General features: G+C 35.0%; 2 protein-coding genes and 1 long non-coding RNA gene across 5 annotated transcripts; 1 reads left to right on the plus strand and 2 right to left on the minus strand.

Moving 5' to 3' along the window:
* The first annotated feature begins 395,527 nt into the window (after positions 1-395,527).
* On the plus strand, positions 395,528-890,545 carry SEMA3A (semaphorin 3A). 2 transcript variants are annotated; one of them, XM_057550500.1, is made up of 20 exons: positions 395,528-395,579; positions 554,677-554,756; positions 573,389-573,510; positions 651,301-651,493; positions 717,777-717,934; positions 722,370-722,432; positions 736,982-737,101; positions 779,465-779,558; positions 787,161-787,280; positions 838,246-838,388; positions 840,524-840,638; positions 840,728-840,797; positions 843,214-843,358; positions 847,125-847,344; positions 850,829-850,920; positions 865,691-865,732; positions 870,020-870,177; positions 872,775-872,842; positions 885,081-885,223; positions 886,606-890,545. In XM_057550500.1, the coding sequence occupies exons 4-20, from the start codon at positions 651,382-651,384 to the stop codon at positions 887,059-887,061; spliced, it is 2,319 nt and encodes a 772-aa protein (XP_057406483.1). In that variant the 5' UTR covers positions 395,528-395,579; positions 554,677-554,756; positions 573,389-573,510; positions 651,301-651,381; the 3' UTR covers positions 887,062-890,545. The 2 variants fall into 2 exon arrangements, with proteins under 2 accessions (XP_057406483.1, XP_007170335.1); XM_007170273.2 differs by lacking the exon at positions 573,389-573,510 and having other exon boundaries at positions 395,531-395,579.
* On the minus strand, positions 758,684-822,484 carry LOC130708632 (uncharacterized). Of its 2 annotated transcripts, none has more exons than XR_009008907.1 (3): positions 822,353-822,484; positions 797,226-797,277; positions 758,684-758,756 (listed from the first exon to the last, which is right to left on the minus strand). It is a non-coding gene; the product is annotated as an uncharacterized LOC130708632 (long non-coding RNA). The 2 variants fall into 2 exon arrangements; XR_009008908.1 differs by lacking the exon at positions 758,684-758,756 and adding an exon at positions 787,584-787,658.
* Positions 890,546-1,120,469: 229,924 nt separating the features above from the next.
* Positions 1,120,470-1,120,914, minus strand: LOC103019246 (cytochrome c oxidase subunit 7B, mitochondrial). The gene has a single exon (XM_057550223.1). It carries the CDS (start codon positions 1,120,831-1,120,833, stop codon positions 1,120,591-1,120,593), a length of 243 nt encoding a protein of 80 aa, XP_057406206.1. The 5' UTR covers positions 1,120,834-1,120,914; the 3' UTR covers positions 1,120,470-1,120,590.
* Positions 1,120,915-1,153,433: the final 32,519 nt, after the last annotated feature.

Below are 1,153,433 nucleotides of genomic sequence, written 5' to 3' on the forward strand. Positions count from 1 at the left end.
ATTTATAGCTAAGAAACAGAGTTGAGGTCAGTGGATGGAAAATACTAAGACAAAAACATCAGTGGTAAGGAGAGTCTCTGCCTAAACTGACTTGACAGGATTCTTGCTAAAACTGGGTGATGCAGGCCCAACAAAGATGGACACTGCGGTCCAAGATCAAATTAGTTGAGAAGAGGCCTTAAAGAAGCCTAAGGTTTGGTCAAGGAAAGAGTCTTTGTCAGTGTGGCATCCCCAAGCCCAGGACGGGGGCGGTAGTGGAGGAAGCTGGAATACACATGTGTAGCCTGGGGTATTCACATGCATCTGCTTGAGGCCCCTTGAAGTTCAGGAAGCAGAGAGAGTCATGGGCCTGAGGCCTCCGTTTATACTCTTGCCCCAGCCCTGCAAATATAATGGGCTAGCCTAGATATGGGGATAAAATAAACAAGCAAATAAGCAAAGAAAAAGGATTTGCATGATCCGATGATAACAATGTGTGATGAACTGTGGACTATAATCTACTCAAACCTCTGTCGCTGAGGTTACCAGGGGAGAGAAAGAGTGTTGCATTTGGGCAGACCAACAGGAGAGGACAGTTACTTAACTACTGGTCCATGGAACATCTACCACTTCATGGACAAAAACATCCCACCATGAATGTGACTGCAAGAAGAGGGCTCCTTCCTGTGAAGGTAGCCATAGTCCAGATTTCCTCAGTGGGTACTTAAGATTGCTATGGTCTCATTGGAATATTGCTTTCATTTTAGTTAATCTTTGAGTGAAATATTTTTACCTAGACTTTTCCAAGATACTGGCCACAATCTGAAATATAGGTTCTCGGGGAAAATGTGATTTGAGTTTCAAACCGTGGAACCCAACAAACACAAAAGTTGCTAACACCCACCAAATATTGAACGCATATTAGGTGCCAGCTACTTTACAGACATGGTCCCAATTAACGCTCACAACAACACTTAGACGTAGGGATTATTATCCACGTTTTTCAAAAGAAGAAGCTGAGACTGGCGGAGAATGAAATTGTGACCTGATGTCATTACAGGTATTACAAAGCTGCTAAGTGGAAGAACAAAAATTTATATCCAGTCTGTCTGATCCTAAATTCCAAGGTGTTAACAGTAACGGTGTTGTCTCTCGGCCCATTTCTAAATTGAAAGTGTCTATAATAAGTACTCTCATTACTGCTATATGGAGATTTAATTTTGTTTCTATTTATTAATAGCTAATAATTATAAAAACTAATATTTATGTAATGAAATCTGCATTAAATTCTCTTAACAATCTAATAAAGTAAATACTATTTTAATTTATATTTATTGACAAAAAAACTCAGTATTCCAGAGATTAAATACATGTTCCAATGACATTTATTTTATACATACTAATATAGACATAGTTGGTGCCAGTTCTAAGGTCTTTAGAAATACTGATTTGTTTCCCACAACCTCGAGTGAACTAGGACTATTTTCATCTAGATTTTACAGATAAGGAAATTTAAGGCACAGAGAGGTGAAATAACTTGCCCAAGGCCACATGAGGGGCAGAGATAGGGTTTAAAGCTAAAGGGGTTGGGTCTGAATCATTCTGTGTTGCCTTACATCTGCAAATTGATAAAAGCAAGCAAGCAATGACACTCAAGCCCAACCCTTAAACTCTGCTCTATGAACATCTATATTACATTATTTGAGCGAAGAAATTATATGTAGGATAATTTAGGTGACAAAAATTGTATAGTCATACTAATTTTCCATGTTGCAACATAAGAATTCTTATTAACTGAATTTGTTCTTTTTCTTCTGAGATGATGTCCATCCTTCTCATTCTCTGAATTAATATATTCCCATAGATTTGGAAAATGCCATCAAAGAGTTAGGAAATGGCACTGAATTAACTGGGTAGTAGTTGAGGCACAGGTTAAAATATATGCTCATAAATTCAGTTAGTAGCATTATAGTTATTTATTCATACTTGCAAAATTCAAGACTTTTTATAAACATTTAGTTACTTTGTATTTTAACATTACCCTTTCAGCTAAGATCAACTGTGGTTTCTAGGGTGAGTATCAAATAAGGCTCTTTGTTACCTCTGCGAGGGTCTGTTGGTCAAAAAGTTACTGCTCTTCTGCTTAGAAGTAGGGTGATAGTGTCTGTAGAACTTAAGTGAATTATGGCTCTATTTTAGGAGGCATATTAGACAGAAAACCTCCTCTGGAAGCTCAGAGGACTTAATTCCATTTTTCCTTTTGGCACAGATTGCTTTTTCTCCAGGGAGCCAAGTTTGTAATCGGGACATATGTCAGGTAATACTATCAGTAGGAGCAAGCTGTGCTTTTCTGCAGAACAGCATTTGTATATATTCTGTGCTAACCAAGGTGCAGGACTGGTTACACCCAAATGATTGCACACAGAAGAGTGGAGTGGATTCCAAAAGAAAGTTGCAGGCAATTACTATAATGGGTATTTATAAAAACAATGAGCTAGAGAGAACACCTTGTCCTAAGACTTTGAGTGACTAGGAACAAAATACAGAAAAAAATAAAAGATAAGGGAGAGGTGATTAATAATGTTCTAAATTGTAAGATTCTGGTGGGTGGAGGCCTGGCGATTTTCCACCAATATTTTATTTTTTATTTCAAATTGTCCCCTGTCAATTTTTTTTTAATTTAAGGAGGGTTTATTATGTGAACACACTGTGAATTAATATGTACTACATAATCATCCAATATTACAGAGAGAGTGAAGCAACACAGGTTTATTAAACTGTATCTTTACTTCCCCCTTGGACCTCATTTTGAACTGGAGATATCCCTAAAGCAATGGGATTAGGCATATTTCATCAGCACAATAATCTCAGAAGCAGAATCTAAGCTCTTCAGATTTGGGTGGGTGGGGGGGGGGTGGGGGTGTGTGTGTGTGTGTGTGTGTGTGTGTGTCGGAAATCTTTGCTCATCATTCTGACTTCTTTTGCTCTGAAGATATGTGAGGTAAGAAATGAATCTGGCCAGGGAATAGAAAGCAAAAAGTGCGTGAAAAAGTCAATGTTTTTCTAAGAGGATCTTAGTATGCTAGGAGGTTAACAGAGGCTTATCTCTTCCCCTTCCTGAAATCATCTCCCATACGATTTCCATAGTGTTTTCTAGCCAAGTAAAACTCTACAATATCCTTCCTGGCTATTTGTCCACAGTTTAGCCAGTCACACATGTTCAACCACATACTTCTTTGACTTAATACACGCCCTTCGTAAGTAGACATAAAGACATGTACTGAGTAGTAGGTATCAAGTATATGTTTAGTTGCACATTACACCCATTTATATACACATACAACACGCCCACATCTAACAGATGTTATGAGATTCTGATACAACAAGAATTAGAAGAAGTGAAGTGAAGGCTAGTGACCAGAAGAAGGGCATTGGGATAAGACAAAAAAGGAAGATGGAAATGGTGAGACAAATAGTAGTAGAAAATTAACAGGGAATAAAACCTGGATGAGAAGCCAAGTGTAAGGCCTAAAAGAGGCTCATAAGGTGGCCCTCAAGTTCTGAGATTGATTTGGAAGTGATATAAACATCAGAATCTGGGGTTTTAGATGCAAAATAGGGAGAATTACATGAACTATAGTGGAGTTATAGTGAGCAAAGCCTTCTACTCCAGGGGAAAAAAAAATAATCCTCAGCTGGAAGGATCCCAGGGATGAAAGACAATATGTAAATTAAATTATGGTATTTCTTACATCCAGGGAACAGGGCTGGGGTGACTGTGTTGAAGGCAAGAAGGAAGGAAGGATGGGGCTACAGCCACATAGATGACGGAGACCCTCATTTCTCCCCTTCATCACTGTTAGATTAAGACTCAGCTTTTCTAGGAAAACCAATTGAAACAACCCTAGAAACTTCCCTACCACAGATTTTTTTTTTTTTTTTTTCTGCAAAAGAACTTAAGCTGTAGTCAAGTTTCTACTCATTTCCAGGTGCAGTTGACAGTCTCCTTGACAGTGTGATATGGAGTTGTTAAATAAATATATTTTATTTTTTACTTCTCAAAGCAAAGAGACTCCATCAGTTGCAAATTTCTTCAACTTCCCCTTATCTATATTACACCTGTACATATTCTTATCCACTTAAAACTGTATCTTAGAATTTGAAGCTCACCTGTCCACTTATGCTCTTGACCTCATCTACTTCTGTCTTCACCAAGAATTTATTGCATCAATTATTTTTTTCTATTTTCAACATTACTTCTTCCTTGGCTCTACTCTCTGGTTACATCTCTTCAACTCTCCTTTCTTTTACAGTCATGGTTCAAGATGATGTTGCTACCATTACTGCATATATTTCCTCTCTTTCCTCATATCCTCAAATCACTGAGTTTTGCTAAGATAACCAGTGATCTAGGAGGTGACAATTCCAACATGCACTTATTATTTTTTTTTCTTATTTGATCTCTCCACCAACTCTGACGCTGATGATTAACAGTGAATTCCTCTTGAATTAATTTCATCTTTGAATTCTATTGCATAAGTCTCTTATTTTTTTAGAGAAGATTTAGGTTTATAGTAAGATTGAAAGGAAGGTATAGAGATTTCGCATATACCTCCTGCCCCCCCACATGCACAGCCTCCCCCGTTATTAACATCACTCACCGGAATGGCACATTTTCCACCAAGGATGAAGCTATTTAATACATCAACACATTATAATCACCCAAAGTCCATAGTGTACCTTAGGGTTTACTCTTGGTGCTGCACATTCTATGAGTTTGGGCAAATATATAATGACATAGATATTACTGTATTATACAGAATATTTTCACTGCCCAAACGTTCTGTGTTCTGCCTATTCTTTTCTCCTCCCCACAACTGGCAACTGTTGACCATTTTATTGGCGTCAGAGTTTTGCTGTTTCCAGAATGTCGTATAGTTGGAATCATACGGTATTTAGCCTTCTCAGACTGGTTTTCTTTCACTTAGTAATATGCATTTAAGGTTCCTCCATGTTTTCTCATGGCTTCACAACTCATTTCTTTTAGTGTTGAATAATATTCCACTGCCTGGATGTATTATTCTCTAGTTTATTTATCCATTCACCTACTGAAGGACATCCTGGTTGCTTCTACATTTTAGCAATCATGAATAAAGCTGCTATAAATATCTGTGTGCAGGTTTTTGTGTGGACCTAAGTTTTAAACTCCTTTGCATGAATACCAAGGAGTGTAACTGCTGGATCATACAGTAAAAGTATGTTTAGTTTTGTAAGAAATTGCCAAACTGTCTTCCAAAGTGTCTGCACCATTTTGTATTCCCACCAGCAATGAATGAGATTTCCTGCTGCTTCACATCTTTAGCAGCATTTGGTGTCTGTGTTCCACATTTTGGCCATTCTAATCAGTGTGTAGTGACCTCATTGTTGGGTTCTTCACAGGGCTGAATAACCAAAGACTGATTCCAGAGGAGCGGAATATGTAAAGGCTAGAGCTAGTTTTATGTTGTACTTAGGTGGGACTTAGGTGGGAACTTGAAGAAAGAAAGATCTTGACAATATAAAAAGGAGAAACATGCTAAAGAGTAACATACATAGGGAAAGATGGAAGAAAGCTTCTGTTCCTTTATACTGAATGTTATCAGGTTTTTTGAGGACCCAGAAATCCATGCTTGTGAATCACAAGCAAGAAAAGTAAATAGGTTTCTTTTATGTACAGCTAACTATTCACTAGAGTTTGATAATTTTTTTCTAGAATAAGTGTTTGTGATACTAAAATCAAAAATTCTTTTTTTTTTTGTAATAAATAGTCATGAATGCATTCCTTGTGAAAGCACTATAACAATGCAATTGCACTAGATGGTTAAATTAATCCAAATTTTATCTTGGTTTAAAAATAATAATTCTTACTAATGGCAATAATCAGATTTTTCTGGTATATTTTACTTTCTGAGTTATCTCCAGTTTGGTAAAATTATACTTATGATTCAATGTACCACATAGTTTAAAAGACCTCAGAGGAAAGTTCCAAAAGACCTTTGCATAAAAACTCTATTATTTTTTCCCCTGACTCAATCTTTAACAGTTACAATTCCACCTAGTTTTGTTTACTGAGCTAAGTGCTCCCATAATAGTTTTACCACCAATACTTTTCTCCAAGATAATAATGTATTTTGTATATTATTGAAATGTTTAACTTGATTAATAGCATAACTGCTTATTTATAAAAGGGGCTTCAATCAATGCTTTATTCTGACTATGCAGTAGATATATAAACATTGGATTCAGATTAAATTTGCAATTGCAGCAATGAAGAGAAACATATTATAGGCTAACTTGAGCTATTTGACTATATTTTGCTGACTGTAGTCAAAGATTTAAACAAAATCATCCAACTTATATTGATTCCTATCACTCTGTATCATTTGGTTTATACTAAAAGTATATGTATTTGGCAAGAGAGTCAAATACAAACAAAGAATAAAACACAGCAGCTTTGGCAGTTTTGGATTATTTACTTGATTAGAAGTTCATTAGACAATGAAACAACTCTTTAATGTATTCTAAAATAGCAAAGATACAATATAATTTTATACAGATAAGTGTGTTCAACAATGATTATCCAGTGTTGATATGCATACATCTTTGAAGTGTATGATGTAGTGGGAAATGAGTCTGGAAATCATGATCCTGGGTGCTATTCTGGGAATTGACACTAATAGATGAACTCTGCCAGGTTTCTTTCATAAAAATGAGAAAGCTTGGATAAATGTGAGCTTTCCAAACAGTGCTTTTTGAAATATTCTTCCAGAAAATATTAACTGGTATGAAATTGAAAGAGGGTGATTGATCACATAAGTTTGGGAAATACTGTATTTTATATCCTGTCTTGAAAATTCACAGTGTATATTTATAAATGAGACTCTAAATAAAGGCTGCAATTTAACTTTCACGGGGACATGTGTTTAACGAGGTTAGTTGAAAATGGAACACATTTTTTATGCTATTTTTAGACCCATTTATAAGCCAGATGACTTCCAAAGTTTTTCTCAGTTTTCAAAGTCCATGATTATATTTCTGAAAGCATTTAAATAACATGCCAGTTAAAAAGAAATCAATCTTTATCAATGGTATCCAAATCCGTGAGCAATGACAGAAATAAAAATGATTTTAAGGTATATTGCTTTTATCAGGCACTGATGGATGCAGAAATTGCAGACTCCCTATTTTACTTGTAAACCATGTTTTTCTGAGCACATTACCAAAATGCCTACATTCCTGTACTACGCAGCCACTGGGATCAAGGATCAGTGATTAAAATTTTCTGGGTGAGAGGAGGGAGGCAGTTTGAAGTATAACATTAGATTAATTTCTATTGATAAAATTCTTCCTTAAGAACAGGTCATCAGGTTTGTCAGTCGACTAAATGGTCATCTCTTAGCTATGTGTATGTCTGAAATGCTGGGCTACATGGCAGAAGGACACCTGAGGCTTCCCTAAGGGAACTGAGAGCAGCCTTAAGTCTATTTACTACAATCGGTTTCTCTCTCATGTGGAAAGGGACATTTTGCCTGAGAAGTCTGGGTGATGAAATTTTGCAGCAACTACAACCATTTGCAGGTAAAAAAAAATTATTCATGGAAAACATACCTTTTCTCTTTCAGTCTTTAGAAATCACATACATTTCTCCAGATAGGAGAGTGAAATGACTACCTCACAAAGCAATTACTCTTCTCTCTTCCCACTAGCTCCCATGGAAATTACCAACAGAATATAAAAATAAGGAAAAGCTACATCAGTACAGAAAACTAAAGAAATCTATTACTGAAGACCTCCCAGAAATTTCAGAAGGTTTGTTATATCTAGACAGATGGCATAAGTTTAAGGGGGAGCATGGAAAAAACACTTGGGATTTTCCCTACATTACCGCATCTTGTACGTAATTCTGACGAAACCCCACTAATATCCCACACACAAAATGGAAACGACAAAGACAAGTTAAAGTGTGTAGGATCATCAATCCAAAAATAAGATACTTGGGGAATATCCTTGACTTGTGTGGCCAAGCCAGGCGGAGTGCAGACACCTACAAGGCTCATTTATGCCACAGGATGCCTTAACAGGAGTGAAACTTCATGCTGTGACTTCTCTGACTCTTGACTCTGTCTTTATTCTCCAGCTGAGAGCTTTGATACTACAAAGTAAATTCACAGTAGCTCTGTTTTCCTTCTCTCTTTTTATAGACCTGAAGATTTCAGGAAGAGACCCATATCAGTATCTGACAGGATTTTCCCATCTTCCAGCTTGATTGTGAATCCTTAGTCTAAGTAGAAAAGATTTAAAGGGAGGGTGCAAGCAAATAAAGAACAATAACTACGTGAATAAAAAGATTCTGCATTGAAAAAGTTGGAGGTCTGGCAGTCCAGAGCTGGTAGCTAGGCCTAATGTTTCCAACCGAACAAAAAAATGCTTGCAGAATACTGGCATACCTCATTTTATCATGCTTCACTTTATTGCATTTAGCAGATATTGCGTTTTTTACAAATTGAAGTTTTGTGACAATGAAGCAAGTCTACTGGCGCCACGTTTCTAACAACATTTGCTCACTTTGTGTCTCTGTGTCACATTTTGGTAATCTTCACCATATTTCAGACTTTTTCAATGTTATTATATTTGTTATGGTGATCTGTGATCAGTGATCTTTGACATTACTAGTGTGACTTGCTAAAGGCTCGGATGATGGTTAGCAATAAAGTATTTTTTAATTAAGGTACATACATTGTTTTTTAAGACATAATGTTATTGTACACTTCATAGACTACAGTATTGTGCAAACAGCTTTTATATTCACTGGGAAATTTTAAAAGGCATGTGACCCATTTTATTGCGGTATTCACTTTGTTGCAGTGGTCTGGAAAGGAACCTGAAATATCTCTCCCAGGTATGTCTGTATAAGCAATACCCAAACCTGGCCATCTGGTGATGATGGTGGACAAAACAGATGAGTCCACACTGTGATTATGCCCGAAACAAGACAGAGACAAAGATACTCTACAACTACAAAAATAACAGCCCTTCTGCTGATTACCACAAGGGACAACTGCTTCTTTATCAATGACAACTTTAGCTTGACTTTAATCCTTTCTCTTCCCAGATAAAAATAACTGAGACAACCAGTCACTGAACTGCCCCTGCTTCCTGACAGCACTCAATCCAAAATGGACCTTCATTTTCTCCATCCCTTTGTGGAATCACATAGTCCAAACCCAAATACTTCAATAAACACCCCCCAAAAACTTCTCCAGAAAACCCACATGTTGACAGCAAGGCACATAAACCAACAAGTGTGTTTTTGGAAGTCATGGCTGGTGGGCCTCGACCTCAGCTTGAATCATCAGAGGCTGTGATTCAGTATAAATTAGTTTGGCAAAAAAACAAATCAAAACAAAAACGACAACACAAAAGATAATGGGGAGAGAAAATTTTAGATTTCTGTTTTCTTCTCCTTTTCAAGTAGATTCAAGAGAATATAGAACTGTGAAACTTGAGCAGATAGGTTAAGAGAAATTTGAGCGAAAGGAAGATTTCACGAAGGCAAGAAGCAGAACTGATAAATTTAAAAGTATAAGGTGGTCAGTGACCACTAGATTAGAGATTGCATAAAATTAGCTGAGTGAAAGAGGACAGTAGAATGCTGAGTGGACATAATGATATAAAACACACAGTGGATGAGTGAGCAGGGGTTGAATCCAGCCCATGTAACTTGTGCCAAGCAGTAGGTTTTATGAAGCTGAATCCACCTAAAGGAAAGGAAGCATTTTTACCCCCCAAAAGCACCATCTGTCTAGAATACACACAAAGATTAGAGTATGCTAATAACAGACCTGAAGAAAAGTATATTTCAAGTATATTTCATAGTCTAGGTTAGTGCTTCTCATGCATTGGACCACAACACATGCAGGTGCTCAGAAACTCCATTGCTCATCCTCGGGGCATCCCATAAGACCTGGAGTAGGCAGGAACCCTGGAAGTCAATCCTCACCAGCTGCAAGAAAACACTCCTGTTTACCCCTATTTACCATACATTTTCTAAGCCTGCTGCGACATGAAAAAGATGTGGAAGCATTGGCCTTGAACAATTCACTTACCCAGTCAACCAGTATTTACCAAGGTGTGCTTAGTTCTGGAGGACATCCGAACAAAGTGCTAAGGACTCTGCAAGCTTCCTACATTTCCCTACATTACTGTATCTTTTGCAATGTCCTTCTAATTTTATTGTCTCTCCTACTACCACACAACTCTTGTCTTTTATCTTTTTCTCCCTCCTCTTAAGGACTCTTGTTAGGTACTGAACCTGGACTCTTTACTTAGCAGCCTTCACTTTGAATACTTAAAAGGACTGTATTAAGACACATGGATCAACAACCCACAAAATTTCTAAAATTGTTACTGGCAAACCAGCATCAGCTCATGGCAGCAAAGAAGAGAAACACTGTGGATAACTTCAGCAAAAAGGGAGTGAGTGAATTGTAAGCACATTTGGATTGATAAAGCTTAGTAAATTGCCTTGAAGTAGGAAAAGGGCTGTTTGTCTCCACTTAAATTTTTATAGTTGGATGTAGAGCTCTACTGTGCCCTATTTAGGGATTTTCTGAAATAAGAGTTATGTTCGGATGTTTTTAGCAAATCCTAGATATAAACTCATTATTTCAATGCTGCTCTCTCCTTTCTGTTCTAGCTCCTTTTCATGGGGTGCTACTGCTATTGTTCAGTTTTCCTGTTCATTTATGATATGCCCAGCACAGTGTTTGACACATAATAGATGATAAATTAAGGTGAGTTTCACTTTTCTTAAATTTTCTGCTTGAGTACATCTCTTTTCCCCAAGGTTTCTCTCTCCTACCTAGTCTACCAAAACTTTTCCCATACTTTTTCTCACACTTCATTCTGTATATAATCTGGGCTGACACTGTTCACAATTCTGGACTTCATCATATTTGTAATCTAACAGCAATGCCGAACTCCAACTATGCTTTTAAAATACTAAAGGCCAGTGATTACATTTCAAAACAAATATGTTAGGCCCACTGTTTGGAAAAGCTATCAAATCCATAGTTCTTTTTCTGGGTATGATGTTGCTCTAATATTCACCCCTCGTGGGAGGTGTGCCAACTAATTAGACCCAGAGTGTTTTCCTCTTACGCGTCTCTTCCCTTATCCACTTGTCCAAATTCCATATTAGGAAAGAGGACAAAGGGAAGAGGTAAAAGCCCATTTCTAATCTTTTAAACTTTTCCCCCGAGTTCCCTTGAGAACTAGGGCTTAAAACCATATAGATGCTGTTCCCTTTAAGATAAAAGAAGATACTGTTACCCCACATGGTGAATAAATCATAATAAATCTAAGACTCAGAACAAGATGAGCATTAGCAAGAGACCAGAGAGCATGTTTGGAGAATCTGAGGATTAGCCAATTGCTCCCTAATGTCAAACCAAGAGCCAGTAGAAATAATCATTCTGACATCTGACAGAAGAAGTCAAAGGTCAGGACTTAATGTCGCCATAGTCTGATTTCCCAACTTCATTGAGCAGGTGCTTAATAAGGCATGATTATTTGTTATGTTTAAAGAGCTCAGAGCAAAGTAAGATGTAGAATCACAAAAGAGAATGATTCCTGGCTCTATTATTCTGGTGAGAACACTGTAACCTTTTTGTTAACGACAATTATGTTGAGGTCATTACTTTGTCAGAGTTGATTTCTTTGCCTAAGAAAAATATGGAATGCTAACATATTATATTACATGGAACTACTAATGTCACTGATGAGTCTTCAGTGATTACAAAGGATAAGAAACAGTTAAGGTCAGCAGAAAGAGCCCTGGGTGATTAGATAAAAATGCATTTTACTGAAACTTTTAAGTGAAAAGGTTGTATAAAGCTGGCAGAAATTTCCACACGACCATCACATTTATCCATAAAAAGAGAGAATGAGAGGAAGTATGAGATAGAGGAGAGAGAAAGAGAAAGTGTCAGATCTTTTCACAGCAAATGTAATTAATGCTCACTGTAAGTTTCAATAAATGAGAACTTCTTTAAGCATAACAAGCATAACATCAGGGATTTAAAATATTGCTTAGTAGGACTGTTTCCTTCTTTTAATTTTTGTCCTTAGAAGTTGTTTACATCAACAAATTTAACATGGAAAAAATTAACAAAAAGGACAGGGGCTCAGGAATCAGAACTGCCTGGGTTTGAATCCCAGGTTCCCCACTTACTGAGGCATCCTTGCTTCAGCATGTTTCTTAACTTTTGTATCTCTGTTACTTTGAAGTAACAGTACACAATTATGAGAATTAACAGTGACAATCCTCGTGAAATAAATACTTGTTGAAAACTGAACCAACACTCAAGAACACTAATCTCCATGTCTCTTTGTATTTATGCCCTTGTGTATTTCCCTTCCATCTTGGATCCGCTGGCTCCATGACTCACTTTAAACAATACCAATCTTTAAACAACAATATTTAAACAGCACAGAAGTGACACTGTGCCGAGTCTTAGATCTAATCCTTAAGAAGTCCTAGAAGTTTCTACTTTTGAGCTTTGGGGAGCCCTGAACCACAGATGGATTAAGTCTGACCACCCAGCTGGAGAGACCACAAGGAGAGGGCATGTGTCAAGGGAGAGGCCCTGAGGCTACAGGGCAGGAGAGAGAGGCCCAGCTCAGCCCAGCCTTCCAGCTCTCCTAGCCGAGGAGCCAAACTTGTGATAAGGTCATTCTGGAAGTTCAAGCCCCAGTGATTCTCTAACACCATCAGCATGAGAGACATAAAGCAAGACCAGAAAACGATTACAAGGTCAACTCAAAGCATTATGAGATATAATAAATTATTGTTATTTTAAGGCACTAATTTGGGGGGAGAGGGTAGTTGGTTATAGGGTAGATAATGGAAACCAGCAACAAGGAAAACATTTGGGGCTATGCAGTTCAGTGAGGCTGAGCACTTGAAATGTGGCTACCATGCCTGAGAAACTGAATTTTGAATTTTATGTAATCTAATTAATTTGAACTTAAAAGCTGAAGCAATGTAAACTTTTTTTTTTTTTCGTTAAACACAACTTTGTTTTGTTAGGATGACGTTTCACTCTTTGATTACTTGCAGTGTTGTTACTGGATTGTAGTTCTGTCAGGACCTGTGCCATTTCTAGAATTACACATAACACACTACCAAGAATAGAGTGTGATATATGTTGCTAATAATTTTTATATCAATTACTTATTGAAATGATATTATTTTGGATATATCAGGCTACATAAAGTGAAATGTATTAATATTAATTTCACCTATTTCTTTTTACTTTTTGAAATGTGACTTCTAGAAAACTTAAAATCACATATGTGGTTTGCATTATATTTCTATCTGACGGAACTGTTATAAAGGATTAAACAGAGTTGTTTTAAAGTAGACTTTGAGCTTTAGAACAGTTTAGATCCCATACGCCCCACAGCCAATTTCCACTATTATTAACATCTTGCATTAGTATGGTTCATCTGTTACAATGGATAAACCAATACTGATATATTATTATTAACTAAAGTCGCTCTTTATTCAGGTTTCCTTAGTTATTGCCTAGTGTCCTTTGTCTATTCCAGGATCCCATGCAGGATACCATATTACATTTAGTCATCATGTCTGCTTAGGCTCTTCTTGGCTGTCACAGTTTTTCAGACATTCTTTGTCATTAAAATGACTGTCGTGGGTTGAATGGTGGCCCTCAAAAAGATATTTCCATGTTTTCATCCCTGAAAACTGTGAATGTGACTTTATCTGGAAAAGTAACCTTTTGTATGTAATTAAGTTAAAGGTCTCCAGATGAGATCTTCCTGAATTATCTGAGTGGGCCTTCAATCCAATTATGAGTGTCCTTACATGAGGCAAACAAACGAGAGACATAGAGAGAGAAGAGGAAGAAGCAATGTGATCACAGAAGCAGAGATTAGAGTGATTCAACCACCAGCACAGGAATGCAGAAGCTGAAAGAGTCAAGGGACTGAATCTCTCCTAGAACCTCTGGTTGGGTGCGGGGGGGGGGGGGGCACAGTGTTGCCAACTCATTGAGAAATTAAAACAATGACTTTGACAGTGTTGACAGTACTAGTCAGGTATTTTTCTCACATGCCCCCTATTGGAATTTGGCTGATGTTTTTCCCGTGGTTAGAATGGGGATATGCATTCTTGGGAGGAAAACCACAGAGATAAAGTACACACTGAATCAAATGCACATACTATCAACATGATTTATCACCGTTGATGTTGACCTTGATCATCTGGTTCAGGTAGTATTTCTCCACTATTAAGTTACTCTTTTTTTCCATATTGTACTCTTTGGAAGGGATCTTGACAAATCAAATAAAACTTATAGTCAAACGGGAAGGAAGAGATAGCCATGAGAGCTTCTGATAGGGAGGAGTAGATACTGAGTGACTACTGCTCATGGGGAAAAACAGATCAATAATAACTACAGTGTAAAACTGGTGGGACCACATTTGAAAAGGAGGGGAGACCTCTACACCTCTGAAACAATAAGAAACAAATAAAAGAGAGGTAAAGAGATAGAGATATTGAATAGGTAATACAAAGAAAGTTTAAAGACCTTATAGATAAAGCCCTCTTCTCAAGAAAGTAAAATTCAACTCAACAGGCACTGAGACTTACTATATATCAGACACTGAATATGGACCCTGAAGAATCCAAATTTAGCTAGCACATTTAGTTTCTGTCTTAAAATATTTATCACTTGAAAGTGAAGGATATCATGTGAATACGGTATAAAAATAAATATAGCAATATAGGGATATTTTAAAAGGGCAGTAGAAAAGTAGTATTCACATCCCTCTGAAACTCAGGAAAGTTTCCAAAGATTAGCTGGTATTTGAGAGAAAAACCACTAACCACAAAAAGTGACATGGTAGTATGACCTAAAAATAATTGTCAAAATAGTTTTCAACTTTGCAGTTTCTGAAATGCTATTTGTCACTGACCCAGAATTGATTAGACTTGGGGATAGAATTCAAGCCAAGAAAAATCATAAAAATATAAACCAGAATGAAAAGTATTAATTATATTGAGAACTAAAACTGTCAGACAAGCTCTGTATGGAAAAGTTATATGAAAAATTGAAATATTAAAACATTGCTTGATAAGCTCTGAATGGGAGAATGGGGTATTTGTTTTTTACAAAGGTTCAATGTGTAAAGGCATTAACCTGGCAAGCTTCAGTTGCACGGTCTGTGAAAAATGAGAATAGAAATAGTTCTTACATGAAAGGATCAAATGAAGTAAGGCACGCTCAGCAAAGGCTCTGGAATGTAATAAACTCCCAGGAATTATTATCATTACTATGACCATTATTATTTGCTTAGTCATCAATTTCCTTCCCCATTCCAGTTTCCTTCAAGATGGCAGCCATATCGTACTCATTTATGCCCCTCAAGGGGCCAAGAAAGTGCTTGTCACCAGGAAGAAATGAAACAATCAGCTTATTCCACTTAAAGAGGAGTTGATTATGTCAAAGAACAAGGAATAGAAATAATTTAGAGGTTGATAGAAACAATGAGCTTCAAACTGATTTGCTCCTTTAAAAAAAAGGAAAACATAAAAGATATTCATCCATTTGAAAAAATGTCTTATTAAAAGCAATTTTAATGCTCTTAAATGTATACATAAGAAATGTATACATGAAAAAGTTGTAATTCCCTTTGCAGCAGGACTATATCCTGTTCTTGATTAAATGGAAAGAATTAAAGACAGGCATGAGGGATTGGGGGCTGGGGTAGCTGTGGTTTGAAGACTTGGTTCCTATTTATAAGTAAAGAATGGAAGAGAAGGTGTCATGAAGTTAAACCAGGGAGGTCCAGTACTAACTAAATCACAGGCTTGTCTCTATGGGCTGAGTTAAGCCCCTTAACAACTTCTCTGTTTTATTCTCTCCATCTGCTTTACCAGACTATTGGGAGGATTATTTAGTTAATGTTGAAGACTATATTTATCAATTCCACAAAATTTCTGTTATTTAATGATGAGAGAGCTCTAAACGATGCCATGGGAGTATCACAGGGGCCAGCAACAGTGTTATTGTCAGTTGAGTCCTTCAGAGACCCACAGGACAAAATACGGTATGCAGTTCTCAGAGCGTTTGGAATTGTGTTTCAATAATTATTTCTCCCTCTTACTCCTCCAACGCAATTGAGTCTTCTACTTTGTGGGCTTGACGAGCAATTTGTTTTTTATGATGGTGGAAATTTTGAGACGTCCCAACATTATCCTGAAAATGATTCTTCTAAACAGAAATTATAGTGACACAATGCACTACAAGGTGATAACCTTTCTTTCTACAGATCCAGGAACATTAATGCTTCATTTGAAATCCTTATCCAAGATCTTTCTCTTTTCCTTTAGTAAAAGAAACAGTCTAATTTTTAGTAACTTGATCCTAAACTACAAACTGGGAAGCCCTTAATATATCACATTTAATTGCATTTATTTTCTATAGGATATACAATACAGAGAAACTCAGAATTTGAAATAATAACATATGTTGAATATGTCAAGGAGAAAAGAATTTCCTTTGTGATTCAGGGTTTTAAACAGTCTGCGTTTTAATAATTCAGTAATAGGTATCATTCTGATTCAGTGCAGATGAAAATACAGCCCAATATGCTTCAGCATACCTCTGATTTCCAGTTCTAGAATATTAACTCAGCACCTTGTAATCTGCAACTAAATATGAAACTTCCTACTTCAAAAAAGGACCATAGGGAAGAAAAATATTCCAACACACTCTTAATCAGCATACAATATGTCGGTCTTACAATGAGGCCTGGTAAACAAAATCTCCTCTAAAATGAAACTTCCATATGAGGTAAATCAGTTTTTTCAGGTCAGTAGGGTACCATTTGGTAAATTACCTCTGTTCCTTTCTACCACGGGAGATTGATATTCCCTCACTTATGTGGGCTAGTAATGCTCACCATGCATTAGACTCTTCTGAATTGCTCCAAGGATCATGCCCGGTTTGAATAAGACTGAAAATATTATTAATGGATAACTTAGACTTTAGGCCTGAGGCTAGATTCATGCTGTTACTCGGTCAGGATATTGGCACTTTCTCTTTTTTAATTTATGTTTGCACAACAGTGACATGAGCTAAGGTTGAATATCCTTCCAGAAATCTGGCCCAAATCCCTCTTTGTGTGGGTTTAATTTGCACCCTTCGTAGTATTTCTGTTTATTATAGTTGCTTTCATACCAGGTTGAATGGAATTTCAGACATGACTGAAAGGAGTTCTATTTTCATAATTCAAAATTAATCATGCCCCAGCTACGTGAATGGAGCTCTCTGGGTGGTAATCCTGCAGTTAATCCTCTCACTTGAAAATGAAAACACTTATTTGTGATTTTTATTGAAGGTTATCATGTCTACAGAGCATGGTGTTTGGCATGACTTCAGAGCATGGTTCCAGTAATTTCTACTGTGCTGCATGTTAATCATGTCAGTGCAGGGGCTCAGTTTCATGTCAGAACCATAAACAGAGTCTTGATGCTTTCCAATGTGGAGAAGGGTGATTGTAACTGAGCTGTCCAGGAAGGGTCAGCAGGGGCCCAGAGGCAGCTTCATAGAACGTGGAGGTTAAGAGACAGATTCCCTTCCCCAACTGCTAAATATTTATTTTCTTCTTTTCTCCTATGTACAACTGGAGGGTCTTGCAGTAGACAAACACTTATCTGAATGGGCAGTCACTTCTGGAAAAATTAGGATGCTTGACCTATGTGTTCCAACATAAATTTCACTATTCACCATCCTCCATTCCTGTTATCTTGTCCGGTCAACTCAGTTCTTCTTCCTACTCCTCTTACTCTCACCATGCAGATCTTGCCCCTTGTGCAACCACCCCCAAAAAACTGCTATAAATTCTAGCACATTACTCGGTTCTGGATCATCATTCATATGTCAGTGATTATGTGAATTTGAATTAATCATTTGATACATACTGTGTGTGTGGGGGGGGGGTGGGGTGAGGAGAGGGAGAGTTTTTCCCTTATCTGCTGCATATCATTCTTTTTTTCTAGTGTTCTATTGCACTTTCTTGGTCTTCCTCCCTCCTCCTCTTTCTCTAACTCTCTTGGTCTCTGAATCTCTCTGTCTTTCTCTTTTTTTTCCCTCTGTCTCTTTAGCTTTCTGTCCTTTTCATTTGCACTCTTTTCCTTTTTCTCTCTCATTTTCTCTCTCTCTTTCTCCCTCTAATTCTCCCTTTGTCTCTGCTTCCTCCTCTCCATCTCTCCTTAAATTTGCATTTCTCTAGATTTATTTTCCTTGCAATTAAATAGGACGATGATGTTTTTAAGCATCTTGTAAGACCAGTGAGCAATCCAAGTTTATTTTTAAGTGATTATGTTGTTTGGGGGGATTTCCTTTGTGCCCCACAAATCACACCATTTTACCTAAGTGTATGTAGGAACAGCATTTGTGGTAATGCCTTTTAAACACTGGATATTAAAGGCTCTCCTGGCCTATTTAGAAAAATGGCATGAACCGTTAGCAGAGCTATGATCTATTTTTAGACGTGAGAATGGAGACTGTGAACTCTGAGAAGGCTGATGGTATTACTGCTAAATCATTTGTATACCGTTAAATGATATAGTGATGGGGGCGCTAGTTCCTTCAACAGTATTCCCTTTATATTTGCAACTCTCCAAGACTTTTCACAATTGCCTCCTCTGAAACTGTTGAGTAGAAGGGGACATAAAATACAGAAATTTGGAATTAAATCTTTTATTTGGGAATTCACTAAATAGAAGGGAGTGTGGGCTCTTCCAGCTATTTTAAGGTCTGAGGACAATATAGGAGGAGTGAAACCTCACATTCTGTACAGTGTTGTAGCTTCACATGTGGTCATTTTAATGAGACTTAATTATCACCTGCCTAAAAAAGTAATTGGTTTAAATAACCTAAGGTTATTTCCTTATCTTTACCCAAATTAAATACTGTTATGTTGTTTTTCCTGGATTAAACTTTATCTCAAAAGTATGCACTGATTTGAACAAGAGTTTATACAGTTACATCTACATGTTAAATTGTAATAAGAAAAGCAACCTCATGTACTTACCAACCAATTTAAGAAATAGAACACTCGACTATAACATAAGCCCCTCTGTAACCCTGGTATAAATTTTAGTCTTTTTCAACCCATTTTGTTCTTTCGGCTCCCCGTGACACCCTCCCCCCATATTTCCCTACTTACGATACCCGACAAAAGAGACTATAAGTAAAAGACAGTATTCATCCTTGCCTTGTTCTTATCTTATTGCTTTCAGTGTTTCACCACTAAGTGTGATCTTTAAGTTTTTTGTTGATACCTTTTTATCAGAGTGAGAAAGTTCCCTTAAATTCCTGGTTTACTGAAAGCTTTTGTCAGGAATGGAGAATTGAGTATTGTCAAGTAAATTTTTTCTACATCTACTAAATGAGCAAACAATTTTTTCTTTTATTCTACATCAGACACTGACTATAAATTCTAATTTCTGACCCAAAATTCTCATGAGAGAGCATCTGATTGGTCCAGTGCCAGGAGTGAATGTGGGTCCAGCCAATTATAACCCAAGGGAGGAGACAGGTTAGGTCCATGTAGATCATTGCCCGTTCAATAGAGGCTATGGCTAAAGATCTATGATCAAGATGGGGCATGTGTTATAGCATACGTGGGGTGGGGGTAATGAGAAGACGATTGCTACCTCTCATATGCCTTCTTTCTTGATATCTTAATTTTACTATATTTATTTGGTAGTCTTTCCTCCAACTAAAGGCTATTGTTGAGTTAATAAAAGATACATGCAAAATGTCATCACCATTCACTAAATGTTTTTTATAAGTCACAAAAGCACACAACTAGTTTGTTATGTCACAAAAAACCCTCCAAAAATAGAATCAGTAGGGCTTCCCTGGTGGCGCAGTGGTTGAGAATCTGCCTGCCAATGCAGGGAACACGGGTTCGAGCCCTGGTCGGGGAAGATCCCACATGCCACAGAGCAACTAGCCCCGTGAGCCACAATTACTGAGCCTGCGCGTCTGGAGCCTGTGCTCTGCAACGCGAGAGGCTGCGATGGTGAGAGGCCCGCGCACCGCGATGAAGAGTGGCCCCCGCTTGCCGCAACTAGAGAAAGCCCTCGCACAGAAACGAAGACCCAACACAACCAAAAATAAATAAATAAATTAATTAATTAATAGAATCAATAAACCATTAGAAAGCTGTCATTTAAAAAATTTCTTTCTGCACATTATACTATTGAAAGTGTGTATGAATCTTCTTGCTAGATTAAGGACAAACTGTTAAACTAATTTATATTTAATTTAATATACTGAGCATACTTAGGAGATTATCATAAACTGACAGTATTTTATTTCTCATTATATATCTTGGCACAATGCCAAGTATGACATTCATTGACAGTTATTCTGACTTCAAAAAATCAACAATTAAAAAATAAAACGTCCTCAGTGACAAAGTAATAAGCCTATGCATCTCTGCATTGATGATAAACACATTATTGATGTAGTCTGCAGAAAATGAAGAGGCATGATGCAGGTTTTTGCCAGGTGGAATGACAAGGAATAATGGAAAAAAGCACAACAAAATTTGAAAGCCAGTGATTTGAACTCCTGCACAGGCCTGAAGGGTTGGAATAATCTTCTATCAATCAAACATTTCCAAAATAAAACCGTCTATCAATTATCAACTTAAAACCCTAAGGATGTTTCACTTAATGCAGTAACTTACTGGGAACTTTGCTTTAACAATCAATAATATTTGAATTGTGTATGGCTGAGTCGCTTTGCTGTGCACCTGAAACTATCACAAATTTGTTAATCTGCTATACTCCAATATAAAACAAAAGATTAAAAAAATTTTTGAATTGTTATTAGCCTCACATTTATTTTAGTTTACGAAGCCACTTTCTAATAAGACTGCATTATGGAAAGGTGGGAGGTGGTAATCCCTCTGCAATGTGCAATGTTTTGTGTGCATAATTCACCTGCTTAGTGGTACACGATATGGAGGAAAGTAATATTTTAGCCAAACTGTTACTGAACAAACCTGTAACTATTTTTATATCGAGAAAGTGGATATACAAATGGATAGTGGCCAGATCGTATATAACAACAGAACCCTTTCTCATAATCTGAGTGATCAGCAGGAAAGGCAAACAGACAGGACTCGGTCAATGACTGCCAGCTTCCCAGTTTATGCCCCTGCTTCCAAGTCATGATCACCCAGGGAAAGTCAAATGTGCTCCTCAACCAACCAACCTTGGTATACTGTAGAGGAAGGCATGTAAAAGCTCACAGAGACTGCAATCCTGGAGTAGATTTATCATTTAAGGTCTGTTCAACCATCCTCTTAATATAACCCCTGGGAGAGTCTAGAGGACACTCTCTCTACAAAGCTTTTTAGGAATGCATTGTTGAGGAGAGTCCTGGCATCCTAGAAGAGTTCTGTGGAGGTCGTTCTCCACTGGCTGGGAATACATTCAGAATGCCATTGAACTGGACCCCTTGAATTCAATGTGGACGATGTGTACCTGGGATAGCAGAAGCCAACTAGTGGTGCTTAATCACCAAGAAAAGGTGACTGTGGTTCCTGTAATGGGCATCACAGTCAAGGCAGTCATTAAAGTGCTTTTACCAGCTAAGGCTTTTGCCTTTCGCTAATTGGCCCTGGTTTCCCTCAAACTGAAATAGATGGCATTCTACAAAAATCTTATTTGATTTACCTATTTAAAAGAGTTCTAAATCTGGTTAATGTTAATAGAGGTCTGACTCGAATTACCAAAATAGAGAGTTTTAATCCCTCCACCAGTTCCTATACTTGACCCAGTTCACAGACTCAGAACTCCTAGAGTGTGTGGGAGGGCAAGACCCCCCCGAGGAAGGACCCTGCTACACTGCCAAAAATATACCATAAATCTTCCTCCTTCTTCAAAGAACTTGTGGCCACTTTTCAGAGTGACTCTGAATTTGGGAAGGGAGACTATACAAACTATTCACGGATTACTGAGCACTGACTCTGAACTGACCCTAATTCCTGGAGACACCAAACACCAACTCTGGCCCAGTAGTGTGAGTAGGGCTTTTATGGAATTTAGATGATCAATGGAGGTTTGCCTCAGGTCCATCTCAGAGTGGGTCCAATGGGTCCATAAACCCACCCCACGTGGTTTTTTTTTTTTTTAATTCAGTCCTGGAACTCTTTGTTGGAATAAATACACTTAGCAACTGGCAGAATCCTCACATGTGTTCCTTGACCCATGGACTAGGTGAAAGTTGGCAAACTTCAGCAGCCAACATTCACGGCCGGTGGGGGATGGGTGTTCTGGCCAGTGAAGGGGATTTGCAAGGGACACCAAGAACATCTACCACTGCACATATTTCTGGGAGGGGGGGTATGGGAATAGACCCTGACATTTTAAATTTTCACTTACATTTTATTTTCATTGCATTCCCTTTAAATTCTCTTATCATTCCTTTTCGTGTTTGAATTTTATTTCCATAGGATATTTTATACCAATTGTAAACAATTCAAAGAAATTAAATTCTACTTTTGAAGTTTCCCTTGAAAAGTTAATAAAGCAATGGTTTTAAAGCACCTATTTCACATGTTCCTACAGTAAAAACTGGGGATGCCAACCATTCAACCCAACACATAAAGGCCTCATTCTTCAGAAAATTGGGAGTAACTGATACCAGTTGGCTTCAAAATGTCCTAGATTTATTAAAATTCTCATTATTTCTCCATGTTTCTGTTGACATTTGCATTGTGTGATGATAGCAAAAAGGTCTTTGCAGATATAAACTAGACCCATCATGTTAACGCTGAGGAACTCAGAAACCACTTTGCTCAACCCCCTTACTTTAGAGATAATATTGTGGACACACAAAGGAGGAAAATGAGTTGACTGAATTGGCAGACACTTAGAAAAACTAGGACTCACAACCACTGTGTTCCAGTCCCCCATTAACGTACTTTTCACATATTTACGAAGTCCTAATTCTTAGACTGAAGAAGTTTGTTTATTGGGCTTTTCTTTTCTGATCATCTGTTAAGTCCTTACATATCAGGGAAGAGAGAAAACCAAAGTAGACTCATTTTGTTGAAATGAATATTCACTATTAGTTGAGTATAAAAACATGATGGAATGATTTATTTACCAAAGTTTTCCTTAGAATAGATTTTTTATTCCAGGGAAGGGGAAAGAAGATCGTGGGAAATATTAGGATAGGAATGAAAAACTCCTAATGTGCATATCAGAAGAGGAGGCAAGGTAGGAGCTTGCCTGACCCAGAGATAGCCCGTAAGGCTAACTATCCTATGAACAAGTGGTCAGTTCCAAGGAGGTTGAATAAAGAGAGAGAAAACATACTGAATAATAATTCTAATAATAAGTGGGTGCAGAAATGTGTTAGGCATACTATGCAGCACCATGTATAAAAGTAAATAATACTTTTATATTTACCTGCATATATGCAAAACACCTCTGGAAGGATACAGAAGGAAATGATCATATGAGTTTCTCCTGACAGGGAACCAATTGATTGGAAAGAGGGAGGAAAGAAGAGTCTCCAATGTATATTCTTTGTTAATTTCATTTTAAAACCATTTAAATGTGTTGCCTACTATAATTTTGAATTATGAAGTGAAGGTAGAGCTCCAAATTTAAAAAAATGATGATGACAAAAATATTTAAAACCTTACATTTGTTAACCACACACATGTGCCAGGTATTTTACATGCATCACCTGATTTAATCTTTACCTCAATCCCATTTCTCAGATTTGGGGAAACTGAAGTTTGGTGAGGTTGTCTTTGTAAGTTTTCTATAGGTTTGACCCTGTGTGAAAGATAGCTAGCACACTAAACACTTGCCTTCAATATGAGACTGAGAATTAAATATCCAGATAAACCTTGCTGTATCAATTAACATTACAATTTCCCCAACTGTTTGTTGGTGAACATTGCATGTTAGCAAAACTATGTTTTAAAACTTGATTGAAATTGACTAAAATAGAAACAATATTCAGTACCTAAGGCATCAGAAAGACTGAATTGTGGATCCAGAATCTTGTTGACTACAAGCGCAGAGTATGAATATCCTTTCTTGCAGCCACAGTGCTGCCGGCAGATGTGGACCTAAAATCACTCTGCCCTTGGTGTCTTCCCTCTCTGCCACTGAGAATGATCTTCAAAGCAGAGAACTAGATTGTGGCATGTTGAAAGCCATGTGGAAAGCATTTTCCTCACTGACTGTTGAGACTGAGTGTGAGCTTAAGTTCACCTTTTGAAAAATCCTTATATCATTTAGCAGATTGTCCAATATTACACTTGGCACACAGAGATGCTCATACAAATTCTACACATAATTCAAACATCTTATGTTTATAAGAGAATCAAACCAACAAACTATGTGGGCTCAAACTAGACTCAAACTAGTGTTACACTTCTAGAATCCTGCTTTATATTTTGTTGAATATTTGAAAGAAGATATTCTTCAAAGAAACTTCAAAGATTGTAAATAATTCCTAAAATATCAAAATGTGTAATATCTTCACACATGTAACATGTTCATGAATCTCTGAGTGCTTCATATTTTTGTGCTGGATATTAGTAAGTTTATCTCAATTATTCCACACAGGTTTGAAAAGAAGTACTCTTATGTACATGAACATTACATTTATCATTTTAACTTCCTGTCCTCAACCTATAATTTTAGAATTGATCCCATTATCCTATGCTAATTACCAATTAGTTTAGTAAAAAATATTTCTTGCATTGGCTCTTTTTTGTGTATTTAGATCATATTTGCTTCAACAACATCTGTTTATTCCCCTTTAAAGAATTTCAAATAATTCCTGTGTTCTAATATATATACCTTCCTTTACAGTATGTACTCAATAAACTGCATTCCATAAATTATTTTTAGTAACTTAGTATGACTCTGAAGCAATTCAAATTCATAAATATGCATTTCACATGCCAATAATGTTAGTACAAAAACTATAGCCTTCTAAAATTGGATTTCATCTCATAGAAGTAATTTTATTTTTAAAAGAAACTATAATTTTCAAGAGCAAACTTAAATGTCCCTCATACTGAATTTCATTTGAAACACTATATTCTGTGGAATGATGTGGAATGAATCCTCTGTGTTATCAGATTTTAATTTTTATTTATTTTTATTTTTCTAACAAGAGAACAGTTGACTTCTAAATTCCACTTACACACCACTCATTTCACGAAAACTCCGTAACACCTGAAAATAATCTAGCACAGGGCTACATACATCTCACCAAGCCCAAAGGAGATGGAAACATTTAAGTATCTCTTTAGAGGGAAGGAAATGCTATCTTTAGTGTGCCTCTCTATATGTGTCAACTTCACAGCTAAATTATCCTATGAACTCACACCAAGCCCTACTCTTGGTCACACCTCTTATCCCTTTATCAACCTTTAGGTTTTTATGATCTGTTAGGCATAGATAGATATACATCTGTTCCACAGACCAAAATTTCACGTAGGCACCTGCCTAAGTAGTTCAAAGGCTACTAGTAAAAATACCTTGAGCGTACAAATAGTGCCCAGCTTCACTTTAAGATGAACATATTTTCTATGCGCCACAATCCTCATGGCCTTGCTTTCAGCAACTCACATGGTTGACACCTGTGGCTAGTTGGTTCTACAGCTCAGGAATAAGAATAACATCTCAGGTTCAAAGCATGTTGCATCATTTAACAGGAGGAGGGTACAAATCAACCATGGGACCATATAATAAAAATTCATTAAAAAATAGTTGTACCCAATGGGAAATTGAATTTGAATGAAATTTTCTGGGTCCAGATGATATTATAGGAATCTCAAGATTTTCAAAGCAATATTAAAGCATTTAAAAATACCTTGATTTTTTTCCCATTTATTTCAGTCTTATCTAAAAGAAGTTGATTAATTAGTACAAGCTGTATATTCTATCATTTAAGTATTTTTTCATTAAAATTTTCTAGTTTTTTCCTCAAATACTCCAACAAATTGTAATGTATGTTAAAAAATAAGGAATGCACTCAATAATTAATAAATCTGGGTTGAATTAAAGACAGCAGAGGTAACAGAAGTTCACTCTTAACTGGAAAAATTCAGTATGTCTATCAAATGGTACATGGAAATAAGAAATAAAGCTATAGTTAAGATTAATTATTTTTTTTTTACTATGGCAAGCTACTGGATTTAGAAACAGTAGTAAACAAGAATATAATATTAATCATATAATTGATGAGACCATATTATTATATAATGGAGAGAAACAGTATTAAAAATTACACCATGAAGCTGAACTGGTTTTACTTAAAGAAAATATGGCCAAACAGCTATATGCTAAGCTTATGATTGTGTGGCATTTGGGAAAAATGTAGTCCAGATAGCCTTTGTTAACATTTTGGCAACCTTATAAGAGGTACAGAAAAAGACACTGGGGATTCAATTTGAATAAGGGAAAGAAAAATATAAATAGGAGTAGCACTGTCCATTGCTACTATAATATGATCTTTTGCTGAAATCTTAATAGGTTATTCTTAGGGGAGTTTTATTTGTAGGCCTGAAGTTTAGAAATTAGAAAAATGAAAGTTTTCATAAAATACCACTGATTTTAGTTACAGGAGTTTCATGCTATCCTGAATAATAAATGATAGAAATTTGGTTTGAAAGTGCATTGTTAGTTATTCCTATGCAAATAGAGAGCCCTTTCCAATTCCTCTTTTTTTTTTTTTTTTTTTTTCCATCCTGGAGGAAGGATTCCATTAGAAAAATCTGCTAAAGTAGATTCGTTATTAGGAGCTGACTCCATCATTAAGTGCCTGCAGAATCTGAGCAGATTTTGAGTATAGCTGCAGTTACCAGCAAAATATTTGTTCAATGAACACATTATAGGCAATTTTTAATATTTTTAATTTACAGTGGCTTTTGTGGTCTAACTATTTTTCCATGAATTCAAGAGAAGAAGCTGGATACATGTGAAATCTATTGGTCATGAGCAATTTAACATTCATCATATTGTGTGTATTTACAGTAAAAATAACATAAGATTTGTGGCTAAGTTACCTAAAGAATAGATGATTTCTATTGCATTGTATGTCCTAAGTCTTTGGCAGCTTAAATTTTATTTCACTGTTTTTATAATGATACTAGTGAAAATAGTAACACAGTAAATGGCTTTAAAAGAAGATGGAGGCAAAAGATATATTAGCTACTGTACATTTTCATTGGCTACTACACCTTTCTCTAAAAAGATTATTATATATACCATTACAGGTGAAAAACATGGACACATACAGACACAGATGTCTTCATGATTCTTTCTTTTTGGTTTCACTGGGTGTTCTCCAGTACTGTGATTAAAATATCAGCAAGTAAGATACAATTATGTTGTCAAGGACTCAACACCAAACATAAGATTTGCTACTGCTTCATTACTTCTCATAATTCTTATCAGCTAGCCTTTTAAGACAGGTGTTGCAGTTATCACTGAGAGAATCTCTCAGCTTTATTCATCTTTCAATCAACTTTCACTGACTTGTTGATGCAAGGAGTGCATTTGCCTCCAGCAGTCGGCCTAAAAGCACTTGTAATTCAGAGAGGAACATTTTATGTTCTCTCTGTTAAAACATTACAATTATAACTTTCTGCCAGATTTACAGATGGAGAGAAGAATCAATTTACGGATCCCAGGTGGAAATTACTGGTGTCATGAGAGAATGGAACCGGTAATTCTGCACTTACCAACAGTTTCAGTAAGGTTCATTTCCATTCTCGTTTACCCCTCCATTTGAAATTTGAAGGTATTGTACGACTGATGACAACTCTCATACAAGTTAGAATGTGAACAGCTTGTGTAACTGGTATTTCTTTAGACCACACGAGGCTAAGTACTCAGCAGTGTCACAATCATAATGAAAAAAGTTCAAGCCCAACTGCAGAACTGTGAGAATTACAGATTCCTTCAGCTCCTACCCAACCTCCTGTTAGGAAGGGGGTCTCATAACGCTCCCAAGAATAACTGTCTTGGATTCTATAAAATGTATAGTTACACTTCCTCTTCTGCCAAGACTCAGATACAAGTCAATGGGAGCTGAATTTAGGAATCATTTTAGTGACACACTATTCAGGAGCTAATATTTCTCTCTCACTTCCACACCTTACAGATGTTTTCTCTCTCCCTCCTCAGGAAGGTGTTCTTCTTTCAAAGTCCCTCAGTTCCACATATGCTGGTTCACATTACTGGCCCTTTAGATTTGCTGTTGCAGGCCTCCTGATATTTAAAAATATTTTTTATTGTGGTAAAATGTACATAAAACCTACCATTTAAACCATTTTTAAGTGTACAGTTCAATGGTATTAACTACATTCACATTGTTGTGCAGTCATCACTATAATCCATTTTTAGAATTTTTTCAACATCCCAAAGTGCAACTCTGTACCCATTAAACCGTCACTCCCCATTCTCTCTGCCTCCCAGCCCCTGAAAAACACCCTTCTACTTTCTGTCTCTAGGAATCTGACTACTCTAGGTATCTTATAAAAGTAGAATCGTACAATATTTGTCCTAGTGTGTCTAGCTATTTCACTTAGCATAATGTCTTCAAGGTTCATCCATGTTGTTACATATATCTTTTTAACAGTGAATAATATTCCATTGTATGTGTATGCCACCTTTGGTTTATTCATCTGTCAATGGACATTTGGGTTGTTTCCACCTTTCAGCTATTGTGAATAACTCTGTTATGAACACTGGTACACAAATATCTGTTCAAGACCCTGCTTTCTATTCTTCTGGGTATATACCCAGTAGCGGAATTGCTGGATCATGCAAAAAGTTTAACTTTTTGAGGAATTGCCATACTCTTTTCCATAGTGGCTGTATCATGTTACATTCCCACTCTCAAAGAACAAGTGTTCTAGTTTATCCACATCCTCACCAACTCCTGTTATTTTCTGGGTTTTGATAATAGGTATGAAGTGGCATCTCATTGTGGTTTTGATTTGCATTTCTCTAGTGATTAGTGATAAGCATTTTTTTCATGGGCTTATTTGGCTTTCTGATATTTTAAGGTCATTCTACCACATTTAAATTTAGAATTGTTCTATGTTAGAGCGTGTAAAGAAAGCAGTAGATTTAGCCACTGGACTGAAGGCCAAGATAAGTTCCTGGTTCTTAAATTGAAATTCATTTCTAACAAATTAAGGGAATCTTTTCAGGTACCTCATGCCTAACTTATACTGAAATTGGTATCTTGAAGAAAGTCTCAAACTAAACAAAAACTAATGGGCTCAGTGGTCAAGTTGCAAATGTCAAAAAAAAACAAAACAAAAAACGTATCCTAGGTTGGAAAACTGAAGATCCACCATTTGCAAGGAAAAAGTTTTCCGTAGAGCTCGAAGAAACAAGCAGATTTTGAGCCCACTGAGAATAACCCTCCATAAACTGTTTTCTTTGAAAAAAGAAACCAATGCTGTTAAAACACAGCTTCAAAACAAAGACCAAATCAAGGGTGTAACCACTAAGACAAAGGCCCAGGGCATGATCTACTCAAGGATGTGGCTGGCACAACCTCTCTTAGCCCTATGAAAGGATTAAGGTAGTACCTTGTAGATGCTATGAGTTAGAACAAAGCAATCAATCCTAAAAAGATTGAGCACATGGTGTGCAGAAGCCAGATATGTCCAAAGCCTTAGTAAATAAGTCTAGAGGAAAACGTACTGATCAAAAAGACTTACTGGTTATGAATCATAAATACAGAATACCTATAGAATTTGTGAGCTCCATTGGCAACAAAATACTTTAAAATTCAAGATATAAGAATACCTTTAGAACTGTAACTTTATGTGAGCACGAAGTGAACTCAGGGAGCTACTCAGCCACCAAGATTTTGTTCTTCAATGCCCTTTTCAGATATGACCAAGGGGAATGACATCAAAGAAGGACATGCCATGTGGTAAAGCAACAATCCTGGAGAAAACTGGACTGAGGAACTACCACAGGAGGTAGATAAGGGCCTGATGAAGGGATATACCCTACCCACAAGTTACGTGAACCTTGCAACATTTGGCCTCCAGAATTTCAGAACTGCTGTGGAATGATAGCTACTATATGGCTCTCATTCCACACCCGCCCCTTCCCCCCCCAACCTTTTACATGGGAGCGTTTATTACAGTACTCTCTTGTGCCAGTGGTGTATAGAGGACAGTTTAGTTGTCTTTTTAGTTCATAGGTCTCCTGATCAAGAGGATCCTCATCTGGATCTGAGGTAAATCATTAGATCCTGGACTTCAAGCCTGATGTTTTGACTGGATGAGAATCTGGGAGTTGGGACAGGGAGAGTGAATTTTGCAGTGGTAGATTGGATTCTCCCCCCAGTTCTCCACTCCCCTTCTGCCATAGGATCTTTCATGTCTTTAGAATAAAGGGATATATGTTCTCATACCACTAATATTGAACATGGCCACATAACCAGCTTTGGCTAAAGAAATTTTACTAGAATGTGATGCAAGCAAGGACCTTTAAAGTATTTGCGTGGCATGGCTTTGCCTCTTGTATTCCATTGATATATCATAATATGAACATGCCCTGGAGAACTGCATGGAAGGAGCATCTAGAGACCTGTGGGCTGAAAGAAAACTAGCGTGAAGCCTGGACTCAACCTGAGCTGATACATTACTTGATGCAGGGCCACCCTATTCAAATTGCAAACCTGTGAGTGGGAAAAATAAATGCTCTTCCTGCAAGCTACTGAGATTTTGCAGAGGTTTGTTTCACATCCTTATTGTGGCGACACTTGACTAATAAAGGGGTAATTAAAATAAATTTCTAATCTGCAAGGGATTTCTCCTTTTCAATTTCCTCTCAAAATTACTAATAATGAAGAGCAAATCACTGAGGACAATCTAACTGTACTGCTTTTGGTATCTTGGTTATATTCTTCTTAAAAAACAATTTTCCACTTCTCCACCCATTTCAGACACCTATTTTAATGTATTAAATGAACATTCTTGCTATCTGCTCTCTACATGTTTATTTAGAGTTTTTGTAATGTATAAACTGTATTGTATCGTATGTTTACTTTGCATAAATTATACATGTGTTTCTTACTTTTTTCATGGAAAATATTATATTTTGACATCTGCAATGTTGATGTACACAAGTCACATTCCTTGACTCTGAATTTCGCAGTGGTATTCAGGCATATGTATATAACAATCTTGATTCTCCTATTCCCCTGGTCATAGCAACCCAGATGGTCCTTTTCTTCTACAAACACCAGTAGGATAAGCATCCTTGTCTATGTTTCTGTACAGACCTGCGTGAAAGTTTCTCTATGTTACATCTAAAGGTGAACATGCTTGGATACTCTGATTTCTGGCAAATTTTTCTTTTTTTTTTTTTCTACTACATTTTTTTTTATTAGTTATCTATTTTATACATATTGGTACATATATGTCAATCACAATCTCCCAATTCATCCCACCCCCGCCACCACCACCGCCCCGCCCGCCCGTTTTCCCGCCTTGGTGTCCATGTTTGTTCTCTACATCTGTGTCTCTATTTCTGACTTGCAAACCAGTTCATGTGTACCATTTTTCTAGATCCCGCAGATATTCGTTAATATATGATATCTGTTTTTCTCTTTCTGACTTACTTCACTCTGTATGACAGTCTCTAGGTCCATCCATGTCTCTACAAATGACTCGTTCCTTTTTATGGCTGAGTAATATTCCATTGTATATATGTACCACCTCTTCTTTATCCATTCGTCTGTCGATGGGCATTTAGGTTGCTTCCATGACCTGGCTATTGTAAATAGTGCTGCAATGAACACTGGGGTGCATGTATCTTTTTGAATTATGGTTTTCTCTGGGTATATGCCCAGTAGTGGGATTGCTGAGTCATATGGTAATTCTATTTTTAGTTTTTTAAGGAACCTCCATGCTGTTCTTCATAGTGGCTGTATCAATTTACATTCCCACCAATAGTGCAGGAGGATTCCCTTTTCTCCACACTCTCTCCAGCATTTGTTGTTTGTAGATTTTCTGATGATGCCCATTCTAACTAGTGTGAGGTGATACTTCACTGTAGTTTTGATTTGCATTTCCCTAATAATTAGTGATGTTGAGCAGCTTTTCATGTGTCTCTTGGCAATCTGTATGTCTTCTTTGGAGAAATGTCTCTTTAGGTCTTCTGCCCATTTTTGGATTGGGTTGTTTGTTTTTTTGCTATTGAGCTGCATGAGCTGTTTATATACTTTGGAGATTAATCCTTTGTCTGTTTATTCATTTGCAAATATTTTCTCCCATCCTGAGGGTTGTCTTTTCATCTTGTTTATAGTTTCCTTTGCTGTGAAAAAGCTTTTAAGTTTCATTAGGTCCATTTGTTTATTTTTCTTTTTATTTCCATTACTCTAGGAGGTGGGTCAAAAAAGATCTTGCTGTGCTTTATGTCAAACAGTGTTCTTCTTATGTTTTCCTCTAAGAGTTTTATAGTGTCTGGTTTTACACTTAGGTCTTTAATCCATTTTGAGTTTTTTTTTTTGTGTATGGTGTTGGGGAGTGTTCACATTTCATTCTTTTACATGTAGCTGTCCAGTTTTCCCAGCACCACTTATTGAAGAGACTGTCTTTTCTCCATTGTATATCCTTGCCTCCTTTGTCATAGATTAGTTGACTATAAGTGCATGGGTATATCTCTGGGCTTTCTATCCTGTTCCATTGATCTATATTTCTGTTTTTGTGCCAGTACCATATTGTCTTCATTACTGTAGCTTTTTAGTATTGTCTGAAGTCAGGGAGTCTGATTCCTCTAGCTCTGTTTTCTTCCCTCAAGATTGCTTTGGCTATTCGGGGTCTTTTGTGTCTCCATACAAATTTTAAGATTTTTTGTTCTAGTTCTGTAAAAAAATGCCATTGATAATTAGATAGGGACTGCATTAAATCTGTAGATTGCTTTGGGTAGTATCGTCATTTTTACAATATTGATTCTTCCAATCCAAGAACATGGTCTATCTCTCCATCTGTTTGTGTCATCTTTGACTTCTTTCATCAGCACCTTATAGTTTTCTGAGTACAGCTCTTTTACCTCCTTAGGTAGGTTTATTCCTAGGTATTTTATTCTTTTTGTTGCAATGGTGAATGGGATTGTTTCCTTAATTTCTCTTTCTGATCTTTCATTGTTAGTGTATAAGAATGCAAGAGATTTCCATGCATGAGTTTTGTATCCTGCAACTTTACCAAATTCATTGATTAGCTCTAGTAGTTTTCTGGTGGCATCTTTAGGATTCTCTATGTATAGTATCATGTCATCTGCAAACAGTGACTGTTTTACTTCTTCTTTTCCAATTTGTATTCCTTTTATTTCTTTTTCTTCTCTGATTGCCATGTCTAGGACTTCCAAAACTATGTTGAATAATAGTGGTGAGAGTGGACATCTTTGTCTTTTTCCTGATTTTAGATAAATGCTTTCAGTTTTTTCAGTCATCATTGAGAATGATGTTTGTTGTGGGTTTGTTGTATATGGCCTTTATTATGTTGAGGTAGATTCCCTCTATGCCCACTTTCTGGAGAGATTTTGTCATAAATGAGTATTGAATTTTGTCAAAAGCTTTTTCTGCATCTATTGAGATGATCATATGGTTTTTATTCTTCAATTTGTTAAAATGGTGTATCACATTGATTGATTTGCGTATATTGAAGAATCCTTGCATCCCTGGGATAAATCCCACTTGATCATGGTGTATGATCCCCTTAACGTGTTGTTGGATTCTGTTTGCTAGTATTTTATTGAGGATTTTTGCATCTATATTCATCAGTGATATTGGTCTGTAATTTTCTTTTTCTGTAGTATCTTTGTCAGGTTTTGGTATCAGGGTGATGGTGGCCTCGTAGAATGAGTTTGGGAGTGTTCCTCCCTCTGCAATTTTTTGGAAGAGTTTGAGAAGGATGTGTGTTAGCTCTTCTCTAAATGTTTGATAGAATTCACCTGTGTAGGCATCTGTTCCTGGACTTTTGGTTGTTGAAAGATTTTTAATCACAGTTTCAATTTCATTACTTGGGATTGGTCTGTTCATATTTTCTATTTCTTCCTGGTTCAGTCTTGGAAGGTTATCCCTTTCTAAGAATTTGTCCATTTCTTCCAGGTTGTCCAATTTATTGGCATAGAGTTGCTTGCAGTAGTCTCTTAGGACACTTTGTATTTCTGTGGTGTCTGTTGTAACTTCTCCTTTTTCATTTCTAATTTTATTGATTTGAGTCCTCACCCTCTTTTTCTTGATGGGTCTGGCTAAAGGTTTATCAATTTTGTTTATCTTCTCAAAGAACCAGCTTATAGTTTCATTGATTTTTGCTATTGTTTCCTTCATTTCTTTTTCATTTATTTCTGACCTGATCTTTATAATTTCTTTCCTTCTGCTGGCTTTGGGGTTTTTTTGTTCTTCTTTCTCTAATTGCTTTAGGTGCAAGGTTAGGTTGTTTATTCGAGATGTTTCCTGTTTCTTGAGGTAGCATTGTATTGCTATAAACGTCCCTCTTAGAACTGCTTTTGCTGCATCCCATAGGTTTTGGATCGTTGTATTTTTGTTGTCATTTGTCTCTAGGTATTTTTTGATTCCCTCTTTGATTTTTTCAGGGATCTCTTGGTTATTTAGTAATGTATTGTTTAGCCCCCATGTGTTTGTGTTTTTTACGTTTTTTTCCCTGTAATTTATTTCTAAACTCATAGCGCTGTGGTCAGAAAAGATGCTTGATATGATTTCAATTTTCTTAAATTTACTGAGGCTTGGTTTGTGACCCAAGATGTGATCTATCCTGGAGAATGTTCCATGTGCACTTGAGAAGAAAGTATAATCTGCTGTTTTGGGATGGAATGTCCTATAAATATCAATTAAATCTATCTGGTCTACTGTGTCATTTAAAGCTTGTGTTTCCTTATTAATTTTCTGTCTGGATGATCTGTCCATTTGTGTAAGTGTGGTGTTAACGTCCCCTACTATTATTGTGCTACTGTTGATTTCCTCTTTTATAGTTGTTAGCATTTGCCTTATGTATTGAGGTGTTCCTATGTTGGGTGCATATATATTTATAACTGTTATATCTTCTTCTTGGATTGATCCCTTGATCATTATGTAGTGTCCTTCCTTGTCTCTTACAACAGTCTTTATTTTAAAGTCTATTTTATCTGATATGAGTATTGCTACTCAAGCTTTCTTTTGATTTCCATTTGCATGGAATATCTTTTTCCATCCCCTCACTTTCAGTCTGTATGTGTCCCTAGGTCTGAAGTGGGTCTCTTGTAGATAGCATATATATGGGTCCTGTTTTTGTATCCATTCAGCAAGCCTGTTTCTTTTGGTTGGAGCATTTAATCCATTCACATTTAAGGTAATTATCAGTATGTATGTCCCTATTACCATTTTCTTAATTGTTTTGAGTTTGTTTTTTAGGTCCTTTTCTTCTCTTGTGTTTCCCACTTAAAGAAGTTCCTTTAGCATTTGTTGTAGAGCTGGTTTGGTGGTGCTGAATTCTCTTAGGTTTTGTTTGTCTCTAAAGCTTTTGATTTCTCTGTCAAATCTGAATGTGATCCTTGCTGGGTAGAGTAATCTTGGTTGTAGGTTCTCTCCTTTCATCACTTTAAATATATCATGCCACTCCCTTCTGGCTTGTAGAGCTTCTGCTGAGAAATCAGCTGTTAACCTTATGGGAGTTCCCTTGTATGTTATTTGTTGTTTTTCCTTGTTGCTTTTAATAATTTATCTTTAATTGTTGTCAATATGACTACTATGTGTCTCGACGTGTTTCTCCTTGGGTTTATCCTGTATGGGACTCTCTGCACTTCCTGGACTTGGGTGGCTATTTCCTTTCCCATGTTAGGGAAGTTTTCGACTATAATCTCTTCAAATATTTTCTCTGGTCCTCTCTCTCTCTCTTCTCCTTCTGGAACCCCTATAATGCAAATGTTGGTGCGTTAATGTTGTCCCAGAGGTCTCTTAGGCTGTCTTCATTTCTTTCCATTCTTTTTTCTTTATTCTGTTCTGCAGCAGTGATTTCCACCATTCTGTCTTCCTGGTCACTTATCCATTCTTCTGCCTCAGTTATTCTATTGATTCCTTCTAGTGTAGTTTTCATTTCAGTTATTGTATTGTTCATCTCTGTTTGTTTGTTCTTTAATTATTCTAGGTCTTTGTTAAACATTTCTTGCATCTTGTTGATCTTTGCCTCCATTCTCTTTCTGAGGTCCTGGATCATCTTCACTATCATTATTCTGAATTTATTTTCTGGAAGGTTGCCTATCTCCACTTCATTTAGTTGTTGTTCTGGTGTTTTACCTTGTTCCTTCGTCTGGTACATAGTCCTCTGCCTTTTCATTTTGTCTATATTTCTGTGAATGTGGTTTTCGTTCCACAGGCTGCAGGAATGTAGTTCTTTTTGCTTCTGCCCTGGCAAATTTTTCTACTCTGAGTTTACAGTAATATCTTTGTTATTTTAACTTACACATATATGATTACTTTTGAATTTATATCACTTTTCCTTTTTTCTTTCATATTGGATTTAGAGTATGTTTCTACTCTTCCCAGGGCAAATTAGGAATAGATAAAAGGAAATAAAAAAGCACTTCTGTCTGAAACCCTGTTACCCTTTACTGTTGGCTGAAGGTCCTCCCATACCACATCCAAAGCACCTTTGGTCACCTTAATGGTTTTCCCCAGTGCTGAAGGGTGTTGTTAAGCATGACACTGAGATCCACTAACCTTCCTAATCTCTCTATGGCATCTTCAAGCTTGGGATTCATGCCATTTTGTCCCAAACCCAAAATCTCCAAAATGTTTTAACTTTTATCAGCTTGTTATGTTGGTACTTTTCAATATTTCAATAACAAATAATTTAGAAAAAGAGAACATTTAAAATCAAGTAATATCTTTTGACTCTGTTATGCACTGAATATTTGTGTCCTCCAAAATTCTTATGTTAAAGCCCTAACTCCCAATGTGATGGTATTTGTAGGTACAACATTTTGGAGGTAATTAAGTTTAGATTTGCTTATGAGGGTATGGCCCCCATGACGGGATTAGTGTCCTTATAAGAAGAGGAAGAGATGGGAATGTAAACTGGTATAGCCACTAAGGAAAACAGTATAGAGGTTCCTCAAAAAATTAAAACTAGAAATATTATATGCTCCAGCAGTCCCAATTCTGGTTATATATCCAAAGGAAATGGAAACAGGATATATTCCCATGTTCAATGCAGCATTATTCATAATATCCAAAATATGGAAGCAACCAAAGCATCTGTCAATGAATGAACAGATTAAAAAGTGTGAGATTAATACATATAATTATACTACTACATAAAGTCAATAATATTATATATCATGGAATATTAATCAGCCTTACAAAAGAAGGAAATCCTGCCATTTGTGACAACATGGATAGACCTAGAGGGCATTATGCTAAGTAAAATAAGTTTAGACAGAGAAAGACAAGTACTCTATGATATTATTTACATGTGGAATCTAAAAAAGCCAAACTCGTAGAAAGAGAGACTAGTATGGTAGTTACCAGGGACTGGGGATAGGGAGGAGGAGGGTAGAGGATATGTTGGTCAAAGAACACAAACCCCCAGTATAAAATGAATAAGTTTTAGGGGTTTAATATACAGCATAGTAATTGTAGTTGATAACGCTATATTATATATTTGAAAGTTGCTAAGAGAGTAAGTCTTAAATTTTTTTTTTACCAGAAAAGAAATGGTAATTATGTGATGTGATGTAGGTATTAGCTAAAGCTATGGTGGTAATCATTTTGCAATATGTTGTACACATGTGTTAAACCTAAACAATGTTTTATATCAATTACATCTCAATAAATCTGGAAAAAAGAAAAAAAGAAGAGGAAGAGAGACAAGAGCTGTTGCTCTCTTTCATGTGAGGACTTAGTGAGAAGACAGCTGCCTGCAAGCCAGGAACAAAGCTGTCACCAGGAACCAAATTAGCAGGCACCTTGATCTTGGACTTCCCAGCCTCCAGAATGGTGAGAAATAAATTTCTGTTAAGTCACCCAATCTGTGGTATTTTGTTATGGTGGCTTCAGTTGACTAACACAAACCTCCTTCTATGAGAAAGTTTTCATGCATAAAAAATTATCTAATGGGGCTTCCCTGGTGGTGCAGTGGTTGAGAGTCTGCCTGCTGATGCAGGGGACACGGGTTCGAGCCCTGGTCTGGGAAGATCCCGCATGCTGTGGAGCAACTGGGCCCGTGAGCCACAATTACTGAGCCTGCGCATCTGGAGCCTGTGCTCCGCAACAAGAGAGGCCGCGATAGTGAGCGGCCTGCGCACCGCGATGAAGAGTGGCCCCCACTTGCCACAACTAGAGAAAGCCCTCGCACAGAAGCGAAGACCCAACACAGCCAAAAATAAATAAATAAATTAATTTAAAAAAATTATCTAATCGAATATTTTGCTATTTTTCTTCAAATTATATCAGTGTTACTCTATAGGAAGATGATTTGTAACTCTTTCTAGTATAGTTGTTGAATTATTTCTGGTATTCCTCCACAATCCCAAGCACATTAGTGCAGGAGTATTCTTACTTCATTCTGGTGTATTACAGACGAACAGCTATATTTTTGCCTTATAGCACTGTCTTTGCCATTTTATACCATAATGAAAAAACTGTAAACTAAAAGATCTTACTTAAGTACAAATTCTAAAATTTAAGAATATTACTTGTCAGTGTTGTGTATTATTGCCATATAGAAATACAGTTTTTCAGACCATTCAGTCTCCTTTGATATTCTAAACAATTAGAAAAGTAAATTTTATAACTCAACGTGCTTAATTCTAAATTTATAGACAATTAAATGCAGTAAATGAGCAAGTGATTACATTAAGTCTTACCAAGAAATTATTTCTTTCTATATATACTCACATAAACAGAGAATATGAATTACATTCGAATCAGAAAGAAAACAAAAGTAACTTCTTTAAAAGGGGAGGGGGTGTTTTCCCATCTATTTTCTATTTGAAAATTCAAACCAGTGGAAGAGTCATAATTAGAGACTATAAACATTGTTAGCAAGTCCAAATGACAAATGCAAGACCACACAACCAGAGAAGATAGTTCTTTTCAAGGGTTATCATAGTTGTCAATTATTCTTTCACTGGCATGTACGCAGTGTCAATTGGTCCAGGCTCTATTGATAACCATTGGAGATAAATCACATCAATAGTTGGGTAAACATTAAACATTCCCAAATTGAGACTAAAACATCTCTCTAATCATTTTTAAGGAAAATATTGCAGATGGTGTGTTTTCAACCCCAGGACCAATAAAATAGTTTAACAGGGGATGCACATTTCTCTACATATTCCAATGAAAAATACTGTATGAATTTGAATGAAATAATACAAATGGCAGATTTTTTTTTATCTTGCAACACATTTCAAAGCATTATTAAAAAATTTTTTAAAGCATATGACTTATCAGAAAAGATTACATTGAAAATAAGAAATTATAAGACCATATGTATTTTTCCCTTCTGTTGATACCATTTCCTCTCTAATCATTTAAAAGATTTCCATTTCTTTTTACTATAACTTAGCTTTTAAGCACAAAATTTCAACAACCTTTATTGAAGCTTACTTGCCTGAGGTTCAAATATATTTATTCCAAGGAGAGAATGATAAAATAATATGTCACTAGCTACTCAGTATAAACAATATTTATAGAAGTATTCTCATTTTGTTAATTACTGATATGTATTCTCTACTTAGTGAAGTAAGACCCAAATGTAGTGTTCTTCTATGGAGCAAAAGGTACTTTACACTTAGCACTTTATTATCAGCGTAGCAATTCACATCCCCTTTGCCTGATATGAAAACATTCGAGGAAGGAATCTCAAAGTTATCCAAAGAAATGACTTTCCTTTTTCTTTAAATGTCAGTCACCCAGTCGTGTGTATGGGCACAGAATAGGACACTTAGACCCCCACTCCTCCCCCCACACAAAACAAATAAAAGTTAAAATGAGATTTCATGGACTTTTAATTCCCACAGTATTTAGCGAGCACTGAATTTAATCAGCATTATAAAACAGTCTATGTAAATGTCTAGGACACTGAGAAAGAAAGGGTAAGATTTTATTTAAGGTAGAGGGAATCAATGTAGTTGAATACAGTTTGAAAAAAACTGGACTTCATTCAAATCAATTTTCTCCAGGCTAACATGAAAACACCCTTTTCTCTTATGGACTATTATGCAAAATTCTTTGACTTTTATATCTGTCGTGAGACTATTTTTGACATAAGTAGATAAAAAAACAATATCATTTGAATCTATTTAGTGTAACAAAAAAAGCCATAGAAATTCTAAAAGAAAAAAGCTATTGAGATACAAATTAGTATGTAAGAAAACATCAAAAAAAGACAATTAACATTCTGTTGAATACCTTGTCTTTAAGTCTCTGTATAATAATCAATAAATTAAACTACTTTTTTAAAGAATTATAAATGAAATCTATTAACTTTTTATTTCAAAGCCATCTATGAATATTTGAGTCAGTCTGTCTTACTAGCAAACCCAAGTTAATTCTGAAACTAGGAAATATAAATATTTTATATATTTATTCCAATAACAAAATCTGTTCAAATGATAATACCTGTAGATTCTAGAAGGCTATTAGATAAAGAAATCTTGTATCTTCCTCAGGAATAAAGGTTTACTTAGACTTTCTACTTAGTAAATAACATTGTTTTCCTTTACATGCTTACTTTAAATTAGACTGAAAATTATAGATATGTGAGAAATGTAATTAAACATAGAGAGCTTGACATGAATAAAATTTTTTTTGTAGCATTTGAAAGTCCCTATCTCCTTATCTTACCCACAGTTTACAGTATTAGTTTTGAAGATAGGGCATATATAAGTGACTATTACTCAGATGTTGAAGAATATAGAAAATAATCAGTTACACTGTGATTTTGCTCTTGTTGGTAGTGGGGAAAAGGACTTGGATAAAATACAGATTTTGCTCTCAGGGATTAATTCCATTGTCCATCGTTTTCCATGACTGCTATTCATTTTCTAGGAGATTCTTCCTTTCTTACTGTTCTTCATGGGAACACCTGAAGTGGGTTTGGAAAGTATTCCTTCTTGGGTACTGTAAAATTTCACAGCGGGAATCCTGATTCCTTAAATTTGGGCACCCAATGTTTGTTTTAAATTTCAAATAATCAAACGACTTTGAAATCCAAGCTTGTGGTTTCTTTGGAATACCCTTTATTCAAAAATTCCTTAGGCTTCTGTTCTGTTTCTCATGAGTAACCACGCCAGAAGTTCTTCCTTAGAACTAGTTCTCACGAATAAGCTCTTTCTTTGCTTCCTCTCTTCCATGACTCTCTCAGCTTAATGCTGTCTACTCTATAGCTATCTGGAAAAGTAGGCTCCTTGGAAAGGGGGATTCACATAGTACCTTTAAATTCTCCTTGCAACCTGGCCAGTTTTTTTCTGAGCTCATCTCTTTTGTGGTAACATATCATATACATGCAGCTAGCAAAACCCACTCATGATATCAACATTCTGCCTCACAACTTGCCCAGTACCAGAAGTTCTTTGGGTACATTTTCTGACTTCCAGGTTACCACAGATGACAGTTTTACCAAGTATTTTGCTACGATAAAAAGTGTGTTATCATGTTCTCAGTCCCCTGTAACAGTTTCTTCAACACTCACTGCCCAATTGTGAAGTTTGCTGTTGGCACATATTTTGGGGTTTTGTTGACGGCACCATTCTACTTCTGATACCATTTTTTATTGGTCCGCTAACACAGAATTAATGTTTCACAGCAAAACCTCCAAAATGTGATGGCTTATAATAACAAGCTTTTAATGTTTGCTCATGGTTCTGCAGACCAGCTACAGGCTAGGTTCCAGCCTGAGGCTGCAGGTTGGGTTCAGGCATGCTTCATGTGTTTCTACATATTTTTGGACAAGCAGCTACTCAGGCTAAGCCGCTTGAGCCAAACCATTCAAGCTTGTTTAAGACCTCTGTTTAAGTCATGCCCCTTAATATTCTGTTTATCAAATTAAGTCCCATGGGCAAAGCCCAACATCAATGAAATGGAAAGTTATACTCCACTCATTTTAGTGCACTGCAAAGTCATCTGGCTGAATGAGGCAGGTGAAGACTGAAGAAAAAGAATTCAATCTACATCTGTATATCTATCATCTATTACCACCTATCATGTTTTTATCTTTTTTCCTATGTAAAAAGCAGAAATAGAACTATAACTTAACCTAAAGTGAGATAATGTAATCTATAACTTAAACACCAATCTATCGGTCTTTTTTTTTTTTTTAATAAATTTATTTATTTATTTATTTATTTTTGGCTGTGTTGGGTCTTCGTTTCTGTGCGAGGGCTTTCTCTAGTTGTGGCGAGTGGGGGTCACTCTTCATCGCGGTGCGCGGGCCTCTCACTGTTGCGGCCTCTCTTGTTGCGGAGCACAGGCTCCAGACGCGCAGGCTCAGTAGTTGTGGCTCATGGGCCCAGTTGCTCCGCCGCATGTGGGATCTTCCCAGACCAGGGCTTGAACCCGTGTCCCCTGCATTGGCAGGCAGATTCTCAACCACTGCGACACCAGGGAAGCCCCTATCGGTCTTTTTTAGTAAACTTCTATCCTCTTTACATGACAATATAAAGGGAAAAGATGTATATCTATATATACATACATATATGTATATATATATAAATGAACACATATATTTTATATATAATATCTATTTTAATCTATAATTTAATTTATATTTTATATATAACAAATATATACCTGTTCTATATATAAATAAAATACATATTTTATTTGTAGACTTCTTAATGATGGCCATTCTGACTGGTGTGAGGTGATACCTTATTGTGGATTTAATTTTCATTTCTCTAATAATTAGCAGTCTTGAGCATCTTTTCACGTGGCTGTTGGTCATATGTATGTCTTCTCTGGAGAAATGTCTATTTAGGTCTCCTGCCCATTTTTTGATTGTGTTGTTTGTTTTCTTGATATTAAGCTATATGAACTGTCTGTATATTTTAGAAACTAATCCCTTGTCAGTAGCATTGTTTGCAAATATTTTCTTCCAGTCCGTAGGTTGTCTTTTCATTTTGTTTATGGTTCCCTTTGCTCTGCAAAAGGTTTTAAGTTTAATTAGGTCCCATTTGTTTATTTTTATTTCCATTACTCTAGGAGATGAATCCAAAAAAATATTGCTGCAATTTATGTCAAAGAGTGTTCTGCCTATGTTTTCCTCTAAAAGATTTATACTATCTGGCCTTACATTTAGGTCTTTAATCCATTTTGAGTTTATTTTTGTACATGGTGTCAGAGAATGTTCTAATTTCATTCTTTTACATGTAGCTGTCCAGTTTTCCTGGCACCACTTATTGAAGTGACTGTCTTTTCTCCATTGTATATTCTTGTCTCCTTTGTTGTAGATTAATTGACCATAAGTGTGTGGGTTTAATTCTGGGCTCTCTATTCTGTTCCATTGATCTATGTGTCTGTTTTTGTGCCAGTATCATACTGTTTTGATTACTGTAGTTATAATATAGTCTGAAGTCAGGGAGCTTGACTTCTCCAGCTCCATTCTTCTTTATCAAGATTGTTTTGGCTATTCTGGGTCTTTTGTGTTTCCATACAAATTTTACATTGTTTTGTTCTAGTTCTGTGAAAAATGCTATTGGCATTTTGATAGGGATTGCACTGAATCTGTAGATTGCCTTGGGTAGTATGGTCATCTTAACAGGATTGATTCTTCTGATCCAAGAACACAGTATACCTTTCCATCTGTTTGTGTTGTCTTCAATTTCTTGCATCAGTATCTTATAGTTTTCAGGGTATAGGTCTTTTGTCTCCTTACATAGGTTTTTTCCCAGATATTTTATTCTTTTTGATGTGATGGTAATTGGTATTGTTTTCTTAATTTCTCTGCTATTTCATTGTTAGTGTATAGAAATGCAACAGACTTTTGTGTACTTATTTTGTATCCAGCTACTTTACTGAATTCATTGATGAGCTCTAGTCTACAAATAATAAATGCTGGAGAGTGTGTGAAGAAAAAGGAACCCTCCTACACTGTTGGTGGGAATGTAAATCAGTACAGCCACTATGGAGAACAGTATGGAGGTTACTTAAAAACTAAAAATAGAGTAATCATATGCCACTCCTGGGCACATATCCAGAGAAAGCACCAATTCAAAAAGATACATGCACCCCAATATTCATAGCAGCACTATTTACAATAGCAAAGACATGGAAGCAACTTAAATGTCCATCAACAGATGAATGTATAAAGAAGATGTGGTATACGTGTTTACTATGGAATATTACTCAGCCATAAAAAAGAATGAAATAATGTCATTTGCAGCAACATGGATGGACCTAGAAATTATCATACTAAGTGAAGTAAGTCAGGCAAAGAAAGACAAATATATGATATCACTTATATATGGAATCTAAAAATTATACAAATGAACTTATTTACCAAATAGAAATAGACTCACAGACATAGAAAACAAACTTACGGTTACCAAAGGGACAGTGCGGGAGGGGGAGAGAAGACATAAATTAGGAGTTTGGAATTAACATATACATACTACTATATGTAAAATAGGTAAACAACAAAGACCTACTGTATAGCACAAGGAACTATACTCAATAACTTTAAAAATACAGATTTTACATATTATATATAAGCATATGTAAATATATAATATTTATGCAATCTCTTTACTGGTAATTTACAGAAAAAGTGAAGCTTTTAATTGAAATCTTTGGACAACTGCCTGAATAGTCATTTATTCACCTATCTCTTCATAAAACATTTAATGATCTTGCTATATGCTGGGCACTGTTATAGTAACTAGAGGTTCATAATCATCTTCCATTTTTCTTTTGGCCTTATTTATTTATTTTTAGGGATTCTGTATATAGAGTAGAAATTACCTCTTTGTTTATGATGTGCTGCAAGTACCTTTTTCACTTAGTTTATCATATATGTTTGCTTAGGTGTGTGTTTGATTTACGTATAGTTGAATTTATTAATTGTTTGATATATATTTAATTGGATTCATCAATCATGATTTATCAATTATGGATTCTGAAATTTAGTCATAGGAGAGAACCTGAATAAATATACATCTAAAAAACTTAATGGGAAATCTTGGATATATTATTTAATGAGTCTGTAAGGAAGATGACCATTCATGCCATAAAAGCAAAATAAAACAAAACAAACAAAAGCAGAAACGAATATACCCTTTAGAATTTGTGACTTATAGAAGCAAAGAAGAAAAAAATAAGGTAAACATGAAACTATAATATAATTAGTTGCTTTTATACCTGAAGCATTACTATTCTATAGAAATGTAAGGCCAGAAGTATGTTTCTCATTTACTTTTTAATCATAGACAATTTTACAAAGTGAGCAGATTATTCTTTAACTGTCAATTGTGAAAAAGACTAGGTTTTTATAAATACAGTGGGATACACAGTCATCTACTTTCACAGAACATATAGAAAACCTTTTCTTGAATATGATTTGCCATAGTAAACCAATTTTGAAGCCTGAATCTATTACAGTAATCAGAGCTTTGCCTGATACGGCATCAAGCTTTATCAGGCACCATTCCTCACAATATAAAGCAGTTGACAAGCTGAAGATAACGAGAAGATTAGTAGAAGTCAAAAATGTGGTTTCTAGCCAAAATATAAGAGTAGAGTCCATGTAAATGGCAACCTAAGACACCAGGGTGGGTAGTCAAAATGAACAGTCACCATTGCAGTGTTCTATAGTGACAGATAATGTTTGCTTTTGATTAGTGTTTGAGTGTGAGTGTGTGTGTGTGTGTGTGTGTGTGTATGTGTGCACGTGCATGCACGAACTTATGCGTGGGGAGTGGGGATCCTAACGTATTTAAATAAGAAGAAATACATCATTTTTATCTAAAGTTTTTTGCTGAAAATACAACACTTGTACAAGCAGCACATTTCTGTTCTTGACAGTAGCTTGCTTTGCTACATTCAATGCACATTCCTTCATTTCACTGGGATGCCATAAATAGATCAGTTTATATAAAGAATAACACAAAGTTATTTTACTTCAAACATTTTTGAAAAATATTTACTTTAATTTTCTCCCTGGGCTTGCTGTTGTGATGAAGGTGTTTGAAGATCCAGTGTTAATGTAGAAAAGAATCTGTGCCAGTTATGCCATTAAGATATTCAAGACACTGCACTGTAAAATAATTGGATAGTAGAGAGCCTGGGGAATTTGGAAAAATCGTTTGGGTAACCAAACATTTATGATTTTACAGTGGAGAAGCTAAAGATTGTTTAATGTCAAGAAATGCAAGACAGGACATCTGAGCAAGATCAGGCATATTATTATTGAATTCCACTCCTGAATCATATTATTAAACTCTTCAGATCACTTTAATCTTATAAATCATTAAATCACTTCCAGTCCATCCCTCTCTGCCCTTTCCAAACATTTCTAAACACACTTATGGTTTCCTATCTATCATTTGCATGCCTGTTGAGAAACACAATGTCAGTTTTTCTTGTATCCAGTATGTTCATGTTGTTGCTATTTAGGCGACAAGATGATAAAAAAAGTAAAAGGAAAAATCTCTTTGTAACAAATCCTTTGACATTCTGGTAATTTCTCATGGATTGAAAAAAAAAAATCACACTTTCACGCTACCACACATTTAAGAGCTGAAGTACAGTGTTATGGTAGGTTTCAAATTCAGAAACAGTAGAACTTTTATTTTTTTTAACTTCTTAACATGACTGAACATCTCATTGATTCAGATATAACCCTCATAAAATTGGGCTGCTCTTTCCCCAATTAAAATGGAATAAATACATTTTATACACAAAGCAGTATATTACTGGCCTCCAAGATTTAGATATGAGTCCTGCTGCACAGTCCCTGAATTTATTATGAAACCATACCATTAGACTATTATTGAAAAATTGTGAACGTTTCACACAATTTTTGAATTGTTTGAATTGTACCAAATGAGTAGGGGTTACAGTTAAGAAAATTTATTATTTGTATTTGCTTTACTAGTATTGATAATCATTTTTAAATGAAAAAATTATAGTAAAATAATTTGGGGATTAGAATTTTATCTGACCACAGTTTAAAAAAGCCAAAAATTTATTTATGTTACTCTCTCTTTTCCTGACAATTCTGTGATAATCTATTAGGAAGATAATGTAAGTCAAGTATGGTTTACATATTTATACATCTTATAGATATTTTTAAGGTCATATTTTCTAAAAATTCATAATAAATAGTTCAAATAAACACACTTTCCATAGAAACTAAGGAGGCTATGTATGTTCAGTTTCCAGAAAAGCAAAGAGATAACTGGGGTAGAGAGTAGCATCCCTTTAAATATGATATGACTGTACAGTGAGCTTGATCACATAGACTTAACTGTAATTATTTGAAATAATATCTCTAAATCTGGTGTTAACACTCTCGGGAGTCTCTTTCTTTATCTAATAATACCTGTAATTACTAAATAATATACTATTCCTGGGGTAGTGTTCAAATAAAATATAAGAAATTACTGTAACTATATTCAGTTCAATGGTCACTTTGTGAAAGACATGGCAGCTCAAAAAAGATATTTTTTGGCTATTCTGTCTAATGTATGCAAAGATTAATTGGTGAAATATAAAGCCTTCATTTATCTGAAGCAGATTATCATTTTGATTCTTTTTTTTAAAAAAAGAAACCCACTGTATGCTAAATGTAAACACTACAATTTTGTTACATACGAATATTATTTTTGCCGAAAAGGACAACTACACATATTTTTTGGTATACCAATTGTACCTGTGGGCAATGTTTTTGAAACAGAAAGTCAATAATTTGTCTTTTTTCCACTTTGGCCACAAAATGGCATTTTCCCAACACCAACCACTTATTCAGGTCCAAATGTTACTTTAGGGGAAAAGGTGATACCAAATCTCATGGCTTAAATGGAAATAGTTATTGGGGACAAACAAAAAAAATCCATTAATTATTGCATATTAATATTTCAAATTCTTATTCTAACATAGCTATTGGTTTAGGAGAGATTTGGGGTCACTTAGTCCCCAAAGCTACTGGCCCTCTAAATGGACTCTTACCTTTTTGATTCTTAGGCTGGTTACTTAAATCCATATTACTCTGCCCAAAGCTGTTGTTCCAGCAATATATGAGCAATGTATGGAGAAACCAGATGACTAAACATTTGTGCTCACTGTTATGGGCCAACAGAACAAGTAAGATACAGTCTCTATATTGACAGAATTCATATTCTAATAGAGGAGAATAATATGTTTCTAAGTAATTATATCAAAGTGCCATCAAGTCATAAGTGTAATTCATTCTGATGACAATTGGAGAAAACTTCACGGAGAAAGTGACATTTGAACTAACCTTGGAGAATCAATAGAGTTTGACAGATGATGGTAGGTGGCGAATGGTGGAAAACATTCTGAGAAAAGGAAAGAATGCAAGAAAAGTCCACGAGGTTTATCAGTGTGAACCTGCCATGTGTATGAATTTGAAATTATAGCAGAGCTTTGCTGTAATATTTTTCTTGTGGTATATGTCACAATTTATCTTTATGGAGCAAAAAGTACAATTTTACTAGTTTACCTTTTCAATAAAGTAATGATCTAGTGGGAAAATTAAGATAGTTTTAGTTTAAAATAAATGTCATGCATTATCTTTTATTATTTGAGTAGCAATGTTTTACTCTTTGTTTTAAAAAATGATATTGGAAAAGTTTGAATGCTCAACATTTAGTGAATATTATATTAACAAGCAAGAGTTAGCATTTTTTGTACTATATTTGATCTTTATTATGAGCCTTTCAGAATTTCATTTAACATTAACATTTCTAGTTTCTAAAAACCAACTTTTTTTCTTTTACATTATCAGGAGAATCAAACTGACAAATATGGAGTAACAGAAAAAAAATAATATAATGAGCTTCTAAAACACATATAGTTTGAATACTATATGCTGAAAAAATGTGATGATGATCAAAGTCTGATTGTGAAAAGACAATGATAGCTAGTAGATTATATATGAAGAGAAAAATCAGTTCCGCATATATGATGACATGTTTATTCAGTCTATGAATTCATGGGAGGTGGGTGACAATCTACTTATGAAAGCAGGGTAAGGCCATGTGTAAACTACTGAGTTCTATTCTTATTGGTGTTGACAAATTGTGAAGGACATGTACAGGAGCCATGGAAATGATTAAGAGGCCGATGATTCAATTCATGATAAAATATCACAATGTAATTTGGAGAGATTAAGTAAACAATGTAACTGCCTATGCAAATATCAATGACATAATACTGGTAAAGAAGTGAATTTACTTGGCTAGCCTAAGAGCAAATTGTTAGAAATAATAAACTAACTATGGTCAGATGATGCATTTTTGTCTTAATTTTTATGTAAACCGTTAGATTGAAATTAATATTGTGCATTTGCTATGTCTACGGACGTGTGATAGAGTTTGAAGTGATAAATATGAGCTCATTCTAAACCCCTAGTTCCTTGTTGAAGGTATTTTGAAAATGATCACACTAACACTTGATGTTTCTGGAGCTACAGAAAGATGCCATAATCAATTAGAAAGAAGCAATGTGGGTGATTTAAAATTAAATACATGTGCTTGGGTTATTTTTCTTAACCCTTCAAATATATAAGTATTTTTCTTAATATATCTTTTCTTGCGGACACATTATTAGAATACTAATCCTGACTGATACTATTTAATTTCTGTTGATTAATTTTACCTTCAAGTGGAAGTTTTCTTAAGGGGAGGGTAATGTGTAAACAATATTCAGAATCATTGTCACTTTGTGATTGTGACTTGATTTTGTGAAATAATTAATATTTTGGACACACTTGCTTTTCTCTGTTAGAATAAATGTAATTACCATAGAACATTCACTGATAATTGTCCCAAAAGCATTAGAATATTACAGTCATTAAAAACAGTTCCTTAGGAGAACAAAGTGATATTTGAACATTCTTCTGTCCTTTGTCTTTTTAAGTTGTGTTCTGAAATAAATGAGAGGGTAGAAAATGCAATTACTACCTAGCTACTTTCAATCCTTTATTGATCAGGAACTTCTCTGAGAGTTCATTAACTTGGACTTGAGTTGTTTCATCATGTGTCTGATACAGTCGGGTGTCTGATATGTATAGGAGATATAGAATGAGAATAGATTAAGTTAGGTAGCAGAAGGAAGAGGTGAATTAAAAAATGAGAAATGAATAAAAACATAATTATGGGAAAAATAGAGTGAATAAAAGAGAAGGGAAGACATATGATGAGTCAGTTATCTTTTTCCTCCATTCATTATTCATACAGCAGCTTGAATTTCTAAATTACAATTTTAATATTATAACATTTTTATACCTTTAAAGCAACTTTTAATCCACCTTCCTAATTTTAGGCACTACAAGAAGACAATGTGAATTTTATCAAATCTCTCAAACATCCTGGTTTTAAAATGGGAAGGGTAAATAATCTTAAATCAGGGAAACTTGATCCTTTTGAAGATCATTTGTATGAAGTAAATTATTTCTCATCATGTATGAAACTATTTAGCTTGAAGTCTTTGAGTAGAACAGGGAGGAGATGCTGATGCCGACAGCCAGGGCTTGCAAGATACCCCTGAATGATGGGATGCAGGTGCATTGCAATTACAAGCCTGCACTGAGTGTAAGCTTATATAACAGTATTGCCTCTTCCAACTCTCAGATTTTGTGACAATTTAGTAATTTCCAATTAAAGTCTTTGTACTGGAATGGACAGAAAACTAAAAAATGAATATAAAACATTTACTTGGACTCAAAGCATACATAAATTAAATAGAGCATTTTATAACAAACATACCTATAATCAGTACACTGTTACTCTTCCTAATTCGATCTTGGATCAGAGGAAAGTGGTATTGGAAGTCACTAGTTCTGATTTAGGTCAGTATTAAAGAGAAACTTGATTTGTTTTGCATTTTATATAATGCAAATCTTTTTCCACTTCAAGAAAGAGCTCAAAGGTTTTCATCATGAAGTCTATAACCCCAAATGCTCAATAAATATTTAAGGAGAACTAGCTAATGCCATATAATAAAGTTTTTCTATTCATAAAACCAACAGTCTTGGCTTGCAAACTGAACTATCAAATGTATTTCAGGTATTTATAAACTATCAGAGTTGTTTATGAGTATCTTCAAAATAAACATGATTTGAAGAAAAGAAAGAGCCTGGACTTTAAAGACTAGGAAAATAAAATCTTATAATGTATACTAGGGATATCTTTAATCTGTGTTAGAATACACTGTGCTCTAAGATTGGTTCCATTTGAAAAATAAATTTACTGTATAAAAATTTACCAAAACATTCAATTGTCTTTGCACTTAAAATTTCATGTATAATCAAGCTAACATGACTTTAATTCTGTTAGCACATAACGTCCTATATTGACTCTACTTGTATACAGACTGGCAGTTTTGCCTTTACCTATTCTTTTCTCAAGTTTTTAAGGTAAATTTAACTACTAGATCAAGAAAATATACAGGCTAAAATTCTCAACTCAAATTCCAAAAACTTCAATTCATGGTGAAATTAAAATAGATTATATGAAAAGAAAATTTTGAAATATATGTGCCAAAATGAGAGATTTTGATGCTCTCCAACTTTAGAGATCATATGGCTGATATTATTTTGGATTAGCTCATTTGATATGAGTAGCTATGATCTTTTGGAATGATGTAAATTACTTACAGCTATGTTATAAAGTAACTTTTTTTTTTTAAACAGAGAATCAAAAACAGGGAAGACAAAGATAATCTTAAATGCTACTGCACAATATCCGCCAAGTTAGAAAAGCACATGCAGTGCCATCAAGAGGTATGAGTCAGGCAGATAATTTCTGGTGATGACAGGCTGGGTGATTCCTACTTCGAATCGCTCATACAATTAGGTTGCAGCTAGATGGAGACTGCGGCTGGTGACTTCTGAAAACTTTTTCCACTCACCTGTGTGGTACCTGGGCTGGGATGACTGAAATTCCTGGGGTCTTTGTTGGTCATCTCTCTCTCCAGGAAGTACCTTTTTATTCTGTATTGGCTTTGTGGCTTTTAGTCAAACAGGCAATGCCTGTTTGAATATCATTCTATTAAAAACTCTGAGCTTCCTATTAATAATATTATAATTTACTACAAAAACAAAAGCCACAGCCTCAAATGTCCTTCAGAAAGGTTATTCTCTATCTTGGGCCCTATGTCAGGCTGTTGAGGAACAACTCCCTTAAAATTCTTAGGAGCCCTGTTATTTAAGAAAAGATTCAATAAGGTATGTCTTTAAGACCCTTAAGTCTTTTGAAGAGCAGAAATTTTCTATGGGGCATCATTTTTGATCTTAATAAAGAACTTAACCTCCTCAGTTTGGATTTTATCTTTGCCCATTTCTTACTTTGAGAATATTTTGCTGGGGAGAAGAAAGATTTTTATTTTTGAATCCAGCAATTCCTGGTTCCTATATATGTCCTCTAAATTATGTTAAAAAACAGAACTACTTTTTCTTTAAGGCATCTTTCTCTTCCATATTATATACAACTAAAAGAAGCAATGTAGAACTTTCAATATTTGGTGTTGAAATCTCCTTAATTATCCACAAGATCATTATAATCCCTTTCTATTTTTCACATTACCACAGATAACAAGTTCTGCAACTCTTCTGTCAGCATATAATTGGTGCCTTTTCTTCACTGTCCTTCAAGCTCACATCAGCAGACTCCTTGAGTCCTTTCCAGCTTATAATAACCATTTCCTTAATGTCCTTTAGCTTCTGCCCACTGCCTGGTGTGAAAGCTAATGTCATATATTTTATATTTTTTTTCATGCATTTATCCTGAATCTAGGAACCAAACTCTATCCCAGTTATTTACTGCTGCATAATGAATTACCCCAATAATTCATGGTATACAATGACAACCATTAAATTTGATTGAAATTCTGTGGGTTAGGAATTCAGGTAGGCCATAGCAGGGGTGGCTCATCAGTGGGGCCCTACCTAGGGTAGGTCAAATGGCTGGAGATGGCTGGGACAGCTTAAGTAGGGCCATACATTTGCAGCTTTAGTTGCTGTTTTTCCCTTTGAGACCTGCTAGAGCTGGAATATGCAAGATGATTCCTTTGCGCACATGTCTGACAGCTGGGCTGACGTGGCTATGGCCATCTCCATATGGCCTCTTTATCTGGCTAACCTGAGTATTCTCATAGCACGGTGGTCTTAGTTTGTTAGACTTTATACATGGCTATTGTGATAAGTGAGTATTCCTAGAGTCCGGTATTTAAGAGTTTCAGGGCTTGAAAGCTAGTCTTGAACTCATGCATCATTATTTATGCCACAATTTTTTGGTTACATAGGGTCCGAGCAGATTCAGCGTAGGAGGGGCCTACCCAACGGTATGAATATCAGGAGGCACGATTCATTAGGGGGATATTTTGTAGACTTAATTAACACATTGCCTACTGTCTAAGTACAAGAAATGGCTGGAGGCCAAGCAGAGCACAGAAAATTAATAGAGCAGTCCTAGAGACTATCATACTAAGTGAAGTCGAACAAAGACAAATATCATATGATATCACTTATAAGTGGAATCTAAAAAAATGATATAAATGAACTTATTTACCAAACAGAAACAGACTCACAGACTACAAAAACAAACACAGAGGGGAGGGATAAATTAGGAATTTGGGACTAACATATACATGCTACTATATATATAAAATAGATAATCAACAAGGACTTACTGTATAGCACAGGGAACTCTACTCAATATTCTGTAATAACCTAAATGGGAAAGGGATCTGAAAAAGAATAGATATATGTACATGTATAACTGAATCACTTTGCTATACACTGAAACTAACACAACATTGTAAATCAACTGTAAGCTAATATAAAATAAAAATTTTAAGAAAAGAGCATTTCTGGTAAGTTAGAATTTAAAATTGTGGTAGAATTTATGAATCTTAATTTACTTCCACTATTGGTAATTTTCATATTCCTTCCTTCAGATTTCAACATACCAACATTCATTCTATTGGGATTTTTGTAAAGCCTTCATAAAAATCTATGGCAATCTTATATACACTTCAGTAGATATCAAGCTCAGATAATGTTAGATTTTTTTCCCTCTGAGGCTGTCTTACAATCTTTTCTGATTGTTGTTACAAAAATTAATGACTTGTACCACTAAAAGAATTTTCATTCAATCCCAAGACTTAATTATGATAATTTCTTTCTTTCTTCAAATTTTTATATTATGTCAGTCCATGGATGACATTCATGATTAAAACTGAATCAGCTTGAAATAATATATTAAAAAATTCTAGCTTATTTAAAGATGTTTCATTGTTAACGTCAAGCTTTAAAAAACTGGCTTTTTCTATTTGTTAACCCTGCAAAACTGTCAGTTGACCAAAATACATTTTGGGAATTCTAAAGAGGTAAATGTTGTCTGTATGTTAAGACTTAAGCTTCAGAGTGAGGAGAATCACAAGGGACAAACTGTGTGGGATACTGATACTTAGTAAAACAGAGATTCAAAATTCTCTTTGAGTATGTCATTATCAGCTGAGACATTCTGGGCACAGCATGGAACACATACTGTGACTAATGATCCTAAGGATGAGAAGTGTGGAACAGAGCATAAAATGGTATTTGAATACAGAAACCTTATGTTGCCCATCAAATTTGAGCAGGAATATTGTGTCTAGGAACATGAAACAGACCACCCGTTCATAGGGTCAGGGAACCGGAAAAAGGAAGATAAGATAATGAATTAAGAGGGGGAAAAGGAGGCAAAACACATAGCACAGATGGCAAATGAAGTATGAGATAAGGGGGAAAAGGGTGGCAGTGATGCTTTAGTTACATGGTTTTGTTTTTCACATTTTTAAGTGAGTAAACTTGGATAGATTATTTTAATAGCCTGGTCTTAGTTTATTTTCTTCTCCTTCTTTCCCTCTGTGTACATCGGTTCAAATTATTTCCATATTGGAATAAATGGCACTGACATAGTTACAGGTGGGGGAAATGGTCCTCTGCTAGTTTTTCTATTAATTCAAAACAGAAACAATCCTTCTCTATCCACCTTCTTTTTTTCTTCTTTGGGTTCTTTAATATCTCCTTCCAGCTTTCCCCAGATTGTTGCAGCTACAGCTGCAAAACACACACTGAATAGAGCACAACCATAGGAAAATGGAGAGAGAAGTTAGAGGGGGCTTTGGTTTAGTGAGTGGTCTGCAGTGTTTGTTCTTTGTAATATCTGTGGACAATTATCATGTGATCTGATTGTGAATCCTTTTATTTCAGTAGAGAGAAAGTGCATTTTTTCTTTCTTTTCTTTTTTTTTTCTGGTGAGTTTATTTTTTATTCTTGGCTACTACTGGAGTACATTTTGAGGAAGCATGAGGAAACACCCACTATGCCCCGTCAATGTTTTCACAGGGAGATTTCTGTTTCAATAAGATTACATTTAACAAATGACAATAATCCTGGTAATTCTGTTCTATCAATTTTATTTCCATTAGGATCGAAGCTTAAAATTGAGTCTTGTAATCTGTTTATTCTTAGTTTGGAGCAGAAGTCATGATTAAAGAGAATTTCCTTTTGATCCTGAATGTTTGACAGATAGTGAGTGGTCAAGACCACACAAGATTAGCTGAAGTTGTCGGAAGTAAACTTTTAGAAGGGAAATGATTAAACTACTTTCTTACAAATATGAATTTTTGGAGCTGTTTCTTGAAAAGAGTTCTATACACCTCTACAGTATTCTTTTAATAACACTACACCTGGAAAAGTGTGTGTTTTGCTCAAGGCATTTTGCTAGAGAAGTATTTGAAAGGTATCAGAGAGATAAATGAAACCACCTGGAGACTGTCACTCCAGTTGCAATCACTGGTCTTCCCTGGGATGGAGTTATGTTCGCTTTACTGCAGCTGTCAGCCTCCTACTCTGCTCTTCACAGCTCCTCTCCAAACCATATCCATCAAAAGGTGTCAATTAGCTTTTATAGGTGGCAGCAGCTCCACTTTCCTGAAGGGCCGTTATTAAATATATGTGAATAATACTGATAATGCCTATTTAAATATTTATGAGGGCAAACTATATGACCCAAGTCCTGGAAGAAAATAAAACTGCTCACAAAGTCACGAAGGCCAGGAAAGCAGGACAAAGTACTTCAAAGGAGTCTAAAATAATCATTTCTTCACCCTAAAATATTAAAGTCTGAGAGACAACCCAGAAGAAGAATAATCAATAGGAGAATAGAATCAAAAAAGCTTGAGCAGCTCTGCTGAAATTGTCATTATACAGATGGAAAGTCAACTCTCCCATAAAATGTGCTTAGTGTTTTGAATCTACTTTTATATTTGCTCTTCTTCTGATTTCAAGAACTTATAAAAAACATAAACCTAGGCATATATACAGAGAAAACCATAATTCAAAAAATACACACACCCCAATGTTCATTGCAGCACTATTCACAATAGCCAAGACATGAAAGCAACCTAAATGTCCATCGACAGAGCAATGGATAAAGAAGGTGTGTGTGTGTGTGTGTGTGTGTGTGTGTGTGTGTGTGATGAAATATTATTCAGCCATAAAAAAGAATGAAATAATGCCATTTGCAGCAACATGGATGGACCTAGAGATTATCATACTAAGTAAAGTAAGTCAGACAAAGACAAATGTCATATGATATTACTTATATGTGGAATCTTAAAAAAAATGATACAAATTAACTTATTTATAAAACAGACTCACAGACTACAAAAACAAACTTACGGTTACCAAAGGAGAAACATGGGGGGAGGGATAAACTAAGAGTTTGGAATTAACATATACACACTACTATATATAAAATAGATAATCAATAAGAACCTACTGTATAGCACAGGGAACTCTACTCAATATTCTGCAATAACCTATATGTGAAAAGAATCTGAATAAAAATGGATATATGTATAACTGAATTACTTAGCTGTACACCTGAAACTAACACAACATTGTAAATCAAATATACTCCAATATAAAATAAAAATTAAATTTAAAAAATACATAAGTATATCTTGTGAAATAAGGAGAATTTGGAGAATCACATGTTGAAGATACCCATATATTTCTTTAGGTGGATGACCAAGAAAGATAACACTGTGTTTAAAAGGAGTGTTATTAATGCTACAGAACCAATCATTTTTTAGAGATTAAAAACAGCCTTTTATTATTATAAAAGCTGTGTATATTTATTGTAGAAAAATAGAAAAAAACAAGCAAAAGTAAAAAAGTAAACTCTGTTATTATGACCACACTGATATTTCCACTTTTAAAACCTTACTGATAACCTCAAAGAATTTTAAACATATTTAGATCTTCTCCCTATGTGCATACATACTATATGTGCATGAAATGAGATCAAACTGCCATGTGTTAATTTTCATTAACAATTGCTTTTTTCATGTTAATATACATTCATCTTATCAGTAGATTTGGATTTCTCCAAATTTACCTAAACTATCCTTAGTAGCTGGTTTGGCTAAACCAGGATTCAATCCAGACTCATTTACTGAATTTACCTGTTATGTCCCTTACGTCTCTTTTAATCCAGAACAGATTTTTTTGTTGTTGTTATTTGTTTGGTTTAGTTTTCATTTCAAAGACTCCTTAAAGAGACTAGGCTGGCTTTCCTGATGAATGATGTCTTGATTTGTCTGATTGTTTCTTTGAGGTATCTTATAACTTATTTCTCTATCCCCTATACATTCTGTAAATGTGCATGTGGATCTGAAAGCTTGGATTTGTTATTTTTTTCTTTCCAGAATGCATGCAAGATGACGTTGTGGACTTCATATTTTATCAGCCCAGGAGGCTCATAATGTATGTGTGAACCACCATTATGAATGCTGAGTTTGACCACTAAGTTGTAGTAATGACTAATGATCCACAGCACTGTTTTGTGCTTCCCTGTACAACATGAAAGTAACGTGTGCAATGATACTTTGGTACTACATAAATGTCCAGTTGCTCATCTACTGTCCACCTAATGGTTTTTAAACTGTCATTTGTCTTTTGACCTTGATGATATTGTTTTCTGTCTTGGATGTTTTTGGTTTTACAGAGGCCTCTCCTACTTCAGAATTAATAGAGACTTTACAGATTATTTTTTAAGCCTTTAGATCTCTAGTCCTTTTGTAGTTTATGCTGGTGTATGGTGTGAGGCATGAGTCTAACCTGATTTTTTTTTTTTTTTTTTTTTTTTTTTACGAATTGTACTCATTTGACCCAACACCATTTATTAAAATGTCCATCGTTAGCTCAGTAAATTGAAGGGCTGCCTTTAACATATACTCAGTTACCAAATGTGCATGGTAGTATTTCTGCCTTTTTTTGTTTCATCTCCTGTCTGTCTTTTCACATCCCAATACTACTAATTTTTTAGGCTTTATGATATACTATAATATCTGGTAAGACTAGTCCTATCTTATTTCTTTTCAGATTTCTCCCGGCTGTTCTGGCTTGTATGTTTTTCGTATAAGAGCATCAGAATCTATTTGTCTACTTCCATAAAAATACCTGTTTGTATTTCGTAGGAGTCTATTTTGAATTCATAATTATCAAAGAAAATTGACATCTGTATGATTTTGGTTTTTCCAGTTGAATGGCATGACAAATCTTCATATCCAAGTCTACTTTTGGGCCCTTCAGGAGTGTGTTAAAGTTTGCTTCATACAAGAACCATTCCTTTCAAAAGGACTAATGTATGTTTATGTTTTATTACTCCCAAACCTATAATGTGGAAAGCATGTACATATATATAACCTGACAATACTTCCTCCTCTTTCTGATGGGCTAGCATAACTTTATGAAATGTCTTAAATTCTTCATTTCCTGCTGTTTCCTTTCTTTTTCATGTATGTTTTGTCCTAACATATTATTGCCATTTGCTTTAAATTCATTGTATGTTTGAAGGGAGACCTTTCAGCATTACCTATGCTGCCTCCCCTCTGTTTCTTCTCTTTTTCTTTTGAAAGATGTCTTTATTTTAAAATGAGGCTGAGCCATGTTTTAAGTCATATAAACTCCATTTTGGTGTTCTTAAGACACAGGTTAACTTGAGAATTTAGTATCTTAAAAAAGGTATGAATGGATTTTATTCTGAAACAAATATGTCCACATATTATTAAGCCTACATATAGTACTTTTAAAAAGTTAATACATATGTTGTGGAAAGTAAATTATGCTCACCTATTTTGTCTGTTGTTACTGGAGAATCTGGTACTACTGCTAAAAATTAACAAATGTATTATAAAGTAAAAATATGGTCATATTAGTAAAATTTATTATTTTTAAATTTTGTTTACTTATAAAAATATTTATTGAGCATATCTATGTGCCAGGAATTAGACTACAGATGGTCCCTTACTTATGATGGCTCGAATAATGATTTTTTTGACTTTACAATGGTGAGAAAACAATACATATTCAATAGGAACAATGCTTTGAATTTTGAAGTTTGACCTTTTCCTGGGCATATTAGTAAAATTTAAATTCTATTATATGGCTTTTAGGAAAACAAGTACAAATATTAAAATTAACTTTAATTTGTTGATCCCTCTTAGGTGATGTAAGAAAAATATTGTTCAGAAACAAACTGTAGACAGAGGCAGTGCTCCTATCTTTACAGTTAATATAATTCATGAATTATCTACATTTCCTAGTTCTCTGTAACAATGTATATGATATAATATTTCTGAGTCCTGTAAAAATAAGCTATTCTAAAAGGATTGGTAAAAAAAATAATAAACCAATGCCAAATGAAAAATAATAAAATATATTCATTAATAAAAAGGATTATAAGTGAAATAGTGAAATAACCTAGTTGCCAAAAAACAGAAAAAATAAAAATATATGGCTTACCTGAGAACAACTACAAAAGTTGGGCCACCAATTATGGCAGAGTACATTAAAACTAATATGAAAAATTTAAAGTAATTAGTGGATGAAGAAAAACTATACTCTTATAACAAAAATTTTATAAATATGTGAGACTTCTCACTTTCCAGGTATAGAACTAATTCTTGGAAAGGTGAAGGCCACTTACTCAGAAAATCCATCTCCTTATTTCAAGGTAAGAATTGTAATTCAAGTTTTCTGAAAATTAGTCCAAAATATTTGTTACTAAAACACACTTTCTGATTTAAATATGTTGCATATTAATAGTGCTAAATATCATGAGAGAATTTGTGCACAAGTAACTACTTATATAATAGTTTTTAATGGGAAAAACCATATTTAGTACCTTTAAAAGAAGCTTAATTTCTTTATTTAAGCCCACCATGATTAATATAGTATTGTTATAAATTTTCTTTTTCTTGAAATTGGGACTTGAGGAAGGGCTGCTTTACAAATTCATCACATTGTATTAAATGAGGTAGACAAATTGACAACACTGAATGGCTGGGACTCATTAATGAATATGATGTTCTAAGCAGAAGATGCAATATATGTATAGGAGCATTAATTTATATTATCCTTAGGGAGAGAAAGGAACACACACGTTAAGGTGCTAGGATTATGAAGGCATGATATTTAATATTCCTTGGTAAAATTTTACTGGCACAGACAGCATTTTATAGCTACAAAATAACTTTTTATAAAAGTGCCTTGTATTGACTTTTTAAAAACTTTACTAAGATAATATATAACCACCATAGAAATATAACTAGGAAATATAAAAAAAAAAATTAAAGGGTTCATAATTTACTTAGAGATCATCAGTTTTAAACAGTTTTGGGTTTATATTTTTAGACAAAGACATATAGGCTTCCCCACAACAAAGTTTCATTTTACAAATACTGTTTTGTAGCTTGCTTTTTAACTTCTTTCCATGTCATACTTCATTTGTGCCATGATTTCTAATTGTGGACCATTTAGATTTCCATTCCATTGTTTCACATTATAAGTACTGACATGAACGCTCTCAACTGTGCTGTAGTTTTAGTTGCCAAGGTTGCTAATATATCTACAGGGTTTATAGTATTGCTATGGGTGGTAGATTCCAAGAGGTAAAGCTTTGTATTCCAAAGAGGTAGTATCTGGCATACTTAACTGGGAGGTTTGGATAGTCTATTAATCCATTAATGTATTCATCTACTAAATGTAACCTATCAATGGAAGCCATCACATATTGAATTATATCATGTAATGCATGATGGCATATGTGTGGGGGAAGTATCACATAGATGATTTGACATGAAAAATAATTCTGAAGGTTTACATGAAGTGCACTTTACTCAACAAAACTAAGAAGACTTGCCATAATTTTCATATGCATATGAAGAAAATTTGAGGGAAATTACTGATCTCTAAATATTCTCTCTTATATTGTAGAAAACAAAATGGAAAGGATATAAGAACAAGTCAGTTTTCCACCACATTACCAAGGTTGCTAGATTTTTAAAAGTAGTACGTTAACAATAAACATCTTTCCAAAATGGACTACAGGGATTAAAACCTAGTAAATGAGTGGGTAAATAGTTGTGTTAATCCATGATCCACTGAAAGTAGATCTTTTAAACTTTTTTGACCTTCATGAATTACTAAAGTATTCCTGTTGGCCTAAGTGTTATAATTATAGCTATTTTATATATCAAAAACTAAAATCATATGCTGATTATGGATTGTATTAAAAAGATTCAGATCTAAAAACAAATTTAAAGTACCTCAATACTTGAATAAAGAAAGAATTCTGGTACCTTCAGATTTTGAAAATATGACCATTTATATTGGAGCAAACTGAATTATATCATACTGCATGGGATTCTTAATGATATTTGATGAGTGTGACCTGTGTATTTTTAGTTTAGGTTATCTAATTTGACATGATTTTAGAGACCCCTGAACTGACTTAAAACCAGGAACTGGTTTAAATAATTGGAAATATAATCTTCACTACAAGCTATGGCAACTTCCTACAGCTATAAATAATGATGAAAACTCTTCTTATTGATTAACATGAGGTTTTATTAATATTTGGGAAAGAAAAAGGTATAACTGGATTCACTTTAAATAGAAAATTGCTGAGAGAGGGTAGGCACGTAGATTATAATGCTCTAATTCTAAAGAAATCTAAATTCTTCTAAATGCTTAGTGAAATGAAAGGTGGCTTCAATTTAATGTGGAAAAATCCTATTGTAACTGTCTGTTAAAGCATAATAGACATATGGAAATAGCTTGTGACGAAAATGAACTTCTATATATAATGCATTTATTGTGTTCCTGTAAAATGCCAAGATCAAAAGCAGACTTGATATTGGCTAATCCATGGACTAATATAGTTACAGGAGGAGAAATCTATCATTTACTGTGTTACTTGGGACTCCTTTGTTATATTCAATGCAAATGGGCATTATCTTTTCAGATTACAACTTAATCGGAGTGGCTAATATTAGAATTAAGTTTGATATTTGAATAAGCTGTCCTCCACATACTTCTTTGCTGGCCCCAAAGATTGTCCTGTGCTATTTCCGCTGATGCTTGTTAACTTTTAAAGAACAAAAGATTTTCTCTGCTTAACTTATTTCATAGGGCTTAAGTGCTTTAGCCTGTTCCTTTTAAGGGATGCTGAGGAATCCTAGTGATTTCATGGACAATTATGCAGGGAAACTAAGTCTCTCTAAATTAGAGCGTTAGATTTCCAGAATCTAGTTGAAGGGGTATTGAAACAATATGACATTTTTAAACTAAAATGTTAAGTCATTAAAGACATGGGCTATCACTGCTCTAGGAATATGATTCTAAGAAATTATTTTTAAAATAATTATGGAAAATTAAAAAGTGAAACAAATTTTTAAGTGACTGTTTGACTTACTGGGGTAGAGACAACTATATTAGACTAACTATTTTCTAAGGAGCCATGACACTAAATAAGTTTCTGTGAATATTTTATAACAAAATTTAAGGAAAGGCACTTAAATCAGGACACCACTATATGATTTATCTGTGGAAACATGTCACCGCATGAAAAATTCTATTCTAAAATTTCCCCCTAAAACTCAAGGGCTATGCACTGAGGCAAGAGCACAGGCTGTGCTATGGAGGCCTGTGGGGATTAGCAGCCTGGGTCCATTTTCCTCTCTTTGGAATTGAAATCGTATCCAAACCTCTAAACTCTCAGTTCCCAGGGACCTGGAAGCATGCTGAGGCTCCCATCAGTGGAGCATGATAAAAATTTTTCTTAAAAAGAAAAAAAATACAGTGTTCTTTCAGTAGAAGAATTGTACAAGTTTGCACTTATTATCTGGATAACATTTTAACTGATGTTATTTTGAGAAATAAAACTAAAATTTAAAGCATGTATAATGTTAGCATAGGATAGGCTAACTTAGTTCAGTTAACCCTTTTTTTGCTCCGAGACTTGGAATATGGCTGAAATTCCCTGTCTTAAATTACATTAAACCAATATTCTAGGGTTCATGATTCTAGGGTCCTCTCTCTGCCTCTCTTCCTGTGGCAACTGGAGAGATATTAAAGGAAATCAGATCATTTATCTCTCCATTTATCATTCTGGATTACTATCTTTTAATGGTTTTCCATCACCCTTAGATTAGAGTTGCCAGATAAAATGCAGGGTAAGTGTTACAATGTTAAGTATAAGTATTGCATTACTGTAGTACAAGTATTGATGAGACGTTTTATAATAAAAGCTATTCATTGTTTATCTGAAATTCCAATGTACTTATTTATTTGCTAAATCTGTCACTCTAGCTCATAAAGCAAATCCTTTTTAGTGGCCTACACACCTCACCCTTTCTGGGACCTGCTTATCTGGGCTGCCATTATCATCCTAACCAGTCTCTACCATACTCTCTTCTACCCTGTTTTACAAACTGCAAGGTGACCAATTAGTAGAGAATGAAGTCAACTTATGGCCTTCATCTGTATTTGAGAGAGCAAGAAGAAGAAGAAAATAATTGAAGCAAAGATCAAAGTGTATTATAACATGTAGTAAGAAAAAATGTTTCATAAAACTCTTTCAAGTTATATTTATGGATGTGTGTGTCTGCGTGTGTATTAAGTGGCAATATAAAGTTAACTTTGCTGTAGGTCAGAGTCAAGAATTTTGAAGGTCACTGCTTAGCCACATTGCCATTCATTCATTTCCTCAAACTTGAAAGTGCAATCATTTTCCTGCTTCTGGGCCTTTTGCTAGTTCTCTCTCCTCTGCCTAGAACAATTCTCTCCACAACACCTTATTCCTCTCATGTATCTACCTATGTGTTATCTTTTGGTTCTAAAGTTAAATGGCACTTTCTAAAGAGGCTTACAATAGTGGCATCTGTTGGGTATGAAGAGCCTGCCCAGCCCTCCTCAATGCTCTGGAGCCGACAAATATATTGAATGGTAATACACATACACACACACCCCTACCTTAATTTTATTTGAATTTACTATCAAAGAAAAGTTAGCCAACTCTATTACATAGAACCAACTTTTCTGAGTTGGTTTTATGTAATATTTAGAGCAAGTAATGTCACTTTTTTTTTGGAATTACATTTCATTATCTCCCTTTGTTAAACACAAACACAAATAATGAAATTTAGGAGCAGGAATTTTCTTTATTTTGGTTGATCTAATTTACATATTTTTTATAATGTGTAACTACCTGATTTTTGGAAACTGAACTTCTGTGTTCTGTTTTTAATCTTTAAGAGAGACTCACATCCCTTAGTGTGAAATAATTTGTAGAAATCTGTTTTGTAGATCAGAGAAAAACTCTTCTTGAATATGCTTACATGGACTAAATAGCACTGATTTTATTGAGTGATACTTATAAAAGCCTTTGCATAATGCCACTCTTTTCCATTTATATAACTTCTAAAAACATGAGCATGCTTGTCTTCTAGCTACTAACAAAAGATGTGCTTAGCATAAAACATCAGAAGTAGATTTTGCAGACTGTAGCTAAGAGCTAGTAAAACTGGAATGAAAATTTGCCTTCAAGGGAGCAGTGTACTATTTTCTTCTGCAAACCTGTTTCACATTTTCCTTAGAAGGGAGGGGGAAAGGATAAGCACTCATTCATACTTCTGTACTAGCACTGCTTCTGCTTACCAACTTTTTAAAGACTTTAAAAAAAAAGGGTTCAAGTTAGTTCTTGTCTAAGAGACCTTAAACAAAAGGTTTTTAATTTAAAAGAGTAGAGATAATTCCTTCTGCCACTTTTATCTGAAATAGTCTAAAATTCAATTGTGTTTGTCATAGATAGTTTTCAACCATTAAGCATTCCTTTTAAATTTTTTTCTAAAAATTGCTCTGAATTTAAGGAGCAATAAGGTAAACTCAAAAGCATCTGAGACTGCCTCTTCCAATTTATGACAAAGAAATTGACTGCACAGGCTTCTTTTAATATTTATAAGCAATTTTCTAAAGTATTATGTTCTATAGCACGTCAATTTTCCTTTTAATAACAATTATGAGAGGTTTTCAAGTTCCTAAGAGCAATCTTTGAATATACCCCAATGTTCTGGTATACTATATTTGTGTTAATAATTTGGGGAATACAGTAGTTTTTAATAGTAACTTACATTTCTACAGCACCTTGCAATTTCTGAAGCATAAATTTACTGTTTTAAATTCTAAACTATATTTTTGTTTTTGCAAAGATTTGTAAAATGTTTTGCTTGTGAAATTTTAACAAACTAAATTCAATTTTTAAACTAGGCTTTTAAAAAAATTTAATTAAGACTGGGGATCCTTTCCATTAACTTTTTTAGTTGGCTTTATTCAACTATGCTATGAAACTAGAAGCTCTTTATTAAATCTATTAATCATCAGGAAGCACTATGTAAATATTTTACAAGAGTTAAAATGCTTGGGGCTTCCCTGGTGGCGCAGTGGTTGGGAATCTGCCTGCCAGTGCAGGGGACACGGGTTCGAGCCCTGGTCTGGGAAGATCCCACATGCCGCGGAGCAACTACGCCCGTGAGCCACAACTACTGAGCCTGCGCGTCTGGAGCCTGTGCTCCACAACAGGAGAGGCCGCGATAGTGAGAGGCCCGCGCACCGCGATGAAGAGTGGCCCCCACTTGCCGCAACTAGAGAAAGCCCTCGCACAGAAACGAAGACCCAATACAGCCAATAAATAAATAAATAAATAAATAAATAAATAAATAAATAAACCCTATTAAAAAAAAAAAACAAAAAAAAACAAAACAGTGCCTGAATTAGCCTGGCACTCAATGAACACAGACTGAAAAAAAAGTCAACACACACATGCCCACAAACTGTTCAAATACTCACTAAATTGTTCATAGTAATTAAAAAAAAAAAAGAGTTAAAATGCTTGTAATTCTTTTCTTATAGAATTACAATCATTTATTTCAAGAAAAAATATTGAAATTTTATTTATTTATCTAGGTTCATCGTACTTTACATTTCTAGAAATACTATGCAGCTGTGAAAGAAATTGACCGAATCAGTGTGTACCCCATTTTTTGTGGAACTGATTAGTTTTGTAATCCAACTTGCATGATGACAAACCAAAAGTTTGTTCTGCGTTAATGCACAAATAAGATTTATTCTTTGATTTGCTACTGCAGAATACATTTTCAAAACTAATCATTATTTGAAAAATTGTTTCTGACTTGTGGTTGGCCAGAAGTCTTGATTGCAGAACACCCCCATTCCTGAATGTAGGGCACCAGGCACTATTATCTTTTCCTCAGCACTTGACAGTTGCAGTACTTTAAAGCCAAGTCTTGATGCTTTGCTAAATTATTCTCTTCTTCCATGTACAGATTGATGTTTCATAACTTTTAAGCATTTTGCTCTCGCTTTTGTTGGATGAGCACACCACTGAAATCACAATAGGAACTGAAATTCAAGAGACTACAAAATTTTTGGTGATCCTGTATTGGCTTTTTAAGATAAAAATTCCTATAAAAGGAAAGTAGTAAGTATTGCTAAAGAAACTGACAATGAAATCATAGACTATATCTGTGGTATGTTTAAATTTCAAGATTTCATCTATAAAAGAAGATTGAATATTATAATTTTCATATTGTCCCCAGTACTTGGTCTGTGCATCATGCAACACCTTGAGAGTCTTCTAGATGTGATGTTCAACATTTAGTTTTTTCCTATGTTTTTCTTAATGTGTTGCATTAAGTAACAGAATTCAGTGGTAAGTAGCTGTAGTGACAAGTTTGCATGTTACGGCTTTCCTGGAATGTGCTGAAATGTGTCCTTTCGTATGTCCAGTCTTACTATCCACAGGACTGTAAGAATTCTGCAAGGCCTCCAGAAGGCTCACACATGCTGGGATCTTAATTCTAATTGTTTAGCTTATGCAATAAGACAAATTGGAACTGCTTTTAAGATGACAGGAAGCATATGCTGACAGCACCTGGAGATCAATTGTCATCTTGTGCTTATCGTTGAATGGAACAAATTTAAAGGTACAAAATTTGGCTTGGCTGGACTAGATCTGCAAATGACACTGTATAGTTGACATAACTAGGATGGCCGTTAGCATTCTCCCACTTGCCTCTCAGATCTCCAGCTGCAGGGAGTTTAAGAGTCTGATGGCCCAGAATGAGCTTTGAAATTCATACAGCTGCTTGTGCCAATGGGCTGCCCTCAGGCTCTTCCTTGCCAATGACTGAGGATGGCAGGGATACCAAGGCAGGCATGTTCCTCAGAGATGCAGAACTCCTCTGATGAGAGATTTTGCCTTATGGACTCACTAGGTGCCTTGCCTAACTTTTCTTAGAATTGATTGCATGGCAGTCTGAGATGTCTCTGCACTCACTCACTACCTATGACTTGCCTCCTTTCCTTGTTTTTCTGCTTTCTTTTCCTAGGAGTCAGATTTGTATCATGGTCTAATGACTGTACATCTCCCTTAGCTTTCTCCCATTTTCTTTCACAGGCTTATGAGACTTCTTTCTCATTTAATCCTGTTTTGGCATCTGCTTCTCAGAGGACTGGGACTAACACAAAACTTATTCTTACATTGTGAAGTCTTAAAGAAGTGAATATGTAGACCTACTATTTTGTTATTATAATGAGGTCCATGCTTGCCACAAAATATCCAAGGAATTCAGAAATAATTTCATAAGTAAATTCAAATAGATTGGCGAATAGACAGGATATAAATTATAAATGAAAAAGAAGTGCTTTCTCTACTTCCATACCTAAAGATATAGAGATAAAATATATTGCTCACCTCCATATCACATATATTAACGATAGGAATAAATGAGTTAACGCCTTAAAAGATCTTTGCAAAACGATTGGAATTAGCATGTAATCCATAAGGTTAAAATATTAACTTACTTTACATTGAGGTTTTTATGTATAATTATATTTCTAATTTCAGGATTGTTTTGGTATCTTTATATGTTTTTGTTTTTTTAATGCTAGAAATCTAGACTATCATTAGACTATAAATCCTTCATTAGTCTTGATCCCGTTGAGGACAGAGACTGTGATTAATTATACTTTGTATTTCAGATACCAGTGAAGGCCAAATTCAAAGTAAGTGCATAATGACCACTCTCACACCTTCCTACTCAAATTGTTGTCCCTGGGCCAGCATTATTGGCACCACCTAGGAGACTGTTAGAACTGTCTATGTTCAAAGATCTCCTACAGACCTTACTGATTCCAAATTTTCACTTTATCAAGATCTCCAGGTGGCTTTTTTGCATAATAAATTTGTGAGATTCAGTGATCCAGAAGACTTGCCTATTGAATGTGCATCCTTTCTACATATTTTTTGCTAAATAACCCCAGTTGTAATCATGCAGTCTTCTCTGCCTCACAGCCATTTGATTCAGGGAAAACTAGTAGCATCTTCGACATCAGGCGAGAAGCCACATTTATCTAAGCTTGGGGTGCCTGATTCTCTTTGCAAATCATTTTGCCACAAGTCAGGAGGAAAATCTGCTGGAGGGAACATTTCTGGGCAAGGAGTTATTTATTTCAAAAAGAGAAAACACCCTTTCTTATCTCTGGATGTTGCTGTGTCTTTATGGAACTCTTAGCACTGACTTGGCTTCTTTGCTACTTGCCTGATAATGAAGCCAAGAGAAGGAAGGTGGGACCATTAGACAAAGAGAGAGGTGGAACCAGAGCACTGACCTGTTTTTTGAAATGGTTTTTCATCTTTGGAAACCAAAGCCTTATTGACCTCTTTTCAGTTCAGTTATCTGCCAAATACTCTTCGAGTATTTAATAAGGGTCGTCAAACCTTCCTTCTTGAAACTCTTGTCTGTCTTTGGTGGCCTATGAGACTCCAGCCTCTCCTTTTTCACTCTGATTCATTTGAATACTTCTTCAAATCAACCTTCTTTACTTCCTTTTCTTTGCACTTAGGGTATTACCTGTGGACAGCTTGCATTCCCATGCTGGACATTCATCTTTAGCCATCCCTTCCATACTGCCATGGCTTTAACCACAATACATATGCAGGTGACTTCAAAAATCTGTATTTTTGAGCCTCAGCTTTACTTTTGAGTTTCACGGTAAGCTAACGATTACATAGTGCTTCCATTATGGACCAAACACTGAACTAAGTGCTCTAAGAATATTAAATCACTAAATTCCCACAGCGATCTTTTGAGGTAGGTAGGATTATTATCACCGTTTTATAGATGATGAATTTGAGGTACAGAAGGTGTGATGGTTAATTTTTTATGTTAACTTGACTGAACCACAAGGTGCCCAGATCACACATTTTTTCTGGATGTGTCTGAGTGTGTTTTTGGACAAGGTTAGCATTTGAATTGGTGGACTCAGTAAGGTAAACTGTCCTCCCCAGTGTGGTGGGCATCATGCAGACTGTCCTTTCCAATGTCAGTGGGCATTATCCAATCCACTGGGGCCTGAATAGAACAAAAAGAGGAGAAAGAGTAGATTCATCTCCTTCCTGCCTGCTTGAGCTGGGACATGGGTCTTTCCTGCCCCTGGACAGGAATTTATACCATTGGCTCTCCTGGTTCTCAGGCGTTTGAACTCAGACTGAATTATACCACTGGCTTTCCTGGGTCTCCGGCTCACAGACAGCAGATCACAGGACTTCTCAGCTTCCATAACTTTGTGAGCCATTTCCTCATAATAAATCTCCTATGAGGTTAGGCTGCTTGGCTTTAAATCCTAGTTCTACTTCTTACTGGTTCTGTGACTTAGACATTCTTCTTAGTGGCTCTCCTTTTCTGGAGACCTTGACTAACACATAAAGGTTGCTTAAGTCACAAAGCTAGTAAGAAGCCAAACCAGAGTCTCTGTTTTTCAACACTGTGCTATTTTCCAGTTGCCTTATTGGTCAGATTTCTAAAAAATGAACTCAACATTTTTCTGTTGCTTTTTTCCATATTATGATGTTGGCATCTGCCTAGTCACCAAATTGGAAGCCCAGTATTCATCCTTAACTCCTTATTTCCCCTTTACCATTGTACTAAAGGCCATTTTACCAATTATCTCTCCTATGTGTTTCCTTATCAGTTTTTTCACATTAGTCTTGACCGCCACCCTCTCGTATCAGGCCCTTAGTAATGGTGATCCAGACTATTACCAAAGCCATCTGATAAATTTCCCATTCCAGGTTCTCATTCCCATATATACAATCCATCCTTCATAATCAACAATGCTTTTCTTTACTTTTCTTTTTTTTTTTTTAATAGTCATTTATTTATTTGGCTGTGCCAGGTCTTAGTTGCAGCATGCGGGATCTTCGTTGCTGTGTGCAGGATCTTTAGTTGCGGCATATAGGCTCTTAGTTGCAGCATGCGGGATCTAGTTCCCTGACCAGGGATTGAACCCGGGCCCCCTGCATTGGGAGTGTGGAGTCTTAACTGCTGGACCACAAGGGAAGTCCCCCAACAAAGCTTTTCTTTTTAAGACACAAATATGATCACCATGATACTCTGCTTTAAAAACCTGTCAAGGCACCCCAATGCCCACAGCACAAAATCCAAGTATCTTAGCAGGACATACAAACATTTGACTTTCTTATGTACCGTGTACTTATTTCATTTTTATGTGTGAGATACAACACTGTGGTTCTTTTGTATGTCTATTTACCCTGCCTGACCATAAAACTCTAGAAGTCAAGGACCATGACTTATCAAACATATATTCTTTAAGCATCCTCTATATGTCAGACCTAGTGACAGTTACTAATGCTCTATCTCTGACTTTAATAAATGGACAATGTATTTCCAGTGCCTGAGTGACCGTCATGTGATAGTGAATTGATAATTTCTGAATTGAATAGAATAATAGTTTTCTTGATCCTACTTAAACCATGTCTACTTTCATATCTTCAAAGTCAACCTTTGATTGAAACATCACAAAGACATTAAGCAGGATGGTTTTCCCAGGATACAAAGCTTGCACATTGTATACTTCAAATGCCTTCGTATATGTTGTTGCCTTGGCTTGGAATGGCACTGTTTGTTGACAATCTAATGATTGAAGATCCAACTCATCTCTGGGAAGTTTTTCCCAAATTCTATCTCCTTTCACTACCACCTTTTCCATCCTTGCTGGGGAGATAGACTTATTATTTCCAATTTGTTCCATCACCAAAGTTGGGCTATATTTTATGATATTGTGATTTATAATATACATTTGATATATAACCAGTATATACTTCTTATCCATATTTGGTCTTCCTCCATGGTTCCCCAAACTTTTGGAATTTCCTGAGCAAAAAGAGCAATGGGAGTACCTTTTGTTATAATATTTAGTCTCTTGTCCTCAGTTCTAGAAATAGCTTCAGAGACATAAAGGTAAACTGGGTGTCTTGTTATTCATAACAAGTCCCTTCCCACCACGAATGGGTTTATGTTAATGAGGTGACTTTTGGAAAGCACCTAAGGATGGGAGCTGGTTGTCAGGAGAAACAATCATGAATAGAGGGTTAGAACTGTCAGTCCCACATCTGATTTCCGGGGAAGCTAGAGGCTGAAGCAATCATGCCCATGTAATGTAATTATTGATTAATTAATTTATCATCATGACTCAAAACGAATTCTTTCCCTATCAGTTCAAACTAGTTTCCATATATTTAACATGGTGAATGATTAAAAATAAATACATACATAAAAAAATCATGCCTATGTAATGAACGATGTGAACCTGTGGGGATTTGGAGAGACTGGGGCACCTGGAAGGATATGGAAGCTCCTCATCCTTTCCCCATACTTTGTCCTATGCACCTCTTCCATTTGGCTGTTCCCGAGATATCTTTTCATGAGAAACTGGTCAACCTAGTAAGTAAAACATTTTCTGAGTTCTGTGAGCCACTCTAGCAAACTAATTGAACCTAGGGAGGGGGTCTTGGGAACCTCTGATTTACAGCTAATAGTTGGTCAAAAGTACAAGTGACAACCTGGGCTTTCTAATGGTGTCTGAATTGGGGGCGGGGTGGGGACAGTCTTGTATGACTGAACCCTTATCTGTGGGATCAGATGCTATCTCAGGGTAGATAGTGTCAGAAGTGAGTTGAATTCATGGACACTCAGCTGATATTAGAGCATTGCTTGGTGGTGTGGGGGAAACCTCCCTCCCCCACAAATTGGAATTGTGATCAGAATGCCGTTATGTTTTCGTAGTAGCATGGGTCAGTTCTCTACTGAATTGTATAACCCTCAATTTTTTATCCTAGTACTCTGCAGTTTTTAATCTAGCATATTTTTAGTGTGAAAGAAATATTCAATTAAATATTGTTTCAAGTGAATTTAAATCAAACTATTCCCTGTAGGCGAATACCTATTTCTATGTGTCTTGTTGTTCTGTGTGCATATATTCTACCTGTTACCAGTTTGCAATCTGATTTATCAGTGTCCAGCAGTTAGACATAGTGCTTGTAGAATAAATATATATAAACACATGACTTATATTGCTCCAAATGTGTAAGGTGTTGATTTTATTACTAAATTGTTTTTTTCTCGTTCCATATTTAATTACTGGATTAGTTGGAGGTAGAGTAGGAGTAGGAAACATGAATGCATAGATACAAGCCTAAATGCATTAAAGGCTTATTTAAACATTTGTCTTGCTATGTGTTGATTGAAGGATTTTAAATTACTAGTGAAGAGCAGAACTAGGCATTACCATGAGCACTATGACTAGAATCAAGATACTACAAAATTCAGTCTTTATTTAACAGGGTTGACCCTTTACATGGAAAGATTCCTGCTTTTGATTAAGAACTAATTTAAGGGTTATTCAGAGACAATTATGTTAAGGCCCTGAGATTTCTCATGTGTATGTCCTCCTGGGATGCAGGTGCTTGAAGCGAAATCTTGAAAGAAATAATAGAAATAGAATTCCCAAAAGATACCTTACAATCATAATAGAGTTCTATAAAGAAGGAATTAGAAAAATGTGTAAATTTCTTTACATCTATACAGACTTGAAAAATTCTCCTTTATGTATAATATTCAATTTTTAAATAAGGGAAAGCAAAAGCTTACTCTCTAGTAAGGGAAAAAAGATATACTACAGAAATATTTTGAGTCCATAATATAGTCTATAATGCAATGACCTAGAAATTTATCAAGATTTTTCAAAGTTAGAAAACATACTTCCTTGGAAGTTTACAATTATTTGTAGTATGGTACTGTAGGATTTGTACACTTGATCTTAATGATGCGAAAAAGAGATCCCTAGTTTGTTAAAGAGAGACATTGCTTGCTAAGGGACATTTACAATACTTATTTAATAATAGTGTAGGACATGGTGACATGGTGACCTGGTCTTCTGCATTATAAGGACAAATTCTTGGTACACTTCATTGTATCAAGTTGATCAAACCTGAAAAGGCTGACTCATGTTGATTAAAATCAAAAGGGACATATATAAGCTACAATGCCAATTTATTTTTTTACGATAGAAATATAACTGTCATAGCACATTTCCTTCACGCAAGCTACATGAGGAGACCATTATCAGAAGATTTCTGGTTGACAATAGGATCAGAACTGGTGTCTGAGTGGTGGGAACAGGGTGGAGGGATAGTTATATGATTTGAATATTTAATGCCCACAGGCTAAAATAGACAGATGTATCCATTTTCTCAGTAGATTTCACTTTCTCATTCTATAAGAGGGTTTAAGTTTTTGGTTCAGGGCAATCTCCTTCTTGCATAATGATAGATGGCTGCTGCCAAAACTCTCCTTTTTTTTTTCTGTATACATTTCTGACAAAATTCAGTTGGCACATTTTTTTTTTTCCAGCAAAGTTAGTTTTTTAATCCATTTGATGTCAGGTTTTTCTTGCAAGTGATTCTGTCTTCATACAATGTCATCCCTGGCCTTACATATAATGTGTTGAATTTAGAGTTTAACTTTCCAAATGAAATCCTTTGTCTCTTATTTCCTACTTCTTGGTGGGCTTTCTTGCCCTACTATGCACTGACTAAAATGAGCAAAAAACTAGATTTACAGAACCACACAATACTCTCTTCTCATTAAAATCATTTTGCACATTTATATTATTGTAAACTGTATTTTTACTACCATAATTCTGTAGAACAATGATGATTAGTGAGATTAAAAAAATATTCCCAGTATCTGTTTCAAATAATGTCATTTATTTGGAGATGTGGAAAAATCTTTAGATTATTTGAGGTTTACATAACATTTAAACTGTTACTACATATCTAACAAAAATACTCAGATACATAAGGTGACTCTGTGTAGCAGTTAAGGGGTTGATTAAAAATAACTTTTTTTTACATTTAAACAAAGATTAAACAAATTATCTTATACATAGTAGTTTGTATCTGTTAACTCCTTACCTCTATCTTGCCCCTCCTCCCTTGCCTCTCCCCATTGGTAACCATTAGTTTATTCTCTCTATCTGTGAGTCTATTTCAAAAGGTCAATACCTTTGACAAAAGCATGCTTGGTTGACATATAACTAACTTTTTGGTTTGGGAGATCTGATATTGTCAAAGCAAAATGGAACCTAAAAGTCTGAACTACGTATCAATAATTTCCTTCAGAGTATCTCAGCTGAGATAAAATCAATAAAGGGCAGGTGGGGAGTTGCAGTCTAGTTAGTTATTATCATTCTAGAATTTTGTATCAAATGGTATGAAAAAAAATTAATATACAGACAATAATTGCTGAGTTCAGAAAGAGATTTCTACTTATCAGTATTTTTCATTTATGCCATCTACTGCACGGGGAGAGCATTCAGGCAATTTACTGAAGGGCTTTAAAGTTCTTGCCATAATTTCTGCATTTAAGAAGATCAAATGACCAGAAATAGTTTTACTAAGCTAGTTAGTAATTAAAGGAGAAACCACGTTATAATAATTTGCTTATAAACTTTTTTTCTAAGTAAATACAGGGAATGTTCTAAAACTGGTAGTTTATTAATTTATTTTCTTCAAGTTTTGTACATTTATTAGCAGTGTTTTGTGTATATTTAAAAACAGTGTATTTTACAAATAACCAATATATTACTTTGATTAATATATTCAACACACATTTACTGAGCACCTACTGTATAACACCACTGTTCTAAGCACTGGGGATATTTTTGAGAGGGGAGTTAGATAATAAACAAGTAATTATAAAATATGTCAAGTAACAATAGGCATTCTGAAGAAAAAATAGAGCAGGACAAGATGGTAAAGAGTGAAAGATGGCTGGGGAGAGAGGGAAGGTGCAATTTTAGATAGAATTGTGAGGGAAGCCCTGGCATTCAAGGAAGGCTGTAAAAGAAGTCAGAGAGGGTACAGCCACTATGGAAAACAATATGGAGGTTCCTCAGAAAACTAAAAATGGAATTACCATATGATCCAGCAATCCCACTCTTGGGAATATACCTGGACAAAACTATAATTCAAAAAGAGACATGCACCCCTATGTTCATAGCAGCACTATTCGCAATAGCCAAAACATGGAAACAACCTACATGTCCATAGACATATGAATGGATAAAGAAGATGTGGTACATATATACAGTGGAATACTACTCAGCCATAAAAAGAAGGAAATAATGCCATTTGGAGCAATATGGATGCAACTAGAGATTATCATACTAAGTGAAGTCAGAAAGAGAAAGACAAATACCACATGATATCACTTAGATGTGGAATCTGAAATACGGCACAAACCTATGGCACAAATATGAACCTATCTACAAAATAGAAACAGACTCATAGACATAGAGAACAGACTTGTGGTTGCCATGGGGGAGAGAGAAAGGGAGAGGGATGGACTGGGAGTTTGGGGTTGGTCGATGCAAACTATTACATTTAGAATGGATAAACAAGGTCCTAATGTATACAGGGAACTATATTCAACTATATTCAATATCCTGTCATACATCATAATGGAAAAGAATATAAAAAAGAATGTCTATATGTGTATAACTGAGTCCCTTGGCTGTACAGCAGAGATTGGCATAACACTGTAAATCAACTATACTTCAATAAATTAAAAAATTGGAAAAAAAAAAGAAGTCGGAGAGATATACTTTATTCTTCTGGATAATTGGCAGCAGTGGGTCTGAGATTGAGGCAGACCAACTACACTGAAGCTTTTTACAAAAAGATTTACCTTTAAGTCTGAACCTGACTACATTACTAAACTTTATTGGGGATTTCAGACCACAATGCAATCTAACATTAAATGAAGTTTTGAAGAAAAAATGGACTTTGAGTGCTAAAATTTAAGGGAATATGGGGCCCAGCCTCACTGTCCTCTAACTTAGAAACATGCATGTATACGTATCTAGTCTGAGTTATGCCAATTTTAAGTGACATATTTGAAAATTATGTCAACTTAGATGTGGTGATGGGGGGCAGTGGTCGCTTTACGAGGACAAGAGATAAGGATTATTAAACAGCGTAGGGCTTGGCTCAGAGTAAACACTTCATAGGTGTACATGCTAGTGCTATTATTATTATTGTTGTTATTATTATGTTGGTGTTTTACCTGAATAATGGAGATAAGTGGGAAAATACCATAACTATCCATAGGATGAACAAATGATGGCTGACCAACTGCTAAGCTTCAATCAAACTGGCTTCTAAGTCTTAAAAATCTATCAGAAAAGGCATTTCCGTTATTTTCACCATCTTTATGGAATTTTCTGATGCTCTAGCCACTGCCCTGTGTGAACTCAATAGGTGCATGTAGCCCATTAGGAAATGCCAAAGTAAACCTTGCTGTTCTGTCTAAAGTTACAGAGATTAGCCAGTCAGGCCTCTGTGGAAGAACTGTGGAAGGTGGAGGACAGAAACAAAGGTACAGGTTGTTGTTGAGTTTCAAATGTATCCCACTGGAATTGGACATTTTGTAATAAAAATTCCCAAATACCAAATTGTTCTTGCCAGCTTTCTGTCTAAATTCATATTGTTCCCTTTGACAGGAGTGCTGTTTCCCCACTCACTCCTTTCTTTCCTGTCCAAACAATTTCTCATGTTTCAAGACTCAAGAATAGAATTAACTTCTCCAAAAAGGCTTCACTTATCTCTACCCATAACTTGTTTTGATGGGTGCTGCACCTTTACTTTCCAATAGTATGTTATATTTTGGCATAATTTAACCTTGTGTATTAGACTTATCTGTTCCTAAGTGTTTGCCTACTTTCATAGTGCAATACAGTTTGTTTGTTTGTTTTAATGCTGTCTTGATCCAGTTTTAAGGCCCTGACTAGAGGCCCATTTCCCTTCTTGAGCAATTAAGTCCACACCAGACCCTTCCCCTTCTGGCTCTCACACTTTGGGCCACTATGCATCTGCCCTAATCATCTCAGGAACAGGTAGCAGAAACTAGAGACAACGCCCTTGAATGTGCAAAATTATTCAAGTTAGCTAATCCACAGAGAACCCACAAAACCTAGTTAACCCCACCTTACTTGCCATACATAAACTGCCCCTACAGCTCCAGCTTGCTGCTCTCCTGTCCTGGGTGCAACCCCCTTTGTGAATCCACAACTGTAGCTTTCTCTCTTTCAGAGCTGCAAGTAACAAAGAGTTCTGCCTTTCATCTATCCCAGTGTCACTGTGTTGTGTCCTTCCAACAAAACGATCTTAAAATTTTATAAAACACATAGCCAGTAGATCACTCTCTGGTCCCTATCAAGATTACAGGACCAATTCCTGGTTTCCAGGCAAACTAGGTGGTTACATCTCCCAACCAGCTGGAGTCTCTCCGGAGAGCTTCCTACTCATTCTCACATTGCATTAATCATTCCTATAAATAGAATCCACTTGTGATCACTTGAGATTGAATCCCGTGAAAATGTCAGTATTCAATATTATTTGATCTCAAACATACCAGTTTCATTATCCACCTGATTATATACACCTTCTCATGTAACACACAGCATGTGAAACATCTAGAGGTAGTAGACCTCATTCCTCATCTCTCCATGCTTCTATACTTTTCCCTATCATTCTTCAGTCAAATAGGAGTTGGTGAATTTGTTGATTACAGTGATGACTCTTCTCTAATGAGCAATCTTACTGTGTCTCAAAGCTAACACCTGTATACTGCCCGCTGTCTGTAGTAAGCAAGCAAAGCAGGACTTAGAACCAAGGCCTCTGCCCATATTTACAGTCTCTTCCAAGCCGCTGCTGGGAAGGATAATTTAGGACAGGATCTTCCCTCTTCACACATGCCTGTTCCTGGTTTTCACCCAGAGACTTCGGTATAATTTCTGATAAAACAACCACAATGGAGGGTGTTTTATCAGAAATTATAATCAGCAACATTTAGGAAGGAAGCTACATGGCAGACATGGTGTGTTCTTACTGAATCTTTTGAAGACACAGACTTGGGAAAGGTCAACATTAGCAGTACCACAGGGCTAAGAACATCTTGAGTTTTGTTACAAAAGCAAAATTAATCTTTTCAGTTAATCTCTTGATATGAGATTTGGGTAGGTGATGGTTGGAGGGGGAAGGGGATAGTGTTGGAGTTTCCACCTAAGCCTTAAACCAAAAGAAATGCACCAGCAATTCGTCTGTTATCAGAGAACACTGCATTGCAGAGTGGGAGATGCTGACTCTCATATTAATGAAGAAGTGCCTTGATTACAAATGTTCTCTGCATTCATATGGTTTATTCCCTTGGGAAGTTTGGATGATTTGCAGGGCAAGATTCAGGAAGTTTGGGGAGCTGGATAAAATCTTATCATCATGGCTACAAAATCTTTACCCTAGTCTCTAAGAAAACCTTATTTAATCAATAAGAAACCATAATGATATAAGGGAATTGATTGACTTCAAAGACAAAGATCCTCCAGAGAATTCAGAGGCTGTATCGTAAGAGTGATGAGGAGCAGACAAGAGGGAGAAAAGAAGATGTTTAATGTGAACAGAAACTACACACACACACACACACACACACACACACACACACACACACACACTCTCTTATGGTCCAGGGAGAAGCGCCATACAATCACATTCAATTATTTCTTAAGAAAACAATTTCAACGATCATCTATCCAGCAAGTAATTCTATCACTGAATGTTCTGACCAAAATGCCCAGAAGTAGCCCTCACTGATCTCTTCCTTAGGTAATCACTTAGAAAATTCCTTTCTTCTGGAACCAACTATTCTCAACCAACTATTCCTCTTTGACATCCTAGCAAATTAGAGGGGTGACCTTGACGAGTTCCTGACAAAAGCTATGAGATTCTATCATACTAGCTCTGAAGGTATATTCCATATGTGATTGATTAAATGAGAGGTCAATGAAAACGTGATAGATGATTTCAAGCATGCAAATACGAGCAGCACATGTGACAGAAAGGTAAAGGAGGAATACACTTACAAAATCATTTTTCTCTATGTCTTCTGTAATGAATAATGGCAGTGAAAGTCAGACTGTGAGAGATTAAGAAGTATAAAGCATAACTATGAGAAATTCAGCACTAAGTGAAAAGTAACAGTGTTTTGGGATTTTATTTATTTGCATACTTGTGTGTGTGTGTGTGTGTGTGTGTGTGTGTGTATGCATGTACGTGAGCACATGCATTTTGTTATTTGTAACTTAGGGGGAAATGTTTGTTGATGGGATGGCATAAGAAAAGGGTATGAAAATACTACACTGTGAACAGGTTAAATTAGGAATGAAGATGAAATCAACCGTGAACATAGGTGGGAAGCTCATGCTGGAAAATGAGGTAGAGAACGTCTAGTTCAGACAGACTTTTAGTAAAAAGAGATAGGGTCTTTTCAAAGACCCTTACTGATTTGTGAGTTAAATGATTGTTCTTGTAATTTATTCCTTTCGCAGGTATTGTATTCATAACGTTTCTAGCATATAGGATTATTTGCCCCCAAGTTTCCCATATCTCATTCTATTTTGTAGAGTTAAAGTGCTAAAAACATCACAGGATTTTAAGCTGAGCGTGGATGGGTTAATAGGACTCGAAACCCTTGAACTTTCTGTTATACTGCAGCCCAATTCTTACTCTTAAAATTATAGTGCATTCTTTTTTTAAAGAAAAACCTTACAGAGTTGGATCGGGTTTTAACAAATAAACAATGCAAGCTAAATGACTTCATTCCTTTAAAAACCACTCAGTAATTCTTCGTTGTCTTGAAGAGACCTAAAGTCAAGACCATGTTGTAGAAGCTTTCTTCCCCTCCATGTAGGCAAGCTACACTTTCCCTCTTGAACTTCACATTTCAAACCCTTAGGTACAATCTGTGCTTCCCTGAACCCAGAGCCCCTCTTTATGTCCTTATCACTCAGCCTTTTCTTTCCCTTCATCTCCACCTCTCTGTTCCAACTAAACCAACTTCCCCAGGCCTCCCCTTAGCCCACACACATTTGATGGGTTAATTACTTCTAATTATCTAAGCCTCAAGCTGGTTATTTATTCTTCCATGAAGCCCCACCTGAACTATACTCCTATGGCTTTGATTCCTGCTTTCTTGGCATTAATTATAGCCTATTTTAATGATATATTTACTTGTCTGTTACTTGCTAACCAGAGTATGCTCCTTGAGAACACTCTGTTTCATCGTCTTTTTATAACAAAACCTTAACTATATCTGGCACATAAGTAGTCAATAAATACTTCTTTCTTATGTGTGAACTCTAAGCCTTTATTTTTGAAGCGGCAACCCAAGGGGAGAGGGACATATTTCTTAGTTCTTGTTATTAATAGTTTACATATAGAAGACCATATGCAAACAAGTGATAGATACTATTTTTAGGGAAATGTTCAGTAGCCTTTGGAATGCAAATAAGAACTACCAGTGATTTAAGTAAAATACAATAAGTAAGGCAGTGAAAATTCACTCTTTTGGTAACCGCAAACAAATTCCTCAAGATAATTTTTTTTAAGCTCATAGATAACAGCGAATTCATTTGTACAATACCCAGCTAAATATTAATGTTTAGAAAATTAGTATCTAATATGAAATACTTGCTTATTTTAAAAAAATTTAGTTAATTAAGACAAGACCTTTATATGCAATGATTAGAAAATCTGTCAATAGATGTAGAAAGATATAGAATACATGTGTATAAATGGGAAGCTTATACTGAGCCATATTAGTAGAGACCAATGTTTACAGGAACATACTTGTTTCAAAGTGGTACTAAATAATGTGTCCACTTTTTATTTCTTTATTTACTTAAATGCCTTCTACATCCTTTTAAAGAAAAGTTGGGGGATTCTATGTCTCAATGTAAGAGAAATTACTGGTTTCCCCTACTTGGAAATCCCATCTTGAATGACACATTTCCTAGGAGTATGGCATCATTTTTCAAAGACAGCAACTCTGGGTTCTCTTAAGGCACTGTTTGGTTACTTTCAGCCCTTCAACTGCAATGTAAGGTCATTTTTCAGAAAAGCAAGTATCAGTCATATTCGTGTTTTTTTACCAGCTTTCTACCTACTAACTGAAAGCAGTGAACTGCTCCACTCTTTACCAAAAAAAGAAAACCATAACTTTAAAAGTAATAATTAAAACAAAACCTCTTATGTTTAGCTATAGAAACAGACTCATATAGAACATTATTTGTAATGACGACAATATTATGCTTTCAAGTTAGCCTGAAGCAACATCTGTCTTCTGTAACTATTTTGAAAACTTATATGATAAAATACATAAATATGTTTTTAATTACATATATTGTATTTGGCAAAAATTAATGTTTTTACCATTCTAGAGACTGAGATATAAAACCTCCACATAATATAAATATCATTTATAATTAAGTTATAATCTTCAAAATACACACATACACAAAACACACCATAAATTTTGGAACATAGAAGATGTATTGTTTTTCTCAACATGTAAATTTTCCCATTTAATATATATTTTTTAAAAATTTAAACTAACTGAAAGTAATCACATGGATTATAACACTCCCTTATTAATTGAAAAAATGACACATTCTACCGCATTGCTGGATTGAGATTACTAAAACCATATCTAAATAAGAACTGTTTTTGCTAAGTTGAGGGAAAGTTTAGAAACATTCAATCAAAACCCTGTTGTTTGGGCTTCCCTGGTGGCGCAGTGGTTAAGAATCCACCTGCCAACACAGGGTACACGGGTTCAAGCCCTGGTCCGGGAAGATCCCACATGCCGCGGAGCAACTAAGCCCGTGCACCACAACTACTGAGCCCACGTGCTGCAACTACTGAAGCCCGTGCGCCTAGAGCCCGTGCTCCACAACAAAAGAAGCCACCACAACAAGAAGCCCGTGCACCACAAGGAATAGTAGCCCCTGCTCGCCACAACCAGAGAAAGCCCATGCGCAGCAACGAAGACCCAACGCAGCCAAAATAAATTAATTAATTTTTAAAAAAACACCTGTTGTTTGAATTAAATCACTTACATTTATTTGGGAATAAAAAATTTGAGTTAGAGATAAATTAGTTCAGGCTAAGTATAAAAAAGTAAGATTTCCTTTGTATTTTTTTCTCCTAACTGATGTCAGAGAGTTGAATGTTTCTTCCAACTTATTTCTGTAATGTTTATTTATGTATCAATTGATTCTAATTTGGGTAAGTTACAGTCCATTGAAGTTCATTCAATGTTGAAATTCCATTCAACAATTCAAAAACTATTTTAAATTTAAACTTTTCATTATAGAAAATTTCAAAAGCAGGTTAAACTAGAGAAGACAGTATCATGAACTCTCATTTACCCATCACACATTTTATCACTCAATTATCGACTCATGACCAAGATCATTTCAAATGTATCCCTACCTATTCCTCCCTGTTCATTATATTAAGACAAATTCCAGACATAATATCATTTATTTGAATTTCAATTAATATCTGAAAAGACAGACTCTTTCCCAAGATAAAATCACAGTACTGTTACCAGACCCAAAATAAGAATATCAATATTTCTTCAATATCACCAAATATCCAAAAGGTTTTCCTGAATGTCTCATTACTTTTCAGTTTGTTTGAGTCAGAATCCAATTAATATCTCCTGTTACAAACAAGACAGCAGGCCCCAAATGAAGTCACTTATGTTAAGTGCCACATCACAAAACTGAAACTTAATTAGTTTCATCTTTCCCCGAAATGAATCTTAAACCAGTCAACCAGGAATCACCTGATCAGCACTAATTAAGCAATCTGCCTGACAGATCCACGCAGTTCCCTAACGGAAAGTCAACTTGCAATAACCAACTGCTTTTTTTTTTTTTTTTTGCCTAATAGAACTTTCTTGCTCCCGCTCCCTTCTGCCTGTAAAAGTCTTTCATTTTGTACAGGTCCTCAGAACTCCCTTCTTTCTGCTAGATTAGATATTGCCCAGTTGGAATCCAGTTTTACACACAGAAACTCTTAAAACGCCTCAGTTTATCTTTGAACAGCCCTGGTGTCAGAAGAGGGAACAGCAGGAGACGCCCCCCCCCACCCCCCGCCCCGCCGCCCGGCCCACTGCCGCCCCAGCCCCGAGGAGCACTGAGTAACCAGACAGAGGTACCTGCTGAGTCCGGCGAGCTCGCTGCTTTCTCGCTGCCTCCGGAGGTGGTGGGCGAGTCCCTGGATCTTAGCTCTGCAGCGTTTGTGTTATGAGCTTTCAGACTTTCTTCGAGCGCTTCTTTTTCCGGGATGGGTTGAGAAACTGGCCAGAGTTGAACTGGGACAGACTCAGAACCCAGCCTGGGTCCAGGGATGGATCGGTTTTGACCCGGAAGCCAGCCCGGACCTGGGGATGGACTGCTTCCGACTCAGAAGCCGGACCAGGTCTGGGGAAGGACAGGTTCCGACTCAGGAGCCGGACCAGGTCTGGGGAAGGACCATTTCCGACTCAGAAGTCGAAGCTGGTCTGGGATCTGACTGGGTTCAGCTTAAACTGGACTGGGTCCAGGGTGAGGCCTCAAGTGTAACATTTTGTTTTAAGGCTGAACATGTAGGTTAACCTTGCTAAAGATAATCTTGACTACAGTGGCCACGGTGGAGAGCTTCTAACCTAGATAAACTTATCCATTTATGAGGTGCCCTATAGCAAAAAGGGTCTCAGTCAAGCACTCACTAGAAAGGGTGAAGGTAAAACTATTTATCCTCTTCTCTGGTTTCTAGTGACCAGGATGAGAACTGCTAGCACACCCCACTCGCTCCATCGCCTGTAAACTGGATCCTGAGAAAAGTAGCAGAAGTTGGCAAAAGGTGAGACTTCTCACCAAAGTCATTTCTTCCCGATTTCTAACTTTGGTGCCTGGTCGAGAGAGGAAGGTAAAATTTCACATTGGCCTTTCCTTTCCAATGTTTTTAAGAATTGCCTTTTCTAAATTAAATTTTATTTTATTTTATTTTATTTTTTTATTTTTTTTAATAAATTTATTTATTTATTTTTGGCTGTGTTGGGTCCTCGTTTCTGTGCGAGGGCTTTCTCTAGTTGCGGCGAGCGGGGGCCACTCTTCATCGCGGTGCGCGGGCCTCTCACTATCGCGGCCTCTCTTGTTGCGGGGCACAGGCTCCAGACGCGCAGGCTCAGTAGTTGTGGCTCACGGGCCTAGCCGCTCCGCGGCATGTGGGATCTTCCCGGACCGGGGCACGAACCCGTGTCCCCTGCATTGGCAGGCGGATTCCCAACCACTGCGCCACCAGGGAAGCCCAAATTTTATTTTTTAGCTATGCAAAATATTTACATGGTTCTAAAATCATAGTTATAAAACAAGGTCTAGTCAGAGAAACCTAATAATCTAATTGGAATCTAACAATTCCAACACACTACACCTGGTTTCCTCTCTCTCCTGTAGCTAAATATTTTTAAATGTATATTTTTCTTCCACTTTTACGTATAAGAAAATATGTTCATAGATATATTCATTGTGTATGTGTGTATATGTGCATGTGCGTGTATGTGTGTGCATGTATGTACATATATATTCAAATCAACCACCCCCCCCCCGGCCCTTTCTTTGATAAGCAGTGGAAAAGTATATATACTTTTCTCTACTTTGCTATTTTCACCGAACAGTATGTTTTGGAGATCACTCCATGGCAGCATAGAGAGATCTTCTTCATTGTTTATAGCATAATAGACTCTATAGTGTGAATGTTCCATAGTTTATATTAGCAGCTACCTTTGGGTTTCTTTTTTCTTTCTTGTTTTTAAAGAAATGTTTACAAATACTGCTAAAATGAAGAGCCTGGTCATGGATACATCCATATTTTTTCCAATGCAAAAATATGGAAATAGTGGAACTGCTGGGTCAAATTTCATATACATATGCATTTTTTTCTGTTTGTTACCAAATTTTCTCCATACTGATTTTATTTTGTCATACTCTTAATGATTTTTATAGGACATAGTAAATATGAAAGTACAATCAAGTTTCTTAGGCTACTTTGTGCCTTCATATGATTCTTTCCTTTGGTGATTAAGAGGACTCCTATTTGAAATCATAGACTCACAGTACAAATTGAATTCCTATTTGAAAGTTGGCCTAAAGAATAAATTGCTCAAACTGCTACATTGTATGCATACATGAGGTGGAGAGTGCATGTCTGGAAGTGATGCATCTGGATGAGTTATTAAACCATAACTATTTTCTTATGTTTATAGTCCCATGGAATTCCAGATACCATTGTCTTTTTTTTTTTTTTAAACATCTTTATTGGAGTATAATTGCTTTACAATGGTGTGTTAGTTTCTGCTGTATTACAAAGTGAATCAGCTATACATATACATATATCCCCATATCTCCTCCCTCTTGCATCTCCCTCCCACCCTCCCTGTCCCACCCCTCTAGGTGGACACAAAGCACCAAGCTGCAGATACCATTGTCTTAAAGGCATTAATGCTTGCTGAATATTTTATTTCCATTTTGCATTCAATTTTGTATTCTTTTGTATTTGTGTATTCTCTAGTGATTTTTTTTCCTGAGATAATTCTCAAAAAAGCTTTAACGTGAAAATAATGGAAATAGAAGGGAAGATTTTGCAAAGTAAAGCATTTTTAATCACTTCTTAAACATTTTAAAGTCCTTTATGTAACAAAACCCCAGTATTATAAAAAGTAGTTCTGTGTTTTTGTTTGTTTACTGGTTAAGAATTCCCTTAAATTACAAACTGGGTAACTTACTTTTTCCCAGAGTACTTCAAGACCTAGGAATGATTTTAAGAATGTTTCACTTTCAACTCTGAAATTGCTTATGATCAACAGAGCAGAGTATTAGAAAACCTTTTGTCAAAGGGTAGAAAGAGGGAGGACAGGCAGAGAAAACATGTCAGAGGAGTTTCATTTTAAGTTTTGAGCTACTTCTCATTGCCACGCTACCTTTTCAGCCAAGCGTTGTTTTAGTCCATACTCACTGTCTTTCCCTTATCATCTTGCATTCACACCTCAGCTCACCGTTATCTGGCTTCTGCTCTTCCCTGAAATGCCTCCCAAAGTCCAAAACAATATTCTATTGACACTGTTCAATTCTTATCTTACTGGATATCACAGCTGCTTTGTATACTATTGATGACTTCCTCCTTTTTAGAACTTACTACTCTAGAATCAGTGGAACAATCCTGTCCTGGTCTGTTCAGTCAAACAGTGGAGCTACTCAGGTCTCTTTCCTCCACCAATTTTCTTTTATATATGTATGGTTTCTCTCATTCTTCCAGCCCTCTATCTCATTTATACGTTTGATTCCACATAAACGTGACTACAGAGCTTCTGAATCATGTCATTGTTTCTGTGTACCTCTTTTTGGATATGCTATAAGCCACTGAAACTTAAAATATTCATCTTTCTTTACACCCTTTCCCATCAGTATTTCTCATCTCAGTTTATGTCACGTTCACTAAGAGAATCTGAAAACTTCAGCTCTTATTTCAAAGTTTCACTCTCACATTCACCTCTAATCGATCATAGAGTCTTGGTATTTCTCCAATAAGCCTCATTGCCTGTGTCTCTTTACCCATGGACTAAATTTAAGCTCTCATCATTTCATGCCTTGTCCCTTTCAATAACCACCCAACTTGTCTCCTTGCCTGAAGTCTTACTTAAATCAAGCCAATCATCTACATTGGGGCAGAAGGATTCATTTAACACAAATTTGATCCTGTCACTGGCCTGCTGAAAATATCCATTGTGTTCCCATCACGTACAGGATATAACCCAAGTCAATAAGAAATGCCTATCCCTCTAGCTCATCCTCTGTGACTCCTTGCCTTAAATATCATGCATTTGCTTTATCAGATGATGTTTCATAGCTCTGTGCCTTCCCAAATGTTTCCTCTAGTCAAAACGGTCATCTTCCAGTTCTTTCTTATCCTGCTAATCTTTACATTTGCTTTCATATTCAACTCATTGATTCCACCAGAACAATCCCATCATTCTCTGTATAACTGTATCATAGTAAAGACCACAAAAAATTGAACTTCTATGATTGTCTCTCTTCACAATAATGGGGTTGACTTCTTATGCTCCCAAACTCTAGCAAATTATGTGGCATAAATAATGTTCGGTAAATGTGGGTTGAATTGGACTGAGAAAGGTGTATTAGCATTTCTGTATTGACTATGAAATTGAACCAGATAGGTTGGTGGAAAGAAAACCATACAAAAAGAATCAAGTCAATGGAATTGAAAGAATAAGAAAGAGTTAATAAGTAATATTTGGATGAATTAATTTATATGCTTAAATTATACTTTTCCTCTTACAGCATCATTTAGTGCCTGATTGACTGTCACCACATTTGTGCCAAGTGATTTCCAAACCATGGCTTGACATGGTTATGAATTGCTCAGTTTTGTTAATTTTTTAAAATAATTTTGTTCTATATTTCCTTTGCCCTATCTATGTGTTATACTACCTACTAATATCTGCTGGCTGTGTAAAAGACACCTAAATAATATTTATGGGCTTTACGTTCCCTAGTTTATGTTCATGAAAATGGTATTTGAAATTCCATTTGTTTATACGTATTTATTATTCAGTGCAAATCCAAATTTTACTTAGGATATGAAAACTCAGGGTATAAGTTCTAAGTATTTAAGTGAATTTAATACTTAACATTCAAGTTCAATTTATTGCTCTAAAAATATGATTTCCCATTTCAAGGAGGTAGCTTTCATAATGTTTCTGAAACATCAGATATTTTCCAGTAAATTCTGAGTAAACTGATAAAAATCACACAGATTAACTTTTGGGGGGTTTTATACATCATTTTCCATTTATTTCACTTATATAAACTTCAAATAACTCACTCTCTTGAAAGGTCTGTAAGAAGAAAATATGACTTTTTTTTGTACACAAAGGCTACGTATTGTAGACGTTTCTTCTCTCTTAGCAACCCTCTTTTACCTTTACCTTTTATGGTCTAATGTTTTGAAATACTCTATTTATATTCTACTTTTAAGATAGACATTAGCTTGGAGCACAAGCAACTAAAATAGTGTTTTTAAGGAGGGATAGGTAAAATATAGGCATTAGAAAATGCTGCCTGAGCTACATGTTTATTTTCAGTTTGTGAATTCCTTGATAGTGTTCAATAACCACAGAGAGGTTGAGGGATCAGATATCCAAAAATTAACCTGCATAATGATCTAGGCAGTGAATTCATGGACACTTATGGAATTCCAGGCCTTGTTATTTGCACCAGATTTCCAATCCAGCTTTTTTGGTTCATATTTCATGTTCATATTTGCTAGACCTCTTTTCCTCTACATATTGCAGTGGGCACAGTTCCGAGAAAAACTGTTTACAAGTTGTATTGAAAATATTTCTATATGCAAAGCGTTCAAAAATAACTTGGGGCATTTTGAGGCGATCAGCACACTGCCAAGTTCTTCCATCTTTCAACTCTCCATTTGATAGAGCCTAATTATTGCCAATGCAAACAGTTCTTATAAAGGATTAGGAATTTATATGACAAATAAACAATAGGAACAGATGACTTCTTCAAAGCAAAACTTTTTTAAAATTTAAAGTTCTCAAAAAATAGAAATTTAAATAAAAAATCATATATATGTAAACCCTACTTGAAAAGTTTATTTGGTTCTTGGCTTGGGAGATTGCAAAAAAGAAGACCTAACAAGCCTCAGCTTAAATTTGGAAATTAACTTCAGAAATAATGCGGGTGGCATAGAAGTTTTTTGGAGAGTCTGGTAGGTAACAAATGAACAAGTATATACCCTAACTAAAAATGTATTGACTATATAAATAATTGCTTTGTATAAATTATATACATCATTTTATATATATCATTTTCTGAAAGTTTCTCTATACTTCTCTTCCTACATACTTTTATGGGTTTCAAGAAAGACATTTAAGACTCATTTTATTAAATTTAGATATTTGTCATTGGTGTTACAGCATTTTTCATAATGCATTATAGCTTGTTAAATATTAGTTTTTCCCACAAGATAACTTCTCTGTGACTAAAAATCCTAAGTCATCACTATATCCTTTCAACCTAAATATTTCATATTGCATAAACATATACTTTTTGAAAAAATAAATGGACATATAAAAAATTCAATATAACTATTTATAATGTCTCTTTTAAAGCTTATAAATATGGATCAAACAGTTTATAAGCAAACAATAAACAAATGAATAGAAATATTAAACGAAACATTCATCAGATTTAAGTGTTATCTTTCAGTGTTATCTCAAAATAGTCAATATTTGATGGATACTATCCAAAAAATATTGTGCAGGTTACAGGCTTACAACTAAATCCACCAATTGTACTATTTCTTTTGGGTAAAAGTTGTATACTTTTTCCCTGCATATAAAACAAGGGAGCAGTAGGAATGGCATAGATAACAAATTTAAGCAAAAAATCTCTCTAGATATTCCAAACATTTTAAAAAAGTAGGAGCTCTCAAAGCTAAAACATGCTTGCTTTTAAATCTAAAACCACTGACTATGTACTATCAAAGGACTATTTGAATCACAGTATATTGGATTATTCTGTAATTGAAACTAGCATAAATAGTGCTTTATTAATTAAAGAAAAAAAAAATCAAGGACTTAGCCCTTAGTTTTAGATTCTATAACTTGTAACATTAGAGAAAAGCTAAGCTGTGTTTTTGCTACTTCTGACATTATTCTCGACTTGCACAAAACTTCATAAAGATTCAAATAGGAGAAGCAGAGGACCTTGCAGGAGGTTTACCACTTTAATTATTATAGATGGATACATTGATAGCTACAGATAAATTAAGGGAGTTAGATAAGTAGATAAATGATATGTAGACATATAATGAACTTTTCCATAATGGTTAATAAACACACTTCATGTGTTGTCCTTGTCTGGATTTGGCAGCCCTATCTTCTCATGATAATCAGGATCCAATACCCCTGCCACTGTAAAAACTCCTTTCTTTGCTTATTACTACTCTTTTGCCATGAGGAGCCTAAAATGACAAGGGACAGCCATAGCTTTAGGTGTTCTTGGGAAAACTATCTCCTCCCTGTTCACAACAAAACAAAGCAAAACAAAAAATCAAAAAACCCACATTTCAGAAAACAATAATCACTTTTCAAATTAATGTTAGTATCTAATCTCTTTTGCCTTAAAGTTAACTTAAAATGTTTCTTTTTGTTCTAAATGCAAAGCTATATTTTTAGCTATAATCAAAAATACATGCACACATTACAAAAAATGTACATTTTTAAATGTACAAACATGACAAAAATTAGTTTTATTTCAAACTTTAGTCCAGTGGGGAAGAAGTGAAAGAAATGAAATATAGATATTGCCCCTTATTGCTAAGGTATCTTATCTAATATTTTTGCTTTGAAAATAGATTCTTAACTGCTTGTCTTGATTTGGAAATTGATATTGTGATTCATAATAAAAAACATGTATTTGATCTAGTCCCCATTTCTGGCACAGAGTTCCTAAAACCCTTAGAATTTGCTAAGTGATAAGAGCCACAAAGGTGTCTTTTGTGATGTTTAGAAGATTACTTTGGATTGCACCAAAAGTTGGGGGCTCGTTGCCAGGAGAACAACCAAGTGATTAGAGGATTGGAATTTACAAGGGAGAGATGCTAGAGACTGGATCAATCATCGATGGCCAATGAGTTAATCAATCATGCCTACGTAATGAAGCCTCCGTAAAACCCCAGAAGGGCGGGGTGAACATGTGGGGATTAGGGAAGAGTAGTGTGCTTGGAAAGGGCATGGAAGCTCTGTGCTCTTTCCTCATACATTGCCCTATGCATTTCTTCCATCTGGCTGTTCCTTTTATAATGAACCAGTAATCCAGTATGTAAAATATTTCTCTGAGTTCTGTGAGCCACTCTAGCAAATTAATCTAACCCAAGGAGAGGGTTGTGGGAACCTCTGATTTATAGCCAGTGGGTCAAAAGTACAGGTAATAACCTGGGCTTGCTTGTGGCATCTGGAGGGGAGGGGAGAGGGGCATGCAGTCTTGTGGGACTGAGCTCTCAACCAGTGCAATCTGATGTTATCTCCTGGAAGATACTGTCAGAAGTAAGTTGAATTGTAGGACACCAAACGGGTGTCAGAGCTTGTTTGGATGTGTGGGGAAACACCCACCCCCACACGCACGCCTTCCATAGGCCGGAAATTGGGAAATTGGGTCCAAGAACCCAAAATAGGACCTAATCCTTCTTATTGGCAGTGAGATGAACTAGGTAGTTTCATAATTTCAAAATCAGATCTAATTTTGATATTATGTAATCTGGTATTTCATATAAGTCTTTGACTACATTATGCATTCATGTAGAAGATAACTCTTTTAAATATTCATTTTATATCATGGCAAGTTTTGGATATAGATTACTATGTTAGAAAAAAAATTGTTATAACAGTGTTGGGAAGAAATCCAAGATATCAATGTTGATCAATTCAAGACTAAAATATATTCAGTAGGTTAAATAAATTAAACTATTTAATTATTAAGTAAATCCAATCTCTATCATATTTACCATTTAAGCCTAAGCAAATGGTGGCAATAAAAAGACTAATGGAAAATATTTTGTCTAGATATTAAATCCATTAAATATAAATATACAAATGAAGGTAACTTACATTCATAAGGATAATTCATATAACTTTATATAAATTATTACAATAAAAATTATAAAAAGGAAAAGTTATAAAAGTTTAAAGATATTGCCTTATCTAGATGTAGAATTCCATGTTTTAAATAGAAATGTGTCTAGCCACCAATTATCAGGTGTTGATCATCTGAGACATTATAATTTAGGTGTTATTTACTGAAAATATGCCATCTGTTGGAAGATTCAGAGTATACGGAATAAATTAGCTATTTCTTTAGCACTCCTAAATCACTTTATATCTTTGTGATACATATAAGTTCTTAAAATATTTGGTAGTTGAAGAAAAAAATATATAGATTTAAAGATGTGGAAATATATACTTTAACACATTTTTCCATCTGGGAGAGTTATAATTTTCACAGAGAAGCAAAGCCAAAGTTTATATATCACTTGACAAATCTCCCTGACAGTGAACATTCATTTTGGCATCATATAAACCACCAAATATACATGTGAACATCATGACTTAATACCTCAAACCATGACAAATTTTTTGCTGTCTTAGCTTGCCTTAATTTCAAAACATCATTATATGTGCTCTGAACAATATCAGAATCTGTGCCTTGTCAATAAATCTGGTTCTCATCTTAACATTTTAAAAATGTATTTGTTTTTAATGGCTTTTCAAATGTAACAAAGACTGTCATTTGAAGGGAGGGATAGAAGGAAAAAAGACAGCAGTAACATTTTGTATTGATAGTATAAAATGTATCCTTAAGATTATAATTCATGTACCTGCTTATATATATACACCTACAGATTTTATATGTATTACGATAAATGTTAACATTTTAATAGTACTAAATACATAGATACTGTGTCATTGATAGCTATTTATTACTTATTGGCCATGTGCTTTATCCTTGATGCTGTTCAAGAAGTTAAAGGTTTGTCCAAGAATAGAAAAGAATCTCCATTTCTGCCATGCCATTACTTTAAAATATAAGCTATTTCAATAAATTTACCAAATGAGAAGCATATGTGACCTATCAAGACCTACTTGGTGTCTTATTATAAATTTTTGAAATCTAGGATCTTATAAGTACATTCAAGTTGTGTTTCTTCTCCTGAGTGATTTGCTTATCAGACGAATGTATAAAGTGTGACTGGTCATTTCAGGAAACACCTGTCATCCCCAAATCTTATAGGACTTGTGCACACATGAACTTGGAGTGTTGCAAATGTATGGCAGAAATGCTTGTTTGGGTTCCTTTGAGTGAATACCAGAGTGGGTCTAGCTGTGAAAATTAAAGAAAATGTGTATATGAGTGTCACTTAAGGAAAAAGCCATGGTTTTAAAAACTACACATATATTCTCACAAAGAAAGAAAAGCTTAAATAGGAATACTATACTAGTTCAGTGCAAATTCTGGTGTCAGAACTTAAGCTAGATATTTAATTGCTACGTGCTTTGGTTTTTCTCGTCTTTAAACTAAGAATGATAAAAGAAATAGCTGTGTCAAGAGTTTTTAGAGAGGGCTAAATGTATGAATAAATGTCACGTATTTAGAATCACGTTTGATACATAGGAAGAGTTTAATCAATATTACTTATGATGATAATGATGATCATGATCATGATCACAATGATGTTGGTGGCACTGGCAGTGGGAGGAGTGGTGGTGTTGCTGATGAAAACCAACTAAGAATGATGTCTTAGTTTGAGTACTTCCAAAAGCAGACACTAAGACAGGGGCTTAGTTACACGTACAAATTATTGGGAGGAGGGTGCTCCTGGGAATGATTACAGTGGAATAGGGAAAAGTAAGACCTATAAGAGAGATAAGATAATAAGGAGCATGTCATAAATGGATAATTAGTGAGGGTAGCTGGAGCCCAGTCCTGCTGGGGACTCTGTAAGAAGCCATGTAGAACTTGCCTTAGAATCATCCCACTGGGGTGTGGAAAGGGGAGTGGAGGGAAGGGAAGAAGGAAGAAAGCTGGGCATTTATTCACTGTCATCATGACCCTATTGGTTTAAGGAGTTGTTCTCACGGTTCCCAGGTGCAGAGAAAAGAGAGACATAGGTACTTAAGGGAGAAGCTTTCAGCTTACTGGAAACCATCTCTATCTGCTCTAGGTGAACTAGATGGGTCAAGGAGTTAAGAGTTAAAACATCAATGTAGTCTGCTTCTTCCAAGTTCACCTGTAACTATGAAATTAATACTATGAAGACTTAGGCAAATTCATGCAAAATTCTGACCAGATTATAAAGAAAAAGTTTGTCCGATAGTTATTGGTTTAGTAAAAAATAGGGGGACATTTGCATAGTTCTAAATTTTACATGTATAGATATATTCTAGACAATAAGTTTATTATATATTAGTTGTTAATTTATAGAGTTCTTCTTTATAAAGATTGTCTACCCACTTTCTTTCGTTCTAGTCAGCACAGGATTACTATGAAATTAATTGTTCAAGCACTTTACTTTTTTCATGATCTGTGACTGCCTCTTATAAGAGAAAATTCCATTACAGAAAGTTGCCAAAAGTAGAGTGGCTTAGTGTTGTTTTTCCAAAGGCAGATTAAAAACTCTGAGAGCACTAAGTAGACCTTTGAGTTTATTCTATTTTCTTGGTTAGTTGTGGGATATTCTGATTTATGCACACATACAGTGTTTGGAAGATGCATCTCCCATATGAAGCAGAATCTGACATCCCACTTTGGATTTTACTATAAAGAGACTGTCTTCTCAAATGGTTGATACCTTTTATAGACAGAGCAAAATAACTATTATACTATAATGCCAGAGCAACTCAAAACTAAGTGATTAGACTAGACTAGAGTCATGTTTCCAAACTGATGGTTAGGAACTCTGGAGGGCTTTGGATTTATAATTTTACATATAAATCGTATAACATATATGCTGTATACCCTCTTTGACATGAAACATTTCACATTGAAAAAAAGATGTGGTACATATATACAATGGCATATTACTCAGCCATAAAGGAACGAAATTGGGTCATTTGTAGAGACGTGGATGGGCCTAGACAGTGTCACATAGAGTGAAGTAAGTCAGAAAGAGAAAAACAAATATTGTGTATTAACGCATATATGTGGAATCTAGAAAAATGGTATAGATGACCTTATTTGCAAAGAAGAAATAGAGACTCAGACGTGGAGAACAAATGTATGGATACCAAGGGAGATGGGGGGAGTGGGAGGAATTGGGAGATTGGGATTGACACATATACACTATTGATACTGTGTATAAAACAGACAGCAGATGGGAACATACTGTATAGCACAGGGAACTCTACTTAATGCATTGTGGTGACCTAAATGGGAGGGAAATCCAAAAGGGAGGGGATATATGTATATGTATGGCTGATTCATTTTGCTGTGCAGTAGAAGCTAACACAATATTGTAAAGCAACTATACTGCAATAAAAATTAATTAATAAAAAAATTGCTAAGGCTATTGTGAATAAAGAAAAGAAAAAGACCGATGAAGAAGGCAAAGTCAGTGTAGAGACTAGGAGACAGTGGAAGATGCATTTAGGAAGCAATACCTGGGGCTTTAAATCATTGCTATTTTTTCCTGAAACTCTTTGGAGGGATGAGTATTTAATGATTGTTATTTAAACATTATATGTGCACCTTTTTTATGGGGATACATCTCAAAAAAGTTAAAAAGGAAAAAAGTACTTGTAAACTGCCACTATAGAGTAAGCATTGCACAAGAATCAACAGGGAAGCTTCTGACACTGCTGCAAGTTTCTCTGGGAAATGTTTTCCAAATTTGGAGAGTTGTGTGTTTCTTTTGTTATTTTATCTTGAATTATTCAGTTTAAAATTTGCTGATCAGATGGTAAACGTGAAAGTCCACTCGTTCAGTGAATGTTAAGCTACTAGTAAGTAGTGTGATTAAACCCTTCATATGATTTCTGATTAATACAGAATAAGTAATATTTTGCACATGTATCTTTGGAAAAGATTTAAAGTATATTTCCTCTTCATGCTCTAATGGGACCATTTTCCAGACTATCCTGGCAATCTAAAAAATAAAATTAAGTACAGTAAAGTCAATTTTTAGTTTATATTTAATTCATATCAAATGACCTATAGTGAAATTTTTTATCTACCTCTTATATACTACAGAAAAATTCTTACAATAATGTTACCAAAATAAAATATTCTTATTACTGTACAGTTAATTTATTACCAACTTTATGTTTTTAATAACCAACATCATCAAAATGTCTAATATATATAGACTGTATCTAATCCAAGTCTGGAAGGAAAATAAATTTCTGACTAAAACTATTAGATCTTAACATGTGGCTCATTAACAATATCAAAATTTATCATTACCACATACTTTTAAAACAAGGGTCACTGATTTTATTATTTATTTCTAGTCTTTGAAATAAATGCTCTGCTTTTGAAGAAGTTACTTTGGAAGCTTATTTTTTTCCCAGTATGTAATAAAAGATAAAAAATTAAATTAGCTGATCCATCATCATGTAAGCTTTTCAAAATTGGGAAATATAAAAGCATTATAAAAGTAAACTTGAATGTTTATGATTACGGCTAAGAAAAGTGCAGTCACAGAAGTTTCACTGTACCAAGAATAAATCTTTCTCTGGATGGTGACTTGAAGGAATCCAGTTTTTCTTAACCTCAGAAGAGACCCATAATATGTTAGTAAACTTATATTCTATGGTGACACACTGAATTGCCATAGATTAACCCAGCATACTTTAGTCTTGAAGGATTTATTACATTCTGGTCTACTGATCTAAAAGCCAGCAAGAGGACAGATGTACTGGTGGTCAGGCCCTTTAGAAATATTTCACATGATCAAGAAGTAGGGTGGAACAATTTTTTTTCATAACACAAGTCTAGCCCTGATAAGATACATTTTTATAATAAAATCATATTATCATAGACTCTGATCTGCATATGAAAATACCATCATATCTATTCTCTCAGCTTTCGATGGCCCCACTTAGGTTCTCTTACAAGCAGATGCTGTGCCAGCTACCGGACAGTGAGCGGGTCTGACAATGCTCCCTCAAACCTGCTTACCTCTTCCTTTACTTTCCTTTCTTCCCATATTCCTCTCTTTTCAGCCATTTATATCTGTATGCTTGAGTCATCTTGTGGGCCAAGAAAAATATTTAAGCCTGCAAAGAGCAGAAATAAAATAAACAAAAGCTGGCGTCCTGTTTAGCATGTTTCATTTTGTAAGCCCATCAATTATTAGTACTTGCCAGGTTTTGATAATTTATATTTGCTTTTACGGTGAAGTTAGCATATAGATCTTATAGCTAAATCACAGAGTCCTACTACTAAATTCCCAGTAAAACTCAATATAGGCAGAAAGAAATTCTGGGCAGAAGAAGAAACAAGAATCAATGCTTTGAGGCAAGAAAGAAATTATTATAGTTGCAGAAAAGATCAAAGGCGGTTGGAACTTCCCAGGTGGCGCAGTGATTAAGAATCTACCTGTCAGTGAAGGGGACATGGGTTTGAGCCCTGGCCCGGGAAGATCCCACATGCCGCGGAGCAACTAAGCCCGTGCACCACAACTACTGAGCCCGCGTGCCACAACTACTGAAGCCCGCGCACCTAGAGCCCATGCTCCACAGCAAGAGAAGCCACCGCAATGAGAAGTGGGAGAGTGAGTTGTGAGGGCAAGAGTAGAAGCTAAGGAATGCTTAGGAAGCTATTGCACTAATCCATGTGAGAATTGTGGTGACTATATCATGGTGGTGGTAGCAGGACAGGTGGAGAGAAGTCAATTGATATGAAATACGTTTTGAGATATATCCTGCATAATTCAATGGTGGGATAACTAGAAGGAACTGGAAAGAGGATAATCAAAGATGATGAATACTTTCCACTTGAGCAGCTGAGTGGTACCATTTACTGAGGAGCTTAAGTAAGAACAGATTTGAGATTGGAGTGAGGACTAAAGAGTTCCTTTGTGACGTGACTTTATCACATTAAATGCTCTTTTCAATATTAAAGGAAAAAAAATTAAAAATCTGTCTCAATCATGCTATTTCCCTTATTTTTTCCTTCTCATTGTTTCTTGAAAAAAATATTATCTTCATGTAGTTAAAGCTATAGTTAAAAATAGATAGCTATAAAAATAGATATATTTAAACTGCTCATTCATTCATCTACCTCTTACTCTTTGGCCTCTGATTCCACCATTTCACTAATATGCTACAATTATTACTGTAGTACATTGTTTCTCAATGTTCGGTTCTCAAAACAGCAATATATCAGCATCACCCGGGACACTGTGAAAATAAAAATTTGCAGGTCCTACCCAAGATCTGTTTCTGAATCAGATTGGGCCCAGGAATTTTTGTTTTAAAAAGTCTTCCAAGCGATTCTGATGTGAGGCAAATTTTACGAAAACACTTTGGTGGTAGGACGCTCTAGTGCATCACCCAGATCTCCCCTTCATGTCTGAGGCATTCATTCTCCCAGCTTCTGGAGGCTGAGATACTCTTACTGGCAACAGAGAACACTTTAGTCAGCCCCCCTCGCTAAGAGGAATTGCCCTCCATCAAAGAGAGCTAGGAGTCATCCGGTCCCAACATTATATCTTCTCCTCAGAAGCATCCTATCTCTGTGACAAATAGATGGAGGGGCTGGTATTAAACACCAGGCTCCCTTGCTTCAAGGTGGGCAACTATGAAAGGTCATCCCATTTTCAGGATTCCCTCAAATTCCAGCTGTAATCACATCATAGTTCATTGTCTCCCTTTGTTCAATCCTGATTCCCTCACCCCTCATGCGTATTTTTTCCATAGTACTCTCCAACAATCTTTTTGCAAGCAAATCTCAGACTTTTGATTTCTGATTCCTGAGGAATCTACACTACAGTAATTACCAATGGCATCCTCAGTGGCAGAGGCAGTAAAATATTCAACATCTATTTCATTCAGCTGCTAAAATAGTCTTGTTATATAACCACCATTCTCTCCTTCTTGAAACCTCCTCTATTAGTTCCAGAACACCATTCTTGTCTGGTCTTTCTCTCATCTCTTGATTTGACTTTCTCACTGTCCTTTTGAAGATTCGTTCCCACCATTCATTCTCTCAGTCTTGATATCACTCCATTCTTGCTTGTCTTTCAACCTAACTCTCCCTTAAAATGTCTTTAACCATGCTGTACATTAAATCTCAAGAACTTATTCATGATGACTATAGTTAATAACACTGTATATATACTTAAAATTTGCTAAGAGAGTAGATCTCAAGTGTTCTTGCCACAAGATAGAAAACTATGTAAGAGGTGAAGGATGTGTTAATGAACTTGGTTGTGATATTTTTTCACATTGTATATGTATATTAAATCATCATGGTGTACATCTAAAATTTAAAAAAAAATCATATTGTACATCCTAAGTATATACATTTTTTATTAATCATACCTCGATAGAGTTGGAAAAATATCTTTTACATCCATAGAATCAAAAAGATGCCAAGTCTATATTCTACTTCAGAACTCCGGTATTATGTACTCATTTTTTTACTAGACATTTACAACCTGATGTCCAAACAGCACATCATGGAATAATTTATTTAACACATATTGATTAGGTATATCTTACTTATCAGATATTCAAATGTATCAGCAAATTCAAAATTGAACACTGTCTACTCCCTCAAACTCTGACTTGGTATGAGCAAGGTGTGTGAGTGAGAAATAAAATCATCTGAACTTAGGGGATTTAAAGCAAGTATCTTGTTGCTGGAAGCCTGTGCTGATTGGGTCAATAGATTTTAAGAGAAGTTGAGAAATGGGTAGCTCATCCCCTGAGGAGAGGAAGCCAGCAGTCCCAGGGAAAATTGCTATGTCATCCAATAGACGATCCACTGGTCTTTCAATTCCCTCCTAGGTTGGAGTCCAGACTCCTTAGGGTCCTTCAGATAACAATACAGTCTAATTTTCTAGTCTCACATCCTGACATTCTGGTCATGTAAAACTTATGATTTGCTTAATATAACATTCTTTTTTATCTCTATGTGTTTCCATCTGCACAAATTATTTATTTTACCTAGAATGCCTTTCTTTTTTTTCCCACTTTTTTCTCCTTTTTTTTGGTTGAAGTATAGTTGATTTACAATATTATATTAGTTTCAGTTGTACAGCATAGTGACTCAGTATTTGTACAGATTGTACTCCATTAATAGTTATTACAAGCTAATGGCTATAATTCCCTGTGCTATACAATATATCCTTGTTGCTTATCTATTTTATACATGATAGTTTGTATCTATTAATCTCATGCCCCTATTTTGCCCTTCCCTTGTGTCCTTCTTTGGTAACTACTAGTTTATTCTCTATATCTGTAATGAAACCTACTCAACCTTATGATTTGCTAAATTGATGATTCCACAAATATTTATTATCTTCTCTGTGCCTGGAAATACTCTAGAGACTACTAAACAAATGTAATATGAATCTCTGCCATATAGAACTCACATTCAAATGAGAGAAGACAGACCATAAACATTAAACACTATAAATAAGTATGGAAGCCATCAGTTAATAACTGGTATGGCTTAACAAAACAGAGTAGGTTAAAGGAGACTGGGCAATGCCAGAGGATGCAGGGAGCCTCGTTGTAATTAAAAATATGGTGGTCCAGTTAAGCATATAGAGAAAGTCATCTTTGAGCAAAAACTTAAAGGAGATATGGGAATTTGCCATGTGTCTCTCTGGTGGAAGAGTCTTCCAACCTGAGGAACCAGTCAATGTAACAACCCTAAGATAAGAGTGCACCTGACATCTGTGAGGAATAGCAAGGAGCTTTGTGGCCAGGTAAAGTGAGCAAGAGTTCACTTTAGAAGAGTTGGAGATGGTGGGGCCATAGTACTATCATGGGCATACATCACAGAGCATACTGTGTGCCACTGTAAGAACTTTGGCTTTTGGATGAAATTGGTAGCTATTGAAAGTTTTGAGTATAGGAGTAGCATAATCCAACTTACTTTTTAAAAGGACTCCTATAGATGCTGTTTTGAAAATAGGCTATGGAGGGGACAGAGGCAGAGCAGAGATACAACTTGTGGAGTCATGGCTATACATAGAGTTTTGTCTTTTTTTTTTTTTTTTAATATGAAACTGGGTGTGATAATATTGGAGTATCCCAGTATTGTGCCTGGGATACTCCAATATTAAAAGTCATGAAAGGAAAGGAAGATTCAACCACGTAGACTGAGAAGAAATAGCCAAGGAGGTAAGAAGAAAAACAAGAGAGTTTGGTGACACAGAAGCCAAGTTAAAAAAAAAAGTTTATTATGGATTGAAGGAATAATCAACTGTATCAAATTGGGCAGCTCTGTGAAATAAGATTACATTTCCTATTACTTTTCTATGCTGTCTAACAAAGTACCACAAACTTAGGTGTGAGGTAACTTACTATTTCAGAGCTTCCCAGGGTTAGGAGTCCAGTATATTTTAACTGGGTTCTCTGCTCAGGATCTCACAAGGCTTAAATCAAGGTGTAAGCTGGCTGCACCCTCATCTTAACACTCAACTAGGGAATGATATTCCAAGTTAATTCAGGTTGCTGGCAGAATCAAAACTATGAACGTATATTTGTTCCTTTTTTTAGGTAAATATCTACCAAGTATCTAACAATGTGCAGTAGTTACTCTACTAGGTGCTACAAAGAATAAAATGGTTAATTACACTGAGATATTTTCTTCAGAGAAAACATAATATTGTCCGTTAGATAAAATCTGTAAACGAACAACTATAGAGGTTATTCTAAGAAAGACATGTTCATTTTAACTTGGGGCATGAAGAGTGTGGGGAATGCTTTTTAAAAGAATGGGATTTCACAAATAGAAAATGCCTTTGGCTACTCAACTGCCATCTGACTTGATCAAACGTAGGTTGGAGGGAAAGTCAGAACAGAAAAATATAGCTGTCTTAACCAATTGTCATTAAAATATTTTAGTTTTGCAACTTTTCAAATAACATGTGACCATGTGGGTACAAAACTAGTGTTCTTCTCTAGGGTCAGAGAAGGAACCCAAGCTGCCCTGAAACCAAGCTTCATTTACCTCCTGGTAACCCCACTTCTGCTGGAAGTGTAGGGTAACAGATCACTTAGGGGTTGAAAGCATGGCTAAGCAGTTTGTCTTTAGTAGTTAAAGGGGAGTTACTGAATCAAATATAAAGTGTGAGGAATTATCTGAGTGATTTGCGTCATGAGCCAATTTTATCTAGAACATCCAAATCACTGATGGGGGAGAAAGGAATTTGTTGGGTTTTTATTTTGTCATGACTTGTTTATAAAATTTATTTCATTCTCCATGATGTTATACAAGTGCAATTAAGAGAAAAAAAATGAAGCCATTTATTCATGTGAATTTTATTAAATTATCAATTCTATGTGTTTATGAAGAACAGATCCTTTTACAGCTTATTTAAAAATGTAAAACATTTAAATTAGCTCTGGGATTTGTCTTGGAAGTAACATGTTAAAGTATGTAGATGTACTAGTTTTTCCAACAAAAGAAGGGAAAATTTAGTTATTTGTTGTTTCTATTTTCTATCTTGCATTGTTTGCTTCCTTGATTCCAATTGCAAGCTGAAATTGAATGAATTATTTCTCTGACTGATGCAGAACTTTAACTGAATTAACATGCCTTTTCTAACCTGTTACCTATAACCTTGCTACTCAAAGTGTGGTCTGTGGATCTCATTAAAGTTTGAGAAGAACTGGCCTATAAGACCTAGAAAAAAAGACCTTTCAGGCAGTTCTTGTAAACACTTTAAAAATCCTTGTCAAAAACAAGCCATTACATTATGTATATAAATACAGTTAAAATGTCTTTATTTGTTCTTTATTGGTGACATGAATACTGTGACATATTACCTACAGTAATAAAACTGGCAGCTAAAAATGTTATTCCCATGCCTTCTAAACCCTCCTAATTCCCAGAAATTCCTCCCATGAAGAACAAGGGAAAAGAAAGTCCATTCATTTATTTGAAAAATGGAACACAATTCATAATAACTCTTTTGAGGCTTTCAAAAGATTGTGAATAGCTGTAAAAAATAATTTTTTGAAAGCTAAGAGATTCTACACATATTTTATTTGCTTATTATCTTATGATTTATACACATACTACTGCCAAAAATGAGTGGAGGCCCATTTTTTAACTTATTCTAAAGACTTGTCTTATTCCTATACATAAATTACCACTGGCATTTTTGCTAAAAATAATAACCTGTTATTTGTGATAATCCTCTATATTGGTTATTTCCATGTAAATATATTAGAATAATAGATTTGTAGAAGTGAAATAATAAAGGTCAATTAATCCAACCTCTTACCGAACAGATGAATCTACTCTGCATTGGAAACTATTGCTTGGTTATATGGTGGTGACAAGCAATTCCAAAATTTTTGAGGCTTACGACACTTAAGTCATATCTGACTGCAGCTTGGGGGTGTTGTGTGAGGCTCTATTCCTTGTTCCTTCATTTCAGAATCCAAGCTGAAAATCCAGCTTCTATTTGGGACATATTATTCTCATAACAGAGAATGAAAAACAAAAGAACAAACAAACAAAAACCAACATGAGATGTAGCAGAAAGACCTATCAACGGTTCTTAAAACTTCTCTTCAAACCGGGCATATGTTAATTAGGCTCATATTTTATTGACCAAAGTGAGTGTCTTGCACAGCCTTTCCATGGTGCTGGAAAGAATTCTCCTTCCAAGGGAAGGCAGTGCAAGTACACCCAATTTGAGGAAATGGATAAACCTCTTACAGGGAAGGGGAGCAAATAATTTGGAATGATAATTTTTTAGTACAATTCAAGATTTATGTAAGCTTAAATTAGTTAAGTTACTTACTTTAAATTGCACAATGCTGAGGCAACTCCAGCCTGGGGGACCATAGTCTATACTAAGTAACGATTATTTCCATCTAGTAATACCCAGTCATCCGTCAGCTCTACTCAGTCATGAATTCACTCACATCATACAGTCAAATGCAAACTCCAGCCATTGTGAAGAAGAAAAAGTTTATCTCAATGTGAATTTTCTCCTTTAATAATCCTACCACTTTTACCTTCAATGCCCAGTTTTCTTGTTCTGTCTTTGATGGGCCAGAGCTGCCTGTGAGCTCATTTTCCCCTTTATTTCTCTTTTTCCCATCCTAGCTTACTTCTACAGCTTTTAAAGCTTTACTTTCTAATATGTAAATACTGTAACCAAATTTCTATCGAGGTTTTATTTCACTTGGGAAACATAATTCTTTTTCAGTGAAATTGAACATGTCTCATTAAGAATATGGGTCAGCAGTGAGGACGATGGTGGAAGTTGTGGGTTCTGTGTAGCCGATTGAGTGGGAAGGGTCTTCTGTCATCCCCTGTGTAGAGGAGTGTCTTCTGCCACACTGCATTTGATAGGTAGACTTTTCTCTGGAGGCAACAATTTCAGACTGTTTAATGGATAGCTATAAATCAGTGAGAAGTTAAAACAAGGGAAAATCATAACTCTTAGTTTGTAATACTAAGCATTTTATTATAATATCAAAATCAGGTAATGCCATTTTGCCTGTATTTCATAATGAGAAATAGCTATAAATTTAGCTATATCTAATTTCTCACAAAATTTATCTCGAACTGATGAACACAATTTTTTCTTTTCTCTCATTTTTTTTCTTCCTTGCCCATCTATATGCAAAATAAAATACAAAATTTGTTAGGCAATAACAAATGTTTCTCTCAGTGGATGATATATGAACTAACTGGATAATTTCCTGAATTTCAATTTCCATTTGTATATGTAGACATGGCCTGATTTCTTTTAAGCCTACCCAAAAGTTTTTCTGTGGTAAACTTTATGTTTCTCGTTAGAAGATCATTTGGGTTCTGTTGGTAAAACTGTTCAAAGTATGAGGATTTGTGCTGCCAACCACTTATATTAAAAACAATAAATTTACAAATATTTAAAATCAAATATTGAGGCGTGTTTGAATGAACTACAAGTCCTTTGTTGAAAACTTCTGGGAAGAAACTATTTTTAAAAAAGCTTTAGAAAAAAGAAATAAAGTAACCACATACACCTTAACCTCAGTGGATTACAGAATTCCTTTTCACGGTACTGTTTGCTACTACTTGAAGTCTAGTGGGGTTTCCATTTGTTTGACTAAACCGGGGAGCTGCACTAGAGAACCTTGTATGACTGATTTATCACTACTGACTCTAATCAGGGAGCCGTTTCTTCAGATAGTCTCTCTTGCCTGAAATATTTCCCCTGCTGTGCCACTTAGTTTGATTGGAAAAGCAGTGATCCTTCCTCTATTTTCGTAGTAAGACCAGAAAATTTCCCTTTTGCCCTTCAACCATCTTTGAAAATACATTTCAATAATTCAAAAGTTTGTACACTTACAGCAATATGACTTTTTGTCCTTGGAGAAACATGATCTAGTACATAAAGTGAAGAATAAAGTGTATTCTTCCAGACTGGTATTTTTGTAGAATTAGATATTATAGGAATCTTATCTGACTTGTAGTTCACTACTTCATCTTAAAGATGGTAATAAAATTCTAGTAGCATCCAGAGTTATGCTGTTGCATTTCTTAAAAGAGCATTTTATACGTGAAACCGAAATATGCTACTGAAATTGATGCTCTGAATACAGGTTTTTCATATTTGGGGCTTTAAAATTTTTGTAGGGTATAATCATTTAATCATATAATTAGACTTTATATTGTGAACAAAATAATAGCTCTCATACTTCTATTTCTAAATGAGAAAATGGTTAAATGCAAATTGAAACCACTTAGAAATGTCTAGATAGCTGGAAGGGATTCACCCTGAAAATGAGAGTTTAGACCAGAGGTGATAAATCTCGCTTATTTAAAAATGCTAAATAGGATCCCAAAGCACAGTTTAGACAGAGCAACTAAGATTAACCTTTGCCTGCAATTCTTTTTTTCTTTTTTATAGTATTTTTTGTTTGTTTGTTTTAAACTTTGGGTTTATTTATTTATTTATTTATGGCTGTGTTGGGTCTTCGTTTCTGTGCGAGGGCTTTCTCTAGCTGCGGCAAGCGGGGGCCACTCCTCATCGCGATGCGCGGGCCTCTCGTTATCGCGGCCTCTTTTGTTGAGGAGCGCAGGCTCCAGACGCGCAGGCTCAGTAATTGTGGCTCACGCGCAGGCTCAGTAATTGCGGCTCACGCGCAGGCTCAGTAATTGTGACTCACGGGCCTAGTCGCTCCGCGGCATGTGGGATCTTCCCAGACCAGGGCTCGAACCCGTGCCCCGTGCATTGGCAGGCAGATTCTCAACCACTGCGCCACCAGGGAAGCCCCTGCCTGCAATTCTTGAGGTACCTCTTTCGCTATAAATTCTGTAACAGCTATTGTTAAAATTGTTTAAAATTTAAACTAAGCTAAATACAGGTACATGATTTATCTAGCTAACCCTATTATTCCACAAGATTCTAGAAAATTTCTTTAGCTCTATTATTTTGAATAATTTATTCCTCTTGAATTATAATTTGTTTTAAATAATTGTATGAATTTCTTGTGGGGCTGGAGCTGTGGGGAATGGAAATTGGGTAAAACTTGGAATTATTTATAGGACTTGTAAAATTTTATTTTGTAATACAATCTGACACGATACTTTCTTCTTAGATGAAAGTACTGAGGCTTGGGCTATATTCAAAGGGAAATAAAAATTTGAAACAGTCTTTCAAGAAATTAAGATTTTTATATTTTATATTTGGTAATTTCCAGTTCTTCAGATTATGTTGCATGTGTCACAGGTACATATATATGTGTGTGCATACATATATCAAAAATCAAATAATTGGTTATTTAAGAATTTTAAAATAAATTCAGTGTGAAAAAATTGGTCAGAATAGTAAAATTGTGGCTATATATTTGTTCCAAAACATAGTGAGTAAGATTTATTTAGCCTCGTATTTCGTTGTAGAACATGATTAAGTCACCAAAATTGTTATTAAAATATGAATTTATAAACATATAAATGAATGTATTTTCCAAGATTAGTTTTAGTCCTTTGTGTGCCAAAGGAAAATGCAAAAATGTGAAATGACTTTTCACTAATTTATTAAAACCTATTATATTTTTAAATTTATAAAGTTCTAGATTCCTAATCATGAAGTTGTCTCATAGCCCTCTAGAAAAGAACATATTTTTTAGGCCATATAACACCTAACTGCCCCCCCACACACACTTTTTTTAATACATTGCTAGAAAAAGACCTTTATGGAAAATGCTGTGGTAGAAAAAGTTCTGTTTTTATTATCCTAGCAAAATCAGGTCACCTAAATTTTTTATATTTCTAGTTATGGTGCAAAGTAGCACCATAACTAGAGTTTTTTGTGGTTTTTTTTGAGGTAAAAAAAATCTGTAAAACAATGTCCTTTTGATGCTCATCTATATCAATTCTTAGAACATGTCAACTAAAAAGTATGCCAAAAATGTGACCTAGAGTTTAAAATCATTAAAATTTAATCATTGAGATGTTTATTCAAAGTTAATTCAACCAAAAAGCAAATGGATATAGTTTTATTCACATCCTCTAAATTTATTTACATATATATGTATACAGCAAATCATAAAGAAAATGGAATATGATGTTAAAAGTAGGCAAATCTGAGTAATGGATATATGATGTTCTTTATAATTATTTTCAACTAAAAATTAAAAATTTAAAAAATATGCAAGCTTGTTTCCATTAGTTTGTAACAACTGAATTTCGAAACAAATTCAACCAAACTGGTTAACTTTGGAGCCCTGTAGCTGTATGCTATTAAAATTTATATACATTTACTGTTCACTTTTACTTCCATTTACTCTCATTTAGCCATATTTCTTAACACCTAAAACTCCAACTTCAAATGAATAAATTTGAGAATGTTGATCACACTCTCTTCCTTGAAACAGTGTTCACTTGGCTTTCAAGACACCGTAATTCTCCTGGTTTTCCTCCCACGTCTCTGGTTGCTCCTTCTCACTCTCCTTTTCTGGTTCTTCCTTCTCTCCCTAACCCTCTAAACATTGGAGGGCTCAGTCCCAGTCTTTGGTCTCCCCTGCCACCCCATCTTTATTACTAGCTTGGTGACTTTATTTAGTCTCTTGCCTTAAACTGCAACGTGTGTGCTGAAAATTCCAAAGTGGACATCCCTAGCTAGTACTTCTATTATTTCCAGACCTCTATGTCCAACTGACTACATGATGTCTCCACTTTGATCTTAAGCTACCATCTCCAACTTGACGTCTCCAAAAGTGAGCCACTACTTTCCTTCAAGCCTGCTTTGGCCACAATCCTCTCTATGTTGGCTGACAGCAACTGTAACCTTTTAATATATTTTATTTTTAGTTATTTCAGTATGTCATTAACCATATGTTCAATTATTTTCAAGATATGTCTCTTTCTATACATTCAATTGAGCATACCTTTAATGTATCACATTTATATGGGAGAACAAAACACCTGGAGTCATCCCTGCTCTCACATTATCTCACACTCCACATCAAATTCCTCAACCAATTCTGGTCTACCTTCAACATGTATCTCTAGATTCTGATCCAACTCTTAACTGCCTCCATCGTTACATTCCTCTCCCAAGCGACCAACATCTAACCTATATTATTGCAAAGTCTTCTTATTGGTCTTATTTCTGACCTACACATTCTATATCCTTTCAGACTATTCTTCTTTAATATAAGCATTTAAAGCAATAGATTTCCCTCTAAACACTATTTAGTTATATCCCACAAATTTTGACATGTTAATTTTTAGTATCACTCAGCTCATAGTATTTTCTAATTGCCTTAGTGGTATTTTTGACACATGAATTAATTAGAAGTGTATTATTTGGTTTTATAAATTTAATATCTTCTAAAATATGTTAGTGTGACTGATTTCTAACTTAATTTGATTGTAACTACATAATATAATTATTTTGATTGCAGTTCTCTTAAGTTTATTGAAAATTGTTTTATGACCCAAGGTATGATCAATTTTGGTGAATTAATCATGTTCACTAGAAAGTAATGTGTATTCTGTAGTTGTTGAGTGTGCTTTACCTCCACATAACAATTAGAAGAAGGTAATTGGTACAGTTGTTCAGATAATCTATGTCTTCACTGATTTTGTATATTTTACTTTTTAGTTCTAGAATTTCCATTAGTTCTTTTTTATAGTTTCCATTTCTCTGTTGAGATTTCATATTTTTTTATTCACATAGAAACATGCTTTTCTTTGCTTCACTGAGCATAATTAAAATAACTGCGTTAAAATTAACTAATGTTTACTAATTCCAACATCTGAGTCTTTTCTCTTTATACTGGGACACATCTTGTTTCTTCATATATTGAGTAATTTTAGATTATATCTCAGACATTATGATTATTTTATTATAGAGACCCTGGATTCTATAACATTCTTCCAAGTGGAATTGATAATATATAATATAATATAATATGTTATATATATAATATAAAATAATATAATACTGTTATATATAAATATATATACATTTACATATATTTTTATATATGTATAAAACAGTATAAGCATTTCTAACCCATACCCCTGTGGTAAACAACTTTATCAACTAGAATACAGTCCTTTTTTTTCTTTCAGCCTTAAAGACTCCCTTCATTTCCAAGGTTACTTAGGTCAGCAGCTGTCTTTCGTATTCCGTCCGTGAGGTTGTTTGTAAGACAGTTAGGTGGTTTTGTCACACTCTGCATTTCATCCTGAGATACACCCAGCCTCCTGTTTTTTAAAATTTGTATACATTAAGGTTCCTTGTTCCTTAAAGTTCATTTGATTTTTTTTTTAATTTATTTATTTATTTTATTTTTATATTTTTTTATTCTTGGCTGTGTTGGGTCTTCGTTTCTGTGCAAGGGCCTCCTCCAGTTGCGGCAAGCAGGGGCCACTCTTCATCGCGGTACGCGGGCCTCTTCACTATCGCGGCCTCTCTTGTTGCAGAGCACAGGCTCCAGACGCGCAGGCTCAGTAATTGTGGCTCACGGGCCTAGTTGCTCCGCCGCATGTGGGATCTTCCCAGACCAGGGTCCGAACCCATGTCCCCTGCATTAGCAGGCAGACTCTCAACCACTGCGCCACCAGGGAAGCCCAGTTCATTTGATTTTGACAAATGCACAGTGTTGTTATCCACAATTACAGTGTTATAGAGAATAGTTTCACCATCCTGAAACATTCCCTGTGTTTCACCCAGCTAGTGCCCCCTCTTCTCCAGAATCCTTGACATTTACTGATCTTTTTAGTGTCTCTTTTTAGTGTTTCCCTTTTCAGAAATTCATATAATTGAAACCATAGAGTATGTAGTTTTTTCAGTCTGACCTCTTTCAATTAGCAATAGAAATTTAAGGGTCATCTATGTTGTGTTCATTACTTGATAGCTCATTTACTTTTATTGGTAAATAATATTCCATTTTATACATATAGCATGGTTTGTTTATCCATTCATCTATTGAGAAAGATCTTTGTTTCTTTCAATTTGGGGAAATTGTAAATAAAGCTGTTACACACATTCATGTGTGGGTTTTTGTGTAGATATAAATTTTCAAATCATTTGGTCAAATACCCAGAAGCACAGTTATTGAATCATATGATAAGATTATGTTTAGCTCTGTAGGAAACTTCCAAACTACTTTCCAGAGTGGATTGTGCCATTTTTCATTCTCACCAGACCCGAATGAGAATTCTTGCTGCTCCATGTCCTTGCCAGCATTTGAAATTGCCAGTTTCTTACACTTCAGCAATTTTAATTGGTGTGTAGAGGTATCACATTATTGTTTTAATTTGCAATTCCTTAATGAGAAACCATATTGATCATCTTTTCATATGCTTATTTGCCATTGTGTCTCATCATTGGTACTCAGATTTTTTGCCCATGTTTTAAGTGGTATGCTAGTTTTCTTACTGTTAAATTTTAAGAGTTCTTTTTGCATAGTTTGGATACAAGTTCTCTATCAGAAGTGTGTTTTCCAAATATTTCCTCTCAGTGTATGGCTTGTTGTTATGTGTGGATTGCATACTGAAGAAATTAATTTTTCTATCATTGCTCAAAATTTTCCAAATCAAATGAGGTAAATGTGTTTAAAAAGCATGAATCTGAGGTCTTATTCTATTCTAATGTGTAGTGTTTCCAAATATAAGTAGTTAAACACATAGCTTGCACTCTCTCTCTCTCTCTGTGTCTCAGTATAACAGTTTCATGAATGTAAGTGAATGTTTGTGTATACATGTGTATTTTACCTGTAGTGAGTTCAGTTGCCTGATAAAAATCAACCAATTCATTGGTCTTTATATTGTGGATATTCATGAAAAACAAAAAGATTATATCACCATTCAAGTTTGAAACAAGTAACGGATGTTCCGTTGCATAAAACTGGAATGTAAGCACTAACATGGTAGCAGTGATTTTAACTGTCTTACCATCCAGTATGGAAATCATTGTATGTCAATGTTAGTATTTCTCTCAGCCCTGATGCTTCTCTCTGGAAATTGTTATTGTCTGTAAATTAATTTTAATTATGGTAGTAGAAGAATTATAATCACATTAAATGCTGTATTTTGAAAGTTTTCTAAAAAGGAAAAAAGAATCTGAGATGTTTTTTGCACTTCGTGGATTTCATTATTGTTCGTTAATGTTCACTGAAAGAGCTCATTTGAGGTAGTTTTGATTGTAAATTCCATATGTCAACTAGTAAGGCTTAGTTGCCAAAATATGAAGAGTAAATACAGAAAGGAATTCTTAACCAAGCACAATACATACCAGCTAGTCATTGTTGAAAAAACCATTGCTGAGTGAAAAATATGTGGAATTATTTTGGTGGTCTGAGAACTTTAGAAAGTGATCCGTAATAGAATAATGTAAATTGGTTATAGATAAGTATATATAAGGATATATGTGTACTTACCATTGTATAACATTTCCAGTAGCTTCTGCATGCTTTAATGATTACTGCCATCTAGAATTGGAGAGAAAATGAGCTGTTCTACATATAAAGCCACCTTCTCAAAACAGTGATTGTTTCCTCACAAAACTCTAGATATTTAAGAATTTATATTAGTTTTTCTTTGGGAAATAGAGTAATAATAAAGAATTAAAGGGTGGATATTTTCAGTTTCTTATTTCTGTCATCTAAGGCACACATAGAATCTCTGAGAGTAATGTAGAAACCCATATATTATACAGTGGAATATAAACAGCATGTTTGCATCTGAACAATTGTATGATTCTTTTTAGATAAAGGAATGATTATCATACATTTGGACTTCAAGAATAATCATTTTAGTATTTATGATTCTGTATTTGATGGGCCTGAAAGTTCTTCGTAATTTTCAATGCAAAGGATAATAGATTTTATTATTGTAAGTTTAAAAATTCATATATAGATTGACTATTTTAGATCTTTAATCAGAATAATTTACCCTCTGAATATTTGTCATTTAACTAATAATTGCAACCTCACATGATTGGAAACCGCAATATGAAAAGATAGTTCTCATTGTGAGAAGCCAAAATCTTTAGAGCAAAACTGAACAGACAGCTAGCTAGGACACTTGGAAAGGGGGCTTCACCATCCCTCTACTGATGGAAACTTCCCCCATTAATACTGGGAATTAATTGATTGTATTAATTGAATTATTTTTATTCTTCACATGCTCTAAGACAATCACATATTTTAGCCTTTTTTCAATTTAGTTTATATTTTAGTGGCTTTAATGCTTTTCCCCATATTTTTCTCTTAATAAACACTACAATTGGGGGTTTATGAGCCCTGTAATTACATTTCCCACAGGAGCAATTAACATGGTGATCAGCAGGTACAAAAACTAAGTGGTAGCTATCACTAGTAGTATTATGAATTGGAAATGGTATGTGACATATGTCGTCAGATTTCAGAATGTGAGTTCAGATTTCAGAACTCAAATCAATGAATGTTTTTACTGCTTTCACCTCAAATCCAAACTTAGCAGGTTTCCAGCAAACAAGTACCATGTCCCATTCTCAAAGGATGTAAACATCAATTTGAAGAGCATTGAACTTTGATTTTGCCAGTAAATACAAAATAACTCTCTCCTAAATAACTTAATGAAGAAACTTAATGTACTTAGAACTATCACTAAGAACTATCTAAGTACTAACAATGTACTTAGAACCATCACTCTCTTCTTTTAAAAAAATGTTTTCAGAAACATTTGCTTTACATGTAGAAAAATTTGCTTTACATGTAGAAAACATTTGCTTTACATGTAGAAAAAATGTTATACTATAATGCATAAAAACTACCATGTTATTTTTAATTCAGAGGAAGTTGCTGAGTATCTATAATAAATATTTTGTGATCCATGTTTTAAAATGCTCAAATAAATGTATACAGCAATGAAACTTTCTTGAACCTATCATAAAACCATATAAATTAATAAATTGCAAGAAATTCCTATCAAAATATTTTGTAGGCTAGTAGCAGAGATTTTATGACTGTTGAATTAGAAAGACACTGGAGTGTCTGCAGGAGCTTACAATATATATTTATCAATAATTTATGCCCTTCCATATTTCCTCTTTCTGGCAAATATTTCTTGCCATAGTTTTCTGTGAACTAATTAATATCAAATATCCATACACTAAAACCTATACTTGTGTATAATGTAAGTCATTTTAATTTTTTAAAGCATGAGAAAACAAATTCTGGTTTGTGGTAGTTCTTACTAGTTTTTGTGTGTATGCTATGATTTAAAAGGTAAAGGGCAAGGTCAAAACAGTTGCTGACAAAGTTTAAAGCATTGAGGATGTTACAGAAAAGCAGAGCATAGCACGGCAGAAGGAAATGGTGGCTTGGTGTTAAAGTCTTTGCTAAACTGTAGGGCTACTGTCAGGGACCGCTGCACTAATGTCCTATTTATACACACATATATGCATGTGCATATACACATACACGTATGTGTATGTATATGTGTGTATGTGTCAAATTTCAATAAGAACTTGATTCCGTTTCTTATAGTTTAAAGTGGGAATCAAGTTCTTACTGAAGTTTTACAACTAATTTTTAAATTAATTCTTATAATTTAAACAATTTTCTGCTATGACATTTCTTTCTTCCTAAGATACCAACAGCCCTGCTAAGTATTCCAGTAAACCTAGGTAGTTTTGCAGGAGAGGTCATGGAAGCACATAAGTGTGTTTATACAGGGTAAGTCATACTATTGGAAAAATTATTTAGAATAGAATCGCCAACATACTTGTCAGTACAGTAGATGATAAAATAAATCACTTCTTTTAGTTTATTTAGAATATTTAGATGATACCAAAACTGCCAGTGGTAACTATAACAAACTTTATTTTTTATAGTTGACTTCTCTTTTGTGCCAATGTTTGGAATCTTTATATAATAAAAATACTTTTAATGCACCTCTGGGAATTAATTTAAAACTGTTACTGTATGTGTGTGGTTCTTTCCATTGTAGGTTATGAAGACATCTTTAAAGTATCCCATTACTTTCCTGCATGTTTAACAAGAACTGTTATTATTTTGTGGGCATAATTTAGAAACTCTATGAGAAACATGTTAGTATTAGTCTGTCAGTTGAAAAATATCAATTGAAGTTATTAAATATTGGGTTTATTACTTTGTAAAATATGAAGCTATTGATATCATAGATTATATTTTGTCTTATTAGACATGCATAGGGTGGAACTATTACCTTGCATTCTACTTTTCATAAAATGGTATTCATTTATTTTCTTTTTATAATAAACATTTAATATTAATACCAACTTAAGCCATGGCACCAAATTAAAAACCTGGAAAAATACTGGTTTTATTTGAAAGATAATGAAGTGTAGTGGAAAGAACACAGACTGAATGTCAGTAGACATGTCTCTATGTCAGAATCTGCTCAAATTAGCTATGTAACTGTCCATAAGATATTTGGCTTTTGGGGGTCTCAGTTTCCTTAGCTATAAAATAAAATATTAGAAAAAGGAGTAAATCTCTTTATGTTCTCTACTATGTACTCCACCTTTAGTTGGATTACAAAGATGTAGGTACACATTAAAAAAGAAAATGAGAGACATGTATATTATGTTATGAAAATGGGTATTAGGTAATGGTTTACCTTACTATTATTTTAAAAAATCTTGTATATAATTGAGGAGGAATAAAATCAGTAGAAAGCAGAATGGTTGTAAAAGCAGAATGAAGCATGTTAGAGTATACATAGCAGTAAAAGACAAAATAGATATAAAGAAAGGAAAACCATGAAAGAGTATAATCAGGCAAAATGAGAAGACTAAACAAAAACTGAAAATAAACATCTTTCAGCCTGTATATTTCTGCTTCAGTGAAGAAATACTTCTATTGTCCTTCTATCATTGCCACCACCATTGATCTGCAATTTCCACTTGCTGTTCTTCCTCTTGATTGTTATCTTAAAATTTGTGTCAAATATAAATATTCATGAAGTTCTTCCTGACAAAATTCCGGAGTAAAGTTTAAATTTCTATTGTAAATTTTATGGTTTCAAATGGCATTAAAATGAGTTTGGTTAGAAGTATTTTAAGCAATGACCATCGTCAAAAGAAGAAAATGTAGATTTATCCAAATACCATGGACTTCATAATCTGTAAAGAAAGGCAAAATAGGATGGATGTAGTGTGAAATTCACCCATTCATTCATTCTAAAAAATATTTATTTGGCATCTACAGTGTACAAAATATCACTTGATAGGGGTAACATGGTACATCATGGTCCCTGTGTTGGATGAGTTAGTAAGTTATGCTTCACTAAATAAAAACCTCAAACAGAAATACTCTTGAAAAAAAAAATTGAAAATAGACATTGAATGAAAAACAGAATAGAGGCATTGCTTCCACCTCTTGGTGGGCCTGTGTGAGTTTTGCATGTGCCTGAGAGGAGAGAGAGGGAGGTGGAAGGAGATAGAAGGAGAGCGAGGGACAGAGAGAGGAATAGGGGCGGGCGGTGGAGGAGAGAGAGAGAGAGAGACAACCTAATCAGACTTGTCTGGGTGTTGTAAGTTGTTATTGTGTAAAATGGCATCCTTTGAAGTACAGAAATTATAATCCTATTTGATTTCCTAGTTGACTGAAGGACTGCACAGTGGGGCAAAATATGTCACATTCAGTGTTTAGTGAAGGAAGAAGAAAGTCCTCAAACATGGCCCTCGAGGATTTCTACTCCTGACAATGTTTCAGACTTCGGTAAAAAATGGAAAAGGAAGAGAAAAGTTAAATCTAAAAAAGAAGGATGCATAATAATGTTGGATCTCAATATGATAAAAAAAAGAACAGTATATCCCAAGGGCACATGCACACTTGCACACACACACACACAAATATATATGTGTGTGTGTGTATGTGTATATATCTATATATGTGGAAGGATAGATACCAAATTGATAATCCTGGTTACTTTAGAAGGTAGAATGAAATGTGTACAGAGGGGCATGTTTCTGTACATATTTCTATATTATTTTTACTGATACAATAAAAATGTAACATTTGCATAAAAGGAATAAGACCTTGAAAAAAAGGGCCAGTGGTAACATACTTTTAGACTATTCATCCATGGCTTATAGTAGTCTCTACAAAAAAAAATTCTCTTTTTCTTTCAACATGGGTTTCAGGTTTTGTGTAACAGTTTACTTTTTTTGGGGGGTAGGACATTGTTACAAGCACTTGTGGACAGTGGAACATTGAGATGCCCTGGAACAGTTCACCTTAGCTTATATCTTTTCAAGCTTGGTTAGGGGCTAAGTCAGTCAAAAGGCATGACTATCTTTTGCTTCAGTCCTGATCACAGGGCAGTGTTAGGGCAGGCTTAGGCTCAGAGACAGCATCTTATGGTTAGTGCCAAGACATAAAAAATGGACTCACTGGCATATTAATTTTTTCATAAATAAAAGAAATATTTACTTCATGTCTATTATATACCAAACAATCAATCCTAAGGAATATAGATATTAATATGACAAACCCCGGTTTTCAAAGAACTCGCAATCCACTGAAGACAGATGCTCTCATAAACAATATGTTATAATACAGTGTGATAAGGCCATTATAAAAGTATGTAAAAACATAAGGGATGGCACAGGACCTCTCCATGAAATTGCTCAGGAAAGGCTTACTTAAAGTGAAATTTGAGCTGGATCTTAAAAAAATGAGCAGAGGTTTGCTGGGTAGATTTATTACTGGCAAAGGACATTGCATCTGACAAGACAGAGAAGTTAAAAAATAATTTTGGAAAAGTGAAAAGTTACTTTTCCATTCAGATTATAGGGGGCAAAGCAGGTAGCAGCTGGAGATTTGACTGAAGGTGAGATGTGGGAATGAGTATGTTTATGCCCTGAAAAGGCTTGAACTTTCTCCCATGGGTCATGGACAACCATGGAAACACTATATATAACAAATCAAAGATCAGCACTGTTCTCTTTTTAGCATTCATAATTTTCCATTTCTCTATTGAGTCATTTGCTTTTTTTCCAAAATGCGACATATTTTCTTCTTTACAAAAGTACATTATTATTCAAAGTAGAACCACGTTTTATTTTTCTAAATAGGAATGAGAGAGAAAAAGTGACTATTCAAAGTAAAGGCTGAGCATATAATGAAGAATGAGATGGGCACACATGTGGACTGCCATCAATCAAAGCAGTCGTTCCTATAATTTTTACTTCTAAACATATATTTGGGGAAAACGATGCAAAATATTTTTAATCAGTTTAGATAATGAAATGGGCATCTATTTAAACAACTTAGAGACCAGTGAACATTTCTGAAGTCATCTTTCTAAAAAGACTCTGGAGTCGTACTTCTCCATAATTATTTCACAAATGGTGTATTATATTAAGGAATTAGTTCAGATTTTTACAAATATCAAGACACGCAAATGCTGTACTCTGTGTTTCTGTTTGAATTTTGTGTGGTCCTACACACAACTGGGATCATTGGCAGCTAATCCTCATGTCTCGCAGAGAACAGAATTCCCATTGTTGCAGTTCTTCGTTGGAAACAGCTGGGCTACCTTTCCTGGGTTTGTTGGCAGGATGGGCAGCTGCAGTCCTCAAATCACGCAAATCATCACCGAACCTTGTTTTGATTGCTAACTTCTGCTACATCAAGATACCTCTTTTTTTTTTTTTTACTGTTTTTTTGTATGTTGAAGTAGATTCTTTCCATGCACTGCTTCACTCAGTAAAATGTTTGGTCTGCAGGTCCTCCTTTTCCACTGTAAAGATTCAAGCCTTCCCCAACTCTGGAAAAAATTACTCTCTGAGATTTGTTGCTGCAGTTTTGAATGGGAAAAAACCCTTTATTTCTTCCCTTTATAGTTGTATTCATAGTTTCCCCTAGGGCAGTTTTGGAATTTGCAACATATATTTCAACATACACTGAAAGTATGTAGTGTGAGTTTGGAGCAGTTTGGGGCATGGGGAAATGTATATTTCTTTTGCTATGGAGAAAGATTCTCCATTTTTGAACTTTCTTCTGAAATGAGGGAATTGCCTTTTTTAGTGTCAGCGTGAGCTAGGAAGGGATGGAGAGAGAGCATCGTCATGACAGGGAGTGATCTAAAATTGCTCAGATAGTTTATACACAGCATGATGTTCTAAATTAACGTACTGATTGCTTTAATGGGGAAATAAAGATGGTATTTATTTACATATAAAAGACCCATATGTTATTAATATATCCATTATAAAAAGGTTTGAACTTGAGAGAGTATAATTGGGAAATACTTTTTTTTTCTTTTCCTTTCAGTGTTTCCCCATAGAAAAAAATCTAGAATCTCTCTTTTTATCTGTTAGATCTCACAGGTTTTCAGATAGTTTCAGTTGTTAATAGCCTGATTTTTTTCTCTGAAACAGTTGATTTACAATGTTGTCTTAGTTTCAGGTGTATGACAAAGTGAGTCATACATTTATATATAATATATATATATTTTTCAGATTCTTTTCCATTATAGGTCATTACAAGATACTGAATATAGCTCTGTGCTATACAGTAGGTCCTCATTGTTTATCTATTTTATATATAGTAGCATGTAATTTTTAATCCCAAACTCCTAATTTATCCCTCCCCCCCCCCTGCTTTCCCCTTTGGTAATCATAAGTTTGTTTTCTATGTCTCTGAGTCTATTTCTGTTTTGTAAATAAGTTCATTTGTATCATTTTTTTAGATTCCACATATGTGATATATGATATTTGTCTTTGTCTCACTCCACTTAGTATGATAATCTCTAGGTCCACCTATGTTGCTGCAAATGGCATTATTTCATTCTTTTTTATGGCTGAGTTATATATATATAGACACACACACATACGTACCATATCTTTTGTTTTCTTTTTTTGTTTTTTTTGAATTTTTGAATTTTGTTTTATTTATTTTTTATACAGCACGTTCTTATTAGTTATCTATTTTATACATATTAGTGTATATATGTCAATCCCAATCTCCCAGTTCATCCTACCACCACCCCAGCCCCCCGCCACTTTCCCCCTGTGGTGTCCATATGTTTGTTCTCTACATCTGTGTCTCCATTTCTGCCTTCCAAACCAGTTCATCTGTACCACTTTTCTAGATTCCACATATATGCATTAATATACGATATTTGTTTTTCTCTTTCTGACTTACTTCACTCTGTATGACAGTCTTTAGATCCATCCACATCTCTGCAAATGACCCAATTTTGTTCCTTTTTATGGCTGAGTAATATTCCATTGTATATATATACCACATCTTCTTTAACCATTCATATGTCCATGGACATTTAGGTTGCTTCTATGTCTTGGCTATTGTGAATAGTGCTGCTATGAATATTGGGGTGCAAGTATCTTTTTGAATTAGAGTTTTTGTATTTTCTGGATATATGCCCAAGATCAGGATTGCAGGATCATATGGTAAATCTGTTTTTAGTTTTTTAAGGAACCTCCATACTATTCTCCATAGTGGCTACACCAATTTACATTCCCACCAACAGTGTAGGAGGGTTCCCATTTCTCCACATCCTCTCCAGCATTTATTATTTGTAGACTTTTTGATGATGGCCCTTCTGAGTGGTGTGAGGTGATACCTCATTGCAGTTTTGATTTTTATTTCTCTAATAATTAATGACGTTGAGCATCTCTTTATGTACGTTTTGGACATCTGTATGTCTTCTTTGGAGAAATGTCTATTTAGATCTTCTGCCTATTTTTTTATTGGATCATTTTTTTTTTGATATTGAGTTATATGAGCTGTTTGTATATTTTGGAAATTAATCCCTTGTAGTCAGTCACTTCATTCGCAAATGTTTTCTCCCATTTTGTCAGTTCTCTTTTCATTTTGTTTATGGTTTCCTTTGCTGTGCAGAAGCTCTTAAGTTTAATTAGGTCCCATTTGTTTATTTTTGCTTTTATTTCCATTACACTAGGAGATGGATCCAAAAAATATTGCTGTGATTTATGTCAAAGAGTGTTATGCCTATGTTTTCCACTAGGACTTTTATACTATCCTGTCTTACATTTAGGTCTTTAATCCATTTTGAGTTAATTTTTATATATAGTGTTAGAAATGTTCTAAGTTCATTTTTTTACATGTAGCTTTCCAGTTTTCCCAGCACCACTTACTGAAGAGACTGTCTTTTTTTCTCCATTGTATATTCTTGTCTCCTTTGCTCTAGATTAACTGACCATAGTATGTGGATTTATTTCTGGGCTTTCTATCCAGTTCCATTGGTCTATGTTTCTGTTTATGTGCCAGTGCCATACTGCTTTGATTATTCTATCTTTGTGGTATAGTCTTAAGTCAGGGATCGTGATTCCTCCAGCTCCAGTCTTCTTTCTCAAGATTGTTTTGGCTTTTTTTTTTCATACAAATTTTACAATTATTTGTTCTAGCTCTGTGAAAAATGCCATTGGTAATTTGATAGGGATTGCATTGAATCTGTAGATTGCTTTGGGTAGTATGGTCATTTTAACAATGTTGATTTTTCCAATCCAAAACATGGTATATCTTTCTATCTGTTTGTGTTATCTTCAATTTCTCTTTTTTTTCTGATTTTTCATTATTAAAAATTCCATTATTATGTAAATGAAAACTTCCATCATACATCAAATTTAGAGCAGCTCAGTCCTGACTCCTTTGCATTTCAGCTATGAGGAAGGTATACCTCAAATGTTCTTTTGCTCTTCTTTTTCCACATCCTCCTTTCCCAGAACCCATTCTGCTGCTTTTGGTTTCCCAAGGATGGAAAGGTGGGCAGGAAGAGAAGGACCAGAGGAAGATACAGTTTTACCTTCTAGTGTTCTTGGATTCTGACTGTTGGTTCTCTCCGCCTGGTGCAGATGTTACATTCCCTGTCTGACCTCTTATAGCTTCCCCCTTTCTCCTTTCCCGATGATTCACATTCTGCTGGGATCCACACAGCCCAAGTGGCAGCCATTCCTTTCAGATTATGTTCATTCAAGATGGCTCCTACCAGGTTATGTTCTGTCATGTCCATTTGGCCCACGAAAGATTTTTGTACATTTTTGCCTATCTTCTTACTTCTAACCTTGTCAACGCTGACCAGCTTCAGCTCTTCTACAGTAAAGGATATGCAAGCTCAAGGGGACAGATATAATTCTTAGCTGCTCTCTGCTGCAGCCTCTCATCAGCACTGAGCCTTTTGACTTCTGCAGAAGTTTTCAGCTGAGGTAACTTTTCATTTCTGGCAGCTACCTTTACAACTTTTTTGACTGTTTTCTTTTGACTTCTTCATTTGGCCATGTGAGGGGAAATACCAGAAAGAGATTCTCCTCCAAATAATCTCCAAAGAATCTTTGAAATGCCTCCAAGAACCTTTCATATACGTCAGCAGTGAGCTATGCTGTAAGCCTAAGAAGCCTGTTTTTCTTTTCTTGTTTCAAGCTTGGCAATGAGTACTTATCACAATTGTTCTCAACATTGCTTTTTAGTCAGAATTTTCAGAAAACAGGAATTGCCTCATTTAACGTCCTAATAAATTAATAAAAAGTTAACATATTTTATATGTGTTTTGTCTATTGTGATAGGTTGATAACAGTTCTCAAAGATATGACCAATTTCCTAATCCCTGGAACCAGTGGATATTACCTTACATGGTAAAGTTTATGTAGAAATGACTAATTTTAAGGATACTGAGATGAGGAGAATATTTTGGATTATCTTTTTGGGACCCAAAGGCCATCACAAGTGTGTTTGTAAGAGAGAGGAAGAGGGAAATTAGACTACACACTGAGGAAAAAGCCGTGTTAAAAATGGAGGCAGATACTGGAGTTATCAGGCCACAAGTCAAAGGTGGCTAATGTACATCCCTGCCAGCTCCTCACTGAAAGAGGCAAGAAATGGATTCTCCCCTATAAGCCTCTAGAAGGAATGCAGCACTGCTGACACCTTCATTTCAGACTTCTGCCTTTCAGAACTGTGAGAGAATATATTTGTATTATTTTAAGCTGCCCAGTTTGTGTTGATTTTTTACAGAACTCATAGGAAACTAATATATCTATTAGTGTGTTATATAACAAATCTAATCATAAATCTCAGAATTCATGTCACTTGATTTACCAGAAACATTTAATACTGATGACTTTACCCTTCTTGACATACTTTCTTCACTTGGTTTCAAGATGCCACACTCTGTTTTTCCTCTGCTTTTCTGGCCAATTCTTTTCATTCTTCTTTGCAGATTCCTCTTCTTCTCTCAGACCTTTTAACATGTAAGGGCCCTAGGGCTCTCTTTTGTCCTTGTCTCTAGCTCTGTCCTTCCCTTAATAATCTTTTCTATTCTCATGGTTTTAAATACCATGATGATTCCCAAATTTATATGTCCAGCTCAGGCCTCTCTACTGAACTCTGAATCACATCTCCAAGTGACTAGGCAATATATTTCCATTTGGATTTTAATATATATTACTATATTGCATATGAAAGCCATACTTCTGATCTCTCATTCCCTTCAGATTAGGCTCATATACAGTCTTTCTCATTTCAGCTGAGGGTAACTCCATTACTTAGACTAAACATTTTAGAATCATACTTCATTGCTCTCTTTCTCCCTCACACTGTCTCTAAATCATCAGCAAATATTTATTTCATTTATTTTAACAGTACCTCATCTCATCATCTTCAAAGTTACTATGCTGATTTAAGCCCCCTGAATTATGGCAATAGCCTTCTAACTACTCTCCCTAATTCTACACTTGCCTCCTATTTGCAACAGAGCTGTCTGAGTAATGGTTAACCTAAGTCAAGATTTCTGCTTCTGGAAAAATGGAGTGGACATTCTTTTTCCTACTCCTCCCTCTAAATAGAACTACAATTCCTGGACATTATATGTAAAACAAACTTAGAAGACTCTCACAGGTGGAGAGAGGAAGGCAAACTAGCTAGGGATCTCAGGACCCAAGAAACAATATAGTGGTAAGTTCTTTGGTTTTCTTTTTGCTTCATATATCCCAGACTGGATACTGGAGAAGTAAGCATCTCAGAAACACCATAAGGACAGAAAAACAGACAGCCCAAGTAAATCCTGCTTTCTCTAGCCAATCAACTAGAAAGGGGCAAAGAACATTGAATCTACTCCATCCAAACATCACAGAAAAATCTGTTGCTCCACCCACTGTCAAGCCAGCAAAGGACAAGTGGGGATACCAAGGTGGTGTGAGAGAAGGCAAATGGAGATACCCAGGTATTGTCAGAGAATGCTCAGTGGGCAGCCAGGACTTTCATCCCTGCCATGAAATAATGAGCGCCTCACAATTTATGATATCAGAGGAGACTATGTGGGGAGCATGGACTTTCACTACCACCCGGTAGTAATGAGGCATCCTCCCCCTGCCCCGTGGCCCCCTGTCTCCACCATCTTGGGTCACTGGAGTGCTGTTAGAGGAGGCCTAATGAAGAATCAAGACATTCAGCAGTAACTAGATCATTTCCCCTCTCCAACACATACAACACAGTGTCAGTGGAGAATATTTGGGAAACTCCAACCCAGCAGTTATGGGGATCCCCTCACCCACCTCAAATGTCAGTGGGGGCTGAATTTGAAATCTGGACTTCCACTCCATCTGGCAGTAATGAAGCAGCAGCCCTCTTCACTCACTGGATTGTTTTCAGAAAGTTCTAAAACACAAGATTTAATTAATATCCAGTGTTTTATAAGATAATAGCTAAAATGTCTATACTCTTTATACCAAGAACCAGGAAGACCTTAAGCTAAATGAGAAAAGACAACTAACAGATGTTAGAATTATGTGACAAGGATTTTAAAACACCCATCAAAAAAAATACTTAAATGAGCAATTGCTAACATGTTTGAAGCAAATGAAATTAAAATTAGAAAGTTTCAGCAAAAAAAATAGAAGATACATGGAATCTAAAAAAGAAAGAAAAAGAAAAAAAAAGTAGTCAGAAGAACCTAGGGGCAAGACGAGAATAAAGATGCAGACCTACTAGAGAATGGACTTGAGGATACAGGGAGAGGGAAAGGTAAGCTGGGAAAAAGTGAGAGAGTGGCATGGACATATATACACTACCAAACGTAAAATAGATAGCTAATGGGAAGCAGCCGTATAGCACAGGGAGATCAGCTCAGTGCTTTGTGACCACCTAGAGGGGTGGGATAGGGAAGGTGGGAGGGAGGGAGATGCAAGAGGGAAGAGATATGGGGGCATATGTATATGTATAACTGATTCACTTTGTTATAAAGCAGAAACTGACACACCATTGTAAAGCAATTATACTCCAATAAAGATGTTAAAAAAAAAATGGAGTACCTGTATGTTTTGATAAATCCATTCATAATATCTGTGCCTTTATGAGCAAGGAGAGGTGTCTTCAGAATTATAGCTGAATTTAAATATAGGTTGAGGTAATGTCCTCCAATAATGTGTTGGTAGATTATACTATTGACAAAATTCTTCATGTGTGTATCCATGGTGTTTGTCATATAACTTTCCAATCCTTTTACTAAGGGCACAGTATATTTTTCTGCTTCTTGACTCTAGGCTTAGCCATGTGTCTTTCTTTAACTAATTGGATGTGAGTAGTCAGCATGCAAGCAGGGGTTTAAAAGCACTTAAGCAGTAGGCCATGCTCTCTCATGCACTTTTTCTATTACCTTGAGGAGAACATGCTCTGGCTAGTTAACTGCTATGAAGAAGAGAATGAGAGCCATGTGGGGCAGAACCAATTCAATGATACGCAGTGAGAAGAAGAGCTGTCTCATTACTGCAGCCTGAAGCAGAGATTCTATGCTGAAGATCGGGCAGACCTCATACTATAGATTCTCAGACTGGGAGAATAAATGCTCGATAAGCCGTTGAGTTTTGCAAGTGGTTTATTATACAGTATTATTATGGCAATAGCTATAAATTTAGGCTGAAGAGCACACCTTTTCTAAACTAATCTCGTATTCTGGTAATAAGAGGCAACAATCTTTAATTACACAATTAAGGTAAAACTTAAAATGACAATACTTCAGAGAGCATTTGATTTAAATAGTCTCTACAGGATTGCTTTTGGAGCAAATATTTACTTTATTTGGAGTAGGGACTCCGAAATCAGTGATTTTCTATTGATGGCTTTATATTGAAAGATATGGAAAAGGTAGGACTGGACAACTAAAATCAAAGCCTGATGATTGTATAATTTTACACAGAAAACGTATTTACAACAGTTTTGGGAGACTTTTGTTCTGGGATTTTTCACTGATAATTATTTACCAAATACTTCTGGTGCTATCAGTTTATTCTTGATCTAATTGATTTTTAAAAAATATGTTTCCAAATATAAAGCCATTACTTTTCACAAATCAGTAAGATACTTAATAATTTATATTACCTCATTGTACACTTTTTAGTTTGAATAGTAATTATTGACTTCGAGGATTTTAGAGAAAGCATTATATTTATAATAACTACTATAACTAAGTTTCAGGAAGTTGTAACTTATGGTTTGGAAGAGAAGGCCAGAATTCCAAATGTGTTTTATAAAGTGTTGACTTTATGATGCACCACTAAGAATGTGTCATTTTTTACTTAGCTTAATTATTTTTTATCTCTGAGAGAAAAAAAGTTACGGCACACTTTCTACAAAATCACAAAATGATGATATTTCAGTGGGAAAATGTAAGAGGATATGAATTCTGGGAATTAACATAAAAAACAGTTAATCACATCAGTGTCCACATTCCAAAACTACATGTAAGCTTTCAGGAGACAATGAAGTGGATCAGCTCGTTTCAAACATACTGTTTGCATTTTCATATAGCGGTTCTTCAATCTGAAAAAAGTGGACACTTTGATGGGGACTGACTCAGAAAGAAACTCATAGTATTTCAATACCAGGTATATGTTGTTATTTTTTAATCAATTTTATAAAAACATGAAAGAGGGTCTATTGAAATACAAAGAGGGACGTATCTTCTTATCATAGTTTGTATTTCTAATAGTATACTTAAAGGCATACTTGTAATAAAGCCTTACAAATTTGAAAAATAAACCTTAGCTTAGTACATGAAGAAGTACAAATACTTCATGAAATTCACAGTAATGTTTCTTAATGTGTTTCTCTCCTGCTAAACTTAAAAACACTTTTGTTTTTAATTGATGGATTTATTGCATTCTTGGAAAGATTGTAGACAACAATTTTTGAGAGAGGAGAAAAATATTTTGATGACATGCACATAATCAGTTCCTGGCTGTTCAGCATATTACAAAGAGGAAATTTAAAGATAAAGCCAATATTAACCTTTGCATCTGACACAATTCTTGAAACATGTCCCATTCTCAGTGGCCACCCTAATTTATCACAGTCAGCCCTGTATTTCTGTGCAGACGAATAGTAAACACAGAACATATTTGTTCTATTTCAAATAAAGCAGAATTTGTTTAGTATTTGAGAGTGTTAATTCAAGAAAGGTCACACAGCATTCCTTTCATTGATGGTTATGTGCTATGTGAAATAATACATAAACATTAAGGCTAAGTTTTCCATTTATTTCTGCAAGTAAAAATATGAGTCAGAAGTTCATTTTCATAATATAAATTCTTTATTTTTTCCAATATGATAGGTACATATAAGACATGTGTCAGACTTACTTCCCTCTTACTGCCAGCTGAATAGATTTCAGCCACCCACTTTACCTGAATGGAGAATGAACAGTGAAAAAAAGCTTATATCAGAAAATGTAACTTTTTTGTTAGATAACTGATTTGTTACCAATTTGTCCCATTGTCACTTTTTGTAGGTTAAGAGGGCTTTTGCTTTGGGAGCAGGATAACTTTTTTCATACAATTATTTTATATGTCCCTTACTATAAACTGGAGAAATTATTTTTCTATTCTTCCATGAAACAATTTTATCTAATATTGATAAATATTTTAGAGTACAAATATATTATGCAAGCAGCCTCTGAGTTTTGCTACATTTTAACGTTGGAAGAATAAATCCCTTAGACTACCTTCATGTAAATGTCCTATATTAAAATAAATTTTGTTCCAGCACATTGGAATTAGAAATATGTAATTCAGTGTATTTATTGTGGTTCTCTGGTAAGTAAACTTTAATGATAGTTTTTTTAATATTTAAAAGCCTGTGCTCTTTTCCTAATACTAATTATATTTGCTGGAAAGGACTTTTGTCCTTTCATTACTAGAAAAGCAAGATATCAGAACAGGTGAAAAAATCTTCATATAATCTAATGTTTCTTATTAGTCAAATATATTAATCATCTGATACTTTTAAACTTTAATCTTGCTTCCATTCTGTCTTTTAATGTATTTTTACTGAATGATTTTTATTAAAGTATAGTTGATTTACAATGTTGTGTTCTTTAAAATAATTTTTAAAGATTATTCTGAAGCATCATCTTCTCTCTGAAATCTGTACTACTCTACGTGGGTAAAATTTACTTATACATTATGCCTTCAATGCCTGTCTTGCACCCTTCTATTATAGCAACCCTTATCTTTGTGCTTTACATGTCTTTCTCCCCAGACCTTGAGAGTAGGAAAATATTTAAATATTTCTTCACAGATGGTAGCAAACAAAATAGCAGACATGTAAGTGTTTGTTCAAATAATTAACAAGTGACAGCACAATGGAAATAATTATTCAAAGTAGCAGTTTCACTAAACAGGGGCCATTGTAGAAGTCCTGTGAGCCCACTGCTGTGGAAGCCTGAAAACTGACTTAATATTTCTTCAGTGAAGGTGTTGGGTAATGTGTATTTGACAATAAAAAGGAGAGAAAATGATTCACGTTAACATTTAAAATACGTTATTTTGCCATTTAGGTATATGATTTATGAAAGTAGACCTATGAGCTGACAATTCCTGCGTAGCAGGAGTTAGGAATAGGTATTCAGTGCTTACATGCACAACTGCATTTTTTTCCTCTTCATCACCTATGCGGCTCTAGTGCCTCAACACCACTCTAGTTAATCCCTTTGTAAAAGAACTGCTCTTAACTGCAGAATATTTGGTGGGCACAGAATATTTTTCCCCCTTCTTCAGTGGTGCTCTAACTGATCCACAATGGCTACCCCCTGGAGTTTCAGTAAGACACTAATCCAGTGAGTTCCAAACACTAAACCATGGTTACTGGTCATTTTTAACCAGCAATAAGATGAATTTCTCCAACTAAACAACCTGAAGAACAGAGCTAAAGTGATTAGGAAATGTTTCAAAGGCAAAAAATAGCAATTTTTATACACGTAAGTATTTTAGTGTACATTTAAAATTTATATATGTATATATCAAAAGACTTCATAATAATAAGGTTATATATCATATATTATTTATTTGTGCATAATATAAATTGTCTCTTATAAATTGCAAATGTGTACTTCTGGCTTGTTTTTTTCGAGTAAGACATAGTCACTCTTTCCTATGTCTTCATAGCCTTCTGTAATATACCGAGATGATGTGATTTAGTTCATATTAATTTTTTTTCCTAGATGGATTCCTACTGTGCTTTCTCAACAGCTTGCTTCTGCCTCATTTCCCGAACAATTCTGCAGAATTGGTATGTAGGCAATAAAGTCAATTGGTCTTGAAATGGTTCTTTTCGTACAATTTTTTTTTTTTCTCCCTGAGATAGAAGACTAATAATGAGTACTGAAGCTTCCAGGCAAAAGTTAAAAACAGTCTCTTAAGAGAAATATTCTATTTCAAGCTCAGTGATTCTTATATGAATGGATGCTATATATATATACACACACACACACACACACACACACACAGAAATGTATATATGTCGTATGACTGCTTTCTCAAAAGTCTTCCAAAGAATAACAACAACAAAAGTTTTTAAAGGTAGCTAAGCAATTTTTAACTGGCCTAGCCGGAACATTATTCATGAAATACTATCAAATACATAAACTATGTTTATAGTGTATCAGGATAGTATAATTTAATCTATCTCAAATAATAAAAACTTACATTTTAAGGATGTATATTTTGAGGGTATGAGGAATGTTTCCAGCATAAAAATAGGAATCATTATACATGCTTTTTAAAAATAAAACTATGCATATGCTTTTGGATATAGATTCATGGACAAATAAATTATATCCTATGTTACCGAATATTGTCCTTATTCAAGTATATGTAATACTTGTGTTTATTTTCCTCTTCTGTGGGTGACACTTCATTACTAGAAGTCTGTGCTTTTTTATTCTTTGCCTCATAATTTGGATTCTTGGCAAATGATATTGAATTTTATGGCTAAAACTAAAGTAAATCATGCCCAGCTGTCTCTATTTTAGGTGTCTTCTGTGCTTATTCTAGTAGTGTTACTATTGTATAACTCAGTGTTTCTGAATCATTGGTTTCCACAATTCTGGATTAATTATGCAGATTTGTAACCATTTTCAATTCTTGGTCACTTTCATGAATGTTCTCTAAATGTGGTTGCACATTTACAGATGGTATTACTCAAACCTTGGTTCAAAAACCACAGTGGTAATAATTGTAATATACTCTAAAAGCATTTTAGGTCACAGGTCAACAACTTACAGATCATGAGCCAAATCCAGCTCATGGTCTGTTTTGGTATAGCTTCTAAGCCAATAAATGTGTTTATGTTTGCAAATGGTTGTTGAAGAAAAAGAAGGAGAAGAAGAATATGACAGAGACTGTAAGTGGCCTTACAAGGCCTAAAATATTTAGTATCTTGCCTTACAGTTTGCCAACCCCTGTTTTTAGGTTATCTCACCATAATTATTCACCGCCTTTACAGCACTTTGTTCATAGTAGTAATTCAACAAAATACGTTGAATACTGATGTTATTCAATTTAGCGTTCGTTAATTTTCATTTATTTTATGTTTCTAAGGCAAAAATATAACATTACTGTAAAACGGCAATTAATAAATATCTTTAGAGCAATAATGTCTTTAATACTGTATGAACTACTTGATTAAAAATAAAAGATATTATCATTAATATAATCCCAGGAGAGAAAAATTGTTTTTAACAGATGATACTTGAACATTTTAAAAGTATTTTCTCAACTCTGAGTGAACAATTGTATAACACATACTGAAAAGGTCTTGTGAATAAACTGCTTGATAATATAGTTTTTCAGTGAGACCTATCACATTATTAAGGTTTTATTGGCCATAACTAATACTATTTTTAATATGTAAGAAATGTTCACTTAATTAGAAAGCTGCAGATATCAATATGAATATACATTTGAAAAAAATTTAGTGAGAAGAGTCTATCAAAATCTGCATGTTTAAATTTATTGATTTCTAGCCCAAAGAATAGAAGCATGAGAACAACTAATTAATATATTAAAAGATGCTTATTAATAAGGATCAGGAGTAGATTAAGAATAATTTTATATATTTTCTTACATCCTCTTCAGGAAACTTCTCACTTTATCTCTGTATGACTGAATTTCCTTTACAGACTGACTCAAGTCTCTTTTAATCAGAATCATCCCCATTTTAAGTGTCATATTCACTTAATTTCTATTAAAGGCTGCAACATGAGTTTTTGACTATAATTATTAAACCATAATTGTATTATAAATATAGTTTGTATTTATGAAAGATCACTTCAGTATTGATTATATAGTTGTAAATAACTGTAAACATTTATATATTTGACAGAAAAACAATACATAGTGACTGACCTAAGATTGACAGTCTTCATGTCCTTGTGATCTGTAATATGTAGGCTGCTGCTTGCCATCACTGGGTATGGGCATTGCTTGATTTTTCTTACCACTGTATCGGTTATTCTCAATCTTGGGTGCACATTGGAATCACATGGGATGATTTAGCATTACTAGTGCCTGAATTCCATACCCAGAGATTCTGCTTTAATTAGTTTTGGATGGGGCCTGAATTATTAGAAGCTCCTCAGGTGATTCGAATATATTGGGAGTCTCAGGAACAACTTAAACTACTTGCTGATGGACATGTTCCTCACTTGTCCACATCCTCACAAAGCAGTTGGTACCCGAGATTTGATCTGCATGATGAGGATAAGTGGAGAGGTTAAAATTTGATTTTATACTTAGAGGTTCTTAAGAATATTTCTCAAAATGTGGTCCCTGAACCAGCACCGTTAGCATCACCTGGGAATGGGCTAAACGTGCAAATTCTCAGACCCGTTCTAGACCTATTGAATCAGAAACACAAGAAGTTGGGTCCGGTGGTCTGTAGTTTAACAAGCTCTCCAAGTGCTTCTGTTCGTGAGCTATTAAAGCCAAAAGAACTCAAATAAGGGCAGGGATTTATACCCTTTGTCTGCTTTTCCACTGGGAATTTTTAAAAATCTATACTGCATATTTATTTTATAATTCATATTTTAAAGGAATATATAATTTATATCTTCACAGTACATGCCAGTTTCTACAGAATCAACTTCATGGTAAGGTCTGATCTACTTAATTCATTAGTCATGTTACTATAGAAGACATACGTGTGCGTATATGTATTATGATATAATTTCTTTCAAGTATGTTTTGAGTTTGCTAGTGTAAATATGTGAAGTATTAAGCTTTTAATTTATAGCAGTGAGGTTACTTGGATTTATATGGAATAAGTAGTCATCTGGTATAATGTGAGTATCTAAAAATCTGTACAGAGATGCATAATTTCAAATCCATCTACATCTATAAGCATGCCTATAAATAAGGTAAGTTATTTATAATTTATAATTTAGTTATTTATAGTAAGTATCTATAATTTATATAGTTATATAGTAATATAATGTGTTATATAAACATTTTATTTATTTATTTATATTGGCATTTAACAGCATGTGAGAAACTTTATATAAATATGTACACTCATTCGGTTGGATTATTGAAGGCAGAATACTTTAAGAGTCTGGGCCTGGAGTCCTCCAGATCCTAGTTCGTATCCAGCATTGTTCATACTTATTAGCTGTGATTTTTGAGCAATTACTTAAATACTTCAGTTTTGGCTAAATTTTGTTTCTGTTATATTAATTTCTTTATGCATGAAACAGAGATAATAGTAACTATTTCAAAGGGCCGTAATGAAGTTAACGTATGGGGTAATATACATAAGACCCTAGACCCAGTGTTTCTTAGCACTGAATAAATATTAGCTATTTTTATTTCTATTACGTACAAATATTTATTTACACAACAATAACCTTTTTCTTTTTAAGAATATATACTTTTAACATATTTTGGAAGTTGCATGAAAATAATCTTATTTTGTTTTTCTAATATGTTGATATTTTCAACATTGACATTAAAAGTTTCGTGGTGGAAAGTTTCCAGACCTAAACAACTACTATGAGAGTTAATAAAGGGATCTACATAGTGAGCTATTGTTCATTGTAAATGCAGTGGAACCTTGATAAAATATGACCTGCTATAGCATGAAATTTAGCATAATCCTATTGATTGGTGATTGTTACTGAAAGAACCAGAAGGTTCTTGTTATACTACTTTATCTTTATCTTAGTTGCTTGGCAAAGACCCAAAGAATCATGGTTTAATGAAGTCCATCTTTGAGAGAATAATGGAACAAAACATGATTCTTCTTCACTTTTATAGAACTGATAAGTATTAATGTTAAATAAATGGAGTGTTAGCAGTGATAAGGAGGCATCATATGTCTGGGAGGGAAACAAAAAAACCCCAGATTTTTATAAATACAGAAAGTTGGAAGTTTTGGTCTTGAAAGAATTGAGAACGTAAGACATCTGATAAGAACTGAACTATTGAAGTTGGTTGAATTTAAGGTAGCTTATTGTTTTTCAAGATTATATTTTGTCTATAAAATTTGATGTAGATATTATCTCGATGATTTCATAATTTAAGTCAGATTCAAAGATTCTAACAGTGTGGTGTAGATCTCTAATTTGTATTGCATACCTCAAATTATTTCTGAGATTTTATTTTGAATATATTGCATAGTTATAAAATATAAACTATTTGAGATTAGAAGCTATATTTTATACGCTTTATATTTCAGATGCTAGCATGGTACTAACAGAAAGCAGATATTCCTTAGATGTTTTCTGAATGAGTAGAAAGATTAGCACTTTTCATTCATTGATGATAAATCACTATGTCCATGATTGACTACTACTCAGTGTTGCTTTCTTTTGAGAAGATAGTAATTCCTAGTCCTGATTATTCCTTGTATTCAAAGGTATATCCAGTAGGGCAACTCTCTTGATCTCTCTCTGCTCCCATTTCTGCCTTCCCAGGAGTGAAGGAGTAACTTAACTGACAGGTGGCTTTGAAAGTAGGAACTGGGCTTGCTTTGCTACTCCCTTTCTTACCCACTGCATTCTGGGATACATCTTTCAGTGTGGATAGAGCCATGTGGTAAGCTTGGAGGTAAAGGCTGCAAGGCAAGACCTATGGTTTTGCTGCTCTGCCTGTGACTGTACTGATGAGTCTGTCCAATTTTTTGGATGCAGATGAAACCAGCACCTAAGGCTTAGGATGCTGCACACATAAGCCATGGTCTATATCTGCTCCATCAGTAATAAAGCTGCTATTTTTATTTTTCTTCTTCCAATTCATCTGCCTTACTTGTTTCAGAATTCAGGCAGGAAAAAGTAGGTGTTAAAAATTGACCCTCTAGAGTGTGTGCATGCAGGCTTGCTAACAGTCAGGGCAGAGAGAGCCTTGCACTGGTGGCTGCCACCTCGCCACATTTCCCAATCCGAAGGGGCCCTGCTCACTACACACCACAGCCTGGTGTGAGATTAGGCAAAGATTTGATCTGTCTATTACAGAGACAGACCAAGGGTGCCTGGGGTGAGATCTGGGTGGAGCCGTGGAGACCACTGTCAGAGCACACCACGTGGTGCCACAAGAACACACAGAGACTAAGCATTGAATCTTGAGCAGACAAGCCCTGGGCAGGAGTACACAGCAGTTCACTTCCCAGGGAGAGTGTCTTGGCTCCACCTGTTCCACACCACAGCTTAGCACTTGATCTGAGGCAGACAAGTCCTGAAAGAAGTCTGCCACAGAGACAGCCCAGCTCTTAGGCAGCAGCACAGCCACCTCAATTCCTGCAGCCACAATGCCCCGACACCCAGCCTCAGCCTATTCCACACCACAGCCTTGCACTAGATCTGGGACAAACACAACAGAGAAAGGGATGCAACTTTAGGCTGCTTCTGAATGGAACCCTGGATGCCCACACAGGTGGGACATAGGCCCGCTGTGACTGCGTGGGCCTCAGTTCCTTCAGCAAACACCTCCTTTGGGGCAGGGAATGCACTCAAGGGCAAAGGAGCCTGATCAAACTTGAACCTCACGGCTTCTACTCCAACAACTGGGGAGCAGACCCCGCCCCAACAGGGCAGTAATAGCCACAGAGCAGAGAGGAAGCTCCGCCTCACATTCAGCATATGCTCTAGACAATACAACACCAACTACACCCCCTATTAAGGGGATAATGACCAGCACACTCTGAGGAAAGACGTGGATGGCATCCATACAAAAACCAGCCCTTGCACCAAAACTGTTGGACATGCACAGTCTACACAGGAATGCTCCGACATAAACACACCCCTTCAAGACCATGGTAGATAACTGTTTCTCCTAAATTCATAGAGACAAATTTAAGTAAAGTGAAAAGGCAGAGGAACCACTCCCAATTCAAAGAACAAGAGAAATCCCCTGAAAGAACAAATAATTAAACAGACCTTACCATTCTACTAGACCCCAAGTTCAAAAAGGAGGTACTAAAAATGCTAAATGAACTAAGAAAGATTATTGATAGAAATGCAGATCACTATAATAAGGAACTAGAAACTATAAAGTTGAACCAATCAAAAAGAGACAAATAAATTGCGGCGATAAAAACCAATCTAGAAGCAATGAATAGCAAACTGAATGACACAGAAGGAATAAGTGATTTGGAAAATCGAATAATGGAAATCACCCAATCAGAACAGCAGACAGAAAGGCAAATGAAAAAAATGAAAGCAATATATGAGATCTATGGGATAATATGAAACCTGCCAACTATGCATAATAGGGGTTCCAGAAGAAGAGAGAGAGAGGGAGATCAAAAGGTATTTGAAGAAATTATGGCTGAAAACTAAAATACCCAAAGCTTAAGAAGGAGACAGGTATCCAGGTGCAGGAAGCACAGAGGGCCCCAAAGGATATGAAACCTGACCCACACCAAAACACATCATGATTAAAATGGCATAAGTTAAAGATGATGAGAGGATTCTTAAGGCAACAAGAGAAAAATAGTTAGTTACAAGGGAACCCCCTTAAGGCTAGTAGCTGATTTCTCTACAGAAATGTAGCTCAGAAGGGAGTGGCAAGATATATTCAAAGTCCTGACAGTGAAAAACCTGCAACTTAGTATACTCTGCCCAGCAAGATTATCATTTGGAATACCAGGAGAGATAAAGAATTTCTCTGACAAGCAAAAACTAAACTAATATAGCAATAGTAAACCTACCCTAAAAGCAATATTGAAAGGTCTTCTCTAAATAGAAAAGAAACAAGAATCTATAGGAAAGGGAAAATCACAATAGGAAAAGCAAATATACGAAAGGATTATAGATCACTTAAATAAGCCAGTACATAGATTTAAAAAAAAATTTGTGAAAGAGATTTTAACTGCAATGAACAGCAAAAGGATAAACATGAAAATGTAAAATAGGACATCAAAATCAAAATGTGGGTGAGGAAGTAAGAAAATATAGATTTTTTAGAATGTGTTTGAGCTTATATTATTACCAGTCAAAAGCAAGTAGGTATATTAATGGATTAACATATCTGAAAACCAGGATAACCACAAATCTAAAGCATACAATAGATTCAAAGAACCAAAAAGAAGAGAATTCAAGCACAGTACAAAAGAAAACCATCAAACCACAAAAGGAAAAAGAAAAAGAAAGGAACAAAGAAGAAATACAAAATCAACTGGGAAACAAAGTTTAAGATGGCAATAAATACAAACCTATCAATACTTACCTTATATATCAGTGGACTAAATGCTCTGATCAAGAGACACAGAGTGGCAAACTGGATAACAAAAGAAGAATCTACAATATGCTGCCTACAAAAGACCCACTTTAAGGCAAAGGACACACTTAGATTAAAGGTGAGGGGATGGAAAAAGATATTTCATACAAATGGAAATGACAAGAAAGCAGAGGTGGCAATACTAATATTAGACAAAATAGACATTAAAACAAAGGTCATAAAGAAAGATAAAGAAGGACTCTATACAATGATAAAAGGATCAATACAAGAAGAGGATATTACACTTGGTAACATATAAACACCCAATATAGGAGCACCTAAATATATAAAACAAATACTAACAGAAATAAAGGTAGAAGTTGATGGGAATACAATAATAGTAGGAGAGTTTAACACCCCACTGACATCAATGGACAGTTCTTCCAGATAGAAAACCAATAAGGCAACAGAGATCCTAAATGACACAATAGACCAGTTAGGCTTAATTGATATCTTCAGGACATGACATCCGAAAAAACCAGAATACACATTCTTTTCAAGCACACATGGAACATTGTCTAGGAAGACCACATACTACGACACAAAACCAGCCTCAGAAAATTTAAGAGGATAGAAATTATTTCAAGCATATTTTCCGACCACAACAGCATGAACTAGAAATCAACCACAGAAGGAGAAAGGAAAAAAAAAAAAAAAAGATTAATGGGTACTAAACAACATGCTACTAAAAAACCAGTGGCTCAATAATGAAATCACAGAGGAGATTTAAAAATGCCTTGAGACAAATGACAATGAAAACACAACTATACAAAATCTATGGGATATAGCAAAAGCAGTCCTAAGAGAGAAGTTCATAGTGATGCAGGCCTTCCTCAAAAAAACAAGAAAAATCTCAAATAAACAACCTAACCTACCACCTAAAAGAATTAGAAAAAGAAGAACAAAACCTAAAGTCAGCAGAAGGAAGGAAATAATAAAGATCAGAGAGGAAGTAAATAAAATAGAGATTTTAAAAAAACAATAGAAAGAAAATCAATAAAACCAAGAGCTGGTTTTTTGAAGGGATGAACGAAATCTATAAACTTCTGGTCAGGCTCACCAAGAAGAAAAGAGAGAGGACCCAAATAAGCAAAACAAGAAATGAAAGAGGAAAAATAACAACCAATAGTGCAGAAATACAAAAAATTGTAAGAGAATACTATGACCAGTTATATGCCAACAAATTGGGCAACCTAGAAGAAATGGAAAAGTTTCTAGAAGCTTACAGCCCACCAAAACTGAATCGAGAAGAAATAGAAATAATTTGAACAGACCAATCACTAGAAGTGAAAAAGAATCTGTAATAAAAACTCCCCTGCAAACAAAAGTCCAGAACCAGATGACTTCAATGAAGAATTCTACCAAACATACAAAGAAGAACTTATAATGATCCTTCTCAAACTCCTCCAAAAGATTAAAGAGGAGGGAACACCCCCAAAGACATTCTATGAAGCCATCATAACCCTGATACCAAAACCAGACAAAGACACTACAAAAAAGAAAATTACAGGCCAGTATCTTTGATGAATTTAGATGCAAAAATCCTCAATAAAATATTAGCAAGCAGAATCCAACATCACGTAAAAAGAATCAGATACCATGATGAAGTGGGATTCATCTCATTGTCACAAGGATGGTTCAACATATGCAAATCAATTGATGTGATATACCACGTCATATAAACCAAAGGAGTAAACCACATCATTATCTCAATAGATGCAGAAAAAGCATTTGATAAAATTCAATATCCATTCATGATAAAAACTCTCACCAAAATGGATATAGAGGGAACATATCTCAACATAATAAAATCTATTTATGGCAAACCCACAGCCAACATAATACTCAACAGTGAAAAGCTGAAAGCCTTCCTGCTAAAATATGGAACAAGACAAAGATGCCTACTCTCATTCCTTTTATTCAACATATTATTGGAAGTCCTAGTCACAGCGATCACACAAGAAAAATAAATAAAATGTATCCAAGTAAGAAGGGAAGATGTAAAACTGTCAGTGTATGAAAATGACATGATACTCTGTATAGAAAACCATAAAAGCTCCAAACAAAAACTATTAGAATAAACAAATTCAGCCATGTAACAGGATACAAGATTACTATACAGAAATATGTTGTGTTTCTTTACACTAAGAATTAAGTATCAAAAAGAGAAAGTAAGAAAACAGTTCCTTTTAAAATTGTATCCAAAGAAATAAAATCCCTAGGACTAAACCTTACCAAAGAAGTGAAAGACTTACAAGCTGAGAACTGTAAAACATTGATAGGGACTTCCCTGGTGGCATAGTGGTTAAGACTCCGTGCTCCCAATACAGGGGGCCTGGGTTTGATCCCTGGTCAGGGAACTAGATCCCAACAAGCATGCCACAACTAAGAGTTCACATGCCACAACTAAGGAGCCCATGAGCCACAACCAAAACAAAAATAAAAGGAGCCCGCCTACTGCAACTAAGCAGCCCACCTGCCGCAACTAAGACCCAGCACAACCGAATTAAAAAAACAAAAAAATTGATAAAAGAAACTGACAGTGAATCAAAGAAATGGAAAGCTCTCATGCTCTTGGTTTGGAAGAATTAATGTTATTCAAATGGCCATGCTACCCAAAGCAATCTACAGTTTTAATGTGAACCTTAACAAATTGCCCACGACATTTTTCACAGAACTTGAACAAAGAATCCTAAAGTTTATATGGAACCACAAAAGATCCAGAATTGACAAAGCATTCCTCAGCAAAAAGAACAAAGCTGGAGGTATAACCCTTCCAGACTTCAGATTCTACTACAAAGCTACAGTAATCAATACAGCATGGTATTGGCACAAAAACAGACATATAGATCAATGGAACAGAATAGAGAGCCCAGAAGTAAACCCATGCACCTACTGTCAATGTATGGCACAGGAGGCTAGGATATACAATGGAAAAGACAGTATCTTCAGCAAGTGATATTGGGAAAGCTGGACAGCTACATGTAAATCAATGAAATCAGAACATTCCCTCACACCATACACAAAAATAAGCTGAAAATGGTTTAAATACCTAAATATAAGACTTGACACCATAAAACTCCTAGAAGAGAACATAGGCAAAACGTTCTCTCACATAACTTGTAGCAATATTTTCTTAGGTCAGTCTCCCAAGGCAAAAGAAATAAAAGGAAAAATAAACAAATGGGGCCTAATCAAACTTAAAATCTTTTGCATAGCAAAGGAAACCATCCACAAAATGCAAAGACAACCTACGGAACAGGAGAAAATATTTGCAGATGATGCAACTGGCAAGGGGTTACTATCCAAAATATACAACCAGCTCATACAACTCAATATCAAAAAAACATACAACCCAATCAAGAAATGAGCAGAAGACCTAAATAGACATTTTTTCCAAAGAAGACATAAGATGGCCAACATGGAAATGAGAAGATGCTCAACATTGCTACCATATTATCTAACAATCCCACTCCTGGGTATAAATCCAGAAAAAATGAAAACTCTAATTCGAAAAGATACATGCACCCGGTGTTCATAACAGCACTATTTACAGTAGTAAATAGACATGGAAACAACCCAAGTGCCCATCCACAGATGATTGGCTTAAGAAGATGTAATATATATATATGCAATGGAATATTACTCAGCTGTAAAAGAATGACATATTGCTATTTATAGCAACATGAATGGACTTAGAGAATATTATGCCTAGTGAAGTCAAACAAAGACAAATATTATATGATATATGATATCCCTTATATGTGGAATCTAAAACATAATTAAAATGAATCTATACCCATAACAGAAACAGACTCACAGACATAGAAAACAAAATTATGGTTACCGTAGGGGAGAGGGAAGGGAGGAGGGACAGATTAGGAATATGAGATTAACAGGTACAAACTACTATATATAAAATAGATAAGCAACAAGGATTTACTGTATAGCACATGGAATTATTTTCAATATCTTCTAATAACCTATAATGGAATATAATCAGAAGAAATAACTGAATCCCTATGCTTTATATGTGAAACTGACACAATATTGTAAATCAACTATACTTCAATTAAAAAAATGACCCTGTAGAACTATAAGTCTTATATGTGTATAACTTGCATATTGGAAATATCACTGACACAAAGGGTTGGGATAGGCATGGAGGGCATGCAAGTAATTACCATTCACTTGGCTGGAGCTCATATCATACTTAGGGAAACATGACCACTCTTTGCCCCTGAGAACTCTTAAAACAAAGGTTGTAGAAATTATCATGATGCTAGCAAATATTAGCAATGTGGTATTCATATTGTGACTGAGAATTCCCTATATCCCTAATTTTCTATGAATATTCACCAGATTCTTCTTAATAACTGGCAAGTGGACGGAAAATATTTCCATTCCTGGTTCTGTGGCCACTGTTACAGTTTTGTTTCCTGTGTAATAGTAGCCTAGCCTATTTTTCATACCATGTAATAGTAGCCTATTTTTCTGTCTTTTCTAAATTAGTGCATATTTCTCACCTACAGATCATCCTAAACTTTACTCGTATATTGGCAGAAATACTTTTCTTCCTCATGAAACTGCCATTTGTATACCACCATCACATTAAAATCTGAAAAAAATTCCATATTTATCATTTTCCTTTATATCTCATTTTTAGTCAGAAGTTCAGCTTCTTATCTCATATAAAGTTATTATTTTTATACCACTCTATATTTACATGACTAGCAGCCTACTCTTCACATTTTTGGAAAGATGAAATAGTGTAAACATATACACTCTCATTTTTTTCCTGGTTGATGCTCTGTCAGAGAAGTGAGCTTATTATTAAAAGCAAGTGGAGCTCAACTGTAAAAATCTAGAATAACTGGTATGGGATATATCATCAGGAAATGAAAGTGCCTATATAAACATATATGTAATATATAAACTGTATGTAATATATAATTATATCAGTATCCATTATAAAAACTTACAATTGTCTCTCTTGTTTGATTTCTCTAAATTACAACTTTATCCTGTTATTCCTCTTCCTCCATCCTATATGCTCTCATTTCTTTCTGTTCCTATTTCTCCCCTTGATTTACTCCCCTCTATTTCTGGCCACACTAGATCCCCTAAAGCACATTTGCCTCTTAAAGATAAATCGCTCTCAGAACCTGCATGCCATATAATAGGCCCTCAACAAACAATTGTTGAATGAATGAATGAAGTAGTTAAGGTCAGAGGAGTTAAATTGCAATCCAACTCTACCAGTTTAGAGATGAAAGACTAAGTTTATAGTTTTAATCTCTGTGAATATCTGTTGATGAAAGACTAAGGTTACAGTTTTTTTTTTTTTAATTTTTTTTTTTTTTTTTTAAATTTTGCTTGTGGCCTTTTTTCAAGTTTATTTGTTTATTTTTGCTGTATTGGGTCTTCGTTTCTGTGCGAGGGCTTTCTCTAGTTGCGGCGAGCGGGGGCCACTCTTCATCGCGGTGCGCAGGCCTCTCACTATCGCGGCCTCTCTTGTTGCGGAGCACAGGCTCCAGACGCGCAGGCTCAGTAATTGTGGCTCACGGGCCCAGTTGCTCCGCGGCATGTGGGATCTTCCCAGACCAGGGCTCGAACCCGTGTCCCCTGCATTGGCAGGCAGATTCTCAACCACTGCACCACCAGGGAAGCCCTAAGGTTACAGTTTTAATCTCTGTGAATATCTTTTTCCTCCGCTGCACTTTGGGGTTAACGAATTCTCCTTTTAAGAGTTGTTAGGAGGATGAGAAGTAAACGAGTTAAGTACTTGGTATGTGTAGGTGCTCAATAAAAGGTTTCTAGTGTTGTTAATAAAAGTTTGTACATTATTAATAATTGTTATAATTAATGATTTAGAATATTAATCGTTGCTGTTAATTTGTATATTATGATAATTTGTAATTACTGTTGATAATTAAAAATTATCAAAGATAAGGCCACTTAGAAGAAAAAAGAACACCAATGAGTCATACAATATTACAAAAATTTGGGAGGAGGGCGGAATGTAGATACTAATGACATGAGGATGGTTTCTTCCCGGGCACATGCCTTGACTCTCCTTTGCCTGGATTTTCCTGCATTTTCGGTGAGAACCATAACCCAGAAAACAGGCCTGTGTGGAAACTGGACCTGGGATATTTACCTTCTCAGTTCACAGCAGATATTCCTGACATAAAGGTCCATCTGACCCTGGGGCCAGTTTATAGGGCATGGTATTCTTTTTTCAGGCATGGTTTTCCCCTGTTCCCTGCAATAACTGTATAAGAAGCCTTAGAGGGACTGAGTGTGCTCTAGTGGCAGAGGAAAAGGTAGTCGGTTTTACCACATTTTAGGTTCACTTGGGACATAGCAGGTTTTTGTGGTCTTGCTCTGAAACCTAACCTGTAAGACATCATGAATAATATAGCTTCAGTGGGGAAATTCCTTCTGAGTTCTAAACAATGATTTACAAAGGAATTTTAGAAACATACCCCTTTACAATTGCAGATGACCTATATTTCAAAGGTTTCAAATGGCTCCGCATACAATTTACATCCACTTTGGAGTTTTCTGTTCATCATTTCATGAAACATAATGATCATTTCTAAGTGGACAACTTTGATTTGGAGATTACTGGGCACACTGTTACCTATTGATTTTTTCCCTTGTATTTTTCCCACGTACCTTTTCCCTTAATGTGTGCCTTAACATTGTTATCACAGTTCTCATATCAATGTTTAAAAGCCCACTTTTGAAAAACATAATGCCCTTGTTAAAGGCAGATTTGTGTTTGGCTTTACAGAAAAATAAACTTAAGAGAAACTTCACTGAAACGTGAATACTAGCCCAACGGGCATTATATTCAGCAAGGGTAACTTTGCACCACTTCTGAGAAGCTGAGATTGCTGAGTTCTCTAGCATTTGTGTCAGGCCTTGGGGGAGACACTGAAATAGAGTAAGCCCATCTCTAACTCCTTTCTCTTTTCTTTGTAATGGAAAATACTACTGTGTCTTTCTTAAAACATTCTGAGTTTCTGAGATGAAAGACAATAACAGAAAAGAAGGGTATTGCTTTGTGATTAAAATGAAAACATAAATTTTTACTGAGTAATAAATGGCTTTATCTCTGGCAAGACTGCAAGAGAATGTTGTTCTAGAATGTCATGGGATTTAGTCTGATATACTAATCTCAGAATCTGAATGGGGATGAAGACTGTCTTAATTTCAAACCTATTGAAGTTTTCTTCTCAGCACATTCATGGTTATGAGGAGATAAGAAGTTACAGCCACTTAGGCCTGTTTGAAGTTTATAGAGTGTGACCTATTTATGAGGTTGTATATAAACAAGCTATTTATCCCCATAGCAAAGAACAAGGGTAATTTATTTGAGCAACAATTTGAGTATTAGGTACTGATTAAAACAATCAGACTCTTCATGAATGCAGCATTTAAATGTTAAAGCTAATAAAATTAGCTATGTTATTAAATATTTCTTTCTATTAATCATTTTATTTTTAATGTTAATATTTTTCGTATTTGACTCAGATTTTCTCAAAAATTTTAGTTTGAAACTTTTAAAGATACAGAAAAGTAAAAAAACTATATGGTGCCTATCCCTTATACCTTCATCTGGAGTCACTCATTTTAACATTTTGCCACATTTGCTTTATCTCATTATACACACACACACACACACACACACACGCCTATGGTTAGCTCTATATATGTACTTCAATTTTTGTGGTGGCATCAGAAAAGGGATACATTGATTCTTCTATATGAGTATCCACTTGTTTTATTACCATTTCTTGAAAAAAAATATTGTTCACCTAATTGAATTACCTTGGCATCTTTGCCAAAAACAAAGTGGCCACATATGGGTAGGTTTATTTTTAGACTTTCTATATTATTTCATTTATCTGTATGTTTATCTTTATGCCGATACCATGCTGTCTTGATTACTGTCATTTTACAGTAAATCTTGAAATTAGATAGTGATAGTCCTCTAGAAAAAGAATAGAAAGCTATTCTTTTTCTAAGTTGTTTTGAATATTCTACATCCTTTATTTTTCCATATAAATTTTAGACTTATTTTGTCAATTTCTGTAAAACCACTTGCAGAGATTATGTTTGGGATCATGTAGAATCTATAAATCAATTTGGGGAAAATCGATATCCTAATAGTATTTAGTCTTCCAATCTTTGAACAATTATATATCTCTTCAATTATTTAGGCCATCTTTAATTTTTCCTGAAATGTTTTGTACTTTTCATAGCATAGGTCTTATACATATTTTGTTGTATTTATTTTTCTATTTTTCACAATTCTAATGCTATTGTAAACCTGCATTACTTTTCCTTAGTCACTGTTGGTTGTTTGAATTAAAAATGTAATGTAAATGCTTTAGTTATGAAGGCACTGTAGTAGAATTGGAAATGTCTCATATCAGTAAAGACAAACTGCATTAATTGAGCTAAGAGAATGAGACAATTTGATGTATCACTTTTTGTATAAACAGTGACATCCAGAGCTGCCATTAGAATTCCTTAATATGTGAATAAGTTAAAGGTTATCATCTGCTGCAGATTTAATGGATTGCAATAGAATTACAGCACATGAACCTTGCAGGTCCTTTAAACTTGATCGATCACAATGTAATTGTCAAGGCAGAATAGCAATTAATTTTCATTAAGCTAGGAGGTAATTAATACTTGTTGTTAGTGAAAATGGCTATTAAGTTGTGATTTAAGAGATTTAATTTTTTTTTTTTACAGTTAAAAACCTTGCTTAATTCACTGATTTCATACAGGCAAGGGAGATATTGTAAAGCTATCAGTCTCACTCCATGTAAAATTGATATAATGTGATACAACTAAGAGAGTAAAAATAACTGTGTGTGTGTGTTGTGTGTGTTTGTGTGTGTGTGATGGGTAGTTGAAATATAGCTTGTACAAAAGATATTTTATGGTTAAAAAGAAGGCTGAGTTTATACAATATTGTTAGATTGGCTTCACTTGTAGGTTATGGTACTTCTATATGTTTTACCACTTTTTAAAAAAACTCATTTTTCACTTAAAAATATATCAGTACATCTCCGGACTTCTTACAAATAGAAGAATTAAAAAGAAAACCTTACCTAAAATTTAAAAATTGGCTTAAACATTCAGGTACTCAATATTGTCACTATCACATATCTATTTAATTAGAAACAAAAAAATTTATGAACTTTCTTGAAATCTATTTCTTCATTTCCTAAATTAGTATATTCGAAGTATTGTGAGTGTAAAATATAGAAAAACTTAAGATGAAATTTCCTGGGCTTCAGCCTTAACGTCATTATTTAGCAAGTGTGAGTCAGGGCTCAGGACTACATTTTAAATTAGAATGGCAGGTGATTCTACGGATTGGTTTCTGAATGCCTCACTACCTTGGGTTTATTCATATATACTTTTTATGTAAATAAACAAAAATCCCATATTGTGTACATGTTTTGTAATCTGCTTTTATCATTTTATTATGCATGTGGTACTTTAAATGCCAATTCATATATTTATATAACATAATGTCAATTAGTATGCTTATATAACATAGTCCTTAATGGCTATATAGATTTCCAGTGTATATATAATACTTTATTTAATTAATTTTCTGTTGTTGATAAATTAATCTGTAGGCCTTAAGATCACCACATAACCATGCTTTCTCTCCTGAAGCTAGGGGAATCCTAGAGAATCCATTATCACAAATGAGTAAATACATTGTATAATAGAATGAATAAATGCAATAATAAATTCTCCATTTTCTTTAGAGTTCGCACAATTTTCTGTGTTAAGCAGAGCTTGATAGTATTTTAATTTTTTCAGTAAAAACTAAGCAAAATATTCTTCTTGTGGTTTTTAAATATGGTAAGATGCAAAGGAAATGCATTGTTAAATAAATCCCAAACCTTTAAATATATCTTGGTTCTTCATGACACTCTCTTTAAGGGAATTGTAAATTGATTCTTCTTTGTTTCTCTATTAGGAGGGGCTAGTGAGGCAATATTATTTTTCACTAGCAAAAGTAAAAGGTTTGAAGATTGGGAGGAAAAGTAATTTTTTGCTCATCATTTTTCTTTTCCAATATTATGCTTACCTTACTTATTATAACTTTATATTTGTGAAATATGTTTATGATATCTACATAATGCCCACTTTAAAAATGAATGAACAGAACATAGATATTTGATAACTGACATAGTTAAAATTTTCATGAGTCAAGGTTTTATTCATGCTGTTTTACTCACAGCAAAGGAAACGATCAACAAAATGAAAAGACAACTTATGCAATTAGAGAAAATATTTGCAATCCACAGATGTGAAAGGGGTTAATATCCAAAATATATAAGAAATTCATACAACTCACTAACAAAAAAACAAGCAACTCAAAAAATAGGCAAAGAACCTGAATAGATTTTTTTTCCAAGACATACAAATGGCCAACAGGTACATGGGAATGTGCTCAGCATCACTAATCATTAGGCAAATGCAAATCAAAAGCACAATGAAGGGGCTTCCCTGGTGGCGCAGTGGTTGAGAATCTGCCTGCCAATGCAGGGGACATGGGTTCGAGCCCTGGTCTGGGAAGATCCAACATGGCGCGGAGCAGCTGGGCCCGTGAGCCACAATTACTGAGCCTGCGCGTCTGGAGCCTGTGCTCCGCAACAAGAGAGGCCACGATAGTGAGAGGCCCGCACACCGCGATGAAGAGCGGCCCCCGCTTGCCACAACTAGAGAAAGCCCTTGCACAGAAACGAAGACCCAACACAGCCATAAATAAATACATAAATTAATTAAAAAATGGTCCACATCAAAAAAATCTTAAAAAAAAAAAAAAAGCACAATGAGGTATCACCTCACACCTGCTAGGTTGTCTATTCTCAAAAAGATGAGAGATAACCAAATATTGGTGAGGATGTAGAGAAAAGGGACCCCAGCACACTGATGGTGGAGATGTAAATTGGTGCAGCATCTAGGGAAAAAAGTATGGAGTTTCCTCAAAAAATTTAAAATCAAACTACTGTGTGACCCAGCAATTCCACTTCTGGATATACATCTAAAGGAAATGAAATCAGGTTTTCAAAGAGATGTCTTCATTACTGTGTTCAGTGCAGCATTATTCACAATAACCAAGGTATGCAAACAACCTTAGTGTCCATTGACAGTTGAATGGACAGAGAAGTTGTGAAATATATATGTAATATTATGAAGCCTTAAAAAAGAAGGAAATTCTGATATTTGTGACAATATGGATGAACCTGAAGGGCATTATGGCAAATGAAATAAGCAAGGCAGAAAGACAAATACTGTATGGTATCACTTTTATGTGGGATCTAAAAAGAAAAGTTCAAACACATAGAAACAGTAGAATGGTGGTTGCCAGGGACTGGGGGTGGGGGAAATAGGGAGAAGATGGTGAAACAATATTCACTTTCAGTTATAAGATGCACGAAGTCTAAGGATCTAATGTATAATATGGTGACTACCATTGATTATACTGTATTATATAATTAAAATTTTCTAAGGGAGCAGAACTTAAGTGCTGTCTCTAAAAAAAAAAAAAAAAAAGGTGAGGTAGTTCTTAAAGTTTGTTCCAATGTGTGTGTGTGTGTCTGTGTTTTTCCTGGATGCCTGTTGACTACATGAGTTTGGAAACAAGTATAATGATTACAATGATATGTAAATCTGAATCTGTAATAACAAGATATCTGTGATATCTGGAACATCTAAGTTAGTTCATGAAGTACTTTTAATTGGAAAATTTCTTAAATGAATAAAAATTATAAAACATGGTTGAAAAGTACCATTGTGAATTAATATCAAAGATGAGTTTGATTAATTTTAAAGTATAGTAAGATGATTTATCAAAAATTTACTATATTTTATCTGATATGCAAATTGTGTCTTATTATATCTGTAACATATATATAACCCATAATTTCAACTTATGTATATTTTAAAATGGGCAATTTATTATATTTAAAATAAAACTTATGAACACATATTTTTGAAATCTATTTTTACTCTTTGTGATTTAAAAATATGTGTTTTACCCTATATATAATAAGACTATGCATAATACCTGGGAAATGTATATGGAGAGGAACTCAAGCCCTTTTATCACTGTGGCCAGTAAATATCCTAGCTTGAGTTTACAATTAAATTTTATTTTCTGATAACTAATCAATGGCAGAGAGCATAAATTTTTCATTATTACATGAAAGGCAGCATTTTTGTCATGAATTTAATACATTTATTTAATGTATTATTAGTTTAATAAAATTCATTTCGCATGTAGAATGTCATTAAAGGGAGATTATGTAACATGCCTATTTTTTTACATACCTTGTCTCCTCTCCTTCCTCCCCTTCCGAAATTCTTTGGCTATAGATGCCTTGAAGATAAAGAATTAGCTTTATTTATCTATTTTGTGTCACTGGTGCCTAAGCAGTATCTGTTTCTTGCCAGACTTCCAATAATTGTTAGTTTAAATAAATCTTAGAATGCTTTTAAAGAAGATACAAACTATTGTTTTTTGTGACTATTTTCTATACTGACTTTCAATAAAACCTGAGACCATAACACTAAAATATAGATTGTTGATGTATTATATTTCAAGAGGAGTTAATCACTTCCAGGTACATAGCTTCTGGTCACATAACTTGCCTGAGAAATAGAATTTAGAATACCTGTACAAATGATATAATAGAATGTTCTTAGATAATATTCTTTTAGATATCCATTCTTTAAATTGGAGTTTTAACAGCATCCTGATATCAAGCTGTATAAGGTTATACTTGGTGATGAAAACATGAAGTGTGTATTATTGGCTGTAATACTTGAAGATAATCCATATGTTTTAGATATGAGAAGAAGCAAACAAAGCTAAGTGTTGATAAAGAAAGTTAAAGAAGACAATCAAAATGATTACAAGCGTTTTTGAGTAGAATCAAAATTTGTAAAAGGACTTCAAATTTACCTCTAGCAATAAAAGAATTTTGCCTAAGATGATGGAGTGCAACAAAATGGGCATTGTAGAAGCAATTACTGTCACAGCCCAAAGCATGATGGAGTTTCAGGAACTTAGACTCCTCGACTGGGAGGTGAGTGAAAGTAAATACACAGAAAGCTGGCAAGATGCCACTTGCCAGGGACTTCCCTGGTGGTCCAGTGGTAAAGAATCCGCCTTCCAATGCAGGCAGGGGACACAGGTTTGATCCCTGGTCAAGGAACTAAGATCCCACATGCTGCGGGGCAACTAAGCCCGCCTACTACACTACTGAGCCTGTGCCCCTCAACTAGAGAGCCTGTGTACCACAAACTACAGAGCCCACGTACTCTGGAGCCCATGCGCCACAACTAGAGAGAGAAAACCCGCATGCCACAACTAGAGAGAAGCACGCGTGCCACAACTAGAGAGAAGCCCACCCGCCACAATGAAGAGCCTGTGCGCTGCAACAAAAAAAAGCTCCTGCATGCCACAATGAAGACCTGATGCAGCCAAAAACAACCAAAAAAATGATGCCACTTGCCTAAGAGCTATTTCTATTTCCAGAAAAAGGAACTGGCCAAAGTCAAGCAGGGCACCAAAGATTCAGATTGGTGGGATGTCAGGGAAGAATTCCAAGTCTGCAGGAAAAGGAGTACCAATGTGGTACTATAGAAAGAAAATGTAAGCAGCAACTCAACCCTGGGGACTGGAAAAAAATGTAGAGTGTATTGAAGATCTATTTAAGGACTATGTAATTGTCCATGGCTCACTGAATCTCAAGGAGAAAAGGAGAATTAGCGTAGAGATGGGGCAGGGACAGATGTATGCCAACAAGTCAGAGGAAATTGTCATACATCTGCTTCTGTCAGACACTATAGGAGAAATTTGGAGGGCATGAGTCTATAGTTTGGGGGCACCAAAGGGTATACATCTAATAAGCCAGAGCAAAAGATATAAGATAAACAAAAAATACATTGTCAATTTTATATTGAAAAATGCAAGAAAAATTCGTCTCTTGTATCATTTATCTATGAGAGAACATCTTACAGTTTCTGTGAATTGTTTTGGTTGAGCTACATTCCTCTTGACAGGCCTGTCAAGATGAGGTCCCTGAAAAGCACCCCTTGTTACTAGGAGAATTGACTTATTGCATTGGTATAACTTAGTATTGTCAATTTGAACTGTGATTTTTATTATGTAACTTGTGATATTGTCACTGGAATATTATTTGGTGATTCATAATAGTAAAATTGTATCTTTGCTATTTAAGGAAGATAATTGACTTCTTTAAAGAACGTAATGAGTTAAAAATTAAAGCAATGATTTTGGGGGGGAAAAACTTTGTAAATATGCAGTGGAGACAAAGATATATAGTGTATCAATATTGTCTCTCTGCTCCTTGCTACCCCAAGAACTGGAAGAAATAGAATTGGAAGACTAAAATTACTTTTATTGTAAAAAATTACTGAATAGGACTAAGGTGTAAAAGAGACATAAAGCAAAGGAAGAAATGAAGAGGGGGGAAAAAGACAGAACTTGATGGAAGACTTTGAAAAGAGTAGTTTTTGTTTTTTTTTTTTAAGTTAAAAAAATGTGTGGGGTAGATTTAAGAAATGCGGAAGAATAAGAAATAGAGGGACAGAAACAGAATTATATGGACTTATGCTGTAAACAATTATTTGTATCCCCTTTGATATTCATCGAGACACTCTAGTAGAAACTTAAAATACTATTAATTTGCTCTTGGCTGCTAGAGTGAAAGAAATGCAGACACTTTTTCACTTTGAGCACACTTTACCATTTGTTAACATTTGTAATTCTTTCTACTTGCAAAAGCTATCAGTTACCAGATTATGAAACATTTTTTTAAGATATTTTTATATATTTGAAAGGCCAAGGCATGACACACTCCTGCTTTATAACTTTTGAAGTTGAATTAGCAGCACATAGGAGATGATCTTTGCTCTCTCTGATTTTCATATTTTTATATTTCATATTCTGTGATTTTCAAATGCTAGATTTGGAAGAAGAACAAAACATTTCATGAATCTAACCAAGAAGACTCAGTAAATTGGGTCACTTATGGAAAACCTGATCAATTTACCTGCCATTAAAAATAAATCAGTTCCGGTTTCAGCTTCAAAATGTAAAAGTCTTGGAATGGTCACTCCCATCCCTAGAACAAGAAAATGCTCAACTATATGAACATCAGTGACTTTCCCTGCACCTGTCAGAGAACTACGTTGGCCAGGCAAATTGCCACCCCCAAATGTGAAGAGACATTTGAACACAGAGAGCCGCAAGTGGGATCCGTTTACTTGGAGCAGAAGCTTCTGGAGCCACCAACTGATAGGAACATTTAAATTTTAATTTTGATGATTTCTTAAAATCTGAGACACTGAGAAATGCCAGGGCCTTAGTCTGAGGTGGTGGTGGGGGTCAGCATCCTTTTGTGGGTTTGTCTCCAGGAACCCCACTAGTTTTTCATAGTAAAGCTTCAAGAAAGATTCCGCTTTTGACTCTGTCAAGAGAAGGGGAAGAACAATCATTGTGAAATATACCCAGAATATTCTCTCTCTCTAAAAAAAAAAAAAAACTACTCTGTAGAAGACTTTGCCAGTGCTTTATCCTTTACTGCTGGAGGAAGAGCATTTCCCTAATTCCACACCCCTCTAGCCTTTCTGTCTCACCTAAGTGGAAGGGGAAAGTTTGGAAACACTGTGACTGTCACAGTACAGGGTCACAGGTCCACTAAAAGACTGAGATTTAATCGTAAGATTATAGAACGCTTACCTCCTTGATGCCTAACCACCACAGCACCACAGTGGTGGCGCCTAACCACCACTCAACATTAGTGATGCTGAGCATCTTTTCATGTGCCTGTTGGCCATCTGTATGTCTTCTTTGTAAATATGTCTATTTCAGTTCTTTGCTCATTTTTTAATCAGGTTGCTTATTTTTTGGATGCTGAGTTGTATGAGTTCTTTGTATAATTTGGATATTAACCCCTTATCAGATATATAGTTTGCAAATATCTTCTACCATTCAGAAGGTGACCTTTTTGTTTTGTTGGTAGTTTCCTTTGTTGTGTGAAAGATTTTTAGTTTGATGTAGTCCCATTTATTTATTTTTGCATTTGTTTCCCTTGTCTGAGAAGACTTAAGAAAAAAAAATTATTCTGTCAGCGAGCATGCTACCTATGTTTTCATCTAGAATTTTATCGTTTCAGTCTTACATTTAAGTCATTAACCCATTTTGAGTTTATTTTTGTACATGGTGTGAGAAAGTAGTCCAGTGTGATTCTTTTGCATGTAGCTGTCCGGTTTTCACAACATCATTTACGGAAGAGGCTATCTTTTCCCCATATTATATTCTTGCCTCTTTTGTCATAGATTGATTACCAATATAAGTGTGGGTTCATAGCTGGGCATTCTGTTCCATTGATCTATGTATATGTTTTTGTGCCAGTACCATAATGGGTTTTTTTAGTTTTATTTATTTATTTATTTACGTATTTATTTATTTTTGGCTGTGTTGGGTCTTCGTTTCTGTGCGAGGGCTTTCTCTAGCTGCGGCGAGCGGGGGCCACTCTTCATCGCGGTTCGCGGGCCTCTCACTGTCGCGGCCTCTCCCGTTGCGGAGCACAGGCTCCAGACGCGCAGGCTCAGTAGTTGTGACTCACGGGCTTAGTTGCTCCGCAGCATGTGGGATCTTCCCGGACCGGGGCACAAACCCGTGTCCCCTGCATTGGCAGGCGGATTCTTAACCACTGTGCCACCAGGGAAGCCCCCATAATGTTTTGGTTACTATAACTTTGTAGTATAGTTTGAAATCAAGGAGCATGATACCTCCAGCTTTGTTCTTCTTTCTCAAGATTGTTTTGGTTATTCTGGATCTTTTGCGTTTCCATGCAAATTTTAGAACATTTGTTCTAGTTTTGTGAAAAATGTCATTGGTATTTTGTTAGAGATTGCATTATCTGTAAATTGCCTTGGGTAGTATGGTCATTTTAACAATATTAATTCTTCCAATACATAAGCATGGTATATCTTTCCATTTGCTTGTAGGTTTTTGTGTTTTGTTTTTTTAAACTGAACTTCTTTTTTAAGTGACAGGGGCCCAGGTGGGTGCTGCTTTAAATGTGAATGGTCTTAATACATCAATTAATTGAAATATGCATATTTCCTCTCTCTCTAGATTCCTGTGGTAGACACAGGTAGCCCTAGGAAATAAAGTTAAGATATTCCATTGTACTTTGATACTATTAGCTTTGTAAGTTTGCCTTATCCCAGGCTTTTAGATAAATCACAACAGCAGATTTTTATATCAGGTCTTACATTTTGACTCTAAATGTTTGTGGTCTCTAAATAAAAGTTAAAGGATAAAAGATGACAGTTTCATACTAAGTATTATATTGTATCCATTATTTGTATGGTAGTGTATCATTGTAATCAAAAGGAGCTGTGGAAGCTGGTGTGCATATGGTTTTGACCAAAAAATACTTTCTATTAAAATAAATTATTTTCATTTTTGCAAGATGACCTACTGCCATAACTCATATTTTACACAATAAAAGAGCAATATAAGGCTACAGTGTTTATTTTCTAACTGGAATATTTGCTATGCAGTTCTTTTATATTTTTCCCATGAACTTTACATATTTGATTTCTAGTTGATTTCCCACATATAACTTTATCTGTACAACCTAAGTCATGTCAGACATTGCAAATCTTTTTAAGGACAACTTTCTTTTCCTACAACTCTCTTATGTGGGGGCAAGGCATTTTTACTATAGAAAATCTAAGGTACTTTCATTTTTTGGGTCTCCAAATTAGTAGTTTTCTTCGTGAAACTACCCACTCTACCAATGATGTCACATAATAACATCTGGCAATCGAAAGTTATAATATTGTAAAGCAGTATGAGATACAACTAATTTAAATAACATATAACATGTTGCCTTAGAGACCAATATAGTTATGTTTTGGCTTAATTACCATTTTCTTCCAATTACCTTTGGCCCTCAGCATCTACAGGTCCCACATCTGTGGATTCAACCAACCATAGACTGCATACTAAAACCATTCCCTGCAAATACCTAGGGACAACTGTAATCCATTCTCTGCAACTTTATTTTTACCATATATAATAAGAAAATACCTTAATTCACATTATTTAAATTGTGATTCGTAGCTATTATTTTATTATTGTATATCATGGGTCAGCAAACCTTTCTGTAAAGGGCCAGATAGTAAATATTTTAGATTTTGCATGTCACACAGTCTTTGTTGCTGACATGGACAGTGAACAAATAAATGTAGCTGTGTTCTAATCAAACATTATTTATGGACACAAATTTAAATTTTATATAAGTTTCATGTGTCATGAAATATTATTTTTTATTTTTCAGTCATTTTAAATATAGTTCACAGCCTGTGCAAAAACAAGGCAGAAGACTGGATTTGATCCATGAGCTATACTTTGTTAGTTCTTATTATACATTAATAATAAGTAAATCTAGAACTAGACCTTTAAAGAAAAAAATCAGATTTTTGATTCAATATTTACGAAGACTTTTATGTTAGTAACTTTTAGTCATGAATAAGTCTTTAAAATATGCAGTAGTTTCTGCAAGACAAAACATTATCACAAACTCTTCTTAAGAGATTTGAGAGAAAGAATTTCAGTGGAAAAAAGCTCATTTATTAGAACAAGTCAGACTTAGTTTAAATGTAACCTGGTTTCTCACTAGTTTTAAAAGTCACGCTGCCTCTCTAATCCTCTGTTTCCTTATCTAAACTGTGAAGACAACATTTTAAAAATGTAAGATAATTGTGAGGATTGAAAATAATATATGTAAAGTCATTCAACAGTTCATAGCTTTCTTAACAATTATTTTAGAATTATTTTATGGTAAAAATCTGTTGAAAGGCAAATATTTTGTAGGCATATTTTATGGAATATCACTGATTCTTTGTTAGCTGAGGATATAATTTTTATTCATCAACTTCTATTTCATTTTTTGAGTGTTCTTACTTTATAGATAAAAACAATCTGGAGGAATATAATGCTTAACAACGTGAATATAAAAAAATTTTAATAACCCACTAGTAATATGCCTGTACCATGGTAATCATCTCAATATTACAAATTATTTCAACATATATAATTGATATATAAATGATTCAATTTATAACTAAACGTTTATGGTTATATACTCATAGGCTTATTTAATTATGATTAAATATTAAAACTTATGTTAGAACAACTAACTTGTAATTTGAGTCTTCCATGAAATATTACAGTGATGACAAGGTGATAACTCACAAAGTTAATGAGGCCTCTTTGTTTAGAACACATCAAATTCAGAAATGTATTAAAATCATTATTAATTCTGGATATATACTTTAATATCCAGTTTTGATTATCTTTCAAAGTTTGCTTGTAAAATACATTTCTAATTCAGTTACATTTTCATTCCCAAGTTATGAGTTATTCAAGGAAGTTAAATAAAGTCCTTGTGGAATACTCGACCCACTAGAAAACCTGAGCTCAGTCTCAAGTACAAAATAAGTGCAATTTTGGACTAAATTACCATGATTTCATTCTAAATCTCTATATAATCTAGTACAACCAATGTTTTATTCCAATATTCATTGACATATGTTTTAGCAATGTGTTTATCTGACCCAAGGCCTTCATAATGCTGCATTTTAATGAGCTAAGTTTTCAGTATATATCAGAGTTATATAGGACAACATCTTCACGTTTTTTAGAGAGCCATGTGCATTTGTAAATATTTTAGTAGTTGTTTGGCTTAGAAATGGTAATGTGAATGTTTGAGTATGGAACACTGAAGCTTAGAACAACAGAATAGAATTTAGACATCAACTGTCCACTTTGAATTTTGTTTACTTTGGATAAGTATCCTGTTTTTAAAATAAAAAGATCAAAACAATTTACTGGGCAATCAAGTATTTTTTTCCCCAAACAACTTTTTGATGAGTGAAGTGTAAATGAATCAGAACCATATGGGGAGAGTTTGCGTTACAACACACACTGCTTTAATGGGAGAAGTGTTTATGAGAATGCATTTTGGTTTTTAAAATTTTGAAAAATATTTTGAGAAATAGTTTAACAATTCCAAATGTGGTTTGTTCATCTGTTCCTGGTGCAATACACATCAAAAGAAAGTCTTGGAAACAATAACAACTCTAGGGCACGGTTAATCAGGGTGATATCCCTAAATCTGCTGTTTATCAAGGCCTCCTCAACTTGAACAGGGCATGTCTCAGGGAAGTGGGCAAGGTAGAGAAAGAATTGGTTCTGGAAGTTTGAAAAAAATAAAAAGAATTTGTGATCATCACACAAATTTTCATTATCATCAAGGCAAAATTTTGGAGCCCCTGTGAGGGCCAGTAAATAGCACCTCTCTTGTCCACCTAATTTCTGAAACAATTGAAAAATATAACAAAAGAATCAAGAGGTGAAGAACTAAAATGGCACTGATTTTGCTGGGAAAATACATCTGGAGATTAGAGAAAAATGGGTTTTTCTATACCCTGCTTCCAGAGGAGGACACAAAACAACTCACTTGAGGGAAACTTTGTTTGCTGAGAGGAAAAACTGAACTCTGCCTCTGACTGGTCAAGCACAAAGGAAGGTCAAAAGAGACCAAATATACTTTGCACAGAATTTTTGATATATTTGTTCCACTAAAAGGAAACTAGGTCAATGGCCGTATATTAGTTTGCTAAGGCTACCATAAAAAGTTACCATGGACTGGGTGGCTCAAACAACAGAAATTTATTTTTTTGCAGTTCTGGAGGCTAGAAGTTTGAGACCAAGGTGTTAGTAGAATTGGTTCCTTCTAAGGGCCATGAGGGAAGGATCTATTCCAAGCCTCTCCACTTGGCTTGTTGTTGGTGCTTTTCTCCTGTGTCTTCAAATCATCTTCCCTCTATACATGTCTGTTTCCAAATTTCCTCTTTTAAGTACACCTGTCATATTGGATTAATCCCACCTTAATGACCTAATTTTAACTTAATTACCCCTGTAAAGACCCTGTATGGTCATTTTCTGAGGTACTGGGGTTTGAACTTCAGTGCATGAATGGGGTGGGGGAGAGGCACAATTCAGTCAATAACCAGCTGTAGTTCACTAATCAGGGTCTCAGTTCACCTGCACTGGAATTCTTTTAGCAGCAACATGGGCTGTCTAACTCACACAAGTATAGTTCCTTCAGGAACTCAGAAGTTATATTTGTTCAACTCTAACTCTCTTTTGAGCTTTATTTTTAAAGAGTCACAGACTTGATAGGACATACGTGATTATCACAGCACTGGCCCAACCCCTACCAAAGTTAGAAAACAAGCCAATTCTGCTCTGAATAGTGGTTGTACCTGGCAAAATCATGTTCTGTTCCCAGAACTGTTAACAAAGACCATAGTAAGAGTTACATGCTTGCTGAATGAAGAAATGCAGATACAGAATATATTCTTGTGTTTGGTCTCACCAGGATGCTTGATTGTTTATGATAGTTGTCCAAAATCCACTAACAGAGAACCAAGGTTGATTTGAGAAAAACTTGGCACTGTTCATTTACCATATCAGGGGAAAATAACCGTTTATGCATACATAAATCTTCAGCTCTCAGAGAATAGCATTTGTTGTTTTCTTAGGCAGTTTAGCAACTTACTATAGTGACAGCCACAGTCAGAGGGTCTTATTTGTGGTTTCTTTCTCTACCTCCAAAATTTTCAAAATATGTTAATTACCATTTCCCCTTTGTCATGAAGAATTTAAATATAGACCCTTCTAATTCTCTGAATGGATACTGAATTCAATTACTTGCAAATTTAAAGGCAGCAAATAATGCTTTGCTTGCTAACACCTAAAAGGCCTTTACAGATCGATCCTCTTTTCCCTATAATTGAATCCTTGCTTCAGCTGCACCTGCTTGCGGTCTCTCAGGGTGTGCCGTAGCCTATTGCTGGCACACACATGCTAAGCTTTGTTCAAGGTCAAGGTCTGGTATTCTGTGCTCAGAGCTTGCCTGCACCTGCTAAAATCATGTGTAAGGGTTAAACAAAATGTTTTCTTTGATTTCTTCATGTCCTATATCCCTTTAGGAGTGGTTTTACTTGGAAATAAATAATAGGACCTTCCTTTTGTACTCAAAAAATCCAACTCCCTTCAATTGTTAGTATTTTTCATTTAGAAATTTTAAATTGCTTTATAATAACTGCTTTAAGCTCACCTTTTGGATAGCCTGATGTCTAACTAAAAAATTAGTAAATCTATTTCAAGAGCTCTTTGATGAATATAACTTGTGGCCTGAAATTTATTTGTAATAAGTCTGTAAGTATGATGGACCACAAAACTAGATTTATCCTACATCAGTTATCTTAGAAAAACTGTTCTAAAATTAATGAAGGGAGGTTTCTGGGAAGATGTCTTTTGGGATGTCTGTTGCTCTTCCTCTACCCCTAACTCCAATCTATCTGCCTCTTTAGAGACAAGCTGCTGCTGGAGCTGGCAGGCAATTGAGTGGGAATGAAGCCTTTGGATTTCTTGGGGTGCTGATAGGCTGGTCAGGAGTTTAGTCACCACATTGCACAGCCCTGAAATGAAATCAGAATGTGGTAGGTTCATAGATGCTCATGGGAAAGGTCCACGTAAGTCTCTTGTGATTAAGAGGGGTCCCTCGCATCCAAGAAAGATAAAGAGGATCTTAATGGTGGGTGGAATCTTCTCTATTCCTGAGAACTAGAAAGGAGTAATGATACAAGGAGCCCAAAGGCTTCTTAATACCTCTGAAGTAGACTGGTAGCCTCCCTGCGGCCACACCTTCGGAACAAAGACTACTTTATATTTCAACATTTGAGGTAATGGGACTCCAAAACAAGAATAAGACTCAACAAGGAAAGAAAGAGATTTCTGAGGGAGCTCAGTAGCCATAAGAAATGACAATCAACCAGATAACGCAGATCATGTTGCTAGATCATTGAGTTCTATCAAAGAGTTAGAGCTGTGGACCCCTCAGATAGATTCCTTGGTCTTCTCCTGTTCTTCTCTCTGTTTCTCTGACTAATCTTTACAGGTTTTAGTGCTCTACACTCTAGTACTCACATTGCCATTTCCAGGTAAAACAATTATTAAAATATTTATAAATGTGTAGTACTCTCTAGAAAAATGTGAAGATGTAGTTTTTGTCCCATATGACTTTAATATAATAGCCTTATGCTGAAAATATAGCTCAATTAAATGCAGCATATGAAGATTACTAAAACCAGACCTTGGATCAGATAAATACATTGCTAAAACATGTGTTTCAATGAATATTGGAATAAAAACATCAGTACAATTACATTTCATAGAGATTTGGAGACAGACACAGTGATTTAATTCAAAACTGTACTTATTAATTACTTAATTGAGACTGAGTTCAGGTTTACTAGTGAAGGGAGTATGTCCATAAGGACTCTATGTAGCTCCCTTGAGTAACTCATAACTTGGGAATGTAAGTGTTATTGAATAAAAAATGTAGGCCTTTAAGGTGCCATGGTATGTTTGTTATATTGTGTACTGGCTCACGTTTTCAGAACTTATGACTCCCCAAAGTTATTTTTGACATCAATACTGAATAATTAACAGACTCAATTAAATAAAGTTATATAAAAAGATAAATTTTTATCCTTCAAATATAAACTGTATGTCTGTAGATGTTTATAACAAATAATAATGTATCTGATTGTAAATAAAAGTTTAATTTTGTAAAATGTTGATTAAATTTTAAAAGTTAGAGGCCACATTCTCTAATGAAATTCAAATATTAGAAATAACTGACCACAACTTAATTATGTGGAAATTATAAATGAATTTCTAGATGACTCTTGAATTTAAGAGAAAAATTTATGAAAAACAGGTTAAGGGCAGTTAATGGTGTTCAGTACTTTCAATTTCTTCATTTTCTTATAACTTAGGCTGAGTACATTTATTTTATATTCTTAATGGTTTTGTGCTGATTTGTAGATTTCTTTTTTTTTTTTTAAGATCAACTTTAATGTGCCCCAATGAAAGTTAGTAATTTCCTCTAGATGGGAGAATAGAAAAGGAGGATAAAAGGGAGCTAGATGAGATAGGACAGAGTAAGGACATCCATGCCTTTTATGAAAATGTTAGTTTGAATTTTTGGCCACTTCTTTAGTCAATCCATCAAACAGAGAGTAGATTTTTCAAATGAAACATTGATTACTCAGCCAGAGAGGACAAGTTACTTTTTTCAAACCAAGTTCTTTCAAACTTCTTTCAAAGTAGTCTCAGAGGTCTACTTTGTATTTATTCTGCATTTGTCTGAGCTGGCATGTACATTTTGTGAGTTGGCTTACTTGAGATGAGATGGATTTCACCCTGACCAGCTCCCTTTTGTTGAGTGATCAACAGATAAGATGGTGTGAAATCATTTCTACATAGTAAGAATTGCTAAACATAAAAGGCTTGATCTTTCTTTTAAAATATTATAATTTTATCTTGGCCTACAGAATTCTATTGAAAATAAGTTTTTGACAGTTTAAATTTCTTAACTAACTAAGGACAATTCATATTAAAGGAAAATATATAGTTCATTTCTCTTTAAAGGTAAAAGCAGTAACAATTTGATTCACTCTGTTCTAATTGATTTGACTTGCTTAAAAAATTGTCTGCTGAGCAGGTATTCCAGATCATTTTTCAGCAGTGACATTTCACAGCTATTAGACTATTACAACTTTATAGAAAATGCTAAATCTGGAAAAATTACTCATTATTTGAGCAGACAACTGAGCCTTTATTGTCATCATTACTTTGCCAAACTGATAAGATAATTTTTACTTGCAATAGTCAAAGAAGACAAAAAAGGAAAGCCAGGTGTATGTCTTGTTATTTGTGTTCATATTTGTTCTCTAGAAAATTCTCACCAGTGTTTATATTGATTTACCATTTTATTTTTCACAGTTTCATTGCTTTAAAATACACAGATTTCATATTTTTGAATTCTCATCACATATTATTTAATCTTTAGCCATTTCATATCAACTTTATTTTTTGATGGAATTGTAAAAAAAATTGAAAATAAACACCCTTAATATTTCTAAAGGGCCTCCAAAGCATAAAGACTTAGCTAAGGTATAAAATGATTATGCTGAGCTCAAGGACAGCTTTCAAATTTGGTTGCATGTTTCTTTGCGGTTAATTTACATTTAAAAATCTCAAATCCAAATTTCTAAGTATATGCATGTCTACAATATATATTGCTCTCTTAATCACAGGGGTTGGATAAAATTGACTTATTTTGGTTGTTTGTTTTTCCTGCTAGGAGTTTCTATTTAATTTGGTAAAGTGCAAGTTAGGCATCAGTATATATTTATTTACAGTTAACGTAAGCTCTTAAGGCTATAATTGGAGAGAGAAAGTGTATTTATTTTGTTTGGGCATAATTTTGTTAAGATCTGTTAACAAGTCTGGAAATCCATTAAAAGCAGAACTAAAATTGATGGAGACATGTACTGTGGTATGGTTTAGATGAATTCTGTAGCCTCACTAAATATATATGGATAAAACCTAAAGATGCTGAAAAACATTCTTGTAATAATCAGATTGAATCATTGAGACATTACTGGAAGGCATTTTTATTATTAAACACCTGACCTTTTCATAATGCAATACACTGGTGTATTTACTAAGTGAAGACGAAAAATGAATATATAGAACAAAAGTACATTTGCATAATTTTGTACCATCTTTTAGGCTAAAAAAGTGCAGTCTGAAACATGGAATTTTTAACGTGTATCCTATGACTATTTAGCATGCTTTTAATGGCAATTACTAGGAGGTAAATACATATCATACTTTCAGAGTACAAGGCATCTGAATGCCTAAGTTACACTGGAATTTAATGTTAATATTTTCACATTAATTTCAACCTGTTTTCATGTGGTGTTACCTCTACTTAGCAGTGTTGTCACCAATAAGCAGTGCCTTGTCTCCGACCTTCTACTCTGGCTTTGTGTGACTGTCACTTTTAAAGCAAATAGGTTTTTAGTGCAGCTCCATCCTAGCTCCTCCCCAGAGACTTAGCAGTCAAAAACTATTTAGAATTCATAAAGAACTCAACTACAGCTAAGTTGTTCCAGCAATGAAACATGAAAAGATGTCATAGGTGGGGCATTTCTGAGGAATAATGTACAAATCATGCAAAAAACACCTTCAGGGTTTGTACCTCTCTGAGCACCCATCATTATTTCCTCCCATTTTCACTCCCTATATTGTGTATAAGGCTTAACCACGAAGTATGGTAAGTAGTAAAAGTAAACTAGAAGTAAAACTCATCTTTATTCTTTTAATTTTGCTAACTTTTCAACAAAATCTAATATACAAAAAGTACACATAAATGTACAGCTGACTCTTCACTTAACTGCACACATCCATGTAACCAGCATCCAGATGAAGAAACAGAACAGTAGTTCATAAGTCCTTTTGTAAACTCTTTCAGTGGTTATCCCCCCAAAAGTAAACAGTATCCTGACATTTTACAGCAGATATTTGTTTCACCTGTCTTTGTACTTCTTATAAATGCAATCATGCTGTTAGCATTGTTTAGTCTACCTCCTTTTATTCAAAATGCGTTTGTGAGACTCATCCAATAGTCACATGTAGATGTAAATAATCACTCCTATTGCTGTAGTGTACTATTCTTTATGCATTTATCAAAGTTGCTAGATTCAATATCAATATACAAAATAGAAAATGAAATAAATAAACAATAAAAGTCACAATAACAAAAACAGTTCATTTTAGGTATACCTAACAAAGTATGTGAAAAGCTTTTACACTGAAAACTAGGAATCACTGAGACAATTTTAAGAAGACTTAAATAAAAGGGTAAAAATCCATGTTAATAGATTGGAAAACTCAATATTACATCATGTCAATTATTTTCCAAATTAATCTATAGATGTAATGCAATTCTATTAAAAATTTAAAAGCTCAGCAGGATATTTTTTGCATAAATTAACAAGCTGATTCTAAAATAAGTATAGACATTTAAAAGGCACTGAATTACGAAGGAATTTTTGAAGAAGTGATGACAAGAAAATATTTGCAGTAATGTAGGAGAGGGATAATGAAGGTCTAAATTTAAGACAGTGGCCTAAAGGGGAGAAGAGGGACAGACGGAAAAGACAAGGAGGAATTGACCAGACTTGGCAAATTACTGGATATAAGAAATAATGGAGAGGAAGTCATTATGGAAGACTTCAATATTTCTGACTAAGACAGCTGAGTAGATTGCTGATAACTTTAGTCAAAATAGGAAGTAGCCTCAAAATGTGTGGGGATGAAGCAATGAATAATTTAGGTGTAGGCACTATTAGTGGTTGTAAGGAAGAAAAGCAAATTTAGAGGGCATAATGAAAAAAAAATTTTGAGTCTGAGATGCCTTTAGGATTATGAGTTGGAAATTTTATTTGATAACTAAATACAGATGCTAGGGGTCTGGAGTGAGGCCTTAGCTAATGATTTCGATTTCAGCATCATCAGGATCTCTTAATTACTCTGTCACTGTTTTATTCATACTGTTCCTACTCTAGTTCAAACTCACCCAGATTCCACTTCCACCCTCTAACTGCTCTAAACTCCAATCCATCCTTTGTGCTGCCATCAGGTGTGTCTTCCGTTCATTCACGACAAATCCTGTCACTACTTAATGAATCATTTCACTGTTAACTATTATATTTAAAATGCCATTCACATTACCACATCTTTCACCTTCTAGCATTAAGATCTTACCCTGTTTTTCAACCTGATTTCCCACCAGTCCTATATCCATGATCCACATTCTGTAGACAAATACAATCCCTCCATGTTGGTCAAGCACAACCTGAATTCAACAGTCTCTATGCCTCTCCCCTGCTGTTTCTTTCTTTCTTTTTTTTGTTCCTGTTATCTGGAGCTGCAATTCACCCAACCTCCAACACCACTTCCTTAGCACATTGGTAAACATCTGTGAAGAGAGAATATATCCCTCATCATAACAAGTGAATAAAGTCATTCCATCCATCTTTTGAAACCCTATGAACTTGCATTTTTGCAGCATTTTGCAATTTATGTTGCACTTTATAAAAAGTATTCCCTTGGGCTTCCCTGGTGGCACAGTGGTTGAGAATCTGCCTGCCGGTGCAGGGGACACGGGTTCGAGCCCGTTTTGCTTGTATGGTTCTTGTTGCATCATCGGATAATATGGACCAAAACATGAGCCATCACTCATGGCTGGTGATCTGGTGCTTCAGTAGCCCTGGTCATGGAACAAAAATATTTTGATGACCTAGTGTACCACTGTAGTCTGTGATTAGGCTCTGGTTTTCCACGTGGAGGATAAGCATGTGTTACGCTAATACTTCATTCATCACTGCACTAGATTTCCAATTTCAAAGCTACTTTAGTAAAGGAAAACTTTTTAGTTTACATGCACACACCATTTTCTCCAAAGTATTCTGTCTCTTGCATGTACCACCACTTATTCTAGTACTTCTCTTCCCCAACTAGTCTGGGCAAATCTTGATTATTTTCCAGTCTCAGATTTAAGCTGTCCCAGATTTAGCCACCTCTTCCTTCTTCTTGGGTCAACTCTGAGAGCAGAGGAAGTTTCTCCTTCTTTCTCATACCCAAGAACTGCCATATTTCCTGTTCTACATATGCCATTGTCCCCCTCCCCATCCCACCCTAGAGGAGAACTCACCTTTAAAATTATCACTAATACTACTTAAAGTTCTAAGAAAATTACTTTGTAACTCTGATCTTTGGTTTCTTCATATGGAAAAAGGGCCTCTGTAAAAATTTTAAATAACCTCGTAGACACTAAGATCAAATAATAAGAATAATAGAAAAGATCTAAACAAAATACATATGTTTGAGTTATTCTTAAATCCTTCCCAACTCAAAATTAACAAAATTATGGCTGGGGAAAAAAGATATGTTACTCAGAAGATTTTCTACTTCAATGCAAATCACACATTATATCAGCCCTAGGCAGGATTATGTTGGTATACCACTTGCAGTTCTATGTGAAAGGGGGATTTTATTATAATAAATTAAAAAGAGGTTAGGAAAGATAAATTGGGATGAGGACAGGAAACAGGATTCCAGTGGAGAAGACTTTTTTGAAAAGGATAATTTCATCTTTGTATATTATTCTTTCCCTGTCTTCCTGCTGTGCTCAATGGTAAACAGGATGTTTTCAAACCAGTTCAGTTTCTCTGTAGAATTGATAATGATGATGATGGTGGTGGCAATTTATCTCTTTAAAAAATATAGACATGAAAATGGTAACTTTAAATTATTTATAACATACCCTGAAATGATTTGCAGTTCCTTAATGGTTGCCTGATTATTGAAAATTTCAAAGTATTTTCAATTTAAAATCATCACTCATGCAGCATTCTAAAAAATTAATTTTTGCTTCTCCTCACATAAATCAAGAAGTTCCATCAAGAAGTTTCATTTCCATGATAACAAGAAACTAAGAAAAAAATCATGATGAAAGATTAAAATGGTCATAAGAGCATGCTAATTTGCATACATATGGTTTCAGAAAATGTTCTCTACCTTTACCTTGTGAGTATTAAATATGTTTAATGCAACAGAGAATATCATTTATGCTTTGTGATATTTGGAAATGGCTGTATCACTTTTAAACTGGAGGTGAAGTAGAATATCTTATTTCAATATAAGTAACAGAAAAACAGATAATGTGTGATTTACTCAAGATTTCATTATTTATGTATCTAAATTTCCTGACTCCAAGCAAATCCTCACCAAGTGGCTAATCTTGGTTTCTAATGCCACATTCCAATAAAAGAAACCAGGCTTCCTTGATGAATGTCTGATTCTAGGGGAAGGAAATCTACAAGTTGAACCTCCTGAAGTATTGTCTAGTGCCAGGAGTTAAGTGTGTATACACACACACACACACACACACACACACACACACACACAACACATATATTTTCTTTTAGATAGCTTTTGTGTCCCTTTGACATATATATACGTATACATATATTACATTATATATAATATATATAATGTATGTGAAAGGGACACAGAAGCTATCTAAAAGAATTTTCAATGGCTAAAGCTGAAAGAATTTTAGCAACAAAATAAATAAAGTGGTACCAGATTATAATCCAAAATATAAAATTAACATACATATGTCCATACTGATGTAAATGAATGATTGAATAAATAAATGAGAATAAAAATATTTCATGCAGAAAAATTTCAAAAAATTTATGTAGATACTCTGTCCTCAGGGAGCTGGAGCATAGCTTCCTACTCCTTAGGTGTGGGCTGTACATAGTGACTTCCTCCAAAGAGTACAATGTAGAAAGAGGGGAAAAGAGTAACTTTACGCAACAGAAACTTGACAAGCACTCCCTCGCCAGGTGATCAAAGTCAAGGTCAGTGATAAGTCATGTTGATAGTATGTACCCTTAATATGATTTGGTGAGAATGGTGATTTACCCCTGTGGTCTTCCTCCTCAAACCCATAACCTCAGTCTAATCATGAGAACATTAGACAAATCCCAACTGAGGTATATTCTACAAAATACCTAACCAGTACCCCTCAAAAATATCAAAGTCTGAGAAAATGTTACAGCCAAGAGAAGCCTAAGGAGACATAATAAATAAACACAATATGATATTATAGAGGAAATCCTGGAATAGAAAACAAGCATTAGGTTAAAAACTAAGAAATCTGGATAGAGTATGAGCTTTAGCTAATAACAGTTTATCAATATTGGGTCATTAATTGTAACAGATGTTCTATGCCAATTTAAGATGCAACAGGAGAAACTGCTTGTAGAATGCACAGGAATTCTCTGTATTATCTTTGTAATTTTTTCTGTCAATCTAAATCTATTCTAAAATAAAGTATTTATTAAAAATAAAAGAAAGAAACATAGAAAAAATCCAGTACATAAATCAGTTTCTACGTACATACATTTGATTATGTTTGTGTGATTGTTTCTCTGTCTGAGACTAAGTTTTGGAACTTGTTTAGCCATTGCAGGGAGAGGGTAGGAAAGAGCTTCCTTTTTAGTAGTTTATTTTATTTGGAGTCAATTACCATATAGTTGGGAATTTATTTGGAAAGGAATCAGTGCCCTGTACTTCCATATAGACAGTGAAGGACAAGGGACGGGTTAGTATATTTAAACCTCAGTTCAATGTGCTTTAGTGCGTAGGGAGTGGAAGGAAAGTCTTATCAGGATGGGGCAGGAATGCTTCCCAGATGCTCGGTTTCATTCCCACCTTGCATTAAAAAAAAAAATCACTGTGGTACAAGTGAGTGGAAAGGCTAACTACATAGGTCAGAGTGTTATTATTACTTTACCTAGAGGTAATCTTTAGTGATTAGTGCCTCATGGATTTTACTATGTAACAAAAGCAGCTGTTAAACAAACACTAAAGTCACTAAGCAGTGTATGCAGTTTCAAGATACTTGCACAGTTTATGTACTTTCTATTTATAAAGCATATATACACGTATGTGTACGTAGGAATATATACATATACATGCATGTATATATATATGCGTACCTATGCTGTAAACAGTGAATTTGCATATGTGTCCATTAATTTAAATTTACTTTCTTTAACATTTTAGAGACAGAATTATGAAGAACTGTACTACCATTTTTATGATTGGAAAAATTGGCATTGTTTTATGTCTCTTATAAAAGACTTCATTTTAGCCAGCCATTTGTCAATTATTTTGCCATTTAAAGAAATCATGATGTTAAAACAGAAGTCTCTCTTAAATCAATTCCTCTAGTAGCCCCAAGCCTAGTGAAAACATCAAAGTACCTAAATGAGGAGAGGGGTCTGGATTTTCAGTGATGTGAAGGGAGAAAATAGCCTTTCCACCTTTAAGCATAACATATGCTGTAAATTGAAGGAAAAAAGGTCTCAAGTGGTATCCCAATACAGTGTCCTGTAATTAAACTCAGATGTAGGTTTGACCCTTGCACTCTTACTTCCCTCCAGATACTTGAAAGGAGAGTGGATTAAAGACATTTAAAAGTTTAACCTGTGTTGGTTGCTTTGGAGGATGAGCCTTTTTTACCCAGAGGTGCCTGTATTAGTCATTTCAGAGAAAGTTGTTTTCTTAGACACTCTAGTTCAGCGGTAATGTTCCAAGTGTTGGTAAGTTCTTTTATCACTGTGTGAAAATGACCGAAGTTATACTAACAGGAAAATGATGCATGGAATTGCAAAGAAATTGGCTTAAATGGTATGAGCAATTTAGTTCAAATATATATATTCTAATTGCTAATTTATTATAAACCCTTAGTGTTTTTGTTACATCTACATAATAAGTTGAAAGTAAGAATTAACAGAAGGTTTAAAATGTGTAGGTTCAACAGCCAATCCACATCCTTCTTCTTGCAGGTGACCACTTGGTATCGAAATTCTATAATTGGTTCTACCTTCTTCCAAAAGTTCTGAATTTCCACTTGTAGTGTATGTGTGCTTGAGTATATTGGCATATTGCAAACACTTTTAAGGTTTTGCATCAAAGGAAGCTGATGCTTTTTATGCAAAGTCCTGATTTTTACATGTGGATCCCTAGGATTGACACTAACAGGAGTCATGTGTCTAACTCTTTGCATCAGAGTGGGCAATAAATGTATTCAACAATAGTAAATTACCTTAACCTCTCTCAGGAAATAAATGGCTTCACAGTGAGAAAGTGGTTGCCTGAGTCAAAAGCGTAAAAATGCCAGCCGTAAATAAAGGTGAAAAACCCTCATCCCCGCTGGGATAAAATAACATTACATTCCTGAGATACTGACTGGAGACAGACAATTTCTTTGGAGATTTGTTTGGTCCAGGATTAGAGAGAAAATAACTTCAAATAATTTATTATCATGTCGCCCCAAATCACAGCCTTGAGCGTAAGAGGAGAAAATCTACTTTCAAATCAATTTTGCATTGACAAGTAGGGAACTAAAACTTTGGTGGGAAAAGTTATCTGTGGTAAGATTTATATGTCTGAAGACAACTACATATTATATTTTAGAGATGACATTTTTATCATATATGTACATGTATTTCCTCATAATTTTAGAGTTAACAAATAGAAATCAGAAATCTTTTGGAAAGATAGTTTTTCAAGCCAGTATAAATGACAAATGCCATAAAATGGAGTTGCAGATCTCATTTTATTTATCCAGCTACTATTACTTTTTCAGTGGTATTTAAGGAATTATAATGCTTGATTATTAATCAGTATTTCCACATATTTAAACTAAAAGCAGAGAATAGTTCTCTTCCCTCAATAATTGTAACAGCGAAATTTTAAAACTTCACTTTACAATTAGTCATATATTTGAACTAAACATCATTAACATAAGATTTGCTCCTAACTGTTTGGCCGTGGAAATGAAGAATAACTGACAGTGAAGTAAATAAGGGTGGGTCCATTGTTTGGTTGTTTTTACAGTGGAAAAAGTATAGTTTTAGCACTCAAAGAAACTCCAGACTGCTGCTGGCTATGAAAAGACTGCTTTCGCATTACTGCTGTTTTCTTATCTGTCAAATGCATTTAATCACACTCACCTTGTTCTACTGTATGTTGTTTGGCTTAACAAATTAATAGCTCTTAAGTGCTTTGGAAATATAAATCTCTATATAAATAATAAAACATTATTACAGCCTTGGGATAAGTCAGAGGAGGGAGGGGTTAAAGAGTGATGGCTTGTCCTCTAGGATTGTAAAGGTTTCAAAGAGTGGAGTTTTTTAACTGACTATTTCTTACAATGGTATAAGATCTTCTCAAGACTGACTAAAAACAGTTATATTGGATAATTTAAGACTGTATAAGCAATTATAATTGAACCATGATGTTAAAAGACTACCCATGTTAGCAATTATAATGAAAGCAATAGGACACCCTCCCTTCCCTTCTTACTAATTGCATACTCATTCAGGTGTTATTTTGCATGTGTGCACATTCTCAAACTACAACATGCTTGATGATATGGGGATTACAAACAGCTAAAAAATATGGTTTCTGGCCTGAAATATGGAATCTTTCAACCTTATAAGAGAACTAAATATATACAAATTTCCTTAGTACAATATATATTTGGATGTGCTAATTACTCTTAGGGATATGAGAACGAGACAGTTTTAGAACTGCAGAAGAACGGGAGCTAATCGGACCCTGATGTGGCGAGGGAAGATAGGGATATAGGAGAGACCGGGGTCTGGATGTTTTTGATAATGACCCAGCCCTGGATCTGAGCCTTGCAGTAAGTGAGACTTTGGAAATGCAAAGACAACTTGGAAGACGTTCAAAGCAGAAAGAATAGCTTAAGCAAGACAGGTAAGCAGGAAAACACAAAACATATTTAGGAAAAATAAATAGTTTAGCAGCTTGGGATGTGTCAAAGTGGGTCAGAGGAGATAAAGCTCTAAAGATAGGTTGGCGCCAGGTTGTGTAGGCTCTTGAACGACAGGTTAAAATGTATGAGCTTTATTGAGTGGGAGATTGTAAACTACTTCTTAAAGTCAAATAAACATTTTCCTAAGAGTTGTTTTAAATAGTCAGAAAGAAGACATTTTATTTAAGATGAGGCTGTATACAGTTCCTTTAGAAATATCCTTCCTGCCTGTGGTTAGAAAAATAAATAATATGACAGTCAATTTGACACTAGATTTCTGACAACACATGATGGTATTTAGACTAAGGCTACATTAATATGAAAAAGCAAGTGATTAAACTATTCTCAGTGTTTAATGGGAAATTAATTTTAATGGAATAGCAACTTTTTACTTATTACTGTATTTATAAGATAACAATTTGATTTGTGCAAATTTGAGTCTAAATTTATAACATCCCAGATGTCTCTATGGATCTTACATTTTAGAGCATTTTCTTTAGATCATTTCAGAACTTGAGAAATGTTAATATTTTTTCTCATTCAAAAGGTGATAGAATTCAAAAAGCAAGAATCTCACTTTCATGATTCATTATTTACTCTTTTTTTTCTTTTCACCAAAGTAAATTGGACTTTACTTTAAAATGTACTTTAAATAGACAAAATTATACCAAAAAAAAAAGCTAAAGAACCTAAAGGTTTATAAGGGCCTGTACTCTATAAATGACACATTTTATGTGTATAATAACCTGTGAATATAAAAACTTTAAGAGAATTTCAACATAGGAGATACATTAAGGAGGAACTAGTTTTAAATGTTTGTTCCAAATTGTTTCGGTGATTGGTAATCCCTATGCAAAATTTCAAAACTTTAAACTTTCTTCTAGTCTTTGAAATTATTATATTCTATTTTTTAAGCAAGGTTACATTTTAACAAATGTTGAAACAAAAAAATGCCTAGAGAACACAAACATGCACAAATGACTCACATTTTGTTAGTTGCAACAAACACAAGAAGGTGGAAAATATTTTACCTTCCTAATAAACATATTGAGGCTATTTTAAATGATCTAAAGAGAAACCCATTCATGTGTATTGTGCAAACTGTCAATGCCTCAGACATCTAGAACCTCTAAAATGCTCTGACTTTTCTTTGTTCTTCGAAGCCTTGCAGTAATCATGATTCATTTCTATTGCTTTGATGGTTAGATAGCAAACTCCCAAGAAATCCGGGGAGACATTAGCACATACAGCCACAATTTCTAATAAGACGGCTACTTGCATACAAGATCAGCCACAATTTAAAATGTGTTGTGATAGATACGGAAAGGCAATAACAGATTTATATTTGCATGTACAATACCAAGATTGTTTTTACAATTTAATTCCTTGAAGAGTACATTTCATCACCTTCTTTTATAAAGAAGACTACATTCCCTGAGGAACTAACTTGCTCTGAGACCCGGCTAAACTAAAATATGGATTAATAAGATAATATTTATTATTTATGAATTTTGCTGTAGGAATGATTTCGGATTAAATCATCAGAGAAGTTTTTAACATTCTTGAAACTTGATGACGCATGTTTAAAGGACATTATTTACTCTTAAACCAGTCATAGTAGCAACAACTTCCTCTTTGGAAAATTCCTTTAGAAGCAATATTGAAATGAGTTGGGATCCACCCACCTTGGAAGTGATTTGGTCCAGACTTCTTGTTTGTGGATGAAAACAAATTAATAGCCAGAGATATAAAGTGACTTGCCCAAAGCCACACAGGGTTTGCTGTCAAACCCAGATCGTTTTTCCCCCTAAATTCAATGATTTTCCAGTTACAACATGATGTTTCAAAGGCAATACTTTGAAGTATCAGCTTTGTATTAGGCTAAGCCAAATACAATATTTTCCTTTTGTTATTATTTGATTTAAAAACTGGCTTTATTAATAATGTCAGTGAAGTTAATTACAAATACTAACAACTTGTACTTTTGTGGTTTCTATTGCACACCTTCTCTTCTAAAATAAAGCAGCGATTACACAACTTCTGAGAAGTTTTTCTAAGGAATGTTTTTCTTTATTGACTTAAATTTACACTTAAATATACAACAAATATAATAAATAACACTTAATGGATATATACATGATTTTTGAATATATACATATACATTGTTATACCATATGTAGAACCTTTTCTTGACTAATTGACTTTAATATTCCATTTGAATTATGGATTCCATCAAAAGGGTAATGAGTATTCGTCTTTCTTTATAGAAAGGATCAGTATGGTTTAGGATTTCCGAAATCAAGAATGTTTTATGAAGAAACAGGGTGGAGTTGGCTATGAAAGTGTTTGATGATGATGATGTGGTTTTATAATGTATAGTTATACAAATATCAAGTTTAATTTTTTCTACTGATTTTATTTAGTTGTGATCGATTGATTTTTTATAGATTTTTCATTAATTCAAGTTTTCTAATTATTTTTTTTAGGATGGCATTTTGTGGCCATAAGTGTATCCATCTACTTGCTACCCAGTAGTTCTACAGGTTTTTTTTTTTTTTTTTTTGGAGCTTTTTAACTATCTTATATAATTCTACAGTCCAATAAACATATATTGAATTAAAGGTGTAGAAGTACTTTTCATTGTCTTAACTCCACTAGTTAGAAAGTGACCATGATTGGGCTATCATGCTTACATGTTACATAAACTCTGATAAAAGATTTGGAAGAGGAGGGACGATTACATGTACAGAAAAATTGGGGGAGATATAGCATAGCTTGGCTTTTTTTCTTCTCCCTGATGTCTGTCACCTCTCCTTCCTCCTCCTCCTCCTCCTTTTATCTGTTTGCTGTAACTCTTGTCTTTCTGAGTTAAGAGAGTATTAAAATAACTCTAAACAGTAAGCTACAGCCGGGGTTGACTATGTAATTTGTAGGGCTCAGTGCAAAATGAAAATGCAGGACACTTTATTAAAAAATTGTTCAGGATTTTGAGATGTGACAGCATAGCGGTAAAGTAAGCAAGGGGCCTTTCTAATCATGGGGCCCTGTATGACACCGCAGGTCACATGCTTATAAAGCCATCCCCTGCTACAGCTTTCTGAAAGAGATGCACAGATTTCCCGCTTTATCTTTTTCTTCTAAATTCCTGACAGTTTTCTACACGGGCAAATATCATCACGGAAACAGAACCATAAATTGCTTCATTTCTATACTTTCCTTATGCACAGGAGCTAATGATTGAAACAAAATCATTAATTAGTGTTTGTACTAGTTCCCTATTGCTTCTGTAATAAGTGACCACAAACTTAGTGACTTAAGACAACACGAATTTTTTATCTTACTATTCTAGATGTCAGAAATCTGAAATGGGTTTTACTGGGAATCAAGGTGTCAATAGAGCTCTAGGGAAGAACCTGTTTCTTCTTTGCCTTTTCTAGCTCGCAGAGGTGCCTATGTTCATTGCTTCATGAGTCCTTTCTCCATCTTCAAAGCCAGCAGCCTAGCATCTTCAAATCTATATCACATCACTCTGACCTGCTTTCATCATCACATATCCTTCTCTAACTCTTTAGAGAACCCTGTGATTACATTGGGACACCTAGATAATACAGGCTACTTTACCCATCTTAAGGTCCTTAACGTAGTCAAATCTGCAAAGTCGCTTTTGTAATATAAACTAACATATATACAGGTCCAAAAGATTAGGGCGTAGACATCTTTGGGGTGCTATTAGTCTGCCTAACACAGTAGTTCTTCTTGTACACATACTTTTTTTTACTAGTTATAGTAATTCTATGGACAATGTCATATATTCAACTCAAAGTTTTCTGACTTAAAATTTATCTAAATAATTAATTTTCCCTGAACTTCTAGTTAATTGGATATCAAAAATTAACCCCAAATTTAGTTTAAGATAAGAAAGACATCTAATTGTTTTCTCTAGGCAGGAGTATCATTTTACCGTCAAATGCCATCTATAACATGTATGAAATAGTTTTTGCTTTTTTACCTAAGAAAGACCTAAAAGCTAACGTTTATGAGGCATATATGTTTTTTTCTATATAATATGAGGATCACTCTTTTTTTCAGATACACAGATACATACATACATTTGTAAGTTCATATTTCATTACATTCCCAGTTAACAAATTTTCCTACCAACTTCATTTATTCATAATTGCTTTTTAAAATAGATTCAAAATTTCTAATCCTTTAGTGAATTGTAAGACTAGTTGCTTCTCACAAATAAAAGGTTAGTAAATATTTAAAAGACTTGGGCTCATGTATATGTTCAGTGTTTATTGCATGCATACCCCAATAATAAGAATTATAGGGAATATAGAGCATAAATTAAAAGTTTCTGGGGAAACTATGCAGATATCAAACAGTAGATATAAATTCAATAAAACAAAATATACATCACCTCATGAGCATGGTGAGCTGTGGGTTTGTTATTCATCTAGAAAGTCTCCTTGGAAAACCTTTGTTTTGGGGAAAGAAAGCATTAACGGAATGAGAGGACCTGGCTGAGTGAATAAAAGAAGGTAGTCCTCATAGTAACTGAATGGTGTAGCAAAAACTTCAGGACTGCAAACAGAGGACTAATGGAGGGAAAGCAAACATGCATACTCACTGTGAATGGAAAAAAGAACAAAACAGCTAGTGTAGCTGCAAAAGAGATTCCTTGTTAAGGGTAAACACAAGAAGGATCCATTACTGTGTGTTTAAGCAGTTGGGTTTAATCTTCAAGGTAACATAATTATCTAATATCAATTTAGTGGTTTTTTTCATACTCAAAGTATGAATCAGCTGTGAAGATTTTAAAAAGAAATTACATTATGGAGCTTGATATGTAATTTGGCTGAAAGATTCAAAACAAGCTTGGGGGAAAAAGTAAGAGTCTAAAAAGTTAGACTGTTACAGTATTGCCAGTATAGCCTAGCCAGAACTTGGATTTAATGGTGGAGGTAAGAGAAAGATAGGCAGATCCAGTTAATATTACACACACACACACACACACACACACACACACACACACACACACACACACACACACACACACCGGCTGCATGAGATACATTTCATGTGTAGTGGTGCATTGAAAGTCATATCAAATATCTAAACATATGTGATGATAGTAGTAATGCTAGTTAGCTTTGTTGAATATATTTGTAAATGCCAGACACTGTGTTTAGGGTTTTCCATTAATTTAATTCCCACAATAACATTGCATAATCCTCTTTAGAGATGAGGAAGCTATAATGGCATTTAAGTGATTTGCCAAAGTAACCAGTAAATAGATACTAAAATTTAACTCCTGGTTTTTGAACTTCAAAATCTACTCTCTTTCTAGTTTACCAAACTAAAGACAGTGGCATTTGGCTTAAGATGCATTCCCTTTGTGTGCCCAAACCTCATTTGATCTTAGAATCATTAAATCTTAGCATCAAAAAGATCATAAATCTCATTTAATCCAAAATTCCATTCTATGTGGGAATTGCCACTGCAACCACTGTAGAAAATGTTTGCTGCTCCTTGAACATTTCCAGTAAAGGAGACTTTATCAACTCTAGTTTAAATTTTTGTAAGTTCCAGTGGCTAGGAAGTCTGTCCTTATTTTGAATTGAAACCTGCTGCCCTGTAACCTTCACTTTCTAGCCGTGATACTGCCCTCTGGAATTATACACACACACAAAAAATGCCTCTCTGTTCCACAGACAGCTCTTCAAAGTGCTTGAAAATGACCATCAAAAGTCCATTCTGAATGAAGCATCTTGAGTAGTTGTCTAAATCATTGAACAAAGGTGTTCATTTCCTTCACCATTCTTTACACTGCTCGGCATGCTACAGCATGACATAGGTAAATTAGTGTTATTAATCTGTTTAAGACAATATGCCATTTACTTTACATTTCACCTGGGTCCAGAAGATGGTCTATAAAACATTTTGATCAACTTACTAGCTTTCTCTACATGAGTACCAATCAACAAAACCAGTGTACTTCAGTCAATACCTTCCGCTTTCCACAATTAAAATAGACACCTAACTTTTGATAAAAATAAGACCTTAGTTCCAGCTACAATATGAACACCTGTGAAACTGGAGCTTTGGAAATCTGAGAATTGTGCAGGCACTTCATCATCGTTTACACTTCACATCTTTAGTGCTCAGCTGTGAAGTCCCAACCAGTGACCTACTGACGGCTTTTCCAGTAAAACAGAGGGGACATAAACCAGGGCAAATCAGACATGCTTAACAAGAGCCTTCTCGCCAGCTGTCAATGAGCCACGCAGCACTGAGGATGCCCAGTAGGAGACTCTCCTGTATCTGACTTTTGACTAGTTAGGAGTGTTTGGTTAAGCATTTCAAAAAGTGATAGGTGAGTGGGGTCTTGAGTTGAAGTTATGGGTCAGATTCCAGGCTTGCAGTAGCACATAGCAGACAGAGAAAAATAAATTACTGGGCTTTCAAGTATACATAGACATAAAATACTTCATGGTATGACTGAAAGCTAAGCTCTGTTTTATAAGTTAACATAAGTAAGAAATATTGTTAAAGGGAAGTTAAAACTCCTAAAATTTCTTGTCAATAAAATAATGGCAAAAGAAAATAAATAATGGAGAGGTGGGTATCAAAGGCATATGAAAGATAAAGTAGCATGTGAACCTGAGAGTAGAGGGAAACACATTCCCCTCTTACTTTATCTTAATACCCTGGAGGATGATGATTTAATTTTGTCACCCTGTCTTCTCATTCATGAGATGTTAAAGTTATTCAAAAGACAATTTAAGAGAAATTTATAAAGAACAAATATATTTATTTGAAACTCACTTTTAGGATGGAATTTTATAGGGAAGAACTTTTTATCATATACATAAATTTCTTATAAAAATGGATTTTTTATCATATAGATGTGACCTCTTGATCCTACTTGGGTCTCTTAATTAAAAATGAAACATGTATAGATGGAGATGTGTTTATTCACAGATATATATATGTGTGTGTATCTACATATACATATACATGAATGGAGTAATACTTATTATGTATTAATGATGTGTATTAATGTCATTATGTATGTAATGTACATATTTCAATGTATCGATCACACAATTTAGATATTATATTAAGTTATTGTGCAATATTAGAATTAATATTTATGATAATACAAGTATTAATATGTTATATGTTATTAATGGATTCATGATATACTTTAGGTATTATCGAATTACAAGAAAGATACTACTGTTAGCTAGAAATTTACATTTTCTCAGAAAGCTAAAAATGGTATTGAACTTTGCTGCATAAATAATTTATAACTAAATATGTCCATTAAGAAAAATATCTCATATTAATACAATTTAGATATTTAAATGTTGTTCACAAGCATCATCTCATTTGATTCTCTAACATTTAATCTTCACTTGGCTTATGGTCATCATATGCCCTGATTCAGAGTTGATGATAATGAATTCTGTGGTTGTTCAAATTATTAATAAAACGTAGAGAAAGTATCCAAATTAAGTTTTTCTGAATCGCTAACCTGATCTTTTTCCCCCTTATAATGAGAACTTATTTGTCCAAGATAGCAGCTTTTTACATGTTCAATCACATAGAGAATGCATTCTTAGATTTGCAGTCAGTAAGAATTGATCAACAAAACTGTACTATCTTAAGAATAAACTCAAAGCTTTCCAGATATCTAAGAATCAGTACCTTAGCATGTTTTCTCTGACATTTTTTTCCAAATATATTTAATTTTATGAGGAACAACGAGAGGAAGAGAGCAAGAGCTGTTCCTGAAAAGTTCTTTATTTTGAAACAAAAGCACTTATTTTTGTATTTTAACAAAATTTTTTTTTCTTTCTAACCCACAGACTAGTAGGAAAAATAGCCCTGGTTGATTTTTTTTTTGGCTAGTCTTATGACTCAAGTAAAACCATTCAGAAACACAGTCCATATGGTTGTCTTTTTGAAGTGTGCTTAGTTCTCCATTTGGGATTCTCGATTTATACTACTCAGTCTGATTTGGATAACATGCAGGTTCCCTTCAGTGAACTGACCTGGTGCAAACATGAATGGATTAATTCCATAATAAATTATGGAGGCAATAAAGCTTTCTAGATGAGTTTGCCTCTTAAGTAACAATCTTTTATGTCACCTTATAAAACTGAACTTTTGTTTTATTTGTAAGTCATTCTGGCATAGTAAACTGTTTGAATTTGGGGCATTTAGTTTTGGGTCTGAGCATATTCTTTCTTGGTGCATTATTTTATGATGGTTCCGGAGCTACTTATCAGCCAAAGCACCTGAAAGTTCCTGGAGGATACTAACATCTAGTCGAAATAACATCACACCTAAAGGTGCATGGAAATATAGACTCCATATAACTCTGAACTCTAGCTGTTTTTCATCTATTTCTTTTTCTATTTATTTTATGTCTAGAGAAAGCCTACCATTTGCCATGCACTGTTGTAATAAGATCACTTTGCTTCAGTTTTGTGTGAAATTATATTGCATAGAATATGCACTTAGGCCCTTTATAAGATTGCTATTAGGGTAGGAAATTTCTCTCAGGCAAATAAAGAAATTATGGATTATTTGATCATATCCTGATGAACACTGGGTGGTAGAGATGCCCAGAATAATAATTCTTGCCCTTATTGGATAAATTATTTGTTGTACTTAAAAACAAAACAAAACAAAACAAAAAAACGCAATCCTTTTTGTTACTTAATCACCACTGCATGGGATTATCTTATTTAAGGGAACTTTATTTTGCTCAGTTTTGAATTTACTTAGGTCCCAAACACCAGAGATTTTTTTTTTTTATAGATTTATTTTATTTATTTACTTATTTTCTGGCTGTGTTGGGTCTTCCATTGCTGTGCGCTGGCTTTCTCTAGTTGCGGCGAGTGGGGGCTACTCTTCGTTGCGGTTCGAGAGCTTCTCATTGCAGTGGCTTCTCTTGTTGCGGAGCACAGGCTCTAGATGCGCGGGCTTCAGTAGTTGTGATGCATGGGCTTCAGTAGTTGTGGCACATGGGCTTCAGTAGTTGTGGCTCGCGGGCTCCAGAGCGCAGGCTCAGTAGTTGTGGTGCACGGGCTTAGTTGCTCTGTGGCATGTGAGATCTTCCCGGACCAGGGCTCAAACCCGTGTCCCCTGCATTGACAGGTGGATTCTTAACTACTGCGCCACCAGGGAAGCCCCCCCCTTTTTTTTTTTTTATGTTTTTCACTTTTCATATAGGTTATGATATAGCAGATATCTGCAGAGATGTTTGTTGTTAAATTAGTGAAGTTTTATCAACCCAGATCTGCATTAAGAGTCCAGGAGGTTATTATGAGTTGGGTATTAGGGTGGACTTGGAGGAAATCACCTAGACCCCAGGCCACAGGGATGATATAATAGCATATAGATGTCGAACATTGGCTCTGCCCTCAGTTCCAAAGTAGGCCTTGGCTTCACTAAAGGCAAGAAATGTTTTGCTATTTAGTAATTTTACCATTTTCTAGATCTGCCATTTGGCTATATGAGTTCAGGAAAATTACTTAATTTTTCTGAGCCTGCTTATTTGGTGGAACTAATTTGCAGCTCAAATAAGGTTATGAGTGTGAGACATTTACAAAACAAAAACAAAAAAAAAATTATAAATTCTAGAAATTTATAAAAGCAAATCAAAGTGAAAATCTAGTCTTCACTGCCTCTCCCGCCCTCACTGTGTATAGGTGGATCTTTTAAAGGAGAGTTGGAGATATTGTGCTCAAAACACTTTCTTAATTTATCCAAATTGGTAGATCTTTTCACCTTACATCGCATCAGTAAATTTTGGAAATGAATGAGGGAGAAGCTAAGGTGTTTTTAATACCCATGAATTCATGGCAGAAATGGCCTATTCCTAATGAGAGATTACCACTTTAACTCCCAAATGCAGTATGGCAAGATAAAAATAAACAGAAAAATAAAATAGAGTCAGGTAGGCAGAGTCCAAAATTCATGTGTGCCCTTACAGACTTAGCTTCTCAAAGTCTACTACTCTGTTTGGGAAATGGAGATTCATTCAAGACAAAAGAAAACATTTTCTTAGTACTTAATAATGTCTTTCACTGAAAATAGAAGTATAAAACACTGCTTCTGTCCTTAAGGAATACATTTATAATTTTTTTATGAGTTCAGTCTAGCCAGCTTCACATGGTTCTGGCGAGGATGAAATGAACATGTATATTAAAATGCTTCCAAATCTGTGAAGCACACAGAAGTGGAAATAATAAAGATATTAAGGTAGTATCAAATTCAAGTCAATTAAGTTAATTTCTTTAAGATTTTTACTATTCACTGAATTTATTACATTGCAGTAGTATACCAGTGATGACCATGAGCAGAAACAAGGTTATGCTCTATCCAACTTACATCATCCTTAAGGACAGAAGAGCTGTTAGGGCTGGTCAAGAAAATAATACTAGTTAAGCATGTTCCATAGATAGTGAGCCTTTATGGGGCAAACCTTGTTGCTTTTAGGCTTTCACAATTGATTCTCAGTGGATTAGTATTTATAAACTATTAGAGTTATCTATTAGTTTCCTAGGGTTGCACTTACAAATTACCACAAATTCATAGCTTACAGGAACAGACATTTATTCTCTCATAGTTCTGGAAGCTAGAAGTCTAAAACCAAGAGAGCTCTAAGGAAGAACCCTTACTTGTTACTTCTAACTACTGGTGATTGCCAGCAATCCTTGAAATTCCTTGGCTTGTGGCAGCAGAACCCACATTTCAGCCTTTGTCTTCACACAGCCATCTTCACTCTGTGTCTCTGATCTGCTTGTGTCCAAAATACCCCCATTTTGTAAGGATATCAGGCATAGGGTTTAAGGCCCACTCTAATCTAATATGACCTCATCTTAACTTGATTATGTCTGCAAAGAACCTATTTCCACATAATATCACCTTCACAAGTACTGGAGTTTAGAACTTCAACATGTCTTCTAGGGAGACTGATTCAACCAACAAGTGAGTCATGGGATTCAAAATTTGAATGTGTTTTTAGGTGGAGGCAGCAACGTAGGCAATTTGAAAACTCTGATCCTAGAAATGCACTTGAAATGCATCTAATATGAAAGAGAAACTGAATTTTCAATTTAATTTAATTTAATTTAAAATAGTCACATACGGCTAGTGTTTGCCATGCTGGACATCGCAGGTCTCTCAGCTTTGCATAAAGTTACAGGGACATTACTGTGCTGTGAAACATTGTACTCTTCAGATCTTCAGATGGGTTCAGTGCAGTAATGTTCACAAATTGAAAAAAATTCTTTCTTGAACTGACAAAGTCTTAGATTGAGTGGGATAAGAGGAGAAATGATGAATAATTTTGCTATATCAATAGTCATTAAAGAATAAAATTTGTTCTGGCACAATTGCTATGTACTTTACAGCTCATTTAACTAACTGCTCATTATCCCATGAAATAGAAAAGCATCTTGGTGCTCAGTTCCATCTGGATGACTAAAGGTCACTGAAGACTACTTAGAAAGTCAAGTGAAACTGATTATTTCCTACCAGGTAAATGCTTACATCTAAAATTCTATTCATATATAAAGTATCAATTGACATCATTTTTGGCAAATTCAGCAGGGAAATATTGAAATTAAAATTAACCCTTTCAGTGAAAATAATTCCTTTCAGCCACAAAGGAGTTATTTTACTATTACTATTTTTTTATTACTATTTTTTGTTATACAATTAAGAGTATAAAAATATTGGAATTTTTTGTTTTTATTCCTGCCAGATTATGTTTTCCTTACAGAGAGGGACTGAATCATATTCATTTTTTTAAGCGAATATATGTTTGTAACTTAATGGGGACTTTAAAGTATACATTTAAAGAAAACATGAATAAATGAATTAAGGTTTATGGTTGTCTTTTTTTTTAAGCTTCACATATCACACCACAGTAATAATTAGAGTATTTTGTCCACATCCTTGTGAGACTTTTAAATGTTTATCTCTACACAGTTCTCCATTTTATAATTCACACTTTATAATACTGAATTCAAGAGTTTGCATGGTGAGTATTACCTGTAGGTCTTTAGCTGTGTTTGTCTCTTGTAGCTCCTTCTTTAACCTCTTTTTGCAGAATAGTCTTCATACTTCCTCATCCTTTGGCATCACAAGATGTAGGATGAAATGGCCAGATAAGTTATGATTTAAGACTGTGAATCCAAATAATTATTCACATTGGGAAAACATATTTTCTATGTAAATAAAAATTATGTTATTTAAAATTAGAAAAAAGGTAGTATGCTCTCATTTTTCTCATGTAACTTAATACCTTCATTTCTTAATTTATACCTACTTTAGGATAGGCCTAAATCCTTCCAGATTTTTGATTTTTTTATGAAGCAGCAGTCCAAACTCAATCTTCAGAGAGAACTAAGTAGGTTGGCTTTCAGGAACAGAAGTAAAAGCAAACTACCTAATTACTGGGAGTTTCAAGGACAGAAAATGTCTTATGCCAAGTCTAAAATATTTAAATTTTTCTTGAATTAATTTATAGCTGAGAAAATATGGATTTTTAGTTCTCAAAAATGAAAACTTAAAAAACCTACTTGAATTTGTATGTTTCTTTAAAACAACATAAGTTAGTGTAAATGAATCAGAAACATATGGATTAAATTTCCTTAAACTATTTATAGCCATAAATAGAGGAGGAAACCAGATAGTTGGCAAAATGTACTGTGGGCTTGCCACACAACAATCATTTGACAATTACTTGAATAATTTACCATCAATGAACAGGGCTGGTTTATCTCTCCAGAATTACTTTGAATGTGGTGAAAATATCTGTGGAATTTAGTAGACCCCATTAATGGAAATTCTTATTTCTCTTTGCCTGGAAAGCTAAAATTTCAAATGGTCACCAATATTTAATCATAAATGTTCATAACACCCATTGGGAAAGAAGTTATATTACTTTCTCTTGATTATTTGAAACATTTACTTTACTAATCATTGAATTTTGTCTACAAAAATGCTGCTACATTTGGAATATAAAAAAATATCAATAAGACTGAGGGTAAATATTGATATATCATTAGTAGAGAATAAATGAATAATGATAATTTGGAAATAATGAAAACACATGACTTTCTGCTGTTAAGCATTTTATACAATTGTATAAAGAATCAAGAATTTGCATTTTACTAATATACAGTATATTTACATTGTAGCAAATAAGTATTAACTTTTATTTTATTAAATCTACTTACCCTTGGATATCTGAAGAATCCAGCACAGCACAGAGTCACAGATTGGTAGATGCTTAAATATGAAAACTATTATTAGTCTTTCTAAATTACTTCAGCATATTCCATCTGACACTGGGCAAAAGGCAATTTTGGGATCAGTCTGCTTTATAAGCCATGTAAATTAGTATATTATGAGTAATGCTTTCACCAAGGATTTGAGTGTGAAAAGAGGCATCCAAATTCAAGAACTGCTGCTAGCAAAATTCCCCATTTTTTTCCTTGGTTTTTATAGGAACCAAAGCATTTTTAGGTCATTAATTGGATGGGGTAATAATAATAATGCCACTACCAGTCATTTAGCACATGCTTTTGGCCAGGCACTGTACTGTCTACTTTATGTTTTGTTTTGGGGTTTTTTTTTGTTTGTTTGTTTGCTGGTAATTACCAAAATTCTTGACTTCATTAAACAAATCTCATATTCCTTTACTCTGTGATGATAGACTGATATAAAATCATAAATACTGCTGGATTTAAAATTTTAATCAAATTTTGAAGTGTTTCTAGTTCACTTTTTCTGTCTAATCTTTTGATGATTAAACTATACAGTTCAGTGTTTCCTATGTAACCTGGCACTTGTGCCTATGTGTCTATCTTCATGCAGGTGCATTCAGGCAACCTGAATCACGGAGTTTCTGTGGAATTTATTTTTATGAAATATAAAATTTAGATAACAACAATGAGCAAATTATTGAATAAAAAAGTGTGGATTCATAAACATCAAAGTCACCATTGTGTTTAATATCAGACTTTGTTCAGACTCATGTTTCAAGAAAGGTAGTTTCCAAATTCTCCAATTTTAGTTATGAAACATGTTGTCCTTTACATAATCAAACGTGTATGAAGCTCTATGCCTCTACACTATGATCTCAACATGTTCAAAAGTCAATAATCCCATAGATGTTTTCAAAGAAAAATAGTCTCTTTTGATAGGATGGCTTACCTATGCAATTGATGAGTTCCTGGAATTGTGCTAAATTAACATCTCAGAGTGAGATGGTTGATCAGCTTCCTTTGCTCATCTTCCAGGGGTGGGGATCAAGTCAGTGATTCAATAATATAAAGGTCTTTTTAAACTCCAAATTTTTGAGCTCCTATTGATTCAATGGCAATTGCATTTTTACAGACTCTGTCTTCCAAATAAATGTTTGAATTGATTCTTTTCAAAGCATATCTATTTTTTATTTTTATTTTAATCTTTTTCTTGGTAAATAAAAGAAATAAAATAAAAAGGAATAAAAATTGATATATTTTAGTAATCTTAAAATAAGTGCACATCTGTTAAAGGTTTGTTATCTAGAATATACAAAGATCTTTTATAACTTAACAATAAGAAAATAACCTAATTAAAAAATGGGCCAAGGACCTTAACAGGCACCTCATCAAGGAAATATACCCATGGAAAATAAGCATATGAAAGGATGTTCAACATCATATGTCATCAGGGAAATGCAAATTAAAACAACAATGAGATACCATCATATACCTATAAATATGGCCAAAATCTAGAAAAATGACAACACCAAATGCTGGTAAGGATGTGAAGCAACAGGAATTCTCATTCATTGCTGGTGAGAATGCAAAGTGGTGCAGCCACCTTGGAAGACAGTTTGGCAGTTTCTTATAAAATTAAATATTCTATTAACCATATGATCCAGTAATCATTACCTTTGGTATTTACCCAAAGGAGGTGAAAACTTATATCCACCCCAAAACTTGCACATGGTTATTTATAGGATCTTCATTCATAATTGCCAAAACTTGGAAGCAACTGAGATGTCCTTCAGTGAGTGAATGGTACATATACTGTGGTACATCTGGACAATGAAATAGTATTCAGCACTAAAAAGAATGAGCTATTAAGCCATGAAAAGACATGGTGGAAACTTAAATTCATATTACTAAGTGAAAGAAGCCCATCTGAATAGACAACCTACTGTATGTTTCCAACTATATAACATTCTGGAAAAGGCAAAACTGTGGAGACAATAAAAAGATCAATGTTTGCCAGGGCTGGGGTTAAGGGGGAATGAAAGATGAATAAAAAGAGAACAGAGAATTTTTAGGACAGTGAAAATACTCTGTATGATATTATAATGATGGATATATGTCATTATACATTTGTCCAAATCCATAGAATGTGTAACACCAAGAGTGAACTATAACGTAATCTATGGACTTTGTGTGATTTTGCTGTGTTAGTGTAGGTTCCTCTTCAGTGAAAAGTGTACCATTCTGGTGAGTGAGGTTGATAATGGGGGAGGTGACGCAAGTGTAGGGGAAGGGAATATAAGGGCAGTCTCTGTACCTTCCCCTCAATTTTGCTGTGAACCTAAAACTGCTCTTAAAAAAATGAAGTCTTAAAATGTAATTAATTTAATTAATAATTTAAAAAATCAAATAAATGTTATGTTGGACTAATTTGAAGATAACTGACTAATGAAAATGAAGTTTAAAATCTTCCATATCTTTTCTGTTCCATTGATTTTAAGAATATAAGACTTAGTGACTGTGATCTAAATTATTGTGTTGGGCTGGTTTAGGGAAGATGAGAACCTTATAGGTGACAGTACATCCTTTTTTTCTTTACTGAATTGACTTTTTAAAACCAGTAGAATTTTAGCATACCTCTTACAACACTATCATATATGTGGCATGGTGTTAATTAAAATAATAGCTAAGACCTTATAGATGTGGCAACCTCAGGAAGAGAACCAAATGATACAATACCAGAAATCATGACTTAGATTGCTTCTATTCTTTTACCTAAACATAAACTATTATTCAATAAATAAATATATACATGGATAAATAGAAACTATTGATAGCTACACAAAATAGTCATTTTATTGAATCAGTTCATATTAATAATTATAACAATGATTTTGCATTCATCCAACAATTTTCAGAGCTGACCATTTTAATTCTTACATACAATCTCTGATCTGTTATTGTTATTCTAACAATAAAAATTTCTTGTTGCATTATTCTTATTATAATTCCTCATCAGACCTTTCATTCTGAAAAATTACCAGTAGTAAATCACCCATAGCCATTAAATCTTTGTCATCTGCAGATAGTTTCAATTTTATTCTGATACTTTCCTGAAAGCTCTGCCACATGCTACACTTGCTATATGACAGAATTTCTGTCTTCCACAAAAAAACAATGGTCCCAGAGCCTGATGGAAAAAGACTGAGAAAGGTGCTCTAAACTATGAACACCTCAGAGAACAGACTCTTGGATACAGGTTTCCATGAGACTCCATGGGTACAGGTTTCTGAGCATGCATCTCTTAGACAACTTTCAGACTCTTACCAGTGGACTGAGGCCGGATTTGCAGGACCCTTTTTTTCTTTTATAATTTTTTTTAACATCTTTATTGGAGTAGAATTGCTTTACAATGTTGTGTTAGTTTCTGCTGTATAACAAAGTGAATCAGCTATACATATACATATATCCCCCTATCACCTCCCTCTTGCATCTCCCTCCCACACTCCCCATCCCCCCCATCTAGGTGGTCACAAAGCACCGAGCTTATCTCCCTGTGCTATGTGGCTGCTTCCCACTAGCTAGCTATTTTACATTTGGTAGTGTATATATGTCAATGCTGCTCTCTCACTTCGTCCCAGCTTACCCTTCCCACTCCCCGTGTCCTCAAGTCCATTCTCTATGTCTTTATTCCTGTCCTGCCCCTAGGTTCATCAGAACCTTTTTTTTTTTTTTTTTAGATTCCATATATATGTGTTAGCATATGGTATTTGTTTTTCCCTTTCTGACTTACTTCGCTACGTATGACAGACTCTAGGTCCGTCCACCTCACTACAAATAACTCAGTTTTGTTTCTTTTCATGGCAGAGGACCCTTTTTATCTAGAAACAGACAGCTTCATGAAAGCAAACTGCTGAACCAAATGCATCAGAACAAAGATTAATTATATAATACTGAATTAATTCATGAGTGAAATTTTATTATGGTTTTTTTGTTTGGGACAGTGTTAATATTGTCTTAATGTTATATCTTCTGGTACTATGAAAAAGACCTTTTTCTTTCTTCTTCCACTTTTCTTATTAATTCATAAACTCTGCTTTTGTGAAATAAAATAAAACATTTTAAACTATCAGATACTCACTGATTCCCCTAGAGTTCAGAAACTCTTACTAAGTCACTTTTCATGGAAAAATAGTTATTTGCATAGGTTAATAAGAATCTGTCTTCCTTTTTACCAGGATGTTTTTAAGCAAATTGATGGGAGTGTCACATTTGAGAACAATGCCATTTTAAAAGGTTTGACAAGCCACTTTTTATGGAACAAAGGTGGTTTTACTTATGAAGTCAATGTCTACAGTCATCCCAGGAAATCTGGTCTGTTATCAGACTTTACTGGGTCTCAACTTTACAGGTGGTAACAAAGGTCACTGCCTAATATTCCAAGAACCTACTAAATTTGGGGAACCTTGTGAAGAGAGGAATTTACCCAAATATATGGGTACAGCAGGTGAAATCAAGTTGCAGAAAATTTGTAGGTCTTGTTTTCCTAGACTCTGCATAGTAATTTAGATCAGCTTTCTAAAGTTCAATCTGAAAATTTTTAAATGAGTTATCAAGACAGTATTAATCCTGTGACCTTAGTAAGTGTTGAGTATTGTATATCTCTAGATTTGCAAAGTAAACTGTAGGAGAACTCTATAGTAAATTAATGTCCTTGCAGCACGTACATAAGTAATCAGGCCAAATGTAGTGATCAGACCAAACATATTATGTAATCAAGAATAATCGATATATAAATCTTATTCACTACCACACTAAAAGTGTCAGCATTACAAAAATTAATATTTAAGATGAAAATCTACCAGGATTTGATGTTGACTCTGGTGGATTTCCCTTACTTTCCTTTGCCTGGGGGTTTGGATACTGGAAAAGCAAAGCATTGAGTTACAGAGAACAAGAGCAATTGTCTTTTTGCTTTCAGTGGCTCTTAAATTTATGTACAAGAATGTTCATCACAGCATTATTTAGAATTTTAAACACTGGGAGAAACCACAAAGGGTAAATGGTTAAATACATCCATATGGTAGATACTTCAGCCACTAAATTATGTTCAAAGAATTTTTAGTGACAAGGTACAAACCCTATATTAAGCATGATCCCAATTATGTAAATGTATGTGTACATATAAGCCCACTCTCTGACCACAAACTTCAGCTTCCTTGATCATCTTTCACTGTTAATAATATTCCATCTCACTTGTACTTATGATCCCTTGTCCTGTTCAGTTTCTCCCTCTCCACTGGGCTCTTGCTACATCCTCTTCACCTTCAAGCTGGGGTTCACAAATACCTAATCTGGCATAACAAAATCCTAATTCCTAAAATTTTAAATCAAAACATTTTCTTCTTACATGCTATCAGAAAACAGCTGGGGAAGACTGATTAGCCATCAGAATACATCAATGTAAACACATTATTATCAACCTTAACACGTTCCTCATACCTTACAAGACATCTTAATTAATATTTTTCTAGCAACTTCTGTCTTCCATTTTCTGAGGTGACCCATCTTCCTCTCTCATTCTCAGCTGATAATGTTAAATCGTGGAGGAAATATTGCTCCTTCTGGCATAGGCCGTTTATCCAGGTTCCCTTGGGACCACATCCCCTCCCAGTTTCTTATTCTGTCATCCTTTATTACGTATCTTCTACTAAAACCTTTCCTGTAGTAGTAGGTTTACTCTCCTCCTTTCACTTCCTATTCAGTTCTCAACTCATTTTCCTTCCACTAAAACCTTTTCTGTAGTAGTAGATTTACTCTCCTCCTTTCACTTCCTATTCACTTCTCAACTCATTTTCCAACCATCTTCTGCCCCAAACCCCAAACTTTCCCATAAAACTGATTTTGATGTGTTTACCAATAATTTCCAATAGAAACTCACTCATTACCTTACTTGCCTCTCAGCTGCCTCCAATGCACTTGACTATTCCTTGCATCTTGGAACATTCTCCTCCTTGCCTTCTCAGATACTAAACTCTTCTAGTTTTGGTTCCACCTCTCTTGAAGTTCCTTCTCATTCTTCTTTGTTTTCAGGAGTCTGGCGCCTCAGCTCTCAAACTTACTCACGTTAGTTCTTTCCTTTGTGTTCTAACTAATTTCAATGACTTTAATTGTCATCTGCACGCTGACTGCTCCCACATTGTAATCATCAACCTGGTCCTGTCTTCTGAGTTTCAGACTGTATATATAACTGTTTAGGGAACATCCCCTCTTGGATGGTATTCACAATTAATGTCTTCAAAACTGACTCATGATGTAACCATCCTAACTGTCTCCTCCTCTAAAGTTATATTAGAAACCATTACATCTTTTATTATACCTCCCCCCTACCATACCCCCACATTCAATCAACAACCAAGTGCTTCCTAAAAGGTGGAATATCATTATTCATAACTAACTTGCTAAGTGTTTATTAATTTCAATGCAAATATATAACAAAACAGTATAATTTGGTAAGCCTCAAAATTTTAACAGATTACCACCCCATTTAGGGAGAAACAATAATGTCACTTTGTCATGTCAACATTTAACAAATGGATTGAAATTTATCATATTTTATAACTAGCTGTCTATTGAAATGGTGGAATTTTTCTACTTGGAGCTCTTTTAAAACAGGGAAGATAGCCATGTATTGTTTAGAGGAAGTTCTGCTTTAAGGTAGGAAGGTGAAATAAATTACCTTCCGACCTTTTTTTGAAGACTATAATTCTTTTAGATTTCAAAAATCTCTTAGTGGACATTTCTTTTTATAAGCTTCAACTTTCAAAAACTATCTCTCCTGTCATATTTTTAAGTGCTTTCTACTTTCTAACATAAGATTTTGATGCGTATTCTCCCCAGTTGTTTTTTGTCTGTCCTTTGTATATTTGTTTTAATCTATGTGACTTGGTTTAAAAGAAGTCAGTGAACATTCAGGTTTCCAAAGTGTACATTGGAATGAAATTCAGGAGTTAGGACACTGAAGAAAAAAGAAAGAGCTGGAGTTACATGATAAAACAATAGAATTAGTTTCTGTTTAAAGAACACAATTTTCTCATTATCCCTAAAACGTATTAGATTGTTGATTATATTTTATAAATAAGTATTATTTTTTCTGAGAAATCGCACTTTGGATCGTACTTACTTCTAATTTTAACAGTCTCAGGGCTCTAAGTTCTGCTAAGTGTAAGCATGGCTCAAAAACCTACATGAAACAATTTCTGATAGACATTTAATAGCTGTCATTTATTGTGTTCCTAATAGGTGATAGGTGTACCAAATATCTTACAAACCTGTCTCTTTTTCCCTTTAATCTTATTTTTAATCATGAGAACCTTGCAAGACTGATGTTGAGAATCCAAAGTTCATAAATTTATCAAGATTTTTGTCAACTAAATAGTGACAGAGCAGTACTTGAAACAAGTGTCTCTGATTTCTAAATGTGAAAAAAATCGTAAGTCCCTAGATATTAATTTTTATTTTCTTGCTTTTACCTATACTTGCTCCCTGTATTTTTGCCTGTGTAATAACTACTTTCTTCAAAAAATAAAGTTCACATGTGTGAGGGAGGGTGTAATATAGGCTTATTTCATCATAATAATGTTGAATAATTCTCAAGCAATCAATTGCATTAAGGTTTTGAAGCTCAACGTAAACTTAAATTTCCATTTTTTTATATTCTCTAATCTTATTATAGTGAACCATCAAGTTGTAAATAAGCCACCCATCATTTTATAAAAGACTTTTCTGCTTTAGTTTGGCCTTGGGCAAATTGTTGTGTCATCACTACACAAGAAATTAAGCTGTGTCTGTGATGACAATTACTTGTGCAATTTCCTGAAATCCCAAACTAGAGCTGCGACCATGCCCATGATTAAAAGCAGCACAATGGAAATATAGAGCTTCATGAAATATGGACTAAATCTATTGCAAAAATGATAGGGCTTTTTCTTTGGAACAGCAGAATAAAGAATCCTTAGAGAAGAACTATTAAATTTAAGAATGCCTGCCTATTGCCTAGATATTAAATATCTTACTTTTCATAGTTTTTCATGTTCTTAGGCTGTATGTAGGACCTTATTTTTAGTCCAAGATCTACTCGAAATAAAATATTATACCTTTAACCATGTTTCAGTTCTGTGTATCTTGATTAGATTTTCTTTTTGATCAAAGTCCTGATTTTCACATTTGAAATATTAAAGCACTTTCACACTTGCTTCTCATTCTCAATTCAAACAGGTGAAGAGAAAAAAAAAAACAAAAAAAAAACTTTACAAGGTTTTCCCAGACTCTGGAGGGGCTAATTTGCAAGATTTTGAATCTCTGGAAAACAGTTCGGTTTAACTAAAAAGAAAATTAATCTGAGATGTTCTGATAACATTCAGATCATCACCCCTGATCAGCACATCTTTTTTGTAAAAAGACCAGACACATCTGAATTACACAGACTGGGAGATAATTAACCTGATTTTCATTTAGCTTTTCAAACAGTAAGTATAGGATCTTAGGCATCAAAGCATTCACATCCCTTGTGCAAATTACAATGGCAGTAATGTAGACACTTCAATAATCAGTTCCTTTTCTTTTTTTCTTTTTTTTCTGTTTCAAATCCAAATGCTACCATCCAGGCTGTAAAATGATCCTAATCTATTTCGTTTGAGTTATCTTTTTGAAGGAAGTCAGAATACGAAGCCCCATACGGAAACAATCTTTATTTTCCATTGGCTGCATATGTTGCATGTCTAATGAAATGCATTTCACATATTTATTTTAGGTATGTGATAGAATTACAACATTGACAACTTTCATGATCTTCAAAAACTGGGATGTATTTTAAACATATGGCGATGCCTATCTCTGTCAGAAATGCTTAAATCTAATGTATTTAATTCGGTAAATATGAATACATAATTAAATATATTTTATTTATATATCTATACATTTATATAAATATCAAATGTATTTGATATTTAACAAACAAACATAGTTTTGAGATACTTGGATTTTAAAAAAATTTTCTTCATAGCAATTTTGTAAATACAACAATGAAATGTCACTGAAAATCTGCAGGTGAGATCACAGTTGATTATCAATTTGGCTTTGTCTGTGACAGGTATATTGGTTGAGAAAACTTTCTCCAAATTAAATCAGTAACACAATAATTGACACCTATGTTTTGCTACAATGTTTTCTCCAATTTTCCCAAAAAACTGAAAATTCTCCCCTCATTTTCCCCGAAGTCTCCAAATTATTTCTTTTAATTTATAAATGCCCATCTTTTAAGTACTTTAATGCAATATGTGGTGTCTTGAAATTATAGAAATAATAGTGCTACTACACCAAGAAGTCAGGAATTGCTCTACTGATGACTAATAGATTTGAGTGCCAATTTTGAAATCAAGCTGCACAGGAAAATTAGAACTGGAATTTTCTCCTCTGTGATATTTCTTTTCTCAGATACAGTGGCACTAAAACACATTTATACTTAAAATCCTCAATTTGGAAGATAATGTTTACAGAGATTTCTACAAACACTCAATATTTTTCAGGTAGTTTCTAAGTACATTCAACTTTTTGCTGTTAAGACCATGATATAATCCTAGGCAGTGTGAATAATTTCTCTTTCAGGTGAAATGTACATGCACGTCATGTAAAATAAAGCCAAGTACTTCAAATGTTTCCCAAGGAGAAAGAGAAAGATGTTACTAATAATTCTTTTTAAAATTCTCCTTTGAAATGAAAAGTGCTCCTAAAACTATTGTGCTTTAGGTCAATTGTTGTTTTATGGTTTCATTCACATTCTACATCACCTACTTTGTGAAGGCGAGTTCAAAATTGAATAAATGTGAAACATATCTTAGTCTTTTACTACTTTGAGGAGAAAATTGTATATTTGGACAGGTGTTCTTAATTTGGGCTCCATTGACACCTAGGGGTTCCAGGGAAGGGATTCAGGGGGTTCATGAACTCCCTGAAATTTCATGCAAGGTATCATGTGTTTGTGCATAAATAAATTTTTATAGGAAGAAGATCCATGGCCATCTTACATCCACAAAAAGTTAAGAACCACTGCACTGAAGCGAGATCTTCAGCATTTTTATCTGGGGGTCCTTGAGTTTTGTCTACATGGTATTCAACACTTAGTACACATCTGCTGAGTTACTTCGGTTGCAATCAATAGAAACAGTCTCTGGCTGGCTTTAGCAAAATGAGAGCTTATTGTAAACACATGAAACAGCTCTGAAAACTTAAAGTAATAATGAGGAACCAAATTTGGAATGAGCTGGAACCGGGGCAGACTTAAGACTGCTAGTGGAGGAAGTTAATTGGTAGTTTTATCAGGCAGTTACTACTGAGTAAAATCAGTAGCCAAACTTTCTCCTCCTTTTGTTGAGTATTCTAAAAAGTCAAAATCCAAGAAGATAGTCCAGTTCTCCTATCCCTTGGTTAGCAAAGGCACAGCATGTTGCTTAAAATCCAATGACTTCACAAAATTAGAGTGAGGCAATTTCCCCGAAGGATTTTGAGGGGGTAGTCTTAAAAGGAAAAGGAGGATGGCATCCAAACTAATATGTACCCCATGATATTCAGTAGGACCTAGATAGATCCCACTAGTAAAAGTAGACCTTTAAAGCCCAAATTTAGTCAGAAGGCTTCACTGTTTTAAGTCAAGGTGAAATACCTTTCCTTTGTGCCTACATACAATTTACTTGCTAACTCATAGAACTTATATTCTGTTATAACTGACATTACCCATTCCAGGTTACCTATTTTGCCTGAGACATTACAATTACTTCCCAATGTGTCTCCCTGCATCCGTGTTTTGTTTCCTCTAATTTGTTTTCCCCTCAGCAGACAGAGTAATCTTAAAATGCAAATCGAATCATGTCAGTCCTCTCTGAACATCTTTCAAGAACTATGCGTTATTTTTAGAGCAAAATTCAAAGTGCTTAACGTGGTGTACATTTTTCTTCATGATCTGGCTCTTGCTCCATTTCTGTATCAAGCCATTCTCCCTCTACTCCCCAGTGACACTGTACTCCAGTGACTCCAGTGATGCCAGTGCTTTCTTTGAAGCACCATACTTCTTCTCTCAGTAGGGCTTTAACTTGTCTTGTCTGCGCTCTTCTAGAACTGTGTTGCCATCTCCTTCACTTACCTAATGCCTATTTATCTTATTCACATTTCCCAGTGTAAATATCATTTCCCAAGGAATCCTTTCCTAAACTCTAATACCAAATCCCTACTTTAAATACTGGGCTTATATTTGAATTTCCTATTATAGTCCTATAATTTTATGTTTAATATCTCTCCACTAGAAAAAGAGCCCTGTTTCTCTTATCCAGCACCATATTCCCAGCAAAGAGCACGAGATAAAATGATAAATTAACAATCAAAGGAATTGATTCTTCTTCTAGAAATCCCATTAGACACAGATCCTAGCTTGCTTATTTCCCATTTTTTCCCTAGCATAAAACACAGAGCCTGACACATAATAGTTGCAGAAGAGATATTTGTTGAATGAATTAAATAATACCACCCTACATTAACAAAGCACCAGCTATGTGCCAGAGAACATTAGGCACAGGACATATGTTTTCATAATTCCTACAATTTTGGTTGTCTTTTTTATCAACTTCATTTTACAGATTCAAAAAAGAGTGGCATGATTTCAATTTTTACTGTGCTCTGTTAGATTCCAAAGCTGCAACATGTTATATGATGCTGACTCAAACAATTACTAGTAGGATTTAAATGCTGACTTTCTTCCAGCTACTCAGTACCCACTACAAAAATGTCTAGAATTTTTAAAACAGATTTTTACTTTTTTGGGGCTTTAGAAAGTATGTACATGATGGGGTTAGGTATATTTCAAGTTTAGTTTCTGGAAGGCAGAAACCATACTTACTTAAGTTGCTTTGTATCTGTATATTTCATATTCTTTCCTCTTTCCAGAGTAACTGAATGTTGAGTAAATAATATTGATAATGATACAGTATTTACATTTTTCTGAAAGGTGGCAATCCAGAGAAAAATCACTTTGTTAACAGAGAACAACTTATGATAACCTGAATCTAGTGTTGTGTTTTTTAGAATTGGTCTATTTGTTATGTGAATCCTACTGCAGAAGCTAGTGGTCTTGAGATTGGGGGGCGGGGGCAAGTATCTGATAGGTTTTAGGAGCCTGGCTTCCAGGCTCATTTCCCCTACTTATTAACTGTAATGTTTTGATGAAACTATCAAATCCTCCTTCAGTTGACAGGGGGAGAGGTGAGCAATCAAAGGCTCTCTGATTTTGCTTCAAAACTCTGATGGCTCAGGAATTGCAAACAGAGGATTTTGAAGATGGATTGCTGTGCGTCACAGAAGGGAGGATGGGTGAAATTTTATGTAATGAGGATTTAGGTACCCAAATCTCATCTGCTACCCAGATCAGCCACACAACTGTCCTTCTCCAGTAGTCTGAAGTTTTTCATTCTGGGACATCGTTAAGTCAGAGGCGTCAAGCAATGGTGAGGGCAGGGCTGATATGCTGGACTGAAAATAGAGGGATTGTCTGTATACTAAAGATAAAACTCTATTTAACCAACCTACTCTTAGAATGTGTGGGCCAGGCAAATACCTACAAAATAACTATGGAGGATTTTCTGGGGAAGCGCGTTATTTAAAAAAATCAGAGATATAGATATTTGAGAGGCTGCAACAAAATACCAGGTACTCCCCTATAGGGGAGCCTTCTGGTCAACAAGACCTATTTAGGCAAATAAATCATCAACTTAATTTGTACTGCCTCACTAAAGACAATGATGGGTCACAGGAAATTTTATAGATGCCTCTAAGGTGAAAATCAGAGATAAAATATAATAAAGCAAAAGGGAAAAAAAGTAAACCATAGAAAACAAAAAAGATTGCATAAAAGAAAAAAACTTCAAAAATATCTTCAGAAAGACATGAACCAAGAACAGTATAGTATGGTAGTGGATTATCCAGAGAACAAAAATGAGTCTTTAGAAATTTAAAAATTGCAGTGAAGAGAGAGAGAGAAGGGGGAAAAATCAGTAAGAAAGTTTAACAAATATCTCAGAAAGTTTAAAAAATATTGTTAAGGAGAGGTGTTTTGCTATTCTAGCAATATGACACCTATAAAGAGAAGAGAGAGACTGGAGAGAGAGTTATGGGAAAAGTTCCCACTACTGAATGCCATGAGTTAAATTGAAGAACCTCACTGAATATTTAACACAATAAATGAAAAGAAGAATCATTCTAAGTTATCATAGTGTAATTCCAAATCCAGGAACAATAAGAAAAAGGAAAAAAATGTGGAGGGGAGGTGCTTGGGAATATAAAAAAGGATCATGATTCTAAGCGGCAAATCTGGAAGCCAGAGAACAATGGGAAAATACTTTCAAAATTCTTAGGGAAAGTAATTTCAATCTATAAGGTCATTCATTAATTGAGTGTGAAGGTTGAATTCAGACAAGCAAATTATCCAAAGCAAAATTCTGCAGCTGAATTAACAAGTTTAATCCAAGCATTCATTATGACCATGATCAAATTACTTAAACTCTGGGTCTGTTCCTCCACCTGTAAAATAAAGGAAACAAAAGTATGGATCTCTACCTTAGGGAAATAAAGATATCATAAAATAATGAAGTAATACTTACATAAATTGGAGTGTATAGACACAGGTTCTTATAATTCTTACTGTATTCAAAATGAAACTTTTCACACAGTAACAACTATCTGTCCCTCTCTCTCAAATCAATAACCCATACTTCTGAGTCTGGATAAATAGGTCTCCCTATTCTATCACCAATTCCAATTACATTGACAGTTTGAAATGAGGACAGTTAAAAATAATGATTCTCTTCCAATTCACATGAACTGTTAAGTAAAAACTTTATTAGATAGACCAAGTGAGTCCCCTAAAAGTTTTAGAACCTCAAACACCAGATCAAATTAATTCTTAAGCCTATACAACCACTTTGAACTGGGTTTACTTCATACACTGTTTTAAATCTAGCTTTAATGATGACAAAATAGGGGAAAATTGACAGGAGCTAGTATAAAATGAATAATTCTGCTCTGACTTTCTAATTGCACCACATATAAAACAGAGATGACTAATTTTTTTAAAAAATACTTTAATAGTTTTACTTCAAGTAAATCATACAATAAGATCTTGTAAAGATATTTCCTTTTAGAAAAAAAATAAGTTAAAAATGTCAGTTTGTAGGAATTTTGCTCAAACCTGTTCACATTTTAAATATATCACTTAAACAAAAAAATGGAGACTGTATACATCAATTTGTCTTCTTTTTTTTAATGTTTATTTATTTATTTTTTCTTATCAGTCATCCATTTTATACACATCAGTGTATACATGTCAATCCCAATCTCCCAATTCATCCCACCACAACTCCCAACCCCCGCCGCTTTCCCCCCTTGGTGTCCATACATTTTTTCTCTACTTCTGTGTCTCAATTTCTCATCTGCAAGCCGGTTCATCTGTACCATTTTCTAGGTTCCACATATATGCGTTAATATACGATATTTGTTTTTCTCTTTCTGAGTTACTTCACTCTGTATGACAGTCTCTAAATGCATCCACATCTCTACAAATGACCCAATTTTGTTCCTTTTTATGGCTCAGTAATATTCCATTGTATATATATATACCACATCTTCTTTATCCATTCATCTGTCGATGGGCATTTAGGTTGCTTCCATGACCTGGCTATTGTAAATAATGCTGCAATGAACATTGGGGTGCATGTGTCTTTTGGAATTATGGTTTTCTCTGGGTATATGCCCAGTAGTGGGATTGCTGGGTCATATGGTAATTCTACTTTTAGTTCTTTAAGGAACCTCCAGACTGTTCCCCATAGTGGCTGTATCAATTTACATTCCCACCACCAATGCAAGAGGGTTCCCTTTTCACCACACCCTCTCCAGCATTTGTTGTTTGTAGATTTTCTGATGATTCCCATTCTAATTGGTGTGAGTAGAATGTAGTTCTACTCATTGTACTACTCATTGTAGTTTTGATTTGCATTTCTCTAATAATTAGTGATGTTGAGCAGCTTTTCATGTGCTTCTTGGCCATTCGTATATCTTCTTTGGAGAAATGTCTATTTAGGTCTTCTGCCCATTTTTGGATTGGGGTGTTTGTTTTTTTTTTTTATTGAGCTGCATGAGCTGTTTATATATTTTGGAGATTAATCCTTTGATGATTCATATGCAAATATTTTCTCCCATTCTGAGGGTTGTCTTTTCGTCTTGTTTATGGTTTCCTTTGCTGTGCAAAAGCTTTGAAGTTTCATTAGGTCCCATTTGTTTATTTTTGTTTTATTTCCATTACCCTAGGAGGTGGGTCAAAAAATATCATGGTGTGATTTATGTCAAGGAGTGTTCTTCCTATGTTTTCCTCTAAGAGTTTTATAGTGCCCAATCTTACATTTAGGTCTCTAATCCATTTGGAGTTTATTTTTGTGTATTGTGTTAGGGAGTGTTCTAATTTCATTCTTTTACATGTAGCTGTCCAGTTTTCCCAGCACCACTTATTGAAGAGACTGTCTTTTCTCCACTGTATATCCTTGCCTCCTTTGTCATAGATTAGTTGACCATAGGTGCGTGGGTTTATCTCTGGGCTTTCTATCTTGTTCCATTGATCTATATTTCTGTTTTTGTGCCAGTACCATATTGTCTTGGTTACTGTAGCTTTGTAGTATAGTCTGAAGTCAGGGAGTCTGATTCCTCCAGCTCCATTTTTTTCCCTCAAGACTGCTTTGGCTATTTGGGATCTTTTGTGTCTCCATACAGATTTTAAGATTTTTTGTTCTAGTTACTTAAAAAATGCCATTGGTAATTTGATAGGGATTGCATTGAATCTGTAATTGCTTTGTGTAGTATAGTCATTTTCACAATATTAATTCTCCCAATCCAAGAACATGGTATATCTCTCCATCTGGTGGCATCATCTTTAATTTCTTTCATCAGTGTCATATAGTTTTCTGCATACAGGTCTTTTGTCTCCCTAGGTAGGTTTATTCCTAGGTATTTTATTCTTTTTGTTGCATTGGTAAATGGGAGTGTTTCCTTAATTTCTCTTTCAGATATTTCATCATTAGTGTATAGGAATGCAAGAGATTTCTGTGCATCCATTTTGTATCCTGCAACTTTATCAAATTCATTGATAAGCTCTAGTAGTTTTCTGGTGGCATCTTTAGGATTCTCTATGTATAGTATCATGTCATCTGCAAACAGTGACAGTTTTACTTCTTCTTTTCCAATTTTTATTCCTTTTATTTCTTTTTCTTCTCGGATTGCCATGGCTAGAACTTCCAAAACTATGTTGAATAAGAGTGCTGAGAGTGGACGTCATTGTCTTGTTCCTGATCTTAGAGGAAATGCTTTCAGTTTTTCACCATTGAGAATGATGTTTGTGTGGGTTTGTCGTATATGGCCTGTATTATGTTGAAGTAGGTTCCCTCTATGCCCACCTCCTGGAGAGTTTTTATCATAAATGGGTGTTGAATTTTGTCAAAAGCTTTTTGTGCATCTATTGAGATGATCATATGGTTTTTATTCTTCAGTTTGTTAATATGGTGTATCACATTGATTGATTTGCGTATATTGAAGAATCCTTGCATCTCTGGGATAAATCCCACTTGATCATGGTGTATGATCCTTTTAATGTATTATTGGATTCTGTTTGCTAGTATTTTGTTGAGGATTTTTGCATCTATATTCATCAGTGATATTGGTCTGTAATTTTCTTTTTTTGTAGTATCTTTGTCTGGTTTTGGTATAAGGGTGATGGTAGCCTCGTAGAATGAGTTTGGGAGTCTTCCTTCCTCTGCAATTTTTTGGAAGAATTTGAGAAGGATGGGTGTTAGCTCTTCTCTAAATGTTTGATAGAATTCACCTGTGAAGCCATCTGGTCCTGGACTTTTGTTTGTTGGAAGATTTTTAATCACAGTTTCAATTTCATTATTTGTGATTGGTCTGTTCATATTTTCTATTTCTTCCTGGTTCAGTCTTGGAAGGTTACACCTTTCTAAGAATTTGTCCATATCTTCCAGGTTGTCCATTTTATTGGCATAGAGTTGCTTGTAGTCTCTTAGGATGCTTTCTATTTCTGTGGTGTCTGTTTTAACTTCTCCTTTTTCATTTCTATTTTTATTGATTTGAGTCCTCTCCCTCTTTTTTTTGATGAGTCTGGCTAATGGTTTATCAATTTTGTTTATCTTCTCAAAGAACCAGCTTTTAGTTTTATTGATCTTTGCTATTGTTTTCTTTGTTTCTATTTCATTTATTTCTGCTCTGATCTTCATGATTTCTTTCCTTCTGCTAACTTTGGGTTTTGTTTGTTCTTCTTTCTCTAGTTCCTTTAGGTGTAAGGTTAGGTTGTTTATTTGAGATTTTTCTTGTTTCTTGAGGTAGGCTAGTACAGCCGTAAACTTCCCTGTTAGAACTGCTTTTGCTGCATCCCATAGGTTTTGGATCATCGTGTTTTCATTGTCATTTGTCTCTCGGTATTTTTAAATTTCCTCTTTGATGTCTTCAGTGATCTCTTGATTATTTAGTAACATATTTTTTAGCCTCCATGTGTTTGTGTTTTTTACTTTTTTTTCCCTGTAATTGATTTCTAATCTCATAGTGTTGTGGTCAGAAAAGATGCTTGATATGATTTCCATTTTCTTAAATTTACTGAGGCTTGATCTGTGACCCAAGATGTGATCTATCCTAGAGAATGTTCCATGCACAGTTGAGAAGTAAGTGTAATCTGCTGTTTTTGGATGGAATGTCCTATAAATATCAATTAAATATATCTGGTCTATTGTGTCATTTAAAGCTTGTGTTTCCTTATTAATTTTCATTTTGGATGATCTGTCCATTGGTGTAAGTGAGGTGTTAAAGTCCCCCAATATTATTGTGTTACTGTCGATTTCCTCTTTTAGAGCTGTTAGCAGTTGCCTTATGTATTGAGGTGCTCCTATGTTGGGTGCATAAATATTTACAATTGTTATATCTTCTTCTTGGATTGATCCCTTGATCATTACATAGTGTCCTTCCTTGTCTCTCGAAACATTCTTTATTTTAAAATCTATTTTATCTGATATCAGTGTGGCTACTCCAGCTTTCTTTTGATTTCCATTTGAATGGAATACCTTTTTCCATCCCCTTACTTTCAGTCTGTATGTATCCCTAGGTCTGAAGTGGGTCTCTTGTAGACAGCATATATATGGGTCTTGTTTATCTATCCATTCAGCAAGCCTGTGTCTTTTGGTTGGAGCATTTAATCTATTCACGTTTAAGGTAATTATTGATATTTATGTTTCTATGACCATTTTCTTAATTGTCTTGGGTTTGTTTTTTTAGGTCCTTTTCTTCTCTTGTATTTCCCACTTAGAGAAGTTCCTTTAGCATTTGTTGTAGAGCTGGTTTGGTGGTGCTGAATTCTCTTAGCTTTTGCTTGTCTGTAAAGCTTTTGATTTCTCCATCGAATCTGAATGAGATCCTTGGTGGGTAGAGTAATCTTGGTTGTAGGTTCTTCCCTTTTATCACTTTAAGTATATCATGCCACTCCCTTCTGGCTTGTAGAGTTTCTGCTGAGAAATCAGCTGTTAACCTTATGGGAGTTCCCTTGTATGTTACTTGCCGTTTTTCCTTTGCTGCTTTCATTAATTTTTCTTTGTCTGTAATCTTTGTCAATTTGATTACTATCTGTCTGGGCATGTTTCTCCTTGGGTTTATCCTGTATGGGACTCTCTGAGCTTCCTGGACTTGGGTGGCTATTTCCTTTCCCATGTTAAGGAAGTTTTCAACTATAATCTCTTCAAATATTTTCTTGGGTCCTTTCTCTCTCTCTTCTCCTTCTGGGACCCCTATAAAGTGAATGTTGTTGCATTTAATGTTGTCCCAGAGGTCTCTTACGCTGTCTTCATTTCTTTTCATTCTTTTTTCTTTATTCTGTTCTGCAGCAGTGAATTCCACCATTCTGTCTTCTAGGTCACTTATCCGTTCTTCTGCCTCAGTTATTCTGCTATTGATTCCTTCTAGTGTAGTTTTCATTTCAGTTATCATATTGTTCATCTGTGTTTGTTTGTTCTTTAATTCTTCTAGATCTTTGTTAAACATTTTTTGCATCATCTTGATCTTGCCTCCATTCTTTTTCCGAGGTCCTGGATCGTCTTCACTATCATTATTCTGAATTCTTTTCTGGAAGATTGCCTATCTCCATTTCATTTAGTTGTTTTTCTGGGGTTTTATCTTGTTCCTTCATCTGGTACATAGCCCTCTGCCTTTTCATCTTGTCTTTCTGTGAATGTGGTTTTTTTGCCACAGGCTACAGGATTGTAGTTCTTCTTGCTTCTCAATTTGTCTTCTTACCTGCTAGATATCTCTCCTTTGAGAGGGCCTTTGAGTTTCTTGAAGACCAGGGCTCTTTCTTATTTGTCTTAGTATCTTCTACTCTACATATTTTGATCTGTAGGTGCTAAGTGAGCACCTGTGGAATGAGTGAATAAAATGTTAAGAATATACTCTTATTTTTACTCCTGAACTAATACTTCCCCTTAAAATTTTAAACACATTTTGAAATTTTGTAGCAAAATTTCTTAAAAATGGATGTGCTATCAATCCTTGCAAACATTATTCAGTGCTTACTTTGTAATGTCTTTGTGTTCTAACATTTTAGCATTTTTTCCAATTTTTTAAAGATTAAGATTGCCACAGTATAAAGTTGACCATAAAAAATCTAAATTGATCTAAACTTCAGAGAAACCATATGGGCTTAACTTGCCACAGATTCTGTATCCTCTGTATATTATATCATAATGCTTTAGAATGCAACTCTAACCATTTTAGGTCCTGTGAATGATATAGTTGGCATTCCAAAATTTAATATTTCAGATTGTAATAGTATCATTTTCTGAATCAAATTTTCAATAATCACTGCTATTAACTAAGAACATATTAATGTATGAATTCTGATATTCTGTTTTAGTAAAGTAATTTCATTACATTATTTGTTCTTCCTTTGTCTCTTCAGTATTTCATTCTCTGTAAGCTCATATTCATTGCTGCATTCAGAAACTTTGATTCTACTGGTAAGTGTGGAATGGATGTTCATTTTCCCTTATACTACTCAATACAATATAAATAACATATAATAGATGATGTAATACCTCATAGCAAAATCACTTCCTGACATTGGGTCTTATTTTTAGTAATAGAAATCTTAAATCTTTAAAATTTGTATGCTTAATGTTTATTTTGGATTAAGTTAGTTGAGAATTCATTAAATGATATGCAAAACAAATTGTAAATTCAACATTCGACAATATATCATGTGTTGCAGGAGCCAAAATCCCTCTTTTCAGAATCAAACTGATGAAGTTATCAAATACAGATGCATGGTCAAATAAGTTAGAACAGAGAATCCAAACATTTTCCTAAAAACTTGCCATATTTAAACTATAAAATTACTTGGAGAATCAGCAAAGAAAGATGTTTACAAGCACTGTAGAATTATTTACAAATTATACTTTTACTTCCTGGTTGGTAACTGAATTTATGCTTAGATTCTGGAATGACCTCACTTCTTAGACCATATCTGTGATAAGTAAAGAGGATGTCCCCATATTTTTCTTTTTACTTATTGTAATCCATTCCTTCTTCCATAATGATGCATCTTTAATTCATAGACATAAAATAATGTTTAAATGGAATAAGTGATTCAGCCTTTTATCAGGATTATGGTAGATGGGAATGGATTTTATAATTAGTGAAGCATGGTTATATGCTCTGTTATTTTCATGGATGCATAAAACAGACATTTATCTGTTGGCTTCTGTGCCCTGGTCTTTTTGCTGCACACTGGAGATACAACAGTGAAAGAGACAGAAAGTGTCTACCCTCTTGGAGCTTATGGTCTAGTGAGGAATAAAGACAAGTAATTAGGAAATTATTATATATTCTTTGTTGAGATACAATCGTGGGAAGCAGAGAGCAGAGGGTGCTATGGGGACACATGAGAGGATTTTTAAATTTGGAATTGTAGATTTGGGAGTTGAGCAGAGAAGCCTTCCAGAAAAAGGAATATGTAAGCTGACCAGAAAGAGAATGATTAAAATGAGTAGGAGTTATGCATATGAGGGATGACTAGGAGCAAAGAGGGGATGGCAATGGAGAAACCACTCTAGAATAAGAGACAATGAGCAAAGGTGAGCAGAAATCTAGTGTCTGGATTAGTGATAGTTATTTAAAATGTATAAAACTTAAAGTAGGAGGTTGGGTTACAGGATGGTGAAGAAGATGAAGCTGGAGAGAATAGGGGGAGCCAGATAAGCAGTGTCAGGTATCTCCTATTAAAGAATTTGGATTTTATGTGTTGAATAATGGGAAGCCAGTGGAGTATCTCATGAAGAGAAATGGTATAATTTAATTTGAATCTGTAAAAAATAACTCTTATTGTCATGTGCAAAATATTGTGAAGATGAAACAAGAAAAATGTGAGGAATTTAGAAATAATCTTAGTGCAAGAATACATGAAATAGATTAGTGGCAATGAGGGTGGAATTCAGGAGTGTAGAGATTAGTAGGAGATATACAATGCATGTATTTAGTGATTCATAAAGAATGAAGAGGTCGGCTTAACAATTGGATGGATGGAGAGAATCATAGAATGAACAAATAAAAGGAGAGGTAGTTTTCTGATTGAGGACAATATGTTCAGATTTGGAGATGTTGACTTATAGAATATCTAAGAGTATATTAGATTTTTGGACATACTGGGCTTTCAACATCTGTTTGAATATAGGTGAAAGTTAAGATCATAAAATAGGTGAGACTGTTCAATCAGTGAATAGAGTATAGGAAAGCACACTGATGTGTACCCACCTTTAAAAGAAAGACAGATAAAAAAAGAAACATGAGTAGCTGGAGGAAATTAGTAGTGTGCTATAATAGAAATCAAGTAAGAGACTTGGAAGATGATCAAACGTGTCAAATGATGTTGTGGGCTTAAGTACAGTAAGAATATTGTTAGACGTTCAATCGGTATAGCAATATCAATCGATAAAACCCATTGACTAGAGTGTTGGGGGTAGGGGACCTTTTGTTCTGAAGATGACAAGTCAATGGGAGGCAAGGCACCAGAGACAAGGATGGTTGTGAAAAAGAGGAAATAAACAAAACAATGAGGGAGAATGTGGAATTGGAAAGGTGTTTGTTTGGTTTTTAGTTTTTAATCTTTTGTTCATTTTTTAACCTGGGTTTTGTTTGGTTTTTTGGTTTGTTGACTGGTTGACTGTGTTTTTTTTAGGATGGAAGTATTTGAGATTATTAGAAAAGTAAATTGAAACTGAAATGTGAGAAACGTGCTGATTAATGTATCAGAAATATGGCAGAGCAGCATTGAGGACCCCGTTGAGGCTCCCTACTTCATTGCCACTTCTGGAACTTGTTGTAGGAAATATTATTCAAGCTTATCCGCTGCATAGTAAAACACCAGAAGATGCTCTGCTATTCAGAGTTGGTTTTTTACAGTTTTTATATTTACAAGTAACTATAAAAATTTGAATTCTTTTTTTGACTGTCACCTTGGCCAAATCACTTAAACTTTCTGAATCTCAGTAGCTTCATATGTATAAAGTTCCTTCTCAGTAATGGATATATTATGGTAATATATATGTGGTAATTATCAATATATATAATAAGTAATTATATCTACATTCAAGACCAATATAATCCTCTAAGCTCAGATGAAAAATATAATTGAATAAATAATGCAACTACTTAATAATATACAAAATATTCCTAGAAAATATTTTAATATAATAGATGATATCCAAGATTAACATTTCATTTCTTGAGAAAGTCCACTTCTTCTGAGACTAATTATGGTGCTATTTAGAATTATTAGGAAAACAATAGCTACAATAAATCCCCTATTTTATAGAAGGACATATCTTGGTGTGCTTAGGAGGAAAACATTTTTTTGACACAGTCTCAACCTTTGTATATTTATAAAAATATAAAACAATAGAACTTTTTTCTGATCAGATGATTTCCAAATACGAGGCTTATTTTTTTCTTCCACGTGGAACGTTATCACCAGAATACATCTAGTTGTTTGGCACTGAGATCTGGTAAAGAGACAGGATTTGCAGATGTATTTTCCATTCCTTTTAATGGGAGTTATAACTGCTCATCAAGAGAGCAAATATCTCTGTAATATTTATTCATGATTTGGTACAGATGCAGTTATAAAAAAGTACTCCAAACTGCAGTGGGTCATGGCAAAAGAGTCTACTTTTATTTAATCAGAGCTAAGTATTTATTGGCAACTTAATCACCTAATTTTTTTTCTATTATGGCTCCATTTTCATAAAAAATATAGTAGATATAAAATATTTAAAATTTGATCACCTTATAATAATTGTAGAGAGACGGTATATGACTCTGGAGATGTAAAAATTGGAGTACTTAGAGAAACTATAGAGACATCTTTGTTTTTCATTGTAATTAAGTATACTTAATTCTTATATATAATATACGTGGGACATTCTGAAATGTTGAAAATAATGCTAGTTTTGTGTCATAAGTTTATTTACAATAAAATTAGTGTGCTTAGATCTATAGACTGTAAGATATGTTTCTTTTTATAATGAGATATGGGGAATCTATTACTTGTTCTGGTTTTGAAGCCTATGTATGTGGTTTATAGAAATATGGCCACAAAATGTATGGCAAAATCATCAGTGTCAAATATGTTGTTGTACAATAAAGTTATTGTAATGGGTATTAACCACTGACACTAACCATTGTCATGGTTATTAATGTTTATTCAGTGCTTATTCTGTATTTATTTATTAATCCTCATAACATCTGTAAGAATTCAATACTACTTTTACCCCATTCATATTTAAGAAAGCTAACATTATGAGAACTCAGAATCACATAACTAACATGTGGTGAAGCCATGAATTAAGTCCAGAGATTATGGATATAACCATCATGCAATCCTATCTCTCAGTATCTGTAAGATAAGACAATGGAGAGCTTCAGAATTGTGCCTTTTTAAGGCTCTCACTCATTCTCTTTTACCATCTCTCACCACTTTTGCAGTGACCTACCTTCCTTATAGGTTTCAGTGTTACCAACTTGTCTTTTGAATATAGTTTTTCTTCTATTCCTCATACATTGTTTAACCCAGATCTTCAATAAATAGATTAGATATAAATTACTTCTAATTCTTATTCTAATATAAAATTCTTGTGGGCAATCCCAGGAATGGTAAGCAAATGTGCAGGTTATTTTTATTAAAAGTGACTAATAATATCTCTGAAAAACTATACTGAAAAATAGGCTTTATTTAAGTAGAATTTAGTCATCCAAGTTAAGGTGTTTCTGCTGTAATGTGAAATACAGTTTCAAGGTAAGATGCTACCTAACATAAGTATGGATACTAAATCCAAATCTCTGGATTCTTTCTCTTATTATCTAATACATATCGTTAAGTACACCACTTATCATTTTAAAGGACTTTCAAAAATTGCCTGTCTCTACGTTTCTGCCATATTGGTGTTTGGCCTGTAGAAATTAGACCAGTTTTGCAGAATGGTAATCAGGGAGCCAAATACACAAAGCCAAGTTCAGGCACATTTTGAGGTGGGCTGTGTACTAACCATTGACTGGGCTCAGGGATTGAGGTTGACAAGACCAGAAGTCTTGTAGCTGATGCTTCCTGAGTGCCTAAAATCAAGCCAGAGACCAGTGAACATAGCATGATTCAAAAAAACAACAGTACTAGTCAGAGATGAAATCAGGGACCCAGAGCCATAGGTTGCTGAGATGGAGATTTGGAAATATGCAGAAACTCTTATTTGAGTTGGAACAAACAAGGAAATGACATAAGCACCAAGAGGTATGGGTGATTTATAAAGAAGCTAGGTAATTTACAAAGAAATAATTAAAAATAATCCATTTGACTGTTTGCTTTAGTAAATAAGATGTATGGGTGTGTCAGACTGGCTCAAAGTTTGGGATAGATGAAAATGCTTTTAGCTATAGTCAGTGTGCCTTTCACTTACTTCCATCATATTGGAATAAATCAAGTCTTTGCTTTTTAATAGTAAGGAATTCCATCACTTCTATCCTCTTTCCTGACAACTGTATACACAATGACTGAATTGCTTTCTAATCTTGACTGAATATAGCATCTCTCCATAGTTTCAGTGATGAAATTTCTTTCCGTGCGTTTTTTTATCCAATCAGTAGCAGCTGGTCAGTGACATTATTTTCCAACTTGTCCTAATATTTAGTACAATATCACAATTTTGTATATAAAACCAATGCATGATTAATTATTTATCTCTTCCTAGACATCTTTATTGTTCTTTAATAGAAATCTCAATGTTAAAATTGACTTACTGTAGATTTTCCTTAAAAGAAGGAACTAATGATTCAATAAATAAGGCTACCAAAGTGCATGAGAACAGTTATATTTTTTTCTTATGAATTCAATAAATGTTTGGAAATCATTGGTGATACTATTAGAATCTGAAGTTCACAAAAAATCTAGTATATGCTTGTTATGTGTCTGCTAAATTTTAAAAAAAGGACAAGAAAGTAAAAAACAATATTCTGGTAGTGCTTAATTTTGAAGAACTTAAGAGTGTTTTTTATTTATTCATTGACTACAAAACATTTGTTATGAACTAAAAACAAGTAAATTGTTAAGATCACAGGAGAGAGCATAAAATAAAAGAGAAACAGCAAGAGTAAGATTGGCAAAACTAGATGTCAGAAAACCTGGTCCAAGTCCCAATTCTGCAACTCATGTAAATAATCTCTTTCTTAATTATAAAATTAAAGCTTGGGTCAAATGATCCCTAAGAATCCTTTGGGATCCTTAGTAGTACTCACAGCTAAAATTCTTTAAATATGGAGAGAATAAGCAAAAACACAAGATATAATTTTATATAAAAATTTGCCTAGGAGACAAAATATATTGGCATTTAAAAAAATGTTTCATTCAACTATAAGAAACTGTGCACCATAGAGAACTAAGTTTTGTGACAAGTCGTCAATCGACACTGCTGCTCCCTTGCCCCATGCTGGGTAATTGGTCCCGAACTGACTCAGAGGAAAGATCACCACCTACTGTATCACCCATATCACTTCCTGTAGCACCTGGGTTTTTCTTGGAATGTTTCCATCCAAATGTAGATCATATCTGTCCTTGATCTGTTTGCAAGGGCTGATAAGATCATAGCCTGGGGTGTAGGGCACTGAGCCATGTATGTATAAAAGCATTTTTTTTTTTTCCTGAGGGTTATGTAAAGGGTGATTTAATCACTAGACTGGTCACTAACATATGACCAAATGGGATTTCTTGAAACACAGAATTTCCTTAATGGTTTCCTGGTTGTAAATGAACTCACCAATTTCCCATTAGGATTGATTTTCGTCACAAGACTTAACACTCAAGATCCTCATAAAATTTTTTTTTCATGTGCTGTGAAAGAGTGGAAAATTACAAACTGTCCAAATTCTGGTACAGGAAGTACAAGTAAAGGAAAAAAAAGTGATGTCCAGGTCATAGGAAATACAATAAACAAAATTCAGTAAGTTGTGCTATTCCTGTAATGTTGCTGATGTTTTGAGAGGAAAAAGCACAAATCTTGCAGAGAAATCTGTAACTCTGTGGGAGGTACTTTTAGCATCGCTATTTATCTGTTTAACAATATTTTCATTAGACTTGACAAAACGAAAAGAACTAATGCATATTTTATTAACTGAAAGTAGCCAACATTTGACACAACCTTCTTTAAAATGATATATTTAAATAGATTTGATACTTGAAATGTGTTCGAAAGTCTTCACTGATTGTGTAAAACATTACAGCTTGGGTGTAGTTTTCAAATATTCAGTATTCTCTTTTTGTGAAAGAGAAAATAAGAAAACTAAGAGAAAAAATGCCCTGATTTTCCAGTTTATTTTCTTAAATAGAAATGCAGGATATCTTTCCCTTTTTTCTTTTGGCTACATGCTAGAACTCATGCAGGACAGGACAGGGTCAACAGCCTTCAGAGAAAGACTACCAGGAACACACCTATATAATTAAACACATTGAGTTTATTACAGCAGAGAGAACATCATGGGACAAGGCCCACCCTCTTTATAGAGGGTAATCTGCTTTACTCAAAGTCTACAGATTTAAATGTTAGTAATATCTTTTTTAAAAAATTATTTATTTATTTATTTATTTATTTTTCGCTGCGTTGGGTCTTCGTTGCCGCATGGCGGCTTTCTCCAGCTGTGGCGAGCGGCAGGCAACTCTTCATTGTGGTGCATGGGCTTCTCATTGCAGTGGCTTCTCTTGTTGCAGAGCACGGGCTCTAGGCACGTGGGCTTCAGTAGTTGTGGCTCATGGGGTCCAGTAGTTGTGGCTCGCGGGCTCTAGAGCACAGGCTCAGTAGTTGTGGCACACGGGCTTAGTTGCTCTGTGGCATGTGGGATCTTCCCAGACCAGGGATCGAACCCGTGTCCCCTGCATTGGCAGGCAGATTCTTAACCACTGCGCCACCAGGGAAATCCCGAAATGTTAGTAATATCTTAAATAGCTTCAGGGTAACATCTATAGAGTGGTGTTTGGCCAAATAACTGGGCACCTAGCCAGGTTGACACATTAACTGTCACAGTGGGTAATCATGTAGTGTCAAAGTAAGAGGGTGTTAGAAAGAATCTATTATAGAAATTTGGGGGCTTTTTGTGGGTGATTTAGGGGAGGGCTTAAGGAAACAGCAGTGAGGGGGCTGGTGCTGTAAATTGGATGCTGGGAGAAAGTGGGACAATTTTATGATTGGTATTTCAATGCATTTTATTTGTAGGGAGAAGAGGCTAGGATGAGGATAAAACTATGACTGGTAAAGAGTGAAAAGTTACTCATTTTAGCCAAAAGAGGGGGGTGTCTGGTATTTTGTGATTGGCACAGTGACCGTGTTTTTGCCTGGGCTTTGGCAAGATAGTGGACTGGCCTTGTTTTGTCTCACTTTGTCATGGACTCAAAGTAATCTTGTCTGAAGTTGGTATTCTATGAGCTTATTTTTGCTCAATGGGAGAATTGCATGGCTTAGTGGTGAGTATTAGGCCATATTCTGGAGGTAAGATGGCTGCTCGTTTTTATTTTTTCCTTTCTTAACAGTCTTTTCTTTTTTTTTTTTGGCACTTCAGAGTGCTGGTAGTAGTTGGCTTTTGTTTGTTTTGCTGTAGTCCTCCAAACTGACATTAAAATGTAGTTATACTTAATATGTTACATGGAACCTGGTACATGAGGGAAATATTTTGGCTTATATCCTCACCTTCACTCAGCTTTCTTCAGTCTATCTCTGCCCTCTAGGTATGTCCTGTCATTGTAAATTCCCACCAATACCATTGCAAATAAGTCCATAACACAGGACTTGATTGAATAGATACAATATTTTTATGTTGTAGGTGGATCATCTGTTGCTGATTCAACTTTACTAACACCCCTTCCAAGTTTCCCTTTGCACTCAGACAAGAATCCCCTTCTCTCTGTGGTTCACATTTGTAGTTAGCCAGTAAAAGGAACACAAGTACAATGTGAAAGGCAGAAGAGGAGAAATATGCTGGAGAGTTGTATTATGGAGGTGGCCGCACATTCACAGAGGGTTCTCGGGCTGTACTTGAGAATCACCCACTTCACTATGGCACAATGAGAGAATTAATAGGTGCTTTTCAGATATTCCTGAGAAGTGAAGTAGTTTGTCTATAAGCTTTTAAGAACTACTCAGTTTTTGTGCCTCAAGCTGAGATCTTCAGTAGTTCCTTCCCTGATGTTCCAGCTGCTGTTCCTTAACCTTTGCTCCTCCAATTCTTCTAACATTCCTTTGAGACCTGATTCCTATATTCCTATATTCCTATATTCCCTCTGTTCTCCAAATCCTGAAAGTGGCAGTGTTTTCTTGACTGAACCCAAATAAATATAATGCCCACTGGCATTCCTACTCTGATTTCAAATCAATTCATCCTTCTACCCTACTATAGGCCACTCCCTCCACACAGTTCATTGTGTCATGTATGTGTTGATAGTACAATATATGTCATAAGGTGGACACATCTGCTAATAACCTCCAATCAAAGATGAACTAAAAATTTCATTCAGATGCTAGTGTCACCGTTAGTATGATTTTGACACCCGATTTAAAAAATGACAAAATATATAATTTGACTCTGAAATGTTCATCACAAAATGGATAGCTGTAAAATCTCAGGTATTGGTAGATTGCATATATATATTAATTTCACTCCCTCATAAAACCCCACTAACATGACAACAGAGGTCTAGATTCACAAGAATAGAATGAATACAAGAGAAAAAAAAAAAGGGAGCTTCCCCGGTGGTCCAGTAGTTACGACTCTGCGTTTCCACTGCAGGGGGCACGGGAAACTGACATAACAGATTCAAGAAAGCTGAATCTTAAAGCAGCAGTGAGAAAGAACAGGTCAAATCCAGTTTGTACTGCAAAATTCCCCAAAGCTCAGGAATTGGTGTCACTAGGTATCTCTAGATGTCAGTTGAATAGAGAGAGGGTGTTAACAGAGGAAAGATTGGTTAAAAGCCTGTTTATAAAGCATGTAATTGCCCCAATTTTTTACCCTACTGTAAGTAGCCAAGTTATATTCCCATCCTGACAGGAGAATGGAGGCTTGTTTTCTAGAGAGTATAAAGCAGAAAATCTCTGAACTGGTACATGCTAGGTACAGTTGAGCGTGAAGCACTAACTAAATGTATGTATATTTATAGAAGAGGCTGAGACATACACTCTGCTCAGCCATCTTCTTTCTCTTAGTTCTCAGGCAGAAGACTGAAGAGTGTGCAGAATCGGACCACACCAAACGGCAAAACATAAAGATCCTGACATAGGGATTTTCCAATGAAAATGGCCCTGTCAGATCATTTTTCAGTGAAACCCACAGTTGACCACCCATACCCACATGCTCAGAACTTCCAAACAACATCTTAGTCCCCTACTCTTGAATATAAGTAGACCACTAATGATGAACAGATATCTGAGAAATTTCTTCAAGATGGAATTTAGTGAACAGAACAAATAAACTAACAGAGGAAACAAAGTACATAGGGAAACGTAAATTTCAAAAAGTAAACATCGTTGGTATCCTTAGAAAGATTTTGTAACCTCATTCACTGAGTGGCCAAAGGGTGCCATCCAGTTTGGAGAGACTAGAGCATGATTTGAGGTCACTGAGAACAGATGACGTGCACAACAGGCTCTGGCGGTACAGACAAAGCATCTGCAGCCCGCATGGGTGGTAGAGCTGTACACAACCCACTTTGTGCTCCCGTAGAAGCACTTCAGCGTCTCCTCTGTGTAGTCTAAAATATAGAAAGCTGAGGGTCTTCCTGAGGGCCACTGATGCATGTACTTAAGCAGAACAAAGGAGTACACCTTAAGTATGAACCAGGGAAAGATATTCCCACAGGCAATAAGCCCAGCCTAGGCTGGGAAGACCTTTTATCTCTTGGAAAGGAAGTGTCCAGGCCCAAAGCCCATTTTTATGTTAGCAAATTGAGGTCAAAAGATTGCATGCTCAAGATTGTCTTTCCCCAGAAATACAAAGGACTATGAATTAACAACAGGGTACTATTTAAAAGGGATATTCAGATAAGAAAAGAGTATAAGAGGAGCATCCAAAAGAGTGCAAAATCCAGATAGTAATAGTTCTATAAGAACAGAACAGATAAAAACAGAGGAAAAGAAATCATCAAATAAGTCTTTTAAGAAAATTTCCAGTAACTGAAGGATGTGTTTTCAGATTTAAAGACCTCATCAGATGCCAGCACAGTGAATGAAAATAGACCTCCACCTGTGCACATCATGGTAAAATTTTGGAATAATAGGGAACAAAGAGACAATTCTATATACCTCCAAAGAGAGAAAAATTGACACATATATAAAGAATCAAGAATCAGCATGTCCTCTGACTTTTTGGCAGCAATGCTGGAAGCTAATAGACTATGGATTAATATATTTAATATTCTAAAAGAAATTTTATATATATACATATATAAACACATATAATATTATATAGACATATTAAGCATATAATATATATTTATTTATATAGTATACAAGTATATAGGTATGCGTTTAATGAAATACCCAACATAGAACACTTAAAGAAATGTCCAGTGTACCAAGTTCTAGAACTCCTGTATGTGTTATACAATGTATAATGTATACGTGTATTATACATTGATGTCATTTTAAAATAAAATGACAAGTATGCATCATGTGAGCAGAATATAGGAAATATAGTGGAAGCTCATATTTTCTAGGAGAAATCATCGTACATTCTATATCTATTCTATGGAAAGCAGTTATAGTCTTTTTTAATTTAAACCATATAGTCTTAAAACCTTATGGTTGCCCTCAAATTTTAATCAAGAGAAGATATCTGAAAAAGTGGTTAAGTTTAGCATTGCTAAAAACAGAAATAATTTGCTCAAATTCCTTAAAACAGTTTTTAAAAACAACTCTTTCCCAAACTGTTTTACACTCTTCTGTAGTTGAGCAAACTATTTCTCACAGTTGGTACACATATGCATTTGAGGCTGCTTGAAGATATATCATGGTAATTCATATGTAGTAAAACCTTTTACATAATGCCAGATAGAATAATTATCACTCAACAGTGGTAACCATTACTATTGATAATGTGTAAACTGCTTCAAACCAACTTAAAAATGGATGACTTTTGGGAAAGGAGAGGGTAAGGAATAAACATTAACCTGAGTACCCTTTAATGAACAAATTTCTTTTTCCCAAAGACTTCCTAGAGTTAAAATTTTCCTGGCTTACTCAAAAGGAGGGTTGTGCAGATTTAAGTTATGATCAAATTCAGGATATTACAGTTATATTTTCACAAACAACCTCTGTTGGGTTTGCTATTTTTTTGGCACTTCAAAGCCTTATATAATTTTCTTTTCATTACATTTTTGCCCATGATTCATTTTTTCTAAGAATTATCTCTGCTTTTAAGAGTTATAGTTAATAAACCAAGTACCCAGAGAAATCCTTTAAAAAATCACTGCAAATATCAAGAGAAAAATATATTTCCTGCTCTAGGTTGTTATTTATTATTCTAACACAGACTGTGTGAATCATAATATTGGAAATTCCATATATTTTTGTAAGCAGGTCTCTTTCCAGGTGAGTCTAAACTTTGAGCAGGGAGGCTTTTTGACGGACAACATTACATAGCTTTTCTCCTCCCTTTCCTTTGTGCTGAGCAAGTGCTCTCCAGAGACACATGAAATCCAAATACCAACTTGCACTGCTGAGTGTATGGCAGGTAACACATATAAACCCAAATAATAAAATAATAAATAATAAATAATAATAAAATAAAAACATAAGGAGGGAAGGAAAATGCTGGCCTGAACAGCAGAGCTTTGCTAAGGCATTGATGGCGGCATCGGGGCTGCATGTGAGCAAGGAGTGTGAGGGATGGAGGTCTGTGTTCCCGTATCAGCTCTGTGTGAATGTAACAGATGTGATAGCAGGGCTGGCCTTAGGCAGACCCTGAAGTAGGCAGGATTTTTTTTTTCCCCCTTGATTCTGCCCACTTTGTCTTCCACGTACTGTTTCTCTCCCATTCTCCTTGCAAACCGTAACTCCACAGTTGCTTTCAGACTTGGGGACCCTCTGATTCTGATGCTTGACCTTAATAATCCTTCCCAGCCTACCATGGAAAGAGACATTTTTGACCCTACCATGGGGATCCTCTGTAGTCCCCACCCAAACTTATCTGTTATCCCCTCAGGTCCTTTTTAGTTCCCCCCCCCCTTTTTTTTTTTTTTTTGTGCAAACATGTAGAGATTTGATCAAGTTTTACAATGACTTCCTGTGTCATTTTCTTGGAAATATTTGACTCCAAAGAGCAGCAACCAAAACCCAAAGGAATGTATCATATTCTGCCTTGTACCAGAGTAATGCCGTCTCCTAGACTTTCAGCTTTCTGATGTCAGAGGTTATACCATATTCATCCTCGTATATGCTTCACTGTTTCTTACAGTGTTTTGGGAATAATAGGCACTCACATACGGATATGTGGAATTAATATGAATTTAAATTAATGAAACCATATTCCCATAAAGCTTTGCAGGGAAATGGATGATCTTTTGGCCTCTGTCATTTAGATACATTTTGATAATTTTCAGACTATTCTTTGGCTGTTTTACTGGTCAATAAATACTGTCAGAACAGATAAATGTTGTATCTGATCTGCTTTGGTGATTGATTCATAAATGCTTCCAAAGGTCCATCAATCCTCCCGCATCATTTTGCCCCACTGTGCCCTTCAGCCCTTTTTTTTCTCCTTGGCCTCATCCTGCTTCCTTCTTCCTTTCGAAGAAGTACATGAACTGTCTTCTGTACTCATTCTTTGTGGTGTTCATTTATTTGCTTCTGGGAAATTGTGTGTTCATTTGGCATCAGCAAAAAAAAAAAAAAAAAAAAAATAGGACACAGTAGGCAGACCACATGATAGATAGTTCTGCAGTTAATGACATGTCTTATGTGAAGCATTGGACATTATATTTTGTTGTTTGTGAGAGCACAGTCTCAAGGGAAATTGCTACTCTGTTTGAAGGGCAGTTAATAAATATGGGTATAGTGTCGTCTTTCGCCACAAAACTACCATCTCTTCAGGGTATCTGTTAACAAATTCACTTTTGGAGGACACTGAGCGAAGCACTGTGAAGGGAACGTTTGCTTAAGTGAGGTTTGTCCTTGTTTTCCTTGGGAAAGAAGGATTTCCAGGAAGTTTGATAAAATGGCCGTTTCCTATTGCACTGTCATGACGAACTTAGAAAGATACCATCCAGGATGCAGGTGTCCGGGTCAAAGGAAATAAAAGGGAAGTTCAAAAGCACTCCTCCCATAGTTGTTGATCTTATATCTCTATTAGTATGTCATGGGAAGTTTCTATGTGAGCATATGCTGGAAATTAGGCAAAACCTAAGTTGCATATCACCCAAATGAAACAAGTTAAAAACATATCTCTCAAAAAATGCATTTATACTTAACAATACTGTAATGTTTACTTAAAAATTTGTTAAGTGGATAGATTTCATGTTAAGTATTCTTAACACACACGCCTACACAAAACTGGGACAGGAGGAAACTTTTGGAGGTGATGATATATTTACTAACTTGATGGTGATAATAGTCTCATGGATGTATATTATATGTCCAAATTCATCAAATGGTATACAATAAGTATGTGCAGGTTTTTTTGTATATCAGTTCTACTTCAATAAAATTAATTTTTTAAAAGCATTTAGAAAGAAATATGAAAAAAATATTTTTTCATATTCAAAACATTTTATTTTGAAATAATTTCAAACTTCGTGAAAAGTAGCAAGAAGAATGCAAACAACACCTGTGTACCATTCACACACAGAACCTTTCTAAGTTTCATTTCAGTCATGTCCTTTATATTAAAAGCATCCAATCAAGGATCATACATGTACCCAATTGTCATATCTTTCTAATCTGCTTCATCCAGGAACCTTCCTCAATCTTCCTTTGATTTCATAACCTTCATATTTTTCAAGATTTCAGCCTGTCATTTTGTTGGATATTTCTCAATTTGGATCTGTCTGATGTTTTCTCATGAAGAGAGCCAGATTATACATTTTTTTTTAGAAGAAATATCAGACAAATGATACTGTGCTTTTGTTTTTGTGCATCCTATCATGTAGTACATGATATTTTTTTGTCCTAATGTTTGTGTTGTGTTAACTTTGTTCACATAATTAAGATGGTGTCAGCCAGTTTTCTTCACTCTTTTTACTTTGTAATTAATAAGAATTTTATGTGGAGGTAATTTGAAATAAATATCTGGTTCCTCATCCCACTGTCTTCTTCTGGTTTTAGCAGTCATTGATGTTTCTTGCTTGAATGAATCATGGCTAGAAGAGCATCAGATTGTGGTTCTTCGTTACTTCTACTTGTACTACTTCCCATTTATTTATGGATTTGCTTATTTATATCAGGGTGTATTCATTGATTCCTCTTATATTCAGTCTGTTAATATCATTATCTAAATAAATGGTTAGATTGATCTCTATTTGGCCAATGGGAGCCCCTTAAAACTGGCTTATACATCCTTTTATTATACTCCCATTTTTCTTTGATTCGTTCCTTACTATCTCAACAAGATATTTTTGGCTCATATTATACTTGTTTCTGTCCCAGTACTAAAATCAGCTATTTCTCTAACAGTGTCTGGTGCTTTTTAGTGGAGAGTGGTACTTAAAAGTTGATAAATTCATTGTTAATGTGATGTTCCAGTGTCAAAATCTTCTAATATTTGTACCTGCATTTTCTGTCATCAAGAAACTTAGTTTCCAATATCCTTAATATATTTACATATTTGCTAAATCCCCTATGTGTGGCTACTCTTCCAGGACTTGAAGGCTGCCTTCACCACTTCACTCTGACACACAGTCTCGGCATGGGCTGTCATTACTGGCCACCTCTGCCCACACTCACTGCCTCACTCACTCCACATAAACCCTATGCCTGCCTTCATTACTACCGCAGCCTCATGTCTTTTGGAGGCAAAAGAGGAGAAACGAGGAGCGTTCAGGTGAAGAGAGGATTAAAGGCAGGAGAGGAGTGAAGGGGAGAAACAATGTTCATATTTTAAACTCCATTTGTATTGTATTGTAGAATGCATTGAAATATTCTAAACTGTGTGAGGTTTAGGTAACAAAAACAGATATACATATTTTATACTTATTATGCTCTACATATTGATAATTGAAATGCTGCCATAACAAAACTTCCTAAAACATAAACATCTGTGAGAAAAAAAAAAAAAGTATGTATCTTATACTCCAGACTGAATTTCTCAGGTATGACATTTTCTACTTAGAAGAACCATTTATACTACATGTTAAAAAATGTAAAAATGTCTTTGACTTTTTCTTGTCCAAGAAACACATATTATCAAAACCCCAACATTTCTCTGTAAACACAGCTTTCCATGATTCCATTATCTAACCCTGACAAGGTCCTAGAAATAATGACACATCCACTAGTCTTTAATAGACGCATGATGAGCATAAGCTCTAGTCTGATCAGTCAGTGAACTAAATATAAAAGGAATGCTTTATAAAGTGCCATTTAGATTCCAGTGTAATAGAGATGTAATGCATATGTCAAGTTATTGAGTTGTCAACTTAAATAGAAGCCAGTATGTCATCCAGTAATTATTGCTATTTAGGCCTAAGGCATTGGTGCTAATATTAGCATGTGAGTGTTAAGTATGCAGAGTACAAAAGGGAAAAGATGAGATTATATGGAGTAAATCCTAAAGAACTCATTATGTTAACTAAAGGCCACAATCTATCCTTTAGATATGTGCAGGCATTTTCAAATCAGGAAACATTTTGTAAGAATATATGATCCTTGGGAGGAGAAAAGACAACCAGGTGCAAACATTTACCTGTCATTTTTGGAAAATGTTAGCATATTATCATTACTCTACGTAGTTAAATTGCATGTGAAAATCATCACAACTCTATCTGAAATTAAATTTGGTGTTCAGTTTTCTAGTTGCAACAATTTATTGACCGATATTTGCAACTGCACAGTTCTTTTGAAAAATCCCTGAAATAGAGCTTCATATTTAACTAATGTTTAAAACCTAACCTTTAGCCCTATAGAACTCTCATGCAGCATTCCACCTGCAGAGGCTTGGAGATTACACACACACATATACACACACACACACACATACACACACACACACACACACACATACACACACACACACATACACACATACATATAAATATTAGGTCCCTCTTACAAGCAGAGCATCTAATTTAAAAGCACAGTCACTTTTAAGGTCACTCTTTCAAAGAGATAGATTGAAACCTGCTGTTTGTAAGTGTATTGTATATATGAGCACTCCAATAAAAGAAAAGAGAGGAAAAAACACACTCTGGCATCCCTTTCTGGCCCATTCCTAAAGAACATTAAGTAATAAAAGGACCCATGTGAAGATTACGATAAAATCTAGCAGGACCAACACTGTCTTTCCTAATTCTCTATGCAGACAACAGAGTCAGCAAAAAAGATTGGACTATTTCCAAATCCTTTTAAAAGCACATACTCGCTAAAGCAGAAGGCATCTTTACGCGAACAGACACCAGCACGCACACGCTTATCCCCACCCTGGCCTGAATTTTATACTAACGGATTAAAACCACACGGTGCAGGACCACATTCTTTTAAAGGAAGGATCCTATGTATTTAACAGTAGGCAACACTGGCAAAGAACAAGAAGGCAGAGTCCGCCTGTAAATAGTCAGATGCCGTTTGACTTCCTCTTTGGACTTTGTCCATGTTGCAATACATGCTCTCCAGCGGCTCAAATCCTCCCCTTCCTTCAAGGTTCAACTCAACCATCTTTTCCTCTGGGAAACCTTTCCTTTCTGCACCACAGTGACACTAAGCATCCTTTTTTTGTCTAACATTTTGAGTATACACTTCTACGGAAACACCTACCACTTCTGTTTAAATGAATGCCTCCTTCACTAAACTAAATTCTATCAGTGCAGAGCCAGTATCTTATGTTTACCTTCCTCATGTCTATCACATGGACAGTAGTTACACTGAAGATCAGATTTAAGGCTGTAGTTTTTCTCTTGGTCTTTACTGAGAAAAGGCCTCTACATTCTAAAACAGGTTTTAGCTAGTTTTTTCTTTAGAGAAGTAGGAGGGAATTAAAATCAATCTTCATTTTTATTGCCTTCCCTCTTATTCTTCTATGCACCAAACACTAAACCACATAAAAAGGGCTAAAGAAGTTGTAACTACAAGTTTGATCTTAATTGTGGAGTGTAATTTGGAGATTTTTTTTTTTTTAAGAAAAAAATGAGAAGCTTCCTTTAGATAATCTCTCCCTATTGGTTTCCTGGTATTTGAACATATTCCTATAGCAATAGATATAGTTGTTCATTCCACACTATTAAAAAGATGTTCAAGATACAAAAGATGAAAATGCTTATAGCTTTGAATAAATAGCCAGGCATTCAGTTACTATACTTATAGTCAGTGAATAACTGATTGGTAGTATATGTGTTTGAAGGTTGATAGGGAAAATGAGGCTAAAGGAGATTCTAGGTGTTTAAAGGAAGAAAATATTTCCACATAGAAGCAGTCAGGGTGGTTCAGGGATTCTTTGCCTAATCATGTTTGATCCTAGCTTAGTAAGGACAAATCAACACTATGGTCAGAGATATTTCTTATGTTTTAGTAGTTTTCAGTACTGCAGTTCCTGAGGTCTAGAGAAAGATATTTAATATGGATTACATTGTTAGAATGCCACTGATTTGTTTTCTTAAATTTTTTCCAATCTTATTTTATCCCATTGTTAGGGTGCATTTCCTTTAATTGGAAACCCCAATGTACAAATTAATGGTCATTTATACACACCCTTTCTCTTGAAGGGCTTATCGCAGCAGAATGGATTAGATTATGTCCTTTTTGTCTTTACTTAACACTTCTTTTGATACGGAGTTTTGTTGCTTCACAACTTTAAACTTGGTTAACAAATTTCTCAGAATTTTGCATACATATTCATTAGGGGGATTGTTCTGTAAGAGTCTTTTTGGTGTTTCATGTTGTGTTTTGTTATAAAAGTCATGCTGATGTTATAAAATAAAATGAGAAACTTTTTCTAGGCCTGGGAAAATTTCAATAACATGGCGATTATCTGTTTTTTAAAGGTTAAATGCCTTTTTTTTCAGTGATAGTGCTTTGAATTATTCCCCATTTCTTTTTTTAGCACTTCCTAGATTGAAGTTTTTTACTTCCTCTTGGGCCGATTTTGGTCATTTCTTCTTTGCTACAGAGTCATATGTTTTCCCTGTGTTTCAGGTTAATTACCTAGTAACGTGGCAATCTCAATTTTCTTTTTTAAGTCTCTTCTTTATGTTTTGGTGTTTTTAAAAATTTTGTATATATTTTCTCTCTCTTTTGCCTTTATTAGAACTTGAAGAGGATTATCTGCATTTGTTTTACTGGTATTTTTGAAGAACAAGATTTTAGATTTTATTATTCTTTCTATTATATTTCTATTTTGATTTCCTTAATTTTAAAGTTCATCTTTTAAAATTCCCTTTCATAGTTCTTAATAATGAAACTTAAAGGAATTTTATTACAGTATTTAGAGGCAAAACAATTATTATTTTCTATCTTTTTCATATGGAATATGATATCTAATATTTAAAGGTTTAAGCTTCATGTCTAAGATATTTCAAATCATCTTTTATATAATTTATAATAATGTGTATCTCAAATATTCTGTAACTCATTACAGAATAACAGAAATGTCAAACAAGCATAAACCTTTATATGTCAGTAACTTTTAAAAAATATTGGTCAGTATGACATAACAACAGTTTTGTTTTGTTTTGTTTTTTTAATGCTGATACGCATCTGCTCACATAACATTCTCATCTTGATTGACTTATTTGTCAGGAATGAGTTCAAATGCCGATGCAAAGGTTAACCTGTTGGGCCCCTCTATTTAAAAATATAAAGTGACATCCCTTGACCTGTGCTTCGCTTCTTGTATAACAAGAATGTGTGAAAGATAGCAACAGAAAAAGGAGGTCAACTAGAAGAGGGGAAGGATGAGAAAGCATTTTGTAATTCACCACAATCTCAGGGCTATCATCTAATATCATTCCCTTCTGCTGTCCCCCCATAGAAACACCATGTCCCTGCCCCTCCTCCCAAAATCATACTGGTATAAATTATCTACTTTGGAATAAATGTAATTCTTATTTGCATAACGTTCTTTTTTTTAGGTCATTGTAATTAAAAATTATGTTGCTTTTTGCAACTTTTTTGAAGTATAATTTATATATCATAAAATCCATCCATTGTAAATGTACAATTCAATAATTTTCAGTTGATTTATAGAACTGTGAATCACCACAACCAATTTTGGAACATTTCATCCCTCCAAAGATTCCTTTAATCCTTTTTGCTATCAACCCTTTTTCCCATCTCCAGCCGCAGGGTACGTCACCTTTTCTTGGGAATTGGTGGGTCGTATATAAGTTTATATTTAACTTTTGAAGAAACTACCTAACTGTTCCTCCACATCAGCTCAACCATTTCTCCACGTCCTCACCAACCACTTGCCATTGTTGGCCTTTTAATTATAGCCACTCAAGTTGTGTAGGCATTTTAACTTTCATTTTACTTATAACTAATGATGTTGTACATTTTTTCATGTGCTTATTAGCCATTCACATATCTTTTTTGGTGAAATGTCTGTTTAAGTCTTTTACCAATTTTTAAAAATTCAGTTGTCTTCTGATAAATTAGTTGTAAGTTTTTCTTTTTGTTTTGTTTTAAATACATCCTGTATACAAATATTTTATCAAATATATAATTTGAAAATATTTTCTCTTTGTGATTAGTCTTTTTCTTAATGGGGTCTTTTATACACAAAGTTTTTATTTTAAATTAAATCTTATTATTTTCTTCTATAGATTGTGCCTTTATTGTTGTATCTAAGAACAGTTTGCCTAACCGAAATAGTCACAAAGATTTTTTCATGTATTTTTCTTCTGGAAGTTTTATAGTTTTAGCTCTTAAATTTAGGTCTATGATACATTTTAACTTCATTTTGGGGAATGTTGTGATGTAAAGATCTAAGTTCATTTTTTGCATGCAGATATCCACCTGCTCAAGCACCATTTGGTATAAGAGACATCCCTTTTCCCCACTGAATACTCTTGGCACCTTTGTCAAAAATCAATTGACCATAAATGTAAGGATTTATTTTTAAACTTCCAATTCTGTTTTATTGATTTCTATACCAATCCTGAGGCCAATACCCTCATTGTCATTTTTTTTTTTTAAGTGCAAACCATTTTAAAGAAAAAGAGTTGTGTTCTGGACTATAGAGAAAATGTTGTTTATTCTCTTATTGCACTTTGACTCTAAACTTCAAGTTAAGAGAAATATTAGTCAATTACATAGATTTCCTGTAGAGGATTTCATTCATAATCTAGTAATCAAGAACAAATTGATCATGTTTGGATTTGGTTAGTCATTTAGCATTTAATCAATGGCATTCATTTGTTTTTATTTATATACCTATTTGACAAATATCTAGGGAGTACCTATTATGTACCAAGCCCTGAAATAAGGTCTCAATACCACATTGCCTTGATTTTTGTAGTTTTATAATAAGTTTTGAAATCAGATAGTGTAAGTCCTCCAACTTTGTTTTTCCTTTTTAAATACCATTTTGGCTATTCTAGGGCCTCTGAATTTCCATATAAATTTTAGGATCGGTATCTACCCAAAAAAAAAGCCTCCTGGGATTTTGATTTATAAATATAGGTATTATACAGACCTATAGTATACTGATCTTTAGAAAGGCGAAATGAACCCTTGTTTATACATTTTTATTTTGAATAGGCATTTACCTTTAATTGCTCCTTATACTAGTTTGAAAAAAAATTTTAATTGAAATCTAAAACTTAATTTATTGCCATAGCATTAGCGAACTAACAATAAGAACATGACAATAATTCGTATCTCATAATATCTACGTACCTAAAACACCATGATGTGATATGATACAAAGAGCAAGAGACCAAGTGCTGGAGACTTTGGCTCAACTCATATTTGCCACTTACTAGATTTATGACCTTTGATAAGTAAGTTAGCTTCTTGGAAACTTGGCTTCCTCATATGTAAAGTTTGATATTGCCGTTCCAGCTCTATATATGCAATAGGATTGCTCTAAGGATAAAATCAGATACCATGGAAAACAATTTCAAAACTTGTAGGAATACTCTGTCACTTATTCAAATGATTCTGGACAAGTTACTGAGTAAGTTTTTGCCTCTGTTAACTAACCTGAACATGAGAGTAATAATTGGCATTATTTCAAAGTCTGATTCACATAAAGATCTAAGCAAAGGTCTAGCACATTGCTAACACTCAGAAAGCATTAGCTACTTCTACTAAAAGTAATGATAATCGAAATTAAGAGTGTAATAAAATAGTTGATTGGGAATGATACTGGCCTACATCAGAGAATGTCTGAATATTACTTAAGCTCTCTTAAAATTAGTTGATGAATTTGAAGCAAATGATTTAAACTTTACAGGACTGAGTATAATTGTGTGTAAGATAAGGGTAATAAACAACATGATCTCAAATATTTTTCTTACTCTGAAATTCAGGCAGTGTTTTATTATTATAGGGACTTGGTAAATGAATATTAATTGCATCTTAGTAAGTATTATGTATTAGCCTTCTCTCAGCCTTTACATCATTGCCAACGTCATTTATATATAATATACAGTGTTATTCTCTGCTTCAAAAAAAAAGATTAATCTAGGGAATTATACTTAAAACCATTTCTTTGCTTTTGATTAATTTGGTTTCCTGCAGAACTCGTCTTAGAAAAGTAAATACATAATGTCCTTATAATTATATGTCACCTTGGTGTTCTTGTAACATGAATAATTCAATTGGAAAAATTCCTAAACTCTCCATTCTTAAAGGTGTTACTTCACTTATAACATTAAGACATTTCTCAGATAAAACTTCAAAGTGGAGCAAAATCCTCATTCTTACAAATGAATAAATTTATATACAAAGACATTTATCGCCTTTACTAATTCTTTTCCTTATATTGTAAGATGAAGAAAGTGGAATAAAAATTATTGATTACTTAAATGCCCTAGTCTGTGAATTGGAAAGGCTGCAGTGGAGTTCTAGGTAACAATGGAATGTGCCCAGTATGACATATTCAATGAGTCAAATATTTAAAATACCACTGTGTGCTGTGTGCGGAAGCAAACTACATGAACTGTCACGTACAGTCCTACAGTAAAGGTAAGGCTTGTAATATTTATTTCTTAAAAAAAATAAAGACAGGTGTCATTGGCAGCTTGAAACAACATTCATGCCTGTGCAACTACCTTCTAATCACATTTAACAAATGACAAAAGCATTCATTACCTGGAGTTTTTCACTTGATGGCTCTGTACCTTCTGGGGACAGGAGATAAATGAAAGAAAGCTGACACCTACAGATGTTGTCTTGATTAGTGTTGACAGTTTAAGTTAAATTAGTTTAATTTAAACATGAAACAGAGGATCAAAAAATATCTTTTAAACAAAATTTCACTGAAAGGGATATTGAGGCACCTCTATCACAAGTAGTAATTTACTTAATAGTAAATAAGTCTAATTTGCTAGATCCCAAATTGCCACTGTTGTCCCACTCATGTAACTGTACTCTTTAATTTTTAAGTAAAACTGCTCAAATGCAGAGATTATAGAAAATACATTAAATTAAATCAAAATGTTTCCTTTACAGTTATGTCATTCAAATGGGCTTTCTATTCAGCGTTTCTGAATGAAAATCAAAAGGTGTAGAGTATGGCATGAGATAATTTTTATGCAAGTTGTCTTATTCCTAAATCATCTTTAAAGATGATGCTTTAATAAAATGTTTTTTTTAAAAAAAAGAGAATATAGTTTATAGGCAGACTACTTAGATTCTTTTCCTCTTTCACCTCAAATTATCTTGTGTTCTAAAGAACATGTGATCCTACTTTGTTTTCTGACACAGAAATACCTGAATTTCTAGTTTTCTAGTTTTCTTTACAGAATGAAAATAAAACCAAAATACATGAAAGTGCTATCATAATTAAGGGAGAATGTTGTTAATAAAACTAACAACTATGTGTGTACCACACTATAGTTTGAAAAACACATTTCTCATCTAGATAAGATCTAAATGGACAAGTTGAAACATTCTCAGAAAAATGCAGGGCAGGGTCATCTGCTGTGAGGATGAGAGTAAGAGCATACACAACTGGAGTTGTAAGAAGGAAGTTCTACAGTGGCTTGAGGTGGAGGAGTGAATGAATAAAGCTTACATGAAAAGACTGATGAGCAGAAGTGCTGCTCTATTTAGAGTAAAGAAGTTCAAACTTGGAGTGAGCCAGCAAGTGTTGGAGGTTAAGAGGACATGGCAGGAAGCAGGCGGGAGAGGAGGGAGTTTCAGATTACCCATAATCTGCGTTTAACCCTTGCTCTCTGCAGAGCACAGAGACAAATGGAATTTAGGATATGAGTAACTGCTGGAGGTGGAGAAATGCCCTATTTTTCTCACACTGTAGTACTACTCATGTGAATCATTGTTACTTTTGTTTGGCCAGAATGAATTTATGGGCTAAAACGAGATTTCGGAGATCATTTTGCAGCCATTTCAAACTCTGCTACCACACCACAAGCCTTTTTTAAAAAAAATTTTATTGGAGTATAGTTGATTTACAATGTTGTGTTAGTTTCTGCTGTACAGCAAAGTGAATCAGTTATATATATGCATATATCCACTCTTTTTTAGATTCTTTTCTCATATAGATAATTACCGAGTATTGAGTAGAGTTCCCTATGCAATAGGTCCTTATTAGTTATCTATTTTATATATAGTAGTGTTTATGTCAATCCCAATCTCCCAATTTATCCCTCCCTCCCCTTTCCCCCCTGGTAACCATAAGTTTGTTTTCTACATCTGTGACACAATTTCTCTTTTGTAAATAGGTTCATTTGTATCATCTTTTTAGATTCCACATATAAGCAATATCATATACTTGTCTTTTTCTGTCTGACTTACCTCACTTAGTATGATAATTTCTAGGTCCATCCATGTTGCTGCAAATGGCATTATTTCATTCTTTTTATGTCTGGGTAATATTCCATTGTGTACAAGTACCACATCTTCTTTATCCATTTATCTGTCAGTGGACATTTATGTTGCTTCCATGTCTTGGCTATTATAAACAGTGCTGCAATGAACACTGCGGTGTATGTATCTTTTCAAATTAGAGCTTTCTCTAGATATATGCCCAGGAATAGGATTGTTGGATCATATGGTAGTTTTCTTTTTAGATTTTTAAGGAACCTCCATACTGTTCTCCATAATGGTTGTACCAATTTACATTCCCACCAATAGTGTAGGAGGGTTCTCTTTTCTCCACACCCTCTCCAGCATTTATTGTTTGTAGACTTTCTGATGATGGCCATTCTGACCAGTGTGAGATGATACCTCATTCTAGTTTTGATTTGCATTTCTCTGATAATTAGTGATGTTGAGCATATTTTCATGTGCTTTTTGGCCATCTCTATGTCTTCTTTGGAGAAATGTCTGTTTAGATCTTCCACCCAATTTTTGATTGAGTTATTCGGGTTTTTTTTGATATGGAGCTGCATGAGCTGTTTGTATATTTTGGAGATTAATCCCTTGTTGGTCGCTTCATTTGCAAATATTTTCTTCCATTCTGTGGGTTGTCTTTTCATTTTGTTTATGGTTTGCTTCACAGTGCAGAAGCTTTTAAGTTTAATTAGGTCCCATTTGTTTATTTTTGTTTTTATTTCCATTACTCTAGGAGGTGGATCAAAAAAGATAGTGCTGTAAATTATGTCAGAGTGTTCTGCCTGTGTTTTCCTCTAAGAGTTTTATAGTGTCTGGCCTTACATTTAGGTCTTTAATCCATTTTGAGTTTATCTTTCTGTATGGTGTTAGAGAGTGTTCTAATTTAATTTTTTAACATGTAGTCATTCAGCTTTACCAGCACCACTTATTGAAAAGAATCTTTTTTATCCATTATATGGTCTTACTTTCTTTGTTGTAGATTAGTTGACCATAGGTGTGTGAGTTTATCTCTGGGCTTTCTATCCTGTTGCATTGATCTATATTTCCGTTTTTGTGCCAGTACCATACTGTTTTGATGAATGTAGCTTTGTAGTATACTCTGAAGTCAGGGAGCCTGATTCCTCCAGCTCCCTTTTTCTTTCTCAGGATTGCTTTGGCTATTTGGGGTCTTTTGTGTTTCCACAAATTTTAGATTTTTTTTGTTCTAGTTCTGTGAAAAATGTCATTGGTAATTTGATAGGGATTCCATTGAATCTGTACATTGCCTTGGGTAGTATGGTCATTTTGACAATATTAATTCTTCCAATCCAAGAACATGGTATATCCTTCCATTTGTGTCATCTTCGATTTCTTTCATCAGTGTCTTATAGTTTTCAGAGTAGAGGTCTTTTGTCTCCTTAGGTAGGTTTATTCCTAGGTATTTTATTCTTTTTGATGCTATGGTAAATGGGATTGTTTCCTTGATTTCTCTTTCTCATATTTCATCTGCAAGCCTTTTTTTTGTGTTAACTTGTTTTCTGGAACATGGGGGTAGACTGGTAAGAATGGAAGCAAAGAAGACAAGTTTGAAAAGACCTAGGATTGTTTGTGAACTAGTCAGCCTAGACAATAGGCAGAATGGGACAGATACATTCTGGGAAGACATAGTGCTACAGGAAAAAAGAAAATGTCCACATAGATCAATTCTAGGGTGACCAACTGCTGAATTTGCAAGTGAGGACGAGGGAACTTTCATTATTCAAAAAGAGAAAAGGGCTGTTGAGGAAAGCCAAGCCATTTAGAGTCAAGCAGTGTTAGTTTACTGTAGGGGGGTTTTCAAGAGAATCTCTGCACATGAGATCTTGTTTTCTCTAGCTTTCAGGAACCTTGAGCACTTCCCGCTTTGCTTCTTTTTGGAAAATAAAGGTAATGCTCAACAAGGTGGAATTGCAGATAAGAAAATATGTGGTCTAAAGAGATAATACCATATTCCACAATTTGGTTTTTCTTGTTGGTCATGTTGGTATCGTTACATTTTTATAATGTGCCACGTACTATGCTAAACACTTTATGTGGCTTAGTTCATTTAACCCTCATCACAACTCTATGAGGTGGGTACTATTATAATCTTTAACCACAGGGATGTTTAAGCAGGTCTTCCTAGATCATATAGCTAATAAATAATGGAATTTAAGACCTGTAACTGGTCCTAGCTGATGAAATATGACTACAAATTATATGTATCACTTTCAGGTGAAGCTGTAAGAACTTCTTTTGCCACACTCTCTTTTGCCACACTCTCTTTCTGCCATTATTCCAGAGAGTGATTTTATTGCTTAGGGAGGTGATTGGGGGGGGGGCATGATGACACAGACCTGAACGTCCAGCCAATCAGGGGAAGAGAGGCATGATGTGAGCCAGAAATCTACGTTTGTTGTTTTGAGCCTTTGAAATATAAGAGGTATTTGTTACTGTAGCACAACTTGGAACATTCTGACTGGTGTGGTCCACATATTACATAGGTATATCCTAGGTCACTTCACATTTTTGAAGTACTAATTGCAGGGCTTCTCATTTTCTTTCTGCAGTGTTCATAGTTTCAATGTTTAAGTACTTCATTAATGACATCTTTCTTCCTAATCACTAGTTCACAGGTCCTTATGGTTAAAAGAAACTAAGGAGACTCACCCTTGCATTTCAAACTGTCCAAAATTGACTAGCAAACTATTTGGGAAAACCTGTCCTACCTCTTTTATAGTGGGAGAAAGGAAGCTGTAATATATCTTAAATGCTGCCCCTATTATTTAAAAAGATTTTAATTATTTTTTTCTATGGCAGCAAAGTGGTCAGTATAGCATATATCTTATAAGATATTAATATTCTACCTCACACTGAAGAGTTTCATGAACATATCAATTTGGATAAGCAAAGTTAAAACATGTTTTTAATGTGTAAAGCTAAGCATTTGATTATGTGAAGTCTATATCTCCAAAAGGGTCAAGTGGAAAACTGTATCTCTTTCCTGCTCCTCCCCACCTTACCTTCTCCTTCTCTCTTCTCTCCTCTCCACTCTCCCCAAAACTACAGACTTTAATAAACATTTCTTTCATATCTTCATGTAACACTCTATCAGGTATTCTTTCTGGCCATAACTGCTTGAGACTTTTGTTTGTTTGTTTATTGCTATTGTTGTTTTAATCATTTCATGCACACCTGTAAGTAGGCTACATTATGATTGCAGTTGAACTTCCATTTTCCTAGATGTCGTTGTATACTCTTGTAACACCCAGTTCCATTATTTTGCATGCCATAGGCATTAATATGTATTTGTTGAAATTTCTCCAATTCCATCATTTGTTAATTAGCACTTTGAGAGAAGTTGAATGGTTCCTGCTTTTCAGACTCTTAAAATTGAATCTTGCATTTTCAGATCAAGTAATATGACATTTAGGTGCTTTAAGGCTTTAGAGTATAAATATATGGAATAATTGTAATAATTAGTATGATAGCTGTTTAACAGATGCACCTTCAAATCCAGTGACTTAACCCAATAAGAGCTGTGTTCTCTCTCAAGCATCAGTTGGTACTGGTCTTCCTGTTTGGCTGAGGGAGAGGATGTAATGTTTCATGCTGACATTCTTAGTCCCAATTTAACAGTCTTCTACACATGACTTCCAAGCTTGCCTGAGTATCCACATCCTATAGGCAGGAGAGGGGAGAACATGAATGATTTCACAGCAAGGCTTTTGGAGCTAGGCCCTGAAATATAATATGTCACTGCTGCTTGCTATTAGGAACTCAGTCATATGACTATAATTAACAACAATGAAGACAAGAAAATGTAACCTAGGAAGAAGTTAACCATTCTTTGCTATAGTGTTTTATTATTACTGTATTTCATCAAATCCATAATTTATATTTCTTTTCCTTTTTTGCCAACTTTGGAATCAAGATGCATCCTAACATTTAAAATGTTATAGACTTTTGTTGCGGCTTAATTGGCAATATCTTTTTCTTTCTTAATAGTACATCAAAAATAATGAACTTGACAATTAATAATGTCATATTTTTCAATTAAGTATGGTAATATCTCAACAACTTCCCAAGAAAAATTAAGTTTTTAGGTAGTAATTGCAAATATTTGGTAAGTACTAAGGTGCTATAAAATCTGACAATTTAAAAATGTTAATAATGCTAAGTAATACCAAATGGATTGTTTATACCTTTTTACTCTTTTTCAGAGGACCATTGACAATAAGTGCCAAACATCAGTAAGTTTACCCATTGAAATGTGAATTAGGAAAATAAAATACTGAGCAATTCTAAGGAGTAAGGCAGTCATATATACCCATAAAAATGCCACACTTTAAAATATATATTTGATTGATATACATTTCTTGAAAAGTAATTTTGCAATCTATGAAAAATCAAACACATAATATGGTTGGAAGAGGGATATTTAACTAATATATCTTGCTAGGTGTCTTGTAATAAAATGAGTCATATCGAGAAACTTACAATCTAACCATATTAGTTATATAGCTTGGAAGACTCCAAAACAGTGAGGAATCAAGGTACTACATGTTCAAAATAATAATGCCTTTTAGCCCATTTCCATTTTGGGCTTATGGTTTTTGTGTTCACAATTATTTAAGTATTTTTGAAAATAATTCTAAAAACTCTAAATACAAGAGTAGAAATGTATGTTTACATTAAATATTCCTAATTATTATGATGAGGAAAGGGATACATTTAGTGGAGTAAATGGCTAATATTCTAGCTCATTTATTGAAAATCTTTATTCTAACTTCAAACATTATGGGTCATATTTTCTAAAAAGTATCCTCTGAAGTGTTCATTCCTAACTCATTGACAAAAGAAAAAATTTCCTTTCTTTTAAACTAATGTTGAGGATTTTTTCTCTCCAGTGTTCTTGATAAAATAATTTTTTGTCTTAAGTTGAATTTGATGTAACCTATTCTACTTTATGTAGAAATGCTTAAAAGAATCCAAGCAATGTTATGTAACTATCATCTTTCCATATTAAAAAAGAGTGTTAAGTTTGGGTATCAGTGACGATATAAAGTATTTACATTAGCTTATGCTTTCGTACCCATTAAAGCACCATCAGAATTTTTAATTGAAATAAATATGACTGATGAAAACTCTATGAAAAAAAGTTCCTATTTCTGTACTGTCTTTTCTTCTTTCATATGTAAATATTACTTATTTTTTATTTTCAATGGAACCTTTTTATAAGCAGTATTGCAAAATATATTCATCTTTAATATATTTATCTACAAAAATGAAAAGTCATAAAATTAGGTGAGAACTCTCATGTGTTTAAAAAATTGTCACCTCTATGTGAAGAAAATTCAGATTTTTTTGACATTATCTTGGAAATGGGTAAACGAATATAAATTAGCTTACTTTTCTTCCATTGGTAGTCCAGATTCCAGAGTGTACTGATTTAGAAAGGCATTTACCCTCTAAATAAACCAGAGGCTGATGGTCCACCCTCTAAGTGTTAACCTAGAGCTAGCTACCTACGCAAACTTCTAATTTAGCACTTCTCATTATCGAAAATTTCTATTTTGTTGTCAGCCTGCCTCACTAGACTGTAAGTCCATTGAAAGTGTTTCTGATGCCTGGCATAAAATAGTCACTCAAATGTTTATTGAACTGAATATAAGCTAAGTGAGTAGAATTGTAATTAGAATGTTGAATGAGCTGTTTGGGGGACACATCACATGCTTTTGTTTATGGATGACAACTTTTGTTTTAGAAACTGAGTGAAAATCTGGTGTGTTAGGTATGCTGTACATGGACTGATTTCACTTAACACGTAATCCTTCATATTGCAGGAAGCAGAAACTATTTTACACTTTGAAATATTTCACACTGAGCAGTTTCTGATTTTCTTCATTTGTATATTAACATTGGAGGGCTTCAAGGCTCAAACCAGATTTGAAAAATTGAAGTTCCACTATCAAAAGATATTTAAAGGATTGAGCTTGTTTTCAGCATACCAAGCAAAAATGAATCAGTGATCTAATTTTCACACACAGTTTGACATCACAGAAATAGGAGACATTCTTACCATGACTTGGGGTAATTTGGGGGTAAATCATTTAAACTTTTACTCTCCTTATTTTCTTAAATGTAAAATGAGAGAAATATTATCTTCTCTCTCTCTCTTTCTCTCTATTTCTCTCTCTCTGCCTAGCTGCTGTGGGAATGGAATAAAATAGTAAATTTAAGACATTAATTGTTAAAAGCACCAAATTTTTTTTCAAAATATTATAAGCATCAATAAATAACAATAACTTTATCTCATATTTACCAACTATAAACTTGATTCCTCAAAAAGCTATTTCTAATACCCTCCATAACACACAGCTTTCACATTTCTGAGCTAATTACTGTACTATGTGAATAGTTGATAAAGATTAAAAATACTTCTGGACCATCCAAGTTTAGAGTTTTTAAGAGAAGTGGGATATAAAATTGCTGTACTTCAGCCTTCTTTAAATTTTCCTCTATTTTAAAGAAGTTTCCTTAACGTCTTACTTATTTTCATAATAGGAATGTGCATGTATTTTCATGTGTTTCTAGATAATATCAGCCAAGAAAATAATTACTGCCTCATAGAGTACATAGGAAGAAAATAATCTCACGGGTACTGAAGTTTGAGCAATTTCATCGAAGCAATACTGCTAATACTTGATGGCAACAATCAAATATTTAACATATGTATCTTCAGTGTATTCATTGGAAGTTATCCGATGAAGGCAGAAGTAGTGTTAATAAACGGAATAATCCTCCAAGACTTAAGTGTTATTAACAGGATTTGGAGAGCTTGAAGAGCAAGTATAATTCCATATATAGGATCTGTTCTTTTTAGCTACTCAGGTTGGATTCCCCATGTGTGTTTTGGCACTCTATGCCGGAAGACATGTCACAGGCTTCAGTTCCAGCTCATCTCCACTTATTATCACTAGACTTGTCAACCGTATGAAATGACCCCCTCATGCGTACCATGTAACATAAGAGAGGAATGTATTGGAGAGGTTCAAAAGCTACCACCTCAAAGAGCTGGTTTCAATTTCTACTCTGCTCTTTTCTGCCACATCCCTACGTTAAACCTTCTCTGAGGCTGTTGCCTTAATATACTTAGTATGTATATGGTCCATTTCTATTTCTTATGGGTCATTTGGAGGGATGTGTTCTATTGTGGAGTATGCCCTGTGTTCTTCGGTTGACTAGCTGTCAGCACTTCAGTCCTTTTTCTGCTGTCTTACATGCAATAGAAAGCAAGTGGAGCTTTAAAATTGAATTAAATGTATAGAATAGTTAATGCAGTTTTATATCATTCTCATATTTCTCTTCTTTTGCTCGATATTTACATTTTACTATTAGCTTAAGAAAGTACAGATTCAATACAATATTCCCTATATCATTACTATTCTTATTTTCCCTTGTTTTAAAGAGAAGAAGTCTTTCCTTGTTAAAACAAAACACAGAACCTCCAAGATTTGAAAGAGAGAGGAACCTCGAGATTCGGTGTGGCAACTGATCCAACAGCTAAACACATGTAAGCTCCTCGATCTGTTGCCCCACCAAATCTGGAGGTACCTTTTCTCTCCTGAATTGTCAAGTTTCTGTATTTTGTTTTAATGAAAATGACTCCTGTTAGAGATTCACTAGCAAATTCTATAGGCCCCACCTTCAAAATACATCCACTAGATATAAGCTACATGCAGTGCCTGGCACATAGTAGGTGATCAAAATATTTGTCGACAGGAAGAATGACTAAATTACTAAATCCAACTCTAGTCATCTTTTCCAATGTTATGCTTTTGGTCAGAGCTCTGTATTGGTCTCCTACCTGTCTCACTGCTTTCAGATATTCCTGCTAAATGCTATCCTCAAAACAGTAGCCATGGTGATCCTTTGGAAGTGTTTTTGCATACTGTCATTCTGCTGTCTAAAAGCCTCCAGTAACTTTTCATCTCAGAGTAAATGCCAAACTCCATACAATCAACAAAATGTGGCATACAGTCTAGTCTCTTATTACCTACCTGACCCCTTCTCCTACATTTCTGCTTCACAATCACCCTGTTTTTGTTTTTGGCTCCTTAGATGTGCTCCAATTCCTTATGTTTGCTCTTTGGTGTTCCTACTGCCAGAAAATGTTCTTCCTTCAATGTAAGCATAGCTTGTTTCCTTAGCTCCATCAGGTCTTTGTTTAAATTACAGATTTTCAGGGAGGCTTTCTGTGGTAGATTACAGATTAGACATATTTGCTTCCTCTCCCCATCTCATCTGCACAAGAGACGTGTACTTTCCTGCCTCCTTGACTTTTGGCCTTTGCCATATAAATTACCCGTGGAATATTACAAGACTGTTCCTGCTTGAAAGACACTTGCAATGTCAGACCTGCCCTTTGTCACTCCTGCTGCAAAGATGAGAGGATATGTCCAGGCTGGTCCACTGGTCCCAGGAGGAGAATGACAAACACATGGAGCAGAGCCAAGTTATCCCACCTGGCCCAGCCTAGAGCACCATCCCATAGCTGGCCGCCAGATTTGTGAGCTAAAAAATCTTGATGGTTGTACGTCAGTGAGGTTTCTGTGATTGTTTTTACTTAGCACCCTTGTGGCAATAGTTAACTGATTCACCTACTATCATCAGCCGGTTTAAAATTGAATGTGCACAAGATATAAAAACCAGAATGAACAGATGTTTTTGCATCATGCCATCTATAAAATTCTCTTCAATTCATTGACCGTTTAAAAATTTAGTGCACTACTTTTTTGAGCAAAAATGCACCCTACTTGCATGATTTTCCATGAGAACTGAGAGTGCTTGCCTGACTTGCTCATGCCTTTGTGACCAATCAGAGCAACACTGAGAGCATATGCTTTGGATATAATTTCCCATTCATCTTAGCTTCCTCTTCACAATGCTTGATTCTTGCAGTTGCCTGAACAATTTCCAGAGTGAGATTCATTGTATAAGCTTTAAGTCAGGAATTTTAGCATTTAGAATAAACAAATGCATACAGATTGCTCCTGCAGAACAGGCTTTGGGCCCAGAAATTAGAGGACTCTAACCGTTCTCTTGAAATCTTTAGTTATCTCAGTGCTTAATAAAATAAGCTCTTTCCAGGCATTCCATACATTTCTTTGTCCGTAGTTCACCAGCCCTTATCCACAGTTCTCTTGGGTATTCTTTTTAGAACTTAATATTTAAACATAGATATAAAAAGAATTTGCAACATGAGATTTAGCTGTGTGTGCAGCATTTTATTTATTTTTTACATATGGTTGAGAGAGTTCATAGCTTTTTATTGATAGCCTGTTATTGCCCTAAGTGAATCATTCAGGAAGTTCAGATCTTATGTTTCACTCATGTGGTTCTCCAGTTTTTACTCCTTGTATCCTGAATAATTTAAATTAAGAGGCTTCATATTGTTGCTCCAATGGCCTGCTATATTTTTATTGATTAAAAAGTCTTCATTATAGGAAATATGCCATTAATACATTCACATATTTCTTTGATTAAGAAGGAAATGTCTTAAAAGTATTTAAGCCTTTTAAAATCCATGTCTCCCAAGCCTAACAAGGTTCTATTTTTCTTTTTATTGTACTGTCTTATTCTAAGAAAATTAAAATGAAATTGCTTTAATTTATATATACAGGTATATAGATAATTTCCCATATGGATACATATCATAGAGAATACTGTACAATCTGTTACGCACTATCATTTAGCCAATAGTTGATTAAGTATATTTTAGGTGAAAATACAAAAGCAGAGAGAAATAATAAAATGGTTCAAACAAAAAACTCATTTCAAACTTGTTTCAAATTGCCAGTAAGATCAAGTTTTATATTAAAACATGTATTCTTATTCAAAGGACAACCTAAAATAAAGTTTTATTTTACTGTCTATGAAAACTTTTCTTCAGCTATTTTCTTCGGTCAGTATTGAAACTTTATTGTGTGGTTATTATTTATGACTGTATTAATTATTTATTACATGTCATTCATGAAGAAAATAGTTAACATTTTGTTCTGCTTGTTTTCTGTTAGTTCTTTTCAACTCTTGATAAGTTTATTTTCCTGTTAAGGAGCATGCTGATAGAAAAATGGGCTTTGTGCTGATTTCCAACTGGAAAATGGATAAAGCTCCTCCTTTAATGGTCCCCATTTGAACCTATGGTATTGTCTTTAGTGAATGGCAACATGCTGTTTAATAAATCATCATATCAGCAGCTTCACTGCAATGCACCACACTGGGGGACGGCTCAATAGCTGACGTTTCTCTTCTACAGGCTTCTGAGTTTACTGACTAGGTTGTGCTGTCAAACTCAGTTTTGGAGCCTTATTAAGATACACATACACAGAAGCACTAAGCACATTGCTCTATCTCTCCTATACTTTTTTCTATCCCTGTGGTACACGTGTGTGTATAAACATAATGGATTTATTCAAATACAATTAATCAAATTTAAAACATTAAAAAAATTTAGATTTTGTCGTTTTGAGATTTTGGTATTTTTTAATTGAAATATAGTTGACGTTCAACATTCTGTTAGTTTCAGGAGTACAAAATAGTGATTCAACATTTAAATATATTATGAAATGATCACCACAGTAAGTCAGTAACCATTTGTCCGCATACAAGGCTATTACAGTACCAGTGATGATATTCCCTATGCTGCCCAATTAGGTGTTTGATATTTTTAATTGCTAATTTATAAGATAACATTTAGACCAAATCACATGTTAAAATACAGTAGATTTGTGATCAGTTAATGATTATGTTGAGATATGAATTAGAATGACCTGAACAAATGTTTTTGATAGATAATGCAGGATAGCTAAGAGGCAGCTCCTCAATCATCTTTTATTTGCATACCCAGGGGTACATTTTGAACTTTGTATTTCTCAATTTCTTCCCTGCACAACCTTATAGGGTTTTAGTAATGATTAACTGGGTTAATGCACAAAAGCACTAAGTGTAAAGCAAAGAATGTGTTGAATGAATGTGAACTAAACTGGATAATTGGCTTTACTGTTAGATGAACAAGAACTAGGGATAAGCCTAGGAGTATCTATTTGTTGAGACTCTTTCTAAAGAGTAAGATTTCATCTTTCTCTATATCAGGAACAACACGTCCCTCAAAATACTTGAGTATTAGGTATAGAAATATGTATGTCCACTGTTTGAGATTTCACAATATTAGCATTTATGGTTTGGGATGTTCAGTGAGACAAAACAGTACTTATATTATCTATGGATTCCTGGTAGTTCAGAAGTATAATAGCAAGGGAGCTAAGAATTGATACAATGATAAGTCATTGAATATTTATAGTTGGAAAAATATGATGTCTTGACTTATAAAATACTGTTTCTCAACAGTGTGCAGTTAGTTGTCATGTAACTCAAAATAGGCTAGGTTATGTTACAGTAACAAGTAACCCCAAATATCAGTGTTTTAATTCAAATTGCTTGCTCATGTTATATGACCAAGGAGTGACAGCAGGGAGAGAGGGGCGTCTAGAGGCTCATTGTAAGCATTAACGAGCCCACAATGATGGATGCTCCATCTTCACACATGCTTCCATAATCATCAAATCATGTAAAGGGAAGATAGCAATTCGTGTACATGTTCTGAAAGCTTCTGCCCAGAAGTAAAACATGTTGCTTACGCTCGTGTCTTATTGGATAAAGTAAGGCACATTGTCAGGCTTAATTTCAAAAGGAATCGAGAAACGTCCTACCAGATGTTAAGAAGGAAGAGAAAATATTTCTTAATAGCCCTGATAACTACCAAAGTTACTAATTAGTATTTAAATTCCTAATTACTTTTTATCATACTTATTTTTTAAATCAATGAAAACTAAACATACAATTATTATTATTATGTGAGCATTTTCCAAAAAAAAAATCAAAGGACTCTTTTTTCATAAAGACTAGGTATTAGTAAGACTTTTGTGTGTTTTACAGGCATAAACAATCACTGCTCCGGTGTGTCCAACAGAAAGGCATGACCTTGGTTAAAAATTAATAATGGTCCAAGCTTTGTGGTTCCAGATTCTTGGATTTTTTCACTGATTCAGAATGATCAGACTCAAAATATCTGGCTCATATTAACCAAATTTATAGCATCTGATTCCTAAACTAGGATAGTTCATTAATTAATAACAAGTATTGATCAAGACAGATATAAGTTTGCTGAAAAGGCAAAATACATAGAATACCGAATTATAGTTAGAGGATTGCTTAGTGAACATGGAATCAAAACATGGCAGGTTAGCTTACATCAGTGACTGAAAAAGTTATATATATAATATGCATATGTTACATGTTATGATAGCCAGATGTGTTTGTCAACACTACAGAAGTATTTCTATGATACAGACTGTACTTTAGGTTCATGGGTCAAGGTGTCCTCTCCATTAGACAAAGCCTTTATTTTCAGAATTGCAGTACAGATAATGGGATAATAAACTTTAGTTAACATTTTTTTCTTTAATCACAATTCAGCTTTAATTCCAGTCATAATTTTCTGAGTTTATATCTAGTCACCTGGAATTAATGTTTACGTAATTTTTCTGTCACGTATGCCTTGTGTCATCTCAAACCAACAGATATTAATATTACTGCCACTGTAATACCTACTGTTTACTAAGTGCCTGTTATGTGTTATGACTTTACATATTTTATATCATTAAGTTCTCCCCATAACTCAGTGATATAGGCATTATTTTTATTTTAGAGATAAAGAAATTAGGAATTAGAAATATTAATTGATTTTGCCCCTTATTCACCTAATGAGAATTTGGCAAAGCAGCAGCAATTTAAATAAAAATCTATGTGGTGCCAAACCACACTCATCCCAATATATTTCACTGGCTCAGTTCAGTTTTAACTATTCTAAATTTCATTAAGGGATGATCTAAACTTCCATCATTGTCACAATCCACCTACTTCTTTTACTGTCCACAATGAACAACCAAAAAGACAAACAGTTGGCTGAGATGACAATATGATAGTCAATTTTAAGGAAGAGCTAAACATTAGTTAAAATGTCTATAGTTGATCCCTCATTCCTTTTTGTCGTATAGAAGAATTTTCTTCGTTTGAGTATTGTTCTGTTATTTGAGGGTTTCCATATTCTCCTCCAGCATAAATTTTTATCTTCATTGAGCATCTGAGGTACACAGAGATCAAAGTTTCTTCACTGATTGAAGTTTAACTGGTCATCACCTCTAACTTCTAAAAGAGAAATTAAAATCCTATTTAATCTTAACTAAAACTACTCACTGTGAGGTAGTTATTCTATCTACTAAAAAAATGAAGAAGTAAGAAATAAAGTCATTGCCCTCATCTTTCACTTCCATCCTATTTCAGAAAAGCCACAACTCAGTCAGGGAATAAAGAAGATATATGCAGTCAAATCACTAGCATGCCGTAGGGTATGGATTATGGCCAAATAGGAAAGAAAAAAATCCATTTCCTCAAACACTCTATAGAGTTCTCATTTTCTAAACAAAATTAGTTTTCTAATCGATTAATCAATTAGCATTTGCTAACAATTTCTGTGTAGTTAAGCAACATATGATCCACTCTTTAAAACTGCATCCTCATAATCGTCCTAATTCCATGCATAATTAGTCATTTAAATGCATGGTAGATGGACTCAGTCTCATGCAAACTGGTCACTAGATTTTTTAATGTGACAACACATGCCTCCCCAGGGCAAGTACAGGAAATCATTCTATCTGAATTAATGTACACCATCAAACATGCTCAGCATCAAAGTTTGTATGGGGGAAAAAAAAGAGTAAATGTGGTAAAGAATTGTTCTGGAGAAGATGCAACTTGATAGGCAATTTCAAATATATGTGGTCTGTATACCCTCAGTAACCAAAATTCTGGGAAATGGTTAGTACACATTCCAAGAAATTGCAAACTTTTAAGAGACACTGAAATGACCAAGATTGAGTTAGAATTTAACCCTGAATCTCTGAAAGAAAAGGGTGGGTACTGGGGGGATCATTTCTTTTTCCATCTGGAGTTCTCTTTCTGAACTATAACCACAGCAAACTGGCAAAGCCCACATATTCTGTCCAGTTACCACTGTTTTTTTTTTTTTTTTTTTTTTTTTTTTTCCACACACACACACTGTATTTTATTTTTACAAGAGATAGATAGACTGACACCAAGCATTGTACATGGATGACCACAACAAAAGCAACAATGATTGCAATTACCAAACATGAAACACACTTATACTATGTCATAATATTGACATTCAGTCCAGTAATCCTCCACTGTAACAGCTCCTTTACTTTGCAGTGAAAATTGATTTGTATATTCTTTTCCTCTGAGTCCTTGTGGGATTTTTTTTTTTTTAATTCAGACAGAAAGTCACAAAAATTATACTCATCCTCATCAGTTCACTCAGTCCCATGTAATTAATTTCTTTTTTTTCATCTTGATCTTTTGTTAGCACTTTTATGAGTTCATCAGTTTTTCATTAGAGTTCTGAAAATGCTTATTCATTCAGTTCAGCAGTACAGTCAGTTACCAGAAACCTGTACTTGTCAGAGTCTTTTCCATGAATTTCTTGAAGATGAAACTCTTTTATAGGAACATATTTGCAGAATCATCAGAGTACACCCAGAACTGTCTGTAAATGACAAAAGACTTAAAAATGACCATGGTTAAAGATTGGATGAAAGTTCATAATAATGCAGTTGACAAGAAAATTAGTTATTTCTGAGATATACATTTTAAAGTAATAACTAGGATTATTACTTATAACATTATACCAGAACATATAAGATTTTTAGACGTTTCCTGTAATGTCTGAAACATTTATATTAACATATTTCCATACATATTTCCATACAAATACAAATATAAGATTTTTAGAAATTTCATGTAATGTCTGAAACATTTATATTAACATATTTCCATACATATTTCCATACAAATACAAATATAAGATTTTTAGAAATTTCATGTAATGTCTGAAACATTTATATTAACATATTTCCATACATATTTCCATACAAATACAAATATAAGATTTTTAGAAATTTCATGTAATGTCTGAAACATTTATATTAACATATTTCCATACATATTTCCATACAAATACAAATATAAGATTTTTAGAAATTTCATGTAATGTCTGAAACATTTATATTAACATATTTCCATACATATTTCCATACAAATACAAATATAAGATTTTTAGAAATTTCATGTAATGTCTGAAACATTTATATTAACATATTTCCATACAAATAACCCAATAAAAGTTTAGCATTAGTTGTTTTGTTTGTTTTTTTATACTGCAGGTTCTTATTAGGCATCAGTTTTATACACATCAGTGTATACATGTCAATCCCAATCGCCCAATTCAGCACATCACCATCCCCACCTCATCGCAGTTTTCCCCCCTTGGTGTCCATATGTCCATTCTCTACATCTGTGTCTCAACTTCTGCCCTGCAAACTGGCTCATCTGTACCATTTTTCTACGTTCCACATACATGCATTAACATACGATATTTGTTTTTCTCTTTCTGACTTACTTCACTCTGTATGACAGTCTCTAGATCCATCCACTTCTCAACAAATGACTCAATTTCGTTCCTTTTTATGGCTGAATAATATTCCATCGTATATATGTACCACAACTTCTTTATCCATTCGTCTGTTGATGGGCATTTAGGTTGCTTCCATGACCTGGCTATTGTAAATAGTGCTGCAATGAACATTCGGGTGCACGTGTCTTTTTGAATTACGGTTTTCTCTGGGTATATGCCCAGTAGTGGGATTGCTGGGTCATATGGTAATTCTATTTTTAGTTTTTTAAGGAACCTCCATATTGTTCTCCATAGTGGCTGTATCAATTTACATTCCCACCAACAGTGCAAGAGGGTTCCCTTTTCTCCACACCCTCTCCAGCATTTGTTGTTTGTAGATTTTCTGATGATGCCCATTCTAACAGGAGTGAGGTGATACCTCATTGTAGTTTTGATTTGCATTTCTCTAATAATTAGTGATGTTGAGCATCTTTTCATGTGCTTCGTGGCCGTCTGTATGTCTTCTTTGGAGAAATGTCTATTTAGGTCTTCTGCCCATTTTTGGATTGGGGTGTTTGTTTCTTTGATATTGAGCTGAATGAGCTGTTTATATATTTTGGAGATTAATCCTTTGTCCGTTGATTCATTTGCAAATATTTTCTCCCATTCTGAGGGTTGTCTTTTCGTCTTGTTTATGGTTTCCTTTGCTGTGCAAAAGCTTTGAAGTTTCATTAGGTCCCACTTGTTTATTTTTGTTTTTATTTCCATTACTCTAGGAGGTGGATCGAAAAAGATCTTGCTGTGATTTATGTCAAAGAGTGTTCTTCCTATGTTTTCCTCTAAGAGTTTTATAGTGTCCAGTCTTATATTTAGGTCTCTAATCCATTTTGAGTTTATTTTTGTGTATGGTGTTAGGGAGTATTCTAATTTCATTCTTTTACATGTGGCTGTCCAGTTTTCCCAGCACCACTTATTGAAGAGACTGTCTTTTCTCCATTGTATATCTTTGCCTCCTTTGTCATAGATTAGTTGACCATAGGTGCGTGGGTTAATCTCTGGGCTTTCTATCTTGTTCCATTGATCTATGTTTCTGTTTTTGTGCCAGTACCATATTGTCTTGATTACTGTAGCTTTGTAGTATAGTCTGAAGTCAGGGAGTCTGATTCCTCCAGCTCCATTTTTTTGCCTCAAGACTGCTTTGGCTATTCGGGGTCTTTTGTGTCTCCATACAAATTTTAAGATGATTTGTTCTAGCTCCGTAAAAAATGCCATTGGTAATTTGATAGGGATTGCATTGAATCTGTAGATTGCTTTGGGTAGTATACTCATTTTCACAATGTTGATTCTTCCAATCCAAGAACATGGTATATCTCTCCATCTGTTGGTATCATCTTTAATTTCTTTCATCAGTGTCTTATAGTTTTCTGCATACAGGTCTTTTGTCTCCCTAGGTAGGTTTATTCCTAGGTATTTTATTCTTTTTGTTGCAATGGTAAATGGGAGTGTTTCCATAATTTCTCTTTCAGATTTTTCATCATTAGTGTATAGGAATGCAAGAGATTTCTGTGCATTAATTTTGTAACCTGCAACTTTACCATATTCATTAATTAGCTCTAGCAGTTTTCTGGTGGCAGTTTTAGGATTCTCTATGTATAGTATCATGTCATCCGCAAACAGTGACAGTTTTACTTCTTCTTTTCCAATTTGTATTCCTTTTATTTCTTTTTCTTCTCTGATTGCCGTGGCTAGGACTTCCAGAACTATGTTGAATAATAGTGGTGAGAGTGGACATCCTTGTCTCGTTCCTGATCTTAGAGGAAATGCTTTCAGTTTTTCACCATTGAGAATGATGTTTGCTGTGGGTTTGTCATATATGGCCTTTATTATATTGAGGTAGGTTCCCTCTATGCCCACTTTCTGGAGAGTTTTTATCATAAATGGGTGTTGAATTTTGTCAAAAGCTTTTTCTGCATCTATTGAGATGATCATATGGTTTTTATTCTTCAATTTGTTAATATGGTGTATCACATTGATTGATTTTCGTATATTGAAGAATCCTTGCATCCCTGGGATAAATCCCACTTGATCGTGGTGTATGATCCTTTTAATGTGTTGTTGGATTCTGTTTGCTAGTATTTTGTTGAGGATTTTTGCATCTATATTCATCAGTGATATTGGTCTGTAATTTTCTTTTTTTGTAGTGTCTTTGTCTGGTTTTGGTATCAGGGTGATGGTGGCCTCATAGAATGAGTTTGGGAGAGTTCCTTCCTCTGCAATTTTTTGGAAGAGTTTGAGAAGGATGGGTGTTAGCTCTTCTCTAAATGTTTGATAGAATTCACCTGTGAAGCCATCTGGTCCTGGACTTTTGTTTGTTGGAAGATTTTTAATCACAGTTTCAATTTCATTACTTGTGATTGGTCTGTTCATATTTTCTGTTTCTTCCTGATTCAGTCTTGGAAGGTTATACCTTTCTAAGAATTTGTCCATTTCTTCCAGGTTGTCCATTTTATTGGCATAAAGTTGCTTGTAGTAGTCTCTTAGGATGTTTTGTATTTCTGCGGTGTCTGTTGTAACTTCTCCTTTTTCATTTCTGATTTTATTGATTTGAGTCCTCTCTCTCTTTTTCTTGATGAGTCTGGCTAATGGCTTATCAATTTTGTTTATCTTCTCAAAGAACCAACTTTTAGTTTTATTGATCTTTGCTATTGTTTTCTTTGTTTCTATTTCATTTATTTCTGCTCTGATCTTTATGATTTCTTTCCTTCTGCTAACTTTGGGTTTTGTTTGTTCTTCTTTCTCTAGTTTCTTTAGGTGTAAAGTTAGATTGTTTACTTGAGATTTTTCTTGTTTCTTTAGGTAGGCTTGTATAGCTATAAACTTCCCTCTTAGAACCGCTTTTGCTGCATCCCATAGGTTTTGGGTCGTCGTGTTTTCATTGTCATTTGTCTCTAGGTATTTTTTTATTTCCTGTTTGATTCCTTCAGTGATCTCTTGGTTATTTAGTAACGTATTGTTTAGCCTCCATGTGTTTGTCTTTTTTACGTTTTTTTCCCTGTGATTCATTTCTAATCTCATAGCGTTGTGGTCAGAAAAGATGCTTGATATGATTTCAATTTTCTTAAATTTACTGAGGCTTGATTTGTGACCCAAGATGTGATCTATCCTGGAGAATGTTCCGTGTGCACTTGAGAAGAACGTGTAATCTGCCGTTTTTGGATGGAATGTCCTATATATATCAATTAAATCTATCTGGTCTATTGTGTCATTTAAAGCTTCTGTTTCCTTATTTATTTTCATTTTGGATGATCTGTCCATTGGTGTAAGTGAGGTGTTAAAGTCCCCCACTATTATTGTGTTACTGTCGATTTCCTCTTTTAGAGCTGTTAGCAGTTGCCTTATGTATTGAGGTGCTCCTATGTTGGGTGCATATATATTTATAATTGTTATATCTTCTTCTTGGATTGATCCCTGGATCATTATGTAGTGTCCTTCCTTGTCTCTTGTAACATTCTTTATTTTAAAGTCTATTTTATCTGATATGAGTATAGCTACTCCAGCTTTCTTTTGATTTCCATTTGCATGGAATATCTTTTTCCATCCCCTCACTTTCAGTCTGTATGTGTCCCTAGGTCTGAAGTGGGTCTCTTGTAGACAGCATATATATGGGTCTTGTTTTTGTATCCATTCAGCCAGTCTATGTCTTTTGGTTGGGGCATTTAATCCATTCACGTTTAAGGTAATTATCGATATGTATGTTCCTATGACCATTTTCTTAATTGTTTTGGGTTTGTTTTTGTAGGTCCTTTTCTTCTCTTGTGTTTCCCACTTAGAGAAGTTCCTTTAGCATTTGTTGTAGAGCTGGTTTGGTGGTGCTGAATTCTCTTAGCTTTTGCTTGTCTGTAAAGCTTTTGATTTCTCCATCAAATCTAAATGAGATCCTTGCTGGGTAGAGTAATCTTGGTTGTAGGTTCTTCCCTTTCATCACTTTAAGTATTTCATGCCACTCCCTTCTGGCTTGCAGAGTTTCTGCTGAGAAATCAGCTGTTAACCTTATGGGGGTTCCCTTGTATGTTATTTGTCGTTTTTCCCTTGCTGCTTTCAATAATTTTTCTTTGTCTTTAATTTTTGCCACTTTGATTACTATGTGTCTCGGCGTGTTTCTCCTTGGGTTTATTCTGTATGGAACTCTCTGCGCTTCCTGGACTTGGGTGGCTATTTCCTTTCCCATGTTAGGGAAGTTTTCGATTATAATCTCTTCAAATATTTTCTCTGGTCCTTTCTCTCTCTCTTCTCCTTCTGGGACCCCTATAATGCGAATGTTGTTGCGTTTAATGTTGTCCCAGAGGTCTCTTAGGCTGTCTTCATTTCTTTTTATTCTTTTTTCTTTAGTCTGTTCCGCAGCAGTGAATTCCACCATTCTGTCTTCCAGGTCACTTATCCGTTCTTCTGCCTCAGTTATTCTGCTATTGATTCCTTCTAGTGTAGTTTTCATTTCAGTTATTGTATTGGTCATCTCTGTTTGTTTGTTCTTTAATTCTTCTAGGTCTTTGTTAATCATTTCTTGCATCTTCTCAATCTTTGCCTCCATTCTTATTCTGAGGTCCTGGATCATCTTCACTATCATTATTCTGAATTCTTTTTCTGGAAGGTTGCCTATCTCCACTTCATTTAGTTGTTTTTCTGGGGTTTTTTCTTGTTCCTTCATCTGGTACATAGCCCTCTGCCTTTTCATCTTCTCTGTCTTTCTGTAACTGTGGTTTTTGGTCCACAGGCTGCAGGATTGTAGTTTTTCTTGCTTCTGTTGTCTGCCCTCTGGTGGTTGAGGCTATCTAAGAGGCTTGATGGGAGGCTCTGGTGGTGGGTAGAGCTGACTGTTGCTGTGGCGGTCAGAGCTCAGTAAAACCTTAATCCACTTGACTGTTGATGGGTGGGGCTGGGTTCCCTCCCTGTTGCTGTGGCGATCAGAGCCCAGTAAAACCTTAATCCACTTGACTGTTGATGGGTGGGGCTGGGTTCCCTCCCTGTTGGTTGTTTTGCCTGAGGCAACCCAACACTGGAGCCTACCCGTGCTCTTTGGTGGGGTTAATGGCAGACTCTGGGAGGGCTCACGCCAAGGAGAACTTCCCAGGACCTCTGCTGCCAGTGTCCTTATCCCCACGGTGAAACAGAGCCACCACTCGCCTCTGCAGGAGACCCCCCAACACCAGCAGGTACGTCTGGTTCAGTCTCCCCCAGGGTCACTGCTCCTTCCCCTGGGTCCCGATGCACACATTACTTTGTGTGTGCCCTCCAAGAGTGGGGTCTCTGTTTCCCCCAGTCCTGTCACAGTCCTGCAATCAATTCCCACTAGACTTCAAAGTCTGATTCTCTAGGAATTCCTCCTCCCTTTGCCGGACCCCCAGGTTGGGAAGCCTGAGGTGGGGCTCAGAACCTTCACTCCAGTGGGTGGACTTCTGTGGTATAAGTGTTCGCCAGTCTGTGAGTCACCCACCCAGCAGTTATGGGATTTGATTTTACTCTGATTGCGCCCCTCCTACCATCTCACTGTGGCTTCTCCTCTGTCCTTGGACGTGGGGTGTCCTCCTTGGTGAAGTCCAGGGTCTTCCTGTCAATGATTGTCCAGCAGCCAGTTGTGATTCTGGTGCTCTCGCAAGAGGGAGTGAGAGCACGTCCTTCTACTCCGCCATCTTGGTTAATCTCCCAGTTACCACTGTTTAAAGAGCATATAGTACACACAGAATTGGGGAAAAAATCTGATAGAATAATTATAAAAATGTACATTTCTTAAACATGTAAGCTCTTCATAATTCTAAAATTAATATGAAATATATCATTAGGTATAAAAGTTATCCCTTATAGTTGTGAAAAAAGAACTAAAATGCATTGACTATTATCAGCTGTTTTATTCAGAACTCTATCTATAAAATTGCAAATATTCTCATGCTTATGATATCTGTGTTCAGTAATTGTCCATCTATTAATATAAAGTGCTGATAAATAAAAAAGGAAAATCAAAATAGCAATTCAGTTTGCATTTCCTTGGACCACTTTTTATTGTGTGGCCTTATTCCTGTTTAATGTTAATAACAGATGTGGCTTCCACCTCACCCATCATAGCGGGAATTTCCTTTCATGTGTCGTGTTGTTGTCAAGTTTTCATCACCGTTATCTTCTTCAGTATTCCCCACAGATGGATAGTACCCTAATCCTTGAAAAGCATCGAATCTGGTTGTTTAGATATAGACAACGTTTTAACATTTTCGTTTCAAACTGAATCATGTTGCCAGATTTGCAGTATGCCTGCTGGGTGAGTTAGGGTGTGTCGCAAAACTTGGTGTTTCAGGATCCAGTTCTGTAAAGTAGTTATTGGTATTGATTTGTTCTCCAGGAAATGTGATACATCTGTGTAAAATATTATTCAATTGATTTGTTATGTGAAAAGGTACATCTCTCCATAAAAAGCACTTCCTCAGGGAAATGAAGGCTTCCATGGTTGTGAGACATTTTCTTAGCGCTGCCTTAAACACAACTTTCAAATATGTATTCTCTTGTTCCCTTCATGTTCAGCGTGTATTTCCTAAATATTTTGGCCATTAAAATATCTACTATTCTGTTCACAAAGAAGAAGACATGAAAATAAACAAACAAAATAAGACATGATTCTAAGTTTCAAGACAATCACAACAGAGGAGATAACAAAATGCAATGTAGATAAGAAATTATAAGAAATTAGTGCAAAATATTGTGTTTGTTGGATTGATAATAGTGTAATATTTAGTCTGGCTCACTAAAATAGATTTAAGTGGTTACTGCAAATATATAGTGATACCTGGTGATATAGCCAAAGGAGTTTAGTTGTGGAAAAATAAGGGCATAATAATATATTAAATCCAGGATAAAACGGTAAGTATGGTGAGTCTAAATTTGGTTGGAGTTTCCCAGGAGATAAAACCAAGAAGGGAGAGACCTTCAAGATGGCAGAGGAGTAAGACATGGAGATCACCTTCCTCCCCACAAATACATCAGAAACACATCTGCATGTGGAAAAACTCCTATAGAACACCTACTGAAGACCACATGCTGGCAGAAGACCACAGACTTCCCAAAAGGCAAGAAACTCCCCACATACCTGGGTAGGGCAAAAGAAAACAGAAAGAGACAAAAGAATAGGGACAGGACCTGCACCTCTGGGAGGGAGCTGTGAAGGAGGAAAAGTCTCCACACACTAGGAAGCCCCTTCACTGGCGGAGACAGGGGGTGGTTGGGGGGGGAGGAAGCTTCGGAGCCACGGAGGAGAGCACAGCAACAGGGGTGCAGAGGGCGAAGTGGAGAGATTCCCACACAGAGGATCAGTGCTGACCAGCACTCACCATCTTGAGAGGCATCTCTGCTCATCCACCAGGGCTGGTGAGGGCTGGGAGCTGAGGCTTGGGCTTCGGAGTTCAGACCCCAGGGAGAGGACTGGGGTTGGCTGAGTGAACACAGCCTAGAGGGGGCTAGTGCGCCACAGCTAGCCGGGAGGGAGTCCGGGAAAATGTCTGGACCTGCCTAAGAGGCAGGAGACCATTGTTTTGGGGTGTGCAAGGAGAGGGGATTCAGAGCACCATCTAAACGAGCTCCAGAGACGGGCGGGAGCCACAGCTATCAGCACGGACACCAGAAACAGGTGTGAAATGCTAAGGCTGCTGCTGCAGCCACCAAGAAGCCTGTGTGCAAGCACAGGTCACTATCCACCCCTCCCCTCCCGGGAACCTGTGCACTCCGCCACTGCCAGGAGCCCCGTGATCCAGGGACAGCTTCCCCAGGAGAACGCACGGCGCGGCTCAGGCTGCTGCAACGTCACGCCAGCCTCTGCCGCCGCAGGCTCGCCCTGCATCCCTCCTCCCTCCCCCCGGCCTGAGTGAGCCACAACCCCCGAATCAGCTGCTCCTTTAACCCCATCCTGTATGGGCGGGAACAGACGCCCTCAGGCAACCTACACGCAGAGGTGGGTCCAAATCCAAAGCTGAACCCCGGGAGCTGTGCAAACAAAGAAGAGAAAGGGAAATTCCTCCCAGCAGCCTCAGGAGCAGCGGATTAAAGCTCCACAATCAACTTGAGGTACCCTGCATCTGTGGAATACCTGAATAGGCAACGAATCATCCAAAAATTGAGGTGGTGGACTTTCGGAGCAACTGTAGACTTGGGGTTTGCTTTCTGCACCTAATTTGTTTTTGGTCTTATGTTTATCTTAGTTTAGTATTTAGAGCTTATTATCATTGGTAGATTTGTTTATTGAGTTGGTTTTTCTCTTCCTTTTTTTTTTATATATAGGTATATATATATTTTTCCTTTTTCTCTTTTTGTGAGTGTGTATGTGTATGCTTCTTTTTGTGATTTTGTCTGTATAGCTTTGCTTTTACCATTTGTCCTAGGGTTCTGTCTGTCCTGTTTTTTTGTTTGTTTGTTTGTTTTATAGTACAGTGGATTTGTTTTTTGTTTTTGCTGCATAATGATCAAGGGATCAGTCCAAGAAGAAGATATAACAATTGCAAATATTTATGCACCCAACATAGGAGCACCACAATACAGAAAGCAAATGCTAACAGCCATAAAAGGAGAAATCGACAGTAACACAATCATAGTAGGGGACTTTAACACCCCACTTTCACCAATGGACAGATCATCCAAAAGGAAAATAAGTAAGGAAACACAAGCTTTAAATGATACATTAAACAAGATGGACTTAATTGATATTTATAGGACATTCCATCCAAAAACAACAGAATACACTTTCTTCTCAAGTGCTCATGGAACATTCTCCAGGATAGATCATATCTTGGGTCACAAATGAAGCCTTGGTAAATTTAAGAAAATTGAAATCATATCAAGTATCTTTTCTGACCACAATGCTATGAGACTAGATAACAATTACAGGAAAAAATCTGTAAAAAAATACAAATACATGGTGGCTAAACAATACACTACTAAATAACCAAGAGATCACTGAAGAAATCAAAGAGGAAATCAAAAAATACCTAGAAACAAATGACAATGAAAACATGATGACCCAAAACCTATGGGATGCAGCAAAAGCAGTTCTAAGAGGGAAGTTTATAGCAATACAATCCAACCTCAAGAAACAAGAAAAATCTCAAACAATCTAACCTTACGCTTAAAGCAGTTAGAGAAAGAAGGACAAAAAAACCCAAAGTTAGCAGAAGGAAAGAAATCATAAAGATCAGATCAGAAATAAATGAAAAAGAAATGAAGGAAACGATAACAAAGATCAATAAAACTAAAAGTTGGTTCTTTGAGAAGATAAACAAAATTGATAAACCATTAGCCAGAGTCATCAAGAAAAAAAGGGAGAATACTCAAATCAGCAGAATTAGAAATGAAAAAGGAGAAGTAACAACTGACACTGTGGAAATACAGTGGATCATGTGAGACTACTACAAGCAACTATATGCCAATAAAATGGACAACCTGGAAGAAAGGGACAAATTCTTAGAAAAGCACAACCTACCAAGACTGAACCAGGAAGAAATAGAAAATATAAAGAGACCAATCTCAAGCACTGAAATTGAGACTGTGATTAAAAATCTTCCAACAAACAAAAGCCCAGGACCAGATGACTTCACAGGCGAATTCTATCAAACATTTAGAGAAGAGCTAACACCTATCTTTCTCAAACTCTGCCAAAATATAGCAGAGGGAGGAACACTCCCAAACTCATTCTATGAGACTACCATCACCCTGATACCAAAACCAGACAAAGATGTCACAATGAAAGAAAAATACAGGCCAATATCACTGATGAATATAGATGCAAAAATCATCAACAAAATACTAGCAAAAAGAATCCAACAGCACATTAAAAGGATCATACACCATGATCAAGTGGGGTTTATCCCAGGAATGCAAGGGTTCTTCAGTATACGCAAATCAATCGATGTGATCCACCATATTAACAAACTGAATAATAAAAACCACATGATCATCTCAATAGATGCAGAAAAAGCTTTTGACAACATTCAACACCAATTTATGATAAAAACCCTCCAGAAAGTAGGCATAGAGGGAACTTTCCTCGACATAATAAAAGCCATATTTGACAAACCCACAGCCAACATCGTTCTCAATGGTGAAAAGCTGAAACCATTTCCTCCAAGATCAGGAACAAGACAAGGTTATCCACTCTCACCACTATTATCCAACATAGTTTTGGAAGTTTTAGCCACAGCAATCAGAAAAAATAAAGAAATAAAAAATCCAAATCGGAAAAGAAGTAGTAAAGCTGTTACAGTTTGCAGATGACATGATACTATATATAGAGAATCCTAAAGATGCTACCAGAAAACTACTAGAGCTAATCAATGAATTTGGTAAAGTAGCAGGATAGAAAATTAATGCACAGAAATCTCTTGCATTCCCATACACTAATGATGAAAAATCTGAAAGGGAAATTATGGAAACTCTCCCATTTACCATTGCAACAAAAAGAATAAAATACCTAGGAATAAACCTACCTAAGGAGACAGAAGACCTGTATGCAGAAAACTATAACACACTGATGAAAGAAATTAAAGGTGATATAAACAGATGGAGAGATATACCATGTTCTTAGATTGGAAGAAGCAACGTTGTGAAAATGACTCTACTACCCAAAGCAATCTACAGGTTCAATGCAATCCCTATCAAACTACCAATGGCATTTTTCACAGAACCAGAACAAAAAATTTCACAATTTGTATGGAAACACAAAAGACCCCAAATGGCCAAAGCAATCTTGAGAAAGAAAAATGGAGCTGGAATAAGCAGGCTCCTGGCCTTCAGACTATACTACAAAGCTACAGTAATCAAGACACTATGGTACTGGCACGAAAACAGAAATATAGATTAACGGAACAGGATAGAAAGCCCAGAGATAAATCCATGCACATATGGTCACCTTATCTTTGACAAAGGAGGCAGGAATACACAATGGAGAAAAGACAGCCTCTTCAATAAGTGGTGCTGGGATAACTGGACAGCTACATGTAAAAGAATGAAATTAGTACACTCCCTAACACCATACACAAAAATAAACTCAAAATGGATTACAAGCCTAAATGTTAGGCCAGACACTATAAAACTCTTAGAGGAAAATATAGGCAGAACACTCTATGACATAAAACACAGGAAGATCCTTTTTGACCCACCTCCTAGAGATATGGAAATAAAAACAAAAATAAACAAATGGGACCTACGGAAACTTAAAGGCTTTTGCACAGCAAAGGAAAACATAAACAAGATGAAAAGACGAGCCTCAGAATGGGAGAAAATATTTGCAAATGCAGCAACGGACAAAGGATTAATCCCTAAAATTTACAAGCAGCTCATGCAGAGCTCAGTATCAAAAAAACAAACAACCCAATCCCAAAACTGGTCAGAAGACCTAAATAGACACTTCTCCAAAGAAGATATACAGATTGCCAACAAATACATGAAAGGATGCTCAACATCACTAATCATTAGAGAAATGCAAATCAAAACTACAATGTGGTATCACCTCACACCAGTCAGAATGGCCATCATCAAAAAATCTACAAATAATAAATGCTGGAGAGGGTGTGGAGAAAAGGGAACCCTCTTGCACTGTTGGTGGGAATGTAAATTGGTACAGCCACTATGGAGAACAGTATGGAGGTTCCTTAAAAAACTAAAAAGAGAACTACCGTACGACCTAGCAATCCCACTATTGGTCATATACACTGAGAAAACCGTAATTCAAAAAAGAGTCATGTATCACAATGTTCATTGCAACTCTCTTTACAATAGCCAGGACATGGAAGCAACCTAAGTATCCATCGAGAGATCAATAGATAAAGAAGATGTGGCACATATATACAATGGAATATTACTCAGCCACAAAATTGAGTTATTTGTAGTGAGGTGGATGGACCTAGAGTCTGTCATACAGAGTGAAGTAAGTCAGAAAGAGAAAAACAAATACCATATGCTAACACATATATATATATATGGAATCTAAAAAAAGAAAAAAAAATGGTTCTGAAGAACCTGGGGCAGGACAGGAAAAAAGACGCAGACATAGAGAATGGACTTGAGGACACAGGGATGGGGAAGGGTAATCTGGAACGAATTGAGAGAGTGGCATGGACATATATATACTACCAAATGTAAAATAGATAGCTAGTGGGAAGCAGCTGCATAGCACAGGAAGATCAGCTCGGTGCTTTGTGACCACCTAAATGGGGGGGATATTGCGGGTGGGAGGGAGACACAAGAGGGAGGGGATAGGGGGATATATGTATACATATAGCTGATTCACTTTGTTGTAAAGCAGAAACTAATACACCATTGTAAAGCAATTATACCCCAATAAAGATTTTTTAAAAAGAAAAAAGAAAAAAAACAAGAATGGAGTATCATTGTCATTAAAGTATATTTTAAGAAGTAAAACGGTGATATAATGCAAGTGTAAAATGAACATGTGTTTAAGATTTTATTCAACTCAGTACAAGAGTGAACCAGTAAGATAATACAATCAACTCAAAGAGCCAAAGGACATTTGAAAAGTGTGTGTGTGTGATATAATTATGTGTGCTTTATAATATAAATTATAAAATTCATATAATTATATAAATAAATGTTAGACTTCTGGATTGGAAGCAAAACTGGTTAATGTCTTATAGTGCAATAAACTATAACCTTTGAATGTATCTGGGCCATTTGGCAAAAACAATTTATATCTGTACTGGACAAAAATCAGAAAATTTTACTAAATATGCAATCTTTAATCAATTTTTAACAAAGATTTTTAACTAAGTACATTTCCCTAGAAAATTATTGGGTGGCTTTACACTATTTAGTATTGAAAGAACATATGGGTCATGTTTTGTTCTTATTTCAAATTTGTTAATTTTTTTGTAATGTTAGTTATAAGAATAATAGCTAGCATTTATTGAGCCCTGTGTGTCCAGCACTGTGTTCATTCATTTACATGTGTTAATTTACTTCTTAAATTTGTATTATAATGTAAATCCTATTATTATTGTCCACATCCTTATTTTTCCAGTTTTATTGAGGTATAATTGATGAGTAAATATTGTATATATTTAGGGTGTATAATGTGATGGTTTGATATATGTATACATTGTGAAGTGATTACCACAGTCAAGCTTATTAACACATCCATCACCTCACATAGGTGTTTGTTTGTTTGTTTGTTTGTTTTTGGTTTGGTAAGAACCTTTAAGATCTACTCTATTAGCAATTTCAAGTATACAACACAGTGTTATTAACTATATTCACCATGCTATTCATCAGAATAGCAGATCTTCTGGAGCAGATCTCCAGAAGTCACTTATCTTATAACTAAAAGTTTGTAACCATTGTCCAACCTCTCTCCATTTCCCCCATATCCACAGCCCCTGGCAACTCCTGTTTTACTCTCTGGTTCTATGAGTTAGACTAAATGAGATCACAGAGTATTTGTTTTCTCTGTCTAGTTTATTCCACTTAGCATAATGTACTCCACATTCATCCATGTTGTCCCAAATGGCAGGATTTCCTTTTTTATAACTGAATTATTATTATTTCTTGTGTATGTGTGTGTATGATATATCTGTATATGCGTGTGTATATATATATATATGGGGGTGTTTTTTTGGTTTTGATTTTTTTGCTATTTTATGAGTTCTTTATATTTTTTGCATATTAACACCTTATCAGATATATGATTTGCAAATATTTTCTCCCATTCCATAGGTTTCCTAGTCCTTTTGTTGATTGCTTTGCAGAAGTTTTTAAGTTTTATGTAGTCCCACCTGTTTATTTTTGCTTTTGTTTCCTGTGCTTTTGGTATCATATCAAAAAAATATCATTGGTAAGACCAATGTGAAGAAACTTTCTCCCTGTTTTCTTCTAGGAGTTTTATCCCTTCTCTTCTAATTTTTGGAAGAGTTTGAGGAAGATTGACATTAATCTTTCTTTGTCTTTGATAAAATTAACCAGTAAAGGCATCTGGTCCTGGATATTTCTTTGTTGGGAGGTTTTTGATTACTGATTAATTTTCACTAGTTATTGGTTTCTTCAGGTTTTTATTTCTTCATGACTCAGTCTTGGTAGATTATATGTTTCTACCATTTCTACCAGGAATCTGTCCATTATTTATAGGTTATCTAATTTGATTTTGTATAATTGTTCATAGTAATCTTTTATGATCCTTTGTATTTCTGTGGTATCAGTTTTAATGTCTCCTTTTTTGTTTATAATTTTGTTTATTTGAGTCCTCTTTTTTTTCTTGGTTGGCCTACCTAAAAATTTGTCAATTTTGTTTATCTTTAAAAAACTCGCAGTTTTGTTGAGTTTTTTTAAACTGTCTTTCTAGACACTATTTCATTTATTTCGGCTCTAAACTTATTATTTCCTTATTCTGCTAAACTTGAGCTGTTTTTGTTATTTTCTTAGTTCCTTGAGGTGTTTGCTTGAAATTTTTCTTTTATCTTAATGTAAGCATTTATTGCTGTGAACTTTCCTGTTAGAGCTGCTTTTGCTTCATTCCACAAGTTTAGGTATGTTATGTTTCCATTTTTGTTTGTTTCAAGATAATTTTTTATTTCCCTTTTGATTTCCTTATTAGCCCTTTGGTTGGTCAGGAGTTTTTTGTTTAATTTCCATTTATTTATAAATTTTTCAGTTTTCTTCCTCCTATTGATTTCTAGTTTCATACTGTTGTGGCTGGAAAAGATACCTTATATGATTTCAATATTCTTAAATTTGTTACAACTTGATTTGTGGCACAGCATGTGATCTGTCTTGGAGACTGTTCCATGTGTGCTTGAGAAGAATATGTATTCTAGTGCTAGTGGATGAAATGATCTGTATATGACTGTTAGAATCATTTAATAGACACTCCTATTCTCTTTTGGTTACCATTTGCAGGGAATATCATTTTTCCATCCTTTCTCTTTCACCCTATGTGTGTCCTTAAAGCTAAAGTGAGTCTCCTATAGTCAGAAAATTAAAGTGTTGGATCTTAGGGTGGGGGTTTGTTTGTTTTTTAAAAACTTTATATTTTTAGAACAGTTTTAGCTTTACAACAATGTTGAGAGAGAGGTACAAAGATTTCCCATGTATACCCTGCCCCCACAAATGCATAGCCTCTCCCATTTTCAACATCACTCATCAGAATGGTACATTTTTTATCAATAATGAATCTACAGTGACACATCATAATAATTCAAAGTTCATATTTCTTCTTAGGGTTCACCCTTGGTGTTGAACAGTCAGTGGGTTTAGAGAAGTGTATAATGACATATACCCATCATTATAATATCATACAGAGTATTCTTACTCCTCTAAAAATCCTCTATGCTCTGTTTATCTTTCCCCACCCCATCCCCCCAAACAACTCTGGATTACTGTAGCTTTATAGTAAGTCTTGAAGTTGGGTATCTTCAGTCCTCCACACTTGTTCTTCTCCTTCAATATTGTGTTGCCTATTTTGGGTCTTTTGCCTCTCTATGTAAACTTTGCTCAATCTGGGTGTTGCCATGTGTAGATGTGGGTACCAGATAGCCAGATTTTAATTTTGCAGAGAAGCTTTAAAGTTTAATTTGAAATATCCCAATTTTAGATATAACTTATCTAAATATAATTTATATAATTTGTAAATTTTAATTTATATATATTTGGGCATAATTAGATATAAATTATATATAATATATATACATATGTTTGTATATGCACATACAGAGAGATAAATAGAACTCATATTGCTAAGTTATTTTTATAAGAAAATTTTTCCTACATTTATGAATAGATTCCATAGTCTATGGCAAACCTACATAAATGCCAGTTGCTACAAATATGCTTTGGTAAGAGTTTGGTATCAGAAAGTTCAAGGTTGTATTCTCTAGTGAAAACCTAGAGAATAAATATAATATGTTGTTTATCTAGGACATATTCTTGATCTGCTGGTAAAGTTGAGAGCCCCTTAAGTAAATTAAGTTGTCAAAGCAACACTGAGCCTGGAAAAGAAAAGGCAGTTGAAGGTTATAAGTTATTGCCAAGGTCTTCCTCCACAAGGGGTTCAAGGATAACACCAAAGATGAACAAATGAATAATAGTAGTCTTGAAATTTTCTCATAATGTTTGGCTGAATTAACACTGTCCTGGAACATTTCCAGAGCATTTATTACCAATATCTCAACATACATAAAAATGCATTGCATACATGAAATGCCTAATGTTTAGCAATTCAACTTCTAAGATAGTTCAACAGGTACCACCGGACAACAACAACAGAAACAAAACAGCAACATTTACCTGCTATGTTGGTTGTTTGATGTAAACAGCATTGAAGACTTATACCAAGAATTGTTAGTTGTACTTCAGTCTTTTCTTTTGGACAATATACATATATATTGTACAAATATACCAATAGTCTGTAAGGACATTTATTTATAAAACAAAGATGACAAAATTTACTTCATTGGATTTGTGAGAACTGAATGAGATTCATTATATAAAATAAGTGACATTTGGTACATATTGAAGTAAGTTATTTTCCTGACCCTCTGCTAACTATTCCCTAGATCCCATTAAGTATGCCTCATCAGATGCAGGGTAAGAAACCAAATATCTTTTACAGTGCTGTGTCTTGTTTGTTGTTCTGCGTTCTTGTCTAGTCTCTGCCCCACTGTCTTAACCTTCACTCTGGCTCCTTTGCACTTGATGATATATATGTTTTGTTTCTAGAATATGGATTTCATTAATCCTCACTGTTCTGATTTCATCTTGAATCTAATTTCTAAATACAGCCCTCTTACATATGAGATGAGTACAACTTTAATAAGTTAACCATGAATAATATTTTAAAATATATCAATGTAGTAAGCACATTGCTTAATGACACATGAGAGAAGTTTGAGACAGGTACGTAGCACTCATTGTTTCAAGAATTAATGTGTTGTGATATGAAACTGTTTGTGGACATGTTTTAGGTAAAGCTTTAGGCTGGGCACTTTAATGAACAAAGGTGTGTGGATAAATAAACAGAAATCAAACAATTAGATAGTAGTAGAGGCCACCTATAATGACATAATAAATAACATTGCATATACTATGATGCAATGGGAGTTCAGAGGAGGAAAGACTAACCAAGAGTAGAGCAAAATAAAGGGATTTGCAGATGCATGTTTGACTTGGAGCATGCAAGTAAGATGCTGATTATGAAGAAAAGATAAAATTTTATATTCCACAGGGGAAGGAACCTGAACAGCAAATCGAGGTAAGAATAAATTTCGTAAATATGTGAAAAGTGGATAATAATTTTGTTTTAATCATTCTTTCTTCATTCTTTGATTCATTCAGTCAGTCAACAAATATCTGCTGAGTGACTACCATACCAGCCACTGTTCTAAGGGCTAGTTACTCAGCAGGAAAAAAACAAGCTCCCTTTGTAGTGTAGATGAGGAATGGAGAGGAAATGGCAGCTAGTGAGAAATATTGCTGGATATACAGGGCTGTAAAACCAAGCAAATAAACCTTTTTTTTTCCTTCTGTTTCTTTGCTTAAATTGTTTCCTTTGCTTAGACTGCTAGCCTCTTTATCATCACTGGCTACCTTGCTTGTTTATTGCTACTAGTTATTAAAATCTTGCTTAGGGAGGCCCTGTCTAAATACCCAAATACACCTGGTGCTCCTGATCTTGCAACACTATATGACTGTTTTCCTTAAGACATCACATTTGTTATTTTACATATTTTATCTGAATATTTTTTATATGTTTTCCTTATTGAACTGTGAGTTTCATGAGGGTAAGGACAATCTAATTTTGCTTCTTAATTCCTAATGTAAGAGATCATTCAGTTAACCTTTATAAATTAAAAAAAAAAAAACTCAGACCTTATAGAACAGGCAAAAAGAGAGCTATTACAGTCCCTTTAATTAAAAATATTCAAGTCTTCTAGGTCCAGGAAAATTATATTGTAGGCCAAAATTCATTATGGTCACATTAGCAAAATCACTCCTGGTATTTTCTGAGAATTTAAGATAAATGGAAATTAAGCAGAGGTAGTAAATACCTCAGTTTTCAAACTGAAAACACGAGTAAAATTCAAAAATGCCTAAGCCATCCTAGATTCTTTACTAGGTTCCTAAGCATATGGTTTATGTGGTCTTAGGAATGTTGAGAATGCTAGAAGCCAGCGTGAATTCACTAGGAACCAGCCATGTCAAACAAGCCTCGTTTCCTTTTTTGACTGTGTTATTAGAGTCCTAGGTCAAATGATTGTTCAATACATAGGCAATAGTATAGAAAATACATTTTCAAAAATCTCTCATGACATCCTTATGGATAAGGGAGATAAATGTGTCTGAAATTTGGAAGAGATAATGATTGAATAACCTGAAGAATGTGTATGGTGGATTCCAAACTGGGTGATGTTTTTTAATGAAGCTGATGTGTTTAGTTTTGTGTGATTCAACATTTTTACCTATAAGAAAAAGAAAAAAATACCAATTCTAATTGCATTTGCAAATGAAAAACAGTGATAGTGACAGTTTATATAATGGTTAGTAAAATCAAGATGGATAAAGTGTATACTCAGCAGCAGGAAATGCAAAGATCCATATTTGAATTTTATATACAAATTATATAAATATATACATATATACAAATATAGGTTAAAAATTTGATTTGTAATCACTTCACATGAAAAAGACTTGAGATTTTAATTTGACACAGGCTCATGGTGCACCTACAGGGAAATCAAGTGGCAATAAAAGCAGCAAAGAGAAGATAAGAGTGTAGGATCCAGAATAAACTGAGTAAAGTCTCAGTTAGACTTTCACTTCTAGGCATGATAGAGTAATAAGAAATAGACTTAACCTCCTGCTATAAACAACTAGAACATGTGAGAAAATATATGAGACAACTCTTTTAAGACTTTGGACAAGAGACAGCAAAAATCTGATCTTTATGAGAAAGAAAACAAATTAAGTGAGTCCTACAACCTCCCTGGCTTTCCTCCTAGACCCAACTCCTAAATTATAGGTGCAGAATAGAGGAATTTAAACAGTGCAGAACGTGAAGATTAGAATTGGTGAGTCTTATGTGGCTGTAAATTGCAAGGTATATTTTCAGAAAGAAGGGATACATGCAGAAAAAAAGGACTTTCGAAATCTACATTTGGATGCCTTGAGTCTTTGCTATTAACATCCTCATTTGGAGACTGAAATGTCATAAGGCAAGGCAAAATATGACAGGAGGTTTGCACCAGAAAAATCTTCAGTGCTCACAAAAGGTGTGAAGATATTTGAGTTGTCACGAGATATTGGAGAACCCTCAGAGACTACTCAGTACTCAGTGAAGACCCTAAGTCATGCCTTAATAGTTGAGATGTGTTATCTTTCAAATGAAAGTTACATTAAACCTTCTCTAAGAAAGCTTAAAAACAGGTCCTCAAAGGATCAACTAGAAAATAACTTAAATATCTGCCAAAACAAAGCTCATTTCTCTAAAATGAAAGACAATAAAATCCAGACAATTGACATAAAACAATGCCTAACACACTACCCAAAATTACTAGAATTTCCAAAAGGCAGGAGAATGTGATTCATATGAAAACAGAAATAAAGGCAACCAGAAAAATCAGAAAAAATGGTAAATAGTCATTTTAAATATAAACAAGTATTTAAAGAACAACATGAACAAAATGAGAGAATAAAAGATGTAAAAAAGAACTAAATAGAAATTTTATGTAGGAAAAATAGTAATTCTAAAACTAAAATTGTGTAGGATTAATATCATATTTTTAAATAAAAGTACTTAAAAAGAAGAAAACAAAAAAATTAAAAATTAAAATAAAAGTACATAAAACCTTTCTTAGACAAACAGATGCTGAATGAATTTATTTCTAGAAGACTTACAGTACATGAAATATTAAAGAAATTTTAGACATAAAACACAGAAGGCAAGTGATTAGTGATATCAGATGGAAACTTGGGTGTATACAGAGGAATGAAGAACACCAGAAATGGCAAATATATGAGTAAATAAATGATTTATTTTTATATTTTTATTTTATTAAATAGTTAATGTTTTATTTAAAGCAGAAATTATAAACTATTTTAAGTTTTATAACGAGCATGGAAGTAAAATATATAATGTTAATAACACAAGGAATGTGAGCAGGGAAGTGGGAACATAATGTTTAAAAGTCTTTCATTGTAAGTGAAGTGATATATTATTCCTGGAAGGTAGATGTGATAAACTAAAGATGTGTATTGAAAGCCCAAGCAACCACAAAATAAAACAATTAGGAGAAATAGTGTAATACTTTAAAAATATATAATCCAAGCAACTAAGGAATATTTGCAAATCGTATATCTGATAAGGGGCTAATATTCAAAATATATAAAGAACTCATACAACTCAAAAGCAAAAACAAACTAACAATCCAGTTTTAAAAATGGGCAGAAGATCTGAAGAGACATTTTCCAAAGAAGACATACACATGGTCAACAGGTACATGAAAAGATGTGCAACATCATTAATTGTCAGAGAAATGCATATCAAAACCACTATGAGATATATCAGCTCACACCTGTAAGAATTGTTGTCATCAAAAAGACCACAAATAACAAATGTTGGTGAGGGTGTTTACAAAAGGGAACCATTGTACAGTGTTGGTGGAAATGTAAATTGGTGCAGCCACTATGGAAAACAATATGGAGATCCCTCAAAAAAGTACGAATAGAACTGCCATATCATCCAGCTATCCTATTTCTGGGTATTAACCCAAAGAATACAAATACATTAATTTGAAAAGATACATGCACCCGATGTTCATAGCTTTATTTACAATAGCCAGGATATGGAGGCAACCTAAATGTCCGTCAACAGATGAATAAATAGAGAAGATGTACATATGCATATATATATATGATATGGGACTATATCCAAAAATATACAAAACCTCTGCAGTTTAATAGTAAGAAGATAAACTACCCAATGAAAATTTTGGCAAAAAGTTTGAACTTACACTTCACTAAGGAAGAAGTACAATGCAAAGGCTAATTAGCACATGAAAAGATGTTCAACATCATTGGTCATTAGGGAAATGAGAATTAAAACCATTTGCAGTGTCATAAAGTTAAAAATACAATTATCATATGACCAAAAAATTCTACTTCTGAGTATTTACTAAGAAAAATTATATATATATATCCACTCAAAGACTTGATATTAATGTTCATAGCAACTTTATTCATAGTAGCCAAAACCTGGAAACAACCCAAAGGTTCATCAATAGATAAACGACTAAGCAAATTTTGATATATATATATATATATATATATATATATAGTTACAACAGAGAAGTATTTAGCAATAAAAGTAAATCATACTAATATAGTCAACAGCTGATATAAACATACACTCTGACATACACAACAGCATGGGTGAATATTAAAAATATTATGCCGAGGGATAAACAAGACACAGAAAAGTTCACAATGTAGGATTCTATTTATATTAAACCATAAAATATAAAACTATAGTAATGGAAAGGTCAGTGGTTGTTTGGGGCTGGGCATAGGGGGACAATTGATTGAAAAGGTATACAAGACAATTTCATGAAATGATGGAAATGTTTTGTATCTTGATTTATGATAGCAGTTATATAGGCATATACATTTGTAAAAACACATCAAAATGTACTTTTTTGATGTTGTCTTTATTTAGATAAAGTTTTTTTAATGCAAAAAGAAAGACATTTTTATAAAGACCTCAACTAGAACTCTGGAGTCATACAGATCCGGGTTTGAATCTCAGCTCTGCCATTAATGGCAGAGGTAATTATTCTCCCTGAACTTCAGTTTTTTCATATGCAAGGCAGAGATGATCATGGACCCTAACTTTTAGGATAATGGGAGGAATAAATGAAGCACTACATGTAACGTACATAGCATAATGACTGACAAGCGTATGGTATACATGTTCAATGTATGATAACTCATACTTTGAAGGACTTAGACTTATCCCTAAGCTACCTTCCAACATATTTACAAGTAAGAAGGAACTAAGTTCAGCACCTCAGATTTTATTTGTTGGATAAACTTGACTGTACTCTGGAGTTTTATTTGTGTGCATTTGAAACATTTAATATTATTCAAGGGAAATATCTGAGACATCCTAAGGAGCCCCTCTCATCAGACCCATAGAGCTGCAAATTACTTTTGTGCATAAACAGGAACGTGGCTGTGATAAGATAGGAAAAGCTTTCCCAGTTGTATCATAGTGAACTCCAAAGGAGCTCTTCCAGGAAGCTATAGTTAGTTGTAGGATACACGAAAATTATAGTATGTGTAATCAAAGCGCCCACCCAGAAAAATCAAGTACCCATATGTATTTGGTTGGGCTACTATGAATTCAAAATTTTAAAATGGGCTGATAAATTCTTACTGATTCAGAATAAATGGAAAGTGATGTAGCCTCTGATGTTCATGCAGAGAGATTTGTGCAATGGAATGTTGAAGTGACTATGACTCATTTTGCTGTTTTCTACATGTTTAATTTTGTCCTCAGATATTTAGAAGTATTAATTTTATCTTTTCAGAGAGAAAAAACTAGATAGTTCTCTGATGATACTGCTTAAGAGGTGAAGTTTAAGTTTGGATGGCTTTTTATTTATGTACATTTGCTACCAACATTTATTGAATTTTGAATTTTGTGATTAAGAAGCAGCTGGCTTCTCCATACTTTAGTGCTATTTTGGTGTTTTTGATTATTGAGTCTAATTTTATTCTTACTTAAAGTATTGATCATATAAATATTAAAGAATATATTTCTAAGTAGAAATATAAATAAATTAGATCATATTTTGATATGATCAAATTTTATAGCTATTTATATTTTCAAAGGAAAATCAGAAGGATTTTTTTTGATGGAAGAAAAATAGTTGTTATAATTCTAGGTATTTTTGACTTCTTATATTAAGTCAACCAGCTTATACATGGTGGAACAGATATTTTTGGAGCCACCTTATGTGGAATTGTTGTATTCTGTTTGTTCAATGGGATTAAAAGATTTACGGTTCTCTATATGTTACAGCTAATGTATGTACTAACATTTCCTTAAAAATACAGGTTTGTGGAGAGATGAGTATATATTGTAAGATTTGTTTTTGTTTTTTTTTAAACTTTTTTGGGTTTATTTATTTATTTATTTATTTATTTATTTATTTATTTATGGCTGTGTTGGGTCTTCGTTTCTGTGCGAGGGCTTTCTCTAATTGCAGCAAGCGGGGGCCACTCTTCATCGCGGTGCGCGGGCCTCTCACTATCGCGGCCTCTCTTGTTGCGGAGCACAGGCTCCAGACGCGCAGGCTCAGTAGTTGTGGCTCACGCGCAGGCTCAGTAATTGTGGCTCACGGGCCCAGCTGCTCCGTGGCATGTGGGATCTTCCCAGACCAGGGCTTGAACCCATTTCCCCTGCATTGGCAGGCAGATTCTCAACCACTGCGCCACCAGGGAAGCCCAAGATTTGTTATTTTTTAACTCAATAAAACATGAAAATTGAATCAATGAATAATAATTGGCTGTTGAGGAAAAACTAGTAAAGTTGTGTCATGACGTAATGAAAGGTATATAGGGAATTAACTTTTTAAGTATTGCATTTGTTTGCTTGCTTTATAATTACTTTTTCATGTATTATTTGTTTCTCGATAAACAGTTTCAAATTGTCCTGCTAGTAACACAATCCTACCTAAACATAAAATAAGAATAAAATATTTTTATTTCTTTTGAAATTGTAAAACAAAATTGATTAACAATATTTAAGGTATTATTTACAAAATAGATTGTCTCTTTAAAAATCATAGTTATGTGCAAAAAAATTAGTAAGATATAAAAAGTTGTTGGAAAATAAAAGAACTGTCATAATAAAAAAGAGAGTAGAAGATCAAGGAAACTGGGGAAAGTAAAGACATGCTAGAATGAATCTGTCTAATACCTAAGAATAATTAGACTCTATTTTATGACCTTCCTTAGATTTAATATAGAATGTTTGGCTCATTTGTTTTGTTTCTTGGGACTCTGACATCACTTATACAATTCGCTATTCAACTGATATGTCTGATCCTTTCTGCAAACTATAAATATCTATGTCTCTTGCATTTAATGCATAATTTTGTGCTCCCCCCAACCCCCCCAAAATAAACCCCTGTTCTCTAGTGTTTTTTCCCTCTGACCTAGAATTTCTATGGTGCTGTTTTTCTTTAGATTCAAGTATAACAAAGTGTTTGTAGTGAAACTAAATATTCCATTATGGAAGAGTTTGAACCTTTAAAAGATTGACGTAGCTGGGTTTGAAGATAGTAATCATTTATTTATTCATCACATACTTAAGGGGCCACAAATTATGTGACAGGTACTGTGCTAGGCACTAAGAATATAATGTTGAGAAACCAAAGAATCATTTATGTGATAGATTTTATTTGGAAGGCTATCTGAAATTTTTTTTTAAATGTGTTAGCAGGAAATTATTCTCTGAAAACTTTCTACATAATAGGTATTTATGAATCATAAATACACAAAGCTTTTATTTGATCTGGATCAAGTAGTTGATCAAAATATTAAAATGTTATGACCATAAATAAAGAAATATAATTTTACATAAATCTAAATAACATTATTCTAATTCCAGAATAATAAATGATATTAAAAATAGTGTAAAAATGTGCAGTTATAAACAAAGTATAAAAAACTTCAGTTTTTATTCCATAATAGTTACAGTTATTATACTGCTTTTCTAATTTCTAATAACAAGGAAAACATAATAACTTAAAATATATGAAGCATTGTGCTTTAGATTATTTATTTTCAGGAAAGTTGGCATTTTACACAGAACTCTGTATATTATTTTCCTCTCTCTTAACTGATATTTTTCCTGAGAAATCTTGGATGCTTTCATCACAACTCTCTGTCTTGCAACCCTTTTCAGACATATAAAATAAGAGAACACACTTGGGGAAAAAAGGAATTTCTCAAAACTCCCTAATGTTTCACATATTGGGTTACAGAGTATGTATACGTGCTCTTTCACTTCCTCATCTGGGAAACAAGGTATGAAGTATGCAGGATGACTTTACTGTGAATTTATGTTACAAGAATCTAATCATCATGGTAGATTGTTAATGACTAATAGCTTTTTAACCTGCCTTATGTCTGTACAGCCACAGGATCAGGTTAAGTTCACTGAAAATTTCATGGCTTTAGCATTTAATATTAAGGTTGGCAGTGAAATATGAATATTTTTAATGCCACTTTTGGATTGAAGAAAACACACATCATAAGAAACGTCCTGTGTTTAATTTCTAATTCATTCCACATCACCAGATCATACTCATTTTTAATGTTTCTCAAGTATTTACTGTTCAGAGGAGAAACATTGGGGTTAAAAATTAATGTAAAGATCTTTTCTAGTGAAGCAGTGTGCTTGAAGGAAATCACTAGAGATTAGCTGGATGATTCTGACTCATGACAAGGGGTGATCTTGACAGGAATACGATGACCTACCCTCCCAAAACATCTTTAATAAGAAAAATGTGTGCTTGATATCTAGGGAGAGAATAGAGCATTAGAACAGGAGATATAAATTCAGCAAATCTGCTTACTCTTTTCCTCCTTAGGAACAACTAAGACATCTTAACCACCATAATTTCTGGAGCACCCCAAGCCATAGATATACATGTATTGAAACTGGCAGGAGGTCTAAATATAGAATTGCACTCCACAGTGATTCTAACAATGGATTTCAGTGTAAATTTTCATTCCTTGAAATCTACAAAATTCTTTTCCTGGCATTTGTATGTTTGTTACTTGGACTTAGTGAGTCTGACCTATGCAGAGAAGGATTTCAGGGGATTGAATATATGTTCAGGGAGAGCAGCCTGGCTTAGTAAACTAAGAATCAGAAGTAGTGACTACCAATTGCATAGTGATTTGATTCATACTAGAGTTAGCTGCAAGAAAGAATATATACTTTCCTTATGAATTCTTAGAAGATGTGTTAATCTAGTCCAGAGTTTCCCGTAAAGTGAATTGCCCCGTGAAATATAAGAAATTCTGTAATTTTATAATATTCATAATGCTGGGCAGTTTCAAATAATTATTTGAGCATACAATTCATACAAACCTTCCTATCTCTGTGAGTCAGCATTTTCTTTTTATTTAAAAAGAAAGATTCCTGAAGACATGTCATTTGTTTAATATAGTATTATCCTTTGCTGGTTAAACGCTGTCACTATTTATTTGTTTATTTATTTAAATGTGAATGTTCAGACAGATTCCTTTCTGTGTACTCTTTAATTTTGCTTGAATACTGAATCCCATTACAGGGTATCTGTCAAAAATAAATAGTGGTACAGTGAGTTGAACGTGGTCCAGTTTGCATATTGACTACAAAGATGTGGTTGCTTTGAATCAGATGACTTTTACAAGTTGCAAATGTTCTCTGACTTCTTTCTGACTCACTGAAGCTTTTGTGAATCCAGCCAAATGTTTCTAATCCAAAAGGGCAGTCAGTGCTTATAGAAAGATGACAAAAGTTGAATGGGTAAAGTAGTTGCCTTGGGAGAACTCTGAAGTAATTTCTTAATGTTTCAGCAAAAGTCCCTTTGGGTTATCACCCACTTTTCTACCAACATTCATTCTTCAACACAGACACACACACACACACACACACACTCACACACTCACACTTTTACACAGGAATCAGATAACGATGTATCAATTTTTTTCACATCAAATCATATTTGTAAGAGTACTATTTTTTTTTTTTTAATTAATTAATTTATTTATTTATTTTTGGCTGTGTTGGGTCTTCGTTTCTGTGCGAGGGCTTTCTCCAGTTGCGGCAAGCGGGGGCCACTCTTCATCGCGGTGCGCGGGCCTCTTACTATCACGGCCTCTCTTGTTGCGGAGCACAGGCTCCAGACGCGCAGGCTCAGCAATTGTGGCTCACGGGCTTAGTCGCTCCGCGGCATGTGGGATCCTCCCAGACCAGGGCTCGAACCCGTGTCCCCTGCATTGGCAGGCAGACTCCCAACCACTGCGCCACCAGGGAAGCCCAAGAGTACTATTTTTAAAAGATATTGAAGTCAACAAGATTTCAGTCTCTATCCACTAAAGTAAATTATAAACTTTGGCAAATCTACTTCTTAAACAGTTGCATAGAGAATTTCCCAAAACAAAATTACTTAACAGGATTTTTTTTTTAGCAATTATACAAAGAATAAAAAGCTTTTGGTTTCTCATTATATTTTTTGAGAATATATGGTAAATCTTGAGAGACTGCATGTAATTTAATGCAGTAATTGTTCTAATTACTGTTTGTCTCTACCGGAGCAATAAAACAGCAGTCACAAGTATAGTTAATGGAGTTGTTAATTATGCAACTAATCTCATGAGTACATTCATAATATAGAAAAATATGTGATATTGAGTGATTAAGTTAAAAATGAAAAGTCTTGAAGGACTTTATTTGTTTTGTACGTTAATCCACTCCCCCAGAAAGATGTAAATATATATAGTTATGTTATATTATTCAAATAGCCCTCCATGCTACACAATGGAAACTTAGTAGTATAGAGAGCTTAGTTTGAAAAAATAAATATATATATATATATCTTAGTCTAGAAACTTAAAAATATCTAAACAAGAATAAAGTTTGTCATTTTTCCTGTGTGACACTGAGGCTTTTGACCCATGACCATGAGGACATGACCTGAATTGTTTTTCTAATACAAGTGATGAATCCCTTTGCAAAAGAAACATGTTTTCCTGGCCAGAATAAAGCATCCTTGGATCAGAAATAACTGCCATGTTTTTAACAACTGAGTTAACTGAATAACAGAAACAAGATGTAAAGTTTTGGTAGTTAACAAATTTCTTACTTAAAAATTAAAACTTCCCTGGCATTGGTGAACGGGGATTGGAGACTTGTTGCAATCAAGATTTAAATTTAGGTGTCTTAGCCAACAAGAATGTCATTAGTACGTATTCCTGAAATTTCCAGCCTTTTTCTGTAACAAGCTATGGTGTTTTCAGTAATGCCATGTATCAGGAAGTTTTCAAAACCAACACTATTTAACTATGAGGATTTAAAGTTTCACATGTTTTGTGAGTATTAGGTAGAGAAATTAAAACAATCAAATACATGGAAGCAGGGAGTCATTGTCAAAATCACTTGTCTCCAGGAAATATACCATAGTATTAGTTATGTTTCTACAACCCAGGAGGTTAACATCTATTTGGGGAAGAAAAAGAAGCACACGTGAAAACACATAGTAAAAGATGGCTCATCTCTTGGTATATGTTTCTGGATATGTTAGAAGTAGAAATGGAAGAGAACGAACAAATTGAAGAGATTTTTTTTAAAATAAAGGACTCAGGCATTCCTTTACATCATTCATCACTGACTCCATTAATATGTCATTTATAAAAAATTCATTAAACATTTATTGGGTTCTGGATTGGTGCCAGGCAGAGTGTGATTACTTAGGATACTTAGGTCAAGAAGACACAATCTCTGACCACAAGAAGCACATAGTCAAAAAGAGAGATAGACAAGCAAACTCCTGAAGTTGCAGTGGAGATCGAACCATCCAAACAGAGAAGCATATACAAAGGAGAGAAATAGCAGGGAAGAAGGGGCTATTAACTCTACTGGATAAATCAGGAAAGAATATGTTTGGCTCTAAATTGCTAGAATAAATGCGTGCATAGAGGAAGTTGTAGGTTAAAAACTTAACAGGACTTACTGATTAATAGGAAAAAAATCTTAAAATTGCGTTGATTGAGTCAAAGAGGAGTTTCACAGAAAGAGAAGTATCTGATGGCTTTAAAAAAATTATAAAGATACCAATGAAAATTACTATGATGAATCAAAGAAGGGTGATGGATAAATAACCTTGATTGTAAGTGTATCAGTTATCTATTATTGTATAACAAACTACCCCAAACCTCAGTGACTTGAAACAGCTATAGACTTATCATTGCTCATAACGTTTTGCATTGTCAGTCTGGGCCTTTCTTCTGCTAATGTCACTTAGGATGACTCATGCAGTTGTAGTTATCTGAAAGCGTGATTGGGTTGGAGGGTTTAACCTGGCATCAATGCTAGCCTTTGGTGTTGCATGTCAACTGGGTTGCCCCAGTTCTCATCCATATGCTTTGTATCCTCCAGCAGTCTGCGCTTTTTACCAGCACGGTAGTCTCAGGCTTCCAAAAGAGCAAGAATGGAATCTGTAACAACTCTTAAATCCTAGGATCTGAAATTTGGACAGTGTTAATTCTACCACATCCTATGAGACAAAGCAAATCACAAAGCCGGCTTCAATTCAAGAGGGAAGAAAAGTAGACAAATAAAAAATGTGACTTTGCAAGGATTGCAGTCAACTTTATGTAGAGAGTGTCTCCAATAAGTCAGAATTTTAAAAGTTAGAAAGGATGAACCAGTGGGTCTAGGATAAGTAAAAGCAAGAGGAAGAATAAGCTAATCTTAGGAATAGATTTAGAGATACTGACACTAGCAAGCCAAGGAGCCACGATAGAGCCAGAAGGTATCTGATGGAATGAATGAGACGGGAGATGACAAAAAGTGAAATATTTAGTATGATCAAAGATGAGATTTAGTATCCCTGCAAGAGTTGGAGAGAGTTCACAAGCAAGGGGTTGGGGTTTGAGACTGAGTTTAGTGAGAAAAAAATCCATGTTCTTTGTTTTACTTGCTCTCGGATGGCAGTAGTCTTGAACTAATAATGACTATAGTGTGAGATTCCCCAGAGGCATTTAAATTGATGTCGGAAGTTTGTCCCCCCTTACAGTCACCATCCCACACTATACTTGTAGCATAAGGTATATCTCTTCATTATTAACAATTAGTTTAAGCAACAAATCTAATCTAGGATTTAGATTAACATACACATCACCATTCAAAAAACATTTGAATCATTTTTTTAAAGAAACTATTTCATACAAGAAAATATTAGCAAATCAAATCCAACAACATACAGAAACGTTTACACTATGACCACGTGGGATTATTCCAGGAATGTAAGGTTTAACATCCAAAATCAATTAATGTAATACATCATATTAATAGAATAAAGGGCAAAAATCATGTAAACATATCAATAGATGCAGAAAAAGCATTTGACAAACATTCATTTATGATAAAAAAAAAAGCTCTCAATGAACACAACCTGGTAAAAATCACTTATAAAAACCTACAGTTAACATCATAATTATAAAAGAGTGGATGCTTTCCCTTTTAGATCAGGAAGAAGGCAAGGATGCCACTTACATCACTTTTATTCAGCATTGTTCTGGAGTTTCTAAAGAGTGAAGCCAGGTAAGAAAAAGAAATACAGCCCTCTAGATTGAAAAGAAAGAAGTAAGATTTCTTTATTCATGATGACACAATTCTGTCTATATTGATAAAAATTCTAAGGAATCTCCCCACATCTATTAGAACTGGTAAACAAGTTCCAAAAGTTCACAGGATAAAAGATCAGTATATACAAAACTGAATTGCATTTTTTAAATGTTGAAATGCAATATATTTTAATCTTTCGTGTGTTTAAAATCTCCATTTGTTAACACTACAACAAAATGAATATTTATAACTAGGGGTAACATCAACCACTGCTATTACTAGAAATCGTCGCCTCCTCGAGTAGCATTCTGCTGACTCTACAACCCCAAATGGCAGAATGCCTGAGAAATGTGCATATTCTGTACAGAAAGCATTCTGTGAGGGGCACCTTTTTAAAATGAATCTTTTTAATCAGACACACCTGCACACTGTTTTAAAAGTAGAACAGTTTTACAAGAAAAACAGATGTCACTTGCCCTGTCCCCATTTTTCACATCCCTAAGGCAACTACTTTCAAGTATTTTTAGGTATTTCTTCTGGCATTTTTTCACTATTTCTACTATATAGTAGGTCTATTAGAGTTATTTAAAATTTTTTTCCCTTTAGGAAAAAAATTGACTTCCTATTAAAAGATAATGATTTAGATATGTTACATCTTCCCATCATCATTTTTGGTTGAATCAATTGTTGGTGTTTATATTATTGCTATGGCTGTAAATAATATTCACAGATGAGCCAGAAGTACATCATGATTACTGTTTCTTTTTTTGTATGACCTTGTTTTCCTTCTAGTTAATAACTGCATTTTTGCATTTGCTTAGTTTTCTGTGTAACTACGGTTAATTCATCTGCAAATTGCTAAAGTGTTAACTTTCCTCTCAACATATACAACTATAACAGGTAAATCTCTGTTTTAATTTCTTTTTTTTTTCTTTTTAATTTTATTTTTGGCTGTGTTGGGTCTTTGTTGCTGTGCACGGGCCCCTTCCAGCAACGGTGAGTGGGGGCCACTCCTCACCATGGTGCGTGGGCCTCTCACTGTGGTGGCTTCTCTTGTTGCAGAGCACGGGTTGTAGGCGCGGGGGCTTTAGTAGTTGTGGCACGCAGGCTCAGTAGTTGTGACACGCAGGCTCTAGAGCACAGGCTCAGTAGTTGTGGCGCACGGGCTTAGCTGCTCTGTAGCATGTGGGATATTCCCAGACCAAGGATTGAACCCGTGTGCCCTGCATTGGCAGGCGGATTCCTAACTACTGCGCCACCAGCGAAGTCCTTTAATTTCTTTCTTAAAAATATACTTCATACAATCCTCCATCAAGTTCAGATTAAGACTTTTTGCTCTCTAGGTCTGGTACGAAACTATGGTCATGGAATTTCCCTTTAACTTATCCTGGGACTTCCCTTGTCACTCTTCGTGTTGGATCCCCTGATTCCTTGATCTCACTTCTTCCTTTCTTGATTTTCTCTTTTTAGTGGGGGTATTTCCTCCAGTAGCTTCCTGAGAAGGGGGCATGGGAAGTACACTTTTTTAAAAAATTCCTTGCATTGTCTAAAAATATCTTCATTTACTCATACTTAATAACTGAGTCTGGCTCAGTATAGAATTCCAGACAGGAAAGTATGTTCCATCAGAATTTTGAAGGCCTTTCCTCATCATCTTCTCTTAAGAAGCCTGGCAGCATTCTGATCCGCAGTCTTTCACAGTCACCTATATATCCCCCTAAGGAAGCTTCTAGAAGCTTCTCTTTCTGTGTTCTGAAATTTTACAATAATGTGTCTTGGAGTAGGTTTTTTTTTTTTTTTTAACTGTATGAACTGATAATTGCTAAGTCTTTTACATTTAGAGATGTATGTCATTCAGTTCTGGGAATTTTTCTTTTTTTAAAAAAAATAAATTTATTTATTTTATTTCTTTATTCTTGGCTGCATTGGGTCTTCATTGCTGAGTGCGGGCCCCTTCCAGCTGCAGCGAGCGGGGACTACTCCCCGTTGCGGTGCACGGGCCTCTTACTGCGGTAGCCTCTCTTGTTGCGGAGCACGGGCTCCAGGTGTGCAGGCCTCAGCAGTTGCAGCACGCAGGCTCAGCAGTTGTGGCTTGTGGGCTCTAGAGCTCAGGCTCAGCAGTTGTGGTGCACGGACCCAGTTGCTCTGCGGCATCTGGGATCCTCCTGGAACCAGGGATTGAACCCGTGTCCTCTGAATTGGAAGGTGGATTCTTAACCACTGTGCCACCAGGGAAGCTCCTGGGAAGTTTTCTTACAGTAATCTTCCTTTGGTTTTTTTCTGTTCTCTTTCTTATATGCCTATTATTTAGATACTGGCCTTGCTAAACTGATTGTCTAATTCTCTTTTGCTCTGTTTTCTTTTTCCTCTTGCATTTACATCTCTTGTCTTTAGCTCTATTTTCTGGGAGATTTCCTCAACTTCATCTTCTAACTCTTCTATTAAAATTTTAATTCCTATGAACTCTTTTCTGTTTGCCACATATTTCTTCTTTTTCTTTTCCCTCTACATCTTGTTCTTATTTTACATGAATATAGTACCTTCTTTTCTCTCTCTTTATTTTTTTTTTGAATTTTATTTTTTTTTACTACAGCATCTTCTTTTTTCTTGAGGATATAAATAAGTTCGGTGTTTGAGGTTGTTGTTTTCTTCACCTGCCTGCACTGTCTGTGTAATTTGAGTTCTTTCTTGCTATTTTCTCTGGTGTCTGCCTTTCATGCTTGACGCTTTCTTCGAGTAAGAGGGAACCTTTGACTGTACATTTATATCTTTAGTTACGTACTGTCCACCATCTTGCCCAATTGCATTTTATACACTTGATATATACACAAATTGCAATTGCATACAAGCGATGAACAATCCAAAAATAAAATCAAGAATGCAATTCCATTCACAATGTCATCAAAAAGAATAAAATACTTAGGAATAAATTTTAAAAAACAATCCTGAAACTAGTGCAATGCAATTCAAAAACATTATTGAAAGAAATTAAAGAAGATCTAAATAAGTGGAAACATATTCCCTGTTCATGACATGGAAGATTTAATATTGTTAAGATGGTAATTCTTCCTATTAACCAATAGATTTAATTTAATCCTTACCAAAGTTACAACATGTTTTTTTCTTTGCAAAAATTAACGAGCTGATTCTAAAATTTAGAAAATCCAAAAGACCCAAAATCACCAAGAAAATTAAAAAAAAAAAACAAGTTTGGAGGACCTTTATTTCGATATCAAAGCTTACATAAAGTTATATATACAGGATATATACATATAGTATTTTAATATATATATTTAACATTTTATATACTATTATATATATACTATTTGCTATAATATAAATTATACTATATATACGGACATATGTACACACATATAATCTCCTTTTGCATAAGGATGCACAGCACATAGAGATCAATAGAATAGAGTTGAGAGTCCAGATATAAACTCTAACATTTATGGTCAATTGCTTTTCAACAAAGGTGTGAAAGTAATTCAATGAAAAAAAGACAATCTTTTCAACAATTGAAGATTCACAGGCAATAGATTAACTTTGACCCTTGCCTCATACCAAAAACAGAAGTTAACTAAAAATGTATCATAGGTTAACATGTAAGAGCTAAAACTATAAATTTTTTGGAAGAAAACATTGGAGAAAATCTTTCACACCTTGAACTAGGCAAAAATTTCTTAAGATACGATACCAAAAGCATGGTAAAATAAATAAGTAAATAATTGATATTCAAAATGTGTGTACATCAAAAGACAGCATTATGAAAATATAATAACTACCAATAAACTAGAAGAAAATATTTAAAAAACAAAGGTCTGATACCTACTTGTATCTAGAATAAAAAAGAATAAACCACTTAATAATAAAAATATTTAAAAAATGAAAAAATAGACAACTGATTTAAATAGTCACCAAGGAAGATAAATATCCAATAAGTATATGAAAACATATTCAACATTATTAATCATTAGAGAAATTAAATTTAAAATCACAATGAGATACCATTTTATACCCACTGTTATGGCTAAAATAAAAAGACAGATAATAACAAAAGTTGTTGAGGATCAGAGAAACAGGAACCATCATATTTTGCTATGGGAAGGTAAAATTGCAGAGCTGCCTTGGAAAGCAGTTTGGCAGTTTCTTTAATCATAGGGGCTTCCCTGGTGGTGCAGTGGTTAAGAATCTGCCTGCAATGCAGGGGACACGGGTTCAAGCCCTGGGCCAGGAAGATCCCACATGCTGTGGAGCAACTAAGCCCGTGTGCCACAACTACTGAGCCTGCGCTCTAAAACCCACGAGCCACAACTGCTGAAGTCCGCACGCCTAGAGCCCATGCTCTGCAACAAAGAGAAGCCACCACAATGAGAAGCTCTCGCACCGCGACAAAGAGTAGCCCCCAGTCACTGCAACTAGAGAAAGCCCATGCACAGCAACCGAGACCCAACGTGGCCAAAAAAAAAAAAAAAGTTACTCATAAATTTATCATACAACCCATGCATTCCACCCCTAGGTGTCTGCCCAAGAGAAATGGACACATAGGTCCACACAAAAGACTTGCATATGGAAGCATTCATAGAAGCATTATTCATGATAGACAAAATCAAAGCAACCTAAATCTTCATCACCTGATGAAGAAATAGACAAAATGTTGTATATAATTATTAATTAATTATAATGTTGTTATATAATATTCCATATAATGAGATATTAGTCAGCAATAAGAAGGAACCAATTTCTGGTAAATGCTACAACATGGACAAAACTCAGAAACACACTAGGTGAAATGTCAGTCATAAGAGATCAAATATGATATGATTCTATTTATATGAATGAAAACCCAAATAGTGTGATGTTTGCATAACTCAACATATTTACTAAATCTAATTTATTGTACTCTTGAAAATATAGATAAAATATACCTCAAAATTAAAAAAAAGAAAAAGAAAGCATTTCATTAAATACCCAACTCTGAGTTGGACCACACAGGAAAATAAGACTGACAACTAGTGGAAAGTTCAGTAGACTGGGTGTCAGACATGAGATTCCTGGTGCCAGGTTCTCCTTGCCAGTAAAAATGTTGTGTTTGCAAGTGCCTTAACGTTTCTGAACCTCAATGCCTTCATCTATTGTAAGAGTAGGTTGGAGTAGGTGATTCCTAAAATCTCTAATTAGCTGTAAATTTCCATAAACCTACTCATTTCTTAAAAATTATAAGACGCATCCATAAAATCATAGGATAGGATGTTAAATTATGAAGTAATGTTTACCACATCATCATTTTTCTCTCTTTAGCAATTCTGGGATTTTAAAATGTACCTGGATATATAATTTCTAATGTATTGGGTCAATCACATTTTATTGAGTAACCACCGTATATATGTTATGGATGCTATGAAAACAAAAAAAATTAAATATTTAATTCCAACTCAGAATATTTTTTCATTCTCAAAATAGACAGAAATCATAAATGGATGATATAACTTGCAGAAGGATGTAAAAAGCAATGACTCATGTAAGAGGTACAAATAAAACACTAGGTTTCAAGGCCAGAAGAGATTGCTTATGACTGAAAGGTAAGAAAAGCCTTTATGGAGGAAGTATAATTTGAGTTGAGCCTTGAAGAATTAGGTAGGACTTAAGTATGTGACAATGTGAAAAAATGATATCCAATGGGAAAAAGTACATGAGTAAAGAGAACAATTCAGAGAAAATATTACAGTTCGTCTGTATAGGAATGAAAAATTGAAGCAAAAAGATACAAAGTTGGATAGTAAGTTTGAGCCATATTGTGGAAGATTTAGAATGTCAAGTGGCCTTTCATTAATTGTTAATGGGTAATTCTTAGCAACTTTTAAAAAAATTGACTATTTTTTTAGAACAGTTTAAGATTCACAGCAAAATTGAGGGGAAGGTACTGAGTTTCCCATATAACCCTTTCCCCTACACATTCATAGCCTCTGCCATTATCAACATCACTCACCAGAATGGTACATTTTTTTTTTTTTTTTTACTAAGGATGAACTTACACTGGTATATCATAATCATCCAAAGTCCATAGTTTTCATTAAAGTTCACTCTTGGTATTGTGCATTCTATAGATTTGGACAAATGTATCCATCGTTACGGTATCATACAGAATACAGAATCATTATGGTATCATACAGAAGAGTTTCACTGTCCCCCCAATCCTCTGTTCTCTACCCATTAATTTCTGCTCCCACTCAACCCCTGGCAACCACTAATCTTTTTACCACCTTCATAGTTTTGCCTTTTTCAAAATGTCATATAGTTGAAATGATACACTATGTAAACTTTTCAGATTGGTTTCTTTCACTTCTTCACTGCATGTAAGGTTTCTCCATGTCTTTTTATGGCTTGGTAGCTCATTTCGTTTTAGTTCTGAATAATATTGCATCGTCTGGATGTACCATAGTTTATATACCCATTCACCCACTGAAGAACATCTTAGTTGCTCCCAAGTTTTGACAATTATGAGTAAAACTGCTGTAAACATCCGTGTACAAATTTATGGGTGGATGTAAGTTTTCAGCTCCTTTGGGTAAATACTAATGAGTGTGACTGCTAGATCATATGTTAAGAATATGTTTAATTTTGTAAGAGACCACCAAACTTCCTTCCAAAGCAGCTGTATCATTTTGCATTCCCACCAGCAAATGACAGTTCCTATTGCTCCACATTCTTACCAGCATTTGGTGTTGTCACTGTTCCAGATTTTGGCCCTTCTAATAGGTGTATAATGGTATCTCATTGTTATTTAATTTGCATTTCCTGATGACTTACGTGGCACACCTTTTAATTTGCTTATTTTTCATCTTTATCTTCTTTGGTGAGATGTCTTTTAAGGTCTTTGGACCATGTTTTAACTGGGTTGTTTAGTTACTATTGAACTTTAAGAGTTCCTTATGTTTTTGGATAACGGTTCTTTATCAGATATGTCTCTTACAAATACTTCCTCCCAGCTTGTTGCCTGTCTTCTAATTCTCTTGACACTGACTTTTGGAGAGCAGAAGTTTCAAATTTTAACAAAGTCTTACTTAGCCCTTATTTCTTTCATGGACTGTGCCTTTGGTGTTTATGTAAAAAGGCATCACCATGCCCAAGGTCATCCAGATTTTCTCCTATAGTATCTTCTGATCTTATATTTTTGTGTTTTATGTGTAGGTCTGTGATCCATTTTAATTTAATTTTTGTGAAGGTCTATAGCTAGATTCATTTTTTTGCATGGGGATATCCAGTTGTTCCAGCACCATTTGTTGAAGAGACTATCTTTGTTCCATTGTATTGTCTTTGCTCCTTTGTCAAAGATCAGCTGACTCTTTACACGGGGGTCTATTTTTGTCTCTGTTCTGTTCCATTTATCTATTTGTCTATTCTTTCACCAATACCACAGGGTCTTAATTACTATAGCTTGCAGTGGGTAGTGTCAGCCCTCAACTTTTTTCTTCAGCTTCAATATTGTGTTGACTATTCTGAATCTTTTGTCTCTCCATATAAGCTTTAGAATCAGTTTGTTGATATCCATAAAATTAGACTGCGATTGCATTAAATCTGTAGATCAAGTTGGGAAGAAATGACCTGTTGACAAGATTGAAACTTTCTGTTTATGAACGTGAAACATGTCTTTATTGTTATTTTTTTATTTTGTTCATCAGAGTTTTGTAGTCTTCCTCATTTAGGTCTTGTACATATGTTGTTTGATTTACTGATTTTGGGCAACAGAGTAAATGTATCAGAGGTTGCTTTAAGAACATTAATCTAATTGCTCTGAAAAAGGGAAAATTGGAAGTTGTGAGGCTGGTTGAAATGCAAGATAATAAATATGTGGACTTTATTAGTTGTAGTGAGAACAAAGATTATGACATAGATATAACTGATGTTGCATAATAAGATCTGTTATTGCCTATATGTGACTAAAAGAGACTAGCAGTAATGAGCAATGTTCTAAATTCTTTACCTATTATCTCATTCAACCCTCCAAAGCATCAATGAGGTAAAGGCTATTATCTTCATTTTATAGATTAGAAAACGGCACATAAGATAACCCAAGGTTCATGTGTACAACATAGTCATGGTGGGGTTTGTTGGAATATAGCTGCTGGAGTACACACCACTCTGATACAGTTCTCTCCACAGGCTGTGACATTAACTTCAGTTAATGGAAATACTGTGGTTCTGTTAACATAAATAGGGTACACAGAGAAAAGTTCATTTGGGATGGAATAAGAAAAATTGAGTTTGGATAACTTGTTTTGTTTTCCCTTACTATGTGTATGTGTATGTCTGTGTCTGTTTTGTAAGTCCAGTGTTCATAAATAATGTTGGAAAAAATAAAATTCATTCAGAAAGTATGAATTTTTTAAATCTATTTTTTATTGAAGTATAGTTGAATTAGTGTCTTGTTAATTACTGCTGTACAGCAAAGTGACTCATTTATACATATATACATTCTTTTTCATATTCTTTTCCATTATGGTTTATCACAGGATATTGAATATAGTTCTCTGTGCTATACAGTAGGACCTTGTTTTTTATCCATTCTATATATACCTGTTTGCATCTGCTAATCCCAAACTCCCACTCCTACCCTCTCCCACCTCTCTCCCCCTTGGCTACCAGTCTATTCTCTATGCCCCTGATTTTGCAGAAACTATGAATTTTTAAATGAAAATCGCCATTGAAATTCTTGGACTATAATGTTAGTAAGTACTTGGTTCTTTATGATCTCCTTCTTTACAATAGTGCTTTTTAATGAGAAATTATATCCTATAAATTTGCAATGTCTTCTATCACTTTCAAGTTGCGTATGCTGTAACATTAAAATCATATAGAAAAAAGTAGTAATGTGGACACTTTTTTACATTTTTATGAAAAGGAGATAAAATAAGTGGCTATATTTATAAACTATGTGTATATACATGCACATGCATGTAAACTTGAAAAATAACTAAAAGGGCATATACAAAAATCTTAACTTTGGTTATCTTCTTGTAGTGAGTTTATAAATATATTTTTCTTTTCATTTTAGTCTTTCCTGGGTTTTTCAGTGATCTGACATGTATTACTTTAGCCATTTTTAAAGGACTTTAAAATAAGAACTTTATTATATCCAGCAAAACTGATGAGTATTGATAAACTATATGATTCAATTACTGATGAAGTTCTGTGCTGTTTCCCAAGTTACTTTGTTCATAACTAGAATTGAAATTTGTCATCTTCCAGAGTTATACCTCTTGGCTCTTCCCTTCTTGTGTTAACCTATTTTATAGAGCAGATTTTTGCATTAATCATATTTTGCTAATTATTATTTTCCCCACTGTAGCAAGGACTTCTGTTGCCTACCCAATATTCATTCTTTCTTTCTTCCCTAAAAATGAAACTGTGATTTTGTTGGGAGTAGCACAGCACCCAGTTAAAAAACAAACAAAAAAATGAAACGAAATAACAATAAAAACCAGTGCATCCAGGCTTCTTTAGAAGATGAAGTGTGTGTGTGTGATACAGTCTGGTTCGTATGCTATGTCTGGGTAGTAGTTTGTAGGAACTGCTATGAGCTTCTTAAGGAGCATTCAGACTCAGTAGGCACATGCCCTAAATTATGTCTTTCTATTTCCTCCTTATTTCTATACAAAACTCAGGTATATTGGCTGGAGATTCAGTAAACACCTTATTTCATTTACTTTGAAAATTATTGTTAGAACTTAATGCATATATTTTCATTGTGTATTCTAATTCAATTTACTTATACCTCCAGAGTTCACACTTCTATTAGGCCCCAATCATCTGCTTCCTGTTGGATACACCAGTATTAATTAATCACAAAGTATATTCCATGTGATAGAATAAATTGTACTCTTAGGTGGATTTATTTTATACTTTACATTAAAAGGCTACAGAGTGACAATAATAGGGATTTCACTGTTGATGATGAGATATTCTTTTGAGTAAGAAGTATGCCTCTGCTTTAGTTCTTTCATAAGGATATTTTGGTTCATAATGAAAACTCTACATAATTATCAGAGAAGAGGATAAACAATGATAATAATAGTAATAATACTAATAATAACAACAACAAATCACCACCACCAATAATAGAAATAACTGTAGTTTACTGAGTGCTTGGTATGTGTGAACTCTAGGCTGAACACATTTAAGTTCATCATATCATTTAATTCTTGCACCAACTACTATAAAATAGTCATCTTTATTTCCACATTTTACTGAAAAGCAGAGGCACAAATTTGCTAAGCAACTTGCCAAAGGTCACACAACTAAGAAATGGTGAATTCAGAATTTGGTCAAAGTTCTTTTTGACTTCAAAGATTTGCTAAAGGTATGAATCCCTATTCTATTCTCCTACTTTGTTTCCATTTCCGTTGATAAGAGAATATTCTTCCATTCATCTAAAATAGTGTCAAATTATCTGTATATAACTTAAAACAAAGAGAGTTTAGCGAAAGAATCTTGATGTTCACTCATTCCCATAGCAGTTTGACCGGAAAGGTCTAGGTCTAGGTCTAAATCTAACTGAGGGCCATAGCCCAGAGGGAATACTTTTGGTTCTTCCTCTCAATATGCATGTGTTCAATAAAAGTATTTATGGCCTAAAGAAGTATAGGGGACTGTGGACAATGTGAATGCTACATATGTAGAATAAAAGTGTCATGCAATATTTCATTTGAGACATAGTATTTTGATGTCTGAAACTTACCAGGTCACTGGTTGTTCATCCTGTTATCCCCTCATCTTCTTGTAGCCTTTCTTATAAATAGTTAAAGAGAGTTGACCCTGGAGTGGCAGTAAATACTCTAAATTCCCTCAACAGACATGCATTCCATAAAAATTAAATAATAATGTAATAATAAGGAAGAGTATATACTGTTTATTCAGAGGTAGCTATATGATTATCTTTCTAATCAGAGTCTGATTTGCATTAGTTCCATCTTGATTTGCTATGAGACACTGGGCATACTATGACTTACTTCCCTGAACTTCAGAGAAAGCTGAGAGATCTGGTGTAATCATTAATAGTGAAATTAAGTTTCTTAAACATACAGTGCAATTACAGAAAACATGTATAATCGCAGCTGCTGTAATAAAGAATCAAATAAAATCATGAAACTCTCTGAATTGCTTTCTCTATGGTTTTATCACTTTGTTTCCTACCTAAATTCGAATAAGAAATTGCTTTTCATAAATGCTGGTTTTGCAGAATTTCACGGTCAGCAATCTAGTGTTCCACATCAGTGTAGAAAAGTCTAACCAGGGAGTTGTGTTAGCACTAGACACATGATTAGGCACTGATAAATACACGGCATTTAGTAATACCATTAAAATATTCTACACTACACAATGGCAACAGATGTCTTAAGTTCTAACAACTAATCAAAAAGTAAATCAACCGACATAAAAAACACATCTGGAATCCTAGCAAGGGAAGAATTTAGTCATATATCATTCAATATTCTATCAAATTTGTGTTAATTTGTGAAAAGCTGTGCTGGATGTTTTTATGTAAATGAAGCCAAATATACATTTCGCTCTATGATCTCCAAAACGATTTAGTATAGAAAGCACTTTGTCAGGTCCTGAAGTGCTTCTTCCCAGGCCTGAGATAACTCAAGCTTTCTGAAATAATTCTCTTATTAAAGCAATATGTTCAAAGTGAGCAATGCAGGTCCACAGGGAACGCTGCTGAGAAAGTAATGGTCTGCTGGTGAGTTGATGGACTGCATTAATGGTCCCAGCCAATCTGGAAAGGGGACTGACAGCAACTCAATTTTTAATGTATTTCATATGTAGAACATGTTCAGAAAAGAGTCCTAAATATTCGAACTGTGCATTGGCTAATTAAACTCTTTGCAAATTATGGCACTGCAACCATGAATTACACTCAGGGCATGAATCTTTAATCTTTAGGAACATTCCTATCCACATATTAACAGTAATCATAAAGGCAGATAGATTTACATGGAATATATTTCAGTTTACTTTTACTTACAGTATTAATTTAATTTGGGGCTCCAGAAATTCATTTCCTGGGAAGCGGGCACCTTCAGTATTTTTTAATAATACCAAAAAAGAATTAAGTATTTGAAAGTTTTTCAAGTGATTCTAAATGTTCTGAAAAATTTTTCAACAGTGCCATCAGGAAGAGTAAAATGTTATATTTCAGTAAAAATCATAGCTAAATCATTCCAAATCAGGAGTTTCAGTACCACAAAATGGACTTAGATAAGATTGCAGTCCTAATGAATTCTAGTATTTAAAATGACTTATTATTTCCTCATTTTTTTAGGCAACTCTACCTGAAAATGTTGCTCAGGTTTATATTGTTTATCCTCTGTAAATAAAGAAGAGTAAATAAAGATGATTGTTATCGCTCTTTGAAATTTTCTTTTGTAAATAACAAAGAATATTTAGCTATCATAAATTGCTTCTCTGGTGACCTAACTCATTAATGTAGCAAATACAACAAGAAAGCTGTCGTTATTAGCATACGGTTTGCAAGTTGTCTTTCATCCTGGGTGATCTTAAGGCACATTTTAAACTGTGAACTCAAATTTAGCACTGAATTGCAGCAGTGATTTTATCTTTTGAATTCAAATGTGACCAAAAAAGAAAAAAAAAGAATTTTCAAGCTCCCCTTAACAAAACATACCGATGAATTGTTATGCTTTTGTATTGTCCATAATTTCCCTTCACAATGTTATTTAACTTTTACTTACACCAGAAGGGTAGATGAGGAACACTTCCTCCTTAGCATGTCATTTTCAGCTTTACTATTTTACTCCACTCCTCTTTCTGGAGCATCTAACCATGAAAGTCTTCCAGAAGTACCAAGAAATGCTTAGTAGTACAAATTTTAAAAAGTACAGAAGTACAAGTCTTAAACTGACATTGTCTGGAACATGAAATGTAGCTCAGAAAACCAGTGTCCATGAAATGTTTCCATTGGATGAAAGATTTTATTTTTCCTAAAGAATAATCCATGATTCAACTTTGTCTCCAAATAATGACAGTTCACATCAGAGAAAGAAAGAATGCTTCTTCAGTGGGAATATATACAACTAATACTCTAAATGGTCATCTTTTTGGCATATTTTTAGGAGACAAAAAAGAGAGGAAGAAACAGAAAATCCCAAACTATTAGGCATGGGAACTTTATAGTCTTTGCACAATCACAGAAGCCTTGATGATCCCTTAATACTATTAATTCCTCTTATAATTTTAATAAACTCAAGTCCTGCACTTTACCTCTCTTACAGCAATGACACTGAACCCAAATGACGCTCAGATTTTTATCTCATAGCATTTATAAAAAGCTATGTCACAAGGGTACTTAATAAAACTGAATGTGAGATTTTACTAGAGATAGGGGACTTGCCAGATCAAAGCATATCCATTTATGAATGTTATAAACGTTTGATAAAATGAGTTGTCATGTGATGGCATGTTTATTTCAGAAGTAGGGAGGAAAAAATGATACTTTTAATTAAAAACAATAAAAACTTTCTGCCAGCAGGTGGGCAATAGTGGTGGGGGCATATGGTTAACAGCTGGACATTATTAAATATCTATGAAATTGAGCACCTCATTGGTGATTCTTTAATAAAGCTATCTTTTTTTCCTTTTATTGCTAGTGTGGAAGGGTCATACATTTGCACTCACATGGACAAAAAAGATGTATTTTTAAAAATTTTGTTCTATATTGTAATGTTTCTCACAAACCACCTACTTTTTAGGTAATGGATATCTCTAAACTTGTCGATAAGAGTAACTTCGTCATTCTCAGTTAAGCTGTCAGGCAGTGTAAAGTCCCAGTTCCTGAGGGATTGTTTCTCCCCTTCCCTCCTCCTTCTAAGATGCATGGCTGTGTGGAGGTTTCCAGACCTTATAGCTCTGAGGAAAGTAAGGCTCATCTCTGGCTGTTTCTCTGCTCATCTCTGCTGGCTAGTCTGATTCTGAATGTCAAAGCCGACTATGGACTTCTTTATTCTCTTTCCATTCCTGTTGTAATAACAACAGCACTGTCCAAGGCAAATTATGCAACTAAATTGATATTATCCCCATCATACTCGATAATTCTAAGCTTTGTGTAATTGATGCCAACTAAGTTTTCATTTTTATTTCTGAACTCCTCAAAAAATGTGGTCATCGTTTGAATCAGTACAGTAGAGTTTCCAGATACCAAAATTCAAAAAGATTAAAACAAACAAAAAGATGAATTTATCAGGTCAAATAGGCAAACTCTGAGTCAGGCAGAGGTCTCACTGATGATTGGCTGCAAAGACTTGAAAATCTTAAGGAACCCCCCCGCCACTGCCCACCACTTCATCTCTTTTCCGGCTCTGCTGGTTATGTGTAAAGATGTGGTATTCTTATAGACTTGTGTACCGACCCAGTTTGAAAAATAATCAGGAAAACACTTCAGTTGATTCACCTTAGGCCATGAACCTGACTTTTGGCCAGTAGGCAGTTTCCAATGCAGGCCATACAAGAATCACCTTCTTTGAAGAAGCATTTCACAGGGGAAGAAGTAGGAGAGGGTGTTGAAATAGACAGCAGAATAATACATACCCCAAGTGCAAGTAATTAATCATTTATTGTCAATATTTTTAATAGGATGTATCCATTTCCCCCAATTTCTTTCAGGATCTTTAAATTTTAACACTTTTACCTTAGTAGAAGTGCCCTTTTCTTCGTTTTTAATGAAATGTTGCAAGATTGACTCTCTTCAGTCTTAAACTAAACATGGCTTGGCCTTGCTATCTCCTCCAGCATTATCGCTACAGCTGCGTGGATTCTTTTTCATGTTTCTGAAAACATGCCAACCTCTTTCTTCTCTGAAGTCTTTCCACCATCCTGGCATGTGTCTCCCCCTGGTTAGCTCCTTCTCTTTCATTTCTAAGCTAAAATAGTACCCCAAAGAGACCAATTCCTACCACCTTAATTATAATCTTCGTCTGCTGATTTATTGATTATTCATCTCTTCCACTGGACAGTCAAATCCACAAATGCAAGGAACATGCCTCTACCACTCTATCCCCAGAGGTTCGCATCAAGCCAGGTACACGGCAAGCTCTAAACAGCCTTGTGTCAACCTAATAGTTAATTGTTAAATAATAGGAATAGTTAATAATAATTAATAATATTATAATAATAGTTAATTGTTAAATTTGACATTTTACAACTTTTAATTTGTTACAGCCCTTCCTCTTCATCAACCCTCTCCTTCTTTGGCTTCTGTAGCAATTCTCTCTCTGGCTTTCTATTGTTATTCTGGCTCTAACTCCTTTTGTTTTTCCTCTCCTTCACAAGACAGTAGTTTTCTGGCAATCCCTATTTTCTTCTCAAACTACGTACTCTGACCAATTTGATTCTTGATGGTTTCAACTACTGCTCTTATGCTTATGGCTCACAAATATCTGTTTTACCTCTTCTGATCATCAGGATCATTTTCTGTTGCTATTGGCTATCGCTTTAGAATATTTTTAAATGGAATTCAGCATTCCACCACCCTCAACAAACTCATCTTACTTTCATTGAAAGAGAACACCAAGAGGCCAGTCACCCAAGACAGAAACCTAGGAGTTTCATCCAGTAGTCTCACTCCTTTCCATCATTTGCCATTTATACCTGCAGTTACATATTCTATACCAATATTCATTAAGTTGTATTAATTTTAATTAATCACTACATATAATAATTTTTAATTATTAATTTTAAAATGTATCCTCTCTTCTATAACAGTCCCTAATCTGTCTCCTTTCCTCATAGTATTGCCCATGATGATCAATACTGTGGCTTTTCTAAGCATGAACTTGCCTTTCATAGGATTTAAATACTTCAGTTGTTTCCCCTTGTCTGTAAAATATTCCTCATTTAAGCAAATAAAGTCATTTCTAATCTAATTTCCAGATAATCACAAAGAAACCTGGTGTTAAATCTACACCTAATCATCTCTCAAATATTTTAAGTTCTTTTACATCTGTGTGGCTTTAACACATTTTTTTGCCAGTCAATTGGCTCATCTAAAAATTACCCATTCAGAGTCAATTATGGGTCACCTTTCCATAAAAGCACTTGCTGATCATCACACTTCAAAATGACTTAGTTGTGTCTCCTCTTTACCATCATAGTATTGTATGTGTAAGCCTATTATGACATTTATGATACTATGTCATAATCCTTAATCCGAATTAATAGATCCTCTGCACTAATGATTATCTGGTTAAAATCAGAACTAACATTTGTAACAATTCTAGGTGACTGCTCACATTGTCCAATGAAGTGCGCTTGTCTGGTGTAAAAGAAGAGAACTCATTCAAAGACATTCAAGCAAAAAAGGCATTATATCAATGAAACCCAGATAAAAACTTAGGAATCCTACCTCTTCAAATCCAAGAAAATTTAACCAAACTTCTCACTTCCAAGACCAGAGGAAGTTCAAGCTGTCCTTGGTTTTAAAAGATTCCCTAGAGTGGAGAGATGGAGAAGATACCAGATAACACTAGGAAGTTACCATATTGATGCAAACTTGAAATCCTACCTCTTCTCCGTTGCCCTCTCCCCTGACACACACAAATAGATACATGGTCTGTCTTACACAAAACTTCAGAAGTCTAATGGATAACACTGAAGTGCCAATGGGGTAGTTTATATTGCACTACAAAACAAACTTACAATCTCTGTTTGAAATTTCTATTATTGAAAATTTCTTTAAATCTCTCCTCCACCAGGAAGATTTTTCTTGGCTCTTTTTGCTTTGCTGTAGTCTTTCACTTCTCACTTGGTTCTTTCTTGACCACTTCTTTCTCATTAGGTTTTCCCAGTAGCTCAAAATTCATCTTCTGTTATTAACCAGAACAAATCAGTTCAATCCAGTTTGCATTTTTAAACTTGCACTCCAAACCCATGAGGCTGTTTTATGTTTTTTGCCAGAGATCAGTTTACAACTCTTTCATGTTGTAGACAGTAACCTTGGGCAAGTTACTTAAGCTCTCTGTACCTTAGTTTACTCATTTGTATAATAGGGGTAATAGTAATTACCCTGTATGTTTATATTGATGATTAAATTACTTAATACATGTAAGTTTGAACAAACCCTGGCAGAGTTAGGGGCTTAATAATTGTTAATTGTTATGATTGTTATTTTTGTGGTTGTTTACCCTTCTTGGAGTTCTCTGTGGTTGTATAGACATTTTTCTTGTTGTTTTCTCCTCCTCCTCTCCTTTCTTCTCCCTCCCCCTTTCTCGCTGTTAAAGAAAGCTAGAATGGAATCTCACAGAACTCAATTACAGCTACAATTACCTGGGTCACGTAAGAACAAGAAAACAGAAAGCAATGCATTTTTTTCTTTCTTTCTGCTCCCTTATTGCCTTTGACCTCCACTGCTCTTTTAATATATACTTTATTAATCTTTTTGCATATGACATGTGACATATACATAATGGTCACCCAAAATGATGGTCTAGGTTTCCAAACCAATATATTCTACCCACTCATTTCAAGTTTCTAGGAGAGAAAGTCTCCTTGGCCCATCTTAGGTCAAGGGTCCACTCCTAGTCCAATTATTTGTGTTTGAGATGAGTAATCTCTCTGAACAAAAACAAAACGATTGGCCTCTTTTAAAAACACTCCCTCTCATTTCGTCCCAGCTTACCCTTCCCCCTTCCCGTGTCCTCAAGTCCATTCTCTATGTCTGCATCTTTATTCCTATCCTGCCCCTACCAAATGTAAAATAGATAGCTAGTGGGAAGAAGCCACATAGCACAGGGAGATCAGCTCGGTGCTTTGTGACCACCTAGAGGGGTGGGATAGGGAGGGTGGGAGGGAGGGAGATGCAAGAGGGAGGAGATATGGGGATATATGTATATGTATAACTGATTCACTTTGTTATAAAGCAGAAACTAACACACCATTGCAAAGCAATTATACTCCAATAAAGATGTTAAAAAAAAAACCACTCCCTCTATATACCTGTGTTCCTGGCCTTTAAGAAATGTCTCTTGTTTATCTTTTATCCCTAGCACTAAGCACAGCCTTGGCCTATAGAAGATTTCAGTAAATGTTTACTGAGAGAATCAGATATTGATTTATTTTGTGCTGAATTTCACTCACTAGCAAATTTTGTTAAAGTAACATTCTAAGGTTTTAGGTTATTAATAAACTAAACTATTCTTGCATATTTAAATGGCTTTCTGGTGATTTAATACAAAATAGACGTGATTGTTGAGAAGATTGAAAAAGCAGTCAAAGATGAAGTTGTTAGTTTACAGGGCTAGAGAATAAGAGGGAAATAAAAGATAGAATATGCCAATAGCAATATATAGGAAACCAATAACACGCCCATTAGTTTTTCTCAATTATCTAAAGAATAATGAGAATGAGAATTATAAGCATTTCTTTTTTTACACTTAAGTAATCTTGGAAGTAATTTTTAGATAGTCCACTTTTTAGACAGTCTACATATCCATCTACATCTTCCTCTTACCCATATATCAAATTTCTATAGGAGAGTGTTTGACTTTACCTATTTTTCTAAATATTTTAGGTATCTTACTTTCCTAAAATTTTATAAATTTTATTTAATTTGAAACAATCTATGCAATGTGACCAGTATTAATTTGGGAAAATTTGTTTATTAGGCTCTCATAACAAAGCACATTTTGTTGCAATTCAAGGTACTTAATTTTACATTTGCCTGAACAGTAAGTAGAATAATAACCAGAAAAGACAGGCAGGAGAGAATCTTTAAATATACATATAAATAGTTTTTTTAGTCCTGATTCTCAGTCACGCTTGTTACTGACCAGAAGTCAAGCCAAATCTTATTAGAGTGTGTTGGTGAGGAAAACACTAAGCCAGCAGCAGTGGAATGGAAATAAAGTGATTGGCAGCCTGTAGGAGAACAAAAACCTTCACTACAGGAAATGAATACCATTCCATTTTGATTTTACAAACAAATAGCTTAATTGAAAAGATTCTTAGTGTGTTGGAAAAGCTAATCTCCCACTACATATTTCTTGTTCCATAAACCATTCCTAAAGGACGATTTAATGATCAAAACCTAGTTAGAAATCCTGAAATTCATCTGCCTATAAAAATATTTACAGATTTTCAGAGAAGTGGCTCAAATATTAGTTTTTAATGAATGAATGTGTGGGTGTATACACACATATACATAATACATATACATTTGTTATATACATTACATAGCTTTTTTTGGTTAAACTAAAACCTGTTATTATTCTTTGCTCATTAAATATATATGTGCAGTGGTTTGTCTATATATGTATACATGTGTGTAAACATATGTGCATTATATATATAAAAATAAATGTCTTTCTAAATGTTTCTAGGTTGTTGGAAACCCTTCTCTATTGTTTTTCACAACTTAGAAACCTATGCCTAAATGATAAGAGTACAAAATAAACAAGTAATTTTACTCTTCCACATTTTTCTTTTCTAAAAGGACTCATAGTTGCCCAGGGGAGTTATCAAACATTATGTTGAAAACTGTATAAAAACCAAAGAACTAGTTACGTTTTGTTTAATAAACTTAAGTTGAAGTGTATATTATACATAAATTACTTGGCATAACACTAAAACTGTCCATAGACAAGCATTGTGATAAGATAAGCAAGTTTGCAAAACGAGCTACATTTGACTTGTAATAGTCTCAACACTCACTGTTTGTTCTTCCTTCCCTCTGTTGTGAGAATCCAAAATTTCCTAGAGTCCACATGGAGGACTTTCTAGAAAAGCCCCACCTCATCCCTAACATACTCTTCTCATCAAAATACATCTATCTTATCAATGCTCCAGTTTCTTGATGCCAAGCTCTCTGCACTTTAAGATTATCTTCTTGTGGAACATTTTGTTTTTACATTTTAAACAGAAAAGAGATAAAAATGGCTTAATCATAGGGTGGTAGACGTTCCAGAATTACATTTGTTGGCCAAAAAGAAATAGTCAACACAAAGCAACTTCATCCTTTGTTTAGGACACTTGAAAGACTTGGTGGCAAAGCCACCATCATTTACAGCAATGCTTGTTAATATCTTATTTTTTTCTCATCCTTTTTCTTCTTATACCCCCAGTAGGTGAGGCTTTCTTCTTTGCCACCCCTCCCACATACATACTGTTATCACTTCCCTTACTTACTTAGCATTTAATTGGTGATCCTTCTTTCCTGTTCTGTTTTATCTCTTTCTCCCTCAAGGATGCTTTTTCTTAAAAGATTAGTCTTTATCTCTTTCTTGCTACAATTGAAATCTCTCCTCAGTCTCTAGTTCTATTCAGATGACCACATCATCACCCTCTTTAGTCTGGAGTTTGATACTAAATTCTACTGTCTGCATTTTAAGTGCTTACTTGGCACTTTCACCCTTTATGGGTCTCTAGCATCCATAATGTCACCACCAGCCTTAGTTTAAATTATCATTTTCCAGACCAAATACTTTGAATTCTCCTCTAGCTTTACCTCTTAATACTGTAATCAGTTGCTAAATTCTATAGATACGGTCTACTAAATAAAGTTTAAAGTTGCTCTCTCTTCCATTGATATGTATGACAATTTATTAAAGTTATAATAGCTGCCATCTATACTTTTAAACTTTCTTCCTAACCCCTGTATCAGTTCTCAGACTCTTATCTCTTCAAGTAAGATTCACCACGCCTCGAGTTGATATTATTAAGCCCACAATACTAACCCAGTGAAAACAGACTTAAAAAAGGGGAGAGGTAGAGTGTATTTGTACATGATAGACTACTAAATTTGCATAATACCCCAATCTTCAATATATCATTCACTACTCCCATACTAATAACCTCTAATCTATCAAACTGTCTTATTTATCAACCCAGGACATATATTCTGAAATTTGTATTTGCTTGCAATATTGACATCATCTAGAATGCTCTCTGTATCTCTGTCCTTTAAAGTTCTATCTACTAGTTTAAAAGCTATTTGAAATGGGACTTACATTATGGAGTGTTTTTTTAACTTCACGTATTTAGATATAAGCTCACTCTCTCTCCTTGAACTTCAAGAAAACTCTGCTCCACAATCATTTTTTAAGAATTTTTGTTTTTACTTTGTGCAGTGCATGTTAAACTTTATTCTATGACTGCCCATATAATTATTAAAATAAATAATTCCATTACCAATGTATAATTTCTCTTGGCTTAGTAAATTTTTCCTAGATAATAAATCTCTAAAGATGCAAGTGGAAGAGAGGGATGTGACTATTAAACTGATGAGAAGTGTCTGATAACCATATTCCAGTTTCCCCAAATTGCAAAATTCTATTTTACACACTGTTCATACAGCTTATGTAAAATACAGTGTCTAAAAACCTTAATTATTTTATTTTAATGTAATGAAACTAAATATTTAGTTTATGACCTTGGGCAATTTTTCCGTTTTTTTATCGTACATTACAAATTTAATTAGAAACAGTACATGAAGCCTACAAAATATTTTCCCAGGTAATATTTTAGCTGAAAACATTATTTCTTGGTATTGTGCTTGTGGTTTCTGAGAAACTATAGCTGTAGAATGAAAAAGGAACAATGTTTATTATGTTGCTTTATAGGACTAATGTACTATACAGTGAGTTTACATACATTAATTCATTGATTTTGCAAAATGTTGGAATGTAGTTATGTTCTTTGTTTTTATACAGAAGCACCTAAGTGTGAGAGAGATTAAATAACTTATCCAATATCACAGAGCTTCTAAGAGCCTTGAGTGACATCTCCAAGTCTGTAATTTTCACTATACCATAGTCTTACGTAGACAAGTATACTACTCATTTTGAAGATGAAAACTTAGTAACAGGATGCAAAGACTTTTGTTGTTTTTGGTTGTTATTTCAACTTTTTTACATTGTATTTATATAAAATTAATTATGGATTCAGATAGTTAAAATATCAAACAAGATTTCCATATTTATGTAACGGTTAGCTACTTTGTGGATATTTGCATATCAGTGGAAATGAACTGTTATTGATGTTTCCTTTAATTCCATTGCGGTCAGAAAACACACTGTGATTTTTTCATCCTTTTAAACTGTTGATATGTGCTTTATGGTCCAGGATATGGTCTATATTGACCTACATTCTGTGGGTGATCGAAAAGAATGGGTATTCTGCTGTTTTCAGGTGAATTTTTCTGTGAAAGTTTATTTGATCCTGTTGATTAATGGTATTGTTGACTTTTTTAATATCCTTGCCTATCTTGTGGATAGCTGTTCCATCAACTATTGAGAGAAGGGTGCTGAAGTCTCCAACTGTATTTGTCAATTTGTCTATTTCTCATCTCAGTTCTATCAGTTTGCTTCACCTATTTTGCACCTCTGTTGTTTGATACATATATCTTTAGGATCACTATGACTTTTTATGGATTGGCCCTTTTAGCATTATGCGATCTCTCTCATTATCTCTGGTAATTTTTTTTTTACTCTTAAGCCTACTTCATCAGATATTAATCTGCCGCTTTTGCTTTTCTTAAAACTGTACAATATGATAGTTTTTCTTATAGTCACAGAGTCTGTAACCATCACTATAATTGTAATCAATTAATAATATCATTATATAACAATTAATTATTGTGCTATACTACTTATAATAGTAAAATAATTATTAAAATGACACTCCTGTCTTGATGTCAGTATTGCCCAGGTGGGGGTAGCTGACTCATTAGTCTTCTTTGCTGCTACATACCTTGTTGCTGTCACCTGAAAACTTCACACTCCCTAGACCCACAAGAGTAACATGGATTGCACTCATGAAGACAGTGGTCCAGTGTTTAATTCAAAGGGAATAAGGGAATGAACACCTTATCCCTGAGCCTCCCAAACACCAGCCAAAAGACCCAGTTATTCAAACAAAGGGGCTAACAGGCCCAAGGACAGGCTGCTGTATCTCTTAAATGAAAACCTGGATCCCTCCTAGAGGGACTGGGAAGACCTGGGAGGAGAGATGCCTGACAGGCCGCTGAGACTCCCTGCCCTGTTTCCTGTAACCACCTAAAGGGCGGTTCTATGAGTTATAGGAAAGAGAAGAAAGGTGAGAATGGCAGCTAGAATCCCCCAAAACAGAAAGAAAAATAAGAGTGAGCCTGTGTGTGTGTGTGTGTGTGTGTGTGTGTGTGTGTGTGTTGGGTTTGGGGGGGATGTATTAGGAAGAGACTGGCAGGTTTGAAGGGAAAAGGCAGTGTCATAGCAGAGGGAAATTCAGAGCTATATCAGATGGTGGTTTCAATCCAACCATCTCTGGGTTGTGGATCCAGTGCTCTACTGCTGCACCCCTCTGCTGCTCATGGCTCTGTTGCAACAAAAAGCATGCCCTTCAGGGTTTTAGGGGAATTACCCACGGTACCCCTATGGCCCAGCCAAAAGGCTAATTCAAACCCAACTTAAGCCAGATCTGGAGTCCTTAAAACATACAACTATTGTCATGGAGGAGGTTCTTAACCCTGATAATGCTGAATTGAAGATCTCTAGAGGAAGAAATTTATAAATATAATCAGTGTAAAAAGAACACCCCTGCCCCAAGTATACCCAGTGCCTCCCCCCAAAAATGAATTATATAAATATACATATACGCCTATATATATATACATTATATAATATATATATATATGCTTTTGTGGCCCAGCCACAAAAGCATGACCCATCTTGCCCAAGTGTGTATCCACTTGGGAAGGATACCCTAGTTCTGCAACCTAGCTGACATCTCTCTGGCCAGGAGCTCACTGCAGGTGAGTTCACCATGGACACTGAGACCACTGCCTCAGTGGTGCCCGCAAACTGCCTTTCCTAAGATGCTAAAATATTGAATATGGGACATTTATTGCTTTTCTTTCTGTGTTATTAGGGATTCTATTATATTTCCTGAACTCACTGTTTCCATAGCCCATGTTGTCTGCTCTCTGCCCAAACATACTGCTCCATACTCCCATGCCTAAAAGGAAGTCTTGTAGAGGTCACTACTATCTATGCCATTTTAAAAATTAATGGAGATTACTGATTTCCCCAGAAGGCAACTGCCTCATATGGGTCCACCCCTTGACCCTATGAGGAGACCTCCTCACATGAGTGACCCTCCTCGCTTCCCAGAGCCTTCTCTTATTCTCCCCCTCCAGCCTTGCACCACGGCTTCTCAAACTGTGTCTCTGACCATGACTGCTACAACTGTCTCTTTCTCCTATGTTGCCCTAATGTTTACATGTACCTTATGAACTATCTGTTCATACTCTTCAACAACATAACTGCCAGACCTGCTGCCCTTACTCAAGGAATATACCAAGATATTATTGTCATGAAAATATAACTTATACCTTTAACAAATTTTTAACTTCACCAAGACATTATTAGAAACCTCAGATATTTCAGATCTATTTTCTTGCCTAATGCCATATAAATGGGAAACTTAGTTAAGGCTGGCCTACAAGGATTCCTTAAACTTCCACTTGTTTTCTTCCTTTTTACTGTCATAATAAAATAGTTGCTAGAGAGTATAGGGCTACTTATGCCCTACTGTCTGGAATTCTCCTCTACTATTTGAGCTGAATAACCCAAATAATTGAGTTCAAAACGGATGTCAGGACATCAGCTGGAATATATTTTTGTTTTGTCTTGTTTTTGAGTCCTTAGCTAGAGACCTGGTCAGTTTCTCTTCTTGAGCAGCTGATTAAATCCACATCCCAAACACTTCTCTTATTGGGCTGTCATTCCTCCCATCCACTATGCACCCACCCTCATTGCCCGGACCCAGGTACCAGGTAGCTAAATACAGATCCTATTCCCCAGAGCTTGTGAAATTATTCAAGTTAGCCAATCCGCCCAAAACATGGCTAACCTCATCCCACTTGCCACTTGGAAGCTGCCCTCTAGAGCTCCAGCTTGCTGCTACAATGACCCCAGGTACAGTCCACTGTGTGGCCCTGTGTGGCAGCCTTCTCTTGTTTGGAGCTATAAATAACAAAGAGCTCTCCCTTTCATCTCTCTGAGCGTCACTGTGTTGTGCACTGCCATCAAAAGAATCCTTAAATCTTATAAAACAATTATATGTATTTTAAGTCTTCTAATATATTATGCTATCAAATTAGACAATCTTTTATTAAAATAATAAAAGTAAGTTAATAAAAGGTAACCTGTGTGAACACTGGAAAATTCATGCTTTTATTTTTGTCATATTCTTGTTATAAAATTTATACTTTTAGATTTCTTCAGTTAGACTAGATTACATATTTTTTCATGTTTATTGCATACAGATTATCAATGGTATCTGGGTTAATATAAATATTAGAACATGGACAGGTAAATTATGTTTCAGAAATCTTTCTCTAATGCCCATTTACAGATTATATTTTTCTTTTTCTATATCTTTCCGCTTTAGCCATTAAACTATTTCATATAGCCTAGAAAAAATTATCTAAGTAAAACTGTCACTTATAAATATGACTTAAATTATGGAAGATTATAGGATTTCATCTATCAGAAGTTAACTCACAAAGGTTAATAAAGGAAATCAAATTTGGCTTTGAAATTTTTTCTTTATTATTTGTTTGAAAATTAAACATAATAGTTAAAAATACTGTATATGTATAGTATATAGTTCTACATGAGAACAAAGCAGAATGAGCTAGAGAGAAAGAATATATAAAACTTAAAATTATGAAACCATAGAATTATACCATCATCCATTTCACTGTCTTAAAAATTCAGAAAAATTAAAGTTAAAGAATTTTTAAGTTAGCGCTTCAAATAGGGCTTGCCTGTATTTTCAGAGAGGCAGAGAGATGAGAGAAAACATAGCTTAACCCAGGGAAAAAGTCTCACCCTGTAAATACATACCACAAAACCACTGCAAAGCCCTGAAAATTATAGGGCTTTGGAGGGGCCCAGTGTTCTGTGTAGTGGAGTTTTAATAGACCCCAGTGAGGCATTCTGGCAGAATGACAATTCCATTAAAATAGTGGCTAAGGAGCCCTCTACTTCTAGTAACATTTTATTTGTAAACTCCTATCTTTCAGAGTTAGGCAGATGCCTCTTTGTTTAAATTTGACAATAATAAGCCAACATTAAAATACAAAGATGTCAGTTTTAACATGTTCTGTGTTACTTTCTTACAGGCAACTAAAAAATATATATCTGATCACCACAGAATGTGTTTAAAATAAAGTTGGACACTTTAGAAGGAAGATTTAATAGAAGTAAACACAAAGAAAGCAAGGATTATTGCAGCCGCATATTGATTTCAGTGCTCTAGGTTATGAGCAAAACAGTTTCCTTCATGTCAATACAATTCATTCTATTACATCAGTAATTATTAACCTTTCTCTTGGAAAACCTCTTCTCTTTTGCTGCGTATGACAGACATTTCTCGATATTGCTTGCCTTTGGGTAGATGGATCTTATTTATATAAAAATGATCCAGATGAGAAATAAGCACATATAACCCTCCCGCCAAATCTTGCCCTTCTGACTGTTTTTGTAAATGAAGTTTTATTGGAACACAGTCACATACATTCATTTACAAATTGTCTATAGCTGCTTCCACACTGCAACAGCAGAGTTGAATAGTTGCTACAGAGACCATATGGCCTGCAGACGCTAAAATTAGTCTAAAAAACTTTAGGAGCTTTTTTTTTTTTTAATAAATTTTGGATAGCCACATTTTATTTTGGCTAATCACCCCTAGCAGTTTTGAAAAAATTCTTATCTATCAGCATAAACTTGTACATATAAATAACTTTCAGTTATATCACTTAAATGATTATTGGTGCTGAAATGATGAAGGCATGTAATGATTACAACTCTGATTGTCAGTACTAGATTTCTCTAGTGAACTTTATTTCCTTTTCTGAAGACTACTTTACACCTTTCCTCTTTTTCAAACCTCCAAATTCCTCTTCCTTCCTCCACCCTATTTTAGCTTCTGATCTCACCTTTGAATTCATTAAGAAAATAAATTAAAAGGATCATCATTTTCCCATTATCAAGTCTACAAACCAAATCTTCCTTCTGCACTCAAATTATCTTCCCTATTGTTATACTCATATTGTCCATATAGTATGTTCATTTATTTTAATCTCTTCAGAGCACTCTAACTTAGAACAATATCATGATATATCCATTTTCCTACTAATATACATTTGAATTTTTTTTTTTTTTTTTTGTACTTAGCTGTGAACAGGTAGTGAAGCTGATACGAGTTTTTCTAAGGTACATTCCTAGAAGTGAGATTTCTGTATTAGAGGATTTGGACACTTCCAGTTTTACTTGATATTGTCAAAGTGGTCTCCAAAGTGATTGTGCTTATTATATTTCTACTAGCAGAGAATGAGAGTTTTCCCAAATCCTTGCAAAAGTTAATATTGTGGCATTTTTATTTTTAACAAATGTCGAGGTATGAAATGGGATCTTCTTCTTGTTGTAATTTGCTTTTCCTTATTTATCAGCAAGATCAAATGTCTTTCCATCTATGTAGTTCTGGTTCTCTCATTTCAGCATATTACTTTGCTACATTAAAAAATCTGTACACTTACTGATAATATTTATTCTCTTCTAATGTTGCATTATTACAAACATTGCTCTGGTGAAAATGCAGAGATGAGTTGTTAACTGTACTCTCACTATCTAGATATTTGCTATAACTTGCAGAACTTTCTACCCCAAACTCACTACTGAATCAAGAATGTGCACCCCAGTCTAAGTCATAGAATGCACTGCAGCCATATCTCAGTTGTTTATTCAATAGAATCAGGATCATTCCTTATGGCTGTTGTTTTTTTTTGTTTTTTTTTTAATTAATTTATTTATTTATTATTTATGGCTGTGTTGGGTCTTCGTTTCTGTGCGAGGGCTTTCTCTAGTTGCGGCAAGTGGGGGCCACTCTTCATCGCGGTGCGCGGGCCTCTCATTATCGCGGCCTCTCTTGTTGCGGAGCACAGGCTCCAGACGCGCAGGTTCAGCAGTTGTGGCTCACGGGCCTACTTGCTCCGCGGCATGTGGGATCTTCCCAGACCAGGGCTCGAACCCGTGTCCCCTGCATTGGCAGGCAGATTCTCAACCACTGCGCCACCAGGGAATCCCATGGTTGTTGTTTAAACGTATTATGATTAACACACTCATCTTCTTAGCACTTCCTGTGAGGTTGTTTCTTTCCTCTGGGGCCCCAGCATTACCCTATCAGTCTCTTGAACTACTTCACACTTTCTCTCTCTTCAAATTGTCAACAACTTTCTCCATCCTTCAGTCTCATTAAAGCCCTTCCTTATAATATCCCTGATGAAGAAGAAGAAAATCTACAAAATCACTTGTGTCTATAGTTACATATCAGGTTTTCCTTCCTCTTCTTTTCCTTCCTGAAACATAAGAAGACTAATCCCTCCACAGCTTTGCTAGGTCTCGTCATTTAACTGCCAAGGCTTTGTCTTCTAAAGTCTCCATTTTGTTTCTGAGACATAATCAAATCTTCACTCTTTCCTGGATTATCCCCATCAGCATACAACCATAATTTAAAAAGCTTCCCCTGGAACCCACATTCTCTAGTTACTACCCTTTTATCCTACTTCTCTTTATAGTAACACTCTGAAGCAATGATCAGTTGTCTCTTTGTCTATTTCCTCAGCTTTCATTCTTTCTTTTTCTTAATAACTGTAATGAAACTTGCCTTGCTGAGGTTACTAGTAGTTACCAAATCGCCAGATTCTCAGTCCTCATCTTACTTGACTTCTCAGCAACTATTAATTTACTTGCATCCACCTTGAAATTTTTTCACCATTTGGCCCCCTAAATTGTGTTTCTGCCTCATAGCTATGTTTTCATAATCTTTGTAGCTATTTCTTCTTCTCTTCCATATCTCAAATCTCAAGTGCCTCAAGGCTCATTCGTAGCTATTTCTTCTTCTCTATCTTCACACATTCCCCACAGAACCTCATCCAATCTCATGACTTTAGATACCATCTATCTATCTTTGACTTCCAAATGTGTATCTCTAGCCTTAACTTCTTTCTTACGCCTAGGTCTCTGTATGCAAGTGACTATGTGATGCTTCCATGTGGCTATGTTAACAGGTATGTCAAATTGTCCAAAGTAGGACTTTCCCCCCCAACATATCACCTCAAACTGCTTTTCTTCCCCATCTCAGTGAATGGCACCGTCATTCACTCAATGTGTTAAGTCAGAGGCCTAGCAGTCATTCTCACTTCCTCTTTCCTTTATATCCTATATCCAAACCATAATTTGTTTAACTCTTTATTTACCACATACAGTCAATGAGGTAGGTACTTCGTCTCTCTGTAACAGGGTGAGGCTGGTAACAAAGCCAAGTTCGACTGCTTGCCGCTTGAAAGGCCGATAATCTAGACTCAAGTGTTGGTGGAAAAGGAAAAGTTGTTTTATTCAGGAGCCCAGCAACCTGGGAAGATGGTAGACTAATGTCCTAAGACCATCTCCAAGTTGCCGGTTAGGAGACAAAGGTTTTAAAGGCAGTGTGAGGGAGGGGACTGCACGGTGCGTGAGTGTACAGTTCTCAGATTGGTTGGCATCGAGGTGAAGTTTCGAGCGTCACCAATCTTGTGGTTTCAACTGGTCTGGGGTCTACGTGCTTGTGGTCAGCAGTTTTCATCTGCTGGGGGTCTACTTCTTGCTTCCTGTGAAAACAACTTAGGAATTTGTGTCATACCTTTATCTATACCTTTCAGGGAACTGGGAGTTCAGTGACTCTGAATTGTAGTCTAACTTGTTGCAAGTTTCCTGGCCCAACAGCTATTCTTTGTATCTAGATCTTCACATTTCCTAGTCACTTACTCTTGAGCCAGCCTTTTGAGGCACAGGGGAGGCCTGGGAGACTAAAGCAAAAGCCTTTTACTTCAAAGGACAGGGACACAGGGGCTTGTATGTGGTTTCAGTCCCCCTTTTCTTTGATACTCCTCAATCCTGAGAAGAACAGATGTTGGACAAGAAAGGGAATAACATTTTGGATAGAGAAGTTGATCATAAACTCAGCAGAGGAACTCAGTTTTAGGGGGACTCTGTTTCATATCTGCATATAGTTGGCACACTATAGGTGGTCATCAGATATCTATTGAATGATGAATGAATGCAGCAGTAAAATTGCTTTTATGTGAAATATGTAAATCTTTTCTTTTTTTTTTAAATTTATTTTTATTTATTTATTTTTGGTGTGTTGGGTCTTAATTTCTGTGCGAGGGCTTTCTCTAGTTGCGGCAAGCAGGGGCCACTCTTCATCGCGGTGCGCGGGCCTCTCACTATCATGGCCTCTCGTTGCGGAGCACAGGCTCCAGACGTGCAGGCTCAGTAGTTGTGGCTCACGGGCCCAGTTGCTCCGCGGCATGTGGGATCTTCCCGGACCAGGGCTCGAACCCGTGTCCCCTGCATTGGCAGGCAGATTCTCAACCACGGCGCCACCAGGGAAGCCCTGTAAATCTTTTCTTAAACCAGAGATAGCTTTCAGAAAAAAGAATGAGATTTAGCATTGCTTTCATATGCTTAAGTAAAAAATGCTTTAAAAATAGTCAATTGAGATTATAATTACTTATGTTTTAAATTGATATTCCACTGGCATATGGTTATATTCTTTACTTTTACAGGTGTGTTATTTTTGGCTTTCCTTCCTGGGTGGATTTCCTGATATTTTATGCCATTTCCTCATCTTTCAATCTAAATGTATAATTTAAGAAAAATTAGCCATTTGTGAAGGAAAGATAGTCCCTTGTGACATTCAAGGGTATCTAGCAAAAGAAAGAGGCACACACAATTATCCAAGATAGATTTATAGTACTTCTGACAGCACAGGTTAAACAAATAGTTAACAAATTCAAAACAGAGCAATTCCAATCCTTCATTAGAACTCTTGAGTTCTGTGTATGTCAGGTGATGAAGCATATAGTAGTGGTTAATTATTTTGATTTGAACTATGAACTCTTCCAAGTAAGGAGTAAAAGGACACTATTCTTTCTTATATGAAAAAAACATAGTTTGATGGGTCACAAAATCTTTCAAATGTTGATGTTTGAGCCTTTTACCTAAAATATGGTACTGCAGTGTAGTGGGTATCTGTTATTTTTATCTTCCTGGCATTCTTTTCTTTGCATCTTTTTCTCTAAGAAGAGCAGCCCCTTCTTCCACCTGATGGAGCCTATAATCACCTGGCTACCCTTTCTCAGGTTCATTGTGCATATGAAATAAAAGATCCAATTTCCTTTTAAAATATTGATATAAATCTTGGAAAGGGATGCTATGAACTTTCCTCTGGCATTGCTAGGTATAAGTATAATCCAAACTCTATCCGATGATGGCAAAGAGACAAACTTCTTGAGCATGAAACCGTCATAGAGTAAAACTGAGCAGAGAGAGGGGGCGTGTTTTGTAATATTTGATTATAATGCATTCCTAGATTCAGCTATGCCTAAATTATCCCTTGATTTTTATGTGTCTGAGCCAATATATTCCAGTATTTATCGATTTTTTGTCTCTTGTAACCAGAAGTGTCCTTACACACACAAGTATTGGTAGGGTTCCTATGTAAATATTTACATAATTGTTTTCTTTTTAAAAATTTGTGTTTAAAATATATTAAAGTCATTTCCATGGTACTCGAGTATTACCAGAAACAGAAAATATTAGCATTTAGAGAATTTGGGTTTTACTTGAAATGACTAAATGACAAATGTGTCAAAAAATTTAACTAACAGTGCATGACCTAAATATAATTCTGATATCGCTGACTTGCTGTCTAGGAACTGCAGAATTATATAATTGATTGGATTATTGAATGCATGTGATTTTATTTATCCTCTGTCCCTGTTGCTTTTTAGTCTCCTTTTTGGGTACCTTTCTCTAAGTTAATTGCTTTTGTTGCTCTTTATACTCTCTTTGTGTTATGTCATCCACATATATGATTTCACGGCTGACCTGTAGGCTGATGACTCCCAAATTTGTATCTTCTCCCTGATTTTCAGGTTTCTGTATTCAACTGCCTCTAGCTAGATATCTTTTCTTACCAAAAAAGGTATAATTTTATTCCATTATTTCTTAGTCTCATGTGAAATCATAATTAATATCACTGAGTAAATATCAAGAGAGCGGAAATATGAGGAAGTAGCAGCATTAAAACCTATTAGTATGCGAAACGATGTAGCTAGATAGCAACTCAGAAGACGTTGGGCATGTACATTAACTTCTTCTCCCCTGGGTCCCTTGCTGATCTACTTACACTGGATAATTAAATCTAAAATTAATGGAACAGGCCTTGGGTGGCATGCCCAACTCATTTCCCACCTTCTTGCTTCAATGTTTTCCTAGTCTTGTAGAGGCCATCTAAATTAATGGCCACCATACTCAAATTCTGGTAGTCGTCATTGATTTGTCCCTTTCTCCAAGTTCTGACAGATAATCAACATTTTTCCCACCTTGATGTTTCGCTAATCATTTCTCTGTGCTTCAACCCTAATTCTCCTGTCCTCATATTTTACCTGAAAATTGCAGCAACTCTTCATTGATCCAATAGCACTTTCCCACACTGTTGCCTTTATAAAACCCTCTTTGGGGTAGTTTAGGAACCCCTACAATGTGCTTTATATTTGGTATCATTGTGTATACATGTGTGTATATTTGGTATCATTGCATTTAGCACATATCAAAGCACTTTAATTTGTTTGTCTTTTCTTCTAGGTTAGGCTCAATTTCCCTTATTATTATTATTCATTATGGAAGAGGCAGGGGACCTTGAATCCCTTTAAAATATGTGGAATAGCATTTACCAGGTTTTATTTCAATTTTTATTTAAAGGTACCACTGCCTGGCATCTGACCAAAGAAAAACCTAGAGGACTTATCTAAATTGTCAATTTCTCTGTGAATTCCAGCATTATATCTAGGGTTAAGAGTTTGCTTCATTATTGTCAGCCTTTTATACATATATTCTTCAACCGACGGCTCTGTGACATTATTCCTCTGATTCTGTGCCTTTGTAATGTTTAACTAATGTTTAATCCTCTGGATTATGAGATCTGTAATAAACCTATTATTGAATTTCAGAACCTGAGTACAAATTGAGACATCCCTTTGATGGAAATTTCCTCCCCAAGATCATCTCTTGGTCATTTTACTCTGTTCAAATGTTCCATCTTCTGAATACCTACCTAGACTGTAATTGCAAAATAGCTGCCAACACTCCCTGCCCTTAAAATCCTCTGCACAACACTTTGTGTCTTCTTACCCTATTTCATTTCCCTCAAAGTACTAGTCATTAACTGCTATCATTTTATTTTCTGTTTGTGTATTTGCTTATTGCCTGTCTCACTACTAAAATATAAGCTCCTGTTATCACAGACTTTGTTTTATCCACCATGCCATTTTATTCCTAGAGTCTAGAACACAATGAGTCTAGCATATTAAGACTATCACAGCTATTTTTCCAAATAAAAACTAGAGCATAAAATTATGTTAGTTTTGTTTCTTTCTCTACAGTATTCATTAATATGTTGTATTTTTTGTTTGTATTATTAGTCATTAAACTTATCTGTCTCCTCCCCAGTTTCAACTATATTATTGAGGTCATTCTTTTCCCATTTAATATAAATATAATATGAACATAATATTTTGCCTTTGCCTTATTATCATTTTCTTTTCCTTGCGTCTGTCTGAAACTTTCAGTATCTTTGGTAGTTTCCCTCTCCCCAAGTTCATTAACTAACTATTCTTCCTTTATTATTCATCTTATCTTTGATTCATCTAATTTTTATATTTCCTTATTAAATTATCTAGCTTCTTATTTTACTATTTTTTTAAAATTTATTTAATTTATTTATTTTTGGCTCCACTGGGTCTTCATTGCTGCGCGCGGGCTTTCTCTAGTTGCGTCGAGTGGGGGCTACTCTTTGTTGCGGTGTGCGGGCTTCTCATTGCGGTGGCTTCTCTTATTGTGGAGCATGGGCTCTAGGCACGTGGGCTTCGGTAGTTGTGGCACGCGGGTTCGGTAGTTGTGGCGCACGGGCTTAGTTGCTCCGTGCCATGTGGGATCTTCCCGGACCACGGCTTGAACCTGTGTCGCTCGCATTGGTGGGCGGATTCTTAACCACTGCGCCACCAGGGAAGCCCTTATTTTACTTTTTATCTAGATTGCAGAGAATGTGAAAAGCTACTTCCTCATTAGTTGTAAGAGTACGTTTGTATTGAGAAACCTGTGCTCTCTTAGGTTCAACTCCTAAGTTTAGTCTTATGGAGGGAAAGAAAAAAGAAGAAACATCAACTTCACTTCTTAAATTACACTCTCTAAGAATGACAAGTAAAAATACAGCAAAGGATTTGTATAATGGCTGTGGCATGACACCCACAGTCCATTCATTCCCAAGTGAAAGGAAACTATATAGAGACTAGAGAATTGAGCAGGGTACTTTCAAATTACTGGTTAACCACATTAAAGGTGAAGAACTGGGAAAAGGTAGTCACAAGGACACTGTAGTTTACACTGCATGGACATTCCATTCATCAGTCACTCTTTATGACTGTCGTCATGCTTCCATGTCTCAAACCTCAGGGGAGCTTGAGGTATAGGTGTTGGAAAATCAATAAGTAAACTCAGGAAACATTTCAAATTCTTGGTACTTGTCATACTTGTGTACTTTGATTCACGTCAAGATTCACAGGTCAGTCTCAAAATCTGCCAAGTATTAAATCTTTCTTGAACTATGATTTTTTTGTTTGCCTTTGGGTTCATTTATTTCCTAACTAGTAAAAAAATAGATGTGTCCATTTTAGTATTTGGGGAGGAAAAAATGAAGGTGCCGGTGGTATGTGGAATGGATTTTTTCCAAATTGGAATTTGACTCTAACACCAATATATTTAAAGTGTTCTTGATATTTACTAAGAGTTAAGGATTAAAATGATATTTTAAATATATATATATAATGTGTTATTATATATATATAAATATATATAATTTGGAATGAAACTTTCTTGAAAAATAAGTATTTTTGAGTATGTGAAGTTGGTTAAGGGCGTGAATTCCAGAAATATATTGTCTGTGTAAAAATTCTTTGCTCTGCTGCTTACCAGTTACATGACTCTCAGCAAGCCTCATTCTCTTCAACTGTAAAGTGATTGTAATATGGGTACTTAAATAATAGTGCTCTTGAAGGAATAAAACATATTACAGGCTGAGAATAAGGAATGACATATTAGATGCAATGCAAATATGTAGCATTATAATTATCTTTCAGATTGAATTGGAGAAAAGTAATATAGTTTTTATTTAAGAAAAAATAAAAGCAAATCAAAACAGGCATAAGAGAAAATTAAATCACCAACTTAATATGATCAACAGATGGATGGTTTAGTAAGTTTTTTAAAAATTATTCCAGTTGGAAGCCAAAATGAGTATAAGATGCTAAAACTACTTATGGAGTATGCATCTTTTATGCAATTCATGGAAGTCAAAAATATTTCATACAGTTTAAAATAGTTATTCTGCAGAGAACAACTTAATATCTACACATTCCCATATTTCTATTTCTCTGCAATTTGGAACTTTGTCTAAAGTAATGGTGAATGCACCAAGTTTTAAAAATTGATCAAGTAGAACAAAGTATGCCAGTTGATTTGAAGTCTTTTAGTGCCTAATGATTTAATACGATACATCTATAAAGATATGTAGTAAAGGTTAGAGTATAAGCCTGGGTCTTGAGGGAAATCTGGCCTAGAGACAAAGTGGAAGACATTTATGACTATAGAAATACCTAGCAAATATGAGTGGATTTTAAATATTTTCTTCAATAGCATTAGTTTGAACATAGGAGGAGATCCAAGTTTTGTGAAGCCAAAAAATCTTGGGATTCTACTTTAAGTAAAATAAAATAAAATAAATAAAATTATAAATACAATGTTGAGTTTTAAAGAATATTTCAAACCAAAAAAATAGAACAAAATCTAAACATTTAAAAGCTTCAAGTTTATAAAGATCACCTTCACATCAATAGAAGAGAATGATTACAATTGATCATGGTTGACTATAGTTTTTTTATTATTAAAATAGAAATGTTTTTTTTCAATTCACAGTATTTTTATTCCCATGATGAGATAGTCATGGATGTCCTTGTTGAGAAATGTTTTATAAGTTTAGTAGTATCTCCACCAATGTATTTTGTATCTAATTGTCAATAAAAATATTTTTTAGATATGTTCATGTATTTCACTCCTCTTCATTAATTGAATTATTAAAATTCACATAGCCTATTTATTATTTCCTTTTGCAGTGCATATCTTCTTAATGAATTACTGTATCTGGCATTATCTGGAAAAGAAAAATATATTAAAAGTACTCTGTGTTATTCATATTTATCACTGTTATTTCATATTCCCTTAATATTTCATCTAAAATTTTCTTAAATATTCAACAAATAAATTTTTAAATGGCAAAAGAAGGCAACCTATAAAAAAAGTGACACAAAAAGTGACTAAAGTCATAAAGTTAAGACGTTAAGCCATTAAACCTTCACAAAAATGCTAATAATACGTGAAGTATGAAACCAGTAATAGTCATAAACTGATCTTCACTTTTTAGAATCTAAGTTCAAAACGTTGCTCATTTATGAAAGTTTAGAATAAAGAACTGTTCATTTTAGATCAACTGTATATTTGTATGGATTAGAAGATATAATAGTCAATATATTAAACTATTTAATGCTAAAAATTCCCTTCATTTTATAAATGTTACTGAAATAAAAATTAATAAAGCTTAGATCAAAAAGTAATACTACAATGAAACATTTAACCAGTGAGCAAGTTTCATATAGAAACTCCAAGAAAACACAACAAAATGTTTTCATACCCTGAAAAAAAGTATTAAAAGTATTACCCTCATTAAATCCTAAATGTACCTTCATTCCCAAATCAAATAATAGAGTACATTAGGCAGAACACTTTGTCCTCTTTAGATTTCTTTATAAACAAGGTAAACACTAAAAGATTGATTCTAATATGAACAGGGAAAGTGTTATTTTGAAATGAAGGTGAACATGTTGATAATTTCATTAAACTCAAATGATATAATTAACTTAAATTCAGAAAATTATAAAGGTTGGATGGCTCAGGGGAGTTGTTTTTTTTAAATCAGACCTTTCACCTCTAGGTTACCATTTTGAATCCAAACCATATAAAAAGAGACTGAAAATTGCTAACACATGATGTTACTTGATGGCTTATAGGAAATTGGTTGGTGGTCTGAACTTAATCCCATGGACAGGTATTCACATCATTAAAAAGGCCATCAGTGTTTGCAGTAATTTATCTCTTTTCATCCGGGCTTAAAAGAAACAAGGGAATTACTTGTAAAAAAATCTCTCAAGGGCAAGAAAGGAATTGATTTAAATAGATTCAGAAAAAAATTATCAAAATTAAACTTTTCTATAAATAATATCTGAAGCATAGAAACTCTGAGATTAATAATTCAGTTCTTTTGGTATATAATTTATCCATTTCAAAGCAGAAAATGATCTTTGAATTTGTCAGTATTGGGGGACAACAAGGGAAAACAGAACAATAGATATTTGGGCAGAATTTTCACAAAATCTGTTGTATGTGTACATGAGTGTCTGTGAATGAATAGATTCCCAAAACATGTATTTAAATTTTCTCAAAACACTCAGCATAGAGTTAAACATACTCATATATCTCTAAGTATGATAATTTTAAGTCCAAGAGAACTATTTTATAAGGTATACCTATGTGATAAAAAGTTTAACATTTAGTAAACTAAACTTTGGTTCTATAAGTGAAAATAGTCCTGAAATTTAAGCATAAGGTATACTTGAACTAGAATTTAATTTAAGTCAATTCAATAAAGCTTAAACCATAGAAACTGAAAATCTCAGGCTGGAAACATCCTTCGCTATTTCCTTATGCAACTTCACTTCTTTCCTACCTGATATTTAAATTTCCTTCTTTAATGTGTGGTCCTTTTTTCCTCTACTTCAATACATTTAGAAATGGAGAAATAATTTTTCATAAAACATTAAATTCCATTCTGAGGTTGCTTGAGTGAGGATTCTTCAGTGTATTGTGTTGAAATATGCATACCCCAATCATATCCATCAGTAGGTCCTAATTTTGCCTTCTGTGGTGACATCTAAAATGTAGATAGTCTTTTCCCCAGTGATGTTTTAAATAGACCCTACCTTTCATGCATATTCATGCATGTTCAGCTTCTGCCTGAGACTAAATAGCTAACAATTGTTAGAGCAGTAATAGAAGCCCTGGCTTGCCACCTTCGCCAAGTCCTGTGCTTTTAACCATGATGATACATATACTGTGTTTACATTGCTGAAAAGAAGAACAATGGTTTTATGAAGGAAAAATAAGTAACGAAACACATGTTGCAGAAATACCACTCTGAAGACAATGTAACACAGTTTTAAGGGGACAAGACCTGGACCGGTGGCTGGTTAGGAGAATGCAGGTTGGGCAGGTCTGGGTGTGAGGAATTTACAAATCACAGGACTGGTTGGGTGTCTCAGTATCAGGGAGGGAGAGGAAGCTAAACTAAGTCTGTGACTCTAGTTTAAGATACTGGGAAGATGTGGTGCAATCAGCTAAGTTAGGGTCCTAGGAGGTGAGTGGAGATTGCCCATCATGGTGGAGGTAAGTTTTTCTTTCAGACTTTCATTACCTACACTGGGGGCGAGGGGGCTTTTTTTCAGCTTTATTGAGGTATAATTGACTGATAAAATTATAAGATATTTAGAGTACAATGTGATCTCTTGATATAAATATACATTGTGAAAGAATTCCTCCCATTGATTTTATTAGCACATCTATCAACTCACATGCTTACCTCCTTTTCCTTTTTTTTTTTTTTTTTTTGGGTGAGAACATTTATGTTCTACTCGCTTTGCAAGTTTCCATTATACAATACATTGTTATCAACTATAGTCATCATGTTATACATTAGATCTTCAGACCTTACTCATCTTATAACTGAAAGTTTATACTGTTTTACTGCCCTCTCCCTATTTCCCGCATCCCTTGCCCCTAGCAACCACTTTTCTACTCTCTGTTTCTATGATTTCACATTTTTTTCTTTGAGGTTCACATATAAGTGAGGTCTCAGACAGCTGTATTGCATTTTAATAAATTTAAAAGTTTAGATACTTGGAATAAGGATTCTAAGGTGAAATTCCAAGTGAAATTGAACATATTTTGATGAATATGTAGTTATTTTAAAAAATAATTCAGTATTCCACATATAAAACAATAATGGATTCAATATTTTTCAAGTATTTTACAAAATTGTTCTACTGTAAATATTTGTAGAATTTCTAATGTGCTAATTATGACAACTGAAGCTTTCTGAAGACCGCAGTGGGTCTTTAGAGATCATAAATGAAACTTTAGAGTTAATGCGACAAATTAAGAAATTGAGATGCACAGAGATAGAGATTTGTCCACACATACACAGCTAGTAAATAAAAAAGCTAAAAATCAAATCCAGAAAGGTGAAGTGGATCAGATCTGAAACATTTTATACCAATAGTTTCATGCCAAGTAAACCTCCAAGGTACTTGAAGTTTTTACACAAAGCCTCATGTCTGTCAAAGGACTCTCACCCTGCTTTCTTTTGTAATAAGTACCCTTAAAAGGATGAAAGCATTTTTAGTACCAAACAAGATAATGTAATTGATGGCTTTCTTTATTGAACAAAAAGCCTGAATCCATAGGATCAAAGTTCTTTATTTTAGGAAAGCCTACAAGCTGGGACATGTGTAACTGTAGTGAATAGGTCAGGTCACATGGAAGTTGTACTTGACAATAAGCATATTTCTACCACTGAATTTTTTTTTTTCAGTAGGATGTAGGATTTAGGACATAAAATAATTTGCATGAAACATCAAAATTCATGCGGGAGCAAATAGCTATCTCTGATCAGTGAAATGAGCTTGGTAGGACTATCGGTAGAGAGTGGTGAGGACTGTGGCAAGCTAAAGAAACCACACCAGAGCTCAGTTCATATGGGAATTTAAACCTAATGTGGCCATTATGTTGTTGGGTTTCTTTTCCAAGATGAGTGGGAAATTCACGGTATTTGGTTTTGTTTTTATTTTAGGTGGAGGGAGGTGGGATAGAAGATACACTGGTTTTACATCTTAAGGACAAATACACTTTAAAAACATTTTTTCAGTCCAACAAAATAGAGCTCTAAATTTCACTTACTCTAAAATCCTTCAGTTTTCCATTTCCATTGTAACTGTATCAGATATTTTGGGGATGATGGAAAGTAATGACAGTGGAAACAAAATATGCAGATTTTTCTAAATAACGTACATCCTATGGAAAATTGCTGAAAATCACTAAGAATCTACAAGAATAATTTCTATACAAAGAAAAAAAGTTTGTACCTATTCAGCTCTACTTTAAGAATATACCCAATATATGTTATAAACTAATGAGATTGAGAAATATTGTGTTTATAAATGCTTAATTTCTTTTCACTTGATATACAGGAAACTGCCAATAGTAGTTCATGTTGATAGCACAGTTACCTGGGGGAACACATCTTTCGGGATGAAAAGCAGGGGATAGAAATCAGGAATCTGTCTTTCCACACTGACAGTAAACTGCTGTGTCTTAGATAACTGGAGGTAGGTTAAGATCCAGAGTCAGAAAAATAAAACTGAATTATCTATCAGGAACAGGAGTCAAGTTACCAGGCTGCACTTGGAAACACAGAAATCTGGGTTATATGGTGAAACAGATGCAGCAAAATGAAAGTGAGACTGAACCATAGTAGCTTGTGTCAGATTGCCCAATGCAGATGGGACAGAGTGGAGGTCAGAGGGAGGAGGAGGAGAAGGAGAAACTTGGCCTCAGTTTCAGAGGCTGAAAAAATTTATAAGCAGATCATCAAAAGACAGTGGAGTATCTGGAAGGCTTGGGTACCTGGCAGGATACAGTGGTGAATCCCCCACCACGTCTGGTTCACATTAAGATGTGTGTTTCAGCTTGCACACTTCCATCCTTAGCCAGGCAGGACAATCTGGGCCTAGAACAGAGGTTAACACATGGCTATATTTTTATATTTCTCTTAATACTAGGTTCTGAGAAACAGACAACAAATCTAAAAATAGAAATCTAGTTCTGAGGCCAGGGACTGTTTTCTGTCTCTTCCCTCTTTTTAGTCCACTTTATCATCTGTATGTTTGGTCTCCAAGGACACTTTAAAAAAGACAGTGCATCTCCTCTTTAGTTATGATGTTGAGAAAAGATATGGTCAGAGTCCAGTCTATTGAACTGTTTCATGTGTCTTGGTTAAGGACCAATAACTATTTTGAGTGAAAACTTTACTTAACAGAACAATCTGGAGGAATTCTAAAATATTGTGGCAAATATAGTTTCACCATTCTTTTTTTTTTTTTTAACATCTTTATTGGAGTATAATTGCTTTACAATGGTGTTAGTTTCTGCTTTATAACAAAGTGAATCAGTGATACATATGCATACGTTCCCATATCTCTTCCCTCTTGCGTCTCCCTCCCTCCCACCCTCCCTCTAGTTTCACCATTCTTTGAAGACATTTTCTAAACATGTACTACATGTCATGTACCATTATTGGATTCTGAGATAAACAATATATACATGGTCCTAGGCTTCTCAGATATCAGTTTCAAGATAGAGACAGATCTGCAGACAAATGATCAAGGTGTGATGAAGCACTATTAACATAGATGTGTAACAAATGCGATGGAAATACTGAAGAGCAAGGCTGATATTTACCTTAAAATAAGGGAAAATTTCACATTCCAGTTTTAAAATAAAAATCCTTCAAATTCTTCTATAAATGTCTCTTTTCTTTGCTCACCAAATACATTTACCTAATTCATTATTTGATAATAATGAACTAAACTGAATTTTGTCGCATTAATTTGCTGTGAAGTCCATAATACAGTATCATAAGCTTAGTGGCTTAGACAACAGAAATTTATTTTTATTGTCTCAGTTCTGGAGGCTAGAAATCTAGCCTCCAGATCAAGATGTCGACAAGGCCATGTTCTGTCCGAAAGCACTAGAGAAGGATCTGTTCCAGGCTTCTATCCTAGCTTTTAGTAGTTCCTTGGCTTGTGATAGCGTAACTCCAGTTTTCACATGGCATTCTCCCTGTATGCATGACTCTGTGTCTAAATTTCCCCTTTTATAAGGATACCAGTCTTATTGCATTAGGGGCCCATCCTACTCTAGCATGACCTCATCTTAATTAATTATATCTGCAACAATTCTGTTTCCAAATAAAGCTATATTTTGAGGTAGTAGGCATTAGGGCTTCAACTTATGAATTTGGCAGCGGGAGCGGGGGCAGTGAAATTTAACTCATTTTTCTAAAGCTTGTTTTATGATAAGAGGCCTAATTTCCCTCCAAGGGTGGAATACTCTGAATCTGAATTTAGGTGCTAATATTACCAGATGAATACAGATGGCAGCGTACGTTCTGTCTACTGCGGGTGCTTAGGAAATATTGATAATAAGGTCTGCAAAGTATCTGGACATTTGAATGTTGTTGTAAGAAAAATAGATGACTATAAGCTGTTCTGAGATCCAAGTTCAGAGAAAATTTCCCTAGTAACAGCCAAGTGTGTATTGGATTTACGATTTTTTTTAAAAGGTGCTTTTAAGTTTTGCTGAAAGATTTGTATGTTTTTCAGTTATACTAGGAATTCAACGTTTCTTCCATGGCTTCTTGCAAAAGAGAATCTGTGGTAATACAAACGATGCATTCAATCTGGAAGGAGTAAGAATGGGTTCATCACCATGCAGTTTGGTTTGTCTGCCACTAGGTGTTATACTGAAATGGTTAGAAAAGTGAGAGACACACATTGTTTTATTTATATAAAGAAGGATAAACTATGGTTACTATACATAAGTGTTGGTAGATTACCAAAGAGTGATTGGCATATGTTAATAAGAAACCTATGTTTCATTTTGATTGATTTATCATACTGAAATACAGGACATAAGCTTTGCATTACAGCAGAGGCCTGTTGCACAGAACATGGGGTGGGGGGCAGGGTTGATAGGCTTGATAGACTGAGAAACTTGTTATTCTTGCTACTCTGACACAAGTGGCACATTTTAAGAGGTGGCATAACCGATACTGAGATTTGTACATTGTTAAAAATTTAAGTCATGACATTTGTGTCACTGTTGGATAATAAAATTCTTTTTTTTTTACAAGAGCAGTATTTGGGTACTCAGAGAGCTTCTGTCACTTCTGAGTCATTGGCCTGAGAATAAAAGATAAGAAATTAAAAATTAGCAGTAGCAATGACATAATCAAGTTTGACATTTTCATAGAGAACATTATACCAAAGGAAAACATGTGGGTACTCAAATTTTCAAAAGAAAAGTTAATGGGAAAAAAAGAAGAGACTAGTCAGAAGTTTCCAAAGAGAAAAGGTAGAAAATTAAAATCTGTAGAAACAGCATAGAATCTGCTTAAGGGTACACTATTAGAGATTAATGAACACTGAGAAAAGCAAAATAAAATGATAAGATGTGGGCAGTTGGTAAGGATGCAAGATAGGTGATAAAAGCCTCCAATACTGACTTTTAGGGATAATGTCAAACAAACAAACAAACAAAGATCAACGTCATCTCCAAATGCAACATAAAACAATCTCCTTGAGATAAGTATGCCAGAAATGCAAAATCTCCTGGAGACTGACTTGGTCTATTACACTGCTATGTTGGGAATGAAACGATCCGAAGAGATTGCAAATAATGCAAAGGAATTGAATGGTTGCTTTGTGCCTGGCCTTCCCTCCAGAATGATAAAGAAGTGTCTACCCTAGAGTTCCTTTGTGCAGAGAAGGAAGGTGAAAAACTGTCAGAGAAATCAAAACAAAGACTTGATTGAAAAAATATGAGAAATTAAGTGGCCATAAATCACTAAGTTCAAATGGTGTTCATCTAAAATTTCTGAAGAAGTTAAAGAAGGATGTAGCTAAGCTACCACCAAAAATGTATCCACACCTTCCATCAAAGAGGAGGGTGATGAATGCCCGTCCATCCCTAAGAATAGTCCAGTACTACTTCTAAGGTTAGGTTTTAATAAAAAACATGGCGTTGTATAGAATTATTCATGCCTTAAAAAAAAGTGTAAATATTTTTCCCCTTGTGGAAAATGTGTATTTCATGATTTGTTTATTTTTTTCTGTGTATTTCTCCACACACTGGCTTTCTCCCCTGTGTTTGTTTTGTTTTTGTGGTGGTGGCGGTTGTTGATTTCTGAGTGTGTTTCTCCATAACTTTGCTATCCTGAACATTATTGAACACTATTTACTAGACACACACTAATTGGTTACCAGGGAGAGGATTGTAATCCAGCCTGAAATAACTCATGGCAGCGTTTGTTGGTTGTCAACTTGATCTGGTCAATAAGCAATAACTTTATTGTTACAACATGTGGTAGGGCTTTAGATACTAAGCACCATGCTGAGAAGAGCACAATAAAACCTGCTTGGTAAACTTGATTACCCAAAGCAATGCGTGCATCTATTTGCCTGAGAATTTTCTCACATTTTGTGACAGTTGTTATATTTAAGTTAGAGTAATTCCAAGATGTGGAAGTTAACACAAATTAATAAATGGCTTATGAGCATGTCAGTTTCTGGTGATGAATTCAGGGCCTCCCATTAACGACCAGGCATTGATTGCACAAGAGACTACAGCTGACTGTTTAATTCTTAGCAGGTGGGCACAGGCCAGGCCTTCCCATCTTGCACTGGCAGTGAACCTTGAACGTGACCTCTCCAAGGGAAGGAGGGGAATTCATTGACCATGTTTACTTTATACTGAAACTCTTTTTAGATGAAGGCCCCTAACTGTGCTGAATTGTTCTTAGTTAAGAGTGTGAGATCTGTGGCATGACTGGTGTTTTTGACAGTCTCAGGAACACCTAATTTCATTCGTGAATTTCAGCCAGCTCCAAAGCCATCCCTATACCCAGAGAATAAGGTCATGGTGGAACGAGATGAGCTTCCTAATGGATTTTCATAAAGATGTGATGTCCTGTTCACTTCGTTTTGCTAAAAGTTAAGGAGGGAAGGGATTCAGGGCATCCTCCTCTGACTGCCCCCATTCTTGGGATTAATGAGCCAGGACTGCACGGTATCTTCTTAGCTATTACCTCTTCATCTCAACTGCTTTATCCAAGCCATCCAAAAATCATCATTTTTTTTTACTGTTTTACTGAACTGGACAATTATTCCAGAGTAATTATGGGTATTCTTGTTTTCCATCTCCTGAATCATATCCTTCTTTCCAAATTGTGACATGATTCCTTAAAATACACTTCTGTCTTCCAGAGGAAAAAACTCTCTAAGGGCAGAAGACTGTGTCAGGTAGTGAGAAGGAACATTGCTTCAGAGAATAGTCAGGGCGTTTGACAATTGGGTCTCAGTCTTTTTAGATCACTGACCACTTTGAAAATCCAACAGAAACTATTGGACTCTGTTCATCAGAAAAATGTACATGTAAACATTTTAGCAGTGCAATTCCAGGTGGTTCATAAAGCTACAATAACCATCTCCAGATTAAGGATGCTGGGCCAGCTGATACATTGAGTGCAATAAACTATGAGTTGGAACCCTCATTCTGCATAGTGACTTTGTTCTCTACTGAGTGTCAGGGGTGTTACCTAGCCACACTTAAACATGTTTTCTACTTTTCTATCAAATGGAAGTATAAGATGCTCTTCATGCATGAGATGTAGTGGAACTATTACTGTATTGATCACTAGGATAACTAAATCTAACTCCAATTCTAACTGTGATTAACTTGCTACGTGTGTAGTTTTATTAATGCTCTGAGCAATAGTTTCTTTATCAGTTAACTAAATAGATTGGATGAGGTTTAATCTCAGGTCCATTCCAGCTTGGAAATTATATGACTACCTATATTTTTTAGGAAAAAGTTCCTACTCTTTATTAGGTGCTAACTTAATAATAAGAGAAGTCTTAAGTCAGTTGAGAGTAGAATTATATAAAATTGAACATCTGGCTATTTAAAAAGAAATCTTAAAAATCATCATTTAATTTATATTTTCACAAATTTATGTCTGTTTATGTCTGCTGTTAGATTTTTTCTCTTTATGTTTTTATTTCATGTACATAATTAGTATATATATTATTTCATATGCCTTAGTTTTTTAAATACATTACCTTTTGCATGTTTAGTGACAAATATAGAAAATATATCTTGGAAACTGAGTAAATTTATTCAATTTTGTAATTTGAGCTTTATGATTTGTAGGGAAAACTGAATGTCTTTCTTCTAAATTTGTATCTAGTTAGGAGGCAGAACCAAGGGTAAAGTGGTCTTCTGTGGGGTCAGGACCTGGGCTCCTATGTTTTCCTTTGCTAATCTCAGCTTGCAGTTTTCATTGCATTGTCCAAGAAGGTTGCTCCAGCTCTGGCCACCATATCTGTATTCCTGCCACCTGGAAGGAGGAAGGGATGGAGAAGGACATCTTACTGTTTTATAAGGTCATTTCTCCTTTTATCATATGGTCCATGACTTAATCACAGGCTAGTCTTAGCTGCAAGCTTTATGCTAGGTGCCTTGTGCCTATCTAAAAATAGGTTCCATTACTACAGAAAAAGACAAGGTACATTTAAAGACAATTAGCATTCTTGCCACAAAAAACTAAATAGGTTTTTTAAGTCATCAAGATGAACTAATTTTATATAAAATAAAATATAGTTACTTCATGATTTAGTAATAAGAACAGTTCTCAGTTTCCCCAACAGTCATTAATCTCTTTAATTACCTAATAACTTTGTGAACTTTTGTACTATATATTTCCTATTAGTCTCTTCATTTATTATATAGTCCCTTCATTTATTATTATAACTGAAATATTTTATCTCATCAGGAAAATTTCCTTTAATCTCTCATCTTATTTAGATACTTCTCTGTAATTGGATATCTTCCATATCATACACTAATCTTGGCACTTATGACACTATAATCATTAGTTACATGCCTATATCCTTTATTAGAATATTCCTTGAGGGCAAACACTACATCTGACATGTTTTTGTAACCTCGGTCCCTAACATATTCCTGGAACGTAGTACATTCAATCACTGCTTGTTGAAAAAGAAATGAATGGATTTTTTGAGGTGATTTATGTGCAGTAGCATATAGAACACTAACTAGCACTTGCTTGATGCATGTAAGTTAGAAATCAACTCTCAGGTATACCACATGTATTTGTTTAAGCTACCCTATTAATATGACAGGCCTTTGAATTATTGCTCTAATCTAATGTAACCCAAGGAATAAGTAGCTTAAAAATACCCCTTTTGCTCCTTCCTCCCCTGCCCCCAGGTCAGGAAGTGAGGAAAATGATAATCCTGAGCCATGATTCCAGTTTATCCTGTGTGGAGAGTCATGTCAAAATGCTGGCCCCATCTTTTGGTAGCTGAGAGAGTGGATAAACAACCTCTCAGTTTTCAACTCCTTTTTTATTCTGGACAGGCCTGAAAGGTTCACTCTGAACTCATTGATAAAGAAAAGGAACTGACACTCTTCTGACCTGACTGCCAACATGAAGCATTGCCCCAGAGAGAGGAGCCTTGCACATTGTGAGGCCATTTAGAAAATATTTCTCTTATTCTTTATGGATTCAAATCGCTACTGTTGCTGAGAATAGTTGTTTATCTTTGAGTGGGGTGTGAGTGTGAGTGTGTGTGTGTGTGAGTGTGTGTGTCTCTGTGTGTGTGTATGTCTTGGTTCTACCATTACTCCCTAGGCAAGTCTCTTTCTCCCTGAGTGCATGACACGTATTACCTAAGGTGTGTCAGGGACTGCAGGTCTAGGCACACTCATGCAACACTGAACCCAAGATATTGACCATATTGTCTCAAGAAACAACGTGTACAGAATGGTCTAGTAGAAACTCATGCCACACACACACTTTTCTCTGCCCATTTATCCCTTTTTCTCTGCTCATTTGGAGACCTTGAGGTCACATTATTAGACTATTCCTCAAACCTATCCCCAGTTCCTAGCTCTGGGTTAGCCCTTCGCAATCCTCACTTAATCCTTCCTGCACTCCCCTTTAGATATCAATGACCACCCTACACTGCCTTTGTACCCCTTCCCTAAACTACTGCACCCTTAAGAAAGCCCCAGTCCTGTGACTAGCCTGGCTGCCATACAGTCTCAGCCTATATCCCTCTTCTTCTTTTTGGAGCTTTTTCTTCCTTTCAGCCTCATGAATCCTTCCGGTGTTGCAGCCCTACCTCACCCAAAATCCCTCATCCTCATATTCCTAGCTCAGTTTTTAACACCCTAACTCTAATTTTTCGTCCTTTTGTACCAAGTGTGGTCCAATCTTTCCCCTCAGTGATGGAGTCCCTTCTTACAGGCACAATGACAGACGTCCCAGGTCCCACCACCATTCTTGTCAGACTCCTGCAACCTGGGGTACCAGACCCAGACCTGCTATGGAACATCGAGTCTTTACCATCTAATAATGGTTCTCATACTTTTATCTTGGAATATTCTAGCTGTTTTCCTTAGTTTGTCTCCCTCAGCCACCAGATTTATTTTAAAAGCAAGCCCCTTTGTGCCGGATACTCAGTTCTGCTGCTGCCCTTCTAAGCTCTTCCCTGTGCGACAGAGGAGGAAATCTGGGGTACCACATTTCCCTGACTCCCTTGCCTGCAGGTTTCTAGTTCAGATCCAGTCATGGGAAGCACTCATGCAAAATTTAGAAGGCAAAGAAGAAAAAGCCATTGTCCTCTGACAACATCTGTAGGCTGGGCCATAGGCATAAGTTTACAGCAGCCTGAGAATTGGTCAAAGGTTTTCTGAGAATCCCCAACTGTAGGTAGATCAGCCATTGTTTCTAACTTCCTCAGACTCTTTACTCCCAGATTCCTTGAAAGGTGTCTTCCTGACTTTCATTCCTCCAGTCTTTTTCACTGTATAAAGTCTCAATTTTGACTCCTTAAGGCTACTTCCTCTCAAAATGCTTGAAATGACCTCAATTATCCTGAAAATACCCTGACTACTCATTGCTTAAGTAAAAAAAAAAAAAAAATGTACAAATGCTACATGGATATATCAAAAATGGCAAACGTGGTACAACATTCAGGAAACTTTGGAAATAAGGAAAATAAACAGGCAAATTTACTACCTTGGCTGGTGGGTAGATTCCAATGTGGGTTGGACTTGCATCCATCACAGTCATGGGCTGGCTGTGGTCTTGATTAACCAGCTAATGGCACCCGGAGCATTTCTCTAGCCAAAGGACAAAAATTCACATGGTTTTAGTAGGGCAGCAGGTAGCAAAAATAAATAAAGCAGGCAGAATATAACCAATGGAGAATAGCAGTTCCATGGCAAACCAAAAATTACACTCTTCTTCTGAGGGGTGCAGCCACTGCACGATATCTGCTAATTATTTCTATGCTGCAATAAGGAATTTGGGTTTCCAAATTTTTCAATTTATCAGAAGAAGCCAAGAATCTTACCTTTTATATAAAGTCTCCAAAATTTAATTATTTGGAAATGAGATAAAAAACATTTCTGACCATTGTATTTACCCCCCAAACACAGTTACAAGTTGTTTCTAGCCCATAGACTGACGTTTTCTGACCTCTGGTCTAGACTTAATAATTCAAATAAGGGGATATGTACAGCTGGAGGCAAAGGAAAGGTCATGAGTCAAAATCAATTTCTATTAAAAAGGATTGAAATGCTTAAATTGTGGGTAGAGATCTGAAACACGGAAATATGAAGAAAGAGGCATCTTTCACAGTGGGGTACACAAACGTGAGATCAGGGAAGGGGAAGCTAGATTAGAACATGGGGTGTAATCATGAGACCAGGTTTCTCTTTGTGGCTTTAATTACTAGGTGCATTCCCACCTGAACTACAGGAACAGATAGTTCAATCATCTGTACATTTTACCTTCCTAAGTTATTATTCCCTTGAGTTACCTAAAGTCTGATCCACTCCTGTGGGCCTGAGAGGTGGTGTGGTGTGGAGAATAAATGGGCAGGGTGGTAAGGAGAAATGCGTCCTGACACATCATTGTAGCAACCTCTCACTGTGTGAGTCAAGAAGACCAGTGAAGAGGGTGTGGAAGAAACCAGCAACAAGGCGAGCTGTGAGGGGTCCCTGCCAGAACTGCCAGCACCAGAGGCAAGCACAAATAGAGGCTTTCTGTGGACCAAACATGAAAGAAATGAAATAACTGGAAGAAATGAATCCCTGAAATGAAGGAGAGGGTCATAAATGCTTGATAATAAATCAGTAAATTTTCATTTATATATGCTTATGAAAATGGTTGATTTTTCTTATTTTGATCATGCTATGCTTATTTAACCATAGTTTTGATGAATGTCCCAGAAAAATAAAGCATTTCCTTTTATGTGGTTTTCAACATACTGAGAGAGGTGGTATTAGCCTCTCACAGTTTGTAAAAATTAATGAATATCAGCTAGTTCAAATGAAGCCCTTTTTTGGTAAAACAATAAATTTCAGGGCCTGTTTAGATAAATTCCAAAAGTTGTGTTATAACGTGTCATATGTTAAAAAGTAACCTATATGAAGCAACAGGTTACTCTTAATTCTTAATAGCTTATTCTTATAGTTTTTGAATCGTTTTTCTCCACATCTGTGTGAGGTAAAATACTATATCTCTATGGCTCACTCTTCTATCACCAGCATCCGTCACAACATATGGCACAGAACAGGGAAGAAATCAACAACTATCCATTGAATGAATTAACAAATAAGTGAATTATGAGAACATTGTCTTGATTTTTCCTAGATGGGAAAAATTTAACATACAAAGAATCTGCCTTTCAGAGTTTTTACTCTTAGTGATCAGAAGCATGACTTTTGAAGACAAATGTAGATTCAAATACTGCTCTGCACTAGAGTTGTATGATCATGAACAGATCACTCAAACCCTCAGTTTTATTTTAGTCATCTTTACACTTAGAATGACACAAATTTCAAAAAGTTGCTTTGGGATTTAAATGATAACTTATAACTTAAAAGATGACTGGGTAAATAGCAGGACAGAGAATGCTAGCATTATTTAATGTCTATCAATGAATCATGACTACAGAGGTTTCTTAGATTCTGCTTAACTAAAAAGCCTAGTTCCCTGATGTTCAATGGTGATATCCTTTAATTGTTATCTACTATTTCTCCTTCTCCTTGTTTTTCTCATTATCTAATTTTCACATTCATTTTACTGCATGTTACTGAAATGAAGACACTTTTCTTTGTATGTTCAGAAAAAGATGGCCACTTTTTTGAGATATTGCTCTTGGTTTTGCGCAATTGCAATAAAATTCTGTGATCAACCTCCCTAAATGGAATAACTTCCAGATAATGCTAAGTTGCGATACTATCTTATGTTTTGTTTGCTGAAGCGTCAATAGGCATTACATTATTATTATCAAATTGTTCCTAGGTCACCTGGTAGTGAATTAAATAATGCATGGTACAGGTTCCCCCACTCTCTGAAAACAGAACATTACTATGAAACCTTTCCTAAGCTGAAATGGTGGAAAGTGAAGAAGAAATTACTTAAGACACATCTTCCTAATGGATGCACAAAATAAATCAAGATAAAGCACAGATGCTTATATACACAGTTCAAAGCTATGGTGGTTTGATGCTGAGATGTTGAGTGTAGTATTGGGGAAGGAGCTTGGTGTGCCACTCTTGCCCCTCAGGGTACATGGTGCCTCTATAATGGCTCATGGCAAAACCAGTGCTGAAAGCTATTTTCACTTTTTGTTTTTATTCATAAAAGCAAAAATCCTCTTTGGATTTTCTTTCAGTTAGCAAAAAACAGGTACTAATGTAATCTTTGTAAAAGTGAAGTGGCATAAAGTGCACTTTGGTATAGTGGGGGATACATGTATTGTACATAGTGATTAAAGACCAACTCTAAGTATGAATATCATGACTAAAACAGATAAGGCCACTGACTTCACCGAGTTTATAGTTTAATCAAAGTGAAATACATTTGAAATAAAAATAAGACGAAGCTTCGGGAAAAATGACATTGCAAATACATGCTTTGAAGCTCACACTGCCCCACATCAAATACATAACCGTGATAAATAAAATATAAAAAAGCAAGTATTAAAGAAAGTCACTCCCAAAGAATGATGCAAAAAAGATAAATATCTCCATGTTCAAGAATTGGAAAAGAAGTAGAGAGAAATAATCAAATTTGAAGGTGATGGCCTGTTGGACTCTAGATCTGGAAGCAGTCAGAAGTTGCTAGCAGTTCAGCTTCTGTAGAGTAGAAGAGGCTAACTGTGTTCTGGGTAAATACTGGGAAAAGAGCCAAACTCACTGCTGGAAACCAGTGGCTGGAATGGAGCTTTCTACCCTGCACGTAAAAGAGGGAAAAAAATTGCTTGTGCAGGGGCCCTGCCTAGTATGAAGCAGTTTGCTTGGGGAGGCAGAAGGAAGCAGGGCCAACCTCCCGAGCAGAAACTGAGGCAAATCTTCCATGGTTGGATTCCTGGATCTTTGAACTAGTCCCCTGGTGTAAATTCCTTAAACATCCAAAATAAGACTTGATTATGGACTGGGGTCCCAGGGACCAGGTAGACGCAACCACAATAAAGAATAAGAGGTAGAGCATGGAGTGTGTGCCTGGAACTCAACATACCAAACACATGAATAAATGCTATACTCCTAGAAAAATCTAAGAATATCAACAATTTAAAATAACAGGATAGTCTAAACATTTAATACTACTGCTCTGAGAATCCTTAAAAAATACCACTGAGGGAAAAGGGTCAGTTTAAAAAAATATATTTGAAACAAAATAAAGAAAAATGAAGCAAATATAAGTAAATAAAAATAACTTAGAAATCTTGGAAATAAAATTATTAGTTTTTGGAAGAAAAAAATAATATATAAAAAAATCTAGATTGACTCCAAAGGGGCATAGTAAACTGTAAGTAAACCATGCCGAGGAATTAACACAAAATGAAACATAAAAACACAAAGGTGAGAACATATTAAAGAGTCATAGAAACAGAGGTAGATTAAGATGACTCAATATAAATTTAAGAGCAATTTAAGAAGTCTGAATGTGAAAAATGAGAGAGAACAAATATTTAATGAGCTAATGACTGAGAAGTTTCCAAAACTGAAGATAACACAAGTCCATCTGGTTAAAAATGACCACCAAGTATTGCTCAGGATAAATAAAAACAAATCACTGAGGAAAACTGAATAACATCCATGATAAAGGATACGAAATTCAGTTATGCCATAAATAAAAGACAAATTTTCTTCAATGGTCTTATAACAGATTTCTTATCAACAGTAGATGCCTGACACAGTGGGAGTAATATAGTTAAAGTCCTAAGAGAAAGATAACTGTCAATGAAAAATTTTATATCCAGCTGAACAATTATCCAATTGCATAACAAAGGCAATTTTAGACAAGTAAGGAGTAAAAGACTGTACTATCTTCAGATCATAGGATATAATTCAAGGGGAAAAACAAAATGAGAAGTTATCAATGGAATGCAGAAACAATGGTAAGCCCCAAATATTTTAACATGTATTTATCTACTTCATTAACTATTTCTATAAATAAAATAAATACTAATTTTTGTTTCTAAGAGTGTAACACTAAATTCTAGAGACTGATATAAGAGAAGATGAAAGAAAGGTAGTTTGCTGGATTATTAAGATGTACTTAAGCCTTATTTTGTATGGTGAGGTTGATAAAGATATTGAATAGCTTAAGACTTTATAAGAAGGATTTATAGTGAGAGAGCGAATATATAAACACACAATGACATTCTGTCTGAATGATAAAAGAATTCAGACCTGCAACCTCAGCAGCAACCAGCCTGAGAAGCCAATGCACAACTCTTGCAGCAATTGGTCCAGAATAGTCGTGACTTCAATGACTATCAGTTTCTTATATTTTGCCCACTAACTCACTATCCACCTACAAAAGCCAAAGATGTTTCCCAAACCACTCACATAAGATGTCTTACTTCTAGTTAAACTTGTCTCTAGCTTCTGCCGGCTAACAATCACAGCATACCTGAATCCTTCCCTGCTTTCATTAAAAAGCTTTTCCTCTCCCCTGCTTGGCTTTAAATCTCTACCAAAATCAAGTGATGGTGGCCAACTCCCTTTCTATAACAAGCTCTGAATAAATAGTCATTCTTTGTTCTCATTTGGGTTGGCTTTATTTTCCCCAAAACTAGATATGCATGGCTAAAACCATCAGAGATAACCATTAAAATAATAGACATACAATTTATAGCTAGTAAATAAACCATAGACATCTTTATCAATTTAACAAATGTCAAGATAGGGTAAATTAGGTAGAAATAAAAAATTTTAAGAACATCAAATAAAATCTAACAAATAAATCCAAATGTATCAATAATAGGATTAAATTCATCAATTAAATGACAGAACTTCAGATTGTATAATACTATATGCAATGTAAAACCTATACCAAATATAAAGAGACATGCACAACCATCTAGAAAGATTGAAATTAATTTTCATGTGAAGACTATAGGAAACAAATACTAAACACATGAAAACAGCGATTATAATATATCTTAGTCATAGACAAATTTAAAAATCAAAAGCATTCATTGGAATTCAGCTTTGAATTGCATAATAATAAAAGCAAAACATAATATAAATATATAATTCATGACTGTCCATGTTTTAAATAAAATAATCTTGGAATACACAATGAAAAGTGGATAGTAATCTAAAGAGAAATTTAAAAAGTCACCATCATAGTTGGAGATTTAAATTATGGAAAGGTAGCAGATTGTATAAAACAGGAACTGATCTATAAAACAAAACAAGTATCAGCAAGGAATTAGAAGATTTGAAAAAAAATAGCTAAAAGATGATGCAATATCAGCAGGGAATTAGAAGATTTGAACAAAATAACTAAAAGACTTGATCCAAACATATAGAACCTATTAAAATATAATATAAACATTATGTATAATATGTAATAATATAAAATATAATGAACAAATCCAATACATTTAAAAACTTGAACTAAGTAGACAATCTTCTGAAATATATATTTACCACCAAAATTGTCTCATGGTGAAAAATATAACTTGCATAAGCCAATAAGCATTTTAAAAGTGTAATAAGTAAGTAAATGTCTACCCCTCAAAAATATCTTAGACACAGTTGATTTTAAAGTGTATTTTTAAAATCAAACCTTCAAGAAGTAAATAGTGACTTTTACAAACTGTTTCAGACAGTAGGAAAAAATAAAATCTATCCTGAAAATTTTATTTATATGGAATCATACAATATGTGGTTGTTGTGTCTGACATCTTTCACATAACATAATGTTTTGAGGGATCACTCATGTTGTAGCATGTATCAGAACTTCATTTCTTTTCATGGCTGAAAAATATTTAATTGTACGGATATACTACATTTTGTTTATACTTTCATCAGTTTATGGACATTTAGATTTTTTTTCAAGTATTGTCTGCCCAAGACATTTTATAAGGCATTTATAAAGGCTATATAAGGGAGGAAGGGTAAAGATGGTGAAGTAAGAAGATGAGGAGCTTACCTCCCCCACCAAACACATCAAAATAAAACTACTTGTGAAACAATTCTCACTGAAAACTAACTGGAAACTGGCAGAAGTACTGCTGTACAACCAAGGCTGCAAGAAAGATACACACCTAATTGAGTAGGAAGGAAAGAAAAGTGATCATGTTGGGACCTGTGCCCCTGGGAGGGTTCTCAGAGGAAGGGGGAGAATACACAGGCTCCCTGGGGAGCGAGCAGTCCAAGCCAGAGATTGGGTGTCCCAGTCCTGGGATCCTATGTGGAGGAGACAAGCCCCCTCTGGGACATATAGAAGGGCTGGGGGAAGCCTGGATTTGGTTCATGAGGAGAGTGCACACTAGCCCCAGAATCAGGGCAGAAAGAAGTCTGCTCTAAAGGCTGTGTTTCCCATGACCACCTCACCGCATGCCCCAGCCCGAGCTGACTGAATGCTCCAGCCCCACTCACTCCATGCCACAGTGTGGCACTGGATCTGGGGCATCCACAACTAGGAAAAAGGCTCGGCCCAGGGACACAGAGGCAACCCAATCCTGGGGCAGAACCTGGGTGCAGTGACCACTACTGGAGCTACTCAAGCGGCTCTTCAGAAGCTGCCCAGATAGATGATGATGGCTGCTCTACCACAGCTCACCTCCAAGTAGACATCAAGAACCCATGCAAGACCCTGCCAGCCCTTAGACATGGTTCCACAAATAGGGCAGGGCTGGCAGAGGCTGGGGCCAATGAACAGCTGTGAGAGACAAAGGGGACTTGCACCCAAGACTGCGGCTGAATGGAGCCATGGGCACCTACACAGACAGCGCATGGGACCTCTGACTGCTCACAGGTCCCACTTGCAACAGCACTACCCTCCTCCAGGGCAAAGGTCCTGGTGTGGGGAGAAGGGAAAACACACATTTAAAGGGAATAGAACCACCTCAGGCCTGACACTCAGGGCTTTTGCTCCAGCAACTTCAGATCAGACCCCACCCCTGACAGGGTGGTGAGAGCAGTCACTGATCAGGGAGGAAGTTCCACCTCACACCTGGCACTGGTGCTAGCCCCTCCATTTCCAGCCCCACTTACTATCAAGGTGATAGCTGCCAGCATATCCTGAGGAAAGAAGTGACTTGTGTCCATGCCAAATCTACCTCTCTCACCAAAGGCACTGGGCACACACACTGTGCATAGGGATGCTCCCATGTAAGATCACCCCTTCAGGATTGCAACAGATAACTGTTTTACCTAAATTCATAGAGACAAAGAAAGTTAAGCAAAGTGAAAAGGCAGAGGAAGTACACTCAATTGAAAGAGCAAGAGAAAACACCTGAAAAAATAAATAGTGAACAAGAAATAAACAATTTATCAGATAAATAACTCAAAACATAGAAATGTTAACTGAACTAGGGATAAGAATTGATGTAAACAGTGAGCATTGTAACAAGGAACTAGAAAATATAAAAAGACCCAATCAGAAATGAAATTCAAGAGCTGAAATAAAAAGCACACTATCCCACACTGTTGGTGGGAATGTATATTAGTGTAGCCACTATGGAATACAGTACGATGTTTCCTTAAAAAACTAAAAATAGAATTGCCATGTGATCCAGCAGTCCTACTGCTGAGCATATATCTGGACAAAACTCTAATTCAAAAAGATAACATGCACCCCAATATTCATAGCAGCATTATTTACAATAGCCAAGACATGAAAGCAGCTTAAATGTCCATCAACAGATGAATGGATAAAGAAGATGTGAGATATATATATATACACACACACACACACACACACACACACACACACATATATAATGGAATAGTACTCTGCCATAAAAATGAATAAAATAGTGCCATTTACAGCAACATGGATGGACCTAGAGATTATCATACTAACTTAAGGAAGTCAATCAGAGAAAGACAAATACTCTATGATATCACTTATATGTGGAATCTAAAATATGAAATTCCACAAAACAGAAACAGACTCACAGATGTAGAGAACAGATTTGTGGTTGCCAAGGGAGAGAGGGGTGGGGGAGGGATGTATTAGGAGTTTGGGGTTAGCAGATGCAAACTACTATATATAAAATAGATAAACAACAAGGTCCTACTGCATAGCACAGGGAACTATATTCAATATCCTGCAATAAACCAAAATGGAAAAGAATATGCAAAAATATATGTATTTATTATACATAGAATATATAAAAATTTGTATATATATATATATATATATATATATATATAACTGAATCACTTTGCTGTACACCAGAAATTGATACAATGTTGTAAATCAACTATACTTCAATAAAAATAAAAATAAAAAACACAATAGAAGGAATAAATAGTAGACTAAGTGATACAGAAGAATGCATAAGTGATCTGTTAGATAGAATAATGGAAATCACCCAATCATAACAGCAGACAGAAACAAATTTTTCAAAAATGAAAGCATTTAAGAGATCTTTGGGAAAACAGTAAGTGTACCAAAGTTTGCATTATAGGGATACCAGAAGGAGAAGAGAGAAGGGGAAGGAAAATGTATTTTAGAAAATTATGCCAGAAATTTTCCCAAACCTGAAGAAGTAAACAGATATCCAGGTACAGGAAGCACAGAGGGTCCCAAGCAAGATGAACCCAAACAGACCCACACCAAAACTTATCATAGTTAGAATGGCAAAAGTTACCAAATAAAGAGAGAATCTAAAGGCAGCAGGAGAAAAACAAAGAGTCATATACAAGAGAATCCCCAAAAAGCTATCAGCTGTCATCTCTGCAGAAACTTTGCAGGCCAGAGAGGAGTGGCATGATACATTCAAAGTGTTGAAAAGGAAAAATCTGCAACCTAGGATACTCTACTGAGCAAGATTATCATTTAGAATAGAAGGAGAGATAAAGAACTTCTCAGAAAAGCAAAAACTAAAAGAATTCATCAATGCTAAATCTACCATAAAATAAATGTTGACGGGTGTTCTCTAAGTGGAAAAGAAGTAAAAATATATAGGAAAAGGAAAATCCCACTAGGAAGCGCAAATGTATAGTAAAGATTAAAGATTAATTAAACCAGTATGTAGATTAAAAGATAAAGAAATTGTAAAAGCAAACTATAATTATAATAAACAGTTAAGAGATAAGCATGAAGATGTAAAACATGACATCAAAACACAAGATGTGGGAAAGGGGAGCAAAATTGTAGATCTTTTAGAATGTTTGAACTTAAATGACTACAAGTTTAAAACAAGTAGATATAATTATAGGTCAATGTACATGAACCCCATGGTAACCACAAATCAGAAACTTACAACAGATACACAAAAACTAAAAAGAAAGGAACACAATCATAATACTAAAGAAAATCATCTAACAACAAGGGAAGAAACAAAAAGAAGAAATGAACAGAGAAGAACTTCAAAAACAACCAGAAAACAAGTAATACAATGGCAGTAAGTACATACCTATCAATAATTACTTTAAATGTTGATAGACTAAATGCTCTGATCAAAAGACATAGGGTGGCTGATGGGGTAAAAAAAACCAAAACAAAACAAGACCCTTTAATATGTTCCATACAAGAGGTTCACTTCAGGGCTAAAAATACACCAAGACTGAAAGTGAGGAGATGGAAAAAGATATTTCATGCAAACAGGAATGACAAAAAAGCAGGAGTAGCAATGTTCATATCAGACAAAATAGACTTTAAAACAAAGACTATAACAAAAGACAAAGAAGGGTATTATATAATGATAAAGGGATCAATACAAGAAGAGGATATAAAACTTGTTAAATATATGCACCCAATATAGGAGCAGCTAAATGTATAAAGCAAGTACTGACAAATATAAAGGGAGAAAATGACAATAATACAATAGTAGTAGGGAATTTAACACCCCACTTACATCAATGGACAGATCACCCAAACAGATTATCAATAAGGCAACAGTGGTTGTAAATGACACAATATAATACCATTGGACTTAATAGATATCTATAGGACAATATATCCAAAAACGAAGAATACACATTCTTTTCAAGAGCACATGGGGTGAGATTGGTTCAAGATAGCGGAGTAGAAGGACATGCTCTCACTCCCTCTTTCGAGAACATCGGAATCACAATTAACTGCTGAACAATCATTGACAGGAAGACACTGGAACTCACCAAAAAGGTACCCCACATGCAAAGACAAAGGAGAAGCTGCAATGAGATGGTAAGAGGGGTGCTATCACAATAAAATCAAATCCCATAACTGCTGGGTGGATGACTCACAAACTGGAGAACACTTATACCACAGAAGCCCACCCACTGGAGTGAAGGTTCTGAGCCCCATGTCAGGCTTCCGAACCTGGAGGTCCAGCAATGGGAGGAGGATTTCCTAGAGAATCAGATTTTGAAGGCTAGTGGGATTTGATTGCAGGACTCTGACAGGACTGGGGGAAATAGAGACTCCACTCTTGGAGGGCACACACAAAGTAGTGTGCAGATCAGGACCCAGGGGAAGGAGCAGTGATGCCATAGGAGACTGAACCAGACCTACCTGTTAGTGTTAGAGGGTCTCCTGCAGAGGCAGGGGGCAGCTGTGGCTCACCAAGGGACAAGGACACTGGCAACAGAAGTTCTGGGAAGTACTCCTTGGCGTGAGCCCTCCCAGAGTCCACCATTAGCCCCACCAAAGAGCCCAGGTAGGCTCCAGTGTTGGGTCACCTCAGGCCAAACAACCAACAGGGAGGGAACTCAGACCCACCCATCAAAAGACAAGCGGATTAAAGTTTTACTGAGCTCTGTCCACCAGAACAACAGCCAGCTCTACCCACCACCAGTCCCTCCCATCAGGAAACTTGCACAAGCCTCTTAGATAGCCTCATCCACCGGAGGGCAGAGAGCAGAAGCAAGAAGAACTACAATCCTGCAGCCTGTGGAACAAAAACCACATTCACAGAAAGATAGACAAGATGAAAAGGCAGAGAGCTATGTACCAGATGAAGGAACAAGATAACACCCCAGAAAGACAACTAAATGAAATGGAGATAGGGAATCTTCCAGAAAAAGAATTCAGAATAATGATAGTGAAGCTGATCCAGGACCTCGGAAAGAGAATGGAGGCAAAGATCGAGAAGATGCAAGAAATGTTTAACAAAGACCTAGAAGAATTAAAGAACAAACAAACAGAGATGAACAATACAATAACTGAAATGAAAACTACACTAGAAGGAATCAATAGCAGAATAACTGAGGCAGAAGAACGGGTAAGTGACCTGGAAGACAGAATGGTGGAATTCACTGCTGCGGAACAGAATAAAGAAAAAGAATGAAAAAAAATGAAGACAGCCTAAGAGACCTCTGGGACAACATTAAACGCAACAACATTCACATTATAGGGGTCCCAGAAGGAGAAGAGAGAGAGAAAGGACCCGAGAAAATATTTGAAGAGACTATAGTCAAAAACTTCCTTCACATGGGAAATGAAATAGCCACCCAAGTCCAGGAAGCTCAGAGAGTCCCATACAGGATAAACCCAAGGAGAAACACGCCAAGACACATAGTAATCAAATTGGCAGAAATTAAAGACAAAGAAAAATTTTTGAAAACAGCAAGGGAAAAACGACAAATAACATACAATGGAACTCCCATAGGGTTAACAGCTGATTTCTCAGCAGAAACTCTACAAGCCAGAAGGGAGTGGCATGATATACTTAAAGTGATGAAAGGGAAGAACCTACAATAAAGATTACTCTACCCAGCAAGGATCTCATTCAGATTCGATGGAGAAATCGAAAGCTTTACAGACAAGCAAAAGCTAAGAGAATTCAGCACCACCAAAACAGCTCTACAACAACTGCTAAAGGAACTTCTCTAAGTGGGAAACACAAGAGAAGAAAAGGACCTACAAAAACAAACCCAAAACAATTAAGAAAATGGCAATAGGAACATACATATCGATAATTACCTTATATGTGAATGGATTAAATGCTCCATCCAAAAGACACAGGCTTGCTGAATGGATAGAAAAACAAGACCCATATATATGCTGTCTACAAGAGACCCACTTCAGATCTAGGGACACGGACAGACTGAAAGTGAGGAGATGGAAAAAGATATTCCATGCAAATGGAAATCAAAAGATAGCTGGAGTAGCAATACTCATATCAGATAAAATAGACTTTAAAATAAAGAATGTTACAAGAGACAAGGAAGGACACTACATAACGATCAAGGGATCAATCCAAGAAGAAGATATAACAATCATAAATATATATGCACCCAACATAGGAGCACCTCAATATATAAGGCAACTGCTAACAGCTCTAAAAGAGGAAATCAACAGTAACACAGTAATAGTGGGGGACTTTAACACCTCACTTACACCAATGGACAGATCATCCAAAATGAAAATTAATAAGGAAACAGAAGCTTTAAATGACACAATAGACCAGATAGATTTAATTGATATTTATAGGACATTCCATCCAAAAACAGCAGGTTACACTTTCTTCTCAACTGTGCACGGAATATTCTCCAGGATAGATCACATCTTGGGTCACAAATCAAGCTTCAGTAAATTTAAGAAAATTAAAATCATATCAAGCATCTTTTCTGACCACAAGACTATGAGATTAGAAGTCAATTACAGGGAAAAATAAACGTAAAAATGCAAACACATGGAGGCTAAACAATACGTTACTAAATAACCAAGAGATCACTGAAGAAATCAAAGAGGAAATCAAAAAATACCTAGAGACAAATGACAATGAAAACACCACAATCCAAAACCTGTGGGATGCAGCAAAAGCAGTTCTAAGAGGGAAGTTTATAGCTATACAAGCGTACCTCAAGAAACAAGGAAAATCTCAAATAAACCATCTACCTTACACCTAAAGGAACTAGAGAAAGAAGAACAAACAAAATCCAAAATTAGCAGAAGGAAAGAAATCATAAAGGTCAGAGCAGAAATAAATGAAATAGAAACAAAGAAAATAGTAGCAAAAAGCAATAAAACTAAAATCTGGTTCTTTGAGAAGATAAACAAAATTGATAAACCATTAGCCAGACTCATCAAGAAAAAGATGGAGAGGACTCAAATCAATAAAATTAGAAATGAAAAAGGAGAAGTTACAACAGACACGGCAGAAATACAAAGCATCCTAAGAGACTACTACAAGCAACTCTATGCCAATAAAATGGACAACCTGGAAGAAATGGACAAAATCTTAGAAAGGCATAACCTTCCAAGACTGAACCAGGAAGAAATGAAAAATATGAACAGACCAATCACAAGTAATGAAATTGAAACTGTGATTAAAATCTTCCAACAAACAAAAGTCCAGGATCAGATGGCTTCACAGGTGAATTCTATCAAACATTTAGAGAAGAGCTAACACCCATCCTTCTCAAACTCTTCCAAAATATTGCAGGGGAAGGAAAACTCCCAAACTCATTCTATGAGGCCAACATCACCCTGATACCAAAACCAGACAAAGATACTACAAAAGAAGAAAATTATAGGTAAGTATCTTTGATGAATATAGATGTAAAAATCCTCAACAAAATATTAGCAAACTGAATCCAGCAATACACAAAAAGGAAAGTATACCATGATCAAGTTGGATTTATTCCAGAGAGACAAGGATGGTTCTAAATTTGTAATGAAACAATAAAACAAGACAAAGCAAAACACAGAAAGAAACTAAATGTTATGAAGGCAAGTCACAAAAAAAGAACAAGGACATTTTGGGGGGCAGTAAATATGGGAAAAAGTTTCCCTAAGAAAGTGGCAAACCGTGAGAAGCAGATTACAAGTAGGAGACTACATTTTTCACTCATCAGACTGCCCAGTGTTAGCAAGGATTAGGAGGATGGAATAGCCCCATACACTGCTACAGGGGATGAAAACAAGTACACTACTAGGAATGCTGATTTTATAATTCTTTTTTTCCTACAACATATTCGAGACAATTGGGTAGAATATTCAAGACAGATGATATCAGTTGTTGGTACACTATTGTGTACTTTACTATGTACTTTATTATTCTGTTTGACCAATTTCACTGTAAAATGAATAATACAAGAAAAAGTAAATATGTTCTAAGAAGAAAAATAATAAATTGAGTCTACAAGACTGAATAACAGAAAGGATATAATTTATATTGTTTGGTTAGGACAGTCCTCTCTAAGGCCCTAACTTTTAAGCTGAGACTTTAATTATTTAAATAGAAATTTCCAGAGGCATGGTTGGCAAAGGAGCTTTCCAGACAAAGAAAAGGGCAGATATTAAAGCTCTGGGAAAGGAAATAGTTTGGACATTTCTAGGGAAAGAAAGGAGGCCAGCTTAGCTTGAGTGGAGTGAAAGATTAAAGGGATCTGAGTGAAGGTGACTGTGGAAAGGGCTATTTATTTTATTAAGAGAGATAGGAAACCAATTGAATGATTTTTAGACAGGGACATATTGAAATCATGTTTGTGTTTTATAATTTTGTTCTATTTTGAGAAGACTAGATTAAAAGGGTCAAGAAGAGACCAGGAGACAGTAAATTGAAGACTGTTGCTCTTGTCCAGGCAAGAGATGATGGTAATGTAGACAGAGAGAAATGGACCAATTTAAGAAATAGTTTGAAGTAGAATCATCAGAATAGACAGCATGTGGAGAGTGAAGGAGAAGTTCTTGAAGTATGGCTTTCAGACTGGCTAGAGATCAAGACTTTAGACACCAATGTGGAGAGAGATTTTTAAATGCCCAAATAGATATAAAACTAAGTAATGGCCAACGTATATTGTCTAATATAATGTATTGCTTACTTCTTCTTTTAGTATTCTTTAAAATGGGAATGTTTACGTCTCACTTTTCAAAAGTATCTCTTTTCAAAATCACTCTTATAATATGTGAGTTCTCCTATGTATTGAGTTTCAAATAGTTTTGATTGGTCTTTAGTTGTAATTTTTAAAATCCACTTGTCACATTTCTAACAATATTCATGATACTGTAAGAGACTGTGAATTTGTTTCTTTTGGAGAATATTAATAATTTACTATTTATGATAATATACATCTTCATAAGACTTTGACATTCTAAAGATATTTTTATAGAGAAAAGAGACGGAGTTGCAACTAGATACCTGGCAGCCAAGAAGAAAAACATCATGATGTTTAAAAACATTTAAGCACATATTTTTCATAAAATTCCACTGAAGATTAATTGATTTTAAATTCAATAATTTGCTTTTTAATATTAAGACAAGAACTCTGAGTGCTAAAAATAGGTAAAAGCAATAGTCATCATAAAATTAGCTAATGTTTCTCAGGCACTTACCATGTGCCTAACACTGTACAAAGCAATTTATAACCCTCTCAATAATCCATAAGTTAAGTTTTATTATTCTCTTTTAGCAGATGGGAAAATAGAAGCAAAGTAGAAAAACTTTGAAAAACTAAAAACTAAATATTTCTATTAGAATGAAATCATGTGCTTGTAGTTCTACTTGCTGGACAGCCAGAACTTTCACAGACCTCAAATTTGGAAGAAGAGTGTCAGCTGAGGCAAGCTTCCAGACCTGAATTAGGAAGTGGTTACTCTCTGGCTTCACATTATTATAAAGGAAATTACATTTTCTCACCTATGCAGATTACTGAATAGTGCCTTTAGATTCAGGGATGAAGATCTATTTTAGGTATCATCATGACAATTGTAACACAATCATATTTTTATTTTCAAAACAGGCTATTGGTTTTACCTGAAGAGGGTACTAAACACATTAACAGCCTAATGTTTCAGAAATCTTGCATGAGAAATGTCGGGGAGGAGGATATTTAACATGCGTTTGTTCTAAAAGAAAGTAGGTGTGCATTTATAGAAGATGCCCGCTTGTGAAAGCAGTATATAATTGTAAAATTATATATTTTTAGCTAATATACTAAAATTAAACTAAATATATTCGGTTTAATAAATTGGTTTCTACTCTCTCCATATTAGATGGATATTGACCAAAATATCCAGAGGAAAAAATGGTGATTCTAATATTCATACAGTTAAAAACAAAATTAAAATAAATGGTGTATTAGTACTTTGGCAAATTACCGACTCTACTTCCAAGGACTTTTTATAGATGAATATTGCACTACTTTACCCAGTAAAGGAAAGTAACATTTTATTTGTTTTTAGGATATCGAAACCTTTGTAATTCAAAGTTTAACCCATAGATTACTGACTATTTACTGTCAGTTCATGAAATTTTCAGTACACAGAGCACTGCACCCCAGTCAGTATTTTTACCTTTTCTGTATAAAATTCACTTGAGAATCTAAGTACAGTTATTTTCTGTCAAAGGAAGGTGTGTTTATCTACATAAGCTTTTAAGTTTGCTTTTTAAAAATAATTATAGGATCCATGGAATCCTAAATTTGCCAGTCTGTGTCTTTTTTTCAAGTCCAAGCAATGTTTTCAAACTAACAGACTACTGATGTAGCTTATGTTCAGCAAAGCCTAAATAGTGCAAACATTTCTTGTTATCTTGTTCTCTGACAGCGTTCATTTACCTATAAGCTTGGTCAGTGTAAATGTGTCCTTGCATCACTACATATAAGATCCAACTGCTGTCCTAAGATGACATCGTTAGGAACAAAATCAATGTATTTCCAAATACAGAAACTATTTTGAACCTCTGTTCAACAGCATCAGTTGAAAAATATTTGCTATCTTCAAATTATTCCACTGAATTCTTTTTTAGTGGTATGAACTTTCCACTGTGTTTCTTCCAGGTCTCTTTCAGTCTTCATTTTACCCATCTAATCTTGAAAAGTTTGTGATTTTTTTTTCCTCTTTGTTTTTCTTTTGTTAGTTTTTACATCTAAATAATTTTTCATTTGCACAAGAAGGGTCTAGAGACCACACAAAGCTAGCATATTTTTTTGCATTGGTATTCCTTTTCATCTTTACCTTGTAGCTCATATCAAAGCTGCAACTGTTTGCTAGCCAGCAAAATCTAATGGCTCCCTCTGGTCAAAAGCTGTCAACAGCAATCTATCCAGCAGTGGGGGCATTGCCTGAAATAGAAAAGCATCGCATATGGTCGTATTCCTTGGTGAGCTACAAACAAGTCCGGGCTTAACATTTTCAAATAGAAAACCATTACTAACCCCACATAATAAGACTGGGGCACTAACATATCATTAATAGAGTGTAGTGTATCATTACTAGAGAATATCACTTCTTGGTTCATTACTGTCCTATAAGTGAAAGACAAAACCAACCATTTATACTGTTTTTTTCTTTCCTTGATTTAGCAATGTGGCAATAAGTCTGTTTCTTAGATGTTAGATCATGATTTATTAGGTGTCCAAAAGTAAGCCCGTACTGCACAATGGATAAAGAAAACAGGCCTCAAATGATCAGTCCAGATTTCCTGCTAAGTATAAAGACTGCTAAATTCATTAGGGAATCCAAGAAAGGAAAACACTATGATATTAAAAAAAAAAAAAAATTCTCTCCAAAAGCTGTAAAGCACTGTTTAGGAAATTCTGAGGTAGGTGATTTGTTTAACATTTGTGTTATCACAATAGTGTTGTGTAATCCTACTGACACAGTCCAGTATAATGACTCTAAACATCAAACCAACTATTAGCCTCATGCTGAGTTTCCCATCCAGGCTAATTAAAATGCTTGTCCTCTTAAAACATTTGCACTCATGGAATTCCAATGGTTTTTCCACTTGTGGCCCAGCCTTTTTGACATTTCTAAATCCAAATGCACTGCATTCTGTTACCCTTACTCACCTCTTTATTACTCTGTCCTCTTACCTGGATGCCAAAATTCTTTTACTAATTCCCCAGAATGAATCCCAAGAAAGAATTCCTATTATCTGAGTTTAGAGGCTCAAATTTAAGCAGACTAAAAACAAAATATTCATCAAGTAGTTTTTGTACATTCTGCAGCCCTCTCCCAACCAGGTTTATATAATGTATAACGTATGATGGCGTGTGGTTGTTCTCAAGTTAGAAGTAAAATTCCTCATATACACATAAGCTATACTGGGCTTGAGGTATGGGATAAAATACGTGTCTAACCTTAATTCATCCACAAGACACATTATCCAAGGTGTAGGCTTTAAGGAATAAAGCGAAGGAGGAAAAAAGGTAGTCTTAGGTCATGTAGAAAAGGAACTATTACTCATTTGTTCACATGTAACATCTTGAACAGTGGGGTATTATGTGAAAGTAGGGGAGTTGCTCTGCCCTGTGGTCTATTATAAAGGACATAATAATAAGGCTTTGAAAGTTTCTGCAAAAAAAAACATGTGATGTGTTTTTACTAATTTCTTTCTAATTAAAAAACTTCCAGGAATCACTGGTAGGAAATTCAACCCCCAATATAAAGTTTAGACAACTCATTAAGTGCTGTTGTGTCCTTTAACAGAAATCTTCAAAAAATGAATGCACGATGCCACTTAAGAGATGATTATAAGCAACTGATGACAAATCCTATTGGAACTTTCATTTGTTTAATCACACTAATACATCTCATAGCTGAGCTTAACATGGGAGAAGCCTTCAGTCTAATTCAAACACACGAGATTGGCTTTGGTTTAGTGAAAGCATGGCAACATACTTGGTATTTTGTCTACTTTCCTGACATATAACTCTAAGTTTCAGTGAATTGGTAGTATTATAACATCTCAAGCATATCTAAGATATCTGGGGTTTGGCAAGCTCCAAAATTACCTTGCCAAGAACATTTTCCATTAGCATTTACACCCATGTGTAATTTCAAGGAAACAGTCTGAATGTTTCTGATTAAATAGAGCTATTAAATGTACAGATGGTCCCTTGAATACACTATGATGAGTCACAACTTATTTTTAGGGGAAAAATGAAAAATCAAAAAGAATTCATATTTGTCAATGAATCCCAAATTGAAAATATTTGAATTTTTTCTAACCTTAAATCAAAATATTATTAAATCCTGGAACTGAATAAAATACAGTCTTGTCATACATAGCGTCCATGCAATTTCTATTCATTTTTCCCTCTCTGTCTTATTTATCAAATTTCATCTAACACCGTGACATTTTAAGTACTTTTACAAGCATATGTCATTTTACTACCAATGCTTTCCTGATTGCCTTTTAAGTAGTCTGAGTTGGAAGTAATAGAAACTGTTCAAAGAGAAGGCCACAGTTCAGCTTGCCAAAAAACTCCTCAAAACACAAAAAATTAGGTAGAATTGCACATGATGTCCCTTAGTCACTAAGGTATAATATGTCAAGTAATTTATTAAATACCTTGTATAATAATGTATAAGTATGCATAAGCATACTGTGGTATTTATGCACTGTATTAAGGCATTAATACTTAGTATACAATGGCACTAATACCTACTATATTAATACTGAAGACGATATTTACTAAAGTTTATTTCATCTCTCTGGTGCTTCATGAGGTCTACTTGCCACAACTGTAATAAGCTAAGGGTCAAGTCTCAATGAGGAGTGTGACCCTTAAACTTGAGAATCTTTTCATGTGCAAGGCATGCTATGTGGATCAAACTATGTTAATCTAAGGAACAATAGGTTCCAGCTGACTACTTATAGAGTCTTTTCAGGAAAGAGAGCTTACAAGCTTCCAGAAGATCAAGGAGAGCAGTGATATAGACCAGTTGAAGCGTTAGCTGCTAAATCGGTTTCTTGAAAGCTTTCAGCATCTCTTCTATCAACATTTTTTTTTTTTTAACTTTGAGAGGCACAGTTCATGACTTTGTTATGACCTATGGGAGTGCTCTTCAAACTGAGAGACATTTTCCCCTGGAAAACACACATTCTGAGGGAGAGGCAGGCATGGATAGTGTTAAGGAAGTCACTTTCCAGCTCCAATTCTCAACTTTCATAACTACTCTTTGCTAAAATGTATTTACCTGAGAACACACTTGCAGTCAAGATGCTGTGCCAGTTCCCTTTTCTGACTACCTCCCCCATCACCATCTCCTACTTAACTCTCACTCTTCTTGAATCTTGCTATGCTATATTTGAACCTATGTGTAAAAATCCCTGGTGAACCAAACAAAGAAACAATGAAACAAACCATTGCCTGAGAAACCTCCTTTATTATCAAACAGTTGTACAAAAACTAAGAAACTCCATAGGTCTTAGTAAAGCCTATTTTTAGACTTTTTAAAAGTTGAAGAGGTGCATGACTTTTATAACTGGGTAACAAATGCTTTTATAATTCAAGTGGTTTCCAGTGTTTGCTTTCAACGAAATTGAAAGAGAACTTAATTGAGTTGTCAGCTAATAAATCATTAAAAGTAATTTTGGTAAAAGATCACAATATAATTTTGGCATACAACACAGGAGTTTAAATAATTGAGTGATCTATCTATGAAAGAATAACATTCATTCCCATTTATTTATTTATTTTTGAAATATGAAATATGTTGCTTGCTGCTAACATTTATAAAAATAAAAAAGAGGAGTAAGATTGGGGCTGAATCCTAGATGATTCTAAAAACAAGTTATATTAATCAATGTCTGCATAGAATAATTAGATGAAAAACCCATGAATCTCATTAAAAATGAATAAAATTTTGTTTAAGAATTATTTATCAAAACTTGGTTATTGTACAACATGGGGAATATAGCCAATATTTTATAATAATAACTATAAATGGAGTATAACCTTTAAAAATTGTGAATCACTATATTGTACACCTGTAACATATAATATTGTACAACAACTATACTTCAATAAAAGAAAAAAATTTAAATTAAAAAATAAAAACCTTATCATTATACTCTAAAACCATTAAATTAGATTAATATACCTTAAAAAACTTGTTTATATTGATTAATTATGTACTAATAATAATTCTAATAAAACAGAATACAGAAAATCTTTTTAAAATCAGTTTACAATCATTAATTTTTTTCAAATTATATACACGTTTTTGTTGAATATGGTTCTAAGTCTTCAATTTCCTTTGCTTGTCTGGAATAAGGGAGCAAGTATAAAGGGAAGTTGTTTGAGTGATACATGTGTCATTAAAATGTCTACTGATTATATGATTTTGCATAATTTAGGTTGGATATGTTAGACCCTTGCTTTTACAGTGATATAAGTAAGTTTTTAAAAATAAAATTAGATGAAAACACATAATTAAGGATGATTTTGAAAAGAAAATACCTATAATTCTAGCTACCTTGACAAATACTTTTTCAATTATTTTAATTCTGTAAGTCAATGTATTATTTTTGTAAAATATATCAAACTATTGTAAAGAAACTTAGCCCCTTATTTTTATTATTAAAAAAATCTCAAGGGAAAAATGCACAACACAGAGAGAGAGATTGCCTATGTTAACAAATGTAGTGGATAATTTTAGCATCGTTAAGGGTAGGTAAACCAGACACTATGTAACATCTGCTGTAATATAATATGAAATACGTGATTTCAGCGGTGATAATTCTAGTAAAAAATGTCTCATTTGAATTCATCAAGCTTTCACATTTAACTTATAGTTTACTAGAAAGATAGCAAAAAAGGGAATAAACTAAAAGACATCAAGAGGAAGCATGCAGACAAAATCAGAAGGCAGGGTATCCTTTTGGACTACTGTCCCATTCCACATCAACAAGTCAGTGTCAATTAAGAACGTACCTCATAATAGGAAATCTGGAAATAGTCCAAATTAAGAACACAATATTGGTATAAGGTAAAAATGGCATCTCAAATCAGGGAGGAAAAGATACAACTTTTTAATAAATGAGATTGTGTAATGAGAGCAATGTAGAAAAAACTAAATTTGGATTAGTCCTCACATCATATGCCAGGATAACTTCTAAATGGATTAGAGATTTAAAATTTTTTAAAAGGTGAATATACCAGTGCTAGAAGAAAACAGAGGTGAATTTTGCAACAAATCTAGAGTGGAGAAAACTGTCCAAACTATGACTTGATTTATGGACAAAATAATGGAAAATATGGATAAATCAATAGATTTGTCTCATAAAAGTGTAAAGAAAAGCAAAAACATAATCCAAAACACAAAAAACCAACACCTCCAGCATCACAAATGCAATTTATACTATAGATAAAGGGTAGTGTAATAAATATATTAAGATCTAAATATAAAGAAAAACCCCAACACTCTAGAAGATATACAGACAGCTCAAAGAGAATAGAAATATACATGCCCCTAAAAATATAAAAAGATGTTCTGCTTTGCTCATAATAAGAAGCTGCAAATTAAAACTTCCCTGAGATCCCAGTTCTCACATATTGAATTGGCTAAAATCCAAAAGTTTGGTAATATCCTCTGTGGGTAAAGATGAATAAAACATTCTCCTATGTTGGTAATGGAAATGCAAAATGTTAGATCCACTTTGGAAAGAAATTTAATAATGTCCAAAAATATCCGTGCATTTGTCCTGTGACCCAGTAATCCTACTTCTAAGAACATATCCCAGAGATACACTGACAAAAATACACAAAATAAAATGTTTTGTACAAGGCTATGTATGACAGCAATATCTGAATAATAAAGCCTGGGAAGAAAACAAATATACATCAATATGGGACATGAAGTTTTTGAATACACGCAATAAAGCAATGCAGTAGAGTTATGGGTAATACTAACATGACAAAAAGAATATGTTTATAAACAATTCAGGATTTTTCTCCAGTCTTTATTGTTAAATAAAGCTAGGTGAAAAAAGTGGGTATAATGTGCTATTGTTTACCTAAGAAGGGAACAGTATAAAGCAAAATGTTAAGTATATAAGTAGCAATATGTTAAAATATAAGCGACACATGTTGACTCAATATATACATATGTATATAACTTAGGTTAAAAGTTAGAAAAATAAAAATAATTTTAAAGTTAAAAAGCATATGGATAGTTAAAGGAATAGGAGAGAGGATAATGAAGAGGACATAACTGAAAACTCTGAATATGCTTTGTTTTGTAGGTTTTATTCTAGAACCCTGTAAATATTCTGAATAATTGTAAATCGAAACCATGTAAATATTCTGAATAATTGTAAATCAAAGTTAAAACCAGAAAAATAACAATTCCTAAAACCTGAAAGCAAATTGAGACAAATGAAACTATGCACTAAATTGATGGTATAGACGTAAAGAGTGGAATTATTCCAAGTGCCCTATAAATTTAAAAAAATTTTGTTCTAGTTCTGTGAAAAATGCCATTGGTAATTTGATAGGGATTGCATTGAATCTGTAGATTGCCTCGGGTAATATCATCATTTTAACAATATTGATTCTTCCAATCAAAGAACACAGTACATCTTTCCATCTGTTTGTGTCATCTTCAAGTTCTTTCATCAGCGTCTTACTGTCTTTGGAGTATAGGTCCATTGCCTCCTTAGGCAGGTTTATTCCTAGGTGTTTCATTCTTTTTGATGTGATCGTAAATGGGATTGTTTCCTTAATTTCTCTTTCTGCTATTGCATTGTTAGTGTATAGAAATGCAACAGATTTGTGCATATTAATTTTGTATCCTGCAACTTTACTGAATTCATTGATGAGCTCTAGCTGTTTTCTGGTAGTGTCTCTAGGATTTCCTGGTATAGCATCATGTCATCTGCAAACAGTGATAGTTTTACTTCTTCTTTTCCAAATTGAATTCCTTTTATTTCTTTTTCTTCTCTGATTGCTGTGCCAGATCCTGGGGGGCAGACTGACAACCATAAGTGGTTGTCCCTGTGCATCCTTTGATTACTCTCATGCTGCAGTTACTGTTTACATTTGTTGTATTGTACATAGGTTTGTAAACATTATTGCCTAAAATATTTGTTTATAACTTGGGCTTTGTAGCTTTTATTTATTCAGAACTCATATGGCATATTAAAGACTTATGATGGTGTCCTACTCTGGGCAGCTGTGTAGGATCATCATGTGGTTAAAAAAAAAATATTCCCCCTCCAATAAATCTTGTAATGTGGAAACAATAAATTTCACAGGAAAAAAAAAAAAAGCACTAAACTTCCAAAACTAACAAACATTTTTTTTTCAGTGCTTTTTTTAAAAATTAATTAATTTATTTATTTACTTATTTATTTTTGGCTGTGTTGGGTCTTCGTTTCTGTGCGAGGGCTTTCTCTAGTTGCGGCGAGCGGGGGCCACTCTTCATCGCGGTGCGCGGGCCTCTCACGATCGTGGCCTCTCTTGTTGCGGAGCACAGGCTCCAGACGCGCAGGCTCAGTAGTTGTGGCTCACGGGCCCAGTTGCTCCGCGGCATGTGGGATCCTCCCAGACCAGGGCTCGAACCCATGTCCCCTGCATTGGCAGGCAGATTCTCAACCACTGCGCCACCAGGGAAACCCCCTAACAAACATTTTTGTGGATGAAATTATATAATAATATTCAGACAAAAATCATTCAGTTTTGTTTGGGCAGAGCAAATATGTCTTTGGGGATATGGATAAAACAGAATTAGCCTGAGTTAATTGTTGAAGTTAGCTGATGAATACATGGAGAGTTACCCTATTTTCCTATTTTATAAATGCTAGAAATTTTCAGTTATAAAAAGTTTTCAAAAGAGTGGAGAGGTTGGCAAACATGATAAAAGAGGTTTAAGACACATCAAATAAAAATGAAAGGAGATTTTAAAGACAACAAAACCAGAAGCAATACTTTATCTGGAATTAGGTACTGATTTAAATAATTTGGGGTTCAATTAAGATAATTTAAATATAATCTGTGTACTAAAGAGATAGAAAGTACAACAGAAATGGAAAAAATGGAGATAAATGTGTAGTAGAGAAACGGGGAAATGGAGATAAATGGTGATAAAATGGAATCACAAAAGACTATGTACAGTAAGATCTCAAGATCTGGAAGTCAATATACTACTTATGTTTTGGGTTGGGAGAATGTTAATTTTGTTGCTGTTGCATTTACTTTCTAACTTTCTACAATGGATATTTACTGGCTCAATATGAATAGATGGTTATTTTATTTTAGAAATACAACACAAATTTAATTTTTCACCTTAAAGCCAGTGTTATTTCTCTTATATCTGAATGTAAAATATAATTATAATCTTTAAAATTATTCACTATTTCTTTTGTTATATTTGAGAATGTTAATACTCTATTTTTTAAAAGGATCATTTGAAAGCAATAATACAAATCTAATTGCATTAAAGTGAAAGTCTTTATCACTTATTCTTTTATAATTATAAATATCTAAAATTTCTCAAATCACTTTTTAAAGACTAGTTTTCCTGAAGTTAGTTTATTTCTACCACTTGCCACTTAAAAGCTTTTAGTTTTGTAATTGTTCCTATGGGACATAACTAGTGATACCAATGGGATTTTATTTCTGCCTGTACTTTTATTTACAAAAGATAAAAGTACATATTTTATCTTTTATGTTAGTAGTGAAAAGACCACCATCACTGCTAATTGATTTTTTTTAAGTATTTTAACCCAATTGTTATTATGAAGACATATTCAGAGGTGCAGACTATGCATTACCTTTTTAGACCAGGACAGTATGTTACCGTAGTATATTCTGTATAGTGTATGCTAAATGACAAAGTATGAGAATAGTTGATGAGAATTTTGCATCGCCCAGTGACATAAGTACCAAAAAAAGCATGTCTTTTCTGGGGGAGAGAGAAGGTGTGCATTCCTTTTCTACAATTCCTTCTTTCAATATTTTTTCTTTATTAATATTATTATTTACTACAGATGTTTCCAGATTTAACAATGGTTTGACTTACTATTTTTCCACTTTACGATTATGTGAAAGTGATATGCATTCAGTAGACACCATACTCTGAGTTTGGATCTTTTCCCGAGGTTGTGGTTTGTAGTACGACGCTGGGCAGCAGAAGTGAGCCACTGCTCCCAGTCAGCCATGCGATGGTGAGAGGAAACAACCGATACACTTATGGCCATTCTGTATCGGTACAACCATTCTGTTTTTCACTTTCAGTACAGTATTCAATTACATGAGATATTCAACACTTTATTGCAAAATAGGCTTTGTGTTAGATCATTTTACCCAACTGTAGGCTAATGTAAGTATTCTGAGCACATTTAAGGTAGGCTAGGGTAAGCTATGATGTTTGGTAAGTTAGGTGTATTAAATACATTTTCAACTTAAGGATATTTTCTACTTACGATGGGTTTATTGGGGTGTAATTCCATCATAAGTCAAGGAAAACTTTAATTTGTTTCGTACCTATTCTTTTTTACCCCTCTCTTTCATAGCCTTTTTCTTGAGTCTTTCCTTCAAATTATAATCAAAACTAAAAAAAAGATATATTTATTATAGGTGATAGTTACTAATTTTCCCAGAAGCATAATTTTATAAAGAATTTTAAGTACCAGTGCTTTGGCAGACTGACAATATATCTGCAGTTAAAAAGAGTAATATATCATTCTTATCCCATTTCCTACCCTGGTAAGCAATAGCTCTTGGTTCGTTTAGGACTGGCAACATTCATTGTCAGTAGTTGTAACTTCAGCATATGTTATTGGAATTTAATTCTGCTTAGGGCTTCTGCATGTTTGGAAAACTATTAGGTTTGGGTATTGTGGTTAAGATGAAGGTCATTTTGGCCATATATTTTTTATAGAGACTTTGAGAGCCCTGGTTTACTACTTACCAAACTGTTCTAAAATGAAGAGTGCATCCTTTATAAGAATCACATCTTAGAAAAAAGTGTGATCCTTATAAAAATGATGCAAGTGATTTTAATAAAGGGGCTGCAAAAAAGGGAAACTATAATCTGCTCCCCCCTTTTCACTGTGACCCCATCTGTTGTAAATGAATAAAAGCACAAATTGGGTTTTATGCTGAACACTTTTAAGTCAGTAGTAGTTTAAGGTTATAAGTAAATGAAAACCAGAAGGAGACTTAAAAATTATGCAGACCTATGTGCTTGAAGAAATAAGTTTCTACCGGGTAACTATAGTGAGAAAAATGGTGAGAATAAAGCTGGCAAGTTAGAGAAAGGCTACTTCAGTATTTATTACCAACACTCTGTATTTTGGAGCCAGTCTGTGAAGAAATCTTGCTGGGTCTGGACCAAACGAAAGCTAAAAGATGATATAAGAAAATTTATAAAGCTAAAATTATTTTAATGACTTTTTAATTCTTTCCTTAAGACTTTCTACTTTTTTTTTGTTATTAAAATGCCCTTTCCTTTGTGAAATGATTATGCTTAGAGGTCATATCGCTGTTGTTTTTATTCTTATTTTTAACTTCTTATTTATCCAGTATACAAAACTTAATAACTGTATACAGATTAATAATTATTTTTGAAATTATACTGACAAGTGAAATGGAAAGGTCAGAGAACCACAGAATTGGGCTACTTTACTCAGATAGAAGTGTTTTAGCCAACGTGACACCCATTCTGGCATATCTAACATACCTGTTTGAGATTGGTAGACTAAAATGTGAAATATTTTATAGTTGTATTTACAATACAAAGCATGAAAGATTGATAGCTCAACACTGAGAAACTCAAGAAGAGTAAAGGAAATGCATTTAAGCGTACTGTTGCCTCAGCCTGGAAAGCTACTTTATAAATCCTCAAACTTTGAAGGGCCCTTTCATTTGATGTTTGGGTTCTTTGTTAAGTCTTCTGAGCTACCCCCCTTTAGGGTAAGATCTACCCCCTTAATACCACCAGAATATTTTCATAGGGAGTGCAAGCTCTTTAAAAACAGCCTGGCTCAAAATGGACATTTATCAACTCAAGTGTTGGCTGGGCTAGACTTTTACCTAACTCATTCTGCCTAATTTGGCTCTTGATTACAATTACCATAGGTTTTTCCTATGTCTCATCTCATTTGGGAAAGAAGAAACTGGTCCCTTGTAGTAACTCTGGGCTCTCTTTGTTTGACTTGCTTTCTGCCAAGATAGAAGCAGGGCCTCTAGGTTCAGAAGGTGAACTAGGATCTGGTTACTAAATTCTGACCTAATACTTTTTTCCTACTGACTTAGGAGAATTAAAAAAAAAAAAAGCACTCACTTTATATTATGAAGATTCATGCATCATCACAGCTTTTAAAAGAGCTTCTATCAAATATATTAAATAATTTCAAAAATTAAAAAGAGAGAGTAGTAGGACAGAAAAAGTATTATTTTAAGAGCTGATTGGAGGATTCCTCTGAGAAGGTATACTCACTTGTTTAGCAAATTACCCAGAGGGGCCATTTAATATGTGAAAATGCAGCATTCACGATTTGCCTAGACTAGAGAAACTGGCCAAAAGTGAAAAAGAAAAAAAAAAAGAGAGAGTAAATTCTCCCCTAAGAAATATGTGTGGGATATCGTGAATTCAAAGAAGAGATGGCTCTGAAGCTGCAGGAGAAGTTGGAAGAGTGAATGTTTTTCAGTTGTAGAACTGACCTCATTTGTTTTTAAAGAGGGATGTCTAGTATTCTATTTTAAATTAACTGCTGTTCAGAGCTGCAGCACTCACTCTTCATGGACCATGGAGTGGCTGTCATTCCGCTACCTTCCGATCTTCAGTAAACGTCTCCTTCTCAAGAGCTCTGTAGAAGGCAGACGATGCTCTATTTTGGGTGACATGAGAGAAGAGACAGGAAGAATCACAGGTGGAAAAACTTGAGGGAGGAGGAATTTGGTGGGAAGCGGTAAATGGCAACCAGAGATGACCAGGCAAACCTTAAGCCCCCTCACAAAATCCAGGGAATGTTCACAGAAGCTGGGAACCCTCTGTGTGTAGAGCGGTGTTTCAACATAATTGTCACTTGTATCAGAAAAAATCAAAGTGAATTTAACAACCTGGACAACTTAAAATAATCTAGGTCACTGATGTTGATGTCCCTGACATGAGACACAAAAGAAATAAATGCCACTTATAATTTGTTTCAAATTATCTTCTTTTGTTCTTTGTTTGTATTTTTATTTTGCTTCTTTTAACATCTCCTATATGTATTTCCTTATCAAATGGAGTTTACTGACTCTTCTATTTTGTATCATATACCCCAAACCACTAACTTTACTCATCTTTACTCTTTAAAAATGCACTATTAATGCCAATAACATAATTCAAAGAATATATAAATTGCAATAGGCAGTGAACAATTACTGTGATTTTTTTATTAGACATGACAACTACTTCCACATAGTTTCCTCAAAGCATCAAGATACAGGGAACATCTACAGAAATATTTCCATTCATAATGAATTTGCAACCCCATAAAATACTTTTGTGCCAAATCTTTATCATAGGGGTTATAACACAGAGATTAAACTCTAAGTGAGGCCTTTCTCTGGTCCTCTTAGACTCTTGGTATCTTCTTCCTATCTAGCTATAGGCTCAAGACCTCCCTGGTGGCCAGACCCTTCCCCTCACCTTCCTTGGATGCTTTTTCTTTTTTTTTAATTTGTGTCTAAGTTCTGGAACACTTGCAATGTACAGAGGCTGAAGGCAACATAGTGGTTTCTTCTTTCTTTAGAAACGATCTTAGCTATGATAGGCCAGCTCTGAAATGATAAGGCCTTCTTACATTTTACTAATCACTAGAGAGAATTTCATAAAGGAATTTTGTGCATAAGTGAATTAATTAAGGAATAACCTAAATATATAAAGAAAGAAGTTCACCAAGAAGAATGAGAATCTATGTGGTAAATTAGGCAAGACTTTCTGACTGAGATAAATTTTGGATCAGCACCAGAGGGATGTTGATACAGCAAGAGACAGTCCAAAAAAAAAAAAAAAGAGACAGTCCAGGATTGTGAGGAGTCAGGGAAACACTGGACTATGTCTTCTGTACCAGGAATGGAGAGCAAAGTGCAAATCCAGTAGAGTCTGTGCTGTGCTTCTCAATATTCTTTAAATATCATGGCACATAGAAAATTATGTTTGTTGTTTGTATTGCACACTGGAATAAACAGAAGAGTTTTGTCATGACTGTAGACACCCTTCTTAGACATCTTAGGCTCTCCCCAACAGTTCCTAGACCTAAAGGATGAATGTCTGTGTGTGTGTGTGTGTGTGTGTGTATACCAGTGTACCATTTTTTTGTGTGCCAGTTGAAAGAGAGGATAGAGTCCCTGGAGCAGTTCAGTAGACTGTCAATGTGGACACACCTCAGGATTTCATATCCTGGAGAAAACACATCTCTACCTGTAGGGTGGCCTTGGATACCTGCATTTGATCCTTAAGAAATGCCTTTACCCAACCTCAGAGACACACTGATGAGATGGTGTTTAAAACCAAGACAGGAAGAAGGCCCTTCTAAAAAGAAAAGTTACTGATTTTTAAGTTAAATTATTAACTTATTAATATAAGTTAAATTATCCTCAACCCTATGAATAAAAGCAGCACGTGTTTTTGTGGTACTGACAGCCTATAAACAAGTGAATAAATAAAATCATTTCTGAGGATGAAAAGCCCTCGGAAGAAAATAAAGCAGAGGCATTCAAAAGTGATGGAGGTTGGGAGGCTGCTTCCCACTGAACCATCACAACAAGCCTGCCTCAAGGTCAGCTGAGCCCCGCATGCTACAGAGAAGCTATGCTTCTGTCTGGGCAATTGCATTCCAGCTCAGGACACAGAAAACTCTAGGGGGGCGGAATAAGCTCCACATATTTGATGAACAGAAAGAAGGTTAATGCGGCCGGCAGGTAATGAGATGGAGCATGAGAAGAAAAAGATGAGGTGAGAAAAATAGCTGGAGGCATATCTCCTAGAGTCAAGGTAAAATTTTGAGTTGTATCCCAAAATTAGAGAGTTTGAAGTTGATAAATCAGTGCGATATGATTTACATGTTTAAATGATCATTCTGTGTGGGAAGTATATTGCAGAGGAGCATGAGTGGAATCAGAGACTGCATAGAAGACTACTGTAGCAAATTAGGCAAAAAATGATAGCTTGGCCCAGAGTGGTAGTACAGGAAATGAAGGAAATTAAATTTTAGCTATATTTTGAAGAAAGCATCTTCCAGAATTAGAAATTCAAAATTGTTAGCCTCCAAAGTTTATTACATTGACTTACTTACATCACAAGAGACTGATGTATGAAATTAGAACGCTAAATTTTTAAGAAGGAAGACAGCTTGAATCTTACCTGTCAAAATAGTCTGTCTCTGTGTGAAAACAAAAACAAACAAATAAAAAAACTTAGGAAGCAGAGAACAATTGAGTTGAATGTAAGGTAGATCAGTGCTTGTATAGATTCTGACACTGTTGTCCTTTGCCTCCTTTTTTTTTTAATGGTTTAAAAATTCACAAGTCCAATTTGGTGGATGTAAAATATACAGTCTGGTCACAATGGTCATCTGTTTATTTGGGAATCATTCTGTCTCTCTAAGGAGAACTTGTTTCTCTTCTCTCACCCATTTATGATATCATCCATTATGACTCAGTTAGAGCCCAGCTCTGAGAATACACTATTCTCATTACAGGCATGCCCCAGAGAATATATTCCTGGTGAATATAACCTAGTAGAATGCTTCTTGTTTTTAATGGACATAAATCTATATCTCACTTAATATTTTTACCTGAAAACTATATTAGAAAAAATAATTTTCATCTCCTCAATAAAACATGGTAAACAACCAAAAATATATTCAAAAAAAAGCCTAGTGTTACGTTCCAAATACAATGGGTAGAACTTGGAATCTCATGTAGATGTCTTGAAGGATGCTCTGAGAAGCAGTAAAGGAAATGTTGCTGGAACCAAGAGTGAACATGTCATGAAATATAAAGCAACTATTTTTATGACTATATTGTTTAGTGATTAGAAAGTAATGTTTTATGTATTTTATATCCTCACATTAGTAGTCTATCTCTTACACAAAAGTGTGTTGCTGTGTTGTACTTAAAAGATATTGGATGAGGATTTTGGTTTAATATGTAGCCCATTATAGTTTTTCTATAATTTAATAGAAAATGGGTCCTGTAGTAGGCTGAATAACACCTTCCAAGTATATAAGGTTCTAATAGATGGAACCTGTAAATGTTACCTTATATGGAAAAGGGGTCTTTGCAAATGTGATTAAATTAATGAAAGAAGCAAGAAACAGATTCTCCCCTAGAGCCTCTGGAGAGAGTGTGATTCTACCAACACCTTGCTTGTGGTCCAATAATACTGATTTAAGATTTCTGGTCTCCAGAGCTGTGAGAGAACAAATTTCTGATGTTTTAAGCCACCCAGTTTGTGATAATTTGTTACAGCAGCCACAGGAAACTAATACAAGTCCCCAGGTTGTATTTTCATTAAGAATCTGAATTTTCAGAAATGGATTTCTGATGTTAAGTAAATGATGTGATATATGTATTTCCCAGTTTCTTGGATAAAAGCCTACTTTTGTAGCATATATACATTTTATGTACCCTGTATTGTGATTAAATTTAACCATAATTGCTTACCCTGCATTCAAAAATGAACCATTACTACTTGCTCCTGTTGCAACCACTTGCTTAAACCTTTGACTTGGTGTTTCTCCAGACTTCTGATTCTGTTCCTATCCAACTATGATCTACTACTTAAAACTACCTGGCTGGAGGGGGAGGATGTTATATATTGAAGGTCAGAGATGTAGGGTATGTTGAAAAGAAATCTAGTCACAAATTATCTATGACTTGACAATAATAAATTACCTACAGTATTGATTATTTTGTAACAAACAAAGCACTGGTGACAAAGAATAGTCCCATCTTGCTATAATGTGGTGCCAAAGTATAATTTTCAAAACATTAAAAGGCATGATTTTCATACAAATATAAAATTAATGCATATCAAGGATATTGCTTGAGTACCATTGTTTCCCCCAACACCTCATGGCCAACTTGGGTCCTTCTTGGGTCTTACTGGTTTGGAATATGTTCTGAAACTCACCTCTGTCCCCCGTCTGGTTTTGGCCTGTCCACATGTAACCTCTGCTAGTGGGTCCTCTCACTCTGGTGATTCCTCACAGAATACTAGCTACATTTGGAATTATCTTTTCCACCTGGTGCAGATCAATTGTATCTCAATCAAACAAAATTAATTTGTGCTGCTATAGATAGGAATTATTTGCATGGTTTTCCGGCAAGAATCATTTACAGTGTTATCAGTTTTCTACCAGTTAATCTCACCCCACAGAGCTGTAAAATAGCCTAGTCAGTAGATAGTCACACACACCCATAGAATCAGATCTCTGGAGGGTCAATTCGATAACACCCAGCACCTCATGGAAAGGATACTCAATAATCTTTTTGGTAAATAGTCCCAAACAGTATTGATTTATCATGCTGTCACCTACGATTAAATATGACTATTACCACTCACTTTTCTCACCCCTCTTGGTTTATTTGTTTCTATCTCATTATGCTAGCCCACCCTATTAAAAGAGATCCAGAACTCTCCCCCTCTTCAGAGTGTGGACCCATTCTCTTTCTGCATCCAGATAGACTGTATCCCTCCTCTCCTCAAATCAGAGACCTATAGTATTCCAGACTGTAATTAACCTTTTCCCATGATTATAAACAGTAGGAAAATCCCACTCCCAGAAACTGTGGTATGGCCTTTCCCCGTGCAACTGAGAAGGCAATCACCTTAGCACAGGATGCTGCCGTGGCAGCAGCAGGACAGCCCAGCAACATGCGGAGGCAGCCCATTCCTCAAGTAGTCAGCATGTGGTGCATTAGCTGTAGAACACTCCGTTCCTGAGGGAACCCTTCTGAGTTCCACTGCCGTTAGGAAGTGGCAAAGGAAGCCAAGGTTGATATTTTGGATGACAGGAGAGCAGAGCTAAACTCCCATCAGGTGGAATACTACATTGAAATACTATAGGTAAAAAAAGGATGATTCGGTTTCATGGTCATAGTCTAGCGAGGGTCTGAATAAATGGCTCATACGCTAACAGGAAGAAAAATATTCAGTAATAGTTCCCCCAAAGAGGTTGCTGTTGCCAATAGAGTGAATGATTTCTCTCACTAAGTTATAGACTAAAAAAGAGCAAAAATTAGTTTATATATCTAAATGAGTAATAGTATTAATATCCAAACTGACATTGCCACTTACTTGCTGGGTAATGTTGGGTAAGCTATGTAATCTTTCTAAGCTTCAGTTACTTAATCTTTGAAATGGGCATTTACTCATAGGATTAGGCGATACACAGGAAGTAGATAGGATGGAATAAAGAATATTGCAAACAAATAATGTTAGTGACTGCTGCTATTACTTTTCCTTCTCCTCCTACTACTACTATAATAAATATTATTTTATATTCCCATGGAGTTTACTATTAGATATACTTATTGAAATAATGGAATTAGTTGCAGAAGGGAACCTAATTAATCCAAGCCAAGCAATTAAAAAGAGTATTTGTCTTTTCACAAATAAGGTGTCAGAGCTATTAAAAAATGTTAAGACTTCATTACACCATAAACAAACAATTAAATGATAAAATTCTTAACATGAAATTGAAACTACAATAATGGAGCTGTCAAATTCATGCTTTAGAGGCACCAGCACTAATACATAAAAAGCCAGTAATATTAAGAAGTCGTTGAAAACCATTTCTGATTTTCTTCTACCATAGACATCTTTAAAAAAAAAAAAAGCATTTCTCTTGCCTGAGGCGTACTAAATAATGGATAGGTATAAAATGAGTTATCTAAACTCCTAGAATACCATGGAAGGAATGATTACAGAAGAAAGAAAAGGATTATTTCATTTGTTTTTGACTTTAAAAAAAAAATTTTCTTTAATGTGTTCTCGTACTGTCATTCAGAGCAGGAAAAAATGTATCAAGGGAGAAAATAGATGTAAAATTTATAAAAGTAATTAGACAGCTTGATGGTTTCAATGAATAATTATGCAGTATTTGAAAGTATCCATCATCTGGTTTCTAACCCATTAGTAATGACCTAGTTTTGTTACTCCCCTTTGCCCTTCTGTTTCCTTCACTTTTTTTCTCACGTGGGCGTATGCTTGTAACACTGGCAAAGTACCTTCTCTTTACAATTTTCGTACCACCTATGTGGAAAAATTTTCTGAACTTGAACAATGATATTTATTATGGTCTAAACTTAAGTACAAAGTCACACTATTTAATTTTTTTAAAGTGTCCCTAATTTTTGTTAAACTTTTAAAACTTCTCCGAGCTTCCTCAACTGCCTCTGACTTGAACATGTAAAATTCATCATTTATCCCATCGTACTAGATTCAGAATTTTAACTTCTACTTAAGTCATTAGAATAGGGAAAAAACAGGAATGAATACACGAATGTGATATGATTTTTTTACACTGATGTAACTTTGAAGATTCAATTTGAATTTGAATTTCAGTTTTGCTGACTACTTTGCCATTTGAAACGATCCAGACTTGCGTTTTCTTTTACCAGGTTCCTAATGATAAGAAATATTAAGTGAGACCACAACAAAATTCTACCCACTTAGAGCCTCTAGAGGACAGATAATAATTGCTTTCTAGAAGAGATTTTTCTGGTAGCCTACACAGTGGAGGAGATCTAATTTATGGTACTCATATTGCTAGATACTTTATGTACATTATTTTTTCATTTTAAAGTAATTCTCTAAATTATATAATTATGATTATTTTAGAAATGAGCACTTCATTGCTATTGCTAAATCTGATTTCAGAGTCTGTCTTGGTTTCGTTCCACCAAGATATTCCTTATCATGGAGGCAGGAATAAGAAAGTGCAAATAAAACAAATAGAGTATGTGTCAAAAGCCACAAAAAATAAGGAATATTTGGGTAGAGCAAAATGCCTAATAGATAATGACTAGTATCACCTATTGATTAGTAGTGCTTCAGAGGTTTGAAAAAAATGTAAATTTACTTGGAAGGCTAAATCCTACCAATAGTTCCTGGCATGTCTAACTAAATGCCAATAAAACAGTTCAAAGGACAAATATCTTACTTAAATCAAAATGGTATAGGGAAGAATTACATATTTTACTTATTTATTTGTCCATTTACTTATTCTAACATTTGATCTCTTATTTTAAAAAATCACAATAATAAGCCCTTAGAAACCAGGCAAACTGAGAAATCCAAATTTTCTAGAAACTCTCAAAAGGATTTAAGGCACGCACACACATACACACACACATACCCACAATTCGTTACCCCTGAAATTACCTGAGTATTTCAAACCTCATTCTTTTGCACATGCTATCAACATATCCCCTTTCTGAGAAGTCAGAGCATCAATTCATTGAAGTCCCAACCTCCAAACTTATCCTCACTCAAGTACTGGAAGTATTTTAGCATCTGTGAAGTATTCATTGCCTACTGTCTTCCCCGATGAGATTCCCTGTACTATGTTAACACCATTATTATTCTCAGTCAATGCATAATCAATCTTGTTTATATATTTCCTTCAGTACTCTCCACACAGATCCCTGAGGGAGGGAAACCCTCATTTTTATATTTTAGTGCCTCACACAGTGACTGTCAGTGATGCCTTAAGTCGTGTTTGCGTGAAAGAAAGTGTGAAGGAATATGTTGCAGTTTATGTATATAAAATCTTAAAGCAAATTTCAGGCTGTATCCACAAAAATTAGACAATAAATCCAATGGAAGTATTCCTATCTTCTTTTTATTCCTCTTCTGTTTGCGTTTTAGAGAAATGTGTCCAGAAGGACAGACAGTCCTTCAGTTCTCAACCTTAGCTACACAGGGATCACCCCCATGCCAATTAGAGAATCTCTGGGGTTAGGACCTACTCTCTATCTCTCTTAAAACTCTCCAGGATATTCCAATTTGTACACAAGGTGGAGAATTATGTGTCTCTACTGATGTCCTATTCTTTTAATCTAGAATATGAGTAGAAAAGGGGGGAAGGGACATAAATGAGACAATTACAGCAAGTAGGGTATGTTCTCTAGTGACTGAGAAACCTAGAGCCGCTTAATGTGTCCTTCCAGCTATAATCGGGAGGCCACCAAGCTAAAATTTAGATTTGCGTATTTGTTATGAAATTAATTTACCTTCCTACTCTTCTCTCCATATCCAAAGACCCAACTCCCACCTTCTCCAATGCATTTAGATAATAACCAACTTAAAATGTAATCAGTAAAACTCTGATTTAAGTTTGGTGCTTAAACTTAACAAAAATTGTGAGAGATAAGTTACAAGAAGAACAAGACCATGCTTTGTAAAGATACCGCTGGGGACAGAAGCTCCCTATAGGGCAGAACACTCTATGGGAGAGACAACCTTTTATTTTTGGTGAGTAAACATCTGTGTACTTTATAATTGTGATGCCACCTCTTAAATATACCCTCACAGAGATAAAATATCTTTTAAGATCATACATTTTGATTTCATTGTATATTAATCAAAGCCATCTTTTAATAATTATTTGATTTGTAATAAATATTTTATTAATAATAAAAAATAAAATATTAAAACATGTTAGTAAATAAGGTGAAGTTGTTTTGAAAAGATACTGCTTCATGTTCCGTGGGTTTTATCCTACTATAAACTGTTCTCTGAATTATCAATACAATTATTCTAAATAGAAAGTAAGATTTGTGGCATTTGGTGTCCACTCATATAAGCATTTGAACACTTTAAATACTGTTGTCACTGATCTTTGCTTTCATATAAGATTCAGAGGCTTCTGTGTACAGATACAATAAACTTGCTGAAAACACTTTAACATATAGTTGGGCCTATCTCAACTGCTTTGTGTATTTAAATCTTTTAAGTATATATATGTTTTTACTTGTATTTATTATGGTAGCCAAAAGTCATTATGGCTTAGGTCTTTCTTAATATTCTTGATTTTGTGTAAAAATAAGCCATTAAGTGAGTCTCTTTAAGAATATGATAGAAAAATTAGAAACCTTGAGTGACCAACTTGCCACCAAATTCTCAGTTCAGTTAATTTAAAAAGTAGTGTTTTTGAATGGATTGGACTTTCATACATTTGGTTATCGTGAGTCAATAATACTACCTAGTGATTTGAAAACTTTTCGTTTCTGACCTTAATAAAAAGACTTTGAACTCAGTACAGCTGGAATACACTGAGGTTCCTTAACCATAGGTCCCTACTAGACCCAAGTCAAAGAGGACAGAGAAAGGAACAGGAAAGATTTTTAAAATTCCAACAGATAGGTAGCTTCTAAAAAATTCCTCCATTTTTTTGAAGACTTATTACAGCGTTTGTTTAGAGACAATTCTGGAATTTTAAACCAGGTTACCTTTACTGATAAATAGAATTTCATTCTGCCTTCGAACACTGTACCAGTTTCAACTGTTTTTTGTTTTTTTGGTCTTTTATTTTCCCCGTTTGTTTGGAGCCTTCCATAACCTCATTTATTCCTTCATTAGATATATATTTATTGCATCTTTATGACATACAAGTTATTTATTCTAATGTTCTAGGTGCTGGGCAAAGTGTTGTTTTAAATATAAAATTTATTTCTCTTATTTTCACAAGGAACGAATTTCCTTAAAAGATTTTTACTCTGTATGTAAAATCAACTTATGCAAAAGAATAGGTCTTCAGTCATTATCTTAAGTGCAGTTACATTGGAAGAAAGCTGCCAGACAACAGGCTTTGGATTGCAGCATTAAATGACGACTGATTATGCAGTGGCAAATATAAAATAAGCAGTAGTAATCACAAATCCAAGCAGGCAACATTTCAAGGCAAAAATATAACAGAGCTGGGAAAGTGCATAAGGGTAAGAGCAATAGAACAGCATTTATCAGTTTACATAAAGACATGGAAATGTTTATATGCACGTTGTGTGTGTGTGTGTGTGTGTGTGTGTGTGTGTGTTAATTTACACACTGTCCTGAGGGAAATCTGTAAAGAGATTCCATGGGCAAGGTTTCTTCAATGATGTTCATGAAGGCATCCTCTAAATTTTCAAAGAAAATGATTTAAATAATTTGGTGAAATTGCAAGAAAGTTACAGCATCTGTTTTAAACTCGTCTATCATGCATAGTAACATGAATAAATGCAGACATTCATCACTAGGCACACAACAGAACTTGTGTTCTCCTATTGATATAATTAAATACCCATAGAAGCCTAAATGCATAATAGCTTCCAGACCCTTTGTTTAATGCCAAAAATCAATGGCTCCGCTTCCAGTGAACTCGATAGGCATATGTTCCTAGTCAGAACCATTGTGAACCCTCTCCAGTTTCTAAACATTTATTGCTGGTACTGTAATAATAAACATCTTGCATTTATAAAATGTAATGTTGCCTAGAATTTTTCATTTTTCAAGAATGCAGAGCACACTATCTAATGGCTCTCATATGTCCACTGTGCCCACGAACAATTTGTCTTCTGAGTGGAGTGTTAATCTGACACCTCAAGGACAGACCTGTTTTCAGAGGGACTCAAAGAAAAGCTAGAAACATTCATAGCCTTCAATAACTACTGAAAATTCTAGTGAACTGTGGCTGGGATTACTCAGAGTTCTGGATCACGTTACTTCTTCATGCCATATTTTGCTTAAATAAGTGTTATTAAAGATGCTAGGAGATTATTTTTTGACTTATTGCCAAATATGTACACTAAACACACATTTAATATATGTGCATATATATAAAATCAAGCTAATGATGACATTTATGGTCCAATTGTTTTGTTTCTCATCTGGACTCAGAGATGGGTGTGTAATAGTAATGTACTTTCCATTTGTTTAAGCCAGTTACATGTGATAACCTCACAGCAGTGATGAAGGAAGCAAATATATTCTTTGGTCATAAACACTGCAGGGCAGAGGAAAATCCCACCTTTAAAGACAAATCCAAGATTTTGGTCTCAGGTCAAGTGTAGCATATTAAACATGAGGCTTTTCTATTTTTTTAAAAAATTAATCTATTTCCAAAAAAAATCCCACAAAAATTGGAGTTTTCTTAATGGCACTATTCTGCTTGAAGTAAAATCTTAGAAACTCATCTCACCAGTGGAATAAAAGATTGTCTCCTGTAAGAAAAATTTAATTGACAGAGAGAGGAAAAATATTGAACTAAAGCTAGAACAAGGCAAACATATTCACACCTGGAGCCATAATGTTTGCTTCTCTTATTTGACATGCATTATTAATCTTAACAATCCCTAGTGGCTGGAGCGACATGAATATTCACGCCGATACCTTGAACTATAACAATGTTTTATACAGGTGTGAGGATAAAATAAAAGTTATATCCATCAGGCTCACATACACATTTTGCTCATTTCTTTGCTATGCTTTACAGTTAAGAATAAGGTGTTTGCCTACCAAAACTGCCTTCACACAATTTTTAATGATCTCTCCATATTTCTTACCCCAAGGAAATACTTAATTCGATGCTTTGAAATAATAACTTCTCAAATGGAAAAAGCAACCATGTTTCTCATGTATGTTTATCACAATTTTGTTTCCTGTGCTGATATCCTAGGTTATTTACTTCCTATCTATAAGCATGTAGGCAACAGTTATAACCTGTATGTGATATACAAAAGGCCAAAAGAATGTTTAAGGTAAAAACCATTTTTCATGTGAGTTTAATATTTTAGACCACTTTACTTTTTCACTTAGATTTCAGCTACAAATATTTCCACACAGGCTAAAATGATTCACCAAACTTCCAGAGTTCTATGTGCTCAAGTTCTAATTGAGAATTCAGCATTCATACACTGTAAGCTAGAAATATCTCTGGAATAAGTCTGTGGAGTGTGGCATAAGTTTGTCCCATCATGAGAAGAAAAATTCTGTCTCCTGCCTTCTTTTTTAAAAAAATTGAAATATAACTGGCATATAACATTATATTAGTTTAAGGTGTACGACATAGTCATTGAATATCTGTATATATTGTGAAATGATTACGACAATAAGTCTAGCTAACATTCATCACCACGCATAGTCACAGTTTTTTTTCTTGTGATGAGAACTTTTAAGATTTATTCTCTTAGCAAGTTTCCAATATACAACACAGTATTATTAACTAGTCACCAGGCTGTACATTACATCCCCATGACGCATATATTTTATAACTGGAAGTTCATATCTTTTGACCACTTTCACCCATTTCATACCATCCCACAACCCCCTGTCTCAGGCAACCACCAATGTGTTCTCTGTATCTATGAGTTTTGTTTTCTTTTGTTTTGTTTCATTTTGTTTTTAAGATTCCACATGTGAGATCATATGGTATTTGTCCTTTTCTGTCTAACTTATTTCACTTAGCATAATGCCCTCAAGGTCCATCCATGTTGTCTCGAATGGCAAGATTACCTTCTTTTTCCTTTCTCTTTTTTTTTCATAGTCTACACATTTAATCATTTAAAACCTATAACATTAACTTGTGTCTGTTAGGTGGAAACAACAAGGCTGGGCCTGTCTAAATTACAAGAAAAAAAAGTAATTGTCTGCCAACCCAGTACTGTACAAAACCAGCCAGCTGGCTGGCACTGGGTGGGAAGATGGGAGAGGAAGGTGCACCCCTGGGCAGGTGGCTGAATGCCAGGAGGGACTGGGGAAGAGAAAGAAAAGGGGGTTCCCAGACAGGAAGGGAATAACTGTCCTAATGAAAGGGGTGAAAAAGGCACGTCAGAGAGTGGGGCTTGAAAAGCAGGACAGTTCAGTGCTTTCTCCAGCAGGGCACAGTGTTGGAGGGGCTGAGTGTCACTGCCTTTCCTAGGGCCTGCCTGGCCTGCCTGCCTCTTCAGGACTTGGGGCCCAACTACGCCTCACTCCAACAAAATAGGAGAATCTTCAAGGGTTCACTTCCAATTTTTAAAATCTTTCAAAACCATTTTCCTGCTTAAACTCAAGTTGATTGGCATGACAAAATTTAAGGCAACTACAAACACAACTTCCTATGTTTAATAAGGGAACCATGGTTAATGAAGCAAAACTGAGAAAGAGGTATTCTTTGAGCTAAATATAGCTTCAACATTCTTTTCAAGGTTTCTTTTTTTTTTTTTTTTAAATAAATCTTGGCAAAGAGTTTTCTAATCAAATGAACAAACCCACAATGAAGTAAAAAGGCCCATATAAGTAGATGTTTACTCTGAAGAAGTTTTCAGTGCTGTGCATGACCTCTTTGTTGAGTTTCTGGTTTTATTTGTTGCTCTTTACACGCCAAGAACTGCTTACTTAAAGCCACGTTTATCTGCAATCTTTCTACTGGCGTCATGCAGTTTTTTAGTTAGAGAAGTGATAAAGGCTGTGGCTCATGAACATGTATAAATATTTTGTTAATTCAACCTTAACACCCCACAGAAGTTAAAGCACTTTGCATTTAACTACCAAGCATTCCTCCTCCAAAAATAGAATTTAGAAAAACTGGTGAAGCAAGTATACAATATCTGAAAATCACGTTTTATAGCAGGGTTGTTATCTCTAGTGTTTGACATCTGATTATTACTTTTTTAATTAACAGGTTTTATGTTTTTCCAGAAATTCTCATATTCATGTATATTTCATAAAAAGTAAGATTATACGCCACATACGATTTTATAATATTTTATTTGCTTGATATTATAAGAACATCTTTCTATGTAAATAAATATGTACAACACCATTGTAGTGACCAAATAATACTTTACTGATTATTTAGCCATTATTCACATTTAGGATGTTGCCAGCTTTTTCCTATCATGAATAATAACATGATAAAATCCTTATAGCTGTTACTTTGAATCTAGATCACTTACTTTACTCACTTAGTTCTTTTGTATTCATTCTCAGGTGTGAACATACTGGGGTCAAAGGGAAATATGTTTTGTCAATGTCCTCTGTAAATAGTTTACCAAGTTACTTGCATATAAACAGTGTGACTCAATTTTGGGGGAATGTTCATAAGTGTTGGAAAAGATAAGAAAACTATTTAAAAATCTGCTAATGATAAATTTTAAAAATCATAATAGCTGCTCGTATTGAATTAAGTCTACAATTACTTTTTTTTTAATTAATTAATTTTTAATTTTGGCTGCATTGGATCTTTGTTGCTGCGTGGGTGCTTCCTCTAGTTGCGGCGAGTGGGGGCTACTCTTCGTTGCAGTGTGCAGGCTCTCACTGAGGTGGCTTCTCTTGTTGCGAGCACGGGCTCTAGGCACGTGGGCTTCAGTAGTTGTGGCACGCAGGCTCAGTAGTTGTGGCTCGCGGGCTCTAGAGTGCAAGCTCAATAGTTGTAGCGCACGGGCTTAGTTGCTCTGTGGCATGTGGGATCTTCCCAGACCAGGGCTCGAACCCGTGTCCCCTGCATTGGCAGGCAGATTCTTAACCACTGAACCACCAGGGAAGCCCTACAATTACTTTTTATATACTAAAGATATTTAGTATCTCTTTCTGTTTAGATTTTCTTTCTCAGTCTTGCTCAGACTTAGGTCATAAGTTTTTATATTTAAAAGAGAATAAAATAACTTTGCAGAACTGAGACACATTAAATACGGAAGGCATACAATCCTTTGAGGAAAAATCACCTGCTCTCTTTTTAGCCAACTGTATGAAAGTGGCACCTCAGTGACCTTAACCACTCAGACTGGATTTCCACATCTTAATCTCTACAAAGTCTATAAAGCCTACCTTAACTGTGGATCCTTCAAAAAATTGTGATGCTTCTTTTCCAGAGTTAATATGTAACATATATGGTTAATTCCTGGGAACTTAATAATTCTAATATAAGGCAATGCCTCAAAGGTAATGCAAAGAAATCCTAAGCTGTTTTTGTAGTAAACTGTTTTGTAAAAAAAAAGAGACTGTCATGCTCTTAACATTTTTCCCTTTGCCCTCATTGCATGTTAACATAATTTTTTTTTTTAAAGGTAGAATAAGAGGCTCTTTTTTTTTTTTAATTTATTTATTTATTTATGGCTGTGTTGGGTCTTCGTTTCTGTGCGAGGGCTTTCTCTAGTTGTGGCAAGCGGGGGCCACTCTTCATCGCAGTGCACAGGCCTCTCACTATCGCGGCCTCTCTTGTTGCGGAGCACAGGCTCCAGACGTGCAGGCTCAGTAATTGTGGCGCACGGGCCCAGTTGCTCCGCGGCATGTGGGATCTTCCCAGACCAGGGCTCGAACCCGTGTCCCCTGCATTAGCAGGCAGATTCTCAACCACTGCGCCACCAGGGAAGCCCTAACATAATTTTTTAAGTGAATAAGTTAAGGTGGAAATTTGTTATCCGCCCCCCACTCACACACACAAAAATTATACCTGCAGGTTGTACTGGAGTAAACCTAAGGGCAATGTAAATAGCTGAATACTCTTTCTCTATGAATAAGAAAGATTCTGTACAATGAATGTCCTAAACATTGGACAATGATGCCAGAGCCAACTATTCTACTAGAACGTTTTCATATGTCTGTAGAGATTGAATAGTAACAGTACATAAATAGTACGGAGACAATATGCATGGCATATTACTTAGAGTCCACAATATTGTTCATGACTTAGAGGGTGAAACAGTAAATATGAATGTTGTACAAGTAAGATAGATGACAAGAATACCATAGTTACTGGTTCTTTGGTAACATAGGCATTGCTTTGCATCACCTACTTGTAAACAAGGGATTATTGTCTCAAATTCCCTACAAACTTCCCCAAAGAAAATGCCAGTCATCACTGTAGCCCTATTGGCTTTAATTAAGTGTCATGAGAGAGGGATCCAAGGACAGACGATCTAAGATTGTGCTAGGGAACATAATAATTTTCCATTAACTTTAGCAAGAATTGCTAGCATAACTTCAGGTGTTGAAAAGTGCTTCAAAAAAACTAACGTCCCTCCTTCTGGATATTTTTTTTCTAACAAAGGAGGGAGATTGATTGCTGGAAAGGATTCTTGGCATCTGAATGTTTGACAAACTGTCTAGTTCTTTCTTGTCTGTTTCTTTTTTAATTTTGTTGATTTGTTTTTAAGACATCACTTAAAATGTTATGCCATTTGACACAATAGGATGCCAAAACTGACATGAAAAATGACTCAGCAAAATGCAAGTTTGCTCTAAACTACTATGCTCGTATAAGTCATTAATATTACTAGTAACCCCGAATGCAGTGCTTGGTGACATAGGGAAAGAACTCCTAGTATTTATTGTTTGTTTATTTATAGTTACACAATACCCCAGGCAGTGTTTTATTATAGAAGCATGTTTCTAATTGTAGCCTTAAAACAAGTAAAAAACAAACAAAAAAATGTAAACCACTAATGAAATCAGTACTTTGGGGACAAACACACATTATTCAGTTTATTTTTCAAAATGTGTTTATTCAATTAGTGGTTTAAATACATAAAAATTAACAACAAATATGCTCTTGTTCTGTCCAGGTAATAATTACTAATACCTGTGGAGAAGTATATTATAAAAAACAAAATAACAAAGAAACTAAGAACATTATTAGATTTTTTCCGCTGCACCTTCAATGGTTGATGATATATCATTATTTTAAATAACGTTGTTAGCCTGGGTTATTTACAAATACATTTTCATTCCATTATATATGCATTCAAAGTCTGTGTTTGTCTATAATACCATTTATGTTTAGAATGAAAACTGTTGCCTAAATGAAATTACTTGGTTTCTCTTCAATTTATTTGTAACATATTCTGAAAGTAGCTTATTGTTAAAGTACTGTGTTAAGAAAATAAAAATTTAATAATTTATTGTACTGATATAATAGTCTTCACAATTAATTTTGTTTCAATTTTATGATGATGAATGATTGATTATAAAGTAATTTAAAATAACACAATATGTGGTGATGATTGGAAATCACAGTTGGCACCTTTTTACCTCTTGCTTTAACTACCAAAGGAAAAAAAACTTAAATAGCTCAAAGTGACTCCAAGATAAATTAGTGTCATGATGAGTTCTTAAAAAATTATTAATATATTCATTTCCAAGGTAAAAAAGCAAAAACATGAAAATTATGCACCTTTACTTTAATGCCTGAGATGAATGTGATTTTTTTCCCTATATTATCACTTTATGGGCAAAGAACAATAATTATATTGTGAGGGAATCATGGTAGAAAAGACAAAAGTTCTTAACTCTACCTAATAGCCATCTGTTATGAACCTACCATGTGTCTAGAATACATCAGGTGGAAAGGACCAGCATAAAACATACATGACATGGCCCTGTTTTTATAGTTCTATAGTTTCTGTGTAAGGAAGAACTTCACACAAACCAAGTATAGAATAAAATAAAAAGGAATGTCAGAAAATTTAGCGATCATACCATATGTTAAAGACTCTCAGGGAAGAAACTGAAATAAAAATATAAAAGCAATTAGCACATTTGGAGGTTATACACAAGTTCTAATTCTTTAAATGACTGAATTTGTTTAATTCTTACTTTCTCAGTGAAAAAGCCAAACATATACAAGCTGAAATTTTTGCACAAAAATTTCCATATGTTAACTTGCTTTTGTAACAGTTAGTGTAGGCTAAACTGCAATAACAACCAAGCAGTTTATTTCCTGTACACATAGTGATCAAGAATAGACATTCCTAGTTGGAAGGCAGCTCTCTTTCATGTGGTAATGCAATGACTCTCAGGCTCTGCCTTTTCCTAGGACCATGTCACCTGCCACCTCCAGTCAGCCGAAAGGGAAAGTCAGGGTGAAAGAGGCACATATGCCCTTATTATAAGCCCAGACTTTTGTGCTATTGGAAGAACTTGGCCACATCCACCTTCAAGGAGATTGGGGAAGGTAGTCCAGTCATATGCCTGACTCTACTTCTATTACCGTGGAATGGAATTTGGTGGACAGCTAGTGGTATTTACCACAGTTTTTATTAAAATGCTTGATTGATAAAAACAAGAAATTACTCTGACTTTCTTGACTTTCAGCCTCAGATATTACTGGCATAATTAGGTATATTTTTGTATATGCTTTTCATTCTGTCTATAGCAAAGCCTACATCTCTCTTTTCAAAATCATTTTAGTGAGTGTAGCAGGGGATATTTATTGAATAAAGAGGGTTATATATCGTTTTGTAAGTTATTATCTGAATTATTTCTTCATAAACAACTTTATCTGTTCATTAAAACTGTATTTAGGCATATCATATAAATCCTGTCTTAAGCTAACACTCTCCTGATAGAACGCTAACTAGTTTTTAATATCAGAATTCCTTAAAACATAAATGTATCTTTGATGTAGCTTTCTACTGATACTTATTGAGGAAAAACTTGTATATATCTTCAAACTTAAAGATTTTTCCAAAATTATATGGAAGGGAAGTCTCATGTTACCTTCCACATATAACTGTAGATTAGCAAAATCACAGGTAGATGTTTTAAAAAGCATTCTGAGTGCTGATACAGGGGATGTGACTATCAAACGTTGCTGCCACTAAGAGGATCATCATGGGATCACACTTAGTGTCATTATTTTCTCTCCTTGTACAGATATACTGAGCTAGTTTTGTTAATGCCTACTTATACTCAGCCCTTGTTTTTGCCTCATGTTATTAATATAAATCGTCTTCAAAAGTCTGAGAGAGCTTTGAAGAAAAGTGTGGGGAAATAAATAAACCATGTGAGAAGAACACTTACAGTAGAAGGAAAAATGAAAATAACACTGAAAACGGAGAGCCAACAAAGACTTCAAGTGCATGCTTCTCACTTCTCAATTCTCATAAGTCACCACCGTATGTACTGTAATAACAAATAGTGAAAAAATTAAGCAAAAAGTCATAAAGCATTTTGGGAGTAATATATGTAGTGGGACAAAAAATACACCATTTTATGTTAGAAAAGATTTGGGTAAACCTGGAAAAGTGAATGTTAAGTCCCAGTGACCAGGACTTGATTCTGTACTATGTTGATCAAGGAGAAGTGAATAACATATTTGAGAAGCTAAAGGTGAAGGCTGGTTGTGAAGGATAAACTATTAAAGGTGTTAAGCCCTGAATTTTGCTACATCTTCAAGCCATACTCCTTATTATCAAAACAACAGGGAAAGCAGCTGCCCCTAACAGTGAGGTGGATACCATATTCCTGTTTCATTTACAATAAAAGAAAAATTATTGATGAGGGAGGCTATACCACTGAGTAATTGTTTGGTGTAAAAAAAAAAAAAAAAAAAAGTTCTGTTTTGGAGTGCATGCCTTTCTCAGCATTTATCTTACAGCAGAAGAAGAAAGCATCTGATCACAAAGCCTCTAGGCGAGGCTGACTTAACTGCTGGGGGTTAAGTTCAAACCCTTTCTAGTGATCCTTCTGTAAACCTCTATGCCCTCAAGAAATGCTCAAAAGAACATCACCAGCTGTCTAGAGTTTCAACATCAATACTGGTTGATGAGAAGGCAGAGAGTTTGCTACAAATGAGGAACAGTATATGGAACAAATGAATTCCTCGGTTTGTGGCCAATTTCAAAAGCTTTGAAAATGTGGTTGATGCTAAGGGGGAAATTGTTGCATTTGCAATGGTAAGTGGCTTGGAGGAGATCAAAGAAAATGATAACAAGAGATTTTAGATTTCACCCAGAGAAATGGCAATAGTAGTCTGAAGAAGACCACAGTGGTAAAAACCTGGAAGCGCAGTCAGTGAAAACACTGGACATCAACTTAAAGAAGTATGGATTATGCAACAAAAAGCATCATCCTCGAATGTATCATGAGTAGTCTTTCTTTGAAAGTGGTCTGATGTCTCTCGTAACACCATTCAGAGATCTCCAAACATAAAACAAAAGCAGAAGTGTAAGCAAAGCTCTATTTTGCATTGATTTTAAAATTCAAAAGCCTTTGCTAGATCCCTTAAAATGGTTCAAAACCTTGTTCAGTAATGCCAACAGCAGCACGAAAATAATGGAAAATCTGTTAGATCCCCTGAATCTAATAGTTTACCTAAAATTGTCCCTCTTTCATCCAACTCATCCACACCATCATGTTTCACACCAAGTGACAATTTCTGCTGTACTCCTTTCCCACGTTATTTCTCAACTTGTTTCCAAGTTTCAAGACCCCAGTTAAGCTAGCAATAGTTTATTCCTGGAAATTTCTATGGAAGAAGGGGTCAGCAACCTGTGTCTAATTGTAAATACCATAGATAGTAAATATAGTAAATATATTCCCTGTCACAATTACCTAACACTGCCCAACTCAGGTGTCATGATGGGTTTTATCTTGGCGCTGTAGTTTGCCAAATTTCGTGATAGATGATATTCAAATATGATCAGTGTCAATTACTTCACTTCCTGTGTGTGCGTACTGCACCTGATACCAAGAGGTGGCATCTGGTCCCCCTTTAATTTGAGCTGGTTTTAGTGCTTCACTTGTAACTAAGAGAATACAAGAGAAATAACGTTTTGAGGTTTCTGAGGGCTAAAGTATAAATTCTGCCTGGGCCTCTTGCAATGCTTGTTCTTGTAGTGTGTCCTGTCTGAAGTCGGCCACTATGCCATGCGTGAGAAGGACATGGAAAGACCGTGTGTGGGTGCTCCAGGGGACAGTCCCATTCAGCTCCTCTCCAGTAGCCAGTACCAACTGCCAGCTATGTACACGAACAATCTTGGAAATCCAGTCCAGTTTCACCTTTCAGTAACTATAATGACAGCTGCCCTCTAACTGCAGGGAACCCTAAGCTACAACTACCCAGCTGAGCCCAACCAACCAACAGGATTGTGAAAGATAGTGATATGTTTTGAAGCCACTTGTTAGGCTTTAAGAGATAACCATGGGCTTCCCTGGTGGCGCAGTGGCTGGGAGTCTGCCTGCCAATGCGGGGGACACGGGTTCGAGCCCTGGTCTGGGAGGATCCCACATGCCGCGGAGCAACTGGGCCCGTGAGCCACAACTACTGAGCCTGCGCGTCTGGAGCCTGTGCCCCGCAACGGGAGGGGCCGCGATAGTGAAAAGGCCCGTGCACCGCGATGAAGAGCGGCCCCCGCACCGCGATGAAGAGTGGCCCCCACTTGCCGCAACTAGAGAAAGCCCACACACGAAAACTAAGAGACCCAACACAGTCATAAATAAATAAATAAATAAAATAAATAAAGTATTAAAAAAAAAAAAAAAAAGAGATAACCAGAACAATCATGTAGTGTCTTTTTAATTGTACATTATAGTCTGCATTTTTTTCTACAAATGTTCATGTCGTTGTAGTTGACAAGTTGTATCATAAATGAATGTGTTTTGCAAGGTGTGCAAACAGTACAGTGTACTGCATTTACTGCTTATTTTTAAACAATCCATATCATTCTTTTGTTAATCAGAAACTAATGTTTTAAAACATATTACATCCTAAAGAAGATGTGGTACAGATATACAATGGAATATTACTCAGCCATAAAAAGGGATGAAATTGTGCCATTTGTAGAGACGCGGATGGACCTAGAGGCTGTCATACAGAGTGAAGTGAGTCAGAAAGAGAAAAACAAATACTGTATGATATCGCTTATATGCGGAATCTAGAAAAATGGTAGAGATGAACTTATTTGCGAAGCAAAAATAGAGTCACAGATGTAGAGAACAAACTTATGGTTACCAAGGGGGGGGGGTAGGATGAATTGGGAGACTGGGACTGACATATATACACTACTATGTATAAAATAGGTAACTAATGAGAACCTACTGTATAGCACAGGGAACTCTACTCAGTCCTCTGTGGTGACCTAAATGGGAAGGAAATCTAAAAAAGAGGGGATATATGTATACACATAGCTGATTCACTTCACTATACAGCAAGACTAACACAACATTGTAAAGCAACTGTACTCCAATAAATATTAATTTAAAAAATAAAAAGCAAAAAGCACTATATGCATTAAAAATATTACATTCTAGCATGGTAGTGTGCTACTTATATACTATAGTCATTTTAGAAATTGGTTAAAGATTTGAGATGGATGAGCCATAAATATATCATAATTTCTCCCATTGAAATAGTAGGGAATGGGCTTCCAGTAATCATTTTCACACAGAGCTTCAGATTTTCAGAAATGAATTGCTGACATTAGTGGGGAGTGCCTAGATAAACTATTTCAGGCTATAACTGTTATTAAGACAAAGAATATTAAATTTGCCATTATTCAGTCTACAGATGTGGCTCTGTTTAAATACCATATTATTTCATCTATGTGAATAGTTGTGTGAATGACTTCCAGTAAGCTTGTAATGAAATTACATGCATTTTATTTGAGTTAAAAATTCTGGTACTATTAGATTTAAGCTGAGAAGCTATCTGAGTTATAAGAAAAATGTCTGTATCTAGTTTCTTTAGGTTTTTAATAAGAAGTGACAAGTCTGGGAAATATAATTTTAAATGATTATTTACCTCTTTCAAGCCCAGAGGTAAACTAAGGACATTATGGTAAAAAAATGCTACAAAGTCACTTTTAGTTGTTTTCTTGTCACTTCCTTTTGAGTACATGACTGTGAAGGAGAAAAAACAAAAAGCAAAAAGCTTGTACATTGTTTGGCTTTTAATGGGGCTGCATTGACCTAGGCTGCTCCTCTGTTTACAGTCATTCAAGATAAAAAGAGAAAGACAAATATGTGATTTACTTGTAGTGATATATAACACCCTGATCTAGAAAAACACAAAATAAAACCTTGGTATAGACCCTCCAGCATCAGGTGTAATGCAGATTTAGTGAACACTCTTGCTCTTCCCCTGAGCATTACTTCGACCTAAATATAAAAAAAAAAAAAACTTTCTTTATTCCATTCTCGAGTTCTGAAAAAAACATATGTCAGGCTTGGCTTGTAAAATCAGCAGACACCTCTCTATGCTTGGGCCAAAAACCCCTGAAACAGATCCAGAGAAAGCAATAGTTCTGATGGGAGATTACAATATGTTTGGACATTTCATATTTCACTGTGAATAAGAAGCATTCAACTTAACAACAACAACAAAAAAATGTGTACCTGTGTTTGAAAAAGTTCAAACACCTAAACAGAAGAACAGATGTCACGTGTATTTGGATGCAATGTAAACGAAGGAAAAATACTCCTAGTAAAGACATAATTTAATACTATCACTAAAAGGTAAACAGATGTCTACTTATCACATCAGAATTGAGACTTGATCATAAAGTAAAGTCACAAATCCTATGACGTATATTTAAATCAGCATGTGTGTAAAATATGGAGAAAAATTAAGCCACCTATAAGTTGAAAACCTTGGAAGTGTTCTGTCCTCAGACTGTATTATCACTGAACTTCGAAGAGTGTATTTTGGCAACATTATCGGATCGCTGTCCCAAGGGTTGAGTTAAAACAAGACTTGCACCATATGTAGACATACAAAATGTTGCTCGTTGGATACCGCCATAAACAATATGCTACAGGCCATCTCAACCCCTTGCTTCTTTTCTTTCTGGGGCTCCCAAGGGTAGGACAAGTATTTTTCATAAAATAGAATTTCTTCCTAAGTTGCAAGACACAGAGAAGAAATAAATAGAACTGTAACAGAAGCAGATACCAGATCCCGGATATCAGAAACTATGAAAATGCTGGTGTGCCTATAGCACTGAGGCAATATTTAACTGGGGGAAACCCTATAGGCAGCAGGGAAAGGCTCCTTAAGGCTACAACTATGTCTCAAGGAATTTCTTTGAGCAATATGCTTCTAGGTGAATTCCCACTTCATACTTCATTTGTTCCAGTTTTTGATAGGGACGATAGATAAACTCCAAAATTCTGAAATGACCACCTCATAAACTTCAAAGTACACTTGGAAGTATGTTCACAAAAAATATAAATTTAATTTAAAGTACAATTAGCTATTTGGACGTATCATCATTTAACAAAAAACATCTGGATTAGTTTACTTATTAGGACATCTGATGACTGAATTGCCAGAATTGATTAGCTGCTGTGTTACAGACATTCAGTGTGCTGTAAGGAGAAAATAAGGTCTGCTAGAAAGGAATTTACATGATCTGGGTCTTATTTACAGTTTCTAATATGTTCTTGAGCAGGAAACAGAGGAGACATTGAAAACAATCCTTTAACACTGCATATTATTCCCCTGAAACTAGTGTCTGACTACTAACTAACATGTTTTAAGTGAGATAAAGGGCACTAAAAAACTGCACTATATCACTGATTGTGAGATGGAATATTTCACACAGGCTAAGCTCTTAATTTGAGGTCAGCTTGTATTTGTGGTGGTATTTTCAAGATTCTGAACAAGAAACATTTAATGTTACTAGAAAGTGGTTTTTTTCCCCCATTCTTGTTGATAATTTTTCTTTTTGGAAGCATATATATCAAATATGAAAACACATGAATATTCTAGATAAGATTATAACATTTTTATGAGTTTCCAGATTCTGAGTATATTTCCTAGGATTCCTGGTATTCCTCTCCATCTTTCCACTTAAAAACTGCTTAGTTGATGTTTTGCTTATTTTAGACAGGTAAACATATTATTGAAAGGTTTGATATTTTAAATTAAATTTTAAAAACTCTTAGATTAATTTAGCCCCATTTGCAATAATTTTTCATTTTCAAAATAGAAAAACTAAAATCTAGGTTAGGATTTTGAGACTCACTGGCAAAATACATTATTTTTTTTTTTTCCTTTAATGGGACAGATGCACCAATGATGTATTGTCAGTTGAAGTTCACTTTTGAAGACTTTCAAACAGCTTGTATACACTTACATGTGGGAAGCTATAGCAACAGGGAAGTAGAATGTTACTGCAGCTCACTTGAGATTTAGCAAGAGCCTTTTATAATATTAAGTAACCTCCTGGAAATGTGATTCTATTCTACCTTCACTGAGTCTAAGATATACTAAAAAGATTCAAGTCCCTGGAGAACTGCATGCTGTCTTAAACAAAACTCACAATTGTTTTTTGAAACTTATTTCATCATTCTTGAAAGAGGAGGAAAAATTGCTTTTTCCTCCCATATTCCATCATTATATATATAATGGAATATGTAGTAGAGTAATAATACTCTTTGAAAAATATTAGGAAATGTAGTGTTAAAGTGCTATGTGCAATATAAATCTTTCCAGTTAAAATGAAAATTCAAAAGGAGTTGCTTGAATATGAATGTGTTTTGTGACAATTTATAACTCAGTTATTGATTCATATTTTTAAAGCAATGTATATAAAATTGTAACAGAATACTGCATTAAATTAAAAGCACTTGGCTTTGGAATCAGAAGAAAACATCAATTCAAGAAAGGAGAATGGAATAGATAATTGTAAGCTCAAGTTCTGAAAACTAGGTTCCTGAAGTAATAGAGGTCATGAAGGAAAAGTAGGGGACAGCAGGAAATGGAGAGAGGGAATGAAACCAACATTTGATGCTTACATTTATTTAGTTCCCTCCAGTTTCCATTGTATCTCCATGACTCTACCCTTTTGTGTGTGTGTGTGTGTGTGTGTTTTAAAAAAATTTGCTTTTTACATTTTGTGATTTGCTAACTTTCTCTAAACCTCTCTTCTTGCAGCCTTCTCATTACCTCCTTTTTGCCATGGAGCCATCATAATCTCAGGCTTCCTGTTCTATCTCTCCCAACACCCTAACAACTCTAGCTCTAACAACTTCTAGCTCTCCCTGACTTTTAGTTCCAACATCTCTTTGACCCTTATTTCAGCCATCACCTACTTGGTTCCTGCTTAGAACACACTAGCCTGGAACACTCCCCAATTCCTTGGCCCTTTGTCTAACTCTGCTTCCAAGGCTAAGTGGTGGCTCTGCTGCACCACTAAACCCATATCCTCGTTTTTATTTACAAAATATCTCTGGGTAGCATGAGCGTATGATTAATTGAACCACCTGGGGCCACCAACAGAAGAGGACACTGGCTGGAATGACAGGCATGAGCAGAGACTGTCCTGGTCACACCTACCTTTAGGGAACATATCCTGTTTAATACGTTTAGTGTTGTCACGTTAGTCCCTTGGGAATATCGTCTCAAGGTTTAAATAGGGTGTTTTCACACAGGGCACTTGGAACAGCAGCAGCAAGAGAAGCAGCAGCAGCTAACACTTACTAGAGGGAGGAGTATTTGTCACACACTGTGCTAAGCATTTGGCTTTGGTCTCACATATGCACATAATTGTATCAGTTGGTTTCAAGGGCAGGGTAGATAAAGCCAAGTGAAACTTCACTTTACATTTTATCTAATGGCAAATAAAATAAAATAACTGCTATATATAATCTGAGGGCTAAAATTTCTCAATTACTGGTTGAAATTGTTTTATATCTGTATATATACATATGTGTATATATGTATATATATATAGACATATATATATGTACCATTTGCCAAAGAAGTTCTGCCAATGTTTCATACAGCTACAAGAAAAGCTTCCTTATAATAAACCCAACTGTCTCATAATATAATTCAGTGCAGCCTTTTGGAGACATACAGTCAGTTCTTTTTATTCATGATAGTTATTTTCTATAAAGTCATTGCAAATACTGAATTAATGAATACTGAACCATTACTCCTAGGGGAAATACAGGCTTAGGTTCCTATGAACTTCTGGTTACAAAATTGTCATCACCTGAGCAACACATAATCTTGCTTTAGGTGTATTTCTGTTAAAGACACTCTATATAATATATATTGTTGAATCATTAACGTTGAATTCACAGCCAACAACACTATAACTCATGCCTGAACAGAGCTTATCTAACACATGTATTTTCTCCTTAAGGCACGTCACAACGTTTTTGGGCTTAGGAACACTAGCCAGCAATTCGACACTATGCTTGAGGGCTATTTTAAACAGCAAAATCAGCAAGAGAAAGCATAAATATGTGGAAAATGTGGCACTGAATGGACCCCAAGAAGGACACTTAGTTATGGTACAAGAGCTGAAATAAGTAGGCAAAGCGTCATCTTGTTCAAGCTGAGAAAGTGCACATCCGGAGGCTCACATTTTCACTGCTTTGTGCATGTCTGCAAATGACCAGGAAAGTACCACGACATTGACTTGGGAGTTACAAATAGACTTCAGTGAGTAGAAAAGACAGAACCCACAACTAATGAGGGATCTCAAATAATGAGGCTCAACTGTAATTTGAATTTTGTCATTCTCCCCTGCTTAAAAATCATGTGATTTTTTAAAAAGGGACTTTGCATTAGGAAGGAGAAAAAAGTGACTCAGGCCCTGGGTGTTGGGGGTGGGAGGTGGGGACAGGAATCCTACAATTGCTTCATAATTACATTTGCAACAATACAAGCTGTTTAACGTGGCCTGCAAGGCCCTGCCTCATGCCACCCTGTTTACTTTTTAAAGGTCCCTACTACGTCCAAGCACACTGATTTTCTACGTGTTAATGACTCCCTCCCAAATCTATCTTTCCATCCCTAGCCTCTTACTAAGCTCTGAGCCATAGTCTCATGTATTCAGCTCCATACTGGAAATCCTGGTTCAGATGCCTAAGGAGCAACTCAAACTTATAAGCAAATACAACTCATGACATTTCCTCCCAGTTCTGCTCCTCCCTGGGTCTTGTTTTTCACCATAAATGCCACCAGCATCCATGAGACACTCTGGCCACCTCAGCCATCTTTCTGGCCCTACATCATGCCAGTCTTAGTCTAACCTCTAAGACCTGGCGTTTGCTCTTTCCTCAGGCTGGAACTGTCCTATGATGTTTTCGAGGCTGTCTCCTTCACGTTCAGATCAAATGCCACATGCTCACTGACTCCTTCCATGACTGCATGCCCTCCAAATCATACTATCATATCAACTTGTTTTATTTTCTTCACAGCACTTCTCACTATCTGAAATCTTTGAGTCATTTATGTGCTTATAATTTTTTTTAAACTGCCCCATTCCATTGGAATATATTACCCTGGAGTAGTGACTTTTCCTCCTTTACCATCCATTTCCCTCAGTTAGAACAGACCCAGTACACAGTAGGTGTTCTGATATCTGTTGCTGCCTGGCCTTTTCTAGGGTATCACCTGCACACTTTTCTGCCCCAGAGCCATTGTGCTCACTGTTTCCTAGGTGTGGACTAGCCAACAATAAATCATTCTCCGGCTCTCATCTGAAATGTCAGTTTCTAAGTGAAACCTTCTGAACTCTAACCCTTACCAATGCTCAAGTAGTCTTCTTGCTCATCTCTGGGTATTTTCTCATGTGACACCCTATATGTATTCATATCACATTTTACTTGTTTAACACCTATTGCATCCACTAGCATAGGGGTCGATAAACTATGGCTCATGGACCAAATTTGGCCCACTGCCTGTTTTTGTAAAGAAATGTTTATGGAAAGACAGCCACACTTGCTTGTTTCAGTGTTATCTATGGCTGCTTTTGTGCTGCAACAGCAGAGTTGAGTAGTTGCAATGGGGACCATATAATATTATATTTAAAGCCTAAGATATTTAGTATCTAACTCCTGCCTTAGGCTATAGGCTCCTTGAAGTCAGTGATTCTCTTTTATTCACTACTACATACCAAATACCTAACATAGTACCATGCATAGTTGGTACTTAGCTGTTATTTCTTCAATGAATGTTGAATGATTTAATATTGGAAATGATGTGATTAAGAAAATTTTTCATATTCAGGAATCAGCAGTCTTTTGTGTGTGTGTGAGTGTAGTTGCTTTTTGTTTTCTAAATTGCTTGATCCTAATTCTTTAAGCTAGACTTGTTTCCCATTATTTCCATTTGTTACATTATATTAAAACAACACAAAGAAGTCTATCTAGTATATATCTAACTATTGCTGAAGTGCTAAATAGAAAAATTTTGTGTGAATATTTTTGGCCCCTAGATTTAATTCACAGAAAGTGCTAGAATGTGGTGAGTGTTTTCTCCTGTGTCCTGCTGGCATACAGGTATCATTCCCCACTCTTTTTGGCATGGAATTGCTATAGGGAGTATTTCCAATACTATTTCAAATCACCTTTCCTCTTGTTATTATAAAGATATCACCGTTGTGCATCCTTTTAGGTTGGGTCTCGGTCTTCTGTTGCACTACCTTGAATTTGACCATCTGAACTCTGTTCAGTTCATTTCTCACTGCTTTTCTAATTTGCTGAGTTCATTTTGAACACTGAATCTGTCTTCCATGAGCAGCCCTGTCTTTATTCTCTTCAGAAGATTGAACTCATCTACAAATTTGATGAGCCTATTCACTATTCCATTTTCCAGGTCATTGAAGAAACACTTAAGCAGCCCTGGAACCCAAGGTGACCCCTTTAAAACATCACTTGTTATGTCTCCCCAGGCTGACACTTACTCATCAGTCATCTTTCTCTGGGTATAGACAGCCATTCGACCTACTGACAATTGTTTGCACAAAGTAACAGAGCAGCAAAAAGAGTGTTTAGGAAAAGTATTTTGCCTTCTGCTTCACTAAAATAATGCGGAAAAGTGGATGACTCTGTTTAGAAGTTGAATCTCTTTTGTCTATGGAGAATCATATTTTTGCATAATCAGCTCTGCTGTGTGGCCTTTCATAAACACCATGATTAGATGGCTAGTTGGTCACTCTTGTTTTGTTGTAAACAGGCTCCATTTATATTCAAGCCTCCTTTGTATCTGTATTCTCTGTCCCCTGTATTTGAGTAATTACCAAGTCCTGTTCATCATACTACTACTTGGAATTTTCCTTTGCTCTGTTGTTATACTTAGAGCCTCAGGTCAAGCCATCACCACCTCTGGCTAACCTACTGGGAAAAAAAAAATTAACTTATGATAATCTTACCTCTAAACTCTTGCGATGCTCTCAGAGGGAAATATCTTGTCAAATATTATGTTATTTTATGATTCCCAGTCTAAGGAACCTTAAGTGGCTTCCAATTGCCACTCAAAATAAAATAAACTTCTTAATATGGCATTCAGAAACTTCTTGTTTGCTTTTACTCTGCAGTATTTAAAGCTCAATTCACGCTTAGCATCCTGATAAGCAAGCATGGTTACCAATGCAGCATCTCCATAATCACCAACATTATTTTATAATAACATTTGCTAGTAACTTAGAATATGCTTTTATTAGCAGTATTATTATTTTACAATTCTGTTCATCGTTACCAATGTAATAGTCACTATTCACTTCTTTACGTATTCTCATGAAGAACAATCTTGTTGGCACTTGCAACTTGTTATATACATTCTCTATAATATTATAATCATCTCTTGATGTTTACTACTGATGAATTGTACATTTGCCTATGATTTCTTAGTAACCTCTTCGGATCCTTTGCAATAACTAACTAAACCAAAAACAGAGCCTTGAACACAATGTATAATTATAAGTGTGCTTTACTGACTAAAAATAAAGAATATTACTATTAGCATGATTGATAATCATCAGCACTGAAAAGCAAAAAAGAGACACAAAGATATTACCTAATGTGCTTATAAAGTCAGAAAACCAATTAAAGGACAATTTAAAAATATATATACTAATAATTTAAGTGTAATTTAATTCTCTTTTATGAAAAGTGTTAATAATGTTTCAACTTATATTCACCACACTGCACATAGTAGATTTGCATATAGTAGATACTCAATAAAAAAATCTGTGGTGGAGAATTATTTGATTGACAGTGTAAGAGTACACAGAGGTATACGTTTCTAACTCTATTTTCCTATGTTACAAATGAATTTAGGGAGCTGAGAGAGGAGAGAGAACAAGGAAAATTTATAGAAATGCTGTGTACACAGCACCCATTAAACACTACCCTTTGGGGCTTCCCTGGTGGCGCAGTGGTTGAGAATCTGCCTGCCAATGCAGGGGATGCGGGTTCGAGCCCTGGTCTGGGAAGATCCCACATGCCGCGGAGCAACTGGGCCCGTGAGCCACAGTTACTGAGCCTGCGCGTCTGGAGCCTGTGCTCCGCAACAAGAGAGGCCGCGATAGTGAGAGGCCCGCGCACCGCGATGAAGAGTGGCCCCCGCATGCCGCAACTAGAGAAAGCCCTCACACAGAAACGAAGACCCAACACAGCCATAAATAAATTAAAAAAAAAAAAAAAAAAAAAAAAAAAAACACTACCCTTTGGCAGCGTAACGGTAGTTTTTGAGATTCATTAATAAGGGAAAGTAGAAGGATACGTAAAAGTATGCATAATGATTTCTAAATTTAAAGAACCACCTTGGAGGAAAAAGTTACTTTCATTTCCTAAGCAACAAAAGAGTACAAGATAAAATTTACATGGGCTTTGATGCTAAAATATTTAGCACATACTAAATATTCAATCAATGTTTAAAAGTGCTAAAGAGTGTAAGAACTTGAATTATCAAGACTTTCTGCAAAAGAAAATAGAGGAAAAAAAGCTCAGATTTATGGGTAATCTAAGGTATTGACAAACAATTCATTTTTTATAAACATGTTATTGCTAAGGTGAAGATGTGAGGAAACTTAGATGCATTTCCTACAAATTTATTAGCAAGAGTTTATGATTGGATCAAAATACATACTATAATAAAGATTTTGGTCTTATTGCTCTATGAAAATCTGGATTTACTAAATAGGTTGTACTGCCTTGTACTTTTCTGTCACATAAATATAACGACACATGTAACATGCCACTGTGAAATGTTAAAAGTATTGTAGAATGATTATTTGAACAATGAAAACCAGCTTTCACTCCTCTGATACTTCCTGCCTAAAAGATTTTTAGCATTTGCTTTAGTTTTTTTCAGATTCCTTCAGTCCTCTTTAAAAAGCAGTGTCTAAATAATCATCATCAAAATGTGCTGTAATGAATTTCCACAAATCACGTGACAAGTTTTATACCTTGATGACAGAAAAACAGTTTCTTTATATAAGCTTAGGGAAATATTCTTGAAGCATGGAAATACAGTTATCAATCTTTTTCTATATGTATAAGGTAGGAGGTAGAGCTTTAGCAATCATTCTTGGTTGTCAATCCTCTCAGGTCCAGCTGTATTTTGTATAATTACTAAAATTAGCCAAGATTAAGAGGCAAGGTGACATGTTTCTAATGATTTGGAGTGTTATTATCTGTCTATCACTTTCCAACTGTATGACTTTTATATCTTGTAGCCTCAGTTTCCTCATTTATAAGATTAGGTAAGAATAGTAACACTTCTTACTATGAGTTGTTATGAGGAATAAATGAGTTATGAGTTGTTATGAGGAATAAATGAGTTAATTCCTATAGAGTAGTCTATTTGTTTCCAAGGGCTGCTGTAACAAGTTACAATAATCTTCGTGGCTAAAAACAACAGAAATTTTTTCACAGTTTTGAGAAATTGTGTATTTCCTCACAAGTCTGGAGGCCAGAGGTCCGAAATTAAGGTGTTGTCAGTATTTGTTCCAGAGGCTCGGAGGGAGAATCTGGTCCATACTTTTCTCCTAGGTTCTGGTGGTTCCCAGCTATCTTTGACATTCTCTGGCATGTAAAAACGTCATTAATCTTTGCCTCTTTCTTTACATGGCATTCTCCTCTGTGTCTCTCTGTATCCTTTCTTCTTATAAGGGCATCAGGCATTGGATTTAAGACCTACCCTAGATTCAGGATAATCTCATTTCAAGATTCTTATAATTATATTGCTAAGGCTTTATGCCCAAATAAGTTTACATTGTGAGGTTCCTGGTGAACATGAATTTTGGGGGAAACCTATCCAACCCATTACAAGTGCTAAAAAAGCTGACACAAAGTAAGTACTCAGTTACAAGACTCAAAAACTGGAAAAATTTAAATAAATACTAATATGAAAATGAATATACAAATTATATGAGTCACATGTGAAACTTTATAACAGTGATTAAATAATGAACTCAATTTATTCATATCAATATCAATAAATCTGGAAAGTGCAATACTGAGTATTAACAAGTAAACTTCAAAACCCAGTGTATATAATTAATAAATTAATACTATTGCATTTTAAGGCTACAAATACCAAATTCATGATAAGTATTGATTTTGGTAAGAGAAGAGGAGTATAGGACTGAGAAGAAGAGAGAATATCAGGGTCTTCAACAACTTCTGTAATAATTACTCTTAAAAACATATTTTTCCATTTAATTTATAATAACATCAAAAGAAAATATTTAGTAATAAACTTAAGCAAGAAGGCAAAAAATTTGGATGCTGAAAACTACAAAACATTGCTGAAAGAATTTAGACACTGATAAATGGAAACCCATTTTAAGTTCATGGATTGGAAAACTTAATACTGTTAATATGTCAATACCGCCCAAAGCAATTGACAGATCGTATGCAATCTGTATCAAAATTCCAATGATTTTTTTGCAGCAATAGAAAAATCAATCCTAAAATTCATATGGAATTTCAAGGGGCTTTAGATAACCAAAATAATCCTGTAAAAGAACAAAGTTGGTGGTCTCACATTTTCTACTTTTACAAAGCTACAGTAGTCAGAACAGCGTATACTGGTTTAAAAACAGACGTAGACCAACAGTGAACCCAGAAATAAACCCTCACATATATCATCAAATTATTTTCAACAAGGGTGTCAAGATCATTCAGTGGGGAAGTAGAGTCTTTTCAACAAATGGTGTTGGGAAAACTAAATATCTACATGTATAGAAAACAAGTTGAACCCTTATCCAAAACCATATTCAAAAATTAAACCCCAATGGATCAAAAACCCAAATGTAAGGGCTAAATCTATAAAACTCCTAGAAGACACCATAGGAGAAAAGCTGTATGACATTGGATTTGGCATTTCCTTGGATATGGCACTAAACACCCAGGTAACAAGAGAAAAAGGTAGATAAATTGGATTACATCAAAATTTGAAATTTTGTGCATCAAAGGACACAATTATCAGAGTGCAAAACAACCCATAGGATAAAAGAAAATATCAGCAAATCATATAATATAACCTTTCAGCTCTCTGAGTTGCAAAATACTTGAGTGAAGTGTATTAATAAAATATCTTGTTAGATATTGTATTCCTTAAAAACAAACACCAGGTTGTGTAATACAAGTTTCTGAAATTGATTTTTTTATAGAATTGATTGATACAGTCAAATAAATGTCATATAGGTGATATTGGACAGAATCCTAAAATTTTTAAAATTTAATCGAATCAATATTTAGTTTAATTTTGATATGCATATATGTATATACACAGGTGGATACATATATATGTGTCTATATGTATATATCTATATATTAAAGCATATCTAATTGTTAAAATGTCTAGTTATATAATTTGTGTAGAGTATTATTAAAAGGATACAGTTCTAAATTGAGTTTGGAAATTCCTTGACTTGATTGATCTAGTTTCGTTAATTAGATATTCTTAATTTGCTTTAGTACTTGCTCGCTACATAGATCAGCATCACTTCTTTTTCAGCAACTTCATAGATATAACATCCTAATTCTAATTCACTGTTCATTCAGTCATTTTTAAAGTCTTAAAGTGGTTCTTCCCTGAATATTTCTGCTTCTTCAAAATACCATTCCTTAATTCAGTTGGTAAGGAAGAGATTTTAGTTTCCCATTCAAAGTATTCACCTGCTGTTCTCAGTAATAGACTCCTGATATATATTCCAGGTAGTTGAAATGACTACAGAAACCTTTCCTCACAGCTGTGAAGCCACTATATAAGCAAAGTTTGCAGGGTGGGCCCTTCTGGATTTACCCTTTAAAAGGGGCCAAACATACCTTTAAAAGGTATGGCTCCTTTTTTTACCCTTCCTACCTTCCTTCAGGTCACCACCAAAAACAATGACCAGAATTCCAGCAGCTATTTTCTGACCTTGAAAATGAAATCTAGTAGCCAAGAATGAGAGAGCAAAAAGAAAGATGCTGGGTAGTCAAATTGTTTGGAAAATGATGCCATATAACTTGGAATGCTATTTCTGGATTTCTCTTATTTTTGGCAAAGAAGAAATATTGAATAAATATTGATTTTGTTTAACCCACTGTTATTTGCAGGGTTAATTTTCACTCAATCTCTTCCTTCATCTCTAATTAGTTACAAAGTTTTGTTGCTTCTAGCTTTGAAATTTCTTTTGAATTCTAGTGGGGTTTTTTTTAATACTATTATCACTAAGCAAGTCTATTTGCTAGTCCTAAAAAATTAAAGTCAGTAGGTTTTCTATGTTTCTGAGAAATACTTTGAGAAATACTAAGATATACAAACATTTGAAAAATATTTGTGATACCTGTAGTAGAATCCATTCATGATGTTAGAAATTGAGGATGAAGACAAGGGAATTGATTAACCATGTTAATTTTATATTCATTCCATTGCATTAAGCTCCAGTTAGTGATCTCATCATACTTAACATTTACACACAGGGCTTGGAAATCCATTTTTTTTGGATGAGCTTTGGGGAAGTTAAGTTACTATTAAATAATGGAATAGGGATTTAAGTCAAAGAGTTTTTTTTTAAATTTCAGCACTTTCCACTGAACCACAAGCACATGGCATGAACATAGGGGTAGAAATGGGAATGGAATGTAAGGAGGACTAGAGTATGTCAGTCTGCAGGGATAGTCCTACTCAGAGAGAAAAGTGATGATCGAATGAGAAATGTAGGTCAGTGCCTGAGTTATTGCAGCAGACTCAAAGGCTGTCTTGCCTTTTTCTAATCCCTTCCAATTAATCTTTCCAAAACATATTTATCATGCCAGGCGCTTACCAGAAAACTTCCAACAATGTTTCTTTGCTCTGCACAGTCTTGCCCCTCATGGACATTCTCCTTGATTCCCCACTTCAAACCCTCTATTTAGAGACTGTTTTTGTCATCATTTCTGAACTGTGCAATGTCCTTGCCTACTTCAGCATTCACGCAACCCACACTGATCTCTCATTTTTCTGACCTTTTATTAAATTTATTGTCTGTATCGTTCTTTCTGATCATAATATCTCATTTAATTTATTGTGTGTGTATATTTTCATCCCAAATAGTTTGTAAAGTGTCTTGGGGTCAGATACTAGGTCTTGCTTTGCTTCTTTATAAAGTCTACATCAGTGATAGCTTATAAGAAATATCTATTATTTGTTTAGCTGAAATAAAAATTGTCTGACAAATCTTGAAGAATGGTAAAACTTATCATTTTTTATTCTAGACTTTTTAGCATTTGGATTAACCGATTCACAAATATTCTCCAATTAACTTGCATATTTTCTAGTATTAGCCTAAGTAAAATTATAGGGTTGGTAGAACTACTTTTTTATATCTCTTTCCTTTAATCTAAATTTCCCTCTGCCCCTCTGTTCACTACTTCCAATCTTTACCTAATTTTCCCCTTACCCAGCTGTATATTTTTTCCAGAAAAACTTTCCTTGGTTTCACCTCCTTAGGGGGATTTATTGTATAGACCTTCAGCCAATCTGATGATTCCTGTACCATTTTTGACACCCCAGACTATTTATATTCCCCAAGAAAACTCTTCTGTCCTTTGAAGGAGGTACTATACCAGCCTGACAATAACAACTAGCGAATGTCCTCAATTAAACCAAAAGAAAGAGAACAAATTAAGAAAATACTCTGGAGAGTAACTTTTACCCTCCCCCTAGATCACCAGCATTTTTACTACGGTAGAATTTTTGGTGGGACTGTTCTTGACCTTGGTCAGAAGCATATTTTAAGGAAGATATTTTAAGATCTAAGAGGAAGAAGATGACTAGTGTTGGAAATATTTTGTGTCATAGAATTCTACAAATCACGCCTCACCTCATAAAAAGAGTTGCCCCCAATTATTTGTTGAATTCTTGATTATTCACACCCAATTGACAAACGACCATATACTTTTTCAAATCTGCTCATAGAAATATTTCCTCTGCTCTAACTCTATGCATCCTATCCTACTGATATTTTATTCTATACCATTATAATAATGGTATGAAGTTAATAGAATACTAATGGTTTGAGACATATACTTCTTTTCCTGCCTAATACATGATATATTTTAGAATTGATGAATTAACAAAAACCAAAAAAAAAAAAAAACAACCCACCTTTCTCATCTTCTAGAGCTGATGAATCAACAAAACCATAAAACTTTCTGTACCATCTTTGCCTTACATATAATTGCACCCACCTAAACCATCCTGGGGAAAAAAACAGTTCTGTGTAGAAGAGACAGTGGATCCTGTGCTTTAATGAGCTCCATGTGTTTTATCTTCTTAGGTTAACAAGGCCCAATATTGAAATCATGGGGTAGAAAAGTAGAAGGATATGAAATATTTTTGAAGACATTCATATAAAGTGTATTTACATTTAAGAGTTGAAGCAGTGTTTTCAGAAATTCCTACTAGCTGCTAGGAATCAGCACAAGGGTTTTTTAAATTACCTTAAACTCAGAAATAAGCATTTTGGAGCTCAAATTATTTACCATTTGGGCTTTAAAATCTTGATCCAGGTGAGACACATGTTTAAAAAAGGAATCGAATCTTGAACAAGATAATTAAAAATGCCGTGAATTGGTTTCAACGACAATTCAATTCAAATATTTTAAATAGTTGAATATATCAAACAGAAAAATTTATACCTAGTTTTTAACAAAATATTTTGATATTGAATTGGAAATGGCAGATCACATTTGGAATTTATTGAACGAATCTTAATAGCAACTTCACAGATACCACAACCATAGTCACTATCAGAGAGGTAACTGAAGTGAAGATTGTGTGTAGATGGGACGGTGATAAACCCAATGGAAAAAAAGAAAAAAAAAAAGAAACAAAAAACAGCAAGCATTGGTTCATTTGTTCATAAATTAGATAACATTTGGTATTGATATAAAGGACTGTCTAGAGAATAGGCTTATGTGATGGGTTGTGGAAAAAAAAAAACCTAGAAATAAATCAAAGTAAAGTACGTATGCTTTTCCAAATCATACTCAAACTTTGGTGTATAAGTTAGACTGGAAACTCCCCAGGACACTGTTTCCTGGGACATTTCCAGTATGTCCCATTTTTAGCCAAATAGAAAAAAATCATTGTGAAAATATTCATGACATTTTATATGAAACCATGAAAATGTAGAAGTTTTGTTTGTTTTTCCAATGAAAAATTTTGAAATCTGAAAATCCTAACCTTTGGCTGAAGCTCATGAAAGAGATTTCAGGTCATCACAGATTAATTTACTGAAATCCAGTTAAAGAAAATTAAGATTAATTGCTCTCCTATACACTATTTCTACAGGTAATTCTGTACTTTACCAGTAGTGTATTTTCTGTTACTTGAATATCCATGTATGCTTGTAATGTCTTTAAGATGTCCAAACCCTCTTACATATATACACATACTCACACACAAACACACACTCTAAAATAACCAGATATTGTTTAAAAGGCCCTCTCCTCATATTGCAGCAATACACAAACAGTAGTTGTGAAGCATTTAGGCCTCTTCAAGTTGCACTGGCCCCTTGGGTTACATTTAAATCACAGCCTGTTTTTTCTCCAGTATTATTATCTCAACTCTTTGTTTCTATCATTTTCTTGGTACTCTCTCCCCATTTTTACCACACCTTATAATTCTCCATCATCTTTTAATACTTCCCTCAAATTTATTCTTGCATTTTGAAGCATATTTATTCTTATTCTCTTGTTTTGGATGGAATGATAGAGAATTAAAAATTTATTTATTTATTGAAATTCTTAATTTTCAATCCTTTTCCTTCTTCCACTGATTTGCTGTAAACCAATTTGAGATACTAAGAAACATTTGCTCAAGTGATTTTAATTATTTAAAAATGCCAGTAAAGTATTTGTAGACTATATGTTCTTAGGCAATTCTTAACTTCATTGATCCTTAAAACCATTAGCAGAACTTCTATCAGTGGGCTGGGTGATATTTCTATTATTCGTTTGGACACACAAAGCTAGAGTATTTAATTCTAAATTATAACTACCCAGAGAAATAAGAGTTTATATTCAATTTTCCTGTAAAAGAAATCAATAATAATCGTTTTATTTTGTGCAGGATAAAAATTATTCTGCATAGAGACTGTCCAACATGGTGAAAAGTGAGGATTCTAGAGTCCGATCCAATGGAATCCTGCTTCCAAATCATAACAAATGTGTGACCTTGGAGAGAGTAACCTCTCCAACTCTTCTCCTCATCTGTTAAAAAATTAAAAAACAGGTGTCCTTGTAGGACAGAAGAGATGATGCATGGAGAGCTCTTTGCATGGTTTCTGGCCTGTAGCAATTGTTCAATTATCACCATCATCCTTATTATTAATAATAGTTAGGCACAAGATGATATAGGAAAGTAGCTCTCAACAGTATAGGAAAATAGGTCAAACTGTTCTGATCTGTGAAAGTTAATTATATTTATTTTAGTTACTTATACATTTTTGATCCTCAAAGAGAGGTAACATAGAAAGCCCTAAAGTTTCGGGACTTCCCTGGTGGCGCAGTGGTTAAGAACCCACCTGCCTACATGGGACTGAGTGAACTGATGAAGATGATTATAATTTTTGTGTCTTTCTGTTTGAATAAAAAAAAAAAATCCCACAAGGACTCAGAGGCAAAAAATATACAAATCAATTTTCACTGCAAAGTAAAGGAGCTGTTACAGTGGAGGATTACTGGACTGAATGTCAATATTATGACATAGTATGAGTGTGTTTCGTGTTTGGTAATTGCAATCACTGTTGCTTTTGTTGTGGTCATCCATTTACAATGCTTGGTGTCAGTTTATTTATCTCTTGTAAAAATAAAATACAGTGTGTGTGAAAAAAAAAAAAAAGAACCCACCTGCCAATGCAGGGGACACGGGTTCGAGCCCTGGTCCAGGAAGATCCCACATGCCATGGAGCAACAAAGCCTGTGTGCCACAACTGCTGAGCCTGCACTCTAGAGCCTGCAAGCCACAACTCCTGAGCCCACGTGCCGCAACTACTGAAGCCTGTGCACCTAGAGACCATGCTCCGCAACAAGAGAAGCCACCGCAAGGAGAAGCCCACACACCGCAACGAAGAGTAGCCCCGGCTCGCTGCAACTAGAGAAAGCCTGCGCACAGCAACGAAGACCCAGTGCAGCCAAGAAAACCAATAATAAGTTAATTAATTAATTAAATAAAAAAGAAAGTCCTAAAGTTTCCATGGGTTAAGTTGCCTGAGATAATATGTGGTATGCATCACACCTGCAAGAGGACATTTTCCTAACAATTGGCTTCAGTCACATCTTTAAAAAATGCCCACTTGCAGAATGTCAATCTGTCTGAGAGTGTAAATCTCCTTAAAGCAATTTAATTCAGATTAAAAAGATAACCATGGCTTATATAGCAGAATGAGGGATCTGTTTCAAATCCATTACCTTAACACTATCAATAACCCATTACAACCCATGATTGAGTAGTTTTAATTAAGTTCAGTTAGGGTGTGGGGGGAAGGGTGCTTCATTTAATCCTTCATTAATAGTTAAAGGGAATATTATAAATATCTCTATAACTTTCATTGCTTGAACATCTTTCTTTTTTATTGGATTTATTGTTTACCATGCTGTGGAGCAATGCCATTTGGGGAACTCCGATTCCCAGGAGCTTTAATGCTACCCCACTTCCAGCACTATAAAATAGAGGCCTGCTGTTTTAATCACGCCTCTCTCTCTCTCAATGTTGTTTGCGCCCTGGTACAACCCATCTGCCTTGAATCTAGTGCTCCGCTGGGGCTGCACACATCTGCCAGCCAGACTACCTTCGTACACAATTACTCAATCCACCATAAGGTTCTTTAATAGGAAACAAGTGTGACAACGGCAAGCCTCTTTTTTTTTTTTTTTTTTTTTCTCCTCCTCTTAAACCACAGAGTCAAATAGCTCTAATAGAGATGAAGCTTGATAGATCCGCCCAGGTGTAGGTGAAATGGTAGAGCCTCAGGGGTAATAGATGTTGTGCTCTCTCAGGCTGAAGTTTAGCACTTTGTCCTGACCGGCTCTTCAGCAGCAGTGCGATGGGCTGCTCCTTGTACAGCTACAAAGTCAACATGCTTCTTGCCGCTCACATTTATGCCTAATCTGGAGGGCGACCTGGAGCTAGGTAAGAACAGCAGAACCACCCTTTTACTTCAACGTGTGGACAAAGGACAGCAAATGCCGTAAGTGGAAAATTTATCTTTCCTTCTTTTTCTTGGGAATTAATTAAGGATGTTTCCTCTCAGGGAATCCTCTAAAGCCTGTGCAAAAATTGAACTAGCAAAAAACCTGTGTTGATAACCCTGTGGATTTCCTCTGGTTTCGTTTTTCACCAGTGCCTTGGCACTGTCACTGAAGCTTAGACTCCGCGAGTAACTTGCTCACTCAGAAGGTCTCGGAACTAAAATGTGGTGCTAATAATATTGCTAATTCAATCCTGTAGCCTAGCATATTACCAGCTCTTTCTGGATGAAATGTCCTTTATTGCTGTCAAAAATGATGATGGCAAGTGTTTTGTCACAGTTCTGAGAATAGAAAAAAAATTCTTTAGGAAGCACATACTCTTCCTGAAAATGGATTTCAACTTTTACACGTAACTGTATTGTTACATCACTAATCATACATTAATGGGGGAAAAGTGCTTATAATTTTTGCTTAAATCCGTTCTATAGCCCAGTCCCTTACCAAAGAAGTGATCTTAAAAACTCTAAAAACAGTATTAGGTTGGAGTAGCCATGACAATGATAATGAATTTTTAAAACAAACAAAACAAAACAAAAGGTCATTTGTCTAATAGCATAAGAAAAGATATTAAAACCAGATGTAGGAAATCTCAGTTTTGACTTGTTGGTCTTTCATGCTTGGTTTCAAGCAGCCTTCACATTGCGCTTACTTTGCATTTACAACTTTAGATTCACCATTAAACTATGTTTGAACTTGAAGTTCATATTTGATCTAAGTACAGCCCTGTTCCTTGAGCCCCCTACTCTGATTTTTACTTGGCTATGGGGAGTCTTTTTACTGCTACGCCATATATCCTGAATTCTGTTAACAAGCTAACTGTGGTGGACGTTTTCAGGTGGAATGTCAGCCAATGTGAAAGAATGTGTTTGCTGTTCGAATGTATGATGTTCCACGTAGGAAATAAGCACATAGGACATATGCCCTGACAAAGATTCCAGTTATGATTCCCAAATTCAGTCCTTCAAATATTGCACAAAGATGATCATGTTAAAAGAGAATGCAATAAAAACTGTCAGCACATCGTATCTGTTTGTAGCCTTTTGAGGTTTTATCTTTTTTCCTTAATTTAGGCAATTTTTATTTGAAAAATTAGTCTGGAATGCATTGTCATCCCAAAAGACAATTCACATATATAGGCTACATAGGTGAAATTAGATAAAATACTGTTGCACTGTTTAAATAATTCCCCACTGGCTGATGTTTTGGTTTTGTTTTCTAGCTATTATAGATGGACACATTGAAATTGATGGTTTAAAAGCCATGACGGTAGAATCCTGATGACTCCTTTGTGTATATTCAGAAATGATTTAGCTTGGATAAAGTTGCTGCTATGAGAGGTTTAATTAATTACCATTAGTTCAGTATATTTCTTTAAGAATTGCATTTGACATTACTGATGGCGGAGTAAACGCAGTTTAAAAGTCATCCTTCATGAAATACTTTAACCGACAATTGTTGGTATTGAATAGCGGTCAACGTCTACCCCCTACAGGGAGAGAATCTAATTTCACTGTGCCTTCCCCAGAACATGAATACCACAGAGTACAGTTCACACATGTGAATGCTGTAACCGTGTCAATGACTCCAACAACTGCCCCTTAATGAAAAGGTCAGCCCTGTGATTAATAGGAAGCCAGTTTGAAAGGCTGGACCTCACTTCAGCACTACATTTGGATTTGTTTCTTCTTGATTTACTTCATTTGCCTTTCAAAGTGTAATAAAAATCAAGTGGCACTACACTGCACTTTTTAAACACCTTATGGTTGATTTTATATGATAGCAACACATTGGTTAGTATCTTTGGTTCATTAAAAAAATAGTAATTAAGTGAAAAAGTCAGTCAAGCCTATTATTGAGGACATAAGGATGATAAATGAGAATTTTACTCTTTATCTAAATAGTTAGAATATATAACCTTTGCTTAAGTTTCAGTTAATTTAACAAACTTTAAGAGGCACTGTGGGGGTGAAGATGGAGTGACAGAGGAAGGGTTTGATATTTTTACCTAAGATGTATTATGCGTAAATGCTACCTATATGCTCGAAAGTGAATATACATAGGTAACTTATGCAGATAATTTTGTGCCACCAGTGGTAAAATTCATTGAAGAATATAGCTAAATGGAGTTGAAGACAGTAATTATAAACCTAGTGACATCCTCAGAGAAGTAATATAGTCATCTAAAATTTGTAATGGTTGCTTAGTTATAACTATTCCAATAAAAACTTGTGCTTGAAAGCATTATGATTAAGTCCAACATAAAATTTAAAAAAATATATTTTTTAACTGGAACTATATTTTGCTAGTAAATATCATGTTAAAATTTATGCAATTCACAAATTAGATGGTCCTTAAATAAGTTGCTTTGTCTTTTCATTTATCTATGTGTTTTGTATCCCTGTGGCTTTATCTGTGCGTGTTTCCAAATAAGATTGTGATGAGTAATTAAGTAATACAAACAATGTAAGTATATGTACTATATTTATTATACTTGAAAATTTCCATATACTTGGAGGAAAATTTTTAGCAATCGCAGGAATATATAAACTTATTCTAAGGGATATTCTCTTTTAAATAACTTTTATTTTTTTAACCCTAAATCAGCAATTACAGGATATAATAACTCCATTTTCACTTGCAATAAAGGAACTATATTACATATCAATATAGAAAGTATAGGAAAAAATATAGTCCAATTTCAATGGCCACTCAAGGAGGAAACAGTGTAGTCAACTCTATAATGGGCACACAATGTGTCCTAGATGTCCTCCCACTTTATCAATGACCATAGCTATATCTTCCAGGTAATCTTCTATTCAGGGTTCCATTTTTGCTCTGAATTGGAAGCCACCTATTTCCAGATAGGGTACTAATGAATAATATTTGTTGGGAATCCTCAAGGAACCAGACACTGCACTGAGCATTTTGTACCCATTATTTATTTAGTCCTTACAGCCCAATGAAGTAAGTACTATTTCTGTTCCCATTGATAAGTGTAAAAGCAGAGTGGTTGAGGGACTTGCCCAATGTCACACAGCTAGTAGGTAGTGGAACTTGGGCTCAAATTAACTTTCCCTGAGGACAGATATCTCCTCCAACCACTGGACTTCACTTCTCTAACAAGTGACTTCATTATCAGTACAGTTAACTTCATCTCTGATCACTTTATCAGTACTACTTGAATGAAAGGGATTCATAAATGGAAATAGATAGAACGTCCAATCAAACAAAACATAAATAGTTAAATGCCAGTGAGTATGACATCACTTCAAGTTACATCATCATTCAGCACTTACAGATTCTACTACTTTTCAGAGGTTTTATTGCAGGTAAAGAAGGAGTTGCAGTTACACCCCAGACATGTGGGGAAGAACTGATCCTTCCACCCTCACTCAGTTGCCAAATTTCCATTCCTATTAATATTGAGTCTCTGAGAAGAGTTTGTCTCCTGAGGGTATTTCCAACCCAGCCACTGCTGACTTTAATAGGGGTGACTCTAATCACAGTGGCCTCCCAATGAGAGTCACCAAAACACATTCCCACCTCTAAGACAGTGAAGAAAACGAGCTGTCAATTATTCACCCTCAAAGATTTTTAGGCCTCAGTTATTCAGTAGGACCACCTGGATATTTTTTTTTTTTTAATTTGAATGCTAATTGGACTTTACCTTATCTGTGGATTTTTTTTTTCTTTTTTGTCATGTAGACATAGCTTGGAAAACACCTATTTGAGAAATTTCTTTTCAAATACAGATTTTCCTAATACCTGCATCTGTGTTTTCTCTATTTGCTGAAACACTTTCTCCCTAAGACAGACGTTCATCAGTATAATTGAGACTATTTCTTTGTAGAGAGATCAAAACCAAAATATTTGTGATAAAACCCCTTCTATTTCATAACATAACTTTTATCATTATGGGCTTGTGTATTCGCTCCCTGATAAAGACAGAATATTCAGTTTAAAAGGAGTTTGGTTTTTTTACTTCCATATTACCAAATTTTTAAGCCAAGACATCAGTTACTTTTATAAGCACAAGCAGATTTATGCAAGGCAAATGAAATGAACATGAGGAAACTCCTTTAAAATTTTAGCAACCTTAACCCATTTTTTTCTGAAAAAGTGGGTAGATATGTTACTATAATTCTCACATATCCTTTTGGTTTCGATGAAAGATATTTGAAAAAAATATTTAAAAGTGGTTGGCATTGTATAAAACCATAGACTATTCCTTATACAAAAGAAGACAAAGAAGAAAACAAGTAATTTTTTCAAACTAATCTTAAGATCCTAGAATAATTAATCTATGGTGACAGGATCTGAAAGTTCTAAATACCTTGAGGATTGATGATTACTTAAAAAACAGTGGTCAAAGACTTCCTCTATCACTATCATTACTCAAAGAGATCAACAGGCTAGCTCCTTGAAGTTAATCTTATCCTCATAAATCCTTTTTGAATTAACCAGAAGCTACTTCTTGTTTGTTTGTAGGCTCATATTAAGTGGAAGAGTCTTCCCATCCCCCCTTGCCCAACTCCTTACTTGACCCATTCCAAACCTTCCACCAGGGCCCCAGTCTACAATTAATTCTGGTGCTGGGTACTACTGGCTCATGTTCCAGGGAAATATTGGGAACACTCTAGGTTATACGTTGTGCTGTGGACGGCTCCACCCATATCTGGTGGTTGACTGTCTCTGCTCATTTCTACAGCTTCGTACATCCTGAATCCCAAGCCAGCAATCAACCACAACTCAACTCATGGTCCTTCCTTTGTATGGAGGGTTCCTGTTCCCAGTTTTCCTATACCTCTCAGACTGCTGCCCAACTCGGGTCTATTTCTGTAACCAATATCTAAGAGTTCTTGGTTTCTACCCCTGCTTAGCAGTAAATATTCTTTTCATTTTAGACCCATTGAAACCTATAACCTATTTTGAGCAGGATATGAATTTTTAATTTTGTTGTGAAGTACACTTTATCATGGCTCTATGTTCAAAGTAAAACTTGCAGGTGTGACTAACTCAAGAATTCAGAGGCATCTAATTAGCAGTCAGCTTCATTTTGTTTTATTCCTTAATATTGTACATTCAAATTTGGATGAATAGCAGAAAGGGATGTTTAGTGTTCTGTCTGTATTTCCATTAAAAGTTTGAGGTTTTGACCTTGTTTCTGGCCAGATATGTAGATATGCTTAAATTTCATATGATAGATAATCATTTTCCCAATAAATAGTATTTTCAGTCACTCTAGAATTTATTTTCCCTAGATAAAGCCTATACTATTAATTATATATATATATATATATAAACATTTATAATTACATTTGACTGAATTACAAATCTAAAGTTCCCCATAAGTGAAGCACTGAAAATGAAATAAAAACACTGGGGTTCAGGTCCTCTTTTTGACAATTACTAGCTCATTTTGCAAATGTGGAGAATGTGCATTATGTGACATTTTGGTAATTATTTATGCATGAAAGAACTTTGCAAAGCTCTTTGTAAAGTTACCAGGAAGAACTTTGAAAATGTATAAGATAGAAAAAAATAGGAGAAAGCACAAGTCATATATATGAGGCTTCACACAGGACTCTTGCCAGGCTTTTAAAGGGTTTTGCATGTAGTGCAGGACTATATGTTGGATGTAATTTGTTATATCACATAAAGCATAACACATATTTTCTCCCTTAGATTAAAATATATGTCAATGATGTTTAATCAGAAAACTTTTATCTGAACCTGAGTTCCATTTAAAAATGAGTTTACATAAATAATTATTTATTGGACCAAACAAACACTTCTCAAACCTTTTCCCAATTTGTAAACTTAATGAAGGATTTGTATTTGATTATTGCCATTTCTTGAAGAGTCCCTTCCTTGTCCCATTTTGAATAATTTAAGAAATGAAAGAAAGTTAATAATGGAAACCAAAAATCTTTACCTTTTGAAGGTGAGTCTACAATATTGAATCCTTGAATTAAGTTTAATTTATCCATCCTATCACAGCCAACATTGGTTTGACACATAGTGAAGAGGAGGAGTATTGTTAATACTATCGAGAATGTCTTAAAATTCACATAAAACATTGACATATATTGTCATCTTTGCTCTCAGCTACTCCATAAGATAGTGCAGTAACACTTACATGTTTTTCACTTAAATAATATTAGATGTATATTTTACCACAACAAATATTGTGACCAAGTATTTAATTTGCACAAAACGAATATTTGAGTAAGATTAGCTTGTGTGCAAACATTTCCCTTTTCTTTAAGGTATAAAAGTAAGTGTATGTGGGTGAATATAGAGAAGAGATATTAATTCAGTGATTATGTCCTATGGTTTACATTATCGCATTTAATCTTCATATTGATAGGCAAAAGTAGATTTCTAATTTCCATTTTACAGATGAGCAATGTGTTTTATTTTCTCAATTTTATGAATAACATTACACCAATCAAAATGTTTTCAAGTGACTAGTATAATATTGAATCAGTAAATGTGTACAAACATGCCAAGATGCCCACAGGCAGTGTAGGTTGAGAACAGAAACTGTTTTTTATTATGGATCCAGTCCCTTGGAATTAGAGACTCAAACAATTTCAATATATTATGAACCTCAAGGATGAACATATACACTGTATATATGGTAAGAGTCATCCTGACAGAAACATGAGTATCACCATCATATTTTGATTCAAGAAAATATAAGAAATGAGTATGATGTCACATAACACCATTTCTTTGGGGAAGGCATTTTACTTTAATGCTTTTATAAGACTGGAAATGCTACAGATGGTTTTATCATGTGAAAAATAATATATATTCTATATCAAACTTCATCTCTACATCATATTTTTAGGTACATTCATTAATTTGTGTTATAATAATGTGATATGTAACTTGCTCTTTGTGTACATAGTTTGTGTGTAAAAGTGAACGTGTGGATGTGTGATAAAAGCCTCTTATTAGCGTGATTTCTATTACATATTCCACAGCAATTGCCTTATGAAATATAAAAGGATTTTTATTTTGTTTAAAGACTATAATCTATCATTTAAAAACCAGTATCACAAACTTCTGTTGCACCAACAAGAAAAATATTTATGAATTTCATATTTGTTTCCTGGCTAACCTTGGCTGTTTTAGAGTTCTGAATATTTCTATTAATCCTTTGCTATTCTCTGCAGCTGTATGAGCACTGTATTTTTATATTATTTAATATGTAACTTTAAACAATGACTATGGCTACCAACAGCATTACACAGGTCTTGTAGGTGGAATACAAGGGTTTTTATATGTTATTATTAACATTTTTTAAAAAATCGTCCATTTTGAAAATTGCAAACTTTTCTTTTTTATTATGACAAAACCCAGATTTTTAAATTTTTTTCATTAGTATGACTTGGGTGATGTATTGCCCACTTGGAGTCTTTTTAGACTCTCCTAAACAACTAGACTCACAAGACCACCATTGGCCACTGCTGATGCCAGCTTACTCAGAAAGAGCTAGGACCAGGAGGAATAATAGACTGCCAGCAGGGCAGCCTCTGGAGCTCCACCGAGGCAGTCCTTTCAGCTGGCCAACAGCTCAGGGGCAAGCAGAGAAGCTCAAAAGGACGCAGGTGGAGGAAGCACCCTGGCTTGAAAGCTTCCTTCCCTGTAGGAATATCTACTGGAGCTGTAGAGGGACAGCTTGTAGGGTTTCCACAAGGGGCCTGCCCAGTGAAAATAGTCACCATACTCAGGGAAATCCAACATTAGGCTTCCTATCAGGTATTCACTCCCAGTCCCGATTCAGTGTAGCAGTCAAGGCTCATTTTTACCACAGGTAAATTTTTCTAGTAATTCTAATTTTTATCAGGTTTCTGGGAGATTGGAGCTAGACGGTTTGTAAAAGATCAAATTGTCATGAAGAAAGGGAAAGCGTCGATAACGTGAGGTTTGAGAAGATTAATTCAAGGACTAGTATTGCATACTTCCATTCTGTCTACAAAAGCATACTGCACTTTATGGTTTTAGTTATTACACAGAGACCTGTATCATTTGTTGTTTTGATTTTTCTTCTAAAACGTTTTAAGCATTTCCGCCCTCTCTGTAAACTTTAAAAACTACACACACCTACACACCAACATTTTGAAGGGTCTAGATTCATTCATTAAAACTTCTGAGGGAAGTTTGTGTCCTTTGTATCAGACTAAATTAGAAAGGTGAAGACTGCATTTTAAAGGACTAAAACTCAGAGTCATTTATGTAGCTGCTTAATATAAATAAGGCTTCCCATAAGATAACCATGGAATTGCTTCCACAGCTCAGGTCACTAGTTCTGGAGGAACGCTTTTGCCGTGGGAAGAGGCCAGTAGGGCCCATCCGTGGTACTTCCGTTGTGGCCACAGCAGTAACGTTGTACGTGGCCACACACGAGGTAAGCCTGCCTTAGGGGGAGGCTGTGACTGTGGCAGGAAGGAAGAAGTGTAATGAGCAGATGACATCTTTTGAGGTCCTACAACATGATCATCATTGCTTAAATATTCACTCCAAAAAAAAAAAAAAGAATTCACTCCAGCTATTTTTTTCAGAAAGGACTATGGGCTGGGCTACGTTCAGAGCATTTTGAGTACACTTATTTTTGTGGTTGCCAGTGCTAACTATTGGACATTTAAAAGCACTACTAAGAATTTGTAATAGTGATATTTAAGTAAATAAACACTAAGAGACTATATGCAATTCAGATTGAATCCATGAGTTTACTGTTTAGGAATAGATTTAGCTATACAAAAATTGTAAAATGTGTGTGAATTTACATATGTACGTTGTCTTATAACGCATAGAGAATTTACCAAAATTTCATAGGTTTTACTTGCCATAAGGTCAAAATTAGCAGTATGACCGTGGTTTGGTCATTTAATAAAACTACCTCAATATTTTCAGCTGTAAAATGAGAAGTTTGAAATAGATGATGTATATAGTTTTTTATGTCTAATTTTAAAAATGTGTACATATATTATTTCATTTATGCTATTAACATTAATCAATAGTAGTACATAAAACATAATTTAACAATAAACTTTAGGTAAAAAAATATGTTACTCTTACAAAGATATGTGTCAATTTTTAAAATAATTTTATTTTTATGATACATTTTGAATGACTTAAAGGCACTAGACTGAATTAATAAACTCTTGAGTAATTACATATCCTCAAGTTAGTTGAATGTTGAAAAATGAGGTCATTGATTCTTCCAGTTAATTTTACTAGCTTCTGTTAACTGCTTATCATGAATTAAGGAATTAAAATGCATTTCTTATACTTTAAATAGATAATAATTTGGCTTTTTTCTGTTAAAGATAATTTTTTGTTCTGTCCAGCTATGGACATCATAATAAAATGGAGATGGTGCAATGTAATTAGCTGAAAATAGTGAACTTAATTTATCTTAAATTATGTATAAGAGAAAAAACATGAAACCATATTAAAGATGCTATTTCTTAAAGAAATAGAAAAATATCACCATTATTTCATATTCCTTTTTGAAATCAGAGCTATAAATCTTTAGAAAATTTGTCAGATATATACAAAGTTTCTGTTAGATATTTTTTCTATTATACACTGCATTTTTTTTTAATTTAATAGATGTTAAGTTTTAATATTAGCTCTCTTAATTTAGATGAATAATATATTTAAAGCATTTTGGACTTATTTCAATAAGACATCTTGAAGTTAACTTAAAAGATCTTTGAAATAATGTTAATTTTTAATTAGATTTGATCCCAACCTGTGCATCACAAGCCATTAATAATTGAGACATGCAAAAGAAGATAGTGGTAATGAGTATTTGAAAGACCTGCAGATCACTGCAGATTTAGATCTGCCCCAGTATCTTTTCATTGGTCAACCGCAGATTTAGGATGAACCTTTCTCTAAGTAGAAGCTTGGAAAACTAGGAAGTATGAAGGACAGGATTGACCCTTTGCAAATTTAGAGTGTTACGAACTTTAACTTTGACACTTGCATTCCGTTCACAACTTCCCAATTCAAGGGCAGTTTCTCTTCTCTTCTTCTCTCAACAGCTGAGTCACCCTCAGATTCATAATCTTCAGACTGACTTCCAGTTACCCCAGAACCTGAACTTGTGCCAAAAGCAGAGTTTTCAGTTCAAAGACTCCATACTCTAAAACCGTCTTTATTCTTTGACATTGTTCCCCTCCTTCCTGGTAACTCCTAAATCAAAACAACTCATTCCATCGGTGTAGTAATGACTGCTAGCCAATTTACACAGCAGGTTGAAAATACAGTTTGATGGATATCTTTAATTCATAAAGTTTTAACCTTTTTTTGAGGTTTTACATTTTAGTAAGAACATTGTTCTAATTCAGAAAGGGTCTCCAATTTTTTAGTTTCAGAAAAATTCATAGACTTGAGTTTCAGGCCAAGGGCTGAGTACCCTTCCATTCCACCTCTGAGCTGTGACCTTCTGCCTCAGGCCAGCCCTGACCCAGGAAGCTGCTTCCTGACCAGCGCACTCACTAGTGGTCAGGAGATTGAGATCTATTATAATTCAATGTCAATTTTTGGTGCCCCTTTACTTTTGTCTGATTTAAGCTCACGCTCTAAACATTTTGAAATTAGCCAATGGAAGACACTTGCTGAATGAAGAAAATATTCTTTAAGAGAAGTCTTTAAATTTACTTTTAATGACTATGTGTTGCGTATGAGTCTAGTTTTCACCTTTTCTACCATTCCAGGTGTTCCTCCTTAGCCCCTAACCCCCACATCCTCCATCCCTAGCATACCTTCCAAAATCAGTCGGAAATTCAGGGGGAGTGAAAAAATGGGAAATGAAATACAAAAAACCCTGACCGAATGTTGCTAATTGAGTGAAAGTGAGGCTGCTCCACCTTCCCAGTGGCTACTGCAGAGACGAACATTAACCTTGTTTTAGTAAACTTCATTTATGTAATTAATCATGTTGTTTCTGGGGCGTTAGTGATGCAGTTTACCTTGGATAACTGCTGGATACCTCAGAGCCTTACATGAGCCTAAACTTTTCACATGTGCCTAGTATAAGGAAGTTTACATTGAATTTGAAGTTAGTGTGCTAATGTTGTTTTGCTCTAGCTATTTTTGTTGTTATTGTTGTCCTTGCTTTAAATTGATCTTTAGAGTTTGCATGTGAAAAAGAACTGCAAAGTGCTGCCAAATCCAAGTTTGTGTGTCTGATGCACAGTGGGGCAGATAAACTGAAACGCCAGAGTTTGGAGCAGAGAAAGGTTTATTGCAGGGCCAAGCAAGTTCGTGCTCAAAAGACACGAACTCCCTGATGGTTTTCAGGGAAGCATTTTTTTATAGGCAAAATTTGGGCTGAGGGCTGCAGTGTGTGACTTCCTTCTGATTGGTCGGTGTAACAGGGCAGTGTTCCAGGAATCTTGTGCTCAGCCTGAAGTTACCTTCCTCCACCTGGGCGGGGCCTTAGTTCCTGCAGGAGAACTCAAAGATATTGTTCTGTGTATTCCTTGAGGAGGAACCAGGATGCTGCTTTAATCTTTGCACTATTGTTTGTTGATTGCTCCTCTTTTGTTTTTGCATTCCCTTACTTCCTATTTAGAAACCATTTGAATCTGACCTTTTGAAACTCAGGGATGGTCTGGGAGGCTGAAACCTCTTTCCTACAAACAATAAACTGTGGAGGAGGAAAGGCATTTGTACCCAGGAGGGCCCCACAGAGTCCTGCGCGGTTTCACAAGGAGTATTTTCATCTGTAGAACTTCTTATTTATTAATATTAGTGATAAATTGTTGATGCACTCAATAGTTAAACTATGGCTGGGCAATACACAGGGTACATGGTGTCATTGATATATGTTCACACTGTTTGAGGTTGTATACTTTTTTAAGAATGAAGTACTTTGAAAACCATTAATTTTAAGGCATAATATAAACATCCTTCCCTGTTCTATGAAATCTTGAGGTAGGTAGTATCTTTCCCTGCTCTGAATTCTATAATGTGAATTACCTGTGTCATTTATTTGATAGCTCCCTGTACTGAGATATTTTCATACCTAGTTCCGTTCCCTGGTAGATGATAAGCTTCTTGGACACAGGGGCCATGGCTTCTAGCTCCTTGTGTGCAATGCAGCCATGACAAAGTAGGTGTTCAATAAATACTTCTTGATCGAGACTTGGTAATTCCACCCTGTAAATGCAGATTGAAGGGTCTTTACCTTCAGTCTCTATACCTCATTTGCTGTTTAATTGGCTATTAGCTGGAACTGATTGATAGACATGAAGATTTTTTTTTTAAGAGAATTGGCAGCTATGTAAATACAGCACTTAACCTTAAGCACTCAGCCATTAACCTTAATCACTGTCCATTAACCTTAAAGCACCCCAGGTTTCTCCCCTTACAATCCCCCAAAGCAGACCCCACTGAGTGTATTTTTTAGCATGAAAAAGAATCTTAGTAGAATGTTTTCGTTGTTCTGTGAGTGGCTATAAAAATGTATTTTGAAAGAGAACATTTGACTCCATTTCTTTGTGTAGATACTAATTAATTTTCCAGGTGTTCAAAGAAAGATACAAAATTGGAAAATTATTTTGAGTAGTATGTTAGGATATATTTGATAAGAAAAAGAAAAGACAATGCTGTTTTTAAAAGAACAGTTTATAAAGTTGATAATCATAAAAGTATCACATATCACTTTCTAATTAACCCCACAAATTTATGAAAAATAAACTTTTCCTATAGTTGTTGCTAAAATCTTATGTAATATTAATTCCAGACATGGAAAAATAACCAGTTACTTTAAGAATAGTGACTGCCTGAAATATTTTCTATCCAATTTCAGATAATAACAGAGGCAAGGATAAATGGAATTTCCTTCTTTAAACACAACACTTTAGATTTGTTCTTGTAAGGTTTTTTTGTCTATAGGCATGACGAATTTTATTGAAATAATAGCACCCATATTCATAATCCTTTGTAGTCTACAAAATTTACATTTTCTCTTTTGGGTGTTTCAGAAAAACTATATAGAATAATAATTATATGTTATTGGAAAGAAACAAAATGTCATGTTAAGTAATGTATTCCAGTTTATTGTGTTTGTTTTATATCATGGTTTTGTTTTCACCAAGATCTACATTCACAACCTATAAATGTAGAAAATAACATTATAAAGTTGCAAAAAGTTTTCTGTGTAATTTTATATGCAATTATGTTTTACACCCTCAATCTTTGGTGGGAAAACAGTAAGTCAGTGAAGTTCTCATTGTGTCTTGAACATAATACATCTTAGTACCGGTGGCCGGGTGTGGAAGAGGCAGAAAGAGCACCTTGCTGTATTCAGGAAGGCAACCTGATACTAATGGACTGATTAGTTTTAGACTTGCCAAAGTGTTCAGTTTTGCTCCAAGTCCCAGGGGGAACTGATACTAGAAGGTGTGAGCAACTGAGCGCAGGGGAGGGTCTCCTTTACAACTGCATTTCAAGGTATATTTTAACGAATGTGAAATCTCATTGGAAAAACAAACCAGTGTAACACTATGACTTCAGCTCTAGAGAGATGTTACCTCACCATCAACTGGTTAGCTGTTCACTTGGAATATACAGTTACCTAACTGAGAAGGAAGGTGATAATGAGAGGGGGACTTGGCAAGAGAGTCCAGGCAGAAGGAGCTGCACAAAGGCAAACCAAATCCAATATTGACCATGTGTTTTGAGAATTAATCAATAGCTTTCACAGAAATTACTCTCCATATGTTCATTTCACTCTCTAAGCATTTTTGTCATTTGTTCATTCATGGCCCTGAGGATGCTCTTAGAAGTATAAAGATCCTAAGACTGTACAAATGAAGTGTTTTGTTTTTTATTTAGTAGATTCCATATTCCCATGTCACTATATACATGGGAAAATAGCTTAGACATATCTGTATACGTTAACATTCTTTTCACACAAAGTGATAAAACATATATGTAGATTTAACTCAGAATTTGAGCAAACAAATGGAAGTACATTTCTATCCTTCATCTTTGCCGAATGCCTTTCCAATGTACACATTTATTCATCTGAGTAACATTACTTGAGGAACTCCATTGCTTCAAAAATATTATATGTCATTCTGTTGTCAAGACAGTGCTGTAAATGTATTTAGGATGTATTTTTGAATTATTTTCTTTTTCAAACGTGGCAGGTACTGTTCTATGCTGCCTTTTACTTGTGGAAGAGCAACTAGTAATAATACAAGTATCTTTCCTTTAATATGAATATTAAATGCTATGATAGAGGCTGAATACTGGAAAACTGATTAAAATGTTCTTAATTTTTCTTCCTACAGAACTTGGTTAGGAATTGTACCCAAGTTACAGGAAAAGCTTAAATTTATGATAACACTATTAACTACAAATTAAACATCTGAATATTGTGCAAGTTAGTGTCTTACACTGGATTCTCAGGGGCAATTTAAAGAGTCTGGACTACATAAAATGCAAATTCTTTTCTACGTTTTTCTACTTTAACTGTATCACTTTTTGGCTGTTTATTAGTCTGCATGAGAAACAAAAGATTCTAATAATTTATTTTAATAGCTAAATATTTGAGTAGCAAAATAATATATCCAGTATTAGTAAAAGACAGAATTTTTATATTTGTTTATTATTTTTATCTTTTCACTTGAGCACCTGAATGCCTTGCATATATTAAATATTCATATTATTTGCTGAATAAATTATTTAATTCTTCCAATTAAGCACTGTCAGTCTAATTTAATAAAGCTAACTTCAAAGTTTATCACTCTACTGGTTGTTAGCTGTACATTTGGACAAATGAGACATATTTAAAAGATTCTTTAACTTTCTTCATCTTATCCATAATTTCTAAGGAAATATAAAACTTTTATAAAAATCAAAAATTGCTACCATGAATATTGTCTTTTTTGGGGCTTCCCTGGTGGCGCAGTGGTTGAGAATCTGCCTGCCAATGCAGGGGACATGGGTTCGAGCCCTGGTCTGGGAAGATCCCACATGCCGCGGAGCAACTAGGCCCGTGAGCCACAATTACTGAGCCTGCGCGTCTGGAGCCTGTGCTCCGCAACAAGAGAGGCCGCGATAGTGAGAGGCCCGCGCACCGCGATGAAGAGCGGCCCCCGCTTGCCACAGCTAGAGAAAGCCCTCGCACAGAAACGAAGGCCCAACACAGCCAAAAATAAATAAATAAATAAATAAATAAATAAATAAATAAATAAATAAATAAATAAATAAAATAAAGGAATTCCTTTAAAAAAAAAGTAAAAAAAAAAAAAAATGTCTTTTCTGTAAATTTGGCTTTATTTGCATGTTTCTCCAAAATGAATTTTAACCTAGATTTGTATTAAACCTAGAGATAAAGCTTACCAGAAGAACAAAGGAGCCCATAAGATTAATGCTGAAACATTTTAGAGGAAACTGCTAGGGCAGAGACTATTCTATAGGGAGGAACAGGGAAGAGAACTCTCTTGCTTCGTGTTTCCTAGTGTTTCATGTGCGAACAGGAATGAGTGCCCAGGTAATCAGGAGTTCTATAAGTAAATCCATATTTCTGTGCACATCACCTATCAGTTAACAAAATATTTGCTCAGGTCTAATTACTTACAAAAGATTGAGCAAAAAATAAATAAGGATGCCTCCTACTTCCCAATTAAACCACTAGGTTGCATGTTATGTGAATTTTCTTCCTTAAAGACTGTTCTTTTTTTTTTAATTTATTTATTTATTTTTAGCTGTGTTGGGTCTTCGTTTCTGTGCGAGGGCTTTCTCTAGTTGTGGCGAGTGGGGGCTACTCTTCATCACAGTGCGCGGGCCTCTCACTGTCGCGGCCTCTCTTGTTGAGGAGCACAGGCTCCAGACACGCAAGCTCAGTAGTTGTGGCTCACGAGCCCAGTTGCTCCGCAGCATGTGGGATCTTCCCAGACCAGGGCTCGAACCCGTGTCTCCTGCATTGGCAGGCAGATTCTCAACCACTGTGCCACCAGGGAAGCCCAAAGACTGTTCTTGAAATCCATTTTGATCTTATGTTATCTGTAAGAGTTAGGTCAGAGTGTCCTGCCCAACCCAATAAAGTCTGTTTCAACATCTGTGTGATGACTGCATTTTCTCACTTGAGATTTATTCAGATGTTTAGCAGAAAGGAATTTAAGAAAAATGGTATCTGTTTCATATTGGTTTTTCAGTCTTAAGACAGCAAGTCAACACACCACCGTCACCCTAAAACCAATGAGAAGAAACAACATAACCACTCATCACACTCCCTCACACCAAATGAACAAACAAACACACAAGCAGACATAAAAAACAAACCAACTGCAAAAACAGATTCTGCCTCCCTAAAAACTCATCATTGCAGGGAAATTTCAGATTGACTGTGTATTGTCAAAATACACTTTCACCAGGGAATGTGAAAGGGGCTGTACCCACCCCTCCACATCCCAGCTCCAGCACTCCTGGGACCTAGCACTCCTGGGGATGGGGGTGAGAACTCTGGCGCCTCTAGCCCATCTGAGGCCTTCTGGAAGAAACATGATGTCACAGATATTTCACTGCTTTTTCCTCATCCTCTCTATTTTCTTCTCTTGTACCTTTAAAGATTTTGCCTCTTTTTCCAGTCCCTTTTCACTTTTTTTAAACTTCTCACATTTCTCCAAAGCTCTCTGATCCCCTTAAATAGAGGGACAATTCTTCTGACCCAATACAAACATTCATTCCCACTGGTCCTTTGTACTTTTTCTCAGTTTTTACTGTGGATGGGGCTTTTTCCCCCAGGGTAGATGTGAGGGTGTAAGGATCATCACCTGCACTTGCTGTCTCTAGGGATTTACTGAAGAACACTAGCTATTAATTAGCATTTTATGATGTGCTTCACACTCTTCAGAGGAAACACACTATGTAAGTGCCAAATAGTAATAATTCAGTTCTCTTCTCTCCTTTGGGTTCTGGATGCACCAGTTCTCACACTCCTGAGGAGGAAAAAAGTCGTATTCCTTATTATACCCACGTAGAGGATTAAAATATCAAGTGTAAAAGCTGCAACATGGGGGAATAGTTGGACTCACTTCAAAATGATTGCAAATATTTCTCCAGAAAAAAAAGAGCAGTCCTCGTCATAACTATCAGACAAGGAAATCTACCCGCCCTCCCGCCCCCAGAATTCTGTACAATCCAAGCAGGGAGCAGAATTTCTCACCTGTGTTTCCTATAGTCCTTTCACTATCTGGGGAACAACCTACCTTTTCGAAAAGAACTAACTTTAGGTTCACTTGTCTCAATGACCGCCTTCGCCATACAGGAAGGCCCTATTCTAGGTGCAGTTTCTACCTGGTGCTAATTTTGTCATACACACAATTTGCATCTTTAATCCATTTTTTTCATTTAAAATATGGGAAGACTGTTTCCCTTAGCAAGGAAATTTCAGGTTTAGCTCATTTATTTTCTCTAATCATATCATTTTCATTATTATATCATAGTCAGAGAAAGCTGAAAGAAACTGTCTTTTTCCAAGGCCGGGAGATAAAGAAAGTGAAAGAGTTAGGAGGTGGGAAAATCCTAGCAAATGAGACTGAGAGCCATTGTTGCAATGATGGAACATACACAGCCTTGTAGGGTTTTGAACTGATCTGGGTCTCCAACAAGATCCGGACCTGTGTGTGTCTAAGGCATCTGGACTCTTCCTTCAATAAAGGTATGGAAGATAGAATTATGACTCATTCCTGCCTCAGTATAGTGTTTTGAATTATATTTGTCTTTTTAGTTTTTTTATTAAAAAATTTCCTCTTAGAACCAGTGTTTAAGATAATACCCATAGTGTTAGGGCTCTTATTTATGATTTTAAATTCTTTTTTAGTTTCTTCACTGTCTGATTGATTGGATATTTTTATCCATCCATTCTCATGGTAATTAAAATGTGTATTATATTTGACTTAAATATGGAATACTAAGATTTATTCATGGATAGCATTTTAATCTTTCCCATTTCTTTTGTTTCTATAATCTTATTCCTTTATAAGTTAAAATTATGGAAAATAAAGTGATTAGACACAGAAATTAATGTTAAAAACTTCAGAGGGAGTAAGAGGGAGGAAACATATTTAATAAGTAGGTATTGGGTACTCTGCCTAACTCTGTATATAGGTTGTTAACACAATCGTGTGTGTGTGTGTATGTCTGTTTTTATTATTAAACCCAAGCAATAACTCTATGAAGAAAACACATATGGTGATTCAAAGAGATTAAGTAAATTATTTAGGTTCATATCTAGAGTTAGTAGTAGAGCTGTGATTCAGACCCAGACCCGTCTAACTCCAAAGTCCAGTTTTGTAACACTGATATACAATATACAATACTCTTCTTACTGCCACTCTGGACGTGTTACCAACAATATGCGAGTCACTCTAAACTGACAGCAATTTTGAAAGTTGTTGTTAATTCTATTATCTGCCATTTTGGGGAGGGAGTATTACTTTACTTCTTGAATGTCAGTGTTTCACTATGTATGAGATTTCCCTTTTTCCATTGTTAAAACCTACTGCTGTTACCTGTAGCCTTGGTTTAGTGAATTTACGTTCCCCTAACATAATATGGTGAAGTATGTTGTAAAAGTTTAAGAGCAGAATACTGATTTACCCCTTACTATATTATGTGATCGTTCTTGGCATATGAGTCTGTTTTTAAAAGATTTTTGTTTAGCTTTAAAATATTTAGAGGTATTTTGTAATTTGACAAACATTGAATGTCTTATCTGGTAAAAATGGGGGGCATGTTTTATCTGAAGAAGGCTGGAGAATGTGATGGGGTAAAAGACAAGCAAACTATAGATTAAAAAATAGAACAAACATCAGCAGCTTTATGACCAGTAAAAATGCAATGAGTTTTAAGCTATTTCTCAAATAAGATGTTGACTAAGATTTCTTTGCCTTTAATGTCTAGATGTTTACTTTAACTCCTCCTTACCCCAGATCCATGTCCCATCGATGTCCAAAGCCTACCTCAAATTTCTGCCTATTCCTGAAACGTGTTGGAATGGGGGGGGAATAAGACAATGCACCTCATGTTTTTCTTTGTAACTCCTGACTCTCAGCTAACTTTTCCTCAATTCATGAAAAATGTTACCATTTCTCTTGATTTTATTTATATGGACATATAAGCACACATATATTCACAACTCCTTTTTTTCTATTATTGGCCATATATATTATTTTATTATAGACTGGGCACTCAATTTGAGGTTAAGTAATCCCCCGAGCTATCTACTACTGTTCATTGAGTTAGTCTCTTAAAACTCTATTAAATTTAGTTAGCAATCAGTGTCAAGTCAGTGCAATTAATAATAGTCCTGGGCATTGACCTAAGCTACTGAGGGGAAAAAAAAATTGAGAGTCAGATGATTTGGAGGACCACTATTCCTAATGTGTTGTTCACAATTAGAAGCAGCACATTTTTATTGGAACAAGAGATCTAAAAAAAGGATTTCCCAAGTCAGCCTTAGGTTTAAAAGCATGTTTCCCTAGAAACCAGGAAAAAAAAAAAAACATGCACAGAAGTATGGATGGTTTAGACCGTCTCTTTTTGGCTGGGGGAATTGGGGATTTTGTTGCACTCTAGCAATTCTAGGTCTAGGTTTCGTAACACTTTCATTCTCTCTCTCTCTCTCTCTCTCCCATGAGGATATAAAGCCATTGGGATAGGTTGCTAACACAATCTATTTTTATCTCTCGAAAGACTAGAATTATTGTCCTACAAATCTAAGCTTTGCTTTTTTGACATCGCTATAGATGTCAAGGTCTTGTGATTCTTCCCACATCTATTTATTCCTCTGTGCCATGAAAAATAAGATATATTGAGATTAAGCAACAATTTTAACATTTTATTAAAAATCTTACACAGAAAAAGACACCTAAAGATCCTCCTTTAGGGATTTCCTTGCACTGTTTTAAAGCTTTATATATCTGTTTATTAAAGGAGATATAAATATGATGAGTCAGAAAAATGTTAGTCTTTTAAAATGATATTGTGTCAAGCAGTCACCCTGATTGCTAAAAAGAAATACTGCTGGGGATAACACACACATACACAGTTTAATATCATTTCGCCTGCAAGGCCACTCACAAGCATTAATACGTTATGGCTCAGGACAGGAAAGAAACATCACAAAAGACAGGGAAAATGATTTAATGCCAGTGTCTTTCTGGCTTAAGAATACTTTCTTTTTTTGTGTATTGCTGGTTTTGAACTTCAGAGTTTTTGCTGGAATAAAGGATTAAAATATCATAATTCCCCATTTTAGTCTTTCTACTTGCTTGTTGGAAGGTCTGTTAAACTAGGGACATCTCTCTTTTTTTTTCTTCCTCTGTCTGCTCTCAGTGTTCCTATCTTTACTGCTTGCTAGCCAGTAAAGAATCATAATCTATTTTTCCCTCTGACCCAAATAATTTTATATAAGAAATCCAATTATAAAAAAAAAATATATCAAGTACAGTCTTGAAGGAGAAAGAATTCAAATCTCGCTCAGGCAGCCAAATGGGTGAATGGGGACAAGGTTGGGACAGGCCTACTTTTATTCCTAGAGCGCTCTTTCTAGAGTTTACGCTAAGGAATATTGCTAAATAAGAAGTGTTAAAAAATTAAAAGATAATTGGAGAAGGAGTTCTGGGATTTGTGTATAAACCTTGCTATATACCATACATAAGTATGTAACTGTTAGCTATTATCTGTATATAAGCCTCAGGTGTTTAGCATGAACTGACGGTCTCATCTTTGAATTCATCACGCTTTTTCCTTACATTAAATCACTGGGTCATGGCAAGGGGAGACCCATCTGCCAAGGCCCAGTCTGCATTCTTCCATCTTCTCACCTTCCACAGTGTTTTTTTTTTTTAATTTATTCTTTTTAAAAAAAAATTTTAACAGTATTTCACAATTGTTACTGTCTCCTACTGACTACAGGGTCATTTACGTCTCTTCAAATACTTTATCACACAACCTAGTTCTAATATAGAATAAAACGTGTTTTTGATTAGGAACACAAATTTGACCAAATTAAAGGAAAATAAAAATGATTATTATTAAGGGCATTGTTTACAAGAAAAGCACTTCTCGTTATTTAATTTTGACCTTGAAATTTCTGATAATAGAAACAATAGAGGATTTATGAACTCTTTATAAATTGTAACAATACAGGAATTCCAAGCACTTATGGAATCTCCTAATGATTTTTTTTCTCTTCTTCCCATTCTTTATTAGATTATCTAGCAGTAAATTTAGTAACTGGTAAATATTTTTCACCGTGCTAATCTAAAATGTAGTGAAAGATTTTCTCCTTTAATTTTTGTTTAACTATTAAATGTTTTTGTTTCATTTTACTCTTTTTATTTCATTAACATTTTTTTGAAAAGATGAATAGCACAGATAACCATTATTTCTGATTATTTTTAAGTTCAGATTTTTCTAAAGTCTGTATTCTTCATGAATAGAACAAATATCAGCATGGTTGGGAAATAAAATTAATTACTGTGATTATATGAAAGAACTTCTTGCCTCTTGGTAATAACAACAGATTTATCACTAAGACATCTCATTTTCCATAAGTAATTAAACTACTATATAAAAGGAATCAATTGTATGTGAGAAGTCATACAAATTGACCCAAGTTACAGCCATATTTATTAGAAGAATGCTTTTACTTTTTTCAAAAGCACTTTCAGGTATACCCCATGTAGCACATGTGGGCCATGATTTAGGTTAACAACAACAAAATATTTTTTTAATGATCATCAGTTACCAAGTAAAAGCCCAAAAAGTTTCCTTATGTTCTGAGACATAAAAGAAGGAAGTAAGGCAACCTGTACTTTATTATTTTGTATCATATGCAAGCTTTTTCTAAACTTTAAATCCAACTGAAAGCAGCTGCTGGAAAAATATTACACTGTACCTTAAGCTACAAAAACCAATTTAATGGTGACATTTTATTTTGTTCAGATGGTCTACTCTCTTCTTTTGTTTAAACCAGTAAGGCCTATGGAAACTGTATCTGGATGAAATCACTGGAAGGTGAAGGCCCATGACCAAAAACATTCTTTAAAGATTACGGGGTTACAGTCGAATGGGATAGCAGCACTAACAAAAGCAAAGGTCTCCCAAAGACAGGAAGTAATATTACATCATTCATATACACAGCCACACTTTTCCTTTTCCTAGAGAGGGATAGAAAGTTTATTATTCAAAATATCAATACATAAACCATGAATATTACTTTTAAATCACATGTGGTATGCTTTTCAGGTCAGCCTATTTCTATTTTTTAAAAGAAATAATCACTTCTCTAACCTCTCCAGGTCAAAAATTTTTAATAAAAATTTCTTCAGTTTTCACCATTCTATTTACTTCTCCTGAATTAAAATGAAAAAAAGAAAATTGTCTATGCTTTTATATATATGTGTGTGTATGTGTATATATATATGTGTGTGTATACTGATCTATATCATTGATGTATATATATATATATGTTATCATGATCAAAATTTGAAAAGCAAGCAAAATTCAACACTAAGGCTGATCTAGCTTTTTCAAAAATGAGAGTATTTTACCTCAGAGAAACAGTTTTTTAAAAAAGAAAACAAAAACTACTCTTGATGTGAATCCAATGGTCATAAATCTTTATCAGAAAAACTTTGGAACCAGATTGTTTAATCTAGCACCAACCTTTACTGAACGTGATGGTAAGCAGCAATCTCTCTCCCTCTCTTACTAATTTTTATTTTTAAATCATTCGTCTTAACTGGTAACATGCATTTGTTCATTCATTTACTCATTCATAATTTATACGTTATCCCTGGAAAGGACTCCCTATAAAAGTTACAGATAACAGAAAACCATTGACTTAAATAGTTGATAAAAACAAAGAGAGAGAGCAATCCCGGTTAACATTGTTACTGTGAAATGAGCATTAAATGAAGATCCAAGTTTCATTGCATCTAAGAACCTAGCAAAGTGCCTTTGTAATGACCTTAAATGCAGTAAACTAAGCACCTGCTGTGGATTGAAGTTATAACCTTTACAAAAGTGTGACAGCCTTGCCGCTTAGGAATGACTCCCAGGTGGTCCTGGCACAGCCTGGTCACATCTGCTAGGTCTTAGAAAGATGGGGGTAAGGGTTCTGCATGCTGGCTTTGTGCCACATGATCTTGCTGAAAGCTTTGTACAAATAAGGAATGCAAAAACTCCCAAGATGTGGAGAAGAGAGAGTTCCAAACTAAAAATACAGTATTGGGTGCCTCCAATAGGTAACTTTTCCTCTGTGGCCCTAAATTCTCCTGACTCTTAAATGAGTTTGTTGGGCTAGATCATTTCCAAAGATTTGCTCTTCTCTCAGAATTCTTAGCAAGAATTTCATCTCACCACTGGTAGCTTACATTGAGTCTATCATTTATTCATTCAACAAACATTTCCTTTAGGGCTTGATGAATATAGTCTCTATCTGCTTTGGGCTCAAAGTTTTAGCAGGAGAGACAGAAATGTAAACAGACTATTAAAGAATAGAAAATATTACTATAATACTTTTATTCACAGTCATGTTGAAGGAAGCATGTAAGCCTTTTGGTGAGGTTAAGAAAGCAGCTGTCTTGAATAAGAGTTCAGTATGTAATCACCATCAAAGGAAGAAAAGGAGAAGGCCATTTCTGGTAAAGGCCACATGAAGGCAGGAGGTGAGGAAAGTGTGGTAAGTGAAAAAGAGTTCTTAGAAGTTCAATGATGTTGGAATGCACTGAAAATGTGAAAGTGGTTTTAAAAGTAGATAGAGGCCAGATCATAAAAGAAATTTCATGAAAGTCTGTGTAGTTCAGTGTTTAGGGTCATGGACCCAGAGTCCAGTGCCTGGGATGGATTTCTGACTTAGTCATTATACGGTCTGCATCTTACAAAAATGTATTTAATACCTCTTAACGTCATTTTCCACATGTGCACAAAGGTGATTAGATTTCTCCCTTATAGAATTATGCTAAGGAGTAAATTAAATAACTCATACTAAAATTGAAACTTCAACTACACGACAAAAACTGAAAAATGCAAAATTGTTAATTGAGGTGCCAAATCATCACATGTAGATTTTTAAAGGGAATTTCTTTTTTTTTTTTTAAACATCTTTATTGGAGTATAATTGCTTTACAATGGTGTGTTCGTTTCTGCTTTATAACAAAGTGAATCAGTTATACATATACATATGTCCCCATATCTCTTCCCTCTTGCATCTTCCTCCCACCCTCCCTATCCCACACCTTTAGGTGGTCACAAAGCACAGAGCTGATCTCCCTGTGCTATGCGGTTGCTTCCCACTAGCTATCTATTTTACGTTTGGTAGTGAATATATGTCCATGCCACTCTCTCTCTTTGTCACATCTTACCCTTCCCCCTCCCCATATCCTCAAGTCCATTCTCTAGTAGGTCTGTGTTAAAAGGAGTTTCTGAACACTGGTAATCCTTTGAAATTGCTTACACTTTGAGACTGTTTATTAGCTGAGTGCAAAGAGAAAGGAGGAGGGTTTATGAAGAAATTATGTTAAAAAGAGTAGTTGCCAACCTCTGGGCATCCATTCTAATGGGAATAGGGGGTGAAGTGGTACTACCTGCATCACCTCAAACCTAGAGAGGGGAGCTGCAGGTGAGAGGGTCCCAGCTGGGGACATCTGAATCACTCACATAGGCACTCCAGTAAAAGCAGTCAGCTTTTACGATCTTCCAGATCCAAGGTACCATCCAGCCCTCCAGCCTGAGTTGGAATAAGATCTCTTGCTAAGTCAGACTCATCTTAAATGGATATGTATATTCTAATTCTAAATGGAGGCTGTGTTTTGTGACCTAAGGTGATCAAAGAGCTATCTTTTACTTAAGAAAGGGCAGAGAATTCATGGGCTTGCCAGAGTTTTCTTTCATTGACAGGAAAATATAGCCTTCATAGACAGTGCTTTTGAACAGGAGACAAAAGTGAAGTCTCATTTTGATGTCACAAGCAAACTTGTTCTACATACCAGTTTAACATTAAAGCACCAAAAGGAGTGATTGGTACACAGTGAGTGATTAATTTTTGTGGTGTGAGCAGCTATGCCAGGCTATGAAGTGTGTCCTGGATAAACTGGAAAGCCATTATAAGCAAAGCAATATGATCAGATAGTTTTGAGATAGTTTTGAGCTGAGGTTTGGACAAATGTGCTGGGAGAGGAAGAAGAAATTCAAGGAGGTCATTTAAGAAACTATTTAATATCTTCTAAAATAAAAGTTAATGCTTGTAATGAAGGCAGTAGGCCAAGTGGATGAAGTAGATTTGGTAGATAGGAGGTAGAATATAGGACTCAGGAACATATAATGGAATGTGAAAAATGAGGATTATATGACTTTTCTGGTTTTCTGACTTGAGTGATAAGAAATAAGTGAAGAGGGATCCGTATTTTATCTTTAGTATCTTGAGCTTGGGATCTTTCTGAGAGTTTCAGATAGACATCTGCAGTTGGAAATCATCCACGAGCATGAGTCAAGGCTATATTAGAAATAAAAAATGAAAATTATATTTATTTAGGTAGCAATAGCATGCATGAGAACACCTATGAATAATATCTATAAGAGGAGAAAAGAAAGTCAATGGTAGATCATATGATACTGTATCTGAGAGTAGTCTCAGAGATAATTTTTTTTTAATTTTAACAACATATTTTATTTAGATTAATTATCCAAAATATTATTTCAACATTTAGCTAATATAAAAATGATTATAGACATTTTACATTCTTTTTTATACTAAATCTTTGAACTCTAGTGTGTATTTTACACTTTTTTTTTTAAACATCTTTATTGAAGTATAATTGCCTTACAATGGTGTGTTAGCTTCTGCTTTATAACAAAGTGAATCAGTTATACATATACAGTATGTTCACATATCTCTTCCCTCTTGCATCTCCCTCCCTCCCACCCTCCCCATCCCACCCCTCTAGGTGATTACACAGCACCGAGCTGATCTCCCTGTGCTATGCGGCTGCTTCCCACTAGCTATCTATTTTACATTTGGTAGTGTGTATATGTCCATGACACTCTCTCACCCTGTCACATCTCACCCCACCGCCTCCCCATATCCTCAAGTCCATTCTCTAGTAGGTCTGTGTCTTTATTCCCACCTTGCCACTAGGTTCTTCATGGCCTTTTTTTTTTTTTTTCCTTAGATTCTGTATATATGTGTTAGCATACTGTATTTGTTTTTCTCTTTCTGACTTACTTCACTCTGTATGACAGACTCTAACTCCATCCACCTCATTACAAATACCTCCATTTCATTTCTTTTTATGGCTGAGTAATATTCCATTGTATATATGTGCCACATCTTCTTTATCCATTCATCTGTCGATGGACATTTAGGTTGCTTCCATGTCCTGGCTATTGTAAATAGAGCTGCAATGAACATTGTGGTACATGACTCTTTTTGAAGTATGGTTTTCTCAGGGTATATGCCCAGTAGTGGGATTGCTGGGTCGTATGGTAGTTCTATTTGTAGTTTTTTTTTTTTTTTTTTTTTAATTAATTAATTTATTTTTGGCTGTGTTGGGTCTTCGTTTCTGTGTGAGGGCTTTCTCTAGTTGTGGCAAGCGGGGACCACTCTTCATCGCGGTGCGCGGGCCTCTCACTATCGCGGCCTCTCTTGTTGCGGAGCACAGGCTCCAGACGCGCAGGCTCAGTAATTATGGCTCACGGGGCCAGTTGCTCCGTGGCATGTGGGATCTTCCCAGACCAGGGCTCGAACCCGTGTCCCCTGCATTAGCAGGCAGATTCTCAACCACTGCGCCACCAGGGAAGCCCTATTTGTAGTTTTTTAAGGAACCTCCATACTGTTCTCCATAGTGGCTGTATCAATTTACATTTCCACCAACAGTGCAAGAGTGTTCCCTTTCCTCCACACCCTCTCCAGCATTTATTGTTTCTAGATTTTTTGATGATGGCCATTCTGACCGGTGTGAGATGATATCTCATTGTAGTTTTGATTTGCATTTCTCTAATGATTAATGATGTTGAGCATTCTTTCATGTGTCTGTTGGCAATCTGTATATCTTCTTTGGAGAAATGTCTATTTAGGTCTTCTGCCCATTTTTGGATTGGGTTGTTCGTTTTTTTGTTATTGAGCTGCATGAGCTGCTTGTAAATCTTGGAGATTAATCCTTTGTCAGTTGCTTCATTTGCAAATATTTTATCCTATTCTGATGGTTATCTTTTGGCCTTGTTTATGGTTTCCTTTGCTGTGCAAAAGCTTTTAAGTTTCATTAGATCCCATTTGTTTATTTGTGTTCTTATTTCCATTTCTCTGGGAGCTGGGTCAAAAAGAATCTTGCTGTGATGTATGTCATAGAGTGTTCTGCCTATGTTTTCCTCTAAGAGTTTGATAGTGTCTGGCCTTACACTTAGGTCTTTAATCCATTTTGAGTTTATTTTTGTGCATGGTGTCAGGGAGTGTTCTAATTTCATACTTTTACATGTACCTGTCCAATTTTCCCAGCACCACTTATTGAAGAGGCTGTCTTTTCTCCACTGTATATGCTTGCCTCCTTTATCAAAGATAAGGTGACCATATGTGCGTGGGTATATCTCTGGGCTTTCTATCCTGTTCCATTGATCTATATTTCTGTTTTTGTGCCAGTACCAAACTGTCTTGATTACTGTAGCTTTGTAATATAGTCTGAAGTCAGGGAGCCTGATTCCCCCAGCTCCATTTTTCGTTCTCAAGATTGCTTTGGCTATTTGGGGTCTTTTGTGTTTCCATACAAATTGTGAAATTTTTTGTTCTAGTTCTGTGAAAAATGCCAGTGGTAGTTTGATAGGGATTGCATTGAATCTGTAGATTGCTTTGGGTAGTAGAGTCATTTTCACAATGTTGATTCTTCCAATCCAAGAACATGGTATATCTCTCCATCTATTTGTATCATCTTTAATTTCTTTCATCAGTGTCTTATAATTTTCTGCATACAGGTCTTTTGTCTCCTTAGGTAGGTTTATTCCTAGATATTTTATTCATTTTGTTGCAGTGGTAAACGGGAGTGTTTTCTTAATTTCACTTTCAGATTTTTTGTCATTAGTGTATAGAAATGCAAGAGATTTCTGTGCATTAATTTTGTCAGAGATAATTTTGCAATGATTTTCAGTATGTTTTAGCTTCATTCAAGTGAAATATTACAAGTCTAAGATATAAGACCAAAATATATGGAGCCAACTAATTGGGGAGGGGGACATGAGGAGGTCCTTCCCTGGACAGTCAACCTTCACCCAATTTGAAGACACCTCCGTTCCTGCAGAACACTCAGGACTAACAGGAACAACTTGAAAGTCACTGATCTTGTATGATCTTCCCATATTTTTTGTGCTTTATTGAGGTATAACTAATATTACAAAAAAAATCACAAGATGACATTTAATGCATATAATTTGATGAGTTTGGAATATGCATACACCACCTATTAAACCGTCACAACAATCGAGGTAAGAAACATACTTATCACTTTCAAAAGTTTCCTTCAACCCTTTTTTGTTTTCTGTATGTTTATTTTGTGGTAAGAACACTTAACTTGAGATCTACCCTCTTAACAAAATTTTATGTCAATAGTGCTGAATTGTTAACTATAGACACCATGTTGTACAGCAGATTTCTAGAACTGATTCATCTTTCATAACCTAAACATTATAGCCGTTGAGCACCAGCTCCCCATTTCCCCTTCCCTTGCCCCATCATCTTCCCATTAATATACAAGGAACTGATAATAAAAGAATTTAGGTGATTTGTTTAAAGTTGTACACATTCCAGATGCACTTATGTATAATTATAGAATTCAATAATGGTAGGGTCAAAACTTAAGTCTCTTTATCTCTTAGAACCATACAGTAGATGACTTTTATAGGACACTCTGTGGGTCTCTACATCTGCTCCTCACATAGCTCAGGTCCCTGTTAAAACTTAAGAGAAAACTTCAATATAATCAAGTGGCTTTGAAACGACTCTTCCTACTTCAATGCTCTGTTTATTTTGTTAATAGGAATGCATGCTCCAGCTTCAAACATTTTTAAATTAATCTTTATTAGAGTACAGTTGATTTACAATGTTGTGTTAGTTTCTGCTGTACAGCAAAGTGAATCAGGTATACATATACCTATATCCACTCTTTTAGATTCTTTTCTCATATAGGTCATTACAGAGTATTGTTCACTACTCTACAGAGTAGAGTTCACTGTGCTTTACAGTAAGTTCTTATTAGTTATCTATTTTATATATAGTAGTGTGTATATGTCAATTCCAATCTCCCAATTTATCCCTCCCTCCCTTTCCCCCTTGGTAACCATACGTTTTTCTACATGTGTGACTCTATTTCTGTTTTGTAAATAAGTTCATTTATACCGTTTTTTTTTTAGATTCTGCATATAAGCAATATCATATGATGTTTGTCTTTGTCTGATTTCAAAACTTAAAAATATATAGATTATAAAATAAAATGTCTTCCCTTACCTTTATGCTTCAAAAGCAACTAAATGAGACTTTTTAATGTATCATTCTTATGTAACTTTCCCCATTTTTGATATCTTTTCTCTATAGTCTAATCTTTATGCACCAATTACAGTGATTTTTTCAAAATGAAAGATCATATCACCACTCCATTTACAAACTTCTTATGAATTCTTATTACAATTAGGGGGAAAAAAGCACATTTTTACCATGGATCTTAAGATCCTAAATGATTTATACCTGCCTACTTCTTTGGCATTATCTCACTTTATGAGACCCCTCATTCACGACTTTTATTCTTAAACCTATCAAACATGCTATTTTGACTTAGGCCATTGTAGTGGTTCTACTTTCTTTCTAAATGTTCTTCCCCCTCTCTTCTCATGGCAGACTCTGAGAAGACAAAATTCTTCAGAAATCAACTTAAATGTCCACTCTTCAGAACAACATTTTTTTTCTATCTTCTCTCCATTATAACTTTAGTATACAACTTCGGAGACAGAGATTTGAGTTCCACTCTGTCCTCTGCCACTCATTTGCTGTGTAACCTCAGGCCCATAACTTTTCTGGTCCTTTTCAAAGCTGAAAAATAGGGATAACATTGGGTTTATTGTCAGGGTGGTTGTGAGGTTAAGAGTTCAATAAGTGGAGACTGTTATTTGTGTTAATCTGTGTCATCTTAACTCAAAAAGAATTTAAGTTGAATTTCTTTTATTAGAGTTTAAAGATAAGGAAAGCTAGGAATATGAATATCTTAATGGAAAATGATATTAAAGGAAGATTAAATTTTCTAGCTCACCAGCCACACACAGGACTTGCCATTAATTAATTAATTATCCATTAATGTTTACTGTATATCAGGTACTAACCTTAGTCCCTGGAAGAGTAACAGGGACATACATACTCTATAGAGGAAATAGGTATATTGTTATATTGTAATATGTATTAGTACAGGTAAGTGCAATATTTTATGGGAGCATTGAGTAAGGAAGAGAAGGTTTTATATAGGTTCAGTTTGATTTGGTTCTCAGATGTTGAACAGGTGTTCAACACAAACAGAGGAAACATCATTCCAAGCAGAAAATTATGGATGGAAACTCAGCCAATTGTAACACTGAGGAGTATGCAATGAAAAGGTTCAGAAGGTAAAGTTTTAAGGAATAGGCGTCAATGAAGTCTAATGCTTCTGAGGTTAAATAGTTTAAAATATTTGAAGTGGTTATAAGATTTGAATATGCTGGTAAATTTTTCAAGAAGTGTTGCCTCTCACTGATACAAGCAGAATGCAGATTCTGTGTGTGAGGAATGAATGAAGTTAAAAATGGAAAACAAAGGGTTAAACTCCTATTTCAGAAAGGTTGATGTCTGAAAGAAGAGAGTGAGTGAAACTTGTAGAGACTGGAATATTGGTGGAAAAAATGTATTAAAATGTAGGAAAGTTCAAACTATAAGGGAAGAGGAAAAGCTAGTATAGAGAGGACGTTTGAAAACAAAAGCAACAAGGTTAATAGCCTAGGTACAATTGCTCAGGGACACTTCTTTTGTCTCTGGAAAGAGATGAAGACGCCAATTTTAATTGAGAGATTGTGAATTGAATAGCTGTTATGTAAACTTACAAGGAAGACTCTTTCTCAACCATTTTTTCTCTAGAGCCCTTTTGTCCTTTTTACCTTGGGTCCACTCTGATTGTATGCTACAAACATAAACTCTTCTATTAATGTGGAGCAGGCATCCACACATAGTAACTTGCTTCTGCCTTGGAAGACACCATTATTATTACAGACCCACTCAAAATACAGATCTGAGGAACATGACAAATTAAGAATGCCAGACTGTGAGGAAGAATCAATCTGACTTAAAGGAAGCCAGCCAGACAAAAGAACAGACCATAGCTATTCTAATTTCAACAATAAGAGTCTTTAATGATACTGTAGAGCTAGTGTCAGTATCAGTGATCATGGAAAATTAGTTCCTTACATTCTTTCAGGGATACTTTGGCTTCTTTACATAAAATTCCTTGGGAGGACTCCAGAAGTCACAGTTGCTATATGTAAAATTTTGTCATTTCTTCTTGCTTGATTAACCTGAACCCCTGAATTATATGCTGCACTATAAAATATTGCAGCAGTGGTATCCTGAAAATGTAATATAAGCTGAAAATCAGGCCATACATCTTTTATTAATTCCTCAGAATGCTTCAGTAATAAGGTATATTTTTATGAGGAAAAAAATTATTCAATATGTAACATGTCAATGCTTAATACTATATGGGAAAATGCTTTATAAATTCTAAGGTGCTAGTCATATAAGAGGCATTATATACTCGTGGAGACAGAGAAATAATTAAGATATATTGACTATCACCAGTACTTTAAAAAAATAAAAACTCACTTAAAAGACAACTCAATATCAAAAGAAATGTCCGAATGACTGAACATCACAAAATTTTAACAGTATTGCTAAGGCAGTAGAATTTTCAAACCTTCAAATCCTGTTATTGAAACAATGGTCTTGGTGAGATTGTAAACTTATAAATTGTGAAAGAAATGAACAGCACAGAGATAAACGAGAAATTATAATCAAAGAAGAGCAAAATTAATCATAAATTTGTTTTTTATAAACATGAACCAAGTTCACTTCCTCTATGTGGTTTAGTTTTCTTCCATTTGAATTAACTCCACCCTAATGGTACTCAAATTAGCTACACATCAATAGTATGTATTCTAAAGTAGATTTAAACCTTCTCAGAACGTCTCTGTTTATTTTGGGCCCAAAAGGTCTATACAAAATTTAAGGCATGATGGAGAAGGCACATATCTCCATTATTTGTTCATGGCCTATGCTTCATTATAATACACAAAATATTATCTCTTCATGCATAAGTACCCTAAATTATGCATCCAAAGTTTGCCTTATTTAAAAGAAGTGAAGGCAGCTGTAAAAAAGAGCTTCCCAAGTATTTGTGCATCAAAAATACATATTCATGATGGAAAATTATCCACCAAAAATGTGCTCTTTGCAAGGGGCAACATTATAATTTAGCAAAAGTTAAATCCTGTCTTCCTCATACTCTTTTATTGTGTCACTCCTGGTGTGACACAGCGGGGCATTCAGTGGAGATCCTTGAAATTTTGCTCTGTTTGAATGTTTAAACATGTTGAACATAAGAACCGAATTCTAAGGATGTACATGACTGAAACATAAGGCAGCTGCAGACTGCTCAGAACATTTATCAACACATTTAATCTGCAATTCATTTCACATCTCATGTATAGAACATCGTGTCTATTGCATAGCATTTAGAATGAAGTATACTTGAAGTCCATTACGCTTTCTTAAATAAGAAAAATGACATATACTTTATGGATTTTAAGGTTCTATTTAGGATGCTAAAATAATTTTACAAAAAGAAAAGTATTTTTAAAGTATAGGAATAAATAAGCCTGCTTTTCAATTGCACGTCTTGGGAATTCTCTCGCTTTGAAATGTAAGGCAATCTGAATGAGTGTAGGTGCTGCGATGAAGCTTATGTGACTGTTTTGGGTGTTAGTTGCAAAGAGTCACAAATAACACCTGAAACCAGGAAACTAAAGCCCTGGCTTCTCCACTTCCTACATATACATCCTTTTTGAGCCTCAGCTTTCTTATTCTTGAATGGGGAAAAAAAATCCATGCCTAGCCACAGTTTTGTGTCTTAAATTAGGTAGCGTATAATAGCTTTGGGTAAACAGTAAAACACTGATCAAATGGGACAGCATATTATAATTCAAATTGCTGGTAATTGAATCAACAAGTGGACTCGGAACAGTGCAAAGGCTATGAGACCTTTAAGTTGCAAATAATTATTTACCTCAATTTTACCGAATGGCTAGATTTGAGGGTAAATGAATTTATATTCTTTGCTTCATAGCTAGATGGAAGAAAAATAGATGCAGGATAGCTTGCAAGTTGCATGAAATTCATCCCAAATGATTACTACTGTTATTATTCCTCCTCATTTTTATTTTTTCTGATCATTGATTAGAAAATTATAGCTTTTTGTGCTTCATCATATTTTTGGAAAAATGTTCTAAAACTTAAGTTCTGACACAAAGATAGTGCTGTATTACTAGTTTCTTAATCTGTTAAGAAAACAAAGCCAAACTTCTATCCCATTACTTTATTGCCTTTCAATCTGCATCTGTGATTATAACATAATTTCTTTAAATTAATTTTAAAAACTAAGCCAAGAATTCTTAATATTTTGAAAATTAGAATTCCTAACATTGTTGAGCTGATGAAAACCCTCTCTAATGCCTCTGAAAAGTTATGTGTAACAAAGATTTAAATTTTATTAAATAATTTGGAGAACATTTTATTTCCTTAAGATTATTAGAGTTACATGAGGAAATTAGAAAACCGGTATTAAATGCAAAGATTGTTTGTCAGAGTGTCAAGGAAATCTTTAGGAAACTCTTAATTCAGATCCTGTCTTTCTTTCTGTTCCTCTGCTGGCATTGTTTCTCCCCACACCATTATCTTGAATCATATCTACTTTCATCTTGATCAAAATTAAAAAGTAAATGTTCATCCTATTTATTTGTTTCTATGATTTACATAGCAACAAAGAACTGTCTTGACTAATAACCTTTTTCTCTAAATTTATGGCATCAATATGTTAAATAATAATTAAGTAAAATGTTTTTTAAGTATTCATTTCTCTTCTTTAGAGAGGGACAAAATAAAAACTGCTTCATATTTTAAACGAACAATTAAGACATGGTCCTTTTACCAAAAAGCTGCAAAAGGAAAATCACTCTCTCGGTGTAAATGTGAGATATTGCTTTCTCATTTTACAAACTGAGAATCTTCCTGTGCATGAAATGCTTCTGTGTTTAGAAGATGAATAATTATTCATATAATTTAAATAGTCATCTTTCAACATCAGTCAATGGAAGTCTAGGACTAAAAGTCAAGTACACTTAGGCCCAGGTTACTAACCAAGATGATTCCCCTCCTTTCATTTACATACATACGTATGTATTTATTTATCTGTTTATTTCCTGTCAGTATATAACATAAGTGGATTTTTTTGCTCAATAGTTGTGTTTTCTCCTAATGATTGATTGATTAATATATTTGAGAAGAAATTGAGAACTAAACATGTTTTTTCATATTTATAATCAAATATATTTATATTCTCAAGTCAGAACACCTCAAATGGATGTGCAGCAGTTTGTGATATTAACTTACATTTATAATATATCAATCAGTCAATCAAATAGGAACACTTGAGATTGTTTCTTTATCTAGAAGAAATGACTCATTTAAACAAAATATTTTTTAGCTTTATTTTTTAAAGATTATTGCAAAAACAATTCAATAAAAAATTTTTACATATTCAAATTACTTGAAATTTTGTAAAATAAGTACTATTTTGGTGTTTCATAGATACTAAAAAAAGACAAATATTCCTCCTCTAAATATTAAGTATTTCACTATCTCTGAGGTCCACTAACTAATATCAGCAACTTCCCTAGATTTTGCCGTGTACTCAAATCTTGATCACCTGTGATAGAACAGAGAAGGTGCAGAACTGAAGTTTGAAAATTGTCATACATATCTACATAGATGTGGAATGCACTTGTATGCAATGGAAAAAGAGTATATTCTGTGCTTAAGGAATAAATGATGCAGGAAAAGCTGGAAAATTGCCACTTTTCTATTCTCCATCCTTCCTGATATTTCATAGTGGAGAGAGCATTTGTTCATCAGATTTATTCAATGGTATTAGGTGTTCAGTTATGAATCTGAGATTGGGACCCACTTATTTTTGATACCAAAATTCATGTCTATGTATGTAAGATGTACAAATCAGTATAGTTGGTGTCTGAAGACCTGAGTTTGAGTGTCCTGGTTTTATTCCTTATAGCTGACATTAGCCAAGTCACTTAGGGTCCATTTGCCTCAGGTTTTTATCATCGTAGTGGGTATAAGATTTAAATTACAAAATTGATTAAAGATTAAATGTCTTTCTAACGTGGTACAAATGGGGATCTGTTTGTCTGTGCACCCCTACAAAGCACTGAAGTGACAATACAGATATTAAATGTAAATAAAGCCAAATACACTGTGGTTATTTGTTTAAGTTGTATGAAAAAAATTCAGATTTTTGTTTTTTAATCGAAAATTTTACTCAATGATTTTTTAAAAAGCTTTACTAGACAAAACACAACTATGCAGTTACATATATCAATATATTAATGTTTATTAAACACCAAATATTTGTAAAACTTAAATCTTTCTAGTTGGTTGACATTAGACTCTTAGTTTTACGTGGTAGAATTTTTATTATTTTATATCTAGCCAATTCAAAGTTAAATGGTTAAGAGACGATGGTACCTCCTTAGTCATTTACTTAATTGCAGTGTATGGCGCATAAATACTCAAAAGTTGATGAATGACTCCTGTATTAATGTAGAACTCCAACTCTAGAGTTTTCTTTGGGCCTTCAAAATGGAATAATAGATTCTACTGTATTAAGACTTTATCCATCTTCCAGCTCCCGAGTTGACTTGACTCAAAAATCCTAGATGTCTGAGTATCTAATTTACATTTATAGGCATATCTTTATAAACATTGGGGATTAGAAACAAGAAAGGGGGTTATTTTCTGCTTTTTAAGTATTTTCCTCCCCATAGGAGAACTTAACAAGTTGTGAAGTGCATGAAATAATTTTAGAATATCATCTCAAACATCCTTACATTTAGGCATCTCATTCACAAGTGTTAAATCTACTTTAAGGGCTGAATTGTCAAGGAGCACATAAATTGGAGAGCTGCCAAATTTCCACTTCAGCTTATGCTGTGTAGACGGAACATGTATCCATATGACCTGCATGAATCAGCATTCAGCTGTCTCACAAGCTATTTCAGCCATTGCCTATTGTCAACTAGGAAAGAAAGAATATTCATTAGAATGAAAGTTGGAGTATATTTTGGTTATAACATTGGTTAAATCTTTTTTTCTAATCCTTCTCCTATATACAAAAAAAAAGAAGAGATGGTTTAGTCTTGAAATTCAGAAAAATACAACTTACAACTTTTTTAACTTGCTTATAGTTATAATTTTTTTTTAATTCTCAAAACTTAGTTCTAAACTTTAAGTAGTAAACTTAAGAGTATTTTTTAAAATTATATACAAATATATTGATAAGATGCCTCAGACCAAACTGTAAGGAGAAATTACCCACAATGAAATTTCAGAGATTATCTCTCTAAAAAATATGTCCTCAAGTGGGGAAATGAGTTTATTAACTGTTGCTGTCACTAACTCAGATCCCTTTACTGAACTCAACATTTAGTGTATGACACTATCTCTTATACCTTTTAAGTTACTGTAAAGTCATTATAAAAATCTGTTATTATTCAAGCATCTATTGACCATGTAGAAGTATTAAATTATCATATGTTATTTCAAATATATTTGTTCAATAAGATGTAAAATATTAAATGAAGTAGTTCTTTTAAAGTAAAAAAGAGAATGTTGCAAGATAAATTTTATACTCTCATTTGAAAGGAATGCATTCAAATTATTTAACCTATCTGATGTTTGTATAAAATTATATTTATTTTTATCTTGAACTTCCTGTTGGAAATTTTAAACATCTTCAGAAAGGCATATTCATCCCCACTCAACAAATTCATTTAAAAAATTAAGAATGAGAGTTCTCATATTTCTACCATACTCTTACTTTAAAAATATCTTCCACATTTTAATCAAATTTAATTCTCTATCAACAGGAATGAATACAGTAACCACACTGTCCACTAATCTGTGGTAAATATTCAATGCGATAAAATGAGAAGTACTATTGACATACAAATGTGATGCCAGCTAAACTGATAATTTTTTTTAACATTTTTATTAGAGTATAATTGTTTTACAATATTGTGTTACTTTCTGCTGTTTAAAGAAGTGAATCAGCTATATGTATACATATATCCCCATATCCCCTCCCTCTTTTTTTTTGTTTTTAAACATCTTTATTGAAGTATAATTGCTTTACAGTTTTGTGTTAGTTTCTGCTGTATAAAAAATGAATCAGCTATATGTATACATATATCCCCATATCTCCTCGCTCTTGCGTTTCCCTCCCACCCTCCCTATCCCACCCCTCTAGGTGGTCACAAAGCACCGAGCTGATCACCCTGTGCTGTGCAACTGCTTCCCACTAGCTATCTATTTTACATTTGGTAGTGTATAAATGTCCATACCACTCTCTCACTTCGTCCCAGCTTACCTTTCCCCTTGCCATGTCCTAAAGTCTATTCTCTACGTCTGCGTCTTTATTCCTGTGCTGCCGCTAGGTTCGTCAGAACCTTTTTTTTTTTAAGATTCCATATATATGTGTAGACATACGGTATTTGTTTTTCTCTTTCTGACTTACTTCACTCTGTATGACAGACTCTAACTCCATCCACCTCACTACAAATACCTCCATTTCATTTCTTTTTATGGCTGAGTAATATTCCATTGTATATATGTGCCACATCTTCTTTATCCATTCATCCGATGATGGACACTTAGGTTGCTTCCATGTCCTGGCTATTGTAAATAGAGCTGCAATGAACATTTTGGTACATGACTGTTTTTGAATTATGGTTTTCTCAGGGTATATGCCCAGTAGTGGGATTGCTGGGTCGTATGGTAGTTCTATTTTTAGTTTTTTAAGGAACCTCCATACTGTTCTCCATAGTGGCTGTATCAATTTACATTCCCACCACCAGCTTTCTTTTGATCTCCATTTGCATGGAATATCTTTTTCCATCCCCTCACTTTCAGTCTGCATATGTCCCTAGGTCTGAAGTGGGAGTCTTGCACACAGCATATATATAGGTCTTGTTTTTGTATCCATTCAGCCAGTCTGTGTCTTTTGGTTGAAGCTTTTCATCCATTTACATTTAAGGTAATTACCCATATGGATGTTCCTATTACCATTTTCTTAATTGTTTTGGGTTTGTTACTGTAGGTCTTTTCCTTCTCTTGTGTTTCCTGTCTAGAGAAGTTCCTTTAGCATTTGTTGTAAAGCTGGTCTTTTGGCGCTGAATTCTCTTAACTTTTGCTTGTCTATAAAGGTTTTAATTTCTCCATCGAATCTGAATGAGATCCTTGCTGGGTAGAATAATCTTGGTTGTAGGATTTTTCCTTTTATCACTTTAAATATGTCCTTCCACTCCCTTCTGGCTTGCAGAATTTCCGCTGAAAGATCAGCTGTTAACCTTATGGGGATTCCCTTGTATGTTATTTGTTATTTTTCCCTTACTGCTTTTAATATTTTTTCTTTGTATTTAATTTTTGATAGTTTGATTAATATGTGTCATGGCGTGTTTGTCCTTGGTTTTATCCTATATGGGACTCTCTGTGCTTCCTGGACTTGATTGACTATTTCCTTTCCCGTGTTAGGAAAGTTTTCAACTATAATCACTTCAAATATTTTCTAAGACCCATTCTTTTTCTCTTCTTCTTTGACTCCCATAATTTGAATGTTAGTGCATTCAATGTTGTCCCAGAGGTCTCTGATATTGTCCTCAATTCTTTTCATTCTTTTTTCTTTATTCTGCTCTGTGGTAGTTCTTTCCCCTATTTTATCTTCCAGGTCATTTATCCATTCTTCTGCCTCAGTTATTCTGCTCTTGATTCCTTCTAGAGATCTTTAAATTTCGTTTATTGTGTTGTTCATCATTGTTTGTTTGCTTTTTAGTTCTTCTAGGTCCTTGTTAAACATTTCTTATATTTTCTCCATTCTATTTCCAAAAGATTTTGAATCATCTTTACTATCATTACTCTGAATTCTTTTTCATGTAGACTGCCTATTTCCTCTTCATTTGTTTGGTCTCGTGGGTTTTTACCTTGCCCCTTCACCTGCTGCATATTTCTATGTCTTCTCATTTGTTTAAATTACTGTGTTTGGGGTTTCCTTTTCACAGGCTGCCAGTTCGTAGTTCCCGTTGTTTTTGGTGTCTGCCCCCAGTGCGTGATGTTGGTTCAGTGGCTTGTTTAGGCTTCCTGGTGAAGGGGACTGGTACCTGTGTTCTGGTGGGTGGGGCTGGATCTTGTCTTTCTGGTGGGCAGGGCCATGTCTGGTGGTGTGTTTTTGGGTGTCTGTGAACTTAGTATGATTTTAGGCAGCCTCTGCTAATGAGTGGGGTTGTTCCTGTCTTGCTAGTAGTTTGGCATGGGGCATCCAACGCTGGAGTCTGCTGGCTGTTGGGTGGAGCTGGGTCTTAGCATTGAGACGAAGCCCTCTGGGGGAGCTCTTGCCGATTGATATTACGTGCGGCCAGGAGGTCTCTGGTGGTCCAATGTCCTGAACTTGCTTCTCTTACCTCAGAGGCTCAGACCTGACACCCAGCCGGGGCACCAAGACCCTGTCAGCCACACGGCTCAGAAGAAAAGGGAGAAAAATGAAAGAAAGAAAAATTTAAAAATAATTATTAAAATAAAAAAAAATAATAAAAACAGAAGAGAGAGCAACCAATCAGTAAACAAATCCACCAATGGTAGCAAGTGCTAAAAACTATACCAAGATAAACATCAAAATCAAAATCATATCAGTTGCAGACAGCAAACCCCAAGTCCACCACCTCAATTTTGAGATGATTCGTTGTCTATTCAGGTATTCCACAGATGCAGTTTGCATCACGTTGATTGTGGGGATTTAATCCGCTGCTCCTGAGGCCGCTGGGAGAGATTTCCCTTTCTCTTCTTTGTTCACAGAGATCCTGGGGTTCAGCTTTGGTTTTGGCCCCACCCCTGCATGTAGGTCACCCTCAGGCATCTGTTCCCGTCCATACAGGATGGGGTTAAAGCAGCGGTTGATTAGGGGGCTCTGGCTCATTCATGCCAGGGGGAGGGAGGGATACAGTAGTTATAATTGGAATGTGGGGTGAGCCTGTGGCAGCAGAGGCCAGCATGATGTTGCAACAGCCTGAGGCGTACCATGTGTTCTCCTGGGGAAGTTGTCCCTGGATCACAGGACCCTGGCAGTAGTGGGCTGCACAGGTTCCCGGGGGGTGGGGTGTGGATAGTGACCTGTGCTTGCCCATAGGCTTTTTGGTGGCTGCGGCAGCAGCATTAGCGTTTCATGCCCGTCTCTGGTGTCCGAGCTGATAGCTGTGGCTTGCGCCCGTCTCTGGAGCTCATTTAGGTGATACTCTGCCTTCTGTGGGCAGACAGGGAGGGAATCCCCTCTCCTTGTGCACCCTCAAAACATTGGTCTCTTGCCTCTTAGGCAGGTCGACACTTTTTCCCGGATTCCCTCCCGGCTAGCTGTGGTGCACTAGCTCCCTTCATGCTGTGTTCACGCTGCCAACCCCAGTCCTCTCCCTGGGATCCTACCTCTGAAGCCTGAGCCTCAGCTCCCAGCCCCTGCCTGCCCCGGCAGGTGAGCAGACAAGCTTCTCAGGCTGGTGAGTGCTGGTTGGCACCAATCCTCTGTGCGGGAGTCTCTCCTCTTTGTCCTCTGCACCCCTGTTGCTGCGCTCTCCTCCGTGGCTCCAAAGCTTCCCCCCCCCCCGCCCATCCCCCATTTCCACCAGTGAAGGGGATTCCTAGTGTGTGGAAACTTTTCCTCTTTCACAGCTCCCTCCCCAAGGTGCAGGTCTCATCCCTATTCTTTTGTCTCTGTTTTTTCTTTTTTCTTTTGCCCTATCCAGGTACTAGGGGAGTTTCTTGCCTTTTGGGAAGTCTGAGGTCTTCTGCCAGCATTCAGTAGGTGTTCTGTAGTTGTTCCATATGTAGATGTATTTTTGTTGTATTTGTGGGGAGGAAGGTGATCTCCACGTCTTACTCCTCTGCCATCTTGAAGGTCCCCCCAGAGCTACTAAAAATAAACTGTTAATTTTTGAGATTTTTATTTTTACTGTATTACAGTATTTATGTTATAGTTTCAAAGATCATGTTAATTTTCTAGGTGCTATTTGTTAATATAATTAAAATAACATGATTTGGTTTACACATATAATTACTGGATTTATTGAATCCATTACTGGGATCATATAAAATTAAATTTAGTGTATTTTGTTTGACAGTGGTAAAAAAATTTAAAATAAGAGTGCACTGTTTATATGGTTGAATATATTTTGTCTGAGTTTTGAGTTTTGATCTTGCCACCAGATGGCAGGAAAAAATCAGAGTCAAATATTTCTGTTAAGCAGTGTAAGGATTTTTTTTTTTTTTCATTTTGGTTGTTTTTCTATTGTTGATGTTTTGCACAAAACCCAAGACATCATAAATATAATGTGAATAGACAGTAATACCTGATAATTACTAGTGAAATTTTTGTATTTTTTCAGTGTAATCATGCTATAAATAACTTAATATATTCATGCTGTCATTGATATGATGAGTTTAAAAATTATAATTAATGTTATTATTTTAGTAACATTCAACTTGCTGTAATAACTGGAGCTGTCAGTCCTCAGAATTCCGAAAGTAAAACAAGTGGTCAGTTACCTCCTTTAAGCACACATCTTCATTTAAAAGAATGACGTAACAGTAAAGTGTATACAATCAATGAATGCTTAACAAAGAGTTGATGGAAAAGAAAACTAAACTGTCACCTTAAAGTCAGTACCTTTCAGGCCAATATCAAATAGAAACTTATCTTGGCTGATATATGTCTTACTATTTCACAGAGTAAACACTTTGAAGTTTTAGTGTAATGGCACTTGACTTCATCTGTAAGTAAAACCCAATTGTAACACAGAATAAAGGCAGAAGGTATTCCCCAAACTACAGTAAGACTTCACAGTTCCTTTATGTTTTTTACTAATATATGCAAAGAAGAGAGTTGAGGTAAACTTTAAAAAGAATTAAGTCAAGTTATTGGTGCACATGTATTGTAGATACATTTTTCATTGCTCTAATAATCATAATAATTGCTTCAATACAACTACTTCTCTTTTTGATACAGTTTTCTTTACCTTGCTTTATAGTATCACTATAATATCAAGAAGGACAAGTATTGTTTGCTCCCTCTTCTAAAAGAAAAAAAATGTAACTGGAATTAAGTCCTCTAATCAGGTCAGGTTTGATTCATTGATGTGATCCTTGCCCAGCAGCTTTCTTTGGCATATTAGCAAATGTACTCTTACACATTTTATTTTATTTTTTTTCTTGACAAAGAAAGGCAAACAGCTTTTCTTGATAAATTCCAGATTACTCCTTACTGAGACAATGTAAACAATATAAGACTATTTAATACGGAGAGTGTGGCCTTTAGGGGAAGACGGGGAGTGTTTCTTTCAGGTGGCTCCGTTATATACCATTTCCTGACCTTGCACAGTAGACTGTAGCATTGCCACTGTGTGGATTAGAATGAGGTCTACCTGTCATTCAAACTGAAACAAAGTCTCACCAACCATAATATCCTCTGAAACCAGATTTAGAAGTTCTCTCTTTCCAGGCTTCTCACTGTTTAATTTGCATAACAGCAGGTATTAAGTATGTGTAAGGGTACAACTTTTATTTTCTCTCCAGATTCCTTTGTCTTTGATAAAGATAAGGCAGAAATTGGGGAGTTTTGGACAAGGTTAGCATAAAAGTGTTAACCTATCGCTTGTAAAATGATCTGCTACAAATCTATAAGGACGTTACCATGCAAACTTCCAAAGTTAACAAGAAGAGATTGTTAAGAGATTGAAGTGACTTCAACAGTTTTTACAGATTTACTTCCCAAAAAAAAGACCCTTGTTTACTTTTACAAATGGTCATAGAGAATGACAAGTGACCTAGTATACCTAGTTCAGGCAAGTTGCAAATGAAAAAGAAAAATGACACCTGTGGTCAGTGACAGATGAACTTTGCATCCATCATGCTGCTATAGGGAAAACAGGTAGGTGAATTGTTGCTGCTGTCTACAAGCCTTTCACCAGCAGCACTCCATTGAGCAGCGCCAGGGGCAAAATGCATAGTTGCCCTGTGAGTGTCCTACTACATACTTTGGCTTTTAAGGGCTTTTAAAACTAATTCTTAATGAATAATAACAGCATTATTTATGTTTCATGCTGAGGGTCAATTAAAAAAGGAATCACTAGGTTTAGAGAAGAAGTAAAGTAATGGAATAGAAATTATCAGGAAATTTACCTGTGCCAGGAGAATATCAGATTTATATTATCAAATATGCTACCACACACTATCTTTATGAATGCTTCTGGGGATAACATGCAAATACTTTCAAATAGCCACAACATATTCACAAGGTGTATGGTACTTATCTGGATTGTAGACATCATCAACTCTCAAACAGTAAGATTCATTTCTCCGTAATGGTCCCCATGACCTTGTCGTTCATTGTTCATAAAATAAGTCTTATGGCAGATAACTAATACAAAGTAACATCCTAGTGAGTTTGTGTTAGAAACTCAATTATTTTAGTTACTGTTTTTAAAAATCTTTCCTTAACATAACAATCTTGAGTTTACTTAGTAAGTGCTTGTTCTGTTTTGCCAAACATTGAACTTTTAAGTTATGAATCTTTTTATTCAGACTCAAATCAGATAGTAAAAAAACAGAAGTTAAAGATAGATTTAAACAAATAAAGATAAAGGTAAAAAATTTTAGGTAGATTTGCAAATGTCAAGTTAAACAAATATTACTAAATTTATTTACAGATTAGGAATATTAAGAAGAGGAACAGAGACTGCAAATTTCACCCATGTAACTGTTCCTTTATTTTAGAAAAATATAGTGATACTACATACAGTTATGTGGACCAAAAAGGAAAAAATAAAAAACCCAAGATTTCCAACTTCTTCTCAGTAGCCTAACTTGGAAGAGAGGAAGTTAGAGGGATAATGTACATTAAAATATATATATATATTAGTTTCTATTTCCAATAAGCTGTTTATGAAATAAGAACTCAGCATACAACTGGGTCATCAATTATTTTCAAATGAGTTTTGCCAAGGCAAATTTGCTGTGATGAATTTGCTTTAAATTTTCAAACCATGTCACTTAGTAAAGTAGTGCCAGATTTCAGGGATTCTGTAGACTTAATAAACAGAAGACCTTAGCTCCTTCTGCATTAAATATTCATCTCTATATAAAGCATATGTTCATCTATTGCATATGTATATGCTCTGTAAAAATCACTACTATCACTGGTAAGAGTAGTCTGAATCTTAGGTTAATGATTTAGTTTCATCTATTCAACAATAATTTAGGACTATAAACATCTGTAGTCAATTTAAGAGTTATTTGTGATAGCTGGGCAAATTTGTTCCAGAATGATTCAAAATTGACAACAGGGGTTTTTCCCTATGACTTTGATTACCCATGGACGTGACTTTAAATATCACCCAAAGGGGATATTTTGCATTCCAGAGGAAAGCAAGAAAGTTTCTGCATTGGTCTAGGAGAAATGTTATGTGTGTTGCACATATTTTTTAACCCAGCAATTTTGCTTCTGAGAATTTATCTTAAGTATATACTCTAATCAGTCAGCAAAAATATATGTACCAGAGTATTCATGAAAGTATTTTTTGTAGTATTGAAAAGCAAGCAGCAAACAAAGCAAATGCTTACCAAGACAGATGCTAGATATATTAGAATGTTTTCATGCACTAGAATTCTTTCAACCTGTTAAAAAGGAATGTGATTGGTTTTAGAAAATAAAGCTCTCCAATATAGTTTGTTAGTTTAAAAAACAAAAAAATTGAAGAAGGTATGCAAATGCAACCACACTGGTGTAAAAAGTAAAGGAAAAAGTTTTACAAGAATCTCTTCAGGGGAGGAGCTTCAACATGGTGGAAGAGTAAGACGTGGAGATCACCTTCCTCCCCACAAATACATCAGAAATACATCTACATGTGGAAAAACTCCTACAGAACACCTACTGCACGCTGGCAGAAGACCTCAGACCTCCCAAAAGGCAAGAAACTCCCCACGTACCTGGCCGTGTGGAGGGCAGGCTCTTGGTGCTCCAGCCAGGCATCAGGGCTATGCCACTGAGGTGAGAGAGCCAAGTTCAGGACACTGGTCCACAAGAGACCTCCCAGCTCCACGAAATATCAAACAGTGAAAATCTCCCAGAGATCTCCATCTCAATGCCAAGACCCAGCTCCACTCAACGACCAGCAAGCTACAGTGCAGGACACCCTATGCCAAACAACTAGGAAGACAGGTACACAATCCCATCCATTAGCACAGAGGCTGTCTAAAATCATAATAAAGCCACAGACACCCCAAAACACACCACCAGACGTGGACCTGCCCACCAGAAAGACAAGACCCAGACTCATCCACCAGAACACAGGCACTAGTCCACTCCACCAGGAAGTCTACACAACCTACTCAACCAACCTTAGCCACTGGGACAGACACCAACAACAATGGAAACTACAAAAATGCAGCCTGCAAAAAGGAGACCCCAAACACAGTAAGTAAAGCAAAATGAGAAGACAGAGAAACACACAGCAGATGAAGAAGCAAGGCAAAACCCCACCAGACCTAACAAATGAAGAGGAAATAAGCAGTCTACCTCCAAAAGAATTCAGAATAATGATAGTAAAGATGATCCAAAATCTTGGAAATAGAAAGGAGAAAATACAAGAAACGTTTAAAGAAACGTTTAACAAGGACCTAGAAGTAAAGAGCAAACAAACAATGATGAACAACACAATAAATGAAATTAAAAATTCTCTAGAAGGGGTCAATAGCAGAATAACTGAGGCAGAAGAATGGATAAGTGACCTGGAAGATAAAATAGTGGAAATAACTACTGCAGAGCAGAATAAAGAAAAAAGAATGAAAAGAATTGAGGACAGTCTCAGAGACCTCTGGGACAATGTTAAACGCACCAACATTCGAATTATAGGGGTCCCAGAAGAAGAAGAGAAAAAGAAAGGTACTGGGAAAATATTTGAAGAGATTATAGTTGAAAACTTCCCTAATATGGGAAAGGAAATAGTTAATCAAGTCCAGGAAGCACAGAGAGTCCCATACAGGATAAAACCAAGGACAAACACGCCAAGACACATATTAATCAAACTATCAAAAATTAAATACAAAGAACAAATATTAAAAGCAGCAAGGGAAAAACAACAAATAACACATAAGGGAATCCCCATAAGGTTAACAACTGATCTTTCAGCAGAAACTCTGCAAGCCAGAAGGGAGTGGCAGGACATATTTAAAGTGATGAAGGAGAAAAACCTACAACCAAGATTACTCTACCCAGCAAGTATCTCATTCAGATTTGATGGAGAAATTAAAACCTTTACAGACAAGCAAAAGCTAAGAGAATTCAGCACCACCAAACCAGCTTTACAACAAACGCTAAAGGAACTGCTCTAGACAGGAAATACAATAGAAGTAAAAGACCTACAATAATAAATCCAAAACAATTAAGAAAATTGTAATAGGAACATACATATCGATAATTACCTTAAATGTAAATGGATTAAATGCTCCAACCAAAAGACATAGACTGGCTGAATGGATACAAAAACAAAACCCGTATATCTGCTGTCTACAAGAGACCCACTTCAGACCTGGGGACACATACAAACTGAAAGTGAGGGGATGGAAAAACATATTCCATGCAAATGGAAATCAAAAGAAAGCTGGAGTAGCAATTCTCATATCAGACAAAATAGACTTTAAAACAAAGACTATTACAAGAGACAAAGAAGGACACTACATAATGATCAAGGGATCAATACAAGAAGAATATATAACAATTGTAAATATTTATGCACCCAACATAGGAGCACCTCAATACATAAGGCAAATACTAACAGACATAAAAGGGGAAATTGACAGTAACACAATCATAGTAGGGGACTTTAACGTCCCACTTTCATCAAGGGACAGATCATCCAAAATGCAAATAAATAAGGAAACACAAGCTTTAAATGATACATTAAACAAGATGGACTTAATTGATATATATAGGACATTCCATCCAAAAACAACAGAATACACTTTCTTCTCAAGTGTCCATGGAACATTCTCCAGGATAGATCATATCTGGGGTCACAAATCAAGCCTTGGTAAATTTAAGAAAATTGAAATCGTATCAAGTATCTTTTCCGACCACACCACTATGAGACTAGATATCAGTTACAGGAAAAAATCTGTAAGAAGTACAAACATATGGAGGCTAAACAGCACACTACATAATAACCAAGAGATCACTGAAGAAATCAAAGAGGAAATCAAAAAATACCTAGAAACAAATGACAATGAAAACACAACAACCCAAAACCTATGGATGCAGCAAAAGCAGTTCTAAGAGGGAAGTTTATAGCAATACAATCCTACCTTAAGAAACAAGAAGCATCTCAAATAAATAGTCTAACCTTGCACCTAAAGCAATTAGAGAAAGAAGAACAAAAAAACCCCAAAGTTGGCAGAAGGAAAGAAATCATAAAGATCAGATCAGAAATAAATGAAAAAGAAATGAAGGAAATGATAGCAAAGATCAATAAGACTAAAAGCTGGTTCTTTGAGAAGATAAACAACATTGATAAACCATTAGCCAGACGTATCAAGAAAAAAAGGGAGAAGACTCAAATCAATAGAATTAGAAATGAAAAAGGAGAAGTAACAACTGACACTGCAGAAATACAAAGGATCATGAGAGATTACTACAAGCAACTCTATGCCAATAAAATGGACAACCTGGAGGAAATGGACAAATTCTTAGAAATGCACAACCTTCCAAGACTGAAGCAGGAAGAAATAGAAAATATAAACAGACCAATCACAAGCACTGAAATTGAAACTGTAATTAAAAATCTTCTAACAAACAAAAGCCCAGGACCAGATGGCTTCACAGGCGAATTCTATCAAACATTTAGAGAAGAGCTAACACCTATCCTTCTCAATCTCTTCCAAAATATAGCAGAGGGACGGACACTCCCAAACTCATTCTACAAGGCCACCATCACTCTGATACCAAAACCAGACAAAGATGTCACAAAGAAAGAAAACTACAGACCAATATCACTGATGAACATAGATGCAAAAATCCTCAACAAAATACTAGCAAACACAATCCAACAGCACATTAAAAGGATCATACACTATGATCAAGTGGGGTCTATCCCAGGAATGCAAGGATGCTTCAATATATGCAAAACAATCAACGTGATACACCATATTTACAAATTGAAGGAGAAAAAACATGATCATCTCAATAGATGCAGAGAGAGCTTTTGACAAAATTCAACACCCATTTATGATAAAAACCCTCCAGAAAGTAGGCATAGAGGGAACTTTCCTCCACATAATAAAGGCCATATATGACAAACCCACAACCAACATCGTCATCAATGGTGAAAAACTGAAACCATTTCCACTAAGATCAGGAACAAGACAAGGTTGCCCACTCTCACCACTGTTATTCAACATAGTTTTGGAAGTTTTAGCCACAGCAATCAGAGAAGAAAAAGAAATAAAAGGAATCCAAATTGGAAAAGAAGAAGTAAAGCTGTCACTGTTTGCAGATGACATGATACTATACACAGAGAATCCTAAAGATGCTACCACAAAACTACTAGAGCTAATCAATGAATTTGGTAAAGTAGCAGCATACAAAATTAATGCACAGAAATCTCTTGCATTCCTATACACTAATGATGAAAAATCTGAAAGTGAAATTTAGAAAACACTCCCATTTACCATTGCAACAAAAAGAATAAAATATCTAGGAATAAACCTACCTAAGGAGACCAAGGACCTGTATGCAGAAAATTATAAGACACTGATGAAAGAAATTAAAGATGATACAAATAGATGGAGAGATATACCATGTTCTTGGATTGGAAGAAGCAACACTGTGCAAATGACTCTACTACCCAAAGCAATCTACAGATTCAATGCAATCCCTATCAAACTACAACTGGCATTTTTCACAGAACTAGAACAAAAAAAATCACAATTTGTATGGAAACACATAAGACCCCTAACAGCCAAAGCAATCTTGAGAAAGAAAAACAGAGCTGGAGGAATCAGGCTCCCTGACTTCAGACTATACTACAAAGCTACAGTAATCAAGACAGTTTGGTACTGGCACAAAAACAGAAATATAGATCATTAGAACAGGATTGAAAGCCCAGAGATAAACCCACACACATATGCTCACCTTATCTTTGATAAAGGAGGCAAGAATATACAATGGAGAAAAGACAGCCTCTTCAATAAGTGGTGCTGGGAAAACTGGACAGCTACGTGTAAAAGGATGAAATTAGAACACTCCCTAACACCATACACAAAAAGAAACTCAAAATGGATTAAAGACCTAAATGTAAGACCAGTCACTGTAAAACTCTTAGAGGAAAACATAGGCAGAGCTCTCTATGACATAAATCACAGCAAGATCCTTTTTGAACCACCTCCTGGAGAAATGGAAATAAAAACAAAAATAAACAAATGGCACCTAATGAAACTTAAAATCTTTTGCACAGCAAAGGGAACCATAATCAGGATGAAAAGACAACCCTCAGAATGGGAGAAAATATTTGCAAATGAAGCAACTGACAAAGGATTAATCTCCAAAACATACAAGCAACTCATGCAGCTCAATGTGAAAAAAACAAACAACTCAATCCAAAAATGGGCAGAAGACCTAAATAGACATTTCTCCAAAGAAGATATACAGATTGCCAACAAACACATGAAAGAATGCTCAACATCATTAATCATTAGAGAAATGCAAATCAAAACTACAGTGAGATTTCATCTCATACCAGTCAGAATGGCCATCATCAAAAAATCTACAAACAATAAATGCTGAAGAGGGTCTGGAGAAAAGGGAACCCTCTTGCACTTTTGGTGGGAATGTAAATTGATACAGCCACTATGGAGAACAGTATGAAGGTTCCTTAAAAAACTAAAAATGGAACTACCATACGACCCAGCAATCCCACTACTAGGCATATACCCTGAGAAAACCATAATTCAAAAAGAGTGATGTACCAGAATGTTCATTGCAGCTCTATTTACAATAGCCAGGACGTGGAAGCAACTTAAGTGCCCATCGACAGATGAATGGATAAAGAACATGTGGCACATATATACAATGGAACATTACTCAGCCTTTAAAAGGAACAAAACTGAGTTATTAGTAGTGAGGTGGATGGACCTAGAGACTGTCATACAGAGTGAAGTATGTCAGAAAGAGAAAAACAAATACCGTATGCTAAAACATATTTATGGAATCTAAAAAAAAAGAAAAGAAAAGAAATGGTTATGAAGAACCTAGGGGCAAGACAGGAATAGGGATGCAGACCTACTAGAGAATGAACTTGAGGATACGGGGAGGGGGAAGGGTAAGCTGGGACAAAGTGAGAGAGTGGCATGGACATATATACACTACCAAACGTGAAATAGATAGCTAATGGGAAGCAGCCACATAGCACAGGAAGATCAGCTCGGTGCTTTGTGACCACCTAGCGGGGTGGGATAGGGAGGGTGGGAAGGAGGGAGATGTAAAAGGGAAGCAATATGGGGACATAAGTATATGTATAACTGATTCACTTTGTTATAAAGCAGAAACTAACACACCATTGTAAAGCAATTATACTACAATAAAGATGTTAAAAAAAATCTGCTGTTTAAAAAAACAAAAAAATAAAATTCAAAAAAAAAAAATAGAATCTCTTCAAAGTGGTCACCTAAGGGAAGTGAGGGAATATTTGCACATGAAGCAATGTTTTCTTATACCCAATTGTTTGTGTGTGTGTATAAATTTTTTTTACAATAAAGGTAAACAAGTGTTAATTATGTATTTTAACTGGACAGTTACTTATATAACTAGCAAACTTCTAAAAAGTATATTTGAGTGTTTATAAACATGTTTATATGTTTATAAATGTTTATATGTTTATAAACATGTCTATAAGCATATTATAAATATATAAAGTATTATAAAATTATAACTACTATTTACAGAGGGGTGAAAACATGCTAGATATGATATAAACTTTTCATACAACATCGTATTTAAATATCACAAAACTCTGGGTTAAATTTTTTATACCCATTTTACAAAAGAGGAAGTTGTAACTTAGTTGAATCACTCCTGTAAGGTTTCCTGGCAGTTAAGTGTCTGAACTGGGACTCGAACCCTTGTCTGACTCCAAAGCCTTTTGGAGAATTTTGATTTTTCGTTACTCCTAATAACTCTTTAAAGTGGTCGATAAGAATGAATGTTAAGATATTCTTAAAGACGATAACATTAAAAATGTAAATAATTCGCTGAGAGGTATTCATCCTCTTTCTCTCCTCCATTATAATGAAATAATTAATTGTAATGTTAGAGGTTATAAACTACACTGTGATTAGCAAAGTGCTTAAATCATTGTGACTAGGTAGATGGGTAGATAGGTACTCAGGTTTCTTACTTGTAAAGTAGAAATGATAATAGCTGTTCCATCTGCTTCACAGTTTGTTAAGAAAATGTGAGATGATAACATGAAACTGTGTTAGAAAATGTCAAGTGCTATACAAATTTTACCTTATTTAGGATTAATTATGTTAAGATCTGTGTTTTTTCTGATGACTCAATATACATTTCACTGATTGAAAATATCTTTGATATTTTTAGAATTATTGGTTAAAAGGAAATCTTCAAATGGCAACCTAGACATAGTCCTTTAAATATAACTGAAGCTAGAATGACTGAAAATGTCACCACCATTTTTTCTCTTCATATGTAAAATGAATCTCACAATGCCTTAAAGGTTATGTTCCAGATTAAATTCTGTGGTCAATCATTATAATCCCTATCTTGTACAAGCTCTAGATTCCCTTTCTCACCTTTCACTTTTACTTGCTTGGCAACCATGATTAAAACTGATTTTCCACTTACTCCATCCCTGAACCCACCCAGCTGAACAGAAGTAGAGAGAACCACATCCATGCTGACTGGTCTCTCTTTAAATTGATGGTCCCTAACCTCAAGTAAGTCCTTCATGCTTCCTAGAAGTCACATTAAATTGCATGAGTCATTCACTCTCCTCCTATCCTAGAACACTATTTTACCCCTTCTCCTCTCTAAATTAAACCTCTGGTACTTCTTCCTCTCATCTTCACTGGCATTTGAGGACCTTGCATTTATTCACTGAGAAAACTGAAGCAACAGAAGGGTGACTTCCAAAAGCTTCCACACCGTATCTAGTCACCCACTTGCATTGTGCTCATCTCCACCAAATGCTTGGCTGTAGCTGTACATGGACTTGTCCGTGCTATCAGCAAAGGCCAAACCTTCCAGTGGAGCTTTGATTTCCTTCTTTTCTCATCTACTCAAAGAAATCGTTCTCTGCTCCTTCTATCGTTTTTCTCTCTTTATTGGATTTTTTTCTCTCAGAATACAGCACACATTATACTGGTGTTTCTCTGTCTTTAAAAAGAAAGAAAGAAAAAAATAAACATTCATGGCATATTTTCTTCTTGCACTTTCTGGTCTATTTCTCTATCCCTATACAGCACAATTCCTTGAAGTGTGGTCAACACTTGCTTTCTCCATTCCCCTACCCTGTTCTCTGTATTTATTTTAATTTTGTTATAATTTCATGCCCTAAAATGCACAGGTTTCCCACAGAACTGTCCTGTGCCTCTATCTGGGTCCTTGCCTGCTCCTCTCTTGGGCAGGTGGCAAATATGAAGTCCTGGCCATCCCTGCCATAGCTGCACAGTGGGCAGAGTCCTTTTTCTTCAACCTGAGTCTTATTGGTGTGATGGATAATTTTCTTGTCAACTTGGTCAAGCTGGGGACTACATTACCCAGATTAATTTCCTGTTTGGTTAGTGTACAGTTCTACAAGTTTGGGCAGATGTATACATTTGTGGAACCATTACCACAATCAAGATATAAATCAGTTCAATCATCCCCCCAAATTCTCCCATGCCTCTTTGTAGTCAAACCCTCCGTCCACACCCAGTCCCTGGCAACCACTGATCTGTTTTCTGTCCTTATGATTTTGCCTTTTCCAGAATGTCCTATAAATGGAATCATAAAGCATGTATCCTTTTGATTCTGGTAATGCGTCTGAGATTCATCCATGTTATTGCATGTATCAGTAGTTTATTCTTGTTGTGTTAAGTCATATTCCATTGTATGCGTATAGTTCTGTTAGACATTGCCTAATATATTTTGAAGTTTTATTATTAGGTGCATTCACACTTAGGATCGTTATGTGTTCTCAATTAATTATTTTTTATAATAGATATTCCTCTTTCTTTTTGATAATACTGCTTTTCTTGAAGTCTTTGATACTGATATATCCATTCCATCCCTCTTATGCTTAATGTTTGCAAGGTATATTTCTTCCAATCCTTTACTTTTAACCTATCTTTACATTTAAAATAAATATTAAGAACCCCAAAACAGCACAGATATTAAGTATTCAGTTCAGTGAATTTTGACATTTGTGTATCCATGTGTAACAACTATCCCCAAAATATATTACACATTCCATCACCTTTGGAAGTAGGGATAGTCCTCTCAGCGCTCTGTCCTATTAATTTTCCCCACCTCATCACTCTGCCAGAGACATCTACATTCTGATTTTTAATTACCGTAGATTAGGTTTACCAGGTCTTGGACATTACATAAATGGAATCATACAATATATATTCTTTTATATCTGGTCCTTTTTTCTCATTGTGTTTTTGAGATTTTTACAGGCTGTATTCATTCTACAGCTATTTATTTTGTATTTAATATTTATTTATTTATGCAGTTTCTTTCTTTCTTTTTGGTATTCTATTTTATGCATATACCACAATGACTTTTACTCATTCTCCTGTTGATAGTTATGGAATGTTTCCAGTATAGGGCAATGATGAATAATGATTCTATAAACATTCTTGTGCAAACCTTTTGAGACTTATGCTTTCCTTTCTCTTGCTTAAATACACAGGAATGAAATTGCTACGTCATAGGGAAAATGTATGTTTATCTTTCTTAGAAACAGCCAAACACTTTTCCAAGGTGTATGTGCCATTTTGCATCTTCATTAGTATTATGGTACTTTTCTTTGTTCCACATCCTCATCAGTATTTGATATTGCCAGTCTTCTAAATTTTAGCCCTTTTGGTGGATGTATCTCATTGTGGTTTTAATTTGCATTTCCCTGATGACTTACAATGTTAAACATCTCTTCACATGTGCATTGGTTAATCTTGTATTTTCTTTTACGATGTGGTACTTCAAGTAATTTGCTCATTTTTATTGAGTTGTTTGTCTTTAGTTTATTCCTTGGAATTTATATATACATATTTGTATTGGATGAGAATATTTTGTGGGATATTTGTATTTTAAATCATTTCCTCCCAGTATGTGGCTTGCCTAGTCCTTATTTTTAAATTGCATTTTTTGATGAACAGAAATTTCTAGTTTTGATAAAGTGCAGGTTATGAATTTTCTTTTTATGGTTCATGTATTTTGTGTCCCATCTAAAAAATATTTGCGTGCCTCAAATTTGCAAATATACCTTCGTACGTATTCATATTGGATTTTATGTTTCTAGCTTTTATATTTAGGTTTATGTTAGATTTTGAATTATTTATTTTGCATGCTGTGAGGTAAGGGTCATGGTTCATTTTTTTCCACATAAATTTACCTGTTTCAGCACAGTTTATTACACAGACTTTCCTTTCCACATTGAACTCTCCTGGTGCCTTGGTTGACAACCAATTGAAGTATACATGTGAACCTTATGCTGAAACTCTCTTTTATCTTCCACTGATACACATATAAATCATCGTACCATTACCACACTGTGTTGATGAGCACAACTTTACATAATCAGGTTGTTTAAGTACTTCAAACGTGTTCCTCTCTTTTAGACTCTAGTTTTGATTCTTTGCATTTTTATATAAATTTTACAGTTAGCTTGCCTATTTCTTCAAAAAACTTGCTAAGATTTTGATTGAGTTTGTACTGAATCTATAGCTTAATTTGATGAGAATGGATATTTTAACAATACTGAATCTCTCAGTTCATTTAGATCTCCTTTAATTTTTTCAGCAGCTCTCTAGTAGTTTTTAGTAAAGAAGATTTGACAGCCTTAATTTATTGCTAAATATTTTTATATCATTATTGTGATAACTTTTAAAAATTTGTTTTTAAATGAGTTTTTCCTAGTATATACAATTACAGTTGATATTTGTATATTAAACATGAATCCTGTCACTTATGCTAACTTTATGTAATAGTTTAGTAGTTCTTTTTTGAAGCTTCCATAAAGTTTTCTAATTACACAATCATGTTTTATGAAAATAAAAATGGTTTTACTTCTTTTTTTCCCCATTTTTTATGCTATTATTGTTTCCTTCTTGCCTTTTTCTTTGGCTAAAACTTCCAGTAAAATGTTGATGTTGAATGGTTGATGATGATGGTGATGATAATGAATAGATGTGGAAAGAGTGGACATCTTTTTATTATTCCTAATCACAGAGGATAAATAGTCAATGCTTCCCCACTATTTTGATGTTAGTTATAGGATTTTCACAGGTGGTCTATAATATTAAGAAACATTGCTTCTCACCATAATTTGTGGAAAGTTTTGAATAAAAATGAGGATTGTATGTTGTCAAAAGCTTTTTTCAGCCTCTATGGAGATGATCATAAAATTTTCTTCTTTTATTTTGTTAATTGGTGAACTGCATCAATTGATTTTTGAATGTTGTACAACTTTGCATAATAGAGTTGGTCAGGTTGCATATACCTTTTTACATGTTGCTACATTAGATTTGCTACACCTTTCTTGGATGTTTTCTATGTTCATGAGATCAGTCTCTAGGCAATATTTTTTTTTTTTCTGTCCTTGTCAGGTTTTAATATCAGGAATGTTGACCTCATAAAATAAATTTGGTTGTGGTCAGTCTTTTATTTTATGAAAGAGTTTATACAAGATAGATATTATTTCTTCCTTCATTGTTAGAAAATATTCACTGGTGTATCCATCTGAGCCTGGAGTTTTCTTTGTGGGAAGGATTTTATAATGAATTCAGTTACTTTAGTTGGATTGGTCTTTTCAACATTTTTCATTTCTTCTTTTGTCAGTTTTGGTAAATTATACTTTACAAGGAATTCACCTATTTCATCCAAGTTGCAAATGTATTAGCATAACAGTGTTCACTAAATCTTCTTACAGTCCCTTTTTTGTGTGTATGATCCATATTGATGTCCCTTCTTTCAGTCCTCTTATTTATTATTTGGATTGGAAGAAGCAACATTGTGATTTTCCTCTCTTTTTCTTGATCAGTCTAGCTAAAGGTTTAACAATTTTATTACATGTGCATTATTTTACTAATTTTATTAACATTAGACTTTTTGATTTTTCAGATTTTGATTCATTGATTTTTCCTTTTATTTTTTATTTTCTTTTTCTTACTTCTCCTTAATTTGGATGTAATTTACTCTTCTTTTTCTAGCTTCCTAACATGGCAGCTTAGGTAAAGTGATTTCACCTAAAAAAGTGATTTCACACCTTTCTTCTCATCTATAAAATTCATTCAAAGGCCTGCTTGACCTATATATCACATCTTGGAATATTGATATCTTGATTCCCTGGATCAGAAATTTGGGAGGTGCTTGGCTGGGCACTTCTGGATGCGGTCTTTTATGCAGTTAAATTGTGGCAGAAGCTAGCACAGTGGAGTGCTGAAGCTGCCCCTCCCTCGCTCTCTCTGTAGTCCAAGAGCCTCATCGTGTGGTTTCCCCACAGTAGTTTAGAACTGCTCATAGCATCATGACTTCAAGAAATTCTTTCTGTTTACATAATGGCTCAGGACTCCAAAGGCAAGTGTCCTAAGAATACCAGGTGGAAGCCATACCACTTAACCTTAATGACCTAGCCTTTGATGTCACATAGTGTTACCTCAGCTGTAGTTACAAGCCAGACAAGATTCAACAGATGGGAGAATAGACTTCAATTTTTGTTGACAGAAAGAATGGAAAAGTCACATTTTAAGAAGAAAATGCCAGATGAGATATTGTAGCTGGGTTTGGAAAATACAACCTGTTACATCAATTTTTTTTTTTAACACCTTTATTGGAGTACAATTGTTTTACATTGTTGTGTTAGTTGCTGCTGAATAACAAAGTGAATCAGCTATACGTATACATATATACTCATACCCCCTCCCCTCTTGAGTCTCCCTCCAACCCTCCTGTTCCGTCTAGGTGGTCACAAAGCACCAAGCTGATGTCCCTGTGCTATGTGGCTGCTTCCAACTACTTATTTTACATTTGGTAGTGTATATAAGTCAATGCCACTCTCCCACTTCATCCCAGCTTACCCTTCCCACTCCCCACGTCCTCAAGTCCATTCTCTACGTCTGTGTCTTTATTCCTGTCCTGTCCCTAAGTTTGTCAGAACCTTTTTTTTTTTTTTAGATTCCATACATATGTGTTAGCATATGGTATTTGTTTTTCTCTTCATGACTTACTTCAGTCTCTATGACAGACTCTAGGTCCATCCACCTCACTACAAATAACTCAACTTTGTTTCTTTTTATGGCTGAGTAATATTCCATTGTATACATGTGCCACATCTTCTTTATCCATTCATCTGTCGATGGACACTTAGGTTGCTTCCATGTACTGGCTATTGTAAATAGTGCTGTAATGAACATTGTGGTACATGTCACTTTTTGAATTAGAGTTTTCTCTGGATATACGCCCAGTAGTGGGATTGCTGGGTCATATGGTAGTTCTATTTTTAGTTTTTTAAGGAACTTCCGTACTGTTCTCCATAGTGGCTGTATCAATTTACATTCCCACCAACAGTGCAAGAAGGTTCCCTTTTCTCCACACCCTCTCCAGCATTTATTTTTTGTAGATTTTTTGATGATGGCCATTCTGACCAGTGTGTGGTGATACCTCATGGTAGTTTTGATTTGCATTTCTCTGTTGATTAGTGATGTTGACCATTCTTTCATGTATTTGTTGGCAATCTGCATATCTTCTTTGGAGAAATGTCTATTTAGGTCTTCTGCCCATTTTTGGATTGGGTTGTTTGTTTTTTGATATGGAACTGCATGATCTGCTTGTATATTTTGGAGATTAATCCTTTGTCAGTTGCTTTGTTTGCAAATATTTTCTCCCATTCTGAGGGTTGTCTTTTCGTCTTGTTTATGGTTTCCTTTGCTGTGCAAAAGTTTTTAAGTTTCATTAGGTGCCACTTGTTTATTTTTGTTTCTATTTCCATTTCTCTAGGAGGTGGTTCAAAAAGGATCTTGCTGTGATTTATGTCATAGAGAGTTCTTCCTATGTTTTCCTCTAAGAATTTTACAGTGACTGGCCTTACATTTCGGTCTCTAATCCATTTTGAGTTTATTTTTGTGTATGGTGTTAGGGAGTGTTCTAATTTCATTCTTTTACATGTAGCTGTCCAGTTTTCCCAGCACCACTTATTGAAGAGGCTGTCTTTTCTCCATTGTATATTCTTGCCTCCTTTATCAAAGATAAGGTAAACATACGTGTGTGCGTTTATCTCTGGGTTTTCTATCCTGTTCCATTGATCTATATTTCTGTTTTAGTGCCAGTACCCTACTGTCTTGATTACTGTAGCTTTGTAGTATAGTCTGAAGTCAGGGAGCCTGATTCCTCCAGCTCTGTTTTTCTTTCTCAAGATTGCTTTGGCTATTCAGAGTCTTTTGTGTTTCCATACAACTTGTGAAATTTCTTGTTCTAGTTCTGTGAAAAATGCCATTGGTAATTTGATAGGGATTGCATTGAACCTGTAGATTGCTTTGGGTAGTATCGTCATTTTCACAATGTTCATTCTTCCAATCCAAGAACATGGTATATCTCTCCATCTGTTTGTATCATCTTTAATTTCTTTCACCATTGTCTTATAGTTTTCTGCATACTGGTCTTTGGTCTCCTTAGGTAGGTTTTTCCAAGGTATTTTATTCTTTTTGTTGCCATGGTAAATGGGAGTGTTTCCTTAATTTCTCTTTTTGATCTTTTGTTGTTAGTGTATAGGAATGCAAGAGATTTCTGTGCATTAATTTTGTATCCTGCTACTTTACCAAATTCATTGATTAGCTCTAGTAGTTTTGTGGTAGCATCTTTAGGATTCTCTGTGTATAGTATCATGTCATCTGCAAACAGTGACAGTTTTACTTCTTCTTTTCCGATTTGTATGCCTATTAATTCTTTTTGTTCTCTGACTGCTGTGGCTAAAACTTCCAAAACTATGTTGAATCATAGTGGTGAGAGTGGGTAACCTTGTCTTGTTCCTAATCTTAGAGGAAATGCTTTCAGTTTTTCACCATTGAGAACGATGCTGGCTGTGGGTGTGTCATATATGGCCTTTATTATGTTGAGGTAGGTTCTCTCTATGTCTACTTTCTGGAGAGTTTTTATCATAAATGGGTGTTGAATTTTGTCAAAAGCTTTTTCTGCATCTATTGAGATGATCATATGGTTTTTCTCCTTCAGTTTGTTAATATGGTGTATCACATTGATTGGTTTGCATATATTGAAGAATCCTTGCATTCCTGGGATAAACCCCACTTGATCATGGTGTATGATCCTTTTAATGTTCCGTTGGATTTTGTTTGCTAGCATTTTGTTGAGGATTTTGACATCTATGTTCATCAGTGATCTTGGTTTGTAGTTTTCTTTTTTTGTAACATCCATGTCTGGTTTTGGTATCAGGGTGATGGTGGCCTCATAGAATGAGTTTGGGAGTGTTCCTCCTTCTGCTATATTTTGGAAGACTTTGAAAAGGATAGGTGTTGGCTCTTCTCTAAATGTTTGATAGAACTCGCCTGTGAAGCCATCTGGTCCTGGGCTTTTGTTTGTTGCAAGATTTTTAATCACAGTTTCAATTTCAGTGCTTGTGATTGGTCTGTTTATATTTTCTGTTTCTTCCTGGTTCAGTCTCAGAAGGTTGTGCATTTCTAAGAATTTGTCCATTTCTTCCAGGTTGTCCATTTTATTGGCATATTTACTTGTAGTCATCTCTTATGATCTTTTGTATTTCTGCAGTGTCAGTTGTTCCTTCTCCTTTTTCATTTCTAAATCTGTTGATTTGAGTCTTCTCCCTTTTTTTCTTGATGAGCCTGGCTAATTGTTTATCAATTTTGTTTATATTCTGAAAGAACCAGCTTTTAGTTTTATTGATCTTTACTGTCGTTTCCTTCATTTCTTTTTCATTTATTTCTGATCTGATCTTTATGATTTCTTTCCTTCTGTTAACTTTGGGGGTTTTTTAGTTCTTCTTTCTCTAATTGCTTTAGGTGTAAGATTAGGTTTTTTATTTGAGATTTTTCTTTTTTCTTGAGGTAGGATTGTACTGCTATAACCTTCCCTCTTAGAACTGCTTTTGCTGCATCCCATAGGTTATGGGTCTTCGTGTTTTCATTGTCATTTGTTTCTAGGTATTTTTTGATTTCTTCTTCGGTTTCTTCAGTGGTCTCTTTGTTATTTAGTAGTGTATTGTTTAGCTCCATGTGTTTGTATCTTTTACAGTTTTTTTCCTGTAATTGATATCAAGTGTTATAGCATTGTGGTCGGAAAAGATACTTGATACAATTTCAATTTTCTTAAATTTACCAAAGCTTGATTTGTGACCCAGATATGATCTATCCTGGAGAATGTTCCATGAGAAGTTGATAAGAAATTGTATTCTGTTGTTTTTGGATGGAATGTCTAATAAATATCAATTAAGTCCATCTTGTTTAATGTGTCATTTAAAGCTTGTGTTTCCTTATTTATTTTCATTTTGGATGATCTGTGCATTGGTGAAATTGGGGTGTTAAAGTCCCCTACCATTATTGTGTTACTGTCGATTTCCCCTTATGGCTGTTAACATTTGCCTTATATATTGTGGTGCTCCTATGTTGAGTGCATAAATATTTACAATTGTTATATCTTCTTCTTGGATTGATCCCTTGATCATTATGTAGTGTCCTTCTTTGTCTCTTGTAATAGTCTTTTTTTTTTAAGTCTATTTTGTCTGATATGAGAATTGCTACTCCAGCTTTCTTTTGATCTCCATTTGCATGGAATATCTTTTCCATATCCTCACTTTCAGTCTGTATGTGTCCATAGTTCTGAAATGGGTCTCTTGTAGACAGCATATATGTGGGTCTTGTTTTTGTATCCATTCAGCCAGTCTTTGTCTTTTGGTTGAAGCTTTTCATCCATTTACATTTAAGGTAATTATCGATACGTATGTTCCTATGACCATTTTCTTAATTGTTTTGGGTTTGTTATTGTAGGTCTTTTCCTTCTCTTGTGTTTCCTGGCTAGAGAAGTTCCTTTAGCATTTGTTGTAAAGCTAGTTTGGTGGTGCTGAATTCTCTTAGTTTGCTTGTCTGTAATGATTTTAATTTCTCCATTGAATCTGAAAGAGATCAGTGCTGGGTAATCTTTGTTGTAGTTTTTTCCCTTTCATAACTTTAAATATATCCTGCCACTCCCATCTGGCTTGCAGATTTTCTGTTGAAAGATCAGCTGTTAACTTTATGGGGATTCCCTTGTATATTATTTCTTGCTTTTTCCTTGTTGCTTTTAATATTTTTTCTTTGTAATTATTTTTTGATAGTTTGATTAATGTGTGTCTTGGCATGTTTGTCCTTGGTTTTATCCTGTATGGGACTCTGTACGTCCTGGACTTGATTGACTACTTCCTTTCCCATGTTAGGAAAGTTTTCAACTATAATCACTTCAAATATTTTCTCAGACCCATTCTTCTTCTCTTCTTCTGTGACTCCTATAATTCGAATGTTGGTGCATTCAATGTTGCCCCAGAGGTCTCTGATATTGTCCTCAATTCTTTTCATTCTTTTTTCTTTATTCTGCTCTGCGGTAGTTCTTTCCCCTGTTTTATCTTCCTGGTCATTTATCCGTTCTTCTGCCTCTGTCATTCTTCTATTGATTCCTTCTAGAGATTTTTAAATTTCATGTATTGTGTTGTTCATCATTGTTTCTTTGCTCTTTAGTTCTTCTAGGTCCTTGTTAAACATTTCTTATATTTTCTCCATTCTATTTCCAAAAGATTTTGGATCATCTTACTATTATTACTCTGAATTCCTTTTCAGGTAGACTGCCTATTTCCTCTTCATTTGTTTGGTCTGGTGGGTTTTTACCCTGCTCCTCATCTGCTGTGTATTTCTCTGTCTTTTCATTTTGCTTAAGTTACTGTGTTTGGGGTTTCCTTTTCACAGGCTGCCGGTTCATAGTTCCTGTTGTTTTTGATGTCTGCCCCCCGTGGCTAAGGTTGGTTCATTGCATTGTGTAGGTTTCCTGGTGGAGGGGTCTGGTGCTGTGTTCTGGTGGATGAGCCTGGATCTTGTCTTTCTGGTGGGTAGGGCCGCATCTTGTGGTGTGTTTTTAGGTGTCTGTGAACATAGTATGATTTTAGGCAGTCTCTCTGCTAATGCGTGGAGTTGTGTTCCTGTCTTGCTAGTTGTTTGGCATGGGGTTTCCAGCACTGTAGCCTGCTGGTCGTTGAGTGGAGCTGGGTGTTAGCGTTCAGACAGAGATCTCTGGGAGAGCTGTCACCGATTGATATTGTGTGGGGCCAGGAGGTCTCTGGTGGTCCAGTGTCCTGAACTCGGCTCTCCCACCTCAGAGTCTCAGGCCTGACACCCAGCCAGAGCACCAAGACCCTGTCAGCCACACAGCTGGGCTCTGAGGTCTTTGCACTCTCTGGATCTGTCAGGGCTTGGCCACGGCCCTCAGCTCCTGCTGTGGGAGTGGCCACGGCAGTAGAGGGCTGGTGTTGGGTACAGACTCGATATCCCGACTGCTTATTGAGGCAGGTTCCTACAGCAACATTTTTATTTCTGCTCCAAATGGAATCCTCATGACTGTTTGTTAACTTCCCTATCCCCTTACATATCACATGGTAGGTGCTCAGACATATTTGGATATATAAGTAAATTTATTGATTCTGTCTCATATATCACAGATTTTCTAATTTGCATTTTTCTAGCCCGAAAATACTTATTTACAATTTTTCAGCTTTAAATGTTGAAACATTGTCAGAAATCTTCACATGCACTTCCATCTTGACCCTCTTTCTTTTGTGTTTACAAATTTAATTTCTTTTACACTTTCTAACAGTTGGTAATTCCACAAGCAAGCTTTTTTTAGCCTTAATCTAAATCTTTTTTGTGGGTGGCTAATCTTTGACAATCACTGTTTGAGAAGTCTCATCAGAAATATCTATTTTCATGGCTCTGTTTTAATATCAGACATAATCCAGAAATTTTCATAGCACACATATTTGTTCTGTCAAAACAAAATAATCAGGACCACTGCCTTGTGTATGCTCAATAGCAACATTGTAAATAAAACCAGCACAGCAGTCAGTAATGTAAAATAACAAAATAGTTTTGCTTCTTGAAATACAAGCAAGTTAAGACAGGCATGGAAATAAGTTAAATTGCATCCAAGCAGCCACATGAACTTTACCTGTCCAGAGCCTTTCATGCTTCCTTGTACTTCTATATCCTCTTCACTGAGATTTGTTCATGGGTTTAGAAGTGAAGAGGGGAAGCGAGATGGAGAAGTTGTATATGTAGTATACCCTCTCTAATTTCTGACCTTCCAAGAGCAAACAGGAAGAAGAAAAGCCATTGGCTATTTTCTTACTTTTAAATCTTTAAATCACACAGCCTAAGGCAGATGCAGGTAGTTAATGTTCATTATTCTAAGTCTGTGCTAGAGCCAGCAGAGAAGTTATTAAATGTAGAAGTTACTTAAGGCTCTGACACTAAGGAGTTAGTTTCCTCACCCATTTTAAAAATAAACGTTTTTCTTACCCTTTTCTTTCTAAAGCTTTTTAGTAGTAAAATCACCAATGAAGAGAGGGACCTGAACAATTGGGTTCCCATCTTCCTAGTTTTCACCTTCTCTTTGAAGTCTTTCAGTGTTGTTACCAATGCACCAACCTGCTTAGTTCCTTCTGACACCACACTCTGTGGAGAAAACCCCCTTTCCTTTAGTTTCCTTTGCACAGTTTAGACATATTGATACTTTCAGAATGTTGCTTTATTGTGTATTTAGAAAGAATAAACTGTAATAAAAAAGAAACTCCAATGAAGTATGTTGTAATCTGAATTTTAAAAAAATAAACTTTAACAATATACAGATTATGGACCTTCAAGGATTATAAAACCCCAAAGTGTTGGTCATTACCTTGTTGACATTCTTTGATTCCTCAAACTCTTGACTATGTCTGCTTGATGGGTACCATCTTACCACTTACTGTACAGAGCAGTATTCAGGAATACATTCTCTGTCCTTACTCAGACTGGGAGGAAATGTTCTTGCTACTCAGTTTTTAGTTTAAAAGGCATGACTTCCCATGGTTTGCTGGCATTCTTGATGATACACATAATGAAGTAGCCCATACTTCAAGTTGGCCCCAACATCCTGTCTAGAGAAAATTTATTTGACCCATTACAGCTCCATGGACCAATGAAATTTTAAGTATATGATAGCCATAGTTTGCATGGCTTACCTTCTATAATTATAGGCTTGATCTTCTATGGATTCCATTGTAACACGTTAGTCTGATGCCTTAAAGTTGTAGGAAAAGCTAATTGAATCGGTTCAACCTTACATACAATGTTGCAGGGCCACATTATTCTGGCTGTTTTTATTTTGATTTACACACACACACACACACACACACACACATAACCACAGAGTCATCTCTAACACACTGTAGACTTCTTGAGTGCAGTATTTTTATCCACTTCATTTTGTTCTTCCTGTTTTGTGTCCACAGTGGACAGACAGCCAAAACATATTTGTTGACTGCTGAGTGGCACTTAATCTCCTTTTGATTAACAAAGTATACTCCATAGTCTGTGGCTTTTAGAAGTCCCTGAAAATATGAAATGTTTACATATTTTTCTCTAGCCCTTTTCAGGATAGATTCTTTGGTTCCCTGAGGTTTTCTTCCCTTATTCATCTGTTAGATATCAACTTTTATTTTCTGTAATTTTTTTTTAATTAGCTTTTTAAAAAATCAACTGAGTTTAGTAGAGAAGGTGTTAATGTTACATTGGCCTGAGGAAACACCAATACTGGACTGGTATATAATTAGAGAAATTAATTTTTAAAAAAACCTTGAGTTCTAGTGATTATGCCAAATATTTTGGTAGAGTCGCACATTATAGTCTTTTGATGTTCTATTTGCTTTTACTCTGTCAATCTGATTACTGCACATTTTAAGATACTTTCTTGTTGGCATTTCCTGTTTGAAAAATTTGACTATCTTGCATACTCTGTTTTCATGTATCATAATGTAATATCCAGTTTAAAAAATTCCTTTCTTTAACTTTTCTTCTTTAAAGCAGCTCTCATCTTTTATTAAAAAAAAAAACAAGCTAGAAAATAGAGAACTAATGCTGTAAAAGCATCGGTTAATTTTGAAGTTGTTTATAAATTTTTAAAAAATTAAATATACTCTACTAAAACAAAAGGGGAAATTGTATCCAATCTTATGAACATATTACATAAGACTACCTTAATAGCAATACCAATTTAAATAATCTATGTTTAAGCCAGACTTTTAACTGGAAAGAAAGATGCAAAGGAGGATGGCCAAAGCAGGGAGTTACTTTGAATACTAGCAATAAAAACTAACTACTAGTGCAAATGACACAAAATCTCACCTTCCATTTCTGTCTATTTCACTTTATCTTATTATTCCTTTTTTATTGGAGCTGGTCTTCCAGGAAAAATTAGCCACTAAAACTTACTTTCCTTTGATTTACCATATATTATTCTTAATTTGACCCCTTTGGGAATCACCTCAACCATCCAGAGAGCCTGTTGTAAAACCCCTTGTGATCTTTATTCTGAAGGATGATCCACAAAAGTACATAGAGCTGAGAAGCTGTTTTAGATGACAGTCCCTGGGATTCTTCTTTGTCTGTGTTCCTGTCCTGGAATTGAGTTACTGGTACTTAACATAAGTAGCAGTTTAAAACTTCTTGAGGAAGCTGAATGAAAAGACTTCTGGATAAATAAACAATTTCTCTTTCAGAATAAGTAATTTTTTCATTGTTTCCACGTATAAACAATATTTAGCTTCTCAACAAATATAGGGTAAGTAGATGAAGAAAACTGTGGCTTAAGCTCAGTCACAATAAATTGTAAATATATTAAGTTTTGCCCCATTTGCATAAGAGAAGCATTCTGAACCAATTTACCTTCTGACTGACTACTAAAACACGTATTTTGTCATGTCACTCTGCATTAAAACATTCATTGGCTCCCATTTTCATTAAGCTTTGTCCATACTTATTTACATGGAGTCTAGGGATCTGGCTCCTGTTTCCTCTCTACTAAAATCCACCACTAATGTATGGAATAGATTTTTCTTATGTAGCACTCTGCCCCACCACTGATAGCATCTGCTGATGAGATTTTTTGTGTTAGTAATCCATAGCGTTCCTTTGCCTACTTGGGAAACTTCAGGTCACTGTCCAGTACACAGTTACAGCTACACTTCATCTTTTATAATCTGTGCTGATTCCTCTAGACAGAGGGAATCACTTTGTCCTCTGTGCTGCTCTCTGCATGTAGTTCTGTCAGCTCACTTATAATATATTATAGGCATTTGCTTATGTGTATTCCTCTGCTACTCAATTGTATGCTCTTTGAAGGCAGGGTACACGTAAATCTTTGAATCTTTGTAAGTGTCAATGAATGCTTGTTAAATTAATGGAATTTTACCACATTCCCTTCTGCTATGAATTCCTGAAGTTGGTCTCATCTATTATTCTGTATTGCTTAGATTAAATTCTTAGAAAAATAATTAATAAACCCAATCTTGTCACCACATTTAGGTAGCATTGCTATTCAAACTCTGATTTTTAGTTTTCTGTAAATTTTTTGGAATATATCCCATTTTTTCTATGTACTAGCCTAAGTAAATGATAACAAAAGACTTTCTTCATTTAATTCAATTGAAATTTAGTGAATTAAGACTGTAAAATGAGTGTAAGCTTTTTGAAAACTAGTTAGATCCTAAGCTTGGCAAAATATGACATTGGTTCAGAAAAGAAAAGCTTTAAAAGGTGAATAGACTCCTAAGACTTAGTGAACGTTAAATAGCACATAAAACATTATCTGATGCATTAGATGTCAGTGAGTCATAATTATGGGAGCTAAATTTCCCCTCAGGTACTCATGGGCAGAAAAGGCAAGTTTAAATGCATTTAGTTTTCCTCTACACACAAAATTTAAATAAAATTTCAAAAAATTATTGTCCTCAGATGTCCTCTAATTAGGGCTGGCTGCCCTCTGTGTAAGATATTGAAGGCAGCCAGATTATTAGGAGAAATTAATACTCTAAATAGCTGCACCTAGTAGCTATAAATGTTAAATTCCATTAGATCATCTGACTGTTTGGGAAACTGATATTAAAGGACCAAACTCTAAATATATAAGGCTTTTAGACCTTTACCCTCCATAAATATCTTAAAATATTATACAGTTTGCCAAAATGAAATGTTGACTTAAACACAGTAAAACACACAGACACACACACACACACACACACACACACACACACACACAGAACATCTGTGTGTATGTATGAGAAATATGGAAGGCTTTGAGACGAATGATCTGTACCTTGAACCAGAGTCATCCACCAACACCTGGCACTCCCAGCTGATCTGTTTCCCAGGAATACATCCCATAAACTCTATTTCTTTAATAAATCATCAAACAAGGGGTCTGATGACTATTTTACATATGAAAATTTAGAAATACTTATTTTTCACATCGATCTGATTGAATAATAATAATCTACTTAATTTGAAACGCACATGCCTAAACTAATCATGTTTATATCCTTAGGATAATAGCAATTGGAATTTGTAATAATTTTAATTGTTATCCATTATATATAAAATTTTACCTATTCTTATACTTTATCATGTTTGCATAGAAAAAATTACTGTCTGTTCTTTTAGAACTATAGAAATTTTATAGTTCCTATGCAAAATGTCTCTCTGCTTGGAAAGTATCTTGGTTAACTATATTGTTTGGAAAAAAAAAATATATATATATATAAATAAATATATATGTATATACACATATATATTATAATTTCTTTTTATTATTTTTGCTTACCTAAAATCAAGCACATTTCATTTGAATTATTTTCAAAATAACTAAAAGCTGTTGAAATATTCATATTTTCCTTTGAATGTATTGTGTCATAATTACAGTCCTCTGGAGTAATAAAATTATTAAAAACTGGAAAGGAAGGATTGCTATATTTTAATGAAATGAAAAGAATTGTCAAAGACATAGCCTCCCCAGTTGGGTCTATATTCCATTTAGATTGATGGAGTAATAAATCCATGCTTCTCAACATTTTGAGGGAGGCATTTACTTAGTGTAAAATTTAATGTGTACTTTAACTTGCTGTCTCTACAACTTGCGAGTAACATTTACAATAGCATAAAGCTCCTGGAAGCATATTATGGTGTCTATGGTATTTTTATGGTGGTTGACGTTTACTGGTGTTCTCGTAAGTTGTGTTCAGAAGGAAACAGTCCTTGTTCATTTCCCTGCCTCACTTTTCTCCTTCCAACATCATTGCCAACAGCAAATTAAGTTAAGATGATGTAAATGTTTTGACTGTCTTTTCTTTCTTTAATATGTCTTTTTTTTCGCACATCTTACTGGGTAGGACATTCTTGAATGAGAGATCATGTCCTATGTCCCCTTCCACCCAAAACTAAAAATTTTTTAAACAACGACTTTGTTTTAAGCAATTGGAATTCTTAGACATAGCCATTTTTGATTTTTTAAAAAATAATGATATAGGCAAAAAAATAATTTATAAATATCATTCATATATCATTCAATGATATCATTCAATTATAATATTTATCATTTATAAATATTATATCATATAATTTATATATATTTTGGAGGCAGTTGGAGGGGCTGGGCAAGTAAACATAGCTATTCATGTAGAATTATTACAGCTTCTGTCTCTAGAAAGATAGAGAAGCAGAATGGCATTAATTGCAATAGTTGAAGAACTTAAAACTCAGAATCCCTCTAACATGGTTTCCATTTTTACCAGATGGTAGAATCCTCACTTAGAAGCCCGATCCTTTGGTAGTGCGTGTCCTCACATCTTTCCAGGGTCAGTCTCCTCAGTCTAGATCAGAGAGAAGGCACCTAAAATATGGTTGTTTGTTGATCAGCCAATATGTTATTTTATTGTGTTAAAAATATTTTAAGATGTAGAATAGTGTGTGTAAACAATAAAGTCATAGTCTTTCAGAAGAGTAAGAAAAAATGGTTTGAATATGAAACCTAGAGATAAAAGCTAAAATATTTATTTGAAAATGTAAAGATTTATGCTAGAAGGCATCAAGTTTAATATCAAAAGTTATTGCAACAAGTATAATAATGAGTTTATATCTAACAGTCAAGAAGGGAAATAATGTTAAAGCTCATTAGGAGATATTTTTAAGTTAGATCAGTAAGAATCCTGTGATTTCATGAGTTAACACTGGGAATGCAGAAGAGTGGTGTTGTGAACATTTTCTTATTTTAAACTGTAAAAAAAAAAAAAAAGAAGATTAACCTAAAGGCAAAATAGCAGATTGAGTGAATATTTAGGTGCCTCTTAATCTTATAACTACATAGTTAGTTAGTGCACTGTTAGGTTTGTTTGTTAATTTCTTAGATGTAATAAAAATTATATATTTGTGTGTTTCATTGACCAGATCAATCAACAAATACTTAGTGAAGGCCAACCATGAACCTGACATTTTTCTAGGACCTAGATATACAATAGTGAATAAAACAGATAAAATATTTGCTCTCATGGAGCTTATATTCACCTGGGGAAACAAAGACAAAGAACAAATAAAGATATAGAGATAGATAGATACATAGATACGTAGATGATAGATATTCAAATTGCTATGACAGAAGGTAAATAAAGGTGTAGGTAATAAATTGAAATAGGAAATGCCTGGGGAGGAATGTAATTCTTTTTTTACAGGGTGGCTAGAGACCACCTCTTTGGTGAAATGACATACATGAGGTAGGAAGATGCAAGGTTATATACAGGGATTGTGCTTATGCTAAAGGAATAGCAAATACAAAGACTTCAAGCAGGTATGTGCTTGGTGTTTTCAAGAAACAGCAGGGAAATCAGTGTGGCTGTAGAGGAAGAGGGAGAGGAAGTATGGTCAAAGAGGTGCCAAAGACCACATGAAACTTACAGTCACTTAGTGACACACTCATATTCAAGGATAATACCTGTAAGTTTTTCCATAGTGTTCTCAGAGCACCAACACTGCAAGCACGTCTCCTTTTATGCTGTACTTATTGTATATAAATTGTTTTGTTTTTTACAAATTCCTGTATTGTGTTACAATGAATGAACATATTATAATGGTTACTATGATCTATTGGAAGGCAGGTTTAATACTTCATTTGCATTATAATGCCAGAATCTATTACATTAGTTTTTTAAAATTAATTAATTAATTTATTTATTTATGCTGTGTTGGGTCTTCGTTTCTGTGCGAGGGCTTTCTCTAGTTGTGGCGAGCGGGGGCCACTCTTCATCGCGGTGCGCGGGTCTCTCACTATCGCGGCCTCTCCCGTTGCGGGGCACAGGCTCCGGACGCGCAGGCTCAGTAGTTGTGGCTCACGGGCCCAGTTGCTCCGCGGCATGTGGGATCTTCCCAGACCAGGGCTCGAACCCGTGTCCCCTGTATTGGCAGGCGGATTCTCAACTCCTGCACCACCAGGGAAGCCCTACATTAGTTTTTGTTAGATGGTCAATATACATAATTTCTCAGTGAATGAATAATTCAAATCCCTTTTTACACTGAGCAGTAGCATAACATGGTCAAGAGCACAGACCAGAGAGTAGACTGCCGAGTTTGAATGCTGGCTCTTTAGAGCTATATTTCTTTAGTTACCATGGGGATTACAATTAACATTATAAACCCTAAATTTATAACAATCTAGTTTTTATTGATAGCAAATTTAGCTTCAATACCATACAAAGCTCTACTCCTATGGAGTTTTCCTCTTCCCCTTATGTTAGTGGCACACATTATAATTGTATATATTGTGTGCCCAATAATAGATGTAACTATTTTATGCATTTGTCTTTTAAATCACATAGCAAATAAGAAGTGGAGTTATAAACCCAAAACTCAATAACTACTACAGTATTCTTACCTATAAACTAGTTTAGATTAGGTTATTGTAATACTCGTTTCTAAGTTGATGCCTGGACATAACTGATTATTAAGAGCAATATCCAATTAAAAGTTTGAAAGGAATATGACCTTTTAAAATTGCAATTTGTTATTATAATTGACCTCATTTAAATGCAAGCAGTAACAATGTTGTCCATGGTATTGTTAAATCACTATAAAATTTAAAATTTTGGATAAAAATTTTATGAATGTTTATAACTGAAATAAAACAGAATTTTGTAATGGAAACATAAAGTAGTCATAGAATTTTTGTCATGAGGAAATAAATTTAAACCCCATCTATATCAATTCATTTTTTCAGAAACTTTAAAGTGAATATTCCTATAGTCTGTCGTGTAAGTAATATTTTACACAAAAATATTCATTAATTTAAAATCTAAAGGAAGGTTTTCATCACCTTTTGAGTTCTAGACCAAACAACATTTTAGCTATCCATATTTATCATAAATTTACATTTTGTAGTGAGTCTTGTAATGAGTACAGAGTATCTGAAATAGGTTTGAAATGTTTATTTATAATAAAGTAGAACACTATTAAATCACAGTATAGGTAAAATAATCTTTATTCATGATTGAAGTATCTATTTGTAATGCAGCCAAATTAAAAAGAAGTTCAGCACAGAAGTTAAGTTTAAAAATACTATAGCCAGTTATAATAATCATGCAAATTAGGATTTTTCAAAGGATTTTACCTTAAAAATTGCAAGTACCATAGGGACCTTAATGAAGAAGCCAAGAACTGAATTTTATTCCTTCTTGAAACAGATTCTTTCTTCTAATTAGTCTGCTATATCTGAGCTGTTTCTCCTGATGGATTAAGAATAGACAAAAAGCCTCTGCATCATTTTCCCCTTTGAAAGTTTGTCTTTCACCAAAGCCTTTCTCCAAATATTGTTTTAAATTATACCCGTCCAATTTCAAATTAAAGGAAAAAAAACTTGAGAACATTTTTATTTTTTTGCATCTCAAGTTCCTGTAACTTTTCCAATCTGGTATCTAATTCAAAGTTGATAGTCTAATAACTTCTAATTCAAAGTTGATAGTCTAATACAGTCTAATAGTCTAATTCAAAGTTGATAGTCTAATAACTCCCATCTATCTTGTTTTAAACCCAAAGCTCCATGTTTGAAATATTTTTTCCCAAATTTAAAGCTTTGTATTTATGAAGTAAATGCATGTGACTATAACTTCCTTTTAGAGATTCTTATCAGCAAGAGATAGCCAGCGACAACAAAATGAGCTCATATACGTCCTGCCAATAACAAAAGATATGGAAGGTTTTCTTAAGTCAGTACAAACAAATCTGGATTACGTGGATATACCTTTTGAGGCTTGTGGAATTAGGCCCATGTTATGCTTTAAAAGAACTCCTACGAGTTTAGTTAACCAAATAGAAACTATTAGTATAAATTACTAATGATATAAAATGTAACACTATCAAATTAGATAGTGTTTATTGAGTACGAAATATATGCTAGGTAATTTGGATGCTGTATCCTATCACTCAGCTGAGAAAAGTAAGCAGAGTATACTTAAATTGTCCAATGATACACAGTTTGTAAATAGCAATTTCGATATTTGAAACCTGCTAACAAACTCTCACTTGAGAGCCTATACTCCAAGCTATACCGCTTCCAATGGATAGAAAACCAGGGCACATGTACAAGCAAACTGATATCATTTAAAATTTAAATAAGAAAAATTGCCAAAGCAAGCCAAATATCTCATTCTTCATGTCTCCAAACAGCTTATTTTTTAAATTACAACCCATAAAGAAGTTGGAAGATTAGCAAAATTAACACCTATATAACACATCAACTAGATTCATCAGGTATTAACAGTATTGCCACATTTGCTTTCTGCTATCCCTGAGCAATATTTTGCTCTGAATCATTTGAAAGTAATCACAGACATTACGAAACACAATTCCAAAATATTTCAACATACATATTCTAAAAGCTAGGATATTCTTCCACATAAATGGGAATTTTGTTATCACACCCAAGAACTTTAACTTTGATACAACATCCGAAAAAATTCTGAAACTTGTAGATAGGCAAAAGAGATTTCTGAGTTTCCTTTGGTACTCAGTAGTACTAAATGGTAAATTTGGTATATTTTCTATCAACTAGTCTATTTTAACACTTAGCGTTTATAAAATAGCAGAGGTTAACTTGTCGATTTTGTCTGCACAGATGAATGATTTCTATCTATTTTTAAAAAGATAACCCTGATAGCTATAGTATATTGCCCTAGTTTTATATCTAACCCAGCACTCTTATTTAATTTGCCTGTAGAAACCTTGTTCTTCATATAATCTTTGGTCTAACTTTAACATTTTACTGACTCATTAATTGATAGGCTAAATAGAATCTTTGACATATATTTATTTTATATTTGTGAGTCATGTTTTTAACTTTTTGAAAGTTACACTTTAACTACAACCTTATCTAATATACAGTTCTTATTCAAATTTCCCAAAGTGTTTCAGTAGTATTCTTTATTGTTCTTTGTTTATTTATATTGATCCAGGATTTAATCAAGGATCCTACATTGTAATTGTTTTACATGTCCTAGTTTCCTTTAATGTGGAAGAATAGTCTTTCCATTTCATCCTGTTGCTTTTGTTTCTCATAATATTGACTTTTTTTTTTTTAAATGCAGCCTAATTGTGTTATAGAATGTTCCACCATCTGGATTTGTCTTTTAGTCATGATTAAATTAAGGTTAAGCAACTTTGGCAAGAATACTACAGGTGATGTTGTGTACTTCTTATTATATCAGATTCAGTTAATGATAGTTTGTCTCTTTTTTGAAAATGCTAAGTTTGATCACATGGTGATTAAGTTGATTTCTGTTGGGATTTCTCTTTTGTAATGTTACATTTCATTGCACATATTTATTAAGGTATCTTTGAGTTGTTACTCTGAGACTATGGAAAGATCACAGTTTCCAAAAACATTTTAGTCAGTGATTTAGCATGTTCTGATGATTCTTTCTTGGGCTAATATTACACTGGTGTTTGCAAAACTAATTCTTTAATATTAAAATATTAGTGTTTATGAGCAATAGAATGGTTAAAGGAGCTCAGGATTGGAGTCAAAGATATACATACAAATGTGCATGTATATCTAAGTGCATGTATATCCAAATTTCAAAAAATGGTAAACACTTGAGTATAAAACTATTTTTAAAGACATAAAACAAGTAAACAAGTATCACACTTTACTTACTTTATAAACTGGTGTCAAAGAAGTTACTCAGGTTAACAATGCAGGGGTTAAGCCATGAACACGATTCTAAGACTCAGTATATTAATTAATAGAGCAATCAGGGATCAGGAATTCATAGTGAAGCAGTATGAGCCTACTTTTCACCACCTGCTAAATTTGGAAAAATATATCTACTTCATAGGGTTGTATTGAGGATTAATTGTGATGCTACATGTAAAGCACAGATCATATTTCCTAGAATGTGATAATGATTTTTAAATGTTAGCTATTTTTACTGCATTACATTGTCCTTCCCATCATGTGATTTAGAATTTTTAATTTTTAAAAATTACTGTATGAAACAAAGGAATAGTGGGAATAAAATCTAGGCTGCTTTAAGATTTTTCCTCTCTACGTATGCAATTTCATTTGATGGATTTGCTTTCTCCTGTGTGTTCTGTTTCTTGCCTTAAATCCTTTGTTCATTGTTTTAAAATGGCCCACATAAAATCCTTGGAAGATGTGACTTTCATTCTTAAAGACATTCATTTAGAGAGGATGTGGCAATAGCAACATTATTCTGTACATATGGTAATACATTCTGTGATGTCATAAATGCATTAGTTATAAACAGTTAAGTTCCTAATTGGAAGTCTGCAGTAGAAAGAAAGGAATATAGAGAAGAGTAATAATTCCAGCATCATGTATGGCAAATTAATTAAATGAAAACTATTAAAATATTTCATCTGTTTGTAAAAAGTGGCATTTCTTTCCAAGGATAGAAAAGTAATGTTTGAAAATCAGAAATGGAAGTTTGCTTCGGTGTATTTGAAATGTAAGTGCACTTGAGTGTGTGTGTGTGTGTGTGTGTGTGTGTGTGTGTGTGTCTGTGTTGGGAGAGAGCTGTGCAACGTCCTTATGCAGGACACTGTTTTTAAAGCTTTTTAAACTTTGAATTGTTCCTATATGGAGTATGACTGCCTGGGAAAGTGTCAACCATAGTGTTTGCTTCTGTTTATATTTTGAGTTAAAATTGAAGAAGTCATGGAGCTAGTTTAGAAACTTTCAAAATTCCTCATAGACAAATAAAAAGGCTTGCTTTTAAAATAACCCATCCAACCTAATCTTTACACCACTTACAGCACAACTACAAAGATTGCTCATCAGGAAAGGATAAAAGGAATGTGGTGATGTTTCTTTGTAAATGATCTAGCTCTTACTTTATTTGCCTCTTACTTTGAACCATTTCTGTATCAAAGTCATGTCTAGTAATGAAAGAGCTTTGGGGGGATTTCTGACTGACAGGTACCATTACAAATAAACTGCCTCAGAATGTAAAAATGTGACCCTTCAGGTGGTTCAACCACATTGTTTGCAAACTGTGACTAAGTATCAAATTCCACCTTTTTTGCTAAGCACACACCATGGAACAATACAGTTCCACTCTTTAGTGCTTTGACACTGATTGTGTAGGTCATAATTAGAGATTCAGCTGGGGATGACTAGAGAAGAATACAGCCATGCAATTGGCTGTAACCAATCTTGACCCTGCTTGATCCTCACTCCTTAAAAACCTGTGACTTCCTGTAGCCTCTTACATGATCCCTGTATGTGGTTAGCACTGCCTCCCGACTAACCTTTTCATCAGTAGGCTTTCTAGCTACTTTGCTTTGTAGCCTTATCAAGGCATTCATTTTGAGCTATAATAAATAGCATCTAGGAGTTCAAAGTTTGCCGAGCACAATAAGAAAAGTCACAATGGATTTCTTAGGAAAGAAGGTGAAAAATGTTGTAGAAAGCATGTATTTTAAATAAGTGCATATTGGAATTAGGGAAGAATTACAAGAGAATGGAATAATGGGGAGAGATATACAAGGTGTCTATTTTATAGACTCCAGTATGTTACCAGGATTCAACTTCACAACTTTTATTTAATCCATCAAGATCCAGTTTACAGGTGGTCCATGACCTCTTGTTAAAAGAAAGAAGAAAGAAGATAAATCTGAATGTAAAATACTTTCTTAATCCAGCTGTTTCATGTTGACATGACAAAAATAAATAAATAAATAACACCAGAAACATTATCAACGTATGTAGGGTAAAACTTATGATTTTTCAATAGAATTTTTTACATAGTCTTAATTTTTAAAAGGTTAATAAATTTTAGCCCATCCCACTTAATCCCACTTGTTTTAACAGTAGAATTCAAGACTATATCATCATACCCAAATATCAATATTTTAAGATATAGATGTATTTATGTTAGTAGTCTATGTTAGTAGTCTTTATATTAAACACATTTTTTTCAAATGTGTTTAATATAAAAGATTGATTTGACTGGTATTTTGGAAACACCATAGTGGAATGAATTACTTCCATCATAATTAGGAAGTAAGCAAGCACTAGTATTCTAATATCTCTCCAAGATCAATTATTCCTGACAATAAAATGTCTTAATATGTCCCACTCAAGTTTCTGCTCCAGTGACTATGTTTTCTATTTTGTCTCTTAAATATGTTTAGTTGTTAAAATAGAAATTCATAGTTACAATCATCTTACAACATTATAAAACAGACTCCAACTAGTCTGCTACCAATTTTCTCCTATTCCAGAAATCAAGTATCACTCAGGGAAGAAGGCCATCTCTCGGCCTCTGTTGATGCTTCTGAAATACGGTTAGCTTTTTCTCCTAAACACACACCCACATACAGACACACAAATTCACATGCATTCAAAAGTTTTTGAATACACTGACTTAACTGCAGTCCATATACTTATATCTTAAACCTTAAGATTTGGGAACAATGAAAAGTTACACCCCCTCAAGAAAATCTGGGAGAAGTTCTATCTAACAGTTGCCACTGTGTGAATATAATGTTAGTCTTGTAGGTGCAGATATCCTGGGAAAATTGTCAGATGCCTTTTCAGAGTCCAAGTGTGGAGAAACACAAATACTTTTGAATGCTTTAAAGGCATGGGGTTAAATGCTCCCCCAAGCAATTTGCTATTTCCGCGTTAATTCAGTTTGTAGAAACATATAATTAGAATCTGTAATACCTGCATTTTTCTTTTCTTTATGAGAAAAACATGTGGTAATGCACAGAGCATTGGATACACTGGGAAGGAAACCCTTTGTGGGGTAGTTTTATATCTCCTGCTGAAAGGCCAAAACTATATTTCCAACAGAAAACAAAGCAAAATAACTCTTTATTCCTTTATTGGAAACTAGCACCTTTCCTTAAAACTAAAATAAGTGCTTTCATGTAGCATTAGTAATTTTCTTCTTTGCAGGTGTTGAACAAAGGAGCCTGAGGAGTGTGCAGTCTGGGCTGGGAATTAAATCCAGGTTGTTCGCTTAATAGTATAATACATAACCATATAGGCACAGGTTGACATTAAAAGAATGACTTTTTAAGATGAATAACCACAATCACTACTTGTAAGGAAAAATATGTTGTGCATAGTTCATATATATACATATATGTATATGTATATATATATATATATGAGTTATATGCATGTATATTAGTATATGAAAACACAATAATTCATGTGAATTTCTGTTTTCTCTTGAACTGCAAACAATTGATCATATAATACAAGGAGATAACATTAATTTACTTTTGTTGATTCTTGTACAGGACCACAGAAATATTTAACTGTCTTGTGATATTCATTTAATTTGGCTTCCCCAGTAGGAAAATTGTCTTTAAGATCAATTATCATATAACTAATGCTACTTCATAATGTGATCTATATTAATCATTCTTTCCAAACAGAAAAAAATCAAAACTTTTGAGAGAATAAGTATAATATTTACATTTCTTTAATGATATTAATACTCCTGTATTTTATACCTCACAATAGAAGAAACTTGGAAACCATTACATAATTCCCTGATAACTTAAATTAGGACACAATTTTTATAGTTTCTATCTATACTAATTTATTTTAAAAGTACTTGTTTCCACAAATCATATGCCATCATAGCATAGTTTTTCTCACCTAACTTATTTGGTCCAAAAATGTCAGCAATTCAGAAAACACATTTGCTTTCTCCTTCTCATTTGGGAACAATTAAATCAATCACAAATAACTTAGATTTTTTTTCTTTTAATTCAAGAAGGATTTAAAAATAAATGTTTTATATACATGGATAAGTAAATGTGTTTCAGGGAAGCGAGCAATTTTCAGCTATGATTCTCTGGTAAATGCTAAGTTAAATGTTAATAATGTCAAAGTTACTATCTTCAAGTTTTGATATGAAAACATCTGGGCAGTTGTAACATGCCAAAGAAGTAACACAAAAGGGTCTGATGGGAAAGGTGACACTGGGATTTGTATAGTGTGGCAGACTTAGTGTGACAGATCTTAGGGTGATGCAGAAGCAAAATAGAACATTGAAGTGTCCTGTAACTGTGATTTTAAAGGCTACAGAGAGGAATTGCCAGAGGAAGGTGATGTGCTTGAAATGTCTGATACTTCTGAAATCGAGAGAAAACACTTTTCTAAGAAGTAAATGGTCAGAAATGTCACATGCCACTGTGATATTAATCAGGACAAAAGTGAGAAAAAGCCACCAGACTCCTTTATGTTCAATGAAACAGCATAAAGCTCCTGTTATAGGTTCTGGGAAATTGCAGGCACACAATAAATGGTAGCTATTAGTACTTTCAATAAGAAGGGGTGGGATTAAACTCAATATTAGAGTCTTAAAAGACCAGTTGGATAGGAAAGTGAGGAAGCAGCTAGATTATATGCATGCTTGAAAGTTGAGAGCGAGGAATCAAACATGGATCATCCCTCAACATGTCTTTTAGTTGTTTTGTTAGTTTGCTTATTTTTACTTTTCAAAATAACCGTCTCAGTCCTTTGAAAAAGTAAATTGAGTAAGACACGGATCATCTAGCACAATGCCTGGCATGCAGGTGCAAAGGGGAAATAATATTTTTGTTTCCCATGTGCCATGCCCAGATTTATCAGCTTTGCATGATTTATCTCATTTAATTATCACGAAACCCCCTGGGCTGGGTGCCACTCTACCAGAAATAGTTTCTCATTCTGTCAATTTACATATCAGGAAACGAAGTTCCATAGCGGTTAACTAAGTTTTTCAAAACTACTCACCTAGGGGGTTTTGTCTGACTTCTCTCCACAATGCCACATTACATGTTAAAAGTTCCTCGTGCCTACATATGTATAAAATATAAGGGGAAGAAATTCATGGAGAGTGCTATGGCCGAGGTTACAGAGTATTTTCATTGAAGTGCTAGAAGTTTCTATGTAAAATAAACGTTTGATAAATATTTATTAAGCAGGTGACTGATACTTTTCACACATTTGCCTTTTCTATATATCACAATTTAATTAGAGCTGGACACGTGAAGTAACAATAGGATGAAGTAGATTATTATTTGCTATTATGAGCAAAGCTGTAGCTTTGTACAGTTTTGAATTTCTGACTTGCTCTTTTGGTATGCCTTTAAAAACTTCTAGGGACTTCCCTGCAGTCCAGTGGTTGAGACACAGTGTTTCCAGTGCGGAGAGGGGGCTGGAGGGCGTGGGTTCTATCCCTGGTCAGGGAACTAGGATCCCACATGGCGGGACAAAAAAACAAAAACAAAAACAAAAACAAAAAATAAATAAATTTTAAAAACCTTCTATTATCAACTTGGAAATGTAAATCATCGAGATTTTGAAAATCTGGAACAATAACCATTACATTTTTGTGTTTTCTTTGCAAGAGAATATATATGTCATGTTGCCATTATACAACTGTTTCGACACAGAACAAAAAAGAAAACATACACCTTTTGTTAACTTATATTTGACAATGATACACAGGCATCATCAAAAGTTAACATGTACTAAAGGCTTATTGACTACTGGTTATCCTGCTGAGAATTTATCCTTATTTCATACCTGATGAGGTAAATACTATCTCAATAAGGAAATCAGGGATTAAAGTTTGGGTCCTATATAATTTCTCTAAGGCAAGAAAGTAAAATAAAGAGTATAAAGATAGAAAAGAAAGAAAACTTTGATTATTATTCTCATGATTTCTTCTTACGTGTCAAAGCTTCAACCAGGAATGCTTCCCAGCTGCATATATTTCAGCCTTTGGAAGTTTGCTTAATGAGAGTCAGTTGGCAGGTAAATTCCTTCCCTTTTGGTTTTCCTGAAAACAAATATTTTATTACACCTTGGTTCCTGAAAGATAGTAGTGCTAGATATGGGATTATAAATTATAATGCTTATTTTCTCTCAACATATTGAAGGTATTACAGTGCCTCTAACTTCCATGTTTGTTACCTGTCTACTCTCATTTTTTAGCAAAGGGTTTATCTTTCTTGTCATTTCTAAAATTTTCTTTTTGTCCCTGAGGTTCTATTACTCTTTTATAGTACTATAATTACAATTATAGTACTATTATATATTTTATTGCTATACTGTATCTTGCCCAGATCGTTTTTTCATTTACCCTGGTAGTAATTTCTAGCTCTTCCAGGATAAAACATTAGATTTATTTAATTTATTCTGTAAATTTATATTCATAATTTCATAATTATATCTCAAAATTCATAATTTTAAATTTTTCTTGTCAAATACTGCCTTTTAACTCTTCTTCTACTCTTTCTGTTCTGGAATTTCAATTAGACCTATATCAGCCTTCCCCAATTTACTGTCTATGTCTCATAACCACTATTTGATATTTTAACTCCTCTCTGTGGATTGCCTCATGAATATTTTCTTTAGTCTATCTTCCAGTTCTTGCTTCCACCTTGATGCACTGAATTTTTTTTACTTTACTTCAATTTCTAAAGCTTTGTTTAGATTCCTTTTTAAGTCTTCACAGACATTTTAAAGTCTCTTGATCTTCACTCAAATTTTCATGCTTCTATTTTCTGAAATATATGAAACATAAATATTTAAATTATTTTCTTATACAGCTAATATATGATATCTCTGCAAGTATACTTCTGCTAGTTTTCAACTCATGGTACGTTTTCCCCCTATGAGTTTCTTGGGTTTTGTCTGTGTATAAGAGTTTGAAATTGAAGTTAAGATTTACTAGTGTAGATTCTACACTTGTGTCAGTTGCCTGGGGGTCCCCCCTTCCAACTAAATTGTATAAAATTGAGGAGCAAATCTGCATGAAGACCAAATTATGGTTATGAATTCTCAAAGGATATCGTTTTCCCCTCACACAATACCAGTGACATAAGGAAGTTTATTTACTGTCCCTTCTCCTGTGAGTTTATTGCAGGTGTAATCCTTTGGGAACCCAGCTTTATAGAGCAATCTCCTATCATATACTCTACTTTAAGCATACCCAGGGCTTTCTCTTGTGTCTTGAATACCCTGAACAGCCATCAAAATAGAAACCTAAAGTCCCCTGTGTTTGGTGCATCAATGTAGGGTAAAAACTGGCTTTTAAGCACACCTAATTCCTAGGCTTCCATTTTCACTGTTTTTAGGCTTTATGGATTTTTAAATTCATTTTCACTACAGAAAGGCATTGAAAAAGATACCTGCTACATTTTATTTGTAAAATGTAAAATCAAATAAAAAGATACTTATTTCTTATTTATTTTTATTGGGAGGTCCATTTAGTTTTGTCTAATTGTTGCATTGAAAATCCTATTTTCAAAACTTCAATTACATATGCCTTTTCTTGTTATTATATGTTAACATTTTTTTGTATGTGTTAAATGTGTAGATTTTAGTTTTTAAAATTTTTATTTGTTGTTTCAATCAGCTCTCAACTATGACCTACTGATACTGGGCTCTTTGTTAGAACTGATACAAAACACAAATGAATGTTGATATAGCATATTTATGAAATCAGCCTCTAGAGAACTAGGTTCCTAGGAATTATACCTCAGAAATAACATCCCAGTTTTACCTTAACTGTTCTTCAAAGATTAGCAAACAACATACAGAATGCTACCTCCTGTTGATTTTATATGAAAATTTTTCTTACAATGACATTCTATAAATTCTTGATTTTCCAAATCACATGGTGCACATTGGGGTAAGGTTGACTTAATGATCTGTCAGCATCTATCAGTTAAAAATGCGTTAAACTGCAAGTAACAAAATACCTGACCAACAGTGACCACACAATATAATATCATATATTGTTTATTTTAAAGCTGTCTAGAGGTAGATTGTTTCATGAAAGATTCAGTGACTAAAGAACTATAAAACTCACCTATTTTCTTTCTAATTTTTAGTATGCTGATTATTTTTCCTAATCATTCTTGTGTCTTGGCTAAAGATGGTTCCCATAGCTCTAAGAATCACATTAGTAAGGCACAAGCAAAGGGGAAGGAGAGATGCCAGCAAGCTATTTTCTTTTACTTCTTTGCAGCAGATTATCTTTTGAACAAGACACCAGTAAAATTCTTCTTAGGTTACTTTGGTCGGAACTAGGCCACATGACTATTTCTTGCTTCAAGAAAGACTATAAGAATGAGAATCTGCTGGGAATCCATTGGCGGAATAAAGTTGGGAATGGCTTGAGGGAAGCAAACTAATGGTATCTGCAATAGTTCCTCCACTGGCTCTTCAACATCCATACTCATATCACATGGAAGATGCTCACTTCTTCCACAAGGGAAGGTTCATCCATTTACCATTTATTACATATGGTTCCTTTCCTAAGATAAGTGGGTGATATGCATACTCTCTGAAAGGTTAGATGTGACTACTCATGATCCAGAGACTGAGTTAAAACAGAAGGTATTGCCTTTAACACATACAATATACAAGAAGAAATGCTATAACTTAGTTTTTTCATTTTAAGTGTGAACAATTGGAAACACACAATAATTGCTATCGAGAGCATATATCTTACCCTGCTATTTAGTAATGGCAGGAAATCCTATCCTGGCAGTGAAGTAAGTTTCCTGATTAGCCAATCATTCTGTCCCCACTTCTGTTCCAAAATCTTTAGTTCTATCACCAAGAGAGGATCTTTCCTCTTTATTATCCTTCCCATCCATATCTGAATTGGCTGCTCCTTCCGGAGGATCCACTGCTTTAGCATCTCTCTTTGATGCCACTTTGGAGGCCCAGGGATTCCCACAGATGTTTCCTAGCTAGATTTCCTATTTTGTTGCTAGTGTACTTCCCTCAAATTTTAGTAGGTTCTAATTTATTTGCTTTTAAGATGGCTCCATGGTGCAATGGAGAGTGCATTGGACTTGTAATGTACTTACTTTTAATCAATTCCATGCTCCTGTATCTATGGCCCAAATAGCTTAAACATAATATTTAAGCTAGGCTAGGTAGACATAACTTGCAATTGGGTCTTTGCTAGAGGATGTGTCCCCTTGATGAAAGGTGCTGGGGAGAATCTGAGGCACCTCTTTATCATGCCTCCTAATGAGACTGATGTTTCCATGCGGGCAGTTATACTAGCTTCAAGTTGGCATACAGAAGTTGGCTCTTCTAATCGTGCCAAGCTGTGAATTATGAGGATGGACTCTCAGTCAGCCTGGATTGCAAGCCACAGGCAGAGAGTGTCTAGCCTCAAAGAGTAACTAAACACAGGCCAGCATTCTGAGTTTTAACTACTCATTCACCAGCAGTTCAACCTCTGCTACTATGTTGTCTACATTCCAAAGTAGTTCAGGAAACAGTTTGAGGAAATGTTTCACCAAAGCTTAACAACAATCTCTAAAAAGCAGGAATTGTTGATTTCTGGCTCTTCTTCACCCTATTATCAAATAATACCACATTTAGAGGCACTGGCATCAACCCAATTCTCCTCCTCTGTTGAGGATATGTATTGGCACTCACTGATGGCTTGGGAATCTTACAGATGATTTGATACCTCTGCATTAGAATGTCTCATTAAGTGTGACTTTAATTACTAAGTATGCTGAGTAAAGTAGCACATTAGGGAGAAAAGATACAGAAAACAGGAGGAAAACTGGATAATGTTCTCACAAACTATATTTGTGACCAGAAAGACCATTTCTTATTACGTGTAGTAAAGGAGTTAATACTCTCAGGATCATTAAAATTGACCTATGAATTGGTTCTCAGCTGTTATAATCATAATAATTCTTGGACACCTCCAGCTTTTTTCAGTTAACTCAATATATTCGAAGTATAGGTAAAAAAAAATCTTGTACTGCCAGATGTGAGGGAGGATTCCAACCACATTGGCATTGGGATTGGAAGGACCTGTACATGTCTCAGTAGAACTTGAAGACAACCAGTGGCTGCACTTGCTTTATAAATACTAAGTGTCTCAGAAACACAATCATCTATTTTATTGTTATTTTTATTTATTTTTTATTTTAGGCAGAGGACACTTGTGGCTGTTACTTTGGTTACAAAATAATCATGCCAAACTGAGTTTAATATGTCAACATATAGAACGAGATGGACACAAGGGTTAGGAAATTACCTATATTCTTTTAATCTCAGCTTGCATAGGCAACGTTCAATTCTATAAATTTTTGAGTGCCCTCGAATGTATTCTAAATATTTTGCAGGCTATAATTTCTCTCTCTCTTTTGTTTTATATGCCTACAGTTATATCTGTTCTGTTTCATGCATAAACATTCCTTCATCCTCATTCTGTGTAAGTTTAGTCATAAGTTTTAGAAACTTACTGTCAGTATACAGTGGCAAAAATATAGGTGGAATACATTTTCATTCAAGTACACAATTTTTCTGTACCGTGATGACTACTTTAACGTTTCTAAGTAGAATTCCTCAGCTAAATAATGGATATTATGTTATGCCTAGGAAGGGTATCTCCAATCCGTATTCAGCAGGTATGTTTAGGAGCTCTGTACAGTTTTATTAAATTTGACGTATTAATGTTGCCAAGCCTTCAGAGATTTGCGAATTGTTTTCTTACCAGCCTGAGCTAGGCTACTCAGAAGCCAGGTGTGTACCATTGAGTTACACAATTACATACTTGAAAATCAAAAGGGGGAAATGAAACCATAAACGCTGAGTAGACAGGAAAGCCAAATGCACTTTCAGGGCACATCACTACCTACTTCAGACTCACAAAAGAGGCCTCCCTCCTACAAATAGTAGATAGGGAAATCAGAGAGTGCATCCCATTGACAAGTGGGGAGAGATACAAGGAGGTTAGCTTCACTCTAGCAATTTTCTACCTAAGTGAAGCAATTCCAGTATACCTAAAATGTCAAAGCCAAAACAAACTTTGATTCTATTTCATCTAATCAAGAAAACACCTACTATTTTTTTTCTTCATTTAATTGGTACCTGACAGAAAGAAGCTTTCTTTGCAGAGAACTTCACCGCCAACATTTCTAATCCTCATGATGTGAGACACAGAAAAGGGCCCTTGCTCTTTTTTCTTCCTCCTCCTCATATCTCCTTTTCATAAATTGCTGCTTGTAATTTGTTCCTCTGTAAGTATAAAAAGAAATTTTGACTTTGATAACCTAGATTACTACCTATTTTCATAACAGTAAGTAAATATTCCAACTAAATTTCACACTTTTATTTTCCTAATCATATTAATGAAGCTTTGTTTCCTCACGGCCCTTGAGGAAAGCTAAGCAATCAGGAAGTTTTCCTAGGATCATACAACAGAGCTTTAGGGAAAGTGTTTCTGAGACTGTTATCAGAAGCTAAAATTTCCTCAGATACAGCATCACTCTAATAACCTACTAGCTACTAGAAAACTTAGTTATGTTTCTATCGTTTGTGCTTTCATTCCTAGGTCTTAGTATAGTTTCAGACCCATAGAAATTATTTAATAAATAAAAGAGTATTCAGTTTTCCTTTGTATTTCACATTGTTATATAAAGTTGTATGAAGAATTACTAAGAATCCCATTGATTGTTACAGTCTGGTCATCTGGAAATATAGAGAGCTGTATAAAATTAAGATATTGAAAATTAAACAAAAAAATTTCTGGGATCCATTTAATAATGGTTTTAAGTGTAATCAACAGTACTCTCAATCCCTGGCCCCCAAAAATGAAAGAAAATGTGCTTGAAAACAGTACAGATTCAAGAGGAGTTATCCTGTAATCCTTTCAGTCTTCAAAAAGCACACAACAATTTCCACCCCTTTTAGAGAGAAGTAGAGAAGCAATAAAGTTATGGTTACTTAACTACCAACTTCCCTAAAAACATCTAAATCCAAGACAGCTTAAGAACCAGGTAAATGTTTTGGAAAAGCTTTTTAAACTCAAGTTTCTTACGTGAGGTAAGAACCTACCTGTCAACCAACAGACTTTTCCAGAGACACTGACATTCAAATGTTTTGAGATCAGAAAAAAGTCTGTTCCTTTTTTTTTTCTTTTCTGGTTTAGGGTAAAGGTATATTCTACCACACAATATCCTTTGTTTTTAAGGTCATATTTTAACATAGGAAATAAATTGAGTTCTATCTTCTAACTGTATTTACCATGATTCCTGTAAATAGGTCACTTCCACTGCCCACAGGTGGTAAAATTATCTCACGTGGTTTTTATATAACAACCTAGAATAGCAAGACCTGAAGAACAGCATCAAATGGTATCATTAAAATGATTGTAAACATGCCTGTTGTGGCAGATGCGAGCTTTCTTTCTGCTGATACACATTCAAATTGTTTGGTAAGATCAAACAAATGTAGAGTTTTAATATGTCAAACATGTCTACATTCTAACAGGTTCTTTTTTAAAGAGATCTGTTTCTTTAGAAATCAGGACAGCTATAAAAGAGCCAGACTACAGATCAGATTCAAAGTCAAAACTCATTTTCTCTGATTACGGCAGAATTCTCTGTATCTGTATCATTTAGCCAACAGTTTTCAAAGAAAAGAGATCAAACATAATAATGTTGCAGGTATTAAATTAAGATGGTGGTGGCATGTGTGTCTATTAATTAACACTAATTAGTGTTAGGTTTTGTGCAAGACGAAATTAAATATTTTTAGTCATTAAATCTAATCTGTCCTTCTCCTAACCTTTTCACCTCTTCATCACCATCCCTTTTCCTCTAATTTATTAATTTATTTAGAATAGTGTCACACCACATGCTCTAATTTTCAGACCATTTAAAATTAATTCTGGGGAAACCAGTTAAATTTGAAGTTCTCAAGCGCTGGCTTTATTTTTTTCCAGTAACAATAAAATTAGATTTCTCTGGCAACTGAACTAATATGATGTTTTTTAATTTTAGCAGGAAATTGTGAATTAAATATCTATATTATTTGTATGGAAAAATGCACATAGAGTGTGTTTCCCAGTTAAAGCTAATAACCATCAAATGCTTCATCGATGTCTGGTATTTTATATAAATTATCTCATTTAACCTCTCTGGACCCAAAATCACAGAGCTAATAAACCAGGATTATCTAAAAAAAGAAACTACAGTCCTAACCATTAAAATATACAGCCTGTTAAATTTTTCATTTGAGATAGTGTTAGTTACAGAAACTTCTTTTATTAAATAGGTCAATATATTTATAGCCTTCTCTCTACAAAGATGTAGGAGGTTTTTTCCTCTCTTGTGGCACAGAGTAATAGTCACCAAATATTCTATTATCTTCCCTACGTTCCTGTGTTCTATTACAATTATTTTGAACCACAAGACTATTTTTGGAGAATAAAGTGCAGGAAGAAGTGTCATGTGAATTATTTTTAGGCTAAGATAGTGGATATCTCAGGCACCATTCTTCATTTTCTCTCTTGCTCTGCTGTGTACCTAGAAGGCCTTGTGTTGTGAACCCAAAACATCAAAACAGCATGGGTTACTGCATTGCTGCAAGGCAAACAGTGTCCAAAGAATTGCTCAAATATGCATTGAATTCAGAATGAACCAGAAGTAAGCCTTTGTTTTACTGAGCACTGAGATGTGGGCATTGTTTCTGTCTATCTAATCTATCCTACCTAGCTTGTCTGTCTTAGCTAGCCTATCCTGGTTATTGTAGAAGTTGGTAACAGAAGTGAGATGATGTCTTTAAAAACCTAACATATTTGGCATTGACCTAGTGATCCAGTGGTGGACGAACAGAGAGAGAACTGATATTAGAGGTTTTTGAAAGATAGAGATTTATTTCATACAGTAGCAAAGCATCAGAATAATGTGAGCAGCCGCAGTTCATGTGCCTAACAAAGTTGGGACTCTGGTTTGAAGCAGGATGTTAATAACATGTGTGATTTGCTATTAACTCTATTCAGCAAGGTATATTAAGTAATAAATGTGTTCAGAATAGAACTGGCTACTTTGTAAGCAGAGATGAAATGGGTAGAGAAAGTCTAATACAGTCTTTCAGTGTTGGTAAAACAATTGCTAATAAATGATAAGAGTGCAAAAGTCTTTACCAATAAATGTCTGGTAATATATTTCCAACTGATTGAATTGCCTCAAAGCAAAGAACAGGTTAAGAAAGTGACAGTCAGTAATTTGGTAAAATGATTCAGGGCAAAGATCAGATTAGGAGAGTGGCTTTGCCCAGAAATTCAAACAACTTTTGTGTAACCCTGTTATATAGAGAGGATGAATAATGGAGTGGAAGAATAGAGAGGTATAAAATAGAAAAGAACTGGGTATATTCTGGGTACATGAAGAAGATTGGAATGAAGCTTACTGGATTTATTTAAAGTTCTCTGGTAAGGAACTATGAGTTTGGACAAAAAACAAAACAAAACAAAAACAAACAAACAAAACTTAAAGGCTTTAAGTGACTCGAAATGCCCAAACTTCTATGAGCAGAAAGCTGGCTCAGAAAACTCCTCAGATTACAAATAGAGGATATTCCCCCAAACCCATATCCAATGGGAACAAGGATAATGGGAAAGAAAAAGCATCCTTAAAGATGAAGCCATGAGGTACAGAGAACAATGGACTTTCTGGAGGCTGCCAAAAGAATCTAAACCCAATGGAGGAACATTCCCCAACACCAGTTTAGGACTTCTCACAATGCCTGCTCGTGGGGACCGAAATATCTATGTACCAGTGACTGAGGTATGTCTCAGTCTTCTCCTTTCTAACTAGTATCTGTTCTGTTTCTGTTCCACCATTATTAGTAGTATTTTTTATTATCATTTATTATTGAGTGTTCATGTACGTGTATGTATGTATATGGAGAGGCTGCCTAAACTTGTCTTTTTAGTTTATATGTATCATTTAAAAGTACTGACATCAGAACCTGATAAAGAGACTCAAATATCAGCCAGAGGTCTGAGTGATCCACAAGCAGAGACTGGATTGGACCTTTGAGTTGTCTCATTTGGAGAGTAGTTGACTGTATTTCTTTGTACATTAATGGGAACAAAGGATATTGGGTGATGGAAACAGTCCTCAAATAATACTTCCCACATATTCCATTAGTCTTCTATATTCCCTTGCTCCAGAGGTTAAGTGTAGCCAAGAACTATGAAAACTGATATGGTCAATGAAAGGTGAATAGAAGTGACACATAAAACTTTCAGTCCACGAGAGTTTGGCTCATATTTGATTTTCCAATCTCTCTCTCTCTCCCTAGCTTGGCAACAACAAATACTTGTGTTGAGATAATGGTCACATGCTTGAAGCAGCCTGGATCCCTGAGCTGCTGTATAGAGAATAGTGGTCTTGGGATGTTATGGGATCCACAGTGCATTTGTGGGAATGAGAAATGGGCTTTTGCTGTGTTAGGCCTCTGAGGTTCTTTTTTTAACTTCAACATAACCTCACCTTTCTTGTCTAGATACTACTACTACAGCATTTAATGTAAATTTTGGAGAGACATACTGCTTTCTGGTTTCAGACTGAAGTAATGTTTAATTAACATTTTAAACAGACTTATGTTTGTTCATTTTCATTCTTACATATTATAATAATGATGAAATCGATCTCTCTTCTCTTCTGAAGTCACAGTGTTGGCATTATTTTCTATGGTTAAGGTTCTGTAATACATAGGCCTAAAATAAAATTTAACACATAATAACAAATCAAAAATAGTGTGAAACCTGCAGATGATAATTATTTTTAATTTCTCAATGTCATAGAAAATTGATCTCTGCCCTAACATCTTAGCAAAAATAATTGGAACAAGGAACCAATGAGTTATTTAAAGGACTCATTAAGTTTCACATGACCCTATTTGTAATTGAGACAGTTGTGTCCTAGAAGTACCCTCCAAGAAATGATTAATGAGGTCTGCAAACGTTCTAAATTGACTGACATGGAAGGGAGTGATCCTGTTCTTTAGCCAAATCTCTGCGAGGTCCAGGCAAAAGGGAAGACTTAGCTCAAATAATTCATGATAGTGTCTCATATTAAGCGTTTAAAAATGCAATTATATTTCCTAAAGTTTAAAGAGCTCAATAAACTAGGTCAGTAAGGACATACGTTTATCAAAATTTTTCTCTAAATTGATCAAAGGTAAAGCAGGTTTAGATATAGAAATCTTTTGATCTCACTCATATTAGTAACAAACTTTCCACAAATGCATTGAATTGCACAAAATAATTAATTTATTAGATTTTTCCCACTGTTTTGGTCAATGAATGAGTTATAATTTTACCTGTACCACAGAAGTTTGAATGGCAATCTGATATGTTTGATCACAGTATATGGCTCATTTGAATAAATTATAATTAGACCCCTACTTGTATTAAACAGTAGAACCTAAGGACTGGAATAATATGAATCAATGGTTAAATTCTCCCTTTCCCTAGTGTAAGTTGGTACAGCTGTAAATTTGAAGTAAACTGTCAAAAGTGAAGTTAAGAAAATGTTAATATAGCAGTGTATTGTTGCAAATGAACTAATAATTTTTCTTTTTCCAAATTAACTGGACTTTGGAAGTTTCCTTCTGGTTAAGGATGAGTTAACAGTTGTTACATTTTATCTGTGTAACCAATACCCCCTTTTTGAATTTTCCATCCAGTAAAGTATAAAAATTAGTTAATGTGTGGTGGGAATATTCAATTATATTTTATCCCATTTATTTAATATTCTCTAGCAGAGAAGTACATTGGCCAAATATACATCTATTGTTCATTTTTTTCCAGTTTCTTAAATATGTATTATAAATATAACTTGAATTTTTCCAGTTCATTGTTCAAAGTAAGAGCTTTCCATGTAGAACAAAGATTTTTAAACTATTATAATTCATGTATTCTTATACTAAAACTTTAGAGAGAATTCTTTTTTTTTTTTTTTTTAAATTTTATTTATTTATTTATTTATTTATGGCTGTGTTGGGTCTTCGTTTCTGTGTGAGGGCTTTCTCCAGTTGCGGCAAGTGGGGGCCACTCTTCATCGCAGTGCACGGGCCTCTCACTATCGCGGCCTCTCTTGTTGCGGAGCTCAGGCTCCAGACGCGCAGGCTCAGTAGTTGTGGCTCACGGGCCTAGTTGCTCCGTGGCATGTGGGATCTTCCCAGACCAGGGCTCGAACCCGTGTCCCCTGCATTGGCAGGCAGATTCTCAACCACTGCGCCACCAGGGAAGCCCGAGAATTCTTTTTAAAAATATGTAATGACAAAAATGTTTAATAGATATCCTAGGAAATGATTCTGGCTCACTTTACATGCATTTCCTCAATTATAAGGAAAATGATTTCAGTTTTCCCTTATATTTCACTGTGATCAAGAATGCATCTTCTTAAAAGAGTTAACTTTTGTGATATAGGCTATTTGTGCACAGTTAAACTAACTGTGACTAACTATAATACCAAACAATATCTAAAATGGTAAAATTGTTACTCATTCATCCCTCTGAGAAGTTTCTTTAGACTGTTTCCATTACACATACACACACACACACACATCATAACCAGAATCTAAAGTCTGTAGTTTAATTAAAAATAGCATACGAATTTTGAAAAGGGACATGCCACCTTAAAATTTTTTGTAACTTTCTGAATCAAGACAATGTTTCTTTAAATTGACATCATCTTGATTTCCTCAACTAATAAATAAATATCATACCTGGTCTCTTATCTGCATCTCCCCACTTCGTGTTTTTGTTTTTCTTTCAGCAGATATATCTAAATAATCTTCCTAAAATATCAATTAATCCCTGAAACATCCTTATTCATATTGGGTTATCTCATCAAGACAAAATTGTCTGTCCAACATTTAAGACCCCGCATAGAATAACCTCAAAATATTCAGTCAATTGTATTTCCTATTAAGAATCAAGTTTAACTTTTGCTTGTTAGGAGTGTCTTCTTACTTTCTTCTATCAGAATTCTAGCTTGGATAAGAAAAGAGGGGTCAAACTGGACAGTGTTGGTTTTGCAGATTACAGACAGCATTTAGGACAATGAACCCAAATGTAGGTTAGTAAATGGGAGATCAAAGAGGGGAATTTTGTGAGACAGGTGTGACCAAGGGAATAGGAGAGGGTGGTAGGCAGAAATTGAATGCTTTTAGCAGTTTGTTGAACATTTAAGTCTCTGTGTATTTGAGGTCTAAATGAGTGCCAGAGGAAGCTATCTGAATTAGACTGTTTTGCAAAAGATATCTGTGCCTGTTCTTGCGGGAATCTTGATGACTGGAGACAGCACAAGAGCAGTCTACCTCTTGTCCTGCCTGTAAACAACTGTCACCAAGGCTGTTGTATACTGTTTTTTGCATGAAATAGGGGCTCCAAGATGAAATATTCTTATAATTTAATGGGCTTAAATTCTCTAGGTGAACATCATGAGTAACCTGCAGCAAATTAGAAAAATGATTAAAATTGAGGTCCTTTTTTTCCCTCTCCACCTTGACCATGTTCCCAAACTCCATACTCAAATTAGGATCAGCCTCTGTTTATTGGATGGAGCTTAGTCTAATGTAAAGTTTAATAAACAACATATTAAAAGTTAGAAATCTTTAAGAAAGAAACAAAGGGAGATTGCCCATCCCATGCCGATGATATGCTAGGAAAATAATGACTCCCAAAGAGGTCCACACCCTAATCTTTAGAACCTGTGAATATATTACTTTACTTGGTAAGAAGACTTTGGTGCTTTGATTAAATTTAGGGGCTTTGTGATGGGGAGATCATCCTGAATGTAATCTAATCTAATCACATGAGTTCTTAAAAGCAGAGGACCTTTCCCAGCTGTGGTCAGAGAGAGATGGCCAGATGAGGATTCAGTTCCCCGTTGCTCATTCTAAAATGTAGGGGTCTTTTAGCAAGAGCCAGAGAGAGACCTTTAGAAGCTGGAAAAATCAAGAGAATTCTCCGCTAGGGCATCCAGTAAGGAACTGAGCTTTGCGGTTAGTCCCAGTTGTCAAACTTCCGACCTATAGCGCTATAGAAGATAATAAATGTGTGTTGTTTTCAGCTAGCAAATTTTATTAATTTTCCTTGGTAAATCCATTACATTTTGCTCAATTTGTTCATGATCTCTATCAAAGCAGCCTCGTGCTTCCACTGCCTAGCCAAAGTGCAGACAAATTCAGGGTGTGGCCTCTGTTACTCCATTCACTCTAATTTCCACTCTTGAACCGTGGTACCTGTATCTCATATCATACAATAGAACCCTGAATTGCTATCTGAAGATTTTGTCCATTTTGCTTCTGCTGCCAGACTAGACTATAAACATATCACATGTATGATTTAACTTTATCTTTCTTTTTTGTCTTCCAGTTCATCTGGAACAGTGTATATTTTTATTGCTCAAAATCACTTACAGTAATAAAATTAATCACTTAAATCTCTTTTTTTTCAATCCAGGGATGTATCCTTTTATTTTCATCTACTGTCCCAACTTTTATGATATTATGTGATAAAGTATATACTTGAAATACGTTGCAGAAGATCAATCTCGTTTCTTTGGGAATACATGCTGGACTCAATATTCTGAATTCACATAAAACCTGTTATGGAATTTCTCATATTGCCTAATAATTCATTGAAACAATTTTTCCAAAGTCTAATATACCAAACTCAGTCTCATTCTGAAACCGTAACTTTCATTTACATTGTTAGCATTTGAATCAGAATAGCCACAAATTAGTTGCCAAACAAATCTAATTTATGTTTTTAGCAATTGTGTGTGAATCATGTTGCCAGTGTTTTTGTCTTATTTGTTACAAATTGCCCCTAATTGGCAAGTACTGTAGCAGTAAAATATGAAGAGAAAAGCCACCAATACTCTGAAGTTTGTTGGTTACAAAAATTGGATGGGTCTTCTCATGTTAATTTTGATGAGCATGGAGCTTAGTTTTTTGTTTTTGTTTTTTCCTGCTTCAGTCTTGTCGCCTTATTTTAGTTATGGAATAAGCTGGTAATTTGCGAGATATTTTTTAAGACCAGACCATTTCCTCAAATAGAAGCTTTGTTCTTATAAATAGATACAATTATGTTCATATGTTTGGTAGATGAATTCAGTGGTGTGAGTGTTGAACAGAATCTCTCATGAGTAGCTTCCTCAGTTCTTTGGAATTTCACTCTTGTATAGAATCAGTAGAGACAATTCAATCCGAAAAATAATTTTTCATGATGACAATATTTTTCCCATAAACACACACTTCATCTTGTATGTATGTACTTAATTGTATTAGACAGGCTCTGGCGACATTAACCGTATAGCTATAAATTAACTCCATGAATTATAAACTAACTCCTAATTATTATAAACCTTAAGGTTTCTTCCAGTTTATTAAAACTTGGTACAAATGCATGAAAATATGGTCATGGGTGTTAATTTTGATATTCATAAGACCAAATGAATAAATGTACATTCATTTATAATCTTTCCAATTTTCGGTTTTTAAATAAGTATACTGTAAATTATATAAAAAGTATTTTATATTTGAATTGATAGAATATGCATTCTTTAGTTTCTTTGTAAAAAGAAGAAACTTAAGATTGTTTTGAATATCAAAACATTAGATTGCGGATAACATGATATTATGGGCAACTCTATTTACCCATAAATATTGGGAAATGAGATTTTATTTTTGCCTATGATGAAGTGTTGTATCATCTGCTCTTATCACTGTGTGATAGTGAAATTGCCATCAGTGGGACATTCCCAAGGAGAGGAACCCTATTCTGGACCAATGGGGGAGGGCTTTGGGGTGCGTGGTCAGATGAGCCTGAGAGGATTTGTGTGAATTCCATTCCCTAAGAAATCACCACCTATAACTGGAAACATGGCTATGTTCAGGTAAATGCCTTTTGATCAGTGGTAGCTGGAAGAGATTCACCACTAAGAATGTGAGTCTCCGCCATCCTAGAGGAGACCATTTGGTGAGTCATAGCTAGAGTTTAATTAGGGCCCTATTTTGGATGGAAACCTCTTCCTACTGTCCCGAGATGTCTTTGCATGTCTGAAAGTTCTGTCTCTGAGTTTGGGTAGCAGAGACCAGAGATGAGAATATCTACTACTCTGGGCTGGAAGGTGGATTAAGTGAAGTAATGCCCCACAGCTCTCCATACAGCTCTGATAATGAGGAAATTTTCAATCAATGGAAGCTGTGGGGTTATTAGAAGGATGAGCAAGTTATCTTAAGTAAACAATAGAACTTGGTACTTGTCACACTTAATGTCCTCAATAGTGTTATTTTTCCCCAGAAACTGCCTCTTTTAAAGTACAATGCCATGTTTCAGGCATTCACATCTCTCCTCAAGATTGCAGACAAAACCATAGTACACATAATTCTGTCATATGTAGATACTATGACAGAATGGTTGGTCCAGTTGCATCCATCTCACCAACATAAGTAAAGCTCTCTGATTCCCTATACATCAGAAAACATATACTCTGAAAACAATTACTCCCACCAAATATATCTAGTATCACATGGCTAGCTAAACACCTGTTACCAATCCATTAGGCCAATTATATTACTGGGTGCTTACCTTTTCAGCTTTTACATATAATTCTAATACTCCTAAATAGATTTTAAATTGTTTATTGTGATTTTTTCTGGCAATAACAAGAAGATTATTTTAGCCTAATTATAAATAGAGACAAATATAAAAATGATAAAATATGCTAAATGCTTATAAACCAGAGATAGTTTTAAACAGGTTGTTAATTGCCCTCTTAAACATTAAACATCGTACAGGTGTACATACACAGACACACACACACACAGGCATAAATACTATGTCCCACAGTTGAGACCATATTAAATGCTGTTTTAAAATTTTTCTTTAACAATATATTATGGGAAATGTACATGTTGTCATTGAATGTATATAATAGTATATATATATATAATGTGTGTATATGTACATATATAATACACATATTCATAAAATATATATGTATTAAATATACACATGTTTAATATATATGCATCTTTATGTGCATAGTGTTCATTTCTATAACTTAGTTAAATATTCCTTTTTGGATAAACATGCACTTTCCATCTCCACTATTATCGATATTAGCAGTGCTGCAGTGGACATCTTTATGTAAATGTCTTTGTATACCTATGTATTTTTATTCTTTGGATGAATTCTTTAGGATGGAATTGTTGGGCAAAGTTTAAACACATTAACATTTTTGGTACATATTGCCTTTCGCAAGTCCATTACTGATTTTTTGTCACCACTGACAAGGTAGTGTCTTAAAGTTTATATGAATTTCATTCTCTATTCCCACTGTTTTTCTCCTTTGGGCTACTGCCCATGAGATGTTGCCTGAGATCCATTACTCTCCTCCTGCTCTCACGCCAGGTCTTCTCGACCATGCTTTTTCAGTAACTCTTTCAGCTGGTCCCTTTCTTCAACATTGAGGACTCCCTTGCTGACCTTCTCCACCCCTTAAGCCAATCTCATCTCATGGCATATTTTCAACAACTACTTTTTAAAAGGTATAATAGAAAATAGGGATAAATTTTACAATATTAATAAATGTAATTTAAACTTTCTTTGAAAATTATAATGCTCATTTTTATTTGCCAGATAGTAGGCTAAGTTCTGTATATGTATTATATAAATAATTAAATACCATTATTAATATTTACCTTTGCAATAAAAAACTGAAATTCAGAAAAATCTTAATTACTTTCCAAGGGCAAATAGCCAATGAGTAGCACACTTGGGCTTATATCCATGATTGTATGATTTCAATTCTACTCTCTCTTCTTCTTCTTAATTGAGGTAAGAGCACTTAACATGAAATTTATCCTCAACACAGTTTAAGCATATAATGCATTGTTGACTAAAGGTGCAGTGTTATAAAGCATATCTGTAGAGCTTATTCATCTTACTTAACAGAAACTTATGCCTGTTGATTAATAACTGTGTTTCGCTCTCCCCTCAGTCCCTGATAACCACCATTCCAGTATTTGATTTTATGGTCCATTCTGTTCTTAACTACCATGCTATACTGTCAGCATTTGGAGATTCAGAGACAAATTTAGGGCTTTGCCAGAACTTCAAAAGCATGATTCTGGAAATTAATTTTATTGATAAATTACTGTGTGATGAAAAATGTAAATTTAGATCAGGATAAGTCTAGGCTGATATTATTTTTTGAGCAAATGTCTGTTATTGGATTCCATAATAAAGGGTTATTGCTTGTTTTTTTTTATAATGATTGCAGATATTCTCTAAGAGGTATCTAGTTAAAATATATTCATATAATTATGATGAAGCAGAAACTTAGGCAAGCTTGTAAGTAACTAATTCTGTACTTATTTGACAGACTGTTCAGTGTGTACTGAATAACTGTTATGGCATCACAAGCACTGTCAATTCAGTGCCTTAAAACAACCGTCCATTCAGTCAGCTGGGGTTTATCTAATGTGAGTTCACACTAGTTTCTGCAGGTTGGCTCAGGTCACTGATCTAGTCTGGGCTATGTTGGGGCAGCGTATCAGGACAGCTGTGTTCCACATATTTCTCATTACCCTTCTGGGACCAGTGAGTTAGCCCAGGCGTGTCCTTCTTACAGCAATGGCAGAAGAACAAGAGAGTACATGGAAGCACATAATATTTCCTAGGCTTAGAATTGGCACACTATTACCTTCACGCCATTCTATTGGCCAAAGCAAGTCTCATGACCAAACTCATAGCCAACGGATGGAAATATAATCAGCCTTTTTTGTGGAGGAAAACACTGCAAAGTCATGTGGAAAAAAGCATGAGGATAAGAAAGGAGGGAGAACTGGGGCCACTAATGTGACCTGCCACCAAAACAATTGCATTTTATTTAAAACTGCGTTGTAGTTTCAAACTAAATTATTAACTTATATTCTTAACCACTTGATCATGGGATACAGTGAAACTTTCCGATTTCCTGAGGGAGAGAGGAGATGCTGCCGACTTCTTGGGTTTTGGTCAGGTGTTTTCTTCTTATGAAATGATATTGCTCATGTTCTTTAAGAACCTCTTGTGCGTCTCTCTGGGTTCAGTTTTCAGCACTGAAACCTCTCAGTGAGTGACTCATTAAACTAGTCACCACTATTTCCACCACCCACTCAACCTCATGCCACAGCCTCCAAATCTGCGGCTGCTGTGTCATATAAGCATGAAAAGTGTAGAATCCAGAATTCCTATTCAACCGGTGCCAAAAAATCAAGTCTGAAAGTTTGAGAAGAGCATTTGAGAGTAATCGTCTGTAAGAAAAATAGCTTGATTGCTGGGGAACCTGATCCTAAGGTGACTATTACTCACTCACAGTGAGTTAAGAGGAAATTGGAGGAGGGAATCATAGCCCAGGAGAATAACCGAAGATAGAAAGCCGGAAATGTCTAAAGCAGCTGAAAGGGTGAACATATTTTGTCTAAAAAGATAAGGCAGCTGAGAGAGAAAAGTCATGAGCCAAATTTACATACAAAAATAGTGGAAATAATCTCTGAACATCCAGTTTGGGAAGAAGTGAGGAAGATAATAGAGCTCTGAGTGGCTAGTGACGAGCGAACAAAGAGGTTAGTGATGCCTGCGAGAGATCAGTAATGCTTCCAAGGTGTCGTACAAGAGTTCACTGGCAGTAGGAGAGAGGTGTTCTTTTTTGCCTTTTTTTTTTTTTTTAAACCAGCTCACTTGGTTTTGATAAAAGTTCAAATATGAAAGACGTTTGCTTCCTTGGCTTTTCAGAATATTTAAAAATACATCAATGAAACAATCTTTGAAGTAACAAAGGGAAGTATTCATCAAGAAGAGGCCCTTTAACAGGCCCTGTCTAAGAGTCCTATGACTCTTTGTGTTTGACTCTAGGTGGAACCTAAAACAGTCTTCAGGAAATTTTTAATACCTTTATATTCTTACAGCCAAAGTCTTCAAATGATCTAAAAGCAAAGCAGAAAGTCCAGTTAAGTGTCTTCTCATTTTTCCAAATTCAAATATACAGGACATTGTTTTTCAATTTCTGTGAGTGATAGGGCTTGTCTTGATGTAAGTAGTTAAATGTATTTAATTAACATGTTTTAATATTTTATTTTCTTGCATTGTTTGACACTATGGTCTCAATAATGAAGACCTAAATAAATCATCTAGTTTCACATGAAAATTTAAATTTTTATGTCATAGGATTATTTTTGAAAAAATATCATAGTATTCTGCATCAGGGTAGAAAATAAAGATAATTACAAATCTGGATATTATTAATGTAACCTCAAATTCTACCTGTTCTAAATGTCTCATCTGTCTACCTCTCCCATATTATATACTATAGATAAAATCTCTGAGACACGTTACACATTGTCCAGTAGTAACCATTGGCATGCTGGTACAGATAGGTATATCTGATTCTATAACAAGTTTCTGAGGAAACAAGACAATAAAGGAGAAAGTGTTACTGGAAGGAGGTTCCGCCAATAATTACTTATGTGATCTGGTGTATGGTTCTCCATGAGAATGGCAAGAGGAGAATCCTATATATATAGATGTTTGTGTGTATGTATGTGTGTCTGTGTACATGTGTGCATGTACGTGTATGTGTGTACAACAGGACCCATCATATGAAATCAATATATGCACATATATGTATATATGGTACATAGGTTGCACATATATGTTATCTATCCATCTGTCATCTCTGTGTATATATGTATATATATATGTCTGTCTTCCTATCTGTCTATCTATCTATCCATCATCTATATCCATCTTCTATCTGGTTAGGTAGTACCATGCATAGCTTTTGTTATCATGGAGAGCCCTGGGGCCCTGGGAAGCTCTACCTGTGGCTGGGGAGCATGCTCTATTAGTTTGTGGTTTATGTAATCATCTTTGTATGTCCCCTCATCTTTTGTTACTAAAAAAATTTCATATCTTACAACTTCATCTCCATGAATCTCAGTTTCCTCCCCTATAAAATGAAAATAAAAATATATACTGTAAAAGTATTTTTGAGGTGTAAATAAAACAATGCATATTAAAAACCTTGAAAGGGCAAATGTTTACACTTACAAATTGAAACGGAGAATTGATAGAATGAAGTAAATGAGGGTTGATCCATGGCAATAGTAGTTCAACACAGCAAACAAGATTCTTTGTATGTTTTTATTATTTTTAATTGTATTTAAAACCTAGTTACTCTAAGATTTGCTGGAAATTATAATTCATCTATGGTTTCCATATTTATTCCATATTTTATTTAAGAAGGTATCTGTTAAACTATATAAATATGGAGACAACTTATACATTAATAATATAAGGTATTGGCATATGTATACGCATATTCCCGATTCCCTAATGAGGCTCTGGAGCTGTGGAGCATGAATACCACAGTGTGGAGATGAAGAGTATGAATTGTAGTTTGCATATGTTATCACATTTAATCCTCATATGTTTTTAAACACATCTTTCATCATTTCATGCTTATATTCAAAATCTGCAATGCCTTCCTTTGCCTGCAGAGTAAGTTACTAACTAGTTCCTTGAGTTTCCATTCCATGTTACTGAGACTCTGACTACAACCTACCTTTCCGAGGGGTTATCTTCTACTTCTGTCAATAAGATTCTCTGCTTCAATCAGATAAGCCTGTTCATTCCACCCACAATTCCACAGACAGTAACATTCTCATCTTTATTTTCGTAGCTTTCTTTCCCATCTGGGATGGCTACACAACTTGACCAAAGATTATGCATCCTACATCCTTTGAATAACAGGTCTAGCCTCTACCTGGTGGCATTTCTGCATCATCCTAGCCCATGACCATCCCGCTGTCATCTAAAAAAGTAATATCTATATTGCTAACTTTCATTAGTAGAAAATTAGTAATTTACTAATTAGTAATAAAATTTGATGTGTTTTCTATTAATAAAGATATAATTAATTGACTAATATAATGAGTGTTATAAAAGGGGCTATTAGGTCTGTAAATTGCAAATTTTTATAAAGTATTTAATAATGTATTCTCTGATTTACATTGCTATTCTTTTTTCACACATGTATATATTCCCAACTTATGGAAAATGAAAAACAATGTTAGATGACTAGTAAAATACTATCTATTACTCGAGGGAAGGAAGTATTATAATTTCTTGTAACCACTAGTGTCCCATCATATCCTCTGAACAGCAGGAACTCAGGAAACAGCTATTTGCTTTTGAAATACTAATATTTGGTACTGACATATAACTGTATAGCTTTTCTATACAAATTAAATATTGCCTTTCTCAATACTTCTACCTCTCATTCTTCTGTCCAGAAGCCATCATCTCTCACCTCAACTGGATTCACTGCTTTCACTTTTGCCTCTATACTTTAGTCTCCCCACAGCAGCCAGAATTATCATTTTAAATGTCGATATGATAATTTCATTGTCCGAAAATGCCAATGGAACACTTGCAGTTTAAAGTAAATTCCAGGCTCATACTTATGACTTTCATGTTTTGTCTCAGACTGCCTCTGACCACTCCTCCTCCTGTTCTTTCCACTTGAACAAGGCTGGCCTACTTGCTGCTCCTTGACCATGACAAGGAATGTTTCATTACAGATATGAGCATTGCTCATGCTTCACCTCTCATCACACATCACCATATCCTTAGAGAAACCTTCCCTGACCAGCCTCAAAATATATAACCCCATCACTCAATATCCACTCACACCATTTTGACATTATGACACTTATTACTACCTAACATTATATTTTATATTTACTTGGTCATTTGTTTATTATCTGTCACCACATAAAAGAATGACGTATCTGTGAGTGCAGAGTCTTTGTTTTGTTTGCCATTTTATTCACAACACCTAGGTTACCATCTGGTATATAATATATGTTCAATTAATTTATTTTGAATAAATAAATATTTTCAAATACCTAGATTAGAAACATACACGTCCTTTCTAGTTTGCAGAATTAGGGTGTTTGATATGATATTTCTTAAAAAGATTGCCTGTTCTAAACATCCAAAGATGACGCTTTTCTTTTATCCCGGGTCTGCAGCTTCTTTTAAATCTCATAAACACTCTGCATCTCAGTTTCTCTTCATGAAACAGTGATAAATATTATTTGTCTTTGTTCTTGTCACTTGGTGTCATGAAACTGATTAACAAAGTACTTTAAGAACCAAAAATCATTTTCAACAGCACACTATTATTAATTCCTGCCCATGACTAAAAATAATTCTTCTGTTTGGTTCCAAAGAAAGATGATAACGCACATTTGGTAAAAATTCCCTAGAAATAAGTCTATATAGATACAGGATATTAAAATACGTTTTTTTAAAAAAAGTTTCCAGACATACTAAACTTGTAAAATGTCTGGCTCCAAGCTGGTTTGAGGTTTTGCTTGGACTCCAAATATAGGTTTGTGTGTTTTATACGTTCATCTCTATAATTATTGATTTCCATTGGGATGCAATTTTGGCAAAGTGGGTTTATTGTTTTCAGTCAGAACAACAATAATATAATTCTAAATGAGATAAATTAACATTGTACTCTAGTGATATCTTCAGTTTCAAGGATGGATGTATATTTGAAAGAAAATCTAAACTAAAGATACATCATCAAGATAAAATCCAGTTACTGTGTAGACACAAATGTACACACAAATACAGAGAAAGACAGAGAGAAAGGATATATATATATATATATATATATATATATATATATATATGATATAATAACCAAGGTAAATCAATGTAAAGCAAAGCAAATAAACTTGAACAAAAATAAACACCTTACCTAAATGTTTAACATAATATTCTAAAAAGTATTCTAATTAACACATTTTTCAGTAGAAAATACTTTCTATTATTATCATTTGGCTATACATCTCTGAGATAAGATTGGATTCAGTGTTTTGAGAAATAAAACAAATCTTCACCTATAAAATCTCTGGATTTTCATTTTGTAACAAGGTTGTGAAAGTATGATGTGACTTTGAGACGCTGCCCCAAACAGCAAAATGTAAAACTAATAAATCCAAATCAAAATTCTGACACAGTGATGTAATATTTAAGTGGTCCACAAAATAACTGCCTGGGTTTGACATACAAGTCACCTCTGTTGGGTTGCAAAAAAAAAAAGAAAGAAAGAAAGAAAGAAAAGGATTACGTATAATGAGAAAGCACTGGGTCCTAGTCAGAAACTCTAGTTTGGTGAGCAAGATTCACTAAAAGTACAATAAATGAATTTTCATTCTACTCTTGAAGTTGTAACAAAAAATAGACTTTTTGAGGTTTATACTATATTTTTAAAAAATATTATGGTGTACTATTTATAAGCTTAAACACTTTATGTGTTTAATTTTTCACAGCACCTATAGCATTACGTCGTGATTCCTTATTTACTCAACTAAACCAGAATGTCCTTGGGAGCATTAACTCTGCCTCATTCATGTTTTTATTTGTAGTACTTTCTATGGAGTATGTGTAAAATTACTACATATTTGTTGATACAAGGCCTAATATTTTATAAACCTAAGATTTCTTAGAGATCCTTTTAAATAAACAAGTTTGTAGATTTGGCTAAGGGAAATTATATGGCTCCCAAAGAATTAAGTCCAATCTCTTTAGCTTAATCTTTATATTTCATACTGGATTTCAGCCTGTATTTCCAGCCAATGTCGCTCTACCTGTATACACATAGGTCTACTCATTATTCCAGATGTATCTCTTGTCTTCTCATCTATATGTTTTTTTTTTTTCCCCACTCCATTTTTCCTGTCTGGGATGTTGTTTTTCCTCCACAGGTTGTATCAAAAGCTTAGATTCTTGTTAAACCTCAATTCAAATCTAGTCTTTTTTCTCTGAAATAACTACAATAGCTGCAGATAGCTAGACTAGATTACCATCTTTGGGGAAATCTATAGCAAATCTGTCCTTTGAAAATCCAGAGAAATTTTTAGCAAAACTATTGTTTAGCAGTTATATTATAAAAAAGATGTGTTTTATTTATGCGTATACCTTAGTGCTTTAAATTTATTTTAGAATTCTTAAAGACATAAACACATTAGGTAGATTATTTTGGAGAGTTTATAGGCTTAGTTTAGGAACACTTCTTTTTAAGGGCAATTGTATGTAACTTAAAACAAACCAAGTAGAATTTATTAGTCTGTTTCTTTAGATGGAAAATTAAATAACTAGACTAAATTATGAAGACATCCCCATAACTGGTAATTCCATACATAGCCTATACATTTGTTTATTAGTAGAAAAAGTCTTTTACTCACACTCCACCCCGTTTCTAGAGGGATTTTGCTGTCAATCACTTTGTATATCCTTCATAGATGTATTTGAACAGGGAGAAATGGAGAAGAGCAGGATTAGTAGATTCACAGAGTATTTCATAGAGTTATTGTCAAGACCTAGGACAAGTTACTTAAATTCTCAGGATTTCAATTTGCACAAAAACTAAACTTGGAATGAGATGAGCCCACCTTATAAGTTTTGTTTTGTTTTGTGTTGTCTTTTGAAGATTAAATGAACTATATGTAAATTATTTAGAACACTGGCCTGCTTAACAAACTCTTAGTAAGTTTCTGCCATCATTAAATGAAACCACAGTGAGAAATCCTCATGACCAAGAAAATAAAAATTTGAATCATCTTTTTTAAATAGTTAGTTTTAGAATAACAATTACCTGCCAGTATGCCTGTCATCTTACAATACCTAGAAAATGACATGTGGATTTTCATTGAACACAAAAGCCCTTTCAGTTGTTGTTTATGACGAACCGAGTGTATCTCTTGAGGGAGCCTTAAGTCATTCTGCCTTGGAGTGCTCATCTATTAAGACAGAAACAAATGTGTGTTCTATATTCTTGCTTGATTGGGCATGAAGCCCGGTTGTAACCTACAGAGTTCTACAAGGTGAAGTGAGATTTGGACAGCGAAGACACATTTTCTACTATGGTGGTTTGCTCAGAAAAGTAATTGGTTATAGAAGATTAATAAAAATGAGTAATTCGCTGTATTAGTAAATGAATATTGAGCATGTCCTCATAATTTACATGTTAATAACACATTTTTGTACCCCTTTTTCCACTGGTAATTGTTTAATGCCTATGTTTCTCCACTAGAGTGTCAGATTTATAAGAGGATAATAGAGTTTTGCTTTATTCAAAACTAAATACGGGCCTACTTCAGGTCTGTGGCACATACTAGTTTCTTAATAAATATATGATGAAGCAAATTTTCATTGTTGTGGCATTACAATGTACTCCTCTGCCTAATTGATAAAATTAGATCATAGGGTACAGTGAAATCAATAATTAAAGAAAAAGAAGGTCTTTGACTTCCTCCTCCATCTGGACATGGGGGCATGAGAGATATTATAAACCAAGGAGAAGGATAGCTCCTGTTTTCCCAAACTCATCATTAAAAAAATAATCATTTTTGATTTTTTTGAACAAAGATTTATCTGTCTATGGTAGTTTCAATGTGAGCTTTCACAAGTAGTGGAAAGCCTTTATTTTATTTTTCCTGGTACATATAATGCTCAAATAATTTAGTTGAACAGTAGTGTCCCGAATTCTGTTAAATTTTCTAACCATGTTATAATTACTCAAATATAATTATAATTCTAATATTATAATTTTATCTCATTCAAGATAAAGTATTTCAAATATAAGCTAAATTCATGTTTCTGATCACAGGTGTACTATCTATTCACAATCTCTTAGAATTACTTATTAATCTCTTAGAGAAATATCATCTTATAATATGTATATGGGTCTCAGTATCCTAGAGTAGTATCTGGTCTGGTTATAAAAATAAATATGTTAAATATATAATTCATTTAGGAATATCTTAAGAGTAATTCTGAAGTTGTTTTCAAAGGTAAGAACATAGCAAAATGTGAATATGGTGAGTAATAAGGGGTAACTAGAAGTCACCACAGTAAAAGTGTTGTTGCCAACGTAAATGAACATATCAATGGAACAAATGGCAATAATAGAGTATGAGGTATAATTGAATTTAGTTTGGGAAGGAAGACTCTTTTGAAAAGTGAGAGACAGGTTAGGGGAATAATTTTTGGAGTCTAAGAGATAAGGGTGTGAAGTCCAGATTCACCCCATACGAGCTGTGGGCCTTGGAGCAAGTTATTTAAACTCTTGTCTCTTTTTCAAGGGACAAGAATGGGCATAGCTGTAATAAGTGCAGAGAGCACAAAGTGCTCTCATACTTGGACTATTCTGAACCATAAAGGCACCAAAAGAGTAATCATTCTCTACTTCCAAACTCTAAATATGTGGGCATTCCCTTCCAAGCCTGACTATTTCAGAAGACTGTGTATGACAAAGTTCTCTCCAGCGTGTAGGCTAACGGGAATTCAGGTATAATTCCTCCTTGTCATGTCATTTATTTTCCTGTGGCACAAACCCCACCCAAACATCTCTCAATTCTCCCTGCAGGGTTGAACTGACTCTTTCACCTCCATCTCTACTCCTAATTATTATTATTATATAATTGTCGTATGTTTTTATTCACTTTGTAGTGTCATAACCAGAAGGTAATGGTAAGGCGGGATCCTATTGCTGACTTAGTACACAGCTCAGCTTTGATCAAGGATTCTAACTCTCCTTGGTTGAAGGCATTCTGTGTTTGTAACTGCCCTCATTCTTGTGGTTAAAAGAATGCAAACAATTCTACTGTTCCACCTCTTTTTTCTTCCCCCTTGTTCTGTTGTTTTTTTCTTTCCTCTCCCTTTTCAAGGTCTCTTTGTGTCCTCAGGGCCTGCCTGACCTGAACGGTCTATTCAGAATTTACTAACCTCTTTTTGTTGCAAAAATTACTCTTGCTTCTTTCTTTTTTCCTTCTTCAATAATGAATTTTGCCTCTGATCCATAATTTCTACTCAAAAACAAAAACCAAAAATAAAAACCACACCAAAAAACCCCCAGAAACCAACAGCACAGTAATGTTAATAGAATATTGGATTTTGCTCTTTAGAAAGATATACTTAGATTCTGTGTCACACAAGAAAATACATCTCAGGTTATAAAATACTTTGTTTCTTATTGCATACAACAGTATACTTTTTTGTGGCTAAAATAATTAAATACAAAAAATTCAAATAATTAAAACATTAGAAAAATAAATAAATAGCTTAAATCCAAAAAAGGCCATGGATTTCTAACCTTAAATGACAAAGAATTTGTAAGGAAAGAAGTACTTGATAACACAAAATTAAGTTTTCATTAGAAACATAAATATAATTTTTTTTCAATATTTCCTTTTTTGTTTAACCAATAGTCATGTGCAAACTTAAAATTAAGACAAAGAGTTTTTAGGGAACATGAAAAAGGGTTATGTTACCATATAAAACTATTGGTTTCAGTATCTCTTTATATTTTTTTAATTATTGAAGACCATAAAAGGTTTTGTTTATATCTATAAATATGTATTGTAATAGAAATTAAAACAAGGACATTAAAAATACGTATTTATTGCTTTATTTAAAATTGTAAGAAAATAATCATATGTTAACACAAATACATATTTGAATGAAAATGAATCTCCAAAACCAATTAGAATGTAGCGTTGTTTTATATTTTTGTACATTTCCTTAATATCTGGCTTAATAGATGGGTTCTCATATCTGCATCTGTATTCAATTTGTGGTGACAGCCCCATCTGTAGCCTCTGGAAAACTGCACTGTACGCTTACCAGAAAATGAGAGCAAAAGAGGCAGATTAGATCTTCATATTATTCTGCAAGTAGTTTTGACTTTGCAAAGCCCCTGAAAACTTACTGAGGAAACTTAGGGTTCTCTAGCTCACATTCTGAGAACCATTGTCCTAAATCAATCATATCCATACCAGGAGTTGGGATTCATAACAATGTCACAAAAGCAGCTTGGTTGCTCCATAATTAAGCAGGACTAGAAGAGGTGTGAAAGTAAGTCACGAAGTTCTCTAAACCTAAGGTTTATTACCATGTAGCCACTCAAATTAGGTTAATCACATTGATTAAATGGAAACATGTTTATGTTATAAAACTGAATGCAAAAAGATTGCAAAATTGTATGTTTAATGAGGCCAATTAAAAAATCTACATCTCTTCACATTTTAGAAATGACTGAAGTTAGATCTAAATAAAGCTGTTAAAACTTTCTCTTAAAGAACTGGAAAAAAACTGGAAGCAAATTCCCCATTAATGCTGCCTTTGGGACATGGACATGTATTTCCAAATGTCCAATAGTGAAAAGTGAGAATCCAGTCCCATCTGGGCTATCATGGAATTTTAGGCCACTGAACTGTTTTCTCTCAGGATTCCTATTTCTCTCACTTAGTGAATCAATTCTTTGTTGGTTAGAATTAGAACCAAAGTAGTCATTTCCCAAATAATTCATTTCCTTTATCTTTGACGGATGGAATTTTCAATAAGGTGTGTCAGGAACTTGTCAGATGATGTGACTTTGCTGAAAGAGAGTTTCAGCAAATGTCTATAGACTGACTCTCCCATTGCTACTTTGTTTGGCTTCTGAGGCAGCTTGGTGATCTGTGTCAGGACATGTCATCCATTTCCTTCCTCCAGCTGTTGCTCCATGGTACCCTCCCACACCGCTGTTTGATTTGTAGCTTTGCCATTTTTTTCCTCATCCATTTGATCTGCGGCATGTTTCCCTACCTAGATGAATGAATGAGTGTCTCTTTACTGCAGGCACAGTGTGGGTCTCTGTGTGCTCGGTCTCTGGAATAGCCCACAGTTCAGTCCTGGGTTTTCAAAGAGTGCTCCTACAACACTTGGTGGATTATAAATATGTTAAATGTATAATTCATTTAGGAATATCTTAAGAGTAATTCTGAAGTTGTTTCCAAAGGTAAGAACATAGCAAAATGTGAATATGGTGAGTAATAAGGGGTAACTAGAAGTCACCACAATAAATGAACATATCAATGGAACAAATGACAATAATAGAGTATGAGGTATAATTGAATTTAGTTTGGGAAGGAAGAGTCTTTTGAAAAGTGAGCATCATTAAAAAACAAACAAAAAAATAGACAAACTATTTTCAAGAAGTTATAAAACTATCATAGAAATGGAAGAAGGGAGAGCCTAGAGCCACGTTCACCTTCCAATTCACTTGTAGGAATGAAGGAATGAAAGATGCAGCATCTTCTCCCAAGTTCTTCAGTTAACCTCCCAGCCCTAACCCTAAAGATGCTTCTCTGACTCCCAAGATGATGTCATTTGTATCCACATGATTGAGCAATAGGAAGTTTTCTGAGGATTGTCCTTGCTGTACAGTGCACTTTTCCAGATGGCTTAGCTTCCTGTTCTATGTCATGAGACTCATCATTATCATGGCATCATTAGTAATCAAAAGGTTTTTCTTCACTCTCCTATTCTATGTTAGTGTGATGTCCACTTATTTTTTGCCTTTGAGTATAGACAATTGCTTCATATTAAAAAGACCTAATTCCCATGCTTAGTAAAAATAAATGTATTTATTTGCATATATGCATAGATCCCTTGCTCTAGTGATAGAATCTCCTCTATTTTGTGATACCTCTACATTTTTATCTTTCTGTTTTGTTATTTTCATTTGTTCCTATCTACCATTTAGGAATATTATAACCACTGGTTTCAATTATGTATAATTTCTGCAATTCAATATAAATATTCTTTCTTTCAAATTATAAAAGTTTCTCAAGTCCATTTAGCTATACTCCTTCAAAGCAAGCTTTCTCAGCAGAAACATGCTCCGAATTTAGTCATCTCTCCTTTGGATCATAATCTCCAGTAGAACTCTGAGCCACTGTGGTTCTACTTGGTGACTACTTAAGATATTCTTCTGAAAAACAGTTTACTTTTTCCCCAAGATCTAGTCATTACTTGCTCCAGGAGCTCCTGCTTATTTTTTAGTTTTTAACTTTTTTTTTTTACTAGTTTCTGATAACCACCAGGAACCAATTAACAGTAATTAACACCAGCCTTTGAAAGTCAATTAGTTATAAACCACCCAAAAATCAAAGCATAAGATCTTTAAGAATTATACAAAATTAATTAAACCCACCTTCTATGGAAAAAAAAGAAAAAAATCTTGGTTCCTGCCAAATCTAGTAAGTTTTCTGTAGGAGATTTGAGATCTTGCATTTTCTTTCTGCCTTTGTGGCTTGGCCACCCTGCCAAGAAAGGAAATTACATTGATTTTCTCTTTGTAAAACTCCATGCTCTCTGAGATGATTAAATAAATTTCTTCCTAATTAACTTCCTGGTTAATTTCTTATATTACTTGTGAAAAAGTTTCCTGTTTCCTAAAGTTACATGTCTTTTCTATTATCTTTGTATCTGGCTAATAGTATACTCACTGAAATAGTATCACAAAAATCTTTTTTGCCCTTCTTGACATTGTTATGTATAGTTATAACTCTTGTGTTGTTTTCCCTCCCTTTCATCCTTCTTTTCTTCCTTCATTTGATAGACTGCACATTTGTTGACCGCATGTCCTCATGTCTCAGAATTTATTGTCAATTACATTTGATGTGGGAAAGAATGAAGATGACCCAGTTCTAATTTTGTTTTGAACGATTTAATTTCATTCCATTACTACTGAGTAGATGACAACCAATCTAGAATACCCTGTTTTGCCTCATTCCTATATTGTTTCCCTTCTGACTTGTCACAGTTTTATAGCAAAAGTTAAGTATACCTATACAGGTTAATATGGCCTGTTGAAAACATCTCTCACAATAAAATCTGTAATAAGCATATGAAGTTATAAAACGTTTTCAAGCATTCAAGCGAAAAACGAAATACAGAAAAACAAATATTAAACTTTCAGTTCCTGATAATAAAATTTTTTAAAAAGATATTTATAGCTCTACATTTTAAAAATTCAAGGTAGGTTTTAGTCTTTGGTAACAGAATTTTTAAAGAGTTATTTAAACTTGTAGATTTGTTTTAAAGGGCTGTAGATAAGAATAGCTGGCCCCAAAGTGTGTTTATTCCCCTTTGAAGTTTAGATAATTTAAGAATTCTATGCATATTAGCAAAACCAGCATAATAAACTATATGTTCTAGACTTCCTTCTGACCTGCTCCAAGTAAATTTGGGCAAGTGAAAAATATGCTAGTACTTTTGTAATTATAATGTCTTTCTATGTAATACCTCCCAAATCTAGCAGAGTAAGGATTCTGAAGTTGTGAGTCTATTTAGGAATTAATTTGTCAACATGAAATAGAGAAAAAAGTGTCATAATTTACCTGTGTGGTTCTCAGATAGACTTAATCAGAATTAAGCTGCTTTGTGATCATTACAGTTTGCATAGTAACTTTTTTCTTTACTTACAGCAAAACATCCATACCTGGAATTTCAGAATCAGTCATTTTTCCAACATCATAAAAAACTTAAATACCATTGTGCAGACTTATCAGAACTAAATTTTTAATCATATTAAAACCATTTCATAATAAAGTAATTCTATTATTTGTATTTACTTAAATTGAGGACATTTCAAAAATCAAAATACATAAAGAAGTTAGACTAAGTGACCCAAATGACCTCCTTTTATAGTTAGACTTTCTTGCAGGTGCAAAGCTTACTTTATATATTTAAAAAAAAAAAAATTGCGGACTTTCCAAACTGTGTATTTTTCTCATTAAAATGCATGTTGTAAAGGTCTTGATTTCATAGTGATTTAGTTTTACTTTATAGAATTCAATTTACATTCATTTAATAGACTTCTACTAAATCACTGGTTATAATTTAAAAACACATTTCTGAAACTCTTATGTTTAAAGATGTATTTAAGATTAACCTATAAATTCCAGGCCATTTTCTTATAGTATGGATTAGGTTGAGAATAGAGTGCTGTTTATACTCTTGGAATTAAACTCAAGTGAATAAGTTAATTTAAATTTTGAATTTGATTATAAGTATATATTAGAAGTAAAGTTAATTAGCATTGAGGTACAATAAGTAAATGGCTATCTTACCTCTAAATTATCTTTTTAAAAGGACAAATTAAACTCATTATATTGCATACACTGCAACATCAACATGATCCGAATCCTTATATACTTTTAAAACACTAAAATAATTTTCAAAAGAAAAATATATTTTTAATATTCATAGATATATCATTTATTATGCACAGTAGGTAAATAAGGTCTGTAAAACACAATTCCTGAATCAGAAATGTCGCAGAAATTTGTATGGCACTGCCATTTCCTATTAAAACCATTTCTGAAGACTTTTTCTAAGCTATTTCTTTTCGTTCTAGGATATTTCCATTTATTTCCAGTTATACCATTATGAAGAGCCATGGGCACTTCAGACAGACCAGGTTCTTCATTAACATTTTATTGATCAGGGAATATACATTAAGAAATTACATTCTCAAGTGTTTACAAACTTGTCTTTTATTCCTGCTCTTTTGCCTTAAAGCACATTAACTTGGGATCATATATTTTTTAGCTTTCTTCAATTTACTCCTTAGTTTTGATTGTCTAGATTCAGCAGACAGAAATTTTTCCAAGTGGAAATAATATGATATGAACCCTTGATCAGATAAAAAAAAATTTTTTAAAAGAAAAGTGTAATGAGAGATTACTGGTGAGAATAATTTAAAAGTTAGTTGTTGACTTAGTAAATTCAAGCTTTTTAGAAAACATTTATGTAGGTTCAGATTATCCATTTGTTACAGAATCAACATATGTAAGTGTGGTATATTTCTATACTTGAATATGGGTTAAATTTTAGTTTATTGAATGAATGAAATCATTATATCCTATAAAACGGCTGAGAAATTGAGCAGAAGCAGCTTTGCTTTTGTTATACTGAACTTGTGAAACACTAGAGACTTGGTTTCTGGTCAAAACAGTTGTTTCTGCCTTCATATTGTGGACATTCTAATTTAGGGAATTCCATTCTGTATACTTAATTTCCCTGAGAATCTTAACTGGAAATGATCTGCGTTATCCTCAGTCAGCCATGAAGGTCTGGTGTGCAGATGCTATATTTCATTCTCATGAAGTTACGGTGGTGGATAAATTGATTTCGTGACTTGGTTGGAAGACTAAAATTTGCTATGATGCAAAGAATAATAAGGCCATATTTTCACATCATTTTTGGAGGAATGACCTGAATTTAGTAATTCTAAGTTATTTTTATCTTCTCCATTTCCCTACCAAATTCTAACTATACATCTATTTGTTTCTCGTGGTGGTGCATACGAAACCCATGGACTCAGAAAATACATTTATAAAGAATCACATCTTAAAGGACTAGCACCAAATTCTTCTGTTTTAGAGAAGCATTTTTTAAAAAGTGATATAATTGAAAGAATAGTTTCCCCCACTCCACCCCAAAGGCAGAAACATTCCAACAGTACTGTTTTGTCTCTATGTTTGGCAGGATAAAACCTATTGTGCATGTGATTTAATGTTGCAAATGAATATGTTGTTTTAGAAAAATCTCTTAAAAGAAACTCTATCCAAAATGCTGGCATCTTAATGGAGGATATAGGAAAAGGAATATAAATGGGAGGGAAATGGAAATTGAATGGGTAGAATAATGGTATAGATACATACCTTCTTACAGTTAATAGTAAAATCTATTTTTAAATGCTTTATTTCTCTTGTATAAAAAAGGAAATGAGAAATGGTTTGTTTATTAAAAGTAAGTTCAGAGCCATCTTACCACTTAAGGAACTAGCATCAGTTGCAATGAACACAAATCTCTGGTCTAAGTTTTCTTAGCTGTGTAGATCAGGTAAATATTACACAATGACTTCATATGGAGGGAAATACATTGCCAATGCTCTTTAGTATATCCCTTTATGTCCAAGAACTCTGTGGATTTGTTATTGCATCATTATAAGTTTTGCTTTAAATTTTAAATGTTTATAATATCATTTTGATGAAATTTTATTTTCATCTAGAACATGGTGACATTTTTATTTCTCTATTTTTTCAGAGCATTAAGCTTATAGTATATGATTTGAGAGTAAGCATTACTGTGTCGAGATAACATATGTTCTTAATAGGTAACTGACACATAAAAGAAGAAAAATATGATTTAATGAAGCAATTTCAGTATTTGTAACTTAACATATGGTTTGAAAAGAGGATAAAATCAATAAACAATGTGGACCTAAAAGCTCACAGGCAAAAAACTACTTCTTAGGTTAGATTCCATGTATTATGACATTTTAATGTTGTGATCATTGAGGCTTTACTTACTCCCTCTGAAAAATATACTACGGAAAAAAAGCAACATTTCAAAATTTTATTTCAATTCTATAAATAGCATAGCATGTCAGTTTCTACTCTAATATGACAAAGAAAATGAAACACTTTTCCTCCATATTTCATATTAATTCACTCATATATGTTGAACTATGCTTTACCCATCTGTATCTTTATATCAACTATATATGTTATGTAGAATCACAAAAATATATTAGGCATCTGGAAGATATACAAAGAAATAATTTATCTCATAGAGAAGAGTTTCTTGTGATGAAACTTGTTACTTCTGGATTACTTTTCTTTTTTTGTTTCAAGATATTCTGAGAACTGGTACAATTGATGAACAAATTTTCCAAACACCTCTATTTAATTAAAAAAAGAAAAGAGGATATATGTTTATGTATTTGTATGTGCATGTATGTAGGTATATAATATACTATATAGTATATAGTTGTTACAGTTTAATTTGATGCTTGTCTTTACCAATCCAAACTTTCTTACCCATTAACTTCCCATAAGTGAAATATCAGTCTCCCCTTATTTGATTTCAATACTTATTTGAGGATATAATGAATCTAAAAGAAGGATATGGCAGTATGACTCTGATCTGCTTACTTTCTGATAGTTTCAGATGTGTTCCAGGATGCAATAGCATATTGTTACAGAAATGTATCCTCCTTTTCTTCCCACACTATAGCCGTGTTACATAACCATGTCCCTGAAACATTCCACAATCCATCCTCAGTCTTGGCCCTTAGTATGCTATCAACATGACCAAGCAGTTTCTTGCCTTATTAGAGGAAGTGGTCTACTATAAAATCTAGTTGAATTTTTGAAGTTCTGTTTCTATATTCTGAAATAGAGGGGCAAAGGCTATCATGCTAGGTTATATTAAAGATCAGAAAACTCAATTCCTAATGTAATATATATTTGGAAAAATGAATTGTGAATTTGGGGAGCTATGTTTCAGAGGCTTATTCAAGATATGATATTACTAGAGGAGAGTAAGCAAGGTCTAAGTCCATGTGTAAATGAGGATATGGGCATTATGTATGAGAAGGATGGGAAGGCATTTTGAAGGCCATCTAAATCATTAACAATGTTAACATTGACTATATATAAGTACTGTGAATAAATATTTACCCTATACAAGCTCCTAATACCTGACTATCCAAAAAATGTTTTCTAATGTGTTACTTTAATGTATGTGTGTGTGTGTGTGTGTGTGTGTGTGTGTGTGCTTGCACACATGCTTTCATATAACTTTGTGTTTATAGTACTAATTTTCTGTCTGGTTTCCAAGAGGGATCACAAAATATACACAACTCATCTTATCTTCACTCTGTTCAATCACTAAAAATTCTTCAGGAGCGCCAAGTGTCATGACAGATCAAGTTGACTACATTTCAAAGGTTACTTGAATTTTTTTGGAAACAGTAATTGAGAGATAAAAACAGTTGGGAAATACAAGTGATGAAAATAAAATAACAAACATGGTAATTAAGGATTTATGTATTATTGGCATGACTGTGCTCTGAAACATTCTTTGGTTGCCAAGCAGCCTTACTGGTGATGCGTTTAAGAATTCTAAATTTAGATTTTAATATGGTATAGAAGACACTGTATTTTTAAATAAGATAAATGAAAAATAAAAGTGAAAATATCCATTGTTACTAGTAAACATGTCTTCAATACGGGGGAAATGCAGAACACAAGGAACACAGTAGCAATGTCTGTGTAAGTGTAATTTGGGCCACTGGTTTATGACTTTCACCCCGTGCATGTCCAATCACAAAGAAAATATTATTCTGGTTTTAAAAAAGTGAAGTTACTAAACACATAAAACTGTGTTCTGTTAAAAATTAAATGTATTGATTGTTTTCAATGAAAATTTACTGCTTTATGTATGATTAAGAGGTAATATTGCCTCACTCTCCACCTCTTGCAAAGCACTTGATCAGGCTCTATAATACATCAGTGATGAGAAGCTATGGACAAGTATGTTAGAACACAGTGATGATGGAGATGATGTGATGTGAACAAGGACTAGGGGAATGAAAAAAAGGAGGTATAGAGTGATATGAGGGATATTTTAGTGATCAATGCAATAGAGATTGGCATAGATTAACTGAAAGATCATGGAAATATATTTGATGAGGAACATAAAGAAGAAAGAGATGTCAAGGTTAAATTCTAAATGTCTGGCTTTTGTGATAGAACAGATGTAACACTGAAATAGGGAACACTAGTAGTTAGGTCAGTTTGGGGTTACTTAGGGCAGCAAGAATGTTATTTCCAATTAGGAGATATTGATATTCCCTGGAGATGTGAAGAAGGGAGAAAGAGACATAAATCTGGAGCTCAGAGGACCAGCCTGGCCTAGAGATCACATTGTTAAAAAATCTTTGCATAGTTACTCATTGAAGTCATAGATGAATATGAGAATATCTAGAGATTATAGTGGAAAAAGAAAGGAGACCCTGGAACAAATTCTGTGAGAAATTATCAATAAAGTCTAATGCTGTTAAGATATCAGATAAGATCATGTTTGAAAATATACTGTTGGGATTATTAACATGGAGGCCATGGGTAAACAAAGGACATATGGTTCTGGTGGATCCAAATTGAAGTGGAGGGAAGCCTATTCCCTCATACTTACAATTTCCCTCCAGCCACAATATCTGTCCAGATGTTGCACATTCTGCAGCCAATATCTTCCTCCCCTCTTTGTCTTCCTATGTTCGCTTGTTGAGGAAAACCTTTTCTGACCTTACTGCCTACTTCAAATTTCTATATTATATGCTTTTCAGAGATATTTATCATTCTTCCATTGACTTGAATTTTTTAAAAACCAATATTAGTCTCCTTTCCTAGAATTTAATCTTCATGAGAGTAGGACCATACTATTTTTACAGTTCATTTGTATCCCAAGCACCTCGTCCATTTTGGGACATTGTAGGGGTTTAAAAAATATTTGTTGGGAAAAAGAGAAGATATGGGAAGGAAAGATGAAGGTGCTGAAGGAAGGGAAGAGGAAAGAGAGTAAAAACTATAAAGTTTTATTCACTAAGGGAGTAAATGAAGAACAAGAAGCCAGGGGGAATTAATAGACTTTCAGAAAAATATTAAGTAGATTATATGACTCCAATATGGAAAAAAAAATACCTCAGAATGTAAGTACAAACCACATGGATAAGTGAACCACTCAATTATACAGCTTGATAAAATAATAACTTGATACACACAAACTCATGTGACCACCACTGAGATAAAAATATGGGATTCTTTCATGTCAGTTTCCAGAAAATAGTCCCTCAAGTAAAACTAACATTCTGACTTTTTTCACTATAGATTAGTTTTTCCTCTAATTGAAATTTATATAAATGGGAACATATAGTATTTACTTTTGGAGTCTGGCTTTTACTCAACATTATAACTGTTAGATTCATTTTGATGTTTTGATCATTTTTCTGTAGAAAGTAGTCAACTAAAATCTCAAAATAAACCTTCAGAAATTTTAAATTATTATCTTTAGAGGTATAATTTCCTTAGCCAAAGAAGAAAACAGAAATCCCAGATAATATTCAGTGAGTTTACATTTTGTTATCTATGTGGAAAAACTAATTTTTATGTCAAATATATATTCACAAATATTTAGTATTTTCTGTCATATATAACAGCCCCACAAAAACAATCATCTTAATTAAAAATCCTGTAAATTTTATCTTTTCTTTTATAATACTAGTGTTAGTTAAGACTTCAGCAAAGCCACATTAAAGTTTATGATAAAATTTACTTTTCATCAGTATTTTTTTGTTGACTTTTTAAAAATAGATTTTAGTTTTTTAGAGCAGTTTTAGGTCCACAGCAAAATTAAGTGAAATGTGAAAAATTCCCATATTTGCCCTGCCTCTCACATGTTGAGACTCCTCTGCTGTCAACATCCACATTAATTTTAAAATCAGCTTCATTGGAATATAATGTACATATAAGAAAATTTACCAATTTTAAGTGTAAATTTGATGAGTTTTGACAAATGTATACAATCATCTAGCCACCACTATAATTGTGATATGAACATTGCCATAACCCTCAAAGTTCCCTTATGCCCCTTGGCAGTCAATTCCCTCATTTCACCTCTGGCCACTTAAAATCACTTATCTGCTTTATGAATCTAAAGCTTTACATTTTCTAGGATTTCATAAAAGTGTCATCATAGAGAATACATCCTATTGTGGCTGGTTTCCTCTACTTATGAATTCTTTTAAGAATCATTCTTCTTGCATGTAGTCTGCTCCATTTGATTCTTAAGTAGTTTTTCATTGTATGGGTATACCATAATTTACCTAGTCGCTAGTTGATGGAAATTTGTTTTGTTTTTTAGTTTTAATATTATGATAATAATGTTAATATTATTAATAATAAAGCTATGAGTTTTGAATGCACATCTTGGTGTAGTTACATGTTTTCAATTCTTTTGGGTAAATACGTAGCACTTAGACTGCTGGATTGTATGGTAAGCTATGTGTTTAAATTTATAAGAAACTGCCGATCTGATCTGTTTGCTAAAGTGGCTATACAATGTTGCATTCTCACAAATAACACATGCAAATTCCACATCCTTATCCATACTTGGTGCTATCAGTATTTTTAGTGGTAGCCAAAAAATAGTGTGTAGAGGAAGCCCACTGTGTTGATATTTTGCTTTTCCCTAATGACTAATGGTGCTAAGCCTCTTTTCTTGTGCTTATTTGCTGTTTGCATTTATTCTTTGGTAAACTGTCTATGTATATATTGTGAACATTGTTTAAATAGAGTTGTCTTAATATTATTGAGTTGCAGAAATTCTTTATATATTCAGGATGCAAGTTCTTTTTCAGATATATGTTGTGAACATACTTTCTCCCAGTGTTTTAGTTTAGTTTAGCCTTTTAATTTTGAATAAGTCTAAGGATATTAACTGATGCTTTATGTCCTACTAGGTCTTTCTATGATGGAGAGTGGAAGCATGACCTATGATCCTTTAGCTCCAGATTATTTTTCTGCCTAATCTTTATAAAGTGGTTCTTTCTCCTTCCTAGAATAGTCTACTCTCACACATGAAATCAGTAGTTCCGCAAAGATTGAAGAGACCACTCTGCAGATATACAAAGGTCTCTCTTATCCTCTGTGGAGAATTCTCTCCAGGACTCAGGTCAGCAAAGTCTAACGGCCTTGGTTTTTCAGAACTTGGTTCTCTGTATCCTCAACTCAATAAGAATTTTGTCCTATGTTTGAGTCTTCTAACCCTCTCTGCCCTGAAGTCAGGATACTGCTTCCAAGAAACAAGCTGATGCAATTGTAGGGCTCGTTTTGTTAATTTCCCTTCTCTGAGGGACCCCAGTCCTGCACCACCTTTTGTTCAATGTCTTCACACCATTGTTCTATGTACTTTCTAGTTGTTTAAGGCAGAAGGGTCAATCTGGTCCCGGTTATTACACATTGGCCAGAAATCTTAGTCTTTACCTTCCATAATGTTGGAAGTATTGTATAAAATCCATACTGAGTAGATTGACAAACGTTTCCATTTGAGCAAACTTTAATATCAGGAATATCCATATTCAAATAGATTCTAATGAATTCTTTGCAAAAGTGTTAAAATCATAAAGTCAGGTTGTTTCCTTAAATAATTTCTATGTTTAGGCTTTTAATTTTCTATTTGTATCTTGAGTGACTCTTCCTTTCCTGATTCATACTGTTAACTTTTTTTGACATCTCCACTTGGTTGTCCCATAAGCACATCAGCTACCTCTCAATGCCAGATTATCCTCAATAGACAAGTGTTTCCTTAGAGAATCAGTATTTGGCAGAGGATGAGGTAGGATTCAATAATCGCTCTAGAGGATTTAGTTTGAGTAAGCCTGAATTAAATTACTTTTAAGCATCCTAATCCTAGTTGCCTAGCTCAGTTATAGGCAATTTAATGTAGTCATAGGCAATTTAATCAATCCACCTTCATTAATTTTCCATATGTTCTGCCATAGAAATCTTTCTAAAAATTACCTTGGATCATATAATCCCTCTCCTTAACAGACCTTCCAGTGTTTTCCATTGCCTGGAGGACAAAGCTGAAATTTAAACATGGTATCCAACATTCTTCACAAATGTGACTCAAGTTTATAATTCCAGCTTCATCTCTCTCTACCTCTCTCTCCTCAAGAATAGTATAGTCTGGTGGTTAAATTTGTGAGCGCCAGAGTTCAGATGTTTTAATTCCTTAGCTATACATTCCTGCAAAATTTACCAAAATGCTCTAATCCTAAATTTAGAGTACTCACGTAAGTGAATTTAGATAGTATCAGTAGTGCCTATTTCACATGTTTGTGAGAATTAAATGAGAGTATACCTTTCAAAACATACAACATGGTGTCTGGCACTTGGGAAGTGCTAAGTATATGTTATTCTTATTATTCCTTCTCAATTAGAAGAATTGTATTAGTAACTATTTATAACCATTTTTACCAACCTCACTAGACTGTGTGTTCATTCAAGAGATGTGGAAAATTTACAATTAAGTCCACTGACAAATATTAAATTGTGCATATACATATATATGCCTAAAAGCCTCCTTTTCCTTGCATTTAAAGATCTCTTATTTTCCCTGAAATATTTATTTAGTTGAAAAATAGAATTTGAAGGCCTGTTTTCTTTCTACATTTTTAAAAATTTTCTTAATTTTCCATTATTTATTCAAGGAGACAGTGTTCTTGTGCTCATGGCATTCACAGTGTAGATGTTAAATAAGTTATCACAAAAATGCACTTACTAACTTTGACAAGAATTCCAAAGAGAGGTAAAAAAGTTTCTATAGCAGCAAAGAACAAATGAATCTGATTTGAGGGTTTAGGCAAGGCTTCTTCAGGTGGTGAATCATAGATGACATGTAAAGAAGGAGTAGAATTCCATTTGTTTGGGGTTGGGAAAGTAGCAAATGCATTGTGGACAAAGATTCTAAGGTGTAAGGCAGCATAATCTTCCAAAGTGGCAATAGAAATTATTCATTAAAAGAGTGGTCTCTAGAGTTATACTGCTACTTTCAAGTCCTTGAAGGGGAGAGGAGCTGGGGTATATAGATGGCATGTCCAGAATTATAATTTTTAAAAATCATTTTAGTGTCAAGCATTGAGGAGACTACATTGAAGAGCAGCTAGAGTTAATGGGAGAATAAGGAGGCTATTTCAGTCATCCAGGTTTGAGATGATGAAGGCTTGGATGGATGCTATCAGTGGAGATGGAGAAACTTAGATCAGGACCCGTTGATGGAACGCATGTGGAGTGAGAAAGAGTAAATAATGACTCCTAGGTTTCAAGCACCTAGATTCATGAATTGGTGTGAGAATTATAAGCATGTAGGCAACTCCTTCATGCTTTACACTTTTTAATTCAGAAGAAATGTCTTGGATGATTTGGAATTTAAATGGTGTTTTCTAAAAAAGTAGAAGATATAATTTTGCCTTGAGATAATCTTTGAAGATTGATAAAACATACAGTCCACTATTTGAAAGCAATATTTAAATCTTTATATCACACATTTAGAAATTGCTTAATAAGTGGGTGCTAGATAAGTATATCAAAGTTAGATACATGATCACATTAACGGCAGGGAGAGCAACGAGTATGTGTTTATCATGTAGTTCATATTGTGGTAATTCATGTCTACATGAAGTTAAATGGAGACTTTACTGATCAGATTATGCTGATAATTAGGTTCATATTTTTTCAAGTGATCCTTTTATTCTTTTGAAATTGCCTCACTTTTCTATTTTACTTTGTACATGGAGATATAACCACCGTAAAGTTTAAGCTAAGAAACTTTGACTAACCGAAGAATTCTAATTTCACTTTTACATTTTAATTTTTTTATGGAAAATATTTATAAAAAGTTTTACTATTTTGTTTTTATACATCATTCAACTGTCAACAAAAAATTTAAGTGTTTTCTCCAAAAAAAAAAAATTCTGATACACTTCAACCAGAAATTCCGAGCCAGTTATAAATTTATTAATATTATAGTTAACCTGACACAAATATTTCTAATTCACGTATATCTTTTTAAATACATCTACATAAATCCATCTTGAACTTAGTATAATCCTATGGCTAAATTGAGTGTCATAACTAGGATATAAAATTGCTAGGCTTAAAAAATATTCTTCAATTACAAATGTTATTCTCAATCAAGGAATAGATTTTCATTGAATTATTAATAAATTTTAATATATTATTTTTAATTTACCTAGGAAAATGTCACTTTCTCAAATTGCCTCTTCAGAGCATTGAGAATTCATAGCTTATAATTACATTCATATAATATTCAATTAAATACACATTTAAACATTTCACTTTAATAATCTCCTGTATAGGAATTATGGAAGTATATGAAGTATTTATTTTTCTTTATAAGATTTAAATAATCTAAAAATAAATTTATTATATCACATCATGGTAATTTTTGAAAATATGTTTTCTAGACAAAGTTACAATCCATTGAATTTTAAAAAAATCCTCGCGGCTTTTTTTTTCCTCTCTAAAATGATATTGAATATATATCCTAAGTGATGATTTGAGTACTGGAATTACTTTTCCCCAAAAATTAATGCATGTGGGTGAAATAGTTCATCTATGAATGTTGAAAATTTTTTCAGGAATGCTACCATTAATATGTTCTTTAAAGATGCCATTGGTGTAAATTATCATGTGAAAGCTTTGAAAACTGCTGTCGAAATTGAGAAGATGGAACACTGTTCAGACCTACTTCACAACATTTTCCTCTTTGCTGTACTTCTCAAAGAAAAACCAAAATTTAAGCAGCATCTCACAATATTTTGCCCTCATTGCTGTATGAGTGGGACCAAAATACCCCAATCAAAATAACCACGCTTATATTCTTTGACTCCATACCTCATGTGCTCAGAACCACAACTATGGGGAAAAGTTTTACAAACATACTTTAAGTCACCAAACCCTTTCCATAGTTCTTGCCAAACTTCTACACAGTAGGAGCTATGAAAACAAGTGCCAAAACCTCACGTTCCTCATATAGCTTCTAACAGCTGCAAACCCTTAAGCTTCAAGTGCAGCTGCCTCGAGTAGAACGACTGAAAGGACCCACAAAGGCAGATACACAGATTACATATGTTCAATAACTTTAAAGCAATAATAAGAATATGTGGTTATATTAAGGCCATTAGGCAAGAGGGAAATTGTACAAGTAGTCTCTAATTGACCTTGCAGGGAGAGTCTGATTGCCCTTATTGTGCCTTCATTAGCCCCCAAATCATCTACTTTTGTTAGGATTATATATTTTTTCAACACACAAACCCACACCAAATAAAGTGCAATTACATTGGTTTAGTTAGTGCCCCATCTCTGATTTGTAATTTTCCCAGGGAGCACCATTTGAACAGTTAATTCTTGAAAAGTCTAAAGCAATTCCTGGCACCAAATTATTACCAGGGACCCAATATATAGGATATATATATACCCCAACATGGAGAATGGAACCTACGACAGACATCTGAGCTACACCATATAAAAACAAAGAACAAATTCAAGTAAAACCCCACATCTGATGAAAATAACTTAAAACATGTTTTTCTTCCAAACTTTAAAATCTAGATTTGCCTTGCAGTTCTCTTGTTCCCAACAAAGATCAAAATAAATTCAGTTAATACCTTAAATCTTCTTTCCCTTTTCTTTTTAAGGCTGTAGAAAACTGAACATTTGTGAATTGCTCTCCTATTCTTTCAGCTTCTAACTGACTTTATTCAGTTGAATGGACACACACAGAAGCTGGCATTTAAAGATTTTTTCTTGTGGACTTGGGCAAGCTGAATCCCCATCTCTGCCATTTTAGCGCCATTATATTAATTTATGCCCAATTTCTGTGTTTAAACGTCCAATTTTTTCGGACATTCATCCTTAGAGGCAAAAGAATAATACTGGAGTTAGAAATAAGTGAAGTCTAAGAATAATTTAAATGTGAATTCAGGCTAATGTGTGTTTAAACTCTTAGGCATCATGAGTTTCAATTTATAAAATACAAAAGACATCAACATTGTAATGATCAACTCTTACTGCCTATTCTAATGTAAGGCACAGGCACAGTGTTAAAATTTGGGAGGGGGGCATAATTCTAAACAGTTATTTAATTTAGGGTTTAACTTCCTCCTCTGCCTAAACTAGTTATAGTTTAAATGAACAGATTTGTGCTACTATAGTTTTCTTAATGGATGTCTTTTACACTGTCATATTTTGTAAGCATTTACTTTTCATTCATATTATATTTATTTAATCACTTAGCCTCTATTGGGATAAGTAGAACATTTTCCACTGTTTTATATATATATATGTACATATATGTGTATGTGTATATAAACATATATATACCTATATATATACATACATATATATGTGTATTATACACACATAAATATATATAAGATTGTGATGAATATCTTTGTAAATAAAGTTTTGATAAGATTCAATATTCCTGGAACAGTGAGATTTATCTTCAACTTCTGCTTGAAATGTACCCCTCCCAGACATCTCACTGCTTCCTGAAATTCATTGCTCGAAAACTTGCTACCGTTTTTGGTTTCTGTTTGTTTTTTAATTTCTTTCTTTCTTTCTTTGAGACTGTTTTGGATGCTCCATGTAGATCAGGAGGAACATGTGCCAATCCTCCTTTCCCACACTAAATGTAGTGAGAAGTATGACATCAAGCACCAGCTGCACGAGGCATTTATGGATCTAGGGAGATTCTTTATCAAGGAGTTTCCAATGATCAAGAATGCAAGCTTGCTTCATTCAGATCTGCACACAATGATCCCTCCCTCTAAAGCCTTTTTATATTAAATTGAATTTGAATCCATTCCTCGGTGAACTTTCATCTTGAGCTAATTATGACTCAATGCTGCTTGGCCTTAGTAGGCTTCTGTAGCTTAGGATATGGTTTTGAAACACTGCCAGATGAATGCAGCAAAGTGTGGTACACATGGAGTATTGGCCCATTGGCATCTGGGGAAACAAGATGAGAGCTACCTGTCTTCTCTGAGTGTGGTTTCTTTGTTTTCTCTTTAAAATACCTGTTTTAAGGGATGAAATATATAGATATAGATACAGGCAAAGGTCTGTGTATTTTTTGTGTTTGTGCACACATGTATCAACAAAAATGTGCTAGACAATAAAACATAGTTTCAGTATTTTTCTTGACGGCTATTTTGGAATTAAATCACATATGGCATAAAAATAATTCATTGAATTGGATAATAATAAAATAACTGAAATGTATCCATGCTAATTATGTGCCAGTCACCTTTAATTTCTTAACCCACATAATAATCTAGGAAGTGGCACAACTTATCCCCTTTGGAAAGTGAGTGAACTGAGGCTTAAGAAGTGTCAGTTACTTGTCCTGTCACCTCGTGAGCCAGAATTCAAACCCAGGCGGTCTTCATAACACATCTTGTTCTTTACCACAAACACCAACCCATTTCTATTACAAAGATAACTTTAAGTCTAGAGAAGGTGTTGACATAATAGAGATAACAACTATGCTGTTCTTAGAAAAATTGTATCTAGGCTAGGCTTCCTGAAGTAAATTGAGGTGGTAAATAGATTTTTCATAATTTAACTTGGACTGACTATTTTAAACAACTGTAAGACACACTACTCAGTAAGTGTGTGTTTGTGTACATATATAATGATAACATTTATCATCCTTTAATAGGCCTGCTAGGGGATGTTTCTCCCTAGTGCGTTCTCCTAATGGAACCCGTTTGTGTGCTGTGTAGATGGCAAGGCCTCCCTGGTGGCTGGTCTCTCCTCCTAAGATGCATTTCTCCCACAGGCTCATAGAACACTGTCCTACTGTATGGAGGTAAAATGGAGGTTGTGAAATGCAGTTCATGTTTTCATTCTGGCTTTGACTGAACATCTGCTCACCCAAGACCAGCTTTTTTTAGTTCCATCTACTCATTACTATGGTTACCATGGTATATACTCTATTTTAGGCCTGTATCTGTTGGCGTGTGGCCATTCTCTCTGGGAGGAAAAAAGAAAAAGTTTTCCAGAGCTAAACTGGCCTTCTATTCAGTAAATATGGTAATTTTTGCCTATGTTGAGTTTCCTCCCCTCCTCTTTCCTTTTTTGTTTGGTGTTCTTCTGTTTGAAAAAGGATCTTTCCATCCAACTTTTTTGTGTGGATTTAACTACACATTTTCTACTTAATTACTCCCTCTGTTTTGAAAAGTTTCCCCTTAATTGCACTCATATAGGGTTTGTTTCTATAGTCATTGTGATATTTAAATGTGACAGTTGCCTGCTTATATTCTTCTAAATATGGTATCTAGGAAGAAAAAGTTCTGATATTTCTTGAAGAAGATCATGCTGTTAGTCTGTTAGTAAATTTTAGCCACACTGTAGACCTGTGTTGTTCAATAGGATGGAGAGCCAGTAGCATTGTTTGGCAGCTGAGTTCTTCAGTTGTGCTAGCCTGAGTTCAGTTTTGCAGATTTTGAAGACCTAACAGGAAAGAAAGAATGTAAAATAGCCCAATAATTTTATGTTGATTACATATTGATGGCATGAACTAATAATATTTTTGTTACAATAGGTAATAAAATGTATTATTAAATTAATTTCACTTAATTTTTTTAACTTTTTTAATGTGATTACTAGGAAATTTAAAATTAAATAATGGCTCACATTGTACTTTAATTAGACTTCGCTGCTTAAACCACTTCTGAGAGTTGAGATATCAGTAAACACACAAACAACAGTAATTAGTATATTCATTATTTGGGGTCACGTTTGAATTCTTACTGCGTGCTATAATAATTTCTTTCTTAAATGCATGTCTCCATAGTTCATAAATGTCTGTCATTTAAAGGTAATATGTTTGAATATCCGAAGAAAATGTGAATCACATAATCTTTACCTTCCAGCAGGGAATAAACAGTGTCTGTGTGTGTGTGTGTGTGTGTGTGTGTGTGTGTGTGTCTGTGTGTGTATGATAGGTAGATTGATTGATAGATAGATAATATTATATATATAGATACACAGTTTCTCAGTTGATCTAATAAATTATTATCTTCCACAATTGTAACTTCTATATGCCAATGTAAAAATATCTCTTAGCAGGGAGTAAACCTTCATAGTCAAAGTATACATGCAAAAGATCTGAGGAATAAAGACATAAAACTTATGTATTTTATTATGAAAGGGGAGTAGCCCATCATATCAAAAACAATTAAAATTATGTAAAAATGTAGCTATATACATTTTATAAGTCTATTATCTTAGGTTCTACATGCAACCAATATTAATAATAAGTTTATAATGGGGAGAAAAGAATTACTCAGGAATCATAGGAATTTAGAGAATTTTTCCTCCCCATCTCATAGAATAGACCCAAATTATTTCAAGTCCTGTAATTGAAGTTTATATGGGTGAATCTGAGTCAGTAAGGACATTTGAAAGTACTTATAATAGGAATTACATACCCAATATTAGAAATTGGTAATACATTTTAGAAACATTTTTACCCCAAAAAGGCAAAATAAAATAAATTTAATGTTTTATAAACCATTTATTTTAATTGTTTATCTTATTTACTTTATTTTGTATTTTATTATAAATTATAAATAAACTTTAGTTTTCTGGAAATTTTTTTCACCCATAAAGCATGATCTCAGGTAAAAATTAGGTTAAATTTTCTCTAGAACTAATTGTAAAATACTTCTGACATTACTTTGAAATCTATTTCACATATAATATATTAATAAATGTATAAACATAAAATTTATAGAATAGTAAAAGTAAAAATGGCCAACAAATTTGCATTTCCAAAATATTTACTCCTAGAAAAGACCAATCCATACATTTGGAGTCACGTAGACAGAAATTAATAGTAGGTTTAGTCTTTGATTACTTGCTACCTTTTAGTTAATTAACTTTTAATAATAAACTTTGTTCTTGGTATTTAATCAATTGGAAGAAAAGCCAGGCATGGATATTCACTTTTTTCTTTCATTATACTTGGTGGACTTTAGGTATATACCAAAATCTGTTAAATACTGTAGATAACGCAGTCCAGAATCTGAAAATTACTTCATTCCAGTACATAGTTTAAATTTCTGGCAGTGGAACACAATGTAATATGGGAAATTTGAAAATTGTTTCCCTTTAAGTTTTAAAAATAGCTTCCTTGATGCCCCAAGCCTTAGAATTCATTTAACTTCTAACAGATACTTAGTCTCTTTATTTACATATAGCATATGTCTTGGATAAAAGTCACAAACTGAAAACAAAAGAGAAAAATGTCACTGCTCATCAGCATTATGCCTTTGAAAATTTCCTTTCTCTAAAATATTTCAAATTAGCACATGTACCGAACTATATCTTCTGACTTTCTAGCCTTGGAGCAATATTTTTTTCACCTGAATTTTTTTTTTTTTTGGAGGGTGGGTTTTTCATGGCAAGTCAGAAGGGTTTGAAATTTTGAAATAGTAATGAGAATGTTTTGGTTGCTTTCTATGAATTAGAGGCAACTAGTTTCCTAGTTATTTTTTTTTTCCTTTTTTTGCTTGTTTTAATTTCTTCTGTGAGTTCTGAGAATTTTGATAAAGAGGCAAATGAGGAGTTTAAGAGTATATAAGAGTATAAATGAGGAGTATAGAGTCATTGTGGGAAATCTGAAACATCATCATTTTCAAGTTACAGTGTTATTGAGGTTGCTTATAGCCAATAGAGAGTCCTTTTCTTTCTCTATGACTAGAGAGTCATAGTGTTGCATTTCTACAATCTGGTGGAAGTGTAAACACCAAAGTAGGGACAGTCAAGGGAGGCTGTAAATGTGTTTGTGATGAGGATGTTGATTGTAGCTCCAACTGAGAATTTTGGAAGATTGTGATTTTACCAGGTATTTCTAAATTGACACTCACATGCAGTATGTAGGCACTATTGCCATTTCCTATTTTACATAGGAAACTTTCCATCAAAGCTGGATTTTTGTCTCAAAAATCGTGTTAATGGAGCTAAATAAAGAGGTAATTAACGGACACCCTAAAGCAAGCCTGTAACAGTCTTCAAGGCAGCAGTCTTAGACTGAATCATGACTTTTTAAAAAATGAGATTGCATTATTTCTCTTTCTTATCTTAAATAATACAGCAATTCGTAACCCTATGATGTTAAATTGTTGTATTGACAACATGCCTGCTGTGAGTAGAGACATTTGAAAATAATCTCTTTGGGTGTAGCAAACTTTATAAAGTTACTCAATCTTTAAATATGCTCAAGAACTATGAATATTTACTCTGGAGTAAAAGCTAATATGTAGTAATCACTTTAAATGTTTTTTCTTCTACAAGTTTTTTCTGTGAAGCACACATCTATCTAGCTACCTGTCTATCTATCTATCTATCTATATCTCAAAGCATATCAGCACCTATTTCATTAGTACAGCATATGAAAATAGACAAATACTTCAATTTATCAATGCGTTAGATTTATTATGTATACAGCCATATGTTAGGTTTATATTCCTTTAACTATACTGAATTGCCACTGAAAAACCAAAAGATTAGTTTCTTCATATTAAGACAATTCCAACTGATCTTGTCTTAATTTTAGCCATTACTTTGAAAGCTGACTCCCACTTTGGCCCAGGATCTAATATAGCGAATTTAGGAATTAATAGACCTTTCCTTATTTAGACATTTACATTTCGACAGACTACTGTCCAGGACAGCCTAGACTAGAATTAAGTATTGATACATCCCTTCATTGGCAGTGCATCTGAGTACTGTGAAAAAAAAAAAAAGAAGGTAATTACATTTCCGTGAATAAGAATTTGTAATTATTTACAATCATGTCGATCACATTTTAATGTGCTGCGGATATAGTGTCTTTTTTTGGAAATGAGTCACTGGGATTTAGAATGTTAGGTTTATTTGTAATATCCTGATGAAAACATCTGGTATGAGCCACTTGTAAAACTCATAATGCCACACCAATACTCACATTAGCATGTTGCATGATTCAATGACCTATGTAAGTCTTTGGATCCTTTGTTGGAACTCTCTCTGAAAGAGTACCGGTAAAGGAGTAATGAGTAATGGTAAAAACAAGTTACTGAGTGAAAAAGAAAGACAACTGAATCCTGCTTATGATAATTTTGTGAATGAGCTGTAAAGATATTAGTAGGAGTCAGAGATTTTATTTACATTTTTGGTTCTATACTTCATTCAGCAAATTGTATTCTTCCCAATGTGCCAGAACGTTTTGTTAATAACAGGAAAATACCTCATTGCCAGTGGGGTTGAATAGGCTCTTTTCCACATTCCTATTTTATTTCAGAAGATTGGACTCCCCTTCCTTTCATTTCTCCTTTTTCTGCCACTAAAGGAGCATGCATGCACGCACACAGACTTCATTCCCTCTTATTACTTGCCAGCTGTAAGACTGAAATGCCAAACTCTAAAATGTGTTTTTTTTTTTTCAAACAGCAGCAGCAACATCTGGATCTATGCAACTTTAATCTTGGCTGGTTTCCTTCTTTTCCTTTTTGGCCTTCCAGGCACCTGTGGACGTCCTGTACATACACAATGACATAAAACCATATTTGGAAATCTGATTCTCTTGGTATAATGAACAACGATTAGTTAGAAGCATATAAAACCACAAACTGCTAGTAATAAGAACAAGTTCAATGCATTACAGACAGGGGGCAATGAAAACTCCAGTTAAAAAATTAAGTGAATTTAAAACAGTTAATGAAAACTAGAGTCACCTGAATCTTTTATTTTCAAACTTTATTTTAAAAGTGTTAGTTGGGATTAAAAGCAGAAAAGCACCTTTTGTTTAAGGGGGAAGGCTCTTGTCATAAAATATCAAACCTTGATTTTGAGCTAAAAGAACTTGGGAAGGAAGCCAAAAAATTCTTCCAAATACCTGTGGCAAATTTCTTAATCATCTTGATACTTCTATTTTTTGATACCTCAAAGTTCCTAATGTCTGTCTTTTTGAACTCCAAGCTGAATGACTGCAAAGTGGGATTTGGAGAGTATTCAGAAAAACAATCAATAGTTCCAAACAGAAAACCATGTCTGTCACAGGTATTGACTGCTTGAAACTCCATTCTACATATTCATGGTATTCAAATGTAAAACCTGAGATATAGAATTTGATGTACAAAACCTAACAGTATGTGATGCTGGTCTCTCTTTCCATGGCATGGACTCATCAGTTTACATTTTGAATGCTTCGGCTAACTACCTTCAGGTATGGATATCAAAGAGATAGATATAGGACAAAGTCCATTCCTATACTTATTGATTCTCTTTGATTTAATAAAATCCAAACCATTCTTATTTCAGAGTATAAAAGAAAGACCATTATGGCTGTTAGCATGAGCTCATGGAAGAGTTGGATGAAAAACTGTGCTTGTAAAATTCTAAAATACCTAATCATTTAAGTGTGCAATAAATAAATTGATTTACCCCTACCATGTACCACAGGGGAAAAAAAGTTGTGGAAAATTAGTAGTGCAATCAATGGCAGATGACTGTTTTGGGTGGTAAAGGAAAAATAAATTAGGTAATATCCTTTCAATGGTAAAACATGTGAAAGGGGACATGCTTTTCTCATTTTACCTCCTCACAAACTCTGTCGCTGTCTTCAAAATGCCTACTTATGATACTTACCTGAACAGATGATATTCATTGGAAACACTGAAAAATCATAGATCTTATTATTTAGTGTTTTGTTATATATTGTCTTCATTAGTTTTTTAAAAATTGTTTCAAAGTTTTGATATTAGGTTCCCTCATTGTTCAGTAGGTACAGTTAAAAAGTCATTTATCTCATCCATTTTCTTTATGTTTGATGTAGAGATTGTTGTCATCCTTATTTTGTGAGTTATACTATAAAATATTTAAGAAATGACCGAAATCATATTAATATCATAAAATATTTTTTTCAGACTCATTTTGAATTCCCAATTAACTGTATTATTAATAGATCAACCACAAAGTTGAACAATGGAACATATATCCAGGGCATAAAATATTTATTTCTGCTTAATATGAACCACTGATGCCATAAAATAAATTGAATATAACTGATCTCATGTTTCTTTTACTTGACTTACTTCTTATGGGAATCTTTTTTTTTTTTTTTCTATATCACACCTTTATACTTGGCCATTAGGTAAGAATGTGGGGCATTTGATTCTCAATCACTGTGATTGTCTCAAAATCTCTATAATTGAATAAATCATATTTGGGGCACATCAATTAAACCATCAAGTACAAGCCCTAAATTTGCTAGAAAAATAATACCATAAAATTATTGTAGGGAAGGACAGTAATTCATTAAAGGGCCACAAAGGACCCATGTGAAGGCATACAGAGAGAAGTGCAAATATGTGAAATAAAATAACATAACTTTTGGAATTATGCACTGTATTCTCTCAGTTTTTACTAAAACATTTTATATATCATTGACATTAATGACTGTTGTTTAGAGAAATATAGGATAACAGTATATTTTATAGAGGTTTGGTAAACAAAACCATGGTCCCAATCTTATTTCAGAATCTCATTGTTGTCCACTTGGACTATTTCAATAGTTGCCTGATCTGATGTCGGTTTCTCTTCTAGGTTTCTGGGAGAATGTTCTTCCTAAAATTCTGCTACGTTTATGTTTCTCCTCTGATTAAAATATTCCTCAACTCTTTTGCCATAACAACCTCTCAAACTCCATATTTTGCCTACTTGTTTCATTAAAATGTTTTCTGACACACAAAGCTAGATGTAATTCCTTGAATATTAAATGTTTTACTGCCTCCATGCTTTTATACATACTGTTACCTCTGCCTGGAATGTCCTCGTTGAATCTGACCCTACTTTGCTATATCCCCATGTGCCTGGAACAATCTGATAAAAAATCCCAGGTTAAAATTACTTCCTCCAGGAAATATGTGAGCCTGAGTTGAAATTATTCACCCTGTACTACCTCTGTATCTTTGGTTTAGTTACGTTTTTCTACTTCTCTCCCTAATGAATTTACATTTTTACCTCCTATGGGATTTTGAGTTTCTTTAGGCCTGGAACCACCTGCTATTTATACCTGTGTTTCCTGTGTCTAGTAGAGTGCCTACATGCTTAGTAAATATCTGTTGGATGAACAAAAAAAAGCAAATGAGTCAAAATGAAGAAAAGTCAGTTCAATAAAGGGTATTTTTGCTCTCTATAAACTTGCCATAGATTGTTGAAATAGATCAGCTATAATCAATTGATTCAGTGTGGATAAAGAAACATCTCATCTGAAAAGAAACCTTCAAAGATTTTATGTATAACAAGTAATGTTTCATCTTTCATAAAGATAGAAACTTTTCATATATAAAAGCTCCTTATTCTGAAAATTGCCATCCATTTCCTCTCTCTCTCCTTCCCTCTTTGCCTCCTTTGCTTTCTCCTTTCTCGCCCTTTCTTCCAAGAACTAAGCATTTATTATATGCCCGAAATGTCTCTAGGATATGATGTTAAGGGGGTCATTAATGTTTATTTATGGTTGCCCAACTCTCTTGTGATGGTGCAAATGAGTTTTTGAAGTGTAAAGATGGGGACACTAAAATATTTTTCCACATAGACTGCCATAAAAAATAACTGGCTTCTATTATTTCCAGTCCTTACGCATTTGACTCTTTTCTGGTTCTCTGAGTAATGTTCCTAAAGAGTATAACGGCCCCTTTATTTCTTTATAATTTACAAAAACACTTATTTTTACAAAGGGAATTATATGCAATCCAATAAAAACAGGCTATTTAAAAATAAATGGAGCCACCCATAAATTAAAGATTTAATTCATAAAACTCAAAACTGTCATCCATCAACCATCATCCCAACAAATTCGAAAATGCTATAAATTCTCTTTGTGTTTTATTTATTTCATGGCAAATGCATACAAACATTATGTTGTTGCCCTTAATCCAATTTTGAATGTTATCACAGGCTAAAAGACCTTGCAAAAAGGAAAACAGCCTTGAGGGCTATCCATTCATCAAAAAGACCATGTACCATAGCTGCTTTTCTATACTGAAGTTTGCTGTATTTGCATGCTTTTAGGCTTGAAATCTGTGATTAAATGCTACATTCTTACATCAGCTAGCAGGGTGAAAGTTATGAAACTGGAACTAGTTCAAAACAATGCAGCTTTGAAAAAATAAACTCATATCTGTAAAATGATAGTTCTAATGTACAAATAGTAACTTCATAGATTTTTAAAATGTCTCTTATATAGAATTATTCTGATCTTACAGGAGTCAAGAATATTTTTACGTACTCTCATGCTGTCTCTGTTAGGAATGACACATGCTCTTTGACACTACATTGACTATATATGAACAATCCTAGTATAATTCTTGGCATACCTCGAGAGCTCAGTATTTCCCCACTTCCTTTGCCTGCCTGCTTTTCTTTCTCCCTCCTTCCCTTTCTCTCTCCTTTTCTCCCGCTATGCATCACGACCACTACATTTACGTGAAGTCTTCCCTGATTGTTCCAGTTAAAACTGACCACTTGCTTCCTAACTGCCACTGAACATACCTAATGGCTTAGAATTAAGTTATGTTATGAATTTTACCTTGAAAGGTCTTTTCAAATTCTCTCGTATATAAATGTTCACCTCCCTGGAAATAATGTAAATCTATCGAGGGCAGAGATCAATTCATCAGCAGATTTTGCACATTTCAGACTATTGTACTTAAGTGGGCCTATCACAGCCTCCAAAATTATTTTAAACACATAGATATACATTAAAACATTTAATAGACACATATCATTGATAAATCCTATTTTTTTCACAATGCAATTACTTTTTTACAAAGTAAAAACGAATTACTCCATATTTTTCTATCAACTATAGAATGACTATGGACTTTACTTATATTATCCCAACCTGAAATAAGTCAAAAGCAAATAATTTAAGAAAATATTTGGTTTTTTTATGGTTTAAAAACACTTAAATTTAATTTATAATATTTTTTTCTCAAATTATAGAATTGGCCAATTTAGAATTTAACCAGAAACCTTTATTTAACCATTACCACTATGAATGCCCTTGCATAGGCAACCAACATCTCTCCTCTGAACTACTGAAAAGCTGTCTAAATGATCACCACGATTGCACAGGCAGCTCTAATCACCTCTACTCTGCTGAGTTGCCAGAGTGGTCCTTTTAAAATATGCCAGATCATATCACTCCTTTGCTCAAAACCTTCCAATTACTGGCAAATCTCCCATGGCCTGTTGAGTCCTTCAAAGTTCACAAGGCTCTTCATGTTCAAGCTCCCTCATACCTCTCTGATTTCATCTCCCACCATGTCCCTCTCTCAGGCCACTGCAGCCACACAGGCTTCCTTACTGTTTCTAAAATATTATACTTCACCTGGATATTTTGAGTCTCTGATGCCTCAGGCTCTTCTCATAGATATCCTGTGGCTGACTTTCTCCCTTAATTCAGATCTTTATGCAAATGTGACCTCATTAGAGAAGTTTGTTCTGACCCTCCAATCTAAAATAGCACCTCTCACCACCCTTTCTCTCTTTTTTCCCACTTTGGTAGTTTGTGGGTTTTTAATATAATTTAATTTATTTCTTCATTTATTTGTTGTCTCTCTCCTTTCCCTAGAATACAAGTTTCATAGGGCAAGGACTTTCCCTGTCCATTTGTCCATCTAGACTCCAAAGTCTAGAGCTGTACCTGCCCCATAGTTGACATAAACTGAAAATTTGTTTAAAAGATATATATAATATACATATACTATATGATATATGTATACACACACACATATATTCCTTTGTTGTAGGTGTGTAGGCCTATTATAAAAATAAGGACAAATATAAATTATTGCATATAAACTGTTTATTACATTAGCTGTGGCACTCCTTTTCATACTCTTTATTATGCAATGAATGTCTTTTTTCTTTCCACTCAAATATAAGCTCTCCGAAGGAAGGGGTTGATTACATCTATATACTGTTAGTGTTACCTACAACACTCAGTACATGCCTTATACATTTTATCAAACAGTAAATATCTATTTAATGTTGAAAACATTATTTTTGAAATTATTTTTGTGGTTGATAATTATTTTTTAATTTATTAAACTCTAGTTGATTTACAATGTGTTAATTTCTGCTGTACAGCAAAATGATTCAGTTATACATATATATACCTTCATTTACATATTCTTTTCCCTTATGGTTTATCACAGGATATTGAATATAGTTCCTTGTGCTATGCAGTAGGACCTTGCTATTTAACCATTCTATGTATAATAGTTTGCATCTGCTAATCCTAAATTCCCAATCCATCCCTCCTTTACCTTCCTTCTCGCTCGGCAACCAGAAGTCTGTTCTCTATGTCTGTGAGTCTGTTTCTGTTTTGTAGATAAGTTCATTTGTGTCATATTTTAGATTTGTGGTTTGTAATTATAACGTACTCAGGGATATTGTGACTCTTCTTATTACCATTTTCACTGATATTGCAGTCTATTTAACTAGACATATTTTGATATGTACAGTTGTCTCCCCTTATCTGTGGTTTCCCTTTCCATGCTTTCAGCATCCATGGTCAACCACTGCCCAAAAATATTAAATGAAAAATTTCAGAAGTAAACAATTCATTAGTTTTAAATTACCTGCTGTTCTTAGTAGTGTGATGAAATCTTACACTCTCCTGCTCCATCCCTGTGTTCATCATATCCCATCCCTTGGTCATTTAGTAGCTGCCTCCGTTATCACGGCTGAGATACGGCAGTGCTTGTGTTCAAGTAACCCTTATTTTACTTAATAATGGCCCCAAAGCTCAAGGGTAGTGTTGCTGGCAATTCAGATATGCCAAAGGAAAGCTGCCAAGTGCTTCCTTTCAGTGAAAAGGTGAAATTTCTCAACTTAATAAGGAAAGAAAAAAAAATCATATGCTGAGATTGCTAAGGTCTACAGTAAGAATGAATCTTCTATCTGTGAAATTGTGAAGAAGGAAAAAGAAATTTGTGCTAATTTTGCTGTCCCACCTCAAACTGCAAAAGTAATGGCCACAGTACATGATAAGTGCTTAGTTAAGATGAAAACGGAATTAAATTTGTACAACAAGATATTTTGAGAGAGCGAGAGAGAAAGAACACATTCAAATAACTTTTATTTCAATATATTGTTAAAGTTCTCTTTTATTATTTGTTATAGTTTTTAATCTCTTGCTGTACCTAATTTACAAATTAAAGCTTATCATACATATGTATAGGAAAAAGCATATTGTTTATAAGTTTCACTACTATCCACATTTCAGGCATCCACTGGGGGTCTTGGAGCATATCCCCTGAAAATAAGGGGGAACTACTGTACTTTACTTTTCATAAGAATAGAGGATGATTTTAAGACTACACACCTTATAATAAATTTCAGTCTCTTTGAAAACATGAGAATTATTTTGAAATTTTTTGTTAAAGATTTAAAAATTACATATTTTGTTATCTAAAATCTTCATTTGGTAAAATATGATGGCCAATGTATATATAATCATCATTTTGCCATTTATCTATCAGCCAAAAACAGCATTTGCTTTGTTTTAACCATATGTTCTTTTCTTTTTGCTCTACAACAATCTTGTTTTTGTTCATTCATTGGAGCTGGCAGATAGCTATAGGGTTTGAATTCCAAAGTCAATTCAGCATTAACTTTATATCCATGACCAATGTCAAATGTGAACTCTACCTAATAGAAATATTGAGTAATCTCATGTTAATCTTCTCAGTGTACCAGCTCTGACTAGCACTAATGAACAAAGTTTGATTGGAAACCCCAGTAGATTACTATCGTCCTACAGAGTTTACTTTTGTAGGAAACCACCCTATGGATTTATCCCACCCACCTAAGTCAGGCTGCTGTGGCTCAACAACATTTGAAAAGTCTTCATACACCCTGTAATTAAAGAAATCCTTGACTCATGGTGTCAGGAATGCAAGTGGGTTCAACCATCGTACTGGTAAATACGAGTTCTTCAGATAAGTTATATTTATTTACACATTTTGACATTGTGTTGATTTACCAGTTTTCAAAAGAGTTAGGAAAGGTAATACATAATTAAAAACTTTAAAACAATTTATTTTAAACTACATTTTTAAGAACTAAAATGTATTACTCTCTGGAAGAGAATAAACAGACTTATGCATGATTTTAAAGTCACATTTAAATAAAAATATTTGACATAAATATTTTTATTGTGCAGATGTTGTGCTATAAAAAAGAAAAATGCATAGGATATTGAGGTTTTTGTCTGTTATCATACCAAAGAAATTAAATGTTGAATTAAAGAATAAAATTCCTAGCCTGTGTTGCATAAACCTTGAATGATGGTAATCAACCATGATGCATGACTAAGGCACACATCTGTCTATATGATTTATGACAGAATATAATCAGAAAATAAGCTTTCCACTTTTTAAAGAACTATAGTTCATTGTAAGAAAGGATCATATTTAGCATGGAAGCATGGAAGTATTTTTCATTTATACTCCTTCTGCAGGGTTCTTTCAACATTTTCCCCCCAACTTTACTCTTTTTTACTCATTGCATGCTGCAGGTACCCCCTTGTGAACGTCCACTCAGGAAATGACATGATTTCTTCTCATTAGAGAAATGTTTTCTTTTTAAGAAGCGAATATACTTATGTTCTGTTTTAGCTGAAGGTGGTCTGTCTGTCATACTTGGCATGTTTGATTATGTAATGATTAGTGCCAAAAGAACATATAGATTAAGAGCCTTGCTAATATGAATATTAGCAAACTTTACCAACCGTACCACCGTGAATTGTATCTTCAGAAGAGGGAATCAAGCTCTCTTAAGAATTCATGCCTTTGATTGACATAAATATTACAGTATAGAGAAAAATGCACAATTAATTTAATGTCAGTCTATTAGTAGCTGATCTTCAGAAGTCGTAAAGAGTCTTAGCCTTGTTGTTAATACTTATCAAGCATTTCTTATGCATTTAATTACATTTAGTATTTTATGACATTTGTTTAAAGATTCATTTAATCTTTTTTACAACCTGATAATGAGTGTACTATTCTCAAAAAAAAGTGTACTTCACTTTATTGATTAGAAAACTGAGGCTAGAGTTGTCACTTGCCTAAGGTTGCCTGTGAGTAAAATGGTGGAGTCAAGTTTCCACTCTGGTGACTCTGTGGGTCATGCTTATAACTGCTCTTGTGCTCTGCCTGAGTGTCAGGAACCGAGACCCTCTTCTCAAATGTAATCTTCAGGAAGCCGCTACCGAGTTTAAATGTGACTGATGTGCTTTCCCATTTTTTAAAACCCTCAAACACTTTTTTGGTATCTTTCTTAAGATATGTATATTTTCCGTTAATATAATTATAATACAAACGATGATGATAGTGATTCACTAGCAGTCTTCTATTGTGGGTTTTTTTGTTTGTTTGTTTTAAGGAATTCCTTTATTTTTATTTATTTATTTATTTTTAATTTTTAATTAATTTGTTCATTTGTTTTTGGCTGTGTTGCGTCTTCGTTTCTGTGCAAGGGCTTTCTCCAGTTGCGGCAAGTGGGGGTCACACTTCATCGCGGTGCACGGGCCTCTCACTGTCGCGGCCTCTCTTGTTGCGGAGCACAAGCTCCAGACGCGCAGGCTCAGTAGTTGTGGCTCATGGGCCTAGTTGCTCCGTAGCATGTGGGATCTTCCCAGACCAGGGCTCGAACCCGTGTCCCCTGCATTGGCAGGCAGATTCTCAACCACTGCGCCACCAGGGGAGCCCCTGTGGGTTTATTTTTAATGGGCATTTGTTTTACAACTATTAACTCATTTATCATCACAACACTACGAGGTAGGTAGTATTACTGCTCACATTTTATATATGATTAAACTAAGTCACACAGCTATTTAGTTACAGAGCAGTGATTTGAACACAGCCAGTCTGATTCCCAGATTGTGTGTTTTAAAAGTTATTGTCTTATCATTATTGCTGGATTGTATTATAGAGAAAGATGGTGCTTTATTCAGGTTCTGGAGCCCTTTTATAAAGTTGTATCCTGAAATTTTAATTTTAGTGATAATTGTTTCCCATCTAGTTTCAGAAAGCAAGTAAATGTAACTTAGGGAAAAAACGTAGTGAAAACATACAATAAAGAGCACTTTTACTAATCAATAAATAAATATTTGTTGAGTTAAATATGTAATAATATGGTTAGTTAAGATAACCATAATATAAACATAAAGATTATGAGATGAAATTAGTATTATCAATTAGAATTGGCTGTAAAAACTATGTTGTCCTCCATAGATTATATCCAAACAACTTGATTTTATCTAGGTAAACCGGAATTTAGGAAAATGATGGTAATCACAATTGTTATTGCAAATAAGACTCCTAATTCAGCTAAATACGTATTTGGCTAACGTTAGGTAATTCACCAGTATTAGTCACCACTAAGTATTTAGCATACCTGTGGTGCCGATATTTTCATATGTCTTATCATTTAATCTTCACAATAATCCTGAATGGCAATCATATTCATATTCATTTTGCAGAAGAAGAAAATGGAGGCACAGAGAAACAAGTAAGCTGCACTAGGGTAACACAGCAAGTAAATTGGAAAAGTCCATCTCATTTCAAATCTCCTACTTTATTATTACATGGCTTCATCCTTTATAATAACACTTACAACTAAATACTTATACATAGTTTATCTTTTTACTGTGACATATAACTGCTCTGTGCTCAGGTCTTAATTTATAAAAGTGACTGAGTAACAACAAGGAGAGAGCAAATGCCACTGAAAGAGAAGTTTAATGTTACTCACAGTTTTCCGAGAACGACAGGCATGCCATGCCACGCAGGGCCTGAGGAAGAATACCGTGTTTTGGTCAGGAGGTAGAAGCAGGAGTGAGGGAGGAGACTTTACTGGGGTTTCTGCAGAAAAGGCAGTGTTGGACAGAGTAAGCCATTTAGGATTGGTTAGTTTGAATAATTCTGGAAGGCTTTGGGCTTTAGGGATAGTTTCTAGTTGTCTGGTACCTGGCTGGCTCTGGGTTCATTTAGAGCAGGGAAATATTGGCTCGATGTATCAGAGTTAAATAAGAAGGTAGGTGGGAATATGGCTTTGGATCTGCAGATCTGCACATGAAAGGTATGTTCCAGGCAAGCTGTCCACCATTCCCAGGAATTAGCTTGTCCTGGGAGGGTCAGTCTCTCTTTGGGTCTGTAAGGCTCCCAAGAGATGTCAAAACATCATAGGTCACAGAAAACTCTTTTAAAAATATAGTTAATACAATAACTTACATACAAAAAAATCATATCTAATTTACTTCTAATGTGTAATAGGTTTCCCTTTTATGAAGCAAATGACTTAACAAAAATCCCTTAACTAATTATTTCTGCAAGTGGAGCATATTTCCTTTTAACCTTTTATAAATAATTCCATATATCCAAGTACATGCATTTAATAAGTAGTTGATGCTAGCAATATGAATTTTATAATTTTGCTAGCAATAAGAAACAACTTCTTTGATTGGTTTAATATATTTTAGCAATCCTGCTTGGGAGGAATTCCTGCTAAAACTTAGCAACTTTTTTAGTGTACCAGAAGGAGTGTAACATTTTTACTGTATACAAAATATAAACTCTATAAATAGCAGACAAAAACTGTAATATATAATAAGTCTCAGAGACAACGTATCTTTTTCTGATACCAGCAGGAGAATTTAAATGTATGTCACCTGTTAAGTATTGTTAGGACTAAAGGTATAACACCCATTACCAAGTAGTCTTGATATGGGGTTGGGGTATCAGTGATTCTATAATCATAATAATAACTTGGTCCCAGGAAAGAAGAAAGAGAATCGAGGTGGGAATGATGTCAGACACAGTAACAGAGAAGTGGTTCAGTTGAGGTCTTTGCTGCCGACTGGGCTCTTGATTTGGTTTCACCTACTAGAGAGATTTACTATTTTTTAAATCTTTTTTTTTTTTAAATATTTTATAATTCCCTTTTACTGGCCTTTTCTTCAGAATCTGGTGGTAATACCCCCTCCCACCCCTCTTCTTCTCTTGTTTTCTAATTACAAAAGTAATACCTGTACATACTCATGGTAAACAATTCAATATTACACAAATATGCAATTGAAAAATGAAAGTCTCCCACAATCACCAACCCCCAAATACTGCTAGTCCTTTTTTTTTTTTAACATCTTTACTGGAATATAATTGCTTTACAATGGTGTGTTAGATTCCGCTGTATAACAAAGTGAATCAGGTATATACATACATACATCCCCATATCTCCTCCCTCTAGCGTCTCCCTCCCATCCTCCCTACCCCACCCCTCTAGGCGGTCACAAAGTACCGAGCTGATCTCCCTGTGCTATGTGGCTGCTTCCCACTAGCTACCTATTTTCCATTTGGTAGTGTATATATGTCCATGCCACTCTCTCACTTTGTCCTAGCTTACCCTTCCCCCTCCCCGTATCCTCAAGTCCATTCCCTAGTAGGTCTGTGTCTTTATTCCCGTCTTGCCCCTAGGTTCTTCAGAACTTTTTTTTTTTTAATTCCATATGTATGTGTTAGCATACGGTATTTGTTTTTCTCTTTCTGACTTACTTCACTCTGTATGACAGACTCTAGGTCCATCCACCTCACTACAAATAACTCAATTTTGTTTCTTTTTATGGCTGAGTAATATTCCATTGTATATATGTGCCACATCTTCTTTATCCATTCATCTGTCGATGGACACTTAGGTTGCTTCCACGTCCTGGCTGTTGTAAATAGAGCTGCAATGAACATTGTGGTACATGACTCTTTTTGAATTATGGTTTACCAACAAACACATGAAAGGATGCTCAACATCACTAATCGTTAGAGAAATGCAAATCAAAACTACAATGAGGTAGCACCTCACACCAGTCAGAATGGCCATCATCAAAAAATCTACAAACAATAAATGCTGGAGAGGGTGTGGACAAAAGGGAACCCTCTTGCATTGTTGGTGGGAATGTAAATTGATGCAGCCACTATGAAGAACAGTATGGAGGTTCCTTAAAAAACTAAAAATAGAACTACCATATGACCCAGCAATCCCACTACTGGGCATATACCCTGAGAAAACCATAACTATTTTTCACATCTTTGGCAGCCTGTTGGAGTCCATGAACTGCTTCAAGAAATGATGTCTTTAAATGCAGCAAATAAAATCTATAGTATTACAAAGAAAAACAATTATATTGAAAAAATTATAAGAATCTTGAAAAGAACAAATTTTTGATTTAGTAATATATGCCATTTTAAATTAACACATTAAACAAGAGGATATCGTGGAATTGTGGAATAATGCCACAATTTGAAAGGGATGGTGACTCTAAATGACATTCTAAGATTTCTGAAAGAAATGTAATGTGATATGAAAATATCTGATCCCTTTTGGTGGTACCGTTACAGGTATTACTAATAAACCACTATGCTTTGTTACCTGCCTTCATAAATGAAGGAAATGCTAAATTTCAGTTAAAAGTTAGTAAAAATATTATTTTTCCAATTCAAGTTCATTGATCACCTGAATTTTACAACAGATTCTTGGTGGTCTAGGAGCTCCTGGTTAAGAAGCTTTGGGGTTCTTAGTAATCTATTTTCATGAGGTTAAGGAAATGGTTATGTCAGTGAAGTATGTCTTTGACACCATCTGCTTCTTTACTTGCTGTCCCCTTCCAGCTCATTGTGCCTCTACTTACTTCTCCTCAGAAAAACCTATTAGATGTGTATTTTTTAGAAAAATTGCCAAGCACTTCGTCAGGGCCTAACATCGCATGAGCTGAGCACTCTGTGTTCTATTTACCCTTCCAGCTTCCCTTTTCCCGCTAAATGCCCCTGCCCAAAATATAGATGCTAAAAGCCACAGAGCCTAAGAACTGTCTTTGCCATCAGGTTGTATCATCTAATATCAGTTCTGTCACTGATTATCCATAGTTATTGAGCTTTCTCTCTCTCATTTCTTTTTAACCTGTAAAGTGAATTTAAAATACCTGACTGAAATGTTGACTGAATTAAAATAGCTAATTGGTTTAAAAGGCTTTGAACAGTATTTGGATTATACTAAATGCCCAGTAATATTAGCTACTCTTCTCCTGACCTCTGGCTGATGCATGGTAAATTACTATACTAATCAGCCTCTGTATGGTAGATAAGGAGACTTGAAATCCTTTGAAATTAGGGTTAATATTTTATTCAACCTCTTACTTGCATTATCTGGTGAGTATGTAACATCTGTGATAATCATTTACATAAATATATTTAAAGCAATGCATTCCCAAGACCATACCTAAAAGTATAGTGATTTCTAAGTGGATAGATTTCAAGCAAGTCTTGTGGTATCCTAGCACATAATTCACATATAAGTGTGGTAAAGGTGGCTATATAAAAGATGTTACTGAGCAGTGCAATGGTACATAGAAATCGTTTTATGCCAACTGACCAATTTGTTCTATTTTACATATCTTAATGGATACAAAAATAAAGAAATCATTTATTCACACAATAAATGCTAAAGACAGATCTGTGGGCAATTTCCTTATTTAAACTATGTTTCAAAATTGTGATAAGTCATTTTTTCTTAACAATTGGTGATTATCAATTTAGTATTAATATTTAATAGCTAAGGAAAGAATGGGACTAAATATAAAAAATCCATATTTTTTAATGCTACCAGTGTTTAAAAACATATCAATTTCATACTAAATGCTCAAGTATTAGTTATCGCCTGTTTATTTTAATGAATGGGAAAAGAAGGCTCAGATATGACCTAAAAGTCATGTGACGAACAACTTGTTTTGCTTATTTCACCATTCATGCTTTGCATCTTTTACTGTATAAAAATGTAGTGAATATCTCTAGATCAATTGATTTTTAAGAAACAAATATATCTTTTCAAATGATTTTTGTTTCAAAGCTTTTTTAGAAACCAGGCATTTTTAATACAATTCTACAGTTTCAGGACTTTCTGAAGTAGTTGCATTTTCATGGAGTTTGTCCCAAGAAATGCTGTCCGCCAGAGTACAGATATTTCAGTTAAATAATTTATTGGCAACTCCACGACCATAATAACTGATGAAATATGTTGAGACAAGGAGTAGTCAAGTATAGTGAATGTGAAATGTACTGCGAATTTTAGAATAGGAAGAGCATATGCCAAGAAAAATGAAAAATAATACCTATAGAATAGTAAGATTATATTTGTTTTTTTTTGCATTTTTAAACTGAAGAAATAGTGATATTTAGGTAAAGACAAACTTTGTTAAAATATAAGATAAAAATAAAAGAGAAAAAAAAGCTCTATGCCAGAAAAAAAAGAAAATGTATTAGTCTATTATCTTTAACACCTAGATAGGCTGAGAAGCAAAAATAAATGAATTGTGATAGAGTATGCCGTCAGTGAATACATAATATCATGGATAACTATCATGTAGCCCATATTTAATTTTCTATACACAGCACTCTTATCTCTAGAAAATCAGGGTAAAAGTAGGAAATTAAATGAGGAGAAAGAAGTAATAGTGCATTCTTAGGTTTACTGTTTTAACAGTCACCATCAGTGACCCAGTTTTGTTTTGTCTTTTTCCCTTCCAAAGAATCTATACATTACTTCCACAAGTTTTGTATAAAAGTCCCTCAAGGTTACATGTGACTAATGCTTCTTTGGGACAAATGCAGCCCGAGGGATGCAAAGAGTTTTTAGGGTCCAAAAGCTGACTCTCACATTAATATGGAGAAGTGTCCTATTAGGATGATGGGTACCTGCTGATAGTAGAACTTCCTAATGTGTGAAAAAAATTTTTTTGCTGGTATCACGAGCTTTGTGCTGGGCGTACTGGTTTATTTGGAGCCCGTTACTTGTGAAAGCGTCACCTTTTCCATTTTTAGAAAATGTAAGGCAGCAAAATGGTTTTTGACAAACTGCAGATCCTGCAGAGTTTAATCAGCTTGACTGTGGGCACCGATCGCCTCTCCCTGTCCCTTATTTTATTTGACCACTGGTGAAATTTTTCTGCTACTGGATTATAATTTTAAAAGAAAGTAAAAGAATGTGATTCTTGAAAACGAAAAGTCTGCTTGATCAAAAATCATCAGCAAACAATAGGAAAAGAAGACTCACGGGAACTCTGAAATGGTAACTCATTTTCTCTCTGTCTCTCAATGTTTCCAAGTATACTTTTAATATATAGACTTAGAATACCTCTTTTATCTTATTAAGGACTGAGATAGTACAGTAGTAATGTACTCTGTGTGATGCAAAAACAAAGGAGTTTTTTGTATGTAAATTAGTGGATTTCTGGTTTGTGTACCTACATTCTTTATGTTGCTAAATAAATCTTTTTTCCAAGTTTGATTTAAATTATTATTATTTGAAACTATTAACTGATTTGCCTGCTAAAACTTCTTTATATCAGTGGTAATTTTGGTTTTAATTTGGTTACAGTGATACTGAAAGTTTAAAATGGTACATAGAACTTAAGGCAGTGGTCCTTTTAATTCGAACAATTTTAACTCAGTTAATTTCTTTCAAATGGAACTGAAAAAATATGTAAGAAGATGGTTTGAAAAAAGTTTAGTATGAAAACAGGGAGAACTTTTAAAAATAAATAACAGAAGGAAAAATATAGAGTTAGAGGAAAAGGACCCAAAATTACAAAAAGAAAAAGAAAAAAATTAGTCATACAAAAATAACTAAGATGGAGTAGTCCCTACAATTTTAACCAATGAATATATTTAGAAATGAATAATCAGATTTTTGGGTAAATTTATATTCAAAAATCACTAGCAAAATGTCTTAATATCATAAGATATAGGTATCAGAGTAAGCTATTTGAATGTAATTAAAGTAAGTTTTTATATGAAATTTTTGAAGGAGTTCGTAACCATAAACCCGAAACATTTGCTAAATTTACTTATTTATGACAAGAATATATAGCTGCTTATTATTTTCAGGGTTGTCTGGTTGTTTTTATGTGTTATTGGTTCATGTTAAGGATGGAATGTAAGAAAAACTTCAGTCATCAAAGATTGCTTACGTAACTGTTTAAGGAGATAAACTATGACCAGACTAGTTTTAACAAAGGCAATTTAGATTTCTCATTATTTGTTTCTATTCTTTAATTCGATGACAATAACCATAGCTGGTATTTTAAAAACAGAGGTCACAATTGTGTCTATTATTATTATGCCATTCATCCAAGGAGAGTAGAAAGTGGCTAGACTTTCATTTCTTGGGGTCTTTCTTCCCCAAGGCTGTTGTCTTCAGTGTGGTATCATTAACATACCAAGTTCTTCAAAAGTTAAAAATATCTAGAGGAGAATAGTTCATACTCTCTCCAGCCTAACAGATTACATTTGCATATCATACCTGTTCACTGAGCTGACAAATTTACTGATTAAAGTGATATATCTTAAAATTTCAGCTTGATACGATGCTTTGGAGTCTTCTGCAGTTTTATTTTGGTAAGGTTGACTCCCTATTTGGAAATGAATGACTTACCCATCCAATCACACCAGCTAGAACAGTTAGTAGAAAGTTATTCACAACAAACAAAAACTTCTCCAGATAATATTATTTTCAGTTAGTTTATTATTTACTTATTCTTCATAATTCTACAGCACTGTGAAGGATTTATTATGAGATTAAAAGAAATCAAACCACTTTCTCCATTACTGTTACAACATTCTTTTCTTCTTTTTATACTCAGGGAAAATCAGCTTTTACTCAGAATAATGGCTCTCTGGCCAAGTCTTGTCAGCCAGTCCCCTGGAATTCCTGCTGTCCTAAGGCAGACGGCATAAAATGAATTCTTTCTGAAGCAGACATTGCTTGGCTGAGCAAAAGTGACTATTGTCTCCGACATGGTGTTTTCTCTACACCTTTTGCTTCTGGGCACTTTCTATTGTATTATTCAGTCAGTGAGGCTACACTGAGTTGTACTATGGTAACAAATGATCTCAACATCTAGGTGGCTTTATGATAACAAAGTTTATATATTACACATGTTTTATGCCCATCATGGGACAGTTTAGGCTCTGCTTCATTATTCTAAAATAAAGAAGCAGGCCCTATCTGAGGCGTACTCATCTCATAGCAGAAGGACAAGGACAACGGCAGAACCACGAGCTGGCTTTTAAAGCTTCTGCACGTGTTACTTGCAGTCACACATCATTGTACAAAGCAAGTCATATGACCACATGTAAAGTCGATGGTGCTAGAAGTCTAATCCTCTTGCAGCGACTGGCCCAGCTGAGAGCAGCAGCACATATCTTGACAATAATACAACCTACCAAAGTCTGGTCACGTATATTCATGTTCCTCTCCTACATGCACCAAAAAACCCATCTAATCACAGTGTCAGACTCACAAGTCTAGAACCTCATGATAGCCCAGATGAGGATCTTAATCTGGAGAACTAGGAACTAAAAAGGATAATTTATGTACTCTATCCCTCCCCCTTCGTCCGGCACCACAGAAATACACAGTTCTAATATACTACGGTGGACACTTTTAAACAGAAAGGGGAAGAAGTGAGACACAAAGCAGTCAGCATGTAGATTATAGCAAATCTGAAATGATAGTGGAAATGCCCCTTTCCTGGCTATGGTGAATGTTCCCTGATGGTCCCCAGGTTTGATGCCTGCCTGCAGTTGTCGACGCTATTATCTCCATGGCTCTTAGCTCTGCCCTCTGGCAGATCTTTTCTATTACACTCCCTCCTTGGCATTATCTGAAGAGGGCATTGTGGAATATCTCCCCTATCCCCCCTACTATCAGGCTAAGTAATATCTTAGCCTGATTTTACTGCCAATAGAAATTTGGTAGGCCTGAAGTTTATCTTAAATTTTGAACACTCACAGTCTCTTTTATTCTGGGCTGATGGTTCATTTGGCAGTACAACTTTCTCAACACATAGTAGGCTTTTTACTAATAGTATTTTATTTTATTCACAATCATGTACCAATAGCTACACCCATGATATCCATCTAAACTCTGGTACCTTGAGCTTACTGGGCTTCTAGAAGACTTGTATCCTTTATTCTATTTTCTCTGAGCCATTGTATCCAAAGGAAAGTATTTACTGGCTGCTACCTTAATCAGAGGGTTCTTGTTTGTTTTGTTTTGTTTTCTTTTTTTTTAATCAGCAGAGATTTTAACGAAGGGAGTGAAAGTTACACTCTCGATTTGCTCTATGCTAAGAGGCTGTGTTGAAATTATCTTTTGTGACTTAAAGCTTTTCACAGTTTTTCTTTTACTAAGTAATGAAAAGACGCAGTTTCATCTTTCAGTGCTGTTAAGGCCTGACATTTCTAGATTCCCTCTATTTTTTTTTTTATTTTGATTCTCCTTACAAACTGGCCAGTACCAACTGAATAATGACAGCAACTTGAAGCCACAGCTAATTTAAAACATTATATGCTCCCCAAGTTATTGCAGTTTACAGTTTTGCCAAATATTGCTCTGTAGCATTATGTGGGTCACCATCTTTCCAACCTCCAATAAAATTTTCTCACCAACTACGGCTTGATCTCAGTAAGAATAAAGCTTTTTTAAATACCATTCACATTATATATATTTTGTGTGATGGTTTCAGCTCTGCTCTATTATTTTGTACCCAGACTTAAGAATTAGCTTATATCCCAGGAAAAAGAGTGATGGCAGAACCATGCCGTGGTCCTGCAACTTCTGTTCAGAAATAGGCCCTGGCACTATCACTCACATTCTATTTGCCAAATCAAGTTACATCACCAAGACTGACATCAAAGGAGTAGGAAGCATAATCTTCCTCATTCGCAGGGACACAGTGGAGAGGGGATGTAAATATTTTGACAGTAATGCAATCTTAAACATTTATCTTAAAGTTATGTTACCCAGTATACTAATATGTTAGTTGCTTGACATTTTTAGATAATTCTGTTTTTTTCCCTAATGGAGCTAATAACGCTGATGCTGCTTATAAATGTTTGATTTGTTAGTAAGATTAGCATGATATAGATATAATTCACTTATGCAATATCATATAATATAATACATTAGCTTCACTAATGGAATGTTAGATACTCATTGGTGAAAAAAATGGAGTGCTTTGTAATATGCAGTATATAAGATACCTAAATGTTTGTCTATGATTTTTATTTCCCTAATGTTTCCAAGGAATAAGATCATAGATTTATAACAATCTTTGTCTTAATTAAAATTTTACCTCTTTAATTATAAAACTAGATGTATTCACTGAATAAATTTTAAGGGGGGTTTAAGACTATCAAAATGTTTTAGGACAGGGGCCAGGTCTAGAATGAACTTGAGAAGGGTAGAAAATTTGGGTGTCATAGTTACAAAAATGATTCTTTCTCTTCACTCATCATAAGCACACATCTGGAGACACAGCATACACTTCTAGACCTTTCTATCACAAACTCACTCAACAAGCATGATTTTTTCCATTGCTTTAAGTGTAAAACTGAATATGGTACCATTCAAGCTAAGAGGAAAGAAGAAAAAGTTTCTTAACAGGTAGTTTACAGGATGAAACCTATTGTTAAAATATCTGAGACCACAGAAGAGGACAATAAGTAATTAATTTGATTTTTTCCCAAATAACTATGAATCAATATTTTTGTTTTTACAGAGTTGCAAAATAAATAAGTGAAAAGATTTATAGACTTGCAGTTTCATTCTCCTCCTAATTTCTACTGTTTTACTCTCAAAATTGGATTCTTTTGATTTGTATGGCAATAGAACTTCAAAGAAAATAAGCATTTAAGTGTATCAGAGCTGATACTCTGAAAAAATAATGATAAATAACAGTGCATGACTTAATTAGAGGCAAGTGGCCAGTGTGGTTAAAGAAGTCTGATATTTTATTCACAATGTTTCAAAGAGAAAAATAATAAATCTACTTTGCAAACAACTTTACAATAGGTGTTGCAAACATCAGAAAGTTTCAAAAAAATGTACCAGTCATGTTTGTAACTATGATTAAGAAATAATGGAAAGATTCAAAGTCTTGTAGGGAATCATATATATTCAGAATAAGGGATTATATATATTTAGAATAGGTTATCACATATATTCAGATGGAAATAGGGAGTACGGAAATTGTGGTGGTACTAAGCCGTTAGATGATTTAAGTTTAAAGTTTAATTAAAACATTACAAAGTATGTACAAATCAGCTAAGGATTCTCCAAGGAGAGTTCGTGTATGTGTGTATATGTGAGTAAACACACATGTGCTTGCATATGCATATGTGTTGTGAATATGTGTTATATATAATTTTATACAGTGCATATTAATATGAATAATATATATATATATTCGGAGATATATGTGAATAAAAGTTTACAAGATAGAATTATTAATATGAGTAAACTCAAGTATTTAAGCTGTAGGTGATTAGTTTTATAATAGTTCATAGAATTTATTTTATTGGGAGAAAATTGTTTTCAGTGTAATTTTTTAAAAGCTTTTAGGAATTATCTTTTACTACTGGGGCTCTCTTCATGACCTTTTAATGACCTAAAACTGTCCCAAGAAATTTGTCCAGCCTGATTTAAAGTCACCTGAAAAGACACTAAGCAGTTTATTTAAGGTAACAATTATTCTGAAGGGTATTAAACTAAGGGCAAATATGCTAATTTTCTGTTACTTTGTAATCTCACTGAAAAATAAAAATAATAAAGTTTTTAGCTTCAGGTCTGTATTCTAAACGTGAGACAATCAATGACACTTTGGGATTTAGAATTTGTTTACTGAAAGGATAGATGCCATGCAAATATTTTGATCAAATTATATTTATCTTCAGCCAGTGAAAGACTGGATGATATGACCTGTTTTAGGTTGTGTGAAGCCCCCACATGTCATTTATTTGTTTCAGTTGCCTCACTTCATATTACTTCAAATATATTAATTCTACCTTTGTTCCTCATTGAGCATTTGTTTTTGTTTTAAAAATTTGAAAACTCTTTATAAACGTACCCTTTCATTTCATTATCATTTTCTGTGATTTTTTTCTAACAATTTTTATGCATATTTAGGGATACTTGCAGAGTAAAAGAATCTTAAATATAAAAAAGCTTTCAGTTTAATAATTAATAAGGCTGAGAGTTTACATTTAACAGGAATTTATTTGAATATTTCTTAATTTATAATTTGCATCTTTTTTCATATTTTAGAAGTCATTCAATTTTTCACAACTTACATAATCTGGGACCTTGGAAGATGTATGTGTCTTCCCTGAGCAATTTGCTGTATTTCCTAATGATATATCAGCCCCAGATATGTATACTCTAAATCTTGACTGTGTGTCTTTAATCCTCTGTTCAGAGATTTGGAGCCCTGAACACCCCTATAGTCTGACTCACATTTTTATCTCTGTGTTTCCTAAGCATTCAGTACATATGACCATCATTATATTCATCATATTGAACTTCATCATTAACTTAGTTGTCTCTCAGTAAGATAAAAGATGGGAGACAGGAACGTATATTCTTTCATTGACTCAAATATATACATTCATTCAAATATATACATTCACTTAAAATACATATTCATTGTATATATTTGTTGGTTTTTTAAATTAATTTTTATTGGAGTATAGTTGCTTTACAATGTTGTGTTAGTTTCTGTTGTACATCAAAGTCAATCACTTATACGTATACATATATCCCCTCTTTTTTAGATTTCCTTCCCATTTAGGTCACCACAGAGCATTGAGTAGAGTTCCCTGTGCTATACAGTAGGTTCTCATTAGTTATCTGTTTTATACATAGTAGTGTATATATGTCAATCCCAATCTCCCAATTCATCCTACTCCCCCTCCCCCGCTTGGTATCCATAAGTTTGTTCTCTACATCTGTGTCTCTATTTCTGCTTTGCAAATAAGTTCATCTCTATTTGAATGCTACTCTCTACCAGACATTGTTCTATTCACTGGGGATATAGTGACAAATGAAAAGCAAGTCCTTCTTCCCCAGAGGTTATATTTTAGCTGCATGCCTAATTTAATTTTACACCTAAAACATGGCCTGACATATTGGATACAATTTTTTTTTTTTAATAAATTTTATTTATTTATTTTTGGCTGTGTTGGGTCTTTGTTGCTTCACGTGGGCTTTCTCTAGTTGCAGTGAGCGGGGGCTACTCTTTGTTGTGGTGCACCTTTTCTCATTGTGGTGGCTTCTCTTGTTGCGGAGCACAGGCTCTAGGCGCACAGGCTTCAGTAGTTGTGGCACAGGGGCTCAGTAGTTGTGGTGCACGGGCTTAGTTGCTCCGTGGCATGTGGGATCTTCCGAGACCAGGGCTCGAACCCGTGTCCCCTGCATTGGCAGGCAGATTCTCAACCACTGCGCCACCAGGGTAGTCCTTGGATACATTTAATAAGTATTTTAAAGTGTTAATAAATAAGTAAAATATGGAATTTGTATAATTAAACATAATAATCTTTGAAGTTACTTAAATTTACACAGTTTAGAACAATTTAAACATTCAGAACAGACAACACATATCTTTAAGTTATTTGAAATATATATACTAATTCTAATCAAAATCACTTTGAATTCTGCATCATAAATGAAATTAAATTTCAATTGATTACTTTTAAATGTTTTCATGTCTATTTCCCAAATTACCTCATCTTTTCATCCACTCTTGAGAGAGAGAAGGAGAGATGGAAGAAGGAAAGGAGAAAAATTGAAAGAGAGAGAGATTAAATTTGGAAAGAACTTTTCTAGAAATATAAAGAAAGTTTTAAGTCTTTGCAATAAATTTGCTATGTTATTTTTAAAGAAAATGACGAATGCAAGTTTTAATTCAGCTGACTCCTAGTAAATCATTGCTTAATGAAAACAAGAACCGCAGAAAGTAAAACGTTACATTTGTTCTCAGTACATTCCGGTAGGAACTAGCAGACATCAGATTTGTCAATGCCACAACTTCCTTAGAGTTTCCAGGAGAACACCAGGATCAAAGAAAAGAAATAGATAAGATAAAGAGTTACAATCTCTTTGCAATAGGAGTTTCCCATTTAAGTTTTACTTGTTACTATCATTTTAGAACAAGTTGAAAGTATCCTGGTTAGAAATGTTTACCTGACACTAATGGAACCCCTTCTGACAGATATTTTATTGAAAAATTACATGGTGTGAATGAAAAAAAGAACTGTCAGGTTGGATCAGATATTCTGTATCTGCAGGTGGTTACTTGGCTCATATAATCTTCCCAAAGATATGTGGAAAACATCACCTGTGCCAGAAGCTTCTCTATTTTATCAGAGAAGAGGCACATTTTCATTCTGTCAAACAAGTATTTAATCATAGTTTAAACAATATCTTATGTGTTAGAGTAAATTTTTTTGACCAACATGATGGTTCCATGGTGGTCAGTTTGATATAGAGAGATAAATGAAGTAATAAAACTTCCATTGTGTAAGTAAGCAATTTTAATTACTTTATCTGTAGTTGGGGTTTTTCTTTTTTTTTTCTTGGTTGTTTGTTTTGTTTTACAATATTTTGATTTGACCACTGTATTGTTATTAACTAGAAAATTGTGTTTGTGGCCTAGACTTTACCAATTTTTATAGTACGTTTTTTTACCAGTTCAAATTTATTTACAGTTATAACCATATTATATTTTGCCTCTCCATTTCCTTCAAGTCACTCCTCCCTCACGCGTTAGTCACTGACTTTATTGCCTTTTCTGGAGCAATCAGTTCACAGTCTGGCCTCAGGACCTTTGTATTTATTGCTCCTTTGGTCGTACTCTTTCCCAAGATATACACATGGTTTCTTCCTTCAGACCTAAGGTAAAATGTCACCAATGCAGAGAGGACTTCCCTGACCATCCCAAGCAAATTAATACCCACCCACCTTCTATCCTTTTGTTTTATAGCACATAACATTGCCTGACATTGTATTACAAGTTTGTATGTTATTTGGCTTATTGTTTGTATAACATTTAAGTGCCTTAAGGCCAGGCACTTTAATTATTTGTCACTACTGCCTAAAAAACTGTCTGGCACATAGTAAATACTCAATAAATATTTATTGAATTAATAAAAATGTCTACATGGATTATGAACAATCTGTCCAGTTAAAGTTTATGAAGCTGTTCACAAAATAGCTAAAACGTTTGTAACATCAGGATAAGAGAAAATTCAAAGACATAAAAAGCAGAAGACCTTATATTTGGAACAAAACTTCCCTTTCTTGAGGCTTCCAGTAGTGAAATTCAGGAGATCAGAATGCTGAAATATTCTGACCCACCCCTCTGCAGGCCTTTAAGTGTTCATATGCAGAATATTCAACCACATGGTAGGCATGGCCACCATCAGCTGGGCTCAAGAGACTGGCAATGCCCTCAAAGTAAGTTGACCTCTAGACTGGCCATTAGAATTTCTTCTGCACAAGTCAAAGGGAAGCCCACACGTGGTATACGTTCCTCACATACAGGCCATTACTGACAGAGGTCAAGGAAGAAAGACTCCCCCTATGTTAGTCTAAAGGTGTCCATCGGAAATCAAGAGGAATTCACACATCATTTGCTGTGTCACACAGCACTATTATCAAGGGTCAAGTGGTCACCCTAAAGCCCTGAACACGCCTGACAAAACCTCACAACCATCCCTTTGCCCTCACTGACATGCACGGCCTCAACCCTGTGGGGGATCCCTCATCCCTCATCCCTCATTCCCATCTGTCTTGGGAAAATGAGGATTTGACTTATCATGGCTGTTTTTTTCCTGTTATGTCAGTAACCAGAACTTTCAAGTCATTCCTGACTCTCAAGACCCTAATCCTCATCCTCAAATTCTGTCTGTCTCCTGGTGCTCTTTCACCATGCTCTCTGGAACTCCCCAACCAGGCCTCTTTATTTTCAACTGCTTATGTGTATTTTCTTCTTCTCTCTAAATGAAGCCTGGTTCTTCCCTGATGACACTGCTTCTCATGCCCGCTTTCAAGAGAGTGCTATATTCCTGTCACATCACTTAAATCGCTGGGATTGGAGGTAGGGTAATGTTCTGTTCCTCTTCAGTGTCACTTCCAGCGCAGTCTCTTTCTTCCTCCCTGAATTCCCTAGCTGTGATCTCATGACATTGGTAGGTATCACCTGATACTCCTCTTTGTAGAAGTCTTCCACCAACCTCTGGTCACTTCCCCTCTTCTTTTAAGATTTTAGCTTTAGCTTACTGTTACTCTCTCCAACTTCATTCTTGCCATACAGTATGGTAATTTTAACATTCAAAGAGATGACTCTTCAAAAACACTAGTCTCTCAGTTACTTGACTCCTCTCCTGCAAAGATCTCATTTTCCACCATGAAACAATTTCACCCCCTTGTAATGTATGTATACAAGGAATATTTAACATGGTATTGACATTTGAGTTTAAATGTGTGCATATATATTTAGGGTAGTAAATTTTCTGTTTTTTATCTATATAGCTATCATAAATACTTTGCTTAAATCAACTCTTAATTTATCCCTAATACTATCACATAGTAAGGGATCCAAAGATGCATGTGGGATAATGTGTTCTACATTTCTGAAAAAATATTATAGAAATCGTCTATATTTCCCAAAAATGTACAGTAAAAGAAACAGGATTGGAAATAACTGTGAGAGCACTACTTCTGTATTACTGTAGTTTTTATTGACAAATAAGATTAATATTGTTTAATAAGGCTAATACTTAGCTAATGAATCTCCATTACATTCTTTTTTTTTTGAGATAATATTAGGTTTTTGGCCCAGATTTGAATTGTCTTTATTTTGTTTTCTACATTGTTTTTATTATTTATTCAAATATGAAATAGTGAAAGACTAATGTTACAAAGCATCTATTTTAGTAAAATAAAACTATTCAATGCATATTTTAAATTTCATATTTAAAAAGATTCAGCTATTTAAAATTTATATTTACATATATGCCATATTTCCTTTATTTGGGAAAAAATAAAAAGCTTTTGTTAAAATGAAATCCTGTTACTTGCTAGCAGTGCCATGAAATTACTTCTTAGCTGCGTTGTCACTTTGAGCCTTTCATCATCAATAGTGAAAAATGTTAATGACATCATAGCATTATGGACAAATCAATAGAGCATGTTAGAGTTTCAACTAACTCTCAAATAAATCAGGTATTCTTTAGCAGAGTCAGAGACTAAATAGTGAATTATTTCAAAGTACCTCAAATCCAATTAGTGATTACAAATTGTCATTTGTTTGAAGGAGCCAGAGTGAAAAGGTTGTCAAATTCAGTGTCTGCCTCCCATAATACCTTTTCCCTTCTTACATTACATTTTCCAATGCAACGAATTAAAGTGGTTTGAAAAAAATTTATACTGACTTTTAAGCACCTATTAATTAACAGCTAATTGTTTTATTTACATTGAATTCTAAGAATGACCTTGTTTATTTTTATAGGGTACTTACTGTGTCCAGGTACTTAAACAGTTGGACTGAACAAATGTACCTCAGGAATTAAGAATTCTTCCTGGAAAGAGGTAAGAGATTTGAAAATAGGCACATGTTTGTATGTTAATAAGTTTTAGTGAAAACTTAGATTTACTAGTACATTTCTTTGGCACATAATTTAGAAGGTAATTTCTAAAAATTAAGGGCACTTTCTGTTTTCACTTGTATAGTCTTCTATTCTGTGGAATGATTTGGTTATATGAGAGGGCTCCAACATTAAGAAAAGAAAAACAGTAGTGTTTAGGGAAGCCACATTGCCACTTTAAAATGTCAAGATCTGGATTGCTACTATTCTGCTTTTCTTTCTTTCTTTTTTTTTCTTTTTTAAAAAAGTTTGTTATACTTAGGAATTAGACTGGGTTTCCATGTTCCCTGGGAGTCACAGAGCAGAGGTAGATGGTGTTTGGGCAGATTGCCATCCAGAAAGATCCTTTGGCTAGCCTGCCCCTTCTACATTTCCTGGACCACATACGGTTACTATCAACTTGAAGCCATTCAAAAGTTTAAGTGCCAAACACAGAAGAAGGAGTCAGTTTTTAATGTGTTATGCTGTCTTAATTTTGACCTCAGATGTGAGAGACTGAAATATTACCTTTAAAATAAAATATGGTTAGGAAATCTGAATGTATACATATTACTTTTTTTAAAACCCTCTTTAACTGTGATTGTTGCTCAAGACTCATTTCATTGTATGAAGTAGGAAGAAAATTTACCAGCATTAGGCTTACCATTCCCACTGTATTATATATATTGCTATTAGAAGGAATGAACAAAGGAGTGAAAACATACAATAAACATCTATGAGTAGTGTATGGGATTGGTAAGGAAAAAAAATTAAGTGTTTTTTTCCCTTATGGGTCTTTGAGTAGAATAAAATTCACTTATCAATTTTAGTTTAATTTTTATTTTAGTAAAACTGAAGATATTCCAATTTTATTGAGTCTCTTTGGATTTAACTAGATGATTATTCCTATTTAATGTGAACAACTGCTTTTTTCCCTAGGTTTTTTTTCATATTTAGTATGAAGAAAAATAAGATTTTTATGAAAAATGTTTATATTATAATTGCTATATGGAAGCTTCACTTATATATGCAAATCATTTACCACATAAGGTGGAAATTCACTGACTTGAGGTGTACATTGGAATTGTTAAAGTTAATATCAAGTCAATATGGATTTTAAAGTTTTTATAGGGGATATATCTCATATCTTTAGCATTGGTAGGGCAATAAAGACTTCAAAATATGGCTTTTGTATTGCCAGTCCTCTAATACATACGTATGCATAGATACATGAATGTCAACATCTGTATGCATATGTATATATATTCATTTTCGGCTAGATTAATTTTTAGCCTTCCACAATACTAATTTCCTGGATGATATTTTCCATTAGTGAGTCATGTACGTAAACAGTAAACATTTGCTTTCTTTTTCAGCAAATAAGAACCTTCCGATCTTCCCATTACAATTGCCTCATAGGACACAAATAAAGGAGGCATGGTTCACAAAGTAAATTTCCTGGGCCCTAATTAAAATCTGTCCCAAATTTATGAAGGCCAAAGTCATATATAGACTTGATTTCTATGTCATTGCCATCATCATCTTTAATGTATACTTGATAATCAAGCCAGTTTTTTCAAAATTAATTTATAAAAACATCAGCAGTCCGTATGGATGAGTCTTAAATCACTGAATGCAATTAACAATGTACACGTTGGATTAAAATGAGACAGTGACTGGTTGTCAACTCATGAATATTTATAAAAGAGTAGTAAATTCACCAAAAATCTGATGAAATTTACTTCCAGGTATTGCATCTAATAGAACTATTTGCAGAATTGAACTTATGATTCTAGGCTTTGAGTGATACAAATACAAACCAGGGTAGATAAATATCAGTTTGTTGGAAAATGCCATCTGGCCATCCCAAAGTGAGAGGCCTGAGACCTGTTTTTTATCAATATCCATTTCAGTGACAATGCTACTTTATCCCTTATATTCTCCTTTTTATTTTTTCTTTTTTAAACAGAGCAACCTGAAGGAGAATATCTGCATGTAAATTTATTAAAAATATTTAATATAAATAATTATTTTAAAGAGTAGACAATCAATTTTTTTTTTGTCCTGCTAATTCTATTATTTAATGGCTTATTTGCTTAGGGAATGACAAGATCCATGGCATTTTTTCCTCTCCTGAATATGAAAACAGTTCTGCAAATATAGACTGTTTCCTAGACATGGCTTCATATAAGTTTGATTTTAAACAAATTCTAGATTGAATATATACAAATACCTTACTAGGAAGCTCATGACAAAAATTTTAAGCGTCCATAAAAAAAGTAGAAGGCAATTAAAAGAGACTGTAGTTAAGAAAAAGATGTGCTGATTTTGGAAGAGAGGAATACGAGATAAAATTCCACATTAACTAAAAAAGAAAAGTTAAAAAGGTGTGGATAAGAAGGAAGTAGAAGATACAAATCAGAATGCTAAGAAGATTAAGAGTAGTATATATAATTTGTTATTCCATTCAAAGTTCATTCTCTTATGACTACTGAATAACTTTGGTCTGTTTTGTAGGAAGTTCTCATATACTAGAATGAAATTATATTCCAGACTCACATAGTTCTGGATTTTCAAGCTGAATTACTGTGTGGCCTTGAGAAAATTACCTTGCTTTTATCTAATTTTCTCATTTATATGTTGGGACTAACATACCTAATTTTACTTGCTTACATTTTTTTTTTGCTTACATTTTTATTAATTTTGAAACACTTTATGATTTATTTTAAAACTTGAATTTTGAAATGTACAGTATAGTTTTCCCTTTCTTTGAATACTATACAAAGTACTTTTTTATTTACCTTATCTTTCAAAAGAGTTCTATTTTTTTCATGGATATTTAAGTATGTCATTTTTCTACTCTAGATCGTAAGCTTTTTTAAGGTGAAAAATATTTTTTATTCTATATGCCTCCCCCCCCCAACCAATTTAAGGAACAGACAATATTTATTTAGTGAGTGACTGAAGGAAAGAGTATGAACCTTTTTATATAAATAAGTTGCTGGTGAATTGAGTTAAAACAAAACCATTTAAAACATTTAAAATTCTCTAAAGGATGTCAATATTTAATAGATAAAGCCTTTTTAAAAAATGATGAATAACTCAAAATGTTCCTGTATTAATTTAGCTGTTATTTAATTTTGATTGTTGAATATGTTCTCTTAGCTTATAGCATATTAGTATTTCAGTATTTAATATTGAACAATATTCAATATTCACTTCTAAGATTTTTCAAGGAATTAAAATATTATTTCCTTGTCAGAGAAGTCCTTAGACATTTTTTAAAGAAAAAGAGAAAGGTGAGCTAAGAAAATCATGCTGGAACTGAGCTCCTACTTAGTTGTAGTGACAAGAATCTTGGTGACCTGGGCAACTAGGAAGCTCTTACCTCATTACCCTGGCCACATATTAGTGCCCACAGAGTCAGAAGGAATGCTTAGAGGCATGACTTTCCTCCTGAGGGAATCTAGTACATGCCTGCCTTCCTCTGCACTCAGTGAGGGTGGGATCGGAGTGGCCACGAGTAGGAGAGGAATGTTACCTACCTTTTAAAAAAACTTCATTGTCTGCATGTTTGCACAAAGCCTGCTTCAGATTCAGACTGAGTCGTTTATTTTTCTGGCTAATAATTCCTTCCTTCCCTAAACTGTAATTTTTTTTTTCTTCAATCTTTGATAATCTGTGCTAAATGGTTTTAGGTCCACAGAATTTCTGAGCCTGCAGGGACTTAGGAGATCATTTCATTGTTTACATAAAGAAACCAAGGCCAAGAAAAATTTAATACAAATTACAGAGACTAAGAACGTCAACTCCAAACTCTCATTCTACAGTTCTTTTCTTTATATCATCATATCTTGCTTCCAAAATACTGCTTTTGCTGGATTTTCTTCCTTATTCATTTTGGGATTGTCTGTTGACAGTTTCCATTATTTATCAGCATTGTCTTCAACTGCAATTGATATTTGTGTGAACAAAATAAAGAGGTGGCATTCTCTTCTTTCACAAAGAGAACTCTGTCAGTGGGTGGAAATAATTGAGCAAAAAAGATTGGGTAATAAGAGAAAGACATATGTACTACACTACCTCAAGGAACAACCCTTTTGGGGGAATGGAATTTTATGGCTGGTTAAATATATGTCTCTATATATGTGTCTACATATATATATAAACATATGTCTACATATATATAAATATTTGCCTATATATATATATATATATATATATATATATATATATATATATATGGCAAAATGCTGCATAGAACCTTTGTCTCTGTTAAACTCTTTGAGATGTGTGCAACTTCTTTGGGTGAAGGCTCTCTGTCAGTTTATTTTTCCCTTACTAACTTTACTGAGGGGATACTTTAGGTAATAGAAACTGCACCTGGTTTAGAGGGCTCAATTCTATGAGTTTTGACATTGCTGTACACCCATGAAATCACCCGCACAAGCAAGGTATAGAGTATTTCTCCACCCTGACAAGATTCCTTGTGACCGTTTACTTTTTTTGTACTATGCATTAGTTTACATTTTATATGAAATAAGTATACATATTTGTGTGTATTTTTTTTACTTAGCATAATGGTTTAGAGATTTACTTGTTTGTATCAGGAGTTCATTTATTTTTATTGCTGAACAGTATTCCATTGAATGGATACACATTTGTTTATTCACTTGATGGTGGATATTTAGTTGTCTTTAACTTTTGACTTTTCTTAATTAATTTTCTCTGAGCATTTGTGTGCAAGCCTTTGTGTGGACATGTGTTTTCATTTCTCCTGGAAAAATATGGAGGATTGGAATATCAGAGTTATTTGGTAGGTGTATGTTTAATTTTTTAAGAAATGACAAACAGTTTTCCAGAGTGGTTGTACCATTTGGCACTCACCTGATCAGTGTATGAGAATTCCCATTGCTCTGTGTCATGGGTCTGCAAACTATACTTCTTGAGCCAAATTCAGCTGTATTTATAAAGTTGTAGTGGAGGAGAGGGTGTGGAGAAAAGGGAACCCTCTTGCACTGTTGGTGGGAACGTAAATTTATACAGCCACTATGGAGAACAGTATGGAGGTTCCTTAAAAAACTAAAAATAGAGCTATCATAGGACCCAGCAATCCCACTACTGGGCATATACCCTGAGAAGACCATAATTCAAAAAGAGTCATGTACCACAATGTTCATTGCAGCTCTATTTACAATAGCCAGGACATGGAAGCAACCTAAGTGTCCATCGACAGATGAATGGATAAAGAAGATGTGGCACATATATACAATGGAATATTACTCAGCCATAAAAAGAAATGAAATGGAGTTATTTGTAGTGAGGTGGATGGACCTAGAGTCTGTCACACAGAGTGAAGTAAGTCAGAAAGAGAAAAACAAATACCGTATGCTAACACAGATATATGGAATAATAAAAAAAAAAAAAGTTCTGAAGAACCTAGGGGCAAGACGGGAATAAAGACACAGAGCTACTAGGGAACGGACTTGAGGATACAGGGAGGGGGAAGCGTAAGCTGGGACAAAGTGAGAAAGTGGCATGGACATATATACACTACCAAATGTAAAATAAATAGCTAATGGGAAGCAGCTGCATACCACAGGGAGATCAGCTCGGTGCTTTGTGACCACCTAGAGAGGTGGGATAGGGAGGGTGGGAGGGAGGGAGTTGCAAGAGGGAAGAGATATGGGGACATATGTATATGTATAACTGATTCACTTTTTTATAAAGCAGAAACTAACACACCATTGTAAAGCAATTATACTCCAATAAAGATGTTAAAAAAAAAGTAAATTTCAACCCAGAATTCTACATACAATGAAAATATTCTGTAATGTAGGAGGCACAATGAAGATACTTTTTAATAATAGATAAGTAAGAGAATTCATTGTTGGCAGACCTGTACTTCAAGGATTGCTATAAAAAAGTCCTTCAGATTGAACAGAAATGATACCAGATAGGAATTTGGCACTTTAGGAGAAAATAAATAGCGTCAAAATTCGTTAAATATCTGAATGATTGTAAATTTCTTTTAATTTCTTTAAAATACATATACTATTTAAAGTAAAAAAAAAAAAAAAGTTGTAGTGGAACATAGCCACACTCATTTGTTTATGAATGAGCTGCTTTCATGCTACAAAAGCAGAATTAAGTAATTGTGACAAAAACCATATGGCCCTCAAAGCTTAAAATATTTACTGTCTCGTCCTTTAAACAAAAAGTTTGCTGATCCCTGCTCTGCATCCTTGCAAAACTTCATGTTGTCAGTTTTTTAATTTTAGCCGTTTTCATGTATATGGAATAGTATTTCAATGGGGCTTTAATTTGCATTTCCCTCATAACTAATGATATTGAACATCTTTTAATTTGTTTATTTGCCATCTGTATACCTTCTTTTCTAATATATCTATTGAAATATTTTGCTAGATTTTTAAATTGGCTTTTTGTCTTACTAATAATTTTGAGTTTTAAGAGCATTTATATAATCTAGATACAAGTCCTTTTGTAGATATATATGTTTTGTGAATATTTTCCTTCGCTTTATAACTTTCTTTTTCATTTCCTTAAGTTTCTTTTGAATAGCAAAAATTTTAGTAGAGATCAAGTGCAATATATCATTTTTTTCTTCTTTTATGATTGTTGGATATTAAATCTTGCTTATCCCAAGGTTACATTTTTTTCTCCAGTATTTCTTCTAAGGGTTTTACTGGTTGAGTTTTGAAGGACTATGACCCATTTTGGGTCAATTTTTGCATGTAGTGTAAGTAAATGTCAAGACTAATCTTTTATTCCATGTCTAGTTGTTCTATATGTTGAAAAGACATGTTTTTCTCCATTGACTTATCTTAGGAAATTCGTCAAAAATCAGTAGCCTATTTCTGGTTTGTCTAATTTTCTCCATTGTCTACCCTTTTGCCAATAACACACTGTCTTGATTTTTGTATTCTTTTTTCTTTTTAATTTTATTTATTTTATTTATTTTTGGCTGCATTGGGTCTTCATTGCTGTGCATGGGCTTTCTCTAGCTGTGGCGAGCAGGGACTACTCTTTGTTGCAGTGCGCAGGCTTCGCATTGCGGTGGCTTCTCTTGTTGTGGAGCACGGGCTCTAGGTGTGCAGGCTTCAGTATTGTGGCATGCAGGCCCGGTAGTTGTGGCTCACGGGCCCTAGAGCACAGGCTCAGCAGTTGTGGCACACGGGCTTGGTTGCTCCGTGGCATGTGAGATCTTCCTGGACCAGGGCTCAAACCCATGTCCCTTGCATTGGCAGGCGGGTTCTTAACCACTGTCCCACCAGGGAAGCCTGATTTTTGTAGTCTTAAAATTAAATTGTATCAGATGACCAACTCAGCTATATTTTAAATTTTAAAATTTCTTTGGTTCTTCTAAGTGGTTTGCTTTCCCATAAAACACCCCCCCCCAAAAAAAAGCCTCCTGAAATTTTAATTAGGATTTTGTTGAATTTATAAATCAACTTGTGTTTCTTTAGATATCTCATTATTATTGATGTTTGATTTCATTGTGGCCAGAGAACATACTCTGATATCAGTCATTTAAAATCTACCGAGAGGGACTTCCCTGGTGGTCCAGTGGTTAAGAATCTGCCTTCCAATGCAGGGGACGCGTGTTCAATCCCTGGTCAGGGAACTAAGATCCCACATGCCATGGGGCAACTAAGCCCATGTGCTCTATAGCACACATGCCACAACTAGAGAGCCCACATGCCGCAACTAGAGAGCCCACATGCGGCAACTACTGAGCCTGTGCACTCTGGAGCCCTCATGCCACAAAAAGAGAGAAGACTGTGCGCCGCAATGAAGAGCCCACGCGCCACAACAAAAGATCCCATGTGCCGCAGCTAAGACCTGACACAGCCTAATAAATAAATAATAAAAAATGAAATAAAATTTAAAAAATAATAATTTTTAAAAATAAATAAATAAAAAAATAAAATCTACTGAGAGTTGTCTTAAGGCCCACTGTGTGTGTTTCATACTGCATTTTAGATCCACTATGTGTTTACTGATCTATTTTTGTCTACTCATTTTAATAAAATCCCTTACTATGATTAGTCAATTTTAATTTTCTTCCCTTCATTTAGTTCTGTCAATTATTGCTTCATGTACTTTATGGTTCTTTTATAAGCTCGTACACATTTATGCTCAGTATGTCTTCCTGCTGAGTTGCCCCTTTTATCATTATGTACTGTTTCTTCTTATCTTTGGTGATGCTTTTGCCTTGATGTCTACTTTAGATGATATTAACATGGTCAACCCAGCATTCCTATGCTTAATATTTGCCTCTATTTATTTTCAAGTCATTTGTTTAATTAATGCTGAAGTTGAGCATTTAATGCATTCTGATTTCTGTTCTTTTGTCACATATATCCCCCCTATTTCCCACCAGAAAAAGAAAGCTTTTAGGATCTTACATTTGTCCCTGATAGTCTGACATGTAGTTATGTCAGATTTGGGATTTGTTTTATTTTGTGATCATTGCACTAAGCACTAAGCGGACCCTTTTAATCTGAAGACTTATGCCCTTCATTTATGGGAAATTTTCTTGTTATATATAAAGATCTTTATACCTTTATGTCTATATATAGATATATAAATACAGATAGATACAGATAGATTGATATATATGTATAAAATAATTATCTATATATATAGATATGTGAAATATATATAAGAAATTATATATAATATATGTAATATATAATATGTATTTCTTCCCTGAGTTTTCTGTCTTTTCATTCTGTTGGCCCTAAAAATCTGATATTTGACTGCTTTAATTGATCCATTAATTTTCTTTAACCTATATTCCTCCATTTTGTGTTCTTGCTGTCATACTTTTTGGGAATTTTTCCTGGTTTTGTCTTCCGACAATTGTATTATAGTTCCTATTCCAGTTATCATAGTTTTAAATGCTAAGAGCTCTTTTTTGGTTCTCAATTTCTTTTTTCTTATAATCTTGTTTGTTTGCTTATTTATTTTTAATAAATTAAATATATTTTATTTCTGGAAAATGTTCATTATAGTTTTGAGATGTTCTTCATGTCTTTCATCGTTTTTGTTTTCTCCTAGTTCTTTCAGTTGCTATTTTGAGGGGTTTTGTTTTCCATTCATGTTGTCAGATTTCCTCTTGAGTCAGGTAATTCTGAGCTGTCTATTGGTAAAATATCAAACCATTTTTGGAAGCATTGTATGGGTAGGATCGGGGTGGGAGGGATTAGAGTGTATTTTATGGATCATTAGATTACACTTTGTATTGAAAGGTAAGCAAATCAGTCTTTTCGCAATGGACCACCAAATGATGATATGTGGGGTACTTTCTCTAGTGTTGTTTAATTTCTCCAATAGTTGGCAGAGGGAAAATACTGAAATTGATCATTGATATTTTGGGAGCAAAATGGGGGAAATGTTGACCTCCTTATTTTTATCCTGGTAAGGTATGCCTTTGAGCGCTCATCATCTCCCAGTTTCCTTAGAGTGAGTGGGTTTGCTTTTCTTCAGAGGTCTTCTAACTCCACTTTGTCAAGTTTATTCAAATTCCTTATCCCCAAATTTCCTTAAAGTCTTATATTGCTGTGATCATTTTTATCATTCTCTTGGTCCTAGTGGATGAATATATTTCTGTTTCCTAGTTTGTTAACTCTCTTATACCTTTACTGGGGCTAAGGGAGGGAGAAGAGATGGATTTGTATGTTTAATCTTCCTGGTTTAATTGGAATTCATATTATATTCTTAACAAATAATCAGATATTGTATAAACAGATTTATAAACTTAAATATGATTATGAATGATGGTGATGTGTTTCCAGAGCTTTGATAGGCAGAAGAAAGAATTTCCTAAGTTTCTCAGGAACAGATATCTAGACCAATGATTAATTACACTTTCCTCCCTTGTGGCCATATCTTGAGAATCATTTTATAACTTATTGGCACCTTTACTATATGAAGAGAAGAAAACTCACATGTCTCCATTCTAATACATACTAAGAAATTTTACTAAGAGATTCAGTAGAGGAGGGATTGGAAATTATTGGCTAAAACGATGCTTTGAGATTATCTGCAGATTTCATTACTCATGTTATTTCTGTTCTCCTATTACCATAGATAATTGACTATAGCTTAAGTGGGAGTATAGACTAAAATACAGTTACAGCTCATCTGGGTTTCATCAAAACTGTATCCCTGTTGGGGCACAACTGGACTTTGAAACAAGTTATGTCTGGAAGTACTACCCAGAGTCATCAGAGATTTGCCTGAGGTCTGAGACAGTTGCTGTAGAAACTATCCCACTCCACTCTTCTTTAGTGAAACCTCAACCAACAGCAGTTAGCCAGAACTGAAAATAAGAAAAAGTGAAGAAATAAGCAAAAAGAAACAGGTATTAACATTAGTTGAATTTGTAGACTGTTGTACATAGATCCATGTAGATTAGTTATTATGAATGGAGTTTCTGGAACAATTAATTTTAGTCAACACTATAAACATTAAGGCTCAGATCCTCAAGTTTTTGAGGAATTTTGTCCCACATCATTCTAAACATGTGGTCACAAGTTCCTTGAACTTTCTTTGTTAAGCACAATTGTGTTTTGTTTCTAAAAGTGAAGTTAAAAAAATTCAGACCAAAACATAGAATTAATTTTTAATCAGAAAAGCAGTGACATTCAGATGAGATTATTTAACAGTCTGTATTTTAAGTAGTGCTTTTCTAAATATTATTAAAAATCTCAAAAAAGTATATCAAATGGTATTCAGAAAGCCATCTTACTGAATAATATAACAACTGACATGATTTGAAATGGTGTTAAAGCTGTAAATACATTGTCAAATTGTCAAATTGTGATTTTTTTGGGGGGGGGGAGTTGGGAATTTTGAAGTGAAAATACATTTTTTTAAATGATGGTATTTAAAAGATTTTTCACCAACAATACTCACAATACTAAATTCTCCTTGTATAGTGATTAAAAAGCTATCAAAAGGAGTATGGGGATACAAAGATGAATAAAATAAAAGCGTGTTTAATCATAAAGTATTCCCAGGATATCTAAGATCAGTTACATCAATAGAAAAATCAATTGCAGTTCTACGATTATTTAAGAACACCCCAAATTTCCCTGTTAAGCAGTCAAGAAGTCCCTATACACAATGACAACTATAACTTGCTATATAGACTGCCATTCTGCCATAGATTCAGTTGGTAAGGAAATTATGATATCAAATGGATTGAAACACATTGCTATTACCAGGTAATATGCAAAACATATCCATCCCTTACCATGAATCTCATCCAATTTTTAAACTAGTGGATGGGTGTGATGCTCGAATTCATAATTAAAAAGAAGATATACATGTTGAAGTGGCTATTTTGAAGAAACTACATGAAATGGTTTTATCAATTGGTCTGCCAAAATGCCTAATTTCAATCTCATCCGTTCATCTAGCTAACTCCGTATAAACTTTCACATCTCAGCTCAATGCTACTTCCATAAGAAAAGCCTTCATGTTTTACAGTATTGTCATGCTTAAAACTTCTTGTTCAATGCTATCTTTTATATGTTATATTTTCTATTAAGTTAGTGATTGTGATTCTCTATTTACTGTTTTATTCACTAGTAGTTGCTCAGTTAATATATTTATTATTATTGAGCTTATATTTAAACATTATATATTTTGCTTAATTATTATCATGGTTTCTTATTGCTTTCAGTAAAATATGAGAATACCTATGAAAGTGGCTTTCACTTATGGATTTATGGACATGTTTGAATTATCAAATCCAAACTATGATAATGACTATTATATCATAAGCTTTTGCAAAGTTATCCTAAGTGTGTTGTTGACTTATTTTCAAAATCATAATAAAAATCCTTGATTATAACCTAAATTTAAGTGCAACCAAGAAGGGGTACACTATATAGTAAAAAAAAAAAAAAAAAAAAAAAAAGATGTCTAAAACTTTGGCTTGAGTATCAGAAGGAATTAATTACAAATTTTTACTTACTAGTTGTTTCGTTTTACCAAAGAAAACAAAGTTAGAACAGGAAGAATTTTTAAAAATGATTCTGCACAATTCTTTTAGGTATAAGAATGAAAGAAGTGAGGAGAGAAAAGCACAATGATTTGTCCCAAATAACCAGAGTCAATAGAAAGCGTAGGTATAGAAGACAAATTTTTGAAAGCTATAAAGACACTTTTTCTACTGCAAACATGTGGACTTCATTTTAGTTATTTCCCTCCTTAAGAATTGTGTTCTTTAGAAAAGTTGTGCCTCAAGCAAAAAATAAATGATACCATTCATGTTTCGTGAATGAAGTAAAATCTTTCTCTCTACAGCCTGGTCACTTAATGTAAGAATATCCAACAAAAATAACAAACCTAATGCCACTCATTTAACAACAAAATGATGCTGTCAGCATTTTGATTAATGTCTTTTGAATCAAGAGACCATTGTCTTATAGATAAATTCTAGAGCAATTGATAGTCTAGACTGAAGTTGGATGGAGGTGCCTTCTAAATTAAATCCTTTCATATCCCACAGGCTGAGATCATGCACATCTGAGATGTGTTAGTTGAAATTCCACACAATCCTCAGTTGCCAAGTTTGCATGGACTGAACATGATACAAAAAGCAAAGAAGCTAAGAAAAATTAACATTAAAAAATGAATATTATACAAAGGTCCTACACACAGCAGTGAGACGAGAAGGGCCCCTAGCATTCTCCATTCACAGATTTAAACCTGAAGTTGAACTATACTTAACCCCAAGAAGAAACTCTGAAGGTAGGGAAAAGAGTTTCAAGACTGAGCAACCAAAAGTGAAATAAGTCAGAGACAGACAACTACTGTGTGATCTCACTTATATGTGAATTGTAAAAAGCTGAAACAAAGTAGATTGGTGGTTGCTAGGGATTGGGGGTGGGGGAAATGAGGAGAATTTGGTTAAAGGATACAAACTTCCAGTTACAAGATGAGTAAAGTTCTGCGGATCTAGTGTACAGCATGGTGTCTATAGTTAACAATACTTTATCGTGTACTTGAAAGTTGCTGAGAGAAGATCTTAAATGTTCACACACACACACACACACAGAGTAATGTGAGGTGAAGGCTGTGTTAACTAACTTTATTGTGATGATCATTTCACTATACATATGTGTATCAAATCATCATGTTGCAAACCTCAAACTTACCCAGTGTTATTTGCCAGTTATATCAAATAAAGCTGGAAAAGAAAGATTGAGTAACCAATTAATTCAGAGGTATGGTGTGAACAGCTTTCTGTTGGGGACACATAATACAAGATGTGATTCTTTCCCTCAAGTATCCGGCAATTTAATTGAAGATGTACTTTTCTCACCATTTTACCAGTTCAACATTCATTTCCTGAATATTTAGAGCATTCAGGTATTATGATAAATCTTTGGTAAAAGAGGAATAAAAATAAGTGCCCTATAATCAGAGGAATGTCATCACGGGAGCAATATAGTAAAATTTTCATTAAAATATGGTAAGTGCTAAGATGGCAGGGTGCCCACTTCTCAGTATTTGCTTAGCCTTCATAGAACTCCCATGAGAAGAATATAGGAATTTAATTTATTTAATTATGGTGATAAATATAGACAAATAACCTAATATGAAACTGGCCAAAGCATATAAATAGGAAATTATAGACTATAATGTGCAGCAAGCATATGAAAGGATGCTAAAGCTTACTAGTTGGAACCTGCCAACTATAGCAGTAATGAGATGCCATTTTTCTTCCATCAAGTTGGTGAAAATTAAAAAGAAGAAAACAAGTCAGTGATTTCTAGGGTTCCAGGAAGTAGGCTCACTCATTACTAGAGAGAATCCAAATGGCCATGAATTCATGAAAACTGATCAAGAATAGGTACTAAAATGAAAATGCATATATTTTAATAAAATAACAACTAACAAACAAGTAGGGCAAATCAACAAGGACAAAAGTGAAAACTCCTCCAAGAGTATCCAAATGTTCACTACTGGGGAAGAGTTAAGTAATGCGGTTTTAATCTGGACTATTGACTATTACACGTTAATTAACAGCACGGGTCAGATCTATGCATTTGACTGGAGGCCTATTCATGATGTATGTTTCATGAAAAATTTTTTGCTAAACAATGTTTATGTTGTGATGCTTTTTGTAAAACAGATTACATAGAACTCAATAGATATGATATATGTATATACATATACGTATACATATGTACGTGTTCATCAGTGTGAAGAAAGATGTGGAAGAGGCTGGTGCTGATCTTGGCAGCCTGGGGTATGAGGAAGGGAGTTAATATAGGTGATTTAATGTAAAATTTTCCCCTTACATAGCTTCTTATATTTTCACTAGTTGAGGTGAACACATGTTGATTTTGTTTGAAAATATTTATTATAACAAAACATAGATATTCTGGAAAATAGTGAGATGAATGCACTTGAAATATTTTTTTGGATTATTAATTGTTTGTAATTTATAGACCTGTGGCTTTTCCCCATCCATTTGTACAGGTAATCAAGAGATTAATAATATTACTTCTAAAATTAAGATATTATAAACCAAAATAAAATTGTTAGGATTTTTTACACTAATTTGTGAATTATTTTTCTATCTTTCACCACACCTACTAATAGGTAGGTTGGAGTAGGTAGCATTGTACAATAACACTTTATAAATGTGTTATTGTACATACACGAATAGTCCATACACAGAATGTAAGAAACACCATTGATTAATGTTCAGAAAGAAGCCCTGACATATCTACATAAATCAACATGCAATTGTGAGAAAGCAACTCCAGCTCCTTTGAGAAGATATTCTTTCATGAAACTGAAGTGCTCCTGACCTGGGTCTGAATAAGTAATTTTGTCAGTCCACTGCTCAGGGCACTGTGGATAAAACCATGAGGCTGATACTTCACAGCAGTGATTGGCCCAGATGTTTGAATTTTGATTATGTTTGAGATGGAAACATTCAAAAATATGTGCTTTAATTATAGACATGGAAATAATTATTTCTCTGCCTCATCCATCACCCTGCCAAGGCTGAGATATTTTAACTACTGCTTTGTCCAATGCATTTGTAAACAGACATTCTGCAATTCTGCTAGAACTGTTTTCAAATTACTACTTGTATATAATTTGCTTCAAGAAATATGTAAATGAATACTCACATACATACATTAATATATTCACCGATTATTTCTCTACTGTCTGGTCCACATGAAAAAACTTTCAGAGAACCAGGGTAGATATTTTTCACAACAAAATAACCTACAAAACGTACACTAATCTTTGACTTTTAAAATACATCCAAAGGTCTTTGTTATGGCTAATCCCAATTTTCTAATAGAAAGAGATGCAACTTCATATCACTTTTATACATTCTTTTTAAAAATTTTATTTATTTATTTATTTATTTATTATTGAGGTATAGAGTCACATAAGTTTCAGGTGTATAACATAGTGATTCGTGATTTTTAAAGGTTATACTCCAATTATAGTTATTATAAAATATTGGCTATATTCCCAGTGCTGTACAATATATCTTTGTAGCTATTTATTTTATACATAGTAGTTTGTAGTACCTCAATATTCCACCTCTATCTTGTGACTTTTATACAATATTTATTTACACATTTTTGCAACTACCAAATTTTGTGGATCACAAAGTGACAAATTCTATCTTCTGTGATAAAGTTGCTGAGAAGAAATTAGGAATATTTTTGATTTGTATGTTTTATGCTTCCTACACATTTTTATATGCTATTGCCTTCAAGTAAGTAAACTCTTGAGCATCTCCTTCATTTTCAGAATAAAGGATCTCAAGTATTTTAAGTTTTATCTACTCAGGTAATTAAACGGGACCCAGGGTTTTCATCAAGAAAACCCTGCATATCGTAGTGATAGACTTTTTTTTTTTTAAGTCAGGCATCACTATACCGCATTCTGAATAAATTATTTAAATACATTCATGAAATTAGCTATAATTTATAGCAGCAATTTCTATATCAAATCTTAGTTAAACCATATATCATACTAAGCACATATTCTACTTTCCCATTTTACCTTCCAAAGAAGCACTGACGATTAGGCACCATTTGACATTTGTCATGCTTATCGTCACAGCTGCAGTGACACTAAAGGAGACTAAGAATGGCGAGAACAGCTTTTTGTAAAGAGTAGAAAATAAAGGAAAATAACGATTGCTTCTCCTTTGCTTTGAGTGGTTGGAGGCAGATAAGCGGATTTGTAGTGAGGTCATCAGTCACAATGGGGTGGTAATTTGAAAATGGATTAGTTTAGAAGTAGCGATTTCTGCTCCATGGGCTTCAGTGCAAAAGTCTACCTGATTCTGTAAGAGACCTCATAAACTGGCAGAGATCAATGCCTACCTAATGCGCCATTATGCACTGGGCACACTTCAGTGATTACAGCACAGCTGTGGCTGGGTTTTGCTTGATAGTTCCTTAGCACTTGCACCACAGGTGCTCCACACAATTATTTTTCCCAAAGGAATAAACTCTTTAGGGAATTAAAGTGGACGAGAGAGGCTTTTCTTCCTAAGAAGCTTTTCACTTTTAAACTGAAGAATGAACAGTGTCAGATGTCAGTAATGTCAGCCCAATAACAAATAAAGACTAAACAACTTATGAGAAGGAAATCATCCTATATTATATGTCTGAATGGCACTTTCTTATGTTTAAAATTTTATTGCATAAGATTATCTGACTGTGTATCTTGAAAGAACATGACAATACAAATTCCAAGTTGGAAATGTTCACTGTTTTAAAGGTTATAATTTCATATCGAAATGTAAGAGCATTAACAAGTATTTAAGTTGTTTAGCTTTTCTTACAGGCCATGCAAATTAGTTGGCAACAAAGAATGAGAAGGAATTCGGTCAAATGAATTTACAACAAAATTTGAATATGAGATACCTTACCGATAATCCTGATTCTTATGCTCAATAGGTTTCTTCACTATTGCTTGCAAATGTTATGCATAGGAGCAATGAATAAAATATTAAAGGCAGGTAAAATAATTTGAAATGTAAATCCATATAGTATAAATTAATAAATTCTGTTTTATACTTTAAACAAAGGAATATTAGTAATGTTAGTTATATGAAACTTTCCATTTTCAGCTCTTTAAATTTGATATGATATGTAATGAGGTGGTGTGAACAACATTCCGGGGTAATGCATCACACAGAAAGAAATTGAGAATAATTTGTGATTAATTCCTTGGCACTAGTTGGAATAATATCTGGTAAATGGTCTGAACCCTTTGAAGTCCTTTTTTCTTCCTTTATTTAAGATAGATAATGTGTTTATAGTTAATAACCAAATTTATCAGCAACATCAGGTTTCATTCTGCTGGCTGACCTGTTCTAGGGAAAAAGAATACAATTACAATGATTAGCAAACCATACTCTTTAAGATTTTAGGGGCATATAAAAGGGTTTCCTGTCCCAAATCATTCCTCAATCTGCTCATGCAAAATCCTTTCAAAAAGGAACATTCATCTAATCCACAGTTAAATATATTAATCTCTAAATTAAATATTCCTAGTAGAGGTAACATACTAACTTGAAATAGTTTAGTACATATAACAAGGATGGTGACAGTCCCATTTAATACTTCCAAAGAATTATGTTCAAATTCCAAATGGATAATTAATTTTTAAAAAAGGACTTAATTCAGAAGAGAACTGTTGCCATGTTTAGGGGACTCACCATGCCATATGGAAAAAAAAAAAACTTATTGGGAAAATTGGGGAAAAGAGGCAATTTGAAGGCTATCACATGAAAGGAAGATGAAGTTTCAGCTGTGTAAATCCACCAGGGAATACTTGGAATACTCCCTGGCTCCTTAGACATAATAGATAAATAGGAAGAATAACATTTTAGCTTATAGAACAATCTAAAAAATATAATGAATGGAATGAGCTATGTTGAAATTATTACAAACGGTAATCCTTCTCCGAGGGTATTGAGCTCAGAGAAGAGATCTTTGGATTCTGAATTAGCCATGGTTGCAGGCATATTCTTTAATATTTTGTGACACTATTGTTTTATTCATAAAATAAGTGGGTTAGTCCTATTTTTAAATAATGGAAATTATCTCCTAGGTGCCTCTTATTGGGCGTATTAGATGACCTAAATTTGGGATTAACATATACACACTACTATTTATAAAATAGATAATCAACAAGGACCTACTGTATAGCCCAGGGAACTATATTTTATGATACCCTATAAAGAAAAATTCTGAAAAATAAAAATTATCTCTAAATGAATAGATAAATACTTTTTGTGTTACATTTTTAAAATGATCAAGATGGAAGTATCCATTGCCTGAAGTATAGAAAAATAAGACTCCATATTGCGTTTATGTGTGGAGGGGGTAATGATTCTCAAAGAGAAATACTGGAATACAGAAGGTAAATTTTTCTTTCCTTCCCATGTTTCTAAAGCCAGCATTGATCCTTGTTATAGTTTTTGTATAGTGTCATGAGTTTAATATAATTAATCTACTTAAATACTCACTCTCAGTGTCCTATAATGACTTTCTATTTAAGGCAAACCGCAGAGGCACAGTCTGAGCCTACAGATATTATGGCAAACCTGTTGCGAACAAAGAACATTTGAAGCGTTTGGTGTAGCTGGCTTACACAACGGCACACTGGACAGAATACTGCAGGTACTAGTTTTTCCAAACTTGCCTCCATTTAATATACATAATCATAAATCTGAAAAAATGTTTTTGGCCTACTATTCAAGGTAAAGGAATCCATAGACAAGGATTAAAATAAACTCATTGAAGAAACTGTTGTAAAAATTTAGTAAATAAGATGAAGATTTGCATTATTTGAGAAGTAAGAGCTTTGGTTAAAATGGTGACTGGAATGGACAGTTCCTCACAATTCATTCTTGGAAAAATAATCCAATTAGAAAGACTTGTCAAAGACATGCTTTTCTGAAATTATTGAAAAATGGAAAAGAAACTTCACATTTGAATCAAATGGGATGTCACCTTAAAATAAAGCAAGATAATAATAATAATAACAGATGTAGCAGGTTATGGGTTTTCAGAAACCAAATAGGCTGGGGAAAAGCAATGAAGAACAGAAAGGAATCAGGCCTGGTAGAAGAGGAACACTCTTCCAGTGATATTATTTGGCAGAATGAATTTGAAAATACATCTGAGTGGAGTTTGGATTAAGAGAATGATAAAAGAAAAAGAGAGATGATGATACATTGGAAAAGCAAGATAGATGATCCTTTTCAGCTTTAAAAATGCTATGATTCTAGGCTTTAGATGATTTGGCATGAAAAATTAAGAGAACATGGCAAGTTTAGTTATTCATAACAAAGTAAGATAATGTGAACTTTATTGAGTTATTATATTCATTGAGGGATAAAAATACCTTGACTCTGGTGTAACTTAGATGGAGCAGAACCTGGGATGGTGCCTGGTGTGTAGTTAGGGTCAGTCATTTTTTAATTGAATTATCCCACTCATTTCAGTAGGTGCTGAGTTAAATACTTAAGGAACTTCTTTGCTCTGTGTTTGTGTGTCTTAGAGAAAATACTTATACTTTCTAAAAATTGTGTAAGTATAGATACAATGTATAACTTATTGCTTTTAAATATGAAATATAATTATTGATGATATGAGTTGCATCAAATATTAAGAACCTTGGAAATACATTATTATTGCATTCTTAAGTGGTGCAAATGTAATTCCTTGCATTTAAAAAGTTGAAGCATATACAACATACTCAGGAGCCTAAAACAGCAGAGCATAGCATTAAAGAATCAGTCTTCAGTGCAGAGGGAGAGTAGCAGTAGAGTTCAAAAGTTGCCTACCTTTGAGGGCTGGCTATTTCTTTGAATTCTATCTGCTATTTTGATAAACTTTTGCTCAAATTCTGTAAGGCCTGTTTCTACAGAATGGGAAGAAACAATAGTACCTGTATCACAGAGCTATTCTGAGGAAAGGAGTTGAAGTAGTAACAGTTTTTCCAAGAAATGTTAGCTACCATTATCTAATAATATGAGAATCCTATCAAACTAAAGGTTGTAAACGGAGAGCTTTAAATACTGTTTTCTTTTTACTTTCCTAGAGAGTCATATTTGTTACTTATTCTTTAACCAGAGTCTGTAACTTTCGATAAAAGTTTTTCAGCCGTCCTTGAGTAATTTTTGTTTTAGAAAGCGAGGTAATAAATATATCAAAATGAAATTCTAAGCCCACTCCTTCCTTCAGCTGCTTTACTTTCTATCTGTTCTACATTCCCTCACTGTCTGGCACTGAATTCAATGACTTCAAAATGTGAATGAGAGTTTGATTTGGATGAGTGTCAAACCAAAGCCACCACTACTACGTTGAGGTGCCTTGTATTTATTTCCTTTTTTTCCCCTTAAAGTAAAAAAATCCGCTGCTCTGCAGTGTTTTAGCTGTGATGGGGGAGGAGGTGAATTAAAATGTTTTAAACAAAATTTAACATGCCAAGACTTCAATGGAATTTCAATCATTATAGTTTATGCATATTTGCTGAAGGCTATACTTTTGCTAATGTAAACAGCTATTTTTTTTTCTTTCCCAACAAGTTGCCTGTTACCAGAGAAAATATCTCTTTGTATGCAGCTTCTTTTGTGTGAACCATCTTGCTAGTTAAATGCAAAACGAACAAAATATTCAATGAAATTCTCAAAAGATAAATAATAATAATAAAGGTTTTTATGCTAGCCTTTATATTTGTTGGTTAAAATGTTTGACCTCACCAGCCTTTACGTCTTAATATTTAGTTGAAAAGAAATATAACTTTACTATTAAATGATTTGGGTTTAGTACTTCCTCTTGCCATAACCACGTTTTTTAGGAATTCCATCGTGTGTGGGTGTTTGTGTGCATGCATATGAACATACGTATTTTTTTCTTGTATACCTTTGTTATACCTGTATTGCTTTCATTTCCTGGAAGGGCTTTTAGTAGAGCATACAGTCAAAATTCTTTGGATTTGCCTTTTGCTTCATGTCTTCCCTCAGGTTTTCAGGCACCTGCTACATTGTCTTCTGTAGTTAAACAGTAAAGGAAGTAGACTCATTGCAGAGGGGAGTTTGATTTTCTTCTCTGAAACCACCTGGCAACTGTAGATAAACGGTATATGTAAAGGGGGAGAAAATTTCTTAGGACCTCCACAATTACAACACAATAAAAAAAAAAATGAAGCTGTAGTTACACTGTCGAACATAAAAGAGTACAAGAGAATAAATCATAGAATGTGCCCCACCAAGCACACATTGAGACCTGCTGTTTTCCCTGTGGGTGTTCACATGACTTTGATTTTCATCTAATGACAAGAAAACACAAACATTGGCAAAAGCTTTACTCGAGTTTTGGTGACCCCACTGTGTTAAATAGGACTTGAATTTGAGTGCCTAAAGAAAACTTCTGTATGATATGTTTGTTTGGCTTTTATTCCCAGAAACTTAACAGTCCCATCAATCAAAAGAGAAACATATCTAGAATATGGGAAAAAGTGTTTTGATAGGGAGATTAAAAAATAAGCACATTCTCCTTCCTCATGACATTTGTTATTAATAACTTTGAAAGAGTCATTCCATTCATAGGACACAGTGATTAAAAGGGATCCAAACTTCTGTTTGAATTGTTCAATACTCTTTACAGCATAGGATGCTCAAGTTGAAGGTCAAGAGTCATTTTAGTTTTTGATGAGTGTGAGGAAATGAAGCAGATTTTTACATCCTAAGGTTGACCATCTACCTAGCCTTGTCTGCTCTCACTCTGAAATTTTGTAGGTAAAGTCTAATGACCTTAGGTGGTGATATCGTCGACTAGATGGATTTAGGACTGCATCTGCTGTTCTATGTTTCAGTATCTCCGAATCTAATTTTCGGATAGTTCCTGAGTCATAATTCTTGAAAGAAAGGAGAATGCAATACTTAGAGAAGGGTAAGAGAAGCTAGTCTTTGAAAATCAGGAGAACCAGGTTAAATATTTCCTTAATAGATAGCCCCTTTGCTGTTTCTACTAATCAGTGTCAGCCAGCTCTTGAAGTAAACACCTGCTCAGAGACAGTTACACATGGCATTTACTTTAGAAGATAATGTAGGTGCTTAATTTCTCTTAAATTTAGACTTTATTATAAATCAGTAATCTGCTTTCCTTGTATAATGCAACTATCTGGATTTTAAAAAAGAAAATAATGCTCATTTTTGGAAGTGATATTAATCATAACACTCTCATTTAAATATTTTCTGTACACTGTAGCAAAATTTCCTCTCCCAATCTAGAATAGTGATAGTTTTCTACTATATCCAGTCAGTTACCAAATTTTCTATATTCTTCTCTAAAATATTATATTTTTCTATAATTTTATTATTTTATTTTCACTGATATTACTTTTCTTTAGGCCCTTTTAACCTTTCACTTAGTAAATTACAGCACAAGGAAGGAATTACAGATTGTTTTGAGTATTTTCTGGAATTTTAAGCCTGGAAAGATGACATTAAAAGTAGTAGTTAAAATTTTAAAAATTGAAGAGAAAGATGAGCTTAGTTTTAACCAGATTCAGCTTGATACATTCGTTCAGAATTACCAGCACACAGTTTAATGCATGCACGTGTCTGTGTTTGAATGTATCATAGAAAAGGTCAGCATGTATGTTTTGATATACTGATTCTAGATTGGTATAATCTTGGGTGTTCTGAGAACAAAGATTTAAGGTTTGAAAGATTAAGTAGGTTTGCAAGCCAAGCTACCCATTATAACCCATGAAACTTACACACATACACAATTTTTGAAGATTAACAATCCATGTTAAACTATTAAATACCTTACATAATTTTACTATTTTATTTATATAATTTAATTAACTATTTCTAAAATTTATTTCATTATGATAGTTTTTTTGGAAATTTTTTAAAAGAGAAAGTGAGAGAGCACAGCTGTTACTATATAGAAATGCAAACATTTTTTCCCTTAGAAAACACTGATTTAACTTATCTAATGAGTAGAGAAGTCTGCAAAAAAGGGTGAAAGAAGAGGTTTCTAAACTTTAAGGATAGGGAGATGACAGAAGATGTTTTAGGATAAGAAAGACTTAATTGTGTTTATTAATAGATAATGGGGAAAAGTCAATAGTGGTAGCATGAAATTTCAAGAAATTATAAGGATGATAAAAAAGATCATGAAGACAATAAAAATAGATAATATCAATTTAATCACTAACATAAAAATGAGTTCATTTAAAAAGCTTTTGCGGACAGCATTCTGGAGTTTTGAGAAATGATACGGCAAGTTTAAGGAGAATAGAAGTATTTTGTAATAGCCACAAAAGGAAATGCAAAAAAAAGCTCACTAGGAAATTGAGGATAAATAAAAGTATTGTAAATCAGCTTTGAGAGTCCAGCAGTGGTTGAAAAATGTGAGTTGACTGTGAAGTTGGTTGAAAGTGGTAGATTTTTATTCCAGTTAAGGATGATGAGTTGATACGGTTATGGACAGGGATTTCTGTGTGTCACCTTTGGCAGTGCAAGTTTCGTGTCATCAAGGGCTCAGATGATTTTGAATGTTATGAAAGAGATCATTTAAAATGGACGATAAAGAAATCCCACTTCCACATAGCTTCTGGATGGCAGCCAAATGGCTACCTTCTCTCTTTCCTTAAATATCTATGAAGATTTGAAAGGTAAAGAAAATGTCTCAACACTATCAAAAAACATTGTAATAATAATAGTGAACATTTATTGAATTCTTACTATGTCAAGCCAGTATAGTCATATGTATTGACTCAGTTTATCTTTGCTAATATTTTATTATTATCCATAAATTATTCCCATTTTTCAGCTGAAGAAATTGACGTAGGGAAATTAAGTAAAATACTCAAGTTTGCATAGCTAGTGAACAAGAGTTGGATTTGAACCTAGTGAATGTGGCTACAAAGTCTGTTCTTTTAAACACCGCATTATATTGTTTAACATCAAAACCTATGAGAAATGATAATAATTTCAAGTTGGAACAAGGTGAGAATACAACTGGAATGAGAGGAACCCAGGCTTCTGTTGATGACCTAAACTGTTTTCCCCTTTTTTTCTTGGCGAGAGGAGTAGGTGATCTCTTTCTAATCCTATCCAAGTACAGCTCATGTGTGATGCCCACTTAATTATCAACACACTAACACCAAATCTAACTTCCACACAGCTGCCAGGTGACTCCCTGGGACTTAGCAACGGATCATGCTCAGCAGTTTCCCCTGGCTGCCCATTCTTTTCTTCAAGTGGTCTTCCTAGCGCTGCTGGCCTTTGCTTTTAGCACCACAGACTTCTATGGATGATTGTTATGCTAATATCACCCTGCTTGGTCCAGCTCTTACAGTAGTGGAGAAGTAAGGAGGCAAAGAGAATATAATCCTTATATCAGAATTGAGTTTTCCAAGTAATACATCTTTGATCTCAACAATTAGAGAAAATGCTGGTGGCTTGAAAAATGCTTTTGAAAAACTTAAGAGCAATCACTGTAAATTTTAAGCATGACATGCATCCTCTTACATAGCAGTAAATTTAAAATCAAATTGAACACAATCCATATAACAAAAATATAGATGTCAAGGACACATGAGATTAAAGAAAAAGACAAAGAAGAAGTACATCTGTTATAGTAGTAAATTGGGAAAATTCCATCTTAAGATACATTCTCTCACTTAGGGGAAAAAACAAATTTCAGTGATACACCATCTGAGGGATCAAATGCCTAAAATTTGGTATCATGAACATTTTTAAAATTTTAACAGAAAAATGAAAATCCAAACAATGGGTGAAACTCTATCAAGTCATTAAAATTAGAAGAAAAGTGACAATGGAATTTTAATATTTCTATATAGGCATTGCAACAAAAAAAAGATTAAATGGGGCAAAGAATTACACTGATTGGAAAACACGTAATTCATAATATGGACATAATGTAACTTTAACTCTGCCACACATTGCAATGGTATAGTGATCTTTCACATTAAGCTTCCTACCACCAAGGAGCTCATATTTTGAGCTCAAGGGGCCATGTGATTCATGCCGATGGAGGTATATACAGAATGCTGTGGAGATATATACTGAATAATATCTAAATAGACTGGGAGATCAGACAATACTGAGGTGACTTTTATTAGGAATAAGTTACATAAATATGACAGTACTTGTCCAGATACAGAAGAGAAATATTATATAACCACAAAGACCATGCATACAGCAGGCCAGTATCACACATTTCCCGTGCACACTGGCTTCAAATTATGATGCGTTTGACTAACTGCAAAAAAGTTTTCATTTATCTTCTATTGTTTCATATAAAAATATTTGTTCTGCTTTGTTTGCTTTCATCCTTTTTATTAAACACAATTTTATTTGGAAAAAATTCAAGGTTACCAAAAAATGTCAAGAATGGTACAAAGAACTCCCATGTATCCTTTACCACCATTTGGTTTTGACAACTGCCCAGGCAATTATCACAACTGAATCCAATCCAGCCTGGTGCCTTGCACTCAGTGGTCACGTCATTCTCGTCTCCTTCAAAAAGAGCAGTTCTTCAGTCTTTCCTTGACTTTTACAACCTTGACATGGTTGAAGATTACAAGGCATTCATTTTGTAGAATGTCCCTCAGTGCAGTATTGTCGAGTGTTTCCTCAAGGTCATACCTAGGAATATACCTATAAGGTTATGCATTTTTGGCAGGAATGCACAGGAGTCATTCTGTGTCCTGTCAGTTTGCCTATGATATTTGTGTCTCATTACGGTCATATTGCCTTTGATAATTTGATTAAGGTGGTCACTGCCACGTTTTTCCACTAGAAAGTTACATTTCTTTTTTCTCTTTGTAATTATTAAGTATTTTGCAGGGAGCTATTTTGAGATTAAATAAATATCCTGTTACTTTTAACACTTCATTCATTAATTTTATTTTATTTTTTTATCTTTTATTTTTTAAATTTAAGTATGGTTGATTTACAATGTTGTGTCATTCATTAATTTTAGAAACTGTTGATATTTCTTGCCTGTATTATTACTTTGATGATTATTGATGATTATTTTCTAATTTCATTTATCACAATGCATTTATTATTTGATACTCTACTGTAAGGGAGAGATTTTTCTTCTCATAATTCATTTATTCATTTGTTTATATCAGTGCAAACTAAAGAATTCTAATTTTATTCAGTGTGTTATAACCATTACTATAATTGTCCAGAGTTGATCAGCAAGAGTCCTTTAAGCTAGATCCTTTATCATTTTGACATGTCTAAATCATTCTTTGAGTACTTTGATACTATCTGGTGCACACAATGTTCTAGAATCATCTTGGAGCTGCTGCAGCACAGAAATTAGCCATTTCTTCAGGGAGCCCTGGTTCCTTTCATAGGAAAATACCATGTAGAAACCAAGATCGTGTGCTTTTTATTCTTGGGATTTTGCTACTCATAGGCCCTCTCAGTGGACAGAGCTAGGAAATATATGTGTTTACACTTACACACATGCACATACAGAACTTTTCATCTATATCTGTAACTATACTTATATCTATATATTAAACTATGACTTCATGCTAATAAATCCAATTTTTTAAGACTTTAATTTTTTAGAGAAGTTTAGATTTAAAGCAAAATTGATGGTAAGGTACAGAGATTTCCCATGTACCCCCTACCCTCACATATGCATAGCCTCTCCCATTATCAACATTCCCCCACCAGAGTGGGCCATTTGTTACAATTGATGGACCCGTATTGACACATCATAATCACCCAAAGTTCATGGTTTACTCACATGGATCCTGACTTTAGTGTTTTATCTAAAAAGTCATAGACATAATCAAGGTCATCTAAGTTTTCTCCTATGTTATTTTTTAGGAGTTTCATACTTTGAATTTTACATTTAAGTTTGTAATCCATTTTGAGTTAATTTTTGTGAAGAGTACAAGATCTGTGTCCAGATTCATTCTTTGCATGTGGATGTTCAGTTCAGTTGTTCTAGCACCATTTGTTTAAAAGACTATCTTTTCTCCATTGTAATGCCTTTCCCCCTTTATCAAAGATCAGTTGAGTATATCTATGAGGTGAGGTTCTATTTCTGGGCTTCCTCTTCTGTTCCATTGATCTACTTGTCTATTTTTTTCACCAGTATCACACTGTTCTGATTACTGTAGCTTTAAGACTGTAGTCTTGCAGTCAGGTGGTGTCAGACCTCCAACTTTGTTATTATCCTTTAATATTGTATTGGCTATTGTGGATCTCTGTGTAAACTATTGAATCGGTTTGTCACTATCAATATGATAACTTGCTGGGATTTTGATTGGGATTGCATTGAATCAGTAGATCAACTGATATCTTGACAATATTGAGTCTACCTATCCATAAACATGGAATATTTCTCCATTTAGTTGTTTGATTTTGTTCATCAGAGTTTTGTAGGTTTCCTCATATAGCTCTTATACATATTTTGTTACTTACATATAAGTATTTTATTTTTGGGGTGCTAATGTGAATGGCATTGTGTTTAATTTCAAATTCCACTTGTTCACTGCTATAAAAGAAAGCAATTGACTTTTGTATTTTAACCTTATATCCTGCAACCTTGCTATAATAACTTATTAGTTCCAGGAGGGTTTTTTGTTACATAGACAAGGCTTTGAGTTTTTCACTATTAAGCATGATGTTAGCTATAGGGTCTTTTTTAGATATTCTTTACCAAGTTGAGGAAGGTCTTCTCTATCCCTAATTTACTGAGTGTTTTTTGTCATGAATGAATGTTGGATTTTGTCAGATGCTTTTTCTGCATATATTGATTTGATCATGTTATTTTTTCTTCTTTAGCCTGTTGATATGATTGATTACATTACTTGATTTCCAAATGTTGGTGCAGCCTTGCATACCTGGGATGAATCTCACTTGATTGTGGTGTGTAATTCATTTTATACATTATAGGATTTGATTTTCTAATACTTTGTTAAGGAGTTTTACATCTACGTTTATGAGAGATATTGATCTGTAGTTTTTATTTCTTGTAGTGTCTTTGGTTGTGTTATTAGGGAAATGCTGACCTCATAGAATGACTTAGGAAATATTCCCCCTGCTTCTATCCTTTGAAAGAGATTATAGAGAATTGGTATAATTCTTTTTCAACTGTTTGGTAGAATTCGTAAGTGAATCCATCTGGGTCTTGTGCTTTCTGTTTTGGAAGATTATTAATTGTTGATTAAAATTCTTTAATACAGGCCTATTCATATTGTCTATTTCTTCTCATGTGAGTTTTGGTAAATTGTGTCTTTGAAGGAATTGGTTCATCTCATCTAGATTACAAAATTTGTGGGCACAGACTTTTCCATAGTATTCTTTTATTATCCTTTTAACGTCCATTGGGTCTATAAAATAGATTCAACTTTAACCTATCATTAGTCATGTCTGTGCAATGACTTTTAAACTGAAACCAGATTGAGGGAAGAAAAAAAAGAAAGGCACTTGCCTTTTTTCTTAAAAAGCCTTTGTTTTTGCTGACATTGTTTTTTAAGGCTTCCTTGTCATCTCCTAATATTCAGTGACTTTAAGATGATGGAAGGATGTCGTTTTGTCTCGTCCCCTCATTTTACGCCTAAAATGATTGAGAGGGAAATGGGACTACTTGCAAAGCAACACATTTAGGGAAAGGTAAAGTCATACATTTTACTCAGAACGTGTAAGTTGTCTAATGCTTTATCCACCAAACATTATTTTACATTTACTTACTAAAAAGAAAATAAGATGACTAAGACTTAGCTAGTTAGATTTCATATTTATTGAGGGACTGCTATAAACTGGGCACTCTTTCATAAATTGAATCTTTCAATCTTTTCAACAAAAACATGCAATAGTAGTTTAAAATCCACTTTACTAATGAGGATAGCCTTACTCAGAAAGAATTAATGAATTGCTTAAAGTCAAATAAGATCATCAAGTATGGCTCAAATTTTGCTGAATTGATTCTAAATCTGCTGAGCTTGATAGTACATTACTGCCTAAGACATCTGTAATAACAGAAAGAGGGCTAGAGTGAACCATGCCAAATGGCAATCAAATTAAAATAATCAATGATTTTTAAAATTAAATTAGATAGTGGAAGTGATTGATGTTTAATTTATTTTTACCATCTTATTTGTGAAATAATGAGTCCACTCAAAAATTACTTTAGTAAGCACCTACTATGTGCTGGAAATTGTACTTTTAATGGACGATTAAATGGTGATTAAATCATACCATCAGACTCAATTAATAACATATATGTGGGAAAACATACAGTTAATAAAATATATATTAAGCATAATATAAGGAAATGCTTTTTGTGAAATACATACAAAACACTATAGAAGTACAGATTAAGGAGCCAGCAGGTACCTTCAGAAAAGAGAGGGATGTAAGGAATAAAAGCAATTTTTCTTTTTATGAAAAGAGAAGCATTAATCGGAGATAGTATGTTTAATGAAGCTGGGCCACATCTATCTTTTTTACACCGCTATTACCTACTAGTGTTACCTGCTTCAGTGTAGACACTCAATAAATATTTATTTAATAAACAAATAAATGAAAGAATAAATATTGAATGAATATCCAGTAGCATCATATAGCTGAAACTTAGATTATGGGATGGGGAACGGCAGAAGGCAAATTTGGAAATATTAATCGAGGCACACAGTGAATGTTTTCACTACCACTTTATGTAATCAGGACATTGTTCTGTGATCTTGAACAGCAGCAACCAAAGTAAATATAATGTGAGACACACAAATAATTTTAAATTTTCTAGTAATCACATTAAAAATTAGTAATGTATCCCTACTCTACATTAAATGAAATTTATATATCATAAGGATCAAAATTATTATTTTGACATATCATCAGTTTTAAAATTATTAATAAAATATTTTACGTTCTTTTTTCGTACTCCTTTGAAATCTGGTGTGTATTTTACATTGACAGTAAGTCTCAACTTTGCTTAACCACACGTTAACTGCTCAATAGCCATATGTGGCAGTGGTTAGTGTACTGAGCAGAACAGGTCTAGGGTTCTGGTTACTTAAAGTGTGGTCCTTAGACAAGCAACACTTAAAAAGTTGGTAGAAATGCAGAATCTTGGGCTGCACTGGAGACCAACTAAATTAGAATCTGCATTTTCTTAAGAACTTCAAGTAGTTTTATGTACATGACAGTTGGAGAAACGCTGGTCTAGATAACCAGCTCTAATGTTAGGTGTGTACATCCCAAAGAGTTCAGAAGATACATGCTACTGGAGTGCAGAAAGATTAGATCTATCATTTACATTACATTACATTTTAAAAGTCCAACGTAAATTAAGCTTCACATATATTTAATATTGTATCCACACTGGTGCCTTTATTTTGTCCAAATGTCAGATTATCTCATGTCATTAATGTCTGGTAACCTGAGGTAAGAGTTGAAGTTCTGCAAAGGGAACAAGTATTGTGCCTGTTATCTTTGCCTGTTAAATGGATTTATAAGTTTTATTGTCTCTTATGTTTCCTGGTATTAATTAAATAACAAAATGAAGACTGTAAAATATTTTTGCAAATGCAGTTTTTCAAATAAAAGAAAACAAAACAGAAAAGTGCCAGAGCTAACCATTCTAATTCTCACGGAAAATCTTCTTTAGTCTCAAATATAAGTAGAAAAAAAAAAAATAATGATGATATAATCAGACTTACTAAGCAGTGAGGTGAAACCACTAAAGTTATCAAAATATCTACTTGAAATATAGATTAACACCCCTAAGGTTAATGGTGAATTTAGCTCCCAGAGTATATTATACTTTGAGATATTACCTGATGATAGTAAAAAGCCATTATAATTAGTAAGACATTTGAAATATTTTTAATTTAATCTTTGTTAGGTGTTTTCTACAGGCAGCTTTGCCTAGGAGAGTTCCAATTCACAGCAGTTGTCTCAATATAATTATAAATAGCACCACCTTTTGCCCTCAGAAGAGGATCTGTTTGAAAAAGAAGTCATTAGGTCACCCTGTTTATCACGTGCACTCAAAATTTGTCTTTTGAGTGTCTTATAATGTATGTAATGTGTAAGTACAGCAAATAGTACATGTACCTAATTTTAAGATGAATGATCATATATACTGGTAGAAATCTATTTATTTATCTATTTATTTTTGTTACATTGGAGACCACACTGTGAAGACCTGACTTGCGAGAAGCTGGAATGTTTCCCAGGTTCACTCTTAGTCCCATGCTTAATTGTTCTCGGCAGCCTCTTTCAGGCCAGGAATATGTGTTCCCTCTCAGACTGATGCAAAGTGACAGTCTAAGCAGAACTGTGTATTTTTTTCTCCTCTCTTTCTTCTTTCTCCTCCCTAATTGTGGGAAGAGGGAGAAATAATTGTTAGGAATTTCAGAGGTCTTTCCTGCACAGCGGGTTGTTTACTGACCCAAGAAAAGGCAGAATCAACAGGAGGCAGCAACTTAACCAAGTTGAATGAGAGTGGCCTGTGAGCTTTGAAGGCAAATTTGCAAACTGCAAAGTGGCTCATCCACTCATAGTTCACCTGGGATAAGTTAAATATACCTGTAAATGGAAAATTTTATATTTAAGCAGATAAAGTAAAAGATAAATTTTAAATGGTTAAAAATGGACAGTACCCTAAATAAATGGATGCTTATATGATCTCTGAAAATCTTTTGGCACTCTACGTGTCTTTATTAAGAAAATAAGACTTACATAGATGTAGTCTTCCATTCCATGTCGATATATTATTGTTTTTTGAGTTTAAGCTGAAGGGAATAGGACGATTCTAGAGAATGAGATGGTATTTGAGTTGCCTGTTTAATGAAACCGGCAAGGCATTTGGGGAGGGGTCAACTGAACCAGCAATTAAATGGATTAAATGCCCCTGAAATGTGGAAATCAAAGAAACAAAGTTACTTGTTAAATATGACTCTTCATTATGGAGGAAGAAATTGGAGCAGGACACAAAGCCTGCCAAAACATAGCAGACGTTTGGCAGGGAATGCCATCAAACATTTAAATTACAGGTGTGTGTATTCTACTTAGAGAATGTCCAATCAGAAGCAATTGCTTTCTCAGCGTCCCCAGCACTACAAGAGACTTTGGTATTTTTCACACAATGAAGGTTTATATGGGGGCAACTTTTCTCAAGTGTGTTCCTTGGAACGCTAGTTTTTCCAATATGCCTTGGGAAAAAGGTACAACATTCAAGTAAATATAGGAAAACGTTCACATTCTATTACTGTCCTAAAATTCACATTGCGCATTCACATACTTAATGGTCTTAGAGTTAATAGTCTTAATGGTCTTGCAGGAGCTAAATTAGTTGTTCAACTTTGTTCATTCCACCATTACCTAAGCATCTTAAATTTTAGAAACTTTACTGTGAGTGGCATCTATTAATATTCTAGAAACTAGTGTCCTACAGAAAACATTTTGGGAATTGCTGGGCTGGACGAATGTGGTTGATGTATTGCTATTACTAGCATGCTGTTGGCCTTGATGTGAATACCTAAGTTTCAAAACAATCAAAGATAGTATTGGAACAGCATTTCAAAATATTTTAGTTGAATTTAGATTTCCATTGCTCAGTTATTTGAGCCTTCCTCTGTGTCTGAGATAGCAGTGTTATTTTCACTCCTACATCAATGCATTAGCGAAAGACCTGGTTAACAAGAAACCTGACAAATAATATTGAACTATTCTCAGATGTGAAACTTGTGATTCTGTAAATGCCAGGGTGTAATAAAAAATATGTATTAATATGTATGTATGTGTGTATTTAATTATTTATTTTAATCAAACTGCATATTTCTGAAATGAGGTAGATATACCCTCAGTGGTACAATGTAGAAAATCATCATTGTTACTGTTTGGATGATATAATATACTATTGGAAAATAATTGCATTTAAGTTTCAGTTAATGTTATATATTTCTTAAGGTGAAAAAAAAAGCGGATCTGGAAAAACAGAAAATTCCCTAAAGAATTTCTTGTTGGTGCTTAGGGACCAAATAGTATAGGTTTTCCAGATGCTCAGAGATAATGGTGTAACCTGACCAGCCTGTACAATGGTTAACTTGGTGGAAGTGTGGGAAAATATCTTTCAGCACTGGACTTTGTAATCTAGTCTCATTTACAATCAATATAAGTGATTCAGCTTGAGGAATAAAGTAAAGCCAATAGTATTGGTGAAAGAAAATGATATTTTAAACTGTCCCAAGATGTCATTACCAATACAATCTTATTTTGTTGCCTAGTTCTTCAGAACCAAGTTCTTTTAGCCAAAATTATTTAATATATTTGAACTGAAAAACAAATATTTTTACTTCATTACTGCTATTTTTCAGCTGAATCTGGTATTAATTACTGCTAATAATGAATATAAATGGGCCATCATCTAATAATAAACAATTTAAAATAATTGGATTAACAAACTAGTAGAGAGGCAAGCATCTAGAAGTATTATGTCCTTAACTGTCATCAAAAAAATTTCAAATTTTGTAAAATCTGCAACAGGTGCATATGAAATTACTTTATATCTTCCTTTCTTTCCACAGGTTCTATATTATCTTTGATTTTAAGTCTTGTTCTGTAATTAATAGTAATGGCCCTATTGATATAGACTATGATATCACTTTTACCAAGCTAATAGAAGGTTTCATTTTAGTTTTTTTGTCCATTCATTCCATCAAGTATCCAAACGTGCCAGCCAAGGTGCTAGACACTCTGGGTGTATCTATCAGCAGAACAGACATGGTACCTGTCTTAAAGAAGTTTGTAAACTGGTGAGAAAGGCAATGACAAGTAAACAGACTAAGTAATTGCATTTAGTAATTGAAAGGAGTGCAATAAGGTATGACATGTTATTATCTCACATCAAAGACAAAGATTGAATTATGAGGTGCATGTTACTATAATCATAATGTTCACATTTTTGGTAGCATGTGTTTCTGAATTTCCGAGGATGATTTTCTGACTGGGTTCCAGTGGGACGTGACCTTTGAAGACTGTTGACAGATTTGTGCCCACTCCACCAGACCCTCCTGTATCTTTCATGGTTAAGGTTAAAGGTGCAGGTCCTAGTTGTAAAATTAAGGACAGTCAACGGCTTTGTAAGTTTGCTTGTGATTATGTTTGTTAGTATCCACTCAAGTATCAGAATTACATGGACATATGGCACAAGGAGTTTATAATAATACTCAGAACCAGATGAAATGTTTCTGTAAGGCTGATCATCTGAGTTTTCCTTTATTCACATTTGTGTTTCTGTTCACGATTTAGTGAATATGATTGTCCAGAAGTTGTAATTCTGACTCGAGAGAGGCAGTTCTGACTAGAGTTGAAAACTGGTGAACCACTTTTATCTTGTGGGTCCATTATCTTAGCATTTTAAGGTTTTTTTAAAAATTTAATTAATTTATTTATTTTTGGCTGCGTTGGGTTTTTGTTGCTGTGTGCGGGCTTTCTCTAGTTGTGGTGAGTGGGGGCTACTCTTCGTTGCGGTGCACGGGCTTCTCATTGCGGTGGCTTCTCTTGTTCCAGAGCACAGGCTCTAGGCACGCAAGATTCAGTAGTTGTGGCTTGCGAGCTCTAGAGCGCAGGCTCAGTAGTTGTGGCGCACGGGCCTAGTTGCTCCGTGGAATGTGGGATCTTCCTGGACCAGGGTTCGAACCTGTATCCCCTGCATTGGCAGGTGGATTCTTAACCAGTACACCACCAGGGAAGTCCCATTATCTTAGCATTTTAAATGGGTGTATATTTGTGTCTTTGAAATTAGTATACTTCATAGGAGGTAAATAAAAAATAGAGAGAGAGAAAGAGGAGAAAGGAAATCAGAATGAGGTTAGGAAGAAAGATGATATTGTCCACAATATATATTTCTTACAAAAGTTAGTGATCCTTAAATTTGTCCAGTAGGAAATTGCTTCAGAGATATGAATGAAATCAGGTCCTACTAATGAAAAATCCCAACATAGTCACCAGGTAAACGAGGCAGCCCCAGGGATTAAGAGACATAATCTACCTGAAACGTTCCATTTTCTAGAGATTACCCTGTTGATAGGACTCATGATACACAATTTCTGTCTACAAATTGTGCTTCTTCTTATTTTTTTAAAGTTTTCTGTTAGAGACTATTTTAAAATTTAATATTTGCAACTATTTATTATTCCTCTAAGAAATAACACAATCCTAATGTATCCCTGAGAGTTACCAAGCAAGAAAGCAAGCTAAATCAGTCAAAGATGCATGTATATAAGAACAGAAAAAAGAAAGCCTATGACCCAAGGCCAATAAACAGCAAACTAGATCCTAAAGAACAGTCAGAGCTATTCAAACTTGCTGGGAGTAACCAGGGGGAGGGGATTTATTTCTCAATTTTGTCATCTTCCCTTGGCCGTCCCCTTCACTTGTATCCTCTCTCACAACAGGTCAAATAGAAGTCTGATATGGGGTATATGCCACAGAGATTCTGCAAGGCACACAGGTGTTTGCATTTGGCACAAAGATGTTGCAGTCTTTATTTTCCATCATGCTAAGAGCAAATTTTTAAAAGAAAATAATTTACAAAAGTTTCTATACCTGGTTCACAGAATTAAGCCCACCCAGGCTGACAAGTAAAACAAGACTTAGTACCACCTTGACTCTCATGGCCAGTCAGACAAGCAGGTAAACCATTTGAGAAAGATTTCCAAGCTTAATCCTTTGAAAATTGATCTCATCTCAGGGGGATACCAAATCATACTCTCCATCTAAATGTTCCTGCTTTAAACCACACTTGCTCAACAAGTTTTGTAGGGGAGAAAAATTGTTTTTGTTTTGTAACAATATGAATTCATTATAAAGAAAATGCTTTATTCTTATTTTCAGAAGGTAAATTATGCCTTTTTTAAAAGTCAGTTTTTATTATAAAAGTATTACTATAATGTGTTTATATACTCCTAAAGAAAAGCATGCATATTTCTGAAGGCACCAAAGGAAATATTTTAGCCAAAAGTAATTTCTGCCATGGAGTTAAATAGCAGTGACATAGCAAAGACCAAGCGCTTTTTAAGAAAGTAAAATGCTGCAGGAATAGTTGTGCAAACTTCAATTAATAATAATATTAATAAAATGCTTGTCTCCTTAACATTATTTTAGACTAACATAGAACGTGTTCCAGAAGCAAAATGCTTGACTTGTGAGATAGGTGACCCCGATTTTAATCTGTGCTCTGCCATCAATTAGCTGTTTTATTTTATGTAATTCCCTTAACCTCTCTTGGTTAAATTCAATTATCCTTAAAATTGGAGAAATTGACTGTATTATCTCCTAAGTCCCTGGAAGCTCTAAAATCTCTATGATGCTGAAAAGACCAATATCATAAAATTTCCACCTCCATCAGTTTACATGCCTCTCTCTGGCCCAGTTTTGATCAGGGTTATATGAACTAGTGACATGAGTATTGTGTCCAAGGATAAACTACTTCAAAGTTATGTTTCACTTCTTAGGTTTTCTTAAAATGTTTTGAAATGTATGTATCAAATAATTAGAATTTTAACTCCAACAATTAAACCAAACAATATATATTAGGAACAGTGTTCTGGGATGATAAGAATTGCTATATAATCCAGAATGTGTGTGTGTGTGTGTGTGTGTGTGTGTGTGTGTGTGTGTGTACTTTTTTTAGCCAGTTGACAATTTCAGGCTATTTATTGATCCAGGATGCCAGAAGAAAGAAGAAAATGTTTCCAAGAGGAGAGAGAAAAGAAGGAAGGACAGGAGGGAGGGAGGGAGAGAGGGAGAGAGAGAGGAAGGAAGGAAGGAATAGTAAGAGCAAGAAAAGCCTTCTACTAGCTGTACAGTAAGGTTTATTTTGTTAGCAAGAGGAGTCACTGTGAGGTTGCTCATTGATCAGCCATATGTGTGAGCAGCAAATTAGAACCATTCGTTTTTGTGAGCTGGAGTTGCAATTCTCAAGAGTGGTGTGGGTATACTGATGGGTCATGATTAGCTGGAGGTGAATTTCGAGTAATCTGATATTTGTTAAAGGAGCAAACTTTGCAAATGATTTTCTTTAAAGTAAATCAGAACACATTTAGGTTAAGCCTATAATAATAACCCCTTTGCTTCCATTCTGACATTCTATCTAGAGAGGAGCAAAAGGGTAGAGTAATAGAGTGCTGTCAGTTGTTCATAACTCTGATAGTGAGAAATACTTCTCTAGCTAAGAAAGTCAAGGAAACTCTTTGGATGAAAGTTACAGAAACTGAATTCAACTTAACCTAAAGAAAGAGGTAAAATACTGGAAAGGACAGGGATAGAGGTTTGCCTCAGATTTAATGAAGCAGGAAGTCAAATACTGAGCCTTTCTCTTTCATTTTCACCTGGGCTCATCTTGGCTTCACTTCTCTACTGATGATCATGTATTCCACTAAGTGGGAGGTGTGAGGGCAAACATTGCAATCAGCCTCATCCTAGCTTGGGACTCACAGGGAAAAGCAGAGTTCTCTGTCTCAGCGTATATATATATACTGAGCATATATATATATATATAGATAGATAGATAGATAGATAGATAGATGATATATGTATACATATATCATCTATCTTTAGATAGATAGATGATATATGTATACATATATCATCTATCTTTAGATAGATAGATGATAGGTAGAGATAGATAGATAGATATACATATCTCTCAAGGAAAATCTCTGTTTCACTCAGTTGGGTAGGCTGGTATCACTTAAACCTTACAGGCAAATCACCATGTCCATAAAGAAAAGGTACTATATCCAGAGGACCACATTACAATAATATACAGCCTCCCCAAATAAACAGGATACTAATAAGGAAGGAGTGTCCAAAAGCCCTGGTTCTCTGCTGAGTTGAATGCATAGAAGTTTTTATGTCTAATTAATTCAATTATTCCCTTCAATAATGGTTAGAAAATAGAAACCAAGTAATAGAGTTACATAATCACCATTTTCAATTTTATAGCTGTCCCAATGCAGTTCAGATACAGTTTTCATTTTGCATATGTATTGCTATAAAAGAGTCAGACAGTTTACAAACAAAAATAGAAATTAACACACCAGTCAGGCTGTTAACCATGAGAAATATTAACAAGCACATGATATGTTTTAGAAAAGAAAAAAGCGTTTTCTGCCTTAAAATTACAACTTGCACTTCATGGCTATGACTTTAAAAAATGTTGATTTAATTTGGATAACTAGTCCACCTGTGTGTTTGTATGTGTGTATGTTAAAGAATATTTGGTGATTTTGTTAAATATTTCAGACATTTAAATGTCCACTGAATCACTTTTATCTTAGCTTTAACTTTCAAACTGTTCTGTGCAGTCACAGTCACAAAGCTAAAGATTATTTTGTTTAAGCAACAAGGATATACTGTATAGCACAGGGAATTGCAACCTGTAATGGGGTATAATCTGCAAAGATACGGCATCACTCTGCTGTACACCTGAAACTAATATACTATTGTGAATCAACTATACTTAAATAAAAATAAAGAAAGAAAGGTCATCTTGTTAATTGTAACATTATAATATCTTCATTGTTTATTAAGGACTTGCAAATAAAAGTGTATGTATTTTTAAGTATAGGTCTTCCTATCAGGAGGTGCTTAGAGGAAAAAGTTCCATTTTTAAAGACCCATGAACTGTTGCTTACAAACAATATTTATACTTTTTTGGGATTAGGTAAGGGATGTAGTTTATTACTATATTCTAACAAATTTACCCAGTGTTAGGCAAAAGAACTAGGTTCTTAGAATTAAAAAATAAGATTAATGATTCCTCCCATTGAAGTTGATAACTGTACATTTTGTGTGCACATGCACATTTGTAGGGAAGTTGGATAGAGATAAGAGAGTCTTGAAAACATATTTTTAAAATGATATATTTAAATGTGTAAGTATTTAAAAAGATGTCATATCGTCTCTAAAATTGGTGAAATTCACTTGACAGGTATTTTTACCCAATATATTGAAAATTAAATTATATAATATGAAGTGACTTTCATAAATTTGTCTATATTTCACTTATAATCTCTTTTATTTCAATGTGTATGATAAACAACGTGTAACCGTGATTTGATAGACACATCAATGATTAGGTAATGCTTATATATAAGGTTGTAAATATTCTTAATAAGCTCTTATATATAACATTCACAACATTCTCGAAATGTTCTAGCAAGTCCTGCGGTGACCAAACCTCAGCTAATTCATCATTCCTATTTTCTCGCTCACCAGCTCGAGCAATTTCCTCCCATTTGTGTGGGAGGAAAGTTTCTTTTCAATTATGTTTTTACATTTTTTGAGTTGTATTTGGCCTCCACTTTCATTGCAATTTTAGGTAGTACCTTTTTCTCACTAGATGACTCATAAGTCTTTCTTTTTTTAAATTTTAACTCAAAAATGTAAATTCCCCAAATTTGCCAAAGGATAATGAATTCATATTCTATAGTTACAGATTCACACCAAAGCTGTTTAATTTTCAAAGTCACTTTCTCATATCCATTCCCACCTATACTCTCTAATGTTGAAGTGGCCTCTTGTTTTTTCTGCTACTGTGATACTAGTAGAAATAGTTTTCTAAAACACCACTTTGACCTATCCATAAATGGTCAGTGGACCCTTATTTCTTACTAAAGTATGTCCAAATTCTTAGTCCAGCATTGAAGAGAAATCATTCATGCTGTGATCCTAATAATTTTGTAGCAATGTTTTTACTGTTTATTATATATAGTCCATATATCAATTATGTCACTTATGCACTAAAATATATCGTGGGCTTCATCTAAGCAAGAATGCTTGTTTAGAGGAGGCAAAGTGGTCAGAGTTTGGGGAGGCAAGGTGACTGGGGAGGTGGCAAGGATGGGACCTGTTATTAGTTTTGTCTACTAGGCTGAACTGAGTAGTGCAGACAGAGGTATGTAAAGGGAGATTTTCAAATAGTCAGGCAGGCCTGGTGGACATAGTAGAATGTAAATACTTAGTTCTTGTTCATTCACATTATTTCCTAACAGAGTAGTCTAACCCTTTGAATACCCAAAGGAAAGAGCAGAACACAGTTGCAATGAATTTATGTTAAGCACTACTTCTTCAGTGAGGCATTAGACAGTGTCTAAGGGGCCACTCCATGGTTGCAAGTTTCCATTCTGGGATCAGGTTCAGAAGACTGTCTTTTTGTGTTCACAGAAAAAAGAGACACAAGCTAAAGCAAAAGCAATAGCTTAGAGAATATGTGCATGAGCTTTGGAATCAATATGATTAGATGTGACTATAAACTCAGCTTTACTGTTCATGAGCCCTCATTCCTGGTGTAGTTCATTAACTTTCTGAACCTTACTTGAAGTTTTGAAAACTTCGAAACAAAACTCAAGTAGAAGTCTTAAACTATGACGTAGGCTAGTCTGGGATTGAAAATAGGTGCTATTGGGTTCAGACATCAGCAGAACCTTAGGTGGCTAGGGAAAGGGGCAGATAGTCTGATGACTGGGGCAGGAACTCAAAATAGGGACCATGCCAGAAACCTGGTTCAGAAAAGTGGGCGAGAAGTTTGGACAACTTCAACTCTTATAAGAATCTGAGAACAAACTAGTCAACATTGAGCTACTGTGACCCAGGACAACTTACCAGAGACAGTGACTTGCCATCTTAATTTTTACTGCAGAGCCAAGCAAAAATCTAGAAGAAGGAGTATATCCTGGCTTAAGCAGACTGGAAAAGAGCTCCCAAACCCTCTCCCCTCCAAATTAAAAACTAAATTTTGTTTTTTAGACATGGATGTGGCTCATTCTCAGGATGAATAATGCTTCATTGCACTAGAGATCAGTTTGGATACGATGAGCATCTCAGATCTGTGTACATGAATGCAGTTTATCTGAACCACATGGATCCACAATTGGGTTAGAAATCTAATAAAAATATGTTATCTTAATATATCAGGTAACCCTGAATTTATTGCTGTTACAGGAGCCAGAAAAAAAAAGCCGCAGGAGTAATTTTTCTTATAGAATTTTGGCTCTTCTACTGCCATGCTTAGCCAGAAGCAAAATACATAAATATTCAGGAAAATTAAAAAGAACTGAGGGAAAGAGTTACCCATATTGTTGTAGGCCCCCCAAGTAGTCTGCTTCAGGTTACTATTTATTTTCCTCAAATATTTACATTCTCTCCTAACACATTCTGGAATGATCACATTGAATTTTCTAAAGTATTCCATCTATGTGAGGAGATGAGAAGATATTTGTAAACTTGTATTGGCAGGAAGACAGACTGATGAACATGTAAAATATTCATTATCTGGTTAAACAAAAATAAAGACTGAATTAATACAAGAAAAAGAAAAAATAATGTCATAAACAGTAATGGAGGATCAATCATCCATGTCTTTCTTTGATGGAAGCAGTGGCAATGCCGACTCATTCATAATTTGTTTACAAATTTCACTTAAATAGAAATTAGTTTATGCTGTGTTTTACATTTAACAGTGTCAGGTACGCCAGAATACATTTTTTCCCCATTATTCAACTGTCGGTTCTGACATTTTAAAGAAAAAGTTCACTAATTATTAGTACAATTCATATTGAGATGTGTTATTTCCGTTTGGGATCAAGAGTCATGATGACGATTGTCATGTATATCTAATATGCACTTCCTTTTTAATAAACACTGGAGAGATGTAGGATAGATCTCCTGCTTTTAAATACTGTACAAACTGATGCAGGAAATATTGAGTATGGAACATCATTTCTAGAAATAGCTATTAAAGGCAATGTGTGCATGTGAGCAAGCAAGTGAGAGAAAGACAGAGAATGATAACAGCAAGCACTTACACAGCATTGACTGTGTACCAGACAAGCTACAAATGCTTCATGTATAAATATATATAATTTAATAGTAATTTAATCCTATAACAAACTATGTGTTAGGTACTTCTGTTAAAACCATTTCATAGACACAGAGGGACATGCACTATAAAATATCCCAATGAGGGAAATGAAAAGTAATGCAGGGCTTCCCTGGTGGCGCAGTGGTTGAGAATCTGCCTGCTAATGCAGGGGACACGGGTTCGAGCCCTGGTCTGGGAAGATCCCACATGCCACGGAGCAGCTGGGCCCGTGAGCCACAATTGCTGAGCCTGCGCGTCTGGAGCCTGTGCCCCGCGACGGGAGGGGCCGCGATAGAGAAAGGCCCGCGCACCGCGATGAAGAGCGGTCCCCGCACCGCGATGAAGAGTGGCCCCCGCTTGCCGCAACTGGAGAAAGCCCTCGCACGAACCGAAGACCCAACACAGCCAAAAATAAATAAATAAATAAGAAAATCCTTAAAAAAAAAAAAAAAAAAGTAATGCAAAGACAAGCTGAGAAAAAGATAGCACGTGTCCTGTTGCCAACGTTAAAATTATACAAGCTCTAGAAGATGGGGATTTTTTAGTTCTGAGGCAAGCACTCCTGACCTTGTGCTCTGCACTACCTACAGTATTTTCCAAGTGAGACTGACTAGGACTTCCAGACCTTGAGTGCTGCTGCCTGTATATGCCTGGCTGTGGTCCACAAGGTTAGACAGGAGCCCAAATTCCATCACAGAACCGTATAAAGAAATATATTTTAGAATTTGGGAATTTCTTTAAAAATTGAGTCATGGGAAAATATATTGCACAAGGGCTTATAAAAAGGAAAGATACCATAAGTAAATGAAAACTTTCCATATGCTAAAGCATATAATTGCCATAATTTATTTTTAATTAAGCCAAATTTTAAAAGACCTATACATTTCTAATTTATACCTAACATTACAGCCTCTTAAAGACAACCCCTTCCACTTCCTCCACAAATAAAACACATGTTTTCCTCTTCCCATGGATCATCCATGAGACATCTACTCTCTCTGTAAGCTTGACCTTGACACTCTGAATAAACTCTGGAAGAGTTTCCACAAGCTCTTAGTCTACACTTTGTGAAATACTTATCTGACCTGTAAGGCTGATGGAACATAAACAGGAAAAAAAAAAAAGCATTTAGATGCTTGCCATACATTCAGACTAGTAATGGTGAATTAAAAATTGGTTTAAATGTGAATGTTTCTTTTGGTTATATTTGTAAAAAAATTGTTTCATCACCCATATACTTATAGATAAATTTATAGGTATAACTATAGTTATGGACATGGATATAGATTTCCTTAACTCTTCCTCTTATGGGAAGTAATCTAATGTAGAAGAGTTACCATCTTTTCAAAATGTTGAATATGTTTTATTGAATACATACATTAGTATGGTTATGTATTGAAAATATAGCAATCCTGAGAGGTGTGATGGCCGTTATGTAAAAGGTATACTAGGGCTTCCCTGGTGGCGCAGTGGTTGAGAGTCTGCCTGCTAACGCAGGGGACACGGGTTCGAGCCCTGGCCTGGGAAGATCGCACATGCCGCGGAGCAGCTGGGCCCGTGAGCCACAGTTACTGAGCCTGCGCGTCTGGAGCCTGTGCTCCGCAGCGGGAGAGGCCGCGATAGTGAGAGGCCCGCGCACCGCGATGAAGAGCGGTCCCCGCACCGCAATGAAGAGTGGCCCCCGCTTGCCACAACTGGAGAAAGCCCTCGCACGAACCGAAGACCCAACACAGCCAAAAATAAATAAATAAATAAATAAAGTAGCTATAAAGGAAAAACATAACCAGTTTAAAAAAAAAAAAAAAAAAAAGTATACTTGCTCTGGTTTCATAATTGATGTAAAACAGTAATGTGATCAAAGTAGGATTAAACTTAGAGCTGTAAGTGTACAAAGTCCTCACAGACAAGGCCAAAAACATATAAACTTGCTTTTATAGACGTTGTTAGTTCAAAGGACCCTGTATATCTGTGAAAAGAAGATCTCCCCTGTTAAAAGAAGATAACAGTATTCAGTTTAATGAATGACTGTGAGAGTTATAAGTAGTATTAGTAGTATCTTGCTGTACCCATTATAGTGTCTAGTACAGATTATTTATTAAACATATGTGAGTATTATTGTTATTATGGAGAAAGTGATATTTTATTTATATTGCTCCCCCATAAAGCTCTTAACCATATGCTTGGTTTAAAAGTTTCAGTCATTCTCATATCATTTCATTCATTCATTCATTTTTTAATTCACGTGTTCACTTAACATGTATTTACTGACTAAGAGCAAAATCTTAGGCACCATTCTGTTTGCTGTAGATGCAATGAAATATAGAAAATGTCTTTGAAAAAAATTCAGGCCGATAATGACATAGAGCATCAAGAACTCTTGCTGGTATCCTCAGGGGCCCTTGCTCTAAACCACTGCCTTTCCACCAGAAACAGCAGGAGGCCTTGCCCTAGATTTATGGCATAGTATACTTCCAAGTGTTCCACTTCCTATTTTACTGGGCTAATCTCCCAGTTCTTTGCTTGCATCTTCCTTTAATGTCTTCTCATAACTAATGTCTTCTCCTAACTAAACTAACTAATTTATGGCATCTGTATCTCCTCTTGGGTAACATTTGATCTTAGCAAGGAAAGATTCTACTTCTTTCTCAGCACCATAAATATTTCTGTTTTCTTTTCTAAAATAAGTACCTAGGATTTATTGTAGGAAAATTAAATAATAGTTGTTCATTTTCATGTTCATTTTTTTTTCTCAGTAGCATATTCAGGTCACACTTTCCCCAAGCCCTTCACCAGATCCTTCCCCACCCCTCCCAACAACACACATAAACAAATATGTATAACTTAAGTGTCTTTCACCTGAGAAGTCAATCCTGCAAGGCTTTAGAGAACCAATTTCCGTTCTCAGAGTGAGTGAGGTAGAGTAGAAAATTTACTCATCTCCTTGGTGGTAATTTATCCTGATGCTGGTATCCAGATAAAGGACATAAGAAATAAACTGTCTCAAAAAATTATACAAGCTACCTAGAATTAATAGGAAAATAGTATTCTGCATAACCTATCTTCTGTGGTATAAACTGAGTGCAAAAAGTTGTTGATAATCATCATTGATTAGTTGAAAATACAATGTGGTTTTTAAATGTTCCAATGCTTTATTTTAATCTTCTTGGAAAAACTAATTTATATGAAAATATATGAAAATATATAAAATACAGGTATCTCAAAATTGAAGTTGTTTAAACATACTGGTCTCTAAAATGTCAGATCATCATAAGATATCCTATTTCTTTGCCAGAACTTTAGTTTCTTGGTCATAGAAACCAATTCTGGGCAACAAGGGAAATATAACAGATGGCAAAGCCACAGCTCAGAAAAGAAAAAAATAATCATCCCTTCTGGTTTAGATAATCCCTAGAGTTTTGCCTTTGGAATAAGACTAGTTTCCTGTAGCAATACCTTAAAAAAGAAGAATGAGGTTTTGTGGTTGGAATTTATGACTAGAAGTGAGGATTCCTAGGTTGTAATTTTGCGTGCACCATTTATTCATTGTCTCTTGGAGCAGTAAAGTAGCACTGATTAATAAATAAATATTGGCAGACTGTTTCTTGGGCTCTGTGAAAAGCACACTAGGCAAATATTCATTGTCACCAGAAGTATTTAAAATATTATTATTCAAATATCAGATGGTAAGAAAAATGAAACAGGAGAGATTATTTCTACCAGTCTAAAAGTATGTAAAATCCTACAGAAACCAAGCGTGGATTGTCTCTGTGTTTTTTTGTTGTTTTTTTTTTTTCCACAAGGTTGAAAGAATTATATTGAAAAGGGTAGAATTATCTTCTCAAAATACAGCATATAACTCTTTCTGGGGATTTCCATATCACATTTTCTCTTTCCTCTGAACTTTTACATAGTGGAAAAGAGTTCCTCAAGAGTTCAGTAGAAACCGCACATTACTAAACATTCATCCATCTGTGAATACCCACTGTACACAGGAATTGAGGTGAATTTAATAAAGTAATCACAACTAAGCAAGGGCAGCATGTGACCTTTGGAAATAAGAGCTTATAACTAGAAGACTAGTTCTTAAGGAAACCTGAAGTTCTCATCCATCGACTGACCCCTTAGGAAAGAACAAAGTAAGTAAATGAAGTGCTGGATGTGAGTCTACATGATGAAGAAGGTGGAACCTGTCATACTCTGATGTTACATAAGAAAGTGGTGTCCGAAGAAAGGCAGAGAACAAAGCATTGAACATAAAGACTTGATCTCAGAGCTTTAAAGTGAGAAGTGGTTCTCTCTCATATCAGATAAAGTATGAGTATTTGCAACTGCTTTTAAATTATCACAGGAAAGTTATGAACACAAGTGAAATACCATTCTATTTAACATGTCTAAAATAGGACAAGAAATTTTCATCATATTTTATCTGATTTTGGTCCACATGTTTTTCTTTCACTGGTTTATTAAGTTATTTGAGTAGTGACATTTATTCTATCCAAACCATGCTCTTTATGTTTATGAATATAAACACACCAATTTTTGCCGTGATTAAGCGCTAGCAAAAATGTGTCTTTATAAAATTTTGTTTGGGGTCTTTATTGCTTTTCAGTTTCATTTATGGAGAGCCAATGCACACACTGCTGATGAATCAGATTAGGGAAAATCACAGCAGGCCCTGTCTAATTTCTACTGGGAGGCCCTGGCCATCCCCTGTGAGGATTACTGTTTCAGAGCAGGTACACATTCTTGTCCTAAAACAAATGACTTGAGTGTTATGCCAGTGCCCACATGTTTATGCATCTTAATACTTTAAATGTTACCTGATTACATTGTATGAAATTCTAAATACATACTGAGGAAAATTAAAGAGAACTGAGGTCTATATTTCAGAATATATTATGGCTGGCCCCAGTTTCCTAATGTCCTGGGGGGAAAGGTGTAATTTTTAAAACAGGTAGCATGGCAAACCAGCTTTACAGTAGATTTGAACTGCAGATGGGTTACTTGTTACAAGTTCAAAGAACTCCAGTCGAGACTAAAATAAAATTTAAAAAAATTAAAGTGCCCAGCCTGTTTTTGATGAATGTTTGACATTTATTACTTCCTTTGCCTTTTTTTTTTCCTTAAAAAAAGTCGTGTGTGATTTAGGAAAACCAAACCTCTAGCTGTTACAGAGTCAGAAATTAAGTTAGTCAGAAAATGATATTCCCTTGTTATCATTTGATTCATGGAAAACTGTGGAGACACTCTCTTTCCCCAAATGATTTTTGACAGTTTTCTAAATCCCCCTTTCAACTATGTTAGCTCTCTGTGTCTGGAATACCTATGCCATGGGAAAACTCAGAGGGGAAACGAGAAGAGTGAGAATATAACATATTACTCTTTTTGATTTTGGTTTCTCCAGCATCCATTCCTGCTTCTCCAGTGAAGAGAAAAATTGTCAGGCAAATTGGGAGAGGTGCTCCCTGGCCCATCACAACCGGAGGAGTTTCCATTCAGGGAGAAAAGTCATTATAGGGTTCAGAATATTTTTATTTATGTCTCATAAACAAGTTTAAAAATAACACCAGAAAAAGGATGTTAACCATATGCCGTCTCACAGTTTGTGACTAAAGGGTATAAAGTTAGCAAAATTCCCTCCAGCCCTTTGAACTTGAGAGCTAGTGTGTATTTTCCATTCCACTGTACAACATGCTAAACAGTAACCCCTTCGGGGCTGCTCTTGAGTTTGTGGTAGGCTCCCTTTGTTCCACAAACCCAGTACCTCTCATCATTTTTATTACTGTAGTTAACTAGAGTACTTTCAAACAGATGCTTACATTCACTAGGCTTTTGTTTTCCTTATTTGCCTTTAAAAACTACTTTTTAGATAAAATCATGATGGAAATCATAGGTTCAAAAATGTCCAAAGGATGCGTAGGTCTCAGAGCAGTGATCAATTATAATGAATTTTAACAGGGCTTTAAGAGTATATTTCATCATTCAAAAATAAAAGAGTTAAAGATAAATCATTACTTTCAGATAATGATATAACTTTTAGTATTATAAAACATATAGGGTAGCCACATGAAATAACTTCATTTTACAAATTCACGGTACCATTTATTGAGTCCTAAATATGACAAAGCAATATTCTTCAAGTTAACCTTAGCATGTCATTTCTTGTCAAAGAAAGTCACTTTTGCAGTTTTTTCTTTACATTTTGTATATATATTTATACAAATAACGGGACTGCACATGTGCAAAACCAACCATACAGAGGCTTAAGTCTGGATGTGATGTTGCTATCATCACATCATCGTCACCCCCATCACCCACATCGTGTTCTAAAAACTCCAAATGCCAGTTGCATGTTGCATTTTATTCTTGTGCTTTGGGAAAGGATTATAAATTTCTAGATACTCAATAAAGTTGAATAAAAACTGATAGAAGCAGAATGGATTCATCTGTCATCACAATAAAAAAAGAGACATTACAATTTGAAGTCTTGCCTATTTTACCAGTTGGCAATTGTTCAAAGGATCAGAAAACATCAGTGCAGTGTTGCAGAATTTTCTGTTCTTATTTTTGAAACGGTATAGCTACTAATCTCTATGCCATCTTTCCTTTTCTCATTAGCAGTATCAGTTCTCCTAATGAGACTGATAATGAACGTGAACTCGGAATAAAATCATAGGAGTTTTGCAATCAATGGAAATACAACAAGGACACAGGGGAGATCAACCTCTGAAGTTTTCTAGGTTAGACCAAAGAAAAAGGAGAATGTAGACTCCAGAGATATTCACCAAAGACTATAAATTTGAATAATTCTTCAGGTTTCAGGTTTCAACAGAGTTGCTGTGATGTAGCAGATGTGTTCCCGTACATTTCTGGTTGGAATTCTACAGTCTTTGTGAGAGGGTCAAGGCTCAGTATGGAAGGACTGGCCTTGAGAGAGAGCCTTTGAGTGCAGACAGCCTGGTGGAAAACCTACGTGGAGACGGGCACAAACTTACCACAATTTCACTTCCGTATGCCTCGGTATAGTCATCTATAACATGGGGTAAACGAATACCAATCATACAGAATGTTTGTGACGAGGTAGTATATACGCAGGTATTAGAAGACTGTTTTTATTATGATCAGTGTTCAAAAATTTTCACTCTATTTGTTATATTATTTTTCACTTTCGAGCCAAGGCCTGCTCAAGCCAGATTCTTAATGTTCCCGGGTACTTCATTCCATGATGGTTATCTACTTTCAAGTTAAAGCTTTGGAACCTCATCTTAATTCTATCTTTCATTTGAACTTTGTCTCCAGCCGTCAAAAACAGAACTCGACAAAACACACAAGCTTCATAGATGAAGTACTTGCCAAATTTTACTTCATTAAAATTTGAAGAAGGCTATTAGAAATAGTGCTGTCATGAACCTCTTATAAATGTCTTTGGTACACATATATAGGCCAACAGACATGGCCAAGCTGTTGATAGTGGCATGCAAAATAGGTAAAGCTAATCCATTACTATAAAGGCCTAATTAGTAATTACCTGTTCAGATGGGTGTGTAATGACTAGGAGGGAGCAGAAGACAAGCTTCTGGGGTGTTGGTGATCTTTTCTGTCTTGACTGGGTGGTGGTTACATGGTATGTAAAGATTTGTCACCTGGCACTTAAAATGTGTGCACTTTGCAATTGTCAAAGTAAATAAAAATGTTTAAAAATCTCGAAGAAGAGATATCTAGGAGTAAGGATTTTCATGAATGTCATGTTATTTAAAATTCACTTTGGAGTGTTATGGTTCATTGTCCTCTGATTTCAATTCTCAAAGAAGTCCCTAAGCCATTGCACCTCAACTCTTAGGTAAAAGCCCATCTAATTTTAGGCTATGCACTCAGCTCTATCTCCCTTCATTTTTCATCCTACTTAGTTTCACAGATCTTCAAATCACTTCTTGTTATTTGCTGAAAACTTCAGGACCCAACTCAAGTGTTTTTTTCCCTATCCAGATGTTACTGCTTTCTTATGCAAATTCAGTGTCTTTATTTTTACTCAGCTGACAACCTGCCCTCTCATTTCCTTGGTCTCATCTCCACTTGACTCAACCTCAGTGACTAAATCTAATAGTCACATCTGTGCCTTGTCATCACCATGAGGGGTTTGGAATAAAAGATTGAGGCAACTCAATCTATCACAACCTCCTTCCTTTGGCACTCTCATTCAGCTATTCCCAGTAAAGCAGTTCAGTTATTCGTCTCATCCACACATCCAATAGCCTGATGTTTCTCAATTGTTATCACTTTTTTCATTTATTTACAATCTTCCTTGTTTAGTTTAGAATTTAGTATCATAATGCATCACTTCTGCAGGCCAACTGAACTTCTTTGCATCTTTCTTGGATCATTTGTATCACCTGTCATCTTCATGCTTCCACCAGAAGTACTAGAGAAAAATGACAAAAGAGTGAAATTTATTTAACGGTACACATTCATGATGACGAGCACCAACCGGGCCCTCAAGCAGCCCAGTGATTCTTAGTCTTCCTCATCACCTCTCTCGGAAGTTTTCCACAGCAATCATGTCAAGATATATTTATCTTTCTCACTTTCAGCCTTCCCTTCCTCCATCCTGCCCTCTGAGAGATAACTTAGTCACCAATTGCAATGGAGAAAATAAGCACCAAATGAGAACTATCCCAACTTTTGCCACCTGATGAATAAATGTAGCTCTCTCATCACTTATCATTTTTGTATTCTCTCTCAATACAGCAGAAGATGTTTTCTTCCTCCTGTCCCACTTGTGTTCTGGACCTCATTCTCAATTTCCTTCTTGGAGCTCTCACTCTGTCTTATTTCTTCACTCCTGTAGCTTCAGCTCTTACTTCTATACTAGATAATTCTTATCATGATTTTACAATAAGATGTCTTCCACCTTAAACTTCTCTCTTCCCATCCTCCTCGCTAGCTGCTTCTCCCCTTTTTCTCTTCTTCCTTTAACAGATAAATATCCACATATATATGTAGATGTATACATACATGTATTAATATGTAAAGCATATATAATCCATACATGTGTAATAACACATTACACATCTATATCTAAGTATAATGTATACTATACATACATATATAACACATAAATTATATATCTATATCTATTCTGCATACTTTTTATCTCTATGTAACTGATCTCATTAAAGTTGAAAATAAGTGATAGCTATTTCACTTAATCTAACAGACACTTCACAACTATTGTCATAGACTTTGTCTTTTGAACTTTCTTTCCACTAGACTAGAAACTCTGTGAGGGCTGGGACTAAATCTGTCTTGCTGGACTTGTATCTCCAACCCCCCTCACAGTAGGTGCTCAGTAAATATTTACTGTGTGATTTAATTAATATTATAAAAAGTCATGTAATACTCTTTATCAGAACTTGCATTCAGAAGAACATTGACCTCTGTAGAAAGCATAATTTTGTTACTTAAGCACAAAGGAAATATTTACTAAAGCTTTCAGAGTAAGGCTCTTTTATTCAACTTTACCTAAGTTCACGCTTTTAACATTTTAAATTGATGAGTTTATATAATGCACTTTCTGTAAATGAATAGGAGAGTAAAATAATGTATTTTATATTATATCATCCAATATATCTTGATTCTTCACTGTATAACAGAGGCTCTTAATGTTTGTATGTCATCCTGAATTACTCTACAGGTGAAAACTTGTTTTTCTAAATATATATGTACAGGGAAATTTGGTTTTCATAAATGATAAATATTTTTTGAGAATTATGGAAATGTCTTAGTAAACAGTAATATTTCTGACAGGTTCATAACTTATGAAGGAGACTTCACTTTCAACAACAGATCTTACACGTATAGCCCATTTTATTGTATATGCTGCAGCAGACTCAATATCACATCTGGAAAGGAAATCTTATTCCTCCTGTGTTATCCTGTGGTTTGCCTTTCTATGGAGGTTAGTACTCTTGTATTTGAGTATGAATGGCTTTTCCATCTTTCGTCTTTCATAAATGATTATCAAGCCTATCTTGCATGGCTGACTTTTAAATTATGTGATACTACATTTTAGCAGCACCACAGAATCACTGCCCACGTGGTAACAGTCAAGTGGTCTAAGACTGATCTTATTCTTGCTCAATACTTACCAACATTTCTCCAGAGAAAAATGACATTCAGGGAAGAGGATTGTGTGTAGCATTTGCTTTCCGTCCACTCTAACACATACTCAAGAAGAGTCCTTTTTTTTTTTTTTATTGATCTGCATATTCAAAGAGTTGCACATCATTTTGACCTCCTATTAACTTTTCTTGAATCATAGAATATTATTTTTAAAAACCATATGATTCTTGTGGCTTTATTTATTGTAAGAATGTGTGACATCAAATTTCTCAGGACCCTAAAAATAAATTTCTCTAGTCTCAGTACTAGGAATAGGTATAGGATATGTTCTCTGCAATTGGTTTATTTGGGTTTGTGGACATGGAATCACATTCTTGGTTTTATTAACCCTCTTATATAAGTAGAGCAGCTACTTCGAGTGGGAAGAAAAGCCTGTGTTCTCTGGTTGTTTTAGGTTCTCTTGCTGTTCTAGGTTAGAGAGCTCCTCATTCTTACAGGAAGCCTGTAGATTCAGAGACCCAGGAAATCCTAACAGTTGATCTGAGGATAAAACTGCTTTTGTTGCTCAGGGGAAGCCCAGTGTGTGGTGAGGCTGGATGAGTCATGTAATAATAAGTTCTGTGTAAAGAGTACTGGGTCACGGTCACTAGCCGTGTAGCATGGTTTCTGTGGGAACTCTGCTCCATGGATAGCCTTTCAAGCTGTAAAGAGATATAGTTTACTTGAGTCAGCCTTCTAGCTCGAAAATGGTCTCTCTGTCTTCAATTAAGCATAGCTGTCCGCACTTAAGGATAAATGAGAATACACAGCTTATCCTGGAGGCAGTTCTTCTGACCATGTGCACTGGCTTCAAGTCCTCCTATCCACTTGGAAGCAGACTTTTGGCTCCCAGTCATGTAAATCAGTCCTCCTGGCTTCTAACCTGGTGTTTCTCAGTCAGAAATCCCAACCCAGCTGCTCTCCTGATCATTTACCAAAGCATAGCACCTTGGATCAGCAGATGATACTTTTCGTTTTAACCAATGTTCCTGAAAACCCATAACACCATAACACTGATAGGATTAAAGGTAGCCAGCTGCACAGAATAAAGAAATCAATAGTGTTATCAAAGCTATACTATGTTGAGTCTTGACAAAATTTCTCTTGTTGCATACATGCTTTAAAAGGCATGGGTTATATTTAAACCTATTTATACCATGAAGTTCTTATGGTAAGAAAAACCCTATAGGAAGAGCAAGCTTTATGAATTTTATCACTACTATCTCATCTCCATTTAATAAGAAAGAGTTAACTCTTCAGGAGATTACCTACCTGCTAGACATGGGCATTGTTGCCAAATTGAACAGAAAACAAAAGTAAAAATTAAATATTCCATAACTGATGAGAGTTGATTCCTAATGGGTTTTGTAGCAAGTGATGAAATCAGAATAAAATACTGTAACTCTGGAATTTTTCCTTCATTATATATATTTTTTAGATAATCTATTGGTAAAGGTAGCCACTTGAAGAAAGTTTCCTTTATTTGAGGAATAGTGGACTGTCAACTTATATTGAATTGTGAAAACAGATTAAAATGAAAATGTGAAGTGCCAAGCTTGTTTTGGAGTTAGAAAAAAAAAAACAAACATTGGCATAGGGCCAAAATATTTGCCTCCCAAATGTCATCTTTAGAACGATTTTTTAAACCCACTGTGATTCCTTCTCCCTCCACTCAACTCCCAGCAGGCTAAAGCAGACCTCACATAGTCTTACACAGATGTGGACAGAGAAACTGTTCATTATCAATCAACGAACACAAACAAGTTGAAGACTGCTCAGTTCCCCCTGTTAAAGGTAAAGAGGCTTAAAGCCCCCAAAGAGTTTATTATTCTGGGGCTGAGATCGTCCAATTCATTTGATTTTGACTTGCACAGTAGCCACAAAGGTTAAACTGAGGTTAAGTTTCCCAAACAAAATGGAAGCAATTAAACAGTTAAATAATGTTGCTTTATTTTGTTTGTTTGTTTTTAATCCAGAGACCCAAAAAAGTACAAAAATGTAAATTTTTGTATATTTTTAAGTAACTAAAATGATACATAAGAAATTGCCTTTTATGCTTAATTATAGGCTTCCACACACTATTTTTTTTCACTAAAAATCACACCAGAATAGTATGTATATATCCAGCCAGTAACTGATCATAAGAATTCTCTTTTTGCAAGAGGATGTGTAAGGACTTCTGAAGTCTATAATCTTCGATTAGGCTGGAAAAAAAATCAAGTTTCTTGAAATGGGATAATAATCTTTATGTTTGTTTGAGTATGGTCAGTTAGAAAAATAACCAGTCACAGAGTCAAAAGACATGGATGTAGCTGTTTTTTCCTCCCTGAGAGCATTACGCAAGCATAACCTACTTTATTTTATACAAATCATTTCTATATTTATTATCGCACTTGACTTCTAAAATAGCTTTATAAGGTAGAAGGACATTTGACTAATGAAAAAAAAAGGAAACCAAAAGAAAACTCAGATTATGTGACTTGCCTAAGACCACGTTTAGTAAGAGTTGGAACTAGACTCTAATTCACCAGTAATTCCATACATTACAGTACATCAAAACTGGAATCATGTCTCTTTAAGTATCACGGAGTATTTTATCTTTAATAAAAAAGATTTTGGTGGCATTCTTAAAGAATAACTTTTTAGCACTATCATCAATAGTTATACTATTTACTGAATCTGTGTGTCTGAAAAAATATCTTAACCTGCTACCATGGGGAAGAGGAGACCTGGATGAGTTGATTGTATCTGCATATGTTGGCAAAAAGAAGTTAAAAACAATTTGGACTGTGTCCAACACAAGTCCTTTTCTTACTAAATTCCTTTTCCAGCTTGGTCTTAATTGCTATTCTAAGAACAAATACTCCCCTGCAGTAGGTTAATTGAAAAGAGTTTCAGTAGAGGGTTAATAAAAGAGGAAGTATGGATTTGAAGAATGGCCCTTTCAGATATTCTCTAGATCCTGGGCAGTCTTCAAGTACAGGGGCTGAAGGATTGGGGGAGGTGGGCTTTGGGAACATGACTCCCTTTGGCATCCAGCAAGGTAGAGAGAAGCACTTTATTCCTCTGAAACAGGGAGGGGAAGAAACTGAGCTGCATGAACTATTGCACTGGTTTGCCAAGTATGGACACACCCAGGTTTCCTGTTCCACATGAGGTTAGAGCTTGGATCACAGATGTTCCGCCAAATGTGGCCTTCCTCTGACCCAGATCATGCCACCAGAGAAGGACCAGTCACTCTGAGGAGCGGTTCTTTTTTTGTTCCTTGAAGCCCTACACTCCCTTACAGTGGGAACACTGAGCTATTAAAGGGCTTAAAGAGCCTTTTTGTTCTGTCTCCTAGATGGAGATCCTCCCAACACACGCTGTGTAATTTAAAAAAAAAAGAAGACATCAAAGAGTGGCGTTTTTTAGGTGGTATGCCTAAAGAAAACCTTTTAGCACTATAAACAGTCATTGACATGCTGTTTATTGAAACGTGTCTGAAAAAACACGTTAACTCTTATAGATAACTGGGCCAAAGAATGCAGTTTTTATCTTTGGGCCGAATAAGTAGAGACAGATTCTTAGAGGAACCTCAGTGCATATCTGCTGACTCTCAAGAAAGACGAGTATTCAGTTTACGGTAAAATATTTTCTTGACCACATGCCACAATCTCCCAGCCAAAGGGTATACTCTTCATGGTTCCCTTTTGTTGCTGTGAAGTGTTTGCTTGCTGGAGCACGCCACACATACGCATGAGTGCTGCAGAAAGCATTCGCGAGTCTTCATTTGTCAGAACGGTGTGGTCAAGAGCTTGAAGTACTTTTTAATTTTCTTTCAGTGATTTTCCGTCACATAAAATATTAACAGCCTTTTTAAAGGACACGCTAGGCAATATTTGAAGTGAAAGCAGAGGATGGGTGGGAAAAAATGTACATGAGAAAACTAAGATTAATTATATGTCTTAAGAGTTACTCACGTCTGTCACTACCAGAAAAGAGACCACAAATTCCAGTTTCTATCTTGAAGTGATAAAGGCAGGCAGTATGTATGGTATCTATCTATCTATCTATCTATTGGATGGTGGGTGACAAGGGAATGACTGCTTTATTCTGCCCAACACAAAGCAGAAAGTAGTTCAGTGCATCATTATTTTTCAACTATAAAAAGAGCCTAGTCTATTTGTGCTGATGTAATCCAGAATATAAATCATGCTTTGAAGCAATAATTTAAACTCAACGCATATTTTACCTTCTAAACACTGAGTTGATCAACATCTGTAGTTTTAAGTTCTTCTAAGACTCATGCTGCCTGACCAGCAGCACTCACTTCTGGACAGCTACCTGGTGGGAGTAGTTTTGGTGGTGGATGTAGTGGTCATGAGTGTGGTAGTTCACTGAGTTTAGTCAAAGAATTTTGGAGGCAGAACAGCTGATATCTTGCAGATATTTCCCTTCTCTTCTTCCTCTTTCTACTGGCCAGTCAAAGTGTTTTGTTGTATGTTGGAAATTTTTATCACTCTTTATTGACTGAACTCTTCTTAACTGAAGGGTTTTGTTACTGAAATTTATTTCGGTTAAAAATTGGATAACTCTTTTTCCAAATGCAAGTGTTATTTACACCAACTTTGGGATATCAGTTAACTCTAAAAACAGAAGGAGAGAGAGAGATTTGCTACTTTTTTATATTGTTACTTTTTTCATTTTTCTAAAATTTAAAATATAATGGAGAGATCAGGAACAAATATATCAATATGCTAATGTTGGTTTAACATTGATGGTGGATATCTGAGCAAATGCTATATAACTTTTTTCTGAAAAGTTAAAATACTTATATTTAAATTTTCTGAAGCCCAAAAAACCTCAATGTAGAACCACTAGAAATTAAAAATAAGAAAATTCATTTATATAGCTATACTCAGAATTAATTACCTTAAAATTTGAGAATAAGGCTTTCTAGGTTTACTTTTTAAATAAACATTCTCATACTATTTTGTTGGTTTGTTTTACTTGCCGCAGTTTTTCTCATACACTGTGTGCAGTTTGATATTTTAGTTTTTTTCTTCAACATTCATATTTCACCAAATTCTACCACTAAAAGCATTTCTGACATCATTAATTATACTTAAAAATCATGGTATGTAATCATATCATCATATTGTACTGTATCATTTTGTAGAAATCTGTTCTCCGATTATTAAATATTTGCATTGTTTTCAACCATTTTCTGCTGAAAATAGCACTTCCTTAAATAACTCATTCTGATGACTTCCCAAAGACTAATTTTTAATAGTTAAATTACAGGGTAAAATACAATACATACTTTTAGTTCTTATACATATATACATATCAAGCCGTTTTCTAGGATGGTATAGTTTCTCCTGCAGGAAGACTATGCTAGTGCTTAATTTATCACACCCTCCTTTAAACTGAAAAAAAATAAACAGGGTTTTGGCTTTTTGTCAGTTTAGGGGAAAAATATATCAGCTCACTTTTATTTGATTGCTTTTCAGTTTAAACATTAAATATACGTGTGTATTATATGGTCCCTTGAATTTCTCATTTTAGAGATAGCCTTGCTATAATCTAGGGTGTTAGTAATTTGTTAGTTATTTGTTATTATATATATCATTAATCCTATGTTAATATCTGTAACAAAACAATAGTAACAGTTTGAATTTTATTTTTGGCATAAATAAGTTTAAAATTTTATGTAGTCAAGTCACTGGGCTGAAATCAAGGTCGCAGGGCCATGCTCCTTCTAGAGGCTCTAGGAGAGAACACATTCCTCGCCTTTTCCAGTTTCTGGAGTTGTCTTCCTTGGCTCATGGCCCTTTGCTCCATCTCCCTCTACCTCTCTCTTAAAAGGTCACTTGCGATGGCATTTAGGGCCCACCTAGGGTAACACAGGAGATCTCATCTCAAAGGCCTTAGCTTAATCACAACTGCAAAAAGTTTACACTTAAAGTAACATATACAGGTTCCAGAGATTGGGACCTGATATCTTTTGGTGGCCATTATTTAGCCTACTACAATCCTCCTTTAAAAACCATTTATAAGTTAAATGTTGACTTCTATATTTTTTCAGTCCTCTGATAATTCCCTGACCCTCACTCTGCATTTGAATCTGATATATCTAGACTAGCCTTGGTGTTTTTCTGATAATATTTACAAAAAATATTACTCTTCATTTTAGGATCCTGAATATCTAGTTCATTTAGGTGGAAAATAGTGGTTTAAAGCACTTGAGAATATATATGATATTTTAAAATTATAGTTTATACATACTGATTTTGATTAAAGCACTCATTATACAGACTAATAATGCTGGAAGAAAATGTGGGTTCTGTCTATAAAATTATAGAAAAAAATAACTATTCTACTATACTATATTAAACCTTAATATTTACTTGGATGCGGTAAATTTTTTTATAACTGCTATCTTTTTTTTTAAATCACAGTAGTCTTTACCTAGACTCATGATAGAAGTAGTGATTGTGTATGAAACTCTGTCCTTTGTGGAAGCAACTTCATCCAAAGATGGCGTCCAAAGATAATTAAACTCAGTAATGTGGTTTTGTCTTTAATTCGAACACACATTTAGTGCCTCAGATCTCATTATATTCCTCAAAATACGTAAAAAATATTCCAACCACAGTTGTTTTCCTTTTATGATCCAATTTTTAGACTATAAAAAGAAATTGCTACCTATAAAATATAATTGGCGTTGCATTTTTAATCAGAAAGATAACCAGATGCTTTAAAAAATGAATTCATTATAAAAGTTCTTAAAACTTGTTCTTTGAGTAATTATTTCATCAAATAACAGTTCAAATCTTTTAAAAAATATTACTCATGTGTTCCATTTTTATTTGATGTTTGAGTGTGAAATGAATATGCCACATGGCTGCATAAAAAGGATTACTTATAAAGTGTTTAGTGGGTGCAATTGGCTGTGGACAAAGGAATTAGTGTATTTGCAAAAAATTTTTGCTCAATTTTTTTAGATAAAATATCTAATGTTTTATAGATTGAAAAATAATTTCTAATGACAATTAAACTTTTGATTAAGTAGATACTTAATAAACTATTAATATATTTTTTTGTTTTGCCTAAGGCAAATATGTGTAGCTTCACAATCATGGAATCTTGCAGACTGCTCTGAAATCTTTCATTAAAATTGAAAAAAAAATCTTATTTTACTATTACCGTTATAGTACACTTTTCTTGGTCTACATTCCTAAAGTTCTTGGATTTGAAACATGGCTTTAAATAGTTGTAATTTTCACAGATGGAGTCAAAGTAGAGAAATGACAATATATACACTTTTGCAAGCAGGTTTATGTATGGAGAGAAACACTTAAAATTTTTTAGGAAAACAAAATTAGCATAGAAAAACTTTGCATTTCTATCTTACTTGTAAAAAATTCAGGTTTTAAATATTACACGTGAATGATTACAAGTAACCTACTCATAAGCAACCACCCCTCCTTTCCCCAAATCAAGGAACGAGGCAGCTGACTGAGATACATAAATACAAATTAAATGGAAGAGAGGGTTAAAAGTGTTTAAATTTGAAGTGTTCACTTATATGTATTTGATTCTGCAGGTTTTTGCTTTGAATAGTATGCTGATCATAACAGTGTATCAGAGGTGTGATTCAGAGGCATTGTTACAAAGCCAACCAGTCTAAAAATCACAAGATGTTAAGGTTGATTGCTATATTAATAACTACTAATATATAGATTGGCAAATAGATAAGTGATACATAGAAATATATAGATCTATAGCTCTAGAAATAGGTATATTGATATATATCAGAAACTACTAATGTATAATCCAAAATGAGAAGTATGCTTACTGCTGTTGTCCAATCTGATAGTATGTTTTTAACCAAACACAGTTTATACTGATTTGTTAATTTTACTCAGCGTAATACAACTAGTTGATTTTTAAAATTTTTTTATACAAAAGCAGCTATTATATTTCAGATGCTCTTTTAAAATATGCTTTAAAGCATTTATAGTATTCAGATTGCATATAATAATTTCAAGTATATTAGAATGTGATTCATTGGAAGTATTTTGCTTCATCAGGATACTACAAAGTGAAGATATAAGGTTTGCTTTCTGTTTTTATTTAAATTATTTATCTTTTATGGAGGCATAGTTGATTTAAAATATTATATTAGTATCAGGTGTACAGCATAGTAATTCAAAATTTTTAAAGATTATACTCCACATATATTTATTGTAAAATATTGGCTCTGTTCCCTGTGCTGTGCAATATATCCTTGTAGCATGTTTATTTTATACACAATAGTTTGTACCTCTTAAGCCTCTACCCCTATCTTGCCCCTCCCTCCTTCCCTATCCCCACTGATTTGTTCTCTATATCTGTGAGTTTATTTCTTTTTTGTTATATTCAATAGTTTGTTTTATTTTTTAGATTCCACCTGTGATAACATACAGTATTTGTCTTTGCCTGACTTATTTCACTAAGCATAATACTCTTCAGGTCCATCACGTTGTTGCAAATGGCAATATTTCATTCTTTTTAACAGCTGAGTAATATTCCATTGTGTACATATACCACATCTTCTTGAACCAATCGTCTATTGATGGGTACTTGGGTTGTATCCACATCTTGGCTATTGTAAATAATGCTGCTATGAACATTGGGGTGCATATATCTTTTCAAATTAGAGTTTTCATCTTTTCTGGATATATGCCAGGATTGGAATTGCTGGATCATACGGTAGCTCTATTTTTAGTTTTTTAAGGAATCTCTATACTGCTTTCCATAGTGGCTGTACAAATTTACATTTTCTCCAACAGTTTAGGATTCCCTTTTCTCTAACATTTATTATTTGTAGACTTTTTGGTAATAGCCATTCTGACCAGTGTGAGATGATACCTCATTGTGGTTTTCATTTACATTTCTTTAATAATTAGCAATGTTGAGCATCTTTTCTTGTGCCTGTTGGCCATCTGTATGTCTTATTTGGAAAAATGTCTATTTGGGTCTTCTGCCCATTTTTTTGATTGGGTTGTTTGTCTTTTTGGTATTGAGCTGTATGAACTGTTTATGTATTTTGGATATTAACTCCTTATTAGTCATATCATTTGCAAATATTTTCTCCCACTCCAAAGGTTGTCTTTTCATTTTATTGATCATTTCCTTTGCTGTGCAAAAGGCTTTTCAGTTTAATTAGGTCCCATTTGTTTCTTTTTGCTTTTATTTCTTTTGTCTTAGGAGACAGATCCAAAAAAATATTGCTATGATTTATGTGAAAGAGTCTTCTGCCTATGTTCTCCTCTAGGAGATTTACGGTTTCATGTCTTACATTTAGGTTAGGGTTAGGATCTTCTGCCCATTTTTTTATTGAGTTTTTTCTGATAGCACTTCAATCAGCAATAATTCCCACTCTCATCTGCATTGCCATAGAACTTTTTGAAAAAACATCTCTGAAGCATGTTTCCATGAATTGATCGTATATGGTTCTCAGTGCTGTGTTTTAATTTTAGTACACCATAGTACACCATAGTGACTAAAGACAATAGACTTTAGTCTATTGTCTCATAACAATCAAGAGAATAGTGAAAAACTAATAATTACCTGTATTCCAAGTGAATGCCAAACTCCTTTTCTCGGTCAAATTAATGTCATCAATGGAGAAATTCAGGTACTTTATGAGAATGTGGCTATTGATTTGTGGGTCGTAGAGTATAACTTGTGATTGCAAAAGGAGGTCATCATGATGAGAACTGCAGCAACTTAATGCTAATGACTATGTGACTGAAGGAAAGAAAGTTAAATGACACCTCATCCAAAACCTTATTTCACTTGCTCCCTGACAAATATGTGGGAGGCACATAATCAATACAGATACGTGACTAGCTATGAGGCATGAGGAACAGTAAGTTCAAGAAGTCTGGAGTTTTAAGTCCAAGCAAAGGAGAGGATAGTGATGCATTTAAAAGTGAAGGCATAGGAGCATGAAAATTTGGAAGGGAAACTAATGAATTTTCATCTACTCAAATGAAGTTCAATGTAACTTCAGGCTTGTTTTGTGCAGTAAACAGAAGGCTGTTAGGTGTGTAGCTTTGATGTTAAGAAAATAATTTTGGAATCATCCAATAAGGGTGATGTTTGAAGTTGTGGGAGTGAAGTCAATTAGTGAAGATATGTAGTGTGAAAAGGAATGCACTGTGAACATGGGACCTAGAAAATGTACTTTGGGACAAGTGGAATAAGCTGGTGAGAGATCTTAAGATGCAATAGTATAAAATGTGGTTTAAAGTAGCCATGCTGTTAATAAAGATATCATACTCAACCATATCAGATGCCTCAGATTGTTGTTCAAGAATAAGGATCAGTGGATTTGATGATTAGTTCATTGGTGATTAATCTTTACAAGAACCGTTTTAGTAAAATGGTTGGGGTCAAGGAACTAGATTCCATTTTGTTTAGAAACAAAAGGGAGACGAGGAATTAAAACAATTATATCTAACTACTATTTTCCTCAAAATTAATGTAGTTTAATTGTGTTATTTTTCTTATGACAGTAATATATATTCATGCAGGAATTTCACATAACACAGAAAAGTATGAAGAAAATAAAGAAATAAAGAAAAAAGTATCAAAGTCATGCAAAATTTCAAAAAATCAATGATTAATAATTTAGCAAACACTTTTTCCAAACTTGTATGTAGTTACTCACATACAACACAAGGCACATATCTATGATTGCATATAATATTAGATATATACTCACATGTATGATTGCATGTATCAATAATATGCCAGTTTATAATATTTCATTCCATTCCATAATATAGTAAAGATATTGCCTTATTAATATAAAATGCATTTAATGGATGCTTGCTAGTCCACTATACTTATGTAAAATAATTTATTTAACAAATTCATTATGTACAGAAAATAACATACATATTTTTGCACTCGTCTAATAATCACCTTTGAATAAGTGCTAGTAATGGCATTCCTGTTTTGAAGATTATACCTTTTTAAATCATTTTCATATAGCTTACCAAATGCTTCTCCAGAATGTTTTCATCACGTTCCACTCTAGGCAAGCTGAAGTAAAGTTTTCCCATATGCCAAATGTAGACTAAAAGGACAGCATAACATCAGCATATTAACTGTTAATTAGCATTTGTTTGTAATGGATACCATTGCTTTTGTTACTTGACCCTTTTCAGCAATACTCAGCACTTAGGAACCAAAAAGCAATAGATTGTCCTAGATTTGAAAACTGAAATGGCACACAGGGCAAGCAGAGGTCAGAATGAGTAAGGAACAGATCTACAGATATGTGAAATTAATGATGGAACTGCTGGCTAATACATCTAAAAGGGGTAAGGATGCAGTGAGGGATGGTTGTGAACTGGAAGGAATAAAGCTCATAAGAACAAGCCATGTTTGGATAAAGAAATGCATGTGTCTAATAAAAATGAAGATCGTTTGGAACTGAAGAGATCTAGGCCCTATGAGGGTATAGTTAAAAGGCTCATTAACTTGAATGTTGAGAACCAGACCAGAGAAGAGTAATCAAACAACATAATGATCAAAGTAGGTTTAAGTCAATGGCGAAAAGAGAAGACCCCCATGAAGTCTGAGATATATATCACAACTGAGTGGCACAGGCATCAAAAACAGAGCAGTTACTGATGAATGATGACAGGACAATGGTCTCAGTACAGCAATGAGGAGTAAGGAGAACACTGGCCCCTCCTTGTGCATTCATGGGTATGAGTGTGGGAGAGGTTTTCAGGGTAGGTAGAATTATCAGGGTTAGGCTGAATTTCAGTTCAGGTGAGGACTTGGAGACACTGTTCTAGAAAAAGTTTAGCTCATAGGATTTTTTTTTTCCCCCTAAAATATCTAGAAAGCAAATCCAGTTGAGCAGTGTCCAGAGAATGGAAATGATATGGTTTCATTATCACCACAGCGTTCCCAAAATCAATGTATTTACCTTTTGTTCAGCTTTTTATTGATTTCTTATGCTGCATTATGGCAGTAAGGTCACCACTGAAACAAATAGATGAACAAGCAAGACCAATAACTATGGTTCTATAATACATTATAAAATGAGACATTTTTTAGTACAGAGCACTTGATACCTACAATATTTTATATTTATTATTTAAAGATCTTATGCATACGAACACAATGCTGAGTTCCTACCGGGGCCAAACTTCACTAAATGTACTGTTGTGCCTCTGAAGGGCAGAATTTCCCCAGACAGACCATCAGGTGACTTAGAAAATACAGCAAAATATATTATTTTAAAAATGTTTTACTTCTTGATTTAGTGTAATGTAAGTAAATCTAAGAGAAAATAGAAAAATCTACTCTGCTTACTACAAGTGTTCAGGGAATGAGACAGCATTATGGTATTATTGTATATATCATTCTGTGATTGAAATATTTCTCAAGGCTTTTAGATGTTCCTGGCTTACTTCTAAATTATCATTTATGTGAAAATTCCCCCATTAATTTATATCATATTTATTGACAAAAAGTCCTTTTTTTTGTCATGTGCAAAAATTTCATACTTGTGAATTTATCTACGAAATTTTACCACACAGAATATAAAACCCTATGAAGTAAATACTGTTTTCCTTGTGTTTTTTTAATGAGAAAAATAAATACAGAGAGGTTCAATAAGTAGCAAAAATCAAACACCCAGCAGCAGGTGGGTTTGGGGTTTAAAACATGTTTAAGAGCATTTCTGTTTTGCTAGAGTATTCACCAGGAACATGGTTTTTACACAAACGAGTAAATATATGCAAGAAAAGTTTTGTTCTTGACCAATGAATGTATCAACAATAAAGGAGAATAGATTAATTAAACTGAAGAAAATGTTGTATGATTGAGAAATTCCATGTTGCCCTGACTGTTATCTTTGATCAGACCAAATCTTTAGGTCAGCAAATGAGGTATGGAAACCCTACAAAGTTACTGAGATAACCTGAAAAAAAAGTAGAACAACTCTAAAAGCAATTCCGCCTTAATCACTTGTCATTTTCCTAAGTCTACGACAATATTCTTCATTAAATTAATTCTTTGTTACTCAATGCCTACTAGGAAGGGACTTGATAATATCAAAAGCTGCAGAGGCTGTCCTAAGGAAAAAGCTGACCCTCGGTTCAGACTCCTGGAAAGAATCTGAGGTGGTGCTGGGAAGGGAAAGCACCTAGAACAGCAAAGATGACTAAATGTTTGTGAAATATGAATCTGTGTTTGCACAAAGCATTCTTTTGCATTTAAACAGAACTTGGAGGCGTTTCAAGAAAATGGATGAAAATACAAACATCAACTGAGTTTTGAAAGAAAATTAGAAGGGAAAAATTGGAAGGAAAATTTGTCTCTTAGACAAGTTCTGTGCAATTGAATGTAGTTTCCCTAGGTGCTGGGGTTAAAATGAAGAAAAGAGCATGTCAACAGTAGGGCACTAGAGAATGGACTTGAGGATACGGGGAGGGGGAAGGGTAAGCTGGGACAAAGTGAGACAGTGGCATGGACATATATACACTACCAAATGTAAAATAGCTAGTGGGAAGCAGCCGCATAGCACAGGGAGATCAGCTTGGTGCTTTGTGACCACCTAGAGGGGTGGGATAGGGAGGGTGGGAGGGAGGGAGATGCAAGAGGGAAGAGATATGGGGACATAAGTGTATGTATAACTGATTCACTTTGTTATAAAGCAGAAATTAACACACCATTGTAAAGCAATTATACTCCAATAAAGATGTTAAAAAAAAAAAAGAGTAGGGCAATTAAGAAAGAAGGGGCATGGCTCTTACTTGCAAAGGGATAATTGGTCTCTACAAGCTTGTTACTTTTGTTGTTCACATCTTCTATGTCTTATTGATTTGTGTGTGTGTGTATGTATGTGTCTGAATGAACAATATATCACTGAGAGATGTGTTCAAATCTGTTATTCTGGCTATGGATTTTTACATTTCTGTTTGGAAAACTGGATATTTTTGCTTTCTATTTTTTGAAACTGTGCTTTTAGTTGCAGGCATTTTAAAAATACTATATTTATTCAACTATTTTCTCATATTCGTGGAACCTCGTAAGTGATGATTTTTACTATTTTGTCAGATATTAATAAACTATACCAGCTTTCTTTTAATTAGTATTTAATGATATCTTTAAATACATATGTATATACATACATACGTACATACATACATACATACATATATATATATTTACATCCTTTTGTTTTCAACGCTTTTCTTTCTCTTTGTCTTTCTTCTCTAGTAAGAACCAAGTCTAAGAATTCCATTATATCCCCTGTGGGGAGGGTATTTTTCTATTTTCCAAGGTGAGAGGGTCACTTTTCAGGCTCTGAAGTGATTTCCTACCCAGCTTGGCCTTGGCTTTGTCTCCTGTCCCCTACAGTCCCCCATTAAAATGCATGCTTCTGCTGAGCAAGGATAGACTGATATCCTCAGGGTGCTAATTTATCTCACAGGATTCAGACTTTCCAGTCCTTTCTGGACTCAGAAGTTTTCTCATTCTTCCCAGGACATTTTTTTGTAGCTATGCAACACTGGAAACTTTCCTATAGATAACTGGTATGCCATGTCAGTTAACATTTAAATAGTGTAATAGGGCTCTTTTAAAAAACTAAATGGGGAAGATGCAATCTCAGCCTATCTTAGAGTTTTAGGATGCTGGTACCACTTTGTTTATTACTTCTACTCCCAGATAAATGATCCTGTAAAAGCTTCTCTTCCTTCTGATTGTCTTCCTTTTGATGGTGACTCATGGTCTCTTTGTCTAAACTCATGGATTCTTATTCCTGGTCTATATTATATATTATTATGAGATTATGATCTATCTCCTTCTTTTTCCTATACTCATACCCTGTGGGTAGACACATAGTTATTTGCTGTTTACTATGATCTAGACCTTGTGATTAGAAGTGAGGTATTAAGGCAACTAAGACACATTTCCTGTGGTCATGAAGGCCAAAGGATAATTTGGAAAATAATATGTGTAAGTGAATCATTTCAGTACAGTGAGATATGTACAAAGAAATATATGTTGTATGCACCAGGGTTGGTGTGATGATTGACTATGTCTGTAAGATTCAGGAATGGCCTCAGAGAAGAAGTTCTGGGTGAAGAGATTTTTAAAGTATAATTAGGACTTCCCAGACAGAAAAACAGCAGCATAGCAATGCAGTCAAAGGATTAGATTGTGCATATATATTTCACTGTGATACTCTAAGATTTGGGGTAAATTGTAAATACACTGGAATAACCAGGAGAGATAACTAACAGAGAGATAATAGAAAATAAAATTAGAAACACTGGCAAGTAGCTACATTATTAAAAGCCTTTTTTAGAATGCTAAGGAAAGAGAAGGCATTGAAAGGCTTTGTGTAGGTGAATAATATTGAAGAGTTTTGTTTTTAATTAGATAACTGTATAATCAAGGCTGTAAGTTTTGAGATTATTGTAAAAGTATAAGCAAAAGATGTTGAGGCACCAAACCGAGCCAGTGGTAGCAGGGATAGGAGCAGAACCAGACAAGGCAAGGTTGGACTGTGAAATAGAAGAATATGGTGCTGACTAGGTAAAAAATACTGGAAGATGCAAGAGCTAAGATGACCGAAAAGACATGGTTGACTTTGAGATTTCAGGATTATTATATGCATTAGAGAAAAGTACAAATGAAAGAGAAGTGATTTTTAACTTTGTCTCTGTTGAAGTTGAGTTCGATAGAGGATATCTATGGGGCTATGTCTCCAAATCAGATAGAAATTTGAGTTTTGGGGTTTGAAGAGAGTCTTAAGTCAAAGATATATTGATTTGGAAAATATCAGAATATACGTAATTGTTGAAGCTATGATAATGATAGCCTATCATTAATGAGGTAATGAGGGGAAATGTCATTTAAAAAATTGTTAGGCTAAAAAGAGAGAGACACAGGGATAAAACTGATAAAGAATGAGGATATGAGGAGGTGATTGAGTCAACAAAGATGATGGGGGTGGTGGGATGGGTTATAGACCTGTGACGTAGGAGAGTTCAGAGGGCTCTATGATGAAAAACAAAGAAGGAGAGGTTTCAAGCAGGAATTTCAATTGATCAAGAGTATCAAATGCCAGAGATTTGAAATAAGATGATAACTGGATAATTAGGACATTGTTAGTTAGTAGGTCATTGTTAGTGACCTACTTAGAGCATTTTGTTCCGAGTAGGTGGTCCTACTCGTTAAAGAAATAACCTACTCCCCTAGGCATCAGGCCTTTAAATACCTTTAAATAGAATGTGAGTATGCTTACTCAGAGTTATTGGAAAAACACTCATGACTATAGGAGTCCTGTTTTCAACAGTAAAATTAATTTAATAATGAAGTGGCTTTGATTTACCAGAGTTCAATCAAATAATTTGAGGGAATGAATACAATGACTTTTCCATTCAGCTGTTTCATTAAAATTAATTTTGTTTTTTAACTACCAAACAAGACACACTTATTGAAAGCAAAAATATATTTTTAGTTTTGCTGTTGTTTCAAGAAAAGAGGTAGCAAATAAATGATGGCATGTCCAAGTTAGGATCACAAATCTTGCTTGCTTTGAGATTGAAAATACCCTGGCGGCGCAATGGTATTGGATGAACTCTTTAATCTCTCTTGAGAAAGACTGTGCAGCAGTCACTTGTATTTTCTTCTGTGCTGTTGAATCTTCTCGTTAAAAAAAAAAAAAACAGCTGAATGGAGAAAACTTTTTTTTTTACGAAGGCCTGTCTAAATTGTAACCAATGTAGTTCATTTTAAAGCACTCATCTGTCATTCACAGATTAACCTTGTACAGGATAGCTGCTCTCATTTCCATTGCCCTTCTGTCCTAGGAAGAATAAAACTCGAGCATTAAACAAATAATGAGTTGAATCTGTGAGGCATATTTAATGCAAAGAGGATTTTAATGGCATTTCTATAATTATAGGCATTGATACCTGACTATAAATCTTTATTTCCCAAATGCCACAGCATTAGGAATAGAATGATACGTAATTTGTACTAGATGTTTTTAAGAACCTTATGCCAAAATCACCTTGCTTTCTTTTACCCTCAAATATTGGTTACTGTGGAGAGAGTATCAGATATTTATTATAGTACATAGCTATAAATATACTATGCAGAATGATTGTGTTTGAGTCTTTGCTTTTTAATTGGAAAATGATATCACCACCATGATATTGACTGTAAATCTTAGCTCAATCATGGGGTGGTACTTTAAAAATCACACTTATTTTAAATAATAATAATATATCAAAAAATCTTGGTTACTCTAGTGGACAACAAGCTACACTGAAAAAGTTACAGAGATGTGATTTTTACTGCATGAATACTTATTCTTGTAAGCTATGTCTTGGAACTTTATTGTAGACAAATTTTTAAAGTGCTTCAAAAATTCTATGGAACGTTTGCAAGTCTGAGTTCTCCCAGCCCCTGTTTTCGGTAAAGCTTTATGGGCTCAGCTTGTACGTTTAAAGACATTTTCCTTAAAGACTTTCTTATAGGGGAGTCCATGGCAAAATGTGTGATTTCTGACACCTTTCCTGTTCCCAACAGCACCATTCTGAATTTATGTTCCCTGTCCTGAATCCTGTCCTCCAGGGATAGAGACAACAGAATGTCTCATTCAGTGGTTAATTTCTAATTTGCTACCCCTTGAATACTGAATATTCTTAAATATTTGGAGAGATATCGTTTCACCCTTAGACTTACTTCAAGGTGATTTATTATCTTTCCAAATGCTCTTGTGCAACTAAAATCTACCTTATATACAATATGTATATTGAAATTGAATAAGAAGATACACTTTTATATGGCTTTCAGTTGTGCTCTCAGGGGAAATTTACCACATAGCCAACTAATAAATAATATTGCTTAAACTTGGCATCCATGACTGTTTAAGTGCTTCTCAGAAATTAGCCCATTAATCTTCATGCGGCTGCTTGTAAAGCAGACAGCAAGTTATCTTATTCTTCCCACTTTCCTCTGTTATCCCACTTCAGCTGCCTAGAATTCTATACTGTTGGGCCCACATCGTGAGAGGCATGTTCCTTGCATGCTTCTCTGCAGAGTAAAGCACACATGGCGTGAGTGTCTGTCCTCCCTTCCGTGAGCTGATCAAGGAAGTTCACGCCTGGTCCTTCAAGTTCTGTTTGGAGGGTGAGGCACATGATTGGTGCAGACAAACACATTGAATAAGTTGCGTGATCTCTGAGTCCTTGAAACTGATCTCTCTAGTTTGTAAACAGAGCTTCACTTCTCTTAAAGGAAGCCCTGACACCTCTCCTGTGTTCAGTCTTTGCTGGTTGTGAAAGGGAGAGTCCATTAAACGTAGAACAACAAACCTTAAAGACCTGCTTCGTTACTTTCTTACGGTCACTCAAAAGTAAACTTGCTCTTTCCAAATAGATAAAGTTGTCTGGAGATTTTTAATTTCTTACTACCACTTTCAATGTATTCTTCTAGTTTCTCAGAAGAAAAGCCTGTGCCGTATTGAGATCAAGCACAATGTGTGAAATATGATAAAGTGTTTAATTAAATAATTATGTGTTATACATATTGTACAGAGCTATCAGCTCAAACCCAGATCTCCTGATCATGGCTTATCTCTCCTCACAATATGTATGATGCTTTTCAAGAATTACATTAAATCTGAAACTGAGAATGATAAGGTATAAAATTAGAAGTCACTGATTGTAAATCAGTGACTATAAATCAGAAAAAAGAATTTGAACTTTTCCATGAAGCACAATAAATACTATTTTTAAATATTTCCTTTTAGGCCTACAAGACACTCATTATCATTCTATACTTCCGGATTCTTCTCTTCTCCAACTTTCTTCCATCTAATGACTTATAGTTCCGGTACATATACCTGAGTAGAATATAAAGCAGGCTCATTTATTTTCATAATAGGAATTGGACTATTACCTTATTACATGCAGTATTGATGGCTCATAATCCCCAAACATTCACAGATTCAAGGGAAAACCAATGACTCAATTAACTTCTACTTGAGTAGTTACCAGCTGTTGGGAAAAGGTCTGTGTATTAAGAGACGCATTATTCAGTTGGAGAGTGACAAATGAGTAAGCATGAAGACACATCTACTGCCCCGTGAGTGATGTGACAACAGATACTATTTATTTCATTAGTGGTACTTGAAAGGGGGCTCAAGGTGTCCTAAATCTCTTTTTCTCAATACTTGCAACTACCTAAGAAGGGACTAATGTGGAATGGACTTTGTCTTGTTTAATGGACTGTGTATAGTTCATAATGTATATTTTCGTGGGAACGTTTTAGCTCCGTGTCAATGCTCATTCATCATGATGTTGCTTGTTTTTTTTTAAACCTAAATAGACCTAAAGATTAAGTAATCTTTTGCTCTTTGGTATATTTACCAGACAATTTTTTATAAATAATTAAGTCTGGAGAATTTGAGGGGTTGTAAAAATCACCTAAAATTCCTTTCTGTCATAAAGAGAATACAATTAGTACTGCAATACTTGAAATTTTAAAATTTTTTGTACAGTTTACAAAGTAGCAAGATAGCAGTATGCAGAACCCATGTATTTTGAGTTAAACCTTCAGATAGGAAAAACAAGAATAATTGGTTTAGGGGCATCACCTCTTACATAGGTCACATTTATGCTCTCCTCTATCTTTTGGTATTAATTAGTCACCTTTAAATTAATGTTGAATAGACATAAAGAACAGAAGGTAAATGTTGTCTTCAAATGAGTGAGTGAGTTAAAAATGGGGAAAAGTATAGGAGAAAATTACCATCCATTTTGTTATGGTTAACATCTGAACAAATGTACAGTTGTGGTAAACTTTTCTGTTATCTGCTTTTACTTTTTATAAACTTTTCTATTACCTGCTTTTACTTTTTATATATTTCTATTGAAACCTGTTAAGATATTTCTTGTCTATGTACTTTTATCCACATATCGATCCTTGTTTTTGGCAAGATTGCATTCTTATAATTAGCTTTATGTATACCTGGACATTTATTTCATTAGAAGAATGTCATACAAGTCTCAAAATTTTCTACTGGTTAACCTTAACTGGGTCTAGTTAAGATAAAATTTTTACTTTATTTCTAATCTAGGATATGATCTTACCTGCTCTAAAGTTTGTAATATCTGAAATTCTCTAGAGGTCATGTTAATTTTATTATCTTTTTTTCTCCTATTGGTTTCATATGGCAAAGCCTTAACTTTTCACATAGATTTAAAGTGTTCCCCTTCAGAGCCTGTGTTATTTGGTTTTTAAAACCCGCATTCTAATTGGCTTTCTCTTACATATGGAAACACACTACATGTTGAGTTGAATTTTGAAACCTAGGTAACTTCAATTTTTGTTTTTGTGATGTAATTATATGTAGTCCCATCAAAGGAGTTTATTTTCCTTGAAAATATGAAGGTGCTATGATATTTGGAAACAGATTAGTAGTACGATTTGAACTCCCTCAGTGGGTTAACCTCTGTGTTAATCAACAAGGGGAACAGTTTACAGATCAGTGTTAGCTGGACAAGTGTATACACACACAGACACACACACATCCCTATGTATATAAAAATGACAAACCAGTTTTCTTTAATACTCCAAAGGGTTTTCTTCCTACCGCACTTCTGAAATCATTGTTTACTGTGACTATGATAGTTTTCTTATTGTTAGCATTCTATTTTCCCTCCCCTGTCTTTACTTCTCAATGTTAATGAAGGTGCATATCTCTTACTACAATATGCCTGCTTCCTAGGTTGCCAAGCTGAAGGAGTCTGCTGTAAAATACTTGTTGTGTAATGTATGAAGATTCTGTTATGATAATATTTATTTTCAGAAACATTTTCAATTTATGTGATGTATATCTCTGGCATAAGAATCATCTGAAAAATTTATTGAAAACGCAGATGATTATTCCCCACACCTTTGAATCCTGAATCAGAAAATTTGGAGTGATTTCTACATATTTGTTTTTTGAACAAGTTTCTCCAGTGATACCAATGCACAGCCAATTTTGAAAATCATTGCCCTAGCACAGGTGTCACACATGGTAGGTATTATGTGCTTAAAGAATGATTTAGTGGGGAAATGAATAAGGATGAAAATATTAATTTAGAATCAATAAACCTTTCTATACTAAAACTAAATATAATGCATTTTTTAAAAATCACTGTTACTTATATAAAATTTTTACATTATTCTTTGGAAAAAATCTATCCTGTGCTCACAGTTCATATTAAATTTTGAAATAAAAGTAAAACTAATTACTTGTAGGTTGCTTTGTCAGCAATTGTCATTTCCAACCCTTTCAGCTATGCCAAATTGCCAAAGGCAATATGAGATTTTATTTTTTTTCCTGACATCCTATCCTGTCTGCTCATTGTATTACAACTGATGCATTGTCCTACTTGGATCTATTCTCATGTGTCTGGGCATCCATATTTTATTTCGATGTGCATACGAAAAGTCTTGGTAACCTGATTTGCATCTAAGTATTTATTATTGGTGATATGCCCTTCTACTTTATCCATAAGTATAAGAAGATATGGAAATATGATGTGATATTCATAGTTTAAAGGTTATACTTAGTGTCACAGGTACAAAACTTGAAATCTAACTCCCTTTACATATCTAAGTTTAATTTTTTTTGATCACTTTATCATTGAACTATAAAGAACCTAAGTATCAGAATCAATAACTTACAGTTCTTTTTTCTTGACATATATCTTGTTATCTTGAGAAGTTTCTCAGAACAATAAAAATGAATTTTGACAGAGATGACCACACTGTATTAGTAAGTAACACTGTAGTGAATCCTATAATCATGGCAGAGCTTTGTAGTATGGACATGCATGACGAAGGAAGTTCCGTGGCTAGTTCTGTGAGTGCCTTTTTGGGAACTATGGCTAACGTGCTTAGAACTTTCATAGTATCTCTATATACCTTCAACATCCATTCACAAACACTCTTTATACCACATTGATGACTAGTTTTAGGGCCATTCTACCAGACATGAGAAAAGACTTCTTAATTTTTGTCAGGTCCTACATAATTAATTCATTTTATTAGGAAGTAGGTGAGAATATAGAATTTTTAGAGGCAAGAAATAGTTACTTAAATATCTTTAGTGAAGGTACTTTTACTTTCCATTGAAGATAATCTTAATCGAATATCACCCTCACTGGTTTTCAGTCTTCTGTTAGTAGTTTTGACCCACTAGTAGAACACAAAGGGAACAAATTATGTAGAGTCAGCCTCTTTTTTTTTTTTTAAATATTTATTTATTTATTTGGTTGTGCCAGGTCTTAGTTGTGACAGACGGACTCCTTAGTTGCGGCATGTGGGCTTCTTAGTTGTGGCATGTGAACTCTTAGTTGCAGCATGCATGTGGGATCTAGTTCCCTGACCAGAGATCAAACCTGGGCCCCTGCATTGGGAGCATGGAGTCTTAACCACTGCGCCACCAGGGAAGTCCCAAGTCAACCTCTTTGAGTGGAGCATTGAGTACTTTGTGGGTCCTCTATACCACCAATTTTGTAAATAATTCTTTTGTAAGTAAATCCTATCTTATTTTGAATATGTCATTAATTGTTGGGATCGTAAGACAGGGAGGCATGACAAACATCATTGAAGATAGGTGGGTGCAGAGTAATATGATAGGGAGGTTAAATACAAAATATAGTATTTCTTTACCACTTAAAATAGAGTTGGTTCTTCTGTCATGAAAACTTAAAGGAATAAGTCATAGGAAAGTGAGATCATACCTGAAGTGGCAATTGTATTACTCTATACTGTTTGAATCCCTAAACATCACCAATGCTTCATTTCTTTTTCATTTTGCCTTATTTCTTTTTACGAAATTAAATAATTCATCTCCATGATTTACTGAAGGCCAGATGATTAGTATAAATTCAAATTGAATGATTTCATTAAGGCCACAAAATAATTAGTAGATTTGGGGTTTTTAATATTCAATTGGATATTTCTAAAAATATCTAGAAATTATATAGTCTCAAGTATATAAAATGTTAAATGACTTCCTCTCCTTAAAGTTAAGTAGTTTTTCCTAGACTACTTTATCTCTAGTTTACGTCATTTTGAATTGGAAAGCAAGAGAACTATTGATTACTTAATGGTAATCCTTAACTCATTCGAATGCAGAAGGCATGATCATATAATCCCATACAAATTTTACCAGGTCTAAGAATACTAATTCTCTTTATTTAGGTTTTGAGATGGAAGTAATAGATACAACTTAGTTGTTGGAACACAACTCTTCTTTTATGATAAAGCATCTTAGATTTTCTACTCAATATTAGAAAATCTCAATGAGGAACAAAGATCTTCAATCTGCAGATCTAGGAGTCATACCATAAATATTTCAAATTATGAGGACTTTGAATGGAAATAATGTAAAAATAGGCCTTAAGAACTATAAGATGATCCTCATATAGGGCAGGATGGCAAGTAACAATATATCAGTCATCTTAGGCTTAAAAATGCTTCTGTAATACACAACCCCAAATCTCAAAAGATTTATTTCTTGCTCACTTTATACCTTTATGTGAGCTGCCTCTGTCTCTGATCCAAGTCTTCAGCTTGGGTTACAAGTTGAAGTAGCAACCTCCTCTGAGACATGGTAGAGAGAAAGAGACATGGTAGGACCATAGGATGGTTCCGAAAGCTGCTGTTCAGAGGTTGCAACAGTATTGTTCATTTTTCATTGTCAAAACAAATCATATGACTAAGTCTAAGGTCAACTGTAATCCTCCCGAAGGAAGAGGCAGCTAATAGTTAAAAACCATATTTCAGTTTACTTTCTGAAAATATTTTTTCCTGATGGTATTCTGAAATACACAGTTTATCTATATCTCTGTCATAAAAATACATTTCAGAAAAATTTTTCTCAAGTAAAAATGATATTATACATTAAATGACACCTGGACATTTTTATATAAAAATAAATGCAATAAATTAACATTGTGTGAGAAAAATGTTTTTTCCTAACCTGATGCAGGAAAAATAATCTTTGTTATATTTTGCAACTTCATAAATATATGTACAACTATCTGAGCTTATTTAATGAACTACGTTTATCTCAATTTATTAACACTCTGAGATAAAGCAGAAATCTGATATATTGCTCCTCTGAAATGTACAATTATTACTATAGCATGACACAAACATCAATAATAATAATAATAATATGCATACATGGAGACAGCAACTTTAATAAAAATATATAAATATTTTATATATTTAAATCTCAGATTTGGGATTAAGGTAAATTTGCCTGTAAATGTCATGTTTCTATTTTAGAGATAAAAGCATAATCTTATCATATTAGTTTATAGAAAATATTTTTCATTATTAACATTTCTCTAAGATTAAATTTAAATTCCTTTTTGAGATCACTCTTTCACGAAAATTTACTGTATAAAAATCCCTCTTTCTTCATTTTCCATCATCATTAAATAAATATTCACCATCATTCAAATATTCCCTTATTATTAACCAGTATAGGGCTATAAAATCTTCAGCAAATTTCAAAAGTTCGGTATAAAAAATTTTTTTTAATATTTTAGTATTTTTAATTTTAGGCTATTTGCATAGCCCATATGAATGGGAAATATATTGAAGTTATTTATATTAAATAGTAGTAACTGACTATTAGCAAGTATGGAAATTAGAAGCTCCGTTCAAAATGGTAAAATTAGGTGTGAATTTATTCATAAATCTATTCTTACTGGCAAGAAGAATGAGTGCTTAAAAAAGATAAAGGGCGGATCTAAGCTCCCAGGGGAAGATATTTAAAAAGAGAGATTTTAAACCTTGCCTTGTTTAATTTCTTCCTTATTCCCTCTCTCCTTCCCTTCTCTGTTTCCCTCCTTGGCATCTCCCCTGCCTCATCTTTTTAAAAAGTATTGCATTTAAACACTGTAGCACATGGTAGAACTAGCAAGCAATATTATTATAACATAAAATTTAGAATGGAAGCTAAATTTCTTACATACTTGAATTTTTTACAAGTGTGTTCATTACCATAAAAATAGTCCTGCAATTTAGAAATGATAACTTTGTTCCCTTTTAATGATAGGAGACAAAGCACATCTCAACACATCATCAACATATATTTGACGGTTCACTTTTTATTGCTAATTTCTCCTTATCTGGATGTATTTTGGTATTTTAAAATTATTAGAGAGGAGAAAATTATAGTACAAATAAATTAATTTTTACTTGAAGTATTTATGAATGAAATCTAAATTCTCCTCTGAGTCTATCAAAGAGACGAATTCGTTTCACTACATTGAATATTGGTTTCAGGAGGATACGGAATACACACTGAAAACACATTACAGCTGTGCCAATCTTTTTGCAATTATTTTGAATAGTTGGCTATTTGCCCCATTTGACAGTTTGTGAACATGGTGAATAATTTAGCATTCATGCTGCTGCTGTTTTGGCACAATTAACACGAATCGCATATCCGCTGCTATTCAAACTGATTGCAATATGGGGGGAAAGAGAATCACTGCCTTAATGTTCAGTTCTTTGTACTCTGTTTTTCCAAACATGGCAATGCCAAATAAAACACAGTGATGACCACTTTGTGTGATGACCTAAAAGCCTGCGAGGACATCCCTTTTTATTAAATTCCTGATACCAATTTAGATCTGGTATCTAACTTTAGAATTTTCTTGGAGAGTCTGTCAACTGGACGTCCATGTATTCCAAGCATGTGCAAAATATTTATGGACCTCTGTGCAAAGCCAAAGACTGCCATGTCATTACGTGTATTATCGTCCATTTGTCATTCTGCCTAACATGACTCAGAGGCAATGGCTATTACACAATTTCTTTTTTATTCTCAGTGGCATAATTTGAGTTTAGTCTTCTGTTGTGCTGTTTTCATCTGACAAAAAAATGTCAGTATAATTTAAACTTGAGAAGGGGTCAGAGTTTGAAAAAATAGTTTAAAAATATATTTACCATAGATTCTTAAATCCTTAGTACAACGAGCTACTTTTCCAACTGCTCTTATGTCTATAAGAAAACCTGAAGGTTAGATTATCTTTTACTACCAGAGGCACTTTTTTTTTAAATTAATTAATTTATTTATTTATTTATTTTTGGCTGTGTTGGGTCTTCGTTTCTGTGCGAGGGCTTTCTCTAGTTGCGGCGAGTAGGGGCCACTCTTCATCGCGGTGCGTGGGCCTCTCACTATCGCGGCCTCTCTTGTTGCGGAGCACAGGCTCCACACGCGCAGGGTCAGTAATTGTGGCTCACGGGCCTGGTTGCTCCGCGGCATGTGGGATCCTCCCAGACCAGGGCTCGAACCTGTGTCCCCTGCACTGGCAGGCAGATTCTCAACCACTGCGCCACCAGGGAAGCCCCCCAGAGTCACTTTTAAATAAAGGACAAAAAGGATCATCATAAGTAAGTATTTGCTCAATGAATATTAGTGTTTAATAGTTCATCTGTAGGTTTAAAGTAGTATAATGTATTTTAAAAAACTGACACCACAGTCTTATCAGCCCTATTATAAAATATTGCATGTTTTCTATATGGCATAGAAAAAATATATTTCTTTCAGAGTGAATGAAAAAACTGAGTCCATTAGTTTTTCACTGCTATACTTCTGGATGTGTTATGAATTAATTCATTCAACAACTAATTAGTAACACCATGTACCAGGTATTATTCTAGGTGCTGGGGATATAGAATAAAACAGACTAGGCATGGAGAATATTTTCTAAAAGGGAGAAGACAATCAAAATCCATGTAATTAAAAGATATTATATGTCCGATGGTGACAAGCACATCTGGCTTATTGTGGACAATCAAGAAGCAATCCATGTTATTACTGTGTAATCAATCAGAATATTTATTATCAAGGTACAATAAGAAACTTAAATGTCACAAAACCCATAATGCTTATATTTTCATGACAGTCACATTCTCTCCTTGTAAGCGTACTGCTTGGAGCCAGAAAAAGGGAAAGAAATTTGTTGTTGAAGAACATCATGTTGAGGGCATAGCTGGATGCATCTCTTTTCATGATGGTGTTGGGACAATCTCCCCTTTTCAAAAAATGAAAATCCAGGGGAAATGTAAGTGCTGTGCACTGCCACGTGTTGGCTTGGGGTCTTTTCTTTTGGTGCCTTCATGGCCGTCCTACCTCCTTGTGATGTGCACCTTCTTATGCTCACTGTACTCATAGTGTCAGGCAGGTTCAATTCAAGCTTTTTTTGTTCTGGGAGTTAGGTGATATCTGAATGGTAGTTTTGCGTCACAACTCCAGGGCACTGTGTTGATTTAATGTTGACTTCGTAAGAGACAGGTTTAGTTTCCCCACTTCTCAAATTCTTACTAGGACTCTTATTCTTGCTACCCCATGCCATCAGTAGAAATGTTATCATCAATTCTACAATCATCTTGACTATCCAGAAAGTGAAATATTTAAATTCCAGAGCAGTGCCTCATTATTCTTCGGTTTTCAACCCATATGTCTGCCTCGTTCCTTCCTTCCTTCATTCATGCATTTTAGCTTTCAAAACCAGCCTTTTTTGAGATCCTAGCGCTCACTGCTTAGGTTATAAGGCAAATAAGGTATAATTCCTCTCTGTGAAGAGAGGAAGGAAGCTAAACTTTAAAGAAATCATTACAATGTATTTTGAGATTCCGTTATAATCATTAAGAACAGAGTGTGTCAGGAATCCAAAAAAGGGCACTGATAGAGTGACTGTCTAGAGTTTTATGGAAGTGTTCAAAGAAGAAGTGGCATTTGAGATGGGTCATGAGGATGGGAAGGGATTTATCTTATAAAGTATATTTGGGGATTTCTTGTAAAAAAAAAAAAAAAGCAGGTTTTGCTAGTTCTCATATCAAATGCCCTTCTACAATTCTCATGCCTACACTCAAACTGTAAACATTCCATAACTGGTATTCCTTGTTTCATTATTTATATTCCTTTATTTGTACCTGCCACTCTTCACACTGTTCTTAGGAAATTCTGTTGAGGGAAAATGAGGCATAAGGGCAGCACACCAAAAGTATTCTATTAGAAGAGAATGTCATAAAATTGGTTAGAATTAGGTTACAGTCTCAAGTGGTTCTAAGTGTAGTTAAATGTCCTGTAAAAAAAATCACCACGGATATTTGTACTAGGCTAAGGATTATACAATTAAAAATAAGAGAAGTGTAGTAAATTAATAATGTTCTTCAAGCCAGAACTAAATTCTTTTGTATTGCTTTTCTTGAAATTAAGTATATGAAAAAAAGGAAATGATTGATTTTAAATACTCATCGAGAAGTTTATCTTTAATTAAAATAATACCAAAAATATGCTTTTCATCTAACATGGGTTTGTGTGGGAGGGAAAAGAAACCTTCAAAAGGAATGAAGAGAAAATGAAATAAAATGCTGACCAAATACTTTATTACTATGATTTTTATTGTTGTTGTTCATTGAACTTCTTATTTTAATAACATTTGAAGAGGACTTCAGTAAACAGACATATACATGGACACACACATATGGTTAAAATAGTACAGAACAAGAAAACTCAAAAAGAATAGAAGAGGTGCTCTCCAGGAACTAACCGGGAAACTAGGAATAGCTGGTTTCTACATGTGAGCGTTAAATTTCATTTTAAACTTCCCATCAACCAAGGTTGAAAAGAAATAAGTTCCCACATACTGATAAAAGGAATATATCAGTTCTTCATCAGAGAAAGACTTCCTGGCATTAAATTCTGGGAGGAATTTATCATGTGTATTGTTCTTTGAGATGTTGACTAATATAATGAATAGTGGTTTTGCAGATGTTGGAAGAGTATTCCTCCTGAGATCATTTGTTATATCATCCTACAATAAAAGCTAAGGGCATAATATTACACTGTGATCAGTGAATCAACTTCTATGAGAAGCCTGTAATAACACTTGGGGAAAAATAAAGAAATAAATTAAACCAAATTATTTGAAAGAAAAGGGAATCAAATTCCCCAACGTGGTGATGATAAATGAAGACTGTTACGTGTTCTAAATAGTTTCCATTTGCAGAGTAGATGTTTAAAATCTCATTGTGAATTCAGGATTCTAGGAAGGTAAAGAATTTTTATATGTCATTTCGTATTTGAGAAAGGGAGAAAGCTGACTAGCCAAAATCAACTCATTATTACCTATTTCTCTTGTAGTTGGTCTTCACAAAACCCACTGCAATCTGGCTTCTGTTCCCACGTCTGAATCAGTTCTTGTAAGGAGTAAGGATGCTTTTCGAACTACCTATTCAAATAGAACTTGCGTCGGCCAGCTTCCACATCCCTCTCCCACATTTGGCTGACTTCCTTAAAGAGTTTCTACCTGGGTATTCGTGATGTTGTTTTTCCTGTCCTTCCATGCTTAGTTGTCACATTCCCCTGTTTGGGGTTCTCCTCTTTTGCCTGTTCCTTACTGCCATCCATGGTTCTGTCCTCAGCCCAGTTTTTCTCTCTATATTGACCCTAATTTCTAGATAAACCCTAATCTTTGTCTCTGATATTCGAGCTTTCAACTAATTTACCAAACTGCTTATGTGTACGTAAAATATATACTTAGTAATCTTCTCAAAACCAATAAGTGCACAATTGAACACTGTTCTTTTTCCTCAAACGTATCTGCTCATCTTCTTCTCTTGCTGGTTTCAGTTAATAGTGCTATTCATCCATGCCATACGCATGGGAATCATTGTAAATAATTGCATTATTTACAATACAACATTTACAATATTGTAATAAAAGCACAGGAAATGGAAAATTCCACTTCGCCATCCTTCTGCTTATCAAATCTTTCATCAGGGAAGCATCAAAGCATGCCTATTTGTATCTCCCTTTTGCGATTTCTCTCGCCTTTTCATGATCTACTGCCGTGATTAGGTGCCTTGTCACCTCTGATCTAGGCTGTTACAAGAGAAACATACTTGGCCGTCGTAACTTCAGGTTTGTTGCTAGTCATTACATCCTTCCCACTGCAACGAGGCTCATTTACCTTAAAAGCAAATCTTTTATCAATGGCTTTATCCTCTTGGATGTCCTCTGTGTCTTTTCATCACCTATATTAGAATTACAAGCGTGACTATATAGACACGTTTTTCGTTTGGCCCCTGCCGATTTCTCCTCCCTCTTCTCTTTGCTATTTACACCCTTTTAATGGCAAAATTGCTCCCATTTCCTGCACTCACACATGCTTTCCTATTTTGTGGCTTTGTGTTTTGCTTGAAGCCCTGGCACGACCTCCTCATCTTTCTTCACCTGCTCTTACCTATCATTGAAGACCCGGCTCAGGCACCATCTCCCACAGGAAGCCTCTATAATATCCCAGCTGGGCTAAGTGCCTGTCATCTGCTCTATCTGAGCAAATAGCATTTTGTGTTCGTATCTTCTTTTGCTGTAACTTTCCCTCACTAGATTGGGACCTTCTCAAGGGAAGGAATCACATTTAATTCATTTCCTTTCTTCCCCATAGCAACTAGTTCAGTATCTGAAAATGATTGATAAATAGCCATTGAAATAAACGAAGTTAAAATTATCATCATTAGTAGTGTTTTCCCTTCTATTAAATGCATATCATAATGTAACCAAATGAGATGAATATAAATTGAACATGTGCATTATAGTCTCTATTAACCCTCTCTGAAGAAGAAATTTAACTTTTCTTCCTCAAATGATAGGAACAGTAAACATTCTCCAAAAACCTTAACTTCAGCCGAATTCTTCTGCATCATGCCAATTACATTTAACATCAGAAGGATATAACTGATTTTATCCTAAATACCTACTTCAGAAACTAGTATAGGAGGTATATTATAACTGAGTTCTATTTAATAAAGTAATCATTTGACATTGGGACCATCATAGATATTTTCAAATATTTTAATGACACAGTATCATATAACAATTTTTTTCTATTCCCCAACTGAAATTACAGTTTTATATGGAGCAAAATGAATTATTACATTTTTATTTCTAACTAAAATAATTAAATATTGCTAAACATTTAAGTGATAAATTTCACACTATGGCTTGGAAATATACTTTAGGATATAGGATTTTCAGCACTAGAAGGACCCAGAGGCGGAGTATATCTCGTCCAGTTAACTCATTTTTAGAGGAGGATATTGAGGCCCCAAGAAATTCATTATCTAATAACACATCACTCGTTAGTGCCCAAGCCGGAACAAGGACTCAGGTTGGATTTCTCTCATCACGCTCTACTGCCTCCTTACTTGCTATTTAAAACTGTAATGCATGTACTTGGGTCAGACATGAGCCTACACACAGCTCCTCTGCAACACACACACACACGCGCACACACCCAACTATGTGGAATACTTAAACAATGGAGTGTTCTTGTTGTCATTCCTACTTGGACCACGGAGGAATGTACAAGGCTCATCTCTACAATTAATAGACTCAATGAGAAGGTGTTACAGAATGTTCATCTCTGCTTTCCTGTTTCATTCTAGATTCTTTCCAGGTATAAGTAACAAAATAGAGGTCTGAAAAGTGCATTTCATCTCCAGTAAACACGAGATAAAATACTCAGAAGAAAAATAATTTTAAAATGCAAATATTAGTCACAAAGAAAATTCTTTGATATTTAAAATTGAGTCAAGGTGTGTAGGCCACTAGCCAATTAGTTGTATAAAACATACTACTTAGAAGTTGAACATTACTTTTAGAGCATTTAATATACATAGTATCCATTGATTTAATGAGACTCAGGTGATGGTATTTACCTTTAGACCCATTTAAAATACACTAATCAGAAAGCTGCAGTTTTCTATATCTTGAGTCTGATTTCTGAGAATAGCCTTTATCACTTTTTCCGGGACTGAAATCTGAGAGTAGTAATTCTTCAGAATAAGGATATGGGTCAAAGCCAACTGTTCCACTTGTACTTAACATGCCAGAAATCACACATGAGTTTGTATCATTCGAGAAAGAAGAAAAATATTTTATTACACATTATTGAAAACTACCTCAGCCTAGCTAAGTACTTCTAAAAAATGAGAGTAATTATCTTTTGTTTGTGTTTTAAAGTTTATAATTGAATGGCATCTAGGAGGTTGTAGGTGTATATTTCTAAAAGGCTAGTCTTATGTTGCCTCTCCAATCCAATTGCAAATCCTTCATGGTAAGGAATGCGTTCATTTGTCTTTGAATTTTTACAGTTTTAGCACAGAATGCCTGGCACAGAAATTCAATAAATTTCTGTTGAATTACATTCAGTGTGTGTAAATGTATATATACATAAACATGTATATACACAGGTTTACCTATATACATGCATGCATATATAAGATACATAAGACTACAATGCTTTAAAATCTTGGTAGAAAAGGTGTTCACTTAACCTCAAACTCCTCGCGGTCTCACTGTTTTAAGGCCCTGCTTACATGCGTACCCAGCCTTATTCTCTCATAGCAGCACTTCTTTAGTGCAGAACAATTGAATGGAAACCTGCCTCACCCACCAGCGCCCCACTGACCTCCCAGGAACAGGGCGACACATTTTTCCCACACCTACTTACACAGGAAGAAGCCTTACCTCTTAAATGTTATAATACCTGATATTTAGCTTATGGGTCAGAGAACTGGGCAAGATGAAAGCCATTTGTGTCAAACTTATACCTAATGAAATTCTATTATTTAAGGATATTTCATCACCCTACTACAAAATACTTTTCTGCATATCCCACACTAGAACATAGTAATCGCCTCAGGTAAATATCATTTTTAAACTACCATATTTTTTAGTCTTTTTTCTTTCTTAATAAAGCAAATTAGTCATTGACCAGTTTCTTGAATTCTGGGATTTGTTTTTCAAACCAATCTTCATGAGTTCAGGATACATAAAATTCTTTGAAACAGTTTTTGACAAAATGGGCAGAGTGCTTCCGAAAACTTTCAGATCTCTTTCAACTTTTTGCTGTTCATCTGAATATAACAGTTTTGACAGCCAGCTTTGTCTCTTGCTGCCAACACCATCCTGCATCTCCCGGGATCCTTGACAATAGTCAGGAAGTCATTCACTTACATTTATGGAAGACCCATTGTGGGAAAAGAACTGCACTAGGAACTTCACAGGAAATAGGCCATAGGCCCATCACCATTGAAGTTGTCCTGTAATTAAAGTGCTATTGAAGACAAATATATTCATGATTTGTGCACTTCACTGACAGAATGAATACATAAAAACATGCCCCAAACACAATACATATGTATAGAGATTTAGCTCATAATGCATAATGAGTGTTGGGATGACTAGAGTTAAAATAGTTTATCTTGGAAGACTTGGTAGAGAATTGAATTTAAAGAGGGGAATAACCAAATTAGAGATAGAATGAACTAGGGAAGGGGACACTTACTATAATGTTATGTTTACGTAATGTATATAGAAAAAGGTATCTTACCCCTATTTGTTACAGTACCCAGTCACTCATTTTTATAGTTGACGGAAAGGACTGTGGAAAGTATCCCAAAGCCCATTTAATGAAAACACGCACAGAAAAATAGAAAAGTAAGAGCAATTAGGGAAAACCTTTAGAGTAAATAAAAGGTCATCTTAATTTGTACAATAAAATGCACGCAAGTAAAATTGCTGGCTTATTTCTCTTTCTTTTCTAATACTTTTAAAGTATCAATGCATTGCAGAGATACTAACATTTAAATACATCAGAATGGGAAGAAAGCTAGCGTGTCAATCATGTCATTTTTATGAAATTATTCTGAAATCGTTTGAGGCAAAGGAAACGTGATGTAGCTGCTGGGGTGGCGCGCAGCCCGCCAGTGTTAGATCTCTCAAGTGCCACATGCTGCATCTTGTTAAATGTAACTCGGTCGTCTCCTTTTCAGCAAAAGGGTCTTTATTTTCATCCGGGCACTCCAGTCTTAAAGTAGACTAAAGCTTAAGTTTGTTTAAAGCTACAATATGATTATTCCTGTAAAACAATTAGTGACATTTGAACCACTTTCTGATAGACTCAATTTAGTGGGAGTCTAAGTGGCTTTCTACAGTTGTTGAATTCACATTTGAAAAGGCTGCTAATTACATTTGAAACAGCATTTTTTGAGGGAATACACTGGACAGATTTTTTAAATTCCTTATAGGTTTATAAAACATGAGTCTTTCTTTAAAATCTGCTTAGCATATCCCACAACTTATGTCCAGTGAATCTAGAAAGTTTTGCCATGGACTGATAATTATGCAAAAATAGAAATTGTAATTCTATTCAGATTGTGACGATTGTATTTTCATACTTTGTAATGTTTTGACGTCTGGCAATTATAACGAAAAATAAATATGAAAATGGACTTATTTTGTAGTTTAGTATATCCATAACAATTTATTTTGTGACTCTAAATGATATTTTGTGGGTATCCATTTGTGGGTTTAAGAAACTGTTCAAAGATAGTGGTATAATGTTAATCATTGTCCTGTTTCTGCCGGTGTATTTTAACAGTAATAATAAAGGTAAAGGGAAAATGTTTCTCTTGAAGCTATTATAGTAAAACATTCCACTAGAATGGAAAATTAACTTATTTACCAGCCAATCAAGATTCCCTAGTGTTCTGAAAACAGCATGAAAAACAATTCGAACAGTTAAAATACTAAATAGTGCTGTTGACCTATGAGACATAATGACTTAAAATATAAATAGTAGTAGGAAATATTCCCATAATAGTTGTACAAGTGTTTCACCTGTTGACCTAAACTTCTCTGCTTCCTAAAGTTAAGTATGACACTTATCTGGAAAAATAATTTGCTCTGTAACGTAAATACTGATTCATGAAGTTTGCAACTTAGGTTATTTTAAAAACCACTTGCAGGTTGAGGATTTAGTGCTAATAATGGGTCCTCTACTAATTTAAGGCTTGAGTTACCATAAAAGATACAACTCTTTCTATACTGTGTAATCTGTGAAAGGTGGAGGATCTCAAACCCACATCTGGCCAAGTGAGTCACCGGCAGTTTGTTAAGATGTGAAATGCCGCTCTCCTTCAATTTGCAGCTGCCTAGGTTTGCAGGGCTGATTAGCGAAGGCAACTTCATGCTTGTTAGTCTAAGACAGGGCTTCTCCACTTGCTGCTGCCTTCTCTACTCTTCATATTTCCATTTAGCTATCTTATTCTTTGTGATCAAACCTCCTGCCCTTGATATGTAAATTTGGTGCATTTAAAATTGAACATGTGATACTTAAAGGACAACTTTTCAACACACAGAAGTAATAGCAGCCTATGTTCTCCTTTCCTCTTTTTCATCTAACATTTGCAATAATTCTCAAAGGGTTGTCTTTTCTTTCTGCAAAAGGGCATTTTAGAATCACTGTTTTTTACCAACAATATTTACATGATACCCTGGCCCCCTATATTCAATTCTGATGTCCAGAGGTTTGGTCAAACTCTGACTGCAGAGTCCGGCTCCATGCTCTGTGAAGGTGGAAACTCTGCCTAGGAACACTGGCTCTCTGAATGTCCTTGTACCGGGCAGTGTCAAATATGATAACTGGTTTGGTCCTAACAGCCATTGGGAAACTGGGAGATGCCCAAACTCATTTGTAGCCAAAGAAACTAAAATTTCAATTATATTGCTACAAATTGTGATCTTGTGATTTAAACCCAGATGTCCTGTCTCATATAATATATGCATTTTCACAATTGTGGTGGCTTTCTTTCCGGGAGTTTTATAAACACCACTCAATTTTTAAAATAAAAAAATAAGAACTTATTGCCATTTGAAAACACTATATATTTGGTAATACTGTAGAATGTTCATTTTGATTAATGTCCGTATTAGCAACATACTGTAATAACTTGCAGGCTATAGGAAATCTGAAGAGAGGTCTTTAACCTGAAAAGAAATCTATAATTGAATAAAAAAATAATAATAACAAAAATAATTTTCCATGCTTTGAAGAAAAGACCAAATGTATTTTATTTTATGGACTATAATGTGGTTACTTTAGCAGCATTTTAAATGAACAAATTAGAACTCTATCAATGTTACTGTCTACACTCCAATCCATGTTTAGTGTAAGAGCATGGAAAACTAGTATAATTGTACCTGCAAAGAAACTATTTCTACCAAACTATTTATTCAAATTGTGAGATTTCTAGGCCTATCTAACATATATTTCCCCTGACTCTTTAATTAATTAATTAATCCATTAATTAAGAGGTTAAACTTTACTCTGTGCCAGAGGTTATGCTGAGCACTGAAAATAAAATAATGAGAAAAAGTTTCTGTTCTCTTTGAGATTAGAGTCTGTTGAGGAAATTTATTACAATATAAAGTAATAAGAGCTAAACTAGATATATGCACCTAGCACCACAGAATCATAGGGGAGAGAGCTTCTAGAAGACTCACAAAACATTGTGAAAAAAGTATGCAAGCCTCTTTTTTTTAGAAAGCAATCTTATATCCTGAGTCCCTAATGCAAAATCCTGATATAGGCATATTAACTTTAGGGGAATACAATAGCCTATAATCAGGAGTAATCCAGCAAAATCCATAGACAATCTGTCATCAGGTAGGGTCTTCCACAGCAATAGAGAAAATATTACTAGACAGAATGAAAACAGGTACAGGATTTGATGAAAAGAAAAGAGCAGGAGAGATGTATTATAAGTAAGTAAGTAAATAAATAAATGAATGAATGAATGAATAAATAAATCTCTTTCTCTAGACCAAAATGGGTACAGAAAGCTTTGTAGATGTTTTTTATCTTTATGGTAGAAAAATTTTTTTAAAAAAGATAAATTGGCATTGGTTATCAGGACTATATATCACTAATTCTCAAAAAACTTGTGATTTGTTTTACAAGACACAATGACTGACACCTAGGCAATTCTCAAAATCTTGTTGAATAAATGGGTAAATATAAAAGAAACAATTCAAGAAATATAAGTAAAATGGTTTCAAAAGTGACTGGATTTAAGAGTAAAGAAAGAGTATACATATCTAAAATTGCATCTCTGGAACCAGATTAGGTGTGCTGCGTTACACACAGTGGCAAACACCTACAAACTCACGTTGACAGCCCAAGAAATAGATTACCATATTTAGTTTGATTCACTCAAATTTAGTTTTCTTATTTCTCTAAGTGTTTTTATTTTAGCTTAATGGAATTGAAATAGGTTTCACAGTAATTATTGGCAGTAAATTATTTATTAATTAAATAATTATTAAATTGGCAGTAATTATTTAATATGTCAAAACAAGACCACCAAACTATCTGATTGTATCAAAAAACATCAAATGTTATTTCTACAAAATTACACAGTGAGGATTACACTCGTTTAAAATTCTAAGTTCAAAAATTAATTAGTGGGCTTTTTTCTGATGTATCATCAGCACATTATTACAGTTAATTGCTAAACTTTGAGATAATAGAGTTAAAAACTGTGTGAGAATACTATTTGTTGTAGTGGACATTATTTTTATGCCACAAAGGGTGTTTTATAATATTCTGTGTATTAGATATTTGAGGGCCTTTCAAGTGCTTTAAGTTACTAAAGTTATACATCAACTTTGAAAAAACAAGCAAGAGACTAATCAGATCGCCATTTAAGTCCTCAAGTCAAACCATTTTCAACTTGGATCTGTAATTTAAGAAGATTCAAGGCTGGACATATTGGATGTTATTTTCTCTTCTCATCAATACGGCAGGCATGAGAAAATGAATTTATGTTGATTGATTTTCAAAGAGACTTATTCTTTGAATATGCCCTGAGGAAAAATGGTGGAGACTTGAATGTTCTTCATAAATCACTTGTAAATAATAACTGTTAACTAATAAACAAGGCATTTCCTAATCTCTCCCATAAGGTGACAGCTGCTCCTGTAGCCAAGGCAGTGAAAGGAAAGCTGGCATATAATTCTAACACCAACCCCACATCACAAAAGGAAAAGATGGAGGGCATAGACTAGACCAAATGATATTTAACACTTGAAACAATACAGAATAGGGAAGAAAATGATTGAAGTCTTTTCTTCCTAACTCTTGCCATTTGGAGAAATCTGTGCCCTTGAAAAGCAGAATGCACTGTAGTTTTTGAGTCACCATCCGCCAAACAGTTGGCTTTGCCATTATAATAAACCCTTTTAAGGAGCTTTAATTCTAGGCTTCAGCATCTCTGTTCCCAGTCGTAATCAGTTTCAAACTCTTTAAAAACATTTTTAAGAAGAGAAAATAGGCTGCTTCCTAGAACATACAGATTTTAGTAGACTTACATCTGAGGTGCAACATTCTTTTCAGTGGTAACAGAGGGAAACTATATGCATCTGCTTTGCCTGAGTCAGATGGAAAGTAGTCCTTTAAACAATACTGCCTGGTTTCTTCACTTTGTTTTGTTTAGTACAGATCTGCTTATTTATTTATTCGGTGAGAAACTGTGTGCTATACCTTTGCTGAAAGCAAATAACTAATAACTGCATGTCCTGAAACACTCAACAGCCAACCTGCTCATTTCATTTGTATTCCAGGGACGCCTCATTTTTTCCTCCTCACTGCCTAGCCTGTACTGATCAGTATTAACAATGGGATTTTTGTCTCACTTGAAAACTTTCTTGTTCCATTTGAGTTGAGGTGGGGACACTCTCACTTAAAAACAAAACAAAACAACCACCACAATAACAAAACACCCAAACAGGTAGTCTGGTATTTTCAGTGTTTAATTATTGCAATAGATTAATATTCTGGAAAACTGCATTCACTTATCAGATAATCTAATAAAGAAGCTGTAGTGATTATGCTGCTTAACTAGGTGAAAAAGGAAAAGTCCCATGTTTAAAACATTTTGAAATGTTGAAAAATATGATCGATTTAAAAAGTCGAAAGAAAAGAGAGACTGTGGAAATGTTAAATTCTGCTCCTATAACTGGATTTTAGCCACTTTTGGCTACACAGACACTAAACATAAAATTTTATGCATCCCTTTTTTGTCACTCTCTTCTGTTCCCCCCCACAAACTTAGTACAACTCACCTGCTAGCCCTTCGAATCAAATTCTCAAGGAAAGGGAAGCTACCACCTCACCTTACTGCTAAAGAACTTCCCCTGTAATTTCTGATACCCCTTAATTGTTTAAATTTTTCTTAAAATCTAGAGCCACAGCTAACGTGACTGGCCAGTTTCCGGACCCCTGCATTGATTTAACATCTATCATGTTAATTCATTTGAAAAACAAAAAGGCTTTTATCTTGAGTCCCTATTTACCTTAAATCTCATGATGAACACTGATGTCACAAGAGAAGACATATAAGTGTTTTTTCTTAAACTGTTGCAAGTTCACTTCCCAGGAGGGGCTAGCTTATTTTACTGAGATCTCTGTTCATGGGTGGGTAAGAGGGAAAGAGAGGAGTTAATGCTTCCCTAGAGATTGAATTCCCTCTGCCTTTTACCAATCCTTCCTCTCAACTCATGCTTTCACGCGTTGCTTGTACCAAAAGCATTCACAGGGGTCAGATTTTTAAAAAGTGTAACTTAATTTCTTAAATATTGCTTTTAACCTGCTACCACCCACCCCCCGTTCTCAGCAACTACGACAATAGTTCTTAAATAACTACCATTTTTTCACTAGAATGAATAATACATCAACTATTTAGCTTTCCCAATTAATAAGATGTCTTCTGATCTTCTAAAAAATGTTTTCACCCACACAATTCTTTTTTAGAAAAAAAAAAAAAAATTCAACTTCCCTGTACCAGAAAAACCCTCATTAAAAATGAATTTCCAGCATGAGATGTCAGAGCAAGGGCAAATGTTCTACTCTGATATTTGCTGTAATTCTGTTGATCATAGGCCTTTCTCATATACTAATGAAGCATTCTCTTGAAGGAAAAAAAGGGAGATAGCAGACGAATGGAAACTAATATAGATTTTTTACATGACTCAATTGAATAACACCTTGGGAGGAGTATGGAAATTTGTGTTTGTTTTTTAGTATTGGTTTCCTTCTTGGTGTTGTTTCTTAGGAGAGCTGGTTAACCAACTCCTTTTGAAATTCTTTACTCCATAATTTCTCTTACAGAGGTCATCTACTTCTGTGGCTGGCACACACTTTGGGGGTGTTTATCTAACCACAATGAAACGGGGGTGGAGTGGGATTGCAGGGAGAGGCAGGTATGTTTAATGAAGTGCACCATAACATCAAGTACGCTTAATCCACTCAATCTCTTAAATATTTCTAAACTGTGTTTCTCCTTATATTCTTTTATGCACAAATATAGCAAGTGTTTTTACCTACCACTCACAGAAAGTTTCAGGCTGTCTCTAACCTGGGGAAGCACTTGGAATACCATCTCACAAATGAGAACAATTTCTGCTATGAAGCTGCAACGTTTATTGCCATCCCAGTTTGTTTCATTAATAAATAACAAATTATAGAAAGTGGACATTTAAAACATGTACACATTGGTTTTAGCTAACATATGAAAAGATCAAAAATACATTTCCAGTGGAGAATTGCTTTAACACGTATCTTCTTTGACTCTACCGGTCTTTACTGAAAAACAAGAGTTAACCAAACTGTTGTGAAGTTGGAAGAGCTGTTTCTCTAGAAAATCAAGCACGCCACCCAGAAAACTGCCTGTCAAGAGTTTTATACTTGGAAGTCTCTGTAATCCATCTCAATATGGAGTGGGGTGAGATTAAAAACTACTGATTTATTTGACAGAAATATATACAACAGCATGCTCATCATATTAAACACCTGCTTAAATTTGACTCTGTAGCAGGACTTAATCACCTCTGAAAACTTGAAATTTAAGAAGATATTATAAACTCAGTTGCGAGTAAATTATAGCATATGATGTAGATTGTGGGTTAGAAAATAATTGAAAATAGAGGTACTGCTTTAAGAGAAACAAAATAAGATTTTTCACTTGTACCTTAAAAAAACTCAACGTTAAAAGGTCAATATACTATGTATGACTTTTAAAAACGTAAATGATGCAGCAAAATCAATGGTTAATGTGGCAAATACAGCAGGCTTGACCGTGTCAGGGCTGAGGTCACAGATTCTCAGAGTAGGGAGCGATGTTTCTTGGGAGGTGAATCAAAATTCACATTTCACACATGCACATTTTAATAGATTCTGATGACATCCACCCAGGTCCACCTCAACTTTGCATCTACCTCAATTCCGAAATAGGTTTAACCTTGGTTATCCCTCACATGTTTGGATGTATAAGAAAAACATTGAAAATAACTTTATTTAACCCTGACCAAAGTCAATTGAGAAAGCAGTAGAAATATAATATTACAAATACTTTGGTAAGTATTTTTCAGGAAGTAGTTCCTTCCTTCCTTCCCCCTTTCTTCCTTCCTCTCTTCTCCCCTCCCTCCCTCCCTCCCTCTCTCCCTCTCCCTCTCTCTCTCTCTTTCTTTCCTTCCACAATTAAAAAAATTCTATCTGTGGGCACACTTTTCTACAATTTTATAATTTAATCAGTCTAGAACGGTTATGCTTACATAAAGAATTTCCTATTCTCACATTTTTTTAATTAAAAAAATCTACAGATAAGTAAATATAAATGTGAATTCACTAAACTTTCAATTGTTTGAAAAGACCCAACGATCATAAAAATTTTAGAGGGTAAGAAAAATGTCAAATGTAAATAAGTATATTAAAGTTTTAAAAAAATTTGTGTGTATATAAACATGGGGTGTCAGTGCTACCAAATTCCAGGCTTCAACATTGTTATTTATTTTACAAAATAAAGTAATTCTGTCATGATTTTGTGGTTCAAACTCCAGATTGAATGTCTTTCTTCTCCATGGAGTCAATTCTGACCCTCTTTTATCTGAATTTTGCCTACAACCTTTTATTTTTCCTGGACAACATCAAAATGTTTCAGGATTAGACATTACGCAAGTGAAATGGATACATTTCTAAATTTGCTTATCCTGTTTAGTTTTGACAAATATAAACTTGCTCTCCTAGTCTACGTAACAAGAGCTGGAGAAAAAGAAATATTTACAATATGTATTAATGAAAATGGTACAAGTATTTAAAGTATTTAATCATATGTGGTATTTCAATAGGATAATTCATTAGTCCAATCTTCTAAATAATCCCAAAGTGACATGAATTCCTCTGCAGAATGAATGTCTATAGAGAGTAATCCATGGAAGACAGACAAGCCTCTTGTCATTTGCAGCCTTAATCCATTGCCTAGAGCGTGAAAAGTGCTCAGGATAACAAGTGTGGGAATCAGTAAAATCAACATTATTTTTGGATTTTATTTTCTTAACAATACTGACTGATCAATAGGCTGGCGGAGACTGACAAATACAATAGGGTCTGTTTGATGAATCAATCTAGTGAAGTAGAAAGAGAATTCCTCCTCCCCTCCCCCATTCTCCCCCCTTTAAACCCTCTTCATTCTCTTCCTCCTCGTCCACCTACACTCACGCAAACACACACACACACACACACACACACACACACAGAGAGAGAGAGAGAGAGAGAGAGAGAGGGAGAGAGGGAGGGAGTTGCTCTTTCTCTATTGGTCTATAGACATTAAGTAATGAAAGCTGTAGTGACAATGCTTAGGTCATTTTTTATAAGAATACTAAACCACTTCCAATAAGTGTTTATGTTTTTAATTGTAAGACTCACCCTCTCCTTTCAGCCAAGAAATTTCCGTATGACTGAAATAGAGCTCTCTCCTCCATATTTCTAACGTGTTTTGTATGTGGGGTGGAGGGAGGGTGCAGAGTAGAGAGAGTTGGGGAATAAAGAAGGGAAAGTTCTGTCCTGTTGATCTTCATACGCCCTTCCTCAAAAAAAAAAAAAAAAAAAGCCATAAGGATATCAGCTTTGAGAAAAATTGAAAGAAAATACGAAAGGAAATTTAAACACCTCAGACAACATGCCTGTTTAGAAAAGAATTAATGGTGTTTGTATGACTGCCTGAATACATGCATATATGTCCACAGAAAATTTAGTAACCCTTCACCAGCTCATGAAGACACAGAGATATTTTCTTTATGTTGGTCCTTGACACCCAGCAGGGACTTTTGTGAACTTTGTCATCTTCCTCTGCCCTTTAAACCAAAACTAGGGAAGTGGCTTTAATTAATGAGATGTGATGCATTAAAAATGTTAGCCAGAGCATTCCAGGAGCTGGAAAACCATACATGTTTTTAAATTCTGAGTATCCTTTTGAGAATCCCCTGTTGTAATTTATAATTCTCAGTGGACCTATATTTGTCTTGAGCTGATTGTTGAAATGGGCTTTACTAGGAATTTCTTCCCTGAAATTGCAGTGGGGCGGGGGAACCGGGTGGTTGATCCAAGGGGGTTTGTTGGGAGGAGGGAATGATTGCTAACAAGGCTTTAAAACCTCCAGTGGTTAAAGTTATATTGATGAAAAGGACAGACATATATATGCATATCCATATACGTATATAGGCATAAACGTACGTATAACATACAACGCACAAGTTCAAGCAGAATTATATAATGAGCATGAGTTGTAAATTATGTAGGTAGCAGAATTCAGATTTTTTTCATCAAAATTGCACCTAAAAATGGCTATAAAACAACGCTTGCCTTGGGAAGTAAATTTATAGCTACATGCCTTTCACAGGCACGCTGGAGTGTTCTGCTCCCGGCTCTAATCTCTACGAGATGTTTTTTGCATGTGTTGTGTGACAGGAGGGAAGGGGAGTGGGTTGAGCTCGCCTGTTCTCCCATTGTCAGCCAGTCTAGTGAGTGTTGGGAAAACCTGTCTGTGGGATCTTGTGTCATCTCTCCCTACATGTGTACAGGAAAAGTCCGCGCTGCTCACTGTTCCCCCCCCCCCCTCTCTCTCTCTCTCTCTCTCTCTCTCTCTCTCTCTCGCTCGCTCGCTCTCTCGCTCTCTCGCTCTCTCGCTCTCTCGCTCTCTCGCTCTCTCTCTCGCTCTCTCTCTCTCTCTCTCTGTTCCCCTTTCATTCTGCTTCCCCGGAGCCGAGTGAAGCAGGGAGCAGGATTAGAGTCCGCTAGCTATCAGAAGAGTCTAGATAAAAGGAACTGTTTCTTAAGCACCACTGCTGCAGCCCTTGTTGATTTTTTTTTTCTTTCCACACAACAGTTGTGCCTCATTATCCGGTGCCTGGCTTGATTTTTTTTTTTTTTTTTTTTTTTTTGGAGGGTTTGAAGTTTCTGGGCTTCAGTGACTGTTACAGAAGAAGAGGTGTTAGTATTGCCTGGAGGTCTTGATTGTCTGCATTTATGAATGAAACTGACCTAAATCACCTGTTACCTCCAGTTTCCAGATTGTTTGAACTTCTGTGGCCACACAGTACAGGACCCGAGACTGAAGCAGCATAGGACCCACAGCGTCTGCAGCATGGGCTGGTTCGCTAGGATTGTCTGTCTTTTCGGGGGAGTATTACTTACAGCAAGAGCGAACTATCAAAATGGGAAGAACAATGTGCCAAGGCTGAAATTATCCTACAAAGGTAAGTTTTTCTTTTCCTTTTATTTGGCTAGCTTTCTAATGCCCCCCTGCCCCCTGCCTTTTCATTCCTTGAACTCCCTCCCAACCTAATCCGTAAAACCTTTAGTTTAACCTGGGAAACCTTTGTGATCGTGTGTGTCTCTTGGAGATGACTGGAACACTTTTTTATAAAAGCATGGCTTCTGTTGGATATATGACAATTTAAATGCAAACAAAGAGCATTTAATCACATTTGCAGAGAAAAGCTGAATGCCTGGTAAATGCTGATCTATATATGTGATCATATATCCTGATAATTTTTCTAACTCTACTCCTATTCAAATATTTTTAAAAACCACTATTGCAACAATGGTCTCTTTGTAGATGTGAGTGCCTCACCTATAATAATTATTATGATAAATTGTATTTTCTTAGTTTTAGACAGTAAATGGTTAATTGTCATCATGAATATTCAGTTTGTTCATATCTGACAATCAGATGCTTAACATAAGCAGTAGATCATGGTTTGCCAAGAGAATATAAACTGGAGAGAACAGACTAGTTTTTCCACAGTGTGTTATGATTGTACAAAAGACTGTGTATTTGGCTAATTGGTGCAAAGCTAAAGCCTTTGAAATGTAATGTTATTTGACTCTATATTTACTTCAGTGAGAACTGAAGAGATCCTACTTTCTAGTTGTAAAGCTAGCTGTGTGAACTTCTTTTCAAAAAAAGTATAAATTTAAGAAGAAAAAAAAAGCCTTATCACATGATCGGTCTGGTTACATCTTAGTGTGTATGCTTGTTTTTTAATGAGGATTTTAAAGAAAATATTTGTTCTATATTTGTTTAGATAGATTTTATAGATAGATGTATAATATCATGCTAATATGGATTCCAACATGATATATATATAACTTTTAATGGAAGAGAATATTTATATAACTGAGGTATTATTAAAATGGAGTTGAAGAGTAAACTGTTTGAACTCAAGTAGTTTTACTCCCTAGGGTGTTGCTTTCTTATGATTCTCAAATTTCTACACTTGGGGGTGGGGCAATAAGAAGCTTCAATTATATTTCGTTTTTAGCCTATGATGTGAAAGAAAATTATTGCATCTATCTGTAGAGATGTTTGTCTACTATACATTGCTCTTATGCCAGAAAAGATATTCTTTAATTTTCACATGATGGGGAACATCTCTTTCTGAGTACTCCAGTGTGAATGAGAACCACAAAATAGGAAAGACAGATGTAATTTTTCACACTTTGGATTAGAAAATTAAACACCTACTAAATGTGTTTGTTTGTATTTAATACTTAGATAAAATACATTGAATTGGAAAATATATTTATTTTTGGTATAATTTTTTGGTTATTAAAATGAGAATGAATTTTAAACATTAGCAAGCAGAATTGCAACTGTACTCATTATATAAGGTTTTTAAAAATAATCATATGGCATCCATTAAATATTTAATTAAATCCCAGTTATGTCTTTATATAGTAACTGTCTTTAAATTATTTTCCTAGTATATGATATTATGGTATCTGTGTTTTCATCAGTTTTTGTTTTCTATTTTTACTCTTTGAGAGTATCTCATCCAATGATTCTTAGGTTAATCGTCCACTTTCTTCAAGTTTATATTCCTCATGAGTAAGTTTTACATACGAGTTTACTTCCTGAAGATGTGAATAGCTATATGCTATAATTCTGGAGTAAGTTTGAAACATGACATGCATTTTAGAAATCTACTATATTTGGAGATACTTGACTAAGTGCTAAATAAATTGCAAAATCAATAGGAATTGAGAATTATACTTAGTTATTTTGCAAGAATTTTATTTCCATGGTAATGGATTACTCTCCATTAATAGAAGAGGCACCAGTTCTTTCTACATATTAAAAGACAGCATTTAATTAGTATAGCCCTTTGTTATATACAAATGCTTTAAACTTGTCTAATGAAGTGAGTTGTATATATTGACAAGATGTATATATTTGAAACTGTCTTTATGAGCTCTTTTTAGCAATGGTATCCATTAGAATTATTCTGCTTTCCTTTAAACCAAAAACTGCCCTACAGCTACATAACAATTCTATTGATATACCTAGAGCTTGGCAATTTGGTAAAACAAACTGTGAAATGAACAACAGCAAACAGAATAATAGGGATGGCCCAAGCAATTTTTCTTCTGTCATTTTATTGGTCTGTCATTACCTTTTTGTCTCTACATGTACACTTGTTTTGCCAAAGCAACTGCCTGGTAGCCAATTGTCAGTACTTTGTTTTTAAGCTGTGATAGAGATTTTTTTTTTAGCCACTTCTTTTTCCTCCTTAATTAGATGTCAAACACAGTTAAAACATCCACTGCTTTGCCCTTAAAAATATTCCAGCATGATTCATGAAGAGTTAAATCCCTGCCAACCCTAATTTCCCATGGTCACTTGTTTTCAAAGATCCACCGTTAACCCTCTCATTGCTCAGGTTGCCAAGACGAAGTTTCAGGCAATCACTGTGCTTACTTTCTACTTGTCATTTTGCCTGGTAGGAGATAAAAGAGATTTGATACGTTAAATGAGAAAGAAAAAGAAGTAAGAACAAGAAGGCAGCCTTTGTAGTGGATATACATACGTATCTAATACGGTACCTCTTTACTTTCTAGGAACAGGAGTTGAATAGATGTTTTCAGGACCATCTGGAGAAGTGATAATATTAGAAAAATGGGGTAGGCTGGCTTTTCCTCTGAACCAATCTGATTTAGAATCCTTGCGGGGGAAGCAAATGTGAGAACTCTGTAAATCTCAGCAGTCACATACAAATTATCCTCAAGAAACATTCACTCAGATACTTTTCCCTTCCTTAAATTCATGTAATATAGCTAAATGTTATAATGCTTCTTTTTAAAATTGATGCATAACTGTTTATTTGCCCTACAAAACTAGTCAAATTTCACTTTTCTCATGAAATACCAGATTATCATAAAATCTTCCTTTTGGAATGTGTGGTAAAATGAAGACTTCAGAAAAACCTATGGAAATCACAAGGAAATAAATTAGGTCTGGGGTTTTAAACAAATGACAAACGTTCCATCACTCAATGTAATGAGCTTTTCCAGGACATTGTGTGCTTCGGTTTTAGTAGAAATCAAAGACACATGCAAGTCTGAATGTGACGGTGATCATGTGAATCTAAAGATTAAATCAGTGCCTTTAACTTTACCTTCATAGGGAGGACTTAGTAAATAGCCGTTAAATAAATGGTAGACATTTCAGAGGCTTTCTTTTCATACTTTGTAAAGGTTTTTTTGTTTTTTTTTTTCCAGAGTCAAATTGTTTAATTATTGTAAGAATGAGATTATTAGTTAAATCAAAATTCTCAGGCATATCTTTCTGATAGATGATAATGTTTAATTAAAAATTTTGAATTAAAATTTGCAAAACCTTTTTTATTTGCCATTATTCAACATATTATGACCACTTCAAAATTTAATTTGTATGAATAATGACTTACTAATTAAACTTGTTGACTTTTCTGGGATTTTCATTAGTCTGCCAAAAGCACAAATATATATTTACATATTCATACATATATGTGTACATATATATGAATACGTGAATATACATGAAGGACAAATTTTATGTTAATACTTTAGAGTTAATAAAAGCAATCTTGGCAATCTACAGGTGGTAAATTATAATAAAATACTTTACAAATAAAATTGTTATTGGTTTTAAAGATAGTCATATGTTAAATTACATATGTATATTATAGCAGACATGATCTTTTTTTAATATTTATTTTTTTATCTTTGGCTGCATTGGGTCTTCACTGCTGCACGCCGGCTTTCTCTAGTTGCAGCGAGCGGGGACTACTCTTTGTTGTGGTGCGCGGGCTTCTCATCGCGGTGGCTTCTCTTGTTGCAGAGCACGGGCTCTAGGCACGTGGGCTTCAGTAGTTGTGGCATGCAGGCTTAGTAGTTGTGGCTTGCGGGCTCTAGAGAGCAGTCTCAGTAGTTGTGGCGCATGGGCTTAGTGCTCCGCGGCATGTGGGATCTTCTCGGACCAGGGCTCGAACCCGTGTTCCCTGCATTGGCAGGCAGATTCTTAACCACTGCGCCACCAGGGAAGCCCCAGGTGTGATCTTTTGAGTCTCATGAAAAGTCTTCATGAATATCTCAAGTATTCAAATAATAATATAAAATGGAATTTGTCTTATACTGGAAATCTCCTCATAGCTAAAATGGAATGTGTCTTTGAAAAGTAGGGTAATAACATGTATATTTTCACAGAGCAAAGACATTATAAATTCTTTGCAATACCTTTTCTCCAATAGTCACTGCATATATGGCATCAGATCTCTTATTTGCTGATTCTTATTTAGCATGGCCTTTTCTTCCCCAATTCTATTAACTTTAAAAATCATATTTTGATTCTGAAGTCTTCGATTTGAGCACGCTGAAAACTAGAACTTTTTATTTATCTACTCGACAAGTATATCCAGGCAAAATAATAAAAAACAAAATACAACGAAATGCACAGTATCACATCTTGCGATCCAGTGCTGGTCAGATCAGATGAGAGCTAGTGAAAGTCTCCAGTTTGAGGCTTCTCTGTTTGGAGCTGCCAACCAGATTGGCCTTTGAAATAATAACTTATCAGTGCAGACTTTGGCAAGTAAGAAAATGGCTGAGACCACAAAACCACCCCATGTAAGATAACCCACCAACTTTTGATAATGATGTACAGTCTTTAATAGCTTAAGGAAACCTGAATACTGAAGGGATGAATTTTCCAATTGTAACTTTTTTAGGTTGTTATTTCTCTTCATATAAATTATTTCCTAGACTCCACTATTGTCAGTGAAATGAAATGCCTAAATATTTAGGCAACTAAATAGAGGTATAGATCTGTGATAACTAATTTTTCTTTGTTTTCTTTTTTTCATTATCATACATCAATCAAACATGATTTTAAAATATGTTGTGATTTTCAGTCTATTATATTTAAATTCTATATTGAAGAATTAATGCTACTAAAGGATTTTTCAGGAATAAATTTAATTGGAATCCATCAGTATGATTGCATATGCTCCTAGTAACAAAATAAAAGTTAAAGTGTTGGTTGCAGAGCATAATCTATTTCTGTTTAGTGTGAATATATAATTGTATTTGAGATGTGAGATTTAAGTAACTTATAAAGTTATCAAGAACTTAAAGTCAGCTGTAAGGAAGTGTGTGGTTTAACTTGTTAGCCCAGTTTCTCTCATTTAAACTTCAGTGATATACCTACATATCACAGTTCCCAAGATCAAAATATCACACACACCTTTACATCATTTTGGAGAACTGTAAAATCTAAAGTCAGGACTATTTTAAATAGAATTTATACTTGAGTTTTTAAAAATCTTCCAGTACTGAAATAGATTTTTAATTGATCATTATCTATAACATTCATTTACAAAGTCATGATATTATAGCATAGAGAGTTACATATTAATTGATGAAGACATTGCACTTATCAAACCTTCATGAAAATAAAAACCTATGATGAAATGATCCATTAATGCAAAACTGTAAGTAAAATCTCCAAAACTCATGACAGTATATAAGTTTAGTTCATGCAGTGAAAGCTGATTTTTAAAAAGACCAGCAGTTGTAAACATAAGTTAGAACCAGTGTGAATCTTGGGATGGATTTTACCCTTCATGACTTCTAAGGTGCTGTTTAAAGGACCTACCATGATTTGCAGTTCTATTCTTCCGCTAATAGGTGGCACTAGCAATTTGAGACAGTTCTTTCATTAGTTTGGAAATGGGAAGGCTGCTAGGATAAATACACACAGCGTAGTGTGTGGAGGCCAAGCTTGGAAAAACTGGCATGAGAGTCAGGATACGTTAACAAGCACAAAACAGAAGCATTAGTTAAAATGGAATTTGCTACAGAATTTGATGTGCTCTTTGCATTTATTGGTACGTTCTGAGCCTCAAAAAGTAGATTGTTGTAACTAAAATTAAATAAATAAATAATGTAATTTAACTTAAATGAGAATTTACATGTGAAATTGGTCTGTAAAATGTAAACAAAATAATGAGTGAAGTAGTAGTACCAAACAATCAGAGTGATAGAAGGACAGTGTCCTGTGGATATGTATAAATAATACATATATAATTATTTTAAGCCTGAATCATAAAGTGCACTTAACAGGAGCGAGGCAGCCTGCCTGTGGCACATTATCACCATCGTTTATAATTGGAGAGTGGCTGGTTGAGAAGGTAAAATAATGTTTAGAAAATTACATTTGATATATTTTTAAAAGAATGACTCCTTTAGATTTGTAGGTTGTTTTAAATTATTATCATAATTAAACATACCAAAGAACCAATAAATTCTATCTGACACAAATAAGTCTAAATGTCTTCAGTTACTATCTCCTACTATTGCCAAAACATAAACATCGGTATAAATAGAGAATTTGCACACTATTTACAGACAGTAACAAAGCTGGACTCTGTCAAACCCAGGATAAGAGGATATACAATTTATACTTGAATTAGGGGATAAAGGTAAGTAAAACTAAAATTCTGTTGAATAAATATGAAGAATGAATTGGTCTTAGTATTTTCTACAAGCTTAGAGTAAAACTGAAAGGGACCACGAATTCAGGGAGTCTTGTCATCTCTTGAATGAGTCATTAAAACTACATTTCCAGGTTTCCTTTGCTTGAAGAGATGTGCTGTGGGAAACAATGTTGACCAAAACTTTACAGTAACTTAATTTGTTGCTGCAATCATGAACATGTCTTCGGATAAAATATAACATCACCCACTTGAGTCTTCATCAGCAAACTAAATGAAGCTTAGTTCTATTGAAATGTCCAATGAGCTCTTTAGTTCGGAAAACTACTTATGTGGATCATCTTTGTTGTGTCAGATTGTGAGGTTTTCAAGGCCAGATTTGTATGGTTTTTCATTGGTATAATCTCAAAGGCTAGCACAGTCACTCACTGAATGAACTTGTGCTTCATTGGATACACCTTGTTTTTAAACGCAAAGTATACCTGTTTATAAGTGAGTATAAAATTAATGCAAATCTGTAATAAATCAATTCATTATAAGTGAATAGTACATTATAATGTGGTAGAGAAAGTAAAGTCAGTTCTAAATGCTAAGGTAGGAGGATATCAGTGGAGGCATTTAGGTGCATGCAAAGGGCAGTGGTATCTCCACAAATAGAGTCTCCTCTGAGCCAAGCCTATTCCAGCACTGAATCAGAAAGTGTCTGGGTCACCTTTGTTTGCCTGCAAGTAGGAGATGGAGAATATATAACAATAAATGCATCTTAGAAGACTCTAGGAGAGAAATTATTTCATTCCTTTCAACAAATACCCTGAGTTTCCTTATTATTGTATCTCAGTACACATAACGAGAAAAGAAAGTGAGTGAGACGATTCTAAAATCAAATAGTGGCTAAAGACATACTGTCTCCTCATCACTCTTACTGTATCTGGATTTTTGTGTGGAACAAACCAGTCCTACCAAGCAAAGTTGAAAATGCAATTGTTTAAAAGTTTAAATTGACTAGATTTCATTGTCCACACGTTTGGGAGAATCCTGGCTTTGCTCTCTGACAACTTGCTAAGATTAGTGTTGCAGAGCCTTCCTTGCTTCTTCTTACCCTTGATTCCACTTATCAAGAGCAGCAGTTACTCATTGCCCCTTGCCTTTCATCTCCAAGTAAGCCTCTGTCTTACTTTGGCTCTGTGTTCTATGGCCTGGGACCACCACCTACTTCCATCCTCAGCCCTTGCTCCCAAACCCCACCTGCCCAGGAGAGTAGATGTGATAAGAAAGAGCCACAGGAATCTTTGCTGAAGTGTGATGTGCAAAATATATGTTGAGTTTGTTGTTTAGGATCCCAATCTTATATAATCGAGAGGTGAGAGAGAACAGTAGGCTACTTTCCTTAGTCCACTTATAGGTCTATAATTGATATCTAGAATATAAATTAATGTACAGTGCTTGACTTTACAGTCTTATAAAATATATGTTAGTCTTGTGACAAGGTAGAAGTATCAGTAGGAAAGGAAATAATACAACTACCCAGAGTGCTATTACATACAAATCATAGTTATTCATGGTGTTTAAAAATGATTAAGTCCTAGTCCAAACCCTTCCAGAATATATCTGGGGAAAGCCAAAACAAAGTTCTTCATGCCTGAGGTCAAATCAAAACTATACAAGCACTTGTGAGTCTTTATAATATGTGCAGAAATTTTAATTTTTACCTTCAAATTTGAAACTTCAAGAGAATAGACTCTGCTCTGTTGTAATCATCCTTTAAGAATTAGTTTAAATGAACCTAGGTTTTCATTAGCTATGCAAACTTCAATTATTTACAAAAATAAGTTATGATAAATAATAAGCATTTCTTACTTGTATTTTATATGTAAGACAAACACATAAAACCATGTAAGGCAAGTGACAGATTTCTTCATAAATAAGTAGATTCTTGGATAAATAAAGTGAATATATAATGGGACTTCTGAGGAAGGTGGTATCACATCTACCTAAAGACTTCAGGGAATTTTGTAAAATAAAGCATAAGGAAGGTGGGCCTTGAAAGACAAGAAGTATGTGAGAAGGCAGAAATAGAAAAAAGTGACAATTACCACTATCAAAAAATATTTGGGGGATATTTTTTTACAAAAGCAATAATATTTTATAAAGCATGTAATAATACAGTTATATATATATTTTTTATGCATTCAAATGTGATATGGAAACAAGTGTGTCCTTTAACAAGGGGAACTTAAAGTTGCAGTATGTCAGGCTAGGAATGTCATGTAGTTAACAGGTGTTTGTCTACGTTTGACTGAAAATGAGAGCAAGACAGACAAGTGGCATATCCTTGAAAGACTTTTCCACAGTGGTCACAGTGGTCATTTGGGCTTATTCCATCTCTCCTTTGAGATTTATCTATAAAGTATATGAGAAAAGCTTCTTTCTAACCAATGGAGAAAAGAGGAAAGTTGAGTTTTGTTATCCAGTATAGAAAACACTGTGACTATTGTTCCTTGAAATTATAAAATATACTGGTTTAGAATGCAGGTTTCTTCTTGTTCTCCTAGTTAATTCCTATTTTTTTCTGCTTTACTCTATTATTTCTGTAACCAATCCACCAACAAGTTTTGAAAAGAGCAACTGCTATTTTATAAATCATATTTGTTTTTAATATGAAGACACCCATATCATCTATATAATGATCATCAAGTATTAAAATGTCCCTTTAACTGTGTATTCCTGTTATGTGCCACGTCTTTAAATGCAAAGTCATATATTACATATATTTTAATTTGCTTAGCACTTTGTTATCATTCAGGATGTTCCTCTGGCTCACTTAAGAAGGAAACTTAGTTTCAGAACAAACAGGCTAGTAAAATCTTGGAACATTTCATAACATATTAGACAAAGTTGTAGGTTCGTGGTATTTTGCAACACAAACTGCAAAAAGTTACTTCTGGAATTTTGGTCATAATAGAATAATCCCTTGTACTTGCAGAATTATATGTAGATGAAGAGCTCCACAAATCAGTGTGTTTATACGTAGTTCATATGTGTGTGTATCCATAACAAATACAAGAAAAGTTACATTCAAATCATTATTTTTCTAAATCACATCATGTTTGAGAATTATGGAAAATGGAATGCCAATCACTAGAACACAGACTGAGGCAAAAGGTCATGGGAGACTGTCTCTCCCTTTGCTCGATGGCAGGTCTTGAGTGGTTCAGGACTGGCCATGATTTTCTGTCCTTTAGTGGTTGACCTTACCAGAGCATCTTCTACTGTGCAGTGCTGCTGCCGAGCCAAGTTCTCTGCTCTCTCTTAGGCACTAGCACTCTGGGAAGTTACCAAATTGCCTCTTTCAGTAGCCCTTCCATTAAGACTTCTCAGCATCTTGGCTCCAGGTCATGTAGTGTCTTTCCTCTAAAAGCACGCAGGTCCTCTCAGGTCCTTCCACCTCCAGAATGCAGTGTGTGAGCAGGTCCCGCTAGTACAATAGCCTTTCATCTTTCCAGACTTGAAATAAATGATCTTTTTAACTGACCCTGGCCACCCTCCTCTACCCCTTTTCTCTGGAAGTACAAAGTCTTCAACCCATATCTTCTTATCCTATCCAAAGAGATCTCCTCTAAGTCTATCATTTGGAAAACAAAATCTGTTAATTTTCCCCTGGGGGTATAGAAAAAGTTTCTAGGCCTCAAATATTAAAAGCCTTTCTGTCTCTCTTGGGAAGAGGCTAGGAAGCTTTCATTTTTAGCAGATTAATCTACAGAAATTAAATGGCAATTTCTTAATTAGGTAACTTTGCCACTTTAAATTTTCTCTAAGGGCTCTCTTCTACACACATACACCTAAAGCTACACATCATGCCTAGAACAGAGAGTGTGGTGCTCATATATGTTAGTCTAAATGTCTCAACTTTACATCTATAAAATACGCTGATTAAAGGACAAACAGATTAGTCTTCTTGACCCTTGAGATGTAGAAGTGTCCCACAACTGATGACTGGGAAGGGAAGCACAGCAGAAAGCTGACAACTGGAGAGCATGAGCCAGGGTTACCCAGGGAGCTCTTCCCAGTCTGCCCATGCCTCTGCTTGGGAAAATTACTTTCCCAGATGCTACAAGTTCTGGGAACCAGTTGCTGAGTAAGCTGGGGGCTTTTGCATGTACGCCTTCCACACAGCAAAGGCCACAGAAAATCTACACTTGGATCTGTCACAGGGAGCCCCAACTCAACTTGTTTGTTCAAAACTGTACTCACAGTCCTCTCTACAAACTTGTTTATCCTCTTTGTTCCCAGTTTCAGGGATTGTTGTCATTTTGTCCTAGTTGTTCAGACCACTAGCATCTTTGCCTTCCCCTTGCTGACTCTCCCCATATCTAACCAGTCTCAGTGTTCTATGGATTCTCCCTCTTGAGTTCATCCCTCAAATCTTTCCTCTTGTCTCCTCCAGGTTAAGTCAGGCTCTTATCATGACTTGCCCTGTTATGACAGCAGCCGCCTATAATTATCTCTTCTTTCTGTCATTACTGCCTACAACTCTTTCTGAAATTCAAATCTAATTATACCTTTCCTTTTTAAAAAGTTCCTACTGATTAAAGCCCAAACTCCTTAGTTTTACCTAGAAGGATGATTAACCTGAAGTAGTCTAGGGCACAGAGGAGCTATTTAGAGGGCCTGCCATGGTTCAGCCGTGAGGAAATTAATGCCAGAATAAGGATCATGATAATTGAAATGAGAAAGAAAGGCTGGAGTTGAGACATATTGAACGTATAGAAAAATTGGGTTTGGTGAATGATTGTGTGTAAGGAGGATCTGGAGAATTCGAGAACAATAAGTTTTAAATTTTCTGCAACTAGGAGTATTATACAACAATTGATAGTATCTGGAAGGTGAAACTCTCTTCCCCTTACAGCCCAACCATGCCCCAATATAGTACTCCCTTCCCATCACAGCTGTGACCTTGCTGCTGCATGCTCTCCCACCCTCTCAACTGTGTACTGACACTGTCCTCTCAAACAGACATCGACTTGAGTATCACCTTGCGCAAGGCTTTTGAAGAGGCAGAGAAACATAGGTAGGAAACATAATATGGCGCCTGTCCTGAAGAAACTTAGCATGCGGAAGGGGAGAAAACACAGACTGTCAACTTTGTAAGATCACACCTGCTCTTTATCTATCTTATATTCTCAGTCAAGTACAGAGTCTTGTGCGTGACAGAGCCTTACTAAATACTCCTTGAATGAAGTGATTGAAGAAATAAGTGAGGAGGTGGCTGGTAATCATTCCAGGTGAGAGGGCTAAGGAGCAGAGGTGAGACCATACAAACAATGGATTTGAGATCAAAACATAGCCCAGTTTAAAGGTTTGTAAAATCAAGTAGTGAAATATTTGATGGGAAGAAAAATAATTTAAGGCTACAGAAGCAGTTCAAATACTGATAAATGGTAGGGAACTTTGAAACAGAGTTTACAGGATTTAAACTTTAGATTAGAGTAATAGATGATGAAATTTTTTTAAGTTTATAAGTGAGTGGCATGTGTGAAGCAACGCTTTAGGCATCCCGAATCCTGGAAGTAGGGCTTCAGTTCTGAATTACTGAGTCATCATCTGAGATGCAGGAGCAAGATTCTGTAACAAGACTTATAGCTCAGGTTAGGCTTCACATAATGACCTTGTTTTCTTGGGGTACAGAGACTTCATATATGGGCATGTAGCTCACCTTATCTACATAGAGCATATATTTTCACATGCCCAGAAAAATGCAAGTTATACTTAAGAAAAACTGCAGATATTTATGATTTCATATAAAATTGTAAATTCCAACAATTGAGTGTCATTTAGGATATAGCTCTACCTAAAAATATTCTACATTAAGTACTAAGTCCTTCAAATATTCTTAAGTTTATGGCAGACTATACCTGTAAAACTTCTGATGAGGAATGATACATGCATTTTACTCTGTCACGAAGTCACTATTTAGGCAAAGCAAGATATCAAAGGTGGCATTTTTTTTTTCCCCGATCACCATATTTTATGAGTTCATCATTCTTTTGATGAATTTTTTTCTCTTCTCCTGGGGTGGAAAGCAGAGATTCACTCCTTTGCATTTGATTCTAACTAGATAAAATTAGAAGCTGTACTCAGAGCAGCTACTCCTAAGCCTCAGATTCCCTGTTGGGCTCTCACATGCTGACCTGGAGCCATGGAGTTTTCTTCCTTTCACGGCATGTTCTTCATGTTCAATAGGGTCTCAGCCTTCTTTTGCTTCCCAAGGTGCTTATTCAGAGCAGAATTAAGGTTGCCTCTGCTCACTCGAACAGAGCAGACGTCCTTTCTGTATCATTCAACCCCCTAATCCAGACAGATTCTTGAGAAAGATTTCTAGCATAACAACAAAATGAGACCCAGTGACTCAAACAAATAGTTTCTTTCTGGCACGCATGAAATCACTTAGCAAGGCACAGTGTCCCTTGTGCCTACTGTCTCATCAGAAACGAGATTACTACTTATCTGATTGGCTTTGCTCTTTAGCTGTCAAATTGGAAAAAAACTGTCTACTCTATGACAGTACTTCTGTTCCCATCTATATAAACATCTGCACATTAATTCTGAAAGAATCTGTTTAGTCTATTCTAAGCAGATGCCATATAAGGGAGTGAAATGAGCAATGTTATAGCGATTGGTTTCTTTAGTACAGGTCTCAGTCCAGAATATCGAACTGTACCACAAGCAACATACACTAAGGGTCATAGTCTCCCAAACAGATTCTCCATTGTACATATTACACCATCTTTTTCATACAAATTAGTTTTCTTTATAGAGCTAATAGCAGATTTACTGCCTTTTCACATTTACTAAAGAATAAAAGTTCACATTCTTGGAGTATACAAAATGATAGCACATATTCAATTAAAATTATATATATTTGATCATATGTGTTGTCATTTAGTATTACTGAATAGTAAGTCATGCTGTGTTTACAGAGTTCAAGTACCTATTTGCTGGCCTTTTGAAAATTAGTGGCCTTTTTGAACTTAGCTGCTGGAACAAAAATTTCACCAATACAAGAGGAATGTAAGCATAGCAAAGAAAGCAGTGAACTGACTCTGGCATTTTCTAGGTGTTAGGACTCTGGCATGTATTTTAGCCTCAGGTTGCCCTTCTCTAACATGGGGAGAATAGCTGCTTTACAGTAGCTGTTATTAGGATATTGACAATACACGTGTAAGGTGTTCAGTCAGTGCTTGGTACATGGAAGAGATTCATTAACTATTAATTCCTTGCGGCAGATTAATAATTGCATAGGTTCTAGGTTACAGTGTTTTGCTCATTCAGAGTGGGTATGCATGCATGCATTCTCTAGCTATTAGACTTATTTTGTGAACCAAATTAATAAATGCTAATAATACAAAGAGAATCAGAGTTATTATATTTGTAATGTGCTTCTTTCAGAGACATGTAGCATAATAGTGCGAATCTTTGAAAACATGAAGTTTGTCAATGTCGGCTGGTCAGTGACTACAGGAGAACCCTTTGTGAAAAGCTAGTGTTGCAAGTAAACAGTTGGAAAAAAGTTTAAAAAACTGAGTCTAACATTCAGCCTTTCAGTCCTACATAAGTGCCCTTAAATGTCTTGGTGTTGACTTGTTGCTTGTCACAGTTTTAAGTGTGGACTATGGATGAGGGTATACATGACACTGATCATGGGGGGACTTCCCTGGTGGTGCACTGGTTAAGAATCCACCTGCCAATGCAGGGGACACCTGTTGGATCCCTGGTCTGGGAAGATCCCACATGCCATGGAGCAACTAAACCCGTGCACCACAACTACTGAGCCTGTGCTCTAGAGCCCATGAGCCACAACTACTGAGCCCACGAGCCACAACTACTGAGCCCACGTGACACAACTACTGAAGCCCGCGTGCTCTAGGGCCCATGCTGCGCAACAAGGGAAGCCACCGCAATGAGAAGCCTGCACACCTCGACGAAGAATAGCCCCCGCTTGCTGCAACTGGAGAAAGCCCATGTGCAGCAACGAAGACCCAACACAGCCAATTAATTAATTAATTAATTAATTTTAAAAAACACTAATTATGGGGATGAAAGCAGACATGATTTTTAGGTCTTCTGGCTCTCAATACTTAGTGAGCCAGGCTGAGCAAGGGAGCACCTGTTTCTTTTTTTTTTTTTTTTTTTTTTTTTTTTTTTTTAAAGATTTATTTTTTTTTTATTGATTGATTGATTGATTGATTGCTATGTTGGGTCTTCGTTTCTGTGCTAGGGCTTTCTCTAGTTGTGGCAAGTGGGGGCCACTCTTCATCGCGGTGCGGGGACCGCTCTTCATCGCGGTGCGCGGGCCTTTCACTATCGCGGCCCCTCCCGTTGCGGGGCACAGGGGGAGCACCTGTTTCTTAAGAAAAGTGTTGCCTGCATCTCACAGATTATAAGTTCCAGTTTGTGTTTTCAACATGAACCAATGTCAGCCATTTAATATTCAGTAAACATAACCAGGAAATGACTAGTTTTATTAGCTCCTGTACTTATAGCATATCCTGTCAAATGGTGTAATGGTTGCCTTGAATATTATTTTGTTATGACTTGGTCCATGAAGACACAACATCCTTCATGACAACTTAAAAAGTATTGAATCCACAGAGGAATTAACACAATATTCCCATTTAATATGTCCCTGAGTCTGAATGAAACATTGTAGATATGAAGTCTGGGTCTTTCAGACCAATTCTATGAACCTCCTGTGGTGGCGAATAACCCACTTGCAGGAAAAATGATATGCAGTCATTCGAGAAAATAAACTTGCAGTCTGAAGCTAGTAAATAGAATGAAGAACATGTTGGGAGCCACTTAAAGGGGCTTTTGTCTAACAGAAGACACTGGGAAGCCAGACTGGGAAATCTAGACGTTGTCAGAAGGGGAGGTGACACTAACCACAGTTGGCTTTTAAAGGACTTTCCTGGAAGGCAGAATTCCTTTGGAAAACACTTTATGCACCAGCATGAATAAGTTTCTGAGGTACTCTAGACAAAGATGAATTTTATTTCTTTGTGGCTTTAGCAATATTACAATGCTCATAAACTCTTTTACCTTATGCCAGACATGTGGAAGCAATCAGTATATGTAAATGATATGTGAAGGTGAGGCATAGTTTTAGCTTAAAAACTTAGACTGTCTGTGGTTATAAATTATAACCACATCACAAAGAGCTACTCGCCTTTTAATAGTAACTTAAATGTAAAAATAATCAGCGATGAATTCTTAAAACTGCTAGTGTTTTCTTAGTAAAGTACAATAAATGTAAAATATAGTGCTACTTTGTGCTATTACATTATTTTTAGGACACAACATTTAAAGGCAAATATTTTTTACCTTAAGTAATTATTAAAATGTAAGTAGCGGTAGTTAGACATAATTACATCAGTCTATCTCTGAAAAACTACTTTTTTGCCAAGGGTTGCATTTTAGATTAACTCCAGTTGCCCTGTATTAATATTAATGCCCCCCTTTTTCTGTTAACATGATATCAATTTGGTTTTTGCCTGTAATATACTTTTTATATTTATATATATGTGTGTGTATATGCATTTCTATGCTTTGTAACATTTCGTAAATTTTGAACATATAAACCTGAATCAAATCTCCTGGCAAAGGAAACAGATATAATAAAAATAAATGTTTCCCTTTCTTTAAATTCAAAACAATGAAACTCTAAGTCTCAGTATGATGGTGCTGTGCCTCTTTTAAAATATTTTTACCATCTGCTCTATGTAAAGCTGGATATTAAAATAACAGGAATTCAAAGTAGTGTTACCAGACACACACACACAACTAGTAGAGGGAAAGAAAGTAAAATAAAATAAATCAAAGATGAATATTTAAACATTAATTTATCATCTTTTCAATGAAAAAAAAAGATCATATTTTGTTAGACTGAAATCAGATCTGTTATAGCCCCAATTTGCTCATAGTAAAACAAACAAAACTCATTCTAACATATGTACTCGAGAGAACCAAGAAACAATCATTATGCTAAATATTTAAATAAAATTCACCAATATAGAATGGCTCTACATGCCATCCTTCATTCAGCAGGCATGTTCTGGTGCAGGGTCTCTGACAAATGGGACAGAGATAAAAGACACAGTCCCCATGTGGAAGAATCCTACCCTCCTATATCCACCCAGATTAATTAGGGTTTAGTATATCATTGGGCTAATTTTTAAAAATATGGAAGTTTTACAAAATAGAATTAATTCCTCAGCCTACTAGACAAATGCCAGTTGCCATTTGGAGTTTATTTCCTAGAGCAATAGTAGAGGAATGTGAGGAGAGGGAGAATGACCAGGAATGGAGAAGCATTGACTCAGCTGCTGGATGTGAACAGTCCTAAAAGAAAGACAAATTCTTCAACTCAGATGCATGTGCCCGTGTGTTGTTGTTGTTGCAGTTTGGTCTAGGGTTTTACTGTAACTCTGATTACTCAGTACATATTTCCATGCTATTATGCTCTTGCTTCTTTAAATAGTATTCTCTTTCTCATCCAGAAAATGTTCTTTTAAAACAAACTCATTTCAAATGGACAAAAATTTACTAAGAATAACTATGCACCAATCACTATAATGATTACTATGACAAGAAAATCATATAGGGTTAATCCCTTTTCTCAAGAACCTCACAACACAGTGCTCCAGAAAGTATACTACCCAACAATAAGGCAAATTGGTCCATCAGTTAGATATAAAACAAATGCTATGAGATTTAGAGGTGACAGTGGCTTGTTAATTATGCTGCAGTATGCTATTGAGCATAGAGAAAATATGTTTTACAGGGAGTGAAAATTAAGCTAGACATATAAGGATGAAGAAAATTTTCCAAGGAAGAATGGGGAAGGCCTTTCTGGTAGAAGCACAATCTGGAGACATGAGGCATTAATGTGTATAGCTTATCTAAGGAGCCACAAAATTAATTGAAAATTAATTTAATCTTTATGGAAAGGGGTAGCAGATAGTGAGGCAATGGGAGCCAGTTCTGAAAATCTGAGTATGTCAGTGATCAGTGATTCTTTATAATCTTTGATCATCCCTCATACTAATATGGTATGCAATGAAGTACACTACACATTGTGGAATATGTACAAAGATAACGTGAATTCTGCCCCAAGGGGAAGAGTTTGTTAAAACACCCATTGTGACACAAATGTGCAAAGAGTAATGTATCCTAACAAAGGACTGTGAGAATTCGGAAAATTAAGGTATCACAGAGGCCAGGAAAGTCCTCTTGTGAGAAGAAGAATTTGAGGTGGGCCTCAAAGAGCCTTTTGGCAGGTGCGGAGGAGAGAGGAAGAATAGAAAACATTCTAGGTGATGGAAGTAAATAAACAATAAACAGAAGAGAAAGTGTTAAGGGTAGTTCATGAAGTGTTTAGTATATTAGTTTGCTTAAGCATATTTTAAAAAATCATATGAGGTACGTTCAGGTACTAACTGAATAATCATGGGCAGTTAACTTGATTTCTCTGAGCACACAATGCATGACACAAAAGAGGTATTCAGTACCTATTCAGTCTTTTATCCTTCAGTTTCCAATGGAAATGTTTAAATATCCCATAAAAATTGTCATCATCATTATTTTTAATTCATATGTTTTAAGTACATTTTAGGCGCATGGTACCAAGACCAGAACAATAATCTACTTAGAATCGGTAGAACATAGTAGTTAAGAACATGGTGTTAGTAATCAGGAAACTGGGGCTCAAATCTGACACTTGACTATGTGACCTTGGACAATATGCCCCACTAAAACTCAGTGTTTGTTTAAAAGATGGGGATAATAAAAGATCTACCCTTTTGGATGCTTCTGTAGATTACATGAGGTTTAGCTGGTACCCTTTTAAAATGTATCATGGATGATACACATGGAGTACTAGCAAAGCAATTGGTATGGTGAGTGCCCAGTAATATTGCATTTTGATAGAAAATATAGGAATGGCTCACAAAATGAGGTATCAGGTCAAGTGATAAAAGTGTAGAAAAGATAATAAGTGTAATGGAGAAGCAGAGGAGGCATTCTTTACAAAGGATTGAGATGAGAGCTGAGAAGTCAAAGATGGGTACAAGTAAGATAAGTCGAGAGTTGAGATAGTGCTGTGAGCAACTAGGTAAAAACGTAAGCTGTATTTGGAGGGGAAAGACAATTTGTTTGACTGCCTTTTCCCTCTATTGTATTAAACATTGGTTTAAATAAATCATTTCAGTCAATATGGCTACCCTTGGTGATGTAAGTGCTAATTATTGTGACTGATTTTCTATTTTCTCTCTGTCTTCTGAAAAGATTGATAAGCAATGACTACATCAAGATGTATAAAATAGAAGAGAATTGAAAGAGCAAGATGACTAGATATCTCAGCAATTATAGCTAACAATAGAGTTGTTTGATGTAATGATCTATCCAGAAGTTTATCAAGACAGTTAAAAGGCTACAAATAAATAAAATCAGACAAGTGGAATCAGGGGGAGGAAATAGATGCTGTGAGGTGGGATTGGGGAAGAGGAAACTGCTTAAAATTATATTGGTTAATGCTTTATTTTTTCTTACATCTGTCATTCATTTGAGACAGGAAACAACTCTAACTTTCAAAATTATTTAAAGTTTTGTAAAGAATATTGAATTGTTTAACCATCATCACTAAATGGAGTCTTTTCTAAGTGATTTATAAAAAATGAACATAATATATATCATATATAGAACAAAACTTATAAAAATTGTTGTTACTAAACAGTAGCTTGTTTCCATATTCTCATTATATTTCCCTTGTTATTGAACTTGTGCCTAACAATCTGTGATTCCTTTTAGTTCAGGAAAAGAACAGAGAGTTTTACCTTATGTGACAATAATGGGCAGGTGCTATAGCTAAATAACTGGGATGATATTATGTCATAATCACTTAAAAGAATAAAATGCACGACCTATCAAGAGGAACTAAAGACAGGTAACCTACGAGTAGATTATTTTTTATAATGTGCCTTCTGATAGGTTATGGATCAAAATATCCTTTATGAAGCATAACAGCTACACACAGTAAAGGCTGTGTGTTGTATGCCCTTTAGTTCTGATACCACAATTCTAAAGCCATGCCATTGGATTATAGCTCTATTAACTATTTTCTCTTAACTCATACAGAAGAATGAGCTTTATTTGAATGCACATGTTTCATCATTTTCTTTTAACTTTTTGAAGTAACATTTTCTTAACTTTTTCCTGTGTATTCCTAATAATAGAGGACAATTCCAAAAATATTTTCAAAACTCTATAGCACTACTGAAGTTGTCCAATATTATGGCCCAAGGCTAGACATTATTATGCAACAATGAATAAGGCTTAGATGGCGCTGTTGTTTCCAATTTCCAGAGTCAGTTATCTTCAGTACTGGAATTGAATGTTGCACACTCTAAACTTAATGCATGTTACTAGGAAAGATGACTCCAGACTAAATTATTTGAATTATTTGCTAAAGTAAATCAAAGTCATTGCTTTCGTTTCACAAACATTGTCAGAGAGGCTAGGAAATGCGAGTGAATAGGAAATACTAGTATTGTTCTCTGTCAGGTTGGAAACTTCTTTTAAATGCTTAAAGAAATAAGCATTCTTAAACACTACTCTTCAGTCTTAGATTAAGCATAGGAAGACCAGCTGTTTGCTGGGTCTACAAATATTGATTTTTCTACTGTTATCTTTGGAGAAAAAGAGTTCATCTTAAGCCAGTGTTCCAAACTCTTACGGGTAGTAATCTGGCACCTTAGTGGTTTGCCATGCCATCTTTCATAAATAAATAAGCTCATACATCTTAGAAGATAATAGATGATTTATTTTTCTTTTTGTTAGGTATACATCAAACTCATGGTATGTTTTCCATTAAACACAGGAAGAGAGAACCATTTGTGGTAGAAATTCCAATACAAAACATATTTACACCCCTCTGATCTTTACTCCAGTCTGGATAATAATTTTTTGATTTGACTGCTCCTTTTTTCAAAGTTCTTAGTATTCATACTAATTGGGGCCTTTATTTAAATGGCTTTCAGCAATTTGCAGCATACCACACAATAACCTCTTAATGTGCATTTAGTACCAAGATTTGTATCTACTGAAATATAAGAACTGCATCCTAAATAATTTATAAATTCAACGAAATAAGATATTGCATGTATTAAAAAGGGAGCAACTAAATATAAAGAATCGTTCTTAAAAAAGAATATTGAGTTTTAATTCATAATTGCATATTTAGGCTGTCACAGATTTACCATTTCCATGCCAAATAAAGTGATGAGAGTGCTGTGAAAATTTAATGCTTGTTAGTGTTGGAGAATCACTGTGACCATAAATAAAAACTGCTATAAAACTTCAGAGCATTCTTTTGTGGGGCAGGCAAGGTTCACGTAGAGTCTGCTCCTATGCCTATTTCCAGACATTTAGGATTCACATATCCAGCTTTTAATAGTATGTACATCTACTTGATGGAATGCTTATCAGACTGTTTTATTCAAAACGATGGATATAATAATACAGAGAAAAAGTAAAAAGACTGATGTAAGTTTCTAATCAAAACATTTGTTAGCTATCATTTAGATAACCAAAACCATTTATCTGTTCGTTTCATGCTCTGCCCTTAAGTCATCCAGATGACTCTGAAAGAAAGGAGTGGAATTTGCTCTCAAGAAAATTCTAACTTTCAACCCTAGCAGCAGGGTCCCAACTAACACAGAATGCTGATTACTAAACTTGCCCATGTACCTCCAAGTGGTGAACCCTCATGCTTCTAAAGCAAGGGGGAGCTGATACACGGGATACTCAACTGGCATAAGTAATACAGTGAGGTGCTGGTTTGAGATCAACCTTCCTATTCCTTTTAACTGAGGTTGATTGGCATTCCCCAACATTGATGTATCCTGATGTTTGAAATAAGGTTAGCTCTAAAGCAATTGTTTTTAAAGTTACTTAAAATAAATAACTCTTTCTGTTAGAAGTAAATAATGGTGATGATAAAATTAATATCAACAATCACTACTTAATTAATATTTATTATTGGCTAGAAATGGTACTAAGATTTTTGGGTAAACCATGTCATGTAATCATTACAGCCATTCTAGTCAGTGGACATTTTCTATCCTTTTATGGATGAGGAAACCAAGGCCCAAAGTACAGCAAGTAGTAGGGAAAACAAAATTTTCATGTCTGTCTGATACCAAAGCCTTTACATTTTTTTTTATTTTGGTAAGGACACCTAACATGAAATTTACCCTCTTAATAAGTTTTAAGTGTACAGTACATTATTGTTGATTACAGGTGTAATGTTGTATAGCAGCTCTCTAGAGCTTATTTATTTTGCTTAACTGAAACTTTATGCCAGTTGATTTGTAACCTCCCATTTCCCCCTCCCCTAACCTCTGGTAACCACCCATTCCACTCTTTGATTCTATGAGTTCGACTATTTTAGATACCTCATATAAATGGAATGATTATTTTTAATCATTGGCTCTCCATTGAAGAAGATCTGATTTCAGGTGATTGAAAAAAAGAACACTACTCAAAGGCTACAACCGTGCAATTTTACATGATCGTTATGATCCAAAAAGTGACTTAAAAATAACAATGTCAAAATCACAGAGTCCTAAAATTCTTTTTTTTTTTTTTTTACAATTTTATGCATTTTGACAAATACACATATCCATCATTATAGTATCATACAGAATGGTTTAGTTGTCCTAAATTCTCTGCTCTGCCTATTCATCTTTCCCTCCTCCCTAACCCCTGGCAATCACTGATCTTGTTACTGTCTCCGTAATTTTGCTTTTCTGGAATATCATATAGTTGGAATCATACAGTTTGCAGCCTTTTCAGATTGGCTTCTTTCACTTAGTAATATGTATTTAAGGTCTTTTCATGGCTTGATAATTCATTCATTTATTTATTTATTTTCAACATCTTTATTGGAGTATAACTGCTCTACAATGGTGCGTTAGCTTCTGCTGTATAACAAAGTGAATTGAATACTATGGATGTACCACAGTTTATTTATTTATCCATTCACCCACTGAAGGACATCTTGGTTGCTTCCAAGTTTCATCAGTTGTGAATAAAGCAACTATAACCATCTGAGTGCAGGTCTTTGTGTGGACTTACATTTTTGAAGTCTTTTGGGTAAATACCAAGTAGTGAAATTGCTGGATCATATTAAAATTCTTGATATAAATTATTGCTACTGGGCTTGAGGGGCGAAACATTTCAGAGACTACTACATTTCCAAGAAGTTAACCAGAGATTGTTCATCTTTTTCTAACTTAAAACACACCCTAATACCTAAAATCTTTGGAAAAAGATGAAATCTTTTTTTCTAAGCATATGGGCTACTTATAAAAATGAACACTTAGTTCCATAAGACTTACTCCCATCATAGATATTCATTCATTCTGTATCTTTATTTAGAAAATGATGTAGATTTCCATAAAATCTTTCATTTTTTAGAAGTGAATCATAATGCATAGTTTTCCCTTAATTCGTAGCTAATCATGTACCATTATGTAATTAAGTTTACTGAAATAAAAAAGATAATATATAAAAAGTAATTTTTGCAATAGCAAACAGTTCTAGCCTCTTTTTTTTTGATGCTCAAGATGTTTCAGCATACAAACCATTATTTCAGATTTCAAGAAAATTTTAAGCAAGCTCAAGTGAAACTTCTATAATATCCCTGCTTGAAGCTGAAATAATGCAAAACCTCTACATTCCACAGGATTTACTCTCTAAAACATAAATCCTTTCCTAACATCCAAATATTACCCCAGCATTGCTGGCATGTTGAACCTGGTTCATATAAAGGTTCCTAAGTTTTGGCAAACTTTTTGACAAATGAATGAAATCAGAGACTGGAGTCAATTGTCACATGCTATTGCGGCTACTTTATTGGAGGCATTACCTCTCAGAATTAATGAAGTGGGCAGATTTATGAAATGTTAAGAGACTCACCAATCTTTTAAGAAGAAAGAGAAAAATGGTGTTTAGATAGTGTGCCTTCGCTAGTTTTACAGTAAGTGATAAGTTCTTCTGTTTAGAGATAACAACAAAGTGTCAACTGTGAACACCACAGGTTATGTTTTTGTTTTTTATTTAGCTCTTTCACTTAAAAAAAATGTTTCCAGTGTTGTTCACATGAACAGCTGGAATACTTAATTGTAATAAAGTGCTTGCCTTGACTATCATGAACCTGGAAATTTATAAAGGATTAATAAAGGGACCAATTATGCATTATCTCAGTATTTCTGCACCTCAGGGTTTGATTTCTGTTTCATATTTCTGCTTGTGAATTTCAGATCCAAATATCTCTTTGTATCCTGGGTCTGTCCTTCTGGATATACCAACTTGACTTTATGACAACTTGTGCTCATCAGGTCCTCTTCTTTCTCAGACTCCTTCTCTTATCTTCCACCCTCAGTGTATGGCAACATCATCTGTGCAGCTGAGCTGAGAATTTGGGTCATGCTGGGTTTCTCCATGATAGTAAATGGATTTGATTACATATTTCCAATAAATAAATAGCAATTTTATAAGAGTTTTTAAAGGTAGTTCAAATTGTTCAGTGGAAGGCCCTTACTTTTCTATGATTGGTAATGGTAGCTTAAAAGATGATATGACAAAAATAGGCCAAATACCCAAACTGTCAATATGGAGGTATACAAAATGAATATATTGGTTGGTAAACTCACAAAACGTTGACAAATTCTGATTCAAAACTTAAAAGAGTGTGTTTGAGATTTGAAAAAATGCAGTGAAATCTTGCTTTTGATCATTTAGCTTCCTTCCTCTACCGCTGAACATGTAACTTAATAGCTGCTCTTTTTTTTTTATTCTTGTTTGAAGAAGCCTGGTGGCTTACATTATTATCCTCATGGTACAGCAAATGCAGGAAAGTAAAAATAATCATGTTTTCATGTAAGCAGGATAAAATATAATATTTGGTTAAAAACATTTAAAATGTTTAGGATTAAACTAATTTGGTTCTCTCTTAATATGATACTTTTTTAATCAAAAAAGTATAATAATTATATTTTCTTCATTAATATTTTTGTTTAATTTTGTTTTCTACAAATCTTACATTTTGCCACTCTTTAGCTATTTAAGATATTATTTATCTAGATTTATATTATAAAACAATAGAAAACAATTGAAGGGTATACCAATATCAACATTAAATTAATTGGCCATTAATTAATAATTAATGACCAGCTAATATCTCTATGTTATTATTTTGAAAAGAATGAATTTTTCTAGTGATTTTGTGTATTTAAAGTTAGAACACTTTCTAATCTTTGGCAAATGTGTTAATTTACATATTTACATGTGATTTACATATATAAAAAAGCTTCACCTCTTTGAAAGTAGTATAAATCCCTCAGATCTGCACACTCAAATTGTCAATGAGTAAGTGCAAATCTCTTCCCACTCTCCAGCCCAAAAAAGAAAATATAATTTTTCTGTTTCATTAAGCCAACTGTAGAAAAAAACCTTTCCCCTTCTTGTGATGTCATATTTTCACACAGGATCATCATAACTTGAAACTGAACTCTATATTCATTTTTGTTGAAAATTTTTTCTTGCTTCAGAAATAAGCAGTATGTGTTGATTTTATACTCTAATTGAAATAGCTATTCAGGAGATTGGAGCACTATTCTTTATAATTCAGTGTGATAGTGTATTCCATCACCAGGCAGCTCAATTTCTTTCTTTCACCATCTGTTCTTTCTTTCTTTCCTCTCTGCCAAAAATCGATAGAACTCAATGAGCAAAATTGAGCTGTTCCATAACCCAACCATATTGGGATTATTTTGTTCACAATACATTGACCTAGTTCTTACACTGGTCCAGTTTAATTAGGTAAGCCCTCTGTTTGTAAAAATGCACATTTACTAAACTGTAAACATTAAATGAGTGTTATAAAAGCAGCCAAAATGTTATTGTTTCAACAGTCAAGATTTTAAGTTGGCAATACTTGGCAAACATAAAGCCACACACTGTCTGTTTTCAGCTTGGAAATCCATGCAGCAAGAGCTTTTCATGAGGATCAATTGTACACATCCAATGAGATTAGATAACTAAATTTTTAAATGCAAGGAAGTCTGAAACTCTTATCAGAGATTTTAACATATATATAAGTATGTCGCTGAAGATAAGTCTATCACAATACTCACAAAATCCTCGAATACTTTTCAGCTGCTCTATTCCATTTGAAAATGCCATATAAAGTTTTTTGCACACATATCAAATTAATCTCATATGATCGTCACAAATATAAAAACAGCAAAGAACAGGAAAAAGTCTGATGACATTTTCTAATAATCCACAATTGTCACAGCATTTGCTATTGTGTAGCTTGTTAGCATAAAAAAACCACAGTAAAAGACTCATAAATTCCATTTTAAAAGTCACTGCAATGCTAAGCACCTTGAGAAACTGCAGAAGTTGCACTCTATATATACTTTAATTGTGTGCACTTTATGTATTACACAGTCATTTTAACTTTTAAATGAAATGCTTTTATAAGTAGGAAGATGGGAAAGATGTCAAACAATGCACATATAAAAATGTTTTATCATTACAAGGCAGTGAGTCAGAGTAACTGAGAGTACCAAGATGTGTCCGCCTTCCATAACTTATGTCAGGGCTGTGCTAACAAATCTGTTTTCATCTGATGTCTCATTCATCTTTGCAACCTGAAAACTGAAATTGCAGAATGCTTGGTGACACTTATATTTGTCATTTTCTTTCTTTGCATTTTTCTTTTAAAAATTTTTTTTACTTTTCTTGCTGGAACTCTCATTAGTTACAGGCACTTATAAAAGTAGCCTGCAAGAAAAATAGAGCTTTAGGTCTTAATAACTGTTAAATATGAAGCTATTTAATGAGATGAATGATATCTTCTCTACAGAAAAGCTTTAAATATTCATACAAAGGAATTGTTACCAGTTATGGTCATTTTTAATAAATAGTATCTCATTTTTAAAATTGATTTCATCTTTATTATGTGTATTAACAACATTGCACTTCGTGATGGCATTATTTAATGTTACTTCCCAAGAAAGTGTTTTTCTTTTTGTGATTGATTATAGACTATTCATTGTGACTTAGCAATAGAAAAAAGCAAAAGATGGTCTTTTGTTTTTTTAAAGCAAAGAAGAAAATTCTGGAAGATATCTCCTTTCTTAAATTTATGAATCTTAGTTCCGATATCTGAGGAATAGAAATTAAAATAATTTCTATTAAAGAGCAATAAGCTAATTATAATTAATTTAAAAATCCTTCACAACCATTTATATTTTGCTCCAGTAAACAAGGATTACAAAGAAGAGCATTTAATAGATACATCAATGATAATGATTATCTGCAATGCCCAACCTTTACAATGGTAATCCAATGATACTAGACGTGCTGTAGGCCAATTTATTAATTTTATTAACTATAAAATTGAATCCTAAGATAATTCACTGGTATTTGCTCTTGAAGATTTGTGGCAGAGAGAGGACTAGAGCCCAGGGCTTGTATCTACATAAAGTTTTCTCAACATTTTATGATGGTTCATTATTTTCATAGACAACATAAGTAGTGGAAAAACTTAATGCCCCTATTTTCTTCTCCATATTGAGAAGTGTTTTTATTTAATAGGAGTGTTATTTACAATTTACAATAGTTGTTATTTTTATCACAATACTTAAAGTATTTGAGGACAATCTGGCATTCGAAACACTGACTACACATTAGAATCACCTGGTGAGACTGATTAAAAATATATTAATGATGCCTGAGCTCAACACAGGATCAGTAATAACAGTCTCAATATTTTTTTAAGCGTGTCAGTTGATATTAATGTATGGTCAGGTTTGGGACCACTGCTTTAGTTTATATAGTTCAATATAAACTTGAACCCTCAAGAAATTAAAATTACATATTAAAGCCAAGTAGGAAAGAAGTTTAAACCTTTATCTGACAAATTTAGATAATGAAGATAATCTTTAAAATGTATATTAAAAGATTAACTGAAATGGCAGAAAGGCTCATATATTTTGTGAATTAGTAGGTGTTGTGTTAGGTATCCTAATTGGTTCTTGTCATGTTCTGAAATAAAATCCATTTTGTAAATCATCTAATTTGCTTATGAAATATAAATTTAATAAAGGATATGATTTCCATAACTTGATAGCCATCATTCATTTCCCTCTTTGTTTACCACAATGTGACACTATTATTTGCTTCAGCACACGTTTATTTCTTCTGTCAGTTGTTTGTAGAAGGTCTCTTCTTGCCTTTTAATACACATGCATATTTGTAATATTGTTGTTATCTTTATTAATGATACTACAGAAGCTTAGCTGTTTTGTAAGCATTAGAAACAAAAACAAGAGAACATAGATTGCTGTGTCAGCACGTGGGCTGCAAACAGAAGAGTTTGTAAATACACCATACACTAAACGAGTAAAAGGAGGGAATATGCACATTAACTTAGTTTGATTCCAGTAAAAGTCATTCGAATAGAGGAAAAAACAACCCAGGAGACAGATATTTTGTCTTACTACCTCTTGGTTTATTCTTCATTGTCCTTTTTCAAAAGCAGTGTTTTCTAATTGAGTATCAGCCTGGAATGTGGAATTCCAGAATTTTATTCCACTTACATATGAATTATCTTTGACCTTAAACCATGGTGACTTTGTTATTAAGTAACACCTTACTTATTGAGTGAGATATGATTGTATAATCTACGGGAGTGAAAATAGTAAATGTAGTCAAATAAATACGACTGAACTCTGTGACCTGTTTCCTCTAATAACTTACAACCACTAGTTGTTGGTTTAGCCTATGGCCTACTTCTCTATTTCATTCAGCTTCAAAACATTGCAATCATCACTGCAATGCAAAATTAAGCCATTTCAACAAATAATCTCAATGTGTATAGTTCTTTTTCAAGAACTATATTTTCGTTTGCTTCTTCCACTTGTATTTGAGAAGGGATATTATGGTAACTTTTATTTTTACCTTCTTGGAGTGATGTTAAGCTTGAAATGAAGACATTGGCAATTCTCAAACTAAATGACAGAAAAATCTGCACCAGATGATTGTCATTTCTCTCTGTCTTGTTCTATTAACACCACTTACAGATTCTTCTCTACTCTCCACCTCATAGTTTTGCTGTTTCATGACTTTTATTGTCATGAGTTCTTCTTACAACCTTCTCTCTATGTGTCTGGGTGTTTGCCATACTCAGTTCTCCGTGTCTCTAGTATTCAAACTCCCAAAGAGAGTACATTTAATCTTTTCAGTTAGAATTCGATAACAAAATGTTCCTACTGAAAAGAGTTAGCGTGCCAGGCATGTCAGAGGCATATCAAGTACAGACTTTGGCGCAGGCAGAGATCTCTAATCCATTAAATTGTGGCTGCATGATATAAAGCATGACAGCAAACTACTGTTCCTGTTATTCAAAGGGAGGCTTTGGGTGTGGTGAACACAGTTTTAATGATTTCAATCCAAATGTGAGTGCCACCTGGCCACCCAACCACATGTCCCATAGGTAGCTTGAGGACTACATGTGCGTCCTATGACCTTTCCACGGTTCAGTCCTGATTGGGTCTGTTCCCCTTCTATTTTTTTTTCCTCTTTGATGATTCCCCTTCATCATCCAGATAAATTCTTTATTTCTTACCATGTCTTACAAGATGCATTATGTTTTCAAATCTGCCTGCCTTTTCATTATCACATCATTTTGTTGTCGGTCACACCCATGATCCAGGAAATCCGAATTGCTTTGGCAGTATTTGTTCACTCAGCAAAAAATTGTGGGGCACCTACTACATGATAGACACTGTTTTAGGCACTAGGGATACAGTAAGAAAATAGAGCAAAAAAGTTCACAGAATATATTGTCCATTCTTAACATTGCTACTATCCATCTTATCCTTCTTGTCGTAACACTTTTCATCTTCCATATTTTATATAATCACATATCACATATACTCATGTTTACTAGAAATATAAACTGGAGGGTCTTGATATGAATATATATGTAAAATATATTAAAATGAAGATTCTATGTCAGCTGGGCCTAAAGCCATGGGAACAAGGAATGTGTTAAGAATTAAGAACTATTTTCTTGATTTATTGTTTCAAGGTATAAAGACAGTGCAGTCCAATGAACAAGAGCAAAGATTGTTAAGCCAAGCTGCCCATATTCTGTTCTCAAGTTATTTACTACATACAAGTTATTTATAAGTTTTCTTACTATAAATTAGGAATAATAATAGAATCTACTGAATAGGGTCATTGCTAGGACTGAATGTGCTAATATGAGACTACCTGGTCTATATAAAAATGACACAAATTGAAGCAGTTGTAGTTATCAGGTATTGTCAACAAATATACAAGATTATCCTCTCTTGGGTATAGGTAGAAGTACAAAGCACAAAAAAGGAATGTTTACTTAGCCCCTGAACATTGTCTAAATACAATTCTAATTTTCACAATTGTATAAGAATGTGGAGATAAAAATATCAAATATATTCTAGGAATTTTGTTCTATTTTAATAACAATTAAGATTAAATCATGGCAATGGATTTATCCGTGAATTAGTATATAAGCAGAATTACAAGAAATACTTCCCAAGCTTCATTCAAGTATCTTTTACAAGTATTTAGCCTTGGTTTTCTGATTTAACATCTCTGTTAAAGTAGCATTATATGAAATTAATTGCCATTTTTCCATATAAAATAATTTTTTTCAAAAGCATAAATATAGGCCATTGGAAAAGATGATTCAGTTAGAAGGTGATCAAACAAATAGATATTTAAAATTTACAGATAAAGTTTCTCTCAAATATTGGTCAACAGGAATTTATATAATTTAGGAATATAGAAAAATATATACTTATACTATTAATTTTATTAACTGAGTGTCACTTATTTAAAATTACATATAAAAATATATTAATTGAGGGATGATGCTGTTTTCCAATCTCATTTTATGAAAATACTTTGTTTGAAGTATTTCCATGCATCTCTGATATCAGAATCTTCAACATTATTTAAGCTGAATTTGGAGTCACCAAAGTTGTTCATCATTTTAACTTTTCTTTCCCTGAAAATTATAAGGCTAATCAAAAAATGCTCATATAAAATAAGGACAGTTAGTGTTTTTTTGCCTGTTGGTATATATATATACACGTTCTCACCATCTACTCGTTGTATTGCTTCTTTAAGTGTGCTTTAAAAGATATATGTGTATAACATAGTACACATATGTATACACATACATATATATGTATAACATATATAACATACACATATGCATAGCTTGAAGTCATAAGTTTATACCTCTACTTATAATTTATAGGGTTTAACATAATTCTATACAAAGCATATAAATACAGCAGAGCTTGGATTTTGGAATCAACAACTTTGGGTTAAAACACCATTCCAACAACTGTGTGGTTTTTGACAAGCTACTTTATCATTAATAGCCTCTCTTTGCTTACCTATAAAATAAAGTTTAATGGTCCTCACCTTGCCAAGTATTCAAAATCTGAATTTCTAAAGGACTTACCAAGCAATTACATTAATTAATCACTGGTAGTTTTTGACTTTGGTACATAATTTCTAATGCAAGATTTCAGCCTCCGCGTAGCAGCTCTCTCCCTAAGTATTAATAGGAATTCCCAGAGTCTGTCTCCCTTCATTTCAGTAACAAATCTAATCCAGCTAGCTTGAACTATCAGCCAGGAAATGCTATTACTTAGCTGTGCAGCTCTATTCTCCTTGGTTTTTGTGGCAGTGGGTAGACATAGCTACAACTTTGCTAAGCCACCCTGTACTGAGAACTTTTTTTTTTTTTAACTCCTTAGCAAGGGATTATCTCTATGACCTTGAGGTGCCCAAGCTCTTTAGTTGTTTGTAGGTAAATTGAGAGTAATGTTCCCTCCCAATCTAACATTCTGCTATAGAAGGAGTAAAGCTTCTACCTGGATTTTGAAAAACATTTTAAATGAAACACATCTCTCAAATTTTCCTTAAACCTCTCTTTTTATAAAAAACCAATTCCAGTCCAGAAGAATATGGGCCAAAAGACAATTTGAAGATCACTTACTGCACTTAGAATCATATTCAGTTTTTATCCCTGAGATTTGTTATGAAGTTTCTCTCTCTTGTCTCCCTCTTCCCAGGTCCTAAAACATATGAGGGGTCCCCAACTCCAATTCCTGAAATGTAGCCAAGTCTGGATCTCATGTTTGGCTCCAGTGGGGCGCTCTGCTTCACTTCCCCCATGCTTTCCTGCCCTCCTCACATCTACATTTGTAAAATCCTACTAGAGTATACATATGGCACTAATGCTACTAGCCACTCACAGATAGTAACAGCATCTCACTCTTCCTATAGTAACTCTTTCTTATTAGAGAAAAATGAACTTAAGAAATGACATTTTGCAGAAAACTCCATGTATACAGGAGCTTCTGCACACTACTACAGAAATCAATTATTAACATATTATATTTATAATATCCAGTATGCACGACATGAAGCTGAATGTTCTTGCCCTGTCAGTAATATGAAACTCAAAATATAAACATTTTATTCAGAGTAAATCCAATAAGACCATATGTTAAATGCTGTATACTTAAGCAGGCTAAACTCTCAGGACCTGAATTAGGGTCAGGATTAAAATGAGTACTGAGCGAAGCAGTTTTAGGGTATATTGTTGCTATTTTTAATGATAAGCTTATATGAATGTGCTAGAAAAATGAAACATTAGTAGCATTAAATGAATTTAAATATTAATTCTTCTAGGGTATTTAAAAAAGAATATACTATTCATATTCTCTTTTTTGACAATTGGCTTGTCAACATGTTAAATATCTATTTGGTTTTGATCTTAAGTAAAGTCAATATGCAAAAGTATTTCACACGTGAATGAGCCTGCCGGTCCTGGATCTGCTCTGTACCAGTTCCAAAATTAGACTGTAGAGATCTAGCAGTTCTCTCCATAAATCAAGGTATTTCCACAACCTCCAAAGCAGGGAAAGATATACACGATACAGTGAAATCATTTTACACGTCACTTTAAACCACCTATTTCATGGGCTTGCCAGCTACTTTTATAGTTTAGTAAAAACCTTCAGTGACTGGTTTTCCTAGTGTAGTAGAATTGGGACTCTTAGTGTCCCATGAGCGTGCTTGGTATGATTTGTGCTGTAAGCCACATTTGTAGTGCAAAGATCGTGTGTTCACATTTTAATTTCTGGATTGAATTAAAAAATACTTTAATGAAAAGCATTCTCTTCTTCTACTCAAAAGGTTGCCAAAGAACAATCTTTTGTCCTATTTCTGGTAGATAATTCTGTTGAAGTAAGCAGAAAGAACAGTTGTGATAAGGGGCCTGTGAGGACTTTAAATTCAGACAGCCTTGACACTTGCTAGTTCTGAGGTCTTAGCCTCCTTTCTTTACTTCTTTGAACATTAGTGTTCTCATCTGTAAATCTGAAATAACACTGCCTACCTCATGAATTTATTATAAGGATAATGTATATAAAGAGTGTGAAAGAGCACCTAACACGGGATATTACTAAATAAATATTAATTTTTCTACCCCTCAATATGGTCCATGGTTAAAAATATTTCAGCACCAATATTGGGTGCAATTTTGTCAGTGAGAATAAATGAGATCACTCCTTAAGAATATATTTTAATCTAAGTTTAGAGTACCTCAGATTTTATTTATTTTATTAAGACCCCATAGCTGTCTCCTGAGGTTTTAAAAAGCCATAAATTATTTCAGAATAAAATTGCATAATCAATCAATCATATTTTGAGGATCAACTTAAGATTTTTATGCTTATTTTTATTCTTTAATATGTGAAAATTGATGCTTTCTATTGTGGGACTCTTGTTCTTATTGTTTTTTTTTTTTTTTTTTTTTTTTTTTTTTTTTCCACACACACACACACTGTATTTTATTTTTACAAGAGATAAATAGACTGACACCAAGCATTGTACATGGATGACCACAACAAAAGCAACAATGATTGCAATTACCAAACATGAAACACAGTTATACTATGTCATAATATTGACATTCAGTCCAGTAATCCTCCACTGTAACAGCTCCTTTACTTTGCAGTGAAAATTGATTTGTATATTCTTTTCCTCTGAGTCCTTGTGGGATTTTTTTTTTTTTTAATTCAGACAGAAAGTCACAAAAATTATACTCATCCTCATCAGTTCACTCAGTCCCATGTAATTAATTTCTTTTTTTTTTCATCTTGATCTTTTGTTAGCACTTTTATGAGTTCATCAGTTTTTCATTAGAGTTCTGAAAATGCTTGTTCATTCAGTTCAGCAGTACAGTCAGTTACCAGAAACCTGTACTTGTCAGAGTCTTTTCCATGAATTTCTTGAAGATGAAACTCTTTTATAGGAACATATTTGCAAAATCATCAGAGTACACCCAGAACTGTCTGTAAATGACAAAAGACTTAAAAATGACCATGGTTAAAGATTTGATGAAAGTTCATAATAATGCAGTTGACAAGAAAATTAGTTATTTCTGAGATATACATTTTAAAGTAATAACTAGGATTATTACTTATAACATTATACCAGAACATATAAGATTTTTAGACGTTTCCTGTAATGTCTGAAACATTTATATTAACATATTTCCATACATATTTCCATACAAATACAAATATAAGATTTTTAGAAATTTCATGTAATGTCTGAAACATTTATATTAACATATTTCCATACATATTTCCATACAAATACAAATATAAGATTTTTAGAAATTTCATGTAATGTCTGAAACATTTATATTAACATATTTCCATACATATTTCCATACAAATACAAATATAAGATTTTTAGAAATTTCATGTAATGTCTGAAACATTTATATTAACATATTTCCATACAAATAACCCAATGAAAGTTTAGTATTAGTTGTTTTGTTTGTTTTTTTATACTGCAGGTTCTTATTAGGCATCAGTTTTATACACATCAGTGTATACATGTCAATCCCAATCGCCCAATTCAGCACACCACCATCCCCACCTCACCGCAGTTTTCCCCCCTTGGTGTCCATATGTCCATTCTCTACATCTGTGTCTCAACTTCTGCCCTGCAAACTGGCTCATCTGTACCATTTTTCTACGTTCCACATACATGCATTAACATACGATATTTGTTTTTCTCTTTCTGACTTACTTCACTCTGTATGACAGTCTCTAGATCCATCCACGTCTCAACAAATGACTCAATTTCGTTCCTTTTTATGGCTGAATAATATTCCATCGTATATATGTACCACAACTTCTTTATCCATTCGTCTGTTGATGGGCATTTAGGTTGCTTCCATGACCTGGCTATTGTAAATAGTGCTGCAATGAACATTCGGGTGCACGTGTCTTTTTGAATTACGGTTTTCTCTGGGTATATGCCCAGTAGTGGGATTGCTGGGTCATATGGTAATTCTATTTTTAGTTTTTTAAGGAACCTCCATATTGTTCTCCATAGTGGCTGTATCAATTTACATTCCCACCAACAGTGCAAGAGGGTTCCCTTTTCTCCACACCCTCTCCAGCATTTGTTGTTTGTAGATTTTCTGATGATGCCCATTCTAACAGGAGTGAGGTGATACCTCATTGTAGTTTTGATTTGCATTTCTCTAATAATTAGTGATGTTGAGCATCTTTTCATGTGCTTCGTGGCCGTCTGTATGTCTTCTTTGGAGAAATGTCTATTTAGGTCTTCTGCCCATTTTTGGATTGGGGTGTTTGTTTCTTTGATATTGAGCTGAATGAGCTGTTTATATATTTTGGAGATTAATCCTTTGTCCGTTGATTCATTTGCAAATATTTTCTCCCATTCTGAGGGTTGTCTTTTCGTCTTGTTTATGGTTTCCTTTGCTGTGCAAAAGCTTTGAAGTTTCATTAGGTCCCACTTGTTTATTTTTGTTTTTATTTCCATTACTCTAGGAGGTGGATCGAAAAAGATCTTGCTGTGATTTATGTCAAAGAGTGTTCTTCCTATGTTTTCCTCTAAGAGTTTTATAGTGTCCAGTCTTATATTTAGGTCTCTAATCCATTTTGAGTTTATTTTTGTGTATGGTGTTAGGGAGTATTCTAATTTCATTCTTTTACATGTGGCTGTCCAGTTTTCCCAGCACCACTTATTGAAGAGACTGTCTTTTCTCCATTGTATATCTTTGCCTCCTTTGTCATAGATTAGTTGACCATAGGTGCGTGGGTTAATCTCTGGGCTTTCTATCTTGTTCCATTGATCTATGTTTCTGTTTTTGTGCCAGTACCATATTGTCTTGATTACTGTAGCTTTGTAGTATAGTCTGAAGTCAGGGAGTCTGATTCCTCCAGCTCCATTTTTTTGCCTCAAGACTGCTTTGGCTATTCGGGGTCTTTTGTGTCTCCATACAAATTTTAAGATGATTTGTTCTAGCTCCGTAAAAAATGCCATTGGTAATTTGATAGGGATTGCATTGAATCTGTACAGTGCTTTGGGTAGTATACTCATTTTCAAAATGTTGATTCTTCCAATCCAAGAACATGGTATATCTCTCCATCTGTTGGTATCATCTTTAATTTCTTTCATCAGTGTCTTATAGTTTTCTGCATACAGGTCTTTTGTCTCCTTAGGTAGGTTTATTCCTAGGTATTTTATTCTTTTTGTTGCAATGGTAAATGGGAATGTTTCCATAATTTCTCTTTCAGATTTTTCATCATTAGTGTATAGGAATGCAAGAGATTTCTGTGCATTAATTTTGTAACCTGCAACTTTACCATATTCATTAATTAGCTCTAGCAGTTTTCTGGTGGCAGTTTTAGGATTCTCTATGTATAGTATCATGTCATCCGCAAACAGTGACAGTTTTACTTCTTCTTTTCCAATTTGTATTCCTTTTATTTCTTTTTCTTCTCTGATTGCCGTGGCTAGGACTTCCAGAACTATGTTGAATAATAGTGGTGAGAGTGGACATCCTTGTCTCGTTCCTGATCTTAGAGGAAATGCTTTCAGTTTTTCACCATTGAGAATGATGTTTGCTGTGGGTTTGTCATATATGGCCTTTATTATGTTGAGGTAGGTTCCCTCTATGCCCACTTTCTGGAGAGTTTTTATCATAAATGGGTGTTGAATTTTGTCGAAAGCTTTTTCTGCATCTATTGAGATGATCATATGGTTTTTATTCTTCAATTTGTTAATATGGTGTATCACATTGATTGATTTGCGTATATTGAAGAATCCTTGCATCCCTGGGATAAATCCCACTTGATCGTGGTGTATGATCCTTTTAATGTGTTGTTGGATTCTGTTTGCTAGTATTTTGTTGAGGATTTTTGCATCTATATTCATCAGTGATATTGGTCTGTAATTTTCTTTTTTTGTAGTGTCTTTGTCTGGTTTTGGTATCAGGGTGATGGTGGCCTCATAGAATGAGTTTGGGAGAGTTCCTTCCTCTGCAATTTTTTGGAAGAGTTTGAGAAGGATGGGTGTTAGCTCTTCTCTAAATGTTTGATAGAATTCACCTGTGAAGCCATCTGGTCCTGGACTTTTGTTTGTTGGAAGATTTTTAATCACAGTTTCAATTTCATTACTTGTGATTGGTCTGTTGATATTTTCTGTTTCTTCCTGATTCAGTCTTGGAAGGTTATACCTTTCTAAGAATTTGTCCATTTCTTCCAGGTTGTCCATTTTATTGGCATAAAGTTGCTTGTAGTAGTCTCTTAGGATGTTTTGTATTTCTGCAGTGTCTGTTGTAACTTCTCCTTTTTCATTTCTGATTTTATTGATTTGAGTCCTCTCCCTCTTTTTCTTGATGAGTCTGGCTAATGGCTTATCAATTTTGTTTATCTTCTCAAAGAACCAACTTTTAGTTTTATTGATCTTTGCTATTGTTTTCTTTGTTTCTATTTCATTTATTTCTGCTCTGATCTTTATGATTTCTTTCCTTCTGCTAACTTTGGGTTTTGTTTGTTCTTCTTTCTCTAGTTTCTTTAGGTGTAAAGTTAGATTGTTTACTTGAGATTTTTCTTGTTTCTTTAGGTAGGCTTGTATAGCTATAAACTTCCCTCTTAGAACCGCTTTTGCTGCATCCCATAGGTTTTGGGTCGTCGTGTTTTCATTGTCATTTGTCTCTAGGTATTTTTTTATTTCCTGTTTGATTTCTTCAGTGATCTCTTGGTTATTTAGTAACGTATTGTTTAGCCTCCATGTGTTTGTCTTTTTTACGTTTTTTTCCCTGTAATTCATTTCTAATCTCATAGCGTTGTGGTCAGAAAAGATGCTTGATATGATTTCAATTTTCTTAAATTTACTGAGGCTTGATTTGTGACCCAAGATGTGATCTATCCTGGAGAATGTTCCGTGTGCACTTGAGAAGAACGTGTAATCTGCTGTTTTTGGATGGAATGTCCTATATATATCAATTAAATCTATCTGGTCTATTGTGTCATTTAAAGCTTCTGTTTCCTTATTTATTTTCATTTTGGATGATCTGTCCATTGGTGTAAGTGAGGTGTTAAAGTCCCCCACTATTATTGTGTTACTGTCGATTTCCTCTTTTATAGCTGTTAGCAGTTGCCTTATGTATTGAGGTGCTCCTATGTTGGGTGCATATATATTTATAATTGTTATATCTTCTTCTTGGATTGATCCCTGGATCATTATGTAGTGTCCTTCCTTGTCTCTTGTAACATTCTTTATTTTAAAGTCTATTTTATCTGATATGAGTATAGCTACTCCAGCTTTCTTTTGATTTCCATTTGCATGGAATATCTTTTTCCATCCCCTCACTTTCAGTCTGTATGTGTCCCTAGGTCTGAAGTGGGTCTCTTGTAGACAGCATATATATGGGTCTTGTTTTTGTATCCATTCAGCCAGTCTATTTCTTTTGGTTGGGGCATTTAATCCATTCACGTTTAAGGTAATTATCGATATGTATGTTCCTATGACCATTTTCTTAATTGTTTTGGGTTTGTTTTTGTAGGTCCTTTTCTTCTCTTGTGTTTCCCACTTAGAGAAGTTCCTTTAGCATTTGTTGTAGAGCTGGTTTGGTGGTGCTGAATTCTCTTAGCTTTTGCTTGTCTGTAAAGCTTTTGATTTCTCCATCAAATCTAAATGAGATCCTTGCTGGGTAGAGTAATCTTGGTTGTAGGTTCTTCCCTTTCATCACTTTAAGTATTTCATGCCACTCCCTTCTGGCTTGCAGAGTTTCTGCTGAGAAATCAGCTGTTAACCTTATGGGGGTTCCCTTGTATGTTATTTGTCGTTTTTCCCTTGCTGCTTTCAATAATTTTTCTTTGTCTTTAATTTTTGCCACTTTGATTACTATGTGTCTCGGCGTGTTTCTCCTTGGGTTTATTCTGTATGGGACTCTCTGCGCTTCCTGGACTTGGGTGGCTATTTCCTTTCCCATGTTAGGGAAGTTTTCGATTATAATCTCTTCAAATATTTTCTCTGGTCCTTTCTCTCTCTCTTCTCCTTCTGGGACCCCTATAATGCGAATGTTGTTGCGTTTAATGTTGTCCCAGAGGTCTCTTAGGCTGTCTTCATTTCTTTTCATTCTTTTTTCTTTAGTCTGTTCCGCAGCCGTGAATTCCACCATTCTGTCTTCCAGGTCACTTATCCGTTCTTCTGCCTCAGTTATTCTGCTATTGATTCCTTCTAGTGTAGTTTTCATTTCAGTTATTGTATTGGTCATCTCTGTTTGTTTGTTCTTTAATTCTTCTAGGTCTTTGTTAATCATTTCTTGCATCTTCTCAATCTTTGCCTCCATTCTTATTCCGAGGTCCTGGATCATCTTCACTATCATTATTCTGAATTCTTTTTCTGGAAGGTTGCCTATCTCCACTTCATTTAGTTGTTTTTCTGGGGTTTTTTCTTGTTCCTTCATCTGGTACATAGCCCTCTGCCTTTTCATCTTCTCTGTCTTTCTGTAACTGTGGTTTTTGGTCCACAGGCTGCAGGATTGTAGTTTTTCTTGCTTCTGTTGTCTGCCCTCTGGTGGTTGAGGCTATCTAAGAGGCTTGATGGGAGGCTCTGGTGGTGGGTAGAGATGACTGTTGCTGTGGTGGTCAGAGCTCAGTAAAACCTTAATCCACTTGACTGTTGATGGGTGGGGCTGGGTTCCCTCCCTGTTGCTGTGGCGATCAGAGCCCAGTAAAACCTTAATCCACTTGACTGTTGATGGGTGGGGCTGGGTTCCCTCCCTGTTGGTTGTTTTGCCTGAGGCAACCCAACACTGGAGCCTACCCGTGCTCTTTGGTGGGGTTAATGGCAGACTCTGGGAGGGCTCACGCCAAGGAGAACTTCCCAGGACCTCTGCTGCCAGTGTCCTTATCCCCACGGTGAAACAGAGCCACCACTCGCCTCTGCAGGAGACCCCCCCAACACCAGCAGGTACGTCTGGTTCAGTCTCCCCCAGGGTCACTGCTCCTTCCCCTGGGTCCCGATGCACACATTACTTTGTGTGTGCCCTCCAAGAGTGGGGTCTCTGTTTCCCCCAGTCCTGTCACAGTCCTGCAATCAATTCCCACTAGACTTCAAAGTCTGATTCTCTAGGAATTCCTCCTCCCTTTGCCGGACCCCCAGGTTGGGAAGCCTGAGGTGGGGCTCAGAACCTTCACTCCAGTGGGTGGACTTCTGTGGTATAAGTGTTCGCCAGTCTGTGAGTCACCCACCCAGCAGTTATGGGATTTGATTTTACTCTGATTGCGCCCCTCCTACCGTCTCACTGTGGCTTCTCCTCTGTCCTTGGACGTGGGGTGTCCTCCTTGGTGAAGTCCAGGGTCTTCCTGTCAATGATTGTCCAGCAGCCAGTTGTGATTCTGGTGCTCTCGCAAGAGGGAGTGAGAGCACGTCCTTCTACTCCGCCATCTTGGTTAATCTCCTTCTTATTGTTGCAGTGTTTCTTTTCTGGCTTTCGAACAGCAAAATGTCCAAATTATGAAAGTCACAATATTAAACCCATTAGGACACAATTGTCCACACCCAGCTTGCACGAAAGTCATTATGTACAGCTAATGGTAAAATTGGGTCTTTCCAGCCCTCAAATTACTAGAAGCATTAATGCTTAGATTACATCAAGAGCTAAAAGAGCCTAACAATATTTTTGACAGTGTATTCTGTGATTGAGTTACAGTATCACTAGGTAACACACTTCTCAAACTGCAAATTGCCTTAATGTTGGAATGCTTTTCTCTAACCGGTGTGAAGAGGTGTGGTGTTCTAATTTTATTTCCCCCACTATTACTATGTCAACTCCCTGGGAAATATAGCAAAGGTAGAGTGATAGAGCTTCATGTAGGAGTTTTGCATCTAATGTTTTACTATTTAACAGGATCTGCGTGTAATATTTGCTAGGGAAGAATACGTTTGTAAAGATGAGTGCTTTTAAAAAACACCACCCTATTTCTTTTAAATTAGTGTAAAATAACAAATGTACTGCAAAAGACTTTTTTTTTTTTTTTTTTAATTTGCTCCTAGTGTAGGGTGTAGCAGTTTCGGATGGATTGATTACTTCAGTGGGTGTAGAAACAATCCTTCAGTACTACCATTACTGTATCAAGCACTAAAATATAAATTAGGATTTATGAATATTGTACCTTTAAGACCTTGGTAAACAACGTGAAGTTGCTGTTTACTTTGCTCACTGAGATTATCCTAATGGGTTTCTGTAAAGAGGGGAAGGCGGGCAAAAGATACAGTCCCTTTCTTTGAAGAAAAAAAGAAAAAATGAAAGATCAAAACATTTTAAGTTATTTATAATGCAAAAGGTCATTGCTTACCAGGTCCAGCAAGTCAAATGAAGCTTGTTTTTAAAGTTGCAAACTCTTACAGAGGCAAGCTTTAAAAATTAGTCCATAAAATTTAGTTTAAGATTGAAATGTGACTTGTTACACGAATTTTGGAATCACTTGTCATCTACAGAAACTAATAGGTATAATTTTCTACCTTACTGTTATCTTGTAGAATTACTATATTATATAGAGACCATAATGTTAAAAATTGTAGAAAAACAGGTAAAATTCAGGGCATCACAACAATATGCAATGATCAATGGAATAACTACTAGCAATGGAATTGTATATAATTTTATATTCATAATTTATTCAATCAATATTTTTTGAGCACCTACTCTGTGCTACATGCACTGTGTTACATAGAAGAGTTACAAGGAGGCACAAACATATATAGTGCTGCCCAAATGACACTTACTGTCTAGTTGGGGAGAGAGATAGTAAACTAAAGTATGGCAAAAGTAAACATATAGACTTTCACCCTATGACAAATGCTATGAGGCAAAAAGAATATTATGAAAAATTTAATAGTGAGACCTATTGTAGATTCTCACATCAGGGAAGACATTTAAATTGAAATGTAAAATTCAGGTTAGCCAAGTAGAAGGGGAAGGAGGGATTAGAATATTCCAGACCAAAGTTATAACATCTGCTAAAGACCTCAGACAAAAGAGCACTATAGTTCTAAGTGTGACAAGGGAGGGAGGAGTTAATAAGATATTGGGCCTAACATGGCAGGGACTTGAGCAAAGGAGTTGCATGATATGGTCCATATTTTAAGAGGATCCTCCATTGATTATTCTGTGTCCAATGCATTGAAGAGTGGAGTCAAACTTATTTGGAATTCTGTTGTATTAGTCGAGGTAAGAGAGAAGAGTATCTTCAACTAGGTTGGTAGTGGTGGCCGTTGAAAGGTGTGTGGTTGTTTGAGATGTATTTAAGGGTAGAATTGACTGTGACTTTCTCAATTTGGATAGCAAATCAAGAACAACTGTGTTTCATAATATTCTGTCACCTTTTTTTTTTTTGAGTGAAGCCATCTTTATTTTATTTCATTTTTTTTTAACATCTTTATGGGAGTATAATTGCTTTACAATGGTGTGTTAGTTTCTGCTTTATAACAAAGTGAATCAGTTATACATATACATATGTCCCCATATCTCTTCCCTCTTGCGTCTCCCTCCCTCCCACCCCTCTAGGTGGTCACAAAGCACCGAGCTGATCTCCCTTTGCTATGTGGCTGCTTCCCGCTATCTATTTTACATTTGGTAGTGTATATATGTCCATGCCACTGTCTCACTTTGTCCCAGCTTACCCTTCCCCCTCCCCGTATCCTCAAGTCCATTCTCTAGTAGGTCTGCATCTTTATTCCCATCTTGCCCCTAGGTTCTTCTGACCATTTTTTTTTTTTTTTTTTAGATTCCATATATATGTGTTAGCATACGGTATTTGTTTTTCTCTTTCTGACTTACTTCACTCTGTATGACAGACTCTAGGTCCATCCACCTCACTACAAATAACTCAATTTTGTTTCTTTTTATGGCTGAGTAATATTCCATTGTGTATATGTGCCACATCTGCTTTATCCATTCATCTGTTGGTTGATGGACACTTAGGTTGCTTCCATGTCGTGGCTATTGCAAATAGAGCTGCAATGAACATTGTGGTACATGACTCTTTTTGAATTATGGTTTTCTCAGGGTATATGCCCAGTAGTGGGATTGCTGGGTCATATGGTAGTGCTATTTTTAGTTTTTTAAGGAACCTCCATACTGTTCTCCATAGTGGCTGTATCAATTTACATTCCCACCAACAGTGCAAGAGGGTTCCCTTTTCTCCACACCCTCTCCAGCATTTATTGTTTGTAGATTTTTTGATGATGGCCATTCTGACCGGTGTGAGATGATATCTCATTGTAGTTTTGATTTGCATTTCTCTAATGATTAATGATGTTGAGCATTCTTTCATGTGTTTGTTGGCAATCTGTATGTCTTCTTTGGAGAAATGACTATTTAGGTCTTCTGCCCACTTCTGGATTGGGTTGTTTGTATTTTTGATATTGAGCTGCATGAGTTCCTTGTATGTTTTGGAGATTAATCGTTTGTCAGTTGCTTCATTTGCAAATATTTTCTCCCATTCTGAGGGTTCTCTTTTCTTCTTGTTTATGGTTTCCTTTGCTGTGCAAAAGCTTTTAAGTTTCATTAGGTCCCATTTGTTTATTTTTGTTTTTATTTCCATTTCTCTAGGAAGTGAGTCAAAAAGGATCTTGCTGCGACTTATGTCATAGAGTGTTCTGCCTATGTTTTCCTCTAAGAGTTTGATGGTGTCTGGCCTTACATTTAGGTCTTTAATCCATTTTGAGTTTATTTTTGTGTATGGTGTTAAGGAGTCTTCTAATTTCATTCTTTTACCTGTAGCTGTCCAGTTTTCCCAGCACCACTTATTGAAGAGGCTGTGATTTCTCCATTGTATATTCTTGCCTCCTTTATCAAAAATAAGGTGACCATATGTGTATGGGTTTATGTCTGGGCTTTCTCTCCTGTTCCATTGATCTATATTTCTGTTTTGTGCCAGTACCAAACTGTCTTGATTACTGTAACTTTGTAATATAGTCTGAAGTCAGGGAGCCTGATTCCTCCAGCTCCGTTTTTCTTTCTCAAGATTGCTTTGGCTATTTGGGGTCTTTTGTGTTTCCATACAAATTGTGAAATTTTTTGTTCTAGTTCTGTGAAAAATGCCAGTGGTAGTTTGATAGGGATTGCATTGAATCTGTAGATTGCTTTGGGTAGTAGAGTCATTTTCACAATGTTGATTCTTCCAATCCAAGAACGTGGTATATCTCTCCATCTATTTGTATCATCTTTAATTTCTTTCATGAGTGTCTTATAATTTTCTGCATACTGGTCTTTTGTCTCCTTAGGTAGGTTTATTCCTAGATATTTTATTCTTTTTGTTGCAGTGGTAAATGGGAGTGTTTTCTTAATTTCACTTTCAGATTTTTCATCATTAGTGTATAGGAATACAAGAGATTTCTGTGCATTAATTTTGTATCCTGCTACTTTACCAAATTCATTGATTAGCTCTAGTAGTTTTCTGGTAGCATCTTTAGGGTTCTCTATGTATAGTATCATGTCATCTGCAAACAGTGACAGCTTTACTTCTTCTTTTCCAATTTGGATTCCTTTTATTTCTTTGTCTTCTCTGATTGCTGTGGCTAACACTTCCAAAACTATGTTGAATAATAGTGGTGAGAGTGGGCAACCTTGTCTTGTTCCTGATCTTAGTGAAAATGGTTTCAGTTTTTCACCATTGAGGACAATGTTGGCTGTGGGTTCGTCATATATGGCCTTTATTATGTTGAGGAAAGTTCCCTCTATGCCTACTTTCTGGAGGGTTTTTATCATAAATGGGTGTTGAATTTTGTCAGACGCTTTCTCTGCATCTATTGAGATGATCATATGGTTTTTCTCCTTCAATTTGTTAATATGGTGTATCACGTTGATTGATTTGCATATATTGAAGAATCCTTGCATTCCTGGGATAAACCCCACTTGATCATAGTGTATGATCCTTTTAATGTGCTGTTGGATTCTGTTTGCTAGTATTTTGTTGAGGAATTTTGCATCTATGTTCATCAGTGATATTGGCCTGTAGTTTTCTTTCTTTGTGACATCTTTGTCTGGTTTTGGTATCAGGGTGATGGTGGCCTCGTAGAATGAGTTTCGGAGTGTTCCTCCCTCTGCTATATTTTGGAAGAGTTTGAGAAGGATAGGTGTTAGCTCTTCTCTAAATGTTTGATAGAATTCACCTGTAAAGCCATCTGGTTCTGGGGTTTTGTTTGTTGGAAGGTTTTTAATCACAGTTTCAATTTCATTACTTGTGATTGGTCTGTTCATATTTTCTATTTCTTCCTGGTTCAGTCTCGGAAGGTTGTGCATTTCTAAGAATTTGTCCATTTCCTCCAGGTTGTCCATTTTATTGGCATAGAGTTGCTTGTAGTAATCTCTCATGATCCTTTGTATTTCTGCAGTGTCAGTTGTTACTTCTCCTTTTTCATTTCTAATTCTATTGATTTGAGTCTTCTCTCCTTTTTTCTTGATGAGTCTAGCTAATGGTTTATCAATTTTGTTTATCTTCTCAAAGAACCAGCTTTTAGTTTGATTGATCTTTGCTATCGTTTCCTTCATTTCTTTTTCATTTATTTCTGATCTGATCTTTATGATTTCTTTCCTTCTGCTAACTTTGGGGTTTTTTGTTCTTCTTTCTCTAATTGATTTAGGTGTAAGGTTAGGTTGTTTATTTGAGATGTTTCTTGTTTCTTAAGGTAGGATTGTATTGCTATAAACTTCCCTCTTAGAACTGCTTTTGCTGTGGCCCATAGGTTTTGGGTCATTGTGTTTTTTTTTTTTTTTTTTTTTAAGGATTTTCTTATTTATTTATTTATTTATTTATTTATTTTTGGCTGTGTTGGGTCTTCGGTTCGTGCGAGGGCTTTCTCCAGTTGCGGCAAGCGGGGGCCACTCTTCATCGCGGTGCGGGGACCGCTCTTCATCGCGGTGCGCGGGCCTTTCTCTATCGCGGCCCCTCCCGTCACGGGGCACAGGCTCCAGACGCGCAGGCTCAGCAATTGTGGCTCACGGGCCCAGCTGCTCCGTGGCATGTGGGATCTTCCCAGACCAGGGCTCGAACCCGTGTCCCCTGCATTAGCAGGCAGATTCTCAACCACTGCGCCACCAGGGAAGCCCGTGGGTCATTGTGTTTTCATTGTCATTTGTTTCTAGGTATTTTTATTCTGTCATTTCTATCAATTTCCCTAGTAGTTAAAATCTCAAAGATATCTTAGTCACAATATTAAAATTGCTGGAACTAGCTAGAAGCCCTAGATCCTCAGAAAGGACTGCTAGTGCTATTTTCACACACACACACACACACACACACACTTCATTAAAGTAGGTAAGAATTCAAAACCCACCTTTTAACTTTTTCCTAGCACATCTGCACTCCACAATCCCCTTAACTTTGTTAGATATTAGTCAGTGTGTGGTTATCAACAAAACCTTTTATGTGAATTGTCAAATTAGCATTCAACAGGCCCTAAACACAAGACTTTTGAGATCCCTACAGATGTTAGTCGTCTTTTAATAATGAAGTATGTTATTTCAACAGATGTAGATATTTAGAATACAACTGATAGCTAATAGTTATACCTGCATTTTTGCACATAAACATATATATTGTAAAATAATGTTATAAGGATTTTGGAGAATTAGAGGTAGCAGTGTGAAGGAAAAATAAAAGACTTTAATACTCAAAGGAATGTTAACGATCAGCATCCCTTCTAATACCATTCAAAAGAGTACATTTTCGTCCATTCATATGTTCCAGGTAATGTTGCAATTGATAGAGCATTCAATCACTTGCTCAAAATGTACTAATCTTGAAAATTACACTGCTCATTGCTAATTTTTCAGAAATTTGAAGAAAAAACAAAGCATTCCATATAAGTATTTCAAATCAGTGCTGGCATGCATAATAGACATTTCAAGTCTGCCTATCCACCGTTTTGTGGAAAGTTTAGTTACAGTAAAGAGTTGGGCTTGATAATGTTATACAGAGTTCCTTTAACAAAAGAAATAGAGACATTCTTCGAAGGATTAACATTTTATGAGTCAGGATGGAGGACTAGGACTTCCATTCAAATAAATATATAGGGGAAAAATTCTATGGATAGAACACACAGCTGGTGAAAAACATAATATTCCCACATACATTTCATGTCTTTTTGACATGTGTATCTTCACTGTATACAGACTTATATACATACAGACTTTCCCACAGAAACATGCCACATACGTAGAAATGGAATGTGTATTTTACAAATAATTCCTTCACAGACAATCCAGGCAATAAATACTAAGTGAAGTGATAAAACTATCTTTTTCTGTGGCTCACTCAATTATGCAACATTAATCTAAATCTTTTTTTCTAATAGATTATTTTGAAGGTACTTTCAAGTCACAGAATGACCAAGAATGAATGCTGTTATAGTTCTCCCAATAGCATTTTATTGTGTCACATTTTCAGGGGTTTATGATTACCTGTCATGAGGAAAGTTTGGAAAGACTACTTTTCTGCTATAAGGCTCACAGGTGGAGACTTCAAACAGGAACTAAATCCAAATAACTAAGTAGTTGTCATAGCATGAGCAAAAATGGCATATTTTCATCACCCTAGGAAGTTAGAGAGTATAAACCTCATCTTTTCTTTTTTCTTCCTGGTGCATCATGTAAGTATTGGTAACCTTTGATTCCAGAGGATGATACCAAAAAATGAGAAGAAAAAACACAATAAAAAGTTTTAGTTGTAATTTACAAAATTCCAGCTGGGAAAATTGTATGAAAATCTTAAAAAAATTGGAATCGTAATGTCTTCAGAAAGAAAAGGGCTTAAAGATATTCAGACATTACATCATTATTTTTCTTAAGTTTGCCTGAGAAATATTTAGGGGCAGGTATTTTAATGTGGTCTAACAGGGACAAAGAAAGACATAGAACAAATTTTGGCAAGGCATAAGTTCCATCATAAATCAGCTGTAGCATTAAATATGGTATTCAGAACAAAACCTAAGCTTTCTGAATCTTCCTTAACTCTACAGTTAATCTAGATATATTTGAAAATAATATGGTATTATGTTGCTTAAATATAAGAACAATGTTTTTAATGTAACTTTACCAAAATCGCAGCAGATCTCATCAGCAAATAGAATATATACTTTAAAAGCTGTTTTACTGGATAAGTTAGAGTAGAAGTATATTTAAAACATTTTGATTTTGATTTTCCTCATTCTCCCCTACATAATTAAAATAACCTAACGCGTGTAAAGACAAAACAATAATGAAGCCAAGAAGACTGTATTTGGTAACCCCTCAAGGCAATATTTGATAAAAGTTGACACAATTTCTAATCCCCTACCCTAGAGAAATTCCCAAAGTGAAAAAGATGGCCTACTTGAGGTCCAGTGTTTTTGTCAAGTTGTTTGGGAAGAACAAGGCACACCTGCCTAAAGTACATCAACTTCTTAAAATGTAGAAGCTCTGGACTGGGAAGGCATAGAGTTGATGAAAGCTAAAATATATTCAAATTCTCCCAGAAACTTTGGAGTAACTTAAAAAAAAAAAAAAAAAGCTATGAAAATCTAATGGGAATTGAGAACATTTGAGTCTAATTAAGAGAGACTATTTTTTGTAGCTTTGGATATGCTGATCCAACCATAGGAAGAATCCTGCATAAGGAAAATGTTGCGTGGGAAAGAGTGTTGATAGATAGGTCTTGAGTTGGAAGTATGAGGTCACTGGTTTATATCCTGAGGAGAAAACCTGGACATATTCCATGAAAAACAGCTGCTTTAGTAAAATGTAATGTCTTACACACAAGTGGAATTAAACTAGCTACTGTCATTTTAAGGATTCCACAACTCTCCAAGAGAGGTGGATGTTTGGACTCAAGCCTTTCAGATTTGCTGCTTCAGCACGAAAGTATAATTTTCCTTGAAATAAATCAATAACAGAAAAAAAGACATTTCAGTCAGAGTATATACTTTATGACTTGAATTATTTACATTTATTGAGACATGATTTATGGCCCAGGATAGGGGCTATCTTGTGTTTCATGTTTACTTGAAATGAATGTATATTGTATTCTTGTTTGGTGGAGGGTTCTACAAATGTCAACTAGGTCAAAATGGTTGATAATGTCGTTTAAGTTTTCTGTATCATTGCTGATTTTATATATATATATATATATATATATATTCTATCAATTATTTGAAAAGGATTGTTGATATCCCTGAATATAAAAATATTTCTTTGTGTAGTTCTGTCAATTTTTGCTTTGAGTATTTTGAATCCCTCTTATTAGGTGAATAAACATTTTCTATTATTATTATGTCCACTTATTTTTTAAAAAGTGTAGGTTTTTTTCCCCTGCCAGCTCTGTGGAATTTCAGAGATGCCCCAGGATCATATCTGACTTCCACTGGGAAGTGTCTTCCCAACTATGGGAGTAGGGGTGTTGGACTTGATTCCACCATTCTCTGAATCTCAGCACACCCCACCCACGCTCACCCTACCCCTCCTTTTTTAAATACCACTCTTATTGTTTTAATATTTTTACAGGGATATATTATCATTTTAACAAAAAATAATGTTTAAAAACAAAAACATTACTCCTCCCCCCCAGTGTCAGATCCTTAAAAGTTGTTTCCTATAGCGAAGATAGTTACCGACTGCTGGGCCACACCCCACAGGCCTGCAAGCCTGTAGTTGCCCAGCCTCCAGACCGAAGAAGAAACCCAGAGACAGTGACAGAGACATCAATTTATTGCACAGGGGATCTTATGCAAAAGAAGTCCTAGAGCGACACTCCACCGTTTACAGAAGAGGGCAGGCAGGACGTGTCTACAATCTTCTCTACCAGGGGGAGCAGGCTACCATTTACAGGGGAAATTGACATCAGGTTGGCTCATCAGTTACCAGGGAAACCAGGAACTGGGGCGCGTCCCTCACAGCCCCTCAGGTTAACGAGCATCACAAGGGCAGATGTTTCCCTTTAATAAACTAGCAGGTGGAACTGTTCTGGCCTAAAGGGCAAGGGGCAGGCACGTTCATGTGAGTAGGGTGCAGATGAAGCAGGGACTGGTCCAGAGTGGATGTACAAAGAGCAAGAGAACAGTCATCTTGAGTGGCTGACCGTACACCAACCCCCTGGGATTGGGTGGACGCCAGCTGGGTCCTTTTCTTGTGCCACTCACGCCAATTGAAGGAGACCAGGTTCGGCAGAGCAGAAATTTTATTTGTTGATCAAGGTATGGGAAGGGAGAAAGACCCCTTCTACGAAGGGGATGGAGGCGGGAAACTTTTAAGGGGTGGGTATGCCATCAGAATTGCGGAAAGGGTTGGAGACTTCCAGAAATAGCTGGAGCATGTGCAGTCCTTTGCACAAGGCAGGCACTAATTGTGCCTAGCAAAGCGCAGGTCCCCCATTTGAGCGGAGGTCTCAGCGTGGTAAGGAGGCAAAGGAAACTTTCCAATCCTTTGTGTCTTGTCTGCGCAGGCGCGGCCGTAGTGGTCAGACTGGAACCGGTTCAGGGCGGTTGACTGTCGCCATCTTGGCCCTGTCTGGCTGCGGCGGTTTCTGCGGTTTGGCTTCTGTGGCGTCTGCCTTAGTTACTGTTAAACTGGCACAGCTGTGGGCATAGGCTGACGGATTGTGGTGTGGGGAAAAGAAAGCAGGTTAGTCTCTGTACTGGCGTGGGTCTCTTTCTGGGGACGAGAGGACCCCATCAGAGAGCCCCAGGCAATTTACTGGTGGATAATTCAGCCTCCGCAGCTGGACCCAGGTGGGGCCCCATGCGCTGTCATGCTGCAGCCATGGCTCCGGGGCCTGGCCTGGTGGAGATCCCTGACTCACAGGACCGGCGAAGCCACTGCACAGGGCGCGCGGAAGGGAAACGGGTAGGTTGCCCTGGGGCCCGGCTGTGGAGATGCCAGGTTGGGCATACAGTAGGTGCTCACAAAGTGCCTAGGGATTTGGAAGCTTCGCCCTGAGCAAGCGTCACTGGAGGTTTTGTACAGCAAATCCTTCTCGTGCCAGGAGCAACACTCTATTTAAAGAGCATTTCAGGGAAGCCAGCTAGCACCCCCATAGTTAGGATTAGGGGTCCCAGAATTTGGTCTGTGTGTGAAGCGGCCGAGAGCAGGAGCTGGGCGGGAAGTACCACCCATGTGTGAGTTTTAGGCCTGACCGGACCCCTGCCTGCCTTTGAGAGTGGGCACTGTCCTCTTAGCTTGGAGGCCTGGCTATCAGCTCATGCTGCCCACGACGCTCACTTCCCCACCTGCCTGGCAGGAGGATTCTGAATGCAGTGATCAATTAGCCATGTCTGCCGTGGGTGCAGGAGGGAGGAATGGCTACCTATGTGCCCAGAATTTGTCGTCACTCATTTAAATGCCTGGTCAAGGTCCCCCCAGAGATTCTGCTCACACAGGAAAGCGTCACAAGACAGAGATGTCAGCTGATGGCTACACGCCGGCCTGTGGCTACAGCCCTGTGGATGGCCGTGAGGACCCAGCTGGCCTCAATACACGAGAGCAGCTACCCTCACCCACTGGGCCACCTCCAGGAAGGTTCCCCACCCCCACACCAGGACATATGGACGCCTTTTCTACCCTAAGGCCGATTATATACATCAGAGAATTGACATATATGTGTGTGTGTGTGTGCCTGATATATATTACAATACATACAATGTTTATACAATATATACCATTTTACAAAAAAATGAGTTGGCCGAAATGTACAGATATAGATATATTTTAAAACCAAGAAACAAAAACCAAAAAATGGTCTCTTGAAACAAAGTGACTTTGTTTTTTTTTGTTTTTTTTTTAGTGACTTTGTTTTATTTTTCAGTTCTAGACATATGATTTAAATTCTGGGAAATCATCCAAATTTTTTATTCAGATAATGGCTATTAATCAGTGTTAGCTGAATTCGATATTAAATATTTGTTAAGTATGTGTCTCACTAATTTTATGGCCTTTCTCAGTGTTCTATTTAAATAGATCCTTTTTTAAAAATTTGGAAATGTATATTTTTTTAAAAGTTAAAATTATACTAAGGAATCTACCGAAAACGTGGGGTATTGTTACTACAATACTGTTACCCTCCAGTAATTAAAGGAATTGAAGACAACACTAGTGCACAAAGAAAGGAATTGGTCTGTACTCAGTTTTCAGAATAATTAGCCTAGGTAGATAATGTCTATGATTTCAAGATAATTCCCACCAAACTTTTTCCCAAATATTTTAACATCCCATTATTTATTCATGTTATATTTTTAATAATCAATTTCTGCCATTAATATGATAGCATCTCCCTGAATATTCCTTGAAAAAGAATGCTTTTATATTAAAAGGAAACAAAAGACTCAGTGTCATACAAGGTAGGTAAACATTGGGTTTAATAGTTTCCTTAAGCAAATTTCCTTGCCTCCAAAAGTCTTCAATGTCTTAATTTGAAGTATAATATAATGATATATGTAGTATTCCCTCAAACTCGTTTTCTCATGGAATCCTTTATTCCATGAAGCATCAAAAGAAACTGTTGTTTTATAGAAATATACCAGTATAGCATCATTCATTCATTTATCTGCATGCATGTTTGCTTTCATTAGGCAAAGAGACAGGATCAACAGTTCTTAATGTATAGATAATGTCAAGTAAATGTCACAGAAAATATTTTTTAACTTTTGTCTGGGATACTTAAGATTTTATACCCACATGCTTTTCCTGTTTAGTTTTCTGTTTACTAATCATAAGAAATATAGTAGAAGGTAGAAAGAAAATAAAAGACTTTATGATTAAAATTAAATTTCACTACGGTATTATTTTGAACCTCAACTAGAGTATTGAAAGGAAGTTCATGATAGAATTAATTAATTAACAAAAAAATACATTTAAGAAAAGATTGGCCACAAAAACAGTATAAGGCCAAGTATAAGAATCCATTTAAGCAGAGATTAAAACATGCACCTTTTTATTTTTTATGGTCTTTCTTTTGGGAAGAAAATAGGCATTTTTTTAATCCCCATTTTGTCCTCACATGAGTATAAGTTAAGAGTTCTAAGGTCGATGAGAACTCCGCTGCAATGTATATTAAATCAATGTGTGTACTTTTTCTGAATGTTACAAGTCAACTACTGATAGTTCAAACGCTCTCTCTTTCTTTGATGTCTGCAAGGATGATAGCCAACTGTACGGATGTGGATGATGTGCCTTTCCTGATAGATCCTCTTTGACTTAAAGTCTGTTGATTGCTCCTTTTGCAATAAGAGCATTTTCAACTACCTGAATCAAGACTTTCGTAATATCACTTACTGGTTCTTGACAGCTAATGAAGTGTCAAAGCAGGGCTGATAAACTCCAGAGCCTATCAAGAGGGCTGAGTGTAGCATTTTTTAGATTCTGATTTACTAAATGAGGTGGAAGTCATTATGTTCATCAAACAAACTCAACTATGAACTTTTAAACTAATTTCTTGATTTTTTTAAGGAGAAGTAATTTCTTCTTGTTGAGTACTTAGAAATGGTAAAGCAACAGTTATATTGGGAAAAGCTAGAAAATCTTTCTCAGTTTTGTAATTATACTAGTTTCTACCACTTTCTGAGTTTTATCAGTAGTGGCAGTTAGCCTAATAAGAAACAAATGCCTGTTTTAAATAACACCCTTACAAGATGAATATAAAATTAAAATAAATTTTAAAAATCTTGGAAATCTGTTAAAAATGCATTGCTGCTTAGGGACACAGCCAAATACATAACCTCAATTTTTAAAGCAAGTTTTGTGAGGTGGAAGTACATAAGTTGCTATTTTCATAACAATTGATTAATTTGAATAGAAAGTTAAAATATGTGTCTTTGAAGAAATAAACATGTTCCAATTTTAAGTATATAAAATTACTTTCTATTATTTAATCCAAAGTTTAGTAATCACAATATTGTTATAAAGACACGATCGACAAAGATAATCTATTAACTATTTACATGCAAAGTAAACAAGTATCAGGAAAATGAAAGTATTAAGATACCAGTGACCTTAGATAATGTTAAAGGACTCTAGTTGCTCACATTGAACTACTCCGGAGGGTTTTATTAGGACTGAATAGCACTAACACACACTTTCTCTCCCTGCAGGTCTAAAGGCAGATTTTACCCCTGTTATTCTCTGCATTCAGGCATTAATGGGAGTGTCTCATTTTGAGTGTGTATTGTGGCCAGCAGGGATTAAAGGGAGATCATGTTTCGCTCTAAACAAGGTTTATTACTTATCATTCTAACATTGTTATTAGTGCTTTGTTTTGGGTTTTCTTTTGCTGTTTTTTTAAGAGGAAAACCACATTTCTTGATGAAGTATAGAAGGATGTTTAAAAAGAACTTAAGTTGGGTTTTTTTTTTTTTTGGCTACTCTTCATAAAGAGGTAAATCTGGTTCTGAATTAGATGTTTGTCTTGTGGGGATAAACGTCTGTGTGTCCTGTATTGGTCTAGAGAATCTTTAGTGTCTGCTGTCCTGTCCAGCCCAGAGATGTGCTTGATTTAATGGGCCCTGGGAGAGCAAGGATTTTCCACAAACAAGCTGGATTTTTAGCTTCATCCTAGGGAATCACTTAGTTGTCCTTTGGGCTCTTAAACCAAACCTGGCTCACATTATATTTAATTTCAATCCCAGAACAGTTCTAAACACGACCCAATCTTGGAACATATTTACAGTAGAATGTTTTTGGAAAAGAGAATAGAATAATTGTCTCATTTTCTGTATAAGGTACAATTCTTAAATTATTTTGTTTCTATACAAAATTAATTTTAGAAGTTGTACTATCAGATAACTTTACAAAAAAAATATTTTGGCATAGCAGAATATAGGAAAACTTAATTTTTCCCAAATTATCTACATAATAATCCTATTTACCCCCTTTTCATTTGTGTATATAGAAAAATTATAAAATGTCAATGAATTGTTATGAACTAATTTCATTAGGGCATCTGACTTCCATTGCTTAATTAGTTCTGAAATGTGTTCACTTCAAAATTAAATACATCATTAGGGGAAAAATACTTGTGGAGTTCCATCATAAATAGGATATTATTGTCACTAAGATTAGAATGTCCCCAGAACACATTGTGTGGTTTCATCGAGAGACTCTTTGAGTTCATTGGTTTTCAACACCATCCTCTCTCATCTCCCTCCTATCCCTCTGCAGGGAAATCTGATTCAAACAAAATCCTTTTATAAGTAAGCCTGAAGCTTTCATGATCAAAATGTATTCATTCTAATTATAGAGGTGGGACATGCCAAGTGAATGCCCTCCCTCCACCCATCCCCTAAAAAAGACAATTAAAAAAACATCTCAGGTGAACAACTTCTATTTTTCAACCGACAAACTTAAATTGCATTTGTTTGTGACACTCAGATACTATGTAGTTTAGAGAATGAAGAGACTAGGAGTAGTAAGGACAGCAGGATAAATTACGAGTTATCTAACCCATATGCACTATTATACATGATAAACATATCCATTTTATCCACCTAATCGGAAATCCATCTATTCATTCATTCAGTAAACATATAGTAAACACCTTTGTCAGCCAAATCTGGGGTTTAGGTAATTCCTACCCCCAGCCACACACAGCTGCCTCTTGGATTTGGTTACCTGATTTATCCTTGGGAATAGTCACATCATCTCCTGGACTTCCTTGTGACCTTCTCTCTCCCTCCCAACTCTAAGAATTAAATAGATTCTTGTCTCAGTTACAAAGGGACACCCACAAACACTGAATTACATATGTTCTCTAGTAAGTTCACGCTTGGACATACCAGTTTTTGTCAGTGAGTAAGCAGAACTTTTTTTGCTCCCATAAATGTGTTTTTGGGATGGAAATAATGGAAAAATACTGATTAAGTACTCAATTTATTTCTTCAATAAAAGATCATTTGCTCAGCATTAAGGCAATTCAAATAAATCATTCTTAAGCAGTTTTTAAAAAATTCTTATAGTGGGCATATGCAACAGATAATGGGTGACTAAGCGGTGTATAACTATTTAATTCTCCATATGTGAATATTTTACACAGTTTTGTTACTGGAGAAATGAAATACTCAATTTGTAAGTATCAGAATAACTTTGCTTTCTTTTAGTCATGTGGGGAAATGCTAGTTATTTGAAGAACACACTGAAACATATGCTGTGGTGTAGGTAAATGAAATGACCAAGACTGCCTGAAAAATCAAACTTTCAATTATATTAATCAGATAAGCATCCTTTTTTTATTCTTCGCTAATGATACAATGCTTACCACTCATAGGCATTTAATGCACACTTGCTGGTGAACTTGCTGGTGAACTGATTGATGATGGAAACCTGCCTGTAAAGGAGCCTTACAAATAAGACAAAAGACAGAATCTAGAAACAAATTTTAATCCTAGATCACTAGCCCATCACTTAAAGCACCAAATTAAACTGATTTGAATTGTAAAAGGAGTATCTACATTTCAATTCTAAATTTTTACTGACTAATCATCTTGCACAGAAATGAGTGATCAGTTATAATATATGTTTGTATTAATAATTTTTGTCCACATTGAAACATTTGATTTATGTAATAATGACATTTAAACTTTCATTGTTATTCTTCCAAGAAGTAAAAATTAACATTATGCATTAGTTACTTTGTAAATCGTTTCCAACTTTTTTTTTTGGTTATATGCTTGTGCCCTAAACTTACTGCCATCAGCGATCAGGCAGCAAAAATGAGGAGAAAAAATTAAAGTCATAATTTTTTAGAAATTTATTTAGAAAGAGCATTGAACTGAGAGCTAGGAGACCTGAATTTAAACCTGGCCTCTGCAACTGTTAATGGTAGAGTCACTCATGCTCTTTTGCAAATGGAGACAATCAGACTACAATCTAAAGATCCTTCTAGATCTCAAATTCACTAATTATCTAGTTAATCATTTCCTCTACAGATAATTAGACCCATATGCCACTGTGCTAACTTTATATCTAAAAGAACTAAACACATAGTCTAATGCCCATGCAGATAAATGGCATGCAATTAATGCATTTGTGTGTGTAATGGTCAAAGTGTGTGGGGCATCAGAGGAGGGAGTAATGCCTACTCATTCTCAAGGCTTTCATAGGAGAGATGGCTTCTAACTGTACCTTGAAGCATGAAAACATGGAAAATAAGCTAGAAGCAAGAGGGGGAAGGCTAGATTTAGAGAAGAGTAAACTGGCCATTTCTGATGGAATTGTGGGAACTTATAGAAATAGGCATAGAACAATGTAGCAGAGGAAGATTGGGGACTGTGACTTTTATGAGGGAGACTGAGCGAAGGTGATAGTGGTGGGTGTAGGTGCTTTTTTAAAAAATAAAAACATTACATTTTTGAAATTGGCTCTGGTCAATTTTTATAATAATGCCTTGAACAATATGTTAAAATTGAGAGGAAGATAGGGGACCAGTTAAACTATTGCTATAAACTATAGCAATAAACTCTTGCTATTGCAATAATTTCTGTGTTTAATGTTACTAAACAAAACTCTGAAAAACTTTATTCATATGATTATTATATATAAAATGACTATAGCAGTGCTTAGCACATAGAATTTTTAAAAATAGCAATTTTATAGCCACATTATAAATAATTTAGGGTTTGGATGGCATAATTTTATTGGTTATTTGCATGTAATATATAATTAGAAAATCTAGTCTATAATCTGACATATAATACATATCACAACATTTACTTATTCCTAGATGCTATTACATTTACTTTTTCTGAGTTTTTGCTGCATTTTCTTTAAAAAGGTGTTTCAAATACTATTTATTGAGACACTTGCTTCTATGTGCCAAGGCTAGGTATATACCAGGAAAAGGTTCTAGGACTAGGAATACAAATATAGGTAAAAGCAGCATATTTTAACTCTAGAAAGGGAGCCAAAAAGATAAAGTGGTGATTAACCTACATTATTACATGGTACTGTTTCACAAAGGAAGGCATGATATACTCTCCCTTAGAAGTCTGGAGAATTCACAGGAGGGGCTTAACCTGGATCCTGAAATCTGAGTAGGTTCACATGGTAAGTGAACACGGAAACCATTGGGAGGAGATAGACCACATTCTAAGCTGTGGTAAGTATAGATAGCAGGCCATTGAGGTAACTGGAAACAATTCTACCCATGCATGTGTGTGTGTGTAAATATACGTATTTATAAATCGTTATATATAGGTACATACACACGTACACACAATCTACTGGTGAACGAGCCCAAAAACGTGTGGAAAATACAAAGGGCTCAAATGATACGTTGGAAATTTCTAGGCAGGTTTTAGAGGCAAGTGATGTAATATCTGTGCTTTTAAGTTTGATCCATTCCTTGTTTGAATGAATATATTACTAAGAAGTTGTTATTGCTGTAGTTTCTTGAATGGGTGGGTGGCCTGTATCCTTAAACCTTGCAAGTTTCAGAATGTCTGATATTGCCTCTCTTTCTTGCTGGGTATAAACTTACTGAGTCACATATGTTTTCAATTGGGTATTTGCACAGATTCCTTTTTTGTTTTCTGGCAAATAATCTTGCTTTCAATAAGGATGAAGCCCACCTGATAACTTTCCTTCAATAGGTGACTGGGTTTTTATTCATGGATCCCAAATATATTCTTCCTTTATTTAGGAAGTTCCATAACTGATCCTCTGTAAGATTAGATTTTCCTGCAAGATGGTGATATTTCAGGCTGCAGATATGTTTATTTTTAGGTTTTATTTCCTATCTTTTATTCTTGTTGTCTTCCCAATCAATTTCATCTCTTTCAATGAAAATTTGATTTTGTTATTACTTAGTTTGGAACTTTGGCAACAAGACTCAATCCTCTCTTTTCTATGTCAATTCCTCTTTCCTGTGCTTTTCAATTGTGTTTTGGTCAACTTTTTATCTTCTTCTGACAGTGAGAGAGTGAGCTGGAGGAGTTCACTCTCTCACTGTTGGAGTATACAATTGTTGTTTTGACTTGAAAACAAGCTTCAAATTTTTTAATATATTCTAGGAAAATATATTCTTTATTCTTTCATATTTTGGTGATTGGTGTGTGTCTTGTGAAACTCCATCAAAGACACTGGAGTAGTCTGGTGTTCACACCTTCTACTCCTGCCTTCACTGTAGTTTACCTACAGTGATTTCCTTTAGTAGAAGGATAATGCACACACAATAAATATTGAGCATGTGTGTGTCATTAGAACAGTACTTGGCATATAAGTGTTTGTTATGATGTTGCTGCTGCTTTTGTACTTTAGCTGTACTTATGCTTTTTATGGACATTTTCCAGTAATTTTATAGCCATATAGACTCCTACAGCTTGTTTATGTAGTAAAGCATTTATGGATGGAAGGTTTGTGATTTGTTACATTTTAGTTACTAATTACATCATACCTGGGACATTTGTTTTGTAGAAAGGTTATTCTGGTGGCAGTGCATAACATGGCTTGTTGGTATAAACCTAGAAAGGAAGTTCTGTTAGAAGATAATTAGAATAATCAAGGGAAGAAATTATAAGGAATTGAACTGTGACAGTGACAGTGAGGATATAAACAAAAGCAAGTTACAGGAGAAATTATAGTGTTGAACAAAACTGAAGTGATGGAATGGGTCTCTGGATGATGAAGAGGCTCTGGTTTGTACAGTTCTTTGGATGAGTGATACTTGCAACTAATTTTAAAATGTACAGAAAAGTGTTGATGTAAATGGAAAAAAGAAAAGGGAGTGAGTTCTGATCAATTCCTGCAGACTCTGAGATATTTGTGCAATATGTAAATAGAGGTTACTAGTAAGCCTTTGTTTGGCTTTTGGGGGGAAAATCTGTCTTTGAAGACATACGTATGAGACATGTCAAAATACTGCTAGTGACGAAAGCCATAGTTGTGCATAAGATTATACACAGAGTTATTATTGTATAAAAAGACCAAGTACAGAGCAAATAAAATAATATAAATATTTAAGAAACTCTTAACTAAGGTGAATTATGTGATAGTGAGAGGTAACCAGACTTCTCAACAATCAGTTCTTAGCGTTCTCCAAAGTATATTCTTATATTTCTCGCTTTTCCTTTTCAATGATCATTTCTTAGTATTCTCAAAAATTCTACCTTCTTAGAGGTAGTGCAGAGGAGGACAGAGCCTGGCCTCTGGTGTCAGGAATTAGAATCTTGACTCTACATCTCACAAGCTTTATGACCTAGGATATTCCCAATATCTATCTGAGTCAATTTCTTCATGAGAAAAAATGGAAATGAAAATTTCCACCTCAAACTGTTGTTGTGGGCCTTACATAAATACACTAATAAATCATTCAGCAGTTTTTTTGGCACATAGTAGGCACTGAAAACTTATTTCCTTTGTATTTTCTCTTCTGTCTACTGGTTTTTCTTCATGTCCTCTTACACTTCCGTGGAAGAAGGTTAAAAAACTAGTCCTCGATGAACAAAATTAAGTCAGAAAAATAAGGTGAATTTTCCCACAGTATAACTTTATTAATCTCTAAAAATGATTCTTTATATGTGGTTTTTTGGTCCTTTGTAAAGTTTTTGCTGATTAAATAAAATTCCTTCTCCTCTTTGTATGAAATGATAATGATAGTAAATAGCACTTGTTTTGTTGTTTTGTTTTTATAGTGCAACCTTTCCTTTCAGCCCTTATTTTGTTTTTGGAAATTTAAATAATAATCTAGGAAGTGATGAAATACAGAATCTCAAAATTTTGGGACCTTGATGAACTTTCCAATATTTACAAATATCTAGATGTGATGATCATTTAGTCAAAATATTTTGATATCATATAGACCCAAACTTTGACTACTTTAAATAGGATCTTTGTTCTATGAAAAGGACAAAGTTCTAGTCATGGAAAAAGTACATAAGCCTAAAGCCATCAATGAATACAGGCAATTCATTAGAGTCCAGCAACTGGTGGGGTCTTATTACCTTTTATGCTATAAAACTTAGAGAAGGGAGGGTATTGAAGGGAGGGAGAAAGGAGGGAGGAGAGAAATAGAAATAGAAATGTCATGGAAGTCAGAAAGATAGAGAACAGGATGGCTATTGTTTGGATTTGAGGTCAAGTGTACAGCAGTTCTCTATCCAACTATAAAAAAGTCTAGTTCTGGGTGGTCTTGCATTCTAGAAAGCAGTATTCACTTTATTGCCTTTTTGAAATCTGATTTGATCATTGTAATGTAATCATCTGTATAAATCTGTGCTTATCCTAAAGATAATCAGGATACCACAGGAACTATACAACTTTCTTATATAGAGCTGAATCTACATATGTGATTTTGATGTAAATTTTGTCACCTTTTTTCTTTTCGTATATTAAATATACAAGAAGAGCATTAACTTATAAAATAATTTTTCAGTATCTTAAATAACGTACTGATAGTGACTGCTAACAATGTCTTTTCCTTTTTCTTTATTCAAATAGAGCTACATTAGAGATCCTGATGAATTCAGGGGGAAAAGGCAAATCTGAAAATTTATAAATAAATAAGTACAATGAAAATGACAATTGACTCATTAGAAAAAAATCACGGTTCTTCTCCCATGATTATTTGATAGGATATTCTGATTAAAGAACAGATCAATTAAAATTTCTTTTCTCCTTTTGCTGCATGATATTAGATTTAAAAAATCTATCAAATGGACTTTATTTGTGTCTTGAACTTAATAACATTCATAAGATTTTTTAGTATTGCATCACAAGAGAATGCAATCTATTTATAACTGAAAACAACGCTGCTTGAAATTATATGAATTGATTTTCCCTTCCAGAACATCTATACACTTATGCTTACTGTCTGCATTGTCTTATAGCCTGTCATAATAATAATGATGATAATAGGTAGCATTTATTGAACACAAACTATTTGCTTGGCCTTGTGACCACTTTATCTTTCATTTTGTCATTAAGCAAATTATAGAAACACTAAATCATTTGATGAATCTGGAATAAACAAAATGTCTGCTTAATTATCTTTCAAATTTAAGAATACATAGTTCATTAAGAGTGCTTGTCTGAAATGGCACTTTTGATTACAGTCCTACATTTACTTTTCTCTCTGGTTGACACAGCATGTAGAGGTTGAAGTAATGTCTCAACAAGGGAAAAACTGAATTGCACCCAAAAAGAATTAGTGCCTTTGTATGCTTTAGTCTACTAGGATTCACCAAAGTCAAGCTGATTCTATAGAAATTTAGGTTTTTCTAAAATAACATTTGTTGTTGTTTGACTAAATGTGAACATAGGCAAGATGTAAGGAAGTAGTGGAGTATTAAACATCTCATATTACTGAATATTAATTTTAGTTCCAATACCAATTTGTGTAATGGTAAGATTTACATAACAGAAGCTGAAAAGAAACACCTAAAATTCTTTGACTCTAAAGGAGTAAAGTCAAAGTTGAAGTTATTTAATATCAGTTGCAGCTGAACATGTCTACATATAGGGAAAATAAAATCATACATTTAAGTTAAAAATCATAAAGGAAAACAGAATATTTAAAAATGTGAAATCTAGACTTTGAGAAAAAAATCTCTGATTTTAACCTAGGTTTTTTCACCCTGAAAAGTGGTGAGATAATCTAAGCAATCCAGAATTTGCCCTGGCTCACTGCCAAGAAGGTCTCAAAAAGACTCCTCTCGCAGTTACAAAGCAATGTGTAAAGTCCCTGATACAGAGGAACATCTAAAGAAATTACAGCAAAAGGAATGATGAGGCAAAATTAAGTACATTTGAAAGGAATGTAGAACAGCTGCTAACCTGTACTCCAGGAAAAATTGCCTTTTTGTTTAATGAAATGATCCAGCAGTAACATTTTTTAAAGTGTAGTTTGTTTCTAGAGTGATGTCACACGTAAATGACTAAAGACTTTCTCTAAGTTGTCAGTACCTAGGAACCAATAATTCTCCCTGAACTCAAGCTGTAACATATTTTTCAATTGTATGAATATTTTCATTGTTTAAAATTGTGATATAGAAAGTCATTATTTTTGCTATTTAAAGTTCAGCATACAGAAATTGGCAAACAAAAAAGAATACTGTTCTTAATATGAGCATTACATTTAATATTAATGTAAATCAAGGAGCATAGTGCTCTTCTTATTTATCCCTTCACCATACAAAATTACTGATGTTAACAAGTCAGCACACTTGGTAAGATAGTAGAAAAGTACTTCTTTCATTCAGCTTCATCTGGACCCTAATTTCCTACTTGTAGTCAAGAAGATCAAACGTATTAATATTTAAGCTCTACTTATACAAACAGGTAATCTTTAACTGTTTATTATGCAAACTATTGCAGTAATTTTTTATGAATTATCTAATTTCACCTTCATAATAACTCTTGGGAGATTTATTATTAACCCCATCTTCCAGAACTTGAGACCCAGGTAGTGTAAGGAACTCATGCTAGTTTACACACCTAGTACGTACTGAGGTGGTGCTTGTGTTTTCACCTATAACTGTGACTCCGTGTTCTGTGGCTGTAGTAGTTGTCTTCCTGTAACTTCTTCCACGTTATGCTTAGAGCTCTCTTACATGGTTTCTATGCATTTCAAATTAAAATCAATCCTTGTGTCTCTTAAATGACCCTCCCAATGATTAATATCTCTATGTAATTTTCTTGGTTTAGACTCAGCTGGCTTTTCAAATTTTTTTAGTTTGCCTAGCTACCTGTAGTTTAGTCTCTCTGGTATTAGGGTAGAATTATAGAGTTTAGAATTGGAAAGAAGAGTGAAGGTTATCTAGTCTATTTGGTAAACAGATCTCTTTTTACAGCCATTCAGTCAATGCATGAATATATCCAGCGATACAGCCCCGGTCTCTGGTAATAGCCCTTTGCATCCTCACACAGCTCAGAGTGCCTGAAATATCAGTCTTACATTGACTCTCTGTAGCATTGATCCTTTACAGTCATTTCGTGAGAGGAATGACATTTACATTCAGATATCATGTGGTGGATTCTCTGTTCTTTCTCTCTGGAGACTAACAGTTCTCATTTATTTCTGATATGACTTGCATGAATGAAACTCCCTTGATCTATTTCTTCCTTCCCTCCTTCCTTCTATTCTTCCTTCCTTCCTTTTTTTTTTTTTTTTGTCAGAGGTAGAGGATAAGATAAGCCCAGTATTGTACCGTTTCTCATGAAGAAATTAGAAAAGCATCTTTTAACAATTTATTAACAATTAATTCTTGTAATTTTGTGTGTAAGATGGATAGGTAGGTAGGTAGATAGATAGATAGACAGGCAAGCATTCAATTTAATATTTATGACCTGGTAATATGGAAAAGAAACCATGTGAGTTGTGGATGATGAGCTATTAACTATATATCTCCTTACGTGAGGGAATGTTAATTCTGGTAGATAAGTCATTTATAGGAATGATTGTAATAATTGACAGTGTGATGCGGATTATGAGTAATTCAAGCAAAATATTACAAATAAATTAATTCTATGAGAATTCTTAGGGATTGCATTTGAACTAGCTTGGAAGAGTGATACTATTTTCTCTAGGTGGCATATAGTTGTAGGTGTCAGGAGCAATGGCAAAAAAGGCTAATAAGTGGATGACCACAGAGCATGTTTTCCTGGAGGGTTGTGGACGTGAGAAAGAGTACTGAGGTGGGGTCTTAAACGCAGATGGTGTTGATCTGACCTTTAAGGCTAATTTAAGGAGTTTGAACTTTATTCTCTATTAAAATAATATTTTTGATAAGATGGAAAAGGCAATAAGAGAAATAAAGCAGGCAACTTATCAAATGGCTAATGTCCTGGGATAGGGCTGGGACATTGAAGCGGAAAGGTCTTCCATTTCATCTTCCTCTCCTTGGAAGGCACATTCTACATTTTATGGAGGCTGATGAAAAGGTTCTACTATGTGTGCACGGTAAAAATCTGAATCATTGAGAGGCCCCTCAACATTTCTATCCCATGAGAGATGGGTTGTGGTGGTATATATATATATAAACCTATATATATATATATATATTGGTTCCTATATATATATATATATATATATATATATATATATATATATATATATATACCTAACTTCAATTGACGCAGATAAAGAAAACCTTTTTGGTGATGATCAACACTTAACTCTCTAGTGCAAAGGTGGACTTACTGTTACTTCTATCTGAAGATGTTTTTCTCACTTAAGATGTAGGTCTAAAAAAGTTCACAGCAAAAGCAAATTGGAAATCAATACAAACTGAAAAATTGGGGTCATATAGTAAAATTAATTTTTTTTTTTAATTTTATAGCTACTTTATTTATTTATTTATTTTTGGCTGTGTTGGGTCTTCGGTTCGTGCGAGGGCTTTCTCTAGTTGCGGCAAGCGGGGGCCACTCTTCATCGCGGTGCGGGGACCGCTCTTCATCGCGGTGCGCGGGCCTTTCACTATCGCGGCCCCTCCCGTCGCGGGGCACAGGCTCCAGACGCGCAGGCTCAGTAGTTGTGGCTCACGGGCCCAGCTGCTCCGTGGCATGTGGGATCTTCCCAGACCAGGGCTCGAACCCGTGTCCCCTGCATTAGCAGGCAGATTCTCAACCACTGCGCCACCAGGGAAGCCCCAGTAAAATTAATTTAATTCAGTGTTTTCATAAAAGCCTAACTCAGTTTATCTATTATATATGTCAGTTACAAAATATTACAAAGGATTTAGATGGTGGAGTTAATGATTTAATGGTCAAAAAGACGTAAATAAAAAGAGGCCTCAAACAACCTAGGAGGTTAAACAGTGTTTTCCCCACACTACCTCTGCTCTGTTGGCCCCTATGCTTATCCTTCTAGCAATGACTTGGAGCAAATGAAACCACTTAAACAAGTCTTAGTAAAGTTAAAGACATTTTGTATACAAAGTGACCATTCTAATCTATTACTACGTGCAGAGATTGCACCAGCCCAATTGTTTGGACAAGGTATTTCTCTCCTTTCTTCTGTAGGAGTGTGTGGTCTTGAGTATGAAATCAGCAAACTAATGGGAGTATAACTCCCACTTCAATGAAATGTAAAGAAGTCCTGTATATTTGTTAGTTCCATGAAGAATAACCTCTGATTGGTAACTACAGCAGGCAGTAGCCACATTACCATGTACCAATAGTCTGTGCTCATTTAGGACCTCACATTAACACCCAATGTCTTGCTTTGTTACCTTGCAGAAATGTTGGAATCCAACAATGTGATCACTTTCAATGGCTTGGCCAACAGCTCCAGTTATCATACCTTCCTTTTGGATGAGGAACGGAGTAGGCTGTATGTTGGAGCAAAGGATCACATATTTTCATTCAACCTGGTTAATATCAAGGATTTTCAAAAGGTATCTTTATTCTAATATATGTATTATAATTCTTTTGAAACAATTCAAGTTATATAGAATTTTCTAGCTATTTAACAGTGTGACAACTGAAAAAAATTGTTTAAATTATCTTTTCAGACACAAATAAAAATAATGCACTGATCTATCACAAATCAATGGATGCAGTAAACTGTCAAAATTATCAGGGAGGAAACTGTAGTATTTTCAGTGATCATTATAAGAAATACTAACTTTAGCTTATTCTTCCACAGATTTATCATTTTTCCTGCATAAAATTAAATACCTGAAGCATTATAGAAATATATCATAATTGATTTCATGTACTAGGTATATATATTTATATATAATTTACATATCTCTCTGTATTGCCAGCACATGCAGAGTTCATCAGTCATCATATACATGCCTCATCTGAATGTCGCCTGTGTTTGGAAAGTTTATTAGAACACAGGCACTCTCATTCATTTACATATTGTCTATATCTGCTTTCATTCTACAGTGGCAGAGCTGAGTAGTTGTGATAGAAATCATCTGGATCACAAAGTCTAAAATATTCACTATCTGGCCTTTTAAACAAAAAAGTTGGCCAAACCCTGATCACAAAGATCAGTTTTCAGTGTCAGGTTTTTGCAAACATGGACATTTAGACACTAGCCTTCTATCAGTATTTTTAATATACTTTATTGTGTTTCTGGCTTATTTAATTAATAAGCTATACAGTTTGGAAAATAAACATGGGTTGACAGATTAGTGGAAATTGTGCTACTGAGTCTATATGCTGTATTGTTAAGTCAAGCATTTTTTTTTTGTCGGTATTTCCTGTCAGTTCTCTGAGGAACAAAGATCTTTATGCAACAGCTTTCCCAAGAGTGGTAATATAACATGCTTTTTAGAGTGTATACACTTTAGTGTATGTATGTGTATATATATATATATATATACATATATATATATATATATATGTTAGTTTTGCTGCTGCTTAACACTCAGGGTTTTAAAGTCGTGTGCCTCAACTTCTTATAAACTGTAACATATTGGACAGTTATTTTTAAAAAGTAACAGAATTGTAAAAAGCTTTTTTTCTGGTTGGAGAATGTTGTTTTGGGATAAAGTGAAGATTTAATTTCAGGGCTGATTCGTATCTCTAATAGAGTATACCGCTAAACCTAAGACTTTTACTTTTCTTCTATTACTCAAACATTAAAATTCTGACTATATATTAAGAGATTTGATTCATAACATATAGTCAAATAAAATGGCAATGCCCTTAATGATATATTTTGGAATTAAGATATAACATTTAAAAATCACCTTGGATATTTCTTTTTTTGATTTTTCAATATATTAGATTTTGAAGCCTCCTCAGATTAACAATATCCCTAAGGTTATCTATTATCTAAGAAAACTGGTTATCTATTGTTTTTTCTGAAATGATAAAAATATTTATCTTAGCATCTTTTGTAAAGGTCAAAAAGTAAGCAAGTTTTTGTTGTTTTAGTGAAAGACAACCATCCTTTATAAAATGAATGAAAAATGTAAGATGATTAGGAAGACTACATATTTTAATAACAGGAGGTTATATCAGTACAAATTTTCAGTGTTTATAGAATTTTCATCATTTTATGAAATCCATATATATGAATATATGTATATACTTATTATATCTATGTATCTATGTATCTATAAATAGAAAATATTTGAGCACATCTCACCTCAGAATATATGTTTAATGTATTCAACATTTTTTCTGAATAAATATTCTTAATTTGGTTTATATATTCAGTTGGCTCTAAAATTGAAAAGAACTAAATTGTCATATAAACAACCTACTATTTTACAGGTAAGAAAAATCCTAGAGACATTTGTATGCCCAGGATGCATCACTTGTAATAAACATATACTGAAATAATGGGTTAAATAAAAGTTACGTGACTTGCCCAATGTCATAGTGTTCTTCTTATAGGCTCTTGATTCAAAACATTATTCTAATAATAGAAGACATATTTCTAATTTTAAAGCGTTCATTTCAACATATAATTTAATTTTAATTATATCACACTGTTTATAAGGGTAAATACAATTTACTTAAGGATTATATCTCTTTGTCTATATCGTCCGTTAATGCTCTTTTTACCCTATGTGTAATGTTATTCAACAACTTTTTCCTAAGCATCTACTACTGTGATAAACTCTATAGGGGGCACTAGGGTATGTCATCAATAATTCTTGAGGAACTTACAAGATAATACTAAAGATGTATGAGCATAAAGGTAAATACTAGGCCAATCCCTGTTAGAGACAAAAACACAGTCTCAGGTTTGAAAGGACCATGAAAAGATTCTTGGCCTTGGTAAAGGGCTCAGTCTCCTTAAGGCATAAATGCTTATTCGATAATGAGTAAGAGGAGCTACCATGGGTAGATGTATAGAAGCATAAAGAAGGGAAAGTCTAAAATAGATCATGAAGCACTCTGAATATTAGGGTAAGAAATTTAGGTACTGTTAACTGAGAAGCTTTTGAGCAAGAAGAAGAAATATCAACAGGTTAACAAATCTAACCAAAAGGCAGGAATTATTCTTCATGGAAATAGATGCTATTGGAAGGACAATTTATGTATTTGTTCCATTGACTTATAGTTATTCTTATTAAATTGCTTTCCAAAAGAGCACTTTCTACACGAGAATTTATTTTACTCATGCCAGATCTTTAAGCTAATTTTTTTTTACCCTGATCTTTAACAAGTTGAGAGTATACACCCCTCTAAATATGAGAGAATTTAGCGTGACTATTAGCGAAATTACTTTTTATTAATATTTGTCATAAGAGAGAAATCGCAAAATGAGGCCCATGTTGTGTCAATGCTGATAATCAAGAGCTAGGAGACTACGAGAAAACAACCTGCCCTTTTCAATTTAAAAAGTTATCTGTTTTAATAATCTGTGATTTTTCACAATCTAGCTGGAAAGCTGAATATGACAGTCAATAAATCTTAGCTCTTCTATATATTATTTTTGTGTCCCAGAGAAAATTTATATTTGATCCTCCTCCTGTGTGTGTTTTACTTTACATACACAGATACACATGAAAAGAAAAGTACCTGAAAAGGAAAAGAATACATAAATTAAGAGCTTCAAATGGTAAAAATAAATCCATGTCCAAAAATTTTTAGGGCTTTTTATTGTGACATGGACCTGAAATGCATTTGCCATGTCATCATAGGTTATTTCAGTATGTCCTAAATTCTTGTTTATAAATGTGTTATATTTTGCTTTTTAATTCCCTAGATTGACTATCACAGCCTTTGCCCAAGTTTATGACCATTTATACTGAATTATCTAGAGGTTCCCAAATGAATGATAATCAGTCATTTTGAGACTAAAAGCTTTCTAGCAGACATGGATGATTAACTGCCATCATCTCTGGATTTTTCTTTTACATATGACTTTTTTTTTTCCCTGAAATTAACTAATGTTACCAGAAAAGAAAGATGAATAAAAAAAAATTAAAATTGCTCTACCCCAGTACAGATAGGAGTCATGGGAATTGCTCAGGGGACTGGAAAATTTTATATTAAAATTTAGATGAGGGTATTTGAATTAATATTATTGAGGGAAATGCATCTACAGTCCTCTAAGCCATGAGTCATGCCTTGATTTATCTACCACTGTCACTTGATTTATCTACCACTGTCACTGTATTCAAACAATACAGGAACCTTTGGAAAGATGAAGACCAAATATCAGGGATGAAAATACAGTTATTACACAGTTAGTCTGAGTTTTGCCTACAGTGGGGAAGGTGATTTTTTTTTTTTAGAGCTATCTATTTGCTTCTTCATTTCCTCCTTTATCTCCTGAAATTATGTAGTGCTACTCTTACCTATTTTCCCTGTCCAAAAAAAAAAAAAAAAAATTCCTTTCTAAAATGGGTTTTTCTAACCCTATCAGTTGCTCATTCTAGCATGTCATGCTGAGATTTGAATTACAGAAATGGATCCAGAGCACCTGATGTTAAAATTTCAAAATCACTATTTTATTATAAAGACCAATTCATTTAGAAGACTGCAAGCCACATTCTATGCTTATTTCTATCTCTCTTCACTAGATTCTCACGTGGTCTCAAGATGATCTCCCTTTCCCAACCTGCCTTACAGTTCTTTCCATTGCACACTGCTTAAATCTACTGACTACATAAATCTGTGTTGCTCAACTTTCATTTATACAGCAAAGCCTAATGGGTAGACAGAGAGTGGAAGATGTTAAGTTCATGCCAATTAACTGATGCCACTGCAAAGTCTAAACTAAGAGGTTCCTGCCACATAATGCTTTATGGAACTTTCTTTATCTCAGTTGCTCCACTTGTTCTAACAGACTATAAGGTTGGATCTCTTAGAAAACTTAATTGGCAGAAAATAATGTTTCTTCTCTGCCCTTAGATTGTGTGGCCAGTGTCTTACACCAGAAGGGATGAATGCAAGTGGGCTGGAAAAGATATCCTGGTAAGTATCAATCTACTAAGTTATTTTAGTAATTGCATAAGGAATTTATTACTCTATCATAATTTTTGTTCAGTGTTATATTAAACACCATTCTTTGCTTCTGGACTTAGAAACAAATTAATGATATTTGATTTTGAATATTGACATTTTTATGTAAAGCATTGAAAATCTTATGTAAAGCAAGTGGGTAGAAAATGACAATACACCTGAATAAAGCAAAAATGTGTTCCTTTTGATGATTTATATACACAAAAGGTAATTAACAAAGTGCATTTTTAGCATATATACTTATACTCAATAAGTCAACTTATTTGTGCAGATTTGTTTTCACGTTAATTCCTCTTGAGTTCCTTTTGAATGAATTGAAATTTTTCTTCTTCTGAGTCATCATGATTAAATTCCCCTCCTTCTTTCCATTTCATTCTATTCCTTTTCTTTCTTTTTCTTTCTCCTTCTTTCCTTCTTACATTTCTTCTTTTTTCTCCTTCCTCCCTTAGAACTTCTCTCTTCCCTTCCCTCCTTCTTTCTCACATTCATGCACTCATTCCTTAAATAAATATGGATTGAGAAATGACTATGCAACAGACATTGTCCTGGGTACTACGGACAAAAGATGAGTGAATGGTAAGCAGTCCCTACAATGGTTTTACCACTGTTAGTAGGTAGAGGCCATTTTTCCTGAGGTAAACTTTGTCAGTAAAATTAAGTGGGCCGCTGGTTTGAAGTATAGCCAAGGATCTGCACAGATCATGAAAGTCGGTTATAATCATTTAAATCAATAAATTAACATGAATTCAGGATTTTAAATATAATTTGTATTATTTTATGTCTTACCAGATATTTTTGGATCCAAAACACAAGGAAATAAGTTTAAAAGTTTTGTCTCTATATTAGCATTTAGAAGAAATTTATTCTATGTGCATAAAGACATAAATCAGCTTGTATGTATGTATATAGACATATAGGTATTCTCAAGGGACAATCTGATTGATTGGTAGCAGCTGCCTAAGATGATGTATATGTTTAGAAGGATTTAGAAGTGAAATCGGAGTTCATGGAAAAGAATGTCTCAATCTGGTAGCAGTGTTGGCTACAGGTGAAGGCAGATAATGGAGCACAAAGCACAGGTATCTCCCATCCATGATTAATACATAACAGCAAACATGGGAAATTCATCCTTAAAAATTTCAATTTAAATATAGTGATTACAAGTCACATTAAACCATAGTACAGTAAACATTTTTCTGATTATGTGAAAGTGGACAAAAAATTCTGTTCTATCAAATTTCATACTACCCCAAGTTAATACATAGGTTGGGATGATTGAACAGGAGTAAATAGAAAGAAAAATGAAGTAGGAGTCCAAAGAAGTCAAGAATTTTATGTTGATTCCCCACTGACTCATTAATTTTACTTGAGCAAGTACCTTAACTTTTGGGGGGTTTTAGTATCTTATCCATTAAATGGGACATTACATATTTTGCAGTTGTGAGAGAGAAGTTCAATAGATTTTGTGAAAATTATTTAGAAGTAGGTAATATTGCATAAATGTAGGCAAGAAATATGACTGAATACACAAAAATTTATTAACATCAAAATGCTATATTTACCATTAACAAATTATGTTGAAAGACTTCAGTGTGATAATAACTAAGGATGGAGAGAAATGGAGGTTTTACCTGTATACAGCTGTGACTTTTAAAAACAGATTTTTTTTTTCTTTCTGTTAAAGTATAACAGGTGAAAACATGGAAACTTAGAATTACTGAGAATTCTATCCTGTGCCAAGTACTTTGATAATTTAAATAGTATTTTATATATGTAGTTTTAACAATAATTTTGTCAAGTGGGTATCATTACCACCGTTTTCTTAAGAAATATAATGATTCAGCATATTCATTCAGAATTGTTTCATTCAAAAATTTTGGAACATTTTGAGTACTATGCTAGAAGTCAAGATCAAAATTTTTGTGCCTCTGCTGAAGTTTTTGGTGTTGTGTGGCATGTATGGATTTGAACTTAGCTATTAACACACAGATAATAAGCAGTAGAGATTCAAATAGATACCTTACCTATTCTGGTCTTTTTAAGCGTGTGGATGTAATAATAACCAGCTCGTGACATTCTTGTAAGACTCAATCACAAATGAAATTATTACATAGACTGTAATGCATGATACAAAATTAACTATTAGTATATGTAACAGAGTTGCTTAGACAATTTCTAAGTGAAAACATCATTAATGAAATTTGTTTGGTCCTCTCTAATGAACATGACCACTGTAGTGTGGAACTGTTCTGAATTCAATTCCATCTGAACACTGAAGATAATAACCATATTTATCTGACAACTTATCTGGATTTTATAAAAAACACTGAGCCAAGTACTGAGCATATTTCAGTTTCTAAGATAGCAGATATTCTTTTGTGTTTGTGGTTTCCAAAATTCACCTCAGTACATTTCCCTTATCTTCTATGCCTCTCGCCTTGCCTCCCCTGCTCCTCTCCCTCTTCCTCCCCTCCCCTCCCCTCCCCTCCCCTCCCCTCCCCTCCCCTCCTCTCCCCTCCCCTCCCCTCCCCTCCCCTCCTCTCCCCTCCCCTCCCCTCCCCTCCCCTCCCCTCCTCTCCCCTCCCCTCCTCTCCCCTCCCCTCCCCTTCCCTTCCCTTCCCTTCCCTCCTCTCCCCTCCCCTCCCCTTCCCTTCCCGCCTCTCCCCTCCCCTCCCCTTCCCTTCCCTCCTCTCCCCTCCCCTCCCCTTCCCTTCCCTCCTCTCCCCTCCCCTTCCCTTCCCTCCTCTCCCCTCCCCTCCCCTTCCCTTCCCTCCTCTCCCCTCCCCTCCCCTTCCCTTCCCTCCTCTCCCCTCCTCTCCCCTCCCCTCCCCTTCCCTTCCCTTCCCTCCCCTCCCCTCCCCTTCCCTTCCCTCCTCTCCCACTCCTGCTCTGCTATCAGTACTGAACACTGAGGGATTCTGGTGATAGCCCAAACACAGTTATTTCAGCAGCTGCAATAAAGTCAAGATCCCCACAGTGCCCTATGAATAACCTTAATCATGACCTCAGAGGTTTCCTCGCTAAGAAAAGCAACTTTATTGTATTTTTCAGGCTTACTGAAAATACTTATGGGTTTGATAGAACTAAATTAAAAAGAGCTAAAACATACGGTGTTTGCTAAGTCTGATACAGGGTATTAATGGCACCTGATTATTTCATAACATCTTGTAATGAGGATTCTGCAAACTTATAAATTATGTCTTATATATTATGTTAGAAATAGGTAATTATGTGTGCATTAAAAGATGTAAATTTTTCAGAGTTTAACAGTACGGCAGCATTAGTCATACAGATCTTAAGCCAGCTAATTAATGGGGCCTCATGCTTTTGTTATTCCCCTACATTCTATGTTAAACCAATTCAGTCATTGCGGATTTTTATTTTTCTTTGTTGACACTTATTTAATGAAGGGAAAACACAACAATTTCCATATATTTTAGTTCAAAGAAAAATGTATTTTTCCTTTAGCTCTTAACACTAAACACCAAACACTAAAGTATATTTAAATAATAAAATATATTTTGTACTATTTTTCTGGTAACCCATCTTATTCCTTTAATATTGCTTTTCATTGACTGTTATGCAAAATACATTTTGTGCATTTGGAATGCATTTTATTAAAATTTATTTTCCTTTTCAGGAGACCTCACTTATGTATCTCAATTTACATAACTAATTTAAATAGGATACATGGCATTTATTGGTTATGTTTGGACTTTAACATACAGATGCATTTTTTTTTCTTTCTTAATATATGATTCTAGAAAATAGCAAATAGTTGATTTATTGGGATTGTAACAGTTCTTCCTTGACAAACAAAAAATAGAATTAGTATTTTTACCAAAAATGTCTTAAATAACCACTTAAAAAGAAAGATTAAGGGTAAAGAGGTTTTTGGTTTTTTGTTTTTTTTTAATTTTCATTCAACACCATATTTGTGAAGTGATACATGGACAGTTTGAAGGAAATTCTGCACTGTATCTTTTTTTTTTTTTTTTTTTTTTTTTAATTCACGTTCTTTGATTTATTTATTATTTATTTATTTATTTATTTATGGCTGTGTTGGGTCTTCGTTTCTGTGCGAGGGCTTTCTCTAATTGTGGCAAGCGGGGGCCACTCTTCATCGCGGTGCGCGGGCCTCTCACTATCGCGGCCTCTCTTCTTGCGGAGCACAGGCTCCAGACGCGCAGGCTCAGTAATTGTGGCTCACGGGCCCAGTTGCTCCGCGGCATGTGGGATCTTCCCAGACCAGGGCTCGAACCCGTGTCCCCTGCATTGGCAGGCAGATTCTCAACCACTGCGCCACCAGGGAAGCCCCTGCACTGTATCTTGAGTAAATAATAGTCAGCTGTGACTGATGGACAATAATTCCTTTCAAAGACCTCTTGTGATGCTCAAAACCACATGAATGAGGCCTTGAGTGGTTTTTGCAGCCATCAGGACTTCAAGATAGAATTGTAACCAAAATAGGAACTGACCTGAACATTTATAGAAAAGTAAACTAACAACCTTCTTGAGTGCTCTCCGTGGTTTCTAGAACCCAAGTTTACCCTTTTCCTACTGGTTTTAGTGTTTTCTCTAAATGTCCTCTGGAAGTAAATCTCCTTTAAACAAACCATCCTGGAGGAAGTGCTGTCTTGTTGGTATTAGATTCAGATGCAAGAATACAACAGGAAAAGCAGGACAAAGACACTGGTTATTTTTATGTATCTTGAGAGTAGATCATTTTTAAGTCCGGTTAAGATGGTCAACATGGTACAGCCACCCGGCAAGTCAGGATATGCCACTTGATTGAACCTACAGAGTTCCTGTGTCACTAAGTGTAGCATTATACAGAAAGTATTCCCCATTCTCCCAGGCAGCTGGGAAGATACAAACCATCATTTCTCACAGCTCAGTTTTGCATCATACATATATATTAAATCAGCTGCTGGGATTTGAGCAGCTAGTCCACAATAAAAGGTCTTGGTGGTAAGAGGGAATCTACAGCCTAAGACATGTATAGTCTCTCTCTTTCTTCATATATACATAGATGGAGAGAGAAAGAGAGAGAGAATACGAGCGTGCCTTAGGCTGCTGATAGTGGCATTTCTGACAATAAGATTAGTCTAAACTTATTTTTTTCCAGAAGTGAATATGCAGGAAGTGAATTGCCTTCTTTTCTTGGTGTTGTAAGTTCTAAACATTTACATTGTTATGATATTTTTATATTACAGGAGTGAAATGCTCATGAACTTTTCCATTGTTGTTACTTGAGAGTTGTAATTAAAAAAAAAATTACATGATATATATTATTGTACAGATACCCTCAATAAGGACATAAATGCAATCCAGGTATCTCTATTCTGACTGCTATTAGCCGCATTTACTTTTATTTTTGATATTTTTCTGGTGCTTAAAATCCACTTTGTATTCACAATAACATTTCTATTGAGGGATTAACTTCCTTGACCCTGTTTTGCAAATGAAAACTGAATACATGCTAAGCTGGTAAAAGAATCTGTTTCGAATCAATAGCTCTCTGAATCTTCTTTGTTTATCCTACTAAACCATCTCTCTTTGTACTAAGTTTCAGTAAAACCAAATGGCAACCGTATGACTATTAGAAATATTTTGAACATCGTTGGAAATCAAAATTTCAACCATCTGAGATGAACAAAAAAAACCAGATTCTCATAAAATTGCTATTGTTGGATACATTTCAAAGTGCAGTATCATGCACCTGAATTTTGGGACATTTTTGCAGTTCTTGAGAGATTTATTTTTATATTTTTGTCCTTAGTTGTTATTCATTTTTAACATATGGTATATTATTACATGTCTGTCAAATTTATCATGACTCAAATTGCAGGACCTCAACAACACTAATTTTTGCCAAGTGAATGCAACTGAGAATTTGAAGCTACACATTCATCTGAAGTTGCAGTACAGTCTAAAATGCATGTTAGTCCTTGAATTTCATTTACCTTTTCAAAGGTCAAAGTTGACATCAACTTAATTTTTTAAATTTTATTTTAGGGACTTCAAGGCATGTTAGAACTCTGAATGGATAATTAGAATTACCTTCTGATTCTATAAAAATCATAAGGTTTCATTAAATCTCAAAACCTTGTTGTTTAATTGTTGGGAGATAATTTTTCATGGATCTCTCACACTTCTGCACATCTGATGAACAGAGGCACTCTTAAGCAAAAGGCTACTTTTCAGATAACCTTGAGAAATAGAGACAGTGTCTCCCTCAGAGCAAAGGGCAGTTATGCTCACCTGCAAGTACAATGAACATAACATCTTCCTCAAAATGTAACGGCCAGGATGCTTATGCCTACTATAAAATGTTCAGGTTCCCTCAACCCAGAGTTCCTCTGCTATAATGCACCTCACTGCATGTGCAGGTGTCACTTGGCCCTCTTCTCACTGCCCAGTGGGAATTGGAGCTTGGGTAACCGGCATGAGAAATGCTGATACTTTGACTACTGATATTTCTGTAAATAATAAAGTCATTTATCTCTGATTCAGGAGCTGTATATCTTCTGCCAGCATTTGCAAAACTGTGTCAGGGTAGCTGGTTATCTTACAAGTAGAGCAGAATCATAGACCCTTTACTGTTCTGATAATATTGATTATAAGTTTTTGTGGGCATCCTAGATGACCTCACAAATGAAAGACTGTGGTCACTTTATTCATTTTTAAGTATGATTCCATGATGAAATTTGATGATACTTTAGGTATATAGACAATTGATTCCTGATGAAAGCAAGTGAAAGACTTTTTATTAAATGTCACAGAAATGAGCATAAATTTTCAAGCGCATTCATGTGTGTATGTTTATTTCTGCTTGGAGGTAAATAACAGGCAAACTGATAACAGTTTAAATTTAATATTCAAAGAATACTAGTAATAATGATAGCTAACATCTTTTGAAGCTTACTATGTATACTAGGTATTATTCTAAATCATTTCTTTTATTAACTCATTTATGTGACTCCTTTTTGGTTATAAGATACACATTTCCTTTCAAAGGATGTAGTTCCAGCTTACCTAAGTGACACACCACAATTCTGCCACAGCTATTGAGAAACAATTGCTATATTTGCTGTTTGACTGTGACAGTGATTCATACCATCTACCACTTTGATAAAAAGAGTGATTATAAGTTTATAATTTATAGTCCTTACTGTTGGAGGACTGGAATTTTATGAAAATTCTAATGAACAAAATATAGCTCGCCTTTGTAACAGGAATGAGCACAGATTAATATTCAAAACCAATTTTATTAAATCCACCTCTCATTACCACCAATTATGGGCTTAACCTCTTTTAACTGTACTTAAGAAGAAATGAACAATTCATCATATACTTCTTGCCCAAGTCATGGAACAGTGTGTGGAATGGTGTGAGAGTTAAGCGGACGTGAAAATATTCTAACCAATAAATGGATGATTGATTATTTAAAGAATAAGATGTTACTCTTCCGTTAATAAGTGCTAGGCATCATACTATGTACTTTACACAGATATGTCATTAATACCAATTTTAGTTGAAGAAACTGAGGCTCAGAAGTCCTAAATAACTTTCTTGTAGTCACATAGCAAATGGAAAATGATGCTTTAATAATTCTAACCCATGTCTGACTGACTTTTAAAGCATCAGATTAGTATAGGTAACTACCTTCTTGGTATTTCTATTTTATCATTTTGATTTTATTACTTTTATTCTATGTTTTTCTTAAATTCTTCAAGAATACCTTTTCAAATGTAAATACATACCTAAGAATAAGTAACATTTTCATTAGATATTAATAAATATAAACAAATTTTTAAATTCTAAAGTTTAAACTTTTAACTGTATTCAGAAATTATTTCTAAAATTAATATGTGTATACATAATATATATACATATAAATGTGTGTGTAATCCACATATATTATAAATATGGAGTATATGTCTAAATGGATTATTGTAAATGGTTAAAGAGCCTCCATTTATTAGAATATATGTTAAGAGAACATTTTATATTATTAATTAATTATATAATAGCATTTAGTACTTTGGACATTAAGGACTTCAACCAAAATTTTTTTACTTTTGATATTAGACAAGGCAGAGGGTAGAAAAGAGGTATATATGAATTTTAAAAAAGCATTCCTCTAAAATCTGGATTTCATTTTTTTTTCTCCTTCCTTAAAGCTATATCTCATATATGATTAAAGATGCAATTCATCTCCCTTATTTGAGTATTAAATTCATTCATGATAAATGCATATATGTTAGAATTAATATGCCAACTAATTCTATCCACAATAAATCTCTTTAGATTGTAAATCTACCTACTTGGTGTAAAGCATTGACTTAGTTGCTTTAAGGCATGAACACTAAGTATTCAACAACCTTGCCCAGCTAATTCTATCCACAATAAATCTCTTTAGATTGTAAATCTACCTACTTGGTGTAAAGCATTGACTTAGTTGCTTTAAGGCATGAACACTAAGTATTCAACAACCTTGCATAATATTGGAAACCACAGAATGTCATTATTGAAATCAGAGTAAGGTTTTTGACTACTTAATAGTTCTGGTTTGGCAGGAAAAAATATTCAGGTTGGTTTCGCATATACAATTGTTTGCATTCATTTGAATATGAGATGAAGAAAGGTTATGCTAAGTACATATTGTATGGACCACCCACAATCAAATAACTCCAGTGAGTGGTACAAATGTAATAATTAATTAGATCGATAGCACAATGTAAAATAAAATATAAGCCAGAAGTAGACATTATCAGCTTCTCTGGTCCATATGACATTTCAAAGTGAAATTGCTCAAAGCTCCTTTAAATAGTAGAAGAGAATCACATTGGCTAACTTTTGCTAATACCATGGTCTGTAGTGCTTAGGCATATAATTTTGACCAAGTTTGAAGGTTTCAAGTAATTTGAAAAAAAAATGTTTATAGAATCTTAATCAGTATTTCTAGAACTTCAAAACAGATAGTCAATCCAGAGGTGAAAAACCAGTCAAATGGGATGCTTAATTGAAATGAGCAGTTAAGTAAAATGTTTTGGTATCCTTGGGCAGGAGTCTTCATTTAGTCTATCACATCATTGAAACCAAGTTAAAATTTCTTCTCTAATTGTCATGGATTTGAAGATGATATAGTTCAATTAATATGAATAGACTCAGATACTTAAATAACTAGCCATGAAGTAATGCCATCTTAGTTGTCCTAGTTGAATCAGTATGTTTAAAAAAATTCTCTGAAATCAAAACAAAACAAAACATTGAAGTGGAAAGGTCCATTGGTTTGATTATGCCATCATTCTTCTTAAAAAGGAAGGGGAAAATGTCTCCCCAGATGGACAGAACAGGCTACTCACTATTTCATCAGGTGGATATTAAAAAGTTCCAAGTCACAAATTCAACATTAGATGGCTAAGACTATAAATAGGACACAGTTAAGTCTTAGTTCTATTAGGCACGCCTCTTTGAAGAAGATATTTCTAACATCCTTTAGTGAATGCTGAGGTATTAGGAAGACATGATTATGGATGATCTGATCACAGCTGTAATAGCACAGTGTTAAAAGAAAAAAAGACAAAACATTATTGCTAGGTAAGCATGGGACAGCTTAAATACAGAGAGGGATGAAGTGATTGACGGGAACAATCTCACGGATTACTGCTTTGGCACGAAGATTCTCGTATTCAGCCAGCTTGCCAAATAAATTGACCAGAGAAGAAGAAAGTCAGCAGATTAACTTCAGGAATTAAGCTTATTAATGGATTTTCATGCAGAAATGTATCCACCCACCATGATAGGAAAAGGCTTCCTTTGCTTTCCCAGCTGCTACATTATACATTAAAATATTTCAACATAAATTGCTGATGGGATAGAGACTTTTTTCCTTTTTAAATGAATGTTCACTGACCTGAGGCAACGTTGTACTATATCCATTAATGTTGAGCTGATTTATATTTGAACTAGAACAAGTTGTTTGATTTAATCATGAACTGATTATATTTAAATATAGATTGTTCGTCTTCACAGCCTTCTCTCCTCTTTTCTCTTCTTTTATTTAGAGTAAAATTTCACTGCTCCATCCATAATTTAAGAACATGCAAGGAGGTAATTGGAATTGGAGGTAAATTACATTCTTTTATAGAAAGTGTAATTATCGGAGGTTAGTTAAAAACACCTCTATTCTGTTTTAATTTTCATCCATGGAGCAGTTGTTTTGACAGATGGATGGACTTTATTTTTGTAACTGTCCGGGAAAAGTCTTTGTAACACAGTCTAATCAGTGCTGCATATTTGTAATGTTTGTTTTTGAATCACTGTGCATTTGGCTTCTATATCTTTTTCTGGGGGTAGACATTTTCTTTCTAAGTTATTTTTCCAGGCTAATATCTCTGTGTGTAATTCCTCTCTACATTTGACCTGAAGGCACTAGAAACTCTTAAAAAATAAGTGTAAATGGTTTGTCACTAAGGATGATGAATCATTGCTCCTCAGGTGTGGCCTTGGGTTTGCTGGTTTATAACTGCCTTTACTTTTTACTACTAGGCTAAGTTAACAATTTATAATGCTGTTGTTCTGGAGTACATTTCAGTAAAATAAGAGGTCAGTATGGCTGCCTGGCTCTCGGGAAGCCAACTCGTGGCTAAACTTGTCTATGTGTATCAACTTAAATTCCAAAAAGGATCCAGGTTTGAAAAATGAATTCATTTTGAACTGATTACATTCTCTTTATTATGTTGTAAATCCACCAGTGCTGAGCAAAGCAGTGCAGTAGTTGAATGCCAAAAAGTACATTACATTCTGAGTTTTAAGAATCATCATGGTTCAAGAAAAGGTCAGAAACACTCTTCTTCTGTCTCCCTAGAGCAGAAATGTGTGAAGTGTGTTTCCTTTTTCTGCCATGCTTCCTTTTTTTTTTTTAGAGGAATGTCCAGGCTGCTTCCAAATAAAATGAATATCCCGTTTGGAACACTCAAAAACCTTGGCAGCAGCAAGCTGGAGAATGAAGGCAAATGAATGACAGGGATTGATACTCTTTTATGTAGGTTTTCTATTTAAAGAACAGTCATTACTCACAATGTCTCTTTCAAGTTTTGGGTTCTTCTCTGTGCAGTTCTTTTAATTCAGTGTTTCTTCCTATGTTGTTATTGATGAGTTTCCTTGCAGCTATTTTAAACCAATTTTGAAAGTATTTCATTCAATTTCTTTGTTTCAGTTCAAGTGTCTTAACATACTCTCTAAACCCCAGAAATTTCTCTCCATTCTATTTGCATCAACCTTCACTTCAAAATAATGTTGAGCTAGCCCCCAGGCACGGAGACAGTACAACCTGCTGCCACCTGAGAAAGTTCACTGGGAAAATCATTCCAGGCCTCAGGCCAGTAGGCTGAGTCTAGCTGCTTTGTAGGACAGATAGAATCCTTATCAACGTTCTCAGTAGAACCCTTTGCCAGATTTCGCAACTATAGTCCTGTGATTTTTTCCAGCAGCTCTGTAGAGGAATAGTTGTCATATTAGAGCGGTGCTTCTTTGACAGTTAATAGAGAACAAAATAAAATTAGGATATTCAGTGTGGCTCAATTCCATAGTTCTCAAGAATCCTGAGAATTTTTCAGTCAATAATTATTGCTAATCAGTTACCCAGTCTATGAGATAAGAACCCACAGATTCTATGATCTTAGAATTCATAACAGTTGTGGAAGTGACATAGCCTTCATTTGTATGCACAAGTATCTATGCTCATGAAATATTTCCTTCCTTTTTTTCCCTTTATTGCAGAGAACTGCAATAAAATAAATTCTCAAATTTCTAGTATGCCCTTAGGTGTTAGTAGTGAGATTAGAGAAACTGGGTTTGTATTTTAAATTGCCTGCATATCTTTATGGGTATGACTGTGGGCAAACTAAAACCCTGTTCTTTCCTAAAATGAACACTACATCCAGCTGGGTGTGCCACTACTCTTTATTAGAATATTCGTTTGCTTACCAATATGTGTGTACACATCCAGTTTCTTAATTTCAACATACGGTGCTGGAACTGGTTGTTTATAATCTTGAATGCTATAATATTGAGTCCACAGTCATGGATAGCTGTCTTTATGTAAAGGCAGAGTATGTGACCACCTACATGTTTCAGAGAAAGAGGTGCCGTAAAACATTTTCCTGAAAAGGACTTATTTCCAAAGGACTGCATTCTCCTAAGCGTACAAGGTAAGTCCTTTGGCTAAGACTCATGAGTGTCTTATTTGTAAATGAGTTTATCAGATGTTTCCCTGTCCATAGCCTCTTTCCTCTGCCCAAGAATCCATGCCCTATCCTCTTGGGGAAGGAGAAACTGCTACAGAATGGGGAGTTTGTGACTAAAAGTCTTGGAAGTTAGGTTATATCTGAGCTTATCTAAGGTTGTGTCTAAGATGTACCGTGTTCAAAGTGGTACATGGATAAGATGCATGTACTCTTTAAGCTAGGAAATTTTTCTTCATAGAAACTTGCAAAATCAGTGGATTTCAGTGCTTAATTTTCTATGTTATAATGCCTTGGCAGACAAAAGAAGGATTCAGGATCTAAGTAGTAAAACAGTGGGAGAAATTAAATGCGTATTTTAGTTACTCCCCTAAACTACTCAGCATATGATAAGAAAGCATGAGGAGTCGTAACTGGCAAGTTTCATATTTTTCCTTAAAAGATCTAATTCACCTTTGGGATGATATGTTTATAGGTCATCCTCAGATGTCATCCTAGAAAAATCAGTGATGATGGAAAGCAAGTATTTGAATTTAAATAACAATTACTCTTCTCAGATTTGGTCTGCTCTTTATTTTATGGAGGCAATAAAGTTAATACCAAAATCATCAGCTACAATCACAGAACACAAGTGTCATGTGGAAATGTACTTACATAATTGTAACACCTCAGTTATAAACACCAACTGACTACATAAGTCTAAATGTATTCTGAGCTTTCACTTGAAGAGTCACATGTTGTAGAGAGTGACTTTGGGAGTGTTACATACTTAGAGGCGCAAGGACAAACCCAACCACTGTTATGTTTGCCAGCATTACTTGCACTATAGTCTGCTTTTGATCTTTATCTGCATTTTTAGTTACATATTTGGCTCTTATTTATAAATGTTTAATAGGCAAAAACATAAAACTATGTGTATAAGAAAGTCTATGATCAATAACAATAATTTTCAATGTAATATTTACCATATGAATACTCAATTGGATATTAAAAAATGGGTATTGTATGGTCCATGACAAACTAATATTTTCTACTTATATATATTTAATTTTTAAGATTTTTCTGTACAGTTAATAGACCATAACATTTTATTTGAAAATGTTTTGATAGTTTGAATTTCTCTTTTCATTGTTTTATTTTTACGGTATTGATATGGACTCATCTATTTAAAAATAGTTGGCAAAAATTATGTCTTTTCTGCTCTGGATTTCTTTGGCAATAAAATTATCTAGTTTATATTTTGACTGTCTGATTTTTTCCCCTAAATCTTTCCTTAACAGGAACAAAAGGCTAAGATTCCTATTTGTTTGTAGAAATACATTTTCTTTCACAGGATCTACAGATATAATAGAGTATATAGAAAAAATATAAAGAGCTCTGTCCATTTATCTCTTAGGTGACATTTTATTTGGGTAATAAAATGGCAGGAATGTCTAAACTTCTGTAAATAATAATAAGATATGACTATAATTCCCTCTTATAAGTAGCTGTTTTTTACCTGGGGGATCCACGTATGGGTTTAGGATGTACATGAACTGCCTAAAAATATTTATTAATTATAGCCACTCTAATAAAGACCTTTCAGCCTATAGACATTCCAGACTCTAACACCTTCTCTATCTCATCTTATACCCAAATTGTCTTTGGGGGTTAAACGACTTTTTCAAAAGAAGGTGGTTTTGTCTTCTTAGGGTCTGTAAAGCTCACTAGTAAGCAGCACTACTGAAGTTCAAAGTCAGTCACCCATCATTATGAGTTACTAATGATGTTTCAAATTCATATTTAATAGAAGGTTCTATTACCTTTTATTTTTGATTTACTTTTCCAAAATTAAACTCAGAGCTGACTTTTGAAATTTTCACCATTGTTATGATTTAAATAATTCATTAATTAACCATATAATTTGCTGTTTCCCTCATTTCTAGAAAAGTCACATATGATAATCGGTTATCTATAACTTTATTCCACTTTTGTATAAATAAATTATAAATAGTTTTAATAAAAACATTAAAGAGAATATTATATTTTACCCCCCCAAAAATAAGAACTTCTATATTTCATGTAATAATGCAAGCGAACACCTTCTGTATTTCATGTAATAATGTGAGCAAACAATAGAATAATAAGCCCTAAAAATGATGTGAAAGGACACAAAAGAAATCTGTTCAAACATGCCTAGCAGCACCCTCCAGGATACTTCAGCCATGCTGACCACTAAAACTCACTGGTTTTCCTTTTGTTTTACAGAAAGAATGTGCTAATTTCATCAAGGTGCTTAAGGCTTATAATCAGACTCATTTGTACGCCTGTGGAACGGGGGCTTTTCATCCAATTTGCACCTACATTGAAATTGGACATCATCCTGAGGTAAAGCTGGCTTTTAAAAAACGGTGTTTGTCCATGACCCCGTCCTATTCAAATGCTTCATTACTAATTTCTTCAGTTCATTTAGCTTCTGGTTGCTATTCAGTGGGACCTACTTCGAATTCAGATGCTATTATTAATTTTAATCTGTGAATGCAAAAAGAATGAGACCATCACTCAACAATAACTGTGGAACGGGAGGAAGGAAGGAAGAAAGCATTTGCTTTCGCTCTGGATTACGGAGTCCAGTCCATTTTGCATGTGCAGCAGATGTCAGCAGGCTGAATGTGTACTGTTTTCTCCTTCATTTGTATATTGCCAGCTTTCCCCTCCATTTCCATCCTTAGCCAGAAGTGTCTGCCATCGCAGTTGTTTTCTTCTGCCCAGGGATTAAGAAAGGATGCCATACATGTGCACAGTGATCTGATCTCACGTTTGACCTAAATTACTCACATTTATGTTCTTGCTTAGCTAGGCTTTGCTTTTATATTTTGGGCTATTATTTTGTCAGTATAAAAAAGGAAAAAGTTTATTTGTCTGTTACTCCTACAAGATGTTTTGGTGAGAAAATTTAGTGAGGAAATTAAAGTTAGGTAAATTTAAGTACAACTTGCAATTAGGGATGTATTTAAAGGAAAAGTTACTAGTAGGAAAGCAGTTCCATGAATTGGATTTATCAATAGCCTTAAATTATAAGCCTTTTTATAATTTTTGGCACAAAATCCTAAGAAGAACAAAAGTGTTCATGTGGTGAGAAAATCATTTGTGACAGAGTTTTCTTTCAAACTGGAATTCAGAAATACTCAACAGATAAAGAATTTGTTCCCAGAATATTTCTGGAATCCTAAAGATAAAATATAATTTACATGTTAGCCACTTCTTTGTAACTTAAACTCTAGAGCCTTTCTCTATATTTTCTTAAGGGGTACAAAAGTGTTACAAATATGTTCTTTCAACCCAAAGACTTAGAAATCAAAACAGTTTGTGTTGTGCCTTCTTTGTATAAGAAGACACCTTCGAGGCTATGTGGTTTCTAGACTGAACACAATTATTATGACTTTCCTGATGATCCTGGGAAGATAAAAACCCTTTACCAAGGTCTCACCGGCATAGACATTTGCCCTCATCAGCCTCTTCTCCCACTGCATCCTTCTTCCTTCCTTTACAAGTATGCATACTGTTCTTGCTGACATACCCAGAGTTTTAAGTAAAAATTAACTTTAAGGAAGGGCAGTTCCACTTAAATTACTTGTTTCATATTGATGAAATTAGGAATAATTTCCTGCACATGGTCCTGGAGACTTTGCATACTAAACTTTTCAGTAACTTCTGGATAAATCTCTCCCTCTTTGTTTCCTTCTCAGCTATTTCCTATAGTTAGGCACCCTAAAATTGGGTCTCACTTCTCTGTTTACTGGAGACAGCTCTGGAGAACTTTCCCCACGTCCTATTGCACTTTTCACATCTGCCAGGCATCATGCTGTGTAAGACAGTGGGGTCCAGACAGCTGAGCTCCAAGCACAGGTTGGTGGAAAAGACATGGGCTTTAGGGACAGATCTGGCTTCTGATCATGTTCGACAACTTACTAGCTGTGGAACACTGGAAAAATTACTTAACCTCTCTGAGACTCTGTCTCATGTAAAAACAAAACAAACCTCTGTGATTCTCAGTGTCCATATGTTTTAAATGAGAAATTGACTTATTACCTCCAACTGCCTTCCAACCCTCCCAGCGGGGTGTGACCCACTGACATTTTTTGCTGTAGAAACTCCGGGAGTTCTAATCCCATCATTGTTAAAGGCGTGTCACCTGGCCTCACACTGCAGGGCTTTGGTCCAACCTCAATTCAGTACTCGATGCTTGATAAGGAGCAAGCTACTAACTTTCTTTGTGTCTTTGTTTCTACTCTAGAAAGTGGTAATGAGAATGGTCTCTACCTCACAGTTGTTGTAAGTGTTTAACATTGTCTAATTGGTAGTAAATACTGAAAGAAAAAAATGTGGATTAGCATTTTTTAAATAGAAATGTGTATCTCAGGCTGAAAGCCTGTTTCAGGTTTTATGGTAATAATTATCACCTTGCTGTTAAATGTACCTCATTCATCAGAGGTTGTATGTTACCGCACTCGGCTCTCATTGTTGCCAGGTCATTCTGTACTTAGCTTAATTTCTTCTATTTTTATATTTGAAGCTTAGATGATCTTGGTGGCCATTTAAATTAAAATATCATATATTGTTCCTGTATTTTTACCATTTTCCCCAAAATGTAGTTTGTTTGTTTTTTTTTTCTTTTTGAAGTTGCTCTTTAACAAAGTTCCTTCCTTCTCATCTCATCAACTACTTTATCGCTGCTTTATGGGTGGGTGGGGGGATGTGCAGAGGTACAGCTTCTGGAGCCAGGCCATTTACCCAGGAAAATGGAGGAGGCCATTTCCTCCACTGAAATAAATAAAGCTTCCCATCCAGTCTCCTTAAGGTGGGATATTGACATACAAGTATTTTCCTGAAATCCTAAAACTCAGAACCTTTGAGAGAAGTCCTCCTTCAGAAGCTCAGTGATCTTGATTTGCATGGCAACTATACATGGGGGGATGCTGTTCCAGACTGTTCAGGGGGTTGGAGGGAAAATGATTATGCAATTACCTGGGGGAATTTGGAGCAGTCTAGACAGTCAATCTAGGAAATTCTGGAAAAGATATTATCATGATGGCTTGTCTAGACAACATAAAATTTAATTTTCAATGCTTAAGCTGCCTTAAGAGAGAATCTGCTTTAAATTGATCTGTATTGGTACTAAAAATACTACACTCGGATTTAAACAGTTACGCTGTTTTTGAAGTTGAGAAAAAAGACATAATATGTGCTTCATGCCGTTAGGAAAATAATGCTGGTAATGGAAAGATTGGATGAATAAGAAATAAAATAACAACCAGGACTGAGGCCAGGATTGTTGGATAAGAGTTCATAAGGTCTCATGAAGTTTGAATTTAGTAACTTTTATTTACAAGGATGGATTTTCAGAGAGAACCAAGACAAATCTTTCTCCTATATTCTGGTTGTAAAGTAGCATGTATACTTTGCTGTTCCTGCCCCATTCTACATAAAATAATGAAATAGTTTCCATTTTAAACTTCTGTCCAGCCTTTACATATTACACATAATTTTATCATACAAAAAAAGACTTTTTGCTTTTATCATGACTTCATGGACATTTTAACATCCAGTTTTTTCTTTGCAGTGCTCTTCCTTTAAAATAACTCTTTGTCTTACATTGAGTCCCCAAGATTGTTGAAATCCATTGTTAGAAATTATGGACTTACCATTCCAGATGGCTGGATGCCACAGAAGTTAAGACATCACTTTTGAAACAAAGCAAGACTCCCTTCATCATTTAATAGCTTCAGATCTTATACGAGGAAATTAGCAATTCCTTTTAAATAATGATGAACAGTTTGCAAAAAAAAGAAAAAAACCTTGTTTAGTCTTCTAATTATTAAAATAGACCCAATTTTGCTTTTCTAGCATTTTAATAGCAGTATTTAAACTCCTCAATACTGTATTCCAAAACTACTTTTGCTGTATAGTGAATGCCTTATGACCACACACAGTATGTCATTTATTGCTGTATTAAGCAGATTTTGTGTTTGTGTTTCCTGTAGTACAATTGGGAATTGGTAGACCTATTAATTAACTCCAGTTCTATAAGATGTGTCAGTCAATTCTTGGTTATCCTCCAGTAGTACTTGACATTGCAGATAACTGCCAGTGAGGTCACATGCTCCATACGCATGTGTGTGTTTATTATTGAAATGCATGCAGAGTTCACGGAAGGAATGATTCAGAGCTAGAGTACAGATGAGCTTTGTGTTTAAGCTTCCAGCATCCATGCCATTCAAATGAAAAGTGTAAGTCATCCTTACGAGACAGAATATTCCCAAAAGGCTTATAGTATATGGTATTTCCCTTTCAAATTTACATCTGTTAATAAAAAAAAAATGTATGAATTTAGGAGGAGTATAGCTTTTCGAAGAAGTGTCTGGATGTTTTCTCAGATTCTAAATGGGCCTCCTCCTTGTACTGGGAAGGAAATCTAAAGAAAGATGGACCCAGATGAGAGCTGGAAAATATTAACTCTATAAATACTCTCATAATGTCATGATCTCAATTTATGATAGAACCAAAGGGACATTAAGAAATGCAATGAAGCTTAATGGCTATCTCTAAGGTCATTTCTACAATGACAACTAATATATCAAGATATAAAATAAAATGTTTTGTCTGGTTCTTCTCTTCCACCAAGAATAAGAGTTTGCTTTTATGTAAAATTTTGAATCACATGCTCTTAGTAACAGTCTCCAGGGCCAAATACTACTTAAGTGGTAGCTAGTGCTCTGTCGACTAATTTATACATCTAATCTAACTTTTTCCAGTTGAGTTATCTCTCTCAATGTATTATGTCATTGAGTTCAATAGAGTACAAGTTTATTTCTAAGAGGAAATGCTAAAGCTAAGAAATTTAGATATCTTGGTAAAACAATGAGGCGTTGTTTTGGGGTTGGTTACATCATTCCATCTTTCTTAGATCATGTCTTGGAGTCTGACTTTTCCCACTTTGTTAGTAGGTTAGGTGGGAAAAGTCAGGATTCCTTGGTGATTTCTTCTCGGCTTCATCATTTCCACCAGAGGCAGCGTGTCCCTCATTTGCACTCTCAACCTGAGCCAAGCGTGGATAGAGCAAGACCATTATGGTTTCTAGGTTTTTCTTCCCTAATCTTTCAATACTTGAATCATGTTGGAAAGTGGGCCATACAAGTTACCATGCTGAATAAACAATACCACCATTTATATTGCAGATGAAATTTTAAAATGCTTTGCTGTTTGTATTTGAGAAAAAGAATCACAGTTCATAAATTCTGTGACCTTAACAGCTCACCAGTGTATTTCTTGTGAGCTATTCACATTCTAAACTCTAGATATTATCAGTGAGGCTGTTTCTCAAAATCAACGGAACTAGTGGCCAAGTGAGGTAGTAGGGGGACCTAAGTTATGATTAGAAACAAGTTCAGGAAAAAAAAAAATCACAAATGGTGAAAGAGAGAGAGAGAGAAGCAAAAATCCAAACCAGCATCTCCTATGCCCTATTTAAAATGTTTCAAATCACCATTTTATATTTTGACTTGTTTGCTCTAAATATAGGGTATGAAAACACCATAGTTATGAGATTAATACACTTTTACCCTCTACACTTATTTGGCTCAATTGTAAAATGTTTTCTTTTTTCCCCCCTCATAGTATTTCATCACTTTTTATTCCTCAGAACAATGACAGAAAAAAATAGAAATGTTAACATTCAGTTCTCAACTTGCAGGGTATTTAGTTTCATGTTTTGTCAGATCTGGTTCACCTCGTTCCAGAAAAAGAATTTGAACAAAATTAAACAGTTTTCTTAAGGCCATATTGGTGCAATGACGTCATTATCAATTACTTATTAAAAGACTATATTATCCGTAGTACTCAATTTCTGAGTGACATCTTCATTCACAATCAATACAGACATAAGGACTAAATCATAAACAGCACATTAACCAATATATATTTTTCTTTTCTTCATAACTACTAGTAGCTGGTTTGGATCAAAGACTTTATATTTATTGGAGCTAATCTGTCACTGGAGGTATGTACTCCAACTTAAATCTTTCTCTTACTGTGCCCTTTTTGATTGATTGCTTTGCACTCATTCCCTATATAATCTATTTTAAAAGGAAGTTTCTGTTTATAAAAGCTCTAATTTGTTTGTTATCAATATTACATTTTTCAAAAAACACAAAGAGTAGTGCTAAATCCCATTGCCTGCTCACCTGTTTGGGCTGTTTTCATCTTCTCTTTTGTTCTTCCTCTTCATGACCCTTTCTTTGCCCTTGAACTCTAGTTCTGTTTTTCTTCCTTTATCTCTTTGTCTTCTTGCCTAAATTACTTCATTTGGAACCAAAGTTTAAGGTAGTGGAAATACAGCTTGGATATATAGGTGAGAAGGAAGGCATTACTTTAATATATTTGAAACTTGGGGAAAATACCAAAATAAATTTAGACTGAGTTTCCACAAATCAGAACATGTTTACCTCCTCTTGGAGTGTGTTTCAAATAGGCCTCAGCAAGCTATCTTGTAGATTTGTTTTAAATCATGATTGTTCACTTTGATGATAACCTGAGGAAATGATACAAGTCCGTTCTAAATTATTTGGATAACTACCTCATAATCATGGAAAAATCTTAAGATTTTAGTGCTCATGTTTGCTTAAGGCTTATAAGCATGTGAGTGCCAAGGATATACCTTTAATTTTCTTGGGCTAATAAGAAGGAAACAAAGGTTGAGTTAACATGCAAACACTGTCTTCCTGCCAAGTAAAGGCCAAAATGAGGTCAGAGTGGGCTGTGTGAAGGAAGATCTTGCTGTGGTTCAAAAAGAGAAAAGTAAATTACCCCAGAGCACAAAGGAAGGTAGAACTGCTCGCTTCAAAGACTAGCTTCTGGTAGTGGTTCACTAGAACCACGTTCATATTGTAAGAAGGTATTTACTTTTCAAGATACACAAAGATATTATTGTCCCATTGCTTTGCTATTGCTAATTTCAATTGTATTTGCTTTCTAGTTTTGTTGGTACTTAATTTTAACCAGGAAGAACCTATACTTAGCTTTATAATTTTATAAATTTAGTTACTATTAGAAAATATGCTATGCAAGGTAACTGGTGGCACACTAAGAAGATACCTTGTGGTAGCTTTTAAGCAGATAGTGTCACCTGTTTTTCACATCTGAGGACACTCCCCTTGCTCTAGTGTAGTGGCCTCTGGTCTAGGTTCCTCATGGCTCTCAGCTGCTCCAGGCTTACCACATGTGGTCAATTTGGGCGCGATGCGAGCTGGGGAAATAGAAAGAACAAAGGCTGGTGCTGTGAATCAGCGTGAGGTGATGAGCATAGCACTGAGGTGAAAAGGAAAGACATAATGAGAAAACCAGAAGTTCTGGAATAAAGGTTTTATTTATTAAATAGATTTGGGGGAATAGTAGGAGATAATGGAGGCTTAACATTTACATCTAGGGCTCTTCAGCTTTGTAGCTACAATTCTGTTCAACTGCTACAATCAACGCCCAAGTGATCTTGGAAGCAATTTGTATTCAGAAGCAATTTATATTCAATAGAGATAAAATTGACTTTAATAAAAATATAAGAAACATTTTTCCTAAGCAAGGTTCTAACAATGGTGAGGAACATAACCACAAATGTCTGCCCTCAAAGATTTAACGTGTACATAAATATGTAACTTCAACATGATGAAACATCAGTAATAATAACAACTATACTCCAAACAACTAGTATTTACTAAGCAAGAATGATGCTCTGTACTGGCTGCTTTGAATGTATTACCTTACTCAGTGTTCACGAAATCTGATGAGGTAGGCACTCTTCACATCCTCACTGTACTGATGGAAAATTAAGGTTTTCATAGGTATTTTATAATGGGCATGAGGCAATCCTGCTATTCATTGGTTTATGTCTGAGTGGAGAACCTGCTCCTTTAAAAGGAAGTACCAGCCCGGTACAGAGCGAGAGAAGGGTTAAAATCACTAATTCTGATTTAGGGTATTAAGTCAGAGATTTTCTCATGTATTTATTTTATATCCCAAAAATACTTAATGTGTGCCTAGTTTCAACAAGGTGATAACTGTAAATAAGGGAACACTTAATGAAGTGAAGAAAGGTCATCACATGTAAGCTGAGTTTTGAAAAATGGGTGAAGTATTGATGGATGTGGAGGATCCGTTAGTAAGCCTAGAAGGATAGAATAGAAAAACAGAGACATTAAAGTCCAGTGGGGAAGTGGCAAATACCCCAGTGTGCACCTAGTACACTGATTTTCAAAAATGAGGCTGGAAAATTAGGATCAAGTTGAGTTTAGGGAAGCTAGCCAAGAGCTATACAAGATTTTAGGAAGAAACTACTGGTATTGCTATGATTGGTTCTGAAACATGTTTTTGGTGTAAATGTATGTGTGGAGGGGAGAATAGACATATAGGTACATCCATTTTGAGACTGTGGCAAAAGTTGAGTAGTGTCACATGATGAGAACCTGGACTGATAGTGAGGGAAAGATACTGAGTACTGTTTAAAGTTCTCATAACAAACAATAAGAAAATAACATCTAAATTTCATAAACCACTAGATGACGTACACTGACATGGTGATACTCTTTAAACTCCCCAGTGAAAAGATGGTTTCCCAATTGTCTGGGGACAATTAGATAAACATGTTTTGTAGCATACTGTGGCTTATGCACACTCAATTTTCACTGCTAAGTCTACAAATAAGCTGAATTTATACTGTGCATAAAACATTAAGCTACCATATGCAAAGTTATGCGAATTTCTCACCCACAGTGTATAACAAAAACATGGTTTCTCCACACTTGTAAATCCAGAGAATGCTATTTTGTGTAATGCATATGTGAAAGCAATTCAAACACACTTTGTTTAAAAAATAAAAATAAGAAAACACAAATAACCAAAAGAAACAAGATATAATATATCATACTTAGAAATAGTAATTTTTAAATGAAAAAAAATCCATGCTTTAATTTCATTACTATCTTATAGCTTTTACTGATATTGTGAAATTTTTATGTGGATGATGTATCCAATTTATCCCTTGTTATTCTGCCCAATTTCCATCCTGCTGTAACTACTCTCCATGATTTTTTCATTAATTTTGTTACTATTCATGACTCATCGTTGGCATATTTGATGGTTTTATGACTATTATAGCATGTTGTATTTATAACCCTGTGATGAAGGTGTTATCTCCATTTTTCATTTTAGGGAACTATGTCTCAGAGAGAGTCAACAATCTACCTACCATCACACACCTAGTCAATTTGTTGTCATAACCATCAATAACATACGACCTTCCTAGTGACATCAATATTAGTCTCATATTGTACCAATATTGTAGCATCCTCATTGGTAGGATGCTGTCCCATGTGCATTTTTTGGTTAGTTTTTTTTTTTCTTGTGGTAAGAATACTTAACAAGATCTGCTCTCCTAACAACTTTTTAAGTGCACAATTCTGCACTGTTAACTACAGGCACAGTGTTGTGCAGCTGATTGCTAGAACTTACTCATCTTGTGTAACTGAAACTTTATACCCATTGAGCAGCAACTCCCCATTTTCCCCACCTCCAGCTCCTGACAACCACCATTCTGTTCTCTGATTCTGTGAGTTTGACTGTTTTAGATTCCTCACATAACTGGAATCATGTAGCATTTGCCCTTCTGTGCCTGGCTTATTTTACCTAGCATAATATCCTTCAGGTTCATTGCAATATTCACAGTAGCTAAGATAGGGAAACAGCCTAAATGTCCATCAGCAGATGAATGGGTAAAGAAAATGTGGTGTCAGATGCAATGAAATATGATTAGGCCTTAAAAAAGAAGGAAATCCTGCCATATTCAATAACATGCACTATGTGTTCATTAATACTCAGGTGTAAACACTCTCAAAATAGTGAATTTCAAGGAAAATGAATTACAACTTGCGTTAGTAGGAACCTTCTTAAAAGAAGCATTAAGTTCTCGGTGCTGAAAATGTGACCGTGACTGTCAACTTGGTAAAATGGCAGTGGCAAACTCATGGTGTCCTTTAAAAGGATATGATAATAATATAATCTGGAAGTCATGTTCCAATAAAAGAAGTGCTTGGATACTCACGAAACAGTTACTTTCTGTTGCTACTAATTCCCTCTCTGTGTAAGAAAGGTGTTGAGCAAAAATAAACAAAACTTGCCTACTGGTACTTCCACTTAGACACACAGGAGAGTGCAAATATGTTTTACAATCAAAGAGAGTTGTAATTCTTTTTTTTTTTTTTATAAATTTATTTATTTATTTTTGGCTGTGTTGGGTCTTCGCTGCTGTGCGCGGGCTTTCTCTAGTTGCGGTGAGCAGGGGCTATTCTTTGTTACGGTGCGCGGGCTTCTCGTTGCAGTGGCTTCTCTTGTTGTGGAGCGCGGGCTCTAGGCGCGTGGGCTTCAGTAGTTGTGGCACGTGGGCTCAGTAGTTGTGGCACGTGGGCTCAGTAGTTGTGGCTCGCGGGCTCTGGAGCGCAGGCTCAGTAGTTGTGGCGCATGGGCTTAGTTGCTCTGCGGCATGTGGGATCTTCCCAGACCAGGGCTTGAACCCATGCCCCCTGCATTGGCTGGTGGATTCTTAAGCATTGTGCCACCAGGGAAGCCCAAGAGTTGTGATTCTTTTTTACGCAAAAGGGATAACCAGAATCTGTAGCATTAATATATAGAAATATATTTGAAATAGATTTCTTAAAATATTTTAAAAATTAATGTTTCCCAATTCTCATTCAAAGTAAGTTTAGCAATGAAACATGCCCTTTTACTATTTCTCAATATTTTGATCATGTAATAAATGTTTCAAGAACACAGAAGAATCTGGATATTACTATACATAGAATTTTAGATTAATAAACAGAAAATACTTAATTTTACATGGCACACAAATTATCAAATAACAGAAAATTGGTATAGTCTTTATTTCATTTTCCTTAATGTAAATGGACCTTATCAAGCTATCTCTGCCTATGAAGATATTGAAATATTAATGTATTTTTTTAAAAAGCTACATTCTTACTCAAAATTAATTTTGTACTTATGAGTCTTTAGAGTTTCCAGCTAGAATAAATATATTTGGATAAATATATATTTATGTGAAAGGACATCTTTTAATCATTGCCTCAAAAATTGAATGACATAGGCTTTCAACTTTCACTTAACACAATTATTTCTATCTTTGCTTATTTTACTCAGATACTTTAGTAATTTCAATCCATTCCTATAGAAATGATAGAAAATTTGATATTAGTACCTGAGTACAGTTTTGAGATTTGTATGTTTACATGCAGGAAATATATTGTTTCAAATTGTCAGAAATCAAACCACATAGAATGACTACTTTCCATTTTTATTTTATTTTATTTTTCCAGTCTGCCGTTTTAATTCGATTGTGCATCTCCGGCCACTGAAAGCAATCTCAGGAATTGCTGAGTGGTTAAAAAGGGAGTCTAATGGGATCTAAAATCAATTCACAGGTCTGTCACTGATTCATTGTGTGACTTTTGCTGCCACTGAAATGACATTAAACTGGTCTCCTCAACATTTTTATACCTCAGGATTTCTCTTGTGATAAATAAATACCTATCTAATATGCATTATGGATATATACTTTAAAAAGTAGGTTGATGATGAAGAACTACAAGACTAGCTTCTGTTTTAACAAGTTACCTCACTTGAGATTACCACACAGCTTTATACGGAGGCTAAAAGTCTGGATCTTTCTAGTGTTGCAAATGGGGTTTTGTATACAGGCGAGGGTTCAAGCTCCTTTTAAGTGCTTTTATCCTGGCAAACTTTTCTTCTTTTGATTTCTATTTTGTTGGCATTTAATAGCTGTCATACCACATATTTAAATTAACCTGGAAAGGATGGATGTTTAGTGTCCCATATTGACTTGCCCTTTGCTGGCCTAAATCTTGGAGGCAAATGGAAGATTTGCAGGGAGGAGCACCTATTCTCTGTATTATGTCATGCTAGATAGCAGTCCTAGGTACTACCTTAACACTACGTCAAATTTTTGCAAATTTTTCCTAACAACAGTATGGAATTTTTAAAAGTTCACGCTAAGATTGCACAGTCTCTTAGACATATATGAATTTTTTTCTAGAATAAGATGTAATAACTTATCTGACAGAGGAATAGGAAAATATTATACCATTGATAAGCAAAATATTTCCATTTTTACCATGCAAACGACCAGAAAACTAGACGTGAACTGACAACCCTTTGTTCATAAATTCATCAGAGGCAATCAATAGTTTCCAGTCTCCTTTTTTTTTTTAATAAATTTATTTGTTTTATTTATTTAGTTTTGGCTGTGTTGGGTCTTCATTGCTACGCGTGGGCTTCTCTCTAGTTGCAGAGAGCAGGGGATACTCTTTGCTGCGGTGCGCAGGCTTCTCATTGTGGTGCGCAACTTCTCATTGCGTGGCTTCTTCCGTTGCAGAGCACAGGCTCTAGGCGTGCAGGCTTCAGTAGTTGTGGCTCTCAGGCACTAGAGCGCAGGCTTAGTGGTTGTGGTGCACGGGCTTAGTTGCTCCGCGGCGTGTGGGATCTTCCTGGACCAGGGCTCGAACCCATGTCCCCTGCATTGGCAGGTGGATTCTCAACCACTGCGCCACCAGAGAAGCCCTCCAGGCTCTTGATTAAAATCAACTTCAGGTAAAATGAAAAAACAAAATGAAATGATGTGTTTGCCACATGGATGACAAAAAATGTAATCCCATTCACTTTTCTACCTTATACTACTAAGAGTCTGAAAATTTTAATAAGCTCCTAAGAAAGAAATGAAAAGTACTTTTCAACTGTGCTGCTAAGAAAAATATTTTGATCTGGAAGATTTTAGTACAAAAAATTAAGTTGGAAAATTTGATATACACAAGACTACTGAAGCCCAATACCATCCTAAGCAGAAAGCTCAGCAATATCTGATATCTTACTTTTTTTTGATATCTTACTTTTTAAAAAATGATGTGTCCAGAGTTAAACTGTGACCACAATTTCCATGAATTTTTGCTTAAAAATACATGTTTATAAAATACTATATCTTACAGTTACTGCATAGCTCCTCTAATTCCTATCCTTCATTTCATAATATAGGAAATTTAAACTCAGATTGCTTAAATAATATTCTCAAATCCCATGGCTACTTAGTGGTAAAAGCTGAACTTAAACTCAGCTCTCCTGACAGCCAATTCAGAGTTCTTTCCATTGCACTACATTGCCTTCACTCTCACTATCAAACATGGAAAAGGACGTGAAAGGCACAATTTTTCATTTACATCAAGCTGTTTATAAGTTTTTTTAATTAAAATAAAGTGAATAAGTAAATAACATTAGATAATTACTTTTAAAATATAGTTTTACTTTATTTTCCATGCATTCATGGTCTGATTATAAACTATATAATGTAATATCAGGGAAAAATTGTATGATTTCTTTTACAAAACAATATTTCCTTATTCAAAATGAGTCAATTGTTTCTTCAAAATAGGTAAAATTTGAATGTTGTTTCAATACTTTATACTATTTTCCTTTATTCTCATTAAGGTAGCTAGATTAAAGATGATTTCTATTAGTTGAAACAGTCAACATATATCAAATATTATCAAAGAAAATAACTGAAACATTAGGAAGGCAACCTGAACACTGTGAACACCAGAATCATGCAAAATTTCACCCACACACCTCTGCATACAATGGACAAGAACAACTAAACTCTTTGACCTCTCCTGGATGACATGAAAGAGTAAAAGGGGAAAAAAAGCAGCGTCTGTTAGAAAAAGGGTTTAATGAACAGGGTGGAGACCAGCTGAGTGTTGACATAGAGCATGAGAAAAGAAAAAGAATGCAGAAACAAATTTATTTATAGTCATAGACTTCAATAGATCCAAAGAAAGTCTGATTTAGAAAAAAGATATTAAAATAAATGCAGTTTGATTTATATGTAAAGTATTTATAATTCCTGTAGTGAGTTCTCTACAAATGTTTTCAATAGGAAATATATAAATATATATTACATACATATATAACTTTTATATATAAAACTATATATTATATATTATATATATGTGTGTTTATAACCATAGTGATGACAACATCTTAGACAAAAATGTGAAGGTGTAATATAAGGAATGTAAGTCAGTTTAAACTGCCTGAACATATATTTGTAAATATAAATTTTAGTCTATTTTTCATTTAACTTAAGGAAGTTGTGGGAAAAGTGGTTGTTTTGAAATGGATCAATTCTACAGGGATAGAATTTGCCTAGGCATTGTCCATCATTCAACTGTTGCAACTATCCAAAGCAAAAATATTTTATCAGTACTTTATAAATTTGGGCGACTTTCAGGCTTGTGAGTTTTTGTATCCCGAAGGGTGGTGGTGATGGTTTTTCTTTTTTATGATTGGCATCATATGCTGTTATAAGTATAGATTCTGCTATCATGTGATTTAGTATTTTCTAGGATTCTGACTGTTACACCAGCCGTTCCCAACCTTATGTCTGGTAGGTGACATGTACCTATGTGACCTTCTCTCCTGAGCACACCCATCATTATATGCATAAGAATATTCTGAAATATGAGCAGCTAAAAATAATGACATCAGAGCCTTAACTTTGAAAAATAATGGCATAAGAGCCTTAAACTTGAACTGGCCATAGTTTCTTTAAAATAATAATAAAGTAAAAAGAAAACTATTGAAAATGTACATATTTAAGTTCAGGGAAGGAAGCCATGTTTGAGGTTAGAGAAAGTGAATCATGGGCAAAAATGACAGGAAGCCATGATCTTAGATGTGTGAGAAAGTATTTAGGAAATATGAAAAGAAAGATACTTGCCTCTAAGATCATGCCTGTATGTAATAGACTAAGTGGACTCTTCTGCTGGACACCAGACAAGTTGTGTGAAGGTCACCATGACATACAGTTCCACTTGGTGAAATAATGCTGTTAACTCAGGTCCTGCTCCCTCCCTGCTGCTCACCACTGGGCCTGTCCAATCAGGTTATCACACTGAAGCCAGAGCAGTCTTCTCAGGAAGCAAACAGTAGCCCATCACCTCTGTTTAAAGATAGCAACTAGGAAAATCTACTTTTTGGTCTTGGTCCTTTGTATCTCAGAATCCTTTTCTGGACCTTTATCCCCTTACCCTCTACTAACATTCTGGAGTTCCTTTCGTTTTTCTGGTTCCTTTAATTCCCTGTCTCTTTTCTTTTAGGTCTTTGCACTTATTGTGCCTATTCCTTGGATCCCTTGGATATTTGCTTTAATAAATCAATCTCATCCTTCTGATTCCCAACTCAAGCATTACTTCCTTAGAGCAAGTTTCCATCACTTCTCTTGTATTGTAGATAATACTACTATTATATGTGCTCTCGTAGCAACACAGGTGAAAAGGCAGACAAACAGATGCATATATTGTGTTAAGTCCTATAATAAGGATTAGAGAAGTTTATCTGAAATAAGATATATATTTGCAGGAAGGATTCACATTATATTTTATTTTTTTATTTTTATTTATGGCTGTGTTGGGTCTTAGTTTCTGTGCGAGGGCTTTCTCTAGTTGCGGCAAGTGGGGGCCACTCTTCATCGCGGTGCGCGGGCCTCTCACTATCGCGGCCTGTCTTATCGCGGAGCACAGGCTCCAGACGCGCAGGCTCAGTAATTGTGGCTCACGGGCCCAGCCGCTCCGCGGCATGCGGGGTCCTCCCAGACCAGGGCTCGAACCCGTGTCCCCTGCATTGGCAGGCAGACTCTCAACCACTGAGCCACCAGGGAAGCCCGGATTCACATTATAAACTCTGAACTGCTAAGGGTCATTTCTTCATCTCTCAAGGGTTAATGTGATTAACAATTGTGATTCTTTTGTGCAAAAAGCCACGGGGTGTAGATCAGAATGAGGACCTGAAATAAAGACCCCCAGCCAGTTTGAACCCTTGAATAACACCAAATAGTCTCTTTTTTAAAATGTGGGTACTCCATATTTTAATACAAGCCATTTTATAAATTTGACATATATCACCATTTTCATGTCAGGAATAACCCATATTGATTAACATACAAGTATGCTGAAATTTCAGCACTTTCGGTTTTTTTTTTGTCATTGGTATAATTGTTTTATCTCTCATATGCATAAGACCCTAAGCAGAGAACAGATTTAAGTAAAATTTTCACTGTAACATTTGATCTGCAATTGAAAGTTATTCTGCTGTCAGGGCCCTTATGTAGCAAGTCAGAAAAGAAGTAGATGAAGGATACACATGACTAAACTTAAAGGAAGGAAGGGTGACTAAGAGAAGAAAGGATTGAAGTAATACGCCTCAAAATCCATTTTGTTAAAATAGGTTGAGCTAACAGTGGAATTTATTGCATAATAACAGTAATGATAATAATAATATCTATTAATTTTTATTTTGGGCCCTTTGTTTAAAATAGAATAGAAATTCATGGCAGATTTCAGTGCTCTGAATCAAGTATGACATTTAAGATTCTGTGAGTGCTGTCATTTGTAATGTAACATAACGTTTATGTTGACGTCTACATTTCTGTCCTGAAGACTAACACAGAGGAAGCAATAAATATAATTAGCAATGTAATGTTCAGCAGCAGCTTTTCCTGGCAGTGTAGGGAAGTGGGAGTTTTAAGGTGAGAGGGCCAAAGAGGCAAGGGGAGGGCAAAGGCAGAAATATGTTCACACTAACATTAAAAAGATAATAACTGAAGGTAGCATTACCAGAAAACTACACTCCATTGTTTGAGTTTCGAATTAAAGCTCTCTGAGGATAAAGGCAAATTCTATTTTGGTCAAAGAATTGCCTTTCATCTCCCCCCATCAGGATGTAATTGGCAGGAGATGACACAACCTGCTTAACAATCAGGTATTTCAGAGGTTCCCAGTTGACAGGGAGCAAGATTCCCTTGACTCCCCTTAAATGCCTTTTTTTTCCTCTTTGTGAACAGCATGTATTTGGTATCTGTAAAACATTAATTCACTAATATTCTCAGAGAGTAGACCGTGGGTTGACAAGAATTCCAACTTTAGAATTTAGCAGAGTGTACAAAGTTATGAAAAAATGTAGCCTGCATGTCTATCTCTTGGGAGAAATGAGACATTGTAATATTATGGCATTTAATTGTGTTCATAATATACTGATTTAAATTCTAGAGAAATCATCTCAGAATTCTATTGGCAGGTTAGAAAAAAAGAGTATTATAATAAAAATCACTGCCTATTTTTGACAAACTGAAAATGACAGACTCTTCTGAGTTATTAATAGATCAATAAATTTCTGGATATTCATTGTGAGGAAAGTATGAAGATATTGCCCAAAACATGGAGTCAAAGTAAAGCAGTTTTCCCTAAGCCTGACTGACTTTTTAGAGACCACTTTGGATTAACCATAGTGTTAGCTAGATTAAGGTTTAATTTTATCATTTTACCTCAAAGGGATATTGTGATCAAATGTGTTTTACCTAGTAAGGCATTCTGCCTAATAGATTCTGAATTGTACCACTAAATACTACTTATTGTAATTCTCCTCCCGTTTCCCTGGCCCAACACTCTGATGATAAGGTGTGTACTTTCAGTTTGGAGTTTTTTTATTCAGATTAGATCTGAAATATAAAACATTTTGTGTAAAAGCATACTCTTTTTATCAATCTACACAGTTTTCTACAGCACACAGTGTGACATACTTTAGACACTTGATAATATTTGTTAAGTAAATGAATAACCACTAGTAGCATAATTATCATGACATTAAAAGTATCAACTTTAAATATTCTTATTTTTAATAGGTAAACAGTTAATATCGTGCATTCAGTCCCACCTTGATTTATTTTCTTGGCTTCTAGGTGTAAGCTTAAATTCTATTTTGCATTTATTTGTTCAACTCTGTGTTGTGCGTTTCCTTTTCTTTGCATTTGGGTTAAATCTTTCCTCCTTGCAGAGAAAACATGCTATTGCCATGTTGTAGGCTATTTCTGTGCATATTTAGGCAAATCATCTGCAAACATTGTGTTACCTGTCCATTGTTTAAGGAGCAAATGTTAGCGCACACATGTTTCAGGAATGGAATGGAGGATACATCATGATTTAGCAACCGTTAGTACTCTGATTGTCAAATTCCTAAATTTTTATTAAACACACATGTTGATTTTTTCCTATGAGATAGTCCAACTGACTTATCCCCTGAACTTCCATGGTTTTGTTTTTAAAGTTCTTACCAAGTTCTTTCCAAATCAACCTTTAAATCCAAGAAGTGCATGCACTCACACCTCCACTGTAATCTAAAAAGTAAAAACAATCTTTTATAATATTTGTATTATTTTATTACTCAGAGAATATATGAGATCAAACTTCAAAATCTTTCAAATATTCACAAACATAATTCTGTTGTTTATTTCTTATAATAGGACAGATCTAACTTCAAACCCTTCCTAATATAATAATAATGAGTTTTACAAATATATTGTCCTAAGAATGAATGTTTTAAATGGCTTATTTATTTAGTCTCTATATATCTGTTAAATATTTCAAGCTTATACAGCAATTTTGCATCATCAGTACATTTCATAACCTTTAAAACTTAGTTTGATAACACAGAAGGTTTCCTTGCTAGTTCCTAAATCTAGGTATTTAAAGTAATACCCAGTATACTTAAACTATGAGTTGTTTGTATATAATAGTTTTATGTGTAAGATAAATATATATAAATATATATACCACCCTTTAGAAGCTGCATAATTATTTTTTAAAAAGTACTCATTTGTAAATTGAGCCCTATAATGAATTTACCATAAGAAATGTTAATAACTACTTTGAAGGAATGACTATGTTTCATTAGATGTATAAGTAATTTGAAATTATAACTTTATGTGATTTAGATATGTATCATTTCTGTGAAGTGATTGAAGGTTGCAGACTGTTAAATGGTTATCTTTAAAACTATAATTGCACTAAATCAGTAATTTTAGCCTTCTCTATTTTTATCTATGAAATAATATTTGCAGTCTGGTATATGTCAAAATATTAATAGTTGACAAGTTTCTGTAGATTTGTATATATGAAGTTAAAAAAATTCTTGTTGAAGAATTTACAATCAATAAGGACTTGATTTATTTTTAAAAAGGCAAAATTTGTACCAGTTATACTAATAGCAACATGTGTAGCACATATTCTTCTGCCAGTGGAGTACCAAACTGATAGCTGAACTGAGATCTTGAGATTTCTGTTCCTATTTAAGGGGAAGTATTTTACACTACTAGGAAAACATGTTGCAAAGTGGTGCTTGAGATGAGTGTTTACATATAATTTTTCACCAAATGGCATTTTTTTTCCCTAACAGCTCTAAATTGACTCATCATTGGGTCTTAGGAGAATTATAACTTCAATGCCTTTTTTACTCTTAGTATAAGCTCAAAAACTATGTAAATAACTTTAAATAACTTAAAAAAACCCTTTCCATTGTTTCAAATCCTGAAAAAAAATAGTAGCATGTAAGAACATTTAGAGCAGCAACAAAGACTTCTCACCAGCAAAAGAATAATTCTCTTATTTACTTCTAAATTCTCAAGCTAATATTTCGTATTATAGTGGTTTTCATCTTGTTGGACAGGAAGTTGGGAAAAATGAGTAGGATGGTGCATTTCGTATCATTTTTCTAAGTATGTCACATTTTATAGTCAAAGGATAATAAAATATTCTATTATCTTTAAATAGATATGAAAAATGTCTTCATAATCAGTCAGCATAAAACTCACACAGAATACACTTGTGCCATATTATGATAGTGGTAAATAAAATTGAACTAAGGAATCCTGCCTTAAATAACTTAGAATTTACTTAGAGACATGACATAAAACTGTCGAAGTCAAAAAACATATTTTCAACAGACACTTTTTTGGTGCTCATTTTATGATGATACCAACTTTATGGATTTATATAGTTGAAAGATAAATTTAACATGTTTTCTGCCCTCAGGACTGCAAGGGCATTTGGGAAAGAAATCATTTTTAACATACAACAATGACCAGTTATATACAGTTATGTACAAGGTGCCATGGAAGCCCCTATTTTGGAGTATCCAGTTTTGCCTAAGAATCTTTAAGCTAGTTCCAAAGCAGGTCAAGACAAGAATAGAGACATTTCAGAAAATGGGAGGAGCCTTGCAAGGCACAGAGGAACAAGATTAAAACAAAATGCAGAAACCTAGAGGAAGGCAAATGTTAGTAAAAGAATATAATACAATGCAGTAGATTTTCAGAGAAGAGAGGTCAGTGGTAATGAAGTGTTCATGAAAGATTTCAAGAGGATAGTAATAACAGTGCTAGCAATAAAACAACAATAATAAACTACTATTTTGAGTTACTCCTGAACACTTGTCTGTATAACTTCCATTTATCTCCCAGATCTCCACTGAGATGCCCGTCTCTAAGGGAAGCCTTCTCTGGCTACTTCATTCCCAGTCCCCACCTAAGTAAAGTCACCCTTGTATTTTTAATATATTGTCCTTTAGAAACATACATTAAAATTGCATATATATTGTATATGTGTGTGTATACATATATACATATGTATAAATAGGGAATACAGACATATGTTTAATGTCTGTATCCCCTATAACACTGTAAATGCCAGAACACTGATACTGGGTCTGTCTTATCTAGCTTTGCAACCACAGCTCTTGGCATGAGGTAGGATCATTGAAAATTAATGATTACATGTCCAAACACTGTCCCAAGTAGTTATCTTAGTTCATCACTCCAACAGTCTAACTAGGCACATGGAATTTTTTTCCATTTTATAATGAGAAAAATGGGAATTAGAGGGGTTCATTGATCTAGGGAATTCCAGAGCCATGTTTTGAACCCAGGTCTTTATATCTACTATAACGCCCTATTACAGTAGCTGTGTTAAGTTACTTGAAAGTGAATTCTGATAATGGCCTGCAAGAGTTTGGATAAAAGGATAGAACAAGGTAAATATTTTCATTACAAAAGGAAACCAGAAAAACAAAGACATGAAATTAATATCAGATGCACTATTTGGGGGTATGGAGTGGGGGTAAGAGAATATGCTGAATAAGCCATTTTGCATATTAGAAAATAGGAAGAAATAGAGTTGGACATTAGGATTAGGCCAAATTATGAGGAATCTTGAAAGAAAGTTATATGCATGAAAAAGAAAGCTACTGAGGATGGCTGAATGGGAAATTAATATGAAGAAAGCAGGTTTTATACAGCTTTAAACTGCTAGTGGAGCATGTGATAATGCAATTGGATAAAAGGGGACAGAGCATCAAAGAAATCTAGGAAGCTAAGCAGAAATCTAGTCTTGATATGATCATAGCCAACACTTAATGGTAAAGGTAGAAGAAAAAAATATAAGAGCTTTTTTGGTTAAAGGATAAACAAATTGATAATTGATAGTTAGTAAAGAATACATGAAACTGATAAACCAAAGGTATGTTCTGGGCTTTGAACATGTGTAATAATGATGATTTCCTTGATAAGATTTGGAGCATCATTAGGAACATTGGCTTGGTTATAGGATCCTGGTGTGAAGAGAGAACTTGCAGTGCTTGGTTTCCACTCTATTGAGGTTATGATTTGGATGAGACATCCAAGCAGTATGTCACTTAGGCAGATATTAAGCTGAAGGGAAAAAAGGAGTAAAATGTAGACGAGGGAGTCGCGACAGTGAAGTTTTGAGTGATGATTAAGGGGAAATAAAATATAAAAAAGCCAAAGACTAAACTTTAATGAAAGTACTTTTGGTCAAGCTAGGTAAGAAATGATGAAGAAAGAGGAAATAGATAGGGGAACAGACACAGAACAGAGTCAAAACAGAAAATCTTACCTTGTAATAGGCACTCAGAATTTCCATAGTCAATGAAAATGCCAAGGAACAACAACAACAAAAAGCCTTGGGAAAACTCCAGGGGAGTTGGAACAAGAAAGTCATTGGTGTTTATGGCCCTGTAAATAGAAGAGTGGGAATGGAATTCAGAATAAAATGTTAATGTGGAAGGGATTGTTGAGAACAAGGGATAAGAATAAAACAATTTACATGTGAAATTTGGAATATGTGAAAGGAATCAAATTCAAGACAGTGTCAGTCAACAAGAAAAACAAATTGTGCAGCCAGCCAAATTTATCTTTATGTGTCTAAAATATATTTCCCAATTAATCCTTGGGAAAAAACAAAACTTATCTCTTTTTCTCAGGTCTATCATGTGTTACACAGGCCCCTGGTTATCATTTTGAACATGTGAAGAAACAAGTTAAGACAACTTGTGGTAGAACAAGATTAGAAATAATAGTTCCTTGTTCCCAGAAATTTTTCTCAGTATACAAACCACAACTTTTTTGGTATGAATTTTTACAATCACACATTTCATGTGGCAAATACCTGAACAGTTAAGCCTATCTTCTACTATAATACCTTGGCCATGAACATAATTATTGTGAATTCCAGCTCTGTTAATTATTAGTGGTACCCCCTGGAGCATAGGCATTCTCCTTAACTGTCAAGTGAATAAAATAATACCTGCCTCCTAGCAAGTTTGTGGGGAATATAAATGTGATTTGAAAATAACAATAATAAATCTAATAGCAAAGAGTTTATATGGTCCAGTCACATAGGAGAAAACAGCCTTAGGTGAAAGTCAGAGTCACACAACTACAGAGCAGCAGAGCCTGGGCTCAAACCCAGGTGCTCTAATCCCAGAGACTGTGAAAGTAGCCGGCACAGGACTCGCATCTTCCTATGTTCTCAGCTTGTGCTGCTGTAATTTAATGCTAGGATCAGAGAGAGGGTAGGCAAAGGGGACCGTGGTAATAGTAATTGTAGTAGCCACATCAGTAGCAGCAGGCTTTGATGATCACCCTTCGGTTCTGCAAAGTGATCACACAGAGCACCTACAATTTATAATAGCTATAGAGGCAGGAAAACAGTAAAAACAGCATTGCTCTGGCCTCTTCCCTGATTCTGTGTGGCACCTATGTTTGGGCACTGAAGCAATTATAAAGTGCCAAACAACAACAAGATGGGAAAAATAAAACCAAAAAATTAGTGGAAGGTGAGCAGTCTGGTTTGATTATACATTTAAGGTTCAGTTGTACTTCCCTCTTCCAAAATATTGTATGTGTCAGAGCTTCTGACTCACAACAGTCATGTCTTCATGATAATCCACTCATACGCATCTTTTCCATTTTAACTCTTTTATTTTTAAAAGTGCAAAGGGGATGCAAAATAGAGGATGGCTTCATTTACTTTTAAAAGATTAAAGAAGATACAAAAAATTAGAGTAATATAAGGGTATACTTAAGATAAAATTAATTTTATGGTATAAATAGCTCAACAAATTTATTTCATGTTTTCTAATTATTTTTTCTCTGTTAAATATTTTTGGAATTTTATCTACAAAAAATTCCAGATTTCAAATTTTCCATTTGTGCTACAGTTTATAACTTTAGCACATGATTCAGGATATTCCTCAACTTAGTTCCTATCGTATTTTCTCCTTTCTTGATCTTGCAGCAGTTTTCCATTTCCATCTGTGCTCACTCACTGCCCTCATCTCAGCCCACCAGTTACTTTTCCCCCCCCAGAACAGTGTCTTAAGATTTTACAATCAGTTTCAAAGCTCTGTGTAATGTGATATCCTCCTACATCTATGTTCTCATTTCCTAGACACCCCCTCTCATCCTCCCTTTGCTCCTCCTAAACTTCAGTACAGTCCATTCGTGCAGTTAGCCAAAAAAAAAAAAAAAAATTCCATATGTAGCATCCTCCCTCACTAATACTGACATATTCTTATCCTTTATTCTTCACATCCCTTGAGAAACCCACATGGTTAGGCATCACATTTCATAGGCTTTTTTAGGTTTCAACATACTGTAACTTTATTTTTCCTAATGGCATTGTCTTTGACAATGTATAATATCAGTGAATAGTGACTCACAAGCAGGTTTACAGAATATTGGACAGTCTGTATCTATAAAGACAAAAGTAATTCACCTACTGTTGAGGACAGATTCCTACTTCATTTTGCTCATATTCAGAAATTTTGACTTAAGATATGGGATATATGAAGCAAATGGGTGCTGTGGCTTTTTATTAACCAGCTGGAAAGCTGCCTAGTTTTCCATTTTTCCTTATGCGTACTACCTTGGCATTAGCAAAATTTGAGTGTCTTCAAATAAGGGGGAGCTAGATTTCTAATACATGCCATATCTGGGAGCATAAATTTAAATGATAGGAGACTATGCTCAAATTTCAGAAATGTTTAAAAACCACAAAATAACTCTCTAAAAAACAGTATCTCGCCTCTTTTGGGAGGACTTTTTATAGTACCACATAGATAAGCAACAGTTGTACTGCTAACTATTTAAGATACTAAATTAATTTTGCCCCCATATCCTTGATATTCCAAATTAGCTATGAGGCATTCTAAGCAAAATGGGTTTAAGGGATTATTTTATGATTTGTGGAAAATTGGAATAACCAGATCATGCCATAAGCAATTTCATCTGAATTTTTATACATTTATTCTCAACTCACTGTCTCAATTCAGCTCTCCAGAGAGCTGATTGGTCCCTTTAATGTTTCAGATTTTCTGAGTGAAAATTTATAAAGAAACATGTACAGAATTACAATTCATTAATCAGACATAATTTCCCTACTGTGTTATTTTATTATCTAACCTAATTTTAGGATTATTTTCAAATATAGTGTAAATATCATTTATCTTATAGCTACTTGATCATTTGTTCAAAGTATGTACAATAATTCCAAAAACTGCATTGAAACAATAACCAGGTCATCATTTTCCCGGTCTTTACGATTATTTTTTTTTAAATCATTTTAAAGCATCAAAAGAAATAAATAAATAACACTTAGGGACTTGGAAGAGATAAATTAAGAACTGTAGCAAAACTGAATGATTCTATAAAATTAAATCTGACTCAAAAATCAAGCCATTAAACGTGTAACCAACTGAAATTTCATTGAAATGGTTGGTGGTTCTAAGCCTACTCTACACCCACCACTTGTATGATCACTGATGCTCAGCCAAGCAGAAATCTGGACTTGAAACAGGCCAACAAAAATAAACATAAGATAATTAGTAATGGCACTTGAAATGTAGCTTGTATTGTATATAGAATAATGTCTTTTACAGAATTAACTATGGATTTAAGAATAAATGTTGTAACAGTAACACACAAAGGTGGCCATGGAAAGAGGCAGAATTATTTGGTGGAAAGGTTCTAAAACTGAGATACTAAATAATCAGTTATTCTCTCTGAACTTCAGTGTTTTTATTTATTTTGATGGATTGCATAAAATAGTAATATTAATAAATCTAGACTATCTAGAGGCCATGGTTATCCCTTATTTGAGTCAGTCATCATTTTGGTTTTATTTACATTTATTACATACAATACTAAAGAAGTATGTATTTTTAAATAAATGTGGTTTCAAATTATTTAGTTAATTACATTTGTATTTAGTTGATTATATTAGTAAATATCAGTAAAAACATACATATAGTAAATAGATATGGTGAACCATCTCTTATAAAATGATCATAATTTAATGCCCTTCAATATAAATATAGAAAATGTTATCAGAAATTGGTTTATTTACCAAAATAATTTTAAGTGATTAGATTTCAATCAAATTTGGACCTCCTTCACATTTTGACATTCTTTTTTTTTTTTTTTTTTTTTAATTGTATAGCTACTTTATTTATTTATTTATTTATTTTTGGCTGTGTTGGGTCTTCGGTTCGTGCGAGGGCTTTCTCTAGTTGCGGCAAGTGGGGGCCACTCTTCATCGCGGTGCGGGGACCGCTCTTCATCGCGGTGCGCGGGCCTTTCACTATCGCGGCCCCTCCCGTTGCGGGGCACAGGCTCCAGACGCGCAGGCTCAGTAGTTGTGGCTCACGGGCCCAGCTGCTCCGTGGCATGTGGGATCTTCCCAGACCAGGGCTCGAACCCGTGTCCCCTGCATTAGCAGGCAGATTCTCAACCACTGCGCCACCAGGGAAGCCCCTTGACATTCTTTATAAATGTTTTTATATGTTTCTGTGAAGTCGTATCCTACTGATTAAATACTAATATCAAATTTTAAGGATGAAACCTCTCTTTTGATTATAACTATAATGACACAGTAATGAATAGCACTAGCAATTGGCATTATATATTATTTAAATGATCCTGTACACTTCAGACAGGATTTGACTATGTACTTTTAGGTATGGATGACTACTCTGAGAGCATGCCACCTGCAATGTTTTAATACAGCCAAAATTTAGGTTTTCTATCCATGTGCAGATTTTGGATGGCTTGAATTTCTTGTTAGACTTCATAACTGGTTGATATAGGAATTCCTTGAGCTCAAAAGCTAATACCACTATGGACTTTGCCTGTAGAATTTTTTATAATCAAGATGCTCCTAGATTTTCCTTGGTCATATCTTAAAAAGGACCTCAGGACTAAATTCTTACAAGATTTAATATAGTATAACCTTTTCTTTTTAAATTAAGGAACACCACTTGTATGCAAGATTAAAAATAAAGATGACCAAAAAAAAGTATTTCTTTTTCAAATAGTCTTTTCTTTATTTAGTAATACAGGATTCTTCAATGATGACAATAATATTAGAAATTACCTAAATTTCCACTCCACAGTGTACCGACTGCCATTTTCATTATCTTTTACACTCTTTTGTTATCATCTTGAGTTCTTTCCACTCTCCCCTTCCTGCTGCTCATCCTTGTTATATAGCTTTGTATCTAGAATTCAGCCCAAATAAATAATTCACAATTTGAAAATGAATGAAACATATGTAACATGTTCTAGTCTTTCAAGAGCGTATACTTCTTGCCTCTCTATACATCTCTTCATTTTGAATTTGTATACTACAAAGTATGTAGGAATATATGTCATAACTTACAGTATTCAATTTTATACTACTAGTATTTATTTATTTTATTTTATACTGCTAGTATTTAGTATTTATTTCATACTGCTCTCAGTCTTTATGTGTTACTATTCTCTCCACATCTAAAATTTTACAATTCTTAATGACAGGGATTAAAATATATTTTTTAAGAGTAATAAATGGGCATTAACAATGGGCTAGTGCTATTCATTACTGTTGGCATACAACAGTAGCATGGATAATTAAGATAATGATAAAATAATTTTAAGGAAGCAGCATCAAACCAAAACTACAAAGGCAAACTGAAAAGCTACCCCAAAAGGTAGACTCCTTTTTTAAGTATTTTTCTTCTACCACCATGGGGCAAGCCATCCTCAATCTTGCTCTCAATGTTAGAAAGAAAAAACAAGGAAGAGGGCAGAAATTAGAACAGAGAACCTTTAGTCAATCTCATAATTGAAAATGAAAAAAAGTATTTTGGTCTCTTAACCTTTAAAATATACAATATAGTTTGTGTGCATCTATATGTTTAAAAAATTGTAAACCCAGTATCATGGTTAAGAAGTACCTTAAAATATATATAATATTAAGTTATATATGTATTTATATGTAATATATAATATATGAGATCAAATATATAGAATATATGCAAATGTGTTTATATGTACATATATGCATTCATATTTATAACTACATATCCATGTAAATATAATTAGTCTAGCATAACTTTTTTATGCTATCTGCATATTTCCAGTTTTTCCTTTTGTATATATATGTATATACATATATAAAAACATATGTATATGTTTAGGGGCTTTCTAACTGTAATTATGTATATTACCCATCAGTATTGATCAAACATAGGTTTGGAAAATATTGACAATTTAAAAAAATTTAACAATGCCAAGACACTTAGAAAATACAATTTTGCTAAATTTTTCTTTCCTGTTATTCCCACATCAGTTCATTGTTCAGGTTGGTTCATTCTTCTAATTATGCCACAAATATATCATGTGCTTTCTTCAACTTATTAAAAATATCTGTTCATTTTGAATTTGTATACTACAAAGTATGTAGGAATATATGTCATATCTTACAGTATTCAATTTTATACTACTCTCGGTCTTTATGTGTTACTATTCTCTCCACACCTAAAATTTTACAGTTCTTAATGACAGGGATTAAAATATATTATTTTAAGAGTAATAAATGGGCATCAACAAGCTGAGCAAGATACTAATTGAGCTTTCAACTACTCTTAAAATAATTTATAATGATGACTTATTATGTTTTCTGTAATTGAAAATGTCATCTACAATGACATAAATGTCCAGTCCATGCAAGTGGTAATTTTAGGTGTAAGGTATGATTTTCAACAGCAAACATTCTAGTTAATAAACCAAGTAGAGAAAAGTGAGTTCCACTGGCTTCAAAGAAGATGGTAGTAACTATGAGTTCCTTATATAAGGAACTAAATTCTGGCAAAAACTGAATGAGCTTGGAAGAAGACCCTGAGCATCAGAAGAGACTGCAGCCCCAGCTGACATCTTGATTTCAGCCTTATGAGATCCCAAGCAGAGGTTCCTGCTAAACTTTGACCAGACTTCTGACCCACAGAAACTGGGCTATAATAGGTGTTGTTTTAAGCCACTAAGTTTGTGGTATTTGCTGCACAGCAATAGAAAACTCATATAGGTAGATAGATAAGAAATATTCCTTAAGAATATGTATTTCTAAAGTAGTGTGATTGATGTTCTTGTAGCAACCTAATGTAGGGGCTTTTAGATTTCAGGCTAGAAAAGGATGCTTTTTACCAGTGGTAAAAATGATCTTTACCAGTGGCAGAAGAGTAAGTAATACAACGATGATTGGAATATTTGACAGAAATTGAGGGTCTAGCATTTTAGATGGTAGGAAAGGATCAATATTATATAGTGATTCTAGCTATCGGACCTACCAGGGCAGATGTGAATGTACAGGAAGGAAGTACATTTTTATACAAGAAGGTAGCATAGAAGTCTTACTGAAGAGGGAACTTCTTGAAATCTGTGTATATGTGAATTACAGATACAGTGAAAGATTCACAGTAGAGACTTATCATAGACGTCAGGACAAGATAATAAGATGGACTTAGAAAGCTTAAAGAAGAAGATCTGTGTTATAAAATTAGCCCAGGTTCTAGAATGTGGTAGAAAGGCTCAACAGTAACTGAAGACAAAATGAGGTTATTTTTTGGATAAAAGATCATTTCCTAAAACAATTGGTTTAGGAATCCACATGGAATTCCTGGTTAGGAATTTTCTAGTTGGGAAAAACAAAGTCCAAGAAAACTGCCATACAGCTTATCAAATTTTATAAAAGACAGCTGTAACAAAATGTAGTTCTTAAATGAAATTATAATATAAAATTTATGTAATTAGAAATTCTTAAGAAACACAGAGAGGACAGGGTGCACAGCCTCAGACCCATGCAAGCAGAATTTTGGAGCTGAGTTCCTTGCGTAAAACCAGGAGCTGTGAAAGACAGATGCACCTATCAATGAAAAATGGAATAAAAATGTATTGCTCACCAGCCAGAGGAAGCAGCAATAAATGGATATGATATATTCTAAGGTTCTTGCATTGTCTGGAAAGTAATAAGTTAGTCATAAAAAAATAAAAATAAAAATAAACCAAGTAAAAATGCTTGATTTGTTCTAGGTTGTGTAATTATAATTGTTTATTTGATAACAAAATAATCTTGCTTAATAACCAGAAACTGACTTCTACCAGTGAGAGAGATACATTTATAAATAATACAGGTGTTCACTATAGTAGATTAGAAATAATGACCCAAAAGTCAACTCAACATGTGATGTAGAATGTCTTCCTCGTCATTAATTTGAAAGCAAAATAAGCCACCCAATATCTGGGTACTTCTCTAAGGACTACTCTGCCTGTATTTTGCAGTAGTTAACCTCACAGCCTTAAAGATCAAGTCTTATGAATTCTGGATAATTTAGGTATAAATATTTGGAACAGTTAATTCTTTCTAAATAAAACAGAGACATTGTTAAACAGCAGTGCATGTATAGATTTATTTAATTATATAAAAAGAATGAGTGAAGAGCTATGGAGATTTATGATACTATGACAATTTGAATTTCACATCACTTTGAAGTTCCCATTAACTTCTGTGTATAGCCATGATTAATAGCTAAACTTTATTTGAAGTAAATCTGAAAAATGGAGACAATAAGATGATAATGCAATGTAGTTTTTGGTAATTAAGTAATTCACAATGCTTTATAGGGGTTGCAAACTTAAATACCTACGGTACCATGCAGGTGACATAAAAAGATGAAAATGGAAACACACAAAAAGTGGGGAGCAATGGAAACGTTGAATTGTCCTATGAAAAGTTCTAAGTCTCATGAAAAGGCTTTCATGTTAAAGATTTCAAAACCGCATGTCAACTAAATAAAGCATGTCTCTGGGCCAGATTCAGTTCATGCACTGCCAATTTGAAAGTTTACTTAAGATATAGTAACCCTGGGGTTTTTGGGGGGTTTTGTTTTTAATACATGGGCTGCATGATCATTGTATACAATATTAAAAGTAGATAAAAACAATATATATAGAAAAAATACCTAAATAACAAACTAGATATTCAATATTTTGATGAATTTTCTTCAAGTTTTTTTTTCCATGTATCTTACGTAGTTGTTGTATTACTACATATTGCTTCCACAATGACTTAACAAAGGTATTAATTCTAGATATTATAACATTTAATATAAACATTTATTTTAATATCTGTATCATAATATGTTTTGTAGATAGGTCATAGTTTACTACCCTCCTCTTATTGGCATTTAAATTTTTTTTCAGTCTTCTAAATACCATGGTGAACCTCTTCTCGCTTTAATTTTTAAATTTTTATTTTCATTTGTATATTTTTCCAAAAGTAAAATAATCAAGTTAAAGTATATGGACATTTTTAAAGAGCTTTCTAATTCCCAAATTATTCTTTAAAATTTATGTTCTTCCCAAGAATTGACAGGATTGTCTCTTTCCTAAAATACCTTTGCCAAAAATAAAAATTATTTTTGTAATCTTTGCTAATTTGCTAAAAGAAAATCGTATATTTATGTCATATGATTATAACAACACTTGAATGACAAAGCTTTGCTAAAACAAAGCTTGGTATAAATAAAATGTTAGTTCTTTTGGCCTCATTGCTTCCCAGATGGTATCTATGAAAAAATCCTGAAATGTAAAGAAACCATATGAGTAGATTCCAGTACTTCTTACAGAACATATGCTGCTTTCTATTGACATATTTACATTTAGATTGATAAAATTCCCCAGTGGTGTCTAATCATGGATGTGACAAACACTTTATAAAAAGAAGTGGTTAAAAATAATAGGTGTACTTTCACAGTTTAGGATAAAAAACACTGATGCTTTGTGAAATTATAGCATGGCAAATACAAAATAACTGTGTTTTGGACATAGAAGACTTAAAATGCACATGGAAAGATCAAGTGAATTGTTCCATTATTTTGCTTTTTGGGGACTTTTGATTTGCTCTTTGACTGAGCTCACTTTACCAGGTCTCACTGGGGCAAAATATTTTAGAGTAAATTGTTCATGTTCTGGAATTTCTCATTCTAGCCAAGATAAAATTTTCCCTCTCATTGTTATATACCTTGGGAGTTAACAGGCATTCATAGCTGAATGATTAAACCATGACAGGTATGAGATATCTGCATAAACTCAAATTAAGCTCCTATTAAAAACATAATCTGCATGAAGTATGAACACATATGCTTTCTGTTTTCCTTGGTTTATACCATTAATTTTAATGATGACAAAAAGCAGATGAATTATATCACTGATGTTTGTTTGAGGAACCCAGATAAATTCGGATCCCTTAAATTTAGAGGGCAAATCCTATTTAATCCAGCTGTAAGAAGTGTATGTTGTTACTGGGTGGACAATGAATACAGTGATGCTAATTTCTCACGGACGTGGAAACAAAGTAATTTCATATATTTTTCTGCAAATAAAGTTAGAATTATGTTAGTTTTTTTCTACTTGTCGTTACTGTATTAGAGTATAATGTGGGGACTATATTAAATACAGTGTTATCTGTCATGGTCAATTCAGTTAAGATTAATTCAGGACCTAATGTATGCTTGAAATACAAGGAAAACAGTTGAGTTAAGAGATATTATTATAACACTTTGTGTATGATGTGTATTTATAAAGTAACACGGTGTGCAAATCAAACACAAAAAATAAGGTTTTTAGAATCCCTCCATTTATTACTGGTTATGGAAATTGTTTACCTGGCTCTGCTATATACTATGTGACCTTAGGCAAGTCATTTTTTCTCAGTCTTTGTTACTTCATCTGTAAAATTAGTGTTATCACACTATGTACTTCAAGGGGTATTGTAATGATAAAAAAGTAAATACCTATAAAGCACTTAGGAGAGTGTGCTTGGCTAATATTTGCTTAACACATATTAGCTATTACATTATCATAGATAATGAGTTATCAACATGCTATCATAATAAAGATGTACCGATAATAGTGAATTTAGGATAATTAAAATTATAATGAACTAAATTTCTATATGGTTTAAGTATGCTTTCCTATGTTAATTCGCATATCTCATTGAATCCTTGAGGCAATTATGTGGAGTATTTTCATTTCAATTATGTGGAGTATTTTCATAGATAAGAATGTTGACACATCAAAGAGATTTTTGAAACTTGTTTTAGAGCTTACAATCAATAATAGATAGGCACAAGGGGTTATATAATCTAGATTTTATAATTATTAAACAATAATATTTTTGACCACATCTACCTTCAAATTCAAATAACAACAACAAAAAATCTGGGTCGCAGAAAAGCCATATAATCTCTGGAGACAAATTTTAGAGGTAAGATTTCCGCTTTACTAAAGCGGAAAAACAGACTTAAAGCTTGAACAGACTATAGAAATTGAAATCAATGATTTTAACCATTCCTACTTACATTTAATCTAGAGATGAACTTTATAGAAATGTTGTGTACCCTGGTGATATTATCCGTCTTCCTATTTTGGATCCTCAGAATTCCTCAGGAACAGAAATTATATTCAGTGAAAAAAGTCTGCATAGATGTAACTAGAAAGGGATCACATATCATGAATATTAAATTGGACTATATTTTATATATAAAATATATTTTATATATTTTATATATAACTGGAATATTTTTATTTAATTTAGTAGATAACATACATTTTTGTCAAAACAATTATCATATAATTGGCTTTTGCTGAGAAAAATTTACTTTCCAAAGTGTATATTTGAAAAGTATTGGCAATTATTGAATAAGCATAATTATAATTATTGACTCCAAACATTTTAGCATCAAATGACTACATTTGGGATTTAAAACCAAATCTTGTAATTATTGTACAGCTATAACTACTCAAAAATATTAATTATCAATAATATGAGAAGAAGGTATTAGTATACTCAGTTCTAAAAATACAGCTTTTCCTTGAGCTTATCTTTCACTGAGATTCTTTTTCAATTAGCAGTCAGTCATTTACTTGCAGCAATGTTTTATTAGATTGTAGAGAAAAATAAAATTCTAATGTAGTATGGCTGCAATCATAGTGAAATCAAAGACAGGACTAATATAATCAGGGCAGAAAATTATACTTGCTTTATTCACATAGCACTACTTTTTAAATTTCCCAGCCCTCAGTGACAGATACCAGGGTTACATTTCTTTTGTATCTTCCCACAATGTATATTGTTAAATAACTCTTTCTGACAGGCTAATTTTTATGAAGTTTATTATTCGTAATTGCTCTTATATTCTTTTGAAGAGCCAAGGCCTCTTAATAGCTCTCAATTTTGAAATAACCATGGAAAATGGAAGATTTCATACAGGCCAGGAAACCAAGTTTGAATGATTAGAATAGCAGAGGGATTGGGGCTGAAGTTCAATAGCTGAATTTATAAAAATAAATGAATACCAAATAATAGTATGTAGAGAATGAAAACGAAAATGGGTTTTAAAAGTCTGGATAATCCCTGTATTATGTTCAAGGACAGAGCCAAAGAACAACAGAAGCAAATGTCCAAATTCAGAGGGATAGGATGAGAGAATCATACCAAGTTAGAAATGGAAAGGTCTTTGTAGAATAGCTGATTTGGAAACTCTTGCCATGACTACATAAAGTCAATAAACCCTAAAGATTGCTTATAAAACATATGTATGCTTAGCTTCAATTTTCTGAAACAAAGAATCCGTAGCTTCACTGGAATATTAAAGGGAATTCTGATGCAACTGAAGTTAAGAAATGTGAAATACAAAGAAGCTAAATGACTTGACCATCATAACACACAACATAAAAAATTCCTTTAAACTGCCGTAATGTGTAAGAAGAGCTAATTCTCCCCTCCCCAGGCTATGGCAGTAGGTCTTTTCCTGTCACAAGGCTCATGTATCTTTAAATCATCCTATGCGTCACTGTCAGATTCATCATACTATTGCACTTCTTTGATGCTATTGTTCTCCAGTTAAAATTATCACTGTGTCATGAATGCATGCTAAATTGCTTATTCTGGCACAGAAAACTATCCACAGTTTGATTTCAAATTTATTTATCCACCTTATCTCTTAATATATACAGTCTTCATTGTCTAAACTCAATTTTATGTTACTTATCATATGAATTATATCTATTTTGAGGGGATTTTGTTCATGCTGTTTACTCTAGATGGACTAACCTGCATCTGTGCTTTCCTCTGCCGTCTCTCTATGAGCTCCTCTGGCCCTCTGCACCCATAACCAATGAACACACAAACATACACATGCGTACTCCCAGATACACTCACCTCCCATCAAAATACATTTTTAAAGGACTAAATCAAATAAAGCTTTTCTTTATATGCTGAAACATAAAATTATCTATCCCCACTTTGAACTCCTGTAGTTTCCAGTTTCTACTATCATAGGGTACATCTCACGCAGTTTTTTTTTTTCACGTAATATTTATGGTAAGCCCACTTTTTTATGTAGTGGTTAAAAACATGGATTTGGAAAGAGTTCTGTCATCAAATTCTTACTCCATCATTTATTGTCTTTATGACTTTGAGTATTAAATGGAAAATGTCTCTGCTTCTCATCTGTAAAACTGGCACAATAATAGTAGGGTTGTTTGAAGATTAAGTGAAAAAATATAGATGAACTCTTAGGACATTATTAACACTTAGTATGTGTTTAATGTTAAGTGAAATAGCTACCAAATACTTTATAAACATTATAATAGCATATGTATGTAATGTTATTATATAATTTTTTTTTTTTTGGTAACGTGGGTGGATTTATTTCTTAAGATTCAAGTGCAAACTTAAAAACCAGAACAAACGAAGCTTTTCATCAAGGAAAACATGAAAACCTAAGTAACAATCCTGCAATCGTGCATTTTAACAGAAAGTAGAAATATGAATACATTCTAATTTGTAAGTACATTTGAAAATTAAAATATTTCTCTCCAAATCCCAAATACCACACAATCTTTAATCTGTTCTCATCTTGTTACTCCAGAAACATCTGTCACATGCTATCAGGAAAATATAGGCAAGGATTATTAATCAGTCTTTATGACCAAAGAAACATTATTCTCCTTAACTTCTGACTTTTTGAATCAATCATGTGTATCTCAGTTCCAAAAAGTGACACAATTATACCTCTACTCCAGAAAAAAAAAAAAAAAAAATCAATACGAATATCAAATATCAAGGAGGCAAGGTACTTTCATGTAATTAAAGCAAAAGTCACAAGTGTTCAACTTAGATTATATAATTTTTATTGTAATTTCTTGCTCATTGAATTAAATAATTAGACCTTTCACGTTCATATTCCAAACATAATTCTTACATAGTCACAGATCAATATATATTTACTGTACATATTAATATTTATATAGTGTTTCAGAAAACATATAAATTAGAAAGTTTCTAAAATAAATATAGAAGCGCAAATCCCGATAAGAAATTATATATACTTTATAAGTAGAAAATTGTATTTGGCAAAAGCCCAAAGAGCTTCTTCAGTTTGATGTTCCACTAGCCAACATCCCAGAGATACATGGAGTAATTTCTGTAAGTAAAAAATGGTCAGGTAAAACAGTTATCCTGGAATTATGGAGCTATTACATTGATAAGAAAGATTTTTGAATTTCTACAAAGGACAATTTTGATAACATTTCCCTCAATAAAATGGCTCTATCGAAAGGAGTAATATTTATTAACAAGCTTAATATGAATAATAACTGATGAACTACAAGGCCCAATGAAAATTAAAGAGGAACAGGGATGTAAAAGCAAAGGGATTGTAATGTTATGCTCTTTTGTCATTAATTTTTATTTTTTATCTTTTATAGTAAGAGTAAACTCATATTTGAAGTATATAACAAGTATCAATAATCTATTAATAGTGACACATACAACACTAAAAAGTTAAACAGTATCATATTTCTTAAAACTCACTTTAAAGCTAGGTTTAATATTTGAATTTTGTAGTCTGGCCTCTACTGCACAATTGTGTTCATATCTGTGTCATATCCTTGAAGTATTAGCTCCTAGAGTCCAGGGCAATGCCCTTGCTATTCCTTGGATATAGTTTTTCTCTAGTGCCTCTTCTCCTCAGTCACACGGTCACTCATTTATTCATTCTTTCTTTCATTGAGCTTTAACTCAGTGAAAAGTTCTATCTTCGTACTTGGGAGAAATATAATGAATCAGATTTTCCCCTCGCCTCAAAAGTATTTAATAGGAAGAAAAGAGAAACGTGCATTATTGAATAGCAAGGTTGAAGGTAACAAATGGCACAAAGAGATTATGAATAGATTTCTATACAAGTTCCAGGGAGAAAATATTTCTTCTGCTGGGGAAAATTAATGAACATTTAATGGACTGGTATTATGACTTAAGCTTTAAACAATGAGTAAAATTTTTGCCTGCATAGATTAGGGAAGAGTAATTTGAATGGAAGAAGGATGGCATATAAAAAAATACAGGGCATGTATTTGTTCGTCTGTCCTGCCATTAAAAGTTACTTAGGGTAATCCCTAGCTAATAAAAATAAAAAACTAGTGATTTTACTATAATCTTTCCTTGTAGATTTCATGAACTTTTTCTACTATGATTGTGGTCTGAGGACAAATTTTCTTTCCCTAGATGGCCTCTAATTTTCACTTCTACTCTTTGCTGCTAAGGGAATAGGATCTAGATTGTTGTCCTATAGAGTATTGTCCAATAGAGTGTTGTCCAGTAGAACTTCTGTGACAGTGGAAATGTTTGCATCTGTGCAGTATTGTATTCACAAGTCTCATGTGACTATTAAACACTTAAAATGTAACTAGTGCAACTGAGGAATAGGATTTTTAATTTTAATTAATTTAAATTGCTACATGTAGCTCATGGCTATTAGAATTGCACAGCATAGATCTAGAGTCACCTTTTTAAGAGAAGTAAATCTGGATGAATTTTATCCACAAGTGGATCTCCTTTGGGTAAAATATAGTATGTCACAGTATTTCCTATGAGATCCTATGATGTCCCTTCATTGCTGAAGCCAGTAGTTTTACCCAGTATTGTCATTGCTTGTGTACTATTGTTAATTAGGATATGCACAAAGGAAACTAATAAATTATATCTCCAGGAAGCTCTGAAGACTTCTCCTAGGAAGTAACTTTTGAATTTAGTCTTAAAGGAAAGGAAGTTCACCCTGGGGTTGAGGACGGGTGAGCTGGGGATAGTTCAGGCAGAGATGAGAAAAATATGGTGTGACCAAGGAATACTTGATAATTCATTAGAATTGGCAAACAAAGTATCTTTGTAAAGAGCAGGAGAGGAGAAAGAGCAATTTGAAAAAATTTAATAATGTATATTTTAAAATACTGTCCAAGTATTGGGTTTGATTAAGTTTATATAGTTCCCCACCCAAAATGGTTATTCTATCACATATACATCGGATTTTCTTTTCTTTTCATTTCTTTTCTTTTTTACAAACATCATTTATGTTTTAATCATTAAATAAAACAACTAAAATTGCAGGTTTGTTCCCTAAATTTATTACTTGGACAAGATTGAGATTTAGGAAATTTATTGCCATGATGTCACCACTGGTTTATAATTTATAAAACTTTGGATTAGACATTAGCACAGTTATTATTTCCTCTAATGTCTTACCTCACCACAGTCTAATAACATTCAGGAAATCCAGAAGACAAAGGGGAAAGAGTGGTCTTGAAAGCTAAAAATAGTTGCTGAAAACTGATGCAATCATGTAATAAAATATGGCACAATAACTTATATGATATGCTCACAGTATCTGCTAAAGCAATTAGAATCCATGCAGCTAGATTTCTGTTCATGTATTACTAAAAATGAAAAGTATTTCAGCCCAAGTAAGAATATAAGCTATGTGGTTTAATTGTATACATTGATCTTAAGATTTTTCGTCTTATTACTTGCGTATGTGATCTGTTTAACACTCTTTAAAACAGAAAATCATTGAGTAGCAATCAGATTTCAAAAAGTCTTCCAAGTACAGCCAGACAGTTGTCTACGTGATATGCTACGTATGACAACATAGAATGTACAATTATATTAACACAGACTTCTTTTCCAAGGGGTCAGTATTTTCACACATCTAATAGGTTTCGCGCACAAGATAACAGAAACAGCAATATTGGTGTCTGTCAATCACATTAAGTTCATCAGACGTATTAAAAGGGGGTAGCCCTTTTTAATAGAGAATTTTTTTTTTTTTTTTTTGTGACTGGTTAAGGATTACTTTAAGTTTGAGGCTATATTCAGTATTTTGTATTTTTTTTTTAACTTATTTTTATATTTTTATTTTTGGCTGTGTTGGGTCTTTGTTTCTGTTTGAGGGCTTTCTCTAGTTGTGGCAAGCGGGGGCCACTCTTCATCGCGGTGCGCAGGCCTCTCACTATCACAGCCTCTCTTGTTGTGGAGCACAGGCTCCAGACGCGCAGGCTCAGTAGTTGTGGCTCACGGGCCCAGTTGCTCCGGGGCATGTGGGATCTTCCCAGACCAGGGCTCGAACCCGTGTCCCCTGCATTGGCAGGCAGATTCTCAACCACTGCGCCACCAGGGAAGCCTATAATTGAGAATTTTTATACATATTATATATTTTTTTAACATCTTTATTGGAATATAATTGCTTTATAATGGTGTGTTAGTTTCTGTTGTATAACAAAGTGGATCAGCTATACATATACATATATCCCCATATCCCCTCCCTCTTGCGTCTTCCTCCCACCCTCCCTATCCCACCCCTCTAGGTGGACACAAAGTAGGGAGCTGATCTCCCTGTGCTACGCGGCTGCTTCCCACTAGCTATCTATTTTCGATTTGGTAGTGTATATATGTCCATGCCACTCTCTCTCTTCCTCCCATCTTACCCTTCCCCCTCCCCATGTCCTCAAGTCCATTCTCTATGGCTGCGTCTTTATTCCTGTCCTGCCCCTGGGTGCTTCAGAACCTTTTTTTTTTTTAGATTTCATATGTATGTGTTAGCATATGATATTTGTTTTTCTCTTTCTGACTTACTTCACTCTGTATGACAGTCTCTAGGTCCATCCACCTCACTACAAATAACTCATTTTCGTTTCTTTTTATGGCTGAGTAATAGTCCATTGTATATATGTGCCACATTTTCTTTATCCATTCATCTGTCGATGGACACTTAGGTTGCTTCCTATACATATTATATTTAATGATTTCTTTTTTTTGTCAGAAAAGTTTTTGAACTGGACTGTGGTCTAGCTATAGAAATGAACAATTTTCAGTGCATTTTGGGAGTCCAAAGTATTTACATATTTTTAAACATAAGTCTTAATTTCTACTGATGAATATATAGGCAGGCATTTCCAATATAGCATGAGAGATATTAATCAGTATAGGAAAGAATGATCTTATTTTGGTAACTATAAACAATGAAAAAATAAATTAATGAATATTTTTGAGGGCATACTAAGTATTGTTTTATATACATTATTGCAGTAAATATTCCCAATCAACCCTATGAGATTTTCCTATCCTCCTTTTATAGATGACTCTGAGTTTCAGAAGGGTTTAGGGATTGCCTGAGGCCCAGATAATAAAAGGCACAGCCAGGGATAATATCCATTTCTGTCTGATTTCAACAGCCTTAGACTCCATTACTATGTGTAATCGGTATGAATTTTACACTACAAACATTTGTATGTAAGAAATATCTTTTACTTCCCTATTCAGAAAGCAAATTATATTTATTCCAGGCCCCATATCACTAGGCTGGAAAGGAAATTCAATCTTTTACCCTTCAGTAGAATCCTATAAGAATATAGAATAATTACACTGTAGAAACCCAGAAATTTGGGCAAGAGTTCCATTTAAAGGAAAAATGACGGAAAGGAAAAAGGAGGCTGGCTTTGAACACATTACCTGACACCATGACAAAGGATAGTTTTTCATCTTCTCTTAAACTGTAACTGACATGCTTAACCTCTCTTCCTATGAAGTTTAATCCTTTACCTTGTAAATCAAATGTTAAACACGAGGTTGCAAGTACTTCTCATATACCTTGGCATTGTCTTACTAACGTGGATACATGATCCCAGACATCAAGTGTCTCACACTTTGACAGATAGCTCCTCTATCTTTGTCAGTATTGTAAAATGTCTTATGAGGACAAGAAATTTATACTAATATTCATAACAATATTTTCAGCCACACCACCACTTCTCCCTGATGCTTCCTCTAACCTGTGAGGACTAATCACATAGACAAATTTTAGTATTTTCTATCATTGTGGCAGTAGAGTGTATATCATCTACTGAGCATATTTATTTTGGATTGTTTCCTAATTTTTATCAAAATATAGCTAAATATTTCTTAAGATTTCTTCTATGCTTCTTCTTAGTATATGGCAATAAATTTCATATTATAATTTTAATATTCAAGTGTCTATGACAAATGTGTATTTGTAAATAAGTTTATAATTTGGTGACTTATGTAACTGTTTTTAAGTAATATTTCTTTCAAGTTCTGGTAGGAAAGTTTACAACAATGGTAACAACTTGTGTTAAATTTTCATATTCTTGTAGTAGTAATATGAGCAGTATTAATAGAATAGAAATAGTGTCTGTTTTTTTGCTGCTTTAAAAATACTTTATTTCAATTCTTTAATCCTCACAATAAACATTTGAGATTAAATATCCTTATCAACATTAACTTTTAGAAAGCGAAGGCTCAGAGATATTAATTGGCCACCAAAGAACCAGAGCTAATCATTGGCCCAACTGGGCCTGACTCCTGACTCACTGCCCTTCCTACTACAACTTAGCACAATTCTGAGAAACCCCGTACATTTTTCACAGTGTAAATTTTAGAATTCAGCTAAAGAACCATCATTGCTAGGGGATAGCTATTTACCAAGTACAGAATCAATGCAAGGAAAGAGGAGACTTGGTAATTCTTACTTACAGTAGTAAAAATGGAGAACATTTTTGGTTTGCTTCCTTTTTCACTCTTCTTCCCTAACTCAAATGAGTTTTAAGAGTCATAATTTGAAACTCTGCCATTAGCTCCATCAGATATTAAATGTTAAATAAAGTGACCCATATTGGCCATAAAATGAACACCATTTACTATCCTAAGAATATAGACAATGCTTTTATGTGAATAGTAGAGAAATTGCCAGAAAAGGTGTTATATTTCAGTGTGTGGACAAGTTAATGTGCTACTGGAAAATGCATAGATATTCTGACCTAATTAATTTCCAGAGCACTTGGTTCTGAAAAGAATGCTCAGAAATACCCCAGTTTACTCCACTGTCATATAGAAGCCTCACATTCTGAGGACAGTGTCTTAGGCATGAGTTAGTTATCTCCTTATTAAGGATTTTGTTGCAGTGCTTTCTGGCATACTTTCTACCATAGTCAAATGTTCACTTAAGTTTCTGGGTGCTTGAGCCTCAACTGAGCAGACTTCCCTGTGATAAAAATGTGTCACCTCTGTGCTTGTTGTCCTAAGGACACTATCTCCAGGCACACCCATCCTAATAAACAGTTTGATATTTCCCACTTAGAGAAATTGATAAGGATAGTTTCAGGTACCTTCCACCTTCCAAGGTGAGTAATTTTAAAATGCTTGAGGAGCTTGTAAGCATCAAAGTTGTAGGAATGACAGAGTGGAGGACGTGACTGCTATGACTATTTCCTTCTGGAAAGTACATACAGAAAAGTGAGATAGCGTATCTTCTTGCAGACATCTAATATAGTGAGTTGTTATTTTTTCTCTATGTGAAGGAAGTAAAGGAGTCATTTGTTTAAATTTAACATTCTTTCAAGAGCCATTAGGGTAGCTCTTAGCATACCTATGTGATAAAATGATCACTCTTATCATAGCGTGCTTGTCCTTTAGAGTTCACTTATACACAATTACTTGCAACATGCTAAATGATACTAAAAGTCACCAAGCTAAATAGATATTTGTCTAGTAATAGCTAGGTTTTATCCCCCTTAAGTTATTCTGTCATCTCTAAAGTTTACACAAATAATAATACACCTTGATAGTGCAGAAGAATACTCAACCTCTCTGATTAACTGGCATGTTAAAAATACTTTTTATTATAAATAAATTGAATTCTTCTTTTTCTTTTCTACAGGACAACATTTTTAAGCTGGAAGACTCACATTTTGAAAATGGCCGTGGGAAGAGCCCATATGACCCTAAACTGCTGACGGCATCTCTTTTAATAGGTACTCAGTCAACAGTCAGCTAAACAGTGAATTTTCTATAGATAATAGCCAGATTGCATGTTTCTTGTTATATACCAAGATTTTTTATTATTAATCATAAAATATTTTAGGAGTATGTCAGTTGAGATATTTTCAAATATTTTGAAAATGAAGAAGAAACACTAAATGCTGATTTGCTTATTGTACTATCTAGTCTATGATTCTTTTTAATCAGAATGGTTTAATAGTACCTTTAAAATTGGCTGCTCAATCACTATGCATCCCCCTAGACCTTTACAATTTTTGTTTTGTAAAAATATGGTTTTGATTTTCATTTTTTGGGAAGAGGCGTTTCAAGGGGGAATTTTGACAGGTCAGAAGGAAAGAATGAGATTCACTCTAGGTTGTTAATTGTAGTCCCAAGATTTGTCACACTCTCAGCATTTGGTCAGCTTAATCAGCACAATCCAACTAAATGGTAGTACAGTTGACAGAGACCCCTTGTGTTACCTTGAGTTGACAAAGTCCTTCTGTATTCATCTTTTCTGACTCAGGGCTGCTTCTTCTTTTTTTAATCTAACAAAACATTTTATGTATTTCCTGTGCCCTTTTCTTTTTTTTTTTTTTTTTTTTTGATTGATTGATTGATTGATTTTGGCTGTGTTGGGTCTTCGTTTCTGTGCGAGGGCTTTCTCCAGTTGTGGCAAGCGGGGGCCACTCTTCATTGCGATGCGCGGGCCTCCCACCGCCGCGGCCTCTCTCGCCGCGGAGCACAGGCTCCAGACGCGCAGGCTCAGCAGTTGTGGCTCACGGGCCCAGCCGCTCCACGGCATGTGGGATCTTCCCAGGCCAGGGCTCGAACCCGTGTCCCCTGCATTAGCAGGCAGACTCTCAACCACTGCGCCACCAGGGAAGCCCTGTGCCCTTTTCTTTAACCATCTTCCTTTCTAGTTTTCTTCTTTCTTCTTTTACTTCAACATTGCAGATAGGTGGTGAATGCTTAGCCATAGTTCAAAAGGATAGAAATAGGAAGATAGAAGTAGGCAGAAGGAGAAAACTTTAGTTTGTATCGAAAAATAGAGAATTCTTTCCACATGCTTTTAACCACTTCTGGACTGGGATTAAATAATACACAAAAAGTGATATATCATTAAACAATTTTTCTTTTTCTTTTTTGTTTTCTTGTTTTAACTTTTGAGTATGCCAATAACCTAAAGTACAGAAGATTCTGGGTCATTACCTTACTCCTGAATATATGTTTTTATATAATCATATAGAAATTTTGTAGCTTTTTGTTTCCTTTTCTTTTTCCTTTTGTTTTCTTTTTTATAAAATATAGAAAGTAATTATTTGATAACACAAAAAAATAATAAGTGAAACTTTTCAGGTGTAAACTTTCTGATAGAATTTTGAATAATACATCTAGATTTTTAAAAGGTAAATTTAGGCTATTATTTGACATATAATAATTTCATAAAGTTTAGCCTTTTTATTTTAAAAAAAGTCTTTTTTCTATTCAACAAAGTAAGACTCTAGTCATACTGACTACAACATTAACTTGAAAATATATTTTTTCCAGTATTCTCTAGTGTTTACTTTATTGCTGTTTCACTGATCCTTTTACTATTAAGAATAAAACCATTACAGCATGAATTATCTCCTCTATTGCTTTGGAAATGTAGACAATTTCAGTCCATTTGATCCATTTATGGAGCACTTTAACAAAAGTTTAAGACCTGAAGGAATGCAGCAAATGTAACACACTTATAATTTTCCTATTCGCAGATGGCCTAGTGATTACGTCTGGATGACTTCCTTAAGTGCACACACAGAAATTTGAAAACTGTCTTAAACAAAGGGGAGGAGTCCTATCTTGTTTGAACCTGCAGGCTATACTTATTTAAATTGCATACTGAACAAAAAAAGATAGATATTCCTCAAAAAGCAGTATGTAAAACTGTGCCTAGAGCAGCTCTATTTTGTGGTATGTTTCTCAGTAGGGATTTGCTTATTTATTTTAATATTCCACTGAGAAAGAATGATGACAACTAAGTATTACATAGTTCATATGGCGTGCAACCACACAATGTCCACAAAGAATATGAAACACGGCAGGTTTGGTTTTATATTAGAACTTCCTTGAAACAGTTGTATAGGTTTGTGAAAAGGAAAAGAGAATGAGGGAAGTTGCATGAGTCAAGGACAGGATGTATGGCTAGAAAAGAACGGTAGGCATTTCAGAGAAACAGCTTTTAAATGAAAGCCCAGATCTCACCTAGCCAATACTGTAAAGTAATTGAATAATTTTCAGAGATATTTAGTGCTTATTGACAGAGGAGATTATTAAAGCCAACTTAAGTTAATTTCTGGATCAGTTGAATAGCAAGATACAGAAAAATGAGCAGGCCATACTAGACCTGGTAAAATCCCTCAAAATATTTGCAGCATCATTTTAATTCAAAAGCTGTGACTTCCTTTATTGAGGTTACTTGCTTCTTTATAACTATGCTATAATTCTGCCATGCTTCAGGAAAGAACATAATTTGACATTAGAATATACTCTCACTTGGTATTAAAGGTACTCCCCAAATTAATTAACTATAATTGAGAAAATTATTTGAACCTCTCTGAGCCTCAGTTTCTGTGTATGTAAAATGGCATGGCTATGCAAATTCCACTAGTTGTGAGAATTAAATAAGACAATGTAATAGCATACTACATTTGGGTACGTACATATTCCTGGCATATATTTGGAAGTAGAAACTGTAAAAAGAGGAACTGGTAATAGTGGTTGCCTGTAGGGAGGCTAGGAGAGAGATTTGGTAATGTATAAATTTTACATTTTTAATTTTGTATCATTTACAACTACTCAAAAAATGTTAGTTTTAAAAGGACCAGTATTAACAAAGCCAGTATATTTATTGTTATAGAAAAGGTTGCTTAACAAATGTGAAAATGTAAAAGTATTCCCATACCCTTCCACTCTCAAGAAGTAGCTTTCATCCATGCCATGTCGGGGGTGTGTGTGTGTGTGTGTTTGAGAGACATATTTTTTCCCTCTGTTTCTAATTACTCTGCTATGCTGTGAGTGGAATTTGCTTAAGGTGTTAACAACATAATGGCTTGGTCTTTAGGTTTGTTTGATTTTTGCTCACATCCATGATACACTTTACACCTGTGTTAGTAATGCTGTGATTTCATCAGGAAATATTTTTTTTCCACCTTCTGTTTCTTCTCACCACACCCTTTTTAGGAATTGTAATCCAATACATTAATTGATCTAAGCCACTTTTTTACTTCATTTTGAGCTGTGAACAGAAAGTACAGAGTACATATGAACTTTTGTTTTTAACACATGCTTCTCAGGTAACACTGCCGTGGTGGAAATGCAGTTCACTAAACTTTTTGTTCATCTCAGTAAAGAATGCTTTCCTTAGAGACAGTTAAGAAAACTTACAGTTCAGAAAGAATGGCACTGTATTCAAATATGAAAGAGCAACTTTCATATTTGACAATTTCTAGCTTGTTAGTTACATCTGTCAGCACTAATTTATCTCAGTCTGATGTATTATTTTTGAGACATCAAACTGCCTATGTGGTATTTTTGTAGAAAGACTTAACAACTTTGTTGGACAGAGTATCCACAACCACTTTTTGATGTGTATAACAATTCCTTGAGTATATTATTCTACCATCAATTTAATAAAATTGGACAGATATATTTTCTTTCACTAGTAACTTAGTATATATGGGAAAACCCAAAAGTATGTATCTTAGCCATAATGCAATTTGAATCATTGTAAGTTAACATTTACCTATACTTAGGGTCATAAAATTGGAAAATTAACACGCATAATTTGATAACTTCATAAGTGACCTCAAACATACAAAAGAAGTTTGGCAAGTGGGCTTTTTTAAAAAAATTAAAAAAATATTTGTTCTCCAAATATAAGCCAACTAAGGTATGTAAATTGCTTAAACACAGATATATATATATAATTTTTAAAATAATTTTATTTTATTTATTTATTTCTGGCTGCGTTGTGTCTTCATTGCTGCACGCGGGCTTTCTCTAGTCACAGCGAGTGGATGCTACTCTTCGTTGCGGTGCGCGGGCTTCTCATTGTAGTGGCTTCTCGTTGTGGAGCACGGGCTCTAGGCGTGTGGGCTTCAGTAGTTGTGGCACATGGGCTCAGTAGTTGTGGCTCAGGGGCTCTAGACTGCAGGCTCAGTAGTTGTGGCGCACGGGCTTAGTTGCTCCGTGGCATGTGGGATCTTCCCGGACCAGGGCTCGAACCTGTGTCCCCTGCATTGGCAGGAGGATTCTTAACCATTGTGCCACCAGGGAAGCCCTATACTCAGAAATTGTCAGATCATTTCAGATAGCCAAAGAATGTAATAAGTCTTTAATACAGGGTAGAATACACAGTTACATTAAATCAAGTATAGTCTGAGTTGATACTATATATCTGCTTAAAGAGAATGAAAGAGTAGGATATTCTACCACCTATACAGTTGGACCAAATAAAAAATATGTCATACAATTTCTGGAGGAGTCATCCTTGATAAGAATCCTATAGACATCTGAGCAGAAAATCTGATCTAAGGACTGGTGTAAACGAACAGTTAGTGATATTGAGCATTGACAACATGAGAATGTGCCCTCATGCCCACCTAATCATCTAGTGCCCTCCAGCTCATAGATATCATGTTGACTCTTGCTAAAAACAATATTTGAGTAGGAGGTAATTTCCTGTGACTGGACGCAACTGGTGCCTTAACTACAACCTTCCTTTGGTTTCTAAGTCAACTCTTTATAAATTCTGTCTTTAGTAATAAATTCAGTCACTAGCTCTTCTACTGATGAACTCTTCTAACTCTTCTACATTCTCTGAGTGACCTACTTATCTGTTGTCAAAAGAGAAAGAAAATCAGTCTTTCTGCCTTTGCCTGCATTTATATTGTTTTTTGCCTTCCTCATGTGGGAATGGATCAAAAAAGAGTCGTAAGTTATAAAACAGCTAAACAAATGAATATGAGAAACAAATACATATCAATATCCAAATAATGTTTATTTGGTTACAGTTTTTGTTATTTCAACTCTATCTGGAATAGAGTTTACATATAATAGCAACCATAATTATGAATTTTACTCACACTGAAAAAGCTAAATGAAAAAAACAATTAACTGATGATATTCTTTACTCTTCCATTTCTGATTACACTTACTGTTAGGCATGGTCTGGCTACAGTCTGATATGAAATTGCTCAGTTTTCACCTTTTGGTTGTTCTGTTTTCACCTTTCATGATTTTCATCACCTAACGTGGTTGAGGGGGCAATGAGGTTCAACTAGTAATTTAATACTTTTGATTTTTCGAGGTAAAGAGGATACAGGTCACCCTATGACAGACAGGTGTTCCAACATGAAAGTATTTGAAATTGACATGAACATTTTAGGTTGCTTTCACAACACGTTTTTAACTAACATTCTCTCATTCACCTGAAGTTTAAAAATTCATCACTTCTATCAATCAATTATTTGTAAAAAGGTAAGGTGTCAACCTTAATAAAAATGTTATAGTGATTGAATATAGGTTAAAATTAAGTAGACCGTATACATTAAAATGTTTCAAAGTACCTTTGAAACTTATAGATAGCTTGTTCATAGTGTTTTTGTGCCTTTCAAAAAGGGTTATTTCTTTACCTTGTGGGCATATAGAACATTATTTTAGCATATTATGGTGAGAGCAACTCAGATTTGAGCAACTTGATATTTAATTAAGTAAAGAGAAGACAAGATGCTTTTGAATCCCAAAGATACCATACTATGGCAATTTATGGTGTCATATGAGTACCATCCATTTAGCTAGTAATTTGTACTTAATACACTGTCAAACCATCACTTTTATTTGTCTTGATTCACAACAATTCAAAATAAGTGATCAATTTTTTAAAACTCAGTCTCTAAGATAAGGTGTCTTTCTATTAATATTTAAAGTTATAACTCGGCATTTCTCAGTGATTCTGTCTATGTAGCTATTCTGCACTGCTTTGGAAGTTTTCCAAAGCCTGGTACCTTCAAACACATCAGAGAACCAGAGGTTCTACCAGAGGAATTAATTTAGTTTGGATCACTGAAAATGCCTATTTTTGTTTCAAAGCCCTTTATTTGCAAGTGAGAATTGTGGGTGTGAACAAAGATATCACATAAGGGATCAGACTAATTAGACTTTCCCAAAGGTATTGATAACTGAAGATGCACAGAAAGTTTCTGATTGATACACAAGAAAGTCCTTTGGAAATTATAGTGGTATACAAATGTTTTAAGTTATAATTTATGTATGCCTACTTTGTCTTCTGAGTATTTTTCGAGTCAATGAATTCAGAAACATTAGCGTATCCAAATAATCAACAAGATAATAGTAGGTTTTACTGTCATTATGGTAGATTATTTGGAGAAAATGTTACATTTATTGTTGTTTTGTTTTGCTGATAATTCACTGTAAGCAAGCAGGCAATAATGCATTTTCTGGATGGAATAATAGGCACTTTTTGTTTAAAGGAAAGAAAATGTCATTTTTACAAACTTCAGTTTATTCAACAGTGGTATGGTGTATATTTAGTATAAGAGGCTTGGGTTAAACAGGCCTGGGTTTGAACTTTCACCTTGACTTGCCTAGTCATTAGCTGAGCAACCTTGGGTTTCTTGAGCTGTAAAATAGGGATAACATTTACGTCATGGGGTTGTTGACAGAACTAAATGAGATAATTTGAAAGTGTCAAGCCAGCACCTGACTACCCTGCAAGCACAAATGGTATTCAGTAAATATTAACTGCTCTTTCTCCTTATTTCTTTTTCCTTTCTATTCCAACCTTCTGATTATGATTCTCCCATTATTAAACTCTGACCTAGAGTTAATTCAACTTAAGTAGAAATGAGTCAAAGCACAACAGAATCTTGAGCTGTAGTGATTATGGCCTGTGTTTATCAAAATACCCCCTTCTTCAAACACATTTCGGTTATATCTGAAACTATGTGGTGGACTTGTTTTTGGATTGTATGATAGCTCATACCAAGTTAGAACATTTTTCCCACTTGATATACTAAAAAATGAAAGGCAAGAAAAATTTTTGGCAAGGAAAATATTAGTCTTCTCTAAACTATAGCAAAATCTCATTAATTTAGATCCCACCTAAAAGGAAGTATATTAGAAATTTAACTTCCATTAAAATCAAAACTATAAGCAAGATTTTGCAATGAGACTTTACCGTAAAAAATAAAGATATTAGAACCATAGTAGTTTGAAACATATAAAAGCAGACAATGTGATGTATATAATTTGTGTTTTGTACTTTGTCTTTGGTCATAATAGAAAATATAAAAGTTCATGTTTTAGTAATGTGCACTGAATCATACTTTACTCAGTTTTTCAAAGTTAGTGCTAAATGAGTAGTGAGATACTCCCTTCAACAAAGACACAGGATAAACATAAGTAGCTTTGCATAATGGTGCAAAGAGCATTAGCGTGGTCTTAACATGAAACTTGTATTTTGTGTTTTGTTTCTCTTGCCTTAATTGAATTCAAGTATGTGTATGTGGTTTTATTTTGTCACAACACAGATGGAGAATTATACTCTGGAACGGCAGCTGATTTTATGGGGCGAGACTTTGCTATCTTCCGAACTCTTGGACACCACCACCCAATCAGGACAGAGCAGCACGATTCCAGGTGGCTCAATGGTAGGTGGTGCATGCCAGAGTGCAGGCACAAAGCACGGGCATCTATAGTAAGTCAGTGGAGAGCTTTCCTTGTACGGTGCAAACAGCATGAGTTGAGATTTAGTGGGCAGATAAATTCATGGTGGTGACTTCATGGCTGTGTGTGTGAGAAAGTAGGGCAAAAAGAGAAAAGAGAGATTAAAAATTTAAGAAAATATTTGCTTTGTGCCAAAACTAAAGTTTCTCAGTAGTTAACTATGGAAAGAAATAGATCTGGGCTGGAGCTACGGAAGGGAGGCAATGGAAAAAGATAAGATGACTTACCAATCTTGTCTTCCAGGGACACCACAACAAATCTCATGATGTAGTATTTTTTTTCCTCCACACCTCTCATGTGGCCTTGAGAGCATAAGTTATTAAATGTTTGAAAAAATTGTTGTGCTAAAAGCATTACATTGAAAGTGGTTTTGAAAGGACTCTGTATCATTTCATTTGATTCTCCTTTAATCTTCCTAAAATTCTTTCTCCCGTTTTATAGGTTGGGAAATTAACACTAATATTCTATCTAAGATTACATCTAACCCAGTAGTAGATTTGGGGCAAGAACCCAGTTTCCTGACCTTTAGTCACTAGTGTCATACTTGATGAAGCAGATACTTTTTTAAAAAATTTATTTTATTGAAATACAGTTGATTTACAATGTTGTTTTAATTTCTACTGTACACCAAACTGATTCAATTATACATATATATATATATATACATTCTTTTTCATATTCTTTTCCATTATGGTTTATCACAGGATATTGAACATAGTGCCCTGTGCTATGCAGTAGGACTTTGTTGCTTATCCATTCAATATATAATAGTTTGCAAGGCAGATACTTTCTTAATTCTCTTTTTCTTTTTAATACATAAATAAATTTACCATAGAAGAAAATTATAAAATTTATATGCCAAAAATAAATAAATACTATTTTCATTCAGATTTTGAACCAAATAATCCTTATATAAGTCTTCCATGTAGAGGTTTTTTTTTTTTGGATTATTCATTTATGCATTCATCAAAGATTTTTTATAATCGTCCCCACCATATTTTCATGGATATTTTTTATTATTAAATAATGATCTCCATTTATATCTGCCTTCAGTCCTGTAAAATAAAGCTTCCCAGTCCCGAATCTTGCATTCATGAACTCTCCTTTGGTTTTACATGCCTCATTAATAAGGATGAAGCTCATGGCTTACAGTCCATCTATATACTCAGTAAGATGCTTGATTATCTCACTCTTTGAACTTCTGCCACACTTGCTTCTCCTGCACTTCTGGGGGTACCCAAAATTCATTTCACCTCTGTCTTTCACTGGTTTGTTAGAGAACAATCACAATATGCTCTAAAACCTCACTGAAATTTCAGGAGACCGTGAGCTGTGTGTCTTTGTTCTTCTGTATCCCAATTCTAAAATGACTATTTAAATCATAAAACATACCTCAAATTACCTCAATCAGCATTTCATTCCTCCTGTAACAACATTTCTGATTGCCCTGTTATTTTTCATGTATTAGTGAAAATGACGTGCCCCTTTACTTCCACCTTTGACCCTACTGCTTTTGCTCTTAATTGCATTGATTTTTTTCCATAAATTTACCCAATTTACTGTTTTTGCTGTTTTTATCTCTTCTTCACCACTGATTTCTTCCCTGACCTGCAAACATGTTTGTCTACCCTATCCATACTCGTCTTTTAATCATGGTGTACCACGAGGTTCCTAGATGTCTGAGTCCATAGCCTGGTTAGGAACTTGTTTTCTCAGCATTTTCACCAGCTTTAGCCATTTTCAACCTGACTTTGATCCCGTGAAACTGCTCCTCCACTAATGACTTCCTATGTTTTTTTTTTTTTATCAGTCTCCATTTAGACAACCTCTCCTGTGGTATTTGTCACTTAACTAGCCCTTTCTCTTTAAAAGGGTCTGTTCTCTCAGTTTCCTGCATTTCCTGCTCTCCCAATTTTCTAATAAGTTTGACATTACTTCCCAGTTGCTGTTCTTCAAATGCAGATGATGCCTAAAATAATTCATGATTGAGTACAAACACTGTGGTAATCAAAAGGGACTGGACGTATAGTCAGATACCCACCTCTGGGGGTAGAGGAGGTAGAATGGTGCCCAGGTGACCATCTGAGAAATTAGAAGCCTCACTAAGGAAAAGAAAAATGCTGAGGTCACGGTAAGGCTCTCTGTGTAAAGCCATTGAAGACCCAAACTCTGAAATCCCAGAGGACAGTTTTGGAATATCCACTGTTAATTATTAAACCTAGGCTTTGTATGGACTCAAAATTAGTAGGAAAAAACCTCTTTCAATGTGGCTATCTGGTCTACTCTCAAACTGAAATATTTATGTAGGAGGGGAAAATGTTTGTGTTTTTGTTCAGCAAGAAGGAGACTTTGATCTACTAAGAACTCTAAAGGGCATACAGGCTTTCACTGTCCATGAGAAAGAAAATCTCATTAGAAGATGGAATAACATAAAGGAGAGTATAGTATCCATTTCATTTTCATGGCCTTGGAGGAAAAAAGTCATCAAGTTAAAGCTGCTTTTGTGCTACGCACTCACATGTTGACAGCTGAGTCTGAAGAATTTACACTGTGGGAAAACAGTCATTGTCCGCAGCTCTGTACTTCATCTCTGCAAATGTGTAGTTCATTTGAGAATTCAGTTATCAGTCTCTCAGCACTAAACGTGAGAACTGATTTTGCCAAATTAGCACAAAGGTTACATTTGACAGGGTGCAGAAACCAGAACTGCGGCAAGATGGAGGATGCAGACACATATGAGATAGAACCAAGGGACTGTGTGATTCACAAGCCTCATGAAATTAAACACCACTGAAGAACAAAATTGGAAACATAATGTTTACACATGCATGCATAAAATAAGTGAATTTTGAGGCATCAGCATAGACTACACAATCAGTTGTGCTGCCAGAAGTAATAAATTACTTAGCAAGGTACTTTTTGAAAGGTCTTCTGGGCTATTGAAATTACTTTTGGCACAGGACTTACTTTACTTTTATCAAATCAATTCAAACCAATTCAATTATTTTGGAAGAATTAGTTGGCCTATTTCAGATGACTTTTAATTTGTGTTTTTGCTAAACAAAAATAAAAAACAAAACTGTTGTGTAGAATTGGATCTTGAAATGTCTCAATTTTTATGGAATTTCACTATTTTCATAATTACTCACTAAAGTTTACATTTTTATAATAGTAGCAATAAAGGCTTAAATTCAGTTTCATTTTACCAGGAAACATTAGGAATTAAGTAACAAACTTTTAGATGAAGAAACATGAGGGATGGAATCTATTGATTTTTTCCATAACTGCTTTTTAAAAATCATCCTTTACACTAGCCCCTAGTTTAAGATTGCTAGATGTTAGAACAACTTTTGATTCCAGAAAATGTAGTGGTATGAGTTGGACCTGATGTGCCAAAATTCACTGTTTTTTTCTTTTTGCTTCATAAATTCTCTTAATATTATATAGCTTTAAACTTCACTTCTAATTTTGGTTTACTAACAGTGTAAAAATTAGGTAAAATTTCTCTCTGTATATTCGTAGTAAAAAACCAAGTTTACCCTGCTGTTATAGTAATGATTTCTTATCATTTATTGTGTAAGTATCACCTAGTTCTTGTACATATTAGTCATTCATTAGAGCAGATGGATAGCTAACCCACATTTATTTTTCTATTTGATGGACACTATTTCTAACATTGTTTATTTATGTCTTGGACTAACATTGGAATGCTATATGATAGAAGGAAAGACTACAGTCTTTAGAGTGAGACACTGTTTTACCTTGACCTTGTACCTATTCATGGGTTTATAATACTACCTACCTCTTAGAGTTGTGAAAAAATTGACTACGTGATAATGCATATAGAGTACTAAGCAAGTGATTGGCATGTAGTAAGCACTTAATAAATGTGAGTTTTTTCTGTATCCTTTATCCCACTTCCATTGGGTGGAGCATGCTTAGTAAGCTTTGTCAGACTCATTCTGTGAGTGATTATATTTGAGTCAGGGTGAAAGGGCAGTCAGAGCTGGGTTTAATACATGAAACCACATGGATCCTTGAGAGAGCCAAGGCCCAGTGCACACAAACAGACCTAATTACAGTGCCCAGAGTGTGAGACCTTCCTACTCATTTCAGGAAGACCTGTTTTCTTTTAGTGGAATTTCCTAAAAGGATTGTGCCTGTGGATAGACCAACTCACTTGCTTTTTTTCCTGTAATTGAAATGGTATGCGAGTCATCATTCCACTTCCTCTCACTTGTAACACTCATACCAAGATGGCTTGCCCTTATTGGAATCAGCATAGCTTCCTCTGTGGTCATGCACTAGGATATTTCATGTTCTCTAAAGATTCAAATTTCTCCACAAGATATATTTTTTTGAAAATAGAACCAAGAAATGTAACTGCAAATAAATTCTGAGAGCACAAATTAATACTGCATTGTACCAGATACCTAATCTTAAATTACTTGTATAACTCTTTTGATATACTATTTTAATTCTACCATCTTTAAAGGCATGAACTGTATCAGAGTATCTAACTGGATTTTTTTAATAAATAAAGTTAATCATCTAGTTTGGCATAATGTCAGACTTATTTAATGATGCCATTTTGAACTATTTCTCTGACTTAAGTTAGTAATATTTTGCTGACCTTGAGGAAAAAAGCCCTCTGGAAGCCTTACTCTATGGTTACATGAGCAGATGAGTATTATAGATGTTGAATGACCATTCAGTTGAAACAACAAGAGCAACCACAAACATCCTCTATGAAAGAAGCAACAAAGATAGAGTCTTTTTTAACTTTTGAATTACATATTCTATAAATTACATTCTGTATTAATTAGTTAACGATTCTGAAGTATCAGTGCATAGAGTCACAAATAAAAATGTTAGTATTTTTGGTTATTTTTAGTGAAATCATGCTGAAACATGGATATGTAATAGTTTAAAATAAGTATCCATAACTATATCTAAATACAACCTATTAGTTATGGTTTTTTCCTTATGAATCTATTACCTAGAAAAATTTTCATGCTGATAAAGAATGCCCACCTGCCAGAAATATAATTTTTTCAAAAAATACATACCATGAAATTATTCTACTCTCTAAATGATGATACATTTAATACACTCACTAAATATGCCTTCTTTTTCTCATAAAGAGAAAAGTTACCAAAATATACCTTCACTTGCTCTTCTTTTCTGAGGACCTATTTTCTGTGTCACATTTTATCTAAGGACCATAATCACTATTAACCAGTTTTGTTTGAAATTACTTTGCACTTATGAGAAAAAAAATGAATAAAACTTTGGAATAAAAATTAACTCATTAGTGGCAATGTTTGGAAGATGATTTTTTTTTCAGGCCGCTGAGAAAATGTAGCTGAATAAAATTGTTAGGATATGCTATTTTAACATTTTTTAATGATGGGCTAAAAAGTACAACCCTCAAGTATGGCACATTAATCACAAATTTTGAACCACTTATTTCAGAATTTATAGTTGAATGGTGAGAGTAGAAAATAATATTTAAGGGTATGATTACATTTACTAAAGAAAATTCTACTTTTTAACTTAAAATTGATGAAAATGTATAAAAATGAGACAATATCTTGGAAAATTCTTTAAATTATAGCCAGCTCTCCTTTTCTCTTGGTTCTTAACATTATTTTTCTCTCGTCTCACCATCAGCTTAATGAATACAGAGCCTGTCTATACCAATTTCCTCTTCTAGAGTCACTACATTCAGAGCTTGGTGGGCCTCAATAGGGATTTACTGCTGACTGAGTAATCTGGGTTCATGTGTGCAGTGACATCAAGCAAGAGATTTACCCTGAGAAGTGGATGCCGTGACAATGCGTGTAACCATGGTGTGACTGGCCTCTCTGACATGGCTCTCAAAAGCTTTCCCTCTGTGAAAACAGAAGCCTGTTTGCAAATTAATTAGTTTCTGGCGGCAGCTTGATTGTTGACCCAGAGCTTGTAGAGTGGAAAAACAATCAGATTAGTGTGCTCAGGGTAAAAGACCAGTGTGCAGTTGCGTGTGGCTTGCTCAACTATTGAAACCATGAATGGACTGAAACAAATTCTTTTCTGAGAAGCCTAGGCAGAGGTTAAGTGTGATGAGCCTAGAGCTCCCAACAGCAGGGGTGGGGGAATTAAAGGATTTTAGCCAGATAAAGCTGGATGATGGCAAGCAATGCCACTGAATTTCAATAGCATGGATAGTTTTGACCAAATAAAACAAAAAAAACAAAAAACAAAAAAACACTTGTTACGTTGTTCTAATCCCTCTGAGTAGAAGGAATAAGTTTACAATATTATTAAATGTAGGTTTGACACAAATACTTTCATAGTAGAAAATTTCAGAAGCTTTCAGATGGGAAAGTTTTAATTAAATTTGTCTCAAAGGCTAATATGATAATATCTAAATGAAAAACTGTTATGAAGTAACCTGCCTTTTTATGTTGATAAAATTTTTGTTGATATATTTACCTCAGCTGCTTTCTGAGGTGTAATCCTCACATGCCCAATAAAATTAATCCTGAGTCAAAGAGAGATGTTGGCTCATGAGAATACATATTCTGCTATCTACTTTTGCAAATATCAAATTAGGTAACCGTGCCAAGGAATGATGTCTGCAATCTTAGGACGAAAAAATTCTGCATACAGTTTTTGATGATTAAAATTTGTTTTAGTCAATAAATTATTGTTTATGCTTCATTTTGTAAGATTACCTAACACAATAAGCCATATATACTCTTCCTTTTTAGATACCACTGGCAGATGTCTCCCTAAATACAGCTCTGATGGCTATCACAATACTTTCCCATTCAAAAAATCATTTATATCTCTCAATTTACAAGTGAATTGAATCCAGATTTCGCTGCCTGTCACGTTCTTTGTCATGCAATCCTAAATGACCTCTCCAACATTAAACACTAACAGACTCAAATAGGGTCGGTTGCCCTTAAATTTACTATCATTCTCGTATAACCATACCGTTCTCTCAGTGGATTTTAATCTTTCCCACCTTTGAATCCCAAGAGCACATATATGCATGTTTCGATTTATCACAGGGCCTACCACTTTGCCTTGCAATCTAGGATATGCCAAATAAGAAACTCTTCAATGAATCTGCTTTGCAGGCTCTGGGGGCAGATGGCCTGAGTTTGTATCCCAGGTTCTCCATCTACCGCCCTCGTGACTTGGGGGGTAATTTATGTTACTTATTTTCATCACCCATTTATGATTTGTAAAATAGGGTTAATAACTAATACACTGTTTTTCTGGAGATGCGTGAGACAGTCCTCATAAGTTACTAAGAACGGTGTCTAATAATATGGTAGATGCTCATTATAACTGTGGTTGCTGCTGGCATTTGCATACCAGCTCTATACATAGAACACAGTGCACATTTGGAGAATTAATACAGAGAACCAGCCTGAAGGTTATGTTTGCCTTTCTTAATCTGTTCTCAGGCTATTTTGTTTTGTCTTATTTAATTGACTATTGTCAATATATGGGCACTTAATACATCAAAAATATATAAAATATTTGTCTTTAGTATTAAAATAGTATATAAACTTTTAGTCAAAGTGAGCTTAACAAAATTAGCAGATGAAACAATGAAATGGTGAACCAAGGGTAAATTTCAATGAAATGTGTTTTCCTAAGTATTAATTTAGCTCTATTAAGTGCAATACTTACCACTTAAATAAATAAATCATTAGGTTAATTCTTTTAGTTTTCCGATATAATTTTTAAAAAAACATTGCATTGTTGCATCTAGGATATTCATTTATCCTGCCATATCACAGCTTAGCTTTTAATTTTTTTCATGTGAAGACGTCGTCTGTAACCTTTGGTGTGGTGGTTAAGAGCATGGAGTCTATGGAACTTGACCGCCTGACTTGGGCACTAACTGAGCAGCTGGAGACAGCTACTGTAAGCTACTTGTGCTCAACGTCCCTTTTTTCAAGTGGAAACGATAATCGTTCCTCCCTATTGGGTTGTTATGAGAATTATGCATAAGTAAATTTCTATAAAGCCCTTGGAAAAGAGACTATTCTTACCAAAAACAAAACAAACAAAACAACTCGGTTGATGTTAGCTTATTCCATAACATTATGTAAGAATTTTAAATAATAGAAAAATAAAAATACCTAAATATGTCAACTCACTAAAGATGTAGTAGAATGTACAGTCTCACTTAACTGAACAGCCATGTATTTCTAGGAAAGCCATGAAAATGGCTTAAGGAAAACAAGACAAGATGAAGTGATAGTGATCTATGCCCTTTCCTTAGACCGAGTCTATACATACATGATTTCTTGTCTAACGATGTGAGTACATTTTGATAAAATAGATCTACTACTCTTTTGCTTCAAGAAAGGGAAAAAGGATTTTTTTTCTAAGTTTAGAAATATACTAAGTTACTTACATATGACACTGAAATGCTCTAAACTTCATGTATCAACTAAACAAATTACAAAATGTTATGCAGAAGAAGGATCTTTAACATATTTTCCTGGTAATATTAGTAAGGAAGATTTGCATGTGTTTAGATGCCCTTAAAAGAAACATTTTTAACTTAGAATTGTTTGTGTCACTATATGATTTAAGTAACTAGACAAGAGAAAATCACATCCCTTCACTTCCCACCCCGGCCTCCCCCACCTTCCTTTCAGCAGTCTATCTATCAACTTCCTGTGGCACTTTTGGATCAACACATAAATTCTGCATTTTAAACACTATAACATTTTACATATGGTAATACTATTATTTTAAAATATATTTATGCAAAAATAAAGATATGCATTTGAAAACTATAGTTTATTAGTAGTAGTAATCTTGTAAATTGATTAGTATAAATTTTTTATTCATTAGAAGTATAATTTTTATTATTTTGTGATGATTTACTAAATCATAACTATTTTGGCATTTAATATAGGCTGTTAACATAAGGGATTCATCAAAAATGTGTCACTTCAATATGTTTATAAATTTGTCTAAATTCACATAAGTGTAAATAATCTCTTTCACCTCATTTAATTACTAATATTTTTGCTTTTTTAAATTAATTTTTATTGGAGTATAGTTGATTTACAATGTGGTGTTAGTTTCTGCTGTACAGCAAAGTGAATCAGTTATACACATATATATATCCACTCTTTTTTAAATTATTTTCCCATAATGGTCATTACAGGGTATTTAGTAGACTTCCCTGTGCTGTACAGTAGGTTCTTATTAGTTATCTATTTTACATATAGTATCGTGTATATGTCAATCCCAGTCTCCCAATTTATCCTTCCCCGCCTTCCCCCTTGGTAACCATAAGTTTGTTTTCTACGTCTGTGACTCTATTTCTGTTTTGTAAATAAGTTCATTTGTACCATTTTTTTAGATTCCACATATAAGCGATATCATATGGTATTTGTCTTTCTCTGACTTATGGATAAAGAAGATGTGGTACATATATACAATAGAATATTACTCAGCCATAATTACTAATTTTAAAAAATGTTAGGGTTTCAGTATCAAAGAGAACCATCCCTTTTTGTACATTTAAAATCCTCACCTGAATGTGCATGGGAAATTCGTGACAGCCAATTTAGCTTTCCCTCTGAAACCCACACTGCCTTTTTCTGCTTAGCATACAATAGGATTGAAGTGACAGACAGTACAGAGCTGTATTTGGGGGCTTGTATGTTGTGTTTTGACCCATTTACAATTTAGTAAACTTGAATCTAAGTGATCCTGAAAGTTATTAATGCCAAGACTGATATCAAATGATTACTGCCACTTAATTGCTTAACACCTGTAGAGTTTATTTATCAGTGTGTTTTCTAAACACATTTAAGAATGAATGAACAAATTATACTCACGTTTTGCAGGACAAGAAAGTAATCTTCTGAGTCAAACAAAAATGACAGTATTCTGAAAATAGGAAACAAAACATAGAAATTACCACAAAACCTTATTTTGGGATGAATTAAAGGGACATCTAGCCATACTAATAACTCAAATTATAAAATTTGGACTTATGAGGCTAGGATGAACCAATAAGGTACAGAACATCTTTGATCAATGACTTTTATGTATTTGCAGTAATCATATTAAATATTTTGACAGAAGAGAAATTATTGAAGTAGTGGAATATTGCTGTTTGCCATAAGAAAGCTAATGACTGACCTCCCTGTTGTTACTTCTGTTGATTTCTTTTAAATAAAATAAAAGGGAAAATCACATTCTTTATAAATATCAAGGTAAATATACAGCCAACTCTGATCAACCAATCAGTGCCCAAATTAAGAAAATTGTAATATAACTGGATGTGAAAGCCCTTGAGATGACTGTATGTTAATGAATCTTAAAATGTGAACTGATTTTCCACTTTTTTCCAAACTGGAACTACCTTTACTGTTTTTCTGGTTTGTTTCTGATTCCTGAGTAAGAGCAACCTGTAGAAGGCAGTTGAAAAGACTGGCTGGAGCTAGGAATTTGACAGCAGGAAATAGAACAAGAATGGCAGACCGTTAGAGCGTCTAGTTTTAATGTCCTACAATGCTGAGGTCATTTGGTAGTGATAGAGCAGAGGCAGTACCAAAAAAGAGGGTAGCCATGTCATAAAGATATGCAAAATCTCTACTAAATTTAATAGTTTTGATTAATTTTGTCATCTCGATTTTGTATAAATGTGCTGCAACTCCATTAGTCAATTCTGCCTGTTAGCTACTCATGAATTCCCAAACTGTTTGTCCTTGGAAGGATCACACTTTGTTAGCAGTAGATGTCACTAATATGTTAGTAAAGAATATTCTGTTAAGAATAGCAAAATGAAACTTCCTTTAATACACTTTTTAATACAACTAAGAAAGCTGACTATGTCATTGCTATTAAGCTTGATTACTTGTAACTATTACTTATTTTCTAGGATGGGAAAGCATAGGTAATCATTAAAAGAAAAAAAAGTTTCTAAAAAACATACCTATCCACTATTCGTATGGAGTCAGAAAAGAAAGATAATAATTATGGAGGAATAAAGGGAGAAAAGAAAAGAGTAATTCCTAATGGTTAATAATAACTTCCTGAATAGATTTTGTCATTATCACTTAACTATAGTAATAACATCTATCACTATAAGAAAATTTATGACATCACAAACTGAAATTAAAATCCTTAAACTATACCATGGTCTCGTATCTAAAAGTCTAACCCTGAAGTTTATAATGTAAGTTAGATGTGATATATATTAAATAATTTTTACAGTCTCAGAACATTGCAAAATATTATTGGAACATATATTAATTCCTGGGCCATTTTATATCTGACCATACGGTTGTCAGTAAAAACAATGAAACGCCATGTAACATGATAAAGGTAAAATAGCTAAGTTATTAATGAGAAGTTAAGAATAGATCACTTTTAGGTGAACTAAACTGTCAAATTTAATTACTGTTTACAATGTATTTATTTTCTGTTTTTTAATGAGTATTTTTAGTTTCCCCAAGCCTAGTTCCTTGTCATCTCATTCAGCAGTGTTTTCTGTTTCTCTGTATATAACTTAAGTATATCAGTCAACACAGTTACTAACATAGAATGCTACTCTTTCCTCTGTACCCTACAGTTCTACTGGAAGTGCTCCTAGATAACTGATATTAGCACAACGAATAGCTAGCTACGTTTGCTAGCTACTAACATTATTCTGGCCAACTTCCATTTTCTGGACACATTAAGCACTCTCTAGGTACCAAGAACTATTGTAAGAAACAGCTGAGTAAGAGAGATCCCTGCCCTCCAGGATAATACTAATAGAACTCTTTATCAATGGAAAACCCTGGAAGTCTTAGCACCTCTATGGGATTATATGCATATATGTCCAAGAAGTCTTAATATCTTAAAAACATTGTTTAACTCATAATGTGAGAGAGAAGGTACTATCCATTTTTCTTTCAGTGAAACGTGAATTTTTTGATTCAGTTGATTTTCAGGCTTTGAGTATCAGAACCACTGACTGTCTGAGGTTTTTACTATAAAATGATTTGACAACTTATGAGGGAGGCTATTTTTTGTCCATATATCTGTGGTCTTCTGTTAGTGAATATATATATAAGACAGTTCAAAATCCAAGAAATTGGAAACCCCCTTTTTTTAAGTTTTGAGGAAAAGGATGGGAATCTTTTGGAATAGAAAAACTACATAATATGACTATAGATTTTTAGAAGGTATTATTTTAATGGCATACATTTCTAATTATAAATAAATTTTTAAGAAGGGAAGTCATCCCGAAAATAGTGAGACCAAAAAAAAGATTGGTGGTGAGAGAAAATTAGTTAAGGAGTGGAGAGAAACTAGAAACAATATTCTTTTATATTCAAGTATTTTAGCAGAAGTTCTAAATGCTTCTAGATGTTCTAGAAATTCTAGATGTTCTGGGCTGCTGTCCAGTGAGTAAGTAAATAAGGTCACTTAAACTGGTCTCTGAGCATTAAAAGATATACATAAAAAATTACGAATTAATCATTAGCAACAATCATGGGTCTTGACCCGTTTTCTAAGAGTAAAATCATTTAATTTGTTTTAAAATTTTAATTTCTAATTTGATTATTTAAAGCAGTGGTTGAATAAGAGCTTAAAAATGCATGTTCTGAACAGTTTTCTTAGGTAAATTTATTGTCTTCATTGATTTAACACACTATTTGCTATAGAATTTTTATATATCAATAGTTATACTGCCTTTCTTTTCTATCATAAAACAGAAAGTGTAGTAATTTTCCAGTTCCTTTGGGTTTTATTATATAAATCTATAAATTGTTTTGTTGTCATACTTTTACCTGCCTTTCTCTTTACATCTGCTCTGTAAACATTTTAGTGGGGGGGGGTGGTCACAGTAACAAATGGAGGGATATTATTTAAAAAGATGAGGAAATCATTCTCTCGGTGTTTTAAACTAATATATGTAAACATTTCTTATTATATGGTCTAAGAAATTTATTCCAAGAACATGTAATTATATAAGGCTCAGAGCATGGCTCAGACAATGGTTGTATTTATAGTTTAATACTTACTCCATGGAAAAATGTAGAAATCGTAGGTCCACTAGAAAGTAAAACTAACTTAGTCTATATTAAAGACATTAGAAACCATTTCTTAGTGTTACTGAAATAAAGGGAAACAAACCCTGTATGTATTAAAAACAAAGTTGAAAGTATCAAATTGGTTTAGAAAATACCTTTATTAGTCTTGAGTAGGTATCTATGGAAACAACTCTATATTAGGCCTCAAAATATATAAGCATTATTAAAGCAGAAACAATAGGGAAAAGTTGCAAGAAATAAAAGAGGAAAAGGAGATGGAATGCTTGCACTGAACAGAAACCACAAATTGAATTAAGCATTAGCACCAATTTTAAATTGCATCCACCACACTGCAAATGCTTGACATTTAGTGTTATTACCCAGGATGTTTGAAAGTTTTAATAATTAAAGCAATAATTTGAGAAATTGATGTTTTTACATAAAGAAATAATTGAAATAATCATGCACAACTGAAATCCTATGTTTGTATAGTGTTTTATATTCTTCAGAGTGCTTCCTATAAGATCATTTCGTCCTCCCCAAAACCCTGTGAAATAGAAAACTGCAAGTAATAAAGTTTAAGTAATCTGCAAGAGGTCAGAAGTAACCTTGTATCCAGTGAAAACTGAGAAGAAATTCATACCTTCTGACTCTCTGTTCTCTTTCTAACATGTTCATTTTACTATTTACCATTACTAAAACTTGCATGTTTCTGTTCTTTGCTGAAGCTTTTTCATGTAGGAAATTTTTATCAAGTTATAGACTTTGGTGTTTGTTTTTTTTTTTCCCTCCCCCCTCCCCATATCCTCAAGTCCATTCTCTAGTAGGTCTGTGTCTTTATTCCTGTCTTGCCCCTAGGTTCTTCATGACCATTTTTTTTTCTTAGATTCCATATATATGTGTTAGCATATGGTATTTGTTTTTCCCTTTCTGACTTACTTCACTCTGTATGACAGACTCTAGGTCCATCCACCTCACTACAAATAATTCAATTGTGTTTCTTTTTATGGCTCAGTAATATTCCGTTGCATATATGTGCCACATCTTCTTTATGCATTCCTGTGTCAGTGGACACTTAGGTTGCTTCCATGTCCTGGCTATTGTAAATAGAGCTGCATTGAACATTTTGGTACATGTCTCTTTTTGAATTATGGTTTTCTCAGGGTATATGCCCAGTAGTGGGATTACTGGGTCATATGGTAATTCTATTTTTAGTTTTTTAAGGAACCTCCATACTGTTCTCCATAGTGGCTGTATCAATTTACATTCCCACCAACAGTGCAAGAGGGTTCCCTTTTTTCCACACCCTCTCCAGCATTTGTTGTTTGTAGATTTTCTGATGATGTGCATTCTAACTGGTGTGAGGTGATACCTCATTGTAGTTTGGATTTGCATTTCTCTAATAATTAGTGATGTTGAGCAGCTTTGCACGTGCTTCTTGGCCATCTGTATGTCTTCTTTGGAGAAATGTCTATTTAGGTCTTCTGCCCATTTTTGGATTGGGTTGTTTGTTTTTTTTAATATTGAGCTGCATGACCTCTTTATATATTTTGGAGATTAACCCTTTGTCCATTGATTCCTTTGCAAATATTCTCTCCCATTCTGAGGGTTGTCTTTTCGTCTTGTTTATGGTTTCCTTTGCTGTACAAAAGCTTTGAAGTTTCATTAGGTCCCATTTGTTTATTTTTCTTTTTATTTCCATTTCTCTAGGAGGTGGTGACGTCATAAAGGATCTTGCTGTGATTTATGTCATAGAGTGTTCTGCCTATGTTTTCCTCTAAGAGTTTGATAGCATCTGGCCTTACATTTAGGTCTTTAATCCATTTTGAGTTTATTTTTGTGTATGGTGTTAGGGAGTGTTCTAATTTCATACTTGCAAATGAAACAGTCCAGTTTTCCCAGCACCACTTATTGAAGAGGCTGTCTTTTCTCCACTGTATATTCTTACCTCCTTTGTCAAAGATAAGGTGACCATGTGTGCGTGGGTTTATCTCTGGGCTTTCTGTCCTGTTCCATTGATCTATATTTCTGTTTTTGTGCCAGTACCATACTGTCTTGATTACTGTAGCTTTGTAGTACAGTCTGAAGTCAGGGAGCCTGATTCCTCCAGCTCCGTTTTTCTTTCTAAGATTGCTTTGGCTATTTGGGGTCTTTTGTGTTTCCATACGAATTGTGAAATTTTTTGTTCTAGTTCTGTGAAAAATGCCAGTGGTAGTTTGATAGGGATTGCATTGAATCTGTAGATTGCTTTGGGTAGTAGAGTCATTTTCACAATGTTGATTCTTGCAATCCAAGAACATGGTATATCTCTCCATCTATTTGTATCATCTCTAATTTCTTTCATCAGTGTCTTATAATTTTCTGCATGCAGGTCTTTTGTCTCCTTAGGTAGGTTTATTCCTAGATATTTTATTCTTTTTGTTACAGTGGTAAACGGGAGTGTTTTCTTAATTTCACTTTCAGATTTTTCATCATTAGTGTATAGGAATGCTAGAGATTTCTGTGCATTAATTTTGTATCCTGCTACTTTACCAAATTCATTGATTAGCTCTAGTAGTTTTCTGGTAGCATCTTCAGGGTTCTCTATGTATAGTATCATGTCATCTGCAAACAGTGACAGCTTTACTTCTTCTTTTCCGATTTGGATTCCTTTTATTTCTTTTTCTTCTCTGATTGCTGTGGCTAAAACTTCCAAAACTCTGTTGAGTAATAGTGGTGAGAGTGGGCAACCTTGTCTTGTTCCTATCTTAGTGAAAATGGTTTCAGTTTTTCACCATTGAGGACAATGTTGGCTGTGGGTTTGTCATATATGGCCTTTATCATGTAGAGGAAAGTTCCCTCTATGCCTACTTTCTGGAGGGTTTTTATCATAAATGGGTGTTGAATTTTGTAGAAAGCTCTCTCTGCATCTATTGAGATGATCATATGCTTTTTCTCCTTCAATTTGTTAATATGGTGTATCACATTGATTGATTTGGGTATATTGAAGAATCCTTGCATTCCTGGGATAAACCCCACTTGATCATGGTGTATGATCCTTTTAATGTGCTGTTGGATTCTGTTTGCTAGTATTTTGTTGAGGAATTTTGCATCTATGTTCATCAGTGATATTGGCCTGTAGTTTTCTTTCTTTGTGACATCTTTGTCTGGTTTTGGTATCAGAGTGATGGTGGCCTCATAGAATGAGTTTGGGAGCGTCCCTGCCTCTGCTGTATTTTGGAAGAGTTTGAGAAGGATAGTTGTTAGCTCTTCTCTAAATGTTTGATAGAATTCGCCTGGGAAGCCATCTGGTCCTGGGCTTTTGTTTGTTGGAAGATATTTAATCACAGTTTCAATTTCAGTGCTTGTGATTGGTCTGTTCATATTTTCTGTTCCTTCCCCGTTCAGTCTCGGAAGGTTGTGCATTTCTAAGAATTTGTCCATTTCCTCCCGGTTGTCCATTTTATTGGCATAGAGTTGCTTGTAGTAATCTCTCATGATCCTTTGTATTTCTGCAGTGTCAGTTGTTACTTCTCCTTTTTCATTTCTAATTCTATTGATTTGAGTCTTCTCCCTTTTTTTCTTGGTGAGTCTGGCTACTGGTTTATCAATGTTGTTTATCTTCTCAAAGAACCAGCTTTTAGTTTGATTGATCTTTGCTATTGTTTCCTTCATTTCTTTTTCATTTATTTCTGATCTGATCTTTATGATTTCTTTCCTTCTGCTAACTTTGGGGTTTTTTTGTTCTTCTTTCTCTAATTGTTTTAGGTGTAAGGTTAGACTGTTTATTTGAGATGTTTCTTGTTTCTTAAGGTAGGATTGTATTGCTACAAACTTCCCTCTTAGAACTGCTTTTGCTGCATCCCATAGGTTTTGGGTTGTCGTGTTTTCATTGTCATTTGTTTCTAGGTATTTTTTGATTTCCTCTTTGATTTCTTCAGTGATCCCTTGGTTATTATGTAGTGTATTGTTTAGCATCCGTGTGTGTATTTTTTACAGGTTTTTTTCCTGTAATTGATATCTAGTCTCATAGCGTTTTGGTTTCAAAAGATACTTGATACGATTTCAATTTTCTTAAATTTACCAAGGCTTGATTTGTGACCCAAGATATGATCTATCCTGGAAAATGTTCCATGAGCATGTGAGAAGAATGTGTATTCTGTTGTTTTTGGGTGGAATGCCCTATAAATATCAATTAAGTCCATCTTCTTTAATGTATCATTCAAAGCTTGTGTTTCCTTATTTTCATTTTGGATGATCTGTCCATTGGTGAAAGTGGGGTGTTAAAGTCCCCTACTATGATTGTGTTACTGTCTCTTTCCCCTTTTATGGCTGTTAGTATTTGCCTTACGTATTGAGGTGCTCCTATGTTGGGTGCGTAAATATTTACAATTGTTATATATCTTCTTCTTGGATCGGTCCCTTGATCATGATGTAGTGTCCTTCTGTGTCTCTTGTAATAGTCTTTATTTTAAAGTCTATTTTGTCTGATATGAGAATTGCTACTCCAGCTTTCTTTTGATTTCCATTTGCATGGAATATCTTTTTCCATCCCCTCACTTTCAGTCTGTATGTGTCCCTAGGTCTGAAGTGGGTCTCATGTAGACAGCATATATACGAGTCTTGTTTTTGTATCCATTCAGCCAGTCTGTGTCTTTTGGTTGGAGCATTTAATCCATTTACATTTAAGGTAATTATCGATATGTATGTTCCTATTACCATTTTCTTAATTGTTTTGGGTTTGTTTTTGTGCGTCTTTTTCTTCTCTTGTGTTTCCCGCTTAGAGAAGTTCCTTTAGCATTTGTTGTAGAGCTGGTTTGTTGGTGCTGAATTCTCTTAGCTTTTGCTTGTCCGTAAAGGTTTTAAATTTCTCCATCAAATCTGAATGAAATCCTTGCTGGGTAGAGTAATCTTGGTTGTAGGTTTTTCTCCTTCATCACTTTAAATATGTCCTGCCACTCCCTTCCTGCTTGCAGAGTTTCTGCTGAAAGATCAGCTGTTAACCTTATGGGGATTCCCTTGTGTGTTATTTGTTGTTTTTCCCTTGCTGCTTTTAATATTTTTTCTTTGCATTTAATTTTTGATAGTTTGATTAATATGTGTCTTGGCGTGTTTCTCCTTGGATTTATCCTGTATGGAACTCTCTGTGCTTTCTGGACTTGATTAACTATTTCCTTTCCCATATTAGGGAAGTTTTCAACTATAATCTCTTCAAATATTTTCTCAGTCCCTTTCTTTTTCTCTTCTTCTTCTGGGACCACTATAATTCGAATGTTGGTGCATTTAATGTTGTCCCAGATGTGTCTGAGAATGTCCTTAATTCTTTTCATTCCTTTTTCTTTATTCTGCTCTGTGGTAGTTATTTCCATTATTTTATCTTCCAGGTCACTTATCCGTTCTTCTGCCTCAGTTATTCTCCTGTTGATCCCTTCTAGAGAATTTTTAATTTCATTTATTCTGTTGTTCATCACTGTTTGTTTGCTCTTTAGTTCCTCTAGGTCCTTGTGAAACGTTTCTTGTATTTTCTCCTTTCTATTTCCAAGATTTTGGATCATCTTTACTATCATTATTCTGAATTCTTTTTCAGGTAGACTGCCTGTTTCCTCTTCATTTGTTAGGTCTGGTGGGTGTTTGCCTTGCTACTTCATCTGCTGTGTGTTTTTCTGTCTTCTCATTTTGCTTAACTTACTGTGTTTGAGGTCACCTTTTCGCAGGCTGCAGGTTCGTAGTTCCCGTTGTTTTTGGTGTGTGTCCGCAGTGGCTAAGGTTGGTTCAATGGGGTGTTTAGGCTTCCTGGTGGAGGGGACTAGTGCCTGTGTTCTGGTGGATGAGGCTGGATCTTGTCTTCCTGGTGGGCAGGTCTATGTCTGGTGGTGTGTTTTGGGGTGTCTGTGGCCTTATTATGATTTTAGGCAACCTCTGTGCTAATGGATGGGGTTGTGTTCCTGTCTTGCTAGTTGTTTGGCATAGGGTGTCCAGCACTGTAGCTTGCTGGTCGTTGAGTGGAGCTGGGTCTTGGCGTTGAGATGGAGATCTCTGGGAACTTTTCACCATTTGATATTACGTGGAGCTGGGAGGTCTCTTGTGGACCAGTTTCCTGATCTTGGCTCTCCCACCTCAGAGGCACAGCCCTGATCCCTGGCTGGAGCACCAAGAGCCTTTCATCCACACAGCTCAGAATAAAAGGGAGAAAAAATAGAAAGAAAAGAAAAGGAAAGAAAGAAAGAAGATAAAATAAATGAAATTAAAATAAAGTAAAATAAAATAAAGTTTTAAAAATAAAAAATAATAAGAAAAAAATTTTTTAAAGTAAAAAACAAAAACGAACAGACAGAACCCTAGGACAAATGGTAAAAGCAAAGCTATACAGACAAAATCACACACAGAAGCATACACATACACACACACTAAAAGAGAAAAAGGGAAAAAATATATATATCTTTGCTGCCCTAAGTCCACCTCCTCAGTTTGGGATGATTCCTTGTCTATTCAGGTATTCCACATATGCAGGGTACATCAGGTTGATTGTGGAGATTTAATCCTCTGCTCCTGAGGCTGCTGGGAGAAATTTCCCTTTCTCTTCTTTGTTCGCACAGCTCTCGGGGTTCAGCTTTGGATTTGGACCCACCTCTGCGTGTAGGTCGCCTGAGGGCCTCTGTTCTTCAATCAAACAGGACAGGGTTAAAGAAGCAGCTGATTCGGGGGCTCTGGCTCACTCAGGCTGTGGGGAGGGAGGGGTACGGATGCGGGGCGAGCCTGCGGCAGCAGAGTCCGGAGTGACGTTGCACCCGCCTGAGGCACACCGTGTGTTCTCCCGGGGAAGTTGTCCCTGGATCACGGGACCCTGGCAGCGGCGGGCTGCACAGGCTCCCGGGAGGGGAGGTGTGGATAGTGACCTGTGCTCGCACACAGGCTTCTTGGTGGCTGCAGCAGCAGCCTTAGTGTCTCATGCCCGTCTCGGGGGTCCACGCTGATAGCCGCGGCTCGCGCCCATCTCTGGAGCTCCTTTAAGTGGCGCTCTGAATCCCCTCTCCTCGAGCACCAGGAAACAAAGAGGCAAGAAAAAGTCTCTTGCCTCTTCAGCAGCTCCAGACCTTTTCCCGGACTCCCTCCCAGCTAGCTGTGGCGAACTAGCCCCCTTCAGGCTGTGTTCACGCAGCCAACCCAGTTCTCTCTCTGGGATCCGACCTCCAAAGCCCGAGCCTCAGCTCCCAGCCCCCGCCTGTCCCAGCGGGTGAGCAGACAAGCCTCTTGGGCTGGTGAGTGTTGGTTGGCAGCTATCCTCTGTGCGTTAATCTCTCCGCTTTGCCCTCCGTACCCCTGTGGCTGCGCTCTCCTCTGTGGCTCCAGAGCTTCTCCCCTCGGCCACCTAGAGTCTCCGCCGGCAAAGGGCCTTCCCAGTGTGTGGAAACCTTTCGTCCTTCATGGCTCCCTCCCAACTGCTGCAGGTCCCATCCCTATTTTTGTCTGTTTTTTATTTTTTGTTTTGCCCTACCCAGCTACGTGGGGAGTTTCTTGCCTTTTGGGAGGTCTGAGGTCTTCTGCCAGCGTTCAATAGTTGTTCTGTAGGAGTTGTTCCACATGTAGATGTATTTCTGATGTATTTGTGGGGAGGAAGGTGATCTCCGCGTCTTACACTTCCGCCATCTTGAAGCTCCTCCCAAGTTATAGACTTTGGAAAATACAGTTGCATACTTTTTAAAAAGCCAAGATTTGCCACAGTTAAAGGAGTCTGTCCAACAATGGTTCACAGAATGGATTATGTTATTTATGCATAGCTCAAATCATTGAAAGCTTAGCTGGTATAAACCCTTATTACCAGGAGTTTGCCATGGAACTAGCAGCATATGCATCTGCTGGGAATTTGTTAGAAAGGCAAAATCTCAGAGCCCACCCAGACCTACTTAATCAGAGTCTGCACTCTCATCCAACATTAAAACTGAGGACTAGGCTAAACTACCAAAACATAGTACATCTTTGATTGTTAAAGAAGAAACATAGAGACAGAATAGTTTTGTTCCATTCTGTGAGTGGACTATCTTATATCTCAACTAAATTGACATTAGCATGCAAGAATGTTTGTGTGGTGTGTGTGTATGTGTGTGTTCATTATTTAGACTCAGTTTACTGTGATGTGGTCTACTTCAGACTTTGTAATTATTCTAATGGCCTTAAATTAGTAACTTTTGCTTCCATTTTAATTGGGGAGTTATAAACACTACCTTAGTGTATCCTTTGAACAGGTTGGTTGGAATTTTAAACAACAATCACTGATAAGATGTCTATGAAAGGCTAGTAAGACCTACCTTACTCTGCTTGAATCATTCTACCAAGACAGTGTTAGGTTAATACAACTGCTAACACCTTTATAATAGCCTATAAAATCTCCCACAACTACATGTCCTGTTAAATGTTAGGAATTTTTTTTAAATAGTGGTAGAGATGGTGACTTCTAGGTTCAAAAAAGCCTCAGGTAGTTAAAAAAAAAAGTTGTTTTCAGAATAGATTAATATGAATTAACTGTTTTACACTTGAACTAGACTAGGACTAATAATGTTTTATTTTAAATGATAAACTGGATGATAAAACAGCAACATAGTATTTAAAATATGTGATAACTATTATTTCCATGTAAATATCCTTTTGTCCAAAGCATCCAGTAAAGAAAAACTAGATAGATTTTTAGTGCAAAGACACAGGTAAAATTCAAATATAAGACCAAAAATTATACATTTTATGTTACAACTTTAAATTTTGTATTGCAACCTTAAATTTTAAATTATAGGGATGTGATATAATTTTATACATATAATAGAGCACTTCCAATGTTAAAAAACTCAGTAGTATCCAGTTCATATAGATGTAATCCTAAAAAAAAAAAATCTCAAAATAAGTGCAGGTTGTTTTATTAAAATAACAATAAGTTGTTTGTTTTCAATACAATGAGATTAGGAAAGTACAAAAAATGGTAGCTAATGTTAAATTTGAATTATTATTTCTTAAGGGATAATAAAATCTTGAAGATTAAACAGGTGTGTAATAAGAATTGTTTTCTGCAAATTCTAATTACTTTGAAAATTATGCTGTAAATTATCTTCTTTTCTGCCTTGAATTTCCTTCCCCACGTAATTAGACATTTTCAAGAATCGCAACGCTTATTGTCTCTTAAGAACAAAAGCCATAGAAACTGCTAATTATATCACAGTTGAACATGTTTTTCTTCTTTGAAGAGATCCTATATTTCCGCCATTTTTGAGAACACTTTCTGATCAGGGAATGATAGAAATAAATGCTGAAGCTTTGCTAGTTTTGCAATCAAGATAATTAGTTTCTACCTATAATAACACTCATTAAGAAGTTGCCAAGGTCTGTGTCAAGTAAAAATTGACCTAAATACTCCCTGGTCCCTAAATCATTATTTTAAGAATCAGGCCACATTGTCATAGATAGTTCCTTTCCCTAGAATTCAAGGGCCTAACTACAGAGGAAAAGCCCCCAGTCAATGCAGTCCTTGAAAAAGGGCTTGAGCTATTACCAAGTCCTAGGAAATGGGCAGATAGCAAGATGAAACTTTTTCCATTGCACTTACAAAATTGACTTTTTATTTCACAGAGTAAAAATTTTTTGTGTGATTACATATTCAGAAATATTTTGGCAAAGTAAATTTTATGATTATATAAAATCGGCTTTTTTCTGGATACAACTGTTACTAGAATTCACAAATACCAGTTTTGCCATCTGTAGATTCTGAACTACTTTTCAGAGAGAAAAAAATTAAGTGGAAATTGAGTATACACCTGAATTTTAAGAGAATTTAAAAGAAATAAATTGGTATTACATATTTGCTTTATTTTTGTGTTGCTTAAGTGGTTTTGTTCATTTGTTTGTTGGCAAGATTTCAATCTATCAATTTATCTTTGAATCATGTATAAAATATGTGGGTGAGATAATTGTATGAAACCTCTAAGAAATGTCTGAGAGCATAGACAAAGATAAAAAGGCTTTCAAGCCATTCAAGTCACCTGGAGCTATAGTATCACCAATAACAATATCAGACAAAAAGGAAAACTAGAAACAAATACATTTATGAGTATCCAGATATTCCAAATAAACACATGAAATCAATTCTAGTGTTACAAGGATGATTCAGTAAGTAGGAAACCTCTTAATTCATTACCTTAATATTTTAAAAATAAAATATATGTTACCTTTTTAAGGTTGAAAAATAAATCAAATGACTTTTTCTGGCTAAGTAAAATATGTTAGCTAAGAGTAGAAAAAAGTGTTCTTAACATGATAGGAAAGGATTGAACTGCAATTAGAGTTCTTAATGCATAGAAGAATACTGTTAATTTAGGGTAATATGTTATTATAATTATTTGAAAATAATAGGCCTTGTATTTTAGAGCACTTTTAGTTAGGTTTACAGTAAAATTGAATGAAAGGGATAGAGATTTTCCGCATAGCCCTACTCCCACACATGCTTAGCTTCCCCATTATCAACATCCCCCACCAGAGTGTACATTTGTTACAGTTGATGTATCTACACGGATGCATCATTATCACCCAAAGTCTGTAGTTTATATTAGGGTTCACTCTTGGTGTTTGGACCAATGTATAAATGACATGTATATACTTTGTATGATCTATTATAATATCATACAAAGTTTGTCAGTGTAGCCACTGTGAAGCCACTGACCCAAAAATCCTCTGTGCTCAACCTATTCATTCTTTTCTTCCCCTTAATCCCAGCAACCCCTGATGTTTTTACTGTCTCCGTAGTTTTGCCTTTTCCAGAATGTCATGTTGTTGAAATCACACCATACAGTGTGTAACCTTTTTCACATGGGCTTCTTTCACTTACTAATATGCATTTAAGTTTCCTCTGTGTCTTTTCATGGCTTGATAGGTTCATTTCTTTTTAGCTCTGAGTAATATTCCATTGTCTGGATTCACCTACTGAAGCACATTTTGGTTGCTTCCAAGTTTTAGCAACTTTGAATAAAGCTGCTATAAACATCATGGGCAGGTTTTTGTGTGGGTATAACTTTTTAGCTCCTTTGGGTAAATACCAAGGAGCACAGTTGTTGGGCCATATGGTAAGAGTATGTTTAGTTTTGTAAAAACCACCAAACTGTCTTCCATAGTGCCTGTGTCATTTGGAATTCCCACCACCAGTAAATGAGAGTTTCCACTGCTCCAAATCCTTGCCAGCATTTAGTATTGTCAGTGTTCTGGATTTTGGCCATTCTAATAGATGTGTAGTGGTATCTCGTTTTAATTTGCATTTTCCTAATGACATGTGATGTGGAGATCTTTCTGTGCTTATTTGCCTTCTGCATATCTTCTTTAGTGAGATGTCTATTAAAGTCTTTGGCCCATTTTTTAATTCAGTTGTTTGTTTTCTTATTGAACTTTAAGAGTTCTTTGTCTATCTTGGATAACAGTCTTTTATCAGATGTCTTTTGCAAATATTTTCTCATAATCTGAGACTTGTATTCTCATTCTCTTTATATAAATGTTTTTCAAAAGATGTATTTATTTCTATGAAATGTCTCTTAAACGTACATCATTCCCCTTATTTTAAATGTTACCAAATGAGTGAGATATGACTGCAGATTGGAGAAAGAGTTGAAAGGAGTTACTGCTATGTTTTTCTTCCTTCTAAGAGAATTTAAATCACTCCTGTACTATATCTCTTTGGTGTGGGTTTTTCTTTTTTCTTTTTTAGCTCCTTGCTCAAGCACTGAAACTTTTAAAAAATAAATCACATTCACTTAAATGCACTTTTTCATCTCGTTTAATAAAGTAGAGTAAGTACACTGTGTAAAGAAATGTGATGATCTTTCTGGCAAAGGGAAGAAAAACGTGCTCTAATTTAAAATGAAGTGAGTTAGGAAATACCATGTTTCTTGAACCTCTACCAATTTTCTCTTTACAGGAAAGTTTTAGTGTGAAGTCATCGATTAAGTAAGATCATACAAATTACTTTTTATCATGGAGCAATGACTTTTCTAAACAGAAAGTTTTATTTTCTTTGGATGTAGGAAATGAAAGTGTGCTGCCTTGGTTTTCCTCATCCAGGTTCAAAATTTATTTTTAGTTTGTATTGTATGAAAAATATTGTAATTACTTTATGAACATGGACTCTATTGATAGCATGATTTTGTTTTTAGAGAGCAGCGTTTACATTATACATATTCCATTTATTGTTGACCTGTCCTGTAATGACAAAATATTTTTTAAAATTGTCTTTTTCCCAAACCTTTTCAATTTTATAGAAATCCATTGGGAAAAAAATCTGTATTGAGTCCTTAAGGTTTAAATATAATCAAAATCAATATCCAAATTATTACCTCAAGAGTATGTGCATTATATGTGTGTATATATGCATGTATAACCATTATGAGGTAATGAAAAATTCTTCTATGAAATTATTTCCTTCATGAAATTCCTCTGATTTTCTCAAATAACAAATCGTCTAGTCTGTTCATACAGTAGTTTATACTTAACATAATTTAAAAACATAATGTAAATGATAAAAGGACAGTTTATGATGATGGATGGGTATGAACTTATTTGTTTAGAACCTAATACAAGGAATCACTTGTAAATATTTCAGCTTCCTGCATTTAAGACATAATAAATAGTCCAAAATTATAGAAATGCCTACAAATATTATAGTTGAGGTAACTGTATTAAATCTAAATTATTATATCAAAATATTTCTAATCTATATTTATCATGATAAAACACAGACCTATAAATCATTATACATTGTACCTGTAAATGAAAGGACATCATTATACAACTCTCAAAATCTGCAATGGAAAAGGTCACTCTAATATACAATGAGTAAAGCACATAATTATATCATTCCCATATTTAAATATTGAAGAACTCTTCTTTTACAAGCAATTAATAAAAAAGACCACATACTTACAAGATCAGAGAGTGGAAATAGACCACATTTTAGTAGATAAGTATCAAATTGTAAGTAATGATGACAAATAGTCATATGAACTCATGATAGATCCATTTGGTTTAAATTAGATTAATATTCCAATCACTCTCCTTAAAACCTACTTTGTGCTCAACACTATGTTTCTGTAATTTGAGAAATTCACCAAAATAGAGAAATGATTGTAAGATATACATGATAGAAATAAATCAATCAGCAGGACAGAAAGACAAAACCAAAATACAGCAATATGTATTTTCTTAAAAAAAAATCAAAAACTAAATATTTATTACCAATTTACTTTCCAAACATAGTTCTACAGCATGTAGGCAATTACAATATGAAAAAGTTCCTATTTGAATACAAGAAGTTAAAAACGATAATATTTAAGTAAAAAGAACATAACGTGCTATCTAGATATAGAAAATCAACCATACATTGAAGATTTTATCAGATCAAATTTGCTTCTCTATGAAAATCTAAGTAATGTTTGGAGCTCAGACTCAGTTATATTGTTCAAATTTCTCCATTTTGCTGCAGTTTGAATGTAAGATTAAGCCATAAAGATAAGTATTAGTAAAGAAAAAAAGTAAATGTTTTTATTCACCACCTGTAATAATAATTTACAGGCTGTATTTTCTTAATTTGTCTTAATCCTTATACGTGCCTTAGCTCACCTTAGCCGAAAGTTAGTAAAAACATACTATTTTTTGTTTCAGGAGGCATAGAAGTATTTTTAAATTATTTTTCTATGAAAAATTTCAAATACACGTAAGCTGAAAGAATTTGACAGTGATACGTATTTGTCCTCAATCTATATTCTACAAATTTATAATTTTCTATAATTTATCACATAGCTATCCATCCATTCCTCTTCATCCATCAACCATCTTTTTTTATGAATTCAAAGTAGATCTCAGACACCATCACACCATTCTCATATGATTAACAATGATATGAGCTCAATATTTGTGTATTTTTTCTATTCAGATGAAATTTATATACAATGAAATGCACTAATCTTAAGTGTAGTACTCACTGAGTTGTGGCAAATGATATACTCCTGTACCCCAAATGCCAATCAAGGTCAGAAACACCTCAGGAAGTTTTCTCCTGCCCTTTCCTAATTGTTCCCTACACCCTTGTTCCCAGAGGAATCCACTATTCTGAATTTTACATAATAGATTACTCTTGCCTATTCTAGAAACTCACATAAATGGAATTATACAATAGATGCTCCTTTGTTTAAATGTTTTTGAAATTCATCCATGTCATTGCATCTATCAGTAATTTGTTTGTTTTTATTTCTGAGAAGTATTTAACTGTATGGCTACACCACATTGTGTTATCTGTTCTCCTGTTGATACACACCTCAGCTTAAAAAAGCTGCTGTAGCCATTCTTGTTCAAGTATGGTTGTGGGCATAAGCTTTCAGGTCTCTCAATTAAATAGCAATTAGTGGAATGGCTGGTTCATAGGGTAGATATATGTTTGGTTTTATAAGAAACTGCCAGACCAATTTATATTCCAACTAAAACTGTATGAAGGAGAATGTTAAACAGGAGATTGGGAGAGGAGGAGTCAAGATGGCGGTGTGGGAAGACGCGGAGGTAGGGTTTCCCCACAACCAAGGTGCCTGCTGGCCACGGTTGGGGGACTCTGACACCCAAGGAGACGGGAGGAACACCAGTAGGACGTAGGGGGACTGAGGGGTGGAGGAGAAGTGGAGGCCAGACAGGATCGGCACCCCTGAGGCTGGGGAAATCAGGAGAGGCAGGTGGGAGGGGCCCTCCGGGAGGAGCGGGAGAGGAGCGGAGGGTGATTGCCCCACCCACTCGGACCCGAAGAGCCTGCTGAGCTCCCAGGCCAGTCCCCTGCCCTCCAAGGTCCCCTCCAGACCGCGTGGGTCCTTGAGGGCATAGGAGGGAGGCTGGGGAGATCAGGAGAGGCAAGTGGGAAGAGCAGGAGAGGAGTGGAGGGCGATTACCCCACCCACTCAAGCCCAGGAAGCCTGCTGGGCTCCCAGGTGGCTTGCAGGATCTTGGTTCACAAGCCTGGGGTCGGGTCAAAGCTCCTGTGGTGGGAGCTCCAAGTCCAAAGCACTGGACTAACAGAGAACCTCAGACCCCAAGGGATATTCATTGGAGTGAGGTCTCACAGAGTTCCTCGTCTCAGCACCAAGACCCAGCTCTGCCCAATAGCCTACAAACCCCAGTGTTGGACGCCTCAGGCCAAACAACCAGTAAGACAGGAACACAATCCCACTCATAAAAAAAATTAAAAAATAAAAATAAGACTGCAAAACAATATGTCACAAATGAAGGAGCAAGGTAAAAACCTACAAGACCAAATAAATGAAGAGGAAATAGGGAATCTACCAGAAAAAGAATTCAGAGTTATGATAGTAAAGATGATCCAGAATCTCGGAAATAGAATGGAGGCACAGATTGAGGAAATACAAGAAATGTTTAACAAGATCTAGAAGAACTAAAGAACAAACAGAGATGAACAACACAGTAACCGAAATGAAAAATACACTAGAAGGAATCAATAACAGAATAACTGAGGCAGAAGAATGAATAAGTGAGCTGGAAGACAAAATGGTGGAAATAACTGCCGAGGAGCAGAATAAAGAAAAAAGAATGAAAAGAATTGAAGACAATCTCAGAGACCTCTGCGACAACACTAAACGAACCAACATTCGAATTATAGGGGGTCCCAGAAGAAGAAGAGAAAAAGAAAGGGTCTGAGAAAATATTTGAAGAGATTATAGTTGAAAACTTCCCTAACACAGGAAAGGAAATAGTCAATCAAGTCCAGGAAGCACAGAGAGTCCCATACAGGATAAACCCTAGGAAAAACACACCAAGGCATATATTAATCAAACTATCAAAAATTAAATTCAAAGAAAAAATATTAAAAGCAGCAAGGGAAAAACAAAAAATAACATACAAAGGAATCCCCATAAGGTTATCAGCTGATTTTTCAGTGGAAACTCTGCAGGCCAGAAGGGAATGGCAAGATATATTTAAAGTGATGAAAAAGAAAAACCTACAACCAAGATTACCCAGGAAGGATGTGATTCAGATTCGGTGGAGAAGTCAAAAGCTTTTCAAACAAGCAAAAGCTAAGAGAATTCACCACCACCAAACCAGCTTTACAACAAATGCTAAAGAAACTTCTCTAGGCAGGAAACACAAGAGAAGAAAAAGACCCACAAAAACAATCTCAAAACAATTAAGAAAATGGTAATAGGAACATACATATCAATAATAACCTTGAATGTAAATGGATTAAATGCCCCAACCAAAAGACACAGACTGGCTGAATGGACACAAAAACAATACCCATATATGTGCTGTCTACAAGAGACCCACTTCAAACCTAGGGACACATACAGACTGAAAGTGAAGGGATGGAAAAATATACTCCATGCAGATGGAAATCAAAAGAAAGCTGGAGTAGCAATACTCGTATCAGATAAAATAGACTTTAAAATAAAGGCTGGGGCCTTCCCTGGTGGCGCAGTGGTTGAGAATCTGCCTGCCAATGCAGGGGACATGGGTTTGAGCCCTGGTCTGGGTAGATCCCACATGCCGCAGAGCGACTAGGCCCGTGAGCCACAATTGCTGAGCCTGTGCGTCTGGAGCCTGTGCTCCGCAACAAGAGAGGCCATGATAGTGAGAGGCCCGCGCACCGCGATGAAGAGTGGCCCCCTCTCGCCGCAACTGGAGAAAGCCCTCGCACAGAAATGAAGACCCAACACAGCCATAAATAAATAAAGAGAACTTTAAAAAAAAAAAAAAAAAGACTGTTACAACAGATAAGGAGGGACACTACATAATGACCAAAGGATCAATCCAAGAAGAAGATATAACAATTATAAATGTTTATGCACCCAACATAGGAGTACCTCAATACATAAGGCAAATGCTAACAGCCATAAAAGGGGAAATTGACAGTAACATAGTCGTAGTAGGGGACTTTACACCCTACTTACACTAATGGACAGATCCTCCAAAGAGAAAATAAATAAGGAAACACAAGCTTTAAATAACACAATAGACCAGATAGATCTAATTGATATTTATAGAACATTCCACCCAAAAGTGGCAGAATACACTTTCTTCTCAAGTGCATATGGAACATTCTCCAGGATAGATCACATCTTGGGTCACAAATCAGGCCTCGGAAAATTTAAGAAAATTGAAATCATATCAAGCATCTTTTCTGAGCACAACTCTATGAGACTGAAAATCAGTTACAGGAAAAAAACTGTAAAAAACACAAATACATGGAGGCTAAACAGTTCACTACTAAATAACCAAGAGATCACTGAAGAAATCAAAGAAGAAACAAGAAATACATAGAAACAAATGACAATGCAAACACGACAACCCAAAACCTATGGGCCACAGCAAAAGCAATTCTATGAGGGAAGTTTATAGGGATACAATATCACCTCAAGAAACAAGAAAAATCTCAAATAAACAATCTAACCCTACACTTAAAACAACTAGAGAAGGAAGAACAAAGAAAACCCGAAGTCAGTAGAAGGAAAGAAATCATAAAGATCATAAAGATCAGAGCAGAAATAAATGAAATAGAAATGAAGAAAACAATAGTAAAGATCAATAAAACTAAAAGATGGTTCTTTGAGAAGATAAACAAAATTGATAAACCCTTAGCCAGACTCATCAAGAAAAAAAGGGAGAGGATGCAAATCAATAAAATTAGAAATGAAAAAGGAGAAATCACAACTGACACTGCAGACATACAGAGGATTATAAGAGACTACTGCAAACATCTATACGCCAATACAATGGACAACCACGAAGAAATGGACAAATTCTTGGAAAGGTACTACAACTTTCCAAGGCTGATCCAGGAAGAATTAGAAAATATAAACAGACCTCTCACAAGTAATGAAATTGAAACTGTAATTAAAAATCTTCCAACAAACAAAAGCCCAGGACCAGATGGCTTCACAGGTGAATTCTATCAAACATTTTGAGAAGAGCTGACACCCATCCTTCTCAAACTCTTCCAAAAAATTGCAGAGGGAGAAACACTCCCAAATTCATTGTACGAAGCCACCATCACCCTGATACCAAAACCAGAAAAAGATATCACAAAAAAAGAAAATTATAGACCAGTATCACTGATGAACACAGATGCAAAAATCCTGAACAAAATACTAGCAAACAGGGGCTTCCATGGTGGCGCAGTGGTTGAGAATCTGCCTGCTAATGCAGGGGACATGGGTTCGAGCCCTGGTCTGGGAAGATTCCCACATGCAGTGGAACAACTAGGCCTGTGAGCCACAACTACTGAGCCTGTGCGTCTGGAGCCTGTGCTCTGCAACAAGAGAGGCCACGATAGTGAGAGGCCCATGCACCGCGATGAAGAGTGGCCCCCACTTGCTGCAACTAGAGAAAGCCCTAGCACAGAAACAAAGACCCAACATAGCAATCAATCAATCAATAAATCTTTAAAAAAAAAAAAACTAGCTAACAGAATCCAGCAACACATTTAAAGTATCATACATCATGATCAAGTGGGATTTATCCCAGGGATGTAAGGATTCTTCAATATATGCAAATCAATCAATGTGATACACCACATTAACAAATTAAGAAAGTAAAACCATATGATTATCTCAATAGTTGCAGAAAAAGCTTTTGACAATATTAAACACCCATTTATGATAAAAACTCTCCAGAAAATGGGCATAGAGGGAAACTACCTCAACATAATAAAGGCCATATATGACAAACCCACAGCAAGCATCACACTCAATGGTGAAAAACTGAAAGCATTTCCACTAATCAGGAACAAGACAAGGATATCCACTCTCGCCACTCTTATTCAACATAGTTTTGGAAGTCCTAGCCACAGCAATCAGAGAAGAAAAAGGAAAAGAATATAAATTGGAAAAGAAGAAATAAAATTGTCACTGTTTGCCAATGACATGATACTATACATAGAAAATCCAAACATGCCACCAGAAAACTACTAGAACTAATAAGTGAATTTGCTAAGGTTGCAGGATACAAGATTAATGCACAGAAATATCTGGCATTCCTATACACCAACAATGAAAAATCAGAAAGAGAAATTAAGGAAACACTCCCATTTACCATTGCAACAAAAAGAATAAAATACCTAGGAATAAACCCACCTAAGGAGGCGAAAGGCTTGTACTCAGAACACTATAAGACACTGATGAAAGAAATCAAAGATGACATAAACAGATGGAGAAATATACCATGTTCTGGATTGGAAGAATCAATATGGTGAAAATGACTATACTATGCAAAGCAATCTACAGATTCAGTGCAATCCCTGTCAAACTACCAATGGCATCCTTCACAGAATTAGAACCAAAAAGTTCACAATTCTTAGGAAACAAAAGACCCCGAATAGCCAAAGCAATCTTGAGAAAGAAAACCAGAGTTGGAAGAATCAGGCTCCCCGACTTCGAACTATACCACAAAGCTACAGTAATCAAGACACTATGGTACTGGCACAAAAACAGAAATATAGATCAATGGTACAGGATAGAATGCCCAGAGATAAACCCATGCACATATGGGCATCTAACTTACAACAAAGAAAAGAATATGTGATGGAGAAAAGACAGCCTGTTCAGTAAGTGGTGCTGGGAAAACTGGACAGCTACATGTAAAAGAATGAAATTAGAACACTACCTACATCATACACAAAACTGAAGTCCAAATGGATTAATGACTTAAATGTAACACCAGACACCATAAAACTCTTAGAGGAAAACATAGGAAAAACACTCTTTGACATAAACCACAGCAAGATCTTTTTTGACCCACCTCCTAGAGTAATGGAAATAAAAACAAAAATAAACAAATGGTACTTAATTAAACTTACAAGCTTTTGCACAGCAAAGGAAACCATAAACAAGACCAAAAAAGAACCCTCAGAATGGGAGAAAATATTTGCAAATGAAACAGCAGACAAAGGATTAATCTCCAAAATATACAAACAGCTCGTGGAGCTCAATATCAAAAAAACAAATAATCCAGTTAAAAAATGAGCAGAAGACCTAAATAGACATTTCACTAAGGAAGACATACATATGGCCAAGAGGCACATGAAAAGATGCTCAACATCACTAATTATGAGAGAAATGCAAATCAAAACTACAGTGAGGTATCACCTCACACCGGTCAGAATGGCCATTATCAAAAAATCTAGAAACAATAAATGCTGGAAAGGGTGTGGTGAAAAGGGAAACTTCCTACACTGTTGGTGGGATTGTAAGTTGATACAGCCACTATGGAGAATAGTATGGAGGTTCCTTAAAAAATAAAAATAGAACTACCATATGATCCACCTATCCCACTACTGGGCACATACCCTGAGAAAATCATAATTCAAAAAGAGACATGTACCACAATGTTCATTGCAGCACTATTTACAATAGCCAGGACATGGAACCAACCTAAATGTCCATCGACAGATGAATAGATAAAGAAGATGTGGCTCATATATACAATGGAATGTTACTCAGCCATAAAGAGAAACGAAACTGAGTTATTTGTAGTGAGGTGGATGGACCTAGAGTCTGTCATACAGAGTGAAGTAAGTCAGAAAGAGAAAAACAAATACGGTATGCTAACACATATGTATGGAATCCAAAAAAAAAATGGTACTGATGAACATAGTTGCAGGGCAGGAATAAAGAGTTAGACATAGAAAATGGACTTGAGGACATGGGGTGGGAGGGCAAAGCTGGGGCGAAGTGAGAGTAGCGTCAACATAGATAACACTACCGAATGTAAAATAGTTGGCTGACGGGAAGCAGCAGCATAGCACAGGGAGATGGGCTCGGTGCTTTGCGATGACCTAGAGGAGTGGGATAGGGAGGAGGGGAAGGAGGCTCAAGAGGGAGGGGATATGGGGACATGTGTATGCATATGGCTGATTCGCTTTGTTGCGTAGCATCAACTAACAGAGTATTGTGAAGCAATTATACTCCAATAAAGATCTATTAAAAATTAAAAAAAAAAAACAGTGGATTGCCGTAAACAAACTGAATGTTGATGAAGTCACTTTTGGCATTATGTAGAAGAAAAAATGTAGGAAGGTAAGACTGATAGCAAGAAACTCAGAAAGCTATTAAAGTGTGGGAAAACTTTAAGGACCTAAACTAAGACATGAATTAAAAAAAAAATGTGTTCAGTTGAGTTTAAGTTAGTTAGAATGTAAAGGGTAATGTACTATCTTAAGAAGCAGAGAGGATTTGAAGATGAATGACAAAGCCCTGCCTCAAAAGAACTTTGTGAAGAAACATCCTATATCGTAAAGAATAATTTAGGGCAGATGAGATGGTATAACTACTTTAATTGAAGTCTAAACAAAATATTGTGGAAACCCAGAAGACAAATTTCCACTGGAAGAATATAAAGAAAGTACTTTTGGAAAATACTAGAAAAGGATCTTGAAAATTTGGCATGATTCTTCATAGAGAATTTGCATGAAAGAGTGAAAGTTCTGAGAATCCAGAGTGATAAGAGAGGAGGATACAGAGGGAAATGCAATGGGAGGTGAGCCTAGAATTATACAGGGGGGCACTGGATAGTGAAGACCTTGAATGCCTTTTAAAGGAGTCTGAAGTGGTAGAAAGCATCAAGGTTTTCCACTAATTTTTTATTAAAGTTAAAAGCTGATCTCTTTATTAAAATAGTAAATAATAATCAAATAGTGTATGTGTATATGCAGCCTAGAGACATATTACAAAAATTACAAAATACATAGATATAAATATTTGATGCTGCTTGATGCAGTAAAAAAACTCAGCTCTTGTTCACATCCTAGCTTTGCCAGTTTCTAGTTTGCATTTTGAGCATTTGTTGAGTCTTAATGTCAGAGTTTCTTTCTGGGATGAGTGTGGCTTAAAATAATGTATAAGAAGGACAAGGAAGGGGCAAAATAAATAGTACTTTTTATTTTCACTTACCATTTGTGCTCATCTTCCATTCTAATCAGCCCTTCTCTCTTTCCTGGCATGATTAATTTTGAACCTTTCTTCGGGTTAAACTATCCCAAGGGCTGTGCATAGTTTCCCAGCCAGCTAAGCATCAAAAGTTTTTCCAGGCCTGTTCCTTGGCAGCCAGAGGTTTTTCTATTCCACAGCCAAAAATGATATATCCATTATGCTTAGGCTGTTAGCTAAGAATGCGAGATGACCTTATGCTGCATTCCCTGCATTCCCAATGTGCTGGAAGTTCCCATTCATGGTCTTCTGATTCTTGGGGGCCTTTTTTCCCCCTTATGTTGCATCAAAGCTGAAAGGGGAAGAAACTAGTCACTATGGCTGCTATCCTGGTGCACTGGCCTTCATCTGGTGAGGATTTTTCCGCATCAGCAACTTGTAAGTATTTTGAAGTCTAAGGCTGTGATACTGGAAATATTTTTTTTAATTGTAAAAATGAAGTTATACGATTTACATAATTTACAATTGGTCTTTGTTCTTCTCAGTTGTCTTTAACAGGTTTATAGCTTTCTTATCAGCTGGCTTCTGATTCAGCTTGCTTTCATTAGCAATCTAAGTTTCTGTTACGATTAACTTTTTTTTTCCCTTTTTTTTTTTGGTGGCACCACGCGGCTTGCAGGATATTAGTTCCCTGACCAGGGATCGAACCCGGGCCCCCAGCAGTAGAAACATGGAGTTTTAGCCACTGGACCGCCAGGGAATTCCCACCATTAACTTTTAAACATATATTTACATTGGATATTTCTCAAAGTTTTATAAACAGTGTTCTAAAATAATAACAGCTAGCAATTTTGAAGCCCTGTGATACAGTGATATAGATAGGGAGGGAGGGAGATGTTGAATAGATAGATAGACAGACAGACATATATGTATGTGTAGGTGTAGATGTATATATATTTTCTAATGTAATTCTCCCAGCACCCCTCAGAGGCATGTGCTTCTGGCAGATAAAGAAACTGAGGCTAGTTGACGTTAATTCATTTTTTGAAGTTAAAAGTCTAGTGACTGGGAGAAGCCTCGTTTCTATCCAGTTCTCTTTGACTCCTATCACAGAACAGTTTTTATATATGTACAATGAAGTAAGAATTTGTTTATTTTTATGTTGTTAATTCAAGGTGTATATTTAGTAAGGATTTTCCTTCCTACATAGTCATAATGTCAGTGAAATCACCTTTTAAGTGTGAAGAGAACAAGAGTGTATATGTTTTTTTGTGAACTATGTGAATTTTCACGCTTTCCTGTCCTCTCATAGATGGTGTCAGGATTGATTCACAGAGTTAGATAATTAGGGCTGTTCTTCTGCAGTGGGTTTTTTTCCCTTCTGTTCTGGTCTGGAACCCCCTAACAAGCTTTTACAAGAGGATTGTCTGAATGTTTCACGGTGTGAAACTAACTATTCCTCTTAAAGTTGCACAAGAGAGTTTATAATCATTAATTCCAACCTCTATCCAGATGAACTATCTGTAATTTATGTCCTAGAAAACCAATATATGTCCTACCTTTTAAATTTATAGGTACTCCAAAAGCCTTAATTAATCATCCAGTAGATTTGATTCATTTTCAGAAAAAATATTTCTACAATTTTAGTTGGATGTTCTTGTTCTTTGGGGATTGTCAGTGGAAGGGAGAAGTCCAGTCAAATGCTGGTCAGAATTTTGCCATACTAGCGAATCCGATTGATCCTAATGCTGAGAGCAGCAAAATGTGTTCATTATTTAAATAAGCTCAAGCTGCCAAATGAATCATAAAGGCAGCCATATGTCTCGTGCCAAGATGTCATTTTCATTAAGTGTGAGATTGCACCTGAAGGACAGTTTAATTTGCAGGTGCTAAAAATATTTCGACAGAGTCGTACTGTTACAAGTAGCAGGTGGTGCCCAAACGTGAATTTGGCAAGAAATGCCATCTGTGGGATGAGGTGTAGAAGAATGTGAAGGGGGTGGTAACAGAGATAAAGGGGGAAAGAAAAGAAGTGTATTTACTTACCATTTATTGCTATTATCATGATTAAAGATTCCATGCTTCACATAATAGCATTGGCCCAAGAGTATTAAATATGATTATTTGTTCAGCTTCTACCCTGTGCTCAGGGACATTGCAAAAGTAGCACAGTACCTGTAAAGACAGAGTTTCTTCCCCGAAGGCATACCATTTAAGCTATCCAGATGAGAGAATATTTCCAACTCTATTTACCCTTTGTAGTGTTTACATTGCAGTTGTGTACTGGCAAGATTAATGCACTTTGATCTTGCTTAAATGGATTTTGCCCTTTTCTTTTGATGTTCAGCTTTTAATACACATCCACATCAACTTCCTGCTTCACATTGCAAGAAATATATTCAAATTGTACAAGCTCAAAGATTTTGTTAAATCATTGTCACTTGGGATTTTGTGAACTTTACAGAGTAGAGAACTGTACAGAGTTGCAATGTGGAGAGGTATCTAGGGGCATTGTAACTGTTTACATTATTAAAACATCTGTAAATATGTGTCTGTTAGTTTCAATGGACTTGGGCCATATTGAAATCAGGAATTTGTGTCTGAGGACTGGAAATAGACAATCTCTGATTTAATGGGTTACAGAACACAAATTTTAAAAGAAAAAAACTAGTGGGTTTGGGTTTTTCATTTCTGCTTGCCATTTGCTGGGAGTAACTGGAAGTAGAATAACTTCCTTTGTGAATACCATGAATTTTCTTAGATTCCTAAGGAGAACTAATAAAGTAGGTCAATCTGAATGAATTTTGGTAAAACTTCCATATGGAGTTTTTGATCACACAGCAAGTTATTGAATTGCTTGAAGTTTCTCAGGACAGTGGTAATCTCTGACCCCTAACATATGCATTGATCTTAGCTTCATAAAATGGACAGACATGCTTTCTGTGATTTTAATCCTATTGATGAAATCTAATTTTGAAAAATTACAAACAGATAATCTTTTTTTACTGCATTAATTACCTAATACAAAAGGATGCAATCAGAAAAAGAAAGCTTCTTCCAAGTTCAAAGAACATTTATAACATTTCAGAAGAACATTTTGAAAACCCACTATTGCATAATAACTCTTAGAAATAGTTGCAATTTAAAGCATGTCTAAGCATTTCTTTAACCAGGAGCCTTTGTTAAAGCTATGCTGAGTTCTATTCATCCCCAAAGCTTCAATAAACTATGTCAAAAAGCAAGAAAATGTGATTCTTTAAAAAAAAAAACAAAACCTTACACATTTTAGTTCAGCAAATTCTTTCGTTTATTAATTAATTCATTCATTTATTTAGGAGTGATGTTCTGTTTCAGAAATTATACTTATACTGGAAGAACTAGGAAAATATAGAGAGACCAGCTTACAAGAATAGAGGGGAAAGAAAACAAATTATTAAATAGAGTTTTATGGATTCTGATTGAGGAATATGCACCAGGTGCCAGGGAACAGTTTGTATATTAAAAGGTGGTAGACCATACAAGGTGGTTTGGAGAAGGTGAGGCCAGAAGCAGGGAGAACATTGAATGTGGCTGCCAGGAGAGAAGAGATAAGGGCCTACATTTGGGTAGCTGCAGTGAGATAGATTCAAAATAAATTTTTAGTATATATAGAAGCTGAAGGTAAGAGAGGGAGAAATATAGGACAAATGCTTATCATAACAAATATGAAGATGAACATAATAGAAAAAGAATTAAGTGATATAGAAGAGGTAGAAGCAAACTTTCCTCCATGTTCTGTGAGATAAATGCCTGTGAAGATCGTGGATGTGTTGTCTTCTAGAATGATATGCAGGTTCACTAAGGGGCTAAAGAAGGGAAACTGTGGTCAGTTCTACTGGAAGGTAAGTCGAGGTTAGTTCGTGGATGATGTGGATTGCCCTTAGTTTATTTTCTATATCAGAGACAGTGTGAATAATGAAACTGACAAGGTTTCCCACTTTCCTCTTGTGCTAGAAAGTTCTGAACCAAAACTGTGGTCCATCTTAAGCAGGTGTATTGATGAATGTAGTATCTCCTTTTAGCCCTGTTACTGGCCCAGAGTAATATCAGCCCTATTGCCCTTTCTGCTTGCCACATCTTAATTTATGCTACTTTGTCATATCCTATGACACTTGAAATCTGTTCTGGAAAATATATGGTGTAAATGCATTTGTATTTCTTTCTGTAGCACTGCATGGATGATGGCTTAGAAGAAATAGATAATACATGTGGAAGACCAGTTAGATGATTCCAAAAATATAACTGTTAAGTGAAAAGAACAAGAATTGTGCTGGCAAATTTAAGACTATAAAACAGGGAGAAGAAGTGAAAACAATAGCAGGAATAAGTTTGATAATAGATTTAGAGTAGAGAACAGAAGTCCTGCAGGAGATGGGGGCAATGTAAGGTAAAAACACATTTTATATCTAGGTGCCGCTCTTGACATTAACCAAAATGGAACGGGAAGAGCAGAAACAGTTTTTAAGGAAAAGTTGACAAGTTCTTTGCTAAGCATGACGAATTAAAGTTGCAGTGAGATTTCTAGAAATCTCAAATCTAGAAAATTTTAGCCAAAATTTTGAAGTGCAGAATTGGATGCAGGAAGAAAAGAAAGGTTTATATAGTTTGGTGATACTTCAAGCATTATAAGTGAATAAATCCCCAAAGAAAAAAACTTTAAAAATAAAGAAAATTAAGAATATTAAAATAATGGAAGCAATACCAGGAGATAACTTTATTTATAGGAGTAGAAAGAAATAAAAGTGCCCCCACAAAATTTAAGGAATGTCTATATTTAGGGATTTAGGAAAAGAGCGTCCTAAAGGAAATTATGAAGATTTGATTATTAACAATTCAGGCTCAGACACAAAAAAGCCACAAACCAGAGAAGCAATAAAAATTTGGGGGAAGATCTGAATATTTCATTGTGTCAACGGCTAAAGACAAAGGAAGATGAGTACCAATTTGCTGATTTGGTGGTTTCTGTTGTTTCTCATTAAGGACACTACCAATGGTGAAAGTTGCCAAAATCTATAGACAGCAAAGAGTTGAGAAGCAAGTGGTAACTGGGGCAGGGAGTATATGTACTCTCCAAGAAGTTCTATGGCTTAATGGGTGCAAAAAGCCACAATAGATTCCATGGAGTGTCCGTGGAAGTTTTCTGGTTTTCTTTTTCTTTCTCAGGATAAAAAGACTTAAAAGATTGACCATTCAACAAAAGATTGCCTTCTTCCCTTCATTTTACAGCTCCCCAGTTGCTAGATTTCTTCCTGCTTTTCATCACTTTTCTCAGGGCTCCATTCTATCCTCTTTTATCTTTTTATTCTATACCCTCCTAATCACCCCATTGACTTTACTTTTAAATAGCTTCAACTATAGGCCTCTTTTCTTTTCTAAGCTCTTTTTTAAAAAAATTTTTGCATTTTATTTTACTTTTTTTTTATACAGCAGGTCCTTATTAGTGATCACTTTTATACACATCACTGTATACCTGTCAATCCCAATCGCCCAGTTCATCACACCACCACCCCACACTCACCGCCTCTTCCCCCCCTTGGTGTCCATATGTTTGTTCTCTACATCTGTGTCTCAATTTCTGCCCTGCAAACCCGTTCATCTGTACCATTTTTCTAGGTTCCACATATATGCATTAATATCCAATACTTGTTTTTCTCTTTCTGACTTACTTCACTCTGTATGACAGTCTCTAGATTCATCCACGTCTCTACAAATGACCCAATTTCATTCCTTTTCATGGCTGAGTAATATTCCATTGTATATATGTACCACCTCTTCTTTATCCATTCATCTGTCGATGGGCATTTAGGTTGCTTCCATGACCTGGCTATTGTAAATAGTGCTGCAGTGAACGTTGGGGTGCATGTGTCTTTTTGAATTATGGTTTTCTCTGGGTATATGCCCAGTAGTGGGATGGCTGGGTCATATGGTAGTTCTATTTTTAGTTTTTTAAGGAACCTCCATACTATTCTCCGTAGTGGCTGTATCAATTTACATTCCCACCAACAGTGCAAGAGGGTTCCCTTTTCTCCACACCCTCTCCAGCATTTGTTGTTTGTAGATTTTCTGATGATGCCCATTCTAACTGGTGTGAGGTGATACCTCATTGTAGTTTTGATTTGCATTTCTCTAATAATTAGTGATGTTGAGCAGCTTTGCATGTGCTTCTTGGCCATCTGTATGTCTTCTTTGGAGAAATGCCTATTTAGGTCTTCTGCCCATTTTTGGATTGGCTTGTTTGTATTTTTAATATTGAGCTGCATGAGCTCTTTATATATTTTGGAGACTAATCCTTTGTCCGTTGATTCCTTTGCAAATATTTTCTCCCATTCTGAGGGTTGTCTTTTTGTGTTGTTTATGGTTTTCTTTGCTGTACAAAAGCTTTTAAGTTTCATTAGGTTCCATTTGTTTATTTTTGTTTTTATTATCATTACTCTAGGAGGTGGGTCAAAAAAGATCTTGCTGTGATTTATGTTAAAGAGTGTTCTTCCTATGTTTTCCTCCAAGAGTTTTATAGTGTATGGTCTTACGTTTAGATCTCTAATCCATCTTGAGTTTACTTTTGTGTATGGTGTTAAGGAGTGTTCTTATTTCATTCTTTTACATGTAGCTGTCCAGTTTTCCCAGCACCACTTATTGAAGAGACTGTCTTTTCTCCATTGTATATCCTTGCCTCCTTTGTCATAGATTAGTTGACCATAGGTGCATGGGTTTACCTCTGGGCTTTCTATCTTGTTCCATATATCTGTGTTTCTGTTTTTGTGTCAGTACCACATTGTCTTGATTACTGTAGCTTTGTAGTACAGTCTGAAGTCAGGGAGTCTGATTCCTCCGGCTCCGTTTTTTTCCCTCAAGACTGCTTTGGCTATTCGGGGTCTTTTGTATCTCCATACAAATTTTAAGATTTTTTGTTCTACTTCCATAAAAAATGCCATTGGTAATTTGATAGGGATTGCATTGAATCTGTAGATAGCTTTGGGTAGTATAGTCATTTTTACAATATTGATTCTTCCAATCCAAGAACATGGTATATCTCTCCATCTGTTGGTATCATCTTTAACTTCTTTCATCAGTGTCTTATAGTTTTCTGCATACAGGTCTTTTGTCTCCTTAGGTAGGTTTTTTCCTAGGTATTTTATTCTTTTTGTTGCAATGGTAAATGGGAGTGTTTCCTTAATTTCTCTTTCAGGTTTTTCATCATTAGTGTATAGGAATGCAAGAGACTTCTGTGCATTAATTTTGTATCCTGAAACTTTACCAAATTCATTGATTAGCTCTAATAGTTTTCTGGTGGTGTCTTTAGGATTCTCTATGTATAGTATCATGTCATCTGCAAACAGTGACAGTTTTACTTCTTCACTTCTAAAACTATGTTGAATAATAGTGGTGAGAGTGGACATCCTTGTCTTGTTCCTGATCTTAGGGGAAATGGTTTCAGTTTTTCACCATTGAGAATGATGTTTGCTGTGGGTTTGTTGTATATGGCCTTTATTATGTTGAGGTAGTTTCCCTCTATGCCCACTTTCTGGAGAGTTTTTATCATAAATGGGTATTGAATTTTGTCAGAAGCTTTTTCTGCATCTATTGAGATGATCATATGCTTTTTATTCTTCCATTTGTTAATATGGTTTATCACATTGATTGATTTACGTATATTGAAGAATCCTTGCATCCCTGGGATAAATCCCACTTGATCATGGTGTATGATCCTTTTAATGTGTTGTTGGATTCTGTTTGCTAGTATTTTGTTGAGGATTTTGGCATCTATATTCATCAGTGATATTGCTCTGTAATTGTCTTTTTTTGTAGTATCTTTGTCTGGTTTTGGTATCAGGGTGATGGTGGCCTCATAGAATGAGTTTGGGAGTGTTCCTTCCTCCACAGTTTTTTGGAAGAGTTTGAGAGGGATGGGTGTTAGCTCTTCTCTAAATGTTTGAAAGAATTCACCTGTGAAGCCATCTGGTCCTGGACTTTTGTTTGTTGGAAGATTTTTAATCACAGGTGTAGGAAGGCTATACCTTTCTAAGAATTTGTCCATTTCTTCCAGGTTGTCCGTTTTATTGGCATAGAGTTGCTTGTAGTAGTCTCTTAGGATGCTTTGTATTTCTGCCATGTCTGTTGTAACTTCTCCTTTTTCATTTCTAATTTTATTGATGTGTGTCCTCTCCCTCTTTTTCTTGATGAGTCTGACTAATGGTTTATCAATTTTGTTTATCTTCTCAGAAAACCAGCTTTTAGTTTTATTGATCTTTGCTATTGTTTTCTTTGTTTCTATTTCATTTATTTCTGCTCTCATCTTTCTGATTTCTCTCCTTCTGCTAACTTTGGGTTTTGTTTGTTCTTCTTTCTCTAGTTCCTTTAGGTGTAAGGTTAGATTGTTTATTTGAGATGTTTCTTGTTTCTTGAGGTAGGCTTGTATAGCTATAAACTTCCCTCTTCAACTGCTTTTGCTGCATCCCATAGGTTTTGGATCGTCATGATTTCACTGTCATTTGTCTCCAGGTATTTTTTGGTTTCCTCTTTGATGTCTTCATTGATCTCTTGGTTATTTAGTAACGTATTGTTTAGCCTCCATGTGTTTGTGTCTTTTACGTTTATTTCCCCTGTAATTCATTTCTAATCCCATAGCGTTGTGGTCAGAAAAGATGCTGGATATGATTTCAGTTTTCTTAAATTTACTGTGGCTTGATTTGTGACCCAGGATGTGAACTATCCTGGAGAATATTCTGTGCGCACTTGGGAAGAAAGTGTAATCTGCTGTTTTTGGATGGAACATCCTATAAATATCAATTAAATCTATCTGGTCTATTGTGTCATTTAAAGCTTCTGCTTCCTTATTTATTTTCATTTTGGATGATCTGTCCATTGGTGTAAGTGAGGTGTTAAAGTCCCCCACTATTATTGTGTTACTGTCGATTTCCTCTTTTATAGCTCTTGGCAGTTGCCTTATGTATTGAGGTGCTCCTATGTTGGGTGCATATATGTTTATAATTGTTATATCTTCTTCTTGGATTGATCCCTTGATCATTATGTAGTGTCCTTCCTTGTCTTTTGTAACATTCTTTATTTTAAAGTCTATTTTATCTGACATGAGTATTGCTACTCCAGCTTTCTTTTGATTTCCATTTGCATGGAATATCTTTCTCCATCCCCTCACTTTCAGTCTGGATGTGTCCCTAGATCTGAAGTGGGTCTCTTGTAGACAGCATATAGGTGGGTCTTGTTTTTGTATCCATTCAGCAAGCCCATGTCTTTTGGTTGGAGCATTTAATCCATTCACGTTTAAGGTAATTATCGATATGTATGTTCGTATTACCATTTTCTTAATTGTTTTGGGTTTGTTTTTGTGCGTCTTTTTCTTCTTTTGTGTTTCCCACTTAGAGAAGTTCCTTTAGCATTTGTTGTAGAGCTGGTTTGGTGGTGCTGAATTCTCTTAGCTTTTGCTTGCCTGTAAAGCTTTTGATTTCTCCATCGAATCTGAATGAGATCCTTGCCGGGTAGAGTGATCTTGGTTGTAGGTGCTTCCCTTTCATCACTTTAATTATATCATACCACTCCCTTCTGGCTTGTAGAGTTTCTGCTGAGAAATGAGCTGTTAACCTTATGGGAGTTCCCTTGTATGTTATTTGTTGTTCTTCCCTTGCTGCTTTTAATAATTTTTCTTTGTCTTTAAATTTTGCCAGTTTGATTACTATGTGTGTCGGTGTGTTTCTCCTTGGCTTTATCCTGTATGGGACTCTGCACTTCCTGGATTTGGGTGTCTATTTCCTTTCCCATGTTAGGGAAGTTTTCGACTATAATCTCTTCAAATATTTTCTCGGGTCCTTTCTCTCTGTCTTCTCCTTCTGAGAGACCTATAATGTGAATGTTGTTGTATTTAATGTTGTCCCAGAGGTCTCTTAGGCTGTCTTCATTTCTTTTCATTCTTTTTTCTTTATTCTGTTGCACAGCAGTGAATTCCATCATTCTGTCTTCCAGGTCACTTACCCATTCTTCTGCCTCAGTTATTCTGCTATTGATTCCTTCTAGTGTAGTTTTCATTTCAGTTATTACATTGTTCATCTCTGTTTGTTTGTTCTTTAATTCTTCTAGATCTGTGTGAAACATTTCTTGCATCTTCTCGATCTTTGCCTCCACTCTTTTTCTGAGGTCCTGGATCATCTTCACTATCATTATTCTGAATTCTGTTTTCTGGAAGGTTGCCTATCTCCACTTCATTTAGTTGTTTTTCTGGGGTTTTGTCTTGTTCCTTCATCTCGTACATAGCCCTCTGCCTTCTCATCTTGTCTGTCTTTCTGTGAATGTTGTTTTTGTTCCACAGGCTGCAGGATTGTAGTTCTCCTTGCTTCTGCTCTCTGCCCTCTGGTGGATGAGGCTATCTAAGAGGCTTGTGCAAGTTTCCTGATGGGAGGGACTGGTGGTGGGTAGAGCTGGCTGTTGCTCTGGTGGGCAGAGCTCAGTAAAACTTTAATCTGCTTGACTGCTGATGGGTGGGGCTGGGTTCCCTCCCTGTTGGTTGTTTGGCCTGAGGCAACCCAACACTGGAGCCTACTGGGCTCTTTTGTGGAGCTAATGGCGGACTCTGGGAGGGCTCACACCAAGGAGTACTTCCCAGAACTTCTGCTGCCAGTGTCCTTGTCCCCACGGTGAGCCACAGCCACCTCCCACCTCTGCAGGAGACCCTCCAACACTAGCAGGTAGGTCTGCTCCTTCCCCTGGGTCCCGATGCACACACTACTTTGTGTGTGCCCTCCAAGAGTGGAGTCTCTGTTTCCCCCAGTCCTGTTGAAGTCCTGCAATCAAATCCCACTTGACTTCAAAGTCTGATTCTCTAGGAATTCCTCCTCCCCTTGCCAGATCCTCAGGTTGGGAAGCCTGACATGGGGCTCAGAACCTTCATTCCAGTGGGTGGACTTCTGTGGTATAAGTGTTCTCCAGTCTGTGAGTCACCCACCCACCAGTTATGGGATTTGATTTTACTGTGATTGCACCCCTCCTGCCATCTCATTGTGGCTTCTCCTTTGTCTTTGGATGTGGGGTATCGTTTTTGGTGAGTTCTAGTGTCTTCCTGTTGATGACTGTCCAGCAGCTAGTTGTGATTCTGGTGTTCTCGCAAGAGGGAGTGAGAGCATGTCCTTCTACTCCGCCATCTTGGTTCCTCCCTCTCTAAGCTCTTGTATTTCATGGTCTAAGGGATAACTTCACAAGCATCTGCCTCTAAAGATGCACTAAACTGAGCTAGTCTTCCTTCCACATCTCGTATCTATTCTCCCTCAAGTGTTCCTTCTTGGTAAATGATTCCTATCCCACCAGTTGTTTAAATCGGTCTTTCCTTTAATTTTACCATGATTTTTCTTACTACTTCTCACATCCAGCATCTTATCAGTGAACATAATCCATTGGTTCTACTTTCCCATAATCTCTGCATATGTCTCCTCTATCATACAAGTCCACATCACCATCATTTCTCACCAGTCTTCTAAGTAATTTTCCTGCCTTCATTCTTGCCTCAGTATATATATTTTTCCTACAGCAGCCAGTGATCTTCTTGAAATAGAAACCTGGTAACGTCATTACTAGGTTTAAAATACTTCATTGGTTTCCCTTTTAGCCATTAGGACAATAAACTCCTGAACAATAAACTTCCTTCTTATGCTGGCCTCTGCTTAACTTTCTGTCATCCTCTCTGACCACCTCTCTCTCCTGTTGCACAACATTCTCTGTTGTTTCTGTGACCTTGCACCTGTGTTTCTTCTACCTGGGAAACTCTTATTCTTCAGGTCTTGAATTACATGTCATATCTTCTGAGAAAAACTTTCCCTAATTCCTTCAAAGCAAGATCAGTTGTCCCTTCTATTTCTCACTGCATTCGTTCCAAACTCATTTTTGCTTGTTATGTGCGATTTGATAATTGCTCTGTTTAACTGTTGGTATTCCCTCACAGACAGTAAGCACCATGTAGGCAGAAAACATTTCATCACAGTATCCCCTAATCTTCCACAATTCAGTGCATAGAGTAAATGATTAGGAGATATTTGATAAATGAAAATATAAATGTAAGTGATTACATGAAGAATAGAGATTGCTTATTGGAGAAAAGTTCTGTAGATTATTAGATTGAGAGCAAATAGAGAGAGGCCTTATATATATAATGGAAGGGAAATAATTCTTCCACAGAAAGGAAGAAAAGAACAATTGTGAAGGGTGTGAAGGAAGCAAAAGGAGGGAGTTCTTACTGAATGGCCTTGGTCTCAGCAGTATAACAAATTAGAAAGTCCATCTTTGGTGGGTAGATTGAGAGATGGCACATTAGTTGTTCTGAAGACAATGAGAATGATTTTAAACAGTAGCTGATAATAAGTCTAAGGTGAGCCACTAAAAGTAAATAAAATAATTACTTAGCAACATTAGAATTCTTGTTCAGGATAAATAACTTGAATTTATAGCAAATCCATTTACTACGATTATATGGTTTTCTTTATCCTGGCTTAGGTATGGGGGCAAAGGGAAAAAAAGTTCTGGGGTTTCATAGGCAGGTAAGTGGAGGTTTAGGAGGCCAAGAGGTTCTAGGATGATAGGGAAGACAATTAGAATGACTGGTTAGAATGTTCATTTGATAAAGAGGGGAATTCACCAGAGGGGAGGGGAATAGACTGAGAGAATAAGAGGGGCAAGGAAGGGAGAGGCAAACTTTGGGGCATAAGTAGAAAATGAACAGTGAGCAGAGATTTTGGCCAAAAAAAAAAAGATTTTCTAAATTTGAAATATTAGAAGAATGGCTTCTTTTAAATTTTTGGAGGAGATCAACTAAAGACCTAATTTATTTTGAAATTAGAGTGAATGTTTTTTCAAGTATAAGATATAACCTAAATTTCTTGAAGAGAAGTCACATTGTTTTTCTTTGGTAATCTCTTTTACTATTTTAATATAGTTGTCTTTTGTTTTCTATGCCTAATGGTATTTTTTGTCTGTATCTGAAGCTGTGTCACTAACTGTTAATTCACTTACCAAATCCTCTGTGCCTGTAGTATCAGATACTAAAGGAGAGACTAGAATTGAAGACCCTTTTAACAATTAATGTACGTGATAACTTGTTTGAATTATTTCCTACTAGAGCCCATATTTATAAGATGATAATTATCTTCACATATTTTAGAGATGGAAGCATGATGTTTGATAACTCCTTTTTTCATGCCCAAATACTAAGTTAAGAGAATATCTATAAGTATAAAATATTGTTTGCTTTGTTGTCATTTGTATGCTTCTAACATCACTTTTGCTAGATTGTAGCTTTCTGAAAACAAGGGATGTATATTATTCATTTTGTTTTCTACATAGTGCCTTGCGTGTATTTGTGATCAAATAAAAGGTAGTTGGGTTTAATTACTTGAAATTCTTTAAGTTATTCAAGTGTTTATTTGAAAAACTTCCTTAATATGGGAGGTAGTATTAAACTGACTTCTCCATTTTTTCAGCATTAAAGCAGAAGAAAGTATGATTTTTCACTTTAATTCTGCAGCTGTATTATAATGAGATCTTATAATGAGAACTTAACATGTGATTGAGGCTTCCTTTTAGTATCATCATCATAACAACATAGTACATCTGTTAATATTTTACAAAGTTGTTTCACATGTACTATTTAAGTTTAAAATACTTGTTTGTATGTGAACTGTTTATGACACAAGGTGAATTGAACTTAACATGAAATAAACCCAATTTGAAAATTAGGCAACTGAGATCTGAGAGGTAAGAGTCTTGCTAAAATGTCACAAAAGTTGTAAGTGATTGAACTGAGTTCTATCACGTGTAGGTCTGTGCTATATATCTGCATGCACATGCACACACACATACATGGACGTGCTGAATTTCTGAATCTAGAAATCTGACTTCATCAGTGGGGTAGTAATTATTGGGTTTGTAACATAATTTGTACTATTGTCACATTAATCCACTCACCATTCTTCAGGAGACAAAAACATGTATACAAATATGTTTATGAATATGATTAAGTAGAAATTTACGAAGAAAAACCACCTTTGCAACATTTATTAAAGTTGAAGTAATGTATTATTAAAAATTCTAGTCCTGATTCCAACTTTTGAGGTTTTATTCTCCTTCCCTTATTCCACTGGCCTACTGAACTTTAAATATGAATAGGTAATATTTCATATGTTTCGCATTACTTACAGGGTCTGTATAATTTGCCTGAAAAAGATAGTGGAGTGTAGCCCTGTGAAATATACTAAGTACATGGTCCCAGAGCAAATACTAAAGGAAAGTTACAAGTGTAGTACACATGACAACATGATTATTCACAGGTGAAAAGGTTAGGACTAAATAAGATGGATAAAGCTGGTTTCAATATTCTGATCCCTTTCCTGGTATCTTAAGTATGGTGCTGACCTAGGTGTGTATATTTCATTGTTAACTTGATAACATAATACACCATGGGAGTAAAAGTAAAAGGTTATTGTGAGAACTTAAATACCTGCAACGATCCTAAGTGCTTTCAATGAAACAAACTCAGCTTCTTAGTATCTTACATTGTTAAAGCCATGAAGCAATTACATATTGTTAGTTTATATGAGCCCACAGCCATATCAAGCCAGGTACTTACGGAAGTATGTTTTGAAGTAGGACTCTAGACATCACAAATACACCTTCTGCATAATCTAGGCAGTCTTGTTTTTTCCTTTTCTCTTTCCTTGTCTTCTTGCACAGATATTCATTGAATGCCCACAGTGTTTTAAGCTCTAGGATCATAGCATCAAACAAAGCACTCCAAGTCCTTGCTCTAATCGAACTGATATTCATTGGGATGGGGAGGGAGACAGACAATGGGCAAATGAAGATTAAAGAGAGACAAAGAAACAGAGAGATGTAGCATAGCAGGTGTTTCATAATGTTAGGAAGAAAAGTAATGCATGTAAGTAGGAGTAAGGCTTTCAGCACTTTAAATTAGGGTAGTCAACAAAGATGTCTTTGATAACATAATATTTTGAACAAAGACCTGAGTAAAACTAAGAATCCTGTCTTTAGAATATATGAGGGCAGAGAGTTACGCAGTGAGGAAAAATCTGAGGCAGTACTGAGAGTGCTTGACCTGTTTGAGAACCAGGAAGGGGTTTGGTATGTCTGGCTAAGAGTAAGTTAGGGAAGGGAAGGGTAGGAAGAAGAAAAGTCATGTGAGGTAGCAGGGACCAGATGGTAAATGACTTCTGGTCACTGGAAGGAGTTTGCATTTTATTGTGTGTGATTTGAAAAGATATAGGAGGGTTTAGATATGTCTGAAGTGACATATCAGAGGTACACACTGCTGTGTGGAGACTCAGAGAACTCAAGGGTAACTACATGGTTTGGGGCTTGAGTACCTCATAAATGACGATGCCATTTAATGAGATGGGGTTCAACTTGAGAAAATTTCTTTTGTTTTGTTTTATATGAATCTCATCTCTCCCCTCCCACCTAGTTTTTGCTCGAAAGTGGAATAGACCAATTGGCAGTTTGATTTAAATTATTTTATGCTTGAAATAAAGAATAACAATAGTGATGACAATAAGTAATATTTAATAGCCCTTACACTTTGCAAAATGTTTTAATATCCAGTAATGCATCTGCACTATATGGTCACTTGGAGGATTTCTGCACCTACTCCTAACTTTATGGAAAAAAAAATTTTTTGAGACATAAGGTGATTTGTAACATACTTTAAAATACATAAAGAACAGTTCACATCTACTGAAAAAGAGTGAACTAAAGAGAGATTAGGTCTTGAAATATGTCACATAGGGGTTAAGAGAAAATTGAAAATGGACTGTAATGAATGGTCTTATTTACCCAACTGTGAATTAATATATATGCTATAATTTGTCTCTCAGATCCAAGGTTCATTAGTGCCCACCTCATCCCAGAAAGTGACAACCCTGAAGATGACAAAGTGTATTTTTTCTTCCGTGAAAATGCGATAGATGGAGAACACACTGGAAAAGCCACTCACGCTAGAATAGGTCAGATATGCAAGGTGAGGTAAAGAAAAAAATGAGGGGCTTCCCTGGTGGCGCAGTGGTTGGGAGTCCGCCTGCCAATGCAGGGGACACGGGTTCGTGCCCCGGTCTGGGAGGATCCCACATGCTGCGGAGCGGCTGGGCCTGTGAGCCACAACTATTGAGCCTGCGCGTCTGGAGCCTGCGCGTCTGGAGCCTGTGCTCCGCAACGGGAGAGGCCGCGGCGGTGAGAGGCCCGCGCACCGCGATGAAGAGTGGCCCCTGCTTGCCACAACTGGAGAGAGCCCTCGCACAGAAACGAAGACCCAACACAGCCAAAAATAAAAATAAATAAAATAAATTTAAAAAAAAAAAAAAAAAAAGTTGTAGCACTGAGAAAAAAAAAAAAAAAAAAAGAAAAAAATGAGGAGGGTATCATTGTCCAATCACAGATTTTTCCTTTTCCACCTTTGTACAAATATAATGAAAAATATGGCTAAAAAGCTTGACTGATCACTATAAATATTTAAATAACAAAAAAAGATTGAAAACATATTATAGTTGCTTATGAATAACTTCATAGTCAAACATAGAGGTACAGGTTGTGAGGTGTTATTTCACAATTACATTAAATAATATTAGTTTGAAATTCTAGAGAAATAATTTTTTTCATATTACCTGGGAAAATATAATTTTTGTATTCTCAGACCTAGCATAGGTTCCTACAATGTATAAGTTTTCAATGAATATTTTTTGTTGGAAATAACTCAAGTATGAATATAAAAGAGATAAGTGTTATAGCTTGTTCTTATGAATTGATTATAGCATCCTATATACACATATGTGCACACACGTAATTTTGAAGCTCTGAACTTTCATATACTGTGTGGCACAAATTCAGATGTGATATGTATTATAATGTTAGATATATAGAATAAAAAATTGGTCAGTAAATATGTATGGATTAGTTAGTATCAGTGTGAAAATATGATAATAATACTATTCTTACCCTCTATACTGTACAGTACAGTATATATGAAATATGAATGAAGCTAACTGTTATCGTATATTAAAGCACCTTTCATCTCAAGAAAAATCACAACGACAAATCCAGTTAAGACAAAATGAAATTATTTCTTTTTAAAAAAAAATCATGAAATTTTAAAAATCCCTGTCTTGGGGGCGGGGGTATCCTCTTTCCTATCCCAATCATGATCTAATTATTTATCTGTAGTATATTAAATTACTGGAAAATTAAAAGTTTTAATGCCCTGGAAACATGCAAATGATATATGCAATATATGAGAATCTTTTCTCCACAAAATATAAGGCATATTTAAAAGCAGTACTTACAAGGGTTAAAAAAATCTTTATACTAAATAAAATCATATAAACAAAATATAAATCAGTGTTATATTTTTGAAGAAAAAGTTATTTTCCTTCAAACATATGCACATAAATATTATTTTATAAGACTATAAGTTACTGGTAAATCCATACCATCATAATAGAATTTATTGCTACATCAGGTTACAGTTAAGTTTCATTTTCAGTGAGAAGATTCGTCTTCAAAATTTTTGCTCTAGAATGAGTTTTCTTTATTAAGATTTATGCAGATGTTTTTACAGCATGCTGTTTGTAAAGTCAGCATTGCGTCAACTGAGCTTATAAAAATATTTGATGCTAGCATGCTTTTGTTTGTGGTGTATTTTCAGTATGGGTTATAAGGCATGCAGTTATTCTTTCATTCAGTAAATACTCATTAAGTGCCTACTATGTGCCAATGTGCTTCCCTCTGTGAACCAGCCTACTTAGGTGAGTAAAATCTTAAGGAAAACTTACATAAGAAAGAGAGACTAAAAGCAAACCAAAACAAACACAAGAGTAGTATTGTTCATTGCAAAGTGGTAACAGAATGGAAAAAGTACAGTGACTTTTTAATGCTAAGGCATATTTATTGTAAGTCACTCCTTGAACAAGGTTGGAGTGAATAGATTTCACCAAAAATATAATAAGAAAGCATAGTTACTTACATCTAGTCATTTAAAATTCATTTCTCAATTTGAAAAACGAGGAATTGTGTTTTGTATCTGTCTCAAGATATGAGAAGATAAGATATTTGAAATTATCATTTGCATGCACAATTTCTAAAACCATTATTCTCTCCTTTCAGAATGACTTCGGGGGCCACAGAAGTCTGGTGAATAAATGGACAACATTCCTCAAAGCTCGTCTCATTTGTTCGGTGCCAGGTCCAAATGGCATTGACACTCATTTTGATGAATTGCGTAAGTAGCTGATGATGTCATATAGAGAGTATTCAAACTTTGCCATTACCTTCAAAAATGCAACTTTCTCCAATTTTGTTTTAAAACAGAGGATGTATTCCTAATGAATTCTAAAGATCCTAAAAATCCAATTGTATATGGAGTGTTTACAACTTCCAGGTAAATAATGCTTTGCTCTCTTATTATCATAGAAAATTCATGTCCTTTAGATGCTTTCCAAGTGTCCATAATTTGTGAAAATATTTTTGAAAGAACAATGTCGGCTAAACCTTTGAGCTCTTGTGCATTCTTGGGTGCCTGAAATAAGTCATGACCTAAATCATTTTTTACATAAATTTTAGCAAAGAATTCATTACTATAAATTTAATGATGAAAAATGTATGCCATGCCCTATGTATAGCTTTGACTTTAAAAATTTTGAGTGAAATATTTGAGTAAAATATTATAAACATAGAACTCTGAGTTATGTTAAAAGTTTGTAGTGATATAAACTAAGGGTGAAAAATCTTTTTCCCTCCCCTCTCCTTTCTCTTATTCTTTGTCCCTACCCCCTCTTCTTCTCTCACTCTCTCTCTCTCCTCCTACTTCTTCCCCATCTCCCCCTCTCCTCGCCCTCCTCCTTTCATCATTCCCCATCTGCCTCAAAGCTCTTGCTGTCAATCAAGCAGTAATTATTTCCTATTACATTCAGCATAAAGTTTACATTACCTGGAGTTGCTAAAAGAAACATATATTTAAATGCATATAAAGAGGGATATGCATTTGGATATGTATAAATGTTTAAAAGAAAAATAATTTAAAATCAAAAGTCAGGAAAAGTGCTACAAGGGACTGTGATAGCATAAAGAAAGATTAACTACAATGTCCAACACTGATTTTTTCTGTAAATATTAAAGCCATTACAAATTGATTGGACATTTTTACTTAATTTTTAAAATAACATGTAAAAATTAGGAAAACTATATTAGTAAAACCAGATGCAATTTCCCATACCTAAATATTTCTCCCCTTTGGTATAAAAACAGAATGACAGCTAAAGAATGTGGGAGGCTCAAATTAAACAAATATTAATCCATTTCTTCTGCTTCCTCATTGCTTAGTACAGTAGTTTTCAGTCTTACGCTCACGTCAGAATCGCCCAGAGAGCCTGTTAAAATACAGATGCTAGGCCCCGCCCTCAGAGTCTCTGATTCAATAGGAAGGGGTAGGGCCTAAGAACGCACTTCTAACAAATTCCCAGGTGATGCCCATGCCGTTGGTCTCGGAACCACACTTTGAGAATCACTGGCTTAGTGGGTAAAATAATTTCACCTCTCTGCTTCAGCGAGATTGATGTCATATATGAGTTAGTCTTAACAGCTGTAAATCCTAAAAAGATCTTTTGATGATGATGGATTCCATCAATAGATAAGCAAAGTGTGTAACAATGAAAAAGGGACACATAAACATTATAGACTACTATAATGTATCAAATATGTATTAATTTGCTACTTATTCCATTATGAAAATATTATTGTTAAATTCTATAAATATTTACTGAAATTTACTGTGTGTCAAGTACCATGCGATATGTAATTTATGTTACAGAAAAGAAGCCAGGCATGGTTCCTTCCCTCATGAAGCTTGCACTCTACCAGACATTGTCTAGATGCACCAGTTTTCAATAATAAACTCTTATTACATATGTTTTTCATTTGGTCTAATTTTTATGTAATTTTCTATGGGTAGAGATTGATTAAAAGGTATACATTCCATATTTTTAATGTGCATAACTGTTTTATATCTTTGTATAAATAAATCCCTCAAGCTGTATTTATATAAGCAAAATAAAATGGGAAATTGTGGCAGCTCATGGTAAACTTCCAATTTGCTTCAATTACCTGATTTTTTTTGTCCAACAAAATGATGGGGATAATTGCTGTAATACTCTACTTTTGCTAGGGTATAATAGCTACTAACTTAAAATGATTTTCTGTGTTGGAAAGAGATGATTTTAAATGCCTTCACACAAATCGAACTCTATTACTTGATCAAATACTTTTGTTGGTTTGGGAGTTAAAAATTATAATATAACACATTGACTATTCATCTTCACCAGTTTCAGTTTATAAAATGTGTTCTTAAACATTCTTTCTTGTTTAAACATTTCCTGGTTTCAGCAATGATGCTTAAGTCTTAACATAATACCAAAGTTTACATTTTTATTTTATCTGATATCAGAGTTAATCATTACCTTTTAGATTTTGTATATATGTTTTTCCTATCAGTGTTTACATATGATATGAATGTATATATTTATATCGTATATTGTCTATTTATGAAATGAATATGTATATGTTCTATGAGTACTAAAGGTGTTTCCATCCATGCCTTCTAATTTTGAGCAATCATAATTTTGCTCTCTTGTGTATTATTAAAATATATATAAACATGTGACTTAAAAAATCCCAAACACTATTTGAAAATTTATGTTCAAGTATTGATAATTGCTATCTGAAATTTAAAAACTCAGTATAAATAGCTCTGTCATTGTGTAAAGATGAAAGTCTGTTTTTGTTCTGTCTGTCTTTTTTAGTAACATCTTCAAGGGGTCAGCCGTGTGCATGTATAGCATGAGTGATGTGAGAAGGGTGTTCCTGGGTCCATATGCTCACAGGGATGGTCCCAACTACCAGTGGGTGCCTTATCAAGGAAGAGTCCCCTACCCACGACCAGGAACTGTAAGTGGCCTAGGTGTTTAAGATAGGAAATGAATAAATTTATGCTGAAGGTTAAAAAAAAAAGCAGCTACATACATATTAGATATAGATTATGTAAAAGAAAAATTCCAAGACTATAAATGAAAGCAAGGCAAGGATTTTTCTCTGATAACCATGAAATTCCACATTTAAAGACATGTTCTTCACAGACATCAATGCTTAAGTTCAACACTTACCAGTAATTAATACCAATAATTTATGAGAAATAGAAACTGAGCAGGTAACCTTATTTATCTTCTTTTCTGAAAGAGATATAGTAAAAATGACTTTCATGGAGAGTTGAAACAATTAGGATACACATAGACTTGCTCTCTCTGATTGTGGTAAAGGCTCAAGAATTGCACATTAAATAAGAGGAAACAAATTTAAATCAATATTATCTACCTATGGAAGTGGGACACATCTCTCAAATAGGTAAAGAAGATATGCAAGGAAGAAACAAACAAAAACCTCATGGAAAGGACCTAGGTGTTTTAACAGATGCTGTCTACTATCGCTGACCTCTCCCCTTCCAGCAATGTTGTGCACATTCAGGCTTAAAAAAAAGGTGGACAGAGCTCAAATTAAAATCAGCTTTAAGTCTGCAATTTAAAGTAGGGAGAAAAAAAGAAAAGACTCATACGGTAGAAAGTGAGTGAATATGACGTCAGATGTTCTAGAATATGTGGATAGAACCATCCAGTGCAACATTTCCTAACCCTAAGAATTTTTTTTTTAACATCTTTATTGGAGTATAATTGCTTTACAGTGGTGTGTTAGCATACGGCATTTGTTTTTCTCTTTCTGACTTACTTCACTCTGTGTGACAGACTCTAGGTCTATCCACCTCACTACAAATAACTCAATTTCATTTCTTTTTATGGCTGAGTAATATTCCATTGTATATATGTGCCACATCTTCTTTATCCATTCATCTGTCGATGGACACTTAGGTTGCTTCCATGTCCTGGCTATTGTAAATAGAGCTGCAATGAACATTGTGGTACATGACTCTTTTTGAATTATGGTCTTCTCAGGGTATATGCCCAGTAGTGGGATTGCTGGGTCCTATGATAGCTCTATTTTTAGTTTTTTAAGGAACCTCCATACTGTTCTCCATAGTGGCTGTATCAATTTACATTCCCACCAACAGTGCAAGAGGGTTCCCTTTTCTCCACACACTCTCCAGCATTTATTGTTTGTAGGTTTTTTGATGATGGCCATTCTGACTGGTGTGAGGTGATACCTCATTGTAGTTTTGATGTGCATTTCTCTAATGATTAGTGATGTTGAGCATCCTCTCATGTGTTTGTTGGCAATCTGTATATCTTCTTTAGAGAAATGTCTATTTAGGTCTTCTGCCCATTTTTGGATTGGGTTGTTTGTTCTTTTTGATATTGAGCTGCATGAGCTGCTTGTAAATTTTGGAGATTAATCCTTTGTCAGTTGCTTCATTTGCAAATATTTTCTCCCTTTCTGAGGGTTGTCTTTTTGTGTTGTTTATGGTTTCCTTTGCTGTACGAAAGCTTTTAAGTTTCATTGGGTCCCATTTGTTTATTTTCGTTTTTATTTCCATTTCTCTAGAAGGTGATAACCCTAAGAATCTTTAAGGAAATAATTTCATATTATGAAAAAACTTGTTCTTTAAGTTTAACCATTATTTTAATTTCATGTCAGTTTTCTTGTTAAATTCAAGTAAATGATGTTTTTAGATGAGTTTATTAGGCATAGGATGCTTTTAATCTTCTTTATTTTCTATAAAATTTTTTGCTAAACTTATTTATGAGCATTTCATAAAGATTACTTCTAGCTGATGGAGCTTGTAGGTAAAAAACCTAAATAGGCTTTCAGAAGAAAAAATGAACAAGATAGACTATCCATTGATTATAAGAAGCCTGTTTTAACAGATTTATGCATACATACATATGTATATGTATGTGTGTGTGTGTGTGTGTGTGTGTGTGTGTATATATATATATATAAAATAGTATATTCAGTAGCCCAATACTTGTTCCCATTTCACAGATGAAGACTCTGAGGCAAAGAGAGGAGCCAAGATTCATTCCAGGAAGTTTGATTCTAGAGCCTGAATTCTCACCCATTGTTCATAGAGAGTTGTTATGACATGGTCCATTAAGTCAGCAGTGTGAACCAAGTGCTGGAGGCAGAAGACAGAAAGCACTGCCTAAGCTAGGAATTAGGGAGGGGCTGCCAAAAGGAGGCAACACCTTGCTCCGTGAATAAAATTCACTTAGATCAATCCATTAATCCCAAAAGTGGGCAGCTGAGAATATGTCGTTCCATCAACACTACTGGAGAAAAACATATTAAGAAGCCTTCAAGCAGTGTGTCAATAGAAGGGCATTTTCTTTATTTTTAAAGAAAAACCTACAGCTTAAGTAATACTAAATACAAAAATAAAAGTAAGGCGAGAAAGTGAGACAAATTGTAAGATAAAAATCTAAAATAAATAAATCTTCATTTTCAATCATTTCTAAATTTTTGCAAGTTGTTTTTAAATGGTGGTAGAAAAGCAAAAAAATTAATGTTATAAAATATGTTTTATCGTTTCTTCTAGGAGTTTATACAGCTATTTGATATTTCTATAACATTAAATAAATAATTTTTTAATTTACTTAAATAAAAAGTAATTCCCTAAATCCCTTAACTGTTATATTAGTGTATTATTGTGTGTGTATCTGTATACTACATACATATATATTCATAAAGAGATACTCTTCCTCTTTCAAAATAGCTTTATTTCATTTCTCATGAATTATTAATGATCTGTGTTAAGGTAATGGCAGAGACAATTGATTTCTCCTTCTAAGCCTCTTGTTAGATCAAGAACCACTCAACTACATTTCAGCTATCAAACTCTTACATTAAATGGCAGAAATTAGTTAAATGTAAGACAAAAAGCAAGAGACTGGAGATACTATACTCTGAATGCTTGCACCGCATAATTAAATGCAGTGAAAAGAGACAGTAAAATCTGAATTTTCTTGTTTTTGTTTTATTGCCTTAAGTGGAGCATTTAAATCCAGAGGTGATATTATGACACTGTACAGCACAGCATCCTGTCTGGCTCTCCCTATGGCCATCATCTGTTCTGCTTGGTCCATTCTGATTGGTCAGTTTCTGTGCCATGCAAGTTGTTAAACACCTTGAATAACACATCTCCTTATCCCTAGAATTACTGTAATTGTTAAAGAAATAATACTTTTGGTCCTTTTTGTGGTACTTTTTCAGGGTTATGTTAAAAATAAAGCAATAAAGACTAGTTTATATTGTCTTTTAGTTTGAAGAGAGCATTTATATTTTAGCATAATACCATAGGGAAAAATGAAATGCATTCAAGAAAATTTTTGATTTTCTCTAATCTAATGATTAATAGCATTTAGTTATAACATATTCCACTCATTATTTCAAATACTTCATTTAAACATAAAGTATATGGTGTTGTCACTAATAGAGGCATCAGACTTCTCCTGTACACTGAATTCATTAGATGCATTTGCAATTTTTGGTAAGAAATGATGACATCCCATCGAGACTTAAAATATGTTTAGAAAATGTATATTATATATTACATCTTCTAATTTAAGTAAAATTGTTTTTTAGTTTAACAGTTACTTAAAAAAATTACAGATTTAGATTCCTAGTTCATTGAGGCCATATATTATATAAATTATAATCCTATTCATTATATTTTAATCAAAAGATAATATTTTCTTTATCTTAATAGTGTCCCAGTAAAACATTTGGTGGATTTGAGTCTACAAAAGACCTTCCTGATGATGTTATAACATTTGCCAGAAGTCATCCAGCCATGTACAATCCAGTGTTTCCTATTAATAACCGGCCGATAATGATCAAAACAGATGTAAATTACCAGTTTACACAAATTGTAGTAGATCGAGTGGATGCAGAAGATGGCCAGTATGATGTCATGTTTATTGGAACAGGTAAATGTTTTAACTTCAGCTCTAAATGTTCTTCCAGAACATTGCGTCTAACTAATTAAGTATACTAAGAACTGAAGGAAGACTTTATAGTCACTCTTAAGGTATAGTTAACCTCTAATAAATGACTAAAAACCCTGAACATTCTCCCATTCCAATGTGTTATTTTTTTAGGCAAGTTGACATATATTTATTAATTTAAATTAAATTTCCTTTTCAATCAAAAGTTGATAAATGTAATCAGGTAAAGCTATTGATTAGGTGAACAGTCAATGTCTATAATTGAATCATAACTCTTTTCTGAACAATGGCTTTTCAGGACAAAAATGTATTGCTCAAATCGTGCATAAAATTCCCAAGACATTCAATAAAAGTTCTAGAATATATTGATGCAAAATTATCTGAACTTTAAAATTATCATAGAGTGCAAATCTTCCAGAAAATAAATTTTGGCAACAAAATTTGTTTAGTGTTTTTACCATACAATGAGAAACAAAACAAAGCAAAACAAAACTTCATCAGAAAACCAACGAAGTGGACCTAAGGAATCGTCAGATACATTTTAGATCCATTTCTATAGAAATTTAATGACGTATTTTTACCAATTCCATGATTAGAAACAAACATTTTATAGGTGTATTTTCAGGATGAATTCCATTGCTATTATGACATATTATTTTATTTTTCCCCTACTCTCTTTAATAATACTATTTTAAAAGCACCAGTTACAAATCTGAAACTTGCTACTTAGGGTCAGATTCCAAGGTAATAAATTCCTAGTCTCCATTAACGTTGTTAACTGAAATAAATCAATGGGAAACAGAGTGAGTGCTCCACTGAAACCTGTATAATAACATTTATTTTCCCTTGGTGAGAACAGAGAAAGAAATTGCATTAAGTACAGGGGAATGGCAACTGCACAGTAAGTGCTTTAAAGACTTAAAAGTTTTATAACAAAACTGTGAAATACTTACGTTATCAAGTGTAAGTGTCAGGTTCTGAGCAATACATTACAGTCTGCTTTTATGAGTGAGAAAGTTTCTCTATCAAATAAAAGAATCCCAGGGAGACCTGGAGTTCAATAAAAGTCAATGAATTGCAAGTATCAACTTCTGGTTATAAATATCTTGAGAAATTATAAGATGATAGGATTTCTCTTCAATAAATATTAGTTTATCACTAATGTCAAATTATAATTAGATCTCTCTACAGAGTAATTAAACTTGTTCAATAATGTCACACTTGCCTTTTTCTTCACCTCTGGCCTAAACATGTTAAGAAGTCCCCCACTCATTGTCAGTGCAACAAAAGCTTGCTTCCGGCTATTTGACCAAAGAAACCTAATCATGAATTTTCAGTTCTTCTTGGACGCAAGCCGTCTTTAAAGGAACCAATTTCATGAGCACGTTGAATGTCTGATGATGTGGATGGCTATCGGTCAGCACAGAACAGGGTCATCTGTCAACAAAGTAAATTGATTACAGTAATTTTATCTTTTAAGTAAGTTACACATTGATCCTAGTTGAGTAACCTGATTCAATTTGTGTGAAATTGTTTGAAATACTACTCAGTAAAACTTGATCTGGGACACAGATAAAGTTATTTTGGGGTATTGGAGACTGATCAGAGGCACTGAGTATATTAACCTAATTTACCTTTAATCTTTGGTGTTATGAGTAGTCTAAGGTCCTGTAAACAGAAGGATCTGCTTAAAAGAGGGATTTTTTTTTTGACTTTACAAGGGATACACTAGCAACCTTTGTTGGTCTCATATAGCACATCATATTGATCCCCTGAAAATGGTTATCTGTGGTATGAATACATTGAATTATTTTTCTGGTGTAACTTTACTGGTAAGATTTTCTTCTCGAATAATTAGACTGTTTAATTTGATTAAAATGAGCCAATTGAAGCTAAAAATAATTGATCAACTGATCAGAAACGGAATGTTGAAGAGTCAAATTTTTGAATTTAATAAATCCCTGTTCTTTATTCTATCAAGAATAGGAACCCATCTGTAAATACTGGAAAATAGTAGCTTCTTAACCCAACTTAGAGTAAAAGTGCCAGCTCTTATCATTAAAACAATTTGTCTCTTTTAACAATGAATAAACAGTGCTTTAAATCTCTATAAAATGTATTCATTTTAACAGTTTTCATTATTTATGGTTCTGAATTTAAAAATTTGTTAGTACTCTGAAGTTGATTGAACAGCATGTTAATTAAACCAATTTGCTAACCAAAATTGATTAGCCAGTTATTGAAAAACCACTGTAATAAGTAATCCAGGGTGTTTACTTTGAGAAATCAGATTATTGTCATTTATCAGGTAATGGTCATTGAGCTGTTGTTAGGGGCCTCTAACTATACTAGAGTCTTCCTCGTGGGAAGAAGATGAGCAGCCAGGCTCTGAGGCTCTAACTACTTTTGTTGCTTGACAACATTCCTTCCATTTTGCTTATGAAGTATTCATAGTAGTTCCTGGTTACATAACAAAAATGGGAAAAACCTGTAATGTCTAACTGGTAATTTTTTTCTTTTTTTAGTTTATTTTGTTATAGAATGAAAGATTCTTTAAATTAATTTTATAGTGCTTTACAATTTTCAAAAGTTTCACACAGATGATTTCATATAACCCCATAATAACCCTTTTTTTCCCCTACCCCTATATTGCCCCTCCCCCTTCTGCCTCCCCACTGGTAACCACTCATTTTGTTCTCTGTATCTGTGAGTCAGCTTCTTTTTTTGTTATAGTCACTAATTTGTTGACTTTTTAGATTCCATATATAACAGATATCATACAGTGTTTGTATTTCTGTCTGACTTATTTTATTTAGTATAATGCCCTCCAACTCCACCCAAGTTGCTATAAATGGCAACATTTCTTTCTTTTTTATGGCTGAGTAGTAGTCCATTGTATATACATATACCACATCTTCTTTATCCATTCATCTGTTGATAGCAATTGTAAATAGTGCTGCTAGGAACAGTACATGTATCTTTTTGAATTAGAGTTTTGGGGTTTTTTTTTTTTTTGGCTATATACCTTGGAGTGAAATTCCTGGGTCATATGCTAGTTCTATTTTTAGTTTTTTGAGAAACCTCAACACTGTCAAACTGGTATTATTTTTAGTTTAGTTTAGTTTTGTTTTTGAGACACCTGATAGTTGAGATTAAAAATACAAATAATCCAACCTAGTGATTATTATATATATATATTTTTTTAATTACACAGGTTTAGGATAAAATCATCTCCAAAACTTCAGATATTTCTAAAAATTCAACTATTTTTATTCCATAGCTATGTTTATACTTTATCTAGTTTCATGAAATGCATTTGTATATATTACTAATGCTGTAACAATAAAATAAATTTTAAAATGCTGACGTCAAAATGTTCTTTCTGGTCAAATACTGATTTCATTCATTAACACTAAACTGTGTTCAGATCTATTTAAATTGTGGTCTTCTCCACTTTCTTTCAAAGATGTTGGAACCGTTCTTAAAGTAGTTTCAATTCCTAAGGAGACTTGGCATGATTTAGAAGAAGTTCTGCTGGAAGAAATGACAGTTTTTCGGGTGAGTGCTGCTTAATTTCAAGTGTCAACAAGTTCCCTTGTATGTCTTTCCCCCAGGACAGCTGCACAGCGAACTTGGTATGGGCAAGCAGTCTAGCATAGCCTTCTAATTAGCTTGTCAATTAGAAAGCCAGACACTAGTCAAAATAAACCTTGAAACTTTCAATGCTAGTTAAATCACAAAATGTAAAGAAATATATCCTTGGCTCATATTTTGTTTTCTCAATGATAAATTATATGATTTACATTTTATATTGTTTATGTAAGTTACCTCAATGAACAAAACCCTGTGTGCCTCCTACCCTCCAAATCCCCTCTTTCACACTTAGTGGTATAACTGGGATGATAGGTAACTTCCATGAATGTCTTAAAGGAAATACATTCAGAATGATAACGGAATGAAGACATTTCAATAATTTTTTAGCTTATTTGTGAATTGTTTTATCATATTTTCCTAAAGAAATCATTTGTTAGCAAAAAAAAGTTTCTGAGGTTTTTATATCACTTGTGGAAAATCTGTTATGAATTCCTAGTCTACACAATTAAGAAGAGTACAGATAGTTGTCCTTTTGTCCTGAATCACTGATGGCCCAAGTAGGTTTATATAGGATTGGGGGTAGAGGCAGCAGTATATGGATTGAAGTGAGGGAGGAAAACTGAAGTAGTGTAACATACACCACAGTGTTCTGTTGTTCCTTTTAGAAAGCCAGCTAGGGGGAAGAGTTTGAATTGAAGCACACCTTGATATAAATCATTTATGAAACATAACAGAGAAATAGATGCCTGTCAAAGGTGTTATTTCAGTTTTTGATAAAAAAGAAGGCAAAAGTCTGAGACATTTATAACTGCAAAATAAACTGGAATTAGAAGAATTTCATGGACAGAAAATGAGAAAATATTAGATCTAGTCTCACAATTTAAAATTATCTCATTTAGTCTCCAGAAATCTCAGACACTTTATCTATAACATGAAGTGGATGGATTAAAGTTTTCAGTTGATTAAATATTTTGATTGTACGCAAAGTTTTCCCAAGACTTCTTTTAGCCCTATACTTGTAGACCAGTTTATTAACACAATAGAGCTCTTGCTAACTATTCAGTAATACTTTGAAGAGAAAATAAAATATGGCAAGCTTTTAGTATATATATTGATTCAAGTAAAATTATGATTAGCTTTGAAACAGATAACTGGTGCATCATGACACAGACATCTTGTAATAACTAAACAATGTTCTAATGGGAAGGGCTTAGGTTCTTCAGTCATAGCTACATGGCAGTTCTGTTTGGAACACATACAGTCCCTCTGAGCTTCCCTAGCAGGAAAAATAATACCTACCTCGCAAGGAAGCTAGAAGAATTAGAGACACTATATGTAGAACATCCGGGACAGTGTCAGCTCCTGTGCTCAGAATCTTATTGTCAATATAATTTTACTTGTTTTAGTTTGTCTACACTGAATATAAGCCACATTCTCAGGAGCCTTCTCTACTAATCCTTGGTTTAAGTCTTAAAATAACACAATCATCATAATTCTAGTATGATTTTTAAAATCAGGCACTTGGACCTTACTTTGTCTGGTATAGAATGATGACTAATCCCTATCTTTCACCAAGTCCCATTTCATTGCTTACGCATTGATACTTTATCCTACAAATTCAAAAATACAGTTATGCAAATAGACTGTGTCAGTAATATAGAGCCCATCTAGATTTAGCAAACAAATTATGGGCACTGAGGGGCAGATACATATATTGCTGTCTTGTGTCCATTGTTGTGTCTCCAGAGCCTAAAGTGTGTTTTCAACCTACATTTATTAAATGAATAAAGGAATCAGTATTTATGCAAAAATGAAAAATGAGAAATTAAAGAGTTTAAGGTCTTCCTTAGGGAGACTCCGCTTAAAGTGAGGTGCCAGAGTATGAGGAAGATAAACCGAGAACAGCAAAAAGTTATCCTGCTGATTATATCCCATATTATTCTAGTAGAAAAAATTTTTTACCAATTCTGTATTTTTGGAAATCTATATTACCACCACTGTTACATATGAAGTTACAGGAATACTAAAATATTGTTAACTGTAGAATTTCTTAACTATTCCAGAATCTTTTACTTTTGAATTTGTCATGGTTCCTTTGCATATTCCCCTTCAGTTATAGTATATGATTATAACAAGTTCCATTTACTAATTCAACTGTAAACAAACATGTCTACCATGGTCCTGGCACAATGCTAAGTTCTGGTGATTCAGAGATGAACGCTATAAACATGGTCCCTGACCTTGTGTAGCTTAGAGACTCTTCCATATTATCCTTCATAGTTTCAAGTACTTAATTTATTATCTTTTAGTACAATTAAGTTTTATCTTGTAGAATTGTATCATTATATCATGCCATTTAAAAAACTAAGGTTCTTTTGATCTATTATTTAATTATTTTCCAGGATTTTATGAATCAATATGTATAATTTTGCAGTAATACTGTATTCTAGCTAATTTTCATTCCCTACATCTCTGGGATTTTAAGTTTACGTTTCACATCTTATCTATGTTTTTTAATAGTAAATCAAATTTTAGTTTAAAAATATTACTTTAAGCTGATCTATTAAATGACTTTTAACAAAATCTTGAGAGGTTGGAAGCCAACCATCTTGCCAACACAAATATTTAATGTCTATTAGATTTTGTTAGTGTTTTGCAGTTTCCAGAGAAATACACAGCCAAATAACACCTATGATAACTACTTGAATGACTTTTTTGTGGTTTTTTTAAGATATCATGAGAGAGGTTCTTTATTCAGTTTTTAACAATTAGGTATAAATACGTAATATTGTGCTTTCATGGAAATGATTGTTTATGAGTTTATAATATTGTTAAAAGGTTGTTTGCAACATGGGACACATCTTCCAGAGATAAATGTTCCATTTTTCTCCCATATTCTGTGCTATGCATTGTTGTCATTATTATTTCTTTGGCACTCAAGTAGACAAAATGTATTTGGGCAGAGTTTAGAGAAATATTTTCTTTCAACATTCTATTCTATCAGGCAAAGTTCATACATATATTGTGGTCTAGCAATTGGAATATTTCACTGTCAAACTTTGTTTAATTTTGCAGAAGGAGGGCAAAAAACACATTAAAGCAATTTCTATATACACTGAAACAAGCAGAGAAATGTTACAGTTTCTGTATTTTTATTTGAGCCTTGCAAGTCATTCCATTTAACATAAAATAAAATTTAAAAGGGTTAACTTGAGCACTGTGGTAGTTTGACAAGGTAAATAGACAAGGAACAGATTTAGGGTCCTGGTGGTATCTGATACTCTTGGATTTTAAAAAGAAAGACATTTAATGTCAACCAACCAGTTAATTTTAGCATAATATCATCTCCAGGAGACCATGTTCATTATGTGTCTTTGCTAGACTGAATAACCAAACATCATATAAAATCCGGAATTAAAGCCAGTACTATGTCCATTGCCATCTTGAGGTTGGTTTTAGGAAAACACCCTGGCTAATCACAGAACATTCCAGTGGTTCCAGTTACATCTAAGATACTTTTTTTTCTGGGTGAAATCAAATCCCTATCCAGAGTATAGAAAGAAAAATGTTCCTCAGTAATAAAATTTCCATTTTAGAGTAAAATTTTTGTAGGTAACAAGATGTGAGATAAAATTGGCCTTGCTATAGGACTCTAGAAATGACTTTAAATAGCCATTATATATTCAAAATGGTATCAAAGTACTAAGACACAAACTTGATTCCAAATATTACTTGTAACCATAAATTTGTGTTTGAATCTCATTTACTATGTGATTCCAAACAAGTTGGTTAAAGTCAGTTGAGCCTCCACTTCTTCATTTCATAAATTTTTTGTTTTTTTAAATGAAGATTACTGGTAAATTGTAGCTATTTTTAACTAGTTATACAAATGAAAATCTCATTTAAAATAAATGCTTGAAAATTCTACACCTATACCTTGTTAAAAAAAATATTCAAAAGGTATGAAAACCAGACTTATGCTGATTTTTACTTTACTCACATGGAGATTTTTTTTCCAGTCCAAAGAGGGTTCTACTTTTGAGACAGTGGGGTGTTCAAGTCGCAATGCATTTAGTACAGTGGGTTTTATTTATAGTCCTATTGACTGCAAAGGATTGCAAGGCAGTTACGTTGATAATGCATGCATTTTAAACCCAATTTATGCAATATTCCATGAACAGCTGAGCAAATAAATGAAAGAGTTTAATTTTCATTCAAATGTAAATCATAATTGATGCTTTCCAAAACCTAGTCTATTAACTCATTCTAAAGAAGCATCAGCATGCGTAGCATCCAGGGAGCTCTGTCAGATTCTCCTGGGATCAGCAGGTTGAAAAGCTCTGCAAGTGTGCAAGTTTAATAAGGACTAGATTAAAATATCTGAAAAATTTTTTTAGCAAATTAGAGTCATAGAAAATCTTGAAAAGATGCTAAGTTTTTAATTTCATTTTTACTTGAACTCCAATTAAATTTGCACTTGAAACCAGTTTCATGGAAATGCTTATGAAGCTACATCTGTTTTAAATGAAAGTTATATTCACCACCAACTAGGGCTCAGAAAAAAATATAGCTTATTTAAATGGATGTCATCTTAATATATTGTCTATTAAAATTCAACCGCAGGCAGCATATAGCACATCCTATTCCAAACTGTTATTAATTTCCTGGTCTAAAAAATAAGTAAGTTTCTTTTAATTAAGAGCTTCTAGGATCTTAATTGAAGAACGTTAAAATTATAATATGGCACAATGGAGTTTCTTGTGTATTGGGGTTTGTTTTGTTTTACAATTTATGTATGAAGTGATCATTTCCATCTACCTTACAGACATTTAATTTTTTGTATTGTCAATGAATGTGAAATGTCTGAAAATTCACCAGCTTCACTTTTATATAGTTTCACTGAAGTTTTTAAAAGAACTGAGACATAGCTAACTTTCATTTTAATTATACTAGCTGTTGATTCTCTAAGAAGTACTTTCCTTGTACCTTGGCTCTAAAATTTATTTCATGAAAGTCAATATGAAGTTAGCTGCTTACATAACCACATAACCATTTTTCCTGTGAAACTCTTGGAATGGAAGAAGCTGCTATGGAATATTTTCCTAACTCTTTTAAGTTCTTTGTTTGGGTTCACTGATTCCAGTATTATATAAACCTAAGTACAATAGTCAATTTTGTCTTTTAAAACTAAAAATCTATGATGAATTGGCCCCTTGATTTTTGTGATTTGATGCTACTAAATTCCAAAGATCTTATTTCTGTATAGAGAAAATTGATAGATATTTCTTTCATCATAGTTGTCTTTATGATTGACAGTTCCTATAGAAAATTATTTTTAATATCGTTAAACTCTGAAAATGGGAAATTATGGGAAATCCCTAACTTATCCCATCAAACTAATTTACATTCTAAATCATTTGTCTCATTTGTGTCTCAGGCAGGTTGTCTTAAATTTGTTAACAAAATTCTGTGCTCAGCTTCGATGTCAGGGTTCAAAGTGGAAATTTGCAATTCTGCAGTACTCAGGGGGTAATTAAAGCCGCAAGAGTGGATAAGCCCACCAGGAACATAATGTGGCATCCAAAGAAGAGTGGAAAGGAGTCAGCAAGGCAAGGCAAATATATGAGGAATGGCTGGAGATAGAAAAGACTGAAAAAGGCTAAGAATAGTCAATAAAGAGTTTCAAGGCATAATGATATCTAAAGGAAGAAGCAGTCAAGAAGAAATGAGTGCTCAGTAGTGCCATATCAAACAAGAAGTCCAGCAATAATAATAGACTGAAAGCTTCCATTCAGCATCAGTGATTTCTCTTGCTGAGAATTGTAGGCGACCTCTCTAGAGTAAGGGCTAGACTCAGTGGGCTGAGGAATGAATGGCACTGAATGGGACATGAAGAAGTAAAGATGGTGAGTATAGAATATTCAGATTATTTTCAAAGAAATTACAGCTAAGTTTAAAGGATTAAGGAAAAACTTCTTTTAAAGGATGGCCTTCTTTATCTCATATACAAATTCAGTTGAAAGAACAGAGTATAATGGGGAGAGTAAAAGAGATATGAGAGAAAGGGGAAAATTGGTAGGGAATTCATTTATTCATTCATTCACTCATTCATTATTTAACAAATATTTATTGACAACTTGTAAATTACACTTAAACTTTGAACAACTTGGGGGTTAGATGCACCAACCCTCCAGGCAGGGGAAAATCTGAGTATAACTTTACAGTTGGCCCTCCATATCTGTGCTTTTGCATCCATGGATTCATCCAGCACTGATGGTGTAATACTATAGTATTTACAATTGAAAAACAATCCATGTCTAATTGGACCCACAAAGTTCAAACCCCTTTTCTTCAAGGGTCAACTGTAGGAGCAACAATCCCAGGTATGTGGCAGTGCACGAAACAGCCCAAAATCCCGGGCCTAAATAAGTGTGTCGGGTGGTAAGGTGGTGGGGAGGGCTGGGGCCAGGGGAAGATAAACAAGAAAACATATGAGAGATTGGTTCACAATGACGGAGTAGAAGGGCGTGCTCTCATTCCCTCTTGCAAGAACACTGGTTCAAGATGATGGAGTAGAAGGGCATGCTCTCACTCCCTCTTGCCAAGAACACCAGAATCACAACTAACTGCTGAACAATCATCGACAAGAAGACACTGGAACTCACCAAAAAAGATACCCCACACCCAAAGACAAAGGAGAAGCCACAGTGAGATAGTAGGAGGGGTGCAATCACAATAAAATCAAATCCCATAACAGCTGGGTGGGTGACTCACAAACTGGAGAACACTTATACCACAGAAGTCCACCCAAAGGAGTGAAGGTTCTGAGCCCCAAGTCAGGCTTCCCAACCTGGGGATCTGGCAATGGGAGGAGGAATTCCGAGAGAATCAGACTTTGAAGGCTAGCGGGATTTCATTGCAGGACTGTGACAGGACTGGGGGAAACAGAGACTCCACCCTTGGAGGGCACACACAAAGTAGTGTGCGCCTCGGGACCCAGGGGAAGGAGCAGTGACCCCACAGGAGACTGAACCAGACCTACCTGCTAGTGTTGGAAGGTCTCCTGCAGAGGTGGGGGGCGGCTGTGGCTCACCGTGGGGACAAGGACACTGGCAGCAGAAGTTCTGGGAAGTACTCCTTGGCATGAGCCCTCCCAGAGTCCGCCATTAGCCCCACCAAAGAGCCCAGGTAGGCTCCAGTGTTGGGTCACCTCAGGCCAAACAACCAACAGGGAGGGAACCCAGCCCCACCCATCAGCAGTCAAGCGGATTAAAGTTTTACTGAGCTCTGCCCACCAAAGCAACAGCCAGCTCTACCCACCACCAGTCCCTCCCATCAGGAAACTTGCACAAGCCTCTTAGATAGCCTCATCCACCAGAGGGCAGACAGCAGAAGCAAGAAGAAACTACAGTCCTGCAGCCTGTGGAAAAACACATTCACAGAAAGATAAACAAGATGAAAAGGCAGAGGGCTATGCACCAGATGAAGGAACAAGATAAAACCCCAGAAAAACAACTAAATGAAGTGGAGATAGGCAACCTTCCAGAAAAAGAATTCAGAATAGTGATAGTGAAGATGATCCAGTTCCTTGGAAAAAGAATGGAGGCAAAGATTGAGAAGATGCAAGAAATGTTTAACAAAGACCTAGAAGAATTAAAGAACAAACAACCAGAGATGAACAATACAATAACAAATGAAAAAAAATACACTAGAAGGAATCAACAGCAGAATAACTGAGGCAGAAGAACGGATAAGTGACCTGGAAGACAGAATGGTAGGATTCACTGCTGCTGAACAGAATAAAGAAAAAAGAATGAAAAGAAATGAAGACAGCCTAAGAGACCTCTGAGACAACATTAAACGCAACAACATTCACATTATAGGGATCCCAGAAGAAGAGAGAAAGAAAGGACCCGAGAAAATATTTGAAGAGATTATAGTCGAAAACTTCCCTAACATGGGAAAGGAAATAGCCACCCAAGTTCAGGAAGCGCAGAGAGTCCCATACAGGATAAACCCAAGGAGAAACTTCTACACTGAGACACGTAGTAATCAAATTGGCAAAATTTAAAGACAAAAATTATTAAAAGCAGCAAGGGAAGAACGACAAGTAACATAGAAGGAAACTCCCATAAGGTTAACAGCTCATTTCTCAGCAGAAACTCTACAAGCCAGAAGGGAGTGGCATGATAAAGTGATGAAAGGGAAGAACCTACAACCAAGATCACTCTACCCGGCAAGGATCTCATTCAGATTCGATGGAGAAATCAAAAGCTTTAGAGAAAAGCAAAAACGAAGAGAATTCAGCACACCAAACCAGCTCTACAACAAATGCTAAAGGAACTTCTTTAAGTGGGAAACACAAGAGAAGAAAAAGATGCACAAAAACAAACCCAAAACAATTAAGAAAATGGTCATAGGAACATCATATAGATAATTACCTAAAACGTGAATGGATTAAATGCTCCAACCAAAAGACACAGCCTTGCTGAATGGATACAAAAATGAGACCCATCTATATGCTGTCTACAAGAGACCCACTTCAGACCTAGGGACACATTCAGACTGAAAGTGAGGGGATGGAAAAAGATATTCCATGCAAATGGAACTCAATAAAAGCGGGAGTAGCAATACTCATATCAGATAAAATAGACTTTAAAATAATGTTACAAGAGACAAGGAAGGACACTACATAGTGATCAAGGGATCAATCCAAGAATAAGATATAACAATTATAAATGTATATGCATCCAACATAGGAGTACCTCAATACATAAGGCAACTGCTGAGACCTGTAAGAGAGGAAATCGACAGTAACACAATAATAGTGGGGACTTTAACACCTCACACCAATGGACAGATCATCCAAAATGAAAATAAATAAGGAAACAGAAGCTTTAAATGACACAATAGACCAGATTTAATTGATATTTATAGGACATTCCATCCAAAAACAGCAGGTTACACTTTCTTCCTAAGTGCGCATGGAATATTCTCCAGGATAGATCACATCTTGGGTGACAAATCAAGCCACAGTAAATTTAAGAAAACTGAAATCATATCAAGCATCTTTTCTGACCACAACACTATGAGAGTAGAAATCAATTACAGGGGAAAAAACGTAAAAAACACAAACACATGGAGGCTAAACAGTGCATTACTAAGTAACCAAGAGATCACTGAAGACATCAAAGAGGTAATAAAAAAATACCTAGAGACAAATGACAGTGAAAACACGACGATCCAAAACCTATGGTATGCAGCAAAAACAGTTCTAAGAGGGACGTTTATAGCTACACAAGCCTACCTCAAGAAACAAGAAACATCTCAAATAAACAATCTAACCTTACACCTAAAGGAACTAGAGAAAGAAGAACAAACAAAACCCAAAGTTAGCAGAAGGAAAGAAATCATAAAGATCAGAGCAGAAATAAATGGCATAGAAACAAAGAAAACAAAAGCAAGGTTCAGTAAAACTAAAAGCTGGTTCTTTAAGAAGATAAACAAAATTGATAAACCATTAGTCAGACTCATCAAGAAAAAGAGGGAGAGGACTCAAATAAATAAAATTAGAAATGAAAAAGAAGTTACAACAGACATGGCAGAAATACAAAGCATCCTAAGAGACTACTACAAGCAACTCTATGCCAATAAAACGGACAACCTGGAAGAAGTGGACAAATCTTACAAAGGTATAACCTTCCAAGACTGAACCAGGAAGAAATAGAAAATATGAACAGACCAATCACAGTTAATGAAATTGAAACTCTGATTAAAAATCTTCCAACAAAGTCCAGGACCAGATGGCTTCACAGGTGAATTCTTTCAAACATTTACAGAAGAGCTAACACCCATTCTTCTCAAACTCTTCCAAAAAATTGCACAGGAAGGAATACTCCCAAATTCATTCTATGAGGCCACCATCACCCTGATACCAAAACCAAAGATACTACAAAAAAGAAAATTACAAACCAATATCATTCATGAATATAGATGCAGAAATCCTCAACAAAATACTAGCAAACAGAATCCAACAACACATTAAAAGGATCATACACCATGATCAAGTGGGATTTATCCCAGGGGTGCAAGGATTCCTCAGTATACGCAAATCAATCAATGTGATACACCATATTAACAAACTGAAGAATAAAAACCATACAATCATCTCAATAGATGCAGAAAAAGCTTTTGACAAAATTCAATACCCATTTATGATAAAAACTCTCCAGAAAGTGGGCATAGAGGGAAACTACCTCAACATAATAAAGGCCATATACGACAAACCCACAGCAAACATCATTCTCAATGGTGGAAAACTGAAAGCATTTCCTCAAAGATCAGGAACAAGACAAGGATGTCCACTCTCACCACTATTATTCAACATAGTTTTGGAAGTCCTAGCCACGGCAATCAGAGAAGAAAAATAAATAAAAGGAATACAAGTTGGAAAAGAAGTAAAACTGTCACTGTTTGCAGATGTCGTGATACTATACATAGAGAATCCTAAAGATGCCACCAGAAAACTACTAGAGCTAATCAATGAACTTGGTAAAGTTGCAGGATACAAAATTAATGCACAGAAATCTCTTGCATTCCTATACACTAATGATGAAAAATCTGAAAGAGAAATTAAGGAAACACTCCCATTTACCATTGCAACAAAAAGAATAATATACCTACGAATAAGCTTACCTAAGGAGACAAAAGACCTGTATGCAGAAAACTATAAGACACTGATGAAAGAAGTTAAAGATGATACCAACAGATGGAGAGATATACCATGTTCTTGGATTGGAAGAATCAATATTGTGAAAATGACTATACTACCCAAAGCTATCTACAGATTCAGTGCAATCCCTATCAAATTACCAATGGCATTCTTTACAGAACTAGAACAAAAAAATCTGAAAATTTGTATGGAGACACAAAAGACCCCAAATAGCCAAAGCAGTCTTGAGGGAAAAAAATGGAGCTGGAGGAATCAGACTCCCTGACTTCAGACTATACTACAAAGCTACAGTAATCAAGACAACATGGTAGTAGCACAGAAACAGAAATATAGATCAATGAACAGGATAGAAAGCCCAGAGATAAACCCACGCATCTATGGTCAACTAATCTATGACAAAGGAGGCAGCGATATACAATGGAGAAAAGACAGTCTCTTCAATAAGTGGTGCTGGGAAAACTGGACAGCTACATGTAAAAGAATGAAATTAGAACACTCCCTAACAGCATACACAAAAATAAACTCAAGATGGATTAGAGACCTAAATGTAAGACCGGACACTATAAAACTGTTAGAGGAAAATATAGGAAGAACACTCTTTGACATAAATCACAGCAAGATCTTTTATGACCCACCTCCTAGAGTAATGGAAATAAAAACAAAAGTAAACAAATGGGACCTAATGAAACTTCAAAGCTTTTGTACAGCAAAGGAAACCGTAAGACGAAAAGACAACCCTCAGAATGGGAGAAAATATTTGCAAAGGAATCAACGGACAAAGGATTAATCTCCAAAATATATAAACAGCTCATGAGGGCTTCCCTGGTGGCGCAGTGGTTGAGAATCTGCCTGCCAATGCAGGGGACACGGGTTCGAGCCCTGGTCTGGGAAGATCCCACGTGCCGCGGAGCAACTTGGCCCGTGAGCCACAATTACTGAGCCTGCGCGTCTGGAGCCTGTGCTCTGCAACAAGGGAGGCCGCGATAGTGAGAGGCCCGCGCACCGCGATGAAGAGCGGCCCCCGCTCGCCGCAACTAGAGAAAGCCCTCGCACAGAAACGAAGACCCAACACAGCCATAAATAAATAAATAAATAAATAAATAAAAAATAAATAAATAAACAGCTCATGCTATTAAATATTAAAAAAACAATCCAATCCAAAAATGGGCAGAAGACCTAAACAGACATTTCTCCAAAGAAGTCATACAGATGGCGAAGAAGCACATGAAAAGCTGCTCAGCATCACTAATTATTAGAGAAATGCAAATCAAAACTACAATGAGGTATCACCTCACACCAGTTAGAATGGGCATCATCAGAAAATCTACAAACAACAAATGCTGGAGAGGGTGTGGAGAAAAGGGAACCCTCTTGCACTGTTGATGGGAATGTAAATTGATACAGCCACTATGGAGAACAGTATGGAGGTTCCTTAAAAAACTAAAAACAGAATTACCATATGACCCAGCCATCCCACTACTGGGCATATACCCAGAGAAAACCATAATTCAAAAAGACACATGCACCCCAACGTTCACTGCAGCACTATTTACAATAGCCAGGTCATGGAAGCAACCTAAATGCCCATCGACAGCCGAATGGATAAAGAAGAGGTGGTACATATATACAATGGAATATTACTCAGCCATTAAAAGGAATGAAATTGGGTCATTTGTAGAGACGTGGATGAATCTAGAGACTGTCATACAGAGTGAAGTAAGTCAGAAGGAGAAAAACAAATATTGTATATTAATGCATATATGTGGAACCTAGAAAAATGGTATAGATGAACGGGTTTACAGGGCAGAAATTGAGACACAGATGTAGAGAACAAACATATGGACACCAAGGGGGGAAAGCGGCGGGGGGTGGGGGTGGGGGTGTGATGAATTGGGCGATTGGGATTGACACGTATACACTGATGTGTATAAAATGGATGACCAATAACCTGCTGTATAAAAAAATAAAATTCATAAATTCAAAAAAAAAAAAGAAAACGTGTGATGCCTCTGCTGCTGTCCTCATATCCTGTCAACCTCACCTCTAATTCCCACTGTGTGTCTTTCACTTTTTGCCCCAGCACTTCCCTGACAGGCAAAAGGGCAAGCAAGAGTCACAGCCAAGGGTGTGGGAGATTTAACAACCCTGTGGGCATCCAAAGAGTAATGGAATATTTCGATATTTATATATATATATACAACTTTTCTTGGCACAAGCCTTAGGGGATAGTTTTGAGAGTCATTGTCTACTATCCTCAGATTTTGTCTCAGTGGTGACTTACATGACCTACTTTTTATTGACTTTTCCTCCCTCCTCTCAATCCTTAGTTCCTTACTCCTCCTCCCTACCTTCAGATAAGAGCTTTGAGGTATAGGAGGAAACTCACCTCCTATACCTATATGACTCAAGATAAATGTCATATATAAATCATATATATACATAGATGTCATATATATGTATTTCTAGATAGTGATAAGCACTCAAGAGAAAAACTAAAGGAAAGGATATGGGAGTGTGTGTGTGCGTGCACATGTGTTGAGTGTGTATGTTGTGCATGTGAAAGAGAGGAGAGATTTGAATAAACACTATGTGATGAGCACATTTGTCAAGTATTTCATATTTATTCATTCATTTAATCATCTCAGCAATCCTATGAGGAAGGTACCATTGTACTCATTTTTCAGATGAGAAAACTAAATTAGAAAGAGATTCTATACCACACCTAATATCACACTTCTGGCCAAGTTTGTGTTACTACTATTTGAACCCATACATTTGACCCCAGAGTGTAACTCCTTACCCTTTCTTCAAGGCTTAACTTCAGTCACCTACACAGAGGGACCTTTTAGGATTTTGTTCTTCCCACCTAAGCCTCTTTGTTATCAGCTGTCTCTGAAACCCCCCAGCCATCTCTTCTTAGAGTTGTGTTTGTCATTGATGAGACATAGGATGGAGCACAGTTAAATGAAAGTGAATCTAAGAGTATAAGCGAATGCATTCAGGTGACTAGCCTTTTGATGGTCTAAGTTCATCAAAGAACAGCCTTTATTTATGCAACCTACATATGTTTATGATAAGCTTTAGCAGAACACTTTATCAAAGTGTATGTGATTATTACTTCCCTAGTCATGACTGCTCTAGATTAGCCTGTTGATGGAAATTAAAGAGATTATGTTCTCCAGCAGAGACCTGAAGTGTAGGCCTTTGCATCTTAGTCATTTTTATAATAAAGAAATAATCTCATCCCAACTGAACTCTCACAGTTCTTGACAGCTGGAAACCAGCCTAGTACTCTCAGCTCATCCTTGGCGCTATTAGGAGCTGGCCTGACAGTCTCACCTATGCCATGGTGGTGTTCTCCAGTTGAGCATACAAATTTTCACAGATCCCCAACATCAGATGGGGCCATTCTCAGACCATTATGAATCAAAAAAAAAAAAAAGACCATTTTGTAATCATGTCTGAATATCTGAACACAGAAAAGAATGTAAACGTTGTCCAAACCATAAAACTGACCAAATATCTCCCTACCCCGCCCTAGTGAGTGATTGTTACTTTACCTATCACTACTTTAGCTTCACTCTGTTTTTCCCTCCTAAATATGACTTATGAAGATAACTAATCATAGAATTACCTCTGCTTTTTGACAGCATCCAATGCAAAGCAAAGCCTTACTTCCTGGAACCCTTCCTTAAATCACCTAACACAAGCCCAAAACATATAAGTCCTTTCCATCCCTCTCTTACTGAGCTTCCCATGCACAGTGGGCAATAAAGCCAACCTGATTCATGGGTATGTTTCTGATGGTCGTTAACTGGGGGATGCACTTATATTGTCTGCTCCATACATACAACACTTGTCTACGCAATTCCTTTTACATGTCTTATTTCCCAATTATAGTGCTTCTTACAGGCACTGAAGTTATCTTTCTGAAAATTTATGTTGGTATTCTATGACTTTTCTAATAGACTAAACAATTCACATTTTGTTTTTCTTCTTTAGGAACCAACTGCTATTTCAGCAATGGAGCTTTCCACTAAGCAGGTACTATCATTATATATTACAGTATATACAATATTCTATATTTGTTAATTTTATGTTTCAAATAGATAAATATGTTCCTTCAGATTTTATGGATTTATTAACAATTGTTCAAAAAACAAGACAAAAAATTCTTAACAATAACTAGTAGGAAACTAAAGATAATTTTCATTGCCCTCATGCTTTTGACCAGTCTCATATATGTCCTATAAATATATTTCTTAGATCACTATTTGATGTAAATTTTCATTTATAGCATTTCTTTTTTGGTCATTATAATATAATTTACTCAGTAATTATTTTCATCTATCCTTTAAAATAACATTGGTGAATATTTCAGAATATAAATAAATTTATAATTTAATTTGTATGTATAAACAAAATACATTATATAGGCTAATAAAATTATGCACTGGACTATGTGTTTTTGGAGGATTTTTACTTAAAAGTTAATCTTACTTTTTCAGTAGTATTGTGTGCTAGAGAAAACATTTAATTTGGCTAAATATAAAAGGGAAGCAGCAAAATGGTCGCTGCCAAATGATGTTATTAAACTCCATGAATTCAAAGGTTAAGGGCAGCGTGTTAATAGTCTTTTCATTCACGTTGAATGAATGCTTTGGCAAGACTCTTAAGAAACACAAATGACTTCTAAATGCTAAATGATATGGGCAAAACAAATATAATTTTAACTTCTAATGAATTACCTTTTCCACATAAATGTTACCTAGCCTTTCTATCCAGTATATCAAAGGTAACTGAAAAGAAAAAAATGGCTTGGATCCTGAGTTGAAATTAATTATTAAATAACCTAGAAGAAAAAGCCAGGAAGGAGTAGGGAACCCTTTACTCACTGTAAACTTACATACAAGTTTTGTATGAAAACTTAGATACAAAATTATTGAATCTGAGAATGATTTGGTGAATCTTATTTCTTAACTGTTTACATGTTTTATCTCTGACCATGCATTATTCCTCATACAGGATGCTAAAATACTGTGCCACTAAAACTCAGTATATATCCTTTCCACACATTCATGTCAAAATAGATTGATAATCTCCAAGTTATTTAGAGAAATCCAGAGTGCAGATATTATTGACCTGATACTGTCATCTTACACTTCATAAGTGTGTGTTCACCTGTTCTTGTAATCTAAAAATTGTCAAATGTTGGCAAGGAAATCCGGGGATTTCCAGGATAGTAGCTAGACCAGGATATTCTTTCCTGTAATGATTTTTTAAATTATTTATTTATTTTCTGCTAGACTTCTTTGTCAACATTAATTACATTGCATCTAGTTTTGTAAAACATTTCTTTCTGTTTTAACATGTTTAAACCTACCTTAAGAATTACCTATTAAATGCAACACATTTCACCAAAAAACAAATACAAACAATTTATCAACCTAAAATACTGTGTTAGAAGAAAGTGTCCCTAGCCTTCATTTTCCATTACTGGAAAATTTTCACAACATCAGATGGAGTTTGATTTCCATTCAGATGTGACTGGAGTTTGATTTCATTCAGATGTGACTCAATTTCATTTATGCTCATGGAAATTTTAAAAGTGAGGCAATAGTTTCAAGACGGACAAGCCGTGTTGCAACTAATTTTCTGGTTAAACGGACTCATCCCCTGCTTATGAACCACAACTTGTTAAGGAGGTTAGTGAGAAAGCCTGTGGTGATGTTAAATTGGGCAGAAAAAGCACAGGTTATTTGCTGGTGACTGGATTATGCTCAATGGTGCCTGCAAGCGTCCCCCATATTTCATTTAAATAGCATAATTCATTGTGAAAATCATTAATAGCACTGCAGAATAATCGTTAAGTATAAACTACATTGAATTGTATTTAATTTGGGACATTTTATCACACTTTAGGTTTTCATTACAATGATTTCAGTTGCCATATTTTTGGTTTCATATTCTTCTCATGTATTATTTCTCTGATTTTCTCCTAAAGGGATCTGACAGATTTAAATATTATCATTTGGATAACAACTCCTTTACTACTCAATGCCATATTCTTACAGAAATCTATAAGTATGAATTTCATTCATGCTTCTTAAAAGTTATTGGCCAAACATAGAAATCTTTTTCTTAGGTATAACCAACTTGGTCAGTACCTTTTTAAATAGTTATGACCACAGTATATGGTTTGGCATGTCTGTATTCACCAATGCCAACCATGCTTCTAGATACTGCTACCCCATTTTAACTAATTTAATTGTTGTTTAAACATTATGTTTGTTTCATTTTTTATCATATTGAGATTGCTTGCCTTCAATACAATCTAAGTTTTTTTTTTTTTTTTTAAGGTGCTTTTGGAAGAGAGAAAGAATAGGAGGGAAAAAAAAGAATAAAGAATTTCTTTCCATTAGTTAAGTTCCCTGTTAATATTTTTCAAATTATGATCAACTGTTATCACATGCAGGTTCTGTAGATGCTTTAAGAGGGGTACAAATCAATATAATTTTCTCTAACCAAAAAACTTAATAATACTTTATCTTTTCCTCCCAGAGACTTTAACTACCATTTCTTAATTTGCCATGGTTTGTAGCATCTTTCATTATAATAATAGAAGGTGAATATAGTAAGAAGTTGATTTTCTGTAATATATTCCATATTCTATACACTATATATTCTATATACTATACTATACTATGTTCGTGTACTATAAATATTCTTCACTTACTGAAATGGAATAAGCAATCAGTATATCTGCCTCCATAATAATTTAGTTTTTATTGTATTATTTCTTCCCCCTTTTTTTCCCTTTCTTATATTAAGATATAAGTAAGTTGGTTAGCTTTCAGCATGTAATTATTTTCTAAAAGTACTCCTTATACCCTCAATAATTTCATAGATTCTAATAGTTACTTATATCTTCATTTAAACATATCTATTTACATATGTAGTCCCATCTTTGAGAGCCTTTTGGAAATGCAATTTTAATTATATCCATTGCTGACTGTTAGACGATTTGTTATAGTAAAAGAGCACACCATGGTTCAGAGACTGGCTTTTCTGTAACTTACTTTCATTTGTATAGTTGAGAAATTAAAATACACTTTTGAGGTCTTTTCCATATGTACTGTCATGTTTCAGTATTTTCACAACTTTTATTTAATGTTTTATTATAATTATTCAATCATCTAGAGCAAGAAAGGGAGCTATGACACCAATTACAGTAAAATGTAGAAAAATCACAAAGCAGTCTTGTTTGTATTTCATTTTGTGTTTACATAAATTTGCAACTGGTATGCTACATTGGTTCAACTTTGTTAAAGATATTTTTTAACTTGTATTGAAATCCTGATGTAGTTTCTGTTAGAAAGCTTCTTCCCCCCCAATTCTGGCTCCTTTGATAATTTCAAATTGACTGAGAACAGTGGCAGCATAGACGTTTTATCTAGATGCATACTTTAAAGATCTAGTTAAACATGCTCATTTTATCAATAAGGAAGTTAAGTCTTAGAAAAATTATGTGAAAGGCCCAAGATCACAAGAGAGTTAATGTCAGGCAAGACCTAGGATCCAGGTATGTTGATGCCCAATACCCCACTTTTTCCCAAAACACCTGAGTTTTTTGTTCAAGTCCACGGCACCAGCCAGAGTGTAATTGATTCCCCTATCTGATGATCTTTCGAATGAGAAGTAATTGAGTACTTTTGTTTAAAGTAATCTTCCTGGAGGTAGTGCAAAGGCAAGACATTTAGCGTTGAGCAAAACTTCTTACCAATGCGAGTGCCAAAACTTCACCCTTTCCCGTCTTACAGGAGGGCAGACTGCATTACAGGCAATGCAGTAGGGCACCCAAGAGTCAAAAGCAAAAGATCCCTGCCTCAAGACCAATCAGAATACATGGCAATGTAGATAATCTGATTAATCAAAATTATAAACAGTAGAAGTTAAAAAAGCAACCTAAGAGCAAAAACTGAAGGTTTGAACTTTACATTGCTCAGTGTCTTACTGTCTGTTTAAAATTTTTTATTTTTATGAGATTTAATTGACATATAACTATTGCTGTCTTCCTTTATCTTCCCTTGGTTTTACACTTCTAAAATATACCTGTTTCAGTCAAATTTTTGGTTTTGATCTTGCTCTATTTTAAATGGTCACATTTCCTGCCAGGCCTTTGAAGAAACTACCAATAATGGAATGTTTTTAAACCCACAAATATAAACGTATTTTTGCTAAGCTAGAACCTTTTTTTTTTTTTATTTTTAAGAAAAAAAGAGATTTGAAAAACAAGGTAGTTTTTGTCATAACAGTAAACTCTTTCCACAGCAACAACTATATATTGGCTCTACTGTGGGAGTCACACAGCTCCCTTTACACAGATGTGATATTTACGGGAAAGCCTGTGCAGAGTGCTGCCTCGCCCGAGACCCTTACTGTGCCTGGGATGGCTCTTCATGCTCTCGCTATTTTCCTACTGCAAAGAGGTAGGAGGAATATTAGAAATAAACACAGTGTTTCATATTTATCTTATCTGATTCCATTTTTGGAACAACTTCTTCATATAAATACACATCATCTTTTTTCTGATGAATAAAATGAGGTGTTATACTTCAGGGAACTCTTAGACACGTCCTAAACGTTGTACACAAACTTGGTTTACTTTTGTTTTAAAAAACAAAAACACTTTCTTAATTTGACAAAATAGTCATTTCAACGTATTCTCTACTACTCCCTTAAGGCTTCCTTTCCCCCTTGATATTCACCAGTATTTAAGAAACAAGCAATAATAGGTGAAGTAATATACAATACTTGCTAATATAAACCTGAAGATGAACAGTATGCACATGAACATATTGAAACATTTAATAGAAATTAACATTATTAAGCCAATGCATTATAGGAGCAGTAAAATTTGTTTTGTTTTTTTATCTTAGCTAATGTTTTACAAGAAGGTAAGAACGTGGCTTTTTTCATTGCTAATGAGATGTGTTCTACCACATTTGGGTCATTTTAAAGGTTTTGGAAAAATATTAGGGAAAAGAAATAACCCTAATATCTACTTAAATATTTTAATTACACACTAGGTAATATTGACTGTAGTGTTAAATCATCTACAACTTAAATCTTTCATATAGTCAGTCTATATGGATTAAAACACAGTTACCTTGTTAACAATAATATTAAATATAAATGTAGTATTAGCTTATTCTATTTAATAAATATGCAATTTTCTTAAGCCTTCAATATTCAGAATTTAGACAACATGTTAGTATTACTTTCATATACCTATTGACTTTGTTGGAAGTTTAAATTTAAAACAAGAACTTAGTGTGGAGATAATGTGTTATTGATCAAAGAAACCATGGATAATTTAATAAATAGGAATATGCTGTTTTCACAGCAATAAAATTAAATTAATTAAGAATAAGGTTTTATGCTTCTTATAATCAGTTAGCTCTAAAGGGCTTTTAATGTTGCTTGAAAGTGTGGAATTCATGTTTGAACTAAAAATGGGTATTATTTCCTTTCCATGTGAAAATGTATAACATTGCCTAATTTAGTAATAATCCATTTGAACTTTAAGCTTTTCTTAATGAGAAAGAAGATAAAAATAAGATCATAACTACATCTATAATAAGTTAAAAAGCTGGATGTTATTATACATTTGAAATGTATTTATTGCATACCTAGAATCCAAGATTGAAGGAATTATCATTAACACATTTTTGTTGTGCCTTGCAGATTTTACTTAATCCAATTTCATGTGTCTTTGAAAAGGATGTTTAGAGGCCTCACAATTTATATATTCTTTGTGATGGCATTTTTCAAAAGCTTCAATGGCAGTAAAAAATGCCTTCCCAAATGCTTTGTGGTTCGTGTTTCACAAGTTCCCTTGTTGGCTCAATTTTGAAATGTGCAACATCTGTTTGATAGTCTCACCAATTCTACAAATAGAAATCTATAAATACCTGGGACTTCTAAATTTATGAATACAGTAACAAATTCCATGTTTGCAATTCTCAGTGGCCTTTGTGAGAGCTCTTTTCAAGGATGGTAACTAACTGTGCAGCAAGACAATACCCATTAAAATAGATGCAGAAAACAGATGGGCAAGTGTCCCCAGTCTTTTCGAGTCAGTCACACAGAGCCAATCTCCAGTTTTAGCCTTCTACTCCAACTACACATCTAGTTGGCACCACAACGGCTGGAGCCAACCTCCTTCCTCCCAGTCAACCAGTAGCCAAGTGTAGAGAGAGGACTCCCAGAATGCACTGTAAGTAACATGATCTGAGCAGTAGAATGCAGGAGAAATTAATTTCGAGTTTTATAGCAAATTTAGCTTTTCTTTTAGAGGTAAGTTCGTCTTCTTTCTCACCTTCCTCTGATAAGAGGAGCCTTGCTCCACGGTATTTGTTGTTGTTTTTGTCCTTTTATTCACTTCGCAGGTAAATTTGTTTGCAATCATAACCATGTAATCATAAAAGAAATGTTTTATAAAAAAAAGTTGATATAGCAACCAAAAAGAAAAATTAAAGACTAACTTACAAATAGAATTCATAGTCTTAATAGTATAATTTAACAACAGTCTATTTAAGGAATTATGTGTAAGTATTAAGAGAAAGAGAACATTCATGTGAGTTTTAATTTTCAAGCTTACTCCCTCATTAGAGATTAGGAAAAAAAGTTTAATTCTATTCATTGAATAAATGGGTTGCTCTTCTGTATTTTGTGCTTTTTCCTCAGAATTTAAGATATTAAGAATTTTAGATCTTCTAGATGTTAGATTCTTACTGACTGACATTCAGTAGCAAAAAGAAACCATGAATTTTCTGTTATCAATACTTTGCAAGACTTTTTGTGCATTGTTAGTACATTTATATACTATTTTCCATTTTGATCATCTTTCAGACTGCTCTTATAGGTATAATGAGCTGCTTTTAAAAAATCTTTTAGGCAGATGTAGATGCATCTCTTCTGATAAACTCCCAGGGTCTTTGATTTTGACTCTTCTCAATTCTTATGACAAATTCTCAAGAGGGAATAGAGATACAGTAATATTTTTAAAATATAATTGTTTTAGACGCACAAGACGACAAGATATAAGAAATGGAGATCCGCTGACTCACTGTTCAGACTTACAACACCATGGTAAGTTATAGCATTTTTAATCTTTCAACTTGCTAACACCAGGGTAAAACCATAAACAATAATGCGTATCCACACACATGCATGCAAGTTATACACCTCTGCCAGAATACTTAGAGAAGTGCAACTAAAGAGAAAGAAAATCTTGTAGAAAGAAAATTCCAATGAACACAAAGCACTGAATTATGTTTTATTATTGTAGGTATGATAAATTCAGGATGTTAGACCCTTACGAGACTTAACGCTCAATTTTCTCATGTAAACCAAAAGAAGTCAAGTTTAAGTACATGCTTTTGTATGTAGTAGCAACCTGAGAGTAGTAGGCAACAATTATATTCATTTAAATATATCAAAGAAGAAAGTGTAGTCTTAAAATAAGCCATGCAAATTACTCATTAATACGCTCATAATATAGACCCAGTATATTATTACTGGCTGTCCTACTCAAATAGAAGATAGTTTGGATGTCTTCACTCTGATTTACTAGGATAGTCCCTTGAACTGGGGATTTTGGACCAAATTCATTTTATGCTTCCTGAAAGATGTCAAGGTCTATGTCAAGTTGCTTATTTAATGATGAAATATCAACCAATCTTCATTTAAAACGCAGTAAAATTGTAGTATAGCTCATCCCCCCCCACCCCCACTTCAACCCTTTTCAAAAACAATAATTAGGCTATGCTTCCCCCTGCTGGGAAAACTCAGCAATGACATAACTGCTAACGAACAGCTCAGTTAAAAATGGCTAAAATATCAAATGTAAACATTTTACATGTAATTGAATGTAATTATCCTGTTAACTTTTTTGGTGCGTTTTACATTAATCTTAAAAGAAGGTATACTATTTTTTATCATTTACTTGGATTTGATTTACTAATTCTGTGTGTAGAACATTCATGGTTCATGAATGTTAAGAAAGAAAACACACTGTACGAATAGCACCCAGCAACATTCCAAAACCTAGTTGCCTTTCTGAAAGTCCCTGTGTGTATCCTACATGTACTGGTATGTGATTCATGAATGTCCGCACAGTTGTTTGGGGGATACCAATACCAGGAGACAGGTAGCCACAAATTGGGCCTATATTTTGAATTCATTTTGCTTGCAAAATTTCCTTATCTGTTTGTTATTTGCTTTCCTGTCTGTTATCGCTCTCATTATAAAAATAAAAAAATACCACTAGATTGGAGCATATAAGTTTTTGTCTTTATACGGATTTAGTGCATTGTTGACACATCCTCATTTAATTTTTCGGATGGCATATTTCAATTGGACAACAAAATATTCACTAGTCTTCCATTTATTTCACATAGAAATATTGAATTATGATCAGCAGCTTTTCAACAATACAGTATTATGAAATATTAATTCCTTTTATTAAAGAGTATATTTGCTTAGATATAGAGAGGCTAATGATACTAACTAGAAGTAAAAGAAACAAGATGATGTAAGTAGAGCTCATTTCCAATCAGATTTAATCTCCATGTCAATATGGACCTTGCTATTTTGCTCACTTTTTTATCTCTAGGTCTGTAACAGATGCAATATTGTAAATATTGTAGATATTTAATAAATATTTGTTGAATGAATGATCTAAATATTTCAAGCTATAGCTTAATACTTACGTTTCTCAATAGAGATTTGATCTAAATAGCATCCGTTATTTATTGTGAAAATGATTTGTCATATATTGTTATTAATACCATTGTATTCATAAGTAGAATCTTTAAGAAATATCATAAACCAATTAACTAATAAATTATAGTTGCAAACCACTTTATGTAGGATACCATGCTATGTTTTGACGATCGCTAGAGAAATATATATATATATATATATATATATATATATATATATATATATATATCTTATTAATGCATCCATTTTTTTTAGCAATTCAGTCCCTTCATAGACCCAGTTAGTGTTTTTCCAAAGTGATATATATGCTGGAATTATGAGTGTACATATATACAAGGAAAAGTTGACCGAAGTCATATTTATTTTTTTAAGTGAGGCTGTGGATAAATAAATATTGTTAACGGTTGAATGAATGGGCTTTGGAGAGTGCTTCAGATTTTAAAGTTATGTTTTGATGAAATTAGAGTGGTACAACCCTATAAACTTTGGGAATATAGAATTGCTTAGCTGTAGAAAGTAAAATGAATGCGAATAACTTTTTTCTCCTGATTCTTCAGTTGGAATGCATACTGTAGGGAGGAAAAATAATTGCTGTGTTTCAATGTTACTGGGTCTGTGTGTGTGTATAAAAACAACCCCAAGTAGTTGCTTGTGATATATGGGAGGAAATGGTAAAATAGTTCAAGAAGCTCTGCAGTAGTAAAAACATTCCTTTTTTGAAGGCCTCTTTATTCCATGTCTGCTTGTCTTGCTAATTGACCAAACATAAAAAATACACACCATAGATTACAGTAAATTTCAAATGTTTGGAAACTAAGTCAGGCATTCCCATATGGTCAGACTGAGTCTTACCATTAGGAATCAGTGAATTATCTTGGAATAGGTGATGTCAATCTTTGAAAGTAAAATGGGCAGAAATCCAGAGCTCAGCCCTGTTAAATCATGTATGTTGCCTTGCTAATGTCACATCTCACATTGAATAAAATATATGTGCTCATATGAAAACATATAAAGATATGAGATGTTTTCACAGAAACCGCTAAGCAACCTGAAGCCAATTATACACTTCAGGACCATCAGTTCCAGCTGTAATGGTAAACATATTCTGTAAAACTCTATATTTTACATCTCTTGAGGTTTTAATAGAGAGACTATATAAAATAACTCAGAATTAAGGTGGAAGACATTTCACTCTCGATGAAACCTTTAACACTTACTCAGTGCTCTGTTCGCTCTCTTGTAAAGGCAGCACTAATGGTGAGCTGGACTGGGTGAAACAGAAAAATCCAGCTCCACTTCCCCTTTGTCCAGCACACTCTCCCCCATCGCTGGTAGCCTTTTGCCTAGGGAAATTTCAGTACAAAACCCTAAATATATGTGCTGGCAGATCTTCTTGTCTTCCCATTCACTCATACACAATGCTAACGAGAAACCTCCAGTATGTTCCCTTTCCTAAAATAACTGTTGTGCACAGAATTGGAGCTTGTCTGACTTTGCATTCAAGAGCATAAGTGGTTGAGTCAATTTACCTTTAAACTACCTCTCATTCTTCCTTCTTTACTAAGCAAGCTGTACTATGATCTACATGTCCAGAAAGGAAAAAGCTATACCAGAAGTAACAATTTTTGAAAATTAACATCTTAGATTTTTGCATCTTTGAAATATTTTATGTCCTAACTTCTACATTAATGCCGTCATTGAATTTCACTTTGTAATAGTTCTCTTGGCTGTTCTACATACATGCGTTTCCTTTCCAACAACCCACAGTAAAATGTTGGCAGAATTCAACCTTCTTCATTATCTCCACAACTAGTTCATCTCAATTTATGTCTTGGTTGGCATAATTTAAATGAAATCATTCCAAAATTGTTCCAAAATTTCATAAAATATCTCTGGCAGTGTCATCTTTATGGTGTGCAGAGCTGTAAATTTAGTATTTTGGAGCAATGCTAATCTGGTCTGTGCTTTAGCTTCTTTTATACATGTAGAAAATCCAACTATGAATCTGAGCATTTGGCCCCAAGAGAAGCCTCAAGATTTGATAGATGAGCTGATGTCAGTCCTAAAAAAAATCCCTAACTTTAATAAATTACCAGATTGTATCAAGTCTAAGACGTCACGGAATGTAAGATGCACCATTATTTTATGTACTGCTTAGAGAGAAAAACTGCCCAAAATGGACAATCTAATATATGGTCCCAGCATCAAGCCAGAACTCAATATGTTTCAGTATTGGCACAAAGGAGAAATAAATTCCCAACCGAAAGAAGATAGCAAAGAAATTTGCCTGTTTTACTCCTTGAACCACAAAGGTGGTCCTCAGGAAGGTTTAATTTCTGAATTCACACCAATGGGGTGGACCAAAAGCTTCAGACAAAACTTAAATTTAAGGAGCTATCAGCTTAGTAGGGTCTCACGTGTCTGGAAGAAGTAAGAACAAATTATTTCTGGAAGAAAGCAACTTCAACTCAGATGGAGAACAACTGTAAGACATTCTGATATCAGAGATGTTAAAATATAAAGAAGCATGCATCCTAGAATGAAATTATTATAGTAGTGTCTTCCATAACTTTTGTAAACCTTTTTTGAAACTGTTTTCACTGGAGAAAATCAATCATCACCACAGTAGTCTTCTGATATTACATTAGGCCACTAATCCACTTATTCATAGTACATGTATGCGAGACCTGCACACACAACCTGAATAAGAAGAGGTTTAAAATATTTTGTGCTATCATTGTTCCTTATTAAAGCTTTTAAATATGTCATCAGAGATCACCCAACTGTTTATACACCTATAATTTAACTATTGTAAATGAAAAGTTCTTAAACATGCTGTATTTTTTTAATTCCAAAACTTATAAAGAAAACATATTAAATAAAATACAAGGTGGTATTTTTGTTATTGTTTATGGAAGGTTTCTTCTCCAGCAAACGGGTGTTTTCCATCATCTTCTATCATATCTCTTCGGAAAACGTAAATTGAACATTAAAGTTCATGTTTCCTTATTTTTAAAGGTGTAAATTCCCGTGGTAATTTTACTCTGTCATGTAAATTATATGTGTTTTCTTGGTAAAGAATTTGCTATAAAGTCATGAAAATAAAACATATCAGACGTTTAATATAGACTGTATAGTACAGTAGGTACCTTCATATTGGTGTTGCTTTTTAAAATAATTGAGTTTCAGCCCTCCCTAGACTAAGAAGCATTGAAGCCTCTGATATCCCAAGATTATTAAGCACGTTATTAAAATGGCTTCATAGTTAACTTCAAAACATGTCAATTTAATTTTTGTATTTTAAATCAATGTATACCTTAAAAATAAGACACTACCAATTCTCTCTAAAATAATTACCTGTGAACAATAAAATTAAAATATCCTAGTCATATCTCTCTGTTTATCCATCTACCTATCTATACACTGACAAGAGCATTTAAACACAAATCCACAGGTATCTGTGAATTCAAGGAAAGCTGGAAACACCTTGAATTGTAAAATTCAAAGTGTTGTGTTCTGGTTGATAATTATTTCCCAGCACCAGAGACAGATCTTAATTTAGGGCATAAAACAAAGTAGTTTAAAATTGAAATTTATTTTAGCAATTTGATAAATTATAAGTTTAAATTTTCTCTAAGGTTTCATTAAGTGAGTCTTTTTTGCACTTGAGAAATAGATGTATTGCGCATATGGACTTTAATACATATGCATACATTTCTAGGCACATGTATGCATGCAAACTCACATGCAACAAACATTTACTGAGAAACTAGCTGGTATAAGCATCACACAAAACATTGGAGAAATATTATACTAAGCATTATCTTGATGAATAAACAACTAGTACCCCTGTTATATAGCTGTAAATTTGTGTTAAGTGCACTACAGTATATGAGATTATTAAATCAGTTGTTAGCCATCTTAATATTCAGTCAGGCCCAAAATATACATGAATGTCAAGGATGAATGTTAAGGATGAATGAAACTTTTGTCTTCTATTTTTATTTTTAAATATTTTATAGCTTCCCAAGAGTTATTGATTCATCCATGAAATGCCTTTTCAGCTACTGCTACTTTTGGAGATATTTATTATTCATCCACTTGAAGTCAAATTAGAGTCATTTCTATTGATAAATTACCTGTTGTATTTCTGGAGAAAATAATCTAGAATCCAGTGAGAAAAATCTAAGGAATGTTGTTTATAATAAGAAGTGCATATCTACAGCTTTTTGTGTCACCATGAGTTGGTGGACAACATTTCCTTTCCTCCTTTGCTTGACCTTTTACATTGAATAATATTGGGGAAAAATTTACAGTGTAAAATATTAAAATTACAATGTGATGAAAACAAGTGGAATTAGATTTCTCTTTATGTAGTTTGGCAACTAATTGAATTTGCTAAATATTTAAAATAATTTGCAACTATTTTCCCTCCCCCAAATTGTTTCATTATTTATGAAATTCAGCTTTTTAATAACCTAAAGGGGTAGAATATCAAAAATGACAGCAGAGATCAAATAGTTGAATACATATATGGTTCACTACCTCACCTATCTCTGTCTTTTCTACATGAAATCAAATTTCCTAAGATTTTTACATTATTAGCATTTCAATCTTGGGAGACATTTATGGGGTTAAAATGGAGAGTGAAATAAATGGAAAGCTGAAATGTGATGCCTTCTGTTTCTGCTGTATTGGAAGAGAATCAAATACTAAATAAGGCCTTTAGCAACGTGATATTTCTGGCCAAATGATGGATATCTTGACTTTTTGTTGTTACAAAAGGAAGCAATTTATTTAACTTCTTTCTTTCCTCCCATTCTTTCTGGCTTATTAGCCTCATTTCATTTCCATAAATTATCCCACTGAAAGAGGAAATGGTTAATTGAAGATTGCTTCCTTAAAAACATTATTTCTTGTCATTAACAGCTGCAACATATTGTAATATGTGTTATTCAAACACACTGTGATGCTTTAAAAATAATTTTAATGTTCTCAATTATTTTGCTCTAACTATTCACTTCAACCCATAAGAATTCACTATGCCAAGTTAACAACTCACCCTTCTTGTCTACTAGTAATATTCATGACAAAAGTTTGTGTTCAAAATCATTGCTTTCTAAGTATGAAAAGTAGTTTTAAATTGATTACAATGAGATTGCTTTCTTTCTGGAAAAATTACTTATTGGCATAGACATCGTTTAGAGATATAGGTGTCCCTGGAGATATGAGAATACATTCATATATAATTTCTCAAATATCTTTCTCTTCTTATTATCCCATATTTGAAATTTTTGATTTTGGAGTACACTTGATTAGTCATCATCATCTTCTACCATATCTCAAGTCAACTCTTGTAACATTATAAAACTTAACAAATTTAGAAGACTTGAAATGTTTACAGTGCAATAATGTATTCTGTCATAATGAGGGCTGTAAACCCTATGCCATTTCTAAGTGATTAAACTCTTAATCATTTATGTAATTATGATAACTCTGTATCTTGAAAATGTCAAAGTTACACGAGATTTCAGCTTTTAAATGCAGAGTAAATTGTTACCTGGATTTGCCATTTAGCAAACATCAGCTAAGGGTTTATGACTACCTTGTGCCCAAATTGTGGAACACACAGTATGAGGGAGATAATCAGATTAATAAAAAATTGTAACAAATAAGACTACAGGTGCTCTAAAGATACATATAAAAAGAGATTTTTTGAAAGCATAGAAGAAGCACTACTTCTTTTTGATACGAATGAGAGAGCAGAATTGCTGCTGGGAAGGAGTTCATAATTTGTCTTATTAGGGCTTCTCAAAAAGGATTTTAATTTTTGAATAAACAGTTGAAACTATCACAAGAACAGCAATAACAATAATATCACCTCACATATTTATGACTACCTCTGTATCCAGACATGATACTATTATTTGTATGTAGATATATTTTAATAACAAAAAATATTTAAGGGGATTATAAAAAGTATATGCTGTCTGTAATTGATAAGTGACCTAATACATTTCAGACAATTTGCAATTGTTTGATTAAAGGCAAAGATAGGATAAAGGCAGCAATAATGTCACGCAAAGCAGATGTACTGACAGAGAACAAAACCAGGCATGTGACAAGAACATATTTACTAAGAACAAAACCAGGCATGTGACAAGAACATATTTACTAAGAACAAAACCAGGCATGTGACAAGAACATATTTACTAAGAACATATTTACTAAGAAGTTACAAGGGTAAGACATAAATTTGTCTAATGGGTTTTTTCAGCCAATGTGGGGGGAGAAATATGGTCAACTGGTGAGTCACAAAGTTCATTAAAAAATTCAGTTGTTCAAGCGAATCTCAATAATTCCTAAAAACTAACATTAGAAAAATTTCTCAAAGATGAACACCATAGTCAACAACATTGGGACATAAACACAGTGAACAAATCCATAGAGTATTGCTTATGGGTTCCCTCAACATAGATCAGAGGGACCCCACTCAACAGGATTCAGTAAAATCAATTATATCATGGGATTAACACAATGTGTTTCATGTAAACTGCTCTTGGTTCAACTATAATCCAGACAGATTTTAGATTAGATTTACCTGTATGTGCAAGATTTCATATCCTTCAGGAAATCTTTAATCAACAATGTTTTCTCAGGTGAGCTTTTGATTTATATTGTGTATTTATGAGTTCAACAGTATATGCTCTGAAAAATACTTACAGTGCAGCTATATTCTATGCCACCATTTCTATGCAGAGCTGTTTGCTTTAATAACAGTCAAAATGATAGTGTATGTGGCATCCAAAAAATTGTAAATCTAATAAGTTTAGAAGTCAAGAATCAAAACGTTGTTCCTGTTTGTTAAAATTTTTTTTTTTGAGAGAAAGAGAGGGAAAGAACGAGACAGAGATGGGGGTAAAGAGGCATGGGGGGGGAAGAAAGGAGGGAGAAAAGAAGAGAGAGAAAAACATATTGTTATTAGACCCCTAATGTTTCCTATGTTGTACAAAATTTACTCAGGCGGTTGGGATAGAAGGGTCAGAAAAGGGAATGGATATTTACTGAGTGCCTTCCAGTAGTCTATTGTGTGTAAGATCGGCTGCAAGGATATATTGTACCACATGGGGAATATAGCCAATATTTGGTAATAACTGTAAATGGAGTGTAACTGGTAAGAATTGTATAAAAATAAATGTAAAATTAAAAATTAAATAAGATATTTATTGAGTATCTGTTTATAAGGTATCAGGTGTGGAGAAATTAACAGAAAAAATGTTTACAGGGTGTGACATCAAAGCACCCAAATATATGAATGCTTGGCTGAGGCCACTTTAAATGAAAGTTCTGGTCCTAAATTAAAAATTGCTGACGATAGAAACATTCTACTGCAGAGGAATTAAGAGAAACAAATATATTCAGAAGATATTTACTTTTTTCCATTTTTTTGGCAATGGTCGCAGAATCTAACAACATACAGTAGGAGACTCTCAAACCAAAGAAAGAGAGTAGTACCTCTGCATACTAAGACTGGTAGTTAATATGACAGGACTTTTAGCTTCACTGCTTACTAACTAGAAGATTTTATTTTGCTTTCAATTTCGACAAAGGAGAGAAAGAAAGGGCCAACTTAGAGGGGAATGAATCCTTAAGGTATTGGCAAGAGTAGTTATTAAGACACCAAGACAGTGAACCAAATTCACCAGTTGTGCTTCTTATCTTATTCAGGTGGGAAAGTATTTGAATATCATATTTCTTGAAGTCCTTGGCCTATTGCTATATTAAAACAAAAACAACTTGGTATAAATTTATTAGATTCTACTATAGATAAGTAACAGATGAAATATTTTTTCAATTCAAGAAACATTTACTACTAAGAGAATTCTTTTCTTTAATGGGCTTTGGGAAACATTTGCTGTCACCAGAGATCTTGGAGAGAAACTAAAAACTAAGCAGATTTCCCAAGACTCTAGGGGCGACAGAAAGCTCTCTATGGATCAGTTAGAATGATTAAATTAATTGAGAAGACAAACAGTGACTTTTTTGAAAATGTGCCTAATAGATGATTCATTTATATTAAGCTCTATTATGTCTTATTATACAAGTTACGTTGCTTTTCTTATCTGTGTATCAACTAATGTATTGAAGGATTTATACAGAGCTCTATGTTTGAGAGCAATAACTTATTTATACCTTAGATTTCTATAGATATCTATAGTAACTTGGACAAATTTGATGAGAGACAAGTCAAGTATTATCATAAATTTCTACAAGAAAACTAGACCTGAGAGGCATGGCTGGCAAGACAGAAGATACTGGTGGATAACCGTATTGTTTGTCTCTAAATCCAGCTGATTTTTTTCTGTGTTATCATGCTGTCATATATCTTATGATTCAGTAATATGTAGATACTGAATGAAAAGCTACTTCCTAAAAGTAATAGGATTTCTTTTTTTAATTAAATATTTTTTAATGTTTTTATTTTATTGGAGTCAGAACACAACATGAAATCCACCCTCTTAACAAAATTTGAAGTATTGTTCACTGTAGGCATAATGTTGTATAGCAGATCTCAAGATCTCATTTATCTTGCATAACTAAAATGTTATACCCATTGACTAGCAACTCCCCATTTCCCTTTCCCCCCGCCCCTAGCAACCACCATTCTACTATCTGCTTCTACGAGTTTTTACTACTTTAAATACCTCATCTAAGTGGAATCATGCAGTATTTGTTTTTCTGTGACTGGCTTATTTCACTTAGCATGTCTTCAAGTTTCATCCATGTTGTTGCATATTGCAGATTTCCATCTTTTTTAAGGTTGCATAATATTACAAGTAAATAATTTCTAAATCAAAAGAAGTTTAAACTGCACAACCATTAGCAGAAAAAAAAATGCATTCTATGTAAACTCTCAAGACCTCTGTGACAAGGCATTCTAATTATTCATGATAGCTCCTGAATCACAGATCTTCCAGCTCATGTTGGACATAGACACTCAATTCATCTCTGTCCAAGGAAGCAGATGTCTTGCAAACTAGCACAGCAACATGTGCCATATCTGTTCAATCAAAGATATACTAATAATTTCAGAGGGAAAAGAAAAACACTACCATAGTGCATGTATATATTGACACACAGATATACATATCTCCAACATGAAATAAACTGTGACTTGGAATCAGTTAAATATTGTTTCTTTACATTTCAGTCATTTCCTGTTTTTTATTATTTCTAGGGGATTGATCTTTCAAATAAGAAGAGATAGATACTTCCCAATATTAGAAGAGTTTTGTTTCACACCTAGGACAATAAAAGAAAAAGCACTGGGATTGACATCCTTGGAGATAGCAAATGCAGGCAGAAGGTTGACTATAGGTAGGGTGAGAAAAGGAGATGATGGCCATTGGCTGTGTACGGGAATTGGATGGAAGCAGGATTTTGGAAAGCTTTAAACTTAGAGCAAATCATACTGTCTATGACAGACAGAAGTACTCAGATAGTTATAACAAGAGTAAAACTGTCAAAGTGATGCAGAAAAAGGGGGAAACATTTTTTTAATTAAAAATCTAGCTGAGTTTGAAGAAGAAAGCAAAAATTTTTCATCTGTCTACACTGTCAGCCCTCTATGCATGTGAAAATATATTTATTATTTTCTAAATTAATTTAATGAGTTCCAGATTGTACAGGATGTCATAATGGAAACAGGATTAAACAAGATAATAAGGAGTTTTTTTTCTCTAAATGAGTTTTACCTAGACGCCCCGTGTCGTGCTTTTGATCTTAACTGTTTCATTTACCACATTGAAGGAGGTTACATAAAGGGTAAAATAGTAGAAACTTAATCAGGAAACAGGATTTCTTATTGCTGCATTTTATTATATACTCTTGCCATATTCTTTAGCCTAATTCTTGAAAATAATAAAAGATGTGTCATTTTAAAATAAGGACAGTTGAAACCACATTGCATTATAATTGTGCATCTTTCTTCTGGACCATCCCAAACATTTCACACCAATTGATCTTCAGATCAAACTTGTAGATTATTTAAGGGTTATTGGTGGGGAGTATAAACTTCCTGAACTCTACCTTCTGTAAAATACTAGATAAATATTACTGGCTGGTAAATTTGATTTTACAGATGAAAAACAAACACAAAAAGGCAAAATTAAGTTCTCAGAAATGGACTCTTATTTCCAAAAACCCAATCGAATAACTTTTCTGCTGGAGAATTGTGGCAGAAATTCGCTGGCACCATTAGTCAGGGCATAGAGTTTTACAATGAAAATAATATCTTGGAGAGTATTATCATGGCATATAAATGTATAGTTATACTGCACACATGACTGATTTTGTTAATGTAATGCTATTTTCTGGTAGACAAATCTCTGTATATGCTTTATATAACCCATACCGAAATAATTAGTCTATTTAGGTAGACACTTGAATTCTGAAACCTTGTCATTTCTGCCATCTTCAATCAAATTGGAAAAGACTTCCAACTTGGCAACAAATTCATCTCCTGAATTTCTGAATAAATACTTTGGAAAGTTGAGTTTACTTCTCTAACATTTTCTCGTTTCATTTCCTCATCACCGGCCAGATAATCACCATGGCCACAGCTTTGAAGAAAGAATCATCTATGGAGTAGAAAATAGTAGCACGTTCCTGGAATGCAGTCCAAAATCACAGCGAGCTCTGGTCTATTGGCAATTCCAGAGGCGAAATGAAGAGCAAAAAGAAGAGGTATAGGAAGGAAACTGACTGGATTAATTCTATATGACATATGCCGTTAAGTGACCCCAGCATGGTTGACTTGAGAGGGGAAAAAAAGTACTGTGAATATTTATTCTTTTCTTAACATACCAATACTCATTCATTAAACAAATATTAATTGAAGGCTGATTTTATGACAGGCTTTGTGCTAGGAGTTAGAGAAACAAAGGTGAACTGGTAAGAGTTTTGTCTCAGAAGCTGTTTGGGGATATATTTTAGAGACTTCTTCTTTCTTCCTTGAGTTATCTACAAAACAATTATGTTATCTATATTCGTATACAAAAAAAAAATCTAATCCTTCTACTAATTTTAATTTTTGTTCAATTAATCCTGCTATCCAAACATGTTTTCCTTTCTCCATTAACTTCCTCCTCAAATGGGAAGGGGCAGTTAAGGGAAAGGAGTAGTAGATTTTGGATAAAGGATCTGAGGTCCAATTATGAACTCTGATGTGAACTGTGCATGTAGTTTCACACAAATCTTCCTCCTCAATGGATCCATTTATTCCTCCGTAAAATTTTAAAAAATATATACATAGAAAATCTCAGTGAGTACTCTGACCCTTTAAAACTTTTTAAAAAGCATTAAATAGGGTAACCATAGTATGTAGGTGATTTGTGAATGTACAATGTGCAGACAATTTTACAAACATAATCTGAATGTAGAAGTAAAAGTCCGTCCGTTATCTCTTTTGACAGTTGAAGCAGTCTTTAAACATGTAATCACATCATATAAATGTTAAGGTTGATTTTATATATTACCAGCTTTGGCTTTCAGAGATCTCTTTTGTAAACTGTATTCAAAATAAAAGTGAGGTCAGACATATTAAATAGCCTATCTTCATGTCACATCTAAGACTTAGGAAATTGAATAAATAAGTAAGCATGCAACCCCATGTTTTTTCTGGTTGCTCAACTGCTGAACTTATTCTATTTTTTCAAACCTTATTATAAATTTATTCTAATGCTGCATTGTTTTCTAGTATCATGTTTCTGTATTTCCAATTCCAATATTCAGTGTTAACTTTCTCTTATATTTATATACCTTATTTCAAATTTATAAAGTATATCTTTGTCCTTTCATCCCATTATCTTGATTACTTTAAATTATTATGAAAAATTCTATTAAGACAATAGACAACCAATATTTTGCAATACTTCTTAAAAACAATTGGAAGAAATTTATAACTCTTTTCCCTGATAGGAAAATGCTGTCATTTCTCTTAAACTAGAAATTTTATTAACTATTAAAATGTGTCTCAGTACACAGTCTAAATTTTTGCTGAGACAGAGTTTTGGAGCCTATATTTCTTGTAAATATGTATGATTTTACTACATCTTTTCTTTTGCTAGATCAGAGTGGATGATCATATCATCAGGACCGAACAAGGCCTTCTATTGCGTAGTCTGCAGCGGAAGGATTCAGGCAATTACCTCTGTCATGCCGTGGAACACGGATTCATGCAAACTCTTCTTAAAGTGACCTTGGAAGTCATTGACACAGAGCATTTGGAAGAACTTCTTCATAAAGATGATGATGGAGATGGCTCTAAGACCAAAGAAATTTCCAACAGCATGACACCTAGCCAGAAGGTCTGGTACAGAGACTTCATGCAACTCATCAACCACCCCAACCTGAACACAATGGATGAGTTCTGTGAACAAGTTTGGAAAAGGGACCGAAAACAGCGTCGGCAAAGGCCAGGACATACCCAAGGGAACAGTAACAAATGGAAGCACTTACAGGAAAATAAGAAAGGTAGAAACAGGAGGACCCACGAATTTGAGAGGGCACCCAGGAGTGTCTGAGCTGCATTACCTCTAGAAACCTCAAACAAGTAGAAACTTGCCTAGACAATAACTGGAAAAAATGCAATATACATGAACTTTTTTCATGGCATTATGTGGATGTTTACAATGGTGGGAAGTGCAACTGAGTTCCACCAATTATAAATTAAGTCCATGAGTAACATTACTAATAGGCTTTCTTCCTAATACCAACACTTAATAGAGGTCAGGTGAACGCAGATGTTCACGCTAGTGACTTAATGTTTCCTATGAGATTTCACTATACAGGTTTCGCTTTCTTCTTTGCCTGAGAAATAAAAATGTCATTTGCCATGTTGCCATCTAAAGAAGAAAAACTGCATCAGCAAAGCCATTTTATTGAACTAGAAGTTTTAAACTGCATGGATTTACTAAGCTGATGAATATTCCAAAACACTGTTGGATTCAAGGATATTTTTTGTCTACCAGCACTTGTGTTTATATGTACTGGAGGAGTAAAATGATACTGAATTAAACGGTCTGTGGAAATATGAAAAACATAAACCATCCATCATCCAGAAGAAAAATGAATACACTGATCTACTACTGATGTCTTCTTCCAGCTTTGATCTAAAGATGTATTTTATTAAAACTATAATTTAAATGTACCATGACAAATATGCAGAAAAAATTAGCTCTTTTCTAAGCTAGAGTAGGTTTTTGTCTTACAATTATTGTGCTATGTAGTTTTTGTTTTTAAAAACTCCAGTTGTGTGCTGCTTTTTTTTAAACGTTTTCAGTTTTGCAAGAGGAATAACCAATATTGTCCTAGAAACACATATACATCATTAACAACTAATTCCTAAAATCTGGATATAAATTATGCTTTATTTCTCTGAGGAATTAAAAAAAAAAACACTTCCCCTTCTTCAAATATTATCTAAATTAATTAAAACCTGCATAATGTTCTTAGAAAAACAGAGCATTTAACCGGAAAAAAAAGAGAAGAAAGAAATAGATTTGTAAATGCATTTTCTTGTACCTAATGGATCAAAAAAGAGAAAAGGAACTGCATATTTCATGCAAATAGTAAGCATTGGTTTAATTTAATGTTAATAGAAAATGTCTTAATTCTGCGCTTGAATTCCTGCCTGATATCTGAGACATAAAAACTCTCTCTCATGACTCCATTTGGAATTTTATCTGTCACTTAATTTTTTTGAGAAGAGGGAGATCAGTAATATTCAGAACAACCTCCTAAAAGCAAATTTGCCAACTCTGTTTACATTTTTATCAGCTGCCTCTTATCTCACCTTGTTTAAGACAATTATCTGTCTAAAGAACACATGACTCTTTTCAGGTCAATGGGAGTGACTTTTATACAAACTATTTTCCAGGACATGGCTCACACTTAAAACATGTAAAGCTCTTTGTCTCCTGCAACAACTTATAAAATAAGATAAAAGATTATTAATTAAGGGCTTGCCTGCTTCATTGTCCTAAGATGATTCTTTGAGAATCATTGACTTCAAGATGTATAAGACCTTCAGCATTGCAATGCAGTTTCTTTTGCACTGCACTCATCTTTCCAAGAATTCCTCTCTGGGTCCTTCGTCATGCACAAAAATGCAAAGGAAACATCTTATTGCTAATTAATGAAAGCCGCATTGAAATTCTAACTCTAGCTGTCTTGGGATTCTAATTAACTCAGCATTAATTTCTCACCTCAGACTACAGTGAATTTTTTAAAAATTCTCTATCAGCTGAAATATTTCACAGATGGAAGCTCATGTTTCAGTTTTAATGATTACTTTGAATAAATGATTTTTTGACATTTGTTTCAAATGGGAGCCTAAAAATATTCTACATTCAATTTTAGGCTCCAATGATTAATACAGTGTTACTTTTAGAAGTACATCCTCAAATGGTAGCTGAATTTTAAATGATTTGAAGGACAGACTCCTGTAGAGGAAAAAAAAAATGTTTGAGATATAAATCAAAGAACCAAGAGTACTCCAAAAATAGGTCATTTAAAAATTTTTCATAGAGTATCTTAACTGTACTAAAATTCAGTGTTGCATTTTATTCTAAATTTGCAGCTGAAACATTTATTTGCAATAACAGAAGTATCTTATTAGTCCTCAAAAATAAAGGATTTGAAGGGGTAGAGATTGTATAACTTCAGGGATGCCTTCCAATATCTGAATGCATTTTGTTTAGCATTATGAAATACCCATAGAAAGAATGTAGATTTCAACTAAGAGAAACAGAAACAAATCCACTGACATGTCATTATACATCATCAGGTCTAAGTTTTCGAAGAAAATTATAGATATAACATGCAGGTAAATAAGTCTTATTACAGTCATAATCTTCTGCCAATGTGTACTGAGGTGGGCAGTTTGCACAAAAAGTAATTAATGTCCCATTTAATTCAGTTTCAGTAGACTTTGACTTATGCACGTATCATCAGAGTTGAAACTTTGTTAAGAGACTAATGTGACCTTGAACAGATTATTACAGCAATCTTAAAATAGGAAAAAGGTACAGCACAGCAGAGAAATTATGGCCCAGTTGAAATCAAACGCAAAATGTAAATGTACACTTACTGCTACATTTTATGTATTATTTAGTGATTTTCAGTGGTATGTGTTTAATATTTTTGCTACCTACACATTAGGCAAAAGAGATGTAAATAATTTTGAAAAGAAGAGGAAGGACAGTGTAAAATGCAACTTTTTATAGGTACTCCATTTCAGTGTGTTCAACATCATCCTAAAATGCAAGATTTTCCCACATAGGTAACAAGGTGGCTTATGTGCTATTTAAGGACAGAAGCTGTGTGCCCATTCAATCAGCATGTTTTTTGCCAGGTAGTAAATATGTTCCATATCTGTATTTATCATTGCATTTCAGATGGGAACTAGAAAACTGGAGAGAAAAATGTAATGAAACTGCTGCTGTAAATTATTCCTTTTAGCATGTATTCAGTTGCTAAATACACATTTCTTCAAAATATTTGAATTCAGATGTCTTTACTATTCCATGTAGCATATAGTGTCAAGGAACATAAGTTTAGCAAAGGTTGAGAACCAAAGTCAGGTTGCTAGCAGATTTCTTCATTGTAGTCATCTGTAAACTGAGCTCTATACTTATGGAGATGATGTGAATTTAATGCCCTTTAAATTAAATACTGTTATTTTATGTCATACTTAAAAAGCAAATATGGGGATGAAATTCTATAATGTGTCATTATCATAATCAGTTTGGTTTCATTCTGGATCTACAAAGATGCCTGATAATTGTTATTGAAATTGCCTATCCTGAAGGTCATAAGCAAGCATTTTATTAATATGGAGTGATTAGTATAACATTTTGAAATCTTTGTTTTATGAATTCATCTTTTTAAACGCAATCTGTGTTCACTTTAATGGAAATCTGTCAGGTTTCATGGCTTCAAAGACACACGTAACAAATAGGATTCAACATCAATGTTATAATGTGTTAGAGATAAGTTGGCCTAATGCCAAAGACATCCATGCTTCTTATTTTAATTTTGTTTGAAATAATTATTTAAAGTCAATGTTAATGTTTGCAAAATACATGTTTCCATAAAGAAGAAAACATTTTTCAAAAAGTCTGCAAAATCCTATTAGTTTGATTTGTAACAATTTTTATAGTAATTAATTAAAGAAACATACTTTTTAAAGTTAATATACTAAGAGGACCTATACATGAAAGAGAGAAAGAAGCCACAGAAATGGTGCCTCATATAGTATGGCCATTTTCACAGTCAACCTGACCAGAGAAGACAGCTTGGTTTTCATTTCAAACATGCAAGCACACACAGGCAGAGGCAGAGGTACCAAATCAAACTAAACTAAAAGAAAAAAAAAAAAAAAAAAAGGATTTTGAATATAAAGGATTTGGGCTTTTATCTTATTTTTTAACATCTTTTTTGGAGTATAATTGCTTTACAATGGTGTGTTACTTTCTTCTTTATAACAAAGTGAATCAGTTATACATATACATATATCGCCATATCTCCTCTTGCTTGCATATCCCTCCCACCCTCCCTATCCCACCTCTCTAGGTGATCACAAAGCACCGAGCTGATCTCCCTGTGCTATGCAGCTGCTTCCCACTAGCTATCTATTTTACATTTGGCAGTGTATATATGTCCACACCACTCTCTCACTTCATCCCAGCTTACCCTTCCCCCTCCCTATGTCCTCAAGGCCATTCTCTACGGCTGCGTCTTTATTCCCGTCCTGCCCCTAGGTTCTTCAGAACCTTTTTTTTTTTTTTAGATTCCATATATTTGTGTTAGCATATGATATTTGTTTTTCTCTTTCTGACTTACTTCACTCTGTATGACAGACTCTAGGTCCATCCACCTCACTACAAATAACTCAATTTTGTTTCTTTTTATGGCTGAGTAATATTCCATTGTATATATGTGCCACATCTGTCGATGGGCACTTAGGTTGCTTCCATGTCGTGGCTATTGTAAATAGAGCTGCAATGAACATTGTGGTACATGCCTCTTTTTGAATTATGGTTTTCTCAGGGTATATGCCCAGTAGTGGGATGCTGGGTCGTATGGTAGTTCTGTTTTTAGGTTTTTTAAGGAACCTCCATACTGTTCTCCATAGTGGCTGGATCAACTTACATTCCCACCAACAGTGCAAGAGGGTTCCCTTTTCTCCACACCCTCTCCAGCATTTATTGTTTGTAGATTTTTTGATAATGGCCATTCTGACTGGTATGAGGTGATACCTCATTGTAGTTTTGATTTGCATTTCTCTAATTGTTAGTGATGTTGAGCATTCTTTCATGTGTTTGTTGGCAATCTGTATATCTTCTTTGGAGAAATGTCTATTTAGGTCTTCTGCCCATTTTTGGATTGGGTTGTTTGGTTTCCTGGTACGTATGAGCTACATGAGCTGCTTGTAAATTTTGGAGATTAATCCTTTGTCAGTTGCTTCGTTTGCAAATATTTTCTCCCATTCTGAGGGTTGTCTTTTCGTCTTGTTTATGGTTTCCTTTGCTGTGCAAAATCTTTTAAGTTTCTTTAGGTCCCATTTGTCTATTTTTGTTTTTATTTCCATTATTCTAAGAGGTGGCTCAAAAAGGATCTTGCTGTGATTGATGCCATAAGTGTTCTGCCTATGTTTTCCTCTAAGAGTTTTATAGTGTCTGACCTTACATTTAGGTCTTTAATCCATTTTGATTTTATTTTTGTGTATGGTGTTAGGGAGTGTTCTAATTTCATTCTTTTACATATAGCTGTCAAGTTTTCCCAGCACCATTTATTTAAGAGGCTGTCTTTTCTCCATTGTATATTCTTGCCTCCTTTATCAAAAATAAGGTGACCATATGTGTGTGTGTTTATCTCTGGGCTTTCCATCCTGTTGCATTGATCTATATATTTCTGTTTTTGTGCCAGAACCATATTGTCTTGATTACTGTAGCTTTGTAGTATAGTCTGAAGGCTGGGGCCTGATTCCTCCAGCTCCGTTTTGCTTTCTCAAGATTGCTTTGGCTATTCGGGGTCTTCTGTGTCTCCATACAAATTTTAAGATTTTTTGTTCCACTTCTGTGAAAAATACCATTGGTAGTTTGATAGAGATTGCATTGAATCAGCAGATTCCTTTGGGTAGAATAGTCATTTTCACAATGTTCATTCTTCCAATCCAAGAACGTGGTATATCTCTCCATCTGTTTGTATCATCTTTAATTTCTTTAATCAGTGTCTTACAGTTTTCTGCATACAGGTCTTTTGTCTCCTTAGGTAAGTTTATTCCTAGGTATTTATTCTTTTTGTTGCAGTGGTAAATGGGAGTGTTTCCTTAATTTCTCTTTCAGATTGTTCAATATTAGTGTATAGGAATGCAAGAGATTTCTGTGCATTAATTTTGTATCCTACTACCAGATTCATTGATTAGCTCTAGTAGTTTTCTGATAGCATCTTTAGGATTCTCTATGTGTAGGATCATGTCATCTGCAAACAATGACAGCTTTACTTCTTCTTTTCCAGTTTGTATTTCTTTTATTTCTTTTTCTTCTCTGATCGCCATGGCTAGGACCTCCAAAACTATGTTGAATAATAGTGGTGAGAGTGGGCAACCTTGTCTTGTTCCTGATCTTAGAGGAAATGATTTCATTTTTTCACCATTGAGAATGATGTTTGCTTTGGGTTTGTTGTATATGGGCTTTATTATGTTGAGGTAGGTTCTCTCTATGCCCACTTTCTGGAGAGTTTTTATCGTAAATGGGTGTTGAATTTTGTCAAAAGCTTTTTCTGCATCTATTGAGATGATCATATGGTTTTTATCCTTCAGTTTGTTAATATGGGTTATCACATTGATTGATTTGCGTATATTGAAGAATCCTTGCATACCTAGGATAACCCCCACTTGATTATGGTGTATGATCCTTTTAATGTGCTGTTGGATTCTGTTTGCTAGTATTTTGTTGAATATTTTTGCGTCTGTGTTCCTCTGTGATATTGGTCTGTAGTTTTCCTTTTTTGTGACATCTTTGTCTGGTTTTGGTATCAGGATGATGGTGGCCTCGTAGAATGAGTTTGGGATTGTTCCTCCCTTTGCTATATTTTGGAAGAGTTTGAGAAGATAGGTGTTAGCTCCTCTCTAAATGTTTGATAGAATTCACCTGTGAAGCCATCTGGTCCTGAGCTTTTGTTTGTTGGAAGATTTTTAATCACAGTCTCAATTTCAGTGCTTGGGATTGGTCTGTTTATACTTTCTATTTCTTCCTGGTTCAATCTTGGAAGGTTGTGCTTTTCTTAGAATTTGTCGATTTCTTCCAGGTTGTCCATTTTGTTGGCATACAGTTGCTTGTAGTAATCTCTCATGATCCTTTGTATTTCTGCAGTGTCAGTTGTTACTTCTCCTTTTTCATTTCTAATTCTATTGATTTGAGTCTTCTCCCTTTTTTTCTTGATGAGTCTGGCTAATGGTTTATCAATTTTGTTTATCTTCTCAAAGAACCAGCTTTTAGTTTTATTGATCTTTGCTATCGTTTCCTTCATTTCTTTTTCATTTATTTCTGATCTGATCTTTATGATTTCTTTCCTTCTGCTAACTTTGGGGTTTTTTTGTTTTTCTTTCTCTAATTGCTTTAGCTGTAAGGTTAGGTTGTTTATTTGAGATGATTCTTGAGGTAGGATTGTATTGCTATAAACTTCCCTCTTAGAACTGCTTTTGTTATATCCCATAGGTTTTCGGTTGTCGTGTTTTCATTGTCATTTTTTTCTAGGTATTTTTTTGATTTCCTCTTTTATTTCTTCAGTGATCTCTTGGTTATTTAGTAATGTATTGTTTAGCCTCCATGTGTTTGTATTTTTCACAGATTTTTTCCTGTAATTGATAGCTAATCTCCTAGCATTGTGGTCAGAAAAGATACTTGATACAATTTCAATTTTCTTAAATTTACCAAGGCTTGATTTGTGACCCAAGATATCTATCCTGGAGAATGTTCCATGAGCACTTGAGAAGAATGTGTATTCTGTTGTTTTTGGATGTAATGTCCTATAAATATCAATTAAGTCCATCTTCTTTAATGTATCATTTAAAGCTTGTGTTTCCTTATTTATTTTCATTTTGGATGATCTGTGCATTGGTGAAAGTGGGGTGTTAAAGTCCCCTACTATGATTGTGTTTCTGTCAATTTCCCCTTTTATGGCTGTTCGCATTTGCCTGATGTATTGAGGTGCTCCTGTGTCGGGTGCATAAATATTTACAATGCTTATATCTTCTTTTTGGATTGATCCCTTGATCATTATGTAGTGTCCTTCTTTGTCTCTTGTAATAGTCTGTGTTTTAAAGTCTATTTTGTCTGATATGAGAATTGCTACTCCAGCTTTCTTTTGATTTCCATTTGCATGGAATATCTTTTTCCCTCCCCTCACTTTTAGTTTGTATGTGTCCCTAGGTCTAAAGTGGGTCTCTTGTAGGCAGCATATATACAGGTCTTGTTTTTGTATCCATTCAGCCAGTCTGTGTCTTTTGGTTGGAGCATTTAATCCATTTACATTTAAGGTAGTTATCAATATGTATGTTCCTATTACCATTTTCTTAATTGTTTTTGGTTTGTTATTGTAAGCCTTTTCCTTCTCTTGTGTTTCCTGCCTAGAGAAGTTCCTTTAGCATTTGTTGTAGAGCTGGTTTGGTGGTGCTGAATTCTCTCAGCTTTTGCTTGTCTGTAAAGGTTTTAATTTCTCCGTCGAGTCTGAAAGAGATGCTTGTTGGGTAAAGTAATCTTGTTTGTAGGTTTTTCCCTTTCATCACTTTACATATGTCCTGCCACTCCCTTCTGGCTTGCAGAGTTTCTGCTGACAGATCAGCTGTTAACCTTATGGGGATTCCCTTGTATGTTATTTGTTGCTTTTCCCTTGCTGCTTTTAATACTTTTTCTTTGTATTTAATTTTTGATAGTTTGATTAATATGTCTTGGCATGTTTCTCCTTGGATTTATCCTGTATGGGGCTTTTTGTGCTTCCTAGACTTGATTGACTATTTCCTTTCCCATATTAGGGAAGTTTTCAACTATAATCTCTTCAGATATTTTCTCAGTCCCTTTATTTTTCTCTTCTTCTTCTGGGACCCCTATAATTCGAATGTTGGTGCGTTTAATGTTGTCCCAGAGGTCTCTGAGACTGTCCTCAATTCTTTTCATTCGTTTTTCTTTATTCTGCTGTGCGGTAGTTTTCTCCACTATTTTATCTTCCAGGTCACTTATCCGTTCTTCTGCCTCAGTTATTCTGCTATTGTTTCCTTCTAGAGAATTTTTAATTTCATTTATTGTGTTGTTCATCATTGTTTTTTTTTTTTTTTTTTTTTTGCTCTTTAGTTCTTCTAGGTCCTTGCTAAACATTTCCTATATATTCTCCATTCTATTTCTAAGACTTTGGATCATCTTTACTATCATTACTCTGAATTCCTTTTCAGGTAGACTGCCTATTTCCCCTTCATTTGTTTGGTCTGCTGGGTTTTTACCTTGCTCCTTCATATGCTGTGTATTTCTCTGTCTCATTTTGCTTAACTTACTGTGTTTGGGGTCTCCTTTTCACAGGCTGCAGGTTCATAGTTCCTGTTGTTTTTGGTGTCTGCCCCCAGAGGGTAAGGTTGGTTCAGTGGGTTGTGTAGGCTTCCTGGTGGAGGGGACTGGTGCCTGTGTTCTGGTGGATGAGGCTGGATCTTGTCTTTCTAATGGGCAGGACCACATCTGCTGGTGTGTTTTGGGGTGTCTGTGAACTTATTATGATTTTAGGCAGCCTCTCTGCTAATGGGTGAGGTTGTGTTCCTGTCTTGCTAGTTGTTTGGCATAGGTTGTCCAGCACTGTAGCTTTCTGGTCGTTGAGTGGAGCTGGGTCTTAGCATTGAGATAGAGATCTCTTTGAGAGCTTTTGCTGTTTGATATTACCTGGAGCTGGGAGGTCTCTGGTGGACCAGTGTCCTGAACTCAGCTCTCCCACCTCAGAAGCACAGGCCTGACACCCAGCTGGAGCACCAAGACCCAGCTGATAATAAAGAAGTACACAGGGAGAGATCAGGAAGGGTCCCGAGCAGATGAACTTCTGACTCTGTGAAATTGGGGTGCACCACCCTCCCAGCATGTGGACATGCTCACCAACTCCAAAGCTCTCCTACTTGGGCTTTTAGACGTTTTGTTCTTTAGAACCAGATTCCTACCCTTCTATTAAATTCTACTAATAGGTCTTGTCTACGTGCTATGTGCTAGGCACTGGTAGGTGATGAGGATGCTAACATGAATGTGGCATAACCCTTGTCCTCAAGAGCTCCCAATGAAATAAAGAAAACAGATTGTAATATCACTTAGCATCATCTTATCTGGCCAAGCTTTCCAGATCCTCCCATTCCTACATTGAACTAACCATCTTCTCTGCACTAAATCTGTGCCTTGTATATAATTTTTATTGCCACACTTACCACAAGAGTGTAACTTCTTTGTTTACAGCCCTGTCACCTTTTCTAGACTGTGAGCTCCTTGAGGGCAGGGTTTGTATCTAATTTATCTCTTCCCTCAGTGCCTAGCATGATGACTGACACAGGGAAGGATCTCTTTATATTGTTGCAAGAAAGAATCAGGTTACACTGTGATGAGTGCCAAATGCAAACTCATAATAAAAGTGCTCTGGGGCTGGCCAGCTTTCCCAACACCATTTGCTGAAGAGACTGTCTTTTCTCCATTGTATATTCTTGCCTCCTTTTTTGAAGATTAATTGATCATAGGTGTGTGGATTTATTCCTGGGCTCTCTATTCTGTTGCATTGATCTACATGTCTGTTTTTGTGCCAGTACCATGCTGTTCTGATTACTGTAACTTTGTAGTGTTGTCTGAAGTCTGAGAGGGTTATGCCTCCAGCTTTGTTTGTTTTCCTCAGGATTGCTTTTGCAATTCTGGGTCTTTTGTGGTTCCATATAAGTTTTAGGATTATTTGTTCCAGTTCCATGAAAAATGTCATGGGTAATTTGATAGGGATCACATTAAATCTGTAGATTGCTTAAGGTAGTATGACCATTTTAACAATATTAATCTTCCAATCCAAGAGCATGGGATATCTCTCCATTTCTTTGAATCATCGTCGGTTTCCATTATCAATGTTTTATAGTTCTCAGCATATAGGTCTTTCAGCTCCTTGGTTAGGTTTATTCCTAGGTATTTTATTTTTTGACCTGAATTTTAGATGGGATTGTTTTACTTTTTCTTTCTCATATTTAATTGTTAGTGTAAAGAAATGCAACAGATTTCTGTATATTAATCTTGTATCCTGCTACCTTGCTAAATTCATTTATTAATTCTAATAGTTTTTGTGTGTGGTGTTTAAGGTTTTCTGTATAGAGTATCATGTCACCTGCATATGACAGTTTTACCTCTTCCTTTCCAATTTGGACACCTTTTATTTCCTTTTCTGGAACACTTCCTCACACTGTATACAAAAATAAACTCAAAATGGTTTAAAGACCTAAATATAAGACATGACACCATAAAACTCCTAGAAGAGAACATAAGCAAAACATTCTCTGACATAAATTATAGCAATATTTTCTTAGATCAGTCTCCCAAGGCAAAAGAATTAAAAGCAAAAATAAACAGGTGGGACCTAATCATACTTAATAGCTTTTGCACAGCAAAGGAAACCATCAACAAAATGAAAAAAACTATGGAATGGAAGAAAATATTTGCAAACAATGTGACTAACAAGCGGTTAATAGCCAAAACATACAAACAGCTCATACAACTCAATATCAGAAAAACAAACAACCCAATCAAAAAATGGGCAGAAGACCTAAGTAGATATTTGTCCAAAGAAGACATAGAGATGGCCAACAGGCACATGAAAAGATGCTCAACATCGCTAATTATTAGAGAAATACAAATCAAAACCACAATGAGGTATCACGTCACATGGGTCAGAATAGCCATTATCAAAAAGTCTACAAATAATAAATGCTGGAGAGTGTATGGGGAAAAGGGAACCCTCCTACACTGTTGGTGGGAATGTAAATTGGTGCAGCCACTATGGAGAACAGTATGGAGGTTCCTTACAAAACTAAAAATAGAATTACTATATAATGCAGTAATCCCACTTCTGGGCATATATCCAGAAAAAATGAAAACTCTAATTCAAAAAGATACATGCACCCCAATGTTCATAGCAGCACTATTTACAATAGCCAAGACATGGAAATAACCCAAGTGCCCATCAACAGACGATTGGTTTAAGAAGATACGGCATACACATACACACACACACACAATGGAATATTACTCAGCCATAACAAAGAATGAAATAATGTCATTTGCAGCAACATGAATGGACCTAGAGGTTATCGTACTAAGTGAAGTAAATCAAACAGAGAAAAGACAAATATTATACCACTTATATGTGGAATCTAAAAAATAATACAAATGAATTTATTTACCAAACAGAAACAGACTCAACAGACTTCAAAAACAAACTTACGGTTACCGAAGGGGAAATGGAAGGGGGAAGAGGGATACATTAGCAGTATGGAATTAACAGATAGACACTACTATATATAAAATTGATAAGCAACAAGGATTTTCTGTATAACACAAAGAATTATATTCAACATTTTGTGATAACCTATAATGGAAAAGAATCTGAAATATATATATAAAACTGAATCACTTTCCTGTACACCTGAAACTAACACAATATTGTAAATCAAATATACTTCAGATTTTTGTTTTTTTTAAAAAGTGCTGTGGGATCAAAGAGGAAGGAAGAATTAATTTGGTGAGAGAGATCATGGAAAGCTTCAGAAAAGAAGTGACACAAGCTATGAAATGAAATATAAGACAGATTTGCCCAGATGAAGTCAAAGAAGTCAGTCTGGGCAGAAGGAATAAGGAGATTGGAAGAAAGGTGTGAAAAAATGCTTTTATTTTGAGAACAAGTATTCCAAATGGAAAGAGCATGGAATTCATAAAGAAAAGTAAAATGTCCCACTATTAGGAGTCAAAATAGTGCAATTTGTTTGGTTTTTACTGGATTTTGGTTTATTGTCCTCTATTTGTAGCTCATATTCTCATCACTGGCACATGGTGTCATTCACTCTGCTTCTTTATACTCCCTACCCACCCTTCGCTCTCCCTACCTATCTTCCCTCTTAACGTTGACCTCTTTTGTCTTTACTCAGCTGGAGTCATAGCACTGGCCTGTGTTCCCATGATCACCTTCAAATTAATCTTTATGCCATAATCTCTTTGCTAGTTCAAGTGACCACAGGTCAGCTGAAATTTGGAATTCTACAGAGGCATGGCTGAGAGAAGATAGCTTCATCAGGTTGGCCCCTCTCTTTATCTTATATTTCACCTACCTTCAGCATTAACTCACCCATCTAGTACTAGACTGCTAGGTCACAGGGTCCAACATTGCGTAGCTAATTAGCAAGGAACCTCACAAAAAAGACTTCACCAAAGATAGCATTGAAATAGGAAGCCTGTATTTGTTCGGTGGATGCCCTAGATGGAGTACTTCCCAGCTAAACAATGATGCAGGTGAAGTTAGCACACATACTTGACAGGAAAAGACTCCTATTTTTTTAAAACAAAAAAAGAAAAAGTTAAAAAAATAGTCACATCTTGAATCCGTCAAATCCACACCACCATTATATTATACTGTCAAGTTTTTTCTCCTATAACAAAAAGAATGTATTTTATTTCCCTTAATCTAAACATTATACTTGTAGACACAGTGTTTATTTATACAGTACCTAAGCAAAAGTTTTCATAAATGTGTTCAAGTCATCACAGTTTGGGTAATTTTGAAGTTTCAACTTCCATCCTCTCTTTGTAAACCTCACTGAAGAATTAGATGTCAAGTAAACACAGTTTTTAAAAATCCATGTTATTTGTGTAGCCCAGTTCTTAATGATTTGATTGTTTTGTTAATCACTAAGTCCAGAGTGGCTTACACTTTTTTAGACAGTTTTGTGTCAAAAATCAAACATCTTTTCCACTTTAGGATTTGTTCACTGCCCGTCAACTTTTAGGGGGTTTGCACCTTTGAATTTCTAAAAATGAATGAATTTTATAAGTCCTCAAATATTTTATATGCAATGATCTGAATTGCTGGTAAATGTCAACAAATTAATACAGATCTCCACATACCATTTAATAAATTCTACTTGAATTTAGATACTGACTAAAGATGGTACCTCTCTGTTGCATTGTTGGCATCTACCAATTTTAGAGACATTGCTCATTTTCTTCTTTGCATTACTTTTGATTCTAAGTATATGTTTGTTGAAATTAATTTGACTGGTTCAGGAAGCAGATTAAATTTATTACCTGGTGAATATTATACAGCATCAGAAATAACTAATATTAAAAGTAGTAGTCATCATAGATACAGTAGTACTAGCAATAGTGATATTAAGTGTTTATAACACATTGTTTTCTTTACTAAGTGCTTTATTTGTATTGCTTTATATAATTAACACAACAGCTCCACAAACCCTATATTTTATCCCTATTTAATCAATAAAGAAACTCTGGCACAGAGTGGTTAGATAACTATTATAATTACCCAATTCACACAACCAAAAGCTATAGAAATAGAGTTCTAACCCAAATACAATTCCTGATTACTTGTGTTTCTAGAAAGAAAAGTAGTTATTGTAAATATTATTTAAGATACCATGCTGTACAGAAACAAAGAAAGATTATGATGTCCAAAAGTTTTAGAAGATGAAGGAGGGGACAGGATCTGAGTTGACTAAGGGAGCAGGGAACGCCTTTTTCATAAGGCAAGATAGACAATCAAGGGGCTTTAGAGGCCAGGTCTTCTCCTTTACTTGGTAGGTGTCTTTGGACTTTTTTTTTTTTTTTTAATCAATACTTCCCTAGGCCTCAGTGCTCCTATCTATAAAATAGATAATACCTCAGTTTTATTCATCAGTATAAAAGAGATGATAGCTTATTCATAAAGTTGGGGTAATAACATTGATATATGACACTTACTGCTAACACTGACATTTATTCACTTTTCTCTATTTCTGTCCTGATAATGATAAAAAAAAAAATTACTCTCTTCCTTGTTAAATAAAAGAATAAAAAAATGCTCTTGATTATGTCTACTGCCACCCTCTCTAGTCATTCATCCCTCCACTTCTTGTCTTGGTTTCTTGTACTTACAGTTTCTCCCTCTTCCATTCTAATGTAATAATTGTAACAATAACAATAATTTCTCTCATTTATACATTCATTTGAGCAGTTTTCTACTTGCCTTTTTGAATAAGAATTCTCAAAAGATATTCTAAGGGACTCCCAATTAAAGATAAATAATTTATGTGTTTGACTTTTATCCTCTTGTAAAACCTCATTAAACTAAGATACAAGAGATTTATCTTAGTTTCCATCTAGGTCAACTTTTAATTCCCAACTTTTCGGGCTACTGTCTGTCTGCCATCATCATCGCAAAAGATGTATTCTAAAGGTGAATTACCCAATTGTTCTGTACTAAGTAATCACTTGTATATATATATATATTTTATATACGGTTTCCACAGTTAGCATTTTCAAGCTCGGAAAGAAGACATTTCTCTATACATTATTTCATGAACCCTCTTCCAGAAAACAAAATAATTCTTTTTATATAGGCTCAAATAAATAAACCATATTGCACTGTGTGCCTTTATATATGAAAAATCCTTGAGATGTGGTCTGAGCAATCACATGTGCTGATAAAGAACTTTCAAAAATAGAATCAGAGTTAGAAAATACATTGTATAGAAGAAATTATATTTCTTGTAGTAAGATATAATTTAAAATACAAGAACAGGCATTTCCTCATAGTCTCTAAAGAACACATGAAAAAAAGCACTACCATAGTTCACACCTCCGAAGATAATAATCTGTGCAAAATTACTCCCTTTAGAAAGTAGAGGTGAAAAGAGACATGAGACCTCGAAACCCTGCCAAGCTAAGGATGAACATAAGTAAACCACATGTACTGTGGGAGGCAAAGCCATGGAGGAACTGTTAGGCAAAAATAAGACCAAGCCGTGACGTGGTCCAGAGGCTCACTAACGTGAAGTTCTCAGAAGCATCTGACGGGCCTCGAGGTCTGATAGGAACGGATAAAAGTTCCGTAAGTGTGGACACTGATCGGGTTCAATTGTTTGGTAATTCTTCTTAAAGAGTTGCTTTTTGTTTGAAGCACTGTCCTCCTTCAACTCTCTCTTGGAAATGGATAAAAAACAGCATAAAGAGATGAAATAACAGTGCAGGCTTTGAAGTAGAATTATTCTATTCATATGAACTTCAAGAGAACATTTGGGCTGGTCCCTAGAAAAGACTACTGTATATATTAGACAAGCTGGAAGGGGAAAAAGAATAAGGACTGTAAAAAAGTGTTTTATACTGTCCCTAAATGAAAGAGCATTAAGTTCAAAACTCAATGGGCAGGGGCTTCCCTGGTGGCGCAGTGGTTGAGAATCTGCCTGCTAATGCAGGGGACACGGGTTCGAGCCCTGGTCTGGGAAGATCCCACATGCCGCGGAGCAGCTGGGCCCGTGAGCCACAATTGCTGAGCCTGCGCGTCTGGAGCCTGTGCCCCGCGACGGGAGGGGCCGCGATAGAGAAAGGCCCGCGCACCGCGATGAAGAGCGGTCCCCGCACCGCGATGAAGAGTGGCCCCCGCTTGCCGCAACTGGAGAAAGCCCTCGCACGAACCGAAGACCCAACACAGCCAAAAATAAATAAATAAATAAATAAATAAGAAAATCCTTAAAAAAAAAAAAAACTCAATGGGCAGTATATTTATTCATGGTAGAACTGAAGATGATTTTCAGAGAAAACTCAACTAGACTTTTTTTTTTTTTTGGAGGTATAAATTGCAAAACAAGTATTTTGTTTTATTTTTTATTATTTTTATTTTATTTTATTATTTTGTTTATTTTTAACATCTTTATTGGAGTATAATTTCTTTACAATGTTGTGTTAGTTTCTGCTGTACAACACAGTGAGTCAGCTATATGTGTACATATATCCCCATATCCCCTCCCTTTTGCTTCTCCCTCCCACCCTCCCTATCCCACCTCTCTAGGTGATCACAAAGCACCGAGCTGATCTCCCTGTGCTATGCAGCTGCTCCCCACTAGCTATCTGTTTTACATTTGGTAGTGTATATATGTCCATGCCACTCTCTCACTTCATCCCAGCTTACCCTTCCCCCTCCCCGTGTCCTCAAGTCTAGAGTTTCTTTTATGCCTTAAGTTTAGGTCTACTCTCTGGACATCTCTCCAGGCTCTGTGTTTCTCAGTATCTGATCAGTCCTGCTATGTTTAAATGCCTTGCACTGAATACAACACCGCTTACCTTGTATGGTCAGCTTTCATTTATTGACCACAAGATGACTTAACATATTTAACATAACATTAAGGGATGGGAAGATACTGCTCCAAAATAAGAAATTTTACGAGCATAAGGAACAGAAATCTCAAATGTTGTGAGAGTGTGATGCAAGAGAGAATGGGAGCTGGGAAGGCAAGGGAAGAAAGTGCATGGATCTTCAAAGGAAGTAAAAGCATACAGGAACACCGGTATCATCTCTTTTATTAACAGTGTGAATGCTTGGGTTGCTATCTACTTTCTCTTTTTATCCTTCTGGGGATCCCAGTCTTATGTGCTATCCATCTGTATTTAACTTGTCTACTTTGGTCAATCATTCACTAAGTCCAGCTACTCAAAACACATGGTCAAACTGTGGACTACCAACATTGGCATCACCTGGGAGCTTATGAAACTACAGATACCTAAGACACTCCCCAGACCTACTGAATCCGAACTAGTATTTTAGCTCAATCCCCAGATCGTGTTTGATCAGCAGTACTCTGACTCATTTCTATAGATTTGGATCTCATTCTCTTTCAGGCACACACATTTAGCTCGCTCTTCCTATATTTCATGGCTGATTTCTCAAGACTTCACTGGCCCAGTGGCTCCACACAGGCTTTATATCCTGTCTTTGTCCTACGAAGGCTAATCTGCTTCCAGGGTCTATGGGCTCCAGGGGCCTGAGACCAGTCACCAAGATGTCTCAGACCTGGGATATCAGGTAAAAATTACTTATTCCACTAATTAAGAGAAACTGTTACATATTTCAAGAATAACTGTGATGGAAATTGACAGAAACTTGTATTTTAAGTAATATTTACCTATCAATGACAGAGGCTAGATTGGAGGTGGGAGAATCTTACTTGGAAGATATTTCTACTATTCAGATTTTTTAAAGTGTTGCTCCCTGTGTTTGTTTAGTTTGGGGTTTTTTGGGTTTTTTTGTTTTTTGGTTAAAAAAGAGTATGCAAAACTTCAACTGTATAAATAGTTTTATCTAGTTTTTGAGTAACATTCTCAGGAGAGGGAGTGTAATGCAATGAGAGTGTATACTTTATAGATAATATCGTCATCTCATTTCCATTAGATTCCCTAGGATAATGAAGGTACAAATTTTCCTGGAATATTTCCGCATTAGGCTTCCTGAAATTTGGCAGCAGTATGAGTGACTTCTTGAATTTCTTAACCATTTTTTCCCATTAATCTTATAGTATTTAAATTCTATGAAGAAAATACAGTAATTTAAATACTTCCTATAAATAGAACTACTCAGATTACCAACAGAAAGCCTTCTTAAAATTAAATATACAATTTAGCAAAATAGTAATCAAAGGGTATTTCCTTAGAATATTTTGGTGCCATTAAATCCCAGTAGTTTGTAGAGCTAATACTTAAAAGCATAACCAGCTTTAACAGTGTACGCATGTGTACATGCCATATATTTCCAAGATTTATTTTTCACTTCATCTTGGGTGGTCTACTACTGCCTTTTACACTACAACCAACTGATCCCAAAGTTCAGGGTTATTGAAAAGCATCATAAATAAAATCCATGTGTGCATTGTTTAAGTACCAGATGATATTTACAAAGGTTTCAGCAACTTTGCCAGTTCACTGCCAGCAAAAATTACCGATCTCTACCGTTAGTTGTACAATCACAAATGTTTTTGTAAGGTTGAATTCACCCCAGTAATCTTTCCTGGCAAATTCTAGTAGGATTGTGAAAGAATTATATTATTTATGTTGCACTCACTGTTGCATGTCAAAGCAGCAGATACTATCTGTTTAAAGCAGCCCTTGAACTTCTTGTTGGACTACCCATTGTCACAGATCTATACATTCTTAAGGAAAGAATGTCTGTCCTTAAGAGAAAGTCTCTATGCTATTTTTTCTATGAAAATAGTTTATTGATTAGCAGCAGTTTGTGAGCCTATTAAAAATCACTTCCAAAAAAAAAAACATTTAGGACTGAAGTATTGGATGTTTTATGTCAATGAGATTTCAGGAAGTGGGGACTTTAAATTAAAGCTCAAGGGAGTTTCCAGTCATGGAGTTTAAAAAGTGCAGTTTTCTCTTAAGCTCTCTGTAAATCATCTTAAAACACTGCTGATTTGCTAATGTGTAACACAGACTTCTAGATTTTTGTTGGGGAAAAAAGGATAAATTGGGAGCAATGGGAATGGGAGCCTGGGGGCAATTTGAGGTAAAGGAATGTTTCCAAAGCAGTTTTTGAACAGTTGTAAGGACAAAATGAAGTCACTACCAAAGAGGTGCTAGTTTACAGTCCCAGAATCATGAAACATAAGCATTTCATTTTGTACCGCTGAGTATCAGCTTCTTGATATGAATTAATAGCAGGTTATATTTTTATATTTTTAGCATAAAAGGGTAACCCTTGGATAAAATCTCATATAGCATCAACAGCTATGTCATTAGGCAAAACCCAGTGTTAAAGAATTTAAAACCCCAAATCTCCATTGATAGCTAATAACCTACTCCAGTCTCAGGCCACTTTGGCAAATGTGTTGTCCTAAGTTACATTTGTGACAGTTTCCTTGAACCTTTAGGAGTTGTTTCCTTGGCCAGGTACAGTGAACCATCCATGTTTTTTATTGGTCAGTTCCGGTGCTGATCACCACAGAATAGTGGCCAGTAGCTTATAACGTATAAATGTTATGTAAAGTGGTCAAGGTTTTAATCAGTCGGAAGTATTGGCAAATTAGAAGAACTACACTTTCCAGGAGGCTCATTATCCTTTCCACTTTGGGGCTGAAGAGAGGACCACATAGGACAAGGTTAGAGGACTCTGACCACTTTCAGAGAAAAAGGCTATCTCCCCAAGCAAAAGCAAGAGCTCCCTGTGGGTGAGATGTCAGAGGAGATACCAGAAAGTGGAAGCAGGAAGAGAAGTGGCAAAGAAGGTGGATAGGGAGCTAACTTAACCTTCTTTCCTTTAGGAAATCTAAATTTTCAAAAGGAAATTTACAGTGAAGCTACAGGAAGATAATTTTAGAATTTGGGTTAATCTGAAAAACGACATGATTAAGGGATTGATTCAGGGAGTTGCTTGTCTAGCTGGAAATACAGATTCTCAAGTCTTGGGTTGTTTTATCTAGGTTCTAAAGAGCTGTGTGTATGTGCTTGTGTGTGTGTATGTGATTGTGTGTGTGTGTGTGTCAGTTCAAACATATCTAAACTGACTAATAACCCTCTCTCTATTTATTCAAATTTTAAAGAAGGTAACTTGTAGAACTCTTATTTTCAAAGCTAAAATTGCTTGTTGGGAATCTACAGTGTTTAGGTCTCAAGCACCTACCCGCTTTCCCCATCTTTGCATTTTATACACCATTAGCTAATAGAATAGGTCATAGCTCCACTTTCACTAGGAGTGTATGCTTCAGTGAGGAGAAGTTCAACGGCCCCACCTTTATCACCAAATTTACAGGCAATTCATTTGGAAACATAAAACGAGATACCGCACCTCACAGTTGTAGGTTCCTCCTATAAAGCCTTGTCCATCAAGCTGTGACTGGTGCCCCTGCTGCAACCCACCGTCAGTGCCTGCTCCTCCTCGACAACCAACCCAGCTCCAAGCCTCTACTGTACCCGTCTGCGCTCAGCCCAAGCTGACTATGAAACTATTACCTGAACTCCTTTGAGCTCATCTTTGTGGATACTCACACATCCAGCCCCAGACACTCGCCCTGGGAAACCGCAACAGTCCCTGGTGCCTGCCACTCCCTGGTACCATCGCCAATCCTCTAGCACCCCGATCTTGCTACTGCTGACATATACGAGTTCCTGGTATGTTTCCTAGACTTGAACAATCGAAGAAATACATCTACCCAGCCTTCTAAAAAAATTTCCTCAATAATCTCTTTTAAAAGAGTTTTAATTTAAACCCAAACACACTTCAGGCAAGATGAAGGTTTGTGACAAACTCTTTCTTCTGTCTCACATGCGAGTACTCAAATGCAACTCTTCTCCCTCGCTTCTAGGAGTGTAGTTTTTAGAGGAGAAGGTGAAAGGAGGCCTCCAAATCTTTCTTCAAACTCCTTCCGTTGATTACAGAGGAAAGAAGGTAAACCAAGTAAGCACCTTAGGATATGCTACAAATATCCTAGGACTGTTCCAAAAAGATTTGAAAATGTGACTCAACCTCTCAGGTTGTGCATAGTAACATAAGATAAATGCTATATGTGAGGGAATTGCAAAAATCTCAGTGACAATATTAAATATTAAAAGGGAAGTATTTGAGGTGCAGGAAGGCTCTGCCCCAAATCTCATCCAGATTACTGCCTCTTCTGCCTGCCTACAAAATTAACTTTACTTCCACTTTCTCTTTCCATGAGAGACCTCTTTATTTTTGCTCATAATTGTGGATACTGAGGCTCTTGGATTATGGTTATAATCCGAGCCCACTTTTTTTTTTTTTTTTTTTTTTTGACTGTGTTAGGTCTTCGTTTCTCTGCGAGGGCTTTCTCTAGTTGCAGCAAGCGGGGGCCACTCTTCATCACGGTGCACGGGCCTCTCACTATCGCGGCCTCCCTTGTTGCGGAGCACAGGCTCCAGACGCGCAGGCTCAGTAGTTGTGGCTCATGGGCCTAGTTGCTCCGCGGCATGTGGGATCTTCCCAGACCAGGGCTCGAACCCGTGTCCCCTGCATTGGCAGGCAGATTCTCAACCACTGCGCCACCAGGGAAGCCCCCCCGAGCCCACTTTTTAAAAAAATCCTGTCTTCTATAATACATTCATACCATGACCATACTCTGATTATGTTACCTTTGAGCTCTATTAATCAGAAACAAATGCATATGACAGATATCTATCACAGGCTTACAATACGTAAAAACTAATAATATTACGTTATGGAAGAATTGACACTGCACTCAGAAAGACCAGAAAAGATTAAAGTATCTTATTTATTCACCTGAAAAATATTTATCAAGTCTTTATTATGTGATAGACACGAGATATAAATCTGACTTCTGGGGGGATTACAACCTATAATTGAGATAAGAGTTGATACTGAAATATATAATAGAAAGCTACAAACATATTAAGAAAACAAGTTATTTACATACTACTGCAATTCATAGATCACATTGTTAAAAAAAGAATCTCAGAACTAATTCTGGAACAACTTCGCTCTCTCAGGGAGATTCAGCATTCTTAACCCCGTTATACAGAGAAATGGACAAATAGTGGAAGGCTTTGACATTAGAGTTCATGTCTCATTATAGATTGCTTTTCATACTAATTATCACTGTCTCTATGGTGTATGAAGTTAACATAAGTATTTCTCCACGGTAATTTAAATATTTGTACAAATTTACCCATATAAAATGTTTTTGTGTACATATTTCTGTAATTTGAGGAATAAATATTTCAGTTTGGTAACTTTCTGCTTTTTCAACTTGCCCACTAGTAGCTTCTATGACTTCATACCTATTAATCCCTCCTCAATAATTGTTTTGTTTTTATGTAGAAAGATCCTAGGCATTTAGATTACTCATTTCCTTCACGTAACTGATGTTACGCACAATTTATATTTAGCTAAGTGTGTTCACTTTTAAAAACATACTTAGGAAGAGTTCAGTCTTGAGAATGGGTTCATGCTGGGGTAAAGCACCAACAGGCACTAACAGGCTGTCAACTTTTCAAGAAAAGACCTCTCAGGATATGAGTATCCAGGGATTTTGCAAAGGCTATTTTCACATGATAAAATGTCTCAGTCTGAATTTCTTGGCAACTTTTGTTTTTGACATTTTATTTTTCAATTCAAAGACATTTCAATGTGTCATTATCTTGAAGAATGTAACATTACATGAGTCCAGATGAGCACAGAAACTTAACAAAAGTTCCATGATTTTAGCCAACCTGCACCTGCCATCTTCCCTGGAGACCCACTCCTGTGTGGTTTCCTTACATGAAGTAAAAGCTTCTTAGAGATCATACTGCAGTAATTCCCAAATGTTATGCAGTTGCAAAACCCTCTCATTGTGAGATTTTTGCCTTCCACCTCTAGCATTTTGGGAAAATTTGAAGGAATCTCAAGTTAATCTAGTCTTTCTGAAAAACCCAAGTGATGAAATTAGATAATGAGCATGGAAAGGAGATTTTAAAGTAATTATTCTCTCTTCTTTTGGGATTGGGCTGGCATTCCTGGGGAAGGAATGGCTTCTGCACATGATGTCTGCTTCTATACCGCTGATTCACTTATCACCACTCCAAGAAAACATATTTCTTTCATTCATTCATTCATTCAGTAACTATTTGATGAGCACTAATGTATGCCAAGCATGGTCCTAGGTGCTGAATATTTAGAGGTAAAAAAAGACAAAATTCCTATACTAAAGGCTCTTACATTTCAGTTTGTGAAACAGACAATGAAACATTAAACAAGTAGATCTTTAGTATCTAGTAGCTCACAGTTTTCTTTAGCACCAAGCAAAGTATTTTGTACATAGTAAGTGTTTAGTAACTATTTACTGAATGAAAGATATAGTGTGGTTTTGTTATTTACTAGCAAGCTACTTATCCTTGCTAAATGAGAATAACAATAGAGTTCTACTGGGTTTCCATAAGATTTAAAACAATGTACTTAATATGTGAGTCACGGTATCTTGATAGTAAATGGCAGAAAGTGTCAGTTCACAAAATTATGCACAATATGTTATAAATGTTACGGAAACTGAAGGCAAGGAGTTAGTGATGTTCTGGTTGGTGGTTAGAGAAGTGGGGTTAGCTGGACCTAAATATATCATAAAGGATGGAAATAAAGACATGTTATTCCTTCTTCCCCTTCAAGAATGGTACTTGACAATTTACAATTGAAAACAAAAGATATGAAGGAGTAAAAGAGATTTCAGCTAATAATTTGAATCAGCCTGACTAGTGATGGCAATAGCTTTGGAACATGGGGAAATAGGTCAGTGTATATGTGAAAGCCATAACGGTTAACCAGGCAGTTCCACAGCTGTGGCTAGAAATGAGTCTTTTCCATGTGGCTTTAATATACAAACTGAAGTGGCAAAAGTACTCAGAAGGGCAGATGTAACTTGGAGAATAAAAATGTATTACAAGTACTAAAACTGATTATATTATTTGATAGTGCACTATTTGCACGATGTCCTTTCCCTTTTATCATTATTAATAATTAAGTTTTGATTATAATATACACCATAGTTCATTAATTCAACAAATGTTGAGTGTTTCTAATGAAACAGAAAACGTGTGAATACGTTAAACTGGAATACCACACAGAAATCCTTTAATACGAAACAAACTTCTCCGTAAGTTATCATAATATAAGTTCTCAGCTAACTGACCCTTAAAATCCTTCCATTTAAATTGATTCCTGTTGTCCAACCCTATAAGAGCCTTCACTTGCATATTTGGTGCCAGGAACATAGAATCTAGTGGGAACTGGCACCACTCAGTTTGGGTCTCAACATCTGTCCTTCAAATTAAAAAACTCGGGGTGGGGGGAATGACACATGATAAATCTATGATAGTTTCAATCAGTGTCAGTTGATAGAACTTAACTAATACCGTTTGAGGTTCTAATTACATGAATAGAGTCAAGGTGTTTGACATGTGTCGATTCCATACACAAACTCAGTTCATGCAGTAAATTCACCTATTTTTATTAAAAGGTAAGAAGGTGACATAAATCACAAAATTATAATCCTTCACTAATGGGGAACCAAAATAAACAAGTGAGTAAGTGCACTAGCAAATGCTGACTAATTAAACCTACACCCCAGAATTATTTCTTTAGCCTCCAAAGCCTTACTTATTAGAAAACATACCATGAGAAAGTATGCTTTTCTTTCCAAACTTTCTCATGAGCTATAGAGGATAAAACCTGGTTGGATAGGGGAAAGGAAGTAATATAAAATCCAATGAATACATGGGATAGCTTAACATGGAGAAATGTGGATAATCTACTTATGCAGGAACATTTTCCTAACAACAGCTCTTTTCTGCCACTATCTCTTAACTCTGAAATCCCAGCGGAATTGAATATTACATTTTATTATTTGAATTGATTCCCTAAATTCTTTGTTAATTGAGAAAGCTGATATTGTATGAATTCTCCAAATGACTGTGGTTTCAAATGAGAAGTACATTTATAAAAGAACTTTAATTCCTCTACTTTTGAAATGAGGCTATTAATCTTAATTACATATTATTATAGCACCTAATATTTTAAAACTGAGGAGTAACTTTAAAAAGAGTAAAATCAAACTTTTTTAAAATAAGACTTTCCCATTAGGATACTACAAAATTATGTTTTAAATATAGTGAATTTTTCTTCGAAGTATTTAAAGCTTGTTTTATTTAAAAGATATTGGCTTCTTATTCATTGCTAAGTAACTCAACTCTGAAGGCTACCCAGTTATACATCTGGAGTCAGCTACATAACAAAAATATCGACTATCTGAAATACTTGGGCAAAAGCTGAACCTGGAATTAAACTATGTGGATAAATTTCAATTCACAATACCTCAACCATCTCTCAGTTTTATCAGTACTTTCTAATTAATTCAATAGGTTTTATTACCTTGATTACATTTGCAGTATATTGAAAGCAAAAAATGATATAACAGGAAAATGGAGGAATATTAAAATATTTGTGCAAAAATATGCAGAAAATAATCTCAGAAATATTATAGATTATCAGATACAATTTTTAGAAAGATGTAAAATGTCATTAAAAACACATCAATCTACAATGATGTCATGTGAATAATTTCCATTTTTCTAAAAGTTACTATCTAATGAATACCCTAAATTATCTAAAAGATAAAAAAGGGAACTTCAACTTAATGCTTTTATATAATTAAATTGTAACAATCTTTTAAAATGTATTTTTCTTCTCATAAACAATAGAAGCATTAGAAATCTATGCCACAGATGAGAAAACACAAACAAGTTTCTTCAGTAAGATCTGGCTGAGGAAAACCCATTTTAGCTCTATCTAATTAGGATTCTTTACTCAGGCTATTTTGGGCCAAGTGTTTATGAAGAATACCAGTAACAGAATGGTTTCTAAAATCAAATATAGTGAACCCAGGCAGAAAAAAATATAATAAAGTTGCTTCAGAAATGCACCTGCCACACAGATTTGTCTCCAGCAAAACAAAGGCAACAGGCAGGGTAGTCTGACACTGAGCTAAGATAGAGCGACATATTTTAAGCAAGATTTCACACAGCTCACAAGACAAAGAGATGAAGTCAACAGCAGATGTGTAAAGAATGAAAAACCAGCATAAAGACCTTGTGTGCTCAGACAACCAACACCATAAGAAGCCAAGAGACTCAAACACAAACGCTTAACCAAAGCACCACTATCCTCCCAGTAAGAGAGTCCCTGAACTCAGATGAGGAACACAGAGGAAACTGACAATGAACACAAAGTCAAAAAAGCAAAGGCAAGTATTGAATCTTGATTCTTCAAAGGCGTAGGTCATATTATTTATTTTATTTAATTTCTTTGTTATCTTCAGAAAAACTTCCTGATGTACTTCTATTCTAGCACTCATTATATTATATATCCATATAGAGATATACTCTATATATATATTTTTAATTTTACACTTTATTTTTGGCTGTGTTGGGTCTTCGTTTCTGTGCGAGGGCTTTCTCTAGTCGCGGCAAGTGGGGGCCACTCTTCATCGCGGTGCGCGGGCCTCTCACTATCGTGGCCTCTCCTGTTGCGGAGCACAGGCTCCAGACGCGCAGGCTCAGTAATTGTGGCTCACGGGCCCAGTTGCTCCGCGGCATGTGGGATCTTCCCAGACCAGGGCTCGAACCCGCGTCCCCTGCATTGGCAGGCAGATTCTCAACCACTGCGCCACCAGGGAAGCCCCTACTCTATATTTTTATCTGACTGGCATCTTAGCCAGATGTTGAGCTTTTTGAGAGGAAAAAATCCTCTATTGATCTCTATATCCACAGCTTCTAGCTTAGTTCCAAACATATAATAGAAAGTACTCAGTAGATGTTTAACTGATTGATTTGTAGTTAATGTACTACTAGAAACGTGTTAAATTTTCTTATCAAGTATATTAAAATCAGCAGTGCCATCTTTGCATATGAATGAGAAATGTGGTATGTGTTTGTATAGATATGGTATCAAGTGTATGTAATGTAATATACCACAGCATTGGACAAAAAGGCATAGTGAGCACACACTATAGTCTTCTTCCCTCACATTGCACCCTAGAACTGCATATATATGTTTTTAATTGCACAAATGTAGAACCATACTCAGAAATAAGGAAAGTTTCAGAAGATCAAAAGTGAGTTATTCCTGACAGACTGAAAGGAGACAAATTTTGATCAAATAGAAGAATGTGAGCTCAATAAACTTTTGGAAGAGTATGATTTTTAAAACCTGACAGGAGCAAAGCCACAGAAATTCCATGGTGGATGCCTGGAGTGGGAGGGAGCTGAAACAACTGTAGTGTGATAAATTAGGGTACCACCAAGGAGATAGTCTATCTGCCAGCTCAAGCACATTTCCTGCCCCGCTGCCATCGCATATGACACATCCCTCTCCACCAAGATAAGCTGTAGCATTAGTGTTTATCTCAAGGTAGACTTACAGGTTGGATACAAAAGACAAGGAGCTAGGCAGCTGGCAATGCTAGAGGAAAATTGGGGGGGAAAAAGCCCAAAATAAAAGGACAGAAACACCTCTATATAAGGCTAATCTTGCCCTTCTACCAGAGTCACTGAAAACCGAGTAGTAAAAGAGCCAGTTGTAGCTTGAGTAGATAGACTTCATAAACTAGAAGAGCCAAACACCTGAAAGGGAAGCCGAACTACAGATAAGACCATTTTCAGAGATCACAAGACACCTTAGGAGAACCAGCCACAGGAAAGAGAAACAACAATCAGGTGAACTTAAACCAGAGAAAAAAGATCAGATAGAGCAGTGATTATCAACCACTGCTGCATTGGAATCGCTTTAAAATGTGTTGAGACCTCAGTATCTGAGGGTCAGATATTATGGTGTACTTGGTCCAAGGTGCTACCTGGGGGTTAGGTTTTTTTTTAAAGTTCCCCAAGTGATATTAATGTGCAGCTAAGGATGAAATCTTTTGTGATAGGGCAGCCATAACAGGAATTTAAAATACATATGCACCTTCATAGAGTTAAAAGAGAGATTGCATCTATGATGCCTGTTATGATATTCAAAGATCCTTTTAGGATTTATGATATTATCTTTATCCTCTGCTAGTTTTCCTCTGTTACCACTGACTATTATTGTGGGAGAGAGGGGTTTGAATAAAGGGAGGCTGTGTTGAGTTAGGGTATCTCCAAGGGATTTCCTAGAGATTAACCAAACAAAGGCCGCATAAAGTAGAATTACCTGCTTGTATTCAACAAGGTCCAGTGTCTGGTCCTTACATGCTCAGAAACATGATCTGCCAGATTTCAAGATCCAGTGTACTCAGAGATGCTGTCTCCAGACTACAAAATGCAATTCGGAAGAAAATAGACAATTTATTAATTTACAACAAGAAATATAGTTGTGAATAAGATAGAAAAGCATGCAGAGGAAGATTTTCATTTAGCATGGAATCAGAACAAAAGGAATTAGTCATATGCCTCAAATGTTTGAGGGCCTCAGCTGTAATTACTGGAAGCACTTTTCGTTCATTTGTTAAAAATAAGGATTGACTGAATTCCTCTTTTGTGTCAGTATGACACATGAACGTATAGACAACGTTTCTTGTCTCAGGGAGATGGCATTCTAGTGGTAGGTGGGATGAAGACAATAAAGAAATTAATACATAGATCAATAAAAATATCAAAGTGAGTACAGTGGGTTAAACAGTACCCTCCCACAGCAAAATCCATGTCTACCCAGAAACTCAGAGTGTGACCTCATTTGAAGATGGGGCTTTTGCACAGGTCATACTGTTTGGATTGGGCCCTAAATCAAATAACTGGTGTCCTTATAAAAAGAGGAGAGGGTACAGAGAGGCACACAGAGAAGAAAGCCATGTGAAGATGGCGGGAGGCCGAGATTGGGAGTTGTGCTTCCCCAAGGCAAGGAATGCCAGGAGCCACCAGAAGCTGGAAGAGGAGAGGAAGGAACTCCCCGCCCCACAGCCTCATAGGGAGCACAGCCCCTCCAGCACCGTCGTTTCAACCTCCAGTCTTCAGAACAAAACACCTGGTTTGTGGTGATTTGTTGTGGTCGCTGCGGGAAACGAATACAGCAGTGATCCGCTGTAGATGTAGAATTAAAAGGACAACGGTGTGATGGAAAGTCAATGAATGACATTGATTCTGGGATTGAAATGGGAATAAAGAGCAAACCACCAACAAATGATAGTAATAATGCTCAAGATAGAAGACATGGCCACAGCAAAGATTCTAAGGCCGTAAACAGCGTGCCGCCTTCCAGATACCAAAATTAGGCCAGTGCAGCTAGAGTTCCATGGGCTGAGGGCAGAAAGGTAGGAGACCAGGTTAGAGAGGAAATCAAAAGGCATGTAACATAAGGATTTATATAGATTTTAACTTCAAGTGCAATTTGAAAATGTTGGAAAATCTTAAAATAAGCAGAAAATGGACTCAATCTGATGGAGGATTTTAAAAGATCCTTCTGGTTGCTGTGGAGAGAATGTATTTTTTTCAGTTAACCCTTTGACAACTAGCGTACGGTCACAGTGAGGGATAACTTGGGATACGAACAACATGTCATTTCTAGATCTAGCTCTTTGTCCAGTCACTGGTAGCATGTTTTAGTATCAATGAAATGGCAGTAGGAAAGCTGAAGAATATTAAAGGAGAAAGATCCCAACACTAAATAATTGTCACGAGTAGCAGGCTTCTTCTGCGTTTGCTTTTCATCCGCTCTCATTAGCAGCTACTGGTTTTCTAAAGGGTGAAGGGCTAAGACCCATAGCTTATCAGATGATATTACTATAATATGCTCAAGATAAGAATAATTTAGAGAAGTCCTGTTTCTTTATTATGTGTACTATTTCTCACAGAAGGAGCCAAGCAGCAGCAGTATTTCTAATTAACTGCACCTGAGAATTTGAGCTTTCCTAAGAAATGACCAAAAGAATGCTAACTTGGAATGATGGTTACTGGATATCCAATCCAAAAGGTGAGTTATGTTGTATTACATAAAGAAAGAAATGCTGTAACAACTTACCTGTATATATGTATATAAACTTGAATGCTAGTGATTCTAATATTTATAATAATTCTGAAAGTTTCCAGTGTATAGCTTCACTATTTATACAGTCACTAAAAGGGAAATGAATAGCAGGTAAGTACTTTGTTCTACTAATAAGAAACAGTGTAGAAATACAGACAGATAATATGTTGTGCCCCAGTGAATTTCCCAGCACATACAGTTGAGAATAACAGCTAGTGAAGGCATGGTTCTTTGGTCACCTACTTCAGAAAAAAAAATCTGGGGAACTTGTGCTCACCTGGGGAACTTGCTCTCATCAGCTAATTTTGAGAACAGGATAAAGGAAATTGTGTCCCAGGCAGCCTGACATGAGACAATGGGGCAGTCTCCTTATTGCTTAAACATACGGCATTATGCAGAGCCGGTTCTGCACTTGCCTTCTCACAAAAAGCAAAAATCAGCCTCAAAGACCAGTGACGATATTGCAAAAGAGGATTTATTGAGCTTCATTACATCTTGAAAGGATTAGCTGCACCTGCACATAAAGACTCTCAGTCGGTTCAGATAAACAGGCTGAAGGCGCCTGCTTTATTATACTGCTTTCAAGGGGAGATCTGTGACTGATACTCCTAAAGATGTGCAAAGCCTCCAGGTTCCCTGGCAAGGAACAAGAGTGCCATCTTCTGGTAAAAGAGACTGAGAACATAGGGAAGGCTCTTCTTGAACTTGTTAGGAAAGAATGTTATTAAATAAAGAATTTTCATTTCTTTGAAGCTGAATAACAGAACTGTTGAACATATCATTTCCTCCTCAGGATTTTATTCCACTCTCAATTGCATAAAATGAAGTAAAAATACACTCTAAGAAGTAAAGTGGGAAGAAGGAGGAAAAACGACAAAGGAGTGTCTTTTGACAGAGAACATTAACAGAGAAGTTCTAGTTTTAGGGTTGAGAGTTATTTCCCCCTATCTAGTTTTTTCTTTCTTCTTGTAAATACCTTCAGGTAAATTAGCTATTATATAATTTGGAAACTCTTGATAGTTAAAACATAATGTTCTCTGCTCAAGACATTAATGTCAACATTTAGAATTAGAGCAAGCATGTATCAAATAATAACAAAGCATAGTAGCTTTATTAATGTTAAATTATTGCAATTATTTCTTTGTTCCACTTAAAATATCACTCACTTATGCGAGGTAAGTTTGCACCTTTCTCTCAATTTCTGACCTATACTTTAAACAATATGCTTTAAACATCCATATTTTAATCTTTATTTGAATCATTACATTGAAATAATTCTACTTGGTCTGCAAAATGTACTTTGTTCCTAACTACATTTAACAGTTCTAGAGTCCTCACTTAACTAGCGGTTCACATAAATTCTCCATAAAATTTAGCTGTGATCAACATAGCCAAGCACTTCCCAGATCTCCCTTCAAAGAAGGGCTTGTTATCCCAGACTTTAGCTTCCAGCCTCTTTAGGGATTGATTCCTCAGCTGCACCTTCTTACTCTTCCATTGGCTCCAGTTCTCCCATGGCTGACATCCATTGACAGGTGGATACAGGAATATCAAGACCTGCTATTTCTGCCTAATTTTGGACCACTCTAATGGGCCACCTTGGCCCCAGAGCAACTTGTAAGGTTGACAGAAGTCAGCCTTCCAGCCTGAATTCCGTCTCTTCCCGATTTCCTGCTTGCTTACCCTCCCTTACACAGGTTAATCCCAGCGGCATTCCCTAATGAACAACTTGTTTGCAGGCTCACTCCATCTCAGCGTCTGCTTCCAGGAGAATTCAAACAGCTGCTCCAGTTGAAGGACAGCCTCGTTATAACCAGGTACTTTGTTTTGTCCTCTTCTATGGAAAAAGATGTTATTTTTAACTTAAAAGTGATTTATCTCTCATCAAATCTTATCAAATACTGTGAGATGCATGGTTTTTGGCCATTATGTCTATTTTATATCACTGAAATATTTTACATAATCCTGTATGTGTATTGCATATGTATGTGTGTGTATTGGTATGTTGATCTAAATTTGAAATCCTGAACAGTTTATTGGATTAATGTTTTAAATTCTAACTAGTTTAACTATAGATCATGGATGCTTAAAATATGTATTTTAATATAATATGTGCCATAAAGACTTTGAGCTCTTAATAATTTGAGATGATAGATTGATCTGAAATATTTTATCTTTGCAAGTTAATAATGCGTACTCAGTCCCTCTAGTTTTAAAAAAAAAAAAACAAGGACTAGAATTAGTATTTTTAAATGGAAGGAAAATGCCCTCTAGTGGTAAATATTAATAAGCTTTATTTTTAAAGCATTAAACTCAATGCCTTGTTTAAGGCATAGTTAAGTGTCTACCACGAGCTAAGCCCAGGGTACAATTATGAATAAAGTAGAAAGATTACAAAACCTCTTCTAATGTGCATTCTAGTAAGAGAGACAAATTTTTAAAAAGAAAATAATTAAAAGAATTGTGTATTTAGTGAACATGATAAAGGGAACAAACAGGATTTTGAGATAGCGAACAGTTAAGGGGAAACTTGCTTTATTGTCAAATACTACTTATTCCTTCATTTCTAGGAAGCTTCAATCTTCTCATTTATATTTTGTGGAATAAGGATGGTTGTCTTTGTTGTTTTTGCTTTATTTTAAAAATTTGAGGCTTGTGAGTGTATGAAACTAGAATCTCAAATCTGAAAAAGAACTCAAAGCTAAATTAGTTGTCTAGAGACATCCTGAAATACTAATTCATGTACACAACATCTAAAATGTTATGTAGCAATTTTGCAGATTTTGCAAAATAACAAAGAAGTAAGAGGAAACCCATTGTATTACCAGTAGAAGGGTTTCACAAATATATAATAATTCAGAGTCTTCGTCTCACTACAAGAGCATAATCTTACCAGTATAAAGAAATAAAAACTTATGGAAATCCTCATAATTGTATCAATTATATGAGCACTGAGCAAAAGAAAAACGAACTTCTTCAAGATCCTACAGGATCCCACTGACTTCATTATTGATGTTCCCTGGCCTCTTTCAAATTTTGTTCCAGGATTAGACCCAACGTGTTGCTCACAAATTGCTCCCTGACAATTCTGATCTCCCCAAACACATTTCCACAGTGATGTGGTCTATTAGATTCTGCATTTCTAACAAGTACCCTGCTGATGTCACACTGCTCCACAGAACGCACTTTAAGTGAAAGAAAGAGACCATCCCCCCCTATGGGTACTTAAATTTAAAAAACAAAAAACAAACAAAAAAACAACTGGGTAGGCAAGAATCAATATTCTCAAGATGTCAGTTCTTCAACTTGATCTATAGATTCAATACAATCCCAATCAAAATCCCAGAAAGTTATTTTATGGACATCGACAAACTGATTCTAAATTTTGTATGGAGAGGCAAAAAGCCCAGATAGCCAACATAATCTTAGAGAATGACAAAGTTGGAAGACTGATACTACCGTACCTACTTCAAGTTACTGTCATTAAAATTAAAAACTTCTGCTCTGTAAAAGACAATGTCAAGAGAATAAAATAGATAAACCACCTACTGGGAGAAAATATTTGCAAAAGATATATCTGATAAAGGACTGTTCTCCAGAGTATACAAGGAACACTTAAAACTCAACAATAAGAATACAAACAACCCAATTAAAACATAGACCAAAGACTTTAACAGACACCTCACCAAAGAAGATATACAGATAGCTAAATGTGTATTGAAAGATGCTCCACAACATATAACATCAGGAAAATGCACATAAAAACTACAGTAAGAAACCACTACACACCTATTAGAATGGCTAAAATCTGGAAAACTGACAACACCAAATGCTGACAAGGATGTGGAGCAACAGGAGCTCTCATTCATTGCTGTTGGGAATGCAAAATGGTACAGTCACTTTGGAAGACAGTTTAGTGGGGTCTTACAAAACTCAACATACTCTTACCATACAAACCAGCAATTGTGCTACTTGGAATTTACTTTAAGGAACTGAAAATTTATGTCTACACGAAAGCCTGTACTCAGGTGTTTATGGTAGCTTTATTTATAATTGCCAAAACTTGGAAACAGCCAAGATATCTTGCAGTAGCTGAATGAGTAAACTAAGATATAGTTAGACAATAGAATATTATTCAATGCTAAAGAGAAATGAGGTATCAAGCCCTGAAAATACACGGAAGAAGCTTAAATACTAATAGTAAGTGAAAGAAGCCAATCTGGAAAAGCTACATACTGTGTGATTCCGAATATATGACATTCTGGAAAAGGCAAAACTATTGAGACAGTAAAAAGAACAGTGGTTTCCAGGGGTTGGGGGGTGGAGAGGAGGGATGCAAAAGTGGAGTATACAGGATTTTTAGGGCAGTGAAACTATGCAATATGATACTGTGGATATATGAAATTACATATTTGTCCAAACCCATAGAATGTACAGCCCCAAGAGTGAATTCTCGTGTAAACTATGGACTTCAGGTGATAATGATGTATCAGCATAGGTACATCAATTGCAACAAATGTACCGCCTTGGTGGAGGATGTAAAAATGGGGGAGGCTATGTGTGTTTTGGGTCAGGGATATATGGGAAATATATACCTACCTTTCTCTCAATATTGCTGTTAAACTAAAACTGATGTAGAAAATTAAAATCTTAAGAAAACTAATAAGAACGAAACACTCTGTTTTAGGATGTCTTTAGGCTAGATTTAGATTGAATCCTACCAGCTTGGTATTCTTTCATCAAGGTTAAGGTAGCAAGACCTAATTGTGTGTCTTCTCACAAATGTAATCTCAATGCTCAGCTGGGTGCCTGATCCAGGACTGTTAGCTGTTAATAAATAAGTAAATGACTGATGAATCCATGAAAATGCATGGGGGAAGGAGTTTCTTGTAACATCAAAAGAGTAATTGATATTCTTTTTATTTTTGGAACATATTTTGTCCAACATCATGCACATTTCTTCATAAATGTTGCTCTTTTCCCATCTGCTCTGAATGAGAACATCATTTTTTTTAATGATTTGCAAAGGATGCTAGGCAACTCCAAATTTTCTAGTTTATAAAACATTCAGTAAAGCACAGAATTCTGGTGTTAGCTCAGGTAAATAAATAATTCGCAACACACATTCTTACAGCTGAAGATAAAAGAAAGTGTGAAGTACAAGGCCTGGCAAAGTTAACATGAGTGCAGAAACATTGGAATAGAATGCATATGGACATCACATTTTTTAAATCCATTTTTTCCCCTTAGAATTTAGGGACTCATATTCAGGAACTAAGTACTCTAACTGGACTCTGGCTAACAGAGCTTAGGGAAGAGACCATTTTGTCAATGATCACGAAGAAAATTATTTAACATACACACCCACTGAAATATCGTGTCCAGTCACCCAGTATCTTTCCTTTGTTAATGCAGAGGAACAGGAAATGATCCTAAGGTTTCTCAAAGAAAATTATGAAAAACTTATTATAAGTAGATTTTAGGTGGCAGCTTGAACCAACCACTAATGGAAAACCTGACTCCTGTTATTATGAATTTTGTGAGAAACAATGGTTTTAAACAAGTTTGAGAGCCTAAAGCATCAGTATCTCCAAACTATAGGTCAGAAACCTAAACAATAAGTGGATAAAGATCAAGGAAATGAAATCTTGATGCATTTCCTCACACAACTACTTGTTAAGAAATTAGAATTTATTAAACTTACTCTATTTTTTTTTATAAATTCATTTAGTATTTTTTTTAAATTAATTAATTTATTTATTTATGGCTGTGTTGGGTCTTCGTTTCTGTGCGAGGGCTTTCTCTAGTTGCAGCAAGCGGGGTCCACTCTTCATCGCGGTGCGCGGGCCTCTCACTATCGCGGCCTCTCTTGTTGCGGAGCACAGGCTCCAGACGCGCAGGGTCAGTAATTGTGGCTCACGGGCCCAGTTGCTCCGCGGCATGTGGGATCTTCCCAGACCAGGGCTCGAACCCGTGTCCCCTGCATTGGCAGGCAGACTCTCAACCACTGCACCACCAGGTAAATTAAAATACATGCTTGAGTTTATTATCCTTTCCCCTCATGCCCAGAACTGGGAAGGACAATTTAACATTGAGAATGATGCCCTCCGTAACATGATAATCTGTGTACTTAGTTACAAATGAACACTCTCTATCACTCTCTCTCTTGCTTGTCACTCTGTTACATAATTTTTTTTGTTGTTCCACTAGAACAGTGGTTTCCAAAGTGTTTACTGCGAACTCCTGGGGAACCCCGAGCCCCTTTCAGGGGAACCACAAGATCAAAATAATAATAATAACAACAACGTGTTATTTGCCTTTCACTCTAGTTAGTACATAAGTGTATAGTGGATTATTTCAGAGGCAGATAGGAGAATCCAGCCATTTTCTACTGTCAGACATTTTAGAAATGTGATAAAGTGTAAAACAACACAAATGTTACACAATCTGCCAAACCTGAATAAGTTTGGATGTGGATTCATTACTAGACCCTCTGTGAAGGAACAGTCTTGCTGACACCTTGAAGTTGCCCTGTGAAACCCAGTACAAAGAAGCAGCTGAGCTATACAGTGCCTGGACTTCCAACCCACTGAAATTGAGAGATAATATATGGATGTTATTTTAAGCCACAAACTTTTGGTAATTTGTTGCAGTGACAATAGGAAACTTTTGGTAATTTGTTGCAGTGACTAGGGAAATAACTAGTCCCATATTTTTATATATAAAGAATATATATTCAAGAAATATTTACAGAAGAATAGTAGTGAGACATTTGGAAGGTAAAGAAAGCATATGCTCTTTGGTAAAATATGTGCAGTTATATAGATTGGTATTTTATAAATATATTTTTTGGCATAGGAAACGTAAAGAAGATGCTCTTTGTTCATGGCAGGTTAAAGTAGGTTTTAATCTCATTCATGTTAAAGGGTGCTATGAGGAATGTGTCTATTGAGTTAATAATAAATGTTCTGATCTGTGTCTCAGTAATATTGCTGAGCAGATTATATAAAACTGACTTTAAAAAGCTAACATTTATTCTGTAATCCTTGATTTAAAAGGTTTCTCTCATATTGTCATATCACACAGAGGTAATGGCATCATGAAAAGCAGAAAAGGATTGCTGCTTATACTAATAAATTAGAAAAAATGTTACTTTATAAACAAAAGCAAGTTCCCTATAAGAACTAAATATTGAATTTAGAAGCAAAAAGTAAAACAAACAAACAGAAAATACGCAGAGCAATTTAAAAGATTATTTTGTATTTTAATGAAGAGGAAAACTACTTGGAGTCAATCTTATGCCAAAGCTAAATACAAAAATAGAACTATCATATATAGTAAAGTCCTGTTTACTCACAATAGAATCCTTTAAGGTAATATAATACAGGCATTGAACACCATCTACAGTACAGATTCATTGGAGTCCTGAAGCTTGTACACTTTGGGGATCATCTTTTTAAAAAAATCAAAAAATTATACATATAAAATTAAGAAAATGAATATTTAGAATCAGAAAGAAATCACAACAAATAAATTAGTTTTTAAAGCTGCAATAATACAAACATTATAAAATCCAGTAAACTTCTGTTTTATTAATTGACTGTCAGACACACTTTTTTTTAAATTTTAAGAGTTTGAGAAAAAATTGATTTGAACCAGGCAGCACCAAACCAGAGGTGGTTAAACGTGTTTCACCAGAGGAGCCAAGGGAAATCTTAGAAAGAGAAAGTGGAAGCAAAGAAAGGAAATTATTGACTGGCTAGAGTACAAAGCCTAGATGGCTGTTTGTGATTGGTTTTCCTTAGTGTTTTGATGTTGTAACCTTGAGGCATTTACACGCTTAGATTTTGGTTTGCTTACACAAGCCATCATGGAATTAGAGCCACCTCAGTCTGGTGGCCTCCTTGTTTAGCTAATTTAACAATTCCCCCTGTTTGCTCATCCTTTCATACATGAGAGATTGACCAACAATTTGGTATCAACCCTACTCTCAGTCACCATCATAGTTAAGCTATTCCTGTCTCATTGTGAAACTCTCAGGTTATGAGGTCAGATCTGGAGGAATTATTTTTGCTGTTTATCTTTTGGTTCATCTTGTTTCTGTTTCTCTAAGAACAGTGAGACCATCTGAGATAATGTTGATGGCTGTGAAGAGGCACTTAAGACCTTTGAGCAAGCATAGCACAACAGGGAGACTCCAATGATGACTATTAGAAGGATAACACCAAGAGCTTGAAGTATACTCTGTAGCCAGGGCCCCCATGAACCAAACCAGTCAGTGTCAAATAAGTCAAAGCATGTACCTGAAGGGGGATTAAACTGTTTTAGCCAAGTACCTTGTTTGTTAACTTCTTGTACTTGCTACAATACCAGAGGTTTTGAGCCAGGTACAGCAAAAGTTATTCTCTACGGCAGAGACTCCTTCTTGGTCAGCCAATAAGTAATCTAAAGCAATCCTATTGTCTAAATCCACCTTAACAAGAAAGTCTAGAAAGTTTTGTTGTGCAGGTTTTAATTGTCTGACACGTTTAATAACACTTTTTTCTTACATTTTTGGTTGAATACATTTTGATTACCTCTTAATTGAACAATAATTTCTAATAGGATTTACTATAGAGATAATAGAAAATATACTTCTGTTGGGACTATTTCAGCCTCACAACTTGTTATCACTTAATATGTAAGTTTTTAGGATTGTTGTCAAATTGGGGGAAAAAAAAAACTATCAAGTTTCTTCGCACGTAAGCCGTAATATTGCAGGAGTCTATCCTCGTTATAGTAGTGTATTATAGGTTTTATATTATTTTCATCAAAGGTATTTTCAAATGTGTCCATATGATTCATTTCTCTTCAATAACTTGATCATCATATAATCAAGGAGCCTATTCATTACTTACACTCTTCCTCTTACATTACTGCTTTTACTGTTGATCTAAAAATTTTTGTTATAATTCACTTCTAAATATCAGAATGACTTCTATTGATGTTGTGCACCCCTATCATTTTGTTTTATATTTCATTTTTATCTGAATTTTCTCTCAGGTTTTAATAAATACATTTTAAAGTGACAAAAGAAGGTACACTTCAAATATATCCAAGTCAAGAATCTGTAAGTTCTCTCTTGTTTAATTAAGCATTCCAAACCATCTTTCCAAATTGCAATTAAAATAGCACACTTAAGCTTTATCAACCTTTAAATACATTTTTTGCATATCGTTTATGTTCTGGTTTCACTCTCAAATCTTCAAAAATACATTTACAACTTTATAATAAGGAGCAGACTTTCTCTTTAGAGAAAAATCCAAGTTGTCAAATGTGTTTAAGATAAACCGAAGAGAAAACTTGTAATTGTGGAAAAATACCAAAGCAATATTTCTGGTACTATGGCAATAGCTTTTTTCTTTAATGACATCAAGGTTAGGAGCTGCTCATGGCACATATTCTGTGTATTTAGTGATGTTTTATGGAATGCTTGCGGCTCTTAAAAGTAACATTGTCATATAACAGACTATGAATATTATTCATAGGTAGGTTACAATCATGCTACTTTTCTGGTGATCTAATGGTCAAAAAAATCATGCAGAGGGTTTTCCCTTGTAGCAGTAGGACACAATAATTATCAATGATTAGGATTTATTACATGATGCAGAATCTACAGCTATGAGTAATAATTGGTTTCTGGTTTATTTATTTGGACCAGTATTATATACACTCTCATAATTTCTACTAATCTTAAGAATTTTTTAGATTAGTTACTTTTTTTCACTTTAATGCTTTCCAAGTGCTCATACAAAAATGAACCATATTCAACTCTAATTCAATACTCCATATAAAGTTTTCATTTTTTGTAGAACATCAATTTTCATCTTGACCACTGAAGGCAAACATATTTTGCCTCAAAATGTATAACTGAAACTCTTTCTTCAGTATTTCAAAAAAAATGAAGATTTCTGTTTCTGCATGTAAGGAGCTTGGAAGTCACCACTTTATCCTAACAAGTCAAAAGCTGAGCAGACTAAAAAATCACCAACTCTACATGGATCCAGAAGAAAGAGCAGGACACAGGGCAAACTGCTGCCTCCAAGATTGAAGAGACAGGCAAATACAGGGAGTCTCAGCTCATCACTAGATCAGAGGCTTGGGAGTCTCTGCAACAGAAACTGCAACAGAAACCAGTGCCAGGGTATGAAAACCTGAACTCTAACTGATGAATTGCTGAAGGCTCATGTAGACAAGTCTGAGAGTTAAAAATTCTGCGGGACCTAGTCATAAGGGGCCACCACAATATTGTGAGATTTATCTCCAGGTAAATCTTACTGTATGGCCCAGCAATCCTGTTTCTTGGTATTTACCCAAAGGCGTTGAAAACTATATTGATACAAAAACCCACTCATGAATGTTTTTAATTGCCAAAACTTTGAAGCAACCAAGTTATCTTTCAGTAGGTGATGGATAAATCAACTGTGGTACATCCAGACAAAGGCTAAAAATAAGTGAGCTCTCAAGCCATGAAAAAGACATGGAGGAATGTTAAATGCATGTTACGAGGTGAGAGAAGCCAATTTGAAAAGGCTACATACTGTGTGGTTCCAACTTTATGACATTCTGGAAAAGGCGAAACTATGGAGACATTATAGCTAGTGTTTATAACTACCTTCTTCCACTATTTATTCTGTATTCTTTTTACCCCAAGCAAACACCTAAGCTGGTTGTGTTTTTTTGCCTAGGGTGGTGACCCAAACCTTTGTTCCTGGAGGGTCTGGGCTATTAGCAGTCCTTCATGAATTGGATAGTTGTAGCTGTCCATTGACTCTAATGACAGGGTGTGGTAGTGCTAAGAAACACCTAAGGGGTCTCCTGTATTTCAGACCTACTCTTTCTTATCTCCACTGTGGAGCAGCAGTCCAGTTTTCCCCCTTGGCAATCAGGATCAGTATCCTCACCAAGTACACTAACTGCCTTCTTCGCCTGTAGACTCAAGAGGCAGGAGGAGCCAAAAGTGACTGGGAGACAGTCTTAAATTCCAGTTCAGTGGAATCATTTTTGAATCTCCTGATAGAAGCATACTTCCTTTTGACACTAAGACCTCTAGACCAGCAGAACATAAGGTTTCAGGAATAGGAAAAAGAAATTTTGCTAATGGACCACCAGCTTTAATAGTGAGTGGTGTCACTCCCTTCCACCCTTTGATTCCTGGCTGTGAGAATCAAACAGCACCATTACTGGTAGCTGATTTAGAACATATACAGCCTTCTGGAGAACACTGACCCAGTCCTGAAAGATATTGCCACCTAGCTGGCACCGTAATTGAATCTTCAAAAGGCTATTCCACTATTCTGTTAAGTCAGCTGCTTCAGGATGATGGGGAACATGGTAAGCCCGATGGATTCCACGAACATAGGATCTACTGTTGCACTTAATTTGCAGTGACGTGAGTTCCTTGATCAGAAGCAATGCTGTGTGGAATACTATACGGTGGATAAGACATTTCGTAAATCCACGGATGGTAGTTTTGGAAGAAGCATTTCATGCAAAGAAGGCAAATCCATATCCACAGAAGTGTGGCTTCCAGTGAGAACAAAATGCTATCCTTTCCATGATGATTAGCAGTCCAATGTTATCAATCTGTCACGAGGTAGCAGTCCAATGATCCTGAGGAACAGTGCCATACTGGGGCCAGTGTTGATCTCTGTTTTTGGCAGACTGGGCACTTTGCAGTGGCAGTAGCCAGATTGGCCTTGGTGAGTAGAAGTCCATGCTGTTGAGCCCATGTATAACCTCTCTCCTTGCCACCATCACTACTTTGTTCATGAGCCCATCGGGGAATGACAGGAGTGGCTCAGGAAGGAAGCTGATTAATATCCACAAACTGGGTCATCATATCCACTTCATTATTAAAATCCTCCTTACATGGGACTCAAATATCTTCATATTTTCTGTCCATTCAGAAAGGCCTGTCCACAGACCTTTCCCTCAGACTTCCTTATCACTAATTTTCCAGTCGTACTACTCTCAAGTCCCTTACCATTCAGCCAACCCCCTGGCCACAGCCATGACTTGGTATACACTCTCACATCTGGCCATTTCTCCTTCTAAACAAACTGAGCAAGCAAGTGCAGTGCTTAAAGTTCTGCTCACTGCATGGATTTCCCTTTACCATTGCCCTTCGGGGATGTCCCAGACAAGAACTGTAGTGCTACAGATGTACACTTTTGGGTGATGTCTACATTATCTCCCAGAACAAGATGTAAACCAAGACTGAGGTTTCTCTTCCTCAGTCTAGTGATCATAGGGCACTCCCCATGATGACATAGATGCAGACTGGGAGAGAAAAAGTAATATAGCAGGAGCGGAAACCATGGGCATCTGGGCCACTTTCTTATGTAACTAAGTTGTGTTCTCACAACCCAGTCTTACATATAACACTTCCATTTGATGATGGAGTGCCACTGCTGTGCACACCCACCTTTATAGCTTGGGGAGTCAGGCATGGCCCGTTAATCATGGGAAGCTCAGGTCACATGGTAGCTTGATCTCTTCTAAGGCCTAATAGCAAGCCAAAAGTAGCTTCCGAAAGAAGAGTAGTTATCCACAATAAGGGCAGGGCATTGCTCCAAAATCGTCAGGGTCTTTGGTGTGGCCCCGATAGGGCCCTGTTAAAGGTTCCAAACAGCATCCCTGCCTCTGACACTTCAGGAGCCACTGGATCTGGCCCAAATGACAGAACAGCTTGCGCAACAGCCTGGACTTGTTACAGAGCTTCTCTCATATTGGGCTCTACTCAAAACTAGCAGCTTTTGTGTTCCTCAGTAAATGGGTCAGAGTCGCACACGTAAACGAGGAATATGTTGCCTCCAAATGCAGAGGCCCACTGGACATTATGCCTCTTTTTTGGTTGCAGGAGGAGCCAGATGCAGCAATTTATTCTTTAACTCAGAAGGGATATCTTGACATGCCTCATACCACTGGACCCCTGGAAATCTCACTGAAGTAGAGGCCACTAATTTTTTGTTTAATTTATTTCCCACCCTCTGACACACAAATGTCTTACCAATAAGTCTAGAGTAGTTGCTAATTCTTGCTCACAATGTCCGATCAGTATAATATCATCAATGTAATTAATGTGATTTCTTGTGGAAGGGAAAGTCAATCAAGATCCCTAATGTGAACTAAATTATAACATCAGGCTGGAGAGTTGATACACTCCTGAGGTAGGACAGTGAGGGTATTTTGCTGGCCTTGCCAGCTGAAAGCAAGGGTGGTCTATACTAGTAGACATAGAGAAAAAAGCATTTGCTCAGTCAACAGCTGCATACCACATACCAGGGGATGTGTTAATTTGCTCAAGCAATGAAATAAAATCTGATAGATTTGCAATTGGTGTCAACACCTGATTAAACTTATGATAATCCACTGTCATTCTAACAAGATACATTTTCTGCAAAAGCCAAATAGGTGAGTTGAATGGGGATGTGGTAGGAATCACCTCCCCTGCTTCCATCAAGTGCCTGATGATGGCACTAATCTCTGCAATCCCTCCATGAGTGTGGTATTGCTTTTGGCTTACTATTTTCCTAGGTAGGGCAATTCTAGTGGTTTCCACCTGGCCTTTCCTATCATAATGGCCCTTACTCCACAGATTAGGGAACCAACATGGGGATTCTGCTAGTTTCTGAGTATGTCTACCCCAGAACTGGAGAAATGAATAGACAGTGGGTTTGCAGACCCACTGAAGCACCTTGAGACAGACCCAAGTTAAATCTCCATTGATCACCTAACCTCTGTAAGTCCCTACTTCTATTGGTGAGACATAGTAACTTTTGGGGTCTCCTGGGATTAGTGTCACTTCAGAACCAATGTCCAGAAATCCCCCCAAATCTGCTTATTTCTTTTTCACCAGTGCCAGTCAAGGTGGAAAATTCTGCAGTTCCCTTTTTGGAAGGCTGGGTGAAAGACTAACAGTATAAATTTTGGCAGTGTAGCCAGATTCTTCCTCAAGGGGACCTGGCCTCCCCTTCGTCCAAGAGGTTCTGGGTCTGTAAACTGGCTCAAATCTGAGCAGTGTTTGAGGGGCTGTAACTCGTCCTCCCTGTCTCCTGGGACAAGGACCACAGGAAGGAAGGAAGGGAGGAGGGAAGGGAGGGAGGGAGGGAGGGAGGAAGGAAGGAAAAATGAAAACCAAACCAAACCAGGCAGACAAGGTCACTATAGTTGGCATGCTTGGACTACTCTAGAAAATAAGTGAAATCTGTTTTTTCACTGTTTTCACTACAGACCAAATATGTAGCCCCTGGTTGGTCCATTAAAATGTGGCTAGAATTTCTCTAAGAATACCTCATTTCAAGATATCAATATTTTTCTGAACACACACACATACAGAAGTGTGCATTATCTTTGTTTAAGTAAAAGTCTACAACAACTGATGATTGTGAAAGATATTCACATGCATAAACAAAAGTAATAAAAAGTTTCAAATAGATAAGAAATCACAGAAATATTTAAAGACTGAATGCGTTAACTAGGTCATTTGAGGAAAAATATATCCTTTTAAGGTAATAGATTTTTATGACATACAAATAATATAAAAAACAAAACTATAGAAATTATACAGTTGTTTTAATCATTATAGAATTGTTTGTATTTTAACATTTATAACATCAAACAAACAGTATTTAATTTTTTAATAATAGTATTTAATTTTTAGTTACTTCATTTAATTTAGGCCATGATCACTTCAAGAAAAAAAACCCTAAACCTATTTGGTTATTCTTCCCATGATGATAAATTGAAAGCACAATGCCAACATAGACATAAAAATTCAGTAGGAAGAAAAAATCCAAAGTCATATCCATAAAATCTTTGATAAATCAACTTGGATCTCAACATGTTAAAGAATGTAACGTTTGAAGAAGCAAAAAAAAGTGCAAAAGTATGCACCCATAGCTTACTTTGTTCTTTCTCATCAAAAGTTCAGAATGATAAAATTACAAGAAAGATTTAAGAGGAAGACTCCTTTTACTTTTCTGTCTGTGAAGGCTAATATATTAAACAAAAACTGGTCAAATGATTACTATAGTCTGTCCAACCATTTTCAGCATTTCAAGTCAGTATATTCTTGAGATTTTTCTCAAGTATGACTCCTTGGTTTAAAATTCCTTCTGGAAAACATGCTACTGAAAAACATTTCCCTGAATTACATTCTACAGTGCAAAAAAATCTTAGCGATATTATTAAATGTACTGTTTGAAAGTGATTGCCTGTTTAATATTTTAGTATTAGCATATGACTCAGGCAATTATAGAAGTTTAAATTTTCGAAAAATTTATGTTCTTGAAGTATAATAGAAAACTTTAGAAAATATGTTTCTATAGGTTTAATAATAAAATTAAATAATAATGTATTCCTTTCCATTAAAAAATCAGCATTTCTTCTTATATAGCAGAAACTCCTTCTGTAAGTTGATTTTTTTATTCTCACTTTCAGCCAAATTTGATTTTAAGTAACTTAATCATTTAACATTGAGTAATATGTGTATTTCATGCCCCTCCTAGTATCTTTCAGTTAACAAAAGTGTCAAATAAACCAGAATTTGTTGTTTATTGCAAGTGACCAGAACTTTAACAGGAAATCCAAGAACCAGAGGGTAATACTTTCCATGTTGTCAGAATTTGGAATTTATGGAATTATGATCAATTTTGAACCACTGAAAAATAATTAACAGTTTCAGACATAGAAAGTGACTCGAAATGAAAAAGACATACAGATATTTTGAGTTAATATGTAGGAATCATACGTGTGTATATGAAAGGATATTATGAGAAAGAAATTTACTGGGGCTTAACTACAACAAAGAGATTTTGAGGAGTCATATGGAAGAACTTCTTGATAAACCTTAAAACATTTGCCAAAGAAGAAGATGGAGCCTCCTTTTTGGAGACCTAAATGAAAATGTAGACTGGATTTTATCTTTCACACTTAAAAACCCGTGTGGTGTCAGGAACCCGAACAGACGACCTTTCTGTTCTATGATTCCAGTATTTGAAAGATTTGTGAAATCCCAGCCCTTCAATTGCTTTCTGGGGCTTGTCTCCTGCTAAGTCCCATAAGGTATATTTTCCTCCCAGGCACCAACCTACTTAACGCACAGCAGTCGCTGGAGTTGCCAACTCATCAAAAGCAGAGTCTAGTCCAGCATTAACCTAATTATATGCTGCAACCATTTTCTTGTGCATCTGGGAGTAACTCTTTGGCTTCCAGCCAGCATCTCTGGGATTTGATTTTCAAGTGACATAACCAGTTACTTTAAAATGTTTACCTCCTGAATGCTGGGGATGGAACGTCATCATTACAAAGGAGAAAATTTACAATTGGATCAAAAGCCTCTACTCATGTTAGCAGGGGCTTTGCCATTGTCCAGAGAGCCCTGGTCTCTGCTTTCTCTAGACTCATATTTTCTAATGATGCAGTATCTTGTTCATTACGATTCACTCTGAGATGAAGTCATTATGTGCCTTGCTCTTTCTTTCACAGAGCATTGGTAAGCACTTTAAGGAAAATTTTTTACAAATCTTTAAAATTTCTGGCAAGGAAAATAGGCAGACATCTGGAAAAGAAGCAGCATCACTTATCCCCATCCAAAGTGTATTTTTGCTTCATGTCTATACTTTTTCCGAAAGCTTATATACAAGTTCCTCTTAGCCATGAGCCTTTCTTGAGCAAAAGTGTCTGAATAATCTATGGGTTATCTTCCATATCTTAGAGAAGGAACTCTATGTTTCTGTTCCATCCCTGTATTTCAGAGGGCTACAGTGGGGTATAGAGCTGTCCCATGTATTAAATCAATAGCATTTCTTCTCCATCTGTGGCTGTGGAGTTTGGCTACAGTTTTCCCTTCTGGTGGTTTGTAGTCTCTGTCTTCTGATATGTTCTCCTCGGTAGAGGCTTTATGAGGTGGTTTCCTGAGCTGTTATAAGATTCTTTTCCACACTCATTGACTGGCTGCCTTGATTGATCTTAGCAGTACCTTCAGAAATTCTGGTGGAAATCTTTTCTTAGTTGAGGTTTTTAGATATTGGCTATATAACGAAATAAGGAGTTCCATATTTCAAAGTAGTGTGTTTGGAAGGGTGCCCAGAGTAAAGAAAGCATTAATAGGCATAAAAAGCTAGCATATGGATGCTATAAGAAGTATATTGGAAAATGTACAAATAGAGTAGTGGAACCTTCCAATCAAAGGGTGTGAGGGGCAGTGAGGAAAATATGTTTTCTCTTATGTTTCTGCCAAAATGTAAGGACAATACAACCTATACACTAAATTCAGCAGATGCTGGAAACTGCAAAAAAAGAACACTCGTTGCAGCCAGCTTAGTTTAAAATAACATACTATTTATGTCTGAATTTGATTGTAGTTATATTCTCTGTTATTTGATCTATTTTATCTGTTATTTTATCTATGTTACTTAGTCTATTAAGACCACATTAAATTAATATAATTAGATTCTACTATATTGTTCACACAGAAAAAATAAAAGACTAAGAATTATTTCCTTGGAAAGGCCAATCTAAAAAAGAAGATTTATGATTTGTCCTGAGCTCAATCTGTTGGTAATTGTCTTATGTTCCTATTATGCACCTAGGTATATGTGAGGCATATAAGCGGGGCATAAGGCATAACTTCTTCTTTTCAGGGGTTTGAAAGCTAGCAAAAAATGATAGTTGGCAACATTTTCTTTGTCCACTTTAGGGCAGTTATTTCAAGATTTTTGATTATGAATTTTTTTTGTTATCAAATTCTAAGGAACACTTCTTGTCTAGAGTCCTGAATATAAATGTTAATTGAATTGTTTTTATGTGATGCACATAGCTTTTAGGTAAGGGTTGTCATGTGCTTTATAAGACTTAAAGATTCTTCTGATGGCAGGATATCATAACGCACTAACACTTGGAAAGATGGAAGGCAGAAATTTTTGTTACTTGCAGCTCCAAACTAGAGAAGGCTGCCAGGTAAGGCCAACAGGGGGTTGTACCCAGGGGAAGAGTTACAGCAAACTGGAGCTGTAAGAGGCAGATTAGGTATGGCTAGCAGGGTGGGGTTAGCAAGATTTCTCAGGTTCCCTGAAGATTGGCTAACCTGAATGATTTTGTGGGATCCTAGGCCTAGAGGCTGCCTCCAGTCTCTTACCTAGCCTTGGAGTGATTAGGGCTGATACACTGTGGCTTGGAGTGTGAGAGCCCAGTAAGGGAAGTGGTCAGTTGGATACGAACTTGGTTAGCTGCTCAAGAAAAAAAATTGATCGACCTCAAATCAGGGCCTCAAAACTGGGTCAAGACAGCACAGTTAAAAAAAACCAAAAAACTATACTACATAATGATACAAATTCTAAAAATATTCTTTATAATTTTTTAGGCATTCATTCATTCATACTTGCAATAAATATTTAATGAATGCACGTTAGGTGTTGACACCATGATGAACACAGAGAAAATAAAGATGGATCAGAGACTTTCAGTTCAGTAAGAGACAAAACAATGACGATGTTGTAGTCATTGTAAAAGAGTCATAACATAGGTGCTACTGGAACACAAATGTGGTTGTCAGTTTGACAGTACTGACCACAAAGGAAAAGCTTCCAGACATAGGACGCATCATGAAGAAAGATACAGAAGCAAGATACAATAGGCAGGAATCTTAGAAAAAGCCTAGTATTAACAAACTTTATAAATAAGTAAAAAAAAAAAAAAAAGAAGGCCCAGAAAGATAAAGAGACTTGATTCATGTCACAGATATAGCAAAAACCCAGTATTCACCTGTATAGTCTCTTGCATGGTCAATATCAATTTTGTTTAATCACACATCACGCATATTTGACCGTCTGGACATGATATATGAGCGTTGTAATAATCTGGCTGGAAGGACTTATCATAGTATAGAATAGACTTAGAATTCTGTTCTTCCAAGATAGATGCACAGTCTCTTCCACTGGATGAGTAAACATCTGGGCCCTTATCTTGTCCGGGAACCTTAGACCAGAGCATTATGGTAGCTATAATTGGGGTTGAGTTTTGCATGATGCAAACACAAAGAGTGAAATAAAGGTGGAGTGTCATGTGGAGACATAAATGAGTTCTCAAAATGTTAAATGTTAAACCCAAAGGAAAAGGCAGGAAGCAGATTTAAGGTTTAGTGATACATAGGAAGAGCGTGCTGGATCCTGGAATCCAGCCTAGAAACACACCCAGAACAAGGGATGGGAGGAAAGTTGTAATGAATGTTGGTGATTTAATCTGTGGGTAAGGAGGGAGCCCTTAGGGACACAATGTGTTGGTGATGGAGTTTTATAAAATCAAGCCTTTCTGTTTGTATTTTATGACATTAAAATAACTCTATACTGGAGGAAATATATTGGGATAGTTGATTTTTATGTAGTAGTAAACTAGATTATACATTTTCATTTTAATATTAAAGAAATTTACTATATTACATTGGTTCAGAACCCATATAGAATTAAGCCAACAACACAGAGTCAAAGAAACATATAAAATGTTTCAGATGTACCCACCAATTACATGAAATAGTTAACCTCGTGCATTATGATCCCTTTGTCTTTCACTGAAAATGCAGACTGTAACTTTGCAATACTTGCACCCTAAATGCATAAACTGCACTTCTCAACCAGCCCTTGAACCTTCTGAAATGCAGGCCTCAAAACTTAACTTATCCAACTCAAACTGACTTTACCATTATTCTCCTGTTCAAATATCCCCTTATTGCCTAAACTGTGTCTCTTTACAGTTGGTTTATCTAAATCATGATTGAAACAAGGTACAATTATTGAATTTAGTTGTACGTCTCTCAGGACACACAGAAATAGATTTTACTCTCAACCTGATCTCTCCCACTGCAACTTCACTACCATTTTCATGGCACTGGCTTGTGGACAGCTGTCCTTGGAATGTCCTATACTCTGACATTGACTAATTACTTCATAGTTTTGCCATTGAGTATGTTTCTGCACCTCCCATACTATTCTTATACAGGTATTATACACACAGATGGATTTTACTTCATTATTCTGTCTGATAACCTCTGTCTTCTGTCAAGCTTAGCCTGTTACATCTACTGTGATAACTGACACATTTGGACTCATTTTTACCATTTTTATTTTACTTTATTTCTACCACCATTATTTACCATTCTTAATGTGTCACTTTTCTGTTTCCATTTTTCTTGTATTTTACTTCTTTGGCATACTGATTGTTTCTTCCTTTTAATCTCCCTTTGACTAGAAATACTTTGAAATTTTATCCCATATATTTAACTTAACAGTTTTCTAAAGTTGTTCAATATCTCAAGCCCCTACCAAATAATACAAGGTACTTAGAACACTTTAATTCTGATCTCTCCTTTACTGATTTATATGTTACTGTTATATAGAATATTATTTGTATATCTTGTTAAATATATAATTAGACTATACTGTTATTATATAGACAATATATATTTCAGTTTACTTATGGATTTACTTGTTTCTTTGCCCATTATTCCTTTTTGCCTCTCAGGTCCTTTTTCCTCTTCCTTAAGTATATCTGATAAAAATTCCTTTATTGCAGATCTATGGATGTAAACTCTTATTTGAACATTTATTCATTTTGGTTTCTATTTTCTTTTTCATTTTCTTTTTATCATTTTTATTGTTGTTGTTTTTGTTGATTGTTTTATTTCATTTGTCCCTAAAAATTTCTTAGTTTTCTTCTGAGCCCAGTAATGAATGAAAAGTATGTGTGTTTTCACTGATTTAAAATCTCATTGTTTTATTTCCAGAGGGCTATTCAGATATTCAGACCACATGCTTCAGAGGAAGGTTATCACAGAATGCATTGGTTTGGATGACTAGCAGGATAACAGGGAGAAGGCTATTTATGGATCTGAAGTGAGAACTGGAGAGGGAAGTCCACACAGGAGACTGAGAGGTCAAGGAGCAAGTGCCTCAAAAGGGACGGGGATTTGGGAGAAAAATCTGGATGTTTTTATACTATAATGAGGAGTTTGATTCAAGGTCACTGGTACTGGCACATCAAGACTGACTTGTCACTGACTCGATTAATAATCAAGCTAGTATGTTACAGTGTTTTAAAAATAAATGGAGTTCTATAACTTTTGTTAACGTAAGCATGCAACTAGTATCCCTCTTAGTATCAATCCCTTTAATTTTTAAAGACTCTACTTGGAAAATAGACACAATGGTCATGGCTTACTAAGGACACACCAGAATTCTAGCCTCCCTGAAACACCCAGAGTAAAAGTGTATTTGTGTGTGTATGTGTGTGTGTGTGGGTGGGTGTGGGTGTGTGTGTGTGTGTTTAAAAATCCCTTTCCATCTGGCTTAAATGCCTTCTTTCAGATCTGTCACATCTGGTCACCACTTTGACCCAGGGATGGAATTGAAAAGTTACCCCACCATCTGGCAGTCTTTCTAGACTTGCTCCTGACATGAGATTTCAGAGCAGCTCATACTGCAGCACCGTGGGACTCTGAGGCTGCCAGTTTTCAGCTTAACTCATTACTCAGAATGTTTCTCATAACTCTTCTCAGTACAGTCCTTTACACTAATCATGCCAATGAGTGTTCTCTCTTCTATAATTCAAATGACTTAAAGGAAGGCGTACTGTTTTACTTGCTTTTTTTACTCCCTCTGTATCCAGTAGAACTTAGCATGGTGTTTCGCAAAGACACATTGAGTGAGTAATCAAGTTAATAACTTGATTCCCATTTTCTGAAAATAGCCCTTATACCCTTTCTCTTAGCCATGTGTCCTGTCCTCTGAGCCTCCAACTAAAAGACAACTCCTAACCAATAGTAAGCTCTGGTACTTACTGTCTGAAAGATGTATCTGAAATGTGCTTTCTGTCAGGTGTGGCAGTGCAAATGCAAATATGATAGTCTCCCTTTTTTGTAAATAAGTTGAGTGCCATGTAAGTGTAGTTTCATTACATTCTATTTAATTTTACTTTTACAGAGTATAGTAGATTTACGTAACTATCATTTTCCTTTAAAGTATTATAAAGAGCACACTCTGCCAGAGTATCAAATTTATAATGAACCAGGGATACCAAAACAATTAATTGCTTAGTTTCTAAAATCACTCACTTGCAACAAGAAACATTATTTCTGCTGTGAAAACAGAAACAACAAAAACACAGTTGGGTTTTGGGGTGGCATTTTTTTTTGGTCAAAAACACTTAATTCATAATACAAGCCTTACTGACCAGAGAAGTAAAAAAAGAGAGAAAAACAAAGATAATTTAGCTGGAGTAAAAGAAAACAGCTATTTGTTTTCAATTATTTTGAAATATTCAAATATTTTTAACTGGTGAATTTTATCTTATCTATTCGGAGCAATGTATAATTGTTTCAGTTACATAACATTAGGCTTTTATAAAGGTGAAAGAAATGTCTAATCTCTATCATCTCCACTTGAATTACTAATGTCACATGTAAATATAAGGTTTCCCATACATCTGGTTCGTAATCCTCCTCCCAAGGATGACTAGCTAAAGAATTTAAATGTCATGACGGCTCTAAACCAGCTGCCATGCTCAAAGAGCCCTTCCTGTAAAGAGTTTAGTGAACACGCATAAAGAATGCCATTCTTGGAAGTAAGATTGGAGGCACCAGAAAGTGTTCTTTTGCAGCAGTTGAGCTGTCATGTATCCTCAAATGTAACACTAATCTAAAAAAGATCTTTCCCTTGATTTGCACTTGTGATATAAACATTTACATGAAACCAAGATTTTAGGCAAATCAGGGGTTGCCACAATATGAATTATCTCAATGGAAAAGATTGTTCAGCATTTATAATTTATGTGCATGCTTGATTCATATTTTACTCATGTCTACTATTCTAATGATATTTCACCCGGGTTTTACAAAGAAATTGATGTGTGCTTTCTTTTAAACATTGTCCAATATCCGCGCTTCATTTGTACTTTCTTTTCCCTAAGAATATGATGGGTACAGTCAGAAATGTAGAACCTATAATCCATATAGACCTCTGATAGCAGAATTCATGTTGGAAGTTTACCCATCAAGAAGCTTCATTTCCTAGGCTACAGTAAAACATTTAACCAATAAAAGCATACAATTTTCACTCAAATTGAATATTATATATTCAATTACTTTTTATTCTTTTGTAAGATAATTGAAAACAATATAATTTATATAAAAATGAAAGTTGTAAAAAAGTAAAAGCTAGATAATTTAATCCACTCCCTTAAAAACCTTGATGTATTCTAAAATGTCAATCAAGATTAGAACGAAGCATTAGAAGGGAATATTTGTATGGTAAATGCAGTGATATAGCCCCCAAAATGACAAATTACATGTGATGAACAGAGCAAAAGTTGTTGAGTGCATCTCAATTTAGCAGATAGAATTTTCCCAATGGACAAATATTCAGTAAAGATCAAGTTTACAGAAAGTTATTGACAAGGCTCAGTTAAAATTGTACATATTCTTCTTCATAGAAAAGTCACAAAACTGTGATTGAATATGTTTAATTAATTTGCAAACTCTAAGGAACTAATAAACTTTAAAGATAATTTATTACTACTGGTAGTAGTAGTTGTAATAACAGTTATGGTAGTAATGAACACTAGTACTAATAGTGGTAGTAATAGTAATCGTCGATATTTATTAAGCACCTACTTTGTGCCTAATATATGTTGTAAACTATATGTATTAAGCAATTTACATGGGTTAAGCAGGTGGTGCAAGATGATAATGCTTGAGTGAGGTGACGCTAGAATAAGAAACTAAATAGTCTAACTCCAGAGCCTGTACTGTTGGCCATCATGCTATACTGCCTCCGTTTGTGTATCATTATCACCATTCGGGGGATGAGAGCAAGGAAAATATATAAACAAAGTCTTTAGAAATATTACATTTTAAAATCTGTTTTTATAATTATTTCTTAATTATTTTCATGTCATCATCATGCAGGTTGTGGGCATTTGAAAATGGAGAGAAAAGATGAGTGAGGAAGAAGAAGCAGTCTAGACAGACAAGTGAAACAGAAGTAGTTATTTCAAAACCACTTGAATGTTATGCTAAGTTAGCTTACCTTGAAAAGCTTTTAAACAGAGAGCAATAAAATAAAAACAGAAGAAAGGAAACAGACTCACATTCCACCATGCAGTGAACACTGGCAAATGCTTTCTTTAAATTGACACAGTATTGTACCAGTCATGTAGGTATATTTGCCTGCCTCATTCACAGCCCATTGCAGAGCGTTTATCCCATCTAGAGTTTCTGGATTTGGCTGTCCTGGTATCACATAAATCCATAGCCCTGAACGTTACTGGTCACATTAGGATAGACACAGAATTCACAGGTAGAGGAGAGACTCATAGGCTGAATTGAGTCAATCAGATTATTTCTCTTAAGAATTTTAAGAACACAGAATGTAATCAACCAATAATGGATGCCAGCCAAATGATATATTTTGGGATAAAGGCTGCTAGCTTAGAGTCATTTAAGGGTGATCAATAAGCAGAGGAAGCCATTCTACTGACAGAAACAGGAAAGTATAGCAAATAAGCAGGGAGAAGCGGAAATTGGAGACCTGAAAACTCTGAGAGACATAGGTTAAGTTCAATTTCTGACAGCTTTCCAGGTTCTGTAAGACCAGTCTCTACCTATGTCCATTCCTCAAAGTCTCTTGAGTTTTGGTTTCTTACATAACAACCCCCTACTCAGTCTTTGTTTAAGTGACTCATGAATCCTTGAAATTAAAATTGCCTTGACTAGAACAAAATGAAAGTAAGTATCAGTCTCCATTTTCTAATTAGAAGATGGTTTAACTTGGTTTAGATTTAAGTAAGGAGAAGTGAGAAATGGAAAAGTCTTGCTTTACGTAAATTGTTTTGTCATGAAGGGACAAACTTAGGGGAGATTTGACTCCCTGGAACTAACTTTCTGATGAGATAGTCCCTGAACGAGGTCCCCTTGTTCAGTAGTTAAAATCTGGAAGGAGTCTCAGCTTCTGATCAAAAGGACAACTGCAAAGTAGAAGATGAGGTAATAGAGAGATTTTCAGTATTCACAATAGGGAATGGTTACACTGAAATTAAATACAAATGCATCCAAGTTATTTGGTTTAGTTAAATATGTCCCATTACAAGGGTTTTTCCCACCATTGAATAGATTTTAATTGGTGACATTACAAAATTATGATTTTTTTGTCATTAATTTCCAAATTAATGACAAAGAAAAGAAAGTATATTACATTTTTGACTCCGTCAATTAATATTTATTGAATGTCTAACCTTTTCTTGGTGTCAGGGGTTCCACGGAGAATAAGATATATCCCTAGTATAAAAGTAACTTACAATTTAGTGGATAGAATACTGATTCTGAAGTACAAAAACCATATTAAACTTGTAAACGATGTTTTAAAACTTGATAATAGCTTATTAATATTTTCTAAGGATGAAGTTATAGTTAAAACTAGGCTAAGAGTTTTAAGCAAAATGCAAAAGGTTATCTGCTCAACTGAGAGGATGAATCTATTTGTATTAAAAGTTCTTTGTGAAATATACTACCCAATGAACATTAAATTAAAAACAAATCTGCCTAATGATTTAATCAGATGCTTAATGAAATAGTTAGATGCAATTATGTCATGAAAAATTCTGTCTGACAAAAATAATATTTAGCACGTTATTCTCCTATGGCTTTTTATAGATTAACATGTGAAATACATAATTTAGGATTCTTTACTTAAAACTGATGAGTTGTATGCTAAATCATGTTGTGTAAAAATAAACACCTAGCATTATTTTAGCCCAAGAGAGTAATTAGACATTTACCAATCCTCACCACATCACAAAACTCAGTGTATAATATATAGTAGGTGCTTAATAAAAAAAATTGTTAAATAAATGAAGTCAAGAGAAAGCATTTTAAATCTATTTTCTATACTAAGCAATACACAAAGTGGAAAAATAACTTTCTTAAGGCTTAATTGTATGTTTGGGAAAGGGATGCCAATACAAATAATTACTCAACTTTTTATTCTTTACCGTGATTTAGGAAAATGATAGCTAATATCATATCACCAACTACAAGGAAACTAGGTCATTTAATAAAAATGTATTATTTTGTGCAGTGGCATATGGAACTGTTTCATGGATGACCCTGGTAAAAATTCTGGACTCAATAAATAAAGAATAAGTAAGTATGCTTTTCTCTCTCTCTCTCTCTCTCTCTCTCTCCCTCTCAGGCCAGTTCAAATTAGAAAGGCATGACTGCTTTCAAAGAAAAATCAAGCAAACTATGGTAGACGTACTTAATATAAAACAAATTGTTTAAATTATTTCAAAAGGAAAATCCTTGATTTTCAGACATGGAAGGGCCAATCAGGGGACATAATGAAAACCAAATGCAAAGAAATTTATTAAGCTTTCTGAAATATGTAGGTTGTTTGTGTGTGTGGGCAGAGAGGGAGGAAAGCATATTGACAACTGATAGTTTTTAGAACAGGTGAATTTAAATCATTACATTTAAATATAAAAATAATCTGGAAAAACATATCAATAATTTCCTCAAACTTCTAAAATTTGTTGACATTTCATAACATTTTCCATTTCTTAATAAAATGTACTGTTTTTAAAATCATAAGTATAATTCATGTGCATTGTAAGTGGAACATGAGTCCCCCATATCACCCTTCCGTATTTTCTGACATCAATAATTTGAACTTCTATATGAAGTGATACCCTTCCCACATGCCCTGAGTTTTTATGTTTACCTGAGTTTCACCTGTCAACACCTACTCTATGCTATTATTCTTAACTTTAGTTGGGCTTGAGGATAGAATATAAAATTTGCAGTCTAGAAAATAATTTAAAAGAAATTGAAATCATAACTTGAAACCTTCCCAAAAAGAAAACTCCAGGCCCAGATGTCTTCACAACTAAACTTCTCAAAACATTAAATGAATAAATGATGTAACTTTTATACAAACTATACTAGAAAATAGAAAAGGAAGAAATACTTCCCAGTTAATTTTTTTGAAACCAGCATAATCATAACGTGATTATGGTCATATGTGGTATGACAATTGCAAGAATGGAAAATTATAACATTTCCCATGTACTTAGATATAAAACCACAAACAAAATACTGATAATCCTATCTTTATACACACACACATACATGTATATATAGCACCATGTTTTAAGTAGGAGCTTTTTCATGAATTTGAAATTAATTATCATTTCCCAGGCAATCAATATAATTTATTATGTTAATAATAAGGAAGAAGAATGATTTGATCATCTCCAGAAAAAGCACTTAATAAAATTCAACAACCATTAATTATAAGCATTCTCAAAAAAACTAGAAATTGAAGGGATCTTTCTTAATCTCATAAAGGATATCTACCAAAAGATCTATAGCTATCATCCTAAAAGGTGAACTATATAATGCTTTCTCTTTCAGACTGGAAAAAAAGATAAGGATATCCACTCTCACTACTTCTTTTCAATTTTGTACTGAAAGTCCTTGCCAATGAGAAGAGAAGAGAATTAAAGAGAAGGTAATTAAAGCTATAAATATTGGAGAAAAAGAAGTAAAATTATTTTATCACAGGTGATATAAGTATGTCTAGAAAATTCAAAAGACTCTATAAAATATTAGTATTAATAAGTGAATTTAGAAAGAGCATGCAATACATGGTCAATATGTTTCTATATACTAGCAACAAACAACTGTAAATATCATTTACAATATCATTAAAATCAAATGTGTTAGAGCTTTTCTGAGAGAAATGTGTTAGATCTTTCCTGAGAGAATTTTTTTTTCTTTTTTAGGTTCTGTTCCCATCTAGGTCATTACAGAGTATTGAATAGAGTTCCCTGTGCTATAGTGTAGTGGGTTCTTATTAGCTATCTATTTTATATATAGTAGCGTGTATATGTCACTTCCAATCTCCCAATTTATCCCTCCCCTCCTTTCCCCCTTGGTAACTGTAAGTAATTTTTCTACATCTGTGAATATTTCTGTTTTGTAAATAGGTTCATTTGTACCATTTTTTAAGATTCCACATATAAGAGATATCATATGATATTTGTCTTTCTCTGTCTGACTTAGTTTACTCAGTATGACAATCTCTAGGTCCATCCATGTCACTGCAAATGGCATTATATTATTTTCTTCTTTTTTATGGCTGAGTAATATTCCATTGTATATATGTACCACATCTTCTTTATCCATTCCTCTATCGATGGACATTTAGGTTGCTTCCATGTCCTGGCTGTTGAAAATAGTGCTGCAATGAACATTGGGGTGCATATATCTTTTTGAAGTGTGATTTTCTCCAGATATATGCCCAGGAGTGGGATTGCTGGATCATATGATAGTTCTATTTTTAGTTTTTAAGGAACCTCCATACTGTTCTCCATAGTGGTTGCACCAGTTTACATTCCCACCAACAGTGCAGGAGGGTTCCCTTTTCTCCACACCCTCTCCAGCATTTATTGTTTGTAGATTTTTTGATGATGGCCATTCTGACCGGTATGAGGTGACACTCACTGTACTTTTGATTTGCATTTCTCTAATCATTAGCAATGCTGAGCAAATATTATTTTAATAAGGCCACAATTCAGATATTTTAATTATTTTTCTGTTATTTACTCTATCTCAGAATGCTACATGTTCACATTTGTTTTTAATGGAAACAATATTTGAGTTTACTCACCAGCAATCTCAGGCATTAACATTTGGACCATTTAATTATGTGCTGACAGTGATTAGAAATTTTGTGAGTCTGTTTCTACACCTGCCCTTGTTTCTTCCAAGTGAAAAGTGAAAAAGGCAGAGAATAACAGAGCATAAAGAGAATTCATTGATGCTGTCATGCTCAGCAGAAGATTTGACAACTATGATGGAAGACTGAAATTTTTCAAACTGCAAGGTGATGGTGGGGATGCTAGATGTCAGCGCAGAGTTCACACAAGTAAAGTAAAATGTTATTTACATAATGTGCAAATTCATCAGATATATGGATGAACACAGTAAATTACTGAGCTTGGCACACTTATTTCTGGGAATTCCTTTGATATTTATTATACCAAGAGATAATGTGAATCAAAGTTTAGAGGTGACTCTACCTTGTTTTGTATGAATTAAATTTACTTACAAAATTTTATTCCCTACTTTTAGAAGTATATTTTAAAAATAGATCAAATATGTCCCATATTTTTATTTTATGGGCCACAAAAATTGATGTGTGATTACAAAACATGATATGAACTACAATTTCTAAACTTTCTAAACTTTCAATTTTTTAAAGAAGTAAACTTCAAACATTTTCCTAACCTCTAGCATTCTGCACTCCACCCATTGTTTAAAACCCTTCTATCCAAAAGGTTAGTCTTACGCTATGCCCATCCTTCTGTACTTCATTTCACCAGTAGTGCACTTCCTCATTTCTGAGACATTCCTTTAAAAGTAGCACAAGCGCTGGTTTGCAGCAAAACATGCAAAATCATGTTAGAAACTTGGAATGTCAAGGTCTAGGGCATGTGGCTGCTGTTAGTCTCACCATAAAGTCCAGTAAGGGCTTAGTCCTTCCAAAGCAGGTTTATTTAAAGATTTCTCTTTCAATGGGAGGTGTAGGCACATCTGTTTATTATTATTTCAACCATCCAGAGCATAGTTGTTGGACCAAACACACACACACACAAATGCACACACATCTTTTCCAAAAGAAAATTAAGTACTAATTTTTAGAGACAATATGATTTTAATCCATGAGAAGGAAGAAAATAGATTTTCTAACTTTCTGATAATTTACAAGCTGCTTCTTTACAATAAAGTTAGTAATTTATTTTTCTGAACTGAGCTTAGTGTGCTTTCTCAGACCTAAGAGAACAAGATAGTAGACAATTGCTGAAGTACGGTTTTCTTAGTGCTGTCTCCTGGCTATAGAGAGGAAGGCTGTGAGACAGTCATCCTAATTATGACTAAAGTGTAATCTTACCAAAGAGTCCTCATTTTTAAAAATGTCTATCCTGGAAAAGTCAAAGGAATAATTTTATTCTCCCAGTTAAATAAATGTATCAGGATCAATATAAGTCTTAGTTGATTAGCATTGTGAGAAAAATGATGTTACTGCTAGTTGCTTTGAAAATTTTAAGTAGTAAGATATACTCATTAAGTATCTATTGGTAATAATTCTCGATCAACATTTGAAATTTAGAATTCTTTAGAGTAATTTTTCTTTGCTACATAATAGTCATATTGTTTTATTTGTAAAATATTTATTGAACAAATATAATGATGGGAGATTTTGATTCAAATATAAATAAATCACAATATTTTACCAAAAGTTGCTCACAGTAAAATGGAAGGGATTCTATGTACATAAATTTTTAAAACATAATGCAAATGTTTCTTAAACTCTAATGTGCATACAGATCTGAAGATCTTGTCCAATGTGATTTTAATTTAGTATATCTGAATCATTTGTATTCTAGCAAGCTCCCAAGTGATGCGACTGTTAACTGGCATGGGGACCCGTTACATGCATGTGTTTTAGGGCATCGAATGGGAGTTGCATAAGTCCCAAACCTGAGCTGTGATTCAAAGGATTAGTGAAAGTTTACCACATAGAGAACATGGAGAAAGGTATTTCTGCAGGAAAAAAAAAAAAAAAAAAGAGCATAGTAAGAGCCTTAAAAACTCAGAAAGCAGAGGAGTTCCTAAGAGCAAATATTCTAAGTGTGGCTCAACTTTATTACACAAGGCAGAGCCTGGAGCAGCTTCCTTAAACTAGGGTACCACACGGTCAGCAACACCGAGGCCAACTTGAGAAATGGGAGAATTTACTCCTTCATGTTCACCTTAGTTCCTTTCTTCCTTTTCTATATTCTCTTCCTGACCCTCATCCCCACTCTTATTTTGTGCCCTGTTCTTTTCTACCAACAATTGCTCTCATCCTATCTGCAGAACTTAGGTATTTTATTAAATATCCCCTAACCCAATGTTTTTATAGAGGGCATTCTAGAGACTGACACTCTTGCTGCAATAAAAGGGAAAAGGCTATTCTGATAGAATGATGTGTTATAACTTTATAGGGTGCTGAAAGAACAGCAGAGATTTTCTGTATTTAAAAAGAGAATGTATTGATGTTCTGTCTGTTAAACCTTGCTTTATTTCCCAGGAAATGAGTGACTACACAGTTTGCTTTCAGAGTGTAAGGCAGACTGTGTGTGCATTTTCAGGTGAAAATTGGGGGATAGGGAACAGACAAGTGTCTGCATTGTTCTAGACAATTATTTCTTTTAAGTTATGATCGAGATTGGAGAGAAAAAAGTTTAGGAGAATATTTCATGATGCTGAAGTTGGTCATTATCTATCGAGTCCAAATATAGCTTAATAGTCAATGTATCATTATGACAATATTGATTCTTCCAATCCAAGAACATGGTATATCTTTCCATCTGTTTGTGTCATCTATGATTTCTTTCATCAGCATCTTACAGTTTTCAGAGGACAGGTCTTTTGCCTCCTTAAGTAGGTTCATTCCTAGATACTTTGTTCTTTTTGATGTGATGGCAAATGGGATTGTTTCCTTAATCTCTCTTTCTGATCTTTCATTGTTAGTGTATAGGAATGCAAGAGATTTCTGTGTATTAATTTTGTATCCTGCAAATTTACCAAATTAATTTATGAGCTCTAGTAGTTTTCTGGTAGCATCTTTAGAATTTTCTATGTATAGTATCAGGTCATCTGCAAACATTGACAGTTTGACTTCTTCTTTTCCAATTTGGATTCCTTTTATTTCTTTTTCTTCTCTGATTGCCATTAGGTAGGACTTCCAAAACTATGCTGAATAAAAGTGGTGAGAGTGGACATGTCTCTATGATTTTTCTCTTAAGAAGACCAAATGTTCTTTCTGTTTATTACTACTGTTTTTAGCGTTTCATTTGGTATGTTTCTGGACAATCACTTGAACAAATAATTGTAATGCCTCATCAGTGGGCAAGGTTTTGAGGTGATACCATACATGCATGTGTGTAGTGTGAGATGGGGAGAAGGGAAGAAGGAAAAGAGGGGTTAATACCTAATATCATGGCTACAGGTAATTACCAATGCCTCTATCGTTAAAGACAGCTAAAACCTTCCAGTTCTTATCTGAAAAAAAAAACAAAAAAAACCCCAACACTTAACATTCTTTCATGACGTTTGATCTCATCAAGTAAATGTAATGAGTAAAATTAATTAATTGAATTCTGAGACTATGGATTTCTGGGTTCATGAGTTTGTTGTCTCACTGTTCAGGGCAACACCCACTCTGTACGCCAGATGGCACGGTCGGTCAGCTCTAGCTGCAGAAGCCTGAATCACCGAAACTAATATTCATGAAGAAAATGGCATCCATTATTAATTTATCGCATCTGAATCACATTATTTACATGGGAAGCGGCCATATATTTAAAAATTTATTTTGCCATAAACACATTTATTTAATAGAGTATATGTGTGCATGTGTATGCCAAATTGAAATATATTTACACGTATAGTTTGGTTGCATTGGAATTAATTATTGTATCAAATAGTTTTCAACCCAGTTGAGAAGCAATAATAAGGAATTTATAGACATTTTACCAGAGGAATAGCTATATGATGCAGGTGCATTGTAAAAAGAGACAAGTAGCCACCATGAAAATATGTTTGACAGTAACCACAGTGTGACACTCCTGTACCTCTACCCCTGGAGTTCACCAGAATGCTTAGGGGCTTCTGGTGTCTTCTTGGGTAACTTGGTTATTTGTTAAGAGCATGACTAGCTTCATCCAAATCGTAACTCCAACATTCAGTTGATGTGTGTCCCATGGAGTAAGTTATTTATCCCTGTTTTCTCATCTGGAAAATGGGGATGATAACAATTGTACCTCCTTGATAGAATTGTCCTAAGAAATCAGTGACCTAGCACTTCTGTTTCAGAATATTTAAAAAATTCAATAAGTGTTAGCTAGTATCACTAGTAGTAGCAGTAGTAGTAATAGCAATAGCAGCAGCAATAGTGGTATGGATTCTGAAGATAATAAAGAAGCAACAACAAATTTTTAACAAGAAATTTTAGGAAAGTAAATAGTCAACGAATTCTCTATTAGTATGTGACAATTTCCACTTCCCCCTCCTCCCTCTCTCTCTGATGCACATGTGAACATACATACACAGCCTTTACATATCATATCTTCTGTTTCATTGGTTTCCTTTGTCAATTCTGTTACCACAACATCACACCTCACTGTTTTACTCATTGCAATCTTACTATACACTTTCCAGCAGAGTGCGTTACCATGCACTGCTCTACCTCTGCAGGCTGTTACTTCCTTGCACCTTGTATTTGTGAGGATTCTGCAGTTGCAACATAGAGAAATAAAGTCAACCTGTCCTGAGCAAAAAAAAAAAAAAAAAAAGAGATTTATTGGTGTTTTATCAAAGAATCCCAACCTTAAATGGTGTCCTCAGGTCCCCATTCATCTGTCTCTCTCCTAGACTTCTTGGTGTAAGTGGCCCTCATTCCTCCTGCTTCTGCAGAAAGACTTACTTCATACCCTGGGCGTACACAGCCTCCAACAGATCCAGGCTTACATCAGCTCAGGTAGTCATCCTGGAGGAAAGAAAGTTTTTCCCTTTCCCAATATATTGTATTAAAAACTCAATATTTTATCAGGTCCCTGTGCCAGTAACTGTGGCGTGAAAGATAAGATAATTTTATTGGCCAAGCCTGAGTTAAATTCTCACTTTAAAATTTAGAACAGAATTCAGCACTTTGGACCCCATTAGAGCCACATGGGTGGAGGAGGCAGATTCCCTTATTTTAAGCCTGGGTGTTATTTCCAGAGGAATATGATGAAGGAGAAATCTAGCAAAATAAAAATAGGAAATGTTATACACAGCTATAGGAGTGAATGTATTCAAAATTTTCAATCTCCAGCTTAATAAGCTTTTTATCTATTTTATGCAAATTTTGCTATTTTAATGGAATAAGCTTGCATTTATGGAGTAGGAAACTAGAATAATAATATAGAAAATAATTTTGCTTCATCTGAGCATTTATTCTGTTTTTGCTGTTCTGGTGAGATTTTGCAAATTTATATACAATCATAATAACTCTAGTATAACAAAGCAAATCTCACTTTTGTTGTGCACCTTAATAAATTTTAAGAGTTAACTAGGTTGAAGTGCTAAATGTAACATTATCACAAAAACTGGTTAAAAATAACATTGCCACAAGGTAACATCTTGAGCAGTTTGTGTAGTGTACACTCTGGCAGAATACCATATTGTTCCTTTGTACATAAAGACATTTGTAAATGATGTTTCTAACTTCACCATAAGTGCCTATGTATCTGGGACCAAATACAGCTTCCTAGAAGCTAATTTTGAATAGTCATTTTGTAAAGGGATATTATTCCAACACGACTGAAAGTGAATCTTGGCTTTTAGAAGATTTCACATATGCCAGTGTAAATTTAATTTCTGTAGAACTTAGATATGACTCTATTTTATTATCTAAAATAATTAAAACATTCAGATTTAAAAGGTTAAATTATAGTTTTAGTTTTACCTCTGCTTAGAATTGTAAAATCCCATTCACCATTACTTAGGTTTTACATAATGTAGTCTGATTTTTACATAATGGAAACTAGGATGAATACAAGCAAAAATATAAGCTAATTTTTAAAATAGCTACAATAACAACTTTTTCTTCTTAAAATTTTTTTTTTTTACTATTTTGCAGGCTTTCAGTTTGTTCACTACAAAAGTGGTCTCATTTCACCTGGTATCTGTAATAACACTAAATGAAAGATTAGGTTATGATGATAGTAAGGAGGTGACCCAATTAAATCCAATTATCAGATTCCATTATTTTTAAAGCTCATCCTTCTTTCCTTTTCTCCTGCAATTTCCTCAGGGACTTTACCCTGGAATCCAAAGGATGTGAAGAAGCTAAACTCCTCCTTCTTCTTTGATTTTTAAAGCAGTCAAGGAAATAAAAACTCCTACCCACTCTCCAAATATTCTTCCTTTAGGCAAGGCTCTTAATGAAACCCAGGCTGCATTTAAAGCCACAGTAGCAAAATATTTAATTTTAAAAGAAAGTTATATTAGTATACATTTAAGTAAAATTATGTGGCTAAGGCATGAGGACAAGAGGCATGAGAGCTGTCAATAATATTAAAGTGCTACCACATGGAAAAAAGGATTGAAACAGTTTGGAGCTGCTTCTCAGAGAATAAATTAAACCAATGGGTGAGACGGGCATAGCGTATACAATGAAGATGTTGTCTCACAATTAGAGTTGTTCCTGACCCAAGCAGTTGCTAATTTATTGGCTGTTTTCTAGAGGGATGCACAGGGAAGAAATTGAATTGGATGATCTCTCAGCTCACTTTAGATCTGAGATCCTGGTGATTAAGCCTTTCATGAGCCAAAAGGGAGTCTTAAATCTCTTCCTCAAAATCATATTATGTAGCACAGCACCCAGTATTTTATTAATACTTACCATTTGATGATATAGATTGTTAAGCCAAAACTCTGACCTCAGAAAAAAATGGTATATTATCCTTTTAAAAAATTGGCTCTTTTGATATAGCTAATTGCAGTTTTAGTTTATGTTGCTGACTTGTTTCATTCTATTTTCTTCTGAAAGCACTGAGAAGACATCATTGAATGTGCAGTCAGAAAATCCCTCATAGGGGAGATAAGATATTTTACGTTTCGGCAATAAATTATAAACATTTCCCTAGCATGCACAAAAAGAAAGCCAACTTAATAAACAAATAGCATGTATACTGTTCAACAACTAAAAATAAAATTTAGAGAAAAGATGAAAATATGAACAAAGACCATAGTTTTATAACTTCCTAGACTCAATATCACAGAAATAACAGCACCAGAGTTCACCTTTTTAGCCTAATTTTATTTCTTGAATTTGCTTCATGCAAAGTTCAGCATACTTTGTACTTATTTGTCTTGAATGTTAAAAAGAAAATATTGTATTTTCACAAAATCGTGATTTCAAATTCCAGAAGCACGGCTTGAAGAGTCACCCACTGGTTAATGGACTGTCGATGACTGATTTTTTATGACCCTCTTTTTGTTAACAGATAACAAGAAGTCTCGTCAACAGAAGCATCTTCAAATATAGGAAAATGAGCACATCCAAAGAAGTGAGCAGTGTCCTTTGATGTTCTTCTGATTAGACAAGTTGGACTACTCTGTACATTCACTCACTATTCAGACCAGGTCAGACAATTTAATTCCAACAATGGCTTTATTTGTTCATTTACAAATCAACAGAATTTCGTTAAAAAACAAACAAAAAACCCAAGCCAAAAGAAACCATTCTTACCTATTAACCTTAAGGTCCTCTCTGATTAAGAATTTTATTTTCAATTTTAAAATTTGTAGAGAAGGAAGTAAAAGATTAAGGTAGGGTGCGAGTCAAATTGTGATTTCTCTTCGTCCTGTAATTATTTGAAGGATTTCGTAGTGAGAGTAAAAGAGAGAAATGGAATTTGCTCTATTGTAGAACTGAATTCTGGTAATGCATGGAAGTATGGTAGAAATAATTCTAGGTAGAAGATAAAGATAGTTTGGTTTGGGTCTTAGCTGTAAAACAACTAAGTATGTGACATTGGAATGTCATTTCATTTAGTCATTAAATCTCATAGTCTATAAAATGACGTAATTACTAGATACATTATTTGCGAACAGTGTTTGCTCATGAAATTCTTTGTCACCCATGAAGGTGCACCACCCAGATCTTTCTTTAAGAGAGAACTTTCTCCAAGGAATGTAATTAGCTGACAGGCCCCAACTGCTGCATCTTTAAAATCTGATGTAGTATTTATGCCAAGGCCACTTTCTTCCTGGGTTACTGCCAGCGACTGAGAAGAATGGGGGTTTAAGAACTGTGCCATTTGTGCCTTAGGAGGGTAATTTCTTCTACCAGGAAACCTTTGCTCAGTCTCTCCATCAGGCTAGCAGGAGTTTCTCAGAGCTCTACTGTAGTTTGAGGGTGTTACCCCTCAATCCTTGCCCCTTCCTTCTCTTTCTTCACAGGTATCAGATCAACATTGTGGTCTGGAGCTCACCCGTGTGGCAGCCATGAGAATCTACTTCACACACTTCCAACTACAGGGAGAATAATGGACCAAGGGCTCCATCTGCTGTGCTCTGACATCCATTGCCAAGTTTGCAAGGAGACTACGCTTTCCATGGCATGTTTCCTGCCAATGACTAACAGATGTTAAGGCAGGCCCATTCCTGGTAGACACAGGATTCCTCTGAAGGCTAACTTTAGCTTGCAAACTCCCTGAAGACCTTGCTGACCCTCTCGTAAGATTGCACAGCTGTCTGAGAGTCTTCCATTCAGCCTTCCCTCTCTCCTTCCCTTAGGACAGGACTTTCATTATGGTCTGATGGCTCTCCCAGCCTTCTCCAGCCACCTGTCCATTTTCTTTCATACAGGGATTTCCACCATAAAGTCCTGATATTTAACATTCCATCTTGGCATCTGCTTCTCTGAGGGTTCAGAGATCTCATTCCATCTATTCCTGCTCCTTCCACTTTTATCTTTCACAGGTGTTTTGCCCAGTCTATATCTTACACTCTTAGTTCCATATTTGTATATGCTTTCTGGAGATCCAAAACTGACACACATCTTTTCTTTGAATGAAATTCCACAGGAAAGCTTAATCTTGGAAGTCATAAAATGGGTCTCTCCTGGCTGAAGCAAGAGTTGGGGTCCAGAGAGCTCCTTATTCACTGCCACTCTCACCCCGCCTTCGGCTCCAGTGGAAGCTCCTGAAATATCTTTGAGACGTGTTTTAGGATATGGGAAAGACAGTTTGGAAACTCCTGAACAAGATGTCCTAACACATTAAATGCTATAATTTTGTAACATCTGAATGTCTTAATTGGAGTCCATATATAAGGCCTTGCTGGTTCTGCCCCAAATCTGAAGTTTTACCACCAGAGCCAGGCCACGGTAAGGTGTCCCCAGGCGGCAGCCACAAAAATTGAGGCACCAGACAAGGGTATAAGCTCCTTTCTAGGAGACACCAGCAAGCTGGAGTGAGGCAGGAGGAGATCACACAGATGGCGTCCACCAGCTTCTGTTTCCTGAGAGCAGTTGTGTATGCCCCTAGGTGTGTGCCAGACCAGAAGCCTGCCCCTCAGGCCAAGGCCTGGACAAGCACATGGGCCTCTTGCACAGGAAGACTGGGCTGTGTTTCCGTGTGCCCCCTGTACAGTGTCCTGGGGCTGGTAGCCTGCCAAGACCTGCCTCTCGCATTGCTACAGTCCCGTGGGCCCCAGGAACACAAGCTCCCCTGGCCGCTAGAGACAGGCATTAAGGGGTGTCCCCTGGGAGGCAGCTGCAAAAGCCAGGGGCCGGGCGTGTATAAAAGCTCCCTTCCGGGGGATACACGTCCTCTGGAGCATGGCAGCGGGAGAGGGCGAGGATGGCGCTCACAGGAGGGGGGCAGGGCGGAAGGAGAAGAAACAAGCCTAGATTTAAACACAAAAACAAAAACTTTTAAGGTGCCCACAAATGGGAGGAGTTGCGGAAGATGTGTCCTGAGGGGGAAAAAAAAAAAAGGGTGCCTGCAGGTGGTGTGGAGGTGGAGGAAAAAAGAGAAAAAGACCTGGAATTTATTAAAGAAATTAATCAATTAAATTTAAAGAAATTCAAGGCACCTGCGGAGAGGGGCGAAGGAGGTGGTTTCTACCAGAAAAAAAAAAAAAAGAGAGAGAAAAACCGCCCAAATGATGGCGTCCGGCGGCTAGAGCAACGCGGGAGTACGGGGGAGGCCAAGGATGGCGCCCCCCAGTGTCCTCCCTGGAGGGCGTCCAGCAGCTCCGGGATGTGCTAGTTAAGTCAGATGCCCGCCCCTCAGGCCGCTTCTATATCAGCAGACGAGCGTCCTTCATGGAAAGCCTGGTCGCAGTCAGCGGCGTCTGCGCTGGACCCGAGGCGGGTGAGTCCGAGCGTTGGGCCCTTTGTAAGCCACTGCTCAGCTTGTTACTTTACTGCCTGTGTGTCTCTTGGACACAAGCCCCTTTGGTTTGCAAAGCTAGATGTTTTGGGGGCTTGTCTCTCAGGTGCAGGCCTTAAAGGCGGGGGTGCCCAGCGCGGGGTTCAAACCCTTTGCTCCTCAGGGAGGAACTCCCGGTTTGGGTTCGGTCTTGACTGTGAGTCGCTGTGCCAGGGATGGGGTTTCGGCGAGATTGTGGCCCGGCCTCTCCCACCTGCGTCAGTGTGTTTCTTGTTTGCCCGGTTTGAAGTTGTCACACAACCAGCGTTTAGGTTTTATTTTAGCGGAAATTGTTCCATAGGTAGCTGGAGACTCGGTGTGTCCGTGCAAGGAGGCGAGTTCGAGATAGTCCTCCACCTCCATCTTAAACCAGCACCTCCTTTTGTCTTTTAATTGAACATTTTCATTTGATTTAATCTCGTATTTGTTTGTTAGACTTTTACTCTTTCCTGACCCTACTTGTTTGTTGTGTCTAATTCTCTGTGGTTTGGGATATGAGGAAGATTTGTTACAAATTATACGCAAGATAGTAAGGGAAGGACAGGAGAAAAAAATTACACAGCTTGTCAAAATCGTTCATTTGGAGTCGGCTGTGGATAAATACGTTTTGAAACCTGAAGGGAATGAGCAGAGACCACTTCACCTTATGATTTCATGTCTGCTTGTTCATATTTCCATGAGAAGCATTATGTTCAGTATCTAACGCGATTGCCGCTGTTTAATGGGAATCTGAGCCTGATCTGAGGCTAATTTCTATTTAAGGAAAATGATAGAATCTTATTTGCTCATCTGTTGCTGTGATGTACAGGGTGTGTGTGTGTGTGTATGTCTGTATGTTTGTGTGGTGTGTGTGTGTGTGTGTGTGTCTCGGTACGTGTAGTTGGGGCTGAATGAAGGCCGGAACAGGCAGGAGGAAAGAGAGAAAAGAAATACTTCTAAATTAGGCAGGTGAAAAAAGACAGTGTAGCGTAGCAATCACCCAGCAAATAGATTTGGGTGGATATATAATAAGTAGTTCCTAAAGAGAACTGTCCTCTTCATGTAATCCATGGGGATTTTAATAAAAAGATAGCAACATAATACAGCCTGATACTAAGTGACTTTCAGATTCTTTGAAAAACAAGGATCAAATTCGAAGTTATATTGATGTCACTGAATCCCTGCAGCTTTTCATTAGTTCCCTTTCTAGTTTGATCTGGAATGCAAATTTCTCAGACCCATTCACTATTGTAAGCATTAAAAGAACTGCTTGTTCACATTATTTGGATATGTCATCACTTTTGGGTGTTCATTAGAAAGAAACATGGTTTATACCTGTGAGTTAGAGTCAACTCAGCAGGCATTTAAAACATTAAAGTTATGTGTTCCTCTTCAAAAGAAAGGAAGCTGTGCAAGCAGTAACTTTTTATGTCTAGAGTAAGTAGGAATTTATTATGTCTTCTGTGGTAGTCAATTAATCACCTGGAGTTTTACATATGATCCTGGCTGGGGTAGAAAGCTTTAGTCATAATATTCTTTTTTGTAACTATTTCAGCTTTGAATAGTTAACATGGTATTAATTTCTTGAGTTGGCTTTCATTTTGGGTAGTTTAGGAGACTGTTTCTATTTCATTGCCAACACAGACGCTATCCTGCCTCCTCTATGAAGCCTTTTCTGACTGCAAGCTGTCTTCTCTGCTCAGAGTTTAACTTTCTCTACCATTAATTTGTCACTTTCTACCTTGCACTGTAATTTCCTCAGCCTATGCATGTATTATCTCCACAAACATATTTTAAGCTACCTGAGAGTCAGGCATTTCTCTAAGATCTCTTTATATCCCCCAGTTCCTCAAGAGTCTTTCATTCATTAACTCTTGGCAAAGTTTTGCAACATAAATTTCCTCAACACATCACATGATTTTTTTCTATGTAAATATCTTGCTCTGTATTTTAACTTGTGACATATTCTGATGATGCAAATAAAATACTAATTACAATTGAAAATTTCACTCATCTTTTTTGACCTTACACCATAATTTACAAGTCAAATACCACATTGTTTGTTTATATGTAATTTTTCCAAATAAGTGCATTACATGTACATCAAAAATGATGTATCATCTAGATTAAAACCCACCTGGAAACCTACCAGGATTCAGTCTGTCAGGTGTATAATAATCACTGATCTAATCATTAGGTTCTTGAACTGAAAGACCAAAGGATTTGGAATGTCAAGAAACATGGATACCAAAGGCAGTTTTACATCTTCAAAAATCATCTCTAGTGATTTTCTATTGCCATCCTGCATGTGCTTTTAATCAATATTTATTGAGTGCATACTATAAATTGGTAATTTCCTAAGTACATGGGATACCACAGTGAAAAAAAAAAAGTCCTTAAATTAGAGTTTATTACATTCCTCTGTGTGTATGTATGTGCGTGCATGCTTGTGTATTGGAGCATGGGTCAGTAGTGAACATGTAAGATGTCAAATTGTTACAAGTAAGAGAAGAAAACTAAATCAAGGTAATTAAGGGGGTAGAGGGTATCAGATACAGGCGCTAATTTATACACGTTCAAAAAAGGACTCCATGATGAGGTTACATTTAAGAGACTTAAATGAAGTAAACTATTTGGCTATTCAAGGGAACAAAGTTCTAGAACTGTAAACAGCAAGTGCAAAAACCCTGAGCATAGACCCTGCTTGGGATGATTAAGGAATAGTAGGTGACCTGGTACAGTTAACGCTACCTGAGCGAGGGGATATGTGGCAGAAAGTACGGTTGGAGATGTGGTCAGGTGTCTGATTGTGCAGGTCACATAAAGAATTTTAGGTTATATTCTGAGTATGATGATAAACCTTTGAAAGACTGGAGTCAGTTGAGACATAATCTGACTTACGCAATGCTTATAATGGTTAAAATAGCCTTTCAGAATTACTGCACTGATAAAACATGATTTACACTGTGAGAGTCAACTCAGCACGTATTTAAAACATTAAATATATGTGCTCTTTTCCAAAATAGCATATGTGTATTAAGTCACATCTAGGACCATGAATCTTAGGGATTAATTCAAAAATAGAAAGATAGTTGATTTGCTATTTTTTGTCATTGTCGTCTTTTAAGTGATGGTTACCCTGGAGCTGGGTACTGTGGAATTTCAAAAGGCTTTGGTGACCCCGAGACCAAGGGAGTGGTGCTAGTAGTGACTGCTGAGTGACCCTAAGTGATTTAGGAGTTCTATCTGAATCACTCACATGGAATAATCCAGCTATATGATCACAGGCAACCTTCTTTTGTCTCTTGTATGTAATCAAAAACTCTGAAAACCATGCACTGTCCACACTTAAGAGATATTACTGCCAAATGCAGCTTGCACTACCAAATAAATATGAACAAAAAACTAGGGGAATTACCAGTTGTCCCATGCTCAAAGCAGTAAGCCATGAGACAGAGCTCCTCTGCATTTGGAGCTTTTCCAACTGATGTGGGTGAAAATTTTCAGCAAGACAGCCACTGCAAAAATTTCTTCTACAATGACAGAGACTGAGACACATAGCAAAAGACATGATAAAAATAGAAGAAGATCTTGTAATTCTGGCCACAAATAGAGATCCTTGGGAGACAAGATTGGAGCCAAAGTAACTATAGCAGCAACATACATTCATTTATTTATTCAATAAATATTTATTAAGTGGCTGATATGTCTAGGCACCTGGAGATACTGCATGTGCAGTGATCACCAAGACAGACCACTGTCACTCATGCATCGACATTCTATGGTGTTTTTCATCCTGACTTTCCTCACTCAAGCTGCAGTCAAGACAGTCTTAGAGGAGAAAAAGTCTTTAAGAAGGGGTCAGAAGCTCTTGTTTTGGAAGGAGGGTTACAAATTCTGAGAAACAGAGAAGGCTGTTTGGTGTCTTTGTTCAAAGGAAGGAAAATGAAAACACTGAGTAATCATACTAACTCAATAGCTGCTAATTTTTTAGTTGTATATTTGAATCACCTGTGAAACTTTGAAAACATCCCAGTGCCTAGGCTGTACTCCAAGCCAGTGAAATCAGCATGTCTGGAATGGGTGGGGCACAAGCATGGATAATTTTAAGAGCAATCCAGGTGATCTCAATGTGCATCCAACAGTGAAAACCACTGCAGTAGCTTAATATTTGTCTTGTTTTGTCCTAGGTATTTTCCTGGGCAAATATATACTGCAGAACATATGTCTACATGTATATTTGTATGTACCATGGAGATACATATGTATGTGTGTTTGTATGATGCAGTTATTTGAAGGCAGCAAGGAGTATCTGAGTGGAAATATATTTGGAGGGATTTTGCTTTACTAAATAGATCCAAGCTCTTCTGTAAGCTCTGCTAATTTGGTATAATTAACAAATCATGTTTGATGTTACTGCAGAGAAAAATCCACCTGAAGTTACATAAACTCTACAAGAATAAAAAATACGCCAGCATTAGTTTTTGACTAGAAGTTATTATCTTTGCATTAAATCCATGATCATGTGTGCTACCCTAATTTATATTTTCCTATTAAAAAAACAGCAGAACCTCTCAAAAGTTAGACTTTATCTTCAAAAAACATGAAGCCATTTTTTTGTTTTTATAACTGTTTCCCATTCAACTACTAGATGTGGATGTTACTATTTCTTATCAAGCAAACATGTTGTTTGTTATAGTACTTATCTGTTGAAAGCCTCTTTCTTGCCCATGATTAATAGATGTGTAAAAATATCGTACTCAAGTGTTACTTAACACCATCCCTTGACCAACACTGCTATGTCTCTATTTGTCTCTTCTTCTAGGGTACAGGGGAACTTCTCAGAAAATAGTTTCCACATCTCTCTGTTCCTTATCTTCTGCCAAAGTGCTGGCACAATGACCCCTTCAGTCTCTCCCAGTTCTCACAGTAATGGCTACAAGCCCAGCCAAACAGAGGAAAGCAGCTTCTTCAGGAGCTTAAAGGAAATCTGGTCTCATTAAACAATAAGGAAATGGGCCACACAGCTCACTTATATCCTCTGCCCTTGGGGAAGTGTAGATTCCTTAGTGTGAGGCAGAGAAGCAAATCAACACTAAATTACCTGTGTGTAAATAAATCATGTGACACCAATAATTAGGAAACTTGAATATAAGAGCATGGCCTGATATATGAAAAGACTAAGATTTACTTCCAGATCAGCTGACATGCATCTTTAAACCCTTTGATGATACAAACAAAACCTTTAAGCAGTTTGATTCTCAGCCTGTGTCTTCATCCTTTCAGCAGGATTCCAGCTGTGATTTGTCAGATTTTATGGTGTTATTATCAGATCTGGACTGATTGTGCTAATTATTTTCCTAAAAGATGCCAGGATTTAATCATGCAATAACAATATTTTGCTCCCATTGAAATGATTTAAGAAATTTATCCCATCACACTATTTCTATTGCTTATTATTTTTTTTATTTTTTGTAATAGAATATGGGGCTAATTGTATTGGTACTCTTTTGGGATTCATGACACTCCTTTAAACAGAGTATAAGCATGAGTAGATTATACAGGGGTTTGTTACTGAAAATTCTAAGTCAGTTGCTTTTGACTTCTTGAACTTTTTGCATTTGTGTGTTATAAAGAGCCTCCAACCAGCTTGATTTTGTTGCTGCTACTACTGCCAGATATAGCAGAGCTAAGACATGTTGCTTTGAGTTACGTCCTAGCAGTTTTTATTTGTGTTGTAACTTAGCTTCTCCACATTAGTTCAGTCAAGCAGTTCTGTGGATATCTTGATGTGTTCCATATTTACATGGTCATAAATATCCTATAAAGAATTGTGAACGATAGTTATTGCTTCTGGGGTTATGACATAGGTTCATTCTAGGGCTAAGACTTTTTTTTATTGGTAAACAGTTCCCAAAATTTAATTATGCATTGGTTAATTGGTTAAACTGATAAAACAGTTTATAGACCAAATATGTTTGAGGCACATGAACCAAATCATAACAAACAATGATGTCAGGCCTTCCCTGGAACTTCCATCATGAGGTTAACAAAGTTGGGTGTTTATTAGACAACACAGACCAGAGCTTCTCAATTTTAATGTGTATACAAAATAGGTGGGGATCTTACTAAAATGCATATTCTAATTCAGAAGGTTTAGACTGGGGCCTGAGATTCTGAGCATTTTTCGGAACTCCCCAGTGATACCCATGCTGCTTGTCCAAGAACTACACTTTGAATAGAAAGGAACTAGGGAACTGGCTTAACACCCAGATTCTTGGGCTCTGTACCTCACTTATTAAATTGGAATTTCCATAGCAATCTGATTCTCCTTCTTTAATTCCTCTATTAATTCCAATGAATAGCAAAGTTATAAACCGCAAACCATGAGACACAATGTAAAGAACTCAACGGGGTAAGTCAGAGTGTGATTTCTAATTAATTTTTCTAATATCTAATTTCCTCTTAAGCCTTGTAGTTAGCTCATCACATTAAGCACTCCTGAGAATTAGGCTTTTAAAGTAGTAGTCTGCTTGGGAATGCAGTGCTCAGTCAGGAGACACCTCTTTTCTCAACTGTCCCCTCAATCCAAGGTAGAATGCTTCTCAGAGCAAGGCTCTAGAAGCATGTGGACACTGTGATGCCAGAAGACGGTCTGAAAGTGCTCTTCCCCACTCCTATCTGTTCCTGTCTTCTCACAGCACTTCAGAGTAGGCTCGGGTCTGAGGCAGAATTTCCAGGGCAGCTAATCCCATCATGTGCCAGCTTTCTTAATGTAAGATATTAATCTATTTATATTCAAAGTACTGTTGAATTTGGAAAATCTAATAGTTTAGTTTCAATATTACTCCATATCATTTTACTCACAGACAGTATTAATAGAGAAATAAAGGCATAATCCTATCACCCAATGAAATTTTTACAGATATTCTTCCATTACTTTTTATGTGCATACATTTTAAAAGAAAAATTTGATAGTACCTTAAGTAATTATTTTTAAATTTTAGATCTGACAAAAGCATTATGGTTATATTTTTAATAGGGTCCTTTTATTTTTTGAAATACATACTGAAATATTATTGATGAAATGATATCTGGAATTTATCTAAAAATAATATGGGAGGTTGAACAGTGGGAATAGAAATGAAACAAGATTGGCCATAAATTAATTAATGACTATTGAAGGTGGATGAAGGACATGTGAGGTCTCATTATACTTTTCTATCTACTGTTGTACATGTTTAAAATTTTCTTCAATAAAATGTAAAAAATTTAAATCACACTATACCTATAGAGCCAGAAAAATCTTCCTAAAGGAAAATCTTGTCATATTTATTCCCTTCTCACAGACTTTGGTAGTTCCATTGCTCTCAAACTTTAAACAAGTTAATTAAGCTCATATGCCCTATAGATTCTCTCCTTTGTGTAATTCTTCACTTCATGTTATACCATGTCCCTCTTCATTCTCTGAGCTTCTCTAAGTTGACTTATTTGCACATCCTGTGACATGCTTTTCAGCTCTGGGACCACATTTTCTTTTTTGCCTGAAACTCCTTCCTTCAACTTCTAATCCCAGTTTTTCATAAATGTTTTAATTTATGGTTTCCCTTTGTGATTACTCTTTGTAATTTGGTGTCCATATGTGGTTCACACATTTTTAATATTCTCTCATATAACTTTTCTCTCTCTTCTTCTACTTTTGTTATTCTTCCAAAGCTTTTTGATATTATTACTATCACCAATGAAGTATAAAACAGTTGAATTTTGCTTTCAGTATTATTGATGGTATTGCTAATTCTGCTATTGCTATTTGGCTTATTTGCCTTCTTTTCTTAGGCCAATCATGCCTTGCTTTGTTCAGCTTATTGTGACATTTGGTATTGAGTATATGTTTTTTTATTTTATTGACAATGAAAATGAGATTTTAAGACTTTCATTTTATCTACTAAATTATTTTTACATGTTTCTCTTACATGTGCATTTTCAGGGCATTGTTTTTCTCATCTTAATTTGCAGAATCTTTACCTTGATTCTGAATTAGATTGGGTTCCTGCAAATGGAGTCTGAGATGGAAAGTTTCATTCAGAGTTTCCCTGAAGAGCACCCTTAGGAACACCACTTCTGAGACGTGAGGAAAATTGGGCAGAGGGAGAAAGTGTTACAATGCAGTTAGAAAAGTGACTTAAACTGCGCCACAGTTTACCTTGAGGGTAGTCTGGAGTGGAGGCAAGGGTGCCAGGTCTTGTATACCCACCCCTGCCTTAATAAGAAGGAGCAATTCCTGGGGTGGATGCAACTTTGAGACCTCAGCAGCTAAAGACCTATCAGCTGGGAGATTAAGTGCCTTGGGCCTTAAGGATAGTGCATCAAAGGATCGCTACTATCCACTCAGATCCAGTTGCTTCTTTTTGTAATTTCAGCCTGCTTGGGATGACTTTCTCAGGATTCTGACTTGTCTCATTTCCTGGGGAAACTTAAAAGTTGAAGGTTCGTAGAATGGACGACAGGCTCTGTTGTTGCAGCTGGTCTAAAAACTCATCACCCCTTCCTTTGGATCGCCCATTCCCGTGGACAGCCCTATGAGGCATACCTGGTGAAGTGACCCAGACTTAAACCCCCAGGCAGCACATCCTTATCGGGCCATAGCCGCTGTATGTTTTTCATTTGTCCTCATATTTGGTCACCAGAGAACCGAGATACACTTGGATCACCTGAGTGCCAAAGATAACCCTCCCTGTCCTGTGGTACTGCAGGAGCCCCTTGGTGCTGATCAGGTCGGGGACTCCAGTCGGAGCGTTGCTTCTTTCGTTTGTATGCTTTACTTTGGGCATGGGATCCTGAAGTGATTGGATGGCAACCACATCTTACTGTTCAAGAGAACTCTTCCTCTGTCTCATGGTGGGAGCATTTGCCCCTCTGGGAGCCAGGACGTCTAGATCAGCGTTCCTCAGCCTTGGCACTATTCACATGTTGGGCCAGATACTGTGCTGTGGGGGACCTTCTGGTACAATGCAGGAGATTTAGCAGCCTCCCTGGCCTCTAGCCACTAGTCACCAGGAGCATTTTCCAGTTGTGACAACCAAAAATATAAATAGACATTGCCAAATGCTCCCCCCAGCCCACCCCAGCAGGGGCAGCAAAATCATCTCCAATTGGTCTAGGCCCACAGAGCCTAAATTTGAAGGAATGAGGAGCACAAATTTCCCAGCTTCCCTATTGGGAGTGACAACATTACTATCCCTTTGTTCCAGTACCCATGCACCCTAGTATTCAAGTACAAACTAATATTCATTAATTTAGGGTGTATACTGTGTCCTCAAGGAGAATGACACAGGGTATCTTCTCTAAACTGGCCTTGCAGCTGAATCTTCAAAAGACCACCCTTCACTCTATTTCTGAATACAGACCCTCAGGGCAGTGCAGGGGCCAGGGGGAAAATCACCTTGTAGTTCTGTGGGCCTAGTGGACACATTGCGAGCCAGACCTTGCCACAGACTTCATTTGTTACCAAGTCCTCACACACCTGTTTAACAGTGGCAACATGATGACATTTTGGGTCCTGGGTTATCAGTGTCAACTCATACCCTGTGTCCTGGATCTAAAATCCCTATTCCTCTCTCCCAGTACATAGTTGCCAAGTAGATGGTCATGAGTCTCTTTAGAAAAGCACTAGAAATATCATTACCATACACACTTGGCAGTTGTACTGTAGAGTTCTTCGTTATGGGCACCTGGTGCCTCTCCCTCAATCAGTGGATTCCAGTTGTAGACCTGGCTCATATCTGAAAATGGGATCTGAGAATGTGACATTGGCAAGGGTGCTGCCCTCAGCCTCCTCATCATCCGTCTTCAGTTTTTATTTTTTTGATTTTATCGATTAAGCAGTATTCCTGTTGGCTTCCCTACTATCTTGTGCCTCGGAACATTGTATTCTATTTTTTCAATAGCTCTCTTTGGGTCAGGATCACAGCTGCCACTTAGACCTTGATACTCATCATGAAATTTCTCCCCCCCTGAATTCCTGAATGCTGAGCTTTAAGTGGACCAGCTGGACTCTATTATTTCAGGATCCTTATTACTTTCAGGGACCTTTGTTCTGAATCAGAATTTTCTCTGATGAGCCTAGCCTATAGAGGACAAACTCCAGGGAGCATCTCAATGATTTTGACTCACTCTTCCTTTCTGCTTTGATAAATAAGGCGTCCTTTGGCTCTCCCACTGAACATACTTGGCTGATGGGTTTTTCAGCCTTACCTAGTGTAGCCATTGCAGCATACACACCTGTCTGAGCCTTTGGAGACTGTTAAGGACTAAATGTTTGTGTCCTCTCAAAATTTATATGTTCAAGACTTTAACTCCCAGTGTGATGTTATAAGGAGGTGGGGCCTTTGGGAGGTAATGAGATTCAGGTGAGGTTATGAGGGTGGAGTCCTCAAAATGGGATTAGTGCCCTTATAAGAAGAGGAAGAGATGCCAGAGCTTCCTCTCTCTGCTGTGTGAGGATATGACAAGAAGGTGGCTGTCTGCAAGCCAGGAAGAGGGCCTCACCAAAAATCAATCTGCCTTCACCTTCATCTTGGACTTCCCACCTTCCAGAACTGTGAGAAATAAATGTTTGCTGTTTCAGTCGCTCAGTCTGTGATGTTTTTTAATAGTAGCCCAAGCAAACTAAGACTTAGCCTTTCCTCTAGCATGTAGTTTAGGTCATCACTTTCTCCAAACTTCCAAGGCCATCCTCATAGTCTATTAGCACTGTCTCATGGGGTCCCTGCCAAAATACTAAACCTCATATTATGGGAGAACTCTGTTATCCAAATTGATGCCTCTCTCCTAGATCCTGCAACCATAGATGTTCTCTTATCTTTCTTTGGTCTGTATGTTACTTAGATTCTGAAGCTTCTTTGGAGTGTGTTCCTTTTCCTCCCTTAGCAGGTCCAAGACTACTTGAATTGGGTTATGCTGATATTTGGCCCTAACTATGGTGCTTGTGGCCAAGGAGGGAAGTAAGGTGCACTCTGAATGGCAGAACATAATGTCTTGCAAGGCAAAGCCCTCTGCATTGCCTACAAGCAAGGGGAAATATTAATATTTAACTAAGAGACCGAGCTACTTCTGCAGGTTCAGAGGGTTCAGGGAGATCTGGAGTTTCAGAGCTCTCAGACTCATAAACCAAGATGGTCCCTAACTCAAATCTTGGGTCCCAGTCTCTGTTCTGTCTCAACCTGTGCCTCATCTTGGTGTAGCAAACTTTCCAGGGTTGAGAAATCAAGCCTCTCTGGAACTCTCCTATACTTATGGTTAAGCTCTCTGTCTGATCTTTTTTTCTGCCCTCTAGCTGCAGATGATGGGAATCTTTTTATGGGCAACAAAAGAAGCACTCTTTCACATTTCACCTTAAATTAGTGATCATTCACTTCTAGCTTTCCATTTTTATCTAATACATCAAAAATTCCCAGCAGCAAATACCCAATTTTACACTTAGTGAAATTACTACTTTCCCCTCTCAGATGCTTGGAATATTCCACCAGAGCTTATATTCCTTTCACAGGCATCCATCCCCATTTACCACGAGGGAGGGTTTTCACAGTTGCTTCACTGGAGAACACTGTGGGCTATTGATACTCTACTGGCCATCAGAGGCAGTTTCTTCACTATCACCTGGCTGACAGGTGAGTCAAGACTCCAGTTCTCATTTCAGGGTTGGCTTCCAAGGCCATTCCTAACACCAACTCTCTTGAGTCAGGTTTCCTGGAAACAAAATGCAGTCGAGATTAGGGTACAAGAGGTTTTTTGGGAGCACACGTTGGGCCTCTCCTGCAAGGCTGTGAAGGAAGAAAGCAGGATTGAGGAGGGAAAGAAGCTGAACTGCAGTTCAACTCCAGTACTTCAGCTGATCCCACAGGGAGCTTTAGCATTGGTGTGGCCCTTCAGAGTCATCTCGACTTGAGGCAACGAGGCATCAGGCATTTTGTTCACCACCACCTCCTCCCCCAACTCTTAAAAGTGGTAAATTTTATTGTTTTCAAGTCATATCTAAAATATAAACAAGGGGGAAATATTTTTATTCTTATTACAAGCAAATAAAAATTTTAAAACAACATCATAAAAGGAGAATGAAGATTTTTCTGAAGAGCTCATAGGACAAAAGGGAGAGTTAGAGAACATATAAAACAAAACTTCTTTACAATCCTTTTTAAAACTCTTTTTGCCCAACATCCCACTCCTCAAAACAGTTGCTACATCTCTTCTATACTCTCATTCTGTTTGCAGATTGAACTATTCTTGGAGCATTTCCAACACCACCTTGGGCTGAGTTCTCCCTTTTTATCTGCATCCATATTTTCCCTGACCATTTCTTTCTTATAAGATAATTTGGCTCTCTCAGCTTTTGCTGTATGCAGCCCCATCCATTGATCTACTTTACTAATGAGGGATCTTCTTTGGGATCCACCTGCCCTAGAACATTCAAGACTGGAGATAATAAATTCTTTGTATTGAATATTTTATCCTCTCCTATCTGCATATGATAATTACAGCTCTCAAACTTTCCCCACAGTGAAAATAAAATCTTTTAGTATTTTACTTGAAAATGACAGATGGTCTCCATTATGATAAGGAAGAAAAATCAGAAGTCATCAGTGTCAAATTTTTAACATTCGAATTGGCAGGAGAAATTCGAAAGCTATCCTCAAAAGATAACTGCATTTTTCGCAGAAGCATATTTTAACTGTATATCAAAAATTAAGAATATTTTAAGCAAAACTTTACCTTATTATATGCAGAAAGATTATCGGCTTCACTCTAAATATATACATTTCAATTAAACGGCAGATAATACAACTCACACTAAGACTCGGTTTTAAAGGGTGATTGCAAATGAGAGTGATACCTCCTCTTTGGGATGTTTTAAAACTATTATCTGATCTCTCCCTGACATACTATCTTATTTACTTTAAAAAAGCCGTAAGACATATTTATTAACCTATAGGTGAATTTGGATAGAATTTTTTATGCCAGGAGAGAAAATCAGAAATTGCTAACAATAAACCGCTTGTATTAGATGGAGTCATGATACCAGACACTAATTTGAGAAAATGAGCCAGGTAGGTAAGCAGTCCTCTCCAGCACAAGAGCAGGCTGCTTATCAAAGGTCCCCAGGGGAATTTTTTCAGTGTCCTTTTTCTCATCCTTTCAGGGCCTCTGGTAAGCTGCTTTGGCACTTGTTGGACCCACCCAAGGTTTTCTTTCATGATTTATTTACCAATCCAAAGCCAGCTCTCTTTTGTAAGAGAAACACATTGAGGAGGGAAAAAAAAAAAATCTGTAATATTGGGGACCATTCCAAATAATTTGTAAAGAAGCCTACAGACTTTCTCCAATGAATTGCACCATCATTCTACACAAAACAAGGATTGCTTCATACTTGATCCACTGCATTTGTACTAATTTTGGCAATAGATTATAAAAATATACCACTCAAACATAATGCAGGCATTCACCACGAAATCTGGTTATTTAGATATGAGCTCTAAAAACCTTAGAGATTATGATGCTTATTGGGTTGAATCAAAGTCTAAGGATAAACGCTCTGGAACAAAATTTCCACTCAAATCCTATCAGGCTATTTCATGTATATGATTATTTGTCTAAAGATGCTGAAATAGGGATAAGCTCAGGAATTTTATAAAATGAAAATTACTAGATTTTTCTACTTTAGCAAAGCGGTCTGACTCTATTCAGTTACAGTTTAAGAAAAAAAAATGACATGCTTATATCTATAATCGCAAAGTTCAATCCAGTAACAATGAGCAGTTCAGACTCATTCTTTGAAAGTTGTTTGCAGAAATTCATCAGAGGCCTGTAAATATTTACAAAAGTAGACATTTCTATATCATGTTTACCTTTGTTAAACATTTTAGGCAAGCAGGAAGATTAGTCCTAGGCCCTCTAAGGAAAAGTCATTTCAAAATAAAAAAACAGAGAAATTACCTCTGTTTGGATGCCCCCTTTCTTTACTAAGATATAAATTTCACCCTCGCCCACAGCAGGTTGTACATTAGTGAAGGCTGTGCGTAGAGAATTTTTGTTTTTTTGCTCTAAATTAAGATTTTATTTAATGAAACTGTTATAATTGAGATTATTGGTTGATATTTTATTGTCATTTTATCTCATGAACATTTATATAGTGCTAATTATGGTATAATCAAGACACTGTTCTAAATGCTTTACCAATATTGTCATTTAATCCCCAGTACATTGAAATAGGCACTATTTGATATCCCTAAATTACAGAGAAGGAAACAGGCACAGAGCAGTTAAATAATTTCCCAAAGGTCACACAGCTAGTAACTGACAAAACCAGAATTTAATCCAGGAATTCTCTCTCTGGAGTCCATACTCCTAACCATTGCACATGCTAGTGAAAAGATAAATTATAAAGCTAGAAATTCTTAAATTTTATGTTTCAAATTCATAGCAAAAATAAAAATCATTTTAAAGGAACTCTACCTGGTTCACTGTTTCCCTCTCCACTCCTTCTCCTACAGTCACTCACAGTGGCCCCAGCGTGTACACTGTGAACCCACAAAACGCTACAACCCAATGCCCAGTAACTTAACCTTCTCTTTAGCAGGCAGCAAAGCATAGGTTTTAAAGGAAGGAGGCTGCTGGAGCTGTGCTTTTGAGTTTGCATCCTGATTCTGCCACTTAACAAACCATGTAACTTTGTGCAAATTATGTTTCCTCTTTGGGCCTCCATTTGCATTGCTGAGAAGATTAAAAAAAAAAAAAAAAACATGAACAGCACTTAGATAATGAGCACGTAAATATCGTTATCTTTTTTTTATTACTTTCTCTTCTCAGTAGGAATGCCTACTTTGTAAGAGTGCTGCAGGTCTTAACTCTGGCTTTCTATAAAACATCTAACTCCGTGCCAGGCGCCTGAATCAATGAATGTGAATCACTTCCCTCCAAAGTTCTGGTCCACTTTCTTTCCTAGACTATGGCCATCTCTCTAGGCTCTTTCTTTCCCAATATTTTAACCAATACTGCAAATTAGCTACAGTTCAGAGTCTAAATTTGAATTATACTGTATCACTTACAGATAAAGTTGTACATATTAGGGAGCCGTTTGAGATCCTGTGCCCTTTGGTCCTCGCTTCCTTTTTCTGCCTCTCATCCCTACTCTTTCTCATTTACACGCATACTGGTCCTGTCACACCTGAGAAGTCACTTATCCAAACACGTTTTGATGCCTCTGGGCTGGTAACCATGCCTTTCTTGCTGCTTGGTTGCCCTCCTGGCGAACGACTCTGGCCACAGGCCCCATTCAGAAGTTCTCTGTGGAGCCTGTTCAGTTCTTTGGGACAGTTTATTGTTCCTTTATCTGTGCTCCAAAGGCACACCACTTACAATCTTCCAATAGTTCTGATCATCCCCCATTGTATTTTTTTTTTATGTTATTATTTCTGCTTTTTAAATTTAATTTATTTATTTGTTTATTTATTTATGGCTGTGTTGGGTCTTCGTTTCTGTGCGAGGGCTTTCTCTAGTTGTGGCAAGCGGGGACCACTCTTCATCGCAGTGCGTGGGCCTCTCACTGTCGCGGCCTCTCTTGTTGCGGAGCACAGGCTCCAGACGCGCAGGCTCAGTAACTGTGGCTCACGGGCCTAGTCGCTCCGCGGCATGTGGGATCTTCCCAGACCAGGGCTCGAACCTGTGTCCCCTGCATTGGCAGGCAGATTCTCAACCACTGCGCCACCAGGGAAGCCCCCCCCCCATTGTATTTTATACTTAGTTGTATACCTATTTGTGTCACTGTGTAGGGAGTGAAGGCCTTGCACTCTCCTCTACACCAAGAACAATGCCTGGTGTGTAAGAAGTTCTCAATAAATATATCATATGCACAAAATATGGATTGAACACTTAATGATTCCTCAAGGACAATTTGAAAAAGGTAGCTATGTCAGAAATACAGAAGGGAAACAAAAACTTAATATTTACACTGGAAAATTGGTTGGCATTCAACTTCTAAAAACAAATTTGGAAAAAAAAATAATATGAAGCAGATACTCAAGTTAATGGGAGCAAGATGGAAAATGCTATTGCCAAACCATATTTAAGAGTAATCAAGTTCTCTAAATTGAGCATAAGTCTGAAGCATGATCAGGTTAACAAAAAAGAAAAGGCCAGTGTTATTTTGACTGAATTGAAAACAGAGTGTGGGGAAATTTGTGTTTTTCCCTTGGAGAACTGAGTGCCTTTATTTCCTCAAGTTAAGCCAATTTTGTGCCAAACTTTAGCTGATGCTTCAGATCTTTATCAGTACTTTATCAGTACTACTTCTTTCCCTGTGTCATTACTGCCTTGTTCTGTTCTCTGCAAAGTAGTTGCTTACTCACCTAAAATTTTGTGTTAATGGACATTAGTATAATATTTTCCCTTATATTAAATGTGTGTTTCCTAGAGCTTTCTGGATTTAGAGACTCACTTCAAGATAAACTAAGGGTTGGATTTCCCTTACACTGACCATGCAAGGTGGTCAGTCATCAAACTCAGTATCTATTATGTGTCTGCCATCATAGGATACAGCAGTGTCAAAAGAAAGCCCTAACCACTATCCGCCTGGAGTTCACAATGAAGTAAGGAATGCAAACATCTAAGTGTAGGTGAGGTACGTGTTACAGAATAATGCTGTGTATTTGCAAAACTCGAGCTTACAACCTAGTTTTAAGGATAAGAAAAGTATCATTTAAAAAGTGATGTTTAAGTATAGTTTTAAACCACAACTTAGAATTAGCAGAACAGAATAATAAAGGTTGGGGGAGGTATTTTTGGATGACAGAGAGTAGTTGAGGTAGAGGGAACGATATCATACGTGTAGACTTTAGAAGCCTACACTTCTGTCTGAGGGACTATGGAAGAAATTAAAAGAAGTCAGCATTTTTGCAGAGGAAATAATGAAAAAAATAATAAGATATATAAAGCTAGTGATAAGGACAAAATAATTTGAGGTCTTCTAGTTCGCTTCAGAATTTTGGACTTGATCCTAGAAGCTGTACCTTCTTTCCTCTTACAAATAACAGATTCCCCCTGCAGTTATCAAAAGCCATCTCATGTAGCATTCCAAAGACTTTATTCCTGCAATCAGTACTCTCTCTCCTGAATCTTTTTTTTTTTCCCCTACTGGATCATTTCTATAAAAATATGAATACACCATAAGAGATCACATATTAAAGAATAAAAAAACTCATTCCCCCATTTTCTCAGCACACCTTATAGAAAATCACACTCAGGCATTTGTCTATACTCACTGTCTATACTTTCTCACCAATCTGTACCACTTCAACGTAATTTTACCAGGATTTTGTCCCCATGCTACACTAAAACCACTTTGGCAAGGCGATCAGTGACCTTCATCACACACATGCCAGCTAATCCAGTAGCACTTAACAAGCTTGCATCTCACTCTTTATACATTTCTGTCAGATGTCCGACATTGGTCCACCACCATATTCCTCACTTGATTGAGTCCATACCTAATGCTATTGAGGCCATTGTCACTAGCCGTTCGTGAGATGAAGAGTGTGGTGGGACTTACAGTACACCAATAGCTTCCTTTACAAATCCTTTCGATACTCTTCTCCCTGATTTTCCAATCCTGAACGTTTGATACCCTAAAGGTAGGTAAAGGTTTAAGAGTTTTCAAACAGGTTTTCACCCACCTATATTTGATGTTTCTGTATAGTTTTCTCACGTTGGGATGTACCGTCTCTGGTCTGAATGCCTCAGATAAACTGAGATGAGAAAAATTTCATTTTAATAACTGTTACCCATGTATCTTGAGATGGATCACAAATCTTCACTTAGAACAACGAATTGATCTACTTTGGGGCTCTCAGTTCAAAACTCCTTAGGGACTCTTTCCTCTTTGATCATAAAGTTGCTAGGTAGTGAGTAGTTGAGAAAGTGCCAACATGTACTAGTCTCCACAATGAGGGCACTTTTTCTTAACAGGTGAGTTCCAAACATAGGTTCACAGAGCACAGCATGCTTGCCCTACTCCAAGTCTCTTTATATAAGTAGAGTAGAAACATATGGATGAAAAAAAAGGAAAAAAAATGGCTGTTCTGCTAATGCACGTAAGAGAACCATTTCACTCACATAGTTAAGCCCGTAGTGGACTGAACTTCCTAAGTATGGACAAACCTGGTTTCTGTGAGAGTTAGGCCCTGGTGTGTTATCTTGGGAAAAAATACACCCTGCAGAGTAAATTATGAAAGACTAAAAATATTGGAGAGGAAAATAAAACAAGGGAAAGGAAGAAAGATGGCTCAACTCAGTGATTTGCAGCTGTGTTTTTCTTAATAGCAAAATCCAGTGTAAACTGCAGTATGATTTCCCATTTCTCTGATAGTAGAAGCAAACATACATGTGGAGTTATATAGTAAGATATATGTTTTATATGTAAAAGCATAATTATTTTACACATTAGAAAACAAGCCTTATTTTAAAAAATACCATTTTTTTGTTATAAAGGGGAATAACTAGAAACAGTGCTGTTATTAGTACCACTCCAAACAGTTACAGACTTTCAAAGTTTGCATAGCTTTTAAAATGGACCATGTCAAAATCATTTAAGAAAAATGTAGATTATAAAATGTCACATTAGAGTTGTGCCATATCCACTTATGATATTTTTCACTTATATTCATAGTTAAATGTTGTCAAATTTTATGACAAGCCTCAGAGATACTGTGGTAATAAGGATAAAAACTTATTGCTGAATAAATTTTAGATATGATATATGGAGGGGTTTGATTGATACTCTCCATCCATTACATAATTGGGTGGCTATCATGTAATGTTGCAAACCTACCATTACTTAAAAAGTAACAGCTTTTCCTATTAATATTTCATTCCACTTTTTTATCAGATGCACTTACCTTGAGTATATTTTATAATTTAATTGTTTGCAATGACCATGGGCATCAACAAGACAACACAACTATATCATTTTATTTCTATACTAACCTCATACCCATACAGCTCAAGTGGCTGTCGTACCACTGACATTTTGACATGTTATGGGTATACCTATACACCAATGCATCTACAATATTGCATATATCTGTTAATCAAGAGCAATATCTATGCAAGCTCTGGTACTGCCATTGCCTTTCTTCGACTAGTTTATTTTTTTGCCTGCATTGGGTCTTCATTGCTGCGCACGGACTTTCTCTAGTTGTGGTGAGCGGGGGCTTCTCTTCATTGTGGTGCACAGGCTTCTCGTTGCGGTAGCTTCTCTTGTTGTGGAGCATGGGCTCCAGGCGCGTGGGCTTCAGTAGTTGCAGCACACGGGCCCTAGAGCGTGTGGGCTTTGGTAGTTGCCGCGCGTGGGCTCAGTAGTTGTGGCTCGCGGGCTTAGTTGCTCCGCGGCATGTGGGATCTTCCCGGACCAGGGATCAAACCCATGTCCCCTGTGTCGGCAGGCAGATTCTTAACCACTGCGCCACCAGGGAAGTCCCTCTTGGACTAATTTAAAGAGAATAATAATGAACACTTGGTGAGGTATAAGGACGGGAATATGAGTAATGGATTAAGCAAAAGCAAGGGAAAAGTGAATGCATATGTTGTATCTTGCAATACATCTTGATTAATACTTTGTAATTAATTAGTCAAGGGTCTATGACCTTAACATGTCCTGCTTTATCTAATGGCACAGTGTGCTTCACCTCTGTTAGATCTTTACTATTTTCTTCTTGTTGACTGTCTTCCCTACTAAACTGGATTTCTCTCTTTATACTTGGCACTTAGTACCATGGGAATAAAGCACAGTATAAAAATAATGACTTTGAACTGTATTAAAATAAACAAAATTATAGTATTAAATATTCTTTTCAGTCAGGACAGTATCCAGAATAAAACCTTATTATTCCAGTAGTACAAAGCATTATCGCCTATAAAATACTGTTGATAAATAAGTGAATAACATCTTTAGATGTGGATGAATAGAGTCAAAGAAAGAGGGCATTTACCACGTTCCAATTGCTCTTTGTCCAGTTGCTCATTTCTCCAGCTGGTACTGGAGAAAAGAGATTTTGTTCTAAATTGTTAAGAACACATGGGGGAAAATATGAGAATTTGGCATTTTTAGCTGAACCCTAACCTTTAGGCGTTTGTCTTTGTTTATTCTTGGCAAAATGTAATCCTAGTTTAGAGATAAAAAGGGTTAACTGGGCTATTAAAAGTCTCCTTGAATGTCAAAGAGCTCTTAAATGAACATTTTCACAATTTAAATATGAATGAATGAAACCATGTGGGTTACTTTCCTTTAAATTATACATGCATTTAGAAATTAAGGGGAAATACACACAGAAAACAAATTACAGATTTCATCGCACTCTATATTGAGTGGTCAATATGCCGTTAACATGTCTACAATTAGTTTAAAATTTAAATGTATCTAAAGCAGAAAAACAATCACTAGATTAGAGTAAAACAAAAAAAAAAACTTTACCATAATACAAATCCTCAGTGTCACCAAAAATTAGTTACTGACTGTACATGATAATGTACCATAAAATGCTACCCAGATCCAGTCTCTCCTTTCTGGGAGTTTATAATAATTCACGGACATTGTGAGATAAGTTCATTCGTTCTTCCTAAAAAAGAACATTAATAATATTTACAGCATGTACAATGTACCACAAGGTGCGTTGTTCTTTTCAAGACTGCATACTTGGCTGGAGAAGAACCATAGACACACCAAGTCAAAATCTGTAATGAGAGAGAGATATGGATGGGGAATTGAGAGCTTTTTTCTGTCACAGCTGAAAGAGAAATCTGTGAGATTTATTTTTAAATGACGACAGGATAGTGGCTTGTCAAGCTACAATTTGGAGGGACATTCTAAGTACATGGTGCTGCTAATCAAATCGATTCAGTGCACATTTACTGAGTCCTGGCTATTGTACGGTGCTACTAGCAAACAGTCCCTACAATGGGAATGACTGGGGACTCTGCTTTCAAGACGTATCTAATGGAGTGCTGAATCTTGGAAAGAAACAGAGAAATCAATTGTATTTTTTGGACGCAAGTCATTTTAGGTTCTCCAAAATGAGATGAGAGACACAAAATACAATATGAAGAAATTTCTAAATGGCAGGAACCATGTCCCAGGTAAAATCAGTGAAGTGAGGCTCACATAGACATGTGGCCAGCTACAGTTATTACATATGTTTATCCTCACTTCCCAGTCAGGGTTTTCTTCTGGGTTATTGATGCAAGCTTCCAGAATTGTCCCTGTGGATACTGCTTTTTCTCATATCAGGAATCACATTCACAAGTTTATTTTAAATTGTGATGCAAGAGTGCCTTCTGGGTGAGACGTTTCTTCATAGCCATTGCCTTAATTCTTCTTTAGAACATGCTGCTTGGCACTTGATACCTCAATTCAAAATTCAATACCTCAGTTTTTACAGACATCATAAGAAATTTCTTTTTACTATAGCCGTATATACATCAATTAAATTGAGAAAACATATTTGTTTTTGATGTTTCAATCCCTATACAACCAGGTTCCTGTTTCTCCTACATTTATCTAAATGGGATACTCTGCCTTGGACTAGGTGTTCTAAGTATAATGAATTTATAGGCACAATCTTTGATGTATTGGTTTCTTCCAGGTCTTTTAGGAACTCAGAGTCAACTCACATCCATCAATTTGGTCTTCATTTGCAGAAAAGCATAGACGAACAATGATAGTTATTTCTTCAAGCACATCAAACATACTTGTTACCAGGGCCAAAACCTAACTGATCTCTAAGGCTTGAAACTTGAGCCAGATTCTGATCTCACTGGGAAGGATTGACGTATCCAAATTAGACCCATGCACAAAGTCTCTATTCTAAACACTAATGGCAGTGTTCTTGTGTCAGTTGAAGGCCCTACGGGTCTCTCACAATTCTCAGCAATGAAACAATATGAAGTTTTGAAAAAAACAAATCTCATTCTATGTATATTGTTTTCCAGAAGACAGCACTCAGTTGACTCAGTGCTGGTGTCTGGAAATGAAAGAAGTACCCATGACCTCTAGTTCTGAGTGAAATATTCTCTTCCCAAAGGAAGCCTCTCAACTCAGTATGAGTACCTGTTTATTGCACTCAGTTCTAAAGAGGGCAGGGCAAGTGAGACAAGCAGACTTTGGTGCACAGTCTTTCCTGTCATCTTCATCAGAGTATGTTTGATAGCAAGTAACTGAAACCTGCTCAAGCAGGTCTCAGGGGGATTTTCTGCAAGCTCATGTTGGGTATCTCATGAAACACTAAAGAAAGAAGCACAGCTGGGCTGGCTTAGGATAAGAAATGCTTGCTGGAAAGTCATCAGGGATTGAGCAAGTTACTCTTGAGTTAGTATGGGATTTTATAATGGTTAACAGTGCGGAATCTGGAACCAGGCGTCATGAGTTCAAGTCCCAGTTCCTCCATTTGCTTGCAGTACTTTTTTGAAACATAATCTCTCCCTGTCTCTTCTTTCTTCAGCTATAAAGTGGGATAATATTAATTCCTGCTATAGAGGATTGTTGTTGGAGTTAAGAAATACAAAGGGTATGTAGTACCTGGCACGTGTAACTGCACTCAATAAGAGGTAATCACACTAATAACCTATTTATTGACAGTGTGACATTTATTTTATTACCTGTGGGCAATTATCCCTTCAATACTTACTTTTAGAAAAAGCTATCCCTTAACATAAAATATTAATAAACTGACTGAGTCAAAAAAGGGGTGGGACAGGGAACAACTGAGTAAATTAAAAGAGTAACATTGAACAAAATAGCACGTGATACAGAATATCCATGAAATAAGGTTCATATAAGATCAAACGCATTCAAATTGGTGGTTTATTTTATGTTGCACAAAAATTCTACATCAAGTCTTTCTTTCTGTGACTTTAGCCTGTATCAGTTACAAGTCAGCAAGATGTTTTGTCCTTTTAAAAAGTATAAAAATGGTTATATCAAATAAAAACCTGTTACATACAATAACATTTGGCAAGTAAAAGAGAAAAAAATCATAATATTGATAAATCCATTGATTTTTATGTGTGTATGTATACATACAAATGAAGGACATGCCCACAAAGATATGGCAGTGTGTTAGCCTTCTAGAACTTAAACCTAAAACTAGGGACTTGAGGGAGAAGAAAACGCCTGAATTAGCTGAGGTATCCTGACTTGACTGAGTTAGCATGCAGCAACTGAGTTTTCACTGTCAGGCAGAATGGGGACTCAAGAAACAAATTAAGTTCAGTTTTTATCTTTTTTTTTTTTTTTTTTGCATAAAACTTCTTCATAGCAAAGAACATCATAAATAAAGTCTAAATACCAAGAGGCCATAAAAGTTTATTTAATTTGGCTACATATAATTATAACTTCTATAACTATACCATTAACAAAGTCAAAATACAAACAAAACACTGAGAAAAAGTCTTTGCAATGTGTTTCACAGAAAAGGACTAATCTCCTCAATATATAAACAGCTCATAAAAAATCAGTAAGAATAAAGACATACAGCCCAAAAGAAATATGATTCAAGATTAGTCACAGAAAAGAACTTTGGAAAATTTACCCAGCCTCATTATATAAATTGTATTCTAATGTCATAAGCCATCTAAACAACATGCTTTGTTTACGAGTCTGTGGAGAAACACACACTCTCATGGAAGCGGAAGTATAGTTTTTGTTTTACAAATCCCCTGGACTATTAAGCAATGTCTCTTGAAAATACAAATGCATATAAATTTGATCCTGCATTTCATCCAGATTTATTTGCATGTACGTGAAATGAATGCGTTTTCTTATTATAGTACATCATTTTCTAAATAGCAAATTATTGGAAAAAGTTCAATGTCTATCAACAAAGAACCAGTTAAATAAATTATGGTAAATCAAAAGAATGAGAAAATATTTTATATATTTGTTCTGTATGAAGCTATGTAAAACAATCTACGAATATTATATGGAAAGATCTCTTAAGTGAAAAATATTTACTACATACATTTTTATACACTTTGAATTTTCAACCATGTTAATGCATCACCTATTCAGAAAATTAAATTTTGAAAATTAGAGAAGTTATGGTAGTACTCACAACAAATAAAATCTAATTAGAGAGTTGTTCCATCATTGCAGGAGCAGTGAAGTAATATGTGTGTTCAACCTTTTTATTATAAGAAAACTTCAAATTAAAATCATGCTGTGATACCGTTTTTCATTTATCAGACAAGGAAAATCTAAAATTGACAATTCGCAGTATTGGTGAGGCTCTCTGGAAATAGACACTTGTACATAGCTGGCAGAAGTATGAGCTGTCTGCCTACTATATAGCAACATCCTCACCTATTTCTTTCTTTCTTTCTTTCTTTCTTTTTTTTTTTAATATTGATTAATTTTTTTTTTAATTTTTATTTATTTATTTATTTATGGCTGTGTTGGGTCTTTGTTTCTGTGTGAGGGCTTTCTCTAGTTGCGGCAAGTGGGGACCACTCTTCATCACGGTGCGTGGGCCTCTCACTATCGTGGCCTCTCTTGTTGCGGAGCACAGGCTCCAGACGCGCAGGCTCAGCAATTGTGGCTCACGGGCTTAGTCGCTCCGCGGCATGTGGGATCTTCCCAGACCAGGGCTCGAACCCGTGTCCCCTGCATTGGCAGGCAGATTCTCAACCGCTGTGCCACCAGGGAAGCCCTTCTTTCTTTCTTTCTTTCTTTCTTTCTTTCTTTCTTTCTTTCTTTCTTTCTTTCTTTCTTTCTTTCTTTCTTTCTTCCTTCCTTCCTTCCTTCCTTCCTTCCTTCCTTCCTTCCTTCCTTCCTTCCTTTCTTCCTTCCTTCCTTCCTTCCTTCCTTTCTTTTTCTTTCTTTCTTTCTTTTCTTTCTTTTCTTTCTTTCTTTCTTTCTTTCTTCCTTCCTTCCTTCCTTCCTTCCTTCCTTCCTTCCTTCTTTTCTTTTCTTTTCTTTTCTTTTCTTTTCTTTTCTTTTCTTTTCTTTTCTTTTCTTTTCTTTTTTTTCTTCCAGCAGAGCCTCCCACTATAATAGCTGAACATATTAGCTACTTGCTTTCCCAGCAATGTGTAGTTAGAGCATGGGCATATATAAACTAGTAGAGACAAATAGAACCCGAGAGGATGTCTGGGATTTGGGGTTGTTATTCCCCCTTTCTAATAGAAAGGAACACACAGATGGAGAATATTTTCCACTCCATGTGACACCTTTGACTGTGGTAACTATCTTGGACCATAAGGAACAAGCTAAAAATGCCATGCTTTCAGATTTTGTGTTATGTGTAAAGGACATTTCTGTCTTTTAGCCACTTTTAGTTGGGTATTCTTATTTATAGCTGTAAGCGTTCTGATACCTGAAGTTTCTCAGAAAGCAGATCAAATGCTAATAAATAGAGCAACTTCAAGTTATGTTTGTAACTGTTCTGCACAGGTCAAAAGTGGAAAATTAGAGAAGTGAGAGAGGGCGAGAGAGCATTAGAAGAAGGTGAAAACATTGCAATTTTCTATAGGTGTGCATTGCTTTGCTTCAGCAACATCGTTCCTTACTTGTGTGGTTTAAGAACATACGGTTTTAATCTCACCATCAAATATAGTTTGTGGGCATAACAAATGCTAATATAGTTTACTGAATGAATGTGGAATTTGAGAAAATAGCTTCTCAATGAACAAAGGTAACACTGAGTTTTACATCTTTCTTGATTTTGTCTATTTCAGGTGTCAGCACCTCTTTGTCATTTAGACCCCTAAAAATAGTGATCATTCAAAGCAGAATAACATTAGTGGTCTCTCCTAAGTTATCCACTAACCAGCAATTAACTTATGAAAATCCAGTTCATCTATGATCCTATGAAACCCTTGCAAAATTACTACTGCCTTATAAACTCAATAAATTTAAACTCTAAGCAAAATTTGTTCTTAGGCTTTCAATTCTATAGACTAAAAAAAAAAATCCCAACAATTTTGTTTTTCTCTAAATCAAGTGATGCTACCAACTGACAGATTGTTGGTAAATTTACAGATTGTTGGTAAATTGTAAATTTTACAGTTAATTTGTCTGTTACATACAAACTATTTGTATGTAACAGACAAATTAACTGTAAAATTTACAAAGAGAAATGTAAGTAAAGATTTCTGTTAGGAATGTCTGAACCAGTTGTAATCAATCAAAAAGCTGATTAAAATTATTAATTTACTAGACTATGAATTACTTCTCTAGCTCTGATTTTCTGTACTGTAAATACTCATTTGCCATGAAATCAATAGTATGAGCCTGAAACTGGAAAATTCTATGTCAACCAATATCCAAATATGTATATGTGTGTGTGTATATATATCTATATATATTTTTTAAATTATGAGTATTAAGGACTTACTGATTCCTTCATTTTGCCATTTCATTTATGGACAAATCATACTTCTTATGTAATTTAATTTCATACAACTAGAGGTTGAGATACATTTTTCCAAAACCTTGTAAAATCTAGATGAAATTTGGAACCATTTTATTTGCAGTGGAAATGGCATCTAAGAAATTATGAAATTTCACAAATATTTAGGGTCTCATTTTCCAGAATTACATGAAATATTTAATATAGAACTTAGTAGAACAATTACATTATTTGTTAAATATTAAATTCTATGTTGGGCATTCAAAATATGTCACTCTACTTGTTGTCTATAATGATATATATTTTTGTCTTTATACTTAGATACTTTAATCAGCGTGAAATCCATATTGTATCTTTAGGAGGAACAGAAGTTTATAAAATTATGTAGCAGATTTAGTTGATTCCCTTTACCTTAAGGAAACAAATTGTGCATTGTCTCAAGCAGGGAACAGATGTAAGACATGCTCTGAGGGAAAGAGGAAGAAGAGGGGGGCATAGTAAAAGCCACTTGTGATCTTTTAAGCAACTCTGTTATATCTGAGGGGAAAAAAATCACAAATTCAGCACCCAAAGCGTTAAGGAATAATGTGGATTTCTCTGAATGAGTCACGGGAATATACAGGTGGAGGCAATTGTCATCACATATCACAAACAAAACTTCCCCCAACCCCTCCTTGGGCATCGCTGGCTTGTTACAAGTTCTACTCCCAAAGGCTGATGACTTGCATCTTGTTCTCATTCTCTCCTTCTGCCCAGACTTCCTTCTTCACAGGCCTGTCCTACCAGAATTCCCTTTCTCTCCTCCCTCAGCCTCTCCTTTTTTCTGCTTTCCTATCCTACCAAGCAAAAAGTGGCTCAGCTATGAGCCCAATTTAGATAGTGTTTTTCCTCTAACATGGCTCCTGAAGGAATGTGTGTTTGTCGGGGGTGGAGGAAAGTTCTTAATTCTTCTGCTGTATATAATGTCTTATGTATATTTGTGAGAATGTATTTGTTGCATCTATCCTGTGTACCTAGCCCTGTGCTCAACAACAGTGATACACAAATAGATATGTAGATACCTATCTATATAAATATATACACACATACATACATATATCTACATATAAATACACACACATATATACACAAATATATGTATATTTTAATACATGTATATTATATAATATTCCCATTTCATTTCATATAGGACTTTTTTTTAATAATTAAGGCTTGTACTCAAACACAGATTACATGCTTCCCTAAGTGATTTCACCTCCCTTTCAAGAATGCTTTGATAAGATTTTTAAAGTAATTTTATTAGTCTTACACCTGATACTCATACTCATCATTATTCTCTTGCTTTCTCTGGGTTCATCTTGTTTCTGCTTCTTGGACCCTACAATGGTCACTACACAATGAGCCTCACAAAAAGTACTGTATGCAAAAGTATAGAATTCCAGAAGGAATGTATTAAAATAATGGTCAAAACGAGCCCCAGCTTCATTCCCAGCTACTCTTATTTTGTTAAGCTCTTTGTTCACGGTTCATGATGAGCATGATCTCTTGTCGATTCTGCTATGACAAGAGCCCCAGACTGCACAACTTTACCATCATTTCATTCCAGTTGCCCAACCAGTTCAACTTTCCACGCATGTGAACATGTACTGGTTTTACAATCCTGATGGATGAAACAGTTAAACTTAGTTTTCCCAGACCCCTCCCATTCTATTTTATTTCTATCCCCCCACTTTACTAGAACCTAACTCATTCCTTCTTGTCCTATTCTTAGTAAGAATGGTCATATTTCAGTCATCTTCCCTTTATCTGAAGGCCATTATATATTCATTTTTTTCATTCTATATAATTGTATCCCAAACCTTTTGTCATTTTAAGAGCATACCACAGCTAAGGAATAACTAATTATTATTCAGTGTGATATTGCATTATGATTTATTGCCTTTCCTTTCAATTTCATCTATATTTTAAAGATAAACATAGAGAACTTTCCAAAATGTATCTAATTTTAAACCACTACCAGTATTCATGGGCATTTAACCAAAGTTTTCACGCATTCTGAAATGCCCTCAAATATCTCTAAGGAGTGTGTCTTCACGGGATGTTTTTTCACTTCCATGTACAAAGCAGTAGTGTGAGTATAATTGGCAGAGAACCTTAACAGAATAAAGCTTTGTTTCAGTTAACCCACAGGAGCAATAGACTTTCTCAATTTCAACATTTTTTTTTAATATCACTCACCTACTCCAATTAGAAACATAAGGAAAATATGATATTCACTCTCCTTGGGCTCTAAATTTCTAAGCTTGCATTAGTCCATGGAATAATGAAAAAGAAATGTCTTAGTTACACATCAGTGAAAATACTTGATTAAAATTTTTTAAGTGACTTTGTATAGAGGCACATCTAAGAATGGTATTTGTGTCACAAGGATTGGGTAATACCACTAACAACTACAATTATTTTTAGGTCTTTTACATCATTAGCCGTAATGCACTTGAATGGTACACGCATCTTAGTACCGGTAAGCAGTTCAAATGAGTATCACTTTATGACAAAATTGCTTAGGGTAAGTGAGTTTCCTTTTCCAAATAACTTTCTTTCAGTACTAAGGGGGAAGGAATTCATTAGAAGTCATGGAACATTCACTGTCAAGCCATTTCCATTTTTTGAAGGTAGAAACAGGTCATTAAAAAAACATTATGGGTAATGGTAGAAAAGCAACAAGAGAATGTTGTCTCACAACCCATGGGAGCATGGGAAGGAAGAAGCACCAAAATAATCAGAAATTGTTTAAGACAGCTCTCTTGTGCCAAAAAGAAAAAGAAAGAAAGAATGAGGGAAGGGAAGGAAAGGAAAAGGAAGGGAAGGGAAAGAAAGTGAAGGGAAGGGAAGGAAGAACAGCCTATAGTGTCTCATGAGATATGCCTTTACCTCTCTGGTCCTTAGATTCCCCTGCCCCTGCTACACACTCACCCTGCATTCTATAGATCTATTCCAGTTGGGAGTTGCAAATAATTCTTGTCATGTGATTCTTTCCTCTACTCTTCCACGAAAAGCCTTCTTACTCAAAAATTTAAGAAAAATAAAAAACTTTTTTGAATGGTATTGTGACAAGAGGACTTAGAAAATGAAAGTCTTTTATTCTCTTTCTTTCCCTTCCCCTTTCTTCCTTCTCTCCCTTCTTTCCTTCCTGTCAATCATCTACTGATGTATAACACATATTCCTCATTTTGTTATATTATATCATGCAATTTAATTCAGTTAGATAAACATTTACTAAGTATTATGCACAAGGCACTTACCACTTTTAAGATAAATCTTAGAATTTTGAAGGCCAGGGATGAAAACATCCACAATCAAGGATAAAAGGCAGCCAGAGCACACTACCTCTCTGCCAAGCAGAAGTTCGTATGAGCCCTTGTATGTGCAGGCTCTCATTCTTTCCATGGTATTCACTTGGTTTAGCACTTAAGGCCTTTATTTTGAAGATCTCTGTGACTGTGGTTATGTATCCAAATCTTACTTGTTTTGATTGCTTGATTCCCACTATTGACCCATTTAGGACATTGCATTTATTCTTTCCACCTCCATGAAAGTTTACTAAAGCCCTTCTCTTCTGAGTGGGAGGATTTAAGATACTCATTAAACTTGGACTGTATTATTGCTATCAAAAAGCATTATAGTAGAGCCTTACGTTATTGTGTACAGTAATCTGTTCCAGGTGGATTAAAGCCTCCTCTGTGAAAGGCAAAAGTAGAAAAACTTTTCTAAGAACATATAGAAAGACGTTTACATGAACTTGGGACAGAATAAGATTTTGCAAACAAAACAGAAAAGTGATAACCATAAAAGAAAAGATCAATAAGCCACAAAATTCAATTAAGAACTTCCGTTCTTCAAAAGACACCATAAAACAATGAAAAGACAAGCCAGACACCCTGAAATATATGACTGTTCAGAAAGAACCCATACCAATCCCTAGACAAGTGCACAAAATTCACGAACAGCAGGACGTTGATGCTGGGGGAGGCTGTGCACGTGTGGGGCGGGGAGTACGCGGAAGTCTTTGTACCTTCTCCTCAGTTTTGCTAGGAACCTAAAAATGCTCTAAAAAATAAAGTCTATTTTAAAAAGTCATGAACAAGCATTTCACTGAGAAGGAAACATCAAAGATCTTAAACATGGGAAGATTGCTATTGATTAGAAATGTGTATATTCAGACTGCAATTAGTCACCATTTCCATTTATTCCCCCAAATTAGCAAAAGTCAAAATATCTGATGATGCTGAAGGCTGGTGCACATGGGAATCAATGGAACTCTTTTATACAGTTGGAAAGTATGTGTATTATGCAACCATTTTGAAGGATAGTTTAGCATTGCCTTGTGGAGATAAACATAAGCATTTTCCACAACCCAGTGTTTTACTCTTGCAAGATGTGCCAGGATACAGGTACTTAGATGCTGCGATAGCTAAAACTGGAAACAATTCACATGTCCTCGAAGAAGACAATATATAAACAAATCATGGTATATAAATAATGAAGTATTATACAGCCATTATTGAAAGGATTAATGAAAATAAATGAAATATAACTATATTCAAAAACAGAATAATATTAGAAATATATATTTGAGGAAAGATATGAATTACAGCAGTAAGGTAACATTTTTATTGAGCTCAAAAGCAAACAAAATCTAACAGCATATAGGTTGTCTATACATACGTAAAGTTATAAAATAATTTAAACAGAAAAAAAAAAAGGAAAAGAAATGATTAGCTCAACATTCAGAATAATGATGGAGTCTGAAGGTGAGACAATGGGATGTAGTTGAGAAGCATACACAGCTGGGTATAAGGGATTGGCAGTGTTCTAGATCCAAAGTTGGGTAGTGACAATAAAAGATGTATACTTTGGTATTCAGTTTCTTAACTTCTGTGAATACTACATGTTTTTTTCCTGAGGAATTATGTGTAGCGTGGGTACATTTTCACAATATCCATTTATTGCAGTGATTAATTACCAATAAAATATATCAAGTATTTATAAAATATAAGGGAATGGCAGATTCAGAGAACACATTAGTCACCTTGCAGTTTTACCTTTTTTTTTTTTTTTTTTTTTTTAAATTTATTTATTTATTATATTTTATTTTTGGCTGTGTTGGGTCTTCGTTTCTGTGCGAGGGCTTTCTCCAGTTGTGGCGAGCGGGGGCCACTCTTCATCACGGTGCGCGGGCCTCTCACTATCACGGCCTCTCCCGTTGCGGAGCACAGGCTCCAGACGCGCAGGCTCAGCAGTTGTGGCTCACGGGCTTAGTTGCTCCGCGGCATGTGGGATCTTCCCAGACCAGGGCTCGAACCCGTGTCCCCTGCATTGGCAGGCAGATTCTTAACCACTACGCCACCAGGGAAGCCCTTACCTCTTTTAAAGATAACAAAGACAATTGTAGCCAAGCAAATAAAGAATTTATTTTTCAAAAGATTAAATCCAAACTGTACAAAATTCAACTCTAAAGCTTATTCTATCCAAATATAGGAATAAAAATCAGGATCGATTCTCAACTTTAGACTTTCTAAAAAATTATATAATAACAATCAGGAGAAGTTCTTGTTCAAAAGTACAACAAAGCAGTGGTACCTCACCCTAGGCCTTAATGCAAACTTTGATTCATTTGACTCCAGTGATGGGAGTCAGTGCTTATGATTCTAGTTGATCTTATCATAGACTCGTATCTACTCTGTCACGGGTGGATGACTTGTGCAGTCTTAGAGTCTTCTCTTTCTTTGGCCCAGTTATGCTAAAAGCTGGAAGATTCAACTACATTTTACTGATTTATGAGGAAAATAGACTTTGGAAGACAGTGGTTACTCATGCCAGCCCTGCTCTGGCTAGGTCTTCCCAGATAATACTGTAGAATAGAAAATTGCTATTTGGGGAGTTCCCTCAGTGTGCTAGGAATTGAAACTAAGACAATTTCGGCAAGGTCAACTGAGGTATGGGCTTAAAATATAACTACATTATATATATATATATATATATATATATATATATATATATATACTGTACACTATATATATATATATATACTATACACTATATATATATATGTATGTATGTATATACTAGAACATTTTTCCAAGACACAGGAATACTTTTTTATCATTTATTAAAAAGAAATTAAACTTGATTCAGAGCTGGGCTGGTTTCCACCAAAGTGTTTGTAATATTTTTTTTTTTACAAAGCCAGCAGGAAAAAATAAATTCAAAAATAAATCAATTTTGAGATAGCTTGAAATAATGAGTCAACATTTCCTTTGAATTATAGGAAATGTATTCCTTATAGAGAGAAAAAGTGTCTCTCTGACTCTGTACCCTAAATTACTTCTTTTATAACGTTTCATTTCAGGGGAAGTTCCTGCCGTTCAGACTGGGCAAACAATCTTGCAACTCCATAAGAATTTTTAGTTATAAAAAATGTGTTTTCTGGCCTTCCCTGGTGGCGCAGTGGTTGAGAATCTGCCTGCCAATGCAGGGGACACGGGTTCGAGCCCTGGTCTGGGAAGATCCCACATGCCGCGGAGCAGCTGGGCCCGTGAGCCACAATTACTGAGCCTGCGCGTCTGGAGCCTGTGCTCCGCAACAAGAGAGGCCGCGACAGTGAGAGGCCCGCGCACCGCGATGAAGAGTGGCCCCCACTCGCCACAACTAGAGAAAGCCCTCACACAGAAATGAAGACCCAACACAGCCATAAATAAATAAATAAATAAATAAATAAATAAATGTTTTTTTAAAAAAATGTGTTTTCTGCAAAAGCCACCTAACTAGAAGCATAGAGAATGTCATTACAGTAGGTTGAAGCACCCTCCTCCTCATCTGTGGGCATGTGGGCATACACTGTTTAAGCTGTAGACCAGGAAATCGGCCTACAACCAGGTGTGGAGCTATAATATTTACATATTCAGATAATTCTTCCTTCTCAACAGAACTGGTGATAGATATAGAAGAAGGTGTTATGAGTATAGCAAGTACAGTAGATTTACTTAAGTAAAATAAAAAGTCATTGAGCAAAACCTTGTTAATTTAGAGTTTGTCACATCATAGAAATTATATATAAAATCAGGCAAACCCAACTTGCCCTGATGCAGCTATAAGAGCAAATAGTTGAAAAATCAGTTAAGCACTAACAACAACAGCAAAAAAAAGCAAAATAGAACAACCAAGAAACAGCAGTAGTTTTGTCCAAACTAGACATTATTTTTTAAAAAGCAAAATTCTTAAATATTTTATAATTCCCAAATATTTTTACTCTAAAGAAAGATACTTGTTTTCTATATGTGTCTTAATTTTCCTCATAGCTATTAGATTCATGCCTGAAACCTGAATCCTATTTGCTTCCTCTCTGTATGATTAGGGATAAATGGTCATTTAATGTGTTTCAGTGTCACAACTAAGGACACACTGACTGTTAAAGCAGCTCAGACTCCAGACTCTTGTCACCTCCCTTTTGTTCTTTTGTCCTTCTTGCCAGAGTTCCTTCCAGGTACACATTACAGCCATCTTGCATTAGGAACACCAGACAGCGCTTCCAACCTACCCTTGGGGACCATTTTATTTTTTTGTTTATTCATTTATTTATTTAAATATTTATTTTATTTTGGAGCATAGTTGATTAACAATGTTTTGTTAGTGGCAGGGGTACAGCAAAGTGATTCAGTTATACATATACATATATCTATTCTTTTTCAAGTTCTTTTCCCTTTTAGGTTATTACAGAATATTGAGCAGAGTTCCCTGTGCTATACAGTAGGTCCTTGTTGGTTATCTATTTTATTTTATTTTATTTATTTATATAAACTTATTCATTTATTTATTTATTTTTGGCTGTGTTGGGTCTTTGTTTCCGCGTGCAGGCTCTCTCTAGTTGCGGCCAGAGGGGGTTACTCTTTGTTGCGGTGCGTGGTCTTCTCATTGCGGTGGCCTCTCTTGATGCAGCGCACAGGCTCTAGGCATGCGGGCTGCAGTAGTTGTGGAATGCAGGCTCAGTAGTTGTGGCGCATGGACTAAGTTGCTCCGCAGCATGTGGGATCTTCCTGGACCAGGGTTGGAACTTGTGTCCCCTGCATTGGCAGGCGGATTCTTAACCACTGCACCACCAGGGAAGCCCTGGTTATCTATTTTAAATGTAACAGTGTGTATGTTAATCCCAAACTCCCAATCTATTCCTCCCCTGCACCCTTTCCCCCTGGTGACCATAAGTTCGTTCTCTAAGTCTGTGAGTCTGTTTCTGTTTTGGAAATAAGTTCATTTGTATCATTTTGTTTAAGATTCCTCATATAAGCAATATTGTATTATATTTGTCTTTCTCTGTCTGACTTACTTCACTTAGTATGATAATCTCCGGGTCCATCCATGTTGCTGCAAATTTTAAACAGCAAAACACGGAAATGCAAAAAAAAAAAAAAAAAAGAAAAAAAGGTAGTAACTAGATAGTGAAAGGGACACTTGTTGATAGCATGAATGCTGAAAGAAGGCAGAGCTTGGCCTTGTTCAGCCTCAGCTGGGAACATGCACATTAGGTGACTCAAATTTTTTGCTGCTCTGCCCATGTCTGCGAGTAACCACAGAGGCACATCCCTAGTATTAATTTTGCGTTTACAAATAAATTTTAGTAAGTAGGCAAATTAGCAAATACTAGGTCCTTGAATTCTGAGGATTGACTGTATTTCTCTAATGCCACCTCTCAAACAGAACAAGCCTATCTCTTCTTGTATTAGCCCTTCTCAACTTCGAGGCTAAAGTAAGAGCTAACAGTTATGTAGCCTTTGACAGTTGCCAGGCCCCTTTCACAGGACTTCACTTGCATTTACTTCTTCGATTCTCACAACAGTTTTATGAGGTAGACATACCATGATCATCATCTTTATTTTATAAGGCACTCAACGAGCACAGAGAGTTTTGATTATTTGCTCAAGTTACACAGGCAGTAAGTAGCGTAGGTGGAATTAAATGCAAGCAGCCTAGCCCCACGCTTGTTCAGGTAAACAGATGCTCAGCTGTACAGCTCACACAAGTGCCTCCTCTCTCCCCACCGCCTAAATGTCCTCAACATACCCAGTGCCTTGGTCTCAAGTCATGCAGGTTTTGCTAGTTTGGTTTTATCTCTGAATCAAGTTAAAGTGCAGAAAATTCTGTGTGTGTGTAACATGGTCTTGGCTCCTTGGAGGAAGCTTTTCACAGTATTCTGTCCTGGGCTTACACGGTGAGATACCATAAGTGCCATATGGAACCTGTTACTTTATTTATTGGAGATATGTTGTTGAGGACGTTGCCTTCGACATTCCTCAGTGTTCCCAGTATAAAGAACCACATGAATCATTTCCCTCAGGCCTAGTGCCAGGAAGAGCCTAAGTAATACGCATGCATTTTTTTCTTTTGGAACAATGTGGGTCAGATTAATAACCATATTTCTTAAGTGAATTTTAGGCAACTGTAGAACTCTAAAGGAGGCCATGTGTTCACAGCATCCTACATGGTCATTAAAGCTTATGTTACTATATACTCATTACATGTTTTCATCTTTCTTCTCTTGACAGTTCATTCTATTTGAATTTCTACCTTACATATATCTATATATGCTACCTCAAAACAATTGTGGGATGAAACACGGGGAAAGTATATAAAGAAATGAATATGTAAATTAATTTGATCTGGGGTCACCTCATTGTCCCTGTCACTGTCTTCTAATGCATTCTAGCTTATAGACACAACTTTAAAAGGAGCATCCAACACTGAATGTGAAATTCTAGAAGTGCTCTAACCGACACTCCTAGCCTTATTCTCATTTGCCTTGATCAATTTTGGTTAAAAGATAGCATACACTTTGTGTCTAAGTTTCCTTAATTCACTATGTGATAGAATTATAATATTTTAGAAATTTATAAGGATAGTTTTGGTAAATTCCAATTTAGATTTATAAGCATATGTTTTTAAATAAAAATTTTATTTTTAACTCGTATCAATTTTTTTATATAAACAATAAAGTTATATTCAAGCTCTGCGATATATTTTTTAAACTTCTGCAGATAAATCTAAACAAGACCAAAGTGACTACATTTCCTAAGAGTGAGTAGATGAACAGGTGTGGGTGTGAGCAGAGTCACACCTGCATAGATTATGCTCCAAAGCAAGGAAGGACTCCTAGTTTTGTAGATGTTACGTCAGCGTAGCAACATGATCACATCACCTTCAATTCTAGGAGTTCATCCACTGATCACAATTATGATGTGATGATAATCTTATGTTTTGACCATTTTCTTCTAGAAATGTAATGAAGTTATTTACTGTAGGTTATAGACTGGCATCAAAAATTGTTTTTAACTAAATGTGATGGGGTTGAAAAGGTGAAATTATCCTATGAGCCTGTATATATTAGAACTTTAAAAATAATCTTTAAAGAGTCATAAAGGAGCAAGAAGAAAGACAAGACTGCTAACTGTCTCATAGGAGGGATGAGTTTAGCATGTTGTAAAGTAAAACATGGTTTGGTCTCAATATAAGTTAACTTTATTTTATTAAGGATAATTTACAACCCAGAAGATATAGTCCATGTTGAGACTTTTAGGAGGCTTTAAATTTTATGTGTAGGAGGCTCTTATTTTATGTTAAGAGAAGTGGTATCTGTTTATTATCCAAGAGAGAGTAATCCACATTTTGTTTCCATGATTACGGATATGATATTGAATACAGTTAAAGAGCACATTGTGGATTGATTTTTTTGACTTTAGAAAGTGCCAGAGATAGGTAGATATAAATACACACACACACACACACACACACACACACACTCACGCACACACACAGATTAGGTAGATGTGATTACTAGATCAGTAATGTAAAAAGCAGAGTCGTCACTTTTCCAGAGAACCAAGAGGGCAGGCTTGACTAAAGGTAAAACAAAATTTAAAATATAGACTATTTTCCCCAGAATTTGTTGAATTTTAAACATACTAATTTTAAGCCTTTTCCCAATGTTGAATTTTAATCATTCAAATTTAAGCAGGGAACTGTAGGAAGAAACTAAGCTTGATAAAAAGTAATAAAGAAGAAAAAAACCACACTAGAACACCTAATATACATTACTCTATAGCAAGGATCATTACAGACCATTATTGAAGCATTTTTATTTTGGTAAAAGATACACATTTTGCCACCTAATAGTTCTGATATTTGTAAGTGTATCCCTATAAAGCAGTTCTTAATGCTACCACACAGAGGAAAAGAGTGTTTCCCTGAATTCATTATATCAGTGAATGAAGTAACAGAATCTTCCTTAGGTATTTATTATTCTCTTTTCTTTTAGGTGGTCAGCAAACTTAAAGTTTTCAAGGCAATACAGGTACTTTTTTTATATATGGCTTTTATTCTGGCATAAATCCCTTAAAATCAAGTAAAACTCATCATGCTCAACCAACAGAAAACTTCAGGAAACATAGCTCCTTCTAATTAGTAGACATAAATGTATTGGCACAGACATAGGAAGTATAAGTTCCACTGACAACAATATTTTTGTTAGAGAAAATGCATTTATTTATAATGTATCCAGAGTCTTAAAATCATCTAAATAATGTATAAAGAAACTTAGTCCCTCTCCAGCGATGGAGAGTACATTCTCTGTCTAATTGTGGATAATTACAGTCCCAAAAGTCAGCAGCAAAGAACTTTATCATGTAAACAACATCTCAATTTCTATGCAAAGGGTTGTATGTTAAGAAAACACTTAATATGGGACATAAAGCCACCTAAAACTAACATTTTTCTGAATAATGACTAAGGATGATGGTATTTTTCTGAGTTGTGACATAAAACATTAAGTGTTGGGATTTGAAAATATTAGAAATAAAAGAGAAATCACCAAAAAAACATGCAAAATCTTAACCTGTCTTCTGGTCTACTAATTGAAAGCATAACATATAAAACAATTAATGGTAACATCCACTCATTGTATACTGAGTAGTTATTCTGTGCCAAGCACTGCTTACAATGTATAAGTGAATCTAGCACTCAAGATCCTGTTGCATTCTCTTTGCCTTGACTGGTTTATATATTCTTCTTTCCTGTATTACCTTATTTTGTTTATGTTTACTATTATTATCAGTTGCTTTTCCCAGGACTTATACAGTGTTTATTATTTTAGTCTAGATCTGTGCTATCCAATATGGCATCCACTAGCCACAGGTGACTATTAATTTAACTTAATTAAAAATAAATAACATTTAAAGTTTAGTTCCTCAGCCTCACTAGCCACATTTTAGCAGAGCTAACAGGATTTGATGATGGACTGCAGGAGGGATGAAGAGAAAGCAAGCCATCAGTGAGGATCCAAGGACTTGGCCCTAAGCACTGCTAAGGATGAATTTGCTAACTACTGAGATGAGAAAGCCTGTAGATAGAGATCAGTAATTGCATTTGGAACATGTTAATGTAAGTTATGTATCTTCACATCTCTAAGTGGAGATGTGAAGAGGGCATTTGGCTATACAAATCTAGTGTTCAACAGAGAGGTTTGAATTGAAGATTTTAACTTGGAAATAACAACATAGAGGTGATGTTAAAACCTAGATAAGATCGCCAAACTAGCAAGTATAGATAGAGGAGAGAAGATGAAGGACTGAGAATTTACATACTCCAAAATGAAGATGTCCGGTAGAAGCTGAGGAAAGAGTGTAGGAGAGCAGTGTCCCGGAAGCCAAGAAAGGGTGTACAACCAAGGGGAAAGGTAATCGATTGTATCAAATACTTTGATAAGTCAACTGTAGGGAGAACTGGAAGTTAACCATTGGATTTAGCAACCTAGATGCAACTGACAGAAGTAGTTTCTGAGGAAGGTAGTAGTGAAAGCTTGATTAGAGTATGTTTAAGAATGAATTGGAGAGGGAGTTTGGAAACAGGGCTTATACTTGACTTTTTGAAGATTTTTGCTACGAACAGGATAGTAGCTCGCAGGTAAATGGGATCAAGAGAAAGAACTTTTAAAATAAAGAAATTACAGCTTGTGTGGATGGAGATGAGAATGATCCAATAAAGAGGGAGTATTGGTGATGTCAAGGGGAAAGAGGAGAATTACTGGGGTAGAGCAGAGGGGATAGGATCTGTGCTCCCATGGATACATTGACTTTAGACAGGCTTGTGGGGTGCTCTTGCATAGTCTTGGATAGTAGCAGAGATCATGCATGAAAGGATAGATGTGGAGGAGGCACATAAGCTGGTGGGGGTCTGTGGAAGTTCTCCTCTGAATGCTTGCTTTCCTCACCGAGCTAGGAGGTTGTTGTTTGAGAGTAAGCATAAAGGAAGAGATTTGGGAGGTTAAGGGTTAAAGAAGAAAGTAGGAGATAGACATTTAAGAGTTTATGATGCATAGTATTATTGTCTGGCAATACTAGGAGTCCTTTTTTTTTTTTAAGATTTATTGTTTTATTTTATTTATGTTTGGCTGTGTCGGGTCTTCGTTGCGGCACGCGGGATCTTCGTTGAGGCATGCGGCATCTTTCATTGCCGCGTGCGGGTTTTCTCTCTCTAGTTGTGGTGCGCAGGCTCCTGGGCGCATGGGCTCTGTAGTCGTGGCACACCGGCTCTCCTGTTGAGGCGCGCGAGCTCAGTAGTCGTGGTGTGTGGGCTTAGTTGCCCTGAGGTACGTGGGATCTTAGCTCCCTGACCAGAGATCGAACCCGAGTCCCCTGCATTGTAAGGGGGATTCTTTACCACTGGACCACCAGGGAAGTCCCTGAGAGTCCTTTTGAGGTTAAAGGGCATGAAATGAGATCAGTCCACATGATTGTGTGACTTTTCCCCAGCTTTCATCTTCACAGATGCAGCTGTGGAATAGGGCAGAAAAGTATTTAACCACAGCTGTGGCTAAAACTAGTATGATAAAGAAATCTAGGCAAGAAAATTAATTTTATATACAAAGGCGTACCTAAGCTGGGTAAAAGTGCCTAGAGGACCTCATGGAGTAAGGGACAAGGAAAAGATGGTAGCATCTAGAATGGTAGTTCTCAGTGTGTGGTTTGGGCAACCCTGGAGATGCTCCAAGATCCTTTCAGGGAGTCCTAACTATTTTCATAATGCTACTAAGATGTTACTTGCCTTTTTCACTCTTATTATCTCATAAATCTACAGTGGAGTTTTATAGAAGCTCACGATGTGGATATCAAAGCATTGACTACAGAAACATAGGAGAATCCATCTGCCTTCTTTTAGCTAGATGTTAAAGAGATTTTCAAAATATAAAACAGTGCTACTTTTCTCTTAAAGTTTATTTTTGCTTGGGAAATATAGTAATTTCCCCAATGTGGAAATTGATGCTAAAATGTGTATTTATGTTTATATAAAATAAGTCTATTTTTGCTGTTTTTAATAAACTTTTAAATAATTTTAATTTTTTACTTTCGTTTATGATTCAACAAAAAGCAGTAGACAGCCACATAAATAAAAGCTTTTTGGCATCCTCAGTAATTTTTTGAAGTGTAAGGTGTTCCTGAGATTTAAAAGTTGGAGAATTGATGAATTAGAGGAAGTGATAGAGTGAAACTATTGTTGAAGTCATAGTAAAACAGTGAGCTGAAAACATAGGAGGTGTTGATAAACACACAATGCATGCAGTTGAGCTTGGGGAGGGATTAAAGTTATTGAATTCAAGGTCTACAGCAGTACTAGCTAATGAAATTTTCTGTGATGATAGAAATGTTCTATATCTGAGCTATACAATATAATGGCCATTAGGCACAGAAGGCTACTGAGCCCTTGAAATGTGTTTAGTGCAACCAACGAATGAAATTTTAATTGTAAATTGTATTTAATTTTAGTTTTAATTAAATATGTATAGCCACATGTATCTACCATATTGAACACTGCAGTATCACTGTGAGACTATACAGCTGAAATAGGTTGGAAAACAAGATTATTGCAGAAGAAGAATTCAGCCAACTGAGAGAGGCCAAAGTGTTGGAAGGATTATCTATCCATAAGTGCATTTTGCGTGTTGAAATCATCAAGAGTAATATAGTAATCATCAAAATGACTAATATTCATAGAGCACTTTATGTACCGGGCTGATACTTTCACATGTATTTATTCATTTACTTGTCATAATAGTCCTGAGATTTAGGTACTATTATTATCTCTATTTTACAGATGAGGGGACAGAGGCAGATGGCTGTTAGGTAATATGTCATACAAGGTATTGTATGGTTGAGGGAGATTTAAACCCGGGTGCTCCAACTTCAGAGTCCACTCTTAGTGCATTATACGGCTTTTCTTATTTGAGGTTGGTAATCTTTTAAAGTTTCCTCTAAATATTGCAGATAGGTGATTTTACACCAGGTACACTCTGTGCTAATTGCTAAGACAGGAATCATACTAAAAGGGCTTGTGATGCAACTAAAGCAAGCTTTATGATGGAAAATATACTATATAAATAGTTGACAGATGTGGCCTGGCAAATGTTCAATACATTTTTGAACCTCGCCCCCTGAAGTGTACTGATGGCTAAAATTTAGGTCATAAAGGCGGATCTCAATATTTATGAACTTACATTTTCCAACTGAGCTAATTAGCCCTCTTGGCTATTTCCATAATGCTGATAACTATAAACACTTAACTAGGTATTTATGATGATAACACAGAAACACTGAATAGGCCTTTTTTTCAGGGTACATTTAAATATCTCCAAGGTAGGAAGGACATTTCTTTGTCAGGGCAAGAGGTAATGTCACATTAACTTTACCAAATCCTTATCAATACCAATGATAATAGATTGAGAATATAGCATTTTTCTTATAAATACATTTGGATTAAAAATTAATTAAACAACCCTAGCAACAGAATAAAATAACACAGTTTAAAAAGATTTAAACTCCCTTTTACTAAAGTGTTTATTAAACTAAGAAAAAGGTAGACATATTAATTACTTTGAAGGTAATATTTTATTTACTTAACTTTTATTTATATCTTTTATTAAGCATTTAACATCTAAAATTTATTTATTCAGAGAGGAAGAAGGCTTGGGTGAAAGCATGCAAGCACAAAACATGGGCAGTCCTAGTGGAATTAGACTCTAAACAATAAAGTCACGTAGATAAGAATCATTACTACAAAAATAGTGCTAATATTAAAAAGTAGTATTCCTGAAAGTTAAAGTCAGTGGCTGAGGCTGACATATGTGAATTCATAACTATTGGTCAAGGGTCTGCAGTGTCCTGGCCTCCATCCTAATTGATGAGCATCCAGAGGTGAACAACACAGACATTATCTCTGCTTTCAAGTCACCACAACATATAGTGTTAGAAAATTAAAGGAACCTGAAATATTCAAACCTCTGTGAAGAACAAAATATTTGATTGTGAAGAACAGTTATGAAAATAAAGACAAATCTCATAAACACCACTATATAACTTTTTCTTAATTAGAGTAGTTTCTAGGAGAAGCTGGTCAAAAGAAATGTGAGGTTTGTATATATAGTAAACAGTCTTTAAGGCACTAATAATGTACTCTGTATTTTCAGTGTCTCTAATGTGACATCAGGAGTTATTGTAACTCTTTGAGCCTTTTATTTTTCTATCTGTCAAATTACCATAATGACTCACTCACATCAGTTAACAATTCTCAAGGGTGTAACGAGCCATGCATATTTTTAAAAGAGCTTTGAAAATTTTTTTTATTGCCATTACAGTTTGATGGTGCTACAGGTTTGGCAAACTTTATTGCTACAATGTATTTATTATGAATATCAACATATAGAACAGGCATTATTATCTATGATTCCAATAGATGTTTCCAGCTATGACATTTATTTAGAAGTAAACATTCTAATCTGTTGCTATATAAATATTCCTAGTTTCTTAAGCTGTCTGACTGTTTACATGACACTCCTCTGGTTACTAAAACAAATGACGCACCATTTTTGCTTCTTTATCGGAGCAATATATTTGTTTCATTTCCTCTGTAATATATAGCTTGATGAACCATTATGTACATATTTCATTCAATAAATATATATTTGTTACTAGGTGTACAGCTAAAGTTTAGCTCATGTGAAGAATACAGAAGAATATACAAATGATTCCTGTGATCCAAAAGTTAAAACTTTAATTGAAGAAGCAAGAAAAATGAAATAAAGGGTATAATATAATCGTATCGTATAGTAGATACAATACAGTAAAATTAACATCACAGTGTATAGAAAATAAAATATATTTCATTATTGATTTTCATGAGCAGAATGACTTTTGCTGTCATTTTTAGATCTATCAATTATGTTCTATTTCTGTTCATTTTGTTGTGGCTATTTCCTGAAATATACTTAGCCCATACTTGGCTTAGTTCATTATTGTTTTAGAACTCCATTGTGAAAATGATATTTTGCTCTCAAAGTAGAATGGTTTCCTTTGGTCATCTAGGTTTTGCCTGCTTATTTGGAAGTTTCCTAATTTTGTGTGTGCGTATGTGTTCATGTATATGTACCTTTATTTATTGTGTGAGTGATTGGAGCTCGTGGTAATCAAACCCTGAAGAGGTGATTTTATTATGATATTTATTTTTTAATTTGCATTGCTCATCAGCCTAAAATCTTCATGTTGTTTGATCAGCTGACCTCTTCTTCATAGGAAAGCTTATGTGGGATAGTAACGTACTATCTTGTGATAGTAGATCAAAATAAAAGGGCCTTGGACATAATGTTGGCAAGTTATGATGCTGTTCACCTTCTCCATTTAAGGACGCATCTTCCTAACTTATCACAATATCTACGTTAGCAAATCCCAGCATCACATCACAATCAAAAAAAGGAGGAAAACATTCTGTCATTTCCCCATGATCTAAACTCCATGAAGATTGTCATCTTTTTGTATTTTAATGAATGTTACAATTTTAAAAGTTAAAATATATTTTGCCTTAGTTTTATTTTATGACAGTTGCATCCAGTTATGAAAAGATTATCAATTAGCGATCTCTTTAAAATCACAAGTGGGGTGACTTATTTTTGGAAAAGAAAACAATGTAAATCTCTCTTTGTGTGTGTCAAGCTTCTTGTATCTTTTCTCTGTTTTAAGGTTTATTTAGTTCTTCATTCCCTATCAGTAAAAAAAAAAAAAAAAAAATCCTCATATGGAAGCATTTCTCCTTATAGTCAGATAGCTTTTTATATATTTGGAAATTTTCCATGGGTAACATATACTTAATCTCTAAATTTCTGACTAACTTGAAAGATTTCATTATTCGTCTTTGCAACTGACATTTTATTTATTTTTTATGTACAAGTTATATATATTTAACTTGTAACACTTCACAAGCACTAGATAGATACATAGATAGATACATCATAGATAGACACATAGACAGATATTTAACCTTTTCATGCCCTTTAACCTTACACTGTTAATTCATTTTATTATGTTATATTAGTTTTACTGTTGCTACTACTTTGAAGAGTTTTGTTCTTTGATGGGCAACGCTTACGAGGAGTTTAAGGGAAGAGAAGGAGATTGGGGCTTCTACAGAACAGATTCTATACATTATAATTGCTAGCAACAGTCAAATTAGAGAAACTGCTTTTTTTTACTGAATAACAAAAATCATAGCCTGTTTAGGACAATGCTTGGCATATACAGTGATTGATATTACTCTCATTAGATCTTTGTTGAGACTATGAGCTTTCTTTATCTACTTTACTGATTATGCTGACCACTTCTCCTTTGCTGAGGATGGTATATACAGTACAGGGGACAGAGGGTAGAACACAGGGGACTGGCCAAAGTGCTGGAGACTCGCTGCAGATCAGAGCTGAGCAACCAAGTAGAATCTCTCCCAGCACTGACTCTCATCTATACAGAGATTCTTAATTTTCAGTGATTTCTTATTACCGTTTCCTGAATCAAATTTTATTTTTCTAAACCTAAATCCATGAAGAGATCTCAGCTAGTCACATGGTTTCGACTACCTGTATTCACTTTGCTGACTGAACCTGAATTTGGAGGGTACTTGTAACTGCCAAATAGGATAATGTTCTGCGAGTAATCTTTTGATATTTTCTTAATTTCCTGTGGGTAAGAAGGGGCAGCTATATAATAAAATGTGTCTTAGGTACCAAGCAGCTGTGTAGAAGAGTTGCCAGTCAGATAATAGGCCAGAACATCAGATATATATTGGATCACTGTTAAATTTTTTTTAAACGGGTTTCTAAGAAAGTTACTTTTATAGTAAAAACTACAAAAAAAATTACGTACTTTACTAAAAGAAAATTCTGAATCAAATATTCTATATTTTTCTTTGTCTAACATAAGTGCTGTCAATATGGGTCAGACGATTGTGCCAAAATGCCAAGACTTGTGACAATGTCACCTAACAAATACCAGGAATCCAGAGCAGTGCCAACTCAGATCAACACGAACTTTAATGTACTAATTGCCAACACTTCATGTTTCAGATCTGCTTAATATTGAAGTCATTGGTAGCCGTTTAAAAGTTGGCTGTGAGTTCAGAAGAAAGTCAGAAAGCTCAGTGAACTAAATAAGACAAACTAGTTTAGAGACAAGGTTCATATAAACTGAGAGAATAACACTGAAGAGGGAAATTCCTGACTTCACAGAACAGAAATGAACTCGAGGAACATCCATCTTACTGTGACTATGTTTTCTTGCCCCAGTTCTTCCTAGTAGCTGAATTCACAGTGAACATTAGATTCTTCAGAGCAAGCTGCCAGTCTCAGTCTGGGCTTGTGGAGGTCATTGAAGACTGATTCTTAATTGGGGTTTAAGAGAATTTCAGCTTGAAGAAAGAATAAGATGTTCCAAAATATGCCTTATTTTGTTCCTCTATAATTTAGATATCCTATTTCCCCTGTAGGTTCCCCACGTTCCAAATTAGCAGTTGTGAAATTTACATTGTACTCCCAGCACTAATGTGATACTTGGTATGTAAGAAACTTATATACTTTGTTAAAAAAAAAATTAATTACATTATTTTACAATCTGTCCTTATTTATTTAATTTCACTAAAAATAAGCTGGTATATATCATTTAGTTTTTTAAATCCAATTTTAATATAATATGAAATATACTTTATATGATTTTATCTTATATGACTATAGTATGTTAATAGTATATTATGTTGTACTATAAAATATATATTATAATTAATATATTTTAAAGGAATGTTGTGACATATTCATTATAAAATAAAAATATTAACTAGTATAATGCACTCTATTATTTTATGTTATAGAATTGTATTGATTATAACTAACCATGAGTGCATTATTTACTTACATTACATTTAGTATCACATTAATTTTATAGCATTAAAAGCCCTATTGAGTACTTGCTATTTGTTAGCCATTGGGTTAAGTACTATACAGCACCTAATTGTATCCTCAAAACAACCTCTGATTTATCATTCCCATTTTACAGACAAGGAAATTGATACATTAATTTCCTCGCTTGGTGAGTGGAGCAACTGGAATCTAAACCAAAGTATGCTAATTCTAAAATGACCTCAGTGGACATATCTCTGTCTCACCTACTTAAACATTACATCCTTCTTAGAAATAACAAACACTGCACAAATCTCATTTTAAAAGATTATATTTTGACTCCCACATGAAATCACTCAGTTTGTCACCTGATACATCAAAGTTCCCATCTTATGGTACCACCAATATAATTAAATTATTTTAGATGACACACGCATACTTTCCATGGAATACAAGTTATTGTGTATTTATAACAATGAAACCGCTTCCAACAGCTCAGTTCACCAAGGAGAAAAACAGACAGATGTTAACATGGCTCATTATTATCATTTTTCTTAAATTCCAAATTTCAACTGATATTAGAAGAGGAAAAGCAAGCTAATTAAAGTCGAAAAATCAGCTGATTATTTTAAGGCCCAAATGACAGCACTGACGGTCTGTTACCAAATGTCACTCTAACACTTAGTTTCGAAAACTATTATATTTAATGGAGGAGGATGTGAGAATGTGTAACAGGTGCTGCCAACTCTGCCCAATCTCAATGCTCAGCTTTTCACTCAGGTGTTTGAGCACTGAGGAATCAAAGGGTATGAAGGCCTGGATCTTTCCTTCTGTTGAAGATGGAGCCCATAGCTAAAGCCTGGAGGTGCATTAATTAGCTCAGTGGGAGTACATAGCATCGAACACCTTGTGACAATGCCTTCTGCTAATCAGTATGTCACCAATATTAACTGGCTATAATTAGTAAGTAAATTATGTCCCGACTTTTTCAGTGCTTTTCAAAGGGACAGGAATTTTATTTTTCTCTTGCCACAGCGTTCTGGATGTACTGCAAATTCTCTCCTTTTTATTCTTTTCCACTTCTGTAATTAGATAAAGAGCCTTACTTTTTGGTAGAAGCAAGGGAAACCTTCCAAGATAATTACCATCTAAGTTTGTATTTCTTTCTCCTACATAGGTTTCTGATTTCCTAAATCCTTTGGTTCATCTGCAGATGTAGAGGCTTGCCAGGTTCTGCTCTACCTGAATGGAGGCATTAAATTTTAATTTGTTTCTTATGTATCTGTCTTCTAAACCCTCAAAATAATTCTCACCTAATATCCCATTTGGACGCCAAGAAACCATGAGTATAAATATCTAATTCATGTAATTAGCTCACAGGCTGTATTCTTTTAAGAAATGACATGCATGTAAGTTCTCTGTAAAAGGAATTAAATAATTTAAATGTAAAAATCCCTAATATAGGTAATTAAGCTTTCTAACTTTTAAAAGTGTTTAAATTTAATTTAAACTGAGATATGAAGATTAAAATTCCCAGTAAAGATGAGAATCATATCCACAAGGACACTAAAGAAAGACTCATTTTACTGCTGAATGGCATCTGTTCATTTAACTTCTATTTTTCAGTGAGTACTGATAATCTAATGGCATCCCAGAAAATAACGGAAAAGAAAAAAAAATCAAGATTTCAGACATATTATCTTTCCATTCTGGAAAAATCATCAGTGAACAGCCTTCTATAATAAGTTGTTACCCTAAGAGAATGGATGCATTATAACTCAGAATTGCTAAAGAATAAAAAAGTCCTTCACATAGATTAATACAAATTTAGAAAACTTATAAGAATAAAGCACTTATCAACTCCCCTGAAACCTTTTAAATTGCTATAAAAAGTGTTCAGTTCTGATTCTGATTTAATAAGACTATCATACTGAGGCGGGCTCAAATGTCAGTGGGTAAAAATAATAATGTATAAAATGATCAATAAAATAGATGATCACTCTGTACATAGCACTTGGTGGAACAAAATATAGGAATGTTTTTAGTTCCTTTTTATCTGGAATCTAAATTCTTGCAATGGAGCTGAGTCTGTGTTCCCTTTTTAAGATGAAGAAGCTCAGAGACTTTGACCAAGCAGAGCTGGTTGCACCAGTGGAGCCCCAAAGGAATATGACACAGAGGCCTCCATGGGATGTGGCAACAGTTTTTGATCCCCACATTAGACACACTAGTCCTTAAATCTTCAAGGATAGTGGCTAAGAAATAAATGAACTTACAAATCAACACTTTTTCAGTTATGCTTTATAAAGATAGTTAGCAATGAACGAAACAATAGCTTTTGCTAGATTGGCTTACATGAATAAATAGAAAGATTTTTTGCCACAGGATTCTTTTTCTGCTCCATTTAAATTTAAAAATAAATTGATTTCAATTAATGAAGAGTCTCCAGACACGTGACACTGTTAATAACAGCATTTTCCTCGATGTGTCAACATAGCTAAAGAGTAAAGGATGGCAAACCTTTAAGGAAAGTAAAATAGACTGCACAGTGATCTAATTCTTCCATCTCTGAGTACATAAGCCTGCCAAGTTTTAAAAAGCACACATACACGCTCACAAAATCTAACAAATCGCAAAATAAGCGGAAAGCAAGACTAAAAAAAACTTTCATTAGGCAAGTCCAAGAACTTAGCAATAGAGTAAGTACTCTAAAATACCCTTTATATTTGATATGTCAATGTATCTTTTGCTGTTTGATGTTATAATGTATTAAAACTGAACAGTAAATAATGCTCCATACAAAGATAAGAAGTCTGTTGATGAGAAACTATATAAATTCCAAATTATGACTCCATTTTCCTGTCCTCCATACTGATACAAAACACAGCCCTTAAGGTTCTTCAATTCTACAGCAATTCTGCGGCAGGAAAAGCAAATTTTTTAGCATAAGAAAAAGGAGCAAAACTTTTATTTTACCATTGACATAGATTTCAGTAAGGAGTGAAACTAAGTTAAAATAGCAAGTGCCTCAAATTTTGTTCTTTAAAAGTTAAGAGTAAAATGGGTAGCTAGAGTTCATAAAAAATTGAAAGCAAGATTTGCTACATGAAGCTTGACTTCAAAATGTATCTAAATGGTTCTGTATAAGTATTTTAAAAATGCTATATAATTTAAACAATAACATTCCATAGTGGTAGTTAAGATAACATAGTAATTTCTACTTTTGCCATGAATTTTATTTTGAAGCCACTAGATATCTAACAAGCATAGATGTATAGATTTGCACATATGTTTGTTTTCTTACATATACATATTCACATCATATATTTTCCAAACCATGTGCTAGAGCAAATTTGTATGAAAAAACTGCAAATAGAAGGGACATGTAAAAACATTTCTCTCCAAAAATTTTAGGCTGTGTGCCTTAACTAGGAAAAAAAAAAAAAAGGTAGAAAGACAGGCTGCTATTTTCTTGTTGCCAATGAGATTCTTTGGTAAAACTGATCATTTCCAGAAGTACTTGAGCTAAAAATGGAAGATGTCTAATCAAGGAGCTCAACACAAAGGGAGTAAATTAAGTATTGTTGATCCCAACTGTGATCTTAGTTTTTACCTTATTTTTGCTTAAATTAAATATATCTTTCTATAATTCAATTTCTTCAGCTTTGAAAAGGTCATATTAATTTTACCAAGTGCCACGTATAAGGTTAATTTTGTCACTTCAAGTCAAAAGTGTTTTGATGAAAGTTCAGTGTAAAACTTAATGAATAACTATTATTACTTATAGCCATTTCATATTTTACCTAGAAGTTTTAGTCTAGAATTTAATTTATATTTAGTAAGAATAATAATATGTCCATATACTTTTTCCAAAACTTTAGGGCCAGGTGTTTTTTGGAATTCAGGATTTGGAAATTTGAAAAAGTTAAATGGCACGTATACCATATCTTGTGTCATATTTCTTCTAGAGTCTGGGGCTACAATATATAATTAAACTCATTAAATGCTTGCAGTGAAAACAAATTTTTCATTCTGTAAGCAGCCTTATATCAATTCAGGTTAAATATTGTTGCCAAATGAATTACAAAAAGTCTATAACTTTCAGAGTATTTTGGATTTCAGAATTGTGGACCTGTAATAGTGACCATTTTTACATACTGCCATTTATCTAATCCTCAGTGAATACTAAATACAATCCTGCATGCTAGGATTACTTACCCCACTTTGTAAACGATGGACTTGAGATCCAGAGAGCATAACCGCGTTTGACGGACTCCAACCATGTGATCTTTCTGAAGACATACTGCCTCAAAAAAGGAAAGTGTGGCGATCATGTGGATGTGAGAGAGATTTTTGCACCTTTTCAAGCTGAAGGGAAGAAACTCCCCAAGTTTCTCCCTGTATTTAGAAATTATTAGGAAGAATAGGTGCTAAATTTATATAAAATAATGTAACCCTGATAAAAGTGCAAGATGTTTCTTGACCTTAGTCAACTGTGAGTTCAGTCACTGAAAAATCTGACAGATCGTTTTTTTCAGTTAGACATCCAGTTTCCTATCGTGGACAGTGTGTATTCTGTTATTATTAAATCAAATCTTGCATTTTCTATCTCAGTTTTCTTAATAAAACCCTTGAAATCTCAGTAATAAAATGCATAACAAGGAAAGTCGTAGTAGAAATTTGGCACTAAACTCAAATGAGTTTAAATTTCAATTTACTTAGTCATACCATGAGCAATCACTAAACTTCAGTTTTATTAATTGAAAAGTGGGAATAGCAATAGTTATCTAAAAGGGTTCTTGTGAGGATACAGGAGATAATATATGGCAAGTGCTTAATAAATAGTTGGTAATCAGTAAATGGCAATCATGATAAATTCCATTTTATAAATGAGGAAGAAGGAGCATTAAATTAGGTGACTTTCTCAGTGAAGTATATCCTGAATCATGGGATCTGGCATCCAACTCAATTGAGCAAGAAAAAGAAAAATAATGGAAACAGGGAGTGAGAGATAAGGAGTAGTACCTTAAGGATATGAATTATATCTTTTCATCTTATTTTTTCTTAAAAAAAAAAAGCAAGGAACTATGTTAATACATACCTCAGAGTCTCTCAAGAGTTTGCAGTCTCTCCAAAACACCAAGGATATAAATGCTAATTAATAATGGTGGATCTAAGCTCTTCTCCCATGTTATATGTTATAGAAATTGTAGAGAATAGGTCATCCTATGTAATTCATGACTGAGTAGGAACACCACCAGTAGGAATCCAAGTTTTGAGGATGTGTGGTTTCTAGAAAGAGAGAACCATAGACACAAACTACATAATGAGACAGGCCAACCATACCCTGAAGGTCTGAGCCTGACTGCAAAGTAATTAGCTTAAGTACTTATTTGAATTGGCTTTGAACAAGTGCATTGTTTAAAGTGACTGTAATTTGCTTGTTCCAGGTAGGGAACGCAATTAAAATTTGAGTGTACAGGGGAAAAAAGGCCCAATCCTGAGTAATAATGAATAAGGTAATCTAAAATTATTTATACTCAGAGATTTGTTTTCCTTTTGCTTTTTTTTCTCTTACTAGTCAAATGATAGGGAGAAGAAACTCAAATTTACTGAGTTCACTTACTGTGTTGGGCTTTTGACATGATGCCTTATTTAATTGAGAAAACATTATGATGAGCTACGCCTATGCCTACTTTACGAATAAGGAAGATTAGGCTCCAAGATGTTAAGAAACTTGTCTAAGGTTACACAGTAACTGAAGGAAGCCAGGTTGCTCTGACTTCAAACCCCATGTTTTGAATCCATGTACATGTCCATATTCCTGGCTGTTTGAAGTTTGTTGGTTATTATCAGAACATATTTTGCATGAAGCTGACTGAATGTCTGATTATCATTAAGAAAATGAATTTAAAACGTGTCATTGTAATATATTCTATAAAACAGTGCAAAAGGATTAAATATTTTAAGGTAATAATAGTTACTCATCATAATTTTATCCCTGTAGAAAAATGTAGTATCTAACTAGTTGAATGATTTTTTTTCAAAGTTCACAGATTTTCATAGCACAGAAATTCATAACTCATAAACTTGACAATTTTCCACACTAATATCTTATATGCAAAAGTGGGCTGATCTTATTCTTCAAGTGAATAAAAATGATTAATCAACCAGATTATCTTTCTTCTAGTAGAACATCTGGTATAGTATAAATATAGTAAACATTACAAGTAGCTAGGCTGCTGTGAGCTTTGATAAATCATTATGAGATACAGGGAGAGGCCCTTCTCTATTCTAAATATGAAATTTAACAAAAAATCCTTTTACCATATGGTTCTGGATTAACATTACTATGTATACTGTTCATCGATATTGTTCCCAAGTGAGAAATGTTCTTCATCAAATTGTAGACTCTACTTTCCTGTGGTGCATATAATTAACTTGTTGAAATTTGGATACTCTAGAGAACATAAAACTGTTTCTCATGAAAGACCAAAATGATAGCTAAGTAATAGAATAAGGCATCCAGTAAATTTCGAGTTGACAAACTTTTATAAGGTCAAAATTGGTTACTGGATAAAATAGTCTGGGATAACTCAGAGATCAGATTTAGATTAACATTTATTAACAACTTTTATTAGCATGAGTTATACAGCTATATTATCTATATAACATGCTAAAATGTATTTTTATTTCTTATAAATAATTAGAAATTGAAACAAGGTTTGCTCATGAATTAATCTTAGTTTATTTTAAATGCTGAGTAATTGAAAAACTGTATAACTTAATGACACATTGCTTTTAACAACCCAACTTTAGAAAACTTAATGTAATTTTCTTAAACTTACAAATTTTAATTCTCCAATTTTTAATTATAGAATAAGGTATATTTTACTTTATGTAATTCACCATTTCTCACATTATTAGTTTTCATACTATTGTCAAATTTTTTAAAATGTTTTAAACCAAGTAACAAAATTCAGAACATAAAGGCATCTTCAGATGCTAAATAAGTGTTCTAAGCTTAGTCACACAGATTTTCCCGTTTTTAACGTAATTCTTTTTCTTAACCAAAAATATTACCTGATGTTAAGTTTAATTTTGATATCACTGAATAAATAAAGCAGAAGGAAATATTGTTATTATTTCTTTCAAAATTGTTCTTTAGAGTTCTTTTGTAACTGTGTTCTACGTATATATTGTACACCCAAATGACTTCACAAGAGTAAAAGGCCCAAAGTCATCTTTTATAAATTTAAATGTTATCCTCCAAAAACTGTTGAAAAGCTCATACTCAATAAGTATAGCAATAACCAGAAGTCTAAAGGCATATTTTCTGATTAAGTCATCAAAATGAAATAAAATTACCTAGTATTTTGCTGGATGATTTTACTAGAAATGTAGTTATTCACTATGCATTTTCATCTTTTAAGGTCTATTGTTACTAGTAAAAATTTTAGAAGTGAGTTAAAATCATTTTAAAATCAATTTCTAGGAAAAATTTTCACAGATTTATCTAAAGATGTTACAAGGAAAGAATCAGAAGAAAACAAGTATTGGACTAAGACATAGAAATGAATAATCATTTGCAAGAACAAATAAATTACATTCTAGTAGGTTAAGGAGTTAACACAAATGGCCATACTTAAAAAATTATTTCTGATAAAAGCATATTTAAATTGGTTAAAGTAAAATTTTTAAAAATTGAAATATGAGAGCAAATCCTTCTCTATATTCTCAATTAAATAGCAACACCTAGAGTTTATTGTATGCTTACTTGTGTCATGAACTGTAGTAAATATGCACCTTCATTCGTTACCACATTACCTTTTGTAGTCCTCTCAACAGCATGAAGTAGGGGCTTTTATTATCTGTATTTTAGAGATGAGGAAACTGAGACTTAGAGGAATTATGAATCTTGCCCAGTCTATTCAGATCAGGCAACTAAGTGTCAGAGTCAGCACTGAAATACTTTTCTTATTGCAGAGCCCACATCTTTTAATTCTACTCAAGGCTGACACTTAGAACACAATTGGTAAAATTATCTTCTAATTCAGTTGAAAATTACATACTAAAAATGCCTACTTCTTAGGATGCAGAAATAGAATACTGCTGATAGAAGAAAAGAGGCTAAGATCAGAGTAATGAGAAACAACACTGTTCTGTGAAGCTAGATGTAAGCCCAGAATAAAGGCAGAGAAAGAATGACTACTAAAATAACCTAGGTGGAAGCTGATGGAAGTCTAAATAAGAATTGTGATAATAGAGAAAGGGATGAGGGAAAATATTCAAGAAATATTTAGGGGATGAAACTGGTGGAACATTTTACTTCATAAATTTGGATATTGGAAGAGGCAAGAGTTGCCAGTACCTCCCAGATTGCTCTGAGTTATTGAATGGATGATTTATTATTGATTGCATTTGAGTGTTTTGCCTAAATATAAATTTTCTTATGCATATACACACATTGAAACAGAATTTTCATGTAAATCCCAAAGAAAAGTTAATGGACTTACAAAAACATCTAATGCTTTCTTAAATAAAGCTTCTCATCTCACTGTTTAGTCTGTGTTTTGGACTGAATGTGTCTCCCTAAAATTCATACCCCTCAATATGATGGTATTAGGAGGTGAGGTCTTTGTGAGGTAATTAGGATTACATGAATGTGATGGTATTAGGAGGTGAGTTCTTTGTGAGGTAATTAGGATTATATGAGGGTGGAGCCCTCATAAATGGGATTAGTGCCTTACAAGAATCACCAGAGAGCTTGCTTTCTCTCTCTGCTCTTTCCACCATGTGAGAATACAAAGAGATGTAGCCAGTCTATAACCCAGAGAGGTTTGTCACCAGAACCTGACCATGCTGGCTGGCACCTTGATCTTGGACTTCCCAGCCCCCAGAACTGTGAGAAATGTGTCTATTGTTTAAGTCACCCAGTCTATGGTACTTGGTTACAGCAGCCCAAACTGACTCTTCATCATCCTTCTCGACCCCACCATTGCTTTACTGACATTGATTTGCCTTTCACTCTAAAGGCAAATGATTAGTTATTTAAAAGTCTTACTATGCTTCCTATGGCCTTTCAACAAACTGGTGCAAAAGTAATAACTTAGTACACTGCATTGTTTCTGCTCAGAGATCAATGCATCGAGTCAAAACTGTTAGAACAAATTCATACTTAGTATTTTCTATTTACATAAATATTATACCAATATTTTCCTGAGATTCAACAGAATTCTCTAAGCCAGCTATTTACATGAGAATCATGAATTATATAAAACACTGTGGTCAAAATATTATAATTTTAGGAATGTATACAATGGCGTTTTCTGGGATAGAGAATCTAAAAATAACAGGTTTTTTAAATAGGAAATAGAGTTATTTTTCTTATGTTGTAATTCATGGCAAAAAAAATTGTAATTCATTTTTATTCTATTTGAGGACTCAAAGCAATTTTCTTAATGAATAGAGACTGAGAAAGCTTGTAATATAAAAATGTAATTAACACTAAAATTATGTAATCAGATTCTAGTCTTAATAGAATTTTATCAAACCTTTGACAACATATCTCATGATTTTTCAAATATTTAAAGCAAGAAAAGTATAATTTCATTAAAAATTTTTGAGGAAACAATTTGAAAAATTAATATACACATTTTTCAGGATTTTTTATTATGAAAATTTATATGTCAAAAACAATACTACAGTAAACAACCATAAACACTTCAGCATGCATATCATTAACTAAATTTTTCAATATTTGTTTAACATTTCTCTGTGATGTAAAATTTACATACAGTTTACTGCGCAAATGTTAATTGTACCATTCTGTAAGTTTTGATAAATACACACAGCTATGTAATACAAATACCTATTAAACATTGCCATCCATCCAAAAGTTCCATCGTACTCCGTCCCACTCAATCTTCATTCCTACCCTTTAGTAAACAACCAGTGTTCTAATTTTTTTTCCCTTTCTTAGAGTAACTTGCCTGTTACAGAACTACATATAATTAGAATCATAACAGTTTATGCTCTTTCGCGTAAGGCTTCTATCACTCAGCATATCTTGGGAAATTTTTGATTTTACATATATTTGTGTGTATGTGTTTTCTGTTAGGCTTTTGGCATTTTGGCAGGTATATTTTTATGATTCCCAACATACGCATTATAAAAATTCCGTATATTAGCTTGCCTAATGTTTTTGAGCACCTATAGTATATAAATCGAGGTATTTACTTTTTTTTTTTGTATTTTTTTTTTTTTTAATTTATTTTTATTTATGGCTGTGTTGGGTCTTCGTTTCTGTGCGAGGGCTTTCTCTAGTTGTGGCAAGTGGGGGCCACTCTTCATCGCGGTGCGCGGGCCTCTCACTATCGCGGCCTCTCTTGTTGCGGAGCACAGGCTCCAGACGCGCAGGCTCAGTAACTGTGGCTCACAGGTCCAGTTGCTCCGCGGCATGTGGGATCTTCCCAGACCAGGGCTCGAACCCGTGTCCCCTGCATTGGCAGGCAGATTCTCAACCACTGTGCCACCAGGGAAGCCCGAGGTATTTACTTTTTAAATGTATTCAATGGTTATGTATTTGGAAGTTTACAGTTTAGTTGGAAAAAAAACAGCAGAAAGCCAGAAATATCAATTCAGTTTGTTAAAGTTAAGCACAAACTGCTATCAGAGCCAAAAATATATAATTAACCTAAAGGATCGTAGTTGGCTACCTCTTTGTTGTAAAGTATAAATAATGAATTGTTTTATTTCTTAATAAGATTGATTAAGGGTAACATAATAAGAAAAAATATATACACATGCCACATTATCTGTTTCTTCATTAGTTTTAATAACTTCTTCAGTAATTGTTTAAAACCACACTTCACCAAAAAATAAATTTTATGAACATCATTATTTTTAAATAAATTTTTTAAAGGATTAAAAAGAAAACAATTGTGAAGCCTACATTATTTGCACTCTTTTATAAAATGAATAACTAATTTGCCTTCCACAGGGTAAATACCTGACTCTAGTACATTTTAATCAGAGCCAAGAAATATTTTCAGAAAAGATTATATTTAAAATGATGACTAAGAAATTAATTTATATGGTAGTCAATCAGTTATGAAGTAACAGTGGTTGCTATTATAAGGGCATATCACAGCCTTATCACGTTGGGAGAGATCAGGACAATATTTATTCACAACCACAAAATAAGTGATAAGGTTCTGCTTAAAGATATAGCAGTTTTATGTTTTTAAAACTAACTTATATTTAAGACAATTATTTTTAATTTTATATCAAATGGTAAAGGCAAAAATGGTTCAATATGTGATTTAAAGATACCAAAACATGTACAGGACTGCAAATCACAGAGCCGATAAAATTGTCAATCTGGAAGCATAATGTAACAGATTGCATATATCTTTCACTTTTCTCTAAGAATTACTAATAATTTCAGGCACAGAGAATAAGTATGTGACAAAAACAAACATGAAAAAGCTTTCTTAAAGAAAATACATATGTTGCTTAAAATGTAAAGAAAATACAAATGTTGCTTAAAATGTAAATAGCATTCATACATATTAAAACATTACAGGAGAAAAACACCCCAAACAATATTGGCTCAAAAATTAATGAATCCTAATATAATTTTAAAACTCTCTTACTCACTATACCTAAATTTGATCAGTGCAATTCTTATGGTCTATGTACAATCTGTAATCTGTACCATCCATTCATTTATTCTTTTATTTATAAATAAGTATTTAGCATCTACTCTATATGAGGGATCACTTTGGGCACATTAAGTGTATTGGCAAACACACACAGCTTGCATTTATCAGGGGGTGACTGATAAAATAAAATTAATCTATGAGTAAATTACATAGCATGTTAAAAGGTGATGAGGAATGTCACAAGGGGTTTTGAGGGACCATTTGCAATGTTAACAGGGTGGTCAGAGTTGCCCCCATTGAGAGGATGACAGTGGAGCAACAAGACCTCTCTCAACAAACCTCTCTCTTGGTCTGTTGAGAGCACAAACGAAGAAGGTATCTAGAGATCTTCTAGGCAATGAAGGAGCCACTACATAGACTCTAAGGCAAGGAAACCAGGGCAGCTGGAGCAACCTGAGTGAGAGGAAGAAAAGTAAGAAACACAGTGGAGATGGGAAGGAAGCCAGAATATATATTGTATTGTAAGTCACGTTAAGGACTTTGGCTGTGACTTTGAGTGAAATTGGGAGAGTCGGCACAAGTGAGTGACTGTAATAGCTGGAGAAGAATTGGGTGATGGTTGTATAAGAGAAAGAAAGGAGTCAGAGTTGACTCCAAGGAGGGTTTCTTGTTTGTTGGTTTGTTTGCTTGTTTCTTTTAACCTGAGTATTGAAGGATGGATTTCTAGGGTGGCCCTACATTCCAGATTCCTCCAGCTCAGTGTTTGCCTGTAATCCAATATAGTACACCTTTTACTTTGAAAGTACCTAGTTTGAATGATAAATTATATGGTTTTTCTGTGGTCAATGAAATACTGGCAAGAAGCAGAATTTTGAGGAAAGGTCAGTAGTTAAGTTTTGGAAGTGCTCAGTTTGATTTGCCTGTAGGAATTGTGGTTAGAAGGTTGAGTAGGAAGTTAGATGTTGAGTCTTTTCTCTCCCCTGGTTTTATTGAGATATAATTGATATACAACACTGTATAATTTTAAGGCATACAGCATAATGTCATGACTACATATATTGTGAAGTGATTACCACAATAAGTTTAGTTACACCCATCCTCTCATATAGCTACAAAAAAAAAAAAACAGTTTTTTCTCTTTGTGATGAGAACTCGTTAGGGTTTACTCACTTCACAACTTTCACATATACCTCACAGTTGTCAGAAATTTGGGAAGGGCTCGAGCAGGTGATCGTTTTGCTCTTCATAGCTTGACTAAGATCCTCAGTGGTATTGAGCTGGTGGAGGGCTGATCTGGAGGATCTAATACAGTTTCCTCACATGTCTGGCTTCTTAGCAGGGGTGTCTGGAAGGCTGAGTTCAACTGGGATGGTCTTGCAGAGCACTTACAAATGGCATCTCCAACCTGGCAGTCTCAGTGTTATCAGACTTACTACATGGTGGCTTAGGGCTCCCAGATGGAAAGTGTTCTTCAAGACAAGAAGTAGAAGGTGCCTGTGCCTTAGGGTCTGGGTCCAGAAACTGGACCAACATGACCTCCCCCATGTAGGGAAGGAGACATAGACCTCAACTCTGAGTGGAGTGTTAAGAAATTCATAGCCATTTTTAATGTACTGTAGAGTGACTAAATGTTAATTGTGGCTGCCAGCCAAATCATATGAGGACTGAGAATTGACAGTTGGATTTAATAACATGAAGATCACTGGTTTCCTTTATAAGAGAAGTTAAGTTTCATTGTCATGATGATGATGAAAACTTGATTAGAGTAGGTTTAAAACAGAATAGGAAAGTGAGATACAACACATGGGTTCCCCCTATCACCCCCTTGGTGATAAGATTGAGCGATTCTAGTAGTAATATTGCAACTTAAATCACTCTGAATACTTTTCTAATGCCAGAAAATTGTCTTTTATTTATTTATTTATTTATTTATTTATTTAACATCTTTATTGGAGTATAATTGCTTTACAATGTTGTGTTAGTTTCTGCTGTATAACAAAGTGAATCAGTTATACGTATACACATATCCCCATCTCCCCTCCCTCTTGCATCTCCCTCCCACCCTCCCTATCCCACCCCTCTAGGTGGTCACAAAGCACCAAGCTGATCTCCCTGTGCTATGCACCCGTTCCCACTAGCTGTTTCACACTTGGTAGTGTACATATGTCAATGCTACTCTTTCACTTCGTCCCAGTTTACCCTTCCCCCTCCCCATGTCCTCAAGTCCATTCTCTACCTCTGCGTCTTTATTCCTGTCCTGCCGCTAGGTTCATCAGAACCATTTTTTGTTTTGTTTTTTTAGATTCCATATATATGTGTTAGCATACAGTATTTGTTTTTCTCTTTCTGACATACTTCACTCTGTATGACAGACTCTAGGTCCATCCCCCTCACTACAAATAACTCAATTTCATTTCTTTTTATGGCCGAGTAATATTTGATTGTATGTATGTACCACATCTTCTTTATCCATTCATCTGTCGATGGACACTTAGATTGCTTCCATGTCCTGGCTATTGTAAATAGTGCTGCAATGAACATTGTGGTACATGTCTCTCTTTGAATTATGGTTTTCTCGGGGTATGTGCCCAGTAGTGGGATTGCTGGGTCATGTGGTAGTTCTATTTTTCGTTTTTAAGGAACCTCCATACCGTTCTCCTTAGTGGCTATATCAATTTACATTCCCACCAACAGTACAAGAAGGTTCCCTTTTCTCCACACCCTCTCCCAAGAAAATTGAGTCTTTCAGAGTAAAAAATATTGACTTTGAAACTCTGCCAAAAAGTCCCTTTGAGTATTTGTTGTTTTTTATTCCTTTTTACGTACATTGTTGAAGTGGCAATGTTGGAACTATTCTGTAATAATTAAATAACAAGAAAATTTTTCATACGTTGAGCATAGACTTTGTGTATTTTTTCACATCCTCAGCATCATTTATCTCAGATCAGACATTAGGGAGTAAAAATACAAAAACATAAACCATCCTTTCCTAGTATAGCAAAGACATAAATATTTAATATCTTGTTTTATTATAATTTATGTTAATTTTATAATTTTAAAATATAGATTTTGCTAATTAGTTTACAGTTTTAGAATAAGTTCAATTTCTTAAGCAATATAGAAAAAAACCATGGGAACTGGGGAAAGAAGAGCAGTGAGTAATGAGTAAGCCATTTTGTAAAAGGCACAAGATTTGTATGATCTGAAGAGAAACATGAGTTTTGAGTAAGCCTTTTGGGAGTAAAAATACATGACTTCAAAAGCATGATGTTTTAAATCTAAGATTCCCTTTGAGTATTTTAACTTGTTTAAACATCGTTGTTCAATCAGGTGCTTCAATAAAAAGCAAAACTGTGTCATGTTATTCACCTAGTATTGTTTCAAATTTTGCACAATAAATGTTTAATACTAGTATGAATATTTAATCAGTTAAATTTCCAATGACAGCATTGCAAGCCTAATAGATTTTAATTGAAAAGGTGTTTTAATTGTTTGGGTTATTTCTTATAAATATTTAAATGTATAAAGTAATTTTAATACACTGTAAAATCCAAATAATTCATGATAACTAAATAAGGTGTTTCTAAGGGCCAAGGAAATATGTTCCATGAATTTCAGGCAATGTAATTAATTTAGATGATGGAGAATAGAAAATCACCTTTAATTGCAGGCACCCATTTTCCCTGATTAATATTTTCTTTAGCTCGTTATTTTTGTTACTTTTACTTAAGTAATTAATGTCTTTAAACCATCACCACGTGAATTGGTTAAATTATGTTATCAACTTGGTTTAAATGCTGCTGCACAATTCAGTCATTACTAAGTAAGTAGTGAAATATCATAGGGGAGTGTAAAGAAAGTTACATAATTGATTAAAAAGAATTTTATAAATACTTGTTTTATTTATTTTTTTTTATTTTTATTTTTGGCTGTGTTGTGTCTTCGTTTCTGTGCGAGGGCTTTCTCTAGTTGTGGCAAGCGGGGGCCACTCTTCAACGCGGTGCGTGGGCCTCTCATTATCGCGGCCTCTCCCGTTGCGGAGCACAGGCTCCAGACGCGCAGGCTCAGTAGTTGTGGCTCACAGGCCCAGTTGCTCCGCGGCATGTGGGATCTTCCCAGACCAGGGCTCGAACCCGTGTCCCCTGCATTGGCAGGCGGATTCCCAACCACTGCGCCACCAGGGAAGCCCCCTAAATACTTGTTTTAAATTGAAAGATTTTCATAGAAATATGTGTGCTTAAAAATTAAGTTCCTGAGAGCTTATGCAAAGTTGGTAAACAAGCACAGATAACTTCCAATAACTGCCATCCTCATTCACCTATATAAGAGAATTAGACTATAAAATAACATACAGGATTCATGTTCAAAAGATGTATGAATTGACATTAGTATTTACTGGTAGTATTGATATTGACAAAAATGTTTAAATAAACCAAGCTTATTCATGACCCCTTTAACTATTCCTCTTATCATCTTTACTCCCAGTCTATCTACACTTTGCCTACCACCAACCCTTATTGCTACCACAAAACACTTCTACCTTCTGCATTTCTTTCAGCTCATCTGTTCTTAATATTCCCCTGGATCTGTTGCACCTCCCTCCATGTAAAATGTCCAATAGTCTGTTTGATTTTTAGCATGTCCTCCTTAGTTGATAATCAACTTGAAAAAAGATTGATAATCTTATTTACACCAGTGTTTGGTTCATAGCTAACATCAGTATTAACAACTATATATGGTAGCATGAAGATGATCATGCTGTACAACATGAGAAGCAAATATTTGTTTCTTTCATTTTGTGTATACCTTATTATTATGTCCAGGGAACAGAGAGATGTCCATGGAAAAGGTACTGTTTTCAGGGCAGGGAATCTGTTTATAGCCTATGCATACTGTTTTAGTCAGGGTTCTCTGGAGAATCAAAACCAAAATGATATATATAGCTATATATAAGAGGAGATTTATTGTAGAAATTGGCTCATAAGGTTATAAAGGCCTAGAAGTCTGACAGTATGCTTTCTGCAACCTGGAGAACCAGGAAACCAGGTGGCGTAATTCAGTCCAAGTCCAGAGGCTAGGAGCTCTAATGTCAAAGGACAGGAGATGATGGACAACCCAGTTTAGGAAGAGAGATTAAATCCATCCTTCCTCCATCCTTTTGCTCTATTTGAGCGCTCAATGGATTGAATGATGCCTGCCCACATTGGTAAGGGCAGATCTTCTTCATTCACTTTATTGATTCAAGTGATGATCTTTTCCAGAAACACCCTCACAGATATACCCAGAAATTATGTTTTACCAGATATCTGAGCATCCCTTAGCCCAATCAAGTTGACAGATAGAATTAACCATCACTAATACATATGTTTTCAAAACTAACATCACTTGTAGTCTATCTTCATGAGTTTTCCCATATCAACATGTCACATGTACTATTTAGCTACTTTTTAAATTTTAAGTCAACTCATTATTTGACTCATAAATTTATTTAGAATAGGAAATGTATATCACAATGGTAAATGAAAACCAGTGTCACTTGCCATAAGTAGTAAAGATTAACATCCATTAAAAAAAGGTAGTAAATATGAAAATTGAAAATATTTATTCATGTGCTGCCTAAAATATCACACACACTGAAAAAAATGAAATATGAAATCATCTACCTTCTATTATTTAAAATATAAACCATCTTATGGCAGTCCAAAATAGCAAATTAAAAGATCAACTCTCATGAATTCTTTTTTTTAATTTGTCCAATCTCTCTTTCTCTGTAAATCTCATGAAAATGATAGTAAATTAAAAATTGACCAGAAAAAATAGAATTAGAGAGAGGGATAATGACAGATAAAAGATACCAACAAAAACTTTTAAGGTTAAAACAAATCATTAAAGAAAATCCTTGTAATCAACCAGAGAAGAAACTCAAATATGCACAAAAGTCTACAAAGAACCAGATGATTTGTATTGATTTGTACTTCAGAAATATCAGGAGTTAAAAGCCTATATAACCATGAATGAATGATTCTTGCTCCTGTCTAAAGCTAATCCTTCCACATGTGATGTGGGTCTCATCACCTCTCATCTGCTCAAGAACAACAATCCAGGATTTCTCTCCTAAATCATCAGTGCTTTCTAATCTACTGGATGCTTTTCATCAGCATTCAAATATACTATGATCACTACCATCTGAAAACACAATAAAACAAAACAAAATTTAAAATCTTCTCTTGTTCCACTTCTACCACCATCTACCACTAAATTTCTTTGGTTTTAGAAGAGTTGTCCAATCCTGTCCTCCCATTTCCTTAAACCCACTTCAGTGAGGGCTTTGCTCTCCTTGGTCCATAGAAACTAGTCAAAATCACCAATGTCTTCCATTCCGCAAAGTCCAATGGCCAATTCTTAGTACTTATCATACTTGGCCTATGAGAAGTATTTGACACTGTTGCTCAATGTCTCCTCTTGAACCTTTTCTTCATTTGGCTTGCAGAACACCTCTCTTTTGGTTTTCTTTTCCATCTCCCTGAACAACTTTGTCAATTCCTCCTCTCCTCAATCTCAATCTCAATCTCAATCTCTTAATATTCGGGTGTCCCAGTCTCAGGCTTGCTCCTCTTTTCTTTTCTGTGTATATTCATTCCTTTAGTGATACTGTCAGATTTCCTGGTTTAAATACCATGTTTATGCCAGGAATTTTCCAATTTATATTCCTACCCATATCTGTTTTTCTCTCTCTCTCAAACTCCAAATTCACATATTCAAATGCCTATTTGACATCTCTATTTGGATGTCTAATCGCAACATCTCAAACATCATGTCCAAAACTAAATACATTATCTTCCCCCAAACTTCATACTTCTGGTTACTAAAAATCATAGGGTTTTCTTGATTTGCTTTTTCTCACATTCCACAGAAAATTAATCAGGAAATCTTTCAAAATATATCTAATATCTAAACAAACTAAGTTTCAGGTTAGCATTTTCTCTTTCTGGGATTACTGCAACCGGCCCTTTGGTTAGGTTTCTCACTGGTCAACCTGTATTAATTCAATACAATACCACTCTTTTAAAAAGGTAAAAATTATTGTCACAAAAATGGAGCGTTCCTTTCAATTCATGTGCCTGATTTAATTTGACTCTCTAGTGGACTCAGAGTTTCAAGGTCAACATAATATAGCCTATTCTAATTTAGGTAGAATGATGCCACAATATTCTTGCTGTTTTTGTATATTTCTTTGTCCTTAGTTTGGGAAATATTGAAAATGTATTTCTAAACAATATAATTATAGTGATTTTCCATAAGACATGCTTATCTGAAGGAAACAATTTGTCCTGTAAAGTTGCATATCTTCCTGTGTATCTAAGAAGCTTACGGGATAGGTCATGTTGCAACAAGATATAAGTTTAATATTTCAGAATATAAGCTGGTCTGTGAAAGACCTATGTAGCATTAAATGACCTGTGGGACAAATGGGAGGCCCTATTATTTTGGCACTATTAATGATGTACAAATGTAATAGAAATAAGCTCTTTAATTGTGTAACACTTTATCTCTCCAGACCTGTTTTTTGTCTCCTCTGCTCTGGGAAAATTGAAGCAAATCTTTAGACCTGTTTCTTGGTATCTGAGCACAGCTGGCCAAAGCAAATAAAATATTCAAAATACAGCTTTATTTAAAAGTACTTTAAGGATGTTTTGGGGATGTGAATTTTCATTTTATTTCTCTTCCAAAACGTTTCAAATCAAATTATAGTTCTTTTTCAGAGAGTCTCAATTCAGTTCCTTCCTTCCTTTCTTCCTCATTCTTATGAACAGAGTACTCTAACTTCAGGCCTTTTGTAGCCTCCAAAATAAAAACAAAAACTTTACATTGTGGATATAAACAAAGAAACAAACAAAAATCTTACATTACGATAACCTGTGCAACCTTTTAGCCAATTTAAATAGTGTCATTTAGCTGATAGCAATTGCTGATGAGGAAGCATAGCAGAATGGTTAAGAGCATGGGCTCTGAACCAGACCCTGTCTGTCCTCATTCAGAACTATCACGTATTGCTCAGTGCTTCACCTCAGAGGTCAGGCCATTTTGGTCTCTCTGCCAAATAAGATTAATTTTACTTTGTAAAAGTCTAACTATGCCCTTAACATTTAACTTTAGGTGGACAGGGAGTTTTAGTCAAAAGAAATAAAAATGTGCATTTTACAAATCTCACTACAAAAACATCTAAAGTCCAGAAGAAATGCAAAGTGCTTGTTTTTTGTTTTGCCTTTCAGTAATTTTACAGTCCATGCAGAGGTTTTCTTTTACATAGTTCCTGCCCTCTTCTTTCTCCACTTATTTCTATCATTTTTATCTCTCAGTCCTCCCAACAAGATGCAGATTCTCAGTCATTTGGCTCCATCCAGTTTTCTGTGAATGCAAAGAAGGGGATTGCAGGTCATTTTAGATTGAAGACGAAATCGTTGACATCCTCCTATCTGACTAGATCAACGCTAGTAGTTTCTTTGGTTAATTAAAATATTTTGTTTAAGTGTGGAATTTTAAACAAATTTTATAAAATCTATACATCTTGTTTTAATGTAAAGAGTAAATATATGTGTTCATTCGCCAATTTTGTGATACAGACCCAGGTCTCTTTTTTTGAATACGTGTCCATTAAATAAAGTTTTTCAGAGTATTTTATATTAAAGCATACCCATAATCATCTATGATTTTCACTTCGAAATTTGTTAAAGAGACTTAGAACTTAAGGATACTTAAAGCTGTCTGAGTGAATAGTAATTCTAGATTTTGAAACTTTTTCTCCTAATTTTTAACAGTTGTTTCAACAGTACTAGGTTTGATAGCAATTTTTTGATTGGCTTGTCCTTGTTAAGATTTTCCAAAGCATTCCATTAGTGGAAACCACATCTTTTTTTTTTTTTTTCATTCTGTTTGCATTCATATTTCATTGGTTTGCATAATATTAACTGAATTCTGTAATTACGTTAACAAGTAAAATTAGCATAAACAGACTTGAGAAGTTAACACCTGACTTTCAGTAAGAACATAGCTCTACAAGTTAGGAGAAATGGTCAGATATTTTAATGAACAGCTTAGTAACCTAGACAGTTCAGCATATTGTAAATCTCCGTGAACAAATAGACTCTGCAGGCTATGTTAATAAACCTCACGAGTTGGTTAAAGTGAGGTAAATTACAATAGCTTTTGCTGGAATTTTAATGGCTCATGATGCCACTAGTCTCCTTCTCCTTTCTCATCTTATCTAAAGACCCCTTCTTCCAGCAAGGAGTTGTAGCAGGAAGAAGGGACAGGGTGAAAAAAACTCCATACTGCAACACTTATTTGTACACCTAAAGTCTTAGGCTAGAGTAATATATCTGTAACACATTCAATATGCTGAGTTTTAACAGAATTTATCATTGGCAGCAAATAAGTAGGGTATCTGAAGATAGACACATAGATTATGGATGAACTAAAGAACTATATATTATACTAGTAGAATAAGAAATGGTATATATTTGTGGAATTGATGTAATTTTAATTATTAGCCCAGGTGTTACTGAACACAAGTGCAGAGTGGGGCCAAACAAACTGTAACGTCGGAGTTTGGAGCAGAGAAAGGTTTATTGCAGGGCCATGCAAGAAGACGGGTGGCTCGTACCCAAAAAACCCCTGAACTCCTTGAAGGGTTTCAGCGAAGCACTTTTGTAGCAGAGTGAGGGAGAGGCGTGGTTAGTTGTTGCTTGGTGTTGAAACTTATTGGTGTTGAAATCCTTTGTTCTTGTACCTGTTCATGTAGGTCAGGTCACGATGTTCCTGTAAGCCTCCAATAAAATAAATATTATTCTCTGTTCTGTAACTTTTTATCTCTGTATGAATGGGCTCTTAAAGGTCAGAGCCCTGAGAATAGGCTATTCTATATATTTCAGGCTATAGGTAATACTCTTTTACAAAAGGTGCAGAGCCAGCATGACTGAGCACAGGCAATAGGACAGATCTAATATGGAGTCAGATTTGTTCTTCCCTATTACACAGGAACAAGGAGTTCTTACCACAGCATTGGTCCTTATTTATCACGTCATTGGTTAATTTACGTTTTTGCAAATCTATTGGTAAATATCCACTTGAATTGTTTAACTTGTACTAGTCTTCTTGTCTCACGTTGGCACTATAACATACTTTCTCTGCTCTAAGCTTACTGATATACTCTATACTATGTATTTCTATTGGTTTTAACTGCATTATAGAAAAAGTAGGATTAATGGGCACTTAATATATTAGTTTGCTGGCACTGCTGTAACAAAATACCACAAAATGGGTGGCTTAAACAACAGAAATGTATTATCTCACAGTTCTGGAGGCTAGAAGGCTAGATCAAGATGTTGACAGGCTTGGTTCCTTCAGAGAACTATGAGAAAGAATATATCCCATGCCTCTTCGCCTAGCTTTTGGTGGTTTGATGAAAATCTTTAACGGTTCTTGGCTTGTAGAAACATCACCCAAATCTCTGCTTCTATCTTTATGTATGTTCTCAGGCATTCTCCCTGTGTGTATATCTGTCTCTTCACGTGGCATTCTTTTATAAGGATAGGGTCTCACCCTACTCCAATATGACCTCATCCTAGTTTAAATAATTATATCTACAAAAACCTATTTCCAAATAAGGTCACATTCTGAGGTACTTCTGAGGACTTCAGTATCTGAATTTTTGAAGTACATAATTCAACCCACATCACTTATTATCTTTGAATACAAGAATATGTAGAGAAATTAAATAAACGTATAATTTGAACTAGGAGAAATTGTCATACATTTGTCTAACACCTTTACTGTAAATCCCATAAATGAGGTAATGGCTTAATATTGCTAGGACACAAGAATGAAAATCAAAACAACACCATGACCTAACAGATTTATGCTTGGCTAAAAGAACTAGATTTTTTTTTTTAATCTAAATTCCTCATTCACAGGAATGACAGCAAATCTTCCTTCTGATTTGTGTTTCATTTAGAATTATATTCAGCAGTTATAAACATGAATGAAAATATACTGTCAAAAAAAAAAAAAAAAAAAAAAAGAAAATATACTGTCCACCATCACTACCTTCAAATCACACATTCTTAATATGAATCATCAATTTTTCATAGTTTATACTCTCTTCCTATTTAGAGCTACATAAATAATTAAATTATTAAAATTCTTTTTTAAAGTTCAGTAAGTATATATACATATAAAATTTCCTTTCCCCTCTTCAACAATGTTTATATAAAACTGACATTATTCTTTTAAAGCACAGAGTACTTTAGTGACCATTTTAATTGTTTCTATTATATTTACCATCTTAGAATTTTCTACATTTCTTTTCCATGTCTCGGCTTACTTTCCATATTTGCTTCCTTTCTCTTCTATTTGCATTTGAAACGCTGCTTTATAAGAGCTTCATTTGTCAGTTACTCAAGTTTTCATATGGTTTTCCTGTTTTATTTTGAAGTGTGTTTTCTATCTTATAATTACATTTCTCCAAATTATAGTGTATAAAATGTTTGTCTCTTGAAGTTATGTTGTTTATGATACACTGTATTTTTTAGACTTCTTGTATAGATTTTAAAAGTAAATGGGCAATGATAAAAAGTAATGTAGGAACAGACATCATATCAAGTAATATAATTTGGACTCCTTTGGAAATCAATTACATTTTTTTCCAAAATCACGTAAACATAAATCATATCACAACTTTATTATTTTAAGTGTGTCCTTTTAGTATTAACAGAATTACAGCTAATAAAATAGAGTCCCAGAGAGCACTGATTTGCATCTGTAATGCCCTTTAAAGATCAACTCTTGCCATTATAAGTCAATCAAAAATCAAGTTAAGCCCCTTGACATAATTGGAAGTTTTAAAGTGATCTGAAGAGCACAATTTTCTGTTACATATGTCAAAGCTAGATGGGAAAAGTACCATGGGAACAGAAAGGTCAAGGGCTAATCCACTCCAAAGTCATTAAAGATCATATTTAAATTGCTTTGGAAACTTCAAGGTTTTTAAAGCCATCATCAAATTCCCCACCAGGACAAGGTGCCTCTGACATGACAGCCACTCTGTACAGGGAAGGAAGCAAGTTCCTTTCTCTGTCAAGCTGAAATGGATCTTTGGCTTTTTAAGTTTATTTTGTTATGCATATTTATGTATTACACAAATTAGTTAAATTTTAAAACAGAACTTTATTCTGTGTTATAATAGAAGGATTTTTTTTAGCTAAGTGAGCCTACTTCAAATTGAATAACACTGTATTTGAAAAATTAATTGTGGCAGTTTGCACAATGCCATCATATTAAATATTGAAGGAAAGGAGTTCCCCATTTATCCTGAGTATATCACCAGCATTGAAGACCTGGAAGAACAAAGTAATTCCCTAAGAATTAAGGCTACAACATGAGCATTTTTCATAAATCATCCAGATAAGATAATTACTTCATTGTCACTACATTTGGGCAGTGGAAACCTATTTTATTATAAGCATTAAATCATAATCATTTAAACTTGCTATATGGCTGTGTAATCAAAACAGTGTTAGAAGACGTATAAACATATCCACACACCACTAGTAAGTTGCTGGAACAGAATAAAGTACATAAACATATCCAAATATGTATATATTTGTGCATTTACTACATAATAAAAGCTGCATTTAAATTTAATGTGAAAACAGGTTATAACAAATGGTTTTGGCAGAAGATAAAAGTAAAAATGGACAACAAATCTATGAACCAGTATGCAACTGGAGGAAATGAAAATGCCAATGTGACTGGATATCACATTTTACCCATTAGACGGACAAATTTTAAAACAATAGTTGCCTCATTATTCACAATAGCCAAGATATGGAAGCAACCTGAGTGTCAGTGGATGAATGGATAAGGAAGATGTGGCACATATATATATATATGTACACATATACACACACACACATACATACATGCATACAGTGGAATGTTCGTTAATCAGCCATGAGAAGGAAGGTAATACTGTCATTTACAACAGCATGGATGGACCTCAAGGGCATCATGCTTCTTGAAATAAGTCTCACAGAGAAAGACAAACACTGTATGGCAACCCTGACATGTGGAATCCAAAAAAGCCAAACTCATAGAAATAGAGAATAGAATGATGGTTGTTAGAGGCAGGGAGTGGAAGAAATGTAGAGCTGTTAGTCAAAGGGTGCACACTTCCAATTAGAAAATAAATAAGACATGGGGATGTAATGTACAGCATAGGAGATATCGTCAGGAGTATTGTATTAACTTTGTAAGGTGACAGATGGTAGCTAGGCTTATTTTGGTGACAATTTCACAATGTATACAAAAGTTCAACCACTATATTGTACATCTAAAATTAATATATTGTATGTCAATTATACCTCAATTTAAGTAAGTAAATAAATAAAATGTACTTTTATCATATATTCTTTTTATATGTATGATATGTCTCACAACAACTTTCTTAATTAAAAAATTTGCAAAGTGGAAAAAAATAAAATACGTGAAACAATTGATAATATCAAATGTTGGTGGGGTGGAAGAAACTGAGAATCTTAAAAACCACTGGTGTATGTATAAAGTTTGCTAACATATTTTTATAAAGATATTTGTCAGCTCTAGTAAAATGTGAACTATGCACACATTTGACAAAGCAGTCCTACTTGTAAGACTTTGCCTTCTGAAATAAATGCAACAGTAAATAAGAATATATTATAACGGTATTTATTGCATCATTATTTAGAGTGACAAAAACTCTAAATAATGACCATTACAGTAATGACCGTTATTAGAAAAACTGAATAAATTATTTAATATCCATATTATGGAGCTATTACATTTTTAAAAACATGAGTTAGATCTGTAGATACTGACCTGAAAAGCAAGTAATTTCAAGATGTTGTTTAGAGGAGAAAAAAGCAAAATTTGTTTTAATGTGTGTAGTGAGATGCCATTTTGTAAGAACAAGGCAGCGGGGGCAATATATAATGATGTGTATAGCTACAATTTAAGGCCAAATTTATGCTACCTAAGCTTTATTTTAAGTCAAATCACATATAAAAAGATCTAAGCATCTGGATTGGTTTAACACTCTATATTGCTGTCATTCAGACATTTTGTTTAAGTATTTAGTGTTTCAGACAGGAGAAACACAGGAGTAAATTATTCGCTTGGGGTTTACTGATTTTTAAAAAGGAAAGTTCAAGTGCTAAAATAAGTAATAGGTGACTACAAGTACTTCCTAAAATTCAACTCCCCTGATAGTATCCAGAAAAAATGTATATTTCTCTTCACCAGTATCTCTGACCATAAGGGAAACAATGGAGTAAGAGAGAAGTTGCGTAGCTGTTCAACTTGTATCACCAATTTTTGCCTTCCTCTTAAATTCCTAAGATCCCTGCTCACCTTAGGGAAAGTCATTCTTCGTCCTAGAAAGTTAGAATAATATATGACAACTAGTAAGTTCATATCACTGTATCTTTCCAATAGTCCTAAATATAAGACATAGTCTAGTGTGTATTTGATGCACATTCCAGATACAAATTGATATTATGATTCCTGTATGTGAGGTTATCATTTTATCATTTTTAGAGTCATTAAATGGCATTTATTCATAGCCAAACTCAGTAACTAGATGTGCTACTGTTTCAAATAAATAAATACAATGGACTGAATTGTGTTCCCCTCAAAATCCATGTGTTGAAGCCCTAACCCCCTGACTGTATATGGAGATGGGGCCTTTAAGGAAGTAATTAAGGTTAAATGAGGTCATAAGGGTGGGCCCTAATCCAATATGACTGATGTCTTTATAAGAAGAGAAGGAGACACCAGGGATGTACATACACAGAGCAAAGGCCATGTGAGGACAAAGGGAGAAGGTGGCCACCTGTGAGCCAAGGACAGAGGCCTCCAGAGAAACCAAACCTGCCAACACCTTGATCTTGGACTTTCCAGCCTTCAGAACGGTGAGAAAATTAATTTCTGTTATTTAAGCCACCCACTCTGTGGTATTTTGTTATGGCAGCCCTAACAGACAGGTATACATCTATAACATGCTTTATAATAAAACGTGTTATATATATTGTCATATAATAAACAATTGTTATATTGTAGATACATATATATACACATACATATATATGTGCTAGGATTGCCTTAACGAAATACCAATGTAGCTCAAACAAAAGAAATTCATTTTCTCATCATTCTGGAGGCCGGAAAGTCCAAGATCAAAGTAATATGTTTTATATTTATACAAAAACTCAGAAATGTGTAAGACTACGTAAAACAATCTCACCGTATACGTTAAAATAAAAGCTACACTGTGATGTTCAGGTAGAAATTTGTACCCTAACCCGTGACACCAAAAGAATGGTAAGATACAGTGTGCATAGAATTTGGAAAGTCAAGTTATGAAAGAGACCAACGTTGTGCAATTATTTTCCTTATTTTCATTTCCTTCATCTTCATCTTGTTCCTCCACCTACATCTGGTGTGAGTGGAGAGAACGTTTGCTACAAATGATCACAGATTTATGGTCCTAGAAAAACTGAAAGGTCTACCAGGAGGCCAAGTCATTTAACCAGCTGTTCCTGGATCATGTTTTATTACTTAGGATTAGACCATAATGATACAAAGCCATTTAACATGTCCCTCAAGGAAAAGTGGAAACTTGCTTAAGTGATCATGAATCAACCACTCTAATAAGGAATTAAATTGCTTTGGAAAAACTACTGGGAAATCCTCACTGGAGATAGGTATAAAGAAACAAAGTCACATGGCAGGATGCGATTTGTGACAGGGACACATGACAAATCATTTTCCCTAAAGAAATGTTTTAGAAAGCAGTAAGTTTACCTAGAGCAAGAAAACATGATTATAGTAAAAAGAACACTAGACAGAGAAATTCTGTATCTGAAAATTTATACCTCTAGATCATGCAACCTCAATAGGGCTGATATCACCCCCATGGCAGGGCAGGGGGATTGATTCTTGGGGAGAGTGAAAAAATTTTAAATACTGTAGTGGTTTGTGGCCCTCCAAAAGACCACAGTACATAAACAGGCTTACAAGATATCTGTGGTGTTACAGTTTCATGGAGTGGAGGTGAGGTGTAATTAGGAAAAATTTGACTACAAAATTCCTTAGGGAAGTGATTGCTTAAAAACAAAAACAAAAAAAGGTTAAGAAACACTGCTGTAAGTCAACTGTAACATGTATGTATGGAGATAAAGACTGGAAGAGTGCTGGATGTGTCTGTTGCCGCCCCTTGATAAGGAACCTTGGCTATCCCGCACTCACAGCCCACCAAATTCCCAACCTGCCGTCTCCAAAGCACTCCCCACACTTTCTCTGAGTTGATAGGAGGCTTATATTCTCTTGGTTTTCTCACCTCCTGAGCTCTTGCTTCTTTCTGTTAGTCTCTGTTCACTCCTGTATCAACCAAAATGTGGACAGAGCCGCTTCACAAGACTCTCCAAAATAGTATTATTATTTTTTTTAATGTGCTCAAGCATTTGTGAGTCTTGGTAGGTTTTACTCCAAAGTTGGTCATAATAAACAAGGTCACAGAGTTTAGTGGACAACAAGCCACATTAAGGTACAAATCTGACAGTTAAGTTCTTCAAAAACCCTGCTGGCCAACCCACAGCTGGGAGTTAGTCCTGTATCCTCCTCATCTGTGCTGAACCCCCAGCCTCAACCTCGCCCCGGACACACACACAACTTCTCTTCCTTTCACACAAAAACGTTCACACCTTTTCTCTGGAACGTTAGAAGCAAAGGATCTCTTGGTTACATCCCTTTTTAACCACTGGCTTACTGTCTGTGATGGTTAGTTGGTAAACATTATTTCTGGGTGTGTCTGTAAAGGTGTTTCAGAAAGAGATCTGCATCTGAATCAGTAGACTGAGTAAAGATTACCTTTATTCAATCCACTGAGGACCTGAATAGAAGGAAAAGACAGAAGAAGGGCAAATTTGCTCTCTGCTGGAGCTGGGACATCCATTTTCTTCTACCGTTGGGCATACTCCTAGTTCTCAGGCCTCGGGGCTTAGACTGACACACCATTGTCGCCCCTGGTTCTCAGGAATCCAGGTTTGAACTATACTGGGTTTGAGTTATACCACCAGCTTTCCTAGGTTTCCAGCTTGCAGAAAGCAGATCATGAGACTTCTCAGCCTCCGTAAATTACATGAACCAATCCCTCATAATAAACCTCTATCTATCTATCTATCTATCTATCTATCTATCTATCTATGTTTATATGTATATCCTATTGGTTCTGTTTCTCTGGAGAACAGTGACTAATACAGCATCATTCATGCCAAAATGACTTCTGTTACGTTTCTAGGTGGTTTCAATATCCATATAGATTATGCTTTCATTTCTCCAGGTTTTGAGTCCCTTCACCTTTTCCTCTCCAAATTATCTTCCTCATTCAACTTCAGCCACTTACTTCAACAGTCATAAGCTAGGCTTGTAATTACCAGTAGCTGTACCCTTTCTGTAGTTTTAATTCCAAGCATTACCAGTTTTTGACTACCACCTCTTTCCATTTTTCTCCTAATATTCTGACTGCAAAAGTACTGAGATCTCCAACTCATTGATACTCTTACCATTTCACTTTCCCTCACCCCCCTTCATGTCTTCTCGAGCCTTCTAATCCAGTTTCTACTCCATGGCAATCACTATCATCTTTTCCTTTTGAAAACTTTTAACTCCCTCTCATCTCATGTTTGTAAAAAATGAATAAACAGAAACCTCAATTTAAACAGAGTTGGGATACCAGAAGGGGGAGCTCTCATGCCTGGTGAGACAGCAGAGCCCAACAGGAAGGAAAAAGACAGCTCTTTCCTGGCAAGGGCTCAGCCAATAGAAAGCCATGGACTCCTTGCTTACTTAGCCTTTCCAACTTCCTTTTTCTCTCTATAAAATTGTTCTCCTTCCCTTGCCGTGGGGGGATTAACCCGTGGCTCGCCATGGTTGCAGATCCTGAATTGCAATTTCCTGCTGATCCTGAATAAATCATCTTTGCTGAAGAAGTAACTGGCAGTCTGTTTGTTTCAGATTAACATGCTCTACCATCCCTATTGACAAAACAATTACAAGCCTGGTTAAATATAACTTCTTTCTTTCTCCATGCCTGTACTGGCACAGCTAAACATGACTATAGAAAAACACACAATTAATGATAAATCATCTCACTTTAAATTTGTGACCTTTAACCTGGAGAAGGCCATTTTCCTGCCTGGTAATTCTATTTCCTTTTTTGCACTTCATTATATCATTCATTTCATGTTACAACTTTGTGTGCTTCCTCTCCATTCCATTCTCAGCTGATGATCATGCTTTTCTCATTGAGAATCTTGAACTACCAGAAGTTCCATAGATTTTTCACCACCAAATCTGTCCCTTTTCTACATCTGTATCCTTATATTCTGCCTTTCTGCCATTACCATAAATAAACTATCTTCGTCCCTGAAACAAATTTCCTCCATTTCTACACTAACCCTTTTCCCTTCCATCCACAAGGGATGTGACCAGTTACAGTAAGAAGGACTGTAATTGTCATGAGTATTTCCTTCCTTTTTTAATGAATATGTTTGTGTATGTGTGTGTGTGTATATATATATATATATATATATATATATATATATATATATATACATATGGCAAACATCTTTGTCTTCTTTCCTCTTTTACTTCTTTATTATGTAACATAACACATTGACTTTATATCATCTTTAAGTATTGTTAATTTTACATCATGGATTTCAAGTTATAGGACATCAAGAGAAGAGTAAACATTATTCAAGGACTTTACCTCCTCTTCTAGGGAGAGGATTTTTGCATTTTCAGTTGTATGCAGGAGAGTTGTATCATGTTAGATAGAATTATGACTTTATTATTGTCTTTATTTGGAGACCATGTATGGCTTAAGGAAATTCATATAGGCATCAAGTTGACAGGGGTGGACTTGTGATTTTATGTGTTAACCAAGAAATGGCAAGATAGCCCATAAAAGGTTATTTCTCTGTGTGTCTGTGACAGTGTTTCTGAAAGAGATTAGCCTTTGAATCAGTGAACAAAGTAAAAGAGATCCACTCTCACTGATGTGGGCAGGCATCATTCAATCCACTGAAGACCTGAATAATAAAAAAAGTGGAGTAAGGGTGAATTATTCCTCTTCTTGAGCTGGAACCTCCATCTTCCCCTGCCCTTGGACATCAGAGCTCCTGGTTCTTATACTTCTGGACTCAAGGACTTATACCAGCTGTCCCTACTTTGTTCTCAGGACTTTGAGCTTGAGCTAAATTTTATTACCAGCTTTCTTGGTTCTCCAGTTTCCAGATGGCAGACTGTGGCACTTCTTGTTCTCTATAACTGTGTGAGTTAATTCCTAGAGTAAATCTCCCCTCCCTGTCCCCCTCAATAGATAGATAAATAGATAGATAGAGCTATATAAATAGAGGAAGATTTATTTTAATTATGTGTATATATGTATATATATCCTATTTATATTTATTTTATATATGTGTACACATTCTATATATCCTATTGGTTCTGTTTCTCTTGAGAACCCTGATTAATACATATAACTGTAAAAAAAATGACTACCAAGCTTAGTGGCATAAAAGAACCATTTATTATACCTACTGACTCTTGGATCAGGGATTCTGACAGCACACAGCAAGGATGACTTGTCTGTACTCCAAAATGTGTGAAGCCTCAAATGGAATTGCTGAAGGCTGGACGTTAGAATTATCTGCAAATCTGTTGATGCTGGCTATCCGCAGGGAGACTCAGGTCCTTTCTAGGTGGCTTTTTCTCCTTGTGGTTTCACCAGAAAAGCTAGTTTGAGCTGCCTCTCAGTGTGGTGGCTGGCTTCCCCAGAGAAAGCATGCCAAAAAGAACAAGCCAGAGAGAAACCATAACATTTTTATGACCTAACCTCAGAAGTCACATAGTAACACATTCACTAACTCTATTGGTTGAACAGTCATAAAACTCCTACCAGGTTTAAAAGGAGGGAACACAGACACACCTCTTCCTGGAAGGAGTATCAGAATTACGTTGTAAGAAGAGCAGGTGAGATGAGATGAGAAATGTTGCATCATTTAGAAAAATACAATCATCCACATTTGCCTCTGTAGATATTGTCAAGAATTTCCTTGTTCTCTGCCTCTTTACTGATGAATCTGGCTTGGCGTTCTTATTTTCTGTAGTTTAGGTGAAAACCAGTCACATGTAATGTTAGACACGTGTTTAGACCTATCCTAACGACAACATATAAATGTATGGAATAACCTGTGTGTGTGTATGTGTGTGTACCTGTGGCATAATACGAAATATATTTGGTCTTTATCATTAGTTCTTGACACAGAGCTACTAAATCCCTTGGAACTTCCTGAGAGAAAAGAGCATCTTTTGTTTTAATGAGGTGACTTTTTTTTTTTTTTTAACATCTTTATTGGAGTATAATTGCTTTACAATGGTATGTTAGTTTCTGCTGTATAACAAAGTGAATCAGCTCTACATATACATATATCCCCATCTCTCCTCCCGCTTGCGTCTCCCTCCCACCCTCCCTATCCCACCCCTCTAGGTGGTCACAAAGCACCGAGCTGATCTCCCTGTGCTATGTGGCTACTTCCCACTAACGTGCTCCTAGACAGACAGCTTCAGGATGGGGGCTGGTCACCAGACAGATCAAACCTTGATTAGAAGTCTAGAACTTTCAGCCGCATCTTCTCAATCCCCGGAAACAGGAAAGGGCAGAAGACTGAGTTAATAATCAATCATACCTTCATGATGAAACCTCTTTAAAAACCCCTAAATGATGGGGTTTGGAGAACTTCCAGGTTGGTGAACACATAGAGGTACTGAGAGAGTAGCATGCTGGGAAAAGGCACGGAAGCTCCATACCCTTCCCCCATACCTTGCTCTGTGAGTCTCTTCCATTAGCTGTACCTGAGGTGTATCCGTTATAATAAAATAGTAATAATATGTCAAGTGACTGACTGAGCTCTGTGAGCCATTCTAGCAAATTTTTGCACCTGAGGAGGGAGTCATGGAAATATCAGTAGCCAGTTGATCAGAAGTACAAGAGTCCCAGGACTTGTGACTGGTGTCTGAAGTGGGGGCAGCCTTGTGGGACAGAGCCCTTAACCTATGGGGTCTGTACAAACTCTGGGTAGTTACTGTCAGAACTGAATCGAATTGTTGGACACCCAGATTTTGTCTGGAGAATTGGAGAATTGGTTGCTGGTGTTGAAAAACACTGCAGAGTGTGCATGTGTGTGTGTTTGTGTGTGTGTGTGTGTACATATATATACATGTAAAATCGTACTTGAAAAATGACTCATTTTCCAACATATTCTTTCTGCAGATCAAAAATAGATTAGATATCCAGTCCTAACCACAGAGCTTTATTTGGAGATTCCTCAATTATTATAAAGGTATTTCTCAGCATGAACGACTTATTTACCAGAGATAGGTATTCCATTCTAGCTTCCAAAATTGGAAGCCAGCCATGTGACAGCTATCACATCCTTTTATGCAATTTATTTTAACAAGATTAACATTTCCAGTTCTCTAATCTATAGCTCCTCTATTATGGTTACCCTCCTCCACTGCCCCCTCTGGACCTATCCAGCTGGACCCAGATTTAACCCAACATTCATCACAATTATCCAGACATGGTTTGACCAGAGCCTGCCATGTGACAGAACCTCAGTAAATGGGTTGAATGACTGTTATCTGATTTAATACTTACAGCAGTTTTTTGAGGTATGTTTTACTATCTCCATTTTATAGATGAAAAAGACCACATATTTAATCTTATCATACTTCAGTTAGTGAGAGCCAAATTAGACCCCAGAGCTCTCTTAATTTTCTATAAAACAAAGATGCCTCTCTTTGGGGCTAATTCTGCACCTGTCCTCCGCTTTTATGACTGAGGGGCTACTCAGCCCTCATCTTAGAGGAATCAAGATTCTGCTGCCCTCTTGAGCCTGCAGTATTTTCCTTGTTTTGTCCAGTGATGCATAGCCATGCTTATCACAAAACTTGAAACCGTGGGTAATCGTTAGTCAAATCCATTTCACCTGCCTTCACTAATCAAGATTGTTTTCCTTGCTACTGCAAAAGACTTGCATGACCTCCAAGCAGCAGGTTGCCTACAATAAGATGTTTGCCCAAGTTGTTTTCCAGGAACTTGGAGTCAGTTGTGTCTAGTTCGAGTTGAGCTGGTTAAGACTGTATAGGACCACCGACCTTCCAACTGGGCATGTGCAGATGTCCATTCGGTGACCTTTTGATGTCTGAGGGCCAAGAACTCCATGCTCAGATCCTGCTAAACGCCTCCAAGTTTTAATACACAGAGGCCTGTAGCTTAGTTATGCCTGCGATTACTGCACCTTTGTCCAATCTCTTTTCCCCACACTCCCCATGCCTCAGACCACCCTGATTCTTTATTCTTTATCCCATAAGTACCCTTAGCCCCTTGTCTTCAGGGAGGCTAACCGAAGACTTGTTTTCCCATCTCCTTGCTTGGTTGCCTTGTGGAAAAAAACCCAAAACCTCTCTTTGCTTAAAACCTCGGCATCTCAGTGTTTTGGCTTGCTGTTCTTCAGATAAAATGAACCTGTTTGGGTAACAAACAGTTGGGACAAACGTTAGAGCAACCTAAAACAGGAACAATATGATATGAGATCACCACCACGTTTGGGAACAGAATGTCATAGTTGGTATATAAAACTTGGGGTGAACTTGGATCAAAGTGCTTTACAATGTATTAGGTTCAAAATTAGAGAATCAGGTAATTATATGGCAAGAGAAAAGAAACTATCCACTTAGAACCAAAAAAAAAAAAAAAAAAGGAAAAAGAGGAATGAATTTCTAAAACTGAAATTCTCCTAATTAAGCTCATCACCAAAGCAAGAGTTAATGGAAAGTAACAGACATTTACTTCATGCTGAGGGATAGTTATAGAGAAAGAAAGGTGCTGTGTTCCCTCTATGATCATAACACTTAATGGTGGAATAAGTAAAAATATAACTATAATATAAGGCAAAATAAGGTGAGTGCTGTAATAGAGCCATAAGTAAAGTGCCATGGGGAGTTGAAGGAAAGGTCAATGCCAAACAAGTCACAGTATAGAAACTAGATTGACAAAATAATATTGCAAATTTTGTTAACCAAAGAGCAGACATTTCTTCCTGACTCTGGGGGAATTGCTCATTGGTAGGGCAGCCTTCAAGAGCAGTATAACACTAAACAGAAGCGAGGCCAATATTAAGTGAATTTGATGGCTGAAACAGTTTTCTGCTTCTGCGCCTATAATTTAAAGTCATTATTGGGCCTTTGAGGCTAATCCCACTAGAACAAGTTTAGGGGCTCTGAGCAAAAGACAAGTAGAGAGGGGGTAAAGTAGCACCAGCAACTTCTGGTAAACAAATTCTGAAACTTAGTATTTCAGTAATCTCTTGGGAACCAAATTCCAACTATCAGAGGTATTTTATGACTGTAATATATTAAATTTACTTACATGAGTAGCAGCACAGGTGTGTCTTGAACTATAAAAATTGAAAACAACCTTCTAATAGTCATAAGAGGGTGGAGAAATGCCTTTTTTTTTTTTTTCTGTTAAATAATGGAAATGCACCTAAGGCCTGGAAACCCTTAGAATTAGGTAGCAAAACTGACAAACTGGCCTGTGTTATTTATTTGTATGTAGAGCTTACATTTTGTGGATATATGTTGTTCTCTTCTACGTTACATGTATTTAGTTTGAGACTAACTTGATGTTTTAAGAGATTTCATTCTGTAGATCTTAGTTATTTAAATATTATTTGGAATGAAGGGATTGATAGCTAACACATTTTTATGGGACATAGGATCTTTTCATTATAAAGTTTTGGTAAAGGCAGCCTCCACTGATTTTCCAAGTTAAGAAATAAAGTAGTCCCTTCAAACTGTTAATCATATTAAGGTTGATCCTTATTTTGTTTATCTAAGAAAAGATGAAAGCCTGGTCACTCCAGGCATGCGACATTGTCGACAGACTTTTCAGCACTCCTCCTAATTTATGGCCATTCAGTGGGAACTGAAAAATACTCAGGTGGCTGATGGGAGACTTCCCAGTGATTTATTCACAACATCTGCCGTCCGATCACAGATCACATAGGCTCCATTCAGCAGTCCGTGTCTCGTAAAATGTTGTTCCTCCTGAGTTCCTTCTCTTGGGCAGGTCACTTCCCCGCTAGACAGGTATTGAAAGAGTCTGTCTCCCAAGAGAATTATAGTGAATAAAGTCACTTTTCTGAATCATATCGTATTTAGCCAGGCAGTTAATAGAAAATGGGGGGGAGGGGGTGATAAAAGGAAAAAAAAAAACCTACTGCAGGAATCTTAACCTTAGGATTGCATATCTACTTGTAAAATCCAATAGTGTACTTTTATTTTTTTAAAAGATCCATCTTCCAGAAAAGTATCTGTGATATTTATTTGTGAGAGAGATGATTTCAGGGAACTGAATATACTTACTTTCTCTGTATTACCTGCAGAGAAAGTAAGAAAGTAAATGTGAGCACGTACATATCTATGCACAGTGAGCTGATTACGGTTTTGTAAAAGAAAAGAAACAATCTCAGATTTCTACCTATTGTGATGATTAAAATTAATAAAGCCACAGATTATAAACAAACATTGTAGCCATTAATATGCACTGAGTACAGTTAGTCCCCAATACATTTATGACCAGCTGTAAGCTTATTTAATAATACAACGGAACACAATAAGGTTCAGTTGCCAACTTTACGTTAAGTTGCCAATCTCTAAACGTTGTGTCTGCTCGGATATGTGCGTGTTGCCGACACCCTCTGAATTTTTCAGAGACATAGCATAATGAAACCAAAAGCAAGTTTAGAGCCGTTTAGAAGAAACAAGGTTCTGATTGTTTTTGAGGTGGCAGCAGACCATTTGGCACAGAAATAAACTTCTTAAACAAGTGAAACACGAAGAGCTCATCTATCAATCTTTCCTTTGTATTAGGTACTTAACACCAAGATATGCTTGGCTGGGAGACCAGCCTCTAATTACATCGCGAGATAGATGATATGCCAACCTTGTAGCACCACATAACCGTTTTCTTCTTTTCCCAAAAGAAAATGCAGTACACTAAGTTCAGAACCTGGGTTGGGATCCTAGCTGATTTATTTTCATAAATATCCTTCACTGTCCAGTAATTTGATGCCATTGAAAAAAACATTAAATATATGAAAACATTAGCAAGTGTGTGTTCAGTGTAGTAATTTAGAACAATGGAAATGGTTTTATTTACCTGTTCAGGCTACTTAGTGCCTAAAAGTCATGACTATAATCTTAAGTTCCATATTCGGTTATAATAGGTAAAAATATATGAACAGGTTTTCTTTAATCAGGACTTTACAAAAACTAAAACAAGATTATGTGTATATGTATATTTGTACAAATTTACTCAGAGAGTAGTAAATATTTTGTAGAGTTTTCATGTAGACAGAGATATAGATAATGCGAACTAGAAAAAAATAATAAAGTCACTCTCACATAAATTTTCAGTGCTTCCCAATTCAGGAAATAGTGAAAATTCAGAATACTTAGCTAGATGAATGTGAAGAAAATTGTTTTCTACTGGAGCAGCTGTAAAAAATCCTCAGTCATTCCCCTACACACACCACTGAACACCCTCTCCCCCAGCCACAATCATTCTCAGTTCAGATTTAATTTGTAAGTTTCCATCACCTGGATTTTTATTGTTCTAATAATCTTTGCACTTAGTTACACAGATCTGAGGTTTTCTACTTCCAGTATAGTCTGAAAAATGCCAGTGCTAGTTACCATTTTCTAGGACCAATTTGTCTCTATGTGGTATGAAGCTGTCTTGCGTCTTTCTCTTTTCTGAAGGATTGTTCTACTACTTGTGTATTTACTGAAATATCATGAACTATGGGTAGGAAGAGGATATCATCTTAAAAGGAGAGGGTAGTAGGCAAATTGAGTCAAAATTGAGACATACTCTCATTAATGCTATGGTGATTTACATCGTATTCAAACACCCTGCTCCTTCAGTTACAGAGGTTTAACTTTTTAACTTGTAGTAGGAGTCCCGGCTTGAAAGACAAAACTAATGATCACAGGTGTCAGAGATCACAGTGTGCCTCAAAAGGATTATCTTGAGGTCTGCTAGGATTCAAATGGCATGAAGGAATGTGGGACTTCCTATGAAGTAGAGGAAGGAAGATTCCTACCTCCAGTAAAGAGCCATGGACATGGGGCTGGTGTGGGTGAAAGAATTGTATCTGCTGTTCAAAATTTCTTCTGGTCCCGTCTTCATGGTATATTCTCGATGGATGGCTAAACATGGGTAAGATAATAGAAAAGAGAAAAACACCGGGAAGCATTTTTGCACTTTACTCTCTGGGTGACTCTTCTGGGATGAGGTGGTGGTATAAATCTCTGGCGGTTTCAGGGCTGGTGGAATGTGGCACTGACAGCTCTGAGGTGTGTCCCTGTAGTCTAAACACGGTTGGTGGGGACAACTGCAGCCTATGATGCCAGTATCACCACAGGCAGCTGGACAGGTGGAGTGGAAATTGTCATATGCTGCATTGCTCATGAGCATGAAAGAAAGAGGGGTGAGGGGGAGGAAGGAAAGAAAGGAAGAAGAAAAAAAAGAAAATATAGACCCAGCAGAAAATGCTATGTGAAAATCAACATTGCTACTTGCAAAAATATACAATTCTATTACCTTTTAAAGGATTATAGTCGTAATTTCCTGTTACTGCTTTCCCTTCTTTGCAAGAGTTTGCTCTACAAGTTATATCTGAAGGTCACCAAATAACGAAAAATATTTTTGAAAAATATTTCAGCCTGAATGCCTTTTTTTCCGTCTTAAAATTAGCTCATTCTTTTAAACTCACTCACTCTTTTATAGCTATGTCTTAAAAACAGGGAAAAATCTATGAAAAGGACAGGGAAAAACTGTCTTATGTTTTTCTTCATTTTCTCTCTTTCCAGAGGTGAATTACTATTTTCAGTAGCATTTTCCTATAAGAGTCATAAATCATTCTGGCCTATTTTGAAGAGGGTTCTCATGACATTCTTTATGCCCTACCAATGATATAAATATTTGTTGTCACACCTAAATATGCAACTAATCTAGTATCCTAAAATCTTTCAGTTTCATCCATCCTTACCTTGATGTACTTCATGGCCAGATTTGAATGTAATTTAAATATATCGTATTTGGTAAAAATTGAAGTTAACAAAAGGAGTAACAAAAATAATTATATGTTTTAAAATGCACTAGATTTAAAATTAAAAGACCATAAGTATCAGTTTACTCTAAGTGATAACAATGTGAGTTTTAAGATTTTAAAATATCCAAGTTTTATGACATGTTAAAAAATGTTTCTATAACAAGTTTAAAATATTTATAAAATTGATAAATTAAGCATGCAACAAATAATGAAAGTTCTTTAAATATAAATTGTAGTCTTTATTAAAACTCTATTTTTTCTACTAATATCAAAGTAAATTATATAAAGTAAATTTGAGTCTGACTAACCTGTCAATTCGATTTAAAAATGACGTAGTTCGGGGCTTCCCTGGTGGTGCAGTGGTTAAGAATCCGCCTGCCAATGCAGGGGACACGGGTTCGAGCCCTGGTCCGGGAAGATCCCACATGCCACGGAGCAACTAAGCCCGTGAGCCACAACTACTGAGCCCGCGTGCCACAAGTACTGAAGCCCTTGTGCCTAGATCCCGTGCTCCACAACAAGGGAAGCCACCGCGTTGAGAAGCCCGCACACTGCAACAAAGAGTAGCCTGTGCTCTCTGCAACTAGAGAAAGCCCATGCGCAGCAGCAAAGACCCAACACAGCCAAAAATAAATAAATAAAATAAATAAATTTTAAAATGACATAGTTCATAACATATTTTAGTATTAATCACCCAAAGAGAACAGTGTTGTACTATGTATACTATCAAGAAAGTATGCAAATGAGCAGCCTTCTCCTTATGTTCCTTTGTTAAATATAAGGTAAAATCCCCAAAAATATTTGGTTCACATTTTTAAGTTAACCCAAATCACCACTCTGTCAAGCCGGTGTTCTTTTTTGGCAACAGTCGTTGATTAATCCTTGATTAAAGGGATGAATGGGAGAGTCTCATTCTAGTTCTCTCACAATATGAGAAACAAAAAATTGGGAATCCCACAACTCGACACCTGCAATGGCCATAAACCGAGTTCAGTACAAACAAATATTTATTGAGAAGCATGTGTGTGCTGAGGACAATGTTATATAGTACAAAGGCCTAATTATGAAGACAATAAATTCCTGGCTTGCAAAGAAGAATCAGACAGATAACAAATTGACTATAACAGAAAGAATAACCATCCAAGAGCTGTACTAGAACTACAAAACCAGGTCAGGAGCTCTGAGTATGAATACATTTGCATCAATCTTAAATCTGTCTCTTTCAATAGATTGTTTTCTTTTTCCCTCTATTCTTCCATTTTGTTCTCATTCCTTTTTTCCAAAGGAATTAAAAATACAATATCCAGTTTTCATTTCAACTGATAAAAGGTTGGACAAGGTCTTTAAAGAGAATATAAAGAAGAACTGAAAACTTGGTTCAATTATTGTGGTATGTGTAATACACTGTGTTCTTTATTTTCTTAATAATGTGATATTGACAAATTAAAAAGACAGTGCTGATTATTTCGTATGTTCAACTTCTAGGTGGAAATGGCTCTACGTATAGTAATAATCTTAAAAGCCAATGTTGTTTTTTTTTCCAAGTGCCCAAGTGCTTTAAAAAACACACACACTGTACTAACAGTGATTATTCAACATGGAATGCACTTACCTACTCCATGAATTTTTTAAATTCCCCTTTCTTTCAGAGTGCACTTATGCATATGAAACACAGTTTGTAGAGGCTTATGGATCTCAAGGGATAAACACTACATGCTCAAAAAAAAAAGTCTTGTATGGTTATGGCATAGGATCCCCGATTACTTGTTTTCAGTTACTCAAAGAAAAAAGATACTTTTGGCAATTCTTAATGAGAAAACAGATGATTTTAGTTGAATTTATTTTATAACATGTGCAAAAATATAAGTATCACCCCAAATTTCCATTAAGCACAAAATTCTTTAGTAAGATTTGGATGTATAATATTATTTCAGTTTGGGAATTTGTTACAAGATAGAGAATTACTATCTACTTATAATCAGGAGAGCCTTAATGTGGTACGTTTGTGTATGTGTGAGTGTTTATTGTGCTTATAAGGCTTTTTCCCCTATATCTAAGTTAGAAAATAGAAACATTCTTTTCACATCCATGTATGGCCTGGAAAATTATATATCCTGTATTGTGAAAATATTGCTATGGCTATTAAGTTCTTGCCCTATTTACCCCACCCAATTTTATGAAGATCTAATTTTTAAAAGAATGTGAAAAATTTTAAAAACTATATACTTATAAATTATAAAGCTCAAAAGTTTGATGAATAACAATTAAAAACATCTTTATTATTAAGTATCATAATATAGCAACACTACTCTAGAATTGAGAAAATAGTACATTAAAAAGTTAGCAAAGGGGGAGCTGAAAGTTTTTTAACTCTCTGCTTTTCAGTGTGAATACATATTTCATCCAATTGTATTTAAAGTGGGTAATGAATAATAGAGTACACATCATAACCTAGAACTGGCATCCCTACCTCAAAAATTTTTTTTTCCCAGTAAATGCTGTCAAGTAATAAATAGGTAAAGCAAGGAGAGAGAGCAACTTAACTCAATGGCTTTACAGGACTGGAGGGAAGGGGAGAAGAGGGGAAAGGTAAAAAAGGTAAAGAAAAAATGGTAAAGAAAACCAGAGAAACATGTTAACAGGGACATTTTGCATCCTTTTCTCCTACAAAATTTATTTTCCTAAGGACAATATCAAGAAGAGAAAAGAAATTGAGATTGCAGAATGAGGTAAAAATATTTGGATTTACCTGAAAGGTAGAGAAGTGCCTTCCAATGTGGATCCGCCTTTTACTCCTATGACACTCTCTTCCTAGTGATTCTTTGCTTTTGTCATCAGGTATTTCACTGTGGTCTTTTCCCTGAACTCCTAAATCTGCAACATTGGTCATTTCATTTCCCTTCTATATAGAGCATGTCATAGTTTTTCAATTATAACTCACTAAGTATTAAATACTAAAAACTTAACTATGGGCAAGGCATCAGGGATATAAGATGGACATAGTCACTGTCCTGTGATTTGTGACTTTACAACTTGAGATGAGAGGGAGAGAACACAGCCCTAAAGTAGACAATATCAAAGGTAATAGATGGCCTCACAAAGGTAGCATAGAAGGCTTTGGTAATGCTTAACAGAGCAGCCTGACTTAGTCCGATGCATCAAAGTAAGACTTCTCTAAGTATTGATAGTTAATCTGAGTCCTGAATGAGAAGTACCTATTAATCAAGTAACTCATGATGGCGAAGAAGAGGGGAGGTTGTATCCAGAGGGTTGGAAGGGGAGAAAACAGTCTGCTCAACAAACTAAGCAAAACTGGAGGAAAGAGAAGAAACAATCGATAGCATGAAATAAGTAAGGGGAGAGAAGGAGGCAGGTAATGGAGGACATTGTAAGTTTTGCTAATCCAGCTGAAAGGTATCAGCAAGCAGTCATCCCAGTGTTTTAAGCTGGGGAATATATGATCAGATATGCATATTTAACAACAAATTCTGGAAATAATGTGAGAACCAAATGGAGGTAGATTCAGGGAAACCAGTTAGGTGGCTAATATAGTAGTTTAAGAGGATATTCTCGCCTTGGGCAAGGATTGTGGTAGTGTGGATGCAAACAAGAGAAGAGATGTGACGTATATTTAGGAGCCGACTAGGTGAGATCAGAAGAGGGAAGTCCAGGGTAATTTAGAGACAGGGATACTCAATTTGATGTGCCGGTGAAATGTCTAACTGAGTATGTTCAGTGGGCAGTGGATTGATGGGCTGAAGCTCAGGAGCGCCATCTGGGCCACAGAGATATTCCTTTGAGAGAAAGCTTACAGTGATAGTAATTGAAGCCACCAGAGTGAAGAAGACTGTGGAAGGAAAGCATGTAGAGGAAGAGAAGAGAGCGTAAGATGGAGCCATGATGAGCTCTTCTATAAAAGGATTATATACAAGAGGAAAAGCCAGGAAATGAGAAATTTTTTTTAAAGGTAATTTTAAATTTATTTATTTATTTATTTATTTATTTATTTATTTATTTTTATTTATGGCTGTGTTGGGTCTTCGTTTCTGCGCGAGGGCTTTCTCTAGTTGTGGCGAGCGGGGGCCACTCTTCATCGCGGTGCGCGGGCCTCTCACTATCGCGGCCTCTCTTGTTGCGGAGCACAGGCTCTAGAGCACAGGCTCAGTAGTTGTGGCTCATGGGCCCAGTTGCTCCGCGGCATGTGGGATCCTCCCAGACCAGGGCTCGAACCCGAGTCCCCTGCATTGGCAGGCAGATTCTCAACCACTGCGCCACCAGGGAAGCCCAGAATTTTTTAAAAGTAAGAAACATACTACAGTTGCAGTGTCATGAAAGTCCAAGAGAGAGGCATTTTAGAGAAAAAAATAATAGAAAACAATGTAATAATATTGACAAACAATAACTAACATTTTTAAATGCTTCCTCGCTCTAATCAGTGCTACCACAAATTTTCTTGTCATGGCACACATTGCAAATGATAATATCACTGTGACACACTTTGTTCAAGGAAGCCAGACTGGGGGCAAGGAGGTTTGAGAGAGCGGGGCACAAGTCCTTTTTTCCTTGCACGCCACCCAGGAATTCAGCCTAAATAAACAATATAAGTTTCTCTGATTTTACCACACTCTGCCACCAAGTTCACTCTGAAGTACTTTTGTTACCCGAAAAACTGGGTTCACCTCTTGGTGAGTGTCGAGCCAGAAGACACAACCAAGCCAAAGAGCGGGAGAAGGAAGGATTTATTACTTGCAGCAAGTAAGAACACCAGGGATCTTTCCCAAAGCAGTGTCTCCTCCAACAGCAAAATTGGGGAAGTTTTAAACTAAGGGTACATGCATATTCATGAAGGGGCTTGAGCAGAGCAGAGTTCAGCATAAAATTGGGGCAAAGGTCTACAGAGTCCAAGCTGTGGTTGATTTTGAAGTTACAAGGGTCAGAAAAGGTCAACGGCAACATCCCTTAGGTTCCAGTTGATTTAGTGGTTGAGCGCTTCAGGCTAATCTTTACCATTGAAACAGAACTGGGAGTCCTTACAACTGATCTGTTTTCTTTGCTATTGTTACTTCTCTTGACTGATAACAGTCCTTTGTTCATGCATGCTTTTGTCCCCTGAAGATCATTAATTACTGAGACCTGTTCAAAGGCAAGCATGGCTTAGGCCAAAAATGGCTTCTCTTATGTCAAGAAAACCATGCTTGGTTCACCCGGGACCCTATCTGCTTATACTTTGTTCATTCTTGGTGCACAGATGACTTTCCAAAACCCTAAATGGAAAAAGGGCAGAAACCTGTATTCCTGTGGAATCCCCAGACATATTTAACATACTTCCCTATTTTAATTGCCTTCTCTTCATCCTGTTGGTGAGGAAGGGATTCTCTTCCGAGGGTTATGGGGATGGCTGAACACAGGACACCCAACCCTGGGCAGATGAGATGGACAAAAGTTGATAAGTCCCATGTACTTATAGCCTGGGGGAGGAGAAGGTCACACCACACAGGGCCAATGGGGGTTGCACCCCGGGCTGTGGGAGGCCGATTTTATAGTATCAGGAGGATGTGGTACCCCATTTCCCACGCAAGAGTGATTGGTGTGTTTGAATAATTTCAGCAGCTTACAGGGAATGGAAGTCCACTACTCAGAGGTGAGTGGGAACTGTACCTGGTCACTGTGATAGGAGGCTGTTTGGCTAGTGGACCTTATCCACAGGAGCAGAGTGGGGAGGGGAACTTGTAGTTAGGCCATTCAAATCCCTCTCTGTTTTCCCCAGATCTCAAGGCATACATGATACTGGGCCTAAATCTTAGGCCTTATGCCTCATTCCCATGAAAGCCCAGAGAATACAATTTGGCGACATGGATTTGAACACTGAATATCCCTGAATATTTTGAACTCTAAACACTGAGTATGGAACTCCCTATGTCTTTCTCACTCCTATTTTCCTCCCCAATCCCAATGACTATTTTCCAACCTAGAATAGAAAACCTTAGATTCAGTTGTTGCTTTTCCATTCTTCCATGTGGAAGAATGTTTTGAGCTGAGCCCTCCAGACTTGGTTCTTGAAATGCTAAAAGAGAAGAGGAAGGATTTAGAAAATCCTCTCTGAAGATAGAAGCCTTGCTTAAAGGCTTTTTGTCTAGCCCAAAAGGTCAAGTGCCCATCAGTCCCTGCCCTGGGAAGGCAAACAGTAGAGTTTACTGGGGTGAGGACTTGCAAGAACAAGTCTTTGGTGGGAATTTAAATGTATTTGTTTGATATTTGTCAACTTTAGAATCTCTGCTTAGAATTGTTATCTTACTATATTGTATTACATGTTTAGAAGCTCTGCTCTATCCATAAGCTTTAAACATCTTGCATATACATATAATACATCCCTGTTATCCACACCAACAATCACTTAAAATTTCTTTTGTCTATGGCCTTGGACATCTTTCCCCACTGAATTAGTTCTAGGACTTATACTTAAGTGACTGTGTAGATAGCTTTGCTACCCTCAGAGCTGGGGATTATAGGAGGGGCAGAAACTGAGTGGCTGGGAAGTGTTAGATTTGGTGACAAGCAGAAGTGGGCATAAGGAATTCAATTTGGGTCATATTGATTTTGAAGTGTGGTGAGACACCAAAGAAAAGACCTAGCTTGAAGTTCAGGAAAGGGTCAATCTTGGAAGAAAGGCTTGAAAGTCATCAGTTTACAAACAGTAGTGAAAACCACATGAGTGAATAGATAGTTCTCATGAGAGCGCATACAAAAAGAGAAGAATGCTCAAGCCCCAGGAACATGGGAGGTAGGCTCCCTGGGTCTGTAGTACTGAGAGAGAACACAATAATACTCACTTTGCAGACTTTCCAGAATTATCCTGAGTGAATACCCCATCTCAGGAATCAAGTTGTTTATATTCATGTGCCCTTGTTGTTTTGATGTTTCGTCTTGGTCACCATCTGTCTGGAGTTTACCAAAGGAAACTATTTTGTTGTATGTGCCTCTGAACAAGTGTTAGAAAAGGGTTGCAGACTCTCATTGGGTTCTACTCTAGCATCACAACCCCAAACTCCCAGCCTCACACTCAACTGATATCTCTACACTGATGTTGGGTAATCAGTGACAGTTATGATATACTTCCACAATATTCATTACAAAAAAATTCATACTCAGTATGATATCTGAAGTGCCCAGAATGTGTCTCTCAGATATACATGAAGAATATCTATGACGCGTTTGTTCTCAAATTGAGTATTTTATGCTTTCTTGGACTAAAAGGGGAAGCATGGCTTTTAATTATAAATTTAAAATCATGGGGGAAATATGTTCCCTCTCAGAGTCTTGAAGAATTTGCTCTTCCAATTGGAATAGTAAAATACCATTTTCCACATTTTTTTGTCTGCTTCATATTTGTGAGATTTGCACAGAACTTCTAACATAATGTGTTTCTAGAATCCAGTTTATAATGGCACTGCAGGAGTTCGTTGATAATCCCATATGACTCATAAGGAAAAAGAAACAAGAAATAGTGTCACCATGTGCTTTGTTTTGAACATGTTAACTAAATATTACAAGAACAGATTAGAAAAGCAATCCCTTTATTTAGTTGAGTAATTGCCCACTTGAATCCCTAAAGATCAGTTATTGTAACATGAACTATAAGATTTCCACTAAGAGTCTTAAATGAGTCAATAAAAGGTCATGTTTATATACGTTACAAACACTTGAAAGAATAATATTAACATTGACTCTCAGGCCATGCCTACACTTGCCCAGTGAAAGGTATTTCTCTAGGAAATAAGCAGCTTTCGACATCAATATTCTTCTAAATGTGCAGCAGATGTGACCATTGAAAATCATTTTCAGTATCTTTTCATTGAATAGTAGTATAGAGAACCCAATGTTAAGTTCACTGGTATGGAAGGAAGTCTTGTTTAATGTCATGCTGTTGATATTGGCCATTCAATTCATAGATGCAGAAAGCCTGAGAATTGTGTAACTAATGTGCTATTTCAGCACTGTTGTTTTTAATCTGGCAAAGTAGATATTAAAAAGAGAGAAGGTTTCTCACTATTCTTTTCAGTCAAGTTTTAGCAGACAAATTGATACATGTGGTTGAATTTGAAAAAATGACTGTGTACTCTGCAATTATAAAAGAATGTGGATTCTTCTTTCCTATCAAAGATTCAAGATCACTAAGGATATTGTGATCTCTAATAAAACGGTTTAAAAGTTTTCATACTCTCAGAATACACTTCTCAGTTACTTGTACTATAAAATGATGTAATGAAATATGTCACATGAGTTAAGTTGTAAAAGTCAGAAGTGAAAACATAAAAGAAAAATAAAACCCTCTACTTTAAAATTTAAAAATAAAAACCTTATGACTTTTCATTTTTGATGAACACCTAATCATATATCAAAAAATTCAATGTGTTCTCTTAGACCCAAGTAGTATGGCAAGTTAGTATAGAATTTTACTATTTCAAATTATTTGTTAGAGTGTTTCTTTGTCATACTGAAAAACTTAATCTCTTTGGTTTATAACTATTACATTTTTGAGAGTTACCCTTTAGGATTTAGGGCCTAAGATTAAAATCATAATTTTCGACCTGAACTGAGAGTACACTTTTACTACAATTTCCAGTCTTTTTTGGGGGGCAAGGGGAATCTCTTGGAAAAATATATGATTCATTAACAAATAGTAAGTCATCATGACTCTTAGAAGAGCATTAGAAAGCCAAAGAGGTCTTGTGTGGATGACACCTAAGTTGAAGTTTCTAAACTGGTGGAAATGTAATGTTTGAGAACAGATTATACCAAAGCACTTAGAAATTATGAGTCCATTAGATTGAAGACATCTAAAAAATCCCTTGTAAAACCAAACTCTGAACTGGTTTTTGCACATCTCCAGAAATTCAATTTCTTACAAAATCAGAGTCCTCTGTAGTCAAAGGAAGACTTAAGTGCACCTACATTTGGACTAGTTCAAATTCTCTGTCCTGTGCCACCAGGAGAAATCAGATCCTTGTGTATCTGCCTGGGATCTTGGAAGTAAGCAGGATTTGCAACTGCTAGTGCAGAGTAATTGCTAATAGAAAATTGAGAAATTCTTGGAAACTCCATTCTAGGAGCCAAAATTTGGAACTTTGAGGGTGGTTAGGATATGCAGCCGAACCCGGAAAGTTTACGTAGTTTTGAAGCTAGAATGACGCTCCAATTTCTGCAAACATCTCTAAGGCTTTACACTAAAGGTAATTTACAGACTTGCAGTTGTGAGGAATCACACTATGTACAGGTGACTGTTGCCATCTTATGGAATTGACAGGAATTCAGATCTCATCTTCATAATCATGATTGATTTGACAACTTATCCCGACATTTCTCAGATATCAGAGTCCAGTTGGAGTGAGATAAACCCAAAAACCATCTTCAAATTGTCCTCCCATTTTCCTCAAAATCTTGGGGAGTGAATGTGGTCCAGCACTAGCTTTGGTTTTGGCAAATCGGGATAGGGAATACTGCTACCATGAAATCATTTATTCTCTGCAATGAAGAAAAAGGACCAAGGGGGTTAAGGAATCAACGCTTAGGCAGGTGTGTTTTCTCCATAGGAGAAATTGTGATCTGTGAAATTCCACAGAAGGGAAAAGAGTGGAATATTTTTCCCCCAAATGCAAGAGAATGAATTAAACAGTAAGACCAAGTAAGTACTCATAATGATATGCTGAAAGATGGAAGTTGAAAGAAATGAAAACTGATGTTACTGGGGAAAACAGGGAAGAAGTTTTATTTTTAGGAAATTGGAAGAGCATGACTGTTTTTTTTTTTTTTTTTGGTGAGATAATTTCTTAAAAACTTCAGCTAGATGTGCAGAAGTGGTTCTTGCCTCAGGTTCACAAGGGCTTCAGGAATTTAACCCACCTTTGTTGATAAGATTTGTAAAATAATGGTTCCATCATTTGTTGAAAAACTTTACTTGCTATTCAGCATATTTGTTTATACACAGAGGTCCCCTCTTCTTGAGATAAAGCGTGTTAGTCATCGAGTCCAAACCCTGGCACTGATATGCTATTTGCCATTGTTCTAATGGAGATATGTACATATATATCTCCATACAAAGGATAAAGAAAGGTGTGCTATATTTATCTGAGGCCCCCAGGAGAAAGGTGCTCTTACTCAAAGAACATAAGTGAACAGAATCAGGCAGTTTTCCATTCCCAGAATCCCATTAAAGAATGGATGTTGGTTCTAATAGCAGAAATAGCATCAGTGAAACTAGAGCGTAGAAACCTACTTCTCAAAGTGTGGCCTGCAGACCAACATCAGCATCACCTGGGAACTTGTTAGACAGAAATTTAGAATCTCTGATGCTTCCCCAGTCTTACTGAATCAGAATCTGCATTTCACCATGCTCCTCAATTGATCTGTTTGCACATTAAAGTTTGAGAACCGCTGATGTGGACTACTCTTTCAAGAAACTTGGCTGTACAGAAAGTAAAGGAGATGTGAAGTAGGTCCTAGCTAGAGGTGGACCATAGGTTCATGGCATTTTTTTTTTTTAATTTGGACAAACCTTGAGTATGTAAGGAGAATGACATTATTTTAATGACAATGTGTGAGGGGTAAAGGGGGCCGGTCTTTTAAATTAACTAAATAATCCTTAATAAGTATTTTCCAGACTACATATTGAGATCCTTCTTGTTATGTTTAAAACAAAAAACAAAAACAGTGGGAGCTATGTTGCATATACGGCTAGATGCTTATCAAATTCTTCCTGAAAACACAGAATGACTTCATATAGTTAGAGCTGCAAACTGCCAAAGAAAATCAATCCCAGTACACATCAGACTGTGACAGAAGGGAGACATAAACCTTCGCTGTTACTAAGCTCCTAAGATTTCATGCTTTATTTTTAACCATGGCATAACTTAGTCTATCCTAATTCATAAATTGGCATTATATGAGGGTTCCTAAAATATGTGTTAAGGACTTAGAGATCAGGTGATAGCAAGAAAAATGACATTGAAATTTAGAAAGATGATGATCCCTGTTATGTAGAGGCAAGCATTTGGTAAAAGTGTTGTGGGCAGTAACTTGAAAGGCAGACTAGGCTATTTGCCTATTCAGTCAGAAGCTTTAGGGGATGTGGTTGGGGGAAAAAAATCACAGAATTACTATATTTTGGACATTATTGACTACTTTCAACAAGGTATTACCATTAAAGAGAGAAACTCAGGAGTAAATTGGGCATTTTGCAAGCAGAAATGAAAGAGAATACAGAGTCCTGAAATTCTGTGCCTTGTAAAGTTGGAAAAGGTAGCTGCTTATAGATACTGAGCAGTTGGTGATGGTATTTTTAAAGGAGCGAACAACAAAGATCCAGTAAAATGTGTCAAGTGAATAAAATAAATCAAGGCTAAAATCAATAAAGTGTATATACAGTCTTCCCACCCTAGATAGGTGGTCCCAATTAAATTAAGGGAGAAACAAGTTGGTAAAAAGCAATAAAATAAAGATATTTGAGAACTACATCTGGAGATGAACTTTGGATATGTGATTACTGGTACATGTAAAATTAGAATAAAACAAATCAGCGGTCTACTGGTTTGAGAGAATTTTATTGCCCAAAATCACAAATTTGAACTAAAGAAGCCTTTGACTGTTTCAGGTTTAAACAAATGAGTAATAATAATAAAACCTTGAACCCCCAATTTTCCATCAGCGTGAAACAAACTTTGAAGGCTGTAGAGCCCCAAAGGTATTCTCTCTAACACTCACTTCCAATGCAGCCATGGAGAGTAATGGATTAAGAGGGGTCTCCAAATGGGTGGACCAAGGGGCCATGGAGAAAATAGATGTAATAATTCCTCCTAGAGAGATGAATTGGATCTTAATCCAGGTACTCCCCCCCCCCACCCCATGCTCAAGGTGGGGGACCTTCACAAAGTCTTCTCAGTGGGATTTCAGAACTGTAATGGGCAAGTCCACTGTCTTTTATTCTTTCCCTTTCTGACTAAGAAATTACATTCTATGTTCCAGCATTGGGCAGAGTGTGTGTGTGTGTTAGAGAGAGAGACAGACATACAGACAGACAGAGAGAGAGAGAAGGTAGCTAAAGAACTTGTTTATTTGGTTCACAGGTTCTAATACGAAAGAAGCCATCTATGGACTATTGGAGAGGACTGCGCCTCACCAAAAGGTACAGCACTTTGAGTTCAGTGCAGTCACTGGAAAGAATTTGATTTTTCCCCTGTGGGGAGGATTGTATATGAAAAGAAACAAGTAAATTTGATACTTAATGATCAAAAGACTAGACTGTGTTAGAAAATGGTTAGATATTCATCAAACCTGTTTCCTCTTCCTTGGCAAATAGGAAGATTATACCTGCAAGCCTCCTTTGCAATTAACTTCCACATGAACAGTTCTGTTTAATGGAAAGTGGGAGAAAATGAGAAAATGATGAATATCCGGCTGTTAATATTTCTTCTGAGAGTGTCATGTAGTTCTCTTTTGCCTTTCGGCTGTGATCTGTGGTAATGTGTTCAAGATAAAGGTAGTACAAGATGGCAGCACCTCCAAATCCCTCCTTATAGGGAAGTCACAAGAGGAAGCCATGAGAAATAAAACATCATTGAATAGATGGGTTACAGTAGCTAGCATTCTATGAAATATATCATTGATCCATTTCCTCCATTGCTACTATTTCTATTCAATCTACATAATCTCTTCATTCTAAAACATTATCAACACAAATCACAGGGTAATATTATAGGTATGATTGTAGTTGTTTATAAACATTCTGTAAATTTTCACTGACTATGGCATCACCTTCAAATTAGTTACATAGACTGTAAGGATTCAAACTGCCTGTTATTGACCATATACCTCAATTTTTTCTACAGTCTTTGAATCACTCCCTAATTTCATTTCTCTGGAAATTTTCTATTCATTTCTCAAGGCTTCTCGTAAATGAACATTTTTCAGTCATCTCAGCAGGGCTGGGGCGGGGGGCGTTTAGTTGTTTTTTCTGCTATTCCTTCCATTCCTCAGTGCATGCTACATATCACTTTTTTTATTTTTTGCGCCTTATAGTTTATTTCATTGCCATTGTTTTAATTTTTTAAAATATTTATTTATTTGGTTGCGTCAGGTCTTAGTTGCGGCAGGCGGGCTCCTTATTGGCAGCTTGCGGGCTCCTTAGTTGTGGCATGTGAATTCTTAGTTGCAGCATGTGAACTCTTAGTTGTGGCATGCATGCAGGTTCTAATTCCCGGACCAGGGATCGAACCCGGGCCCCCTGCATTGGGAGTGCAGAGTCTTAACCACTGCGCCACCAGGGAAGTCACACATATCACTTTTATTTTATTATAAATGTTTGCTATGTCTGACTTTAATTGTGGGTATCTCCTGAAAAAAAAGTCAATTTACCTTCATACTGCCCTTCCCCAGCATAATTCATAGTACGTATTAATGTCTTACATAAATAATAAACATAATAAATGAAAAAGTACCAACAGATACATTATTCATGCCGGCCAGTTTATTCAGCCAATTCATGGACAAAAGTAGATTTGTTGAAGAACATACTTAGGGAATTTCTTCTATCATATATTTTCCTAACATATTTTTATAACCTCTTATTCATTATTGTTGGACTTCTCACCTAATAACCTATTTAGCACAAAGCTTCTGTATTGTATTTTATTATGTTCTTATACTTTCTTCATGGTAGTTTTATTAGGCATGTTTCAAACAGTCTGAGAAGCCATCACTCTGAAAGGGAAAAATAGTAGTTATTTCATCCTTCTCCCCCAGACACAACTAGAATGAGTCTTTGACGTAGATTGTTAGTACAAAGCTAAATTGGTAGTCTAAACTGTATTCAAAAATCAGATCACATCATTAATTTTATAGAAGATGTTGGGCTTAGAATTATAAACCCATGTCTATTTTGGTCTTATTCTTACTGAAAATTAAAAATTGACTTCTGATTAATTTATTAAACTCTTTGAATTACACTATAAAAATTAACTTCTAACTCCTTGTCACTATGCAATGAGATGAGATCAAATCATTTATAAACCCCTGCTCTGCCAGCAAGTGATGTCTCTTAGACCTCATCAAGAAAGAAATTCAAAACAAGCTCACTTTCTAACTTAGAACTGAATTTTATAATAAGGTGTCATTCTTTAGAAACCAGCAATAATTTTATGTTCACACTATATTTATTTCCTTGGCAATGTCAGAGACTTGCCTTGAACATTTTTGTATGTGACTCAGTATTCATAACAGTGACAGTTGAAGTCAAAGTTTCCCTTCACATTTCCTCTTATTTATTTAGTTTTCAAGATATTTTGCCACCAAGCACATTTAAAGTTTCCTATGATAAGTCAGAAAATGAAAGCTGTGAACCTATAATATAAGGCACTATGCTAAAAGCGTAGAGCTGCAATGCAAAAGCAAAGAGCTACAATGCAGCACAATTCACAAACCAGCTAACATCCTGGGACTTTTCAGTTTAGTGGGAGCAAAAGTAGCAAAATAAGCCAATGCATTAGAGGTGCCAAATGAGTGATAATAACAAAAAACTATGTTTCTGTAATTATTTAAAGTATCTTTTTAAAAAATTGAAGTATAGTTGATTGACAGTGTTGTGTTAGTCTGGTATACAGCAAAGTGATTTGGTTATACATATATATACATATTCTTTCTCATATTCTTTTCCGTTATGGTTTGTTATGGGATATTGAGTATGGTTCCCTGTGTTACACAGTAGGACCTTGTTGTTTATCTATTTTATATATAGTAGCTTGTATTTGCTAATCCCAAACTCCTCATTTATCCCTCACCCCCCATAGTTTGTTTTCTAATATGTCTGTGAGTCTGTTTCTGTTTTGTAAATAAGTTCATTTGTGTCATATTTTAGATTCCACACATAAGTGATATCATATGGTATGTGTCTTTCTCTTTCTGACTTACCTCGCTTAGTATGCTAAAGTATGTTTGTTTTTATATCAATTGGTGACCAAGTATCAATTGGTCATCATTGAAACTATATAAGGTAGAATATAGAATTATAGGATAGAACTATACCTCCCTTTATACAGATCCATTGCTATTTGAATTCAATATAAGAGTGCCTCTCCATTGTCTTCGTTCAGGGAGAAATATTGAACAGATTTCTCTAGCAATACTTGAGTGGGGAAGTTGGTGATAGGCTTTACTTTCCATCCACTTAGGGGTCCAGGATCTACTTTCCTATTCTCTGGGGCTTATGACTATCCTGAAATGATAGAATGATTGTCTGTATGAGGGTAAATCTAGTGAGGACTGAGCAAAATCTTGGGAAACGTAACAGGAATCACCTATTAACTTTGTTAAGACTCAGTTTCCTGAGAAAACTGATTTCATATTAGTACCTAAGTTCAGAGATTGTTTTATGTGTGTTGTGCGTATTAAAAGACACAATCTTTTTAAAGTACTTAACAAAATACCAGAGAATGATAAATTTTCAATAAATGTTACAATTGCTAGAGGATTTGTGACTCTTTCAAATGGGAAAATTGGTGGAAAATCAGCTATGCTCTACTTCATTCCTTCAGTAATTCTGGCAATTCTGAGATGCCCTTCCCACAAGGGCATGCCTGCATTGAGGAGCAGGGGTGTCTGTCACATTTGGAAGGAGCATTGAAGTGATAAAGTTACCTAGTCCAAACTCATTCTCTCCTCATCACAGGCCAGTACATCGGGAGATGCGTTTTTGGGGCAAGGAATAACAACTTTATTCCGAAAGTCAGCAGACCCAGAAGAAGGCAGACTAATATCCTAGAGAACCATCTTACCCGAGTTAGAATTCAGGCTTCTTTTATACTAAAAGGGGAGGGGATGTGGTTGCTTGTGGCGAACTTCTTGGTGTCAGAATCCTTTGTTCTTGCATGTGTCCATGTAGGTCAGGTCGCGCTATTCCTGTAAACCTCCAACAAGACAAATGTTATTCTCCGTTCTGCAACTTTTTATCTCTATGTGCATGAAAGAGTGTTATACCTTTAAAGGTCAAAGCCTCGAGAATAGCCTATCCTATATATTTCAGGCTATAGGCAACATTCTTCTACAAAAAGTGCAGAACCAGCATGGCTAAGCACAGGCAACAGAACACAAAGATTAAAGTAAAAGAAACAGATCCAACATGGAGTCAGATGTGTTCTTCCCTATTACAATAAGAGTGGTTGAGAACCACTGTTCTAGATCTTGAAGTCAAGGACACTAATTATTTTGAATCTTCATAAGTGCAGATAATTTTTTGTATAAAGCAGATGTCTCAAAATTTTTTGCTGACCTGAACTGAAATTTAAAGTTAGATGTCATTCTAGTTTTTCATTCAAAACTAAATTTTATGCTAATTCCAATGGCTTCCAAAAACAAATTTTTTTTTTGAGAAAGAAATCATTTGTCTAGTGAAGAAAGAGTTTCAGCTGGAACTGTGAAATAACAACACAGCTGAGTAAGAATATAATGAACAATACGTAGAATGTGGTCTTTTGATAATGGAGAACAATATTTGGAGCAGCAAGTTTGCTCTGTATGGGTGGTAGTATTTGTAAATATTCACGGTAACCATTCAGCCAGATTGCCACTTAGAAGCAATGTCTAGGCAAATAACTCAATCTACTTCCTCCTGACTGTTCAGAAAGTAACAACATGCCCTACAATCACACCTAAATCTGAAGACTGTCATTTCAGGAATTGTGCAGAGGAAAAAGAAAATTCTTAAAACTACTTTTGTTCCAAGTTAGTGATAACCTGATCTCCAAAACATGGATTGGAGAAATTAATTTTGTTTAGTAATTTATTTCACTTTAGACTAAAATTGATATGAAGATACCTCGGCCTCCTAGAAACAAAGGAATTGTTTTCTTTAGTGTTTCCAGAAAAAGTTAAATTATGTCACAGGATTCTTAGACTCACTCTTTTTAATGGAAAAATGAATGAAAGGCAACTTCACTTGATATAAAATAATGTAGATTTCACTTTAGTTTTAAAGAAAATTGTTCATCTCAAATTTATAAATTTTCCATTTTAAGTATCTGCTAAAAGAGTGCTTTATGACTATGTTAATTTTTTCACTTTTTTTCTCAGTTAATTGAGTACCCTATGATTAAACTGTCATCTGTATTTAATCGTCAATTTTTTTAATGCAAAATGAACTGTTAAGATAGTATTTACATAATTTTATGGGTTTATGAGTTAGTGTTTCCATAATAGATATTAGTGTAATTTATATTTGCCTGTTAATATATTGAAAAAAAAATTGGTGATTTGGGCTTACTATGCAGGGACCAAATAATATATATGGACTACATTACACAATATATTTGTTTCATTAAAATATATATGATTTCAGCATTTTGTGGGACAGAACATGAATTATATTTTCAGTATCACTTCATAAATTTATAAACAAGAAGATATTATATTACCCAGATACTCTCTTTTTCAGAATGTAGAAGTCCACTAACAATACACTTCTTTTAGTATATATCTTTTAAATTTTGACAATGTAGCCTTTCTCAAAGTACAGTGAGGGTAATCAACTAATGATGTGCATATTTTTAAGTTTAAAAAAATTAAGACCCTTTTAGAAAATGTTTTTAGAAAAATCTACATATAATTACGGATAAAAACTCATTCTCCAAAATGAACTCTAAATAGCCATTATCAAAATTTGAAATATTGAGATTCAAAATTAAGACAATAATAGCATCTCTGCCATGGAAATATAATGTAGATCAATCAAGTGTTAATTATATCCATGTTTAATTTTGCTATCAATTACTAGATTGTTGAAATAATACATGTATTCTATATGTTCACATATGTATATAATTCTATAACTTTTTCCAAGAGTAAAGAATAGTGAAATAAATGTTATTTTAAGAAAAAACTGCATCTTTAAGAGTTTGATAAATTGATACCAGATTGCCTTGTAGAAATATTACCAACTTAAAATATATTGAACAGTATATTAAAGTGCGCATTTCTTCATGCCCCCTTCCAATTAGAATAGTATAAATTGTAAAACCATTGCTAATCTGGTAGGTAAAGAATACTTGCAATGTTTCATTAGTTTACAGTTATTTCATTACTAGTGCATGTTGTTGTCTTTTATCTATTTATAGTTGGTTTTCTCTTCTGCTTTTGTGACTTTTCTCTTTAAGTATATTAAATGATTTACATTTAAGGCCCAGCATCCAGTCCATCTTTAGACCAAGGACACAAGCCCTAGAAGTCAACCTAGGGCAGCAAGAATTCCCTTACATAGTAGTAGGTAGACCCAAGAGTGCGGACGTGTCCCCTGTAGCAGGATAACAATATAATTTTGGCAATGGACCTGAAACTCACAGTCACTCTGACTGACAGCTTGCCACACATGTAGAATTATATAAAAACTTCAGGCATGCCTCTGCAAGGAACTCCAGAGGCGTGAGGGAGCTTCTTTCATCCTTTGAGCTTTTTTTATCCTAGTTCTGCTTATAAATCAAAGTGAAGAAAATTTCAACTCAGTTGTCATTCTTGTCCGTATTCAAATTTGGATCAATTCTTTGTAGCCTGGCCTACCCCTCACTTTCCAGGAACAGAACTTATTTTCTATGAGAAATTATCTCTGTGCCATATTCTATGTGGCTTGGATGAGCTAAGAGCACATAAAAAGGTTCATGTGACCAAGGATGACCAATCACAGAACTCATCTCTGACTTCCTGATTATACTTATTCTGGAGTACATGTCCCAATCAGAGCAAATTTAAGCTTATCTTAGATTTTGCTGGTGGGATTCCTTTCTTGTTTGGGGTAGCTGAGGAAGTAGGATGTAACCCTGAAACTGCCCATGGTCCCCTTGCCACCAGAAGAAAAGGGCTTGTATGAAAATGAAGCCAATATATAGGAAAACATACCTCAGAGATGGAAAAAGAGTTCAGATGCTGTAGCTTAAACAGTTGAATCTAGCTTTACATAGGTTTTCCAGTTAAATGAACAAATATATCCTTCTTTCTATTTGAGCCAATTGTGTTGGGTTTTTGATATCAACACTGAAAGATTCTTGACTGATACAATAATCCATGTTTTTTGTCCCTTTTTCTTTTGGGGTGTACATCTTTTCATTGATTTGTAAAAATTCTCTTTACTTTAATTGTGTTTATGGTATTTTTTGACAGAATTTTGAAGATTTTACATTTTTACATTTTTATTAAGTCTAACCTTTTCTTTCTTCCTGGCATGACTCCATGTTTATAAAATCATAATACACCTATTCATTTCACCTGTTTTTTTTAAATTCTCACCTGCAACACACAGTAAATTACCCTGTTTTTGCAGGTCTTTCTTTTGTTTCATTGCTTTCTTTATCTTTTAAGATAGTACCACACTCATTTTGGTCATATTATCTTTTAACACTTCTTAAAATTTTTTGTCCCTCAATAATTTTCCTTGCTGTTCTTATACTTGTAGTGTCTAGATAGAATTTTACAATCATTTTTTCATGTTCCTTTAATTAATATTTGTATTTTGATTGCAATTGTATTAAATATGTAAATTAATTGATAGTAATTCCTATTTTTATAATATTAAACTTTTCCACTTAAGAGCATAGCATATCTCAGCTGTTATTTAAATTTTCTCAGTGATATTTTACAGTATTTCCCAAAGAGGACCTGCACATTTTCTTCTAATTTTTCCCCAAGGAACTCTATAGTGTTTATTTTGTAAATTAATTTTTTTCCATTATAGTGTATTACTGTATGTATTGTGAATATATTAGAAAACTATGGGTTCTGGCATATTTTTTATAAGATATATTAATCATCTCATATTAGTTTTAATAATTATTTAACTAAATCTTTTGGGATTAATTGGTAGTGAGTTGCCTTTTTGTAAACCTTAATAATTTGCCTCATCCTTTCCAGTATAGGTAACTCTTCTTATCCCTTTGTGAATTGGCTAATATTTCCGACAAGATATTACATATTACTGGTGGTGAGTGTAGTTGTTTTATTTCTGACATTATGGAAATACTTCAGTAGTTGCCAGTAATATTGTGATGACTGTAAGTGTATGTATATGCATGTGATTTATATATTGTTAAAAGATAAATTGAGGCATATTACAATTTTTAAAAGTTTATGTGAGCAAACATGAATTCCAGTCAAGCAGTGCCAAACAGAAAGTGGTTAGGAACGCTCCAGTGACAGGAGCTAGGAACAAGGTGTTTGTTCTTCCTAACCTTGAGGCTTTTGCAGGAATTGACTTTGGCTTAGGTTTCAGTTTGCTTACGTGGGCTATCACACATACAGCTTAAATTCACGTCACATGCAATGTGGTTGGATTGGCAGGAAAAGTCTTACTTAGGTCAGAGTAGCAAACATGATTTTCTACCAGGGATAGATATTTATATGTAACCAAAAACTACATGGGCACCTTAGTAAACTGAACCGTGCACTGTTTACCTAAAGAAGCAACCAATATTCAGTACTGAAATTGTCAAATATTCTGGTTAAATCAGAAATCACAGTTTTTATGTATAAATGTTGGCAAATTTTAAAGGATAGGCAAGATTATGTTGTAGTAATGAGCAATTTGAAAATTCTAATGACTTACAGCAACAAAGTTTATTTCCTGTCCATTCTACATGGCATCACAGTTTCGCTGCAGCTGTGCTGCATGTCTGCTACATGTCATATTCACTTGAGGCTGACTGAGTTGCAGCAGAGGACAAGGAGAATGTGGCAAAGCATCCAGTGGTCCTTAAAGCCAAAATTAGTAACATTTCACATACTAAAACAGTCACATGGCCAAGACCAATGTCTATGAAGGCAGTAAGTATAATTCTTCCTGCAATGGGGCAGAGAATAGCAACTAATTCAGTCTATAGCAACTACTTCATAATTTATATGAATACAAAGTGGTACAAACAGAACTTGCCAGTGAACCACATTTGGCTTGTGGGCCACCATCTTGTAAACTTTATTTCACACTCCTTAGTTTTAAATTCTGGTTCTAAAACTATATGATTGATAGTCTCCAATTCACTGAACCAAAAAATACAGTTGATTTAGTGAATTGCAGCTATAAGCCTTTCGATGTCCACTGAAAAATTGGAGAAGCAGAACTCCACAATAGCCTTTGGTGACCTTGTTGGAAGAATCATTGAACCATAAATCATGAGTAATCATTTAACAAAACTAGAATTAAAATTCTTTTCTGAAAGTCAAGACAAACACACAATCTCATGTTTTACCCTACAAATTCTTAAACTTGCCCAAATATCTAAACAACTAGGCTTCTATGGTATATTTATTTCTACCTGTTATATAAACTAGATACATAAATTGAAAAATCTATTTCCTTAATCACATAATGACCTTCAAAAATAACAAACACATTTCCCAAAAAATTCCATTAATTTTATCACTTGTCAGCATTTCTTATTAAATGTTCAGTAGACCTTGTCAAGATATTTCTCATTGTCTGAAAATGTTTCTTGAACTAATATAGTTTTTCCAAAAGATTACATAAACCACTACGATGGACAAAGAGATGCTCTATCCTTTTCAAAGAAAGACTTCTTGTCAGAGCTTCAGGGAGTGCTGTCAGTGGACCACATTCAGCTGCAAGCTCCTTCAGGATTGCTTCAGCTGCAGTGGACCACTCGCCCAAGGTTATGCTTCTTCCAAGGCTGCCTGTATCCAATGACTGACTGTTATGGGGGTACGTCAGTCAGCCTAGATGTGGAAGGTAGAAGAAACTCACAGTCTTGACCCAACTCAGAACAACTCTAGTGTGTTAGTTCCAGAGCTGCCCATGGGATCAGCCAAGGCACATCAGTGGATGCACAACCTCTGCTTCTGTCAAATTCAGCTTGTGTCCCCTCCCTTCTTCGCTTCCAAAGTTATCAATCCAGAAGGAATTCCCTAATAAGCCTCCTATAGGCTAAACTCTGCTTCAGAGTCTGCCATCAAGAGAACCCAACCTAAGACAGTCTTTGAATATCCTCTCATTACCTTGCTGTTACAGTACATAAAATAGGAAGAAAAAGCCAGAAATTTTAAATATTTGGAATTTAATATTCACAGAATAAAAATTCTAATGAAATTTGAAAATTATAGTATAAGTTTTTTAGAGAATGAGAGAAAAAGAAACAATCTTAAAGTACTATGATAGTATTAGTAAATAGTTTTAATCTTATCTATTGATTATATTGACATTACTTTCATGATATTTTATTACTAAATATTACTTACCATGTAATGACTATTTTGTGATTAAGTCTGGCATTAATGAGTGATTCCTGTATTGTTCTATGAGCAAATACTTTACTGTAATATTGGCCAAATCTCCCAAATATGTGCCATTGATCACTAGAATATCGTCAAGTGATTGCATTTGGGGAGAGGAATGAGCTGGGTGAGTTGGAATGTGGACAGAGAAGGACCATTTTGTTCTAGTGTTGTTGTTAAAAATCTTTTAATGCTACTTTTAAAAATCATTGCATTAAATATTTGGATAAAAATAGAAAAAAGAAAAGGAAAAGGAAAGATAGACAGTGGAAAATAAGGTGGGAAATTTGCTCTTTACTGAACATTTTTTAATGTTCTAAGCATTTGGTTGTATGTTTATCTCATCTAGTCCTCCCAAGAAACCAAAATTTAAGTCATTTGTTCGAGGTGTCATATTTAGTAAAATAAGACTCAGTTTTGAACCTAAGCAGTCTGTCTCCAGAGAGTCTAATGTGGAATCACAGCATAGTGTACTTAACCCTATCTTTAAACCAAATGATTTGTACAGAGAACGATTGCTATGGAAATTCAGGTGTTAGATGGATTGGGAAAGGTAGCAAGAGGGATTAAGGGTTTGACCTGTGTCTTAAAGTACTGATATGAATTTGAAATGAAAAGGGACGTCGCGGGGTTTCAAAACTGAATGTGATTGTATGTGTGTATGTGAGAATCGCAGGTCTGCAGACAGCAGGAAAAGAGTGAACAAAGCTCTGGAGGTGAAATAATACAAGGCAAACATTCTCCCTTAAATTATAGATTTATTTTAACATGCATAATTAATTAAAAACATACAATTCTCCCTGGAAAATGCATGAACAAAAACAGTATCAATATTAATATATCACTAATTTGACATATAAGTCGATATCAAAAGCAAAATTTACCTGCCTCTCAGAGTTCAAAGCTTAATAGGCAAATTCATGGTTCCCTGGCCCCCCTTTAACAGGCATTGATAGTGTCATATATTGACTCATCCGACCTCTGATTTTTCTATTTAGGTTATTATAAATATAATAGGATTAAGCTAGGATAAGGACATGCATCTATAAATTTGATATTAGTTGGAAGGGCATCTGTTCCCTTACATAATCGTTGCTAATCATGCTCACTAAGGGAAAAAAAAAAGGCAAGAGTCGATATTTGTTCATTGATGCACATACTCATTCTGCCTTTCTCAGAGGGGAAAATAATGAAAACCCTCGCTGCAAAACAACCCTGTGTGGAAGGTGTCAAGTCAAATGCCAAGTGTGCTTTGGCCTTTGACTTGAATTCCTGAATTACTGATCTAACTCTTCTTTGTTTATGCTATCCTTAGTGAACAAAAATTTTTGGATACCACTCCCCCATGTTTTCAACCTGTGTGATCATGTGCCCGCAGTGAGGCAAAGACTTGTCTCCCTTTCTTTTTCCCCCTAAACAACATCTCCATTGCGTAGCTTAAAAAAAAACTATCCCAAGTAGATGCTTAGTAAATATTTACTGATTTAATAAATGGTCATTTGATATAATACTGAGAAATTTTTTCTCCATGTATATTTCCCATTACAAATTTGCTGATAGACCCTATTGGGGAACATTGCTAATGAAGTTTAGAAGTGGTTTCAGAGATGGTAAATAATAGTTTAAATGGCATATGACAAAGAAGAATTGTAATTATGTCAGAATCTTCTTTGTGAACAAAGTATCGTTTATATAGAAATTTCTCCTGAAGATTTTCAGTAATTTTATTATTTCTATAAATGACTATAATACTGAATGCACCATTATTAGCATTTCATTGGAATCTCAAACTGAATACATGACAAAGCATATTTTTTGTTCAGGAGAATATGACATAAACTTGCAGCCTTTTATAAGTGTTCAATTTAAAGTAGAAACTATAAATATGCAGTTCTATTTTGTTTTCTTTCAACTTCTATAAAATTATTTTCATTTATTCTATTTTATAAGTGATTGGCATGATTCTTTAGGAATTTTTGAGTCAAATTAATGGCTATTTTTTTTTTCAAATTAATTGCATGGCTTCTATTAATACACCATTCTCCACAAAATGTATAAGACGGTTTTAAAGCCAAGAATGCAAAGACAGAATAATATGTTGTATGGTAAAAGTGCCAGTTGGATATAAAATATATGGTAAAACAAAAACTTGTCAGATTGATAAAAATTAGGGCTTGCTTTTTGTTTAAAAAAATTATGAGGGGCTTCCCTGGTGGCGCAGTGGTTGAGAATCCGCCTGCCAATGCAGGGGACACGGGTTCGAGCCCTGGTCTGGGAGGATCCCACATGCCACGGAGCAACTAGGCCCGTGAGCCACAATTACTGAGCCTGCGCATCTGGAGCCTGTGCTCCGCAACAAGAGAGGCCACGATAGTGAGAGGCCCGTGCACCGCGATGAAGAGTGGCCCCCGCTTGCCACAACTAGAGAAAGCCCTCGCACAGAAACGAAGACCCAACACAGCCATAAATAAATAAATAAATAAATAAATAAATAAATAAATAAATAAATATTTTAAAAAAAAATTATGAGGTATGAGAGATTTAAAGCAAATATTGCTGAATATTTTTTATTTGCCAGTGTCCCATGATACAAATCTCATTATAAAAGGTCAGTCAGATTTTAGCCTTCCATGATTTCCATTTGGTTTCTAAAATAGTCAGTCTGGAAATATCAGTGAGCACTTACTTCCAAGTTTAAGTTTTGGGGAATGAAACTAGAAATTGGCCCAAAAGCATATTCATTTTTGTACTGCTTCAAAATTAAATCTTTACTTTAAAGTTTTATAATTTAGGCATGCATATCTTCATGCCTTGGAAATTTTTATATATTTGGTATATTCAGTAATATATTCAAATGAGGTGTATGTTTATTTTTTCCAAATCCATTTAATTCTATTAATTTTATATTTCTCTACTATCTATAAAATATTAATTGTTCTTTCCCACTTACATATCCTGGCGTTACATCCACAGTATTTAATGTAAAATATTTACTGACCAAACACATTTGAAGAATATGATTAAGCATTAATAAATTGAGGAGAAATGAGATCTATCCCTTTAATAATTCCACAACACATTACTTTCAAAAATTAGGAAGTTAATTCATCTGGAAATATACACACTAATTCCGAGAAGGCTGTTGAAATCCATTATCCCTAGAACATTGAAGGCATCATACATGGGAAACAGAGTGAGCTTTAAAGCAGCCACAGCTGTGGAACTTTGGACAACTTCCTCTCAACTGTCATTCTTTTATCAGGAAAATGGGCTATAGTGATGAAACCTAAGTTATTAAGGTTAAACTTACTAACACATGCACCTGAGCATATTAGTCCTACAAAACTGTTGGGTTATTTGCTTTTCATTTCTTTCCTCTCCTCTTTTTTCCTTGGTAATATGTTGGTGCTTAAGAATGTGACCTCTGTTTAGAATATTTACAAGTAAATGTAGCTGTGTCATTTAACAGCTCTAATAACTGAGAAAAGGTATTCCACTCCTCTTTTCTTCAGTTTTGTCATGTGTAAATTGGGGATAATAATATCAGTGCTTACTTCGTAGGGTTTTTCCTGAGTATTAAAAAAGTTAAAACATGAATGAGTAATGCCTGCCTCATAATATAGGTTCCATAATTTTAGATATTCTTAATGCCTAGAAACAGAGGATGTGATTTCTCAATAATATTTACCAATGACAGTATTTTTCCATACCTGTAGTGAGTTAAAGAGTGTCGTCCCAAAATTCATGTCAAATCAGAACCTCAGAATGTGATCTTATTTGGAAATACGGTCTTACTGATGTAATTAATGATCAAAATGAGATCATATTGGATTAGGGTGTGCCCAAAATCCAATGAGAGTGTTCTTACAGGAAACACAAAGGATACACAGGAACAGAGAGAAGAAGGTGATATGAACATAGAGGCAGGGATTGGAGTGATGTGACTACAAGTCAAGGAATGCTAAGGATCACTGGCAACCTCCAGAAGCTCGGAGAGAGGCAGCACGGAATGGTTTCTCTACATCAGTGATGTAGAGTATGATGTATACAGTGTGAGAAGATCAAGTCTTTGTCATCTTTACGTCCTTAGACTGAGCCCTATAAGATTTGGAGACTAGTGTTAAAATCAGCTTCAAAGGATTAATCATCTCCCTTGGAATATTCAGATTATCATTTATGGAGCATTGTAAATATTGCTGCTGGATGCATTGGGTCAAGATGACTATTTAGGAGATTAACTCTCCTACAACTGGGAATATATCTGTCTGGAAGGGTTTGAATGAATCTAATCATAACCCACTGATTTTTGTCACATTATTGTAAGTAAGTGGAGCATTTTCATAAGGCATTTCCTCAGAGCACATGTGATAAGCCTCAAATAAGAAATGCATCAATTCACCGATTATGTACATTATGTTGTGTTTGAGACTGATGCATCGAAGGTGCTTTTATGTTCTTTAGAGGGTAGAAAGGGCTTCATTTAAGTCAGCATCCAGGAACAGTCTGAGCATCCCATTTCTTACAATAAAGATATATAAATTGGGCTTCCCTGGTGGCACAGTGGTTGAGAATCTGCCTGCTAATGCAGGGGACACGGGTTCGAGCCCTGGTCTGGGAAGGTTCCACATGGCGCGGAGCAACTAGGCCCGTGAGCCACAACTACTGAGCCTGCGCGTCTGGAGCCTGTGCTCTGCAACAAGAGAGGCCACGACAGTGAGAGGCCTGTGCACTGTGATGAAGAGTGGCCCCCACTTGCCGCAACTAGAGAAAGCCCTCGCACAGAAACGAAGACCCAACACAGCCAAAAATTAATTAATTAATTAATTAAAAAAAAAAAAAAGAAGAACCTCTGCTTTGCTGCAGCTGTGAGGAAGAGGGAATATTTAAAAAAAAAAAAAGATATAAATTAAACTCTATAAGTGGTTATGGACCACAAAAGCTGAATATGAAATCTATTATTCATTTAAATGTTTTGCTACTTGAAGTTTGAGGAATTGACAAATATTTTTTAAATTATATTGTTAACACCCATAATATTCTAAATACTACATAAGACTGTAAGAAAAAAGTCTGAAACCCCATAATAAAGTAGGTGGAGACTAGTGTTAAAATCAACTTCAAATCAGTTGGCTAGATTTCTGAGTGGTTATTACATTTAGTGGGAAATTAGTGTTGTAGGATTGGAACTTGTTAAAATTATGTCAGTTAGTTTTTGTCTCAATTATAGCATGGCTAGGGAAAGAAATTCAGAAATCATTTGATGACAGCTGTGTCTTAATAACAGTGATTTGGATTTATTTTAGAGGTCATTTGATGTCTTTGCTTCTGTTACATCTGCTCAATTGCATTTGGTTGCTTATTTGAAAAATCAACAAATTGCTTGCATGACTGCAGTATTGTTCAAAACAATATGAAAAAAATACATCAAATTATAGCACTGCTATTAAGGTTAAACTTACTAACACATGCACCTGGGCATATTAGTCCTACAGAACTGTTGGTTTATTTGCTTTTCATCTCTTTCCCCTCCTCTTTTTTCCTTGGTAATATGTTGGTGCTTAAGAATGTGACCTCTGTTTAGAATATTGACAAGTAAATGTAGCTGTGTCATTTAACAGCTCTAATAACTGGGAAAAGATATTCCACTCCTCTTTTCTTCAGTTTTCTCATCTGTAATTTGGAGATAATAATATCAGTGCTTACTTCATAGGGTTTTTCCTGAGTATTAAAAAAGTTAAAACATGAATGAGTAATGCCTGGCTCATAATATAAGTTCTATAATTTTAGATATTCTTAATGCCTAGAAACAGAGGATGTGATTTCTCAATAATATTTACCAATGACAGTATTTTTCCATACCTGTAGTGGGTTAAAGAGTGTCATCTCAAAATTCATGTCAAATCAGAACCTCAGAATGTGATCTTATTTGGAAATAGGATCTTACTGATGTAATTAATGATCAAGATGAGATCATATTGGATTAGGATGTGTTAGTTTCTGCTGTATAACAAAGTCAATCAGCTATACATATACATATATCCCCATATCCCCTCCCTCTTGCGTCTTCCTCCCACCCTCCCGATCCCACCCCTCTAGGTGGTCACAAAGCACTGAGCTGATCTCCCTGTGCTATGCAGCTGCTTCCCATTAACTATCTGTTTTACATTTGGAAGTGTATATATGTCAATGCTACTCTTTCATTTTGTCCCGGCTTATCCTTCCACCTCCCCTTGTCCTCAAGTCCATTCTCTGCATCTGTGTCTTTATTCCTGTCCTGCCCCTAGGTTCATCAGAACCTTTTTTTTTTTAGATTCCATATATATATGTGTTAGCATACGGTATTTGTTTTTCTCTTTCTGACATACTTCACTCTGTATGACAGACTCTAGGTCCATCCCCCTCACTACAAATAATGCAATTTCGTTTCTTTTTATGGCCGAGTAATATTCGATTGTATCTGTGTACCACATCTTTATCCATTCATCTGTCGATGGACACGTAGGTTGCTTCCATGTCCTGGCTATTGTAAATAGTGCTGCAGTGAACATTGAACTACATGTCTGTTTTTGAATTATGGTTTTCTCAGGGTATATGCCCAATAGTGGGATTGCTGGGTTGTATGATAGTTCTTTTAGTTTTTTAAGGAACCTCCATACTATTCTCCATAGTGGCTGTATCAATTTACATTCCCACCAGCAGTGTAAGAGGGTTCCCTTTTCTCCACACCCTTTCCAGCATTTATTGTTTGTAGATTTTTTGATGATGGCCATTCTGACTGGTGTGAGGTGATACCCCACTGTGGTTTTGATTTGCATTTCTCTAATGATTAGTGATGTTGAGCATCCTTTCATGTGTTTGTTGGCAATCTGTATAACTTTTTTAGAGAAATGTAGGTCTTCTGCCCATTTTTGGATTGAGTTGTTTGTTTTTTTGATATTGAGGTACATGAGCTGCTTGTATATTTTGGAGATTAATACTTTGTCAGTTGCTTTGTTTGCAAATATTTTCTCCCATTCTGAGGGCTGTCTTTTCGTCTTGTTTGTAGTTTCATTTGCTGTGCAAAAGCTTTTAAGTTTCATTAGTCCCATTTTTTATTTTTCTTTTTATTTCCATTTCTCTAGGAGGTGAGTCAAAAAGGATCTTGCTGTGATTTTATGTCATAGAGTGTTCTGCCTATGTTTTCCTCTAAGAGTTTTATAGTGTCTGGCCTTACATTTTGGTCTTTAATCCATTTTGAGTTTCTTTTTGTGTATGGTGTTAGGGAGTGTTCTAATTTCATTCTTTTACATGTAGCCGTCCAGTTTTCCCAACACCACTTATTGAAGAAGCTGTCTTTTCTCCATTGTATATTCTTGCCACCTTTGTCAAAGAAAAGATGATCGTATATGCATGGGTTTATATCTTGGCTTTCTATCTTGTTCCATTGATCTATATTTCTGTTTTTGTGCCAGCACCATACTGTCTTGATTACTGTAGCTTTGTAGTATAGTCTGAAGTCAGGAAGCCTGATTCCTCCAGCTCCTTTATTCTTTCTCAAGATTGCTCTGGCTATTCGGGGTCTTTTGTGTTTCCATAGAAATTGTAAAATTTTTTGTTCTAGTTCTGTGAAAAATGCCATTGGGAGCTTGATAGGGATTGCATTGAACCTGTAGATTGCTTTCAGTAGTATAGTCATTTTCACAATATTGATTCTTCCAGTCCAAGGACATGGTATATTTCTCCATCTGTTTGTGTCAGCTTTGATTTCTTTCATCAGTGTCGTATAGTTTTCTGAGTACAGGTCTTTTACCTCCTTAGGTAGGTTTATTCCTAGGTATTTTATTCTTTTTGTTGCACTGGTAAATGGGATTGTTTCCAAATTTCTCTTTCTGATCTTTTATTGTTAGTGTATAGGAATGCAAGAGATTTCTGTGCATTAATTTTGTATCCTGCAACTTTACCAAATTCATTGATTAGCTCTAGTAGTTTTCTGGTAGCATCTTTAGGATTCTCTATGTATAGTATCATGTCATCTGCAAACAGTGACAGTTTTACTTCTTCTTTTCCAATTTGTATTCCTTTTATTTCTTTTTCTTTTCTGATCGCCATGGCTAGGACTTCCAAAACTATGTTGAATAATAGTGGTGAGAGTGGACATCCTTGTCTTTTGTTCCTGATCTTAGAGGAAATGATTTCAGTTTTTCACCATTGAGAATGATGTTTGCTGTGGGTTTGTTGTATATGGCCTTTATTATGTTGAGGTAGGTTCCCTCTATGCCCACTTTCTGGAGAGTTTTTATCATAAGTGGGTGTTGAATTTTGCCAAAAGCCTTTTCTGCATCTATTGAGGTTATCATATGGTTTTTATCCTTCAGTTTGTTAATATGGTGTATCACATTGATTGATTTGCATATATTGAAGAATCCTTGCATTCCTGGGAGAAACCCCACTTGATCATGGTGTATGATCCTTTTAATGTGCTGTTGGATTCTGTTTGCTAGTATTTTGTTGAAGATTTTTGCATCTATGTTCATCAGTGATATTGGTCTGCAGTTTTCTTTTTTTGTGACATCTTTGTCTGGTTTTGGTATCAGGATGATGATGGCCTCATAGAATGAGTTTGGGAGCGTTCCTCCCTCTGCTATATTTTGGAAGAGTTTGAGAAGGATAGGTGTTAGCTCTTCTCTGTTTGATAGAAATCACCTGTGAAGCCATCTGGTCCTGGGCTTTTGTTTGTTGGAAGATTTTAAATCACAGTTTCAATTTCAGTTCTTGTGATTGGTCTGTTCATATTTTCTATTTCTTCCTGGCTCATTCTTGGAAGGTTGTACTTTTCTAAGAATTTGTCCCTTTCTTCCAGGTTGTCCATTTTATTGGCATATAGTTGCTTGTAGTAGTCTCTCATGATCCCTTGTATTTCTGCAGTGTCAGTTGTTACTTCTCTTTTTTCATTTGTAATTCTATTGATTTGAGTCTTCTCCCTTTTTTTCTTGATGAGTCTGGCTAATGGTTGATTAATTTTGTTTATCTTCTCAAAGAACCAACTTTTAGTTTTATTGATCTTTGCTATCGTTTCCTTCATTTCTTTCTCATTTATTTCTGGTCTGATCTTTATGATTTCTTGCCTTCTGCTAACTTTGGAGTTTTTTTGTTCTTCTTTCTCTAATTGCTTTAGGGTTAAGTTTAGGTTGTTTATTTGAGATTTTTCTTGTTTCTTGAGGTAGGATTGTATTGCTATAAACTTCCCTCTTAGAAGTTTGCTTTTGCTGCATCCCATAGGTTTTGGGTCATTGTGTTTTCATTGTCATTTGTTTCTAAGTATTTTTTGATTTCCTCTTTGATTTCTTCAGTGATCTCTTGGTTATTAGTAGCGTATTGTTTAGCCTCCAAGTGTTTGTATTTTTTACAGTTTTTTTTCCTGTAATTGTATCTAGTCTTACAGCTTTGTGGTTGGAAATGATACTTGATATGATTTCAGTTTTCTTAAATTTACCAAGGCTTGATTTGTGACCCAAGATATGATCTATCCTGGAGAATGTTCCATGAACACTTGAGAAGAATGTGTATTCTGTTGTTTTTGGATGGAATGTCCTATAAATATCAATTCAGTCCATCTTGTTTAATGTATCATTTAAAGCTTGTGTTTCCTTATTTATTTTCATTTTGGATGATCTGTCCATTGGTGAAAGTGGGGTGTTAAAGTCCCCTACTATGATTGTGTTACTGTCGATTTCCCCTTTTATGGCCGTTAGCATTTGCCTTATATATTGAGGTGCTCCTATGTTGGGTGCATAAATATTTGCAATTGTTATATGTTCTTCTTGGATTGATCCCTTGATCATTATGTAATGTTCTTCTTTGTCTCTTGTAATAGTCTATTTTAAAGTCTATTTTGTCTGAGATGAGAATTGCTACTCCAGCTTTTTTTTTGATTTCCATTTGCATGGAATATCTTTTTCCATCCCCTCACTTTTAGTCTGTATGTGTCCTAGGTCTGAAGTGGGTCTCTTGTAGACAGCATATATACAGTTCTTGTTTCTGTATCCATTCAGCCAGTCTATGTCTTTTGGTTGGAGCATTTAATCCATTTATATTTAAGGTAATTATCAATATATACGTTCCTATTACCATTTTCTTAATTGTTTTGGGTTTGTTATTGTAGGTGTTTTCCTTCTCTTGTGTTTTCTGCCTAAAGAAGTTCCTTTAGCATTTGTTGTAAAGCTAGTTCAGTGGTGCTGAATACTCTTAACTTTTGCTTGTCTGTAAAGGTTTTAATTTCTCTGTTGAATCTGAATGAGATCCTTGCTGGGTAGAGTAATCTTGGTTGTAGGTTTTTCCCTTTCATCACTTTAAATATGTCCTGCCACTCCCTTCTGGCTTGCAGAGTTTCTGCTGAAAGATCAGCTCTTCACCTTATGGGGTTTCCCTTGTATGTTATTTGTTGCTTTTCCCTTGCTGCTTTTAATATTTTTTCTTTGAATTTAATTTTTGATAGTTTGGTTAATATTTGTCTTGGCATGTTTCTCCTTGGATTTATCCTGTATGGGACTCTCTGTGCTTCTTGGACTTGATTGACTCTTTTCTTTCCCATATTAGGGAAGTTTTCAACTATAATCTCTTCAAATATTTTCTCAGTCCCTTTCTTTTTCTCTTCTTCTTCTGGGACCCGTATAATTCGAATGTTAGTGCATTTAATATTATCCCAGAGGTCTCTGAGACTGTCCTCAATTCCTTTCATTCTTTTTTCTTTATTCTGCTCTGTGGTAGTTATTTCCACTATTTTATCTTCCAGGTCACTTATCCGTTCTTCTTCCGCAGTTATTCTGCTATTGATTCCTTCTAGAGTATTTTTAATTTCATTTATTGTGCTTTTCGTCATTGTTTGCTGGCTCTTTAGTTCTTCTAGGCCCTTGTTAAATGTTTCTTGTATTTTCTCCATTTTATTTCCGAGATTTTGGATCATCTTTGCTATCGTTACTCTGAATTCTTTTTCAGGCAGCCTGCCTATTTCCTCTTTATTTGTTTGTTCTGGTGGGTTTTTACCTTTTTCCTTCATCTGCTGCATATTTCTCTGTTTTCTCATTTTATTTAACTTACTATGTTTGGGGTGTCCTTTTTGCAGGCTGCAGGTTAGTAGTTCCCATTATTTTTGGTGTCTGCCCCAGTGGGTGAGGTTGGTTCAGTGGCTTGTGTAGGCTTTCTGGTAGAGGGGACTGTTGCCTGTGTTCCGGTGGGTGGAGCTGTATCTTTTCCTTCTGGTGGGCAGGGCTGCATCCAGTGGTGTGTTTTGGGGTGTCTGGGAACTTGGTATGATTTTAGGCAGCCTGTCTGCTAATGGGTAGGGTTGTGTTCCTGTCTTGCTAGTTGTCTGGCATGGGGTGTGCAGCACTGGAGCTTGCTGGCTGTTGGGTGGAGCTGTGTCTTAGTGTTCAGACAAAGATGTCTGGGAGACCTCTTGCTGATTGATATTACGTGGGGCCACGAGGTTTTGGGTGGCCCAATATCCTGGACTCAGTCCTCCTACCTCAGAGGCTCAGGCCTGACACCTGGCCAGGGCACTAAGACCCTGCCAGCCACATGGCTCAGAAGAAAAGGAAGAAAGAAAAAAAACAAAAACAAAAACAAAAAAACAGATAGAACCCTCAGACAAATGGTTAAAGCAAACCTATACAGACAAAATCACACAAAGAAGCATACAGATACACAGTCACAAAAAGAGAAAAAGGAAAAAAATATATATATACATAAGTATATATATATGTGTATATGTATATAAATGTATATATATAAAGAGGAAGATAACAACCAAACCCATAAACAAATCCACCAATGATAATAAGCTGTAAATAGTAAAGTAAGATAAACATAAAACCAGAAACAAATTAGACACAGAAAGCAAGCCCCAGGTCTACAGTTGCTCCCAAAGTCCTCTGCCTCAATTTTGGGAACATTTGTTGTCTATTCAGGTATTTTTCAGATTCAGGGTTTATCAAGTTAATTGTGGGGATTTAATCTGCTGCTCTTGAAGCTGCATGGAGAGATTTCCCTTTCTCTTCTTTGTTCGCACAGCTCCTGGGGTTCAGCTTTGGTTTGAGCCCCACCTCTGCATGCAGGCCACCCTCAGGAGTCTGTTCCCCACCCAGACCGGAGGGGGTTAAAGCAGCAGCTGAGTAAGGCTCTCTTGCTCATTCAGGTGGGGGGAGGGAGGGGTATGGTAGTCATAATTGGAATGCGGGGTGAGCCTGAGGCAGCAGAGGCCAGTGTGATGTTGCAACATCCTGAGGCACGCCGTGTGTTCTCCCAGGGATGTTGTCCCCGGATCACGGGACCCTGGCAGTGGCGGGCTGCACAGGCTCCTGAAGGGGTGTGGATGGTGACCTGCGCTTGCACACGGGATTCTTGGTGGCAGTGGGAGCAGCATTAGCAGTTCATGCCTGTCTCTGGGGTCCAAGCTGATAGCCGTGGCTCGCACCCATTTCTGGAGCTCATTTTGGTGGTGCTCTGCCTTCTTTGGGAACACGGGGAAGGAATCCCCTTTCCTCACGTGCCCCCAAACAAAGGTCTCTTGCCTCTCTGGCAGGTCCAGACTTTCTCCCGGGCTCTGTCCTGGCTAGCTGTGGCACACTAACCCCCTTCAGACTGTGTTCATGCAGCCAACCCCAGTCGTCTCCCTGGGATCTGACCTCCGAAGCCCGAGCCTCAACTCCCAGCCCCCACCCACTCTGGTGGGTGAGCAGACAAGCCCCTCAGGCTGGTGAGTACTGGTTGGCACCGATCCTCTGTGCTGGAATCTCTCTACTTTGCCCTCTGCACCCCTGTGGCTGCGCTCGCATTCGTGGCTCCAAAGCTTCCCCTCCACCCACCCCCCCCATTTCCACCAGTGAAGGGGCTTCCTAGTGTGTGGAAACTTTTCCTCCTTCACAGCTCACTCCCAGAGGTGCAGGTCCCATCCCTATTCTTTTGTCTCTGTTTTTCCTTTTTTTCTTTTTCCCTACCCAGGTACGTGGGGATTTTCTTGCCTTTTGGGAAGTCTGAGGTCTTCTGCCAGCGTTCAGTAGATGTTCTGTAGGAGTTGTTCCACATGTAGATGTATTTTTGATGTATTTATGGGGAGGAAGGTGATCTCCACGTCTTACTCCTCTGCCATCTTGAAGGTCTCCTATTTATGCTTAAAAACGTACTAGGCGAGTTCCCCCCCAGCCATACAGACAGCCCTGCAGGCTCCTGGCCCCACCCACCAGTTGTGCGGCCAACCATGCAGAAAGCCTACCCCACCATCCCGCAGGCCTACAGCCACTATACCACCTATGGCCTCGTAGCCAGCCAGGCAGGGGGCCAGGCTTGTGTACCAGTAGTCAACCCCACCACAACAGTAGGTTGCATGCAGCCCACATAGGGGGCACCCCTACAGCGTATAGCTCCAGAGATCAGAGAGGGAGCATGTTGCACAGTGAAATATCACGCGGCCATAAGAAAAGAAATCTTGCCATTTGCGACAACATGGATTGATCTGGAGCATATTATGCTAAGTAGAATAAGTCAGACAGAGAAAAACAAATACCATTTGATCTTACTTATATGTTAAATCTAAAAAACAAAACAAACAAACAAAAAAATGAAAATAGATTCATAGATACAAGGAACAAACAGGCAGTTGCCGGGGGGAAGGGGCTGGTGGGGGGGTGAAATAGATGAAGGGGATCAAAAGGTACAAACCTCCAGTTATAAAATAAATAAGCCATAAGAATGTAATATATGGCATAAAGAATGTGGTCAATAATATTTTAATAACTTTGGTGACAGATGGTTACTAGACTTATGATGAAATATAATTTCATAATGTATACAGTTGTCAAATCACTATGTAGTACACCTGAAATGAACATAATTTGTAAGTTACCTATATTTCAATAAAACTGAAGTTGTTTCATTTAAAAGAAAATTTGGAAAAATGGGAATATAGGCAACTGCCATCCCATAGCAGACATTACATTTCATGCGAAAACTTTGGCATCATTCACATTAAATTCAGGAACTGAACACCTGTTTGGTATAATATTAGAATTTCTCATTAATATTACAAGCTAAGAAAATGGTAGATTTATGAATTGGAAGAGAGAGATAACACTGTCATTATTATTGCATAGTCACCTACTGAAAAACACCCCAACATAAATGATTAATCAGAGTACCCAGAAATGACAGCCAGTACCAGACCAACTTACAAAGATTAATAACTTTCCTTTAGACTAGCAACAACATATGTGAGATTTTAATAATAGCAGAATTCACAGTAGCAGTGAAAAACTTTTAAGTATTTAGGAATCAACCTAACAGAAAACACAGAAAATCATTACACCCTATACATGAAAGATTGGCAAAAATTAGGAAAGGTTAATATCAAGTGTTAGCAAGGATTTATGGAGTACAATTGTCAGTCTTTAGCAAAATTATGAGTGTGGATACCCAATGATTCAGTGCTCTTACTTAGGTATATATGGTTGTATCCGTTTTAGGTTAGGCAATGCTTTGGTAACAAATACTTTCAAAATCTCAAACCAGCGCTGATTTATTCTTACACTGTGTGTCCATTATGGAACTCGTGGAGGGTGTTATCCTCATGTCTGGATACAGACTGACCAAGAAATACCGTCTGTACTATTGCTGGTCAATGTGGCAGATAAAAAGAGTGTTTTGGAGGGGTTCTCCCATCAAAAATTCAGTAGTTGGGCCAGAACTGACAGATGTCACTCTGTCGCACTGTCCCACTCCATTATTTGCGCCAAAGGCAGAGAGGCAGAAATATTTCATGAGCAGTATTAATGGTAACCACGGTTTGCCCTTCTGGTCATTTGGCCCACTCTCCTTCCTACAGGCAAACTACACTCAGTCCAAATTTGCATCTGGTCATAGGCATCAGCTTGAAGTCCAGGATCTCTGGGTGATGTCTGATAGTCTCTACATCAAACCCGGATGTGTCTCTTCTCAGTTTGGTGAAATAAAAAAATTAGCTGCCTCCACACTGCCAGTATACTCTGGTGGAACAAGGAGTCGCATTAAATGCTCTTCTTCACAAAGGTGCGGGAATGATATGGACGCAGCAGTTACTGGTCTGTTGCAATTCTGAAATATATATGGGGAGCAAGTTAAAATCTAATGTGCTCTTATCAAATGAAATTGAGTTATTTGTAGTGAGGTGGATGGACCTAGAGACTGTCATACGGAGTGAAGCAAGTCAGAAAGAGAACAACAAATACCGTATGCTAACACACATATATGGAATCTAAAACAAAAAATTGGTTCTGAAGAACCTAGGGGCAGGACAGGAATAAAGACACAGACGTAGAGAAGGGACTTGAGGACACAGGGAAGGGTAAGTTGGGATGAAGTGAGAGAGTGGCATGAACATATATACACTACCAATTGTAAAGTAGATAGCTAGTGGGAAGCAGCTGCATAGCACAGGGAGATCAGCTCAGTGCTTTGTGACCACCTAGAGGGGTGGGATAGGGAGGGTGGGAGGGAGAAGCAAGAGGGAGGAGATATGGGGATATATGTATATGTATAGCTGATTCACTTTGTTATAAAGCAGAAACTAACACACCATTGTAAAGCAATTATACTCCAATAAAGATGTTAAAGATAAATAAATAAATAATGTGCTGTTATCAAAATGAAAGCAAAATTCTCACATGGCATCACATGGGCACTTGTTCAGTAAGTTTATCATGGCATTGTTGTGGCTCTGGGAGTTGGAATTACCTAGAGGAAATCACTGGGGAAATGGAAAAATAGAATGATTGATGCATACTATGGAATACAGTGCTATACTAAAAGTAAGAAACTAAATACTAGACAACAGCATAAACATATCCCAAAAAGTGTTGCATGAATAAGGTAGATAAACATGTAAATTTTAAAGAAACAGAAATTTAACAAATATTTTCCAGTAATTTATTAATTTTAGGGACATATAGTAAACGTATCAAAGAAAATGGCTAGGTAGAAAGTAGAATAAGAGTGGGGAGCAGGGAGAAAGAGACAAATAAAATGAGATAAAATGAAACCAGAGCAGCCTTGCATTGATTGCTAATGACAGTGGTCAGTGTACTGCAATGCTGGTTTACCTCTACTCTTAGCAACAAAAGGTGGTAATAAGTAAAAATTCACAAAGAATACATAAACAACACAGTGCTATATAATAGACTGCAATTTACTCACAGCAAAGAGCAAAACATATTTTAAATAGATGTAATGAATTACATATACCATTTATTTATATAACACAGAGAAGAAATTTTATATAGAAAATTTTCCTTATATTTTGTGGAAACGATGCAAGAGTACAGACTTTTTGTCCAATAGTCTTCATTGTACATTTGTACTCGATATTGAGCGATGGTGTTTAGAATTTCCTCCCTGGAAAATGAGTCCTATAATTGAACACACTAACTGCTTTAGGACTGTAGCCTATATTGGGTTGTGCGTATTTGTCAGCTTTTGGTTGAGTTTTGTTTTGTTTTCCTCAAAAAAGCAAGGAAACTTGCTGCTGGCTCTGCCAGGCTGCTGGATGGTTTTCGAAAATAGACTTGCTTCTGGAACAAAAGTCTAACTTCACTGACCAGGTCAAGTCTCACAACACCAAAGGCATTTATTTAAAGAAGGTAGAACTTAATTATACACATGAGAACATGGTTTCAGTGCTATGATTATAAGTGTCTGCTGGAAAATCGGCCACTGTAATATGAGAGTAGAAAGCATACGAAGATGGGGAAATTGTGGACTTGAATATTTATATTTACGACTTTTCTGTTTTGTGGATAAAAAAAGTGGATATGGTCTAGCTTAGAAAATTTTTGATAAATTAGAAAAAGATGATTCTTATATAAAATACCCAATTGGTATCAAGTACAAATGCAATCAGGGCATTTACCACACAAATTAACAATATTTATCAATTCCTGATATTCATAATATTAAATGAGAAAACACTATGTTGAAATCAAAAGCATTTTGGTGCTAATAAGTTACAAATCATTATGCAACTTATCAGTGTTATACGTTACTTTGAACTAGGTGGAAAAAGTAAATAAAAGTTAATGAAGGAATATTTAAAACTGTATACTTATTTGATTGCCTAGCCTTTTACTTACTATAAATGAGAAAAAGTAAAATATATTTTCATACCAGTAAGCTTAGTTTTACCTGTGGCCAAGATTCTAAAATTGACTTTTTAATTTAGTGAGGTGAAATTCACATAACAAAAAATTAATCATTTTATTTTACTTATTATATTTATTTTTAACATCTTTATTGGAGTATAATTGGTTTACAATGGTGTGTTAGTTTCTGCTTTATAACAAAGTGAATCAATTATACGTATACTTATGTCCCCATATCTCTTCCCTCTTGCATCTCCCTCCCACCCTCCCTATCCCACCCCTCTAGGTGGTCACAAAGCACTGAGCTGATCTCCCTGTGCTATGCGGCTGCTTCCCACTAGCTATCAGTTTTACATTTGGTAGTGTCTATTAAAATGAACAATTTAGTGACATTTAGTACATTCACGATGCTGTACACACTCCACCTCTATCTCGTTCCAAAACGTTTCTATTACTCCAAAATAAAACCCCATACCTCGTAAGCAGTTTCTCCCCATTCTCTTCTCTCCTCTCCCCAGCCCCTGGCAACCACCAAACTGTGTTCTGTCTCTAGGGATTTATATTCTTTGGACATGTCATACAAAAGGAATCGTACTATATGTGACCTTTTGTGTCTGGCTTCTTTTGCGTAGTGTAATGTTTTCAAGGTTCATCCAATGCTGTACATGTATCAGTAGTTCATTCCCTTTTATGCTGAATAATATTTCATTGTATGTGTATATCACAATGTATTTATGGATTAATCCATTGATGGACACTTGGGCTTTTTCCACTTTTTGGCTGTTGTTAAGGAAGTTGCTATGAACTTGAGCATCCATGTATTTGAGTACCTGTTTTCAATTATTTGGCTGTATACCTATGAGTAGAATTGCTGAATCAAATGGTAAGTACCATGTTTAACTTTTGCGGAAGTTCTTTTTTTCTTTTGAGGCTAAAGAATTTTTAGCACTCTCTCCTCATGACCACTGTGTATGTATATGCGTGTGTGTGTGTGTGTGTGTGTGTGTGTGTGTGTGTGTGTGTATGGTGAGGGGACTGAGATGTAGCAAAAGGTAACATCTAAGAAACTACCTGATCATTTAGAGTAAATACCCTTTACCTTTCCTGTATTATTCAAAAACTGTGTTTGGTATATTTAGAAGTGGAGTGAGGGAAAAAAGGTTATTTAAAATCCTAATTTACTTTTTATTAAACAGCCTTTCAAATGGTTTATATTTTCCAATTTGAATAATTTGAGGTCTAATCTTTACTTTTAGCTTCATTTGGTATCTGAAATTTGTCTTTATACACTTAATGATACGTTTATTTACTCTTTTAGAATGGCTTAAAAGCAATTTTTAAAACAATAGGTTTAATTAAGCTTTAACAGAAAAACTGGAGGTATGTTCTTTAAGAATTAACGTATAACAACTTTCTTATAGTTCTGCCTCTTCATTAAAAATTATAAAAGTACACATGGTAAAAATTAAACACAACATATTAAACATTAGTACAAAATAATGAATTATTTAAATAATGATTATCCTTTAAATGAAGACTCTTATTAGGAAGACTTTGATTCCCTCCATTTTTAGTTTTAGTTGTACAGAGATTCCCATTCTGTGTGATGTATCCATGCGAACCCTTCCCATTCTCTTACTTTATAAGTACCTTAAAATAATAGAGAATGTTATCTATTTTTAAATTAAATTTATGATACAATTAAATAACTTTAAAATATAATTTTATTATTAGTTAATTAAGATTAATATTGGTTTGAGGTTAAAAATCTATGTATATAGATCAGAGAAAAATCTATGTATGTATTAGAGAAAAATCTATGTATATATTACATTTTGTTAAATTCAAAGATAACAGGCAGTTTTATTCTCCTAGGGGTTATAATTTAAGGATCACATCTATGTATGGCCCAGGAGTTATCCTAAATCATTTCTCTCTAGTCACAGTGCTACTTTATGTACTTAATGACTTTGCCTTAAGGTCCACAAGTAAAGTACAGCATGGTGACTAGAGTTAATAATACTGTCTTGCGTATTTTAAAGTTGCTAAGAGAGTAGATCTTAAAAGTTCTCATCACAAGAAAAGAATTCTGTAACTATGTGTGGTGGCAGATCTTAACTAGACATTATGGTGATCATTTTGTAATATATACAAATATTGAATCATTATGTTGCACACCTGAAACTAATATAGTGTTGTATTTCAATTATACCTTAATTAAAAAAAAAAGTTCCATGAATAGAGTGATGTTGAAAAATCTCCAAGATATATTAAGGAGAAAAAATAGTGTTTAAAATAACACACATACTAAACTTTCTGTAAAAAAAGGGGCAAATAATATATATTTATGCTTATTTGTATGTGCTTAAACAGGAAGGATAGACTTATGAATTATACATAAGAAGTTAATAAGAGCAGTTATGGGTAAGAGTGGCATAGATAATGATAATCTCTAGTTGGGAGATGGGCATGAATGGAAGACTTTTCACTGTTCATCTTTTTACAGTTTATTGTTTGTGAACCCTGTGACTATCTTACCTAGTGAAAATTGTGTTTCATTTGTTGTAAGCTGTTCAAAAAGCCCACATTTTCAAAGCCAAACTTTTTACCAGATAATGCAATTATGAAAAGGTCAGTCTTAAAGAGAATCACAATTATATAGTAAAGCTTGTCATAAACCTTATATTTTGATTGGTTTTCTTCTCCCCCAAATTCCCTAATAAGAAGCTCATTTTATTCACTTCATGATTAACGTGCCTTCTGTAACTTTACCATAAGATGGGTTTTCCATGTGACAGTAACTTATAAACTTTAAGTTGTCTAGGAAACCCAAACACAGGTCTGAATTACAAACTTCAGTAGTTTTCTAAGCAGGAAAGACAAGGTGTGCCACTTTCTAAAAACAGAAAGGCTGAGTTTACTGTAAATGAAATGACTCATTCTCCCCTGTTGTTTTTGTCCTTCTGAGTAATTCGGATGGCTCACAAAAAGGAGATCAAAGTCGGATTGCGTAGATTTACCACACAGTATTGTCAATTTACTAGACTGGAACTATGGCTATCAAAAAGTAAGTGGGGGACTCCCTCCCTGCCCCACCCACACCCACACACACACATATTTATAAACGCTACACACCATCCAGGCTTACCTCCTTTGAGCACAGTTTGCTTTATTGCACTTCGCAAATCCTAAATTTTTTACAAGTGGAAGGTTTGGCGCAACCCTGTGTGGTGCAAGTCTGTTGGTGCCATTTTCCCAACAGCAGTTGCTCATTTTGTGTTTCTGTGTCACATTTTGGTAATTCTCATCATATTTCAAACTCTTGCATTATTATTATACTTTTTATGGTGACCTGTGACCAGTGATCTTTGACGTTATCGCTGCAAAAAGATTATGACTAGTTGGAAGCCTCAGATGATGGTTAACATTTTTTAGCAATAAAAGATTTTTTAATCAAGATGTACACTTTTCTTTAGACATAATGCTATTGCACACTTACTAGATTACAGGATAGTGGAACCATTATTTATATGCACTGGGAAACAAAAATTCATGTGTGACTCGCTTTATTACAGTGCTCTGGAAACAAACCTGTAATGTCTCCCAGGTATACCTGTACACACCTACTTTGAACTGAATAGGAAGGAACCATTTTTCTTGGAATTAAATTATGTATAGTTATTGCTCTAATAGAACAGAAACATCTATATCAAACTACTTTAGTATGGAGATCCCACTGCAGTGAGCTTAGGTTACCTGACTGTGATTAAATTGAATTGCGATTTTCAAAACAAATAATTAAACAAAACAAAAGTGGAGTTTAAACACTTCCACATGTCAGTCATGAAACTCAGAAAATTAAAGCAATCAATATTTTTCTTCATCTAATTTTAGTTATGGATACAATTATGAAACATATTGAAAACTTGAGGATTAACCTGATTCTGTATTCCAGCTACAAAATTTTAAAAGTTTTGTGACTTAAACTGTTCATCAAATTTTGAAGATTAATGTGCCTAAGTACTTCAGATCTAAAAAACAGAGAATATTTAATAGTAATTTCGATATTTACCCCTAACTCTTCAAAGTTGAGAATCGGTCTACCGTAAAATTAGTATTTTATTTCTGGAACAAATTTTTCACCCATGACACCTTTTACATAATCTGGACATGAACTATAAGACAGAAAGAAAATATTGCTAAGGATCGTGGCTTTGCTACAGTAAAGAAGAGTTTTCTATCTACTTTTTAGTGGGCATTGCAATAGCTATAGAAAATTGCTAAAAATCAATGAAATTTCAAGTTTAAAACATGACTTCTAAATAGAACATAAGTGGTATAATAAAATAATATGTATCTATATACCATACACTTAATAAAAGAAGTAGAGTTCATTTTTTAACTAAAACACTAAATTTAATTATTAACAGTAAACCAGGAAAAGGGTTTACTAAAACTTTGCTCTTTAATTACAAAGGCAAAGATTGAACTTTGCTTAAGTATATGCAAAAATAGAATGATCCTCAGACAGGTTACCATTAACTGATGTTGTGCTAACAATTTATTTGTTTTTAAGAGGCATCAGCAGGAAGGAGGAACTATTAATTCTACCAAAGCTAACATTTATTTCACTCCAGAACACACACAACTGGATTTCTAAGCCTCATCCATGTACAGAATATCAAACACCTGCTAGTCATCCTTACTTGGAAAAAAAATCAGACTTTTTTTCTGGAAAAATACAAAAAAAGAAAATCATTTGTAAAGAAAAAAAGGTTACTTAACCATGTTTGAAAATAATAATATATAAACTTTCTTTGCTAACTGCTGTCATTCCCCAATCCTTTTCTTTCTCTTTTCCCTATTCAAACTATTGTATTATACTTAAAAACTAAATAAGATGCTCTTAATTGATTTTTGCTGCGATCTAACAGAATCCCAGTCTTGTTTGTGACAGCAGTGGGCCCAGGTGAAAATGATCAATTCCCCAAACACTCTTGTATCTAAGAGTCAACATAGTTCTGGCCAGTGAGATACAAGAAGTGTATTGAATGGGACTTCTGAGAGAAGTATCTTATGTAAGTTTGTGATTAAAAGATTAAAAACTTGTTTCTTTTTTTTCCTCTCTCTTTGAATGGAATGGTTAGAGTTCAACAGTTCTTTTAAACCAAACTTTAAGATGATAGAGCGGTGAGCTGGAAAGAGATAGGGGAGTCATCCTATTAGCCCGGTACTTCCTAGCTCTAGACTTCTTTCATCTCCTGTAATGTTGTGTTGTTTTCTGTCAAATGTGTCTAAATCTAATACTAAAACAGTGTTCCTGTGCTTTTCTACAATGCCCGTACCTTTATCACGGTACATTTTTCAGTGTTAAAATTACCGATTCATTGTACTAGACCAGATTTTTAATTTCATGGAGCAATATTTTTTCTTAATAAATCAGGCAATAAAAATATCCTAACATCAAATTTACTTCGTAGCATCATTTCATGAATGAAATAAAAGGTATTTTAACACCAAAAAGGTAGAAATGACTACATATGTATATTTTAAAGAATTTAGATCTATGAAAGCCTCGCAACTTTGTCTTCCCAGACCGCTTAAAATTTTTCATAAAGAAGCATGCACCTTATCCACATAGCATTTTTTAGGAATCACTGTACTCAGCTATGTGTTTCTCAGGGAAGGCCCACTATATTGTTCTCCTTAGCAAAGCATCTATGCTCAAGATATATTTGCTGAATGACTGAATCACCCAAAGAAAAATCTACACCCAAAGAGAAAAAAGAAAAAGAAAGAAAAAGTCATCTCTTTTCCTTTACTGGGGCCATGTGAAAATAATTTAAAATGTTCTGTGCTGATTAGTGCAAAAATGAAAATGATAATTTGTCTGTTGGATTGTTTGTAAAATCTTGTCACTCTGAGAAGGAAAGCCCATTGTCTGTTGGTAATCCATTCCCATATCTATCCTTCTTCACTGACAGGAGGCTGAGTCCTTGAAGGCCACAGGTTTTAGCCTGCTGCCTACAATATAACTTTACACACTGAGCCTCCCTCTGTGGGCTTTAGTTTCCTGCTCTCTGAAAGAGAGACGATGCACCAGACGATCTTACAGTCTTTTTCACTCTGGCCTGCTATGATTATATATCCAACTTAATCCTCTTAGGCTTTGGTGTAAGTCTCCTCTTTCCTTTCCTAACCTCCGGGGAGATGGAGATCACAGTCTCTGTGTGCTTGAAAATCATTGCTAAATTTATCCTTCGATATTCCTAGGCAACCTGAATTACCTCATTTCCTCTGTTTTTTTTTTTTTTTCTTCCTCATGCTCCCTTAACTGTAGAACCTAAATTGAATATAATGACTTACAAATTTATGAATAGTATAATGGAAGGTGGGTAGGTGTGATTCCTATTTTGTACATGTCCTAGCGCTCTGCTCGTGCGTGATGTGGATAGCAGAGAGAATTAGTAATCAATATTAAAACTGGTCCTGTACATGGAAAAAATGCTGAAAATATGGTTATTAAAAGGAATCTTAACTATTTACTTTTAAGCTCTCCACCAAACTTTACAATACTGCATTAGAATATGGATGTGTGTATTTCCGTCATTTATTTTGAAATTAGAGTGAGAAATGCCACCTGAGGATGACTGCAATGTTGTTCTGTAATTCTGCTTTAAAAATATAGTGTATTCTAAAAACATTAGGGAATAATATCCATGGAAGTTTGGAACAACGTATAAAGACAGAGAGAGAGAGCAAGAAGAGTTCAAGAACAAAGTTATTACTGTTCCCTTACGATATTTCCCATTTCTACTGCACACTTGACGAAACTTTATTTATTTTTAAACTTTTGGACAAAGGCCCTCAGAATTCAACAATAGTTCTCAGAGTATGAAGGTAATTCATCTAACTGAAACTCATTTAGAAATAACAGTGACATCAGAGAACAATAGCAAACTAATTGGAGTGAAGAGATGCTTTGCAGAAGGGCTCTGGGCTTTGTCATATCTCAAATCTGTGGAGGCAGAAGAAACATTCATATTAATGAATCCAAAATAGATCGAATATTCCTTAGAATACATATTTCTCTGGGGCTGTTTTCCTTCGTTGATAGTGTGTCTTTCTCCTGTGTGTTTACACAAACACAGACACTGAAAGTGCTGAGTTCCGCCCTGGTGCCTCTATTCCCTCAGGCTCCCTCCCTAGATCAAAGGACAACACTGTGGTTAAAAGGGAACTAAATTATTTTCAAGGCAGAGAAAAGGGTAGTTCTGGTGTATACCCGTAAAACTGTTGCTCAACAGTCCATTCACTCCTAACACATTAAATAGTCTACCAACACACATTCTGACTTCATATTGCCAGCATCCAGCTTGGTCCAGAGGACCAGTATGGTGCTATTATTTATTTACATTGTGATCTCCAGCATTTATACTTATAAATTAGGGCAGGTCAGAAGTAGAAGGGATTCTAAAACCATTTTATGAAGTTCCCTTTCCACATCTATAAAATGGGAATAAAATGGGAATAATATTAATCTATATTTTAGATAGCTGCTGAGAGAAATAACTGAGCATACATAAAGCAGAATAGTACCTATCCCACAGGTCTGTTTTAAGGATTTAAATGACATTCTGTTTGTAAAGGACATTTTTAAATGACATCCTATTTCTAAATAAAGTAAAACATTACTCAGTACTCAACAAATATTACCTAATAATTTCCCTATGATACTACCACTGATGTTGTTTCTAACGTTGATGACAGCCTGTACTTTCAAGGAGTCTTTGTCCAACCTAGACTGCAAACACACACCCAGATCATTTTTTAAAAATGACATAGTACGAGGACTTGAGATGTGCACAGAGCCTTAGGGAAGCTCCACACAGGTGCATATATACGTTTGGCTTGCTCTGGGCTTAGTTTAAAAATGAAGTCAGGAAAGAGTCATTTTGTTGGATCATCTAATCATTGTCTTCTTGCATATTTCTGCATCTTTTTGTCTTGAAAAGCCAAAACTGGCAAAGCAGCTAGAATTTATGTGGGGAACACAATATTAGCTGTGTTACTAGTAAGCCTGAAGAGAAAATGGTAATAATGAAACTGTCAAGAGATTATAAGCATGAGGAACACAGCCTTTGGTAACAAAAATTCATGCAGGTGTATTGCCTTAGGCAGAGGAAGGAGGCGTATTTAACCCGTTTTCTAAAAGAGAAACATAGCTGCAAACATAGAGAAGCAAGACTAGTTTTTATGAAGACAGGTGGTGTTATCCTTGATGTTACAAACTTTCAAGCCTGACTTGCTTCTTAGGAATTTTTCTTGTTCTGCAGTGGCCGGGAGTTTGTCAGGGCCCAGAATAAGCAAAAGTGGAAACTTCACATGGCCTCAGCAATTAGAAAATAGTAGTATGAGTCCTTGGTGTAGGTCAGGGCCTCCTTGAAACATTTGCCGTGTTCCCAAAGGCTCCTTGTGTTCCCTAAGGTTCCTCTATAGGAAAAGATCAGTTCCAAGGGTAGCCATGCAACTTTGGAATGAAAATCACACTGCTGGGTCCTTCCTTAGACATAGGGAATTAGAATTGATAAGAATTAGAGACGTGATATGGAAATCTATATTTTTAGCAAGTTCCCCCAGGTAATTTTCATGCTTTGCCAAGTGTAGCCATTGTTCCAAATTCATACTATGTAGTTACTGCCTCTCTGATACGATAAAAAGACATAAATTGGAAGGATAGCCAGAAAGTGACAATAACTTATTAACCTAAATTTTTAGAAAAAAAAGTGTTAATTCTATAAAAAAATCGCTTTAAAAAATTACTTTGAAATCCCAATTAAAACTCTTCCAATTAAAAAGAAATCAATAGGTATATGAATTCTATTCTACTTTATTATGAAGAGCTTTAGGTATGAAAATAATATCAAGAAAAGACAAACCCACGTAAGTGAGTTCTTTATAACAAATTAATCTTAGTTGTAGAGTATCCATTTAATACTGTAAGCACATTAAGCAATGTCAGATGTAAGAGAATCTCTTTGGGCTTAATTTCCCTTAATGGATTTTGCTGGAAAGCCATAGAGTAATTCTAATTCATATTAAATTCCCAAAGGCCACAGATAGCCCAGAGTTATCAAGTTAAATGCAAATAATCCTAAACTACTTTTAGTATTTGAAACTGATGTGATATTGAGATTTGGATCTCAATTTAAAGGACTTATTTAAATTGCTTATCAAATATCCATTTGCTATTAATTTCCTAAATGTCAAATACCACTTTAATTTTGAAGGCCAATATATTTTTATAAATATATGTGTGTATGTGTATGAATAAATGTATGTGTATATATATATATATACATATATGTTACCTTGTTTTTCAGAATGCCTTTGAAATTATGATGATATTAAGTTTGTAAAATCCTGTTTGGTAACATTTCATATCAAGGGATAAGTAATTGGTATAATTTGTCAGTATCAACTCTGTTCAATATAATAAGTGAATTCTGATTCTAATATTCAAAATATACAGTATTTAAGGCAATGACCACATGGTTTTCTATCCTCATTTAAGTTAGTTTTTGACAGTGGTACCATAAAAAAAAAATCTATTCATTAATTCAGAAAAAAATACTCATGCATTCTCTCTTCCATTCACTCTTGAAAAGGCTCTTATCAATGTCACCTATATCCTACACCAGTGATTCTCAAAGTGTGGTCCCCAGACCAGCAATATCAATATCATCAAGGAATTTGTTGGAAATATACATTCTCAAGCTCCTCTCAGACTTAATCAGAAAGTCTGGGTTCTAGCAGTCCATGTTTTAGCCTGTCCTATAGGCATCCTTGATGACACTGAAGTTTGAAAACCAGGCTCTGTTGAAAGCCAGTGGTCAGCGTCACCTCTTCATCTTACTTGATTTTCAGCAAGAAATGTCATAATCGACAACTTACAACTTTAAAAAAAATTTATTTAATTATGAAATATCTCAGAAGTATAAGAATAATACAAGATACTCATGACCTCACTCCTGCAACTTAACACACATTAAAAGTTTTGCCATACTTGATTCAAATAATTGTTTGAAAAGAAATGCTTCAGATTCTGTTGAAAGCCACCACCTTACCCAAAACCTTTTCTTTCCTTTTTAAGGTAATCGCTATCCTAAATGTGTGTACATCCATTCGATACATGTTTTTATACCTTTATTACCTATGTATATGTCCATAAATAAATAGAACGATTTAGTGCGTTTTAAATTTTTATCTAAACAAATAAATCTTTAGAGTTTGCTTTTTTCACTCAAAATTATGTTTTTGAAATCTGTCGATGAACATACATTGCAATTTAGTTTGTTCTTCTTAAATATTATATACTATATGAACAATTATTTATAAATTTTTTATCAATTCTCTACTGGTAGAAATTAATTTTTTTTCTAATAAATGATGCTGCAATAAACATTCCTGGAATTGCCTTTGTGTGTACCTGTGTGATGTTTTCTAAAAAATAATTATATATGTTTCTATGTATATAATTATAAATATATTATATTTATATGGTATATTATAAAATTTTAATGACATGTATATATTTAATACATATTAAATATTATAATATTTAACTATTATAGCTATTAATATTACATTTAAGTATTTAATATTAAATATTTAATGTTCAATATTGAAAATATTTAAAATTTCTATTTTAAATGCTTAATATTTAAAATAATTTATAATAATTGTAGATATAAAATCTGGTTTGAGGTATATGTGCAGGGCTGCCACAAACACAGATCCAGGGGCTACAATTTACATTTTCATTTATGTAAACACTGCCCCCTAGAGCTGTGTACTCCGCATCTTAGGCACCTGTAGAAACTTCACTAGACATTGCTAAATGCTCATAAATAAACAAACTTGTTATCTGGAATGATGTCCTTCACCATTATTCTTTTCATTAAAAATATTTTAGTTAATTTTGGACCTTTAATATTCCATATAGATTTAAAAATGACTCTTTTCTTTCTTTATTTATTTTTATTTTTTTATATTTTTATTGAAGTATAGTTGATTTACAATGTTGTGCTAGTTTTAGGTGTACAGCAAAGTGATTTAGTTTTATATATACATATATTCTTTTTCAGCCTCTTTTTTTGATTAGAATTTCATTATATTTTTATAGATCAATACGGGGAGAATTGATATATTTATTACACTTCATATCCCTACATGTATTCATCTATTGAGGTCTTTGTGCTTGTCAATAAAGTTTTGCCCCACCAGCCTGCATGTTATTAATTGGATGTCATCGTGGTAGGGTTCCTGAGTTAGCTTACCTGTGTATGTGTGCAGGTCTGCAGTTGGCTGAGTCCTAAAGGTAGCTTTTTGCAAAACTGAAGTACAAGCTGAGAAAGCCAGGCAAATCAGGAGTCCTTTTAGCCTTTTTATTTATTGATTTATCTTGTTCTTTAGTCTCTTTCAATATTGGGTCTCTCTGACATGACTGGGGATATTATAAAGAAATTTTATCAGGGCCCACCTAAGCATGAATATTCTTTGATTCAGTTATTTCTACCACAAATCACCTTTTGGTCTTGCCTCAGGGTGAACTTTCTCCAGGGTTTCCTTTTTTAGGAAGAGTTGCATTGAAAACTGGGCTGAATTTGGAGGAAGGTTAGCTACGGGGTGATAATGCCATGTAGATCACCACATCCTATTACTTACAGAAGAAGAAATCTTGAACTTAGATCTGGAAGAAACCATATGCTGTAAACCTATCCCTTCTACAGATTAAAAGCAAGGCAAAGAAACAAATGAAACCCCCTTGACCCCTAGCCATATATACTGTTTACAAAGGACACAGCTGGTAATAAAGAAGAAGCCCTCTGCAAAAATGCTGTGAGAGTGGGAGGCTGCCTGACATGGTACGGTTTGGTTTTAGTTTTCTATTTTCACCCAGCAGCTCCTGGCTCGGAAGCTAGCTACATCAATAATATTCTCTCAGGAAGTTCAAGGTAGAGAAAAGTCAAGCTCCTGGGACTTTACTGTTTGTGGGACTTTACTCATGGGTACGGCAAAACTGCCTCTTCCTAAGAGCCCTAAAATACTGCATTTGTACAAAGTACTTTTCTCAGCTAAGTTCTTTAAGTTTACAGGATTTTTTTCTCTCATTAAAAATACCTGACTCGAATGGCCATCATCAGAAAATCTACAAGCAATAAATGCTGGAGAGGGTGTGGAGAAAAGGGAACCCTCTTGTACTGTTGGTGGGAATGTAAATTGATACAGCCACTGTGGAGAACAGTATGGAGTTTCCTTAAAAAACTAAAAATAGAACTAACATATGACCCAGCAATCCCACTACTGGGCATATACCCTGAGAAAACCGTAATTCAAAAGAGGCATGTACCACAATGTTCATTGCAGCACTATTTACAATAGCCAGGACATGGAAGCAACCTACGTGTCCATCGACAGATGAATGAATAAAGAAGGTGTGGCACATATGTACAATGGAATATTACTCAGCCATAAAAAGAAATGAAATTGAGTTATTTGTAGTGAAGTGGATGGACCTAGAGACTGTCATACAGAGTGAAGTCAGTCAGAAAGAGAAAAATAAATACCGTATACTAACACATATATATGGACTCTAAAAAAAAAAAAAGTTCTGAAGAACCTAGGGGCAGGACAGGAATAAAGACACAGACATAGAGAATGGACTTGAGGACACGGGGAGGGGGAAGGGTAAGCTGGGACGAAGTGAGAGAGTGGTATGGACTTATATACACTACCAAATGTAAAATAGATAGCTAGTGGGAAGCAGCCGCATAGCACAGGGAGATCAGCTCTGTGCTTTGTGACCACCTAGAGGGGTGGGATAGGGAGGGTGGGAGGGAGACGCAAGAAGGAGGAGATATGGGGATATATGTATATGTATAGCTGATTCACTTTGTTATAAAGCAGGAAGTAACACAGCATTGTAAAGCAATTATACTCCAATAAAGATGTTAAAAAAAAAAAATACCTGACTCACATATTGGTAATTAACTGTTCACATAGTTCTAGACTGGATGGGGAAAGTATAAAAAAATCCCCCCATCCTTTTTTTTTCTCTCACTCTGGTTATTAACACAAATGAAGGCTTAGATCAAGGAAAGTTAGGATCACTCTTTGTTTGACAATTAACTAAAAAATGCTCACTTTCTAAAGTATTTACTTGGAGTCTTCAAAATTTTAGTTACATTAGCAAGCAACTACATGAATGCCACAAAACGGAGGTAAGATTTATTACTATTTCCCCAATATAATCTCCTAGAGACTGACTGACCCAACACATAAGCTTAAGATAAAATTGAAAACAACTCCCTATTTAAGTAACATTTTATTCTATTTACCAATTCCTTATTATCCGAATCATAAATTATTTCTTTAATTTTAAATAAAGAGAAAAATGCCAGTGGAAGATATTAGAAGTAGAATACATCAAAGCAATACTTCAAAAAGCTTTGAAATCACTGATCTAAAAGCCTTGAAGTTACTGACCTAATTAGTCATAATAATCACGTACTTAAGGAAATAGCTGTATTTTCATTTTCACACTGGACAAGCTTTATTCAACACAAAGGTAAGGATTTTGTTCTGTGAGTAAAACATATCCCTGTTCTTTTCACTAGGACAGAATATGTTAATTTTCTCTTGCCTCTTTTGATCACTACATTTATAAAAGAAAATATTCCAACTTAATATTTTTTCCAAGTAGGCTTCCTTATATTTCACACAATATTTGGAAAGTAAAAGTAGAAAATTATTTTTACAAATGTTGATGAAAACAAAGACGTACATACCAAAGGGGCCATTCCACAAAGGTATGTTAAGTAATTCTTTTAAATAGTCACTGAAGAACAATACCAAAAAGTTTTGCACACAGTTAAAGCAATAAATTTAAATGAACCCATGACCTTTGATCTGTACAACCCAAAGTATATCTGTGGTGTGCATTTTGGAGGTGGGAGAGGGCAAAAAGGAAAGGTACAGAAACTAAAAATAAACAATCTATAGTGGTTTAAAAACATGTCCCCAGATTCTTTGACAGTCCTTCCATCAAGAATTGGGACTTATGTTCCCTCCCCTCCAAACTGTGTGGGGCTTTATAATTGCCTTGACAAATACTGTAGTATGTAACACAAGGGACATGGCAATACTGTGGCTTCTGAGGCTTGGTTTGAAAAGGCCATGTCATGCGGCTGGCATCTCTGGAGACGCTTGCTCTGAGAGCCTTCACTCACCACGTGGAAAGACTGCATTCAGAGCCTGGAGCCCATGAAGAGAGAGAAACAGAGAGAGACCCACAGAGCTCTTTGTGTCTTCCCAGCTCAGGTACCAGATACCTGAATGATGAATCCAGAGATGACCCCTACCGCTATCTGACTGCAATCCAGTGAGAGACCCTGAGCAAACTGTCTACCTGAGCCCAAATCCCAGATCTGCAAGCAAAATCAATGGTGGTTATTCTTTTAAGCCACTGTTTAGGATGACTTGTTACACAGCAGTAGAAAGATCAGTATGTGATAAAATTAGTATACTCGTTGTAGGTGAACGTAAAATAATAACACTTTCTCACACGGCTAAGCAGAATTACCATATAACCTCATAAATTAGATGTCAACCTAATAATAAAAACATATTCAAGGTAGATGCTGACATAATTTATTTTCTAACAGTGGAAATATTATCGTTTGTTTTCCTTATGTTATTAATATCAATAATTGCTGTGATTTCAAGGTTAGCATTTCTCTATTTTTATAACATACTTTTAGAATAGCACTACTACTTGAGATCAGGATGCAAGAATATGATTTATTCTATATTTTTCTTGCTGAAAATAAGTAGCTATTTATCTGTCAAAGTTCTTCCCTAAGAAAACTGTTTCCTTATTACAATTTCCATTAACTTATTCTATGTAATGTTCTTTCTCGATGGAATTATTGGTTTAAAATGCCTCCATCTTCTTTTTTTCTTTTTTTAATTTATTTTTGGCTGCATTGGGTCTTCGTTGCTGCGTGCGGGCTTTCTCTAGTTTTGGAGAGCGGGGGCTACTCTTCATTGCGGTGCGCGGGCTTCTTATTGTGGTGGCTTCTCTTGTTGCAGAGCACGGGCTCTAGGTACACGGGCTTCAGTAGTTGTGGCACATGGGCTCAGTAGATGTGGCTCGCGGGCTCTAGAGCACAGGCTCAGTAGTTGTGGCGCACGGGCTTAGTTGCTCTGCGGCATGTGGGATTTTCCCGAATCAGGGCTCAAACCCATGTCCTCTGCATTGGCAGACGGTTTCTTAACCACTGCACCACCGGGGAAGTCACCCATCTTCTTTTAATAACTGCTGGTTTTCATGATCATAGTTCTGTTTTCCTAAATTAGGTGCAATGTAAATATAGGACTTAGTTATATTTCTATACAGATTCACTGTTATCCTCCTTTAGCTTTATATATAGTCAATCCTTATTTCTAACTACAGTAAAATGCAAAATAAAAATCCAGGTGCTATATCATTATTCTTTTGTTATCACACCTTTTTCTCTCATTTGTTGCTTTTTTAAAAATTTTTATTGGAGTATAGTTGATTTACAATGTTGTATTGGTTTCAGGTGTACAGTAAAGTCAATCAGTTATACATATACATATGTCCACTCTTTTTTAGATTCTTTTCCCATATAGGTCATTACAGAGTATTGAGTAGAGTTCCCTCTGCTATACAGTAGGCCCTTATTAATTATCTATTTTATATATATTAGTGTGTATATGTCAATCCCAATCTCCCAGTTTATCCCCCTTCCTCCCTTTCCCACTGGTAACCATAAGTTTGTTTTCTACATCTGTGACTCTATTTCTGTTTTGTAAATAAGTTCGTTTGTATCATTTTTTTTAGATTGTACATATAAGCTATATCATATGATATTTGTCTTTCTCTGTCTGACTTACTTCACTCAGTATGACAATCTCTAGGTCCATCCGTGTTGCTGCAAATGGCATTATATTATTTTGTTCTTTTTTATGGCTGAGTAATTTTCCATTGTATATATGTACCACATCTTCTTTATCCATTCCTCCCTCAGTGGACATTTAGGTTGCTTCCATGTCCTGGCTATTGTAAATAAAGCTGCAGTGAACATTGGGGTACATATATCTTTGCAAATTATGATTTTTGCCAGTATAATTGCTGGATCATATGGTAGCTCTATGTTTAAGTTTTTTAAGGAACTTCCATACTGTTCTACATAGTGGCTATACCAATTTACATTTTCACCAACAGTGTAGGAGGGTTTCCCTCTCTCCATACCCTCTCCAACATTTATTGTTTGTAGATTTTTTGGTGATGGCCATTCTGACTGGTGTGAGGTGATACCTCATTATAGTTGTGATTTGTATTTCTCTAATAATTAGTGATGTTGAACATCTTTTCATGTGCTTTTTGGCCACCTATATGTCTTCTTTGGAGAAATGTCTATTCAGATCTTCTGCCCATTTTTGGATTGGCTTGTCTGTTATTTTGATATTGAGCTGCATGAGCTGTTTATATATTTTGGAGATTAATCCCTTGTTGGTCACTTCGTTTGCAAATATTTTCTCCCATTCTGTGGGTTGTCTTTTCATTTTGTTTATGGTTTCCTTTCCTGTGCAAAAGCTTTTAAGTTTAATTAGGTCCCATTTGTTTATTTTTGTTTTTATTTTCATTACTCTGGGAGGTGGATCCAAAAAGATATTGCTGCAATTTATGTCAGAGTGTGTTCTGCCTATGTTTTCCTCTAAGAGTTTTATAGTATTTGGCCTTACATTTAGGTCTTTAATCCATTTGAGTTTATTTTTTCATATGGTGTTAGAGAGTATTCTAATTTCATTCTTTTACATGTAGCTGTCCAGTTTTCCCAGCACCACTTATTGAAGAGGCTGTCTTTTCTCCATTGTATATTCTTGCCTCCTTTGTCACAGCCTAGTTGACCATAGGTGCGTGGTTTAATCTCTGTTCTATCCTGTTCCATTTATCTATATTTCTGTTTTTGTGCCAGTACCATACTGTCTTGATTACGCTAGCTTTGCAGGATAGTCTGAAGTCAGGGAGTCTGATTCCTCCAGCTCCATTTTTCCGCCTCAAGATTGCTTTGACTATTCAGGGTCTTTTGTGTTTCCATACACATTGTAAAATTTTTTATTCTAATTTTGTGGAAAATGCCATTGGTAATTCAATAGGTATTACATTGAATCTATAGATTGCTTTAGGGTAGTATAGTCATTTTGACAATATTGATTCTTCCAGCCCAAGAACATGATATATCTCTCCATCTGTTTGTGTCATCTCTGACTTCTTTCATCAGCACCTTATAGTTTTCTGAGTACTGGTCTTTTGCCTTCTTAGGTAGGTTTATTCCTAGGTATTTTATTCTTTTTGATGCAATGGTACATAGGATTTTTCCCCTTAATTTCTCTTTCTGATCTTTTGTTGTTAGTGTATAAAAATGCAAGAGATTTCTGTGTATTAATTTTGTATCCTGCCACTTTACTGAATTCATTGATGAGCTCTAGTAGTTTTCTAGTAGTGTCTTTAGGATTTTCTATGTATAGTATCATGTCATCTGCAAACAGTGACAGTTTTACTCCTTCTTTTCTAATTTTGATTCCTTTTCTTTCTTTTTCTTCTCTAATTGCCATAGCTAGAACTTCTAAAACTACGTTGAATAAAAATGGTGAGAGTGGACATCCTTGTCTTGTTCCTGATCTTAGAGGAAATGCTTTCAGTTTTTCACTGTTGAGAATGATGTTGGCTGTGGGTTTGTCATATATGGCCTTTATTATATTGAGGTAGGTTTCTGCTATGCCCACTTTCTGGAGAGTTTTTATCATAAATGGGTGTTATTTGTTTATTTTTTGTATAAGTTAAGATATTGTAAGGATTTCACTTGCTTCCAGACACTTGAGTGGATCAGACATTTAATTCACTCTCAGGGTCTGAAATCAACCAGGTTAAGTTTAAGTCTTGTAGTAGTTAGCTTTTATGGAGTAACAAATCATTTCACAAATCAGGAGATTAAAACAACCACGGTTTATTTAGCTCCTGATTATTTAGTTGGGTAAGTGGGTTGCCTGAGCTGGGCAGTTGTTTTGGTCTGGGCTGGTTTCTCAGACATGCATGCCAGTAGAATTACATGCTTTATATAAAATTGATACTTTACCAAACACCTAATTCCTTTCAATTTAAGCTTTTAATTTCCACTTAGTTGCAGAGAGAAGGCAAAGAAGTTCTCACAGTTAATGTGACTTCATGACTTGAGATAATTATCTGTATAAAGAGAATAATCCTTCAAAAACAACATGGTTGTTAACGAAGGAGAAATATTCATTGATAAACCATCCCTAGTCTAATAAAACAATATTAAACAGAAACAAGAAAAATAAATTGTTGCCTTAAGAATCATTAAATAAATTAATTTTGATGAGAGGGTTGCTTCTTTAGAAGCTTCTTTCCATCCTCTAAAATTTTTGCACCAAATTCTTTCTTCTGTGGTACTTACTGCCAATTCATGCTTTACAGAAAGATTCTACTATGATTCGGCCATAGAGAGAGAATTCTTTATTAGTCAGGATTTATTCTTCACTGAAGAATTTGCTTTCATACTGTGTTGTGAATTTCTGAGGCAGCAAAACTCATTAGAAAAATACTGTGTAAAAAGTTAAAGAAGCCTAAAATGATGTTTCTGTATAGAAAATTAAAAATTCTCTGCTCCAACCATTCACTACTTTGAAGAGAAAAATAACGTATTTCTATCTCACATGTAGATTACAATTAAAAGCAGAGAACCATCATGCCAAATTTCATTTACTCATATACCACCTTATATGAGGATCAACTGTACTAACACAATATTTTTCTATAAATTGACTCACTTCTTAAAATCAGTCCTACATTAATCTCATTCTAAACAACAATGTTTATGAAATGACAAGTAAACTGTGTTAGTTATTTTCTAATATATATGACCATTAACACATGATTATTAATAGAAGATTACTATATAAATCATCTAAGATCACTTACATAATACCCTTAGTAGGTATATTATATCTTGAAAAACACTAATTAAAATGTTCACAACTGAGAATTAAGAGCAAGATTTTCCTTTCCCTGGTGCTACATTCAGTAAGAAAAGTTGTGGTAATGATAGTGAATATTGATAGTAAATTCATAGTAATGGAAGTGATGTGGAGTAATTTGTTTAGTTCTCAGAACCATATTTTTAAACCATCATGGATAAACTAGAGCATGTTTCTAATCAAAATTTTAAAAATTAGACCATTTTATGAGTCACAGATTTTCCTGCAACTAAAAGTAGTCAAGTAGGGGTAGAATGAATAATTGCCAAAGAGGTGTGCATAGACTACAAGCATTAATAGATATGTTCTAGGACTCCTTGTAATATTCATATACTATCACTTTCTCATTGTCTTGGGCTGCTGAAAAATAACTATGATTTTTAATATAGGTGTTATTAAAATCCATTGTTTGATGTATTTCACAGGAAAGAAAATTTCAGGAATCTATTGTGGTTCTTCCTTAAAATGTTTAACAACAATATAACTATAATAATTTCCTAAAGTACAGTTTTTCAATTATACAAATATTTGTTTCTTTTTCATATTCTAAATGTAAATTTTTGAGTTAAGTACATCAACACAATTATTTGCACTATATACTTTTTTTTAGTTAATCCGTTTAAGCTGACAAGCCAGATGCTACACAACAGATGGCTTATAAAATCACTTTGACCTTCCAGTAGTAGAAATTTTATGAATCATTAGATGAGTCACTTGATAATCTATGCAAATAATATAGCTATATCTGTATTTCCTCATTCAACAAAATGTAATTTGAATGAAGAGTGATATGTAAGAGTGATATACTAAAAGACAATTCAAATCTCAAAAAATTTTGTTTTCAAATTCACATTATTTTTGAATTATACCAATTTTAGCTAAAGTACAATTCAGTTTCTGTCTCCCTCCAAACTTGAATCCTATACTTCACTTCTCAAAGAAAAGGCGGAGGGGGTAGGATTTACATCAATGTGTTGGGTTTGATGTGACCTAGGTATAGTTTCCCAAGTTTGTATTGGACTACAGTATAGAAGTAAAATGTATCTATACTGGGCTTGTACCACTATATTTTACATCAGATCAAGAAGGTACTGGTAAAGCAAAGTAGAATATTTTGTGTGTGTGTGTGTGAAACCTGTGCTCCAAACCAGTAAAACTTAAAGTTAGCACTTATATAACAAACACAGAAACATCTAAATTAATCAAGAATAACATACAAAAGAAAACTCCTTTGAATTTTGAATATAAACACGTTGTGATAAAATATTTTAATTAATCAATAAATAACTGATCATTAAGTAAGGTGTGCTCTTATTTCTGAAGTGAATTTGATATTATTTTGCATATCTCATAATAAGTAATTCATCTCTCTTCTAAAAAAAAAACACACAAAATGTATGCCTGTAAAAATTTATTTTAATTATTATTACCTCACTTTATCCCATTTTTATCAGAAGTGACATTGAATGTTACTAAAGTTGGAAAACTGTTTCCTTTAAGTCACTTTAACTAGTCAGTATTAACCCAAAGGAGAATAAATTTCAAGTTATGTGTCATTTATAGTTGTTTTTGAAACATGCCAAGTAATTCACAATAGAGGTTTTAGGCAGTTAGCCCAATCTGTGATTCAGGTATTTCTTCTAAATTGCAAATTATTTAAGTTTCAAATATTTATGTGTTGTAATGTCTTTCAATAAGTATATCTTTCAGTGTTCTAAAATTAGAATGAGATGATGGTTGTATAAATCTGTACATATACCAAAAACCATCCAATTTTACAATTTAAATGGGTAAATTATATGGTATATGAATTATATCTCAGTAAAGTTGTTTAACCATTTTTTTTCTTACATTTGATATATGGTACCAAACTGTATGGGTTATCATACAGTTCGCTGTACCCCCTTGCTATTTCTCATAGCTATATCTTTGTTTATTCTCTCCCACTCAGGCACCCTGCTTTGTACGTATCTTTATTATGAACGACCATATAGATCGTTCATAATTATTTAATATCTATTTTCTTTACTAAAGTGTATGTGAGCATTTGACAATAGGGTTTGTGGTTTCTTTTTATATTCTTAATGCTTAGCATGGTAAATAATACATGATAATAAATGTTTGTTGAACAAATTAATTAACTCATATTAATGAGTTAATTATTATTAATAGCTTTAATATTTAATAACACTAAAAGTGGAAATGCAAAGTTACTACACATACTATGAAAAAACAGAAGCCAAATGTTGAATATATGGATAGGTTTCAAGTTACATGGATATAAACGTACACATTCCACACTAACATGACTCGAAGTTTCAACATCCTCTCTGTACGAAGCTTACTCCAAACTACGACAGATCAATTTTCTGGAAAGCCTGTTCTTGCTGCAATGAAAGTCTGGAAAAAATAATTACAACAATCAAAATTACATTTGGGGGCTTCCCTGGTGGTGCAGTGGTTGAGAATCTGCCTGCCAATGCAGGGGACACGGGTTCGAGCCCTGGTCTGGGAAGATCCCACATGCCGTGGAGCAAATGGGCCCGTGAGCCACAATTACTGAGCCTGCGTGTCTGGAGCCTGTGCTCCGCAACAAGAGAGGCTGCGATAGTGAGAGGCCCGCGCACTGCGATGAAGAGTGGCCCCTGCTCGCCGCAACTAGAGAAAGCCCTCGCACAGAAATGAAGACCCAACACAGCCAAAAATTAATTAATTAATTAATTAATTAATTTTAAAAAATTATATTTGGAACCCTGCCAACTTACTTTTGGTTTCTCCCATGAGAAATGCTTCATGAGTATATTTGATAATTTCTCATATCACCACCCAAAATTTGGCAGATTTCCTAGGCAGGCAGGAACATATACCTGAATGTCCAAATCAGAGAAAAAGAATTAGTGAAGCTATAAAACAAATAAATAGGCTATATTCTGTTAATAGGTTAACAGTTGAATAAAAATTCCCCCTTTATAATGTAAGTTAAATATTTAACATACAGTATAGATTATGAGATATTTGATGTACTGTTATGTTCATGATAAAGTGTCACTGAAACACACCAATGTAATTGACAAATTTAGCAAGATCTTTTGAAAGAAAATACATTTAATTTTAAATTTAGTTCTTTTAAATAAATCAATACTTTGGACTACTACAATTTCAGAAATTTCCAACTTTGATGATTCCATCTGGTAGATTTATATATTTCTTTTTTTAAAAAATCGCCTAAATGTCACTCTCTTCCATTTGAAATCCAGCCATCTCTTAAACAGGAAATGGAAACTGAAAGCAGTGCAAAGTGGCTGTATAACAGTGGAACCCAATTATATAATAACTGGTTATTAAACAGATTTTATATTCCATAATTTAAAATATTATAAAAACATGGTTATGTGCATTAAAATCTACTCTTACATGATTATGATTTATGATTTACTATTGTATAGCACAGTTATTCTGTAACTATAGAATTATACATATTGCCTACTATAATTATGATAATGATGAACTCAGGCTTCCCCCAAAACAAGTGTCAACCAAATGAAAGAAAAATTTATTTTGTGAGAGAAGAAGTGTGAAATTTTTAGGACTCAGATAAAAGAAAATCTCATTGCAGACAGTCACTTGGAATACTAATTGCTTGACATTGAGATGATAATTAGGTACACTGTAACACACTACTATAATATTTTTACTGATATCATCGTAAAAACCAATGCATTCATAAATATTTTTGTGAAAAAAATCACATGTTCTTAAAACATCTACTTACATTTTAGTTTATCAATTTTTTTTTAAATTAATGAAAAAACTGGGACTTCCCTGGTTGCTCAGTGGTTAAGAATCCGCCTGCCAATGCAGGGGACACGGGTTCCAGCCCTGGTCCGGGAAGATCCCACATGCCGCGGAGCAGCTAAGCTCGCGAGCCACAGCTACTGAGCCCTCGTGCCTAGAGCCCGTGCTCCGCAACAAGAGTAGCCCCCGCTCGCCACAACTAGAGAAAGCCCACGCGCAGCAACGAAGACCTAACACAGCCAAAAATAAATAAATAAATTTATTTAAATAAATAAATAAATAATGAAAAAACTTAAGAGAAACTCATTTCTTTTTAACCACTATGTATTCCATATTAAATGCTATTACTTAAAATGCCACATTGGATCATTTTCGATAAAAACACAATACAAAATTTATATAATCTTTTCCATTTTATCAGCAAGAAAGAAATTCTCAGCAAACACTTTGCTTGGCGGGTGGTATTGTTACTCTGAATCATTGGCAGGTGCTAATTAGCAAAAGAGAAGGCAGTTTGCAGTAAACACCTTTCTCCATAGAGAAAGTGTTGGGTTGCAAAACCCAAGTTCTTTGAACTTTATTGGCTGTTCAACAAATAGTCTTTTCATGGTAACAAATGCTTGGCTTTACATTAGCATTAAACAAAATTATTTGTAACTCTGAGTATGTGGTAAGTTTCATTGGCTCAATTTCCCAATTAGTTTTATTGCTCCTACAAAAACGAATCTGAACAGTTCCATACTTTAAGCAGTTAAAGTTTTTGTTGGGACAATTATTTCTCTCACTGAACTGTAAGTGGACCCAAGTTACAGGCACAGTTTTATATTTATTATGCAGTGAAAAAGTGCACCCTGTGTAGAATTACAAGGCTCTAATTTCATTGAAAGTTTCTGTGATGTCATAAACCAAATGGCTGAAAAATAGAATCTTTAAAATCCTGATATGAAAAGTTAAAAGCATGTATTACCTCAATATGCTCTGTAATTTAATCTTATATTATTTGTTTCTTAAATGACCCATTTCCTACTTCCACATCAAAATTTGTAAATTTTAAAATATTCAGAAAACGTTTAGTATTTCATTTACCAATAAGTAATAACCAATTTTAAAACTCATTCCAGTAGGAAATTAACTATTTTCTTGCCCTAGAAATGGGCAAAATCATAATAAAATTTATGACATCAGTGAAAACATCTATTAAAATGCACATATAGTTTAGAACAATTTAATCAGGATCTGCCTTTTGCAAAATGCTAGGCAATCATGATGACAATAAATCCCAAAGTTACCCCAAAGTAATAAGAATGGCTCTGTTCAGAGCTTTAAACCCTTCTGTGTAGCTTGGGGTATTTTATAGGCAACAGATTCTTATAAAGAAACGTTGCTACCATTCCCTATTAGCTGGGGCCAAGCTTGAGCTTCACTACGCAAGTTGTCTCAGTGAATTTAATTTTCACCAGAGACAGAGAACCTTTGGGTCTGGGAGACTTGATCAATGGATTACAGTATCCTAGGAAGCAATAGAAGTTCTGAATATACCGCGCTAATATTCACGATAGTTTGTATCCTATTCCAAGCCTCCCACAGATTTGCATATTGTGTTTTAAGGTCAGATGAGCTATAAATTAAAAGGTTCAAGAATTATTTTCAAACAGAAATCAGTGTGAGTTGTCAGGAAGCTTCACAGAAGGCATCGAGAGTCCTAGCCTCCTGCGACGAGCGATGCCATGTGTCTTCGGCACATGGGTAACACAGCACAGCATTCTTAGAGCACACACTCCAGAATATTTCCCCAGCCTGTGGTGGGTAACCTCAGTCTCTTCATTAGCACCCAGTCTGAAGCAGTAACACAGTAGTGGCACTTGGACAACTGCATCCAAAGCAATGGGAGGCTGGCACAGCAGTGGTAACCGCAAGCACGAACATCAGCCCTCACCCACAGTAAGAGGATGCTAGTGGCACAGTTGATGAAGGCCAGTTTTAAATGTGCATGCATGAAATGCCGCACAAGCGCGCTTAGAAAAAAAGTGCCAGAGATCTTAAGGGACCAGAGGTTCCCTAGAAATAGAGAAGAGTAGAGAAAATGTGTTTATTACTTATGATATGCAACCCCGTAATGTAAACAGTGGACTTGGGTGTTTATGATGGGTCAATGTAAGTTCATCACTTGCAACACATGTACCACTCTGATGGTGGATGTTGATAATGGGGGAGGCTATGCATGTGTGGGAGCAGGGAGTATATGGGAAATCTCTATACCTTCCCCTCAATTTTGCTATGAACCTAAAACTGCTCTAGAAAAGTAAAGTCTTAATAACAAAATTTTTTTAAATTAAAATACAATCACACTTTCAGAAGCATAGATTCTTTACATGTTTAAAGTACATATATTGACATTACTTAGGGGAAAATTGAGGGGAAAGAAAATGAAAATATACTTCTAGGACTTCCCTGGCGGTCCAGTGGTTAAGACTCTGCACTTCCACTGCAGAGGGCACAGGTTTGATCCCTGGTTGGGGAACTAAGATCCCGCATGCTGTGCGGTGTGGCCAAAAAAAAAAAAAGAAAAAGAAAGAAAAGAAAATATACTTCCACCTATTAAATTAATTACTCTCATCTTCCTTAAATGCTTAAGAGACATCTGCTGTTTGCTCTTGAGGGTGATAGTTCACTTTATTGAATAAAGTAGCCTAGGTAAAAACTTGCTTCAGTTTCTCATTTACCAGCACTAACAGACAGAACTCATTTTCACAAATGAAACAGTAAATACCCTGACTGTGTGAGCCTTGGAAAACTTTTATACATGATATTATGCACCAATAAGACACTTTCAGCTGCAGTCATAAACTTATTTTTACTATAATCATTTTCAGTTAGTTAAAATCAGATATGGTAAAGAATCACATAAGATTGTCTTGTCCTGGGTAATATAAAATATTAGGTTCATATGGAACTTAATAACTTTTCTCTAAAGTACTAATGCAAATACATGTATATATGTAATATAATTTTACATAAATGTGATCATAACATGCTTACTCTTTTATGGTAGTCCTTTTTTTTTCTTTTACTTGACTCTGTCCTTTACCTTCCTCGTCCCTCTCAGGTAACGTGTCTCCCTTGTCCTGTGGTAACACCTCACAGGAACATCTTGTGCCTGTATTTTTGAATACCAATGCTTTCATTTTTATGGAAGAGATGTCTATAAGTCAGATAATGTATAGAATGTCTGGATTAACGTTTTAAAAAATAGATAGATGATTAGATAGATAATTGGTATCTTTTTAATACATAAGTTTGATAGATATTGCCAGATCATTTTTTAAAGAATATAATTTACTCTTTTTTCTGTATCTTCCTCTTTACAGGCATCCTAATTCATTTAAATACTTGCTAGTATTACAAGCAGTTCCATTATTATCAGTGAGTTTGAGATATTTTTTTTGTTTTTTGGGGTTTTTTTTCATGTTTATCAGTGCTTCGGGTTTACATTTGTTTCTCCTTGTATTTCCTATTCATAGCCTTTGTGCATTCTCTTTGAGTTGCTTTCGCCTGTGTATTATATAGCCGATATTCATACAGAATTGTAGGAATATCCATGACATATTGTCAGTTAAAACTAAGCAATTGCAGAGTAAGATATATAGTATAATTATTTATTAATTTTAAAAGTCAGATAAACAAACACCTCTCTGTATGTGCATACACGCCTATAAACATTGAGTGAACAAGGAAAAAGGTGTTGAAGAGCGTCACAGCAGGTTTCTCACACTGGCTGCATCTGGGGTGTGAGCTGGAGGGGAATGTGGAGATGATCATCTTGCATACATACATTTTTACATCGTAATGTTTCGCTTATGTCACAAAGCACATTATGATGTTCGTAATTTAAAATTCTAAGAAAAATTTTAAGATAACAGAAGGTCTCTGATTTCAGTGACAAATATCATTGCTTGGAAGATAAAAAGTATATACTCTACTTCTCATAGAAATAATCATTGTAATCATTCTAAACACAAATTTAGAAAAGAGAGAGCAAGAAAGAGAGATTAATCTCCCACAGTACTCTTAGAAACTTATATTAACATCTTTATAACATCCTGAGGTTGTCCTTTTAGTACCAAAACACTTATGGGCATGTATTTATACTTTAGCCAGTGAATTTAGTGGGAAAATATCATATCGTGGGAAAAGTTTTCTAGGTGTAAATTAAATAATTTGTTCATATGTTTGAGTTCTCATAAAAAAGGGATTTTCAGCTATGAATCGCTGCACTGAGATACTAAACATATGAAAATCAGGCTGCAAATTATAAATATCAAGTTGTAATATCTTGGTATTAGAAGAGACCTTAATTCAACATAAATTTATCGAGAAATATCTTCATTGTGAAGCTAACAAAAGATTATATGAAATTTGAACGGAATATGGTGAAGTTACTCATCGCTTATTTGGTCCAATTTGAGAGAGGTCATAATACGCCCTCCTGCCAAGGGAACTGCTGAGGGGCACGAATTCTGACATTACCGCTCCTTTGAGAGCATGCATTTGTTACGATAAAAGTATTACCTGTTATATCATTAACCTAGTAGTTCAAATTTCTTGAAAACATTAATTATCCAGTCACTCAGCAGTGTGCTGAGGTCATGAAACTCAAGATGGGTTGATTTTACATCACTAGGGGACTGGAAAGACTGTGGAAAAACATTTATTGACCTGAAGGATTAGGCACACGAGAGGCAATGTGGCCTTTTGCCTGAGGTGAAAAGCCAGTGAGTTCCAGTGACCTGGAGACTGGGCCAGGGTGGAGTTGCTTGAAACTCTCCTCTCTGGGTTTCGTGGGCTTTTCATTTTCTTACACCTCTCCCCATAAAACAGTCATTCAATGTCATTGTTCCCTAGCATTCCACCCACCACCTTCTCCTATTCTCCCTCTTACGTAATCTATTTGAGTAATGTCCATAATGTTCTGTTTTTGATAGGTGGCCAATAGTTCTTATGTGTTGAATTTATGGAAGAATATGAAAACAAGCAAAAGGTAGGTAGGTATAGCGTAAATTTTTAAAAGTCTGAGGCTCCAAACTGTGTACGTGAACTTATTATTTTTAGAAAAAATTTTTATATGGATAGATATATATCTACATATATATTTAAATTATTTCTTATATGCTATATTTTTGAGAAAACAAAGAAAAATTATTTTCTTCCTCTCCTATTGGAAGGGATATGTCAGTATATTCTCATTGAGAAAAAAAAGTAGAAAATCAGACAATAAATAGTTTAATAAAGAAAAATGCAAGATAAAAATACAAGGGGAATATATATCAATAGGTCTGAATGGAAGATGAATATATAAAAACCATTGAAAACTATTTATGGACCAGCTGGACCAACTAAATGGACTCATGGTATGGTACTGAAATTACAGTGAACTTTTTTATGGCAAACCTTTAAATGAGAATATCTTACAGCCATTATAAAGAATAAAGTAGAAATAATATAGAATAATCCTCAAGATAAATTAATGAAAAAAGCAAAACGTTTACCGCAAATGTTTTGCTGATTTCTAACATGCTGCATCTTTTCCCCTCTCATATACAATTTTTAATATAGTCAAATCTGCTGTCCTATTTGCAGTTACCTTTACAATTTCTAAGAATAGCAAATCTTGTACTCTCCATATTTGAAAATAAATATTTGTGCGTGTGTGTAAAAAAAAAAAAAAAAAAAAAAAAGCATGGTTCAGTATAGACTGAATAGTATGCTACTATTGGTGTAAACTTTTTAAAAGAGATTAACATATACTTAGAGCCTTGTGAGACTGAAATTTTTTGGAAAGCAAGAAATTGGAAGAGAATTTTTCTAAGGAGGGTAATTGAGGGATTGGTGGTCAGGAAAATAAAGAGACTTATTTGGACTCTAGACTGTATGCTATTTTTTTAAACCAAATACAGGTATTATTTCTTCAAAAACAATTTTAATTTTTTAAAAAATTATGATACTATAATGTTTGTATTTCTCTACCATTTTATCAGTCTATACCATTAATGGGTATTATTCTTTTAAAATGAATATCAGGGACTTCCCTGGTGGTGCAGTGGTTAAGAATCTGCCTACCAACCAGGGGACACAGGTTCGAGCCCTGGTCCAGGAAGATCCCACATGCCACGGAGCAACTAAGCCCATGCACCACGACTACTGAAGCCCACGTGCCTAGAGCCCGTGCTCTGCAACAAGAGCCCGAGCACCACAGAGAGCAGTAAGCCCCACTCGCCGCAACTAGAAAAAGCCCGCGTGCAGCAACGAAGACCCAATGCAGTCAGAAATAAATTAAAATTTTATTTTTTTAAAAAAAAATATCAAAAGTTTTAAAATCATAATAAATAAGACTTAGTACAATGGATAGCTCTGGAGAGCTGATCATTGAGTCGATTCATAAATATCATCATTGGGTAGCACAAAATGTGGAGTACAATGCAAGAGTGAGTGTTTGTAAAAATAAAGAGAGGCTTTTAATTCCTTCACATCCTTGCCAACCCTTGTAATTTTCTGTTTTTTTAATTATGACCATCTTAATTAATGTGAAGTGGTATTTTATTTTGGTTTTAATTTGCATTGCTCTAATGAATAATGATGTTGAGTATTTTTCATGTGCTTATTGGCAATTTGTATTTCTTCCTTGGACAAATATCTCTTCAGACCCTTTCATACAATGGTGTATGTAGCTCTTTGGCATACAGTCTGGCATTCTTCAAAAAGTGAAACATAGAGTTACCGTATAATCCAGCAATTCCACCTCCAGGTTCCCGAGAAAAATTAAATCACATGAATATTCATAGCATCATTATTCATAATAGCGAAAGGTAGAGACAACCCAAATGTCCATCAACTGATGAATGAAAAAATAAAATACAGTATATCCCTATAATAGAAAAGGATTCGGCCGTAAAAAGGAATGAGTTACTAATACGTGTTACAAACATGGATAAACCTTGGAAACATTATGCCATGTGAAAGTAGCCAGTCACAAAAGATCACATAGTGTGTTATTCTTGTTACATGAAACTTCCAAAATAGCTAAGTTCATAGAGACTGAAAGTACATTCGTAGTTGTCTCGGACTGAGAGAATGAAGGGAAATGAGGAGTGATTGCTAATGAGGACAGGGTTTCTTTGGGAGGTGATGAAAATGTTATAAAATTGTGGTGATGGTGGTACAACTCTGAACTTACTAAAAACCATTGAATTGCCCACTTTAAAAGGGTGAATGGTCATACACAAATTGTATCCCAATAAAGCTGTTTTTTTAATAAGAGAGAGGATAGAATCCAATGTCTTTAAAAATCTTAGACTCTCTATATTTCCAAATCATTTATGTTTCTTATGAGACTGCTGTGGGTTCTGGGAAGGTAAGGAAATAACCATGGTTAAGTATGAATCTTTGTTCATATACTGGTATATTTATTCAACAAACAATTCCAAGGTGCTTACCATGGAACAATTAATACAAAGCAGGGTTAGAGATATGAAGTTGAAAAACAACGTGTCTGTGCAGTGGGTAAGAGAGACAAGATGAGAGCTGGATAAGTAGCACTAAATACTATGAATGTATTCCCAGATGTGGGGAGAGTGAGGGGGGTATAAGGATTTAACCAGAAAAGATGACACAAAAATCAGGCCTTGATGGTTGCAAAGGAAGTTAGCCAAGTAAAAGTTACCGTATATTCTGAGAATTGCCCTTTCCTTCCCCACGCCCTCCACCAGGGATTTGCCCTTGACAGGCATATTGTTAGTATTAGATCCTGTCTGCTGACCACAATGGACTAGACCATAAATAAACCCCTGACCCAAACTGCTCCAGATGTTCTCTCCTAGGAATTAGGAATTTGGACTTAATCAGTCTAGATAGGTATAACTTGAACTGAAGGATATAAATTTAGGAATTATGGATCTGCCGTCCTCTGTTATCTCTATGTAAGGGCTGAGAAAGCCAGGCTGGGAAGATGGATTTAAAAAAAAATGATACCCAGAGAGAAGCAGAGATAAGAAATGAAAAGCAAGTACTACTGGGTTACTGATAGCTTTCTTATTCCTGCTGCCAGGCGTGGCAGTCCTGCATTTTGTAAGATACTCCAATATCCTTCTAATAATATTTCCCTTTTGGCTTCAGTGAAAAACAAACAAACAAACAAACACAAAGGATAGTGGGGTGTGAGACAAGTGGGAATGGATAGTCCAGTCAGGAGCTGGCATGTGCAAGGACACAGAAATGTGAGATTTGGGCAGTACTCTATTTATTTGAATATAAGTTCACACCTTTTGGGACTTCCCTGGCGGTCCAGTGGTTAAGACTCCACGCTTCCGCTGCAGCGGGCGTGGGTTCGATCCCTGGCTGGGGAAATAAGATCCCTCATGCCACATGGCATGGCCAAAAATAAATAAATAAATTTATGCTTTTTATGTTACAGTATTTATTTACTACAGTATTGCAGTCATGTGTAGTCATTCATTATCAAACTTATATTCTCATTAGAGAAAATCTGAGAAAAATCACTTGATTCATAATAACAATGTAGTAACCTCCAAACATCAATGGGTAAGATGAGAAATCAATGGGAAGAAATGCGTAGTCCCACTGGTAATTCTTAATCCTTTCCCTTCTCTAAAAATTCAAGCTACTTCATGGAATACTTGATGCTTTTCAATTTTTTTCTGCAACAGCTTTGACACAGGAGATACATTTGTAATTAGAAGTAAAAGATGATCAATAGCAGAACTTAATCCTCTGGGTTACAAATGTGAACCAAAAAGCACATTTAAATTTCAGATTCAGGATATTTTTTTCCAAAGTCCAGAGCAAAGAACAAACTAAATACTTAACTCACATACATATATTAAAATTTTTAATTTAAAAGAATTCAAAGTGAGAACTGATAAACAGTCCAATTAAAATACTGAATTATTATAAAACAAGAGTTAAAAATATATTTTACATGGAAATATAGAGGAGTTATAAAGATTTTCGCATCTTGAATTGCATTATATAAATGAAAAGAAATAGAAAATCACTAGCAACTTTCTTACAATTTGTTACCATTCTCTGTAGACTTTTAGCCAAGAAGGAAAATCTCCCCATTTATTTTGTTCATCTAACAAAACTTTCTCTAACATGTTTTTGCCTGGATTGATCCATAGGCATTTCAGTGTTCAGCAATTTCTTCCTATTATCGTATAAAGGATTTAGTAAGAGACATGATTATTTTCAGTATCACATCCAGATATGGTTCCTTCAAATCTTTATTATAAGGCAGCCTCACTTCAGTACGTACAATGCCATTATAGCTAGTGTAGTTCCCGCAGTTAGCATATTGCAGGTAAAAAAAAAAAAAAAATGAGGATGGCATTTTAAATTCTTAAGCCAAGTTATTTATGCTTTACATATATAATTCACACATAATTTTGAGTAATGTGTTAGAAGAAGGATTAAATGTGTCAACCAAGTTATGTTTCCAAATAGGAACATTTCATTATTTTGGACTAGGCTGGTGGATGCTGAAGGTTTAGTACTTCAGTTTCTGCTTCAAATAGCTGCTTTATACAATTATAGTTCTTTTTTTAAAATTTCTATTATATCATTATTGTTCTAATCAAAATAGTGCTAATGTCAGTTCACTCTTCTATAAGTAACTCTATTGGAAATAATTTATACATTCTGTATATCAATGCAATTCTATATATTAGACACAGTTATAAGTGTTCTTGGGAATACAGTTATAGAGTTCTTTACCATAAAACTATTATGTCAAACCGGATGTCACTTAGGAAGGCAGTATACAAGTGTTAATGGGAAACTTTGAATAAAAAATAGTCACTTAGGGTAAACCAATTTTGTCCAATTATCTTCCTACTACATACCCTATATCCTCTCTTTCCTCATTCTACTTGAACTCTTTAGTTAGAGTCTGTATACTTTTCATCATTTGGTCTCCAGAGTCTGGCACAGGGCCTATTAGGATAGACACTCATGGATGTTTACTCAGTTCATCCAGTCATGGAGTCCCATTCATTGCCTGGCCTTGCCCTAGGTAATGGGTTATAGCAGTGTACAAAAATAAAAAATCCCTACCCTCATGGGGCTTGCATTCTAGAATGGTGAAACTTATAATAAAAAGTAAAAACAGATGATATAGTACACTAGATGTTAGTAAATGCTATGGGAAACAATAGATATGTGAACAAGAATAATAAACATTGGGACAGAGACAGCTACAGTTTCAAAAGGGGTAGTGACATATGTTCCCACCAAAGTTCTATCTGAGTGAAGACGTGAAGGAGTAAGAGAACCAGCTGTGTGGAAACAGGGAGGAGGAGCATTCCAGATAGAGGGTAGAGCAAGTGCAAAGATCTTAAAGCAAAAGACTATGTATTCAAAAAGCAAGGATGCCAGGGCGGCTGCTGTATGAAACCAAAGGGGATACCAATAGGAGATGAAGTCGGAAAGGTAACAGGGCGCCAAATCCTGTGTGTGTGACATCTAGGTCATGTTAAAGACCTGAGCTTTTAGAATAATCAAGTTGGGAAACATTGAAGAATTAAAGCAGAAGCATGACATAATTTAACTTGGGTAGTTTACAAGATCACTCTGGTCCCTGTATTGAGACTGAGAAGAGAAGGCCTGAAGCAGGGAGACATGGCCATGGAGAGGAAGCAGAGATACCTGCACCACCAGATACAAACACTTCAAAAAAACGAACGAACATGTAATCGATCGGGAAACAGGAGGAGAACTCCCTGCAACAAAATTATGAGTATAATTTGCCGAGCTCTCAGTATGTCACAGAGAGGACAGTGCATTTGTCTGGCCTCCCACAGGTATGTGGTTTGAAAGGGAGAAATCACTTTTTGAGATAACTAATAGTGGGTATGTGTTTCTTTGTCACTGCACCAAAGGTCAAATAAACAGTAGTCTTTTTAATGCTAGTTGCAGTAAGAAATCTGAAACCATATCAGTCAATGTTCTGTACTCTGTTACACTGAAGTCCATTGGCCTACCTTGCACTTCGATTGGATGTTTTATTCATTCATGATCTTATAATGTCATTATAAGAACATTATAATGTTTTGGTAATTTGGAAAATATCGGCTCACTGAGTTACGCAAATATTACAAACACTGACATTTTATTATACAGTATTTTAAAATAGCACTTTCGCTTGTATCATGTCCATTTCATCAGAAAAACCTTGAGTATTAGGAAGCACAGGTGGCAAATACAAATTGTTCATAATCATAATTTTCATTTGAAAGCTCAAAATTTACCACTGGCAATGAATTGTCAGTTGTTTTTCTTGAAATGACTCACTTTCTTTATTTGTGAGAAAATGTCTGCCAGACACCCAGTTAAGAATCACAATAATTTTTTTTGTCAGTTGCTCTTTCGAATAAAAAGTGTAGGGCTTCCCTGGTGGCGCAGTGGCTGAGAGTCTGCCTGCCAATGCAGGGGACACGGGTTCGAGCCCTGGTCTGGGAAGATCCCACATGCCACGGAGCAACTGGGCCCGTGAGCCACAACTACTGAGCCTGCGCGTCTGGAGCCTGTGCCCCGCAACGGGAGGGGCCGCGATAGAGAAAGGCCCGCGCACCGCGATGAAGAGCGGCCCCCGCACCGCGATGAAGAGTGGCCCCCACTTGCCGCAACTAGAGAAAGCCCTCACACGAAAACTAAGAGACCCAACACAGTCATAAATAAATAAATAAAAATAAATAAATAAAGTATTAAAAAAAAAAAAAGTGTATTCCATGAAAAAAGCACAAATGCTTTCCTAGGGACAACTATCTTCCTTTAGTATGCAATAGTAAGGCTTTATGTGTCACCCAGAATATTAAAGACATATACTCGAGTTGAAATCTAATATTAATTATATTAATATTATATATAATATTAATATTTTTACTGTTTCCTCTAGGGCATTCTTAAATGTCATTTAAGAAACTTATTTTTTAAAATGAAAGTGCTTGTTGATGACTTCTATGATAGTTTGGTGCCAGTACCTTAGCTATGCTAAGACACCAACAATTTTCCCCTCTATTACTTTTGTATCTTTGGAGCTAATGTGAAGAACATGGTGAAACAGACAAACAACATGTATTTTTATGAGAATAATTTTGATTTCTCAGACCCCTTGCAAAGGTCATGGAGACTTCTAGGAGACTGTGGACCAAACTTTGTGAACCACTGGTCCAGGAGACTGGGAGAGTGAATGTACTGGGGAAATAAAACATGATCATCAGGTAGCTTCCAAGTTCTTGGCATGAGCTTAAAGTGAAAACTGAAAGTGGTTGTGTGTTTTTCACTAGCCTTGTTCAACTGTGTGCATATTGGCTAAGATTAGACAAAGGGTGGAATTAACCAATATTGTAGTTTGGTTGAGCAAACGCTTGGAAAGGAGAAGTTCAAGAGAATTGAGTGTGCATACCAAAGAGTGATAAGGATTGACTCTGAAATTTAAGCTGTAATAGGAGGAAAGTAAAGAAGTGATGGAAGAAGGAATAATAAAAAAAAAAGATGGCAGGATTAATAAAAGCTGTGTCTGAGCAGGGTCTAAGGATTGTTTTATTTGGTTCTAATTTGGAGCTAGGAAGTTGGGAGGTATCATTTGGACATGAAATATTTGAGAATGAGGTTAAAGATATTTAAAATTATAAAGGATGTCTAAGGTGTGGCCCTCTGTATAAACCGAGTGGACTCTGAATTCCTATCATTGTTGAAATCAATAAGGACTCTATGGTCAGGCCATTCAAGATGGCTGTTCTCTTGCTTTCTGTACATGCCATGTTTGACCGGCCATTCACATGACTATCCAGTCCTCTGAATTATAGGGCTTAGTCAGTAACTGTTGATGTGCTTGCCCCCTGCCCAGCTGCTGGTTTCCCTGGCAACAAATGAGCCAACCTGATGTCAATTCCCTCTATAAATGGTAGCCTCCTTCTCCCCTGAGTAGCAAAAACTGCTTTCATGTCCTGCTTGCCACCATCTGCCATCTTCGGTGGGGTGTTGCTCCAGGACCTTTTGCTTCAGATGTGTAAAGTCCCCTGTCCTATAAACCATTGATGTCTTTGTCTCTGTATCCAGGCTCTTTCTTCAGTCTCCTGGCTGGGCAACTACAAGGCTTGCAGGCCTACGGGTGCAGCCCAACAAGGACTAAGAAAGAGAATGACTACCATGTTGTTGCTCCATGATCAGGGCTAAATACTGGAGCTAAGATCTGCCTCTCTGGTAGTGTGGGTAGTGATAATAGATGCTTCAGGCATAGTCCTACAAGCAAGGTCCTGGTGACTGGGATTAAATATATTTTGCATTACTGTTCAAGAGAACTCTCCTCCTCCCTCTCCCCACCCCTCCCCAAGAAAGGCAAGAGCTACAGTGGGAGGCTGTTCCCACTCATTTAGTTCCAATGCGATGAAGAGGGTAACAGGTGGGTGCCTCTTAGCAATTGTGCTCTCATCTGCTGGTGCTTTACACACAATAATTAGTGTAGGCCACATCCAGTGTTTATCCCTAGAGAGCTGAAAACTTTGAGTGGGCTCAGCATTTCCTCACTTGTGACCTCAAGGAATATCTTATGGTAATTGGACTTTATGAGGAAAAGAACTCAGTTTACACTATTTTTCTCATTCTGCTAAAAAAAAAAAAAGATATTGGAGGGGAAAAACATGATATTTAAACTCTAACATTGAGGCATTTATTTTGGGGGAAGCCCGTGTATGGGAGGAAAAATAACTTTAGCTCTACACTTCTAGGTTCTTGGCTGAGACCCACCTGTCATAAAAGAGAGATTGATAGGAAAAAAACCAAACAAGTCTAATGATGTATATACCTCCTGTATACATGGAGAGACCAGAAAAACTGCGTAACTCTGAATGGCCCAAGCCACCACCTTAAATATCATCTCCAGCTAAAAACCAAAGATGTGGGGGGAGAGGAAAGGCCAGTTGTGGGAGGTTACCAGGAAAAGCATAGTAAACAAGGGTATAATTGTCATGCAGATTTAAGTCCAAGCCTTCTTCACTGATAAGTTTCTAGAGATTTGGTCTCCTCCTCTTCCGGGCACAGAGAGGGAGACACTCTCACAAATGAAGATTTCTCTTATAAATGTGAATGGACCTTACAAAGGAAAGCTTTCACCCTTTTAACCCAATTTTCAGAGCTTCTCCTGTGTCTGCAGTTTCATAAAAATAACCAGTCTAAAATAAACCTTATGCCGCATAGATATAATCTGGGAGTGGCAAATTCTGCTCCCCTTCCTACATTCCTTCTTTGTAAGAAGGACATTTTTTAGACCAAGTAAGAACCTCCAGAGGCATCACATTAAATATGGAAAAATGGAATGGGATTAGACCATAAATAGAAAGAGTATCTAGACAGGGTAATTAAAACTGGAGCCCGCTTATGGAGGTTCACGAGATGGGAGAATATGTAACAGGGATAAGATTTATTTAACATGTGCATAAGACCTGTATTTCACTTACTTCCACGCTAACAAGACTGTAATTTTTGTTTGTCATGATATTGCTATGACCCTTCCCTCTTCTATGGCTTTGCCAACCCATTCCAGGATTTTTCTGTAAATGAGAATGTGGAGAGTATTGGAGGTGGACTAGAGGTCAGAGAAAGTAGAGAAGGATTTAGCACAAAAGATTAAGGGAAAGAAAGCTGGGAGTGTGGGGGGCTGGGTGGAGGTTCAGAGAAGCGTTGTTGTTTGTAAGGAACTGAGTCTCTTAATCTTTCTTTAGAAGTTGCATTTAAATACAATAATGCCCCCTTATCTGAGAGGAATACATTGCAAGACCCCCAGTGGATGCCCCAAATCGAGGGTAGTATTGAACCCTACTTATACTAACAGGTGGGCAGCATGTACAGCGTGGATACAGTGGACAAGGATAGTTCATGTCTTGGGTGGGATGGAGTGGGACAGGGAGAGATTTCATTCACGCTACTCAGAATAGTGCATAATTTACAAGTTATGCATTATTTCTGAAAGTGTTCATTTAATATTTTCAGACAGCAGTTGACCATGGGTAACTGAAACCATGGAAAGTGAAACCTTGGATAAAGAAGGATAGTGTATTGGAAATTTTTTAATTCTAATTTCTAGATTTGCTTACATGCTAATCCATAGACTAGACCATGTAAGCCCTGCTTTTATTAGGATTTTACAGTCTTCACATGCAGCTCACACTGTAGAAAACTCTCTTGCCATTTCCTGCATACACTATAACCAAACATGCTATAACCATGGTTCTCAAACTTTGATTCAAGGTACCATGGGGCACTGCAATAAACTCTCAGAGGCATCGTCAGGTCTTTTAAATATTCAAGGGAAATACACTTATATTTGTTGCATACCATATGAACTACTACTATAATTTGTTTGGACTTAAACTACCTAATAAATGGATCTGTCATGAATTTCTTTTGACCTACAGTTGATATGAAAAAATTACTGAGACATGAAGGGTCGTGAATCAGAAAGTTCTGTAAGTCTTCCAAGTTTCATTCCTTCTCCCACTGCTTTCATTTCACCTTAAATAATTTATTCCCCATCTTTATTTGAAATATAATTCCTTACTAATTTTCATATTCAGTTTCAAATGCTCCCTCCTCCAGAAAGACTTCCCTTATACCTACTGACCTCCCTGCCTCCATTCTCTGAACTTTTGGTCTAATATAAAGGGGAGCAGAATTTGCCACCCCAAAATGTACCTTTTTGACATAAGGATTATTTTAGGCTGGTTATTTTTAAGAAACGGCAGACACAGGACAAGCTCTGAAAACTGAGTAGGTTACTCATTTGTAAGGGACATTTATATTTATAAGGGAAATCTCCATTTACGAGGGTCACAAATGGACCTCTCTGTACCAGGAAGAGGAGAATGACTAAATCTCTAGAGATTTATCAGTGAAGAAGGCCTGGACTTAAATCTGCATGACAATTATACCCTTGTTTACTGTGCTTTGCCTGACAAACTCCCATAACTGGCTCTCCCTACCTCCAACTTCTTTTGTCTTTAGCTGGAGATGATATTTATTTATTTATTTTTTTGAAGTTTTCAAATGTACTTTATTTCTTCAATCACGCCATATTTTAATGCTTTTACTTGGCATCAATTATGAGTTGATTTTGAAACAATTCAGTATTAAACCAGCTGGGATGATCACTGTTCTCTCCATTCCTTTGGGGTGACTCTGCCAACAGGGGACAGGTTCCATTCTATTCCAATTTGTGTTGCTGTATATGCCCATACAGCAACACAGAAAGTGGCTCCACTAGCTAATACAGCATTACCATATTTGTCATGGAAATCAGGTGTCCGCTTCTGGTGGCTCTGCCTTGACATTGTTTGCGGAATGCTTCGAACTCCGAGACGACTTAGTGCGTTTTTGGCCAAGGGAAACATCGTGAAGCTGAAGACAGAACGGCGGCAACTGCAGTTGCTGACTTCTTGCAATTTCACCTCTAGTACCCTTGCAAAGAGCCCTGAGAATGGAGATGATATTTAAGTGGTAGCTTGGGCCATTCAGGGAGCAATTCAGTTTTCCTAGGTCTCTCCTATGTATACAGGAGCTATGTATTTATTAAACTTCTGTTTGTTTTTGTCCCATTCACCTCTCTTTTATTATGGCAGGGTGGGAGGGTGTGTCTTAGCCAAGAACCTAGAAGGATAAAGGGAAAAAATTTTTCCTCCCCTACGATTAGAACACTACTGTCTTCTCTCCTACAACACTATAAACTCCTTAAGAGTAGAAATCACATCTCATTTGTAGATTGAGATTTTTAGAGGTGGCAGAGACTTGAGGGATTATTTACTCCAAAATAGCTTTTACACAAATGAGGGTAGTGAAGTAGAGAAAGAGTAGTTGATTGACAAAGGTAGCACAATAACTTACTGGCAGAACTGAGACTGAATCCCATATTTTCTGATTCTTGGTAACATTTATTCACACAGGGAATTTCAAGTAACATGTCTAAAATATTTGATGAATATATTATTAAACTAATGATGAAATTAAATTGAATTTTATCAGGATAATATAAATTTTCAAAATATAATCTCCTAAGAAAAAATTAGGTCTAAGGTACCATTTGTATGTCTTTGAGATTGACATTAAGATAATTGAGTAATTTCTATTCACGTGTATTTGCTGAGTGAAAAATCTGGGCTTTAAGAACTACCCATATATTTCTACCTTAATAGGGTCAGAGGTGTGACAATAAATACCCAATTCATTACAGTCATTTGAAAAAATATATATATATGGAACATGTGATGGCGTGAAATTTTGCAGCCATGTGGGAATTGGTAATTTTATGCTGTAGTTAGAAATTATGATGTTATTACCAGCTATGTTATTTTTTGGCTGTATGTAATTTTAACTTACAGTCAATGAATTTACAGATTTTTATAAAGTAATAGCATTAATATTTTTATACTACCTACTATTAATCTTTCATTGTAATCAGATATTTGTCTTTATTTCCTCTGGCAAAGAATATGTTGAAAGTTGTTGCTTTGGTAAATAATAATAATAATATAAATTAAAATTTACCTGACATTCGCATAGCACAGGGAGATCAGCTCGGTGTTTGTGACCAGCTAGAAGGATGGGATAAGGAGGGTGGGAGGGAGGGAGATGCAAGAGGGAAGAGATATGAGGATATATGTATAACTGATTCACTTTGTTATAAAGCAGAAACTAACACACCATTGTAAAGCAATTATACTCCAATAAAAATGTTAAAAAAAAAAATTTACCTGACATTTATAAAGCTTAACACTGATTTTCAACTTATATGTGTTATAGTCCAAATTACATATTTATAATATTTTTAATATCAGTACAATATTCTCTCTGTATAATATGGACTTTTTATAAGCAGCTATTTTCTTTAGATTAAATAGACCCGTAAAGTTGCCAAATCTAATCATAAACTCTGGAAGTGTTCATATGTAAACTTAGTATACAACTGAATTCTCTCTAGACATGTATACACACACACATGCAAATGTATATTATATAAATTTGGATATCTCTAGAATCACGGAACTACCAGATTACTTGAGAAAGTCCATTTAATAAGACTGACTTTTAAGATGTTCTTTTTTACGTTTCCAGAATTTCATAGTGATCACTGCCATGAAATGAGTCAAGAAAGTCTGAGTCTTAGGACAGATTGCCCTAAAATGAATTAGTGCTTAAGACAATTATATCAACTGTTTGTACTAAAAAAAAAAAAAAAAAAAAAAAATTTATTTATTCATTTTCTTTGTATATATACACATATATATATACACACACATATACATGTATATATACAGAGAGAGATCTTTTCTTGAAAAAACATTATTTAAATTAATTTGATTCTTGATCTGAAGTATTTTAATATATGACATATTTCTATTTCTTTTTTTTGTCCTTGCTCAAAAACTTTTCAAATATTAATGTGTCACATTAAGGGATCAGGTTTTTATGGAAGTATCTATTACATGTATTAGTTATTCAGAATGAGATTGATTTCTCTTCTACGCTAAATAAATGTCGTAAAAATTTCAGTAAGAATTTGTTAATATTATATCAACTTGTAAATATTTCAACTTATGACCTGATTTTAAGCTTTGCCTTTGATTGCATTTCACAATTTACCTGCCAGTTAGAACTCTAGCACCAAAAGGTGTAGGAATTCAAATAACAAATGCCACACATACCTCAGTCCTTGGATTTCTGTTTGGATGATATGGGTGTCTAAGACTTTCAGGCAACCAAATTATTTGGTTTAATGAAGAGGAATTGAGACTATTTTTACAACAGTAGCAAAGATTTCACCCTTTGAGCCACAGTTATGCTTAACACAAAACACACCACTCATCATCTCTCTAATTCCTTAATGGTTCTTTGAAATGTTTACTTTAGGTAGAGAAAGCTTCTTAAATATTTCTGGAACTAACCATTTAAACAAAGAGTAGACACAATACACTGTGAAATGAATATTACAGACACAGAACCATCATTACAACAAGCAGACAAGCACAAAGTAAAGGCTGACCAACTTTTTTTTTAACCCTACACTAAAGCTGAGAAGTAAACTATCAGGAGGTAAAGAGCAATCAAGATAAAAAGATCAAAATGGCGCACTCAAGTAGATTTCTCAAAGTCTTTCTCTATTACACTTTCTTTATTATACTTTCTCCATAACCTTGAGCAGGACTAAATAGATTTAATCCCTTGTGTGAATCTTATTTATCTGAGGGTATTTTATGACTGAAAACTCAACATGCTTTTAGATATCTATCCGCCCTTGGCTGAAAATAAAACAACCTCATTGGCTGTCTAGTGTATACTAAGTAGTTTTAATCTGTTCTGCTGGGGTTTTTTTAAAGCTTCTACGGCTTCATTTTTTTTTAAGTACTCCCTTGTGTTAATTGTAGCTGATTTGAACAAAACTCTGTAGTTTTGCAGCTGGTTTTCTAAATAACCTTGGGGCAGTCATGTAATATACTTTTATGATTCCATTTCTCTCAACTATTTAAAAAGGGAAAACTAATTCATGTGTCACAGAGAGGAGATACAGGCTCTATAAAATATAAAGATTTACATGATGGAAGATATATTTTATGTATGCATCTTTTATAAAACAAAATTAAAATCTTATTTAGTAGTTCCTCAAATCCCCCATCAACTTTAAGAAAAATCTTATTGATCATTCATAATATTGAGATATGCTTTGGGTTCTTAGGGGAAAGGGCTTATTGGTTACATAATTAGTGACCAAAAAAAACCCCCCAAACCCCACATAACTGAATAAATAAGAGTGAGATAGGTAATGTTACCTTATTTGAGAGACCAGGGAACTGGGGAAGGGGAAAAGTAGAAGTTAGAGCAACCCATCCATCCTGGTTTGGTAGGAGAAAGGGTAAGGAACAGAATTTACCCCAAACTTTGTTTTTAGATTGGTCAAGTATGAGACCAAAACAAACGTGTGTGAAGCGTAAGAATGTAACTATCCTTACTCCTGTGGTACAAATGATGAGCTTCAGTGATTCTTGTGTTGAGATGAATTTATGATGCTCAGTATATCTGCTATAAATAAAACATGATCTAAGAAAAATAATGGGATGATGAATAGAAATGCTTCCAACCTAGTTTCAGTCCTCTGTTTTCTAGTTTTTTTGTTTTTGTTTTTAAATTTATTATTATTTTAAATTAATTTATTTAATTATTTTTGGCTGTGTTGGGTCTTCGCCTCTGTGCGAGGGCTTTCTCCAGCTGCGGCAAGTGGGGGCCACTCTTCATCGTGGTGCGCGGGCCTCTCACCATCGCGGCCTCTCTTGTTGCGGAGCACAGGCTCCAGATGCGCAGGCTCAGTAATTGTGGCTCACGGGCCTAGTTGCTCCTCGGCATGTGGGATCCTCCCAGACCAGGGCTCGAACCCGTGTCCCCTGCATTAGCAGGCAGATTCTCAACCACTGCACCACCAGGGAAGCCCCTGTTTTTTAGTTTTTTGACCTGGGAATGTTATTTAACAACCCTTTGCCTCAATTGCCTAATCTCTACACAGGCATGACAAAACCTAAATTACAGCACTAATGTCTTCTTCTTGTGGATTAATGAAAATGCATTTAAAGTACAGAGCATTGTGTCTCATAAAAGGTTGTTTAAAAATAGTAGTTTTCATTCATTTGTAGCTAAGTAGGCATTTCTAGGTTGGTACCAATCAAAATTATAAAATAATTAGATGGATTCTATAACCTTAGACTACTGAAATGGTCTAGGATCACTCACTCACACCATTTGAAAAAGAGGGAGGGGCTTCCCTAGTGGCACAGTGGTTAAGAATCCGCCTGCCAATGCAGGGCACACGGGTTCGAGCCCTGGTCCGGGAGGATCCCACATGCCGCGGAGCAACTGGGCCTGTGAGCCACAACTACTGAGCCTGTGCTCTGGAGCCCACGAGCCACAACTACTGAAGCCCATGCGCCTAGAGCCCGTGCTCCGCAACGAGAGAGGCCACTGCAATGAGAAGCCCGCGCACCGCAACAAAGAGTAGCCCCCGCTCACTGCAACTAGAGAAAGCCCACGTGCAGCAACGAAGACCCAGCGCAGCCAAAAATAAATAAATAAATAAAGTAAATTTATTAAAAAAAAAAAAAGAGGGAGAAGCAAATTCATACAGGCTCAGAGGGGCAGCAACCCAGTGCTCTTCACAGCCACTGCAGCCAGTGTCCCAAAGGAGGGACCTGCTCCGTGTGTGTCTCTCTGCTAATTGCCCTGTGAGAAGCCCAGGGCCGGAGAATTTATAGCTTGGGTTTTAAGACTTATTCCTTTCTCCAAACCTGTCTGTGGAGTAGGAAACACACTGTTGCTTTCAGAATATATTCTTGCCAAATATTTAATTTCAGCCATGTTAAAAATATATTCATAGAAAAATCACTTAATGAAAGTTCAATGAAATGTTAACCAAAATGATGACTAATCATGATTTTTATACATTGTACAAGATTTTTCAATGTGTTCTTTAATTTAAAGTAACTTTCAAATTGTGTCACATTCCCTTTGATATAACAATTCTACTTGGAATTTATCTTAGGGAAATATTCAAAGAAGTGTATAAATATACCTACTGAAACATTATAAACAATAGCAGAAAGAAGCAACTGAATCGTTCATCAGTAGATGATGTTGTTGAATATTATCAATATATAATGTTGATCAGCATTAAGATGATTTCTTAAAAGATGATACGTACAAAATGTACATGCAGTAAAATATGCAGCCATTAAAAATAAAGAGAACTAATATAGTCATTGAAAACATACACAATATATTTTAAGACAAAAAATGAATAAAATAGCATGTTTTATGTACAGTATAATCCCAATTTATTATAATTATATATATATATATTTTTTAATAAGAAGTTTGTACTTAGAAACACAAAAAAGTTTATTGTAGATTTCTCAAGGTGATGGGTTTATAGGTTTTCTTAATTTTTTAATAGCTCTCTTTTTTATTTTGGCATTGAGCATAAATGATTTTCTATCAATACTTGGAAAAATAAAGGGTAAAATGACAATTTATGAATCATGCAAAGCTTATGATATTTATTTATTTTTAACATCTTTATTGGAGTATAATTGCTTTACAATATTGTGTTAGTTTCTGCTGTATAAAAAAGTGAATCAGCTCTATGTATACACATATCCCCATATCCCCTCCCTCTTGCGTCTCCCTCCCACCCTCCCTATCCCACCCCTCTAGGTGGTCATAAAGCACTGAGCTGACCTCCGTGTGCTATGCAGCAAGCTTATGATATTTAAAACAGACCAATACTTATAATTTTAAAATCAAGAACTTGAGATAATAGAATTTTAAATATCTAGTCAAATGTCTTTATTTTTCAGATAAAGAAACTGAAGCCTGGAGAGGTAAAATTATCTTCTTTATGTAGCTCATTAAGTACCCAATGCATGCCAATTCTGTGATACTGTAATGCTTTTAAGTTTGCTTTCTTCATTCCAAATAATTAAGTAGATGTTACACATGCTTATATTATTTATGTGCTTGAAGATTACAGCACAATTTTGTGCAACACCATAATCTGATTCAAAGACCTGGCCATGCCAAGTCTGTAAGATGGGCTTTTAGATAACGTACTGTTTTACCTCCTCCCCATTCCTCAACTTGTTGTTTGTTCGCTTTCATTTTTAAAATACATGTTGAAATAATGCAAGGATTATGTGATCACTGAGGTTGCGAAAGTGCAGTCCTCACTATAATTTATGAGGGAACCCTGGACCCTCTCCCCATGAGTCCTGAATGCCTTCCACTGGCTGAGGTCTTCAAAATGGTAACGAGGGCTTCCCTGGTGGCGCAGTGGTTGAGAACCTGCCTGCTAATGCAGGAGACGCAGGTTCGGGCCCTGGCCCGGGAAGATCCCACGTGCCGCGGAGCGGCTGGGCCCGTGAGCCACAGTTGCTGAGCCTGCGCGTCTGGAGCCTGTGCTCCGCAGCGGGAGAGGCCGCGATGGTGAGAGGCCTGCGCAGCGCGATGAAGAGTGGCCCCCACTTGCCACAACTAGAGAAAGCCCTCGCACAGAAACGAAGACCCAACACAGCCAAAAATAAATAAATAAATAAATTAATTAATTAAAAAAAAAAAGTAACTGAAGTGAAAAACCAATTGAGGACACAAAACAAGGCAAAAATATTAAAAAAAAAAAAAAAAATGGTAACGAGCTCCCTGCGGTTTCACAGCCCAAGGTAAAGTGGAGAATCCACATTCCACCCATTCCTTCTAAGGAGGGAGCTTGTCAGGCCTTCAGTACAGAGCACAGCTGCTGAAACCACAGAGGAGATTCCCACAGACCTAGACCGTATCAGTCCAGGCGCTCTCCCCCAGGGCTCCACCCCAGCATCTAACCTCAGCACCTGCTCCTTTCCTGCCACCCTCCTTCCTGTGAATCAGATAAAAACCCAGGCTGCTTTGTGACCGCGTTTCTCACGGTCATTTAAGCAAACAAGTACTCCACACCCCATTTCTTATTTCAGGTGTGTCAAATGCCCAGAAATTTGAAATCAAATAGTAATAGAGTCAGAATGATGGCAGAAAGTCCGATTTCCTATATTTCTTAAAGAAGTCCTTGAGATTTTTATGAAGATAGGCACTAACTCACACTATGGTGAAAATTAGGATTTTAAATAATTCGACAGCTAAGACCAATTTAATTTTTCCTTGAGAAAATGCACAAACAGGCAATTATTCTCACCAAATCTATTTAAAATGCACAGATGAACACATCCTAACAGTCTAATGTCTGTGAAAAAATAGAAAACTTCTTGAAATATAATTCTTTAATTCAATGACATATTGTTGCAATATTAAATAGTGTCAGTAGGTACTCCACTGTTCTTAATGATAATCTTCACATTGTAAAAGTATAAAGCAGTGAAATAATTATTTATAGTTTCTAAATCTTTTATCAGATAGAAAGAAATTCTGGCTAAACTAACCGCCTTGGTTTTATATTTTTCCTCTTTCCTTGAAGATGTGTGTACTTGCATTCAGTTTGCTAGTTATTAAAAATGATGGCAAGGGGCTACATGTTCTTGACAGCTTTTCTTTAAAAAGGAAATTGATGTTATGTAACATAGAGCTCTTACTAAGTAACCCACTCTAATGTTTTCTTCCCCTTGGGCTTTCTCTCAGTCTCCACTGCTAGTTTAAGGACCCAAGAAAGCTGAATTTTGAGCTGGAAGTTTTCCTAATAGGAACCATAAAAACCATCCTTGAAAGATTTTGATTTCTGCCTTTAGATGTTCATAGTTCTCAGATTATAAAATAAAGGTGGACCAGGGGCTTCCCTGGTGGCGCAGTGGTTGAGAATCTGCCTGCCAATGCAGGGGACACGGGTTCGAGCCCTGGTCCGGGAAGATCCCACGTGCCGTGGAGCGGCTGGGCCCGTGAGCCACGGCTGCTGAGCCTGCGCGTCTGGAGCCTGTGCTCCGCAACAGGAGAGGCCGCGATAGTGAGAGGCCCGCGCATCGCGATGAAGAGTGGCCCCCGCTTGCCGCAACTAGAGAAAGCCCTCGCACAGAAACGAAGACCCAACACAGCCAAAAATAAATAAATAAATAAATAAGTAAAATTTAAAAAAAAAAAAAAAAGGTGGACCATTATTGAGTGCAACAATGACAGTTGCACAGATTTGGTTATTTCTAAGCCAATAAAAATTGTAGGAGCTGACATAATCACCTCCTTTAAATTGTAAAGGAGCAAAAGCAAAATTATAAGCCTCTCTTTTTTAAATAGTGGAAATTATTTCCTAATATCTTTATATATTGTATATTAATAAGCAACCCTACAATTAAGTATATAGTCTAACATTTTTCCTCTCCTAGTGGTAGAAATTACAAAGTGGGATTCTATGCATAATTTTCTATTAAATGATAACTGTTTCTAAGAATATCATAATTTACTACCAATTGATAAATTACCGCATTACATTTACAACCTAAAGTTATCTTGCATATTAAGTTCAAAAGCTTTGGTTGTAAGACTGCTATGAATGGTGATAGGAATCATGACCCTCCCCTCCACCACAGAAACTAGAGATAGTCATCTACAGGGTAGGATCAAGGTGAGAATCGCTTGGGGAAATGTGGGATTCTTGGGAGCCTAAACTTTCCACCACGCCCTCTGCAAGCAGCTATGATCTGGCTTCTCTGTCTACTGACAGTGACTGCACCTTGAAGCAAACCAGTGACCACCCCCAACACCCTCACTGACAAAGCCAAAGCTTCTGCTTTTACTTAGAGTGTGTATTTCAAGTGAGTTTCTACTTCCTTCTTGAAATTCTCTTTCTTCCCTTGGATCCTCTATGCTTTAACTTTGGTTTATATTTTCTTTATCCCTCTTTCTGAAAGTTAAATGTTACTGTTCTCCAGAGTTATTTCTTCAGCCAATTTCTGTTCTTGAATTGTCTCTTGCTGAGTATTCACATCCATTCTCACAGCTCCAGTCTGTGGTTCTACCTGGAATCCATAGACTGGTTACTGCCAAACAACTCTTTTCGGTCCATGCTTCCTGGCCTATTCCAACACATCCCATTTCCTGCCTCACATCTTTACTGTGTGTCCTACGGGGACCTCAAATTCAACTTGCCTAAAATTCAGTGCATCATTTTGCGCTTCCTGTTGTGTTTTCTATCTTATTTTTGATGCCAACTTGCACCCACAATCCAGGCAAGAAAACCAGGAGATGACTCCTACTTACTTACTTACTTACTTACTTACTTATTTATTTATTTATTTATTTATTTATGGCTGTGTTGGGTCTTCGTTTCTGTGCGAGGGCTCTCTCTAGTTGCGGCAAGTGGGGGCCACTCTTCATCGTGGTGCGCAGGCCTCTCGCTATCGTGGCCTCTCTTGTTGTGGAGCACAGGCTCCAGATGCGCAGGCTCAGTAATTGTGGCTCACGGGCCTAGTTGCTCCGCGGCATGTGGGATCTTCCCAGACCAGGGCTTGAACCCGTGTCCCCTGCATTGGCAGGCAGATTGTCAACCACTGCGCCACCAGGGAAGCCCCGACTCCTACTCTTTTACTCTTCTCCAAATAATGACCAAAACTTGCTGTTTTCACTTTTTACATGTTTATAATTGTGTCACCTTTTCCCAGTCACTGTTGTCACTTCCCTTAAAATCATATATTCTTTTTCCTAGTTCATTGTAGCAACCTTCTAATACCAAGTCTCCCGTTCTCAAATACATTCTCTTCTAAGCTGCCAAAGTGATTTATATAAAACCCAAATCGAAACATATTGCGCCTCTGTTTCAAATCCAGAAAAGCCTCCCATTATATAGAGGATAAAGATAAAGCTTTTTGGCAGACCGTCCAAGGCCTCCCTAATCTTCCCCTTTCCTGGATCTCCACCCTCATCCTTCCCTTCTTCCCTTCCACTCTAAACCCCCTGTCTGCTCAGCCCACTCCTTCAGCCCCCATTGGCCCTGGCCTCCAGCCTTTCATCTTTCAGAAAAACTCCTACTTGTGTTTTAAGTTAAAAAAAAAAATGTCTTATTTCCTCTTGGCAACCTCTGATCCCTCCCCCACTTCCTTTCCCAGCAGGGATTGATACCTTTAGCAATCAGTAAATTTTTTTATTATCTGTCACTTTATTAAAATTAATGTCTTCACTTTCTAGCTTTCACTTCATTCCATAACCCACCAAAATCTGGCTTTTACTACTTCATCCCACTGAAGCTATTAGGAAAAGCCAACCGACAATTTTTAGACTTGTTAATAATGGACCGTCTGAGGCATCTCACCGTGTTGGCACCTACACAGTATATTCATATCACATGTGAACAACAGCTGAGTTTCTTGTTTATTCTGTGCAGTCTTTAGCAAGATATTTGATGGTTCTGTCTTGCATTCCTCATCCGTAAAATGAGTATAATAATGGAATCCATCTGAAAGTTTGTATAATGCATTAATACATGGAAACTGCTTAGAACAGTTTCTGGCCCATCGTTATTATCATTGAGCTGATATACATAATAAATGTGTCTGTATAGGTTTACAAGTTTACTTGAAAAGAATAAATGTTATCTTGAAGAACTGACCCTAATGGAGATATAAAGCCAGATATACATTTGTCATTTATTAAGCCAGGATGCCTTCTAAAGAATGACAGTATAATAATAATTTTGGAATATAATACAATAGTACAGATAAACATATATGTAACTAGTTTCTTCTCTAGACGCAAGGAAATTCTCCCATTTAAAACATGTATTTTCTTGTCCATCTTAAATCATTTTGTTTTGGTAGATAACATAATAACTCTGAAATAACATTTTTATACGTAATACCAAGTTTTCTTGGCCTTTGCATTACATTTTTATACGTAATATCAAGTTTTCTTGGCCTTTGCACTACATTCCTGATTCATAAACTCAAAACTGCATGTTCTCCTCCCTAAAAACATATTTTTTCCTTTTAAAAAAATTACTTACATTGTCCCAGAAATGTAAATCACTGAACCTCTACTTATACTTTTATTTATCGTTGTAGGTATTATATAATTATCTTGTCTCAACAAGTAAAAACCAAAAACAAGATCTTTTACAATGAAAAGGCTATCTGCTGTATTTTAATCAAAAGCGATATAAGTATCGGTGTGTGATTAATTGTTAAATTGGAAAAGTTGTCTTCCTTTCCTTCCTGTGAATGAGTATTTCAACTGATATATACAAAGTGCCAGCATATTGTCCCTTTGTCACCTCACCTGGACCTATCTCCCTTAGGCCCACCCCCTTCCTCAAGATCGTTTCCTTTCCACATTGGAAAGGGTCGTTTCCTGGTCATTGCTTATTCCGTCCATGACTTTTCTGCTTTTATGATTGGATAGTGACAATAAAGCTTCTGAGTCAGTACCTTAAACCTCAAAAGTAACGTATATATATATTTTATGGCAGGGGTCTTCAGACACGCAATAGAAATGGGCATAATGGCAAGTCTTTCAATGGGTTGGGAAGGTCATATTTTGGAAGGGTAAGCTGTGTGGCGTCTCAATTTTGAACATATATGGAGGTGGACAAATGAATTTCTCCATCCTCCCAATGTGACATTAATTCTGTTAATATAAAATATTCTGTTATCTTTCATAATAATAGGGAAAAAAGGTTAAAATTCTTCCACATTTGACTGAAAAATCATAAATACTATAATTTATATGAATAACCTCTACCTTTATGGAGAAATATTTCTGGAAACTGTGTCATGGGATCCATGGCCACAACATAGAGAATATGTACTGCTGTTCAAACATGCTTCCATCATCGATGAGCTGGTAGGGTGGTGAGAAAGGAAATCATTTTGACAGTAAGAGAATAATAAAAGAGTAAAATATTAGCCAATGATAAATAGCTGTGATTGTTTTAAAAATGCATACTGGCCATACAAATTCTATATTATGATTAATTAGCATTGTAAAAAATGTTTTAGGGTGCACTCATACTTTTTTGCAATGAAAAGCTACTTATATTTACTCAAAAGCTCGGGAATGGAGCATGCAAATGTTTACAGAAAATAAAGTCACCTCCCTGAAGAATGGCACTACCAGGTATTTTCCAAACAAATGGCAAATCTCAAAACAGGGGGATCTGTCATGTAGAATTTTTATTTAAACTGGCAATGCCACATTTATTTATGACATCAAGGAATGAAATAATTTGTATGACCAAAATTGCAGCTGGTAATATTCCTCTACTTTAAAAAAATCCTCTAAGAAAATATAATTTTGTCATAATCTACATTTTAAGAATTAAGTAGTATTTGTAAAATGTTTGCATATACATTTGCCAATCATTAGACTAATATTAAAATTTTAAGTATTGAAAATCGGTTCAATCCATTTTAAAAAGTAATGAATGGGATTAATTATGAAACTTTAAATCTCTATACTAATACATTTTATTTAATCCTTTTATAATGCAATGACTCTTATAGCCCAGATGTGTTTTGACTGCTAATGAAGGACCATCTATTTCAGTCCAGGAATTTTCAAATATATCCCAAATAGCTAAATCTTATAAGTACTCAAATATTAAGTGTTGGAGACTTTAATATCTAGATAATTGGAAAACTATTCAGTTCTTAAACATGTTAAGGAACCTTGGTTATCTAAAGCTAATACAGAAATGGAATGTAAGAGAGTCCCAGGAACTGGCCTCCAGTAGGTACTCTGGCTAGGGCATGTTCTAATAAATGTTTGATATGAGGGAGCCATGGTTTATGTTGATTAATCACCTGTCCAGTATGGACTCCAACAATCCTACAGCCTCACTACGGTCTACAGTCCTTGATCCTACCATCTCTTCAGTGTCCTTCACAGCCCACCTCATTTGATCACTCCTCCTTATCCTAGTTACATTCTGTGGTCAGTCCTTATGCTCATTCTGAACACTATTTCAACTCTTTTGTCTCTTTCTTTCTTCATCATATTTGCCTCGGGGCCTTTGAACTTGTCCCTGAGAATAGAAAAGGACTTATTCCCTTACCTCCTTCAGGTCTTTAATTAGCTTTAATTATCACCTTCTCAGGAGATCATCACTGAGCACGGGATTTAAATTTTAATATCTCCATAATCCATGCTCCTTTCCTTTTTTTTTTTCCTTTATTGCATTTATTATCCACCATAATACAATCTACTCTTTTATTTAGGTCATTTGTCTTTTATTCACTGTTGGTTTTTTTAGTAACTAAAACAGTGCTTGAGTGTAGTTTTTTCTTAATACATGCTTGTTATATAGCTTATGACTCTTCCATAGTGATTATGCATCTTCCTTCTTAAAATTTAAATTATTTATCCAGAAAAGAAAATACAATTCATTTTTAACCATCATAATTGGTAAGAGCTCATGCTCTAGGATCAAAGATCTTGTGTTCACTTTTAGCTCCACCAGTTACCCGATGCATGACCACGGGTGTAATAACAATGTCTACTTCACAGAGTAGCTGTGATCTATTAATGGAGATCAAGCAAGTAGAGTGTTTTGTAGCATTTCTGGCCAGAGTAAATACTGGTAATTGTTAGCTATTGCTTTAATTAGAATGGGTTAGGTGGGCAGGGAAATAGTAGTATAGATCCTGTATGCTGTATCTCATTAAATCTGCTTGCCTGAATGTTAGACATCTTACCTTTGGGGACTCCAGAAATATCTGGGCTCCTCCAGACTAAAGGAGGGTATGAGCAGGTTGATGTCTGGGGCTGTGTGTCATGTCAAGTGTTTACTGGGCATATTTTAATTTATTCTGCAATTACTCATACTCACCAGTACTTATTGGAAATGTAAATAAAGAATCCTATGAATTATGATGAATAGTATGGGAAACCATAAGAAAAACTAAAGGAGCTAGAAATACTCTCTGAAACCCCGACCAGTCCAGACACAATGATAGGTCTCGTAGGGGATCCCAGGCCCTAGGAATCCCCGAAAACCTCCAGGGTTTGCCTTTTCCATCTGGGTGTGGGCTTGTGACTCAGGCTGATTCATCACCACTTAACCAGTCCAGCTGTTTCCATTTTCAGAGCTGGGAGAACCTCCTTGGCCTCCAGGTTGTCAAAGTTAGTCATTTACAGTGCTTTTGAAATTGTTGAAGTGACTTCTGCCTTAGAAAAGCAAAAAATAAATTCTGCCCTGTTTTTAGACTTGTGAATCAACCTGGGAGTCCATTCCTAAATTACAAAAAGGACAAAAAGTACTCTAACTCTCCATTTAGAAACCACTCTTGGACTGTGCCTCTTTTGATTTGATAGCACTTTCTAACATAGAGGAAAAAGAAAAGAGGAAAAACATTAAACTCAGTAAAAATGGTAATTTCTCAAAAAAGGCTTTGGTCACAATTTAGGACTTGAAAAAAAAGGAATTAAAATTCTTCTTATTCTAACAGATAGTCCTATAGGGTTGTTAGTAAATATATCTAAATGGAAATCAATTTATTTTGGAAGAATGTATTTTATAACTGTTTGCAGACGATTTTGCAAGTCAATACGTGGTAAAGTATTCAAAGCTAAAAGTGCTAGAGATGAGTTAGATCAGACTCTGGCTTATTTCCCAGAAAATATAATATTCTATAAAGGAAAGCATTATAATCGGTTTCTTATGCTACTCATTCAGGTGTCTTGTGTTTAGAAGAAATGTAAACCAGATCTTCAAAGAGAAATCTACTTAAAATGTAAAGGAATAAGACCAGATACCAACAGTAGGTGAAGTATTTTCCTGTGCAGAAGAATTTTAGATGCATGAAATTTACAATTTTCATAAAATTAGTGGAAATAAACTATAAAATGATATTGATAGATTTATAGAATTAGAACATACTCATTAAGGAAAAAAGAGCTCAATTTCACTCTTATAGGCAACATAATCAGAGAATCCTGTTCTGATTTAAAGGCTAAACCACATTAAGAAAATACTAATCACTGTGCTGGGCACAGACATGTGCTTGGTAGATGCTGAATGAATGAAGGAAAGTAGCTTTTAACCAGACTCAGAATGAGAAAGGCAAAGAAGATTGAGAAGCTAACCTGAAATGAATCGAATAGGTAGGTAAGCTGATATTAAGTATATTCAAATGATTTTTTTTTTTTTTTTTTTTTTAACGTGCAAGCCCAGTTTCTTTTTCTTTTTCTGTCTTGGGCAGTCCATCGGGAGAAAATGGCAAAATGCGGTAAAGCTTCCAGTCGGCTTGGAAGAACACGATGGCCCTGGGATGGGTGGACAGTCATTCATGCCGGTCGACGATGCTGACACTGTGGGTCCTACCTCGGATCCGACTTTGGAGCTGTTCCGTCTATTTTGGATTCTGTTGCCTGCAGTTCCTGAGTTGGCCCAGGGCTGTAGCTTGGTTACAGAAGTAGCTGGCTGCGGGATTGAGCTCCATGGCTTTTCCTTAGAAGTTCACGGCAGCTTCCAAGTCTTCTACTTTCATCTGCTCAGTTCTTCTTATTTCCCGACTCAGTCCTCTTCCGAAGACAAGGCTCTCTCTGGGCTTCGCAGGTCCTGCGGCATCTCCTTGCTTGCGGGGGCCGCCTCATCTCTTTCCGGGATTGTCGGAGGAAATGTGAGGTCGCTGTTTTCCACCATCATCCCAAAAGCGGTCTCCAAGCACTGGACTGGAATACACTGAATGTACACCCTTGTGCTTTTGAAAAGGATACATAATTTAAATAGCAGAGATAAACTCATTGCTAGAAGAATTAAGGTAATGTATCCTGAAAATCTGTTTTACTATTATAATCATCGTTTTTTATTCTGATTTTTTGCACTATAGCAGCAAACCTTAATGGGTTTTGTATGACCAGGGATTTGTGGAGGCATTTTTGGTTTTCCCAGTGATTGAGGGACACTACAGCCAGGGATGATAGCCATACTGCAATATGAGAATAGTTCGGCACAAGAAAAAATTTCTCACATAACTTTGAAATCTTTTGCTTAACGTTCATATACTTGAAATACTTACTTATAATTATCTGAATCTAGAATCTCATTCTGTTTTACACATAGGCAAAAAAATTGGGGGGACATGTTTTTAAATATACCAGATTTTCTAGGAATGCAACTACGTGTAGATGGAAATGTAAAGTTATGTGTTTATTTGCTTTTTTTTTTTTTTTTTTTTTAAGAATTTCACTTTATTTATTTTCTGGCTGTGTTGGGTTTTTCGTTTCTGTGCGAGGGCTTTCTCTAGTTGCGGGAAGCGGGGGCCACTCTTCATCGCGGTGCGCGAGCCTCTCACTATCGCAGCCTCTCGTTGCGGAGCACAGGCTCCAGACGCGCAAGCTCAGTAGTTGTGGCAAACGGGCTTAGTTGCTCCGCGGCATGTGGGATCTTCCCAGACCAGGGCTCGAACCCGTGTCTCCTGCATTGGCAGGCAGATTGTCAACCACTGCGCCACCAGGGAAGCCCCTTATTTGCTTTTATTTCAGGGACTTTAATCCCCAAATACTCTGGGAATTCCACTATTTCTGTAGTTTAAGGTCTAGACTAGAAATTAGGCTTACCTGCCTTTTTCCTGATCTTGTTTCTCGGAGCACCCTTCCCTGTTGACAGAGAGGCAAAGAATCCCCACCCAAGTAAAAGAATATTTCTCCCTAAGGTTTAGAGAAGAGGTGCTATAAATTGGCCACCCCAGGTGTCCTTTCCCTGGTTTTACTTACAAAGACAAAGGGACCTCCCAAGAAGAGGTAATCACAAGCTCATCCTTGCCACACCAGCCTAAGGGGAAAGGAAGCAATTTAGAAAGAAGGGAGAATCCAAACAGAGAACACTCCACACAACAGCTTGTAACCCCTAAGTTCCTCACTGGGAAAGCTCTTCCAACACAATGGCCTACTTTGTCCCTACTGAGAAAGGTAGGCTTAGGGCCATCTCTGTGGTGTAAGCCAATACGTACAGTAACTTACCAGAGCTATTTTCTTTGTGATTTTTAACATAGTTTGAGATAATTTTATCAGAAAAAGGGAAAAGAACTAAGCAATTATAACCGAATAATTATGATAGACTTTATATGAACATTTATTACTACTATATTAAAATTGAACATTTTAATATCTTTGTAGGAATGTAGAATGTTTAATTCCTCTATTATTACGTGAATTACTATGTTAGAAAATACAATCTACTGGAATATGTCAGTGTATTGAATCCTTTATATATGCTAGAACATTTAGAAATTTTTCATTAGAAGTTTACTGTACATCAATGCTCTGTAACTATTTTATTATACTTTTTCTCTATCCTTACTTATAATCTGTCCACATCCATTTGTATTAATTTTTGATAAAAGGGTGATCTGAGGTCTCACACACATGCATAAACACAATGGAAAATGCCCTGGAAACTTTTTTTTTTTTTAATTTTAATATAACTAGTACATTTTACATATTATACTGGAGCGGGAATCCAGAGCTTTACTACTCAGAGTATGACTCATGGACCAGCAGAATTAACATCACCTGGAACTTGTTTAAAAGGCAGAGTTTCAGGCCCCAGAATCGAAATCTGTACTTGAAGAAGATCTTCTTTGTGATTTGTATGATATAAAATTTGAGAAGCCAAAATCTTGATCAAGGGTTAGCAAACTTTCTGTAAATGACCCCATTGTATATATTTTAGGCTTTGTGGGCCATTTAGTTTCTGTTGCAACTGCTCGATCCTGCAGTTTTAGTTCAAGAGAGTCGTAGATAATGTGGAAACATGCGTATGGTTGTGTTCCAATAATACTGTATTTATGAACACTGAAATTTTAATTTAATTTAGTTTTCATGTATCACAAAATATTATTCTTCTTTTGATATTTTCCCCCCACCATTTAAAAATGTGAAATCATTCATAGCTTACTGTGGACTGCCTTAGCCCATGGTACTATAATTTGGTGACCTCTATTCTACAGCACAGTAATCTTCCATAAGATGACTTTTTATGCAGAAGTAATAGGATATTTGAGAAGCAAAACATAGAGTTGCAAATAGAATGGCTCTAGTCTCAAACATCTGCAAATTATATTAAAGACAATAATAAAATAAGGCAGTCATGTAAAGAAAATGTCCTTTGTTATGTATGTAGCATATGCTTACAGAATATATTGAAAATTATAAAGGAGAAATTTAAAGTTATGGAAACTATTCCCTTCAGGAACAGAAGCTGTTAAACTCTCAGTTTAGCAAGATATTTTTCTACGCATACAAACATGTACAATTTTATATTCCAATTTTCCCACCTAATACTATTTCATAATACTTTTACATGTTAATAAATTGCAGCCTAATATTCTAGCATGAAGCTGTCACATTTTATAAGGCCTTCGTATCTTAAGAGACCAGTGGAAAACACAGTAAGGATAACTCAAAGTTTGGAGAATGAGTAACAATTACTCAGCTTAACATGTTAAATCTAAAATAAGAAGGGTTACAGGCGTACCTAATTATAGATTTCAGAAGATGAACAAGGGCCTCAACTGAGGAATCACCTCAAGGAAGGGTGGGCACTTGGATATATGAAGGGAAGACACCTGGGTATATTTTTTTATTGTAAAGTTAATGCCTATATAGCAAAACATTTTTTTAAGTAGGCATAAGATATTTGAAAAGTCTTACTTCTTCTGAATATGTTTCTGAGATACAAAATAGAAGTACTATACACCTAGACAAAGGAAAGCAATTTCAAACCTACTCTAATCATAATTCAAGACAAAAAGTTATTGAGATCATACTGAAATGCTGCTAAGATGTTCAATGTACATCGCCTGCATGAAGAAAAACAAAAGTAAATAGCGAGAATAGAATGGTTCCTCCTGCTTGAAATTAACAAAATTATTTACAGTGATGTGATGACAAAGGTAATACATTAAATACAAGAACACTGAAATGAATTTTGTAGCTGTGTTGGCTTCTTGCCAAAAATTGTACCATTTGCCATTCTGACTTTCCTTCACTTATGTTATTAGTGAAAAATACCACACATGATATTTCATGATAATATTTTTTACTATTATAAAAGTAATTTATTGTCTTCCAACTTAGAGATGGAAAGAGCCAGAGTAGAATATTAAATTTTAATCATTTAAATTCCAAAAGTGTAATTATTTTATAGAATTAGCAGAGTATAAGCATTTATTTTTACCTAACAAGTTGTAAGTATTCCTTTGAATTTCCTGAATTTGTTGAGAGACAGTCTGTGTGTTTGTGTGCATGCATGCATATGCATAATTTGTTCCTTAATATAAAGCTATTCTTGGGATTTATTTTGCGAGGATTGCTTTATAGATAAAACATATTTTAATAAAAGATCCTTCAATAAGTGGGTAAGCTAACACTCTACTATGGTGTGCAAGGTACAATTATGAAAACTTTTACAAGAGTGTCATTTTATGTATACAAATAGCAAATTATTAGGCCAGCTGTAACTTTAGTCACAACTTGGTTAGAGTGTCCCTATGAAAGACAACAGCAGACTGCCTGGACTACCATCCTGGTTTTGCATAGAGATTGTCTCAACAAAATTATAAAAATAGCCAAAGTGAGTATGACCAAGCTAGTTTTTTTAACATAATGAGATCTTGAAATGATCTTTTGTATTGTGTTGTCTTTTTTTCAAAAGATTACTTATAACTAATTGAGAACCCTTTAAAATGGAAAGTACCTCTCAAGTGATAAATTACTGCAAAACAGCTGTTTAAGAATAAGATGTCAAATAGGAAGTGAGTCACATAATATGAAATGGACATTGAAAGTTTCCCTTTAAGTATAGTGTGCCTCTCTTGACTCAGGGTGCATTTCCATATTATAGGTGACTGTGTTTTATGAGATTGCACTGTGCATCTTGTTGGAGTCTCTTTCTCCCTTGCTCACTTTGAGGAAGCTAGTGACGGTGTTGGGGAATCCCACATGACAAGAACCTATGGGGGGGCACTTCTAGGACTAAGGGCAGCCCTCAGGGACAGACTGTAAGAAACCGAAGCCATGGTCCTACAGTCACAAGAAACTGAATTCTACCAACAGTGAATTTGGAAGTGGATCCTTCCCTAATGGAATCTGAGAATCTGGCAGAAACTATGATTGCAGCCTTTTGAGACCCTAAGCAGAGGACCCAGTGAAGCCATGCCAGACTCCTCCCACAGAAGCTGTGAGACAATGTGTTGTTTCAAATCCTTGAGTTTGTGATAATATTGTTCCTCAGATAATATACTTACCTAGAAAACCATGGTGAGGTGTCACTATTTCTAAGGATGGTTTGAAAAGAATATTGATAATGATTTTTTAAAAAATACATGCTCAGAGCATTCTTCCATTGAGAATTAAATGTTTATAAAATAGGTGATTGAGAAAGTAGGTCTGTAAATGGACAGAAGGGAATGGTTAGAGACCATGGTAAATCTTGATATAAGAGTTATATAACCTTGGTCTCTTATTTGCTTAATTTTTTGTTTTTCTTTTTTTCTTTCTTTTTTTTTTTTTTTAATATTTATTTATTTATTTATTTATTTATTTATGGCTGTGTTGGGTCTTCGTTTCTGTGCGAGGGCTTTCTCTAGTTGTGGCAAGCGGGGGCCACTCTTCATCGCGGTGCGCGGGCCTCTCACTATTGTGGCCTCTCTTGTTGCGGAGCACAGGCTCCAGATGCGCAGGCTCAGTAATTGTGGCTCACGGGCCTAGTTGCTCCGTGGCATGTGGGATCCTCCCAGACCAGGGCTCGAACCCGTGTCCCCTGCATTGGCAGGCGGATTCTCAACCACTGCGCCACCAGGGAAGCCCTCTTTTTTTTTTTTAATGAGAGTTGAAAAATGAGCAGTGATTTAGTGACATGGAGAACACCACTTAGCTTTGGTGATGTGATGGGAGGTGTGGCCTGACTATAGGTAGCAATTTGTAAAGAAAGATGAAGAACAGAAAAAGAGAGTAAAAGGGACTTAAAATAATTGCTATAACAAGAAAGAGAATGATGAAGAGATAGTAGAGGGAATGAGGTTTATGAAGGTAGTTTGATGTGTATGTGTTTCTTTCTTTAAGATGGAGAGACTTGAGCACATTTAAACACTTACTTTAAGAACGATTGAAAGAGAGAGAAGGAGCAATTGATAATGTAAAATTCATAAGAGGTTGAAAGAGTCAGAGTCCAATGTACAGCTGGATGTACTAAAGGCAGATGAAGGAAGGACACCACATCTAATTTCACCAGACAAAAAGGAAAGCATATGTGCCGTAAGTTTCTAGCTTTTTCTGTGAAATAAGCATCCAGATAATCTGCTCTGACTAAGTAGAGATTTGAAGCAAGTGTTGATTACACCTTTGAGAAGAAAATCTTTGGAAGAAAGTCCTGAGAAGAGTGGACCTTGAGTTTAACAGTAAAACCTCCGAAGACTGCCAGAGAGTATAGAGAGACCAATTGAGATAATGTTTGTATCTTTAGTGGAACATCTTTCCACCCTCCCATGACTTCCTGCAGCAGTGCCCAGCTACCTTGGGTTTAGTCATGGAGAAAACAGGTAATCAAGTTAATCCAAGGCTGGAGTTTTGCCAGATGGTAGAAGAATAAAAGAGAGGGACTAAGGAGTTAACTTATTGGCAATAATATTATTAAAATAAGGCAATCGTAGTTCAAAGCAGGATAAAGAGGGAAATAAAGACATTAGAGGGCTGATGAATTGGAAGAAAGTCAAAAGGTTAGTAACCTAAAGGTCCTGATGAGATGTGGCCAAATCTGGCCCTGTTTTTGTACAGCCTGCAGCTAAAAAAAAAAGCGTTTTACATTGTAAAATGGTTGAAAAAATATCAAAGGCGGATATTTTGAGGCATGTAAAAATGGTAAGAAATTCAAGCTTCTGTGTCCATAAAAACAGTTTTATGTTTCTAACACAGCCATGCCCATTTGTTTACATATTGTCTACAGCTGCTTTTGCATTACAAAGGCAGAGTTGAGTAGTTGCCACAGAGACCTTATTGGTGCAAAACCTAAAATTCTTGGTCCCTGAGAGGCCAGAAGGATTTTCAATAGAAGGATTGAGAAATTAAACTTGGGGTAGAGGAATTTTTGCTGAGAGGATGATTACTGAATTAATGCTCTTGAAAATAGAGCAGTTTGGTAGTGAAAATACCCAGGTTGTAACCATGAGATTGTTGCTTAGGGAGAAGCAAATCATTAGTGATTAGAAGGTCAAGGAATTGAAAGGGTTGCTAGGTAAGTCATTCATTTGAATAGTGAAGTCATTTGAATGCCATGAGCTAGTGCCATAGTCTTTGATGAAAGATTGGAGGTAATGATGAGGTTGTAGCGGCATCCATGGGGAGAGAGTGGTTAGTTCGAAAGGTATAAGCTCCAAAATAACAGAGCTTTTTAAAAGGACAATGAACTATTATTGCCTTTGGGAGGGATGGAGATTGAACATGGTCAGTCTGTGCTGCTGTCTCAGCTTCTAGACCAGAGTGGTGGGAAACCCAAAGAATCCCGTTGGGGGAGGAAGAGATGAGCTTTGAAGCTTTATTCTCGACAAATCAAGGTCTTGGTCACAGCCAGAAGGAACCAAAGAATATTTTTTAGACAAAATCTTTACTATGTAAGGAGTTTATGTTAGTGCCAAATATAGTTTTAAATGATCATCTTATATTCAGAGCAGAGCACGATGATTGAAGATGTTTTTCTTTTCAAAATTTCTCTATACTAGGCTCACCTTGAATGATTATATTCTAAAAAATTTTTATAATTTCAAAAGTTTATACCTAATATTTTAATTATTAATTTTAAACTGCTTTATTGAGGTATAATTGACATACAAGAAAATATATCAGATATATGATTTGATGTTTTGACACATGTATATGCTCATGAAACCATTGCTGTAATCAAGATAGTGAATATATCCATCACCCCCAAAGTTTCTTTATTTTTAATTATTAATATATTATTATAATATAATGTCTTATATTATAAAACATAACCTTATTTTAACTTGAAGTATTTGATATATTTTCTTTCATTCATTTGTTCTTACATTCTTCAGTAATGAATAAATGAGTACATTGACATGAATATATTGATATGAGTATATGCCCAGGCTTTTAAGGGTAATGTCACCTAAGCAAGGAGTATAAATTTGGTCAGAAGAAATATCATTATCCCAACATGTAAATAATGGATATTTCTTTTTTAAATCTGTGGATGAGCTTATTTTTACAAAGAAACATATCCCTAAAATAAATTAAATTACTGTAAGATACAGACTTTATAAAATATTTTGCTCTGCAGATTGAATTGTTCAGCATAGTTTTCAAAAACATTTTATACTCTGTTAAATTCTGACCTTGTTGAAATGTGTTAAAGACTATTCCTATATTGATTGTAGGATATTAGCTCTCTTTTATTCTGAGAGATGAGATTGTCTTTCTGCAAAGTCATTCATTTCATTAGTAGGAATGGAGAAGTATGGGGTTACCTAGTACCCACATCTCTTCAACCGTACACAGGAGACATTGATATATACAGCACTGCCTCTGAATGCATGGAACATTAGGAATCACATAAGAGTTAAGTTATTTAAATCCTGAAAAATCAGTTATTCATTTGTAATGTTATTTCTAGAAGTACCTGATCAGAGATAGTTCTTAAAAGGAAAAAAAAAATTTAACCCATTATTCAAATGGTGGGGAAAAAAACTAACATATCAATATTTATAGACCTTCATGCAGATCTTTTCATACCCCCCAAAATTGAAATGGAACTTATTTAAATATTTTACTATACAATGTTAATATAAAAACAATATAGAAAAATATAGAAATGTTTGTATATTAAAGCTTTGAATGTAATCATATTAGTTTCAAAATGCTAATTCTATTTAAGCTTATTATAACTATCTCTATTATAGATGCTAGAAAATGATGCTCAGAAAAAATATTTTGGTTAAGGGGACCCAGCTACATAGTATTAAAGCAGGGTTTAAAGCATGCCTTTTTACGCTAAATATAGGTCTGAAAAAAAACTTCCACTTGAAAATATAACGATAGATATGTGTAGAGAGTTGAAATATAAGAAGTTGGTGTTTAGCATTATACATTATAAATTAATTATGTTCAGCATTTATTTTCTTAGAAATTATGTCTTGTTAGCTTTGGACTTGTAATAAAAATTTAGAGCTATTATAATGTAAGATATGGATTTCTGAAGGGAAAGCTGTATAGGCAGAGGAAACAGCAAATGCAAAGGCTCTGAAGTGGGAGTGTACTTAGCTAGGATGGAAAATATCCGGGAACTCACTGTGATTCCAGTGGGGTGAGGGAGAAGAGGAATGATACCTAAGATGGATAACACAACAGGGACCAGATCAAGAAGGACCTCAGAGACCACTATAAGGATTTGACTTTTATTCTAACTGATATGGAGCAGAAAAGCATTGATGGAAAGGGACCTAGACATTTCCATTTACTGGGCTGGGGGAAGCAGGTTTGCAGATTGAGGAGGCGAAGGGCAAGTAGAAACCAACAGTTCTATTTGAACATGGTAAGGTAAGAATGTTTATTAGACATACAAGTGGAAATCTCTAGAAGACAATTGGATATACAAATCTGTCTGAGTTTCATGGAGGGAATGAGGGGTTGGATTTATTGATGTAAATTTGATACCCAGCACATAGATGTTATGAAAAATCATGGTCTTGGGTGAGATGACTAGACGATGTACAGTGGAAGAAGGAGAACCTCTAGAACATATAGATGGATTTATTACAGAAACTTAACCTTATGCATTTGTGGAAGCTGGTTAATAAGTCTCTTTAAAGCTGTTGTCCTCATGTCTGATGCTGGGCTTTGAAGCACACAGGGCAGGCAGTAAGAAGAGAAGAAGGATGTAAAGTTGGAGAGGAATTACAAGCTGGAATCCACAAGTATGAACTGGAACGCAATGAGGAAAGACTGAAAGCCCTGTCAGCAGTTGTTGCCTCTGACCTTGATGTTGTGGGTGTCCAGCAAAAGCCAGGGCCCTTGGTGGTGGAGTTAAACACATACACCTGTCCCAGGAGACAAAAGCTGAAGGAGGTTTCTAAGAAGGTGGAGGAGTTGCAGATGCAAATATAAGAAAATATGTATGTTACAAAATGACTGCTGTTTCCCTTCCGCTCTCCAAATCTCCCAAGTTTCCCCTTTGGCTCAACCTAAATGGAAACAGGCAAGAAAGGGAGTTCTGGGAAAGGGAGCTCAGCTTAGCCAGGTTGACCTGCTGCAAATCCACCAGAGGGGGTGAGCATAGGGAGAGGAGAGATGAGGTTGTAGGTTTGAATCCCATGGCACTCAAAAACTTAAGAGGTCAGGAATATGAAGTTTTTTAGCAAGTGTCCTTAAATGCAGAAGGCACGGCCTTCTTCATTCATTCCTAATTATTTTTGGCTGCAGAGAGGATGTGATGGTTGGAGCTTGGACTGTGAGATGGAGTCCGCCTATTGAGGATGAATAAGCGACAAGATAGAAAATGCTTCTATTAGTTATGGATTAGTTAGCTCCTTATTCTGCCACTTCAGCCCTGGCCCTACCCCCAGACTGTGTTTACAAAAAGGAGAAGTAAAATTTGTCACATTTAAACCACTGTTGTTTTGAGTTTTCTACCACCTGCAACCAAACCTAATTCAAACTGATAGAGTGGATTCAAGAGAAAATGAGAGGCCAACACATGAAGACCAGACTATAGCCAGTATTTTGAAGGAATTTAACTGTAAGTTGGAACTCAGAAATGGGTCCCTAGTTGGAGGATTAGTGAGGATAGGGGGAGATTTCTTTTAAGATGGGAAATGTTACCATATTTTTCTATAAGATTGGGGATTATCTTGTAGAGAGGTATTATTATTATTATTTTTTTTTAAATATTTATTTATTTATTTATTTATTTATTTATGGCTGTGTTGGGTCTTCGTTTCTGTGCGAGGGCTTTCTCTAGTTGTGGCAAGCGGGGGCCACTCTTCATCGCGGTGCGCGGGCCTCTCACTATCGTGGCCTCTCTTGTTGCGGAGCACAGGCTCCAGATGCGCAGGCTCAGTAATTGTGGCTCACGGGCCTAGTTGCTCCGTGGCATGTGGGATCCTCCCAGACCAGGGCTCGAACCCGTGTCCCCTGCACCGGCAGGCGGATTCTCAACCACTGCGCCACCAGGGAAGCCCGAGAGGTATTATTAATCCTCTAGAAAAAGATTAAATTGATGCAAGGAATTGTGAACTGAAAAATAGGAATAACAAAATTCTAGGAGAAAGATTTACTTGTCTGGGGGAAAATTATATTTGAATTCTTCTCTTATATAGATGTTAATATTGTTATAGTTAAAAACTGTAAGAAACAGCATTCTTGGAATTCAAGCAAATTAGCATAATTTTCAATCAGGCAATCAGGAAAAAAATGGATGATATGCCATGTTTTTAATGGTGTAAATCTTACTTCATTGAAAATAATTGGTAAAGTAGACTTTTTATTTTAAGATGTAGATCAATCAAAAGATGTTTAATTTGATTTTCTCCTTTATTTGCAACACACATTGTTGTTTCTTGTATTTTAGTCCTAGATAGAGCTTATCAAGTTATTGTGAGAATATGATGCACCAATTAGCTTTTCATGCTTAGCTATTAAAATGTCATTCAAAGTGTACAGTTTTTATTCAAATTCAACTTTTACACCATTTTAACAATGATAAGTGATCCATCTTCAGATCATTAAGCGAGTTATTAAAATTCTCCTGCAATTAATTTTAGGCAGAGCTCTAATGCACATACACTAATTTATCCTTGAAAACATGCTAATTTCTTACTTGTATCTAGTACAAAGTAAAATTCTAGCTTGAAATATTCTTTCACTTTAGGCCTCGGGGAAGGACATTGTTTTATGTGGTTATATTTTTTTTGGCAAGCAAATAGAGTGAGGTTGGGATTTACTTGATATTTTCTGTTCATATTTTTGCCTTATTTATTACCTAGTATAAACATGGGATTATATAAAGACATATTTACACGTAATTATATCATTGTCTCATAGTAATAGTAATATTAGAGATGCTTTAGGTATAAGACACAATAGTCATAAAATCAGGGATGATTAAATTTAGAGATCTCCAAACTATTAAATTTTCAACTGAGTTTGCTAAATTTTCGTCAACACATTTTCACAGGAGATACTTTCCTATTTAATACCTTTGTTTCTGACACATTTATGGTCATCTCTTCAAAATTCTAAGCCTCTTGTTAAGAAATAGTTTCTTAACAGATGTCTTAGTGTTTTTTAAATTAAATGTTGTAGAAAGAACATTTAAATTATTTATCCTTAACTGTCAAGACCCATTGTATCAGCCATGAAAAGTGACCATGCTCAGAATATAAAGTGTCACATTATCATTAGATAAAGCACGTTCTTTGTTTTGTATAGTAAACAAACTGCGAGCACGATAGGCTTGTACTGTGGTTTCATTTACAGTTGAAAGCATGTAGTATCAGTCTTGGCCTCCACATGGTGCTAGTGTTATGTACTGGGACATCACAAGCCAGAACTACCTGGTAATGCAAAATAACCACTCATACTGCCCATCAAAAATAATCCCAATAATGAAACTAATAACCACTCATACTGCCCATCAAAAATAACCCCATTAATGAAACTAATAACCACTCATACTGCCCATCAAAACTAATCCCAATAATGAAACAACAGATTCAAATAAAAAGACACTACACCCGAAATCCTGCCTTCTTTAAAATCTGCCTCATGCACAATAATAATTTTGGCAAACCATTTGTGGAAATTGTAGTAAAGCTAAACAAAAGGTGACATGAAATAATGAGTTTAGATTTCTTGTTTCATCTTTGGGATCTCACCAGTGGGTTCAAGATCATGTTCTTTTTTCTATGGATTGTTTTCTCTCTTCCATAGATCCTTATTTGGAATGGTGTTAAGGAAAGGAAGTCCTTGGGGGAAAAGAGGCTTCGTAGGACTTCTGCCAGGTTTTTATTTTGGTGATTGTGATTCCTTTGAAGTCTAAGATTCACCTTCATAGCCAAAATGTGATTTATTTTGAATATTCTGATTTTCTGTCAGATTCTTCACAACTTTAGTGTTTGTTTCCATTTCTTTTAATGTGAAACATTCATTGAGTTGATGGCAGCTTTATGTGGTATATAAAATTTTATATCCATCTGCCAACTGTATGACAATTGAAGATACTATAAAATATTGCAAAATATTTGGCCTTTTTGCTTAGTTTCTTGCCAACTGACTAATGGTTAATTGCATTGGCTTTATATAAATCCTTCCTTTTCTTCTTTCATAATGGGATACAATTGTTTTCTTCCTTTTATGCTTACCTATTGGCCATGTGTCCTCTGTAGAGTCAAAGTGAACAAGTAAAAAAATGATCCAAAAAATTAACAGAAAGAAACTAATCTTTGGTTTCTAGATAGCTTAAGCTATACGAGTGCCTTGCAACTATCACACTCTCAAATATTTATTGAATAAATTACTCCATGCCAACTGGTTTGGGCCTGGCTTTAGCAGTGGTAGTTAAACAACAATGGAGATCATGAAGAAAATGAAAGAGGATTCAAAACTTGAAATAAAGTAGAAAAAAATATTACATTGAATTATCACTTACTTTCCTCCTGCCTTCCTTCCCTGCCTCCTTCCTTTCCTTCCTTCTTTCTTTAAAAAAATAATCTGGAAACTGACCTTGAAAAATTTAGACCACTTCTTGCCAGGAAGACAAAAAATACAGGTGGTCTTAAATTCTAGAATGATATTAAAGAAGCCAGTGGATGGATGACTCATTTACTGCAGTTTATGGCATTTATTATTGGTCTCATACTGAGTCCCTTTCTTAAGTGGACTGACTATGAAATGTTTTTTTTCATTTGGGTACATTAGTGGTAACGTTGTTTGAAAATGTTGGAATCTTTTGGACAAAATAATATAAACATCAGTTTATATTGGTAAGTGATTTACTACCCCTAAATCCTTTCTTGGAAACTTCTTTCTTCTCCTGCAACCATAACTAGAAATGTGTGTGTGTGTGTATATACGTATGCATACATATGTATATATATTTCCACAAATAAGAGTAACTATTATTATCTGGCAGTTTTTCTTAAAATATCTATTTGTTACAAAACTATTGTACTTTTCAATATGGAATAAAGATTATTAATAGAAAAAAACCCTATTTGCTTAGTTCCCTTGGAAATTGGATCTTTAATAATTTTGCCTACTGTATTTAGCTCCAGTGTTGTGCCTGATTACCAAGCTCAGAAGACTCCAGTCAAACCTAACAGCTTACAAGGGTCAGTATCTAGTCAACGAAACAAGTCACTAGAATTTGTGCAATTGGACAGTATAGCCTGGAATGGAATGAACAGAGTATGTGCTGCCATCTGACACAACCTGGGATGGAGGGCTTTATCTGGTGAGTTCAATCTCAATCATAGAGGCTGGTTGTCGACTAAAGCACCAACTGCCTTGAAAGGTTTTTATTGTTAAACTGTATATACTTCCTTACTAATATTTATTAAAGATAAGTTCCTGCTAGTGTAATAAATTGGAAGAGTCATTACGAAGTCTTATCTAAATAATATTCTCCAAGAAGGCAAGTGTAATGATTGGAACACAGGCCCTGGAGTCTGGGTGTAAGAGGGCAGATTTTTTGCTTATCGGTACTTCACCTCAGACAAGTTACTTAACATCTGCGTCCCAGGTTCTTTTTCTGAGTAAATGGCAGTAAAAATGGTTTCTATTGCGTAGGGCTGTTGTCTGGATTAAACTGGATTATATGTGAATGTGCCTTGTACAGTGCCTAGTATACAGAAAACAACAAATGAACATTTTTGTTATTATTATAGTAATCGTTTTTATTCTATTAAAATGGAATCAGTTTGAAGTGCAATGCTAGGTGTTGAGGACACTAATCAAGTATTAAGAACAGGTCACCATCAGTGCCACCAGTAACTCCCAAATATGTGTTAAAACAGGCATATAAACCAATAAATTACAATGTATTATGGAGGTTTCTGTTACATTTTTTTAAGGTAACTAATTGGATCGCTGCCTTTTTAAGGAATTCTCTATAACCTATAAGGAAGAATATATAGGGAAACCTCTCAGGACCTACAGATTAAAGGATTTCTAGAGTTAATGACACATAATAATTTCATTTTGCCATTAAAAGGGCATGAGAAATAGCGCTGCTCTTTGATTAAAGTCAATTAAAGCTGATACCTGGTCAGAATGCTTCTGCTTTTCTTTATTATCAAGGACCTGAAAGAAACTTAGAGAAAACCTAGTGTCAGTCAGAAATAAAGAACTTCAAAATTCTATAAAATGTAAATTTTGCTCAAATTTTGTCTTTTTTTAATTAATAGAAAAAATGGAAAAATAAAAGGCCAATTTATTGAATTATTAGCTATCTAAATGATGACATCAGAATGGCATCAGCCAAACCTCTCTCAGGCAAGCGACTGGATTGGCTCCTGGCTGGTACTGATTGATAGGATGCCGTTCTCTGAACTACTCTCAATTACATACAAACCAGGAATAATTTAGTTGTCTCTTTTCCGTCATCCTCTTGAATCACTGAATGTGAGAAATAGTGAATCCAGACTTCTGGAATCCTCACAGATCCTCTGCATCATCTGAATGGACTGATCAATAAACACATCAACAGTCATGGTTGTAAAACCCATCAGCAGTGATGTGGCAGTGGCAGCCGTAGCTGGCAGTATTGGTGGAGCATTTGAGATGCTCCAGATTGCAGGGCTAGCAGGAGTGGAGGAAGGATTAGTGAACCTGAAAGGCCATGACCATTGTAGAGAAAGTTTATCTTTAGTTCTAAAAAGGATCATCATCATTGCTATTGTGATATGTTGGTTGTTAATAGTTTTAATCATAATGTTCTTGAGATGTAGTACTTATTTGTTCACCTATAAATACTGTTCATGACATTATTTTTGTGTGCAGTGTTCAACTGGAAAAGCTAAGGGCATGTCTCATCCCATTCTAAAAGTGACGTAGGGAATCATGTTACCTCTTACTTAGCCCTCAACTATCTGCATCTCTCTCTGGCTGAAATAAGTTTTAGTGATAGATAGGAAGGAATACAATATCAGTGACTTACTGATGCCATATGTTTGTCTAAGAACCTGTTTCCCAAATCACAGTAAGTAAAGTGTGTGCAGTTCGTTAAGAGAGACTATGTATGCTGTGGTAATAAATAAACCAAATAGTTTAACGTATGTTTAGTTCCTGCTTATATTAAATTTGCTGTGGGTCCGGGTAACTTTCCAGGACAACTGTCCCCAGTATGGTGATTCATAATTCAAGATGGTTCAGTCTCATAGTTTCACCATTTCAGTGTAAGGCCTCCTCCAGGACTTGAGAGAGACAGAAGAATTGCTTAGGAGTATTTCACTGCCTCAGCCTAGATGTGATACACGTCACTTCTGCTCACATTTGTGTGGTCAGAAATTGTCACATGGCTTAACATAACTGCCAAGGGGCTGAGAAGGGTAGGCTTCCATATTTATCTCCTGTCTTCCTGGGTAGGAAGAAAAGAAAGAATGGATATTCTCGAGGCCATTAGTAAATACTGTGTCCCACAATATGTGAGGTAATTTTAAGTGGTGCAGAGAATAAACTTTTACAATTTTTGCTTGTTTTCAACATGTGTTTGAAAAATGTAAGTAGCACACTATGCCTATGAGGTCATGGCTTCGTTTTATATAAATTTAAACTTTAATTGCAGACACTGTGTTCTTATGATAAAAATGGTAAAAAGTACCAAACAGATGTCTAATGTTTTAATAACACTGACCTAAAAGAACCACTCTAAAACTCAAATTTTAGTACGTAAAACTTTAGGTAAACTGGGAGTACAAGGTGGGGCATTAGAATTTGCTCTTTTAGCAAATACCCTATACCCTTTGTGATTCAGCAGCAGATAGTCTTGGACCACATGCTGGGAAGAATTGTTTCAGAGGCCAGTTGTTCTTCTGCTGTTAAAATTGGGGAACCAGGGACAGAACCCACCATGGGGGAGCTTGGAACTCCTGATAAGATAAGTACTCAGTTCCCCTTTTTTTTTTCTCACTACTGTGTTGTGACACTAACCACAAAGGGTTAAGGTTTTGGACAGAAACATTTGACCTGGCAGGCAATACCTTCAGAGCTGCCATTTTCCTTCTTACCTGGTTTTCCATGTTGTCTAAGGTTGTTCAAACTGGCAGTCTCACTCCTCTCAGATCAAATATAATAAAATCAACAGATATTATTGCTAGTTCCAAAGCTCTTCCATTTACTGAAGCTCCTCATTCACTGTTGGTGGTAAGTCAGTTTTGTTATTTAATTTTTTTTTTCCCATTTCCATGTTTTCTAAGGGAGCCTAGAAATCTCTCCCAAGGAGGGTGACTTTGATGTCCTGATTTGTCTGTAATAGTCTTGGTTGTCT

This window comes from Balaenoptera acutorostrata, chromosome 7 (genome assembly GCF_949987535.1).
Source record: "Balaenoptera acutorostrata chromosome 7, mBalAcu1.1, whole genome shotgun sequence".
Taxonomy (NCBI): domain Eukaryota; kingdom Metazoa; phylum Chordata; class Mammalia; order Artiodactyla; family Balaenopteridae; genus Balaenoptera; species Balaenoptera acutorostrata.

What these genes read in the sequence shown, in the direction of transcription:
- SEMA3A (XM_057550500.1), top strand. Translation starts at nt 651,382, where the DNA reads ATGGGCTGGTTCGCTAGGATTGTCTGTCTTTTCGGGGGAGTATTACTT. An exon ending in ATATCAAGGATTTTCAAAAG is followed by an intron (nt 717,935 to 722,369) that starts GTATCTTTATTC and finishes CTCTGCCCTTAG; the next exon opens with ATTGTGTGGCCAGTGTCTTA. An exon ending in AAGAAATGACAGTTTTTCGG is followed by an intron (nt 850,921 to 865,690) that starts GTGAGTGCTGCT and finishes TTTCTTCTTTAG; the next exon opens with GAACCAACTGCTATTTCAGC.
- LOC103019246 (XM_057550223.1), bottom strand. Translation starts at nt 1,120,833, where the DNA reads ATGTTTCCCTTGGCCAAAAACGCACTAAGTCGTCTCGGAGTTCGAAGC.